The sequence below is a fragment of the Pleurodeles waltl genome, chromosome 1_2 (genome assembly GCF_031143425.1).
Source record: "Pleurodeles waltl isolate 20211129_DDA chromosome 1_2, aPleWal1.hap1.20221129, whole genome shotgun sequence".
NCBI classification, from domain to species: Eukaryota; Metazoa; Chordata; class Amphibia; order Caudata; family Salamandridae; genus Pleurodeles; species Pleurodeles waltl.
In genome coordinates, this window is record NC_090437.1 from 875,742,867 (window position 1) to 876,896,299 (window position 1,153,433).

The following is a 1,153,433-nucleotide window of genomic DNA, read 5'->3' on the forward strand; positions in this document are numbered from 1 at the left end:
CTCAATCTGGGACAAGTTCTCTTAGTTCAATAGGTGCCAAACTCTGAACGAATTTTTTTTGTCAAAAAACATTGCCCCACAGTCACCTCTCTTTTAGAAAAGGACTGAAGATTTTTTAATTTTGGTGATAATCTTCATCCTACTTTATGTGTGTACATTGCAATTTATAGGATTAAATCAATTCAAATCTAGCCCTGCTAGACACATCTCCTGCATTCAGCATGGTTGACCACGACACCCTGAGCAAGTGCTACATAAGAAGTATGCGCATGTTTCAAAGCCTACTTCAACTATCACATCCAAATGTTTAAAAAACGATCATCTCTAAACTGATGGCAACACAATTTAGAGTACCATAACATTCCATGACAGCCCCCATTCTATTCAGCTTATGCATTGATCTATGAGGAGAATTATAGAACTCCCAAAACATCACTTACTACTACTTTGGAGGCAAGATATACATTTACCAAAACAATAACCTGAACCTGGGTGAATTGTCTTAATCTGTGCCCCCACTCACCTTTTTACTCACCTTTTCAAACTCAACTAGCGTGAAACACAATAGTGTGAACTTACTGACGGTGCATGCATTCAGGAGCAGGGGAGGGTGGAGTGTTGGTACAGCTTGAAGGGCGAAGTTGTGCCTTAGCTGAACTCGGTACAAGAGATGACCGAGTTTAGTCAAGGAAACTACATGTCCCATGAAGCGGCAGGACTCTCATGAGAATCAAAAGCACTTATAGCCATTTTAAAATCAAAGAGTATGCATTCTTTGTGGGGTGGAGCATCCTTGCTAAGCAATCAAGTACATAGTTGCTAAAGCCAAGACCTTCTTAGACAGAGATTTGAGAAACATTGCAAATGGTAACTACATTTGGATTGGATGAAAGACTGAACAGGAAACAGAGAAGTATTCTAAGAAAATACTCTTGCTTAAGGATATAGCTTTTATTTTGAAGCATTATTACAGAAGCCGTCCCTTGAGGATTATGTAATAACAAATGTTACATCTTGTTATTTCTACACAAGGACCTGAAAGGATTCTCATCTCCTCAGGCTTTGATAACATATAATTTGATACTCATATGATAATAAACTATTGGCATAGGTTGGGGAAAAGGTTGTTTGTTGTTGGGTGAAATATATAATACTAATGTTCACTTAATATATTACAGTTTATAAACCTCTCACTTTGAACATAATTTGAATCACAGAAGGTAATAGGCAATCGTGCTCTCCCACCCGCAAGTACAGGCCCAGAATTCCACACCTGGTAATGGCTGACTGCAAGCGTTTTCACAACTTCTTTGATCACATGGGTGTTCTAGAATTTTCACAAACTCAACTCAATTACAGCATCTCCTATAGTGAACACTGGCACTACATAGATTTCAAACATTGCACTACCCAACCTACAATACGTCCACATGCCAATAGGTAATTCACAACATTTGAAGAATTATTGCTCACAGAGAAGGATGACAAGAGTCTGCTGTCTGATATCTACAACTTCCTCAGTACACCTACAGACTTCAACTAATCACTGGCTCAGAAATGATGGAAGGTTGAGTTGAAATGCTCCTTCACTCCCAAGAAATTCAAGAAATTGGTCCGACATCATTCAAAGAGCTCACATCTCTCCCTTCAGAGCCACAGGAAAAGAGCCTATGCTTAAAATTCTGCATTACTGGTACTGTGGCCCAGACAGACTGGCAAAATGCAAACCCAGTACCACAGACACCTGCTGGGGTAACTGCAGCAAAATGGGTACACTCACCCACTTGCTTTGGCATTGTCTCAAAATGAAATGGTACTGGGAAGAGGTGTTAAAAGTTGTTGACAAACTCTTTACAACAGACATCCCCAATTTCCTAGCCGCATGTCACTGGGACTCCCAAATCCGATGACCTACCCATTGCATGCCGATAGAGGAAAGGCAAATACAATGGATCTCTGCACAGCCAAGCAGGCCATCATCTCCAAATGGGACACAGACATATAGCCAGTCCATTCTGACTGGCACAGCAAACTGTTGGACATTGGAGAAACTCACTGTCTCCCTAGATTACAAATTAACATCCCCCCTCGTGTCCCCCGGCCCCATGTTAAAAACTCACCCCAGCTCTTTATCCTCACTAGCTGCTGGATGTAGGTGAAAATATGTGTTATCAGAAAATGACAATAAAAAGATTTGAACAACAACACCTATTAGCCCTAAATACTCTTGACAATTATTTCATAGAGTTTGAGCTCTAGAAAGACAGTTTTTCTAAAACATAGAGAGTTAGAGACAGAGGGATGTTGCAAGCACACACCATATACAACATTAGAAATTAGTTTCTATGGAAAGGCCAATAAAAAAAGCTCTGAGCAGCGTCAGGACTGGTCGCAGGGCAGGCTGGGAGCCTGTACCTGCCTGTAGCCAGCAGAGGAGCGGCTTTGAGGTAGGTGTCTTTTTTTTTTTTTTACATTTTATTAACCCCCTCTCCCTCTGCGTGCCGCCCCACCCCTTTTAACACCCGCGAACCATGACTGAATGCCACATAGGAAAAGTGCATAGATTGTGCACTACATTTCAACAGATCTTGAGGCTTCCTCGTGCCCTCCTCCAATAGCATTCATCTCACCATCTAACCATTTACTCCACTTACAGCAGGAAAATATTTTTACAATCATTTTCATATTTCAAATGCATTTCACTATATTTTAAAAACATGTTGTTATATATTTTTCAAATGCATATGCAAACAATATAGTACTTTTATGAAGCACACATATGTGACATAGCATCATCATTTACATCCCTGCAAATTCTGAGACAAAGTTCAGCAAATGATAGTAAAGATAGATGCTATATAGAGTAGCAACCCAAAGCCAAAATCAGTTGCATGTCCTCTGTGGCCCCCCATGCTTCCAGACTCTGAGGTTCCCACATGAGGCATGTTCAAGTTGGAAATGTTGTGTCCAAGGCCCTCAAACGTTTTCTAGATTATTTAGGCAGCCTTTGCCAATGTAGAATGCCTTCTGTGCCTTCATATGGCAATCCATGTTTACACCCCATGATTCAATCTTCAGTACCATTTGGGTGCCTCATTTCTATACAACATTTTACATAACTGCATTAGTAACTAGTATTTGGTCAATTGTGAGATCTTCTTTAACCCATATTACATGCAATATTGCTTTGCTGGAAGCTCAACAGGATTTCCCAGTACTACAGACCAAAATTCAAAGACCATGCACCAGATTATCTATGGGATAAAATACTCCCAGCTGTACATTATAAGGGTATTGCAAATCACCAATGAATTCCGTGACAATACAGAGGAAAGAGGCTAAAAAGCCAAGTTTCCCATACAAGGTTATGGAACTCCATTTTGTTAACATAGTAACCACTACTGTGACACACCTATTTGCATGCATAACATTGAATAGTTTGGGCCTTGAAAAGTGCAAGAACTATTCATGTTTATTCTAAAAACCCAACACACATCCATCGGTTTATCTACACTGAAGTGGAAGTAGAGTGATTTATATATATGTCACTCAAAGGCACTGCACAGTTGCCTGGTCTGCTGACAAGTGTGGTTCACCTATCACACTCAACTGTGGCACAACATGCCTCTGCTAACAACAGATTTTAAGTGGATGGGACATAGAAAAATAGTGTCATGGATAGTATGTAAGAACTGATGGGTATTTCTGCACCTGCACAATGTATCTGGCTAATAGAACCACACCTTCAAATGGGGCTAGGTTGGGTTACAGAGAATCAGCAACCATAGATGTGTTTAACTTGTAACTGCATATTGCCTAAAAGATAATGATTGACATTTTAGTGATTTATAAATATTACAGTATAACATCATTTATTTGTTTTTAAGTCCAAAAGAATGACTGTGAAGTTTTTCATGTGCTCTACCCTGTATTTTGCAATTTTAGTGTGGAGTATGTCCATACTAACCTCCCTACAACGTCTAGGATTTTGAACATTACTAATACTGACAGCCAAGTGTTTCAGATATTTTACTTTATATAGTGTTGCTAAGGCATAGTACTATAGACCCAGGGACTGAAGATCGAAGCAACATTTGGTTCAACATCTAACACACTAAGTCAGCCCTCCCCTTGTAGCCCCCCCAAATCCCTTCACTTCACTATGTATGAATCCTTAACACACTATTTTCACTATATGACTTACAATGTAAATATTGTCCCTCAATTGCATCAGTAGTTCAAGAGAAATTATTCATGAGCTGTCTAACATTATAAACATCTTGTGAAAAATTGGGTTATCGGTTGAGGGGGATGTTAACCCTACTCATGCAACAACCACAATCCCTGTCGGGGTGAACCACAAAAAGTTACTAAATTAACCTTTACTTAGCTCTCTGGTAGCTTGTCACAAAGAAGTCAGTCTTAACTTAGAGGAAATGTGTAAAATTATAATTTATTTATGCAGCACTTAAAAAGCACTTAAACAGTGAAAAAAGAAAACATTTACAAGATAACAAGCCTTCAGTGGAAACAGCACTCCTCACTGTGAGAAAGATATTGATGAACACCCTGGACCACAAGGTGTGTGCACAGAGCCATGGGCCTCTCACTCTCCCTTAGGACACAAGACAGACGACATCTAGCAGGCTTCAATCCCAAGTGCCTACATATGTGCCCCCATAGCCCCCTGTGCACACCAGCGCCAAAAACTGTAGCCACCCCTGTCCTGGTGTATGTGACAATCACACCTTGTCCGAGGAAGGGTCGGAAATATGGCTTAGGAGGCTTAATTCGGTGGTGAATATTAGCGTTTATTTCAGCAAACCAATATAAACAAAAGAGAAAGACTGTCTATTTGTATACAGTGGTAATGTAAGAAAGTTGGATTTAATGGTAAAATCAGTGTCCTAAGGGTGAACTGGCCTTTCCCATTCTGTTGGATACCAGAGATCAAAAGGGTAATGCTCTTCTTGTTTGTCCTTTCTTCATTCAAGTCCAAGGATTAATGCCCGCCAACAACCTTGGGAGAAGAGATACAACACAGTAAGTATAAGACTGTTTTTTTGGGTAATGTACGCCACCACCAATACACCCGAAGCAGTGTTATGTGTGGAGGAAAAAGAGCTACACCAATTTGTGCCCTCCTTTCTATGCAGGTCTCCGGTTTGATGGCTATAAATGATGCCCGGCAAGACTACACTGGATTGGGCACCCCCCCAACCATTTCCCAAATATCTTGCTGCCATTGGTACTGACGAAGGGGTGGGGTGTATACTATCCTCAATAGCCCCTCAGTGGTGCAGCAGGATAAGGGAACTTAATTTGTGAAAGACAGAAAATTAAGAAGGAGAAAAGAAATCCAAAAATGAAAAAAAAAAACTTCGAAACAAATGCCTACAATATCATAGGGTATTTATTGGCCCCTCCCCCACTCGCTGCAATTGCGACAACTCTCAGTGAGTTGTGGTGGATGCTGGTGTGTTGAAAGGTGGGGCTGGACACCACCAGTCCTCTCTCCACATCTCTTCCTCTTCAGGAAGATTCTCTTCTCCGGCCTCAGCATGTTTGTTTGTCTCTGCTGGGCTGTCTGGTATGTCTCTCCTTGGCAGATCTTCCATCTCTTCCTGTCCAGGGACCACTGTCCCCTTCCCTCTCAATTCCTCCTCTGTCGCGTTCCTCCTCGGCTCAGCGTTCTATGCCCTGGAAGTCCCTCCTCTCTCCCCGTCTTCCCAATCATTCCTCCAATAAGGGCCACTTTCCCTGGAAGGACTTCCGAGTTATCGTCCCTGCAAACAGAAGTCCTTTGTTAATGTTGGTGGACCTTTCCCCTCGAGTTTCCACATCATCAGGATTTTCTCCTTCCTTTGTCTGCAGTGCGAGGCATACCTCGGGGCTCCATGGCAGGTAAGATGGACTCCTCGTCACACACCTATAACATCTGATGTGCAGCCAGGGTACACTACTACTGTGGCCACTCAATCCAGTTCACAGGGCAGGTTTAAAATGGCTATATCAAGACCTACAATGGGGAGGAAGGATCAGGGTGCAGCCACCAACTTCAACAGCATGATTGGAGACCTGATGGGTACAGCTAAGTGGCAGGAGAATCATCTGGGCAGGTTATTGACCTTCTAAAGGCATAGAATAATCTTGTAAGGACCCAGAATGATATCCACAGGCCCAGAATGATATCTCTGTGCATCACCTGAGTCTCCTAACTCTACATTCTGGGGTGATACAGGATTGATTCAGAACACTGACTGTAGCAGTGCCTGATTCAGCTGCCACTTTCCATAGTCAAGCACTATCTGTTACCTACTTGGTCCCAGAAACGTCTATGGTTGACAGCTCTATGGAAAGCAGAACACTGTTGGCCAAGCTTTCACCATCCACCCTTTTGAAAATCAGGTTACTTCACAAACCATTAGGAGGGGTCATATATTTTGCCCACTTGAGGACAACACCAAAGAACCTACCATCAAAAGATGCAAAATGTGATGTTCTAATGTGATTGTTTGGACTTTTCTCCTTATCCACTTGATGTACATGCATTTCCTAACAGTTCATGTACTGTTGACTGGAAAATGACTCTCTGCAACTTACTTTAATTTTACATCCAACATACAAGTGAATTTACTTTCTGAGAATCTTAATTGGTGTCAATTTAAGTTAAATATTATTTTACAATTAAGATTAATTTGTTATCAAACCATACATACTTCACATCCACATTACAATATTTGCTTCTTATGTATTCTACATACACAAGACCCATTTTGTACTAAAACAATAATACAATATATTTACATAAAATTAAATATGTACTACACCATCAAATATGGCTCAGCAAATTAGAATTGTAATATAAAAATGTTAAACATCTAGAAGCCAAGCAAGGTAGAAGGACATATCAACAATGTAACAAATGTTTGTCTACATACAGACCATACAGAATAGACAAAACACTTTTGAAGTACAGACTGAAATAGAAGTCGTTATCTGATGCATAATGGCAAATGAGATATAACTGTTCAAAAGCAAGGTATAAAATGATTCAACCTTTTGTGAAGATGTAAATTCAGTGTTAAATACTGTTACAAAGTGTCCCACTAAATAAAGTACAAACAAAAATGGTAACTTCAGCCACACATTAGGGTGCCATGATGTCTTATAAAGTCATTATGCTCAAATGATACAGTCATAAACTATATTAAATTTCCACAGTTCCGCTACAGCAGATAACATCAAGTCTGAGTTTCAGATTGTGGCATACGCAACATGTGTCTAGTATCTTTTTTGGAACTCGTGCAGCTTGGCATCACTCAAGAACTGAGAGGATATGTACCACTAGTTTATTCACAAACATTCCATCAATGGTCAGGAAACCTATGCTGCAGAGCTCTCAATAACAGTATCTGTGCAACACTCCAAACTATCCACCAATGACTTGCTAATGTCCCCGTGGATCACACAACATAGGAATGATTAATCAGAAATAAAAAAAAATCTGAGTGATGCCATTGGTGTTTTGAGCTCTGTATTGGAAAAAGCCAGTAGCATGAAAATGTAGCACTGCTATAACCTTCGTAATAGGTGAGATAGTAGTCTGAATTCTGATGTTCGGCAAAAGTTTAGATTGTAATTGTGCCAAAGCCTATGTGGTTTTGCAGTTCAGTCTATAATTTTGAATGATCTGGATTTCTCATTACGTTGACATACTCTTCTCCATCTTGCCAGGGGTGGTTTATGGGCATATCAGTGCAATGTGTAACTGTTATAGGTAAACACACATTTGATCAACACATTTAAATAATACATTTATCAACATTTGTAATTACATACACATATACAAGGGCAACAATGTGAATAATTTAGATGACGTTTGTTACATACTCCAAAAACAATTACATCCCATACGTAAATATAGTATCTTAATATATTATCTAAAATCTCAACCAAAATATACATACAAAAAATGACTAGTTTGTATTTTTAAATGTTTCTACAAATAAGTCTAGATTTAAATGTATGCATTACCAAATATTCAATTTCAGCTTTTATTTTATATTTCCTTTATTGCTTGTGAAATCTGTCAAAGCTGACCTGCATTTAATGACAGATGATGTAAATCTGGTATTTGTAATTGGATATTCTTGTTGTTATTGGCGGAAGCAACATCACAGATGATAAATACTTCCATCAATATTGTACTACCATCTTTCATATTCCCTAGGATAACCTATGCTGACATTGTTGGTTTTTGATGGCCGCCCAAACAAATCCATCATGGATGGCAGATTAGTAAGTGAAGTCTGCACATACCTTTTCTGGCAGACACTGTTCTGCATTGGTTAGAATGGCCCCTGATTGACAGAATCAATTGCCCACCAAGTAAGCATCTGTTGACGGAAAATCCATCACATTGGTGTATATGTTTTTTAAGCTCCTGTGGTAAATTGATTCATAACAACCTTCTGTAGCATGCTTCCTTCACTCTTGCTGCTCAATATTTTCTGCTGGGACCCACGATGGCTGACGTAGCAGAGAATTGGGTGAGCTATGTAAGAATGTCACTTAAAATTATATATAATTTGTTATTAATAATATTGTGAGTGACCAAACACTCTGACCCTAATATATTAAATGTTGCATCCACTATTTTGGGACTGTTATAACCAATGATTTCCCAATTTGCGATTTACACACAAGCTACTGCAACACACATGAATTGCTGTAACTTGGGTGTCTGCATTTTATCTTTTGTCACTTTCATTCACTTTTGGGTTCATTGTTATATTGAAAACACAGCGCACTTGACAACTGTCCAGCTTTCAAAAATCAAAAGCAATGCCTGGCCAAAGGCTTTCATATAGTTTTTCAAGTAGTACAGATCTACTGGGACATTATTTGGGCCTGGTTTTTAATTTTCTAAAGTAGTTCATCAGTATGTGTGACATAACCCAGTCCCCAACAATTACTGGTTGGAAAACAACCACAAAACAAAAACAGTACTTAACAAGCCAAGTCCCATGCTACCAATTGCACTTGTGATTAGGTGGGTGTCCTATGCATTGTGGTGGAGTAACTTGTCCAAACACTACAGTATCAGCCCCAGAATATGGTTTTTAATGTCATCACACCACTTTGAGTGATGCTCATCTTAAAATTCAAATACACATCTGATTACAACTTAAATCAGAACAATGGGACTGATTTAGAGTTTGTCAGACATTTTACTTCATCACAATGTGACAGATATCCCTTGAGCCCTATTACAAGTGACATAGCATATAATGCACTTGTATTGAAATGGCGGTTTATCTGTTATATTTGTGATGTAATAAAAAGCCTCCCAAACTCAAAATCAGGCTTATTCAAATTCTGATGATGTGTACATAATGATGGTCTGCAAACGGTGTTGTTTATCACTACATGTTTATTAATAGCATTTTTTGTTTTGTCATCTCTCTCAGTGTAGGTGAGGCTCTATCAAAGAAACAAATCTGGTGGGTCATTGCGCAAAGAGTGCACCAACAGGGCCATCCTAAGCAGTTAAAGTTAGGAGGACATTAAGCGGTGGCCTCATGATTTTAAACCAACTAGAAAGGTCCTCCCAGCAAAAAAAGAAGATGTGGCAGTCGGTGACCCCAGTCATTCAGCACATTCTGCAGTGTCCTACCCCAAATTAGATTGGGAGCTGAAGGGCATGGAGCAGTGACAAGTGGGATGGTTTAGTCACTTAAAAAATGCATGTTGCTTAAACCATTCTTTGCAATTTTGGGGTTGGAATACTACATCACAAATTTGACTGATATAATCTTGTCCCTAATACAAGTACCTTAGTATATAATAGACTTTTTTATTCAGAGAATGGTATATTCGTTATGTTAGTCACTGAGTAACTCAAAAAAGCCTGCAAATCAAGCCCTATTTGTCTCCATAACAGTTTCAACATCTATACTAACAATGCTTTATTAAAGCTGTGCCTGTAGTTTTGCATCCTAACATTGGTGGACATAAATATGTGTACTAATATATTTATGCATAAGATACATTACAAACATAATTTAAAAAATAAAATATTACGTGATAATTTTTTTGAGGATGTGAGTCCCCATTGCAAACATGAAAGATATCAGTTGTCTTACAAGTAACATAGGCAGTACTGTCATTATAGCATTGCATACAGGAAATCTGTCACATTACTTATGGCGTATCCCCTCCAACAACCTTGAAGCCAGGCCGTTCATCAAGTGGTTCATTAGACTCACACTCATGTGGTACACATAAAAAGTGTTGGTCTTGTTCTAATCTCTGTTAAGCATGATGTGTTGGCACTACTGTGCTAATAAAACTACTCTGTGACATCCATTGGCCATTGCCTGAGGATAAAGTTTGTAGTGAACATTAGGGTCCTGGGCAGGTGTGTGAACATGCTATTGTCAAAGAGGTGGGCTAGGCTTCACACACACACACACACAGTTTTTATTTGTGGTTAGAGACATATAGTCCAGACACGGTGATAGCAGATAATTAAAAATGTAACTACTCAGCATGTGCTGGAAGACTACATCATGCACAGAACATTGCTGTCAACAACATTAAAAAAAATAAAGATGTGTGCCTGATTTTGAGTTTGGCAAATGCTGTACGTCTTCACAAATATGGCAGAACACACATACACTATATCTCAAGTTCTTTAATGTATAGGTAAATTGTCATCTGTTGGCCAAAATGTATGTTACATTTGTGGCAGAGTACCTCCTCCATAAAACTCTGGTGATGTGATACAGTGTTCTAAACTGATAAACAATTGTACATACTTAGTAAATGTTAACTTAGGGCCTCATTACAAGTTTGGTGGTCTGACTGCTGGACCGCCATGGTGGCAGTTGCCAAAAGACTGCCATGTTGCGGTCACACAAACCTCCGTATTACAAGTTACACAGCCAGGACTGCCAAAACCCAGCCAAAAAAATACCACCACCAGGACTCAGGAGGGCAGGAAATAGGTGGTCCAACCACCCCCACTGCCAGCCCATCAACCTACCACTAAACCTATTATGAGTCACAAATCACAATGGCAGTTCTTCAAAGATGGTTCTCCAATGGCGGTCCCAACCATGGCAGTACATGGTCATTCCCATACACCACAACTGCACATTGGATGGATTTGAAAACAACACAGCTGACACACATGCACACAACCGACACCTACAAACCACACTATAAAACACACCCCTTCATAAACCACAATCCTTTGCAACTACCACGCCACACACAGATAGAAGAAAGAAACAATACCCAAAACAAAGAATAGGCACTCCTCCAAATTTCTCAACCACACATCCCACACCCGGACAATACACCCACCACACATAAAGTAACTTCTACACCCCATGCAATAGCTATTAGCCCCTCACCACCCAGCACCTATACCCCATCTCTTAACATTTGTCTTGTATCCCACCACCATGTCACCACAAAAACATCCCTGTTTCACAGATACTGAGTTAAGAGGCATGGTGAATGAAATATTAGAGCAGAGCCAAAACTATTTGGAGCACAAATCCAGCAGACCACTATTGCTAGGAAAATGGAAATGTGGCAAAGAATAGTTGACAGGGTCAATTCTGTAGATAGCTACCCGTGCACAAGGGATGACATCAGGAAGAGGTGGATTGACCTGAGGGGAAAGGTACGTTCCATGGCCACCAAGCACCAGATGGTGATACACAAGACTGGCGGTACTCAAATGAATGGTTCACATCAGTATACACTGTGGGTATAGGGCTGGCAATAACAACAATGGACAGCTGCCAATATAAAATCACTTACACCCTGCTACAACTGTGTCCTCTGCTACTCTGTTCCTTCTACCTCCCATCACCCATAGAACTGTAATCACTTGGGGGCAGATAACCGTATAGTCTGTGGGCATAGGACAACTAATGACAGGAATGCTTAGGACGACTGCTACTGGGATACTACTCATACCCTGCTCCTACTGTGTCCACTGATACTCTGACCCTTCTAATTCCCATCACCCATAGAACTGTACTCACCTGAGGGAATCTCATATTTATGCAGTGTGTTGTACTTGGTGTAACCTGTCTCAAATAGCCAGGTAGAATGGTCAATCTAAATCTGATGCCCACATGACAATGTGCAGCTGTCTGTTAACTTAACATGTTGTTTACCTAACTGGGAGGTAGCATGAAACCAATGATGCTCCACTGCTGCCAAGATATGGGTCTATGGACGGACATACAAGTGCCAAGGTACCCAGACATCCTGTAGCAAGGTGACCTGAAATAAAATCCTCAGAAACCTCAAAGGGCAGTACCGTGATATTGAAAGTTGAGGTCCCTGTCACATAAGGTCATGAAGCAAGGCCAACCTGTACATGGCTCAAAGCATAACTAACTGTTAGGAAAGGATAGCACATGCCAAAATACAACCATTAACAGTCAGTTTTGCATCTTAAACAAGTATAACTGCCACTGGGACCATTCAAACCACTCCTGAGACTACCACTTCCCACCTGGATGAAGACCTCAATAAGGACACCACTCCTGGCTGTGTGGACGTTGAGGGCGAATCAGGCCCATCTGGAGAACCTGCTCAGACAACAACTCTCAGCCTCACTCTGCCCTCATTGACTCCTCCCAGCCCTGTTGCATCATCGTCACAGGCTACGGGGCACCCCCAAACCTGTGTCCCAAGAACAGTTACCACCATCTTGTGCCCCCCAATCCAGGTACTGGAGTCACAACTCCAAATCCCTGACAATGATGCGACCCAGCACCAGTGGCAGTGGCCAAACTGTGCCAAGGGCCAAGGCACGTGGGGGCAGAGGGTGTGGGATGGATGGTATGGGTCAGCACCATGAGGCTGCTAGGGACAGTTCTGGCCAGGACACAATCTTCAAAGTTTTGAGAGTTTACCAACAATCCCAAGGTGTGATGGGCCAGGTACTTGCCATTCTCAGGGAGATCAAACAGATACAGAGGGACAACCGTCAGGAGGTCATGCAACAGTGGTCAGCACTCAATGGCCACATGGCCTCCCTCTCAGGGTTGCTGAGAAACATGAGCAACACCCTGAGCAGGGATAAACAACAACACCACACCCCTCCCATTGTCCAAGTAACACCAACTCCTACTATCTCTGTATTAACCAGTGAAAGGTAGGCCCTGCCAGGGAAAGCTCTGCCTCAGACACCCCTCTCTCTGTAGCCGGACAACACCCACCCTCCCAGAAGCGTTGACGTCCACCAAGACACTCAAGAGGTGCAGATGCCAAGACACCAACCACTGACAGGAAGTAACCTCTGATTGATGGAACCCCTTTGTCTGCCACAGATGTACCCTGCTGGCTTTTTTTAGACCACTTTCAATTTTTCATGATTGTGGGAACTGGACTTGGGATTACAAATGTTGTGGCTGTTACTCTGATGTGTGTGTTTGTTTGCTTTTGTCGCCATAAGTGGGCCAGGTATGCCCAGACGTGGGTCCCAGGCTCACTGTGCCACTGGAGTCAAGCTAGTCTGGCTGAGGAAGGGTGATACCCTGAAACCGGTCCCAGGATGCTTGTTTCCGGTCCAGAGAGGGCTTGGCCGGGCAGTTCGGGCTGGACTGTTCCCATGGGGCACAGGGTCAAGACTGATTTGCATATGGCTGGGTCCAAACTGGGATGGCATAGTGAGCAAAAGAATTGATGGATTAAACCCACATTTGTGACTGGGGGTGATTGTTTGATTGGTTCCGCATTCTGTCCATCATTTGTGTTTGTTTGCTTTTGTTGCCATAAGTGGGCCGGGTATGCCCAGATGTGGATCCCGGGCTCACTGTGCCACTGAATTCAAGCTAGCCTGGCTGATGAAGGGTGATACCCTGAAACTGGTCCCAGGATGCTTGTTTCCGGTCCAGGGAGGACTTGGCCTGGCAGTTCGGGCTGGACTGTGCCCATGGGGAACAGGGTCAAGACTGATTTGCATATGGCTGGGTCCAAACTGGGGTGGGATAGTGAGCAAAAGAATTGATGGATTAAACCCAGATCTGTTACTGGGGGTGAATGTTTGATTGGTTCCGCATTGTGTCCATCATTTGTTTTTGTTTGCTTTTCTTGCCATAAGTGCGCCGGGTATGCCCAGACGTGGGGCCCGTGCTCACTGTGCCACTGGATTCAAGCTAACCAGGCTGATGAAGGGTGATAGCCTGAAACCAGTCCCAGGATGCTTGTTTCCGGTCCAGGGAGGACTTGGCCTGGCAGTTCGGGCTGGACTGTTCCCATGGGGAACAAGGTGAAGACTGATATACATATGGCTGGGTCCAAACTGGGGTGGCATAGTGAGCAAAATAATTGATGGATTAAACCCAAATCTCTGACTTGGGGTGAATGTTTGATTGGTTCCGCATTTCATCCATCATTTGTGTTTGTTGGCTTTTGTCACCATAAGTGCGCCGGGTATGCCCAGACGTGGGTCCCGGGCTCACTGTGCCATTGGATTCAAGCTAGCCTGGCTGACAAAGGGTGATAGCCTGAAACCGGTCACAGGATGCTTGTTTCCGGTCCAGGGAGGACTTGGCCTGACAGGTCGGGCTGGACTGTTCCCATGAGGAACAGGGTCAAAACTGATTTGCATATGGCTGGGTCCAAAATGGGGTGGCATAGTGAGCAAAATAATTGATGGATTAAACCCAGCTCTGTGACTGGGGGTGAATGTTTGATTGGTTCCACATTCCGTCCATCATTTGTGTTTGTTTGCTACTCTGATGATCACATCCACCATGACTGATCCCTTCACTGTTTGACTGTTATTTTTTTCAACAACAATCAGCCCACTATCCTGTGCACAAGAACATAAACAGTACTAAATCTCCATCTAGGTATTGTGAACATTTATCTCCAATGTGAGTGGATGTTTGTGGAATGTGTTACATGCTCCTGATTCAAACATAAGAAGGTGATGTCAGGAGGGACATGTCACAGGTAATGCCATGCTGAGGATCCCTAACAACACAAATACCCAAGTCGAACTTTTCCAATAACCATTTTCCTTACAATGTGCAGCAAACAAGTTGCAAAGTTGTCAGGCCTGTCATAGTAAATACTGTAAGCAAAAATATATTTATTTTTGCTCAGGTATTTGTAAGTACCATCCCACTGGTCACTGAACTCATAGACATGTCAGGGTGTGCCTGCATGAAAAGGCCAGCAGAATGGTTGAAATTGTCATCAGCTTCACCTAGCTAGGCATACCTACCCATGCCTAGCAAAACTACATACCCCATTATACAGAAAGAGAACAGTACTGTATTCCCTAGTTAGAGGTCGTTCCACTTATAATGACCAGACATCTATCGGCACGTGATACACCTATGTCAGTGTTGTGCCACAGGCACTGTGGCCTTCATTGAGGGAACACACTTCCAGCTACATACCAGTCACACAGGATAATTGTAAACAATGTGAAGGTAGAGTGAATGGTTTGCACTGGATTACATGTGACAGGGACACAAAATCACAAAAAGGACACTATTGTACCCTCTTACCATGGCAAACAAGTTCATTGTGCAGCACAGGTCTCTGCCCTCCCACTGGCCTGGCAGCCTGGGCATGAGACTCATAAACCCGAAATTAGTTTTAACACAGTACCTGCATCAATCCATGTCCACTTCACATGTCAGACCAGCTCCATCCATCTTCCAATGACACAACTCAGATATGTTCACATGAGAATGGCATAGTGAAGAGACCTGGAAGGATAAAAGTATAGCAAAAGAATGTTAGCCGGGTTAAGTCTTACATGATCTACAAGTTTCCATTACAATTTGTTAGTTAACTCAGACTGTGCTTTGCAGTGCCCCAAACTAAGGTGTTTCTCACGAAAGTCACAACTACAAGTCAGTAAAACCTAGAAAACTTCTGCTGCACACTGCATAGCATCAAAAACATGTCAAATGATCACACAGAGATCCTTCACATGCAACCATGAACCCCATAGTACCCCTAGGAATCAGTGAAATCACAGAGCATTACATACTTATACTGATTAATGAGATCAGCCCGCATGCCTCCACCTTCATCCACATCACTGTCATACTCATTTGGCATTTCTGTAATCTCACCTGATGGCAATGCTAGCTCCCCCTCATCAGGGATGTATGGCATATGTTGCCTCAGGTCAAGGTGGTGGAGCATGCAACAGGCCACAATGATTTAAAACACTTTAGCAGGTCAAGGTAGAGGAGGGCTCTACCAGGCTTATCGATGCAGCGAAATCTTGCGTTCAGGAGCCTAAAAGCCTACACCACGACACGCCATGTCCTTCCATGAGCCTCGTTGAAGCCGACTTCCGCTGGCGTGGTTGGGTTCCTCACTGGTGTCAACAAGCAGGGATGGTTTAGGTATGCAGAGTCCCCTGTCAGGGAATGCAACATGGGTATAAACATAAGTTCTGTGCATCATCACATGTGGCAGCAGACATGGCATACTAACACACATGACATATGTGACTCACCAACCAGCCAGGCCCTCTTTGGATACAGTCATGTCATTAGGTGGGGAATAACACTGTTCTGCATGATGAAGGCATCATGGACTGACTTGGGGTCATACATACATGGGAGATGTAGTAGTCCGTCAAACAGACTACCTGGACATTTATGGAATGCAGTTTTTCCTGTTCTGAGAGACCTGTTCATTGCCATGTGGAGGAACCGCAGCAGTTAGTGCCACTGTATTTTGGAAATAATTTGTAGCTAGGAAATGCAGAACAGACATGACTTGCACAATGGGTGATATGCTATTTGGATGACTGATGGCAGGCATTAGATCTGGCTCCAACTGATGACAGAGATCCTTGATTGTCTGCCTATCCAGGCGGTAAGTTTGTACCACTTGACGATTCTCCATCATCTGCAAATCTGCAAGTGAACGGTACACAGGAGAGGTTGTCTGACTCTTCTTTTTCCAGGAAAACTATGTGAGAGGAAATAAGAAGGTATTTCCATCAATCATTGTGTCATTTGTACGTGGCAATACACGTGTCACATAAAAACATTGACATTCCAATTGAAACAGTGAAAACTTGTTACACATAACATATCAATGGAATCAGTGGCACCATACTGACATTTCTTCACATTGTCCCCTGTAGGGACAGCTCTATCGTGCACCAGAGGAGCAGGTAAGAGCACCACGTGCAGATCTGTTTCAAGGCTCACCTCCAAAATTAGTCCTGCCCTGGCGTATGGGTTAAAAGTTAGATTGTGTCATTTAATCCCTGTAGGTACTATCACTGTGCATTCATTGTCGAATTGCTCTGCATGTAACTACATGAGGTGACAGGTTTGGAGTCCAGAGACAACATGTAAAGTATTCAATGAATGTTCTCTAATCACCATGGAAATGATACATATGTGTAGCTAAGGTGTGTGATGGGCACCCTTGTGGTGAGTGTGTGCAGTGATTTCCCTCTATCCAATGACTACTATGTGCCTCAGATGGACAGGATTTTCTGGACAGGTTCTCATTGACTCTTTGCCATTAGTAGAATATGACACTGATTGTTTTTGTGTGGGACTTGTGAACATGATTTTCTTTCTTGTCTTCTGCATCCTTGCAGGTCAACGCCCATCAGAAGAAGGGCATTTGGCGTGCATCGCCAAGAAGGTGCGGACCTTGGGGGTCCACAGCCGGCGTATCGCCCACTGTCAGAGGAGGTGGGAGGACCTGAGACGCTGGGCACGGAAGATCGCAGAGGCCCAGCTGGGGCTGTCCTCCCAATGAGGAATGGCTGCCCATCGGACCATGACCGTCCTAATGGCCCGCTTATTGGCCATGGCCTACCCTGAGTTGGATGGGCGTTTGAAGGCAGCACAGCAGCCACAAGGGGGTGAGTGCAGTCCTAACTCATGTTTGACCACTTACCAAATGAATGAGTGAGGGACTGAATACTACATCTGAGTATGTGAGAAGTGTCATGTGTCAGAGTTGTTCTGTGCCCACATTGGTGTACTCGGGTCATGTATTGCCAACATGTGTGCACATCCATTTCAGCTATGGACCTGGTACATACCATGAATTCCCCTCAGTCCTATACTACAGCATGGCTAACATTTGAATTTGTATTGTCTTAGTATGATCAGCTGTTACTCCCCAGGTGGGTGTAACTTCACACTAACAGGTATATCATCCCTAATGTTACAGTAGGAAGGTGGGTAGGTTCTAGCACACTGTCCACTATTATGTATCATAGGATATGTCTATGTGAATGTGTGTTGCAGAAATAGGCAAGGCAACTCGATTGAATCGGGCTCACTGATGTGCCACAGCTTTATGTGATGCATTTGCGTCCATCATTCATGTTACGTGATTTGCAGAGATGAAGTCCTGTCAGCTGTTGCAGGGTTATTTCCCTTGGTAAGTGAGTTATGTACACAGCCATGTGTAATGTTACTCCACAATAGCCCTAATGCTTATTGAATGCCTGTGTGCTTGAGCTACTTTTCCACTTTGACACAGTATTGTGTATAAGATGTCCTCATGCATGAGACTTCTGACAACGGTGTCCTTCTGACACAATTAGTAGGAATGGTACATAGGCAATGAATGGACCAAACAGTCATGTGTCAACATCATGTGTATACTGCCTTCAATGATCATACCTCACTGACTGCATTTTGTAATATGTCCCTTCTATAGCTATGAATGATCTAACACATGAGGCCAGGGTATTTTGGCCATGTTATGTTTGAATTATGACATAATTGGGGCTGATGTGCTGGTTCTGACACACATGTGTATAGTTTGGGATGTGTCCACTGAGTGTGGCTTTCCATCATGGATTGTGTTCCAACCATATTCATCTTACTGATGTAGCAAGTCTGGATTAACCCCACTGAAGGGTTCCATGCTTACCATGTCTGATGTATGTGTACTGATGTTGTTTTTCATTCTGCTGACATTAGGTGTATTCCATGTAGTGATAGCAGGCTCTGTCTCCCTCCTCCTGCACAATGATGTTGGCAATGTGATACATAGACCAAGGATAGTTTTATCTTATTGCATTGGGCAGGAGTAACATGTTGATATGTCATTTGATGCTAAGTGATTTTGATTATCCAATGTCACGTGACCCAAAGAGCGAGATGATTCAAGCTTCTTTAAATACTGCTTTCAGTAGCGGGAGCAGCATCAGTTTTCATGTCTTATTAAACTCCCCAAAAATATGTGTTTTCTAGGACACCTAGAAGTGGACATATCAGCAATTGCTGTTGCTACCTCATCTTCTGAGATTTCCATTTCTATTAGGATCATTCCCCTTTGGGTATAGCATAAGGAGATGTATAGACACGACAAAGTCTTCCTAGTTTTCTATTGAAGAACTTTCTGACCATAGAGGTATTTGTTATGGAATGGGAGAGCCTCTTAAATTTCAAGGGGGTGTATAAGCATACCACCCTCTGGTCACCTATTTGAGGTACAGACATCTGAACTTCTCTTTGGCATGGTAGAGCAGCTAATAACCCACCAGCTTTCTTTGCATTCTCATAGTGTCTCCCATTTCAATTTAAGAAAAGCCTGCTCTCTGCAAAGAACAAGTTGAGATAATTTTAGCAATTTTCAATTTATGTTTGCAGGTGGGTGAGGGATTAGAGTAGCACAAAGTAATTATACCCCTCAAAGTTTTCTCTATGTTGTCTGTTTCTTGTGAGATGGTTTCTTCAATGTGACTCAGCAATGCATCATAAACCTCCACCGTATGTGGTGTTGCCTGCTGGCCAGAGCACTTACTTTGAGGAGACAGAGCCCTGGTGTTCCTCCGTGTATGTCAGGATATGTGACATAAAGTGTGGTTTTGTATTATGGACTTTATATATATATAAAACACCAAACAACTTGTCGCTGTATCCCAGCCTCTTGAACACGGCTAGCTCGTGGCAGGGTAGAGAACCCTTTAAAACATCCAACACTCATTCGTCACCTCCATGCGGGAATGAAACGCAACGTAGATGATGGACCGCGGCTCATATCCACACAACATTGTTTATTTCACTTTACAGCAGCAATATCAACCCAATACATTTCGGAGCCCTCGCTCCTTGATCAAGGGTTTGGGTGGTCCTATTTCATTCCACTCAAGTAACTTTTAGAAAAAAAACTTAATGTGCTAATAAACATCGATGACAGACTAGCAAACATTAACATACTTTTCAAAAACATGTCTGCCATTTGATAACATCTAGTGTACTTTTATAACCTTGTCCCCACTCTTGAAACCGTATGCAGCACCCCTTATATTTTATCGTATCAATCTTAAAAATATTTTCAGGAGCAAAGCTGAAAGACTATTACTTGTGAATAACTCTATTGCAGTCATTACTTTTTACATCGCTTCCATATAGAATACTATGCTCCTAAAACATAAAAAACAGACAATCAATCCCTCTCTTTCTTCTGTGAAATAAGTCAGCCATTTTGTACTTTCCCAAATACATTTCAATGTTTCTACAGTTTTCTTTGTAATCTAACCTAAATAACATTAGAAATACACATTTTTTAGAAATGCAAATGTTTCACAATATCAGTCAATGTTCACTTTAGTTAATGAAAAGTTCTAATTTCCATAATCAATCAAAAAACAAAAATCAAATATCCCTCTGATTCACCAGTTAAATGACACAATTACTCAAAACATTCCGCTCAAGTGGGCGCTTAAAAATACTTATATCAAAACTGTTGCGTACTCATGTTTTCTCTTTTCTACGGCCAACAAAGGGACTAGATATAGTAGCTCTCTTGCATTCAATTACTTCTTTTCCTCAGCTATATCGTCTCATATAAATATACCGTGAAACACAATGAAACGCATGAAATCAAATCTTTGAAAAATCACACATATATTATCCGCTAAAACCCACTCTACACATCTAAAAGAGAAAAAGAGAGGGAAAGGGATAAAGAAAAAATATGTAAGAAAACTTATATATACATAAAATACTATTTGCAATTTGTTACTTATCCCAAGTGCACTGACAATTCCTCATCCAAATTCAATCCTCCTCGATGTCAAGTTCTATATTTAATAATGAGTTTAGTCCCTAATCTCCCTAATTCCTGCACTCTATTTCCTCCTCTCAACCGATTACGAATTCTCACTAAAACACAGAACCTTAATAGGTTGGTGTTTTTATGATGGTATAGTCCAAAGTGTCTAGCAATTGAATATTGTTTATCAACATTCACTATTGCCCTCATGTGCTCAATTACTTGTTTTTTGGCTTTATGAATTTTACTACCAATATAATACTTTTCACATGGACATCCTAATGCATAGACACTATGGCCCTCATTACAACCCTGGTGTTCGGTGATAAAGTGGAGGTAATACCGCCAACAGGCTGGCGGTAAATACCGCTAAATTATGACCATGGCGGAAAGAGCTCAGACAGACAGACACTTTACCACATTGACTGCCAGAGTGGAATCAACAGCCACTGTGGTGGTAGGCACCTACAGCCAGGCGGAAGCCAATGTACTGCCCACTGTATTATGACAGCCCAATCCGCCACCTTTTCTGTGGCGGTACCAACGACATCAAAAGCCTGGCGGAAACACTGCACAGAAGGGAAACAACTCACCATTGGAGACTCAGGACAGAACCACGCCGCCATGGAGCCTGAACTGCAGATCTTCCCAATGCTTTTCTACGTCCTGTTCCACCACGAACACCAACAACGGCGAAGACGACCACGGTGAGTACAGCCACCTTGCACACAGGGGAGGGGGGAGGAAAAAGAGAGTGACACACACACACATTCAACACACACACACCCACCCCCAATAGTATACACACAATCAGTTGCAGCAAGAAAACATATTTAGCCCGTACCCCTCAGGAATAATGCAAGGACAACACGAATAGATGAAAGTGAGTGTAATATTATAAATACATCAAAAATATGTACATCCAATTGAAAAGTATACACATATGTACAAATCAAGGGACACTGCTTAGTCCTCAATGTGCGTGGGCCACAGGGCCACATGACAAAGTCCAAGGCCCTACCTGTCTCCTGCAACAACATGGAGAGAACACTACAGGGCCATCAGTTCGAAAATAGGCAGTCTCCTCAGTGGGACGGGGGGGCACCTCAGCTGAAAGATGGTACAACACCACTGGTCCTGGAGGGGGCAACATGCCCTGTGCCCTTTGTCCTGGGGAGTGCAAGGACGCAGTCTCTCAAGTGGGTGATTTGCCCACTGCTTGGTCCTGGGGAGTGCAAGGCCGCAGTCTCTCAAGTGGGTGATTTGCCCACTGCTTGGTCCTGGGGAGTGCAAGGCCACAGTCTCTCAAGTGGGTGATTTGCCCACTGCTTGGTCCTGGGGAGTGCAAGGCCACAGTCTCTCAAGTGGATGACTTGCCCACTGCTCCTGGAGGGGGCATTGTGCCCTGTGATCTTCATCCTGGGGAGTATGCGGTGAGTGGGTGCCATACCCACTGGTTCTAGAGGGGGCATAGTGCCCTGTGATCTTCATCCTGGGGAGGATGGGGTGAGTGGGTGCCATATTCACTGGTTCTGGAGGGGACATCGAGCCCCATGATGCAGATCTTGGGGAGTGCTAGGTCACAGTCTCTCAGGTGGGTGTCATATCCACAGGATTTGCAGAGGGCAGGCCACACAGCAGCCCATGGACACAGGACTACAGACTGTCTGCCAGCGGTGACGGCTGCTCAGTGGTGGTGCTGCTGATGCTGCTGCTGGTAGTGGCGTTGGTGGGGGGAAGCTCCAGCCCATCCCCTGCAGCCTCAGATGGCTGCCCACTGCTGGTGGTGGTGCTGCTGCTGCTGTTGGTGGTGGGGGGAAGCTAAAGCCCATCCCCTGCAGCCTTGGACAGCTGCACAACCATGGTTGGTGGTGGGGGCTCCGACTGAGTCCCTGCACCAGGCCCCTTGTCCTTCCTGCCTGCTGGTGCAGGCCCCTTGCCCTTCCTGGCATCAGCTGGGGATGGCCCTGTGCCCTTCCTGGCAGCAGCTGGGGATTGCTCCTTGTCCTTCCTGGCAGCAGCTGGCACCACTTGGGGCAGGAATCCTTTCCGTGTGGCTGCCTGGTGCTCGGGATCATTTCCCACCATGAATTGCTGTGGACACTACTGGACGTATGGACTGGGTGGCTGAGGTGCTTGCCTGAGTTTTACCCACCCTGGACAGACGTGAAGGACGGGGGAGGGGAAGGGAAGAGGTCAATGGGGGAGAGGAAAAGCTTCTTAGGGACATTGGGACTGGAAGAGGGAGAAGGTTTGGGAGTGGAGGACGAGGGAGTGGTTGTAGGAGGTGTCAGTCTGCTGTGTTTGGGTGCAGGTGCATGGGATGGATGCTGTTGTGAGGTGGAGGGCTGTTGTGTGTCTGAATGCTTGCGTTTGTGTACTTTGGGAGGGGAGCACGGACACAGTGGGAGAGGACACAGGGGACGTGTGCATGGCTGTTGGGGTGGTGCCTGCCAGTGAGGTGTGTGTTCTGATAGGTGTGCTGGTGATGCGGTAGTGGATGAGGATGTAGTGCATGCAGGTGTGAGTGTAGACGGAACTGGGAGGGAGGAGGAGGAGAAAGGGGAAGCAGTAGAAATTGTGGATGTTGGAATGTCTGCATCTGGATGGTGCTTGTGTGAGTGCCTGTTGGATGAAGTGTGGTGCTTGTGTTTGCCTGTGCCACTCTTGTTTGTTGTTCTGCGTGCATGTTTGTCTGCCTGTGTGCTTGGGATAGGTTGGGGTTGAGGGGAATGGGATTGGGTAGAGGAAGTTGGAGGGGGGAGGATGGAAACAGAGACAATGCCTGCCATCCGAGAGGAGGCCACAGCCCTGACTGATCTCTGTTGGGCCACCAAGCCAGTGTGAATGCCCTCCAGAAATGCATTGGTCTGTTACATTTGGCCTGCCAGCCCCTGGATGGCATTCACAATGGTTGACTGCCCAACAGAGATGGATCTCAGGAGGTCAATAACCTCCTCACTCAGGGCAGCAGGGCTAACTGGGGAAGGGCCTGAGGTGCCTGGGGAGAAGGAGATGTCCACCCTCCTGGGTGAGCGGGCACAGGCAACTCAACGAAGGGCTGCTGGGAGGGTGGTGCTGGTACGGGGGTGGGGGCTGTACCTGTAGCTGGGGTGGGCACAGAGGTGTCCGCCACCACCAGGGAGCTTCCATCGGAGGAGGTATCCGTGTCCGAACTGTCCCCTCCAGTCTCCGCCAGGTGCTCCCCTCACCCTCCATTCCACTGGTTCCCTCAGCGTTGGTGGACTCTGCCTCTTGGGTCATGTGGGGTGCAGCTCCCTCCGTCGCTGGTGCCTCTGCTCCTCCTCCAGATGATGCTAATGCACATAAAGACAGGATGACAAAACAAAAAGGGGGGGAGAGACAAAGGATAACCTTGGTCAATGGCTGCACCTACACCACCGTTGGCGTACACAGCACACTCACACACAGGGAACTGCCCTACGCACTTTGCAATGCACTACCAGTAACAATGCTAGTCACCAGGGCATGCGGAGTGACACATACCGCCAACTGCAGCATACCTGGGACCCACACAGCCCTGCCCAGTAGTGGATGCCTACCAGCTAGGTTGGAGGAATATCACTTGAAGTATTTTCTAACATACTTCCTCTGGAGGAGACAATTGGTCTCCCTGGTGGATTTGCTAGATCTTAATGCAATTTTGGTAAGAGATACAGCACAGGTAATTATGGGAAGTCGCATTTCAGAAAAAGATACTCATCCCTATCAATCAGACATTCATCTTTCCAATTTTTTAATCTCTCTGAATACCCGTTAGTTGCTGTCAAGAAAGTTTGTTTGATTCCGCTTTACTGAAGCTTGGGTTTTATAATTGTGGGGGCAAATAAGAGCAAGGATTATAAAGAATAACTGAAATATTTTTCACACATGGCTATTGAAATATAACATTTTACACATGCATCTGAGGACATTAAATGACTGAAATAAGGAACGCCACTTGGCAGAATATTAAGAAAATATGGTTACATTTCAGATGCATTGTGGGACTTGTATACTATACTAAGACACATTTTGAAGTGAGAACATTGATATGATAATCTGGCTAACCTGTGAACAAGGCTGTAGATGAACAGACGAAATGCGTCAGGAAATGAAATGCTGCCACTTGAATGATAGAAATAAAAGCTGAGGTTGTCGGTGAATCAGGCTTCAGTCTTTTCTTTGGATGGTTAGATATGCACAGGATGTTCTGGCCCCCGTGATTTGAGGCCGCCCTGCAGGGTTGGGGGCTCCCAGAATATAGAAACTGGTGTTATCGATGTAATTCACAGAGCATGACTTGCTTGCCCTCACGCTATGAAATGGATTGAGCCAGTTATTTAAACACGTGGAGGTGAGCAAGGGAGACGACAAGGGAACTTGCCCCATGCCGACGATTCCGCTTTAATGAAGCTTGGGATTTATAATTGTGGGGGCAAATAAGAGCAAGGATTATAAAGAATAACTGAAATATTTTTCATACGTGGTTATTGAAATATAAAGAGTTACACATGCATCTGAGGACATTAAATGACTGAAGTAAGGACCGCCACTTGGCAGAATAATGAGAAAATATGGTTTCATTTCAGATGCATTGTGGGTCTTGTATACTATACAAAGTCACATGTTGAAGTGAGAATATTGATATGATAATCTGGCTCACCTGTGAACAAGGCTGCAGATGAACAGTTGAGATGCGTCAGGAAATAAATATTACTTCAAAAATGTAAGCAAACATATTAAAAAACAATCACATTAAAACTTTTAAAATTAAAGCACAAAACGTAACATTTAAAACATTCAAAACACAATTTTCACATGAAAAGATTATGCTTTTAGGAGTCAAATTGACTGTTTCTACTCCAATTTAAGCAACATTAAAAAAAAGGGTTGGACTTAGGCGGAGTTAGAATTCCTATTCCCACTCCAATGGAAGCAACAGTGAGGCAACAGTAGGGAATGTGTTGGATATTGAAGGGCTCAACTTTACTATTCCCATCCCATCCTAAGCAACAGTAGGGTCCTTGTTGAAGACTTGCTGTTCCTCCCTAAATTCAGAAAAATACATATACTTAAAATTATTAACATAAAGTATATTTTAACAAACATTTAAGAATTAGATTGATTTATTATTCCTACTCCAACTGAGCAATATTAGGTGATGTGTTGGACTTTGGAGGGGACAGATTGACTATTCCTACTCCAATGTAAACAACAGTAGGCAAGGTGTTGGACTTTCGATGAGTCAAAGGTACTATTCTCACACCAACCTGAATAACAGTAGAGAAAGTGTTGAACTTTGAGGGGTCCGATTTATTATTCCCTCTTCAACATAATCAACAGTAGGAAAAGTGTTGGACTTTGGATGGTCAGATTTGCTATTACCCCTCTAATGAAAGTGACATTAGGGAAATTGTTGAAAATTTACTGTTAGCCCTAAATTAAGAAAAATACATATACTTAAAATACTAACATAAATACTTCTTAACCAATATTTAAGAAATCTACATTTTTAACATTACACTATTTATTAAAAAATTGCAAATTAACATTAATGCATTACGATTAAGAATAAAAAAATTGAAAATAGTGACCAATTGAAAACATCCCACACAACAGATAGAAATCACACTCGAAAAAATGACAATACACATTAATTTAATAAATAATACAAACAAAAAAAACAAATTACAATCAATTTATGTACATAAAAATATAACTAAAAATTAACAACATTAATATTCTAATTAACCAATTAACAATCACAACAATTACTATTTATTTTTATTGTTTTATCCATTAAAAAATGTACGTTTAAAATGCAATATTTTAAAAACTTTCCCACCTACTTCCTGCCAAACCCACCAATCCAGCAATAAATAAATTCAAATAAAATAAAAAAAAATCTTTGAATATATCACTAAATAAAATAATAAATTATACTTAAAACAATTACACTCTGATTTTAACACCATTTGAATAATGGATTCAGTGGACTGAATTTATAGGGGGTGATTTTCTTCAAGGGCAACTGCCTGAAACTTCAGCACCAATTACATCTTATTTGTTTGGGCCAGCAAACAAAATCTGCCTAGCTTTGTAGGAGTAAAAGAGCAAACTGAAATACAACTGATGACTGTTGTGGGGGAGAACTGGGTTTGTCAAAACTGAGAACTTATATTTAAGCTGGGGGCAATTAGTTTATTGTGAAGAGGGCTGTCCAAATTACCCCAGGTGGCACATGAGCAACCTATAGAGTTTATTTTATCACATCCCACCCAATTCCACCACACCCTGCGGGAATTCCCTGCATCCAAGCTTTTCAGAAGGTATTATGTTGAATTACTGTCTCAGGTGCACACCATTTCAGGGATGGTTAGTAATTATTGCCAATGGATGTTAGTTTATGCTGATTTTGGTACGTTCATACACAACCTCACCAAGAAACACACTCCTTGTTTTTTGCCTTGGCCCAAGAAAGAAGACACTTTTGTCTTCTTTAAGATGTATCTGTCCTCAGCCACTGAACTGGGTTTATCTGATTATTCAAAACCTTTCACATTGTACTGCCATGAAAGAGAGAGTTGGTCCACAGGATAGTGACTCAAGAACATATTGACAAAAGAAACGTATTGTTTGCCATTCTTCTAGTCGCTGCCTTGTTGCTACTGCATTATCTAGATCTTTTTGTGGCTGGATTTGTCCCATATATGGTGCAGTAACTGCTGCTGCCCATTTGGTTGAAGTGTTCAAAAATATAGTGTTTGGTTTGCCATTTAGAGTTGCATTTCCTCATTCTGTTGTTGCTCACTAACAATGAGAAATACTTGACAATGTTGTGTATGTCAAAGTATGACATTTTACTTGTTTGCTTTTCAAATGTGCTGTGTATACATACTACTTCCTTGTTCCCCCACCTCCCAATATGATAAATCCCAGGAATGTTCAATACTATTCGCATCACCAAGTGCTGAGTCAACCTCAGACAAACTACTATATATTCTGGTGGGTCCTGCCTCTGGTGAAATGATGGAAAGCTAGTGATAGATTATGATGTATGCACACAAACTAAAGTAATCCAGAGTAGGTGTCTTCCCCAGGTGTAGTCTGCCCAGGTGGCGGAGTTTGTTGCCCTTATTATAGCTTCTGTGCTAGCTATAAACAAGAACGTCTCACCTTCACAGTTTGAAAGTATGCCTTTGGAATTACCCATGACTTTGGAAAATCAGGATTACAGAGAGGTTTTCTCACATCTGCAGGCACACCAAACTGCTACATACCGAAAGGGTCAGCTTGCTTCTTTGTCATTTCCTAAATAGGACGCTGTAAAGGTATGTGGTACTTGCTCATCGATCTTTACAGGATGGAGTGTCTTGAGGAAACACTTTTGCTGATTCAGCAGATAAAAAAAACAGCCTTGTCATATGTTTCTAGTGTCACTAGGTATGCATCAGGCCCTTCACAAACAGGATTTGTTATGTACTTGGGACACGAATCCCAAACTTAATCGCTCTAACTTACTAACAATGTCAGACGCTGAACAGGGAATGTCACATGGGGAAGAGGGTAGAGAGGCACAGAAGTAGATAGATGTTGTCTTGCCAGTTAAGGATAGAGTATCTTCACAAAGGATACAAGCCAATATGCCTGCTGCAGCGCCACGTAATCTTAGCTATTACCTTAAACTGAATAGTGGATTCTGCGCAAGAGTTCAAGGGGTTGAAGTGACAAGGGATTGAGGGGATGTCATCAATGGACAATGTGATTATCAATGGTAAACAATATATTTCGAATTCTGAGCCTCAAACAATAACCACACCAGTTTATTAAGCAGAATTATGAATTTATTTCCCTAGATTAACAATGCTAATGTCACGAAAATAACTCTCAAACATAAGTGATAAGCATATGGAATCAATAATGACTGATTAGAACGTCTTATATATCGGAGTTTAATCAAAACCATCAAGCAAATAATCTCCAGAATCATAACACTGATTAATAACAATAGAATCGACAATAATGGTAATGTATATATTAGTACATGCAATCAAAGAGTGTCAATAAAAATCTCGAGCATTTGAAAATTATTACCCTCACTAACAACAAATCAGTATTAATGTGTTGGACTTCATGTAAAATAATTTAGAAACACAAATTTAGGAAAACATACTAACTCGGGTTATTATAAAAAAACATTATTATTAATATGCAGCATTTAAACTATATGTTGCAGCTGGTACCTGCAAAGCAAAAGAGACACATATAACAATGCAATTTCATACATTATCCATAGAATACAACATGCAATCTACTTCAGCAAAGGGACACCATCAGGTAAGTCTTCGGAAGATCCATCCTATTGACAGTTAAACCCAAACTGCTAGTATAACTCGAACCATCAGGAACTCGAACTAAGGATCTTTCTCTAGAGTCTCTCACTCTTCTCTTCTCTTCTCTTAAAGTCTAACAGAATCTCTTAGAGTCTATCTATCAAATCTATCATGGAGTCTGTCATGGAGTCTGACTGTAGAAAATCCTACTCAGGTTGTTATACTAATCTTCAAAAGGTTTATGACTGATCAGTACATGGGGTCTTTACGAGTCAACCAATAGTAGCTCTTATTGATAACCTAAATTGTTATGACATCAACAATATTCAGATTACATTCATAACAGTAACTTTTCCTCTTCCGTCTCGTCTGTGACTCCATTGTTCCATCTCGTCTAAACTTCTCTTCTCAGGAAGAAACTTACCATAATGTAACATCTACTTCCATCCTCGAGGATGAAACCACGTATTAGTGACAAATTCAAACAATAGAATATTCAACTTATGCAAGAACTTTAGCAAACTTGACATTGTAAGACATAATGCAGCAACCAACTAGAGGTAGCTGTGTACACATCTATTAAACCATTTAACACACTTTTATGTAAGCATTGAACCACGGAAAATAACCACAACTTCAGTTAGAATTTTGCTCAGCCAAATAACAGAAATGATTTATGGCAACCATTTTCAAAAGTCACCCGTTTTTGCATGTTAATTCGTTATATGGCTAATACATTAAAATTATCAATAAAATATTTTAGAAAATTCACACTCTCACAAACCGAAGGATGCAGCTGTACGACACTAAAAATACAATTTGAAAAGTCACTATGAAAATTATGAATAATTGGAGAGAAAACAACAAACAGGTAAGTAAAAGCAATGAAATGTGCATTGGTTGTAGGCTTGCTGCCTGCTCCATAATGCTGAACAATATTGAGCATTAGAGATTACCAGGTAAAAAACCTATAACCGAGAGTCACAGAACTGCATGGGATAGTAGGAGGCATAAACTAGGAAACACAGGGCAAAACCCTAAACAGCCCCACAAAGACAGAGCCCCAGAAAAAAACAAAAAAGGTGCAGGCAGGAGCACTGGTGTTGTAACTTGAACACCAAATTGAACAACAGCTAACGTGGCTAGGCATTTGAAAATCTGCTAACACTGCATAAAAAGACCCAAAATCGGCACATAATTATACAATGTTACTTTAATGCCTAAGCCACCAAGCACGGAACTTCCTTCATCACAACCAAGGAAAGCCTTAATGGCTATGCAAAAGTACTTGCTCACCTTGATTGTTTCACAGCCGTACCTTCCCTTTCAATGTATCTCCTGTTCCTCGGAAGCTTTTGGTTTATTGGGAAATCAATGGTGGATTTTGTTAAATAACTGAGGGGCTTGAATAAAATAAATGAGGATTTCTTTGCTCTTACTGACAAGTACTGCAACTGCCCTCTGGTAAACCTTGAATCAAAAATAGCTCATAGTTCATACTTAGGTGGCCCTTCTACCATAGCACTTAGTAAAAGAGGTTCTCTAGTCTCCTTCCCAGGATCAATACTTGAAATGTACTATAGGATAAAAAGTGCAAGTTCCTGAGAGATCTAACTTTACAGCTCCTCTCCCAAGTCTAGTAGAAAAGGAACCTATGATCTTTGGAGCGAATTTTGGATGGGAACCTGAAAATCAAAGATTTCTAGAGGAAAGCCACACATGGTCCCCAGGTAATGGCGCTTATGCAATTTTTGTATGAAAGTTTGGCTTGAGCAAGTGATAGTGTCATTTTGCTGTGGCTTTTTTGTAAGTTGAGAATAAAATCAATAACTGGGGGTACTTCAGAGGCTTGAAAAACTGAGGGCCTACTTCAGTGTTGACTTTATTAACACAAAAATAGGGATAATCCTATGAGCATTTTGTGCAAATTAGTGTATGCTAATTGAGCAGTGGGAATCTACTCAGCTCAGTCTTGCAGATAGTTCAGCAGAAAACACCTTAGATATTTCTTAGTTACTTGATTAATGTGTTTGGTTTGTCTATCTGTTTGAGGAAGGTAGCAAGTATATTTGTGGTTAATAGTTCTCAAACAGGTCAAAAGAGTATTTCCGAATGAAGAGATAAACTGAGCACTTTGGTCAGTGACAATCATGAGAAGCAATCCATGCGCTTGTACTATCTTTCTCAAGAAAACTTGAGCCAGTTCCGGTGCTGATTTCACTTTTTTCAAAGGAATGAAATGACCAAGTTTAGAAAAGAAGTAAACATGAAAGTGTGTCATTATGCTCCTATAGAGGCAGTTCCAAAATATGCTTGTTTAGGCACTCAGTGCAGTTCAAAAGACCCACAGGGGGCCACCGATCTACTTTTGCTTGTGCTTATGCTTATGCTTCACAATTCTTGAAAAATTGCAAAACATTTAGCTATGTTTGTGGGCAGCAAAACATTTCTGGATAACAATTCTGTGGTCTTACAAATTCATGGATGCCCCATTGCTGCCATCTGATAGCCCACTGAATCATGTGTTGCTGTAAATCAGCATCTGGTGAATAAAAGCTGTTCTCGAGATATTACAAATGATTCCTTTGACTTCTCTTTTGCAGGTCGTCTTGGATCCAACCGACTGAACTTAGGATTTGTAGATGTTGAACTTACTATAAAACAAAATCTGCCTCATTTATTTTGACAACTGAGCGGCAACAATAGTAGGACAACTGCAGGGAACGAAAGGAGGGAAAAAGTAGGAACCGAATTTTGAATAGAACGATGACAAAACCCTAAATGGCCCTATGAAGATGGAACACTATTGAAAAGCAAAACAAGGTACAGGTTGTGGGAACAGATGTTGGAACTCAAACAGTAAGTCATACAATATGCTAAAGTTCCTAGCAGTGGAGTAGCTAGAGAAATAAAATAACCCTTTCTTTGAACTATATGGATGATGTTGAGTATGTGCACGAATCATGCAAGGAAGGTCTTCAGAAATTGTTCTGTTCCCTCAAGGAAAGTTCCCTAGTTTTCTTTCTGCCTTTCCCTTTTTCTTTTGTTCCTTCCAACCTTCTTTGTCCCCTGCTTTCTCTTTTCCTTCTCTCTTTCTTTCTTTCCTTGCTTGCATTCTTTCCTCCCTTCTTTTGTGCTCTCCCTCCATTTGCTGCTCTTGCATTTTGTTTCTCACTGTAGTCATGTTTTGATTCTGTCAGAGTTGTTTATTAGCTTTTTCTTCTGACTTGTGACCTGGAAGTCACCGTTCAAAGTTATGAAGAGCAATGAAGAGTAATGTAATCTGGCCAGTGAAAGAAGAAGAACAATGGAACTCTAAAAAGCAAAATATTGAAACAATATGTTCAGACCAGCTTGAAATGGCCTGACAACTATCCTTGGACCTAATGTCAATCAGAGCCATTTTCAACCAAGAAACTAAGAAATATTAATGCGAAAACACAATTATTTCTTTCACACATCCAGTGTCCCCATTTTACTAAACATATACCTGCCTGCTCTTTTGAACTAATGTATGCAACTGATTCGATTCTCTGGTCAAAGAAGCTCTGTCATTAAGCCTGACAGACTTGCCATGACCTACAGCCCAAGGGCTGAGTACACATTATATTTCACCATGGCAAGTGTGAAAGAAATCTGTGTTCATGCCGAATCAGAAGTCCGAAAATATTAATTACCAAAAAGAAAAATAATCTGTGACTCACAAAGTTGAGCCCCCACCCAAGCTGGTATAGAGGGTGCTTCATTACAACCTGCTTCACTACAACCATGTTCCCTAGGCATTCAAGAACCTGCTGGCACTGCCTATAAAGACCAAGAACTCACACTTAACACCCCAGCTGCCAAGCACTGAACTTTCAAGGCTAAAAGGCAGTGCTGCCTTACTTCTCCAGCTTGAAATAGTAATAGGTTTCTGACAGTATGCCACTGTCACTACTCTTATGCTCAGCTTGTATGACCCTTCTGTTCTACTGGAGCAAGCACTCGGGGAGACAAAGGGGGTTGGGCGAAGCTCAGTTGTCTTTTACATTTGAACAAACTGTGAAGTCAAGGTATGGTAATATAGTGAACCCCCAACTGTTGTTGACTATTCATGTGACTGCACATGTAAACAAAGGTGGTAATACTCTGGCTTGCTCCTTATTCCTCTTGTCGCACACCAGTACTGTCAGTCAGGTGCTACCTGTCAGGCACACAATGAAGGTAAAAGAGTCAATGAGCTACTCCTCTGGCTCCCTGGAGCCCTTTGTTCATGTTCAAGTTGATTTAATTTATATGCCCTGGTACTGTCATCACCAATATGTACTGGTCAATGTTTGCATTGAGGCTTTTCCTTGTGCAAAGGCATAATCTGCCACTATCAATAAGATAATGTTCTGGGACCTTATCCCAAGAGTTGGAGTTCACCTCAAAATTACAAATGAGAAGGGAAGACAATTTTGTTTAATAGATGTATTATCTGTGGTGTCGAATTTGCGGCATTTTTTGTTTACGCAAATTTGGTGCAAACTTAAATCCATCTTTATATTTTGACACTAGACACGTCTAGCGTCAAAATATTGGAGTTAGCACATTTTCTGGATGCATGCATTTTCTGGAAATGACGCTAGGCTGGTCAGAGACATTTTAATTTTGCCTTTCACCAGCCTAGCGTCATTTTTTGAGGCAAAACTCCCTTCCCTCGTACTGCCACCCTCACCCGGCTAACGTCATTTTTTCTGATGCTAGCCCACCCTGAGCGCCAGCTTGCGAGATTCCATAAATATGCGCCCAGCTGGTGCTCAGGAATGATGCAAACTGGCGCTATAAAACTCTGTTTTGCACAAAAAGTATAAATATGGGCCTAAGTTTTCCATAAAGAGTGCACATTTTCAAAATCAGTGCATGAGCAATCATTAAGTCTGCAGGAGCAAATAATGCACAGGAAAGGAGCAGAACAATGGAAAAAGTGTAAATGAGACCACTTGTGTTATCAGTAGTCCAGGATCTATGCAAGCACTCCATACACTTTTTTTTCCAACATGTTTATTGGTTTTCTGTATAGACAGCAAATACAGTTATTACAACTTCCAGCATCACATCATGAAACATAACATTGCAATCCTTGGTATATTCCAATACAACTACTTAATACAGATAAAACACAGAGCTCAAAAACAATGAATCACTGATAACATAATTATAGTGTGATATTCTTACTCATTAAAATTAATTCAATAGAGCGAAGTGTAGGCAGGTCAAGGGCACGAGCAGTGAAAACAGCATCAGAAGCATAATTCACCCACCCCATTGTATACGCTCCTCACATGGAGGTACTCACACGCTGCAGCCAAATCTTTTAAAAAGTACCCGTATAGTCAGTCCCAACATGATTCGCCAGAAAGGCTCAGCAGTTAATCGTGTGGGAGCCTGCACCACATTCAGACATTCTGTAATTACAAATCCCACCTGCCTCCCTCTGATGACGCCAACACCGCAGCACGCAATCTCAAGGCATGGATCACCAAATGTTCCAACACTCTAGCCCCCTTCGTCTGACATCAGCCAAGCACATACCAAAGAAAGCCAGCTGGTTCACCACAAAACTCAAAGAATCCAAACGCACCTGCAGGTGCCTAAAGAAAAAATGGAGGGATAGCCAAACCAGGACAGACCTCGCCTCCTTCGGAGCTGCAACCGCCATGCACCGACGACACATCAAGAAAGCAAGAAAGAACGTTCTCTGGGAACACATCAACTCCTCCAAACACAACACAAAGGAACTTTTCTCAGTCATCAATAAGTTTTCAAAGCCCCCTCCGAAGCCAGCCGCAGTCGCAAGACCTTTGAGACAGACTTGCCACCTTTTTCCAACGCAAGCTCCAAAACACCTATGACAGCTTCCTCCAGGAAAACCAACAGAGCACCAGAACCCACAACCGACCAACCCCCTCAGAACCCACCCAGACCATCCACAGCTCGTCCACGCTCACCACGGAGGAAACAGAAAGCATCATCAACCGCACCCACTCCGGAGCCCCTGCGGACCCTTTCCCGCACCACATCTACGTCTGAGCCAGCACATCCATCGTCCCGATCTCCAGAACACAATAAACCACTCCATCAACACTGGCACCTTTCTCGAGGACTGGAAACATGACAAAGTATTGCCCCTCCTGAAGAAACCCTCAGCCGACCCATCAGAACTAAAGAACTTCTTGCCCATCTTGCTGCTACCCTACCCGGCCAAAGTACTGGAGAAAGCAGTCAACACACAACTATAAAATTTAATTGAGGTCAACAACTCTCTGGACAGCTCCAATTCCAGATTACACAGCAACCACAGCATGGAGACAGCTCTTCTTGCAGCCACCAACGACATCCGATCACTTCTAGACCATGGCCACACTGCAACACTCATACTCCTCGACCTCTTAGCGGCCTTCGACATGGTCTTCCACAGCACACTATGCACCGTACTCCACGACTTAGGAATCTGTGGAACAGCCCTGAAATTGATCCATTCCTTCCTTTCCGGAAGGACTCAGAGGGTCAGGCTCCCTCTCCACACATCTAAACCCATAGGAGTCAGCTGCGGAGTTCCCCAAGGATCCTGCCTCAGTCCAACTGTTTTCAAAATATAAATGTCCCCACTCGCAGCCATAGTCAGAAGCCACTGAATGAACATTGTGTCATACGCTGATGACACACAACTCATCATGTCCCTCACATAAGACCCGGACATGGCCAAAAGGAACTTCCACTCGGGAATGGAAGCTGTTGCCACCTAGATGAGAAAAAGTTGCCTCAAGCTGAACTGTGACAGAGCTCATAATTTTCAGAAATGCCATCTCAGCATGGGACGACTCCTGGTGGCCCACATCTCTCAGCACCCGGCCTTGACCTACTGAGCACGCCCGCAACCTAGGCATCATCCTCGACTCCTCCCTATCTCAACCTAGGCATCATCATCGGCTCCTCCCTATCTATCACCTCCTCCTGCTGGCACACCCTCCACAGACTCTGGAAAATTTTCAAATGAATCCCAGCAGACTGGTGGAGGACAGTCACCCCACCTTAGTCACAAGCAAGCTTGACTACGACAACACTCTCTACACTGCATCATGACGAGAAACATCAAAGAGCTGCAACTCATCCAGAACACCGCTGCCAGACTTGTCCTTTACCTCCCACACCAAGAACATATCTCCCGGCATCTGGGGACCCTCCACTGGCTCCAGATAGAAAAACAAATCACCTTCAAGCTACTCACGCACACATACAAAGCCAAACACAACGTCGGACCAGCCTACATAAACCACCATGTCTCCTTCCACACCCGCGGCCAGACCCCTCCGCTTCGCTCAACTGGCTCTGGCTACTATCCCTCACATTAAAAAAACCACCGCTGGAGGATGATCCTTCACCTACATCTCAGCAAAGAGTTGGAACAACCTGTCCCCATACCTCAGACAAAGCCCATCGCTCACGACCTTCAAGAAGAACCTCAAGATGTGGCTCTTTGGATGAGGCTCCATCCTTCTTCTCCTCCCCCACCCCCAGCGGCATGCTTTATAAAAAACTGATTGACTAAGGGCCTGTTTAAGGCTTGACAGATGGTAGTCTGTCTGTCCGCATGGTCGAGGACATTACATCTGGCACCATGACAGAATACTCCCTGTAAAATTTTGAGATGACCGCTGGCCCAGCTTTTATCTCTGTACATTGAAAGAAACCACCATCTCAGAGGTTTCTTTCAAATGTTTGCTGGGCAGCCACTGAGGGTTTTATGGCTGTTCACCAAACATTTCCTCAGTTTTTGTTTTATCAGGATTAAACTCACAAAGTGGGAGTTTGTTTCTGAAAAACAAAAAAACTAATGCCTCCCCACCCCTAGTTACTGTGTTTTTTTCTGTCCTTCACCGTCAGGCTTTTCCAGATCGAAGTTTGGAGGACTGGGTAGTCTGTTGTGTTTGTGATAGAGTACCCTGTCCGACAAAAACTAAATGAGGCCACACGTCCCATGCTTGGGACAATTCTCTATTTCCTGTTCTGGCACCCACAGCCCTGAGTACTTTTCTCCCAGCCTTTTCCCACTTAGTTGTATCCAGTTGAAAGCATTGCTATTAAGCACTCAGCTTGCAAAACAGCCATGATGATCTGGTCGCATAATACTTTAACATTTTTGGGGCACAACATAATACTAAGGATGAATATTTCTGGAAAAAAAATATTTATCTTACCCATCCTGTGCATTTAGGGTGCGAAGCACTACATAAACACCATCACTTTCCATGTGCTTACCATCCAAAATCCTCTACTAGGGTTAAACGTTATAACAGAACTCTAAAAAGCAAAATATTGAAACAGTACGTTCAGACCAGCTTGAAATGGCCTGACAACTACCCTTAGACCTAATATCAATGCGAGCCATTGCTGAAGCAGATGACTTAATTAGAAATTATTGAGTGTTTATGAATTTTGAATAATGAATTATGTTGAAAATGAATAACATAGAAAAATAATGTGCACGTTTGAAAATGTGACCTCGAAGAATCGCCATCAGTGTTCACGAAATGTACTAAATAATGATTAATACTTATAAAATATTGAAGATGTATTAGATTAACGTAGTAGTATGTCATATTAGAGGTTGTGCAGTTTGTTCTCGCTTATTATTTGTAAGCTTTAACTTAGCGAGTGTCTTGGCCTTCTTTTGCCAGGCCTCATGCAGAAGCTGTATTTCTTAGTGTTTAATAGAAAATGCTGACAGAGTGAACTAACTGTGAAATGCTCATTGTTTTAATAAAATGCTTAGCCAAAGCTTTCATTAGAACCAACTAACAGGAGACAGTGTCGTTAAAATGTATCATACTGTGTGTAATATTTGTGAGATGTACTTTCCTAGGACGCGAAAAATGAAGACACTGACTGGAGAAGAAGATGCAACAAAATTGATACCTGACGAGCCGGATGATGAGAACATCATAAAGCGGACCAATCAAAGTTATGTGAAAGGAGAAATACTAGCATTCATAGATTTGGGACAATAATATTATTAGATAGAGTAATAACGTACGATTAACTGACCAATTGGAAATTAGGGGATAGTTTAGGTGACTTTGATATAGCAACATGACAGAGGGAAAAGATTTCAGATGTTAGGGAGATAGATAACAAGACCAGAGATCAAGAGTGACTTTGTGAGACTTAGAAGAGATTCAAGATTCTGTCATTGGGCTCATACTCTCTGACTGAGAGCTTGATGTGTTGCTGATCGATTGATGACCTGAGGACGAAGACTGATTCTGATTGCTGACCCATACCGTGGATAGGTAGGTATGACAATATGACTGAAATGCATTTTTGTGCCTTTCTTTCTAGGTACCAACTATGCTGTCTTAATTAGTTTTCCTTAGATAGTTGTTTTCTAAATCTAAATACATGTTCTCAATTTGTTTTGCATGAAGCCCAACATGCCGATGCTAATCTGGGTTAGTTGAGATTTTCTACATGACGACTGACAAATTGCAGAGACAAATAGTTGACTAACTATTTTGCTGAACTTTATGGATTGCAAAGCATTATTGAAGCTGACTCTATTAATGGTGTGCACTGATGCTTTAGAATGTATTGTGATTCAAGCTTTGATTAAGTTGTGTTTCTTGTGTCTTCTTGGTTAATAAATAATATTCTTGATGCGTTTTGATTAAATATTGAGACTAGTCTACATAACTTTAGCATTTTTAATATAAGGGAAATAAAATTACTAAACTTTTACTAAAGGTGTGGTTATTCATGGCTGAAAAGTCATGGTGTGTGACAATTACTGACTCCATTGACTATTGATTTGACTAATGATTATTGATTATTGTTTCTATACTGGAGCGATGGTAAGAACATCTTAAACGAGTCAAACGGTTAATCGACCTATATGCGTCCCCTTGTAAGTTTACTTATTTAGGACTGATGCGCTAACACCATCTTCAACCAAGAAACTTAGTTGAAATATTAATGAGAAAACACGATTTCTTTCTTTCACACCTCCAGTGTCTCCATTGTTGCTAAATATACAACTGTCTGCTCTTTTGAACTATTGTGTCAACTATTCTCTGGTCAAAGAAGCTCTGTCAAAAAGCCTGACTGAGACTTGCCATGACCTACAGCCCAAGGATTTGGTACACAAGAAATGTCACCATTTCAAGTGTGAAAGAAATCTGTGCTCATGCCGAATTAGAAGTAGTCTGAAAATATTAATTACCAAAAAGAAAAATAATCTGTGACGGACAAAGTTGGGCAATAAGGGGACATCGCTGTATTTCTGGTGCATAACAGCTAAAATCACACAGGTGCAGAACATAAATGTATATGTTTTCATTCACTTGGTGCCAGTGAAGATTATGTGATAAAACCAAAACAAAAGGAATATACAGCCGCAGAAACTGAAATCACAGGATAGGATACACTCACCCTTTAAACTGATACAAACGCGTCAGTTTTTAAGAACTCGGCAAGCTATTAATGAATTTTTGCCTGTGATCCCAGGTATGAGAGTGAGCTTTACTTGCTAGAGAAGGACTCAGCTTTCACATTAATTATCGTGCAATTTTCAAAGCAAATAAATAAATCAATTGTCGTAAGTGTCTCTGTATAATGAAGCACATCGTCGTCATTAGAACATTGAAGCAAGACATCATTTTTCATCTATATTATTGTCAATTTCCGGTAAAGTATACGGGGAAGAAGGAGAAGACTTTCTAGAAATTTCTAGAAAAGTGGTTAATCGAACATATACAACCGCTTAATGAGTATATAGAGCAATATATGTACAAATAAAACAGCCAGTCGTATTATTATCTTCATTTCAGCCCCCCCCCCCCAAATATGCCCTTGAACCAAGATCATATACTCCAGCCATTAACAACTAAAACCATCATTTATTCGGTAGAACTCGTTAACAATACTACGGATGTGATCAATCTGGTAATGCATACTCAATGAAACATTTGGTATCAATGCAACAATCTTCACCTTTGGCAGCCAGGACTAAATAAACGCCAACCCAGTTTTGCAAAAGAACTGGCTATTTAGCTTCAAATTGATGCGAAAGTACCCCTAATGCTATGGTGGCTGCGTTGGCAACCTCAAACCTAAAATCTTAGCTACAGTGTTAACTTCATGGATTGTCCGTCCTTTTTCATACACAGGGAACAGAATAGAATAAAAAGTAGGCAGTTTCTGATATTTCTCAGTGCAGTCTTTTCCGGTGCAGAGTCTTAACGGACGCATGCCATTTGGCGGACATGATGTAGGAAGGATAACAGGATCCAAACCAGACCTGGGGATATATGCCTCGTTGCCCCAAACACAGAGATTACAAGGTTGTTCCTGACAGCAAATTCATGACTATTGAGGGAAGTTCAAAATGACAGGCATCATGCTGGAAATTAAACTGGGCTTCAAGAAGCACATCGCAGTCACTGGGGCCAACTCAAATGTTGCAGGGGGCATGATCTCATAGTTAGGAGAATGGTAGTCAGTGACCCTTAAAGTAACATGGACAGTAACGTTCTCACATTCCAATGGGAACTACCCATGCAGATACAATCCAAAACAAATGGGCACAAATACAGCAATACAAACGGTTGAGACTCTGCCAATTTTGCTCTAGAAGGTGCAAAAAGGTGTTCTCATTGTACAAGGACTGCCTATATTGATGATGGACAGCAAGCAAGGTACCGTTGATCTCTGGGCATCTGTCACCCATTACCTTTAAACTGAGCCACACGGTGACCCATACAACATTCCTTGCAGCAAAGAAGGCTGGCCAGACTCCTTGAGGAATCAAGTATCTGGGAGACCTTTAGCTATCTGGGCTAGAGGCAGTCTCTCTGGAAATGAAGTTGGACTGCATCCTGGCCACGGCACGGTTGAGGGAAGTTGGCAACAGAAGCTCCTTCCTGAACTGGCGAGGTATGGTTAATCACTGGAGCAGGAGCAAGATACTTAGGAGAGGCTTGGCTCGCAGATGCAGAGGTAACTGCAAGGCTGGAGCCCTTGCAATGGCTACCCAGCCCGGAACTCCACTGCTCTTAACAGCAACATTCAAGATCAGCAAGGGTTGGAAAAGATAATGCCACCAGAGCTTCGTCGGGCATACAGATCTGCTATCACAAGCTGCAGAGGGAATACGTTATTTGCAGTGCTAGAGAGTGTTATTATAATTTATATGTAAACCAAACATGCTGTGGAATTTGTCAGAAACAGCATGAGTCAGCACATCGCAATGTGAAACACACATATCTTAGTCTTCTGACAAGGTATGGCTCTTAGGGCCTGAATTATACTTTTTTGTGCCGCATTTGTGTCATTTTTTGATGCAAAACGCACGCGCAAACTTACAAAATATAATTGCATTTTGTACGTTTGTGCCGCTTTTGCGTAAAAAAATTACGCAAATGCAGCGCTAAAAAAGTATAAATCAGGCCCTTAGTGAGACAAGCTTTGCTTCATCCAAAACTTGTTCTCCATCTCCGAGGTGCATTTTCGTTATTCATACAACTTTGCAAAGCTGGCATAAGGGGCTTAATGAGTCTGAAAAACATAAAAAGTGACTTCAAAACTTGGGCCAAAGCAGCCTTTTTGGAATTTTTCCTGTGCTGTTCCTAATATAGTAATAGGACTGCGTGTTAAGGACAGCAAAATGGCATTCACACTATTAGTAGCTGTAGGCCTAACTCCTGGCTAGCTCACAGTGCCTCAACCAAACCCCAAACCTACTGGGGTGGTTGGTAATTATGGCAACCTGAACATTACACTCTGACTTCCCAGAGAAGCCGTGGAAACAGATCTCACCCCTTCTTAGTATTACTCTTGCATACCAAGGTAAGCCACAGAAAATGGGAAATATATTTTGAACGCATTTATTGAAACAATCACAATCTGGCATATAGAGCGTTAGGTGTGATAAGTAGGCAGATGAAACAAAGCAAGGAAATCAGCATTACAAACATGGTAAAGAGAATAAACATTCCAACCATGGTGTATGTGGTTCTAGATGTTCTAGAGGTTCCTACCTAACCCAATGTCTATGTTCAGAGCATAGCAGGTGCACTCTTCCGACTAGCCCGATATAAGGGATTAGCCCCACCCCCATACCTGGAGACAGTGTCAGGAGTTGGTTTGTGAAGTAGATGGCAATCCTCTCAGGAGGCTGGTAGATCAGCGCCAGTCAAGCTGCATGTCTCACAGCATGCGTCCCAGGATAGTCATGGCTAGAATGCCGTTTGCCCTCTTTGGGTCCATGCACCCTTTATATAATAAACCATACTGTATTGGAAGTACTGTTCCCATGCAATGATGTGTCTAAGTGTTAGAAGCTGTCTCCTAGATGGGCAACACAAACAGCATATTGTGTAAAGCGTTTTCTTAGCCTTGGATAGAAAATACTGATCATATGTCATGCAAAGGCTAACTAAGAAAGCAGCTTGTTCCTTGTTTTCCTAGAATAAAAGCAAGCTGATAAAAATATATAAACATCATTGCCAAAAGCAGCCTTACTAAAATGAATAAAATATGAACCATGAAACAAAGCTAAAACAGGGGTGGCCAACTCAGGTTCTAGAGGTCCTCACAACACCCTTCACTTACCAGTTGGAGAAAACAGATTATAATAACCCATTTGGAAGGCTAGAAACAATAAAATGCCTAAATCCAAAAAGCATTAAAATGTTCACACCAACAAGCACAGCAAACGAGAAAATCAAAAAATTGTCAATATGCTGAAAACAAAGGCCAAATTTAACAATCAGCAGAGGCAGCCATGATGCTATCCAAAACATCAATGGAAAGGGAGTTCAAGGAGGATCCTGCAACCGCAGACGACACAAACGCCAAAGCCTCACTGAGCAATTTGAAATAACATACATGATCCAAAGTCTCAGCTTTCGCAGAGGAAGTAGCATCCTGCGCAATGCACACAGTGATTGAGCCAGATGAAAACATACTTAGAACCGTAGCATCCATAACCACAATGGATGCCTCCTAAAAGGCAACCTTAGTCTCATAGGACAACTCCAGAAATGGTCCCTCAACTGGAACATTACAAGATCCAGGTCTATAAATAGTGCAAATTGCTGTGCAGGACACACATTTAGTGTGCCCTCGATAGAGTAACAAAGACAGTGGAACACAGGCTGCAAGCAGCAGAACCATTCTGGTTGGAAAGACAAACACCAGTTGTCATTTAGTTCCTCCAATACAGATACTCCATAGTGCTGTGTCATGCGTTCACGACAAAGCTGAATATTTGGTAGGTCTACCAACATTCGGCTTTGAGATGGGACAACCATTATGTAGAAAAAACAATAATAGTAAAATACGGCTAATTATATATTTTTTTGATAAACAGATTTCTTTGAATTTTGCAATAAAGATACAAAGAGAGCATGATAACATACTGGAGAAAATAAGGGAATAAAAGGTTAAACTCATTCCCCGTCCCTTTCTTTCCCTTCCCCAACCTCCATAATTCAATTGTCAAGAGCAGAAGCATCATCCAATTTAGTCGATAAACCATAATATTCTCAACATTTACCTCAATTTTTAGATAATTTTGGGGCCAACCACAAGCCCTATAGATCGGCTCCTCCTGTCTGGCACACCAATTCATGTCAGTGTGCCACTGTATCAACTTCGGGCATAAGGTGCGTTATGTCTCTTTTCAACATTAAGGTTGCTAGGCCCACCAGGGCTCTGTTCCTTCAGGAGCCCCCATCATGCCCAACAGTGCCAGTTTGGGACTTGGAACACCCAGAATGGCTGATAAGGTGTCATCAATTCTATTTAGACCAATACTGAGCAATTACCATGCACTGCCACACCATATGAAAGAAATCCACTGCAGGAGAATGACAGTCCATACAATTGGGGTCTGGGAGGATACCTGCCACATAAAGGCACCAGGGAGTCATGTATGCCTTCTGTAAATAGTGTAGTTGTATCTGCCATAGGCAGGCCGAGATCGCTATCTCTCGGGGGCCATGTTTGCTTCCCTCCATTCAACCTCCTCCATTTCCCCGACCCACTCCTCCCACTTCTGACAAAGCTGTTTCAGTGTCTCTGGGGCATTGTTCACCAGGGTGGGATATAGTTGAGAAATACCACCACAGCCCATCGTCCCCATCAACAGCTTCGCTTTGAGAGGGTTAAATTCTGGGAGGTTCTGAAGGTGCTCATTGTAGCAACTAAGATTATTACGTATCTCAAGGTTTTTGTAAAACTGAGTGTGAGAGAGTGAGAATTGGGCCTGGAGGTTGGCAAATGAAAACATAGTGGACCTGTGCCATACATCAACCAGCGTGGTAATCCTCAGTAGGTCCCATTTACCAAAGCTCTTTAAGCATGACAGCTGCTCTAACCAACGACACCTCCAGAAGGGGGTTTGGCCAGTTAGGCGTCCATCCCAACCCATAAAGCAGAGGAGCCCCCTCCATACCAGGAATATCACCTCGGTAACTTCTGGGATTATAATGGGGATTGGTCAGCCATAGAGGAAGTACATCACTCCATCCAGATCCATCCACAAAGTTCCAGTCAATATGCTGGGTCATCTCAGCCACTGTCAACCAATCATTTATTACCAGTAAGTGTGATTCCCTATGATAGAGGTGAATGTCCACAGCAGCGATTCCACCATCATAGACCGAGCAATGGCATATGGCATGTGCGATCCAAGGAGGGCAACCACACCAAGGGAAGAAACACAACAGTGCTACTACTTTGCGGTGCCAGGTGTCAAGAATATGAAGTGGGAAGTTTTGCAGAATAACAGGTAGTATCATCATTTTGATTAAGACAGCCCTGCCCAGGAGGTTAAGAGGATGGTTTTGCCACCCCAAAAGGCTGTTTCTGGTGGTCTTCACAAGGGGTGGCAGGTTAAGTGCATAATAATGTTTGGACAGTGTTGCAATATGGATCCCGAGGTATTTAAAGCTAAGCTGGTGAATGGGGATGCCATCTGGCCAGGCACTCGACTCACTGTCTCCCCACATTAGGGGATTTCTCCTTATTTAGGCAGAGGCTTCCCTGAAAAGGCAGAGAAGCTCAAGGGCACATGGACTGGAGGTACCAGGGTCCACAAGATAAAAGAGAACATCATCTGCATATAACGCAATTCTATCTTCGGGGACTCCTGCCCACCACCAGCCTCTCTTCTGCGCATCGGACCGGATTCATCGTTCCAGAGGCTTGATGGTGAGGGCAAAAAGGAGAGGGGACAGCACTGGCGGGTGCCTCACTCAATTGGAAATGTTTCAGACAGCACCCCTTTGATCATTAACTGTGCCACTGGAAGGGAGTGAAAAAGGAAGACCATTGCCTGGAAGTGAGCACTGAACCCCATTCGGTGAGGCACCATCTTCAGGTATTCATAGTCAACCGTGTCAAATGCTTTTTTCAAAGTCAACCGGTAGGAGGATGACTTCTGCTGGGAGTTCACCCATTTGAGCAAGGGTGTCCTGTAGTCGCCGAATACAGCGGCTTGTACTATGATTTGGAATGAAGCCACATTTGTCTAGGTGGATTAGGGAGCCAACAATCATCTAGAACCTAGTCGCTAGGATTTTGGCATAGATCTTAACATCAGTATTTATTAAAGAAATGGGGCGGTATGCCTCAAATTAAGTTGACAGCCGATCAGTTTTGGGGATAACAACTATGATCGCAAAGTCTAGCTCCCGTGGAAAGGACCCTGTCTGTATTGCTTCAGTGTAGAGCTGGAGGTGTGGGATAAAATGTCACAAAAATTATAGTAGTATTCAAGAGGAAATCCATCTGGGTTTGGAGTTTTCCCATGCTGCAATACCCGGATGGTCATCTGAATTTCCTCAATCATAAGAGGTTCTTCTAGAGATGATTGCTGGGCTCTGGTGAGGACAGGAAGGGGTATATCCACCAGCAGTAGGTATATCCACCAGCAGTGGTTGAGAGCGTTCCACCAGAGGGCGTAATAAGCAGCAAAGGCAGTCACAATGTCCTCTACTGAGGTAGCTAAGGCACCGGACTGGGTTTGCATGGCAGGGATAAGCCATGGCTCAAGGCTTCTGGTTGCTAGTCAATAGAGAACACTACTCTTATCATACATGTGCTTCGTAGTTGCGCACCAACATTGGCAGGCCTCACAGGAGACCAGCCATGTATTAAAAACTGACATGAAGGTGAAGCTTCATCTTGTCTAAATCAAGTTGCAGAGTCAATGTTTTAGTTGTGTGAAGTGCAAGTGAGATTTCAGTTGTAGGTATGCAGGCTTCAAGGTCAGCTATGTCTTGCTACCTCTCTTTCTCCTTATACCCCAGGTTTAAACAATCCATCACTTCTGTAACCCTGCCTCCATTGCTTTCCTCATCTGTATCCATCTGGCCATCACCAACTCCCACAAAGAGTTTACTCTTCGTTCTGGAAGAGCATGCTTTCATGATGACATAAGTTAAAAACAAAGAAAAACAAAACGTAACACCGAGCATAACAATCTCCACACCCCCTACCCCACACTTCTACCCAGGAAGCATTTTTTGTCCTTGGAACAACCTTCAACAACAATTGACCACATAGATTTTGGCATTCAAGAAAGACCTCTCCGTCTTCAAGTAACACCATGAGAGGATATAGATATTATAAAGCACCCTGGGTCAGGTGTTTGTTTTTTAGCTACTTTGGGTAGTAGGTATGACATCAGCCATTCCGTCATGAAGTCTGTAGCAGTTGTGGTGCTGTCTCCTTCTGTCATGGATCAAACTTGGGATGGTGGAGGTGGGGCGCAATCTCAAGATTCAGGCTGGGAGTCGTGGTCAGTCTCTGAGACAACCGATGGATCTTCTCATCTCCCCTTTCTACGTTTGGATTTAGGACTGTAATGAGATCTGGACCGGGCACTGGTTGGTCTTGGAACTGTACGGGCCGGATGCAGAACCTCCTTTTGGAGGGTCGTATTTGTGAGGAGACCATTGTTTTGTGGCCTCTGGAGTGTCAAAGAATTGAGAACGTGAGTTGTGATCAACATGTAGTTTTGCGGGGAAACACAGTACATATGGAATAAACACTGCTCTGAGTTTCGTTCTAACAGCGTCAAAGCATTTCCACTGAGTTAGTGTTGCCTTAGTGTAGTCCGGAAATACCATAATATAAGTGGAGTGATAGAGAAGCTGGCCATGGGTTAGGGCTTCATGGAGGATTATGTCACGGTCTTGAATACTTAGGAGTTTAATGATCAGTGGATGAGGAGGGACACGGAGGGTTGCTGCAACAGTGAGCAATGTGCCCATTCGATCACTAAGCAGGGTGACAGGGAACCATCCAGAATCCAGAAGCAAAGCCATGTCTCTATGAAAGTTGTTGGGTTGGGGGAATCAACCCATTCCGGGAAGCCCACCAGGCGAGGATTGTTCCTCCGGGAATGATTTTCAGCATCCGCCGCCCTGGCATCCAAAGTGTGAACTGTCACCATCAATGAGGTCTCCTTGGAATCGGGAACAGAAGAAGCATCTTCTAGTGTAGAGAGACGGCCCTCGACTTCCGTCACATGGCCCAACACCTTTCTGACATCTTGTCACAGTAAGGCAACCTTGATGTGGACATCTCAGTTATTCGATTGTAGGGCCTCCTGGAATACCTGAATGCCTGAATGACCTGGAAGATGTGATGCATGTCGGAAGGTGTAGAAGGCATTGAGCAGGGGTCACCGTCAGAGTTTCTTTTGGTTGTTTCTGATGCATTGGTAGTAAATTTGTCACTTTTAGGTTGAGCTCTAGTTGCTGAGGGGGCTGCCTCTGCCCATGTTGACAGGGAAGGGGACAGATGAGGTAGGCTCTTTTGAAAGTCCTCACTACCACAGTTGCAAGGAGCCCACTAGAATGAGAGCAGGAAGGAGCAAAGTCACAGGGGGAGGAGAATCTCACCTCAGTTACAGGCCACTCGGGCAGCAGATCCTGAGGAAAACTAGAGGATTCACCAGCAACCGCTTGCTCTGCGTAGGGGGCAGCATGACAGTCAGGGTGAAGCAGTTGGAGGAGTAGCCGTGATTGAGCAATGCAGGCCTTAAGCCCCAAACTCCGCAAGATTCACACCTCCCCCATCTAGCGACTGCAGGTATTTGCACTGTCCCAAAAAGGCCAAAGGGACCAGTAGTTAGTTAAGGTCAGGCTGCCAGACCCAAGGTCAGGATCCAGGGAGACAAAAGACTGAGGTCTATTAAAAACTGACATGCAGCATGGATGGAAATTCTGGTGGGAATACCCTCTAATGTCCTTTGCCCTACACAATGTTTTTACAGTGGACATGTTTATGTTCATGCACAGAAGTCTGATGCGGGTAAGTACCTAAGTGCTGGACTGTTTACACAGTCTTGGGGCCGGCAATACATAATATTATTACGTGTCCATCGCATATTATACTTGTGATTCCAGGCAAAAAGAACATGATGCAAAGTATCTCATCCATAGCACAAACACTGATGCTTTTGCAAATTAACAGATGATAATGAGATTAAACAATGCCACTAAAGAAGCAATAATAACATGAATAAAAGTGAATACAGAGTATGAAAAAGGGTTAAAGGCACAGGCTGCAAACCCAAACAACTAACTAAAACAGACCCACCACACCCTCCCTATTGCAGGAACAAGGGTGCAAAGTCCAAGCCCTAACATTAAAAATGCTCTAATAAAAGCGTAAAATTTACAAAAGCGAGGCTGAAAACATACTTAAGAGACAAATGTCAAAGTTGACAAGCCAAGCAGACCAACAGACAGGCTGAATTAAAAGGCAATTTGGTGTCATGTTGTACTTTTGGAGAAAAAAAAAAAAAAGGTCAAATGTTAACAATAATCATGTTCCTGCAAAAATTCTCTGATGCCATCAAGGGAGATGAACACCAGGAGGGATCCCACTTCAGCAGGTGGCAGGTTGATCAAAGCATTGGCAGAAGTCCAAGGAGCAGAAGTGTGCAGATGCCTCCGGTTCAGATTGAACTGCGTAGGTAGCACTGCCCATTGTGCCAGATGTCGTTGGAACCAGCAAATCCACAAGCAGTGGCTCATAGGATGCCTCACAAATCAACTACAATTTTAAGGGGCATGTCCGTGAATGAACCCTCATCGACAACATTAATAGATCCTTGTCCACAGGAGCTGCATGCTGCACAGCAAGTCACACCATAGATTCACATTCAAAAAGGCACCAGATGCAATAGAAGACTCCGAAGTACTGCATCATGCCTTCACGAACAGCTGGGCTTATGGTAGCTCCACCACTCCGTCTTCTTGAGAGCGAACAGCCACTGCGTGTCAAAAAGAGCAGCAGTAGAATTCCGCCAATGAATGGCAAAGTTATGGAGAATCTGCCAAAGACACTGAAAAAAGGGAGTGTATGGCTGCAGGCATTACTCCAAACACAGTCTGAAGGTGCTAACAAATCCAGAATCAACAGCCTTAAAAAAGTGTGCAATCCCCACAGTATTTGATGCATTGAATATTCTGCTGACCAATTCACAAAAATGCTTTGGGAAGTTGGCATTCAATAGGGATTGTAACTCATCTGATAATCTAGCTATCTGGAGGTTGTACGTCTCTCTGGCTGATATCGGATCCACATGTTTTTGGAATAATACTGCCTTTAGTCTGCTAAATTTGTCAAAGTTTACATTAAAAGTAGCAATATGGGGCCACAAGTCTGCCACTTTTATCTCTTGTGTGGAGGGAATAAAACATGACCGCAAAAAGTAACTGAAATCACATAAGCGAATCCCAACTTCATTCCGCAACAGCTTTGATCAAGCAGAACCACATAACTTCCATTAGAAAGTATTTGAAATGCAGGATGAATCAAAGAGATGGGAGTACCCTTTAGACAGCATGCCGAATCTGAGACCCCTGAATTTCAAAGGCTGTGCAAGGACACCTTTGTACAAATCATAGAATGAATAACAATAGTCTCACATTCGCTTCTGCTAAGAAAAACCTCAATTTTGCCGTTCATACATCTGAAATCGAAAGGCAACTCCCACACCTCACATGTGTAGCTGTCTGCTAGCCGCTCAAACCTGCCTACTGCAAAATGCTTTAAGTATTTAGTGAAACAAAAAGGCAGATTTATTACTCCATGTATTAGCCATACTGGCAAGGTGATTTCTGCTACTTTGAAAGGCAACTTTTCTAATTTCTCAGTGTTAAGCATGATGTAACTCGCTTCTTTCTTAGCCATGATCTATTGTTGTCTGGACAAATTAAAAGCAGCAAATAATTCAGTAATGGTAACATGCAGAATTGACAATCTGCAATGTCCAACTTAACTGCATGATAGAACTCAGCTGGCTTTGTCCATGTTGCAAAATGGACACACCTTTCTAAATATTATCAATTGCAGATGGCACCATATTGTTTAAGGTGTAAATTCTGTTGGAGAGAGCATTAGTGCCATTATTGACCACAGCTAAAGCCTTTTCCATGTTTTCCTTGTCAATCTGCCTTAAAGGAGCAGCACCTTCCATCTGGAATAGCTTCCAGGTCTCTTTATATATGGCATACAGGAAATGTTTTGAGCAGGCTTCCTGGGTCGTAGCAGGAAATCTTGTAAATTGATATCCTCAGACAGGAGACTAAGATGTTCTTTAACAAATTTTAAAGTAGAGAAACACAGCCATTGTTGGCACACTTTACCCACACAGGATGTAGTAACAATACCAGAGTGTTGAGCCGAGACAAAGTGAGGATCTGGTCGGCTTGTTATGAAACCCCAGAGGAATTAACGAAATGTGCCTGGCACTCATTTGTCCACTGGCCACAATAACCACCGGCACTCATTTGTGTCCATTGGCTGCAATAACCACTCGCCTGCACTTGGACGTGAGGATTAAAGGTACAGTTCTGAACCCAAGCAGTTAGTTGTTCTTCTGTGACATTTAAATACGTTTGGCAAATGTGAAATTTAGCAAGTAAGGGGATACTGGGCGCGTCCAAATCCTTATCTTTGCTACCCCGAAACTGGATGTTTGTTGAACAGTGTCATTTACAAATATAATTTGTACAGGAATAAATCATGCTCTAAACAAAGCTTCCCTACCCGGTATTCGCCAATCTTTTGTTCCCCAGACACTTTTCATTTGAATAGTGTTCTTCCAATAGTCATACCCTTCAACAGCAGGATGGGAAACAAAGGAATCTGAGTGGATTAATTTTGTGTCAGTTAGCCATAATTTTCTCACTCTGGAAGGTGGCAGTTAAAAAAAATATAACACAGTATTGCTGGTGTCATGCCCAGTAAAATATGCAAATGTATCTGTATATGTTTTGGGACTCCCCACAGGTCGTGTTGAACAATGTTCCCACTGTGTGTAATTGTAAACTAATCTTGGTGCGCTGGGTGGGTGCAGAAAGGAATGTCCTTAACAGTGATAACAAAACATTTCCCCATAATTAGCTGTGTTTATATACACATCTTCCCTCTCAAATACAGTGTAATATTCCAGCTCAGACAGCATAGAATCAACTTTTTTAACATCCCAGTCATAGGAAACAATACTAGGTATAATTACATCACTCATTGAAACTTTAAATACATATGGAAATTGAATGACTTCGGTAGGGCCGTATATGTCCCACACAATCCAATCTACATTTGAAACTGCTGAAATGTTCACAAGGGACAAGTCTCTTTGGACCCTATGGAAAGGTAGGTAAGGTGTCAGAGCCTCATCCACCGGCTCAGTGGCAGAGCGTTCATGAAGATAATGACCATTTATCAGAAGGAAAAAGACAATGACGAAACCAATCCAAAACAGAAAGACAAGCAATGTCAACAGTGTCCACAGATAGAACCATGGATAAATTAAGCAATTGTTATTAAGCCAAATGTACAGCTTAGGTGTCTTTGATACAGTGTCAGTTGCAGAAGCAGATGAGTCAGAAGAAAAGTCATCTAGATTGATGAAATAACCACCAGCAGTCTATGCAAACACAGAAGCGGTGCAGAGCTGGTGGATGGAACCATTTGTGGTGGTTCACAGTAGATGATGTCATCTGTCTGGGTCAAGTTTGAGTAATAGCATTCCACATCTTGGACTCTTGGACAGTGTTAACAAGAATCAGTAGAAGCTCACTTTCTGTCCTCCCCATGCACGAGGAGGCAACTGCAGCATTGGAGCTGGCAGAAACATTGTTGACTGCTTTTAGAGGTATATCCTGTCGGGTAGTGAGAGGGGAATGGGTACTAATCGGAGAACCTCTTGGTCTACTGCGTAGGTTCAGCCACATCTTGGAATTTGACATTGTCAATGAAAACAAATTTGTTCTCTCTGGAACCGGGCAGCGATGGCATGATGACAGTTCTGGTACCATGTATTTCCAGGACTGGAATTGGTGCTTTGTACGATGGGCCAAATTCCTTTTTCACAGCAATATTTTCATGTACTAGATCTCCCATTTTAAGAATCCAGCCTGTAAATGTTGTTTGCAAATCTCTTATTCCCAAGGTGGCGGCAGAAGCAGATGATTTGTCATCACAAAATTGATGTCGCTCCTGTAAAACAGTGACACATTCATTTATGTCAAACAGTGTGTCTGCCGCCAAGGTGCCTGAACCATCAAGATCAGGGACATACATAGGTCTCCCAAAGAGGAGCTCATAGGGGGTGCAACCTCCCAAGGGTCTTCTGGGCAAGTTATTTAATGCTGTATGGACTTCATACAAGTGATGAAGCCAACTACAGCTTGATCCTATAACTCTTGTTGTTAAGGACTGCTTTAAGTTTCGATTCTTGCTCTCCACCATGCTATTTCCCTCAGGATGATGGGGAGGAATAATGGAGTTGAACACCCATCGTTCCCATAGTGTCCCTGAATGCCCTATAGACAAAAGCAGGGCCCTGGTCCGAGTGGAATCCTGCAACCGCATATATACCGATAAAGACCAGCAAATCTTTAATAACTGTCAGAGTGTCAGTCGACCACTTAGGCCATAGCCACCGGAATCTAGAACAAGAATCAACAGCAACTAAGATGTGTTTGTATTCACCATCAGGTGTTAGGGGACCACAATTCCCCATGTATACACATTGTAGTGGTTTGCTTGAAATTAGGAGGGATGTCTCTGGTGGTGCACCCTTTAATTTGCTGGCAACCGTCACCGCAAACGACATATTGTTTCGTCTGTTTGTAAAGACCTGGCCACCAAAAGCAATTTTGTAATAGTGATATGTAGCCACCACAACCACATGAGCAGAAGAGATACCCTCCTGTGATTCTTTTAGGAGATCTGTTCTCGGATCTTGGTTGGGAATCTCCCACCCCTGGAATGGTTGGAAATGCAATGTTCTGGGCACTAAGATGGTAGGAATATTTAGCAGGATATGCTTTTGGTAAAGGCTTGCCAACAGCCAAAACTTTCACAGCAGCCAGCTTCTCATTATGTAAGCTCGTCTGAGAATGAGTTTTTGCAGCAACAGATGCCATAGCTACTGTAGATTTAGCAGCTTCATCAGGAAAGTGTTTCCTACAACGTGTACTCTTACACGTTGATGGCTCAATGTATGTATTACATGAGGATTTGGTACCCTGTCCCGTAGGTCAGCTACCCTCCCCCACAAGCTTCTGTGTTTGATGGTGTTCCCTTTGGAATCTCTGGAGCCGTCCAGGCTCCAGTGATTTAGGTAATCATTATAGAACTGGACACAATAATCCGAAACACACACATTTAGGCCCTCATCATGAATCTGGCAGTCCTAGGACCTCCAGGCTTGTGGTGGCGGTTGGAGCGCCGCCAGTACGGCAGTCCGACAGCCACATTATGACCGCGGCGAAAGCCCTAGAGTCTGACCACCGGCGCTGCCACTTTCTCACCTGCCAAGGGCCTGGCAGGGCTGGCGATCTTAATCCACCAGGGCAGCACCTGGGGATTACGACTCCCATGTCCACAAGCTTTTGCATGGCAGTTCCACCTCCATGCAAAGGCTGGAGGAGACGGGGTGCCGGGGCCCCTATGGGGTCCCTGCACTGCCTATGCACTTGGCATGGGCAGTGCAGGGGCCCCCATGGGTAGCCCCGTCCTTCTTTTCACTGCCTCTCGATTACGAGCCGACCTCAATGTTGTGGGTAGTTTCATGATAGGGCCAGCAGGTGGAAGACCAAACTGGTGGTCTTCCGACCTAACGAGTTTGGCGGGCAGCGGAGTAGAGTTGTTTGTTCAGGATCCTTATGTTCCAGTGAGAGTGCTGTGCAGTCCACTAGGGTCTGCGTGTAGGTATTCTGAGGGTGTAATGTACCGTCCCTCATCACTCCACTTACAGCTGCGCAAGTGGCTCAGTATTGATGTTTAGTACCTACAGCTGGTTGTGCTAAACCATCAGTGTAAATGACAGTTTGGTATTGGTCAAATGATAATATATTAGTTGGTGCAGTGTACTCCTGTTCATATTGGAGGAATTCCTGTGTCTGAAGTTTTGGGTCAAAGATGTAATCAATATCAATGGCAGTCAGGAAGGTTGCCCATCGAATCTAATGTGGATGTAATGCTTTAGCATTTGGAACGCTGGTTTTGGAGACAGCATCGGCTGGTACTGGGGTAACAACAATAATGTAACTGTTGATAATGAAATTAAGACAAAGCCACTAAAGAAGCAATAATAACAGGAATAAAATGTAATACAGAACATAATAACTGGGTAAAAGGCCACAGGCTGCAAGCCTAAGTTAAGCTATCACTGAGCCTAAATGACTAACTAAAATGGACCGACGACACAGAATGCAGGGTTCCGATTCCTGTGTGGCCCACAGGTGGGCTGGGTCAAGCACTGGGTAGAGGCAAAGACATCTACCTGGCTGCCGCACATGCTCCGATAACTGCAGACGCCTCACTTTCGAGCGAAGAGCCAAAACAAGACCCGAGCGGTGTCACTCCCTCCAGCCGTGCCACAGGCCTTGGGGGAGGAGAAGGGCATTGGCTCTGAGCCAGGAGTCTTGAGTACTGATTTCAGAGGGCCCACAAGTGCTGATGAAGTCAGCTGGCACCAGGCTCTGGGGGACCCCATATCACTGCTGTCCATCCACAGTCACGATGTTAAAACGCGTGGATGGCCGCCAAGTCAGTCCTCAAGGAGGCAGTGCGGCTTCAGGGCCTCAGTGACTCTTACAGGCCTCGAGGGTGTTGAGTGGGGCTCTGTGCCACAAAGTTTGATGTGGGGGATGCACATAGCAGTCATTCAGGGGATGAAAAGAACCAAGAGTGCCAAATTAACCTACCCTAATTTCATTTGCATGGGGAAATAACGCATTATCACAGCAGGTCACTATTTGAGAAACAGAAATCACATATGGGACATCTGCTCTCATCCCACAGCAGCCCTTATCACTTAAAATTAAGTAACTTCAAATTAAAAGCAACTGAAACACTAGGCGAATCAAGGGGATAGGAACTTCAAGTAACAAGCTAAATTAACGTCAGATGCCTTACAAAGGCCATGAGGGCAACTGTTTGCAAATCATTGAGTGACTTACAGATGTTTCACAATCACTACCACTGAGAGACACTTTCTCCCTTAACTTTTTGCCTCTGTTTCCCAGGTTGTTGATGTGTGCTGGACTCTGATTTTGCTGTTTTTGTTACTCTGGGCACTTTACCACTGCTAACCAGTGCTAAAGTGCAAGTGTTCCTTTACAAAATGTGTATGTAATTGGCTTATCCATGACTGGCATATTTGATTTATTAGTAAGTCCCTAGTACAGTGCACTAGAGGTGCCCAGGGCCTGTAAATCAAATACTACAAGTGGGCCTGCAGCACTGGTGGTGCCACCCACATAAGTAGCTCTGTAATCATGTCTCAGACCTGCCACTGCAGTGTCTGTGTGTGCAGTTTTAACTGTAAATTCGGCTTGGCAAGTGTACCCATTTGCCTAAACCTTCCCTTTTCATATATGTAAGACACCTCTGAGGTAGGCCCTAGGTAGCCCGAAGGGCAGAGTGCAGTGTATGGTTAAGGTAGGACATATAGTAATGTGGTTTATATATCCTGACAGTGAAATATGGCTACATTCATTTTTCACTGTTGCAAGGCCTGTCCCTCTCATAGATTAACATGGGGGCTACCTTTTAAATATGATTAAAGTGTAGATTCCATTTGGGAGCTGATAGAGATGTGAGTTTTGGGGTCTCTGAGCTCACAATTTAAAAATACATCTTTTAGTAAAGTTGATTTTAAGATTGTGTGCTTGAAAATGCCACTTTTAGAAAGTGAGCATTTTCTTGCTTATACCATTTCTGTGACTCTGCCTGTTTGTGGATTCCCTGTCTGGGTCAGTTCAACAGTTGGGCTGGTTGCACCTCACACTAGACAGTGACACAAAGGGAGCTGGGGTGTAGTCTGCAGTTCCTGATGAGCCATCTGTGCTAGGAGGGAGGGGAGGAGTGGTCACTCACACCTGAAAGGGCTGTGCCTGCCCTCACACAATGCAGTCTCCAAACCCCTGGTGAGTTTCTGGGGCCTGGCCTGGGCAAGGCAGTTTTCACATTCAAGAGAGACTTTGCTTTGAAGTAGGCCTACTTCAAAGGAGAAATTGGGTATAAGGAGGGCACACAAAACCACAGACTTTAGAACACTTCTGGAAACCAAGAGGAACCTCTGCCTGGAGAAGAGCTGAAGAGCTGAGGAAGAAGAGCTACCCTGCCTGTGATTATGCTTTGTGGAGCTATCCTGCAGTTGCTGCTTCTGCCAGAGTAAGAGGGCAAAGACTGGACTTTGTGTGCCTTCCATCTTGTGAAGATCTCCAAGGGCTTGATTTAGAGCTTGCCTCCTGTTGTTTGAAGTCTCAGGGACAGCAAAGACTTCTCTCTGCCAGCACCTGGAGTCTCTGGAGAGACGCCTACTCTGCCAAGTGGTGCCCATCCAGTTTCCTGGGACTCTGAAAGGAGACGCTGGCAGCCTAGGAGTAAGAAATCCATGCACAGAACGCCCTGCAGGGAAAAGATCGCCGCAACTCCGATCTGCGACTGAAAAAACGATGCGCCGCCGGCTTCGTGGCTGAAAATCGACGCTCGCCTCTAATGCGACCGAAGAATCAAGCTGGAGAAACCATGCGCCGCATCGCTGACGGAGGCTGGTGAGATCGTGACCCGCAATGCGTGGTTTCGCATCATTGTGCGGCTGGATTTCCAACGCAAGTACCGCTGGGTGTGTAAAAACAACGCAAGGCCTGCCCGGACCTGCGAGTGCTGACTGGATCGATGCATCGATCTCCTGTGGAGACAAGAAACGACGTGGCCTGACCCAATGAAAGGAGAAACAACGCAAGGTCTCGCTCGTGAGTGAAATCGACGCATCGCAAGCCCTTTTTGACGCACACTCGCCCGTGCGGGGTTATTTGTGATGCACCCAAGATACATTTTCACGCTTATAGTGTTAGTGTGTGTTTAAAATTACATGAAGACTCTTTTTGCATTTTTTGCGATAACTAGACACGTGTATCTTTTTGCATTTTTTGCAATAACTTGGCTTGTGTATTGTGGATTTTTGTCATTTTGGTCTTGTTTTGTTTAGATAAATATTCTCTATTTTTCTAAACCTGTGTTGTGTCATTTTGTAGTGTTTTTCATTAAGTTGCTGGGTGTGTTGGTACAAATACTTTACATCTAGCACTCTGAAGTTAAGCCTACTGCTCGTGCCAAGCTACCAAGGGGATGAGCAGGGGTTAGCTGAGGGTGATTCTCTTTTACCCTGACTAGAGTGAGGGTCCTTGCTTGGACAGGGGGTAACCTGACTGCCAACCAAAGACCCCATTTCTATAATTGGTGAACAGCGGATGGGATTGGACTTGTGTTTGTACTTGACATACAGTGATTAAGTGTACACTACTGTTTGAGTTCAGACCACTACATGACCAAATACTACTGGTCTTGTGATTTTGCTTTTTCTCTTTGGGACTGTTTTTCTTCTACTTCTATTTTTGCTGATACCTTGATTGACCTTTCTTGAACTTCAATTGTGAACTTGTTTACTGCCTTTGGAAACTTGCACTTTTAACTCTTTATCATGTCTCAATTTGGAGATGCATCAGCTGGAGCTGCTTTTGATTTGGAAAAATTGGAGAGCTATACAGTAGCTCAGTTGAAGCAGTTTTCTAGAGATTTGGCCTGTCCCATTAAGAGCTCTTCCAAGAAGGAGGAGCTGCAAAAGTCGCTGAGGGCCTGGGTGACAGCCAAAGAAGCTGAGGGGCACACAGAGGAGGAGCAGGGTGAGGAGGAGGGGGTGCAAGTCATTCACAATGATGTAGTAGAAGGGCCTGTTATGCCTAGGGAGAGAGTCTCCAGGGCAGGTAGCAGCGTGTCCTCCAAGGGTCTGACACCTGAAGAGTTACAGGACAGACAGGCAGAGAGGGAATACCAATTGGAGCTGAAAAAGTTCAGTCTAAAGATGGAGATGGAGCAGAGAAGGTTTGCCATTGAGGAAAGGAAGCTTCAGCTGGCTCATGAGCTTTGCTTGAAGGAGTTAGACCAGAGGAGCCAGTCTAGAAGAGATGGTGGCAGCAATCCCACAGTGCAGCCTGAGATGAGGGTGCACATTCCTAAAGACCTTGTGAAGGATTACAAGAGGGAGGATGACATATACTTATGGTTCAAGTGGTATGAGTCTGCTCTCCACATGAACCTGGTGCCTGAAGCACATTGGGTGGAAGCTCTGTGGAAGTCCTTTTAGGTAGAGGAGAGGAATACACTGACAGCCATAGGGGATGCTCAGAGTCTCACCTACACTATCATGAAGGATGCCCTACTCACAAGGTATGGCCTCACCCCTGAGCAGTATAAGGACAAGTTTAGGTCCTCTAAGAAGAAAGAATCCCAAACATGGTTAGAATATGTTGATTTGTATTGCAGGTCACTGGATGGTTGGGTGAAGGGCAGTAAGGTAACTACGTATGAGGGGCTTTACAATCTGATTGATTGGGAGCACTTGTACAGTTTATGTTTTCCAGAGCTGAGCCAGCACCTGATTGACAGCAAGCTGGCTAATCCCAGGAAGCTTGCACAGGAAGCGGACGGCTGGGAGAGCACCAGGGTCTAGAAGAGGTATGGGGGAGACCACGCCAAGGGTGGGCAGGGTCCCTCTCAGAAGAAAGGGGGGGTAAGGGTAAACAGGGGGAGTTCTCTAAAGAGCCCCAAACTGATTCCCAGGGTAAGGATTCCCAACCCCCCAGTGAGAAGAAGTCATGGTTCTCCAAAGGTAAGCCAGTGGCAGGTGGTTCCCCACGTAAGTGCCATGCATGTGACTAGGTGTGTCATGTGAGGGGGGACCCCCAAGCCCCAAAAGTTCACCGGCACCCACTGGTGCGCCGTCCCAGGGTTTGGCCAGTGTAGCGCTTGGGAAGGAGTTGGTTCCCGGTGGGTGGGAGCCAGCTGAGATGACCCTTGTCTCACTAGGGGACAGTGAGATGGTCCAGAGAACCCTTGTGCTTGAGAACACTAAGAAATACAGGCAGTGGGTGACCATCAATGGACAGAGGGTGGAGGCTCTGAGAGACACAGGAGCCAGTGTGACTACAGTGAGGAGTCACTTGGTGTCTGAGGAGCAGATAGATCCCCGGGTACTTCACCAAGTAGTTGCAGTGGACAACTCAGAGCACCTGTGCAAAGTTGCGCAGGTTCCCTTTGAATGGGGGGGTCTCAGGTTCCTGAAGGGTAGCTGTGAGTCCAACTATGACTGTTGATTGTTTGCTAGGCAACGACCTGGAGGATTCCCCTTGGAAGGAGGTGGAACACAGGTCTCACTTGGAGATGTTGGGTCTGCCTGGGTGGGTATGCGCATCCACCTGGTCTATGGCAGCCCGTCAGGGTAGTCAAGCCTGAAACAGTGGCCCAGGGGACCACCAAGAAGAAGAAAGGCAGGGGGCATGGGAAACTGGCCCCAGAAGTTCTCACGGTCCGGGAGGAGGCGGAGCCTGAGGGTGACACCCCAGAGCCTACAGGGAAACAGGTAGCTGAACTGTGGGAGGTCCCTGAGCTGTCGCAGTGGCAGCAGGAAGGGGGACCCACCAGGGAAGCATTCTGTGAAGCACAGAAGACTTGCCCTACCCTTGAGTGACTGCGGCAGCAGGCTGCAGCCCAGGCGGCTGGCGAGGAGCCCAGCACTCACCTGATCTATTGGGAGGATGGCCTCCTGTATAGTGAGCCTAAGGTTCCTGAGCCTGGGTGAGCTCCTATGCTGGTGGTACCCCAGTGCTTCTGGGCCTTCCCACTGGGGTTGGCTCATGATGTACCTTTGGCAGGACATCTGGGGCAGGGCAAGACCTATAAGAGGCTTGTCTCCCACTTTTATTGGTCCCAGATGAGCAAGCATTCTGCTGCACACTGTAGGACTTGCCCAACTTGCCAGCCAAGTGGCAAGAGTGGGGGGAAATGTAAGGCTGCCCTTCAACCTTTACCTGTGGTTAGTACTTCCTTTGAAAGGGTAGGTATTGACATTGTGGGGCCTCTGGATCCAAGGACAGCCATGGGCAACAGGTTAATCCTAATCTTGGTGGACCATGCCACCCGGTAACCAGAAAACATTCCTCTGAGGTCAGTCACTTTCCCTGTGATGGGTCGTGCACTGATAGGGGTTTTTACCTGCATGGGGTTCCCCAAAGAAGTGGTATCTGATAGGGGTACCAACTTCATATCCACGTATATGAAGTCTCTGTGGAAAGTGTGTGGGGTAACCTACAGGTTCACCACACCTTACCACCCCCAAAGTAATGGTCTGGTTGAGAGATTCAACAGCACCTTGAAAGGCATGATCATGGGCCTGTCAGAGCCCTTGAGGCGGAAGTGGGATGTCCTCTTGCCATGCCTTCTGTTCGCCTACAGGGAGGTGTCTCAAAAGGGACTTGGGCTTAGTCCCTTTGAGCTGATTTATGGCCACCCTGTGAGGGGACCATTGAGTCTGGTGAAAGAAGATTTGGATAAAGCTCCTAGTAAACCGCCCCCCAGGATGTATTTAGCTACATGCTGGTTTTGAGAAACCAGACTGCCCGCTTCAGGAGTCTCGCTCAGGAGAACCTAGAAGCAGGCCAGGAGGATATGAAACAGTGGTATGACCAGAACTCTGGTCGAGTTTCAACCTGGTCAGAAAGTGTGGGTGATGGCCCAAGTGGAGCCTAGGGTGCTCAAGGATAAGTGGACTGGGCCATTTGAGGTGGTGGAGCGCAAGAGTGAAGTCACCTACATGGTGGACTTGCAGTCTCCAAGGAACTCTTTAAGGGTCCTGCATGTCAACCGTCTCAAACCTAACTTTGAGCGGACTGAACTGTCCATGCTCCTTGTGACAGATGACGGGGTCGAGGAGGAGAGTGAGCCTCTTCCTGACCTCCTGTCTGCAGGAGAAAAAGATGGGTCAGAGGAGGGAGTGATCCTCTCCCCCTCCCTGACTGAGGAGCAGCAAGGTGACTGTTGCCACGTGTTGGGACAGTTTGCCTCACTGTTTTCCCTGATCCCAGGAGTCACACACTTGTGCACACATGATGTGGACACTGGGGACAGTACACCTATTAAACAAAAAGTTTACAGGGTGACTGACAGGGTCAGGGCATGCATTAAGGATGAAGTATCCAAACTCCTTACCCTAGGGGTTATTGAGCACTCCAGCAGTCCTTGGGCCAGCCCAGTTGTATTGGTCCCAAAGGCTGCTGCACCTGGTTCCACTCCAGAACTCAGGTTCTGTGCGGACTACCGGGGACTCAATGCAGTCAGCAAGACTGACGCACACCCCATCCCCGAGCTGATGGGCTCATAAACCGGTTAGGAGCTGCCAAGTACCTCAGTACGTTTGACTTAATATCTGGGTACTGGCAGATTGCCTTAACTGAGGGGGCCTAGGAGAGGTCAGCATTCTCTACCCCAGATGGAAACTTCCAATTTAAAGTCATGCCATTTGGGATGAAGAATGCCCCTGCCACCTTTCAGAGGTTGGTCAACCAGGTGTTGGCTGGGCTGGACGAGTTCAGTACCTGGGTGACATCGCAATGTTTAGTTTCACATGGGAGGAACACCTGCAACAGATCTGGAGAGTGTTAGAAGCCCTACAGAAGGCAGGCCTCACTATTAAGGCAAGCAAGTGCCAAATATGGCAGAGTTCTGTGGTGTACTTAGGACACCAGGTGGGGAGTGGCCAGGTGGCACCCATACAGCCTAAGATTGACACAATTCTGGCTTTGGAGCCTCTCAAGACCCAGACTGAAGTGAGAGCCTTCTTAGGTCTCACAGGATACTACAGGAGGTTTGTTAAGGGATATGGTACCATTGCTACTCCTTTAACTGAGTTGACTTTGAAGAAGCAACCCAGGAAAGTGATCTGGACAGAGGCTTGCTAGAATGCTTTTGATGCCCTAAAGGCTGCCATGTGCACAGCACCTGTGCTGAAGGCACCTGACTACTCCAAGGGGTTTGGTGTGCAAACAGATACCTCAGAGCATGGTATTGGAGCAGTACTCTCACAGCTTAATGAAGAGGGCCTAGATCAACACGTACCCTTCATTAGCAGGAGGATACTACCCAGGGAACGTAGGTAGAGTGCCCTAGAACGTGAAGCGTTTGCTGTGGTCTGGCCACTGAAGAAGCTAAGACCCTACTTGTTTGGGACTCACTTCCGAGTTCAAACCGACCAGAGCCTCCTCAGATGGTTAATGCAGATGAGGGGTGAGAATCCGAAACTGTTGAGGTGGTTCATTTCCCTACAGGGGATGGACTTTACAGTGGAACACCGTCCTGGTACAGAACACGCCAGTGCTGATGGTCTGTCCAGGTTCTTCCGCCTTAGTGATGAGAACTCCCATTAGGTTGGGTAGTTGCTCCCCACTTTCAGCTGGGGGGGACACGTGTAAGACTTTTCATCCTTGGCGTTGTCTCCCTTAACTTTTTGCCTCTGTTTCCCAGGTTGTTGGTGTGTGCTGGATTCTGATTCTGCTGTTTTTGTAACTCCGGGCACTTTACCCCTGCTAACCAATGCTAAAGTGCAAGTGCTCCTTTACAAAATGTGTATGTAATTGGCTTATCCATGATTGGTATATTTGATTTATTAGTAAGTCCCTAGTACAATGTACTAGAGGTGCCCAGAGCCTGTAAATCAAATGCTACTAGTGGGCCTGCAGCACTGGTGGTACCAGCCACATAAGTAGCTCTGTAATCATGTCTCAGACCTGCCACTGCAGTGTCTGTGTGTGCAGTTTTAACTATAAATTCGACTTGGCAAAAAATCTTCCCTTTTCTTACATGTAAGACACCTCTAAGGTAGGCCCTATGTAGCCCCAAGGGCAGGGTGCAGTGTATGGTTAAGGTAGGACATACAGTAATGTGGTTTATATGTCCTGACAGTGACAATTACTAAATTCGTTTGTCACTGTTGCAAGGCCTGTCCCTCTCATAGGTTAACATTGGGGCTAACTTTAAATATGATTAAAGTGTAGATTCCATTTGGGAGCGGATAGACATGTAGAGTTTGGGGTCTCTGAGCTCACAATTTAAAAATACAACTTTTAGTAAAGTTGATTTTAAGATTGTGTGTTTGAAAATGCCACTTTTAGAAAGTGAGCATTTTCTTGCTTATACCATTTCTGTGACTCGGCCTGTTTGTGGATTCACTGTCTGGTCAGTTTGACAGTTGGGCCTGTTGCACCTCATACTAGACAGAGTCACAAAGGGAGCTGGGGTGTAGTCTAAATTTTCTGATGAGCCATCTGTTCTAGGAGTGAGGGAACAGTGGTCACTCACAGCTGAAAGGGCTATGCCGGGCTCATACAATGCAGTCTCCAACCTTCTGGTGAGTGTCTGGGGTCTGGCCTGGGCAAGGCAAGATTTCACATTCAAGAGAGACTTTGCTTGGAAGAAGGCCTACTTCAAAGGAGAAATTAGATATAAGAAGGGCACCCAAAACCACAGACTTTAGAACACTTCTGGAAACCAAGAGGAACCACTGCCTGGAGAAGAGCTGAGGAAGAAGAGCTGCCCTGCCTGTGACTGTGCTTTGTGGAGCTATCCTACAGTTGCTGCTTCTGCCAGAGTAAGAGGGCAAAGACTGGACTTTGTGTGACTTCCATCTTGTAAAGATCTCCAAGGGCTTGATTTAGAGCTTGCCTCCTGTTGTTTGAAGTCTCAGGGACAGCAAAGACTTCTCTCTGCCAGCACCTGGAGTCTCTGGAGAGACTCCTACTCTTCCAAGTGGTGCCCATCCAGTTCCTGGGACCCTGAAAGGAGAAGCTGGCAGCCTAAGAGGAAGAAATCCATGCACAGAAAGCCATGCGGGGAAAAGATCGACTCGACTCCGACCTGCAGCTGAAAAATTTACGCGCTGCCGGTTTCGCGGCTGAAAATTGACGCTCGTCTGCAGCACGACCAAAGAATCGACGCACGGAGCTGGAGAAACGATGCGCAGCATTGCTGACGGAGGCTGCTGAGATCGCAACCTACGCTGTGTGGTTTTCAGATCATCGAGCGGCTGGATTTCCGATGCAAGTACCACTGGGCGTGTAAAAACAATGCAAGGCCTGCTCAGACCCGAGAGTGCTGACCGGATCAACGCATCGCTCTCCTGCAGAGAGAAGATACGACGTGCCCGACCCGACGAAAGGAGAAACAATGCAAGGTCTCACTCATGAGGGAAATCGACGAATCGCAAGCCTTTTTTGACGCACACTCGTCCGTGCGGGGTTATTTTTTATGCACCCAAGGTACATTTTCATGCTACCTGTTTTAGTGTGTGTTTAAAATTACATGAGGACTCTTTTTGCATTTTTAGCAATAACTTGACTTGTGTATTGTGGATTTTTGTCTTTTTGGTCTTGTTTTGTTTAGATAAATATTCTCTATTTTTTAAACCTGTGTTGTGTCATTTTGTAGTGTTTTTAATTAAGTTACTGTGTGTGTTAACAAATACTTTACACCTAGCACTCTTAATTTAAGCCTACAGCTCACGCCAAGCTACCAAGGGGGTAATCAGGGGTTAGCTGAGGTTGATTCTCTTTTACCCTGACTAGAGTGAGGGCCCTTGCTTGGACAGGTGGTAAGCTGTCTGCCAACCAAAGACCCCATTTCTAACAATGTTCCCACTGTGTGTGATTACAACTTGTACAAGGAATACTTGCTCTGTGTAGGTAAATGGCACGCATAATGGTGATAACAATACATTTCTCCATAACTTGCTGAATTCATATACATGTCTTCACTTTCAAATATTATGTAATATTCAAGCTTAGACAGCATTGATGAAACTGTTTTCACATCCTGATCATCAGACACAAACCTGGGTGTTATAATATCGTCCATAGATATTTTAAAAACATAAAATATATCATATGAAACCTTTTCCCAAACAATTCCATCAGGAACAGGGAACAGCAGAAATGTTCATTAGGGACAAGTCTCTTCGCACTTTGTCAGAAGACAAATGAGGCTTCAGTACCTCCTCTGCCAGTTCAATAGTAGAGTGTTCAGGAAGATAATGCCCATTTATGAGCAAGAAGAAAACAATCACACAACCAATCTACAGAAAGAGAGCCAGCAAGCTGAGAATACTCCAACTATAGGACCATGGACAGATCAGATAAGTGCATTTAAGCCAGTGAAAGAACTTACATATTACCATGAAGAGAACCTTCAGTAGGGACTGAATAAAAGTCGTCAATGTTGACAAAGTATCCAGGAACAGTCTATGTGAAGTCAAGAGTCGCTGCGGGTAAAAGAGAACTGGTAGACGCCTGTAGAAGTGGTTCATCATAAACAACTCCATTGTTTTGAGAAGTATTTGAAGACTGCAGACTTATTTCTGATGCATTTCTAGTGCTTGTAGCGGTAATTGAAATAAACAAAAGTTCATTCTCTGCCCTACCCAGCCAAGGGGAAATAACGTCAGCATTGTTTAATGCTTGAAGAGGTATTTCCTGTCTGGTGGTGAGAGGAGATAGGAAACTACCTTGGAATCCTCAAGGCCTTCTGTGTAGGATGGGCCAAATGATGCAATTTGACTTGATCAATTAAGACAAAGCATTTTTTTGAAGCCAGCAAGCGGTGGCAAGATCACGGTTCTGGTTCCTTGAATTCCAAGGACTGGCACCAGTGCATAGTATGATGGGCTGAATTCTTTTCTCACTGTAATCTTTTCTCTGACTAGATCCCAACATTTGAAATCCAACTTGTAGATGCTGGTTTATCCCACATTCCTACAGCAGCAGCATGTGTAGTGGAACCCTCATTTCAGAAGGACAGTGAGACATTACTTGATGTCAAAAGGAGTTTCTGCCATATCTGAAGCAGGACAATCAAGATCTGGGACATACATCGGGTTCCAAACAGGACTTCATATGGGATCTAGCCACCCAGAGATCTTCTAGGCAAATTATTTGCCCATATAGGTGGTGGATCCAACTGCAACCTGAACCTAACACTCTAACTGTTAAGGCTTGCTTTAAGTCTTGGTTCTTTCTCTCCACTATTGGATTTCTCTCAGGATGATAGGGGGAAGAAAAATGCACTGCTACACCTAGGGTTCCCATGGTATCCTGTATGCTTTGGTGTCAAATGCAGGGCCCTGGTTCGAGTGGAATGCAGCTACTGCATATGTCCTGGCAAAGACTTGCAAATCTTTAATATCAGCACAAGCGTCAGCCTATCGTTTTAGCCAAAGCCAAAGGAATCTGGTCCAGGTACACACAATGCATAGGCTTGTTTGAGACTAAGTGGGGTGTCTGCGGTGGGCACTTAACGGTGGAGCTTTTAATTTGCTGGCAAATGTCACAACCAAGGACATACTGTTTTGTCTGTTTATACAGCCCATGCCATCAATAGAATTTTGGTAACAAGGAAATTGTAGCCACCACACCATTATGGACAGGAGCAACACCCTCATGCATTGTTTGAATTAATGAAAGCCTACGGTCTTGGTGAGGGATCACGTGATCACCCACACCTGTAATATTTACATTAGGAATGTTTTGGGCACTTAAATATTTAGAACATTTTTCAGGATATGCTTCTGGCAAAGAAGTGCCGTCAGCCATGGCATTTACGGCAGCTAGTATTTTTTCATCCACATTCGTATGGGAATGAGCAATCACAGCTACAGTTGCAGTAACAACTGCAGATTTGGCTGCTATATCAGGCAGTGAATTCCCTACAATGTGTATTCCAACACGTTGATGGCCCAATGTATGTATTACATGAGTGTGTGGCAGTTTGTCTTTAAGTTCTGGCATCTTTCCTCAAAGCACTTTGGGCCAGATGTATCAAGCTTTTTTGCATTTGCAAACGATGCGAATTGCAAAATTCGGCCGTTTGCCAATGCAAAAATGCCTTTCACAATGTATGAAAGACATTTGCAGTGCAATTTTAAGGAATCGCTAAAATAGCAATTCCGTCAATTTGCAACCCCATTTAGAGAATCGCCAATTGGATTCTCTAAATTGGAAATCGCAAATATAGAATTTCTATATGCGATTTCCAAATCAAATATATCAAGCATTTCCTAATTGGAATTGGGCATTTTGGAAATGCAATTACCACAAATAAAAGTTTGGTGGTAAGCATTTGCGAATTTTAAAAATGCACTATAAATGCATTTTTTAAATTGACATGTAGGGCACACATGCCCCTAAGGCATGTGTGTGCTTCACATGTCCATAAAAATATTTTTGGGGTGCAGCAGAGGGGGCCTTAGGCCCCCAACAATCTGAGATTTGCATTTCCTAATTTGCAAATTCCTAACAGGTATTTGCAATTTGGGAAATGCAAAAACATTTGCAACAGGCCCATAGGTGCGAATGGGGTCAGATTCTCTATTTGCGATTCGGTAATAGCATTTGCGATTTTTAAGAAATAGCTATTACCAAATCGCAAAAATCATACATACCATTTTGCATTTCTTAAATAGCGATTTCCTAAAATTCGCAATTTAAGAAACGCAAATCGTCTTTTTGATACATCTGGCCCTTTTTGCCTAATAGTGTTTCCTTTAGAGTCTGTGAATACATTTAGGGACAGTAATTCTGATTTTCATTGAACGATTGGACACAACAGTATGAATCACACACTATAAGTGTCAGGAATTTGGGATTCATATGGCACAGTGCCAAAATCAATGTTTTTAGCTCAACTAGTTGTGCAGTGCAATCCCCAAAGGACTGCGTATAGGTTTATTGAGTGTGGAACTCTCCATCCCTTATTACTCCATAAACGGCTGCCCAAGCCACGGAGTATCGATGTTTGGTACGTACAGCAGGTTGAGCTGGACCATTAGTGTAAATAATATATTTATACTGATCAAGAGACATAATATTAGTGGGCATAGGGTACTCCAGTTCGTATTGGAGAAACTCTTGAGTTTGCAATTTCAGATCAAATACATACTCTACATCAGTGACAGTCAAGGAAGTGACCCATTGTATTCATAATCGATGTAAAGCTTTTGCATTTGGAATGCTAACGTTTGTGAAAGCCTCTAAGGCTGGAACTGGCGTTATGACAATGACGTGTTTTCCCTGAGTCATTGGTCTTTTTATTAATGATAGCCATCTGAACTGCAGTCAGTAATTTTTCAGTGAATGCAAAACGCATTTCAGCATTCGACTATGAATGTGATTTGTATGCAATCAGCACTGTGTCACCTTCATTGAATGTGAGAGAAGTAAGGTCAATGGTTCCCGGAATTATCTGGATGATGAGATTTGTTTTGTTTTCTCATGTGTGTAGATGTTTTGCTTGAAGCATGTCAGTCTGTAATGATCTGAGTATTGATGTGTGTTATTGATGTCCAATGTTTGTTCTGGATGAATTCAGGGCCTGATTAGATATAAATGGATGGGTTACTTTTTCACAATGGTGATGGATATCCCGTCCACTGAAAGGTAAGTCCCATAGTCCATATTGGGATTTAGATTTCAGCGGATGGGATATCCGTCACCTTTGTGACGGAGTAGCCCATCCTTCGATATCTAAATCAGGCCCTAAGTCATAAAGTGGTTTATGCATTGTGCATAATCTGGGATGTATGTTCTGACAAAATTAAAGAATCCTAACAAGGATTGTAGTTTTTTCATGGTATTTGGTGGTTGTAATTGTGCACACTTCTATAGGAAGCTCATATACCAAAAATAGGACACTGAGAAGAGCAATTTTTATTTTTGTAAAGTTAAATCTATAGCCATATTCAGCTAAGCCCAAAACAATGCAAGCTACCCTGGCTAAATGTATGTGTAAGTCATCATCCGTCAGATATATGTCATCAAAACATAACAATGTCTCAGGATCAATATCAAGGAATATTGATGTTACCTAGGCAGAGAACCACCCTGGACTGTTCCTATACCCTTGGGGGACTCAACAAAATCAGTACTGGGAGCCAAGCATGGAAAAAACGGTTAGATCCCTGCTTGAGGTGCCATATGTCAGCAGAAAAAACATTGGAAATATTCAAGGCTGTTTTGCATTTTTTGCAGACAATGTTGTTCACTAGTGCTGTACTGTGTAAGTTTTGTTTTGCACATGTGTGTGTATGACTATTTAAATGTCTAAAATTATTCTGTATTAATGATTCGGTTTTGCTACTGGGAACAAAGGATTGCTTATAGGAGATATACAGGGTTCATTTACTCCATGAGATTCGAGCTGTGAGAAAATATTGCTCACACAAGCTTTTGCTTCATGTTTAATGGGATATTGTGGTTGCACTTGGGAGCCAGACTTTGTGGGTATACATGATAAGGAGAGTCCCTATCCCAACCCACACAGTTGCATTATAGCGCTGGGGCTTGTGCAAGAGCCCAATCTGCAGTATACGCTTGTTTTACTTGCTCTAGAACGAGGACTGAGCAAGAAGGTAAAGTCACATCTTTTCCTTGTGGGAGGGTTCTAACAAACTCCAGTGACCAATCTTTTTCAACAAAAAGAATGCCATAGCTAAGTGTTAAATATTTACCAGAAAAGTACTTTAATTGTGTGCATTATGTCCCTCTCAATTTCTATGTTTACTTTATAAACATAATCTGGAGGGGTGACTCACCAGTTTGGGGTTTCTACTTCTACACAGTCGTTAGTTGCTCTCACATCTAGAAACTCTTGAAGATTTTGGCAACCTCTTGTGACCTCTGCTGTACTGTCCAGCGAAGTCACTGCCCACACCCTGTTCTGCAGTAACTTTCTCAATATGTATGGCAGATTTTGCCAAAATTCATGCAACCTTCTTCTTTTTGAATTAGGGATTTTGTTAAGTAAGTTTCTTTTCCTTCTTTAGGATGACATCAGATAACTGTTGTAAATCCTTTTTTTGGTTTCAAGTACTCCTCTCCACTGCGTTCTGACGCCTTGCTTGCTTGGACCGTTTGTCTGAAGACTTCTGAAAGGAAAAAGAAGGGAGTGTATCAGTATACCGATATTTGTCAGGTTGTTTCAAATTATCACATTAACATAAATTAAAACACTTCTCAGAGCTCTCCCTCTGTGGAAATTCTCCCAGTGATTTTATTTTATCTTTATTTGATCTTTGTTTGTCCCATAGTCTTTCAGAAGACTTCTATGGTTGCTTGCCTGTGGTTTATTGTTCTGGCCCCCAAATTATTGCGAGCTATACACGTATAAGTCTCAGCAATTATTTTTGGTACCTCACACTCCTAATCTATTAAAGGAATTTGTGTGAGATGTTGGCTTACCACCAATGCTGCTGCTTCCACTTTTATGGTTACTAACATAATTGAGAACACTGTGGCAAAGTTTCCAATTAATTTCATCCCTATGTCCATGCAATTGTTTTAACACTCCAGTAAACCTGCAAGATGTGGTGTACAATAAGTTATGGTATATATTGCAGCAAAAACTGTGTCCTACGTAACACAATCATCAAAAAAGTGTATCATCCCAAGTGGCAAGCACATTGTGAGAACTCCATATTTATCTTGGGGTTCTGTATAGTAAAACCCTGCTTCTAGCTGATTTGTTTTTTGAGCAATCCAAAACTGAATTTCCACCCATTTGGTGGGTACCTTACATGTAATGGTATTAATAATCACCCAGTTCATCTCAGGTGTAGCCAATTGTTGTTGGACAGCAGGAGTAGCCCTTGCTGGGGCAGTGTTTAATGTTTGCATTACAAATTGTGTTAAGCATCTATATAATCTAACTATATTATTGTATAATGGGTGCAGATCAGCTGCAGCTAAGTTTTGTATATTTGGAAATGGTGTGTAAGCAGCTAGAACTGGTCTTGTGGCCCCATCAGTACTGAAGGGACCCAATCTAAAAATTTTAACAACATGTGGTAGGGTGCTTTGAAACCAATTTTGATGTTCCCGACATGTCAAAGGTATTTCTAATTAGTCATATGCTCTGTATTGTTGTGGAATGTTGGCTGCTGTGTATGTATCAAATGTATTTGTGTTGCCATCGACTGCAGTAAAATTGACCCATGAGTAAAGCGTTTCACTTTTGTATTCATTGTGTGCCTCTACCACAAACATAATGTCTCCACCCCTATTAGGTGTCCCATTTAGAAATAAATGTTGTGTGACAGCATGTCTACAATTTACTGGAACAACTGGATTTGCCACTTTAAAACGAAATTCAGAGAAGGAAACACTAAGTGGGGTATCCTTTTAAATGGTCAAGCTTGAACAACCTGCTCACAAGTATAACTGCTATCTATATAGCTGGGGAGGATATTTCCCTAACACTACGGATGTCTCCATATAAAGTGAGTAGGACAACTTAGGCACACAAGAGAAAACTACTTAGGAGAACCATTAAATAAGTACCTGACCTTGATACATTGGTGGTGCCATTTTATGCAGTTCCTACTATATTAATAGGGCTGTGGGCTTAGGATGGCAGAACGGGAGAGTGTGGGAGACTGAGTCCATATACACTATTAGTACCTGTCGGCCTAACTCCTGGCTAGCTTACAGTGCCTCACCTTGAGCCCCAAGCCTACCAGGGTGGGAGATGATTATGGCAACCTGAACATAACACTCGGATTCCCCAAGGAAGCCGTGGAAAAAACTTACCCTTTTAGTATTACTACTTATGCATGCCATGGCTAGACACAGAAAATGTGAGATACGCTTTCAATGAGTTTATTTAAACAATTGCAATCTGGCATATAGAGCTTGAACTTTAGACAAACAAAGCAAGGTAATCAGCAATACGAAAATGGTAAAGAAGATAAACAATCCAACCATAGTGTATGTGGTTTTAGAGGTTCCTACCTAACCCTATGTCTACGCTTAGAGCATTGCGGGTGTACCCTTCTGCCTGGCCTTAACTAAAGGATTAGTCCCAACCCCACATCTGGAAACTGTGTCAGGAGTTGGTGTGTGAGGTAGATGGCAATCCTCTCAGGAGTCTGGTAGATCAGTGCCAGCTAAGCTCCATGTCACAAAGCATGCGTCCCAGGATAGTCATGGCCAGAATACCCTCTGCCCTCTTTGGGTCCATGCACTGTTTATATAATAAACCATACTGTATTGGAAGTACAGTTCCCATGCAATGCTTTGTCTAGGTGTTAGAAGCTGTCTCCTAAGCAGGCAACACAACTAGTATGCTGTGTATAGAGTCCTTTAACCTTGGGCAGAAAGTACTAATTATATGTCATGTAAAGACTAACTAAACAAGCATCTAGTTCCTCATTTTCCTAGAATAAAAGCAAACTGAAATAAATATGTAAAAATCATTGCTAAAAGCAGCCTTACTAAAATGAATACACTATGAACCATAAACCCGTATGAACCATAAAATTAAGCTAAAACAGGGATTACCAGCTCCAAAAGTGTTTCCTAGGTTCTTCACCTTGAGAGGACTGATGTGCAGCACTTTGTACAAGTGCACATTTCATTGGTGGTGCAAGATCGTCAGGAAAACCTTTAACATAGATACTATTTTTGATTGGGATTCTGATGCATGTGAGGACACCTCATTGCATACATAGGCTTCCAAAATCATGTGCTACTCCAAAGCCATATTTTGAGCCAGTGACTATAGTAACAATTTCTCAAGCAAAACGAATACAAGCATGGTAAGAGAAACCAATTCAGGGACATGCGTAGAGTGCACTTGGGGTACACACTAGCATTGACAACTTCATACAGCGTAAATGTGGCATACCTGGACACTAATGAGATCCAATCATTTCTGAGACATGATACATCAACATAATGCACACAAACACAAATGGGTATTGGTGCAACAGAGAGCTGAATAAGGAGAGACAGTCATGTGGCTCATGATCCGGACTCCGGACAGTAAAGAGATGGGGTGTAAGACAGGACATCAAACTAGGATAATGTGCGACGCGGACACCAAAAGACTCTTGTACTGGGTTAGTGAGTTTCAGTGGTTAAAAAAAGAATAGTTGTGGCATGGGGTGGAGTCAAGGACAAAGGTTTCTATAAGATGGGTGGCAGCTTCCGGGGCTCATAAACATGGCAGAAGGTCTGTCACAGCTGCATCAAGATGGGAGGAGTAGTTTGCAATAGATTTCTTTTGATCTTCATGATCTTGCATCAGCACACTTATGCAAACCCACTGCAAGAAATGCAGTTGTTGGTTGAAGGGGGTGACCCATATTCAATCAACAGCCACAATCCCCTTCAGGGTAAACCACATTAGTCATTAAGTTATCCTGTTCTTAGACCTTTGGTAATTTGGCACATCAACAGTAAGACTTAACTTAGAGCCAATGCGTGAAGTATTCATGCACCACAGTAGTAAAGTGTAAACAAAGCAGAAGAAAAATACAACACCAATTTAGAAAAATAGAGTACATTAAAAAAAATGATTTGTACCAGTATGACAAAACTCAAATGAGTAGAACTGGAGTCATGGATTTTCAATTTTAGTGGTAAAAGTTAGCGCCTAAAAGGTCAAAGCACCAACTGCGGACATCTAGTCATGTGAAACCGGGTCAAAGTAGAAACATATGGCCAGCAATGATGGGAAGCAGATCATTTATAAGAAGTGAATTGGGACTGGTCATTCTAGATAAAGATTCTGAGAAGGTAAAGTTCAATGGGGCAAGGCTGCAGGTGGCGTCCAAGTAGGGAGCTATGTCATCTGGGAACCACTGGACGAACCTGCGGTGAAGTTTCCATGTTCGGACATTGTCTTTTTACTGATTACTCACATTCACGCCACCTGGAAACGTTAACCAATAAGATGATATTGTGAGATAGCAAACAAGTTGAAAGAAGTGGATTTATTTCGAAGAGTGTTTGGAATAATTATATATATATACTATTCTCTATTGGAAGGGTAATGAAGGCCTCATTTAACAATATGGCAAAAATTGACTCCTAGTGTATTTTTAAAGCCTTGATGAAGTCAAAGTGAGTACTGTTCGCACGAAGAAGCACGTGTTGGCTGGATATTCTGGAAGCAAAGAACATACTAAATAAAACAAGAGGATCTGCTGTATTATGAGATACGGACAATGGTCATATTTATTTGACATGAGTGCCTTGGATTGTGCATTGCTTTTTCTCATTTGAGTCTTTGTGGAGGACTGGGGTGGGTCCTCCTACCAGGAGCACCGTAGAGACAATTTAGTTTTTTTTAACAAACTTGGGGTGGAATAGTTGTGAGCGCCATTCCTATAAACACACCCTGCTGGATTGTTATAGTCATATTTATGGAACTCCAAAATCTTCAGTGGCATGCGGGCAGGAGGTTGTAGCTGGCGAGAGTTCCAGGAGGCCGAATACCCTTTTGGCGAAGGACCGCTGAACAGGATTTGCTGCTACAGAGAAAAACGTATGCGGAGATGGCACAAATTCAAGCCAATCGACAATGCACTCTAGACGGATGGACATGCAGGTTGATCCTGGTCCTCTCTCGGTTCTCAGAGCAGTTTTTATCCAAAAATGTTTTAACTCCCAAGATTTGAATTTTAGCTATCTGGGCACCAGTAGCACCACCACCAAGGGTCAGGACTGGAGGGACACCATTTGGGGGTTTCAGACTCACTCAGGCTGGGTCCAGGTGGGGGTTCAAGATGACGGAAGCCTGTTATGTCCCTGTGGCTTTGAACAGGAGGCCAGCAGCTAGTTACACTGGTAGTCCTTGGTTCAAGTAATAAAGCAGGGCTTAAGCAGCAAGGTAGGCCTCTGAGGGTTCAAGGCAGGCTCCAGGCAGCAAAGCAGTCCTCTCAGGTGCAGCAAAGTAGTCTTGCTGAGTACACTGCAGGCCACACCAGCAGGCAGCCTTCTGGAAGTCCTTCTACAGGTTTAGAAACTGAACTTAAGAGTGGGTCTGAGGGCCATATTTTTATATCTGGCAACTTCTTTTAAGTAGGAGAAGTTTCTAGAGGTTTGTTGTTGAAGTGCTTGGACTTTTTCGCCTCCCTTGCCCTGGCTCCAGGCCGGCTGCAGAGACAATGCAGTGATGGCAAGCCCTTTGTGTGGAGGCAGAGCACGGCCTATTCAGTACAAGTGAGACTATACCTAGATCCCCCCTGCATCCTGCCTGCAGATGGCCCATTCAGTCACAAGTAATCCTTCTATTGTGTGACTGTCTGGGAGGACGTCACAAAGTCTAACTGAAAACTACACCTGGTGATGTGACCTAGGACTGGCTGCAGGCACTAACTGGCAAAGTAGAGAAAAATTCCAACTTTCTAAAAGTGACACTTTCAAAATTGTAATTTAAAATCCAACTTTGCCATTGAAGAGGATTTATATTTACAATTTCACAGCTACCAAACACGAATTGCTCACCTGTTCCCAATCAAATGTTATCATTTTTTAAATGTAATACAGCAACCCAATGTTATCCATTGGTACAGGTTAGCCTCACGATAGTGCAAAACAAATTTAGCAGTTTTCCACTACAGAACATGTAAAACTTAAAAGTAAGGCCCAACCTTTTACGTACAATGCACCCTGCCCTATGGGCTACCTAGTGACTACCTTAGGGGTGACCTATATCCAATAAAATGGGAATTTATGGCTTGGCAAGGGGATTATATTGCCAGGTCTAATTGGCAGACTAAAACTGCATTCAGGCTGCAAGGGCAGGCATGAGACTTTTTTTAAGGAGGTAATTAAGTGGGTAGCACAGTCAGTGCTGCAGACCAACTAGTAGCATTTAATTTACAGGCGGTGGGCATATGGTATACCACTCTACAAGGAACTTATAAGTAAATTAAATATGCCATTCTGGTGTACACCAATTTTACCATGTGCAAGGGAGAGAGCACAAGCGCTTTAGCACTAATCAGTAGTGGTAAAGTGCACAGAGTCCTATGGCAAACAAAACAAATTCAGCTAAACTAGGAGGGTTGAGGGCAATAACATGTGGGGGTGACCCGGCAGCGAGGACCAAGTCCCACACTCACATTTTTCATGACTGTAAAAAGTGAACAGTTTATTATAATAAGGAAGCCTTAATGCAGGGGCAGACAATATGCCCTGTTTCAAAGATACAGAGGTTTTTTCTGCCTTCTTGGTCGTTTGCAAAGGCTTAGGGGTATCTTTCTTTACAACAATTTTGAGGGGTTTAACAACAGTTGCATATCCCAATAAGCACTGCCTGCAATAACTCACCATTCTCAATAGAGGGTGTACCAGAGAGATGAGGGAGAAGATGACTGATTGGATAACTTATAGATAGCTTCAATGTGGTACACAGATGGGTGCCTCTTCCCTGCTGAGATGTCATGAACCTGATGGCGAACATGCGGAAAACAGGACTGTCATTTTTTTCTCTGGCAGCTTTGTTTACTTTTTAGCTAATGAGAATATACAGTCTTATATTGGTCAAACGAGTCAGATGAAATCAACAAATCAATTTCAGATGTAACCAAAGTATGTCCTGTCGGGAAGAAAAAGAAGCGCAGATCTTTCTTCAATGCTTTAGAGAAGATGGATAGTGGCTCTCTTTATTGTTCTCCTAGCTAACTGATGCTCAAAGAAGGAGAAGGCAAAGAGATACTGACTCTCGTGGTGTATAGGAATAAAGAAGAAGTCTGAACAAAGATCTACCTCTATAAATCATTTGCCAGTGACTGGAAAACAAAACAGTTGATGGATTAGGTACAACAGAAAAACTAGGTTTACAAAAGCATTTATATATCTTAGGTCTTGCAAAAGCATGTACACATTCTTACCAGGCTTTTTGATGAGTAAAACAGGAGTATGAGACACACTTACTGTAGGCACCAGGACTCCATGTTTGAGTAAAGTGCTAATAACAGATCTGGGTCCATATGTTCGAAAGCTTTTTTCCATAGACACAGAATGGGTAAAATCCTTTGGTACATCTGGCCCCTGGTTCCCACTTCCTCTTCATTGCAGAATGGGTGTTGGTGACTGAATTTACCTTAATCTTTACAGGTTTTGCAGACAATACACATCAAACACCATTGGCATGTTTAGACCAAAAAATAGAAAACACTTGACCAAATGTGAATAGTTAGATTTCACAATATTATTTTTTATTCATTAACACCAGTGCAATTAGTTGTTTCACATAAACCTGCTAAAAATGTAATTTTCATCACATTCAGATAAGCATTGTTACTTCTATAATAGACAATACAGTTCAATTTACACAAAAGTTATCTCCTCAGTAAACTTACAGGAGACGTGGGACAAAACAGAAAGAACCCAGAATTGCAGAAACGGAATCAGTAGTATGGTGGGGGACACGAGTACTTGAAATGCCAGCTGCATCCAATGCAAACCTGCAGGATGTAATAAGAAACTTCAGAGGTTTTCAAGACAAACCAGGTAGCACCAGTATTAATACTGCATGACAGCAAATGTCCCACTTGCATACGGTCCATTTTGGGCTAATGGAATAAAGGTATTTGTAGAGCAGTCATCACCTCTTGGGCTGTCCTAAATGTACGCTGTTAACTGTGAGATAGTTAGGTAAACTCAGGTTGTTACAGGTTGGAGTGGTGTGTTAGAAGTTAGATTGGGACAATACCATTTCCAGTGATTCGATTTCCTGCCTCTGAAGCATGAAAAACCACCAGTCAGGGCTTAATCTCCACAACCTGTTCTCTGGATTCATCCTGCTGTTCTCCCCCTTTACTCTCCCCCCACCCTCAATATTTCTATTCTTCCACACAACCTCTCTTTCACAGTTTGTTGAAAGTATTACTTTTACAAATACATCAATCTACATTCATATGATTCATTTTTCCTATCTTGTATGGCCAGACAGGGAAGAGCAACAGATAAAGGCTCAGCTATAACCTTTGGTCTGCCATCCATTACATATGGTGTGAAGTTGTTCCTGTACCTTGTGCAGTAGACCTTTAACAGCATCGACAGCTTTCTGACCACTTTGTAAGACTTAGCAATACCTGAATAGCTTTGAAACACACCTTTCACATGACCAAGATAATCAGCAGGAAATTCACCTTTATTCTGTTAACAATTATACATATACAGACGGTCTTCACAAAACACAGCAGCTGTGTCACCAGGTCCCTGCTGAATCCAATTAAACTTGTCCACTCAACGATCTCTAACCTCACTCAGCATAACAAGATACGATAGTTGATTGTTATCTGCCTAATTAGGGTTGAAGCATTTAAAAATAGTTTGGAGGTAGTTTTAGAGCTTGACACATATTATGGAATTGTTTCTTGAGGTTACCTAGATCGGCATGGGATCAAGCGACATGATTAGTAATTCAGCCTCCTAATCTTTGCCTCAAGTACTTTCGTAGCGGGAGGAAGATGCTGGATGAGTTGAATGGGGCATCCCTAGGATCATTATTACCTATTTCATTGGACGAGTGGTATGTAATTCGTTTTGGGGCTTTGTCTCCATTTCTCTCACTATTTTGCAAATGGCGCACCTCTGACTATCCTGGTTTATACTCGGACTGTGCGCAGCATCGAGCCACTGCCTAGCATTGGTTTGGTATGCTGCCGAGCAGGAGCAAGGTTTGCAGGAGGTGTACGAAGTGCAGCCAGCCTCTCAGCTTATGCTGTCTCACGCTGTCTTATAGCGCGCTGTTGTCATTTCCACTGCTGCCACCTTGGTTTGATGTGTCCGACGTTCTGGGTGCGCTTGCTTGTGTGTTATTTGCCAGTACCCCTCCCACCAGCTGGACTGCCAGTGCTGTTCCGTTTCCAGGTGCATTTTTGGGCCTCTTGCCAGCATGGGGAAACTCAAGACATCTAACAGCTCCTTCTCCTTGCCTTCAACTGGCTCCGACTTTTCAGACATGATTAAGTGAAAAACATAAGGAGAAGGCAAACTAGTAAGGTTACTAGCCCAAACCCCTCAATTGGATAATTTGGTGTTTGAGTCTCTTATGTTATTCATATCTTCCATCTGAAACTCCTCTTTATGTTTGTTTGCTTCCTTATACAGTCTAGGAAGATCTGCCATTGGTTAGCATCTGCCTTACTCTTGTGCTGGTTCAACCATTTTTAAGGTTATTCAAACACTCCAGAACAAAAGTATCAAAGGAGCCTTCCTATAGAAAGAACTTCTTTCCATCCTTGTAAACGAGTCCATCCTGCTGCTTTATATGCCTGTGCTTGCTTTTACCATACTGGCGGTGCATCACATGAATGGGAGCCGGTTTAGGTGGGGCTTGTTCTTTATTTAACTTTTTTGCCCTCACTTCTCGGATTATACCCTCACTTACCGCCAGATAGATACTAAGCTGTCTGCCAGCACTGTGCCACAGCTTAATCACTGGAGGGTTTTGAGAGAAGGGTAAAAAGGTAGAGAGTAGGACTAACATCCCTTTCCTGTCAGTTCTCATGGAGGGAGGCAAGAAAGTATTTTGCATACCTAGCCATTGACCCCCCAGCTCTCGAAATTCTCCAGTCACAGCCTGTCTAGGCCCACAGAAGTCCTCATATGGCTAAATCAGTGTCCCCATTTCACTCACATATTTATTCTATAGGTTCTGACCTTTTGTTCTAGACACTCCATTGTACCTCCCCCTTTCAGCACCTTCAGCGCTGTACCATGAAATTCACTCACACCTCTACCTTTTTCCTGGTTGGTCTGTCCTCATCTGTCCAGATGAAACCTTCCAGGTTCTTTTGAAACCTCTACCAGTCAATAAGCACAATCAGACTTTGAAAATCATAAATTTCCAGGTTTGCTAGCACTGTCTGATCAGTTAAATGTGTTGAACACCAGGTCCCTCTCCATCCAATCCCCCTTTTCAGAGAATTCTCCTACTTTCCATGGTGTCTGGGTTTTTCATGAGAAGCTTGGCCTCATGTCTTTGACCTTGATAAAGTGCAGTCACTTCCCAGCACTAACACACTCATTTGTAAAGAAATCTACCCTTACGCAGAATCATAAGTAGGAAAATGCTTATTGTCAAAAAGAAAAATAATCTGTGAATCACAGAGTCAGGCCAAGCACCCATGTACAGATCACACATGTATATGTTTTCATACAAAGGGTGATCATCTCATGAAAGAAAGGGATTATGGAGGTGCAAAATCTGAAATCATAGGATGATACATACTGGATGTTCAAAGTGATACAAAAACGTTTCAGAGTTGGAGTTGAGCAAGATATTTAATAATTCACCCCCATGGTGCCAGGCAAGAGAGTGAGGATTTGCATTTCAGAGATGAGCATAACTTAGTTAAGCATTGTGCAAAAACATAACTATGTTGCTGGTTTTATTTCTTAATTCCTCAACTGTCATCACTCCAGCTGATTGGTGTGGTTCATTTTGTGTGCTGTTCATCACTTAACAGCTGTGAAGTGTAGAAGATTGCCTTCTGGGATATACCCAGTGCACTGTAAAGAACTACAGCAGCTGTAGAAGGGGCCCACAAAGCAGGGAGCCCTTATCACTGGAGAAAAACTACATGTAAGCATGCTACAGCCCACTTTCCTCTCAGTGCCCTCAACCTGTTGCCCTGGTAGTAGACAGCATTCTAGCTACTTTGTTCTTCAGTGTGTCTGGCCAGCTCCATTCACAGTAGGTTTAACTGGCTGGCCCAATGTGTGGCTCTAAAAAGAGGGTGGCTGTTGGTCTGTTTGAGCGCAAAGAGAAAGTGCTCAGTACCCTCTCCAGATCGGCCTAGCCAGAGAACACTTTCCTGCAAGTCCTTGATCAAAGCAGCAAGGATGTGAACCTGTCATCCTTGTGACTTGGACCCCATTTTCTCCACCAGCAACACAGCCATTGTCAGCCACACCCTTCCAATCACCTGGTCGGACAACTTCATCATTCATTTCAGCATTCTCACTCCTACTCACCCCCGCACATGCAGACAGTAACACCCTCCCACCACCACTTAAGGCTGCAACTAGAAAAACATCACCCAACAAGTATGGATCAACACCCTCAACCTACACCATATCACTCTCTCTAACGATGCCAACAGAAACAGTCAGTTCCTCAACGAATGTCTCACCATCTGTGCCAATCGCCTTGCAGCCCTTAAGGCCAACAAACCCAGGAGAACAACAAAAAAATGCAAACAGGCACACAGACACCCTCGGGAATGCCAAGAGACACTGCAGACAGCTGGAAAGGAAGTGGAGAGGCTTTCAGAAGGCCACAGGCATGAGCAAGTGCAAGAACTCTCTCAGCTACTACTACCACTGTCAACTGAAAGAGGCCAAGAAGAGGGCTCTGTCCCACAGACTCAAAGCTAGCAACAGCAAACCTAAAGAACTCTTTACAATTATGGAAGAATTCACCCACCCCACAGCCACATCAAACTCCATCACCCCATTGCAGGATCTATTCAATCAACTCTCAGACTTCTTCCATCGCAAAATGTCCAACATATACAAGGATTTCAATACTCCACCTCTTCCCATGACCCTTCCTCATCACCGGCCCTCACTGCTGGAGCTCCAGTTCTCTCCAACTGGACCCCGATGACCACCAAAGAACCCAAATCGATCATGGCTTCCACCCACTCAGGTGCCCCCATGGATCCCTGCCCATACTGCAGTCAGTCTAGGCACAGCACTGGTAAGCTTGGTACTACAATCCATCGTCAACACATCCCTCTCACCTCCCACATTTCCAATGCCTGGAAACACGTATATGTCACCCCTCTCCCAAAAAAACCATCCGCAGACTGAAAAGTCTTCAGCAGCTATTGACCAATCTCTCAGCTTCCCTTCATTGGAAAAATTATGGAAAAAGCAAACAACAGCCAGCTTTCCCACAACATGAAACAACACAAACTTCTTGACCACTCACAACCAAGATTTCACAGCAATGAACAACATTCACACTATCATGGATCGAAGACACTCCACAGCCCTAATTCTGCTCGACCTCTCCACCGCCTGCAACATGGTTCTGATCACCAGAATCCACATCACATGAATTCAAGGGCCAGCTCTCCAATGGATGTGCTCCTTCCAAAATGGAAGAACTCAATGGGTCAGGTTGCCGCCTTTCACCTCTGAACAAAAAGAAGTCATTTGCAGAGTCCCACAGGGGTCATACCTCAGCCCATCTGCCACCCCTCCACATTTACCTGGCACCCCTTGCAAAGATCACCCACTCCCACAACCCTAGCACCATCTCGTACATTGATGACACGCAACTCATTCTGTCCCTCTCAGAAGACCCCAACAACACCAGAAACAACTTCAAAAGCTGCATGACAGAAATCACCACATTGATGCGCATCAACTGCCTAAAACCCAACGTCAAGAAAATGTAAGTCCTGATTTACGGATGCAAGAACTCCCCCTTGGATGTCACCTGGAGGCCAATCGAACTGGGACCCACCCCAACACCCACCGACTGGGCACAAAACGTGGGCATCATCCTGGACAGCAAACTCTCCATGAGACCCCAAATCAATGCTGTTACACTCGGCTGCTTCAACATCTTTTGCATGGTCAGAAGGAAGACAATCACCCAGCCTATGATCACAAGCAGGTTAGAGTATGGCATCACCCTCTACTACTGGGTACTCACCCACCTCATAATCAAGCTCCAAACCATCCAAAATGCTGCTGTAAGACCAGTTCTCAACCTTTCAATGCCACACCCCATCATGCCTCACATCCAGAAACTCCACTGGCTCCCCATCCAGAAACTTGGCCAGTGTAGGATACTCACCCTTGCCTACAAAGCGCTACATCAGAATGGACTTGTCTACCTCAGCCACTGATTTAACTTCCCCAGCCATCCTTCGTGTTCTTCTGTTCTTCTGCTCTTCTGTGTTCCTCTGCGCCTGCACTCCATTTCCCTCGTGGTCTTTTCTTCCTGCACTCCATTTCCTTCGTGTTCTTTTCTTCCTGCACTCCATTTCCTTCATGTTCTTTTCTTCCTGCACTCCATTTCCTGCGTGTTCTTCTCCTCTTCTGTGTTCTTCCGTGTTCCTCTCCTCTTCTGTGTTCTTCTCCTCTTCTGTACTCCTCTCGTCTCTTCTTCTGTGCTCTTCTCTTCTCTTCTTCTATTCCTCTCTTCTTTTCTTCTGACTCCTCTCTTCTTTTCTTCAGACTCCTCTCTTCTCGTCTTCTGACTCCTCTCTTCTTTTCATCTGACTCCTCTCTCCTATTCTTCTGACTCCTCTCTTCTTTTCTTCTGACTCCTCTCTTCTTGACTTTGAACTGCTCTCTTCTCTTCTTCTGATTCCTCACGTCTTCTATAATCCATCTCTTCTTACCTATCTTCTTTCCCTTCCCCTCTATCCTCCCCTTCCCCCGCCCTCTGCTTTCCCGCCCCCACTACCCGTTCGGCCCGCCCCCCCTGCTCCCATTCGTCGCCCCCCTCCCGCCTCCCGCCCCCAGCTGACTCCTCCTCCCCCCCTCCCTCTTATGTCGGCACGCCAAAGGCAAGCCCGTCTGCGCCCGTCCGCGCCTGGACCGCGCCCAGCGCCACGACCCCTGGCCCCCAGCACTCCCAAACCCCGCAGCACCGCTATGACCCCACCTCCCTCCATGCACTCAACCCAGGACGCTCTAGAACCTGCTTCCAAGCCAACCCGAAACACACTCATGGACCCTTCGCATGCCTTACCTGCAAGCACACCTTCCACCCCGACTGCACCCCGCCCGCCAGACCACGCGCCAATAACCACCTCAAATGCATCCTCATCAACGCACGCTCCGTCCACAAGAACGCCATTGAACTATGGGACCTCCTGTACTCCTCCGCACCCGACGTCGCCTTCATCACTGAGACCTGGATGAACGCATCCTCGGCCCCCGACATCGCCATAGCCATCCCCGACGGCTACAAGATCGCCAGGAGAGACTGAACCAAAAAAGTCGGAGGAGGAATCGCCATCATATTCAAGGACTCCATCAACGTCACCACTTCCACCGAAGACACCCCCCTCGCTGCCGAACACATGCACTTCCAGATCCACACCGACCCCAGGACCACCCTCAGAGGAACTCTCATCTACAGACCCCCGGGACCACGCGCCCTCTTCAGTGAATCCATTGCGGACTTCATCTCCCCGCCCTAGCCTCGCCGGACTACATCCTCCTAAGAGACCTCAACTTCCACTTGGAGCAGAACAACGACACCAACACCACCACCCTGCTCGACAACCGCGCCAACCTCGGTCTCAAGCAACTGGTGAACACCCCCACCCACATCGCCGGACACACGCTCGACCCCATCTTCTCCGCCAGCAACCACATATCCTTCAGCCACTCCTCCGTAAAACACTGGACCGACTACAGATGTGTCCACTTCACCTTCAGACGCAAGACTCTCCACCTCCGCACACAACCCACCTCACGCAGACATTGGAACAAAATCTCCACGGAGCAGCTACTCTCCACTCTCAGCCCCAACCAACCTACCATCTCCACCGACGCCAACAACGCAGCCCTCAGCCTCACACAATGGATCACCAACTGCGCCGACAACCTCGCACCCCTCAGATGCCTCCCAAGACAGACCATCGCCAGGAAACCTCTATGGTTCACAGACACCCTCAAGGAATCCAAAAAAAACTGCTGTACCCTCGAGAAAGCCTGGCGCACAGACCACACTGCAGAAAACATGTCCGCCCTCAAAAACGCCACCCGCGAACACCATCAGCTGATCCGCACCACCAAGAGAACATCCTTCAAAGACAGACTGGACAAGAACACTCACAACAGCAAAGAACTATTTAACATCGTCAAAGAGCTCTCCAATCCCAACGCCAACTCCAACTCCATCACGCCCTCACAAGATCTCTGCATCTCCCTTGCAACCTTCTTCCATCGAAAAATCACCGACCTTCACGACAGCTTCGGCCCTCAGACCCAGCCTACCACCACGGAACCCACAGCCCCAGCCGTCACCCTCAATGCCTGGACCCACATCAGCGTGGAAGAGACCAAAATTACCATGAACACCATCCACTCCGGTGCCCCCTCAGACCCCTGCCCCCACTTCATCTTCAACAAAGCCGACGACATCATTGCCCCCCACCTCCAGACCATCATCAACAGCTTGTTTGCATCTGCCACCTTCCCCAAGAGCTGGAAACACGCGGAAGTGAACGCTCTCCTGAAGAAACCTATGGAGGACCCCAACGACCTGAAGAACTTCCGCCCCATCTCGCTCCTCCCCTTCCCGGCCAAAGTCATCAAGAAGACTGTCAACAAGCAACTGACCAAATTCCTTGAAGACAACAACCTACTCGACCCCTCCCAGTCCGGATTCCGAGCCATCCACAGCACTGAAACCGGCCTCATCACAGTCACCGATGACCTCAGAACTCTGATGGACAACGGAGAAACAGCCGCCCTCATCCTCCTCCTCTCTGCCGCCTTCGACACCGTCTGCCACCGAACTCTAATATCCTGCCTCCGCTCCACCGGTATCCAAGGACAGGCCCTGGACTGGATCACCTCTTTCCTCTCTAACCGCTCCCAAAGAGTCTACCTCCCGCCGTTCCGCTCGGACCCCACCGAGATCATCTGCGGCGTCCCACAGGGATCCTTGCTCAGCCCGACTCTCTTCAATGTCTACATGAGCCCCCTCGCCGACATCGCACGCAAACACAACATCAACATCATCTCCTACGCCGACGACACCCAGCTGATACTTTCCCTCATCAAGGACCCTACCATCGCCAAAACCAACCTGCAGGACGGAATGAAAGACGTCGCAGAATGGATGAAACTCAGCCGTCTGAAACTGAACTCAGACAAAACGGAAGTCCTCATCCTCGGAAACACCCCGTCCGCCTGGGACAACTCTTGGTGGCCCACGGCCCTGGGCACCACACCTACCCCCTCAGACCATGCACGCAACCTCGGATTCATCCTGGACCCGCTTCTCACCATGACCAAACAAGTCAACGCCGTATCGTCTTCCTGCTTCCTCACTCTCTGCATGCTCTGAAAGATCTTCCGCTGGATCCCCGCCGACACCAGAAAAACTGTGACCCACGCCCTCGTCACAAGCCGCCTGGACTACGGAAACACCCTATACGCAGGAACCACCGCAAAACTTCAGAAACATCTTCAGCGAATACAAAACGCCTCTGCACGCCTCGTCCTCGACGTACCCTGCCACAGCCACATCTCCGCCCACCTGAGACACCTACACTGGCTACCCGTCAACAAAAGGATCACCTTCAGGCTCCTCACCCACGCACACAAAGCCCTCCACAACAATGGCCCCGAATACCTCAACCGCCGCCTCAGTTTCTACACGCCCACCCGTCAACTTCGCTCCGCCAACCTCGCACTCGCCGCCGTCCCTCTCATCCGCCGCACAACGGCAGGTGGGAAATCCTTCTCCTACCTGGCGGCCAAGACTTGGAACTCCCTCCCCGCCAACCTCAGGACCACCCAGGACCACCTCGCATTCCGGAGGCAGCTCAAGACCTGGCTCTTCGAGCAGCAGTAACCCCCTCCCCTAGCGCCTTGAGACCCTCACAGGTGAGTAGCGCGCTCTGTAAATTTTATTGATTGATTGATAGAACCTCCAATTTATCTTGCAATCACTCGCTCACATCCCCACATGCGCAGAAGCAGGTCAGGAGGTCTCTCATTCTCCTATCTAGCAGCAAAGACCTGGAACTCCCTCCCCAGAACATCAGAGCACCCACCTTGCACACAACCTTCTGCAAGAAACTGAAGACTTGGCTCTTCGACTGATGCTCCTGACCTCTGCTCCTACTCAGCACCTAGAGACCCTCACATGTGATTAATTTGTGCTCTACAAATCCTTTAACATTACCTTATGTTGTTATCATGTGGCATTAGACTCAAAAGATGCATGTGCCAATGATTTCAATTTTGTTTGACTAGGAAGATCAGTGCTTCAACCTTCACCTGCTTGGCCATTTTATTCCAGAATATGGGGAAATGAGGGGAAAACCTGAAACTGCTAATCCCTTATCAAAATATTCATTCCTCTGCCATCTAAAATGGTTGTCCAAGTCAGTGGTGAAAATATTGTCAGGTACGGAGAGGATGTGTGATTCAGTGAAATGGGATTTTATTGTTCTTGTACTGAAAAAATATAGGTATGGGTTACAGAATGCTGGCCTGGATCGAATTGCTGTATGAGCTACCAATGGCTAGGGTTGGGGTAAATGGGGTAAAATCTAAACCATTTCCATTATAAAGGGGTACTAGACAGGGATGTTACACATCTTGGATATTGTTCACTGTGTTACCGGTGCCCCTGCATGCTGAATTCATTTACATGAATGGGAAAGGAGGGTCTGGTGGAGTCCATAATGCAGAGTTATAATACAATTATGTCAATGATACAATATTGTAAGTATCAAACCAAAACAATTCTAGTCAGTGACTTCTGAAAATACTTTACATATTTGGCCAGTTTCTGATTGTAAAAGTAACTGAGATAAATACATGTTATGTATCACATAGGAATTACATATTTACCACAAACAGCTTCAAAAATAGATGCAAATGGTACTCCATGTCTTCCCCACTAACTACCAAAAAGGGCCACTAGGGAAAATCTCTTCAAGCCTGAGAAACGTCCTTTCAACTGTTGTCCTGCAAGCTCTTCTACCTTTCATGGGAGGAACCTTCCTTCCATTAATGCTAGCTTCTAACTCAAACACTTTTGTGTTTGAGTGTATGTGCTTCAGGGTATCTGAGTCCCTTTTGCAGATGTCTATGGCCACTAGGCTCAGTGCAACAGGGCCGTCTCAGGTCCCTTGCGACACACTTGCTATCATGGGTTTTGCAGGAACAAGTTATTTTACCTGGCAATATTTTTGTAACACCTATTACAAGCTAACAGTTTGGGCTTGAATAAACCTTACTGTGCTCCCTTCTCCTTGTGTTGTTCTAGACTTGTAACCAAATTTACTTTCTGTTTGTGTCCTCCCTTGGAACCTTGGGAACTGCCCTGGTCTTTACTCTCCTGTTCATAACCAGTCTTAGAGAGTTCTCTCTCTTCAACTTAAAGCCAAGCTGCTCCAGCCCTTTGTGCACCCTGTTAGCTAACCACTTATCAGCTACCACAGCAAGTTTCTCTGGACCTTTACTGTCAAATCTGAGTAGGGTAAAGTGCATCTCCTTGAGTCTCTTTGTCACCATCAAGAAGTTAATGGCATAAAAATCCTTGGCCTTCATCCGTATCAAACACCCATTCCAATAATGCAATATGCAATGAATCAATGTTTCAAACAGATCACCATCTACTTGCTTATTTTTTAAAACCTCTGAGCTGACTTCAGCTCAAACAATCTGATCTAAGAGTCCTTCCTATGTTCCCAATTTATTTGTTCTGCTATAGCTCTTCGCTCAAAATAACTTTCATGGGCAAGGAAATCTTTAAAGTGGACGTCTTAGACATAACATTTAAAGCCTGTGCTCTATAAATAATCTCAAAGGACACAACCATTCAAAAATATCTTGTACCTCCACATACATATCCGCAGACCCTTTTGTAACCTTGATGGAAGTAGAATCACTTTTGGTAGATGTAGCTTATTCAGTTGTCATCCTTAACTTCTGTTTTTCTAAAGCTATCCCGTCTCTCTCCAATTCTCTCTTCCCTTCCATCTCCAACCTTTTTCGTTCCTTGTCTTCATGCTCCCTTTTTCTCTCCTTGTGGGCCCATTCTTCCTGTCTCTACATCTTCCTTTTATCTTATTTCCTTGAGAGCTAATTTTTTGAAATAGGGTGTCTAGTTTCCAGTGTCTTGCACCCTGTCCAAGCAGAGGCCCTCACTCTAGTCAGAGTAAGAGAGTTACACAGCTAAAATAACCCCTGCTCAACCCCTTGGTAGTCTGGTATGAGGACTCTGGATTATCTCAGAGGCAATGTGTAAAGTATTAGTACACACACACACACAGTAACACAGCGAAAACACCACAAACGAACTCCACACCAGTGTAGATAAATAGCCAATATTTAACTGAGTAAAACAAGACCAAACCGGCGTGAAAAGTCCAGATGCGCAGTGTTGATGGGACCGCTGTGAAACAGGCAATATGTCAATTCTCCAGTGGCAGGTGAGGCGCTGCATTGAGTTTTTAGTTGGGCACGTTGGTGCATGGATTTTCTCCTTAAGGTCACTAGCTCACACTTCCAAGGGTGCAGGGACTAGAATTGGCACCACTTGGAAAGTCTGGATTCTCAGCAGAAGAGCCCAGGCACTGGTAGATAAAGTATTTGATGTCGCAGAGACTTCTAAATAGGAGACAAGCTCAGTTCAAACCCTTGGAGAACCTTGGAAAGCAGGATGTAGAAAGCAAAGTCCAGTCCTGTCTCTCCCAGGACGGAAGCAGCAAGCAGCAGGCCAGCATAACAAAGCAACACGCAGAGTGGCAGGTCTTCTTCCTGGCAGAATCTCCTCAGTCCAGAAGTGCTCTAACCATGTGGTGTCAGTGGTCCAGTACTTATACCCATCTCTGTTTTTGATATACTCAAACTTCAAAGAGCAGTCTTTGTAGTGTACAAGACCCTGCCTTTCCCTGCCCTTGCTCCAGACACACTCCAGGGAGTTGGAGACTGCTTTGTGTGAGGGCTGGAACAGCCCAATTCAGGTGCAGGTGTCAGCTCCTCCCACCACTCTGGCTCAGAAAGACCCATCGGGAAATGCAGGGCACATCTCAGCTCCCTTTGTGTGACCATCTAGAGTGAATTCACGAACAGCCCAACTGTCATCCTGACCCTGAAGTATATTCCACGAACAGCCAGAGGCACAGAATGGTTAAGCAAGAAAATGCCCACTTTTTAAAGTGTCATTTTAGACTGACAATTCAAAAACCAACTTCCCCCAAAAGATGTACTTTTAGATTTGAGTTCAGAGACCCTAAACACCAATCTCTATCTGCTCCCAATGGGAAATTATACTTAAAAGATATTTCAGGGCAATCACCATGTTACCATATCCAGAGATAGGCCTTGCAATAGTGAAAAACAAATTTAGCAGTATTTCACTATTGGGACATGTAAAGCACACCAGTACATGCCTACCTTTTTAAATACACTGCACCCTGAATAGCAGGTATGAGCACCAAGCCCACTTGATTGGACGCATTATCCTGCAATATCACTTTAAGAAATTTGATGATTTTTTGGAGTGGGTGACTATTCACCTCAAGGAATTAGCATAACCCTTGTAATGGTGACCCAACAAAATCACTAAATTAACTTGAGCTATGGCACAAAGCAAACATGTTTCAGCTTAGGGCAATGTATAAAGTAGTTAGGCAGTACCAAAAACATCAATAAAGTCAAAAACTAAAACAATAAAAATCCCAAATTGATTTAGAAAAATAGAGTAAAATGTAATAAACAAAATTACACCAAAAGGAGAAAAAAAGAATAAGGGGAACCAGCGATATTAATTTTTAAGGCTTTTAGTAGAAATAGCTTCAAAAAGCACAAAGCATCAATAATAGACAATGGTAGTGATAGAGGCTGAGTGGGATGAAGCATGGATTGGATATATCAACCAGGTTCGTCCAAGTCAAAGATTACATCTTTTGACTTAGGGTCCAATTTATATCTTGGCTGTATAGATACTCTGCTGCAATGTCAAAATAATGATCTGCCCACCAAATTAATATTCAGTTGGACCTTAGATTTAATCAGAACAGAGACTACTCTGTCTCCACTGTGATTAAACCGTCAAGCAGCCCTGCAGAGTAAGAGTTGTCGGAGGCAGACCTCTGTCTAATTTAAATGGGCAGAATTAGATGTCAGGTTTCACTGCCCATCACCGCCAGGAAAACTGTGGTGGTAAGGGTCAGTGGAAACTGCTTAATTCCCTCCCCCCCCTCGCCACGATAGAGGATTTCTATTGTAAGGAGAGCATTTATTTTTATTTTCAAAAGGAAAATCCCACTTCGGGATTTTCTTTTTGAAAAAATAAAAAGAAAACAGTCAATCCTCTGCTGAGTAGTGCCAAGAAAAGGGCTCTTGCAGCTTGTTGTCTTCCTGTAACCACACAGGAGGTCAGCCAACTGACCCTTGGAGTCCACTTCTTTGTGTAAGTACAGGAGAGAGCAGTACCTGTCCTTCAGGGCTCCTATTGGGTCACAGAAAGCAGGTGTGGTCCTTTTCTGGTCTTCTGTAGGTCTAGAAAGTGTTCTGCAGTTAATACCTGGAGGTGGGCATGTCTTAATCAATGGGATAAAAGCTGCAGGGCCAACTTTACCCACTTTTTCAGTTGTTCCTGTTTAATGTACTGCAAGCAGCCCCAAAATGTCAAGTGTCAAGGCATTTTCAAGATGACGAAGGTCTTCGGCCACTCTAAACTTTGGCCCGAAGTCTGGGGTGTGGGGAGTGTACTATGGTGATCAACTAATACTTGAATGAGGGAGGCACTGTTCCCACAACAAACCCAGAGACAGAAATTTGATGGGGCAAATGCAGAGTGTTCCAGTAAATAGACAGTGGATATACAGGAATTGTCTTGGCATCCTTTGAAGTGTGCCCAAGTGTTACATGTAGCTCAACAAACCTGTCAGGTAGGATTTGACTCTGTGCTGTCAAAAGGAGGCCCACATCCCCCTCCCTGCCTATTCTAAATAGTTCAGAGGAGTCATCTTTGTATAATCAGGTAGCCCACAGTTTTCTCCTGCAAGGCATTTCACACCTTTTTACATCTATTCAAGGCTGAGCTTAGACTGAGATCTGGCAGAGGATTATGGTAATAAGTCCTCTAACAGTTCAGGCAGGTAAATGGTAACTTTCTAATAGTTACTGTTCCTTAATATTTATTATATATTAGACTTTATCATTTAATTGGATTTTCAATAACTATTAAAAATAGCTGTTTGATTATATTTCTCGCTAATCCAGTCCTGAGCGTGCGTGAGGAGGAGGAGAGTATGTGTAGTGCAGTGCTGCCAGAGCTGTCAGAGCCCACTGCAGTGGCTACTGTTTTTGTGACTCCCCATCCACTCAGGTGACCCGCGACCCACTCAGCACTCAACCCGGAGGACCGGAGTTCCAAAAGGTTCTGTCGGGTGCCGCTGTGAGGTCAGTGGTCAACAGTGGAGTCGGTGGTGGTGAGTGGAGGTGAGTGGCTGAGCGCCTGACTGGAGACGAAGAAGGGAGTGAGCCTCCCCCCTAAGGAGCCTCCGACTATGGAGCTGGCCCATTGGCTCCATCATACCACTAAGTACCGGGGAAGCATCAGCTGGGTTGAGGTGAGCCTTGGTGGGGGCCTTCTGTGTCTCTTATGTACAGCCAGCCAGCAGCCAAGAACAGGGGAGGAGTGGGGGAGAAGGTTCAGAGCCGCAGTCCCTGCTGGAGGAGAAGTAGAGGTCAGCATAGGCTGGTGCGGTTGGCCCTTGTGGCAGGGCCGCTCTGCACTCTACCCCCACCCCCTTCTTTCAGTACCCCACTGTGTCACCCCTGTTCACCTTAATTTTCCTCAGCGTGCCTTGTTAACGTCTGCTTGGTGGCGGACAGACCCCAGACCCTAGGACCCCTAGGGCTTTTGAAGTTATGCAAGCAGAGCATGCTCATGCCTCCCTTGCCTAAGGTGTTTTGGAGAGGGCAGGGGATAAAGCGGCACACCAAAACTGGAGGGTGATGCTCTCCTGTCCCTTCCAATTGGGCTGCAGACTTGTGCTCTCTGTGTACTCAATCCACCACCCCCCAAGATGCCAAGAAACTTGTAGAAACATTTAGCATGCTTGTGCCCCTAGCCCAATGGACAATGGTGTTACATGGAAGCCACTTGAAGCAAATAACCTAATAGAGCAGTTGGTTTATACCTCCAGCACTGTACAGAAAGTGCTTAAAATGCCCATTAAGTCTCTGAGGGTATATGCCATCTCAAGAGAGGCGGCTCGCCCTAGGCCTACTGACAGATCGCACACTGGATCCATCCATCAAGTGTGCTGAGATCATTGAGACCAGTGAGACCACCAAGACCACTACCCGAAACACAAAAAGCACAGAGGGATGTGCATTACGGAATTCAAGTGATATGGATTTCTCGATTTAATGTATACGGCCAATACTTGTGAGAAAAACTAGTATTTACACTCATATCAGTATAGGTTATTAATTCTTATGATGGACTAGGATATAATAGTATACAATGGAGGCCTAATTAATAAAATAAGTGGTTTGTAGTGGCAGGAATATGCCATTTATAATTACAGATAAACATAATATAATAAGTACATGGCAACCGTGGCTACTAATACATGAAGAACAAGTAAAATGGTCAGAACATACTAATTATCAAATTGATTAAAAACAGGTAACTTATTAATAAGAGAGTTTCAGTCCATACCATAGATATTTAAAATAATTTAGAAATCTCACCTGTGTGTGCATGTACACAGGGTGAACTGTAAAATGGGAATAAGGTATTTCAGATAAATATGACTACATAAGGATTTGAATATAAAACATTTAAGAGTTGCTAATCACGCTATTCACAAAGAAGGGAATGAAAAGATGGTCACATGAAACATACTGATCTTCACAAAATTCACAGGGAGGGGTAACAACGGTTAAAGTGATAACATGACATATTAAGCTTTGTATTATCTTATGTATAATTACAGCCCTGATGAAGTCTTTTGGGGAGTTCCCTGATGAAACACGTGTTAGTGTTGGCTTGGATGCCGAAAGGCTTGACTTGGATGTTGATAAGTTATAATTGGAACTACATTGACAGACTTACCATGAAGGAATGAACATTACATAATAAAAGTGGTCATACTCTACCATATATAATGGACTGGTAATTAATATAAGTTGGATGTGTGCCTGAATGTATAGATTGTATAAATCAGCAACTTGTTGCTGACCACAGGGTTTTTTTGGCGTGTTGACCCTGCTCAGTGCACCATCTGAGGCATTACAGAAACTAATTTGGGGCAGGAAGTGCCAACATACTCCGTTAAAACTTTCCAATTATTAACTTAACAGTCAGACTTGCTTCACCTCTTTAGGAAAACCAATGCAGGGGCTCTGGGACACGATCACTGTACCACCACGAGAGCACAGAAATTAGGTCTACAGCGGGGATGTGGAGATGGAGGATGCACTTGGCTCTGATAACACAAAAGACATTCATCTAGTATGGCGGTGGCTAGAAGGGAAAGCCAAGACTGTATTATAAATATTATAAATGCTTTCCTCTTACCTGCAGTTAAAGCCCTCAACTGGCAGTCGCAGAAATTAGAGATTCACCTGGAACTAACGCACATGCTTACAATCGACAGGAAACATGATACGTAAACCAGGAAGTTGGACAATTGGGTGAACAAATGGAATGAAGGAAGCACTGCAGCCAGAAGCGAAAATTATGCAATAATAGATCAACTAATTCTTCTACCTGATGTACTAGCCACACTCATAAGTTACTGTAAAACCAACCAAGCAATGAGCAGGGAACACTGCTGCCTGAGGGCTGACAAGAAGCTAGGGGAATCAACGGTCACGGAGACAAAAGAAAATGGGAAAACCATTACATCAAAAGACACCACAGAAGATGGACTGGGTACGGCATCAAGTATTTTGCCTCAAAGTATTTTTTTTATAATCTGTGAGAGAACAGGGCTGATTGCAGAGGCCCCCTAACTTTTTGCCCCCATTTTCCACTTTTTGCTGGTGTTTTACTGACTCTGATGGTGCCCTAAGTACTGCTAACCAGTCCCAGGGCCTGTGCTCTGTGTAAACTCAGTATGCAAATTAGGCTAATTATAATTGGCTAAGTCAACCTACCTATAAGTCCCTAGTATATGGTAGGGCATGTAGGTTTAGGGACCCCAGCATAGGTAGTGTACCCATAGGTGCACTGCTGAGGTGCCCAGTGTCATTTTAAAGGCAGGCCTGCCTTGCTGGCTGCTTTTAAATTAAAGTTTCATGCAAATTCGACTTTGGAATTAAAAGTAGTTCCAAAGTCTTAAACTACCTTTTTTTCCATATAAGTCACCCCTAAGGTGTGCCCTATGTGCCCCTAGGGCTGGGTGCCATGTAACTATAAGCAGGGACCTTATAAAAATAGTTGTATAAGCCCTGGTGAGGTAAAACAGACAAATTCATTTTTCCCTCGTTGTAGTGAATGGCCTCCACAGGCTAGAATGGGGAGACTTTATTTTAATTTTAAAAGTCCCCTTAAGTAACAGATACCGGAGGTTTGGTATCAAATTAATTGTTAGAATAAATTCCACAACTTCCAGTTGCTGGATTTATTATAACTTGTTCAGGTAAAGAGTTTTAAACTTTACCTGAAAAGTTGCCAACTTCAGCTCTGCAGTGTTTTTGCTGCTGTGCTCTGATTGGCCAGCCTCTGGCAGCCTGGCTAGGCTGCCTTGATGAGGTGTGAAGTGGCCTGGCTCCACACAAAGAGATGTGCCTGGGGGAGGAGATCTCCCCCTCAGCAGATGTGGAAGCAGGAAGGGGAGGGCTGCCAAACTGGTCTTCGAAGGCAGAGAAGGACATTTGGAGCAACCCAGCAACACCCTCACATCCTGCAAACCCAGACAACTAGGTGCCCCTTGATTAGATTAGGAGAGGGCAGGAGAGGGGTGTGTTTAGGATTTTTTACCCACACCAGTAGGTGGGCTCAGCCAGATGTAACCTCCAAAAATCACTTTCAGCCATGATGGAGTTTTGAGGAATTTTGCTCCCTGGGATTGATTTTTGCCACACTTCCCAGGAAGTGGTCATCACAGGGGGAAGGACCCTGCCCCTGATTGGAGAAGCCCAACCCCCCCCTGTTTTTTTACCCAGGAGCAAGGTTAAAACTGGCAGACCTGCACCCACACCTGAGATCCCTATCAGATTCCAACAAGGAAGAACTACAGGAGAAGAAGGACTGCCCTGCTAGACCCCTGACCTGCACCTGGACACTGCACTCTGGAGGACTGCACTAGCTCCACACTTGGGCTTTACCACTAAAAGGACTTTACCTGTCTTCTACTGCTTCAAGAAGGGACTCCCTGTTTGCTACAGGTACAAAGGAGCTGCCCAGAATCCCCTGCATCAAGTCCTGCAAGCAGAGCCCAGTGGCCATTTGAGGATTCTGACCAGGTGCATTCTGGGAATTGTCGTCCCAACTCCCAAAGAACAACTCAGAGCTTCTGGAACCTTGGATCAAGTTGTGGACACTTCAAGGACACAAAAAGGACCTCTGGAAGAAGATCCAGACGTTTGGAGATGTTTGGAGCAACTCCGTAAATTGAGGAGGTGCATTGTGAGAGTTGTAGTCCCAGACCACAAGAGGCATACCAGAGCCTCTGAACCCTTGGCTGGTGCTGTGGACCACTTTCCTGAATCAAACACGTCTGAAAGTAAGTGTGACAGTGTTACCACGTGGGTGGCCTGAAATCTGGAATTTTTCCTTTCCAGTGCGACCTTTTTTAACCATTTGAGCGCTAGTTGCTTCAATGCGCTAGAAAGCATTAATTCTTTAAAAATTCATATCTCCCGTTCCCCTTATCCGATTTTATTTGTTTTAGTGTCATTTTAAAGATAAAAATATAATCTATTTTTATAAATTGATTTTGGATTTTTAAACAGTTTCCTGTGTTTTATTTAATTACTGTTTTGTGATATTTGAATGCTTTACACTCTGTCTCATAAGTTAAGCCTTGTTGCTCATTGCCAAGCTACCAAGGGTTGAGCTGGATTTAATTTACTGAGCCCTAACTGGACCTAAGTGGAGGTAAGTGGCCTGTTGCTAAGTGTAGGTACTTACCTGCCCTTGCCAATAACCCATTTTTCAACATTTTTGGTGCGCAGTGGTGGGATCCTGTACTTGTGTTCAGTATCACATTACAGTTTTAAGTAAAACAAATTAAAAATCCTTTCTATTGTCCTAGTGCAAATTGTTTTTTTAATTTGGATTAATTTCAATTATTGAATTTTTTTGATTTTTCTAAAAAAAAATATATATATTTTTTTAAAACGGATTTGTCGACACAAAACTAGGGAACCATGGAGCTTGATCTGGCTAGCCTACCCACACTGACAGTAGTCCAGCTTAGGGGGTTGTGTACTGCAAGGGGGTTGCCTGCAACCACTGACCTCAGGAAGCATTAAATCCCTGACAGCATGGGCTGAGGCCCAAGAAGTAGGCTCAGAGGAAGCTCTAGAGGAGGAAGAAGTAGGGGAGGATGTTAGCTCCAACCACTCTGGGGAGGAAGGGCATCTGAGCCTAAGTGAGGATGAGGAAGACCGGTCCTCACTACACACAGTCACTAGGGTCATACTCAAAGCTAGTTGGGGGAAGGGGAAATGTAGTAGTTTGGAGCCCCGTTGCACGTGCAGTCAAATAGAGAGGCTTTTATGCACGTGCAACGGAGATGCTCCCACAAGGCTGATTTTCGGTGTTCGGTTTTCTGCTGCGTGTGTGTGCGCGAGGGAAGCCGAACGTCGGGGAGCGGCAGTTGAGGCAGGGGAGCGATGGCCTGGTCTGCGCTGGGGTGATTAGGATGGATAATACAAATATTAAATAAATCTATTCTCATCGGATCTCGCGTTCTGGATGTTATTTCACAGCTTACTTTATGTGGCGACGAGCTGTGGAGCTAAATCACCCCAAGCGTTCACCTTTTCTTTACGAGGCCCACTCGTGCTGATGGTTCCTTTCAACTTTAATCCCAGAGGAGCCTCTGGACAGCGTTAATCACGGTGAGGCTCATCTCATAACTGCCTGCTGTTCTTCCCATGACCCTCTAGTCAGAGGGTGTGTCTACAGAAAGACTTTGTTCTGAAGGAAACGTGGCAGCCATCTTTAAACAGTAAATCTAACTAAGGATTCAATGACTTTTTACAGGCAAATACTTGCTGTGAGATTTGTAATTTGGTAAAGACATTGAAATTTATATTTTTGCATTTTTCTAAGTGACATTGTTAGTCCATCTAGCTGTCATGCAATCTGTTAACCCACCTCCACCATTTTTGGAAACACCTGGGGAGCCAGCTATACCATGGAAAAAGTGGTATGATGCCTTTGAAACGTATTTGGGTGCTATTTGGGCATCAAGGTTTAGACCTGAAAGGAAAAAATGTTTGTTGCTGCATTCCTTAGGATTCGAGGGAAGATCTGTGTTTAAACATTTTCCTGATATTCAGTTGGAGGACGGCGAAGAGCTTGACGAATTTGAAGAAGCTCTTAAGAAACTGGTTACCAAATTTGATGCTCCACCAAGTTTGGTAATAGCAAGACATACGTTTTTTAGGAGGGAACAGAAAGGTGGAGAAGATGTCAATACTTATATATCTGCTTTAAGGAAACTTTCTTCAGATTGTCGTTTTGAAGCATTTGGGGATCAGTTAATACGTGACCAATTCATATGTCCCTGTTCGGATAGGTCTATCAAGCAAAAGTTATTGTCCTTGGGAGATCCATCTTTATCGGATTCGATTAGAATTGCCAAAAGTAATGAAACTGCAATTAAATCAGCTAAAGAATTGGAACATGCACAGGTGGAACAAATTAATGTGGTTCAGAGATCAGACGACAGACGCAAGATAAACAATCCTTTATGCAGCAAAGGGGAAGTGGCCAAGCATAATAGTTTTTTCAAACAAACTAACATATGTTTCAGGTGTGGTTATCCACCACATCTGAAAGGAGGGAAGAATTGTCCAGCGAAGAATGTTCAATGAAGATTACGTGGCAAAACGGGACACTTTGCAAAAGTGTGTCAAAGTAACAAAAGTGGTAACACTAAGGTCAATGCTGTCGTTGATGATAGTGATGAGAGAATGATTGAATTGATGAGTGAGATGCAGGAAATGATTCTGGCTGTGAGTGACCACGACATAAGAAGTGGTAATCCTGATCACTGCATTGATCCTTACATTTTAGTTCAGGTAGGTGACAAACATTTAAGGTTGTTAGCTGATTCTGGTGCCAAGATCACTATGATTACTCAGGAGTTATTTGAGCAAAATTGGGGTACACGAAAATTGAACCCACCAGCAGGTCACCGGTTTCGTATGAGGGAAGGAGGATTTAGTGGGTTTCTTTGAAGATGTCCTTGTTTTCAAAGGGCGACAGATTTTTGGGAAGGTCTTTGTGGCTGTCATTTTGTGTTGGTTTCATCAAGGGTTGTTTGGCATGGTTTTGCATCCAGGTACGGGTGAACAGGCAACAGTTATAAGGGATTCCCTTGATATAGAAAATTAGCTTAATGAGTTTCCTGGGGGTTTTCGGGTGAACTAGGCAAGATAAGAGGCTTTACACATTCCTATAAAGCATAAATTGAGAGGTGTACCATTTAGTGTCAGAGATGATTTAGAAAAAGAATTGGAGAGTTTACGAATGAAGGGAATCATTGAACCTGTTGATTCTTCTTTATGGTTATCACCTTTGGTTGTAGCAAAGAATAAAATGGAGATCTGAGGGTATGTATCGACTTGAGAGCACTTAACAGAGAGATTTGGGTGGACTCTCATCCACTGCCAAAGATTGGTGAGATGCTCTCTTGCATAACTGGAGCAAAACTGTTTACGAAACTTGAATTAGCCACTGCTTACCACCAGGTAGAATTGACACCGGATTCTCGTCACTTCACTGCTTTTATTTCCCTGTGGGGATTGTATCAATATTGTCGTATGCCGTTTGGACTGGCGTCGGCAGCGTTGGTGTTTCAGAGAATAATGTCTACGCTGCTTAAAGGAATAAATAAAGTGTGTGTTGTTCAGGATGATGTATTAATCCATGCAAGTGATCGTCATGAACATAATGAGATTTTGAGGCAAGTCCTGAAAAGGTTTAATAGTGCTGGTGTTGTATTGAAAAGAGAAAAGTGTCAGATTCTCCAAAAGTCTGTAGAATATTTGGGGCATTTCATGACAGCAGAAGGTGTTTATCCCAGACGAGGTCTTGCAGAAGCGATTGTAGGAGCACCTGCACCTCAGGACAAAGTGGGTGTCGAATCTTTTTTGGGACTTTGTGAGTTCTATTCTAGATTTATTGAAAATTTTGCAAATTTAGTCAGACCCTTCTCGAATCTACTGAAAATAAAAACAGATTTTGTGTGGGATGCTGAGTGTGCAGAAGCTTTTGACACCATTAAACAAAGGTTGGTTAGTGTGAGTGTATTACGATCTTATGATCATAATTTTAAGTGTTGTTTGACTGTTGATGCCAGCAAGTTTGGTGTTGGGGCTGTTTTGACGCAAATCAGTGGGAAACAGGAACATACCATTGGGTTTGTGTCAAGAGTGCTCAGACCAAATGAAATACACTATTCTGTAATAGAAAAAGAATTATTAGCATGTTGGTGGGCTATTGAGAAATTTAAATCTTATCTGTGGGGAAGACATTTTTTGCTCCAAACAGACCATAAACCATTGGTTTCTATTTTAAATGGTACTAATTTCAAAAGTAGCACACTAAGAATCGCAAGATTTGCGGCCAGGTTACTGCAATTTGATTATACCGTTGTGCACATTTCTGGGGGAAAGAATGTGAGAGCAGATTATCTCTCTAGGAATCCCATTACTGGAGAAATTGGTGGGAAAGATCACATTCAGGATGAAAATTGTTTTATTGCGGCTATCGAATTTGAACATACTGGGTAATTTTCTGAAGTGTACTGGTAAGAAGCATCAACAAATGATCCCGTACTCTCTAAAGTCTTGACGTACGTCGAGGAAGGATGGCCTAATGAGAAAAGTTTGAATTTGAGTGCTCAACCTTTTTTCAAGGTGTCAGATGAGCTGTAAATTGAAGATTGTGTGCTATTGAGAAATTATAAGATTGTGCCTCCTGAAGTTATAAGATCTATCATTCTGGAGAAAGCACATGAGGGTAATTTGGGTTCTACACTTACCAAGAAAAGGGTTAGAGAATACTATTGGTGGCCGCAAATGGACAAAGACGTGAAGCATTAGTCAAATATTGTCACATCTGTTCGACCAGTGATAAGACGCTGAAGACATCAACTCCTCCGCTTAAGCCTATTGAATGTCCGTCAGGTCCGTGGGAAAAGATTAGTATCGATTTATTAGGGCCGTTCAATTCGCTTCCACCTAAATTATGATATGCTTATGTTGTAATTGATTACTTTTCCAAGTGGCCTCATGTGAAGTTTGTAGGACATGCTGATTCCACATCAGTTGTGTATTTTCTAAAAGATGTATTTTTGGAGGAAGGGCTTCCCAAGGAACTTGTGTCTGATAATGGGGTGCAATTTGTTTCAAGTGAGGTTGAGCATTTTCTGAATGATTGTGCAATCAAACATTTGAAGAGTTCACTTTACCAACCGCAAACTAATGGTTTGGTTGAACGCTTTAATAGAGTGGTTGATGAATGTGTCCAGTGGGCTTTAGCTAAAGGGTGTGTGGTTGACGCGGTTGTAAAGAGTATGCTCTGGTTCTACAGAACAACGCCCCATTTAAGCAAGGGGGTGTCTCCGTTTGAAGCGCTTAGAGGGAGGAAGCCTGCCACTCTATTCAGACCAGCTTGGTTGTCCAAATTTTTGAAACATTCTATGTGTAAGGAAGACATTGACTTTAAGGTTCATTCGAATATGGGAACAGCCCAAGAAAAACAAAAAACATACTACGACAAGAATAGAAGTGTGAAGGAGTTACGATTCACGGTTGGTGATTGGGTATGGGTCAAAATGCCTAGTTTTGTCAGGAAAGGTGACCCAAAGTTTTCCGAACCTCTAAGGATTGACAAAGTGTGTGGTAATGCTGTTCGTGTTGGTGGACATAATTGGTGGAATGTGGGAAAAGTGGGAAAAGTTTCACCAAAGGATACTTCCTCGCCACCTAGCAATCTGCTAGGACAGAATACAAAAGTGATGAAATCCTTGAGTGTACAAAAATCTGGTGGTGTTAAACCATTGGGCCCTTAAGTGGTGGACACATGCTCTGAACTTTTACCTGTTAGAAAAAGTTGTAGAGTGCACAATTTACCTCTGAGGTACCGTTAAGTGAGAATCTTTGTGTTGCTTAAGTTTTAACATGTTATGGTAAAAGGAAAACATAATATATATTAGTACCAGGTCTTTTTCATTTACCAGTGTTACCAGTACTGTATTGTAAAGCAAGAGGGTTGATGTTGGTTGTTTTTTTTTATTTTATTTTTACATCTCCTGTTTTACTGGTTTGCTATAAAAAAAAAAAAATTAAAGGGAAAACTAAATGTAGTAGTTTGGAGCCCAGTTTCACGGGCAGTTAAATAGTGAAGCTTTTATGCACGCGCAACGGAGCCGCTCACACGAGGCTGATTTTCGGTGTTCAGTTTTCTGCCACGTGTGTGTGCGCGAGGAAAGCCGAACATCGGGGAGCGGCAGTTGAGGCAGGGGTGCGATGGCCTGGTCTGCGCTGCGCTGGGGTGATTAGGATGGATAATGCAATTATGAAATAAATCTATTCTCATCGGATCTCGCGTTCTGGATGTTATTTCACAGCTTACTTTAGGGTCCTTTCAGGAGGAGAGAACCTGTCCTTCAGGGAAAGAGAGCTGGAGGCCAAGCTAGCATTGATAGCTTTGGAGGCAGAGAAGCTGGCCCTAGAAAAGAAAAAGTGGGCAAAGAAAGAGAAAGAGATGGTGGCAGCGACAGAGAAGCTGATGTGTCCATGGGTGGGGGTTTTTACCCCAGATTACCCAAGGTGGTGGATTCCTGCTTATGTAGAGGAGGATGACATAGACAAGTGGTTGTAGGCCTTTGAGAGGGCACTCCAGATCAGGAGAGTTAAGCCTCAATACTGGGGTTCACTTTTATGGGAGTTGGTCCCCAACTCAGGGAGGGATAGGCTTCTGACCTTAAGTGGGGAGGAGGCAGATTCATACCTTAGTATGAAGAGGTGCTTAACCAAGAAGTTTGGTCTGACCCCAGAGCAGTATAGGATGAAGTTCAGGGACACCCAGAAGGTCAATACCCAGTCTTGGGTTGACTTAGTAGACACCTCACTTAAGGCACTAGAGGGCTGGATTCATGGTAACAGAGTAAATATTTATGAGGGGTTATACAATCTGATCATGAGAGAGCACATCTTGACCAATTGTATCCAAGAAAGGTTACGCCAGCATCTAGTGGACTCTAAGCTGACCAACCCTATAGAGCTGGGGGAGGCAGCTGATGAGTGGTTGAGAACCAGGGTGGTTGTCAAGTCCCAGGGGGGGGACTCCAACGAGGGGGGTCAGGCCCCCAAAAACCTAAGAAGGGCGGTGGTAAGCAAACCACAGAGACTCCCTCTGTACTGCAGAACCCTAAGAAGGAGGAGAGTAAATCCCACTCCCACTCTGACAAGCAGAGACAGAGAGACCCAGGGTTGAAAAAGCTCTTGGACAGTAAGGCTTGCTTTGACTGTCAGTAGACAGGTCACTTCAGAGGAGATGCAGCCTGTCCAAAGAAGGTGGTTAGCACTGGGCTGTCCAGTGTAGCCATGGAGGAGGACTCCTGAGATGATGAAGTCCTCCTAGCATTGGGCTGGGAGACAGGACCAGATGGTAAGCTGGTGATCCCTGAGGGTGGGAGTAGGCACTTTCACCCCATTCAGGTGAATGGGATCCCTACCACTGGCCTGAGAGACACCTGTGCCAGTCACACTATAGTGAGTGACCGGTTAGTGACCCCAGACATGTATGTCCCAAGAGAGACCAGGAAAGTCAGGATAGCCACAGGGGAGGTCACCTCCACACCTGTAGCCATAGTGCCCCTACAGAGGGAGGGTATCCTTGGCTGGTTTAGGGTGGTAGTCAGTGCTGACCTCCCCCTAGATTGTATCCTGGGCAATGACCTCTCAGAGGTGAGTCTGGTCCCAGATGGGGCGGTCGCCCAGGGCACCCCCCAACCCAAAGTCCTGGGGAGTCAGTCCCTACAGTTAGGAGACAGGGGTCCCCAAGAAAAGGAAAGAAGAAAAGGAAGGGTGGGCCATTCTTACAGAGAGTTCCAGGGTGCCAAAGGCCTTCTGCTCCAGTAAGGGGGATCCCAGAGATGGCACTGGTGAGGCCTCACCTGACCCCAAGGAAGTCCTGAGTAGTCAGGCAGCTGTTCAGATGCAGGGTGTTGTCCCTGAACTGACAGAAGGGAGAGTGGAAGGAGGGAGTCTGCACAGGAGGTGGTAGCCCCACACTCTAGACAGCAAGAGGGGTGTGGTTCAGGGTATTGACAGCTGTCAGTAGCCTCTGCTGGGTGCTAGCCTTCCTGGCAGCACTGCACTTGGCCTGGGAGGCAGACCCCAGGGCCAAAAGCAAAGTAGGCCCCCTGACCCTGTTGGTCATGGTGGGGTTGCTCAAGTGTTGGGCGACCTCTTTCGGTAAGCTAGGTGTTGCCCTAGCAAAGTTAGGGGTAGGGGAGGTGGGCACCTCACTACCCAAGTTGGCAGAGAGAGAGGAGGACGAGCCCCCTAGAGGGAAGTTTCAGTTTGAGATGGGTCCTTTCACTGTTGGGATGGATTCACTACCCAGAGGGAGTAACCATGGCAGGAGGATGTAAGGCAGAGTAGGCCCTGCAAAGTGACATTCTTTCTCGCCTGACAAGCCAGGAACACTCTCCCAAGGTTGGGCTGAGTCTCCTGGGCATGTGGGCTGGGGGGGGGGGGGTTGTGTAAGAGAACAGGGCTGATTGCAGAGGCCCCCTAACTTTTTTCCCCCATTTTCTACTTTTTGCTGGTGTTTTCCTGACTCTGATGGTGCCCTGGGTACTGCTAACCAGTCCCAGGGCCTGTGCTCTGTGTAAACTCAGTATGCAAATTAGGCTAATTATAATTACCTATCTACATATAAGTCCCTAGTATATGGTAGGGCATGTAGGTTTAGGGACCCCATCATAGTTAGTGCACCCATAGGTGCACTGCTGAGGTGCTAGTGTCATTTTAAAGGCAGGCCTGCCTTGCTGGCTGCTTTTGAATTAAAGTTTCATGCAAATTCGACTTTGGAATTAAAATTAGTTCCAAAGTCTTAAAATACCTTATTTTTCCATATAAGTCACCCCTAAGGTGCGCCCTATGTGCCCCTAGGGCTGGGTGCCATGTAACTATAAGCGGGGACCTTATAAAAATAGTTTTATAAGCCCTCGTGAGGTAAAACAGCCAAATTCATTTTCCCCCTCATTGTAGTGAATGGCCTCCACAGGCTAGAATGGGGAGACTTTATTTTAATTTAAAAAGTCCCCTTAAGTAAAAGATACCAGAAGTTTGGTATCAAATTAATTGTTATAATAAATCCCACAACTTCCAGTTGTTGGATTTGGATTTAATATAACTTGTTCAGGTAAAGAGTTTTAAACTTTACCTGAAAAGTTGCCAACTTCAGCCCTGCAGTGTTTTTGATGCTGTGCTCTGATTGGGCAGCCTCTGGTAGCCTGGCCAGGCTGCCTTGATGAGGTGTGAAGTGGCCTGGCTCCACACAAAGAGATGTGCCTGGGGGGAGGAGATCTCCCCCTCAGCAGATATGGAAGCAGGAAGGGGGAGGCCTGCCAAACTGGTCTTCAAAGGCAGAGAAGGACATTTGGAGCAACCCAGCAACACCCTCACATCCTGCAAACCCATACAATTAGGTGCCCCTTGATTAGATTAGGAGAGGGCAGGAGAGGGGTGTGTTTAGGATTTTTACTCACACCAGTGGGTGGGCTCAGCCAGATGCAACCTCCAAAAATCACTTTCAGCCATGATGTATTTTTGAGGAATGTTGCTCCCTGGGATTGATTTTTGCCACACTTCCCAGGAAGTGGTCATCACAGGGGGAATGACCCTGCCCCTGATTGGAGAACCACGACCCCCCTGTTTTTCACCCAGGAGCAAGGATAAAACTGGCAGACCTGCACCCACACCTCAGATCCCTATCAGATTCCAACAAGGAAGAACTACAGGAGAAGAGGTACTGCCCTGCTGGACCCCTGACCTGCACCTGGACACTGCACTCTGGAGGACTGCTCTAGCTGCACCCTTAGTCTTCACCCCTAAAAGGACTTTACCTGTCTTCTACTGCTTCAAGAAGGGACTCCCTGTTTGCTACAGGTACAAAGGAGCTGCCCAGAGTCTCCTGCATCAAGTCCTGCAAGCAGAGCCCAGCCGACCAGCGTCCAGGGGCCAGTTGAGGATTCTGACCAGGTGCACTCTGGGAATTGTCATCCCAACTCCCAAGGAGCAACTCAGAGCTTCTGGAACCTTGGATCAAGCTATGGACACTTCAAGGACACAAAAAGGACCTCTGGAAGATGATCCAGAAGTTTGGAGACGTTTGGAGCAACTCCATAAATTGAAGAGGTGCATTGTAGGAGTTGTAGTCCCAGACCCCAAAAGGCATACCAGAGCCTCTGAACCCTTGGCTGATGCTGTGGACCACTTTACTCAATCAAACACTTCTGAAAGTAAGTGTGACAGTGTTACTTCGTGGGTGGCCTGAACTCTGGACTTTTTTCATTTCCAGTGCGACCTTTTTTAACCATTTGAGCGCTAGTTGCTTCTATGCGCTAGAAGGCATTAATTCTTTATAAATTCATATCTCCGGTTCCCCTTATCCAATTTTATTCATTTTGGTGTCATTTTAAAGATAAAAATATAATCTATTTTTAGAAATAGATTTTGGATTTTTAAACTGTTTCCTCTGTTTTATTTAATTACTGTTTTGTGATATTTGAATGCTTTACACTCTGGTGGTCATTCTGACCCTGGCGGTCTTTGACCGCCAGGGCGGAGGACCGCGGGAGCACCGCCGACAGGCCGGCGGTGCTCCAATGGGGATTCCGACCGCGGCGGTAAAGCCGCGGTCGGACCGGCACCACTGGCGGGCTCCCGCCAGTGTACCGCCGCCCCATTGAATCCTCCACGGCGGCGCAGCTTGCTGCACCGCCGCGGGGATTCCGACCCCCCCTACCGCCATCCAGATCCCGGCGGTCGGACCGCCGGGATCCGGATGGCGGTAGGGGGGGTCGCGGGGCCCCTGGGGGCCCCTGCAGTGCCCATGCCACTGGCATGGGCATTGCAGGGGCCCCCGTAAGAGGGCCCCTACATGTATTTCACTGTCTGCTGCGCAGACAGTGAAATACGCGACGGGTGCAACTGCACCCGTCGCACAGCTTCCACTCCGCCGGCTCGATTCCGAGCCGGCTTCATCGTGGAAGCCTCTTTCCCGCTGGGCTGGCTGGCGGTCTGAAGGCGACCGCCCGCCAGCCCAGCGGGAAAGTCAGAATGACCGCCGCGGTCTTTCGACCGCAGAACGGTAATCTGACGGCGGGACTTTGGCGGGCGGCCTCCGCCGCCCGCCAAGGTCAGAATGAGGGCCTCTGTCTCCTAAGTTAAGCCTTGTCGCTCGTTGCCAAGCTACCAAGGGTTGAGCTGGGTTTAATTTACTGAGACCTAACTGGACCTAAGTGGAGGTTAGTGGCCTGTTGCTAATTGTAGGTACTTACCTGCCCTTGCCAATAACCCATTTTCCAACAAAATCTCTTTATTGTTATACAACATACAACACATGCAACTGAGCACCAAAACAGTGTTCTCTGTGCAGTGCAAGCAGATTAATCAACAATAAATCGAGAAGACAGTAAAAGAGAAAAAAGAAGGAGGAAAAAAGCCCCAAAGAAATGAGAAGAAAGACATAAGGTAGTGTTGAAGCAGATATGCTAATTAGAAATTATTAATGAATGTTTGTGTTTTGATTAACAAAATGTTTGTAGCAAAATTAATTGTAAAGAAAATAATGTGCACGTTTGAAAATGTGCCCACAGGGAGTGGTAGCCACTTTTATGAATTTATACTAAAATGATCAAAAATTTGTGATATAATAGAAATGTGTAATAATAATGTAGTAGTGTGCCATAATGTGATTTATAACCTATGTTTTCCATTATGCACAGAAAAGAACACAAAAGGGAAGACGGTTAATGGGAATAGGCGCTCACAGTAAATCACCCAGTTCATATATATTCAATCAATCACAGGCACGGTGCTCCTAGCAGGAGGATCTTCCCCACTCCTCCTATGTTTCTCCAAGAAAAAACACAAAATAATCAAAAGATGTCAAGGCACTCATGAATCAAGTAAAGAATCAGTAGTCCATGTGCGTGTGCTGTGATGTCCTCTTCAAAACATACAGGTACAGAGTAGTCCGTGGAAGGTTAGCATGGATTTAATTTATTCTTGAGATGTCATATTCATACACTGGTAAAGCAAAAAACAGCCAACACTTGTTTCGTCTTGAGAGAAAATAATCTCAATGACTTCCTCAGGGCTGTAAGAGATACAATTAGGACAGGAATTACACAAAACACTCTGTGTAACATATTAGGAAATATATACAATCGAATAGCACGTCATCAGTGAAGATCCAGCACCAGTTCCCACATGACTTTGTGAAAAAACGGCAATTAAAAGCCACCTACGTTTCTAAATGAAACAATTTGTGAATAATCACCAGACATGAAGCCACCTATATAAGAACTAAATAAATGTATAATACAAAATTGAAACTTAAAACACCATTTCCTTCAGGACAATGTGTATAATGAAAGTCATGACACCTGCGTGAAAACCAAAAAGCTGAATTGATCAAAAAATGGCCCGCAATCACAACCCCAAAAGAAAAATAATAATAATAATCAAAAGTCCCCCAGACAGTCAGAAGGAAAAAATTCTATAAAGTTAAAAGATCACACCTAAGAATAGAGGTTCATACCTCAATACAATGGCTAGGAAAGAAAGCGAGCGATTTATTTTGAGTTATAGTAGCTCTCCTGAGATTCTGAATATTAGTAAACTGCAAGAACAACAGAGAATAAATATGCATATTAGCCAGATTAAAAGAAAACCTAATCCAAAAAACTAGCGATTCAAATTTACAAAAATGTGAATTGACGCAGCGGACATCTACCCAGTAGACCGCAACGTCTTATTCAGTCTGGGAGAGCACGTAAGGGGTGTGTATATAAACACCTCCGTAACTGAAATCAAATGAACAGAGGTATTAAGAAAAATCTTAAGCAGCCCACATTATCGCGGTCACAAGGAACCTCTATCGTTGCAAAGAGCAAGCCCCCTAACTTACCTTAAGTGTTCCAAAAAGGAAACAAAATAGTGTGTCCAGAGAGTGAAATGGCACTCCCCAGTCGGCATATCAGCGTGCCGGCACTATAGGAGTCCTTCTTTTATGCTATCTAACTGACAGTAAATGAAAAGCAAAGAGGGACTAAACACCCTCCTCACGGGCGCCATCTTGAGTGAGTAAAGCAATACATCGTCGAATCAGTTATACAAGAAAGTCTGAAATTGACGGTAAAGCGACGATTATTGAACACCATTCTGTGAGAATGGTGATATTGACAACTTAAAACTGGAAAATAGTAAGAAAATGAAAAAAGCTATTGAACAATGAGAAGTCCACTCGGACCAGAGTAAAACAAAGGAAGGGGGATCTAAAGAGTAACACCCCATGTGTCAATACCTATTAAGCATTGAGCAATCAAGCCCAATTACTTAAAGCACATGAAGAGGGCCACCATGATAAGTTGTGAGAACCTAATGCCCAATTGACTAATACTCCTAGACATGAAAAAAATCCATTATAAACAATAATGCTTCACGCATGTGTCATGTCCATCAAACTCAGTCGTTAATCTGATCAATTCTCCAAAATTAGAATACTTCTTACAGACGTAATAAGTATACATTCACCAACGACTTGGAATTCGTCCTGATCATATATCTGTAGCAAAACTGAGCTAAATTACATCAGCAAATAGTATAGACTGATATTCACTTATCTCATCACAGTTGCTTTACTTCCCTATGTCCAAAATGAATTGGGGCTAAAAATTGAAAAACTAATTGCATAACTCCCTCACAGTAAACCCCAAAATTACTATGTCAAACTACATGACATGTATGTCAAGTTATTCACCTAAAAAATAATCCATTTCATAATTCGTGTTGAGGCCTTCTTCCACTGCCCTTAGTTTAAGAATCCAGTAACATTCCCGTTTTCTGAGTGCTAGTTCTCTATTCCCACCTCGGGGATCTCTACATATGTGCTCAAAGCCAAAAAACTCAAAGCTCTTGGTCTGACCCTGTTTAGGGCACTGTCTCATATGTGTTACTATGGGATATTGATCATCTTCTTGTCTCAGAGCCCTATAATGTTCACTTATTCTAGTCCTTAATGATCTGATTGTGCTATCCACATAGTATAATCCACATTTACAGACAATCATGTATATAACATAATTGTTGTTGCATGAAATGTTCGAAACAATGCGGGATTGGTCACCTGCCAGACTGTTAAAGGTGGAGATACCAGATCTGGTCCATTTCCACATTCCACAGTGTCCACATTTGTAGAACCCTTTGTTGCCGCTAGTGAGCCAGTCCTCATGTTGATGTACAACAGGGTAGCTAGGGCACAATATGTTTTTGAGGGTCCGTCCCTTACGGTATGTAAAGACCGGAGTATCTGAGATTACTCCATTAAGGGTTGCATCTGCTGTAAGAACATGGCAGTGTTTGATCATGCATTTACATAACAGTGCAGAGGTTTGTGTGTAGTTTACTATACAGCGAATACTGGTATTTGTTGATCTCCCTTTTTTTCTAAGAGTATCTACCATTGCCAGGCGCATGACTCTATTTTGTGCTTTCTCAAGGATACGCGGAGGATAGCCTCGTAGTTTAAATCTGACTTCCATGTCCTCTTTGCATTTTAAGAAGTCAGTCTCCAAGCTACAATTCCTTCTTGCCTGCACCATTTCCCCATATGGAATCGAGTTTATCTGGTGTCTGGGATGTGAACTTGTAGCATGCAATATGGAATTACAAGCTGTACTTTTTCTGAAAAGACGATTCTCAATCCTATTGTTATGTATGAAAAGTTTGACATCCAAAAACACAATATTGGTCGTACTGTGTTCCCAAGTGAATCTAATATTGAGATCATTAGAATTTAGGTAAGCTATAAAGTTATTGAGTTTCTGTATATCGCCAATCCAGATCATGATGCAGTCATCAATATATCTGCCCCAGAAAAGTATATCCGTATTCCATGTACTGCCGGCAGTGCTCCAAATGACCTTCTGTTCAAAATACCCCATGAAGAGGTTCGCATATGCCAGTGAGAATCTCGATCCCATGGCAACCCCCTGTTTCTGGCGGTACCATTCTTTCTTGAATAAAAAGAAATTATTATCCAGGGTCAATTCAACCATGTTAAATAACATTTTGGTATGTCCGTACAGACTGTTGATCTATTATGGAGGAAATGGCTCAAGGCGATCATTCCCAAGTTGTGATTAATGCTTGTATAAAGGGATGTTACATCAAGAGTTACTAAAGTCATTCCTGGTTCCCAGTTAACAAATTCCTTACCGTCACTTAGCACTGTCTCAACCAGCAATAGTGATTGAGAGTCGTCTTTTCAGAAAAAGTACAGCTTGTAATTCCATATTGCATGCTACAAGTTCACATCCCAGACACCAGATAAACTTGATTCCATATGGGGAAATGGTGCGGGCAAGAAGGAAATGTAGCTTGGAGACTGACTTCTTAAAATGCATAGAGGACATGGAAGTCAGATTTAAACTACGAGGCTATCCTCTGACCTACCTTTGGCCAGGAGCTCGCTCCCCTACGATCGCAGCACCACCTTGCTGCCTCCGTGTCCCCGACCCCCGCCCACGCTGCTGCTCGTGTGTTCGAGGCCCTCCTCCACCCGCAGGCACCCGCCTGCGCCTCATTCCCTGGTGTCTCGTGGGCTTCTGGTAAGCGTCGCTAGACCTCTGCTTTGTACTTTTGCGTTCTGTGCTCTGTTTTGATCTGTGCCGTGTTTCATTCTTTTTGCCTGCCTTTTGTTGCCCCGTGTTATTATTGTGTCGCATTCCCCCTGTCTGATCCCACTCTTTTGTGCCGGTGTCTGTCTCTTGTTGCCCCGTGTTATTATTGCACCGCATCCCCCTGTCTGATTCCACTCTTTTGTGCCCGTGTCTGTCTCTTGTTGCCCCGTGTTATTATTGTGCCATATCCTTGTTGCCCGTGTTACTATTGTGCCGTATCCTTCTGCCCGACTTTACTCTTTTGTGCCTGTGCCTGTTTTACCCCGTGTCACTATCGTACAGTGTCCTTCCTGATTTCACCCTTTGTGCTAGTGCCCGTTTTTTGCCACGTCCATCTGTTTTAGATTCCTCTTTTTCACCTGCTTTTGCCCCTTGTGCGGTCCCCCCCGCTCCGGCTCTCTCTGAGCCGCTCACTGCTCCCCTGCAGCCCGCCCCCTCGCGCCCCCATTCGCCTCTCCCTCCCGCCTCCCAGTTGCTCCTCCCTTCTTAATGGTGGTAGCTGCGTGTCCGCGCATCAGGCGCGGCAGAGGCAAGCCCGTCCGTGCCTGGACCGCACCCAGCGCCACACCCCGGTCCTCGGAACCCCCGCACCTCCGGACACTGCTACACGACCAGCGACCTCCTTGCCCTCAACCCTGGCCACAACACTGACTGCTTCCAATCCTCTCCAAGGAACACCTTCGGCCCCTTCTCCTGCCATACTTGCAAATTCACCTGCGAAAAAACAGTGAAACCACCCATAGCTGGATCCAACCACCTCCACTGCATACTCCTCAACACCCGCTCTGCACAAAAGCACGCCATCACACTCTGGGACCTGCTCGACACCACCACCCCAGACGTAGCGTTCCTGACCGAAACTTGGTGGAACGATTCCTCGGCACCCGACATCGCCATAGCCATCCCGGACGGCTCCAAGATCACCCGAAGAGACCGCACTAACGGCATCGGAGGAGGAATAGCCATCGCCCACAAAACCACCCTCAAAATCTCCACCTACACGGACGACACCCTCAAGACCACTCAGCACCTACACTTCCAGATCCACACCGGCCCCAACACCACCCTCAGAGGAATCCTCATCTACAGACCCCCAGGCCCACGAGCACCCTTCAACGACACCATTGCTGAACTTTCCAGCACCCATGCACTACCCTCCACGGACTACGTCCTCCTTGGAGACCTCAAATACCACCTAGAAAACAACAATGACCCCAACTCCACCATACTGATCGCCAACCTCGCCAACCTCGGACTCCGACAACTCGTCATCTCTCCCACCCATGTCGCCGGCCACACGCTCGATCCCATCTTCACCACAAGCACCCACGTAACCTTCAACCACAACACCGAACTTTACTGGGCCGACCACCACTGCATCCATTTCACCTTCAAGAAACACACCAAGCACCACCGCCCCCAACAACTACCTCACCGCTGCTGGAGCAAAGTCACTGCAGAACAACTCATGAATACCCTCGCCCAGAGCCCCCCACTGACCACGCCGACCCAGACACCGCCGCTGTCAACCTCAGACAGTGGATCACCAGCTCGCCAACTCCCTAGCGCCACTCAAGAACCCTCCCAACAACCAAACCTGCAAAAAAGCCATCTGGTTCACCGACGAACTCCAAGCTTCCAAACGCAACTGCCGGAAACTAAAAAAGAAATGGCTCCACGAACGCACCCCAGACAACCACACAGCCCTCAAGGATGCCTCCCGCAGGCACCACCAACTCATCAGAACAACCAAGAGATCCTTCTTCAAAGACCACCTGGATAACAACGCACACGACAGCAAAGAGCTCTTCAACATCGTGAAAGAACTCTCCAACCCAAGCACCAACGTCAACGACATCCCAGCATCACAAGCACTCTGCGACTCCCTGTCCACCTACTTCCTCCAGAAAATCACTGACATCCACAACAGCTTCTCCACCACAACCACACCAAATCCCATCCCCGCTAGCACCACCTGCACCAATCACCTGACCTCCTGGACCAACGTCAATGACACAGAGACACTCAAGATCATGAACTCCATCCACTCAGGATCTCCATCGGACCCATGCCCTCACCACATACACAACAAAGCTGACACAATCATCGCCCCCCAACTAGGGAAGGTCATAAGCATTTCCTTCGAAACAGCAACTTTCCCGGAAAGCTGGAAGAATGCCAAAATCCACGCCCTCCTAAAAAAAGCCAAAGCTGACACTCAAGACCTCAAAACCTTCTGCCCCATCTCCCTGCTCCCATTCCCGGCAAAGGTCATCGAAAAAATTGTCAACACGCAACTGACCTACCACCTCGAAAACAACAACATCCTGGACCCCTCCCAGTCAGGGTTCAGACAGAACCACAGCACCAAGACCGCCCTCCTAGCCGCCACAGATGACATCAGATGCCAACTGGACAACGGAGAAACATCAGCCCTCATCCTCCTGGACCTATCTGCAGCCTTCGACACAGACTGCCACCGCACCCTGATAGCCCGCTCTTCGAAGCAGGAATACAAGACAAAGCCCTCGACTGGATCGCATCCTTCCTCCACGGCCGAACCCAAAGTGTACGCCTCCCCCCCTTCCGATCCAAAGCCACCGACATCATCTGTGGCGTTCCCCAGGGCTCCTCCCTCAGCCCAACACTGTTCAATATCTACATGGCCCCCCTCGCACAAACGGCCCGCCAATACATCAACATCATCTCCTACGCCGATGACACACAGCTCATCCTCTCCCTCACCAAAGACCCGCACAACGCCAAAACCAACCTCCATGAGGGCATGAAGGCCATCGCCGAATGGATGAGAAACAGCCGGCTGAAGCTGAACTCAGACAAGACGGAAGTCCTCATCCTCGGACCCTCCCCCTCAGCCTGGGACAACTCATGGTGGCTGACCACAATGGGAACCCCCCTACTCCCACCAACCATGCACGCAACCTAGGCTTCATTCTCGACTCCTCCCTCTCCATGTCCAAACAGGTCAACGCAGTCTCCTCATCCTGCTACAACACCCTCCGCATGCTCCGCAGGATCTACAAGTGGATCCCGACCGAAACTAGAAGAACAGTAACACAGGCCCTCGTCAGCAGCAAGCTGGACTACGGCAATGCACGTTACACAAACATCCCTGCCAAACACCTATGACTCCTCCAGCGCATCCAAAATGCCTCCACCCAACTGATCCTCAACGTACCCCGCCGCAACCACATCTCCCACCACCTGAGAGACCTCCACTGGCTCCCCGTAGACAAGAGGATCACCTTGAAGCTACTCACCCACACACACAAGGCCCTCCACAACAACAGACCTGCCTACCCCAACAGCAGGCTCAGCTTCTACACCCCCACCCACCAGCTCCGATCCTCTAACCTCGCCTTAGCCGCCGTCCCCCGCATCCAGCGAAAGACCTTCGGCGGCAGATCCTGCTCTTACCTCACCGCCAAGACCTGGAACTCCCTCCCCACCGACCTACGCCAGACCCAAGACCTCCTTGCATTCAGAAGACTCCTCATAACTTGGCTCTTCGACCAGTAGCAGCACCCCCCCACACCCCCTCCCCTAGCACCTACGGTACTTAGTGCGCTTTATAAATTCTCTAATTGATTGATTGATTGATCCTCCGTGTATCCTTGAGAAAGCACAAAATAGAGTCATGCGCCTGGCAAGGGTAGACACTCTTAGACAAAAAGCCAGATTAACAAATACGAGTATTCGCTGTATAGTAAACTACACACAAACCTCTGCACTGTTATGTAAATGCATGATCAAACACTGGCATGTTCTAACAGCAGATGCATCCCTTAAGGGAGTAATCTCAGATACTCTGGTCTTTACATACCGTAAGGGACAGACCCTCAAAAACATATTGTGCCCTAGCTACCCTGTTGTACATCAACATGAGGACTGGCTCACTAGAGGCAACAAAGGGTTCTACAAATGTGGACACTGTGGAATGTGTAAATGGACCAGATCTGGTATCTCCACTTTTAACAGTCAGGCAGGTGACCAATTCCGCATTGTTTCGAACATTTCATGCAACAACAATTATGTTATATACATGATTGTCTGTAAATGAGGATTATACTATGTGGGTAGCACAATCAGATCATTAAGGACTAGAATAAGTGAACACTATAGGGCTCTGAGACAAGAAGATGATCGATATCCCATAGTAACACATATGAGACAGTGCCCCAAACAGGGTCAGACCAAGAGCTTTGAGTTTTTTGGCTTTGAGCACGTAGGTAGAGATCCCCGAGGTGGGAATAGAGAACTAGCACTCAGAAAATGGGAATGTTACTGGATTCTTAAACTAAGGACAGTGGAAGAAGGCCTCAACACGAATTATGAAATGGAGTATTTTTTAGGTGAATAACTTGACATACATGTCATGTAGTTTGCCATAGTAATTTGGGGAGTTATGCAATTAGTATTTAAATTTTTGGCCCCAATTCATTTTGTACATAGGGAAGTAAAGTAACTGTGATGAGATAAGTGAATATCAGTCTATACTATTTGCTGATGTAAGTTAGCTAAATTTTGCTACAGATATATGATCAGGACGAATTCCAAGTCGTTTGTGAATGTATACTTATTATGTCTGTAATAAGTATTCTAATTTTGGAGAATTGATCAGATTAACAACTGAGTTTGATGGACATGACACATGCGTGAAGCATTATTGTTTATAATGGATTTTTTTTATGTCTAGGAGTATTAGTCAATTGGGCATTAGGTTCTCACAACTTATCATGGTGGCCCTCTTCATGTGCTTTAAGTAATTGGGCTCGATTGCTCAATGCTTAATAGGCTTTTCACTTTATAGAAATCTTTCCTTCTGACTGTCTGGGTGACTTTTTATTATTATTATTATTATTTTTCTTTTGGGGTTGTGATTGCGGGCCCTTTTTTGATTACTTCAGCTTTTTGGTTTTCACGTAGGTGTCATGACTTTCATTATACACATTGTCCTGAAGGAAATGGTGTTTTAAGTTTCAATTTTGTATTATACATTTATTTAGTTCTTATATAGGTGGCTTCATGTCTGGTGATTATTCACAAATTGTTTCATTTAGAAACGTAGGTGGCTTTTAATTGCCGTTTTTTCACAAAGTCATGTGGGAACTGGTGCTGGATCTTCACTGATGACATGCTATTCAGTTGTATATATTTCCTAATACGTTACACAGAGTGTTTTGTGTAATTCCGATCATAATTGTATCTCTTGCAGCACTGAGGAAGTCATTGAGATTATTTTCTCTCAAAACGAAACACGTGTTGGCTGTTTTTTGCTTTACCAGTGTATGAATATGACGTCTCAAGAATAAATTGGATCCATGCTAACCTTCCACGGTCTACTCTGTACCTGTATGTTTTGAAGAGGACATCACAGCACACACACATGGACTACTGATCCTTTACTGAATTCATGAGTGCCTTGAAATCTTTTGATATGTTTTGCATTATGTCGTGAAGCTAACTTAGCCAAAGTCGTGGCCTACTTGCCAGGCCTAATGCAGAAGCAGAATTAATAAACGCGCGATGTAGAAGTTACTGGTGCATATAAACTGACCGTGAACTGTGTGCTTAGCTAGAGTTTTCATCAATGTACCGACAGACAGGAGATGATGAAGTCAATTTGATACAATTATGTGTAGAGTAGGCTGAATGTATTTTCCCAGGAGTTGAACAATAGAGGCACTGACTGAAGAGGAACATGCAACATTTTTGATACCTGAAGAGCCGGATGATGAAGACATCGTACAGTGGACCAATCCATGAACTGAGAAAGACAAAATATTAGAACTCATAGATATGTAGAATAAAATGTATTGGGTAACATCACATATGGAGAAGTAATTGACCAATTAGGAATTAAGGGGATGGACTGAAAAACTCTAATAAAAAGTCATGACAAGGGGCTAAAACTTCAGATGTAGCAGATGCGTGGGGAGAATGCTGATGACATCAGGAGATGTGGTTTGAGATTCTGTATTGGGCTCATGCTCTTGAGAGCCTGATGCGTTGTTGATCTATTGATGACCTGAAGACGAAGACTAACTTTGTTGCTGATCCATTATGTGGATAGGTAGCTATGACAATGTGACTGATTAACTTTGTGCCTTTCCTTCTAGGTGCCAACTGCACTGTTTTATAGTTTTTTTTTTCTAGCTGGATGTGTTTCCAAATTCATGTTTTCTAAATTGTTTTCGCATGAAGTCCCACATGCTGATGCTAATCTGGGTTAGGTATGTTTTTTTGGGGTGACATTGGCAGTAACAAATGATTGACGGACTGGTTGCTGAACTCTGCTATTAATGTTGATATAGTCATCTTTGTTGGCTTATGCTGAAGCTTCTGAGCACATGTTTTCTCAAGTTCTTATTAGATTGTGTTATTGGTGGTCGCTAATAAACTAATTCTAAGCTGATTGAATATTTTTGAGTTAACCAAATTAATTAGAATTGTAATTAATAGGGAAATAAAAATTGTAAACGCTTTATTGAGTTGTGGTTATTCATGAATTGTTGATTATAATTGTCTATTGACTAATGATTCTCTTAGTGGTTATTGCTTGATTACATTGATTATTGATGTCACTGGTTACTACGTGACTAGGATACTCCATGAGATCCAAAAGGTTCCTCGGCCTATATGCGTCCCCTTGTAAGTTTACTTATTAAGGACCAGCCGCGTCAGCAGTATTGGTAGCAGCTTGATGTTTAGTTTCCATGGAGAACTAGTTATGTGGTGATTAGTGGTTATGGTTGTAGTTTAAGTTAGGGCTAGTTGTTTGTTTTTCATGAGGTTTGAATTTTTTATTTTTTTTAAATGGCAATTGTAGCAAAGATGAGGTCCCCTTAAGCCCAGAAATGACGTTCCCAGATTCTAGATCCCGCTAGTAAAGTTGGGTATGTTCTCAGCATTCTTGTGATAGTATGAAAGTGGTAGGTTGAGCTTGCAAAAGCCTAAGCAAATTGCAGGTGAATTGTGACATATGAGAGGTAAAAGTTGGGAGTTTGTGTACTCCAGTTGAAGTTTAGTAGGAGTCTGCGTACTCCGCAGTATGAGAGTAGGGAAGTCATCGAACTTCATATGTGTGTGACGCTTTGTGCTCCAAAATTGTCCACATCGTTGTTGGTGATGCACGGACTCTGCGTGGTCTAAGACTACGGAGTATATTGACAAGTGTAGGAGACACTTGGTTATATGTTGTAATCTGTCTGGTTTAGTAGGTTGATCGGGCGTGGTCAACATGTTGATGTGTGAGTTAAGTGAGTAAGAGAAATTTTCGACTGAGATTTGGCGAGTCCTATGTGCACCAGGACAGACCCATTGAACAGTTGAGAGTGAAATTTGTGGGTTGAATTTTGCTTGCGAATGTGGGAGACTGAGAAAGAGGAATAGCTGCACAAGCGAAAGTGTCATCAGTGAAAATCTGTAAGGTCTCTGAAGCGATTGTGTACCTTCCTGTAGTAAACCAGCTGATTTGTTTTGGGATTTTGTTTTTAGTTAGTGCTCACAATAATTTTGCATTAGTGTGTGAATTGGAGTTTAGGAGGACAAGCCACAAGACTTTGGGCCTCATTCTGACTTTGGCGGGCGGCGGAGGCCGCCCGCCAAAGTACCGCCGTCAGAATACCGCTGCGCGGTCAAAAGACCGCCGCGGTAATTCTGAGTTTCCCACTGGGCTGGCAGGCGACCGCCAGAAGGCCGCCCGCCAGCCCAGCGGGAAACCCCCTTCCACGAGGATGCCGGCTCCGAATGGAGCCGGCATGAGTGGAAAGGGTGCGACGGGTGCAGTTGCACCTGTCGAGATTTTCAGTGTCTGCTATGCAGACACTGAAAATCTTGGTGGGGCCCTGTTAGGGGGCCCCTGCAGTGCCCATGCCATTGGCATGGGCACTGCAGGGGCCCCCAGGGGCCCCACGACACCCGTTACCGCCAACCAGGTTCCGGCGGTCAAAACCGCCAGAACCAGGCTGGCGGTAAGGGGGTCGGAATCCCCATGGCGGCGCTGCCTGCAGCGCCGCCATGGAGGATTGCTCAGGCCAGGGGAAAACCAGCGGGAAACCGCCGGTTTCCCTTTTCTGACCGCGGCTTTACCGCCGCGGTCAGAATAGGCCTGGATGCACCGCCAGCCTGTTGGCGGTGCATCCGCGGTCCCCGGCACTGGCGGTCCATGACCGCCAGGGTCGTAATGACCCCCTTTGTCAGCTGCAGTGTGTGAGTGTGACGTCAGAGTGAGCCGCGCTGGGATAGGTTGGTTAGTAAGAAGAGTCGCAAGCGGATTGGCAGCCATCCGTAAGAGGCAATTGGATGAGTGAGCGGGTGAAAGGAATCTTGGGAGTAAAAATAATTTCCTTATTGAATCGAATACACAAAAGATAGTGAAGATGACGTTTTTCAAAGCGTTCAGAAGTGCCATGAAGGGTGATTCTTACATTAAGGCGACAGTGCAGGAGCCTACCCCACCGGAAAATTCTCAGGCATATATTCTGATGGAGGAGCGAGGTGTCGCGCCATGTCTTTGGTTAAAGCAGCGGTGCAAATTCACAGAGAAACAGAGAGCTTCGGCGTTTCCAGAGCATGGAACGTTTAATTTAAGAATTTGGGATCAGTTGCGAATTACATTATATGAGACAAAGCCACTTCCGAGACCAGCATAGTTTGAGGCTTTAGCGGTTTGGGAGCTTGTAGCAAGACAGCAGCAAGAGATGAAATTCCAGAGGAGAGTAAGTAAGGTAGAGAAGTCCTTAGCAGGCAAGATGGGATTGGGAACAGAAGAAGTAGAGAATGACAACGTTACAGAGCGTTAGATTGTTTCCTGCTATTGCAGAAGAAGATGATTAAGAAGAGAACGAGGATACTGACAAAAGTGACAAGAGTTCAGGGAATAAAAAGAAGAAAAAGTCTTATGTAGACAAAGAAGATTCAGATGTTGAGGATCTTATTACACATATATTGAGGGATCGACCTCTGCCATATGTGGCGCATGAAGGGGGTCCAAGTACTAGTACTGTGCCAACTGCTCCAGCTCAAGTGACGGGAACAGTGGGACCAGTTCAGACAGATAATGGACAGGTACAAGGGGTAGTGCAGAGTACTCCTAAAGCAGTGACTACTTCGGTGGTCCAAGCGCAGATGCACCCACCATTTGTACAGAGAATTTATCCAGATGTACCAAATCTTGAGACAACTTCCAGCTTAGTGGTGCCATCAGAGCAAGTGCTCCCAAGGCCAATGCTAGTTCAGACTGAGCCAACTCCAATGTAGTTGTCTCAGACACAGCCACAGGGTTTGCCGAAGTTCACACCAATGACAGAGACACAGTCAGATGTGACGCCAGTGATGAATCAGACTATGGGAGTAGCTCTTCCACAGAATGCGAGTGTCAGAACAGCACCAGATGCAATATCATTGCTGATTACAGTTGGTCCAGCGGTACCATTGTTTGCGCAGAAGAAATCAAATGCAGGAGAACAGGGTGAGATGTCGCAAAGCCTCGTGAGGAGAGGAGTGAGTGATCATGTGTAGGTGAAATTGTTTATGGGTCAGACCTTTGATGGATCCAGACCGTTAATGGATCTTAGTCCACTTGTTGCGCTTCCAGATGCGGTAAATGGCCTGAGTGCAAGTCAGAGCTTGAAGCTTTTGACACCGCAAACTCCAGGTACAGTGGTATAACAGGTGCCATTACCGAATGCAAATAACATCTTGTTACAGGGATTGACAGCACAGCAATTTATTGAGTGAATACTCCTCGAAACATATCCAAGGGTGAAGAGCAGATCAACCGTGTAAGATTGGCTACAGAAATAACTGAGCTAGATGAGGGAAAGATGGGAGTAAACAGGTTGGAATTCTACACCGAAGAAGAGCTGAGGTACTTGTGTCCAAGGATTACAAGGGAAGTGAGCAAGATACATCAGATATTGGCAGATATGGCAGACAAACATGACATAGAGATTGAGAGAACAAATAATTTGAAAAGGAGTTACAGGTTAGATTTTGAGGCAAAAGATTTTGAGCACATGAGGTCAGCAGGGATGAAGGCACATCAAAGGAGTTATTGCACAGTGCTCAGATTTGTGGAGCATTAGAGAAGTGGAAGGCAGATGGGCAAAGAAGAAGGATAAACGGAAATTAGATTCACAAGAAGGGTTTGAATGTGTTCAGAAAGAAAAGGCATCCAGTAAAGATTTTACTGATGAGGGAAATTCCAGGAGGGAAGTTTGTTCATGTTCCATGGCACAGGAGTGATATTTTGTCATTCACAAATGATTACCCAAAACTGAGAGAGAAACCGGTTGAGTGGTACCAGCAGACAGATAGATTTGTGAAACTTTCTAAATGTCTGTGGGAAGACTTGAATACCTTGTTGGAAATAGTGTTTCTAGCTGACTTATGGGTTGAGTGCAAGAGAGCAGTGGATTGGCCGACGAGTGAACCAGAAAGGGATAGAGTTACAGGTGCACCATCATCTGAAGTGATGAAACATTATTATAAAGTGATGAGTTCCTGAAGACGAGAATTTCTCCTAAAAATATTGACTTGCAGAGAATTGACAGGACAGTGCAGGATGCAAGAGAGCCGATACATACCTATTATGAGAGATTGCTGAAAGCATTCAAGGAGTACTGTGGTAAAGAAGCAATTGAGCCGAAAGTCATGTTGCACTTTGTGTTCAGGTTCATTGAAGGATTGAGACCTGAAATAGGGCAGATGATTAAGGGTTTTTTGATTTGCTGGCCAGTGAAGCCGATTGACGAGGTGTTGCAGTATGCAAAATACTGTAGTGATGAGGTTGAGTTGAAGCAGAAAAAGTTGAAAGAAAAAGTAATGGTGATGCAGATCAAGGCAGCTCAGACAGGAGTGCAAGGAGCTTTAGTACAACAGATTCCACAGCAACAGGGAACTGTTATGTTCCAACCTCAGATGAGAGGTAGGGGTTGTGGAGTCAACATGACTTGTGGTCCAGATTTGAGTACTGTTGTGGTTCAGAATGATGTGCAGGGGTTGAAAAAGATGTTACCATGTCATCTGTGTGGAAACGTAGGACACTGGAAGCGGGAGTGTCCGTTGATGGTGCAGGATGGTGTTGTTCAGCAAAGTGGTGATGTCAATACATTTCAAACTGTGAAAGTCCCTAGAATGAGAGGACTTAATTTGAATGTTCAGTACCAAGTGCAGGGTTTCAAACAAATGCAGCAGGTGCAAGTGCCGCGTGCACAAGTGACACAGTAGCAACCAATGCAGCAGCAGGTTCACATGGTTCCTAGACAGCAAATGCAGATACCTCAAGCCCCGATGGAACAACAACAAATGATGCTTATTCAGCAGGTCACAGGTCAGAGACAAGAGAGAAGTAATGAAACAGTGCACCAGTTCCCATTACATAGTGAGAATGAAATAAGCGATGAGTGGATGAGTATTAGTTTGGATGAAGAGCCATACATGCTTGCAGCGCCCTTAGAAGTAGATCAGGGAGGACCTTTTGTGAAGGGAAAGGTAATGGGTCACAGGGTCTCATTTCTAGTGGACACCGGAGCTACACACTCTACAGTGAGAAGTGCAGAAGTTCCGAACTTATCTCTTTCAGGCAGAACAGTTCAAGTTGTGGGAGTAGCAAACAGACAGTTGACAAATCCGATCACAGATCCAGTGCAGGTTGAGATTGGCAACTTCCAGGGATTACATACGTTTGTAGTTTGCGACTCAAGTCCAGTATCTCTACTGGGAAGGGATTTGTTGTGCAAAACTAAATGGTCCATTAGTTGTTCAAAGTCAGGAATAGAGTTCCAGACTAATAGTGATGATGAGGAAGAACAGGCATCTGAGACTGCAAATGAAAATGTTAACGAAGAGAACATGTTGATTGAGGTTTTCACGATGTTTACTGTGAAAGAATTGCATGCGGATTTACAGGAAACAGTACTGAAAAATGTGTGGGACCTGACAGGTAAAGAAGTGGGTTTATTCAAGGGAGTGGAGCAGATTAAGATCACCTTGAAGCTGAATGTAGTGTTTCCGCAGCTTCCACAGTATAACATGGGACAAGATGTTTTCATGAAGGTGGCGCAAATAATTGGAGACTTTCTGAAACACGGGGTTCTGAAAGAAGTGTTGCACAGTCCATGTAATTCACCGATAATGGAATTGAAGAAGCTATGTGGGAAAGTACGCATTGTGCAGGACTTGCGAAAAGTGAATGACATGGTGGTCAAGTGTTGCCCTGTAGTGCCAAACCAAGGAGTGATACTGTTTCAGATTCCATGAGATGCAGAGTGGTTCACAGTGGTTGATTTGTCACAAGCTTTCTTTTCTAAGCCTCTTCATGAGGATAGTCAGTTTCTTTTTAGTTTCAAATTCCTGGACAGAGTCTACAGCTGGTGCAGACTTCCACAAGGGTATACGGAGTCACCGTCTCTGTTCAAACAGATCCTGAAAAAGAATTTAGAGTCATTGGAACTACCATACCATTTGACTCTAGTGCAGTACATTGATGATTTGCTGATTGCATTCAGGACAAGGGGCGAGTGTAAGTACGACTTGATTGCTCTGTTGAATCATATGGGAAAGTTTGGACATAAAGCGTCACCTTTGAAATTGCAGTATTGTAGGAAGTCAGTAAAATACTTGGTACACCAGATTGAGAAAGGGTCAAGGAGAATTTCCAGAGAGAGGATTATCATGATACTGCACAGAAGTCCTCCGACTTCACAGAGAGATGTCAGAATGTTTCTAGGAATGGTAGGTTATTGTCGTCAGTGGATTCCAAATTTTGCTGAGATTGCCAAACCATTGCAGCAACTGACACATAAGGAAGTTACTGACCCCATTACTTTAGATGAAGATCAGATAAAAGCATTCACTGAGTTGAGAGAGTTTGTGTAGAGCTCCAGCGTTGGGAATGCCTGATTACACAAAGCCATTCACATTGTTTTGTCATGAACGTGATGCTTGTTCTTTGTCTGTTTTTGACACAGGTCCATGGAGGTGCTTATTGCCCAGTAGCCTATGTTTCAGCTACCTTGGACCCAGTCGCATCAGCTTTACCAGGTTGTCTGTGTGCTGTTGCTGCAGTTGGTCAGAGCCTTTCACAATGTGAGGAAGTGGCGATGGGCTACCCTTTGACAGTAATGGTTCCTCACTCTGTTGAAATTTTAGTGACAAGGACAAAAACACAATATTTGACTGGTGCAAGACTGACAAGGTATGAGACGAGCATACTAGGTGCTCCAAATGTATCATTGAAAAGACGTACACTGTTGAACCCGGTAACATTACTTCCAAGTGATACTGTTTAAATTGAAAAAGAGGAAGACATTGAGCATGATTGTCTTGAGGTAATTGAACTGTGTACAAAACCAAGGCCTGATATCAGAGATACCCGATTGGAAGAAAATGATCAAATTGTCTTTGTTGATGGCTCATGTCTCAGAGATGTTACAGGGACATTGAGGGCAGGATATGCTGTATGCACGATCACAGGTACATTAGAAGCTTCCTGGCTTCGAGATGTATATTCTGCACAAATGGCAGAATTGGTAGCTCTTACTAGAGCATGCCATGTTTCTGCGAGACTGAGAGTCACAATCTATACTGACAGCCAATATTGATTTGGAATTGTTCCTGATTTTGGTCAATTGTGGTCGCAAAGAGGTTTCCTGACTTCTACTGGTACACAAGTAAGAAATGGCATAGTTGTTGTATGAAATACAGTTACCTGAAGAAATTGCCGTAGTAAAATGGATTGCACATCAAAGGGCACAGGATTACATCTCATTGGGAAATGGATATGCGGATCAAGTCGCAAGATTTTGCACATTGAACTGTATATCGTTCAAGGACAAGTGGGAATTGATCACAGAAGAAAACAACACATGTACAAGTTTTGCATTGAAAGTGATCGATACTCTAGAAGAGTTGAAAACATTGCAAAGTAATGTTGACAAGGAAGAAAAACGTCTTTGGGCTAAATTGAAATGTGTTCAACGACCTGATGAAATCTCAGTTTCTGAGGAGGGTCAGATGGTCCTGCCAAATTGTCCCAAATGGCCCATTATTATCATGGCCAGGTGCACATTGGAAGGGATGCCATGGTTAGATTGTTCAAGATTGACTGGTTTAACCCTAAGTTCAGACAGACAGCAGAGGCAGTATGCCATCGCTGTATAGTTTGTCAGCAACTAAACGTGGGAAAAGGGACAGTGGTGAATTTGAGCCACATTGGAAGAGCAGGAGGTCCATTCAGCAGAATGCAACTGGATTTCATTGAAATGCCTGCGTGTGGAGGTTTGAAGTACGTGTTGGTGATTGTGTGTGTTTTTAGTCACTGGATTGAAGCATACGCTACAAGGAGGAATGAGAGTCTCACCGTAGCAAAGCTGTTGCTTAGGCAGTTGATACCACGTTTCGGGTTTCTGATCTCTTTAGAATCAGATGGGGAACTCACTTCAATAACGAGGTGATTGAACTCTTATGTGCAGCACTAAATATTGAGCAAAAGTTGCATTATAGCTATCGCCCTGAATCATCAGGACTGGTGGAACAAATTAATGATACCCTGAAATCAAGAATTGCGAAGATGTGTGCAGCTACAAATCTGAAATGGCCAGATGCATTTCCTTTGGTGTTGATGTCAATGAGAAACAAACCTGACAGGACGACAGGGCTGTCGCCCCATGAGATCCTCTTGGGCAGAGTAATGAGACTGCCAGCAGTTCCAGCCAATGCACTTGTAAACATTACAGATGATATGGTGTTGGACTACTGCAAGGGTCTGGCTGATGTAGTTCGCTGTTTCTCTCAGCAGGTGCAGGCCACCACCCTGCCACGCATCCACGATCCACTGAACAACCTGAGAGCCGGTGACTGGGTCATTGTCAGAAAGCATGTTCGCAAGACTTGTTTGGAGCCGCATTGGAGGGGCCCTTACCAGGTGGTGTTAACAACTATGACAGAAGTGAAGTGTGCAGGGCTCCCAAACTGGATACACGCGAGCCATACAAAGAGAGTGGTTTGTCCACTAGATCATGAAGAAGTGTTGTTGAGAGCACCAACAAAAGGGAAACAGGTAGCCGTACCTGAGTCAGAAAAAGAGCCAGCAGAGCCTGAAGTTGAACCAGAGCTGGTGGAAGATGGTTCCATTACCCCTGTAAAAGATGAAAGTGAAGAATTACAAGAGGGTCTACAAGAACCAATCTCGACGGATATAGCAGGAGAGCCTAGCTCAGCAGAGGTTCTCCCAGAAGCAGACGGTGCTGAAAAGCAGACAGAGCAAGTGCTAGACCAAGAGGGGGAAAGAGTAGAGACGGATAGAAAGTCAAAGTGATCTGACTCCTCCTGTACCCGTTGCAGGTCCATCAACAGAAAACACAAGAGAGAAAGAAAAGGAGAAGAGTCTGATCCTGAGAAAAAAATTGACAGAAGGAACAAGAAAAAGAGATAATTGGCCTGAATCGCAGATTGTGAAGAAAAAGGAATTGGTCATAAATGAAACAATAGAGGAAGAAGTGGACACTACAAGAAAAGAAGATTTAAGTGAAGGAGAACTAAGTGGTGACCGAAGGTTGAAAAGAAAGAGAATAGCAAGTTGACGCTACACAGGTCCTGAATGGGCGTATACAACTACCAATGAATGGCAACACAAGTTTATGTCTTTTTGTTTTGATAGAGAAGTTCTGAGTCAGTATTTTGATGTAACCTGAAGGTGATCAAAAAGCTGAATTGTTGAGCTAATCTGGAAATCCTAAGAAAAAGACTGTTTTCAAAATAAAACCGAAAGAGAGATTGATAACTTGATTTGACAATTGAAAAAGGGATGTGAAAAGCTGCTAATCAATTTTGACAAAGGAAAAAGGGTTCCTGGATGTGAAATTGAACTGTAAGAAAATATTATTTTCTTCATTTTTGATTTTTACTGCACTTTATCTAGGAGTTACTTCTGCTTTCTGATTCTTTACAGATTATGGCTGAACTAAGTAATCAAGATAGAAATATTTGGCACTGTAGATACATGAGTGTTGGATTGGCAATTATGTTTGGAGTAATATTTATAGTGATGATTATGGGAATGGTATAAAAAGAATTACTATTACTTCTGCTCCTGAAGCTACTACACTAACAGCTTTAGAGAGGTTTAAGTTAGATGAGAAGTACTTGCATGATTATACTAATGCTCAAGGAGAGCTTTCTTCTAATGTTTTCTATCACTTGTTGAGTGAGTATGTTGAAACGATGGATGCGAAGAATTGTCTTGTGTGTACGCAAATTCCTTCATCAGTAGAAGAAGGAGTTACGTACTATAGTCTTCCATTAACTTATGGAATAAGCTGTAGTTTGCTACTAAAAAGATTCTATAACCAAGAGTACATACAGTATTTTTATTCCAACTATGACATGGTGTTTTCGTTTGTTCCTATTATTAGATATCTGAGTAAAGTAGCTAGAGAGTATGATATAGTGATAGTTAGAGGATTCTTTGAGCCAACACTAACATTTGGAACCACATACACGCATAAGAATAACCTAACGTGCTTGCTTACACCTTTGGAGAAGAGCTTCATAGGGCATACTGATGATAGGAGAAAAGCAGTAAAAGAAAAATTTTAAAAAAGGTTTAGAGAAAATGACTTACAAAAATGATTACGCTTACACTGCTATTAAAGCTCCAGGGAAATTAGTTTAGATGCATTACATGTAGGGAAGCTTTGTATACATAGGCCAAAAGCATGCACTGACACTTTATTTGTAGGAACGAGTGAATGTAGGCATGTGTTTTTGTTTCGGAGTAAGTGGACTTTTATGCTTAATGGTCAGGTCCCTGCAATTCCTGGGATCTATTATTTTTGTGGACTTAATGCTTATTATTGTCTTCCAAGAGGATAGTATGAGACATGTTATTTGGGGATAGTTTTCTCTAAGATTTATCAGATAGATGACTTAAAGAAGTTTCCGAAATTGACTGAATTACATCATAAGCGACATGCCATTCACAAAGGGGAACGGGTCCCATGGGGACCCCTTCCCTTTTGTGAATGGGTTACCACCAGTGTGACACTGGTGGTAACTGCAATTGCTTTGCGACTGTGTTTGCGGCCACAGAACAATACAACATTGCGCTGCGACTTGCAATTAGGAAGGGGAGCACCCCTTCCTAATTGTGACTCGCAGTCCCGTTTTGCGAGTCGGTAACCAGGTTACCGACTCACAAAACGGGGATTGGGCATCACACTGTGCTTTTTGCACGTCGCAAACAGCGAAATTCGCTGTTTTGTAGCGTGCAAAAAGCTTTGAACATCTGGCCCTTACTCACTAATCTGACTAACTCAAGTAAAGATTTGAAGGAACTGAAGGAACCAGGTGTTTGGGAGAAAGTTGAAAAAGGATTTGCTTCAGTGGAAAATTGGCTTAGTCAAATTTGGAATGGGGAATTGTTAAAAATCAGACAGGGAATATTAATTGTGATTGCTTGCATATTAGGATTATGGAGTACGTGTAAATTATGTCAAACTGTAAAATTTAAAAGATCTAAAAATAATCAGAGGAGGGAAGAATGAAATAGGGAAAGAATTTATGGGGAAGATTTGAGAAGGAGAAAAAAATACAGCTGAAACAGAATTATGAAATGTTGGTAAATGAAAAATGTGATGACATATTTAGTCATCAGAGGAGGGACTGTTGAAGCAGATATGCTAGTTAGAAATTATTAATGAATGTTTATGTGTTTTGATTAACAAAAAGTTGGTAGAGAAATTAATTGTAGAGAAAATAATGTGCACATTTGAAAATGTGCCCACAGGAGTGGTAGCCACTTATACAAATTTCAGACTAAAATGATCAAAAGTGCATGAAATAATTGAAATGTGTAATAATAATAATGTAGTACTGTGCCATACTGAGATGTATAACCTATGTTTTGCATTATGTCGTAGAAGCTACCTTAACCGAATACGTGGCCTACTTGCTAGGCTTCATGCTGAAGCAGAATTAATAAACGCACGCTGTAGAAGTTACTGGTGCATATGAACTGACCGTGAACTGTGTGCTTAGCTAGAATTTTCTGCAATGTATCGCGGACAGGAGATGATGAAGTCAGTTTGATACAATTATGTGTAGAGTAGGCTGAGTGTACTTTCCCAGGACTTGAATAATAGAGACACTGACTGAAGAGGAACATGCAACATTTTCGATACCTGAAGAGCCGGATGATGAAGACATCGTACAGTGGACCAATCCATAAACTGAGAAAGACTAAATATTAGAACTCATAGATATGTAGAATAAAATGTATTGGGTAACGTCACATATGGAGAGCTAATTGACCAATTAGGAATTAAGGGGATGGACTGAAAAACTCTAACAAAAAGTCATGACAAGGGGCTAAAACTTCAGATGCGGCAGATGCGAGGGGTGAATGCTGATGACGTCCGGAGCCACGGTTCAAGATTATGTCATTGGGCTCATGCTCTTGAGAGCCTGATGCGTTACTGATCTATTGATGACCTGAAGACGAAGATTGACTTTGTTGCTGATCCATTACGTGGATAGGTATCCATGACAATGTGACTGATTAACTTTGTGCCTTTTCTTCTAGGTACCAGCTGTGCTGTTTTTTTTTCTAGCTAGATGTTTTTCCAAATTCACATTTTCTTAATTGTTTTCGCATGAAGTCCCACATGCTGATGCTAAGCTGGGATAGGTAGGTTTCTTTTGGGCGACGTTGAAAGTAACAAATGACTGACGGACTGGTTGCTGAACTCTGCTGTTAATGTTAAAATATTAATCTTTGTTGGCTTATACTGAAGCTTTTGAACACATATTTTCTCAAGTTCTTAATAGATTGTGTTATTGGTGGTCGCTAATAAACTAATTCTGAGCTGATTGAATAAAGTTTGAGTTAACCAAATGAATTAGAATTGTAATTAATAGGGAAATAAAAATTGTTAAACACTTTATCAAGTTGTGGTTATTCATGAATTGTTGATTATAATTGTCTATTGACTAATGATTCTCTTAGTAGTTATTGCTTGATTACATTGATTACTGATGTCACTGGTCACTACGTTACTAGGATACTCCATGTGATCCAAAAGGTTCATCTGCCTATACACGTCCCCTTGTAAGTTTACTTATTAAAGACCAGGCGCGTCAGCAGTAATGACGGCTTGGGGAAATCCCCGGCGAGGATGGCAGAGGAAATATGGGGGATGCACCAATTGCAACATGATAATTGATGAGTTAAATGATTCTATCTCTGACGTAACAATTGACAGTTGGAGGCAGGGAACCACATACGGTGCATCCGTGCTGTCACAGCAGTTGATAGCACTCTATGTGTTATCCTATGTGTTATTGGTCTATACATCAGATGCCATAGCGGGTACATGGTATTTCCCAACCCACAGCAGGTGCACATGATGGTTTAACTGTGGGTAACGATTGTGGTTATCAAGTGTTGTATAACTTGGGTCGCCCCAGAGAGTTGTGTAGAACCCCAATGTATGGAGTGTTTGTGCCGCCCTGCTGCCCCATGTGTATGCCCTATCGGCCCCTCAGCAGTGCTGTGCTACTGGTGTGTGACACCTACATGTCTGGTGGCATTTCTAATGATTTCAGGGGGGGGCAGGTATTGTCCTTGTTCCCGGGTGAAATGATAAGATTATCCCAAGTGTGTAATCCTTTGATCGTCATCCCTTTGTCTTGGAATGAGTGTAGCACTTGTGCCTCCGCCTTTGTCCATTTCAACAGGTCGCCTAGCCAACTGCGTGCATCCGGCGTGCTTGGCGCCTTCCATTGCATTGCTAGAAGGCGTTTAAACAACACGAATGCCAGTTCAATTCACCTGTGTACCTGTTCCTCCCCTTGGGCCCTGAGCAGATGCCTAGTAGACAGGTTTCTGTCATGGGGGACAGTGGATATTCCACCAGTTCAGCAGTTAAAGAGGTTATAGTGTGCCAGGAACATAAGATCGACAGACAGACCCACTTCATGTGGTAGAAGGTGGCATCTGACTCGCCGCATCGCAGATATTCGTGATTAGCCTGGGGGAACATGCTCCTGAGCCGGTGTGTGGATAAATAGGTTTGGTGCAAATAATTAAATTGTGTGTAGTGGCATCTTGGGCTACGTGATACCTCTCGTGTCAGATTAAGTGCAGTGAGACATGACTTTTGTGATAGCGGCATGGGGAGAACCCAGTCCCATCTAGCCTTTGCTCTAGCTTCAGCCACGTCGGGCTCCCAAGTAAAATACCATACAGTTGGGATATGTTGCAATGAGTTCCTAGGCCAGCTAACAAGTCATGGAAGAGAGGGGAAGTTAGGGGTTCGTTGCCCCCATTTCACCACGTTCTGCGTGTGAGCTGTTGTAGTGCACAATAAGCTATGAATCGTCCCGGCCCCACGTCATGTGCTAACGTGAGCTCACTGTAGGACGTTATGTAAATCTCTTTGAATATGTCCTCAATTGTTTGTATGCCAGTTTCAGGCCATGATGTTAGGTTGTGGTGTTCAGACAGTTTCCACACCCTAGGGAGGGCCATCAGTGGAATCCTGGGCGAATAAGGTGGATCCGGGCGCTCGTCTAGTACATAATGGCGCCAGCACTTGCGTGCCACTTCCAACAGAATGTTATGTCGCTGTGGCGGGCTGTTGTGGTCTAAAAGCCATTGCAGCTTGTTAATGTGGCCCAAGTTATCGTATACCAACTTTGTCTCTGCAGTAGGAAGGTTCTGCATCCAGCGCAATGTCCAATATATTTGTGCAGCTGCGTAATACAGCTCATAGTTTGGTGTGCCTAGGCCCCCCTGTGCGAGTGACAAGAATGTATCAGCGAGTGCTACGCGCCTTCGATCGCTGCCCCATATTAAGTCAATCATCAGACTGTTCAGCGTTGTAAAAAAGATGCGAGGGATTGCTAATGTGTTGCGGAGAAATGGTATAACAGTCTTGGGAGTATTATCATTTTTGCGATCGCCACCCTCCCCATTGAAGAGAGTGGGAGTGAGCGCCAAAACGACAGAGAGCCCCGAATCAATCTAACCACACGGCCCAGGTTGCCTTCTCTGAGGTCAACTGCATTATGATATATCTGAATCCCTAGGTATTTGAATGAGGTATAACACCACGGTAGTCTAGGTGTTGTGAGGGTGAAACGTAGACCCTCGGGAACCGGTGTCAATGGGGACAGACACGATTACAACCAGTTCACATACAAGCCAGAAAGGTCCCCAAATAGATCAAGTAGTTGCAGTAGGTCCAGGAGCAATGCGGTGCATTTGTGTAGATATATCAGCGTGTCATCCGCATATAGGGAAACGATCTGGTTCCTGTCGCCATCAGGTAAGCCCCACAGTTGCGCCCTTTGTCTGAGATGTGCCACCAGGGGTTCAATCGCTATTGCGAATAACAGCGGCAATAGTGGGAAACCATGCCTCGTACCCCTCCCGACCGAGAAACTTTCCGATATCATCCCTCTTGTCTTAACCCTAGCAGTAGGGTCAGAATACAAGGTGCTAATCCACCCCAGAAATACCTTCACGAACCCCATTCTCCTCAGTGCTTCTGGGGCATCCAACATGAGACGTAACAGACATCTAATATTTAGGAATGTGTTCCGGCCGGGTATGAATCCTGACTCGTCTTCATGTACCAGAGACGAAATTAGCAGGAGCAGTCGGTTCGCGAGGATCTTACCCAATAGCTTGCAATCCAGATTTAATAGTGAGAGGGGTCGGTAGGACCGTACATCCAGAGGGTCACGGCCTGGCTTGGGGAGGACCACTATCAATGCCTCACACTGGAAATCCGGAATCTGCCCTGTCTTTTGTGCTTCATGCAGCATTTCATGTAGGGTTTGATTATCTGTGCTGAGAATGTGTGGTAATATTCTACCCGAAGACCATCGCTACCCGGTGTTTTGTTACGGGCTAATTGTCGCAATGCCGACTGAATCTCATCTGCATCTATGGGTTTCTCTAATTCCAGCTGCTGTGTTGGGGACAGGCGAGCAAGGGGGAGTGAGTGAATAAAGTCTGCCAATTGTGCCGCTGAGGGGGAGGGTTTCTCTGCATCCAATGTGCTGTAGTATTGCTTAAATGCATCATTTATATCTGCCTGGGTGTTGACCACTGTCCTGCAATCTAGTCTAATGGCCACTATGGGAGTGAGCTGTTGCTCACTGTGTACCAACCATGCCAGTAATCTACTGGAACGATCACCCTCCAAGTGTGTCCTGGCAATGTAATGCCCGTAATCATATTTCCGAAGGCGCAAATCAACCTCGTTGCGTTAGTCACTGGGACCAGCGATGCAGGAAGGTGCCAGAAGTTCCATGAGGCCAACTTTATATGACTCTTAGTTCAATATCCATATCTATGTATGGTACACAGTTTAGGTCACCGCCCCATTAGCTGTTGGACGCAGGGTCTTGGAGAAGTTTGGGCGTAGTCGACAGGAGAAAATCCCCTTGTTTCGAATTGGGAGCATATAGTCCTACTATGGCTAGTGGTTTGCCATCTAATGAACCTTCCAATTGGACGTATCATCCATATACATCGGTCTTGTGACGCTCTACTGTGTATGGAATCTCTGGGGCGACCCACACCAACACCCCCGGCAAATGCTGACGTCGATGTGCCATACGCTAGTCCCCCCCATTTGCTTTGGAGGCTATTGGGTCCGCTGCTGTGAGGTGAGTTTCCTGTAATATTGCTATGTGGATTTTGTGCCTTTTGAGGTATGAGTATATCCTACAACATTTGGTGGTATTGGCTATGCCTCTCACATTCCACGTCAATATGTTGCAAGTGTCAATACCCATGAGATTACGAGGTCATGTAGTAGTGTATGTGCTAGCAGTGCTTTATGTTGGGGTGGGGATAGTGTGGAGGACACTGTTGCAGGCCAATCACCCCCCTCTGTATAGACACCCTCCCCCTCCCCCTGCCGTCCCACAGATACAAAACAAAATGCTAGTGAAGCTTCTTTGAACAAAATAATAACTTACTGGACTGCGCCCAACTTGTAACGCAGAGGCACAACTGGTGCCACAGGTAACAACAATTCTAACATAGTCCCTTTGGTAACCCATAGGGGTGTGAGGAGGCGTGGGAGAGAAGAGTAAGAGTAGCATGGGCCGTGGCCAGATCCGGATAATCTTCACGCTCTTCTTGTCCCAGCAACCCTACCGTTCGTTCCGTCGATGACGTCGGGCCTGCCACAGGGTGGTCGTCCGAGCAGGTTGGTGAGTAATGACAGCAGTGTAGGAGTGCCGGATCTTGTTATGCACGCCCCCTGTTGCAGAGCCAGTCATTGTCACTGCTGCATAGGCCTCTGTACCACATATCAGGGTCTGGGAGGCGGCGCAACATGCGCAGAGCCAGTGCAGTGAAGCAAGTTTAGATATAGGCCCTCATCGGCCACACTCCTGCGGTGGCCATTATGACATCCCCGCTGGGCCGGCCGGCGCTCACCGGCCCAGCAGGGATGTCGGACGCAACATGGGAGCCGGCTCCAAATGGAGCCGGCGGTGTTGCGGCTGTGCGACAGGTGCAGTTGCACCCATCGCGTGTGCAGACAGTGAAAAGCTGTGTGGGGCTGTGCCAGGGAGCCCCGTGACTCCCCTTCCTGCCAGCCTTTCCATGGTGGTTCCTACCGCTATTAAAAGGCTGGCGGGAAGGGGACTCGTAATCCCCTGGGCAGCACTGCAAGGAGCGCTGCCCTGGCGTATTAAAACCGCCAGGACCAACGTGGAGGAAAATCGCTGGTCCTGGCGGTGCGACCGCCGAGTTTGCACCGCCAGCCTGTTGTAATGAGGCCCATAGTCTGCCGTGTGAGGATTAAGTTCTGGGCCGAATAAGGAGGGGGAGGTGGAGGCACTGGAGCTGCCCTACGATGAATTTGAGTCCATGTGCGATGGGTGGCATGCTGTGCAGATGTGAACTGATTTGCATCTTTTAAGGCCTTTGCCTGGCTGTCGGCCGCCTGCGATCTGGAGGGGCGTGTTCCGATTCCTGGTTTCCTCCGACGACGAGGCTGAGGTGTAATCCATTCAACTGTGAACAAAGGCGATGCTTTATTTGTCAATACCATGTCCTTCAACCATTGTTCCAAGAATGCCTCAGCATTTGGAATCTCTGCCCGCTTCGGGATCCCCATGAATCTGACATTGTTACTCTGCGACCGACCCTCTGCATCTTCTGCACTGCGTTACGGAAGAGTAAACTCAGTTTCTATCCGCTGTAGCTGGTCCCGTAGTTCTTTAACTTCAGGCCGAACTGTAATGAGTGTGGTTTCATTGTCAGTGACTCTGTCCTCTAGTGTGTGGAGTAGGTTCACTTCCAGCGCCACTGAGTCTATTTTCCCCTCCAAGGTTGCTTTGGTGCCCATCATGGCTTGTAGAAGCTTGTCGAATTGTGTGGATTGAGCCCGCAGAACCTCATTCATTTGATGAAGGGCAGCGGTATGGGAGGCGACATCTCTCCCTCTGCGGCCGGTGGCAGCCTAATCGTCTTTGGTTTGACCATGATTGTTTGCGGTTCTATCCCACGGCAAGTAATCACACAGACCTCACACAGCCCAGATCCTCAACCGTGCACCATCTTACGTTGTGGTGTGTATACTGCTGTGTTACCGGAGTCAGCCTCTGGGTCATGTGCTGTTGGTAGGCACCAGAATTCTCACAGAGCCTCACTCCCGGGGCTACCACTCCCACTCAGGTAGCCATCTATCGCAGTGCGTAGTGCCCCCTGATAGTAGAGGGAACAGCTCTCACAGAAGGGTCATCACCTCCGCTCCATTGATGTTTTGTGTTGATTCCCAGGAAGAATGGGCGTCCCGCTTGGAGAGCACTGCAGCCGCAGCCAGGCCGCACGTGCTCGCTCTGCCAATCACACTAGCCACCTACAGCTGAGTCCCTTTATGATGCGTTTGGTGCAGTGGGCGTTGCGCTAGTCACTGGGACCCGCGATGCAGGAAGGTGCCAGAAGTTCCATGATGCCAACTTTATATGACTCTTAGTTCAATCAATTTGCAGCCAGGCAAAAGGAACTGCTTGCTGGTCCGGGCGGCTCACCCCAGCCCCCCAGCACTCCTCTCGGCCGAGGGTGCGGTCGCTGCCAGTGTTATCTTGCGATGGGCTGCTATTGTCTCTCAGGCAGAGAACTGGTAGGGTACAGAAAGCACCCCAACGTTAGAGGGTACAGCACGTCAGGAGGGGGCCTCACCGCAATTGTTTTGTCGTCATCCTGGGGTAGGCCTACAGGCCCTGCATGGGCGACACACCTGGAGATTACTGCTATTTCGGGCAGGCAGCCCGCTTTCGCCCCTCAGCGTGCCAGGCAGCAGGGCTTTCTGCCGATATCCTTCCCAGCACCCGCCGCAGGACCCGCAAGCGTGCTGGGCCGGTGCGGTCAAGCACCGGGGCACTGCAACGTCCTCACAGCGGGAGTTCCCTCCATCGGCCACACCTCCGTGTTGCGGCTGACGCCTCGATCCTCCCGGTCACTATATGCCGCCGCGGGTGTGCACGTGGCCAGCAACCTGCACTCTGGCTGCTCACTCCCCAGCTCCACGGGACCTTCCGAGGCATGACGGCAGGTGCTAGGGCAGTCCGGGCCAGTAGAACAGCAAGATTATTTACGGGTCGCGAGCGGAGCTCGTTAGTTAGCGTCTGCTCCAGCCACCATCTTTGCCAGGCCCCATTTTACCTCAAAGTAAAGATCAAATAAGTTCGATGATGCTTCCGGGAAAGGTCATGCACAAGATGTTACAATTGTTGAGGGGACAGAATCCTCTAACTCTGTGGTTGGCTGGCAGGTCTCTGAAAGTAACCGACAGTCTGAGTTATTGAGATGCAAGAAGAAAAAACTAAAGAAATCACTCACAAATACCAAAAGAGAGAATAGATTAAATCTCAACAGGCAAAATAAATGTGCCAGGCGTATTTCTCCGTAAAACAGGGGCTACAAGTTCCAGGTGATAACTCTGTTCAGCTTGAGACTTACTCGATTTTCCATCAAAAACCTTTCCCATATACTGCATCTAGCTCTCTCCCTCAATCAACTGCTGTCGCTAAAGCAGTAGAAGGGAAAGTCAGCTCAGATGGCTCAAAACCCCAGAAGATAGCAATGGGGGAAAGCAGACATGGCATCCAGCTAACATCATCTGCACCACATAACGCCCAGACAACTATGTATGCTCAGTTGGTACGCCCTAAGGCTAAAGGCAGTGAGGGGCAAACTGGGCACCTCTCGCAAATTAGGTAGTTGTCAGTACCAGAGATGACAGGTGTGGAGATGACATCTGTCCTGGCAACAGTTTGGGGGCATATCAGTCAAGTACTCAGAAAAATAGTGCTGCACTGCCAGCCCAGAGAAGGCGTAGCTGTGACGTGCTACTGGTGATGCTACACAAAGAAATAAGCTATACAAATCCTCTGACTACCCAATCGAGCAAAGGGTATTAGGAGCTGGCCCTCACAGAATGAAGAGTCACACAAGAGGTGATTACTGCCAGGTCTGCCATGTCTTCATAGACCGTCCAAAACTCGGGACAACAGGAACATGGAATCTTGCAGGAGGTAACCTACCTCAGCAAGGTTCTGTTGGCAGAGTATGAGCAAAACTAGGGCCTAGAGCATGACTTACATGGAAGACAAGGACCCTCAGCCAACAAGCCTCCAGATCGCACAGACAATTTGGAGGGCCTATGCATGCATGGGCTTTCCCCTGCGCAAGTGCACCATGCAAATTTAAGCCATCAGAATAGCCCTGTAAACATTAATCCCCTGAGGAAAACTGAAAGGCCTGCTTTAATATTTACCCCACTATATGAAACACAGGAGCCTTTGGACATCCTTAATAGGTCCAAAATGCTGTGTCTTTTGCACAACATACCATCGCTTTCCAACCTTACCTCAGGGCATCTGATTTTGGTAAATTTTAATGAGGTTCTGAATTAGCCAGAGAGAATCTATATTGACAGCATGGACTGATCAGAGTATTGTTGAAAGGATTTCTGAAAACTCTGATCAGTTGAAAAACTGGAGCATATCAATAAGCAAACCAGCAAAATAAAAATATCCCTTTGTCTTATCAATGGGAAAACAACTATCGTAAACAGATAAAGAAGCAATGAGCACCTTGAGAGCTACACCCTTGATAAGCCCTTTTATTATAAACAAAAGAATTACTATGCAACTGTCAAGGGATATGTGGTTCAGAATGCACCAAGAACATAGTGATAAAGGTCTACGGAATCGGGCTTGGCTTCCCTTAGCTTTGTCTAACAAGGGAAGACTGCATCTTTAGCCATAAAGGGTCAAATTTTAAATCTAAAAGAAGTATGATCAAGTTAATAAACTGTCTTCCCTCGTTGCAAATTCTACCACCATGGATTTTCTAAACAATGCTGATATTTTGTGCCTTCAGGAAACCTGGTCAACAGAGCCAATTCCTGGTTTTTTAATAACTCAGACTCCCACACAAAAGAAAAACCTGTTTGGCAGCCACATAGGCAGCCTCACAACATATGTAAAATTAGATCTACATATTAAGGTAGAGGTTTGGGATATATCATCTTCGGATGGTCATGTGGTGAGCATATATGGCATGGCATTCAACGATAAAATAACCCTGGTTTCAATTATAAATCTGCACATCAACCCCAGCTGGGAGAAAAAACAAACACATGTTAAATACATCTTATCTCTGATTAAAATATTTCACTATGAGCACCCGAACCATGAGTACGTGGTAGCAGGAGAATTCAATCTTCGATATCTGGGTCCAGGTGACGGGCTCTCATAGGACCCCGTAAGAATGGCCTTACAAATATTCCTTAAGGAGTTTGACCTGAAAAAGACCAACTAAACCAAATCATAGTTGGCATACTTATACCAACCTTCAAAAACATCTCCATGCTAGACTATATCTTTGTAAATACAACCTTGTAGGCTAGATGTCTAAGCCATCAGGTTATCCAAAGATTCAAAAGCAATCACAACCCTTTGGTAATTGAGATCTTTCGCAGGGCAATGAGGCATCAGATATATGCAGCTAGCGGAAAGCCATTACCTACAAATCTAGGCCCATTATTAAAACGGGTTGAATGGGGCACAGTCTGCTCCACTAAGTATGCACAATGGAAATTGGTCCACGGTTTTCCAACTCCTGTAAAGAGGACAGGCCGGGTGGTGGACCAGTGGGGCATCATGGTTATTACACTCCATGACGCTCTTACTAGCATCAGTCAGCCCCAGAAATTAAGGGTTAAAGGATCTGTGTCCAGGGAGCATCAAGGTAGCAAAAAACTATGCAGGCAGGCTGAACTACTACACAGAAAAAAGAAAATAACCCTCAAGGAAGCCATTATGAAGCAGGCAAGGAAAGAACATATGAAAATAAAAACAGGGTACATAGGGGAATGCTGGAAATGCATATATGAGTTATTGTCACCAAGTAAAAGCAGAGAATTTTGAGGTTATCAACACCCTGATTTAGTCATCCACTAGCAAGGGTAATGTGGTTGGGAGAGCCATGAGGAAAAATGATATGTGGATTCCCACAACGCAGATGCTCAAAGCATATCCATGCTGCAACATACATTCAATGACTTTGACAATAGTACCCTAAGTGTTGCTGCAGAAACCGTACGTACCATCCTCAAGAGCATCCCGAGTGTTGGGGCACCTGGACTAAATGGTCTCCCAGGGAGTATTTTCAAGGAATTCTAGGACTTCTGGGCTGCACTGATGACATCTTATTTAATGAATGCCTACATTTGTCTGTGTTACCAGAGGCTTGAAAGGGGTTGATCCTGCATCTGATCCACAAAAAGGGAGACATCACTCGACCAGAAAACTATAGGCTCATAGCGCTACTGGATGTGGACGGTAAGGCATTTGCAAAAGCTCTTTTACAGCAGCTTGAAATCTGGATAATGGAAAATAACATCATATCCATATACCAGACCGGATTCAGATCCAACTCTTCTACTATAGACAATGTACTTATCCTTTCATATGTGAGTGTCAAGGCACAGAAAACTTCGTTCCCTCCACTTTGTGCTTGCTTCATGGATTATAGAGCAGCTTTTAATGGAGTTGTCCGCAATACCCTCTGGAAAAAGCTGGCAGAATGCAGGATACCTAAAAAGCTGCTGGCAGCCATTACTGCCTTCTACATGGATACCTGGGTACGAATCAAGATATCACAAACGCACGCAACAGAGAAAATTCATACTAATATAGGCCTAAAAAAAGGCTGTGTTATTGCCCCCAATCTCTTTAATCTATACACCACTGACCTAGTCGCGGAGCTGCTTAAGGGGAACACATTTCCCCACAAATTGAGCCAGACAACTCTCCCTATACTACAGTATGCTGATGATCTGGTCGTGCTCACTCAGACTCAGATAGGGTTGAAAAGGGCCCTGGAGATACTCCATTGGTATAACTCAACGAACACTTTGCGGGCAAATGCTGCTAAAACCAAGGTCCTGATCTTTGGTCGTCAACCAAAAAAACACCTCATGGAATGGAACCTAGGCCCACTAAAGGTAGAGACAGCAAGTAAATATAATTACGTCGGAGTCTGGATATCAGATACAAGTAAAGCTACACATCAGGCAGCATGGCTGGCAGAGAAAGCCGAGAGAATTACCAATGCCCTGTCCAAACTCTACCAAAGGCTTAAATCTCCCATTACAGAGGCGATCACGGGAGTCGTCAAGGCCAAACTATTACCAAGAATTACCTATGGCTATCTTGCAGACCCTGGAAGGCTCACCACTCTTCTTCAGAGTTGTCATCTAAAAGCCTATAAGAAAATATTTCTGATCCCAATATCCACAAGGCACGCAGTGATTCATTTGGAATTCGACTTGGTGAGGATGGATATAGAATGTAAAAAGAACACAGTCATATTCCACCATCTACTGTTCAGGGCAAACCCACTTAGTCTGTGAGGGATTGTAAAAGCTATTTTCATAGATAACTCAAATAATTGGTCCAAATATTTACAGAGCGCAGAAGAATCCTTCAACCTGGTTCCAACATACCTGCAGGATTCCGTTATAACAGTGACCCTGTTAAAGACTTTAAAAGAGCATGGGGTGAGGGCCTCCAGGGAAGGTGACATTGCTTGTATCAGGATCATTAGATGCATGGATGGCCTTGTAGAGTCACATATGGACACCAGCTGCCAACCATATCTAAAGGTGGCAATTGGTGGCGGGCGTTCAGAAGCATACCTCTGATGCAGCTTTTAACTCTACTGTATGGGAGTATAGATGCCATTGGAAGTCCTCACACAGCACTCAGAAGCAATGCAGATTGTGCAATTATCACACAAAATCAGTAGTCCATCTTGCAGGTTGCTGTCCGGGACTTTCAGTGAAGAGGCTCTCACTCCTAAAACCTCTATTTCTGAAACAGGGGTTAAGAACATGTAAAGAGGCTCTGACATCTGAAGACCCTATGGAACTTACCTGCTTTAGTAAAATTTTTGCTGAAGCTGGGAGGGTTCTTCGGTAGGTGTGGGATCGGCAAAGGTCAGCGATTGGGGGCTCCCACTCCTGAAAGCAGGTCCTCAACTACTAAATGCCCAAAACTCATATAATATTGACTCTGCTTTAAACCTAAAATTGATTAGGACTTGCACATGACACTTTAGACTCCCAACTGTGCTTTAACTTAACCGGTATATAGCTAATACACAAATGTGCTGCAGAAGTAGGTAATGCTTGCTAATGTAGCATATACTATGTACATAGCATATTTTTTGCTTATTTCTTGCATGATTTTATATACCGTTTTTGGGGCTCATTACGAGTTTGGCAGAGGGGATTACTCTGTCACAAACGTGATGGATATCCCGCCCGCCATTTTACAAGTTCCATTATATCCTATGGAACTTGTAATACGGCAGATGGGATATTTGTCACATTTGTGATAGAGTAATTTCCTCCGCCAAACTTGTAATGAGTCCCTTTGGCTTCAATGACTTAGATATTCACGTTGTCTGAGCAGCTTGGCAAATCAGCTGATTAACGTTCCTCATCGGCACAATGGCTGATGAAGTATAATAGCCCATGACAATAACGTATTTTGTTGTTGTTTTATATTTGCCAATAGACGTTCTGTAACAATTATAAGTACTTGAATCACACACGTTATTAACATTCCTTGAGAGCACAGTTTGTGGAAGTATGATAGCTCATGACAGTAGTGTTTTTTTTTATCTTTGTTTTGTATTTGCTAGTAGATGATTTGTAATGATTTAATGCACCTTGATTGTGAACTTTATTTAAACTACCTCGTCTTTTATCTCTGTTTTATACTTGAGAATGATGCTTTTCCAATGATTTTAAGAAATTACACAATAAGGCTATGACATGACATAACCAACAGTCCTGTGTCACAGTACTAGTGTTTTAATCTATACTCTGGTTTTCTACATAGGACAGCTAGGCCTGCGGCAGTAAAAATACTTTTAGGGTGTTGTCAATGTAAGGACTTGGTAATATTAATTTTCCACATGTTCCACTTGTAAATACTATGCACTCTACTTTGTGGACTACAAGACATACATAGGAATTACTTACTAATATCTAAAAGGGACGTTTTTACCTGCCAAAGCAGATGTATTTTGACAGGCCACAGTGCATGTTTTGCACTATTACAATCAGGCTAGAATGGTAGGCATGGAACCATATTTGCACTGTGCCACTATAGTGGATGGCACAATGGGTGCTGCAATTCACTAGTGAAACTAACTTCCAGGCACTTGGGTATACTTTGTACCATATACTTATAGGTCGGATTTATAAGCAGATTAAATATACCAATTGGGAGAATGCTAATTCGATGTTTAAAGAGGAAGCACAGGCCATTTAATATTGGTTATCAGGGGTAAAGTGCACAGGGTATTAAAGACAGCCAAAAAATAGGGTCCAGCAAAAGGTGAAAAAATGTGGGGTTGCCAGGTAGAAAAAGCAGGCTTCCTAGAATCATCTGTTCTCTTGACTAAACTTTGATATATCTGATATCCTGCACTTTGAAGTAAATGGAAAGTTGCATGTAGCTCATGTTAAAGCTCCAAGTTAATAAATACGTGTAGCAAACAAAAGTTTAATTAATCTCCATCATCTTCAAGTCTTTCATGCCGCTTCCGATGAGCTGCAGTTTGATACATAGTTTCCAAACGACCCCACGTCACGTGTCGCACATACATTCAGTAAAGTTTGTTTTTGTTAACGGCGTTTTTCATGCATGAATGCCCAGACTCACAATTACACGAAAAAATGAAAAACCATAAGTCCCAGAATGCAAAGCGTTGCCCGATCAAAGGCACTACTGGCTGAAGGTGGCACTCGTGCATTTAGGACCACTTAGCAGCACTGATTACGTAGCACTTTATAAAATCCATATGACTAAAATACAGAATACATGTCTGTATACTTTAAAGTTTTTCGCAGAGCGGTGGGTGTTTTTTTCTGGTTTCAGGCAAAGTGGAACCAGGAAGCCTCGGTTTCAATCTTCGTTTCCACACTTAGTATGATATTGGGCACATCACTTTGTGACCATGTTTTAATTCTCGCATAGGCCAAAATAGGGCGCGCCCTACTCATTACAGTTTTTTTCGCCGAGTGTTAAAGCAAAACTCTCGCTAACTTAAAGTTTGTAGAAACGGCGGATGCTTAAAGAAAGCATTACTAGTAACAGGAACAAAACATTCTGGTATGTTAGGGGTGTGTGCCTTCTTAGCGAGGCGGCTGCCGTAGTCCCCTGGGCCGCCCCTCCCCCTCGCTCTCCTGGTCTGTGTCTGTCACCGGCAGGAGCACCAGCAGCAGACAGCGCGGGCAGGGTTAAGGCTCAGGAATGCCGCAGAGAGGAATGTGTATGCAGATGAGCCCCATGCTAATCTCATGCTAATGAGCCCCTGGCTGGGCTGCTTGGGAACAAGGCAGGGTTATTGGCTCTCCCCCGTCCCAATGCAGACGGCTTTCTCGGCGCAGGGCTGCCCGAGCCCGGGAGGAGGGACGCAGGCAGACATGGTGGACTGAGCCCGAGTGGATTTTTGGTTGCTTGCCTCAAAACAGGATTTACGTACCTCAAGTGGTACTTTTTCTCCGTGGTATTTTTCTAGGGGGTGCGGGAGAGCTACTTTGTTTTGCCCGCTTCACTTGGCGGCCCCCACCCCGCTTCCTTTCCGTACTTATGGAGGAGTTTGCAGAGCTTGATCATGCCTAGGAAGGGGAATGGACAGCTGCCTTTACCCGATGGCTGGGAGGAAGCGAGGGACTACGACGACAAAGTTTTCTACATTGACCACAACACCAAGCAGACCAGCTGGATTGACCCGAGGGATAGGTAGGAAGGGGCAGAAATACGTTTACCATAGTGTTTACAGGGGATGACGGGCGGGGCAGGGGGGCATTAGGCGAAGGGGCATTGGTGGGGGCGGGAGGAAGGGCGGAATAGTGGGATTCCGGAACGTGAACTGCTGGACACTTAATGCACCAAGGGCACAGGACACATGGAATCCTAACACATACACTGCTCATGACACATGGGGTCCCAGCACGAATACGACCCTAACTCATAAACTTCAGTTGACACACAGTGCCCGGACACGGTCACTATGCACAGGACACACGGAGTCCCAACACATACTACACAGGGTGTCCAGCGCGCGCGCACATTGCACAGGAGAGAAGTTGTTATAACATATGCGCTGCATGGAACACAGGGTGTCCAGCAGAGAGATACACACGCATTTGAAACATGGTACCAAGCACATACACTTCGTGTGGCACATGACGTCCCGGAAAACATACGTTTTCAGCATAGGGTCAGGACATGTGGGACCAAGCAGATGCTCACAAGTCCTCTGCATAGGACAGGTGAGGTCAACGACACATGAGACCAAGCACATGCACTGCACGTGGCCCATGGGGTCCCATTACACTGAGTACATGCGACCCACCGCAGAGAAACACAACACAGGACAGCCATTATACTGGATAGGACATATTGAGTGGAGTCCCACCTACCCCTTCACAGCCAGGGGGTTCCCCCACATACACTGCACGCGACGTGGACCGGGGAGAAACTCGTAGAGTGCACAAGGAGGCCAAGCATAAGCACTGAAGGTACATGGTTTCTCCGGACACACGCTGCACACAGGGGCGTAGCCTGGTCCGGTAGATTATGTGTGTGTGAAGGGGGGCGGAGATGAGAGCTTCAGAGTTTCCAACAATCACGCTGGCTTATATTATTCCATTATACGACAAGCAGGGCGCATGAGAGGAGCCAGAGGGGCAGTGGAAAAAGAGATGAATCCAGAGTTTGTAAAATAACCAACATTTATGAAGACTTTCGAAGCAAAGCGGGAGACTGTGTGTGTGTTTTTGTCTGTGTTTATGCAAAACGTCCTGGTGAAATCCGACGCTGTATCCATTTATGAGGGGACTGTGACACTCCAAACACACGTCCCCCCCTGAAGCTACACCCCCTGACTCCACACCACATGAAGTCCGAGCATGTGCACTTCACAGGACACCCGGGGCGCAGTACATACAGTGAACGTCGAGAGGTAATGAGCACGTGCACAGCGCACTCACTGCACATGGCGGGGCCCAGCACAGATGTTGCACACAACACATCACCTGGGGGTTTTAGCGCGAGCAAGTGACTACAGAAGACACACTATACATGACCCATAGGACCCCGCACATGTTTGGCATATGTCACGTGTGGTTCCAGCAAACGTGGCCCCGGCACACAAGCACTGCAGTAGAGGTATGGTGTGTCAGACAACAGGACAAGTACTGCAATAACTACTTACTGTTCACCCCCTGCCCCCCCCCCCAAAAAAAACAGCTGCACAACAGGTGCCCCGGCACATGCCCTGAACAATATTCATGACTTCAAGTAGGAGACCTGGGTCCTCATGAACTCTACAAAGAACTTATGTGGCTTCAGCACATACTTTACTCAAGAGACACCTGGCACATACAATCCACGGATGCACGAACAACTGCACCACAGTGCACAGGGTGCCCACCACATACACTGCACAAAACACATAAGGTCCCCATCACAAAGTACACATACGACAAAGGGTCTTTAAGCACTACGCAGGAGAGTGTGAATGAAGCACACGCTCGATAAAGGTGACCTCGGGCCCCGAGACAGCACTGTGCGTGAGGAGAGCCAGCACATACGGTGCACGGCGAACACTGGGCCGCAAAACATACAAGACATCTGACTTTTAGCGTACACACTGCACAAGCTAGGGGGTTTCAGCACATGCGCCGCACAGCACTCGTTATCTCCAGCACATAGATTTACAGACAGCAACCACCGCTTACACTGTCAGGGCACGGAGAGCCTGAGCACACAATACTATTACAAATCTATTACACAGAGCATTCACATGACATGGGATCCGCCCACACTGCACCTTAGCACATGAAACCTCTGACCCCAAGACACGAGCCGCCCAGTACACACGGGTCAACAAAACATACAAATCAGGACACGTGGGCCGCCAGCCTGACAGTGCCATGGTGGACGCCAACACAGTCACTGCCCCTAACAGGTTCGACTCCGGAAAGTCAACTGCACCGGGCACGTGGGGCCAGAGTACATATGTTGAACCGGACTCGTATTGCTGCAGCACATTTACCGCACGGCACCGCAAGCACAAACTCTGCACAGATCACACATGGCACATATACTACACGGAATATTCTCTGCACATGAAGTAAGGGATCCCAACACTCATGCTGCACAGAGCATGTGAGTCACAAGGCATATTGTATATCAACAGAGAGCACCCAGGGACAAGACATCTGCGCCTAAACTGCACCTGACAAACGGGGCTTCAGGGCACAGGCAAAGCACAGATAGCCGCAGCACACTCTGCACAAAACACCTGAAGTCCCAGCACATACTGCACGGGACATGCAGGAGTTTTCCTTATCTTGCAATCGCAACATACGGTATACATTGGTCAGAATACAGCGAGCGTCACCACAGACACCGTCAGGGGCACAAAGGTATCGCCACCAGACGCACTGCACATAACTAATGGAGAGGGGCCACGGGGGAGTTTATGCAGTGCAAAGGGCCCGTGGGGTATACGAAATTCCGCCACTACTGTAACATGTGGCAGAATACCGAATACTTTGGGTCTTGCAAGAGGCCGAAGAAGATACAACTTTTCAACGAGGGGGGTGGTACGGTCAGGCAGGGGAATCACGAGTGTTGGACTCGTGCGTGCAGCGGGGTTGTGTCCACGAGGCCTCGGGGTTGTCCCGGTGACAGAGCGGTCGACATCTGCATCTGCCCCACAACCGTGCGTAAAAAGAGAACGCATGACGGAGGGAGTGGGGCAGTGGATACAAAACACGGGGTCTCACTCTACGAGATAAAAGCAGAGGGGATCCTAATGAGGGAGACACGACCCCCCTTCTTTTGTAGAACTGAGTGGGAGGGGTTCAACGGATACAGAGAGGCCGAAATGGGAGGGAAGAAGGTGGGAGGACTATAGCGTAGCCGCGCGCGCTAGACCAGTTTGGGAAAGGGGGAGGGCCGAGTAACGGGCAGACTGTTTGGAGGGAATAAGTGTCTGAAGCCCAGAGATGAGGGATGGGGACTGACCGTTTTATTGACAACACGAAACCTGCGCTGCGTGGGTTATCGGTCTTTATTTACTTCCCATTTTGTGCATGTGTCGTAAATGAGTAACTCGTAAATGGCGCACGTTCGTTCTGAATTGATAAGAAATTCTCTAGGAAGAACGTACTCCTAAAAACGTAACTTTCTGTCAGAGAAGGGCCCCCGCCCTTGTGGTGGGCCTCAAAGTCTCGGTTTCTGTGGTTCTTAGACGGTCAGCATGGCCAGAACGCAGATCACCGCAACTGACAATGGACGGGATCGTTATTGTGTCCCAGGGCGCAACGCAGGCCCCTCCGGTGCAGAGGGCCCCGCACGCCTCAAGAGGCTCCATTCAGGATATCTGTGAGGTATAGGAAGTTGTTGGAATGAGAGGCATCACATTTTTCTCAAGGAAGCGGGTAGCGCCACTGTGGTCCCAGCTCCCGCCCCGAAAGCTAAGCTTTTCAATGTTGGCTCCAAAACGCATCAGGATACTCACATGGTCTAGGGCTCTGGATATCTGGCCCTGACGAGGCAGAAACGCTTGGCCATTGCCCATGTTTGTTTTGTAAGTGAGCATGACCACATCCAACTTTAAATAGTATGAAAGACCTGCATTTTTGTTGTCGCCGTGCAGATGAACACAGACCCTTAAAACATACATTGTTTAATACTCTTTTTCAACGACTGGCGAGGGAGCCGGCGAGTAGGCTTATATATTGCTCGGACATTATTACAAAGGGCACAGTGTGCATCTTTGGGACCATGTGAGGTTCATTAGAACATAGTCCTTTTTCACCACTACTGAAAGGGAAAATAAGGTCACGCTCTCCATACTTAATACTAGGAACAGGAGCATGGCCCAGTCTGGACGTATACATCTAGGGTCAAGGGTTCATGGAAGAGAGCTGAACGAAGGAGGCCTCGTCCGGGTTAAGGCCGCCGGAACCCCGGAAGTTACCGTATTCTTGTGTGGCTTTCACTTAGCTTATATTGACGAGTCAGCGCGCCTTTCGCAACTTTATCCCAGCCAGCTACCATTCATATTTGTAAGAACACGTGGGACGCGTTGCTACTGTTCTGTGCATTGTTTATGCAAGTGTTTCTTACATATGAAACAATGTATTATTCCCGCTACCACACACTGTGTTTTTTTTTGTTGTGCACATAAAAACACTCTACATCGAACTAGCCATTGGTCTACAGCAATGGAAATGCCATTGGTCTCAAGCAAATGAGCCAGCTTTAGATGGTTTATTTTGGGGAGCATTTGTACTTCTTTGAACCCACAATCGTATTGTTTCACATTCTTACTTTTTACAATACATTTCCGGGTGGTTTGTAAGTTAACGCATTTATTTACTGACTGATGGAACTCTGCTTAGCGTTTTCACTCAGCATATTGGACACTTTCCCAGTGTTTTGCAAATAAGTTTCAACTTTTTCTAACAAAATTCTCAAATGTTAATGGGTGTAAATACCACCAGAGCTGAAGTTCATTAGTTCAAACCAGGGCCACCACGATATTGTATGGTTCTATTTTGTTTGAATTTAGGATGGGTATGTTTGCCACCGGACCTAAGTGCATTTAATTTAAGATTTCTTATAGAGACCTGGAAAATTATAAAGTGTTTATAGGTATAGCTTTCTGGTCAATCGCGGTTTTATTTTTTTGAATAGTGCTTTTGGCTCCACGGCGCTCATGTTCTACGGTCGAAACGCCAGCACCCTACAACATTTTCCATTAAGAAATATGTTAGCTTATGAATTCCAGAAAACTGTGTCCTCAACCTCATGCTATCTGTATGCAGTAGGGTAGCTCCAGCACCATTGCGCTTGCTCTATCTTGCACACCTCCACATTCTTTTCAACTATTCTTTATTGATGATTTAGTGCATATGCCAAATGTACAGGCAGAAAAAAAGGCTATAAAGACAATTATATTCTCACACATAAACACGGAGTTAGGGCGTCCGTCAGACCTCACTGACATTGCAGTGTGAAAACACCTGACCACATTTCCTATTTGTTTTTCTTTTGTTTCAGACTTACAATTTTGTGTGTGAAGGTATAGTGAATATTTCTTTGTGCCTAGCAAAAACAAGGAAGATGCACATATAGACCTCGCTGTAAATGACAAATGTGCGGACATACAGTTGTACCAGTTTTAGCACGATGCTTATGTCTCATTGCCCTGACTTTGACTGCCCTGCATGTATGTGAGAATGGTTAATTCCACTGTGCCCTCTCCACCCCTCCCAGGCTCTTCCCTTTCTTGTGTTTCTGATTCGTGCTCTATGAGCAACAGAACCCTGGACTCTCACCGATTAGGCCACAGCACAAGTAAAGGGAGTTTATGTTGGTGGACCAGATCAAAGTATGAGAAGAATCCTGGCTGCATATTTGAGAGGTTCGGAGCTCAGCAGGGCTGATTCAAAAGCCGGGTTGAGGGGCAGAAGCTAGACCACCTTCTTCGCAGACAAAGGTTTGCACAGACTAGCTTTAGTAGTGCGTAGGAGTGAGAAATACCACCCACTGGTTCACACCGAAGTGCAGTAAGAGAGATTTCTTTTCTGGACTGGTTAGTTACAAACATTCCCATTGTTCCCATAACACCTAGAGTACTGCTTTGTATGTAGGACTACACGACTGGACCCGCTTCTAAAATGACTGCTTCTTAGAACAAGCACTGGCAAAGCCAATACGTCTTGCCTGAGAAAACTATTGGCTCTGCCAGTGCCTTTTCTTCATGTTGTACAGCATCAAAGCAGCCAATGGCAGGCCCATCGCGCTTTTTTTTTTACATCAGCTGGAGCGGTGGGGGTAGAAACATGGAGGAGAGCGAGGGGCACAGAAGCATGCACGACATGGTGTGGGGGACACAGAAGAACAAGGGTGAGAAAGGGCAACATGAGTGCGGGTGGGGGGGCACACACATACGATGAGATTGACATGGGGGCTACAGTAGTACACAGTTTGGAGTTGAGGTGGGGGACAAAGCCACAAGGGTAAGGGAGAGCAAGCATAACGTTGAGGGAGTGTGACACGAATGGTGGGCACCTGATAAGGTAGACATCTTCTAAAAGGAATCATTTTGGATCTTCCTCTACTTTCCGTCCCACCACTGTCTGGAGCTACTCCACTAACTCAACCCAAATCCCTGAATGTGTTTGCATGACTAGCTAGTATAGAGCAGAATCACTCTGTGTCTTCTGTCGTAGACACCTTTCAATCTTGGTCAATCTCGTCTTATGTAATATATCCTCTACACCAACGTGGCTGTCGAGTTATCAGTTACATTCCTCAGGACCCCCTGGGCTTGGTACCATTCTTCTTCCCACTACAGTGTCACACCTCCCTTCCTGTTCATCCCCATCCTCATCCTCATGTCTGTCCTTCACGGGCAGCGATGAGAAAGCAGAAAGTTGGCCTTTAATGCTGTAGACAGGAGATCACCTCGAGCTCCGGCATTTACTAGTGTAACACATGTTGGAACTCAAATGGTCTTTGCTGGTTTGGATAAATCCTTTCAGTTAATTTTGGCACTTAATTGTCCTCCCCTGTCACATATTTGATAATGCTGGGATCCTTTTTTTCCCAACCTTTCAAATCCTCTCAATTTGTGTTCGTCTTGGATTACTCGGATGTTCCATCTGAAACGTTATACTGTTACCCTTCCCTTCCACATCACTCTCTAATCCATATCTTAATATCTTCCTGCATGATGATAGAAATTGTTTTATTCGGTGTTCTGTCATGCAGCTTGCATATCCCACCTCTTTGTCCCATACACAGAATCACAAAACTAGTCGCTAGTTTACCTTTAAGCTATTACTAGTAGGTATGATACGCAGTACTGTTGTTAGCATCTGGAATGCTAAGCTCTCATTCGATGTGGATTTACAAAGAGTAGATACACCAATCTGTTTTGTGGAATTTCCACTCGGGCGTCCTAAAGAATGTGCATTCACCTTGCTTTTTTGATATCTAATGTAGCTAGCCAATGTGGACCAAGTGGATTGTTGACTTGTCACCCCTTGTTTCATAGCGTTCAGGATCCTTTCCAAAACTAACGGAATCCGGTGGCTCAATTATGTTTGAAAAATCTACAAGAATACAGAGTGTGTTTGCAAGCAGGCTGCTCACCCAACTGGTTAGTTGTGGTAACCACAGTTGTAAATTATGCTTTGAGTTCACCAACTCAGTGTTGAAGCTATGTGCAGCATTTTTTGGACGCCTAGCATTTAATGGATTCACCTTTCTAAGAAAGCTTTGTGATCTTTCCCTTAGTCAAACTGAGAGGTGTGCTGGTTGGATTACAATATTATTATTGCAATTCTGAGTGCATTACAGTATTATTATACTGATATGTTTAGTAGTTTTACTCTCGAAGTTGTCAATAAGATTTATGTTTTTTTTCCAAATTCTCTATAAGAAACCTTAAATAAACTGCACTTAGGCCACTAGCAAACACACCCACCCTAAATATAAATACATACAACAAATATACATTTTAATTTTAATGGGAAGGTTGGAGCTTTTCTAAATTCAATTGAGACCATGCTATAGTCTGTTTGATGCACTTGCACTGTTCTCACGATTCAATCTGAGGACTCCAACTTAATATTTAGCCTCCAGTTTTAAATTCCTTCACCTTTGTGGAATGTTTTAAAATGTTCAGTTTTACAATGTTCTTCTTTAGTTATACACTCTTTATTAGTTTGATAATATTATTTTATTTTCTCAGTCAGTTGCAGACCCCTGAGTAGGTATTGTTGACCCCCAGTGGTCCCTGACCCACAGGTTGAGAACTATGGAGTTGGGGCCTTCTGTAAAGTTTGGCATACTTCTGTCGCAAACAGGATGAAAGTTGCATGCACCATATTACTGCAGTATCATGGGGAATAGCACTTGTAATATAGTGACCAGGACATGCTCCATGTTTGTGAAAGACTACCCTGTCTATCAAACTCTAAATAAGGCACTTAGGGCCATATGTACGAAAGCTTTTTCCCATAGACACAGAATGGGTAAAATCCTTTCGTACATCTGGCCCTTAGTCCTGAACAGTGTAGAAAAACCTGGCGTGCTGGAGTGGGTGGGAGACAATGCTTAATACATTTGTTATTGTATTTATATTTTTTTCTGGTAAAAAGTTCAGGCAGTTCATATTTTATTAAAAGTTTAAAAAATGTGTGCACTTTAATGTTTTTCAAAAGTATACCAGAGTGATACGGATGTGCACAAAGTCCTAAATGAATATTTTATTACTGTTATTGCCTACAAGTGGGATGCCGTCACACGTTGTACTAACCAACAGCAAAATTTTCATTATTTATATAAAGTGCTTTTAAATACTTTTAAATTCTCTGAGAAATCCACCCTTAGGGGTGTGGAATTCCTATAGTCCTACGCCCAGGACATATTGTTTGAGGTCAAGGGCAACAAGTTTTCATATTTTGTCCTTAGGATAAGTAGTCCCAAACCCTTGCAGCACAAATCTTTTGTCTGCCAGTTTACAGAACCACATTATGGATCAGGGAAGGGCATTGTCTACAGTAAAGGTCACATTTGTGTCCATATGTTTATGCTGTTAAAACTTGTATTTATGGTTTATTAATGGAAAGCCCTTTTTATGTGGGTGAGTGGGTTAAGGAAATTCTGTAAGCTCAGACTGCACTACTTCAAAGCCAGTCGGCCTTTTGGTTTTGTTAATGCATAGCTTGTGTTGACATGGTTTTTTAAAAACTTTAATGTTGTGAGAGCTGCCGGGCCCTCACTATTATAACAAACACTGGCAAAAAGCAAGCATATTTTTGTTCTCAAAAAGCACACATTTTCACAGAAGTTCCTGGCACTGATCAAAGCTACTTTGTGTGCCGATCAGTGCTTAATTTGAGCTGGTGGTTTCCGGTGTGGGGCATTTATTTTTGGGGACCAGCACTTATTTTCCTGCTTGCAGAATTTACTGGAAGCAAAAGAGACATATGGGAAATCCAGAGGAGGAGAAATATGGAATAGCACCACAAAATAAGAAAGCTGTAAGAGTGAGCTGAAGGGGCAGGGAGTGGCTGTAAATGGATTCAAGAGTCCTGAGATAGCTTAGGATTATGCTGCCTCAGTATTCTGTGCTTGCACACTTAAATGCAGCGGTCGTGTGTTTCAGAGGAGAGCTTTGGGCATCCTCCACATTTTTATTTACAAATTAGGCACTGGTGCCAATATGCTCCTTGTGAAACAGCACAATGCTGTCTCTCATAGTGAAGCCATCCAGTACTCACATAGAGACAGAATTTTAATAAAAACAAAAGTTTCTTTGGTTAATGCCATATCTTAGTAGGGGCCAATTTTTTAAAGGAAGTCACAAAAGTGCACCCATGGTATAAATTCTAGTGTTAGTGCAGATTTACTACTCATGAATTGTCAATAATTTACAGAAGTAGGCCAGGAAATTGTATTTCTAGAAAATATATGTGAACTGCATTGTAGCTCGAGCAAATATGTATTTGCAGATTTGCTCATGCAAAAAACTGTTGAGCATGTACAAGTTCCCTTTTCCTCCAATTACATTTTCCCCCAATTGTTAGGAATACATTTCCAAGCTTTCTCAGTATGAGAAAAGATTAGAGAAGAGCTGGCAAACCCCCAAAGCATGCAACTTTGTACGTTTGCACAGACTCAAAAGGGCATTCCAACCCTTGAACTATTGCTTACTGCTTCCTTCAGCCCCAGTAGGTACATCTGTGGTATGGTGGCAAAATAAGGCATTTGCTAGGATTCATGCCCTACTATAGTATGAACACTGGTATAATCAGAGAGGCTATCACCAGAGCCTTTATTTAATGATATTGCTGCCATAATTTGTCACTGCACAGCACTAAAGGGACAAGTGGATTTTGTTACAGGGCTAGTAGATTTATGAAGCAACCTGTCCCATGGACAAGTGGCTATTTTGATAAATTCCACACTCCTACGTCCTATTTGTTGTGAACAAAAATTGAAACAGGGAGTCATCTAACAATATCCTAGCTATCACCATCCCGCGTTGGGTGGGGATGGTGACACCAAAAATATAGCAAACTGCTGAACAGGTAACTACTCTGTAAACAATGTATTGGCATGTTCAGGGAACAGAATTCTTCATTTCTTGTTGCCCAATACGATGGAAGTGTTCCACCCTCCTTTTAACTGCCAGTGTGATGCATGTGATGCACCAAAAGTAATTTGATTTCCTTAGCCACTGAGCCTGCAGATTCAACTGGCTAAAACAGAGGTGTCCAACATAGGCCCAGGAGGAACGGATCCAAGCTAGATTTTCAGCTTAAGCTTTGCAATATAAATTAGTTCCTTTAAATATATGTAAGTGTATTTTACATTGCTAACCTAAAGATTTAATGTTGCTCTGCCCAACCTGGATTTACACTGCACACACCGGAATTAAAGAGTTCACGATTGACAACTCATGTTATGTTATTAGCATTGTGTTGTGACTTGTACATTAGTCCAGGACTAAGTAGCTTTTGTAATGGTAATTGTATTTCTAAAGCCCTTGCACACCCTAGGGTTTCATTGTGCTAATTATGTAGAGAATGCCAGAGATTCCGGAAGCCCAGCTGAGCACCCATTCTGTTCTATCCAGGATAGGGCATTTTTTGGGGTACTTCAGATGACAGCTTGTTTTAACGACTAGGTTTTCAGTGCTGGCCTGAAAGATGCCAGATCAGGTTAGGTGCAAAGGTAAGACAGAAGGGACTTCCATTCCCTCAGAGTAGGCTAGAAAATCCACGCACTCCGTAGCATGTTTTTCTAAATCAGGAGTTTTCCAACAAGTTTGCAGGGGAGGTGCGCAGTATCCTTGAGGGAATATATTTTAAGATTCTTTCAGATGTTAATTGGGGAGCTAATCCGTGCATGGCCTCCAAAACAAGATAACAGTTTTTGAATTGTTTTATTGGTGGTCAGTGGAGTTTTCTCAAGAGGAGGGTAGTATGGATTTTCCTGGGTAGTTGAAATGTGCTGGCTGCAGCATATTCTATCAGCTGTAGTTTTGCTAGATCGCACTTAGGAAACAAGAATTTAATAGAGATGCTGAAATCTAACCGAGAACCAACTACAGCAGCCATTATCGTCTACATTACCTTGACTGAAAATTAACCTTCTAGTCTTTTGACAGTTCAAATTATAAACATACACTTTGACGCAACAGCATTTATATGAAGTCTCAGGGGTAGCAAATTATCAAAGTTTACTCCTAGGATTTTCTCAGACTTCTGGGCTTTATGCAGGGGTCTTGTGGCCTATATTGTTGAGCCCAGTGTTGCTTATTACTACTATTACTGTTTTGTCAGCGTTCAGTTTCAGGTTGTTCTCCCTTACCCGACATCAGATAAAATGCATGGTATCCTGAAAGTGGAACAGCAGTAGTGCATTTTCTTCTAAGCTAAGTAGTATTTGAGACTCAACCACATAGTTGCACATCCTTTAGCCTCTCTTTCTTAGTTCATTTATAAAGGGCCTTGTGTAAATATTAAAACAATGTGGAGAAAATGCACATCGGATCACTGACAGAATATCGAGGACAAAAATATTGTATGGACAAAATACTGTACAAAATAAACAAGGATCAAAATATCAAGAAGGTAACTGCAAATATGTAACTATAGATTTACTATTCTTAGCTCCACATCTACATACCTTGAAGCTATATATATTGTCAACGTACAAATGTGGAGTTAAGTATGGTAAAACTTGTTATATCCATAGAAACTTACCTTCATGATATTCTGGTACTCCATATTCTTGACACAATTTTTGTCCACACAGTATTTTGGCCCATCATTTTGTCCAAACACCTGATGTTCTGTGATCTGTTTTTGTACACTCCTGGAATTGCCATGCATCAATATCTGTTGTGTATGGTTAACTGAGACTTGTTAAGAGTGTGGTTTAGTAATGATTCATGTACGTTTTTTGGAAGAAATGTTTTATTGGTTTCATCACAAACAACAAATCAGCACCAACAGGTACCTAACTTCTCGCTGCAGTCCATCATGCCACCGTAAAGGTTAACATTTCACAGCAGTATCAATGGAGTATCCCTGTAATGATAAGTCCAGGCCCATTATAGCACCATCCCATCCTCACCCCTTCCTAGTCTCCTAACCCTCACCACAAGCATACTAGAATCTGTTCATGCCTCAGGTGTGTCCGCAGTTCCTTCTTCCTCCGACATGGAGGCAGAATGTTCCTTCTAGGGACGCATAAACTGATCCAACAACCCCACACAGACACCAATGTCCTCTTGACCCTCTCATCACGCTGACACCTCCTCAAACAACTTCCTCAGTGGTAGCCCATTTAACCACATCTGCCACCCATCGTTCCTCATTTGGCCCAGCTTGCGCAATCCAGGCTGTCGTAACCCGCCTCTTGGCTAATAACAGCATCAACTGCAGGAACTTGAAAGGCATTATATCCTGGACAATAGCTGCAATCTTTGCATTCTGTAAACATTGGCCTGCCCTACACCAAAGCTCTCCTATGCTGCCTCAAAAGCAATACATTCCTCATTAGGTAACAGAGGTCCCCCAACAATTCACAACCACTGGCCCTCCAGGTAGTCAAGCCCACAACCCCTCCCCCCCAAAAAAACTCGAAGGACAGGGAGATCCCAGAAGACCAAGTCTCAAGCAAACAGTGCCCTACCCAGAACACATTTAACAGTATTTTTCCACAGGGAAGCAGTGTGTCTGACCGAATAAGAGACATGCTCTACATTTCTGCCCCCTGCCAGCAAGAGCTGCGGTAGGGTCAATTGCCTCCAAAAATCTCCCAACAATGATTTCCCACAAGTGCCATCCTCGAACATCCATTGCGCTATGTGCTGTATTTGGGCAGACAAATAATATTGTTCTAGATCAGGTACTGCTAGACCGCCCTCCATCAACGGCAACGTCATGTGGACCCTAGCCACTCTACTTCACCCCCCTGCCCAGAACAGAGCAGTCAGAAGAGAGTTCTGCTCGCGAAAGACAGCCCCAGTCAGCACGTCAAAGGTGTAATGGATGACATTAAGTCACCGGGGCAAAATCACCATCTTCGTGACAGCCACGTACCTCATGCGAGACGGCATAAGGGACATTCAGAAATGCACTGACAAGCACAGTCAATATTTCATGTAGGTTAATGTGGAAGCAAAAATATTAAAATATTTGTAGAGTGTAATGCCAGCTATAGTAGCTAAGAGTGCATCCTCACCTCCTCTGAAAGGGTGTTGTGGATGCATAGGTACAGGAATAAAAAACATCCTTTGTTCACAATTCTATAATAAAAGCCAAGCCAGTTGAATTGGTGGTAGTTTGCCTTTTAGGTTGTGCTTGCATTTTCAACTATAAAGCAGACATATTGGCTTTGAAAAAGTTGGCAGGAATGTAGGAGAAGGATTGCTACTGGGCGTGTTGAATCTTATCAGCAGTGCAGTGACTGAATGGTGTTGGAATGATCTTGTGGTGTCTCTAGGAATTAATTTGTTTCACATTAATGTGAACCAGTTTATCTAGCAATGAAAACAATAAAAAAAACATTTTTTAAACAATGTATGTATGAGATAAAGAACAGACTGGTAAAAAAAAGTGATGCTTAAGTGTATCTTTCACTATAGTAGTCACTCATGTATCGCAGTAGGATTACTCCCCAGGAAGCGTGTTAATACACAAAACAAAAAATAGCTTGCGGTAAAAGGTGCCTGAATGTGTTTGTCATTGTCTGAAAGGATGTGCTGATGAGAACTGACCCAAGCAAGCTAATGGATAGAAGGATGCAGCCTCAAAGGCTGCTGCATGTTTGTTGTAATGACAAGGTCAATTGGAGAGCTGTGATTTCAAGCCAGACCTAAAAATTGTTATTTGGTGTATTACTATCCTTATGTGGCGCTCGGGAATGCTTATCCACACACGTAGCATACTGCACCACGTAGAAGTGTGGTTGGAGTGTGTTGTCTTTGTTTTAAGCCTGTGTGGGAAGCATTTTAGTGCGGTGTGTGAGTGACCAGAGAGTTTCTCTTATCTTGTCTTGGGATGCTGTGCTTACCGGTGTACTGGATGAACCGATGTGAGAGATAGACACACAGTTTGTTATTAGTAGTACGCTGGCATCTGTGGTTTGCTCTACAGGTCCTAACATTCTATTTATCGTTTACATTCGGAGTTCAAGCGTATGTTCGGACTGTGGCAGAGATTGCCCACTCTGAGATCTTGAGGGGGAATGGAGAGGGAAGCTTCAGCTTAAAGAGGAGGGGAGAGACCGAGATCTGCCAAGATGGACAGTGTTGCAGTCGTCCCTTTAAATTATTGTTATTGTAGGTTCTCAACTGTACGTTTCCAGAAATGGTCCAAAGTATTTAGCTATTTGGGACCTCCAGGTGTGCTCTGTGTTAGTGTTATCGCATGCCCAGTAACGGGTAGATCTCATTATAGGTATGGAGTACTGATTGATAACATCCTACTCATGGTGCACTTTTACCATTTGAGTCTTTCCTGTTACTCGATATCATAAAGCAAACACACCATGCATACAAGGTAGGACAACTCGACTCATTTTGGAAACTGTTGGTAGTTTTTTTCTAGGAGGGGTGAATGCTGGTCACCATTGTTTTCGCATCGTGCTTCGAACAAGCCACCTGACTCTGTTATCGGACTGAGCAAGCACAATATCTGCTCCTTCTGTTGGATTTAGCAGGTGTTTTGAAACCCTGCTCTCCCAGCAGTGACGTGGCTATTCGCGTTTCCTTTTCACAGGCGGAGCATGGCACTGGGAGCTCCCTCCTTGATGGCTCATGCAAAGTGTAATTCTTCAATGCCTCGATGTCTATTTCTTTTAGAACTTTAATGTTGGGAACTTGAATGCACACATGCGCATTTCTAGCTTTAATTGTAGAATAATTGGATGGGTCAGGTGATCAAATTGAAGTCCGTATTCATGGGAATGGAAACATTTTAAACTTCATATAATAAGAAGCCTGTTATCTTGAAACACTTATTTAAAGCCATGTTTTCTTAACTCTTTGCTGGGCTGGGTTCGGATGGTTTGTTCTAATTCATTAAGGGAATCGTTCTGTGTAATTGAAGCTCCTCGGCCGATATTTACTCGATACAAGTAAAAAAATGATACGAGTTTAGGGGAAACGAAAGGAATGAGTCTTAAAAATATTGCAGAAGTTCATTTGCAAGGCTTTAACAGCGCAATCAATAGTTATTATGTAAATCCTCAAGCCCTCATTGCGCAGTAACAACCCGTCAAAAGGGCAGCCAGTTTTTGAAGGTGTACCCAAACATATGTGCCATAGGCAACATGTAGCTGTGAGACCCGGGCACCTATATACCAAGTATAGATCCATGGATGTCAATTTACCAAACTGCCAGGGGCAGCGGAAGTGACATCACCGCCATTTCTTCTTTACTTTCACTCACACATATGCTTACACAAACACACATTCACTCGTACACACACTCTCTTTCACACAGCATACTCACTCTCACCCACAAGCACGCACACAACATCCACTTAAGTGTTTTTTACTTACCTCAGCTGCCAAGGAAGGTCATATTCCAGCTAACTGTATTCTATTTGTATTACACTAATAGTGAATAACGCATTATCCACTATTGTGTAGTAAAAATAAAAAGATTGAAAACTAGAAAGTGCAGCCCTAAGCAATGTCCATCTGCCCTTGTGTTCCTGGCACTGATGTTGCCACCTCTGAGGCCAGGGGTCGCAGAGGCAGTGTCAGAGGTCGCACGGGGTAAACTGGGGGTCGCAACTGCGACCCCTGACGACCACTAAAAGACGTCCATGCATAGATCTCAACTCAGTGTCTACGTGCAAAGAGCGAGGCCAGGGAAGATATTCCTGTGCGGGAAATGGAAAAAATGTAATCTAGCAACTAACTATTGGGAGGGTGGCTACCACAGAGGGGGTTGGGGGTGTGCGGGCCAAGAATCGCACTATTATTTGGGGTGGAGTTAGTGACAGAAAGTATAACATGCACTATTTTTTGCGAAGTCTGCAAAAAAGAGATAAGTCAACAAATGAGACAGAAGTGCGTTATTAAAGCTAATCTGGCGTACTGTATTGGTCTGAAGCCGATCATATATTAAGTCACTTTAGAGAGTTTTTCCCACCTTCTTTAGAGATCTGTGTATCCATGGTGTGGTGATGAGGCAGCACAGATGGTTAATGCACTTGCTGCGGATCTTTAGGAGCTCTGTATGTAATCTGCTGGTAACAATTTTGTATTGCTTTATAGTAACAGTAACCATTTAGTATTCCTGCTGCAGAACACCGTGTTTAACCTGCAGGTCACAGGATTGTTTGTTAATAAGACAGCAGAGTGGATAATGTGTTGATTGCAGAGATACCCTATGAATGGTCATATTTAGTGTAAGTGCACAATTAGACCTGCATATTTGCATAAATATAAAGGTTAAAGATGTAAAACACTTTTTTACATTTATTTATTGTCCAGCTTGTAAAATTACACCAACTCATATCTTAATTTCCCATGAAGATCTGCCTAGGGTTCTAGTAAGGCGTGGCAGTGTCCAACTGTGCTGGCTAAGACTTCTGACATTTGCTCACAGCTAAGACTTCTGACATTTGCTCACAGCTAGGATACACTTTGTACAAACTGATTCTGTAAGTTGAACTATTCGGGGCATAGTGCATTGGGTGAAGAAACCCACATTGGGAAAATTATGATCTGTGTTGGCTGCTGATGTAAAGGCTTTGCTTATTAATGGCCTATTAATTAATGGTTTGTGTTAAAAGTGTAAGTAAAACCCTTCAAAGATGGCCATCCTTTGGTGCACATGCATGCAGAGCCATGGGCGTCCATATTGTAATTATTTTTATTATACTTTGCCAATAAACTATGTAAAATGTCTGTCCATACACAGCCGACAATCTTTAAGTGTATTTTATTAAGGTATTATAAAAACCATTACAAGATAGCCTCCCATGTGTTGACACACCTGCTCAGGTAGGCAGTAGAAGCCATTTTCGAATAGTGTTTATTACACTTTAGTAAACAACATTCAAATGTGGACCTCCCCGTGCTTGCGCACTCATAAGCATGCAGAAGTAGCATCCTTTAATTGTTTTAAAGCTCATTTAAAGACAGTCACCACCTGTAGTGCATGTGCAGAATGTAGCACACTGCAAGCAGCAGCAGTGGCCCTGTATTTGGGAACTGCCGGGTTACAGAAAAAGTTACAGAAAGAGGAATCCCGTGAGTTAAAAAAAATAGCGCTTTGACCCACCAGATCTGGCACAGAAGGGATCTATTTTTTCTGTGAGGATGACAAGATTGTGTTTAGACAGAATGCCATCACTTTCACAGCAGGCAATCAGTGGCTAAAGTAGGGTGACTCAGAGTGCCATGCTTACGTCGTGGTGGACGGATGCAAACTTTGAATGGCAGTGCAACTGACCAATGATGAAGAGGACTGACTGATCCTTGGTATGTATATGTATTTATTTTTTAAAGTTAAACAAACGGTCTTGACTAAAGCTAGACCTAAACAGATGCCACTATATCCCCCACACTTCTACAGATTGCAGCTTCAGCACAGCTCAGCCTGCGCTGTATGTGCATGGATGCCTCTATACACTGTATGTCAATTCTATCAGCATGCTATGTTGGGAGAAAGGGCCTCATTATGAGTCTGGTGGTTAGACAAACTGACTGCCAGACTCCCAGTGGGGAGACCGCCGTGGAACTGATGGTCTCCCCATCAGCCCCTTAAAAGGTTTCCATTGGGCTGACCCGCAAAAACCAAGGTTTCCACCGGTCATCCCAGTGGAAACAGTGCAGTGGCATTGGTCTTGGCTCCGCATGGAGCCGAGGCTAATGCTGTTGCAAAGGGGGCCCCCCCAACACCCTCGGAATGCGCACTGTCTGCAAAGTAGACAGTGCGCATTCCGAGGGTGCTGGGAAGGGGGTCCCCCAGCACTGGCTTACCGTCAGCCTTTCTGTGGCAGTCAGAATGGCATGGAAAGGCTGGTGGTAAGTAGAGTTGTAATCAGCCAAGCAGCGCTGAACTCGGCGCCGCCTGGCTGAGTACAACTAGGAGCCCCGTCGGTAATCATGTTTCCGGTGGGGACGGCGGTTTCCTGGCGGTCCAACTGCCAGGGTCAGAATGTGATGGTCGGACCACCACAGTTGCAGTGGTCCGACCGCCACCATGAGTCTGGCGATCCTTGGACCACCAGCCTTGTAATGAGGAACAAAGATACTGCGATTTGCAGAGTCCTTCAAGAACTCTTTGGCATTCCACAGTCAGGTGTAGATTTCTGACCCAGGGTGGGACCAGAGTGAGTTGGATCATAATTGCAGGGCAGGGAGGTATATGAATCAAGGCACACACAAGACAGAGAGTGGACACAGCTGCCCAGAAACTGCCAGAGCAAAATCAAGTATGTCATTAGACTGTGAACAATGCGGACCCAGCAGGTCTCCTCACAAGACTTTTTTTTTGCTCACCTGTGGTTTACTTCTCTCAGAATTGAATAAAACCTTTAACAAAGAGTGCATGGGAAACATAAATGACAATTCATGTCCAGAAGATATAAAGGAACCATCCAAGTTCAGGGTGTATCTGAATCCTGGACACTGTAGGTGGCACCATTCAATTTGCAAATGGGACTTTTAGTTGTGAAAATACCTCCCACCTTGCATTTCTGCCTTTCAGGCAGTCTCTTCTGGGAGAAAGGCTTATTGTCCTAACAGTAGCAGCACTTGACACAGTTCTATATTGAAGCATGCTCTCATCGGAAGGGAGCTGTGTGTCAATAGTAATATTGCTTGACAATTTTAGGTCTCTTGAACATGAAGGCTTTTACCACAAACTCACGGTGGGCCCAGGCCTTGCATATTGCTTAGCATTGATAGCCTTCTTGTCCCTCGCCTTTCTTTTTATTCAATAGCTTTCCTTCCTCTTCTTGTGGTTGTTCCTTACAATGAAGCATAGACTCTTTGCCATCCTTGTATCTTTCCTCTGCTCCTATTCAGGGAATATCTGCTTTCCGTTTTTTCAGCACTTCATGATAGTGCACACTTTCTGACACTTCCTTATGTGCTGCTTCACCCCCAAATACTGCTCCCTCCCTGTACTCCAAGTTGCTCCCTTATTCCTCTTCTGATCCTGTTCATTGCTTTTCACACCTCTCAGTAGCATTTATTATTATTTTTAAAGGCCCCCCATGCTAGCCTCCTATGCCTCTTTTACTGCCTCGCCCATTTACGATAACCCGTTGCGTCTCTCCCACGCTGTCCTTCATTGTTCCTCTTGCGATCCATATAATTTTGAAAATTTGCATTTTCATTTTGTAGCCGGGCTACTCTGAGGTGCTATAGTATTTTTGCACCACTAAAACTACTTAAAAAATACCATTCCAAATAGTACAGCCATCTTGGATCAGTAAATAAGAAAAGAAGGCACCCGCATCATTCCCTAGGTATTGGCATGCAGGATGATATATGCATGTCCATGAATGCCTTTCTTCCTTTTTTGTGCTAATTCTGCACAGCATTGATAAAAACATTGGCAAAGCCAATTGATCAATAAGGAGTGACCTAATAATTTTGCCAATGCTTGTTTCTTGTGAGAGGTTGTTCTCAGGAGAAATAAGCTGAGTCACTGTGTAGCCCCCTATGATTAAAGTAGCCAAGAGAGAGAGGATCCAGATGATCAGCCTTTCCTGGGTCTTCTGAATTGCCTCTGTGTTCCTTCATCCATGAGCATCTATTGGGGCTATCGAAGCAATCAAGGAAGCAGTTCTTGCATTGCCATAGCATTGAGAGTGGAGTGGAGAAGTTATGCTGATGCCCACTTTATTGGCCATGTGACCAGGCTGAACGATCACTCTGAATTTTAGGAGGAGAATTGTAAGTTGGAGTTCACTAGGATACCTAAAACTTTGAATATAATTACTAGAAGATTTAAAAGAAGGATGCAGTTAAGTGAGAGGCACTAACAAAAAAGGTAAACCTTTGCAGAGAGTCAGTCTAATTAGAGACATTGAAAGCAAAACCTAAAATGATGCCACTTGTCTTTGCCTTTTCTTTTGCTGAATGGATAGCCGTGCTCCCCATGAATCTATTTGTGTTCTGATAGTTGCCTGGAGCCCCTTCTGAACTGTTTTGCCTTGTTTCATTCAGGCAGTTTTTAATGTTCCCCATTTAATGTTTGCCATTGGCCCATTTGCCTTTGCTAGCTAAAAGATGTTTGCTGTTAACTTCGAAATAATATACCGTGCTGGTGTGCATTAGCAATGCTGTCAGATGCTTCATATGGATGTGGATCTGGCGTCAAGAAGACTCTGACAAATTGGCCCCTTGTTTAACCCTTTAATATCGACTACCTTCAAAGAATTCTGATGTTTCCCTGTTCCGTGCATGAGTATTTCATTCAGTCTGTTTCTCTTTGCATTGCGGGATTTTTAGTCCTGTTGACCTCATCAGAAAATCCAGTAATCCAGTTTACAATTCCCAGAATTCAAAAACAAACCTACACCAAATGAGCTACTCAAACATGGACCTACACAGGCAAATTCCATGGCATCTTCTGATATCGTATTGATCAGAACAACCAAAACACATTGACAGCACGATAGTGTTGAAAGATGCTGACTTGTTCAGGTAAACTGGCATTCAAAGAAAAGTCTTTTCTGCAACTGCTACAGTTCACCTTAGAGCAGCCACAGTCCCAGCGACTGGAGTAGATTTTCCACTGACCGTATCTAGTTAGGCAGGTTCCCCTAAATAGGCATAGAGTTTGCCAATTACTGAACCATCTACAAATCATTACACAATAAACAAGGCTTGTGCTAAGTCACCATCTTTTTGGCTTTGTTGAGTCCATAGAGATCAGTAGGAGCAAGTGGGGAGGTGTCAAGCTTTGGCCAAAGATGTGGATTTGCCGAGAATCCACGCTATTCCTCAGTCTTTCCAGTGGTATCAAGTGCCTCACAAGTGATAGAAGGGCAAAACAGGGAAGGTGAGTAGAACACACAGTACTGATTGCTCTGGAGAGGTGTCCAGATCCATTTTGGTGTCTTTTAGCAGACTAGAATGCTGATTGACTCTCCCGTTGTTGACCATGATCCCCAGGATGCAAAAGAGCATGGGACTCCTCAACCAGTAGCATTAAGATGGTTAACAAACACCATGTAAACAAGGTTGCAAAGCCTAGTATGCACAATGGATGTGTCTAACCTAACAAGGGGAACTATACAGGGGAAAACAAGAAAGTTACTGGGACACAAGGTTTGTGAATGAGCTAAGCAGGAATGGAGAGCCCTTACAACTACAAATAGTTGCCAGATAAGGAGCCAGGAGTGCAGTTTGGTTAATTATATTCTACCACTGTTTACACAGTTGGGGCTACTGGCTAGGAAGTCTAAAGGAGGCTGTTTTTCATGATCCTTCAGAAATATATCCTTTCCAGACAACCAGGTACTGCAGTTTTCCACATTATATTGTAGAATCCACATTAGCCCTGTTTCATTCCAAGATGTGCCATCAATTAATGTGGCAGGAGAAAGAGCCCCTGTTTCCAAAATACTAGGTTTGGTATGGAAGCATGTACAAAAGGGTATATTTATTATTTTGTTAGAAGTGCCAGTTTGACTGTTCCCATATGTCCAACCATACTATGTCACAGGGCCCTACAAATCTGGGTGTGAACTTTGGATGTGACCCCAGAGTCAAGAGACATTTATTGTAACCACTGGGTGATAGGAAGAACAGGCCCAGTAGTGTAAATCAGCCTAACATTTGTAGTCTGCCTTGCCCTTTACTAAATGCTGTTGTACTGTTTTCTGAATGCTTTTGATGTTATGCAACATGTTTGAGGGTACATTAGAGGCAGATGCTCGCAGAGACTACATAGAAAGATGGATACCATAAGTACAATAAAGGGAGCTGTTTCTATGTGCAATTAAAATAATTATTATCAGCAGGGGACACTGATTATAACCAGTCTGACTGGTGATTCATGAAAAAGCATGTAAGGTACTGTTCTGGACTGACCCACTCTCTTTCGGTCTGTCTGTCAGTCTGGGGATGGTTACTAGTATATTTGAAATGTATCACACCAAAACATTTCATGAGTTCAGTCAAAAAGTGTGCTGTAAATTGAAAGCTCCTCTCAGTAACAATGATATCAGGAAGGCCATGTAGACACAGATAAGATGCAAGAAAATTGGGTCTAGTTCTACAGCTTTAGGGAGTTTCTTTAAAAGAATGAAATGATCCAGGTTGGAAAAGTAGTCTTTGAGCTTTAACAGGGCGGTGAACACTTGTAAATTGGGTAGTTCAATGATAAATTCAATAGATCTATTTGAAAAGAGATTTTGTGTCATTGGTAGAGTTTGAATGTGTATTGTCAGTCTAGCATGGGAAGATTGAGCTTGGACACACACTGCACAGTGTGGTATATATTATTTGATGCTACAACTTAATGCTGGACCAAAAATAACACCTCAGAAAATCCTGTAATTTTATGTGACCTAGATGGTAAAATCATTCATTTCCCAAATGCAGCCTTAAATTGTGCCAAAACCTGATCATCATTTTACAGCCAGTGAGTCTTCTTGATAATCAAAGGAGTCACCCATGTAGTAGCTCTCTCTGTGAGGTTAAAAATAATAGAAATTAACCTTTGCTTTATCATTGGAAAAGTGCTAAGCTCTTGACCAGTATTTTTAATGCTACCGGACCAAAAATTACTGAAAATGCAGTGGGTTTCTTGAATTCCTGAATACTTTTTGGGTGGTGTTCGTGCAAATGATGTGGTTGTGAGAGCAGAAAATGCTGGTATAAATAAACAGTTTTCCACCTTGTTTCTGGACCCTAGGCAGTGGACCTTTTGAGGTTTGTTATGAGATTGAGAGAAGCTGCAAAGCAAAACATTAACAATTCTCAAATTATCAGTAACATTTTATATGGGTCAATGATGAGAAATGGGAAAAGTTTTAGTGTTTGTGTTGTTAGCTGTCTTAGTTTCTCATCCTTATTAACAGAGTCAAATTTATAATGAAGAATAATACATCAAGGTTAAACAGAACAATGCATAAAGGAAGTACCATACAATTTAATTTCCCTAGTTTAATCTAAGGGATGTTCCATAAAAGTAAGATAAGCAATCAATCAGAAGAACCCATAAAGAGTTCATAAGTGCAGAGATGTGAAGGCGTTGAGAAACTCAGTAGAAGTTTAGTGCAAAATAAGTTTCAGGCAGAGTCTCAGAATGAATCTGTCAAATTTAGATCAACTCAGAGTGAGTCTGAGAAGTATCTCAGAGAGTGTCTTCCAGAAGTCACTGAGTGTCAGCATGGGGAGTAAGATGGATGCTGAATGAGCTTCAGCTTCTAAGCTTCTCACACCAATCTAGGAACACAAGTTTTTTTCATCGTACAGTTTTGAAACTTGCACCTTCTTTCATCATCTCCACCACTGGTTTCTCCAATCAGTCTTCAATGTCTTATTGAGAACAGGACAGCTTCCATTGACTAATCTATCTAACAAAGCAGCTACACAGCACTTTATTTGTTTTGTTCTAAGGTTGCCATTAAACTTTATACTGAATGCCGTGTCTCGCCATTTCAAGAAACAAGAGTGAAAAAGTTAATGGTTATTGTAACGCATATTTCCAATTCACATTTCCTTTCCCATACGCTCTTTTCTATCCAGCTTATTCATAAAGAAACAGACTTTGAGAATATTACTAAAAATGTTTTAGTCATTAGATGCACTTATGAATGTGTGAAGGTTAAAAAGAATATATATTAGAGAATGGTTCATTATTAAAAGTTTCTAAGCAAGTTTTAACAGTTATCCATAATACATTATTAACCTAGGTCACTAATGACGAATCAAAGAAAATATGTGCTCAACTAAAGCCTACAGATATTGTTGCCTTGCATTTTTTCAGCTGCTAAGAGAACACAGAAAGGAATAATAAATGCATTTCTTTTTTGATTTCAGGCCTTCATATTATTTCTGCATGTTAAAATCTACACCAATATTTTGTCAATCAAAAAACATTCTGCCAGTCTCCTAGCTGATGGTTTGTAACCAACACAAAATCACATTCACAGATATATTCTGTGTTCGCTCTCATCACCTGCTGAATCTCTCCTTTTCCTTTTCTTTTCAGATTTTCTCTTTCTTTTAGTCTGTTATATTTCTTATTAATACTCACTTAAGTCTAGATCTTTTGTCTTTCAAATAATTTCTCTACTTCTCATCTTTATAAATAGCATTTTTATTGTCTTGTAAAATACTAAAGTAGATAGAAAACAAACAACTACTATTAATACAGCAACTAAAATAGCCTTGATGAGTCCTCCTCCTGGTGCTTTTATCCAGTTGCCTATTGAAGAAATTCTCTTAGTAAAGCTTTGTATTATGCTAGTGGTTTTTATAGGTTCTAAATCAAGCTTGAAATCAGAAATATTGTTTGCATTGTCTATAATCTTCTCACTCTAATCTGGGATGTACGTACAGCAATTTTCAATCTTCAGCATCTTGCAGAGACTGCCTTTTTGGACGGGTAAAATGTCTGAACCATGGCAGTTTTGAAGTACCATTAATCTAATCGCAACTGATTCTGTGGTTTCAACTAATAAAACTTCAGATGTACTAGTCACCAGTTTGTCTACTTCTGTTGAAAGCTTTGTAATCTTTTAATCATTTAAATAACTCATATTGCTGGTATAATAGCTCCAAATATGTCTCCTAATAATTGTGTTTCCTCATTCACACTGCATGAATATCTATGTGCAGGTGTCATTGTTAGCACATCTGAACATTCTACGTGATACATTTTCGGAATTAACAAACCTAAATAGCAAATTCCTTCCCAGTCAGCTGGAAATTTAAAATAAGCATTCTCTCCACAGATAAAATATACGCAAGGTATAACTGGATCATTTCCTGCACAATTTGCCATGTTCCTCCCGAAAACTCAAAAACATGTCCCTAGTGGTGTCTTTTCCCAATAAATTTTTCTTATAAATACACATAATTTCTCTTTGTGTCTCTTATCTAATTTCAATTTTGGAACAGGCATCTTCTTTCTAAACTCATCATCCTCTTGTTTCCATACATTCTTCAAGACATCGTCTTTTTTATATGCATTTCATACTAACTGTGTGTTTCTCTCCTCTAGTATTAAAATGAAAGCTTTTTCTAGTAGATTCATTAAGCATGCTAGATTATTTTCATGAGCCTTAACAGTATTTACAGGAAGGCACAGTCCAAAATAATACCTTAGCTTGTTTCATGTTTTTCATTAGTGGAACGTTTGAAAAAACCATGTAAAAATTGGAAAAGTAGCATTTAAAGAGTCTCTGTCTGTATACTAAATTAAGCAGTATACTGCAAAATAAAGCATATGAAAGAGGGATATGATGATAAGCTATGTGCTCACCAACTAAAGAAGGCATGTGTGTGCTAACATAGCAATCCTTCACGTCGATAGCTTTTGTATACTTTTGCCAATCTAGAATAAACGTGCCAAATAATCTTCCTTCATGTAGCTTTCAAGCCTTCAACTCATCCTCATTGGTATCTGGTCTTGATGTTACGTTTGTGAATGTAGCTACAGATTTCTCCATCTCGGTGTGAAATGTATTTGCAGTAACATAACTCCCAACAGGATTATGAGAGAAAGTGCAATACAAATAATAACCTTACATCTATTTCTGGTTAAGGTACACATGTTTATCTAAAGTCAAATCAGATAAAGCAAAATAAATGTGTGTAACCATGCATTTATGTCTTTATTGCAATTTGCAGATTTCTTTATTATTTACTTCTTTGTTAGTTTCTTGCAGCTTTGTTCTTCTAAAATGTTATCCCTACTCTTCTGTTGCTGCCTGTGGCCCAAGTACTGTTCTTATTTTATTTCAATAATTTTATTGAATCTCAGTTTATTATTTTATTTTAATAATTTTATTAATCTCAGTCCAAACAGCTCATTTAATATGTTAGTTTATACCTGAAGTTTTCTTCAGTAATTTTATGGGGGTTCAGGCAACTTCTTATTCCAGTCAAGCAATTAGGAAATTGGGACACTTAATAGTTGGCTCACATAATATGTACACTCAGGTGTTGAATATCTTTGACAAGGAACTCTAGTTCTTTTGAATCTTCTGAGTATTTGTTGATCTCCTTCTGTGTCACTTATACCACGTGATTCAATTACTTAATCATTTGCCAGCAGTATGGATTCAACTTACAAACTTGATTTTATTTTCTTTTGATTGTAAGTCTTTGGCCATTTAGCAATGTGGGTATCTTTTTTTGTTCTTGACTCATAATTTGTTCCTTCTCCTGGATTTACTTGTAATTATTCAGGTGTTTCAACTGTCACTTCAGCTTGAGTTTCTGTGTCCCCACTTTCTATGTCAAGAGCTCCAATGCCACTTTGTGAGATATCCATATATATTGGATTTCTTCACCTGTCTGAGGATCTTCACCCCTTTCTTTTTGTTGGCTCTGATCACAAGATCTCTTTTTCTCTCTTTGAGTATGTACAACATGTTCAGACTCGCAGAACACTATTTCATCATAAGGATCTCTTGTTCTCAGAGTATTTGAAACATGTACCCAGTTTGGCACTCCAGAACACTTGGCTCCAGACACGACTGTCTAATGTGATTCTTGACCAAGACCCAGTCTCCAGGACTAAGGTAATGGCACTGCTCTTGATGTGGATTTACAGTGACAGCTTCAACCTTTCGATAGACAGAATGCACCACATCAACTAGTCCTTTGTATTAATCTAGTACCATGTCACTTGTTATGTTCTCGAGTGCATTTGCAGGAACAGCATATAATCTCATTGCTCTCCCCATGCAGATCTCCTGTGGAGATAAATCACTCTTTCTATCAGATATACATCGCACACTCATCAACACTAGTGGTAACGCATCAGGCCATTTCAGTGAAGTTGAAGCACAAACGTTTGCCAATCTCTGGATCTAATGGTTGCGTTGATCTGCTCAATGATTCCAGATGCTTCAGGTCTATAACTGCAGTGCAGCTTTTGTTCAATTTGCAGTGCTGCACAAAACATCTTAATGACCTCACTGTTAAAGTGAATTCTTTTATCTGACTCCAAAGAACCAGGAGTACCATACCTTGGAACGAACTCCCTCCGTTTGTCTACAGTGAGACTGTCATTTCTCCTTGCAGGACAGGCATCCACCCATCAACAGAAAATGCAGAGTATAACCAGGACATATCCCAACCTGTTACAGACAGACATTTCAATAAAATCCATCTGGATTCTGTTAAAAAGACCTTGTAGCCTTCTTATGTGGTTCATTTTAACTGGTGTTCATTTCTCATCATTAATTTGCTGACATGTTAACATCTGTGACATAATTCTTCTGGTTGGGCTTTGAATCTAGGATTAAACTAGTTTTGTTTGAAGGACCTAACCACAGCATCCCTTCTAGATGTGTAGGTTCATGGAAATGTGTCACTGGAGATTACAGATTGTCTGGTAACATTGGTCTTCCATCTACTGAAATCCAAATGTCATTGTTGTCTTTCCCACATTCTGATCCAACTCTGTTGTTCTGCTTCAGATACATTTCCCCACATGGCTGTCAAATCCTCCCAAGTGTTAGCTATTGTCATCAGGATATAATATACGGCGTCCTCTTAAGATCCATCTGTGTGTGTTCTAGTAAATGTGCAGGCCACTGTTGCACAATAGCTTGCCACTTTATCTGCATATATTTGTTGCAGTGTTGCTAATGTGTGCTGCACATTTAACAACAGAAATTTCAGGTGGAATCTTTAAATCTTCCAGTAGTCTTCTCACCTTTTCACCATTCCTTATGGGTGAATCATATGAAATCATTAACCCTCTCAGTGACGAGAACTGTCCAAAATTATGGACCATACCAAAGCCATACTAACTGTGTAAATATAGTCACTCTCATTTGGGTCGTCAAGCTGCAAGCTCTAGTAAGAGCAATTAGTTCTTTAACTTGTGCTGATGAAAATCCTTGAGGCCATGAAACATCTATTATTTCTTGTATTGTGCAGACAGCATAAACTGCTGTCAAGGAGCCATCCTTTGTTCTCAGACATGAGGCATCCACAAAAAGAACATAATCAGGAATTATCAGTGGCTCATTCATTATGTCAGGTCTTGACTTGGTTGGGAGAGCAGGGTATTAGGATTCAAAACTTGACATTGTTTCAGTGTTATTTTACGGGAACCAAGAATCTGCTGCTCGTATTTAGTGAGTCTAGAATTCATCCAATCAAGTGAGGGACCACAACAGTTAAAGGATGTCCCATCACTATGCTTTTACAGCTATCTAAGCTTGCATTGACAGCTGCAACTGCTTTAAGACAACCAGGCAGTGTGGCAGCTACAGGATCAAGTGTCACTGAGAAATAGACCACAGGCTTTTTAGCATCACCATGCATCTGTGTAAGCACTGAGAGAGCTGAGCCCTCCCTTTCACTGCAAAACAAGGTACAATCTTTTGAATAATCAGGCATTCCCGGTGCCAGGGCATGACAGATATTCTCTCAGCTCTAGGAAAGCTTTCATGCATGTATTGTCCCATGGATTTGGATCAGGCACATATCTGTGTGTCAGCCTCACTAAAAGCTTTGCCACCAAGGAAACATTGGGTATCCACTGTCTACAGTAGCCAACCATTCCCCAAAACATCTTGTCTTCTCTCTGCGTCTTTGGAGGACTCATTCACAAAATAGCTTCCACTCTCTCTTCTGACACTTTTTTTAAATTCCTTTCTCATATAATCCTGTTCTTATATGTCCCAAATATTGGACTTCTTTTTGACAGTACTACAACTTGCTGGGGGACATTTTGGGCCTCATTACAACCCTGGTGGTCTTAAGACCGCCAGGGCCATGGTGGTGATCGGACCGCCGCCAATGTGCCACTCTGACATCCACAATTACGACTGTGGCGGTTGTTCCATGGTCAGACCGCCAGCACCGCCATTTTTCCACTGGAGGGACTGGCAGTGCTGGCTGTCTTAATACCTGCCCTGGACATTGCGCCCCCCGCCAGCTTTTACATGGCGGTAGCAGCGCCATGTAAAGGCTGGCAGAGACGGGAGCGCCTGCACTGCCCATGCACTTGGCATGGGCAGTGCAGGGCCCCCATGGCCAGCACCATTGTGCTATTCACTGTCTGCTGTGCAGACAGTAAAAAGCACGACAGGTGCTGGTGCACCCTACGCACTGCAACATTGCCACTGGCTCAATTATGAGCTGCCGTCAATGTTGTGGGCTGTTTCCCTCTGGGCCAGTGGATGGAAACTTTTATTTCCACCCGCTGACCCAGCGGGAAACTTGTAATAGGGGCCGCGGGAAGGGGACCACACTGGCTGTATCTTGATAGCGGGACTATCCGCCAAAGCCTTAATTAGGGCCTTGATGTCCCTGGTCAGTCAAATGATTCAGTAAGGCAGTGGTGTCTTGTTTGCAAGATTCTCTTGTCACTGATGCCACTAATTGGTCATCAATGTGCTGGACATGAACTGAGTTACAGGGAATCATCAATGTTTCTAAACTTTTCTTTACAGTTTGATAAATGAGAGAGGCACTCTCAGTATAGCCCTGTTGGACTCAACACCATGCTAATACTTTGTCTCAAAACATGAAAGAGAATATGTACTGACTATCCTCATGTAAAGGAATCGAGAAGAACGCTTGGGAAAGACATACACTGTGAACCCTTCTGCTGTACAGAGAATCTGGTAAAATATGGTGGCTGGATTCAGTACTACAGGACAACATGGGATTACAATATAATGAACCTTTCTCAGGTCCTGCATGATCCTATACTTGCCATTCAGTTTCTGTAATCCCAGAATCCATGAGTTGTATGGACTCCGACTTTTTCTTTTAAAATGCTATTGTGTATCATGTCCTCAATTATTGCTGTTAATTCTGCTATTATTTTTGGAGTTATTTGATGGGGCGGTATTCTTGGAAAGATAGCATTTGGTTTAACATTTATTCAGACTGGTTCTAGACCTTTTATTAGTCCGATATATTTTCCTGTGAAATCCCTCACTTCCTGTCTCATTTAAAGCTGGTGGTAATTCTTCAACAGTCAGCATTGGTTAAATCTCTACTGTTTTTTGTTGAGCCAATTTGATTTGTCCACATCCTCATCATGGGTCTGAAATTCGTCCCCCATTTGAAGTACAATAAATTGTACAATTTAGTTTACACTGTAGGGCCCTTCCCAATAAATTTTAAAGAACTTGAATCACATATAACAAACTGGTGTTTTTCTTTATATTCTTACAGGAACCTCTTTCAAAATTGGGTTTGAAGTGTTTCTGTTTGTAACATCTACAACTTTGATTAGATGAACTTATGAATGTGTGAAGATTAAAACAAATATATTTTACAGCATCGTTCATTGTTAAAAGTTTCTAAGCAAGTTATCCATAATACCATTTTAACCTAGGTCACTAATGACAAATCAAGTAAAATATGTGCTTGATGATGCATTTTCTACTAAAGCCTACAGCTATTGTTACCTTGTGCTTTTTCAGTCGCTAAGCTAGCACAAAAATGAAAAATAAATGCATTTCTTTCTCGTTTTCAGGCCTACATGTTATTTCTATGCTTTTAATACTACACCAGTTTTTCGTTAATTAAAAAACGCTCTAAATACATCTGTGCATGTGATTTTGTGATGGTTCCAAACCATCAGATGGGGCATTGGAAGAGAGTTCTTTAAGTAACAAAATATTTGTGTACTTGATTTGTCATTAGTGACCTAGGTTAACAATATATTATGGATAACTGATAAAGATTGCTTAGAAACTTTTAACAATGCACCATGCAGTAAAATATATTTTTAACCTTCACATGTTCATAAGTTCAGCTAATTAGTAAAAAATGTTAGCAGTATCACAAAATCTGTTTCTTTATGAATAAGCTGGATAGAAAAGAGTGCATGGGAAAGGAAATGTGAATTGCAAATATGCATTACACTAACCATGAACCTTTTTCTCATGTTTCTTGAAATGGTGAGAATCGTTGTGTAGCCATTTTAGTTATAGCTCCATGCACGTTAGTTTAACACACTAGGCCGCTGTGCACTTTAACCTAGATATATTTTATTCGGCTTTGCATTGTTATTTTTACAATAACCAGTTTTGCGGTCTTGTTTAATTTTATCTATCTAATTGTTTTTCCTTAGCCCAGCACCATGTTCTCAAACAAGACATTCTTGATCACTCTGTGCTTCATTCAAGGCTACAGTTGGGTACATTGCCAGTGAACGTGGTAGAAGTTTAGTCTCCAACATTTGTCAAAATATACACATCCTTACGTAGGAACATTTTCTCAGAACATCAGCTGTGTTATTATAAAAACACTTCCTAGTCTTATTACACGTTAAGAGAGATTCCAGCCAGGGAACCACGACTGTATGCTGATTACTGAATGCATCACTACAAATGCTAACGCAGACCACAGGCCCTTGCTCTGGTATGAGGGTTTATGTCTTTTTAGGGGAACCTGAAAGGCAGAATTAGAGCTTAACATGCTGTGTTCAGATTATGACTTACATAGGAAATAGTCCATCAATCTTAGTGACAATATGATAGCGTTATTCTTATGCTTCACTCTCCTCGTCACCATTTTAATACTGTCATGTTGTGTCGTCCTGGTTTTTGCAGCTCACGCTTTGCTATCTCAGATGCAGTTGTTTTATTAAACCAATCATTGAAACATATACTGCTTCTGTTTGTCATTTGTATATGAGACTGAATTGTGAATGAGAGAACCGGATGCGACCTGAGTGACCCCGACTTCCCTGAGAAGCCTAATATGTCATGCACTCGGCTGCCCAATCATCCCCATCCTTTGGTAGAGATGAGGCACTGCTAGTTAGCGGGAGCAAAACCCGGATTTAGAGCGACAGGTGTCACCCACAGTGGGTCAGACTCCATTTCCCACACCGTGGGCTATCTTGCTGCTCAAAATCCAGTAGTCTCATTAGAATAATGAGCGCCTACGCGACATCGTCATCCAGTAAAAGTTGCAGTCTTAGAACAAAATAAATGAATGCTTCATAGCTGCTTTGTTAGATAAATTAGTTAACTGAAGCTGTCCTGTTCTTATGAGTGCATCTGCTTTGTTAGATAGATTAGTCAACGGAAACTGTCCTGTTCTCATGAAACCATCAACATCTGATTGGATGAACCAGTGGTGGAGATGAGGAAAGAAGATACAAGTTCCAATATTGTATGGTTATAAAATGCGTGTTCTTAGATTAATGTGAGAAGCCTAGAAACTTAGGCTGATTCATAATCGATCCTACTCCCCATTCTGACAATGTGTGACTTTTCGCAGACACTCTCTGAGGTACTTATCAGACTGACTTTGAGCTGCCCTCAATTTGACACTTAGATTCTTTCTGAGACTCTTTGCCTGAAACTTACTTTGCTCTAAAGCTCTACTGAGTTTCTCGACACTTTCACATCTCTGAATTTATGAACTCCTAATGGGTTTCTTCTGATTGATTGATTGATTGATTGATTGATTATCTTACTTTTTTGGAGCCATCCTGTAGCTTAGACTAGGGAAATTAAATTGTATGGAATGTGCTTTATGCATTGTTCTGTTTAACCTTGATTTATTGTTCTTCATTATAAATTTGTCTCTGTCAATAAAGATGTGAAACTAAGACAACTGATAATAAAATACTAAACCTTCTTCCTACTTGCAAGGAAATGTATGTTCACCCCCACATTTTTGGAGTTATGCTGCTGGTTTGTCGACTCTGAGTTAACTGAAGCCTTCTAACCAGAATTCAATGCCAGTGTCATAACCCCATTCAAATTGTATGACAAATTGGATACACTCAATTGGCAAGGCCTGACTTACTTATAAGTTCCTAGTATATGATACCCAGGGTCTGTAAGACAGTGTCGCCACTCGGCTGAAGCACTGTTTGTGCCATCCTCCGTATGACGATGTACAAAATAGCTCCCAGCCTGCCACTGCAGACCGAAAGGACAGTGCTTCCACTGCCAGTTCAACTTTGCCATTTAAACCATGGCAAAGCCACCCTGTCCCTTAACATTATATGAAAGTCTTGCCTAAGAAAAGGCCCATCAAATCCCATGCAAGGAGCAGTATTTTGCTAAGCAAGACAATTGTTTTATGATATGTCTTAGCAGTAGCACTTCCAAACTTTTCCCCAAGTCAGGCAGGCAGAACAGGGTCCAAACTCCGTTAGCCCAAAGTGCAGCATGTGCAGTTGCTCCGACATCAAGTGCAAGGTCTGCATCTGCAGGCCTTGAAACCCTGCAAAGAGAACTTTGAGGGACACTGTTGCCCCATTCACCTATGAACTGCGGACTCAACCAGACTTCACCCTCATGGACTGCACAGCATCAGGAGCATCCTTAAACAGGCATCACTCAGCATCAGGACCACTTCATTGTTGTCTACGGCGGTCATCCATTAAAGTTTTAATCTAGCTCTAACAATGCTCTGATGGCCAGGTAACTTTCCAACATGTCAATTTTAGCCCCATTGACCTCAGTCCTGCTGGACTTGGGGCCATATGTACGAACACTTTTCCCCATAGACACAGAATGGGGAAAAACCTTTGCTACATCTGGCCCTTGGTTCCCCAACTGAGGGCAGAGTTGTTGAACTAACTGTTTCAACCTTTTTAAAAGATTCCAAACTTTTTGTTGGCCAGTGCTTGTTTGCTTGTTTGTGGTTAATTAAAAATGTATTTATTACATATAAAATCTGTATCTCCTGAACCCTCAGGTGGATTTTAATGATTAACGTCTCAAAAAATTAATAAAAATAAGCACTAGTTTTTTAAAATTGATGTCCTGCTTCTTTCGTGACTTTCTTATTTCAACGTTTGTTGCTGTTAAATGCTTTTACTAATTGTTTCTTTGCTAAGTCTTACTCCTCAAAGCCACAGCTACCTGGGGTTGAGCTTAAGGTTACGTAAACGTACCTGACTGGACCCAAGAAGTTATTTGCAAGTGTACTGCACGCTAAGTCTACCCAGCATTATCATAAATAGGACTCCAAGTTTTCCATTTTTACAGAAAAATACAGACAGAAATCTATTTCTTTTCTTGTCTGCATTTATTTTTAAATACAGAAAAATACAGTGAACAGGCTTCTTTGGATGATTTTCACTACTATCAATCATGAGTGCCAGATCAGTAGGTGTACAGATTAAGAGGTAGGGAAGTTGAAAAAAGGCAACAGATTCCTAACTAGGTTTAATTAAGTGGGAGTGTACAGTTATTTATAATATTCTATGTGGAGAAAAATACCTATTGCAGTTTATTTATACAGTAAATACAAAATTAAAATGGATAAATACAGAAACAATGAGTGTATGAAGGTAGCCTCTTTCTAGGCTTGTTACCCCCACTTTTGGCCTGTTGGTGAGTATATGTCAGGGTGTTTTTACTGTCTCACTGGGATCCTGCTAGCCAGGCCCCAGTGCTCATAGTGAAAACCCTATGTTGTCAGTTTTGTTTGATATGTGTCACTGGGATCCTGCTAGCCAGGACCCCAGTGCTCATAAGTTTGTGGCCTGTATGTGTTCCCTGTGTGGTGCCTAACTGTATCACTGAGGCTCTGCTAACCAGAACCTCAGTGTTTATGCTCTCTCTGCTTTCTAAATTTGTCACTGCAGGCTAGTGACTAAATTTACCAATTCTCATTGGCACACTGGTACACCCATATAATCCCCTTGTATATGGTACTTGGGTACCCAGGGTATTGGGGTTCCAGGAGATCCCTATGGGCTGCAGCATTTCTTTTGCCACCCATAGGGAGCTCAGACAATTCTTACACAGGCCTGCCACTTCAGCCTGAGTGAAATAACGTCCACGTTATTTCACAGCCATTTTTCACTGCACATAAGTAACTTATAAGTCACCTATATGTCTAATCCTCACTTGGTGAAGGTTGGGTGCCAAGTTACTTAGTGTGTGGGCACCCTGGTACTAGCCAAGGTGCCCCCACATTGTTCAGGGCAAATTCCCGAACTTTGTGAGTGTAGGGACACCATTACACGCATGCACTATACATAGGTCACTGCCTATGTATGGCATCACAATGGTAACTCCGAACATGGCCATGTAACATGTCTAAGATCATGGAATTGTCACCCCAATACCATTCTGGTATTGGGGTGACAATTCCATGATCCCCGCGTCTCTAGCACAGAACCCGGGTACTGCCAAACTGCCTTTCTGGGGTTTCCGCTGCAGCTGCTGCTGCTGCCAACCCCTCAGACAGGATTCTGCCCTCCTGGGATCTGGGCAGCACGGGCCCAGGAAGGCAGAACAAAGGATTTCCTCGGAGAGAGGGTGTTACATCCTGTCCCTTTGGAAATAGGTGTGAAGCGATGGGCAGGAGTAGCCTCCCCCAGCCTCTGGAAATGCTTTGATGGGCACAGATGGTGCCCATCTCTGCATAAGCCAGTCTACACCGGTTCAGGGATCCACCAGCCTGCTCTGGTGCGAAACTGGACAAAGGAAAGGGGAGTGACCACTCCCCTGACCAGTACCTCCCAGGGGAGATGCCCAGAGCTCCTCCAGTGTGTCCCAGATCTCTGCCATCTTGGATTCAGAGGTGTTGGGAGCACACTGGACTGCTCTGTGTGGCCAGTGCCAGCAGGTGACGTCAGAGACCCTCTCTGATAGGCTCTTACCTCTCTTGGTAGCCAAACCTCCTTTCATGGTAGCCAAACCTCCTTTTCTGGCTATTTAGGGTCTCTCCTCTGGGGTAGTCTTCAGATAATGAATGCAAGAGCTCACCAGAGGGCCTCTGCACTTCGCTCTTGGACTTCTGCCAAGGATCGACCACTGACTGCTCTAGGACGCCTGCAAAACTGCAACAAAGTAGCAAGACGACTACCAGCAACATTGTAGTGCCTCATCCTGACGGCTTTCTTGACTGTTTCCTGGTGGTGCATGCTCTGGGGGCTGTCTGCCTTCACCCTGCACTGGAAGCCAAGAAGAAATCTCCAGTGGGTCGATGGAATCTTCCCCCTGCTAACGTAGGCACCAAAAGACTGCATCACCGGTCTTCTGGGTCCCCTCTCATCCTGACGAGCGTGGTCCCTGGAACACAGGAGCTAGATCCAAGTGACCCCCACAGTCCAGTGATCCTTCAGTCCAAGTTTGGTGGAGGTAAGTCCTTGCCTTCCCACGCTAGACTGCAAACCTGTGTACTGCGTGATTTGCAGCTGCTCCGGCTTCTGTGCACTTTTCCAAGGATTCCTTTGTGCACAGCCTATCCTGGGTCCCCAGCACTCCGTCCTTCAGTGCTCAATTCTCTGAGTTGGACTCCAACGTCGGGGTACCCTCCATTTGTGACTCCGGTTACACCAATCTTCTGAGTGCCTGGTCCAGTACTTCTGCGGGTGCTGCCTGCTTCTGCGGGGGCTTTCTGAGTTGCTGAGTGCCCCCTCTGTCTCCTCCTCCAAGGGGTGACATCCTGTTCCTTCCTGGTCCCCAGCAGCACCCAAATACCTCTACTGCGACCCTTGCATCCAGCAAGGCTTGTTAGCAGTATTTCTGCGTGGAAACACTTCTGCAACATCCAGCACGTCGTGGGACATCTTCCATCCAAAGGAGAAGTTCCTAGCCCTTTTCGTTGGTGCAGAATCTTCGGTTTCTTCCACCCAGAGGCAACCTTCTTGCACCTTCATCCGGGGTTTCCTGGGCTCCTGCCCCCTCTGGACACTATTGCGACTCTTGGACATGATCCCCTTGCCTTGCAGGTCCTCTGGTCTAGGAATCCGTCTTCAGTGCTTTGCTGGTGTTTGTGGTTCTTGCAGAATCCCCCTATCACGACTATTGTGTCCTTTTGAGGAAGTACGGGAACTTTACTCCTACTTTTCAGGGTCTTGGGGTGGGGTATCTTGGGCACCCTGACTGTTTTCTTACAGTCCCAGCGACCCTCTACAAGCTCCCATTCTGGGGTCCATTCGTGATACGCATTCCACTTTTGGAGTATATGATTTGTGTTGCCCCTAGACCTATGTTCACCTATTGCATCCTATTGTGATTCTACATTGTTTGCACTACTTTCCTTACTGTTACTTACCTGTTTTGGGTTTGTGTACATATAACTTGTGTATATTACTTACCTTCTAACTGTGGGTACTCACTGAGATACCTTTGGCATATTGTCATAAAAATAAAGTACCTTTATTTTTAGTAACTCTGAGTATTGTGTTTTCTTATGATATTGTGCTATATGATATAAGTGGTATAGTAGGAGCTTTGCCTGTCTCCTAGTTCAGCATAAGCTGCTTTGCCATAGCTACCTTCTATCAGCCTGAGCTGCTAGAAACACCTCTCTTCTACTAATAAGGGATAACTGGACCTGACACAGGGTGTAAGTACCACAAGGTACCCACTATAAGCCAGGCCAGCCTCCTAGAATGAGCAAAAAATAAATATGGATAAATACAGACGTAAATGTTGGAAACAAAAATTACCATAAAACCAGGAGCCCTAATCATATAGAACACCCAAATCCTCATGCACTCTCATCATTTATTCATATAACATGTTACTGATAATTGGAAAATTGTTAATGTGAATGTGTGGCTTCTCCCTGTCTCATTACACACCTCAAAGGTCCATTGACAGGGTCCAGTAACAAAGAAGAAAACTTTAAAGTATTTATAACTGCATCTCTGTTCTCACATGGTCCTGAACCAACTTCTTACTGAGGAGATTACTGTCATTTGTGGCTCGCGGGAGGGAAAAGGGGCTGGTGTCTCATGGCAGGGAGGAGGGACAACTAAAAAAAAAAAAAACATATAATAATAAAAAGAACAAAAAACTTACCTTTGTCTCTATCCACTCTGACCCGCTCTGGTCCGTCACTGCAGGCTCCCAGCATGAGACTCTCTGCCTGCTCTCTCTCATCCAGCAACACAGTGCCAGGCTGGAGAGAGCCTAGTTTTCATGTGTGTTTGGCCGGCCTGAGACAGCCGGCCAAACAAACACGTGCACTGAGGAAAGTGCTGTGCCTTCCCCTTTGTCCCTGTCACACCACATGGCCCCACCCTTTAACAGTAAAACCATAATAAAATGTGTTTATTATGGTTTTACTGCAAGAGTTTTGCAGCTGCTGCTGGCTGAGGAACGCTCCTCTACCATAGCAGAGGAGCCGCCCGTGATTACTGTGATTTGGTCCAGAATTGCTCCCAGTATCTAGATTGGAGCCCATTACTATGGTTGAATCCCAGCGCTTTGGGGAAGAGACAAGATTTAATTAATGAGACTTAATAGGAACGCACTCTCCTTATGCATAAACCATTCCTTGGTCTGCCTGAATCTTAGTAACTGCTTTACCCGTTTTCTGGAGTTGATTCTTAGCGGGATTCGTATAAAATTAATGACCTGACAAACTGTCAAGCTTTGGAAAGATTTGGATTTGCTGAGAATCCTGCTGTCTCTCTTAAGATATTGAGCACTCAAATAGCTAAAAAGAGACAGTAGGGGTTCATAAAAGACAGGGAAGAGAAAACACATCAGTGCTTCCTGTGCTGTTGGCTGGTTGGTAACATCCGGGCTGAACTAGAGTCTGTTAGTCAACTGGTATGCTGACTGACTCGTAGGTAGGAGGTGAAGGGTGTTCTTGATCGAGATGACAAGTCCCTGAAAGGCAATGAACATGCGATTCAAAGTGCATACTTGAACAGTGTGATGTGTTTCACTAGTGGGATAATTATATTGGGGTGGTTCTCATACCCTAAACCAGGCGGTGCGAGAGATTGTGATGAGACCAGTTGTCATCCAGGATGCCAGTGCTGTTCGCCTAGGATTCCTAAGAGAGGAGAACTGTTTGAGGAGCAGGAGGCAGATGCTAGAAAAAAACATATAAACAACAATGGCGAGGTCCAGAAAGACCAATGACAGAGTGTAATCCCAGAAGGGAACTGGGAAGGAAAAACCAGAAAGATGCTGGAACACAAGATCGGGTGGATGAGCGAAATGGGAGAGAACAGCCAATACAGTTACTAATCGTTGCCAGGCAAGAATCTATGGCTGTAGTATGTTTAAATATTCTGTACCACTGTTGACCCAGAAGTGACATCTGAAGCTAGGAAGTTCCAACCTTATGGTAATTAGCAGTTTAGTGGTTCCTGGAGGATGGTGGTATTACCTACTGTAAGCTTCTCAACAGCATCCAGTACATGTAACATTTTCAAGGTCAACAATATTATCTTTCTTTGCAATTAAAATTACTTGATATAATTGTGTGTTCATTATCTTCCATTTGTTTTTGTAATGGCATCTATGCTATCTCTGCGATGAACAAGCTGTCATCCTATTGAAACTTGTTCGGTAAAGCAGGTGGATCAATATATGTCATTTTTTAATCCACTCTTAATTATTTTTCAAAAAGATGGGCTTAGTCGTCATGTACTGTTAATCAACCTTGCTTGGGGTCAGCAGTGCTAATTACATTGGAGCGCTGAGCTGCAGACGATAATTGGATTGCTTTTTTCATTTTTTTTCATATAATTACTTAAAGTCAACTTGTATAAACCATAATCGAGGGTCGGGAGAAAAAAATACGAAATGTCTGTTTTAATGGCTGAAAATGTGTTTACCTGACCAGTAAGACGGTTTTCACTTCGAGTTCCAGCTGTTTACAAAGGTGCAGCGCAGATGTGTTCAACAGTTTAAGACTTTTTACTGGATTAATAAAGTGAACAACCAGAGTAAAATCCACTGGTAATAGTAGAAGAACCTATTTATCATAAATGTTCATCCCTATTTACAGAGTTTGCTCCAGTAATGTACACAACAACACAATTGTACTGGCAAAGGCTAGAAGAAACCAATTAAAAAATGCAAATAAATGATGCTATTTTACCACCAGATGTACCACATTTTAATGTGTGTTTTTTTTTTGTTGCTTCGGTTCTTTAAATTTATGGACAATACAACGTCTCGTTAACCACCTTGGGCTGTTCCCCTAAACATATCAACTTCCAGAAATGAGCGTCATCTCTGTGTGTCTTAAAAGATTTCACGAACCCCCAGGTCCACAGTGGGGTACAAGAACTTGGTCAGAACACCTTCGATATCTGAGAAGTCTAACAAAAATCCTTATATGTACAAGTGGGTTGTTTTACTGAATCCACTTATTCATTGGTTTGGAGCAGTTTAAAAAAACATTATGGGGGTGATTCTTACTTTGGCGGGCGGCGGAGGCCGCCCGCCAAAGTACCCCCACCAGAACACCGCACCGCGGTCGTCAGACCGCTGCGGTGATTCTGGGTTTTCCACTGGGCTGGCGGGCGACCGCCAAAAGGCCGCCCGCCAGCCCAGTGGAAAACAACCTTCCCACGAGGACGCCGGCTCTGAATGGAGCCGGCGAAGTGGGAAGGTGCGATGGGTGCAGTTGCACCCGTCGCAAATTTCACTGTCTGCAATGCAGACAGTGAAATTCAAAGTGGGGCCCTCTTACGGGGGCCCCTGCAGTGCCCATGCCATTGGCATGGGCACTGCAGGGGCCCCCAGGGGCCCCACGACACCCCATACCGCCATCCTGTTCCTGGCGGAACAGGATGGCGGTATGGGGTGTCAGAATCCCCATGGCGGCGCAGCGAGCTGCGCCGCCATGGAGGATTCTTTTGGGCAGCGGAAAACCGGCGGGAGACCGCCGGTTTTCCACTTCTGACCGCGGCCAAACCGCCGCGGTCAGAATGCCCTGCGGGGCACCGCCAGCCTGTTGGCGGTGCTCCCGCCAACCCTGACCGCCGGGGTCAGAATGACCCCCTATATCTGGTCTTGACAAGATGGTGTACTGGTTGGTAATTGCAACTCCAACAAAAACAAAAAGAAGTATTTAAAGGAACGTGCCACTTCCTAAATGTGGTGGCCGTGTGCTTGCAATACATATTTGAAAGTAAAAAAAAACACAACTAACCTTAGCATTCCTTTAATACAATAGAAGAGGCGCCATCAGGCATGCACGCTACAACTGGTATACAAATCCTATTAGTTTTAATGCACTTAGCTAGAAAATATGATTCTCAGTGGTACACAGAAAATCTACTGTAGACTTTAAATTACTGTAAACTTAAGGCACGGTTTAAAGACACAAAGAGGACTAGAAGACATAAAAAGGATAAAGAATGGAAGTCAAAGTGGACATGGTAAGGTAGCCTATCTTGGCCTGACACCTATGTGCACTTCTTTTTAAGCAGATGGAAAAGAGCCAACGACTGAAGTGGGCTTACCCATTTCCCAGTGTTTTATGTTGTAGTGAATAGTAAATCACAGCTGTACAAACCAATGGATACAAAGGGCTAACGTATCTACGTATGTATGTGCTTGTATATAAGCTTGTATTTTTGAGAATCCGTTTTGATTGCACGAGGTTGGCTAGAGCTTTCTGTAGGTTAAACTTAATAAACGGTTCTCCCAAAATAAGAGAAAATGTTTACCACGACAGGAGAGAGAGTCGTTTAGACCTAATTGGCACAAGCAAGTTCAAGAACACCTTGACGCAAAGCACGTTGCTGCTGAGTGCACATTTACATTTTCCGCTGATACCCAGTAATAATGGCGAATAACGCCCAGAAACGGAGTTTGTGGCTGTTTTTCTGTATTATAATCTTCACATGTGGCGTGTTTTGCACTGGCTATTACCTTTAGCGAAAAAACAAACAGTGTCTGGTATGAGCAAGTGCAGTTCTGTTGGAAATAGGTACCACTGGTAGGAGGGAGATAAATATCGTTTGCACCTGTTTTTCCTCTTCCACTAGGGTGCCCAGGAAATATACGGCGATGTTAAAGTCACCACCATGGAAGGGTTGAGAGGAAGTAAATAGCGAGCCTGCTCATGACGTGAAAGCCCTATAAAGTCTCCCCACTCGCCAGAGCTGCGAAACCTGGTCATCTAGTTTTCTGCTGACCTATTTGTTTCTTGCTCCCAAATATCCTACAAATGCTATTCCAAATTCAGGTTTCAGTCCTTTCCTTCCTCCCCCCTCCCTTTTAGGACCAATGATCGCTCTCCATGCAACTACATAGTTTTTATTGTATGCTACCTATGGGCTTTTCTGTTTCAGATTATCCTTGGTTTACGTTGTAACACGCTCGTGGAGTCATGTCCGCAGTTTAGAAATACCTATAAATTAAAACTTAGACCCCCAATTATGTATTTTACAGAGATAATTCGAGGGCACAGATTACATGTACTGCTATGTCAGAGTTTTATTAGCAAAATTCAATGTAGGTGCTTCTTGCTAAAAGACCAAAAGAAATATTATAGTACGTGACGTCCTTGTGTCGAGACAGGTTTTCTGTTACTTCGGAGACACGGAACACAATAGAACACAATAGAAAATTGACATTTTTTAAAGTCTCCAGTATTTTGCTGTTCACAGCACTGTAAGACATTAGTCAGCAAAAGCAGGTACAGTCCATTTGACATCTCCATTGATTTTTTTCGTGTTTGAGTTAAAAAACAGTATAGATTGTACACAGTTAAAGAAAGATTTATTTTTTCGCTTGATTTCATTAAAGGTCCATGACTTGATCATTATTCATTCTTATAACACAATGAGTGTTTGTATGGATCCACAACAGATGAATGTTATTTTCCTGAATTCTCACTTTGAATTTGATGACATCGCTCAGTGCAATTATTTAAACTGGAGGAGGCAAAGCTTAATGTTGTTCTTATGACCTTGGACAGCCATAAAGCAGCTGTTTTATTGTCTACTTATTTTAGCTATTTGATTTATTAATCAAAAACATAGTGTTTTATACCACACATCTGCTGTTTCTACATGCTGTTAATAAGGGGTGTTGTTATAGTTTAATTAGATGGTACTCCTTGTAGCAACCTCATAAGGATTGAAGTCTGGGTAGCTTGTGACATTCAGAGTCATTACCTGCACATCTCCACACTTTTTGATATCAACCATTTCATTTACCTTGCTGAACCACCCTACCTGCTGTCTGTGCAGTCTAGCGCCAGGCAGCAGCTGAAATGCTGCACAAGAGCATATTAATGGAGCAGGAGCGTCTTTGTGAATTGGTCCTTGTAGTACGGCATGTGCACACTAAATCATGGTAGTTTGGTGTATCCCCCCCACTGTTTTAGAGAGTAAGTTGTTGAGTCCAAGAAAAACATGTTACCGAATACAATTGGGGCTTAGCCAATGATTCGTTTGTTGGGCCTCTTTAACTGAATACCAATGTGTTGATGGTGGTTGGTTGCACATCATGCACCTGTAGTCCGCCTACCTGGTTTTCTGCCTGTATGGCCGACGTCACCGTGAATCCGCCTACACTTCTCTGCCGTTGGACGACCTGTAGCCTGCCACCACTTATGCTGACGTTGCCACCAACTGCACTGTTTGCTGTGCTGAGCTAGAGTGGTAAATCAAGTGAAACCTGTGGGCTGATGGCAACCAATTCTAGCATTCAGGGCATACTGCTATGTGGGCTACTGCTTCTCCATCCAGCAAAGCAACCACCAGTTCTAAAAGGCTATGAGGAGTGCAATTCAAGGCCCTGCATTTATTCCTGGACTATGAGTCAGGAAAAAAGGAATGGCTTCACACCGTCTCCCTGCCAATCCTTAAGTGTGCAGTTATCATGTAACATCTTGCTTCCTGCAATAGTGGTCAGCTTGTTGGCTACCACTTAGATAGTACGTTTTTGACGAGACCCTAGAAGTTCTCACCAAAAATCTTGCTCCAGTGTGCTGTGTTTTTCCTTTGGCAACTCACAGAACTATGAAAAAGTAAAATGTCATCTATGCCTGTCGTCACACCATTTCATATACCTCACTTCCCTTGATCTTAGGCTTTCATCTGAAGGATACGGGTCAAAGCCTTGAGATGCATTTTGCTACCGCTAACTTAAAGACTTAAAGAACTTGCCATCGTGTGTACCCTGCACAATGAAACTGGGAAGCTTTACACATATGTCATTCAAGAATGCACCCCTGTGAAGTTCTGAGAGAAACGTTTATAGTACAAAGTAAGTTCTTACCCGATGCTCTACCAGATATTGGCCCTCTTCAACTCCACAGAGTGTCCAGCATGGAAGTGATTGTCAACAAACTAGTCAAGACTGATCCAGTAAACCAAATTACAAAAGCTACCACTCACCCTAAACCTACACAATGCCTGATTCAAAACAGACCTTGCTGACACTACACTGGAGAAGCATTACTGTATACAGGCGACTGCCCTGCTCAAAGGAAAAAAATGTTCAGCCTTTGGCAAACCTGGTCAATTTGCCAAGGTTTGTCTTGAAAATGACCCAAAAATGGATGTCAACACCATTTGACCAGAGTCTCACCTAGCAGATATGCATGATTATGAATAGAATGAAGGAGTTGTGTATTTGGTGTATGCTGTAGAACAAGACAAAAGTCACAGCTGTTCTTAACCAAAGCACGAGTTGCGAATAGGTGGACAGATCATAACTGCTTTGATAGTCATTGGTGTTCCAAAAATGTCATGGCCAAATTACAGTCTGACTGTCTAAGACTTTCACCGGAACTTGGGACCGCAAAAGTTCCGATCTACATTAATATCACTGCAGAGTATCTCTTTAGAGAGATGGTGGAACCATCCAAGTGATGTATGTCATGAAAAAAATGCAGATTAGCTCATTCCTCTGCACGTGTTGGGCCATGTTCAACCCTACAATGTGTCAGTGTTATTCTTTCCATGGGACTACAGGTACGGGAAACTTCCTCAACCACGCGTTGTAAACAACACAGATGTTTCCCAAGCGTAACCATGCTTCCCAAAATAACGCATGGCTGTTTCTGTTCCTTAATGACACACGTGCTGAACTATGCATATGCATGGTTAAGGCACAGAAACAGCCATGCCTTGTTCGGGAGAGGACGCAGTGAGGAAAGTGGGGCTGAGGCAGGGGTGGGAGGTGCATTAAGGGATTTAGGTGTGTGGGGGGCTGGGGCAGGCTATTTTTGTTTTTAAGGGTCGGGTGGGGGTTTGGGTTTTAATTTAGGGAATTAGGGTAGGGGTTGGGCAATTTGTTTTTTTTTAGGGGCGGGAGTGATGCAGTGAGGTAAGTGGGGCTGGGGGCAGGGGTGGGGGTGGATTGAGGGTTTGGGTTGGGGGCTGGGAGCAGGCTATTTTTTTAAGGGGTGAGGGTGGTGGGTTTGGGAATTTTCTTTAAGGAATTAGGGAGGGGGTATTGGGTATTTTTTTAACGAATTAGGGGGAGGGTTAGGCAATTTTTTTTTTTTTTTTTTTAGGGGCAGGAGTGAGGCGGGGAGGTAAGTGGGGCTGGGGTAGGGATCGGGATAGGATTCAGAGATTGGGGTGGGTTGGGGTCTGGAGTGGGCTTTTTTAAAATGGTTTGGGTATTTTACTAAGGGCATAGGGTGGGGAGTTGGTTTATTTATTTTTTTAAGGGCAGGAGTGAGGGTGTTTGGGCATATTTTTTATTTAAAGAGGGGGTATGGTAGTTTAATTTTTTAAAGGGTGGGGGAGCTTGAAGGGAGAGAGGAGGAAGGATCGGGAGAGGACGCGGTGAGGTAAGTGGGATTGGTGTAGGGTTGGTGGGTAGTTTTTTGCGGTGGGGTGGATTTGGGACTTAGGGTGGGTAGATGGTGTTGGGGTACTTTAGTTTTTAGGGGCAGGGGTGAGGGGTTGGGGTATTTTTCTTTTAGGGCACAGGGTGGGTGGGTGGGCGATTTAGGGTAATTTAGTTCTTGGGGCAGGGGTGGGGGGGTCAGTATAGTTTATTAGTTGATTTGTTTAGGGCTTATGGTGGGTTATGGGGCTCAGGCTAGTTTGCTTAGTGGGGAGAAGGCTTTAGGGCTCAGGGCAGGTGGGGTATGTTGTGGTAGTTTAGTTTTTAGAGGTGGAGGTCAGGGTATTTTTTTTTTTTTAGGGCTCATGGTAGGTGGGGGATGGGGTAGTTTACTTTTAGGCGTGTGGGAGTCGGGGTAGTTTACTTTTATGGGGTTGGGGTCGGTATAGTTTCTTTCTAGGTTTAGGGTGGGGGGGTTCAGGGTACTTTATTTTGTGAGGGTGGGTTGGGATAGGTTTTTTTTAAGGGCGGGTTGGGGTAGTTTAGGTTTTAGGGGTCCTGGTAGTTTTGGGCCTCAGGACAGGTAGGGGGTGGTATGCTTGAACCACGCATGCCATTTTGCATGCCGTTTCCACACGCTTGAAAATGCGTTGTAAAGGCATGCGTGGTAAAGGCATGTGTGCAAACAATGCAGTCATTGTTCTGACCGTGTTGTTAAGGCATGTGTGGTTACACCATGCATGGTTCCATCATACAACCATATGCAGCAGCCCCAAAACATCAAACCGGGGCTATTCAAGGACTGTTCACGTACACATTTCACTGTCCACACACAGTTAGTACAAATAAAAATGACTGTGTCCTAGTAAAGGTGGACATTGCAGGGTTAATTCACAAAGGCATTTGTGAGTACCTCAACTAGTACTCGTGCATTGCTACTGCACATACTCATAAATAGCTTTGATAATTTGTCCCACAAGTTTATAATTTATTTTCTGCTCTTGAGTACCTGTCAAAGAAGCCCTCCTCGCATAACTCTGAGAGCTTTCTGTTCTGACTCCAAAAGCTTGAACTGCGTACCAGGCCAATATTCTGCTCTCGGAGGATGCAGGCTCTTGGATAAGGGTACAACTGTCTGAAACTCCATTTCCCTGTACCTCCTCCATCTTCTTCCCTTCCACAATAAACAAAGACATTTATTCTAACAAGACTTCTAAGAAGCTCTCTGATGAAGTTTTGTTAGCTCCATGAGGCTTTGTCTGAAATGTGTGCCTTACAGGTCTTTAACAAATTAACTAACATTATGGTACCAATGACCCCCATTCCTAATTTACCTGTTTGCTGACCTCTTGACTGAAGATGCCATCTCTCTTGAATACTTGCGGAGAGACCTAAAATATACTATGTTTCCCCTTGAAGCTCATCGACTACTCCTAAACAAAAGTAATGATTGAAAACATGGGCAGTGTACAAATGCGCATTGTCAAGGAACATGGAATCGTTTGCAATAAGTGGTAATATTCAGGGATGTGGAATTCCTATTGCCTGACACCTGGGACCTATTGTTTGGGGTCAAGGACAACAAGTTCTCATGTTTATGTTGTCCTTGGGGCAAGTAGACCCAACACACTGCAGCACCATCCCTTTAGCTGCAAGTTTACAGAGAAGGGAACTATCTGCAGTGGAGGTAATATGTGTGTCCATTTGTTAATGTTGTTCAATCTTGTATTTATGGTTCATTAATGAAAAGCCTTCATTATTAAGGTGAGCGCTGTAATTAAATGTTCTAAGGTCACACTGCACTACTGGCAGTGATTCCAGTAAAAAAAAAAAAAAAAAAGTGTACACACGTTTGAAAAGTTAAACAATATGAGGCTAAGTATAATGTTCCCAGAATGCTCTCTGATTAGATGCAAATGTTTGCAGAAGCTTGTAAGCAAGAGTTATGATTCTTTGCTTTCAAAATACAATGTTCAGAAAAAAATGCTAGTAGGACATTTTAGGTGCTATTTCTTTGAAGCATCACCCAGTTAAATGTGTTGATGCATGCTAGTATTTCCCAAAAATATTTTTAATGGAAAAATCAGTGTAACCATTTTCAACAAGATTATGGGAAGCATGAAAATAAACAAGTACTGGGAAAGCCAACCGGTCCAACAGTTTTTGCGAGTCTTTTGGTTTTGTCAATGCATGTCTTGACATGGCTTTTGTAACACTTTATTGTTGTGGGAGCTGCCAGTCCCTCACCAAGCACACATTGCCACCCGTGTGGTCAAAAAGGCCCCTCAACTCCCCTCAAAGGGGCCCCATCAGCACAGCACCTGCCCTGAGTGAGTCTGGAGGAGGGGCTCTATGTTATTTGCAGGGGGGCCCTCTCCCATTTTGTTATGCCACTGATTGCCACAGTAGCTCATGACCCTGAATAAAACTACTTTGTGTGCCAAATGGTCCTTGTGGAAGAGCGAATGCAATCACTCACAGTAAAGCCAGACGATAGATAGAGAAATAGAAGTTTAATAAAAACAAAATGTCTTTGTTAACGCCAGACCAAATTAGGGACCCTATTCTTAAATAAATTCCCAAAAGTGCACCCATGGTATATGTCTTTGAATTAGTGGCTTTCATGAATTCACAAGAATTTACAAAAGTAGACCAGAAATCAGGCCCCTAGAAATTATTTGTGAACTGTATTAAGCACCAGCTAGTATCCATGTGTAGATTTGTCATGTGAAAATCTATTGAGTGTTTACAAGTTCACTTTCCCTCCAACCACTTTTTTCCCAACCCTGAAAGAACTTCTATTTCTGCTATTGTCAGGAGTAAATTTCCAACTGTTCTCATAATGGGAAAAGATTAGAGAAGAGCTGGTTAGTTAGCAAGTTAGTAGGTTTGCAGACGTAAAGGCATTCCAGCCATGGAACTGTTGCTTACTGCTTCCTCCAGCCCCAGTATGTAGATCTGCGGAAAGGTGGCAAAATAAGAAAATTGCTATAGTAGGGATTGAAATTGCAAGCATTCAAGCCCTGCTAAAGCAGTAGCCCTGGCATAATCAGAGAGGCTATCATCGGAGCTCTTACATAAAGAGATTGCTGTCATTATTTGGCGCTGCAAAAAATGGCACCAAAGGGACAAGTAGATTTTTTTTACAGGACAAGTAGATTTAAGAAACAACCTGTCCCACGGACAAGTAGATCTTTTATCCGTGGGACAAAAGTTTTCCAAACACAGGGGCGACGTATAGATGTATAGAATATCACTGTTTTTGCCTACTCTGAATTCTGACAAAACCCTCTATCATATGGTATAGGTAGCTTAACACTAGCTACAGGCATCTCCCTTTGTTTAACAACTTTGGTCAGTGAACAGGGCTTAGTCTGAAATCCTATAAGTCTGTTATTCTTTTGTATTAACTAGGACATTGCTTGGTTATGAAATAAAGCACTTGGGGACGGATGTATCAAAGGGTTTTACCCATTCTGTGTCTATGGGAAAATGTGTTCATACATATGGCTCTTAGTTCTTCAAAGGTGTCTATACAAATGTAATTTGTTGCTTCGGAGATCGATGTGCCGCCACAAGTATTAATTTCCTAGAAAAATGTTGAGTTCTTTCTTTAAGTAAATTTAAGTCCATGAATCTCACGTCTTCGTAGAATTCATCTGGTACTCTCAGGTGTTCATGATCTGGAGTTTATACACCCCTCTCTCACCAAGTTTCCAGATCGCACCTTCGCGTTTTTTGTTCTTTTGCATTTGGGAGGAACATGAACATGTTTAAAACTCTAAAAAGGCTCGTTATCCATTATGCTTCACTAATAATGGGTAAATATGGCCATATGAAATAAAGAAGGATATTGATCCCACATACTAACATATTATGTGTTACCACAAGTTCATGAATCAGTAGTCCCCAAGTTCCTTGATGATCTTCCAGAATTGAACAAAAAGACGTTTTCTCAGTATTGTTGATCACATTTTCATAACTCTGCGGGGTTTGATGTCCCAAACATTTTATTTTTGGTTTTGTTGTTTATATATTATGGAAGCGGTGACAGTACACTGTAGACATGGCTATGTCAAAGTTTCCATTGAAAAGGTTAATTTTGTGTTCTTAACCTTGGTACCATTTGACACTTAAAGCAAGAACAGGCAAGGAAAAAAAGAAGGAATGAAACAAGTGATGTTTCTCATATGAAATCCAATATGTTTTTTTGGTTTCCTGTACAGGAAAAAAACAGCTGAACAGAATTGCACTATGAAACTTTACTCAAGGAAAGGCCTTTACTTGGTTCGGTGCAAATCTGTTCAGTTGTTTTTAAAAATCTAGCTTTAAAAAAATGTTTTCTGGTGGGTTTGAAAATGTTCAAAACTATATCTATACATTCAATCTGCAGATGGTACGTGGACTAAATTTAAAAAAATGATTGACTCTGATTGAATGAGGGAGCTTTTAATCTAGTGATCTGTTTTGGCTCTGCAGACCCAAAGTATTTTCTGTGGCCATGCAGGCAGGTTTATTGCAGGGCCTGGCTGAATCATTGGTTGTGTTGTCACCATATTGATATCAATAACTAACAATACCTAAAATTAATTAAATAGCAACCTATATTCAACCCAGTAACTACATCTTATTCATGGTCATCTCATTAATACTGTTTAGTCATCTGTAATCTTGCCTTTAAGATCATTTATGACATTTGTGAAAACAACATCAACGGTGCAGTCATGCACATTGCTTTTGCTGTTTTTGTTATGATTTGTCTGGTTGTTGAGTGGGTTGTCCATTGCGGACTGCTATCAGAAGAAGTCCCACCTGTGTCGCTAGGAGTGTCTGCAGGCAAACATGGTATTAAGTGTATGAACATGTATTCCTTAAAGCCTTTTAAAAAGTGTCCAAATGTGTTTGCAGTTTACTTATTTGAAAGCACGTTTGCAGACTCAAGTCCACATTTTTAGTCCACAAACTGAGGTACATGAGTCGATTTGGCTGCTGACTTGTTCGATAACTTTGAGCTGAGCTTGTGAGCATCTCAGGCCATCACAGTTCCCAAATTCTCTGCTCAGTTTGTGAATCTTGGGGGGTACACCTAGACCTGGGGGTCAAGTTGTTCTCAAGCTACCAATATTTTATGTGGCCTGTTAACCTTTGGGGGGTGGGAGGAGGAGGAGGGGGCACAAGGCCATGCCTTGTCTCCTGCGCTGGCAGCTGCCACAGAAATATTTCTGTTATGGTCACCCAGTCAGAGCATTTGGCTCCAAGTAATTCGCAATCCCAAAATGGACGATGGAAAAAAATATTAGTTTCTCATTGGGTTGCCTTTATTTTTTTTTATTTGGGTTTTTGAATTATCGTAGGACCCTGGTCCCTGAACGGTGTGCAAGCTCATAATCAAGATATCTCAATAAGTTAACCCTTTGAAATTTCCTCAGCACTTTTTGTAATTCTGATTTCTTAAAAACTGCTGAACCCATTTGCAGCCAACCAGGCAAAGACACATTTCTGAGTAAAGTTCTACTTTAAAGCAAGTGTAGTTTAATCTTGTTTAGTCTTTTAATTCCTTCAATTTTTAGGTCTTTAGGTCGAGCATAACAGTGCACAAGCGCTGCTCTTCTCGACATCATGTATTCTATTCTGTGGGCTTTAAGCACGCCCATCTCACGTCCATCACTTTCATTTGTTCTTAGGCCTGCCTTTCAAAAATCCTTTGATGTCATTTGTAAATGCTTTACGTTTGTCTTGCTTTGAGGCTGTTTTGTTACCCTGGAGACTGGCCCTGTTACATGGATTATTGCACAATTGGGCATGTACCTCAGTGTGGCGCACTATTTTTTCTTTTGCCTCACTGCTTTGCACTCATGGTGGTATGTTGTTCTTCCTCTTTCTTGTTTTCGGGCATCTTGCTGTTTCTTTGCTATGTCTGCAAGGTCTTTTTTATTTATGTACATTTTTGCAGTTTTAAGCAGTGTGAACCCGACACAAAGGTTTTGGGGTGCTTTATTATTTTTTTTGCAGTTTTATATAGAGCGAACTTGATACAGAGGTATTACAGCGCTTTATATGAGCACCGGCTACAGTTCACAAGAATACATTTATTTTGGGTAGCATGGAGAGATTAAGTGATTTGCTCAGAATCAGAGGATGTTGAGGCGGCGCAGAGACTCAGACCGTGCTCCCCAACTCAAACGTTGGCAGCTCTGGCCCTTACACCACATCCTGTCCCCTAGGATTCTTTGGTGCATGTTGGGGCAGTCTGGCAATAACTCTTTTTTTTTTAAATAGCGCTTGGTAATACAGGTTCTGCCATTTGATAGCACTGCAAAGCAGGTGCTATTCTTAACAAAATTGCTATAAATCATTTGCATCAACCTTGCAGAGATGAAGAGGTGAAAAAGCTATGTCAGGATTGTAATTTATGTATGTATGTATGTATGTATGTATGTATTGAGTATTTATAAAGCGCATTCCGGCCCGAGGGCATCGAAGCGCTAACTGGGGTGAGGCTATGTCCGCTAAAGGGGAGACTCCAAATCTTATCGCGGGAAGAGCCAGGTCTTAACCAGTCTCCTGAATGTCAGATAATTATGTTCTTTCCTTAGTTCCAGTGGAAGTGAGTTCCAGACTTTAGCAGCTGCAATAGTAAAAGCTCTGTCGCCCCACTTCGCCTTTTTGGTACGGGGAGTTTGAATTCGATAGGCGGTGGCAGATCGCAACAACCTTTTAGGTCTATACCATTGCAGCTTAGTGGTCAATGCCTTAGGCCCAATCCCATGGACGGCCTTGTGAGTAATGCAGAGGGCCTTGAAAGAGATCCGTTGGATCACCGGAAGCCAGTGTAGGTTTTTGAGGCACTTCTTAGCAGAGGCCGCACGAGGCAGCTTCAATAGAAGCCTAGCAGCGAAATTCTTAAGTTCAGAAAAGGTATACCTATTCCTTCTAGAGCAAGGTGTAAGGTCCCTGGCCCTCAGGCCCGTTCTGGCGCGGACGGGCGCAGACGGGCTTGCCTTTGGCGCGCCCGCTGCACGCGTCCGCTGCGCAGCCGTGTTGCTGCCCTCATTTATCCCCCCTTGATCAGATGAAGGCAGATCAACTAGACCGCTAACCGCGGTCCCTGCCGGGGAAACAGGAAGTGGGCTCTAACAGGCCGAGACTTCCTGGAAAACGGGTCCAAAAAACTAAAAAGGACCCCCGGCGAAAATGTGCTCCCCAACAGCCCTCAAGAGAGCGTCAGCAAGGTAAAGAAAATGCCTATTAAAATATTTAGCTAAAGTGTGAAGTGCACGTTGAAGTAAAAAGTATCTGTCTAGAAAGAGCCTAAAAACCGGCCCCTCGGTATTTTAAAAGTGAGTAGACACAGATTCAATTCTAACAGTAATTACAATCGCAAAATGAAGCAAATGTTAGATAAAATTGATAAAAGCAGCAGTAAAAACACGGACACGCGCTCACCTCATTCTGCGCGGCCGTGTTGCTGCCCTCATTTATCCCCACATGATCAGATGAAGGCAGATCAACTAGACCGCTAATCGCGGTCCCTGCCGGGGAAACAGGAAGTGGGCTCTTACAGGCCCAGACTTCCTGGAAAATGGGTCCAAAAAACTAAAAAGGACCCCCGGCGAAAATGTGCTCCCCAACAGCCCTCAAGAGAGCACCAGCAAGGTAAAGAAAATGCCTATTAAAATATTTAGCTAAAGTGTAAAGTGCACGTTGAAGTAAAAAGTATCTGTCTAGAAAGAGCCTAAAAACCGTCCCCTCGGTATTTTAAAAGTGAGTAGACACAGATTCAATTCTAACAGTAATTACAATTGCAAAATGAAGCAAATGTTAGATAAAATTGATAAAAGCAGCAGTAAAAACACGGATACGCGCTCACCTCATTCTGTGCGGCCGTGTTGCTGCCCTCATTTATCCCCCCTTGATCAGATGAAGGCAGATCAACTAGACCGCTAACCGCGGCCCCTGCCGGGGAAACAGGAAGTGGGCTCTAACAGGCCCAGACTTCGTGGAAAACGGGTCAAAAAAACTAAAAAGGACCCCCGGCGAAAATGTGCTCCCCAACAGCCCTCAAGAGAGCATCAGCAAGGTAAAGAAAATGCCTATTAAAATATTTAGCTAAAGTGTAAAGTGCCATTCTTGTTTTGTCAAGACCTCTGCAGTGGGTGCATTAACCAACTGACTTGAGTAGGGTTTAACACTAGGTGATAGCACGTGCTCTTGATAACTCTGGAGGGTCACCAACCAAGCACATAGGTTAGTTCTAGGCAAGATGATGGAAAAAAGTGTTGTCTTCAAAATGGTGTAAAAAGAGTTGTGACTCCAGACCCAAGCACTTCACGGACTCAAAGCTTGAGAGCAAAAAACATCTAGCCTTTGTATGTAAAGCGGGCCTCTTCAAATAGAGTTGAGTTAGTGTGAACTCAATTTAAATGTATTACAGCACTTTACATGAGCACCGGTTACTTACAGAAGAACACATTCATTTTTGGTAGCAAGGGGAGATTAAGTGATTTGCCCAGAATCACAGGATTTTGAGCCGGTGCCAAGACTCAGAAGCTCTGGCCCTTACACCACATCCTCTCCCCTAGGGTTCTTTGTCTTGTGCTTGTTGGGAAGTCTGGGAATAACTCATATGTTTGTATATAGTGCTTGGCAATACAAGTTCTTCCATTTCATAGTGCTGCAAAGCAGGTGCCATTTTTAGCAAAATCCCTATAATTCATTTGCATTGACCTTGCAGAGAGAAGAGGTGAAAAATCCAAGTCAGGATTGTAATCTGTGACATTCTTGTTTTGTCAAGACCTCTGCAGTGAGTGCATTAACCAACTGACTTGAGTAGACCTTAACACTAGGCGATAGCAGATGCTGCTAACTCTGGAGGGTCACCAACCAAGCACATAGGTTAGTTCTATGCAAGAAGATGGTGAAAGGTGTTGTCTCCAAAACGGTAGAAAAGGAGTCATGGCTCTAGACCCGAGCACATCACTGCCTCAAGCTTGATATATAAAAAAAAAGCTTGATAGCAAAACACATCTAGCCTTTGGATGGAAATTGGGCCTCTTCAAATAGAGTTCAGTTAGTAGAGGCAGCCATTTTCCTAACCATGTAGCGCACAGAAGTTAACACAATGGTGCAACAGTGAGAGGAGCAGCGTGTCATAGGGTACAAAAGTGGAGCAAACTCCATCACTTCCTCCTCTCAGAATTCACAGATGCCATAGCTTTGATTACAGTTGCCTCAAAGCTACTGTGACCTTGAAAATGCCACTTTTGGAAGCGCCGTCTGAAGCAGCGCTCAAATAGAACTGCTTCCTGTTTGAAGAAGCCCTACCCCAAATACCCGCCACAGTCACTATCACAGGTCCAGATGGCTTCTCCATCACCCTCTGGACTTCCTGTATATAATCATCCATGCATCATCTCTCACAGTCCAATAATGTTTAACCTGCTCTCCTCTCTTCCAGCCCCTGTCGGAGCCTCATGGGGCACAACTGGGCTAGGCAAAAAAACACTCCATTGTCCAAACCCAGGCTTCCCGCTCTACTCTGAGTGGTCCAGATGGCAAGGCCAGGACTTCAAATTTTGAGTAGCCACCCCCACTGAGATAATTCTCACTTCAAAACTATAAGCCAGTGCACAAATATATGCACTGAAAAGACACTGTTGAGGACTAGGAGATTAGGGTACACATATCTGTTCTACAGAGTCCAGTCCTGAGCCGAGGGCTGTCATTAGACTACTAACCCAAGGCAGTGCTTTAATTTAATACAGAGTAGCAGCCCTTCTGTATTTCCATTGAAAACACTGACCCCAGGTCATAGATGTTGCACCTCTGGAACCTATCCTGTTGGCTCATCTACCACTGAAGCTCTGTTTCACCAATCTGTACACATTTGAAGCCTCCTGTTGAGTTACGCTGCCTCTTCTGTTATTCTCTTTGTATGCACTGAATATTTTGAAAAGTGAACCTGTATTGCCAATGTAGAGGAATAATTCCTTTGAAAGTTTAACACACAGAAATATGTGGCTGACCCCTTTTCTTTGCTCTTAACTCTTTTGACCACCTCATTTTCCACGTTGAATGCCACAAAGGTGTCTCTTTGTGGCTTGTTTGAAGTTATAAACGTTTAGGTAAATGCACCAGAAAGGGTTGCATCTCTAGGGTATCAGAGCCAGTCTGCGGGAATGAAGCAAAAACACTCCCAAGATGGTGGCCTTGTTGTGTCCTCTCTCCTGCAGTAACAGGCCTGGGAGGGTTGTTGTGGCACTAGGCATACAGTCACTACACTCCAATCCAAAACACATAGGTAAAAGACATTGTTATTCACAATACCAATAGCTCTAACTCTCACAAACGCTAGACCTATTACATTGCAAATGCTTGTTTTCTTTAACAGATACCCTATGGTATAAAAATGCAAAAGCATGTTTATTGCCCCCTTCCACTCCCTCATCTGAAAAGATTTGTACAAAACTTTGCATACTGATACTATGTCCTATGAAAAGTCTGTGTACCCCAAAACTCCTATTATATTTACTATACCAGCTCTAGTATCGACAAACCGATACAAAGTATTCTTTCTTACTGCTTTAAAAAAAAAAAAAACTTGTAAATTAGGTACAGGAACAGGAATTCTCCACCTGTTTCTTACCCCTTCCCCACCCGAATGGATTTGTACAAAAACTTGACATACTGATACTAAGCCCCAGATTATGCAGCAGATGATGGATTATGTGGCAAATGTGTAAAATCCATAGCTACGTGGAAAACCCTGCAGCCTCAAAATCACACACTTCCAGAGGCCCTGATTATAGGTGATTGAGGATTGCATTGGTGTGTGAGTTATGGTTTCCAGGACTGTACAGTTTAGTTGTCTTTTGCACTGAGGCAGGAAAATAATAATGCAACTAAGAATGTAGAATTAGAAGCAAGTCCCTTTTGTTGAAAAGCAAATTCATTCTTTAGAATGGGTTAATTATAGAAGCTGCTCTCTGAGAAAATGGATGACATTGAAAAACTGTTCTAGATGGAACAATATCTGCACACACGGCATTCCAGCAGAGCTCTCTAACAAACACCTTGAGTGGTACGTACATGCCCTTTTTCAGAAGCTACACCAGGAATCTGCTTGAACCAACGTTCACCTTGATCTGATGCATAGGGTGTTCCCTTTATAGCCTCATAAGAAGTATCTGGTGCCGGATGTGATCACCAGGGTTTACTGCTGTAACGATAAAGCATCCTGGTGGCAACCCCCAAATAGAAGCTTGTATTATGTAGAGGGGACACACTCACTTTGTTTCAGGATGTCTTCCCGGCTATGCTGGCTAAGTAGAGAGAATTTTAAGAAGTCACCACTTTTGTGAGGCATTAGAACATTCCATATAAGTGGGTCTAGAGGCTGGGCCTGGGGGCCATCATCTAACCCTTCACCACACCTGGCTGTCTTTTGGGGTTGGCACTTCCTAAAAACGAACAGGGCCCCCAAAGAAAGAAGGAGGCAGCAACACTAACAGCAGGCAGATCGACAAACATCATCAGATGACAACTAGGTTCACAACTCTGGCCCCCCTTTTTTCTATCACCCCACTGGAACTCTATTCAAAAAGACTCCTGCATCATAGCAAAAGATAGCCATTGCATTGATACTGTGAGTTGAATAGACAGCCTGACTACCCACAACTGATTTGCCCGTTAGTGATGCCCTTGATGCTTCACTATTAAACTTGTCACTAAAACTCTGCTGCGATTCACATTGGTGGACTTATTTTCACCCGCTGGAGACTGGCCTCTCCATACTGGAGGCAGCCCCTCAAAGAGACCACTGACCTGCTTGGTACATTCCTGCTTGTTTAGAATTGAGTGTTTCTTGCAGCATTACCTTTTTTTTTCTCGTTGGTCTTACAGTGCAATCCTTGTTCTATTGTAAGTGCTAGAGCGCCTTGTCCTTAGTAAGTAAACTTACAAGGGGATGCGTATAGGTCGATGAACCTTTTGAATCGCATGTAGTATCCTAGTCATGTAGTAACTACTGGATCGATAGCTCACATCAATAAATCAAGAGACCTTCTATGAAAACCAGCTTTAAACCATATTAATCAAGAATAACCACAGATTCAGAAAGGAGTTAACAATTTTTATTCCCTATTGATTACAATTCTAACTCACCAGTTAGTTCAGTCTTTATTCAAATCAATCTTTTTATTAATCCATCATAAAAGGAAGCAATTCTTAGAAAGCTTATACATCAATACAATACCACAAACTAAGAATACCAGCATTAATAGTGAAATTCAGCAATTAAGTTTGTCAGTCATTCGTCACTGTCAACGTCACCCCTAACATCCTACCTAACCAAGATTAGCATTAGCATGGGGGTCTTCATGCGAAAACAATTTAGTGAAAACATAAATTTGGAAAAATCTACCTAAGTGAGAATCTTAAAACACAGGGCAGTTGGTACATAGAAGAAAAAGCATAAAAATAGTCAGTCACATTTTCATAGCTACCTATCCAGGATGAATCAGCAACAAGTCAGTCTTCGTCTTCAGGTCATCTGTTAGTCAGCTACCGATCAGGCTCACAGACCATGAGCCCAATATCATCACCTCGGACAGCGTCTCCTGATGTCATCAACTTTTCTCCTGCAACTCTTGATTTCCTGCCCCTTGTCATGACTTTTTATTAGGGTCTCCCAGTCCATCCCCTAATTGCTAATTGGTCAGTCAGTCGGCAGATATGACTTTAACCTATAGTTTTTGTTTACCAAATCTACTAATTTTCATATGTCCCTGTTCACAAGAAGTGGATTGGTTTTCCATACAATGTTCTCATCTTCTGGCCCTTCAGGTATCGAAATTGTTGCATATTCTTCTTCGGTTAGTGCTTTTATTGTTCAAGTCCTGGGAAAGTACACTTAGCCTGCTCTACACATAATTGTATCAAATTGTCTTCTTCACCTCCTGTCGACTGGTACATTGCAGAAAATTATTAGCTAATGTAACTTGAACTTCGAGCGGGTCAAAGCTATTGCGACTTCGAGTCCTCTGCAAAGCATTCAGTATTTCAGATTCTCGAGCATGTGAGGCCCAGGGAAACTAGGCCCTTAGTCCAGCTAACTTAATACTACAAATTAATACAAAACATAGGTTATACATCTCATTATGACATATTATTAAATTTTTCTCATATATTTTCATTATTTCATACAATTTAAGTCATTGTAGTACACATGGTGATCATACCCTGAGGGTACATTTTCAAAGGTGCACATTAATTTTCTCTATAATTAATTTCTTTACACGATTTTCTCATTAGTAATAACATATACACCATTAATAATTTTCTTAATTAGCATATCTGCTTCAACATTAGTATGCTATGATTCAATAAATGAAGTAATGCCTCCTACAAAGACATGTTGCCTTTACGTTTCCCTGCAGGCCAAAAAAGCTTTGGCAATGCGCGGTGAGGTGTTGTTAGTGCATTGTCTCTGCCTCTACATATAACATTGTTTAGATTCTTGTATCAGCATAAAATGATTCCATGTCGGCAGTGTGACGCTAAATGTCTGGGGGCGAAACTCTCTGATTAAATGAAGGGGGCACTCCTTCAATTGCTAACGAACAAAGAGTTGGATGTTGCGCTTTTACAAGAGCCCATTCTGGTGTCTGAAGATACATCACAACTATGTTCCTACTAGTTTCTTCTCAACTTTCACACTTCATATTATAGCAAGACGAGGGGTGGCCACATACTTCTAAGATGTGGTTTGAGGTTTAAGTTGTTTGCCAATTGTTCAGACAAAGGAGGGGGACATGATGGTATTACTGGAGTGTTGGGTAATATGAATATTACATTGCTCTCTCTGTATGCTTCAAGTGAAGGAAAGTAGGAATTTGTATGCAAACTTCTTTACCAGAGAAGCTCACTTTTAACAGGGCAAATTTCTCATGGGGGTGACTTTAATGCAACTCTTCAACCTGCAAAAGATAGATCCCATTCCCATTTTACTAACATGACTCCCCCATCAATGATACAGCGCATTATGGATCTAAATCTGATTGATATATGGAGACAACCTTATCCCATTGTTCACAGATCCCACCCGCGTGTTGATTTCCTCCTGGTGACGAGAGACCTATTGTCTCAAATCCCTTTCAGAAACATTGGAGTGTAGATCCTCCCTGATCATGCAAAGGACCCAGTCGTCCTGAGTGCTCCCAAATGTTGGCCTTGAATATTCAGTGACGTAGCTTAGAAAGACCCAGTTTTACTGGAAAATACAAGGGAAGCTACTGATTTTTACGGAAGGAGAAGTTGGAAACAGATTTAGAAAACGGACGGCTCACTTAGAACCCCTAGGGAGCTCGCAGGGTCTGGGGGAAGCTAGTACATCTTCTAAAGCGTGATGCAGCAAAGAAACTGTTGTATGCTCAACAATCTTAATATGAGAATGGAGATAAGGAGGACAGGGTTTTGGTGTGTAAGCTCAAACAGATTTGCACCAGAAGTCATGTCACTGAAATCAAAGATGAGCATGGTAGGACTCTCACTGAAACCCCGAGAATATTAAATACCTTTGTATCATTTTATACAGTGCTGTTCCTCAAACAGTCATTAGACCACACAAAGTGGACACCTTACCTAGGCAGCTTTATCTGTGGTAGGGATCCAGTTGACTGTCCATTCTTAGAGGAGGTAATCTCTAGTTAGAATGTCAAGGCCTCTATAAAATGCCTGCAGGGTGAAGGCATCTTCATATCTCCTGGTGAAACCATTGTTGTTGGTTTTCAGTAATTTATACATGCATGGTAGGTAAGAGACACAATTTTGAAATCACACCTTACTGTATTAGTTAAATCGGAAAGGGGCCATGCTTTGTGCTTCTCATACTGGCCCACTGCCCTCCTTAACAGCGTAAAACTATTCAAGTCGGTGTTGGTCACCTGCCTGCACAGAGCATGGCCTTGTTTGATCTTCCCCAGCAGTCGGCTTTCGATAAAAATCATCATGCACTGAACAGTACTCTCCTTGTGGTGGCTCTGATGGAGGCAGCAAAGAGAACAAAGCAGCCAGTGGCCCGTCTCTCGCTTAATGTAGAAAAGGCCTTTGTCAGGATAGAGTGGCTGTATACTGCAAGGATTCTGGATAAAACATCCTTGGGCCAAAAAATGAAAAACTAATCCTTGCAAACTATAAGAAAAAAACATCCACCAAACTCAGGATAAATGAAGATCTGTCGCCAACCATCTCCATCATCACAAAGGGGACGAGACAGTGCTGTCCACTTTCTTTGCCTTATCAATAGAATCCCTTAATCACAGAATTCAAAATCACCTACTCATAAAAGGGCTATCGTTGTATGACAGTGAATTCAAACTGCATTATATACAGATGACGTCTTGCACTTTCCAATTCATCTGAGAGCTTCTGTTTCAGCCTAAAGGGAAGAATCATTCTTTTTGCTAACGTTGCCGGCTTAACAATTAATTATACAAAGTGATTCAGAATGGGGGTGGTGGGCAGTCAGTGGGAGGCTTGTGAAGCCCTGCAGGCTAACTGCTTCACTTGGATGTCAGATCCTGTCTGCTGTTTAGGAGTCAATTTGCTGCAAAATTCTCACATCTCAGTTATATCACAGTAATATCCCTCTGTTCCTCCAAACGCTATATAAAGGCCTATGCCAGTGGTGGCGGTTGGAGATCTCATGGATTAGGAGGCCAACATGCATAAAAATGAACTTCTTCCCTCAGCCTAATATTTCTTTAAGATGTTTTTGTCACACCCACAGTTTGCTCTTAATCAACCACTGCAATACTCTCAGAATGAACTATCGCACCACCTTCTCTCACTAAAATTCCCCTCCTTCTCAAATCCTTTTTCCTCATAGCACCTTACTTTCTGCTTCACATACCATCTAGCTCCCTCCTCTTACACATCTTATCTTCCTCACCCCAAGCCCTCTCTTTCACACCCACTCTCTTTCTCACATGCTGCTTCTCAGATTCACTTTCAATCTGTCACTCCCACTGTGGGACACATGCGCACAGGATGCTTGTGTTTCTATGCACGGTGCCAAAGCTGTGTTCTGCACAGGCAATATGAGGCCATGTTGAAGATGTATGTGGAGCAAGCCCTATGCTTTTAGAAACAGCAATACTTAATGTTCATAGTTTGGATTTTCACGAATTGCCGAGAATTGCTTTCCTATTAGGCCAGCATTTTTTGTAGCTGTCCAGCCAACTAGTAAGTAACTATACTCTAGTCAGACACACACATTCAGGGCCCATGCTGTGTGCTCTATGCAGTCCCATCCTTGTTTTGCATCTGTTCAAAGTGATCAGAACCACCCCTCCTCGGATTATTTGCAGATCCGTAGGAGATTGGAGTATCTGGGTGATCTGATTGGCTGCCTGCAACAGTAATGCTTTGTTACAGCAGTAATTACAAGATGCCAGCAACCAATGACTGCATCCTAAAAAAGTATCTGCAATGCAATGGGTCTTGCGTTTGCTTGAGTTAGAGCTATTAGCGTTGTAAATGCCAACTGGACTTTTCGTGCCACATAAATTGAAAATGAAAAGTATTACAGTTGACATAAACAAGTCAATTCAAAGCACCATGGTCGCCATGAGCGAGAGAGTTATTGGCTCCCTGTCTGAATGTCTAGAAAGGATCGTGGCTGCGATAAAAGTCAAACCAAAACTGGAGGAGTGGCATCACACTTTGTAACAGGAGGAAGCGTGAGATAGTGTGATAGCCAACAAAAATGTTCCCTTGGTGAAATCTCCTGGGAGAAGCTCCGCACCCAAAGGAGGGACATTTCGCAAAATGCACCAATAGAAATAAAGCATTTAAGACAAGCACAACAAAGAATGAATACCAAGAATGGGCGTGGTTAAAAGCCCACAAAGAGATTACAACAGGGAAGAGCGCTTGCATGCTCGACTCTAAAAAGGGTGATTTTGTGTGTCTTGCATGCCTTCATACACTGACCAACTTACCAGCGGTATTCAAGAATTACCACTGTTACTCTTGGCATGACAGTGAGGTATGGGTCATACATGCAGAAACCATCCGTGGATGGAATACAACATTTGAGTACTCATGACTCACAGGCCAAAACTGTTGCCAGGAGACACCATTTATAAATGTGTATTTAATACCATTTAATAATAATCACTACGATATTATCAAGTAGGCTACAGTCGACTGTTTATGTCAGTGTTTCATAAAGTGTTGGAAACCTAAGCCCAACGTTTGTCCATCTCTGAACCCAACGCAAGTCTAACTTGTCCTTAGATGGCAGAAAAAAGGAAGCAAACTGTAAATGAATTAAAGGTGCCATGTTAAACAAGCATTTGCAATGCAACTCGTGTTTGCTTGAGTTAGAGCTATTAGCTTTGTAAATTTCTAACTGGAACTTTCTTGCAACACATACTGAAAATAAAAAGTAAAACAGCCGATTCAAAGCGCCACCATGTGTGCGAAGGAGAGCGACAAAAGGAAAAAGACGTTTGTTCACAGTCAAAGTTATTGGTAATAGTGCAGTTATCTCTTTAGCAGGTTAGATGGCCAAGGCGGTAACAAAACCACCCTAAGGAGGGACAAGCGTAAAGCAGTTACCAATTAGGTTTTTTGAAAGGCAAGCCCATGAAGGAGTGATAGTGATGGGCATGCAGTGGATGTGGTTAAAAGCCCAGATATATACCAACACGCCAGAAAAGCAGCACTTGTGTGCTGCTATGCTCAATTTAAAAAGGTGATAGGTTTACACAGGGTCAGGGATAGCATCATAACATCCCCTGTCACTGGTCGAGTTGTGGTGCAGGTTCCATGAGAGGCAGATCCTGCTAGCAAAATTATCCGTTTGCTTATATTTCATAACAAAAATGTAGAGTGTAATCTGTGAAGAGATTTAATTGTATATAAATGAGAGAGCCTAATTGGTATTTTCTCATGCATAGTATATTAGTTCACATAATGATAGGGTTAGTTATGCTTGTGTTGATGTTGATATAGTGTTCTGAATTACTCAATGGAAGACCGAAAGCAAAAAGAAAACTCCCATCATTCTTTTGTTATTATGTATTACTTTTAATCCTTATTTTTATCCAAAAGTGTGTTTCTTGGAGCATGTTTCTGTGTTATCTACTACAGCATGTAGGTAACATGAAGGTGGTAAATACACACAATCACTGAGTGTGTAAGTCTGTTAAGCAATTTTTTGAAAAGCAAAAGACAAATTAGTACCCCTCTATTGACAGTACAATCACACAAAACAAGGCCTCTTTTTTAACTGGAAACAGACACATTTAATAACTTTGTTCATATCTAAGGTACTCTAAATACAACCTAGGCTGAGACTTGTGTAAGACATCGTGTTGCTTGCTTGTTAACTCCTGAGAAGGTGTAATGTGGATCATAAGTATGGAAGCAAAGAGAATTGTATTATAAAAACTTACACTCCTGCTGTGGAGATAACACCCCTGTCTGTCTTTGGAAGCAAGTAGTCTTCACAGTAGTCTTTCATTCCTGTGGGTTTGCCCTTTTGAAATATCATAACCGTGATGGAAGCACCCACTACCTACTCCCTGCAGGCCTCTCCCCCACCAATTTACTGGTGGAACTTCCAGTGACCAAAGACCCACGAGCACAAGCATCAGCAGAAGGCAGCAGCTGGGAAGAGCTATCCTTTAGAAATAGTGCTTATAATGGGATGGAGCTGTGTATCTGAATCTTTGACTGCTAGAATCCTTCTTGAGATGGACTGGCCTTGATGCTGCTGGTTCTTTATTCTCACGTTATTCCATCAGACAGTCTAGGTGCTATTCCAGCACTACACCAGTAGATACTATTGCTAGGCAACCACTCCAATTTTTAAATTAAGCCTGCTAGACAGGGCAAACTATATGGTTGTAAATTGCCTATTGTGGGCTTACTAACAACGTACAGAGGCTTACAGCATGTCAATTGCTTACCAGTAGTTTTACTTGCCCCAGCTTGCTCATCATGTGTTTGTCCCTTTCCTAGAGTATGGCATCTTTACCATTTCTGTGATTGGTTGGCTTCTATATGTCCACTGTTACCTTTTAGGTTACTTTTTTCTTAAGAATGCCATGAGAATGCATGTCTTTTCCAGTTCTCTCCTTTGGGTGCTTCTCCTCGACCCCCACATGTATTCCATGTTGCTGTCTCCCTTGTGTTGTAAGTTCTCTCTTGTGCTTCTCCACCCACCAGCTCCCCTATTGTGTTTTTCTCTTCCTTATGTGCTGGTTCTCCTCTCTTACACCCACTCCCTGTCGTTTCCCCCACCCACTCCTTAGTTGCCCCATGCCCACCATCTTTTCTTTGTTCAATTATTGTTTTTTGTGTGGATGACAGGGAAAGCAAACAAACTGATGCCACCCACCTTAAAAAAGAGAATTCATGCTATTTATTTTTTACTTACCAATCTATTTTGATCCATAATGATGCATACACGCACCTACAAAATGAGGCACCCGCTGTGCACCCCTTGCTTTCTTTTCTTTTTTAAACATTTTTCATTCATGATGCATAGCAATTCGCTGATGCTGTACATCATCTACAAAAGGCATTGGCAAAGCGAATAGGTCCCAAAGGTGATACCTATAGACTCTGCCAATGCTTGCTTTTGTGATGGTGCTGTAATTATGCAGCAGGAGATTGGGCCTCATTGTTTTAGCAGTGGGCTGAGGCTAAGTCAGCCCGAACTCTTTGGAAACTTTATAGTGATGTGTATTATTATAACAAGAATGAAAGTCATCAACTTTAATTTTTTGAATCCAGTGCCTCCATTTAGTCTAATCATTTTTGTATTTCAAGAACATCTGAAAGGTGCAACCTATTATCAGTCCAAAATAAAATCTACGGCTGCTGGGAAAAGGTTGGAGAGCAACAGATTGTAATGATATCAGGAAAGAGACTGGGAATTGGTGACAATCAGGTTGCACTTTCAACCAGGAAATGCATTTCTGGGTAAAACAGCCTGTGAAACAGAGTTGTTCTTTTTCAAAACAGATTTTATTGAGTTTTATCATAGCAATCCAGAAATCTAATACAAAAAACCTAGTGTAAAAGTAAAGGCGTAAACAATAACATAAAATTGGCACGTGTAACAACTCTCCTCCCACCCTGTTATGCTATACACAGCTCTAGAAAACTCTACAGGGATACTCACATGATTGTTCAATACTGCGCAGTCAAATGGCTCTGTAGTTTCTGACTTCTTCCTCCACATAGGAGTCAAGGGCCCGAACAGGTTGCCGGATGATGCCCCTGTAGTCAGCCCACCCTTGCCAATTTTTTTGTGCTTCTGGGGACAGCCCCTCACCTGCTACACCACAATCTCAAGCCCCATGCAGTGGCCCAGGCCCTGCTTCCATGCCAACAGGGAAGGTGCGTGATCCGATTTCCACCCCTTTGTGAAATCCTGCTTCGCTATAGTTAGGCCCAGGAAAAGCAGTACCCGCTGGTATCTGTTGCCACTCACACCATCAGCAATGTGCAAGAGAATCAATCTAGGGTCAAGGGGATTGGTTCAGGAAAGGACCTCGCCAAGGCAGTGAGCCACTCACCACCAAAAGCGGTCCAGCACAGTGCAGCCTCACACCGTATGTAGGAAGATGCTGTCTTCTGTCCGGCACCGCACAGTGGGAAGTCCACCATTCCCAAACACCATATGCGTTATCTGGTATAGTAGACCCTGTGGAGGTACTTAAGCTGGAAGAGGTGAAGACGGGCTGAAATGGCCACCTCTCACGGTGCTTGCAGATAGGCAGTCCAAATATCATTGTCCAGTGTGTCTGTGTCTGCCTCTCAGGAGCGTCTGAGCACTGAAAGTGTGTATGTGCTATGTAGAACCAATGAACAATCGATCTGGGAGATTTTATGTGCACCTAAATCCCCTAAGAGGAGTTTGCCCTCCAGGGGATTGACCTCAGGGAGTATGTCTAGATGAGTGATAAGTGGGGTAAGGGCATGTCGGAACTGTAGGTGGCGAAGGAACTGATTGTGGTGTAACTGGTGTTCTTGCTGGAGTTCCTGGAAGGGGTTTCAAGACCATACCAATCATTACATTTCCAGGTGTTGAGATGCCAATTGCACCCCACCTACCAAACCCCTCCAGGTCAGCCACCTTCTGCAGGATATCTCAGTGCCATAGCAGTGTCATCTCTGTGAGTTTGACCCACCATCCGATGCAATGCAAGGAACTCCGCCAAATATTGTGCACCACCTGTGTCGTTGGGGGGAGAGAGTTGACTTTAGCCTTCTCATACACGTAATGCAAAAAGGGTGTATTACCTATGGCCCATTTTTCAGCCAGGTAAGCAGGGTCTGTGATGGTCACACCACCATCTATTAATGATCAATAATTGGGATGCGGCATAGTATGATTTCAGATCAGCAGATGCAATACCGCTACCATAGGTGAATTGACAACAAATGGCAAGTGCAATGTGTGAGGTACTCCCATTCCAGACCAACCCTGAGAGCATTAAGTTGATTTGGCTGAACCAGCCTCGGGGATCGGCATATGGATAACGTTGTAGTTGACACAAAAGTCTAGGTAAAGAGACCATCTAGAATATGGCAGAGCATCCTGTCAGTGATAAGCAGAGGAACAACCACGTTTTCACTTCCTCCTTTAGCCAACCGAATGCCAGTTCTATATTTTTGGACACAACCACCCTATTTCAGGTGACAAATATACCCCCGGTTATTTAAAAACATCCTCCAACAACCGAATGTCCGGCGCCCATGTGATAGGTCTGGTGTACCCATTCAGGGTAGTATCACTGATTTTGAGGCACTCATGAAGAGGCCCGACGTTTTATCAAAGATTTGCTTGATCTGAAGTCATGAAGAACAAAATGTCATCCGCATACAATGTGATCCTATCTGAGTAGTCTGGTATCCACTTAAAGCCTCTTATTTGAGCGTCCATCCTGACCCACACCGCCAACAGTTCGACCACCAGTGCAAACAGCAGTGGGGAGAGAGGGCACCCCGGCATGTCCCTCTCTGGATCGAACGGGGGGGGTCTCTGGGACCCATCTGTGATACGCACCAACATCATCAGATTGGTATATAACAGTTGACGTACGAGAGGAATCTAGGACCAAATTTTAATCTCTGGAGAAGGGTGAACATGTATCCCCAGTACACAGAGTTGAACGCCTTGCCCATATCCACCGAGAGTATTGCTGCGGGTCTCCCCAGGTGGCCAGCAAGGGTTTTCGATAACTGCCATATATTATATTGTGTGGTGTGACCCAGCATGAAGCCGGCCAGCCTGGTCTGGTTATTTCAAGTCTTTGATATGAGGAACCAGTCTATTAGCCAGGACTTTAGCTATAAGCTTGCGGATATCAGCTGATAGGATGAGAGGCCTTGAGGGTTGGCCTGGTTTGGGAAGAGCTATTATTTCAGCGTGGCGCCAGAGTTCTATTTTTGAAGTTGATAAAGCACTGCTTTCAAGGGGGCGGGGCCATGGGGAATGACAGACAGGGAGGGGGAGTGGTGTGTATTCCCCTCAGTGAGCATGTGGGTTTTTCTGGCCATCTCAGGACGGCCAAACCCACATGCCACTGAGCTCTCTCCACCCCGAGCTGTGTTACCGGGTTGGAGACAGCAAGCAAAGGCTCCCAGTCTGCCTAGGAGCGAAAATCGAGTGGGCTCAGGCCAATCCGGACTCTGCTCTCACGCTGCCAGCAGCATGAGAGCAGTGTTAGGATTTGCCGCAGGGCAGGCTTGGAGCTTGTGCCTGACGAGCGGTGATGCAGTGATGCTGCGATTTGGCGATGGGTAGGTACTTTTTTTTTCCTGTTTCTGTTTTGTGCCACCCCGCCACTTTGCCCATATATCAGCCGCTACTGCATTTTCCCCTGCTTCCAGCAGCAGCAACGGAAAAGTATTAGGTTGTAAAACTCGGAATTTGACGAAGTGGCCCGCTTCCCTTCTGCATTTGAGTTTTTTTTTGCGTCCTGATAGAGTAGTTAGGCTTTGCACTTGTTATCATTTGGCAGGCGTCACATTTGCATGAAATGCGTGCGCCTTTAAAATGTCTTATTCTTTGCAGGTTTTTTAAAAACAACTGGCGCTTTCAGCATGGAAAAGAAAGGACTCAGCAATTACGTACTAGACATTTCCAATATGTTCTTTAACCGCAAAGAACTAATGTTGTCAGCTTGTTAATGTATATCATTGACGTCTCCCAGTTTTTCTGTCTGAAGTACTGGCGGGGACAGAGCAGGGCTGTCAGTTGCCTTACTGCATTCCCAACTGACCTTCATAATTGGCAGTCGTTTGCTAGAGCAAATCATTTACCTTTCCCTCTGCTAGCTGGTGCTTAACACAAGGAATGTCATTTTTTTCAGAGCTGTTCTGTAAATGCTGCCTGTCTGCTTCACAGCCCAGTGTTTCCCTGCGCCTGCAGTTCGCACTTGCTCTGATGTAGTGTAAAACTTGCACGATAGAGAGAGATCCTCTTCAGCTTTTCTTGCCATAATAATTATATAGCTGGTTTTATGGGCCTTGTAACTGGCTTCTTGCGGTGCTTAACTTGAAACAAGTGCCGCGTGCTTGTCACCCTCCTAATCACATGACCAAGATTTTAGAGTTTATCCCTGGACATTTAACTGCGCAGTTCTGTATCTGTCAGAGGTAGGAGATGCGGCGCTAATCTGCTGGGAGATGCGGTAGCTTCCTTTCAGAACCATCCAGGACATACTTCATGTGTCTGCGTCTCCTGAGAGAGCCTCGGGGCCAACAGGGGAATTATTACAGAAATACATTTTAAAAGCCGCATCTCCATAAACCAGGCAGTCTTTGTGCATCGCTTTTCTTAACTGTTTGCACTTCACATGCTTTAGATCTATTCTTGTACATTTAGCTTCGTCTTTGCATGGCAACAAATTCCTCTTGCAAGCCCAAGGACTCACTTAACACTGTGCCCCAGACCCCGCATGGCCTAGCTGTCAGCCCCTCGTCAACCGGGAACCTCACGGGGCTAGATCAGTTGGAACTGGTGGGACGCTAGTGTATGGAGTACACCACCCAACTCTGCTGATGAGAATGTCTATTCCAAGAGTATCCCTCCTTTCCCTGCAACACATTACATCAGGACCCATTGCATGCAGCTGTTTATGGGGTGTCCTTACACCTTCATAGTTGGGGAACTCAGTGAGGTCACAAGTAGAGAAGATCAACATTTTCAATGAATGTTGATGAGCTATTATTTTTTGGTTAATGAAGAGCTTTCCAATACAATCGAAGTGGGCCCCTGCAATCGATAAAATTACTTTGCATGTATAGTTGGTGGTAGAACTCTAATTTCTCAGGTGTTGGAGTTTGAAAGAAAAAACAATCCCTACTGGGACTGGTCACGTTTAAAAGTGGTCTTTGGTCTCCCCAAATACTTAAGACATTTCTCTGTCTCCCTGGACATGTAGACCTCTAACAATTAGTCTTCTTGGATATGCTATGCTTACTCCGTATGGCGGTACCCAGTATTTTGTGGTTTACTCTTGGCTTGGTTCATTGTTACGTGAAGCTTTACTGCCTCAGGTTTCTTCTTCTGTTATTGCTGATTCTCCTCAATGATTGAAATATGGTAAAGAATCTCACCACATCAAGAAAGGATGCAAGGTTGAATGAGCTAAATGGGATAGTGTCTTGAAATGTGCATCAAAAAGGAGCACAGTGAAGCATAACACTGCAACTTGATCATGAACAGGATCCTGGGAACAAGTGTCTAATCTCGTTAAGAGCTCCTGGATTCCTGGCTGTGAGAACGGGACGTTCCAATATATCCAGTAATCATAGTCTAAATTTTAAATCACCAACAATGTTTTGCAAAGAACAGTCCATGGAATAGAAGTGTATTCTACAGCTGTGGTGCAGCTGTAGATGAGGTCCCACTGAAGGTGAATCCTGGAGACAGGAAAGAAAAAAAGAAGATCTACAATGTTTTTCCCATACAGATCTTGCCACTGAATGAAGATGGAGAGCCTTTGAACCCTTCAAAAAAGCATTCATTCTCCATGGTTAAATGATAAATATTTTTCTCAGCAAAGGTTTAGATGACACATGAGAGTAGGATTTATATTGTCTGAGATCTATTGATGCCAGATATGTCCTTGGCAGACTGAAGAATCAATTAACAGCGATTCTAATGTATTTTAGCTCCTTCAAAAGACACTGATTATCCTACTGGAATCTATAGAATCCGTTCCCAAAAGATATGCTGGCTGCACTTTTTCTTCTGAAAGCGGTAATACAGCCTAATATTGTTATAGAGTTGAAATTAATATTTATCTTGCTCCTTTATCTATAGGCCTTTAATGTACGCAATACTCCAGCTAATGAAAATATGCTGCATACTTCAGTAAGAGGGGCATCACTTGTATTCTCCACTATATAATAACGCAAACAAAGAGAACCGGTTTGGGAAATTCATTCAACTATATACCTTATGTAGACTTAACAAGGTGCTCCGAAGTTGTAATCGTAAATACCAGCATCCACATAGCATTAAATAGTGAACCAGTACAATTTAGGTGGCCCTTCGGCTGCCCAGAAACAAAATGAACAGTGTATTTCAGCTGCTTGACCACTAAAGGTACCAACATTCACATAGGCATTCAAATTTCTCTCTTTCTGCCCTAACCTGCACTATATAGGTGAAATTATTACTTTCACTCTCTGGTTACATTTTAACACGGTATGAATATCAATCATTGAGCTAGCTATCTTTAAAGCATTTTAAATCAGCAATACCTGCTTTCAAAACCATATGCTTACTAATGCTCAGTTGTACTGTTAGGAATTCTAGGAACCTCAGGGTTCCTAGAACCAGAGGCACCTGAAATGTGGGCCAGAACCTTAGCACCTTATTCAATTCATGTATTTCAGTCAGTACTGTTCCAAATAGCTGGAGAGGCTATCTATTAGTTCAAATCCACAAAAAGGGCAACTGTGGAGAATTTCAAGTTAATTGCATGCCTAGATGTGAAGGCGAAATGCTATGCTTGAATTTTAAATGATGAGATAGAGATTTGGGCCATAGAAAAACAAATGATTCCATATTTACAAAAAGGCTTTCAAAGATACTGCAACATTGATGATACACTAATATGCTTAACATTGCTCATTGCTGAGTCCTTGGCGAGTAAAGATGTATGTGTGTGCAGCATTTATTGACTTCACCACTGCCTTTGATAATGTGTCAAGATGAAAACTTTGGGCCATCTTAGATAAATGGGGTCTTCCATCTTCTCTGTGAAATGCAATAATTGCCTTGTATTCAAACATGAGTTAAAATAAAATCTAGGTCCGCTCAGAATGAGTCATGTCAGAAACAATTATCACCAATAAAGGGTTAAAGCAAGGGAGTATTCCCACCCCCTTGTTATTTGATCTATACTTGGATAATTTAAAATACCACCTGACTGAAGCAAGAGCTTTTCTGCCCAATTTAACTGGGCTTAAAATTCAAATACTGCCAACCGTGGATGACGCAGTGCTATTTGATCAGACCCCCATCGGCCTGCAGAGATAGCTCGATGCACTGGTCTATTACTGAGAGCTAAGCAACATCTTCCTTAACCTATCTACGCCCACAGTAATGATCTTCAGGCACAAATTGATCAAAAGTGGCTCCTGGTCCTTGCATAATGAAAAGATATCGAAGGTTCCAGACTGTAAATATCTAGGGATGCGATTGGATGAAAGAGGCTGCATAACATCACATACCATGGCCCTAAAGACCTCTGAACACTGCTTGATAATGGCTTCTCACACATTGTATAAGAACTTGACCTGTCCAGATTTAAGAGCCCTAATGAAAGTGCCCCACAGCAAGCTAATGACCTCATTGGCCATTGGTGTGATGGCTTTTAAAAATAGGCTGGGCACTTGGCTGGATTAAGCCTAATATATTTGCTTCAGAAAACTTTTTCTCTTCTTGATTGCACCACCCAGGACAAATAGCCTAGAAGTTGACCTAACAAAGCAGTATTTGTTACTCAACAGTAGGTTTCTGCCATATTTTTAAAGCTGAAAAGGGCAATGGCTAGATTCTTGAAATGTAATCTCTGGTCAGTGATAATACAGGAGAACCTGACATTGTCACAGTATTAAGGAATCTCTATGAACAAATTAGAGGCTAACGAGTTTTGGTCGGCCAGTCTGAAGCAGAAACAGGCCTTACAACTTCTGCTAAAACAAGCAAACATCATCTCAGTAGATCTCAACAGGAAGGTGCTGAACATGAAAGTTCCTGGAAGTTGGGCAGTTAGTTCACATGAGCCCCAGTCGGTGCCAATGTTATTATCTTAGACCCTTTATAGGGGTCAGAAGAAACAATTGATGCAGTGAAGATTCAGGATAATCCTGTTGAAAGCATATTGGTATTGTAGGCGGAACAGTAGTATGGACAGTATGTACAGACTTTGTCATATTGGGTCTAAATTGTTTATTCATGTGGTTTACATTTGTAAAAAGATATCCCCATAGAAAAGTTTGGCTGTGCCCAAATTTTTGATCCCTCAACATTTGCCCTTGTAATGAGGTGTTCAAATACTGTTTAAAGAATGATCAACCCAGCTATTAACCCAATTTCAGAAATTTTTAGAGGTAGCTATATAAGCTTTTTGAGATGGCCCAGAGGGTCAGAGTCCACCAGGAGCCATTTATTTTTTATTTTTTGTCCTCATAAGAGCCCGCATTTCCTCGCGAGGGTCATCAACCTGTGCCCATCAAAAGTGATCCCATCTGTTTGATCAACAAAAGAGGGCACATATATTTTCATCTCTCACGGTCACGATCTATTCTTCAGGCCATGCTGGTCAAGCACTTGTATCTAGACCAGCCAGACTTGTGGAGCTGACCTCCCGAAACCATAGGGCCAATAATCATTGGACTATATAAAAAAGATGCTACCACTTTGCTGAAAGTTTTCCCATATAGCCCAACAATCGTCTCTGTTACTCAGAGGACCAATGCGCTCCAAACAACAAAAATAATTTATAGATGACAGCCAGTCAGGTACAGAGGGGGGTGAAGACGAAATCCACCTGAAGCATATTTGTCTTCTAGCCAATAATATCAGTAGAAACATTAGGTGCTAATAAGGTTTAGGGAGCTTCAAGTCCCAAGCTAAGCCAGGTGCTACCCCACAAATCACTAATAGGAGAGTTACTTCTACATCAGAACTTATAAGCTGTTTAAGTAGTCTTTCAACAGTATCCCAAAAAACACTAAGATTAGGGCAGCTCCAAAACATATGTATATCGTTCGCATTAACCTCACCACAGCGTGGACACTTTCTCTCTGACTTTCTCAAAACTGATAACTTCTGGGGGACCAATAGACCCTATACAAGGTAAACAAGTGATTCTTCTTCAAAGAGGCCGATCTAGTTGCAGACCAAAGCATAGAGCATGGAGATTCCCAGGTATTTACTACATCTAAGGCTGGTAGAACCACTCCCGATTTCTTCTCGGGCAGAGGGAACACTGTCTCTAAAGCATCTAATAACGCCTGGTACCACACAGAAATTTCTTTAGGGACCAAAGCTAAAGATAATTTCTCCTCCCAAGGGTTATTCGCATCCCCTCATCTTGAAGGGCAGCAGCCCAACTTGCTAAGTGGTAGTATTTAAACTTTGAAACCTTATATTCAGTTAATTCCTCAAACCTAGGCCAAGGCACCAACCTAGAATCTTCCACAATTTGTCCCCACCGCGCCACCCCCTTTAATGGGAGTGCCAATCTGTCTAAGAGATATTCAGGGGTGCTAGGGGAGTCCCAAACCGGAGCCTGAGAACTATAATACTTAATTTCTAATACTTGTCAAACCAATCACCACACTCTGGCGACATCCCTAAGAATCTTCAAACAAATCTTTTAAAAGTATTTGGGATGACCAAACGTATACAAGAAGTACCTACCAGCCTCTAACAATTCTTGAGTCATTGCACCCCAAAAAGCTGTGTACTCAGATCTGTCGCGTAACAAAATCCGCACATTCTTCGAATGAAAAGCCAAGTAATATTTATAAAAGTCTGGAGCTGCGATCCCACCTTTACCTTTGTACATACATAATTTTTGCCAAGCAATCCTAACCCCCCTGGATGACCCCACATACAAGGTTAAATCTTCCTGTATCTTTTTAAACCAACACTTCTTGAATTCCAGTGGAATAGCATTGAACAAAAAGGTGAACTTTGGAAGGATGATCATTTTAAGAATATTAACTCTTCCAATAAAAGACAGGAGAAGACCCGCCCAAGTTTTAAGCAGTCTACGAGTCTCCATACAGGCCTTGTCAAAATTAATCTTAGCTAATTCTTTAAGGCAAGGGATAACTTGAATCCCCAAATACCTAATCTGTTGCTTAACAAAAGGGCTATTATAGGTGGTATACCTACACATAATCTCAGTTTTCTCCGGATTTACAGAATAGCCCGACACCCTACCAAATTCCTCTAAACGTTGTATAATTCTAGGAAATACGTTAGTCAAATCACCGGTATAAATCATGAGAGCATCGGCGTATAAAGTGACCTTCTTTATCCAGCCAAGACATTGGAAGGATGGAATCTGGCTGTCAGCCCTAATTGTTGCAGCTAAGGGCTCAATGTATAAATCAAAGAGAAGGGGAGACAGTGGACAACCTTGACGCGTCCCTCTCTCAATCCTAAATCTCGAGGAAATTCTATCATTAACCAAAATGCTAGCAGTCGGATCTTTATAAATAGCCTGTATTGCCCTTATGAATATTGAGCCCAACTTGAAACCCTCCATGACATATTGTAAAAAACGCCAATTCACACGGTCAAAGGCTTTGGCAGCATCAAAAGTGAGAACCGTTAAAGGGACCCTTCCTGAAGTCACCAGGTCCACTGCACCTAGTAAATCGTGAGTTAGTTCATACAACCCCTAACAAATCCCTTCTGTTCCTCATGAATCAACCTGCTAATTAGATCCTGAAGTCTTTTAGACAAAACATAACTGTAGAGTTTATAATCTGAAATCAACAAAGATATCGGCCTATATGAACTGCATAGTGCCGGATCTTTCCCAGGTTTTAAAAGAAGGCTTATAACAGCCTCATCCCAGGACTTAGGCATGTCAATGCCTTCCTGTAAAAGAAGATTAAACAATTCCACTAAGATTGGCTCGAACTCATCACAAAAGTGCACAATGTAGTTCATTAGGCAGACCATCTGGGCCTGAGGCCTTCCCCTTTTTTAAATTTTGAATTGCTGCCTTCAAGGCCCCTGAATCTATCTTGCTCGCCAATTGTATCTGATCAGTTTCGGTTAACTGGGGGAGATGAACCCCCTCCAAATAGCCCCTGACCAACATTTCAGAGAAGTACAAATCTTCTGTATAAAGGTTGTGAAAAAAAACTACAAAAGTCTCCTCTATCTCGGATGCGGCTGTACATAAGGCTCCAGTGGTCTCTGATTTAATTGATGCAACATAACTCTTAGAATGATCTGATTTAGTTTTCCACGCTAAAAGCTTTCCACAGCCTTCCCTGTAATTATAATGAGCATACCGGCTACTATCTCACCTCCTTCTGTTTTTCCTCTCAAGAAATAACAAAAGCTCCCTTTTAGCAGATTCTAATTGAACATTTAAAGTACCTGACTGACTCTCCTCATCTAAATGAATATTGGAAATTGCCTCCTGCAGGGAGGCCTCCTGGGACTCAAATTGCTTTAACTGTTTTTTTCCTCCCTATACCTAATGGTGGCCAAACCCACAAGCCTTCCTCTAATAAATGCCTTATACGCATCCCACAACATCTGCAATGTAGTAGAACTATAATTAACTTCGAAGAATTCTTTGGTGTCCCGCCTCAGACCGTCCACAATCAACTCGTCCAAAAAGAGGACTTGATTGACTGTCCACCTGGGAATAGGTGGTTGAATATTAAGGGAGACATGCAATTCTACTGCTGAATGATCCAAAAGGTGGGCCGGAGCATGGCTAACAAGTCTAACAGTATCCCTTAAATTATGCTGTATTAGGAAAAAGTCTATCCTGGAACGATGACCGTACTTTTTATTGTTAAATGTGAACCTTGGACCTTCTCTGCTTTTCTGATGCCAAATATCTATCAAACCAAGGTCTACCATTCCTTGTTTTAACCAGGACCGAGTTTTAGGAGAATTCACTGTCAGTCCTGAGGTAGACTTATCTAGCATTGGGTCCAATAAGACATTAAAATCCCCGCCTACTACAATTCGATGTTTGGCAACCAATAAATGACTGTAAAGTTCTTGAAAAGGTGCTGGCCGCAATCGTAAACCAGACGTCGTGCAGCCGCACCTCAACAATCAACCACCTACCCTTAGGGTCCCTTATAACATTTGGCCTTACCGATTTCTTGATAAGGATCCCCACACCCTTCACAGCACGATTGATTCGTGCACGCATTAAAGCCCACCCAGTTCAGATGTTTAAGGCTCTCAATCCACTCTGACTAATAAATTAGGGCAATATGTACGAACACATTTTCCCATAGACACAGAATGGGCAAAACTGCTTGCTACATCTTGCCCTTAGTCTCCTGTAAGATAATCACCAAGTCATCTATCCTTTTTAAGAACTCAAAAATTCTCCTCCTCCTCCCTGCAACCCGTAAACCATTAACGTTCCATGAAAGAAATTTCATCAAAACTCATTTGTGACTAGCCATTGTCTGGGAAAGCAGAATTGTCGAGAAAGAGTCCGAGATCTAGGCAAACTGTCAGACCCTTAACTGGACCACCCACAACATTACTGAGGACATTTATATGCATATTTTTTGATTTTGCTCCCCACCTAGTGTCAAAAGCCCACCTTCCCATATCCCAAATAGCCCCCATACCACCCTCACCCGAGGGAACCCTCCCTGACCTTCTAACAGGGGGGGCTATTACAACCCATATGGGCTCAGTTTGCGGTTGACTCTTCCTAGAAAGAAAAAAATATTCCATCAACGTGAAGTTTTCATCTTCTCAATTAAAGGCCGAACTTCAATAGGATCCCTAATATTGTACATTGTGTTATTCTACAGCTGATTCGCAGAATATGGCTACAAGGACGGGGGCCCTTTTACGTAAACAGGCGCAGCGTGCCAGTTTTCGCACGTCGAACGGAAACATTGGTATGCCGTGCAAAACAGTATCTTGCACAGTTATATGAAAAAAGTGGTGGCCTGTGCTGTTTGTTGCTGTGAGTTTCCACCCGCCCCTACTTGAGACAATGCTAATACCTATCTCTGAGGGTAGGGAGTAGGGCTAAGGAACCATCGGCAAACCCTTCCAGTTCAACCCTGGCCACGCTCACAGTGTGTTGAATCCCCAACCTGTCTTTGGAAGGGGCCAGTGAGTCTCCCGTAGTCCTCCCCCTATTGCAAACCCTGCAGTCCACCCCATCCCAGATCCCAGGGTGTTTAGTGCATGGGTACACAAGCACCCTCCCCCATGGAGAGCCCTAGCAGGTTGTTGAGACCCTTCATCTCTCCACGTATGTATCCACTAGGAGTGCTACATTTCCTTGAGGGGGTAAATTAAAAGAAACCATGGATCTACACCATATTTTGAGGCTATCTTCATAACATAATTTTTCATATAATAAATGTACACAGAAAACAATATTTGTTCGGTGATTTTGATGATAACATGCCATAGAGCGGTCCCACCAGGACTAGCATTGGGCACCCCTGAGTTACACCTTTTAAGCATTAATGCACTGGAGGTCGGCTTAAGTTTGGAATTTCATTGTCTCCACAGGTGAAGGCTAGAGTACCATACACCAGCAGCCCTGATATTGATAAGCACTGATGTGCTGGCAGCAAAAAAAAACTCTGAATCCCTGAGCTAATAGGAGTTATAACATCCAGAGACACAGAAGCGAAAAGGACAGTAAGGACTGCCCCCCAGATTCGGACTGAGCAAGAAACATAAAACTGAAATGGAACAGCTCGAGACAAGGAAACAGAACAGCCACCGACATGGGACATGGGAACCTCGCTGTTGTTTAGAGTGTTTCCAAGTGTGCTCTTCTGTTCCTAAAATGCAAATCTAACAACTTTAGAAAAAATATAATAAAAAAATACATTGCAGGGGTTCATTGGCATGTAAACTTGTATTTGGCTGCCGAGCACCTTGCTTCAAAGGCTGTTAAATCGTCTACTTGTAAAGGCAGGCTTATTATCTGAGAAAAATAAGATTTTCTGTCAGAATTCACATTTGTTTTTAAACATTTTGAAACTTCTCGGGCTGTTCAACCGTGTGCAACATCAGATGTCGTCAAGCATCAGTGGGACTGTTATTGTTTTTGTTTTTCCAGCATACACCGTCTCCGAAATGTAACTAAAGCTGCTCAGAGAAGTCTCGGGGCAGTGGTGGAAGCCTTCCTTGTGTTTGGTGCTGGGGGACTCAGTTAGCAACGAACATCTGTATGGAAATATTTCCTCGCCCTGAAGCTAGATTTACGATCAGTTTCCATCTGAATAGGAGCCCCGGTGCCTTGGAGCGTTGTTGTGTCACGATCTTTAGAGATGGGAAATTTATAGATTCTAGCCAAGTGACCCAGCCTTTTAGCCAACAATGTTTATTCTGAAGATAAATAGATGAAATGCTTTGCTGTGTCCTTAGGTATTCTTTTAGCTCTTCGGTTTAATATGCCTTGACTGATTTTTTTAACGAGTGTGAATTTGTAAACTGTTTTCCCTCTACAAAGGACTATAGACGTCTTCGATAAAAGGATGCTGTAAATCGCGGCTTTAAAAGTGTTGCCATCTGTAAAGGAAGTGAATTCTGAGGCGGGCCGTGAAAAGAAAGGTTGGGAGGGCACTGTGATGTGGGGGTAGTCTCTTTAGCAATATGCAAACCTGAAATGAGGATACAAAGCAATAAAACGATATTTCCTTGTGTCATGTGCAAAGATTATTTTTACTGTGCTAAAAAGGCTTTTGCAAATGTCTTTTTGCCCGAGGTTAATAGTTTGGTATAGTCTGGCAGCAGATGTATCCTCAAAATGAAAAAATACAATTTTGAGCATTCTAGATGCGCTGTTGATGTTCTTTTTATTGCTACAGTAACACAACAGCAGACATGAGTTATTACTCATATTTTACACCTGTGTAAAGTATTGTCGTCTACACGGTGAAGTTTCTGTAAAGCAGAACACGCAACAAGCCCCTCTAATGATCTAAACAATAAGGTGCCAGAGAAGACCCACAAATGTCAATTCTCATTGTCATAGGGAATTGTTAACATCTGAACTCACAACTATTGTCCCACGGAAGAATTAATTGCCCACTCTTATACACTGACCACCAAAACACAGGCCACAAACACACCCACATCGGTTTGTAGCAAAATCACAAGGCCCATTATCCCACTGTAGGCAACCACTAGTAAAAAACACAAACAAAAGGCTGCATAGTAACACCTGGTAGGGCATACAAGGACTGTACACATCACCCTATGCTAAACAAAACACGTTTCCAGGAGGGATGTATGATGGAACATCGCATGCGCCAACCACCCCAAAAATGAAACTACCCTGCTCTAAAAACAAAAGTACCCAACCCCCTCACCCTCGCTCTAAAAATAAAACGAACCCGACCCCCCACTGGCCCTAAAAATAAAACTACCCGACCCCCCACAAACTAAAATTACCCTGCTCCCCACCCTAAAAATAAAACTACCCGATGTCCCCCACCAGCCCCTAAAATCTACCACAAGACCCCATCCACCCTGAGCCCTAAAACCTACCCCGACCCCCTACCTGCCCTAAAATCAACCACTCGCCACCCCCCAAAAATAAAACAACCCCACCCCTAAAAACAAAACTACCCCGACCTCCGCGCCCCTAAAAACAAAATTACCCCACCCTCCACCCCTCCCTAAAAACCATAGTACCCTGATCCTCCACCCTCACCCCTTTAAAAATAAATAACCCAACCACCCCCACCCCTAAAAACGACCCCAACCTTCTCACAGCCCCACTTCCCTGACCACGTCCTACCCAGACCTCCACCCTGCCCCTTAAAACCCGACCCCCACCCTAAATAGAAAGTTAGCCCAACCCTCCACCCCCTAAAAACAAAACTAACCCCCAGCCCCACTTACCTGATCGCGTCCTCTCCCGATGCTGACTCCTTTTTTCTCTGGCTTAACCATGCATGTGCGTTGCTCAGCCCATGCGTGGTTAAGGCAGAGAAAAGAGGAGTCGCTGTTAAAGCAAGCATGGTTTAGCTTGCGTTAACAACGTTGTCGTGATTCCGGCCTCGTGGTTCCGGATGTTTACCAGTCTGGATGTATGACGGAACAAAGCATACGCCAACAACACATGCCTGAACAACGCGATTGGAACAACGACCATGTTGTTTTCACGAATGCCTTTACCACGCATGCCTTTACAACGATTTTTGGTTGTAAAGGCATGCCTAGTAAAGGCATATGTGGAACGGCATGCATGGTTTTCGCATGCCACTCCCCCCAACCTGCCTAAAAATAAATCTACCCTGACCCCCACCCGCCCTGAAAATAAAACTACCCCAACCCCTCCACTCTCCCCTAAAAACTACCCCGATTGCCCCCACCCACCCTGAACCCTAAAACCTACCCCGACCCCCCCACCCGCCCTAAAAATAAAACTTCCTGCCCCTAAAAACAAAATTACCCATCCCCCCACCCCACCCCACCCTAAAAATAAAACTACCCGGACCCCCCACCCACAAAATAAAACCACCCCAACCCCACCACCGCCTCAAAAATAAAACTATCCAGACTCCCCCACTTGTCCCTAAAAACTACCCCTATACATCCCACCCACCCTGAGCACTAAAACCTACCCACACCCCCACTCCCAAAAATCAAACTACTCTGCCCTAAAATCCATAGTATCCCGACACCCCCAACCCCTCCTTAAAAAACAAAAAAAAACACCCCACCCCTAACAACTACCCTCAAGCATCTCCCAGCCCTACTTACCTGACTGTGTCCTACCCTGACCCCCCCACCCTTGCCCCTTAAAACCAGACCTCCACCTGCCCTAAATGCAATATTACGCCAAACCCCCACCCCTGCCCCTAAAACACACCCCACCCACCCTAAATACAAAATTACTCCGACACCATCCCCCACCCACCCTAAATACAAAATTACCCTGACCCCCCAAAAACAAAACTACCCCCTCAACCCCACATATCTAATCACGTCCTCTCCCGATTCTGACTCCCTTTTTCTCTGCCTTAACCACGCTTGTTAACACAAGTGTAGTTCCGCTTGCGTTAACAACGTTGTCGTGGTTCTGGATGTTTACGTTCCAGGAGGAATGTTAAGCTAGGAATGTGCAAAGCAAGACCAAAAACGTTCCTAACCCTGCACACATATTAGGTTGGAAGATGGTCAAGGAGCCTTGTAGTGGGTGCACACTCAGCTGTGACAAAATATTCCACCAGCAGTGCTGTGAGACCAGGCAGACGGTTGTGATGCAGAAAAAATAATCTGCATCACATAATACTATTTCTATCAATAAGGAAGCAGGCTGTAGCTTCCAGATTCTTGAAAGTAAATGCAGTCAATTTATAAAGAGGAAAGTCCACATAAGCTTATTTTTTCATTTTTCTTTTACACTTACGGGAAATTTAGAACTTGTCCAGCATGTCAGTTCTCACTGGGATTCTAAGCTTTATGAGGGACGATTAGAAAATAAAGCTGAATGGTTGGCTGAATGGATACCGTTACCCAGTACGGATATCTAACTTAATAACGGGGGTCTAAAAAGAGGAAACGAAGGTAAATGCTATGTGCTGCTTTTGCAATTTTAGATTTTGTTGTGACTGTACTTTCTTCTAGGCTAAACTCGGTTACATAGAGAGATGTAGAGAACGTGCTTCCGTTTTTAAGCCATTTAGGTTAATTTGCATATCAGTTTGTTCCAGGTTACTCCACCCCTGGGCCTTATGTTGACATTTCTAGCAGATGAGGGGTCGCTTCACTGGGAAAATATATGCTATCTCTCCGAGTCTGATTAAAACACCCTTGAATACAAATAATCTCTGGCCATTTCCTCTGCAGTATCACCCGCTTTAAGTTATTTGAGCATCACATTGCACCTACTTGTTCATCCTTGAGTGTGAGCCATATAGTTGTGTTTCTTCCTCATTCCCCTTAAAGCCCACGAACCGTATGGGGGCATTACTGAAGAAAAGATCAACAAACCAGCGATCTGGCCTCTCTTCGGTCACAGTCTCTTTCAAGAATATTTGGAGGGCCGAGGCTCATACCTCAAGTCTCAGAGAGAGCCATGATAACAATTGCATTTAAATTTACAGAATCTCAAATTAGAATTCATTAGGCTATCCCTACCCCTTCATTTCGTGATGTCACCAAGTTGCTCTGCCACACACAAATGAGGGCCTGAAGCATGCGGCAAGACTTACTCTCAGGATTTCATTAAGTCCTTTGATTTCCTGGGTGAGTCTTGCTGTCATCAAAGCTCACTGGTTACAGTTCTTCACACTCTTCTTCCATTATCCTCTACCTTTATCCACTTACTTGTCTACTTGTCTTATAGTTATGTCACATCTGCCGGGACACATTACATTTTCCTGTGAAAAGTATAGGGATCTCCTAGGCCTTCTCCTCCAGCTCCGGTCTGTGCCCATTTGGATGTGATCAATCTCGGTTTGTGTCTAGAGCTCAGATCTTGTACAGGAGTCTTAGCCAGCTGCTGGGCCGCAACACATAACCTATTTTGTAATAGTGTCTTCCTGTTTTTGGATACGAGAAGCTGTAATCTTGTAGTCCCTATTGCTGTTCATGTGTGGACAGTGAGCAATTTGTACCCATTATTCTTGTTCTGGCTAAAGTTTGGTTTCACATCTTTCTACTGGGAGTGTTGTTTCCTGAAATGGACCACACTGGTGTTTCATCCAGTGTGTTAGGCAGTAACACAAGCCAACTGATAGGATTGATAAGCGCTCTTATATCCATGAGAGTGAACATTCACACTCGAAAAACTGTAACTAATGCACAAAGTATAAACAACCACATGACTAGAGATGCTGTTCTGTTGTGCTTTAGAACTCTTCAAGATTGTACCGTGATTGATCTCTGCTCAAATGACATCTCTCCTTGTTGATTCTTCTCCATGTTGCTGTAGTAGAACCTACCACAGGGGAGGACTTCGCAGGAAAAGAGAGCACTTGGTGAAAGGTTTCCTTGTGTGCCTCGTTGCTTCTTGTTAATATTAAGCAGAAGGGCTATGACCTTAGACCATGATGAATTACTTTGACTGACGTGCATACCACGTGACACAGCTTAAAAATACCACAGAGTACTGGTTCTAGGTACTTTAAAGAAGATAAGAGCTGTCAGGCCGTGAATAAAGGAAGTGCCTGAATGTAAAGGAAAAGGCTTGTCAGGGTTGGCTCAGAGCTAGGCTAGAATAAATACATCTATTGTTTGGTGCTCTGTAGCAACCACCTTACCTCAAACGCTGACTGAGTGAATTGAGGACCCTGCCTCTTACCCAGTGCTGTAAATGTTGCCTTTGCGTGCCGAGGCCTGGACATTCATGCCACATGTGTAACAAGGAAGATGAAACAAAACAAACCAGAATAGTATTCAAACCATGACAGAAATGTACCTGTTGACATGCTTTTATGGATGAGTTGTGAGAGGTGGGAAGAAACATGGAGGACATACGGTATGGGATGTGATTGGGACTTGTCACATGGTGCGATAGCAAGAAAATGCATGCACTCCCATATAGTCCTCAAAAATAAGGAAAAAGGTATTTCTCTGTTGTGAGTTATGGAAGAATACAAGGTATCCGATCAAAGGGATGGTAAAGAAGCTGAGCTCCTGAGGAGGGACAAACACAAAAAGAGGAAGGAAAGTTATTGGATAATAAGCAAGCAAATGAAATTAGCAAGAAAGTAAATACATGGTGAGAAATGGGTTTAACCAAAACCCACTTTAAGTATTGGTATCGTACACAATAAGTTTGTGACAGACAGCTAAAGGCTGTAAGTGAGACCAAAACACGAGACAAACAATGATCACAGTCCACATCTTCACTGGCACATAAACGAATAAAGAACACACGCATGTTTTGCCATAGAAGAAAATGGCTAGCACTAGCAAAATTTGAGAGCGACAATACGTGTTTTGCAAAATGAATGTTTGATGAGTTACTGCCTATAGTTTATCTGATAATGAGTTATTGTGCACAAATGTATACCTCCTGTTGCCCACAGACATGTTTGTACTTAATTCAAGTTTATTCATGTGCCTTTCTCTATCTTCCAGCACCTACTTCAAATGTGGACAACTAGAAAATAACAGGAAGTGCCACAGTTGTGAACACTAAAACCTGCCCACTTAGCGTCTGCTACATGAGAGATACCTTTGTGTGCCAGCAATGTAAGCAGCATGCTCTGGAGATGCTTTGGAGAAATTAAAAGTCAAATGCAAGTGAAGTGTAGTGAGACACGGAGGGGAAGAGAGGTACAATAAGAGACCTAGAAGGAAGGGGGCCTAAAGAGTTTGTCTAATTGTCAATGAAAAGAGCATATTTTCGCAGTTATGTTTCCTGATGCATACATGAACTCACCTGGCATGATGATACACAGCAGATACAGGTCATGTGTGCATAAGTGTGTGCATATCACAGAGAACGCTTCTGACTCCCTTCTACCACATCTAGTGACAAAAGGTGGCATACGATACACACGTTGTCTTTGTGCTCTGCACTGGCAGATTGGAAGGGCACAGTAACCCGTACAAGATGGCACTTTCTGGAACGCATGTGACTACAAAATGTCTTAAGAAGCAAACTAAGATAGTTGCTGACAAATGTATATGGTGGAAATCCTTCACTACAATTTTCAAAATCACTGGGGCTACAAGAAACCCAGTTACTGAACTTTGAAGGGTGCTAGACTTGATTTGCTGAATTCTTCATGGTGATGAATAGTGGGATTAAGCAAAACATCCCAAAACATCAGGTTCCTCTTGAGTACAGAGAGTTATGTGAGGCATTTGTGGAAGCAGTTAATAAGGTTCAAGTTTTGAATAGGCTATCATGTTTTCTCTGATGAAATGAAGATGCATGAGATTCTCTTGTATTAAAAGACCTGTTGCTATTGTCCATTAATGAGCTCCTTCAGCTTGTACCTGAATCAATTGCATAAGGGAGATTTGCGGCTTTGCCACTTCAAGAATTGCTGCATTTGATATATTTCCCTTTCTGTTGGATGTGGATTCACAAGTTTTTTTTACCAGGCCCTGATGTGAACACTCCTGTAGACTTGTGGCATGAAGATAGTCACTCTTTTTAGGTCGAGCACACAACCGATCTGACGTGTTGTAATCTATCTGTGCGGTTAAATTAGAAGGTCAATGCAAGGGTGATGTAACCTAGACTTCCACGGTGATTAAATGACTAAAGAAATTCTCTGTGTACAACTAATGTAACATCAATAGAAATGTATCCACTCTTAGAGATATGTTGACGTTTCAACCCCGTAGTAAGAGTGAATCAAATATCTTTAATTTGTTTGTTAATTTAATTTCTTGCAATAGAAGATACATCGTGTGCATATCCAGGAGTCTGAATTGCCCTGGAAAATGGAATACTCGCTCATGACTCACCCTGGCATGCTGAATGTAACACCATCAGCTTTACCTGATAAATAAATCGATCCTGAGATTTTATCGGCGCTCTCGGGCACCTTGACCGCATACCATCTACTGGATAATTGTAGACCCCCAGATCTTGGGACACTTCCTTTACCTGAAGATACCCCTGACCACCAGATTGTTTTCTTACACTGGAGTTTAGGTGCTACCAACTGGAATCTCTTTGTCCTGATGATGACCCTCTTTTGATTCACCCTTACTACAGGATCGAAACGTCAACATATCTCTAAGAGTGGATGATATAAATATAAAGAAATCTTGGAGACTTCAGGGCTTCCTGGATTAAAGGAGCCACTAGAAGTTCATAATTTTCTTAATACCACCCTCTGTACATACTGTATGTATCACCTTCACTTACCTGCACCTTTTCATCACCTTCACTGTTTTTATTAGGAGCACCTATTTAGACGAATGCAAACTTTATGTTCAGAATAACATGTTCAAACAATATTTACATGCAAATGTCTGGAATAATATGTCCAAAGAAAGATATGACTTAATAAATTTCTATTGATGTTACATTAGTTGTACACAGAGAATTTCTTTAGTCATTTAATCACTGTGGAAGTCTAGATTACTTCCCCCTTGCATTGACCTTTTAATTTAACCGCATTTATTACCCTGGTCATAAGGGTTAGAGGGTACTTGCCTCATAGCTTTATGTAATCTATCTGTGGGCTTTTAACCATGCCCTCCGCATGCCCATCACTGTCACTCGTTCATGGGCTTGCCTTTCAAAAATCCTTTGTTATCATTGATAAATGCTTTACGTTTGTCCTGCCTTGGGGAAGTTTTGTTAACGCCTTGGCCATCAACGCTGTTACATGGATAATTGCACGTTTGCTGATACGTTTGACTACAAACAAACTTCTTTTTCCTTTTGTGTCGCTCCTTCGTGCTCACGCTCATGGCAGCCGTGGTGCTTTGAATTGACTTGCTTATGTCAACTGTTTTACTTTTAATTTTCAATTTATGTGGCAAGAAAAGTTCAGTTTGGAATTTACAACGCTAATAGCTCTAACTCGAGAAAACGCAAGACCTGTGCATTGCAAATGCTTGTTATTGCATTGTAGCTGTCCTGGTGGAGGTGTAATAAGAAAAACATTTGAGATTTGCAAGATGTTACAGAATTGGGAGCTCCATCATGTAATTCTGAGGATTCTGGGCAATCTGATTGCCCCCACTGCACAGTTGCCCATGCCCGCCAGCCAACTGCTGCCATCTGCCAACTGTGGCTGGTAGCACTGCGGGGACTGTTGGGAGACAGTTGGAATGCTACAAAACCCATGGGCCAAGCTACATGAGCTGGGCAGGAGAAAGTAGGGAGGTGCCCTGAGGCCCAGGGGTGAGATTTGCACATGGCATTGCTGGGCTTTGTGAGCTGTGGGGCAGTGGCCTGACTCTTCCACCTTCTGCTCACATCTACACTTGGGCTCAGAGCTGCAAGTGTGAGCCCCTGTGGCCTGGGCTCTGCCCAGCCATCTTCTTCCACTGGGTTTACATTTTGTATACCTGATACGAGCAACCCCATGCTATGATAAAGCCTGTACCAAGCGTGCACACGCCGAAGCTGTATTTACCTCTTCATGATTTTTTGTGGGGTACATACATTTTTTGCTGGATTATTACCTACTCCATCTTAACCCACCATCCAATCAATTGTGGATCCCATGGAGGCCACCATGAAGTGCCCTAGAGTGCAAGCTCACTGAAGTCATATCTATCCAATTTTTGTATGATTATGTTGGCCATGTTGGATGTGAAAATGGCCGCCTCAGTAATCACAAGTATTCATGGCAAAGTATATAATGATCTGTAGGAATATCTCATTTGTGACATGTTTGTTTAATTTAACCTAACTGTTTAAACTGTTATTATACAGCGAAACCTCAAAAATATTATTTTGTAAACTGCATATATGCAGAAATAACTGCTCTTATCTAAACCGCTCAGCTGCCCTTTTGGGTCTTGCTCACCCTATATAAAATTGTGAAAAGAAATACTTGCTGCTGCTAAGGCCCCAAAGTTAATTTCAGTGGTTGGACCGCTCTATCTCCAGAGATTCTCCTTCTCTGGAAGAGTGCGGCATTATAGTACACCTATGTGGGACGTGTTTGGTGTTGTGCATGAGGACCAGCGGAGTGCTTTAATCATATCACATATAGCTGTACAGCGGTGCTTAAACGTGAGTGAGAGATAAAATAGCTTAGGCCTATACATATTATTATATATTTATTAGAAAGATTGCAGGTTTGTAGTTTGGCCTATATGGAAGATGCTTTGATGTTTTGCTTGAGGACTGAGGAACCTCTTCTGATGTTGCGGCAATCTTGTAGGTGCTCTTAAGTGTGGCGTCAGAGAAACATTAGTACTTTACTCTTCCTTTTCGGTGTAAATTTCAATGCTGACCACTCTCACGTGTTTCTTTAGCGGGAAGTTATTGGCGAATTTTGTTACCTCCTAGTTCTGAAGCTGTTACAGTGGGGTTATATTTATGGGTTTTGGGTTTTCACACTAGCCCAATGTCTAGTGGTATATCAAATCTATTCTCTCCGGAGGCCAGAGTGGTCTGCTGTAAGTTCCAGAAGGAGGAAGTGACACCAGGCAAAAAAAAAATGCACTCTACATGACCTTGAGTGTCAAGTTGTAATATTAGTTGAAAATAGTTGCTTTTACTTGGCCAAACTGATCACGCGGAATTATCTTTGTTAGATTGATCTCTGGGCACTTAACGTGTCGCTTTAAATTAAAATAAAGCAATCAAAAGGCTATCAGAGGTATCTGATAATTTACCTTGGCTGATAGTTTAGACTGAGCAAATATTTACTAGGCTGGATTCATCTGCTCAGAACTGCATATTGAAAGTTAGTCGAAAAGATATGCCAGGGCAGTTACTGATTCATAAAAGATTCTAAACATTAGCTTTCATTTTGACAACTTTACGTTGTAACCTCTGCCTTTTTCGGTTTGTCAGATAGGGTTTTGTAGCGCTGTGCAGGGTTTCTGTAGCACCAGTACAGTCTTGGCTCGAACCTACATTACAGGGCGGATTTGCTGATGTGAGATTGTTGGTAGCGATTTAGTCAGTGGAGGATATGTATGAGATTAGTATCTCCTAGTTTATACTTCTTTATCCATAATTAATCTTTATGAATATCTACACGTTTATTTACTAATGTGTAATCGTAACAATGGCAGTTTACTTTAAAGGTGAACAGCCACACAGACCAAGGCAGCGAATTATGATTTTATTCATCTTCATCTTTTTTTACTAGTGTGCAATCAAATTACTCAAACAAGCCTATCTCTTTGGAATAGTGTTTATTTTCTGTTATATGTATGTGAAATAATATGCTGTTATGTGAACACAGACTGCTAGACAGAATTCTATGGCCAACATGTTTCTGTACTCTCCTATAGCCAAAACTGGTCTGGGGCTTTCGTCAGGGCCTAGGATCCCTACTGTATATGGGGTTACCAAACTAAGCTAGATCGTGAGCACATGCATTAAAATGCACACAGGGCCACCTGTTTGAAGTGTCTGAGGAAGGCCCTGTGGTATAGAGGCTGTTTGCCTCAGCTCTGGGAACACAGGGAGGGGAGTTGCCCCATGTAGTCACACTTACTCACAAGCAGTTGAGACAGGGAACCCTCTGGACACAAGAGATGCCACCTTTGGAGTAAGTGTGACATATGCCCCAGACCAGTTTTGGCTATAGGAGAGGGCAGAAACATGTTGGCCATAGAATCTGTAAGACACCTTGAACCATTATGTTCAAGATTGGCAAATATTGTTTTTAATCTTACCAACAAACACCTTAGTTAAAGTATTGTACCATATAGGTGATTTATGAGGTAATTTTAGTATCTATTTTCTCTTCAACTGGATCCCCATTTTATCCAGAAAGATACAATTTCAGCACTCCCTCAGAGTTCGTTTAACAACGGGGTTGAGTCCGCCCAGGTGGTATCATTTTACCTGGGTGGGACTAGGTGGTCAAATGATGAAGCATGACACTATAATGTGTGTGAGGCCACCTAGTCCATAAAGGGAACTCCCCCACTCATCCCTGAACACTTGAACGTCCCATGTCTACGAAGTAGACTGCTTAGTCAGTGACCTACTCACCTTTGGAAAAGGCCAGAGGGGCCTGCTCCTAGTGTCCCCCATACATGTTGTGTTATAGTTTCATGTATAAGGGAGATTGTGTGGGGTTGATATACTCCCAGTACTCTCTTTTTGTGTAGCAGCAACTGATCATATATCTCACATACTCTGCTGGTCCTAGGATTTATTCACATCTCTTTATCCCATTGTTTGTGCTACCTTCTTAAAGGTAACCCTATTTATTATTAACTGTCCACATAACCAGGAAGTAACTTCCGTGTTTACTCTTATGCATTGTATTGTACTGTAGCATTTGCATAGCAATTATTACTCCTATGTGGGGCTCTGAAGTGTTTATCCACATAGTTAGCACACTCTGCTATATGGAACATGTGGTGAAAAGGGCACTGTCTTTGCTTCAGCCTATGCAGAAAGTGTTTCCATATTGGTCATGATGACCATAGAGGTGCGGTTACTGCACCATGGGACACAGCTTTAGGCGGTGTGATGGATGAGGAAGTGTGAGAGACAGACAAGCATTTTAACAGTTTGTAATAGCCTGGCAGTTCTGATTACCTCTGAATAGGTCAGGCAATGTCTGATGGGAATATGTGATGTGACTGTACAGGAATTAGTCTAGTCCCTGAGTCAGTACTAACTAATCACAATGCCTTGGGGTCATCACTGATTAACACTGCCTCAGTTTTCATACTTCTTTAATTCCCTAAGATTGTGTGAAATGTATGTGTGATTGTACACACAGGTACACCCTTCATGATCCATGCTGATATCTTATTTGCCATCATCCTGCACCAATATTTGACAGTCCTCTGATGTTACTGTAGCCACACAAAGGGCTAGTTCTGTTAAATTAGCGGTGCTTAATAGGTTCAATCCTGGCCATTCACCTGAATTACTATTTATCTCGGGGGCTCCCTCTCATTTCCAGGTCTACTACTGAGGAAGCGTGGTTAGTTCAGTCAAAGAGACCGGGAGGTCTCAGCATCCTGGCACCTCTGTCAAGATGGTCTGAGGGGGATACAGGTTTGTTGTAACAAAACAAGCTAGCCCAGATGCTATCTGTACAAAGGCTTCTATCGGGGTTAACATTTTAATTAAGTGGCTCTTGGCTTCTGAGCACTCAGTGCTTCTACTCCTGGTTCCTGTCTCTTCAGCCTCCTACTTCCCACCCATCTGTGATACGAGCACCTGCACAAGAAATAGAGAAGACCCTGGGATATGTAACTCCTGCTTCATAGCAACCCAATATCACAATAAAGGCTGTCTATGTTCAATAACAGTGTTTTTTGTTGTTGTTTTTTTTTGCAATAACTATTTTCAATTTTTAAACATACAGGAAGAAAACGTCATATTTATTAGTGCTTTGCACCACAGACGATAATGAAAGCTTGCAGTGACCCACTAAATAATGACCTTCTGAACATAGCAAACAAAATAGTGGTTATTACATTAGCATTTTCTCATGCACATGATAGAAAATTGAAATAAATCATCCCCATCCCATTTAGTTGAGCGAGATGCGTATGAGTTCTAGTTGCACAGAAGTGTATATGAGCAAACGTAGTGATGTAGTGACTTCGAGACAAAGTGATCAAATAATAGAATAAGATGGCTGGGTGATCTAATCTGGACTATGATTAACTGACCAGAGGTAATGACTCATTTCAGGGACGGGAATCTTCATTCTTGCTTAGTTTCTTAAAGGCTCAGGCCAGTTCGTACCTTTGAAGAGCAATTGCCTCCATAGACACCTGCGCTCTTCTACTAAATAACACAGATACCCCATGCGTGAACCAGCATTACTCCTGCTGCCCCTTGCGTGCACTAGAAATGTTACCCACAATGGGGCTTCACATACCAACTGACCATATCTGTTACTGGGTTTTGGACACTGGCCACTACTGCTATATACATTTGGAGGATGGCCATACCAATTATTAGGGTTGCAGAGACATGATGTACCTATTAGAGGGAGTGTGGGGACTGGACATATCTGTTACGGGGCATGTGGGCGCTGCCCGTACCTTGTACTGGCCATATGAGGACTGACCTCACTTTTTAAATGAAATTTGGAGACATACCACACATATTGATCATGTGGAGACAGTAGCTACTTGTTACAGAGAATGTGGGGGTCTGAAAATACCCTTTAGAGGGCATGTAGGAGTGGGGATAGCTGTTAGCGGTCACTTGAAGACTGAACTAGTTGGCCTTAAAAGCTATACAGTGCTGCTTTGTACCCAGGAGTGCGGGTCTCCTGATTGGGCTGGCCTTCCCAAACTCTATGGTCTAAGATATCTGCTATTGCTGGACTACTGCGAAGAGCCACTCTGTAGTCCCTACAAGGGTGTTTTCTTTATTTCTGTCATTAAGAAGTTATTTGTGTAATTCTGTTGATGCCTGTCCTCAAACATATGGGCCTTTTGTAGCTCAGTTGCTGAATTTGAGCTGTTTCAAGAACCTGCCTTTGTGCAAGTGTGTTTTCCGCACACCTTATTTTCAACTAATGATTTTATTTGCAAATAAACACCAATGTCCTCATTTACTGCAGGTGAGACAAACAAATCACTCAGCTGTTGACTTGAGTTCGATTTGTGCTGGTTTAAGAATTGAAACGACCTTAGCTGCCTTGGGCCTTCTCCACAGCAGATTGGCATGTAAAGAATTCACTGGGGCTTCGGCTTCCACCGGATTCCAGGATGATAGCAGCAGACAGGCCCCGATGGCCCAGAAGGCATTAAGGCATTTGGTCAGTGAAAGTCAATTATTCAGATAGAAGAGGAGGAGGGGATGTTTTAATATACAAAGGGTGAGATCCTATCGCACAGGAATGACTCTTCGCCATGCAACACAGTAATGTGAACTGTGTTCCAGCGGCCATAGGCTAGTAGTATCTAATCCCTGTTAGTTCAGGGTACTTTTAAATGCTACTGTAACGGAGCACAGACACGGCTGACTTGTGTAGCGTCTCCTGCTTTGTTCTGTACACCAGTCTGTAGGCACCATGCACATTAGGTGCACATTCACGGGCAATGAAAGTGTGAATAAAGCTTCTTGTATCGGGTACCCACAGGCTAACAGAAGGTTACAGCAAGAAGCTTTATTCAAGTAACGCAACCAGCCCCATCATTCTTTATGCAGGGTAGCTGCAGCAAAATACTTGTTAGATATGCAGAAAAGATGGTGGTGGGGATGGGAGCGGGAACCTTACTAATAGCCTAAGCAGGCATAGCTTAGTCACTAGAAGATGGGCGTTGATCAGCAAATTCATAGCACAGAAAATGTGACTGTGGTTGGGATTTTAAAATGTGTAGCTAGTGGTACAATACTCATAACACACAACCACCTAGTAATAAGCCACTATGCTATCATGAACGTTAGAGCAAGGTCTCCTTTATCAATTGGGGACAGGCATCGAGATTTGCAAGGCCTGAAAGAAGCGGGAACAAAGATTTAAGTCATGTGGTAAGAATAAGAATGTGAAGTGTTGACCTCTTTAAACACTAAGAAAATGGTAGAACAGTCATCGGGGCCAGATAGTGTCCAAAAGTGGTTCCGTTTAAGTTGACTAAATCTTTGCAGGGGCATCAAAGAATTAACTTACGAGAAACTAATTTGTTACTACATCACATCTAGCTTAAAATGTTCATATCTGAAGCATTAACATTCATTCGAGATATCCCACGTAGGTTCTCAAAATATGTTTTTTTCAAATATATGTTTTATGACTCACATTTAAAGTAGAAACATGTCATCACAGCTACTCGTTGTGACATAAATAGTTAAAAGCAAGATAATGCATTAATATTCCTGTCAAATATTTCATTAAAGTAACATGCATTATGAAAGTCAGTAGGTCTCTTCTTTTAGCTTTGCAGATCTATTGGCTTCACCAATGCTTTTTTACCTTTGCTGTTCAGCATCAACCAAAAACGGTTATTGCTGACGCTAAATTGCAATGATGTAAATGCAAGCACGTGTGTTGTCACGTGTGCGCACATTTGCATCAGGACACTGTAGCAGTCACATCATTAAGAAAGACAATGATCCATATTCACACATGCATGTGCATACAACCGAATGTGTTTTTTTAAATTTTTATTTACCTACACTTCCAAGATGGCAGCGTACAATGGAACTTTTTTTTAAAGGAGTGGCCCAGTAACAATTTGCAGCTGTCAGGCCCACCTAAAAAGATAAGACAAAATACAGTCTATGAGCTAGTGGGTAGTAGAGCAACAGAGTGCTTGGGGCACTGGAGTGTGAAAGGGGAAGCAGAACACTGAGGAGCAGGACAGAGAGTGCAAGGAAACAAATACACGCTCATGGGTTGCTAAAAGTAAAATAACATATCGTTTCCAAAATGTAAATAGTGGAATAATATAAGGCATCCATTTAAAAGGATGGTGAAGAAGCTATGCTAGGGGTAGAAACAAACTCAAAAGGAAGATGGAAACCATTGAATAAGAAGCAAGCAAACAATATTGACAAGAAAGCCAACCAATAGTAAGCAATAGGCTCAACCAAAGCACTACGTGAGTATTAGCATTGTCAATATTAGATGTTTGGACAACAAACAGCTAAAGCTCTCTGTAAATGAGACCTAATAACACATCAAGACTAACGCTAAATAAATAACTCCACTGAAGAGAGAAGCATGGTCTTTCTTTCCTCTCTTAATTAAACAGAATTGCACCCTTGGACTAGGAACCCCTCCTTTACGTGAAAGGCAATATGCATGTTAATCACCCAATCCCGGTCCGCAATCTTAGGGTATTTCAGTCTCTGCTTCACTGCTACTCTTAGAACCCCCTTCCTTCGCCAGCTCTCTGACTGCACCAAACCCTCATGTTTCTTTAGACTGGGAGTATAGTGATGACTCCTCGCCCCCCGCACCCTCCCATGACCAACTTAAGCTGTGCTGAGAACAACACTGAGAGGTACAAATCTAGCTGCACCACTAATAGTTAATGGGCTCAAGTCAGGAAACATCATGGTTCTCTGACTTTGGAATCCTAAATCCATGTTCACAGTGGCCTCCTTATGGGTAGCACTTTCCCTACTCCTGGAACACAGCCGAATGTTTACCTTTGTCTCCATCTACATTCTCCCTATTAGACAGCGTTCTTGCCCTCTTCAGTTTAGGGCCAACTTTGTATTCCCAAAAATCATTCTGAGAACATGTGAGAACCGAATCCCCATTTGTGAATATCCAACTCACTCCCCCTACATTCTCCGACCACTGAAAATTCACTAATCTATCAACCTGCTCTTCCAGCTTGATAGTGGATGTCAGCACGTATTTCTGGAGTTTAGGGGAATTGATCACCCTGTCCCTCAGTTCCCAGGCCACCATTTCTGTCCTCTGGATTTTGTCCTGTACCGATGTCACCTTTTTGTCTGCCTCTGTCATTCTTATTTCTATCTGCTCAATTTTGAATTCATATCCAACATTTTTCTTCTCCATATTTTCCTATTTTGAATGTATCTTTTCTAAAGTTACCATCAAATGCCTTTCACTTCTCAACAGACTTTACACCTCTTGCTTCTCATCTGCAGGTCGCACTGGTGGAGAGGCAGTGCACTGCTGGAAAAAGTGATAAGTGGAAGTGATTCCTTTCGCCAGCTCCAAGGAGGGGGGCACGTGGCCCTGATGATGACTCTTTTAGCATCTTGCTCATGTTGTTTACATTTGGTTACTTGGGAGAGAAAAATGTGAAAATGCCACAAAAGGTACTGGCCATTTAGCAAGAGAGCACAGAACAGCTGCCCTCACGTACAAGCCCTCGTCCTTCAGAGACCTTCAAGTGGCTCCCACATGGGATGGGTTTGGAGAAAAAGACCCTCTACCAGGGAAGGATAAAGGTGTCCTGGACTTCACTCCAGCGTCCAGCCTCATGGTCTTCAGTGTGCCACCTCCAGTGTGGCATTAGTACTCCAAGTAGCTCTACCACTACTACCTAGGTCAGGCTTTTCCCTGGGTCTGCACTCTCACTTTCTGGGGACTCAGGATCAATGTATAACAAAGGTAGAAGCCACTGCTTGACACTTTTCTGCTGGAAGGTTCCTTCCGTCAGTGCTAGGTCCATTCACTTTCTCCGGTTCTGAAGCTGCCATCCATGGCGTCCTGGGAGTTTCCTGTCCTTTTATTCATGAGCAGAGTACCAGAAAACTTCCAGATACTGGTGTAAATCGTAGAGACCTCCTTTTATTTATACTTGTATGATGTCAAGTTTTACGTTAAGAGTAAGAAAAACTCTGAAATACTTTGACTCCTTTTGTCGTGATGGACCCTTTACATCGGGTTTGCCTTATTTGCAACTGCTGGACTATTCTGTTTAAATATATACAGTAATTTTTAAGACAGCCTCTGAAATATATTGATTTCTTATGCTAGAGCGCCCTACTGGGTAGCAGTGCCCTTTATAAATCCACATTCATTCAGTCATTACTTTTAACGTGCTGAAAATGAACAAGGTGACCAAACATCACAGATACCCCCATTTGGCAATTCCTCTCTGCATTATCTTCTTTTCCCTTGGGCTAATGGAGTGGGTAGACCCCAGCTGCAGTCAGCAGCAAAATACATCTGGGGGTGCTCCTTAACAAAGGACTTTTGCTCAACGCGATTCGCGATAGCGTTTTCAGAAACACAGGATACCTTCTCACACAAGTTACAATAACACTCCTATTTCTTTTCTCTCCTCCACAAAGAGCTGCAAGTACGCCCGACCTTGATTCTTATATAAATTCCATTTATTTAGTAAGCATGCAGCTAGACCTATCTTCGGCAAGAATAAAAGAAAACACAGTACTGGTTCTTCGCACATTACAAGGCCGTCTTTAATAAAATCTCTTAATGCATCATCTAAATTTAAAAACACAAGCCTCCACATACCCGCCGCCACAAACCCTGCACGGAAGAGTTCTTACTTCCAATGGTTCCCAACCTAATAAAAACATTCAATGGATAAAAATCATTTAGCCACCAGAGGGGCACTTCATTGAAACTTTCTCGAGTGAATCAAGAGCTCGTTCATATTACTTCGCCATTAAGAAAAGTCTCAAGATTTTTCTCTTTTAAAAAGTGTAGACTTTTTTATTTTTCAGTGGCTTTGTCTTACCGTGCTTAAAGCAATGTCTGTCCCATGGCAGGTAGCTTCTTATGAGTTTGCAAAATATATCCCTAGAGTGATTGCCGTGGCACTGACCGTGACTCGTGTCATGTGGAATAGAACAGGCTACACACTACATTGTACTCACCATGTCACACCAGTGCACTCTTTATTCACACACAACATTATCCACGCCCACAGCACATGAGGATATCCCTGACACCCTTAACTGAGAGACATTCCTTAAGGACTTACCTGTGCCTTCGTCTTCATGCCGATGCTCACAGTCCCAACCTCACCCATCTTTTAGCTGGGAAAGGGTTTGTGACTTTGGTCTGCATTCTGTCTTGCTCATCACACATTTACTTCGTCTTCGCAAGCCTTCTTAATGAGAGAAAACATGCATTGCACCCCTTAGAGACCTCAACATCTTGCAGGAGTTTTGTGACGAGGCACCTGTGCAACACAGTGACAACTGGCTTCTCCATGCTCATCAAAGAGCCCGCCTGACGTTTTGGAGATTTGCAGCCATCCCTCACTTTTCCCAAACAGAGCCTTCCCATTGGAGGACCTGCAGTGATCCCGTTTAGGGCTTGTCGGTAGGACAGAGCCGGAAGTGGAAGGCTTCCCTACATTATGGGCTACTATCGGAAGTAGGCAGGAGGAGGTGCAACAAGAGGGATCCGCAGAGTGATTTTTGTAGATATGGACATACCTCCATGTTAAGGGTCGAAAAGAGTGACAGGGAGGTCATGAGATTTCCATGCCACTGCATCAGCAGCCAGGCCTTGTTTGGTAGACAACTGCCCAATTTATTGCTTCTTTTGTTCTGGATTCTTTGATCTGCTGGAAGAAACCGCATCGGCACACGTCCTTTTCTGGTTGGATGACATGGCGGTATGGAGTTTCCTCAGCGGAGCTGCTGCACCCATAATCCTATTAGTTGTATTTTTTCCATTGAGCGACACTTATGTTATGCTAAATAAAAGGATACTTTTCGCAAGAGGTTAACAAGAAGAAATTCACTCGATGGATGGTTTACTAATGCAGATATTTCGGATGTTTTCCTTAATATTTAAGATGAACAGTTATTAAAATGTTATGCTCTGCCACTGGGATCAAGCACGTGAGGCTCTACTAAATACCAGTGTGTATGGGTAATGCCAGGGTGCAAGGGTTTAGTGTTCCGGGAGTTGTAGGGCATTCCATTAGTTTTAGTGCCAACAAGTGTCTTTGTTTCTTTCACAATTTGCTCCTTTCAACGTGACCTTGTTAGATTGTTGATTTAGTTGTCATTTGCTGAAATGACCTTCAAGTGGCCTTTTCGCTTATATTCTGTCACTTTCAAAGACATAGTAGCATAGGGTGTGGAAAATGTAATGAAGCAAGGAGGTTTCTACACAAAACATACTTGAAAGCTCTTCAGGCATAACTGGAATTTTAAAAATGTATGGCATCTTAACTCTCTTTAGGTATAGCAAGGCGTGATTTTGAAAAATATTTCCCACAGGCAGAGAATGCAAACAGGCCCTTTGAATATAGCACCGACGCTTTACATTCTTGAATTTCAACTCCCCTTTAATTTAGACAGTGGCCTTTGCACATTACATTACAGTATTCTTAATGTCATCAGCAAGTACACACAGTTTGTCAGTGAGCAGTTGGAAAGAAGGTCATGCACACAGGATTGTACAAAAAATGGAAAGTATTCTGAATACATATGGAGGTTCCTCTGACTTATTTCCACAAATCGCCAAACCCTATACACCAGGAGATTAACTGAAAAGCTACAAAAACAAGAATAACGCGTGTCCACATTTTCACTTGCATACTTACAAAATATTTGCATACCAATGCAATTAGATTGCATATTGGGTAATAGAATTGTTAGGAAGGCTGGAAAATTGCATGGAGACAATGCATTACTTTGCGAGGTTACTGTTTTTGTCGATGGCAGTCGGTACTTGGGTCATGTTAAGGAAGGATTCAGACTTGGAGAAGCACTGAACTGATATTCATGTTCATAACTGTGAGGTGCAGTTTGAAGTAGTACATTGGGTTTGTAAGATCAATATAAAGAAGGGAGGTCAAGTAAATCCAGGTGATTGGAAACAAGTGAGATTCTAGGACACATAGACAGGAGAGTAATTGCAGGACTGGAGTCATGTGTTCTCTTGGGAGAAGGAATCTTGTGGCAGCATTTTGAATTAGTTATATTTTGTGTATGATGAAACTAGGTGCACCAGTGTAAAGGCTGTTGGCATAGTCTAGGTTGGAGATTACATGTGTGAGCGTAGTTTATAGTTTTGCTGGTATGCAATGTTTTCATTGTATAAAAGGCAATCTTTGTTACCTTGTTGGCATATGGTATCAAGGATATGTCTGAATCCATGATTCCCCCAGATTTCTGACTTCTCTTGATATCGTAGGAGGGATCCCGATTTCCTTGGGTCACATGGTGGTAGGGTGGTATTTTTGCCATTGTCTGCAGGTCATGATATCTGTTTTGGCATTGTTGAGGTTTAGGTGGTTACTCATCAGACATGCATTTATGGTGGAAGGCAGTCATTGAGCTTTGAATTGTATAATTCTTTTGCACCATCTGGTTTTAGAATGATTTGCATGTCATCTGCATAGTTGTTACAGGTGAGGCTGAATGATTTAATCAGCTCTTGTAAGGGGGTTAGGTAGATGTTGAATAATAGAGGTGATATGATGGACCTATAAGGGACACCACAGTTATGGGCATTAGGAGCTGATGTGAAAGACAACAGGCATACCACATTTTGTCTGCCTCTGAGGTAGGAGGCAATCTATGTTAGAGCATTTTTATATATTGCAAGATGATGAAACCTTTGTAGTAGTGCGTGCTGTGATCAGTGTCACATGGTGCTGATAGGCCAAGAAGCAATAGGGCGACCATTCTTTCTTGTCCACTGTGAGATTTAGGTAATCCCAAATGGATATGATGGGTGACTCTGGACCTCTGTCTAGTCTGAAGCCAGATTGTTAGTTTGACATCAAGTCATTTTCTTCCATACATTTTGAAAGTTGACTCAGAGAAAGTGGACATCTGATTTGGGAGAGCTAGATGAACCAGACTGGCGAGATGAGAAGATGGTGCCACTCACACTGGCCATGCCCTTTAAACTCCAGCTCTTTCAAGTTTCTTATTTTCACCATATATATTATAGCCCAGATAGGGTCTGAAAGATGGGGCACGCAAGCTCATCTAGTTGCAGACAATGTGGGGACCCCTTGGGATCCCACAACTTGTTATTTGGTCTTGCCTGACTATAAATGCTTACTGGGCCTCATTCCACTCACAGATTACATGCACACTGAGCTGGACCCTTAGGTGATACTTCTTGGGATAGTGGGTGGTTGGCTAAATACTACGGACTGTAGGCTGTTTGCTGGTATTGGATATCTGGTAGCTAAACAGGATATTGCTCACCACTGGCAGTCGCCAACTCTGACCCCATTGGCTACTTGGAGGAAAGATATGAACTTCTGTTTTAATGGCAAAAAGGACATATATAAGTGGAGAGACTTTGTCTAGAAGCATGTGAAAGTTTGGGCGGCATGGTCCTCATGGAGTGGGCATACTGCTTTCTCTTTGATATGATCCTATTCAAAGGGACTATGGATAAAATATCTACTGACTGTGTTATGCCTGAATACCGCTACAGTATCCATGTCTGCCCAGGAAAGCTTGTAACCTTATATTGTTGATTTACAAGTATGTTTTACAATCAATAAAAGGAAGTATAAAACAATTGAAAGTTGAGTAAACACAGCTCTGGCAAATACTTTCCCTATAAATAGTCCATTTGATACTGATCTATATTTTGCTATGTCAGCTGGGTTGAGGTTTTGATTTTTAAGGAGTGGTCTAATGTTGGAGATTTTAAATTCAGGTGGGAAAGAGCCTAGATCCAGGAACTTGCTGAGTAAGCTTCCAGCTACCTCCCCTCCACAGATTGTGTGATTGATATCTTAAAAGATTTTTGGAGATGCTAGGTATGAAGATGATTTAGATAGCCTGCTTGTGATTATAGTGTAGAAGGAATCTTTTTCTGAAGGGCATTATATGTATTTAGTGGTGGGAGATTGCTTTTGGCTCTTTCTGTAGTGGCTCACGTGTCGGGGACGTGATGTCTGTGTTCTTCATATGGTAATTTTCTGTATATAATTTTTCAGGTCAGTTAATTGGAGCTGTTTTTACACAAGGCTTGTTAATGTTGTACTTCTATGTTTTGGCGACACTTAGGATTGTGGAATTCTGTTAGAATCATGTGTGGTTCCTTAGAATGGTAGTCAGGTTTTATTATGCATGTAGAATAGTGTTGTGCTTTTGTAGTTTTGATAGCGTAGTATAACTTTGTCATTTTCATCTCTTGATTTTCTCCACTTGTGCTGTGGTATGCTGAATTATATTTTCATACTTCTATGTTGTTCTTAATCTATGTGGTGTTCTTTTTGTTAGTAAACCTAAAGTGTAGCACAAATCGAATTGTAGATGTTGTGTATTTCTAGAGTTTGCATACCTATTGGGTTCCTTTCAACATGGGAGTTGAGTTTTTGGAGATCTGATTTTTTTCTGTTGTCTCTATGAGCATTTGTTGTTGGTGTCTTTGAAGTGCTGCTGTTGATCCTGAAGGTAATTATGTTGTAGTTGTTCCAGCTTACTAGGGAGTTGTCTGTCACTGTAGACTGTGTCAGAGTGGGAAATATAACATCCAGAGTGGATACAGTGGAGTGAAGTATGCCAGTAATAATTTGATGGAGGTTGAAGGCCTCAAATGTGATTATGATACCATTGATTGTAATTAGAATCTTCGTCACAAACCATATGTTGAGATCTCCTAGAAAGTATCAATTGGGAAGTTCAGATGAGTCTTCCTGACTGTATCTAGTAAGTTTGCATTACCGGGTATTGGTCTACATATTGAGAGGCAGGAATAAGCGAGATTTGGTTTGGGGTGGATTTGCAAGAATTCATAGTTGTCTATGGTGAGGTTTGTGAGATCAGGCCTCCTGTAATTTTGCCAGTATGATGTTTGTGATGATGCCAAAGTCAGGCAAGGTGACTTTGTTACATGTGGGTGTGGAACCTTTGCTGAGCTATATTTCTCTTTAGAAATGGGGTCTTTATTTGGCATTTGACTTACAACCTGTCCAAGTAGGGACCCTCAATCTAGTCAGGGTAAGGGAGATACCCAGCTCAGATAACCTCTGCTTACCCCCTTGGTAGCTTGGCATCAGCAGTCAGGTTTATCTCAGAAGCAATGTGTAAAGCATTTGCACGTAACGCACAGTAATACAGCGAAAACACTACAAAAGGACACCACCAGTTTTAGAAAAATAGCCAATATTTCTCTGTGTAAAACAAGACCAAAACAAAAAAAATCCAACATACAGTAATAAAGATATGAATGTTGCAAGAATTAACTTAAAGATACAGTTCCTTGAAGTCTATAGCTCAGTCTGGGGCTATCACGGCATTGTGAACAACAAATCAAACAGTTCAGGCCGACTGCGGAGTCGCAGGCCAGCTACAGTGTTGGGAACACCTGCAAACAGTACCTTGGAAATGTAGGGCATTGTGATCCTCGCGATGAGATCTGGAGTGTGGTGTTGCTGGCATCAGCGGGTGTTGGTTCGAGAGGTCATTGCAGGGGTCGTCGGGCCCTTGAAGTCATACACATTGAAGATCGAACTCTGGGCCGATGACAAAGTCAGGAGCGCTGGCGTTGATGGCGTCAGGACTGGAGTGTGAAGTGGGATGATGCGATGTGCGATGCCCACAGGTCATGGTGCAGGCAGTGGCTCGGTGACACCAGGGCTGTGGTGTGAAGCGGGGCGCTGTCTCCAGGTGTCAGTGCAGGCAGCGGTGTCATCATTGATGACGTGCTGTAGTCGGTAGGTCCAAGGCAACGGTACAACATGGGGCAGGCTCCAATGGCACCCACAGGTCGCGGTGCAGACCGGGGCATCTGTTGACGATGCTGAAGTTGATGGCGCAGGCGTCAGTGGACCAGGGCTGCGGCGCAGGATGGGACAGTGCTTCGTGTACCTCAAGAGCGGTGTCCTCAGGCCATGGTCCAGGCAGCGGTGTCATTGTCAGCATAGAGCGTTATTGTCGGGGATACCAGGGCTGTGGTGTGAGCAAAGCGATGCGGAGTGCGGGCCCACAGGTCACGGTGCAAGCAGCAGCCCGCTGACTGCATCAGGTGGCGGCGTCAGTGAGACCAGGCCATTTCCAATGCTTCTATTATGTAGGTGACATCTGGAGTGGTATCTGAGATTATTTCAAATATGTCGATATGTTTTTATTCCTGGATCTGGGACAAGTAAGCATTTTAGTTTAGTGTTTCTTTCCTCTTGATGTGATGGTGTATTGAGGGTGAGTGGTGGTCTACTATGGGAGGAAGTACAGGACCACAGAAAACATTTGTGTGGTTTGGTACCAGGAGTACTCTGGTTGCAACGTGGGTCAAGGTGGAGGGAACATTTTTGGTTTAGAAAATCTTTGAGATTTGAGAGGGGGGGTGTGGGCTTTTGTGGAAGGTGGTAGCATTGTACCTGCTGTGTTGGCTTGTGGTTTCAATGGAGTATGAAGGGCTCTAGGGTAAAGGTGCAGTCTGGAAGCTTAGTGAGCCTATCTTTGCATTTCCCTTGATTTTTAACTTCCTCCTGGCAAATAACATTGTGTATGGCAGTTGTTTGGGTGGTGGTTTTACCGTTAATGTATCTTTGAGTGTTGTGGAGAAATGGAGGTGTCAAGGTGTGGGAGGCATTGATGACCCATTACAATTCCCAATGGTTATAAACACAGTACACAATTTCAGGCTTTCCCTAGAACTAGAGGCTGGAAGAGGAAAGATTATTGTTCTAAAATGATATCGACATTTTTATGTAGGTGTAAACGATATCCAAACACCAGTGTCACCACCCACCTGCTGAGGTTTATTTACCCAAACAGATTTGAATAGGAAAGTAAGACGGAAGAACGAGAGGGGGCATGTACATAAGCGATGACAATGCGCACATTTCTAAAGAGGGCAGTCTCTGCAAGTGTTAGAGAGTTGGGAGAGTTTTGCACACAGCCATCAAATCTGACCCTAGCACTCATGCTACTGACACTCTGGGCATGCTTAGTGTTCTCCTGTCTTTGTTGCTTTGTCTTCCATGTGGCTATCTTCCATCACTAATATGAATCGTCAAAAGTTGGGAGGTATGTCCCATGCTTGCCAATGAAGTGAAAGTCAATGTTTTCTATTTTAAAAAAGTAACAATTCTGATTATATTGTTCTCGGTAGTCATATTAATAAGCAAGTGATTGATCGCTGTTTTGCCACACAGAATCATGCCAGCAGTACATTTCAGGTGCTCAGAGCAGAAGCTTTTTGGGCCCTCTGGTTTGCACTTATATGATTGCCCAATCTTCTTTCGCTCAAGGTTCTACCTCAATTGTAGAACCTCCATTTTTGGTATTTCCCTTCTGCCCACAGTTGCAAGACAGAGGAATCTAAAAACTATTTCTGTTAAGAATTTGCAACACTGTTATTTCTTGTGTCCACATTTGATGCACCTGAGAAACATCAGACAGTAAAAAGAGACTGGCATTATTTTACAAGAAATGCTACCAATGTGCAATGTGGTGTTTGTAAGTTACATAATGTGAGAGTGACAAGATTTTGTAAGTTCTTTCTGGAAACATGTTGGCACAGCTGTCAGTGTGACAATTTTCCTCATGAAAATTTGAGACTACCAGTATTACTTTGTTATTCTGTGTTGCAGCACAGGTATTTCATGTTGAGAGTGACTCTAATGGAATATATTGAATGTATGGTTATTAACATCTTTACAGAGAAACTAGCTCAATTGACACCTTCGCTGCTAAGCCTTTTCCCACCTTCTGTGCTAAGGCTTTTTTTGGCTATTTGGGGTAGTTTGCGTTTAGGCGCTCATAACGTTTTGTCCACATAAACTATCCATACCAAATTTGTGTCCTTTTTTCCAACATCCTCTAAAGGTACCCAGGTTTTTTGGATTCTCCTGAATTGGGACTGAGCAGGTAGCCAAAATACAGTTAAAATTAGGTTTTTTGGGGGGAAAATGGGAAACAAGTGCTGCATAAGAAAGCATCTGTTTTTTCCCCTGCAAATGGTATCAATGAAGGGTTTGCGGTGCTAAAATCACAGTCTCCCCAACTTTCAGGAACAGGTAGACTTGAACCTGAAAAACACATTTTTTAACACAGTTTTGACATTATACTACATTTTTCCTATTTTGTGTGCTTTCAACCTCCTTCCAGTTAGTGGTAGAAATGGGTGTGAAACCAATGGTGGATCCTGGAAAGCTTTACATTTCTGAAATTAGACAAAATTATGAATTCAGTAAGGATTCATTTATTTAGAACCTTCAAGATTTTCCTATAGAAAGTAACAGTTGAAATAAAAATTATTGAAATTGAGTTGAAAAAGACAGCTAGTCTTGGCTACGTTTTCATTTGTAACTTCTCCTAACTATGGCAGATTTTCAAAAGCAATATACTGTTGCATCCACTGGACCATTCTGGATGTGGGGATATATAGGGCTTGTAGATTCACCAAGATCTCTATGTTCCCATAGCCAGTAACTGAGCTGCACCTTGCAATGGTTTTTCATTATGTACCATTTAAAAAATGACTTGTTTTTTTACAAAGTGCCTAGCTGTGGGTTTTGGGCTCAAGCTCAGCTGGCATGTAGGGGAACATAGCAATCCTGTACATTTTTTTAAACTAGACACCTAGGGGTCCGGGATGGGGTGGCTTGTGGGGCTCTCACCAGGTTTGGTCACCCAGAACCGTTTGCAAACCGCATAAATTGTCTAAACAAACTAAAACATTTTCCTCACATTTCTGTGATGCAGAGTTTTGGAATCTGAGGGGAGCCACAAACATTCTTCCACCCAGCATTACCCCATGTCTCCCCATAAAAATGGCACCTCACTTGTGCAGGTAGGCCTAGTGCCCACAATAGGAAACACCCCAAAAACCAGTGTGGACACATCACATTTTTCCACTGAAAACTGACTCGTTTTTTTTTTGCATGCGCCTAGCTGTGGATTTTGGGCTCTAGCTAAGCTGGCACCTAGGGAAACCTAGAAAACTTGTACATTTTTGAAAACTAGACACCTAGGGAAATCCAAGGCAGTGTGACTTGCATGGATTCCATTAGGTTTTCTTACCCACAATGCCCTGCAAACCTCACACTGTTCCTGAAATCACCAATTTTCCTTAGGTTTTTGTGATGGAAACTTCCAGCATCCTCAGGAATACACAAAATTCCTACCACCCGGCATTGCCCCACTTGTGCCAATAAAAATGCTGCCATACCTGTGTGGCTGGGCCTAGTGCTGTATCAGGAACGGATCAAACGAAGGACAATGTGAGCGTATTTGTGGGCCGCTCCCTTCTCCCTGGTGCCTAGTGGGTGGATCCCTGCTTGAAGATCGCCTTCTTTGGATGATCTCCAAGCATGGATCCACTTAGGATGGGTTCTATTGGAAAGGGGATGTTCTCCCCTTTCCAACTATACCTCTCCCATCTGCTTCAGTGCTCAGAGGACTAAGATAGCCCCCTGAGCCCCGAGGCGGAGAAAGTGAAATGAGATGATTAGCTCATTTCACTTTCATTTTCATTTCAATGACGTCAGTGCACCATGCGCACTGGTCGTCATTTCAGTGTAAGCCAAAAACAGCCTCGGGAGGTGGTGATCTTGTTCCCCACCTCCAGAGGCTGATTTTTGAAGCAAAGAATCCTCTGGCGCCCTCACTAGAGTGATTTCCTGGCTCGTGTGCGAAGACAGCCTGAGGCTGTCCTCTGCCCACGAGCACCATGGCTAAGGTCGGCCCCCGGCAATCCTCTACATTGAAGGGGTTCAAAAAACATACATTATTTTATATGTTTTCAGAATTACCATTAGAATTCAATGTGTATGCTTCACCTCTCATATTTTTGCTGGTGTTGCAGTTTGTCTTTCTTGATACGGAACGTGACTTTGAACAGTCATGTTGGCACTCCTCTATGGCCGGCCATCAAAGAAAGGAATCAATCTTACACAGCTGACAATTATTCACAAGGCTCTAAATAGCATGTGAACTGATCATTCAGGGGCCCAATGATTCACTCCTGCTAGTCCAAGGACTAGGAAATGCACTTGCCCCATTTCAGGACTGCCTTTCCTTAGAACACGGTTCTGCAAAGTCGGTCATGGAGAGCCAGGTCCATGCCAGATTTTTAGCATATCCACATTTAGAAACAAGATGTTTCTGAAATCTAAATTTTTCTAAATGTGGGTATGCTTAAAACCTGGCATGGACCTGGCTCTCCAGGACCGACTTTGCAGAACCCTGCCTTGGAAAGATGGTGGCCATTTTCCTTGCTAGCTCACCATCCTATGAATAAAACTGCTTTACAACTTTTTTTTGTGGATTAGTGTTGGCAGAAACACACTTTCCATGTGATGTGGAAGATACTCCTCTTACCAGCTCTTTTGTGATCTTGTCTAAAGACATCTGTTGTTGAAAGACTTATTGTGTACAGTACAAATACTTAGAGCAGCCTTTATGTCGGCATATTGCTTATCATTGGTAAGCTTTCTTGTTAGACTTATTTGCCTGCTTCCTATTCAGTGGCTTTCCTTCCTCTTCTTCTGTATGCTCATCTTCATAAGCATATCTTCTTAATGTTGTTTTGATTTGAACGGCTTGTATGTTTTAATGGCTGATATTAGGAAAATACTTTTTTTCTTTTTCTTTCAGCGTCCCATGGGAGTGTGTGTGTTTTCTCAGTATATCACCTATTTATGCCTTCCCTGTCAATATTGCCCCTCTCTCTCTGTTGATCCAGTCATCTTTTGCTTCTCCATCCCTTCTCAATCCTGCTCAGCTTTTCTTCGTTTTCCCCTGCTGCTTTCTAGCTTACTTGTTGCCCCTGTACCTCCTTGTGCACTGCTTCTCTCCATCGCTCAGTGGTTTTGACTTAATCCTCCTTTACTCTCATGCCAATTTTATGCTTCCACAACCCCCCCCCAGTCTCTCTTATTTACACACAAGTTTTGGTACTGCTTTTCTGGAGGCTCCAGCACGGCCTGAAAGCTGCAATGTTTCCCTCGTTGCTTGTTTCTCTGTAATGCACTTTTAATATTTTAATATCCCACTTTGGGGGTGGGAGGAATGGTCGAGGAGGGGGTTCTGCCATCTTCTAATGGTAAATTAAGAATTTTGTAAAAATGCAATGACAAATGACATACATGCCTGGTGGCGTATGTGTCATATACAAGATTACACTGAGATATGTCAATTCATTTTTTTTGTCTTTGTTGTTTGACATTGATACTAAACATTTGTTTTCTCTCTGTCAATGCTGTTTATCCAGAACTGGCATTGGCAAGACAAAAAGGGCGGCTAGCTCCTTTTGAAGGCTAGACCTATTGGCTTTGCCAATGCTCATTTTATTTTATTTTTTTAATGAAAAACAACAATTAGCTCAGTGTTCAACATTGCCTGTTGGTTTGAGTGTCACTTACATTGTCACCACTGTATATTTACTATACTTTTAGCCACAATGCCTTCTCTGTATTTTAAGATCAGTTTTTATCAACGAAATACCAGACGGCTATATAGACCAAAAGATTTGGTAAAAAACGAAATCCTTTCAGAGATACTCATGGGAGGACTACTTTGCATTCTAAGAATACTATATTGGCCACCAGTTAATTTCAGATGATGAAGGTTAACTTTGATGGGTTCACAAACCAACTCACCATAAACACAAAGTCACTTTAATGCATTATTGACAGCTTCAGAATCCACATCACCAAGACAACCTAGACATTTTATTGTAGTGAAGTACAATTAAGCAACACTATACCACCCCTAGTTCTTTCTTACCTGAATAGAGGTAAGGACCTGTTGCTGGCCTTTTACATTTTTCCATCCTTAGGTTAGTAAAATAAGTTAATACAATTTCCCTTGTACCTCCTCATTGGAAATCCAATTTTTAATGTAGTCTCTTCATGCATATATGCATATCTGTGCTTCAGTTGAATCCCAGCATGGAAATAATAATTCTGTGCTGATAGTAATTATCTACTATGAAAAACAATACAACACACTGCAAACAATACACACAGCCTTCTTGAGGCAAGCGTACTAGCGGTACCTGGGTCAGTTTGCCATTCCTGCTTCCTCATTAATGGCTGATGGTTTTTCCCCAGTCATGTGTAGTGATATCCAAGATAGGCCCCTCTAATACCTTAAAGGCATAGACTTAATGTGGGGGTTTCTTTGGCAAGATCGCTAGTCACCACGCTGGAGTGTGTTAATTCGGCCCACTTGTCAGTCTTACTCTGGCATTGTGCCAGTTTAGAGTCTCTAAGCACGCCTTGGTCACCTGGTGGTGTCCAGATGATGGGAAGCTGCAGTGACAGCTGCTGCCATCCTTCGTGCTCCTCCATTGTGGTAAGTCTCTCCTGGGGTTCAGGGGCAGTTCTCCAATGCTCCCGTGCCGTGAAGTTGTTGCTGTCACCCTCAGCCTGTGGTGTCTTCTCTGTTGCACATGGAGGCAGGGAGACAGCTCACATTGTCCTTTATGGCCTCTTCCTCCTGATGTGCAGGCTGGAGTGCATGCATCATGACAGCCCTTTCTCTTCACTGTGCCTGGCATACAGGGTTTGCGAGTGGCACAAGCAAGCTGAAAGCTCCCTGTGGGTCTCAGTGCAGTATCTGGCAATGGCTCAGTGCTGTATCAGCAATGGGCCTCTGTCTCTCACAGCACAGCACCAATGAGTGTAACTCTTCACTGCAGTTCCCACCTGGCGAGGGGGGTCATGGAGTTTAACACATGGGCTGGTAGTCCAATTGGTGCATTAATCCCAATGGACCAGATTCTCACACACTACTCCTAGAATCTAAACAAGAGGCTCTCGACTGGATTTCACTTCCTCCAGATGATCTTCACCTCACAGGGCCCACTACTCTTGGGTCAGGTAGAAACTGGTGCTACAGTCTTCAGGGAAGTGTTCTTGATCCTCCTTGGTGATATCCTTCCACCCAGCATGGGAGATTGGCAGACCCATAGTTCCCAGTCCACAACAGACAGAACTCTTGATGAACATTTCAACACTTATGTATCGCTTCAGTTTGACAATTTGGGAGTCTCAAGCTCCCCTTTTTATAATCCATTTCCATGCACACTTATTATTTGGTGTCTGTGTTGTTGACGTTTGCTTACCTTAAAGTGCCCACTCTTCCTCCAGAGAGCAGTCTATCACAGCAAGACAGTCTCAATCTTAACAGCCCCAAAGGCAGGCCAGGGGAGTCACTAGATGGTCACACCTGGATGTCGGCTTCAGTGATATGTGGTTCAAAAGGTTACCAAAGGGCCTGGTCCTACTCTTTATTATTCTCTTATCAGCCTCATGCCCTTTCTCAGATGTACCCATGCCCCTTTGACCATTGACCTTTTCAGTGTCAAACAACTACTATTGAAGTGCACCCAACCTAGATCTTCCTTCCTCCCATGTGTGTCCCATCCAGCTCTGAGAAAAACTGAAATCCACAAATCTGTTTGGGGGAAACCTCTACCACTCTGTGTTCCTTCAGCAAGGCCTGAGTCTCCGGAAAATTGGAACCCAGTGTCTTCTGTGTATTGTGCTCTTCACAAGAGCAAAACTACTCCTGTGCACTGTCTCCGATGTACTGTACCTCTTCCTGAGAACATATACATCCTAGCATGCGCATGCACTATCATACACTATCTATATATATTTGATGAATCCTCCTGCAGTCACATGCATATCCTTTTGTACTACTGCACCCATGTAACTGTTTGCTCTATTCCTCATGCACTGTACCATCTCTCAGGCACACACACATCCTCTTGTACACACGCAGTCACTTGTGTTATTTCTCCTGCACTGTACCATCAGTCAAGCACACGTTGCTGCACACAACTCAGTGTGGGCCAGAGTTATGTACACAGCAGTGAACTTTTTCTGGAATGAGCCAGAAGGCACCTCTGTAGTAACACGTGGAAAAGGAACGTGCTCCCTCTACTGATCATTAAAGACACAATATGCTGCCACCCTCGCACCTGTGCTACTTAACACCAGGTGAAGGCAGTAGCCTTACAGCCCCTGTTGATAATGCTTTGGGCACTCCTCCTGGTCTAAGAAGACTGTAATCCATTAGACAGGCCTAGGTCATATCGCACATGCATAATCCATGTTTCCTCATGACCAAACATCTTTACCAAGGATCCAGATATTATCGCAGCTGGGGCATTCAGGGGAAGGACACACATCTGTCACCATGAAAGGGACTTTTCAGTCCCAACAATCATGCCTTTGCTCAGCCCAGTGGAGAACCCATCTGTGACCTAATTGTGTTTAGGTGTATCCTTCTGCCTCCATGTGACTGCTTGCATTGAAATTATGCAGGACAGCTTTACAATTATAGCCTTCTCTGTCCACTCCTGCTGGCTTCTTCAAATGTGCCTCTCTCTAAACTTCTAATGCTAAATGCATTTGCAAATTAAATCCAGACCACTTGACTTTGCCAATGCATGTTAAAAGTGAATATGTTCTTAAAGCTTGCTCAGGGGTATTCAAAGGAGACAGAATAAAAAAAAATAAAAAAAAATAAGAATCCTTCAAGAATACATGCGTCCAAAGAAAGTTAAAAACTAGGGAAACCATGCAAAGCAGGTGGGATTCCTTATTTACAAATCATGATGTTTCTATTCTGTTCTATGTGCAGTGCCTGTTGCGTCCCAGCGAGGACGTACTGTATGCATACATATACGACGCTTGCAATTTAAATGATGATACTTGAAAGTTAAATCTGTTTTTCCCTTGAGGGTGTAGAGGCACGTTATTCATCTTTTGTATAATCATTGAAATTCCTTTTTGTAATCTGTTTTTTGTTGACACTAAAGGAGATGTGATCCAATTGTTGAAGCGGAACCACGAGTTCTTATCTCAGTTGCTTGACTAGGTTATATGATCTTAGAGAAATCACTTTGGGCCTGATTTAGGGTTTGGCTGAGAATTATTCTGTCACAAACTTGACAGATATCCTGTCCACCGTATTACAATTCCATTATAGCCAATGGAACTTGTAATACAGCAGACAGCGTATCCAATAACCCCTATATCAAACTCTATATCAGGCCCTTATCTTCCTCTCTTCTTCCTTATGTGCCTTGTGCCTTAGAAACAGACTATCTCTACAGTTAAGACAGTAGTAATGCAAATATCAGCAAAGTCAACAGGTCTTGCTGTAATGTGCTAATGCAGGCAAACGTGCACTTGTGTAAATGTTCACAAAGTGTTTTGTGTCACTGTGTAAGCTGCTGCGTGGAAGGGCATGTTTGGGAAATAAAAAACTAGAGTACAAACATTAAAGAAGTGAACTCGGCCTTTCAGTGTCTTGGATTTCATGCGCAGGCAGTGCTGTTTTTTAAGTAAGGGCCAGGAGATGTGCTCCACTGGTCTGTGCTACCTCACCTAATTCAATGAGAAAATTGAACGTTTTTGTAATGCAGCCATTAGTAATCCATTTACAGGTGGATTTTTTTTCGGGGGTCAAAGATCGTGTTATTTCAATTTATGACGGGGAATAATCTCCACACGGTGCACGGCTAATCAGGCATTCTTCGCATTCCGCCTGGCTAATTTAAAAAATGCTCTTTAGCAATGGACCCGCACACCGACATGTTAGAACTTTGTGCCCTGGCTCCATTAGAAAAAAAAAAAAAACTAGAAACTCTATTTGGACAAATTTAATTGTACACGAGGGTTTTCTCCACTGCTCTTTTTTGACAGATAATGCGTTCTGTTGTTCCAATCTAAGTACACCAGAAGTGCCCCAGAATGGAAGTGCAGGCAGCCGAAAAGGAGATCCCCAACAGGCCACAGCTGAAAAGCAAAACATCATGAAAGTTAACAAAAATAGAAGCCCAAATTCAATAACAAGTTAAACGAGTAGGAAAAGAGTTCAACAAAGCAGCAGAATTACAATGAGGGCGAAAATCAAAATCTAAGGACAGGTCAGAAAAATGCAAGCAGCGGCGTTTAACCCTGAAAGACAAGCAGGCAAAGGGGCAAACAGGCATTAACTACCAAGATAGACAAACCCATTCTCTGGCATGGCGCAGTCTTGCTCAAGGGTTTATATAGCATATGTCTAAAACATATTTAGGGGGTCATTACAACCCTGGCGGACGGTGTTAAAGCTGCGGTAATACTGCAAACAGGCCGGCGGACAAAAAAAGGGAATCATGACCGTGGCGGAAAACGCCAACATAGACAGCCACTTTAACACTCCGACTGCCATGGCGGTACAGACAAGCAGCTCGGCGGTCACCGCCAACAGACAGGCGGAAGACAATGTACCGCCCACAGTATCACAACCCGCCAATCCGCCACCTTTTCCGGGGCAGATTCACAGTGGATAAAAACACGGCGGAAACAGCTTTTGCAATGGGAAAACGCTCACCTTCTACACACTCCACGAGGAAGGAGGACACCATGGAGCCGGAATTACAAATCCTACCTGCCCTTGTCTTCCTGCTCATTTATGAACACCAGCAACGGCGGCGGCGAAGACAATGGTGAGTACTGCACCTATGACATAGGAGAGGGGGGAGGCAAAAGTCAGGGGGACACACACGAAACACCCCCACCCTCGCACAGTATAACACACACAGCTATGCATGTCAAAACATCACAGTAACAACCCACAACCCCCCCGGAAGAATGCAAAGACCAAAGGAAATCAGTCGACAAATTGTAATGTATCAAAATACAGTTACCAAATATATACAGATATATATATACACATTCAAAAGTATATACATTACGAGAAGCAGTGCAGGTATGCACATATCAATATCCGTGCACCACTGGTCCAAAAATGCATGGGCGAGGCCCACAAGAGATACCTGTCCACAAACGGAGAGAACACTGTTGGAGCATCAGATAGAAATACAACAGGCACCTCAGGGGGAAGGGGGGGGAGGGCACCTCAGCCGGATTACAGCACCATGCCAGATCCACGACGGGGCTCCATGCCCATTGATGTATCCTGGGGAGTGCAAAGTCACAGTCTCTCAAGTCTCTACAGTGGGTGGGTTGCCCACTGAACAATCCTGGGGAGTGCAAAGCCACAGTCTCTCAAGTCTCTACAGTGGGTGGTTTGCCCACTGTACCATCCTGGGGAGTGCAAAGCCACAGTCTCTCAAGTCTCAACAGTGGGTGGTTTGCCCACTGTACCATCCTGGGAAGTGCAAAGCCACAGTCTCTCAAGTCTCTACAGTGGGTGGTTTGCCCACTGAACAATCCTGGGGAGTGCAAAGCCACAGTCTCTCAAGTGGATAACAGTCTCCACTGGTTCTGGAGGGGGAATGGTGCCCACACTGCATTTAGCTCCCCGTGACGGTTCCTGTACCGTCACAGTCCCAGCGGTACATGGGATTACGATGCTTGATGTGGCGGTGTTTCCTTGTTCAGCGGTGCTTTGCCATGGCGGTCTCTGATCTGTTCAGCGGTTCTCTGCCCTGTTCAGCGGTGCTGTGCCCTGTTCAGTGGTCTTCACCATGGCAGTGATTCCCTTGTTCAGCGGGGCTTTGCCATGGCGGTCTCTGATCTGTTCAGCGGTTCTTTGCCCTGTTCAGCGGTGCTGTGCCCTGTTCAGCGGTCTTCACCATGGCGGTGATTCCCTTGTTCAGCGGGGCTTTGCCATGGCGGGCTCTGATCTGTTCAGCGGTTCTCTGCCCTGTTCAGTGGTGCTGTGCCCTGTTCAGCGGTCTTCACCATGGCGGTGATTCCCTTGTTCAGCGGGGCTTTGCAATGGTGGGCTCTGACCTGTGCATTGGTGTGTGGCATGACGGTCCCTCATTTTCCAGCGGGGCTGTGGCAGCCGGGGCCCTCCTGGGCACTGACTCTGGCGGTGGTCTCCTGACCAGTGATGATACTCGTGCCCTCCTGGGCAATGACTCTGGCGGTGGTCTCCTGACCAGTGATGATACTCGTGCCCTCCTGGGCAGTGACTCTGGCGGTGGTCTCCTGACCAGTGACGATACTTGTGCCCTCCTGGGCAATGACTCTGGCGGTGGTCTCCTGACCAGTGACGACGGTGCTGGCGGTGGCGTCCCGGCCGCCCGGGAGGATGGCGCCCTTCTCCGCCGTGCTGCTCTCACCAGACTGTGCAGACTTCCTCTAGCCCTTCACCACCTTTGGAGGAGTCACAGCTGACTCTGCAATCCCCCTGGGACCCTTGTGAGCAGTTTTGCCACCCGGAGTCTTCACCCTGTCCCGTCGGCCACTTTCCAACTTGAGATGCTTTACAGGGGGTGGACTGGCAGTGCTTTGGCAGTGGAGAAAACCCTCGTGTACTGCCTGCCCTGGTGGCCGGTGCACTCCACACACCTGTAACACGCATCACTGGTACTGGAGTCTTTTTGGCTGAGGTGCTACTACGGGACCTATGAATTGGAGGGGTGGGGATGGGGACAAAGAGGTCAACGTTGCTGAGGGAGAGTTTATGACGAACAATGGGATGGGTCGCTGGAGGGGGTCTGGGAGTGGAGGAAGAGGAGGTGGTTGTAGGAGGTGTCACTTTAGGTGTTTTGGGTGCAGGTGCAGGTACTGGAGGCTGTCGTGAGGTGGATGGATGTTGGGTGTGTGGGTGCCTGCGTTTGTGTACTTTGGGAGGGAGCGTCACAGACACACTGGGAGAGGACACAGGGGACGTGTAAATGGGAGTGGGGGTGGTGAGTGCAGGTGAGCGGGGTGTGGTGCTGGGTGTTCTGGTGCGAGTCCTAGTGTCTGTAGATGTAGTGCATGCAGGTGAGAGTGTAGACGACACTCGGTGGGAGGAGGAAGACGAAGAGGAGGGGGACACAGTGGAGGCAGTGGATGTTGCTGTGTCTGTATGTGTCTGATGCTTGTGTGAGTGCCTGTGGGATGTATGGTGCCTATGTTTGCCTGAGCTACTTTTGTGTGTTGAGGTGTGTGCATGCTTGTCTGTTGGTGTGCCTGGGATAGGCTGGGGTACAGGGGACTGGGTCTGGGTGGAGGAAGTTGGAGGGGGGAGGCTAGACACAGGGACAATGGCTGCCATCAGTGCTGAGGCCAAAGATTGCAGGGTTCGATGAAGGGCAGCCTGACCAGAATGAATGCCCTCCAGGAATGCATTACCGTGTTGCAACTCCCTTTCAACACTCTGGATGGCATTCACCATGGTAGACTGCCCAACAGTGAGTGACCTGAGGAGGTCAATGGCCTCCTCACTGAGGGCAGCAGGGGTGACAGGGGCAGGGCCTGAGGTGCCTGGGGCGAAGGTGATGCCCACCCTCCTGGGTGAGCGGGCACGGGGCGAACGCTGAGGGGCTGCTGGGAGGGCGGTGCTGGTAGGGGAGGTGGCAGCTTTACCTGTAGAAGTGTGGGGCACAGATGGTGCCACCACCACAAGGGAGCTCCCATCGGCGGACGAGTCAGTGTTGCTGGTTGGTGATCCGGTGCCCAACGTGAAGCTCCCCTCGTCCTCCGTCCCACTGGTGCATTCTGAGTCCATGGTGTGGCCCTCCATGGCCATGTGGGATGCAGCTCCCTCGTGCTCCGGTGCCACTGTACCTCCGCCTGATGGTGCTGATGCACAAAAGAACAGGGAGAGCAGAAAAAGGGGGGGGGGAATGACAGAAGAAAGACAGGTTGAGTGCATGGCATACCGGTACCGTTGGCGGACAATACAGACACAGCAGCCCCCTGCACTACGCCGTGCTCCTGGCCTCTACAGATGCAATTCCTGGGATATGGCCTACATGGCTATGGTGGACATCTGCACACATGGATGCCACAGGGGCATGTATACCTGTACTTGGCACTCTACTGCGGTCGGGTGGAGTGGCACATGGCCTGCATTACAGAGGGTCCTAGCCTATGGAATTCGCCCTGGCCTAGGGAAACCCACAGCCCTCCTCCCCCACCCAGACCCCTCAACTGCGCGCAAAGTCCCCAGGATGATTGTGTACTCACCTCCTTGTGTCTGCTGTGATGCCCTCAAGCGCCCATCCAACTCAGGGTAGGCCACCGCTAGGATCCGGATCATCAGGGGGGTCATGGGGCGACGGGCACCCCTCCCACGTTGGGAGGCCATCCCCAGCTGAGCCTCCGCCGTCTTCTTGCTCCAGCGGCGAATGTCCTCCCATCTTTTCCGGCAGTGGGTGCCCCATCACTGGTGGACCCCCAGGGTCCGGACGTCCTTGGCGATGGCACGCCAAATGTCCTCCTTCTGATGGGCGCTGACCTACATGACATGCACAGGGGAAGAAGAGAAGTCATTAGCAAGAGCACCGTCGAAGTGAGTGGCCCCCTTCCCTGCCCTTGCAATGTGGCACATGCATTCACAGTCCTTCATGTTCACTGCACTCTGCCCCCTTCCCTCTTACAACCAGCCCTCTCCACCCAGGCATAGCCCATACAACGTGCTCCCTGTGTACTTACCTGTTGGTCTGGAGGACCGTAGAGTAGCGTGTACTGGGGGAGGACCCCGTCCACGAGCTTCTCCAACTCCTGAGCAGTGAAGGCAGGGGCCCTTTCCCCAGACGCAGCAGCCATTGTCTCTTCCAGACCAAGGTCACAGCAGCACTTCCAGTGTAGGTCCTCTCCTGTCGAAGATCAGGTATCAAGTGATTGAACAGAGAGAAAATGGCGGTCACGTCCGCGGCGGTCACGTCCGCGGCAGTGCGTATCATCACCGCCGGCGCACTTCATCATTGGCTCCTGGTACCCATAGGGTCCAATGTTAACAAATGCACCATTGCGCCGCGGTCTACGACCGCCTACCGCGACGGTGTACAACTCTAGCGCAGTTACCTCACATCCCACTGTCCCAGTTTAGAGGTCAGGCAGCCGCCATTTCAGGGGTCAACATGGCTTAATTTGCAACTGCGTCACACATATCTGGGCCTACACTCGACACACATACAGGAAGAAGTTTTGTCTTTGGTGTCGTGTTCTGTGTATCTGTGGATACATACCTGGGATTTTGTTGACTCTGTGGTCGCTGTTGTCCTTCCTAGGCACCGTCAGCTTGGACATTTGAGAAGATGGCGGAATCCTCCGGTGTACCGACCGCCTGTGGACCTGTTGACAATGGAGGAGCGACATTTACTTATCACCTACAGGTTTGACCGTGCCACTATCTAGGAACTGTGTACCCAGTTGGAGCCAGACCTGATGTCACCAATCCGCCATCCCACAGGAATCCCTCCTCAAGTGCAGGTGCTGTCAGTGCTCCATTTCCTTGCAAGAGGATCGGTTCAGACAACAGTGGCCATGGCATCATGGATGTTCCAGCCTATGTTTTCCAACGTGTTGTCCAGAGTGTTGTCTGCCCTGCTGAAACACGTAAGGAGCTACATCGTTTTCCCTCAGGTGGAGGATTTGCCAACAGTGAAAGGTGACTTCTATGCCCTTGGACATATCCCCAACATCATAGGTGCTATTGATGGCACTCATGTAGCTCTAGTCCCCCCCCACAGGAGTGAACAGGTGTACAGGAACAGGAAGAGTTATCATTCCATGAATGTACAGATGGTATGTTTGGCAGACCAGTACATCTCCCAGGTAAATGCTATGTTCCCTGGATCAGTGCATGACGCCTACATCCTGCGCAATAGCAGCATCCCTTATATGATGGGTCAACTCCAGAGGCACCGGGTGTGGCTATTGGGGGACTCTGGTTACCCCAACCTGTCCTGGCTATTGACCCCAGTGAGGAATCCCAGGACCAGGGCAGAGGAACGCTACAATGAGGCCCATGGGTGGACTAGGAGGGTGATCGAACGCACCTTCGGCCTCCTGAAGGCCAGGTTCAGGTGCCTGCATATGACAGGTGGTTCCCTATTCTACTCACCAAAGAAGGTGTGCCAGATCATCATCGCCTGCTCAATGCTTCACAATCTTGCTTTGCGACGCCAGGTGCCTTTTCTGCAGGAGGATGGTCCAGATGGCGGTGTTGTGGCAGCTGTGGAGCCTGTGGACAGTGATGAGGAGGACGCTGAGGAAGAAGACATAGACAACAGGGAGTCAGTCATACGGCAATATTTCCAGTGACACACAGGTGAGAACAGTTTTCTTTTTACCATTACATTCACTTTCACACTTCTACCTCTATCCTGTCTGTCAGTTCATAGCAGTATTTGGTCACTGAGTTGTACCTTTCCATTACGGTTTCACAGGTGTGGTTAGCAACGTGTGTCATCTGCTTGCATCCTTCAAGGACTTGTGATGTGTGACATAGGTATGTTGGCTATAAAATTGGAAAGCATGTTGACACTGTCATTGATTATACATATTTACCAAATCACAGACTGACTCCAGATTGTTTTGTGGTTCAAGGGTGTTTATTTCAGTGCTCAAAAATGGAGGGGGGTAGTGATATGGTGATGGGGGACGGTGGAGGAATGTCCATGGCAGAGTCCAGTCCATTAGTCACACAGTTGCACTGCCCATACGGGCATAGGAAGTGGAGATGGGGCAGTTCCAATTGGGACAGGGTAACAAAGTGAGACAGTGGTGGGGGTCTTGCCATCATGCTCTGTCCTGTTCCTGGATCTCAGGGACCGCTTGCGGGGTGGTTGTCCGTCTGCAGGGGGTGGGGTGCTGGTGTGGTGGTCCTGTGGCGGGCAGTCCTGTCCGCTAGTGCCGGCGGAGGTGGTGGGCAGTTCATCGTCCATGCTAGTGTCAGGGGCCCCTTGTAGTGCCACGGTGTCCCTCATGGTCTTCTGTATGTCCTTCAGCACCCCTATGATGGTGCCCAGGGTGGAGCTGATGGTTCTGAGCTCCACCCTGAACCCCAAATACAGTTTGTCCTGCAGGTGCTGGGTCTCCTGAAACTTGGCCAGTACCGTGGCCATCGTCTCCTGGGAGTGGTGGTATGCTCCCATGATGGAGGAGAGGGCCTCATGGAGGGTGGGTTCCCTTGGCCTGTCCGCCCCCTGTCGCACAGCAGCCCTCCCAGTTCCTCTGTGTTCCTGTGCCTCCGTCCCCTGGACCGTGTGCCCACTACCACTGCCCCCAGGTCCCTGTTGTTGTTGGGGTGGTGGGTTATCCTGGGTTCCCTGTAGTGGTGGACACACCGCTGATTGACGGGTCCTGGGGACGGAGGTTTGGGCCCGCTGGGTGGGTGCTGTGCTGGTGTTACCAGAGGGTGGAAGGTCAGTGTTGGGCTGTGCCTGTGCAAGGGGAACCGACTGTCCCAAGGCCCACAATGGTCCGGGCTGGTCATCAGGGTCCAGTAGGGCAGAGCTGCTGTCGTCACTGTGGGCCTCTTCTGTGGGTGGAGTGGAGATGTCTGGATCCTCCGGTGTGGTGACGTTCCGTAGTGGTCCTGCAGGGATATAAGAGCATGATTATTGCATGTGTGTGAGTAATGGTGTGCAATGGGTGGGTGTTTGTGTACCCCAGTGCAAGCATTCCTGTGTGTGGGTTTGTGTGATGATGGTTAGGGGGTTGTTATGGGTATGTGCAGTGAGCATGCTTTGGTGAGGGCTGACCATGCTTTGTTTTTGCATGCGGGGCTTGGTGTTGGGATGGGTGGTTTGTGTTATGAGTACATTAGTGAGGAGTTGTAGTGATAGGGGAGGGGGTGAAGGTGGGGGTGTGTGATAGCATGCAGGTAGGGTGGGGGATATAATAGTTGAGATTTAACTACCAGTGTCCATTCCTCCACTGACTTCTCCGAGGCCCTCTGGATGCATGATGGTCAAGACTCCTCCCATGTTGCTAGTTGTGGGGGAGGAGGTGGGGGTCCGCCGCCAGTCCGCTGTACCGCGATGTTGTACCTGGATAACACTGAACGCACCTTCCCCCGTAGGTCGTTCCACCTTTTCCTGATGTCCTCCCGATTTCTTGGATGCTGTCCCACAGCGTTGACCCTGTCCACGATTCTTTGCCATAGCTCCATCTTCCTGGCTATGGATGTGTGCTGCACCTGTGAGCCAAATAGCTGTGGCTCTACCCGTAGGATTTCCTCCACCATGACCCTGAGCTCCTCCTCGGAAAACCTGGGGTGTCTTTGGCGTGACATGAGGTGGTGTGGGTGATGTGTGGGGTGGTGTAAGTGTTGATGTGTGTGTTGATATGTAGTGGGGTGTGGTATATTGTGCGTGTAATGTTGTATGAATGATGGTATTGTGTGCCTTTGTGTGGTGGGGTTCTCAGTTGCTGTGCTCTCTGTCTATCTGGCCTTCGTCTCTAATTTTTTGTTGTAGGGGTTTGTGGGTGATGTGGGTGTGTGTATCAGGTGTGTGTATTTGTAATTGTCCAATGTGGCGGTGTTTTGTAGATGTGTGTGTATTTTGAGCGCAGCGGTGTGTACCGCCAATGGAATACCGCGGTTGAAAGACCGCCGCATGGATTCGTGTGTTGTGATAGCATGGGCGTGTTTCTGTTGGCGTGATGGTGGAGGTTTTGTTTTCGCCAGTTTATCACTGAACTTTGGTGTGGCGGTCTTGTGTGGGTGTCTGAATTTCGGCGGATTCCAAGATGTGGGTCATAATAGCTGTGGTGGAATTTCGAGGTCGCGGCGGTGTATTGGCGGTCTTCTGCATGGCGGTAAGTGCCTTTTACCGCCAATGTTGCAATGAGGGCCTTAGTCTTCAAGAAGAGTATGGCCAGGTATTTGTGGTGGGTGACACCGCTGAGATCAGGCTGAAGAGGCTTTCCTTGGTGAACCCCACTGAAGTCTGCACAATCCATTTGACATACTAGCAGGATGAAAATGGTTCCAAGGGGGCGTGTAATGCCATCTGTTTGTGACTTGAGATATAAGGTATACCTAGATAGTGCTGAGTTTCCACTCTGCTTGAGGATGTCCTATGGGAGTGGGTTATGGTGGGATATGTATTTTCCTCCGGTGACACCAACTTTGTGCATGTCCAAGTTTGTTTCTTTTGCACTCATCATGCCCGATAACTCCTCTGGACTAGACCGACCTAAAAGACACAAAGACCACAACAACATCAGCAGCAACTGTGGTTGCATAGTCGCTTCTGTATGCCAACTTGGAATTCTCCAAGAAGCTGGGTGCAGAGCCTGACTGTATTACTGGTTGTTCTCAACAGAGACCAGGTGGCCTGAATAATGATACCATATTGGGAAAACACGTAGTTTGAGTCTCTGATTCACCCAGCCACAGTTCTGTTCTTTCCATTAGAGCAGAAGAATTCATTACTTATCTTTTAATACACTGAGTGCACAGGCACGTGTTTTCTCTGACGGCTTACATAGTAGAGCTGTATGTGTATGCACGTGTGTGAGGGAGACTGACACTGAAGTGTAATGAATTTGAGGAGAAAGATGTGTGAGGACCCAGACTGGCCTTACTACACACAAATATGAACTGAGAAAAAGGTGTGTGTGTGTGTGTGTGTGTAGGGGTGCAAATCATTACCATGACTTGGGAACATATGTGGAAAATCTGTGCGCAGGAGGGAGAGAGCCTAGCATTGGGACCCAAAGAGGCTGCTTACAGGTGTGCGGGACAGACAGAGACACTGACATGACAGTGTAAAAAGAGGAGCCAAAGAGACATTTCTCTGACTCTTCATGGAGACTTTGTTGAACATGGAGATAAATTTAAACTCCACAAACTAATATGCAATTATAAATGTCAGCATGTTTCATGTAACCGGCCTTCATCAGTCTTTAACATCGCTACAGCATGTCGATCCATTATTGTCCATAGTGTTTTCCCTCTTAATCAGAATTATTGATTTTTCGTTTCTACTTAGTGTTAACATGATTAAGATTTAATTTTCCGATTTTTGGAACGGAAAAGTGAATCACAAGAAATGTTTCCTTTCTGAGCATCATTGTTATAAATAGTTTTTAGATTCACACAATGCTTCAGTCATGTTACATGAATACAAATTTAGTTATCGGTTCAATGCCTTAGCAACACCTCATAAAATAAAATTCATTCTTCATACCTTCATGGATAATGGAAAAAGGATTGCTCGAGTAATCTTGTTGATCAATGCATACCCCTAGTATTTTTTTGCATTATGCAGCCCTTCACAAACCTTGCCAGAACGCATAATATATGTTGACAATATATTTTTTACATAATTTCTCCATTATACAAAGGTGAGGTATAACCTGGGATTTGCTATCGCTTTTATTTTCATATATATGAATTTAGCTGCACTGATTCATCACAATAGGTACTTTATAATACTCCTTATTAAAAAGGGCACAATTCCATGAAAACAGAAATATTTGTGAAAGTCTATGCTAAAAATAACCATAGTTCATATACGTGACTCACAAACATTTATTAACATCCGATTGATCCACAGTTTTAGGGCATCATTAAAAGTGTGGTGGTCTGAGGACTGCCACAGTCATGGTGATGGTCGGACTTGCTGCACTCCATGCGGTCCGACCGCCACATTACAACCCTGATGGGCGGACCCACCTAATGCCGCCGCCACCACCAGGAAAATCCTTCCCGATGGGCTGCCGGTACTCAGAGTTGTACTCAGCCACAGCAGCACTCAACTCAGCGCCGCCGTGCTGATTATATCTCTGCCTTCTGCCAGCCCTTTCATGGCGGGGTCCCCACCATGGAAAGGATGGTGGAAAGACAGTGCCAGGTGGAGGCCCCTGCACTGCCCATGCCGATCTCCTGGGCAGTGCAGGCCGCCCCCCGCCCAGCACCATCAGAATGCGCACTGTCTGCTTCGTAGACAGTGCACATTCCGATGGTGCTGGGGTGCTACTACAGTATTGGCTTTGTCTCCCTTAAGGGAGCCAAGATCAGTATCGTAGCACTGATCTTGCCTGTCATCCTGGTGGGAACATTATCCTGGCGGGACCGCATAATACAATGCTCTTGCCATTCAGTCTGACAGGAACTTTGTAATACGCTTGGGGGGATGCCACCGGCATGAAAGTGGCGCCCTCCATGTGAGTTTGGCGGTTGGCTCGTCCAGCTGCCAAACTCGTAACAAAGTCCTTCGTTTTTTTGATGTAGTAATGTTAAATTAGATATCCACTGTTTGCCAAGACTTTAAACAACTAATAATCAAGGTTAACTCTTAAAAGGTTTTCAAAATGTGCTTTAATTTCATCACTGTAAATTGTGTGTATGTATTCACTCATCTTTCTTGTGCTGGCTTTTGTTTCCTAGGCAGTACTCTCCCTGAAAAAGTGTCCTCCCAGGTTGGTCTCGCCTGAGCACAGGGTCTGAGGGTCTCAAGACAAAATTGAGCTCTCCCTCTCCGATCAATGCCTACTGTAGACAGGAGAAAATAGTGAGGGATAGATGGAGAGGAAGCTACAAAGTACAAGAAGAAAGTGCAGGACATGTACTCTCATAGAGTGCTAAATGACAAATGAAACAAAAGAAAAACAAACTGTTGCTTGATGTCAGCTAGAACCAATAAAAGAGAAGAAAGGCTTTCAGTAAAGAACAACATCGACCCAAAGCCAACTTTGTAAGAGTGTATGCTCTGCTGTCTGTGACAGACAACTAAAGATATCCGTAGAAAGACTGCAACAAAGATTATGCTGTGCCTGTGTTTGTGTATGCATCATGTGAGGGATCCATATCTATGTTTGTGTGTGTGCCTGCATGTACAAGCATGGATGACAGTTTTGCCCACTGGAATTTTGGCCCTTGCATAATAATGGTATTTATTAGAAACTCGTGGGTCAATCCCTGCTAAAGTGCTGGCCATCATATAATTAGAGTGTTTCTTAGCAACTTGTGAGGATCCATGTCATGATATGCTCTCTAGTAATATGTTGGCTTTGGCACAATGGTGGCAATTCCTGGAAACCTGTGAGTATTCATGACTTGATGCTCACTCACGGTAAAATGCTAGCCTTTGCATATTTGTGCTGTTTCCTGGCTACCTGTAGCCATCCATGCTGGTCCTGGCAGAAATGGAAGCATCCATGCCATGATGTTGTCAACTTTAGTTATAATGATGGCCCTCACATAATAGTGTTCCTGACATGTTGTGAACATCCATACATATGAGTATTGACTGTGCCTCATAAGTGCCTGCCTCATCATTACATTCCAAGTAGCATATTCTGTACAGCTGAAGGATGATGCTTATCTCTAGCATAATGCTAGCCCTGAATTAACTTGCTTATTTAAGACATCGTGGCCAGCCATGCACTGGTTGTGCAAATGTATAAATGTGAACAATTGTAAATAAGTTAAAGATCAAGCAGAAGCAGACAAGAGAAGAAAGAATGCAAGGGAGCATAGCATAATGTGCAGTGTCACTGTTGTGATCTGAAAGTTGTGGAGGTGGTGGGGGGGATGTAATATGCTCAAATTCTAGTGAAGTGAGATAGCCTGATTTCCTGGAGGGTTTATGAGGGTTGTCCTTCCAAGAATATTTTGAAAAAAATGGGTTCCAATAGAAATGAAATGTATTTTTATAAAGCACTCGAATGCCCAGGCGCTGCTACTGCGTGAAGGTTTAACAGAGTGAGGTCAGAATTTTTAACAGAATAGACAGATTTTTAATGCTTTTCTAAAGCGGGGAACTCTTGTCAATTCTTTCAGATTTAACAAAAGAGTATTCCACAGTTAAGCAGTGGAAGTTATAAAGCTTCTACCGCCCCAAAAGGACCGGCTAAACCTTGGAACAACCATATTCTTGACTGTGGAGGAGCGTAGCGTCGTGTTAAGAAATGTACCAAGTAAACTTGTGCTTCATTTAATCAGGGCCTGAATAGTGCATTTTAAAGCACAATTTTCATAGTAATTAGCTCATAAGCCGTAGACCTAGAAAGAGCAGTCATTAAATTTTCAAGACCTTCAATGATGTACCAAAGAAATGAAACCTGATGCTCCCATGGGGTTGAACCTACGAAGCATTTTCATCTTTCGCAGGAATCCATGTTCAACGAGGTCAACAGATTTTTAAACCCTGCATTGGATGTGATAGAACCATACAACACAATTTCAATACCAACCAATTAACTTAGACAGTATGACCAATGTGGCCATACAAGGAAAGCTCTAGTCAGGAATAATGTTAAGGGATTTTTTACAAGCTCAGCTCAGTGTCACATAGACAATTTGTAAAACTAAGTTATAAAGATACAGAATCATCTAGGGTTACCCAGGGCGACAAAATACGTTCAAACAAACTAACATTAATAACATTAATAAATCTAAGCATTCTACAAGTACTGTACAAAACATTACCAAGCGAGTCTGAGATACAGAAAACAAGCGCTGGTCAGTTTTGACAAGCATTAATGAAATTCAAATCACCTTAGGTCAATTTAGCTGGGCACAGGGTAACTCCACTATTAGCCAAATCAAGGGATAACCTGTGGGGTGGATCACATGAGGGCAGAAGACAAAATGGACAAAAATGGTAAAGAGAATTTAGAAAATGGTAATCTTGGGCAACAGGGTACTAACTATGAATGGGAAAAGGTAAGTAAAAGAGCAACTGTCAGCTTGTCAGTAGCTCAGTCAAGAGACTTCTGCAACATGTTAGGGACAAATCTCTAAAGCTCAGAAAGGCATCTCAAAGGGGCAAAGGCAGAGAGTAAGACATTTCTCTAAGGGCTCAGCATACAGGAAAAAGGGGCTCAGCTTCTCATCTTCAGAAATCCGGATTTCTGTCTGACTCAAGTCCAACTGGTCATCAGCATATCAAAGTTCAATGACAATCTGATTCGTTCAGAACAACAGTTCTTTTTATGTTGAAGGGGCATTATCCAATAGCAACTGATCACAGAACTCCAACTTGAAACAATTACTTTTCATCCCAAGTCTGACATGAGAACAGCATCTATCCATGTGGTTCCACACAAACAAATGTTTAATTTGCTAATCCACAGTCCAGGATGTTCCACATCTGAGGCCAAATACCTATACCTCTCTATGTGTAAAACAATAGAAATCTATTGCCAAACTAATCTTCTCATGGCAAAGGTCTGCAAGGAAAATGTAATGTTAATGAAATTCTCTGCACAGTCACAAAATACAGGGCCTAGCAGGCTAATGCAAAAGGTAAAACAGCACATTTAATTAATACATTCTAATAAACACATTTTAATATGCAAACTTATAAATTCAACATTAATAATTCTTCATTAATATTAATTTCACAGTAACTTTAAACAAATTGTCTCTGTTAATATTGTTCAGTCAGCATAATATAGAACTGCATTTTAAATCATTAGAAATTCAATATTGTTCCAATACACAGTATTAGTTTATAATCTAAATAATAACATAATATTAATGATATCCTTCAAAGATTTAATTAACCCTTGATACCACCAAGGTTTCTAACATTAGTGTAAACAAATACACATTCAACATGACTTCTCAGTGTATCACTGTACAATCAAACCATTAGAATTTTGATTAACATAATACATAAACTGTCGCATATAGATGATTTCGATGACGTGAGGGACAGCACTAAATTTTCAACATCAACCCCATTTTTTCAAAACATGCAATGGGCACACTTTAAAAAAAAATTAAAAAAAATGTTATTTGGTTTTACAAGACATAAAATAGTTATGACAGGGAACATCATCCTCAGGCGCTGTAACAGAACACAAGTTATTTAAGCAAACAGCATGTGGATAAAGTAAAATAACACTTGGAGTGTATTGAGATTACTATAATGAGGTGTATGGTAGAGGACTCGCCAAAATAGCGAAGTTATATCTGCGCCCTGTCTCTGTAGTATTAACTGGGAGGGAAACAAAAACTTGAAGGAGGAGGGGGCAGAATACCGGCATTGCAGCAGGCAGGGATATCTGAGGGGCTCACATGGACGGTGTGGTAAGTGAGGGTGATGTTGAGGTTGGTCATGCACTATCAGCCACGGATGGGTGGGTCAGCAAGACAGAATCCAGAAGTGAGTGGGAGGGACTGTGAAAATGCATGAATGACCCTCAAGGGGGGTTAGTGGTGCTGCGTATGGTGAGTGTGGGGGGCTGTGAGTGACAAATCTGTGCTGTTATAAAAGGGGGGTTCACTAGAGTGGTCGCAACCAGTGACAGTATTGGGGTAATCAGTTCAATTTACAGTGGGAATTTATCTGTGTTGACACCCTGCAGGAATTCTGCTAAGAGGGTGGCCCACTGAGGGGAGATAGACATTTGCGCAAATGCCAAACCTCTTTCTATCAGAGGGCGTCCTCCTTCACAGTTCCCCACTTGCATATCACAGCGTGCTAGGCAGCTACCGGTGGAGCCACTGGCGAGTGCCATTAAACTGTGATTGCACACCTGGCAAGGAGCAGCGCCAGGGCCGCAAAGTGAGTTTGTGTGTTTCCTGCGCCTGAAAATACCTAGGGCACATGCCTCCAAAGTATGCAGGTCAGATCGCTCTGTGGCCTCCCGTAGGGTGTTGTGAATTGACTGCCAATGCTTTGGGCACACTCATATGTCACAAATTATCTCTGTTGCGCCAAATTGAGTCACGGCTGCCCCACACATGCCATGGGTGCCCACATATGCCAAAATTGCATACTGTGTGCCAGTGTCAGCATTTTGTCATTCATGCTGTCCATATTAGGGGTGGGCATAGTTCATGGAGTTGTACTCTGTGGAATTCTGTGTAGTTACTTAAGAACTCTGTTCCACTGATTGGTCAATGGTCCACTGTTCTCAGGGCACTAATGAATAAGCAGAGGCAACTACAGCAGTGACACATTAGAATCCTGGTTTTGTTAATTTAATTCAGCCCTCTTGACCCTTCCCTAGACCTGTACACTACACTGTGTGCTTTCAAGTGCTGCTCAGTGGCATTCTAGCGTAACAGCCCTGCGACACGGAGAATTAAAAAACATCCATCTCCCAGACCATTCTGGTTAAAAAATCAAATGCCTTGTTTGAAGGTCTCCTGCATCTGCAGAGTGCTTGTCATTCAGAGTGCCACAGCAATAATTTCAAATGAAAAAGTTAAACACATCTTCAAAGCCTGCCCCACTTTGAACTGCAGCAGAGTGCTTCTTAGCCTGAAAAATAATAAAATATATGTGCAAGCGAAACAGAAATGCACAAACAAAAAACCTTAAGGGAGCTGCTGCGAAGAGTTGTTAAGGCATCAGAGTAGATGGTATCTGTTAGCCCGCACAATCCCAGGGAGCTGTGGTCTCCAGAAAACTCTTTGGGAAAGATTAGCAGAGTAATGTCTACCTCCTCTTGGGTGCGGCAGCCCCAATCACGAAAGCTATGTTCTCTCAGGATCTCAACGGAAATGGAACCAGAATGTATGAGCATACTCTGTGCCTTCATGTCCCAAGGGGCAGCCATCTTAAAACCAGGCAAAAAACCTTTGCTGCTTTGTAGGCACTGGTAAACTTCCCTACACTGTGGATTGCAGCATTTTTGCCACTCTCTGCTAGGAGCGAGGAGTGGCAAAACTCTGCGAACTCCGCTGGCGGAGTTTACTGCCCAGGACTAGTGCATATACCAAGGGCAACCCTAATGTGAAAAAGTATCTCTGGTATGTCAGGGCTGCCTCCCTCAGATATAATGTTGTGTCTGCCATATGCAAAAAACAAACCATCTACAATGTGACAGCACCATCATTTTTCAACTGGTGCCCCTACGACCAAAAGCTTAATCCAGTATGCAGTTGTCAGTGTTTTGCCATGGGTGTCGGTTATGCCAAGAATTACCTTCAATATGCCCTTCCCAACATTTTTCCCTTGTCCTGTATGCCAGGTTCTATCTCTTCTATACCCATACTAAGCTTTATTCTTGTATACCAGTACCAATTATATCCCTAACTTGTGACCATTACCTCTCTAAGTCTAGTGGCATTACTTTTTCACATGTGCTGTTATACTAAGAATTACTTCCACTAAACACGCACCAGCGTTTTCCAGTGGCTGTGGCCAATGGCTGTGTCTGTAAGCCAAGAATTACCTTTGGTATGCCAGAGTCAATAGCAAACTCACAAGCACAACTCCACATTCTCACTCATCTCCCTTACATTCCCTTTCTCACACACATTCTAATCCTGACTTATTCTCACTGACTCATATTCTTCTCTCACCTCATCCTTGCATAATTCACTCTCTCACTCAGTTGAATTTGCAGTTGCTTACAATCACTCTTCCTGTCACTCATTCTCACACACTCATTCATTCACATGTGTATAGTCTCATTCACACTTGCTGTCAATTTTAATCTCACTTATGCTTACACTCATGTGAACAAATTCGCTCATTCTCACTCAGTCTTGCTCATTCTCACTCACTCTGACTCAGTCTGACTTAATCCGACTCACAGTTACATGGACTTTCATTCTCACACACACTCCCTCACACTCATTCAAACTTGTTCTCTTACTAACTTGAACTTACGTTCACTCATTGTCACTCTCAATCACTTTTACTCACTCTTAGTCTCACTCACTGTCATTCGTACTCTCTAGTTATCATTGCACGCACCTTTACTCTCTCTCATTTTCACTCACTCTGGGTTGCACCTGCAGTGATTCTCACTCTTACTGTCATTCATTCATACTCACTCTAACTAAACAATACTGTCACTCACTCTCTTCATCAGTCACTTCCTCTCCCACACACATAGGCACACAGACACATTTACACACACACACACACATGGTGTCTCTCTGACAGACACATGCTCTCAAGCATTCCAGTTTCAGTTCCTGGTGCTCCATTTACTCTTAGGACAGCCACACAGGTCCTTCCCATGAAAATGAAACCTTGAACCTGAGCAGTCACAGGTACCAGGTTAAGTCTCTGCATTTGCACACCACCCTCTCCCATTTATCTAGAGGTTGGAAGAAGCTAGGGTGACAGGTTGATTGGTACGTAGCCCCAGACACTGCAGGGCTTAAGCCTACTGCACCCAAGGCTACCTTTAGTTGTGATACTTCAGCACGTCACAGTTGGGTAGGCCCTGAGGTGTGAAAGGACCCTGAGGTCAGAGCTGGAACTTCACTAGTTGGGCAGTGTCTCTGACTGCTCCTGAATCCAAAAGATGGCATTCTGCTACTATACCGCTAGCGAATATCATTTTTTTATTCACTGTTGGTATAATAAAAATGGGCAAGGCAGTAAGGAGGATATATCCTTGAAGCCCCTGAGTGTAAGTCACCAATAGAATACGTATGCTTGTTTTAATGGAGACACGTCCTTGCCAATGCATACGTTTTGTAGAGGGGGTAGGCCAAGGCGAAATCTATTCCATTTACTAACACCATTGCACAATTTGAGCCTGAGGTTTCTTTTGCTGTGCGCAGCACTTAATTGTCAACACCAGTATTTATGATAGTCTGCATTACCACGGCGATGCATGTCTAATTTAGAGATGAGCACAAGAAGAGCTGTTAGTCATTTTTATAGTATATTGAATTAACAAATACCTGCCTCTCAAGCCATTCTTTTAGCTATGGGTACTTAGAATAGTTTGGATTGTCACGCTTGTGGGAGTGTGATGGTTGGTGGTTTTGTTGGCACTGTCATTGGCAGCTCTGGTAGAGGCAATGAGTAGAGTAAGCTGCAGTGGCTTTTGGCAATGGCCTGACACTTATTTTGTCACAAATTAAGCACTGAAAATGCTCTTTAAAATATTTAAACATGGCATTCCACGACAAGTGCTGTATTCGGCTCATTGTCGAGAAGCCTGGTGCCTGTCTCAGAGGCTTGTCACATCACGCTCTCTTGTTGATGATACTTTTCTGAGCTGCACCGTTCTTCAGGTGCTCTATGATAACTTCAAATTACGCTAGCGTGCATTATTTCTCAAAAAGTACATTTTTTGTGAAGGTAGAAATATGTTGTATGAAGTGGAACAAAATGATGTGTTGGCATTCAAGCAAAAATGCAATTTCACTGACAGATAACATTTTAAAGCCGCTCCGACTAAATTAAAGCTTCATTTACATGGGCAACTTACTGCACGACTTAAGTGACAGCCAGGCTGGGAATCTTGAGTTTGAATGGTGTTTGTTAGTAGGAAAATGACAACTTACTTATTTTTCACATCTGTTTTCATATCACCATGTATCAGTCATTCGTTAAGAGTTGAAATATGAACGCTTTTACAAGATATTTGTACAGTATCCATATTTGAAATTATTGTGGCATCCAGTCTAGAGACCAAGACATCTTACTCAGTGCCTATGTGTATCGAAAATAAGTGTTTAAGAGTAGTGAAATATGCAGAACAGCTACGTTTTTAAGATGTTTTTAAAATTATTATTTTTATTAAAAATAAAAAGTTGTTTTCAAGCCTTTCAGAAAGAATGCTAACAGATTGCAAAATCTCAGTGGCCATTTGCACTAAACTGCAGTTAAAGTAGAACTCTTACTTGTAGGGCACTTAATGATTTTTTTTATTGTTTTGAATTTTTACAATTTGTGAACACAAGTTAAAGAAGATGCTATAATGGCATTAGATCGAAAAGGAGGTGAGGAGTTGGACTGAAAGAGTCAGTCTTTGAGGTCTTAAGGAAGGATCAGTGGATAGAAATTTTGCTGATGAAAAATGAGGCATGACCTAAATAAATACCTGTTGGAAGTGGCATTATTAGTAGATGCAGGTAAGCACCTACATCTAGCAATAAAGCCACAGTCACACATATGGTCCAGTCAAGGTCTCAATAAATTAATCTTTACTCAACTCTTGGTAGCTTGGCTGCGAGCAGGCTTAATATAGGAGAAAGGTGTGCAAAGCGTTTAAAAACGCCAATACAGTAAATAAGTAAGACACAGCACAAAATAAAATTAAACACCAATTTATAAAAATAGAAAATATTTTTATGAGTAAGATGACCCCAAAACGACAGGAAATCCAATGTAGGGAACCAAAGATATGAACTTTTAAGTATTAAAAGTAAACAAGCTCTTAGAAGCAAATAGCGGTCAAAGGGTTAAAAAAGGTCATGCTGGACCAGGGCAAAATCAAGCTTCCCACCCTCCTCCCCACCTGTGATCCACCACTTTTACACTTACTTCCAGAAGTGTTTTTTGATGCAGGTAAGTGGTTCACAGCACCAACCAAGGATTCAGAAGCGCTGGTTTACCTCTTGGAGTCTGGGACTACAACTCCCACAATCCAAGTAAAATGAGCTGGAATTGTCATTATTGTTGATGTTGCGGGTACCTCCAGCACCTTTCTACCTGTGGCTGATCAGGGAATCCACTCCTTATCCTTTAAGATAGGCAAAGCCCTTTTGTTGTGAAACCTTGTGAGTGCAGCAAGTGCATTCCTGTTGAGTGCAGTCCAGGGGTCCAGCAGGGCAGACCTTCTTTTGGTTGTTTGGGGGTCCACAACACCAATCCAAGGTTCCAGAATCTTTGAGTTGCTCCGTGGGACGTTGGGACTAAAATTCCCGCAATGCACTTGGCCAAATCCTTAAAAGTCCACTGATCACTGTCCAGCTGGGCTTTTCTGGTAGGAGTTGATGCAGGTAACCCTTGGTAGCTCTTTCATACCTGTCGCTTACAGGAAGTCCATCCCTGAATCCTTTAGAAGCTAAGCAAAGTCCTCTTTTGTGAAGCCCAGAGTGTGTTGCAGATACATTCCTTGTGAGTGCAATCCTCTGGGGTGCAAATCAAGGTTCCAGTCCTTTTTCTCCTTGTAGTTTCAGGTAGGGATCTGAGTGGCTGGGTAGCTCTCCCATATTTATCAAGTGTTCCTGGGAGACAAGCAGGGGGACACCGCTGACAAATGGGGTGCAGTGTGAAACCCAGAAGTATGACAACTTCCTCCAAAGTGTGGCATTTTCTTGTCCCCAAATGCACTATTCCTTCAAAATCCAAAATAGAGAAACTCTCGCCTGGAGGTTAAGATCTGGCTAAGCCATTCCAATTGTGTGGCTAAATTTCCTTAACACTCACCTTCCAGCTCCACTGCCAATTCAATTACTGGAGCTCCTATCTGGCGGTGTATGGGTTGGAGCAGGAATTGGGGATGAGCCTGTTTCCTGTCCTAACTGTCATTCCCTCTTTGAAGACCAGTTTGGCTACCCAGCCCTATTCCTGCCTTTTGCTCTGCAGCTTGCAGATCTCCCCCAACCAGATGTCCTTTCGTCTCAATGCAGGCCACTCCACACCTCATTAAGACAGCTTGGCTCAACCTTGCAGAGGTTGGCCAATCATAAAAGGACGGCTGGAAGGCTGGATTTTGGCTCATCAGAAACTCAAGTTCTATCACTTCTTTTCAGTGCCTGTTATAATAAATCTAACAGTGCAGTGCTTGTTGGAGTTATTTATACTTTGAAGTATATTTTTAGCTCATTTCTATCAATAGTTAAATTTAATAAAATATTCCCATGTTAGCCTATGGAGCCATGGGGCTACAATAGGGAAAATAAAATTTGTAGTTTTTCCCTCACCAAGGCTTATAAAATATATTTTATAATGTCTCTGCTTATAGTTACAAGGCACCCTACACCTGGGGCATCTGAGAAACCTTAGGGGTGACGTCTATGTAAAAATAAGATAGTTTAAGGCTTTGGAAGTACCATTAATTCCAAAGTCAAATTTTAATATAATTTACTTTTAAAAGCAGCCTACCAAGCAGGGCTGCCTTTAAAATGACGGCAGACAGCAGAGCAGTTCACACTTAAGTGCATTAAATCTACTGGGCCTCTAAACCTACATGCCCTTCCCTATACTAGGAGCATACAGGTAGGCTGTCATGCTAATTGTAATTAGACCTAATTACCATATGCCTTTTAATCAGAGCACTGGCCCTGGGTCTGGTTAGCAGATCACAGGACACAATCAGAGTCAGAAAACCAGTATCTAGTAGTCAAGATAGGGGCAAAATGTAAGGGGATACTGTAAAAAAAAGTATTGGTTTCTCTCACCATCCCCCAGCCAACAGCCCGGGAGACTCAACCCAACCATGGTCGCGTTTGCCTGGTTTGACAGGCGAGGAAGAAAGTAAAGAAACCAGGCTGTACAATTGCAGGGCCTATTCTTCCTTTATACTCCTACTATGGTCACTTCCCTTTGGAAGCTGACTTATCTTCACAGTAACAGGACTCATTTTAAACTGAAACTTCATCACAACTATTTTATTTTCTACCTCCCTTTTTAGCTTGGGCAGTGCGGTGCCCACCTCCTCGATCCCTAACATTGCTAGGGCAACACCTGCTTTACCCGCAGAGGTTACCCAATACTTCTCACAATACCATTCATAAAGTCATGTTTACATGAAGCGAGATCCTTGATCACTGTCACTCTCTAATGGGCTTTCAGGGAAGACAGAATATTTTTAGAAAGAACAGGTGAAACAGTCAGGTACTAAACTCAGAGTTAACTTAGGAGACTAGGGTGAACTCAGTGTAATGTTTTTGACGGGTGTTAAATATGTAGGGTGTAGGGGTCAGATGTTTCAGGTCAGCTAGAGTGAGGTCAGTTGCAGGACAGTGTTGATGGCAGGTGGGCATTTCTGTTTAGTTTTAGCTAGTTGTCAGGCATCCAATAATAAACTGCCACTCTGGAGAGAAATGTTGGATCTATTTATGAATTAAGGAAAGGAATCCCAGGCCCTGCTGAATCTTCCAACCTATGTGCAAGGTAGCAATTCATGTTTTCAAAGCATACAATGAAAATATTTATTTTTAACAAGTCCACCTTATAGTGGTCTCTCTCTAGTAAGTCTAATGTTGTTTCCTTTGAGACTGACATGAAAAAATAGTAAATTCAACCAACAATAGTTCTACCTGAAAGAATCCATAGCTTCCTCCTTGCTTGACTTGTGGTCTCTGGATATGTCATTATTGTTATTAAATTCACAAGTCCTTCTTGGGATGGGGATCTACTAGAACTGTTGACTGGGTCTTCCTCATATGTCTGGTATGTAAACCAAAAGTGGGGACTGTAATCAAGGAGGCACATCATAGAGATATGCAGTATATCCGTACAGCTTGAGCGCTCTTTTGGATTCCTTAATTTGGAATTATAATAATTTAGCAGTGACCACTAAAAGTGAACATTGTCTCTCAAAGGTAGAAATTATACTGAGCATTAGTATTGAAGGGTGGCATCTTAGTGGGTAATGTTGCAATGAATGGATTAAAAGCATCAAATATATTGTCTGAAATGTATTTGTATAATTCCCACTTGATGTACATGATCTTGTACATCGTCTCCAACACTTCAAGTAATGGACTGTGTTCTGTTACTTCCTAGCTAGATTTGTGCTTTATAAATATAAATTCATATATAAATGCTACATAAAGGGCACAGCTCGCTGATCCCAGTTGTGTCAAGAAGGTGAACTGATGTTTAAGGACATGGTGTGATATCACCAATTGTTCAAGTTTGGAATCATGAATTTGAAACTTTGGCCCATGTAACAAGTGGGGAGTATGAATGTTGCACCATTCATGAGTGGTCCGGAGATCTATAGGAGTAGTGTTACTGACATCGCAGATACTTTAATTCAAGATAGCAATAACTTCACAGGAAGTAAACACATATGCCCTTTACCTGATAAAAGGCAACTGTGCACTTTTAAGCAGTGTTTATTAAAACCTTGCAACTGCAGGAGGTCAATGCTCAGTGATTATTTGCAGGTACAGTGAACCAGGTACAAATCTTGAAAAGCCACTGACATCTCGTGTTTTAACACTCAAGTGCTCTATGACTGATTAGGACATGGGGTTCTAAGGAGCCCCTTCTGTCTTAATTATGTGTCTAATATCAAGAGCAGTATCAATGTTGTTAGAAATGGGATCTTTGGTTGGCAGTCAGGTTACCCCCTGTCCAAGCAAAGATCCTCACTCCAGTCATTGTAAAGGAGAATCACACTCAGTTAACCCCCCACTCACCCCCTTGGTAGCTTGGCACGAGCAGGCAGCTTTAACTTCAGAAGCAATGTGTAAAGTAATTTTACCAACAGACACAGTGAAACAGTGAAACACTACAAAATGGGCACCACACCAGTTTAGAAGAATAGGTAATATTTATCTAAATCAAACAAGACCAAAATGACAAAAATCTAACATACACAAGTCAAGATATGAATTTTCAAAAGAATAAGAGTCTTAATCCTTAGAAAACAGTGAGAATGTTGTTAATATACAAAGTACTTAATTAGTGTAAAAAATAAAGCTGCACGGGTGAGCGTGCGTTGGAAAAGGGTAGCGATGCGTCAATTCCTTACTCGCAAGTGAGGCCGTGCATCGTTTCCTTCTCCGGTTGGGTCACGATTCGTCAATTTTCTCCCTCGCAAGAGGGCAATATGTCAATTTCTGAACAGGGCACCTGGTTTCCGCGCAGAGTCGGATTGACTTGGATGCCCAGGTACGATGAGTGGAAAATCAAGTCGCATGGTGTCAGAAAACCACGGTTCATGGGGTTTGCAACGTTATCAGACTCTGTAAGCGCTATTGTGCATCGTTTCTCCAGCCCCGATGCGTCAATCTCCTAGCAACAATGCAAGTGGAGCATCAGTTTCAGCCGTGAAGCCGGCGGTGCATTGTTTATCAACCGCATTGAGGAAGGTGTATCGAAAACTTCCCTGCACAGCATTCAGTGCATGGATTTTCAGTTCCTGTCTGCCAACTTCACCTTTCAAGGGCCTAGGGAGTGGAGAGGGTACCACTTGGCAAGGCAGGAGTCTCAGCAGAGTACAGGTGCTGGCAGGGGAAGTCTCTGATGGCCCTGAGACTTCAACAATAGGAGGAAAGCTCAGTTCAAGCCCTTGGAGATTCTTCTCAAGCAGGAATTTACAACAAAGTCCAATCTTTGTCCCTTTTCACAGGCAGAAGTAACAACTGCAGGATAGCCCAACAAAGCACAGTAACAGGCAGGGGCAGCACTTCTCATCAGCTCTTCTCCTTGGCAGAGCTTCCTCTTGAATCCAGAAGTGATCTAATTTTCAGGGGTTTTGGGTCTACTACTTATACCCTTTCTGCCTTTGAAGTAGGCAAACTTCAAAGGAAAGTCTCTCTTGTTTGTAAGATCCTGCCTTGCCTAGGCCAGGCCCCAGGCACACACCAGGGAGTTGGAGACTACATTGTATGAGGGCAGGCACAGCCCTTCCAGGTCTGAGTGACCACTCCCCCCCTCCCTCCCAGCACGGATGGCTCATCAGGATATGAAGGCTACACCCCAGCTCCCTTTGTGTCACTGTTTAGAGGAGAGGTGCAAACAGCCCAGCTGTCAAGCTGACCCATTCACGGAATCTACAAACAGGCAGAGTCACAGAATTGTTTAAGCAAGAAAATGCCTACATTCTAAAAGTGGCATTTCAAACACATAATCTAAAAACAACCTTTACCAAAAGATGTATTTTAAATTGTAAGTTCAGAGACCCTATCCTTCAAATTTCTATCTGCTCCCAAAGGGAATCTACACTTTAATAATATTTAAAGTGAGCTCCCATGTTAACCTACGAGAAAGATAGGCCTTGCACAATGAAAACCAAATTTGGCAGTATTTCACTGTTAGGACATATAAAACACATTCGTATATGCCCTACCTTAAACATGCACTGCACCCTGTCCATGGGGCTACCTAGTGCCTACCTTAGGGGTGCCTTACATGTATGAAAAGGAAAGGTTTAGGCTTGGCAAGTGGGTACACTTGCCCATTCGAATTAGCAGTTTAAAACTACACACACACACACACACTGCAGTGGCAAGTCTGAGCCATGTTTACAGAGCTACTCATGTGGGTAGCACAACCAGTGCTGCAGGCCCACTAGTAGTATTTGATTTACAGGCCCTGGGAACCTCTAGTGCACTGTATTAGGGACTTATTAGTAGATCAAATATTTCAATCATGGAAAGCCAATTACACATACATTTTACATAGGAGCACTTGCACTTTAGCACTGGATAGCAGTGGTAAAGTGCCCTGAGTATCAAAACAGCAAAAACTGAGTCCTGCACACATCAAGAACCTGGGAAACAGAGGCAAAAAGTTAGGGGAGACCACTCCAAGGATGCCAAGTCTAACAAATATCAGGATGTCCTCCCATTCCAGTGATCACACAAAACAATGCATACCAATTCCATTGGAATATCTACAGATTTGGGCTGTAGTGCTGGGAAGTTTCACTAACTGATTGCAGATGCACCCTGCGGCAATTAAGGTGGCCTCTCCCAGGAAACAGTCTTGCACATGAAATTCAGCTGACTTGGGATGGAACGAGTATAGTATACTAGAGAGGCGACAGTGGTAAGTTTGTGCCTTAGCTACTCTTCCCAGGCTAAGCACTTTACAACTCTAGGCAAAACATCCAATTGGGCAGGTAGAAAGTGAGACAGTCGGTTAATTACACAAAGGCAAACCTATTCAGCACATGAACGCCCCTCACTCCTTCAAAAATGTGATGATGGAAAAAAAACATTAGGCTTACAGAGCTGTGCCACGTCCACCTAAAAGCATGGCATTATTATGTGGTAGTAGTACTCAACATTTATTGTGTGGAAGTTGACTGCGCCTCATAGGTGCCTTCCTAATCGTTACATTCAAAGTGTAAAAGAATTAACTACAAGTATCCCTTACTTTCAGATTAGAGACTCAATACATGTGAAACCAAACTAGTCTAAGGCAATGAAAGCTTAATCTAAAGAAATGAATACATTGCTGGTTTTCCAAGCCCTCAGCTCATTCTCAAGCCACCTGCAACCAGCTGCACAGCAGTGACTACCAGCTGGGCTTATAGATTGCTTCAGAGCTACTTCCATTGCCGCCTGCACGGGCTCTCCCTATTGCTTCGTTGCTGAACCTGCACTTTGTGTTGCACTTGGTGTTGCCCATGGCCTGCTGCACCTGTACCTGGATGTCAGGCATTGGTTTTGTTCACAGAAAGTAGACCAACCACAGTTCATCTTCGCCGAACACTTTACCACGTTTTTCAGCCTTTTAGTAATTTGTACTGATTAGATCCCTTTATTTATGCTGCTTTTTCTCGATGAGCCCTCCTTCCTTATTTTTTTGTAGTACTCAGTGATGTTACTGTTGTGTGAGGGAAATATGTGGCTCTACCAGCAAAGGTCTGAGGGTGTGCATTTCACAGTCATCTTGGAATGTATGGTATTGCCAAACCTTAGTTTGTTCATATTGGAGTTAAATAGGAAGAATGCATTTAAAGATGTCAATCATTTCAAGGTTGTTCCTGGGTCAATATCTGTTATACCAAAGCTCAGTTCTTGGTTTTAGAAGCTTGTGAAATTATATCAGTGTACTCTCAAGCAAAGTTAACCTTAATTGTGACAAATGAAATGTATAATAGGCACGAAAATCATACAATGAAAATATTTATTTTTAACAAGTCCATCTTATAGTGGTCTGACACACAAAATCCTCAACGACCCCCTCACACACTTATAAACCTTCGAGTAAACACACATAGTTTCATGAGGCCCACAATAAATTATTAAACTCAGAAATTGATCATCTGTCCGTCAGGTTGCTTTGACAAAGTTAAGCAGATCTGCTCACTGCAGCAGATGGCCGCCGAGACTGACAGATTTCTTTTAGCATTCATCTGTTTTTTTGATTGACAGTACGATAATTCTGTCACACCAAAAATATCAAGAGAGTTGTCATATCTAATTTGTTTAATAATGATCCTTTTACCGATGTTTCCTGTTCCCAGACGTCTTAGGCTTTCATTCGAGCGTGAACATTAGTTGAATCTATTTACAGAATCCTTTTGACATTCCTAGTCCACGGATATCCCCGACCACCTGTGCGTGGTGTTGCCGTGGCCTTGCATCATTTATCCCAAAGCCACCTGAAAAATTAAACAACACCTTAGCTGGTTATAAACCAACGTGTTACTGTTCCTCCCCAAAATGCACAGCTCTTTCTTTCAGCAGAAGTCAGCAAGGCATTTAGGCTCATTTTGTGAGGCGATGTCAGCTGCTGACTGCTGCTGAAACTGAAAAACGACGAAAACCCATCACTTTAAATACCAAAGCAAGACATAGTGGACAAACGAGTTTCTCAGTTCAGTCTTTGAATTTCATTATTGTTGAATATTTTTAGCATTTCTTCAAGAAAACGTGGTGGAGAGTGAAACTAGCCACGAGTAAGCATAAGCCAGGTCCTAGTAGGTGCAATGAGCCCCTAGCTTTTACTGCAAGGTTTACATTATGGTAATGTTTTGTTTCATTGCAATAATAAATAATACTTCACATTTAAGAAACCCATAACACGTTTGTATACACAAATGTCAGCTCAAATTCTTAAACGATATTGGATATGATCTTGGAAGAACTAGCATGAATTAAAGGTGGTTACATGGGTTTTCATAACCGCATTCTGTAGTTTGGAAAGGTCACTCTTGAGTTGAAGGCCGAATAAGAAACACTGTCGACAGATTACCGAACCAGAGATTTGTATCTTTTAGTACTTCTCTAGACAGGTTCTTTAAGTGTGCTCCTTATGTTATAAAATACTTTTGTAGCCCTTATAACCAGAAGCACGGATTTATTAATAAACTTCAATTTAGTGACACGGCTGTAGATTAGTAAGGAAAATATAATTAGTATATTTGCTTCCGGTCTTCTTCTATGATTATAATTAAGGCTCCCAGTTTTCCGTTTTTACAGGCAGAACACAGTATGTCTTCTATCAGTACTCATTTTAAAAATGAAAAAATACAGAACATTGGGCCTCTTTTGACTGACTTTCCATACTGTCGTTCATCAATTCTAGGGCTATAGCTGCATGGATAGATGGCATGGGGAGTAAAAAAAAAAGAGGATGGGATTTCCTTAAATAACGACATATGTCAATATCTATTTGTAGCATAATGCTAATATTTACCTATTTGGTGTATTCCATGCATTATTTGGCTGATTAATTTGCTAAAACACGACAGGCATCAAAGTGCACATTTTTCTGTTAAATAAAATTTTAAATTTAACATTTTACTACTTCATTTATTGACGGAACACAAAACAAATATGGATAATTATTGAATAAATAGGCAAAAAAAAAAATATTGGTAAATACAGACAGAAATGTTAAAAAACTAAACACCATAAAACCGGGCGCCCTAATTATAATGCAGCATTGGTCATGACTGGAAATAGAATGCTGTATTATTCCATGCAGCGTTCAAGTGCTATGGACAGCCAGCTATTAAACGACAGAGGTATGAAAAAGCAGTTCACAGAGTGGTAGTGCCATCACGCGGTCTTTAGTTCTGATTTTTATCAGTCCAGTGCTAAATGTACTAATGTTTTTTAGGCAAGCCATGACTGTGAGCATCATCGTGCAGAACTGTAAAGGAAAGGACAAAGGTCTTCTCTTAATGCTTCTGTATATAGCAGATATTGTAAGTCCAAGTAACCTATTGGCTATTATTTTCTGAATGTGAATATTCATTGATCATATAAATATGGCATTAAGGAAGTATCCATAGTAATTAAGAAAAGATTATTGAGTGTATCGTTATGTCATGGAGATCGGTGGAGTTTCAGTGGACCTCAGTGAAATGTTTGTTATTTTTTTAATTAAACTCGCCAGTTTCACAGATCAAACATACGGATCTGCATTCTTTGCTGAGTTTTCCATAGTATGTGATTTATCTATTTTTTTTAAAAACAGAACCCTATGTATTTCCACCCTAAACCCCTCCTATTCCCTTGTTCTTCACCAACAAATTAATGAATGCCTCTAATCCTTTGTCAGTCAGCTCAACAAATAAATCACTGAAAGCACTGAAGGAAAGATTTTTTCACTTTTGTGGCCCTTCTTCTAAAGACACGCTGACCCTCCTCCTCATGTAGAGACCCTCTAAACTCCCAGCTAGCAGTTTGAAGAGCTCACTCCTTGTTTCATTATCAAAAATAAGGAACTGACTATCTTTGGGATTATAATGTTTATGTTGAGAAAGTTGGTGGTGCCCAGGTCAAAGGGTCTCTTTTCACATCTCTCTAAATGCAGTGTTCTGCAACTCATTTCTGGTGTGACCCACAAATCTGGCCAAAATGTTTTTTTTTATCCTGGTGAAAACGTTTCTGCCATTAATTTTGATCCGATTATCTGGTCTGACCACTGCTTAGTCAGCGTTCAAGAGCCTAGTACATCTCCTGGGCATTCTCTGATGGCTTCACCCATTTAATCTTGTCAGCGGAATAAAGTTATGCTCGACTGTTTTGAAGCTGACCTTGCTTCTTTTTCCTTTAATTGTGATCCATCCACTAGCTATAAAACTTTGCACTCTTGGGTTCAGTCAGCAGTAGTTTGTCAAAATCCTAAATCAGCTCATTGATTCATCTTTTCATGCTTCTAAAACACAGGTTTTCAAAAATGTTCACTCTGAGGGTTCACCCCCCACCCCCAACCCAAGCGAAATGTTTTGAATTCAAGTCCCTGGCAAGTCTTTATTGCAAGGATTGGGAGAGCGGGAGGGTCAGTGCTGAGTGCAGGGGATGGGCTTATGAGATGGAATTCAGGAGTGAGAAGGCCAGAAAATACTTACGGAATATTTTGTTCTTTTTAGCCACATCTTTGATCTCACCACCTCACTTACTGACCCAGTACACTCAAGAGTACAGTTTCCACACCTTTTGTGTGGTTCATCCACTGCACGTAAAGGAAGACATCCTGGAAACCTGCCAGATAAACAAGGTTATTCTTCTGGGTCATCTTCATTTACAAGTATGTGCAGATCATTTGCGCTCCCTGGTAGTACAGCCACTGACCCCCAATGGGTCACGCCCAATAGTTTCAAGACCTATGCTCTAAATTAAAGTCTCAGACACTATGTGATAATCTCTTTCAATTCCTTTTTGACAAGTTCAATCAGATCTGATATCCAGGCCAGCCTTTCTTTCCTTGTTATTCCTGATCTCTCAGACACCAGTGTTCTGGCAACCTGGTCTACGTTTCAGCTACTGGCTACTTCAAAACTTTAAAACCAAATGCAAATCGGGCTCCCCAAGGAATACTTTGCCCAGAGCCATTTTACTTAGTCTTGCCCCATTGTCTTGCAGTGCCTGAAACATGTAGTCAATGTATCTCATATGTCAATCTCTAATGAATTTAGAGGAGGAATGTTGAAACCACATCTGAAGAAATCATACGTTGATACTTGTATTCTTTTCAACGTCAGACCTAAAATAGTGCTAAAATAGTAGATTGCTGAAATGATTGAAGAGCATGTTGCAGATTCACCCTGTACCTTGCTTTAAAATCATGCAATTTGCAATTAAACTCACAGTGGTTTTCAGCCCGGTGTCAGTAGCACTCTGTCATGGTTGTTGGCATTAATGAACTGCACATTGCACCATATTCTAACCGTGATTTATTAGTGGCATTTGACGCAGTCCATCACTGTCTTCTGCTCCATTGTTTACAGTTATAAGGCATCAGTGGCCAGGAGCTTAATTAATTCTCCTTTTGTGCAAACTGAAGGCTAATAGCCATTCTTGATGAGAATGCATCCTCCCCATCATTGTCTAATGTTGAGTCCCCTGTGTTATGTACATCCATTTGCTCTTCCTTTGTGGTCTCTGGACTTGCAGTTTTATACCTATGCAGATGACACTGAATTACTTTATTGTCTCAGTGGAAAATCTTCTCATGTCTCCACTTTGATGGAGCATCAGTGATAGGTAAGAGAATGGATTGGAAAATCTAGTTAAAGATGAAGTTGGACAAATCTGATGTGCTGCCGTTAGATGGTAGTGCGACCTCTGGTCCCCTCCCACCCTACTACTCTCGTCTTTCTACTGATAAGAGATTTATTGGTAGTGTGGAGGCAATTTTGGGATGTCAGGAAAGTTTCAGCAGTAACCACCACATGTACTTTTTACATGTGAAGATTTACCACCATTCCTTCTAGGTGGCTCTACACAGATTAGAGGGGGCACATTTTGCAGCCATGGGCTCACTTCTTGACTACTGCAATGCGTTGTGCCTTGCTTATTACACTGTCTTTGGTGCCTTCAAAATCAGGCAAAATCAGGCAGCAAGACAGGTCACTATTTCAGCCTGCTTCATTAGGGCCACACCACTGCTACAACTGCGGGATTGACTTGTGATGCCAGCTAGATTAAAATTCAAAACCAGGTGTACTCTTCACAGGTGTGTCTTTGGAATGTTTCCACCATTCTATCACCAGACATCTATAGCTACTCAGTCTCCTTTGTCCCTCATCTTCTTTCTTCCTGATGTTAAACCCTCAGGTGAAAGAGCACTCTTCAAGTCCCCAAGTATATAGACATGTTCTTGATTCAACGAGGCAGCACAACCATTTTATTTGATTTTCATGAGTGGTTGAACCAACAAACAACTGACCTGAAATTCACCATGTCATCTCATAATGAAAGACTAAATTTTCTAGATTTATGGATCCAAGCTACTAATGGTCAGATGTTGGTGAACCTATACTCCCAGATAGGAACATCTTTTACACTTTGCCAGTGGTCACCCTAGATCACTTAAGGAAAATCTTACCTATAGGCGATTCCTTGGCCTACGCTGGAACTGTATCTCTAAGTAGGAATATTTCAGTAATGACGAAAACCAAAAAGATCATTAAATAGAATTGGAAAATGTAGTCCAATCTCAATATTTCTAGCCCTCTTTTTCCCTTTCCGAAGTGTCAAAAATATACACCAGCATCTGGTAAGAGCCGCCAAGAAACCAGTAACATAGGTACTCACTAATTTGTTAAACTTGCCTCCTGTCCAAGGACATTATAGATGCGAGCATTGTACTGCATGTTGGTTTACAAGTAGTATTAAACACGTCACATTGGTATAACTCTGGTTCAACAGAAATGTTAGAAATGGAACTCTAAAAATGTTGTGTGCTGTATATTATGGCCATGTGTCAAGTTTTGTATTGGACGAACTGTGAAGAATCGTAGCTTGCAACATAGATCTTGAATTTTATGCAAGACGAAGGGACACAATTAGTGGATCACTATGAGAACATAGGTTGCACTGAGAATGACATAATATGGTCTGTCTGTTTCGTAGCCACCTAAGAATGGTGGAGGCAGCACTAATGAAACATTACTGTTACGCACTGAAGAACATATATTGAGATATTTAACACATTTAAAATAACCTGTTGGGCTCTAGTCATTGATTAGAAGCTAATATGTACTGTAAATACCGAAAACTGTGTCTCCTGTTTGTATGCTTGATTGATGATACTCGGGTGAGAGATCACCCTATTAGAGTTGATGCTCCTTTTTTATTTTCTTCTTCATGTCTTGTTGTTTTGTGTTACTCCCCTCACCTCCTCCCCCCACATCCTCTTGTCCACGGCCGGGATATAGTGCTTCTTTTTTTACCTACCTGATTCATAGCACCTTTTTCCTTTTTAATAACTTTTGCCTATGCAGCTCTACAACATGGCTAAAAGACATTAGCAAAGTCAATAGTTCTCACAAAAGCGAAACCCATTACCTTTGTCAATGCTTGTTTTTCCATGTGTTTCTTGTGTTATGCAACCTGACCTCCTACCGAGCTGCTATGTCTAAGAACATTAGAGCCCCAAACAGTTGCACAAAGAGAGCTGAGGTGTGCCCTGCATATCCCAATGGGTCTTCTTGGGCTAGAGTGGAGGGAGGAGCTGACACTAGTACCTGAATAAGGCTGTGCTTGTCCTTAAAGCAGTCTCCAACCCCTGGAGTGCTCCTCAGGCCATGGCAGGAAAGGCAGGGTCTTGTGCACTACAAAGACTTTCCTTTGAAGTTTGCCTACTTCAAAGGCAGAAATGAGTATAAGTAATGGGCTTCTGAGACTACAACTTCAGAATTCTTCTGGACTGATAACATTCTGCCAGGAAGAAGAGCTAAATGCTGTAGGAGGTCCTGCCTGTTGCTTTGCTGTGCTGGCCTGCTGCTTGCTTCTTCTGTCCTGGGAGTGAAGGGTCTGGACTTTGCTTTCTACATCCTGCTTTACAAGGTTCTCCAAGGGCTTGAACTGAGCTTGCCTCCTGTAGGAAGTCTCAGGGATATCAAAGACTTCATCTGCCAGCACCTGGATTCTCTTGCTGAGGGTCCTGACTGGCCAAGTGGTGCCAGATCCAATTCCTGGACCCTCTGGAGTGAGTTCCAGTGTAACCATGACAAGAAGAAACCAAGTGCCTCGACTCCAGAGCGACTTCGGAACCGGTGTCGCTGTCTGACTCCATGTGCTGCCTGCACCAGGAGCCGTGGTCCCCACTGAGTGCAATGACCACAACCGACGGCGCAGGCCCGACGCTGCTGCAGAGCCTCCAAAGTCCTACCACAGCATGAGTCCAAAGTGCCATGTCCCTGATGACTGGGACACCCGTCTCTGCCGCAGCACCTGTGGCCCAGTGGAATGATCATGACACCCCAAAGTCGATACCGCATGTATTGACCTGCTCGATTCATCCACCCCACTGGATTGTAAGGAACCGATGCCTCCCCACTGAAGCTGCATTACCTCCCCTGCAGTCGTAAGGAACCAACGCCTCACTTCTCCGACTCCGTGAAACATCTTTCTTTCGTCCTTTACCAAAGGTAGTGTGCCTGGGGTCTGTGCCACTCCGTGACCGGCCTACACTCCTTTGCGAGTAGCACCGGACAGTTGGGAAAGACTCCGTCAACGATGTTGTGATAGCCCCAGTTAGAGCTATTGTGTTTAAAAGCACTTAAATGAGATTTAACCTTTAATAAATTTGTATCTTTGCTTGTTTATGTTGGAATTTTGTCTTTTTGGTCTGGTTTTATTCAAATAAATATTGGCTATCTTTCTAAACTGGTGTGGAGTCCTTTTGTAATGTTTTCACTCTGTTATTGTGTGTGTACAAATACTTTACAGATTGCCCCCGAGATAAGCCTGACTGCTCGTGCCAAGCTTCTAAGGGAGTGAACAAGGATTATTTTAGCTGTGTGACTCTCTTACCCTGACTAGAGTGAGAGTTTCTACTTGGTCAGGGTGCAAACCACTGCCAACTAGAGACCCCATTTCTAACAGGGTCTTTGTACTGAAATCTTTGCCGGTTCTTGAGGGTGCAACATGTTGTCGTTGCATATGTTTTCTGGTTTAGAATATTGGCATGGCAATATCACACGTTTATTCTTTAAAACATGCATTGCAGTATGTAGACACTGATTGCTGTGTATTTGCAGAGCCTTTCATTTGCAGTTGACTCCTAACTTTTGTATGTATTATTACCAGTGCTGCAGACGTGCTCTTTTATATTATCGGTGATTTACGTTCTATATAATTGTTGCTACATATAAAACAAATATGTGTATGCACTTTTCCTCCTTGTTAGCGTCTTCCTTCTTTCCCTTGAGGGTGCAACATGCGACCTTTCGCCTAAATATATCTTCAAGTTACCATTTAGAAAAAATGCAGCAACATGGCTTTCATTAACTTGTTTTTGCGCTATTATAGTGGCTGCAAACTACCTGAACACTATGTTAATTAACAGGTGCTTGAGCACGTTCACAGAGACTGAAAGATTGCTAAGGAAACGCAACCACTCACAATTAGAAAGATTAGAGGTGTTTCCACGTATATACAAACACTGTTGAAAAGAATTCTGGCCAATGGAACTGTGAAATGAAGAACTCAGTACTTGCCTAGTACGCAAGTTCACAATCATTACCATCAGGTTATTCTGTTGTTAGAGGGAAGTACCACAATCTGTTCCTCAAAGTAAACAAGCCAATATTTAACTTACAACGAAAGTAACATACTTAGCCAGAGAGGTTACTCTGATACAAATGTAGCTGTTGCTCAGAAAGAGACACTGTGACAGTTTCTGAGCTGATCACTTCTTTCGTATGTAAATGTTGCCTCCCAGTGAAGTCCTAATAACTAACAACATCCACTTGAAATCAGATGAAGCAGATAATTATAGGGATTGTCTCAATTTGACTAATTATGTAAAATCAAAAAGTACAGATAATAGAGGATACTAGAGTATAATCGAAAAAGGTATGCTTTATTATACTAAGTACAGGGAGTGCAGAATTATTAGGCAAATGAGTATTTTGACCACATCATCCTCTTTATGCATGTTGTCTTACTCCAAGCTGTATAGGCTCGAAAGCCTACTACCAATTAAGCATATTAGGTGATGTGCATCTCTGTAATGAGAAGGGGTGTGGTCTAATGACATCAACACCCTATATCAGGTGTGCATAATTATTAGGCAACTTCCTTTCCTTTGGCAAAATGGGTCAAAAGAAGGACTTGACAGGCTCAGAAAAGTCAAAAATAGTGAGATATCTTGCAGAGGGATGCAGCACTCTTAAAATTGCAAAGCTTCTGAAGCGTGATCATCGAACAATCAAGCGTTTCATTCAAAATAGTCAACAGGGTCGCAAGAAGCGTGTGGAAAAACCAAGGCGCAAATTAACTGCCCATGAACTGAGAAAAGTCAAGCGTGCAGCTGCCACGATGCCACTTGCCACCAGTTTGGCCATATTTCAGAGCTGCAACATCACTGGAGTGCCCAAAAGCACAAGGTGTGCAATACTCAGAGACATGGCCAAGGTAAGAAAGGCTGAAAGACGACCACCACTGAACAAGACACACAAGCTGAAACGTCAAGACTGGGCCAAGAAATATCTCAAGACTGATTTTCCTAAGGTTTTATGGACTGATGAAATGAGAGTGAGTCTTGATGGGCCAGATGGATGGGCCCGTGGCTGGATTGGTAAAGGGCAGAGAGCTCCAGTCCGACTCAGACGCCAGCAAGGTGGAGGTGGAGTACTGGTTTGGGCTGGTATCATCAAAGATGAGCTTGTGGGGCCTTTTCGGGTTGAGGATGGAGTCAAGCTCAACTCCCAGTCCTACTGCCAGTTCCTGGAAGACACCTTCTTCAAGCAGTGGTACAGGAAGAAGTCTGCATCCTTCAAGAAAAACATGATTTTCATGCAGGACAATGCTCCATCACACGCGTCCAAGTACTCCACAGCGTGGCTGGCAAGAAAGGGTATAAAAGAAGGAAATCTAATGACATGGCCTCCTTGTTCACCTGATCTGAACCCCATTGAGAACCTGTGGTCCATCATCAAATGTGAGATTTACAAGGAGGGAAAACAGTACACCTCTCTGAACAGTGTCTGGGAGGCTGTGGTTGCTGCTGCACGCAATGTTGATGGTGAACAGATCAAAACACTGACAGAATCCATGGATGGCAGGCTTTTGAGTGTCCTTGCAAAGAAAGGTGGCTATATTGGTCACTGATTTGTTTTTGTTTTGTTTTTGAATGTCAGAAATGTATATTTGTGAATGTTGAGATGTTATATTGGTTTCACTGGTAATAATAAATAATTGAAATGGGTATATATTTTTTTTTGTTAAGTTGCCTAATAATTATGCACAGTAATAGTCACCTGCACACACAGATATCCCCCTAACATAGCTAAAACTAAAAACAAACTAAAAACTACTTCCAAAAATTTCAGCTTTGATATTAATGAGTGTTTTGGGTTCATTGAGAACATGGTTGTTGTTCAATAATAAAATTAATCCTCAAAAATACAACTTGCCTAATAGTTCTGCACTCCCTGTATATGCTTTGAATACATTTTTAAGCTCTTTTACACTATTAAAGGTATGACAAATAGTCACAATACTTTTGGAATGAGACACAATACTGTTTTGCAACATAGGTAGGTAGGATAGGCGTGCTAATATGTTGCAAACACATACATATAAATGTCTTTTGATGGCTTTAGTGCCCAAAAGCCAGACCTATTGGCTTTGTCAAGGCTTTTTTGCCAACGATTTTGCCATAGACAAACAACCATTATTTATTTTGCCAATGTAGAATAGCATCAGCAAAACGTATTAGCAATAATGTGACCACAAATAGACGAATTGCCAACTCGAGGAGTACATTTTAGTTTGGAGATTTCAGGATGCCAGGCATATGTGCAAATTGTCGTGCAATAGAAAGCGACCCAGTAGGTGCACAGCATGATAGACAGTGTACAACGCGTTGGCACTTAGGTTGTACACACCTGTAAAGGAGTTTTCTTTACTCTGGCTTCATCATTCGGTTTGAACTGCAATCTTTTCCCCACGTCCTAAATAAATCAGATTTGGATAGTGTGAAATTGATAGATGCAGTGCAATGATTGATTTAGGTCTGCTGCTGGTCACAAAACAAGGAGGTCCTGGAAAGTTATGAGAAATAAGAATTTTCGTTTTAGAGGTTATCAGGTTCAAGTCGTTCTGGTGCTTTCATTTGTCTAATTGTTGCATGCCGTTACCAGCAAGCATAGGCCATTCCTATAGGTCTGGCTTTAAAAGAATAATGATTGGTAATGTTAAGCATTACTAGTAAACAGCATATGTATTTATGTGGAAGCAAAGAACTGCAAAGTAATATTGGTGTAGATTGAAACGTCAGATGACAGTTAAACTGTAAAGCCAGCCCCTAAAAATCCATTTAAGTTACTGACTCTCCTCCTCCCATCTTTGCTGCTGCCAGAGAAAGGCAAACACCATAAATTATCTAGGTACTTAAGACACTCATAGAGCATTACAATGTCACGTGTGTGCCCCTGAAAGTCCAAGCTTAACCAGCTGGATAATTGAACAAAATAATCACAGCTGGTGGAGGGAAAGCACTTTGTTTGTGGAAGCATGCAACTTCTGCCCAATCAAAACATGCACTCGTGTCTTCAATCAAAACATGTACTTGTGTCTTCTAACATGTGGGCGGAGCCAAAGCTCCGCTCTAGTAGTACTCACATAATTGTCTGGTGACAGCTGCGCTGTCAAGCCAGACCATAAAAATCTTGTAATTGTTAGTAACACACATGAGCAGTATACCTTATACTACTCACATGGACTTGACCTCTGAGTAATCAAAACGAACACAAAGTCTAAAATGCTAAATCTGTGCTCCTTTCAGTGTGTATCTCCACTCTTAGCATCTCTGAGGCAAGGCTGTAGTATGCCATATGTAATGTTCTGTGGATACGAGGCAGACAAACGAAGATACATATTGCTTCTTGTCTAAAAATAACTCTTATTCAGACCAAGGCACTGCGTCTGAATCTCCCTTTTTTTAATCAGTACAGAAAACTAAAACGGGTTATAGAGTTAGATGCCACTGGCATATCTAAAAGAATCAAAGTTCTGACATAGAAACCTGTGAAGGTCTTTTATGACATTTTCAGTACTGATTCAGCACCCCTGCCTCTGTGAAATCCAGCCTGGGGGAAACGTGGAGCTTGTGAAGTATTGGTAAAAGGCTGAATTTCATTTATTATCACACCATGCACAGATTAGACTGGAGAGGTAGAAAATATTTTAGCACTTGACTTCGAAAACAATGCGATGAGGGTAGGTGACTATGTCCTCTTATCACTCAAAGGGTTTGGGTAACTTAAAAGTGAACATATGTGGACAGGAAATCAGAAGGGTGTGAAGGTCATGGGGATAATTTATTTCAACCATAGCCCCTTGATCAAGGCTGGGTGGTAGATGTGGGGTACTCACATATGCATGCAGAATGGGGACGCTAGGGATGGGGCTGTATTCTTCAAGTCCTGTTTTTAGAAAATTCAATTGCCTAGTTTTCAATTTCTGAGAGAATTCTCCTGTACATAAATGTTCATGATCTTGTGGCAGACAAATCCTACCTTACATATGTTTTTTTTCTTAACCACGAAGTATGACGTGGTTTTCTATGATGCTATAGTATTTTAGTCAATTCATTTTGCTTTTCCTATTACACGTTCAGCACATTATAAGTATTTCTTTGCACATGACAGACTGCTGTGGGCAGGAGCGTATTAAACATGTTTCTAACAAAAGTTGTTTCTTACAGCGGTTGTTTGCAACATCAAGCTGAGTTTTCAAATAGATGGTTCTGGTTTGTCTGATGATTTTTTTATACTTCTTCTCATCAAGTGCATGTTAAGTAGAAGCTCGGATATGATTTGTTGGCACCAGTTTCTTTCATGAGCTCACAAGGCTATGTCTTATCAAGTATGGAAGTGAAGAGATCGATGGTGTAGAGTGCTGTAACCTTTTCTTTCACGTGCTTTGCACTCTTCTGTTTATTTGCCTGTAGAATTATATTGATGACTGTTTGTCAAAGCTGAATTGATCCATTAGTTCTCAAAATGTCAAAGTTTAATGAGTAAGGAGGTAACCGTGTAGTGCAGCTGGATTGAGCCTTTGCTTTGCGGCCAGTATGCTATGGAGATGAACAATGTTAGTTTTTGTTCAGGAGTGGTGTGTATGATTCGTCCTGCTGTTGCCATTTTTACATACAACTGTAGGTTTGTTGACATGCTGCTGTTGTTGGGGGAGGATCGTAAACTTTTTCCCTGACATTTTTGGAGAGAACCTGTAAAAGATATTCTCAGATTTGATGACCTGAGTAATAAAGTCAACAGCGAGCTGAACAAGGTCTGGCTGGATGGTTTGGGGCTAAATAATTTTCGGTGAGAAATACTGTGGAGGTTGTTTGATGGCTATGAAAATCAGATGTTTTTTATTTCTACTTTGGATCTGTATAAACTTGAGTGACTAATGGATGAATTGGTAAGAAGTAGAGAGTCAGGGATAATTTGATTCTGCCTGACTGTGGTTATGACGTGAAAGAGACCTAGTTAGTTGCCACATATGTGAGTGATTGAAATGTTTGTGGGAAAGGATTTGAGACAGTAGAAAACATGCATGTGAGAGATGCTGCAAAATGTCTTTTGGGAAACATATTGTAATATTATGCATCATAAATTATTTTAATTATAGTTATATTTTTATATGAAAACACTTTACATTTAAGATAAAAACACAGCGAAAGTAAACAAACAAGGATCAAAGATATATTCGGTCAGTACAAAAGCATTACTATTCTGCAAACCTTAATGTACTACATATACACAGGTTGGTATGAGATTATCTGACATCTCTCTGATATATTCCAAATTACAAATGAAGTCTGTGATATCATTGAGTGTGTGTTCTTACAACATAATTTCGCCAAGAAAATGATACACATTTATTGATAGTGATTATACGTAACTCTTTATCATAACTCCTGTCAGCCTGGAAGGAGATAACTGAGGGCTCATGTGCACATTTAGAACACTATACATTATCTGAGTAAAAGTATGTGCCAGATTCAAAAACTGTTTAGTGGAAATGCTAATCCAAACTCCTTTCCATTTGATCATTAAATTAAACAGTAAGATTTTGGTGAAATAGGCGTCACTTGATGTTATCGTCCAAATTGCAGCAAACGCCAACTTTGCAAGAGCTATGGGTTTGGAAATTATTTATTTCCCTTAACCAACATTTGGGGCCAGATGTACAAAAGTATCTTGTGGTCACAAGAGAGATTCACAAAATCGCTCAGATTGCGACCTCAAAAACCTTTTCCATATTGTATGAAATCCATTTTGCGATTTGGTGAACTTTTTCCGGCTTGTAAAGTGTTTTCTGTGACCCATACTCAATTGCAGTTTGGAAGGGCATGAAATGGGTGTTTTTTCAAATTGCAGTACACTAACCTATGTATCAATGGCTTGTAACTGGAATTCTGGTGACAAACTATTGACCAGTTACCGACTCCTAAAAGGAGACACTATCTGATTTACAAAGCGGAAAGGGTCCCTCTGGATTCCTTTGGAATTATGGTAGCAGCAGTGTTCCTAGAGACTACTGCCGGCTTCCCCAGAAGTTTTCCAAAACAGAAAACGTTTTTTTAAACTGCATAGGAACAAAGGCTACTTCGGAAAAAAAGCTTTCCATTGTAGGATGCATTTATACGGATGGTGGTCTGCTGTCCCTTGAAGGCTAGCATACCTTTGATTATAGCCAATTGCAGAGGGTTGCAATTTGTGACCAGCCTAATAAATATTAATTGGGCACATTTTTGTATGACCTCTTGTGGTTTGTTATTTTGTTAGCTCACCTATTGGTACATAGGTTGGTTCCCAAAATCAGAATACATTCACAAAAAGTCAGCTCACTATTTGCAACTACTATTTGCAAGTGGAGTCTTCAGACATAAGGCCATAGACTCTGTAAACATTTAATTAGGCTCGTCTTTTGTTTTACATTTCAAACAGAGCACATATTTTGTGCTGATGTATTTTGAAATATTGTCTGGGATCGAGTTCAGATGAAGGTTGACTTTGAAGTGCTTTCAGCAGTGGGTACAATCTTGGGGAGCACTGGTTGTGCTCGGTGCTTTATCATTTTTATTCATGCTTCAGCATTAGCAAACATTTTCTTAATCCTTTGCCGAGTGACTACAATACATGGCCCTGAAGAATGCTCACACCCTCTTTAAAGAGTTATCATTAGGCAGAAATATATTGACCACTGATCAATAATTGGGCTCAAGGTCCTCTTCCCTTCTTAGTTTTATTCCTTCCCTTTGAACACACAGAATAAAGTTGCCTTTTTGCCCACCGTGAGGTACTTTTAATTTACTCTTTCAGATCTACTGTCTGTATTACCCACCCATGCCTTAGCTCACTTTGCAAGGCCAATCTTTTAATGAACCCCTCAGTTATAATCCACACCACAAGATGGCATAAATGGCACGAGGAGGAACCATATGCTTAGAAATGCCACCCACGGCTGGGGAGAGAGTTCTCATTCTCAAGATAGAAATATACTGATTGCAACAAAAATGGAGATACTCACAATCCAGAGAGCGAGATTGGCTATCATACTTTCAGACCACGTATGTCTGTGTGTGGCATATGGATGGGATACAGCCAGCCTATAGTTTTAGGTGAAAGGTGAATGCACCCTAGAGGTGAGCTGAGATGTGGTTCAAAAAGTCTCAAGCCAATGTCTGGAAGATGGTGGTTTAAGAAATCTAGTGGTTGGAATGGGTGAACCCAAATTCCACTGATGTATCTTGTATATGTCAAGAAAACTATCATATACACATTGTATTTCTTCCTTTACTTATTTAATGGTGAGGAGCTTTTAGCATGGTACTGTTAATTGTCATAGTCTGGATTGTATTTCCAGTCTTGCTTATGAATTCTAGTTCATAAGTTATATTTCTGGACTTTATGCTTCCTTGCGTTATATTTTAACTGTGATTTTGGATGAGTGCCACTCCTGTTGTCCGACAGGAATTGAACGTTTCCCTCTGTCTTCTCTCTTCCAATATCTCTGTAGCCCTTGGAGGGTTCTAGTGCCTTCCACAGGAAAGACTGACCTGTCTAAAGTAGGGTGTTTCCTCTCAGCCAGTCGCTACTGACAGAGATCTGGTTTTTATGGACTTTGCATTGCCCTTTCTTTCCCTCTTCCATCCTCTTTGGTGTAATCCTACCCTTAACCTTCTTCCGCCTTCTGCTGTTGGTCTTACTCCCCAGTGACCCTGCCCTCAACATTACTCCAAACTCCAACCCTTCTCCCTGGTGTCTCCTCACTGTGGGGGATCATCTCTGCTCCCCGAAAATTGCTCATTCTCCCTCCTCTGGTAAGCAAGTTTGCTCCCCCACTCTGGTATGGGCGTTTCTTTAATGACAAATATTCATAGCTAGTGCATTGTTGTATACTACAATCTGGATGTGTTTGACAGTTGAGCTGCAAAATCCCAAACCTAAAAAAAACTAGACCTAAAACACTGAATATTTGCAGTTTAAAAACATATTATGAATGTTACATCTACATCTAATAACTTTTAATTATATCAAATTACCTGAGCATGCACAATTGGGTAAAAACAAGCCCGGGACATAATTTAATTAGGCCGGTGTAATCAGAGTAGCTTCTGTAAATTTGTGTTACTATTAAGATACGAAGTAAATGAAAATTATATGATTAAACCTGTAAGCATAATGTTATGTAAATTTTGGCAAAAATGGATACCCATGAACACAGAAACAGAGCGCAAGCATCTGCTGCTCTACCTCTTCTTCTGTATGTAGCTCTATTTTGTTAGTGCAGAATGTACCCCCGGGTCCGTTTTGGACGCAATGGTGCATGTTGGTGCTAAGAAAATAATGCTAAATGCACTGTTATGTTCTCTGAGTAATGCTGTGTAATCGCGCGCAATTTTGCTGTAATCGTGCTACACCACATTCATTGAATTACGCCCACCCATAGTAAAAACTATTTGCTGACAACTCTGTTATTTTGATTACCAAGCTGTTGAGGAATAGTTAACTGGATCTCAGTGGAAAATCTAAATTCTTATCCTAGTGCTGAAACAAGCACCTGGAAGTGTTTTAATCTATATTGCTTGTACTAAGAAAGGAAATATATGGCGATTCACTTACATCATAATCCTGACTAGCAATACCAAGGCAAAGCTAAACATTAAATACGCTTTTCACTAGCAATAAAATAATTCGTTTGAAACCAGAGGTGCAGGTGCGCTATATCCATCTATAAGTTGCTAAGTTTCTGGTACTTACATTAATTAGTTTAAAACAAAAACTGCTGATATATTCCATTGAATGTACCTACCCTTATCTTACGCTATAAAAATGTATTAATCTAGTTGCAGGTGCTTTATGGAGAAATCTCTGGATTTTCTACTAGTGTGAATGGTTAAACCTACACCTATCTAATCAACCAAAAGTAATGTTTATACGCACATTAATTATCTTTCATTAATTCAAAATATGTAAGAAACAGATGAGTTTCCATCTACTTTAGTTGTTATATTTCTCTTCTGTGGGACTGTTTTGTGAAGACATAAAGCTGTCCAGAGAGAGACAGGCTCCAGCTCTACACACACTATTTACCCTTATAAAACTGCTGTTTTTTTCAAGAACTATATTGTTCAAACATACACAACACACATCTTTTTTGGGAAGCCTTTTGCTATTATTAATTTTGTAAATCAATCAACACATCGTAAAACTTTGCTAAGATAATAAAACTATCTCAAATATTTTCTGGGTCGACTAAAGCCTTTTAATCAAATGTGGATACTTCATAAGAGGACGTTTCCTCATCTAAGGGGATAATTTAAGTATACGATTTCTAACTTCTGTTTATAGTTTCTCCTGAATTCTTCTGCTGTTTCCTTTTTTAGTGGAAACGGAATAGCTCGGTTGATATAGAAATCATAACATTATCATTTTAGCGTAGTATCTTAGCCCTTAAATTGGCTTTTGTGCTTGAGGGTTTATGTGCATAATTAACTAACCAGTTTTACCTGCACATGGAAACTATTCATGACTTTAGCAAACACTCTTCACTCTCTTCAATTTTAAATGGCCTGTAAAAGATCTGAACATTAGCAGAGATACAAACTTCTAGAGCTAAGCTTATTCAAGCAATGAGCTTCTCATTAAGATCTTTTCTCACCAGTTTTTGCAAGAGAAAAGCGCTGCCATCTTGATAAAATTAATTTTCTGCTTCTAATACTATCATTGCCAGTTTCTCTTATTCGTCTTGCATCCCTCACAAAAGTCGAACTTGAGTGTTGGTGTGATGGTGTCACAACCAGGAACATAATCATGGTGAAATTCTGAAACAATATCAGGAATTACTTTGGAGAGAATTTTGGCCAGGCGTTTGTGTGCAATTTTACATTCTAATTCAATAGAGATAGGCCCATAAGACTTTCCAGATATTTTTAAATCATTTTAAGATGGTTTAAGATAGCCTATGACTATAGTTTTGGATAGTGTTTTGTGACTTTGAAAGATTTGAGCAAACAGCTCCTTATTAGTTCTTCATTTTTTCATTTGTAGCTATGTTTTATGTATCTATGAATGTGTATGTATGAATGTGATATTTTTATTGCACAAACCTAGCTGAAAAGCAGTTGTCTACTATACAGGGTCAATGGCAAAGATATAGTCAAGGAGGGATTGGGGGTACCGATGATTTCTGAGAGTGAAAGTGTCTTTTACTTTGTGATGTAGTGTTCTACTGCAGTGCCTCGGAATCCTAGCTATTGTTTACTCTAAATAGTGGATTCTGCGCTAGAGGACGATGGATCGAAGCGACATAGGTTTGAGGGGATGTCATTATTGAGTGAGGTGATCAACATCAATAAACAATTAGTATCATCTATACTCAATAACCACACCAGATTATTAAGAAGTATTATGAATTGATTTCCCTATATTAACAATGCTAATGTTACGAATATGACTCTCAAACACAAATGATATGACATATAAAGATAATAGTGGTTGGTTATATCATCTCACAAATCTCAATCTGATTAAGACAATTAATTTCCAAAAAAATCACACTTATTAATAGAGTAGAAATCAGTAATAATGGCAATGTATACATTAGTTCAGCATAGAGATGATTTCAAGATAAGTCATGAGCATTTCAGATTTAGTTCCCTCACTAACTACAAATTAGCATCAACATGTTGGGCTTCATGTGAAAAGAATTTAGTGACACAAATTTGAAAAACTCTTATCCTAGATTAGTACAATAAAACATTGTTATTATATTGTGCAGCAGTTATTATCACATATTGCAGCTGGTACATGGAAAACAAAATAAACACACAACATCACTATATTATACTTTACCCAATTATTAGAAACATCAGCAAACAGTCTACTTCAGCCAGTGGAGACCATCAGTTACGGCTAAACCCTCCTCGGATACTGGAACACTTGTTCGTCTGACTCTTGTCATCGATCACTCTCTCCAAACTCCTAAACTCCTTAACTCCAACAACCCACTTTCTTCTTCTCCCTGACTTGTTATACTAAATTCTAAAAAGCTTATGATTGGTCAGTCCTTGGGGTGTTTATTCTCTAGCCAATCAACAACTAAATTGATATCCTAAAATACGACAATTCAACATTAGCTGAAACATTTTCCACAACTCTATCTTTTCCTTTTCTGACTTGTCTGAAGCTCCATTGTCTCATCTCCGTTCAGTCACTGCTTCTCAGGAAGAAACTTACAGTTGCCACTTTACTTCCATCCTCGAGGAAAGACCAGATATTAGTAACATTCTCAAACAATAAGACATTTCCACTTATGCAATTCTCGGTTAAAACATGACCTTGTAAGACATAATGCAGCAACCCACTAGGGGTAACTGTGGACACGTCTACAGAAGTTTCTAAAACACTTTTCTGAATTATGGAAAAAATAACCACAGCATTTAGTTGAGATTTTGCTTCATTAAAAACAGAAAGATCAGCATTACTAACTATTTGTTTAAACACTATTCATTCTTTCATTTAAATGCATCACACATTTTAGTATAAACTCATTAATAAACATATTAGAAAATTTACACTCTCACAGTTCTTTACAAAGATGTGTTGTCAGCACCTTGATAAACTGGAGCAGGGTATGGATATGAGTAGATCATGCCAATAGCTGGATGCATAAATGGAGAAGTCCTTTTGCCTTCCTTTTTAGGGTTGATCTTGGAAGTGCATGCACTAGCGCATGCGCCTCATTTGCGAAACTCTGTTGTGTACAGTAATGGGCTTGGAAGCCTGGCTGTCTCTTTCAATTTGTTGACTTGCATCGGAACTCGTCTTTACCTCATAATTCATCACTGCAGGCCTGGCATAATTTCCATTCTTCTGTGTGGAGTAAGGACCAAGCACTGATTGACTCAGCTTACTCAGTGCCCATACACTGCTCCCAACATGATTGAGGTACTATGTTGTTCTTTTTAACTTCTAGTGCCCTGCAAACAAGGCTTGTGATTGTCAAAAATGTGCCCAGCAGGACAAACAAAATTGTAAAGTTTTAGTTTTTTATAGCTAACTTTCTTTTGCTAAATCGTCTTTTCTCACTTTGCACTCATGATTACTTCTTTTTTTGCTTGTGGGTGCTCTTATTAAAAGATGGCAATTATACTGTTCTAAATATTGTAAGGCGTCATTGTTTCTTTTTTATATGTAATTTCTGAAGTGATGCTTTAAAAAATAATCGTGCAGTTCACCCCAATCCATGAACCACTTCCAGTCCGTCCCACTGCAATCCACCCCAGTCAACCCCACCTCATCCCACACCAATCCATCCCACCACAATCCAATCCTACCAACTCACCCCAATCTAATCTGCCCCACTCCAATTTGCCCCAGTCCAAAACAATCTACACCACTCCAAAACAATCAGCCCCACTCCAATCCAAAACAGTATGCCGGACTCCCATCTTCCACACTCCAATCTGCCCCATTCCAATCCAAAACAATTTTGGTGACTTTTGATACTGTTGTCTGTGAGTAGAGTCACAATGGGCTTCATTGAGGTAATGCAGATGTTGGAGACAAGATGGAATCCTAGGGACTCAACATGGGATACTGATTTAATGAGACAGGGAAGGGCCACTGTGAACGGTTAGTGTTTGCTTAATTGGTAGAAGGCAGTGATTAATTTGAGCCGGCTGTTGCCGTTGGGTCCACCGGCACTCATTTTTGGGGACTGGCACTTATTTTTCTGCATCAGGCATTTCTTCAGAACAAGGGAGAGAAAACAGAGAAAGTGGAAAGATGAATGATAAGAGAGATGGAAAAAACATTACAAGGAGAGAAAGCAGGAACCTGAAAGATTGAGATAAATGGAAAAGCTTATTCTGGTAGTGGATTAAACAGGTATGAGGTGGATTTTGGACTATGCAGCCTTGGTAGTATTTGTACCAACTGCTGGCTTTTGAGTAGAGACATGGGCACAACTTAATCACTGGTCCTTGCCATTTAATACCATTTAAAATGCTGCTCTGTGGATGAGGGTGGATTGACAGTGTCAAAGGTTGCTGTGAGGTCCAGCGGTATCAAGAGGGAGGGATTGTGTTTTTTCTGAACAGAACAGCATCATGTACCATTTGTTAGAGACCTAGGCACTCGTAAATGAATTTATAGCTATAGGGTCAATAATACAGAACTGTCAAATTCATAATTCAATGATCCAATTCACATAAGACATGCAAATGAACAGAAATCCAGTGGAATCCTTTTGAGTGAAGCATCCATCTTTAATAAGACACAGAACAGCCAACACGTGTTTCATCATGGGAGTGAATGCTCCCCGTGACTTTTTCAAGGCCGCAAAAATATCAATGAAATGAACCCAAAATGAGCCCCACTGGATAATTTTGCATTTCTTTTGTCTTTCCACTTACGGTTTGTTCGTGGTTATAGTCCTTTTGACTTTCTTCTTATCTAGTGTCATTATTCCTCGCGGGTTGTGCCTTGGTTCCTCCCGTTCATTTCCAAACTAGATGGGGCTAATTTTGGGTTCATTTTAGTACTAAATTGATGTAATTGATTGTAAATAATGGAATCTCAGATCCGATTGTAAAAGCGTGGATCACATAACAAATGGTTTTTCTTTAGTTGTGTTATGTTGATTTAAGTAAGTCTTGTGTGTCATGTACAGTGTATGTATTGATTGATGTTATATTATATATCTATTTTATGTTTAATATTTTTGCAGCCTTGAAAAAGTCACGGGGAGCATTCACTCCCATGACGAAACACGTGTTGGCTGTTCTGTGTCTTATTAAAGATGGATTCTTCACTCAAAAGGATTCCACTGGATTTCTGTTCATTTGCATGTCTTATGTGAATTGGATCATTGAATTATGAATTTGAAAGTTCTGTATTATTGACCCTATAGCTAAAAATTAATTTATGAGTGCCTAGGTCTCTGATATAAAGTTTGTTGTGTGTGTGCTGACACAGTTTTGGAGGAAGGGGAGAATCCTCCTAGGCCGGGAGCACCGTATCTTTAAGTGGTTTAGTTTTTTAATTTTAAGAGGGGAATGTTGGGAGCTCTTTCTTTCCCTTAATGTTTCTTACCATTTGTTAGGATTGGTTGTAATGCAGGAGATGATTGACATTGAGGTAATCTTAGAGTTTTGGGAAGACTTATTTTTGATGAGCTTTAAAATGAAGGTTTAATGAATGATGGGGTGATAGTTGGTGAGGGATTCAGAATCTAGTGTTTGTCTTCTTCGGAGCAGAGGGATATGCAATTTCTTGAGAGAATGTGAGAGGATGCCTTGATTGAGGGACTCATTGATTCTGGTTCTTGCATTTTTCCAAATAATGAAAAAGGTTAGCCAGTCAGACAATTGGATCATTCTTTAAAGAAGCATTGACATAGCCAATAGGTCTTGCCCTAGAGACCTATTGACGCTGCCAATGTATTGTCGTCATGCTGTACAGCAGCAAGGCAGATCCTGTACAGCATCAAGTTAAGAGGAGGTGACTGGGATGTGCTATTTTGTAGGTGCAAGCATGCTTTAAATACTTCTGTGCACCTACAAAATGACACTGCCCACCGTGTGCATCATTGCATTTATTTAGTGTATGATGCAATTAGTAGTCCGGATTTCATAATGGAAACAGCTGGACTACAGATCCTAGTGAGAAAAGCATGCAATCGCGACCGTTATCTGGAGGTCAGTTCTGATATTTGCCAAGCTTATAAGCTGCACAAACGTAAGATTATTAACTGCTGTGGCAGAGAATCGGTATGTATTTCAAGCATTAGAACATGTGCACATGTGTCTTCCGATTACCTAAGGGCAGGATTCCAAATGAAACATAATAGAACTAATTGTCTACTGAGCTTGGAGCTACTTTTCCAGTACAAATCACACTCAGCCTTTTCCTATAGTTCCGCGAGATGCCTAGCACTTTTCTTCAATAAATAACAGGCATCCAACTTCATGCATCACAACCTTTCTGTGCATAATCGAGAGCATCAGTCTTATATGAGACACTTAGGTTAGCAAAAATACAAAAAGTAGACACCACATAAGCAACACCTCACACAGGAAGTCTTGTAAGAGAAGCATGCCAAAAGTGTTTGGTGAGTCTCAGTAAATGTTATAGTCTATAATGTTCCCAGAGCTATTGTATTCTCAGTTCTCCACCACACAGTATGTCTGACAAACCTCTGCACTCCTAGATTAACTACAAGCATCATCTGCTGTTGAGCACAGTTAGGATGAGCCCTGCATGCTGATTTCTCCTAAGCAGCAACAGAAAATGACATTCTGGGTGAGAAGTGGATTTCATCTGTTATGAAGGGCAGACCCACAGACTGACACAACACAAAGCAAGTAGCAGCAGTTGATAAAAAACACAATGAATCTAACCTTGTGTAACGTAATCTGATATTCATATAAAGTGCTCCAGTGCCTTCTGTTATTTATGAGCTATATAAAAAAGGTTAACAATAGGACTAAGAAAAGACTGCCTGCAAATACATGCACTCTTATTACGTGCTGCAACTATAAGAAAAATGTAGCTAAGAAAACATAAGCAGTGGAAGGGCACTGGGCAAGGAAGCAGGACTTGGGACATGGTCCGGGGGAGGGACAAACACAAGAAGTGAAGTGAAGCCAGCGTGAGCTTACCAAAGAGAAGCAAGAAGGTAAGAATGGTGGTGAAGCCAATCAGCAGTAAGCAAGGGAGGTCTCTAAATCCCTTGTAAGTAAACAAAATGTCTCGTAAGTGATAGCACCTGTGCGGTCGCAGGCAAGACCTAAGATGGAAGGACTGGAATCCTGTTTTACATACAGTGACATTGATAGAACATCATACAGTCAAACTAATCCTGATCGGTATAAAGATACTACTTAAATCCACCGTTTGTATACAATGTGGCAAGTAGTCCTGAATAAATGTTCTTTTCAACCTTTTAATTTTGATCATACAACAGCTATGATCCTATTTAAAAATTGAAATTGGTGGAAGGAAAGGTACTACGTAAACTGGCCACCTGATGGAAAACAATGTAGGACTTCAATAAGGTATAATGAAAAATGATGAGAAGTTGAGAAATCCTAGATACTGAAATTCTTTTTGGTCACATTTGACTATAAAAATAGCTGTGTGTACAAATGAGAAAAGAAAAGCAATCATTGGGGAGTTGAGAGAACCAATAGGAGTATCTGATTCAATTTTTTTAGTGGTGTGCTTTTTCCACCTAATGAAAAATGAAGGGAGCAGATAAAAATCATAATGAGAGAGGTGAAACACATGAGTGACATTATGAGCCAATACCCAGTGACCCGATCAAGAGCTAGAATAGTTTTCTGGTTATACATTTTATATGTCTGGAGTGACAATTCTATGAAAAGGGGTGACTTTTGTAACAACACATATAATTGGAGAAATCTTGATGCTTTGTGAAGAAAGAGATTTGAGAATGAAGGCTCAAATATCAAAAGTAGCACAATCTGTAGAATATATATGGAAGTGTATGTTTCACCCCTTTTATCAGCTCTTTGTGCTACATGCCTTGTTTTTTTTACGTAAGTGAATGTGAAGCACCTGTGTTGCGTGAGAGTGATGAAGTGCATGTTTACAGAGAATTGGAAGTTAAAGTGGCTTGATTTTGAAATCAGCAAATAAAGGGAGAACAGTGGTGTTGAAGATCAGAGAGTCATATGCTGGTCAGGATCCCTTAATTCACATGGACGTGGCCGATATACTAAGTACTAAACAATAATCAAATTGGCAAACGTAAGATAGAATCAGTGTAATCTGTAACTCACTTGTAATTGCTAAATTGTTGTCCATCATCATCAACAAAGTTTATTTCAGATATAAAAATCCATAAAACGTACACAATAAAAACATCATTCAAAAAATATCACATTACATTCAACAAATTTCCATCAAAGTGCAATATTCCTAAAATTATAAAATGGGCTAAAATGATTAAAACTTGGTAACATTTCTATCAAGGTACATTTTAATAACATTATTTATTACTTAAAATACTTTTTAATCACAAGGACCTGCCTCTTCCGTGGGGTGAATTTACTGTTGTTTTTCAGTAAAGAACATCAGAACCCTAAGGTGACTTGCTGTTAATAAAGTACATTAAATCCTCTACAGCCTCTGTGGGGAATGATAGTATTGTCAACTCTTTATTAGAATCACTGTAAATATAACTAGATCATTATCATAAAGAATTCATAGTGTTTGAAAAAGGTGCCTTAAAACCACTATGGACTTTATTTGCAAATTAGAAGACATCAGACGTATACACGCAAATGTCATTCTACCTAATTTAGATATGATAAGTCTGTTTGTTGGCTTGTCTCACTTTGAGGGTATCAGTAACATTAGATGAGCAATTGGTGCCATTGTATTGGGGGAATATGACATTGTTGTCATATATTTGTTTAGGAATATTTTTAGGGACTGTTTTCCTCTTAGAAAATGTGGGTCTTCCTTTGCATGGTCATTCTACAAGTTTGTGACAACTCCATATTACACAGTTTCTTTAGTCAATTTCTGGATAATTTTTAACAGAGTTTTGTGATAACAAACTATCAATGGGGCTCTTGAATCCTTTGTTAGAACCAATATGTAGGCAATTTACTGCTCTTATAATCAAGTACCAAAAAGAGCTTGATGAAATTTGTAGGTTGACTAATATAACATGCACACCAAGTCACTTACATTGACCCACAGAGATTTGGCTATAAGCAGTTTGAACATCACTGTCTAATCTGGTTTATTAAGCACAAAGAGCCATTGGTGTATAGAGTGTTTTAGGAATTTTATCATTATCACAAACATCGTCTTTGTTGAAACACTGTACTGCGTATATGTTTTTTTTTTTTTATCTTTGTAGCATTAAATCGAGGTAACCTGTGAGTCGGTTTCTGTATAATAAGCAGATACGGAGAAAATCGATGGTGGGTGACGTAGGTATGAGAATATTGTTAAGAAATGAAGAAAGGTTGAAAAGGATACAGGTTCATCTACTATGTAAAATAGGACTTAATATTCCAAACACAACTAGGTGTTCTTGAGTCCTCACTCAATAATGGCAAACAGATACATGGCATTTTAGGATTGAATTTTCTAGATTGTGAAGACACTTTGAAAAAGCCATCGTAGATTTTCATGACATCTTCTTTTCTGGCAAAACCTATTCATCTATCTTTTCTATTAGCTTTCAAATCTAACTGAGTATGTCCTGAGATCTAGCTTCAGACCCAAGTAATCTGCATGGCCTTCTATTATTGCTTCTTTACAGTAGACATGATGTGGCCTTTGGCACTGCTCTGAGAAGCATTTCTCTTTCTCCTCATGCTATTGGCTAGTTAATGTATCGCCCTGCTTCCTACGGAGCACTTGATTGAACAGTATTTGGGTCTGTTTTACATCTCTAGTCATTACACATTATGTTCTATATCTCATCTTGCTTTACATTTGTCCCGCCTTGGGGGCGGTTTTCTTACCACCTTACAGACTGACCCAGTTACATGGATAATTGCACAATTGCTGATATACTTCAGCATGGGTGGACAATTTTTTTCTTTTGTCTCTCCACTTCATGCTCCATGGCAGCTATGGCCCTCACAGCACTCACAGTACCAACAGTGCCAACAGCGCAAACTTCATTGATGGTATTGGAGCGCTGGTCATATTGTTCACATTGTAACTTAATCATTTATTTTGGCTCTCCCCTTCACACTCCATAGCTATCCTAAAAACACTTATAACTGATAAACGCTTTACTAAGAAAACAGAAATCCATTACAGGGCTCTGCCAGCACATTTGTGCCCTTAATTCAGCCTGTGATGGTCCTAGGACAATAGGACCACCACCAAACTGTACACCATGACACACTCTTTCTGTTTAGGTCATCTCTGGATCCGCACACTAGCTTAGTGGGGATCCCAAAATTATAACCCCTCTCATCATTCAGTTCCTTTTTAAGCTCTCTTCTGGCTTTAACTTTTGTTTTACAGCTTGGAGTAGTTTGTGTTTTAATTGCCTTAGAATTGTATTAGGCTTGCTAGGCCTGAAAATCTATAAGGCAGTACACCCTCTAGGGGCTAAATATGTAGTTTCACTGCATTACGTTGTGCTATTCTATTTTTGTGTGGTTATGCTTTCTAGGGGCTAATTACATGGTTACATGACCATGTTTCTCACAAATGCTGTTTTCATTGTGGTACCCTCTGGGGGCTGTTCTGAGCATTACAGTCTAATGCCAAACTTATTTTTGATAAAGGTTTTTATTGGGTATATATGATAATTGTATATGTTTTATTAATCTCTCCTTGTTGCAATTATTACCGTGATTCAGGCCAACTTAACAACCTTAATAAACGACGACTATTCAAACATTCTTGATATGTTTGGGTGACATTTCTAATTTATCTGTCTTGTTACTCCTCCGTTGCTGTCTTGTTTTGGGAATTGTGTTAGCCAGCCAGCAACTCTGATGATGGGGTGGTGAAAGTGATATTCTATTGGAATTAGCTTGGTAGATTTAAATTAGGATACTAAGTGGCAACATTTTCATTTTTGGTTGTAGATAGAGGAAGAAGGTAAATGGAAGTGCTTTAGTTATATGCAGGGCCACTAGAATTTTGTGGCAGGAAAAGACCAAATTATGAGGCAGGGTTGACCAATGTGGCAACAAAAGTCCAGTTATGAATTCTCAACGCCAGTAGCTCTAACTCAAGCAAATGCGACACCCCTTGCATTGCAAATGCTTGTTTTGTTTTCTTTTTTTAGGATTTGCCTGAACAGTGCACATGTGCTTCCAGCGAAATCTATTGTTATCAAAAACATAGCTTAAAACTGGCTTAGAGCCCACCTCTACTTACCAATACTTACTATTGGTTGGCTCTGATGTCACGCTCTCTTTCTTGCTTCTTATTTGTCAGGGCCTCTTCCCCCTCCCCTCAGATTCCTCCTGGGGCTTCATGTGTGGACTAAGTACAGCTTCCTGTCAGCTGCAAATGTCCTTCCAGTGGCTGCAGGCTCCTACATGTACCTTTTTTTTTTAAAACGTTTTCCATTCTTCCTTATAGAATGAATGTCTCTGCAGTCCCTCTCCTTCACTCCGCCCTCCTCCCACTGTTGCTGCATGCACCCTCGTGTTGCTTTCCTCCCACCCTCCTACCGTTGTTTGTTGTTTCTTTCTCATCTCTCATCCTCCTACCACTGTCTTGTATTGCTTTATCAACTTCCCGTCCACCTCCTGCTTTCCTTACTTGTTCCCCAAGCCTTCTTCCCACTTTCAGTGCTTGCTTTCTCACATCTCTTCCTCCTCTCACTGTCTGTGCTTGTTTTTCCAACTTCCTGTACTCCTCCCAGTGGACGTGCTTGCTTTACCATCCCCGTCTCCTCCCACTCTCCATGCTAGATTTCCTGCCCACTGGCCTACATCTTCCTGTTGTCTGTGCTTGAAGCTCAGGCTTCCACTGCCCCACAACTAACTTTCATCTTGAAGCAGTGGAAAATCTAACCAGCAAGTCACAGGACATACCATAGCTTCATACCTTCATAGAATCCTAGATTTCCACAGTGTTTGATTCTGAGAGTTTAGGATAGGAAATTTAGAAACACAAGTGGCTCTAACTTAGGTATGTAAAAACGTTTGTTAGTTACATTATATCTACCTTTTTGTTATGAAATTGTATGTGTTGCTATCGGACCAGTCTTAATTTAATTTAAATGGTTCTGTTGAAATATCTTAATTCCCCTCAAGCATAGCATTTCTGGTCTAGGCAATGACTGTATACATAGTATAAAAACATGTCTGAATCTCTGATGCTTTTAATATCTATGTAATGCTTATCTTCGAGGTGTACTATAAAAGTCTTACTACAGATCCTTCCAACAACCTCTATCATCCAGCACAAAAGAGTTACTGATAAGGTACAAAGGAGGACTGTTTTCAAGCAGAATGTAGTTGCTGTTTCTCCAGATCAAAGCGAGATGATCTTCTGTTCACTGCATGCCTCATACGTTACTTAAATGCCTACCACAGCTACTGGTCGGCTCTCAATGTAGGGAAGCAACAATGTCGTTTCTTTTTCCAGGCTTATACTGCTTACATTGAGGTAAACATATGTCAAACCACCAGCTGCTTTGACTTTGTAAAGTTTCCATTTCCATTTTTCAAACAAACGTGAAATAAACATTATGAAAACAGTATTTAACATTTGCCAATGTACTCTTGCCACATTATTGCCTTGCGAACATTTATCATTTCATTTTTTCATTTAATTTTTTTTTTTAAAGAAAAAAAAGTTAAAATCTGAAAAAATGAATAACAAATGACTGTATTAGGCAGAGGAAACACTATAGTATTCGGATAAATCAAGTCAGGCCGGTACTACATCTCCTGATTCGTGCCATCCCCCAATTGTCGAGTAGTCCTAAATGCTTTGCTTGCTTTAATTACATAGACTAAAAACATTGCTAAAGTACAATAAGTCTTTAGATCGTTCAAATCCATCAGGACATTGTAAGAAGTCTTATATGTAAGCAGGCCTTCTCTTAGGAACAGTGGTCTTAAGTATTTTATTCTGCCTTCTAAATAGAACTTGCAGAAGATGGTAACATGTAAATTGGATTGTGTCGCTTCATTGTATCAGGGACATTTTGGCCCTCATTATGACTTTGGATCTCTATTTCATAGACCATCGAAGTCACGCCCGCCATATGACCGCCACTGTATTATGGCTGCTGACTGCTCTTCGCCACTATTTCCCGGCGAGGCCACCAGTAGCCATACTGGCAGTCAGCGGTCTAGTGGAGCTTGCGCCGTCGCCACCACCACCTCACCATAACACCGCCTGTAAACCACCACCAACACCGCATTGTAAATGGTGTGATGGTGTTGTGTTGACAGGGTGCTGGTAGCGGAGCAACCTCCATGGACCCCGTTCCCTCCCAGATGACCACCTTGACCACCAGATAAGGTGATCGTCCAATGGGGGGGGGTTGTTGAGTGTGTGTGCGTGAATGGGTGTGTGTGTGTGAATGAAGGGGGTGTGGCGTGTTGTGTGTGTGCAAGTGTCTGTGTGCTTATGAGAATACCTGTATATGATGGGGTCGGGGACTCGTGGCCATGTGTGCATGTGTGTGTGAATGAGTGAGCGTGCATGTGTGCGTGTATGTATGTAAGTGATGTGTGCATGCGTGGATGTGGGGGTGGGAGGGTCAGAATAGGGATTGGGGGGGCCAGAACAGGGATCGGGCCTGCCGAGGTCCTAACGGCCACCTTAGTGTTTTTGTGAACCCAATTTGTGCCAGTCGGAAATGCTACTAAATGATGGAAAATGGAAAGGCAGAGCCAGGTTAGCAGAAATCCATGGTAAGGGTTGTGGTCCCAGCCTAGGTAGCCTTTGAAGGCACTTCTGGGTAAGGTGGGATAAATAAAGTGCAACTGTCGGTTGTGGCTCTGCCCCAATATTACATTTATGCCCACATTGTTCCTCAGCCAATTGCTTCATTTCTTTTTAGAGAAACAGGCTATTTCCTCTAGAGTCTCCCAGTAATACATATGTTTGTTTCCAATAGTTTGGAGAGCCCTCCTAATCAGGGAGAGACACAAAATACCTTCCGAATGATCTAACCACATGCAGTTCCTAATTAGCTTGTGAGTTAGTTTGGTTTAACAGTTTGACCAGATGGAGTTCCAGAGTTGCACACTTTTCAAGATGTTATCTTCTTGTCATTGCAGGACCTTATTGTCCCCTGAGCCCCTATACCTATACCAGCCCCATATATGACGGACAAAACTGTCTTGGCATTTTAGAGTTTTATCCTTTCTGGAATGTGCTTGGCCCCTAGCTTACTGGTAAATCTAAAAAGAGCCTAATTGACCTTGGGCATGAGCCCAAAATCTCGATTTCAGGAGCCATAAAACCACTTCCAAGGGCCCAAGACCTGAGATGCACCTCCTCTGGCTGGTCAGGAGCTTGTTGAAGACAAGTCCAGTAACTGTGGGGAGCCTTTAATGTCCCAGCGGCTCAGATCAGGAGGCCAGAAGACTAGCCCTTTCAGTCACTCTTGGTCCTGGGTTCAAGATGGAGGGTTGCAGGTCCAGTTCTCCTTCCCAGGCAAGAGGGCAGCAGGTCAGCTTAGCAAAGCAGGAGTTCAGCAGAGTAGCAGCTCAGCAGAGTGGCAGATCGTGTGGCAGCAAAGCAGTCCTTCTTTCCTGGGAGAATATCCACAGGTCCAGAGGTGTACTGAGGTGGTGGTGTTCTAGTATTTATCCTTTGGTGTCCTGGTTCTAGAAGGTGGGAGACGCTTCTAGACAGTGACTTTGAAGTTCAGAGAATCCTCTTCCTTGGCTCCAAGATGGCTGCTGTGATAATACCAGGTCATTAGGCCTATTGAGAGGAGATACGGCACAGCCTATTCTGGTGCAATTGGGGCTGTGCTTAGATCTGGCCCCTCTTCCACCCTCCCCCCCCATCAAACCAGTTAATGGCCTATCAGTGCCCATTAAGCCACAACTAACGATCCATTGTGTGTGGCTGTCTAGAGGAAATGCACAAGCCCAACTATCATCCCACCCTATATGTGTATTGGAGACAGGCTGCAGGCACACAGGGCTATGAGCAGGAAAATGCCAACTTTCAAAAAGTGGCATTTTCAAAATTGTAACAATAAATCAGACTTTACCATTAAAGAGGATTTATAATTGCAATTTCATAGGCACTAAACATGATAGATCTTCCCCTTACCAATCAGGAATTCCAGCTTATTAAATGTAATAGGAAATCGTCAATGTTATAGTATGAGAGGGGCAGGACTCACAGTAGTGAAAAACGAATTTGGGAGGTTTTCATTACCAGGACAAGTAAAACTTAAAAGTACACGTCCTTCCTTTTAATTACATAGCACTCTGCCCTCTGGGCTATGTAGGGCCTACCTTAGGAGTGACTTATATGTAATAAAAGGGGAGTTTAAGGCTTGGCAAGGGGCTTTAAATGTCATGTGAACATGGTAGTGTAACTTCACGTACAACCTCTGCAATGCAGGCCAGAGACATGTTTAAGGGTTATTTGAGTGGGTGGCACAAGCAGTGCTCGGTCCCACTAGTAGCATTTAATTTACAGGCCCTGGGCACATGTAGTGCACTTTACTAGGGACTTATAAGTAAATTAAATATGTCAACTAGGTATATACCAATCAAACCATGTTTAGTAAGAGAGCACCTGCACTTTAGCACTGGTCATTAGTCGCAAAGTGTTCCAAGTCCTAAGGTCAACAAAATCAGAAAAAAGTGGAGGGAAAAAGGCAAAGAGTTTGGGGGTGACCCTGAAGAGAGGGCCATTTCCAAAAGTCGCTGAGATTTCAAGCCTTGCAAGACCTTCCAAACCTTGCAGGACATGAATTCTAACATGCACAATATTGCAGCTGGATACAATATTTAATAACCTATAAGAGGCAGTGTACCATGATAGTAAGCAGGCAGTTATAATAATTGGCAAGAACGGTGTTAGCAGTTAGAAATGGTGCGTCGTAAATCTTTTTAGAAATAAATGTTTTCTCCTTACCCGCTTTCATCACAAGAGTCTACAAAAAAGGAGCCCTCCCTGGAGAAATTGCTGGCATTACCTTATGGGTGCAAATTAACAGCACATTGATCCTTGGATGATGATTCCTGAAACCAAGGGGGATATTTAAGAGCCCTTCGCACCACCTTAGCGCCAACGTAGCATAATTTATTTTACACTAAGACGGCGCTAATGTGGCTTTTTCCCTGCACCATATTTACAAAGTGATGCAATACATGCATTGCGCTACTTTGTAAACTCTTGTGCCACATTATGCCTACGCCAGGCATAATATTTGCAAGGGGGGGCGTTCCGGCGCTAGGAGGCCCGCAAAAATAGCACAGTGAAATTTAACAGATTTCACTGCGCCATTTTTTGCTTCATTGTTAGCGCCTGCTTAGAGCAGGCATGATAATGATGCTCCCATAGAAAGATATGGGCCTCCTTGCACTTTGCTACACTAGTGTCAACATTTATGATGTTAGTGTAGCAATGTGCCACAATAGCATTAAAAAATGTGATGCTATTGTTTTATGTCATGGTGCAACGTATTTTAAATACAGTACAACCATGGTGTTGTTAGGTGCCAGTGGAGGGGCAGAAGAAGTGGCGCATCAGCTCTGATGCATCACTTTTTCTTAAATATGGACCAAGTGCCATATTACCGTGACATGTCATGCTAGCGCACACTGCCATAAAGCTATTGTATGAACTGTTAACAGAATTTGTTATATGTTCAATCACCTATAAAAGCCATAGTTCTTGTTACTCTTTGTTTACCATAGGTTCCTGTGTTGTGCCTCATTTGGGTGGAGGTAGGTGTTTTACTGCGAAACTGAAGTCTTCTTTGCACTGAATTAATTTTTTCCATTGGAATCCCAGCCTCACGAACTTCGGGACCTGAGGCATGACCACTCCTATGGTTGCATTCTTTTTTGGCAGAACTCTTTTCCATAGTTGTGTTATCCTGCCAAATGCTTGTAAAATGCAGGCCTATTTGCTTCTGCATTAACTTCTGCAGATGTGTGAAAAATCAGGGTTTATTTTCCACCTTCATAATCCCCTTTTTGCAGTATAAATTTCCTCTGCTATACTCGCACTTATTACTTGCATAATTAATGAATTTGTGCTAAGAGCAAATTTTCTTATCGTTCTTATGGTCGGTCCAGCCTTCGCTTCTTCCTGTAAAGCAACACTATGACATCTTACCATAGGTTTCATATCTGCCAATCTTGTTTCTGTTCTAGTGCTCAGAACAGAGTTCCTCACCCAATCCTTTCTCAACTGAAGCAAGTAAAACATTTTTCTACTAGATGGTGCCTCTTGGAATTATCAGCAGTGCTTAATTTGTAAATAAAAACATGCGGTACGCAAAGCTCTCCTCTGAAACACGCGGCTGCTGCAATTAAATGTGCGAATACAGAATACAGAGGCAGCGTAATCTTAAAGCCATCTCAGGCCTCTTTAATCCATTTACGGTCACTCCCTGCCCCTTCAGCTCACTCTTGCAACTTTCTGCTTTCTCCCTTTGTGGCCATTTTCCATATCTTTCTTCCTCTGTCTTTCCCATATGTGTCGTTTGCTCGCAGTAAATGCTGGAATCTGCAAAATATTGCCGGTCTCCAAAAATAAGTGCTGGTGCCCCTCACGAGAAACCACTAGCTCAAATTAAGCACTGATTATCAACTGGTTATGGGTAGGCGAATCACGAGCATGCCCCCTCCTCTACCAAAGGGAATGCCTGATCACAAGCTATCACAAAAAAACTCAGGCACCTTCAACAAGAGGGAATATACAGCTCCTCTGGTATGAATTTAAAATAGACATTCTTACTGTACAACAAACTTCAACAAATCCCTAAAAGATTTTGATAATTTACCACAAAAAGTTGTGAATTGCTTAGATCTAGCAGAGACGAACATGGCTGAACAAACACATTCCCATATGAAATGGGTAGAAGTGAATAGCATTTCTAGAAATTCAACAAGTATCCATCTTGGAGAGAGACAATGATGAAGCGAATAGAAGCCATCATAAGAACATTTACCTTTGAGGAATTAATAAGGATATCACTAATGCCTGGAGGCATGTGTCCAGCATCGTTTCCCACACGTTTTACAGGCTCTTGCTGACAGTGACATAAATCACGATACACTTCATCAAGGTAAAAGAAAACATCCCAATGACAGCTTGAGAGCAAGGCGATATTTTGGTGCAACAAAACATCTCTTTTTGAAGATGGTGATCCTAGTCAAGTGTAGAAACATAAATGTGATCACCATGCATCTGGGCAACAAATATATCCAGTGTAGGTGGGGGCTTTCCTTTCTGCCTATTGTTTTCTCTTATACACAGTCAGCTAGGACTGTAAACGAAGTGGAACAAATCGTGTACTTAAAAAAAAAAGACAACCATATTACAATGCAGACTGAATTAACTCACTCCTGCCTACCTTAACCAGAATGGATGAGATCCCAGTCGAATAGAGTATGGGGAGCGACTCGACAATGGAGAAGAAAACATGAAAAGGACCGGATTCAGGCCTCATCTAATTAAGGCTGATGCATTCTCATTACTGTGGTCAACTGCTATTCTTCCTCATTTATCTATGTAACTGTGTTTACTTGTTCTTCATCTGTGCGGCTAGCAAAATGCAAGATGTTTAGGACAGTGCACCTCCATTGGCGATGACTTCACATAAGTATGATTTCTCCCAACATACCAAGCTGGGGCAATTAGGGAAATACGCCATTCCTTCAATAGGTTGACACTAGTTTTTCCATTTTATAGTTCCTGCTTATAATTTCACAGTCAATCGATTACTTGTTTTTTTATGGTTTTACACTACGTAGTGTTTTTATGGTTATTTTGGGCGCCAGGAACTGAAATTATTTGCAGAAACATTGGAACAACATTAGGTGGGACAGGAGGAAAGTCCAGACAAATTTCTGACGAGAATAGCTGCAGACATACCTTTGGGATGGTGATTGACTATAAAGCGTCAACATATATTTGTGATTCTGTAAGACGTTTGAAAGTATTTGCTTTGATCTATTTCATATATATTTTACAACTTTTAACCAACGTCAACGTTCGATATTTTGATCTTGAATGTTCAAAGATTGAATGCACCTATGAAAAGATATGTAGTGCTGAAATGATTACATACTAAGGACCAAGACATTGTTATGTTGCAAGAACACCACTTGCAAAAGGGGCATGTAAACAGCCTATGATTATAATAGTTCTCCATTCAATTTTATCCCCATGCTGCAACGCAGAAAAAAGTGGCGTCAATACGATTATACTATTTCAAAGAGGTATTCCCTTCTCCATAAATGCACAATATAAAGACAAAGATGGTTGAATGTTAGGCCTTCAAGTTGTTGCCAATCAGAGGCACCCTACATTGTTCTCAATATGCAGTAAGAGCAATGAGAAAGAAGTGTTCTACAATGTTGTATTCCTGACTGTATCCAGGTTTAGCTTGGGCGATCTTGCAGTAGGGGGACATTTTAATATCACGCTCAGCCCCCAACCTGGATCATTGAAATCTCAGGCAGCATTCAGCCTATATCTCCTTTGCTGCTTCAAGGCGAATAGGGCTTGAATCTGATTGATGTTTTGGAAAGCCAACACCCTGCTGATCTGCATTACACATTTTATCAAATGTACACACACATCATAAATCAGAATTTACTTCTTCCAGATTAATTACTCATAAATTGTGCCTGTCCTGGATTCCACAATAGACATGAATAACTTGTTTGACCACTACCGGGTCTTTTTACAATTAGATTGTGACCCATATATCTCAGTTCTGAGACCTTCATGGCAAATTCATTAAATGCGGTTTCATGACCAAGCACTAGAGGCTGTAATCTCAGATTTCCCAAACCACTGTTTTCAAGAAAACGCTGAAAAAGTAGTATTCTGAGATATAGTTTGCGATGCCCCAAAATCTGTCATCCTGGGACAGTTGATTTCAGGTACAGCAACATTTGTTCGAGTGGCAAAGCAAAGAAAAGTATCCCTTGAATCTGGGCTCCACGATCTCATGGTCCGTCTTAAAAATGACAGACTAGTTGAAGGTATTTTAGAAAGGCTAGAGGGGAGATGTAACAACGTCTGCTTGCTGGCAGGAGAATTCAGCCCGAATAGTGCTGCATAGATTCTTGTTCTGGCAGGGCCGCGCCTTCTTTCTCGGTCAATGGACTGCATCTAAATGAGTATGGTTTGCTGCCGAGCTCAGCACTCTGTGAAGCCACCTTAGAATTGAGGGTGGCAGTGGATGAGGCCGCCAACTGAGGTGGCGTACTGGAGCGTTCCAGAGCATTTTAAACTGCCCTGGGGAGGAGTGGAGGAAGAAGCAGCCCTACATGAAGCTGCAGCAATATATAAATGGAAATCTTAGTGAAATACCGACAGGTTGCAGGTGGTGCAGGCTGGTGGCAGCTGTGCTGTGATATGTTGGAACTCCATGTACGGTGGACTGTATAGTTGGATGCCTTTACATTTGGAACAATTGGTGATGGTGGCAGCTTGATGGGAGCTAGATGGACTGAGGTTACCCCTTGACTTTTTTCTGGTCTCTAGTTGGCCGGAAATGTTTCTGTACTTTATGGGGCTCTGCTTGTGCCATGCCTGTTAGAGCTAGGGGATTAGCAAATAAAACCACTAGCTATTGCATCCCTGAGACATTCAGTTGAGAGTATGCCTCCAAAGGGGAATAAAGCTAAAATGCTAAAGTGTGGCAAGCATCCAGTGGTGGCTGTTTCGGAATCATATCAAGTTTTATTTTAATTCAGCCATAGGGCTCTAACCCAGCTCAATAATGGCAAGAGCTAGAGTATTTGCTAAATGCCTAAAGAATAATTCTTGATGAACAATTAATGTGGGAGTGCATTGTGGGACACTAAGAAGACGTCATAGGTATTTGTTTTTGGCTGTCTGAAGAGCGGACACGTTCATTTATCCTCATATATCGCTGCCATAAACAACTGCTGAGATGTACTTAGCCTGATAAATTTTAAGAAGTACCTTCAATGGTTTCTTTTCCAATCTCCAGGCAAAATTGGATACCACTGTGGTGGTTATAGCAGACCTATTCTTTTTGGTTTTACCTAAGGGAAGCCATGATTGTGCATCATCAAATTGAACCCCTAAATAGAAGAAAGAATTAACTTTAGCCACCATATCACCCTAGGCCAATCACAATCACAAAATGTCTGCAGCTATGTCGAAAGTGTTCATGAAGGCCTCAGAGAAATCCACTAACTTTTGCAGACACACACCTGTTCTGGCTAAACGTACTACATCGTCTTCGAATAATAATGCAGGAAAAGGCTGTTCATTCACAAGCGGCAAATCCTGATAGTTATATATTAGGTGCTGTTTAGTGTTTTGATATATAAAGTAAACAAGAACGGTGCCACACCAAACACTAAACCTTAAAGGGATCAGAACAGGTACCATCATTGTTGTAACATACTGCTGCTGACATGTTCCTATGCAAATCTCAGTGAAAAACTACAATATTACTATTAACTCCCAAATACGAAAACATGCTCCCGAGTTTATGCCGATTGACTCTGTCAAAAGCTTGCATCAGGTCCATAAACGCCATATACACAGAGCCTGTTTTGGTGATTGTGTACTTATTGCTAAGTAGATGCAAATGTAGGCATTGATCAATAGTACTCAAGCCAGGCCTAAAGCCATACTGCAAGCCTGTGACAATGTGATTCTCATCTGCCCATAGTTAGTTATTTGTGAAGGACCTCCCTCCCATAATTGAAGTGGGCCATAAGAGCAGTGGACCCTCCCTAACTGCTGCATTCAAGTCTGGGGCCCAAATACCCGGTCATTTAGATACAAGACAGCCAGGATCCCTTGTGGCCAGGGGCCTTGTTTTTAGATAGCCCTACTATTCAGCCTTTACTTCCTCTCTCATGAACTCCAAGGTGACATACCTAGGCTGTAAAAGCTATGTGGGATGTCTTCTGAAGAGGAAGGGTTGAAGCAATAAATATTGCTAAAATGACTCGCCCATCTCTCAGCCATAATGTGGGAGCAGAAATCATCTCTGTCAGCAGTTTGAGCAAAGAGAAGGCGATGAGCAATGTCTCAGACTAAGATGCTCCTTGCTAGACACCTGGCATCAATAAATAAGCTGTTCCCATGCCACCTCCCTTAAATGAGTTTTACTCCTTTTGATCTCATTTTTATAATTTGAGCTACAAGTCGTAATCAGATGTTTATCTATGGGGAATGTCTTTAATGCCTTCATTAAACTCCTATCAGCCCTAGAGGTGTCAAATCGCCTTTGAGGGTGTTCGCAGGGAAGTGTTGAACCGGGCAAGTCAAGAGCTGATGCACATATCTAGCCATGTGGTCAAATGCTCTTATAATATCCATTCCATATGCAGCAGCCGCTAGACAAATAGTAAAGTCGGCTTCACAGTTTTAAAACTGCTTAGCCTGAAAGTCCAAAGAAACTATTACAATCCATTTAAGTCTCTTCCCCTGGACAACTGCAACTATATATATATATATATATATATATATATATATATATGTATATATATATATATATATAAATAATCACCGTTTACACATTGGTGATTTGGCATATTTTTAGGGCTCACCTACCACTCAGCTTTTAGCTGTCTTTAGGTGAAAGTCTCTTGTGGACCATACCTAAACTTACAGTGAAGTTGGAGTGCACTCATTGCTTACCATAGGTTGGCTTTATTGTCACTCTTGTTTGCTTGCTCCTTATGCAATGACTTGCATCCCACGTATTATGTTTGTTGTCTCCATGGAGCATAGCCTATTTACTGTCATTTTAATTGACTGACTTATAGCCTTGCACTGCCCACATTTAGATAACTTATTTTTTCTTTTTCATTATACATTCCAATAGAATGCATGCTTCCCAAGCTCAAATACCCCTCCCTGCCCCAACCACCCACTGCTCTGTTGCTCCCCTACCCCTCACCCCTCTCAGTCCTTGAACTGTGTTTTTATTTAATTTAATTTTATTTAGAGAGCCTGGAAGCTGCTATTTGCTGCCGGCCCATTGCACATTCTATCACTTTCGGAGGCCTCAGTAGCTTCAAGCCACTTGTCCCCCACCCGCATCTTCCTTGCTCCCCCACCCTCTCCTCCACCTGTTGTCATCATTTAAATATTTTTTTTCAATGTTCATTTTTTTGGAGAGCACAGCAGGTGCCATTTCCTGTTGGGCCACTCCACTGTCCAAAAAGTGCTTTGTGAAAATAAAATGTCATTTATATTGACCAATCTAAATGGCATCCTCTGTCTCAAATTATGCATGCAGAAGCGTGTGCATTCAGAATTGTCCATCTGGCAATGGCTGTGTTATCATGCCGTTTCGTCTCTTCTTTTCTTTCTGTTGCAAATGTTGCCCAGCATCAGCAAAACATATTTTGCCAGATCTGCACAGCATTGGCAAAAAGCATTGGCCAAGCCAATAGGTCAAGAAAGAGAGGCTTGTTGGCTTTGGCAGTGCTTGTTTCAAATATTATTTGATTGCTCAGAGTGCTCTTTAGTTCAATGGCCATTTCAAATCTGGCATGATTCCACGAGCTTTCCTGAGGACCAAGAAAGTAAATATTTGTTTTTGATGGATTGCCCCCCGTAATAGAAAAAGTGAATAAATTAAGTCATATATAGATCTTGTATGTAACTAATAAAGATGAATATGGTTTACACATGGAGAGAAAAAAAACTTGATGAACAAGTGGAATTTTCTGTTTGTGTGGTCTCTTGAATGAGCCATGGGGAGACAAGGCATGCATGTGATAGATGGGGTGAAAGAGTAGCTGATTGCACCAAAACAAATGTGAACTTCTATATAGAAGGACAATGCACCTTTACCTAGTACTTAAATGGTGAACTTGATGCTGCATATGGGTCCGGAGGATATAGTGTAGACTTAAGTGGATTAAATGACCATGTCCCATGTATCCAAGAATGGCTTTTTAATTTTGGTTGCTCTGTTGTGTCATTCATATTTACATTGTGCTATGCAGAGTAAAGATTGCTGCTAAGTTACTTGCGTATAGATTATCATTCATACCAACCTGCCAGATCTGTGCATGCCATCATGTATTCAGTGTCTGTACATTCATGGGCCTGTAGTATCAAGCCTGCCCAAGAAGTCCACACAGTCAAAACATAGATTGTAAAAATAAAGTATATGTATGGGCTATAAAGTGGAGATTGGTGGGACAATGTTTGAATACTTTCAGTGTTTTAAAAATTGACAGTCAAATGAAAGTTGAGGAATTGTGTTTGATAACTTTTTTTATGCTTTGGGAGGTTAGATGAGGCAACCTATTATGGCAAGAGGGGATGCTCCTGCAATCTGAAAAAATGCTTAAGTAAATATCAAACACAAAATAATTGAAGCATAAATGACACGACAGGGAGATGATGGTACAAGAAATGCATTTTTTTAATTTTATGTCTCTAATACCACATCAACCTACTCCTTGATGTCCAACGCTGCTAAATACTATGAACACTGTATGTGTTACAGGTAATTTTTAATAGAGATGTAACTTGCAATGCTACATTTCTTTATAGGTTAACAAAACCCTTGTCATTTGCGGACTGTGTTGGTGATGAACTGCCGTGGGGATGGGAAGCTGCCTATGATCCTCAGATTGGGGTCTACTACATTGACCATGCCAACCGTAAGTATGGTTTCACATTTACGCTGAAATCACGCAAGAGGTTTGAGATGATCTGAGTGACTTATGATTGGGCCTGTAGAAGTGAGGAAAACATCTTGGGGTCTTAAGAGAAAAGAATATTGAACATGTATTGTGGTCACCATCTGACTTTCTAATTTCTAGTGAAGCAAGATATCTTTCACTTTATCTGTTTTTGACTTTTTTCGAGCAGCTTGGACCAAGTTCAACCAGGATACCATTAAGGTGCACAGCAAGAACCAGAAAGAGCACAGCTATTGGAATGTAACCTTTGGGGGGAATAGAGAGAGGTAAATAAGCACACTTTGGGTTAAATTATTAGTAAGATTACTGGGATTCAAAGTAAACATTTATCCCACACACCAATAGAATTGCCAAATGGGGCAATTTTCATCTACGAGCCCTAAAAGAGAGTCAATACCTTCTTTCACCCGCACATTAAAAAAACTGTGCATGAACTAGTCAGCCTGCTTTTGAAAATGACAGTTTTAGTTATGGTCCCTCATTACTCTCTTGCATCCATCAGGCAAGCCCTACGTTGATATGCCAGACTTCTGTTTCCACCAGAAAAATGTGACCATATCGCTCAACTGTATTGGTGATCAGTTTAAATAATCATTATATTTAACATGTGTTTTTTAATGCCAGCTCTGATTAATATTGAGGAATCTAGACAAGAAATCATTAGCATTGAAATACGTACCATGGTGGATAGTAAGATATTGAAGTGGATGATCTGTCACTGTGGACTAACCACAGGCAATGACAATGGGTGATGAGGAGACAGCTAATTAACCAATTAAAATGTACTTGACATTTTTGTGTTTCTAAATGTAGGCCTTCAAAATGTGCACGAGTTCTCTCTCTGTAAAACAGAAAAATATTGTGAATTAATTTTTATCGGCTGGCCGTGGCTGGTCTCTGTTTCTTTCTTTAGCTAACAACATGAAACATTTCAAGGGTGAAGGTTCGAACCTGTTTGTAGAAGTGAATGTTTTCATTGTATATTATGCAAAGCTTCTTTCAGCAAAAGCATGCAGGAAGAACAAAATGCAAAAACCTGAATTTATTGAAATGCATTTAGATTCATTATTTTGTTTCTGGTGCAAAGATTCATAATGTCTTTGTATTTTAACGATACAAGTGTTCGGACAGTTAGTCTTAATAGCTTTTGTGGTTTGTTTTCAGTATTGTGTGACCGGTGAAAATGTTATGTGGTCTTTACAGAGGTTATTTAATTCCCTGTCTAATGGAGCGACCCCCCCATTGTCATTAGTTTGTCTAATTACAATTATGGTATGACTCTTTAGCCCATATTTTAAGCGTGACGGGGAAGATCCAAGTCTTTCTCTGCCATTGTGCTGATTTGTATATAATGGTGATCAATTACGAGGAATGGCTGAAACTGTTATACTGCCAATTAAAATGATAGATCTCCAAATTGTCATCAAAACAGCCCACCAAACACCAGCCATATTAGCATTAAATAGATGACTGTACTTGCTGCTGATTTTAATTTGGGCACTAGAAATGGGGTGGCAATAGCCCCCTTTCCAGTCTTCCTAAACTTAGGAAGTATTCTGGAATGTTGTGAGCCCCAAAGATTATTGTTGTCCCTTAGAGAGTTGAGGCAGCAGGGGTCAACCATAAACTCAGACCAGAAGCCAGTTGCACAGTGGTACCAATAAGGAGAAGAGAGTGGCAACAGGTCAAGGGGCAGTTTAGGTCTTTCCCTGTTCTAGAGGAAGTGAGCACATAGCGCTGGGGCAGTGCTGAAATACATAGCAGTCATAATACATTAGGGAAAGATACTTCCATTGCTAACTGCCTGATTTTTTGTTGTCAATTATGTAATTGAGAAAAATAAACTACATACCTACCCCTTCAGAAGTTCTTAAATAAACATAAGGTTGGGAGCGATCCCTCACAGTGGCTTTCTGGGCAGACTATGCATTGATTTAAATTGTATTATCATTGGGAGTTTAAACTTACACGACAAAGTTGTTAGATCATCTGAATGATATTGCAGTTTCAGCAGATCACATTGAGTTTAGTGTAGCTGAGAATCGTTTGGTAAAAGTTGGCAGAATCCTATTGACAGTAGCTGTAGATTAGATAAAGGGATATTTGATAACTCATCCCTGCCACAACAATTTAAACGTGTTTATTTTCCTTTATTCCCTCAACCCGTGCTCTATATTAAGCTTTGAAACATATTTCAGCATTCAAGAATTCAGAATGATCCATGAGCCAGTGTGAGCTTTATAACTGCCCCAGGTGCATATAATTTATTAGATAGGTTTGACACGTTTATTTAGGTGCTTTCAATATAAGTGGCCTTTGTGCAACACGAGTCATATGAATACATGCTTATATATTAAAAAAGGAAAATAATAAGTAGCATAAAGTTAAGAGTTAAAGCACTAGAGTCTTAGAGGCGACCTCTAGTCCAATTATGACATTGAGTTTGTGCGATTCTTCATCAATGTTACTTTCACTGTATTTGCTTCTGTAGGTTCACCATTATCCATCTATGGCTCAGCAAACCCTTTCAAAATGTTAAGACCAGCCCCTCAGTCTCATCATTCTCTGTCTGTCTCCTTCTCCCCTGTTACTCTGTGTTTTGCCTGAAGCCCCACTCCCCTTACTGCAGTAAACCCTTGAGATCTGGCGAAAGTGGCATTGGAGCCAGAGGATGTCCTGGCCTTTGAAAAAATGGCCTCCAGTGGCTCTAGTCCATACGGGGAAATACCTGATAGTAGAGGGGCCGGTTTGGCCTGGCTCTGCCAAGAGGTTCATCTCTAGTCCTGCCAGAGTATGGGTCACAGTGAGTTTATGAGGTGCATCAGTGCAGCTACAATTTGTAACGTCTGTGATTTCTCCTTAACCATCTTGCACTTCAGCTCTTCCAAATGCTTTGTCCCTCGCTGCCTGACTCCTTGTCAGAAATTGGCCAGTCTTCTGGTTGTGTCTGATAGATCTCAGAGCAAGTAAAATAATATTTGTACGTTTGATTCCAGATGTTGTTTTGCTACTGCTTGCAAGATTGTCTTTTCTCAAGTGCAGTGGGCAGTTTAGGAAGAAATTGAATTGTTCTTTCTGTCCAGAGGCACAACTGTCTGGTGGGGCCTCCACTTGTGAAAAGTGTGAGCCCTCCTCTTGTGGCCAGGTCAAACTCATCTCTCTGTGGTTTGTCATTCTTATCATTGTAGGGCTGAGTATGTTGAGAAGCGTCAGATATCTCAGTGTTTCCTGTCATGTGGACGTTATCTAGTTCTAAAGCATTCAATTTTCTCTCTGGTTGGGCATAATCCAATGGCTTTTTCACCAACAGGTTTGCACTTTTGAGTGAGGTAGATCTGAGACTTGCCTCTGGCATTGCAGTTTCAAGGTCAAGCACTGGATTTTTCTTTTTCCACCTTAATGTGTATTTGGTTTCAGCGTCATTCTTAAATACTCCTTCTAGGCTTTGCATGACAAGTTTTTTGGTTCTTAATAGTATTTTTTTTTTTTTGCAGTTTTATATAGTCCAAACCTGCCCTGGAGCTATTGGAGCGCCTTACATGAGCACCACGTACATTACACAAGGACATTCATTAACTTTTTTTTAAGCAAGTGGAGATTAAGTGATTTCCCCTAATCATAGGATGTTGAGCCATTGCCTACACTCGAACCTGGTTTCCCAGTTTCAAAATAGTCAACCCTAACCCTTACTCCACATCCTTTTCCCTGTAGTTGATATTACTGTTGGCATATAAATTGATAGCGATGGCTTATTTTGTCTATGTATGATCTCTTTATAGAGTAATAAGAGTGGTTCATTTTCCTTCCTTCCATGTTTCCCTTCATTTCCTTGTCCCTTCTTTATCTCTACTTGTTTTTATATCTCAATCACGTTTTTTAACGAGCTTATTTAATAATGTTGCACTTTACCAGACGTGATATGAATAGCTAAATTATGATAGTTTTATTCATTGGTGAACTTAAACAACGTGTAATATTTTCTTGAATGGCATTGTAGTTGTATTAGTTTCTTTGTTTTGTTATTGCTGTCCACTCTCTGCGAATGGTGACCTACGATAGCTTACTGTGACACAACAGGGCCAAGGGAGACATTGCCCACAGACATCTTAAAACCACGCTGCAACTAGCATATACCGTTGCAGGATTCCTAAAACCGAATCCGACATATTTATTTGTATGCATTGTGTTCGTATATATCAAACTGAACGTTATATGCACGCATATATTTTTTGACCGAGGTATTTAAGTGATAGCAAATAGAGTTGTAACTTTTCTCTGAAAACGGACAAGAGCTCCGAAACAAACTGAAAAACTCCACGTAGGCACTGCTGCGTCTTCCTGTTGACAGAAATATGTTTTCCTGTAGATTCGGTAATGGGTTTCAAGGTGAACTGCAGTGTTTTCTGTCGAGGCTTCTCAGCGGTGCAGCCCATGTGAGATCGGCAGTGTATGCCAGCTCAGCCCTGCATGCTTCGCATAGCTTGTCGCCATAGTAATGTCACGGGATCAGAAATAGCAACGCTGCTTCCCCGCAGCAGTGCTTGTCCTGTTTCTCTTTCTTAGCACGGCCCCTTCATTCTTCAGTTCCCGTACTCCTGTTTGCGCGTTCGCTTCCCTGTCCTCTGTTTTTTTTTTTTTGTAAGATGATTTGGTTGTGTCTGTGATTTAATACGGGTGCGCGTTAACCTGAAAGAGTATTAGTGAAACACTTCCTAGGACCTTGGCGGAAAATATACGTTGAGTAGGCGGGGCGTGCGGTTATTTTTCGGAGCAGCTCCCTTTGTGTGCGTCTCTGGGAGGTGAGCCGCCTGCGGTCAAGGTCAGGGGCGGGTCATTTGTAAATCATGCCAAAAGCTGAAGGCAGAGCTTCAAGCCACCTGGACTGCTGCACTCTGTGAGGCACTGTAGGGTTCATAGAGATTCACCGTCAAGGTGGCAACTGCTCCTAAAACATGTCAGCAAGTGTGTGTCTCTTCACCTCCATGTCTCACGTTGCTCTCTCGTACTCCGTGCAGACACGTCTACTCTCAGCGGGAGAGAAGAGGACAAGTAGCCGCTCACTGACAGAATAAGAGACTGTACGTTATATTGGACGTTTATGTGTATGGCGTTATTTAACAATGACCTAATCCAAAACAGGAACGTCACACGAGTTCACATAAGTTAATTGTCGAAGTAGACTGCACTTTATTGCCCATCACTTTCAAATCTGTATACTCAGATCAACAAGGCACATGCTCTTTATGTGTATGTTTCAGGATTATTGGCACACTGGTGAGATGAATAAGGATCCTTTGGACTTCAAAAATTACTAATTACCATAATGCTGTTATTATCTTATGATCATAAATGAAATGCCTTCAGAACCATGGAACACAGGAAGGCCCTTTTCAGATCTGTAGAAGTGGAGAAAATCACAGCATGACTCTGTCGCCTTTACTCTAAGTTAAGGAATTCATCAAACATGCTCGACCTTCCTCAGCTGAACTGGGGAGATGGTTGCCCCAAACCCCCCAACCCAGCCCCCCCCCCCCCGGCACCGTTTGAGGTAATGGGCCGGTACTGTCCGGTACTGAGTAACGGCACTTTTTTATTTTGAGACTTCACAACTGAAACACGTCTGTGCCACAAGAAAAAGCAGCCCCTATTTGATACTGTGCTCCCAACCACACAAAGGCCATTAAAACTTGTTTGCCAGAAAATGAGGTAACTTCATCAATGGTGCTGTTGTATACCACGCTGGTAACTCCATGTTTCAGGGGTTGAATATTGAACGAACATTCGTGTGCTGATAATTTGATAGTAATTCTGCTCAGAATTTAAAGGAAGCTACTAACATGATGCTCAATGTATAACTCTTACTGTTCTGCGTAACGCACCAGGCAGAGGCTTGGTTCACATGATGGTGGAAATTACCCTCACCAAACTTAAATTAAATTTTACCACATAAATGGGATTGCACCAGCTGCACCTCCAGCAACAGAGCCCTGCGCATACTGCGGGTGCCCTAGATTCCGTGGTGACACTTTCTGTTTGAAGCATTAGGTTGGTCCTTCAAAAATATGGTTCTTGTATGTATATAACTAGGTATATGGTTACAGTCTATAATGAGCTTTTCGCCTCTCTGAAAAACCTCAATATCAGTTAAGGTTTGCCTTCAGTGCACTGTGGTGCAGATGGCAAAAACCTCCCACTACCAAAATTGAGAATAGCATATCAACTGCAGATCAAGCATTCATCATTTACTCGCATGTCCTCGAACCATGCCAACTCGACTTTGAAGAGCAAAGGCTGTTTGAGCAGTAACAGACATGTACAAAAGCACTTTTGCTGTCGGTTAACAGCCCGATTCACAGCATTGGGCCGCTTTTGACTGCAAAAATGTTTTTTGATATGTGCAAAACACAAATTGTGGTTCAGTAGCATGTCACTGAATCGCAATTTGTGTTTAGTGAGTCGGTATTTGGAAGATTATTGTTAAGAGCGCCCCTTCCAAATACTGAATCGCAGTGGAATGCATTAATGTTTTGCGAGCGAATTGTGTTTGCAAAACATTCAATTTTTACCAGCACCTCAAGGGTGATGGTAACCATTTTTGAATGTTTTTGAGAGCAGGAAGTGGTCCCACAGATCACTGCCTACTCTAAAGACATTAAACTTTAAAGTTTAATATTCTTTTTTTAAACAAATCCCCATCCTGTTTTCCTTTAAGGAAAATGGGTTGCTTTAAAAAAAAAAAAAAGATTGCTTTATTAAAAAGCTGTCACAGACATGGTAGTCTGCTGACCTCAGCAAGCCACCATCCCTGTGATGGCAGTGATTCCTAATGGGCAGCAAATTGCAACCTAGCTCAATATTCATGAGGTATGTTAATTGCAACACCATTAGAAATTGCTAAATGAAACTCAATAGGTTTCATACATTAGGATGTATGATTTCCTAATTGCGGTTCAAAAAGAATCACAATTAAGAAATCACAATCCCTAAAATTTATACATATGGCCCTAAGTCTCTGGTCTTCATTGCCATCTGAGTGAAATCAGGTAAGAAGTTTGTGTGAGGGTGATATCATCAGGATAATGGCATACAAGCTACTCGAAGGCATGTTGTCCTCGAGGTGAGGTTAGACGCCCACATTAACACATTCAGATATGGACCATGAGTTTTACATGAGGCTCAGAAATTTGAGAAACGCAATGCGTGTAGTGACTTAACTTTGTTATTTAGATAAAACAGTAACTAAAGAATGAGCAACTAAGATTCAAATATTGTGCCCTGCTAAATCACTACTAAATCATTAAAACTGTCATTAAAACTATCACATTAAAAATATTATTTAACAGTACAGACAAATGTTTCATTTTATAGGTGTGCCATTGTAATACACGTAACCTATGTGGCAGAGAGGATGGGGAAATAATCAACAGCTCTCTGTACCTTTTAAAGCATTCCCACATATCGTGCTATGTACAGCTACCAGCAGAGGCTTTTAGGGTGGAGCCTGTGAGAGCATGCAATAGAGCAAGTTGTTTGTTTATGAGTCAGTGTTTGTGGGAAAAGGGCTTAGAGAATGAATATTGCTTACCATTTGTTGTTATGACGTCACTCTTCTTTCCAGGCTTCCTAACTGGTCAGTGCATGAGAAACATTATTTTCGTTCCTTTCTGTGGAGCAGGGATCAAGCACTGATTGATTAAAGTTAATCAGTACCAGTCCACTACTCCTGACGTGATTGAAGTACTATTTCTCCCCCGTGGTCGCTGATTTTTTCCTAGTTTCTCTCGTCATCTCTTCCTCTGTTTTTCTTGAAGTGATGTGCCCAGTCACAGGATGTTGAGGCAATGCTGAGACTCGACCCTGGATCCCCAGGTCTGAAGTCAGCATCTCTGGCTGTTACGACACTTCCAGTGTGCTTTAACCAACAGACCTGTACATCTAGGCATTCTAGGTGCAAGAATAGAAGATAAAGGCATTATAGCAGGGGAGCCCCCTAGAGTCACAAGCAGCTCACACACTTCCCATTTGTGTATTTTTTTGTGTGTGATTTACTGTGTAGGGACGCATGAGAGTGCTCTTGCATCACAAAGTGTGAACACACTTTCAGTAAATGTGGGCGAGGTGTAACCGACCTCTACCTATAGGTCATTAGAGCCAGTGATCAGTACTTTTCCCCGTTCACGCTTTCATATCTTCGAGTGGCAACTGGAAACAAAAGCGAGTGAGCTTATATGGTCTAGTGAGCCCCAGTTCGAACATCTATAGTACAAGGTAGCATCCACTTGTCCGTGGTGAGTAAATTGGGTGCTATACCTTGGGTATTGACGGTGGTTATTTCAATTGCTCAGACTACAGCCTGTTATTTACAGTGTGCAGAAATGAAAAAGTGCATTAAGAAGCGCTATATAAGACGAGTTATTATGAAGAGAATTCCAGCCCTTCATTGCAAGCCAAGGACGCCGTAGTGTAAACTGTATATCATCTAAGTTGTATATGCATTGGTATGCAAATGGACTTTGACTATTTAAAAAAACATTTTCTTTATTTTCTCGATCGTTTCCAAGCGTTGACCTTCCCATGCTGCATGGTCTGAGATTTGCTGTCACTTGCTCTTTAAGAGGGGAAAAGTACCGCACTTTGCTTTTGTGATTTATTAACTTGCTTGATGCCACTAACACCCTTCGTGCGGCTGCAGTCCTGTTCCTTGGAAGTACATCACACCCCGTCCTTTCGGAAGTTAACCCTGTGCCAACCTTCCCCTTTTAGTCCCCGGCCTGTCGTGTCAAGGGGCAGTACCATGACTCCTCCCGTCTCCCAGACACCTATTTTCAGGCGCTGGACAGGCATGTCTGTGATGCCAAGAGCCAGTGTTGCACATTTCATGTTCAGTCCCTGCACTGACCTGGGCCTCTCATGGGGCAGGTTGTGTCTATACAGAAACGCCGTGCAGTTTCCACCAGTCACTTCGCTCGAGGTAATACAAACATCCAGACAACAGTAAACCAAATGGGTGGTTTGAGGGACTGGGCGCTCAGCAGTTCATGGCAGTCCTTTGACAGTGCACAGAGCTGAAGATATCTGGAGCGAGTTGTACATCCTGTAGAACCATTCAGTGTGGTCTGGTGGTGTTGTTATGTATAGATATGTATTTTATTTAACTTATTTTTTATTTATTTGGGATATCCTTTTTTTTCTATGGTTTCTTGTAATTTTCTGAATTAAAACATGTAATAAAATGTAAAGAATGCATGTACAGCATGTGAAAAATAGGACTTGGTGAGGCACACAGGCACTGAAAGTTTTTTTTTTAATCAAAGGTCCCAATAGCTTCCAGTTTTCCACTTCACTTCATTGCTTTTCACGAAGATTATTATTCATACTTGTTTGCACTGAGGTAGATAACTGGACATTTTTAAACAAGAAGCACTCTAGGCATGGTCTACCACTTCCTATGGTGCACACAGAGACACTTGCTTTTAACATTACAACATCTCTAGCGTAGCTTTGTAGTGTTACCTATGTGAAACATTTGCTCAGTGCAACATCTGCCATTTGCATAGAGTGTTTGTGCTAGCCAGGGTACGAGTCCTAAAAAACAGAAGTGGGGGATCAACCAAGTGTGGAGTCATGCAAATGATATCGTGGTGTATGACATCACGGCGCCTATAAAATAAAGTGACCACTGTGTCATAGTGCTTTCTGTTTATTACCTTTAGCCGTGCTACACAGCGTTAGTGATGCTTCACAGCGTAGCTAAAATAATTGCCAAAACCAATAGGTCCCAAAGGCAAGACTTGGTGGGTTTTCCAATGCTTGTTGCTTTTATCTTCACTGTGGCAGTCTGAGCGTTCCTCTCCACCGCCAGGTACAAGGATTCCAGTTGAATGTGGCGGCTTGCAGCTGGCTTTCCTGCCCTAGTTCCACTCATACTCTCCTACGATTATAAGTGAAGTCCCTTAGTATATATATAGCTTGTCCTCTCCCCCTGGCAGTGGCTGGAGGGAGGAAGTTAAGTTGGCTACTGCCTTCACATATTCCGCAGGAGCTCTGAAGATGTGGTGACGAAAATATAACCCTGAAAAGCACACTTTGCAGAAGTGTCCCATCAACTGCTAATTACACACCATGTCTGGTTTTCTAGCCAACTTTTGTCGTTTATAAGCTGTAGGATAACAATCCAGAATCCACAGATGTAAGCGCTTTATGAAAAGCAGTAACTTACCACCTAAATCAATAAATATGACTTATGATTTCTATACTCCGTGGTAAATTACTGTTAGAGGAGTCCGTCTGTTCCTTATGTTTATTGTGTTGTGTATGCCAATATATGCATTCGGGTTAGTTGTTATTATGCAAAGTACTTCTATAGCTCTACCTTAAAGTGGGTGGTTAGGGCATAGTTAGCTCTACTTTCAAATTTTACCAAAGATGGTACACCAGACAAATCATTGTGCAAAGTAACATACAAGGGTGAAGTGGACATACTGCAACACGGTAAAACAAAAAAGAAAAAACAATTGGCAAAGCCAATGGGTATGGCTTTAATTTCCAGTCATGACTAAAATGTTTTAAAAAGAAACGTTCAAAAATACTTCTGCAATAAAAGAAAACAAAAAATGAGCTACCTGCATATAATGCACATGCATGATAAAGAATTTAGGGTCATATGTAAAAACACTTTTTCCCATAGACATAGAATGGGTAAAAACCTTTGCTACATCTGGCGCTTAATGCCATAAGTCACTGTACTTCTGGGGTAAAGTAGTCCATCATCCGTCTTGTATTAAAATGCAAGCACTCCAGTAGAGGCAGAGTAATATACCAAACAGCCAGTAGCATGTGATCAGAGAGAAATAATCCTTCAAAGCAGTGTGTATATTTTAAAGAAATAGCAATAGGGGCTGCAGTGCTATCAAGCCAAAACAATGACCATTGAAAGTTGTAGTAGGAATTAAAATACCACACCCAACAAGGGCACTACAAACTCTTGGAGGAGTGGGGAACCTACCAGAGACAATGAGATATGATCACAGTGGAAACTAAAGGAATTAAAGTTGAACACTTCGACATGATCATCTTCTATGGAATTATGTGGGGCTTTCGAGCTTGAGGGATAATTCTTGTAATATGATTGGCCTGGGTTGACTTGGCTATGATCTTTATAGATTAGTTTTTTCTTCTCAATAGGTGTCTGTGCCATAAGTCTTAGGATTTGTTGCCTAACCCACCCCCTACCATTGTACAATCATATGTTGTTTCCTGTTTACTTTCCAGTTTTTCCTTGCTAGTCATTTTACTTTATGACTGACAGAGTGAGAGCTAAGATGCCAGTCTTTCTTTAATGGCTCACCCTGATAAAAATTCTGTAGAATGAATATTGTATTTGGTACAAAACACTGTCGTTTTCCTAGGAAGGGTTTGGCTACACTAATTTGCAGACTGGTCTATTTTTGACCGCTTATATTTAATATGATTTGTATTTGTATTATATACTACTGTGTACGTACTAAATTGACTGCATCCTGCATCTAGTTTGAGATCAATTGTTTTCAGTGTTTCCAGAAGATTGTGCAGAATAATTTCATAATCTGAAGACAACATCATTTTCTCCTGTTCTGTGTGGTCATTTTGAACTTCAGGAACCAGATTTTTTTCCTTCAAAAAGTCTCAGCTATGCCATTTTAATGCATTTATCTCCTTGGTCTTTAGGTGTAGCCGGAAAGATTGTGTTTTTGTGGGGCTTATTGGGTCATGTGGCTGTTAGTTGGAGGAAAGACCTGCACCAATCTATGTTTGGATGCTGTAAACAAATGGAAACGGAAATGTGATAATCGGGACATACTTCAGGGACACCATACCATTCAGTGTAAAAGGTCATTTATTTAGGACAGGATTGTAACAATAATGCATAACTTTAACTTTCAACTGGAAACCCCCCCAGCTTTAATAAAGCCCAACTTTTAACATTTCCTCACTCATCCTTTCACTCAAAACCCGCATTTTTCGCTTCCATTCTCCTACACACTCTCCTTTCATGCCCTACTTGCTTCGTGCACCCCCACACTCTTATCCTTCCCCTGCTTGTTTTTTCCCCCTGGAAGGGTGGCCAAGCCCGCATCTGACTCTCCACCCTCCCCCATCTACTGCCATCCAGCACAAACCCACTTGGTGTTTTGCTGCCCTACCAAAGAAAGAGCAAACCACACTACTGCAACCTGACTTCTTTACACCTGCTCTCTGAGCCACATCTTCTCTCCCCACAAGTCCCCCACCAATAACCTCAGATCCGTCAGATAATATGCGTTCCCCAATTGAGACAAGTGCACTCCGTCTGCCCTGAAAAGTGCCTTGTCGTGCTCTGTATGTCCTCATGTTTTAAAACTTTTATCCCATGTGCCCAACAGAAAACCCTCATAGCTCGATTAAGCTTCTTGGGAGCCCGCTCCATGGCTCCATGTTTGACGGCCCCTCTCTACGCTCGTCGAGGTACAAACTCAGTCCACTGTTTGAGGAGCTCCAAGTCTCTCTGCATGTGTTGCAGTAGTGTTTGCCCTGACAGTTTCACAAGGTCGTTTTCCCCCAGATTAATCAACAGAAAATCAGGACATACCCAGTTCGGCAAGTTAGAAGTTATGAAAGGAAGCAGATTTCCCCACATAATGCCGCTTTTGCCCCACCAAAAAACTTCATGTTGATTACTAGGGAGTCCCAAAGCCCGTCCGTAAATCTGCTTTTCCGCATACTTCGCCACCCAGTGGATAAAGGAATGGTCGACCAGTCATGTGACCATCTTGTCCTTCCGTGGGCCGGACACACACCCTGCAAAGAAAAGGAACTGTAATAATGGTCTCAAAATTTGAACCCACACCCCAACAACCCCTTGCTAAACCTGACTAACCAAAAACAGTTTCAAAACAAACAAGCCCCTCTAAGGCCTCACATAGCGCTCGCACCATCTAGACTTCCATCTCCCTATAGCCCTGATCTTTGCCCAGTCCCAACCCAAATGCACCGCAGCAGTAGATGCCCCAATCTGAAATGAATGTGTGCCAGAATCAAGAGTGTGGCAACCCGTCTGCCTTAAAGCCATCCTTAACACTTGCAAAAACTGGAAACTGGTAAGCTTAGCACCAGACCTATGTACAAAAACTCTATTCTCTCTTGAAACACCTCTCACGCCACGGAAACTCAGCCATTCCTAAATCGGACAAGCTGTAACATTACCACCTTTTTCCAGCCACACCCATTTGCCTTTCCCTAACTGATCAGTCTTGGATCACCTGAGCTAAATACCCAAACGTTCCCAATGCAGACAAACCTCCCCGACCTACACACCTACCCCTCTCCCTACCTCCAACAATTCAGACACTCGAAAAGCACCAAAAAACATCCACACCGTGCATAAAGCCAACTCGTAATCATCTGTGCAACACACAGGCAAAACGTGCAACAGTTCCAGTAATATATCAAAAGTGATGGGCTCTCTAGCTGCCCTACCTGAAACTGACCTAACCCTACCCCAGCCTTTCAGCATCTTCCCCAACAAATCATCCTCAGCTGGATCAGAACCAAAAAATAACTTCCCATAAAAAGAAACCCCTGCCAATTTACCACCAATCGTCGCGGGCAACAGCCCTTTTCGAATCATGAAAAGCACAAAACGCAACACGCGTAACTCAAGTTCTTTAGCATTTTGTGACCAAAAATTGCCTGAAAACAACTCGAAGGATTGAAAATCCAACCATGCCAGCTGGTAACTCCGCCGAGTGGATTCCACTAAGGACATCTTCACCAGCCCAGTGATCATCACGCCCCCCACTCCCAAATGTCTGCCAGGCCCGCAGTCTTGTTCTGCTCCGCTCCTGGTGCCAAACTGCGAAAACGTTGCCACTGTGAACGAGACAGGGAATCTGCAATCTCATTGTATACCCCAGATACGTGAGCAGCTTTGAAGATAACATTTAATGACAAGCATCAAAGCATGAACTGGCGCAACAAGCGCAACACCCTGAGATCCCTCGCTCTCTGCCTGTTGACTAACTCAACGACTTGTCATGTTGTCAACCCGAAAAATCAGTGTCCTATTAGCGAGCTCATGCCCCCATACTGCCAATGCCACCAGGAGTGGAAAAAACTCCAGAAAGGCAATGCTCCTACCCTGCTGCAGCCATTGCTTGGGCCATGCTTCCGCGCAACACCTTCTGTCCCAAAAAAGCCCAAATCCTATGGCATCTGAAAAAATCTGTACTTGTCAAACTGTATCTTCTTCGCAGAAAAACATGGATACACCATTAAAGTCTGTCAAAAAGGTTTCCCATACCCTGACATCCTCTCTCAATCCTACCGAGACACGTATCCTGTGGTGTGGCTGTACCGCTCCAGACATGGCTAAACCCAAATGCCTAGAGAACGTCCAACCCCGGTGCCACCCTGTAAGCGAAATTAAGGTAACCCAGCAGCTTCTGTGCTGTGCGCAGATCAATCTTGCGTAGTACCCGCACGGTGCCCCAAAATTCCAGCATTTCATCTAGGCGCTGGCAGTCTGGCAACCAAAGCGTTTGCATCCAATTCTATACCCAAAAAGGTTAACACAGACCGTGGTCCTTCTGTCTTCTTCGGAGCCAAAGGCACTCCCACCTGTTGTGATAACTCCTGAAAAACAGTGAGCGCCCTCCCACAGGCCCCAGAACTAGCTGTACCTACAAAAAGAAAATTGTCCAAATAGTGAGTCACTGTACGATGACCACTCCTTTTGACAAAAATCCATTGTAGAAAGGTACTGAATGCTTCAAAAAGTGCACAAGAAATGGCGCAACCCATTGGGGGGGCCCTGTCAACATAAATTGCCCTATCAAATTGCATACCCAACAAATCAAAATCCTTCCGGTGTATGGGCAGCAGCCTGAAGGCCGATTGGATGTCGCATTTTGCCAACTCCGCACCTTTGCCACATCCCCTGACCAACTTGACGGCATCATCTACAGATGCGTAAACCACTCTAGTATCCTCTGGTGCAAGGAAATCATTAACGGAGGCACCGTCCGGCCATGACAAATGATGAATCAGGCGAAATTCACCTGGCGCCTTTTTTGGCACTACTCCCAAAGGAGATAGCATCAAATCCTTACTTGGACATTCATAAAAAGGACCTGCAATTCCGCCCAAAGACACCTCCTTAGCCACTTTGTCCTGTACCACTTGTGGGATCTCCTTGGCAGACCGCAAATTGTCTGCCCACTGCCTCACACACGGACCATGGAAACTGACCCGAAAACCCTCTCGAAAACCCCACGCTAACTTACAAGCCGAGGCCCTATCAGGGTAGCTATGTAACCAGGGCAGAAGAGCCTCCAGCCTAATTGGCGTAGGAGCCCTTTGGCTCAGGAGCGCCCTGCATGCCTCTTCCCTTGGATGCTTTCCATTGTTCTGCTGGGCTGGAGAGGGAAAAACATTGTGTAACCGGATGTCGGCCCCCGCACTTGGAGCAATCATGCCTAAACTTGCAGGGCTGTCTGGAACAGAAACCTTTATTAAAGTTCCACTAGGCTCATGTCGTGGGTACCGGGGTCTGTTGGCCAACACCCGCCCCTCCTTGGGCGGGACGGGCCTAAAAAGGCTTGTAAACCACAGACAGGCTGCTTGCGTTGTGTGTAGACACCGTGGACTGTGCTGACGCCATCCACTGCATCCACAATTCCAGATCTACATCTCCCCAAGGCTTATTAGGATTAGCACTCACCCTAACCCTGAACTCTTCATCATAACTCAGCCAAGCAAAACCCCTTAAATGCATCTGGGCTTTCCTTATAATATCCATGTATTTCAATAGCGCTATGGCCCTGTCTGGGAACGTCTCGCAGTATATACTTGCAAAAATCAAGAAGGCTGAAATCCAGTTATCCGTTGTGATTGGAACTCTCGGCCTACGTGCTAACTCCCACTCCTCTTCCATGGAGCCCTCTTTGGCCTGTATGTCCCTATGTAGGAGCTTAAAAATGTCCACATATTCATGCTTCCATATCCTGGCCTTTGCTTTATCCGCTACATGCGAACCCAACGGCATGACCAGACCCATGCATGGAAGTCGCTTCCTGTGTCCCCCCCATCTTTGTTCTTGGACTCCGTGACCTCCCCAGCTGCCTGGCTTCCAGCTTCACTCCCAGCTGTGTATTTGCATCCTTAGCCTTCGCACTGTCCCAACCCTGCAGGACCCCTTCAGCAGTTGTATCATGAACCGAAAAATCACCTACCCCTATAGATCTATGTGTATATGTCCCACTGAAACCAGAATCGTCCCCCCAGACTGACCACCATTGCCCCTTACCTCTTCCTTGTGCCCCTACAGGCAGTGCAACTTTCTTTGACCCGCGAACACATGCCAGACCTTGCCGCACCTCCTGTGGCCCGCCACCAGACATGCGATCCTGCAAAATAGAAACAGAAGAAGGGGTTGCGCCGCTTCTGCGCCCTCTCCCCCTCGATTTACTGCTGCTCACCTCTGCCTCACGAATCTCCCCATCCTCCCACTCATCCATATCCTCATCATAATCGAGCCCCACCACATCCTCCTCATCCATCTCACACCTGCTGTCAACACCACCACTCATCAGCAAATTATTGGATGATTCATCTTCCAGACCCTCATGGCGCACACCATCTCTGTGTTGACCCTGATCCTGCGGTGTAGAGAAGGCCACCGAAGACCCCACTAGTGCTTCAGACCAACGTGCAGAGGCCCTGTTGTGCCCCATTGGCATCACCTTCTTTCTGCCAGTCTCATACACTGGCATTGCCTGTCCATGCCCATCGTGGCCATGTGAGCCACTGGAGCTCACCGCACCGATCAAACCTCCAGCTGCACAAGCCTCCGGACCCCTCCCAACCTTGACCTGCGGTACCCAGACCCAACTACCTCGACCTGATTCCAAACCTTCAGCTGCTCTCTTTAGCTGCCTGCCTCGCGCCCCTGCCCCATCCCTGTCCCTACACAGCTGTGCCCACCTCTCTTCTGTCTACACCACAGTATGCCCGCTGTTCTTGAATTCTGGCCTCCAGATCCCATGGCTCACCCAAATCCCACCTGCCCTGCCTGCCCCCCCCCAACTCCGTCCCGACTGACACCCCTCCGTCACCACCCCCGACCTTTCTGACCTTTCCACTCCCTGCCTTGGCCTTGACAGCCCCACCCCTGACTTACCGGCACTCTTACCTGTCTTTTTGATGGGGGGCCTGGAGCTCTTCATTAGTGCTGTACCACCCTTAGGGAAAGAAAGGCCTACTCAACACTGGGCCCAGGCAAAACCAGTTCTCCCTGCTCGCTAGCCATTCCAGGCCCAGCATCAGTTAGATGCTCCTGGCAGTCCCCTGGATCCTCTTCCACCTGCTCCTCAGACCCCACTTCCTCCAATACTTCTCCTTCTCCCTGCCCTGTTTCCCCATCCTCTGTATTATTAAGAGGGGTGGACACGCCTCACACCCGCCCGCTGATTTTTGGGGCTTTTTAGCCCTCTCTGGGGATGTACATGCGGCTACCACAGCCGCTACGTGGCCCGACGCGCTGCGCGTCAGCCCCACCATGCCAACCCAGGCCTGGGCAAGTCACCAGGCCTGAGGAGGTCGGCTCGGCCGGCATTGCCAATAACACAAAGCACGGCCCTTACTGCTTCAGCGTCGTGGCCTGTTGCCATGGTGCTGAAGAAACAAATGTCCTAAGGCTAGAATTCTCTCCGGCAAGGGAGAAAGCCAAATGCTGGTGAAAAAATTGAAATAACTTGCCTGCACTTGATTGTATCCCTCCTGGCCAAATTCCGCCCTCCGTGATGATCGGCACGGAAAGAGGCCGATCCCTCCCCCACACCCCTTTTATACCCCACCCCTAGTCCCACCCCCACCTACCTGCTACCAATCCCGTCCCTTTGCCGTCACTTCCTTCTCCCCCAAACATACCCGCGGAGAGACTAGAGCGAGTCTCTCTCTCCGCAGGCCCCTCCATTATTTTTTCACAATTAAATTGCTCAACATTTAGTCTATGGTTTTCCAAATACCTTGTAAACTCTGATTTGGACAAAAACAGGAATTGAAACCTAAGTAGCCTAAATAGAGTTTCAGATTTTTACATTATTAAGCTCTTATCTGCAATTTGGAGGAAAATGGTCCTTAAGAAGCAAAAGATTTGAAAACTACGGTGATATGTGTAATGCCTCATTCTGACCAGCAGAACTCGGAATGGAAGACTATTCTGTGTTCCTTGCTTTATTTCACTCATTTTCGTAGTGAACTTTGTACCACCCCATATTCTCTACAGTTCTTTTGTTCAAAATCCTGAATGGTGTATCAATTTCAATCTCTACCCCATCTCTGCAGCTGTTTACCTTTCTAAAAGTGAAGAGATGTATATTGTGCAGACTAACTGTGTTTCTAATCAGAGAAAGGATGCAGATACCCACCTTCCCTCCTGTTTTAAATGGGAATCTCCCATTTTGAAAGTATTGGGTTCCTTCAAACAGCAGTGGGACGCTTTATAGAGAGCATTTTATTACAGCTGCATCATCTTGCATGTGAGGCAGTGTATGCAGAACAGAATAGTATGTATGAGAGGTTGTATTCATTTTTGTTACTGGATTACAGGGAATAAGATGAAAATAAGAGGTGGGGCGGCAACATGTAGTGCACTATAATGCTAGGCAGCTACACACACAGATAGGTGTGACATATTTATATTACCCATACAATTTCCTACATTGTGAGAAAAAGTTATTTTCCTGTGGTTCCAATAGTAGCATCTAAGCCGTTGAACCAAATTTACTCAGGTTCACTAAGGCGTAGAATGACTAAGGCATCTGCAGTCTTGAGCTTCCACATCCCAAACACACAATGTCTAGCTGTCTGCAGGAAAACTGGTGTCCATCCTCAGCCTGGAAAAAGGAGACATGGCATTGGGCAGTGATATCTATAGGATGTAAGGGTACCCATGGTACAGTTTCAAATGGCACCTTTAGAAAACATAGGTATATTGAGTAGGACGTTCTAACACTTCTGGGAGTATGGTGGCTAATATACTGTCATTTCAGCCAAAGCCTGAACAGCTGATTATGAAAATATAGAAAGCTAGGGGTTTTCACTTTTCTTTTTAGTGAAAATGTTTTCTAAAACATTTGTAAGGCACATAATTCCTATGAAATGGGAAATAGGGATACAAGCTTCCCTCACACAAAAAAGCATGGGATAGACAGGACCACTGAAACAAGGATTGCCTTTGGCAGTAGGTCCGGTGTATAACTGAAATTGCTTCTTCAGTCACTGATTAGTTTAGGTACTCAATAAATCATCATACATGCACTCATCCCTGCACTCATACATCCATTCAGCCACAGTCTAACTCATTCTTCTGGGAGTGCTGAGATGATAGAGGTGCTTCTGAAAAGGCGTGCCGCCTGATCCCATCATGGTGGTCTGAAGCTGTCTGCAGGAGGACACTGACGACAAGACTCTCCCATGCAAAAATGCTGACGGATGGGGGCAAGTGTTCAGGAAACAGCCGGGCTGAACTGTGCTGTGTTGAGTCGATAATCTGGCTAAGAGGCAGCCGAAGATTGGAGCTGCGTAGCTTTACAGCTACATAGCTGCAGCAGATGTGAGACCTGGCGTTGTCCTCCATCTTGAAATGTGATCTGCACTCCCTCATCCCGTGATGGCAGTTGACGACGAGAGCAAGTTGAGCGGGAGGATGGTGCTTGGGCATTCTGGCAAACGTGCGGGGGGAATTGCAGCGGGTTCCAATCCAGCCGATGGGATATCGGTAACACTCTGGAATGTCAGAGTAACGTGCACAAATGAATATGATCAATGAATGCTGACTGAGTCAAATTTACCTCTGAGCTCTGATCTCATTCCATTTTGTTTGTACACTTTTAGAGTGTATTTAATAAAAAAGAGGGACCTTACACCAGTCCTTTTTTTTTTTACTCCGTGGAGTAAAAAGAGTAAATAAATTGGCTGTAGCAGAACTTAGTTGATCTATGGACTTAGAGAAAAGACAGTTTATGATTATGAAACCATACCCCACAAGGAAAGCCAAAGGATTGCGTGGAATCCTCATTGGCCCTACACACTAGATCAGCCTGGGAGGGAGCCAAACCCTCACTTAGGAAGAATGGGGCTCGGAAGCTGTAGCAAGGACAATAAATCTCAGGGCAAGGAGTTACCTGACTTTGAATCTAACCCTCCCTCCCCCAATATGCTGGTAGCAACGCAGAAAGAACAGGTGCAGGCCACACATATCATGCTCACTGCACACTTCAGAAAGTGTATTTTTTTTTTACTGGCGATGAAGTGTTGAAGGCCTTAACCATATTCATGTGAGATCCATTGTACCTGTCCCCTCCCAAACTGTAGCTTAATGGATTTGCCACAGTAGCCAATCTTTCCCAGACATTGCCTTCGAGATTCACAACGTAAGAGTATGCAGATAAATATTATCCACTCTCCTGAGACCAGTGGCAAAGCAGTATGCTTCAATGAACACAATGTGTTAAGGTCATCTAATAAATTTGCCTTGATTTTACCTATCAGTGCCGTAAGGGCTGCAACTGCTCAATTAGCGGAATATGGTTCTAAAAGTATGATATCTCTGACCACAAACTAGCAAGAAGTTCAGACTTTTCACACAGAAATAAGCGGACAGCAGCCACAGAGCAAGGTCACCGTATCAGAGCTAGAACCAGAGGAAAGATCGTCGGAGTGTGCATTGGAGGACTCCAACCTTCTTTATGTGTTCTGCTCAAACAGCTGTTGGCGGAGAGCTGAGAAATGACAATGGCACATAAAGAGATTGCGGAAAATATAGAGAAAACGTTTGATTTGGTTGTCAACGGTCTAAACACTACATGTGCAAAAGATGAGCAAAGGATTTCTAATTTGGAAGATGTGCAACAATCCTATCAGGCTTGTGGGAGTGGGGGGGAGGGGCGAGGGTGAGGTTCCAGAAAACGTTGGTGAAATGTCGGATTTAACTGCTACTACCTCTTGTCTGAACATATTTTGTTAAGTTCACACTCGGATCTTTCTATTGAGAGTGCCAAAGAGTCCCATCTAATACTTCTGAAGCTGGTGCAATGCAACAAGCTATTGTTTTTATTTTTAAGACTTTGAAGCTTTAGAGGAGGTCCTTAAAAAGCCGTTCATTTAAAATCTGTAAACGTGGGAAAAGATTTTTCTTTTTAACTTTTTCTTGACTTATTGTATGAAAATTCTAGAAGAATATGGGGACTGAAACATTTGGCTGAGGCCTTCAAACCTAAGGGCATAAAGGCACAGCTGCTACAGATCATGAAACTAACCATTCTGTGGGGGGGTCAGTCTCATGTTTTCACCAGTTTGGAAGATGATGAGAATTTATTGTCTCAGGTGGGGAGCACAGTGTTGAGAAATTATAGCTTTAGGTTGCCTTTGATGCACCATATGTACACAGGGTTGGTGGCTCTTATCTTCTGGTGGTCAGGAGCACAGAGTGGGAGAAGAGAAGAAGGAGGGGGTGTGGGTGAAGGGTTTGGTGAAGGGGAGAGCTGGGTGTTTGGTGGGGTCACTTCATGGGGCAAAATGTGCTTGGGAGTGGCATTGGAAAAGTGCTTGAATGTAACAAAAAGAAACAGTGGTTCTACGCAAAAGAGATCAGGTTGACATCTTTTTAAAGTTTTATTCTTAATAGCCCTAAGGAGTTTGGGGATGTTTAGAGAAAAAGAAAACGGAAGGAGAAAGCTGGAATGGTTTTAACAATAGTTTGCCGTTACGTGAATGGGCTGAAGAACTGACTCGAAAGAGATGCTGTACTTTAGAGTTTGTTGCAATCAGATCCTTCCATAATTCTTTTACATAAGACACATTCTACTGAAGGCAAGGAAGCCTACAGGTTGCATTATCCCTGTGTTAAACAGCATTTTTTCTCATCTGCAAGATCTTCACAAAGAGGATTTTCAGTGGTGAGCTTTAAGAAAGCACAGGCTAGTTGCCTGTCACCAGTAATGGATGAAGGGGGTTTGGGGTTATAGCCCCTATCATAGCTCTCGATGTGTGATGCAGTATCGATTCTTTTAATGGTCCGATTCATGACAAAATCAAAGCACTTCAGTCTTTATACTGGGAGCAATGCAATCTCCCAGAGATGCCAATATTGGTAGGAGATTTCAACATGCTTCCTTCACCAAGGTTAGATTCCTCAAATGCAAACCTAATGCAACATAAGAGAAGTACAGCATGGATCTTTAATAATCTGTGTGCTCGGTTAGGGGTACAAGATTTATGGCACTAAACTAATGGTAACACAGCAGATGGGGCAACAGTTTAAGAGATGCTTAAAGCCCACAATCTGGGGGTTTATGATCTCGATGTCTCCTTCTCAAAGAGAGAAAGATGAAGAAAAACAAGATAGCTTACTAAAATCGGTAAATTAGTTGTACTATAAAGCTCTGGCAGAGCAATCAACCCAGACTTTACATATGTGGCAGGAAAAGAAGGAAGTCTTAAAAATTATTATTTTTTTTTTAGAAAGAGTTCCTTAACAGCAGAACCAATAATAGTCTGGTGTAGAAGAAGGTGAGACGATGGGACGTTGCTTGGTCTGGATGTTTAAAGAAAAAAGAAACAGAAATCTGATTACTGGAATTAAAGATCCCTGTATGAAAAAAATAGAAAGAGGTAGCATAGAAATAGGGAACGGTTTTGTGGATTAGTTTGACTCATTGTAGAAAGGGGAAATAAAACTATGGCACCCAGCCTTGGCAGAACAATTTTTGCAACAAGAGCGCATTAGTATAGAATTTTATAAGTGTTTTAATCACCTAGTAGTGGTTCCTCTACCTAAATTGTTTAATTCCATTTTACTCTAGAGATCTATTCCACCCTGTTATGAAAAAAGGAGTTTTATGATATTGTGTAAATAAAGGAAAAGAGCAATTCAATCTGTCTTCATAGAGGCTGATAAAACTCTTTGATACGGACTTTAAGATTTAAACAACATTTTTAACTAATCATAATAATGGCATAATGAATCACCTGGTTCACCGGACCACAATAGTTTTATTAAGGGCATAATTTGAGGGCCACTACTTATTACCTGGCTGAGCTCATCCATCTTGTTGCAGCTGATACCATTCCCACAGCTGTAGTGTTGTTGGATGCGGAAAAGGCATTCAACCTTATTTTCTATTTAAAATTTTGGGAAAATTTAATTTTCCAATAAGCTCATTATGTCCATGGCCATATTACCTCGGCCCAAGATATAATGAATAACCAGTGTGCGGGAACTGTATCTTCTAGCAGAGGAACTCGCCAGGGCTGAACATATTCGCTCATTTTATTTGCTTTATTTTTAGAACCTTTGACCGAATATATTTATTAGCATATGGGAATTCACCCCCTTCCATGGATAGATGCTGCCAAAATCAACATGGTTTATTCCTGCACTCATCCACTTACTCAACCATGATAAATTAGACACACAAACTCAGCAAACGTATAGACGATAAATTAAGAGAATGAAAATAGAAATAAGAAAATATGCATCCACTTCAACTTGGCAAGCATATGCTGCAATTCAAATATAACATTAAACATATGCAATGATGTTGCACATAGTGCATTGTTTATTTAAAGTTCCAACATAACTGCCATAGTTTTGAAACACGATGTTTACCACCTTGGAGATGTTAAAACAATGAAAAGCTATGCACAATACCATTCCAGGATGGCATCACACCAGGTTGCCATCTTTAAATGTAATTGTATCAGGTATCATTGTTGTACATATCCAAGATGACCAACTTACTGCTCGTAAATATGGTGGCCATCTTGGAACAGTAAAACAATGATGCTCTATTGATAGTCCCTTTACAAGATGGCCACTCAGTTAAGAAATAGTGGTCGCGCAGGATGGAGCACTGACTAAATGAGTTGCCTGGCAGCACCATGGTTAAACTCTCTGAAAAGCTGCAGGATGCTCTTTAAATAAAACGAAGGAAAGAAATAAATAAAATAGAAAATTAAAGGACTGACCACCCGCCCCAGACACTGAGGCATACTCATTTTTAGGTAGATGTGCACATGTGATTAATCAAAATGCCAAGAGCAATATCGCCAGTAGCAGAAATAGGTTAAACAATTGTCCCATTTGGTATGCTGTGATGGGTTGAGAAGCAAAATGTGCATGACATTCAGGCAGAAGAGGGCAGACACAAAGATCCTCTATGAATGAATATATATATATATATATATATATATATATATATATATATGTGTAGAGATTTTTAGTTTTTTTATTATAAGGATGTGGCAGACAGCTACAGATGCTAGGCTCTCTCGGGAGTATCTAGCAAAGATTATCACATTGCACATAGTCTCCCCACGGGCTGTTTGAAAGACAATTACCACCATCAAAATCCTTGGTTACTGCAGCGATCTGTGATATTACAAACATTAACACTGTGTGTGAAAATCCAACCCTAAAGTCCTGTTGGCTTTCACATATGCTTTTAACAGTAAATATGTCAAGCCTACTGTTTTGCCATAACTTTTCATAATAAACAGATCAGTGCTGTTACATCTGGAATAACTTTCCCAAATTAACCAATCAGGCCTATAACCTTTACTGTTGGCTTGCCATTATCGTAAAGTAAGGCTTACTTTCTCACAAGAAAGTCACAAGGTGGCCAAACAACAGGAAGCAAAATTACATATATGAATAAAAGTACAGTTAACAAAACCATATTCAACCCGCATAAAAAGTCTAACAGTGAAGATTTTCAATCTTAAGCATTTAACTGAGGGTGTAACTAACACCAATACCCTTGCTAATTCGTTCTGTGAAATTCCAGTTAACAAAATACCAGACAAGAGCCTCCAACACTAAGTAATAACAATCCACTCTTAAATGCCTATTGGCTTTAATAAATACATTTCAAAATAGGCACTTTTCACAATTAAGAGCATCTATGGCATCTGACATACTTTTTTGCAATGAACCAGTCAAGCCTAAAGCCCTCATCACTACGCAATAAAGATATGTACTCACAATCAACCTTTAGTTGAGGACAAAGCCCCCTACTCTTTTTCTGTTTATCACATAAGGCTGATAACAGAACAGCATCTATGACCCAGGTAGTGTACAGTGCAAGCCCCATTAAACACACAGATTAGTAATAGCAGTAGTTCAGTGTTACTCAGAGACAAAGCACTGTATGGCCAGCTACAGAGCAATCTTTTTTCATATGTTCACGAGCACACAAATGTCTCTTTCCCCACACACTGACATACTCTCTTTCGATATCTCTCTCTCTCTCTCTCCCTCGCTTTTTCTCTCTGCAGGATCAGCAGAGAGGCGAGCATCTCCCAGTGAAATTAGAGATGGCAAAGCAAGAGCAACACAAGCATCTCTCATATGGAACAGGTTTTACATATACTGTTCAGACGTTTGTCATGCTGGGGGCACGCTTAAAGCCTGAACTTCAGCAGTGAACATAGCAAAAAAGGTGATCTGTAAGATTGGGCGATACATTAACTGAAGATATTGGTACTGAATAGTTAATAGAACCACTGAAAATATAGATATTATGCAATATTTCATTGGCACTATGGCATTAAAAATGAAAACCAAAAGACAGCACGGTAAAAACAAGAGACAACAAGTATTTGCAATGCAGTGAGTCTCGCATTTGCTCGAGTTAGAGCTATTAGCATGGTAAACTCTTAACCAGACTTTTCTTGCCCCATAAACTGAAAAGTAAAAGTAAAACAGTTTGAAGGTCTAGGTAGATAAAAGAGGTGGGTGCTTGTTTGGCATCAGCAAGTTGATCTGGGTGTAATGCTGGATCCTAGCTATCATGATAAAGTGTTCTGTGTGGAAAAGAACAATATGGAAGAGGTCAGCGATAAGCGAAAACTATCTAGAAGTTTTTAGTGATGAGCTAGGGTTCCTAACAAAATTCAAGCTGAAGACCATCTTAAAAGGAGGTGTAACTCCAATGGTTCTTGAAGTGAGACCTTTACCCCTTGCATTAAAAATGGAGTTCAAGGTGGAACTGATCAAATTAAGCATGGTGGTTGTAACTGAAGTACTTGAGGCTTCAAAATGTTTGTTGCTAGTTGTTCCAGCCTGGATGCATAAGATTAGAATTGGCATCAGTTTAAGAGTTGTCAATGGTTGCTTTTGAGTGGACCGGCACCCATTACCTAATATCAATGAGATATTGGGTGATTAGGAAAATGGAACTGAGTTTCTCTTATTAGTTTTCTCTTCAGCATACAACCACATTTCTCCAGAAGAAGATTCCAAACCAATTATGTCACTCATCACCCCCAAAAGTCCCTGTAGATTTTATCACCCCCCCTTTGGGATAGTATCTGCATTAGCAGTGTTCTAGAGGTTAGCTCAGTAACTGTTTAAGGATGTTAAAACATCACCTATTTTTTGTAAAATATTATTGTTATTGAAAGGATTGGGAAGTGTATGATATGGCCGTAGAAATGAACTCAAAGCATAGCGGGGAACAATTGACCATTACAACTGAGATATATATACATAGATACATATATATATGGTCATGCATACAAAGCGTGCCTCACGGCTGGGGCAATCATAGGGGGCCGACTGTCTTCCGAAATTAATTTCAAACAAACAAATTGTGCTGCACTCCATGGATTGTAGTGTCAGTAATCTTTAATCTAGATCCAAACAATCGCACTGATGCATTTCGGCCATCCTGGTCTTTGTCATGGCTGGTGAGTCCCTTTTCAATTTCACCATTTATACATAAATGCCCATCATGAGACCTTCTGGGATATGCAGTGCAGTGTGTAATTCTCCGAAAAAAAGTTCATGCATAGCAATTTCTATACTTATGATCTGGAGTGTGTAAGCCTAATTCAGCATCTTATGACATGATGGTTCAAACTACCACGAACGATTGCATTTGGAGTCAAATATAATGTGTAATCAAGTCTGCACATAAATATCAGTATATACTTGCTGTGCAGATGTAAAGTTCTATGAAAATGTACTCATACTTATATTTTTCAAAGTTGAACAGCGTCCTATTGTTTTTCAAGAGTTCCTAAGTAGAGAATGGCAAATTATTTTCAATCAATGTTTACTAAATATATATTTGACATGCAAAAATACTCCTGAAAGGGCACAGATCATATGGCGACTTACAAGCATAGTATTTACAACATCTTTAAGAATGGATAAAAAGTCATTTGTCATTGATCAAATCGAAACGGGACTTGGGGCCAGATGTAGCAAAGGGTTTTTCCCATTCTGTGTCATTGGGAAAATGTTTTCGTACATATGGCCCTTGGTTCCTAAACAAAAAATACATTTGAATTCTACTCGTCGTAATGTGATTGCCTCCACGCTCGTGGTTCAGTACCACTTCAACACCATAGTGTCTTAATATCCTCCAATCGTTGTCATGACACTCGATCAGATGTTTTGCGACTGCATATGTCATGTCTTTTTGTTTATTTTGTTTTCTTTTTGTTCCTCAGCTGAAATGTGTTGCAGTATCCTCTTTCTCAGCATGCATGTAGTGCTCCCCACATGTTTCAGACTGCAGGCACATTGAATTGCATATACCACGAACTGGGAACTGTATGTAATCTTAGGTTTAATTTCGATCGGTTGATTATGTCTTGCTAGGACAGTCTTCATGCTAGTCCCAATTCTACATGCTTTACAGCTTTTATATTTGGTAAATCCAAATTGTAAGTCATCCAACTAGGTTTTGGTACGTTCGTCTGAAAACTGGCTTCTAACTAATTTATCCCCCATTTTTCTTGGCTCCGATTTGATGTATCGCCCTGAATAAATGGTGCCAAAGTTATTAGCAAAACAAAAAAATGATTCAGAAGAAAAACATTTTTTGACTTTCCTATACCTTTAGCGTTGTTTGACGAATCTTCACAATTTTTTTTTTTTTTTAAAAGAGTGCTCTGATTCTTGTTGTGCACAGAAAGTTTCAGGATGATCTGTCAAGGGGGAGTTGAGATAAAGGGGGTGTCAAAAATGTGTATTTCCCATGTTAATTCCCATAGGAGTTTTAAACAGGACTACAGCCCAAACCACTGGATGGAATTACACCAATTTTGGCAGAAAGCTAAATTTTGCTCTGCAGATTGTGCTTTTTTATTTGGTGTAAATCCTTTCAGTAGTTTAGGAGAAATGAAAGGAAATCCAAATGTGCATATCTGGGTGGAGCCTAAGCACAGATCTCATGGTGAGATCTGATTGGCTGTGAGCACTTTAACCAGGAAGTGCTGGCAGCCATCTTGGGACCAATATACACAATAGTACCCCTTTGAAATGCATTGTAGTGAATGGCAGGTTTTGAGGGTCACAAAAAGTGGACCATATAAAGGGTGATAACACATTTTAGTTACAATATAAAACATTTGTTGATGGTGTGTTCTAAGGTGATTTTATGCTGCTGGGATTTCATCAGTCATGTTCAAGAGAAAACTATTTTCTCATGATTTTTCCTTAGAGGTGATAGAAGGTGCTCCAGAAGTTAAAATGAGAGCATCTTTTCTGTAAATTCACACTTTCTTTCTCAGCCATAAGAGATTGAAGTCTGACCTTCTTAGTAAAGCATATTCTTCTAACAGGAGCAGGCTGTTAGTTGATTCACTTATGTTCTACTGCAGCCTCCCAGAGTGTTCTAAAGAACAACTAGAGCGCTAACAGTCTTACGTACAACAAAAGTGTGGCACACCTGAAGCCATCTGTTATATATCAACTTAACAACAGAATGCTGATTGGATAATAAAGTGTAATACAGTAGAGTGTGGATGAGCGCTGGAACTTGAGGGAATAGACTGGAGGGCAGTTGGACGAGAGATGAGATGATGACAGACATATGCTGTTTCATTGTACAACGTATAACTTGCCTGAACAAATAAACTCCTTTGAACGAGCACTAGCTATGACTCTGCTTCTACAAAGTGGCGACAAGTGGAAGGGACCTGAGAGCTATGTCCTGCCTTGATTTATTCTAAGATGAAAAAAAGAGAAAGAGGAAAATGTACAGACTGCATGAGTACTACGTTTTTCTCACATTCAGGCAGCGCATGTATACAAGTACCAATAGGACTTTAGTTAGTAGGCATGTAAAGAATTAACACTGCAACACGCAACTTTCAAACTAATTACCAGCACGAGGATGTCCAACGTTTGTGCACACGACTCCATTGTGAGCCACCGGCACGTGGATGACCCGCAAGCCACACTGAATGTGAGCAAAGAATACCTACGTTGCACTGTATGTCTTCATGTAAGGTCATGTCGGGTTCGTTGCGTGACCTTACGCACCACTATTTTGACTCACAGCATGGAGATTAACACATTTTAACCGGCTGCAGCAGGATTAATTTGCAGCGTCTCTAGCTGTTGGGAGTCAACGTATACATCTAAACATTTTAGTATTATTGTCATGGAAATTATGTTTAAAGAAGTAAGTGTATGAACCAGCGTATTTCAGCAAATACTGCAGCATATTTCAGCAATTACAGAGCATTGATATATACAATCCACTGTTAATACATACCATTCTTCCAAAATAGTGCATGCATATTCATGCTTTATACATTTTACTTCAGTTTAGTGGTGAAGTATGGACAGTGGACTAGCCAAATATTGATGAAGATTGGACACTGAACAATTCCACTACTCATCTTTAAAAATGAGTACCCAAAATGTCAGCCTTGGTTCCCCTCATGCATTTTGGCCTTCCAATGCTTCCACAAGGTTAAAATAGGGAGAATGGAAATAATACTTTCTTGACTATATTGAAGCTGAGGTTGAACTCAAACAGATGTCACAGGAACAAAAGAAAATAATTTTATTGAAAACTCTTGGTCCATAAGGGTTAAAAACATATAATCAAATGACTAAAGCTCCAATCATAGGGGATGTCAATGTTTTTATGCTGTGATCCATTATTTAGACATCTATTTTAAACCTAAAGTATGCATGGGTATAACTAGATTCAAAGTTTTCTGCGTAAACAGGAAAATGATGAATCTATTGATGATTATGTTGTTGATTTAAAGAAATTAGCAATGGACTGCAGGTTTCCTGTATTACAGGATGAACTTATACAGGATCAGGTGGTTATGCACACATGTAATCCTGCGATTCAAGAGCAGTTATGGGTTGATGGAGATTCTACTCTCAAAGATGTGTTAGCTATAGTGCACAAAGTGGAGATTTCTAGCAGGTGTGCTGTAGCATAAAAAGAAATCTAAAGAAGAGGATACAATTTGTAAGTTGAGAAACAAAACGTTTAAAAACACCTTCAACAAATTTGATAAGGAAAAAAACTGAGAGAGCAACTTAAGTGTTACCGTTGTGACAGCAAGGAACATTTAGCCTCTAGCAAAAATTGCCCACCTGGCAAACAGAAATGTAGCAACTGCGGTATTATTTGTCACTATTAAAAAGTGTGCATGAAAAAGAAGAAATGTATTAAATGTTTTGTGAAGTTGACAATAATGAACCAAACATTAGCAATGAAGAGGATGTTGAGAAAGTGGCTAGTCTGTGTGGCATTTGATACTGAATGTGCAAATTGAATGTTCAAAGCCCAAACCTGTGTGTAGTATGACAATCGGTGGAGTGCTATTGGCTATTTATGCTGTTCTGGTTCACCCTACACTATCATTAATGAAGAGTTATTGAAAACTAAATTTGTAAATGAGATTGGTGAACGGTTACTTCCCACCAATATTAATCCAGAAGGATACAGCGGTTAACATATAGATATAATAGAATTTAGATGGCTAACTATTAGATTCAAACACAGATTAGCATGTGGGAAATTATACGTAGAAAAATAAGCATTTGCAATGCAACGGGTCTTGCATTTGCTCCAGTTAGAGCTATTGACGTTGAAAATACCTAACTGCACTTTTCTTGCCACATAATTGAAAATGAAAAGTAAAACACAATTTGACATAAGCGAGCTGATTCAAAGTGCCATGGCCGCGATGAGCATGAGTGCGAAGGAGAGGCACATATTAGTCAGTTGTTAAAAAAACAATAACAAATTGAATGGTCACAACAACGTGAGAAGGATTTCTGTGATATTAAACTTACCATTTGCAAACATTTCTTCCTTGAAAGGTTTCAATCCATCTGCTGAAAGCATCATTACCACTGATTCTAGCAGCAAGGTCTTAGGTGCTGCACTAATTCAAAGTGATAAAAAAGGGAAGGAGTATATTATAGCATATGCATCCAGGTCCCTATCCCCTTCGGAGGAAAAATATCCTAGCATTGAACAGGAAATGTTAGCATGTGCACTTTAGAGCCTTTGTGTGGGGGAAACCTTGTATAATACAGTGTGATCATAAATCACTAATAAAAATCTTGACATCTGAAGGCACTATTAAAGCATCTGCCAGTACTGCTAGATTATCAATGCAAATAAAATACTTTGATTACAAAATAACATATGTACCTGTTAAGGAAAATGTTAAAGCAGATTTTCTCTCAAGAATGCCCACAGAAATAAGAGTGTGAGGATGAAGTATGGAATGCGTTCCAGATGGCCCTGGTACATGATTGTGGCACACCTGCTGTGAAAATAGATGAGTGGAATGTTGAATACAGAATGGATAGTACACAACAAAGAGTATTGAAGTATGTAATGTGTCGTTGGCCAAAAAAAAATGAGATGGAAGAAGCCATTAAACCCATATTGAGAAATCTGTTCTGGACTTGCTGAAGACAATGGTATGCTTTTGAGAGGTGAGAGAGTAGTCTCACCACTTTGTTTGCGTATTATGGTCTTTAATCTTGCACACAAAGGACATTTTGTGAGCACCACGACAAAGTCTGCTTTAAAAAGATTAGTTTGGTGGCCTGGCCTTGACCTTCAAGTGGAAAGATTTGTAAAATCATGTGCTGAATGCTTATGATCAAACACATTGTTGTAAACTCTCAGACCTCCAATGTGCATTGGGTCCAAACCTCAGAATCTGTGGGGATCTATGGCTGTAGATATCATGGCTCACCTCAAAATATATTTGAGTTATTATTTACTTATTTTCAAGATGGCCTGTATTTAAAGTTGTGGATCAAGCAGATACCGACTCAGTACTGGATTTTTTAGATCGGTCCTTTATTTTAGAAGGCATTCCTGACACTATATTGAGTGATACGGGTGTAAAAATGTTATCTAAAAAAGCCAAACTATACTTTGATAGAGTAGATATACAACACAAAAGCACTTCTCCATACAATCCTAGTGGGAATAGAATGGTTGAAAGGTTTAACCGTGTAATTAAAGGAGCTATTCAATTGGCTATTGCAAGCAACAAGGATTGGGGTGCGCAACTAGGCAAAACTGTGTGGGCATGCAGAGTTACAATTAATAAAACTACACAGGTATCTCCTTTTGTAATGATGAGAGGGAGGAACCCTAGGACTAAATACAGACCTGGATGGCTTTTCCGTACTGGAGTTGAACAGTGGTCAGTAGAAAATGCAAGAGACAGGATTAATTGAAGTCAGGAAAAGAGCAAAATGTATTATGATTAAAAAAAAAAGGTACTAAATAGGTGAATGTGAGAGTAGGTGACTGGGTAGGAATTAGGAAACCTGGTTGTGTGGTAAAAGGAGAAGGTAAGTTCTATGAACCAGAAGTGATTGAAGTTTTGAAGAATTCTGTCAGGCTAAGAAATGGTAAAGTATGAAATCTCAAAAGCTTTGCCCTTGGGCCTTCAAAGTTGTGGATGAACATGCATGAAAAAATTGAAAGTTAACAATCAGGATCCCACTGAAGATTTTTCCAATCTGAGAAAAAGTGATATTGTGATAATTACACAAGATAAGGTATCTGCCATTAGTGTTTCTACTCCTATGGTTGGGTCTCTGGGTTTATTGCCTGGGAAAGATTGTGGAGCAGTTGGAGGTTTATTTGACTTACTAGACTTAGGGGACAATGTTGAGGAAATCATAAATAATGATCAGAATGCAGAAGGTGCGGAAGGTGAAAAGAATGCAGAAAGTGCACTGTCTGGTGATAATAAGAGGTCAAGGAAACCACCAAAATGGTTAGAAGACTGTTTGGAACAACTCATAGAATAGGTGACATTAAGGGATCAAGGAACAACATGTTATACTTAAACAATTTTTTTGGGAATTATATGCATTTGTTAAAGTTGTAAATTTGTGTTTATCACATGTTAATTATCATTAAGTTTTTTATGTGGAAGGTTCTTTTGTGTTTAAAGGGGAGTTTGTGTTATATGTCACCTTAACAACAGAACTCTGAATAAGTAAGAAAGGGAAATGCAGTAGAATGTGGTAGAGTGCTAGAATTTGAGGGAATAGACTAGAGGGCATTTGGAAGGGAGATGAGATGAGATGATGACAGGCGTGTGCTGCTTCATTTTACAACTTATAACTTGCCTGAATGAATAAACTCCTTTGAACGAGTGCTGGCTACGACTCTGCTTCAACACCATCTTGATTGAATCAAACTGGTAAAACTTAGATCATTTAATTTAGAAAGGAAGAAAATAAGGGAGTTCAGTTTGTTATAGAAAGTATGGTTAGAGCTGTAGAAAGAAAAATTACGACACGTTTTAAGTGAGTTCTCAAATATCTTAAAATATTAAAACATTCTGACATGCAGACTGAAACATGCACTTTTAACACTAGCAGCACACTACCAGTTAACTCCCTGATAATCAGCAGTTTTCTAATGAGAAGCTAGAGTGCTAACTTTCTGAATTTATGTCAAAGGTGTGGCACATATGAGCCCCCGTCTTGATGGAATTGAAGTGAAAAGCTGAAAGCATTTTCAACAGAGGATACTGCAGTGAATGAGAAAGTGAGGGCGCTTCAAAACAAATAGGTCTCCAAGATGCCCACCAGAGAAAGAAACATCCCACGTGTAGCACAGATATCACCCAAGTGTAGCCCAAAGACAGAAGTGTGCAGTTTTATATAGTGCAGAATTGACCCCAAGGTATTATAGTGCTTTACATGATCGTCAGTTACATTACACAAGGACACATTCATTTTGGTTATAGGCGTGGGAAGATTTAGTGATTTGCCCAGAATTACAGGATGCCGAGCTGATGCTGAAACTCAAACCTGGTTCCCAGTCGTAAAGTATGCAGCTCTGGCCAGAATGCCATATCCTCTCCCCTAAGTGTAACATATAATCAAGTGATCAACGGAATAAAAAAAACATAAAGATAGCTAATAATTTAAAAGTACTTTGTTGCTATTTGAGAACTCAGAAAGTATGTCCTTTTTAGTTTTTTTAGAGCACTAACCATAATTTCTATGGGAACAAGATCCTCTTATTTTTATAATAATTTCTTAAGGAACTGTTTAGGTATTACAATTTTGAATACATCAAGATGATGTCAGGCATGCCACACTTTTGTAATAATTATAGAATGTTAGCAGTCTAGTTGTTCATTATTATACTGTGGGGAGTCTGATGTCAGGGACACAGACTCGGATAATTGAGGGCAGGGAGGAGGCTGCAGAGGGGACAAGTTGACCATGCTGGGCTGGCTGGAGGAGTAGTGGCAGCACAACCAACCATGGAGGGCAGGGAAAGGGAGGCAAGGGCAACAAACCAACCATGCAGGACAGGCAAGTGAGGCTGTGGCACAATAACAGACCATTGAGAGCAGCAGGAGGAGGCATAGGCAGTACAACCATACATGCTAACAATACTGATTCCGGGAGGAGACTCTGATGTTTTTGAGCCCAAAATGGCTTTGTTTTATTTGTCTCCTGCCTAAAGTATCCTCTTTTTCAATGTAAGTCAATGGGGGAATTACATTTCACAGTTTTTTCTTTTATCTCCCTCTTACCAGTTCAGAATGTTGGCAAGTAGGGTACATTGGATCACGGAGGGCAGGGCGAAATGGTAGGGGCATGGACTTGGATAACAGGGGGCAGGAGGGAGATGGGCAGGCACGCCAAACTGACCTTACAGAGCAGGTGTCAGGGGCAGTACAATACACCACACAGGGTAAGCGGGTGGCAGTGCAGCACAACGGACCATAGAAAGCAATAGGGAAGTGACAGGGCCATGCACATGGACAACAGAAAGCAGAGGGAAAAGAGGCAAGGGCAGCAAGCTGACCATGCCAGACAGAGAGGAGGGGCACAAAAAAGGACCAGATAAGGAGGGAGGGGATAGAGGCCTGCACACGGAAAACAAAGGACAGGGGTAAGGGAGCAGGACAGGAGCAGCAAGCTGACCATGCAGGGCAGGTGGGGTGGGCACTGGAAGCACAACACACCATGGAGGGCAACAGTGTGACTATAATGGCACACACACAGACAACAGAGGGAAGGTGAGAGGGGGTCAGGGGCAACAAGTTGGCCACATGTGGCATGTGGGAGGGGCTGTGGCAGCACAGAAGACCATTCCTGATAAGCGGGAGGGTTAGTGTCAGCACAACGACCCTGGTGGGGAAGGGGGAGGGGCATACACAAAAGACCATGGAGGACAAAAGGGAGAGGTAGGGGCTGGACATAGAGAAGAGAGGGCAAGGGAAGACCAGACCACAAAAGACCACGCAGGGCGGGCAGGGGAAGCAGTTGTGGCCCAACAGAGCATGGAAGGCAGAAAGGAGTGGCAGCAAATGGACAATGGAGGACAGGAGCAAAGAAATAGGGGCATGGAACTTGGACAGGCAGGGTGGAGATACACCCCCGCAATGCACTGCTTATGACCTCACATATTACATCACTCATGACATGGTCAATGGCATCACTGATGGCATCTCAAATGACATAATTGATGACATCATCCACAGAGGCAGTCACACACCCAGCCATGCCCCTATGCAACCCACACAACCACTCACATACCCATTCACAGACCCATACAAGTACTCACACAACCACACACTCATCCATAGAGCAACTCACACACCTACTTACTCATACAGGCACTCACACAACAACTTACTCACCCATACTTGGACAGGCAGGGTGTAGGTGGCAGGGACAGGTGGCTAGGCAGGCAGGAGGGGCAGTGGCAGCTTAACAGAGAACTCAGAACAGATAGGATGGACAGTGGCAGTTCTATGGGGCTTGGTGGGTAAAAAGCAGGGGCATACACACAGACATCAGAGGGCAGGAGGGTAGGGGCAGCAAGCTAAGCAGGAGGACAATGATGGGGCATAGAATTAGGTAACAGAGGGCAGGAGCATCAGGCTAAATGGAGAGCAGTGGAGGGCAGTGGCAACACATTGGACCATGCAGGGCAGGCGGGAGGAGGCTGGTGCATAGACTAGGACAACAGAGGGTAGGGAGGAGGTGGATGGGGCACCCATGGCTATTGGGCTGGGCTGGATGGGGCTACCCACGGCTACACAGGGCTATAATGAGGGAGCAAGGGCATGGACTTGGACAATGGATGGCAAGGAGGAGAGTCCAGGAGCAGCAAGCTTGGTTGTGGGCAGCAAAATGCCAAGTCAGTCCAACCCCCACACCGTGCACTGCGATAAGAATCTTACTTAACATTAAAAAATCCTAGAAATTCACTGAAAAACACAAAGGCTACAATGATGTTAAAGTTAGGTTCAGATTTTACACACACAAAACCATAGACATTCAGCTATTATAGTTAGTTATTTCAAGTAACTATAAATCGTGCCGTATGGTAACTATAGCTCACACCCTTATGCACAGTTTTTTCATCAATAATTTTACTGCAAACGTTACATTGAAATCATCTATTATGTCATAGAAGATGTCATGAGTGATGCAATATCTGGGGCAATTAGTGCACAAATTATCAATCAATGCAGCTACTCACCCGTGAGGGTCTCGAGGCACTGGGGGGCAGGGGAGGGGCCTCATCTGAGCCACGTCTTGAGGTTCTTCCTGAAGATGGTGAGCGACGGGCTTTGTCTGAGGTGCAGGAGGAGGTTGTTGCAGCTCTTTGGTGCAATGTAGGTGAAGGATCGTCCTCCGGCAGTGGTTTTGTGGATGCGAGGAATGGTGGCCAGGGCCATCTGGGCAGAACAGAGGGATCTGGCGGGGGTGGAAGGAGACGCAGTGGTTCAGACAGGCTGGTCCTGCATTGTGTCTTGCCTTGTACGTGTGGGTGAGTAGCTTGAAGGTGGTTCGCTTCTCAAACTGTAGCAAGTGGAGGATCCTTGGGTGTTGGGAGATGTGTTCTTGGTGTGGGAGGTCTAGAATGAGTCTGGTGGCAGCGTTCTGGATGAGTTGCTGTAGTTGAGCTTCCTTGTGACTAATATGTGGGTGCCTGTCCTGCAACAGTCTGCTGGGATCCAGAAGATCTTCTGAAGTTTGCAGAGTGTGTGCCAGCAGGAGGAGGCGACTGAGTTTACCTGGCGGGTCATGGATAGGGAGTCGTCGAGGATGATTCCTAGGTTGTGGGCATACTCAGTCCATGCAGGGGGGCGCTGAGGGATGTGGGCCACCAGGAGTCGTCCCAAGCTGTGGTGGCGTTTCCGAAGATGATGAGCAAAGCCTTGTCGGAGCTGAGCTTAAGGCAGCTTTCTCTCATCCAGGTGGCGATAGCTTCTATTCCTGAGCGGAAGTTTCTTTGGGCCATGTACGGGTCTTCGGTCAGGGAAATGATGAGTTGTGTGTAATCGGCATTTGACACGATGTTCATACTGTGGCTTCTGACGATGGCAGCGAGAGGGGCCATGTATATGTTGAACAGTGTGGGACTCAGTGAGGATCCTTGGGGGACTCCGCAGTTGACTTGTGTGGGTCTGGAAGTGTAGGGAGGGAGTCTGACCCTCTGCGTCCTCCCAGGGAGGAAGGAGAGGATCCATTCCAGGGCTCTTTCGTGGATTCTTATGTTGTGGAGTCTGGTGTGCAGAGTGCTGTGGGAGACCGTGTCAAAAGCTGCTGAGAGGTTGAGGTGTATGAGCGCTGCAGTGTGGCTGTGGTCTAGGCGTAATCGGATGTTGTCGGTGGCTACCAAGAGGGCTGTCTCCGTGCTGTGGTTGCTGTGGAAGCCGGACCTGGAGTTGTCCAGGGAGTTGTTGGCCTCAATATCTATATGTGGTAAAGCAGGGGTCCGTGGGGGCTCCGGGATGAGCGCTGTTCATGATGCTGACTGTTTCCTCTGTGGTGAGCGTGGACCAGCTGTGGATGGTCTGGGTGGGGGTGGGTCGGTAACAGGTTCCGATGCCAGGATGTTCCGGGAGGAAGGTGTCAAAGATGTCCTGGATCTTGTGGTGGAAAAAGGTGGCAGGTTTGTCGCAGAGGTCCTGTGACTGGTGGATGTTGGTGGCTTCGGAGAGGGGGATCTGTGAACTTGTTGATGACTGAGAAGAGTTCCTTAGAGTTGTGTGCGGAGGTGTTGATGCACTCCCGGAGTGCATCATTCCTTGCGTTCTTGATTTTTCGGCAGTGTGTGGCGGTTGCGGCTCTGAATGAGGTGAGGTCTTTGCTGGTTTGGCTGTTCCTCTATTTTTTTCTCTAAACGTCTACAGGTACGTTTTGATTCTTGGAATTCGGTGGTGAACCAGCTGGCTTTCTTAGGTATGCGTTTGGCCGATGTCAGCTGGAGGTGGGGCTAGAGTGTTGGCACATTTGGTGATCCATGTGTTGAGATTACGCGCTGCTGTGTTGGTGTCATAGGAGGGAGGAGGGAGGGATTTGGCAAGCAATGAGGTGAGTTTCTTGTTGGTGATTTCATTCCAATTCCTGTGGGGGGTCCGGAGAGTGTGGGTGTGGATGCTTGGTGCGGTGATTGTGAAGTGTATGCAGCGGTGGTCAGTCTGGGGTGGAGATGGTCTTGATGGTGTTATGGTTGCTTGAGGTGAAGACGGGGTCCAGTGTGTGTCCTGCGATGTGTGTGAATGTGGAGACCAGCTGTCTGAGGCCGAGGGTGGTGAGGTTGTGGAGTAGAGCTGTGGTGTTTAGATCGGCGCGGTCCTCGAGGTGGAAATTCAGGTCGCCGAGGAGGAGGTAGCCGCCTGAGGCCAGGCCCTGGGGGGTAGCAATGTCTACAACATCGTCTATGAAAGCTGGGCGGGGGCCAGGTGGCCTGTACACCAGGGTTCCATGGATGGGAGAAGTTGTAGTTGGAGTGGACCAGGAAGTGAAGGTGGTGCACTGTTCTTCTGGGATGGCCTTGACACATAGTGAGGACTTGTGTACGATGGTGAGTCCTCCGCCCGGGCGGGAAGGCCGGTCCCTCCTTAGGATGCTGTATCCATTGGGAATGGCAATGGTGATGTCTGGTCCTGAGGTGGGGTTGGACCAAGTCTCAGTAAGGAAGGCGAGGTCCAGTCGGGCAGTGTCGATCAAATCCCAGAGTTTGGTGGAGTGTTTGTGGAGGGAGCGGATGTTCAGGAGCAAGCAGTTGATGGGGTTGTGGAGGTTGTTGGTATCTTTGTGTGCGGAGAGTACCTTCAGCTTGTTGAGGCTGGTGCTGAAGTTGCAGTTCCTGCAGGTGAAAGGTCCGTGGGTGTCCTTGGGGGAGATGATACAGCAGTTGCTGAGATGTCCGGTGTTGAGGCAGAGGAGGGTCTCGGAGTCATAACGGAGGCAGGCCAGAGGGTGGTTTAACGGAGATCCCATCCCTTGGGGCCCAGCCTAATTATTAAATTTTGGGGGGAGGGCAGTCTGCGTGGCCACCCTCTCCAGTGCTGATTCGGCCCCATGGACCCTAGGGCCCAGCCATGTGACTTGGGTGCCCCCCAGGGCACAGAGTCACAATTTTGGGTACCTCGGGGGAAATTAAAGAGCCCCTGCGGTCCAAGCCGGCTCTCCACCTCCTGTGGGACCTTACATTGCTGTCACAGAGAGGAAGCAGCTAGAGCAGCTTCCTTTCTGTGAAAGCATTGTTTCCTCTGTTTCCCTACCTGCATCTTGCTGGCAGGGAAACAGAGGAAACCTTCACTCATAGCGAGGGAGAGCTGTTTGACAGAACTCCCTTAGTGTGAGCAGAGTGTTTGCTGTGATTTGGTGGGAGCTTTCAGCCCCCACCAAGTCACAGCAAACATCTATGTCCCGGGGTGGGCATCCTGGGACATAGGAGGAGCAGGCCCAGGGGTGTGGCAGTCCCAGGTCCATCAGTGGCTCCGTTAGGGGGGCCACATGGCCCACCCCAAACATCAGTAGCCCTGGGGAGGCGGTGGTCCACAGGGCCGGGGTCTGAAACAAAGCCCCTATTTTTTTTTTATTAGCCCTGGGGAGGTGGCAGTCCCCAGGGATGCAGGGGGGAGGCAGGTGCCCCCCATTACATTTGTAAAAGCCACAGGAAGGAGGTAGTCCCTGGGGCTGTGGGGGATTTGTTAAAAGCCCTGGGGAGGTGGTGCTCCCTGGGGCTACGGAGGTTGCTGGGTGGCCCCCCATTACATTTATTTGAAGTCCTGGGGAGGTGGCAGTCCCCGGGGCTACAAGGGGGCTTGGTGGCCCCCTGTTAGATTTATTTAAAGTCCTAAGGAGGTGTTGGTCTCCGGGACTGTGGGGGGCCGAGCAGGCACACCACGTTAAATTTTTAGAAAGCTATGGGGAGGTGGCGGTCCCAAGGGCTCTGGGGGGCCCCCATTACAATTGTTTGAAGCCCCCAGGAGGTGACGGCCCCTGGGGCTGTTTTGGGGCTGGGCAGTCCCGTGGGTAACTAGCTGGGACAATGGGGACCTTGAGGCTCCCCCTGTGAAACCATTGTACACTGGGTGCCCTGGGGGTACCCAGGACAGATGGCCTGGGCCCCGGGCGATGGGGTCCCTTGGTCTGAGATCGGCCCTGGGAGGGGAACCACGTGGTTGAAGAAACAAGCAGGTGTGCTCCCGTTCTGGTCATGATGCTCATTTCACAGAAATTAAACCTCAACAGGAAGCACTTACAAATCTAAATGTAGCAGGTATCCCAGTTGAAGATCAACCTCTGGAAAGGACAAATGTTCCTAACTTGACTGCTTGGCAAAGGCAAAGCAAGTGTGTTCACTCCGTGATTCCATACTGAAAAATGATCTGAAATAATTTGTGGAGGTGTATGCATCTATTGGAGCGCAGTATGTGAAACCATTGCACACTGGGTGCCCCTGGGGCACCCTGGACAGATGGCCTGGGCCCCGGGAGAATAGGGGTCCCTTGGTCCGAGATCGACCCAGGGAGGAGGACCACGTGGTCCATTCCCCCTTTGAATTGTAATGTACCCTGGGGGATGTGTTCCCGGGGCTCAAATCAGCCCATGGAGTGGGCTGTTTGTCCCCACCTCCTCCGTTTAATGAAGGCTGGGCCTTGGGGAATGGGGTCCCTGGGGCCAAAATCAGCCTGGGGAGGCCTCCTGGACACTGCCCATTTACCCAATGAGGTAGCACTTAGTAACTTACCAGTAGAAGGTACTCCATTTGGATAGTCATTTTGTGAAAAACTGTGGACTCTTGTTGGATAAACAAGCAGGTGCACTTCTGTTCTGGCTATGATGCTCATTTCACAGAAATTAAACCTCAACATGAAGCACTTACAAATATAAATGTAGCAGGTGTCCCAGTTGAAGATCAACCTCTGGAAAGGACAAATGATCCTAACTCGAGTGCTTGGAAAAGGTAAAGCAAGTGTGTTCACTCCGTGATTCCATACTGAAAAACGATCTGAAATCCTTTGTGGAGGTGAATGCATCTATTGGAGCACAATCTGTATGTGACTGTGAGGAGTGGATTCTTTCTTGTCCTTTCCTGGTGAGAGCAGAGTCTATGTTTCTCCCTTTAATTTGCTAAGAGTTTGCAAATATGTGAATCATCTAGAAGCGCCGCCTGCTGGGCCCGCCCAGTCCACCTTAGTAGTATTAAAAGGTCTTCATGCCTTTTGCCAGGATGATGGACAGCTTACCAAAAGGCCCTCAGTGCATTTCCCGCTGATTTTGGTGGTCCGTTCTTGATGCCAAGGAATATGAGGACATTCCAATCAAACAAAGAAGCACTTATGTCATATAGCTAAGAGGAAGGACCTTGGATTGGTGGAGATTTATGTCTTTGTGGTTTCGTTGGCCTCTCTACGGGAGGATTCATGTTATCACAGAATTCTGGAGAAAAGCGCACGAGGAACAAGCACATTGCCAAATGCACAAAAGGTCACTGCAGACATTTCCTTGTTGTCCATTACACAGCTGGACATTTACTCAATGAGGTTGCACTTACTAACTAACCAATAGAAAGTACTTCAGTTGGGTAGACATTTTTTTGCAAAACTGTGGACTCTTGTTGGATAAACAGTCACGAGCAGTTCCTTTGTGGCCAAGTCACTCACACAGCTACTAATACACACACACAGACACTCACACACCCGCTCACAGATGCACTCAAACAGTCATGCACCCACTATAATGTTCACCCCCGCAATGCAATGCTTATGACCTCACATATTGCATCACTCATGACATGGTCAATGGCATCACTGATGGCATCTCAAATGACATAATTGATTACATCATTCACAGAGGCACTCCCACACCCAGCCACGCCCCTATGCAACCTCTCATACACCCACTGGCACACCCACACAACCACTCACATACCCATTCACAGACCCATACAAGTACTCACACAACCACTCACTCATCCATAGAGCAACTCACACACCCACTTACTCACTCATACAGGCACTCACACAACCACTCACTAACCCATACAGCTACTTATACAACCAGTCACCCCCGCACACTCACCCTTGCAGCCTCTCAACAGAGCCACTCACTAACCCATGCAAGCACTCACTCACACACCCACACAACCACTTACATACCCATACATACATCCATACAAGCACTCACAAATCTGCTCACTCACCCATACATCCATTAACACAGACACTTACCCTGCAATACAGCCACTCACACAGCTCATACAGCCATTCAGCTCACCCATACAGTTGCTAAACCATACAGTCACTCACACACCCTCTCACCCACCCATACGCCACTCACACAGCCACTCAGTTTCCCATACAACCACTTCACACCCACCCACCAATATAGTCAGTCACACAGCCACTCACTCACCCACCCAGCTACTCACATACATACTTAAAAACCCATACAGGCACTCCCACAAACACTCTCACACTCATACAGGCACTCAGGCACTCACTCACACACAGATACACACTGTCACACAGCCACTCACATAATATATGTTAGAAATAGTATCACTCATTAGTAGTACAGAATTATACTGTTTTAACTTGTGGAGTACCTTGGTATATATGCTTAACATTTAATAACGTTTAGAAAACCCTCACACTCACTGGATGATATCATCAGTGATGTCATTTGAGATGCCATCATTAATGTAATCATTGATGTCACTGACTGTGTCATGTGTGATGTAATATGTGAGGTCATAAGCAGTGCATTGTGGGGGCATAGGTTATAGTTAGCTCAATCAACAATAACTGTTGAATTTCACTGGTTTTGTATGAGTGAAATGTGAACCTAGATATAACATCCCTGTAACCTTTGGCTTTTCTCAGTGAATATATATATATATATATATATATATATATATATATATATATATCATTTATTTACATAGATGTGGAGTTAGGAATATTACATTTATACTTCCTCTATATGCACTTACCTTTGGATGTTTTGGTCTTCGTTATTTGTATATGATATTCTTGTGTCACGATACGCCTATTATCGATGTACAGTAGTACGGCCCTCGTAAGATGAATGCACTTTGTATACAATAAATCACTTTGTCATCAATGTCACTTGTTGAATTGAAGGACTTGTCCTCCTTGTGAGGGACCCTGATGTCAAGGACTTTCAGATTCATGATGCAATATAGTACATTCCTCAAGATAAAGTACGCAACTCAGCCATGCTGATCATACATCTCTTGTTAACATACATTACCTTACAAATATATGCGTCTGTTAGGCAATGGAAATGCCAGCTACTGTTGTAGGTGTGTAAACAATTTTAAAAAAGCCATCAGCCATCAAACACCAAGAAGATTCACCAGTAACTCACTGAAGCTGACACATTCACCTAATATAGGAACAGGCCCATTCACAATGAATACCGCACACCTTCGCAACCTGAATCCCACTAAAGTTACTCCAGCAGTAAGACTCTTTTGTGATGTTATACCATCAGCCTAATGTAAATGAAAGGCCTTATGAATTTTATGGAGATTGAAACTGGCTGGCTCCTCTTGGGTTTGGACTTCTTGACAGATCTCCCTCGGTGACCATGGGGCAGCAATATTCACTGCACTGTTTCCCCTTCCCCAAGACTTAGAAAGTTTTAAAGATGTTTGCTGAAAGGGTTCGTGGCCGAAGACAGCTCTAGAAATGTTAATCTTGGCAGGATATCCTGTTCCTTGTAGTAGCCTCCTTCGCTAGGAAACTTATGTGAGGAGGTTGGGGGAAGCACTTCTGTTTAACACAGTTTCAAGCCATGATGAAAAAGTGAAATTGCACTTAAATAACAGCGGCAAAGAAACAGTAATTTTCCGAAGAACTTCAAGCAGTAGTGTGCTGATAGACTGGATGCGAGGATAACACCACCAACTCCTTAGTTTATTTCCCAATAGTTGTGTTGGTTATTGGTCATTGCTCATGTGGACACTTTGTATTGGGGAACGTTCCTGTCCTGGCATAGAATAAGGTTTTGTGAGACGATGTAACACTGTTATACCTGCCATGAACTTATTTGAGCATCAGCCAATACCTCACGATTTAAACTAAGGTTTTTTTTTGCCATAAATGGGAAAAGCTGGTGGAGTAGACAGACACGTAATGGTTGGTTATGCATGCTCTGGCTGATGAGCAGGCGCTTCTGCATGGCAGGGATGGTGACTGTTAACAGGCCACAAGGATATTGGTTATGCCCCTGGGGGAGTGGGTCAGTTTTTGGGGGGATAATGGTGAGGGGTTGTTATGAATTGAGGATTACAGTAATGCAGGCATTGGAGTGATTGTGTGGAGATTTGAAGAAAGGTTTAGGTGAGTCGTGTCGGGGAGTTGTTTGACAGATGTTGAGGAGTGGTATTTGGGGTGGGGGTTGCATTGTTTAGGATGAAGTTTGTTTAGCCAGATATAATGCTGGTCTGTAAGGCCTGATAATTGCCTACATGGCAGTACAGCTCACCTTTATGAAAAACGTTTTGCAGGTGGAAATATCTCAACACACCGAGCAGCAGTACAACTTTTTATAAAGTCACGCAAAGATAAACCCACCCTGACTCGTGCAAGGCTTACACCCTGTGAGCGGTACAGTCAAATTCGGCTTTCAGTGCTCAAGGCTTTGTGCTGTGGGCGCTCCCTCCCAGCCGGGGCGTGTTTTTTTACTGCTTTATGAGGGACTTATGAGTGTCAGCAGCTCTGCGTCTAAATTGAGATGACAGCTCCTTATCAGTCTTTGCAATTAAACATGAAGCGCGCACTGTCAGAGCACAGGTGCTAAACACATGGAGTGGCACAGTGTCGGGGATTAGTTAACAAAAGCAGAGAGACGGGCTCAGCACCGATGGCTGCTTATGTGTAATGCGCATGCCGTCCTTATACGACCTGTTTTGCCACACACGCCACCCTTCTCGTGTTAGGATTGCACGGATATTGGCTCCCTACAGCGAAGCAAATCGGGCTGGCGGCCTGCGCATCATGTTGATGCAAATTAATAGGGATACCCCAGGTACAGTGTTCTGGTAGCGTGGATGCGGTTTAGTACACCAATTGTGTTCTGTTGTGAGCTCGTGCTAATCTAAACACCGAGGGTCCGATTTACAACGAACGTTCATACCTTTACACCTCACACATACTCCTATGCATGGGTAGACCTACGATAGTGCTGACAGTTCCCAAGTCTTCCCCTTAATGCACATGGGAAGCTGCTGAGTCGCCTAGCAGTCGCGAGTCCTATCTTTTTCTTTCAAAAATGCACAGACGGGACCTAAAACTCCTTTGTGGATGCGGCCTATTGTGATGGCTGTTCTCATGACTCATATGACACCCTTCGTTAGCATTTTGAAGGTGCCTCTCCGAGGGTGGTGAAAACTGGCACCTGTATTAGAATCTTTTAGCCCCCCCCGTAACCCCACCCTCCAATGGATACACCACCTAAGCTTTCTTGTATCATTCGGGTACCCTCCCTCACTGTACCATCTTCATTTCCGTGATCAATGCCATTTGATCTATACATTTTTCTCCCCATCTCATTGTACCCTCATGCATTTGGATGATTTTGCCCTGCATCCGTTTGAACTGGGCCTTTTGTGCCCACCTAACGTACCCCACCTTGTACATCTGTGAATTCTACCATATCCCATGCCCTGCACCACTCTGTCTATGCCCTTGGTATCTTTTGTGCCCACTTATTTGTACCCCGATACATGTGAGACCTTGCAGCATCACACTCGTGTACACTGTGCCTTGTTTGGCACATCTTACGGTACCCCCATACATTGAGTGATTTGCACCCAGCATCCCTTTGAGCTGACTTTTTGTGCCCCGTCTATCTGTTCGGCTGTGTCAAGTAAATGATGGTGCCTTTCCTCTTGCGCCACACCTTACAGCGCTATCACACACCTGAGCAAATAGTGCTCTGTTTTGTTGTGCACTATCTTTTGTACCCCAGCTAAATGTACTCCGTTGTGTTTGCTCCATTGTTGATCGGTATCTCTGCACACTATGCCTTTCGCACCCTACCTAATTGTACCCCGTGCATCTGAGTATATGGCACAGCCCATGAACTGTGCCTTTGGTAGCCTGACGGGTGCCTCTACACCGCCCCCTGTGATGTAATTCCTCTAGCTATGTCATGCACAAGAGAGCTGCTGCCGGGCCCACGTCCTCTAAGGTGTTGCCAGCTGCTACGAACATGGTGACGCAGTCAGACTCGGGGAGGAAGCATCTTGGACTCCAGTTAAAAAGAAGCACAGCGGAGCCTCCTGAAGGTGCACGGAGAGTTAACTGAAGGGGAGTAAAGACCATGAAGCTCCGAACTGTGCAGAGGTGGCATGGGGGCGTGCACAGGGTGACCAGGCGTCCCGGATTTGCAGCGACAGTCGCGGTTTTTCACCAGCTGTCCCAGCAGATTCCGGAAAAAAGGCGAGAGGGCCTTTTTTATGTTTTCCTAAGTATGGAGAGTTAGCATCTGTTATAAGAAAGCAAGTTAATTAACATACATAACACTGGCTTCAAACAATTGTATTTTGTTTATGTTCTTATTGGCTCAGCTGTAATTCTACGCTGATGAGCGCTGTCATTCTGTGCGCTCAGTTGAAGTAAAAATGTAGTCCTTCTTCTATTTTTGTTAAACGCCCCAGTTTTTGGCTTTAAAATTCTGGTCACCCTAGGCATGCATATAATAGCACTAGAGTAAAGAGACCTCACAGAAAGAGCCCCAGGAGCAGCATGGCGCGCGGGGAGCGACCTGAGTGTGTGGCCCCAAGCAGGGATATGGCAGAGGTGGAGGGGAGAAAAGGTCAGAGGGCACTGCCAAAATACTTTAACTGAGAAGCCTGAATAAGAAACGCAAGGCTTTGTATACTATAGAAGTTTGGTGAACTGGAAAGGGCAGCTCTCGAAACATCCACAGAAGTTGCGAACGTGTCAGAGTTGGAGTCATTGAATGAAGGCAGTGCTCAGTTACTAACGTTATGTTTTACAATATTTATTGTGGGGAGTTGTTAGCTACTACAGTGAAACACAGTATTTTTTTTGTTTTAATTGAGATAACGGGGTTGAAGGAAATTTATGTGAGACCCGTCCATGAGTGGAGGACGTCACTCATATGACTAATACATACGTTTTCTTACTAGACCTGCAGGTCTGATAAGTCTTGGTTTTTCCAGACCTGCATTGCTTTCATGCAATCTCTACCTGCTAGCAGTATCCAGATCACCATATGCTCCATCGCATTTCAGATCTTTATGCAAACTGTTCTCCCCAATGGTTTTTCCTCTTCTAAATATTTTATTCATTTTGGTACACATCTCTCTAGACATTGTTGAAAGGCGGTGTGGTATTCGCAAGCTCTTTTCCTGTAAATCACGTTCAGATACACTACACAGAAGGCCAAATGTTGCACCCTTTTGATACAATACCACAAAAGATGAAGGCTGATTAATAAGCTTGCAGATCAGTTTTGTGCTCTTTTGTGCATAGTTTTATTTTGGGAACTGTTGCATCGCTGTATTTACTTCTAGTGCAATCAGGTGTTGAAAAGGTTGGCAATTTACTGGCGAACTAGTCTATGTGTGTTCTTGCATAAAGCTCAGTAGTAGACTGTGGAATTCAGTGCTGGCAAAGGTTGCCAAACTCAGGCTTCTTCGTATACCAAACGGACAGATTAAAGGGGAGCTGCTAAGCTGTTCGTTTGTCCATTCCAAGATGGAGGTCAATTCATAGAATACTTGCAGGTGTTCCTACTCCAACATGAAGTAGATTATTTTCCTGTGTTGCCAGGTCATGTTTGAAAACATAAGTATATATATATATATATATATATATATATATATATATATATATATATATATATAGTGATAGATGTGTAACATCACAATATTTCCTTTATTTTTGGTCATATACCTTGCTACTGTTTTTTCCCTGATTTTGCTTCTAACAGTTGGAACTTCTGCTGTCTTTGGTTGTGAATAATTATGCTTGGCTCTTTCCTATTACCCGATATTGGGTGGAGTTTGGTGCAATGCTAATAACTTTAGTACTAATCTTCAGTCAAGAACTACAAGATTGCCAAAAAGTTGTTTTACTCTTTGTGTTTTCCCCTCCTGTCTGACATTTTTAAGGAAATACTTGACACCTTTCATGTATGCTGTTCAATGCAGAATGGCATGTGGCTACTGGAAATCCAGAAGTGTAGCGATCAAAAATACAGCAGAAGCAGTGGCATGGGGGCCCAAGGAACCCGGAGTATGGATGTAATTTCTTATACATTCAATCGATAGAGGGGCATATTTTCTTTCCTTGAAACTCGGTGCATGGCACACTTACTATGCCACCGTGGAAGGAGTAGCCCTTTCCTTAAGCAGTTAGAAGGCGATTGCACAGGCTTTCTCAGCATCCAGCCCTTGACACGTTGGTTTACTGTGTTCAGTGATAGCCATCTGTTGTAGCACAAATATATGCATGAACACTTGAACCTGTGGTGTGACCTGGAACTTTGAAGCATCTCTCTTCAAGGTCTGTTCCTGGAATTATAAGTTTATGGGTCCGTACTGTTGGGTACTACCCTCAATAGGTCACTGTTGAGCTTTTTCAAGACACTTTTAGCATAATGCAGTCTGGGTGCAGGCAGGTACAACTACTGAAGAGAATTAGGCCCTAATTACAACCTTGGTATTATTTCTGTTTTAAGTGCAAACTCACAAGTCGGGGGGGATGTGCCCATGTGCTAAGACTTGTGCCCTTGTGCCAATTGCCTACCCTGCACTATTTGTCTAGGCATTTGTAGTAGGAAAAACCTGATGAGAAGCTTTTTGGCAAATAGTGTGAAATTCCGATTTTCTCACTCTTGAATTTTCTTGGGTGCTCACATTGTAATATCCTTGAACGTTACAGGGTGTGCAAATTGGAATTTTTCACTACAGGGAGTGCAGAATTATTAGGCAAATGAGTATTTTGACCACATCATCCTCTTTATGCATGTTGTCTTACTCCAAGCTGTATAGGCTCGAAAGCCTACTACCAATTAAGCATATTAGGTGATGTGCATCTCTGTAATGAGAAGGGGTGTGGTCTAATGACATCAACACCCTATATCAGGTGTGCATAATTATTAGGCAACTTCCTTTCCTTTGGCAAAATGGGTCAAAAGAAGGACTTGACAGGCTCAGAAAAGTCAAAAATAGTGAGATATCTTGCAGAGGGATGCAGCACTCTTAAAATTGCAAAGCTTCTGAAGCGTGATCATCGAACAATCAAGCGTTTCATTCAAAATAGTCAACAGGGTCGCAAGAAGCGTGTGGAAAAACCAAGGCGCAAAATAACTGCCCATGAACTGAGAAAAGTCAAGCGTGCAGCTGCCACAATGCCACTTGCCACCAGTTTGGCCATATTTCAGAGCTGCAACATCACTGGAGTGCCCAAAAGCACAAGGTGTGCAATACTCAGAGACATGGCCAAGGTAAGAAAGGCTGAAAGACGACCACCACTGAACAAGACACACAAGCTGAAACGTCAAGACTGGGCCAAGAAATATATCAAGACTGATTTTTATAAGGTTTTATGGACCGATGAAATGAGAGTGAGTCTTGATGGGCCAGATGGATGGGCCCGTGGCTGGATTGGTAAAGGGCAGAGAGCTCCAGTCCGACTCAGATGCCAGCAAGGTGGAGGTGGAGTACTGGTTTGGGCTGGTATCATCAAAGATGAGCTTGTGGGGCCTTTTCGGGTTGAGGATGGAGTCAAGCTCAACTCCCAGTCCTACTGCCAGTTCCTGGAAGACACCTTCTTCAAGCAGTGGTACAGGAAGAAGTCTGCATCCTTCAAGAAAAACATGATTTTTATGCAGGACAATGCTCCATCACACGCGTCCAAGTACTCCACAGCGTGGCTGGCAAGAAAGGGTATAAAAGAAGGAAATCTAATGACATGGCCTCCTTCTTCACCTGATCTGAACCCCATTGAGAACCTGTGGTCCATCATCAAATGTGAGATTTACAAGGAGGGAAAACAGTACACCTCTCTGAACAGTGTCTGGGAGGCTGTGGTTGCTGCTGCACGCAATGTTGATGGTGAACAGATCAAAACACTGACAGAATCCATGGATGGCAGGCTTTTGAGTGTCCTTGCAAAGAAAGGTGGCTATATTGGTCACTGATTTGTTTTTGTTTTGTTTTTGAATGTCAGAAATGTATATTTGTGAATGTTGAGATGTTATATTGGTTTCACTGGTAATAATAAATAATTGAAATGGGTATATATTTTTTTTTGTTAAGTTGCCTAATAATTATGCACAGTAATAGTCACCTGCACACACAGATATCCCCCTAACATAGCTAAAACTAAAAACAAACTAAAAACTACTTCCAAAAATATTCAGCTTTGATATTAATGAGTTTTTTGGGTTCATTGAGAACATGGTTGTTGTTCAATAATAAAATTAATCCTCAAAAATACAACTTGCCTAATAATTCTGCACTCCCTGTATTTATCAACAAGATTCCCCTAATGGGTTTACTTGCTGAGACTTGTAGGGAAATAGCACGGGGTAGACATTTTCCATATGAGCAGTTAGCGCATGGGTAAATACCTGCTGGTGCAGGATTTTGTAATTTAAACGAATTGGCACCAAGGTTGAAACTAGGCCCTGTTAAGACATGAGCTGGTTGGGGCACTGTTCTGTCGCCTGAACCTTTGCAATAACTGAGAGGAAAATGGTCCACTGAGAGGGGGAATCTCTGATTCTTTTCCTATTATAGGTCCCCAGACCGAAGCAAATCATTTTGCGCAGTGCTGAGCTGTGTGTGGAAACATTGCCTGCTGGTAGGGGTCGTCCCCCAAAATTGTGCAGGAAACATGCACGGTGTAGACTGCCTTTATTGGTCTAATTAGCATTTTTTTTGCAGAGACTCGAAAAGAATCACCAAGGTTGTTGGGGACAAATCTTTTTAAAGCACACGAGGGGGGTCGGATTTACATAGTGCTAAACCGAAGTTGTACAATGTTTCAGTGACAAATACACTGACTAGCCAATATCGAAACGCACACATCTGTGCTTTTACTTTGATCCGTTAGCGCAAATGCCACTGCAAACTTGCAGCCCGTCATTGTTGCACTATGCAATGTAGCCCGTTGCTCGAATAGATACATGTACTGATGATAAATTGTTTGATAGAGAATTTGACTTTGAGGCACTTTCCCCGCTTATACCTCTGTGCATTTTGTCTTACGTCAATGTCTCCTCATGATGAGGGCCCATTACCGAAATGAGAGGAAGGAGTTTATTACGCACTTGTCAAAAAATGTGAACAAACAGGAATAGAATGTAATGTAAACAGGGTGGATTACTCCCTCTAGTGGTGGAAGTTGGCTCCAGTTTTCATGGCTGTCAGTGGAGATTTACAGTTATGGCGAGCCCTGCTGCTTTCCTTGAGGAACTGATGGGTTTTTGTGTCCCTTTTTATCCTTCTCACTATTGTTAATATTCAATACCAGATGATTATGGACAGTTCTATTCTGTTAGTACACTTGGTTGTTTTATATTTCTGTTTTTCTTTTTAAATAATTCATTGTAATTGTTATATTGACAATGAGTATTCTTTGTATTTACTTCTATTTCTTTAAAAAAGTTTAATAAAGAATTGAAATACAAAACAGAGGAACTGATAGGTCCACTTCTGGATGTGTTTGTTTGCTGCTAGTGTTTAATATGCAGGTAGGGCATTAAAGTTAACCCATCTCACTTTGACTCAGAGCAAGAGGGAAACATCGCAATAGAAGAATATTTGACAGACACATCAGAGGAAGTCACACAATCATATAAAAGTTAGTAAATAGACAAGTACACGCCAAAATAGGTTTGTTTTTGGTTGGTTTAATACATAGCAACAGTGAGCAATCGTCCATATGTCGCTGGGCCGATTTAAGGATTTAAAAAATGCTAGAAAACATAATTATCAGAATTTGACAGCCGACATCAGGGACACCTTCACGCACATTAAATAAAAGGGTGCATGTTGTTGTATAAAGGGAACCTATTGACAGTGGTGGCTGCTACTTAACGGGGGTGGCGGGGCAAGACAGGGAGAGGGGGGATTTAAAAATTAATTAATAAAAAAAAAAAACACTTACCTTCGAGGGGAGACACATTTGTATCCTCTTCCCGGCTGCACAGGCTCCCAGCCAATCACGACGCTGCTGTCACCAACATGACAGCAGTGTCGTGATTGGTCTGAGCAGCCTGCTTGCCGCTCAGACTGGGAATGGAAGCCTGGACATGTTCTTCACTCGGCTGTGCACGGCACGGCCGGCCAAGCAGACAAGGGCACTTATTGTGGTCCATAGCCTTCCTCCGTCCCCACCTCCCTCCAGCCCAGCCCGCCTCTTACTACAAGGAAAAATAAAATGATAATAACGTAGTGTATATTATTAACATTTTTTTTTTCCTTTTTGGAAAATCCAGCGAGCCGCCACTGCGTATTGGTATTGCTAGGGTTTTTGACTGGTGGCCACACCAAAGCTTTTCACAAGCCTTTTTCCACTATATCCTGAAAGCTAGGACACGCACTAGGAGGGCAGCACTATTACTCCTGAAACTTTCTTAATTTCGAGTTGCTGCCTTAACATCAGTCGCGGCTTTAGGCAGACAGAATAAAAACACAACAGAGAATAAATAAATACTCTGTTACTGAGATATTTGCAAACTGGTGTTGCGGAAATGGAAACGAACTAAGCAAACATTAAAAGCTTAGGACAAAAGGAAACTAGTATTACTGCGGGTTTAAGCAAAGGGCGGCCGCCTGGCTTCCTGTTTCTATTGTCCCTTTTAATCTCTATATGTGTTCATGGATCTGTTTTATATTTTATTCAGAGTTACTAGTGCGGCTGCAAAGTTGAATATCCAAAAGGAGAGCCATTTTGTTCCATTAGGGACGTTTACTAAGTGAAGAGAACAATGTGCGCAATAAGAGCAGTTATGAAAGTAAACACTTAAGAGCACTTAGCGAGTGTGTGTTTTGATAAGGTCACATGACCCCAGCAGAAAGCTACATTGCAACACATGATGTGCAGCTATTACCAAACAATGTACGCTGTAAATCAGGGAACTCTACGCGCAGTAATAATATCACACATGACACTGTTTACATTTAATCTCCTTTAAGTACAAAAACGCAGTGTGGAAATGTTTTCCCTTCCTTTCCACGTGCATCACCTTGAACCTCAGATAATTAATGTTTTTAAAGTCGGGTAGAAAAACGCACAAAGAAGCGGGTTTCTGTGGTCCCACATCACCTGGACCACTGTAGGACATTGTTTTCCTTAATGAGGAATACCAACATTAATGAATATCAATGTTTGATATAATCTTAGATGCTGGTAATTATTCTGAGCTTTATTCCATTCCTTTGTATTTAGCTCAGCTGTGTTTTTAAAGACGGGGACTAACCGTGTGCAAGTCGGTCTTAACTTAACTTGTAGCACAAATGACAGTCCAGCTCGAACTGTCACGCCACTGATTTACTTTGCCACCTTGAACCACTTCATATTTGATGATGGTAGCCATCACTATATAGCACATTTATGGCAAAAGAGCTTCAGTGTCAATTTAGTACCACCCTATATTCTTAACTACAGAGTCCAATGACTTGCCGATCCTTGCATTTGATTTCAACACAACGTGGTCTTTCGCCAAAGGGTTTCCTCGGATTATTTCTGAAAGGAAATTGTATTTTCCCATGCCACATTCAAATCGTTTCAAATTAAAAGTTAATTTGCTAGATACGACAAAACACGTTGGACCCGATTCCCTAATCATATCTCACACCTCTGTACCATTAAGTCCCCCAAGCAAGTTGCTTTCTGATTCACAGGGTCAGAATTCGTGGAATTTTACACGTGCAAATTACGCTCAATGTGACTATAAGTCAGTCATTGGACAACTTTTTCTCCACCACTGAGAGTAGACCTGTGGTGTTAACATGGTTCTTTAAGAGGGAGGGTAGAGGAGTGACCATAAAATGTGGTAAACAGTCCAAAGCCTTAACTGTTTGGGTATTCACAAATATTTCAGTCCTTATTTAAAAAAAGCATAGATGCAGATATATGAATTTCAGGCATTCACAAAGTTTTCCTGAAATTTGCCTGGAAACCTGAAACCTTTTTTTCTTTTTTGTGCTGTGTACTATTCTGATTCTCTAGGATATCCACATACATGTATTGTGGAGATTCAGGGCTGCTGGTGTCTTCACAGTTGGGTGCTGGTTGACTCCCCATATCAGTTTAAGTTAATAAAGGTGTGCTCATCTTCTTCAAGCCTGCAGTGTCATCTCTATCTCCCCCACAATGCTAGCAAGAAATACTGCTGTACAAGAGGCCTCATTGGAAATTTTGAATCAGGATAAAATATTTGCTCCCACTGGGCCGAAAATAGAGAGGATTGTATAACTTGTTTGTAAGTGGGTAGGGATTTTGGTTTCGTCCACTGGTACTGGAGGTCAGTTTGTATATCACTTTTTGAGAGGGGACCTGTTGCCCTAGTGGTTGTGAGGCCAAATATAATGAAGACAAGCAAGAGCATATCATGGAATTTACTACTCACAGGAAGGTCTGTGTGTCCTAATCCCTGATTTTTCAGGAATCTCCGTAGTCTGTTAGCAAGCATGTAACACTCTTAAATCACTGACTCAGTACATAATCACTGTGGCAACACATTGAGTGATCCACATGTTTTCACCACTTTATCATTCTAGCAGCATATCAGGTCCTCTGCTTAGTGATGTACACTGCCCTTGGCCATGGGAGCTGATGAATTCACAGTGGAGGACCCAATCTACATTGAAGACAGGGTGCACAATTGAGATCTCATTGCTGAACTTGGAAAAGAGACAGGATGAAGTTCAGTAGGCTTGTTATACTTTTATGGCTGCTTATGCAATGTGTAAAAGTGTAGAAAGTATTAATGCATAACCTCACAGGAGGGTACCAAATGTAGATGTTGACAAAAAGATAGTACTGTTAATTCATTATTTAGGACTGAGATGCCAAGACATATTTGAGAGCCTTGCAGAGGACAAGGAAGAGTCCAATGAATCTGAGGTGTGCATTCCACTGATTTTTGAGTGTTATATGCCGATCGTGAGCATGGTCTTAAAAAGGCATCAATTTGGGAGTGAGAAGCAGAAGGAGGGAGAAACAGTGCACATGTTATCACTGCACTTACAAAATTAGCTAAAACCTTTGAAACTAGGGCACATTTTGAAAAAAAGTTGTGTGATTATTTTCTGATAAACTGCAGTATTTTACAGGACTGAAAGAATTATGTCCAAAGGCAATCCTAATAACATAGAATGTGTGAAGTGTCGCAAGTGTCAGAAACAAATAAAACATTACATAACATGAAAAAAAGGTTCAAACTTAATTGGGACAAATGAGTGGATGATGAACAAAGTGTGAGTAGAAAGGGGTAAATAGGGCTACCACCTCACTCTAGGTTATTATGGACATTGACTCCAGACCTGAACTATTCCCCTACTTATCGCTTATTTTAGGTGTGCTAGTTATCTCAGCTCAGTGTAGAAATAAAATACTAAAAGAGGCATATTGTGTTATGCTATCACAAAAAGGTCCTGGGCTGGAGACACTATCCATAATAACCTGGGGCTAAGGTGGGCCCCCTAGGAGCAAGAGAAGTGAAAGAATGGAGAAATGTAATCTCAAATATCAATGATACATCCAGTCTCAATTGGGTATGTAATTTGTTTTGCGGTTCCAAATGTAACCGCGATTTTAAGACAGGCTTTTAATAAACTATTTATTGGTAAAGTAGAGTTGAGTGAAGTTAGCATTAGACCATTTGCTTATGAGGGTCTCTCATCAAGGTGTGTGGGTACTTTGAGACTGAGTTAAAGGTTGTTTGCAGGAACATTTTAGGAAGAGTGTTGTAAAAAAGTGCGATCAGTTGTTGGGGTGGTCCCATAAAAGAAGACTAAAGATAAAATAGGATCCTAAAAGGGGGCACAGGCTCTTACCTTATAAAGAGGAAGTGGTGATGGTAAGGCAGAAAAAGGAGGATTTTCTTACTGTAGTGAGATCCCCAATACTTTTGGGGAGTCACCTGGGTAGATTGTCCTAGCCCCAAAGCAAATGTAACCTTTACAATGAAAAGTGAAATGGACAGGGACCCTGGATTTACAGGATCAAAAGGGTGTTTAGAATTTGTCAAACCTGTCTGACAATCTTACTCTTGCAGTTGATAGAAAAAGGGGCTTTGCTCTGAACCCACTAAATCACTGTCCACACAAATGGATGATTGGTATTTATTATGTACTATTCTGCAAAGACTTATAAGCATAATAATAAGACTCTACGCATTACAAAACAGCATAATGGTGAACATAGTAAACACTGCAAACATTGTTATCGTACATCGCTAATAAATGATTAGACAACATACTTGTACTGTGGTCATAGATTATTTTATCCTGTCTGCCCCCATTCTCTGTATGCCTGAGCTGATTTCTTGAATGCTAAGACAGAATGGTGATGAAAACATTTTGTTTTTGTGCATGTGTGTGTGCATGTGTTTGTGTGTGTGTGTTTGTGTGTGTTGAGTGGAGCCCTGTAAATAGTTACATTTGGTAGTAGGATGGAGTCCGACTTAGAGCTGTGTCAATGGTATACGTAAGAGCCTAACATAAAAAAAAAGAAAATGCCATATTGTACCTAAGCAACCCCTGTGTCATTTAACGACTTGAAATATTGGTGAAGAGGTGTCAAACAAAAGACTGTGCTTGGCAATTTGTAATCCTCTGGAGGAGGTACGAATGCGGTCCTGAGAGAGAGAGGAGGCCTGCTGCAAGATGGAGAAAGGCCCCAAGAACCCGCCCCTCCAAACCCTCTTGCGCATGCCATCAGTTTGTGCTCCTGAGCAGGTGGAGCCCATGAGGAGAGTTGGGAGAGGATTGAAAGACTTTTAGTGACTTACTAGAGTTGGACACTATGAAGGAAGTGCTACAAATCTGTACCAGAGAAGCTGGAAGTAGAAGTGCCAGTTGGTCGGCAAAGGACAGGTGCTGACTGGATAATTTATAGAACAGTGAAAGCAGTTACTATGACTTAGTTAGATTAGTGAGAAAGAAAAAGACTGAGCAAGAGCAGCTGGATACGGTTGAGCAGTGTATGAGGACTGACATTCCCGGTGAAGAGGAGAGATCTAGCATAGGGTAGTGCTGGAGGTATAAGATAAGCCAGCGATCTAATAAGAATCAGTCCCAGGTGTGCAATAAGGAGTAGTCCCAGCCACAGTGGTGCTGTTAAAAGGAAAAAAGGAAACTTGATCTGAAGAGTATTACAGAGCAGCCTACTTGTTATGCTTTTGATAGGTGTGTGTGTTTTATTGTTGCTTACTTTTCAAGGGACATGTTGTTGATTGAAAAATTATTAGATTTAGGATGAAAGGGTAAAATGTGAAAAGTGAATTTTTTTTTGTCATTATATACTTTAGAAATTTGGCTCAGCTATTGGTGATTTCATGCGTTAAATTGGTGTAAATACATAGTATAAGTATACTGTTTCCCATTTCCCTTACATGGTTTTTCATGTTCTTGGTGTGTGAGGCATCTTTGGAAAGGTATAGAGTACCTCCTGCAGAGATTGACTAGTGTAAGGTGATTGCATATGTCTGCTGCATTTCATGCAGTACGCTCTGATGTATGTGTTCATTATCTGAGCACATTCATGTGATGTGTGCATGTGTTAAGTTTATGTGACAGGTTGAGAATGAGGTGTGGTGCATGCGGCAACATGGGAGTTCATATAGAGATTGAATACACGTGCTCACTAATGCAATTGTGGTTTGTGTTATTCTGTCTGAGCTTTCGTGAGTTCATGGATGTGTTAGATTTGAAATAGAAATGGACATTGTGTACAAAATATGGCTTACAACTTTTCATAGGGAGATTCTGTACAGCTTCAAGTTTGCTCTGAATGTATGATTCTTATGTAAAAGAGTATATTTTTGTAATAGTGTTGTATATTTTTGTGATGGTGTTGTTAACCCACCAAATGGAAGGGCACACACTTAAAGATTTCCTCAGACCCACCGGAATCTTGCTTATCGCATCTTCTTTGGAGAAAAGGAAAATGGGCATGGGTCTCTCACACCTCTCTATGACAGTGCTCATGTAGATCCAGTGTGTTATGAGTCAGGAAATAGAGACTAGCTGTTACTCCTGCTATTTCCTCATGCTGAAGAATGGAGGCTTTCTTCCTATTTTAAATGTCTGCCCTTTGAATACTTTTTGCAGAAGGATAAATTCAAGATACTTATGCCAGCCCTGGTTCCACCAGTCCTGGATTCAGGAGCTTGGATGCTGGCTTTGCACCAGCAGGATGCCTACTTTTATGTATCTATCTTGCAGTCCTGCAGGCTCTATGTGCAGTTCAAAGTGTGCCATAAGCATTTTCAGTTGGCTGTACCAGTGCCCCTCTGGTATTTATGAAATTGATAGTGGTAGTTGATTCACACCTTCAGCGGTTGGGGGTTCCTACCTCGATGACTGGGTGTAGAAGGCGAGCTCGCCACAGTAAGTCACAGACCACCTCCAGACAATGGTGAACTACCTGACATTGGTTGGGTTCACTATCAATGGTCTAATGTCACATTTGACTCTTTTGCAGAGGTACCTTGAGATTTGGGCCTTTCCTCCACCGTAATCATTCCAGAAAATTTAGGCTATGATCCTGAGCCTCTGTCCTGGGTCTCAGTGAGAGTGCCCCTGAGGCTTCGAGGATTCTTGGCATCTTGCATCCAGGTATGTGTCACGAACGGTATCTATTGCACATCTTCACAGGAGGAGAATGATGCCTTAAACCCAATGCCTCTCTAAAGTTCTCAGTCCCCAACTATATTCTTATCTGAAGACTAATAAAACTCTTAGAGGGGAAAAGGGTTGGGGATGAAAGAAGAGACTGCCTCGTCCTCTACTCTGCACTCATCTATCACTTTGCCTGTTGTTTTTTGAGGACTCAGTGGTTATATTACTCGAGCTGTAAGATAAAGCAAAACATTAATACTCTTTCTTACTAGGTCTTACGTTCTCTATTCCTTTTAACTAGGATTAATCTTTTCTTTGTAAAAGGTAACTTTTAGTGTGACCTACCACAGTGTAGAGAGGCATTAGCTTCTCTTCAGTGTTTGCAATTTATGGTAAAAATTACAATGAAATTATAATTGTGAAGTTTTTGGGTATGAGATTATACAACTTCGGTTTTCATATTCTTTTCCTTTTCTTCAGCACACTGGATTTGATTGAAAACAAGTATTGTAGGAGAAAACTATTCTTCACAGTTTTCACATAACAGAGAATGAATGTTCTTGAAAATACTGCTCTTCCTGTTCTTTACAGTTTTATCATGACTAAAACGAATGTTCTTGAAATACCTTCTCTTCCTGCTCTGTACTGTTTTCTCAGGACTAAATGCATGCTCTAGGAATAACTGTTCTTCACTATTTTTAATATGACAGAAACCAAATGTTCATGAAAATACACTTCTTCCTGCTGTTTCCTATTTTCTCATGACAAAAACGAATGTTCTGGAAAGTAAAGGTTTCTATGGCTCTAAAACAGAACTCTTAAGAATTCATTCTCTCTCTCTCAGAATACTTGCGTGACTGCAACAATTAATTCAGAAAACAAATGCACAACTTCTCCAGAAAGGCTTCTGTCTCTCAAAATCTTCTCAGTGAAGTGTGCCTCTTCAGAGGCTGTATGTGCACTTCACATCACTCAGCTGTCCACAAGAGCTCCTTCAGCCGCAACACTAGAGCGGCAACCTTGACTTTCAGCAGCTGCCATTTTTTACTGCTACAAGGAAGGAGGGTGGGATCATGCATCCTGTGTCAGAAGTCACTTAGGGCCATATGTACGAAAGATTTTTCCCATAGACACAGAATGGGTAAAATCCTTTGGTACATCTGGCCCTTAGTGTCTGATTACAACTTTGGCAGAGGGGGTTAATCCGTTCCAAATGTGATGGATATCCAGCCTGCCGTATTACGAGTCCATTATATCCTATGGAACTTGTAATACAGTGGGCGGGATATCCGTCACATTTGGGACGGATTAACCCCCTCCTCCAAAGTTGTAATCAGGCCCTTAGTCTCTAAAGCTGACTGGAGCACCAGGTCATTTCACTGATCACGAACTACCTAGCAGTATCATTGAATGCCAGGAGGGAAAATCTCAGCTAATGGAACCTTGGAGAAATACGAATAGTGGCCACTCCCCAAGGTGACATAGGGCATCTTCCAGCAATTGTAAGCTCTTTTCATCATGGGTGAGAATGCACAATATCAAAACATTAGCATGTTGGAGTTTCCAAGAAGGCTCTGTCTCTGAGACTCATTACGGATAGTGGCGCACAGAACTCCTGTATTCCTTTATGCTGCCTCTCCTACCCAGAGTTTTGAAAAAGATCAGGAACAGCAGGGCCCAATTCATCCTAGTGGCTCTAGCTTAGGCACGGATAACATGTTATCTGGAACTTTCAGGCATGAGCATCTTTCCTTTGATCATGCTACCACTCTGAGAGGATCTCTTGGCAGCAGCAGGGCAGGGTCCTGCACCCAAGCCTGTACAATCTATAACTCCATGCATGGAGTTTGAGCGGCAGCAGTTAACTGTGTTCAATCTTCATCCTGTGTTTGTGGATCTGATCATTGCTACATGGAACCCCTATAGGAGATTTGTCTATGCTGGACGCTTGAGCAACTTTGTAGCCTGGTGTGGCACTCACAACTCCATTCCATAACAGACCAAGCTATCAGATATCTCCGTCCCAGCAAGGAACTGCAGTGGACACCGTTAATGGTTATTTCTCAGCCATTTTGGCCTTTTTTATGTTTATTGGACTAGCTGTCCTTGTTTAAATTCCCTTTTGTGATGAGGGCAGTTTGTTACAGGACTATTTTATGAAGTGACTGAACAGCCTCATCAACTGCCACAAATGTACCAGACACCCCTGCTCACCTAACTTCCTGTCTGCCACTTCAGCAGACCCAGAGCCTGTGATCTTGCCTTCTCGTACCTGGCTCCTTAAGCCTATACCTAAAAGCCAACCTATAAAGCATCTTAGTATTGTAGATATTTTTACTTTTAGGTCTGGTTTGACAGTGCGGCTGTCTGCACTATCTACTGTTAACAATTCTTTAAAGAATATATTGAATGGTCTCTAGGTCAACCCAGAAGAGTATTACTTTCTCACCTCATGATGTTGGCGGTTTAGTGTATCACTCCACCTCCTATCAAGTGATTGCTTTAATATGTGTGAGGGACTGTTCTACATCTCAAAAGTAGACTTCATAAACATTGAACTCTTTACCTCATAGATGCATTGTTAACAGAAAGCAATTACGTTTTTCGTGTTTTTTATTTTATTTTTTGCAGTGCAGCAGGTTTTCTGTATGTTTTATTTAGGACTCTAAATTCAAGACAGAGCTATTGGCTTTACCAAGGCCTGTTTTGTCTTTTTTTTCTATTTGGCTGTAACTTCACACCTTGACTTCTGGGACAGGTATGTGTGAGGCAAGGCCACTTTCATTAAAAATTTTGGAGCAGGGGTTGCATTTGGCAATCTGCAAAGCTGTGACCTTCACTGACCTAAACTCTTTACCTTTTTTAACTTTATTTTCTTGCTCTTTATCTGAGGACTCTATGAATGATAAATAAGAACTATAAAAGGCGTTAGTGCATTAATGAGCATTTCAGCCATTACTCTTAATTATGAAAATTTAAAGTGTATGCAAAGTTTAATTGCAATTGCCAATGTGGCATTCCCATATTTTAATAGCCCAAAGAGAAGGGGGATTTACAAATAGACTAAAGCTTCAGTCACTGCCCAAGCAGGTTTCGTTCAAGTTACAGCATGTTTTTTAGGTAAAGCGAGCAAGCGCTCTGACCTGTTATAACCTATCTGTGGGCTTTTAACCACACCCACCACACACCCATCACTGTCACTTGTTCTTGGGCTTGCCTTTCAAAAATCGTTTGTTATCATTGGTAAGTGCTTTACATTTGTCCCTTCTTGGGGCAGTTTGGTTACCGCCTTGGACATTGACCCTGTTACATGGATAATTGCATGTTTGCCAATACGTTTGACTGTGAGCAAACTTCTTTCTGCTTTTGTCTCTCTTCTTCACGCTCACGCTCATGGCGGCCACGGCACTTTGAATCGGCTCACTTATGTCAACTGTTTTACCAGTGCCAGAAAAGTCCAGTTAGGAATTTACAATGTTAACAGCTCTAACTCGAGAGAACGAGAGACCCATTGCTTTGCAAACTTGTTTGAGAATGTCACTATTCAAGCAGTGCTCTGTTTACATTTAGTTCCAGTTCTTGGAGAGAGTTTTAGAAGACAGCCAGTAATTGATTTGGTAAGCCAAGGTATTTATCATTTGTTCATGGTGCAGAACTTGTGGAGTGGAATGAGAGAATATATCACTTGCTAATTTGTCAGTGAAAAATAATGTGGGCACACGTTTGTAGAAAATGTACCTTATTTGGCTATTTATTGGTTTGAAAATAGAAACATGCAATAAGAATGTATCTTTCTCTAAGCTAGACTATTGTTTAGCAATGTTTTGTTCCAGCTTGAAATATTAGTGCCTGTATTGTGGTAATGTTTGAGTGACTTTGGTCCGCATTGGTATATACATGAATCAGCTTAAAAGCAATCTGCCTGAATCCTGAAGCAACCATCTACCAGACTTTCTCACATTTCTGGTGAAAAGGGCACATTCAAATTATTATCTCACTCAAACATTTTCTTACAGTCTTAGCCTGAAGCTTTAAACATACTTTACATTCACTACCATCAGGAGTAACCAACACAACTGTGCCAATTCTGGGAAACATCCAATAGCCTTCTCCTGGAAACAGTAAGTAATAACTGGACCACAGAAGAGCAGTATGATTATTTAAGTTATTGAATTATTTTAGAGTTTGGTTGTGCTTTTGGCAGGAAATCTTGAAGAAAGGTTGAAGGCTCATGTGATGAGCATGATTTTGAAATCTTTCCTCAGTCTTTGTTTCCTAAAAGGTTGGATAGGGTTCTTACAGAATGCTTGCTTAGTGACCAAAGAAGGCTTTCCTTATCCTTCTTACACCCCACTTTCCGATGGTAGGTCAGATCTTCATGCTATGGTCTCAGGTGTCAGGAATATTAGGAGAGAGTTAATGGATCTTCTTCACTTGGTCTTTTGGATGGTGCATGAATTTAAAATGATTTTTTTTAGTCTACTCGTGTCAGTGAATGCTTTCATGGTGCATTTTGCACAATGCTCTCTCTTGCGGTTTAAGCGTAGCAGTGCTCCATTGTTGTCTACTCTTGGTACTTTTAAGATCTGGTTTTGTGTTACAAAGGCGCAAGGAAGAAAATACAACATGTGATTTTCTTTTATGAGATATATATGTTTGGTGCAGAAACAAGGTCTTAATGAAAATGTTTAACTGGTAATTAGCACCCTTCACCACCATGTTAATGGAGTGTGGGAGGTAAAGATTTGGTCAGCATCTAAGTGCCCAATTCTCAAGGTCATTTGTGTACCTAAACCGGCATGTGCAAATGGTCACTCTTATGAGTGTACATTCATTTTTGGGTTAAAATGACATGCATTTACATTTAAAAAAACGTGGGCCTTTTAGTCTAGTCTGAGGGGTGGAAGTATGCATTCCAGGGAATGCTCACAAACCCATGTGTTTGTGAGTATGCACACAATTTTTCATTGCCTTCCTAGATGCAATTAAAAATGTCCTCGTGCCAGAAGCGGGAATAAATTCGTGAGGGTGCACGATCAAGTTTTCTCTTTCTGGAAAATATTTTCCCTACGGGCAGTAAAAATAAGACAGTTTCCGAGTGCAAAAGCATTCCTATGAGGTATTCAGGCATCTGTAAATCTGCACTATTTACATACAAAGAGATGCATTTGCATGCTATTAACTTCGTTTTCAAGATGCAACTTTCATAGCTTTCATGGAGCACTCCTGGGGTAATCTGTGAATTCCAAAAAGTCAGAAATGTACTCCAAGCACATCGTGAGAGGCAAGATTCTCCGCCTTTTGATATTTGGTCGTATGGCCTTCCCAAGACCGTATCCATGTACATGGTTAGGAGTTGATTGAACTATTCGCAACTTCCAGTGCATTGTTTTAGTACTGTTGAGCCTTAAGCAGCTGCCTTTCAGCTCTAAAGATATGTGATGCAGGCTCCACAACATATTGAAGTCCTGTGACGTCTCTGTGCCAAAATGGAGATGGATGTGTGCATCATCCACATACATCTGTCACCCATCCTAAAGTTCAGAAAGGGACCCGAGTGGAACAGTCCATGTTTTTGATGCGGGCCCCTAATAAGGTTATTAGCACACAGTTGAATGTGGTCTTAAGGAAGAATTTGATTGGCTCAAATGTAGTTTAACAAATCCACACCCGTTCCTTTTTGTCTAACATTTATTTTTAGGCATACAGTGTACAAACGGGTATAAATAAAAGTTTTCAAGAAGTTGACTTCAAATAGCATAAAGTTCTGTAGAAATTTGAAGCTCTAATTAATTTCTTGTCTCCTAAAAATAACATGACATTCTGGAATTCCAGTTCTTAAAATGAATGCACGCACCATAAAATGTATCTGCTTTCATTTTATTACTGACATTTGCAGATACCAAACCTTTGTAAATGGAGTCTCATCCTTAACTCCGCGAATGATTTTATTTTGTTGATCAACCATAACGGGCTGATGAAGTCAGTATTTCTGCTGCAACAGGAAAACCAGTGAATTGATTTATCCAAGAATTTCATCTGGGGATTGTACCAGATGCATGCTAAGCCTTGATCCCATATGCTCTAGTTTTCTTTTCTCCTTGAAATTCTGGCTGCGGTAATGGTTTCAAGAAGCTAGGTTTTACCAAGAACTAGTACGTGAAGAGAATAACGTTGGGTGATTATTTCATTGTGCTGTAATGAGTCAAATAGGAGATTCAGATTCTCCTGATAGTAGCCAGTGGTCTGCTTCGTGGACGATGTGCCACATTTGATATGGCTTTCAGTCTGGAGAGTTAAACTTTACACACGTTCTTTTTTTATCTCTTGCCCCCATGGAAACACGATATGTTTATTTTTATTGTGTCAATGTTTGTTATGGTTATGGTATGGTATTTATACTTGTAGAGTGTGTGTGTGTGTACTTATAAAGTATGCGTCTCTCCCGGGAGGATGTCCAGGCATTCAAAAAGAAGGGTGCTTTGCTGCTTGACTCTATGCTAATGGTAGATAGCCATGTTTTAGTGTCTTGCAGAACTCAAGGACTGAGTATACTGCTCTGATGTGCAAGGGGAGATCATTCGAAGCTTTGGGAGTGAGGTATGAGAAAACGTAACTGCCAGCTCTGACTTTGAAAATCTGGAGGATGTGTGCAAGCAGGAGGTTAGCCAAGTGGACGTTTTTGGCTAAGGGGTGGAAATTAATGCAGCGGATAAGGTAAGAGGAACTTACATTGTTTAGAGCTTTGTATGTATATGTTGGAAGCTTTAAGAGTGCACATTTGTGCACGAGGAGCCAGTGGAGGTTCTTGAGGTGTGAAGTGATGTACTTGTAGGGTGGGAGCCAAAATGTGAATCTGGCTACTTCTTTTTGTGTGACCTGACGTTTTCTGGTCAGTTGGGCAGTGATGCTGACATTGAGTGTGTTGATGTAGTTCCGTTTGCTGGTGAAATGGGCCTGGTTGGTGGTTCTGTGTGTATTGATTGAAAGTCATTGAGGATTTATTTGGAGGATCTTTAGGGTGTAGAAACAGGAGGAGGCGACCGCGTTAACTTGGATGGCCAAGAGTTGGTTGTCCATCACTGTACTTAGGATCTTGGCTTGACTGGCTGAGCAAGGTTGTGGCCCAAGATCTGATGTCCTCCTAGTAGAGTTCCATAGGGAGGTGTTCTTGCTGAAGAGTACCACTTCTGTTTTATTTGTGTTGAGTTTCAGACATTCTCTATAAAACTAAATCCAAGCAAAACTGGGTTCCTACTACTCTGTACAAAAACCTCTTCTCCACCAGTTCAAAAATGACTTGACTCCTTTCTCCTTCTGGGCATTAAACTCCCCTTAGTAGCTTTGGGAAATTGTTGATTTAATTTATGACTCCAGCCTTAACCTGACTGAACATCTCAATAAGTTACTAAAATCGGCATCACCCCCAACTGCATCACTTAAGAAAAATTAAATCCACTGCACCTCTAACAGACTTAAGGAATACTGTTCATCCCTTGTCCTCTCGGTTTTCAGTGGATGCTTAGACCAACTATAAATGTGGCAACCTGGGTCATCTCTAATAAAAACAAAATCGTGTCATAACATCCCAATCCTTTTGCAACTATACTGGTTCCTTCTAGAAGATTCAATCATTTCCAAAATTGCCTGCATAACCCACAGAGCCCTCTCAGTCAACGTCCCCTTTGAGCTCAAAGACAAACATCACACAGCAGGTGGTGAAAGTTACAAGAGGAAAAGTCAACCTCCTTCTCGAAATCCATAAATTGGAAAAAAGTTTCGAGCTAACCAGACCTTCTCCGACCAGCCCTCTAGCTTTGGATCTTCATCCCAAATGTCCTGAGAAAGAAGCCCAAAATCCTATCCTTCAAGAAAGACCTCAAGATTCATCTCTTCAAACATAATCTTCTGCTTTGTCCTCTGTCTCTTACAATAGACTGGCCCCTTTCGGTACTCGTACTGGGTTCCCCATATTCTCTTCTAACCCCTTCTCAACTGTTACATTTATCTGTATTCTAATTTATTTTCTGTGACTCGCCCTGCTGCACTCGTGCCATTAATTGTGCCACTTATTGTGATCTATAAATGGTTAAATACATAAAATAATTGAACCATATTTAACAGAGCAGGCCTGGGCGTTTAAGGAGATGATAGTTTTTAACATTTCAGCTACATATAGTGAAGTGTTGAATTTAACATTGTTATTGTGTTAACAATGTCACTGTCACTGATTGCCCTGTCTAATGTTTAGCTAATGTCTAGAATAAAGTGTAAAGCAGGTAATTAAGATCCTTGATTTGTACCTCTCTGAATATTGACTTGGCTCATGTAAATCTTGTTTGTAAGAATTAAAGAAGTGCCCCTAAGGTTTTGAAGTTTATTTAATGTAAATAGTTTAAGGAATTTTAAAATAATCAATTTATACAATCATAACCTTTTGAGCATCCTGACTTAGTATGACATCAGAGGTCTCGCCGGCTTTACATAATTTAAATATATTCTATATTCTTTGTACATTGTTGTTTTTCATGTGAAATCCACCTTCTCAGTGCCAGATAGAGATTTTTTTGTAAGATTTATTTATTGGTTCTCAAAGGCACTAGGAAGTAAAATTGGGAATAAACACTCAGAAAAATGTGGCTATTAAAACCTCGGTACAGGAGGGGTACAGTTCCAGACTGTCACTACAATTTGTATGTTTGCATTGAACATCATATGCCAGATAGAGATTTAGAATGGCGTTGTAGCCTTTCTCTCCAGATATGAATTAAAATGGCGCAAATGTCTTTCACCAAAATATAGGTATCCTTCACTGGATAAGGAGTATTTACTTTTGTAGTGAAGAAATATAATGAGTGATTATTTCATTAAAATAGGAAATGATTTATTAACTTTGTTATAATTGAACATTTGGCAGACTAGCAGACTTAGCACGTTTTGTAACGCTTTAAAGAATTCATTATGGAAATCATTCAGGCTATGAGATGTTCCTTTCTGGAGCGTCCATCTAATTATTGCAACTGTTTCACTGTCTTGATGCGGAGAGGATTACACTACACAAGATTATACAGCCAGAGCAATGCCGATCAGAAGGTTTTAAAGAAATTATTATAGAGTCATCCAAACTTTGAGATTGTGGGTTCTGAAGCATTGTAAAGCAGTTTCTCTTTCTCTGTATTTGTGGTTAAGATCACCCTTTCCTTTGTATAGATTAGTAGAGATATGTCTCTAAGAAAGTCACTAAGGAAGTTGACTCCATCCTCAGCTAGAGGTTTGGTCTTTTAAAGGAGAAGAGTATAAATTGTACAGTGGATTAAAATTTAATTTTAGCTGATTGAAGCTTTTCCATTATGATTACTCAAACCAAGAGTTGTTCTTGAACAAGCACATTTTTAAGTCTATATGCCAACAACTTTCCCCTTTTCCCCCCTCGGTCAGATATTTGGTTTACCCAGAAAGAGAACATATTCTGCATTTAGACAAACACAAAGCTCCAGAAAGGGACACTTCCCATAAAACAGATGAAGTATTACTAAAATTGTTTATAAATTGGAATGCTGATTGCTGGACAGTGTTCAAACAATTTATTGAAAAGAAAGACTGCTTGGATTTATAATTGTACTAATTGAATATGAATATCTCTTCAAAGTTGCCATTTTATTCTCATTTTAGATGTTTTGGGACAATTCACAAAGGCATTTAAGAGTATTTGGAAGGAGTACTAATGGAGTACTATGTCCCTTACTCTCAAATCACTTTATAAATCAGCCTAAATGCAGCCATTATAATCCACATCTGGTGCAAGCATGCAGAGTTCCTTTATGCCTAGTACTTGAATAAGTCTTTAGCAGCCCTCTTTGCGTGGCCGGAATAGATGCAGAATTTGCGTTGGGCACAGAGGACTCTTGCACCCGGTGCCGAGTTTCAGGGGTGCAATATGTAACACCAATGTGAAGTACCAGCATAGGATACAGACAGTGCTTAATTTGTAAATAAAAATGTGCCAGTGCCCAAAGCTCCTCTAAAACACGTAGCAGCTGCAATTTATTGTAAGTGCCGGGTACACTGAGGCAGCATAATCCTAAAGCCATCTCGGGCCTCTTTAATCCATTTACAGCCACTCCCTACCCCTTCAGCGCACTGCTGCAGCTTTCTGCTTTCTCCCTCTGTGACGCTTTTCTGTCTTTCTCATCTTCCACCTTTCCTATAGGTGTCTTTTGCTCTCAGTAAATGCCTGACGCAGAAATATAAGTGCTGGCCCCCAAAAATAAGTGCTGGTTCCCCCTTACCGGCAACCAACGGCTCAAATTTAGCAGTGGGTGCAGAGTGAGTGCTGTGCATGAAAGTCTTCTTCTGTAGGGAACACAAGATTTTATCTGCATCGCAGGTATCTTAACTCAGTTCTGTCATCAGTTTACCAGGCTTCACAAAAACTGGCAGTTTGTAACTCTGAGTATTATGGTCACTGGCTTTGTGTAGTGGGCAATATGGGAATCAGGAACATTTATTACAGTTCATTATTGCAAGTGGTATTGTAAATTATTGGGCATTATGTAAACTGGCATGCCGCATTTCTAGGCATTAGGGAAGCTGGTGCAGTGCAGTCATGAATGAAGCAATTATTGGTCATGCACAACACAGTTGTGTTTTGAAACAAACATCGCTCTCTGGAGGGCACAGACTCTGTGTTTGATGTGCATGATGTAAGCATGAGTGGCAGCTGTCTGAGGAATGTTAAATAGCAGCAGAATATTTTAACATGAAAGAAAAGCGACTGCATTTCTGAAAGGTAATCCTTTGTTTTTCGGGTCACAAATGTTACTTTAGGTATGTGCTAATGATCTTGCGAAACCCTAAATATAGCACACTGTGCTTTCTTGCCAAACCAGTTTCTGTTTCTGGCATGATGTCACAGCGCCCTGGCTCATGAATGCTGTTTCTTTGTGCGCGCATACATGAGAGCATTCTTGCATTCATGCTGGAATCTGAACGCATTTAATCACATAGACTGAAGATACCTCATTCACGTGAAGTCATTGCAAAGTTTCTTTAATAATCCAAGTTACTTGATGGAAAACAGAACAATATTTGAAGAATTATTAACTAACAAAACTGATAACGTAGGACTAAAAGTAAAGGTGATTTGTGCAATGATTCCGCATATTCGTGCCCAGTAACACAACCAAAATGTAAACAGCTCATTCATACACCTACAGGCCCGATCAGACCTATCCTGCTGCTTTTCCTCTTAAGTTTACCCTGACCAAATGTATTCCTGAGGTGATTAGTCTCATTGTGGAATACTTGAATACCACCGCGCTCACTATGTGGCCCAGAAAAGTGGCATCGCAATAAAACTGCATGCTTTGGGTTTCACTAATATCGCAGAGTGAAAACTGCCCCTTTACTAGGTCATTTTAAGTTGGACAGATAGAATAGCAAATGCGAATTCGTCTGCCTGCATCAGTTCCAATAGATTTTTCCCCTCTTACGGGCCTATATTCACTTTAACATTTTCAGGTCGAGCATAGCAGCGCGCAAGCGCTGCTTTTCCGACGTGTTGGTATCAAAGTGGGCTTTTTACCAAGTCCACGACACGCCCAGCACTGCCACTCGTTCATGGGCTTGCCTTTCAAAAATAATTTGCTATCATTGGTACATGCTTTACGACCTTGTTACATGGTTAATTGCACATTTGCCTTTAAAAAAAAAAAAATTGTATGTCGCCTTCTCACGCAGGGTGGCCCTGGCGCTTTGAATCAGCTGTCTTATGCCAACTGTTTTTCATTTCATTTTCAATTCAAGTGGCAAGAAAAGTCCAGTTAGGAATTTACAACGCTAATAGCTCTAACTGGAGCAGACGCGAGACCCATTGCATTGCAAATGCTTGTTCTGTTTTAGCTGGTGGAATGTCCGAGTGTAAACTCACAAACCGTGGTAATCCAATGGTGTTTTCGCATGTTTTATCATCATGATGCAGCTGCTAACTCCGTTAGCTGGAGACTGCAGGATTACTGGGGCACTGGTAATAAAGTCCTTGACTGTTTTCTTCTTCCCTTCTGCCACATCACCAGCATGCAATTATTTTAATTCATAGACTTATGCAGTCATAATACGCCTTAATCTTGAACAGAATTTAGCATAAAAGATTCTCCTCCATTTAGCTGTCAAATTCCTCAATACTGTTCATTCTTTTCAATCTTTAGGGACACAACACTTTCAATGCTTATTTCCCTGATGACATTTTGAAAGGAAATTTTATTATGAGAGGTCATTGTATGGAAATAAAATGTTATTTGCATTCTGCTTTCTCTAGTGCTGCTCATTTATGGCAAGTTGATACAGTAGTTAAACGCACCATTCAATGTATTCACTAGCCTATTTACTTGGGAATGATACATTACAATGTGTCTCGACTGCATAAGTACCTCCTCAAGAAGCACTGGCAAGGGCAGTAGGTCTTGCCTACACAAGAGCTATTGGCTTTGTCAATGTTTTGTTTAGCCGTACTGTGCAGCAGCGTCGCTAATGTGTAGCATGACTGAGATTAAAGAAGTAAAAAAAGTGATAGGACGTGGCCAGCTGTGACTTTGTAATATCGCTTTTTTTCGTTACTTGAAACCATGCTGCACAGCATCCGCACTGCTATTCAACATGGCTAAAAGACATTGACAAAGTCAGTAGCTCTTGCATAGGTGAGACCTATTGACTTACCAGTGCCTTTTCTTTTTTTGCAAAAACAAGTTCCCAATAAGCGTGTCCCTGAAGGTTTGAACCAAAAATTGTTCTGGAGTTTACAATGCGCATAAAATTAAGAAAACATTTGTCCATGGATAAGACCCTTACTAGAGGTGTTTCTTTCTGCTGATTGGCTGTAAGCTGCTACTGATGAACTGCACCGGCACCTGCTTGAGTTTGAGGCCTTCCTCCTTCAGCTATCCCGGAGAGGGTGGGCAAATGGAGGAAAAGAAGAAGGCAGAGAGCCAAGCATGGCTAAAAGTTAGTGGCATAGAGGAGAGTGGCATAAAATGTTGTAGAGTAAAATGGTGAAGTGTGGACTAAAGTGTTGTAGACTGGAGTAGCAGTGAATGTTGTGTATTAGAGTGGCCTAGTGTGGAGTTGCATAGAATGCCATACACTGGAGTGGCATAGAGTATTGAAATTACCATTGCATTTTCACAGATATACAGTTTTGCTAATGAAACTATGCAGTGCAAACACGAAAATGTGTGGAAATTGCATCACCTAGAGTAATGAATTGTTTTCATCATATTAAAGTATTGGTTTTCAACACACTGTGGCCCTCATTCTGACCTTGGCGGGCGGCGGAGGCCGCCCGCCAAAGTCCCGCCGTCAGGTTACCGTTCCGCGGTCGAAAGACCGCGGCGGTAATTCTGACTTTCCCGCTGGGCTGGCGGGCGGTCGCCTTCAGACCGCCCGCCGGCCCAGCGGGAAAGAGGCTTCCACGATGAAGCCGGCTCGGAATCGAGCCGGCGGAGTGGAAGCTGTGCGACGGGTGCAGTTGCACCCGTCGCATATTTCACTGTCTGCGCAGCAGACAGTGAAATACATGTAGGGGCCCTCTTACGGGGGCCCCTGCAATGCCCATGCCAGTGGCATGGGCACTGCAGGGGCCCCCAGGGGCCCCACGACCCCCCCTACCGCCATCCGGATCCCAGCGGTCGGACCGCCGGGATCTGGATGGCGGTAGGGGGGGTCGGAATCCCCGCGGCGGTGCAGCAAGCTGCGCCGCCGTGGAGGATTCAATGGGGCGGCGGTACACTGGCGGGAGCCCGCCAGTGGTGCCGGTCCGACCGCGGCTTTACCGCCGCGGTCGGAATCCCCATTGGAGCACCGCCGGCCTGTCGGCGGTGCTCCCGCGGTCCTCCGCCCTGGCGGTCTTTGACCGCCAGGGTCAGAATGAGGGCCTTTGTGTTGCTAATGGGAAGCAACAGGCAGAATGCATTCGAAGGTCAGTTTTCTGAATGTTCCCAAAATGTCTTTAGCAAACCATACAGCTGCGCTGTCTGATAGGCTGTGACCTAAAAAGTACCTGAATCTGAGCACAAGCAGCCGAAGGACAATAATAAAGCAATTCATCAGTACTTTGTCCATGCTCCAGCAATAGGATAAACATGCAAAGAGAAAGTTGACCTGGCACAAACTGACCAATGAGAGGCAAAGAAATGAATGACAATGATGCCAACCAATGGTAAGAATTTGGTGGGCTCTAAGGGTCCTCTTGGATTAAATTAACAAAAGATCTCACAAGCAACAGGGCATGCAGTAACTTAGACGAGACCTAAACAATTACTCATTTGGCAAGACATCGTAATAAGGAGCAAATTTCTCACTTATACTGTATTATTGTGCTTATGCCTTATTTGGCCACATATATAATTTCAGGATTTGTGGAAAACTTGTCTTTCATACATGCAATAATAACTATTGGCACAAATAGTGTGTGCAAGCTCCATCTCCATCTAAGATACAAAATAATGAATAAATAGTTACAACATCGCCCCTGTTCCTTAAGCTTCAGTCAGACCACTGCCAAATAGACCATCTATAAATGGCTGCAGGACCATAGTCAGTGCTGTTTTATTGACCAAGGAAATGGAAAAGAGTTTTACAGGGCAGCAAATCAACATCTGGAGAAATTCAACTCTTTGTGGGTAATAAACAACCAGGTTTCATATCTGGAAAGGGAATAGAAACAGACAATTTAGAAGTGAGAGACCCAATTCTGAAAACTGTTGACAAATGGTGTAGCCTCATTGTTGGGCATGTTATAACTATCCATCATACTCAACGTGGTACACCCCAAGACCTTACAGAAAAGGCTTAAGGAGGTTGTCTTGGTGTAATTGGTGGCAGTTGGTTGCTTGAGATCTTCTCTTCACTGCAGGTTGTTTGAAGTAATAAAAGATGAGGACCTGGCCCATCTAGTAACTTCCATTTGAGGGTACTGGGGGTCATCTTCGTATACATTACAGTACACACACATAAAAGCTTTGTTTCCAAGTTACATTAAATGTCAAACGAAGGATTATGATGCTTACACCTTTTTTTAACAATGCCATTTGTATCCAATATACGGAAATTTAATCTACCAAAACCCATCAACTGTTCATTTCATTTCAAGCATTCTATTCTTGTTTCAAGTCATTGTTCTTTTCACAAAAGCACTTGCTAGTGTTTGGTTGTCATATTCATCTAAGTAAAAAACAAATACTAATGCCCTGTACTACAAGGAAGCCCGGTTTACGTGTTGGGCAGAGTATTGTTTCTGTGTGAGATAGCTCACAGTCCAGTTACAGGCAGTCTAGTCTTCCCACACCCGATTTACTATGTAGGAAAACACCAGGCTTGATTTTATCTCCAGAAAAGCCGGGCAGTAAAAATCAAGTGATCCTTAGGTTAGGGATGTTGGCAAAAGTGGAGCCTGACTCCTGCCTGGTCTCTTCTAAGGCATGAAGGAGCATTAACTCCGCCCTGCCCCTCAACCCCCTCACACACCCTCCTTTCCCCCGACCTGGCTGTAGCCTTCAGTGACACTGCTCCTGATCTGTAATGATCCATATATGGGAGTCCGAAAAAAGACTTGTTAGGGTCGAGCCTGCGTAGCATGCGCTTGCGAGATGCTGTAGTAGTTAGAAAAGGACTTGTCGCCCCGCCCATGTTACGTTAGTGTCTTTCATTGGTTTGTGGGCTTGCCTTTTAAAATCTGCTTGCTTTCATTAGTGGAAGGCATGCATATGTCATGCCTTTTCCGGTGATTAGACCTTCTCAAGCGCATCAACCAAGAACAGAAAACCGAGGCTCGCTGTTTTCAGTCTGGTTTGTGGACTACTTTTTTTCTCTTTTTTCGCAGTGCGATCTCGCTTGTTTAGCAGCGCGATCGCGCTCATTGTTTTCCATTTAATGAGGCAAGAAAAGTCGGGTTGGGAGTTTACAAATGCTAATAGCTCTAAGTCAGAGAAATGCGAGACCTGTTGCATTGCAAATGCTTGTTTGTGCCCATGGAATTGAGAATACATGTGCGGATGTTCATCAGGTAAAAGTAGGTTTGCAGGTTTTTCACTTTCTGGGTAGAACAACTCATAATTGGTGTGCCATAGGAGAATTACCATCCCGATTCATTCTGGCCCTCTGCAGCAGCTGCCTTGCATTCAGTCCCCAATAGGAAGGAACTTTAATTAAAAACTGTTTGAATAATGCAAGATTCATAACGGAATGAGGGTCATTTCTTCCATTGAGCATAATACTGTTCTGAAGTACCACATTACGGGGGTCATTATGACCCTGGCAGCCGGCGGTACACTGGCGGTAACACCGCCAACAGGCTGGCAGTGTTCCGCCAGTGTATTATGACCGTGGCGCATTAGCCACGGCCATACCGCAGGCCCCTCCACTTGACCGCTAGGCTTCCGCCAGGCGGTCATAATCCCCAACTGCCAGCCTGTCCATGGCGGTTGTTAGAAATGGGGTCTTTGGTTGACAGTCAGGTTACCCCTTGTTCAAGCAAGGACCCCCACTCTAGTCAGGGTAAAAGAGAATCACCCTCAGCTAACCCCTGCTTACCACCTTGGTAGCTTGGCAGAGCAGTAGGCTTAACTTCAGAATGCTAGGTGTAAAGTATTTGTACCAATACACACAGTAACTTAATGAAAACATTACAAAATGACACAACACCAGTTTAGAAAAATAGGAAATATTTATCTAAACAAAACAAGACCGAAACGACAAAAATCCGACATACACAAGTCAAGTTATGAATTTTTAAAGATTAAACTAAAAAATAGCACTTAGAAACACAAAATGCTTCGATGAGGTGTTAACACGGCGTCATGACGGAGTCGTTCCCAACAAGCCGACACCAGCAGTGCCGGACACGGAGTCGCGTAGACCCCCAAGTACAGTACCTTTGGTGAAGAGTGAAAACAAGTCGATGCGCGAAGTCGGGGATCGCGGCGTCTGTGCGAAATGTTGAATCCGCGCACTTCGAGCGGTGTCGGTCACGATGTGGTGCAGCGACTTCCATGGAGTCGTGGACTTCAGCGGGGCTGCAGCGGCGTCGGGCCTGCGAAGGTCGTCGCGTTCCAGCGAAGATCACGGAGTTGGTGCACGCGGCGTCACCGGATTCAGCAGCGGCATTGGTCCGAAGTAATCCGAAGTCGATTTCATTGGATTTCCACCAGCTTTCCTTCCAAGGGTCCAGGGACTGGATAGGGCACCACTTGTCAGAGCAGGAGTCTCTCCAGAGACTCCAGGTGCTGGCAGAGAGAAGTCTTTGCTGTCCCTGAGACTTCAAACAACAGGAGGCAAGCTCTAAACCAAGCCCTTGGAGATTTCTTCACAAGATGGAAGGCACACAAAGTCCAGTCTTTGCCCTCTTACTCTGGCAAAAGCAGCAACTGCAGGATAGCTCCACAAAGCACAGTCACAGGCAGGGCAGCACTTCTCCTCAGCTCTTCAGCTCTTCTCCAGGCAGAGGTTCCTCTTGATGTCCAGAAGTGACCTAAAGTCTGTGGTTTTGGGTGCCCTTCTTATACCCAATTTCTCCTTTGAAGTAGGCCTACTTCAAAGTAAAGTCTCCTGTGAATGTGAAATCCTGCCTTGCCCAGGCCAGGCCCCAGACACTCACCATGGGGTCGGAGACTGCATTGTGTGAGGACAAGCACAGCCCTTTCAGGTGTAAGTGACCACTCCTCCCCTTCCTCCTAGCACAGATGGCTCATCAGGAAATGCAGACTACACCCCAGCTCCCTTGTGTCACTATCTAGTGTGCGGTGCAGCCAGCCCAACTGTCAAACTGACCCAGACAGGGCAATCCACAAACAGGCAGAATCAGAGAAATGGTATAAGCAAGAAAATGCTCACTTTCTAAAAGTGGCATTTTCAAACACACAATCTTAAAATCAACTTTACTAAAAGATGTATTTTTAAATTGTGAGCTCAGAGACCCCAAACTCCACATGTCCATCCGCTCCCAAAGGGAATCTACACTTTAATCAGATTTAAAGGTAGCCCCCATGTTAAGCTATAAGAGGGACAGGCCTTGCAACAGTGAAAAACGAATTTAGCAATATTTCACTGTCAGGACATATAAAACACATTACTATATGTCTCACCTTAACCATACACTGCACCCTGCCCTTGGGGCTACCTAGGGCCTACCTTGGGGGTGCCCTATATGTAAGAAAAGGGAAGGTTTAGGCCTGGCAAGTGGGTACACTTGCCAAGTCGAATTTACAGTTAAAACTGCACACACATACACTGCAGTAGCAGGTCTGAGACATGATTACAGAGCTACTTATGTGGGTGGCACAACCAGTGCTGCAGGCCCACTAGTAGCATTTGATTTACACGCCCTGGCCCCTCTAGTGCACCTTACTAGGGACTTACTAGTAAATCAAATATGCCAATCATGGATAAACCAATTAAATACAATTTACACAGAGAGCATATGCACTTTAGCACTGGTTAGCAGTGGTAAAGTGCTCAGAGTTCAAAAGCCAACAGCAACAGGTCAGAAAAATAGGAGGCAGGAGGCAAAAAGATTGGGGATGACCCTGCATAAGCAAAAAAGTCCAACAGCGGTAAACACTGCCATGGAAAGGCTGGCGGTAAGGGGGACTCGGGTGCCCCTGGGGTCCCAAGGCAGAGCCCCATCGTGCATTTCACTGCCTGAATTTCGGGCAGAGAAATGCGCGACTGGTGCTGCCGCACCCGCTGCACATCAACATTGCCGCCGGCTCTATTATGAGCCGGCTGCAACGTTGATGTGACTTTTCCGCTGGGCCACCGGACGGAAACGCTGTTTCCATCCACTGGCCCAGCGGAAATGTCAAAATCGGGAGCCACCAATACCGCCAGCACTGGCAGTATTGAGGAGCCCGCGGCTTCGGCGGTCTTCTTTTAAAGGCAGTGTTAAATATGGCATAGACTCATTGAACACCTTTATCCATTAGACCAAGCCCAGGGTCCAGGTAATATGAACCTACTTTTGGCATGATGTGAAAGGGGTATTTATGCGCATTTCTGTGTGTTACGTGACCGACTTCCCAAAGAACATCTTGTTCCTATTTGAATTACCTTTGGTAAAATACGGAACTGTTAAGTTAAACAACGGGGAGTTCCTTAATAATGATGCCCAGCCAATAAATAGTGCTGAAAAAACATGCAATCCCTTAAAGGAATATTTTGAGGCTGCTAATACAATGCTTGGTACTAAGGTCCTTATTATGAGTGCATAGTAATTAAAATGCAGTAATTTCGCATCTAGGATAATTAAGATGGGTGTTTAGCTAATTCCATGATATGTAGTTACCACACCATTATGATCATGCCCTTATGAAGTGGGATTTACCAAGAATCCAGTGTTTCATACGTATGAAATTCCACACTTTTGGGCCTATTATTTAGGCAGGTCAAAATCTGTGTCCCTTTGAATAGCCGCCAGTAAAGGGAATGAGGCCTACAAGGGACCTCAAACCTCTATCCCTGCATTTGCGTTAAAAAGCAATCCATATGTATTAAAGGGACCTGTGCTGCTTTAAAAAAACTGTTTCTTCTGGGGAGCAGGAAGGGACTCTGTCCTACTGCCTGCTCATCCCAAGGTCACTGACGCACGATTCACAAAGGGGCCTCCACCCTCGCTTTTGCGAATAAGTTACCAACCTAACTTGGGTGTCAGTAACTCATCAATTGTTTGTGGCCATAGTTGCACTCACAAACCATTGATACATTCATTTCCAAATCACAAATCAGAAGGAGAACACACTTTTAACGGCCCTCCTCCTATATACATTTCTTAAAGGATTGCACAGTTCTTTCTGCGAGTCCAGGCCTTTGTATATTAATAAAAAACATTTTGTTATTACAATACCTGTGATTTTGCTAATTGCTAGGGTTTGCAACCACAATTGTATTTCGTACATTAGGCCAAAAATCACTAAGTTTGACCTGGTAAATTTATCACTGAAAAAAACAAGGTTACTGCTTGTGATATAACAGCATATCACAGAAATTTAGATTAAACTGGTCCTCCAAATGGCCTTCCCAGTCACCTGATTCCCACAGATGTTGAGAAAATGATGCTACTTCCACGTGGGTTTTCACTGGTTTCCCTTGAATTAGAGACATCTGATATGTGAGAGTTGCTGGGATCTTTAACTAAATCGAGTTTCAGTTTACAGACCAAAGGTTTCCCTATTCTGAACTCAAATCACTACAAGTACCTTCCATATCAAATGATACCAAAAGATAGCACAAAGCTCACCAGCAAGAGCTCTTTTGAGAATCCAAGTTCCCCCATCCATGCCTACACCACACGATTATGCAAAACATGTTTGGATGTACCGTTCAGTATAATATGGATTGGTTGTTACGTTTCCAAACGTTCTTAAATGTAATTTTCACAGAGTGCATTGGGGGTTTAAACGTCCAAGTCATTTATTACTGTAGACATCTGAATAAAAGAAAGGATGCATATGTGTGCTTTTGTGTGCACAGTCATGTAAGGACTGAGATGCACATTAAATGCAGCCAAATCTTGTTTCAGTGATTGCTTATTATCATTTACACTAGTACTGTGGTGAGTTGAGCTGTTGGTGTGTGAGGGTGCAGAATCACTAGCTTTGTAAATTTGTGAAAGCCCTTCTTATTTTCATTCTTAGCTCATATTTATGCAATACGTATTTTTATCTGAGTGCCTAATAGCGTTTTTAAAATGCCAAATAATTAGATCAGCCCTTTTTTAGCGTTGAGCCTGCGAGTGCATGCGCTGGCACATGCGGCTCGCTTGTGAGACTCCGTTGTATTCAGTAAAGGGCATGGAGCCCACCTGTTGCTTCTTTACAGCCTCGTAATATGTCAAGGCACACCTGGCATCATTTCCGTTCCTCTGTGTGGAGCAGGGATCAAGCACTAATTGATTCAACTTATTTAGTGCCCGTCCGCTGCTCCTGATGTGATTGAGGTACTATTTTGTTCTTTTTAATTTCTAGTGCCCTGCAAACAGAAACCTTGTTTGTCTTATGTTATTGGCATCATGTCCTCCCCAGGAAGAGGGATTCCGCCAGGCTTGGTCTCAAAAATCCAGAGCCAACAGTCACCACATGCTGAACATGCAGTTCATCAATACCCCATTTTACGGCTGGCGGGACTGTGCAGACATTCTTGTATGCATGATGCAGGAAGGGTCATACTTAGCTCCAAGGAAATTATCAAGAGCATTTAAGCATTTGTGTGATGGCTGCTGATAACACAGAAATTAACTAGCACCCTGAATATGTGCCTGATTTGATCACTTTCTTGACAGCTTGTCAGCTCCACCATCCTTTTGAGATATTGTATATTTTCCCATAAGCCACCCCACATCTGCTGCCCCCTGCAATTCTGAAACTGGATAATAGCATGCCCCTAATTTGCATGAACATCAGAAGAGAGGTTTTACCTCTGAAAAGCCATGAAAGAAGTGGCGTAATGCAAAATGATGCCCAACCCCAAAATGTGATGGTGGCGTGAAGTTTCTCATAGCTGATAGACATTTATTAGCTTACCATCGGGCTGAATGAAGGTCCCCTGAAGAGATTTGGGGTGGGGGTGTCTCTGAGTTACGCCCCTGCATGAAAGAACTTCAAATACAGATTGTCTTTTAAATGTATCAGAGCCCAAATAGTGTTTTATTTCTGTAGACAATTATACGTGTTATATGTCTGAAAGTAAAGAAAACAAGCTCTGTAACAGCCAGCTTTGACCGTGTCATAGCGCCTTTTCTTTTTTTTTTACTTTCAGCCATGCTGCACTGAAGCTTGCGTTGCTGTACAATATGGCTAAAAAAACATTGACAAAGCCAATAGATCTCCCATAGGCGAGACCTATTGGCTTTGCCAATGTTTGTTCTGAGATTGAATTCTAATGGGAATGTTCACAATCTCTCTGGTTGCAGCTGAATATGAACATAAACTTGCACAGTTGATCAAGAGCTGTCAGCAAAATTTTAAATAGTACAGGAGGTAATGACTATGTGTCACCAATGCTGGTTTGTTTTTTCTTCTTGTTTTGTGTTATCCTGTATTAAGAGATTAACCCATTTGTTAAGTAATTAGAATTAGCTAGTAATATATTTGAGTGTCCTGTTGCATTTCTTGCATGCATCACAGAAAGCAGTCGAATGTTGCAATACTATGTTGCAACCAGCAATTGCTACTTCTGTTTCCTCTATTTCACACAACTCCCCTAGATTTAATTAGTCGGCGAGATGGGGATTCTCTCAGTGGTCCTTAATCAGTGGATGTCAGCTTCTATCTCTGTCTCATTTCCTTTGTCAGTGACTTGAAATGTAACTATATTCATGGTCATGAGTTCTCTGTTTCAGCTGTTGTCAGATCCCATTTGGGGATGGGGGAATCCACGGAACAATCAATAGATATTGGGCCTTAGCCATGGTTCTTAATTATATTAGCCACTGGTGTCCTGGGACCCATCCCACTGTGGCTCTGAAAGCTGGGCCGGGTACTCCCTTTCTGCAGTTGACTCTCAAGTCAGCGATGGCAAGCAGTCAGGCTTCTCAGGAAGGTTGTGAAGGTGGGAACAAGAGCTCAGCAATCAATAAACAGGCACAATAATGCATTTTCAAGTGTCTGTGTTTTAAATAAAATGAAGTACTTTACTCCAATTTACTTAAAACTGTGCAGCACGTTTAAGGGAATGCAACACAGGGTTAAAATCCTGTAAGTGATTTTGATGTGCTACACCTTTCTGTATCCAGCCCTTGCTAAGGGAGGTCCCCAGCATCTACAATCCCTGTCATCTAATCTGGAAAACAGTGCTTACTAGACATGAGTGCAGTTCATTCAATCACCCTAGTGTGAATATGTGCCTCACAGTTTATTTTGGTTGTTACTTTGGGAGATGCTCATAAAAATCTTAGTTCATTCAGAAGGCCTCATCCTGCATTTCAGTCTCTCATTCACACAGTTCTCAAGCCCCACAGTCACCTACCTCTGGGAGTTACAATCCGAGTGGGCACTGGATGGATGCATAGCTTGGACCTGCTCCTTCTGTGCAGATTCTGGGCTGTCGAGGAAGCAGCCTCACTTAGAACCTGATGTCTTAATGGATTTTGGTGTGGCAGTTCATTCCAGGAGCTCTCATCCTCGAGCAGTAGAATCCTCCTAGGCTGAGTGCCAACAGGACACTAGTATGGCAGATGCATGCTTTGTGATGATCTCAACCTCTTGGATAACCAATCAAGATGCACACATCAACGTGGATAAAGAGATTGTACTATGACATTGGCAATAAAATCACCAGTCTCTCAGTGTGCTGCTGATCTCACTTGTTATGTGATTTCTGTAGAAGGCGTATTGTGGTTCAAAGCCAGAACCATTCAGGAGACTCCTTCTACATGCAGGTTGTTCCTAGCATCACTTCCTATCAGTCTTTTGCTCTCTCTGATTATTCCCCATATTGGCAATGCACAAGCCTTCTCCTACCGGACAGTCTATCCTCCTACAGAGCCAGGCATGCTCCTCCCCTCTCTGAGCATTCAGGTAGGCTAATCAATCACAAATACATTAATTGCAAAGATATCTCTAGACGTAGTGTTAATTTCCCTGATAACCACTGTACCTTGTATCTGTATATCACATATGCCTGGGCAGCTCACCTGGGAGTACTGTTTACCATCAATGTTGTCCAAGCAGCATTATGCCCCTACCAAACTAATCTCCTAAAGTGTCAGAAATGGGAAATGTTTCTTAATTAAAATATTTAAAGAGGCCATGGAAACACTCAAAATCCACCTTTTTCACCTTCGCTGTCTAAATAACTCAACTCAACACTTTGATAAAGTTGCCCAATTCAAGTTAAAAAGAAGTCCAAATCTGTAGGCAGAATAAATCTCTGGTGCACATCCACAATACATTACCTGAAACTGGATGCAAGAAAATTCAAGTGCCCTTGACGGAATTAGTGTTCTCCTGGCTTAAGACAACAGTATGCCAAAACCCTGGCACTTTATAAGCAAGATATCAGATTGGTCAAGCGTACTACAGATTGTAAACCAGTCAAGCTTTCACTGCATCTGGAGAACTTTCAAGGTTATTAAAGACCTTATCACACCTCGGCCACACCAGACCGAGCATACAATTTTGCAGCATCTCCTTGACTCTCTTCTAAAATCATTTTTCAAAAGTATCTTTAACTTCAGAACTGTGACAGCAAAAGAGTCTCTTTCACGCATAGAATCCCACTCCTGGTTCGCAGCGGGACTTTGTATGTGCCTCAAAAATGTCCTTAATCTTTGTACAACTTTAAATTTTGAAAGTTCAGCAGAAAGGCTCTAAACTTTTCAAGTCCACCGGGGACCTTTGACCTGCACAAATCATGGGGCAGCTTGCTTCTTTTTTCTTTTTTAAGTTCATATATTCGTCGCTTGTAAATCTTTCCCTCAGTGTCCAGGTCAATAAAAGACTGCAATAATAAAATCATTCCTTAAAAAAATAAAAAAATAAAAACCTTACATTCTCCTCGATGGATCATAACAACTTATGTGCCATTTCTCTTTTGCCATTCCTTACCAATGTTCTAGAAAAACTAGTATTCAGCCATCTCCAACCTTCCATTGAAGTCAATATCTTGAACTATCAGTGATATTCTATACAGTGAATTACATCATTTTACTTTCTAGGTTAAAGCACCTACGCTGCGGCCATCAATCACTCAGGTGGCTCAATCATTTCTCACTTATCATACCCAATCCATTGTCGTTCCTTCCTACAAATCCACTGCAAAACCAGCATCCCGCGGGGTATCGCAAGGTTTTATCCTGTCCCAACAGCTCTTTAACTGGTATTTAGCACCATTAGTTCATCTGTATTTAGTGGGTGTGTGTTTCTTTATGTATTCTGGCGATACACAGTATGCCTTCAGTAATCTAAATGTTCAACAACTGCCTCCTCATCTGGGAAAAACAAACTAGCAGTTGCTCTCACTACAGTCCATCTTTGAATGGCCACAATTTTTTTAAGTTAAACCCTTCATAAATTGAGATTCACATTCCTTACCTCCTACTCTACCATCTGGTCTGAGATTATGTGCCCATGCCCGAATTCTGCTAAAATACTACGCAACCTGGGAATCTGTGTAGATTCAGAACTTACATTGGAACAGCTTGATCACTAAAGTAGCTTCATCCTCTTTTTCACCACTTAAACTGTTAAAGAAATATTTGCCTTATATTGACAACAACTACCACATTTCCATAGTCCTGGCTTTAGTTCAAACTTGTCCTGCTACCTGGGACTACAAGGCAAAATTTTAAGATGTTTACAAATTGTCCCAAGTACAGCTGCTGGTTTTGTTACTCTCACTTGACAGCACGATTAAATCTTTCTCATTCCTGAACATTTTAATTTGATACTGTTAGAAATGGGGTCTCTAGTTGGCAGTGGTTTGCACCCAGTCCATTTACGGACCCTCACTCTAGCAAGGGTAAGGGAGGCACACAGCTAAGATAACCCCTGCTCACCCCCTTGGTAGCTTGGCATGAGCAGTCAGGCTTATCTCAGAGGCAATGTGTAAAGTATTTGTACAAACACACACACAGACACACACACACACACATACACACACACAGTAACACAGTGAAAACACCACAAAAGTACTTCACACCAGTTTAGAAAATTGCCAATATTGTTCTGGGTAAAATGACAAACATTCAACATACACAAGCAAAGATAAGAATTTTTAAAGATTAAATCTCAGTAAAGTGCATAGAAACACAATCGCTCCAGCTGGAGCTATCACTAAGTTTTGACGGAGTCGTTCCCAACAGTCCGGCACCACTTGCGAGGGAGTGCATGCTGGTGTTTTGCTACACTGATGACCGAGCTGAAACACTCATGCACTGACAAAAATCTCTGGAATGTGCTCCCTAGTCTAGAGAAGACATCTATTATATCACTTTGCAAAGTTCGTAAAGGAGATTAGCATGCTGAAAGCACAAGTTTAAAAATGGTCATTGCAATTAAATGAAAACATGTACAAATGATTCTCTACTGCAATATACATAGCAAATACATGTATCTATCTTACAATGCAAAGCAAATAATGAATTGAAAAATATGCATCACCATGAGGCACGGGCACATCTGCTTCATCTCCCTCCTATCAGCATCAGATTGCTAGGTCCCAGAATCGATCGTGGAGAGAGAAAGAGAGAGAGAGAGAGAGAGACAGAGAGAAAGAGATAGAGATCAATTATCCTCACGGGAAGGATGACATACCTTAGCGTCCTGAGAATGTCTGAGATCTGAATCACTCACACCCCAGTCCATCTGGTCTCGGCCTCTTATATTTCGAACAAACAAGAGAGGAAAATTCTAGAAACTCCCTCTCACTGCAGAAGTTTATATTAAAAAAATGCTGATTACCTTAGGCCAGCTTTGCAAAGAACACTTTGGGACTTGGCCAAAATCCCAAGGTGCCCCTTCAAAACAAAACCATTCCCTGCCGTCCTAGTACATTCTTATCAGCTTAAGCGCTTGGTGCGAAAGAACACGAAAACAAGCAGAATAAAAACATGACAACGTAGAAAACTACTTGCAGCTTTAACGTAGCGGTGGATAATGCTAAAATAAACTCAATAGGCAAAATGAAGTTGGTGGTCACTAATGTGACGGTGTGCTACTAGGCTAAGTGCAATGTGGAGTCAGTGGTCAAAATACAAATATCATTACAGCTGTTCACAGAGTTGCACGGACCCAAGGTACAGTACCTTTGGAAAACAAGGAAACAAAGGCATTGCATGGAGTGGGGGAGGGAGGGAGCTGGTACTGCATTGCTTCCTTACTGCTACTGAGGAGGTGAGGTGTTGGCTCCTTACTGCTAAGCAGGAGAGGTGAAGAATTGATTCCTTACGGTTGCAGGGGAGGTGATGCAGTATCAATGGCAAGTTCCTTACGATCTGGCGGGGTTGATGAATCCAGCAGGTCAAGACACGAGGCATTGATTTCTCGGTCTCACCCACGGAGTCACAGATGCTGCAGCAGAGTCGGGTGTCATGGATGTTGGTAACACAGCACTCGGGCATCACGCTGTGGCGGGACTTCAAAGGCATTTTGGTGACATCGGGCCTGTGGTGTCGGTCACAATTGTTGCACTCAGCAGGGACCAGGCTCTGGTGCAGGCAGCGGCGTGGAGTCGGACAGCGGCACCGGTTCTGAAGTTGCTCTGGAGTCGATGTACTTGGTTTCTTCTTGGTTTCAGCAGAACTGACTCCCAAGGGCCCAGGAACTGGATTTGGCACCACTTGGCAAGTCAGGACTCTAAGCAAGAGAGCCCAGGTGTTGGCAGACAAAGTCTTTGATGTCCCTGAGGCTTTTCAACAGGAGGCAAACACAGTCCAAGCCCTTGGAGAACCTTTGGAAGCAGGATGTAGAAAGCAAAGTCCAGTCCTTTCACTCCCTAAACAGAAGCAGCAGGCCAGAATAACAAAGCCACAGGCAGAGTGGCAATTCATCCTAGAGCATCCAGCTCTTCTTCCTGGCAGAATGTTCTCAGTCCAGAAGGATTTTAACTTTGTGGGGTCAGAGGTCCAGTACTTATACCCATTTCTGTCTTTGAAGTAGACAAACTCAAAGAAAAAGTCTTTGTAGTGCACAAGACGCTGCTTTTCCTGGCCTCAGACACACTCTGGGCGGGGCATTGCGTTGTGTAAGGACAGGCACAGTCCTATTCAGGTGCAAGTGTCAGCTCCTCCCACCACGTTAGCCCAGGAAGACTCATCAGGATATGATGGGCACACCTCAGCTCTCTCTGTTTGACTGTTTAGAGGGAATTCACAAACTGCTTAACTGTCATCCTGACCCAGACGTGTATTCCACAGAAAGGCAGAGGCACAGAATGGTTAAGCAAGAAAATGCCCACTTTCTAAAAGTGGCATTTTCAAACTTACAATTCGAAAACCAACTTCACCAAAAGTTGTATTTTTAAATTGTGAGTTCAGAGACCCGAAACTCCATATCTCTACCTGCTCCCATTGGGATTGCACTTAAAATATATTTCAAGGCAATCCCCATATTACCCTATGGGAGAGCTAGGCCTTGCAATAGTGAAAACTGAATTTAGCAATATTTCACTATCAGGACATATAAAACACACCAGTACATGTCCTACCTTTTAAATATACTGCACCCTGCCCATGTGGCTGCCTTGGGCCTACCTCAAGGGTGACTTTCATGCAGTAAAAAGAAAGGTTTGGGCCTGGCAAGTGGATGCATTTTGTCAGGTCGAAGTGGCAGGTTAAAACTGCACACAGACACTGCAGTGGCAGGTCTGAGACATGTTTACAGGGCTACTCATGTGGGTGGCACAATCAGTGCTGTAGGCCCACTAGTAGCATTTGATTTACAGGCTGTGGGCACACATGGTACACTATACTAGGGACTTGCTAGTAACTCAGATATGCCAATAATGGATAAACCAATCACCAATAATTACCATATAGACAAAGAGCACTTGCACTTTAGTACTGGTCATCAGCAGTGAAGTGCCCAGAGTCCTAACACCAGCAAAAACGAACTTCAGCACAGAATCGGAAAACAGGGGGTCAGAAGCCAAGATTTTGGGGATAACTCTGCACAAAGGACCATTTCCAGCAGATACCAAGAAAAAAATAATTTTCAAAGCACTGGCTATTTTACAACATGGCTCAGCATTGCTTATCTTTTGACCAAGTTCAGCTGCTATTTTCCCACAAGGTCTCCTTGCCCCTGCAGCCTAATCCTAAAAGTCAGAGCAAAATGCTTGGAGATAGGGCATTCTCTGCACAGGCAGCCAGGGAGTAAATCCGACTAAGCTCCTCCTTCAGCATGTCTACTTTCAGAAAACGTAAAACAACTTTTCTTTCTAATCCTTAGAATTTCCTCACTGTCTTGCTCACCTCCTCTGTTTGCATATCTTTTAGCACCAGAAAACTCTGTGTATGTGCCCTTAATAAATACAGCTAAAATACAATACAATAGCTTCTTTACCATCCTTTTAACTGGATAACTTGTACCGTTCCACAGCTGACATCAGAGAAGTATATCTTTCTAGTCATTGGATTGCTTTTTTGGGTGGCCCACCAGCTGCAATCTGTTACTGGGCCACTCCTCTCTCTATAGAGCACTTGAAGCATCTTTTATTTTTTTTAATTTACCACCCCAGGATGGGGTCTGCCATCTTGGACCTGTAAATGAAATGTAAAAAAAAGTGTCTGCTGCAGAGTCATGTCACAAACATACATGCACAGGTGTGGTGACTTTCACATTGTTATACTTGCTATCCACGCTGAGCTAGATAGTGACAAAGGGGGTTATTACAACTTTGGAGGAGGTGTTAATCCGTCCCAAAAGTGACGGTAAAGTGATGGATATACCACCAGCCATATTACGAGTTCCATAGGATATAATGGACTCGTAATACGGCTGGTGGTATATCCGTCACTTTACCGTCACTTTTGGGACGGATTAACACCTACTCCAAAGTTGTAATAACCCCCTTAGTCTTTTGCCATTTGTACAGCAAAATCTTTAAGCATAGGATTGACACAGTGTCATCCTCGCCGAGCTGTAAAATGACAAAAGCCATTTACCACTCCAGGCACAGTATTACAGCTTTGGACTGGTCAAATACTGTCCAAGCTAACCTGGAATGAGTAAAGCAACCCCTGACAATGGCTTTTGTCATTTTACAGCTCAGCAAGGATGACACTGTGTCAGTCCTATGCACCCACTCTGCAACACCCACTAACCCCTGCCCCCATGACTCTTCAACCTCAGAAGAGACAAGATCAGCTGCCAACTCACCACCATCATCAATGGCTCTCTAACCTTGGCCACCTTTCCCGCTGCATGGAAGCGCACTAAGGTAAGACCCCCTCCTCAAGAAACCCTCGGCAAACCCCTATGAATTCAAGGACTACCAACCCATCTCGCTGCTCCAGTTCCCCGCCAAAGTCCTATAGAAGGCCATGAACCTCCAACTCACTGAACACCTGGAGAAAAACAACCTAGACTCCTCCCAATCAGGGTTTAGAATCAACTACAGCACCGAAACAGCCCTGATCTCTACAATAGACGACATCCGCTCCCTCCTGGACAGAGGAGAATCCACTGCCTTGATCCTGCTTGACCTCTCTGCCGCCTTCAACACAGTCTCCTACCACACCCTAGTTGACCACCTGCACCAGATTGGAATAACCAACAATGCGCTCAGATGAATGGCCTCCTTCCTCTCAGGGTGCATGCAGAAAGTCCGCCTCCCCCTTCACATTTCAAACCAAGTACATCATCTGCAGCATTCCCCAGGGCTCATTCTTCAGCCCAACACTCTTCAACATCTACTTGACACCTATCGCAGACATCGTCAGATCGCACAACATGAAAATCATCTCCTACGTTGACTTTACCCAGCTCATCCCATTGCTCTCTGCTGAATCCACCTCAACTAAAACAAACTTCCACAACTGCTTCAAGAATGTCTCAAAATGGAAGAAGGACAACTGCCTAAGAATTAAAATGGATAAGATGCAAGTTCTCATCTTCGGCAAACACACCATCCTCTGGAATGACTCCTGGTAGCCGTCTGAACCCACTCCCACTCTGAAAGACCATGCCTGCAACCTCAGCATCTTCCTAGACAGAGAGCTATCCATGAAACGCCAGGTCAATGCCGTCTCCTCAGCCTGCTTCCACACACTTCTCATGCTCTGTAAAATCTTCAAGGGGCTCCCCAGCAACACAAGGAAGACAGTAATGCATGCTCTCATAACCAGTCGACTGGGGTACAGCAATGCACTGTATGCAGGTACCACTACCAAACTCATGCAAAGGCTCCAATCAATCCAGAATGCAGCCACCAGACTGATGCTCAGCGTGCTCAAGAGAGCCCGCATCACCCAGCACTTGAAATACCTCCACTAGCTCCAGGTCCAGAAAAGATGCCACTTCAAGCTCCTGACCCATGCCTACAAAGCCCTCCATGACCAAAGACCCACCTAGCTGAACCTGCACTTTCGCCGACCGAGCAGGAACCTCCGCTCCGCACATCTAGCCCTCACACAGATCCCTCAAATACGCCACGCCGGAGCACACTCCTCCCATCTAGCTGCCAAAGCTTGGAACACCATCCACCTCCGCACCTCCCCTTCGCTGACCGATTTCACAAATGAGATCCACATCAAGTGTCAGGATACCCTCATGGGTGACAAACCACGCTTAACAAATACCTGATTGATTGATGTATTTGCTAATGCATTCCTATGACGATTCTTATTTTATGTGAACACTTTGTTGCATGGATTTTAATTTAGCATAATTTTTTTTTCGGTTTCACAGGTAAAGTACATTGGCTGTTGTGTAAATCATATGTTAATCATGTTCCATTCTTAGAAGCAGTTCCATGTTTATGCAGTCTCTTTACATTGTTGTTTTGGCTTTTTAGGAACTACACAGATAGAAGATCCACGGAAAGAATGGCGGAAAGAACAAGAACTCATGCTGAAAGACTATCTGATGGTAGCTCAGGATGCACTCAGCACACAGAAGGAGCTGTACCAGGTGAAAGAACAGAGACTAGCTCTGGCCTTGGACGAGTATGTACGCCTCAACGATGCCTACAAAGAGAAATCAAGCTCTCGAACTAGTTGTAAGTATGTATAAACCGATGAAAAGGTCTCCAGTTTATGCGTGGTACATGGAGTATAAAACGAGGAAACCAAGGTTATGGAAAATGGTATTATGCTGCTTGCTCCTTGAAGAGAACACAGTTGTTTGGGAATATTGTGATAATTGTTGAAATTGAAACACTATACTCCTACGTCTGGTCCATCTTCCTCCAGCCTAGTGGGTGTCCTTTCTAGTCGGATTTTAAAAGGAGGCCTTATGGGATCAAGTAGCCATGCCACGGCTCTTCCTCCTATGTAATTAATAGTCCACTGTGGAACAGTTTTCACCCTTTTGGAAAGGGTGAATTATGTTCATCCGCCCAGTGAGTGTGGCACCACACATACTTTATTTTGTTTAGAACCCATAGACGTTTATTCATCAAAATGCTGGGGATGGCAGAAACAGTATCCACTCCTGTGCCTCCCAAATAATGTCAAAAGATGGGTCATTTGTTCCCCTCTCATCCTTTTAACTGGGTTGTATGTAGTCAAGGGGCTCTGGAAAGGGAAAGAAGTGGCATGCAGAAAAAAGTAAAAAGGTCTCATGAAGTCCTTTGGCTGTCCATGCTGCTGCCCCGATGAACACCGAGACCTGAGGTAGTAGGGGCTGTCATAAGGATGCCAAAGGACAGGCCATGAGTAGAAGCTGGTACCTCCGGCAACCACTAATTCAGGTCCATTTTGAAACAAACATGCTTTGTTTCATTAACATTTTTCCACTGGTCTGCGGGCTGATTGACTCTCAGCGGTGCCTTAGACGACTTGCATCAAAAGATACCACGCATGTCCCTACAGTTTTCAGAGATGAACCTGTCTACCATGTGCCTGCTTAGGCTGTCCTCACCGGGTACCACTAGATTGGATTTGAGTTCTCACTTACTTGGGATGCTGAGGTACCTTGTACTAAGTGACTAGCTGGCTTTCGATTGTGGCCTCAATGGAGTGAAAAGTTGCATCCCAGCAAGGTGTTCTCTATAGAGATTCCTGTGTTAATTATGCAAGGACTAAACAAATTACTCTTTTTTTGCTCAGGTACTAACATAAACAGAGTATGACCTTTGATGCAGTGGGATTGTTCCTTCTTCACCTGACACCACCAGCGTGGTCATATGAGAAATTCATACAGCTATGTCTCACTGTTGTAGGACTGGACTTACACAATTGCAGTGTGGCGATCACAGTGCACGAAAGAAGGAGCATTTCCTCTCGTTTTGTGGTTTTGGCAAAATGATGGTTCTGAATTTCAAGCTGTGGCACACAACAAAATTCTAGATTTTCTCATTGACCTGGTATATGGCTGAACCACACATCTTTTCTGAAGAAAAAGTCTGTGGCATGTAAACCTAGTAAATGGGCATTTTTAATGCTAAGGCTACCCCTCTTTTGCATTGGGTACAAATTCTTTGCTGCACCAAACTTTTAAGAAGGTTCCGCAAGTAGTTAAAGAGAAAGAACACATGCCTAAATTCAGGTTTACTGAAGCACCTTATGTACTTTGCTTCTCCATTAATAGCAGCCTCTGCTTGATCCATTTGTGTTGCCATTGTAGTAGATTCTGTATCCCTTTACGTGCCTCCAAAAATGAAAAAATTTCAATTTCAAAACATGGCACCCATTTTGATTATGTCTGACTTATAAACTTCTAGCTTTCTCTTGGATCTTTAGACTCCAAGGCATCAATTTCCACAATGGTAATTTCAGATCTTGGCCCAATGCCTGAAGCCGAGTTTCAGTGCACTGCTTTATCTGTGAACCCCAATATAGATCCAAATGCTGATCGCAGTCTCCAAATGAAGGGGCAGGGAATTATCAGATTCTTTAGTGTAAACATTATAAGCGCTCTCCTGGAAGACATGATGTCATGGAAGAGTGTAAATATTAGCCAAACAGGGACATCTGAGTTTACCTCTGCCCCGTCTCTAATCCCCATGAATGTCTGGGCATTTTAATCAAGCATCATTGTTTGAAATGGGACACAGCCATTAGGCAGAAACGACACAGTAGTTACCTCTGGTTAAATGGAAGCTGTACCTAATTACGGACATCTCTCTATGATGAGGCTACGTGTGTATCTTCCAAGCATCCTGCTTAGCTCTTTGTAATTTCAGCGACCTTGAACAAGCCTAAAAGTGCTCCTTCATTTACAGCTTCCTTCATGGACAAGAATTCAACATTTGTTGAATGTTTTGAAAATAAGAATTACACCAGCACTCCTTTTATTTATTTTGTAAGTCCAGTAGAGGCGAATTCCTTGCAAACAGAAACCATTAGGTGTTGAAGGAGTTGGAGAAATTCATGAAGATGTTCCGGACAGTCAGACTAGAGGAGTCTACAGCAAGTCTAAATTAAATAAAGCAGACCGCTCATTTGTTCTGCTAAACCCTTACTGGTGCTGTATTGAAACAGAATTAAGTTGTGTGTCTTTTTGTGTTTCGAAAAGCTTGGCTAAGCTCACCACACCTCTCCACTGATGCCCTAGGAATAGTGCTGTATCCCTCTATATAGGAGGTTTTTCAGCGTTTCAGGCATAATGATGACCAAACCATTGGCAGTCATAAATACTTAGCCTCCAGCTAACTCTATTCTGTACACTACCTCTTTGAGATCAAACAGAAATAGATGTTGTGTTTCTGGTTTGGAGGGTTTGGTAGCTGCATGAGCATTTAAGGAATCTTGGGCATTCCTTGTTTTCTTTTTGGGAGAGTTTCTCCATGGAGACTGAGAAAATGGCAAGGATGACAGATGATTTTGGATGGCATCTTTTGGGCCAATCATTTTTCATTTCCATGTCTCCTGTTGAGGCTCTTTATCTACTTCTTATGCATATGTACGTCCAAGGCCATCATAGCAACTGTGCCATCCCTATCATTTTGTTGTTTGGCCTTTCCTGTATTTTGTTCTTTTTGAAAGAGTTTGTGGATCGCCAAATCTTTAGGGACCTTTCAAACTACAATGATGGTGTCCATCAAGTGTGCTTTCTAATGCACTACGTGATCGGAAGATCCGCATTAATCTCCCATACTGTAGTCAATTTACACAGACAGTGGCTGGTGGCAGCATATTACAGGTATTGGGGTGCATTATCGCCCCCCAAGGGAGACACGCACTGGCCTCCCCGTGTATATTAAGGCCAGTACCGTAGGGCAGACAGAGGTTCCTTTATGCTTATTTTATATTGTTTGAAAAGTTGCCGGAAATTATGTGCATCATTTTTGCAGTATTGAATATGAACTCCATAATGTTTGTGCACAAAAAATGTTTTGCAGTTACTATTGGTACATCTTTCTTTAGGGTATTAGCCGATTGAGAACATTTATTTGTATATACGATGTCAGCTCCAATATAGTTGACTCATGTTGCGTAGTGAAGACAACAAGGACAACCCTATCCCCTAGTTCGTCTTCCTTGCTTGTTCATTCGGTCCCCATCTGGTGGGATTGTATATGTTTTATAATTAGAGCATGCTCCTGAGGCTGTAGGTACCTATATGTATGTAAACAACGGCCACCCCAATGCATTAAGAAAAGGGGATATGCTGGAACCGCCCAGAAATCTTGGTGAGGCGGGAAGCAGTAATGTGACTTAGTGTTTTTTTCTCGAGGCACAGACTCTGATCAGCGGTGGTGGCTGCTGTCCAATTATCAGGACATGAGAATGTAAGTGTGATCTTCTCTCCGGCCTGCCAGACCTGTATGTCCATTTTTAGGTTTGAGCCTGCGTCGCATGCGTTTCGCTTGCGAGATGCTTTAGGAGTTAGAAAAGGGCTCGGAGCCCCGTCCATGTCACGTCAGTGTCTTTCATTGGTTAGTGGGCTTGCCTGTTAAAATCGGCTTGCTTTCATTATTGGAAGGCTCGCAAACGTCATGCCTTTTCTGATGGTTAGCCCTCCTCGAGCGCAGCGACCAAGTACTAAAAACATGCAGGGCTCGTTGTTTTCCATCAGGTTTGTGGACTACTTTTTATCTTTTGTTTGCAGCGTGATCTCGCTTGGCAGAAGTCAAGCGCTTTGCATAACATCTACTCTGTTACATAGTTAATTGCACTTTTGCCGGTTACATAGATAATTGCACTTTTGCTGATAGGTTTCACTACGAGTGAACTGTAGCAGTGCGATCGCACTGTTTTCTTCTATTCAATGTGGCAAGAAAAATCCGGTTGGGAGTTTACAACTGCTAATAGTGTCCCTCGGTGAGTGATCACCTCAAACCTATGCAAGGCTCCATCAGTGACCTCCTATAGCACCTCATTAGACCTCTCCCGCTTTGCCCTAACTGTCTGCAGCTGCACTCCCATGGGAGCATTTCCAGTGGTGCAGCAGGGGCAGCAGCACAAGGACACCGAGCACTGACCCAAATTAACGCTTCATTTTTAATTTTAAACAAGACCCACCGGGCCTAGTTAGGTTTGATGATTGCTGTAAAGTGGAGGAGAGCTGCTGGGACGGCTACTCTTCTGTGGGTGTGCAGCTGCACCGGCGTCTTGACGGGTTGTTTACTTGCATTTTGACACACTGTGGCTCAGGCCATCCTAGTGCTTATACACAAGGGAGAGGCGTGTGGTGATCTCTTCCCCAGAAGTCTAACCTAGGTGATACGTCCCCATCCTAGTGCCTAAGAACAGCAGAAAGACCCCCCCTGTCATGCCCTCGGAGTCCTCAGTGGAACAGGCCTCAGTGAAAACATATTTTTGTACTGATTTTTTTTCATTTTTTTGGTGCTTTTCAATATGAGGCACAGAGGAGCCATGAAAATCAAGAAACCAATGTGAAATAAAAGAATGTTACATGGGTTAATGCATCTGCTGCAGAGAGCTATGCATAACTGCCAGGAGCAGCTTTGAAGCCTAGTGGAGCCGACTCTGTCATTCATCCTTGCGACGTCCATAAAAGAGTGACATTAAGTTGTGTAATAACAGGCTATGTTATTTCATATTATAGGTTTACATCATTGTCTTTTTCATGCAGATGTCATACCTTCACAACATCTTTCTTGATGTCAGACAGACTGAGAAGGATTTGGCTGGTGTAGTTCACACTACCCTTTTCCCCCAGCTCCTTGGGCAGAAGCAGTTCACTTTTACTCAGTGCTTGAAATGGAAAAAAAGAAGTGCGGGTGCAGATTGTCTCTGAGAAGTGCCGGTACTCTCCGATTGAAAATATTAAGTTTTTCTGGAGAAGTGCAAATACTCTCCCTCTCAAAATAAAAAAGTGCCGGTACGCGGTACCGGACAGTACTGGCGCATTTAAAGCACTGCTTTTACTTGCAGTTCAGTCACTTTGCAATGCAGGGTACTTACATTTCAATTATGTTAGAAGTCAAATACTTGATGAGTCAGCACTGCATGTTTCATGTGTTTGCCATTTATCAGAGAAGAGCAGTGCTTAATTTGTAAATAACAAGGTGCCGGTGCTCAAAGCCCTTCTTTTAAAGACGCAGCTGCTGCAATTAAATGTGCGAAGACGGAATACTGAGACAATGTAATCCCAAAGCCATCTCGGGCCTCTTTAATGCATTTAAAACCACTCCCTACCCCTTCAGCTCACACTTGCAGCTTTCTGCTTTCTCTCATTGTGACTTGTTTTCGATTTTCTCTTCCTCCGTCTATCCCAAACGTGTCTTTTGCACGCTGCAAATGCTTGAGGCAGAAGACTAAGCACCGGCCTTCAAAAATAAGTGCCGGTGCTCAGCACCAGAAACAACAAGCACAAATTAAGCACTGGAGAAGAGTATTTCTTCTGCTTGGGGGCTGAGGGGGCTTAACCGTGCGTATGTTTTAAAACTGCCTCACTACCTCAGCACACCGATTGACTTCCCTCCCGCACATAAGGACCCCTTATTAACACTCCACAGGTGTGTTTTGCACTCTCACAAAAGACCTCCCAGTGCATAATGACACACTGGTTAAACCACTGTGCACTTTATAAAAAAATTGTTGTTCCTCCGTGAGTGATCACCTCAAACTATGCTAACATTGTTGAGACAAGAAACCCCTCCAATCAACGCTCTCGTATAGCCCCTCACAACACCTCTCTGACTCTTTGCAGCTGCATTCCCATAGGAGTACTTTCCAGTTGTGCAACAGGGGCAGCAGCACCAGGACACTAGGCACTGATCCAAATTAACGCTTCAGAGGCCATCACACACTGCTTACCTCACTGCGTACTGCCACATGTTTTGTACTTGGCTCCCTTTTTATGGGCGAGTGCAAAGCGCTCTGTCCCATGCTGTAATATCTCTTTGGGCTTCTAACCACACCCATGTCACGTCAGTCACTTTCATTGGTTCGTGGGCTTGCCTTTTAAAATCCGCTTGCTTTCATTTGTGAAAGGTATGCATACGTCATGCCTTTTCCGGTGTTTATCCCACCTACACAGCACTTGTAAACTACTCAAACCATTCAAGGCTCCATGTTTTCAACATGGTTTCCGGACTACTTTATCTTTTTATTTTCCATGCAGCGCAATCACGCTGGGGTTTACATAGCGCAATCGCACTTTGTTTTTCCATTTTCAATTTCAGTGCGATCGTGCTGTGTTTTTTTTCTTGTAATTTGTGTGGCAAGAAAAGTCCAGTTAGGAGTTTAAAGCGCTAGTAGCTCTAACTCGAGCAAATGCGAGACCAGTTGCATTGTAAATGCTTGTTGCTCTTGGTGCTCCAGCACCTGGAGCTGAGTGCTACTCATTTCCTCCTACTGACTGTCTGGTGACTTGCCCTGTTGCTTACCTTGCCTGCTTGGAAGCCTCTAGGCAGCCCAAAGAGTTCAGAGACACTAATACAGCACTATGAAGACATTTCCACTCCACCTGAGACTGTTGAGGACTGCCTCCAGAAACTACCTTCTACAAGTACAGGTGAACGGAGTAATGGGTCTGTTTGGCAAGCAAACTACCTCTTTGAACCAGTGGGTTCTTAGCTCGAGAGCTAGCTCGATTAAAAGAGATCTTCTTTGTGAAGTGCAAGCTCTGTGAGTTTATACACTTCTGCCAATTGCTGTCGGCTAGATTGTCGTTTGTTTCCCTGCATCATCAAAGGTGTGCTCCCATAAATGAAGAGACCTAGAGCCTCCAGAGCCCCCAGGCTGTGAGATATCCTTAAATCATCATCACTGCTACACTGCCCAAACTCCAAGACACTGCCTCTGTGCAATTGTTTTCTGTGTATACAATCATCAGGTTCATGAATAATAAAAGGCTGCAAACCCGATACAACATTTTTCAGCTTTGACAGCAGGATTGCGATTTTCCCAGTTTGTTTATTGTGGTTGTTTAGTGATCACGGCCAGCACATCTTTGTGAACATTCATTTAAACTTTCCAGTGTTCTAGTGAATGCATTGCTCTTATGTTTCTTTTTGCATTTCAGGAGTTGTCTGGTGCTCAAAAGCATGTAGCGATCACAAATAATATTACATCATTTATAGACAGAGGCCCTTATTTGACCACTGTATTATGTTGTGTTACTATTTTATTGTTTTATAGATCAAACCTTTTAATTGAGTTTCATACACCTAATATCTATAGGGCGACGTTGTCTGCTTTTTACTTTTTGATTCCTATTCGTACTCTAGACATATTTTTGAGATTTGTCGTGCTGTCACTACACACAAGGCTGGACATTCACATGTTTTTTGCATTTGTTATAATTTAGTTGTACTCTACCTCGACTCACCCAACACCATCTCTGCTCCTACCCATAATCAACTTCCCACCCTCATCAACCTTGAGAGTCCAAGAGGTCTGAAAAGCTAACATTTCACAAAGACCGGGTACCTATAGTCCTGCATGTGGTGAACCTCAGCACTCTCATCCTTGATAGTGTTTAGTTACCAATGAGAATGCACAGTTGGGGAAACACCCTGACACTGGGAGAACACCCCTTCCCCACAGCAAGCCCTGTTTCTTTGCTCAACCTGAATTGAGAACTTGGTGGCTTGGTGCCTGAAGACCTAGTTTAGGGGCCATCTTAGCCCTGGTCAGGGTATCTTCGTTACTGTGCAAGTGGCAGTAAAGCTTCCTGCCAGTGTTTTACATTCTGCCGTTGTTTCCTGGCAGTTAGGGTGGATTAGGAGCATTGTTTTTATTATGTTTCTTTTCTGATTTAAATGTTTGGCTCATACACTTTTTGAAATTGTGACCATATGAAACGATGAATTCCATAATAGGATTTCTTGTAAATATTAGACCAGCAGGAAGGATAAATGAATCATTCTTTTACTCCTGACAAGCTGCTTTTCACACTGACTCGGTGGTCAAGGTGTAGTTTTTGCCCGACAGTCGGTCATCATTTTATGAAGCACTGATTGGGCCCGTATCTTTAGCTAGGTGTTTAGTGATATGTTGTGCCGTAATCCTATAATCCAACTACTAAACACTGCATCACATGCTTTCATGCATCCTGAATCTTGGGGTGTTTCAGAGTTAGTATGGTCCCTCCTCTTGAGTGCATGGATTGTCATAGGGAATTGGTGACCTTTCAGAATCATATTCACTCACATGTAATGTGTTAATAGCTTAGACATAATGTTTATATTTAGATATGAAGCACAAAACGGCCAATCCCTTTTGGAGAGCGTATTTTGCTGTATTTGACTTTCCAACCTCATCTCCATCCCTATTTGGTTTTCGGATCCTGTAAATGTTCCAAATGAGCCTGAGTGAAGTGGCACTGGAAGTGAGGTATAAGGGCGTCACCAGTACTTTTCTTTAATGATTGTCAATCAGAAATGATGGTAACAAATGTTGCATATTTTGTCATTGACAAGATAGCATAATTCATTGGAAGCTATTTACAATTGTTGGAAGAAATCACGATGTTGTGGTGCTACTTCAATGACCACAGAAGGTAATAGACAGTTTTTATAGCACAGATAGTTATTTCGTTGAAGGGGAGATCTAACCAGGAGATCAGACATAACAGTATGCTATGAACAATAGTGTAATACACTGATGTAAATGTGAGAATGCCCTACAATCTGCCAACAGTCGAGCTACAAAGCTGGAATTGACTTGAAATAGTTTGATTGTTTATTTTTACATCTCTCCCTCTTGAATATTACATGTTGATCTAAATAGCTGGAATGGTACCAAACCTGCATTATGAAATAACTGTTTTGCAACAAAGGATTGCCCAGGATTTTTCAGAACGGTGTTTTGCCATCAACTCGACTATTGGGATTGCACCATAGAGAGAGACTGTGATGTAGTTTCAAATAAGCCAGAGAGTTTTTGTCAGTCTCTACACAAGGAGGGTGCAGGTTTCGGGAAGCTTTTGAAGTGCAGTCTTTTCTTCATAGAAATAGCCGTAGATCCACAGATTACTTATTTAGTCAAGGAATTTGAAAGATCCAGGCTCGTTTACAGTGCCCAGCTAAACTGTGGTCCCCTTTTAAAACTTTTGTGCTGTCTAAAACATTCACAAGTACACTGATAGGATGACTCACGAGACGCGTGTAAGGAGATCTGAGAGGTATAAGAAAGAGAGCCTTTACGGATAGCACCATTAAAACATTCCTTTGGCTTTCAACCACAGAGTTCAACCAGTGAGACAGCCCAGTGAATAATGTTCATTTTTCAGAGGGCTGTGTAAACGGATAGTATAATCCCAGCCGTTTTGGTCATCATTTTATCCTGTAAAAATTGTGTCATAGTCTGCAGTGGCTCAGTGGCACAAGTTAATTCAACCATGTTTAGTACACAATCTGTGGAAGGATGAGAGTGCTACCATGTTCTTACAGTATATGACATCAACACTTTTGCATTGAAGTGATCTTAATATTTTAATATAATTGTTTTTTAAAGTGTATTTTTTCAGGGGACACTTAGTTATTCTAACTTTGGAGGAGTGTTAATCCGTCCCAAAAGTGACGGTAAAGTGACGGATATACCACCAGCCGTATTACGAGTTCCATAGGATATAATGGACTCGTAATACGGCTGGTGGTAAATCCGTCACTTTTGGGACGGATTAACACCTCCTCCAAAATTAGAATAACCCCCTTAGTTTGAAAAGAGTAGATTACCTGGTTTTATTTATTTAATTAATTGTCCCATAGCACTATTACTATGTGGCTAGGACTATTCTCTATACAGCAATACAGGGATGTAGACCTGATCTAGAGTTAGGCGGTAACGACACATCTTCAGCTTTCTGGAGGAATGTTATAAATCCAGGGGAGAATCCTCTGATGACAATGCCGCTGGCATTGGATTATCTGGCAGAATACATTCCAAAATTGATATTTTCCAGATTTAGCACTTCCTAAATCTATATAACTTTCATTTCGCCCTGTAGTAATCTTTATTTATGCCACAACATAAGGAGAAATTGGCCGCATATGAGTGATTTGGGGCTGCGAGTTGGTGGTATTTTTGAAAGATGTTGATTTTTCTGCTGTGGATAACTTGACTAATTGCTATTTACTGATTGGTGACCTAGTGATTGAGGCTGGTGTTATCTCATGACTACTAACTGTGTGTAGGAATTCCACCCTGTTTTAGGGGACATTAAATCTCAAGTAAAGCATTTGTACTAAGATTTCCCATGTTTTTGTTTCAAGTGTTTTCAGGGTCTTCATCCAGCACAAAGTATGATCCAGACATTCTGAAGGCAGAGATCTCAACAACAAGAGTTCGGGTAAGGACATTAATTCTGCATTGATGGTTGTTAAGGGTCTGTGCAGAGAGTATGGGAAGCACTAACAAGCAGAAAATGAGTTATTTGAAACGTGAGAGGTGAACTAGGTCGAGCTGTTTACTCAATATTCTTAAGGGGTTTGAATGTTCTTAAGTGGGTAGTGAGTGTAATGGTCAGCTGTGTCAAAAAATAGGTCCAGAAGATTGAAGCGAGTTGAAAGGTAGTTACAACAGGCTGTAGTAAGGAGGCCAGTCACGTGTGAGAGTGGTGATCGTGGTGGGGGTTTGAAACAGTCGAGGGGTGGCTGAATAGGCTCTAGGAGGTATAAGGGTGATGAGTTGTTTGTATACTGGGACCCGGTTACAAGAGACATAGCACTGGGGTGACCGCAAGTAACTCTGTACCCCTTAGGTAACTCTGTACCCCATAAACACTGGTACTGTATGGTAACAATTCACCAGTTCTATGCAGTTACAAACTAATCCCTCACAGAATTGGGAAGAACTGTGTGGCCTTGTTTTTATCAAGTGGTGTTTTTCACAATATTCCACTTTCCATGGGGATTAACACTCACATTTACTACCTGCTCTAAGTAGGTAATAAATCTGAGCTGGAGGGTTGCTTTGGAGTGGAGGGTTGTATATTGGGAGGGTGTAAGAGGTAAGGGGAAGGACTTTGCTTGGCAGGAGGAGCATTATTTGCTCTCCTTGTGCCTTGGATGGTGGTCAGGTTGAGGCCAGGCGGTGGGCCGAGTGCACTGCAGCTCAGTCCCAAGGTGATTTTACCAGGTGTTAAATTCGGGTCCATTGCTCCCTCACCCAATAAATCTTGGTCTGGGAACATATGCCAATTCTAATTGAGTGGACGGAAAATCCACCCCCGAATTATGTGGCTCTCAACTTGTAATGAGGGCTCTAGGTGTTATGGTATTTTAGAGATGTCCTGGAGTTTGGAGGGGAGGGCTCAGCCCTAGCAATTGGTTTACTGTAGCAGTTTTGAAACATTGTGAGTAGGTGCCAGAGAGCACTGCGAAGCTGGACAGTTTGGAGAAGTAGGAAAGGGATGGAACCTGGTGAGTCAGAGGCAAGCATTGGATATGGCCTAGATGCTGTAAGCAAGGTGTGCTAAAGGTGGTCATATGAGAGGTTAAGGTTAGCATCAGGACATCCTCCTATCCTTCCGTCCAGTGATGTCAGTAGGTTCCATTGACCCTAATTCAAGGAAGGAAACTGTCCAACACCTCCCAGTTGGTTGGAAGAGACTGATTAGAGATTGATGGCATGAGGGCCAAATAGTCTGAAGGTGCATTGTAGAAGTTACCAACTAGTCTGTGGGAGTAAGCTTGTTTGGACAGGTGTTTGAGGTTAAATGAGCAAGTTAGCAAGGAGGGTGTGCAGTATGCCTGGAGACGGTGAAGGAGATATTGGAGTCAAATGGGCTGGTTATGAGATTGGCACGGGATCACAATGGGAAAAATCCATGCCACTTTGAAACTTTGCCAAAACAGCTTGAGTTTATGGCTTTCTAAGAGTTTCCCACCTACTTGGCAACAACTATCTCAAAGCAAGTCTTAGGTGGAGAACTTGTGATAGTATTTTAACCATTCCTACAACAATAATAGAGTGCTAAGGATTTTCCTTATGAATTAACAAGCAGATAGATTAAACAAACAAACATTGCTCAGAGTGTAAAGATATACACAACAAATGTATTATTTATTTCAAAATAAAGATTCACAAGCACATATTTAGATTTTATTAATGCTGTGTTTTTTAGGACATATAAGCTTTCATGAATCTCCAGAGGGTATAGTGGTCACTCTAAGAATTGTGTAGGGTATTCCATCATGCTACAGAGCCACACTTTGTGGGAACTGGAAATATAATCCTAAAGTAGGGACCCATGAAATGTGTCCCATCATAGGCACTTGTTAGACTTTTGTAATTTACATGGTGGATTAATGCAGAAGTAATGCTAAAAATGGTGCAAGTTGGCTCATCTAAATTGAGCAGTGTGTCACATTTTTACCAGTTATTAATGATTTTTCTTAGTGGAGTTAATATGTGGTTCTGCCATGGGGAAGGCCGATTTTCCTTGCACTCTGGATGTGGGAATACAGAGGAGTGTGGACAGGATTTCTGAGGTTTTTTGTTAGACGTACTGTTAGACCTGTCAGCTCTTGGCCCGGTTTCCCCCATCTTTTTGCTTCTGACCTCTTGGTTTTGATTCTGTGCGGAATTTCGTTTTTACTGGCCTTAGGACTTTGGGCACTTTACCACTGCTGAACAGTGCTAAAGTGCAAGTGCTCTCTGTCTAAATTGTATTGGTGATTGGTTTATCCATGATTGGCATACTTGATTTACCAGTAAGTCCCTAGTATAGTGCACCATGTGTGCCCAGGACCTGTAAGTCAAATGTTAATAGTGTGCCTGCAGCCCTGTAAACGTGTCACAGACCTGCCAATGCAGTGTCTGTGTGCCGTTTTAAACTGCCATTTTGACCTATCAAGTGCACCTACTTGCTAAGCCCAAACTTTCCCTTTTTACTACATGTAAGTCATCCCTAGATTAGGCCTAAAGCAGCCCTGTTGGCAGGGTGCAGTGTATTTAAAAGGTAGGACATGTACTGGTAGTTTTTTTACATGTCCTGATAGTGAAATATTGCTAAATTCGTTTTTCACTATTGCAAGACATGTCTCCCCATAGCGTAACATGGGGATTGCCTTGAAATACCTTTTACGTGTAATTTCCCATTGGGAGCAGATAGAGAAGTGGAGTTTGGGATCTCCGAACTCACAATTTAAAAATACATCTGTTTGATGGCATGTGTGACTGTAGATACACAGGCTTTGCATAATCCTGCCATCTAGTGTTTGGTTCAGAGTGCTGCCACTTGTCTATCTTCGAGATGCATTTCGGGGCACAGGATCGAGTGGCTCCTCCTTCTCGGTGATACTGCTCATGGGCATCTAGTCTTTTGATAGATTGTTTTCTCTCCACCGTCAGATTCAGACATGTTTTAGTTGCTCCATATCTCACTCAATCCAGTTCAAGTTTCTCTTTCCGTCTTTCCTCTACCTCAATGGTATTGCACTTCCACCACATGCCCTTCGGGCAGGCCTCGCCCGGCCTTGGGCCTACCTCCATGTGGCCTAAAGAAACATGATATCCTGATGGAACAAACGCCGTTTCTGGAGCAACATGGTGTTGGCGTAGGGGTGAGACCTGCAAGCCACACCCACCGGAAACCAAGCGCTGTGACTCATACCGCTGCTGCCACGGCCGTTGCCGTTACCGCTGCTCCTTCCACGGCGGGCCGTGTAGAGGGAGCCCGCTTGAGGATCCACGCCGCGGCGGTCGCTGTTGCTGCCGCTTCCCTTTTTACGGCGGGCAGCATACTGAGGGAGCCCGAGGATCAACGCCGCGGAGGCGTAGCTGCACGGCCGCCTCACGCTGTGATTACTACCGCCGCTGCCGCCTCTCTTATTACGGCGGGCAGTGGGGGGGAGCCCGCCCGAGGATCAACGCCGCCGCTGCCTCTCTTGTTACGACGGGCATTGCAGAGGGAGCCCGAGGACCAGCATCGCGGAGGCATAGGTGTACTGCCTCCTCTCCTGCACGGCGAAAAAAGCTGATGTCGGGCGCAAGGTTACAATTCGTCTCTGCAACTCGCAATCCCCCGCACCTCAGTTCGAGGATCAACATCGCGGAGGCATAGTTGTATTACCTCCTCTCCTTTACGGCGATAAAAGTTGATGTCGGGCGCAGGGTGATAACCCGTCGCAGCAGCTCGCAATTCCCCGCACGGAAGACCCCCCCCCGGAGAAAATCTATTACGAGGACCCCCTCCCCCCACGGCAGATAACGCCGAACCAGGCAGCATTGGAGATACGACACTGAAAACCCACGCTGGTAAGGGGGTGGGGATGGGGGGCGTATAACAATCAAAAAGCAAGAAAAGCTCTGGTATAGTATAAGGGCTTGCACTGAACCGGTGAATTAAAGACTTGTGGCTATTTAAGAAAGCAGGACAATAAAACTCACTCTGACTTTTTTTTTTGAGGTGGAGGAGCTAAGGGACCAAGAAACCTGTGGTCCCCTTGATCACGGATAGAACTGCATTCAGCATATGGAAGCCGAGAAATATCTCAAATGCGTAGAAAATGTTACTGACTAGCAGCCTCTGAAGGTGCTAGCTTTATTTGCTCTCCCCTTCTTCCTTTTGTCGCCATAGACAGGGGCTTTTTTTTTTCACCTGTAGGGGGGGGAAGAGGAACTCGGGAGGTGTCAATGCTCCCGGTTGTGTATAGCAATACATCTTGGCATTTACCTACTCTCCTATGGCCACCGAGGAGTGTGATTGAACAAACAATATCGGATGTACTGGCTGTAGCGGCAGGTGTAATAAGACTTATCCGATTGTTACCTCATACAATAAGGATGGCGCCCAAAACTATCAGGAATTATGGAGATAAAAGCGAGGGTGCTAGAACAACACGTATTGGTAGGGATAAAGGAGAGACAGCCGGGCTAAATAAGCGCCTGGCTTCAACAACTGGTAAAGCAGTTGGGAAGAACACGTCAGGACTGTCGAAAGATGCCAAGACGAGTGATAACACCACCCCCCCACTGGAAGTGAATATGAAAAACAAAAGTCAATCTACTATTACAGCTTTTCTTTCAGGTGGGGGGCAGGACAGCTCTTCTACACACGTAACCCCCTCCCCTGAAAGTATTGTGCCAGGAAAAGAAACCACTCCTCTATATATTAGCGATAAAGAGCTATGTACTGAAAATAAAGATCTCCCTTCTAAATCTACACAATATATGGATAACCTGATAGACACTCAAGATATAAACAGGGTAGTAAGAGAGAAGGTGTACGGCCCTCCGGGAAATGGGCAGCTTCAAACTCAACAATTAGATCGAAGCAAGCATTGGGGGGATCAAAGCGAAGAAGAAACCATAAGCATAACAGGACCTGCAGTAAAAAACGACGGTTCTACCAATCCTATAGAGAGCCCCAAAAAACAGGATAACATTTCTTTACTTACGGACTGGGGCAAAGATAACAGTGAGAAGTTCTACTCCTTGACTGAAGAGTCCGACCTCAGCAGTGCCGATCGCAGCCCTAGCGAGTCTGATGAGAGTGAGTCATATGAGGCTGGCAACAAATCTCTAAATTGTGAATTTACAGTACGGCAGATCCGGCAACGGAGATCTGCTAAACCACACTCTGACTCCCAAGAATGTCATGAAAATGTGGCATCAATGAGCGGTAGGACCTTAAGGTGGGATTATTCTGGCATCAGCTTAGCAGATACCCCAACCGCGGTCAACCAGGGTTCCGTGAACGACAGGAATGAAAGGGATACGGGAGCCTCTGCTGGAGATATCGGTAATCTGGTTAATACCCATGTGAATGGCACTGAAGCAGGGATCCTGCAGTCAATATACAACTCTTAAAGAACTACAAACTGAAACCAGGATAGAAAGCCGGCGCGCAAGGATCGCTACAAAGAAGCTCCAGGGGTCGGTTCGTAAAGTGGCTAAGTCATGTATTGAAATCGAAGCTAAGCTAAGCTCTATGGAAGATCGGATAGTAGCAGTCGAGGAGGATATGGATACTCTCAAGGAGCAGAGTGCGGCAAGAGATGGGCAAATGACAGATGTGATGTGGAAGATGGAAGATTTGGAAAATAGACAAAGAAGGAACAATTTACGATTTCTAGGTATACCAGAAGGACTAGAAGGAAACAATATACAGGCATATATGGTTAATCTTTTGCGTGGGGCCTTTCCTGAACTGGGGGACCGGGATTGGGGTAATGAGCTGCAGCGGGTCCATCGGTTCCCGACAATTCGACGGGAGGGGGGTCAACGGGCAAACGCTAAATACCCAAGAGCGATTTTTGTCACGCCACAGTAGAGCGGAGGTGGCGGCTCCGACAGCTTATTAAGCCGTTTTCGGGGAAAGGAGGGGAAGCCTATTTATTGGCTCCTGCCAGGCTTAAAACAATAATGAACGGAAAAGTAAAAGTTTTTACCTCAGAAATCAAGGCTAAAGAATACTTGATGGGGGTTTAACAATAGAGTATAGATTTATAGGGAAACACAGTAGGGTGACGCTTGGTGTACCGGTGGGTGGGTAGGCTGATGCATACAAAACACCAACATACAGGCCACTAGGGGTCTGATTGCTCAACAGGCTGGGGGGCTAGTCTCAGGAGGGGAGGGAGGGGTTCAGGGAGGGGCGAAGGGGAGACTGGTCCTGGATGGGGGGAGGGGGGATGGGCCAGGGCAAGGAGGAGGGGGCGGGGGGGAGGGACAGGGGCAAATCATGGAGAGAAAATGGAATGGAAACAACTAATGGAGGTGAGCGATATGGGTCGAAAAGGTGGAAAAGGAAGGAAAGAAAATTTAAGAGACGATGCAGTTAAATATGTTAAACTGAGGGATCTCAAAGAGAAAAGATTGGAAATTTCAATAAGAACGGGCCATGGCTAGACTTAGAATTGTGTCAATTAATATATGTGGACTGAATGATCCCCGTAAAAGAAGGAGAGTGGCCGAAGAATTAAAAACTTTCAAGGCAGATATTTTTTGCCTACAAGAAACACATGTGGAATATAAAAATTCTGGGATCCTCGGCTCACTTGGTATGAAGGTAGTTGTTTGGTTGAAACAAGAAACTAGAACTAAAGGAGTGGCACTTCTAGATCGGACTAATAAATTAAAATTTACTCGGCGGAAGGCAGATACAGGTGGAAGATGGGTAATAGTAGAATGTAGTTACGGTCATAACAGCTTTGCATTATGTTCCATATATGGGGTAGTCACGGAGGACCCTATAGTTCTTGACACTCTCCCTATCGAGTTAACAGGCTGGGCCCCCCCCCCTATATCATATGTGGTGATTTTAACTTTAATGGATCATGGGAGGGACTACAGGATCTATTAACATCTACGACTAAGAAGTATCAGGGGCGCAAACCTCGGGTATATAAGGCAATGGGCGCTATTCAGCAAGAGTTAGGGCTAGTGGATGCCTGGGTAAAATTGCGTAAGCCCGACCCCGGGTATACTTATTATTCGGCTCCTCATGCGAAATTAGCACGACTTGATTATTTTTTAATCTCTCCTATATTTCTAAAAAAGGCCAGGATTGAGCTATATTCACGGATGGTGTCAGATCATAATCCTATAGTCCTGGATGTGGAGCTGGATGGGTTAGAATCCAGAGTTAGTAGATGGATATTTGAAAGGGGACTTTTAAAGGATCCAGGATATTGTGAGCATATGAGCAAGTGGATAACTGAATTTTTAGGGTTCAATCAGGGGTCAGCCTCAGCAGAGATAGTTTGGGACACTCTCAAAGCAGGTATCCGTGGAGAAACACTAAGTTTTAGTATTAAAAGGCAGAAGGATGCTCGAGGAAGAATAATAGACTCCCAAGCAAAGGTGCGGTTTGCAGAAAGACAACTGGCTATAGCTATAGAAACTGGAGTGGATATAAGGAAAGCGCAGGAAGAAGTTGCCATAGTAAAAGCGGCAGTAAATGAGGTTACAGCCCAAAGAATAGCAGAGAAATATTTAACACAGCGTGCACAAGGGTTTGAGTTTGGTGAAAAAGTTGGGCGGCTGCTAGCAATACGGACAACCCAGAAAATAGCGGCCGGGGTTATTCGGGAGATTACCGACCGGCAAGGACAGATAGTATCAGAAGTGGGTGGAATCAGGAAAGTGTTTCATGGATATTATCAGGAACTTTATGATGAAACATCAGTTTACTCGGATAGAGATATTTCTGAATTTTTCTATCTCATTAAGAGGGAGAAACTAGATAAGAGTGACAGGTTATGCCTGGGAAAACAGATAGATATTTCAGAAATAGAAATGGCAATGAGCAATCTGGCCACAGGGAAAGCCACTGGCCCTGATGCGATCCCTTTAGAATTTTATAAAACTTTTAAACTATTGCTACTTCCGCTCATGTTGGAGCTGTATATTCAGGTACAGAATGGAGGGAAAATCCCCCCATCTTGGGATCTGGCTAATATAGTTGTGTTTCAGAAGAAAGGAAAATCGCTGTTAAACCCAGCCTCATATCGCCCGATCACATTAATAAATAATGACGCTAAAATATACTCAAAGATCTTGGCAGTTCGATTATCGCTGGTGATTGAGGAGCTGGTCTCTCCATGGCAGCATGGGTTTGTTCCAGGAAGAGATACAACTAATCATATCCAGAGAGTTTTAGCACTTTTTGACTCTACGGAAGTAGCAAAAGAACCAATGGCGGCTGCTTTCTTGGATGCAGAGAAGGCATTCGATCGGGTGAACTGGAAGTATTTGTGGTACGTTATGGAGTATTATGGGCTAGGGAAGAAATTTATTATAGCAGTAAGGGCTTTATATAGATCCCCGGCTGTGAGAATACAACTAATGGGAGGACAATCCGAGAGCATCTCAATTAGGAGAGGTACTAGGCAGGGATGCCCATGTTCCCCCCTCCTTTTTGCTGTGTATATAGACCCTCTGCTGAGACAGCTGGAGGGAAACAGTAAGATTCCACCAATCCATAGGCAGGGATGGGATACTAAAGTCTTAGCATATGCAGATGATATAGCTATACTAACCCCCTCTCCTGATTCAGCATTAAGAGAGATTGAAGTAGTGACGAAAACATTTGGAAGGTTTTCTGGATACCTGGTAAATGGAGCCAAAACACAACTGTTGGCGAATCAATACACAAACACTAAAGACACACGGAGGGTGGACCATGCAGTATATTTAGGTATTAATATTGCACCAAAGGTAGATGAAGTTGTCAATTTAAATATAGATCCTATACTCGCAAAAGTTAGAGAAGATATGTACAGATGGAACAACCTGCATTTAACCATTGTAGGACGATGTAATATGGTAAAGATGATTCTCCTACCGAAGCTGTTGTATATATTTCGTGCTATACCACTGAACTTTACTAATTTAAAATTTAAAGAGATCGATAGAGCAATCATGAGATTTATATGGGCATATCGTAAGTGTAGGTGATCAAGTAAATTCATGTCTCTTCCTCTGGAAAGGGGTGGGTTGTCCTTACCAAATATAAAATTATATCAAATGGCAGCAGCATTCCAATGCATGCACCCTCTATGGGGGTCTAATAAAGAAGGAGTTATGAAGGCGGACCTCCCCAATATATATGAGTTGCAGATAGGAGCAGCAGCCAATGGGTGCTTGGCAACGTATCATGAGCCTGGATATTACAAGAGAACTAGATATAAGGTTTTGGGTGCGGCTCATAAATGTTGGCGATTATGGTACAAGAAGAAAGGATTTGGTATATACAATTACTACACCATGATCGAGAAGAACTCATTGCTCCCCGAAATATTTCATGATAAATATATGGCAAAGTGGACCACCTTAGGTATAACCAGGTTAGGCAACTTTTTTGATAACTCAGGGGTCAAGTCGTTTTGAGATCTTCAGGAACAATACGGTTTAGAGAAAAGGGACTTCTTCAAATATTTACAGATAAGGGATTTTTTAGGGAAAGAAACAGGGGGGACCCAGGGATTCAAAAGTAATCAACTAATGAATAATATCTTGGCTAATCCCAGTATAACTATTAGGTAAATTTATCCCTTTTTATTGGAAGAACAATTAGATGATCTAGAAAAGAATAAGGAAAGGTGGAGCAAGAAGTTGGCAGATGTGAGTAATAACTTCATGAGGTCACTGGAATTGGGATGCACTGTTCTATTATCATCTTCCCTGCAAGCGCAACATTACAAGACTATGTTCGATCTGTATCATACACCAGCCCACCTCGCAAAATGGGGATGTGTGTCAGGAATAAACTGTCCAAGATGTGGGATGTTTGGGGCAGACATTATACATATGATGGCTATATGCGGGGAACTAAAGGCCTCAAGGGAAGGTATTCAAGTGGTATTGAAGGAGGTTTTGGGATATGACTTTGCTCTTACACCTGAGATCATGGTCTTTGGAACTGACGGTGAAATAGCTGATTCACATAGAGCATTTATTTTTGTAGCCATGGCAGTGCTCTGAATTTGTATATCAACATCATGGTTGGATTTACGACCACCGTCCTGGCAACAATGGTTGGCTAGGCTGCTGTCTGTATACCACTTGGAGATGGCACTGTATGAACGAAAGGGGAAACAGGCTAGGAGGAAAGGGAAGGCAATATGGGCTCCATTCCAGGCTTGGATACAGGTCCATAACGATCGGGGTCACCCCCTTCCGAACTAATGGGTTCTATCTCTAGATAAGAGTGGAGGGGTGGTCAAGCTTTGTATTATGTACGAGTCAATAGGGTGATGTCTTCCTTTTGTCTTTTACATCCTATGTTTTGTCTTGGAAAAAGTATTTCAAGTATCTATTGTAAAATGACTCAAGAATATAAGTGTTATATGTTTCCTTCCAATAATAAAAAACATTTTTTTTAAAAAAAGGAACAAACGCCGTTTCCATTCTGCCCCCAATGCCTCACCAATTTTCCACACACCGATTAACACCAGGTTTGGAATCTCTACCTTTCTCCGGATCACCAAAACGCCACTTGCAATGCATGCCGATCATTTTGTTCCAAAGAAACCCTTTGGGACCAACAAGTTCACAGGCTGGGAATGGCACACTCATCCCAAGAGCAAACTCTGTATATTTTCGGGGAAGAACATGCACAGGAGGAAGAGGCTTTCTCCATTCAGGACTTGGACTCTGATCTTCACTTCGAGGTCACCGGACCACCACTGCTTTTGGGCCATGGACGGTCATGGAAGATTGCTTCAGCCGCCCTGCCTTCCGGCTCAGCTCCAAAAGCTGCTCATACTTCGGCTGTATCTTCCATCTCGATCTCCTTTACTTCAGGCTGAATGACTACAGGAAAACCTTTGGCACAGACAACTTCGGCACCGACTACTTTGGCACCGAATGGAAGCAGGACATCCAGCTCTTCAGGACCAAAAAAGGTCCATCGCCCCTAAGCTTCGGTACTGAAAAGCCACACCACCGCTTCTTCAGAACAGATGGAGTTTGCACAGTCCTCCAGCACTACATCTCCCATTGAACCCATCCTTGAAACCATGGATGCTAAGCAGCGCCGGCTTCATATAGAAAGCGGCACAGGACACATTTTGGCTTCTCCATCTGCAACTTTGAAAATGAGACTCACTTTTCAGGAGGCCCTAGACACCTCACCCCCTTCTAAGAGACTTGCAAGGACCAAGCTGCTGCCCTTGCAGCCGCACCTCCCCCTACTCCTCCACAACCATCTTCTCCACCCCCACTTCCTATCTCCCCTCTGACTTCCTCTTCTCCTCATTCTCCAGCCTCTCCTACTGCAGGAGACACAGGGTTCACCTCTTTGTACTGGGGGGAACATAGGGGATATACCACAGGACCCACACCCCTGGAACCCTTATGATCTGGATCCTCTTATCTCTACTGATCCTGATCTTTAGCCTGCATGCCCCTCTCCTCCAAAGGATACCATCAGCTATCAGCAGGTCATTGCCAGGGCCTCTGCCCACCACAACGTCCAGCTCCACAGGGATCCTACAGAGCAGGATTTCCTGTTCGACACTCTCATTTCAATGCACAGGAACATCCATTACCTTCCTATGCTGCTAGGGATGCTTTGCCATGCAGGAGACATCTTCAAGCAGCCTGTCCGCTCAAGAATAACTACACATAGGGTGGACAAGAAATAAACCGTCCCCCTCTGATTGACTTTTCATCTGGTCTCAGGTTCCACCGGATTCCATTGTGGCTACCACCGCCAGAAAGAGGGCTAACTGTCAGACTACTGGGGACTCTCCCCACCTGACAAAGGAACTAAGAAAATTGAAGCGGTACGAAAAGGGTAGATGCACAAGTGGGCAATCATTGGCATATCGCCAATTCGCAGCTCTTACATTCATGCTATGACTGGGTTCAATGGGATGAGATGCAGGAACTCCTCCAATATCTCCCAGAGGAGTACCGTAAATGTGCACAGCAAATTGTTTCCGATGGTCAATTCAATCAGGTGTGCATTAAATGTAGCAGACAGAGCCGCACGGGGGGAGAACGCCAGTGTCCTACTCAAAAGGCATGCATGGCTAAGATGCTCTGGCTTCAACCCAAAGGTACAGCAAGCTGTGCTTAATGTGCCTTTTGATAAGGATTGCCTCTTTGTCCCCCAAGTTGACACCACCCTTGAAAAACTAGAGAAAGCATACCAACACTGCAAAGGCTGTGGGAGTCCCACAATCCCTAACACACAGGTTTTTTTTCATCGATCAGTGTACAGGGATGGTGACAGGTCATTCTTAACATCTGACCAATCTGCCTCACAACATAGACAAGTCTCATCCTCCTATTCCAGAGACTGTTTTAGAGGAACATACAGAGGAAACAATTCTAGAGGGAGGGGAAAGACCCCACCACCTGTGGCTCACCTTCCTCAGCTAAACACTAACTAACTACAACTCCTCACCCCTCAGTGGGGGGCCACCTTCAACTTTAACACATTCAGTGGACACATATAACATCGGACCTTTGAGTCCTCTCCATTATCCAGCATAGTTATTGTCTCGAGCTAACCTCAACACCTCCAAATATTCCACCTTGCAGACACACACTCTCAAGAGAACACCTTGCTCCCCTGAGGGAAGAGATCCAATCTTTATTTCTGAAAGGGGCAATAGAGCTAGTTCCTATTGAACACCACGGAATATGAGTATTCTCCCTCTACTTCCTCATTCCAAAAAATGATCGGACTCTCAGACCCATTTTGTATCTCAAACCTTTAAACCAATAGATCCTCTCAGAACATTTTCATATGGCCACCCTCCAGTAGGTTATCCCACTTCTTCAACAAGGAGACTTCATGACAGCCCTAGACCTGAAGGATGCCTACTTCCCCATTCCCATTCACCCTGCACACCACAAATATCTACGATTTATGGTCGAGGGAGAACATTATCAATTCAAGGTTCTGCCTTTCAGGGCCACAACCACTCCCAAAGTGTTCACCAAGTGCCTAGCCGTGGTCGCAGCACATCTCACAAGACAAAATATACATGTGTTCCCTTATCTAGACGACTGGCTCATCAAAGCCAGCACCCTACACCAATGACAATCTCACAGTCAAACAACAGTACACGTTCTCCACAAGTTAGGGTTTATAGTAAATTTTATCAAATCACACCTAGAACCTCTTCATGTTCAGCCATACCTGAGGGCCATTCTCAATGCAGAATTGGGGCTAGCTTACCCCAACCCAGCCCGTATTCACAACTTCCAGTATACAATCTCTTAGTTCCAAGAGAAACACACTTACATAGTCAGGACAGTTATGCACCTCTTAGGTGTGATGGCATCCTGTATTGCCATTGTGCCTCATGCCAGGCTCCACATGCGTCTTCTACCCCAATGTCTCTCTCACCAGTGGTCTCAGACACAGGGTCACCTTCAAGATCTAATGTTGTTAGACTGCCCAACTTATCTCCCTCTGCTATGTTGGAATTCAACCAATCTAATAAACTGGTGGCCTTTTCAAGACCCTGTTCCTCAAATGATTTTGACCTTGGGCGCATCTCTGAGAGGTTGGGGTGCACACATCTAGAACTTAACAGTGCAATGGCAGTGGGACCTCAGTCACAAGTCAATGCACATCAATACGTTGGAACTTCAGGCAGTGTTTCTAGCCCTGAAAGCTTTCCTTCCTCAGCTATTGCATTTGACTGTCTTAGTCCGTACAGACAATGACGACAATGTATTATCTGCAAATACCCAGGGGCACACGATCACTCCACATTTATCTTCTGGCAAAATATCTCTCGGGAACAGACAATGATTGCAGACCTGCACAACAGGATGCATCAACAAGTACACGAAAGGGAACTCCCCCAGATAGTCCTTCAAAAGTACTTCCAAAAGTAGGAAACTCCTCAAATAGACCTGTTTGCCATCGCAGAAAACTCAAAATGCCCAGGCTTTGAATCCAGGTACCCACACCCTCTCTCCAAGGGCAATGCCCTTTGGATCGCCTGGTCAAGGATATTTACTTTTTCACCTTTCCCCTTCATTCCATTTCTGATGCGCAAACTCAGACAAATTTCTCTCACCTTGATTCTTGTAGCTCCCACCTGGGCTCGTCAACCATGGTTCACAACACTGGTGGACCTCTCCCTGGTACCTCACAAGAGGCTCCCCAACAGGTCAGGTCTTCTCCCACAAGACCCCGTTCAGATCATACATCCAGACCCCAAATCACTCAAACTTGCGATATGGCTCTTTAAGTCAAAGAGTTTTCTTTACGAATGTATGGTCATTTTAAAACAAGCTGGTAGACCTACAACTAGGGCCTAATATGCAGCAAAATTTAAGCATTTTGTCTGCTACTGCCAATCCAAACATATTCCCTTAATACCATCTGTACAAGAAATTGTTTGCTATTTTCTTCACTTGCAAAAAGAGAATCTGGCTTACACTTCAATCCAAACAGACCTCACAGCCATTGTGGCATATTTACAAAACAGACAGCATACTTCATTGTACAGAATCCCAGTTATTAAAGCCTTCATGGAAGCCTTCAAAGAGTAATTCCACCCAGGCTGCCCCAATAACACCCTGGAATCTTAATATTGTGCTCACTTGGCTCATGGGCCCTGCTTTTGAACCACTTCACTCATGTCCAGTTCAGTTCCTTTCTTGGAAAGCAGCTTTGTTAGTGGCTATTACATCACTTAGACGTGTTAGTGAACTCCAGGCCTTAACATTAGAAAAACCCTTCTTTCAAGTGCACAAAGACAATCTAGTCCTTCATACAAACCCAAGGCTCCTACTAATGGTTGTCTCACAGTTTCACATTAATCAACCCATTAACCTACCGGTTTTCTTTCCACAACCTGATTTGGAGGCAGAAAGAGAGCTCTGCACCTTAAATGTTAAAAGAGCACTCGTGTATTATATTGACAGGACTAAGGAATTTAGGAAAACTAACAGCTTTTTGTAGCCTTTTCAGTATTGCACAAGGGGAATGCTATTTCAAAGAATAGCTTAACTAAGTGGATTGTAAAATGTATACAGATCTGTTATGCTAAAGCAAAAAGACAATTGCCACTAACTCCTAAAATGCATTCCACTAGGAAAAAAGGTGCCACAATGGCATTTTTAAGAAACAATCCCTTGGCTGATATTTTCAAAGCAGCTACATGGTCTACACCACATACATTCTCAAAGCACTATTGTGTAGATGTACAAGCGCATCAACAAGGTAAAGTAGGATAGAACCCTAAGAACCCTTTTTCAGACTACTGCAACTCCCACAGGCTAGCCACCACATTTCTAGGAAGAACTGCTTTACACTCTATGTAAAGCATGTGTATCTACAGTCACACATGCCACTGAACGGAAAATGTTACTTACACAGTAGACAACTGTTCTTTGCATTTAGTGCTGTAGATTCACATGCACCCTCCTTCCTATCCGGAAGCCTGTTGCCATTCCAGTTACTTTATATTATATAGTTGTATATAGCTATTTAAACTTGCATGGACATCTTCTTTCTATACCTCTCCTATACCCTATCACTCATCCGCCTGCTGGAAAACAATCTAACAAAGGACTTGATGTCCATGCACAGTATTACAGAGAAGGACAAGCCACCTGATCTGATGACTCAAAAATGCTTCTCGAAGAAAAACAAGTTGCAGCACTCCGAACCCAACACGAGATGGCAGGATCATGAAAAGCACGTGAATCTACTGCACTTCATGCCACAAACAGATGTTTACTGGGTAAGTAACAGTTTCCTTTGGTGAAGTTGTTTTTTAATTGTAGGTTTGAAAATGCCACTTTTAGAAAGTGGACATTTTCTTGGTTAACCATGCTGTGTCTAGGCCTGTCTGTGGAATACACCTCTGGGTCAGGATGTCAGAGACCTGGCTGTAAGGCAGCATGGCTATTGTAAGTGATGGAGAGTAAATGAGCAAGGATGTTTCCTTCATATGTAGGTTACGGCTTGGCTGGGGATGGAAGTATAGGACTGTGTCAGTTTCTTTAAAAAACAATTCACTGGTTCATGTATGAAGCAGCTGTGTTTGTGGAAAGAGAGTGTGATGTCTGAGTGGGGCCCACATGAAGTTGGGAGAGTTCTTGTGTAGGATGCTAATTCCACAATCTTATTGAGCTGTTTACAATTAATGTCTACAGGCAGCATGGGGGGCAAGTTGTGTAAAAAGTGCAAATATAATAAGTCCAATTTATGTTTTAGTAATGCCATTTAAATGTGGCGGTGGAGGGGGATAGTGCAAATGTCTTAACACAAGTTGACAGCTGACTAGGCCCTCCATAGGTAGAAAGAGACAGTTTGTTTGGGTAGTGGTTATTAATTGGAGATTACGGTCTGTTGTGCATTGATCCTTGCTAATTATATGAGGTTTTCAGAGATTGTTTAAGTGGCTGTGGTAGGAAATCAATGGTGTCAGTGGAGCAAAGTCAGTGTGAATGTGGCGAGTGGTGTAATGAGAGCTGTCAAATTGGGAGTGGTTTAGGAGAGTGGGGAAGGATACAAGTCTCTGCATAAAGAGAGGCAAAGAAGAGATGCCATGATGCGTTGTTGGTTCGAGTAGAGCACTAACCCTGATTAGAAGGGAGAAGAGTTGTCAAATTCATTTGACTGAATCGGGCGATTGTACAGTTTATAATTATGTGACAGTAAGGCAATCACTCAATGACCAGTGGTACAGTTTTCCACAATGCTTCTCAGTTGCATAGTGATCCACTTCATCAAGATTCAAAATCAATAGGAAATCTTTATGCAGAGGACTACACTGCTGCAGGGTGCAATGTAACCAGGAAGGGCCCTCCTTTGATGTTCTATGGTAGATGACTATAACATTTGTGCAGTACAGTAGTTACTGATCCTAAAGCTGATGCACTATCAAATAAGAAAACAGGGATCACTACAGGAGCCACCTTTTTCCTAATCTGGTCCTTTGTGCACACAAACACACAAGCTGTCTGAGGGGTCGTCTAAAAAAGTGATATCTCGAAGCTCAAAAGGGGGTGCAATCTACTTTTGAGGCGCAGAAGGGTCTGCTCACTGCTAGGAGGAGATGGAAAAGGTGGTGAACGATCAAGATCTTGATAATAACCTAAGATGCTGATGTGGCTCCTCTCAAGGTTCACCCTCTCTGCTATAAAGCTGTTCCATGCAAACTCTTTTACTTTCATCGCACAACATTACATACGTATTGTGTTTCTAAATGGGGTTTTCTTTTAACAAATGACTTTTAAATATGACTATGTTCAGTGGCCTGTAATAGGTTAATTGGTTTGCAGCTGTGGAGACACTAGAGGATGTGTGACATGGTAAACTTCCTGGCAGGCTTCACTTGACAGTGTGATAAACGTCTGGGCTCTTGGAGACAACCAAACTAGTCTGAGAGGACAGTGACCTGAATTAGAGACTCAGTCAAGAGAGTAATAAAAAATATATAAAATACTTTACTCTGTCCCGGACAAGATCAGCACCTGATTTTTGGCAACACAGTGCGATTGTCTTAGAGACAAAATTAATTGCTTTTGAAACTGAGAGAGTGAAGAGCTAAAGTCATCAAGTTGAAAACACTGGGCAAGTTTTGACACAGGTGAAGTTTTTAAAGTGGGATGGCTACAACGTAGTCAAGAAGCAAGTATTTATTGACGAGCCTCGCAGAGTCATGACAGCGGGGTCCAAGATGTACACCAACAACTCTCAATCTTTATTTGGATTTAAAACTACACCAGACAGAATTCCATTACATGTGATTCAGATGTGATAGGACCATGGGGTCAAGAATGCCATGGCAGAACACACAACAGGCACAAGCTCGAGACAAGGGACACAAAGTACAACACAGGGATAAGTTAAGACAACAAGGGAACAAGGTAAGGCCACAAAACCAACAGAGCTACCTTTTATACACAATTAAAATTAATCAACAATTTCAATATGATAGATCAATGATGACATCAAACACTAATAAAATAATTTCACACAAAGTCTTTCAGACACTTTGGTCATATTGTTCTTCTTATGCTGCACTCATCAGTACCATAACCTTGTGTCTTCAAACCAGCCTCATTGATCCTCTACCCTAAGACACATTTAAGCCCCAGTATGTCTGATCCTATTCTAACCACAGTTCTCCAAATTCCCCCTCATTAACTGCTTTGTACACTTTACAACTTTGATAATATGCCACCAATTCTTATCATTTGGTTTACAAGAATACATGGCTTTTTCTAGAACTCTATGTGACACTACAAATTTGGAATTACCTTTAGAGACAAAACAGATTCTTAACGTTGGCCCAATCCTATTTTTGAAGATCTGCTTGAACCACAGTTTTCTTTCACAGCTGTAACACTTTTTACTTCCAGTGGTCTGCTTTTAACATTTTCACGGTGTATTTCATGTATTGTTTTTACCTCTCAATAATTATGCTTACCATGTCAAACAGGATGTGAGATCTGAACAGTGCATAGGTTCCTAAGCAATTAAAAAAAGAGAACTCGATAGTGGGGTGAGGTGTATGTTATGTTATGTTATGTTATAATGGTTTATATAGCGCCTAAACTGCCCAGAGGCCTCATAGCGCTTATACTGCCATGGCAGAGATGTACTGTTTATGTTCATACAGGAGTTTAGATTTTAAATAGCCAAGTCTTCAGATCCTTCCTAAAAGACATCTCTTGTGGATTTGATCTTATCTTGAAAGGGAGGTTGTTCCAGAGCAAGGCACCTTGATATGCTAGTGATCTTCCTCCCCATCTTGCTTTCCTCGCTATTGGTACTATGGCCAGGTTAGCTGAGGAGGATCTGAGTGTCCTGGCTGGAATGTAGAACTGTGCCAATGTTTTAAGCATTTCAGGACCATTATCAAATATGGCTCTATGAAAGTGACAAAGGGTCTTGAACTGAATCCTTTCCTCCACAGGGAGCCAGTGTAGGGATGCGATCCCTGTCCGTATCGAGTGTTGTCTAGGAGTTTTTAACAGCAGACGTGCCGCTGCGTTTTGTACCCTTTGCAGTCTTTGAATCACATATCTCGGTGAGCCTATAAACAAGGCATTGCCATAGTCAATCCGAGAACCTATCAGTGCCTGAATGACCAGTCTTCTGGCAAACAACTGTAGAATAGTTAGAACCTTCCTCAGGGTCCTAAGCAGGGCGAATGCAGTTCCTGCTATTCTATTAGCATGTTGGGCCATTGAGAGAAGAGGGTCCAGTCATACACCCAGACTTTTAATGAGACATTTTGGGGGTGGGAGGGTGGGCAACCCTCTCAATAGGCTAGAATTAACTGAGGGCATTTTATTTCCAAAAAACATAACCTCAGTTTTATCGTCGTTGAGCTTCAGTTTACTGCCAGACATCCAAGTCGCAACTGCTTCCAGACAAGGACCTAGTGCCGTACCCATGTCTGGGTGGGTATTGGAGAAAGAGACGACCAGCTGCGTATCGTCTGCATAAGATACCAGGTTCAGTCCAAATGGCTCAACTATTCCTGCTAGTGGCCGCATGTAGACGTTAAAAAGTAGCGGACTCAGGACCGACCCCTGAGGGACACCACACTTACTGAAATTGCGCCTGGAGGTATATGTTCTATCGAGTACCTGAAAGGACCTCCCATGTATAAATGAAAGGATCCATTCTAGTGCAGCTCCGGCAATTCCACATCCCTGCAATCTGTCTTTGAGGATATTTAAATCAACTGTGTCGAATGCCGCACTCAAGTCCAGGAGGATGATCGCGGTTTCAAGACCTTTATCCATCCTCTTCCTTGCTTCTTCTGTAATGGCAATCAGTGCGGTTTCTGTACCATGTTTAGGCCTAAAACCCATCTGGTTAGGATGAATCAGTTTTTTTTCTTCCAGAAGCGTAGACAGCTGAGAATGTACATGCTTCTCCGCAAGTTTGGCTATTAGAGGCAGCAATGAAATCGGTCTATAGTTGCTCAGTATCTTAGAATCCAGATTAGTTTTTTTTTAAGAGCGGCTTGACAATAGCCTGTTTCCAGTGGTCTGGTACCGTACCAGAAACTAATGAGGTGTTAATAAGTTTCGTAATTATCGGACCTAAAACTGATGTTCCCATGGATAGGATCTGGGGGGGGGGGGAAGGATCTAGCGGCGAGCCCGATTTCGTTGAGCTCAGTAATTTAGTAACTCTGTCCAAACTAATGGGAGTGAAGTTTGTAAGGAACATTTCCTCCCCAGCCTCCTGGTTCATCATCCCCTGATCTTTGATAGGGGAGTTGGGAAAGGCTAGATAGATGTTCTGAATTTTACTTAAAAAGAAGCTTGCCAGATCCTCTACATGTTGCTGTGGGGAGTCCCTAGTTTCTGACTCCTCACTTGGATGAATAAGATCTTTTAAGGCGTTAAATATCTCCTTGGGTGAATTAGCTGCTGCTTCAATTTTTTCAGAATAGTATGTCGCCTGAGTTTTTTTTATTTCTAAGTGATATTCTCGAATCATATTCTTGTAGTCCCTTTTCACAGAGTTCTCTTGAGTGTATCTCCATTTCCTCTCTTGCTTCCTACATTCTCTTTTTTTCTCAAGTAGGCTTGCATTGAACCAGGGAGCCGACTTCTTTCGAGGAATGTTTTTAGTAGAAGAGAGGGGTATGATCTCATCCAGGCTATCCTCTATCCATTTGTTAACAGAGTACGAGAAGTCTGTTATATTGCTTATATTTATATTTCCTGGTCTATTTTTCTCCAATGCGGTAATAAACTCTGTGGCTTTTAGTTTATGCCATTTCCTTCTACGTGGAGGGGCCCCCGTATGACTGCTCTTATAATGAGAGATGGATAGTTCTAAATCTAAAAGGAAGTGATCCGACCATGCTAGCGGGCGTGAGGATAGAAATTTTATACCTGGTACGTTAGAAAATACCAGATCAAGTGTATGTCCCTTAATATGAGTCGGTCCCTGAATAAGCTGTACTAGGTCACATGCATTCATGTCTGCTATCAACCTCTTAGTGGAAGCATTATCTATATTTTCCGCATGTAGATTAAAATCTCCCAACACTAAGAAATTTGATTTGGTATAAATTAGTTGCGAGATATTTTCTGCCAGTGAGATCATAAAATCTCCCATGGGCCCTGGTGGACGATAAATCAGAACACCAGATAGGGTGTAATGAGGGTTGAAGCTGAGAGAGAAAGACATACTCTCGCAGTCTTTAATTGGAGTGGGTGCTGTAGTGATTTTACATGTAGCTCTATAGATGACTGCAATACCCCCCCCTCTATTAGGTCTATCAATTCTGCTAATCTTATAGCCTGTGGGGAGTGCCATCACAACATCTGGAGCAGAACTTTCATCCAGCCAAGTTTCTGTCTGAAATAAGGCCAGAGGTTTAATTTGTTCAACCAAAAGGTGAATATCCAATATATGAGCTCCTAATGAGCGACAATTAACTAAAAAAATAGAAAGTTTATCAGAGTCCTTAGTTATTTGAGAGTCCGTATGTATTTGGAAGGACCATGCACACGAGGGGCATCTATATTTGCCCATATAAGGATCTGTACTTTTAATACACAGCTTATGAGATTTAGGGGGTCATTCTAAGTCTGGCGGGCGGCGGAGGCCGCCCGCCAGACTTCCCCCTCCGAAATACCGCTCCGCGGTCGAAAGACCGCGGAGGGTATTCTAAGTTTTTCCCTGGGCTGGCGGGCGGTCGCCAAAAGACCGCCCGCCAGCCCAGGGAAAAACTCCCTTCCCACGAGGATGCCGGCTCGTAATCGAGCCGGCGGAGTGGGAAGGTGCGACGGGTGCTGTTGCACCCGTCGCGTATTTCACTGTCTGCCAAGCAGACAGTGAAATACTTGTAGGGGCCCCCAGGGGCCCCGCGACCCCCCCTACCGCCACCCGGTTCCCGGCGGGCGGACCGCCGGGAACTGGATGGCGGTAGGGGGGGTCGGAATCCCCTCGGCGGCGCAGCTAGCTGCGCCACCTTGGAGGATTCCAAAGGGCGGCAGTACACTGGCGGGAGACCGCCAGTGTTGCCGGTCCGACCGTGGCTTTACCGCCGCGGTCGGAATGCCCTAGGAGCACCGCCGGCCTGTCGGCGGTGCTCCCGCGGTCCTCCAACCCGGCGGTCATTGACCGCCAGGGTTGGAATGACCACCTTAGTGTTCAGGAGGAGTAATTCTTCTTTGGAGTAGGTAATGGTTACCTTCTCTGAGGGGTCTCGGGCATAGTTTCTTGGCTCTTGGCTCGGTCTGGCGCGGACGGGCGCAGACAGGCTTGCCTTTGGCGCGCCCGCTGCGTGTGTCCGCTGCGTGCCGCGGTCATGGTGTGTATAAATAGCTCTCTAGCAATGCGAAGCTAGAGTGCTGACCCACAAAATGGCGGCGGTTTTTAAAAGAGGGAATCGGAACAACTATCTAAAAATGATTTTATTAAGAGTAAAAACGAGCGGCTAACTCCACAAAGTGCAAAGTGCATTAAATAGATCAAATACAGTACATCAGATTCAATTAATAGCAATTTATAATCAAAACTCATCCAAACAGTATCTTGCCGCTTAGCCAAGCGTAGGTAAAGAACAGAGAAACTCTGCCTACCTTCCGCTGCGCGCCGCGGTCATGGTGTGTATAAATAGCTCTCTAGCAATGCGAAGCTAGAGTGCTGACCCACAAAATGGCGGCGGTTTTTAAAAGAGGGAATCGGAACAACTATCTAAAAATTATTTTGTTAAGAGTAAAAACGAGCGTCTAACTCCGCAAAGTGCATTAAATAGATCAAATACACTACATCAGATTCAATTAATAGCAATTTATCATCAAAACTCATCCAAACAGTATCTTGCCGCTTAGCCAAGCGTAGGTAAAGAACAGAGAAACTCTGCCTACCTACCCTTGTACAATGATAAACCCACATGTTTTCCTGACCAAAGCACTTCGCTTCTCTACCAAGATTCAAAGCTGTTTGTACACACTCAAACACTATTTTGTTGACCTTTGCCTCCTCCGAAGATATTTCTTTTAAGGAGATCGTTAACCTTACCCACTTCCAGTGGCGTAATTCATCACTGGGTACATCTTCGCTAATACCAATGATTTAAGAGAGTAGAAAGGTCACTTCGGAGCTCTGAGCAGCGTGATCGCTATTTTTATATTCAAGGAGAAAACCTGTGGTAAACACCCATATACCATTGTCATATAACATGCGCCTAGGAAGTACGTAGCAGGCTGTTTCTAGTATGCTCCTCTTTTCTCCCCTTTCTGTTTCAGTGACTCTTCATGACAGAGTATTCAGCAACATTCCCAAAAGTTGTCAAACAGGTGCATTAATGACTTTTTACTACATCACCAGCCATTTGAATATGACCAAATAAATTTGGATTTTTCTTCTTGAGTGATCTCATGGATTCAGTTGCCATAGAGAAATCTTTAACCAATCGTGATAAACATCCACATAGGTCCAGAAATGAAACTAATTCTTACCTTTAAGAATTAGTACCTCCTGGTTGTCTTAAGTAAGGGTACTTCTGATCTCATACTTCTGTCAGATAGACAGTGTCCCAAATATTCAACCTTCTTGCATAAGGAATTGCGTTTGTCCATTTGAAGAGAGTAGGCAAAAAAATCAAATGTTCAAACACATTCATTCTTTCTCTGCCCAGAAGATTCAAAAGTAGCATTTTTTTCTTTCAGTATCAAACTTTTGCCACCACCAGTATATATTTTGTAGTTGAAGAATAATTTAAACCACAGCTCCAATTTCATGGTTGGTGCTTCAGAATTCCCTAAAAATAGTGATTTCAGCTCTGCAAGATGATCAACAGCCAGTTGGATAAAGGTTAGAAAATGTAGTATGACACCATAGCATGATGGTACTTAAAACATATATTGCTGCCCATGCCTGAATGTTTCCTTATGTATCTTAATGGAGCAAAATAGGCATAGCTGTCAAAAGATGCTTGGCACTACTGAATTATAAAATCATAATACGTATAACCTCATATCAGCAAAATTGATAGAAGCAATCTTCACCCTGGGAGCTTCCTGCAACATAAATTGAGGACTCTGGGACTGGCAAGGGCAAAGCGGTGCTGGAGCTTTGGATAACTACATGCAATTGCTGCTTTTGTTCTGCAAATAATAACTTCCTAACATTGTCTGCTGCCAAGTAGTAGCAGGTAGTGGGAACACTGGCCATAGTATCATTGGTGGATAAATACAGAGTTCACTACCTGGCAAAACAGTGTAAGGCATGTGACTCGGAAGAGACACTTGTCTCTTGTCAACAATATTGAAGTGACCTGGCTACAACGAAGTGAAAACATTATTTTATTGTTGGGCCCACCATGTTGTTACAGCAGGCCACATGAGGCACACCAACAACACTAAGGGCCTGATTATGACCTTGGCGGAGGGGAGTACTCCATCACAAACGTGACAGATACAAGTTCCATTATATCCTATGGAACTTGTAATATGGTGGATGGGATATCCATCACATTTATGACGGAGTAATCCCCTCTGCCAAGGTTGTAATCAGGCCCTAAATCTATACAGTGATTAAAAAATACAAGACAAGTGTACGCATCATATGGACTCAGGCACGTGACAGGAGAATGGGGCCAAGAATGACAGGCATATGAGGCATGATAGGCTTGAGCCACAAATCATGAGAGAAGAGAACATGAAGAACAACATAGGGAAGGCTAATACAGCAAGAAATCAACATAAGAGCACAGAATACAACAGAGGGCTCTTGCATCAAAGGCAAGGACCATGTACTTAAAGCCTTTGGCTTGTGAAGGCACACATAAGGATTGATAGATCATGCATTGCTCCTCAAACTAACTAAACACTAGAGCAGAAAGGGTTTAACCCTAAGTGGCAAAGAGAGAAAAAAATGTAGAGCTGATTTGCAGTTTGGCGAATGCGTTAATTCGTCACAAATGTGACAGATATTCCATGTGCCTTAATACATTGTATCCAGTCGCACATGTAATTCAGTGGATGGGATATCCATCATGTTTGTGACGGAGTAAACTGTCCTCAGAACTCTAAATCAGGCCCTTAGTTTTATAGGACAGCAGGATCAACAGTTTCTCAGACTAACATGTTTAGAAAAAAAAGCATGCCTAGGCGATACTGCATAGTTTTCAAAGGACAATTTGAATATATTTTATTCACCGATCTGATGTGTAAGGCTTCTTGTGTGTGCAACACATTCATAGAGCTGCTTAAGCCATGCATTTTTTGTCTCTCAGAGAGCCCTTTAACTCTGTGCAAATAGTGTGCCCTTACCTTGTGTCGAACTGCTTACAAAGTTCCCACCAGAACTTAGGTTTCAGCTTTGAGTCAAAACTTCAGTGCCAAAAATCGGTCATAGTCTTGAAGAATTTGCTCAACTTGGAAACAACCCAGGCTCCTAAAAACATCAAGGTATCTTATGAGGAGCCCTAGTCTCCTACAGTATATCAGAAAAACAAAACCTATGTTGAGTAGAACTCAAGGACTCCAGTTCATAAAGCCCATGACAGTGAATACAGTACAGAATCTACCCATATCCCCGAGCATGGTGTGCTGCAAAAGATGATTCTCAGGATCACCAGTGCAATAAAAAGCAAAGAGCAAATAAAATGGGAACATTACTAGATGAACTCTTCTTTACTAGATAATATGTCATATCCACTATACTCACCCCCTTTGGATGAGGTCGGTGAATATAATTCTAGAGGAGACCTACTTCTTCCTGATGTTACTATGCTTAGAGTTGCTGTGGACTAATCCAAGTTATTATTAGTTCTGCTTTATGGATTGGCCATTTTAGCACTCCAAACATAGCTGGGCGTGAGCCCTAAAATGGAAAGAAAGTTATGCTCTGCAAGGTTCCACACACACATGCTCCCATAATGTACTAGACTCGACCATCACCGTCTCAGAAAGGAAGTTTACTGTTAACTCATCAGCTAGTGCAAGGCATTTCATCTTATAAATCAAGTGAAAGACTTGCAATGAGGTAAGATGTAAAGACGTATGTAGTTATTCATTTACACTTTGTCAGTTCAACTACCCTTCTCAGTCTGTGTGCTCACCAGCAGTGGGAGGGACTGAAAAGCTGCTCCACCCACTTATTAGAGAAATATTATAAGAAGGTTGCAGCAGTGGTTCAGAAACGAAAGCTGATGACTAACATTATACTTGCTTTCAAGCCACCTTTTGGTCCACATATAAATAAAGGAGCAAGATAACCTCATGTTTAGTTCTTCGTTGATACTCATGGTTGCATTACTCTAGGGCCAGAATCTGATACATATTTGCCCTTTGGGAGAGAACGTAGGTACAGAGAAGACAGTGGATTTCACATAATTCAGAAAAACATGGACACAGCAAAGGCAATTTGAGTATTACAGCAGCCCACTTCCTTGTGGTCTGCATCCTACAGACCGCCAGGAAGGGAAGAGTATGGAGCCGAAGTTTACCAGCACCATGGACCATGGTCAACATTAGCACCTGCCCTCCTCCCCATGATGGGCCTCGTGTTTCACAGGGGTGCAAAAAAGTCTGTGAAGGTATTTGGTGGGGGGAAATTGATCATACCAGCTGGCCTGCTTCTCCATCCTTACAATCTCCCTGTTGGTCCAGTAGGTGTATCCCTGCCTAGGCAATAGCCCTTCTGCAGTGATCCATAGGGAAATCCACTTGTAAAGAAGAGACTGTCATCATTACAACAGTAGCACTCCCATTGTGATCGTTGCTTCTGGAGCTGAGCTGTGTCCGAGCTTCAAACACTGTAAAAGGAAGAGGTGCAAAAAGGGCCATCTGCCATGTTAGAACTGTAAATGAAAAATGCTTAAGTGGCCACTCTAGTGTCATGATGCTTGTACAAGTATGCGTCACAACACATGCATGTGCCTAGTTGGTCATCTTGAAATGGCTTTTCTTTACCCATTCCAAGATGGACGGCCACGCATCCGCATGTGTGCACATGTTCAATGTGTCATGACACCTGTGCTCACATGTATTGTGTCTCAATGGTAGCCATTTTCGCATGTTAGTGCCAATAAGAAAAATCCAGTAGCTCTGCCTATTAGAACAGTGACCTATTAGATTGCCAAAGCATGTCAGTTTTCTTCTCAATCTCTGCATTCTGTGAGTTTTTGCTATTTTCCCTTCGTAGTTGTTTACAAATTATTACAAAAGGTTCTGCATGATCACATCCAAACATCTTTGGGCTCCAAAAGGAAAGTTCTATATCCGGATCTTGCATCTCTGGGGCCTGTTGTATGTATGTATGTATGTATGTACATATGTATATAGTATTTATATATTGCAAATGTAGCCAAAAGTTAGCGGACCTCTGTATAAGTTAAATGACAAGCATGAAGTCAACAAATGAAGGGAGAGGTAGCTGGGTTATGGATGATTACTCCATTGTCATGTAGTGTTCTTTAAAGAGACAAGCCTTCAACTCTTATATTGGGGCAGTCCTGATGGATACGGGGATATTATTCCTAGTTCTGGGTGCATGGATAGAGAGGCCTGCTGCCTTGTTTTTTTTTTTTTGGCACTTCTTAGTCTGCAGTTTGATGGTGTCCTCGCTGCAGTGCTTAATTTGAACCGGTGGTTATCAGTGCTGGGCACCAGCATTTATTTTGGGTAGAGCACTTATTTTCCGCATCAGATATTTTACTGAGTGGAAGAGTGGGAACATACATTGATCAGAAAGACAAGGAATAGAAAAGCGCTAAAAGCATCCTGGAAGAAGAAAGCAAGAGCATGCAAGATAAAGGGCCAGGGGGTGTCTGTGAGTTATTTATAGAGACACAAGGTGGTTTTAAGACCACCGACCTTGGTATTCAGTGTGCCAAGAGCTTCTGAGCAGAGCTTTGGGCACCCCCACTATTTCTTTTATGAATTAAGCACTTCTTGGCTGCAGGTGTGCTGCCAACCTCCAGAGATGTTGAGCTTGTCTTTATGACATGCTGGTGTGCTGGTCCTGATGGCTTTGTAGATGATACAGCTGATTTGGAAAAGTGTGAGATCCTGCAAGGGGAGCCAGTGGAGGTCCATCAGCCTGCTCTACAGGTCTTCAGAAATCTCACCTGAAAGTCCCTCACTCGCAGTGCTTCATTTGCGCAGGTGATTGCATGTGGGCACCGGCACTCTTTTTGGGGACTAGAACTTACTTTTCATCCTCTGTCCCAAACCATGAGAGTGAAATGCAAAAAGGGCGAAAGAAAGAGAAATATAGAAACGATGACAAAGAGACAAAGCAGGGATGAAAAACGACCTGCAAGATTCAAATAAAGTGGAGGTGTGAAAGAAAGATGCATAGGTTGGAATCAAAAGTTGTCAGTCTAGGGATATGGCAACAATAACATTCGGCAGCAGGCTCCGAAGAAAGACTCTGACTCTTTACTATCTGTGCACTGCTCGCTTTGCTGCTTTCTCTCTCTGGCTTTAATAACTGTGGGTCATATATTTATCAAGGGATGTAATCTGCACGAGATACATCGGGTTCATTCAGAAGTGGGCAGGACCACCGCTTTTGACGTTAGGTGAGGTCACATGAACGTACCAAATGCATTACGATGTATGGCTTCAGCAGATAGTCTGTGACAGTGATTTTGATGCAATTGGTGTACTAAGCTCTATCTTTATCTTGAATAATTATGACCTTGTCTACTTATGAACAATGCTACAGTGAAATCTACTGTGTTGCTGAACCAAACTCTGGTAAAATGTTATTCTATTAAATAGCATAAAATCCTAATAAACACATGGTTTCAGAAAATAGATCTTTGTGGTTTTTTTTTTGATAAAGCAGTTATCTTTTTTCAAGGAGTAGATCAGTACTTCAAAGATAACATTATTATTGCAGCAGAAGCATCTTGTACAGAATATGCTTTTCATAGAACTGTATGGTGCGTGTGGGCTCCATTTGAGACTGTATTAATCAGAAGCATTGTATATGAGCTGTAACGTGACTGCGATAGCACTGGGCAGGATACTCTAAATTTCATTTTGTTTGCACATTTTTTTTATGCATTTCTTTGTGCATTTAATTATACTGTTTGTGCCGGTGTATCTATAATTTGCTTTACTCATGCGAACCAATTGTATGTCGTGGAGGTATAAGGTATTCTGTCTAATTTCCCAAGTGGGTGGCTATTTTTCAGCTTCGTACGCTGCTGGTTTGTTTGCACTGAAGGGCTGTTGGATTTATGTGCACGTTCTGCATTTCCTTATCAAGCACTTCAGATGGGCATGGATATGTGCATTGTTGATGCAACTTTATGTTGTTTGTCACTTGGTTGTTATAAGACAGAGGATGGGGAAGGATTTGTGTGTTTTGCGATGAATATTGACATAGTGTGACTGTCCCATGCATTTTGTTTCTGTACCATGACGACACATAGTGGTGTTCACTTGTAGTGTCTTCCACTAAGTTTCATAGAGATGTCAGTGTTGTTGCGTTGACCATTAGTACATGCTTCAGTTCTCCTGTGTATTTGGTTGGGATGTGCAAATATCTTGGTGCTTGAAGGAGTTCTATGTTTTCCCATACATTTTAGTGTTTTTCTTCATTTTGGAGGATGGTTGTTGTTTTTAGGGATGGTGTCTTCTGTAAACATGGTCTTGTGGCCTAAGTGCTGCGTGGGCAATTTGTCTGGTAAGGGTCTAGGTTTGTATGCCTGATAGGCTGTGGATGGATGAGAGAGTATGTGCATGTGGTGTATGTTTCAAAAGTAAGGAGGTGTGGTACGCTGTGTGTGCTCTCTCCAAGGTGTGTATAAGTTAGTGCATGGACTGAATGAAGTCTTCATGTGAAACACTGCGCCTTATGTGGCCTAGAGAGACTGTGGCTAGAAACTGTGTGAAAACCACACTGGCTCCTAGTGAGACAATGGGCCCGATTCACAAAGGGAAACAGATCAAAAGTCTAAGTTTAGACCTAAAGTCTAACTTTACTGGCCGTAAAGTTAGACTTTTGGTCTAAATTTAGACTTTTGGTCTAAACTTAGACCAAAAGTCTAACTTTACTATCTAACTTTACTACCAGTAAAGTGAGACTTTTAGTGTAGGTTTACCTTTGTGAATCAGGCCCAGTGTCTGTATCCTGCAACCTTCATGTATACATCAGTAGTATTCTTAAGGAGCTATGTATCTTTCCTATGCCATCCAGAGAGATTAAATGCAATGCTTACATTACAATTTGAGGCACAGGAAGATGGTGGTTTGCCAAGAATCACACAATCTTTTGGTCAGGGGCTTAAACTAGGTTTTTGAACAAAGGACTAAGGGTTCTAAGGTTAGTATTGCTGCGATTAACAAAATCACCTTTGCACCACAGCTGTGGCCATTGAGTGTCAATCCCTGGGCTTTGAATTTAATTTCAATGTATACATTTAGACACATTATCAATACATGTGCCCCTATATTGCTTTAAAATGACCTTTTGGATTAGCTAAAATGCCAGATAAATTACTTGGAGTTCTGAAAATAGCAGTGCCAATGTGAAGGGCACTGTTTGCTTTAGAGAATGTTAAATTTAACCTTGAATGATGGTCCTTGCTAATGTTTAATTTCACTTGCACATTTGTCTGTGTTGGGAAAATATTTTAAAAAAGCAGAAATGAAAAAAACTGACCTGGGTACCAGGTAAGTTGCCAGTAAAACATCCCCTGCAGCATCACTTTAAAGAATGGAAGACTCTATCTGGGTAATCGTTATGTGGCAAAGATGTATAATGAATATATAAAATGATAGGATGCTACCTCACTAGCTGTTGTTGGTCCGAGACCAAGAAAGCAGGATATCCTATTGAAAAATATGATTTTGTTTTTTTAACAACATATCCACTGTTTGTTTCCTGAGAATAAAAGATGCTTATGCATTTCTTTACTGACATTACAGTTTCCATTCAATTACAACTCTTTCCAGGTCCCCTCAAGCACTTACGCAGGATCTAGTAGCAAAACAAACAAGTGCGTGGAAGAACGAATTGGCTGTCAAAAAAGAACCATAAGCCAAAACTACGACTGTGTCGCTTAAAGCGCTATCTGTGGTTATTATTTTGGTGATGAACCTTCGAAAGCAGTATTCCGTATGTGTAAAGCAGCCCATGAGGGGCTTAAGGATGGAACTGTTTGCAGAGGGATTGGAATTTAACCCTTAACTTGTTATAAGGGCCTTAACGTGCTTACTGTTCAATGAAAGCAACTCCTTCCACAACATGTTTCAAAAGTGAATATTGATTGGTGACAGGGAGGATAATAATTGATATAAGATGGTGAATACTCTTATAGGTTTGCTATCTAAAATCATTAGGAAACACAGAGGGCTTGATTCACAAAGGTAAACTTACACATTTGTTAAAGTTTATGATTGGTTGCTGTTCACAGAGATATTTATAAGAGGTGTCTATCTATAGGAATGCAGTCTCTGCACATAAAAAGATAAGTCTTTTTTTGTGCAGCGACTCTGCACTCGTAAATATTCTACTAGTAAGTTCCTTTGTGAATAGCAACCAACCATAAACTTTAACAAAAGTGTAAGTTTATCACAGTGAATCAGGCCCTCATTGTTGAATTTGTACTACGTTAATTTTATATATTGCAGACCTTGTGTACTACAGCATAATGAGCCAACTCTTTCAGTCAACAATGGAGCCATTTCTATGGAATTCCTCACATTCTGTAACTTTATTCTGATGTATTTCAGGGGGTTTGGAGTTTGCAATACCCGTAGGATCCTATAAGGACCTTATTGCAAGGTAATTGTTTTAATATTTATTGCACCTGATAAAATACGCCTCCACCAAGTCGCAATTTATCGGGCGCAATAAATACGGCAGAGATGAGTTTTTGGAAAATATCATGCAGATCTTGGGGCTTAATGTACGGAAATCCTCAGGTTTGGTAAATAAGGGGCATTTTTCACACACTAAATATTGGCATGTTTGACCTGCTGATATTAATCACAATAGTCATAACTACGAATGTGTAGTTTACCAAACACTTCCCAGTTAACAAGGGCCTCTCATAATGAGGGCATAAAGAATTACTGCCTCTAGTTCACATTACCCATACTCTGGTGGTATATTCATGCTTACTGCATCAGCTCTTAATGATTCTGTTCATTGTTTCTGAAATGTGCATAAGTTTGGCATTCACTGAAGTGCGAGCAATTTTCCAGTTTGAAGCCACTAAATTGAAATGAAAAGTTATACAAGAATGAATGTGTTTCAGTAATGGAATAATCTAGTATTCACCTAATTCTCCCTCTATAGGTCAAGAAGTTAAAGAGAGAACTCAATCAAATGAAGCAAGAACTTCTTTACAAAGAACAAGGGTTCGAAACTTTGCAAAGGTAAGTTTCAGAAAACTGCGGATAAAAATTCTTAGAACATAAAAAACTGTAATGAATACATTACAGTTAGTTGCCTTTGATATTGCATCGAATGAATGCTTACAGACAGAATAATAGTGGTTTTGGGGAGGGGGAGCAAGGTTGGGATAAGGGAAGGCTGGGGAGAGGTTAGTGCAGGGACATGCAGCCACCAACAAAAGAGTAAGCCCATTAATGTTTGCAGTCTGCACTTCTAAAGTTTCCACATCCAAAAAGACCCCAAAACAGTAATACTTTTATTCCAGCTCAGACGTGGAGCAAGTGCAGCGCCACAGCTGGCCAACTATCTGGTACTACAACTTCACCCTCCCAAAGAAAATAATGGAGGCAGGGACTTAAAATAACACCAATAGAAAATAATGTTAAAATTAATTAATTATTTTGACTTTTTAGAAACATTTGTAAATGTATTTAAATGTTTAAAAACATCATATGCAACTAGAAAATAATTATTTAATTTTAAAAGATTTTAATACCTTTTAAAACTAATATAGCTATATTTTTAAAAATATTTACATTATTTCAATTCATTCTAAATTTGCTTTGTTACTACCTGTTATGCCGACTAGCATGTGGGATAGCAACGAAGAACCTCTTCTTCTGTATGTCTAGACTGGTTTCTGAATGGTTCCCCAGCTGTGGTTCAGGCTCTTCAGTCTGCATTCCAGAATTCGATTCTGCTCTTCCATTCGGCATTCAGAACTTCCTTTATCCTGTCCATAGTTTTCCTGTGGCTTTGACTACTGTTAATAATGCACAGACTCTGGAAGTCCCATGTGCCCAGAAGATTTAGTGGTTCTTGGTGCTGTTTTCATAACAGATGATTTTTATGGGACAAAAGTTTGTTAGCCTTGTGCTAAACCTCTACCCAGAAGGACCAGTGGGTCACACTTTGGGCCTCATTACAAGTTTGGCGGAGAGGATTACTCCCTCCCAAATGTGACGGATATACCGTCCGCCATATTACAAGTTCCATTATGTCGTATGGAACTTGTAAAACCGTGGACGGGATATCCGTCATGTTTCGGGCTGAGTATCCTCTCTGCCAAACTCATAAAGAGGCCCTCTGTCTGGTCTCTACTATTTGGCCTGTCTGGCGTGAGCGGCCCCTCCAGGAGTCCAAGCTCCCACCACCTTAGCTCCCTAGATAGATCACTGAGACTTGCAAGCCAAGCCCCTCCGCCACACTAAGGTGGTCATCCTCCAAGGAGAATTAATTCTTCACATAGCGTTTAATAATTTATGTTAAATAATAAATAAGTATAAACATTTTCGTTTTTTAAAAATAAATATTTACATAAGTAATTTAAAATGTTTAAATTCAATATTTAGTGTACAATTAATAGTGCTTTAGATTCTTACATATTTTATACATTTAAAATACATATATTACATTTATTTACAATAATATTTAACCCAAACATATTTTTTGTATGTTGTTTAACTTTTAATAAACGTTTTAACATGTCCCTGTACTTTATCAAAGGGAGATCTCTGCGTCGATGGTGGTGATCTTCACCTATGTTTGAAAAGTTACAATTAGTAACTTCACACTTGTAAATTAGGCTCCACCCCCTGGTGTGATGGGATGAAGACATATAAGTCTATTATTGCAGTAAATTTACAAGCGTAAAATATGGATAGCAAAAAGTAGTACATTTACAGCAAAGTGTAAGAGAGAGTATGCTTGTGAATAGCCCCCTGAGAGTTCAGTAGGTATTAGTCTGATGAGCTTGGGGCTAGAATAGTTGAACTGTCTTTAGCTGGGCCTTCTGGATTATTTCTGGACCTGAGTAACATCTTCAAAATGTGGTAGCCAATGTGCCTTCTGTTAACTATCTCCCACTTCTCCCTGTTCACCAGGTAGTAAATGTTATATCTTTATGTATTGGTCATTCAAAGAGACAACAGTTTTGTCTATCAAAACTCAGCTTATGCGTCCTCTACCATGACGTGCACTCTTCCAACACAGTTCTGTTTACTGAGTCATGCATTTTGCAGACCGGTCCAGAGAAAGCTCTTTGTCGTTCCTCCTTGTGTCAATCTGAAACAATATACCACTCCGTCTGACTGACTAAGGGCTATTTTCTTTTGAGGTGAAAGGAAAGGACTTCTTTAATCCCCAGGCCTCGAACCTGTTCTGCTGAATTGCAGTGTCTTTTCACTGCCTACGACCTACTCTTTGTTAATGTCTGACCGAATAAGAAGACTTGACTTCACTTTCAAAAAGTGGGTATGAAATAATTACGAAATGTCAAATGAGAAGCAACATTCCAAGAAAGAGCTGCTTACTGCTGAGGTGGTTTTATTGAAAAATTTGGTATTACTAAAACTAGATACATTTATACAAAGTTTATCTCCATTTCTGGTCGTTTTGATTCATCCGGCTATGTGGGTCTTACCTGCTAAATGCGTTGCAAAGGAACTGCAAGGTCCTGGGAGCTGGTGGAGCAAATCTTAAAATGATTCTGGATTGTAAAGGTAACCAATGCAAATTGAACATAATTGGAGCAATGTGTTCACATTTTCAGGCACCAACAACTTACTGGGCTGCGGAATGAAAGCATGCCCTTAAGAGGATCAATAGTACACTTACAAAGGCCAGTCAAATAATTTATCCCTGACACCATGCCAACAACATTCCTTACAATTGCACTCACATTTACTACTGTTCACATTGACAAAAGTTTCCAAATCATTATATTTTTCTGGACTGTAAAGCCTGTGAAGCCTCAACTGTGGCAAGGAGCTTTTATCAAGGTTACAAGCTATTCCATAATCACCATTTATGGGTTAAGAATTTTAATGAATCAGAGGATAAAAAACTCACCAGCTTTGAAGCCTGTTGCCATGATCGTCTTATGTTTGCAAAATGATAGTGTCCTATATATCTCACCAGGCTTGTCTGTCTCCATATGAGTTCACCTCCTTTAATCTCCTTTAATTTAGTGTTATGTAAGGTTTCGAATTCCTTACAAAATAAGTTGTTTTCAGAAGAAGATCCAGAAAATTAAGTGACATTTGGAGCCTAAAGCCCTAATTGCATATTTGACTGTTTTGTTTGCTATATATAATTATATATTTTACTTTTTTGTACGATTTTACCTCACTTCGTTTTGGCACTTTTGAAGGTATCCTCCCAGACATCTAATGTTAGATACGGACTTTCTGAATGTATATTCCAAGTTTAAGTGCAATTTGTTGGGATGATAGTGCCAAGGAACAGAGCTCGACAGAATATGAGTCAGCTTGTTACCTTGGTCTGAATGCATATTTTACTCTCCCTCCAAAAATGTATCCTGCAAGTAGGTAGATGATTTAGCAGTCACCTCACCTTTTGTGTGGGATACATTAGGTTTTACTGCTACATCAATAGAGACATTTTAGGTTTTGTCTGTAGCACACATGCGCTGTTAGAGAAAGCTATTGCAAAAAAAAAGCTTAAAATGGGCTTAAAGTCCACCCATTACTTACCAGTACTTACTACTGGTTGGCTTCCATGCAGCTCTGGTTTCCTTGTTTCTTACTTGTTATGGCTTCTGCTTCCTGCCAGCTTCACAGCTCCTCCTGCATTCTTCCCGGGACTTCTATTTCTGCTGTGAAGCATGGAGTTATCACAGTTTACAGTTTGAGGCCAGTGTCCTTCCACTGGCCATGCACTTATCCAGGTTTAAAAAAATATTTTAACTCTATGGTCTCACCACCCCACATCCTCCTCACGCTGCCTGTTGTTGCTTCTCCCTTCCCACCCGTAGCACACTCATGAGCTCCCTCCTTCCACTGTTTGTTTCAAGCCACACCCTGCCATATTCCAGCTGTCTGTTGTATTCTGCACCCCTGCCCTCTCCTCTCTCTCTGTTATGTTCTCCACTCCGCCCGTTGTCTATTGTTTGTTTTTTCCACCTTTTTTCTGCTGCTTCTTATTGGTCCTCCCCTCCTACTGCCTGTTATTCCCTCCTCCCCCAACACCACTGCTCCTGCTGCTGTTCAACATGTGTAAAAGAACTGACTGAGGCAAAAGATCTCATATAAGCAAAACCTTTTGGCTTTGGCAATACTTGTTTATTCTATGTTGTTGAGCATTTACTCATTCTTCTGGAATCTCAGACAATTCCAGGCCAGTTGAAAATACCATTTTAAAGCCGAATTTACAAATTGCAATCCTGAAACTTGTGAATGTAGGCAAATGCTTACATCACTTAACAGAAAACCGGCTGTTGAGAGGATGACCCTTTGTCAAAAAGAATCACGAAGTAACAATTAACAGTACCCAACATGATATATCAAAATTCAGGCCTGTCCTTAAGCGGGCAGATACCCTGTAGGATTTGAATAAGTGTTTTGCATAATGACTCCTTGATTCATATACTTTTGCATTATTTATTTATGTGTTGTTGGGTCTGGAAATAGTATCTTAATATATATTTTTTTCTTTGTGGGTATCAACCACAGTTGGAGTGAAAAGAACATTCTTATGACTTTGACCCTAAGTCCACATTTCCTTAGCATTTAGCCACATTCTTTAGTTTTTGCACAGTTGGGTTGAGTTTATATAAACACCATCGGTGGTCACTGCAGTGCAATGAGAAATGAAAGTAGCATTGCTGTTCGAGCATAAGTTACTGCGATGATCATGATGGTGACTTGGAAATTTCCTTCACACCCTTAGGCAAGACTCATAGGAAGCAGATTCAACCACAGGATGTCATTTAATGTTTGTTGAGAAGACCACTTACCATCTCTATGTCTCTTCCTAAATATAAAGAGAGGGGTGGTAGAAAATACACCGTTTAGGTTTTGACCTGAGTAGCACAAGACATTAACCAGAAAATACTTACACAGGGTGCATCATTTATCTTACCTGAATGACCAAAAGTCCAAAGGGTGCCAAGCTTGTGCTGCTTTTCAACCTGAGACTTTGAAGACTATGGAAAAGCAAATTTGGATGTACTATGACATGGTCTAGGTAAAGGGCATTTTCCTGAAGGAATTGGGGATATCGTCTGGGAGGACTTAGATGTGTTAGAGGAAACTGAAGAGGCTCTGAGAGATAAAGATGAGTCATGCGTCAACATTTTGGGGTGGTGGATATTAAGTACACCAAATTAGTGCCAAATGATGAAAAAGGTTATTTTAATACTGCATAAGTGTAATTCTACAATGCCTCAGAGGTAAAGCCACTCAGTTCCACTGGGACTGTAGGACTCCGTGGGGAAGAAAATGCCCTTGGTGCTAATAGAAAAACCTGTCCCAACTGAAAGAGCCAAAAGAAAAAGGAGCAAAAAGAAAAAGGAGCCCTCTGGATTGAAAGACAAGCACAGCAGTGCAGATAAGCCTTCTGACTCTGTCTTAAACCCATAGGTGATTTTGATCAGAGGAGGCTCAAATAGAAGGATTCTCCACCACTCAACACATCGAAACAGAAGAAAAAGCTCTTGACACTTAATGAAGAAAGCAGTGCATCAAAGCAGTGGTTGCAGCCACAAAGAGAAAGAGTTTAATGATATACTGAAAATGTACAAGATACCTTAAAACTCAGTTCATAAAAGACCAAATACTGGGTCAGAAAAAAAGGTAAAGGAAATGTACACTTTGAGTCACAAGAAGAACAGGTAGAACAGGAAGATTATTTTTCTTTTTTAAGAGAAGACACTCAGGTGAACACACCGGGAGACACTGACACAGAAGAGGGCATATGGCAGGAAACCCAGGCAGATTCCTCTCAAGACGAGGTTAGCAGATCTCCCTCAAAACCATTCCATTCAGTTGACAAATACATGAATAATGCACTGATTGGGAGAGCAGCAGTTAGAAATGAAACAATATGAAACACAATTTCTGTTACATAGATTAAACTCACCAATTAGAAATAATCTCCACCTTTCTATGTTACTCGGTATTGCACAGCAGGGGGTGAAGCATACAAAGAACCATTATCCTCAAACATAATGACCTTTAGAATAGAAAATAAATATATGCTTTTCCCATGGATCCATTGTTCATTGAAGGCAATGGACCTGCTGATTCTCGCATTGACCACGCAGCTAGAGGGACAGCAAATGTATCATCATCTAAAGACCCCCTCCTGCAAAAGGACAGTAAAAAGCTAGATGCAGTGGAGAGAAAGATGGAGATGTCAGCAACTCTGCAAAATTGAACATACTCCTCCAGTAAATATGGCCACCAACAGTGGTGGGATTGGGTTGCAGAATTAATGCAGCATCTTGGGTTGCAAAATTAATGCAGCATCTCAAGGAGCAATACTAAGAATGTCAAGCTTGTGATATAAAAGGGGAAGGCAGTGTCAAACGCATTCTTAAAATCTACTTTAGACAGCACAGACATAGACCCTAATTATAACATTGGTGGTAAAAACCGCCTACTGCCGTGGCGACAGCCGCCTAAAGACTGTTGCTGCGGCTACCAGCCGTCCGCCATATTATGAGCACAGCCGGATTTCTGCTACAAGAAGGGCGGAAATCTGGCGTAGCCATACTGGTGGATGGCGGTAAGGTGGCACTGCTACCACCAGCCGTATTAGGAGAAATATTACGGTCTAGCAGTTTTCTGCTGGCGGGCGCTGCTGACAGTAACTACGCCCCGTCCGTCTCCTGCCGGCAGACCCCCTGGATCCAGGTAAGTCCGGTCTCCGGCAGGGGAGGAGGGTGGGGGGTGTTGTTTGTGTGTGCGGGTGTGTGCATGTGTGTGTGTGCATGATTGCGGGTGTGTGTTTAGCGCTGATTGCGTGCGTTAATGTATGGAAGTGTGAGTGAGTGTATGTATAGAAATCATAATACGTGTCTGCGTGTATGTTTTGAAGTGTGTGTGGATGTGTGTGTGATTGGATGTATGCATTTGTGTATGTATGTGTGAATGAGTGTGTGTCTGCATGTGTGTTTGAATGGGGAGTGCGGATGTGGGGGGGTGAGAGGTGTTTGGAAAGGTGGGGGTTGGGGGCCTCCTATCACTGACAGGGAAGGAATTCCCTGCCACTGATAGGGCCTACCGCCATATTTTGTGTGGCGTTACGAACGCCACGAGAACCATGGCGGTAGGCAGGGTCATAATCCCTCAGGCAACACAATGGCGGCTCCGGGCTGGAGGTGGTTATCTCCAGCCCGGCGGCTGCTACCGCCATGGCGATCGGAGTGGTACTTTGGCAGGTTGGCTTCAGCATACCCGCAATGTCATAATGTGGTGGTAAGTACTGCCAGCCTGTTGGCGGTACTACCGCCACATTATTGCCACCCGCCGGTGTCATAATGACCCCCATAGTCTGTAGGTAAATATACACTATGGTCAGAAAATGTGCATGGTTGAGAAGGCTTCAAACCAAAGGTACAAGCCAACATTAGTCATAAACCTTTTCGAAGTGGCAATTTATTATGCGTGGCTTATGAGTCACTGAAAAAAATTAAGAAAAGTGGAATGATATGGCCAAAGCAATAGAAGATTTACAGAGACTCACTTTCAAAGGGATTTAACTATAAGCAGAAGGAATCAGAGCAGATCATCTTTCACCAACAGTCTTTTTCAAGATCACAACCTGCAGGACGCCAGCCATCCATCTTTCCATGGCATCTGCTTAGCCTGCACAACACAACTTTGGGTGCAACGGCAGAGAAAGGGCCTAAGCCATAGCTGCACAGACCAAAAAAAGCCCATGCAGACCCCCTCTGATCACAATGCTCCAGTTGGTGAAGAATAAGTGTTTTTCTGCATAAATGGCATGAAATCATTACAGACAAAAGAGTATGCAACTTAATAAAACATGGCTACCAAAAAGAATTGATAACCAGACATCCAAACGTACCACCAGAAAGACAGTCGTAAAAAAAAAAACTAAACACAAGGACATTCTCCTGCTTGAGATGCCAGAACTGCTGTCCAGAAATGCCATAGAAGTACCAACAGAAGAACGCATTATGGGGGGTTTCCTCCACTTTCTTCTCGATTCCAAATCAAGACTCAAACTTCAGATCGTTGCTGAATCTAAAAGTCTTTACAGAACTACAAAATTTAATTTCAATGCTGGAGCATAGATATTATATAAAAACCAGACAACGGAAAGATGCCTATTTCCATGTTTCACTGAACAAGGACCATCACAAATATCTCTACTATGTGATCAAGCGCAACATATCACTTTATTATTTTACCCTCCAGGATAAAGTCAGCACCAAGATAGTTCTCAAAATGCTTAGCAGTGGTGGAGTCACATCTCAGACACACATGTTTCATATATAACCATATCTAATTAATTGGCTCATAAAAAGGAGCTGATTTTAACAGTGCCACAGAGATATAAACAAGAACATCAAAACTATATACATGTTGGGGTTCACTATATCCATATGAAAATATCTTTACCTCATTCTTCTTAGGGGAAGACATTTTGTCAGACCGAATTAGATACTCAGCAATAACCTTTAAAACTCCAAAGAGTATTCTGGTGCTGCAGGAACAAGTTCACCTTCACCATAAGCCTCAGTTGCTGACAGGACACTGATAAGGTTGCTTGGAATGATGGCATCCTGTATTCCATTTATTCTACTGATAGGTCTATGCATGTGCCCAATCGAGTTGATTATGAATCAGTGGTCAGTCATAGAGGGATTTAAACGATCTAATGATTGTTATGCAGCAAGTGCATATGAAATTAAAATGATGGCCAGAGGAACATATGACAAAGGGATGACACTCGGTGGAACCATTTCTCACTGTGACAGTCACCACAGATGCAGCACACAGAGAATAATGGGCTGCACAAATGGGGATCCTAAATATCATGGGAGAGTGGACACATCAGGAGACTGTTAAACCCATCAACCTTCCAGAACTACTAACTGTATTTCTATTCTTGAAAGCTTTTCATTCACAAATAGAGGAAAGAGGATTGTTTGCGTACAGATGGGCAGAACTACAACAATGTTCTATATCAGCAATTGGGAGAAACAAAACCATGTCCACTTTCAAGACTAGCCAAAGAAATATGAATTTGGGCTACCAACAAGAACATGTCTGGTTGTGGTCCACTTGCCAGGAGAGCAAAACAGTCCCACAAGTGGTGATTTGATTATGAGTGTGAACTAAACCAGGAAACAGAGAAGTAGAAAGGATGTTCGAAAAATGGGGCACACTAGTCTTACTTCTAATTGCAACAATGGAAAATGCAAAATGCTGAAACTTTACATCCAAGTACCCACACCCTCATCCTTAAGACAGTGTGCAGTAGATGAACTGATATGGAACATTTGTTTACACTTTCCCACTAATACCATTTATTTCAAGTGTGATTAGCAACTGACAATTATTTGAAGAGCACCTTAGTTGACATGTCAAACATGGTATTCACATCTTAAGAGTTAACACAAAATCAGGTGCCAAAAATCCCAAACGTGATAGACTTATTAACATTACAATAGGAAGAGTTTGCCTCCCAGATCTTTTGAGACTCTACCTAGAAGCACGACTCATGAATAGGTAGAGTTTGGACTCTTAAACCTGCCAGCAGAGGTCTTAGCAGTTATTAAGGAAACAAGGAAACCAACCACTCACAAATGTTGTCTAGAAAAATGGAAATGTTTTATTATGTGGTACAACAGAGAAAATATACAGGAAATCGAAACAAACAACATTGCTATTGTGAATATCTAGTGTACTTAGGAAAGTTGAAGCTAACTTATGCCACACTAAAGGCATATTTACTGCAATTGAAGCAAATGGTAAAGGGGAAGAGATGATACATCTGATCATAATAGCAGTAATCAAACATTCTTAGAAAGGGCCGAATATGTAAACCCTCCTAAAACAATACTACCTCATATTTGAAATCTCAATTTAGTTTTAACAGGAATACACTTGTTGAACCAGTACATTGGGCTATGTTAAGCACCTAATATTGCATAGTAATCATTTCCTTTCACAGAACAAGTGAGATTCAAGCTTTACTGTTCGGGAATTTTGCTTACAAACTATAAAGACATTGTTATAATGAAAACCAATCCTAATTTTATACCCAAAGTTGTCACCGCTGCACGCATATCAATCTATCCTCCTACCTGCATTTTTTAAATAACCAAAAACACAAGCTGGGAAAGCTCTAGACATCCTGGAATTTAGAAGGACAGTTATGTTTTATTCACAACAAACTAAATAAGAAAGTGTCGAAGATAGCACAGGCTACAATTTAAAGGGAAAATCTGTAACGAAAGGAAGATGTATGGTTGAAGTATTTAAATTATGTTATTCCCTAGAAGGGAAAGACTTAGAAGGGAAACCCAAAACACATTCCACAAAAAGCTAGCATTTGCAAAGCCAATAACTCTGCCCTGGCTCAGCCGGCAATAGTTTCTTTTTAATGTTTGTAAATATTTATCATAAAAACATTAAGGTTCTTCACCCATGAAAGCACAGGCAACACACACAGGTGTGTGTATATGAACGTTTTTGTAGTAAAGTTTTACAAAAATATCCAAAGATGGCCATCTGTTTGTTCAGGAACACCTGTGCCTGTGTGTGCATGAAAGTGCATATGTCTTTGAATGTTTCTCTAATAAAGTTTTACAGAAACATTCAAAGATGGCCACCCGTATACATGCGCAAGTGGACACATGGACACAAACAGGTGGCCAGCACTGAATAAATTAAAAGCCCATTCAAAAATAGGCCACCTGTGCAAGCGCATTCAAACCCTGCACAAGCATGGGCTGCCCAGTTTGAATGGGATTTAAACCCATTCAGAAATGTATGGAACTTGCGTTGCCCTTGTGGGATGTAGTGCAGCGAGGGCATGGTAGCAGAGTCTGAGGAGCTGTCAGGCCCACACAAACTTGAAAAGCATTTTTTGAAATTATTATTATTTGGAAAAAAAGCACACAATGGCCCACAAGTTACAAAAGATTAAGAGGTCTTCTTTCTCTGTGGGCAGTGACATTGTGCTTTAGCATAATGTTGTTACTAACAGAGAAAGGAACCAATGGCTGAAGTTTGGCTGCCTAATTTCCCCCTTCTAAATGCTGTGGTGGGTGGAAGAAAATGTGAATTACACTTTTGTAGGCCAACTCGATAGATGGATGAAGAGGGCTATATGAAAGTTCCCATAATTATAATATCTAGAGTAAAAGGTAGAGGTCTTGACTAATGTCAGACCTCAACAGTTTCTTCAGTCACATTCATTGATAAAGGTCTCCTTACAAGACATTTATAGGGTAGCTGAATGGACTTCAGTTCACCAATTTGCTAAACGCTATTGTATAGGTATGCAATCAAGAAAGGAGGCTGAGGTTTTAAAAAAAAAATACTTAACATGTTGCAATTGCCCACACTTCACAGTACTCCTCCACTACAGGGTGAAACTGCTAAACATCAATGCACACATGTAAATCTAGATGAGATTTATTCTGCAAAATAAATGAGGTCCTTACCTGTAACAGTAGTTTTTCAGCTTTAAGATGCTCTAGGTGCACAAGTAACCCTTCCATCTCCAGTGTGAAGGAGGGAAGTTCAGACATTGTTCAAGTGAATGCCTGGGGCTGAAAGCTCTTTAGGGGTATCCAGGCGTGACTGTACCCTCAGAGTGAGAGGGACTAGCATGTTCAAGACTCACTATCCAGGGGAATTGTTTGGTTGTCTGATGAGAAGCAAACACACACCAGTCAACCAGATAATGGCCATCATTAAAGGATGAAGCAGAAAGAGGGCGGCACCAAGGAACAGCCAGTAGTAATAATCAAGAGGGCTGAAGGGGCCTTGGATGGAACCAGATGGTTGAACTCTTTAGTAAAGCTCTGTGGAGGTACTCATCTCTCTCTCCCATCTTGGTATTAGTGGGTATATATGTATTTGACCAAGATATAATCTTCCGGTCCCGAGAAACGGGCTGTGTGCATTAGTTTTTGTTTACAAGACAACTAGTTCTATGTCCCAGTTTGCCAGAGCAATCACCAAGCTTGATGTTGCTAACATTGGGTTTTGACTGTGTAGCTGTCAAACAGACTATTCCTTACAATATACATTGAGATCACTTTGGGTCTACCCCTTCAGCCATTGGAATTTATGAACTAATGTCTTTATGCCATTTGCTTGAGAGTTTGTCAATTACGTCTTGGCTCAGATCAGTGGAGTGTTTCTTTCTCCCGTCGTGCAACTGGCTAATGGCTGTATAAGTCCATCTCCCATATTCTTGCTTTGCAAAGTAACGGAGACTAGTTTACAACTACTGGCCTTTCCCTCTGTTGGGTCCTTGTCACTTGTTTCTCCCCACTCACATTCAACTTCTTGTCTGCTCCTCTTTGCTTGCTTCTACACCTGCCTCTTTTCCTAATGTATTGGTTCTTCATTGCTCTCTCCCACCACTCCCTCTTTCATTTCTTATTTGTGTAGTACTTTAACGTGCTAACACTGTGTCTGCATGTTTCAGCACACTAATCCCAGACCCATGGCTTTGCAAATGCTTGTTTTGTGGTAGAAGAGCACTATCACAGAACAGAACAGCACTGACATGACAAAGGCCCATGGTCAAATGTTGTAGAGCAAGTAACTACCAGAGGTTGACTGTTATTCAAAATATGTGTATATTAACCACTTTCACGCTGACTGCCTCACTAGGGCCATCATTCAGTTGAAGTTCAAACTGGAATTTACATAAATTAAGCTTATTATTAACAAAATAAACTTTAACCCAAAACAACAATTTCAGTGGTTGCCAACAATGCCAAGTGTGTTACTGAGATTTTTTAGCTTTATAAATGATAGGTAGGATACTTTAAAAGAGTCTCACAGACGTAAGGTGCCTCAAGGATGTCACAGATAATCTCTGTTGATAATTAGTTCATGTGGTTGATGCCTGAAATAGTGCAAATAATTTTATGAAAAAAATATATATGTCCAAAAACGCACTGCAAAACGTAATTGAAATTAAATAAAAGTGAAGTCATCTTTACATTAAAACCGCCAGATAAGTGTGATGGGAATGGGCGTACCAGATGTAGGGCTATATTACAAGGACACTCCCTTACATCATTCATCATGCATCTTGCCGTGTCATGGGTTGACAAAGGAATGACCTGGGGAAAGTATTTTTTGCAGGGGGCCTGTGACAAGAAAAACTGACAGAGATGTTTATCATTGGAGGAACAAATTCCTGATGACTACCTTTGTGTGGTCCGACAGGCTGGCTGGATATAGGAATATGGGGTGTTGTTGATTTGCCTTTCACATGCAGAGGATATATTGTAGTGCGTGCGACCATTACAAATGAATATGCAACAGATTACTGTAGTTAAATGGAAGGAGGAGGGCTATCAAGTGGTCGGGTATTTACACTTCAGTGGCAGATTCCTTACTTTTGGGAAGGCTCAGGAGCAGTGCTTAATTTGTAAATAAAAAAGTGCCGATGCCCAAAGCCCTCCTCTTAAACATGCGGCTGCGGCAATTAAATGTGTGAGCACTGAATACTGAGGCAGCTAATCCTGAAGCCATCTTGGGCCTCTTTAATCCATTTACAGCCACTCCCTGCCCCTTCATCTCTCTCTTGCAGCCTTCTGCTGTCTCCTTTTGTGACGCTTTTTCGTCTTTCCCTTCCTCCGTCTTTCTCATATGTGTCTTTTGCTTGCAGTAAATGCCTGAGGCAGAAAAATAAGCGCCGGCCCTCAAAAATAAGTGCCGGTGCTCAGCACTGTAGGAGGCTGGCCTGGCTTGTAGTGGGAACCAGAGGTACTTACACCTTGTGTCAGGTCCAGTTATCCCTTATTAGTGTAGGAGAGGTGTTTCTAGCAGCTTAGGCTGATAGAAGGTAGCTATGGCAAAGCAGCTTAGGCTGAACTAGGAGACATGTAAAGCTCCTACTATACCACTGGTGTCATATGCACAATATAATAAGAAAACACAATACACAGAAGTACTAAAAATAAAGGTACTTTATTTTTATGACAATATGCCAAAAGTATCTCAGTGAGTACCCTGAGTATGAGGATAAGCTATATACAAAAGGAATATGTACACAAACCAAACATAGGTAAGTAATAGCAAGAAAAGTAATGCAAACAGTGTAGAATAACAATAGATTACAATAGGAACACATAGGTATAAGGGCAACACAAACCATATACTCCAAAAGTGGAATGCGAACCACGAATGGACCCCAAACCTTTGTGTGCTTGTAGAGGGTTGCTGGGACTGTTAGAAAAATAGCCCAACCCAAGACCCTGAAAGGTAGGTGTAAAGTGCACCTTCTACCCCCAGAGAGCACAGAAGTCGTGATAGGGGGATTCTGCAGGAAGAACACACACCAGCAATGCAACAACAGTGGATTTCTGGACCTGAGTACCTGTAAGACAAGGGGACCAAGTCCAATAGTCGCGACAGTGTCGAGAGTGGGCAGGAGCCCAGGAAATGCCAGCTGAGGGTGCAAGGAAGCTGCCACTGGATGGAAGAAGCTTGGAGTTCTGCAAGAAAGAAGAGAGCTAGGGACTTCTCCTTTGGAAGACGGATGTCACACGTCGCAATGAGGCTTGCAGAGGTGTTGCCCCGCAGAAAGACCGCAAACAAGCCTTTCTAGCTGCAAGGGTTGCAGTAGAGGTTTTTGGATGCTGCTGTGGCCCAAGAGGAACCAGGATGTTGCCACTTGGAGGAGAAGACAGAGCGGGCGCCCAGCAACTCAGGGAGCCCTCACAGAAGCAGGCAGCACACGCAAAAGTACCTGAACAGGCACTTGGAAGGAAAGTGAACCGGAGTCCACACAAAGTCACAAAAGGGAGTCCCGCGACGCCGGAGGACAACTCAGAAGGTTGTGCACTGCAGGATAGAGTGTCAGGGATGCAGGCTTGGCTGTGCACAAAGAAAATCCTGGAAGAGTGCACAGGAGCCGGAGCAGCTGCAAATCATGCAGTACCCAGTAATGCAGTCTAGCGTGGGGAGGCAAGGACTTACCTCCACCAAACTTGGACTGAAGAGTCACTGGACTGTGTGGGTCACTTGGACAGAGTTGCTGAGTTCCAGGGACCATGCTCGTCAGGCTGAGAGGGGACCCAGAGGACCAGTGATGCAGTCTTTTGGTGCCTGCGTTAGCAGGGGGAAGATTCCGTCGACCCACTGGAGATTTCTTCAGAGCTCCTGGTGCAGGGAGGAGGCAGGCTACCCCCAGAGCATGCACCACCTGAAAACAGTCGAGAAAGCTGGCAGGATGAGGCGATACAAGGTTGCTAGTAGTCGTCTTGCTACTTTGTTGCGGTTTTGCAGGCGTCCTGAGCAGTCAGCGGTCGATCCTTTGGCAGAAGGTGAAGAGGGAGATGCAGAGGAACTCTGGTGAGCTCTTGCAGTCGTTATCTAAAGAATTCCCCAAAGCAGAGACCCTAAATAGCCAGAAAAGGAGGTCTGGCTACCAACAAAGGAGGATTGGCTACCAAGAGAGGTAAGAGCCTATCAGAAGGAGTCTCTGACGTCACCTGCTGGCACTGGCCACTCAGAGCAGTCCAGTGTGCCCCCAGTGAGCCCCTCTAAATCCAAGATGGCAGAGGTCTGGAACACACTGGAGGAGCTCTTGGCACCTCCCCTGGGAGGTGCAGGTCAGGGGACTGGTCACTCCCCTTCCTTTGTCCAGTTTAGCTCCAGAGCAGGGCTGGGGGATCCCTGAACCGGTGTAGACTGGCTTATGCAGAGATGGACACCATCTGTGCCCATCAAAGCATTTCCAGAGGCTGGGGGAGGCTACTTCTTCCCAGCCTATACACCTATTTCCAAAGGGAGAGGGTGTAACACCCTCTCTCAGAGGAAATCCTTTGTTCTGCCTTCCTGGACCAGGGCTGCCTGGACCCCAGGAGGGCAGAAACCTGTCTGAGGGGTTGGCAGCAGCAGCAGCTGCAGTGGAGACGCCGGAAAGGCAGTTTTGCAGTACCCGGGTACTATGCTAGAGACCCGGGAGATCATGGATTTGTCACCCCAATGCCAAAATGGCATTGGGGTGACAATTCCATGATCTTAGGCGTGTCACATGGCCATGTTCGGAGTTACCATTGTGACGCTATACATAGGTAGTGACCTATGTATAGTGCACGCATGTAATGGTGTCCCCGCACTCACAAAGTCCGGGGAATTTGCCCTGAACGATGTGGGGGCACCTTTGCTAGTGCCAGGGTGCCCACACACTAAGTAACTTTGCACCCAACCTTCACCAGGTGAAGGTTAGACATATAGGTGACTTATAAGTTACTTAAGTGCAGTGGTAAATGGCTGGGAAATAACATGGACGTTATTTCATGCAGGCTGCACTGGCAGGCCTGTGTAAGAATTGTCAGAGTTCCCTATGGGTGGCAAAAGAAATGCTGCAGCCCATAGGGATCTCCTGGAACCCCATTACTCTGGGTACCTCAGTACCATATACTAGGGAATTATATGGGTGTACCAGTATGCCAATGTGAATTGGTAAATGTAGTCACTAGCCTGTTAGTGACAAATTTGGAAAGCAGAGAGAGCATAACCACTGAGGTTCTGGTTAGCAGAGCCTCAGTGAGACAGTTAGGCATCACACAGGGAACACATACAGGGCACATACTTATGAGCACTGGGGCCCTGCCTTGCAGGGTCCCAGTGACACATAGACTAAAACAACATATATACAGTGAAATATGGGGGTAACATGCCAGACAAGATGGTACTTTCCTACAAGCACCGGAAACAACAAGCACAAATTAAGCACTGCTCAAGAGGTTTCAGGTATTGGAATGCGTTGATTTCTTCAGTATGCACATTTGCCATATAAGGCCAGCGAAATATGGAAACCATTCTCAGACACCCCAGATGCAACTCAGATCATGAGGACCATGTTGAATCTGGCATAGGGTGAGAGTCTGGTTACCAATATTTGCAGAGCTTTGCAACAAGATAAAAGCATAGAGTGGCAACAGCTAAAGACAAGTCAGATGAACAGAGTCCATTACATAGAAAGAATAGGACAAAGCATGTTGGAGCTATTTGGCCACAGCCGAGGCGGTTAAGGGCATTTTCATCTGATATTACCAGGTCCGCCCTACTATGGCTCTGCAAACAGGGCCAAGTACAACCCGTACAATATTTGTCTGTCAGCCATAGCAATGGCGAGCAGTCACAGGCTTATCAGGACTGTATTTTGGGGGTGCTCCAGTTTTGGACTCAACAATCACACAATAGTGCAATAACTGATTGAATACAGTACTTTTCTTTCAAGAATGAAACCTACTTTAATGCACACTTGAAAAGATTACTACACACAATATATGAAAGGTACAATTATTGTTCTGGGCACTGATGTCAGGCTTTGTATATATTCGACATCTCTACCCCATACCCCGTTCCCACTATCTTGGTGGTTCTACCCTAGAATTATGGCAGTGGCGTGATTATAACTGATGTGCAAATTAATGGCTATTGTGGTGCCAGATTCAGACTGCTTTCTTCTGTTCTCTCATTCAACTACTGTGCTTGTGGTACAGCACTCATTCTTGGCTGCCATCCCAGTTTGTTTCAAACTACCTATTATTTTCTGTGTGAGCTTTGTCCTTGTACTCTCCTCCTCTTTAAGGCCCCAGCCACCTCTGCCGGTTTTGATGTCCTCTATGTTTTGGTCACTGTGCAATGTGCGGACGTCTTAATGTACCATGCTGCCATTTTGTATGTTGCAATGTCTAGTCTCCACTTTGCCCGGGCATTGTGTTTCGGTGACCTCTCATAATGTCTTGGACCTGGTGATCTTTCTTTTATTTTGTTTGCTTCATCTTGGGAGGTAAATGGATGGAGTGGGTGTAAAGCTAATGCCTCATTTTGCAGGCGGATGGGGCCAAGAGCTGGAGTCACGTGTTCGCTGCCATCTTGGTTGGGCCCCATTTTGAAACAACTTTATTAAGAAATACAAAGCCTACATCTTTTCTTCTTGATGTCTCCCCATGTTTATGTTGACTTGCTTTCCTATGAATGTATTCATGAAGTGCCCTAGGGGTGCATCGATCTTCTGCTCTCAGTTCTTGTGCTCCCAGGGCACCTCCATACTACTATAGGGGCAGCAGATGCTTGTGCAGCTCCTCTGTACGCCAAAGGCTCATGCCCACAACTTTTGCCATCATAATCTCAAGTAGAGCTCCCTTACTACCTTTATGCTGTGGTCCCATGCAATCGAAAGAATGTTGTTGGCCTGTGCCAGTGCGATTTCACCCACGCGTGCACAGGCGCAAACAGGCTCTTGAAGGTGCACTACATAGAAAGTGGTGCATAATTAGCAGAGCCATCTCAAGGCTGTCCTTTCGAGGAGAATTTTGAGATCTCAGGGAAACCAGGGGTATCATCCTGCAAGCGGGAGCACCCATGCACTCAACTGTTAGGGCATGCCTGCCCTCCCACCTCCTGCAAACTCATGCCATCTAGTTAAGTAGAAGATGGGGTACAGACATGAAACCTGCACTCTGTCGTTCACTGCTAAACTGCCCCAGGGCAGCAGCAATTTTGCGCTTACACTAGGGACACTACCACGTTTTGTAATATAGCACATAGTCCTGTTCTGCACCGGGTGCACCCAACGAATCAGCACCCAACCCAGACAGGAAATGGCACAGTTTTATTGCAATATAACCCCTGATTTATTCTTATCATTGATGCAAATGGTTACATGATCACTGATATCCTTGATGAGGAAAGTGATACTATGTGATGTCATCGTTGTCAATTTCTGTGAAAAACTTTTAGTCACATTAACCATAGTTTTGCAGTGGTACATTAATGAAGAGGGAGGCAAGACAGAAAACATTCGTGCAAAATCCTATTTTGAACACTAAATTGTTAGAAGCACTTCACCCAGCCCTACCTGAAAGTGCTTCTCTGACTGCACATACTGAATATGTGCTCTGCCATGAAGTGAGTAACTGGAATGCATTTGCAGGGGTTTTAATCACATGAATTGTGCAGCCAGAAATATTAAAAACTCGTTATAAGGGACATTGTTCCTTCACGCTTCCAGTGAGGTATGAATGTTTGTATTTAACCCTTATGTCCTAAAAGCTAAAACTTTGGTAGACATCTGTTACAGATGGCCTAGCAGTAAAAGTTCACTCCAGGTGTGAAAATAGAGACAGCTACTCCTTACAAATAAAATTGGTATTTTGATATGGTGATTTAGTTCTATAATGAGGTTTTACAAAAACAATTCTCCAGAAGACCACACAGATGCAGCCCACTTGCTCAAGGGGGGCACTTTTCATCTAAACAGGGACATGTAGGAAATACAGTACATTGGTGCCAACTTTCTTCCCAGACTTTCCAAAAATAAGAAGGGGGCGTTCATCAACCTCTCAAACAAATGTGGTTTCCCAGAGCGGTAGTACATAGACCCTCATTGGTATCTCTGCTATTTCTAGACAGCCCCTGGTAGATTTTAAAAGGTGAAAGGCAACAGATGACCACAGGATGTGGGTTGAACCTGACATAAACCAATCACTCTGTGTAGGTGCCTGGTTATCTCCAAACAGATCTGCCCCTCCTGCAGCTGTGCTTTCTACTTCCATTCAAAGCAGGCAAGCAGCACTGTACCCACTGGGTCTCAGGGAACCCTGCCGGCCTGGAAGTTCTTGATGACATAGCAGAAGTGGGTAACGAGTTGTATTAGTAACTGCTTTAATGTCATATCAGTGAATTTTCAGATTTAGAAACTGATGTAAACTTTGGAGGCTCTGTATGAGAGTCATACATAGCACGCAGACAATCTCCACTGAAGGTCTGTGTGTTAATTCTCCTCATTCATATTCACAGGAGATGCCTTTAAAACCTGACTGGGTTGTTATTACTAATTGATGGGTCAGCGAGCTCAGCCCTAGTGCAAAGGTGTGCCCTGCATGAACTTGCAATCTGCAAGACAGGCTGGTCTGCACATTAAGCAGTGTAGCTAGTGGAATGCGACCGCCACTTGAACCCGTGGAGCGTGACTGGACTATGCCAACACCTGGGTCTGAATGTGCAATGTTTCATTCTTTCTAATTTACTGATATAGGCGAGGTTGTTTATATTACATATAAATTGTGCTCAGAAAAACGGAGTTATCGCTATTTGGTGACAAAAAAGCTTAAACATATGTGCCCCCGAATGTTTAAAGCACACATCAAACTTTAGTACACAGATTTCCCAACACACAAGCAAAAGTATTATGCTCCCAAGTCTCCTTGCAAGGATTAAAATCTAGGCAAGCAGGACGCGTTTCTTATAATAATTCAACAACGGAGTATTGTTTTAAAGGAGCTTTCTTGCAGGCAGTTTTGGTAGGTATCCAAGGCCTGCTTAAGGAACTGTCAGCTGCATACCACGGGAAAACAAAGGACAGTTGTTGTAGGAATTAGACCTGCCACTTTGAAACCCTTCCACCCCAGTTCATTTTAAACAGGAAGGCCGCCATCTTACATTTCAAAGGGCCCTCCGTCCGTGCCCATCTTAATTACACGAAGAATAACGCGGTTGTCGTTTGAGTGGCACAGCATACCATGAAACTGTTAACATTAAAAGACAGTAGGTTTAAGGACACTGTTCTCGGATAGAAACCTTATCAGCCCACTGCCAGCCAGGTGTTAACTGGGAGTACAGTCAATATTATTCGATCTGTAAGAGTTGTAGAAAAGCACCATTGTGCAGCCCACTCAACCGAGTCCAGAGGAAAAACAAGTGTATGATCACTTTTCATGATATTTCCTACCGGTGTATAACACAGTTTCCTGCTTTTTACCAGTATAAACATGGCAGCAGTCTTCAGAAAGTTTGTGAACAGCTCTCTACAGAGAGGAAACCTGCTGAGTGGTGGGTTGTGCAGGGGTTCGGTGCTACTGTATTGAGACCCTTGGACTTTTATGTGTAATACTTCCTGTATCTATAAGATTCTCAAGCGTAATTCCTGAAAGATTTTAAAAGGATTGCTTCATCAGATCACCGGACTCGAGAATACAAAATGTTCATTTTGTCAGGCTAAACCTGTTTCTTAATATTTCTCGGGTATCTGTCCTGACCCACAACACTTTGATTCCCTCAGAGTTCTGCCACACAATACATAAAACCACATAAATAAATATTGAAAGTAATTCAACTCCTTGAAATGTAGTTTTTCTCAAAGCAGCACAAGCGCTGGTACCTTCTCTGTGCAAGCTCGTATTTGAGGAGCGGGATGGATGGAGCCCTCCCTGGTGCACAGTGTGGCACATAAAGAATGGTTTGTACAGCCAAGCTTCACCAGAAGGAATGCTGTGGACTTCTTTAGAAGAAAAGACCTGAGCCAAAAAAGACAAGCATTTGCAATGCAACGTGTCTCGCGTTAGAGCTATTACCGTTGTAAACTCCTAACCGAACTTTTCTTGCCACATAAACTAATAATGAAAAGTAAAACAGCTTCACATATGCGAGCTGATGATCACCATGAGCATGACGGAGACACATAAAAGGAAACAGAAGTTCGCTCACAGTGAAACTTATTGGCAAAAGTGCAATTATCCATGTTACCGGCAAACGTGCAATTATCCATGTAACAGAATCGATGCCATGCAAAGTGCTCAACTTCTGCCCAGCGAGATCGCGCTGCACAGCAAATGAAAAGATAAAGTAGTACAGAAACCAGCTGAAAACAGGGAGCCTAGGCTGTTTTTAGTAGTTTACCGGTGCACCTGAGGAGGGCTAAATACCAGAAAAGGCACAACGTATGCATGCCTTTCACAAATGGAATCAATCGATTTTAAAAAGGCAAACCCACAAACTAATGTAAGTGAAAGGCATGGTTATAAGCCCACATGGTCCAGAGCGCTTGCACATGCTCATCTGTAAAAAATAAGATGATGCAACAGGCAATAGAATTTTCATCTCTATTGAGATGAACATAGCACCATTAACAAGGTTGTATATTCCCAGTAAATGTGTTACTCGTGGTTTAAAAAATTGGTAAACACCAACAAACAAGACAATTGATCTCTGTTTTTTAAAGTCATGCCAACTTAGTCTGAAATATTAAAATCACTGAATCAAGCACTTTGATACGTTGTCAACCTGTAAATGTAGCTTCAGACATTTCAACTATGGATAAGAAAGCTTAACATTCATAAAGGAATCATTGCCGAGTGCGGGCAGAATTAAGCATGTGCCTGGGCTACTCCACTGATTAAGTTTTGCCTGCCAGACAGTTTTTGGTTGTGTAGTAGGTGAAAGCCTCTTGTGGATCATACCACAAACTTACAGTGGGCTTTGAGCCTGCCCACTGCTTATCATTGGTTGGCTTTATTTTGCTGGAGCATTTCAAGTATGCCCTAAACGAGGTAAACTGATCTTTTCACCTAAGCAGAAGGGGTGGAGAAAAAGTCGATGGCACATTCAATCAACATTTCAATTTACAGTATGACCAATATAGCCACACAAAGAAAACCCAAGTCAGAAATAAAGTTAGAGGGTTTTATTACAGACCTAATCCTCATTACGAGTGTGGCGGCCCAAGGACCGCCACACTCGCGTTGACAGTCGCACTGCCGTACTCCTGCGGTCTGACCACCCAATTATGACTTAGGTGGGCGGACCCGCCTAAAAGACGCCATCCCCACCAGGATCACAGATCCCGACGGGGTGACTGCGGTTGAGCTTGTAATCAGCTGTGGCTGGCTCAACTCAATGCCACCTGGCTGATTACAACCCCACTTTTCTCCAGCCTTTTCATGGTGGGGACCCCGAAATGGAAAGGCTGCTGGAAAGCCAGTGCCAGGGACCCCAATGCCCAGCACTGTCTGAAAGCACATTGTCTACTTTGCAGACAGTGCACATTCTGAGGGTGCTGGACCTCCCCCTCCGTGCTACGATATAGGGCACAGCTCCCTTAAGGAAGCTAAGTCCTACATTGTAGCACAGTTCCTGCTAGACAGATGACAGGAACCCGTATTACAATGTTCCCGCCTGTCATCCCGGTGGGACCGCTAAACTTGTAATGAGGTCACTAGACTCAGGTTAATTTAGACAATCCTTAAAACAGTAATATAAAGGTACAGAATTACAATTGAATGTCCAAGACGTTGGAACATCTGAAGCTTGACTAACCTCCAACAAGCATTCTATCAGTGCAATACATATCATAAGCACCAGAACCTGATGTTCTGAGAATAAACATTGACCATTTCTTCTAAGCATTAGCATAAATTTCAATTTATCTAATTCATTTTTTAAACAATGGGGATCTCTCAATGGCACAAAGTTTCACATTTCTCCTAGTACTGGGTTTCAAGACATGGGGACAAAGAGCCAAAAGGTAATAAAGGACAGAAAGAATTTGGAAAAAACAACATCTGGGGCAGGATAAAGCTAACCAAAGTTGGCAAAAAGTATATAGAAGGCAAAGTGTTGTGTCAGCATGTCAGAAGCTCAGTCAAGAGTCTTCTCATGGGACAAAAGAAAAATCTAAGTCTTCTCATCTCAGCATTAAGGACGGTACAGGGCAAGAGTAAAGAGGTCTGTACCTCTCAAAATCCGTGCAAAGAATCAAGCGCAAAGTACAGATGTGGTCTGCCTATGGTCCAAAAAAAGACTATTGATAATCCAACTGGGGAATTGTAAATTGAAGTCCGAAGTGAAAGATGTTTTGTCCATCTATCACACCACATGAATCAGAAGGTTTAACTGTCCAATCAAAATCGATTAGGCAACATGAATCTGTAACATCAGGAAAGATTCACATTACCAACATGGGAAAGGCATCCACCTTCCTCTCCTGTACGATGTGAAACAATTATATATCGTCCATGTCCACAGTTCCCACATGCACAGAATTCAAGGTTATTTTCTCAAGCTCTCTATGCGTAAAACAATGGGACATCTGATTTCAAGCTAACATTCAATGGGAAAGAAGTCTGAAAGAAATGACACATTAGCAAGAATGACTAAACATATTCTCACATTTCTGCAAAGTCAGAGGCCTAGCAAATCAATATGACTACATTAAAGAAAATGGAATTGACATGGCACATTTATTTACTTTTAAACAAAACACATAAAACAATATAATTATATTGCCTTCATCAATAAAACGTGTAAATGTTCATTTTACAGCAATTGCAATGCAAAATTAACTTGATAATACATTTCAATAGCTTTAATGGAGAACTACATTTTTGACATTAACATGTAACATTTAAAACATTTTCTTCTCATTATCGTTTTAGTGAAAACTATAACGAGATAACATTAGGAGGCACATAGAATCAAAACAAATGATTACACTCAGATTAAAATAGCTCTACGACTTCACATTAGATCACTATCCTACAGTGAATGCACCTTTCCATGGGCTTTCAGTGCTCCACTTAAAAGTTAATTTGTTAGAACTTCAAACAATATATTGCAAATATGGTCACATATAAATGATCAATAGTGACGTCAAAAGTAGTAATCACATTTCAGCTGCATCAATTTCAGTTAATTTGCTTGCTTTGTATTCAGTGATTTGCATTCCTCTTCTGTTGGTTCCTCCTTTGTAGCATCGTTCTCTATCTTTTTGATTGGCTTACTTGTATCCTTCCACTAATCTCATCTAGGGAGCTACTTTGTTTGCTTTTTCCTTCATCACTCAATGAGAGTGGATGTGCTTTTAGGGGCTATACATTGTGTGCAGCTTTGTTCCCACCAAATCCTTATACCATCCTCTGTATTGCTCCCTTCTCTCCCACTTTCTCTCTCCCCCTTGTAGGCTGCTTTTTGTTCTTGCTGTGTTGCACCCTCCTTTTCTTCTGTATAATTATATCATTTCTTTCCCCATCTGTTGCTCCTCTTGCCCATTGCTCCCCCACCTTCTCTTTGTTTCCTACCTCCCAAGTGCTCCATCGTTGCTTCTCCACTCCTTGTGGTACTTAAAGAAAAATATCATTTTTTTAGGACGACCTGGCAACTACCATTGTTGCTAGGCTACACTGCCTTTTAAAAAAGTACTCTAGCATGTATATTTTTTTTACTGATCCAAGTGGTGTCTACCATCTTAGATTGTTAAATAAAAAATGGCATCCACACTAATCAGTCTCATCACACTTATGCATGCCTACTGAGTGACATGGCACAAGTAGCGTCATGACAAGTAATTACTGTGTTCACGTCATACAGGTTTTATCTTTTTCTTTTGCCCATGCTGGACAATGTCACCAAATAGCATCTTCCTTTTTTAACTATGCTGTACACCATTGTCTAAAAGCATTAGTAAAGCCAGTGGTTCCCAACCACAAGACCAATTTGCTTTGGCATTGTCTGTTTTTTATTGCCATAACAGCCGAACTCGCTCTTTCCCTCCTAAGGTTATCCATGCATTCAGTCAACAGGACCATTGAGCGAAGAGTACACCAGTGTCTAAGATGAGTAATGTGTACTGAGTCTCTCAGTTAACGCAAGTTAAAAGTTATTTTGTGCGTATACAGTGCGGGGGTGTTTTGACTCATGTTCGCTTCTCTGGGATCCTCGTATTGTTGAAGGAAGTAGGTCAGGTGAGGAAATCCTGTTTACCTCACATCAAATGGATTTCAAGGCTTCAAGTATAGTTTGAATATGGGCAGGAAACAGCATTTCTGTTGAGTAACGTTTTTTTTCAGTATGTATTTATGTGACTCTCCTGCTTTCTTTGCAGAATTGATAATAAAATGTCGGGAGGCCAGAGTGGGTATGAACTTAGCGAAGCCAAAGCAATTCTCAGTGAGCTGAAGTCCATCCGGAGAGCCATCAGCTCTGGCGAGAAAGAAAAGCGAGATCTAATGCAGGTACGTGCTTTTTTTTGTTTTTGTTTTTTAGCAACAGACGTTGGAAAATGGTAGTCCTACCTTTCATGGCATTCAGGCTCGCAGTTAAAGCTAATTAGTAACAACCGCAATAGTTTAACACCTATGCTCGGAAGAGATCCTAACTCCGGTTTTATTCACGTAAGTAGTGGAGTCAGTCGATACCATACTGCCGAGAGCTTGAACTTGGATTAACATGTTACCGCGACGTACGAGCACGCCGGATCGCATGATTTTTTAAGCTTGCAGCAGATTGTTTTTGCACTATTTTGTCTTCTAAGAGAAGGAATGGAGAATGCCGATTTGCTTTAAACTGAAACCTCTTTTATTTTTTTGAATATCAATTGTAATAAATCTGCCTTTATTGCTGTATCATATCACCACACGCGTTATTATGTAAACAGCTAGAATGCCGCTAAGTTTGAGGCATTGGTTTGACCTACTGAAATGGCTGTGAGACAAAACCCGTTGACTCCAAAAATTGTGGTAAAAGGGCTAAGACTATACCTGGAAAAGCTTGGCGGGTTACTATAAACATTAGTGTGGTAGTGTGTGCAGGGTCGGTAGAGCAGTCTGGCAGGGCCTGTAAGGTCGTCTCACAGGTCAGGGAATGGGCTGTTTTTGGAGCTATTTGTGGGCCTGTTTCTGCAATGGCATACTGTTAATTTCTCTGGTGTTATCCCAAGCATTGCCTGCAGCAGGCACATATGCATGTAGCCTCTCATGCCTTGCAAACCACCTATACATGGTGTCTTTACAAGCTCAAAACTGCCCTGATTTACGAATGTGGGTCACTTTTTTAGACATATGGGGCCAGATGTATCAAATGATTTTGCATTCGCAAACGTTGCGAATCGCAAAATTCCTACCGTCTGCGAATGCAAAATCGCCTTTCATGATTTATGAAAGGAATTCACAGTGAAATTTGAAGGAATCGCAAAAATAGCGATTCCTTAAAATTGTGACTCCGATTACCGATTAAGGAATACCTATTTGCGATTACCTATTCACATGTATCATGCATTTCCTAAATGCAAATTTGCCATTTAGGAAATGCAAATACCACAAACTCAAGTTTGGTGGTAAGCATGTGCAAATTTTATAAATGCATTACAAATGCATTTTTATAAATGACATGTAGCGCACACATGCCCCCTGGGCATGTGTGTGCTTTATATGTCCACAAATATTCTCCAGGCCCATAGGGATAAATGGAGTCCCATTCCCTAATTGCGATTCGGTAATAGCGATTGCAACTTTTAAGAAATCGCTATTACAGAATCGCAATTTTCATACATCCCATTTTGCATTTCTTAAATGGCGATTTCTTAAAAATCGCTGTTTAGGAAATGCAGACTGGGATGATGATACTTCAGGCCCATGGATTCCTTAAAGGGTCCACTCTTAAATTGGTGTCCAGGCCTCTTTTCTGTCCCAGTCCGACCCTGTGGCATAGAGCGCTCCTGTATTACTTGCTGTGCAACACAAACTCCCACTGGAGTGATTATGTGCTATAAGGGTGGAAATGGATACATTCCTGCATTTCTGTTTTATGATGAACAAAAATTACAAAGGTACACCAGGGTTTGCTAGAGCTGTATTCACCCCAAAATATCCAGACCTCGATGAGGAGAGTGACCAGTTGTAATACCGCTCTATTGCTGCACACGAATGAGATCAATTTTTGATATTTTGTCAAATACGCAGATGAATCTCGGTAGCTGGAACATACACTTTCATTGATCTGTACCTACTTGGTGCCATATAAACATGCAGAAGGTGACCCGAGATAGGGGCTTTGATGCCGGATAAGTAATGTAATATTTAGCTGAAGAGCTTGCTCTCAGAAGTATACTCCTAAGTTTGAAAGTAAACCGCCATACAATATTTCCTAATCTATTGATCTACATAGCAGAGGAACGGAAATGAATATCTGATTTATATGGCTGCGTAGCAGACTTACATCCATGTAAACAACGAAAAGAAGCCATAAGTGAACTGATGCACTGCAAACGGCAATGTTGACATTTAACCCAAAAAGGATTAAACAAGTTCTGTTAAAATGTCCACATTTAAAATGAAATCAAAGAAACAGTCAAATTCCGATTTGTTTTCGAGATGTTCTGCTTTCATCCAATCTTTCAATCTACTATTGAAATGCTCGCAAATTCAACGATACTGGTAAGAAATATGTAAAATACTGAGTGCTGTCATCAAGCAAAAAAGTACATTCTTTTATGGAAATAGGTATATGATTTCGCACAACACTAAAACGAGGCACGTGGGGTAATACTAACAACTTGCTCGTGTTCCAAAGGAGGCTGCACACCTACTAATCAGCGCCAATTTATCTAAATCCTTCATAAGTAGTGCTTCTCAATGGGACTGCAGCACTTTAGCAGTACATTAGCAACTTCTCCTAATAGGTGTATAGCTGTGACCCATATTTTAATACCCACTCCTGACCTCAGCCTATGGCTTACGAAAACTCCTGTCCTTACTCTACTGCTTGAGTTAGCTGTATTGAGCTTTGCGCATGTGCCCCTAGTTGAGTTAATAGTCTTTGTGTGAATGATGTTGTAATAGTCTAGGCTAGATGTGTCATCATCAGGAATTTTGGGCTTCCCACCTGATCACGAGTTCGGAGCAGTGGGAAGATTTTCCAGAGCAATAAGCACTGCAGGTTGTTGCTCTTGTCCGCTGTGGTAGCTTGGAGAATGTACCAGACCTTGGATACATAAAAAAACCTGGTAAAATAAAATTCCAGTGACAAGGCAGTTAATTTGGCTCTGCTCCTTTGTGTACTAAGAACATGCTTTTGGCTCTGTTCATACAGAGAAGGTCTCTTCTAGAGAAAGCCAAGGATAGCTGTTCGGCAAAGCTGACCCCAATTCATGTAAAGAAGGAAACGTTCCTCCTTACCATCAGTGATGATTCCTTTCTGCTTATTCTCCTCCACGCCTCTGCATTGTTTGCTGATGTCCTCCACCAGTGCTCTTAAGACATTCAGTTCTTACGTCCAGAAAAGATAGCAACTCAGCCAAATGAACTACTCAAAGTGTGTCCCAATGAGTTCTTGGGCATCCCAAGACTGAACCCTATTATTAAACTTCAGTCTCCAATTGAAAACTTTAGGTATACTGGCTTTCAACAACATCAAAATGTTACACCCCATACACAGAGGTCTCATCTGGTAGATACATTGAGTGCTAAAGGACTGCCTCTTTGTCATTCAGGTCTCTCTGGCAGATGTTTCGTTTGCTAAGGAACTGTCTCTTTATCAGTCAGATCGGGGTATGAATGGCCTACCTGATGCTGAACACCCTGAAGACAGAGTTGGTCTTGGTCGCCAACTTCAGCAGACAAGGCCAAGTATAAGATTGATTCAGACTAATACATTTTGAGAGATTCAGCCCTTAGGTAGCCAATAATGCCAAGACCCTTGGGTTGCTCCTCAAGCCTTCCGTGAGCTGATCTACATTTAGGAGATCAGCTTCAACAGCAGGATCACAACTCCTTGGGTTGTAGACATTTGTCTCATGCATGGTAGGCCTCCCTTGTAGGCGAGTGTGGACTTGAGTTATTTGTGTTTCCTAATTACAGCTCCCTCACGTTTAAATGAATTAAATATGAAACAGAGGTTTGACGATATTCCTTATCCAACAAAAATTGACATCTCTATACAACGTTTCAAGATCAACTAGGTTCAGCATTGGGCACCTCATCTGCAAACATTCCTGGTCGTGCAATCAAGTAGGGATAAGGTGGTGCTAAGTAAAATCAACGGGTGGTCAAGATTAGTGATGTCATGCATTGTAACTAGTTGGCAATGTCATCCCTCAGGTACTAACAACGACAAAGGTACAGGCATGCCTACACTCTGGATATATTGTTTCTACCTGAGTCAGGCCATAGTGCTCAGTTCACAGATTAGACTCTAGGTGCTCAGCTCTCCCTATCTGGGGACTAAGTGAGGAATCATCACAGTGTACTCATTTTCACATTTTCTTCACAGACCTTTAAGAGATACAAATATTTATTTTAATATTAATGAGTGTTTTAGATTATGCACCCTGATGTCATTTGTAATTGTACCTTACAAAATGTTGTTTAAAATGTGTCTGTATTTTTTTCGTACATGTTCTGAAGCTCAATTGCACTCACCACATAACCTCCCACTCCTCCCACATTCTGTCCTTTTGTTCAGAATGGAGACTTTGCAACAATTCTGTCTACATTTGTTCCTGTTCTGTATTTTTACTCTTGATTATAGGGATAGAAGTGGCATGTTGTTTCTTGAGTAACTTAGGTTCTTTTTGTAATGCATTTTGTAGACCTTCACCCAATTGTGACCTGATTGTGGACATGTTTTTACAGAACTACTTTCCATTATCAGTTTAGGAGAAGATATTATTTAGTTAATAAGCAACTGCAGGAAAATATTTGCAGCTAAATCACTCATGTTTCCTTTTGCAGAGTCTTGCTAAACTGAAGGAACGTTTTCACCTAGACCAGGGAATTGGAAATTCTGAGCCTGATTTGAGATCCAATTTGGTGAATTCACACCTGTCGCTGTCCAGGCAAACTTTAGAAGCAGGGTCTCAGACGGACATTTCCGGAGATGTAAGTACCACATTTGATGTGTACTCAAATGTTAAACATCAGACGTCAGAGGATTTGTACCCACACAGAGCAATGTGCGAAGCAAGAGGCTGATGCTTAGTGGCCCAACTGGGAAAGCTTAATTATGAAAGAATACCCTCTATTTGTACATATATGTGGGTGTCTCTCTCACACACACATGCACACATATATAGAAAGTATATGTATGTATATAAAAGTATATAAAATACCTGTTTTTGTTTATATTTTTGTGAGCTAGGTGGTGCTCCTAGAATAGCAAGGAGCAACACGAATCATTTTGTTTTACTATTGTGGGGGATGCAGGGAGTGCAGCAGTCCCTCAGCAACTTAAAAAACACAGTAAGTGTCCTGAGTCATTACATTCATGACACCAGGAGAGCTTCCCATATTTTTAAAGCACTCTTGGCTGGAACTCTAAGCTCCTCAGTTGGAGTGCAGAACCACATTGTGGTTGGTTTTATGGCTGCACTTTGTAGCTAAAACATGTTGAAAAAAGACTTGTTTTATTTAATAAAGCTGTTTTGTGGTGTCAAGATACTTCCTATATGCCTGTCAGAAAAGATGCAGATTAACTGAAGTATTTCAAGATTTTAGAACTCTGGATGAAATAAGTATTTTTTTATGTATTCTTTTAACTTTGCACAGAATGATCAATTGAATTTTATGGAATGTTGTACTGTATTTTGTGTATACATTTCATTATAATTATTGGTCAGCTTCTGACAGAGATAATACATGTTGTTTACATATGACGATATTATGACCCCTTTATAAAGCAAATAGGCCACATGTTATATTTTGGTGTTCTGATCCTTTGACAAAGTCAGTAGCTCTGTCTTGTATTCAGCCATGTGCATCCTTAGGAGTTTTGGCACTAGGCCTTATACCCAATATCCCGGTGCCCATGGCTTGTGTGCCACAGGGACACAGTGTTGGGCAACTCTGGCAGGTAGGTGCAGGACCTGGCCCACGAAAACACCATGCCGCACTTGGCCAAAGACCAGGCGCACTGTGGGGTTGGCATCTTGTGAATGCTTCGTTGGCAGTGGGGGTTTGGGTGCAGGCCAGACCCAGTGACCAACTCCATGCTGTGCATGGTCAAAGGCCTAATGTGGTATGGGGATGAATGCTTGCTAGGAGTTGGTCCCATGGCCTGGCTTGTTTGCCTACATTGTGATAGGTATGTCACGAAACTGAGGAATTGGGGATGTAGATGTACATCTTGATATGAAGGACTACGGTGGAATAATTAATGGTGAGAAGTTCATGCAGCTAAGCACACTTTCCATTCCTGGATCACCCGAGTAGCTGAATGCAACATTGGATGTTTGTGCCTGTCTTCTCATCCACCCAGGTAAAGATCTATCTGTTGTAATGGGAACTCATATAGAGTGAAATTTAGTAGTGAGATTAGGTGCACAGTTGGCAGATTAGGTTTCTTGCTTTCTCTGTGTTTCAGCAGCTTTTGGCAAATCTCCATTTCTTTTACTCACAAAATTATAACACCTTTTTGTCCTGATCAGTTATGTGATACTATGTTGACCAAGTCTTATGCATGTTTCCTGTGTCTCCACCTATGCAGCATTATCACTTCTGGGTCATGCCTACTCAGTGTGGCAGAACAGCACTTACTCCTCATAGTTATTGTTGAGTTTTCATTCCAGGCTGTATACTTATTTTATCTATTGCAAAATATTACCAGAGTAACTGACTCTCACAGTTAGGAACACCTCACTCTCTTCCGGTCCATTTTAGAACTGTGTAATCAGTGAAACTCTATTAGGCTAATCGCGAGGGGCATGATAGTTGTGTGGCAATAACTCTACATCCACAATTACACATACCATGCGGTATCTTCCCATTATTCCTAAGCCGTGTACCAGATAATGACTTGGTAATAGGGAATACGATACAGATGCGGATTTACAATGCATATTTTTACATGTATTTCCCCCCATTACCGGGCCATTTTCTGACAGTGAGTTTGAGATGCTCTCTGGAGCTTTCACCACTCCTGGTATTGAGGGGTAGAGTGCAAGCAAGAAACTCTAAATAAAGCAGAATGGTATTTCCCAGGGAGATACCCTTAGTGACATAAATTAGTTTTATCAAGCATACCTTCACTATATCGCTTTGAAGCACAGCATTGAATTCCAAGTTTAAAGATTATTACCTGTGTGAAGCAAGACCTTCTTGTATATCTGCTTTCACTGGCTGGCAGCGTGGGCCCTCCCATTGCTGCCTATGAGTTTCTGATTCACACATTTGGGAGACCCGCTCACTGCAAGGGCAGCTCCCTTCTGTGTCAGGAGACACTAGCATGATCAGTGACAACACTGTAGTTGGGTCACAGGGTTTTGCTGCTAACGGTGGAAATTTACAGGGCTTAAATAGATCATTATTGTAATACACCTGGCTTAAATGTTTTAGACTTGTGAGAATTAGGATGCCCTGCATATCTGACTGACACGCTCACCACCTCTGACTCAGTCTGAAGAAAAAGAAGTGAAAAAAAAAATGGGGCACCATGCCTTCTCCCCTCATGCACAGTTTTAGGAAAGGGCTGAGGACACACCTCTTCTAACATCTTACATCACAAAAGGTAACAGTCCACCTACACTTTTATTTAGATCCCAGCTTCGTCTCCCACCACTATTACCTCTATCTTTTCCTTTAACTATATGGACCGCTCCACTGCTTTTTGACCAGGTTTGTGCTGTACATATACTGCACACATACTTAATATAGGCCCTCCTGTAACGTCTCTTGTCTGCCTATGTAGTACTCTGCACTCATCATTTCTACATCAGTTACATTTAAAAAGTTTAAGATCCTTCGAGTTCATCTTGAAACTCTGTGTGTTTCTTGTCCATTTCGTTGCATTTAGAATTGGCGTTCGATTTGTGCATCACCCAAGTGGAGAACTGTTTGGCTTCTAGCACTAAATTCGCTCATTAACTTTTTCCTAGCAACAGGAATCCTGACCGCATGCACCACAAACTCATTTAGTTTGATCAAATGGGCAGCTTACTCGGTTAAACATTTTTTTGGATTCATCGCTGCTGCTGTCATTTCATATGTGTTCAAAGCATTTTGTTGATAGGAGCAGAAATCAAGGACAGGTCAAGCTTACAATTAATCTGCCTGAGGAATGGATTTAAAAAATCACCGGATTTTTTTCTTTGCTGCAGCAGCATGCCTATTAGATTGCTAAGGATTCAGAACCCAGTTATAAGAGCTAGTTTCAGTTCGTTTGATATTTTATTGACCTACTCACCTCCAATGCCTTTCTTATGGGCCAAAATTGAACAAAATGATCACGCTTTCACGAATACTTGGGCAAGCGTATGTTATTGTCCAAATGTATTTTCTTTCAATTACTCCTGGTCTTTCCAAGCTGGAGATTGCCAAGGCTGGGAGAAATAGTGGAAATCTTGTTGCCAGCTTTTAAAGGCAGCACCAAGGAGTGTAAAATTGCAGCCGCTTTCTGCCCCGCTCTTTCCACCCACCGTATTGTGGAAATCATACCTATGATCTGATCTCTAGGCTGCGTTTGAGGAGTATGAGTCCTTCTCTCATATGCTTTTTTGTGCCGACTGACAAGCAGTTGCCAGAGTTAGCGAGAACTCCAGCAACAGAATATTTGTTAGAAACGATGAAGGGTTGATAAGTGGCGGCGTGGACAGACACGAGTGGCAAGAGTCTGCACATGCACGAAGATTTGCAGAGGATGTTAGGTCATTTAAAATTTGGAGGCTCTTATAAGGTACTGAAAAGAACAGTCTTTGTAGCTAGAATATTGGTTTGTGGATAGAAGGCATTGAGAGTGTCTACACTCGAGCAGAGAAAATGTAAAGTAGGTCCTTGTTGTGGGTAAGGCTGGACTTTGAATCCAATAGGAGGCACTGCTAAATAGAGGTCTACGAAGGGTTTTGTATGCTTTAGTGAAGAATGGAGTTCAACTATAGATATCTTATATTAGCAATTGTAATAAATTCAAACTTGGACAAAGAAGCCAAGGAGTAGGGAACGCACCAAGCACGGTCCAGAGAGCAGGTACTGAAGCTGGTATTTCTTAATCATGCCTTAATAAACTTAGGTCCACCCTGCAAGTTATCAAAGCATGTATTTATTTTATTACACAGAAAAAGAGCATGGCATTTTCAAACAGAAACACAGAGAAGATAAACCAGCATTGTTCCAGACGGAGAGCGTTACAGTTTATTTATGCATTTGAAATTTACAAGATAGGATGGAAGACACATGGGGACAGAGTTGGGTGCCTTGCGGGTTCTGGCTCAAGGAGGCTGGTCTTCAGAAGGACACTCAATGGTGTTAGACAGGGTACGTCCTTAACAGGCAAGATATTCTAGTGATAAGGGCTAGGTAGATGGAACGAGCGTATCACAGGTGAGGTTAAATGGAGTCCGCTACTTGCAGACCACCATCTGGCTTATAGACGCTCAAGGATAGTGGGATGTTGGTGATAGAAAAAGTAATTCTTGGGAGCATTTTTTGTTACCTTTGTCTGTGGGGGTAAAGCTATACTACGGAAATCTAATTTGCACATGAAATGAGAATACATTGGGGACTTAACGCTGTGAAAGGGGAAGGTATCACCAAGACCTCTAGTCCTGTGCAAACATGCCTTGGTTTTTGGGAGTTGTGGAGGAAGACAGCATATTATGTAGGGAAATGAACTAGTAGAGTTTATCGAGAGGGGGTGTGAGGATGCAGGAATAGAAATAATATATGTTCTAATATTATAATAAGGGAGCATAAATCCATCCATTGCTTCCTGGTAAGTATAAACGTAATGGTGCACCCACAGGTGGAGTGAAGGAAGGAACGGAAGATTTGGGTATCGTTGCTCTATAGGTGGTAGGGAAAGCTGAAAGAGGATTTCATATCAACAAAAGAAGAGGTGTGATGTGTGCGTAGGTGTATATTTAATGATACCGGTAAAGTGCAAACGTAGCTAGGAAGCAAGGGAGCACTTAACAGGTACACAAAATTCCAAGGATACTGTTCGGAGATATTTACGCCAAGTGAGAAAAACCTGTGAAATCTGTGCTAAGTCTGGGAGGACACCCACTGACAGAGGGCGTTTGAGGATTGAGAGAGGAACCTTTGGATTGGCAATAAATTGATGGATAGGCAAGACCAAAGCCATGATGAAGTTAATGAAGTATGAGAGTGTTAAATTACTTGAGGGAAGATCCTGAAAGTTGATTGGTGGGAATCAAGTAGCATGTTGGTCAAAAAGTAGGTAGCAAACCTATTGACCACTGGGAAGCTGGGAATCTTAGAGAAGAAATGTATGAGACAGTCCAGTAGTTGAAATGAGAGGAGGGTAATACATGTTTTTTCAGTAATGGCGGTATTCTGGATAACAAAAAGCGTTGGCGATAAGTGGCTGTTACTAGAGAGACACTGAGTTGCCCAGTAAGAAAATAGAGAACACAGGAGGAAAGTGGAAGAGGCTGTGTGCTCCATGGAGGGATGGCTCACAGGGAGCCCAAGAGATAAAACGTAGCAGTGTAGTGAGTAAAAGACCTGTTATGTATTATAGTCAGCAACGGGCCTAGGTGCAACTCTAAAAATGCAACTTTCAGAGTACTCCACCAGAGCTAGGCTGGTGATGTAGCATGGAAGATGAAACCTGATGTTTCTTTTCCAGCATAGAGCAAAGTATCAACAGGCAGATGAGAGCCAGAACCAATATCAGTGAGTCTTTCAATAGAGCAGAAATGCATGGCATGAGTGTTAAAGGAGATATTTTGAATGCAACACTGCAGAAATACTTAGATTTAATGAGAAACTCGCTGTCCTCTTAAAACAGAACTGTGACCTCTTCAGTTTAGGAAAGCTATTGGGAGAAGAACTATTAATATGTATTTCCCTTGTAGATCAGAGTCATTGAAACACACTTGCAGTCATCTTCTTTTTGGTTTCAAATGTAGATCAGAGTTCTGTAAATCATGAAAGCATGTAGTTAGACACCAGGAAGATGCTGTGGGCATGCATTATGATTACCTACATAGTAATTCTACCTTCTAAGGAGGCCGCCCTGTGGCTTAAATGAACCAATAATCTGGTGTGGTGTGTATATTTAAGGAAAGGCCTCTAGAGACGTTGTGATGATCCTTGACATCTGTAGGCCCTGACAGAGTTTTATTACTCTCCAGTAACAGAGCGAGGCTTGTAGAACAAAGAATATGAGAGGGATTACTGAGAGTGGTCAGCTTATTGTTGGTCTTGAAGCCATGTCTTGAGGCATCAACCAGAAACTAGTTGAAGCCTACGGCTTGCATATTCTCTGTGATTTCTGCTGCATTTTTAATCTTGAGAATGTCACTCGAGAGTTGAAGCCTCCTACTGCTAGAACCCTCTGATCCATAAGTTGTAAGTGAGGCCATTATACACTCACAGCAGTACTATTGGAGACATCAGCACCAGGACATTTTGGGGGTAGTAATGCACTTGATTTCTATTAAAACCAATCAATTGTTAATCCAATAAGGAGTTGTATCCTTGTGTTTGATCGATAGCTGATGTTATGATGGATGATGGCTGTATTTGGATAAACTACACAAAGTGCACTCAAATAAGTGGAATGAAGGACACTTGGATCTTCGTGCACGGTGCATCATCAGCATACAGTAGGCAATCCCTCCATAACTTCTGATCCCCTGTGTTCTCATGATTTTTCTATCTAGCTTGGGCAACTCGTTAAAAAGGCAGACAAGTTATGTGTGGACCTGGTGTCTGGGGGGCCTAAGATTTGGCATTCGTTTTTAGTGTTTGGACCATAGATATACGATATTGTATGTGACCCTAGGGCTTCTGATCAGGTCTACTCTCAAAGACTTGGTGGTGTGAGTCTGAGTCAAGTAAAAATCAGAAATTCAAACATAAGTAAACTAAAGGTTACATTTTATTTCATTATCATTTTGGTTGGTCGTAAGAAGTGTTTAGGGGAGGCTGGTTGCTCATTAGAGTTCCTTTTTGGGTTGCTAAAAAGAAGAGAGCCACTGACTTTCTCATTTGTTGATGTGTTTACCTGTTTGTGCAGGTTTCCCTGTGATTTGCAGCCACATACTTGGTGATAGGATTTGGGGAATGGTGCTTTTCTATTGAGGTTATTGATGTTCACAATGCCTTAGCTTCCCTTAGTTCGACATAGATTGTCCAGTCTTCTTACTAAGGGGGTGCTTCTTGTGATGAAGCTAGTTAGCTGTGGTAAGATAGTTGGGCTCATCTGTGAAGGGTTAGTGGCGTGCTCTTTTTATTGTTGGAGATAATACTTTCTGTCCTCGGTTCCAGTGGACTTGTAGAGTCAGTTGTTTCTTAGATCCCATATTTAAGCCATTGACAGAGACAAATGCTGTATGTGCCACTATTTGAATTGTTTTTTTTTCTACCCAATTGGCTTCTCTTTCTTGTGATGAACTTGAGCGTGGATTCCCTCAATATGGAGCATGGGTCTTGTACATCAAGATGTATGTGTGCAAAGTTTATGCCATAAACGATCAGTGGTCTTATGCGTGGGAAGGCTCGATGTTCAGTTCATGTATCATTTTTGTTTAGGATTACTTCTTGTTTGTGTGAACTGTTTTGTGCTGCAAAGGTGTTTTCCATGGCTTTTTCGGTGAGCTGCTTGTAGAATGTTTGATGATGTCATTGCATTATGCTTTGCACTAAGTGTCTCAGTAGCCTTTGTGAAATCCTGTTGGGTTATACTTGTTGTTCATTATCTAGAAAATGTGTTATTTTTGGGCCATCCTTCTCATTGCATAGGGAAACCTCTTTTGATGGATCTTGTTCACCTTAGTCATTCTCATCTTCTTTACATTTCTTTTTGAACCCACATGTTTAGGTTTCTTTAGCTTGCCTCTGTCCGTAAATATTAATCATCATGTTATTGCATGTTGTGCCTCCACCCCCATGGTGTCACTGACTTACTATAACATTTTTCTCAAATAGTTATTCACAATCATTTGAATATGATTTAATAAGCAGGTGATCCTTTAGGACTTTGGCGTTTATGTAGAGGATTTTACATGTTTTTCAATTCCAGAAAACCTTTTTTCTGCAAACATGTTTCCACATCTGCATTTGTTGGGTAGTCCTCCGACTCTGGTGAGAGTGCGCCACGAGATCCTAGCTATTTTCAATTCTGAATAGTGGATCCTGCGCTAGAGGAAGATGGATCGAAGTGACATAGGTTTGAGGGGATGTCACCAATGGGAAGTGTGAGGACCATCAAATCAACAATATTCAATATTATAAAGCTTCAGTCAATAACTACACCAGTTTAATAATAAGAATTTGTAGATTTATTTCCCTTTATTAACAAAGCTAAGGTCACGAAAATAACTCTCAAACACAAATGATAAGCATATAAGATCAATAGTGGCTGATTACAATGATGTATAGATCTCAATTTGATTACTACAATTAAACAAATTATCTTCAATAGAATCACACTTATTAATAATACAAAAACTGGTAATAATGGTAGAGTATGCATTAGTTCAGCATCATATGATTTCAAAACAGGTAATGAGCATATCAAAATTAATTAACTAACCACAGATTAGCATTACATGTTGGGCTTCATGTGAAAATAATTGAGTAACACAAATTTAGAAAACAACTAACTTGATTATAATTTAAAAAAAACTATTAATGTGCAGCAATATAATCATCATTTGTAGATATTACCTGGGAAGCAAGAGAGACACAATTCACATATAATAAAATACATTACCACAGTAGTAGTAACAGCAAATGATCAGCTTCAGCCTCAGGACACCATCAGCTATGGGCCTAACGACAGCTAATCTCAAATCTCATCTGCTTTTGAAGAACAACGAACCAACTCTCTCCAACGATCTCCTACTCTTTCCCTCCAATGCGTGCTAACTATTAATCATTCTACACAGGCTGTTATACTAAAATCTAATTAACTCCTGTTTGGTCAGTCTATGGGATGGTTTCATTTCAGCCAATCGACAAATAAATTGATGACTTGACAAACCTACGCTAACAATAACATTTTCTTTCGATGTAAGTTTTCTTCTTCCGTCTCGTCTGTAACTCCATTGTCTCATCTGCCTCTCGCAAATGTTGTTCTCAGGAAGAAACTTTCACTGTAACTTCTACTTCCATCCTCGAGGAAAGACCAGATATTAGTAACATTCTCAAACAATAGGATATTTCAACTTATGTAATTTTTGGTTAATACACAACCTTGTAAGACATGGCACCGCAACCCACTAGGGGTAGCTGTGGTTACATATACCCAAGCTTCAAAAACACTTATTATGAAAGCTTTGAATCATGGAAAATAACTTCAGCATCTGAATATAATTTTGCTCAGCCAAGAACTGAAAAACAGACATTTCAGAAACTTCTCGTCTTACACGTTAGTTCATTACGCATTTTTAATATGAAAATCAATAATAACCATATTAGAAAATTCACACTCTCACACTGGGCTACACTTCCTTATTTCTTGATATAAGATTTCCCTGTCGTCTTCTAAACTGTTCGTTTTTTTTTTTTTCATCAGCAGTGTTTCTTAGCCAGTCCTTTCTAGAATCACCTTTCTGTGCACTTGATGTGGGATCTTGGAACCTATCTATTTTACTTCCTTATAGAAGTAGCAGCATCTCACATGGTATTATGATTCCAGCTATGGATTGTGGAACATTCAAGTGTAACAAATACCAGTTGCCTCCAGGTGTTCTGATTAGTGGCATCTTAAGCACCTCCCTCTCCCCCCAGAGTCTAAGAGCAGGTGATGGTGAGCCACCAAGGATCATTCCGGGGGTTTCCCATAGTCATCTGTCCATCTCTGTGTTTGAGATTGTGTGTGCCAGCTGCCCTATGCTGTGTCTTCTGTGTGGAGTTAGACAGCAGACCACTCCCCCCATGTCATTGCAGCTGGGTGTCTATTGTTGGGGTATTCTTATTCCACAGTCAGTTTACTCAGTCACTTTACTGCCTGGACCTACTATGCTCTGAGACAAACCAGTTGGACCCAGGCATATCTTTGTGGACTACCCCATCAGGGGATTAGCACACAGCCTCTCACTGTCTTGTATGGTACAGGCCTATTTTATGTGCAGATGGTCACCTTTGTCCTCTCTGCTCATTGCAAAATCCGTTTTTCCTCACTCTGCATTGCTGTTTTCTTTGTTTATAATGTAATCTATAGCACATTAACTAACTAGTAGGATCAGGAAATATATGTTTAAATCTACTTTTTTTTATCTGGATATTTGCAAGATTGAGTTTTATGTGGGGAGTGGCAGGACCTCATGTTCTGTGCTATGCTCATGACTGCATGGGCACACACACACACACAAACGAAGGTTACAGGTGTGTTTATATTTAGCCTCACATTTTAAACGTACAAAATCATATAAATTCACCTGTTACAGTTAGAGTTATCTCAAGTAACTATAACTCATGCCCTAAGGTAACTATAACACGTGTCCCCGCCATGCATGTTTTTGTCAACATTTTTACTGCAAATACTACTTTGATATCATCAAAGATGTTATCAAAGATGTCATGAGTGCCATAATTTGTGGGGTAATTAGCAGTGCATGGCAAGGGCCTGAGTTATTGTTACCTTAAGCACGAGTTATAGTTACTTGAGATAACTATAACTATAACAGGTGCATTTCTATGGTTTGGTACATTTAAAATGTGAGTTTAACTATAACACCCCTGTAACCTTAAGAGAATTTCTATGTTTTTTAATTCTATTTCCTAAGTATAACATCCCTGTATCCTTTGTTTTTTTCAGTGAATTTCTATGTTTTTTTAAAATGTAAAGTAATTTTCATTTCTATTTTCATTATTATACATTAATCCAACCACCACCAAGAATGGCCTTTGGCTGTGTGCAGCAGAAGTTGGGCCTAGACCCCTATAAAAACCCAACCTTGGGCTGTGCAAGGCCTTCGGCTGTCAGCTCCCACCTAGCAAAACCAAACAGCTACGTCCCGGGGGTGGGCACCCCGGGACAAAGCAGGAGCCGGCCCTGGGTGGTGGTGGTCCCCAGGCCCATGTATGGCTCCTCAAGGGGGGGGCTGCGCGGTCCCCTCCAATGTTGCATTTGCCCCTAGGAGGTGGTGGTCCCCGGGGCTCGGGGGTTCTGAAACAGACCCCCTTCACTCTTTTATTGTAGCCCCAGGGAGGTGGTGGTCCCAGGGACTGCGGGGGGTGGTCCCACCTCATATTTGCTTAAATCTCCGGGGAGGTGGTGGTCCCAGGGGCTGGGGGGGACCTTGTGGCACCCCTCCTTATATTTCTTTGAGCCCCAGGAAAGTGGAGGTCCCCCTCTGGGTCTTGCCCACCCAGGGTCTTTAGTGAAACAAACGCGGGAACCCGCTTTTATATTTTCAGCAGATCCTCAGATATGCCGCGATTCCAGCTGAAAATGTAAAAAAAAATGCTTTTTTGTTCTGGAGAGGACCCTCTGGCACCCCAACACTAGAGCTAAGGGGTCAGGGTGGCTCTACCCTGTTCCCTTTTGTTTTTTTTATCATTTTTTCTACCTTGTTGAAGTGATGGCAACCAATCAGACCTTAGCATGAGATCAGGAGGGTTTGCAAAGCCTTTCTGTCCTTATACATACAAATTTGTTTTTTCTTTAATTACTAAAAAAAATACTTAACGGATTTACACCAAATACATCAAAAGTTGCTTTCTGGACCAAGAGCTACCTTTCTGCTGAATTTGGTGTAATTCAATCCAGTGGTTTTGGGGCTAACGCTGTTCAAAATCCCTATGGAAAAATGAATCGGGAAAAAGCTTTTTGGGACTCTTCTGTTTTCTTGGCCCCCTGCTTGACGGATGACCTCGAAACTTTCCAGAAAGCAGCTCATATGAAGGTCAAATTTTGGGGGGAAATTTCGTGAACATTTGCAAATGGGTACCAAAGATTTAGATTTAGGCATTGTAGGCCAGGGAGGAGGTGCACTGATTAGGGATGACACAAGGGGAATACAGGGATGGCCACCGGCGGGGCTCTGGTGGAGACTGACATGGGGGGCGACATGAGTACTGGGCCCCATAAGCTGGTGAGCCCGGGGAAACCCCTAAGCAAAATCAACAGCTGAGGTACAGGAGTCCTAAGACGCACCTTGACCCACATATGAATCACTGGGAATACGGGGTCCCAAACATGCGCAGACCGCGTGGCCTCTAAGATCCCCTCCACACACTTATTACTTGTAGGTGTAAGTTGAAGGGAAAACACTCTCCAACTATGACTACACCGAGACCTTTTGAAGATGACAACAGTAGACCCCTGAGATGGACTGTGGCTTTTTGAACAAGTTGTTAGTTTGTAGTAAAGTTGGATGCTTACTGGCCACCTCAGATTCTTGGTTAAAATGCTTGCAGGAAAATACAACATGTGAAAAGTAGAGCATTCTTTATTATCACATGGTAACTCCAGCAGCGGATCGTGGCATGCAGAAGGGGAGGCACGCGGGGGATGTGGGTGGGGGGGGATTAAAATAAAATTTTGAATGATTTAAAAAAATCACTTACCTTAACTACACGCGCCGAGCCACTCCGCTCCTCCTTCTCCGTCGCTGCAGGCACAGGCTCCACTCCTGCCCTGCAGCCAATCGTGATGCTGCTCAGAGCATCCGGCCAAACACACATGCACTCTGCTCATTGCAAAATCCGTTATTCCTCACTCTGCATTGCTGTTTTCTTTGTTTATAATGTATTCTATAGCACATTAACTAACTAGTAGGATCAGGAAATATATGTTTAAATCTACTTTTTTTTATCTGGATATTTGCAAGATTGAGTTTTATGTGGGGAGTGGCAGGACCTCATGTTCTGTGCTATGCTCATGACTGCATGGGCACACACACACACAAACGAAGGTTACAGGTGTGTTATATTTAGCCTCACATTTTAAACGTACAAAATCATATAAATTCACCTGTTACAGTTAGAGTTATCTCAAGTAACTATAACTCATGCCCTAAGGTAACTATAACACGTGTCCCCGCCATGCATGTTTTTGTCAACATTTGTACTGCAAATACTACTTTGATATCATCAAAGATGTTATCAAAGATGTCATGAGTGCCATAATTTGTGGGGTAATTAGCAGTGCATGGCAAGGGCCTGAGTTATTGTTACCTTAAGCACGAGTTATAGTTACTTGAGATAACTATAACTATAACAGGTGCATTTCTATGGTTTGGTACATTTAAAATGTGAGTTTAACTATAACACCCCTGTAACCTTAAGAGAATTTCTATGTTTTTTAATTCTATTTCCTAAGTATAACATCCCTGTATCCTTTGTTTTTTTCAGTGAATTTCTATGTTTTTTTTTTAATGTAAAGTAATTTTCATTTCTATTTTCATTATTATACATTAATCCAACCACCACCAAGAATGGCCTTTGGCTGTGTGCAGCAGCGGTTGGGCCTAGACCCCTATAATCACCCAACCTTGGGCTGTGCAAGGCCTTCGGCTGTCAGCTCCCACCTAGCAAAACCAAACAGCTATGTCCCGGGGGTGGGCACCCCGGGACAAAGCAGGAGCCGGCCCTGGGTGGTGGTGGTCCCCAGGCCCATGTATGGCTCCTCAAGGGGGGGGCTGCGCGGTCCCCTCCAATGTTGCATTTGCCCCTAGGAGGTGGTGGTCCCCGGGGCTCGGGGGTTCTGAAACAGACCCCCTTCACTCTTTTATTGTAGCCCCAGGGAGGTGGTGGTCCCAGGGACTGGGGGGGACCTTGTGGCACCCCTCCTTATATTTCTTTGAGCCCCAGGAAAGTGGAGGTTCCCCTCTGGGTCTTGCCCACCCAGGGTCTTTAGTGAAACAAACGCGGGAACCCGCTTTTATATTTTCAGCAGATCCACAGATCTGCCGCGATTCCAGCTGAAAATGTAAAATAAATGCTTTTTTGTTCTGGAGAGGACCCTCTGGCACCCCAACACTAGAGCTAAGGGGTCAGGGTGGCTCTACCCTGTTCCCTTTTGTTTTTTTTATCATTTTTTCTACCTTGTTGAAGTGATGGCAACCAATCAGACCTTAGCATGAGATCAGGAGGGTTTGCAAAGCCTTTCTGTCCTTATACATACAAATTTGTTTTTTCTTTAATTACTAAAAAAAATACTTAACGGATTTACACCAAATACATCAAAAGTTGCTTTATGGACCAAGAGCTACCTTTCTGCTGAATTTGGTGTAATTCAATCCAGTGGTTTTGGGGCTAACGCTGTTCAAAATCCCTATGGAAAAATGAATCGGGAAAAAGCTTTTTGGGACTCTTCTGTTTTCTTGGCCCCCTGCTTGACGGATGACCTCGAAACTTTCCAGAAAGCAGCTCATATGAAGGTCAAATTTTGGGGGGAAATTTCGTGAACATTTGCAAATGGGTACCAAAGATTTAGATTTAGGCATTGTAGGCCAGGGAGGAGGTGCACTGATTAGGGATGACACAAGGGGAATACAGGGATGGCCACCGGCGGGGCTCTGGTGGAGGCTGACATGGGGGGCGACATGAGTACTGGGCCCCATAAGCTGGTGAGCCCGGGGAAACCCCTAAGCAAAATCAACAGATGAGATACGGGAGTCCTAAGACGCACCTTGACCCACATATGAATCACTGGGAATACGGGGTCCCAAACATGTCAGACCGCGTGGCCTCTAAGATCCCCTCCACACACTTATTACTTGTAGGTGTAAGTTGAAGGGAAAACACTCTCCAACTATGACTACACCGAGACCTTTTGAAGATGACAACAGTAGACCCCTGAGATGGACTGTGGCTTTTTTAAACAAGTTGTTAGTTTGTAGTAAAGTTGGATGCTTACTGGCCACCTCAGATTCTTGGTTAAAATGCTTGCAGGAAAATACAACATGTGAAAAGTAGAGCATTCTTTATTATCACATGGTAACTCCAGCAGCGGATCGCGGCATGCAGAAGGGGAGGCACGCGGGGGATGTGGGTGGGGGGGGAACTAAAATAAAATTTTGAATGATTTTAAAAAATCACTTACCTTAACTACACGCGCCGAGCCGCTCCGCTCCTCCTTCTCCGTCGCTGCAGGCACAGGCTCCACTCCTGCCCTGCGGCCAATCGTGATGCTGCTCAGAGCATCCGGCCAAACACACATGCACTCTGAGGGGGAGTGCTGAGCATCCCCCTCACTGCTCGTCACCCAGTGGCCCCGCCCCTTTAAAAAAGTTTTTTTATGGCTTTCTTTTAAAGGTTTTGCAGCTGCCGCTGCTGGTGGAGGGCAACGCTCCTCCGCCCTAATGGAGGAGCAGCCCCTGGGTAACTCACATGTAATGCAAAAACTGTCCTGCCACTTTTTGGACATTTATTGTGATGAAAATGAATCTAATTGCAGCCAGAGGTGGCAATTATATATAGATGCACAATGTGATTTGTTTTGTTTCCTTTATGAAAATGCCAATTAAAATATGTTTTTAAAAAAAGTAGGTATATAATATTGATTGCAGTGCATCCACAATCCTTTAGAATTCCAGAAAACATAGAAAATAAGGGAAGTCAAACATAAGAAACCATCTCTCTTCTTAGACCTGCTGTTTGAAATAAGGCCGAGTTGCTGATCTCCATCGGTAACAGAAGTCCTTCCTATCTTTGGTATTTGGCACAGAAATCATTTTTGTACGGCATCAAAGGAATGCCATGTAGGAAGACTGGGTAATAGAATAGCATCGTGTTCGTCTCCTCCCGTTCAACATTTCAACCCTCACTCTGATTCATAAAGCTCAGCGTGCCAGCAGCTAAGGGCAGCAACCCTTGTCCAGTGGTGCCCTCTTGTGGTTGAAAGGCGAGAAATAGGTCGCTGCTTCAGCCTTCCATCTCTCTCCGGCTCCAGCTGGGCACGGACTGGTGGAGGTCGGTTTTAAAGATTAACAAACACGTTGCTGGTAGTTCTGTATAATGCTGCTGCTCCTGTCTGGAAAGTTTTGTTATGATCAAAACGCTGCTCTGTTTCTTATGTTGCTGGTAACAGAACACTGACTGACTTTTATTAGCTCTGACACTGGCCAAGGCGGTTTGATTTTGTAAAATGTTTTAAATGTTTTATCTCTTTCGCTATATATACACACCTACATCATGCCTCATGGAGCTTTGGGTCAACCATTAGTCAACTTCACTGTCAGTGAGGGCTTTCTGCTTTTTTCAGAAGCGCACAGCTGAACACAAGTTTCTTTCCATTCCCGAGACTATTGTGGCAATGTGTGCTTTTGATGCAAAAAATGGTTTAAGCCCATAGTAGATAAAAAAATAAAAGTTTAAAAAAGACAACACAAAAACCTTGTCAAAGACGACACATGAGTTATTGGCTTTGCCAGTACTCGTTATTAGAATGTTTTCAGGGAACAGCTGAGAAAAGAAGGGTCGTCAATACAGTCAAATTGGAAAGTGTGAATAGCTGCCTTGGGTGCAATTTAGAAGTGGAGTACATAGAAAAGCTACATCCTGTGTGTTTTCGGTTTATTGGGGTGTTTGGTGGTGCATCTGTATAAGGAACAGTCTAGTGCTGCAGCAGTCCATGGTAGTTGTGTTTTGATCAGGAAGGCAATGGACAGCAAAGGGGGAAGAGGTCGTATTGGCCCTACTCATGTTACAAGATAGTTGGCACGTTTTGTGTATTTTGCTTACTTGTCCAATGTAGAAGTCATGTCTCCACAGTGTGCATCATGTGGTATCTGGAACTTAATCACATTTATCTCCCTACTTGTCTCTTTTTTTGCAAGTTCATGTGAGGCTCAACCCGTGCCGTTCGAGAGCAAATAGCAATGGTTTTGTACCACCACCTCCTTGCTCTCGATATCAGGAAGTTATAAAGGAAGCCATTTTATGGACACCAACTGTTTACAAAGTTTTGTAATTTAGGGCAGTGGTTCCTAACCTGTGGTCCATGGACCCCTGGGGGTCCGCGACTGCTTAGAAAATTAAATAATATTAATAGATTAGGTCCCCAGCTTTCAGTAATGACTCAGTGGGGGGTCCTCGGTTTCCAATTATGACTCAGTTGGGGCGAGGGGTCCCCAGATTCCAATAATGATTCAGTGGGGGTCCCTGGGTTCCAGTTATGATAAAGTGGGGGTCCACAGAAGTCAAAAGGTTGGGTACCACTGATCTAGGGGTGTCCTGTTTGTGTTCTAACAGATATAACTATTACCCAATGACATGGTTCTCCTCGTATGACCCTTGAAGGATAAAGAGTTTGAGCTGATCCTGTTAGGATTCGAATCTTGAATATCCACGTTACCTACAGAACTTGGCATCTTGCCCACTAACCCTCTATGCTATCCTAATGCAATTGAGACTGGCGGCCTTCAGGATACACCAAGCTTCTCCAGTGTTCTACTGGTAGCTCTCCAGCTACCTGGAAGTAGTTCTCTCTGCACTATAGCCTACTAGATTAGAAGGTTTTGTTTAGTTCAGTTAATGTATTTATACCAACATTCAAAAGCATTCATTGGAGATGAAAATGTGTGTATTTTCCGAACTCAAAAGCTGATGTTTCGAGAAAAACAGATTTCCAAAATATAGTTAAGGTGACAGTGGAGTAAAAAGTTGTGCATTATTACTAACAACACCTTGATGACCTGGACATTTTAGCGATGGCGGTCATGTATTACCCAGGTAGAGACATTCAAAATAAAAAAAAGCCTTTTTACTTTACTATTGGCAGCCTTGCTTGATGCACTGAGGTGATCACTGCAGGTAATTTTGCATGGGGTGGCCACTAACGTAACCTTGTTTGACATGGTCACTGGTAGAACACTAATGTTAGTAGCTCAGGATGCTTTTCATTAAGCATGTGTAGCTCTGATCACAGAAAAGGTTGGAGGCCACTGGTGATACACCCAGCTCTCTACACTAACCTCTATGCCTACACTTGAACGTCACACATATGTATGCACTAGGCGTGTTAACATCTTGAGCTGTCTTGCTGGCATCAAAACATGTGACCTGCAGGTTAAATTCTTATCCATGCAGCAGGCACATTAACCCACTGAGCTGTTTTACTAAGATTGACACTTGCACTCTATAGTGTACACACTGTTCTCTCTAGCGGGTGCTCATCTATTTGTGCTTTTACTCACTGACATTGGATCTTGTAAACTGCAAATTACCCACAAACTACTGCGGCGAGTGTTCATCTTCTGATCTGCATGAGGAGTTCAGCTCATTCTATGCATCGTATTGTGTAAATACGCGCTTAGTTATACAATGTATGAACTCTTTATTTAGAACATTTAAAGTTAGTTACCTTGGGGTTTTTATTAAGGGATGTTATTATTATGCGTTTTATCAACCTGTGAAGCAGAAACGGGTGACTGGTCAATCTGAATTCTAATTTGTCAAACTACGGGCTATATTGTGCTTTGCTGCGGGTGCATTGATACGCTTAGCTATTTTACAGTGAGCATGACATAGTTAACTCCTGTTGACGTGCATTAAGACATATTAGTGCCAAGTACCTGATTAAAACTACACATCAAATTCAATTTCGAGTGTAAGTACTCACTGGCCCAAAACAAGAGTCCAACATGGACAGTATTTGCTTGTGTGTAAATTGCCTAGCCTGCTCTCTTTATCCAAAAGTTTTTGAGGGCAAAATCAGGGAAAAATCTTACTACCAAATAGCATGTAATTCCTATTTCTGCATCATAGAACGTACTCGCGGTGCGAAATTTCAGAATTTCACACTGGGAATGTCTCATTTCCAGACCTGAGAATTTTACCAAGAAGCGCCATTTTTTTATTCCTAAAACGAAAACGTTGTAGGTAGAGAAACTTGCCCAGTTAATCTCGCTTCCTTCATTAAACTGCTCGCCGAGATCTGATGCAAAGTTCTGATCCAATGTTAAGTTTGTCTCTGGATAAAGTGTGAACTGGCGCGGACCCGTAGGCGGCTGCATAAGGCAGGTAAACGGTAACATTTAATTATTTCACTGTTAAATAAGGTTTCCATCTGAAAGAGTTTGTAGGCGCTCCTATTAAATGTCCTTGTACACACAGGCCTGTAGCCATTTGTTTGGTGGAACAACTTTTTAACTTAGCAGAATGACTTCTTTCATTTACTCTGCCGAAAGGACGCTTTTCTTATTACATGGGGTGTCGAGAATTGGTTGTTAAAGAAACAGCATGTACAGAAAATAATAGGTGATGTACTTGTTCTCTTTTTTTTTTTTTTCAGATTGGAATTAAAAGTAGATCAGATTTAGCGGAAAAGGTCAGACTAAGTCTACAATACGAAGAGGCCAAGAGAAGGTAATGACAAGGGTTATAGATGCCTTGTTAAACGTGCTTTGTGCTAAGCGAGCCACTGTATTAACATATCATGTGCTTGTAGCGCCATCTACTGCGCAATACTGTTAACACTATCCGGAAAATAGTTGACACTTTTTTTTTTTTTTAATTAAAAAAATACGTTGCACCGATCACCTTAATGGACCTTTCGCATTTAGATCCTCTCTCAAGGTCATGCTACAAAAAAAAAATCAAAAAAAAAAAATCACTATGTCATACTTTTAAATAACAATTGAAGCTGCGGTCCGCACCTTAAAATCACAGCTTGCATTTTTTGTGCCACGCTTTATTGTCTTTATCGTGTGCTCAATAAACTCAGACCTATGCCTCCTCGCCACAGCGCTTACTGCCTGAGGCCGAATGCTGCTCTGGAGAAAGGCTATCGTGGTTGCTTGTCCAAAAACAACATTTTCTGTATTTCCCCAGTTCTGTTGGACTGCAGAAACTTCTTATTACTTTTTACTTTTCTCCCCTTTGTCTTGTTTTAAAAAGCCCTTTCATCTACTTGATATCTTGTTGATTGCCTCACACAGTAAAGCTGCATCTCAGTTGGTTTCATTTCGGGAGGAAGCCTGGGACTCAGAGTAATGAAGATGTAAGTTATTTGGACAGACACCTACCCCACCTTCATGCTCACAGTCCTTACTCCGTGAGCTTAATTTAAGCAGATGGGAGATGCCGAAAACGGTAGGCCAGGCAGAAAAGTCCTGCAATATCCGGTTGGGTTTAAAAAGCAAACCAATCAAGGTCGGCAAGTACCACAGTGGAAGATGTCCAAACAGAAGGGGAGACCTTGGCTATAGTCTTCCACCCTTTCCGGGCCGCAGGCAAAGAAAATAGCCCCTTTTACTGCTGCTATGGTAGTAAAACACAGCAACTGTCACGGGTCAGTGGGACCCTCGGGGCTCTAGCTCCCAGAGCCACTGCACCTGCTTCACCAATGGTAGCTGTGCCCCTGCATCCACCACCAAATGTTAGTCCTGGATGAAAGTGTGACAAGTAGCCCATGTGGCGGCATCGCCCATAGCCTTCAGAGCCTTCACCTATGCATCTGCTCAGTTCGAGGCTACCATGCACCAGGCCACACGCAACCCTCCGAGCCCAAGCAACATTCACTCTCTCATAGTCTCTCTCATACTCTCTGATCAGCCTGGAGCTCCAGCAAAGCCATTCTTCCCCGTGTAGCCCTTGTAGCTTGGCCTCTTCTCCAGAGCAGCCTTTCCACAGCACCCGGTTGCCCCACGGCAGAGTGTCAGATGGAATCCATGGACCACTAAGAACCACCAATCACTAGATGAGCAGATGGACCCCCAGTATGGGGCCCAGGACCAGCAAACGTACGGCGCGACTCCTACATTCTGTATGCCATCTTGTGAATTCTGTCTGTGTTTATTTCCTGTATGGTCAACATTGTCTATTTGGGGTTAATTGGAAGTCATTTTTTCTATGTGTGAGAGCTAGCTTCGTTCAGGGGTTGAACTTGAGTCCAAATGGACCTGCTTCACACATCCGCTCCCTCTCAAGAGCTCTCAGAAAAACATCTAGGTGAAGCCTGCAAACCACCCCCCTTGTTTCTTTAATATCTTCAAGCTCCCTCTCATTGTCATACTTGTGCACCCGGACTTCACCTTCCAGTCTTACGGAGGTGAGGTAAAATGCCCCAGCAGTGCCAGGCCCATGTGACAGCCCCTCCTTATTCAACAAACGTGGCAACCTCGAAGACTTCGTGAACAATAGAGGGCAGAAAATCAGCGCATCAAGAACCCACGTCCACCTGTCGGTCCCACAGTGTATTCTGCATAACCTGAAAGAGCTGCCCATCTCTCATGTTAATTAAATACATGGCAAGCTTATACAGTACGTCACGTGACTAGACGTCTGCCAGAGATCGTTTTCTGGAGCCTGAAAATAGCTTCTTTTTTTTTTAACCTCATTTCAGTATTTACTAAATGTGACAATTTGCCAAGTACAGAACTGACCCAGGACATATTCAGCCGGATTACACGTGGCATGATATAGTAATGTACCACGTTAAGCTTTTTTTTATTCCTAACTCAGGGCCAGGTGGGCACAGAACATAAGATCTAATGAAACAAGTGCTTGGAATTTTCAACAGTGAGCACTTTACATTAGAGCTTAATTTGTGCTTGTTTTTTCCGGTGCTGAGCACCGGCACTTATTTTTGAGGGCCGGGGCTTATTCCTCTGCCTCAAGCATTTGCTGCAAGCAAAAGACACATCTGGGAAAGACGGAGGGAGGGAAAAACGAAAAAGCGTCACAAAGGGAGAAAGCTGTGAGAGTGAGCTGAAGGGGCAGGGAGTGGCTTTACATGGATTGAAGAGGTCCGAGATGGCTCCAGGATTACGCTGCCTCTGTATTCTGTGCTCACACATTTAAATGCAGCAGCCGCATGTTTAAGAGCAGGGCTTTGGGCACTGGCACGTTTTTATTTACAAATTAAGCACTGCTTTATATGCTACTTGCCATTGTCTGGAAAGTGTTGCGTGGGTAGCCTAACACAGTAATGGCTTCCCTGCGAGCAGGAGCTCCTCCCGTGTGTACTGATGCTCACTTCTTCTTTCAGCATGGCGAACCTGAAGATCGAGCTGTCGAAGTTAGAAGGAGAGGCATGGCCTGGGGGGCTGGACATTGAGAAGGAGAAACTGATGCTGGTCAGCGAGAAGGAGGAACTTCTGAAGGAGCTTCAGTTTTTGACGCCGCGGAAGCGGACGCAAGAGGAGCTGGAGCGGCTGGAAAGGGAGAGGAGGAGGCTGGAGGAAGATTTGCTTTCTGTGAGAAGCGCACCCAGCAAAGCACTGACTGAGAGGTAGAGTCCCACCTGATATTGCACTGAACAGTATTGAAGTGATCAAATGAGAAAATAAATCTAAGATAGGGATACATGAATGAATGTGTCCCTAGGAGGACATTATGAAATTTCCTTCTTTCTCTCCATTCAACTTTCGGTCATTTTTCCTTCTTTCTTCCCTGTTCATTATTTCTGTTTTCTCCTATCTTTCTTTCCTTCTCTCATCTTTCCTTCTCTCCTTGTATTCACTCATCTCACTATTAATCCATTCCTCAATCTGCCCTTCTTCCCATCCTTCTCTCATCCATCCACACACTTCTGTTCATTCCTTCTTTTATCCAACCATGTTCCCTCCATCAATATGGGTCCTTTCTTCCTTCCATCCATCCTTTTTCGTGACTGCATGTGTTCCGAATTCTCTCCATGATGCCACTCTGCCTGAATAGTTTGCCTTCTGGTGGTAGACTATAAACCATTTTATAAGAGTAAAAATTCCTTCTCTAGCATGGCTACCACTATACCCCCACAACATGCCAACACACTGAAGTTATTTCCTAGCAAAGGCCAAGAGGGCCTGCACAACTGACCGTATCTGCTCAATCAATCAAGAAATTTGTAAAGTACACTACTCACCTGTGAGGGTCTCAAAGCACTGAGGTGGGGATGAGGTGCTGATACTGCTTGAACAACCAAGTCTTGAGAAGTCTCCTGAAGGTAAGGAGGTCCTTGGTCTGACACAAGTGGGTGGGAAGAGTGTTCCACGTCTTGGCGGCGAGGTTTGAGAATGATCTGCCGTCGATTGTAGTTCTGCGGATCTGTGGGAGGGTGTTGAGGTATTCTGGTCCGGTGTTGTGCAGAGCCTTGTAAGCATGGGTGAGGAGTTTGAAGGTGATTCTCTTGTTGACGGGGAGCCAATGCAGGTCTCTCAGGTGGCCTGTGATGTGGCAGGGGATGTCCAGGATCAGGCGTGCAGAGGCGTTCTGGATGCGTTGCAGCCTTTTCTGGAGTTTGGCCATGGTTCCTACATAGAGGGCATTGCTGTAGTCCAGTTTGCTGCTTGCGAGGGTTTGGGTGACTGTTCTTCTGGTTTCAGTGGGGATCCATTTGTAGATCTTTCGGAGCATGCAGAGGGTGTTGAAGCAGGAGGAGGAGATGGCGTTGACTTGCTGGGTCATGGATAGTGAGGAGTCCAGGATGAATCCTAGGTTGCATGCGTGGTCGGTGGGAGTCAGAGTGGTTCCCAGTGTGGCAGGTCACCAGGAGTCATCCCATGGGGAGGGGGTGGACCCGAAGATGAGGACCTCAGTCTTGTCGGAATTCAGTTTAAGGCAGCTGTTCTTCATCCATTCAGCGATAGCCTTCATTCCTTCGTGGAGGTTGGTCTTGGCGATGTCCTTGGTGATGGAGAGTATAAGCTGGGTGTCGTCTGCGTATCAGATGTTGAGGTTGGGAAATCGGGCAATGTTAACTATCGGAGCTATGTAGAAGTTGAAGAGGGTCGGGCTGAGGGACAAACCCTGGGGTACACCGCAGATGATTTTGGTGGCTTCAGAGCAGAATGGAGGGGAGGCGGACTCTCTGAATTCTGCCGGTGAGAAAGTAGGTGATTCAGTCCAGGGCTCTGTCGCAGATTCCTGTATTGCTGAGGCGTGTGCATAGGGTGTGGTGGCAGACGGTGCTCCAAGATGTGGCGCTCTTCTTTGGAGATACCACATTTTCATAGCTCCATCCCCTAGCACAAGGGCTCCCGGATACCTTCAGCCTGTTTGCTCTTACCATATTGCTGAGAGTTTTTTTCAAACTGCTGCTTTAGCTTCAAAGTCCACAAATATAAAACCCTCTCCTGCCATCACTGCAGATGATGGAACCGCTGAAGTTCACCATAAGCTGTTCCCATATCTTAAGAAAAACACATGCCCTGTATAGGCTTGTGTTGAAGGGTATTATTTAAATTAGTGGTTCCCAACCTTTTGACTTCTGTGGACCCCCACTTTATCATTACTGGAATCCAGGGACCCACACTGAATCATTATTTAAATCTGGGGACCTCCCCCCAATGAGTTATTACTGAAAGCTGGGGCCCTAATCTGTTAATATTATTAAATTTTCTAAGTAGTCACCCACCCCTTGAGGAGGCATTGTGGACCCCCATGGGTCCCCAGACCACAGGTTGGAAACCACTGATTTAGATAACAGGGTATACATTTGGAACATAGCACAGGGCTTCACAGGTTGCCACTGGGAAGTTCATATAATAAAACATCAAAATGTCTGTGTATAGTTCATCTGACTTTGACTAAAGACCACTAGTCTCCAAACAGAAGCTCATAAATACCACTGTAGGATGATAGTATGATGGAGCGGGGGTGAGGAAACAAATAAACCAAAAGAGCATAAAAGAGAGGGAGGGCTCAGAGAAAGATGGAATGGATGGATGGACAGGAATGGGTGGATGGATCGACAGATGGATGGATAGACAGATGGATGGGTGTGAGATGAGTGGAGAGAATGATAGATGCAGAGATGAATGGATGATAAGAAGGGCAGGGGATGGATGAAGAGAAGGGAGAATAGCTGATGGATGGAAAGACACACTGATGAGTTGGAAAGAGAGTGGGTGGATGATGAGAAATCTAGATTGATGATTTAATGAAAATGGAGGGTAAGAAGATGAATGGAAGGATGGACAGGATAAATAGATTAATAGAGGACATAATTGGAAGAAAGAATGCACAGAAGGATGTGTGAATGGACGAGAGAAGTATGGAAAGAAGGAAGGAATGATGGGTTTATAGTAAGATGGATAAGTACAAGGACAGAAGGGAGGATGAAAAAAGGAAGGAAAGAAAGATAGAAAAAGACAGAAATAATGAACGAGAAGGAAGGAAAGAAGAAAAACGATTGAAAGTAGAATTGAGAGATGGAAGGAAGTTTCATATTTTCCTCATGGGGAGAAATCTCCTGAACAACTGCTGGGCTCGCTTGTCTTATTCATTTACTCACTTGTGTTTTAGGTATGGTTCATAGTGGGTGGTATTTTAATTTTCTAGCTTCTTCCATTATTCAAAGTTGCTCTTTTGTGGATGTACCAGAAGATAATTCTCTGAGAGTGACAAGGATACACCTCTTTGAGATAAAGCTTACAGAATACTTTTCAGTGGACCATTTTCATGAAAGTGAGCCTTGTAAAGTTTGCATCTTCTGAGGTATCAACTTGCTCTTTTATCCAAATATGTCAAATGAAAGCCCCTCCGAGACAGACCTATAGTGTGAGGATGAAGATGTTGCCACTTTTGAGTGAGTAAAGCTTATTCTGTACATGGTAAAGATCCTAGGAACTGAACTTTCCAGTTAAGCTTTTGCTTAGCACAAGCTGATCAACATTCTGCCCATATCGATGTCCTCGGACAAATATTGACCTTGAGGTTTGTTGGTTAATGTGTTTTTGTTTGTGTTAGGCATAATCATAAGTCCATTTCAACTAACAGAGACAGTGGAAGACTACCCTGGGCCCCACTGGAAAACCATATAATGATCTTTTCCCCATTCTTTGGCTGATGTAACCCTATCACCCGTACATATTGCTGGGCAAACCTACTAGTTTCTAAATTTTTATGTGTTGTGCCAAATACATTTTCTGCCTAGGAGACCATTTGAGTGAGTGCAGCAGATGGCCCTCCCTCAGTACCACAAAAGCCTGCACATGTGAAAGCTTGTGCTTTCATGCAATATGCAGGCTATAAAACAAAACAACCCTTACATTCTACTCTAGCCATGCCCTAGTGTGTGGCAGGGGGCAGCAAATGAGTGAGACAGCTAGAAAACACATATTCTCTCATTGAGTGCTGAATGAAAAAGAAAAACATAATTACCTAAAGCTGAGAAGTAGAAGGATACAACTCAACCAGACAAAAATATCACAGAGGGGCAATGCTTCAGGGGAAGGACAAACACAAAAAGAGGAAGCCAAGCCATTAAATAAGAAGCAAGCAAATGAAAGTGACAACAGATTCAACCGATGGAAATTGGTATCTCTAAGCTAACTGTAAGTTCACAATAGGCATTTTACAACACCACTTCCATGCACTTTCTAGTAGGCGAGACCTAAAAATGATAAACGAATAAACAAAATATGAACACATCAGAGTGGAGCAGTGCTTTAAGTGGGCAAGTAGTGTCAGGTATTAAGGACTGCATTTCACTGCTCAGCAGTGGTTCGGTAATTTTAATAAGAGAGTAGTAGCATTTCTCAGGCGATACTCGGGGTTAGTGTGTACCCACTTTTCTATATTTCAGTTTGAATCACTGGGCTGAAGGTATTTCTTTCAACTATGTGTAGTAATATACTCCCGAATAAGCACACTGAAACCTTCATCCACTAGTCACCAGGGTTTTTTACTACCCAGGAATGGGTAGTGATGTTTATGATTGTGCTCACTAAAACTGGCAATTACCAGTATGCTAGGTCTGAGCTAGTAATAATGTGTAACTACTCAAATTGAAAGTTCATGTACAAAGGAGCAGGACATTACGTATAGAGAACAGGAAGATTGGGCAGACAATCGAGGCTATTGGAGAGACAAAGGTGTGGAGTGAGTAAGAGGAAAGGGAAGGAGGTGAAGCGCACACTGCTATACACACACTCCAAAATAAAGGGACACACACAACACACATCCCCCACCCCTCTCTTCTCCTAATATTCCTTTTTGATAAATTCTCTGTAGGACCCAGTTCTCTGTTCATTACAAAGCAAGTGCCGGGCCAAGCAGAAAGAGAGCAAACCCATGTATTATTCTGGTTTGCCCAGGTAAAGAAGTGTAGCGGAGGGAAGTGGACCTCATTGATCCAGACTTGGCAAGTTACAAGCTGAAACTGAAAAGCAGTCAATGTTTTGAATGAAACTTCCTTTGAAGCCACAAAGAAGTATGTACATGTTCGATGGCATGTGTAGCTGCAGATACACATGCTGTGCATATCCCGCCATCTAGTGTTGGGCTCGGAGTGTTACAAGTTGTTTTTCTTCGAAGAAGTCTTTTCGAGTCACAAGATAGAGGAACTCCTCCCATTTCGGCTCCATTGCGCATGGACGTCGACTCCATCTTAGATTGTTTTCTTTCCGCCATCGGGTTCGGACGTGTTCCTCTTCGCTCCGTGTTTCGGTTCGGAAAGTTAGATATACAGAAAATTAGACGGTATTGTTTGCGTTCGGTATCAGGTTAGTTAACGCAGATCGACACCGAATTTTGAAGAGCTCTGGTGGCCCTTCGGGGTTTCGATTCCCCGGCGGGGCCTGGTCGGCCCGACCACGTGCGTCTACAAGACTAATGGAACGGACCCCATTCCGCTTCTGCCCCGAATGCCACAACAAGTATCCTTACACAGATCAACATTTGGTCTGTAATTTGTGTTTGTCTCCCGAACACAAAGAGGATACCTGTGAGGCCTGTCGAGCGTTTCGGTCGAGGAAAACGCTGAGGGACCGGAGAGCAAGAAGGCTTCAAATGGCATCGGAGCCGTCAGGACACCACGACTTGGAGGAAGAAGAAACCTTCTCCATTGCGGACTCTGACGAGGCCGAAACAGAACAGACGCCGAAAACCGTGAGTAAAACAGCCCCGGCCAAAACTCACGTAAAAATCATAAAAGCCCAGGGGCGTGCCTCTGCTGGCAGGCCATGGCTTAACCCAAAAAATCGGTGACCGTCCATCGGCACCGAAAAAGGGCACACATGTGTCTAAGTCATCCGACTCCGGTCGAGATACCGGCACAGAACATACTCGGCCCGAGACACTGGTTCAGAACAATCTCGACATCGAGATACCGGCACCGAGATGAGTCAGCACCGAGAGATCGGAACACCGAAACTCAAAAAAGTGGCTTCGGAGCCGAAAAAGACTGTTGAAAAGGTTTCGATACCGAAACATCCGGCTTCGGAGCCGAAAACAAGTTCCTACACCAAGGAACAAGGGCTTTCCACACAAATGCAAACCCATAAATTCGGACAAGAGCTAGAAGCAGGGGAGCCAGATTATACACAGAGAAGGCTCCATATCCAAAAGAAGACGGGGAAGATAAGAACTCTCCCTCCTATAAGTATGAAAAGGAAACTTGCTTTCCAAGATAAAGATAAACAACCACAGGCAAAGGTGGCAAAACAAGTAACTCCGCCACCATCACCACAACGCTCACCGCAACCATCACCAAGTGCTAGCCCACCTATGATGCAGTCTCCAACACACACAGCCATGAGCCAAGATGACCCAGATGCATGGGATCTTTATGATGTGCCTGTGTCAGATAATAGTCCCGAATGTTACCCAGCAAGACCATCACCACCTGAAGACAGTACTGCCTACACACAGGTGGTGTCCAGAGCAGCTGCTTTTCACAACGTGACATTGCACGCTGAACCGATTGAAGATGACTTTTTATTTAATACTCTGTCGTCCACACATAGTCAGTACCAGAGTCTTCCGATGTTACCGGGAATGTTGAAACACGCAAAGCAAGTATTTCAAGAACCCGTAAAAGGCAGGGCCATCACTCCCAGGGTGGAAAAAAAGTACAAGCCTCCCCCAACGGACCCTATGTACATCATGCAGCAACTGACACCTGACTCAGTAGTAGTTGGCACAGCACGTAAAAGGGCAAATTCACACACCTCCGGAGATGCACCACCACCCGACAAAGAAAGTCGCAAGTTCGACGCAGCGGGGAAAAGAGTGGCAGCACAAGCAGCCAATCAATGGCGCATTGCCAATTCACAGGCTTTGCTGTCAAGATATGACAGAGCACACTGGGATGAAATGCAGCACTTTATTGAACATCTGCCCAAAGAATTCCAAAAGCGTGCACAACAAGTGGTGGAAGAGGGACAAAGTATCTCGAATAACCAGATACGGTCAGCAATGGACGCAGCAGACACAGCTGCAAGAACTGTAAATACAGCGGTCACAATTCGGAGACACGCATGGCTACGCAGCTCAGGATTCAAGCCCGAAATCCAACAGGCTGTGCTTAATATGCTTTTTAATGGACAGCAGTTGTTTGGGCCGGAAGTGGACACAGCTATCGAGAAGCTGAAAAAGGATACAGATACGGCCTAGGCCTTGGGCGCGCTCTACTCCCCACAGAGCAGAGGCACTTTTAGGAAGACACAATTTAGAGGGGGGTTTCGGGGCCAAACCACAGAACCCTCAACCTCACAAACCAGGCCCACATACCAGAGCCAGTATCAGAGAGGAGGCTTTCGGGGACAATACAGAGGTGGACAGATCCCTAAAACTAGAGGGAAGTTCCAAAGTCCAAAGACCCCTCAAAACAAACAGTGACTTCAGTGTCACAAATCCCCAACACATAACACCAGTGGGGGGGAGACTAACACATTTTTACCAAAATTGGGAGGAAATAACAACAGACTTGTGGGTCCTAGCCATCATCCAACATGGTTATTGCATAGAATTCCGACAATTACCACCAAATGTGTCTCCAAAAACACACAACATGTCCAAACAACACATGGATCTATTACAGCTAGAGGTCCAAGCGTTGATACAAAAAGATGCAATAGAACTAGTACACAATCATCAGAAAGGAACAGGGGTTTACTCCCTGTACTTTCTCATACCCAAAAAGGACAAAACTCTAAGACCCATATTAGATCTCAGAACACTAAGGCCCTCATTCTGACCCTGGCGGTCTTTGACCGCCAGGGCGGAGGACCGCGGGAGCACCGCCGACAAGCCGGCGGTGCTTCAATGGGGATTCCGACCGCGGCGGTAAAGCCGCGGTCGGACCGGCACCACTGGCGGGGTCCCGCCAGTGTACCGCGGCCCCATTGAATCCTCCGCGGCGGCGCAGCTTGCTGCACCGCCGCGGGGATTCTGACCCCCCCTACCGCCATCCAGATCCCGGCGGTCGGACCGCCGAGATCCGGATGGCGGTAGGGGGGGGTCGCGGGGCCCCTGGGGGCCCCTGCAGTGCCCATGCCACTGGCATGGGCATTGCAGGGGCCCCCGTAAGAGGGCCCCTACATGTATTTCACTGTCTGCTGCGCAGACAGTGAAATACGCGACGGGTGCAACTGCACCCGTCGCACAGCTTCCACTCCGCCGGCTCGATTCCGAGCCGGCTTCATCGTGGAAGCGTCTTTCCCGCTGGGCTGGCTGGCGGTCTGAACGAGACCGCCCGCCAGCCCAGCGGGAAAGTCAGAATTACCGCCGCGGTCTTTCGACCGCGGAACGGTAACCTGACGGCGGGACTTTGGCGGGCGGCCTCCGCCGCCCGCCAAGGTCAGAATGAGGGCCTAAATCTTTACATCAAATCAGATCACTTTCACATGGTGACACTTCAAGACGTAATCCCCTTGCTCAAACAAGACTACATGACAACATTAGATCTCAAGGATGCGTACTTCCATATACCCATACATCCTTCACACAGGAAATACTTAAGGTTTGTAATCCAAGTAGTACATTACCAGCTCAAAGTGTTACCATTCGGGATAACAACAGCACCAAGGGTATTTACAAAATGCCTTGCAGTAGTAGCGGCACATATCAGAAGACAGCACATACACGTATTCCCGTATCTAGACGATTGGTTAATCAAAACCAACACACAAGAACAGTGTTTTCAACACACAAAATACGTCATAGAAACCCTTCACAAACTAGGTTTCTCACTAAACTACCAAAAATCACACCTACAGCCGTGTCAAATACAACAATACTTAGGAGCAACAATCAACACAAAAAAAGGGATTGCCACTCCAAGTCCACAAAGGGTACAAGCATTCCAAAACGTAATACAAAGCATGCACCCAAACCAGAAGTATCAGGTAAAATTAGTGATGAAACTACTAGGCATGATGTCCTCATGCATAGCCATTGTCCCAAACGCAAGATTACACATGCGGCCCTTGCAACAGTGCCTAGCAACACAATGGACACAAGCACAGGGTCAACTTCAAGATCTAGTGTTGATAGACCGCCAAACACACACCTTGCTACAATGGTGGAATCATATACATTTAAATCAAGGGCGGCCTTTCCAGGACCCAGTGCCTCAATACGTGATCACAACAGATGCTTCCATGGTAGGGTGGGGAGCACACCTCAACCAACACAGCATCCAGGGACAATGGGACACTCAGCTAGAACTATTAGCAGTGTTTCTAGCGTTGAAAGCATTTCAACCGCTAATAGCCCACAAACACATTCTTGTCCAAACAGACAACATGACAACAATGTATTACTTAAACAAACAGGGAGGCACACACTCATCACAACTGTGTCTCTTAGCATAAAAAATTTGGCATTGGGCGAATCACAATCACATTCACCTAATAGCGCAATACATCCCAGGAATTCAAAACCAGTTGGCAGACAATCTCAGTCGAGATCAACAACAGATACACGAATGGGAGATTCATCCCCAGATACTACAAACCTACTTCGAAAACTGGGGAACACCGCAAATAGACCTATTCGCAACAAAAGAAAATGCAAAATGCCAAAACTTTGCATCCAGGTACCCACAGCCTCACTCCAAGGGCAATGCGTTATGGATGAGTTGGTCAGGGATATTTGCTTACGCTTTTCCCCCTCTCCCACTCATTCTGTATCTAGTAAACAAACTGAGTCAAAGCAAACTCAAACTAATACTAATAGCACCAACTTGGGCACGACAACCTTGGTACACAACACTACTAGACCTCTCAGTAGTGCCTCATATCAAACTACCAAACAGACCAGATCTGTTAACTCAACACAAACAACAGATCAGACACCCGAATCCAGCATCGCTCAATCTAGCAATCTGGCTCCTGAAGTCTTAGAATTCGGAAATCTAAACCTCACACAGGAATGTATGGAGGTCATCAAACAGGCTAGAAAACCTACTACAAGACATTGCTACGCAAATAAATGGAAACGATTTGTTTATTATTGTCATAATAATCAAATTCAACCATTACACGCATCCGCTACACACATTGTAAGCTACTTACTACACTTACAAAAATCTAACTTAGCTTTTTCATCCATTAAAATACATCTCACAGCAATTTCAGCTTATCTGCAAATTACACATTCAAATTCACTATTTAGGATCCCAGTCATAAAAGCTTTTATGGAGGATCTAAAAAGGATCATTCCACCGAGAACACCACCAGTTCCTTCGTGGAACCTCAATATTGTATTAACAAGACTCATGGGTCCACCATTCGAACCCATGCACTCTTGTGAAATGCAATACTTAACTTGGAAAGTAGCCTTCCTAATAGCTATCACATCTCTCAGAAGAGTAAGTGAAATACAAGCCTTTACCATACAGAAACCCTTTATACAAATACACAAACATAAAGTGGTTCTACGTACAAATCCCAAATTTTTGGCAAAAGTTATATCACTGTTCCACTTAAACCAAACTGTGGAACTCCCAGTGTTTTTTCCACAACCAGACTCTGTAATTGAAAGAGCTTTACATACGTTAGACATAAAAATAGCTCTAATGTACTACATTGATAGAACCAAACAGTTTCGCAAAACAAAACAATTGTTTGTAGCTTACTAAAAACCTCATACAGGAAATCCAATATCCAAACAAGGCATTGCCAGATGGATAGTGAAATGTATTCAAACCTGTTATGTTAAAGCAAAGAGAGAACTGCCTATTACACCAAAGGCACACTCCACTAGAAAGAAAGGCGCCACAATGGCCTTTCTAGGAAACATACCAATGACAGAAATCTGTAAGGCAGCCACATGGTCTACGCCTCATACATTCACTAAACATTACTGCATGGATGTGTTAACAACACAACAAGCCACAGTAGGACAAGCAGTACTAAGAACTTTATTTCAGACAACTTCAACTCCTACAGGCTAAACCACCGCTTTTGGGGAGATAACTGCTTACTAGTCTATGCACTGCAGATTCACATGCGCCCTCCCACCTCCCCAGGAGCCTTGGGCCGGTGTAAGTTGATTAAAATTAAACTCGTACATTTTTAAATTTGTAAATATAATACTTTTAGTCACATTATGTACATACATACTTACTCCATTGCATGGGAATTATTACTATATACACAACTCCTACCTCACCCTCTGCGGGGAAAACAATCTAAGATGGAGTCGACGCCCATGCGCAATGGAGCCGAAATGGGAGGAGTCCCTCGATCTCGTGACTCGAAAAGACTTCTTTGAAGAAAAACAACTTGTAACAGTCCGAGCCCAACACTAGATGGCGGGATATGCACAGCATGTGAATCTGCAGCGTCTCATGCCACGAACAGATGTACACCGGGTAAGTGACATTTTCCTTACTGCTTGTCTATGTCTGAAATATAAAGGTGAAACAAATGAAAATCAATTTATAATCACAAATTTGACCCTGCTTTCCAACTCTTCCTGTGTTTTTTATATTTTATTGTTTTCCAATAAAAACATCCCAAGTGTCCCACGAGATTCTACCCTCGGGAGCAGCCCGGATAGCTGGAGCTCTAACAGTCCCTATCACCCACCTCTCCCCCCTCACCATTCTGGCCCAGATCTAAGATCTAGTGTAATTTTCTTGTTGTCGATCATGGTCCTCCCACTGTCCCCATTCAGCAAACATCACGGACAAAGTACTGTTGAAATAACAAAATTACCATTAGCATTGCCTTTTGTGGTTGAGTTTGTTGTGGAGATGAATTATAAACTGAAGCACAGCTTCTTTAATCCGAGTCAACTCTGTGGGCACCCATAGTTCCTCTTGGTGGGGTTACATGGTCCAGTGCAGATCGTGTTTTTGGAAGAGTACATTCAATACTGAGTTTCCATCCATTGACTAAGAGGGGCTTGAACCTAGTATTCTTGAGGAAATCTTGGGTGTATGCCTTAAGGTTGGCAGAGATTGTTGTTTGTTCTTATCAGCTCTTAAATGATATATTACAGACTGTTGTTAGTTTAGGCATCACGGATGAGGGATTAGCTGTGAAAGAATGCAGGAAAAAATGGCTTTGATTTTCTTTTTTAGTGAAGCTGTCCTTTCTCGTAGTCCTTGGTTCCTTTTATTGATACTCACCAGATATAAAAGTAACAGCTGAATGGAGACTCTCAGCTTCTAGTTTGAACTTTCTGTGGTGTCTCACAGACAGTAGCTTATTGCTACTGACTGATTGGATACTTCATGATCACTGATTGATAGATATTTCTCGTAGATCCTGGTTACCTTACAAAGTGTATTTTTTCCTATAGTGCTCAAGTTCCAGATGAATTTCATTCAAACACATCAATGATGAAGCCAGGTATTGCATGCCCATGCCAAGAACAAGAAGAATCTTGGGCTTCATGGGAAGAGAGGTGCCTGGCTGAAAAGAGGAGTTGTGTTTCTATTGCACACACCTCGTCTTGACACTGGTCAGATGATGAATGCTCGTCAAAGCCCTTCAATGGGCCAAATTCAATCTACATCCAGTTGGAAGTCTGATACTGGCAACTAGAAGATCAATCTTTTCATGCCTACTCACTGATGCATTTTATTAAGAAGAAAAATATCTCACCCCATACAAGGAGCTGTAAACCCTTTTCTTTTCATTGGCCTCCCATCATTTATTTAAAGTTGACTCATTAGTGCTTTTGACGCTACCTGTACTCGCAATACAGTTGGTTTACCCTTTTCTTAACCCACTAGCAATCCATTTCATAACCTTCTACTTGGTCCTTTCACCCCTCCTTTTTTTTTTTCTGACTCACTCTTGTGCTCTGCACTGACTCAAGATGCTGTTCAACTGCACAAATGTCTTACTATAACACAAATCACATAACATGCCCTCTGAAGAGGGTTCATCCAGCTTATTGACATGTCTGGTGATGAGATCTGCAGAGGGAGAAAGAAAGGTATGTTTTACAAAACTAGTATATTGTTGAAATCACATGTTTTAAGAAAAGGAGAGGAATTGTAATGCAAGTTCCATGGAGATTTGGCAATGTAGGGGACATTAAAGAGGGATCCACTGTCAATGAAAGTGGCAATGCCGAAGGTTAAAGCAACCACAACCCTAAAATAATCTGACCTCTTTTGAACAGAAAATCAGGCTGCACTTGGTTAACCTAGATACTTGAGCAGGCAGATGATTTTCCCTACTTACTGCCTGACGTAAGAGTTGGGCCTCCTGGCCAACCATCCGTAATGGGGTTCTACCACATTTGTCTTTTAAATAATACCACTGTATATAACATATAAGCCCAGGCTAGGCCATTTTTGGTCTCACCATTCAGACAGCACAAGCTGTCTGGTTGCGAAAGACCTATTCTGGGCTTACCTAGAACTTACAGTGAACTTGCAGGCTACTTATTGCCTACCATTGGTTCATTTTATTGTCATACTTATTTGCTTGCATCTTATTTAATGGCTTTCCTTGTACCCACATGCCCATCTTGTGTTTGCCTCTCCACTTTAGCATCTCTCTTTACCATCATTTTGATTGACTTGTATTCTTTCACTGCTCACCTATAGTAAACAACGTTTTCTTTTTTGGTTAAGCACTCCATGAAAGTGCATGTGTTTTCCAGCTCTCTCCCTTATGTGCATTTCCGACCCATCATACACCTGCATTTCTCTCTCCCTTGTGTGCTGCTCTTATGTGTTTCTCCACTTGTGTCTATGATACTCTCTTCCTTACATGCTACTTTACCCCCACTTTCCTGCCATCCGCACTTTTTGGCTTTTCATTTGGTGGCTTTATTTGCTCTAGGCTCTACAGGTTCAGTTCATCACTCCTGTCGCCTAAACCATGCTAATCGTAGTCTTCCATGAACTGGCTTTGTGTTAACAAGCCTTTACATCTTGTACGTATATCATTACAGTTACTGTGCATTCAAAGACCGAGGTCATATGTCAGACACTGTCATCCTAGGGCGCTTCTTTACTTTTCTTTCTCTGACTTCAAAGGGAGATGATTTATATGACAATCTTGCTGGATACTGCAGGTAAGAAAGAATTTTATTCCAGCACACAACAACATTTAAATGAACTGTGTAAGTATATCTGAACATACCAGAATTGTGAACGCACAAATGAACCACATTTTTTATTTGTGAAGTGTGTTGGAAACAAATACTTAAATATGCTAAAAACGAATCATTAAACTAGGTGCTGCAATTTCCACACACTTTCGTCTGTGCACTGTAAAATTTTATCTCTAACACTGTATGCCTGTGCAAATGTAATGGTCATTTAAATTGAAAATTAGTTGTTTGTAATGGCAGTGGGCTACTACATCATGAATACAGCACCCTATCCACTCTACTCTGCACCACTCCATTTTACACCACTTCACACCACTGCACCACTCCACTCTAAGTCGCTGCACACTGTATGCCACTTCATGATACACCTCTCTACCGTGTACAACTCTAATCTATGCCAATGCACTCTTTGCCCTTCTACTCTACATCACTGAACACTTTGCCTCTGCACTCTACACAATTTCAGGCTAGGGCACACCAATTGACTCTGCACAGCTCCACGCTATGCCACTGTACTCTATGCCAATTTGCAATACTGCACTCTATTCAGTACACTCTATGCCAATGCACTTTACTCTGTAACATTCAACTCTGTGCCCCAGCACTCTACGCCAATACACTGTATGCCACTCTAATCTACTCTTACCACTGCACTCTATGCTGCAGTCTACACCACTTTACTCTATTCCATTACACTCTGTGCCACTCTACGCAACTGCACTATAACCTGCACTACTCCACTCTACTTCACTCTACTCTGAAACAATCTACTGCACTCTACATCATTCTACTCCACTCTGTGCAACACCACTCTATGCAAATGCACTGTGTGCCACTCTACTCTTTACCACTGCACTCTATGCCACTGCACTCTACTCTGCGTCACTGTACTCTATGCCACTGCTCTCAATGTCACGCTTTTCTACTCTACACCACTGCCCTCTGACACTCTACTCTGCAACACTGCACTCTCCACCACATAACTCTACACCCCCTTCTCTGCTCTATGCCACTGCACTCTGATACACTCTACACCACTCTGTGCTACTCTACTCTGCACCACTCTACACCACTGCACTCTGTCACTCAACTCTACTATGCACTCTATGCCACTGCACTCTATGCCACTCAACTCTGTGCCACTGCCTTCTGCATTGCTCAACTCCACACCACTCCATCCCACTGCTTTCTGCACCATTCCATGCCATTGTGTAGTCTACACCACTTCATGCTACACATATCACTCCACCCCATACCACTCTACTCTATGCCAATGCACTCTTTTCCACTCTACTCTACAACACTGAATTCTTGGCCACTGCACTCCACACCACTATAGTCTAGGCCACAGCAATTTAATCTGCACAACTCCACTTTATGTCACTGTCCTCTATGCCGCTCTGCAACACTGCCCTCTATGCCACTGCACTCTATGCCAGTACACTCTACTCCAATGCACATTACTCTGTAACACTTAACTCTATGCCCCTGCACTCTACACCAATTCATTGTACACCACTCTAATCTACTCTGCACTACTTTACTCTACGCCATTATATTCTATGCCACTCTACACAACCGCACTCTACCACTCCACTCAACACCACTTCTCTCTACTCTGAAAAAATCTACACTGTGCCTCTGCACTGTAAGCCACTCTTCCCCACTCTGCTCCACACCACTCTATGTCAGAGCACTCTATGCCATTCTACTCTTAACCACTGCAATCTATTCACAACTGCACTCTGTCACTGCACTCTACTCCGTATCATTGTACTCTATGCCCCTGCTCTTTAGGACACTATGCCCCAGTCTACACCACTGCCCTCTGACACTCTACTTTGCAATACTACACTCTCTGCCACTGAAATCTATGCCACATTACTCTGCACTACTCTGGTCACTATTGTACATCCTTAAAATTTTAAGCTGCTACCAGTAGCGTCCATGTCACCAAACCTGTTTCCTTTACTGATACTGCACAGCATCGGCAATAAATGTTTGTTTTTCTGATGATGTGAAAGGCAATGGCAAGCTTAGCAGGTCTCAAAGGCAGAACGTAATGGCTTTGCCAGTGCTTGTTCTTATTACTCTCTGTATAGTTTGCGATAAATAATTAGGGGCCAGATGTACAAAGATTTTTAGTGGTCAACAACGACTGATTTGCAGGATCAGGTCATTTGTGACAGCTAAAAAGCTTTTTGGTATGTACTAATGCAAAATTGTGATTCAGTAACCTGTTACTGAAGTGTAATTTGGCATTGCTATTCGGCGGCGTCCCTCCCTAATACTGAATTGCAGTGGTATGTGTGAATGTTTTGTGACAAAAATGCAGTTGCCAAACATTCGTAAGTTACCACCAATTTCAAATTGGTGGTGACCTATTCGCAAATGGAAAAGGGTTCCCAAGTGACCCCTTCCCCTTTGTGAATGTCTGTAAAAGCATTTTTTAAGAGCAGGCAGTGCCACGGACCACTGCCTAATCTTAAAAAAATGAAAAGTAAACTTATGGTTTTCCTTTTTTTAAGTGCATTCTGTTTTCCTTTAAGGAAAATGGGGTGCATTTAAAAAGAAAATAATGCTTTATTTAAAAGCAGTCACAGACATGGTTGTCTCCAGCAGGCCACCATTCCTGTGATTTTTGAGTTTTCGAGTGGGTCGCAAAGTGAGACCTACCTCATGAATATTAATAAGGAAGGTCTATCTGTGACCCACTGGGAATCACAACTGAAACTTAAAAGAGTTTTGTACATTTGAAATTGTGATTTCCTAATTGCTATTCACATGGAGTCGCAATTAGGAACTCGCAATTTGTATCGTAAGTGTACGTGGTCTTAGGTAATTTATTTTCTCGTGTGTGTTATTGTATCTCCTTGGTTTGTATTCATTTCTTTGCCTCTTTTGTGTATTATGCATTGTACGTGTATATTGCGTGCCCTCTGTGGCATATTTTACCTTTTGCTACACCTAGAAACTATGCACTTGGCAGTGTTGCTTATCACAAAAACGAAACAAACAAGCAATTTATAAATTCTATAAACGTTGTACAAATAAGGATTATCCGAGGAGGAGGTATTGGCCTTTGAGGTCCTGTTATGCTGTAATTCGTGATAGGAAATTGTTAGGGGCTCAACGGCAGCTTGCAAACATATTTATGTTTTTTAAACAAAGTATTGTAATTGTATGACAGACTTAACGACGGTACTGTAGAGGGTAAGAGTAGGTAATGAATGGCACTCTGAGTAGCAGTGTCATCCGGTTAATTACATCAATCGCTTTTCCACAGCTGTGTCACAGCACTGTAATAACTGATGTTACTATTACCGAACACTTAATTAGTCATATTGATAGCAAAATTGAAAGGTTATGTGGGCTGCCCATGCTTCAAACCTATGAGCTTGAGGCTAGACACAGATTTCGCCAGTGGCTATTATAGTGGCCTAGCTCTGATACCGAAAGAAGTTATGAGCTGGAGGGAAAGTAAGTTTATGTTTATGTCTATGTGGCTTTCATTTCAGCACTTTGTTTTGGTCTGCAGCCGACATTGGGGCATCAAATCTATCTCTGCCTTGCTTTTTCCACTGACGTTCTTGACTGTCATCTTTATTTTTCCTTTCTTTTGTTTATCTTATTCACATTCATTTCTTGTTTCTTTGATTCCTAGTATTTCTCACTTTGGCTTCGTTTCTTCTTCTTTCATCTGTTTTTGATGTCTATTCTTGTAAGCGCTGTCTTTCTGTCACACAGTACCGTCTTCTCTCTGGTTTTGTCTTCCTGCCTGACTACATTGTTTCATCCCTCAAACCTCCAGGGTGTACATAAAAAACATTGTCCTGTATTGCACACATGAATAACATTTTCCCATAGGCATTGCTGGGACTTATTACTTATTCTCTCTAAGAAATTACGTTTTAAGTCGTTAAGAATTGATATTTTCCCCCACAGGTTAAAAATGCAAGAAAAAAGGAAAGAGTTGGTACAGAAACTTGAAGATGCTACAAAACTAGCTACCTATCTGCAATCGCAGCTAAAAAGGTAGGTCAGCAAAATGCATTCCGCAACAGATGACCTGAAGGACAGGCATATATCGAGCCTGGTTCTTATCTGGCAGATCTGAAGGTGTGTGTTTCTGGTGTGTACTGGAGCTTAAAGCATTTTCTTAGTTTCCTTCGATATTTGTGTCAAACCCATGCAGGTGAAATAGCTTCTGCGGTTCCAATCCAGTGCACACATGTCTGCAATTTTAATAAGTGCACCCGATGTGATTTTTTTTGAGTGCATATTCAACAATTAGGTGCAGCAAACATCGCTGTGCTTCAGATGCAAGCATGTCAGATAGTGGTTCGGTGGTCTTGTCATGTTGTTTTGAATTTGAAATAGTTTGAGCGTCTGATGTATGCTAACTGGTTGTCAGCACTAGTTAACCCATTACAGGACAGAACAAAAGCAAACATAAAATATAACAAGCATTTGCAATGGACTAGGGTCTTGCATTTGTCGGAGTTACAGCTATTCACAGTTGTAAACTCCCAACCGGATTTTTCTTGCATTAAAAGAAAAAAACAGCGCGATCGTGCTGCTACAGTTCACACGTAATAATACCTATCGGCAAAAGTGCAATTATGAACGTAACCGGCAAAAGTGCAATTAACTGTGTAACAAGGTTGATAGTATGCGAAGCGCTCGACTTCTGCCCAACGAGATCGCGCTGCGAAAATAGAGAAAAAGTAGTCCACAAACCTAATGGGAAACAGCGAACCTCGCATGTTTTCTGTACTTGCCCGCTGCGCTCGAGGAGGGCTAACTACCGGAAAAGGCATGACGTATGCGTGCCTTCCACTAATCAAAGGAAGCGGATTCTAACAGGCACACCAGCGTGCCAATGAAAGACACTGATGTGACGTCGAGGGGGCTCTGAGCCCTTTTCTAATACCTAAAGCGTCTCGCTAGCAATACGCATGCGTGAGCGCATGCGATGCAGGCTCGACCCTAAAAAGCAGTAGAGCCCACAACAGGCAGTCAGAATGCTGAAGGCACCAGTCCTGCTGTGTGTACTGTATGCAAGCCATGAGTTCGCAACATTGTTTTTTTGGTGTGACCTTTCCTTGTCAGACATTTCAAGTTTCCAGATTTCTCTTACAGCAACTTCAGTACTGTTATCTTTGCTTTCTGCTACTTGACACCCTTAACATCTACTGGAATAAACAGAACTACATATGCCAGAAGGCAGAGAAAAAATCTCGATCTAATGAGCTACTCATATCTGGAATCCGGAAATCTGAGAGACTTGTATTTAAATAGAGCTAGAGTTAAAAAACATAGAACACTTTGTCACAGAAGCTCTATTAGATGCAGAACGTGTAGTCGCCCGCAAATGACCATAAGTTGAAGAGCTGATCCCCAATGTGAACCATCCTTTGCTCCCTAACAGAGCTTCTAATTTTTTTCACAAGTTACTTGTGCAATTTTTACATTGCATCTGTTGCACTACCAACTTGAGGAGTCTGGCACCTTGCACCCTCTCGCAAGAGGCATCAACTTATTGTACCCCACATTCTCTTGACTTGCCTAAATACCCATCACAGTTTTATGTCTAGAAAGCTTCTTAGTATGCTGTAATTATTGCAGAACAGGTTCCTCGCCCTCTGTAGATGGTCAGATCAAGAAATTACGAAGATGCCAGCCTGCAACCACTGCAACAGCTGCCGCTGCACAAAGCAGTTTGATCAGGGCCTTGCCTTTGGCACATAACCTGTATCCAGAAACATATCTGTCCAGATACTAGTGTAACAGAATGGCCAGAGTTGTTCCAACCAGGTTCTTACAACCTGTCACAAGAAAGGCATTAGTAGTTCCTCAGTCTGTTAACAAGGATCATGGTATGAAGGGTTTTCGATACGTAGGTGCATGTTTAGGAATTCCTTATCCCATCAAGTATCTGCACAGAGCTCTTGGAAGAGTGATCACATTTATCCTTCAATTGACGACCTCTAATGCCTATATTTCCTGCACTTGTTGGTATATTAATTTCTTTGGCTCAGAAGTACCTATTGAAGCACCCTAGATATGAACTGTTGCTTCTTAAAAAAGGCTTTACGCTGGCCATACCTTGGAAAAACGTAATGTTTGTAGCATGTGTGGCTGTATATGCACATGCTTTGCTTCGTCGTGCCCTCTAGTGTTGGGTTCTTGTACTACAAGTTTTTTTTTCTTCAAAAAAGCTTGTCAAGGGCGTCCCCTCCTAATACCGAATCACAGAGGTATGTATGATTGTTTTGTGACAGTGAATGCGATCGCAAAACAATCGCAGTTACCACCAATTTCATATTGGTGGTACCCCATTCGCAAAGAGGATGGGGTCCCAAAGGACTCCTTTCCCTTTGCGAATGCAGGTGAAAACGTTTTTTAAGAGCAGGCAGTGGTTCCACGGACCACTGCCTACTCTTAAAAAAATTAAAAGAAAACTTTTCATTTTTCATTTTTAAACGCATCACGTTTTCCTTTAAGGTAAACGGGCTGCATTTAAAAAAAAAATTGCTTTATTGAAAAGCAATCACAGACATGGTGGTCTGCTGAGCCCAGCAGGCCACTATCCTTGTGATTGTAGCCATTTGCAATGGCTCGCAAATTGTGACATACCTCATGAATATTAATTAGGTAGGTCCATTTGCGAGCATTTGCAAATCGCAGTATGAAACTCCTGGAGTTTCATATATTACAATAGCGATTTGCTAAAAATCTCAATTAGGTAATCGCTATTGTGAAGAATGATACATCTGGCCCTAGATATTATCTGTGAACAAGACCCCCTTGATGCAGAGGCAGAAAAGGCAGGACACCCGGAGGTTCCAGCCAATGCCCAGCACAAAGACTTCCAGGGCCTCTGACAGGTAGGCGATCAAGGGAACACCTCTGAGGTTGACCACAGTGGTACTGAAAATGAAGCCTACTCCTGGGGCAGCGGTGGGTACTACCTCCCCAGGGAGCCCCCAGCTAGCTTGAGTTTGTCTTCCAGTTAACAGCTAGTCACCATACATTTGGGATGCACATTACAGAATGCGGGGAAGACATCCTTGTGGAAAACCTTTGAAGGTCTAGTCCAGTTTCTACGAATGCCTAATGGGATGCTTAAAACAGCCCCTGAGGATTTTAAGGACCCAGTTAAGGCACAGGTAGTTACTCCAAGGGTGGAGAGTAAATTGAAGCCATTTTCTAGTGACCCACTGTACTTTAGAGGGCAAGTCTTCCTGACCCTTTAGTAATTCACATAACACGGAAGAGGGCATCTGTCCAGGCAATGGGGAATGCACCCCCAGACAAGGAAAGCAAGTGTCTTGATGCTGTGGGAAGAGTCATATTAGGTGCAACTACCCAGTGGCAAACAGCCAACTTTATAGGTTTACTGTTTGGCTCCACAGATATTAATGGGATACAATGGAGGACCTCATACAACACCTTCAATAGGCCTATAAAAGGAGAGGTAGGAAATTGGTACAAGAGGGGGAAACGATCTCCAACACAAACATCTGATGCACTTTTGATGCAGTTGATACTGTATCCTGTAGTGTCAATAACAGTGTTCTCCTCTACTGGCATGCATGGCTTCCCATTTCAGGTATTAAGTCAGAGGTACAGCAATATCTTCTCAATGTTGTCTCATCCAATTGGAAACATCTCTTTGGGACCAAAGTTAATGACATGTTAAAGAAGATTAAGAAATGCACAGAGTGTTAGTCTAGGGTACTCTACAGTACTCTGGTTCAAAGGGATCCTTTTGTAAGCACCAGATGAGAAAGAGCAACAAGACAAAACCACTAACCTAGGCAGAGCCACGCCAATGGCAGCAGGAGGCCTTCAATGACTCTTATGCAAATAGAGGTTATGTACAGGGTGACTATAGGGGGAACAGGGATAAGGGCAGAGAAACAGGTAGCTCTGGCAAGGGAACCCCCCCTGCTGTTCACTGAGTCCTCACCCACACCCCTCCATGGTCATCCAGTAGATCAGCGAGAGGGTAACAGATTTCCACCACCACTGAATGGAAATCACCTCAGATCAGTGAGTCCTAGCTGTAGTCTACTATGGCTACTGCCTCAAATTCCAAACTACCCTACTCAACATACCACCTAGACATCACAGCCCCTATCAAGACCATCACACCCCTTTTGCAAGAGGAGGGGTCAGCATTGCTAGAGAAGGGCCCCATACAGCCAGTGCCCCTACGTCAGGGAGAAGAGAGAGTCTACTCGCTACACATCTGATTCAAAAGAAGGATGATTTGCTCTGTCCATTACTACATCTCAGGCCACTCAATCAGTACATCTTTCAAATTACTATATGATCACTCTGCCGCAGGAGGTTTTCATGACTGCATTAGATCTGAAATATGTGTACTTCTACATCTACCCAGCCCATCACAAATACCTTCAGTTCATGGCAAGTGGACAGCATTACTAATTCACATTGCTGTGCCTTGGGATCACTACAGCGTTTGGTAGGGGTGGCTGCTCATCTCCGCAGAGCATCCATCCACGTATTTGTTTATCTAGAGTTAATGGTTGATCAAAGCAGCAGACTGCGTTGTCTAGCACAAACTGAGACAGCACACATCACTAAACCTACTATACAGCCTAAGCTTCAGAGGTAATGCCGAATAATCTCATCCTCAACCCTAGCAGAATCAACCCTTCCTAGGATCAGTTCTCAATGTTGTAATGAGAAGAATATATCTCAATCATCACAGGTTGATGGCATTTCATCAGCTGCTGCCTCTTTTTCTGGTAAGGTTACTGCTAGATATCATGGCATAATGTATAGCAATTGTTTCACATGCCAGGCTGCACATATGCCCCCCCTGCTGCAGTGTTCCTCCAGTCAGTAATCACAAGCAGATGGCCTAGGGCAAATCGTAGTAATGATAGAGGCCAGCACTTAGCACACTCTGCAATTGTGAAACCTCAATAATCTGTCGATGGGCAGGCCTTTTGTGGACAGTTTTCCACAGGTGACCATTACAACCTATGCATTACCTGGTGGTGGGGGGGCACATTTGGATACTATAATCATGTAGGGCACTTGAACCCCCTTATCTGCGGAGGCATTTAGGTTACCGTGAATTCATGGCCATTTTCCTGCACTCAAAGTATTTTAATCTATGGTACAGCACAGGTAGTACTTGTGTGACCAGACAACACAACAGCATTGTACTACATGCAGAAGTAGGGGGATCAGACTTTTGAGCTGCACATTTTCTTTCCACATACAGATACACTTGTAGAAAGACATACTGTAGATGTTAAGAGGGCACTTATGTATTACATTGATTGAACTAAACCTTTTAGATAGACTAGTCAACTTTTGTAGCCTTTGCTAAGTCTTGTTAAGGGCAACTTGTCTCAAAGGTAGGCATTGTAAGGTGGATTATTAAATGCATTCTGACAGCATATGAAAGGCAGGACGTGTACCCCCTTGACCACCTAGGGCTCATTCTACATTTAAAAAGGGAGCCACAATGGCATTCCTGGGTAACATTCCTCTTGCAGATATTTGCAAAACTGCTACTTGGTCAACACCACACTTATACACAAAGCTTTACTGTGTGGACATCTTAGCTTGTCAACAAACTATAGTTGACCAGGCTTTACTAAGAACTTTATTTTAATTATCTGCATCATCTGCCCCTTAGACATTGTCAGAAGGAAATTACCTTACAATTGATGCAAAGCCTATATATCTACAACCACACATGCTAAAAACTCAAAATGTTACTTACCTTGTAAGCATCTGCTTGTAACCTGTAGTTCTGTAGATTCACATGCACCCACCCTCCTCTCCTGAACTGGGCAGTGATAACACATGTTTAGTACAACAAATATATGTCTTGCTCAATACCAATGGGAGGGTACATCTCTACTACACTCAGCACTCCACTAATAATCTAAGGGAGGGGTTGGTGGCCATGCGCATTAGAACTCTAGATAGGAGTCAAGCAACATTGTGTGACTCGAAACTTCTTTTAAAAAAAATAACTATTATGCCCCCGCCCAACACTAGATGGCAGGATTATCAGAGCATGTAAATCAGCAACACCACAGGCTACAAACAGACGTTTACAGGGTGAGGAAAATTACCATTTTAAGTTCTCTTGCAGCACGTGACCCACCTTTCGATGGTGCCCTAAGGTTGCTACATGATGGACATGCTTACCCTGGTCCCTGCATCAGGCTAATCGTATTTTACCTATCAAGATTCCCGTGTTCAGTGGCATCTGATAGGCATATATTTTTAAACCACTCAGGTGACGTTAGGTTAGGGGCCTTCCTCCTCCCTGTTACCGTTTAGGACTGCCATTTTTACTCCCCTCCTGGTGCCATTATAGAGACGCCATTTTGGCAGGCACTCTAGTTGTTCTACCTTGCCTAATTAAGTCCCTCATTGAAAAGCTGATGAGTCGGGTGTGATAAAGTAGCCTCTTTCTAGCCTTGTTACCCCCACTTTTGGCCTGTTTCTGAGTGTATGTCAGGGTGTTTTCACTGTCTCACTGGGATCCTGCTAGCCAGGGCCCAGCGCTCATAGTGAAAACCCTATGTTTCCAGTATGTTTGTTATGTGTCACTGGGACCCTGCTAGCCAGGACCCCAGTGCTCATAAGTTTGTGGCCTATATGTATGTGGTCCCTGTGTGATGCCTAACTGTCTCACTGAGGCTCTGCTAACCAGAACCTCAATGGTTATCCTCTCTCTGTACAAATTGTCACTAACAGGCTAGTGACCAATTTCACCAATTCATATTGGCATACTGGAACACCCTTATAATTCCCTAGTATATGGTACTGAGGTACCCAGGGTATTGGGGTTCCAGGAGATCCCTATGGGCTGCAGCATTTCTTTTGCCACCCATAGGGAGCTCTGACAATTCTTACACAGGCCTGCCACTGCAGCCTGAGTGAAATAACGTCCACGTTATTTCACAGCCATTTACCACTGCACTTAAGTAACTTATAAGTCACCTATATGTCTAACCTTCACCTGGTAAAGGCTGGGTGCTAAGTTACTTAGTGTGTGGGCACCCTGGCACTAGCCAAGGTGCCCCCACATTGTTCAGGGCAAATTCCCCGGACTTTGTGAGTGCGGGGACACCATTACACGTGTGCACTATACATATGTCACTACATATGTATAGCGTCACAATGGTAACTCCGAACATGGCCATGTAACATGTCTAAGATCATGGAATTGTCACCCCAATGCCAGAATGGCATTGGGGTGACAATTCCATGATCCCCCGAGTCTCTAGCACAGACCCGGGTACTGCCAAACTACCTTTCCCGGGGTTTCACTGCAGCTGCTGCTGCTGCCAACCCCTCAGACAGGTTTCTGCCCTCCTGGGGCCCAGGAAGGCAGAACAAAGGACTTCCTCAGAGAGAGGGTGTTACACCCTCTCCCTTTGGAAAAAGGTGTCAGGGCTGGGGAGGAGTAGCCTCCCCCAGCCTCTGGAAATGCTTTGATGGGCACAGATGGTGCCCATCTCTGCATATGCCAGTCTACACCAGTTCAGGGATCCCCCAGCCCTGCTCTGGCGCGAAACTGTACAAAGGAAAGGGGAGTGACCACTCCCCTGACCTGCACCTCCCCTGGGAGGTGCCCAGAGCTCCTCCAGTGTGCTCCAGACCTCTGCCATCTTGGAAACAGAGGTGCTGCTGGCACACTGGACTGCTCTGAGTGGCCAGGGCCAGCAGGTGACGTCAGAGACTCCTTCTGATAGGTTCGTACCTGTGTTGCTAGCCTATCCTCCTTCCTAAGTAGCCAAACCTCCTTTTCTGGCTATTTAGGGTCTCTGCTTTGGGGAATTCTTTAGATAACGAATGCAAGAGCTCATCAGAGTTCCTCTGCATCTCTCTCTTCACCTTCTGCCAAGGAATCGACCGCTGACTGCTCTGGACGCCTGCAAAACCGCAACAAAGTAGCAAAGACGACTACTGCAACCTTGTATCGCTGATCCAGCCGCCTTCTCGACTGCTTTCCTGGTGGTAAAGAAGGAAACCCACGGCACATCCCAGACAGTTTTAATGTTCCAATTTATTCCTTGTAATGTCCTTAGATGAAACAATGGCATCTGGCCCAAAATGACATCTTGGGGCCAGAATCAGTTGATGACAACAGAATTCATTCTCAAGTGGATAACAGCCCAAATGGACAACAGCCGACACGTATTTCGTCTGGGTAGACTTTATCAAGGCTATAGTGATATTCGCTCAATGTTCCAAAATGCCAGAGACTTGTTGCTGTCTTGTGAATTAATATAGCAATTAAGGAAGAGAATGAATGAGGACCATGGTAAGCCTCAATGTCTTCACGCTTATTTTACTCGTTATGTTGACGGCGTCGCTGTGAGGGTAGTCTGCCTCCTCTCTGCACTAGAAGCTCCGAAGAAATCTCCCGTGGGTCGACGGAATCGCCCCCCTGCAACCGCAGGCACCAAAAGACTGCATCACCGGACCTCTGGGTCCCCTCTCAGCACAACCAGCGTGGTCCCTGGAACTCAGCAACTCTGTCCAAGTGACTCCGACAGTCCAGTGACTCTTCTGTCCAAGATTGGTGGAGGTAAGTCCTTGCCTTCCCACGCTAGACTGCATTGCTGGGTACTGCATGATTTGCAGCTGCTCCGGCTCCTGTGCACTCTTCCAGGATTTCCTTTGTGCACAGCCAAGCCTGGGTCCCCGACACTCTAACCTGCAGTGCACGACCTCCTGAGTTGTCCTCCGCCGTCGTGGGACCTTCTTTTGTGACTTCGGGTGAGCTCTGATTTACTCTTCTTCGTAGTGCCTGTTCCGGCACTTCTGCGGGTGCTGCTTGCTTCTGAGAGGGCTCCTCGTCTTGCTGGGCGCCCCCTCTGTCCCCTCACGCAATTGGCGACATCCTGGTCCCTCCTGGGCCACAGCAGCATCCAAAAACCCTAACCGCGACCCTTGCAGCTAGCAAGGCTTGTTTGCGGTATTTCTGCACGGAAACACCTCTGTAAGCTTCTTCACGACATGGGACATCCATCCTCCAAAGGGGAAGTTCCTAGTCCTCTTCGTTCTTGCAGAATCCACAGCTTCTACCATCCGGTGGCAGCTTCTTTGCACCCTCAGCTGGCATTTCTTTGGCATCTGCCCACTCACGACTTGAGTGTGACTCTTGGACTTGGTCCCCTTGTTCCACAGGTACTCTCGTCTGGAAATCCATTGTTGTTGCATTGCTGGTGTTGGTCTTCCTTGCAGAATTTCCCTATCACGACTTCTGTGCTCTCTGGGGAACTAAGGTGCACTTTGCACCCACTTTTCAGGGTCTTGGGGGGGGCTATTTTTCTAACCCTCACTGTTTTCTTACAGTCCCAGCGACCCTCTACAAGCTCACATAGGTTTGGGGTCCATACGTTATTCGCATTCCACTTTTGGAGTATATGGTTTGTGTTGCCCCTATACCTATGTGCTCTCATTGCAATCTATTGTGACTGTACATTGCTTGCATTGCTTTCTATTGCTATTACTGCATATTTTTGGTATTGTGTACATATATCTTGTGTATATTTGCTATCCTCATACTGAGGGTACTCACTGAGATACTTTTGGCATATTGTCATAAAAATAAAGTACCTTTATTTTTAGTATATCTGTGTATTGTATTTTCTTATGATATTGTGCATATGACACCAGTGGTATAGTAGGAGCTTTACACGTCTCCTAGGTCAGCCTAAGCTGCTCTGCTAAGCTACCCTTTTCTATCAGCCTAAGCTGCTAGACACCTCTTCTACACTAATTAGGGATAACTGGACCTGGTGCAGAGTGTAAGTACCCCTTGGTACCACTACAAACCAGGCCAGCCTCCTACATCGGGCGCATAGCGGATGCACCGCTGGCACGCCGAAGGTGCGACTAAGGCAAGCCCGTCCACGCCCGAACGGGCCCAGGGGCCAGAAATTCTGCCCGAATTAACTTAGTTAAATTGACTTATTCCTCAAAGGAATTGTTAGACATTAGTAGTCAGTTCAATCATCTTAGTAAAGCTTGTCAGCACTCTGTTCACCCTGATTTTTCTACTATAAAATGTGACTCCTGTCAATGGCTCCCTCAGCTGAAATTTTCTCCTGCTCTCATGAAAGTTTCAGAGCGTACGGGTAATTTTCTTCTAGTCAGCTGCTGTTCTTTTCTTGCGCACAAATTGGATACTTACTCATTATTGAGTGAACGTGCCCCGGAAGCTCTTTTTTTAACTGAAACTTGGCTCTCTGAGGAATCCTTACCAGATGTGGTCTTGGCACTTCCCCAAGATTATCTAATACATTGCTCGGATAGGTCTCTTTCTAAAGGCGGAGGAGTTGCAATCATTTATAAAAATTATATCAATTGCATCTCCCAGCCCATTGCTTTACCTGATAGTGAGAGTGTATTCTTTTCTTTAACAATCAGCAGCACTTTTACATTCTCTGGAATTCTAATATACTATCCCCCTGGCTCACATGGGAGGTTTCTACAGGCTCTTCCAGAACTGGTTGCAGATTTTGCCTGAAAACACTCTAACTTCACTATCCTGAGTGACTTCAACATTCATATGGATGAAATGCACAGTACAGCCGGCAAAACTATTTTGATGGATATGGCAGTGTTAGACCTTAGACAGTTGATCACTGCCCCTACTTATGCTAAAGGTCACATTATTGACCTAATCTTTAGCAACCTTTGAAAGTTAGTTGCACAACCCCACACCCTCTTGTGAGATAATTTCTTAATTACCTTCAATTTACACTCACATACTCTACGTCAACATACCACCCTTCTAGGGTCTAAACTTAACTGTAGGGATTGGTTAGACACCCTAAAATAGACCCACTCTTTTCCAATAAAATCCTGCTCTGCAGGAAGATTTAACAAATGGATTTCTAGCTCCCTAGATATCATTTTACTGACTAAGACAACGGTCAAAAACGATGGCCACAAAAAGCCACATTAGTTTTCCCCTCAACTGCGTCTTTTAAAAAAGGAGTGTAAAAAACTTGAAAGGAAATGGAGGAAAACCTACAATGATGTTTCCAAATTGGAATACAGAAAATATATCATATTATATCATATGGAAATCAAATCTGCGCAGACAGCTTACTATGATTCTAGAATTAAATAATCTTCTAATTCTCCTAAGGAGATGATTTCCTCCATATTTTAGGAAATGACCCAGGAACCTGTCGCCCCCGGTCTGATAGAAGATTCGAAAGAACACAGCAATAATTTGGCGCGTTTCTTTCAAAAACAAATTTCTGACATCCAGTCAACCTTTTCTAATGATTCATCTAAAGAGCCTAAAAAGTTATCTCAGACTAAATACCAACACTCCAGATCCTCTCTCTCAGCCATCCAGCCGATGACAGGAGATCTACTTGGAAACTACTTGTTGAGAATACAATCAGGATCTCCTTTGGATCCTGCCCCTCCAGCTGTTTTATTTCAAGGTTTGGATGTTATATCACCGATTTAACTAATATTTTCAACAATTCTTTTATAATTGGGAGTCTACCTCAAATTTGGAAACACGCTATTATTAAACCTCTACTGAAATAACCTAAGCTGGATGCATCTCTATTAAGCAATTATAGACCTATTGCTCTTCTTCCTATAGCATCGAAAATAGCTGAAAAGCATGTTAATAAACACATTTCTGGCTTCCTAGAAGAACATAAGTTTCTACACCCCACTCAGATGGGTTTCAGACCTCACCATAGCACGTAAACTGCACTGTTGGCAGTGTCAGAAGAAACTGGACAACGGCTAGATACTGGTGGCTCTGCAGCAATTATTCCATTGGATTTAAGTACAACATTTGACACAGTTGATCATAAAAATCCTCTTCAAAGAATTACCCAAGTGGGACTCAAAGGCACTATTTTTAACTGGCTTTCTTCCTTTTTAGAAGGTAGATCCTTCCAGGTTTTAGACAGGTCTTTCTTCTCTGATATCCATTCCTTTAGCTGTGGTGTTCCGCCGGGCTCTTCTCTAAGCCCTACTCTTTTTAACCTTTATAAGTCCCCCTTGGCTAAAATTGTGGAACCCTACGGACTCTCTCTGATGTCTTATGCTGATGATACTCAGCTGGTTTATTCTTTTAGCACCAATGTAAACTCTGATCAAGAAGCGCTATCTTCCTTCCTTACTGACCTGACATCACTAATTGGATGTCAGACAGTAAGCTAAAGCTAAATGATGAAAAAACCGAAGTAATGTTGGTTGGCAACTTTCCCCTACTTAAATCTTCCATCTCAATCTCAATTCCAGAAGAATTGAAAAGACTCCCCCACCCCAAAGGATACTATAAAAAGCCTAGGACTAAGGCTGGCCTATCGATGGAACAGCATGCAAAAAAATGAGCGGCCTCTTGCTTCAATCTCATAAGAATGCTCAGAAAATGTTTCAAATCTCTCCCTTTTCTTGCCAAAAGACTTATTATTCAGGCTCTTATATTATCCCGCCTAGACTATGGGAATGTTCTGTTCCTGAGCTCTCCCATCGGAGTAGTAAGGAGATTGCAGATAGTGCAGAATGTAGCAGCCTGGCTACTCATGGCCATTCCCAGAACTGCATCGGCCAAACCAGCCCTAGCTTCCCTTCACTGGCTTCCCATCCAGCAAAGGATTAATTTCAAAGCTTTATGTATGGTACACCGTGCTCTTCATGACAGGGGAACTTTGCTTATCAAGCGTATGATTACACCCTACACTCCCCAGAGATCCCTTAGATCTTCATCTGCTGCTTTAATTAACACCTGTCATGTTAAAAAAACAAGATAGGGAGGCAGGTCCTTTAAATTCAAAGCAGATAAGCTATGGAACTCCCTCCCACTATCCCTTCGGACAGACAATAACATACTCTCTTTTCGAGGTAAACTGAAGACTCTACTTTTCCAGCACTAACTTATTTCCACTGTTATGTCTTTGTCCTCTTTCAGCGCTGGGAGTCCTTCGGGTAGCCATGTGCTTTTTAAATCTATTAAACTAAACTAAACTAAACTAAACTAGTGCTATGCCTAGAGCAATATAAAAACACTGAAACACACTAGATGGGACAACCTGACCTCCAGCAACTGTGCACTCAGTTAGTCATTTATAGTGTTTTAAGAAGGTTACTGTGGACTGAATAGGGAGTCTGCACATTAAAGTCCTTGATGGAATTGAAGGAACAGCTGTATTTTAACTTCTCCTGGGAGGAACATACCACTATAGTACACTTTGGGAAAACTGCTGAAGTTGAACTTAGGGAAACTGGGAACATTTGAACTGTATGAGGGAGGATTATCTCATATATTCACGTATTCAAATATGTCCAGCCACATACTTTGTTATTTGTTTATTCTTTGTGAACCACTCAATCAGATCAGTGATTTTATTACTTTGCAACATTTCACAGTCAGTCTCACAAGTAACATAATCAGTAATCAAAAGTCTCCTACTAGCAACTTATGATGGCTAGGTAAATACTAGAAAATAAGAAATAGATGGATTTTGTGTAATACAGTGCAAGTATATAGACCGTCTCTGCCTTTGAGAATTATTGTATAGCTCCCTGCTTCTGATGATAAGGTCAACAGGGAGAGTTTCCTAAAAGAATAGCCATTGTGAGACTTGGGCAATCCTGATAAAGTTGATGTATCTTCTGGGAAAGGGAAACCTCCTTTAAGGAAGAATGGTTCAGGCATATGCCCCAGGGCAATCCTCTGTTGGGTAATCTCGCTCACAATTGACCATTGGCACCTACTTTGTAATTTTTTTTACACGTAAGTGTACATCAGTGCTGCTGGTAACAGTGGCCGCTTTTGCTATAGGTGTTGTTTCATTATATATTTCAAGGATGTTTACACCCCCCAAAAGTGGGAAATCAATATGCTGCACAATCAACAGAAAGGAAACAGGAGTCTACATTTTCTTCCTAGGTGGAATACAAATACAACCACATTCCTGGTGTAATATTTACTTGGGAGGACTATCCAGAGGGACTTAGACACAATGAGGGAGTCCGCTTGCACTCTTGGCATAAAATGTTAAATGCACATGAGCAAAAGAAAGCTAACCTAAAAAAACAAGTTACCTAAAGTTGAAGGTGGGGGTCTCTTACTATTCATCATGCATACATTGGAATTTTGTGATGTTTGCCAACAAGATAGAACCAAGTACGTAATTTGAGCACAGATGGACAAATAGCGCATGTGCAGTTAGAGCATGGGGAACACCTTCAGATAAACAATACGGAATCCAACTTTGGAAACAAATAAGAATTCAAACCCTTATCAAATTCAGCCCCATAGTTGAAATCATGGCCATAGAGTTTGGGCATTAAAAGCCGTGGCATTGGCAGCCAGATATTCAGGCTTTGATACTATCAATTTGGGTAACGATCCTCTCCATAACCTTCATATCCCATTCTTTCATGTACTGATTCTGTGGTGCTGGGCCTCTTTCTCTTGCAGTGCATCATATATATGGTGGTGCCTGTCATGTCTAATTGAGATATGAAGGATTAATCTGCTCTCCCAATGTTTCTTATTTAACTGCAGAGCAAGGAGTCTATGGAACAAGATAGCCCAACATTTCATTGAAAGCCACAAGAACCTCCTTCTAAAAGCCTCGAATCATAGGACGTGCCCCCTACATAGAGTAAATGGGTGTTAATTGTTTTAACTGTGTTTAAAGCTGTGATTTCTTGAGCTGACGACTGTAGAAAGTGATTTGCAGAGAAGGAGTTGATAGTGTGCAACCACTTTGACATCCCTCTTGATTGTAGTAAATTGCTGTCTGTGTATGACTTGAGGTGTGTCTGGTGAATAGTTTCTTTAAGAGAGAAGACACATTCTCGGCCTAGTAGATGCATCACTTTATAAAAGAGTTCATAGCTTCTTTGATTCCTAGTTGTTAAGACTGCATGCTGTACCAATATCAGGAAGAATGACTTACTGTTTGTGTTTTGTGCTCTCCACAGCCTCTCTGCCAGCACCTTGTCTGTGTCTTCGGGAAGCAGCCTGGGCTCGCTAGCATCTAGTCGAGGGTCGCTGGACACATCTAGCAGGGGATCACTAAACTCTCTCAGCTCCACGGATCTCTATTTTAACCAAGGGGATCAAGCAACAGACCTGGACTACCAGTATAAATTGGACTTCATACTACAAGAAAAGAGTGGTTACTTCCCTTCTGGACCCATCACCACTATCCATGAGAATGAAGTGGTCAATTCCCATGGCCGCCTGGGCTACGGCAACCCACTGGCATGTTCAGCTGTGGTCCAGGCATCTAAAAACACAGAGCCTCCCAAGTCTTTGGCATCATTGTCTTCGAGATCCTCCCTCTCCTCACTTTCACCTCCAAGCTCGCCCCTGGTCCTGGAAGGAGCTTTCCCAGTCTCGGGGCAGGATACTCCGCTGCACCACCTCAGCACAGACTTCGAGGACTGCGATTTGCCTGCAGATTTTACAGGGCTCATTGGTGGTGAGAATCAGGCTTCAGAGGGCGCGGATGTAAGAGGTTTGCCAACTCCTGCAGAGGGTTGCAGTCTTCTTGAAGCCAACACACAGCCGCTTCAACCTGCACTTGAGGGACCCACGGGTAAGAGAAATAAAAACACAAAAGGTGAAATGTATGTTCCATACGCCCAAGGGTCCACATTACAGCAGGGTATCAGCACCTGCACTGATATATAAACAACAAACATGCATTCGTAGGGATTTACACCAATCACACGGTTAGTTGAAAGGTAGAGTTTGCAGCAGAGCACCAATATTTCATGTGAAATATAGTGCAATTTAGGCTTTTGTCCGTTTGCACATTGGGGATGCTAATTTAATGAGCGGGAATTGACGCTGATCATTTTTGTGCAGCTGGCAGTTTTCACTGCTTTTTATTTCAAGGAATGCTGTCTTGGAATTTAGAACTTCTCGCCTAAAATTCAATGACACTTGACACAAATGATCACACCCCATCATCAGCAGCCCTGCATCAGGAAGTAATTAATAACACATATCCCAAGACTAAAAAATACAAGCTGGCGTCGTCGTTGTGTGGTGTTGGGAACAAAGCATAAATATGTGAATTGTAATACTTTTGTAGATCATTAGCAATTGTAGTTAGGTGTTTTTTCAAACACTCATAAAAAACTAGTTTGGGGATATTTTGTGAGTTTAAAACTTTGACCATTTAGACGTCTTTGCTTCTCTGTTCTCTCGTGATTTGGAACCGCACCTAGTTTTACCTCGTGAATTGGGAAGGTTTTATTAAGAATACATAGTTAAGCTGCGTGCTCAGTGCTTTGTAAGAGCGCTCTTGAGAAGCAGTATAGGAAGCATCTAAATGTTCCATGAACGTATTCACCTCAAAAAGTTTCAAAGGTGAGAATTATGTTTTTTTTTCAGGCAAACACATTTGAAAGCAAAGAATGACAATATACAATGTAGCAAATCCTAATTATTTTTTTTAAATTTTCCAATCCCTTCCCGTTTTCATTTCATTTTTTTATTTTTTTTTGCTGTACCTTTTATCATTCCTTTGTAGTTCACAAAAAGAAAAACGTGTACGTTTTCGTAAAACAGATGGTGTGCAGAAATATCGAGAAACAATTCAAAGCTTTGTGCGGTTTCACCAAATATTTCTTTATCTGCAGTTTGGCTCCTGCATTGTTCTGACGAACACCATATTCGAATTATTACGCTGCGTAAATAGCTAGAGATACAGCTTTTAGGAGCTACTGCTGTCAACCTCTCTCGCTCTCTCACAAAACACATTTTATGGCACCTTCTTCCCAGCGGAACATCAAAACACATTACTCAATCTCCTCTCAAGTTTAGACAAAAGCAACCAAACAAGGTAGGGAAGTGGTCGAATGGGGTGGTACAATTGGTACATCAGCGAGCACCAGCCACCAAAGCGACGCATGTAGTGTCTGAAAATGTATTTTTTTAAATATTTCCTTTGCGTTGCTTTTGTGTGCAAGTAAGGGGTCCTTTACCTCAAAATGCCATAGAAGCTAAAAACTCAACTTTGTCCTGAGTAACCAACTCTTTGGGAATTCAGTCACGCTGGTGGCAGCCTGTCCACTCCTATTCCTGACCTAGAATACCCCCATCCCTTGCTTAACATACCTATATTAAAACATCTCTGAGCCCCTCCCTAGACTGCAGCAGCCCCTTTCTGCTTACTTGTATTTGTTCTATATTCACGTCAACACATACCAATGCCTATTCTTCTCATACATGACTGTGTAATGTATCTAGTTTTTGTCTCTTGTTAATTATTCAAAGTTCTTGAAGAGTTTCTGGATGAAAGTGTTCATGGTTGAAAGTACCACGCCTTTCTTTCCTGTAGTGACATAGCACTCCAGTCAGGTGCATTTGGTGTATTTATGCAGTGGGGATATTTTTACAGGTGTGGTTATTTGAGTAAGTGTCCCTCTTGAACTATACTACAAAATGAGACCTGGTTAAGTAGGAGCCAGATGTCCTGCTTTTGAGACTGGGATGAGCTGGTACTGCTTGTAGGGGGCCAACATTTTCCCTTCCATATAGATAAACAGCATAGATTAGTCCTCTGTTGCTACAACTTGCATGCTCCATGAGGCATCAGTTAACATTGAAACTGCACATTAAATAGGTAATCCGCCCTTTTCATAAGGAATGAAAATGACTTGCCAAAAACAAGTGACTTCACAGACTTTTAGTGTTTGCTTCCAGCTAAAAGCAGGAGCAGGTAGTACGTAATTGTAACAGAGGGCTGATCCGTTAAAAACTTATCATGCAGTGTGCAAGGGGCCTGTAGTGGAGGGTTCCTATTACCTCTGTCAGTGCTTTAATGTATCTGAAAAGGGTGGCTCTCCTTGAATGGGTTGCGAGCTAAGAAGCATATCGAAAACTGCTTATAAGAGGTGCGGCCATTAACTGGGTATGTCCTAATATATGAGGTCTAGAATCACTTCTGGCCATCCTGGTCCTCGTCCCTTTCATCTTGGGCCTCCTGGTGTCCTGGCCCTCTTTGTGGACTGCTTCCTTCTGGCATTCCCGTTCACCATAGTCCTGAACCTCTTGGTCGTCCTAGAATTGGTCCTCTTGGTTGTGATGGTACTGGTCATCCTGGTTGCCCTTCCTCTTCTCCTTCTCATCCTCCTCTTGGTCCTCGTTGTCCTCAGGCAGCTTGTCCTCCTGGCCCTCCACCTCCTAATGGTCCTTGCGGTTTTCCTGCTACACTCCTTTTCTGTCCATTTCCTCTTGGCTTTCCTTTTCATCCTCCTCGTCTTCATTCACCCCCTAGTCCTCTGATTACTCTTCCTCTTTGTCTTCTGCATCGTTTTGGTCCTACTGGGTCTATATGTCCTGGTCCTCATGGCCAGACTCCTCTTGGTGGTCCTGGTATTTGTCTTTCTGGGAATCATGGTCCTCCTGGTATGCATATTCTTTTTCCCCTTTAATACTGGTCCTGGCAGTCCTCATCCTACTTATGGCTCTCTTCTTCCTTGTCCCAAATCTATTCCTTCTGGTTGTGGTGTTTTTGGCTGTGGTCCCCTCCTGATTGTCGTTGGCCTCCTGCTGGTCTCCCGGGTTATGGTCCTCATCCTCCTGGTTTAGCTGGCTTTATCCTCCTGGCCTTGGCCTGTGTCCTCCAGGTACACTGATCCTGGCCCTTGTTGTCTTAGTCTCACTCTTCCTGGAGGACCTGTGCTACTGGCTTTCTTCCTCCTCCTGGCTCTCCTCTTTGTCTTCTTGGTCCTCTTCCTCATTCTTGTATTACTCCTTTTGGTCGTCATCTTCATCCTCCTGGCCTTCCCTCCCCTGCTCCTCCTGGTCTTGATCCTACGGGTGTATCCAGTTCTGGACCTACTGATCCAATATTGGACCTTCTGTTGCTCCTGGAGTACCAAGTCCTCCTGGTGGTGCTGACACTCTCTCTTCCTATTCATTCTCCTCATCCTTCTCTTACAGCTAGACCTTTATTCGTCCTAAATTTCATAGTCCTACATGAAGTCATAGACACCCTTCTCCCAGTCAGGTCAGCTTTCTGGTCTTCCTTCTTCCCCTAATACTAGTCCTGGTTCTCCTGATGGTCCTGGTATTTCTAGTGGCTATGGTACTCATCCTCCTGGTTGCCCTTTCCAGGAGGTATTGTTCTATTTGTGTCACATCTCAATAGTATTATCATCACACATTAGTTATGTTCCTCATAGATGCAATAATTATGGAAGCGAATATTGTTTGTTGTGTTTTAGTGAAAAATCTAAACATAAGTTAGACTATGTGGCTTTGCAAGTGCTTGTTGGGTTTTTAGATGCTGTCTCATGGAATTAAAATGGTGATGGCAGGTCTAGCTGTTGCAGATCTCTTTGAACCACAGACTGTTGATTAGGTGTCATCGCCAGACTTTTGATAATAATACGGATATTGTCTCTGTCATGATGCTCAAGTCCCAGATTACAGCACATAAAAGTATATTACAGGAAGTAAGAGCCTAAAAACTCATCTAAGGGTGTTTATTTACAATTGTGCCCATTTCAGAACTTATAACTGTTGAGTGCCACTTAGATTGTAGCATTCCTTCTGTTTTCCCCACTGTGTCATCATTTCAAGCTCATCTAATTGTTCAAAGAATATTAGACCTGTTTCATAAATCATTTTGAAAATTAGATTTCCGAAAATTCAATTTACCACGTAATCTTTTACGTTAAACTGTTTTTGGTGTAGCCAACCCAGATAACCAGTAATCAAAGTCCTAATTTGCTAAAACCATTGCCAAACTGCAAAACAAATTATGTTTTGCTTTTCTACAACTTCACACTTGTGGGATTATTTGGGCAAATTATTCTCCTTTGTATGTTTGTACAGGTAGTTACCACCGAGACCCATATTTCATTCAGTGCCCTGCGCACGCAACTGGCCTGTGCACCCTTTTTTGTAACCTAAGACACTGTAGTATCACACAAGGGGCCACAGACGCTTGTGCGGCCCCTTCTATAATGCGGATAGTGCTGGCGTATATAAGGTACATGCTCTATCTTAAGGCGGTTTAACCTCAGCATGAGGACGTGACCACAGGATGATGAGGGAACCCTTTTGCAAGAGGCACACTAATTGTGCCCCACAATAAGGTAAGACACAGTCCCGCAGACACAGGGTGGCTATAAACTCAGATCTGGATGCTGGAAATGGACAGCTGGCTGTAGTATGCATCCAGCTGTTCTTAAATAACCTCTCAACACCATTTCACTACCGGGTGGTCTGGGTAGAGGGGTCACCCTCTTGGTTGCACCTTGGCGCTTGGTTTGGAGTTGAGTATTCCTAGTTAGTTTTCCACCTCGCGAGCGATCTATAAGAATATGCTCCCTCTAAGGTGAAATGTTTCCTCTCTCTTCGCTGTGGACTTCATCAGGTTTCTTCCTGCAGCACTTACACTTCTCTGTAGGCGCTGGAGCTTCCTTCTCTCATCTTGAAATACCTCTTTGCTTACCAAGCTCAGTTTTAGAGCTAGTTTTTCACCCAGTTGCCAGAAGATGGTAGGTATATGTAAACATACTTTATGCTTCCTTCATGCTTACACTCAGTTCCTCGTTTGCTGCAGCACCACAGATGCTCACCTATGACACCAAACCTAATACTAGTAGGGTACACTGCAAACACGACTTGCCATGCATAACGAAATGAGTAGCCCCAGTGCTTAATTTGTAAATAAAAATGTGTTGGTGCCCAAAGCTCTCCTCTGAAACATGCGACTGCTGCAATTAAATGTGCGAGCACAAAATACTGAGGCAGCGTAATCCTGAAGCCATATCAGACCTCTTTAATCCATTTACAGCCACTCCCTGCCCCTTCAGCTCACTCCTGCAGCTTTCTGCTTTCTCCATTTGTGATGCTTTTTCGTTTTTCTCTTCCTCCGTCTTTTCCATAGGTGTCTTTTACTCACAATAAATGCTTGAGGCAGAAAAATAAGGGCGGTCCTCAAAAATAAGTGCTGCTGCCCCTCACCGGAAACACTGGCTCAAGTTGAGCACTGGGTAGCTCCTATAAAGCTCTTTGTGCTTCGTGAGGGGCATGAAGGCACTATTACCAATGCTACAATACAGTATAATGCATAACCAGCGTACAAGTACACAATATACAACATATGTACTATAAAGCTTGCAGCATGCATGCATAAAGCACCAATGCACGTCTATTGCCCTTAACCAATGCATACAATAACTAGCACGTTAAATCACAGTGCTCAGCAAATGCGTAACATTTTTCACACAAACAGCCTTTGTAATAGTGACGGAGTATGTGGTTGGTGTATGCACGCCTCGTTCAATAGCCATTCAAGAATGATTACGTGTGGCCCTCAATACTAGAAATGAAAAGTGCGTGGCCTCGATGAACACAGTAAAATGTGCCCTGTATGGTTACCTTGAGTTATATAAATGCATACATCTGAATATCAATCATATATATATGTGTAACACACCTATTATTAAGTATGGCATTTATGCAGTCCATCCCTGTCATGCGACGAGTGCCTGTTCTGAATACCATATCACGCCTATACTACCGTATTTACATAAACCATACTGTGCATGGGTGCCGCCCATTTGAATGGAACAGACCGCACTTACGTAGCCTATAGGCTCTGTAAACCTCCACTACCAAAACGTGAAAGAAACCCCCTTCACCTACGCCACATTTGCCTTACGCACAGCTTGTACTACATGCCACGTACCTAGAACCGCCAGCTAACACTCCCCGCTCCACCCACACGGACACCCTCACATGCACAGCAGTTCATTGCTCTTTCGATAAAAGCCTCAGGCCTGGATAACTCACAGACATCGTTCACCATGCCCACCACTGTTGAAACCCATGAGTGCATGGATCAGATACATATCTAAACAAAGCATAACAAAATGCCAAGACTGATTCATAGACTATTGTTTTGTGTTCTTAAATTAAACATATTTTAACAGTCTTCTCCCCATTTAACAATGTGAAACTTTTATTTTTAGCAACATTTTATTTATTGCAGGTATCCAATTTCAGATGTAGCGCTGCACGTATACAAATCGAGTATAATGTATTTGGACAGGAACCTTAATACATATTGTCGATCCCCTACCGCTCCCCACACACACACACATTTAATTTCCGCGCGTTTTTGCTTTTAGTCCTCAACAACTTTACTGATGGTTTAATAGACATATTACACCAAGGCGGGCAGGAAAAATTGCATCATAAATATCCCATGTTCGGTCAATAATCTGCCATTATAATTATGTTTCTCATTTCTTGTATGCTGTGCATTTGGTAGGTAGGAGTGCGTTTATCTTTTTATGTGTTTGCGCACTGCCATCTAGTGGCTGACTTTGCTAATTAATCTCGAAGCTCCTTTGCCTCAAATCATGTTTTAGGGCCCATCAGCAGTGAATAGCGGTATCCGAATGGCTCTGTACTTTTTCTTGGAAATGTAAACATTCATATGTACCATTTCTCTTATTGGATTTCAGTCATGTTTGTGTGACTTTTTTAATTCTCTATTTTTTCTATTATTCTAATTTAGTTCTCTATTTTTAGATATTAGCTGTGGGATTTTAATTGCATTGTCATCTGACTTTTTAATTGCTTTGGTACTGCTAAACACTTTAATTTTTTTTCTTTAAGTTAAGCCTTTCTGCTTTGAGCCACAGCTAATGGGGTTAAACCCAGGTTTATTTATTAAATTTGTGTTTTGGACCTAAGAAGATTCCGGCTTATTATTTTGGAAGGACTTACATCCTTCCCAAATAAATATCCATTTTCTTAATAACTATCTGTAGGAAAAATTAACTAAGAGGGGAGATTGTTGAATGTAAAGTTCCCAATTCCCCCACACATTTTGTCCTGTCTAAAACTTATGTCAGTTAAGCCCTTCCATGGTTAGACCCGTTGTCCGGATTTCAGTAGTGCTAAAGGAGAACATATCAACATTCCTTGAAGGTCCTGAAGCTATATGTGGAATAATTACCTTCATACATCAAGTATTCAAAAAAGGTCATGAAGAAGTCCTAAGGCTTATGAATTATAAAGGAACTAACATCAGAAAAAGGATTTATAACTCAACGTGGATTAGAAACTTCAAATAGTCTGATCTAGACAAGTCATCAGTTTAGAAGGGGTAATTTATGTGCCTGGCCGTACCTCTTCTTTTAGAATCATGGGCATAGCTTAACACCCAAAGAAGAAGACTAATCTTGACATACTTTGCACAGTACTGAATTCAAGAGCCCTACCACTGCCTGTTTCGGCTTTCCTTTTCCACTGATCCTGGGACACCCCCCTGGGTGCCTGCGAACATGGTCTTATCAGTGCAACCCAAGCCGTGTTTATTTATTTGTATTTATTTATTCATTGTTTCAGTTAATTACAACCATAACAATTTTACCAATTTGCATCATAAAATCATTCTGAAAAAAATAAAAGAATAAGAATTTTAATACTGAAAATGTAAATTGGTGAGTCAGAAAAAGAGGGAAGGAGAGCAATTTTACGTTTCTTTATGTCCCTGAAATAAAGAAAAAAGAAATGCCTCGCTTAAAAATGGGAGATAGAAGAAATACAGGCCAGTAGCACCTCCGTTTATTACTGTCCTGGAGCTTAAGGTAGGTCATGGGTGCATATTTTCTTCCAGGGTGCGTGACTGCCCGACCCAGTAGAGCTAAGATCCTGAACATCGCTTTTTTGCAAGGCGCATTTCAAGAATTTGACAAATTTACAGTTTAGCTGGGGGTCGTGCGGATTGAAGCAGGCTATTATGGCTCCCCTGCAGGTCCTGATAGCTCTGTCGGTGAACATCATCTTGAGTAGTCTCTTCTGAAGGTCTAACAATTCCTGACATATGCATATTATATGTATTTGATCTTCCTTTTGGCATGCAAAGTGCCTACACTGGTGCAAAATGATGTCCTTCCATGACGGAGCATTGGCCAGGGTTGGCAGATTGCCTAATCATATTGTCATGAGATTATGTTTCATGTGCGGTGCAAACGTGAAAAGATAAGCAGCCGATTCAAGTTTGACCTGGCACTAAATTTGGCTTTATCTTCTATGAATAAAAGCAGTTTAGTGGCCTTAGTAGTGTTCTAGTGCCTGCCAGAGAGCCTTGTTCAATTTGTCAGCTAAGTGACTGATTTTGTACCAAATTTTAACCACCTCTGCTCTTGTGGCCAAGTCTTGCCGTACAAGTGTGAATTCAAGGCGGACCTGCGCTGCCGAGGCGGTATTTGGTAATTTGAAGACTCATGTGAATACTATGAGTTGTGTTTTGTCTGTCAGGCGCTTGTCCTGATCTTACACTGCCACTCTTGCCTAGGTTAGTGAGGGAAGAAGTTTAGAGGAGATGACTGTTAACAGAGGACAAAGTGATGGGCTGTGTAAACGTTTGGCCAAGAGAGAGAAAGCATAAGTTAGTGCTGTAGCTCTTTGCGCGATGTATCTCTTCTGTTGACGAAAGGAGCCCTGGGCATCTAAAATTACTCTGAGATATTTATAATACGGCACCACCTCTATGGAAACATTGCTTAAGGCAATCCTTGATCTAAAAGTGTTCTTGCAGCCTACACACATTGTTTTTGATTTTGACATATTTATTTCTAGCTGATCGGATTGAACATAATCTGCAAGAATGTTTAGGGATCTTTGTAGCCTGACCTTGGTGCAGCTGAGCAGTACCAGATCATCTGCGTATAGTAGGTGTGTCAGTGAGAGCTCTTCCCAAGCGAGGAGGGTGAACATTGCTGGCGTCCAGCGCTGAGGTCAGGTCTGCCATAAATAAGTTGAACTGATGTGGGGCAAGTACCCAGCCTTGTTTTAGGCAGAGGGTTGTGGGGATTTTCCTGGACAGCCTCGTGCCATCACCGATCTTTATACGTACCCACGGATCTGAGTAAAAGGCGATTATAGCATTAAGGAGGGGGACCGGGAGGCCCCATTTCTTCAGCTTGCTCCAGAGCAGGTGTCTATTCACGCGGTCGAAGGCAGCTTTAAAACGATAAATCCAAGAAGAAGTTTCCTGTGCTGGTGTCTGCCCTGCTCTATCTCAAATGAGGTTATTAAAATATTAGTCCTGGTACCCACTCCTTTCTTGAAGCCTGTTTGGTTAGTTGGAACGATGTTGTGTTTTTCAGACCATGTTGTTATTTCAACAGGGAGTAGGGAGGCGTAGTTTTTTGCCTCAACATCGATAAGAGCGATTAACCTATAATCACCCGGGTTGTCTCTGTTACCTTCCTTAAAGATTGATGTGATTATAGAGCCTAGCCAGCTCTCAGGGACTCCTCCTCCTAGGCTTACTTCCTGGTATCAGGAGGTAAGCACTTCTGACCAGAAGACAGCTTCTTCCCTAAAGATAGCTGGTGGAAGGCCATTAGGCCCGGGGGCTCCTTCCTGATGGGCCTTTAGGAGTGCTCTGTGTGTCTTGTCAGTCAACAAGGTGAATTCGATTGTATCCCCGTTGTCCAGCAAGGAGGTGTTTCCCGTCACTGGTGTCCATGGTGGGAATTGCGAGGTGTTTCCACAGGGGTGAAACTTTGCTGTGAAAATTGTCTTGAGATGACTCACCCAGGTCTTTTCAAGAATATTGGAGTTGTTAATTGGGGTCCCTCGGGTGTTTAGGTTGTTGATGATGCCCGAGAATTCCTTGGGATTTTTCCCTTTTGCAGCGTTTATTAGTTTTAGCCAAAAGGAGTTCTTATCTTCGGACTTGTCTTTGCGTATATGTCTTTTATACTCTTTCTTTGAGTTCTTCAGTTTTTCCCAGAGGAGCTGGTTGCCTGGTCGAGCCTTCAGGCATCTCGCCAGCTTCCTTTGAGCTTTTTTAAGGAGTCAGGCTTGTTTTGAGAGACAGGCCTGGGTGATTTGGCGAATTGGGTGTGATTGGTTGCTAGAAGAATGCTGGTCCAGCATTTACACTCTGAAGTCTTCCCAGGCATCCATTATATGTTTGTGGTTTTTAAGGCTCTCGAGCATCAGCAGTTTTGCAGATAAAGATATGGCTCCAAATGTGGCAGATGACCAGCGTAGTGTCTTCAGGCTCTTTAGATCTGTAGAGCCTATTTGTGACGGGGCAGGTTCATGCACAGGCAAGGAGGACCTTAAGGTCAGTGGGCCTGATTACAACTTTGGAGGAGGTGTTAATCCGTCCTAAAAGTGACGGTAAAGTGACGGATATACCACCAGCCGTATTATGAGTTCCATAGGATATAATGGACTCGTAATACGGCTGCTGGTATATCCGTCACTTTACCGTCACTTTTAGGACGGATTAACACCTCCTCCAAAGTTGTAATTAGGCCCAGTATTTGGTAGGAGTGGTCACTGGAAGTGGTATATTTTATTTGAAATTGTTGTACCAAAGGGATCAGAGGCAATGTGACTAGGGTGTAATCTAAAATAGACTGTGAATTAGGGCTGTGGAAAGTTTAGCTTGGCGGGGAGTCACCAACGAATCTCCTGTTTAGTACCCATAATTTGAGGTATGCCTGTGACGTCACCAGCTGTGTTCCCTGTTGATCACGACAAGTAAAGGTCGATGAGGCCTGTGTCGGGCAATTCCAGTAGGAGTTGTTGGTGCTTAGTATTTTGTCTTCCTCTTGTGCCTTAATTAAATTTGAGTTGAAGTCTCCTGTCAGAATGATGTCCCATTCTGGGTTGGTCTGACGGCAGAACGTGATGATTGCTGTTAGCCTTTTTATTGTGCCTCATTTGCGAGAAGAGCAGGGGTGTACATAGGTGTTGACCAGCAGCACCAGTGGCCTATTGGTGGAGTTGCAGGTGCAAAGTATGAGCATCTGACAGTCTTTGTCTTCTTGTGCCAGCTCTTCTATGTCCATTTTTAGGGTTAATGAGAAGTAAACTGCTAGACCCCCACTTGGCCTTCGATGCTGCTTGTGCCTAACTGTGTTTATTTGAAAGGACGTGAAATCAACAGTGGAAAAACCTGTTGTGAGCAGGTTTCCTGGAGTGCAATTATATCCATGTTGTGCCAGGCTTTAGGTGGGGAGCCTGTTTCCAACAATGATTGAAGACCTGCTATGTTACAGGATAGAAGCCTTAGATGTTTTTGGTCTGGGCATACCCGTGGTGGCAGTGTTTCTCATGCACGGTGGGGTGCATTAAGGGCTACCAGCAGCCACTACCATCTGGTTTCGGCAAAGTGTGGATTTGAGTCGGTGATTTCTTTGGTTGCAAAGCCATGTGGCCACTCGCCAATACGCTGGGTGCAGCATCCAAAAACTTACTGTTTCACTGCACAGTTTGTGCACAGACTCCTCTAACCCCGGACAGCCTCTAGTGATTCTCGAGCACAGCTGTGGCTTTTACTTGGGCAACACACCTGTTTCTAGACATGGTCAAATTCATTTTGTAACACATTGTTTTTGGTTCAACAGTGTATATCATTTACATTCTTTCAGATGATCATTTGATGAGTTCTTGCCTCAACATATGCAATCCTCATGATGAATTTTCTAGAAAAAACATGTACTTGGAGATCAAAGTTATAACAATAAAAAAAGAGATGCAAATCTTGGTTATGTTAATGATGTATTCATTCATTGGGACGTGGTAAAGATAAATTAATTGAATACATTAAGTTGTTGAATATCTACCCATGGAACCTGCTTTTCTAACACCATTGCAAGCATTTGAATATTTTTTTAATTCACATGTGCATATTGTTAATCTTAGTGTTTGTATCTGACGTTTTAGGAAAGATACTGCAGCGGATTCTGTTTTTTTTTGCCCAGAGTTGACATGTAAGCCATAGCATTTAGGACATCTGATCATATGAGTTAATCATTGCAAAAATAATATGTACATCAAAAAAAAGCATACAATATGGTTGCTGATGAAAATTAATCTAGATTAACGGTGAGAGATTAAACAACTGATACCTTGTGAGGTGCCCTCAATAGAAATGTTAGTTAAGACCAAAAATAAACAACAAAGTGCTTAGCGGAACCTTTATTACCTAAGACTGGTTAATAAATACTCAAGGCAGAGAAACAAATTCAAAGAGATTTTATTTTAACGATCTTGTTTGAGTAAAATAAACTATTTTGAAAGAAGAGAAATTAATAATAATACTGGTGAGTTTTAATGTGATGCTATTTTTAAAGGAGATCCTGAGATCTTCCATAGACAAATTGACTAGTAGACTTCTAGAAAGACCATTAGTGAGCACAGTGGAGACTAGCTTCTCCTGTTGCTGTCAAGTATGTTACCAGGCAATTGATAAGTTAAAGGAAATAGTGGCTTAAACGATGAAATATTTACTATCAAGTCACTCTTAAATTGCAGGACATCATGTGTTATCAGTGTCTTGTGATTCCCGTGTGGATTTCTATACTTGGGAAGTACCATTCATCTTCTGAGATAGAGAGTAGATGAGCATCAGATGTACGGAGGACAGATATTCTGACACTCAATTTTAAGAAACATCATACTAATGATTATAGGGCACTTCAATTTGTTGGTACTAGTAAATCACATAAACATACTTGTGATACTGCAACTAGAGTCTAAAGTACACTTGACTTTTAAACCACATGGACTTAAACAAGATGAAGAACTGTATAACTTTTTGGGTGAATGACTTGAACTTTATCAATAAACAAAACTAGTCTGATGAACAAGCACTGCATTGTCCCCTGAATGAGTACTCAAATTTATATTATTATAAATTTGTGTCCAGTTAGGTGAGCCAGTTTAAGGTCCATCTGCATATGTGTTGTAGCTATTGGCCAGTATTGTGTACTTTGGTTTAAGTCTTTGTATTTAATTATTGAATTATTGCTAACACTTTATTGGTTCCTTGTTCTAACATGAATTATGTGGATGTGAAGAATATCATTATATCATTATCCCTTTCAATGAGCTTATCCTGTATTTATTTAAACAATTCTGTATTGTATGACTGTATTTGCTTCTTTGCTATTGGTAGCATTTTTATCATATTTTCAGTTAAGTATGGTAATTAATGATAATATTCTCTACATGTTTTAAGCATGTGAGTTAACTTCCTGAGCAAGGTTCAATGTTATTAATGTTAAAGACTAACTAAGGCTGCAAATGGTGAGAATAGGTAAAGCATGTAACCATGACAAAATTCGGATGTGGGTGAATCATTGGTGCTCAAGACTAGACCCTGAGTCTCATCTTTTTAAGAAGAAAAATAGATACATTTTTTGTACTTTATGCATATTTGCCTGGCGGAGCCTTCATTTCTTATGTACAAAGGTAGACACAATGCTAAGAATTTCCATTCAGTAATGGACTGTGATTTTGTCAGCATTCTGATTGTTCATGTTTAGTACCAGTCTTCACTTTGGGAATGGTGTTAATATCATCACCCTATTGCACTCAATGAGCCAAAAGCATTATTCTTGATACTTCTCAACTGTGTTAAGCATGGCCCTCAGCCACTAAATTCCCAGCTTGTCTCTCTGGCCCTAATTATGGATTTGTAATAAAATGCTCCCTTTCTACACTTGTCGGACTTCGGAGCAAGTAGCAATTGCATAAAACACAAGAATTTGTAGAGACACATAGGGGGTCATTCTGACCCTGGCGGCCGATGACCGCCAGGGTCACCGACCACGGGAGCACCGCCAACAGGCTGGCGGTGCTCCCTCGAGCATTCTGACCGCGGCGGTTCAGCCGCGGTCAGAAACGGAAAGTCGGCGGTCTCCCGCCGACTTTCCGCTGCTCGGGAGAATCCTCCATGGCGGCGGAGCGCTCTCCGCCGCCATGGGGATTCTGACACCCCCTACCGCCATCCTGTTCCTGGCGGGTCTCCCGCCAGGAACAGGATGGCGTTAGGGGGTGCCGCGGGGCCCTTGGGGGCCCCTGCAGTGCCCATGCCAATGGCATGGGCACTGTAGGGGCCCCCGTAAGAGGGCCCCGCAAAGTATTTCAGTGTCTGCAAAGCAGACACTGAAATACGCGACGGGTGCCACTGCACCCGTCGCACCCCTGCAACTCCGCCGGCTCCATTCGGAGCCGGCATCCTCGTTGCAGGGGCATTTCCGCTGGGCCGGCGGGCGCTCTTTTGGAGAGCGCCCGCCGGCCCAGCGGAAATGTAAGAATGGCCGCCGCGGTCTTTTGACCGCGGTGCGGTCATTTGTCGGCGGGACTGTGGCCACAGTCAGAATCACCCCCATAATCTCTGGTAGAAGCTTCCAGTCAACTCGAAGGCTTTGACGAATTATAGCAGTTCATTAGCCCTATTTGTATTGAACCCTCGCCTAGACAAATAACTAGAGCAGAACCTTCTGAACATCCATACAAATTTAGCACGTATGCTTTTGTAGTTGATTCAGATGTTTGGCTGTCCATGTGTTTAGCTTCGAGATCCTGAGATGCTTCCACCATTAATGTTGATAAAGCAAATCATATCCAGCATAACATCCCAGTTCCTCTTACTGAGTGCACTCTTTTAAATCTCAATATGATTTTTTATGAATTTGTCTTACCATTGTCATAGTCCACTTGCGTTCTTCTCGAGAGTAGCACTTCGAGCAGGCTGTCTGTCCTAACTGCTTAGAAACCTCCCTTCTTCTTCATTCCTCCATCCAACCATTGAAAGATGCTCTGACATGCTGACGTTTAGCTTCATCCGACTCCCAGTCTGTTGAACCTTTAGAATCTTCCATGGGAATTATCAACATTTGTAATACATATAAAAATGGTGAGTTATGAGAAATTTAGGCCCATATTTATACTTTTTTAGCGCTGCAGTTGCATAATTTTTTTACGCAAAAGCGGCGCAAATGCAGCACTAAAAATGTATAAATATGGTCCTTAGTTTGTCCCTGTCTTCTTTGCCACATCCTACAGTTAAGGCCTGAGCCTTTACTAGTCATTCTACCTCTCCCCCTGTGCAAAAGGTGTATTAATTACCTTGTAGATACAGCCAAACCCACGCACTTATCCAATAGATTTCTTAACGCCATAGAATGACTAGCAGTGTGTCTGCTTTGGATACGCTGCAGCTTGACCCAGGAGGATAGCAGTGGATGGTGGCAGGCATTTAAGACTTGGTACATTCTAAAGCAACAATACACTTAATGTCGAAGTTTTCCAGATTCACAGTCAACATTCAAGGCAGAGAAACCATTGACATTGCCGCAACAAAAGAATGGAGGCCACCTTGTGTCAAAGATCCTTATAATCTATACATTGCAGATCATAACTACCATTATGAAGGAGAGAAAAGTATCTTACAGTTATGGATACCACTAAACTTGCTGCACAGCCACTGTGAAAAGAAACATAAGGAGAATAGAAGAAATTGGTTGCAAATCCTAATCAGTAACAAACAGATCCTACTTCAAAGACATCTAGTGAGGTTAGTTTAGAGTGGTCAAACTCACCAGCAATGCCTACTACTGTCGAAAAATACTAGGGACAGCAGAACCATTAAAGCCCAGGAATTAATGGAATTTGGAGAAACCCAAATTCTGCACAAACCCATATCGGGATTGATGTCTGTTGTCCTCGAATTCTATATTTGTGTTAGCAATTCTCAGTTTCTCTCTGTGTGTGCTTTCAAATCTAACCTTCCCCTTCTGAATGTTTGTGGAGTTTAGCGCTATGTATCTGTCTTTCTGTTTTCCAAGTGTCTGTTTCTGTGCATTACTTTCAGTGCCTGCGAGTGGGTATTGTGATCCCTGAATCTGTGTTTGTGCAATGTGCTGCTAAGCCTGTGTGTGTGTCTTGTGCTTCTAGCATTATTGATTTGTGTTTCTAATATTATGTGTGTGTTTCCTTTTCTCTGTGGCCATGTCTTGTCTTCTCATTGTCTGCACCTCTCCGTACAAGACTCTTTCTCCTCGGGTTTAAATGTCTGATAGTTCGATTACATCCGTATCTCAGTGTCCTTTTGATCCAGTGTCTTCCCATATCCTGTGTCTACCCGTGCCTCTTCCCCACGCCCTGTGTTTACATTTTCTGCTTTCTCCATGTTCTCATGTGTCACAACCCTGCTCCTCCATAGATGTATTCTTGATTCCAGCGGCCCTGTTCCCTGCATTTGCATCTGTCCATGTGTTTCTCATTTCCCATGACTGTCTCTATTCCTTTGCCTCTCGAGTTGTCTTCTTATCTGTCTCTTCCCAAATATGAAGGCAGTTCACATGCACCCTTTGTATGTTGGGTAACCGGTCCTGAGATCTTTTTAACTGGCAGGACTAAAAAAATATGGACATTCAATGACAGAAGTGATCCATGAAACTTACGAGTGGCTGACCTGAAAAACTGACTAATTTCGCAGTTTACATCAATTTGATGCTTATTCTCTTCAGCTACGTTGAACCGGTTGCTAATTTGTCTCTCCACTGTTTCTGCGGGGTAGATGATAGAATCATTTATATTCCCCAGCTTCCTCCACTGGTGAGGGCCCTGCTGACAGAAACCACGTTAGAAGAAGCCTGAAGTCCTGTGAGTCTGTATTTGTCAAAGTAATTCGCCTGCTGTCTGTGGTTATTCCTTGGGGTGTTCAATCCAGAATGTAATCACCTTCACCCCTTGAAGACAGACCTTCTGAAGCACTTCACCATCAAGGGATGGAAGAAAGCATTTTTCGAAGCACATGCTGAAAGCAGAAACTCCACAATCACATCTCTAGTCTGCACGATTAAGACATAAATAGCCTTAAAAAAGGCGCAGAAGGGGCCATGGAGCATGCCAACGCACTTGCTCACTTGCAGATGAAAGGGACATCACATGCTTGCAACTCTGCCATCTGCTTAGGAAAGGATTCATTGTGCGCACCACATGACACCCGCGCATGAAGATGGGTTCAGGAGGAAATGTTAGGAGGTGCTCAACGACAAAGATCCTGACAGATGCAAACAATAGACAGGTAGCCTCTGTTCCCTTTCACAGTAAGTGAGATTGTTCATTAGGGATTTACTGTAAAAAAAATATGTCAAAAAGACTTTTCCACTTAAAAGAAACTCATAGAATCGGTTAAAAGGAAAAGGAAGTTTGCCCCACAATGCCCCCCCACAGAACAAATCAAACCTTTGCCATTAGCCTTTCTGCAAAAAGAAGAGTGTATTTTCTATCACCTGGAAATTTTGAGGAGCGCGTCCATTTGATGTTGGAGTCCCCAATGTGCAGCTCTCACAGAGGAAGCCTGTGCGCTTCATGATGGGACAAAGTAGTGTACTTCAATCACGCTCAATGTTTCTTATAAAGCTTGTCAATAAATAACAGACTTCTCACTTTCCCAAAACCTGTAATCCCTCGGTGTCCTCACAGTCAGGTGGGAACATAGATTGTTAATTGTGTTCCCATGCACCGGGTTAGCTGTTTGGGTTTTTTAGGAGTGCTCTCCATAACATGCCATTTCTGAAACTGACTCGTCAGCAAATGCCAGTGTCGCAAAGACCTTGCATTCAAGAACCATCGCGCCAGCGTTCCACTTGCCATGCTTTGCACTGTCACTGCTCGCTTGAGAGCATCACCTTCATAAGTTTGTTGACGCTGCGTGAGAGAAAGACTTACTGTGTTCCACAAGTGTTTTTGCACTTTTAAGGGGGCCAATTTAATTTTCCACGTCATTGATATCTTCTTTATGAGACATTGCTGATAATCTCGTAGAACCATCCTCTTCCCTGTACTCCTGTAGTACCATTGTAGCAGTAAGTGATGCCTTGTCTTTGTGAGACAATTTTATTGTTTTTTTGCACTTCTAGGGCCTCAGTTCTTTTGATTTCCAAACAGACTGTATGTGGGCTCAGTGACAGGATCAAAGGTTGAATTCATCTCCGGTTCTGGTAATTACACTGGGCCGCATTCCAGTCCATTGTTTTTTGCTCACTGTATCGGCAGGCAGAGACTAAGCACATCCGAATCACCCATTAAGTGTGTGGTATTCTCACAGAGCAGGTGTATGAGATCACTAGTACTTTTAACAGAGCTTCTTTTAGAGCAGTAACTTGAGAATGCCACAGAGGGTTTTTGTGGGAAGAGTATTAGTTATGTTATTGACAGTGCAACCTCTGGTTGTGATAGAACGGAAAAGTTGAGGGTCTGTGACCAGTTGAGGTTCTATAGACAGTGGGTCAAAATGTTACCTTTGAGGATGAATGCTAGGTTCATTTCTTGGGGTTGGCTAGTAAGAGTGTTTGGAAAAGTTCATAGAATAGCCATCCCCACCGGACAAACACACACAACTCTTCTTTTAGGAGCTCTTGATAGCTTTTGCCAAATTCAGGGTGGCTCAATAACCAGGGACCCTAGTCTTGGTTTGACCTCATGCCTCTTCCTTCACCCCTACACATCCTGCCTCCTCATCTCAGTTATTCATGTCCTTTTCACCTCTCCTTTCTCTCCTTGTCACTGCTTATCTACCATTATGTTCGTCCTTCTTTCCTCCTGTTCCACCATTCGATCGGGTCAAATCTCATTTTGAAAAATAAGTCTTAGTCTCCAGACATTAGTGCTGGTACTAACCATTGGCAACCAAATGCACAAATTAAGCACTGATGTTAGTGATGTAATAAAAGGACAAGGAAGTGTTTTGTGAGGAAGAATTAAGTGAGCTGCAGACATCGGTGTAATTGAGTCAGAAGGCAGAGCATTGTTTCAAGAAATGGAAATGTGCCTACAGTTTGAGTTGTAACATGCATTCCACAGACGTTCCTGTTGTTTTGTAGCATTGTAACCTGGGTTTCTAATTTCATGCTTCAGTTGCAAAACTCAGAAAGATGAAAAGTTACTTCTGCCCTATTGAGAATGAAACATGCATGGGCCAGGGCCAGCAACCACATGTATGCGGCTGTATTATTATTGCCATGATTGCTCCACTCCGAAAAGCCAGAAAAAGAGCAAACTAAAAATCAGCTGAGAGCACATTACTTACTGAGTTGTCTTAACTATTGAATTGCAGGCCTTTGTCTGTGTCACTGTAATTTCACTCATTTTGTAAGAAAGTGTCTTAGTTTCTTTTGTTTTTTTAAAGAAACGAGTACACAATCAAAGGTCTGATATCGCAGGCAATTCATAAATAGTTTCTGTGGGAGCCTGGTTTGAGGAAATTGATAAATAGAAAGTCGGGCCTGCGCGTAGCTGATGGCGCTTTGGAGAACTGCAAATTACTTTTTAAGCATTGATTGGCTTTTCTGACGAGTCCTGTAGAAACTATACTTCACTTGAATGGGTGTGACGCTACCGATGGCAGTGATAAAAACAAAACTCCCTCCATAGTTCCCACCACTCCACCTTGCTCTACCAAGTATCACACATTGAGCTTTAGAGTAACGCATTTCCATACTTGACCCGCATTTCCGCACGTAACTGTTATGTTACGCATTTCACAGCTCCTCACAGTAGCTCACCACCATTTCATTTCCCACAACAGGAAGGCTGAGCTTTGACTCTGTTGTGTTCAAACCTAAGTTTGCTGCAGTGCATAGGCAAAGCAAGGGTCGCTGGGGTCGAGGAGTCAAAAACAGACAGTGAACATCCATACCCAGAATGTTTGCCTCTTTTTAGGGTCGAGCCTGCGCCGCATGTGCTTGCGCATGCGTTTCACTTGCGAGGCTCTTTAGGAGTTAGAAAAGGGCTCGGAGCCCCATCCACGTCACGTCAGTGCCTTTCTTTGGTTCGTGGGCTTGCCTGTTAAAACCTGCTTGCTTTCATTAGTGGAAGGCACGCATATGTCATGCCTTTTCCATTGATTAGCCCTCCTTGAGCGCAGCGATCAAGTACTGAAAACATGCAAGGCTCGCTGTTTCCCGTCAGGTTTGTGGACTACGTTTTATCTTTTGTTCGCAGCGCGATCTCGCTTGGCAGAAGTCGAGAGCTTTGCATAACATCGACCCTGTTACATAGTTAATTGCACTTTTGCCGGTTACGTAGATAATTGCACTTTTGCCAATAGGTTTCATTACCACTGAACTGTAGCAGCGCGATCGCGCTGTTTTTTTTTCCATTCAATGTGGCAAGAAAATTCGGTTGGGAGTTTACAACTGCTAATAGCTGTAACTCGGAGAAATGCGAGACCCTAGTGCATTTCAAATGCTTGCTTAACTCTTGACATCCGGACCCGAACAAGAGTATTCTTTGCTGACTTTCCAATTTCGGGTGTGTCTCACTCATGCAAACACAGAGCGTTGTAGTTCTGGCAAACTCTCATGACGGCAGTTTAGTTCCATATCTGTTACCCCACTGCAGCGAGGCACGGAGAACAGCTGGGGTGGTTCTATGTCAGGACCAGAGGCTCAGATTATGCTTCTCTTTCTATGCTTTATTTTTAACAGCAGCCAATCAAAAGTAAAGAACAGAAAAAACTACAAATCCCAATAGTCCCATCAACACGTGATGACCATAGAGGAGGACTCCTATAAAAAGCTGCCTCACACAATTCAACTCCTCTTTCTTTGCTGCTTCGCAGCCAGTTAAGTGCATTTTATCCATTACTTCACTGTGAATGATATTTTGCTTATCGCGCAACAAGTGTTTCTTAATTGATTCTTGTTTCTATTTCGGGAGTGGATTTTTCCATCCCGGGGGCGGCCGCTCGGATCGCACCCTGTCATCTGGTGGAGTGGGAGCAGAGGAGCGAAGGCGCGTGGCTTTGCCGCACAGTCCTCTTTCTATTTTCAGGCTGTGATCTATTTTTAGCATGCTTGCGTGTTTGCCGAGCATTTTCATTTACACGAAGAGACACATGTGATCGTCTCTCTTGCCTGTGGTGTAGCTCCCCGTTTTACACCCCAATTGGAGATTCTTGGGGTTGAAAAAGATTCATATTCAGGCTGGGCCTGGTTTTTTCTTGTCTGTAGGGCAGCTCCCTCCACATATTAATTACACTGCATATATCTGACGCTATATATATTTTTTCTTATAGCGTTCATATATATTTAACCTCCCTGTATTGAGGGTTGTTTTTTCTGCCCTACTATTCCTGTTTTTTGGACTTATTGCTCCTTTGGAGCCATATCTGCTGTTTTACAGCATGGCTGGTTATGAAGACCAGGCTGGTGATGAGTATTACATGTATGATTCTGCTGGGTCCTTCGAGAAAGATTTGATTTATGCATTAAATGCTGAAGTGTGTCATACAGTTAATCAGGCCTTGGCGCATGCAATCAGACCAATTATGCATCGGCTTATTGGTTTTACGGAGCAGCAGGGATGGGTAGCCCCTTCGGGCATCCAGACAATAATAGAGCCCTCCCTGTCTGGTGGTTCCCAATCCCTCCAACAGAGTCATAACTCTCATGCTGCAGACTTTGAAAGCCTTATCAGGACTATGACTAAGGAGCACAACTATAATGCATCATCTCAGAAGGCTAAATTCAGAGAAGATCTGGCTTCTTCCTCTTCAGACCATTCATCTGAGCAAGGGGATGACCCTCGCCTTAAGCGCAAAAAGAAATCTCATCACCATGAGGAACATCTGCCTATTCCTAAGGTCCTGACGTTTGAGCCGGAGGACATTGTCCATCCACAGTCTTCCTTATGTATACCCCCTCCTGAAGTGGCAGATTATGTGGAATCCCACAGCAGACACGGATTTGATAAAGAAGTTTGTTCCAGGTTGCGGTCTGAATGCCCCAGACCGGATTTCTCCTCTAAAGTGAAGAAGATTCCGGAATTGTACCCTACCTTGGTCACCTTTTTGAAGAAGTCCTCTAAAGATCCAAAGAAGGGCATAGATCGCGTCTAGCGAGGCTGTCAGGACAAACTTTTAGATGTCTCTGACTCTTTGACGAAGATTTTGGAATTGTCTTTTCAGGCCAAGGAGTCAGGTGATGCCATTAACCCTGATGTTTTGGTGGGTTGGGCCCAAAGAGCCCTTTGTTTCCTGGGGTATGCAAATTGTGGTATTTCTTTGGAGTGTCACAGCTCCATTTTGATTAAGCTGGACCCCAAGTTAGCAGATCTTGCTTCTTCTGAGTCAGGTCTCATGGCTCAAGGCCTACTGTTTGGATCTTCGTTCCTCAAAGAACTTTTGAAATTTGTTGCAACTTATGCACATTTGGACAAGGCCCAAGGCTCTATTAAGAGGGTCCTTCATCCACTTTTTCAAGGGGCCGGACACTACAGAGGGCGTGCCTTCGGCTGCTTTAACCATCAAGGCCCTCAACGTGGATACTACAACCAAGGAACAGGTGGCTTCCAAGAGTATGACACCTCCTCCTCAACTTTCTACCCCTCCTGCCCGAGAGCGGGACACTCCAGATTCCGCAGAGGGAGATCAAAGGGAAACCAATCCTTCTCCCAGGAAGCAGGATCTACAGGTGAGCCTGATTGTAAGTTCAGAGGTAATTCGGGGGGCAGGACAAGGGATTTTCTGCAAGAGTGGTGCAAAATTACTTGCGATGCTTGGGTCGTCGAGACCATTCAAGGTTTCAAGCTCGAGTTTTACGAGTCCCCTGTCCAGTTTTTTCCTCCCCATCCAATGTATTTTTCCCTTCAAGAGCACAGTTTCATTTCCGCAGAAGTTTCTGCACTTTTGGCAAAAAGCGCTATTGTCAAGACCTCAAAGCACCCTTCCGGTTTCCTCAGTCCTGTGTTTCTTGTAGACAAGAAAGGAGGGGGACCGCGTCTTGTTTTGAACCTAAATGAGTTCAACGGATTCTTAATTTAGCGACACTTCAAGATGGAGGGTATCCACTTGTTGAGGGACATCCTCCAGGAAGGAGACAGGATGGTTCGTTGAGACATAAACCATTCCTATTTTTTCTTCCCACCGAAGATTTCTTCAATTTCAGTGGGAAGACCTCAGTTACAAATACAAGATTCTGCCGTTTGGCCTCTCGTCAGCCCCTTGGTGCTTCACGAAGGTAATGCGACCAGTGGTAGAGTCCCTTCGTTCTCGAGGGGTAAGTCTAATAATTTATCTACACAACATTCTCATTATGGCTCAAGACTGTTGTCTTCTCCTTTCTCATCTAGAGTGGACAATTTCCCTGCTTCAGAACCTGGGATTTATAATCAATATCCAGAAGTCGGTTCTAATTCCGGCTCAGCAGATGGATTTTCTGGGATTCTGGATCGACTCCATCCGGTCTCAATTAGTTTTTCCCCCTCAAAAGATTCATTTAATCAAGAGGGAATTAAGGATGCTATTGTCCAGACAGACTATATCATTGAGGGCGATTGCCAGCATGGTGGGCCTGCTCTCTTCTTCGGTCCAAGAGATATTTCTGGGCCCTCTCCATTACAGAGCCCTACAGAGGTTAAAGATTTCCCATCTGCAGATGGATCTCAAGTATGCGGATCAGGTTCCCCTTTCGGAGGAGGCTCGTTCAGAGATGAATTGGTGGTTAGACCACATGGAGGCGTGGAATGGCAGAGCTATTTTCAGCTCTTCCCCAGAGATCGTGATAGAGTCCGATGCCAGTCTGTGTGTGGGGTTGGGGAACTCGTTGCAACTCAGTCTCCACAGGGGGTCGTTGGTCCAAGTTGGAACTGAATCTACATGTCAGTTGTCTGGAGCTTCTAGCGGGCTCCTTTGCAATCAAGAGCCTGTCTCCGCTCAAGACGAACTGTTCTATACTTCTTCATATAGACAATATCTCGGCGTTGAGATATGTCAACAAATTGGGGGGACCAGTTCTCGCATTCTAGCAGAGATTGCCAAGGATTTTGGGCATTTCTGCCTGCAACACAGGATCTCAGTGATTGCGGAATATCTGCCAGGGAGCAGCAACTTGATCGCGTATTGGCATTCTTGGCACCTTCGAGATTTCAGCGACTGGAGGCTTCACCCCAAGGTCTTTTGGGCACTATATGCTCGGTGGGGTCCCTTTTTGATAGATCTATTTGCTTCCCGGCTCAACCGTCAAATCAAGCGTTTTGTCAGTTGGAGGCTGGATCTGGAAGCATCAGTGACGGATGCATTCCTTCAGGATTGGTCTCTGGATTGGGGTATGCTTTTCCCCCCTTTTTGATGATTCTCAGGGTGTTGGCTCAGATCCGGCGTCTACTCTTTGGAGGTCCCAGACCTGGTTTCCGTTGGCCATGGAGTTGAGTTGCGAACATCCGCTTCTTCTCCCGTTGAAGAGGATTCTCCTTCAAGATCCATTGAACCTTCCTCATCCGCTTGTTCTTTCGGGTCAGTTGGCCCTTGTGGCATGGCATCTCTCAGGGAAAGATGGAATATCCCAGGCCTTTCGCAGGAGTCTTCCACTTTCATTGCGGGATCCTGGTCCTCCAGTATGCACAGGAGGTATGCTTCTGCTTGGAACCGATGGAGTGCTTGGTGCAGTGCACGGAATGCAGATCCTTCTTCAGCGGATTGCAGTTTGGTCTTAAATTTCTTATCCTCTCTAGTTTCATCAGGTTTGGCGTATAGATCGATTAATAACTATCGGTCGGCTATATCGGCGGGTCACTTGCCAATTGAGGGTAAGCCAGTAGGCATGCTTCCCATTGTTTGCAAGCTGTTAAGGGGTATCAGGTTAGCCAATCCTCCTCGCCCTCATTATTCTACCTTGTGGGATGTAAATGTTGTTCTTCGTTTTTTAGAATCTTGGCCAGCTAATAGGTTCCTTTCTAGGAAACAGCTTTCTGTCAAGCTTACTATGTTATTATGTTTAATCTCCTGTAAAAGGGTGTCTGATGTTAGGGCCCTGGATTTAGCAGGGAGGGTCTTTTCTCCCGAGGGAGTTACTTTTTCTATTTCACGATGTACCAAGTGTAATTTGAAATCAGTTTCTTATCCCAGTTTTGTGGACAAACCCCAAGCTGTGTGTTGTGCAATGTCTCAGAGCTTATGAGGTAAGTACAGAAGAATTTCATTCTGATATGGGGGTGTCAACTGCTAATTTCCCTAGTTAAACCTTATCACCCTGTTTCCTCAGCCACTCTGGCCTGATGGATTTGTTGGCTTTTGAATGAAGCAGGCATTGATATTTCTAGATTTGGTGCTCATTCCACTAGAGGTGCTATGGCTTCAAAATCTTTTGCTTTCGGTTCTCGTCTGGAGGATATTTTAAGAGCCGCAGATTGGTCTTCCCCATCTACATTTGAATCTTTTTATTGGAAGCCTATTGTTGATATTGCATCGGTAGTGGTGGATCAGCTTTAAACAAGCATAATCTGAGCCTTCGGTCCTGACATAGAATAAAAAAGATTCTAGCATTCGCGTTAAGAATTTTTCAATTCTATTAAGGTCACGGAGTCGAGGATTATCCCACCGCACTGTTGCTATGTATTTTCATTGCAAAAACAACAGATGATGGACGGAATGCAGAACAAATCAAACATTCACTCCCAGTCACAGATCTGGGTTTAATCCATCAGTTTTTCTGCTTGCCATGCCATTCCAGGTTAGTCCCAGCCACATGTCGCCCCAAGTGGGAAGGGTATGCCCAGACGTGGGTCCCGTGCTTGCTATGCCACCAGATTCATGCTAGCCTGGCTGATGAAGGGTGATACCCTGACACCGGTCCCAGGATGCTTGTTTCTGGTCCAGGGAAGACCTGGCCTGGCAGTTTTGGCTGGACTGTTCCCATGGGGAACAGAGTCAAGACTGATTTGCATATCGCTGGGTCTGAGCTGGAATGGCATGGCAAGCAAAAAAACTGATGGATTAAACCCATTGACTGGGGTGAATGTTTGATTGTTCTGCATTCCGTCCATCTTCTGTTGTTTTTGCATATGTATTTTCATTGGTCATGTTATATCTGTTTAACATCTTCATTGACATGTTATTGCGTTTCAGTGCTTTACCCTCCCTATTAATATGTATAGAATTATTTCTATTGTGATTCAGTTTTATGGCCTGATTTTTTCCTCTTCAGGATGTTCTGATGTTTCCTGTTCTTGGACTTATTTAATCTGTTGCAGATTTGTTTAAGCAAAGAAAGAGGAGTTGAATCGTGTGAGGCAGCGTTTTATAGGAGTCCTCCTCTAGGGTCATCACGTATTGATGGGACTATTGGGATTTGTAGTTTTTTCTGTTCTTTACTTTTAATTGGCTGCTTTTAGAAATAAAGCATAGAAAGAGAAGCATAATCCTCACCTCTGTGTCCTTAATAGAATTGAAAAATTCTTAACGCAAATGCTAGATTTTTTTTTATTGTCTCTGGGATTAAGAAAGGCAAGTCAGTCACCAAGTTAGGGGCCTCTGGAGGCAGCAGGTCTATTTATATGGTTTTCTCGTCTCCATTGCTTGATTTTACTAGTCGTTGAAATGTCGCTCATAATTGCAATGACATTTTGAGAATGTCTCACATAGCAAACTGAAGCCTTGGCAGCTATATATTCTGCGTGGCGAGCCTCCATGCCATGCCCCAAGGACCAGTTGGAGGAGGCGCACCAGAGGCTTTAGCTACTCGTGATGGACAATTCTCATTTGGCATTTGACATTTGGCCGTCCCACAGTGAGTGCAGGTCTGGGGATTGGCTGTCGCAGCCTCTCAAGTCCAGAGGAGCGTCATGAGCTGGCCCCAATCCTGGCAAACATACAGGAGGAAAACATCTGACCACTGGCACTGGGCATCGGGCACCGACCGAAAGCCCGATTTACCAATCCGATCCTGTGAGTTCCAAACGTCAAAACATTTATTTCTCCTGATGCCATTCCGATAAGCAGCCAACGCGTCCTTTTCACTGACCCGGATACACTAGGATGTCGAATTTTGCGTGAAATCGTCGCCAGGCCAATAATCGCCATGCCCAGTGATCTCATCATTATGCTAATTAGTGGTTTTATACTTTCGAAAAACCTACTTCTTTTTAATGCCAGAACGTTGACAACATGTCCTTGATTCCTTCTTTATTCAGGGTTCACCTACGCGATGGGGAAGACTATCCAGAGAGATCAAGGGACACAAACAGAAAAATTCAAATGGCTGAACTACACTGCGCAGTGATAGAGAACAAAATACAAGATATATTTAACAGGAGTTCAACTTATTTTCAGTGACTGTAAAATTCATATGGTATGGAAATTACCCTATGGTCCAGAATCGCGCGGCGTGATTTCTGAAAACACACAACTGAATTGTATGACGAGGTGGAAACTGAGGGTAGTTGTTGATACAGGAATTTTTAACTCAGGTTTGTAGGAGTTCGTTTGATTATAAGCCACGCGCGCTATCTACTGGTTAGTTTTGGGAACTACAGCATTTCTGTAATTACCATTCGAAACTAACAGTTTAATTTATCGGGATTGTCGATGGCATGTGAATGCTAATGAAAAGTGGTGTAGAACATAACAAGGTTATCTCATTTTACTCTGATTTCCTATGGAGGGCGTGAAATATTATGGACTCAATTAATGCATTGACTTTTATCGCGCGACGCATTTAAGAGCAAAACCTTCCCACATGGTATAAACGTAATCAGTGCCTCACAACAAAAAATAAATATGACTGTACTGAATCATTATACATTTTTAGAAGTCCACATTTTGCAAATAAATACCCTAGAAACCAATAACACGCATACTTTTTACTGTTCGTCCTACCTTAAAGCAATGGACATCACAAGTGAAGGCATATGTTCTTTACAAAATAAGTAAGAAAAACATCACAGAGAGCTATATCAAAACATTTTTTTTTTTTAGAACTATCCAAAAGCTAAGGCCTTGGTTACAAGACCTGCCAACTCACACGATCCCACAGTGTGCCACACGATTTTGGCTGCCTTCACAAGGTCACCCTGTGAGAAGTAAAAAAATCACTTGGTGGCAGATAAGGTGAGTTGGAAACCACTGCAGAGAATGGATTTCCAGCCTGTTTTTTGTGCGTGCTGTAGAGACCCACCCGGGCTCTCCTATACTTTGTTGCGCTCTGAGTGCAAGAGGGCGGGCGAGAGCCCGATGTGTTAAATAAACTGGAGGCTGTTGACCCAGCAGTTCCCCTGTACACCCTGCAAGTGAGTGGCCATTATTATTAACAGGGATGGGCAAGGGAGCATTTCTACATTGGCGATGAGGCTGGGATTCCAACGAAGAGACTCGCGTGCAAGCTTGTTGGCGAACGCCCCGCTTCCAGAAAAGTGCACGCACCGTGCATCCTGGGACACGGTGTGCAGGAAGCTGAAGCAGCTTACCCAAAGGCCGCAGGTCCTCGCTGCTGTCGAGCAGGGAAAGCGGGCTCGCTGGCCTGGGTGAGGCGCGACGGGGCAGCGGTGCTGGCACGGCACCAGTGATGTCTCTCCTGCAGGGCGGCCTGCGACGCGGCTCCGCTTTGAAAGCCAGTCGTCCATAAGGACCAAGGAGGGCGTCCACGGCAGGGCCTGCCGGGACTAGGGCCGGAGCGAGGCAAATCAGGCCTGCTCTTTACATAGCAGCAGTCATGCGGCACACAAAAAAAAGAAATATATATATATATATATACATGCATGAGCTACATACAGAGGCTGGGACCAAATTAAGTAAGGAGAGACACACCGGAAGAAAAAAAAGAGGGGATTACAAAGTGAATATGCACTGCTTTACTGCCAGGAAAAAAAAAAAAAGAAAAAAAGTCAAGGGCACAGACTAGACTGCCCAGGACAGAATGGGCATCTGAACAAACTGGCTTTGAAAATAAAAAAACATACATGTCCAGATAAAACACAAAAGGCAGTCACTCTTCAGGACTAAACTACAACACACCACATCAAGGTGAGCTTGAGTGACAAAAAAAAAAAAGAATGATGAGTGAACCACAGCAGATCTGCGGGCAGCCACCCGTACCTGCCCCTCCAAGTGTCCACTCCTCGGTAGCCGCATTACCCCAATTCAGCCAGATAATTGACCCTGCTACAGCATCACCATGATGGCGTCTCTGGCTGGGCCGCTTAGAAAATTACTTCTGCGCCACCAGGGAAACAGATGGGGCAGTTCGCAGATCGTTGATGTTACACATGAGAGGCGACGAACTTCATAAACTCTTAGAGTCATTCCCCAACACGGGAGACGCAGCAGATTACGATGCTGTGGTGGCGGCGCTAAACAGGTACTTTGACCCCCAACGAAACCCTGATTATGAGCGTTTTAAACTGCGTCAGGCCCAGCAGATGAACGTAGAGTCCGTAGACATGTTCTGTGCCAGACTAAGGAAACTTGCCAGCACATGCATGGGCCTGAACCAACACGAGGAAATCCGGGCACAAATTATCCAAGGGTGCCGGTCCAACATGTTCCAGAAACTGATCCTGTGGCAACCTGGCATCTCCCTGGATGAAATACTGATCCTGGAACCCTCCCATGAACTCTCAGACGTCCGCGCTGACGCCATGGCTGCTGTGAGGGGACAATCCATATCAGTGACAACAGCTCCACCCCCGTCGCCAGTGAAAGAGGAACAAGTTGACGCCAAGCTCCTGACCTTCATCAGAGCACCTCAAGACAAGGCGAGGGGGCATGTGGCAGCTGCAGCTATGAGCACAAGATACCAGGAGGATGCCCGGCGAGAGGGAAGTCATGCACCAAGTGTGGAAAGAGTAACCATTTCACCAAGGTGTGCCGGATGGGGAGAGGGAAACAGTGGAAGCCCAAAGGGAAGGCGGACACATTAAGGAACATAAGCGCTGAAGACAATACACCTGGTGGGCACACGGACACAACAATGCCGACACATGAGTAGGATGACGAAGAGGACATTTTTGTCATCTCATACACAGGATGGAGACAGCACAAGAGGCGACCACCCGCCATGAGCACAGTGATGATAAACAACACTCCTGCAACAGTGCTCATCGACACAGGGGCTTTAGTCAATGTAATGGACAATGCAATGTATCAATGACTGCGGGAGACCTGGAACTAGTTTTCTTCACACGCCAGGTGTATGAATCATACACCGAATGTCTCCTCGTCGAATTCCTGCAGTTCTTCGCAGGACTGGGGAAGCTCAGGGGCAAGCGTGTTAAGCTGCACATCGACCCGGATGTGACACCAGTGTCATTGAGACACCGGAGGGTGCCCTTTCATCTGAGGCCAGCAGTTGAGAAAGAACTACAGTTGCTGGAAGACCAAGGGCTGACTGAAAAAACTGATGGGCCCACCCCCTGGGACACGCCGTTAGTGATCGCGCCCAAGCCCAAACAACCAGGAGCCATCTGCATCCGCGGGGACATGCGTCCACCCAATCGTGCCATCCGAAGAGAGCGTCACATTACACCCACGATGGACGACATAATTGCAGACCTGAACGGAGCCCAGTGCTTCTCGAAGCTAAACCTGAACTCCGGTTATCATCAGCCAGAGCTGGACCCTGACAGTAGGAATATCACCACATTCTCGACCCATGTGGGGTTAAGGAGATACCAGAGGCTGAGCTTTTGGGTGTCGTCTGCAGCAGAGGTATTTCAAAATGCTATCAGAGAAACACTCTCAGGCCTGATGGGAGTAACTAACCTGAGTGATGACATCCTGATCTCTCCGAGACGCATGAGGAGCACCACCGAAGTCTGAGGGCCATGCTGCAGAGACTCGCTGACGGGGGTCTTACACTGCACAAAAGAAAGTGTGTGTTTTACCAAACGTCCATTGACTTCTTCGGGTACACCTTCTCAAGGCAGGGGCTTCGAGTAGACCCACGAAAAGTAGACGCCATTCGCTGGGCCCTTATCCCTCGGAGTGAAACAGAAGTTAGGAGCTTCCGGCGGATGGCAACGCACTGTGGCTGGTTCATCCCCCAGCTAGCAACGATGGCCGAACCACTTAGGCAGCTCACAAAGACAAATTACAAGTGGGAATGGAGCCCAGAGGCAGTCAAGTCATTCCATGATGTGAAGGAGTCACTGCTTAACAAGGTAGAAAGAGAGGCATTGGCGATCCGGTGGGCGTGCAAACATTTCCACCTGTACCTCTATGGCTACGAATTCCAAGTAGTTACAGATCACAAACCTCTAGTCTCACTATTTGCTGGAACCATGCATCTGGCTCCCCCAAGGATTGAATGTTGGGCTTTCCTGCTTCAAACTTACTAATTCAAAGTCATCTACAGGCCAGGTGTGAATAACTCGGCGGACTGTCTGTCCAGGCACCCCTCAACAAATTCACTTGATGCTTCCTATGGGAGGTTGGCCTGGCTTATAGTGGGTAACAAGGGGTACTTACACCTTGCACCAGGTCCAGGTATCCCTTATTAGTGTAGAGGGGTGTCTAGCAGTTTAGGCTTATAGAAAATGGTAGCTTAGCAGAGCAGCTTAGGCTGAACTGGGAGACGAGTGAAGCTCCTACAGTACCACTAGTGTCATATGCACAGTATCATAAGAAAACACAATACACAGATATACTAAAAATAAAGGTACTTTATTTTTATGACAATATGCCAAAGTATCTCAGTGAGTACCCTCAATATGAGGATAGCAAATATACACAAGATATATGTACACAATACCAAAATATGCAGTAATAGCAATAGAAAACAGTGCAAACAATGTATAGTCACAATAGAATGCAATGGGATCACATAGGGATAGTGGCAACACAAACCATATACTCTAGAAGTGGAATGCGAACCACGAATGGACCCCAAACCTATGTGAGCTCGTAGAGGGTCGCTGGGACTGTAAGAAAACAGTGAGGGTTAGAAAAATAGCCCACCCCAAGACCCTGAAAAGTGGGTGCAAAGTGCACCTAAGTTCCCCAGAGAGCACAGAAGTCGTGATAGGGGAATTCTGCAAGAAAGACCAACACCAGCAATGCAACAACAATGGATTTCCAGACGAGAGTACCTGTGGAACAAGGGGACCAAGTCCAAAAGTCACGATCAAGTCGGGAGTGGGCAGATGCCCAGGAAATGCCAACTGTGAGTGCAAAGAAGCTGCCACCGGATGGTAGAAGCTGTGGATTCTGCAAGAACGAAGAGAGCTAGAAACTTCCCCTTTGGAGGATGGATGTCCTACGTCGTGAAGAAGCTTGCAGAGGTGTTTTCGTACAGAAAGACCGCAAACAAGCCTTGCTAGCTGCAAGGTTCACGGTTAGGGTTTTTGGATGCTGCTGTGGCCCAGGAGGGACCAGGATGTCGCCAATTGCGTGAGGAGACAGAGGGGGTGCCCAGCAAGACAAGAAGCCCACTCAGAAGCAAGCAACACCCGCAGAAGGGCTGGAACAGGCACTACAAAGTGGAGTGTACCGGAGCTCACCCGAAGTCACAAAGTAAGGTCCCACGACGCCGGAGGACAACTCAGGAGGTCGTGCACTGCAGGTTAGCGTGCCGGGGACCAAGGCTTGGCTGTGCACAAAGGAAATCCTGGAAGAGTGCACAGGAGCCGGAGCAGCTACAAAACACGCGGTTCCCAGCAATGCAGTCTAGCGTGGGGAGGCAAGGACTTACCTCCACCAAACTTGGACTGAAGAGTCACTGGACTGTGGGAGTCACTTGGACAGAGTTGCTGAGTTCAAGGGACCTCGCTCGTCGTGCTGAGAGGAGACCCAGAGGACCAGTGAAGCAGTTCTTTGGTGCCTGCGGTTGCTGGGGGAAGATTCCGTCGACCCACGGGAGATTTCTTCGGAGCTTCTAGTGCAGAAAGGGGCAGACTACCCCCACAGCATGCACCACCAGGAAAACAGTTGAGAAGGCGGCAGGATCAGCGTTACAAGGTCGCAGTAGTTGTCTTTGCTACTTTGTTGCAGTTTTGCAGGCTTCCAGCGCGGTCAGCAGTCGATTCCTTGGCAGAAGGTGAAGAGAGAGATGCAGAGGAACTCTGATGAGCTCTTGCATTCGTTATCTAAAGAATTCCCCAAAGCAGAGACCCTAAATAGCCAGAAAAAGAGGTTTGGCTACTTAGGAGAGAGGATAGGCTAGAAACACCTGGAGGAGCCTATCAGAAGGAGTCTCTGACGTCACCTGCTGGCCCTGGCCATTCAGAGCAGTTCAGTGTGCCAGCAGCACCTCTGTTTCCAAGATGGCAGAGGTCTGGAGCACACTGGAGAGGCTCTGGGCACCTCCCAGGGGAGGTGCAGGTCAGGGGAGTGGTCACTCCCCTTTCCTTTGTCCAGTTTCGCGCCAGAGCAGGGCTGGGGGATCCCTGAACCGGTGTAGACTGGCTTATGCAGAAATGGGCACCATCTGTGCCCATGAAAGCATTTCCAGAGGCTGGGGGAGGCTACTCCTCCCCAGCCCTATCACCTTTTTCCAAAGGGAGAGGGTGTAACACCCTCTCTCTGAGGAAGTCCTTTGTTCTGCCTTCCTGGGCCAAGCCTGGCTGGACCCTAGGAGGGCAGAAACCTGTCTGAGGGGTTGGCAGCAGCTGCAGTGAAACCCCTGAAAAGGCAGTTTGGCAGTACCCGGGTCTGTGCTAGAGACCTGGGGAATCATGGGATTGTCTCCCCAATACCAGGATGGCATTGGGGGGGGCAATTCCATGATCTTAGATATGTTACATGGCCATGTTCGGAGTTACCATTGTGAAGCTACACATAGGTAGTGACCTATGTGTAGTGCACGTGTGTAATGGTGTCCCCGCACTCACAAAGTCTGGGGAATTTGCCCTGGACAATGTGGGAGCCCCTTGGCTAGTGCCAGGGTGCCCACACACTAAGTAACTTAGCACCCAACCTTTACCAGGTAAAGGTTAGACATATAGGTGACTTATAAGTTACTTAAGTGCAGTGGTAAATGGCTGTGAAATAACGTGGACGTTATTTCACTCAGGCTGCAGTGGCAGGCCTGCGTAAAAATTGTCAGAGCTCCCTATGGGTGGCAAAAGAAATGCTGCAGCCCATAGGGATCTCCTGGAACCCCAATACCCTGGGTACCTCAGTACCATATGCTAGGGAATTATAAGGGTGTAGCAGTATGCCAATGTAAATTGGTCACTAGCCTGTTAGTGACAATTTGTACAGAGAGAGCATAACCACTGAGGTTCTGGTTAGCAGAGCCTCAGTGAGACAGTTAGGCATCACACAGGAACACATACATATAGGCCACAAACTTATGAGCACTGGGGTCCTGGCTAGCAGGGTCCCAGCGACACATAACAAACATACTGAAAACATAGGGTTTTCACTATGAGCACTGGGCCCTGGCTAGCAGGATCCCAGTGAGACAGTGAAAACACCCTGACATACACTCACAAACAGGCCAAAAGTGAGGGTAACAAGGCTAGAAAGAGGCTACTTTCTCACACTTCCCAAGAAGGGGAGGAAAAGAACACAGAAAATTTCATAAACATGGCCATCCAGTCGGCCTGCCCTGTGGCCTTAAAGGTGACGGACATTGCTGAAGGTGCTGAAAGGGACCCCTCCTTAATCGCGTCAAAGAAGCGCTCAAGAAATGGAAACACTTCCTGGAAACACTTCCTGGATGAGGTGAGAACGTATGACCCAGAAGAGAGGGCTACCATGCAAGGGATGTGGAAGGTGAAGGATGAGTTGTCGGTAGGGGTGACGGTCTCATCCTGCGAGGGCAGAGAATAGTGCTGCCGCACTGCCTGTGGAACTGAGTGGTGGAACTCGCCCATCAGGGTCACTAGGGAGCCACCAAGACAAAAGCGCGGCTCAGAGCCAAGGTGTGGTTCCCAGGCATGGACGCAAAGGTGGACACTCTTCTGGGACGCTGCCACTCATGCATCATCATCTCCATTGAACAGCCAGCCTGCCCATTACTCACTGAACCTCCCAGTCGGAAGCCATGGTCGAAACTAAGCATGGATTTTGGAAGCTTTCCCGACGGAAGGTTGACAGCAGTTATAATCGATTCGTACATGAAGTTTCCTGTGGTGGAAGTGGTGGCCTCTACTTCCTTTGAGAACGTGAGACCTGTACTGGACAAAATCTTTGCGGTATTTGGGCTCCCAGGTGAAGTCTGAACAGTCAATGGTCCTCCTTTTCAGGGGTAGGAGTTCAAAGGTTACCTTGAAAGGTTTGCAATCCATCACCATAAGATCATGCTGTACTGGCCGCAGGCCAATGGTGATGTAGAAAGATTTATGAGGACCCTTAACCGTGCTTTAAGGATTGGTGTGGGGCAACGCGAGGATGTAAAACACTGTTTGCACCAGATCGTAAGAGCATATCAACAAACACCCCACAGCATGAAAGGCTGTGCCCCGGCTGCATTGATGTTCAAGGTGGCTCCGCGGGATTGCACCCCAGCTGGCTCTCAATGGGAGTCTCCTGAGTTAGATGTTGAAGCCACCCAACAGCACTGGGTGTGTACAAATCGAAAGGCGAATGATAGAAGGAAAACCAGTCATTGTGATCTTCAAGTGGGTTGCCGGGTGTTGGAAATGGCCCTTTTTGCAGGGTCATCCCCAGTCTTTTTGCGTCCTGCCTCCTATTTTCTCTGACCTGTTGCTGTTGGCTTTTGAACTCTGAGCACTTTACCACTGCTAACCAGTGCTAAAGTGCATATGCTCTCTGTGTAAAATTGCATGTGATTGGTTTATCCATGATTGGCATATTTGATTTACTAGTAATTCCCTAGTAAAGTGCACTAGAGATGCCAGGGCCTGTAAATCAAATGCTGCTAGTGGGCCTGCAGCACTGGTTGTGCCACCCACATAAGTAGCTCTGTAATCATGTCTCAGATCTGCCACTGCAGTGTCTGTGTGTGCAGTTTTAACTGTAAATTCGACTTGGCAAGTGTACCCACTTGCCAGGCCTAAACCTTCCCTTTTCCTACATGTCAGAAACCCCTAAGGTAGGCCCTAGGTAGCCCCAAGGGCAGGGTGCAGTGTATGGTTAAGGTAGGACATATAGTAATGTGTTTTATATGTCCTGACAGTGAAATATTGCTAAATTCGTTTTTCACTGTTGCAAGGCCTGTCCCTCTCATAGATTAACATGGGTGCTACCTTTAAATCTGATTAAAGCATACATTCCCTATGGGAGTGGATGGACATGTGGAGTTTAGGGTCTCTTAGCTCACAATTTAAAAATACATCTTTTAATAAAGTTGATTTTGAGATTGTGTGTCTGAAAATGCCACTTTTAGAAAGTGAGCATTTAATTGCTTATACCATTTCTGTGACTCTGTCTGTTTGTGGATTCCCTGTCTGGGACAGTTTGACAGTTGGGCTGGTTGCACCTCACACCAGACAGTGACAGAAAGGGAGCTGGGGTGTAGTCTGCATTTCCTGATGAGCCATCTGTGCTTACACCTGAAAGGGGTGTGCCTGTCCTCACACAATGCAGTCTTCAACCCCCTGGTGAGTGTCTGGGGCCTGGCCTGGGCAAGGCAGGATTTCACATCCAAAAGAGACTTTACTTTGAAGTAGGCCTACTTCAAAGGAGAAATTGGGTATAAGAAGGGCACCCAAAACCACAGACTTTAGAAACACTTCTGTAACCAAGAGGAACTTCTGCCTGGAGAATAGCTGAATAGCTGAGGAAGAAGAGCTAACTGCCTGTGACTGTGCTTTGTGGAGTTACCCTGCAGTTGCTGCTTCTGCCAGAGTAAGAGGGCAAAGACTGGACTTTGTGTGCCTTCCATCTTGAGAAGAAATCGCCAAGGGCTTGATCTAGAACTTGCCTCCTGTTGTTTGAACTCTCAGGGACAGCAAAGACTTCTCTCTGCCAGCACCTGGAGTCTCTGGAGAGACTCCTACTCTGCCCTGTGGTGCCTATCCAGTTCTTGGGACTCTGAAAGGAGAAGCTGACAGCCTAAAGATAAGGAAATCCACGCACAGAGCGCTGTGCGGGGAAAAGATTGACGCAACTCCAATCTGTGGCTGAAAAAACAACGCGCCGCCGGCTCCGCAGCTGAGAAAACGACGCTTGCAGGAAACGCGCCCGAAGAATCGACGCTCAGAGCAGGAGAAACGACGCGCAGCTTCGCTGACAGAGGCTGGGAGATCACAACCTGCGCTGCGGGGATTTTGGATCATCGTGCAGCTGGATTTCCAACTCACGTACCGCTGTTCGGAGTTATTTTTGATGCACACCCGCCCGTGCGGGGTTATTTTTGATGCACACCAGGTGCATTTTCACGCTAGCAGTGCTAGTGTGTGTTTAAAAGTACTTAAAGACTCTTTTTGCATTTTTATTGATGACTTGACTTGTGTATTGAGGATTTTTGTTGTTTTGGTCTTGTTTTGTTTAGATAAACATTTCCTATTTTTCTAAACTGGTGTTGTCATTTTGTAGTGTTTTCATTAAGTTACTGTGTGTGTTGGTACAAATACTTTACACTTAGCACTCTGAAGTTAAGCCTACTGCTCTGCCAAGCTACCAAGGGGGTAAGCAGGGGCTAGCTGAGGGTGATTCTCTTTTACCCTGACTAGAGTGAGGGTCCTTGCTTGAACAGGGGGTAACCTGACTGTCAATCAAAGACCCCATTTCTAACACTGGGTATTCGTGAAAAACAGGTGTCCTGGAGGAAAGTTCCAAACACCATTCGAACCAGAGGTGTGGGTGGTGGTAATGGTCCAAGAGTCCATGGTGACTGCCTGTCGGGGAGAGAGGCGAGTGATGAGAAACGTGTCACATTTCGAGCTAGCTGGTGTGTCGGATGTGGCTGAAGAAGAGGAAGAGGGTGGTGCCCTACGAGAAGGAGAATATAGAACAGAAGAGAAGAAAGACACTCGAGAGGTGTCGCCCCCTGTAAGGGCGGGTCGATCAGGTGAAGCTGATGAGGAGGTGTTGGTTGGTCGGAGTGAGCGGTATCACCTCAGGCCCAACCCTGCACCCAGCCAGAGACTTCGAGATTTTGCCTGCTAAGACTGCGACTTGGATCGGGAGAACTCTGCACCCTGAGAATGGGTGGAGGCACCCAAACTTTGATGACACTTTGTCAGAGCAGACATTTGTGTGAAGCGGTCGCTTCAGAGGAGGCCCCTTTTATTTGTGCATGTTTTACTGTTATTTTTTCCTTTTGCCTCCTACTTGTGTTTTGTTTTCTTCTTTTAATTAAAGCCTTGGAGGGATGTAGAGAGCCACCCGGGCTCTCCTATACTTTTTTCCCTCTGAGGGCAAGAGGGCGGGCACTAGCCCGATGTGTTAAATAAATGAGGGGCTGTGACCCGGCAGTTCCCCTGTACACCCTGCAAGTGAGTGGCCATTATTATTAACCGAGACGGGCGAGGGAGCATTTCTACAGGTGCATGCAGGCAATGTCTGTTAAGGGGTGTGAAAACACCCCAGGACATCTCCAGCAGCCTCAGCAACATGTGTTCTCGTTTTTTGTGGTGGAAGGAGGAGATCGATGTGGGCAGAGGACGGGGCAGAAGGCCCCCCCCTCGGGAAGTTCTTGGCATTAAGCCTTGGCCCCCTCCAAAGCCATGCCCCCTCTTCACATGGACGATTTTCCTCTCAAGTTGTCAGTTCTGCGGTTAATTCCATTCCGTGTGCAAACCCCTGTTTAGGCACGGAATAGAATTTCGGATGCATTAAATGACCCAACGTTTGTTGAATTTTGACTACTCAAGCCTGCCTGAAACCTGCCTGCAATTTAACAGGGGAATTGTATACAGTATTTACCATAACATGCATATTTTGGTACGTTAAATATCAAAATCCACGTTATTCCCCAATAACTCATACATGCTCATAGTAGGTGCTGTTCATCACACATGATAAATAATGAACCCCAGGGTATCGTTACTCATTAGGTGCAATAAATAGCACCTTTATATCTAATCAGGCCCTTATAAGGGCATGTTGTTTGATCATCTTATTTGGAAGCCCATTTGAGAGTATTGGACTTGCACATTAAAAATCATATGTAGTTAGCTTAAGTTTGTCAAAAGTCCCTCATCAAATCAGTTTAGGCGGGGGAGGGACTTAACACGTGACCTTGATACATAAATAGGGAGCAGGGCCATAGCTATCAATGGGGTACATGCATTTGCTCCGTGGTCCAGAGCTATGAGGTGCCCACTCAGTGGTCGATATGTCTGAAGGACAGGGCCCAGAGTATAAAGGGGGGACGGTCACTGAGTGTGCGGGCTCAGAGACGTCGCCAAAAAGTTTTATTATTCTGTACTTTTTTCTTGATCTTTAACCTGCAGATTACTGCATATAAAATGTAATGATTAGTTTTACAAATATAAGATAATATCTGTGTGATATCGTTGCACACAGTGTAAATTAGGCTGTCACCAAATGCTCAAAAAGATTTTGTTTAAATGTTTCCAGTGCTTTAAATAGTTATATTTTTAGTAATAAGCTGATTGTGCATAGTGCAAAACATTTTTCATAGCTTTCACTTAAACGGACAAGTTCCAAATTGTATCAATTAAAAGCCTTACTGGCTCCCATACACATTTCTTCCAGGTAGGAGGCAACCTGGAGAGAAGACTTATTTATTCTTTGACTGCCCCTCTTCGATCTCACTCCATGGTAGACAAGTCCCTTTTTCTCCCCTTTCAACTTCCAGCAACTCAGTCATTCAGGAACGGTTGTTTTTGAAAAATAAAAAGTATGGGGACTGTTTTGATCAAATTCATAAAGCAGGGGAACATAGATTCCCTGTTATCCTGCCCTCTTCGGTTTCTGGGCCCACTACATCCGAGTTATGGATTTTTTTGTCAATGAAACAAAGGGACGAGCTCTCCCTTTACTTGATTGCATTAGAACACAGGATGCATTTCAAGGTATTACCTTAAAAGGAACTTAATAATAGGGCTGAAGTTCTTACCCCAAACCTTTCATGAACTGGTAATCAGTGAAGTGATCTGTGTGAAATTGTGATAAATGCACAGCCCTCATCCACTCTCGCTGCATCATTTTGGGACTGTTGGAGACATTTGACAGCAACTTTTTCCTCCACCTCCTGAACCCCTACCCTCCCACTGCAACAAGATGGAGAATTGTCTTGGGTTGTGGGAGTTGGCAATTAACATTCTTTATGGTCAAAGGGGTGTGCCTGTTTATGACAGATCACAGTATCGTCCAAACTCCTCAGTTTTTTAGCTTCTCTTTCATTACTTCCTGTTTATTCAAGGGGCAGAGGTGGGATCCGAGATAGTATAACAGGATGATATTCCTGACGGGACCCAAATAACACAAACTTCTTTTTCAACTTTTCATTCATCTCTAAGGTTAAGGAGGGGTTCTACAGGGTGGCAATGGGTGTTTGGGCAATGGGTGTTTAGTTTGGCTGTCATTGGTCATAAAGGTGGCCCATTATTTTGGCTGAAACACCAACATTTCCTTCAGTGCCTGATCGTGTACTTCAGAACATGTGCTGTCTCTTCAGCAGGGAACCATGAGTACTATTCAAAAGACTGCAAAACATATGGTATTCCCATAAAGGGAATTTTAATTAAAAAAGGGGGCAGTTTGTTGAAGGTCAACAAATAAAATAAAAGAGGAACAGTTGGTCTCCCCTGAGGAGATGTAATGACCCATGACATAGTGGCAATCTGTATAGTTACTTACATTTGACCCACTGGAACTTTGGAAGTGTAGGAAGGAAGAAAGCAAACACGAGAAACAAAAAAGTTAGAATACAACTGGATGAAAGAAAATGTTCTAAAACCAGCCTCTTTTAATCATTTCTTTTGGGTCAGTTGGTCCAAGATGAATACTAATCGAAAACAATTAGTTTTCAAGAGTTTCCTGAATTAGAGATAGATTGTATTCATCTCAGGGCAGACGGTAGGCAATAGTCTTAAACCCTGGACTACCAAGTATCTTTTGTCATGATTTAGTCTTGGACAGCTGATCACAAGTCCCTTGTTGGGGCAGAGTAGCAAGCTAGTTTTCGTAAGTAACAAGGATACTTGTCCCAGTAGGTTAAGTGCATAGTGGAAAGTATTGAAAAATATATTCTCGATCTCAAGAGAAGCACTTTTAATGCTGGCCTGGTATGGCACTGTCTCCAATAGCATAGATACACGCCTTACACAACAAAACGAGTGCTAAGTGTGAACGTCAATCCTAGTCCTATCCGAATATGTCACTAACTGAAACTACTGAGTGGTGGTGGGGACTAAACAGTCTCAAAGGCAATTGAATATAGTGCACAACCCTTGATTGAATTGTAGACTGTATTAAATCGGACAATTAACTGGGAACATTTACTGTATTGTGGACTTAGAAGCATTGCGAGGCACATTCAGTTTACCTTCTCTGGGAGAGAGCCATACACAGAGTGTCATGGGTAGAGCATGACATGGATGTCTAAGAACCAAAATGAGACATTCACAAGGGAAAATACGCTCACAGTTTAGCAGCAGTAAATTTGCACATGTGGAGCTTTCACACTTTGATGTAAAGGTCTACTTTGAAGCAGAGTGCAGAATCTGTTACACCAGTGAACCTTTTGACTTTTGTGGACCCTCACTTAATCACTATTGGGATCTGGAGACCACCATTGAGTCATTACTGAAAGTCGATGTCGTAGTTGGACTCTTGCTTCTAGGCGAGACTGCTGGGTTAGAGATGACAGCACTTTTGTTTGTAGGCAACTGAGTCACTCCTGCAAGTCACAACTGTCCCCATCCCTCCTGGCTCACAAGCAGTACTTTACCAGAACTCAGAAAGCAGAGGTGATTTCTGGCTGCCTTACACTTGGACTCTAGGTTCGACCTCTCAGGGAAGTCATGGTGGAACGTAAGTTACCCTTTTCTCTCATTAGCAGCAAGTCTCATACACACATAAAGGAGATGCAGGAGTGTTTTCAATATATTTTTTGAAAACACTGCAATCTACGATAAAATGCATGTGCTGCAATGATTAGAATAGTGAATAATAATAAAAGCAGAATTGTGAAGATGGGAGTTGTGATATAAAACAATAAACATTAGATATACAATTCCTAACCAAGAAGGCCTGATTATCTACCCAAGTGAGAGCCAGGTATGATAAACCTAATCTGCCAGTACCATGTCCATGAGAAGCGCCCCCAAACCCTTTTCACCTTGGGAATGAGGTCTTTCGGTCAGACTCTTGTGACACAAAGGCTGAGTTCTGCAGCAAGGTGATGTGCAGCATAGATGGCAACTGGAAGGAAGGAATTACCTTGTCTGTATGAGGTGTATTTAAACTGATCATGTAGGATCCCTGATGCAGGTATATTTTGAAACAACTGATAATGTGGCAGACTTGTGTCAGCAATTGCATAAGCAATCCCTAACAAATGCGCATGATGTTCCTGTCACACGTAAGTTAGAAAGGGACATTATGACAGTACCTATGTGTATCACTGATAGTGACACCGATAATGACGCATTCTCAGAATGGCGCTGATAATGAAAATCAAAACATTTCTTATAAAATGTAAACAATGTCAGCAAGCTAAAAGAAATAATAAAAGAAATGGAATAAAACAGAGCATACTACGTGGGTAAAAGGTCACTAGGTGACAGAGGCAACTTACAAGCCAAAGACTAAGCTAACTCCTGTGTCCCAGTGGGAAACTAAAATGGATTCACCACACTGGGGTCCCGTGCTCAGCATTTTCAATGATTTGAACTGCAAAACAATACACAAAAATACAGAAACAAGCATTCTTAAAACAAATGCACAGATCATGAAATGTTTTAATTCACAAATACAAAAAAAAATTGATTTGATTGGGAAGGTTGTAGCTTTCATGCATATTAGATCTTGTTTGTGTGCTTGCACTTGCATGGCTCCCATGAATCTGAGGATAGTAACTTATTTTTTTGGCCTCCAATTTACATTTAATTTATTTATTTATATACACTTCATTAATCTGTAAATATTATTTAGTGTCACCATCATCATCATCATCATCAAAGAATGTATATTTTGGATGAAACATCCATAAAACACATCAGCTATAAACAGTGTATCAATGCATAAAACATTTGGTTAAAACCCCATAAAAAACAGAATTGGCCAAAATGTATAGGTCATCCCTTCAATCCTCAAATAGGGGTTTAAGATCAACAATTAACAATTCATCATTTTTACAATTTTATTTTGCACTACAATGTAACACAATTTATCACTCTCCTTCCATGTTATTTTGTTCAACTGAGTAAAAGGTTTGTCTTTATTGCCCACACAGAAGTACAAAAATGCTACACCAAAATAAATACTCCCTACAGTGCTGGTTCTTCAATTTCTTAGAGCTTCTTTACACAATTTAAATTTGTATTTATTATGATACGGAACTCCCCAGGAGGTCCACATAAAATACACATAATTTAAGAAAACCATAAGTAAAAAATGAAGATTTCCTAGATGGATAACTAAATTAACACAAAGATTAGAAGACCTTAACATAGGTAAAAATTCTGTTACAAAACATTTCATTTGGTGGAATGAAGAGAGCATGCAATACCTCTGAAGCAGTGCATAAAGGAAGAGTGAGACAAATAGGGCGCAACCACTTACGACGATGTTACAATAAAGCTGGACACATTAATACAACATATTTCAAATCCTGGGCAAAGATTACAAACAGCAGAGGAAACAAATCATCTAGTCTGTAATATATTAGGAGGAAGCAGCCCCTGTTGTAGTAGGAGCCAGAATCTTCTCACCCCATAAGGCAGGTTCCATCTAAGGTAGGGCTGCGTTACCCTCTGCCTTATGGTATCGGATATAATTTGAAAACTCTACCTGTGTACACAAGCCTGTCTGTCCAGGTGGAAACTCGCTGCCCAAGTTGCTTTCTTAAATGTAGATTTGACAAAAGCTGGAGGGTACGTAAAAATTGTAGAGGAATCTAATTGCAAGAGGTCTACAGCATACATAAAATTCTTGCAGATAGTATATTTTGTCCCGTGGCTGGCAGAGATTTTTCTGTTTTTAACAGTGACCGTAGGGAGTCATCGCCACTCATCATCAAGCTAACCATTTAGCGAATTACCACAGCCAATCCTTGGATGAAGGTGCTGTGCAAGCCCAGCTCAAGCCTTAATGTCGCTGCCGAGAAGGCGGAGTTTACGGATGTGAGATTCCTCAAAACACATCTCTCGAGTTTATCAAGAAAGACCCATTTGGAGACTGGAATGTGTTCTATATCATAGAGCAGGGACTGGGGTATTTTTTCCTGATAGACCTCTAGTAGATGTTTGAAGTGCCTTCTACCCATTGCCCTATAAAGGGCGTTCAAGCCCTTGGCCTGGGATTGAGCCTTGCGTTGGGTATGTTCAATAAGCTCTCTATCTTTGGTTCCCACAGATGATTTTGTCCAAAAAGGTGTATGAGTTTACTGTTTCGAGTTGTTGGGCTCCCAAGATCCAATGATAACTGCTATATTTGAACCTTTTTTCCCATGAAAACATAAGATTTTGCTTTTGGAGCAGTTTACCTTTAAAAAGTGGGCTTCCGTGCATTGACCGAGGGCTTGGAGATGGTTATTAAGCCCCTTTGGGATGCAATCAAATATAATTATGTCATCCGCACAAAGCAGACAACATAACAGTCTACCTCCCAATTTAGGGGCGAAATACTTGCACTGAGTTAAATGAGTAGGAAAGGCAGAGAGGTACAAAGAGAATAACAATGGGGCCAACATACACCCCTGTTTTGGGCCATTTGTAGTCAGAATCACATGAGACAGGCCTCATTCTCCCCCGTGCAATACCCTGCACCAGGTGGAGGAGTGAAGGGCGACCACTAAGAGTTTTTCCCACAGCAAGGCATGATCTACTTTATCAAATGCTGTGGAGAAGTCTACGAAGGCTGCATAGATCACTTCCACTCTCAGAGAGACATATTTCTCATTAATTACTTGCAGGACTGAGATGTTATCAATTGCACCATGATTTCTCCTAAAACCTGATTGTTCCAGGGGGATCATTTTATTCCTTTCTGCCCAATCATTAATCTGGGAGAGAATACATTTGGCAAAAATATTCCCGACCGCATCCAAGAGTGCAATCTGGCGGTAATTACCAGGGCACTTTCGATACCCTTTCTTGTACAGAGGACCGATAATACTACCCTTCCAGGATAGAGGGACATTCCTGGTTTTGTAGCAGCATTGAAACACTGGGAATAAAATCTTACACCAGGAGAGGCTATCGTGTTTAATTACCTGTATGGGGTTTTCATCTGGGCCCATTGCAACAGAGCTATGCATTCCTCTTATAACAACCTCAATTTCTTTTGTGGTGGGATATGAATATAAGGAATCCACCCTAACTTGGGGGAGTTCCACAGCAGTCCCATTAGAAGCATCAAGGCTAGATAAAAAGGTCGACCAACTAAATTCGCTAATGGACGTTAAAAGGGGTCTGGTTCTCGTGCCACACCCCTCTGCAGTCAATGACCAGAAGAGCCCGGTGTGGCCGGTGGAAACTGTTTCTCTTACCGCAACCCAGAATCTTTCCGTAACGTCCTTTTTTAGGTGAGTCCTTTTTAGAATGCCTAGCCGGGATTGCCTTACTGACATATGTTCCCTATACTGTTTACGAATAAGAGCATTGATTTCTCTATTCAATAAGAGTAGAGGGTGAGGTTTTACTATGTTTGCTCTGGATCTTCTGGTGGGAGGTCAAAATAAACCGTTGCATAAATGCCTTTAATCTCTCCATAACTTTTCCTGCCCAATTGCCGAGGTCATTCAGAGTGGTTTCTAGGATACCTTTGAGCCATTCGAGACTACTAGGGGACCAGTGTGTTCTACCCGTTTTGACATTAAACCAAGAATACTGCCCTTCCAAAATCCAGGGATCGACAGAGAGCACCTTCAAGTCTAGAGAAACGACCAAAATGTTATGATCGCTAAGGGCAGTCTGTAATGCTATTGTGTCCTTTACCAAGGAGAATGCCTGATAGCTCGTAACCACGTAATCCAAAATTGCAGCATCGCCGGTCGACGTATGCGTAAGGTGGGCTGCGGAGTCAGATGGAAGTCTACTGTTTGCAACAATGCTATCATTTGCCTTCAAGTACTCAAGGAAGAGTTTCCCATGCTTATCGGACCTTATTTTATGGGGGAAAATACAGGAAGGTATCCCAAATGCTTCCTCCTTTTTCTCATCCCGAAAAGATGAGAGCCCTAAATTAGAAATTTTACAGTTTAGATCTCCAACCCTAATGACTTAAATTCCTGGCTCCCTATCTCATAGCTCTTTGATGAAGTGAAATACCTTAGCTAAAGATTATCGAAATCGACACCAGGGGGGACATAAGAGTTTATCAATGCGAGGGGGTTTTCCTTATCGCCTTCGCCAATGCTGCGTAAGGTTATGGCTAAAAACAGATCACTGGGGTCTCTATGGCATTCATACCTCCAGTGAAGCCTATTAGACAACAAACATGTGACCCCACCCTTGGCGTAACTCCTTTTTGATGGAGTAGCATTGCAGCAGAGCGAATAGTATTTATCATTCAATAGCTCCCCAGTGGACCAAGTTTCTTGGAGGCAAATTATATCATTATTTAGGGAGTCCAGGAAATCAATTTTTCCCCCTTTACAGTTAATACCTGCCGCATTCCAGGATACGAGGGTAAGCTCGTTGCTACTTCGGTGGGGCTGTTAAACAGGAAATAGTGGTAAAACTACTTAACACTGCCGGTAACCAGTTCCAAGAGTGGAAATTAATGCATAGATCATGAGGTGAACGTGCTGGGGAAACCCTAAATAACACTTCCCAGCCATTTCCCCCAAGCAGATTTTTAAATCCTGATAGTCAAGGGAGTAGGAGTCGGAATTGACTAGGTGAATAGATGTGGGAATATGTTTCCACATACCATCATGAGGATGCTGAGAGGCCCACTCGGTTAACCTGGTTCCCATCTCACTCAAGACAGGTACCACATCAATACCTTTACAATGTAGACATTCTATATTATTTAGGATTTTGTTAACAGTTAGTTTTAAGAAAAAGAACACTCTGGACTTGGGACCAACATTCAAATCCTCCAGAGAGACCAAGTGTACGTTGCTACTTTCAATTAGTCTAAGCGGTTCAACCTCTGTAAAACATTTTAACAGTTGAAATCTTTTTAAAAGAAGATCAGTATCAAAAAAGAGCATAAAATCTAAAATCAAAGTGTCCTCAGGGTGTCGTCTCTGTTCCCTTTTAGGAGGCTGTGACTGAACCGATGCGGGCTTGAGCCCTGAAGGAACTCCAAAAGATTGTGCAAGGGGGCTTAAAGAAGGCCTCGTAGATTGTGATATAGTCAGATCAGGGATCAAAGTAGAATTGTCCATATCAGGCCTGCTAGTTGAACGTTGAGGCACAGTCGTTGCTCAAGAGACGGTAGATGAGGAATGGTTGTGGAGCCGGAGCCTCCGGGGTTAATGTTCTTGTGGGACGGAGTGTTCTTCGGAGAATCGCACCCTTCTCCGACCTTTTTTAGAAAAACTTTGGATTGGATTTTTAGTCCTTTTAGCTTTTTTCCTTTTGCGTGTTGGTGTTTGCACTGAAAAACAAGGGGCCCTGATCATACTGTTTGCCTTTGGTCGAGCTTTGAAGATTGGAAACATATCCTGCCCAGAGCTTTGGAGATCAGGATCCGGGCCTTTCCCTGATGAAAAATCACTCAATGGAGTTGACTGGGCTCTCAATGGGAGCAAGATTCTTAGGTGGTCATTTCTTTTACGGAATCAAAAATACAGTCGGATCCCCCAACCAGTTTTACTGGAAGGTTCAAAATGGAAGATAAACGACACTCTAGGTTTAAAAACGAAGAAGAGAGCAAAACATTTTGGTCAGGGGGATTACTTAGGGAATTAACATTTAGGCTTAGGTCGGGCATCACTGAAAGATGTGAAAATAATGAAGAGTGGTTAGAGGGTGTACTGCTGAAGAGCTGCAAACCCGTAGATGGAGGCAGGGAAGGAGACAGGGGATTTTGCTCCCTGGCAGGGCCCGTATCTTTTGAGAAGTTGCTGGCATGCAGGTAGAATCCATTTCCTGCAAAGGGTCGCATAGACGTTGCAGGAAAAAAACAGATGAATAGTCATTTCAATCTCTGTTTTACAGGCTGGGCATATGTCAGTGAAGCAGTATTTCTTGCTCCATCTAATGTAAAGCTCTTTATGGGCAATATTACATACCTAAACTTGACACATAATTGCCTCGTCATACGGCATAAAATGTTATCGAAGAGGGGCTCCAGAAATAACATACAATTATAGTCCAGAAAGCTATCTGTTATGTTTCCAGGTCTGCAATTTCTCATCTCTGATTCCCACATATATTGTTTACATTCTTCTTCAATAACAGACTTAGTCACCCACTGGGAACCAATGGGTAGATCTCATGGCCACCAGACCTAAATTGTAAAGAATATCCTTAACATATTCTAGCCAAGCTATGCTTTGGTACTGGATAGGCTGAAGTAGTCAACCAATAAGGCCTAGGTCCTCAGTCGGCCACAGCCTACACCAGTACAATAAAATATCTCAGCCTAATAACATATATAATAGGGTACATACTGAAGTTCCTTAATAACGGAATATGATAAGTACTCTGTAGATTTATAAGTGATCATAAAATCCTGTTTTCAGCCACTGTTATCCTGTTATCTTTAATGTGGCCCCATAACTCTGAACCATACAAGACCATTTCCATTATCCTAGCATTGTATATTTGTATAATTGGTTGCAGGTGAGACCATTCTTGTAGCTGTACTCTTAACATTTTTCAGAATAGCTGAAGATTCAGTCTTAATATACTTTTACTGATCTATTGCTCCCAAAACAATTTGCATCTTAATTTAATCCCAAGATAATCAAAAACTATAACGTGCTCAATCATATCACTGTATGCACAAATGTGAGCCTTCTTAGTTTTATAAGGATTGAAGGACATGAACTTAGTTTTAGATGCATTCAACTCCAGCCCACAATCGGTACATAACATCAGAAGTTGGTCAACCAATGCCTGTAGCCTGGTGGCAGTTTTTGAGATAAAGAGTGTATCATCAGCAAATAATAGTGCTGGAATCCTTTTGATTCCCAATTTTGGTGAATCGTTGGCAGGCAAATCAAGATAATCTATTACACCATGTATATATAGAGTCAGTGCATGCACACATTCCTGTTGGACTCCCCTACCAATCTCATATCGATTAGTCATTTCACCTCAGTGCCCCATGTTACCTTGGCATAGCTGGTCTCATGGAGTCTTATTAGTATTGATAAAATGTTCTCAGGAAGACATATAGTGCCCAGGACTTTCCAAAGTTTTTTACCGGGGACCAAATTGAAAGCAGACCGAAGGTCGACAAATGCCACATATAGATGGCCCTTATCAAGCAATACAGTTTTTCAGTGTATTGTACATAATAAGAATCTTTAGTCAATGGTGTTAACTTTAGGATGAAACCCAGCTTGGAGGTCAGTTAATATTCTATTATCATTGACCCAATCTACAATTTTCCCCAGTATTTGGTGGCACAATACTTTTTGAAGGCTGTCAATAAGGCTAATGGCCTGGAATTATGAGGATCCTCACAACTACCCTTTTTGTTACAATCTGTGTCACACCAAGACTTGGGCAAGTCAGCTCCTTTCACTATAGAGTTAGTAAGCCCATTAAGATATGGGGCCCAGACATGAGGTTCTGAAACAAAAAGATCTCTTATGATTTATTTGAGCAGCGGCACCTTTCCACAGATGATCCCAATAATAGCATTGTGGAATTCATCAAGTATGATCTCTATGGGGTTTATTGTATTCTTGAGCCCCATAATGTTAGTAACGTTAGCCTCACTGAGTCCATCGCCAGGGACTGAATAAAGGGCTCCAAAATGGATCAACCAAAATCTGCCAACTCCCATGGGCTGCTAAATGACAAAATAATTTATTGTCCCCTGCTTTGGCCAAATTGCACAAAAGCTCATTTTCCCAATCAACACTAACTTCAGATAGAGTTTGCTTATAGTTTATACTGGCCATTTTTTCCCCTCAAGCTCCTTGGACTTTAAGACTTTAAGCGGTGACAAGGGCTCTCTTTGCTTCGTTTCATTTTTTGTTGAACCAGGACTGTTTCTTTCCCTCTTTGGATGTAGATTTGCATTAACTAGAAAGTATGCCTTTTAGATAATCAAAAGTATCTTCATGAGACTTCAAGAGTCCTAAAGTGCCCTCAGTTGTATATACCCCTGCTGCCATTTGCTCCAAAGTATCTGCCACTTTATTGTACATTTGGGACAATAGGAGAGGTTGAGCTTGTAATTAGGAACATTTTAAGGCCTGCTTTGTTACTCAAACTCAATTCTTCAGACCACTCAAGCGAATGATCAACTCAGCTGGGTTACAAGTACCCATGATTGTCAACTTGGGGAGCATTATAGTCACTGTCGGCCCTTTCAAAGACAATCATAACCTTCATATATGTCAAACGTTGGATATCTAACAGAATACAATCTATCCGACTCGCCTGTTTTAACCACTTAAAGGTTGCTTGCCAATTTAATCTGATGGAGAACAGCCATTGCACATTTGTAACCCTAAGTTTACAGTCATACCCAATAACTGGGCAGCAAGGGCTATCCATCTTTTACAGGTAGGAGGTTCAATTGTGGAATTCCCCAATTGGAATCTTCTTTCTCAGTGATGTGAGAATCTGAGGAATCAAAGGGTTCCAAAGTAGCATTAAAATCACTTGCGACAATAATTGATCATATATTATGCATGTTTTCTATATATGACTCTAACAGGATTATAGTTTCTGAGCTCCTGTTCCCACTATTATTCCTAATTTAAATGTTATAAATACATAATTTACTGCCCTCGGACGAGTTTATTTCTAAGCCCAAAATATCCTGAGAGTTTATTGGCAGTCTTTTAGTTGCACAATTCAATGACGTTTTTACCCAGATCACGTATCCACCAGAAGGATTACCTCTACCCTGGACAACAGCTTAGATATAAACGTTAGTGAATCCTGATGTATGTACTGGGCCCACAGTCCAAGTTTCTTGCAATAAACATAAATCAAAAGGGTTAATAGACCCCCCCAGCTGTGGTCATACAATTTAGATTTCAAGCCAGCAGTATTCCATGAGAGTACATCCCACCCCACCCGTGATTTAGTTAATGTTCAAAGCAGTTGCGGACCCTTTGAGTAGGCTTCGTGCACCCTCGGAGTCCCTGGACCGCAGGTTAGTGACTATTGTGTTACACTATGTGGGCTACCTGTGTGTTTTACCTCAGCCTCTGATAATTTAATAGTCCTATGGGTACTCATAACTATCCCATTACGTTCAAGTTATGTTATTATTTTATTCAGTTGCAGAGAGCACCACCAATTTGATGATCTCATTGCGGATTATACTCTAGTAGGGTGATTGTAACTATTGAATTTAGATGTTTTGTAAGCAGAAAGTAACACCACTTCCTAGGTCAGTCCTTACAATGCCCAATCTTGTATCTCCAACCAATACCTAGCTGCAATAGGTATTGCTGCCATACAGTGTAGCAAAGCACATTGACCAAGGTGTGGAGAGCACACAGTCCACAAGTAAATCATGTCATGTACTCTGGTACTGAGATAAAAGCTTCTTTTATACTGTATTTTACGAAAACCAGCCACCATGTTTTATTTCTGCCATATTTGGAACTTCTTCAGGGTTGTATTTATAATAGGACCAAGTATTTCCACTGGTGTGTTGTGTAGTTCATCCTGTCAGCTGAACCCTATTGTATGCATTATTTGTAAGCAAACCAGCAACTTAAGGCCAGGTACTACTCCATATCAGATTTATCAGCAGACATATCGAGGGTAAACTCATTCATAAGGCTCCCATTGTTGCACGAGTTATTGCTGACCCTTATTTGTTTGAAATCAACTCTGTACACCTGTGTTTCCTGTTTCATCTTGATTTTCATTATTTCTGTCCTCTGCAAATTTTTGATCTCCTTGTAGGTTCTTGCTGCCCCTACGGAACCGTCTTACTTCACCTAAAAATAAGACGATCCCTGGGCTACTGGTAATGTCCATTTTCTTCACCCTCACTGTCTTCCACAGATAAGGTGAAACTACTACTCTCCATAGAAGTATCTTTGTGAGGGGCTTTCTTGCTACTTTGATACATGTGTGTAATCATATTTTTAAACAAAAGTGAAAATGCGAGTCTCTCTATAATATGTATCATATTTGTTTTTTTAACATTCTTTGTTCTCTGGTTATAACTGAAAATTCTGTGTAACCTTCTTAGGAATTTCATAATTTGTGTTTGTGGCTTCCTATGAATTCATATCCTTAATATTATTTTCTAACTTATCAGCTTCCAGTTTGAGTTTAATAGCTTTTCTCTCTCATGATTATTTAGGATACATGACATTGTATAAGATGTGTTGTGCATATTCTCTACCCGTTCATTGAGAAGATCATAATCTACGTTGTCAAACGTGGGACAGATTAATATGCGTAAGGTTCGAGGGGCTATCTTGTTTTCAATATATATTTTTCAAAGTAATACTATACCACTGTCCCTGTTGGCTCAAGTCATAAACGTATTTCTAAGAGCCAGTGGTGCAGCAAAACTTGAGGGCCCCCCCCTGCAAAGTACATGGAGGGGCCCTCCACCAAATCTTTTCAGGAGCTCTCAGGCCCGAGTTCTGTGCTGAGGGGACTCCCAGGAGCTCGAGGGCCCCCTCCTCCCCAGTGGCTGTGTGGGCCTTTCTTACACCACTGCTAAGACCCTCTGTGGGATACCTAATGGTGCTTGGACCAGACGTAGTTGTATATTGTCCTGTCTTCAGCAGAAGTGGACATATTTGTATTGTAGTGGGTTGGTGTTTAATTTACAGGTAACACAAATGGGGTGCATTCATACCACTACAATCAACAATATTGAATTTAGCAGCTGTGGCAACAGAAAGAAACAGCCACCCCATAGCGTTAGTCTTTGCAATGTACAATGGTGCATCTCCTATCACTACGCAGCTTCATCATGTACTGCAGCCTTTGTAATTCTGTATGTCATTGTTTATGTAAATGTTTCAGGTTCTCTCACACCAGATTCACACATTCCTAAATGCTGCAGAGAAGTGGAACATGCTGTGGACACATACAAACCACTGCAAAGTAGTGTAAGGTGAAAGTATAGAGTGAATTGCTTATGTGATTTGCCCTGTAGAATCAAGAATGCTGATGGCCCTTCGAGGTTTAGGGGCGTAAGACATAGGAGTTTCACCCAAGTCAGAATCAAATTAGTTAGGCAGTTTACTATTTTTATAGTGTTATAGTCACTGAATAATTGTAAAATTGCTTCAAGGAGTGTTAGAGTAGTTGATTTTGTTTCAGTGTAAGTTTCATTTCTTTTTTAAATGCCTAAAGATTTGGAAGAAGAGGGTGGGGAGAAGAATTTTAAAGATGTAGTTAAGGACATCTTTAAGAAGCTTTTATGAATCATGAAATCAGCTTCACATGGAGATCCCCAGGGAATTAAAGCTTCCAGTGAGAGACCTCATGGGTTTGGACAATGGGAGGTTTCAGGTAAATATAATCCTCAGAGACCTAGTGATAAGAGGAAATAGTCCTATAAGGTACTATGAGAAGTGGCATCTACCATAAATATTTTATATCATTATTTTCCAGAATCTATGACATGAGAGGCCAGAGAAAGGGAGCTAGCTCCTACAGGTGTACAAAGGATTATATACTTTAGATGTTTCTCTGCACCACAGCCCTCTTCATCTCTTCCACTCACCCAGACAAAGCACCTTCATCCACGGGGAGGGCATAGGCTTTTCATTGCTATGTTTTGAATTAGGTTAAATGCTTTTTGTACATGGTGTGAGCATCCTTTAATACAATGGTTGCAACTAAACAATAAGGTAAAGCAGTCACATGCTTAGCTCAGTTGAAATTAGCACACTCCTGGATTGTAGAATTACTATCATGTGAATAGTGATGATCCAGTCAGATCAGGCATTCAGTACTGAATTAATGCACTCCTCCATCACTGGCTCATGGCTAATCACCTATCCATAAAAGGAATGTACCTGTAAGCCATACTCCAGCTGTTACAAAGAGATGCTCTGCAAGTTCACACCCCATTGAACAGGCATTCAACTGCACCTGTGCTGCTTTAGAACTAGCACAGAAGAATATTCAAAGCACACATGGGTCATGTCTGACCATTTTGATCCTCACTTCCCTTTTATACTGCAAACCCAATGCATAGCATGAGGGCCACTGCATGTAAATCGTTTCTATCCTTTTTGTAAGACAATGAATGAGTTTTGCAGCTTGTACTGACTGATGGCTTTTTGGGCCGATGATTTTACTTTCAGCTCTGGCATGCAGTGAAAGAGAACTAATTTATCTAGCTGGCTTCTTGTCAATACTGCCTAATTAGGATCCTGTTTATTTATTGTATTTAACAGTCTTATATAGCCCTCATGCACCATAAATTATTGCTACTGACAACTTTGAATGTCAGAATAACGAGATATGAAGATAACTGATCCAGTGGCAAATATAGTAGAGAAAACTATGGCCTACTGGAAGCAACATCCATTAGATTGTCGGGACACCAGTAGAAGTATGGTTCAGTGTTTAGAGGGTCTCAAATCCCTCAAACAATGTATTTCCAGGTATAAGTTTTACCTTTGGAGTCCTCTTTGACCGCTGAGTGGTTGAATACATTTGCTGGGTCAAGGGGTCCATTGAAGTGGATGGCTTTCTAAGCAAGTCAATAGACCATGAGTTTGATACTTGTCTCAGTGGGAAGCCAGAGATTTTCCTTGAGAACAGGTGAGATATATTCACATTTTCTGGTGGATGAGAGAATCCTGGCCAGACAGTAAAAGGTAGTTGCCAGTGAGGATTGTGGCAGCACAGCTTGAATTGCATTGCCAGAGTCTAGATAAGAGGGGGAGTAGCATGTTTTTGGCTGTCCACAGTTGTGCAGTAGGTGTGTGATCAGGGTGCAGATGCAAATTGGTTAATTTGGTGAATCTGTTAAATCAGTGCTGGTTGTAACATCTTTGTGTTTTGAAAAGTAATTCAGTTTTGTAGGGAATAGGCAGCACAAATTGTTGCTTGATATCCAATGTTTAAATTTGGCAATGCTGTATGTGAGGGTGAGGATGTCGTAGTTTAAAGATGTGTTGATGTAAAAGTGAGTGCCATGTGATAACGCGTCCAGCCCTTATAAATTACCTGTACCTGGACACGTTGGAGGTCGGTGAATCTTTTAACCGAGTCGGGCTCTCCTCATCCTCAATAGTCGAGTCACTCAGATCAATAATCAATAACTGTTGTAATCGGTAGTCAGTACTCAATTAATAGATCAATGCAACACATCAGAAATCAATAACAGTTGGTATTTCGGCGCACCATGACCTTTCAGTCATGAATAACCACACCAGTTTATTAAAAGTTAGTGAATTTATTTCCCTATATTAACAAAGCTAGCACGATATATATATGTCTCAAAACCAATTGATATATGTATATGAATATTACTAGCTGTCCATAACGGCGGAAGAAACGCAATCTACGTAAGATCTGAATAATGATACACTCTGTTATAGCAATGCAAATCACCAATGTGACTAACTGTATTTGACTAATTGCATACATTCGGTCAGCATAACAAGATTTCAATTCTTCATGATACATTGAATGAAAAACCTCGACTAACCTCTAATTAGCATTGGCATGTGGGACTTCATGCAAAACGAATTTAGTCAACACAAATTTATAAAACTTCTAGCTAGGACCCTATCAAAATAGCAGTTGGTACCTAAAAGGAAAAACACAATGCATAATACATTTATCCTTTCATATTTAACAAATACAATCAGCATTCAAGAAAAGTCTTCGTCCTTCAGGTACCGGTTGATCAGCATGGGACAAATTTCAAAGGGGCAAAGTTAAGGGCAAGTTTCCCTGCAGCGGCAAGGAGAATGGGGCAAAGTTACTGCATGGGCAAGACGGGGCAAATCAAAGTTAAAGTCTCTAGGGTGAGAATTCTTAAAGTCTCTTTCTCTCAGATAGAGAAAAGGGCATCAGGGTGTCGTCCAAAATGGAGTCTGGCATCAGGCTTCAAACTGGCATAGAGGAAAAAATGGCTGACTTCTCTTTGTCCGGTGGGTTTAAGTAAGAAACATTCCGAATTCTGCAGGGTCCACCATTGGAGGGTTCATAGGTTGGCTTCAAATTGTCCAATCAAAATTGTCTTTTACTAGCGCCCATTTATGCATACACTGTCCTTGGTGCCTTGGAACACAAATTGTATCATGGTTTGCCAATTATTTTACTATCTGTACCTTCATTGTCCGCACCTGCAGAGACTGACCTTGTATCAAAGGGGATGTAACCGGCCTAGCACGAAATTTTGGAGATAAGTGTACCAGCCAGTTTCTACTGGAAAAATACAACTTCAAGCAAGAATATATTTCATTAATTCAAGGAAAAAAAGAATCATGCAGTTAGAATTTGAAACCAAGCAACTAGGCCAAAGCCTGTACTAAATTTAAGCTAAGCAAAATAGTTTTCAAACAAGAAATCATGGCATACATTTGCGATTATGACGGATTACTACAATTTTAATACTTCATGATTAATAAAGCTCGTTTATAATGATGGCGAACTACCCCGAGGGCACAATTTCCCTCGTACATTATTTCTTTTACTTAAAATCACACTTCATTATATATGTCGGTTACACGGTGTACATGAATATATGTCGAACCTTCTTTTCTGCGTCATCACATGCATATTGGAGAATAGCCTTGCTTGTCCCCTCAAAGACAAACTCAGAAGCACAGTATACTGATTGACTAAAATGGAGTCAAGATAGAGTTTGGGGACACCACATGACATCATTGGAGATGTGTTCACCTGTATTGACCAATTCCAACTGTTGTAGCAAAGGAGGTAAAGCAACTCAAGGCATGACCACGAAGCCACGTGCTGTTCTCCAGGATTAACAGAAGCAGTCATTAATCAATTATATCGGTGGCAGCTGAGAGATCTAGAAGAACAAGTCATCTTATATGTGATGGGCATAGTCTATTTTTTTTTTTTTTTTTTTGAGTTGTGGAATTCCACCAGGAGCTGTTCATTGTTCGTGTACCAGGCCAGTTGGAAAACATGAAAATTGTTCTTGGTAATGCTAGCAAAAAGAATATTCCTGGAGTTGTTGGGGGTGTGGTGTTTTGTGGCTTTAGGAAGTTCATCATAGTATGTAGTAAAACAAATTGCCCCAGGTGTTGTTTGGTTGCAGGTGGGAGCCTTGTTCTTGGTTTCCTTTTGCCATGACTTTTCCCCATAGAGATAAATGTTATGCTTATATGTAAATCTGTGTCCATTATAGCTAGATATGTATGTAATGCACATGTTATCAATAGCTACACACTCACATCACAATTTACAAAAACCTGTCTTTAAATATTGCTAGGCACACTATGGGCCCTGAGTTCCCATCTGCACAAAATACAATGTGGCATATGGGTGACATGGCCTATGTGAATCAGGACTGTATTTTCCCAGAAAATTAGAGCTTCCTAGTAGTCCAAAAATAGATGGTTTAAACCTTATTGTAAATGCTTGCTGCAGAGGGAGATTGATTCAAAATAGCCTTTTTTATTGATGCCGTAATCATGCTGAATGAAAACATTTGCTCCTACCAAGGCATAGTGTTACTGCCTTGGTTTTCATCAGAAATTTATAAACTTATTGTAGTGTTATAAGAAAATAGTACACTTGGTTTAGAAGTTCCAGATCTTTTTATTGATGTATTTTTTGGACCCTCTTGATTTCTGTGCTTATGTTGTACATTTTAAGTCCTAATTCCTCTGCAAAACATTTAAGGAGAAAGACATTGAAAACCTTTGTAACTGTAGCTTTATTTGAGGCACTGGGCAAACTTGGTCACCACCATGATGACTTTGGTAAAAGAAAAAAGCTCCTCACCATGAGTATACACTCTCATCCAGGGGTCAAGAAAATACCATAGGTCATTTTGTCAGGACAGACTTTAATCTGAGAATTGAACACTTGCCATTTTGTGCTGCAAATTAGATACCAAAAGTGACATACTCTGAAGCATAGTCTGAAGGATGTCTGTAATGTACAGTCTTATTCTTTGTTTTGTTTTGCAAATCTGATAAAATAATTCAAAGAAAAACATTTGTCATTACGGTACTGTTGGCTAATTTATCTAGGTAGGCCTTTTATTGTTCAGTTCAATCTCAGTAGATGGCTTTCGGAGTACGTGATTGAGCTTTCAGGGGCAAGCATAGTTTGGTCTTAAGCCATAGAAATGTTCCAGGTCAACCAGTGTCTTATGCAAGTTTCTTAAAAATGTCAGTAAGCATTTGGTGCTTATTTAACCCAGATGAAGTAAAATATATTTTAGGAGGCTGAAGGCAGTAGGACTTATGGTGGAACCTCATGCGAAATGGTGAAAGTTGATTGGCCTTTTCTGGGAATCATAGGCACTCTAATTTAAATTGTTTATTAGCACAAACGAACTTGTTGATGATTTCCTTTATTGTTCCTAAGCTAAGATTTATGTATTTTCCAAGAAATGTATGGATCCTTCAGTCACCCAGAAGCATTAACGTTTTAGTAAATAGCTTATTTTGTAACAATATACAAGCATACATTCTCACTTCTACTTCATAAATATTTGTTTTAGGAAATTTTTCTATGGAATTCATCAAAAGAAGGGACATTTTTTTCCGTAGGCAACAGTTGTGTACTCCTTGTCACTACTCAAATCGATTGAACTGTGTGATGTTTTATGGCCTACTTATGTACCTCATGAAGCCTAGCTGTAATCTTGTGTATTTATGGACATGGCATTCCATATACCAAAATAATTATTCCTAACCTGTTGAGTATGTCTGAATTCATCAGTGTCTATGACATCACAGGGGTGCACACAATTAGAACCTCTGCTGTCTGCCAACAGAAGTTCATATTTGACACATAGTTTAAGTTTCACTATACACAGCTTCCAATGCTTGTTTCGCAGGGTCCTGCGGTGGTAAACAACCACATCCTCTTTTCACACAAAAGGGAACTCTAATGAGCTCAGCCCGAGTGTCAGAGTAAATATTCTGGTAATACTGCACAGACAAATATTTACCAATACAGTAGGGATTGTTTTTCCTAGTGGTAATATCATTGTGTCATTATGAGTTGTCAGGTCAAAAAGGGATAATACCATAATATCCTGCTTGCCACCCCTCACAAATTTATTGCCAAAATGTGTACAAGATTAACTGGCAAGTCTGTCCAGTAATTTCACTCAAGTTTTAATCCCAAAATGGCAGATTGCAGCCAAATGGAGCTGACCAGCCCAATGAGAATGACTCTGTAGCTTCTATGCATAAAGAAGATTTTGACTTTTCAAACTAATGTGGTTTTGACAATTTGTGAAATATATTCTCTTACATTATTGATTATCAAATGATTGTTACCCTGATGCAGTCCACTTTTAAACAATAACTGATTTACTCATACTTTACTGTTTGTTATCATAGAACTTGAGAGAAGAGATGTGGGTCACCTATTGGAGGGGAAACCAACTGGTGTATCTGCAGCTGTGTCAGATGAATCTGTCGCTGGTGACAGTGGCGTTTATGAGCCGTCTGTGAAGCCGTAAGTATTGATGGTAACATCCTTTTTCTGATATGTACTTGTGTAACCTTTATGGCCCCATTTAACTTCACTGCACCAATAACCAATGCAAATTGTCAAAATGGGAAAATGTATCTAAATTACACTTCTTTATAGTGCTTTAAACATAAATCCGCAAAATGGCATAATTGGACCCATCGATCACTGCAGTGTTAGGGCTTTGTTGGTGTTCACCTGTACTGTTGCACTCCAGATCTTAACAGCTCTGTACTTGGAAAGCTATTCTTTTTTTCACAGGGTATTACACTAGACCAATCCATGTCACAAGTCGAACATCAGTTCACACTCTGTCTCCTTAGACCAAATTTGTATTATTTTTGAAGGATGGGGCAGTATGGTTGGAGGTCTTTTTTTTGTTAAAGGGGCAAGGGAACTTGACTGCAAATAAAAGCTGTGTGGAAGGTGCCATTGTATTAAATAGAAGAAGGCATAGTACAAAATGTAGGCAATATAAAGTAAACATCAGGGGTGTATCTTCAGGGTATGTTTGAGCTGTTGCGCATTTTCAATAAATGCATTATCTTGCTGGTAGTCCTCTGAATATAGAGGGACCAAGTATCTCACATTCATACCCGAGCCTAGTAATGGCCCTTCTTAAGTTGTCATTAGGTTCATTCTGTGTCTAACACCTAACCTAAAATTAAAATAATCTAGAGGTTGCACTCATTATATATACTGGCAGAACAGGTCTGTTAACCTGTCACACCATCTACTGGCTTTGGATTCTGTGACCTGTAGGTTATACACAGATCACTATAGCAGAGACCTGACTTCTTGTGCTATCTGAGTGAGACTGGAACTGCATGTGACAAAGGTCTTGATTTACTGGTGGGGGGAATCACTGCCTATGCCTAGTTTATCCCACTGCTACTAATACAAGTGCCATTTACCCTAAATTACTGGCTGAACTACACTGTGGAAAGGGGGAAAGTAGAGTGCTGGCAGATGTCAACATGAAGGTGCAGTCACCACAGTGCTGTGGCCCAGGTTCGGCAAGGTGGCTGTTTACAGATGCAGAAATTGTGTTAGAAATGGGGTTTCTGGTTGGCTAGGATATGCACCTAAGCCAGGCAGAACCCACCAACCAAGTCAGGAGAAGTAAGTTACACATCCAAAAAATAACCTGTGCTGACCCCCTGATAGCTTGGCACAGAGCAGTCAGACTTATCCCCAAAAGCAATGTGTAAGGCATTTGTGCAACATACTTTACACCAGTAATGCAATGGGTAGACCACAAAAGAGACTTCACACAGGGTTATATATAAAAAGTATAATATATTGTATATAACATAGACCAAACAACATAATCATGAATACTGTGCATATTATGCAGTCACTGGAATGGTATTCGTTATCCTGACAATGCAGGAATCCAAAATGTCATACAGAACATCAGAGAATAAGATGCAACGGCCTGAGGAATAAAAACAGGAATCATCACCTGAGTGCACGAACACAAATCAGATTATGAAAAAATTACATGTGAATTACTATTGATCACTCTAAAGACACCACTCCCTGCATGTATGATTGACATGAGTACTACTGTGTAACAAGTAACCTTAGACACTGGGCAGAGATTGTAGTGATGAGGACTCGGAAAACAAAGAGGTACAGGGATGCCTGTGCTCTTCGTACATGTAAAACAGTAATCAGGCAGAAACTGTAAGTCATAGGTACACCTGAAAGTGGGGTCAGGCCTCTACCTGTTGAAGTGTAAATGTGAGCCCCTCCACCCTTCCAGCCCAGGAAGGCCCATCAGTATGCAGAAGCAATTGAGTGTCCTGTGTTTAAGGCTGTCTGGATGGAATACAAAATGGTAGCTGTCAACCAGCATAGACCAGGCATGGATTGGAGACAGGCTGCAAAGCACATAGAGTTATAATCACAGAGAAATGCCCATTTTCTATAAGTTGCATTTCTAAAGTAGTTATGTAAAATCCAACTACACCAGTAAGCAGTATTTCTCACCATGATTCCAAATATACCAAACATGGCACCAGTACTCCTTTCAGATCAGAAATTAGCACCTAAAGGTATATATGAGGGAATTCCCAATACTAACCTATGAGAGACGTAGCCCTCACAGTAGTGAAAAATTGAATAGGCTGCTTGACACTACTAGGACATGCAAGACATAAAGGTACATGACCTACTTCTAACTACACAGCACCCTTCCCACAGGGCTACCTAGAACCTACCTTAGGGGTAGGGGGAGTTTAGGCCTTGCAAAGTAGTTTTAAATGCCAGACCAAGGTGGCAGTAAACATTGCATGCAGGCCCTGCAGTGGCAGGCCTGCAACAGCTTTGAAGGGCTACTTCTGTGGGTAATTCAACCAGTGCTGCACGCTGACTAGTAGCATTTAATCTACAGGCCCTGGGTATCTGATATGCCACTTTACAAGGTACTTACAGGTGAATTAAGTATGCCAAAAAGGTGAAAGACGATCAAACCTTGTTTTAGTGGAGAGAGCACATTCACTTTAGCACTCATTATCAGTGGTAAAGTATCCAGAGTCCTAAAGCTGACAAAAAGAAGGTCAGAAAAAAGAAGAAGGAAGGCAGAAAGTCTGGGGATAAACTTGCAGAAAGGGCCATTTACAACACTTGGGTTCCCCCAGACCCTTGGTAGTCCAGATCATTCTCAAACATGCTTCTGTGCAACCATGGCAGTGGGTGAGGAAATTCATGGGGTTTACCATAGGTTTCAAGGTACCACAGAAATCCTTAGGATTACTTTATCTCGGTTGAACAACCATCTCACAAAAAAGGGTAATAGGGATTCCACCACCTATACCTTTATCTCCCATCCACCATCTTTTGTTGGAAAAGGAGGTGTCTTCCCCCTCAGTCGACCACAGAAAGAATAATAGGTCTCTTATGTAAGGAAATCCTAGGGACCTTGCCCATGCATATTTGTTAGGAGACTTGCAGTGCAATGATGGAAGCACCAAGACCCACCTAAAATTGAGCAGTCCACTTTGTAAACTGAAGATTTGTTCTTTCGCCCTGTAATGAGCAAATGTGTGTTTCCCATATTTACACTGAGTGTGTGAACATAGATGGGCACAAATTTGTGCAGCAGTTGGTGATTTGACCCTCATGCTCTTGTTGTCAAGCACTGATCGTGCAGTTAATGAGAAAGGCTCAGAATTATGATTATGTACTGAGGTAAAATTTATATTAAAATTTTTCACTTCTGGCATACTTAATAACTATGCTACTTCGTCCTTTGCAGACCAAGTGAGCTTGAAGACACTGCAGATGGTGAAGATGATGCAGCAACTGTAGAAACAGCCAAAGTCCAAATTGGACTGAGGTGAGCGAGAGAACTCTGTTTATCTACTTTTAAAAAACTGTGAATGAATTACATCTCATCCTCCTTTATCTTATTTCTGCTTTTTTTCCATTCATTACAGATATGATGTGGTAAATTCAAGCTTTGTAATAATTATAACCCAGGTTCGACATCATGCCTTTTTTGTGCCTCAGAGTTCTAAAGTGTAAGTAAATTGAAAATTGATAATTGATGCAAAATTACTATTTAGTTACTACAGTTAGTAACGTTCTTTATGTCTAATCTTTTCTGACCATTTAGTCATTGTGCAGCAGAGTCACCCTTGAGTGTAGAACAATATTAAACAATAAATAAAAATGCACCTATAATGGTTTGTGAAACATGTGCAGTTATCTCTTTCCACTGGTTGAATGGGGGGGGAAATGTTGCACACTTCACTGGAGATATGTCTACCAAGGATCCATGAATGTAGGTTAACTGTGTTGAACTGATGTTTCTACAAACTCTTCATGCACAGATGTTGCCCCATCATCTCATTATTGAACTTGGGCATGAGCAAGAGATATGCAAGTCTTCAGTCCTGTTAATGACATATTTGCATTTCATAGTTGGCTGATCTGAATTAAAGAACCCTCAACTTGCTGTATTTAGTTTCAATAAAATGGCTTCAGGATGTCATATGCATTCTGCCGTGCGTTCATATACTTGGCTTTAATTCTTGCCTCATCATCCCAAAACAGTTTTTGCTTGTTCACCTCGTTTGTACTATCCCTGCTGGCCGTTCAGTTTACAGTGTGGTACTGAACTGCACTGAATTTTTAGAAAATATTATGACGAGCAATGTTGACAAAGGTTCTTTTAGTCAAATAGTTATCTAAGGTTGAGGCTTACCGGACTTCATCACTCTTGTGAATCTGTGCAGCGTTCCCCTGCACAAGGTGCCATCCTCCAAGGCAATTAATTCTTCATTTTTACGATTAAATCCTTTGCATAGTGCTGGGTGTTAAAATAACAGGGTGTGGGGGATCTCACTTTCTTGTAACCTATTCGAGGCTAAGTCGATCTAAGTCTTAGGTACAAACTAGTGCATCTGGGACTAGTTCATTCACTGAAAAGCTTCCTTTACTCTGCCTTCTAAGTGCTTCACCCACCAGGCTATGCTGTTTATGTGTATGAAAGCTGCATCATCAGACGTTTCAGACTAACAAAACAAGTAACATAACTAGTTCCAAGAAATTATGCCCACCCCAGATATCTAGGTGTGAAGTATTCCGAATGTATTTAACCAATGAACATGTGCACATATTATTAAAATAAATCGTTGTCTAGCATAAGATATGTAATGACTATACTTGTATTGTCAAACCATAGAAAAATGTCTTCACTGTGTATGTTAAATCTTCGAGAATATGTATTTGCACTGCTGGGAAATGTCTTGTTTTACAACTAGGGTTAATATTATTGTTTCCCTCCAATGAAGTGGTAACCTACTCAGAATAAACGTATGGTTTAATAACACAGATAGTGTCATGGAGGAATAATATATACCTTAGAATAAGATTAATCCAGTAGTGTGACTAAATATAAAGAGAATATCCTGTCAAAGTAGGGTTCACCCTCAGTGCCACATTTATGTAAGGGGTTGGATTACCTGAATTGGGCTGTAATTCGGGAGCCTAAGTTTTCTCCCCTAAAAGGTATGAGAGAGACCTCAGATAAGTATTTTTTGATAGGAGAATTTCTCCTGGGATTTATGAAGGCTCTTATAAACTAGAATAAAAACAGTCTCTCCTTGTTTTCTGCTGAACCATTATCAGAACGAATTACTTATTGCTAACTGTCATTCATAGTTCATAGGTTTTAATCCATACACAATCAACAGTCTGTGATGTCATCAAAGTCACTCAGGAGCTTTTACTAGCCAAGAAATACATACCTGAGCAAAAGCTCACATACAGCATGCACATAGGCAGTCCCTATGTCAAAATTACACACCAAAATATAGTCATCTGGAATCTGTGTTGAAAACATACTCAGTCTAAAGTCGAACTATCACACTGGTCAATGTAAAACAGCTCCCAAACTTAAGGACCATGAAGATACATATTTAGTGCAGTAACTAGGGGTTGCTCCTTCCTTCTGCCTCGATCTAAGGGTGAAGCCTCTTTGAAATGCCAGGCAATGGTATTTTCTATTCATCTGATAAAGACATAGGACCGGATTACAACTTTGGCGGTCGGACGAGTCGACTGCCAGAGCCGCTGGGAGGAGGCTGCAGTCATGCCGGCGGCCTCCTCGAGTCGTATTACAGTGTTTCCACCGGGCTGAATGTAATTTGGCGGTTGGACCACCAGGAGTGCAGTGTTTGTTAGTCCTCGGACTGTTAAACTCGTAATTAGGCCTATAATATTTATAACAATCACAGACTCTTGCAATCTAGAAAAACATTTGTTATTTACTGCCATGATCTCTAGATCTTGGAAACATCACCTTGGCCTGCTACAACCACAGAGAGATCCAGCCTTGATTGTTTTGGGCTAATTTTCTCCAATTGTTCAATACCTTGTAGGTTTTCTTTTTAGGCCTCCTATTTGTGTACTCTTGGCTCTATTGCCAGGCTCACCATAGTCTTGTTGCCCTGACTTGAGCTTCTCTGAAACCAATCTACTGGGACTCACTGCAGTCAAGTATCCCATATTGAGTATCTGCATGTGGGGAAGGTTAAACATTCTAGGAGTAACCTCAACTGTTTCAAGGCAAGAGACTGCACATTTGTGCATAATTTGCTGACTGATTGATGTCCAGAAACGTGATTTTACTTCTCAGAGATAATTATTATTTTCTTTCTTGTCTTCCAATTGGTTAAACAGCATACTGGCAAACAATGTACCATTTCTAACTAGAAATACTCTGCCAGTGGTGTTTTGCATTTTAAAGTGTCTGGAACGCCTGCATCTTCATAGCACTTTAACTTTCCTCAGGATACTTTTCTGCACTAAGGTTTTAGATAGTGTTAAGACAAGAAAGGTTGACAGAAGTTCTTTTAATCACATTGCAAATATACAAAAGGACGGAAATATGTTGGTGGGAAAGCCCTTTGATTCCTGCATTATACATTTTAGATAATGACCAATGCTACTCACATATGATGAGAGGCGAATTTGGACAACATTCCTTTCCTACTTCCGGAGAAAGAGTGTTTTAATTTTCTTAAACAATATCCATATAGTGCTTTACCTCCATAAAAACCTAAATGTGTGGGGTCTCCTCTTGTGTGAAAAGAGGCCATGGATCTGTGGCCCCATGAATCATTGTAACCAAGATATCTTTTTATAAGGAAAATTAATTCAAAGTATACACTAATATAAATCAGAGGTGCTTTTTATTTGAAGCTGTGGAAGACATTAACAAATATGCCTGAGAAGTCCTGTGCTATTTCACTTTAATCTATGCCGGTCGATTAACCAGTCCTCAGGAGGATGGGATTGCGTTAGCCTTACTCAATTCAAGGATAGCTTTGCACCTCACTCCTAAATGACTACATGGTCATTATCTCTTAGAAGAGGTTTTGGACATAATAACGGCTGGCCTGTTAACTGAACAATGATAAGTACTATGTAGAAAAGTCGGGAAGTACTATGCAGGATAGTGGTTTAAGGTTTTTAGAAGGTGTGACATTGATGATCTTGATCATTGCAGTTGGTCAGCTGCTGATGTTATTGAGTTGGCTGTATCTTAAAAAAAGACAAATTGCTTTGTCATAGTCTGGTTGGGTTTCATTTTGTCAAATTGTCCATTAATACATATTTCTGCCCCCTGAACATCCTAAACTGTTTATGTTTCACCTGAGACAGTGTATGCACTGTTGCTTGCAAAGTCGCTTATATATAAAAAAAACTTTAAAAAGGCTTAGAGCCTAGTCATTCCTTACCATTGATTTTCTTTGGCATCACTCTTATTTCCTTGCTTCTCATAGGTCAGGATTTCCTGGTTTCACTTTCTCTTCCTGTGTTTGTCAGTTCTGCAGAGCACAGACCAAGTACAACTTCCTATCTGTGGCCAGTATCCTTTCACTGGCCACATGCTTCTGGAGGTACTTGTGTTCTTTATTTACCTTGCATCTCCCCATAGGAGTGCGTGTGTTTGCAGGCCATCTACCACCCTCCCCTCCCCATGCCACGTCATTGGTTTCCCATTCCCTCTTCCTACGTATTATCATGCTGCTCCTTCCAGCTGTCCCTCCAGGTGATTGCTCATTCCTGTAATCCAGGTTCGCCCATCCCCACCCTCCATGCCACAGAAAGCACTATGATGCAGCCTGACTGGCTGCGTCATAGCGCTTTGCACCCTTCCTCCCCATCCTAAGTTGCTTTCCCCTCCCATCCACCACAAACAAATTAAAAAAGCCATATAACTCTTGCATACATCAGAGCTTTTTGGCTTTGCCAGTGCTTTATTTCATGGCTTCACTCACACAGTGTGACTGCTTGAGGTATATTTTATATACTTGTTAAGCAATGAAAAGATGTTGGCCATCTTCTGTCTGGCCCCAGTGTTGTCCCAGCCCCAATTGCATTATATTCATTGGCCAACATATTAACTAGTTGCCAAATAAAGAGCTGACGTGACATGCTAGTTAAATGATGGTGAAAGGATGACCACATGGGCATGTCTAATTGGAACAAGATGCAGACGACTAAAAGTTATTTAAACAAGCATTTGTAATGCAGTTCGTCTTGCATTTGATTGAGTTAGAGCTATTTTATAAAAGAACAAGGGTCCCTTAGATAAAAGAACTAAATACCATGCAGAATCACAACGAAGTCTTTGGAAAACATGCAATAAACCAGTATATTTATCCCAAACGAAAGTAAGAAAACAGTGTAGTGGGAAAACAAAAACGTCCTGGAAACTATAAATCATAATTGCTCAGGCATACCCCATGTGACAGAAAGCACAGTTAAAGTCACAATTTTACAATACTCTTGCTCATGTGAAAACATATATTATTGCACAGAGTCCAAGAACTATGGTGGTCATTATGAACATGGCGGGAAAGACCGCCGACCACCGTGGCTGCGGTGAACAGAATCCCGCCGGCGGTGGCAAATGGAAACCTGCCATATAATGAACAAAAAACCCAACCCCGCCAAACATTCCCACACCACCACTCCCCACCAGCACCCTGTCGGCGGGAATCCCGGCCCACCCCACCCCACCCCACCACCGCCAAGCACACCCACATCATGATGCACAAATCACCTCAGCGGACAGTGGAGGCCGGACGACCATTGGCGGCTGCGACCGCCACGGGCGGCAAGTGGGCCCAACTGCAACCAGTGCACACTTTGGATAGGCTTAGCACCCACACCCCTGACGCACATCCAGAACACCATAAAACACCCCCAGACACACCCCACAATCCTGTGCAAGGAAACCAGGACCAGAAGACGGAGAGCACCAGAGCCAAACAAACAGAGAACACCACCAGACAGGACACGCATAGCGACCCACACAGGAGCACCCAAACACCTTCCCGATGCCATCCACCCCCATCACCATGTCCCCCCCAAAAAATCCGCGCTTCACCAAAAGGGAGCTAAGGACCATGGTGGACGAGATCCTAAAAGTGGAGCCACAAATATTCTGTTCCGAGGTGCAGCACACACCCATCGCCACGGAAAATGGAGCTGTGGTAGACCATTGTCAACAGGGTGAATGCAGTGGGACACCATCCATGCACCAGGGACAACATCCGCAAGATATGGATTGACCTGGGGTGGAAGGTCTTTGCCATGGCATCTAGGCACCACATAGCAGTGCAGGAGACTGGGGGAGGACCGCCACCAACACCATCCGACTACACCGACTGGGAGGAGAAGGTACTCGCCATCCTGCACCCAGAGGGACTCACTGGAGGAATGGACTCGGGTAAGTCATCTAAATGTAGCCCATATACACCATACCTGTAATGCATTCACCACCCCATCCCACCCACACCCACCTAGACCCACACCCCTCCCAGCATTACCCACCACATCCACCACTCTGCATCACCCACAACTCACTACCATGCCCACATCACTCCCGCTGTGCACAGCCACCCACCCCTGCACGTACCCACAATGGAATAATAACCCCCACTACTGCCACTAAATGCAATGTCCACCTCACAAAGGCACCCCTGAAGGCCACTGAAAGGCACACCAGCACTAAATTGCACAGTTCAGCCCACCTCAAACCCTCCTGCATATGTAACAACCATTTCTATGTACCCCAACAGGCACCACCACCCATGCAACCCTAATGGAGGGGACAAGGAGTGCCACAGCATTCCAGGGAGACAGAGGCACATCAAAGGACACTTGTGAAGGATCCCTGGACACTGATGAGCAGGCAGGCCCCTCACACAGCCCTGGATGCTCACCATACAGCAGCCCCACCCAGGAAAACACTGTCACCCCTAACACCCAGTCAAGACCAGCAGGCCAGGGGAGGCGTGCCCACACCAGTGGACCCAGGGCACAAACAGGTGGAACACTGCAACAGAGGCCACGGTCTCCCACCCCCAACATGCAGGAAGACGAGGGCCCCAGTACTAGTGGCACGTCAAGACCTGCACAGGCACAGGGGGCCAGGGCAAGGTCAAGTGCCCCAGTGGGTCAGGGGGTAGGGCACCGGATAGATGCAGCAGCCCAGGACGTCATTGCAGAGGTATTGGGGGCATACCAACATGCCCAAGACAGGTTGGCACAGATTGTAACCACCCTGGAGCAAAGTCAGAGGATGCAGCTGGAACACCACCAACAGGCCATGGAGCAGTGGAAAGAACACAATGCCACAATGGCCACCATTGCTGGAGCACTGCTGCAGTTGGTCAACAAACCCTCAGACACCCACACCGGACAAGAGGCCCCCACAAAAGCCCTGGACAACCAACAACAGTTGTCCCAAGCAGCTGAAACAGCACAGGAAATACCCTCCCAGGAATCACAAAGGCCAACCATGTCACCCCAAGTAGCTCCAAAGCAGGCACCCAAACATAGTCTCAGGCCAAGATATGGCACTGGAAACCCAGGTAAAAACAAGCCCCCTTCCAACAATTGACACTGCTACTACTGCCAAGCAGCCATCCTACCCACTCACCAACTGCACTTAGCTGAGGGCTAAATAATGTACTAAACTACAAATAGGACCCACCTATGATATCAAACAAGCCTGCCACCAAGTTGGTTTTGAGGACACCCAACCATAACGACTTCCATCACTGTACATAGCACATTTCACTGTATTCCACCAATAAACAACATATCTCACCTGTAACACTGTCCCCTGTCTTCAATATTGAACACAGTGGAGTAATGGTGCAATAGGCAGGGATAAACTTTATTGCCAAATTGTGCATTCTGGTGGTACAGTGTGTTTCAAAATAGTCAAGAAGGGAATGCTTATATTGTCTGTCTGTACCATGCTGAAGAGGTCCATGACTCGCATATCATGACCAATTCCCCCTAGTTGACATGGCACACTTACAGTATCAGTCACTAACCACATATATAGGCTGAAGTCACAGACAGTTATTGGAAGTAGAGTTGTATCAGTTGGTTTCTGGAATGGACATCTTCCCCTTCCTCATCCTCACCATCACTCTCCTCACCTCTCTGAGGTAACAGATTAGGACCTATTGCACCCTCCACCTCCAAAAGGGGGATTGAATGTCTCCCTGCCACGTTGTTCAGCATGCAGCACGCCACAACTATCCTACACACCTTATCAGGCCCATAGGCCAGGGAACCCCCAGAGATATGTAGGCACCGGAATCTAACCTTCAGGAGACCTATAGTACGCTCTATCACCCTCCTAGTATGTCCCTGGGCCTCATTGTATTTCCTCTCTGCATCCGACCTGGGATTCCTCACTGGTGTCAGGAGCCAACGCAGGTTTGGATAGCCAGAATCACCTAGAGAAATGGTCAATACAGAGTCGTCATTGGAATGTCCTTAGTCTGACAGGCTGTTTTTCTGCAATGTGTCAGTTAGTGACAAGCACACTTACCTATGATCCACCCTCTGTCCTCTTGGAGTTGTTCCATCTTTTGTGGCACACTACTGTTCCTCAAAACAAATGAATCATGGACTGAACCCGGAAACATGACATTCACATAGGATATGTACTGGTCGGCTATACATACCAATTGGATGTTCATGGAGTAAAAGTTCTTCCTGTTTCTGTACACCTGTTCACTCACTCTTGGGGGGATGATGGGTATGTGGGTTCCATCAATGGCACCAATAACATGGGGAATGTTTGCAAAGGCAAAGAAGTCTGACTTGATGGCAGGGAGCTCAGCACTTTGGGGGAATCGCACATAGGATTGCAGATGTTGTACAAATGCATTTTGAAATCTTGTAAGTACCTGGCTGAACATTGGCTGTGAGAAACCAGCACCCATGCCCACTGTCACTTGAAATGAGCCTGTGGCCAGGAAATGGAGTGCAGAGAGCACCTGCACCTCAGTTGGAATGGCATGCGGATTATGATTTCCGGGAGTCAGTGCAGGATCCAGTAATGCACATAGGTCCTGAATAGTTGCACGTGTGAGTCTGTAAGTGATAATGATCTGACGCTTCACCATGGTCCCCATATCCACAGGTGGTCTGTACACAGATGGTGCCCTTCCTCGCCACAAGCGTCGGTACCTGTGAGGGTTAAGAACAAGGAGACACATACACTGGCAAATTTGCTAAACACATTCACTGCATTCTTCATAGTAGTATCTGTACAATAACTGCAACCTGACAGATGTACATTGACATCATTAAGAGTGAACGGAGTAAATTATGTGTGCATATATACTCTATGAATAGAGACATAGGTGCTTCATATGGCTAGTAGGCCCAGCATTGTGAGTAAATTGAATTTCAAGATGCGTAGGTGATGGCAAAATGTCTGCCCAATGTAGTTCTGCCCCTTCGTTGTGGAAGTGACCTAAGACCGCTAGCGGTTGACGTCACAGCGTATGGCGGTTTTGACCGCTGTTCGCACCCTCATTGGCTAACATGGATGCCAATGGGGAATCCTGGCGTATTATGATCGCCGCCGGTGGTGACGGTGCATTCCGTCGCGGAATGTACCCGTGTTCGTCATTGTGTGATCACTTGACTCCCTGATCCTGTGCAGACAAGTACTCCACTTAGTGTACTGCTGTGGCCTGCCTCTGGCTATGGATGCTCCACGTGGTGCAGGGGAAAGGGCCCCGGCCTTCACCCAGGAAGAACTGGAGAAACTGGTGGAAGGGGTCCTGCCACTGTACAGCAGACTCTGTAGCCGGCCAGAGGTACAGGTCAGTCCGGGTTTGGGGGGCACTGTGTGTGTAATGGATGGAGTGGATTGCTCTGATGTGCGCTACTGTGAGCCAGGATGGGGCTTGGTGCATGGAATGCTGCGCGCCACTGTCCTGCATGTCCGGCAGTACTGTCTGTCCTATGTCTAACAATCAGCCATCTATTGCCATCGTGCAGGTGCCTGACCCCTGTGTTTCGTCTCTGTGTCTCCCTACTAGGTCAGCGCCCACCAGAAGAAGGCACATTGGCATGCCATCGCCAAGGAGGTACGGACCCTGGGGGTCTACAACCGGCAGAGCACCCACTGTCGTAAGAGGTGGGAGGACCTGTGGCGCTGGGCACGGAAGATCAGTGAGGCTCAGCTGGGGAAGTCCTCCCAACGTGGTAGGGGTGCCCGTCGGGCACTGACCCCCCTCAGAGCAGCCTCAAGATTGGCTGGGTGCGCCCAGGCAGACTGGCAGCCTGTGCATGCTCTAGTTGCTGGGCTGGAGAGAGCATACTGCGCATGTGTGTTTGGCCGGCCCAAGACGGCTGGCCAAACACACATGCATTCTGAGGCAGAGTGCGGTGCACTCCACCTCACTGCTCATCACCCCCCAAGGCCCGCCCTTTTACAAGAAAATGATAATAAGTGCAGTTTATTATTGTTTTCCTGTGAAGGTTTTGCAGCTGCTGGCGGGTGAGCGATGCTCCTCCGCCCTAATGTAGGAGCCGCCCCTGCTTATTATGCTTGTGTCAGTTATATGCATTAATAAAAACAAAGGCAAAAGTGCAAAGTTAGTAATGGACTGTGATGTGTGGTTCTTATGAAAAGATGTTCTGATAAATGTTCATACTGAGTGACAAATTTCAGTTACTAACTCATGCACCCATACTTTAGTTTGCTGCAAACTGTGCTCCACTTATAACTGTATATTATTAAGCCACAGTGCCATCTAGTGTGCTAAAAACACATTTCTGAGGCACAGACTTTTCCATCATGCCCATTGCATTGTTAATATCCCGCTTCAATTCTCATTCGGATATTTCAGACGTCTTCTAAACATATGGCGACGAAGCAGCTAAAAGGATTAATGGACCTGTTACTTACATATGTGATTAGCAGAGAAAACTCATGTTCAATCTCCAAGATTAGAAATCAACATTAGTAACATGAGTGTGACCAAATTAGATAGTAGAGAGAGTTGCTAAGCTTTACATGCGCTTACAACCAGCAGAGATCGCAGATGCATTTTTAAAACATGGAAAAATTATACAGCTCCAGTGGCTGAATTCCATCTACATCGGGCGTGATGCAAGGACAATGACACACCGTAAAAAAGTGGAGTGTGAGACCAATGGCGTACGTGGCTGTTAACTAATTTTTCAGTTGAGATAACATTGCAAGCACGGGAAAGGCTGAAGCGAGGATGGTTAAAAACAGACACAATAACAAATCATTAACAGTGCGCTTATAGTAGTTACCGCAATCAAATCTTCAAAACCATGTAAAAGCTATACAAAACAAACAACGATATGGGAGGGTTGGTGGAGAGGGGAAGACACGAACAGGAAACTCAGGGATGGGCGTGAGGTGCTGTGGGACGGCAGTGCGAGTTGATTCAAACGCCATGGCCACCAGGAGCATGAGCACAAAGGAGAGACACAGAGGAAAAAAAGTAGTTTGCTCACAATAAAACATATCAGCACTCGTGCAGTAATCCATGTAACATAGTCAGTCTGCAAGGTGGTAACAAAACCACCCCAAGGCGGACAAACGTAAAGCATTTACTAATGTCTTCAAAGGATATTTGCAAGGCAAGCTCAAGAATGAGTGAAAGTGCTGGGAGCATGAGGTGGGCGTGGTTAAGAACCCACAACACTTACAACAGGTCAAAGGGCATGCGCGCTCAACCTAAAAACCACTATGGTGCGGCTAGCACTGTCTGCATCTTAGCTTTTTTGATTATTACTTTTAACCATGCTGTACAGCGGTACTGCACAGCATCTGCACTGTTCTACGGAATGGCTACAAACATTGACAAAGCTGTTGTAGGCGAGACCTATTGACTTTGCCAAAACCTGTTTTACTGTAGTGTCTTGTTAAGCCTCACTTTCGGGCCAAATGCAAGTAATATCTCATTCTTGACTTTGAAAATGGACTTTTACTCTGCTTCATCTTCCATTAGTGTGGTTTTCCAACAATTGCTTTGTGTATTTGTTTTGTAGTGTGATTGTGTGTGGTTAGTAGAAATGTGTTTCTTAAAATAGTTTAATTATGGTTTGTGTCAATTAGTGTGAGAGTAAAATTAGTTTAATTCACATAAGGGTTATTGTATTTTTTTGTCCATTGATGTGTATGCCCATTTTTTCATTGAGCTGTGTGATAGGTAGCCCATTGCTCGGCCTGTCCTGTTTGTTGTGTGAATAGGTGCTGGTAGCTGGGTACATACCTATCGTTAGACTTGGCATCCTTGGTGTGGTCTTCCCTAACCTTTTGCCTCTGCTTCCCAGGTTGTTAATGTGTGCTGCACTCTGTTTGTGATGTTTTTTGATACTCTGGGCACCTTACCACTGCTGCAATGTATGTGAAAGTGGCCTATCAATGATTGGCATATTTGATTTGCTAGTAAGTCCATAGTAAAGTGCACTAGAGGGGCTCAGGGCCTGTAAACCAAATGCTACTAGTGGGCCTGCAGCCCTGGTTGTACCACCCACATGAGTAGCCCTGTAAACGTGACTCAGACCTGCCACTGAAGTGTCTGTGTGTGATGTTTTAATCCGCCAATTGGACTTGGCAAGTGTATCCACTTGCCAGGCTTAAACTGTCCTTTTCAATTCATGTAAGACACCCCTAAGGTCGGCCCTAGGTAGCCCCATGGGCAGAGCGGTGTATGTTAAAGGTTGGACATGTACTGATGTGTGTTGCATGTCCTAACAGTGAAATACTGCTAAATTTAGTCTTCACTGTTGCAAGGCCTATCTCTCTCAGAGGTTAACATGGGGGCTGCCTTTAAATATTATTAAAGTGCAGATTCCCTTTGAGAGCAGATGGAAATGTGGATGTTGGGGTCTCTGAACTCACAATTTAAAAATACATCTTTTAGTGAAGTTGTTTTTTAGATTGTTAGTTTGAAAATGCCACTTTTAGAAAGTAGGCATTTTTTTGCTTAAACCATTTGACAGTTGACTGTTTGTGAATCTTCTCTATACAGTTAGACAAAGGGCGCTGGTGTGTAGCCTGCATATCCTGATGAGCCATCTGTGCTAGATTGGTGAGAGGAGTGGTCACTTCCACCTGAAAGGGTTGTGCCTGCCCTCTCACAATGCAATCTTCAACCCCCTGGTGTGTGTCTGGGGCCTGGCTTGGGCAAGGCAGGATCTTGTGAACAAAAGAGACTTTCCTTTGAAGTAGGCCTACTTCAAAGGCAGAAAGGGTGTAAGTATTGGACCCAAAAGCCCTGAAGATTAGATCACTACTAGAACAAAGAGGAACCTGTGCCAAGGAGAAGAGCTGAAGGCCAGCACCTGGACTCTCTGCTGAGACTCTTGCCCTGCCAAGTGGTACCCTATCCAGTCCCTGGGACCATGAAAGGTGAAGTTGGTAGACAAGAGCTGAAAATCCATGCGGACAGTGCTGTGTGGGTAAATTTTCGACACTCCATCTGCAACGCGGCTGATAAACGATGCTCCGCCGGCTTTGTGGTTAAAATCACCACTCCACCTGCATCACAGCTGGGAGATAAATGCATCACAGCTGGAGAAGCGATGCGCAACACCCGCTTACGGCTGCTGATATTGATGCAAACCCCATGCAGCGTGGTTTTCTAACACCGTGCCACAGGATTTTCCACGCATCGCCCCTGCGCATCAAAGTCAACCCAACTCTTTGCAGATCCAAGGTACCCCGTCCAGAAATCAACATGTTGCTCTTTTGTGAGGGAAAAAAATGACACATCATCGACCCGACTGGAGAAGAAATGACACACGGCCTCTCTTGTGAGGAAGGAATAGACGTATTGCTGCCTTTTCCAATGCACGCTCGCCCGTGCGGCTTTATTTTTGACACTAACCAGGTACTTTGTGCAAAATCATCGTTTCCGTTGTTTTCTATGGCGTAAGACTCTTATTCTTTTGAAACTTCATATTTTAAGTTGTGTATGTTGGATTTTACTGTGTGTGTTGGTGCAAATACTTTACACATTGCTTCTGAGATAAGCCTGACTGCATGTGCCAAACTACCAAGGGTGTAAGCAGGGGTTATCTACATGTGTTTCTCCAGTACCCTCACTAGAGTGAGGGTCCTTGCTTTGACAGGGGGTAACCTGACTGCCAGCCAAAGACCCCGTTTCTAACACCTATCATTCAGTATTGTGCACATGAAGAGGAAACATGAAACCACATGAATTGTTCTAACATTTGTTAATGTGGTGAGCACTTTGCCTCGTATACACCCTTGGTTATGTGTTAAGGGCATTAAGGTGCCAGTTCTGTCAAGAATGTTCTGTTGCAGAAAGGCAAACTTTGAATTTGTAATGTTGTTAGTGGGTATTGGTGGGTGGAGAGCACTGTTGGAGTATTCAGAGGTAGCCAGCTGTGACCTATCTGAGGTTTGTTTGGCTGTGTGTTTCGGGTTTTGTCTTGTGTGTACTGATTGAGTGATTGTGTGTTGTGTCTTGCATTGGATAGACTTTGTATATTTGCAATAGCCATTACTTTGTCTAACCCGTGCCTTTTTGCATGTGCATGGGGTGGGCTTGTGCGTAGGATATTATGTGAGGTAAAGCTTATTGATAGGTGGGTGTCCTTTAGAAGGTAAGCAAAAAAAGGTGATCTTTACATAACAGTGCATATATCAGAATCACCAGTGGAAAAGCAAACAGTAAACGCATTTTTTTGTAGAGATAGCAGTGTAGTGTATTGTTAACTGTATGTATATTGTTTTGGTCTTGAAGCTCGGCTAGGTGTTGGACTGTCTTGTGTGACAAAGAGTAATAATCCTTTAACCTAAACCTAGACTGTTAGTTACAGGTGTTTTTTCTAACTCAATTGACAGACTTCATACATAACTACAGAGATAAGGACGATTGTGTTGGAAGAACAGGACAAGTGTGATTTTTATTGCTTGACGTGGTTATTCTAAGACTATGTGTCTGGCATGCATAAACAAATATCTTACTTTGAAATGTGCTTGGTATTTTGGTGTGTTACCACATAGCTCACAAGACGCCCTTATGACGGGACAGACTATCACTCAGTGAAGGGCAGAGATGTGGTTGTATTAAGAAACTCTAAAGAACAGCTGTAGTGCCTGATTCTCACTGCTCCACTGCAATGCTCTTTGAGTGAGTCCTGGTTCCGCAGATCTCCATGTGGCACAGATTAGTTTTCGTTTTTTGTCAGAGGGATTTTCCTACATATTGTTTTTGCCTTGATGGGGATCTTTGTTTTAGTTGAAGATTCTACAGAGACGAGTACTAATCTGACGAATACGTTAAATAGCTGCAGTACAGGTTATGCCGACCTAGGTGAGGTATTACCACACACAGGAGAGGTATTTACTAGGTGTGGTAAATACCTTCTACATAATATTCAGAATCGGTTGTTTGCGCACACAACTCTACAAGTTTTGCTCTTTTTCCCAATACATTTCAGAAAGTTTGATTAGCTGTAATCTATATGGAAAAAAACTGTGAGCGGTGATAATTATCTCACAACTCTGGGTTCTGCACATTAATTGATGTCGTTGTGGACCTCGCTTTCATGGGTCAGCAGGGACATTTCTGCCTGTACTGTGGCATTGTGGGATGCTACCAAAAGTGATGACACCACACCAGCTACATATATGACACGTAGTCTGTTCGCTCAGCTCCTCGTGTACTTTGTAGTGTCCTGCTGGACACATTCTAGTGTTTGGCCGGCCTATCTGCTGAGGGCTGGCCTCCCACATACACCCCACACCCACCCAACACAGGCGTCACCGGTCAGGTGACCCTGGCAATAAAAAGGGCTCGGCGCACGTGCCCAGGGCCAGTTTCACCCACTAAGAAACCGAGTCCGTGTCGTCTCCTTTTAGTAACATTGGGCCTAGGGCCCCAACACTACATTGACGATGAGCGGGATCTGCAACCCCACGTGGTCGCAGACATGAGATGAACAGCAATCGGTGGAGAAAGGAGAAGTGAGGCCATCGCAGCCCCAGCCCCACCGGTGTCAATGAGGGGGTGAGTGCTGCCGATCGGAGCATCCGCAGCACTGCCAGAACGGCTGGAGGCGCAGAAAACAATTAAAGCGCTGTGAGGCGCGCAGTGCTGTGTTCCCGGTGCCCCTGAGGAAAATGCCCTGAGCCTGCCCCCCCCCAGAGTCGGATAGAGCGCGGCCCGCAGTGCTGCAGGGTCCGCGCAGCACATGGGCAGAAGGCGCTGTTGCGCGCCGTGAAGAAATGAAAGTGCTAAAAAGAATGGCTGGGGCCGTCGCCCCTTTACTCTTAAATAATGGTGCTCCCGCGCACTGAAGAAAACAAAGAGAAATGCCCAGGGCCGCACCCCCCCTCGAATAAAATGGCAAGTTATGGCCGGGGCCGGTTGCCCTCAAGAAAAAAATGCGGTCCGCAGCATGTGCCAGGCTGCGGCAGCGAGTGAAGGACATGGTGCGATCGTGCACCGAACAAGATTTGCCCAGGGCCGCCCCACTCCAAAAATGCCGGCAAAACGGATCGCAGCACAAAGGACTGCTGCTGCGGCCACAACGTGGGATCCGTGATGGTGCTGGTGTACACCACAAAATAAATAAAAATGCCCAGAGCCGCCTCCATCAACCCTCGTCGGGACCGAGCAAAGTGGTGCAAACACGCACCGAAAGTAAGTTGGAATGACATGGTGCAGGCACGCACCAAATACATGAACATTGCCAAGGGCCACCCCCACTTCCCAAAAACATGTGCATTGAAGCTGTAAGGTGCTGACACGCACCTACAGAGAAAAGACAGTGCCCAGAGCCCCCCACCCCCTTCTCACTGCAACGTGTGCCCTCTGCATGCCTCCTCAAAAGAGGCTATGCAGTGGAAAAAAAAAAATAAGAAGAAAAAAAAAAGAAGACAGAAAAGTGGAGAGAAAAAAAAGACACTTACCTGCTGCTTCGGCAGCCCCCTCCAAAGCCCCCTCCAGCCTGGATCCTCTCCGGTGTCTGTCTCCAACAAATGAGGCACAAGAAGAAGAAAGAGTGTCTTTTCAGGCATGAAATAAGTGCACTACTGACATCCAGTGGCCAAAGTTGGCACTGCACCCTATTTCTGTTTTAAAGGAAAACAAGCTTGGATGACGGCAAGTCCATAGCAGCACTTTCAGAAAGTGACTGCTCCAGACCAAGAGTGCGCCCCTGGACAGAAATGGCGCAGAAGACGGAAACGGCGAGGAAGAAGGACGTGACGCGGACGACACTGCACAGGGAAGGAGAAGACTGCAGCTGCTCCAACCAAGCTGCACCCATGAGAAATGGACGTAAGTGCCACGTAAGGCACGAAGAGTGCGTACATTGGACTGCGCAGCCCCTGGCAGCCATCCACCGCCACGCCGAGAGAACGCCACATGTCTCAGCAGTGATGGACATCACCGCAGGACAAGAAAGGGACATGCCAGGCAATAACAAAGGACGACCAGGAAAAGAGAGACTATGTCAAGTGCGCAGAGAGCTGTGCCAGAGAATGCGATGACGAAGGCAACGCCCGCAAAGATGGAGAGAGCACCCGAGAGCGTGATGTAACGCACGGGACAAGAGGCCGTGCCAGCCGGCCTTTCTTCAACACAAGATTGCCACCGTTGGTCCATCACCCAGAAGGTCATCAGAAGTGACCAACCCTGCAAAGCACACCAAGACTTCAAGCAGGACCCAGTGCTGAGAAGGCACTGCCTTAAGGCGCAAGCACTGCGCCCTCCAGTGAAGAGGAAGCGGAAAAGAAAGTGACCTGCCGTCACTGCCCTGCAACGTGCCTGAGACTAAACAAGGAGTGTCCTCCCCCACACTGCCTCAAGACGTAGTCAGCAGCAACTCGCAGCAGGCAAGAGGAGAGTCGCACACCCTGAGTGGTACAATGCCACCGCTGCAACACGTGGAAGAGCCCCTAGTCCTTCAGCAGGACAGGACCTTCGAAAGGTCCACACGAAAGGAAGACAAGTGGCCAGACGCCACAACAAAGGAGAAGAAAGTGTGGCGTAGCACCACGCTATGAAGAAGGAAGAAAGGAGACTGTGTGATATCACCTGTCACACTGCAACAAAGAACGGAGACTGTGTGACATCACCTGTCACACTGCAACACCTGATGACCACAGAAGAACAAGAATGGAAGATCAACAGGGTGGAGAGATGGAGGACTCCTTCCACAAAGGAAGAGTGCACCCACAGACAAGACAGCCACCCGGGTGCGGTGACGTCACTGGAGACAGTTCGGCGGGAGTGCCAAATGTAAGACGCCATGTGCGAACCGCGTACTTAACCCACACGTCAAAGGTGACCATCCTAGCCACCTGTCCTCGGCTGCTTGAAGCAGATGGCACCACTGCTAGCATCTGCACATGAGCAAGAGAAAGACTGCACTCGCTATGACAAAGTTACTCCAATTACCTTCACTCCAGCAACATCACTTGTCGTCCAGGTTTCCAAATGGCAAAACATCATCATTGCAGTGTGCATCACGGTATCCATCAAAGGAGCAGTTAAACAACCAGACTGGAGCCCTACACCTCTGCTTTAATGCTCTGAAGAACCAGACAACCAATGACCAACTGTTCGCCCGGTCTGTATCCTGCTCTCGGTGACAAGAGAAAGTCGTGACCTAGACCCCTGTAATTGCACGAGCGACTAGGCAGTGGATCCTAGGAGGTCTTGCAGCTGCCCTATGTGGCACACAGGCAGCCCCAGCGCAGACCACAAGCAGTCCTGTAACAACCCAGACAAGGGGCCTCTCAAGCTTGATAGAGGACTGGAAATTGCCCCACCGATGAAGTCAAAGAGACAAACAGGGCTGTGCAATGGAGACTCCAACATGTCACAGCACACCAAGACTGTCTTCAGTGAATTAACATGACACCAACTAGACACCCTCCTTGCAACGTGATAGACAATTGCCCTGAGACCGTCCGAAAGCCCGCATGCACCTGATTCATGTCAGCAAGCACCCTGACCACGGAACATCCACCCTAGTGGTTGCACGAATGATTTGACCATGGCTCCTGTTGGGGAGCCTACAGCTGCCGGCAGATGGCCCACATGCAGCCCAGCACAGTCCATGCCAATCCCGTGGCAAACCCATCGAAAAGGCCTTGAGGAAGTTCCATAGTGAAGAATCCACAAACGAGAGGTGGTCTGGAAGCAGCTCTGCCATCAGAGTGTCAGAATGTACAAAGGTTTCAGAGGAGGACCTCACGCCATCACAGATGTCATCTGTCTTTGAGGGATTGGCCTTTGTGAAGCCAGGATGTCTCGGCAAGCAGATTCACAGTGGACTCCACCAACGCTCGTGATGCACCCAATTCGAATGATACACCCAATTCGAATGATACGCCCTATTCGAACAAATTGAACTGTAAACACCACCAGCCTCGCCACGAGTGCCCACAGGACTGAACCACAGCGCATCAGTGGGCACTTAACCAGCCATCTGACTGTCAGAGTCCGGACTTCTTCCACACAGTGTTCGTGCCCGGCTGTGACTGGTTAAATCATGAACTTGTGCAGAAGGATCCATGTGCTCACAGCTGCACCTGCCCACTGCAATCCTGCAGCCTCCCTTCTCAAGGCCGAGAGACTGATGGTGGTGTTTTTGTTACTGTGTTTTTCTCTTGCAGCTTGGACTTTGTTTTTGTCCCTCAAAGTTTTGGAGGAATGTAGTGTCCTGCTGGAAACGTTCTAGTGTTTGGCCAGCCTCTCTGCTGAGGGCTGGCCTCCCACATACACCCCACACCCACCCAACACAGGCGTCACCGGTCAGATGACCCTGGCAATAAAAAGGGCCGGGCGCACACGCCCAGGGCGAGTTTCACCCACTAAGAAACCGAGTCTGTGTCGTCTCCTTTTAGTGGCATGGGGGCCTAGGGTCCCAACACTACCTACTTTATACCACAGGGAGAAAAGAATATTCAATTAATAGTCACAGGATGACAAGGAAAGGCGCACTTGTATGAAGACTGCAAAAAAACTGAAAATGCACCTCAATTTGTTAAGAATAATTAATGCTGTATATTTAGTACAATAGACGTGTGTGCTCACACTTGTATGCACATTATTTTCTGTTTTACTTATAGCTAATTTGAATACACTCATTTGTTTGTTGCAATGTGTTGGGTACCTTGAGACTCTTACTTCGTATTTCCATAATTTCACATTTTTTCCTCTTAGTCAGTTTTTGGAGTGTATCTTCCTTCAATCCATTGAATGGTTTTATTAATTGTTTAGAAATGAAAATCAACCGTAGGGAAAGTTGTCTAGCATTCTGCCAATCACAAATGTCCAGCTCGATCTTTTTCACATTTTAGCCTTAACCACAATCACACAACAATCATACTGTTCAACACACATCATGTTTGAGATTCTACATCTGTAGTAGAAAGGATGTTAAAAAATAAACTGAGTCTGCATTCTAGCCAATGCTCAAAATAATAAAATAATACCACTACACATGAAAACACCTTTTAAAAGTAATTATTGTTGGACCACCCAGCAACCAGCAGTAGTGGGAGGTTCACATTACAGTATGTATTGGAATGCGTATTCAGTGAAACATCTGCAATTGCACACAGCAGTACCTAATGCACAACTGTTAATTTGCTATTGAGTTCTGCAGCAGAACCTGGAAATGCCAAATCCACCTTAAAAAAAGGCATAACTTCTGAGGAGAGCAAGTACATGAATCAAGGCCTTAAAGCGAGAAATACCATCTTTTAGGCAAATAATACTTTTTGAGTTGTGCTTCATGCAACAAATCTTATTTTTTAAGTCGTACAAATAAAATAATGGTTACCTGTGATATATACTTGTATATATAAATATGCGCATAGTGTTGTTTAGTATTTGTTACAGTTTGGAATTTCCATAATATAGTTGGTATGTCCCTGCTTCCCCCCACTCCTCCTTCCATCTGCTTGGTGTCTCCAGAATGTAGAACCCGGTGGCTGGAGATTCTTGAGGAGAGCGGTTGTGAGCTGTGGAAGCAGGTCTGGTTGGTGGATGGAGTTTCTACTTCTAGGATTTAACTTGAAATAAACGTGTTGAAGACTACAATTATCGGCTTTGCATTCTCCTTCTCCGTCATGGATTAACAGGAGATACTACATTACCCAATTTAATTTCACTCAGGTTAAAAACTGTATAAGGGTGGAAGACTAATTTAGTCCTACTAGAATTTGCAAACATGACATAAAGGTGTGAGGGCAAGTGTTTAACTCTGTACCATGTCTGCTAAGTATAAGTAGTGGTAAAGACTTCCATCAAACACTGGGAAATGTGGAGGCTCTGCCTTGATCTTAGTTGCTGGTAAGACTTTTTAAAGGGAAGAATAGAAATGCCCCCTGTAGATTAAAATGACTGTCATAGCTAGAACTTGTCTGTATGAGTTGTGGCATATCACACCTGACTGCATGCTTGATTTGTTTCTTTTTTCAGGTATTTTAGAGTTGTCGTGCTTCCATCATCAAATGATACCAGCTGTCTCTTCCGCACCAAAGTTCACCCTTCTACTGAAACCATTTTGTTCAATGAATTGTTCCGGGTATCTCTTTCATTGGCGGCCTTGCAGCAAAAAACTCTAAGAGTGGACATCTGCTCTGTCGATAAAAGTCACCGGGAGGAGTGTCTGGTATGTGTCGCTGTTTGATAATATGAGAACTATATGAGTTATAATAAAAATCTCAAAAACATACATTTTTCTTCACCAATTGACCACCCTCAAAAGAAGAGCAAAAATAGCGTGTAGCTTATCCTTTGTTTACTGCTACTGATCATTGCTTTGTGCATCATAACATCCTACAAAAAAGTAGTGCACAGATAAACCATGTCAATTTTCACATGCTACAGACAGGAGAGGCATGCTTATTATGGTTATACACATTCAATACAACGATTGTGGCTACTATAGGGCTGCAAAGGTCTCATCCAACTTACATCACCATTTCTCCAAAGTGTGGGCTCTAGTCAATCCCACACTAGATTCTGTGGTCATGTCATAGGGTGTCGGTCATGAAGACTCATGTGGGAATTTCCCCTCTCCCTCCTATCCAGTGAATTGGCGGAAAGAGGACGAATTGCAAACAGGTGCAAACTACATTATTACATGTTACTTACATTGTACAAATATTGGATCCCACCCCAACAACAGATCTGACTCTCCAGTTTGCCTGGATAACTGCCTTACTGTTGTGTGCTCTGCTTCTTCCCATCTCTGCATTTTATGTAGCCAGTTCTCCCTAACTGGAGCTGTTTGTGCCTACCAGGACATGTCTACACATCTTTTAGCACAACCAGTTCAAATAAGCAAATCTATATGTATTATTCGACTTCCCAGAGCAAGGTATAAGCCACAGTAGACAGGCAGTTGGTGTCACAGTTGTTAGCACGCCCGGTCCTTAGTAAGTAAACTTACAAGGGGACGCGTATAGGTCGATGAACCTTTTGATTTGCATGGAGTATCCTAGCCATGCAGTAATCGATGACCATCAATAACCAGTACACAAACCAATAAGCAAACAGTAGTCAACATTTCATGAATAACAACAACTCAATTAAATGTTTTATCAATTTTATTTCCCTATTAGTTACAATACTAAGTCATAAGGTTAATTCAAACCTTCTTCAATCCACTCAATATTAATTCATTAGTGACCATCAATAACATAATCGAATCAGAATTTGAGAAAACACACGTTCTAATGCCTCAACATAAGCCAATAAAGAAAAATATGTTAACATGTGTAGCAGAGTTCATCAAATCAGTCAATCATTTGTCACTGTATATGTCAACGTCTCAGAATAAGAACCCTACCTAACACAGATTAGCATTAGCATGTGGGACTTCATGCGAAAACAAAACAGTTTAGAACTATGAATTTGGAAAAACATCTAGCTAGGAGAAAAACTATAAAACAGCGCAGTTGGTACCTAGAAAGAAAAGGCACAAAAAGTAAATCAGTCACATTGTCATAGCTACCAATCCACGGTATGGATCAGCAACAAAGTCAGTCTTCATCTTCAGGTCATCAATCGATCATCAAGGCATCAGGCTCTCAAGAGCATGAGCCCAATGACAGAATCTCGCATCAATTTCAGCGATAGATCTCTCCCCGATCATCTGCCTCTAACATCTCCCCATCAGTTCTCCATCGGTTCTGAAGTTTTTCCCCTTTGTCACAACATTATATTAAAGTCACCCAGCCTATCCTCCAAATCCTAATTGGTCAATTAGTCACCATATATGACACTACCCAATACATTCATTTCTTCAAATCTATGAATTCTAATATTACGCCATTCTCAGGGTGTCGATTGGTTCACTTTACGATGTCCTCATCATCCGGCTCATCAGGTATCGAAAATGTTGCATCTTCTTCTCCAGTCAGTGTCTCTATTGTTCAAGTACTGAGAAAGTACATCACGTCTGCTTTACCCAGTCCTCAATACAATTTTGATTCCCTCATCTACTGTACATCGGTTGATTGCAGAAAATTCTAGCTGAGCAGATTTTATTAGCACGAGTAGTTCAGGGTCAGTTCAACACATTAGCTTCTCTACATTGCATGATTATTCAGCTTCTGCATGAGGCCTGGCAAAACTAGGCCACACCTTTGGCTAAGTTACCTCTACAATATAATGCAAAACTTACGTTATATAATTCAATATGACATACTACTAGATTATTATTACTCATTTTCAACATTTCACATACTTTTTTGTCATTTTAGTATAATTCGTGAATTTTGGTGGCCACTTCTCCGTGGGCACATTTTCAAATGCGCACATTATTTTTCTACATTATTTTTATCTACAATTTATTATTATTTTTCAAAATGCATAAACACTCATTAATAATTTTTGTTAACATATCTGCTTCAGCAATGTCTACCCGTTTATTCATTCACTTGGATATTGTGTCAGTCACATTTCTCCAGTATGGCAGCAGGATCGGGTAGTCCCAGATCATATGCAAAATCCTGCATCATCTTTCCAACAACTGGGGCACTCATCCTTGAACTCCTGGACCGTGTAAAGGCAGGGCTCACTCAGGGCTGGCTTTAGGACAGGTGGCGCCCTGTGCAACAGTTTATTTTGGCGCCCCCATCCCATGGCCACCTCCTCAGTTTCACTCAATACCACCCGGCAAATGTGCCCCTCATCTCTCCTTCGCTCCCCTTTCACATACATTCATGTGTTTTAAAGTACTTGTGAAGGCTGGCATTACTATTCCACTCGCCTAGTCACATAAAATATAGGGACATATTTAAGAGCCCCTAGCACCATCCTAATGCTACATTAGCGTAATTTTTTATGTTAATGTGGCTTTAGAAGGCCAAAAACAGCGTGCCATATTTACAAAGTGGTGCAATGCATGCATTGTGCCACTTTGTATCCCTTTGCGTTACATTATGCCTGCCCCAGGCATAATGTATGCAAAGGTGGCATTCCCCCAGTAGAGGGGCCAAAAAAATGGCACAAAGAAACCTGACAGATTTCTTTGAGTCATTTTTTTCCAGCACTTTTAATGCCTGCTCAGAGCATGCGTTCAAAGGAGGCTTCTGTTGGTTACAGTGGGCCTCTGGGTGCTTTGCAGGTCAAAAATTCTTACTCCAGTCCCCTAACTAACACCATGGTGTGCCGTATATTAAATACAGTGCACACATGATGGCGTTAGGGGGGGGCACTAAGGGGTGCAAGAACAGTGGCGCATCACTGTGTGCAGTGCCACTGTTTTCAAATATGCCCCTTAGAGGCATATTTAAAAGACCCTAGTGCATGCTAACGCCACATTAGTGTCACTGTTTAAGCTAATGTGGCATTAGAAGGGCAAAAATGCTGCACCATATTTACAAAGTGGTGCAAAGCATGCATTGTGCCACTTTGTAACCCTTTGCACTACATTATGCCTGTGCCAGGCTTTATGTATGCAAAGGGGGCAACCCCCATTAGGGGGGGGGCAAAAAAATAGCGCAAAGAAATCTTTCAGATTTCTTTGCGTCAGCAGGCATTAAAAGGAGGTTTCCATTGATTACAATGGGCCTCTGGGTGCTTTGAAAGATTAGCGTCAACATTTTTATGGTAATCCTGCAAAGCGCTGGACTAGCATAAAACATTCTGACACTAGTCCCCTAACTACCGCCATGGTGCGCCGTATTTTAAATATGACGCACACATGGTGGCATTAGGGGGGCACTAAGGGGTGCAAAAAAAGTGTTGCAGCCCTTGTGCAACACCACATTTTTAAAATATGCCCCATAGGGCCATATTTAAGAGCCCCTAGTGCCATTCTAACCTTACATTAATGTCATTTATTTTTAGGCCAATGTGGCATTAGAAGGCCAAAAACGCTGTACCATATTTACAAAGTGATGCAATGCCTGCACTGCACCACGTTATAACCCTTTCCACTACATTATGCCTGCACTAGGCAAAATGTATGCAAAAGGGGCATCCCCCCAATAGGGAGGCCAAAAGAAATCTGTCAGATTCCTTTGCGTCATGTTTTTTCCTGCACTTTTACTGCCTGCTCAGAGCAGGCATTAAAAGGAAGCTTCCATTGGTTACAATGGGCCTCTGGGTGCTTGGCAAGATTAGCGTCAAACATTTTTATGCTAATCCTGCAAAACGTCAGACTAGTGTAAACAATTCGAACGCTAGTCTCCTAACTACCTCCATGGTGCGTCGTATTCTAAATATGACACACACATGGTGGTGTTAGGAGGGCACTAAAGGGTGTAAGAAAATTGGCGCTGCAGCAACACTTTTCCTAAATATGTTTTTTTTGCAGCAGGCATATCAACCCTCTATGCTACTTTATGTTGAGTCAAAGCTGCCACTAGGCAAAACTCCCACCTCTCTCCCTAGCAGGAACATTAATCACAAGAGGTAGCTTGACATTTTAATTGTTTTCTGAAGTCTGGACGCACATGGAACTTTTCAGCAGGTGCTTTTAAATCACAAGTTTCGGAAGTTATTGCTAAACATAGCGCCCCCCTGAGGTCAGCGCCGGGTGCGGCCGCACCGCTCTCACCGCCCAGAAGCCAGCCTGGGCTCACTGTCCCTGTTTGATCATTGGTTTGCCTTTAAACAGGTGCGCTGGGCGCAAACAGTTAAAGTGTGCCCTATTACAAATAATGCACTGCCCTCAAGGCAGCTGCAAACTCACAGTGCCCTAAGAACTGCACATTATTTTAAGATGGAGCAGCTGTTTGAAACAGCCAGTCCATCTTTCTTTGGGCTGGTGTGAATCAGCTTGCATTTAAAGAGGGAACAGACATCCCCCTGCAGGTGGGTACAGAGAGTGACTGCACCTGCCTGCAGGGATACGTCTGGGCTGTCCATGGGACCCTCTTTAGTTCCTCAAGGGGGATGCCGTCAGGGGCACCGTGAGTGTGTGCCACCTCTTTGTGGCACACAGTGAATGTGCCTTCTCTTGGCTTCTTTTGCCATATGGCACAGGGGCAGAGTGATTCCCTCATTTTCGTGAGGCAAGCCCCCGGGCAAAAAAGGGAATAAACACTCAAGATGGTGAAGCGGTTACATATGCGCGGCATATGACATACATCCCCTAGTATACTTAATGTAATCTCTAGGAGTGAAGTATGCCTAATGAAGGTTTATTGAATTAGTTTAATCTGTGCATTGCATGAGACTGTCACAATGTACTGATTGATTTTAGCCTGTTTGACTTCTGACATCTCCTTACCTGTGTCTACTGCCTGTTTGGTTGTAAACTCCTGTAGTTTGCATTTTCACAGAGCTTTATGTGAGTATCGGCCTTAATGTTACATAAATGTCCTGCATGTATTGTTGCATGTTTTTTCAAGCTCATTTAGAACTTGTCCCCACTTGTCTACCACCTCCTTCTCTGTAACTCCATATGCCAATAATGGAACTGGGTGTAGCCCATATTTGTCACAACTTTTCTCTGACTCTGTAGTCATGTAAGTTGCTCACCTGCAGAATTTTCACTTCCGTCTACTGTTGTCTACTTCTACGATTCAACAAACTAATAACCTTCTGTTCCCCTCTAACCTGCCTTGAGTTCGGCACTGACTCTGATGCTGTCTTCCATTCTATCTCCAAAACCTGTCCTTCTTTCATCGATCCTGGTCCTAAGAAATCTGAATAAAGGGGAGATTTTGTGAACACCAAATTATATTTTTATGAAAATGTGCATGTCATGCAATATAGCATAGAGCTTCCCAAATTGTTTAGTGGCATAGCTGAACTATTATTGTAGCACTAATTTATATTCAGAGCTGGGGAACTCAAAAGAGACCAAAAAACTGTCTTGCCATGTTTGGTTTGAGAAGTCATTTATTCATTAATCAAAGTATCCTGTAAAGCACAAGAGAAATACTTTGCTTGTGGCATGTGTAGCTGTAGATACACAAGCTTTGCATACTCCAGCCATCTAATGTTTGGCTCAACATGTGCAAGTTATTTTTCTTTAAAGAAGTCTTTTCAAGTCAAGAGGTATAGTAACTATACATATTGCTGGTTATGCACATGGCATCAGCTCCATTATTAGATTGTTTTTTCTTTGCCGTTGGGTTCAAACATGTCCCTTCAAGCTCCGGTTTGGTGCCATGTGGTGTTCTCATAGGACCCACTCGGATCTTGTCCTCATCAGAAAATATTACAATTGAGCCTCATCAATCGTCTCTCCAATCATGTCACTCCTTCAACTTAAGGCCACCATTTGGACTTTTTTGATGCCCCTTTCAGGGCCTGGACCCCTTCAGCCACCATCACTTTCTCAATGCATGAGATTGTCCCAGTGATGGAGAGAACTATTTTTCCCTTTTGCCCCAAGTGTTACTTCAAATAATTATGGACGGGCCTCTACCAAGTCTGTACCGCTGTTTGTCACCCCCTGACCAGCAAAAGGAGTCCTATGCAGCATGCCACCCATTCCACAACAAAAAAAACCTGCAAAACTGCTGAGCTTGTATTACCTCAATATCAATGGTGCACCGTCAACAAGTTGACATCCCCAACCTCCCTGGCTCTGACATAGAGGAGGTGTCATTAGCCGAGAGTTCAAGTTCTGAGGCTGAGGAGGATGAGCCCCCATCAGCGCAATATCTGACAAAAAAGGTCACAGTGAGTACTGTGCTCCCACAGACTGCTCCTCAAAATCACTCTCATTATGGGAATGTTATGCCTTCTAACTCTCGGCTGCTTATGAATCCTTCAGCCCTCCAATGCTGCAAGGCCAGGGTTGGTACCAATCAGAGGGTTTGGACCAGATGTCTGCCCAGACTACAGCATCACAGTCCTCCTCCCAACCTTGCCCATCCATCTCTGCCAATGCATCAGTTTCAGCCTTGAAAACATCCATGAACCCGCTATGGAGCTTATGGCGTAGGATCCGAAACACAGCTCGGAACTGCAAGGGAACCAAAGACAGTTGGCTCTGAAAAGATCAGCGTCCATCCTTTTCTCCTCTACCACTTCCAAGGATTTAATTCAGCTGATCCTCTAGCACTTCCCCAAGAAGCTCGATCCCTGGCACCAGTGTAGCCACATACAGCCTTGTACCAGTCAGATTCCAACCAAGCCTCCAGACGAACCTAAGGACCCTATTTCTCACAAGAAGAAATTGACTTTCGAAGAGACCTTAAATCCACCTTCCGAGCTAACCCACAAGAAGCATCAGCACCATGGTAAGGACACCTCTCCACCACCTCCATTGCCTCTTCCAATATCTCCCACTCCTCATTCCCCTCCTCTACCACACCCTACTAGGTCCACCTCTCATCTACTGCCTGTGTACCATATGCCACGCTGACCTAAGGGTTCTCTTCCTTCTGGGGGGCGTGGGGGAGCCCAAGAACTTTCTACAATCCATACGACCCACAATATGACCTGAATCCCTATGATGATCCCAGAGATGACTACAACATAGAGCCCCCAGCTGACACTGACCCGGACCTCCATCCAGCTAAGCCTTCACCCCCAGATGACACCACCTCATACCATGAGGTTCTCCACCGTGCAGTCCTCTTCTACAAGGTGGAGATGCACATGCAACCTGAGGAAGAGGACTTTCTTATGGAGCCCCTCTCCTCCACGTACAGGTTATTGCAATATTTACTATGCTTAAGGGCCTGCGTAGGCTTGCACATGATATATTCAAGGAACCAGTGAAGGCGTAAGTTATTGCCAAGGGTGGATAAAAAATATAAGACATTACCCTCTGACCCACCTTATATTAGAGGCTAGCTACCACCCAACTCATCTGTAGCACATTGAACACAAAAGCATGCCAATTCCCGGGGCATAGAAGATGCCCCCATCCCGACCAAGAGGGCAAAAAGACAGATGCAGCAGGCAAACATGTCACAGTCAAGTCCACCCCACATTAGCATATCACCAATTCAGTGGGCCTGCTCTCTCGATACGACTTTGCTCACTGAGATGAGATGGGAGATCTCATCAAGCACCGAAAAGATCAGCATAATAACCTGTGGCAGGAGTTGGTGGCAGAAGGGAAAAGTATTCCCAACACCAACATAAGAGGCACTATGGACGCAGCAGTAAACATCACTGGTTGAAGCGTAGGCACCAGTGTCTTTCTTCACAACCATGCGTGGCTGCATGTGTATGGTTTCAAACCAGAGGTACAAAAACACTTCCTCAACTTACATTTTGATGGGAAGCTTCTCTTCTGAACACAAGTTGATGCGATGATGCAGAAAATTAAAAAGGAACAGAGACAGCCAAGGCTATGGGTGCCCTACAGTCTCCATCTGCTTGTGGCTCCTTTTGCTGCATGCAATGTATTGAGGAGACCAAATCCACAACCCCAAAACATCCGCAACCTTCCCCAGACAGCAGCAGCAAAAAACACCCTCTTTGGGTTACCACAGGGGAGGATACAAGGACAGCAACGGCCGGGGTAGGAATAAAGATGCTGCCCCCAAAGAGGCCGCACCTGCCAACTAGTGACTCCATTACCCTTTGCCAATCAATTAATACCTGTCAGAGGAAGATTGCAAGTGGTTCGGCTCCTCTGGGCCGAGATCACCTCAGATCAGTGAGGTCTAGACATAATAGCTGGGAAGTACTGCCTTTAATGTACACAAATGCCACCAAGCATCCCCTTGCAGACAAAGGCTCTCCTTGGAACATCAGTGTCTGCTCGACGAGATGATGCACACACTACTGTGCATAGCAGCTGTAGAAACTGTATCACCCCAACACTGCAGTAACAGGGTATACACATTATCCTTCCTGACTCCCAAAAACGATATGCCCCTGAGGCCCATCCTTGACCTCAGGTGCCTCAACAAGTACCTTCTGTCAGAGCACTTCCACATAGTGATGCTCCAGGATGTCATTCCTGTACTACAGAAAGGGGACTTCATGACTGCCCTTGACCTGAAAAATACGTACTTTCACACACCCATCCACCATGTGCATTGAAGGTTTCTCCTGTTTGTGGTAAGTGGTCAGTATTATCAGTTCAAAGTGTTACCCTTTGGAATAACCACAGCTTGCTGGGTATTTATAAAGTGTCTTGCAGTGGTAGCTGCTCACCTAAGAAGGAGTGTGTCCAAGTCTTTGCTTACCTGATTGATTAACTAATGAATGAATGAATGAACCAACATTTATAAAGCGCAATATCCATAATTACAGGTATCTTGGTGCTGCAGCAACTCAACCAAGTTCCCTCTGCCCCCAATGAACTGCCTCTCAACACTTACACACCTACCACAAACCTTCAATATCTAGTCCTTTTTTGGGAACAAACAGGTTTTTAGGTTTTTCCTAAAACTAATCAGATTTCTGTTGGCTCTAAGCTCAGCACATAAATCATTCCATATCTGGGCTGCTTTGAACTTGAACAACCTCCCTTGCAACCTAATTTTCCTGAATATATGCATCTAGAACAAGTTTGCTGTAGTAGAACGTAAGTTCCTAGTAGGCTTGTAGTAACAAAACATCTTTTGCAGCAATACTGGTCCGGTGCCATTTACCGCTTTATGAAATATATATAGAGCCTTGAAAGTGATTTGCTCATTCACTGGCAGCCAGTGTAACGCTCTCAAGGCTGCTAATGAAGATTGTTTTTTGTTTTATTCAAGGCCAGTTTTGCTGCAAATTTTTGTACCACCAGTCTACGTGCTGGCAGAGCCAGTAATGGAACAGTTTCCTCAGATTTCTTAGCAAACCAAAACAGGTGGCTGCTGTTTTGTTGATGTGCATTTCTAGGGAGAGTTTTTAATCTATGTAGAAACTCAGATTCTGTACTATCTGCAATGACTGCAGGTTCTATGTATTCTCCCATGGCCAGAAATTCCTGGGGAGTAATCTGGGCTGGTTAGAAGGGGAGCAACATAAAACTCAGTTTTTCCTTCACTGAATTTAAAGTAGTTATTTTTTAGCCAGCTAGCCATTTCTTGAATACAGAGCTGAAAATTCTTTATCGAATTAGGGATACAATAAGCTGTGTGTCATCAGCATAATTCACAAAAGAGATCCTAAAGGATCTATACATACTTAATAAAGGGTGTATGTGAATGTTGAGTAGAATGGGGCTCAGGGCTGAGCTCTGAGGTACCCCATATTCTGTTTTCCTGAACTTTGATTGGAAAGGGGGAATGGAGATCGGTTGATGTCTATTCATCAGGAATGATTCAAATCATAGTAAACAGGTTACCTCCACTCCTATTTCTTTGAGTCTCTGTAGCAATATATGGTGGTTGACGGTGTCAAAGGCCGCTTATAGATCTAATAATATCAGTACTGCCATTTAACCTCCATCAACCACCATCCTCAACTCATCCAGGGTCAGAATTAGGGCAGACTCCTTCCATGTGCTGGACGGAAACCATTTTGTTCAGCCTCCAGGATATTATGCTTCTCCAAAAATATGCACGTTCTACTCATGCATTTCCCACTATTTTAGTTGGATAAGGAAGAAGAGATATTGAGCGGTAGTTGCTCATGTGATTTCAATCCACTGAAGGTTTATTTTCAATAATGGGGTCACCAGAGCTTTTTTCCAAGCCTCAGGTACCTTACTGGTCCTCAAGGATCGATTACATATTTTAATCAGACTAGGGAGTAATTCCTCTTCTCTGTCTTTCCAGGCATACGTAGGCTGAGGGTCGACCTCGGAGCCCGAGGAGATACCCCCCACTAATAATTTAAATTCCTCCTTTTTAATAGGTTTGATACTTTCTAACGCAATGTCACGAAATTCCATCTCCAGCCCTTTCTCAGGGCCATATGCAGCTCTTGAGGAGGGAAAGTGTACCCTAGCCCAGCAAATGCTGCTATCTCTTTTTCAGACAGATTGGCTGGTAAGAAATGTCATGTCTCATTCTTATGATGACCTCTTATATTGCCCTAGTCCACTTGCCAGGTTACATATATGTCCGTTGTAGGAGTGCGTAGCAGCCAAATGGTCACAGGTGGAGGGTCAAAAGGAGGATCTAGTGTTTATGTGGGGCTGCACTCATTGTTCTCTGCAGTGGTGGAATGTCATCAACCTGTTGGAGGGACGCCCCTTCCAGGACTCCATTCCACATGTGACCATCACCATGGACATTTCCCTCACTGGTTGGGGTGCACACCTGCGGAAACTGACCGTACAAGATGTGTGGACTTCCAGTCAATAGGATCTTCACATGATACTACCTGGAGCTGTTAGCAAACCAACTACCCTCAAAGCGTTCCTTCCTCTCATGCAACAAAGACTAATTCTAGTCAGGACAGACAACAAAACTGCTATGTTTTACTTACAGAAGCACAGCGGCACACACTCCCCACAGTTGTCTGCGCTAGCTCATAGCGTTTGATGGTGGACAGTACATCACAGAACCAACGACTTTGCAGACCTGCTCTGCAGGATCCATTAACAACTCTACGCACAAGTCCTTCTTTTGTACTTCCACCAATGGTGGTTCCCCCACATAGACCCGTTTGCCACTGCAGAAAACACAAAATGCCCAAGCTTCGCCTCCCACAGTCCATGGGCAATGCAGTATAGATGATGTGGTCAGGAATATTTTCCTGTGCTTTTCCGCCTCTCACACTTCTTCCATTTATAGTTCGGAAGCTTTGGCAAACTTCTTAAACTCTCATTTTAGTAGCTTCGACTTGGGCCAGACAGCACTGGTTTACCACTCTTCTCGACCTATGCAGCTGAATCTTGCAGTTTGGCTCCTGAAGACTTAGAATTTGGCTTCTTCAATCTGCCTGCAGAATGCATGGCCATTGTAGAAGAAAGCATGCAAGCCTATAATGAGAGCTTGTTATGCAAGTAAGTGGAAACGGTTTATAGGCAACTGTTTCCCTAAGCACATTGATGCTCTCAAAGCAGCAGTCCATTACATGTTACCTTCTTCAATTGCAAAGTCAGGCATCGCTTATACTTCTGTCAGACTTCATTTGGCTGCTTTTGCTGCTTACCTGAAAAACAAAGAACAAACTTCAGTCTTCAATGTGCCTGTTATCAAAGCCTACATGGAAGGGCCCAAAAAGATTATTCCACCCCAGATGCTACATGCTCCTTTATTGTCCTTAACATTGTTCACAATTGTAGGAAAGTACCATCTTGCCTGGCATGTTACCCCAATTTTTACATGTATGTCAGTTTGTTTTTGCCTGTCTCACTGGGATCCTGCTAGCCAGGATCCCAGTGCTCATAGTTTGTGGCCTGACTGTGTATACCTGTGTAGTGACTAACTGTGTCACTGAGGCTCTGCTAATCAGAACCCAGGTGCTTATGCTCTCTCTGCCTTTAAATTTGTCACTATAGGCTAGTGACTACTTTTACCAATTTCATTTGGCATACTGGACGCCCTTATAATTCCCTAGTATATGGTACCTAGGTACCAGGAGATCCCTATGAGCTGCAGCATTTCTTTTGCCACCCATAGGGAGCTCAGACAAACCTTTACACAGGACTGCCACTGCAGCCTGAGTGAAATAACGCACATGTTATTTCACAGCCATTTTCACTGCACTTAAGTAACTTATACGTCACCTATGTGTCTAACCTTCACTTGCTGATGGTGCCCCCACATAGTTCAGGGCCATTTCCTCAGACTTTGTGAGTGCAGGGACACCATTACACACATGCACTACATATAGGTCAAAACCTATATGTAGCTTCACCATGGTAACTCTGAACATGGCCATGTAACATGTCTAAGATCATGGAATTGTCCTCCCATGCCAAATCTGGTATTGGGGAGCCAATTCCATGCATCCCTGGGGCTCAACTACTGCCAAACCAGCTCTCTGGGGTTTTCTCTGCAGCTACTGCTGCTGCAGCCCCACAGACAGGGTTCTGCCCTCCTGAGGTCTGGGCAGCCCAGTCCCAGGAAGGAAGAACAAAGAATTTCCTCTGAGAGAGGGTGTTACACCCTCTCCCTTTGGAAATAGGTGTTAAAGGCTGGGGAGGGGTAGCCTCTCCCAGCCTCTGAAAATGCTTTGAAGGGCACAGATGGTGTCCTCCTTGCATAAGTCAGTCTACACCGGTTTAGGGAACCCCCAGTCCCTGCTCTGGCGCAAAACTGGACGAAGGAAAGGGGAGTGACCACTCCCCTGTTGATCACCACCCTAGAGGTGGTGTCCAGAGCTTCTCCAGTGTGTCTCAGACCTCTGCCATCTTGTTTCCAGAGGTGTGAGGGCACTCTGGCGGCCTCTGAGTGGCCAGTGCTAGCAGGTGACGTCAGAGACCCCTCCTGATAGGTGCTTACCTGACTAGTTAGCCAATCCTCCTCTGAGGGCTATTTAGGGTCTCTCCAGTGGGCTTTTCCTCAGATAACGACTTGCAAGAATTCACCAGAGTTCCTCTGCATCTCTCTCTTCGACTTCTGCAAAGGATCGACCGTTGACTGCTCCAGGACGCCTGCAAAACTGCAACAAAGTAGCAAGAAGACACCAGCGACATTGTAGCGCCTAATCCTGACGGCTTTCTCAATTGTTTCCTGGTTGTGCATGCTCTGGGGGCTGCCTGCCTTCACCCTGCACTGGAAGCCACGAAGAAATCTCCCATGGGTCGACGGAATCTTCCTCCTGCTCCAGCAGGCACCAAACCTCAGCGTCACTGGTACTGTAGGACCCCTCTTATCCTGACGAGCGTGGCCCCTGGAACACAGGTGGTAGACCCAAGTGACCCAGACTGTCCAGTGGTCCACCTGTCCAAATTAGGAGGAGGTAAGTCCTTGCCTCCCCTCTCCAGACAGTAATCCTGTGCACCGCGTGATCTGCAGCTACAAGGGCTTCTGTGCACATTTCCAAGAAATTCTGCATGCACATCTGGGCCTAGGTCCACTCTGTCCTGCGATGCTCAGCTCCCTGAATTGATCTCCGGTGTCGTGGGACTTCCTTTTTGCAGTGTTGAGATGACCGCCGTGTTCAGACTTCTTGAACCCATGTTCAAGGACTTCTGCGGGTGCTACCTTCTTGTGCTCTCTACATTGCTGAGGGCCCCCTCTGTCTCCTCTCCCAAGTGGCGACATCCTGGTCCTTTCTGGGCCCGGGCAGCACCCTTTTTCTCGAACCATGACTCTTGCAGCTAACAAGGCTTGTTTGCAGTATTTTGCCAAGGAAACAACTCTGCATCCTCCAGCATGCTGTGGGACATCTTTTGCACAAAGAAGACGTTCCTATCTCCTTTTGTTGTTGCATAATCTTCAGTTTCTTCCAACCGGAGGCAGCCATTTTGCACCTTCATCCGGGGTTTAGTGGGCTCCTGCCCCCCCCCGAACACTTTCGCGACTCTTGGACTTGGTCCCCTTCCTTTGCAGGTCCTCAGGTCCAGGAATCCGTCTTCAGTGCTTTGCAGTCTGTTGCGGTCTTTGTGAAATCCTTTATCACGACTTTAGTGTGTTTCTGGGGAAATAGTAGTACATTACTCCTAATTTCCAGGGTCTTGGGGTGGGGTATCTTGGACACCCTTAGTTTTTTCTTACACTCCCAGTGACCCCCTACACACTACACTAGCCTAGGGGTCCATTCGTGCTTCGCATTCCACTTTCTTAGTATATGGTTTGTGTTGCCCCTACGCCTATTGCGTCCTATTGTATTCTACAGTGTTTGCACTACTTTCTGACTGTTTTACTTACCTGATTGGGTTTTCTGTGTATATTTTGTGTGTTTTACTTACCTCCTAAGGGAGTATATCCTCTGAGATATCTTTGGCACATTGTCACTAAAATAAAGTACCTTTATTATTAGTAACTCTGAGTATTGTCTTTCTTATGATATAGTACCTATATGATATTAGTGGTATTGCATGAGCTTTGCATGTCTCCTAGTTCAGCCTTGGCTGCTCTGCTATAACTAGCTCTATCAGCCTAAGCTGATAGAATACTACTACTCTACTACTCTACTAATAAGGGATAACTGTACCTGGCCCAAGGTGCAAGTACCATTGGTACCCACCATAAGCCAGGCCAACCTCCAACAACACTGGACTAATGCCCCCTCCTTTTAAACCGCTTCACTTTTGTTCCTTCTAGTTTCTTTCCTGGAAAGGGTCCTTTCTAGTAGACATCACTTCCCTCAGTTGTGTTAGTGAGATACACGCTCTTACCCTAGAAGAACCTTTTTTCCAAGTACATCATGCTAATGTAGTCCTTAAGACAAACCCTAAATTCCTGCGGAAGGTGGTTTCCACCTTTCACCTCAATCAAACCATAGAACTCCCAGTGTTCTTCCTAAATCTAGAATCAGTTGCAGAATGTGCTCTTCACACATTAGATGTCAAAAAAGGGCTAATGTATTACATTGCCAGAACAAAGCCCTTCTACAAGACAGCAACTTTTTGTCTCTTTCTCTAAACCACACAAAAGGTATAGCATGCTGGCTGGTCAGACACCTAAAGACCTGCTATGCTGAAGCCAAGCCACCACTGCCTGTCCCTCCCAGATCTCACTGTACCCACAAAAAAAGGAACACTTATGCTCTTCGACATCTGCAAGGCCGCTACATTATCTACTCCCCACACATTTATCAAACATTAGTGTGTGTATATTTTAGCTTGCCCACAAGCTAATCTTGGTCGGTCTGTCCTGTTTCAATCTTCTGTAACATCTTCAGGCTAGCCACCACTTTGGGGAGGACTGCTTTATAGTCTATGCACAGCATCTACAGCTACACATGCCATGAATGGAAAATGTTACTTACTCTGTAAGCATCTGTTTGTGGCATGTACAGTCAGTCACAACATTTATTTTGGGCTCAAATATGACCGTAAAAGTATACAAAATTAACATCACATTGAGACACTTAAAATAGTAAATATAAAAATAAAATACAAATAAAACAAACCATATAAAAACCTAAAACAAAGTACAATTCCATAAAAACAGGTGAATCACAAAATAAACATTAATTCCCACAAATGCAATAACCTAACATTGTACAAAAGTACAAATGAAAAGCATTTGTAAGTCCCTTGGCTATAAAAGGGGATTCATATAGAGAGTTAAAACCTTCATACGGCATTCTAATCACCCAGCTAAAACATTTATTATTTTGGTCTACTAACCGCAAATGTTAAAAAAGAACAGATATTAATGTAGTTAGTCCAGGAATCCAATTTCAAGTATACAAGTGCTGCTCCTGAAGTTCTAATCCGCTTCGTAAAATTGGAATTAAAAACTGTTTTGTCAAATCATTAAATTTACAAAAGAAGGTAAATACTAAGAGGCTTTTTGGGGATGATTTGTCACATGGACATAACAGGACTTTTGTGGGGTCGAATTGGCCAAGAGGTAAGCCAAGATGCCGCCTCACAAATTCTAGCATTGCCTCTAACAAACCATTTATTGAATTCAAGATCCTCCCTCTCTGCTCTTACCCTGGCCTTAAAAGCAGTTTTAACCCATGCAGTATCAGCCTTCCGTATGGTGGAGGGGTTGTTACACAAGGACAGCCTACCCAGCTTTTCTAATTCAGTTTGGATATGAGCAAACCAAGGGACTGTGGCATGTAGTGCTATAGATTCACATGCACCCACCCTTCTCTCCAGGTGCATTTAGATGTTGCAGATTTTCTTTCTTTTGACTTTCATCCTTAATCTTTCCTTTGCATGGTCATCTTTCTTTATCTCTATGCTCCAGATACATCCTCACCTTTTGGGTGGAAGCAACAATCTCACAATGGAGCCGAAGCCCATGTGTATTACCAGCAGTGGGTGGAGTCACTATACCTCATGACTCGAAAAGACTTCTTTGAAGAAAAACAACTTGCACACGTCCAAGCCCAAAACTAGATGTCAGGAGTACGCACACCATGTGAAACTGCAACACTACATGCTTACAGGGCAGTTAAGATCTTGCTTTCAGAATCTCTAGGTAGGGTTGAAGATTTTATTATACAAAGCTTTCCACCATGTGGATAGCAGATGACACACATATTGATGGTTGGGTCTTTGGGGTAGAGAGACCCCTCCCTTAGATGCCCAGAGCCTGAGGTGGAAATTCTCAAAGTACCATGACCAGAGAACACCCAAGTAGGAAACATTTTGGATTCTGTGTTTTAAGGTAACAAGACAGGGGCACTGTACAAAGATTCAGTATAATAGAAACATTAAAAAAACACAGATATGGTGACTGTTTGTGCATTTGTTTTTTCTGCATTAAGTTGGAGATTTAAGGGAGGATATTTAAGTAGCATGAGAGTGGTGAGATATTTAGAATTAGGCTCTAGGCAGCTAATGTTAGGGTCTAGGGCAATGTCTGTGCCCATCCTGGGTTACCAATAGCAGTATTCTATGTAAACTGTACCCAGAATGATGATAGGAAATTCCAGTTGAAGTTCTTGTTTAGCCATTAGGTATTAATATTGATTTTGATCCATAAAGCATTGTGAATGTGCATTAGCATTAATGAAGGTGTTTTAATAGTGGTAAGGCATGCAATCAACATACCATTTGAGAACATGAGATTCCACTCAGATCATGCACTCGCTTTCAGACAGCACAAGAATTATAGTCTGGATCCAACGGGAGTGGTGTATGCTTCTACTCTCTGAATCTATGGCCATCCATGTACAGAATAATGTGATGTTAAGAGGCAGGCCCAGGGATAGGGGATTGGGATAAAGGAGAAAACAGGGACACTGGGTATTGCCTTTCTGACCTGAAACTCTGCTGGTCATGTCCTTCTCCCAGAGGACCATTAATAATTAAAGGTAAGAAAAAGGCATTAGTATCTTAGTAATCCTGCTGTAGTGTCAAGTTTCTAGTATTGCAGAGGATATACCTTCAGAACATCTCTGTGTTTCCAACAATTTACAGATTGATGAAATTCCTAAGCTTTTTAGAGATGAAACTCTATTATTATTATTAGCAGTATTAGTGGTATTATATGTAATATACATATTAACAGTGTTTCAATCTATTATGCTTTTCTCACATCAGACAACAATCATTTATATTATAAGAACATGCTCTGTGATGCAATTTGTTTGCAAGGTGCCAGGAAGATTAACTGCACTACAATGCTACACATTAGGATTAAAACTTTTGGCAGACAGCATTTAATAGCTTTCTCTACCTGTAGTGATATCACAGTTATGACAAAAAACAAATGTTACTGAAGTTTTGAGAGGCTGAGGATCCTTTCTGTCCCTTATGTGGAATATTGAACATTTTAAATCCTTGAAATCAAATGGTTTCTTAGGACTTTTCTCTGTATCCCTTTCGGTCTCTGGTCAGGCCCAAAAGTGATTGCAGACAGTCTTCAAGGTTTCTCTTAACTCTAACTACAAAGCATGTAAATCAACTTTGAATCTTGATTGCCCAGTAAGGGTGCTCTGGACCATGAGGAACTTGTAATCTGTGACTTCAAAATGGCCACCACAATTTACCAACCTTGTGAGGGTTCTGTCCCTTTATGGGATATGCAATTCCCTTCACAGAACCCAGGCATCTCAGTAGCATGTTCAGCAAAAGCAGCAAGCCTTCCTCTATGTGGTGCCAATACCTTGTGCATACTGCCAGTCTTTCCTTCTTCTCCACTCTGTGCCTCTGAGGCAGTTGAGTCTGAGAGATAGCTGCAAGTCTCAGTTCATGACACTCACTTGGGAAGTAGAAGGCAAGCTTAGAGTTTGGTTAACAGTCTTGAAGTAAAACAAGGTTGCAACCATGTACACTCACCAGCAGGGAAATGAAAACATAATCACCAAGCTAACATGACCTGCAGGCGAAACACTGCAGATCAAGGTTGAATTTACAATGAGTAATAAATAGGTACTCCTATTTTGCTGATTGAGTTGAGGGAAAGGGTGGAAAATGTGAATCGTAATAAATAAGATAAACAAAGGGTTCTGAAAGAACTTTTCAAGCCGGCATCGAACCCAGCTAGTGTGTTGCTTTAGTGTTCTGATTTATTTTTATTAAGAAAATAACGTGCATCTTCCTTCATATTATATAGCAGTGAACTAGAGCTGTGTTGTGTTCCTTATCAGAACGTTTAGTAACAGTATAGATGGCACCCATGTGTGATTATTTTAATTTTAACTTGCCTTCTGTTTGACATTTCTTCTAGGCTGGAACCCAAATCAGCATGGCAGACACATCATTTTGTAATGATGTATATACCACGTGGTATAACTTGCTGCCATGCAAACAAAATCCTGTGCAAAAAAACAAAGAAGAATCTGAGGATTCCATACTGTCCCTTAGCAAGCGGCTTTCAGAATGTCTAGACCTGGTAAGACAGAATGCTCACTCCTTCTTTGCTTAATTCAATTACAAACAATCCTGCATGCAATTATTGATGTGAGGACTCCTGTGCACACCGCTAACAATCACTGAAAGATTAATGCAATTTTATGACATAAAAGAATCGGAAAACATCTAAAGCAACCATAATTAAAGGCCTACGATTTCAAGAATGGGTTGCAAACACGTCATTTGGCTTTAGTTCCAAAGACAGCCAGCTTAAAGTGCTTCTAGGTCAAAGCAACAATGGTGCCGGTCTCTTGATGACGGGATTGATTGTTCACCTTCTTCCATGGCTTGGTCTGTGTTTTGAGTGCAGTTAAATGATGGACAGTATCTCATTATGTATATCTTGAATGTTGGCCAGGTATTGATCTTCCTTGCAGTCTAAAAAAGTCAGTATTAACCGTCAAGGATGTAGCTCCTGAATATAGATAGTGACGTTGATGCTACTGTTTCCTTATTTCAATTTTTTAAGGTGATAAGCAGTTGTTAAAGTTAGGAAAATTTATTATTAAAATGTACTTTCTTTGTTATGTGGCTTGCAGTATGATATGCAAGTAATGAGATGAGACCATCTATAGCAATGTGCAGTACATGGTCGGCTATACTCCAGTGCTCCTCTTTGGTTATTTTTTTTAAGAAGCTTTACACTTCATATTCAAGCTCAGCTTGTATTGCTTTGTGCAATAGTGGTTTGTAACCTTTTGACCTCTGTGAACCCCCAATGAATCACTACTGGAAGTGGGCTGAATCGCTGCCTTGCCCGCTTCTATGATTTGGACCTGAAAACAATACACAGAAATACAGAAACAAGTATGCAGAAACAAATTATGAAATAGTTTATTTATTTAATATATGCAAGAAAAACAAGTATATAAAAATATACATTTTTGTTTTAATCAAAGGTTTGAGCATTTCAACATTCAAGTTTTTTTCAAAACAATGAAGCAATATGCTGTAATCCAACACATGCTCTCTTTTTGTGCTCACATACTATTTGAGTATCACATACTATACATCTTCAGTTGAGGGCACCAATCATCCATTCTAGATTCCGTTTGCTGCCCTTGCGCTTCCAAGAATTAAGCTAAGGATTCTGAAGTTATTTACATTCAGTTGTGCATTTTTGCAACTGAGCCCTTCTGTAAGACGTGAGAGAGGAAGCTCACTGTCTATGGGTAAAGTTAATGAAGCAGGTCATTAAAATATTATTTGCTTGTAAAAAGATGCAAAAAAGAAATGGATTTATCGAAAAAGGAGTCATCATGGATAGACCTCAGATAGTGAAATACATTGTATCTCGTATAATATAAATGTCAACACCATTCAACCAACACTTGTTGAAAAGAGCTATCCAGTGTGGAGAAAAAATGGTTCTCTTTACTATGTCCTACATCACTTACAATAGATGTTCCAGAATTTTCCTTTGTTTGATTAAGTCTGTTAGGGTTTTAAGATCTATTGTGACCTCATTCATGAAATCACCCTTTAATTATCTTCTTGAGTAATACTATAAGTGAAACAATTCTAGTGCCTGCTTTAGTTAATTAGGTGCATTTTATTGTTGCCTCCTTAATTAGCAGTGGTCAAAGTGAATTAAAAAACGTATGGGGACGGTGATGCTATGCACAAAGGGGATGGTCAAAATGGCCAAAAAACTAAATATTCTGTAACTTCTTTTCAGTCTTCACTTTCAGGTAACTACATATAATATAAGACACAGCTTAAATGAAAAATACATGCTAATTAAGTTGATCAGTGGGTAAATACATTACTGAGCATTATGAAACCTTTGTTCGTTAATGCACTGCACATATCTGTGTTTGTAGCCAGAGAGCCACATAGTTGAATCCTGGTTGGTGCAGTGGAAAATAGTGACTTGAGTATGCTTAGTGCTACGAGGAACCAGTTTATGACAGAAAACACTGTGAATATATGTCATTGTCTTCAAACTACATTATAAGATAGGCTGCTACAAAATGCGGAAAAAGGTTTAGGATAAAAAAAGTCCTTCCAAAATATAGGTTTTAGTAATACCCAGAGTGTACATAGTGCATTTATATATCTGTCCTTTAAAAGCACACACTTCACAGCTCAGCTGGGAACTCCCTTAAAATACCACTCAAAATGAATAACTCTAGCTTCAAGTGATTCCATCTCTTAAATCCAGTGCAGGCTTCCAAGCCCCTATTACATTGGCAAATTGACCAGTTGTGCACAATTGCATTTCTTTCAGGGAGGCAGTCTGGCTTGTTTAGCTGTCTGCCCCTCACTCGGTTTTACTGCGTAGGAGTCTACATTCCTTACACTGCAGACGAAAACGTTCAACTCCTGGAAATAAACGCCCTTGGATAGTTGTCTTTTCACAAAACAAGTAGGGGAACTGATTTTCTTAAAGGAAAAAAGTATGGGCTTGTCGTGCCCCTCAGATTCTACCCACTTCAACCACTGTTTAGTAGGCAATATGCGAAGATCCGAAAAAAGTTAAAAGTGATAATCGATACTGGTAAAACTGATGATAATGTACAACGCACTCCAATTTGCTAGCTGTTAGATTTTATGGAGATGAATTGAACAGCGCCAAAGCTATCAGTGAATGAAGCTTTAATTACCCTCTCATTTATCTTTGCTTCCCCTAATGGATCTGCTCAAAACTAGAGATAACCAAGAGAAAACTAAACTTGGTAAATGTCTGTCAAGTATTGTGAGCATTCATCAAATAGTGCCAGATTTATTAACAGATTATTACTTAATGCACCCCCCCACTTGAAATTTCCACAACATCCCCCTTCCCAAATTTGTATTTGTCCATGGAGTCAACTTTTTTTTTCCTTTTCAGGTCGAGCATAAGAGTTGGACCTGGTGTATACCTTTAGTATACTTCCTATGGCTTAAAGCGATTTCATTGGGTGCAGTGTCCTTTAAAAATTCTTGCTCGCTGGTGGTCACATCTGCCTTTTTCTCTCTCCTTTTTCTGTCTTAGAGGAGTGACCATCTACTGTATTATTCCACTTTGGTTTCGTTTTCTGTTGCTGTGACAGACTATTTTTGTTATTTCTTTGGTACTCCCCTTTCACTGTTGGTATTTTAGGTTGGTAGCTGCCTGCGTTTTATTGCAGCATTCCGTTCCTTCCATCTCCTCCCATGTCGCTGACATTTCTTTTGGCTTTATTCCAGTGTTGTCCTTGTTTACCTCTGGCTCCTAAAATAAGCTTATTTTACAAAGGAAACACCTGGTTGTTTAGCTCACTGCTCACGAAAGCCACAATACACCCTTTCTGGTAGAATGTGGCTAAACCTAGAAGCAATGATGTGAAACTTACTTAGCCTTGCATCACATCTCAAGTCTCTCTCAAGGGCCCCTCCCAGCCAGCACTCATGACATCGCACATAGGGCATTGCTTATCTCCTTTATTGGGGCCATAAATCTCAGGCTGCTATGCTCATTGAAATGTGAGGCAAGAATGCTTGCAAGACTTTTCAGTCACTTAAAATAAAAATAAATATATTTTTCCAGCCTTATTTTCCAATTTCTGTTCAGACGTACACCACATGAGGTAGTGCAGTTATCTCGTCTCTCCTCAAGGGCTTGTGATTTCTGATGTCAGTAGTCGCCAGTGACCACCAAAACGTGGCAGGAAAAGATGAAATTATGAGACAGGGTTGACCAATTTATGTGGCAAGAAAAGTCCAGTTCTGAATTTACAATGCCTATAGCGCTAACTAAATAAAATGTGAGACATATTGCAATGCAAATGCTGGTTATTTTTTATTTATTGATTTCAGTAACTTAATATCAAACTGCAAACTAATTAAAAATAATACTATATAATTGTCAGAATAAGACTTTGATCAAGTTCATTAACTGCAATGCAAATCTAACCTGTGAATACACTAAAAGAAAAAGAACAAAGGAGGAGGAGGAAACTGTATCCATCCAAAGTTTGTTACATAAACAGTATTGCCAAATCTAAACCTCTGTGAAACATCACATCAGGAAGTATGCCATCCATTTGAGCATTTAGACTATGATCCATCAGATACTGACTGAGAGGTTCACAGATTTTGCTGGGTTGTGTTATAGTAGTATATTGTCAGCGTAGATGTTGGGTTTATCATAGCAATACATTGTCAGCTAACCACACTTACCTCATGCCAGCACCACTTTCCTTTTTGCCAGCAAACAGGCCATTGCTGTAAATCTCCCCAATGCCTGTGGAATTCCCTTGACATAGCCCAATAGTGCAGTGATTGTTGAAGGGGCGAGTCGGACATCATTCATTATAGAAAATGTCTGAAACACTGAAATGCAAAACCTCACAATGGGAGGACATAGCCTCATTGGTTGTATATAGTCTGTTTTGGCATCAAGAACAATTTGGGTCTACATCCAGACCAATCATTTCCAGGCTGGTGTGCAACGTGACATGTAAAAAAAGTGTAATGGATGAGTCAGTGTTTATTGTTAAGGAATATTTTCTGTGTATGTAAACTATAGTAGTTCCAAATTGTATTGCGTATTTCTTTGCCTCAGTCTGTCACCCACTTCTTTCTAGTGCTCACAGTGGCTATTTATATGTTCTCCAATAATTTATTTTGTAGTTTGGACATGGGACCCTGGTGACTAGTGCAGGTATTAAGCTGTGTCAGTGCTGTGAATAACGGTGTTTATGAAGGAAAGGATAGAGTAGCGAAGCCTAAATTATAAATTATAAGATAGTTCCCCCTCTCTTTGAACTGTTTCAACTACAGAAATGTGCCATCTATATAGAGATTGCCTAATTTAATCATATTCAATTTAGTTAGTTGATTTTGTGCTTTTGCTCCAAGTTAACTGCCATCAAGTTAATTAAGTGCTGCTCCAGGGAATACACATTGCTTTGACCCACCACAGCATCCAGTTATTCCTCTTGAAAAGATAATTCTGTGTATTCCAGCTCATATGAGATGGCTTGCCTGCCCACATTAATTATATAAATAAATATTGAGTAAATATGTTGGAAAAATATATTTGGTAATATGACTGGTATGTTGGGTAAAGATACAATAATCACCTTTACAAAACCATTTTTTTAATTGCAAGCATGCCATTAAGAGGTAGCATGGGGAGAGGATGATGTGGTGACTGCTGTGCCTTTTCCTCCATTTTGATTATTACATGCTCATAAGTCTTCTGCGCCACCCTATCTGTATCCCAGTGTAGTTTATGCATAAGTAGCATACAAGTCCTTAACACCGTTGTAAGGGAAGGTTGAGATGTGATTGACTGGTTGATGAAGTAATCAGAATACATTGAGATTTATTTCAATTACTTTGCAACCCAGAGTAACAGCCACATTTTATAAACACTATTACTAAGAGGTATACGTTATTTCAAGGGTCTCTCACATACAATGTTGCATTGTCTCCATACGCTGATGTTAAAAAAATTAGTTTAAACAATCCAAAGCTCACTATATGCATTGTGTTCTCTTCTGATACAGGCTAGTTCCTTCACAATTCCAAATAAGAGGGGAATGCATAATTCATGTTTCGTACCTCTCGTGCTCTGGAAAGGAGATGATTTTTCACTTTTTATTCTAAGGCGGGCTGTCGTGTCAGTGTGTTATAGAGCAAACCACTCCACTAGCCTCTACCACATGCCCATCTCCTTAAACACTGAAAGCATATAAGATTATGGAGTGAGACCTAAACACTTTTTTGTGCACCTAGTAATAGGGCTGTGGCAGATATACCAGGGTCTATTTGATGTATCAGGGAGAAGAGTGTATACAAAGTATCCAATATTCATTCTCTCTGTGTAAATCTTTATTGTTCATGGAGCACTAGACCTTGCATATAGGGTCGCAAGAATGCTGTCAAATATTTTGGTGTGAACATTAACAAAAGTGCCCTATGCATAGCACATTCAGTCGAGCATTTAGCTAGTTTCAATAAAAGCGAAATAGTGGCCTCTCTTAATGTCGATGAAAGAGCTCCGACTTCATGGGTTTCTTCAGATGCTGATAACAAGTATGGGTTTGAATTCTCAGCACATTCTTCATGGAAATCAAAAGTTAATGCATCCACCACCAGGGCCTTTCCACTGGGCAGGTTTTTTTAAAGCATCCCGATCTTTTCTGCAATAATTGGCTGATTCAGAAGTTCCCTTTCATGAACCTCAAACCATGCTAGGGTAGCCCCAGAACGATCATCTTCTATAGCAATTTTCTGCACACTGGTCTTCATTTGGTATGTCGATATAGAATTGGGTAAACATCCAGAATCTCAGATTTGATTGTACAAGAAGGCCCATCTCCATAAACCAACTCCAGAATCTCTCTGTGGAGGACTACTTGGAGTGTAATAGCCTAGCCAAAGTACGACAGGGACATTTACTCTTCCCATACTGTTTTGCTGTTATGTACTTGCCTAAGTACTTCACAACCCCTCCACCTGCATTCCTGAATTCTACTAATGTTTTATGCAACTGCACTCACACTTTAAGAATATTATACTTAGGGTACTGTTCCCTCTGCACTTTAAGTTCCTTCCTTAGTGTTATCAGTTATAAATGCATCAATTCTATAATGCCTGATTGTTTGAAGATGCAAAGTCCCCTTGTGCATACCTTGAAAGCTTCCCACAAAGAGAAGCTACTGGAGACTGAGCCCTCATTTATCTTTAAAAAATCATAATTTTTTTGTCTAAGTTCTTATTTAAACACAGGATCTAATAGAGCATCAGACTGAAACACTTACGGTTGTCTACTATTCACAGGCAAGTTCAAAACTGATACTAATATCACGGGGAATGGCCAGAGAGGGTTTTTGGGAATAGCTCCACTGCCAGGGCTCACTACATACATATTTTGTTACTAACAGACAGGAAGGAAGGAGGAAGAATCCCTTGTCTTCAAATGCTTGAGTCAACAAATGTCAAGAAGCATATGATTTGTGAGAATGAGAACTGCTGAAGAGAGAGGCCTATTTGGCATGGTAAAGATCTGGGCATTATTAATGGAGCCCTGAAGAATGATGTGCCTGCCCGTTGGGTCCATGGGGGTTCCCTGTAGCTAAAAGTGTGTTATTCACTTAATTAGAATCACAGCCTCTCCAGAATGTGTTATAAGAACTGCAATATCGGGAAGGGTGCCCAGTTTCTTGCAAATGCCTATTCTGGTATGCCTGTAAGATGAGTTTCTTGTAGGTGAGCTATGACGGTGTGTGCCCATCAGGATATTCAAGGGCATATCTATCTTTCCTGGAGTATTTAACACCCCTGATATTCCAGGTGATTAATTTATTCATGCCTTTGTCTTGATTAAGTGTTCAAACTATTTCACAGTAATATGTTGGCGCTATAGCAAACTCCTTCCTCCATATGTGGATCTACAGCCCCCACATCAGAACCCAGTATCAATCTGGATTGGACGCAACAGCAACCCATGTACCTGTTGACCATATTTCATGCAAGCCATCACCAGGCCAAAGGGAATAATTCCCAATCTACCCACTCCATCCCTCCTTGAATATCTCTACTATAAGTGAATAGTACTCTTCAATTACAGTGCACCCACATCATGATATTTCACTAGCAAAACAGGGGCAAGTACTGTCTCATACCTAATGAAAACCCCAAAACAACTAGGTGTGACCTTCTTCCGATTTGCCCAAAGACCAGGGCTGGTGACACCTAAAGCAGCTAGTGAGTTACGTTTCACATAGCCAGTGTTGTTGGAGAAGATATAAAGGAGCAACACAATTCTGGCTGGCAATATAGTATAGGTTTTTATCAAACATGGCCGGGAGGTCAGATCAGCTCTGTTACTGAAACTGAACTCAAACTGCAGAGGCAGTGTCTTATATAGTCTCAAAACCACAATGATGTCTTAATCATCGACATGAATATTAAATGAAGTGCTTGCTCTAGCACATTGTTACCTCTAATATTTCAGTAAGAAGCAACAGTTTCTGCAAAAACATCTAACCACACAACACAAAAATGTGACTGAAGTGCACCTGCTATTGATACATTTTTGTACTCTGAAGCACAGTGTTCTTCACAGTCTCAAACATTAAAGCATATCCATACTTTCCTTCCTACGGGTCTGCTGAACTGCAATGTGTAACCACAGGCTTATCTTGTTTACTCGTATTGCTATGATCTACATTCTTTCTCAGAGGCATGTACTACAATGCAGACCTGTGGTGCATTCTCTTGCCTTCCATTTCTGCTGTGTTACTAATTATAATTATCTAGTACAACTCGAGTCTGCCTTCCCTTCAGAGACCCACTTTATTCTTGCTCTCTATTCTGACATCATGAACAGCTTGGGCTTGTGTTTGTCCTTGACCACATATAATTCTGCACTTTTTCCTGCTGACCCATGCATTAGCAAAAGTGGCCTTCTCTTTTTTGCATTCACTTTAATATTCCCCTCTTTAGTTGATCTTTGAACTATTTCCTCACCTTCTCTTTTGCATGCGTCCATCAGTGTGCATATGTTCTCCTCAATGTCCTGCATTTTATTGACTAATCTAGTGGTAAACATACATCCCAACTTCTGGGTAACCCTGTTGCAGCATCCTATTACTAACTGGAAGATAGAATACATTAGGACTACCATCACAAGGTTGGGTAACAAGGCCTTAAACAGTCCTGACATCCAGGATGGTATCAAAGTAAACCCTCCTGAGAACCACTCGTCTGTGGCACCCCCGTCGTCCACTATCTTCTTTTGCATGGTATGCAGTGTTTTTATCACCTCTGTTAATGGTCCATTATCCGCATTGTTAGCTGGGATGTACGTACAGCAGGCAGTCCCAGTTTTGGCACACAGTGGGGTTAATCACCTTCATGAATTGCCAGCGAGTTATTTGCAACCAACGTGCAGTCGCTTTTGCTTGGACAAATGGAAAGAACAACTCGGCATCATTGAACAACCTGTGCTCCTGAGGGATATTTTTCCAGGATGTACTGCTAAAATAATATGCAACTGTCTTCTTGCAATGATGGTGCAGCAAGATAGTTGGACGGCTCAAGGGATGGTCTTGTAAATACGAAATGTCTACTTATGGAATCACCAAGGAGGGGGTATGCACGGTGACCAAAGAACAGAGACCTCTCAACCTGAAGGAAGTCGCATATACAGCCACTGTCTGCAATGCCAGTAGTAGTCCATTAAACTGGAGGTGCCCCATTGCATGTCAGCCTTATACTTTGTGGTGATGCAATTGGTGTTGGTCTCCACCGGGACCATTCCATTCCCCCTGAAACATAAAGAAATAATAATACGTTTTCTACCTACTCGAAGTGTTGTATGTATTTCTACCCAAGTTAGTCTAGATATGTTCTCATCCCATACTGTCTGACACTTTTGTCGTGTGATGTTAACACTCTGGTTTACCTTCCATAAGGAAGGGGCCCTGCATCCAAATGTAGCGCCATTGTGCCAGTGACCATGAATGTATACTGATCCGTTTACTCTGAATATGGGCTCTCTTGACAATCGTGGGGCTGAGGTGTGGCAGAGTCGTTTTTACAGACAAGTGCAGGTCGGGATACCCCTAAAAATCCCTGTTGCAATATTCTAGCTTTCCACATTTCATCCTTATACCTCATAATATCTGTCTTAGCCATTGTTTCTAGCTACACTGCTAGTTCTTTGCAGTGTGTCAGGATGTTCATTATGTCTACTAACGTTTTCTCATATTACATGGTATTTACTAGGAATGTACCGTGCTTTACCTGCCGGGGCTGCATCTGCGCACGCATTGTACAAAGGAAAAGGCGTGATAGACATAGGCTAATAGTCAGGGTTACTTCTTTGGACGAGTGCAACCTGTCTGAGTCACTAGCGCATGGAATCAAGTAACAAACAAAACATGATTCTTTAGAAGTCTGCATGCCTTTCTCTGTCATGTGCTGGTACCACATGTTATCTAATATACTAGCATGGACATTATGGGATATATTTCGGTGCTGGTAGAATTCTCTGCAAGCGCGTGATATACTGATATGGTGTCGTACATGGGCTAAAATACCATTTCATTGCAGCTGCCAACATAAGAAGAAATAAAAAGAAAACCGAAACAGAAATAGATAACTGTCCACCTGGAGAGTTGATAAAATACTCAGATCACGCTTTGAAGGGAGAAGTTGTTACTCTTGTTTCTCTCTCTCCTCCTCTAATGCTCCCTCCGATGATGGCGATGCTTGGCCCAAAGCAGGGTCCAGTTGAATGTGCAACAAATGTGTCCATGTTTTTTTGCCATCCACTTTCACTGCAGTGGCAGTACTCATTGTCACTGAAAAGGGACCTTCAAATTTCTTGTCCCTCCATTTTCTCACGAAATTGTGGTGGGCTAGGCTGTAGTGGTGCACTCCTTTCGCAATACCTGTTTAGAGAAGAACTTGGCAGACTTCAATAACTGAGATAAATAACAACTCATCTCATCTTCCAAAACCTCAGTTGTCTTATGGGCATCTGTCTTTTGCTGTGCTATCGTTAAGGTTGTAGGTATGGGATACCCTGTCACTAACTGGTGTAGGGTCAAATGGTGGCCACTTCCTGGCTGATTTCTGAGGGCCTAATAAGCTAGATGTTGGCAATACAGCCACTTATTTTGTAACATGGCGCACAGTTTGCTTATTTTATTTAATAGGAGGCAATTGAGGTGCTCCACTATACCATTACTTTGTGGGTGATGAACAGATGAAAGATTTTGTTTTATTATTCGGGGAGGCGCAAATGTGCTGGAACATTATATTAACAAAGTGTGTGCCGTTATTTGAGCGGATCGCTTCTACAATTCCACACCTGGGCATTACTTCTCCTATTACAAAATTGGCTACTACTTTAGCATCATTGTACACACATGGTTCTGCCTCTATTCATCTTGAAAAGTGACAGACAACTACTAAAAGATACCTGTAATTGTTGCATCTCTCAATCATGTCAAAACAGTCTAAATGTAAATTTTTAAATGGACCTGTTGGGCATGATATTGTTGAGTTGTTCACTTTCAATTTAGGCTTAGGATTATACCGTCGGCATACTGCACATTCTGCAATATACATAGTGATCATTTCAGATAGTTGTAGAATAAACCAATCTGTCTGTAGTGTTTCAAGAATATATTCCTTTGCAATTTGTGCTGGGAGATGTTGCTCTAGCACTTTACATCCGGGCTTGTGGCATTACTGGCTTGCTTGTGCTGTCGTGCCTCGAAATGAAGTCTGTTGGTGACTCTGTGCAGACTCGCTGTTCCCACTGCTTCCTTTCATGAGGTAGTGCTCGTTCTTGCAATTTGCGCAAATGTAATTGTTCTGTCGCTGTATATATGGGTGATATTCCAATATCATCCTGTTGCCTGCTTGTCATCATTGCTAATGTGTGTTCACCATATTCATTTTAATATAGAGATGCTTTAGCTGCTTCTTTTTCTGCCCAATCTGCCAGATCGTTACCCCTGGAGATAAGTTCTTGCTGATTGGTGTGCGCTGCACATTTTATCACTACTGCTTTGGATGGCAGAGTTAGAACTTGTATCTATTGTGCCAATAAATCTCTGAACTTCATTGGGGACCTATCAGATTTAAGAAATACCCTCCTTTCCTATCTGTTAATGCTAGAATATACAGTGGTAATGATATAGGCTAAATCTGAGTAAATGGTGACCTGTAGTCCCTCAGCTCGCTGGAATGCTTGAATAGTGGATACTAATTCTGCAGCCTGTGCTGAAAAATGAGAAGGTAGTGGCATCTGACTAATTATTTGTAAAGTATCATACGGTCCCCACTATTTAGGTCTTAGAAACTGCTGCTCCAAAATGTCTAATCCTATGTTCCTGATCTATGAAAGAGGACCCTTCAACAGAGAGCAACTGGCTCCCTGGTATGGGGTCTTCTCGACCTTATTTTCTTGTCTGGTATGTAATTAGCACAGTCATGTACTTGTTCATCATCAGTAACTGGGTGTGCAAAGAATGCAATAGGATTAACTGGGTGACAGCGAATCACTTGCAGTGATGGTACAGAAAGTATTACTTCATATCCAGTTGCTCTCTGAGTGTTAAAAGTGATCCCACAGCTATGGTGGTGCTTTTCTGAAATGCAAATGCTGCTCTAGCCAGCCCTTGCTCACATGGGTAGTGACATTTCATGGTGGAATATAGCAGCCCACTGTAGTAGGATATTGGTTTGTAGCCCATAGATGTTAGTACTGCTGTCATTGTCATTTCATTACAATGACAGAAGTGGTAAAATTATTTACTGTAGTCAGGTGTATCTAACACTGGAATGCTTGTGATTGCTTTCTTAATTCCCAAAATTCTGTCTATCTTTCATCAGTGTAATTTATTTTGCTCTCATTGGTATGACACTCTTAGTATAGGTTTTTATCAATGCGGCCGCAAGGTCATATCAGCTTTGTAACTGAAACTGAACTGAAACTGCAATATAACAGGCAATGCCTTATATAGTCTCAAAACCACAATGATGTCTTAATCATTGGCATACATATTAAATGAAGCACTTGCTTTGGCACATTGTTATCTGTAATAATTTCAACAAGAAGCAATAGTTTCTGCAAAAATATCTAACCATATAGTACAAAAATGTAACTGAAGTGCACCTGCTAATGATACATTTTTGTACTCTGAAGCATGGTGTTCTTCACGTTCTCAAACTTTAAAGCATATCTATCCTTTCCTTCCTATGAATTTACTGCTCTGCAATGTGTAACCACAGGCTTATCTTGTTCCCTCATTTTTCTGTTCTTCCTCAAAGATGTGTGGTGCATTCTCTGACCATCCATTTCTGCTGTGTTACTAATCATATTTATCTACTGCAACTTGTGTCTGCCTTTCCTTCAGGCCCCCACTCTATTCTTGCTCTCTATTCTGATATCGTAAACAGCTTGGGCATGTGCTTGTCCTTGACCACATAGAACTCTGCACTTTCTGCTGTACGTGCATTAGCAAGAGTGGGCCTTCTCTCTTTACTACATTCACTATAACACCACCATTGTATTTTCCCCATTGAGGAGGAGTAAAGTTATTACAACCTATTAACTCCCCAATCAGCTAATACTGCAATATTATAACATATTCATGAAGTAACCCCAACACAAATCATTTCACATATGCTCAAACAGCTAGTCTTAGCAGGACAATGATATCTGCCATTGTCATCAAGTGCACTTGAGACAGCAAACTTCCCAGTTACCGATCTCTGGTAGAAGGTGTTGAGATCTCAGTCTTAAGATACTTTATGGCGTCTGATAGGTCAGTATCAAAAACAGCTTGCTGGTGTGCTTAATTTTCAACTCAGCCTGGTAAGGTATTGTGTGTTCTAAAAACATGCATTGGAGCAATTTCATCACAGGCAGAGAGTAATGGGTCACATTTTACCAAAAAACGGGATCCTGAAAAGGTACTTGCTACCACCACAACCACCAGTTTTGCCACCTGCACCGCAGCCAGCACCGCCACCTGCACCAGGGCCAACACCGCCACCACCGCAAGCAGCACCACTGCCAGCAGCAGCAGCCCCAGTGGGCAGCCATCCGAGGCTGCAGGTGAAGGCCTGGAGGCTACCACCACCACTGCCAGCACCGCCACCTGCAGCGCAACTGTGATTCACTGAGCAGCCGTCACCGCTGGAGAGGGCTGCAGTGCGTCCTATTCCCTCCAATAGCTGTTGTTGTGACACCCAGGTGAGAGACTGTGACCTTGCGCTCCAAAACATCTCCATCACAGGGCGCAATGCCTCCTCCAGAACCAGTGGAAGAAGGCATCCACTCAGCCCCTCCTTGCCAGGATGAAGCACATGGGGCACAAGGCCTCCTCCAGAACCAGTGGAAGAAGCCATCCACTCAGCCCTCCTTGCCAGGATGAAGCACACTGGGCACAAGGCCCCCTTCAGAACCAGTGAAAGAAGCCATCCACTCAGCCCTCCTTGCCAGGATGAAGCACACTGGGCACAAGGCCCCCTTCAGAACCAGTGGAAGAAACCATCTACTTGAGAGACTGTGGCCTTGCACTACCCAGGACCAAGCAGTGGGCAAACCACCCACTTGAGAGACTGTGGCTTTGCACTCCCCAGGACCAAGCAGTGGGCAAACCACCCACTTGAGAGACTGTGGCTTTGCACTCCCCAGGACCACGCAGGGGGCAAACCACAGACTTGAGAGACTTTGGTCTTGCACTCCCCAGGACCAAACAGTGGGCATGAATCCCCCTCCAGGAGCAGTGGCATTGTACCATCTTCTGGCTGAGGTGCCCCCTCCCCCATTTCCCGTCCCCCTGAGGTGCCCGTGTGTTTTCAACCTGATGCCCCTGCAGTGTTCTCTCCATATTGAGGCAGGAGTCAAGTGAGGCCTTGGCCTATGTGTTTTGGCACAGTGGGCCACTGAACAATTTTTGAGTGGGCATTGTCCTGCCTTTTGTATATATTGTACATACTGTTTTTTCTTTATGAACATATTTCTAAGTATTACAAATATTACACTAATTTGACTCCATTCCTTTTGTCCTTGTGTTATTCCTGAGGGTTACGGGGTGTATATGTAATGTTGTTGCATGTGTTTGTGTGTATAGTGTTGTGAGTGAGGGTGGGGGTAAAGGTGTTGTGTGTGTGTGTGTCACTCTCTTTTTCCTCCCCCCTCGCTTGTGTGCTAGGTGCAGTACTCACCATGGTCGTCATCGCTGGCGTTCATGTTCATGGTGTATGAGAAGATACACCAGCATAGGGAACACCTGCAGCTCGGGCTCCATGGCGTCATGGTTCTTCCTTTAGTGTCGAGAGGTGAGTCGTTTCCCTTCAGAGTACTGTTTCTGCCGTGCTTTTGATGGCGTTGGTACCCCCCAGAAAAACTGGCAGATGGGCGGGTTGTAATGGAGTGGGCGGTACATTGTCTTCCGCCTGGCTGTTGGCGGTTACCGCCGTGGTGCTTGTTGCTACCACCATGGCGGTCGGAGTGTTAAAGTGGCTGTATGTGTTGACGGTTTCTGCCATGGTCATGATTCCATTTCTTTTACCGCCGGCCTGTTGGCGGTGTTACCGGTGCTTTAGCACCGACCGCCAGGGTTGTAATGAGGGCCTATATTTCCACATATAACCCATAACACAGAATAAGTGGGATCTGAACAACTCTATGCTATTCCACTTCACGCTACTCTGCTCCACACTACGATATTATACTCTACGCCTCTCTATTCAACTCCACTCCACTCCACTCCACTATACACCATTGTACGTCTGTCCACTCTGCGCTAATCAATTCTACAACACTTCATTCTGACACTCCACTCCATGATACTCGACTCTACATTATTCCACTCTGTCACTCCACTCTACACTATATCACTCTATGCCACTCCACTCTGTGCTTTTCATACTACACCACTCAACTCTATACCACTGCACAGTACGATATTGCACTTTACGTCACTCTGCTGTACGCCACTCCACTCTACACCGCTCAACTCAGTACCACTCTTCTCTGCTGTTTGACTCTATGCCACTCCCCTCTATGACACTCCACTCCACTCTGTTCCACTCCCAGTCCACACTATGCTTCACCACTCTAAGAAATTCCACTCTGCGACACTGCACTCTGTGATGTGCCACTTTACTGATTCCACTCTATGCTATCCCATGCTACGGCACTCCACTCTGTGCTACTTCACTGTACGCTATTCCACTCTGTGCCACTCCACTCTATGGCACTCCACTCAATGCTATTGCATTCTAAACAACTCCACTCTACTTCACTCCAATGTATGCTATTCCACTCTATGTCTCTGCACTCTAAGCTATTACACTCTATTCTGTTCCACACTACTCTATTCCACTCTGCTCCACTCCACTCTGTGCCACTCAACTCTACACCACTCCACTCTGTACCTCTCTGCTCTACACCACTCCACTCACTGCTATACCACTCTACGCCACTCAGCTCTACCCCACTCCACTCTATATCACTTCAATCTGTGCCACTCCACTATATGCTATTCCTCTCTCTGACACTTTATTCTATACCACTTCACGCCACTCCACTCTATTCCACTGTACACAACTCAACTTTACACCACTCACTTTCTATGACTCTTTAGTCTCTAACACTCCACTCTACACTGGTCCATTGTATGCCACTCCACTCTTTCACTGCACTCTATGGCACTCCACTCTACACTATTACACTCTACACAACTCTGCTCTATGCCACTCCACTCTATGCTATTCCACTCCACTGCACTCCACTTTACACCACTCCATTCTATGCTATTACACTCTATGCCACTCTATTCCACTGTACTGTGTGCTATTCTACTTTACACCACTCTATTCTTGTCCACTCTATGTCACTCCACTCCATGCTGTTCCATTCTACGCCACTCCAATTTTACGTCAGTCTACTCTATGCCCCTACATTCTATATAACACCACCCTCTTCCACTTTACGCCCCTCAACTCTATGCCATTCCACTCTATGCTGTTCCACACTGCCACTTTACTCTATGAAACTCCACTCTATGCCACGCCACTCTATGCCACCCCACTTTACGCTGCCCCACTCTACACCACTACACTCAATGCCAGTCCACTCAGTGCAACTCCACTGTATGACATGCTACGTTTTACCACATTACGCCACTCAGCTTTCCCCACTCTACTCTACCCCACTACACTTTATGCCACTTCACGCTTCACTATTTCACTCTTCCACTCCACTGTATGCCGCTCTATGCCACTCTACACCACGCCAGTCTGCCACTCCACCCTACACCACTCCACTCTATTCTACTCTACACCATTTCACTCTACACAACTCAACTCATTGCCACTCCAAACAATGCTATTCCACTCTACACCACTCCATTCTACGCCACACCACTCTATGCCACACTACTCTATTCCACTCCACTGTACCCCATTCCATTCTGCACCAATCCACTTTATACCACCTCACTTTATGCCACTTCACTCTACACCATTCAACGTGGTGCCACTTCACTCTACACTATTCCACTTCATGCCACTACAATCTTTGCCACTCCACTCTACACTATTCATCTTTATGCTATTCCACTCTATGCCACTCCAACTTACTCCACTTCTCTTCACTCTATGCCAGTCTACACCACTGAACATTGCCATTCCACTTTGTCATTCAGCTCTATGCTATTCTGCTCCACACCACTCTGCTTTATGCCACTCCACTCTGCTAGTCCACTCTACGTCACTCCACTTTTCTCTATGCCACTCTACACTATTCCACTCTTCACCACTCTAGGCCACTCTACTGTACACCACTCTACTTTCCACCACTCCACCCTGTGTCACACCACTCAACCCCATTCTGCTGTACACCACTCCACTCTGTGCCACTTCACTCTACACTGTTTGACTCTGTCACACCACTTTACACTACTCCACTGTATGTTATTTCACTCTACACCTCTGTACCCTATTCCTCTTCATCCCACACCGCTCTTCACCACTCAACTTTATGCCACTCCCTACTATGCCACTGCACAGCACTACACTTTATGCTACATTCTCTACACCACTGCACTCTATGCTTTTCCCCTCTATGCCACTCTATACCACACCAGTCTAGGCCACTCCATTACACGCCATTCCACTCTACACTATTGCGCTCAATGCCACTCCACTCAGCACCACTTCAGTGTATGCCACTCCTCTCTACGCTACTCTGTTGTACACCATTGCACTCTCCACGTTCTTCCACTTTACACCAATTTGCTCTATGGCACTAATTTCTACACATCTCAACTCTATGCCATTCCACTTTGTCACTCCACTCTACACCACCCCCCTCTACTCCACTTCCCTCTACACCTCTCACTCTACAAAACTTCAGTCTGCGCCACTCCGCTCTACAACACTCCACTCAATGCGACTCCACTCTATTCTACTGTACACAACTCAACTTTACTCTGCTGTACACCACTCCACTCTTTGCTGTTCCCCTCCATGGCACTCCACTCTATGCCAATCCACTCTTAGCCACTTATCTTTTCACCACTCCACTCGCTATCCCACTGTACACAGATCCACCCTAGGCCACCCCACTCTAAGCAACTCTACCTTGGGCCACTCCAACCTGCACCACTTCACTTCATGCACCTTCACTCTATACCACTTCACTCTATGCTATTCCACTCTATGCCTCTCCACTCTACTTGACTCTATACCACATCACTCTATGCTATTCCGCTGTATGTCACTCTATTCTACCCCACTCTACACAGTAACACTCAACTCTATGCCACTCCACTCTACACCACTCCACTGTACGCCACTCCATTCTACACCACTCCAGTGTATGTCCCTCCACTGTACTCCACTATACCCCACTTCATTCTACATCACTGCTCTCTAAACTCTTCCATCGCCAATCTGTTATAGGGCTCTCTCTTCCACAGAACTCAACTTAATGCCACTCTACTCTATGCCACTTTACTATGTGCTACTCCACTGTAACCCAATCCACTCTACATCACTCAACTCTCCAACACCTTACTCTATGCCACTCCACTCTACACTTTTCCACTCTATCACCCAAACCTACGCCACTGGTCTCTGCAGCAATAAACTCTACACCACTCTACTGTATGCCATCCTACGCTATTCCACTCCACTCCACTCTACACCACTCCACCGCACTGTACCCTATTCCCCTTTACACCTTTCCACTCAACACCACTTTATTCAACGCCACTCCACTATATGCTGTTCCACTCTCCGCCACTCAGAGCCACGCCACTGAATGTCACTCCACTCACTGTCACTCCACTCAGTGTCACTATACTCTACACCTCTCCACTGTACACCAGTCCCCTCTATGCCACTCCACTCTACGCCACTCCACCCTACACTATACCACTCCATGTCACTCTGCTCTACCCCAGTCCGCTGTACGCTACCCCATTCTATGCTATTCCAGTGTACACCACTTCACTGTAAGCTATTCCACTCTGTGCCACTTGACTCTACACTATTCCATTCTATGCCACTCCACTTTATGCCACTCTGCTCTACGCTATTCTACTCTACTCAGTCCACTCTATGCCACAGCACTGTATGCTATTCCATTTTATGCCACTCCGCTCCACACCACTCCTTCTACTCCTATTAACTCGTTGCTACTCAGCTCCACTCAACTTTAGGCCACTCCACCTTATGCCACTTTACTGTATGTATTCCACACTACACCACTCCACTTGACCCCATTCTGCACCACTCCACTCTACACTATTCAACTTTACACCATATTACTCTACACTATTCAACTCTATGCCACTCCATTGTATGCCACTCTAGTCTACACTATTCCACTCTACTGCACTCCACTCTATGCTTCTCCAGTCTAAATTCTTCCATTCTATGTCACTCCACTCTACACCACTTCCCTGTACACTCTTCCACTTTACACCATTCTGCTCTATGTTAGTCTTATCTTTGCCAGTCCACTCTACAACACTCTACTCTACACTATGCTGCTCCAATCTACACCACTCCACTGGATGCTGTTCCTCTCTATGCTACTTCACTCTCTGCTATTCCACTCTATGTCCCTCTAATGTATACTACTTTATTCTATACCACTCCACTCTATTCTATACCAAACTAAGCCACTCAGCTCTACGCCACTGCACTGTACACCATTCTCTCTGTGCCACTCCACTGTATGCCACTCCATTCTACACCACTCCAGTGTATGTCACTCCACTGTACTTCACTCTATCCCACTTCATTGTACATCACTGCTCTCTAAACTCTTCCATCGCCAATCTGTTATAGGGCTCTCTCTTCTACAGAACTCAACTTAATGTCACTCTACTCCATGCCACTTTGCTATGTGCTACTCCACTGTAACCCAATCCACTTTACATCACTCAACTCTCCAACACCTTACACTATGCCACTCCACTCTACACTTTTCCACTCTATCACTCGAACCTACGCCACTGGTCTCTGCAGCAATAAACTCTACACCACTCTACTGTATGTCATTCTACTCTATTCCACTCCACTCCACCGCACTGTACCCTATTCCCCTTTACACCATTCCACTCAACACCACTTCATTCATCGCCACTCCATTCAGCACCACTCCAATATAAACCACTCTTCTCTACTCTAGTCCACTCTATGATATACCACACTACACCACTCTGCTGTCTCCCACTCCAATCTATCCCACTTCAGTCTACACTACTCCACTCTATGCCACTCCGCTCTATGCTATTCCACTTGACTCTACTCTGCCCTATGTGACTCCACTCTATGGTATTTTACTCTACGTCACTGTGCTTGTGCTATTCCACTCTATGCCCCTCTGCCCTACACCACTCCACTCCACTCTGTGCCACTCCGCCCTATGCCACTCCACTCTGCTGCACTCCCTGCCACTCCACATCACTGTACTATATGCTGTTTCACTCTACTCCACTAAGAACCACGCCACTGAATGTCACTCCACTCACTGTCACTCCACTCAGTGTCACTATACTCTACACCACTCTACTGTACACCAGTCCCCTCTATGCCACTCCACTCTACGCCACTCCACCCTACACTATACCTCTCCATGTCACTCTGCTCTACCCCAGTCCACTGTACCTTACCCCATTCTATGCTATTCCAGTGTATGCCCCTCCACTGTAAGCTATTCCACTCTGTGCCACTTGACTCTACACTATTCCATTCTATGCCACTCCACTTCTATGCCACTCTGCTCTACGCTATTCTACTGTACTCTACTCAGTCCACTCTATGCCACAGCACTGTATGCTATTCCATTTTATGCCGCTCTGCTCCACACCACTCCTTTTACTCCTATTAACTCGTTGCTACTCAGCTCCACTCAACTTTAGGCCACTCCACTTTATGCCACTTTACTGTATGTATTCCAGACTACACCACTCCACTTGACCCCATTCTGTGCCACTCCACTCTACACTATTCCACTTTACACCATTCTACTCTACACTATTCAACTCTATGCCACTCCATGGTATGCCACTCTAGTCTACACTATTCCACTCTACTGCACTCCACTCTATGCTTCTCCAGTCTAAATTCTTCCATTCTATGTCACTCCACTCTACACCACTTCCCTGTACACTGTTCCACTTTACACCATTCTGCTCTATGTTAGTCTTATCTTTGCCAGTCCACTCTACAACACTCTACTCTACACCCCTCCACTGTATTCCTCTCCACAGTATGCCAGTCTACTCTATGCCACTCTACTCTTCTACTCTACACTATGCCGCTCCACTCTACACCACTCCACTAGATGCTGTTCCTCTCTATGCTACTTCACTCTCTGCTATTCCACTCGATGTCCCTCTAATGTATACCACTTCATTCTACACCACTCTAAGCCACTCAGCTCTACGCCACTGCACTGTACACTACTCCACTCTGTGCCATTCCACTGTATGCTATTCCACTCTATGCCACTTCACTCCATGCTATTCCATTATACACCACTCCACTGCCCGCTATTCCACTCTATGAAACTCCACTTCACACCACTCCATGCCACTTCACTCTGCAGCACTCTACTCTACGCCACTTTGCTCCATGACACTACACTCTATGCTGCATGGCTGGACCCCGCTTCACTTTATGCTATTCCACTCTACTGCACTGTATGCTATTCCTCTCTATTCCACTTCACTCTCTGTTGTTCCACTCTACTTCACTCCACTCAACACCACTCCCCTCTATGCCACTCCACGATATGCCACCCCACTCTGTCACTCCACTCTGCATCACTCCACTCTATGCTATACCACTCAATTCCACTGGGCTTTGTTCCAGTCCACTGCACCCTACTCCACTCTAATCTATTCCAGGCTATGCCACTCCACTCTATGCCATTCCACTCTATGCAATTCCACTCTATGCCACTTCATTCTACTCTATTCCACACTATGCCACTCGACTTTATACCACAACACCCTACTCTGTTCTACTCTACTCATTCCACTCTACACCACTGTGCTGTATGCCATTCTGTTTTGCAGCACTCTGCTCTTCGTTACTTCATCTACACCACTTAACACAATGCCACTCCACCCCTCTCTACTCCATTGTTCTTTACACTACTTTGACATTTCACTTTATACCACTCTACTCTAAACTACTCTATGGTATGCTAGTTCACTCTATACCACTCCACTCTGTGCTATGCTATTCCACTCTGCGCCATGCTATTCCACTCTGAGCCACTCCACTCTATTCCACTCTGTGCCACTCTGCTCTAAACCACATCCCTATACCCTATTCCATTTTACTCTGCATCACTGTATGACAGTCCAATCTATGCCATTCTGTTCTACACCACTCTATACCATTCTATGCTCTGCCACTCCACTGTATGCTATTCCACTCAATGCCAATCCACTCTATGCTATACTACTCTGCGCCACTGCACTGTGCGCCATTCCACTCTGTGCCACTCCACTGTCTGCTATTCATGTCTATGCCACTCCCCTCTATGCCACTTCACTGTGCCACTTCACTCTACACCACTCCACTCTGTGCCACTCTACTCTACAACACCTGGCTCTACCCCACTCCACTCTACGCTAATCCACTCTACTCCAATCCACTGTATGATATTCCACTCTACCCCACTAAACTCTATACATTCGACTCTACTCCCCTCCATTCTATGTCATTCCACTCTACCCTGTTCTACTCTTTGACACTCCACTTTACACCTCTGCACTGTATGCTATTCCATTTTGTCACTCCGCTCTATGCCATGCCTTCTACACCACTCAACTCAATGCCACACCAATTTACTCCATGCCACACCACTTTATGCCACTCCACCATACATCACTCTGCTATACTCCACTCAATTCAATACTATTCCACTCCACTCTATGCCAATCCACTCTATGCCATTCCACTCTATGCTTTACCACTCTATGCCACCTGGCTCTACACCATCGCACTGTAGGCCATTCCACTCTGTGCCACTCCACTGTACTCTATTCAACTCTATACCACTTCACTCTACGCTATTCCCCTGTATGCTACTCCACTCTAAGCCACTCCATAATATGCTACTCCACTCTATGCTATTCTACACTGTTAGAAATGGGGACTCTGGTTGGCAGTCAGTTTGCTCTCTGTCCAAGCAGGGACTCTCATTGTAGTCAGGGTAAGGGAGATACATAACTTTGATAACCCTGTTCACCCCCTTGGTAGATTGGCACAAGCATTCAGGCTTATCTCAGAGGCAATGTGTAAAATATTTGTACCACCCACACAGTATCACAATAAAAACACCACAAAGGCACTCAACGCCAGTTTAGAAAAATAGCCAATATTTATCTGAGTAAAACAAGACAAAAATGACAGATCGAACATACACGAGCAAAGTTATGGATTTTCAAAGACTAAACTTCAATATAGTGCTTAGAAACACAAATGTTTCAATTTGGTGTTATCATGGCATTGTGCTGGAGTAATTCCCAAAAATCCAACACCAGTGGCGCTGGTCATGGAGTCGAGCAGACCCCCAGGTACAGTACCTTTTGAAAATCAGGAAACAAGCTGGTGCACGGAGTCGGGGAAACGAGGCATCACTGGTTCTGGTGCTGTAGAGCAGTGGAGCAGAGGTGTCGGTGCGTAGCTTCAGGTCCTTGCTGCGGAGCAGGGGAGATGAGGCAGCATCGGTGTGAAGCGTCTGGTATTTACACTCTGGCGGTGTCAATGTCCAGCGGGTCAAGATGTGGTTGGGCGATCACATAGGGGCGTGGTCACGCCACTGGGCTGCAGGCACCACGGCGGAGTCGGGTGTCACGGACATCGGTGACACGGGACTCCGGACTCACAAAGTCACGGGACATTAGCAGGGCTGCGGCGGCATCAGGCCTGCATTGTGAGTTGCGGTCGTTGAACTCCAATGGGAACCACTGCTTCAGTTGCAGGTGGTGTCACGGGGTAAGTCAGCGGCGTAATCCGGGGATTGCCCGGCATCGGTGCACTTGTATTTTCTTGGTTTTCAACCAGCTTTCAACCCCAAGGGCCCAGAAAATGGAATAGACACCACCTGGTGGGTTAGGGTCCTCAGAAAATGAACCCAGAGGCTGATAGGTGAAGTCTTTGCTGTCCCTGAGACTTCTTAACAGGAGGCAAGCTTAGTCCAAGCCCTTAGAGAAACTTCACAAGCAGGATACACAGAAAGTCTAGTCTTTGTCCTCTCTAAGGCAGAAGCAGCAACTGCAGACCAACCCAGCAAAGCACACACAGCAAAAGGGCAGAACTCATCCTCCAGCTTTTCTCCTTGACAGAGGTTCCTCTTGATCCAGACGTGTTCTAAAAGTGTGGGGGGGGGGGCGCTGTTGGCTCCACTACTTATACATATTTCTTCCTTTGAAGTAGGCAAGTCTCTGTTATTGACAAAATCCTGCCCTGTCCAGGCCTGGCCCCCAGACACACACCCGGTGGTTGCAGACTGCATTGTGTGAGGCAGCCTTTTCAGGTGAAGGTGTGAGGTCCTCCCTCCCCACTCTAGCCCAGGAGACTCATTAGGATATGCAGGACACTCCCCAGCTCCCTTTGTGTCACTGTCTAGAGGGAATTCATAAACAGCCCAACTGTCCGTCTGACCCAGACATGGATTCCACAGGCAGGCAGAGGCACAGAATGGTTAAGCAAGAAAATGCTTACTTTCTAAAAGTGGCAAATTTCAAACTGACAATCTAAAAACCAACTTTACCAAAAGATGTATTTTTAAATTGTGAGTTCAGAGACCCACATTCCATATCTCTCCTCCCAATGAGAAAATGCACTTAAAAGATATTTCAAGGTAAACCCTCATGTTAACCTATGGAGAGATAGGCCTTGCAATAGTGAAAACCGAAATTTGGCAGTATTTCACTATCAGAACATGTAATACATGCCAGTACATGTCCTACCTTTTAAGTACACTTCACCCTGCCCATGGGGCTACCTAGGGTCTATCTTAGTGGTGCCTTACATGTACAAAAAGGAGAGGTTCGGGCCTGGCAAGTGGGTACACTTTTCAGGTCGAATTGGCAGTTTAAAACTGCACACACAGACATTGCAGTGGCAAGTCTGAGCTATGTTTGCAGGGCTACTCATGTGGTTTGCACAATCAGAGCTGCAGGCCCACTAGTATCATTTGGTTTACAGGCCCTGGACACCTCTAGTGTACTTTACTAGGGACTTACCAGTAAACCAAATATGGCAATTGTGGTAAAGCCAATCACCAATACAATTAACACAGAGAACACTTGCACTTTAGCACTGGTCAGCTGTGGTAAAGTACCCAGAGTGCCAAAACCACAATAACGAAGTCCAGCACACAGTCACAAGTGCAGGAAGTAGAGTCAAAAAGACAGGGTAAACCACAGCAAGGATGCCAGGTCTAAAACACCTTATGCCACTCCACTCTACTTAACTTCCTTCTACACCACTTCACTCGACTCCACTTCACTCTATACCACGCCAATTACACTCTACACCACTTGGCTCTACCCCACTCCACTCTACCCTATCCCAGTCTATATGCCACTCCACTCTACACCACTCCATTCTATGCTATCTCACACTATTCCATTTCACTCTACGCTATTCTACTTTATTCACTCCACTCCACTGCACTGTACTCTATTCCATTTTACGCCATTCCGCTCTGTGACACTCCAACTACACCACTTAAATCACTGCCACTCAACTCTTCTATATGTCACTCCACTTTACGCACCTCCATTTTACGCCACTCTACTGAACGCTATGCCACTCTACACCACTCCAACCCATTCTGTGCCACTCCACTCTATGCGGTTCCACTCTACTCTACAGCACTCCAATCTACGTTATTCCACTCTATGCTACTCTGCTCTTCATCACTTCCCTATATGTGAATCCATTTTACACCACTCCACTGTATGCCAATTTAATCTACACCACTGTACACTACACTATTCCACTCTATGCCACTCCACTATATGCTATTCCAGTCTACGGCACTCCACTCTCTGCTATTTCACTCTATGCCTCTCTACTGTACACCACTTCATTCTACACCACTCCACTTTGCGCCACTCCACTCTACTCTACACCACTCTATGCCATTCAGCTCTACACCACTGCACTGTACGCATTTCCACTCTGCGCCACTCCACTGTATGCTATTCCACTCTATACCACTTTATTCTATGCTATTCCACTGTATGTCACTCCACTCTAAGTCATTCCATTATATGCTATTCCACTCTTTTCCACTCCACTGTTAACTACTCCACCCTATGCCGCTCCACTCTGCCATTTGGCTCTACCCCACTCAGCTCTATGCTATTCCACTGTACTTCACTCCACTGTATGCTATTCCCCTCCATGCCACTGAACTGGATACTCTTCCACTTTACATCACTCTGCTCTGCGCCACTCCACTCCCTGCTATTCCTCTCTATATCACTCCACTGTGTACTATTTCACTCTACATCACTCCACTCTACGCCACTCCTCTCTACACTATTACACTCTATGGCGCTCCATTCCACGCCACTCTGCGCTACTCAACTCTACACTATTCCACTCTGTGCTATTCCACTCTACGCCGCTCAACTCTGCTCCACTGTACTCCACTGTACTCTACCACACTCCATTCTATGCTATGCCCCTCTACTTCACTCTGCTCTACACCACTGGCCTTTTTGCCACTCCAATCTACTTCACTCTGCTCTATGTCACACTGCTCCTCGCCACTCTACTCCACACTCTGTACCACTCCTCTTTATGCAATTTCACTCTATGCCACTCCACACCACTGTACTGTATGTTCTTTTACTTTACTTTACTTCACTCTGCTCTATGCCACTCCACTGTGTGCTATTGCACCCTATGCCACTCCGCTCCACTCTACTGTACACCACTCCCCTCTATACCATTGCATTATATGCTGTTACACTTTATGCCACTCTGCTCTATGCCACTCCACTCTATGCCATACAGACTCAGCGGCACTCCTTTGTATGTCCGCTCCACGCCACTGCACTCTGTTATACCACATTATGCCACTCTATGGTAACCCACTCCACTCTACCCCACTTCAGTCTCCACTACTCTAGTTTTCTCCAGTCCACTCCACTGTATGGAATTTCCTTTGTATGCCACTCTACGCCACACCACTCTATGCTATTCCACCCTGCCACTTCACTCTGCTCTATACCACTTTACACCACTCGTAGTTAGGAAAACTTTATTCTTGTTATACAAACCAATCTTAAACTACGCAAACATTAGAAATTGGACATTTTGTAGTTATAACTTTTCAGTTTTTCAATTATATATACATGTTCGATGGCATGGGTAGTTCTTCCGACATCTAGTGTTGGGCTCGGCTCAGCTCAGAGTATTACAAGTTGTTTTTCTTCGAAAATGTTTTTAGAGTCACATGATCGAGTGACTCCTCCTCTCGGTTACAGTGCGCATGGGCATCAACTCCATTGTTAGATTGTTTTATTTCCGCTGTTGGGTTCGGACGTGTTTCTTCTCACTCTGAGATTTCGAATCAGAAAACCTTAGAAAACCTATTTAATCGTTGGTATTGTTTCGATCGGGTTTTCCACCTAGCATTGAACCGATAGTACTGTCGGAATCTAGATTGCGCCCGATTCGGGCCTGTTCAGGCCTACCACATGGAAGCCTGATGGATCAGACTCCATTTCGATTCTGCCCTCTGTGTCACGCGAAGTTCCCATATACAGACCAACATCTGGTTTGTAATTTGTGCCTTTCCCTGGACCACTGAGAAGAAGATTGCAAAGCCTGTCGATCGTTTCGATCCAAGAAGACCTTGAGAGATCACAGAGCCCGGAGATTAGAAATGGCGTTGAAAAGTACAGAACATCTCGACGTCATGGAAGAAGAAAAGGCGCAGACAGCAGTCTTCATCCGAGATACCGACTCCGAGCAGGAATCGGAAGAAAATAGGCCTATGATGGCTGGCCAGCACGTGAGTACGTCTGCACCTACACCCATATATAAAAATCTACAGAAGGTCTTGGGTACACCACTGCTGGAAGGCCATAGTTTGGCCCGTAAAAAGACTGCCGTCGACCGACCTTCGGGTTCGGCGCTGAAAAAAGCCACTCCTCCGTCTACTTCGGAGTCGAGCAAGTCCAGTAAGCATCCTCACTCCTCGGAGTCGAAGATTCAACGTCCTGCTTCAGAGCCGAAACAGCCAACTTCATTTTCGGGACCGAAAAAGATTCAAACTTAGGAACTGAAAAAATCCTCATACACAGATGAACAAGGACTTTCGAGCAAACTTAAACAAATCTTGAAGCCGATGCAAGAATCTTACAGACCTTCTGATGAGGACACTGAGATTCAGCCAATATTGGAGGTTATGCATGAAAGACAATCTAGAATTAATATACATAAAGAGACTGGCAGAATTCTGAGTGCACCTCCTTTGAAGGCTAAAAGAAAGCTGGCTTTTCAAGAGAAATTAGACTCTGCTCAACCACCAACAAAAGTTCAAAAACAAAAGGAAAAACCAACACCTCTCCCTACTTCTCCTCCTCATTTTCCACAGCTTTCTTTTTCACCTCCACACAATAGTCCACCACCATTGCCTTCTCCAACACACTCACAATATTCCAATGGAGATACAGTGGACCCTTGGGATCTGTATGACTTTGATCCTATTCCAGACAATGATCCTGACCTATACCCCTCCAAGCCTTCTCCACCAGAGGACAGTACTGCCTGCACTCAGGTAGTCTCTAGGGCAGCTGCTTACCATGGGGTGCTTATGCACACTGAGCCCCTAGAGGAGGGCTTTTAGTTCAACACTCTGTCTTCCACTCACTCTAGATACCAGTGTCTCCCCATGTTGCCTGGAATGGTCAAACATGCCAACCACATTTTTAATGAGCCTGTCACAGCTAGAGTAATTACTCCTAAAATTGACAAAAAATACAAACCTGCTCCTACAGACCCAGATTACATCACACATCAAGTTCCTCCAGACTCAGTAGTGGTGAGTGCGGCTAGGAAAAGAGCTAACAGCCAATCATCAGGCGATGCTCCTCCACCTGATAAGGCGAGTAGAAAGTTTGATGCTGCTGGCAAGAGAATAGCCGCGCAAGAGGCTAACCAATGGCAAATTGCAAATTCGCAAGCACTTCTTGCCAGATATGATAGAGCCCACTGGGATGAGATGCAAGAATTCATACAGCACCTCCCAAAAGAGCATCAAAAGAGAGCACAACATGTTGTAGAAGAGGGACAGGCCATAAGTAACAACCATATAAGTTCTGCCCTCGATGATGCTGATACAGCCACAAGGAGTGTAAATTCTGCCATTATGATAAGAAGGCATGCATGGTTATGCTCTTCTGGTTTTAAAACAGAAATTCAACAGGCAGTATTTAACAAGCCTGTTGATAAAAAAACACTTATTTGGACCTGAAGTGGATACCACCATAGAAAAACTGAGAAAGGACTCCGATACTGCAAAGGCAATGGGAGCACTATACACCACACCATGTAGAGGCTCCTTTCGCAGGCCACAGTTTAGAGGAGGATTTAAACCACAATCCTCTAAAGCTTCTACCTCCCAGACAAAACAGGGACAACAGACACAATATCAAAAAGGGGGTTTAGAGGGTCCTATAGAAGACAATATTTCAGAAGCAGAGGCAAGCTCCAAGCCTCAAAACAAGCCACTACACCATCCACACAGTGACTTCTTTCCCACCCCTCTGCCACACACATCTCCTGTGGGGGGAAGACTACAGCAATTTCACTCTCATTGGCAAAATATCACCACAGACAATTGGGTGTTATCAATTATCCGCAATGGCTATTGCCTAGAATTAATCTCCACCCCTCCAAACATTCCACCACGTTACCACAAATTGTCCCTAGAACACAACATTCTGTTACAACAGGAGGTACAATCCCTACTACTAAAACAAGCAATAGAATTGGTCCCACAATCTCAACCTGGAACAGTAGTATACTCACTATAATTCCTATTTCCCAAAAAAAGATGGCACTCTAAGGCCTATCCTAGACTTCACGCCACTCAATCTATACATCCGGTCAGAACATTTTCACATGGTAATTCTGCAGGATGTCATTCCACTACTACAGAAACAAGATTACATGACTGCTTTAGACCTCAAAGATGCGTAAATGTCTAGCAGTAGTAGCAGCCTACGTAAGAAGACAACACATTCACATCTTTCCATATCTAGACGATTGGCTAATAAAATCAAGCAATTTTATACAATGCCAACAACACAATCAGTATGTAATACAAACCTTGCATACACTAGGGTTCCCTCTAAATTATCAGAAATCACACCTTCAACCAGCACAGGTACAACCTTACCTAGATTCTATTCTACATACTCAAAAAGCCCTAGCATATCCAAATACAAAGGCTACAGGCTTTCTAAAATCTCATCCCACCCATACAGCCAAATCAACAATACACTGTAAGATTTATCATGAAAATTCTAGGAATGAAGGCATATTGCATAGCCATAGTTCCACATGCAAGACTACAAATGAGACCCTTACAACAATGCCTCTCACAACAATGGTCCCAAGCACACGGTCAACTTCAAGATCTAGTGTTAATGGACCGCCAAACACACATGTCCCTTCAATGGTGGAATCTAAGCAATCTGATGAAGAGGCGGTCACTCTAAGACCCTGTGCCTCAGACCATAATAACAAAAGAAGCATCAATGATAGGTTGGGGAGCTCATCTCAACAATCATACCATTCAATGGGAATAGGATCCCAAACAGAAACAACTTCACATAAACCACCTAGAATTATTGGCTGTATTTCTTGCCCTAAAAGCGTTTCAACCCCTTCTCAAACAGAAGACTGTTCTCATAAAAACAGACAACATGACCACCGTGTATTACCTCAAAAAACAGGGCGGGACACATTCATCTCAACTGTCCCTGCTAGCCCAAACAATATGGAAATGGGCAATTCACAATCACATTCATCTATTAGCAGCATACATTCCAGGAATAGACAATCAGCTAGTGGATCTCCTAAGCATGAATCACCGACAAACTCATGAATGGGAGATCCACTCCCAAGTACTTCAAAAGTACTTTCAAAAGTGGGGAACACCAGAAATAGAGCTATTGCAACAAACGAAAATGCTAAATGCCAAACCTTTGCATCCAGACACCCACAGCCACTATCCAAGGGCAATGCTCTATGGATCAATTGGTCAGGGATATTTGCTTATGCTTTTCCCCCTCTCCCACTCCTTCCCTTTCTGGTCAGCAACCTACGTCAGACATCTTTGACCATGATACTCATAGCCCCAACATGGACACGTCAACATTGGTACACCACACTCCTAGATCTGTCTGTAGTACCTCATTCAAAACTCCCAAACAGACCAGACTTGTTAACACAAAACAAAGGTCAAATCAGGCACCCAAACCCCAATGCTCTCAATTTAGCGATTTGGCTCCTGAAGTCATAGAATTTGGTTACCTAAAACTTCCATCAGAATGCATGGAAGTGATTAAGCAGGCATGTAAACCTACTACTAGACAATGTTATGCTAACAAATGGAAAAGATTTGTCTACTACTGTCAATCTAAAAACACTGAACCACAGCATCTATACAAGATATTGTATGCTACTTACTTCATTTGCAAAAATCAAATTTAGCTTTCTCATCCATCAAAATCCACCTTACTGCAATATCTGCGTATTTACAAAATATTTAACACACTTCTCTATTCCGAGTTCCTGTGATTAAAGCCTTCATGGAAGGATTAAAACGTATTATTCCACCTAGAACACCACCTGTTCCTTCCTGGAATTTAAATATCGTACTTACCAGTCTCATGGGCCCACCTTTTAAACCCATGCATTCTTGTCAAATTCAATTTTTAACATGGAAAGTTGCCTTCCCTGTAGCCATTACTTGTTTACGACGAGTTAGTGAAATACAGGCGTTCACTCTTGAGGAACCTTTCTTCCAAGTACACAAACATAAATTTGAACTTAGGACAAATCCAAACTTTCTACCAAAAGTAGTATCTCCTTTTCACATCAACCAAACAGTGGAATTGCCAGTCTTCTTTCCACAGCCAGTCTCTGTGGCAGAAAGAGCTCTTCATACTCAAGATCTCAAAGGAGCTCTTATGTACTACATAGACAGAACTAAAGATTTTAGGAAAACAAAACAACTTTCCGTTGCCTTTCAACAACCACATAAAGGTAATCTTATATCTAAACAAGGCTTAGCAAGATGGATTGTTAAATGCATACAAACATGCTACATCAAAGCAAAGAGACAACTTTTAATCACTCCTAGAGCACATTCTACAAGAAAGAAAGGTGCATCAATGGCATTTTTAGGATACATACTATTGGCTGATATATGTGAAGCGGCCACATGGCCATCACCTCATACATTTACAAAACACTATTGTGTTGTTTTCTCACAGCAACAGTCTACTGCAGGCCAAGTATCTTAAGAACACTATTTCAAACAACTCCAACTCCTACAGGCTAGCCACCGCAATTTTTTGGGAGGACTAACTGCTTTGTAGTCTATGCAAAGTATGTGTAACTGCAGCTACACATGCCGTCCAACGGAAAATGTCACTTACCCAGTGTACATCTGTTCGTGGCATGTAGTGCTGCAGATTGACATGCACCCTCCCTTCTCCCCGGAAGCCTGTAATCATTCAAGTTTAACATTTGTACATATGTAGATACATTTACATTTGCATGGACATCTCTTTATATTCTTATACTCTATCACTCCTTCCTTCACCCTTTGCGTGAAAACAATCTAACAATGGAGTTGATGCCCATGCGCACTGTAACCAAGAGGAGGAGTCACATGATCCTGTGACTCCAAAAAGACTTCTTTGAAGAAAAACAACTTGTAACACTCTGAGCCCAACACTAGATGTTGGAAGAGCTATGCATAGCATGTGAATCTGCAGCACTACATGCCACGAACAGCTGTACACTGGGTAAGCGACATTTTCCATATATATAACTATACATTTACATATATATATATATACACACACACATATATATATATATATTCACTGGAAAAAAAACAATGTCCGAAATGTGTACTAAGTATAACTTATTTGTAACCTTTGTTTTTTTTCAGTGAATTTTTAAAGCTTTTTTAATTATATTCTCTAACTATAACGTCCATGTAACCTATGGTTTTTTCAGTGAATTTGTAAGATTTTTTTAATCTACTTCCTAACTATAACGACCCTGTAATTTTTTTTTTTTTTCAAATAATTTCTATGTTTTTTTAAATTTTATTCCAAAACTACCACATCCCTGTAAATGTTATTGTTTTTTAAAGAGTATTTATTTATAATTGCTAAAGTGAAGTTTCTATGTTACTTTGTGTTACTGTAGAGACTGCTGTGAGTAGTGTTATTATTTCTGGAACAGTCAATATCACAATCTTTGGCAAACCATGTTGCCAAAGATTGGTATCATGCACTCCTGTATTTGCCATACAAAGCTGCTTTCAGTGATAGGTTGTAGGTCTTTAACTGTGAAATACAGAGGGTGAGTTCACCCCTGTAATTTGATTGACAACAGCATGGGCTAACAGTAACTCCAGTTACACTACCACTTGAACTATAACTAATACAGCATCAACTTAACTGACAGAGTGTAAATTTGAGGTGAAATTACACTATTATGTGATAAGTTCCTGTCACTTTGTTGTGCATGACACATAAAGTGAGCTCATCCTTATTTGAGTAGCAGTAATAGTAATATATATATATATTTTTAAATTATATTTTGGTGTCACGCTTCCAGCACGAACCTTCATGCACAGTACGCGTCTTCAGAGCGATTTTAAAGTGTGTAGAATGCACATATACAAAATGGATTTATTTTTAGTTTGACATAGTAGGTTTAATGATGTGGTTAATTAACTACCTTAACAAAAGTTGAATAAGGTTTTAATTGTGTTTCTAGTATTTTATCGAGGGCCGCAACAGGGTCATGCACTGTTCTTGCACGTAGTTCCGGATTAGAGCAGGGTATGTGACTCCGGTGATTTTTAAAAATACAAAATTAACATATATAGGCTTTATTAATCATTACATAACTATGAACAAGAAATACACTTTAATCTACATTTGAACAACTTTTGAGAGTTTGCAATAATGTTACCTGGAAAAGAAAAGCAATTATATTGGCTAAGGTTCTTTCCATCTGATACAGTGAGAGGTCTCATCCATTGCAATTTACCTTTGGGAGTGTCTGTGTGTTTTCACACTTCTGTGCACAATCACATACTTAGTCCTTGTGCTTTCTTTGGATTTTTGAGATGGCAGCTCCAGCAGACCAGTGGGCAGTGGAAGATGTCACCATAGTGGAGGAAGAAGAGGCACAGCCAAAGAAAAGAAAGGAGAGCATTGTCTCGCAATTTTTCTCCATTCCTGAAGGAGAAAAAAAAGTAAATGCCACAAAGGTGACATGCTCTCTTTATAAAAAGGTGTTGTCCAGAGCGACTGAATGGAAATATTCCTGTGAAGCGTCGACCGTGTTCAAACATCTAAACACAATGCACTCAACTCAACCCGCATGAACACAAATGCAGAGGCTGGAGACGGAAGATGATTCTACTGCATCTGCTGACCAGCCTGAGACATCATCTGGTGCACGCCACATAACTGGAGTTCCTCCAAACCTAGAATTTGCTAAAGTTGGCATTTTTTGTCGCTAATTGTGACACAGTTTTGAGCTTTGGTGAACAAGCTGTTCCAAATGTGGTGCAAACGATCAATGCGCAGAAACGTTAAAATTACAGTTTTTTTTCTTCTGCTTTTGCAGAGTACCCAAATTGTTTTGCTTGCCATTGCAAGTAATGTTCGTTTTTTTCAAAAATAACCACTAAAACACAAAAATCATCAACATAGTTAAAAAAGCACAAAAAACACACAGAACTCTAAAGAAAACTGTTCTTTTAGAACCACATTTTATATTATAAAACTAAATATTTCATTACTGATTTGAAAGGTGGCAGATTGTGTGTATAGAACTTGTGTAGTTCAGTGATGCTATGTATGCACTAGTGAAAGAATGAGTGACTTCCTGCATAGGGTGATGTATGTGTGTTGACTGTGAGCATGAATCAGTAGATGCCTGAGTGAATGGGTGTATCAATACCAGTATGAAAGAGTGACTGGAAGCATGATTAGGTGTTTGGGTAACTGAGTGGGTATATGAGTGAGTGCACAGGTGACTGTGTTTATGAGTGTATGTATGGGTGAATGACGGGGTGTGTCAGTGATGTATGGGTGAGTGGATAGATGTGTCCTTGGCTGTATGGATGATTGATGGGCTACATGACTTCCTCTGTTGGTGACTAACAGTGTGTGAGTCACTCTATGGGTGAGTGAATGGGTGTGTGAGTTGCTATATGGGTGAGTGATTGGGTGTGTGAATGCCTGTATGGGTGAGTGAATGGCTCCATCAGTGGTTGTAGGGGTGAGTAAATGGGTACAATAATAGTTGTATTGGTAAGTGACTGGTTGTGTGCACATGTAAGACTGGCTGTATGGCTAAGTGAACGGGTGCACACTTGCATGTATGCATCACTGATAAGTTGCATTAGTGGTTGTTTTGGTAAGTGATTGGGTAGATAAGTAATGTATGGAAGAGTCGTAGGGTGTATCAGTGATATATCTGTTACTGACTGGGTGTTTCAGTGCTTAAGTAAGTGTGTGATTGGGTACACAAGAAGGATCATGGGTAAGAGAGAGGATGTACGACTATCTATGACTTCCTATATATGTGAGAGAATAGATACATAAGTGGATTCTTAGGTGTGTGCGTTGCTGTATCACTCAGTCTATGATTCACTCAGTGGGAGAATGAATGAAGGATTGTGCGACGTAATGACTGCATGAGTGTTTGTAAAGTTTAGTTATTGAGTATATGAGTGTGTATACCGATGAATGACTGGGTGTATCAGTGACTTCATGTGTGAGTGATAGTATGTCTCAGTGTTTGTATCCATAAATGATTAGCTACGTAAGTGATTGTTTAAGTTGGTGAATATGTGTAACAGTATTGGGATGGATGAGAGAGAAAGTTTAGTTGGTTTTGGATGGTTAAGTAACTGGGTGCACGAGCACATTTCTTTTCTGACACATGACTACATAACTAGTATGCAGCTAAATGGATATGCTACTAATATCAGTTAATCAGTGTATGAGTACTGTATGTGTGACTGAATGGTACCATATCTGTATGAGTGAGTAAGTAAATGAGTGAATTAATTTATAACTGATGTATATACAGTTATATAAGTACTTACATGACAATTTGAGAAACTGTGTGTCACACACTGTATAACTTAGAAACCAGAAAATGCACTGTGTTACTAATAAAGATCACTCACTAAGATTAAACAATTGTCAATATATGCAACAAAAAATTGTTTTCAGCCTGTGCACTATCTTCTGTATTTGATGTTATTTCTCTCCAGATACTGTTAAAAAAAGAATATAAATATGTTACTTTGATGCTTATAAAACAGTTAAACAAATGAGTATACGATTATTATGCTATAGCAGTATATATTTACTAAACATTTCAGTTTCCCTCTTTTCTGTTCTCAGTTTCTTTAAACTACTACATATAAACAGAGTATTGTATAATCATCATTGAACAGTGGGGAAAAAACAATCATTTAAATTGTAGAAAAAAAACAGTACCTACATAGTACAGAATTACATGTAAGTAATACTGTAAATTGCACTCACTGCAATTTTCATTATATTTGATGCACTTACCACAGTAATGAAAAGATGGTATGTAACAAAAAAACTATTGTGTAGTATTGTAGCTGATACAAAACTACTAAGAAAAATAATCCAGTAATGATTTTTGCACATCCTTTTGTAACCATCATGCCTCATGGACTGAATGATGTCTTAAACAATGGTAATCCACACTGTGAAAAGATAAATATTTTTTTCTTCCTGGAATCATGTGAAGATGTTTTAACCATACTTTATTTTTTCTATATGACTCCTGATAGGCTGAATGATGTCTTAAACAATAATGATCCATGTAAAGACAGACCGTATAGTCATTTTAATCCAAATCTCCTTTGAAGCTATTTGAACAACACTTGTGAGCCAAGTACACAGAAGCCCATATGGTCATTTTCTTCCTGACATTCTATCAAAACTGTCCATCCATGTTTATGTTTTGGATATCGTTTTGTTGACATCACCCCTGATAGGCCAAATGATGTCATAAACATTGAAAATCCCTGTAGAGAAAATGCTGTACATTTCTTTTATTGAATAAATCCTTCCACCTCATTCATGGCAACTTACTGTTTTGATAGCTCTTTTATATCATGATCCCCGATAGGCTGTGTAATATATTGAGCAGTGTATATGTCCATACAAAAGACTGCATCTCATATTTGTTTAAAAGAAGCATGCTCAGAACTTTGGCTAAAGGAATAGTAGGTAAGAATTTAGACGTTTGAAAAGCAGTTTTTGTTTAAATTTCAGAGTGCTGTTGTTACACTCTGTCCATCCAGTTTGACTCAATAGATATAGATATACAATGTCCTGATTTAATATGTATGCCTTTATGGAAAATGATTGCCAAAGTACAGTATGTTCTACTAGAAATTGATATTTGCCCAGCTTTAAAGTTTGAAATCTCAGTATACAATTTTGTTCCATCTGCTCTGAATCGTTGCTATAATGTATTTTCCACCCCTCTGTATGAGCAATGTAGAGAATACATTTGAATTACAGGTTAGACATGTCATATTTAGTTCACTCTTTTTTATTAACTTATCAAAAGTCACAGTTTTAGATTCAGGCAGAGTTAAGTACAGAAATCGCTCAGATTAAACTTCAATTGTAGATGTGAACGAGCAATCTTCACATTCATGGTTCCATGTATAACTTAGTCCAAATATCTCATTAATATTTACTTCTTCATCTTCTACAACTCCAAGGATCACCATAAGAAATTCTTGTGCATCTTGCTGAGGGTTGAAAGTAAATACTAAAGATCTACTACATTTGTATACTAGTTGTCAAATACCTGAAGCCAAATGTATTACAGCTCTATCACAAGATAAGCGTTGAAGGCAATTAGATAGTACTGTGCACAATGTGTTCCTTGGTTTGTCTTGAATTGCATTTACAACATGTGGTAAATGGAAGAGAACGTTGAGAACAACATTAACATAGCAGTTTCCACCTGTAGTGTTGTCCAGCTAATAGCCTACACTATCTCCATCCTTTTCCAGTTTTCGTTTCTGGACAGTTTGTTCTTTAACTTTGTTTTTGCTTTTTTCTATAGATTCCTTTGACTGTTTGGTTAGTTTCCCCTTAGACAATATTACCTGCTTTTCATAAACAGTATACTGTGCTATTAGTATCTGCACTAACCATCTTTTCATCAAAATCAATCTGAAATCAGATAATGTTTGTACTCATGACAATGCTACATAGGACATTCCTTCTTTGAAAACTATACTACCAATATTAATAAATGCAGCATCAACACTTAAGCGTTGAGACTTGTGAATCAATACAGCATATAGAAGACAAACTGGAAACTGTTTTCGTCGGACATACAAATCTTTAACAAGCAAAAACTGTACAACACACCTTTACCCACTATTTCCCTCAAACTTCACATGTGTTTTCTAACATATGGCAGAGACAAAAATGGAAGTGGTCAAATCACTTCTGTCCACTTATTGACAAATCTAGGAAACAGGTTAATAAAAGTATTTCGGCATTCCTCAGAGACAATAACATGGGCTGCATCTCCAATATTAACCTCCAGTTTCACATGGATGGCATATATAGGCGAGATGGTGTGCATTTTACAGATAAAGGCAACAGAGTGTTTCCCAGTAACTTGACAATTGACTCTTGTGTGTACTAAACATATACACACAACAAACAGAAAGGCTCTTTTCAGAGCCACCCTATATCACAAACACTCTTTAATGAAAAATAAAAAACATTTTTTTTTTCAATTCGGAGTTATGACTCTGTCGCAGATTTGCAAAATAAAAGTACATATTCAATGATAACACCACCATATTTTTCATATCGTTTGCTTTCACATCTCTTCATGTCACAATACATTTCTTAAAACCTAAGTGGAAGTGTAATGGAGTCTCAGTGGAAGTCTAATAGAGTTTGCTACCCAGAGTAGGTCTGTGAGTGGGTGAATGATTGTCTGAATAGATCTGCAAGTGGGTGCATGACAGTTAGAGTGGGTGTGTCAGATGGTGAATAAGTGTGTGAGTGGGTCTGTGAGTGAGTGCATGACTGTCAGAGTGGGTCTGTGAGCGAATACATGGGTGTCTCTGTGTGTGTCAGTGTATATATTTTGTTATGTTTTTGTGCCCGAGTTCGTGACTCCATTGCGACATTACACGGGGGTTGCACAGGGGGACACAAAAGAGTCGCAACTACTGCAATCATGAAAATAAGAAATTTAAACCATTTGAAACTCAAAAGTGGTCCCTCAGACACTCATAGGTGAACCTCATGGAGTCAGAGTACTTCTACCTTGACCCCTTCTATGAATTTCAGCCCCTGTTTATATATCCCGGGGCCATGCACTGGTAGATAAGATGGCAGCCGCAACTTTGTCCTCAGGTTGTGGCCAGCCAATCACAATACTACCTTCTGTCACGCAGAGCTGCAGTTTGTCCCTATACATACAAATTTGGATTTATTTTAATTTCTCTAAAACTACTGAATGGATTGACACCAAATAACAAAAATGCCTCTTTCTGGACCAAGCGCTACCTCTCTACCAAATTTGACGGTGTTCAAAATCACTATGGAAAAATTATTGGGGAGAATGCATTTTGGGACCCCCTTTTTCTCGGCCCCCGCTTGACGGATCACGCTGAAACTTTACACCCAGCAGCTGAAGTGAGGTCCATTGTTTTTTTGCAAAGTTTTGTGAAGATTCATCAAACGGTGGCAAAAGTATTAGCAACACAAAAAATACTCTTCTATAGAAAGTTAGAAACTAGGTCCTAATATAACTACCTAGTTGCGACTGCCTCTAGGTAGTTTAAAAAAAAAATATATATATATATACACACACACACATGTGTTTTTATATATATATATATATATATATATATATATATATATATATATATATATATATATATATATATACTGAAAAACTAAATATATATATATATATATATGTATATATATATATATATATATATACTAAAAAAAACAAAGGATACAGGGACGTTATAATTAGGTTCTGAATTTACTCATACAAAACCATAGAAATTCAGCAGTTCTAGTTAGAGTTCTTTCAAGTAACTAAAACTTGCGCCCTAAGGTAAAAGTAACTCACGCACTCGCCATGCACCGTTGTATCATCAGTAAGTTTATTCCAAATGTTGCTTTGAGAATATGAAAGATGGCATAGAATATGTCATCAGTGATATAATATGTGAAGTAATTGTGGCAAAGGTTAGGATTTGGACAGCGGGACCTGCTTTTTAAAGTTCCCTCTGTCAAAACCCGAAGTGTTTGCTGTGGCTTGGCTGCAGCACTGCACCCAAGCCACAGCAAAATGTTATGTCCCAGGGGGACCCCGGGACATAGTTGGAGCCGGGCATATCCTGGGGGCGGTTGTGGTCCCCAGGGCCTTGGGGTCACATAGGGAGCCCCCTTCATTTTTTTACACTTTGCCCCGGCAGTGGTGGTACCAGGGTTGGCCCCCACATGTATTTAATTAGAAGCCACGGGAGGTGGTGATCCCTGAGGTGTGGGGGGGCCATGGGCCCCCGTCTCTACCTTTACCGATGCCCTGAGGGGTGGTGGTCCTCGGGGCATGGGGGCACCCAACATATTATAGATAAGGCAGCCCTGGGGAGGTGGCGATCCCCAGGGCAGCGGGGGGCCACTGCCCTTCCATTATGATACAATAGAAGCCCAGGGGGGTGGTGGTCCTCGGGACGCAGGGGACCTCTGGGCCCCTCATACATAAAAACTGAAGGGCTGGGAAGTGGCGGTCCCCAGGGCAGTGTGGGGGGTGCGGGCCTCCCCTCATAAAAAATAAATAAATGAAGGCTTCAGGGCAGAGGTGGTCCGTGAAGCTGTGGGGGGCCCACCCACAGCTCCACGGACCACCTCCTCCCCGGAGCCTTCATTTTTTTTTTTAGGAGGGGAGGCCTGCACCCCCTACAGGCCACCCAGAGGCCTATAAAATAAACAAACACAGGAGCCCGCACTTGTTTTTTTTTTTTTTTTAAAGTGCTGCAAATCTTGCGGCAAAAAAATAACATAATTTATTTTAATGTTTAACCCCCACCCCTACCGGTGCTAAGGGGGTCAGAATGTCCCTACCCTGGCCCTTTCCATTTTATTTTTACTTTGTTTCTGGGACTCGGTCAAGCTGATTCCCTAGATAGTTGCCAACACTGGTTTGAAGTGTTGTCAGCCAGTCAGAGATGTCCATCAGATGTATATATATATATATATATATATATATATTTATATATATATATATATATATATATATATATATATACATCTAATGGACATCTCTGACTGGCTGACAACACTTAAAAAGTTTCAAAGTTTCACATAACTATAACATCACATTAACCTTTGTTTTCTTCATTGAAAAAAAAACTATATATATATATATAGTTTTTTTTTCAATGAAGAAAACAAAGGTTAATGTGATGTTATAGTTATGTGAAACTTTGAAACTTTTTAGTGACAGGGTAATGTTTTGAATATGATATATATAATATATATACGCCTATTTATAAACTCTGGCCCCCAAGAAACTATAACTCGTGCCCCCGCCATGCTCCATTTTGTCATCAATGATGTAATTTCAAGTGTTACAGTAATGTTATCAGTGATGTTATAGAACATGTCATGGGTAATTTAATATGTTGGGTAGTTAGCTGTGCAGGGTGATGCCAAAAGTTAAAATTACCTTAAGGCACAAGCTATAGTTAATAGAAATAACAGTAACTGGTAAATTTCAGTGTTTTTTTAGTTTAAAACATTACACTGTCACTGATATGTTCACCTAACTATAACATCACTTTATTCTTTATTTTTTCAGTGAATTGCTAGCGTTTTTCATAACATAAAGTATTAATTTATTAATATACTTAAAGCCCACCACCGTCTGCACACAGACCACATGCATTGGGTGTTTGGCCGCTGGGCCTGAGACCAACCTTTCTGTCAGGCAACCCCATGTTGTGCATAGCCTTTGGCCAGGCCCTACATCCAACCAACATGAGCAGCCAACTCCTGCCGAGCATGGCTTTTGGACTGTGCCCAAGCCCTTCTACCAATGCCCCAGTGACTGCCAACCCCCCGCTGGAGGAGGGGATTTGCTCATCCCATCCTTGGGGCTTTTTGTTTTTAAAAAAGGGGAATGAGTATGCTGGCCCCGCCCCAATGCCTCTAGTGGTCCTGGGTTCCCATCCACTAGAGCCTTTTTTTTTATAAAGAGGAGGGAATGCATTGATCTCCTCCCCAAGCCCAAATGGGCCCTGGAGATCCCAATCCCCTGGCCATACGTTAACACGTGGCACCCTCCGTGAGCCCAAATAGACCCCCAGCCATATTTTAGTTATAGGGGAGGGGGATGCGTGGCCCCATTTCTGAGCCTTAAGAGGCCCTATGGGGCCCAATCTCCTGGGAACACATACATTACTTTTAGGGGAGGGTGGTGCAAGGCCCTCTTCCTCAAGCCGAAACGGGCCCATAGGATCCCACCCCCTGTGACCAAACATAACAGAAGCGAAGAGTGGAGCCCCTGGGTGTCTGTGACCCCAGCCTGCTCTCATGCTGAAGCTGGCATTGCTACCACTCTGCAGGAGCAGATATTTCTCCTTACTACCCCTGGGTGTGAGCAATCACAGTTTTCCTGGCTGCAAGAGCATGAGCAGAGAAACAGAGGGGCATTTTCAATGTTTGTGCCGGGTGGGAGCACCTTTTGTTTTTTCTGTCACCTATCCTGCAGGCAGGGAGCAGTACTGTGTCCCTGGGGTCCAGGAGTCGGTCCCAGAAGATGTGTCTGCCAGGGCGTTGTAAGGCATGGTGAGGGAGGCTGCATGCCCCCTCCCCTGATTTTATTGTTGTGCCACAGAGGATGTCTCCCTGGGGCCCTATTATGCCGGGGGGAGGGGCTATGTGGCCCCTCCCCTAAACCTGCACACATTGGCCCCAGGGACGAGGTTGTTTGGAACCCATTTGAGCAGCCCACTGCTCATTCTGTCTGTTTTTGGCCCCAGAGGATGAGGTCCCTTGGGTACATCTGTAGTTTGGGGAAGGGGGGCAGCATACTTAATTAGAAAACGGCAACTGATTGTATTGATTTAAAAAAAAATATTTGCTATCCTGCACGAGTCCTGCGGGATCTCAATTAAAAAATAATAATAATAACCTTTTCATTGTGACCCCAGAGGGACTGTGTGGGGGAACTTTGTGGGGGGTGAGGGGAGAGGCAGGATATCCCCCTTGCATTTTTCTTCAAATACAACGGGGACTGTGTCCCCAAATCCTGAAATGGCTGATAGCTATTTTTTTTTCATGTTGTTGGCAGCCAATCGGAGCTCTCCTTCCAATGGGAGCAAATTGGTCCATGGAAAAAACATCAAAGCTCCCTGGGCCAATCCGAACTCTCTATTGTTTAAAATTGGATTTGAGTGACTCTCACAAGGGTCTCTTGAACCCAGCCTTCCAGATATGAAAATATTTTTGGAGCCTAAGATCTCAAAACCTACTGAACAAATTAACACCAAACCACAAAAACTCATGCTTTGTGGCCCCCTTTTTTCTCAGCATCTGCTTAATGGATCAGCCTGAAACTTTCCAGGAATGAGCTGAAATGGATGAACTTTTTTTTAGAAAGTTTCATGAAGATTTGTAAATCGTCAAGCGTTACAGGGTAAAGCTGCAAAAATATTAATGGTGTTTAATCCTAGGGTGGCGTTGATCTTAGAAATAGAAGAAATACTTCCATTTGTTTTAACCAATATTGTATTCAACTTTATTAGTATTCAGACGATTTTTCATACATTTCATTGAAATCTTTGTAACATCATAAAAAGCCCACTAGAAACAATAAAAATCCCTTTGTGATATTGTGATGGTATGAATCAATATGATTACCCTGATCAAAATTCGTCTCATTATCAAATGTCTTTAAACTGATCTCTCACCAGTGAGCAAAGTCTGAATGTTTTTTATAACGCCATAACAAGGAACATTTCACGTTCTCTAATGTTCTAATAATTTAATGATTATTTGCTTTTCGTTGTTTCTCATATTAAAATCTACCATATCATCATTTACCAAAGTATGCTACAAGAAATGGCAACCTATGTGACATTCTGTGAAAGTATTGCTTTGACCAACTAGAGCTGGCAATTTTTTTTTTTCAAATTTGCATAAGCGGCAAATTATATGGTATGTCTAATACATCCAAAAGTATGTTGTACATGCAACAAAATTTAATAATCCCACTGGCTGTCAACAGTGTCAATTGTTTTAACAACAATCTATTCATGAATGTTAAATACAACCTTAATGTTCAAATTCCAATCACTGCCCATTGTTAGCTGCACCTTAACGAGACCAGCTTCAACAAATGTTCCCTTCTACAAATAGAACAGGTGTTTTTATCAAAACTTTTTTCCTATAATTCTACATTGTTAGCTACATAAAAAAAACGCTTTCTTTTTTTAAGCCAACTACCCTGAAGGAACATATATGCCAAAGATGCACAACAGCTTGCTTATACAATCGACTGATATTGACATCCTGGCGTTCTGGTGACAGTTACAAACCACTGTGCATTCATGGGTTATTATGTCACCAGAATCCCTCAATTGCAATTGCAATATTGGAGCGTACTACATGGTTAGCCTAAATATATATACACACTGTAAACATGTACATATATGCATAGGTCTGGCTTTAAATCGCCCATGCATGCAAACAGCATTTCTGTATGCATGTCTTTGAATGCCTGTGTTTTCAATCGTTATCACATTAAAGCCAGACCTTTTGGCTTTGCCAATGCTCGCTGCCTCTTGTACTTAATCTGCACTGAATTGATCTGCAATTTGTATGTGTTGTGAAAAACCTTGATAGTTGAAGTTACCTTTACAGCAGCTTGACACCCTTTGGAGTTAAATAGCTTAAAAAAACATTAAACACATTAAATAAATAATGAACAGTGAGATAAGGCAAATGTGATTCAGGAAGAGATGTGAATCGATTATTTTTTTACTCTTGACAAGTCATGATTTGCTTTTTATTTTACATTAATAGGATACTGTTTCAGCATTGCTAGAGCGAACATCTGCAGAGCTTGAAGCAGTAGAACAAGAACTGGCTCAAGAAAAAGAGGAGGAAGAAGACCATAAACAGCAGCAAGAGTGGTAAAGTGTTTTCCATTATTCGACCCGATTATTTTCTGTACAATATCAACAATCCTACGTCCTTACAGATTCATATAAACTCAAATGATCTTTGGGGAAGCGGAATTTATATTAACATATAGAGAGAGAGAGGGATTTGTATTATTGCCAACACTGACGTTACGAAACGCAAGTGTATGGGTGGTTTAAAATTATGATACCCATATCTAAATACATCGAAGTATCTCTCACGTAACCACATGTTTCTTTAAGCAATCATTTAAGTTTGCTCTTAATACTGCACTTTTACATTAAGAAACATAAACTTGATCAGAATCACAAAGCATAACAAAGGAAGGGACATTCTGAGGTTCAGATCACGTATTTTATCAGTAGCTTTATTTCATCTTGGATTGATCCAGAGATACGAATTCAGAACAATATCTAAATTTATAGATGACTAACTCACAACAATTCTGAGTGACATCTTATAGACCACAACAGTTGCCAGTGTTATCACTTGCCATGTGGGAGAAGACACTCCTTTCGTCACAGTGACCCACTTATTATTTTGTATTATGTGTGGCACCTCCATTTCATATTCCCTTGCCTTCATCAAGTGTGCAAGGGGCAGATGAGTCAAGGAGGAGCCATGCACAACATGGACATCTTGCATCCCCACTCAATCTTTACGTTTCTGGCACCCCACTGCCACATGACCATCTACCCTCTTTCACCCAAATTTTAAAATCCATGCCCACTCCAAGAATTACTCTCTCCACATCACAAGTATAAAACAAATCATTATCTCGTATTCTGGGAATTACTCTGCCACCCTTTGCCCATACCTTTCCCTCCCACCACCCTCTGCATATACCTTCCCCTCCATCATTCCAAACAAAAAAGCAGGTATCCTGCCACAGCAGCCTCTATTTAATCCCTTACCCCTCACCCAAATGCTAAAACGCAACACCAGACCTCCTGCCATCCACTTCCACCACCCTATGTGACTTCACACTATCTCTCTGTATAAGCTATGGTCTTTGATTTCCATGGAGCAAAGAACCAGGTTCTTGAGAGCCTTGACAGCTATGCTTTACAACCCTTGTCAGAATGGGTCTGCAGAGACTCACAGTAACAGAGAATGTGGCAAGTGGAAGAAGCAGAGCTCAGCCGGCTTTTTTCTCCCTCCTTCAGGTCTGTGGAAACCCGAGAGGTGCAGAAGAAGGTGTTAGACACTGATGGCCACCCCTTGGTTCTGGTCTCAGGAGGCCGGGATAGGCATGGGAAAACCCGGGGAGGTCTTTAGTATTGCTATGTCTTAGTAGTGAATAACCACATTTAGCATTAGGTGATAACAGTGATCGGTCTCTGTGAGAGCAATACATAACAGTACGTTTTCTTTCTGCCATATATCTCAGCCATTATCTCAGGGAACAAAGGGTTCCTTCCAGTTGCCCCTAAATTTAACACATTTTTGTCATACAAGCCCTTTCTATATAATATTATTTCTAGCATCATCTACCTGTTTCTACCTTTCAGCCATTTGTTTTATGAATCAGGTCACAGCCATTCATTTCACCGCTCCTCTACTTGGCTGTCATCAACATTGGGGAAAGTATATTTTCCTTTATGAAGGGGTTTCTATATATCCCCACAGCTTTAGGACTGTCTGCTTTGACTGTCTTCCCACCAAAGGTGAGGTCACTTTACATATGCTACATCTGCTCATATCTCTAAAGTATGTAAAAAGATTTCTTGTCCTGTCACATATCAGGATTGCGGAGAGTTACTCTAATTCACTTACCACTGCCCTAGTGTAATACACATGGTGCATGTTTTTCCTTCTGAGCAGTTTCAGCTTCAGCTGCTAAATCACCATCTCCCTTAAGCATATGTTGGACTCTTAGCACTCCTTCTCCAGTTTTCTTAGATCCACTTGCCATTTGTTTTCTCGCAATGTGCCCAGTATGAAGACTATGGGTGCCAAATGTATCCTGAATATTGGCTGATTCTATTTCAATGTAGCTCTAAAATTGATGTTTCTCCAAGCAAAATTCTTCCTTGAATATGACAGAAACTTCATATGTTAGCGTATCATCTAGTTTTAGATGCCTAAAAGGTCCCGCTCTTAGAACTTCATTAGTTTCTTGATTTAATGCATTACCTAGCACACCATAAAGGGATGTCTCTAGAGTTGAATCATCAGTTTTACATCTGCTACTTTTTCCCTTGAGGACACTACAGATTTTGTATCAAAGGGCATTTCTGCTGTGCACTTTTCAGTGCTTCATAGGTATTTTTTAGTGTCCACCTACATGAGCTCTTTAAAACATATAACAGTTATGTGTGTGCCACATGGATTGAATTGTTAATTGCTAGCTCAATATTACTTTTGAATGCCCAGACTCAGCCCCTCATCATACATGAGGTGTCTAAAGGGGATCACTTTTGTACGCTATACATTTTTGGGGGAATTTCAAAATGCATGCTTTGTAGAATGTAAAGAAATCATTTTAAATAGAGTGACGATCCCCTTAAGCTTGATTGGTCGACTATAGGGCCTTGCGGTTTTCTACTCCTAGTTATGACTGGCTCTAAATAAGTCACTGGGATTTTGTTTCTTCTTTGATCAGTGAAATTGAGCAAGATGATGCCCAGTCATCTGGGTATTTCTGTGGTGTGATTATTTTGTGATATAGGTATCTCTGAGGTTGAATGGAAATATTTTCCTTACCTGACATTCTACATTTAGGGGGTCATTACGACCCTGGCGGCCGGCGGTATGTTGGCGGTAACACCGCCAACAGGCTGGCGGTGTTCCGCCAGCAATTATGACCGTGGCGGAATTGCCACGGTCATACCGCCGGCCCCTCCACTTTCCTGCCAGGATTCCACCTGGCGGTCATAATCCCCAGGGCAGCGGTGCCAGCACCGCTGCCCTGGGAATTATGAGTCCCCGACCGCCGGCCTGTCCATGGCGGTACACACCGCCATGGAAAGGCCGGCGGTAAGGGGGCTTGGGGTGCTCCTGGGGGCCCCTGCACTGCCCATGCACTTGGCATGGGCAGTGCAGGGGCCCCCAGGCATAGCCCCGTTGCGCATTTCACTGCCCGAATTTCGGGCAGTGAAATGTGCGACGGGTGCTACTGCACCCGCTGCACATCAGCATTGCCGCCGGCTCTATTACGAGCCGGCTGCAATGTTGATGTGACATTTCCGCTGGGCCAGCGGACGGTAACACTGTTACCGTCCGCTGGCCCAGCGGAAATGTCTTAATAGGTAGACAGAAATACCGCCGGCAATGGCGGTATTCTGTCTCCCGCGGCCTCAGCGGTCTTTTGAAAAGACCGCAGAGGTCTTAATGACCCCCTTAATTCTTTCCATGATCCATTGGGAACCAGTGGCTTGACACTTTTCATTGAACCAATAGCAGTTTCATTCTCCTTCATTAGCAGTGTTTCTCTCCCAATAATGGTCTTTCTCATTCTATGTGGTAGGTCCTCATTCACAACACTATTTCATACTATTTGTTTTATCTTGTGGAGATTTTGAGGTCTAAATAGTAATTTATAGTGACCATTGTAATGCACGCAGCATATTGTACCTAACATAATTCTTGGTCCCCTATGACATATAAATACTTACTTTCTAGTCCAGTTTACTCCACTAGTTTAACAAATTATCTCCGTCCCTCCTGTTCATAGAGCACTTCCTGTGAAGCAGTGTTCACTCTTTTATTGTATCAGTAGTCATTTATTGCAATTCTTCCATCTTCATCACTAGCACTCATGAGATTTCCTCCTCCAACTTTGCTATGTCTGATTCCTCAGGGTTTTTAATGACTACATTGTCTGTACTTGTAGTTCCTTTCACAAATTTGGCCTTTATTTAATGAAATACCATTACTTCATGTATCACTTGTGGGAGATAGGCAATCCTCAGAGCTGCTAAAAAACAACATCTCCTTTATTTTACCCTACAAATTACCACATCATTCCGCAATTAGTTAACTGAAAAGTCCAGTGCATGAAATGTCATTATTTGTAGGTTGCCCATCCCTGTCCATCCCTGGATAGCCATAGTCGAGCACCACCTGATTTGAGCCTATGCCCTTTTTCTATGCCTGCCTTGCTGAGTTCAATATAATATTATAGTGACAAAGGTGGGCCCCTTCCCTCAACCGATACAAATCATCCCAAAATAGAAGAGGGATTAAAGGAAAAGGGTTCCAATAATGTTTATCTTCTCTCGCCTTAAACAAAAAAAACAGTAGAATAAGATAAATTGATGCTGAAGGCCTACTTTACAAGTTTACTCTTAGTATTGTTTTAGGCAGAAACATAGGACAAAACCTTCAATGATTTTTTTGATTCCTCTTTTTATCATCTGCGGTTCCATAATGCTTTTTCAGAAGCCAAGACTATTATTTAAATACACATTACAGCTCTTTAGTAACTGTGTGCAGTTCATTAATCCCGCATCACAAGCACTTTTTAAAAACAACTGAGATACCCAAACACATAACAAACAATACCTCTCTGCAAAGCGCGTATAGTAGTAGTAGTAGTACTGATCACTTTTATTATATTAATATTACGGATTACAATAAAACCGCATCTCATGATCTTTATATAAAACATAGAAAGGTTAAAATATATTATGAACATGATCCTAATGCTTTATAAGCTTGCTCTAAACATCTTGTTAGTTTTATGATAGAAGTGTTATCTTTAATAAGGAAACAGTATCTGACAGCCTCAGTAGTCAATCTTGTGTTTGCCTCATTAAAAGTCGATCACAGCTAAAATCTTCTCCAATATAATTTTAAACATATACATAGTACATGCATAAGAGTTTCCATTTTGTATCCACAAAGTCGACAAGCAGACTTTCATTGCATGAGACTGTTCTAGAACCCCTCAAATTCAAAAATAGGAATGGAAAGAAGTCTAACTCTTAGGTATTTCAGTTTAATTGTGCCCAGCAAAGTCGAGCTGATGTAACCCTGATGAGGTATGTAATAAGATACTGAAACTAGTTCCTTATGCTTCTATTTCTGGAGCATAGTAAAATCGTTCTCCCCCTAACTACTAAATAAAGATTTTTTTAAGATATATTTACGATACACTCAATTCAATTTGGCCAGAGTTTCCAAATCTGGTAAAGTCCTTTGTTTCTAAAACCTTGCTTATGGTTGATGATGTATTTAGTTAGCTCCATATCCTTGTGTGAGGTTTATTCAACTTTTGAATATATTAAGGATTTCATAGTTGCAAGATCTGCATCATCACAATCACATAAATAGTTCAAAGTAGCCCTAATAAGGAGTTACATTATGGATTTTAAATTCAGCTCCAACCTGATGACACAATGGTGGCTGTGTGGAGATGTAAACGTTTGTGTACACTCTGCAGAAAAACGTTGTCCAAGTTGAGTATGAGCTTATTGGATAAGATGAGCGAAGCATGAAGTAGGAATGAGCTTCGGTCTTAGAACTTTAGCATTAATTAAATGCCCTTCCACCAAATAGTTGAAAATCTCCTTCTTGATTTGTGTAGAAGACTGGCTCAGTATATGGTATACACCTATAGGTGAGGCACCCTGTACTGAGTCCAGGCAAACCTTAGTGATAGTGTAGGTGGCTCTAGATAACTAGAGGTCTCATAATGTTAGCTGTGGAGAACAGGAGGGTGGAAAGTGGTTGCAAATACCACACAGGTCAGTCAGTGATGTGCACACAGGAAAAGAACCACACCAGTGTTAAAAAGATGTAATATTTATTGTAACACATACTCTAGAATACATTTTGATGTATGTCCTAACCGGAGATATGGTCATACAACTATATACTTAAATGAAGGCATAAAATTACATGGGCCCCTATGGGGGAGGGTGCAAACCATATACTAAAAAAATGAAATGCAAAAATCACTCCCAGCCCACTCTACCACACAAGAACCCTTAGGACCGGGGAAGTACTAAAACCCTAAAGGTAAGTAGGTAGGATTCCCCAGGCCCCCGTGTGCAGAATAGAAATCTTGGGTCAGTGTCCATAGGCTAACATGAGGAAGTCGTGGTTGAAGTGTTCCTGTTAAAGGACCCTAAGGAAACCAGTTGGGACAAGGGAGGTTGGATAATGCCCCCACCCATGGATACCCAGAGCAGTGGAGTACCTACACCAGCGAGCACACGTGCATGGAGCTGAAATCGTGTTGGAACCTCTCGCTGAAGTCAATGGGGATCTCCCTTCTCTAGCTGCTGTTGTGACCCATGGACCAATAAGTGGAACCCAGGCATGAATTCCAGAGCAAGAGGACTGAAGGAGAGGGGGGACAGAGTCCAGACCACCCATAGGTGCCCAGGCGGTGCAGGAGGGCAATGCCTACCCTTCTCAATGATGCTTCCTGCAGGACAGTGGACTAAGAAGTGCAGCTGTGGAGTCAAGGCGATACAGGAGGATCCCAGGAGTCATCTATTAACTGTCCCACACCGTTCAACAGATTGCACAGGGGTCAGGCGTCAGTGGTCAGCGGGACCACCAACAATCCTTGGCAAATGCAGTGAAGCATTGCACATATTTTGCTGGGTTTGTTGGGGCTAGCAAGTTCCAGGTGACCCAACCTTGGCAGGTATGTCAGGGCTGGCGTTCAGCAAGCAGGAGAGCCAGGAGGAATGATTGGAGCCCCCCAGTAGGTTCCTCTGGCGGCAGACACAGGAATCACAGGGAGGTCTCAGCAGCACAACAAAGAGGATGCCCTCATCGCCAGCATTGTAGAGAGGATGGTGTTCTTGGAGCTGGAGAGTGCTGGAGGCTGAGGCTTCTTGGAGCTAGGAAGTCTTCAGGCTGAAGAGCTAACAAGCGTTTGCAACAACAAACAGATGTTGTGCACAGGGTTCCAGCCAAGCAGCTCCAGTGAGGGACCATAAACTTCCCAGTTGTAAGGAAGATAGGTCAGACCTCTAGAGAACCACAGAACCACCACCTGTATTGCAGAGCCTTGGAGAGTCCGTGGGACACAAGATGCAGGTGAGTGACTCCTTCACTCCAAGGGAGATTCCTTCTTGTTGTCCTAAGTGCAGGCAGAGTATCCGGGACTCTGGAACATGCACAGCCACGGGGTTGCAGAAGTCTTTGCAGAGGAGACTTGCAGATGGTTCCTGAAGTCTTGCAGATGAATCTAGGGTCCCACCCTCTGTGGAGCCCTTAAGTAACCCGGGAAGGAGTTGGACACTTACTGCAGTGACCCGCCTATCAGAGGGGGTCAGGGAGGTCACCCAGCTCAACTAACTAGTCAGATGCTCCCAGGGACCTCTGCTCATCTTATTTCCAAGATGGCAGAATCAAATGACCACCTGGCAGAGCTCTGTGCACCTCCCTAAGGGAACAGTTGGACAGGGGGGTGGTCACTCCCCTTTCCTTACTGTGGAATCAGGAGTTCCTGCACTGGTGCAACCCAGTTTATGTAAGGATGGCACCAAATGAACCCCCAAAAGCAGTCTGGTTGTGCTTAGAGGCACCCCCACCCCAGCCCAGAAACACCTTTTTCTAAAGAGGAGGTGGTCACACCCCTGTCCTACAGGAAATCCTTTGTCCTGCCTTTCCCTGCCTGAGTTAGGCTCAGCAGCAGGAGGGCAGAACAGTGTCTGGGGTAGGCAGCAGCACGGGCTGGCATGTGGACCCTGCAAGGCTGTACAGGCAGACCTGAGGGATCCCCTATGGAATCCCCCACAGAATATAGTATCATGTAACCAGCACTGTAAATGGTGTAGTTGCATGATTCCAACATGTTTGATACCAAACATGCCTATGTTCGGGGAAGCCATTATGTAGTTGTAGTTGGACCACTCATGTTTCCCAGTGTCCTCTGCATACATTAAGATGGTTTCCCTGTACTTCCAAAGCTCAGGGAGTGGAGTCTGGGAATTGGAGGGACACCTCTGCTCATGCAGGGGTGCCCTCACACTTAGAACCATGCACCCTGCCCTTGGTCTGAAGGACCCTACCTTAGGGGTGTCTTACAGGGTCAGAGTCAAGTGACCATGATATAAGGCAAGCCTTATCTCTGGAATGAAAAGTGCATGCACCATTTCACACAGACTGCAAAGGCAGGTCTGTATAAACAGTTTTCATGGACCCTCATGGGTGGCACAATACATGCTGCAACCCATGGGGGGGTTGTGGTGTCCCAATGCCCTGGGCATCTGAATACCACATACTAGGAACTTACATGGGTGCACCAGTATACCAATTGTGGGGCGTAAATGTTACCTTACAAATTAATTTAGGGGAGAGAGCATTGACACTGTGTCCTGGTTAGCAGAATCCCAGTGTACTACAGTCTAAACATACTAACAGCAGGCAAAAAAGTTGGGGGAACGGTGCTAGAAAGGTGCTACTTTCCCTCAATTTGGTCATAATACTGGATTTGAGCTTTCTAGTTGATTGATGATTAGTCCATGATCACCTGGTATCAATCATAATCCCAAGTACTCATACTGATAGACTGTTTCAATTGTGGCATCCATTAAAACCCAGGAAGTAGTAATTTGCTTATTTCCAAATACCATGATCTTAGTTTGTGATAATTTGGCAGTTAGTCAGTTCTCCAAATTGTCCTCATTTAAGCGGTGTAATAGATATTGTCGACCCGTTGTGGTTGGGACTGAATCACCAAATCAGCCTAAGCCAGATGTGTCACCGCTTGGGATCCCAACTTTGGTTATACTCTATATTCTGGTTTATGAAACTTTGGCATGTCAGCAATGTATAAAGAAAATGATAAAAGGGCCAAGATACAGCCTTGCCACATACAGGTATAAAGGGCTGTGTAGTGTTGTGTAGCTCCTGCAGGACTCCGTGGAACTGTGAGGTAAGTGTTAGAACGTGGTGAAGTGAATGCAGGTTTAAATGTTGTTTGCGGTTACACGCAGATGAATAAAGTTGTCCAGTATACAGCTCCATGTATGGTGTAGTTATTGGCAGGTATCCTAGCTGGGAAAGATGCTATAACTAGCTACAAGATAGGAGATAAGTAGCCCAAAGATTGACAGTGCTCTGCCAGAGAGTTTGCTATGGTGCAGGCAAACTGCTCGTGAGTACCACATGTGCCTCAGTCGAAGTGCAGAGTCGACATTTGGTGTATGTGGAGTCAAAGCACAGCTCCAGCGGATGTGAATCTTTTGAAGAGAAAGAAAGGTTCACTGTGAATTCTACACATTGTTGGCCAAGAACCTGCTGGTAAAGCTTTAAAGAGAGGTACTGTACTGGTACTCAATCTAAAGCTATACGTCATACGGAGTCATAATGCTACAGGCGGATACAACCGTGTTTTGAAGGAGCAGCAAACAAATAACAAGAAGGTTATCAAATACCTCAAGAATGTTGCTGGTGATGGCGTAAAAGAAGTCATCAAGAAAATAGTGCAAGCTGATTATGTTTTAGCAGTGGTGTGGGCTTGCGAACATTTCCACGCATTCTTATACAGAAAGCCTTTTACGCTTGTAATAGATCATCAAGCATTGTTGACTATGTTTGGCTGTGCAAAATAACAAGAAGGTTATCAAATACCTCAAGAATGTTGCTGGTGATGGCGTAAAAGAAGTCATCAAGAAAATGCTGCAAGCTGATTACGTTTTAGCAGTGGTGTGGGCTTGTGAACATTTCCACACATTCTTATACAGAAAGCCTTTTACGCTTGCAATAGATCATCAAGCATTGTTGACTATGTTTGGCTGTACAAAAGCCAAGATGTCTACTCGCATTGAACATTGGGGCCTACTATTACAAGAGCCCAACTACACAATTGTGCGTCATCCAGGAAAAAATCAAATCCCTGCTAGGTACTTCCCAGAGTGCCCATACAATGTCAAGATACCCCTTCCAAGACAGCTGAAGCCTACATAAACTTAATTGTAAAATCAAACACCAGCTGCCATATCGTTGGAGCAAATTATCACTGCTATGAGTCAAGATAGTGACATGTTAAAACAGAAAGACATTATTACACATCAGTTCTTGGAACCACCACACTCAACCTCTTGCCTGTCACACAGGAACCCAGAAGTTCAAGAATATCACAGATGAACTATCTGTGACTCAAAAGGGCATTATCCTGTGAGGTCTGAGAATTGTTATTTCGGAGAATCTGCAACAACAGATAATTGAAGTGGCCCATGAAGGACATTGTGGAACAGTTGCTACAAAGTGAGCTTTCTGAGAATGAGGTTGACATTCGGAGTTTGGCAGTCATTACCGAAGACCGCCGTGCAAGCGGCCGCCAATAGACCGCCAGTGATGACGGTGTGTAGACCGCTGTATAATGAGTCACCCACACAACACTGTCAAAAATACACCCAAAAAGAAAAAACCTGTCAGCCAAAACGCTGAGAACATCCCGCCCACCAAATAATGATTCATAAATCAGCACCACGGTCCCAACAAGGCAGCAATCCATTGTTGGTCCAAACCGCTGCGGGAAAAAAAGCCACCACCACCAGAACACTGCACCACATTGGATAATACCATTACTCAACACCTGAGACACATACACACACCTGTCCATAGCACTACAAAACAAAACCCCACACATATCCAGAACCCTTTACTACCAGAAACTCTGACAGAGTGAGGCAAGAGCACACAAATATCACAGGCACCACCACCCTAAACATGCATTACACTACACACCACTGCGCACAAACACCACAAACCACACGCACATACCACTACCCAAACTCACACCAACAAACAGCAAACCGAGCATCCCTGCACAACATACACTCCCACCCACAACACAACCACCATGGCACCACAAAAAACCCAAGATTCACAGAAAAGGAGCTGAGGGTAATGGTGGAAGAAATTGTCAGAGTGGAGCTGCGACTGTTTGGAGCAAAGATCCAGCAGACATCCATAGCCTGGAAGAACGACTTATGGCAGAGGATAGTCATCAGGGTGAATGCAGTGGGGAACCATCCACGCACAAGGGAGTACATTAGGAAGAGTTGGAACAACCTACCGGGGAATGTGAGAGGAGGCCTCTTTTCGCATGGTTAGCCCCCACTTTTCGCCTGATGTTGATGTGTTCTAGAAGGTGGTACTGCCCAGGGCCCCTTCTAACCAGGTTCCCTGGGCCAGAGCTCTTTCCCAAAATCTGTTGTGATGCTTGGCACAATTGGATGCACTCTTAAATACCCCTATAGGTCCCTAGTATATGGGTACCCCAGTACGCAGGGCAGGGGATATTAAGAGTAGATCCCTGGGGGCAGCAGCACTGATTGTGCCACCTCCAAGGGCCCTGCACCCAGCACTGCCATTGCAGACTTAGTGTACTGGGGCAGACCTAAAAAGACCTCTGTGTGCCCTGTCCACCCTACACTGCATATAATATGGGTAAGTCACCTCTCTGGCAGGTGCACCATATTATGTGTGAAGGCATCGCTGCATGAGCAATATGCCCCCACTGTGTCCTTGACAAACCCAAGACATAGTGAGTGAACAGAGCAGCCATTTTACATACATGTGCTGGGCACTGCTCAAACACGAGTTTCCCAGCTTCATGATGGCTACTCTGCACCCTGGGTTGTTTGGTATCAACAACTCAGAATAATAAATCCAAACTGGTACCAGTGTTGGATTTAACTCTAAATGTAACCCAGGGGTCACCTTAGAGGTGCCCCCTGCAAAAGCGAACTGGTATATTTGCTGATTGGTTCCATTCAGCCTGCCACTCCAGACGGCCAATATACAAACCTGAGGGAGAGCCATGGCTCTCTGGTTTGTAAGACAATGCTCTTCCTGGGTGGAGGAGCTAACTCCCCCTCCCTCAGGAATGTGCAACACCTTGGCGGTGAGCAGCAGAGGGCTTTCCCCCTTGCAAACCCCCACTTTGGGCAGGAGCTAAGGCGGGAAACCAGACAAAGGGTAGGAGGAGTGGCCTCACTGAGCATGCACCACCCCCAAGGACTTGCATGAGAAGTAGACCCTCTATCTCATTTTCTTACTAGTTGGAATGGAGGAAAGTAGCCAACCAAGTTTAGGGAAGTGACTCTTCCCACAGGAAGTGGTCACTATAGTGGGTGTAGCCACCCAAGGGTAAGTGTCCCAGTGGACACTACCAGGTTCCCCTAAAACACCCACTAAATTAATTATTTAGTGGGCTCCCCTAGACCAGGAATTTAGATTGATGAGGAAGAAATAAGACAGCACCAAAGAAACCCACCAGGATGAGAACCGAGGACCTGCTGCCCCAGAAGAGGCTCCAAGAACCCTGCCTGCTGCTCCCGAGTCCAAACAATCGCCGCTGTGGAGGAGCTGACAACTGGACCCACCTCAAAAGCCCCAGAGGACCTCCAGGTTTCGCAAACAACCAAAATCTCTCTCCTGAGTGGAGGTACCACTCAAGAAAAGCAAGAAAACTGCAAAGGACAAACAAACCAGTGAGGGTCATTTCACTCAATCACCGATATCTCTGCGACCGGAAGTCACAGCTGGACCTGACAACACACCAACAACATCCCCGAAAATACCCCACATCTGTGACAAGTTTGGTGGCACTGTGCCTCCTAGTGTCCGAGATACAGCAATACCCCGGGTACTGGTCAGCTGATGTCGGACCAGCAGAAAACAAGCTCTCCAGAGGTGAAAAAGGATCAGGAGGAAGGCCGAGTCGAGGGACTTAATGAACACCCTGGACCTCCAACCAGAGCGTCCCCATTGTCCTGTAAGCCGCCTTCAAAGAGACTCAACTCCAGCTCCGTTGGACTACTTTGTGCACAGCATCTAAGACCTCCAAAACACCCTGCACCTTGTCACCTGGGCCTTGCATCACGGGATCCTGTGCCCTGGGTCCCCAACCCCCTCAACAGCCCAAGGGGGGGGCACAAGGCACCAACTTTAAATCTGCAAACCAGCTCCTTTTCTAAGTGGCCCCTCCAGGTGGCTCTGTGCCAAGAACCTCTCCAATGCTGCTCCCGCCAAAACTGAGAGTTGCTTAGACTCTCCAGCTGGCAGTGTGCCTACCGACTGATGGGACCATCCTGCAAGAGAAGAGACTGGTAACTCAACCGTGCAATTTTTTTGATGCATTTTTAAATAGTGACTGCCAATTTGATTCCAGTGGTTTGTTATTACGCACAGAAATACTAACTTTGCTAAAACTTTAAAAAGTCATAACAAGAAAAGTACTTAACGTATTCTAAAGATTTTGGTCTTAAAAATTATATAAAAGTCTGAAGTATTTTTTATAAATTCTAGTCTCGAGATATTCATTGAGTGTGTGTGGTACATGATTGGATTTGTGAATACAGCAAATACTTATCACATCTCCTGGATTAGCCTAACTGCCCGACCAGCTACCTTAAAAATTGGAGCATTAGGTGGTCTAATTTGTACCTCTGGAAACCAACGTGTGGTTGCCTGAACCCTCTGCATAGTGTGCTTGGTTTTGCACACTGCATAGAGGTCCAGTCTCCAACAGGGAAGGTACGGGCCATGGCTTCCAGGCACCAAATCGCCTTCATGAAGACTGGTGGTGGGCCCCCACCACCTCACCCAGAATTGTCACCGTGGGAGGAGAAGGTCCTGGCCATTCTACATCTAGAAGGGATGACGGGAACACCTAGTGGACTGGACACTAATAAGTCAACTGTACTCCCCGGACAACATGTCCCCGTGCACAGCATGTACCCCCACCTACCCCTCACACCATCCTAACGTGCACAAGCCCTCCATTGACCCAATATCCACCCTTGCATGCCACAGAACCCTACTGACACCATTCTCTCACATGGCCACCTAGTGCATGGATAACTCACACTGCAGCAAGTACCACAATGCACCACTCCCTACCCTTGCATGACTGCTACATCCACATCACATCTATGCAACTGCACGTTAAACCATGTCACTCCCCATCACCTATAAGTATAAGGAATGTACATCAGTACATAGCCATGACAGTAGCAAGACAAACATTAACTATTCTCCAAAATAGGCCCATTGCAACATTCCACTGATGGTAACACAAGCAGTGGACTGGTAACTGGCAATGCCATTACTGCCTTGCAAATCTAGTCAATGATGGCATACAACCATGTGTGGCACTGCTACAATACCATCATCTGAACAGTACCTCTCACTACACAGGTCTCCCAAGTACTGCCACACAGCAGAGGAATCCAGTGACAGAAAGCCCATGCCTGGAAGCAGGTCGAATAGGGGAGGACTCCCCTGGAAGTCTGGACATGGACGACGAACATGGCCTATCAGGCATGAGTGGTCAGTCCACCACCACCAGCCTCACCCTGCCTACAACTGAAACCACCTCCCCTGTGGCAGTCAATGCACAGCAGAGCCCACCTTCCCATACCAGTGTCCCAGGGTCACATCAAACACCAGTGTGCCCCACAGGACAGGGGCAGGAGTCAATGGTGCAAACCAAAGACAATGACGGTCCTGTGAGAGGGGCCACACAGCACCAGGGGCACAGACACGGGGGCAAGGGCCAGTAGGAGGTCAATCGTGGGCCAAGGGACGAGGCAGGTTCAGGACACGACTGGCCAGGAGGCTATCTCCAGAGTCCTGGGAGCCTACCAGCAAATCCAGGGCAAGATGGGCCAGACACTCACCACCTGGCAGAACACCCAAAGGCTGCAGGGGGAATAGCACCAGCAGGCCATGCAGCAGTGGCAGGCACTCCATTCCACCATGGTCTCCATATTAGGGGAGTTCAAGGAATTGAACAATATCCTGAGAACATCCTCCACCCAACAGCAGGCCCCATCTAGCGGTTAGGCAACACCACTACCATCAACATCAGCATCTGCTACTGGAATGGAGGCCCAGCAGGAGGACCCACAGGCCACCAGCACCCCTATCCCTGCAGCTGTGGGAGCCCCCGTAAAAGAGGTCTCCCATCTAGATATCCTGTACGACCTGAGGCCAAGACCAATCCCCCCACCCGGAAGTGATCCTTCTTCTGAACTTTCATCCTTGTGTGCCACTGTTGCACTCTGTTGGCTGTCCAAAACCAAGTTCACATCATACTGGGAAAATGGATATAGGACCTGTGAGACAAACAGCTATACCAACCACTCTGATCAGCACCCAGACCGTTACCCCACTCCTCTGGATGGTGATGTCATACACTTAATAAACACAAATTAACACAAGTCATGGTGCAAGTCTCTTCATTGTATGTAGTGGCAATCCTGTTTCCAAGCAGCAACTATATTTACCTGTTGGCACAACAACAATGTTGAAGTGACAGATGTAGTGGGACACCCCAGCAGGTGTGTAAGTACATCCAAATTGTAATAAAATCCAGTGTCAACCATGGTAACAGACAGTACAGTAATCAGCTTGCAGACAGAGATGTGACCTGATGAGGGAAAATGAAATGGAATCAGGCACAATGTTGTAAGGCATGTGAACCAAGGCATACATCCACAGCATTTGAACACATACACAGGATGACTGGCCCAGAGGCTATGATACCACATATGTAAGGGCATAGGTAACATCCTCAATTGTTCACCTCTTTGAGTAGTCAGGAACAGGTACTTACCACACAGCAGCTGACAATGCAGGATGACATGCCTACGCAGCAGGGCAAGACTGACAAGTCCCCCTAACATTTCCCCAAACAGGCAGACTGAGGACCCTAAATCTTTGGTACAACCGCAATGGCACCAGCATTCCACACGTCCTTAGCAGCAGTGCATTTCCACTACCCCTCATGGTAAGTCACCTACCTTTCAGGGTCAGAAAGCAAAACGAATGCTGTAGTCCCCACACACACATTGATGCATGCAAATACTGGCTACAGACTGGCTTCAACAATTCATCTTCCATGTGCAGATGACATACAATTCACACATACGTGTACATCATTGAAAGTAGGGACGAATCATGTCAGTCCTGTTGTCATGTGCCTCATCCTCGTCTTCCTCCCCCTCAGCATCAGAGTCACCGGCCCCAAACACTGCTCCAGCATCAATGTCCCCCTCCAACAGTGGGATTTTCCTTCTGAGGGCCAGATTATGGAGCATGCAGCATGCAACGATGATCTTGCAGACTTTCTGTTAGAAATGGGGTCTTTGGTAGGCAGGTTACCCCCTGTCCAAGCAAAGACCTTCACTCTAATCAGGGTAAAAGAGAATCACCCTCAGCTAACCCCTGCTTACCCCCTTGGTAGCTTGGTACGAGCAGTAGGCTTAACTTCAGAGTGCTAGGTGTAACGTATTTGTACCAACACACACAGTAACTTAATGAAAACACTATAAAATGACACAACACAGGTTTAGAAAAATAGAAAATATTTATCTAAACAAAACAAGACAAAAATGACAAAAAATCCACAATACACAAGTCAAGTTATCAATTAAAAAGCAAAAAGAGTCTTTATGTAGTTTTAAACACATACTAACACTTTTAGCGTGAAAATGTACCTTGTGTGCGTCACAAATAACCCTGCACGGGCGAGTGTGCATCAAAAAGGGCTTGTGATGTGCCGATTTCACTCACGAGCTGGACCTTGCGTCGTTTCTCCTTTCGTCGGGTCGGGCCGCATTGTTTCTTCTCTCCGCAGGAGAGTGATGCGTCGATCCGGTCAGCACTCTCAGGTCCGGGCAGGCCTTGCGTTGTTTTTACACACTCAGCGATACTTGCATCAGAAATCCAGCCACACGATGATCCAAAAACCACGCATCACGGGTTGTGATCTCACTAGCCTCCATCAGCGATGCTGCACGTCGTTTCTCGAGCTCCGTGCGTTGATTCTTTGGTTGCGTTGCAGACGAGCATCGATTTTCAGCCGCAAAGCCAGCGGCGCGCTGATTTTTCAGCTGCAGATCGGAGTTGCGTTGATCTTTTCCCTGCACGGCATTCTGTGCGTGGATTTCTTCCTCTTAAGCTGCCAGCTTCTCCTTTCAGGGTCCCAGGAACTGGATGGGCACCACAGGGCAGAGTAGGAGTCTCTCCAGAGACTCCAGGTGCTGGAAGAGAGAAGTCTTTGAGAAATGCAGACTACACCCCAGCTCCCTTTGTGTCACTGCCTAGTGTGAGGTGCAACCAGCCCAACTGTCAAACTGACCCAGACAGTGAATCCACAAACAGGCAGAGTCATAGAAATGGTATAAGCAAGAAAATGCTCACTTTCTAAAAGTGGCATTTTCAAACACACAATCTTAAAATCAACTTTACTAAAAGATGTATTTTTAAATTGTGAGCTCAGAGACCCCAAACTCCACATGTCCATCCGCTCACAAAGAGAATCTACACTTTAATCAGATTTAAAGGTAGCCCCCATGTTAACCTATGAGAAGGACAGGCCTTGCAACAGTGAAAAACGAACTTAGCAATATTTCACTGTCAGGACATATAAAACACATTACTATATGTCCTACCTTAACCATACACTGCACCCTGCCCCAGGGGCTACCTAGGGCCTATCTTAGGGGTGTCTGACATGTAAGAAAATTGAAGGTTTAGGCCTGGCAAGTGAGTACATTTGCCAAGTCGAATTTACAGTTAAAACTGCACACACAGACACTGCAGTGGCAGCTCTGAGACATGCTTACAGAGCTACTTATGTGGGTGGCACAACCAGTGCTGCAGGCCCACTAGTAGCATTTGATTTACAGGCCCTGGGCACCTCTAGTGCACTGTACTAGGGACTTACTAATAAATAAAATATGCCAATCATGGATAAGCCAATTACATACACATTTTGTAAAGGAGCTCTTGCACTTTAGCACTGGTTAGCAGTGGTAAAGTGCCCAGAGTAACAAAAACTGCAAAATCAAAGTCTAGCACACATCAACAACCTGGGAAACAGAGGCAAAAAAGTTAAGGGAGACCACGCCAAGGATGAAAAGTCTAACACTTTCCCTGGTTGGTACTGTAGGGCACCACCGGACACATGTAGGCAACGAAATCTAGCTTTCAAGAGACCGGAAGTCTGCTCAATCACTCGCATCGTCCGGCCATGTGCCTCATTATACGTGTCCTCCCCTCCTGCAGTTGGATGTTTTACAGGTGTCAGGAGCCAGGGCAGGTTGGGGTATCCGGAGTCACCTGTGTGGAAAAGGGAACATGGCGATAGGTAACAATGCTAGGCAGAGTGCTGACTGAGTTTGGAAGGGTACAAACGTCTGACATGGAGAGGAGTACACATACCTATGAGACAGCCCTTTCTCCCTGTAGCTGTGACATCATTGCAGGGACTCTGCTGTTCCTCAGAATGTAGGAATTGTGTACTGATCCTAGGAATTTAGCGTTTACATTTGTTATATATTCGTCTGCAAGACACACCACTTGTACATTTTGCAAATATGTACTCTTCAGGTTTCTGTAGACCTGTTCATTGGTACTCGGAGGTACCAAGGAGATGTGAGTCCCATCAATGGCCCCAATTACATGTGGGACATTTGATATGTTGTAGAAGGCTGCTTTTACAGTGAGCAGTTCAGGACATTGTGGGAACCTAATGTACCTGTGCACATACTTGAGTAAGGCATCCAGCAGCACATCCTGCAACACCTCACTGAACTGGGGCTGTGAAAACCCTGCAGCCAGTCCCACTGTAACCAGAAAAGAGCCACTCACCAGAAAATGCAGGACTGACAACACCTTGACTGTTGGAGGAATGGCATGGGGATTTCTCAAACCCGGCAGGTGGTCTGGCTTCAACTGGGTGGCCAGCTCCCTGATATACAAATGTTTCAGTCGATAGGTCAGGATGATGTGCCGCTCTTCCACGGTATCAAGATCTACGAGTGGCCGGTAAACTGATGCATTCCTCATCCCTCGATTGTGGCGAAATATCTGTGCGGGGACACAAACAACAATCTGGGGACCTCTCACAATGTAGGGCACCAAGTATGACATACGACAGTCACTTTCAGAGTCACCAGATCCTCGGGGTCTGTGCACGTTCCAAACACTTCCACCACAAGACAGCTCCAATACTCTGATTAGAATTGTTACAGAGTCTAAGAGAGTCCAAGTGGGGAAATGGGGATTAGGAAGGGAACAGCTGGGAAGGAGACCTGTAGGAAGCAAAAAGGTTAAAACACACAATATAAAAATTACATCATATGAATCAATACTAGGCTATGACTCTAAGCATTGTCATTCTGAAAAAACATGGACAAATCAAAGCATAGACTTAAAATGACTAGGCTTCAAGATGACTGGATACCTGTGAGGGAATCAAGAAAGGTTAAATGCAACTTTCAAATTCAAATACTATCCTTTGCATGAGGATCAGGAAACAATCTGAATGATTTCTAAAACCATCATATGAATCGTGTTTGAGAAAACATATTAGGAACACTCAACATTACATCTAGAACTCTGGCTTTCTTTGTTCTCTCAAATTGCCGGAACATGAATTGCGCACATTGCAGATTTTCACATAGGTAGTAAAATACCATAGAATGATTGTGCACCATGAATAACACAAATTAGACTTGAGAAATAAATCACGCGACTTGTCAACTCGAAAACCTCCAAGTAATGCCTTAGAATGGTAGCGCATAATGAACACAGTGTTTTCAAACACAGAAAATGAATCGCGCGTCTTGCCGATTCAAGTACCACCATGTAACTGCCAAGGAATGGTAGCGCACAATTAATAACATGAATTAAGCACGAGAAAAGAATCGCGCGTCTTGGCGATTCAAATGCCACCATGTAACTGCCAAGGAATGGTAGCGCACAATGAATATCAAGGGTTAAAGCACAAGAAAACGAATTGCGCGTCTTGCCGATTCGAATGCCACCACGTAACTGCCAAGGAATGGTAGCGCACAATGAATAACATGAATTAAGCGCGAGAAAAGAATTGCGCGTCTTGCCGATTCGAATGCCACCATGTAACTGCCATGGAATGGTAGCGCACAATGAATATCAAGGGTTAAAGCACAAGAAAACGAATTGCTCGTCTTGCCGATTGAAATGCCGCCATGTAACTGCCAAGGAATGGTAGCGCACAATGAATTAAGTACGAGAAAAGAATCATGCGTCTTTCCGATTCGAATGCCACCATGTAACTGCCAAGGAATCGTAGCGTACAATGAATATCAAGGGTTAAAACACAAGAAAACGAATTGCGCGTCTTGCCAATTTGAATGCCAGTATGTAACTGCCAAGGAATGGTTTCGCACAATGAATAACATGAATTAAGCACGGAGAAAGAATCGTGCGTATTGCCGATTCGAGTATCCGCATGCAAATGCCACAAAACGACCAAGCGCACATTCACAGGCACAAGAGTAGAAGAGTTTATCATGCAAAGATTAGGCCCAAGAACTCGAGAGTCTTCGATAACGGGGTCGGGGGCCCAGCCCGACCTCTGTCTTACTGCCCTGATCTAGGATCACCGATTGAAGTGAAAAGGGCAAGGCCTGGAGGATCAAAGTAGGCCACCGGAACAGGAGCTCAGGAAGTTGCTGCCTGCTCTGCACCGGGACCTCTGAATAGTGAGCACGTGTAGCTGGGCTGGCTCCCTTATATAGATTCTTGGCCCAGCCCACAAACCACACCCAGGCATGCTGCAGGGAAAGCTTCTAAAAGGTCCTGGAAGGGGACCACACCCTGACACAGTCTGAAAACCTGCAGCAGTACATAGCATGTGAACAGTATTTAAATACATGCTGAACATAAGTCTTTAAGATTAAACTCTGCAATGCAAAAGGTTAAACAACATCATATCAGCACAATGCATAAATTATGTTAGCTTGAAATTGTTGGGTTTTTGCATTCTAGTCGCCCGTAGAGCGCGCACTGCTCTGATGTTTTCAGTCACAAAGTTTTAGGTGGTCATTACAACCCTGGCGGACGGTGCTAAAGCGGCGGTAAGACCGGCAACAGGCCGCGGTAAAAAATTTGCAATTACGACCATGGCGGAAACCGCCAACGAAGACAGCCACTTTAACACTCCGACCGCCACGGCGGTACAAACAAACAGCGCAGCGGTCACCGCCAACAGACAGGCGGGAGACAATGTACCGCCCACACTATTAAAACCCACCAATCCGCCACCTTTTCCGGGGCGGATTCACTGCGGATAAAAACACGGCGGAAACAGGAATTTCGAAGGGAAAACGCTCACCTCTACACACCCCACAAGGAACGAGGACACCATGGACCCGGAACTTCAAATTCTACCTGCGATAGTCTTCCTGCTCCTCTACCAGGAGCACGAACACCGGCGGCGGTGACCACGGTGAGTACTGCACCTACAACACTGGGGAGGGGGGAGGTAAAAAACAGGGACACACATACGCAACACCCCCACCCCCACCCTCACCCACTACAACACACACCCTAATGCATATTAATACATCACAGTTACACCCCCAACCCCCCCGGAAGAATGCAAAGACAATAGAAAATGAGTGTAACCATTGTAATATATTAAAATCAAGTAGGCAAAAATATATATATACACCAATTACAAAATATAAACCAAGCATAGTAATCCAGGTAGTGCTCCAATTAAGTCTGTGGAACACTGTGGGCGAGGCCCACACAAGATCCCCGACTGCTCCTCCGCCTGATGATGCTAATGCACACAAGAACAGGGAGACCACAAAAAGGGGGGGACGACAGAAGAAAGACATGTTGAGTGCATGCATTACCGCTACCGTTGGCGGACACGACAGACACAGCAGCCCCCTACACTACCCGCACTCTTGGGCTCCACTGTTCAATTCCTGGGAAATAGCCAACAAGGCTATGGACGACATCTGCCTACATAGATGACACAGGGGCATGACTAGGTGTAGTTGTCACTCTACAGAGGTGGTGTGCCACATGGCCTGCCTTACGGAGAGACCTTGCCTACGGAACTCGCCCTGGCCTAGGGAAACCCACAGCCCACCTCCCCCACCCAGACCCCTCCACTGCACGCAAAGTCAGCAGAATGCAAGTGTACTCACCCCCTTGTGGCTGCTGTGATGCCCTCAAGAGCCCATCCAACTCCAGGTACGCCACCGCCAGGATCCTGAACATCAGGGGGGTCATGGTGCGATGGGCACCCCTCCCACGTTGGGAGGCCATCCCCGGCTGAGCCTACGCCGTCTTCTTGCTCCAGCGGTGAATGTCCTCCCATCTTTTCCGGCAGTGGGTGCTCCGTCTGTGGTAGACCCCCAAGGTCCGGACTTCCTTGGCGATGGCACGCCAAATATGTTTTTTCTGGTGGGCGCTGACCTACATGATTTGTACAGGGGGAAGAGAAAGTTATTACCAACTGCACCGTCAAAGTGATTGGCCCCCATCCCTACCATTGCCATGTGGCACATGCACTCACCGTCGTTTCATGCACGCCGCACTCTCCCCCCTTCCTTCTTACATCCACCCCTCTCCACACAGGCATAGCCCATACATCATGCTCCCAATGTACTTACCTGTACGTCTGGAGGGCCGTAGAGTAGCGTGTACTGGGGGAGGACCCCATCCACGAGTTTCTCCAACTCCTCCGTTGTGAAGGCAGGGGCCCTTTCCCCAGACACTCGAGCCATTGTCTCTTCCAGACCGAGGTCACAGCAGCACTTGCATTGTAGGTCCTCTCCTGTCGAAGATCAGGTATCGAGTGATTGAACAGATAGAAAATGGCGGTCACGTCCGCAGCGGTGCGTACCGTCACCACCGGCGTACATCGTCATTGGCTCCTGGGACCCATAGGGTCCAATGTTAACCAATGCAGCATTGCGCCGCGGTCTTCGACCGCCTACCGCAACGGTGTACAACGCCAGGGCACTTACCTCACATCCCATTGTCCCACTTTAGAGGTCAGGGGCCCACATGGCTTCATTTTCAACTGCGTCACACATACCTAGGCTTAGACTCAACACACATACAGGCCACTTTTTGAGTATGAATGGTGTTCTGTGTAAGCTGTGGGTACGTACCTCTGAGTTGTTTGACTTTGTGCTCGCTGTTGTCCTTCATAGGCACCGTCCGCTGGGACATGTGAGGAGATGGCGGCATCCTCCGGTGTACCGACTGTTGGTGGACCTGTCGACAATGGAGGAAAGACATGTGATAATCACATACAGGCTTGACCGTGCCACAATCCAGGAACTGTGTACCCAGTTGGAGCCAGACATGATGTCAGCTATCCGCCATCCCACAGAAATCCCCCCTCAAGTGCAGGTGCTGTCAGTGCTCCATTTCCTTGCAAGTGGGTCATTTCAAACAACAGTGGCCATAGCATCAGGGATGTCCAACGTGTTGTCCAGAGTGTTGTCTGCCCTGCTGAAACACATGCAGAGCTACATCGTTTTCCCTCAGGTGGAGGATTTGCCTACAGTGAAAGGTGATTTCTATGCCCTGGGACATATCCCCAACATCATAGGTGCCATTGATGGGACCCATGTGGCTTGGTACCCCCCCCCACAGGAGTGAACAGGTGCACAGAAACCGGAAGAGTTATAATTCGATGAATGTACAGATGGTATATTTGGCAGACCAGTACATCTCCCATGTGAATGCCATGTTCCCTGGCTCAGTGCATGACGCTTACATCCTGCGGAATAGCAGCATCCCTTATGTGATGGGTCAACTCCAGAGGCACCGTGTGTGGCTATTAGGTGAGCACGTAGAAGCTAGTCAGTGGGAATGGTTGTCTGGGTCTGGGGATATCCCTCCATGTTAGTGTGTGTCTAACAGTTGTCCCTCGCCATTTGCTGGTGACTCTGGTTACCCCAACCTGTCATGGCTACTGACACCAGTGAGGAATCCCAGGACAAGGGCAGAGGAACGCTACAATGAGGCCAATGGGCGAACTAGGAGGGTGATTGAGCGGACCTTCGGCCTCCTGAAGGCCAGGTTCAGGTGCCTCCATATGACAGGTGGTTTCCTATTCTACTCACCAAAGAAGGTGTGCCAGATCATCATGGCCTGCTGTATGCTTCACAACTTGGCTTTGCGACGACATGTGCCCTTTCTGCAGGAGGATGGTCCAGATGGCAGTGTTGTTGCAGCTGTGGAGCCTGTGGACAGTGAAGACGAGGAAGCAGAGGAAGAAGACATGGACAACAGGGACTCAGTGATCCAGCAATATTTCCAGTGACACACAGGTAAGAATACAAACCTGCCTACTACATGTACTTAAACACTACTACCTCTCTACTGTCTGTTGTTTTCACCCAGTGTATGGTCACTGAGTTGTCACTTTCCCTTACGATTTCACAGATGTGGGTCCCACTGTGTGACATCTGCTTTGATTCCTCATGGACTAGAGCTGTGTGACATAGGTATGTAGCCATTAGCAAAGAAAAACTTTCTGCCACAGTTATTGCTAATACAGTATTCTGAAATCACAGACAGACTCCAGATTTTTTTGTGCTTTAAGGGTGTTTATTTCAGTGCTCAATATTGGAGGGGGTTGTAAAATGGTGAGGGGTGATGGCGGAGGAATGTCCATGGCAGAGTCCAGTCTATTAGTCTCACAGGTGCATTGTCCAAATGGGCATAGGAAGTGGAGCTAGGGCAGTTTGAGGATGGACAGGGTGACAAAGTGGGACTGTAGGATGACTATCAGGGTGGTCTCATTTCTTGGCGGGGGTCTTGGCATTGTTCTCTGTCTTTGTCCTGGATCTCAGGGACCGCTTGCGAGGTGGTTCTGCATCTGCAGGGGGTAGGTTGCTGGTGTGGTGGTCCTATGGCGGTGCCTCCTGTCCATTACCGCCAATGTCATAATGAGGGCCTTAGTCATGCAAGTTGGCTGTCATGTTGTGTGAAGACACATTACTCCACACTCCATTTCTAACCAGACAATGGCACATAATCCCTGTGACAATGGACGTATACAGGACATGTACACGTACACCTTGTGTTCCACTATGCGGATCATATATGCTGAGCACTGCTGTGACAAGTGTGGTGATCCCACCAGACACTCACTACATGTGTCATTATCCACAGTGTGTGACCTAATGTATCTAGTTGTGATGACATGCAAGTAATTATGCAGTGCGAACCCAAGATAGTCATGCTACAGACTAATATGGCATCCGCCTGTCCAGCATGCATTGGACAAGTGAAAGTGACCTTGTTCTGCCAGCGGAAGTCGTCATGGCTTAAGGCGGTCTGAACCGCCGTGCAACTCCTCATTGGTTAACTGGGACCAATGACGATCACCGCTGGCGGTGATGGTCATGACCGCTGTGGTCAAAACTGCCATTTTGTATGGGCCAGATCACTTGACTTCTGGCATTCGGGCAAGACAGATCTCCACTTCGTGTGCGGCTGTGTCCTGTGTCTCGGAGCAACGATGGCACGCACTGCAAGGGATAGAGCCCCAGCCTTCACTACAGAGGAACTGGAGAAACTGGTGGAAGCGGTCCTACCCCTGTGTGAGCAGTTGTACAGTGCTCCAGGGCAACGGGTCAGTGCAACATAATTTGTCCCACATGTCAGGTGGTGTTTGACGATATATGTGTGTGCACATTGACATGTCATGACTGATCAGGTGTTTTGCATGCACATGATATGTGTGGGATATTGGCAGTGTACATGGTCCGTGTTTGTTGTGTATCGCCAAAGGTTACAGCTGTATTTATATTAATTATATCATGTCCCCCATTTTCGGAATGTTTCCCATGCAAGTCAGGGCCCACCAGAAAAAAGGGTTATGGAGAGCCATTGCCAAGAAAGTGTGGACCCTGGGGATCCATAGCCGGCGGAGCACCCACTGCAGGAACCGGTGGGAGGTCCTGAGATGCTGGGCCCGGAAGACCACAGAGGCCCAGCTGGGGACGGCTTCCCAACGTGGGAGAGGTGCCCGTCGGACCCTGATGCCCCTAATGGCCCGCATGCTGGCAGTGACCTACCCAGAGTTGGATGGGCGCTTGAAGGCAGCACAGCAGCCACAGGGGGTAAGTGTTGACTGTTGGGTGACTTCTGCATGGTTGTGTACTGTGACCCTTACTGAACTTGGGACTTAAGTGGTCAGATGAGATTTAAGGAATGTACAGTCCTGGTTGTCACACCAATCATGTTGTAGTGTGTCACTTTAGCTATGTTGAGCCATGCAGGAAAAGAAGTGGTGGTACTGTGACACTCGTTCACCTGTATGTATGTGTTGCTCAAGTATGCTATTGTGTCACTAACTGCATTCTCCATCTCTGCGTGTACTGTAGTAGTGCATGGTGGTCATAGTGGCACTGTATCTGGGTAATGACAGGCATGTTACGTGAACATTGCAATTGCTTCATTTGCCATACCAATGGACCTCTGTACCACATATACTCCACACATTCCTGTCAGTTAGTTAGTGTGCCCAGTCCCTCTGTGCTCAGATTTGTATCATCCTGTAATGGATGACATATGGTTGGGTATGTTCCTGGGCTGGATTGTTGGATAAGTCATTTAGGCAGTTGATAGGCATGTAGTGGTCTTCATTCAGGAGTTTAGGCTGCATGACTGAGGTGATCTCTAATGAGTTTGGGTATCGCTTGCATGACTCAATTGCAAATGATTGCAAAATGGTCTCTTGTTTTCCCAGCAGGGGCTGTAATATACATTGTTTGTATGTGAAGTGGATGTGTGGGTTATCACCATTTCCTCCCTTTCTGTTTTTCCCACCCTCCTTCTCTCTCTCCACCTCTGTTCATGTGTGCATTAGCATCATCTGGAGGAGGCTGGCACCAGTGAAGACAAGGGGACCAGTGGGATGGAGAGCGAGGGGAACACCACGGGGGAGACTGGAGCAACCAACACATCTGATACAGATTCCTCCTCCAATGACTGCTCCCTGGCGGACCCATCTGGGACCACCCCAGCACCATCCTTGTCCACCACCCCCGTTACCAGCACTGCCCTCCCCGTAGCAACCCACCCAGTTGCCATGCCCGCTCACCCAGGAGGGTTGGTGTCTCCTTCGCTGCAGGCACCTCTTTACCTGCCCCAGTCAGCCCTGCTGCCCTCAATGAGAAGGCTATTGACCTCCTGAGGTCCATCTCTGTGGGGCAGACAGCCATCGTGAATGCCATCCAGGGACTGGCATCCCATATGCAACAGTCCAATGCATTCCTGGAAGGCATTCACAGTGCCTTGTCTGGACTAGAGAGATAGTTTCAGGCTCTGGCCTCTTCAATGATGGCAGCCAGTGTCCCTTCATCTTCCACCCCCCCCCCAGCTACCTGCTCCCAATGCACAACCTCTCTCCCTACACCCATCCTAAGCACACCTACAGACAGCATATACCCACTACAACAGACAAGGTGTGCATAGACAGTCATAGGCATCACAAATGTTCACACAGCATGCACATACACAACACACATCTACAAACAACTCCTCCCTTACAGTCACATCTCCGCTCACACTAGCCAGCACTGCATCATCACACACTGGTCCTGCTATCATTCCTGTCATACCCTCAATCACCACAACAGCAGACTCAGAGACAAACACACCCTACACACACACACAGCACATCCGCACTCACCACGACTACCGTCTCTGCCACCTGCAGCACATCCACCTCACTTGTAAACACCACTGCAACATTAACTCACACATCTTCCATTCCCTTTCTCTACCCCTTTCCCAATGAATTCACACACACCCACTCAGCCACCCAACATTCACTCCACCCCGTGTTCTCCGTAAACACCATGTCCTCCTGCACCTCTCAGGCCCTTCCACCTCCCATTCCTCGGGTGCCCCCTCTGGTGTTTCCCCTGCTCCTCCAACCAGCAAGAAATCCACCCCTCCCAGTGCCAAAGTCACCCCTCCCAAGCCCAAAATTATACATTCCCCTTCCACATCCAAACCTCCCTCACCACCCCCACACCCCTGAGGTGCCTGCCTGCCTGTCCCATTGATGCCCCTTTGACGTGGAGGCCTATTTGTTGTCAGGAGTCAAGTTGGGCCATGATATATGGACTTTATGCGCTAATGCAGATTGGACTTGCCGTTTGGCAGATTTTGTATATAGTTATTATATTTTTTGATGGTTCAAATTACATCTGCCCACATTGCTCTGGTTGGCAAGATGAGATTTTTGTCCTGGTTTTCTTTTACTTGGTGGTGTGACATCTGTGTGCAGTGGTGTGTGTGGTCTGTGTATGGGTTGTGTCTGTGTTGTTGCATGCCCTGGGTAGATGGGTTGTGCAATGGGCATGTTGCAATGTGTCTGACTGCTTCAATGTGGGATGTATGGGGTATTGTGTGCATCCATGTGTATGGTGCTGCATATGTGGATTTCCTTGATTGTTGGTTGTACGCAATGTGTCACCTGTGTCATTGTTTGGATGTGTGTTCACTGCTATTGATTGTGTGTCATTGCTACATACAGTTCATGGTTTGTGTATATGTGTGGTCTCACACAAAGTGCCTGTCTATGCCTGCGTTGGGGTGTTTGTGGTCTGGTTGTCGGTGTGTGGTTGTGGGGTGTGTTGGTGGTGTTTGTGTTCGTTGTGCTATATGTTTAGCACATATTTGCTTGGCTTTGCGTGTGTATTAGGTTCTTGGCATTGACATATATTGTGTATGCCTGTGTTTGACCTTCGCTGTCTGTGCGAGGAATGTGTGTGATTTGTGGGAGTGCATCACTGCCATTTCCTCCCCTCTATGCTAGGCATACTTACGGTTGTTGTCTTCGTCTTTGTCAGTAGCCCTGAAGGTGTATGGCGAGATAAAACACTGAGAAGACTAGCAGTTTGTTTGCCTTGGCGGCCGCAGACATGTCTCTGTGCCTGGAGGTGGGTGTCTCCTTTTGTACTTTCTGTTTCCACCAGGTTTTTTGTAGCGGCCAGCCCACCCCAGATATCCTGGCAGCGTGGTGACTCAGAATATGGTGGGCAGGACATTGTCGTAATCTGCCAGTCTCTAGGCACCACCAGGTTCCTTACTTCTTCTGGATTGACCAAGGTAGGTGTGACCCTTTTCCAGTAGCCATGGTGCTGCTGATAATAGAACACCAAGCAGGCCGTAACCTCCAGAAGGAGTCCCAAAGGTTAAAACCCAAACTTGGGAAAAACCTCAGATCAAGGAACTCCTGAAAAAGATAAAAAGAAAAGAAAAAGTAAGGCACAAAAAGTCTGGAACAAAAATTGCAGACAGGGAAGAACAGGTGAAGTCCAAAATCACAGGATACAGGAGCGAGGAGCACAACTGGAACGGAAGTGTTTGCAACGCAAGGAACAGAAGACCAACTGTGCTTATATACTGACGAACAGGAAGTGACATGCAGGAAGTAAAGAAGACACCATCTTGGATTGGGAAAAGCCACATTAAAGTAAATGGAAAAATAGCTGTAGTATAAAAAGTAGGGAGCAAGGCATGCAGGGAAGGAAACACAGACTCCTGGGAAAGAGAAAATATGGCCAAGAAGAACCAAAAAAAAAAAGAGAGAAAATAAAAAAAGGAGCAAAACAGCAAAAAACAAGTAAGAAAAACTAAGGGGTGGTATAAGGTGGGCACAGTGTGAAACAGAGCCCATAGGAAAGCATCAGGTCGTGCTGCAGGCCAAAAAAGAGGTCGCGACCCGAAAAGCAGAAACAGCTGTCCGAGATGTGGACCGCCGATCTGATTGTGGCCCGCAAGTGGGACGCCGCCGGTCTTTGGCGTCACAGACATTGGCTTCCGCCAGCATGAAGTTGACTTCCACTGCCAGATTCTGCTCATCAGCGGTCACGGTGCTGGCGGTGAGTTGTCTGTGTTAGGTTGGATTACTCATTCTATGTCAGTCTGCACCGCCACCCTGGTGGCGGTCAAAACACTGCCGCTGGTGTGGCAGTCAGGTTACTGCCAAAATCGGAATGAGGGCCTGAGTTTGGGAAACATCCTTTACGACGAAGTTTTAATGACGAAGTTGTGGTTAACGAAAGTGCAACAACGCTTTTTTAACCACAACTCCGTTATTTTGTGCCTTAACTACATATGTTCTGAACAACGAACATACGTGGTTAAGGTACAAAGAAGGGAGTCGGCTAACGAGGACGACGCAGGTGATGAGGGGACGACTAAGGTAAGTGGGGGGTTTTAGGTTTTGGGGAGGGGGTGGGGGGTCAGGGGGTTTTAGGTTTTGGGGTGGGGTTGGGGGGTGGGGTGTTTTAGGTTTTGGGGAGGGGGCGGGGGGTCAGGGGATTTTAGGTTTTGGGGTGGGGTTGGGGGGGTGAGGTGTTTTAGGTTTTGGGGAGGGATGGGGGTCAGGGGGTTTTAGGTTTTGGGGTGGGGTTGGGGGGGTGGGGCGTTTTTGGTTTTGGGTTGGGGTTGGGGTGAGGGATGTAGGATCAATGGTGCCTATTACTCATGCTTTTATCAGGAATGCCTTTACAACGAAATATCGTTGTTAAGGCATTCGTGGTAAAGGCATTAGTAGTAACAACGAGGTCGGTGTTCTGACCTCGTTGTTAAGGCACTAGTTGTTTCGGAAGTCGGTGTTCCGTCGTATAACCCCTGAGTATCCTCCTCTTGATGAAAGAGTTGAAGGAGAGTTGAAGGCCTGTTATCTATGCAACTACCTGTCATTGAAAACCACTCATCACCCCTCAAGCATGTCAGAGTTGCCAAAGCATACATTGGAAAGAATTGCTGTTTTCTTTTTCGGTCCTCTTGGCAATGGACATCACCTGATGGTAGTTGGTGATGAATACTCCTGTTTTCCATTGGTACAAGATCTCTCATCTATCACTCAAGAGATTAGGCAACATCTTTGCGACATGGGTCATTCCTTTGATCTTAAACTCTGACAATGGCCCACCTTTCAAAAGTCGACAATTCAGAGAATTTCTCAGTCATCTCAATGGGAAGCATAAAAAATTCACACCTCTTTTGCCACAGGCAAATGGCCTTGTCAAACGTTTCATGAGTACATTAAAGAAGATGTTCAGCATGCTGTATTGGAAAAGCTCGACCTTAAAACTGTTTTGCATTCTACCTTCCGAACTTTCCATTCAACTGCAAATTTGATGTTCCGGAGAGCAATGATGACCAAGTTACCTCAATGGACAAACAGAAGATCAAGTACTGAGGAAAAAACCTGTACCAAAGACTTGGATCATAAAAAGAAAATGAAATCCTATGCAGACAAACGACATGCAAAAGACATTATTTCACGAAGAGGAGATAGAGTGTTTGTCCGTCAGCTGAGTAAACATAAGTCTTATGCTCCACTTGATGCTGAGCCATTCCATGTCAGAACAAGCAAAGGACACATGGTGACTGCCCAATGTCCTGGGAAATCCTTTACACAAGATTCCTTGCATTTCAAACATGTGGCTCACCACTCGTCAGATACTAATGTCAATGTAGAGACTGGTTCAGAGAGGACAATTGAAAAACCTGAGCCTGCTGTTGCTCCTGATTTGCCAACGCAGATCATGGACATACCTATTGCCAGTTTCCAGTTTCCTAAGACACAGTCGGGATGTGTAATCAGAGCACCACAAAAGGCTAATCAAAGAGCTATGATTGTATATAAATTTGTTTAAAAAAAAAAGTTTAATTTTTAATTTAACAGAGGGGAAGATGTAGTGTAGTGTGAGTTATGAATAACAGAACCCTCTTTGCTCCTGAAGGACTCCGTAGAACTGTGACGCAAGTGTAATAATGTGGTAAAGTGAATGCAGGTTTAAAATTTTGAGTTTGCAGTTACACACAGGTGAGTAAAGATATGCAATAGACAGCTTAGTGTGTGATGTAGTTATTGGTGGGTACCCCAGCTGGGAAAGATGCAAGTCTGCTTTGGTTTTTAGCACTTATTTAGCAAAAAGAGACAGTGCCACAATGTTACCAGAGGTGGAGCAGTTTTGGCTCAATCCTGTTTAGGTTTATAGTATTAGGCACCAATTTGATGCTGACTGTGGCAAGATATTTGGTAGAAATTTCACTAAACGTTTCCCCTCTGAATCCAGGAGGGCGATTAGACAATAGATTTTTTGGTCTTGTTTGGGACTCCTTTTATTTATGGGTTGAACAAGTGCACCTTTCCATGATGGAGGGTCCTTCCCGGTAGAGATGATCTTCTTAAATAATTGGGCTAACAATGAGCTCCCAAATGGGATATTGAGTTTTACAACGTCAATTGGAATGCCATTTGGTCCTGCAGCTTTTGAAGAGCGGGAGCTTTTGTTTAGTTTCAAAATTTCATTCTTAGTGATTTTTGGAAATGAAATGAAGGCCAGTCTACATCCAAGTGGAGATTTGATAGTTGATTTAAACAGCATCTTTAAATGAGAGCTCATTTTATCATTTGTGATTTACATATCGTTAGGCTGCACATGTTACCTAAACCCTCACCATCCAAGGCCCAAAATGCCTTTTCATTATGCTTTGAAATCACATACATTAATTTGGTCCAAGCGGCTTCTTGATTATCATTTTTTATTTTGTCTATTCTGACTTTGAGCGCGATCTTCAAGTTACTAATTTTTGCATTGCGCTCCTTAGAGCGAGGTTGTTTTAGTTCACTGTTCAGTAATCCTGCATCACAAGCTCTTCTTTAAAACAACTTAGATGCCCAAACACATGACAAACACTTCTGTACAAAGTGTATGGTATATTGCAAGTATAAGCACTTTATGATCACACAATGGGAAATAGCTTGGCTTGCAGACTCATCAAGCAGCCATCAGACTGAAACATCAAACATTAGGGTGGTTATTACAACTTTGGAGGAGGTGTTAATCCGTCCCAAGTGTGACGGATATACAACCAGCCGTATTAAGAGTTCCATAGGATATAAGGGACTCGTAATACGGCTGGTGGTATATCCGTCACTTTACCGTCACTTTTGGGACGGATTAACACCTCCTCCAAAGTTTTAATAACCCCCTTGGTCAGAAAGACACATTTCTTTCTAGCTATGTCCACATGTGTACTTCTCTTTTGCTGTGACAGGCATGTGGTAGTGCCATGCTTTTCAGAAGCTACAAAAACAGCTCCCCTTGCGTAGGGTTGTGAAAACCTTAAGATTTCATATGTTCATATATGGAATGCGTATCCCTTTACTATATAGTAACTTCTTACATGACTTTATAATGTACCTGCAAAGTAACTGAATGTAACTACCCTTAACATGGCACTTAAATTGTTGCAATTCTTATTCTGCTATTTGTCTATAACCATCAATCTGTCCTGCCTGTGAGTGGGATTAGGAAATATCAGAATGCCCCAAGGCCTACTTTTCAAATTGTTCTTCCTAGTTAATTTCTTTGGCCAAATATTAGAAGTTTATTATGATTTCTGTGGTTTCTCATTTTAATTACTATTACATCCAAAAGAGGACATTGCTAAGGTGTCCTTTCTCCTTCATGACTATTTCAGTTGAATTTTCAAACATTGCCTTTAAAAAAAAACACCTGTCTAATTCAGTATTAGAAACAAACACTGTGCAGCACTAAGGCAATACTATGAAATCCTTTAACAAGTTGGGTGCCCTGGACATAACAGTTACGTGCTGAGCAGCACTGCTGGGGTGCCCAGGACGTAACTGTTACGTCCAAGTAGGGGCGCTCGGGAAGTGCTAGCGCTCCCCTGGGGGCCTCGCCCCACCTCCCCTGGGCAGGGAAGGAAGGGGAATCGCTTCCCTTTCCACCCCGCCACCCCCTATGATCCCCCCATGGCTTCTAATGACGTGACCTCATCAGAGGCCTACCCCTCCATGCTGGAAGCTGATCATAGGAGAAATGCAAGAGCATTTCTCCTCCGATCACGTGGAAGGCCGAGAGAGTTATCAAAGGAAAGGAAATGCCTTTAACATCTTATCCCATGGCAAGCAAGAGGACATTTGATTATTTTGGGTTTTGGTTTTACATTTGGGCCATGAGAGCTTGGCTAACACTCAAAATAGTCCCACTTGGAATGGTGAGGGCTGCACTTTTTGGACTTTGGGACGCTGCCATGTAGAAAAATCCACAAGACCTAGACACATCTGAAAACTAAACATCTGGGTGATTCCAGGGTGGTGTGCTTCACATGCACCGGGCACCATTTGTTTTACCCACAATGCCCTGCAAACCTCCAAATTTGCTGGAAATCACACATTTTTTCCACATTTTTGTGATGGAATCTGCAGGAATCCACAAAATTCCTACCACCCAGCATTGTCTCATCTATAGCAATAAAACTTCTGAGGCACTTGTCAGCCTATACATGTTTTTTTCAGACTGCCCTTTTGGACCCGCTTTGGTTCCCCCTCAATTTCAACATGTTTTTGGCTCTTCCCCGTCACAGGCGTTTGGCCCACCTACACAAGTGAGGTATCATTTTTACCGCAAGACTGGGGGAACGCTGGGTGGCAGCTCTGTTTTCTTTGGTAAAATGTGATGTGTCCATGTTGTGTTTTTAGGTATTTCCTGTCACGAGCACTAGGCCTACCCACACAAGTGAGGTACAATTTTTATCTGAAGACTTGGGGGAATGCTGGGTGGAAGGAAATTTGGGGTTTCTCTCAGATTCCAGAATTTTCTGTCACCGAAATGTGAGGAAAATGTGTTTTTTTGGCCAAATGATGAGGTTTGCAAAGGATTCTGGGTAACAGAACGTGGTAAGAGCCCCACAAGTCACCCCATCTTGGATTCCCCTAGGTGTCTAGTTTTCAAAAATGCACAGGTTTGGTAGGTTTTCCTAGGTGCCGGCTGAGCTAGAGGCCAAAATCCACAGCTAGGCACTTTCCAAAAAACACGTACATTTTCCTTCAAAAATAGTGATGTGTCCATGTTGCATTTCCTGTCGTGGGCATTAGGCCTAACCACGCAAGTGAGGTACCATTTTTCCCGGGAGACTTGGGGGAACACAGAATAGCAGAACAAGTGTTATTGCCCCTTGTGTTTCTCTACATTTTTTCCTTCCAAATGCAAGACAGTGTGTAAAAAAGACGTCTAATTGAGAAATGCCCTGTAATTCACATGCTAGAATGGGGATCCCTGAATTCAGAGATGTGCAAATAACCACTGCTTCTCAACACCTTATTTTGTGAAATATTAAGGTTTTCTTGATACCTATTGTTCACTCTTTATATTTCACCAAATGAATTGATGTATACCCGGTATAGAATGAGAACCCATTGCAAGGTGCAGCTCATTTATTGACTCTGGGTACCTAGGGTTCTTAATGAACCTACAAGCCCTATATATCTCCACAACCAAAACAGTCCAGCAGACGGAACGGTATGTTGCTTTAAAAAATCTGACATCGCAGGAAAAAGTTACAGAGTAAACCGTGGAGAAAAATTGCTGTTTTCTTCACCTAAATTTCAATATTTTTTTATTTCAGCTGTTATTTTCTGTAGGAAAACCTTGTAGTATCTACACAAATGACCCCTTGGTGAATTCAGAAATGTTTAGCTTTGCGGGATCCAGCATTGGTTTCACACCCATTTCTGTCACTAACTGGAAGGAGGCTAAAAGCACAAAAAAAAAAAAAATGGGGTATGTCCCAGTAAAATGCCAAAATTATGTTGAAAACTGTGGTTTTCTGATTCAAGTCTGCCTGTTCCTGAAAGCTGGGAAGCTGGTGATTTTAGCACCGCAAACCCTTTGTTGATGCCATTTTCAGGGGGAAAAACACACGCCTTCTTCTGCAGCCCTTCTTCCCCATTTTTTTTAAATGTTCTCTGTATTTTGACTAATTTCTTGGTCTCCTTCAGGGAAACCCACAAACTCTGGGTACCTCTGGAATCCCTAGGATGTTGGAAAAAAAGACGCAAATTTGGCGTGGGTAGCTTATGTGGACAAAAGATTATGAGGGCCTAAGCGTGAACTGCCCCAAAAAGCCAAAAAAAGGCCTGGCACCTGAGGAGAAAAAGGCCTGGCAGTGAAGGGGTTAAAAGACTTACACTTCAAAGAACATCAAGGATGAACCCGGAGTCTGCAGAATTGAGGTAGGAATTTGCTGCACCCTGAACCAGCATTAAACAAGCTTTTTACAGGCAGACTAGTAAGATGTTGCCCTTCCTGATTGCCTCATGGATTGCAGGAGTGCTCTTTGCATTATGTCTGTCACCGGGTGGAATCTGCTGTCCCACCTGCCATGCTTCCAGTAGAATTCCTGGCTAAGGCAGATCTCTGACTGCTGGTGGCAGGGCCACTACAATGTGCGTACCTATATGTATAAGTGGACCGCAAACCCACAGTTGGTATGTACTTCCTGTGCAGCAGAACAGGATGGCGGCTGTCGGAAACCATCTGTGTTACTCCCCACAATGGCACAGTCTTCAGGGCTGTCCTCTCCTCCCTTATTGCTCTTGCCCAGTCCTTGGGCTTATCTCCCAACCCACGCAGGTAATTAAAGCAGAGGACTGTGAGGAACCATGCGTTAGTGCACAGTCCTAACAGACAGATAACAATAAGTCCATGTTACTTCATGTCAAGCAGCACACAGTTTTTAGTAAATAAAAGGAAATGTCTGCTAAGTAGTCCATAATACCACATGATAATTGGGTTTTAATATCTATAAACTTATTTTGTTATAATAGTCAACATTATGACATGCTGCATTGTGAAGGATAATGGCCCTCACCTATGTAGATTTAAGAATCATTTTGAGAAACTAACATAAAACTCAAACAGTACTATTCCATCGCTGCTCAGTTCAGTGAAACTTAATTTGAGAAGGAGGGGGGTAACGGCTCGTGTTTGCTAAGCTATTTTTCTCTGAATAAATGGAAAAATAATTCTACTGCAATGTCGTATGCTTGGCAGAGAAAATCACATGTCAGGACGTAATGCATGGGTAAAACATTTTTAACATGATGTACTCGTGTTGGGGCGTGGCCAACATGGCGACCGGAGCAGCAGCATAAACTGCAGCTCCGATCCCTGGCCCTTACAAATATCCTGCTAGCGGCGCCTGTACCCCCTTTTAAGGGTGACATGCGTCGCCCACTCAGCCGCCCGGGACCCGCACTGGCAGCCACGGCTGCATACTGGATGACGCGGCCGCTCTGTAGGCTGTGAGCGGTCCGCTGTGCTGCCGGGTCCGCGGCTGCGACCTGCACGCTCACCGCCTGGACCCGCAGGCCGCCTCCTGGGGCTCGGCACTGGGTGGCGGAACCGCGCCCGGACCGGAGACCGCGACGCAGGAGCTCCGGCCCCGAGGACAGCGCCGGAGGCGGGCGCTCTCCTTCTTCCTGCATTTCAGGGCGGCGGCGCCGTTGCGAGGCTGGCCCGCCGCTGTGCCGCGCCCCGCCCGCCGATGCCTGCTGAAGCAGGCTTATATTTTCACTGACCCCCGTGGGAGTTCGCCGTCGCTGGTGTCCGCGTCCCGGCTCCCCCGCTCACTGGGAGGGGGCGCGCCCGACGCCCTTTTGTGCCCCGAGGCTCGGGGAGGCTGAAGTCTGCCCAGATGAGGCCTCTCAGAGCAGAGGCCTCGAAGAAGACGTGCGGCGGACGTGCAGCCCGGTAGCTGGGCCTCAATTGCTACCAATAAGATTACAGGCCTGGGGCCTCACCTGGAACTTGTCTGAGCTTCACCACAGGAATAGAGAAGTAAAAGGTGTGAAGGAGGAGGACAGGTGAAGAGAAAGGAAGAGAGAGGTGAGCCTTTCGGCGACATTTATCGAGTCGCGGCGCGCGAATGAGTTGACCACCTCCCCCCAGACCAACTTACACGGAGCAGCTGGAGGCGCTAACAAGGCACATGAGGTACCGCCCTTGACCCTCCAGGCCCTACATACAACTCCCCATCAGCGCAACCACCCCCAAGCCTCGCAAGCAACCGCCAATATATTAGGCCATTACCCATCATCCTTCATTGGCTTGCTAACGCTTTGTCTGACTTCAGTGCCCATGCTGAACTGAGCCAAGGTGTGCCTCCTGACTCGGCCGTATACAACACTTCCCACATCTCTGCTGCTCCTTCGCCCCCGCGTGGTTACTGGGCTTCTCCGCTTTATGTGGACATAGGAGTCTAACACGCTAGGCCCCTCTGCTGTTTGGAATCGGAAGGCGTGGCAGGCATACGGCGCAGCGCTAAAGGATTATGCTAACCACCAGGAACTAGTCTGATTGCTTCACTATCACGAACCTGTACACTTGGCCCGGAAGCGGGTGCAGCGTCTCCCAAACTTCGCGCAACACTCAACCGACTCTATCTTATCGCTTCTGGCCTTCAATAGTCACCCAAAGCTCTCTGGAACCGGGACTTCACAACGCCACAGCTTACCTCTTTGTCTGCCCTGCCCGCTTCGTCTCCAATCGGTCCTACTCCGTTAGTGACCACCTGGAACCGTACTCGTCAAATGGTCAAACCAAAAACCCCACGTGCACCTCCGGGTAAAATGGACTCCGGCACCCTCCCCTCCTCTGAGGCCCATGTCACCATGCAACTGGCTTTGCAGAAGATGGAATTTACCTTACAATCACACACGTCACAGTTTGAAAAGATATTGCAAGCCATCCTAGACACCAAGTCCACCCTAGAAGCCAAAATAGGCTCGGTGACAGAAGACCTCAACATACTCCGCACTGACCAACACGCACTGGCTGACAGGGTGTCCGAACTAGAAAAAGACTCTGCATCCCTTCCCCGGACTGTGAAAGATCTCCAATCGCAATTGTCTCATTTAACAACCGAGGTGGACTTCTTAAAACGTAGAGCTGAAGATGCAGAGGGAAGGTCCCGTCGCAACAACATTCGCTTGGTGAGGTTCCCTGAGTGTGTCGAAGGCCCAAGCACAGAATTATTCGTAGAACAATGGCTCACGGAAACAATTCTTAAAGACAATATCCCGAAGTTTTTCTCCGTTGAGCGTGCCCACAGGGTCCCTGGTAGACCGCCTCCACCTGGTGCGCAGCCTCACCCGTTGATAGCAAGACTTCTTAATTACCGCGATAGAGACCTCATCCCACAGTTATTCCGCAAATCAGGCCTGTTACGCTTTGAAAACGCAGAGATCACAGCTTACCCAGACTTTAAAGCAGAAGTTCAGAGGAAGCGGAGTTCTTATTATCGTGTTAAAGAATGCCTTCGCAAACACAACATCAATGATGCGTTGCTGGGTACAAGATGACACATGGGTACTTTTCTTCACTACACCAGAAGACGCCTGGACCTGGCTGCAAGCCAAGGGCCTTGCCGACCCGATAGACACAAGCACTTCGGGTGAAAATTGGTCCTCTCCCAAGACAAGGCGAAGGAAACGCAAAAAACAAGGCAGTAAACCCTCACCTGAACAGTCACAAACGGAACGCTCCCTTCTCCTGCAAGCCACATCTAGATTTGTTAACACGTCGCCAACAGCCCTGTCCACTGAAACTGACGGGGAACCAGATCACGACGTAAACTCCGACTCAGCGGAATCTGCATGGGGACCTACCCTCACGCCGTGCACAGCAGCCAATATTTGCTAAGTCAATTAAGCACCACCTATTTCCGCTCCTTATATACAATAACATGGCCTGCCTCCCCCAGCTGTTCAGAAATGGCCTGGCGGCACCGCTGATCCCTCGTGGCAGCGCGCTGCCCGCTTGTGGTCCTGGGCGGCGGATCCAGCACTGTGAGTAACTCGGGTAGGGTAATTCCATGACTTTGAACTAACGTCCTTCGGCACCCCCCTGCTCCATATGGACTGTTCTCCCAAGCCGGCAATCGCTGGAATTTCTTTCGATTCTTCATTATTTCAGTTGATGTTAGATATTGTTTTTGGGTGCATTTTTTGTTGTTGTTGGTTTTGTGACACGCTAATTAATCGTAAACACACTGACAAATGTGCATGTCACATTTACCTTATCAATAGGTTTACATTTAACAACACTAAGAACATTAACTGGCTAGACTTGGAGGGTAATCGACACATTACTCCCACAATGGGGGCGGGGGACACACATCTCTCCGGTTTTGTTAAATCCATAATTGCCTCATGACCTCCCAAACTCAACAAGGTATCTTGAAATATAAGATACTCACATGGAATATCAAAGGTATGGCAACACCGCGTAAGCGGCAAAGGATTCATACATTTATTAAGAGACATCAGGTACACATAGCCCTACTACAAGAGACGCACCTCTCTAAATCCACGTTGGAAAGCACACGCTCAAAATGGAAAGGGCAAATGCACTGCACCACTTCCTCGTCTTTTGCTCCAGGGGTGGCGATTTGGATTGCTCCTGGGGTCCCACTCATCACATCTCGTACACAATGCGACCCAAACGGTAGATACGTGATACTAGAAGGCATCCTTGACGGGTCCCCCTTAGCGATGGTAGCGCTATACTCCCCAATTCAAATCAACACGACTTCCTGAGTACGCTCACCACTGGTAATCTTAGTGACCCCACATTAGAGTGCATATGGGGGGGCGACTTTAACAGCGTCCTAGATACTCAAATAGACCGCTCATTTCCCCCACTCGTTACGGCTCCATCCAATCGTGCCTCACAAGCACTAGCAAACTGGGCCTCCAATAATGGTTTGAGAGACATCTGGAGGGTCGGTCACCCCACCCACCGTGAATATTCTTATTAATCCTCTGTGCACAAGTTGCATACCAGAATAGACATGATTTTCGTATCCGCAGCCGTAATCCAGAAAGTGTGCACGTCCGAGTTCCTGGCACGCACCATATCAGATCATAACCCGCTCTGCGCAATAATGGCCTGGGGCCGCATGCACACTCGCATACCAACATGGCGATTACAGACAGAAGCTCTCTTAGACCCACCCTTCCACGCAGAAATGTCCAAACGACTGGCAGATTATTTCTCACTGAATAAAAATACAACCTCAACTCGCGCTATAGAGTGGGATGCCCACAAAGCGGTAATGCGCGGACACTGCCTTGCGGCCACAGTGGGGGTAAGAAGGACACTCACCAAAGAACTACAAGCTCTGATAGTTAAACTCCGCAAAGCAGAGGTTGAGGTCTCCAGTAACGAGTCCACACTAGCAGCACTGAATTCGCTTAGAGCTGCCCATAGAGAAGTAGACACCAGACTATGTAAGCATGATTACAGACACTACATGACACGACAACACGCTGAGGGGGATAGATCAGGTAGACTGTTAGCGTGGCTGACTCGCCAACCCTCGCAACCATCGCCCATTGGTGCGATACGTTTGAACTCCGACGACATTATCAACACACAAGTAGGACTCAACGAAGCCTTCTCCACATACTATCGTGCCCTATATACGCCTCCTTCCCCCCATCGGAGCAGCAAATAGCTGACATACTATAACTCGTTTCCCAAAACCAACACATCATTGACAATGCAGTCACATTAGACGGTCCCATTACTATAGAATAACTGCGCTCAGCTCTGGCACAAATGGCACGCAGCAAAACCACTGGCTCAGATGGCCTACCAGTAGAGTATTTTAACTCCCATGCTACTCACCTCCTACAACCACTCATAGAGGTATTCAACGAAGCGCGCAATAAATTACAATTGCCAGACTCCATGCGCGAAGCTCTGATAGTCGTCCTTCCAAAGACGGGCCGTGACCCTCTCGACGTTAAATCATACAGGCCGCTCTCTCTCTACTAAACACAGACTGCAAACTACTGGGGAAAATATTGGCAAATAGGCTACTCCCCTACCTATCAAGCTTAACACACTCTGATCAGTCTGGCCTCATTCCAGGGAGAAGCACCTTTTTAAATATTAGAAGACTGATCCACATAATGCACAGCAATACAGAATCAGAAGCGGTGGCCCTCTCCCTAGACATTGAAAAAGTGTTTGATACGTTGAGCTGGGACTATCTTCTACGCACACTCAAGGCGTTTGGATTCGGCCCCGGTTTCATTAGATGGATCAAAACGCTCTACTCCAAACCCACAGCTCGAGTCAAAAATGGTCGTGCTATCTCCGAAGCATTCCCCATAAGCAGAGGTACCAGACAAGGTTGTCCATTATCCCCTTTATTATTCGCTATAGCCATGGAACCATTAGCAATTAAGCTACGTAGCTACGCACACATATGGGGCATCACTGAATCTAATACATATCATATTATATCCTTATACGCAGATGATGCCCTGATATACCTTCGTAATCACTCCACCTCCATGGCAGGGGTGTTGCTAATACTTGACTCCTTCGCTCTCGCCTCTGGTCTACGTGTCAACTGGTCCAAGTCAAGTATTTTCCCCCTCACCCCCATACCAATCGACCTTCACATGGTATTACCGCAATATCAACTGCCACGGTCACACACTACCTTTAAATACCTCGGGATACAAATTTACCACTCCACTGCCGATCTGAAAGAGGGCAACATTGACAGGGCACTCAGTTCCACCCGCAGCTCATTGTCGTTCTGGAGTTCACTTCCCCTATCTCCCATGGGTCGGGTAGCAATAGCCAAAATGCTCATCCTTCCCAGGTTCTTATATTATTTTACCGCCCTTCCACTATGTCTACCACGCTCGTTCTTTCGTAAACTGCACTCATTATTAACTGACCTGCTCTGGGGCAAAGATAGACGCAGAGTAGCGTTATCTATAAGACAATATCCGCAAGAAGCGGGAGGACTGGGCATGCCTAACTTCGAAATATACTATGCAGCTGCCCAGCTGTTGTGGCTATCCACATGGCTCAGGGAAACTCCTCCTCCCGAATGCATAATGCTGCAGGCATATACAGCCCGCAAACGATACTGTCCTCACTCTTATCCGGCCCTAACCGCCTATCGTCAAAACCCATTTTGTTGGAAGCAGTTAGATTCTGCTGGCATAGATACGTTCAAAGTAAGACTCCCTCACCTCCTTATTCCCCTCTGTTACCGCTGTTTCAATTGCCGGGCACCCAAACACTCTCATTACACCACGATACACGCGACATAAGTACACTGAATGTGGGCGATTACTACTTTAGCTCCACAATGCGCACCTTCGCGGAACTAGTGGCCGCTGGGGTTATGCACACTGGAGCCTTTTTGACATATAGCGCCACTAAATGGCTACTCAATAACATATGGGGTTCTGGCAACAACGAACCACCTGAGTCCCAATTACTCACCACTATCCTTACCATAGGAAGCACAAAAGGCATCATAACTAAACTATATAAAGAGCTGCTAGCTGAAGTCTGCTCTGCCCTTCCGCTTGCTAAGGCACGCTGGGACTCCGTCCTCCCTTCACCATTACCACAAAAAACTTGGGTTGCGGCTCTCACAATGATCAAGTCAATATCCCGCAATCCCAGATTGCGTTACACCCAATTCAATTATATTCACCACTCATATTTATCCCCGGCCCGCATCCAAAGAATATACCCGAATACAAACCCAGTATGTCCCAGATGCGCTACTCCAGCAGCAGACTTTTACCACATGGTCTGGAGCTGCCACTCAATAAACTCGGCCTGGCACCGCATTACGGACGTCACAGCATACATTTCGTCCCACACTCTGTTACCCACCCCAGACTCTTGCTTACTTGGCATACGACACCGAGCCAAAAGCGATAAACATCTACACAGATTTATCGATTTAGCATTTGTTGTCTTCAAGCGCCTAATAGCTACGCACTGGAAGGCCCCACACGTTCCCTCCTATTCTGCTTGGCTCCGCGACTTACATAGTCGCTCACAAGCCGAAGCTCAGACACTACGCTTGTTACAACATAAAGGCCTACTACAAGATGGTGCCGAAGTCTGGGATACTTTTGTGGTAGCAATAGAAGCTAGGGATGACATATGCCCCCCCTAAACTAGCAACCGTATATGTATTATTTCTTTGCTCAATAGCTATACCACGCTACTCCCAGTTGCCCCCCCATCACTCACTCTCTGTACTAACTTCCTCACTTCCTTTTTCAATGCAACAACGTAATCTCTCAGTGTGCTTCTCCTACGGCTATGCTCTTATGCAACCTACGCCTAGCCTTGCTCACTATTCGATTGGCTTCGCGCCCCTTTCTGCCCCACAATTCATACCTCAACTATGGCCTCACGGCTCCCATACACAGTAGTTGTATCTTTCTCTTTCCCCCTCCACCCTCCAATTGGTGTAGCCAGCACCATGTGTGATATCAGCATTAATTACTCGGTATTCAGTTGTGACTTTAACCACTTGTTGCACAGTTTCAAGCTGTATTTCAGCACTTCATTGCGCAATCGCGCTGTACAAGCTTATAAATGTGTGTAAACAGATTGCAAAATTATTAATAGCAAAATGTACTGTTGTGTGTGCATAATGATTAATAAACAGATTAAAAAAAATAAAAATAAAAAAAAACATGATGTACTCCTGTTGAAGGTATTGTTCACTTTTCATGGCACTTATTTTCATGCTTTTATTGAATGGGTGCAATTAAAGTGCTAGCATAGTCAGTTTACAAGAATAGGTGTCGTTTCGCAACACTTGACACCTTCAGTTTTGCTCATAGCAGTGTTACTCTCTTGCATCCAATATTCACGATACTCTTGTTACCTCGAGTGGCATTTATATCCTTATCCGGTATTGTTTCATTGTTATACAGCAGAACAACATTTTCACACTTATATTAGTAATTACAACGCATTGCTGCCAGTTACACAGAGGAAGCTGTCAGTTCAGATGCATTTGGAATTGATGGGTGCAGAATTGGTCCTATAAAAAGCAGGGTTGTAAGTTCATTCGTTTGCCTGTAGCTGTAAAGTTTTGTGCGATGCTTAATATTAATCGATGACCAAAGGAGCTCTCTAAAGGACAATCCTTGTGCCTATTTTTTTACATCTTCCTCTGTCTCTTGGTAAACAGACCTATTATATCCCATAAAGATTTAGAGTGCGCTTTTTGCCTTCACCTTGCTCTTGATTTTTTTACTATGATGCATTTCATTTCCATGCTCCCAATTCTATTGCTTTCTTTCCTATTTTTGTGTTTATCCCACCAAAGAAGCATTTCAGTCTCACTCCTTTTTCTACGGATGTTATATCATTTCCCTGCTCTTTTCAGTACTTTACTTTGCAGGGCATTAGGGACTATTTTTCTCCCTCTGTCTCTTCCTGCTCCCCCTTCTTTTCGTTCTCTTCTTCATTATAGCCTTATAACCTGCCGTAGCGGGCTCTACCGGCTATTGAAGGCCCGCTCCCGCGTTAAATGCCCGAGCCGAAGGCGGGTTCTAAGGCTATTAGAACATTCTGCCACTCAGGGCAGAATGTTCTATTAAAAAAAAAAAAAATGTTCACGGAGCCCGAGGGGATTAAAATCCCCTCGGGCTCCGTGAGGCTTTGTTCACAGCTGTTGCTGTGAACAAAGCGAACATTGGAATGTTGGCGCTGCGGGCTTTTACCGGCCAGTAAAAGCCCGCAGCACTCCATTGTTTTCAATGGAGCTACCAACATTCCAATGTTCTGATAATGATTAGCCCACTCACTCCATGCCTGCTCGTCCCATACAGCCCGCTGATTCTCTAACCACCAGGTTTTCTAATAGCAAGATAATAAAAGACAAGATAGCTACAGCGCATATGTGCACATGCATGGAGGCCAAATTGCCATGATTTTGTTTTTCAAAATCATTCGAACTTGGTGGACACGCCAGTGCCATCTGGATAACAAAAACAAGCATGGGCAAAGCCAATAGGTGTCCTGGGCTAACCATTGTGTCTAAACTTCTGGTATGCTATATGAAAGCTACTTTAGAATGCTGTGTTTCCTGAAGGATGTTAACATGTTAAGTCTTCGTCATTAATTAACATTAATTAACTTTCATTCAATAACTTTACTCACTGTACTCCATGACTGCAAATTGAGGCCCAACATTCAAATGCACTTTTCTGAGTAATAACTCTCACACTGGGCTGGCAATAGGAGAAACAGCTTCTACGCCAAACTCTTACTGGTAGAGGGAAGGAGGTATCATGTTTTCTGGTTGCAAACTAAATGTCAAAGATGTTGACTGAGGATTTGTACATGATACATGCATATTGTTTGGAGTACAGAGGCTTAATTCGTTAGACTCAAGGAAGAAATCGTCAGCAACATTTCCTAAGCATGGTGCAGAGACTGGTACATCGACACAGGAATCCTGCCAAGAACAGCGAATTATCAGTTTATAAAAATACAAATATTTTGCTGTCAAATATAGTCTGTTTACTCAGCAATTTTCCCAGGTGTCATGGATTATTATGCAGTTGCGGCTGGCGACTTCGAAAAGTGGCGGTATTATGATTGCCTGGAGTGCCCTGGCTGGGCGCTCCAAGGTAGCCTGGGAGTCTGGGCCGGCTCCCTCCACCTCGGCAACACAGTGCCGAGTTGGAGAGAGGCTTTGTACGCATGTGTGTTTGGCCAGCCTGAGACGGCCTGCCAAACATACATGTGCAGTGAGGGGAGTGCTCTGTGCTCATGATTGTCACCCCCATGGCCCCACCCCCTTTAAAAATAAAAAGATAATAAACTTGGTTTATTATTGTTTTATTTTCAAAGGTTTTGCAGCTCCTGCTGCTGGCGGAGTGGCGACGCTCCTCCACCCTAACGGAAGAGCTGCCCCTGTTATTATGCCAGGGCCAGCCTTATTCCAGAGGTGGGCATCATACTGCCATGGCTGTCCACAAATGCCAAGCATGTGCCATGGTATGCATCTTTTCATTGGTGGGCGTTATCAAACCATTACTCCACCGAGTATGACAATACCAATACCGCCAATAAGCAATTTTTCCCAAGTGGCCATCATCATTCCATGGAAGCTGTTTTCCAAGAATTTCCACAATTTGCCAGGTCTGGAGTCTTGCACATTCACTAACAAGTGCACTTGTACACAAACACACACAATGGTATGTACTTGCTTCGAGGCATACACATGCACACACAACATTGACAACGTATTGTAACTTGTCTACAAAAAGGCAGAGAGCAGGTTGAATGCATCTTACCAAGCCTGCCGATAGAAGGACTGCTCAAGACAGATATTATCAGGCAAGGCAATGACCAAGCACAGTTGAATGAACAGACTGTAAAAAAGGAGTTTAACTGAACAGTAGTACAGAAGGAGGGTAGAAGATGCAGGCGAAGGCCAAGGCCAGTAGGAAGATAAGCAACAAGAACATTTTTGAATCGGACAGTGTCACTCTTAAAATAACTAAATGAACATTAAAAGATAAAGTAAATAATAATAAAAGAATAGCCAGAATTAGAAGGCACAGCATCTAGATCATGAGGGAGATGAAAATATTGACATTCTTTGCAAAAGGGAGGGGTCAAGACATTTAGGGGGAATACACTTTCCAAGGCACCCAGGAAAGTATTCTTTTAGAATGTAGTCAGGTGGCGTTGGGAGACATCTTTCCTTATAAGCTCCCACTTCAGACAGAAAATCTGGCGAAAGGGACAGCAGTACGTTCTGAGAGCACGGGAGAGCAGAAAAGGGACCCATACTGTGAGTGAGTCACTTTATTCCCATCCACCAAAGTAGCCAGCAGTCACTGAGAGGATGAGTATCTTCAAGAGAAGAGTAGGTATCTCTGGAAGGATTACATGACCACAGCTTGCAAAGCTTCACAAGAACACCCTCTGAGACAACTGTATCAGAGAATGCAAGAAATCATATACACTATTCTAAGAGCAGTCCAAGAAACGTGTATGCAAGCTTTTGTTAATCCATGTTTAAGGCGGTAAAGTTATGAAGTACACAACACAGAAACAGGATTATACGCTATAAATTTCTAAATAAACATGAAAGCATACAAAGGAGATCTGTCTAAGAAACAAAGATGCATACTGAAAGCACATTAACCCCTTCGCTGCCAGGCCTTTTCCCCTCAGGTGCCAGGCTTTTTTTTGGCTATTTGTGGCAGTTCGCGCTTAGGCCCTTATAACTTTTTGTCCACAAAAGTTCCCCACGTCAAATTTGCGTCCTTTTTTTCCAACATCCTAGGGATTCTAGAGTTACCCAGAGTTTGTGGGTTGCCCTTAAGGAGACCATAAAATTAGTCAAAATACAGCGACAATTTCTTTTTTTTTTATAAAAAGGGGAAAAAAGGGATGCAGAAGAAGGCTTGTGTTTTTCCCCCTGAAAATGGCATCAGCAAACAGTTTGTGGTGCTAAAATCACCATCTTCCCAGCTTTCAGGAACAGGCAGACTTGAATCAGAAAGTCACATTTTTCAACACAATTTTGGCATTTTACTGGGACATACCCCATTTTTACTATTTTTTGTGCTTTCAACCTCCTTCCAGTTAGTGACAGAAATGGGTGTGAAACCAATGGTGGATCCCGGACAGCTAAACATTTCTGAAAAGTAGAAAAAATTCTGCATTCAGCAAGGAGTAATTTGTGTGGATCCTACAAGGGTTTCCTACAGAAAATAACAGCTGAAATGAAAGAATATTGAAATTGAGGTGAAAAAACTGCCATTTTTTTCCACGTTTTACTGCGATATCAGATTTTTTAAAGCAATATACCGTTACGTCTGCTGGACTCTTTTGGTTGCCGGGATATATAGGGCTTTTAGGTTCATCAAGAATCCTAGGTACCCAGAGCCAATAAATGAGCTGCATCTTGCAATGGGTTTTCATTCTATACCGGGTATACAGCAATTTATTTGCTGAAATATAAAGAGTGAAAAATAGGTATCAAAAAACCTTTGTATTTCCAAAATGGGCACAAGATAAGGTGTTGAGAAGCAGTGGTTATTTGCACATCTGAATTCCGGGGTGCCCATACTAACGTGAATTACAGGGCATTTCTCAAATAGACTTCTTAAATTTGGATGGAATTTTTTTTGAGAAAGACAGGGGGCAATAACACTTGTTTTGCTATTCTGTGTACCCCAAGTCTCCCGATAAAAATGGTACCTCACTTGCGTGGGTAGGCCTAATGCTCGCGACAGGAAACGCAACATGGACACATACCATTTTCCCAAAGAAAACAGAGCTGTTTTTTGCAAAGTGCCTAGCTGTGGATTTTGGCCTCTAGCTCAGCCGGCACCTAGGGAAACCTAGCAAACCTGCACATTTTTCAAGCCTAGACACCAAGGGGAATCCAAGATGGGGTGACTTGTGGGGCTCGCACCAGGTTCTGTTACCCAGAATCCTTTGCAAACCTCAAAATTTGGCCCAAAAACTATTTTCCTCACATTTTGGTGACAGAATGCTCTGGAATCTGAGAGGAGCCACAAGTTTCCTTCAACCCAGTGTTCCCCCAAGTTACCCGATAAAAATGGTACCTCACTTGTGTGGGTAGGCCTAGTGCTCGCGAAAGGAAATGCCCCAAAACTCTATCTGGATACATCAAAATTATCAAATACAAAACTACCTGTTTTTGCGGGGGGCACCTGCGTTTTTGGTCCTGTGCTCAGCAGCCATCTAGGGAAACCTCCCAAATCCAGACATTTCTGAAAACTAGACACCAGAGGGAGTCCAGGGAGGTGTAACGTGTGTGGATCCCCCAGTGTTTTCTTACCCAGAATCCTCAGCAAACCTCAAATTTAGCTAAAAAAAAAGAAAAATTCCCACATTTCTGTGTGGCATCACCGCACCAGCACAAATTTCCTACTGCCCAACGTTCCCCTCAGTCTCCCGGTAAAAACAATACCTCACTTGTGTAGGTGGGCCAAGTGCCTGTGACAGGGAAGAGCCAAAAACATGTAAAAATTGAAGGGGAACTAAAGCGGGTCCAAAAGGGCAGTTTGAAAAAAAATAATTTTTAGGCTGACAAGTGCAGCAGAATCTTTATCGGTATAGATGAGATGAGATGAGATGGGAGGTAGGAATTTTGTGGATTCCTGCAGATTCCGGAAGGTTCCTTAACAAAAATGTAGGAAAAATGTGTGATTTCCAGAAAATTTGGAGGTTTGCAGGGCATTGTGGGAAATAAAATGGTGCGGGAAGCATGTGAAGCACACCACCCTGGAATCAACCAGATGTTTAGTTTTCAGATGTGTCTAGGTCTTGTGGATTCCTCTACATGGCAACGTCCCAAAGTCCAAAAAGTGCAGCCCTCACCATTCCAAGTGGGACGATTTTGAGAGTTACCAAGCTCTCATGGCCCAAATGTAAAACCAAAACCCCAAATAATCAAATGTCCTCTTGATTGCCATGTGATAAGATGTTTTAGTGTGCGGGGGAGAGTTGAAAGACTGTTACCCCCTTCAGTTGGGGTGGGGGCATAACCAGGCTCATACTGGTTGGTAGCCACCACCCCACAATTTGTTTTATTTTTATTCCCTGACATCTAATAGACTTTCTGCCCACCCAGGGTGTGGATCGGGGGTAATTGCCCAATCTGCCCACTGGTGGGCAGAACAACTTTGGCCCCATTTATTTTGAAAAACAAATCTTCCCTGGTCTCTGGTGGACTTTCTGCCCCCCTTGGGGCAGATGGGCCTTCCAAAAATAGGCTGATCTGCCCCGAGTGGGGCAGATATGGCCAACAGAAATGTGCTCTCATGGGGAGCTACCCTTGCCCAAGGGGCTGCCCCCCCCAAACAAAACACACACATACACACACACCAATCCATGGTGTCTAGTGGTTTCTGCCCCCCTTGGAGGCAGATTGGCCTAACAAAAATAGGCTGATCTGGGGCAGAAATGGCCTAAATACAATTTGCCCCCCAGGGGAGTGACCCTTGCCTAAGGGGTTGCTCCCCATACATAAAAACATAAAGTAAATAAAAATATATATATATCTCTAGTGTCTAGAGGTTTCTGCCCCCCGCCCCGGGGGCAGATCAGCCTAATTACATTAGGCCAATCTGCCTCCGGGGGGAGGGGGCAGAAAAGGCCTAAAAATATTTCCCCCACCCGACCCTTGCCTAAGGGGTTCACTCCTCACATATAAAAAAAATATATATATCCCTGGTGTCTAGGGGTTTTCCAGATTGGCCTAATTATATTAGGCCGATCTGCCCCCAGAGGGGGCAGAAATGGCCTAAAAGTAATTTGCCCCCCCCGGGGAGCGACCCTTGCCTAAGGGGTTACTCCCCACATATAAAGAAAAAAAAACAAAACATTTTTTTATCCCTGGTGTCTAGGGGTTTTCTGCCTCCCCAGGGGCAGATCAGCCTAATTATATTAGCCCCCTGGGGAGCGACCCTTGCTCAAGGGGCTGCTCCCCTTATGTGTAAGTATGATAACAAAAAAAATCCCTGGTGTCTAATCGTTTCTGACAGAAATGGGCTAAAAATAATTTGATACCCCGGGGAGTCACCTTTGCCTAAGGGGCTGCTCCTCACACATAAAAAAAATAAAAAAATAAAAATATGTCCCTGGTGTCTAGAGGTTTTTTGCCCCCAAGGGGGGGGGGGGGCAGAAATGGCCTAAAATGATTTGCCCCCATGGGGAGGGGCCCTTGCCCAAGGGGCCGCTCCCCTTATTGAAATCTACAAAAAAAAAATCAGTGTTGTGTACTGGGCATTTCTGCTGCCCGATCGCATCGCCATCGGGCAGCAGAAATGCTTTGAGAGACATGAAAGGAAAGGAAAGGTCTTTCCTTTCCTTTCATGTCTCTCCCACCCCACCTCCCGGTCAGAAGAGAAATGCTTTTGCATTTCTCTTCCGGGATCGCGCTGGAAGCATGCTTTCATCGTGACCCGAGTTGACCTCTGATGAGGTCCGTGAAGCAAATCAGCAAATCGCGTGCTGACGTCATCAGATGTCATTGGGGGGCGTGGGAGGGATCAGGGGTGAAAGGGGAAGCAGTTCCCCTTCCAGCCCTGCCCGGGGGGTTATGAGGGAGGCCCTCAGGTGGAGTTCCGGCTCTTCCCCCCGAGGGCCGGTGCAGGACGTAACAGTAACGTCCTGGGCACACATGCGGTGCTGCCCAGGATGTAACCGTTACGTCTCAGGCACCCTAGGGGTTAAGTATATGGATTGATTTCAGTGATATATTGGTGAAAATAAGTATTATTAATGAATCCTTATCAAATTATTATTTGAATATAGAGAATTCTAATTGTAGTATAAATATTAGAATGAGATAACAATTGGGTCCGAAGGCCAACTGCATATTAGCATTTCTTATAAACGGAAGGTCAGCCAACAAGAGATCAATGATACAGGAGCATTCTGAGAGGAGGGTGATAAAGGTCTGAGATATGATAAAAAAAAAGAACAATGGAGAATCAGACAGAACTCTATTACAATAAAGGTATTGTGGAAACTGTCCCTCATCTCGGAGTCTGAACTTTTGACACCAGAACATGGTTAGGATCCATCGAGGAATACAGTCACCAGTATTTCTGAAATGTAAGTGAAGGGCTGGATATTTCTACTGCAAACCACACCCAGCCACGAAATGTTTGCAAAATTATTCTTGATATGGATGTCTGTATGAAATGATGACATGACGATGATAGAAGGCATAGGACAGGAATTAATTCAATAATAACTGTCGCCAAGACTTTGTTGGTAACAGTTGTCAGGGTCGGCTCTATGATGGTACGACTGGTGCCACAGCACCGGGTGCTGACTTCGGATGGGGGTGCCATGTTTGCAAGTATATAATGATTTTAAAAGCACCTGCTGCAGGGTTCCTAGCCTCCAGCAAGTTTCAGGTAACATTAATAATAATGTCAAGATAACTCTGGTGATTAATCTTCTGACTGGAGAGAGATCGGAGTTTTGTGGGGCACTACTGGAGGGTGGTAGTGAGGCAATCCATGGCAGAGCTGGTCATTTGGGGGCGCTCACAAACATTTATCGCACAGGGTGCCACCAGTGCTAAGGCCGGCCCTGATAGTTGCGGACAGAGCTATGAATTTGGGTTACCAATCACAAAATTGTAAATGCGCCTAAGCTCATAATAACAATGGTGCTGACACACAAAGAACCCAACATCAGAAACACTATCAAAGGTCGAACGTAAACCACTGTAGATAAAAGGTGCTCTCAAAATCACTAGAAATAAACATACAATTAAAGTTAGCAGGACTAAAGCCATTGATAGATGTGTGCAGTCGACTCCAGCAGGCAAGTTCACATCCTGTAATGAGTGAACAGCATTAAATGGGAACCCTCAATCATGATTGTAAGGAATTAGATTATTGGTTGAGGCAGTGGAAGCCCCACTCAGGCAGCATCTACAATCCTTGTCAGGGTGAACCACATAACTCACTAAATTAACCTGTTTAACCCTCTGGTAGCTTGGCACAAAGCAGTCAGGCTTAACTTAAAGGCAATGGGTAAAGTATTCATGCAGTACACAAACAGCAATAAAGTGAAACCACAACACAAGAAAAATCCCAAACCACTTTAGAAAGCTAGAATACATTTTAATATTTAATATAATACTTGAATAATATGATACCAGAATGACAAAAGTCAAATTAATAGAACCGGAGATCTGCAGTTTCAAAGTTTTAGGTAGATATAGCACCTAAAAGCACAAAGCACATTCCCGGTCATCTGGTCATGCTAGACCAGGGGAAAATCACAAGTCAGACAGATCATGATGGAGCATGGGCTGAGTGCAGGGACCTGGATAGTCCTGCTGAAAGTGAACTTCTCAAAGTCTGGCATAAAGAGTTCCATTCACAGTGGCTGTAAGAAGCAGGTAGAGCTTTACGTATAGCCGTTGCTGTAACGCGAAGACAAGGCAGGGCAGCGCAGGCTGTCATTGATCTGGCATTAAGAACCAGTTGGGCATCGTGGACAGTTATCGCTGGAGGTTCGGGTTCACGTTTGTGGTCACCGTGGGTTGTTGTTTCTTTAGCACGAAGTACAGAGCTCTCATTTCTGGTTGTCACTGGCGGTCTTAGTAGCTCAAAGAGTGAGGCCCACTGGAGCTTCATGTTGGCGGCAGAGTTCCAGCACGAATGGGCCCGTTTGCGGTTATGAAGTGTTAAAAACTTCTAGATTTCACCTTTCTTCACAGGAGGATCTCAGCTGATACCAGCCAAGGGTCCAGGATGTTAGGAAGCATCTGTTAGAGATCAGGAATTCACTCCAACATAGGACAGCAGGACTCAGGCAGGTCCAGGCCAGTCGACTACAGAAGATCAGCTGGGCAGTTGCAGGAGACCTCTGGAGGTTGATGTGTCCCTGTAGCTTGGACAGGAAGTCAGCCAACTGCTGCCCCTTGGAGTCACTCAGGTCAGAATGGGATGGTGGGAACAGGTCCAATCTTCCTCTTCAAAGGACAAGCCAGTACTCAGGCAACATGGTAGTCCTCTGGAGGCAAGGCACTCCTTCTTCTGTAATGTCCACAGTGTTCAGGAGTGTACGGATGAGTGGCTCTAGAGGTCCAACATATATACCTGGTGCCAGCCTTTGAAGTGGAGACATTTGCTATGCTTTCCATAAATCTGATCCTAAAAAGTTCTTTCCTTCCCCTGTCAGGGCTCAAAGAAGTCTGGGGTGACAAAATATTAGTGTTAGGTTCCTTAGTGTGTGCTGGAAGCAAGCCCTTTAAAGTGTAGGAGGGGCAAGGCACAGCTTGCACTGAAAATGTCACTCAAAGCGAAGAATACACAAACCCCAACAGCAACGCAAACCCCAACAGATGCTCCAGTCACCGTCACGGCCACTGGCAGAAGGCTGAAATGGTTAGGAGAAGAAAACACCAATTCTTTCAAAGTAGCAATTTCAGAATTGTGACTGAAAACACAACTATACCATTAAAGAGGTGTCTAAATATGATATCCTTATCTGCGCCCAATCTCAAGCTAGCACTTTTTTAAATGTAATAGGGTAAGCCGGTATTATCCAATGGGAGAGATGGGCCTTGTAGTGAAAAACAAATTTAGGAGGTTTTCACTACCAGGACATGTAAAACTTAAAACCATGTGTCCTACATTTTCAATACAATGCACACTGCTCTGCGAGCCTTTATGGCCTACCTTACGCGATGACATATGTATCTAACAGTTTATTTTGCCTGGTCGAAATGGCAGTTTAAACTGCACCACAGGCTACAATGGCAGGCCTGAGAGATGTTTTACAGGGCTACTTTACTGGGTGACACAATGAGTTCTGCAGCCCCACTAGTAGCATGTAATTTACAGTCCCTGGGCATATACTACCATGTAGATGTAGGTCAAATATATCATGTTTTAGATAGTGTTCACAAGCACTTTTGCACTAATTAGCATGGAAAGATGCACAGAGTCCAAATGCCAACAAAAACGGTTTCAGTAACAGAAGGCAAAACATCTGGGGGTGACTCTGCTAAAAAGGTCAGGTCCAACAATAATTTCAGAAATGCTGAATAAAGTAATCACAACTCAGAATTCCACTGTCACACTATCCAGGAAGAAACCACGATCTTTGGATTGACATTAATATACCTTTAAAGTGATCATAAGCGCCAATCAAATCTATCTTCCTGTACCCCCTACTGCAGCCCTCTACAATAGATCCTGTGTAGGTAATGGATATAAGTATGCCAAAGTGTTAAAATAAGCCAACCATCTATATCACACAAAATAATGCACATTGTCACAGAAAATGGTGGACACCATTCATCATCGACCCTTATCATTGCCCAGAAGTCTCAAATATATTCAAGGGAAATGTTGATTATTGTTTCTGCTCCTAACTATTCAACCAATACCAGTTGATTTATATGGGCACATGCCGGTCCGAGAAGATACTGATCCCGATTTTAGTCCCCTCAGTTTCTATTCTGTCCCACATCATCTTTAACCTCTACATGAAGCCACTTGGGACTGTACTCACAGGTATCAACATCAGAATTCACACAAATATATTTGAAAGTCTCTGCTGCTCTATACATTGATGCCTCAAAGACTGGCTGCACTTCATCCAAACCTGGATGTCCATCACCTATCTGAGGCTTAATTCCACCGAAACAGAATTCCTGCTATGTGTCATGAACAACAACAAGCAGCAACTATTCCAATCCTGGCTCAGCAACATAAACCTGGAAATATTTGAACCCCAATGTTAACCCAATGCCAGGTAACTTTAATTCAACCTGGACACCTATCTGACTCAGGGACTCACCAACAAAACTAGATGGCCTGGGATCTGCTCTGCCTGATTAAGAAAATAAAACCAATCCTCCTAGAAAGCAACTTCAGAACTGCAGTTCAAGCCCTTGTACTCTTGCATCGAGATAGAGGCAATGCCCTCCTATGTGGCCTCTCAGACTCCACATTTCCACATAGTAATGCAACAGCATCCTTATTAAGGGCCTGATGGAATATGACTGCATTATAAAGCATCAACAGGGTCACCATCTCCGTTGCTACTTGGCAAACCAGCAGAAAATATTTAAAAAGTAATCAACAGTCTTTCTACATTTATTCACCCCACATGCATTAGGAGTACCCTAACTTTGCTCCAACCTAAGAAAGAACCCAAAACCCGCCTCTTTAAAGAACTCTACATCACAATACATTAGGAGTCCATAAACAAGTAACCTCTTCTATCAGAGGTTGACAGTGTCTTTGCTTTTTACCCTGTAGAGCACTCTGCTGCCTTTCAGCTAGATGTGATGATATATAAAAACCACATACATACCACAAACATACATTCCACGTAGAATCAGTAAGCGCTAACAGCTTCAAAGCAAGAATATATGCATAGCAATAAGGCTCCACAAGAACCCACTTCATAGACTTTTCAATCACTATATGCCTAAGCTATCTATATATCCATGCTGAGTCTGTTGTCTAGAGAAATCCTTACCACACTTGGGGCCAGATGTAGCAAAGGTTTTTACCCATTCTGTGTCTATGGGAAAAAGTGTTCGTACATATGGCCCTTAGTGCTTGAAATCATGGGCATGGTAAAAGCGTACTTCTTCAAGGGGAAAATTCCCAACCAAATAAAACATATACTCATTACCCCACCCATAATGAAACCAGTGCCAACCCTGATATCCATGCTAACTACAACCTGTTCCCATACTATCTACTGAAGGACATGAGGTAGCCTTTATCCCGATTGACCGATCAGAGGCCTCTGACATAACAGATATCACCATTGTACTTTGGAAACTGAGAGACAGGGTGATGAAACACCTGCTGTGGAATGGATATAATCGTTCCAGTAAACTGGAACCAACTAGCACTACCAGGGATGGACAACAACAGTAAAGTGGAAGTCACACAGTAAATTAATTTGAGGGTTTATCATGGATATCTCAGAATAAAGAAATACTCAGTCTTCTGGTGAAGCATAGTTTGGCACATAAACAAAGCCCCTAATGAGAGATTAGAATCTGAGTTTTGGTGGGGGCGTGTGGGGTACACAGGTATCCTCTCCGGAGTTATAGGTCAAAAACCTTTTGTCCTTTGCTTATCGTCAATGGCGAGACATGCAAAAATATACAATTAGCAGATTCTATAACTGCTGTTCTCTTTAGTCCACAACCATTACCTGATACGGTGTTTCAAACCAACCCCTCCCAGATTGGTAAGTGCCCCTCAGGAGCTCCCAGCCATTGGCATATGCACTTTACCCTCGTTATTTACACACAGTAGACCTGGTTGATGCAAAATGGCCGCAGGTTATTCACTTATCAAGTATCATTAAACAAATCCACGGTCACCACAAACTTTATGCTTAGCTGATATTGTTCACACTAGGTTTTGCTTTTAGTTCTTTGCCCCGACAACAACCTCTGAGAGTGCCTTGAGCGGTAGCCTCCCTTTCTTGTGGGCATCTAGCACCTATACGGCCCCTAGGCTCCACTTTGCTGCCGAGATTTGTGTGGGTGGCCATTGTGCCTGGCTCAGGCTGCAAGTGCCATTTCCACCCTGTGCTGAAACCTTTTACTGACTATTTGCCTGTTCCCCAGTGCCCCTGCTGTCCCAAGGACACAAAGTTGAGTGGCTCCTCTCTTTAGGCCATTGCCCTCGTCCTAGCTGTGCTTTTGTGCTGTCGCCACCCATTCCCTTTAGCAAACTGCGGCTGCACTGGTAGGATTTAAGGTGTGGGTAGGTGGGCCTCCTTTCTGTGGGCACGGCACATTGACTTCTGTGCTGCCGCTTGCCCCTTCAACCCGTTCCTGGACAATGGCCCTCCTTCCAATTGGGCTATTCGAATGCAATCATGTAATGGCACCCACTTTTTGCAGGGTTGCAGTCTCTGCTCCTGGTTGCCTGCCCTCGGAAGATGTTTCACATGGGCCTCTGTCTGGTCTGGCAGCTCCTCCCCAGCCCACGGCTCTTCCCAGTAAATGATGCTTCATTGCTGTACTATTCCACACCCTCACTTTTTAGCGTGAGAGTGGATATTTTCTTCCTAGCACAGAAACAAAAAATTGATGCTAAAGCAAAACATGGTAATGGGGTAAATTAGAGACGCATATGATAATGGAGCAGACTGCGGAGTCTCTGCACTTGTAAACTGTGTAAGTTTCCCTTTGTGAATCAGGCCCACTATTTGTGGGTGCCAGTAGATAAGGTGATCAATCATGTACCTGGCGGTCACACCGACACCTTTAAATAGGTAGCATCTTTGATTCTTCGAAGTACATAATTCATTCAGCATTTAATGTGTCGGGTTCTGTGGCAGGGTAGAAGAAAAAACCTCTCCACTGCAGAAGAGGATTTTATGGCTGTGAACACCTGTTTTTTTCCTTTTATCTTCAAACCAAGTTAAGTAACCTGCCTTTAACTGGACACTATGATTGTGTGACATTTGCCCTTAGGTTCAGGAGCAGCATGCTACCCAGTGGAAAGCGCTTCAACACCTCATCAGGTGTAGTAAGGTCTATATAAGTGCAAATACAATGCAATACAATACAGTTTGGAGAAATTCAAGGAATCATGGTAGACTGGTTGCTTCATAGGTCTTTCAGCAACACACAGAGCCACTCTTTAACAACCCGCAGTGTATACCTGTCTCTCCCTACCACCCAACAAAGTCAAGGAGTTGGCAGCCTCTGTACAAGAGGCCAGTGAGGGGGAGAGACAGTCAACGATAAGGAATGCCTCTCAAAGGTCGGCCATTCAAACCTCAGTTGCTCTAGGCTTGAGACCTTAATACCCTTTCAACGATAAAAAATCTTTGGGGCTAGACCAATTGAGTTCTTCTAAATATAGCCTAGCAAAGGCTGACCATGGGATCAGCAGATTTTGAAAAAGGGATGTAGCCTAATTTTTCAGAAATTTGCATCAGTCTCTTAGCTGCCACTAATGAAGTCCTGACAATTTCAAGAAACAATTCGACAGAAGTAAAACAAATGCCGCAAAATCAGTTTATTGAAGAAATGCTATGAGTAAAATGGAACAACGGCTTTCCTCAAGATGTTTTCTATATTACTCAAATTTGTCAGGAGCCACCCACATCGGCTCCGCACAGAACTAGAAAAATTGGGCAAATGTCTTGCCAGAACAGGAAATAAACAATATTCCGGCTGCGATGATTTCCTGAACTGTACTACGCAGCTGCAGTCCAGGGAGGTGTGGGTAGCTTTGAGGGACACTAATGATTTTAACACGTGGCCCTGTTTTAACACCATTCTGATGGGCTACTGGCAACAAAATCAGAAAGGCCCATACTGCCCGTTCTTCCCAGTGGCGTAATGCAAACTGGTGGGGCCCTCCTGCAGAATATGTCTTCTTTTTCTCACCGATAATAATTGGTCTTAGGCTGAATGCAGCCCCATAGAATGATTGGAGGCCCCATGGAGGGTGCCTCCCCTGTGCCATAGGAGCTACTGGAGCCTGGGTTATGCCCCCAATGCTAGGGTCAATCATTCCGGCTCTAACCACCAGGGTCAGACTGGGACAAAAAAGCAGCTGGCCCCTATTAGCGAACCAGATAGCTGAAAAAGTGACCCACATTTGCAAATCAGACCAGTGTTAAACTTATAAAGACATGCTGTGTGGGCATTTAGCAAGATATGGGATACTGCGTGCATTTGTGTTACAGGTAATGCTTCTTGTAATATCAGTGAAATCGGCAGTAAAAAATGGCCAGCCTGGCAATAAAACAGGTCCACAAACGCCTAAAACAACGCCCACCCACTTATCTGTTACACCAGCTCACGAGGCACTGCCTGATTGTCCTGTAGACCAGTCTGATCATGCTTACCAGGGCAGTAAGATGGCACATGCCCAGCTGAGCAATAGTGCAGCAAAATGTCTGTGGTGTTCAACGCCTCTGTATTGCAGACCGACATTCCTAGAGGTACTTTACAAATTGGTGCACCTGCCAGGTATGACATTAGTGTTTCCCTTTCAGATTTCTGTACAACTTTACTTAACTATTATCCATATATTCGTGACCTCTCTTGGATTCTGGGTAAACATAATCTGCACACTGTTGCTGACATCAGTGCTGGTCTCAGGCCCTTCTACCCCTGATTGTGTAGGTCAAGCCAGAGGTGCCAAAATGGAGGAGGAGGGTAGCGCTTGGCTTGATGACAGAGTTCTCAAGAGCACAAACTGTCTATGAGTCAGATAGCACTTTATGGATCACGAGACGCACTCCTGGGGCCAGCTGCAGTTGTGGGTGAATGGATCTTGTGCAGTGTCCTTGCGGTGGTACACAGTGAATTTACAGGAGTAAATCTTGTGGGATTTTCATTTTATGGTGGTCTACCCATAGTCACACCATCTGTTTTATAGGCGGAGCACAGGTAATATACATGCAAGCTTTCTACAGTTCTCATATTCATACCTGAGCAATAAATATACCCATCCCTAGACCCAAGGTCCATAAAATTACTTAGAATCCTGGGTACAATAAGTATATCTGTCAGATAATAAAACATACTGAAGGTTTACATAATCCATAGTCCTGTACCAATTCACTGTGTCCCCTGGGACTGAGTTGCATGCTCTCTGGCAATGTTTGTGCACAGGAGGTAACTTGGCTGTGCATTTTTAGTATCTCATGCATTTCAAATGGTGTTTTAGTTTCCTTATGTACTACTTTGTAACCTTTTGTTGCATGGACCTAATATGTTTCTTTGAAGATATGTTATAATAAGAAAAGCTCTATGACAGCATGTGTTATTTGTATGTATAATGTTCTGTTACGTGCTAATCCTTCGAATGGGCTACATCCACTTAAAATGTAGCTACTTTCCAGTCATTTGTAATATCTTTTATGCCTTCTACCACCCTGCAGGCATCTAAAGGTCTTAAAATGACGAACAACCTGGCATTGTGCCATGAAAATGATCACTAGTGCGCTGAGGATTTGCGGTATATAAAAATAAGATACAAACAAAATACTTAGGTGACTTCAAAGGCACACTCTCTGTTTCATCTGGCTACATTAGAGTCAGCAGCAATAAAGAGAAGGTAAGAAATCATTAGAGTATCAGTTGTGGTACATTGCTGCCAGCAGAGTTATTGATGGGTGTCCAATAGCAGCAGGGTCAATTTCTAACTAGAAAGAACAGCATGAATAGGGCTTTTGAAAGTTCAAACAACATGTTTTGAGTCTTTCGAGAATTCAATACAAACTCCGTATAGCATTCCTGGAACATCTTTGCTTAGAACAGAACAGAGAACAAAGTTAGAGGAACCAGTATGCGTAGCAGGTATGACAGAGGTCGAGAGGAGGTTGGTACATCTCCATGTTTGGATGGATTACCAATTGTATTTTAGACGGTGTTTCAATCAAAGAGAAGTCAAACAGAGAAGTTTTATTAAAGCTTGAAGGTAGCTGGAAATCTGAAGAAGAATGTGACGGCATATATATATCTATATATATATATATATATATATATATATATATATATTTTAGCGATGTACAACACTGTTAGAGATTCCTTGTGGGTTGCAAATGGACCTGCTTCATTAATATTCATGAGGCAGTTCACAATTTGCGACCCCTGTGAATGGTCAAAACCACAGGGATGGTGGCCTGCTGCGGTCAGCAGACCACCATGCCTGTGATTGTTTTTTAAATAAAGCAGTCTTTTTTTTTAAACGCAGTCCGTTTTCTTCAAAGGAAAATGGGATGCATTTCAAAAACAAAAATTAAAAGTTTTCTTTTAATTTTTTCCCTTAGGGACCCCTTCCCAGATGCAAATGGGTTAACAGCTCCTTCAAGGAGGTGGTAAAATGTGAATGTTTTGTGACCGCATTCGGTCGCAAGACATTCACACATATCAGTGCGATTCAGTATTAGGAAGGGATGCCCTAAACACACCCCTTCCTAATACCAAATCGCGAAAACAAAACGTGATTCAGTAACAAGTTGGCAAGTAGCATTTTACCTTTGGTACATTTTAATTTAAAAAGCATTATTACAGATGCCATTTGCAACCAGAAAAATGCTTTGTACATCTGGCCCTTAGTCTTTTACCCTGTTTTTTAATGGTTAAAAGTGCCAGATAAAATGTTAAAAATATGTCCAAGGTGCTAACGTATCTCTGGGTTTTGCCTTAATTTGTGAACATTTTGGTAATGGTCTGAACTTCAAGCAGGGATAATGCATTGAGTGTGAGACCTGAACTTACCCAGAATCTCACAAAGCGCAAAAACTCACTTCACAAGAGTGAACTGAAATCCCCAAGGCACACAGATAACAGCATAGAAAACTGGCCCCAAATTCAGAAATGTCAAATTTATTGGGATACTGGGTCTTGGTAGTGGGTCAGAGATGGACACTGCACAGTTCTTGGGAAGAACATCTGCATCTCAAGGGTTTGCAAGTTAATGTCCCAATAAGTGGGATAATTGGTGCTGTGCTTCGCCATAGCTCCCAAAAGTATATTTTGAGAAGGATCAAATGTATTGAGGCACATAACTCTCAGACACATAGTTGTACCTAAAATTTTGTGATGGCCTGGGCATCCATGGGATCTGAGTCACAGACTGGATACACTAGTTGCCAACAGTAACAGGTTTCTATGGCTAGGACACTGTTACAGCAATAAACTTAAATATCTCCTAAACTATATGTCCTAGAGAGATGCTTCAAACTGTGGTTCTAGAATCATAAGTATCAACCACAGCCACTGGATATACTGCAGTTAGGTTAAAGATAAACACTCTCTTGTTCCTCCTAGGCTGGAAATGGAGAAACTCAGGTTCCCCCAAAGTTAAACAAGCCAATGTGCAATCTAAGCTCACCATTGGGAACAAACGTCTAATGGCCTCACACATGCTCAACTCTCTGATGGTCCAGTTGGTCATTGATGTTTCTTATATGAAGCTAAAGGGGTAATATTATATTAAGGTTGAAAAACAAGAGGCAACAGTGACTTTAGTTAGCAGCACATATCTCCAGTTCTCTCAAATAAATTTGTGCTCAAACACTATGACACATCCGTTGCCACCATGTGTAAGCTGGAATCGGAAACCCAAACCAGTTAATCATGAAACAAAAAAATAGTGTAACACACCATAACTCAATTATTTTGCATTAAACTCTTGGAATAGTATTTGTTATAGTCACATGAATAATTTCATTAGGTACACAAAATAAATAAGGGGATGAGTGAAAGAAAATAAATCAACATATAGACATGTGGGTGTATATCGTTTTGGTTCTCATTATCTTTACTGATTCCATTTACAAAAGTGCTTATAAGTATTCACATTCGTAATTTATATAATCTCCTACATTTAATTAATTTTAAACAATTTGGAAAACACATAATGTGAGAAAGTAGCCTCTTTCTCGCATGGTTACCCCCACTTTTGGCCTGTTTGTGAGTGTGTGTCAGTGTGTTTTTACTGTGTACTGGGATCCTGCTAGCCAGGACCCCAGTGCTCATAGATAAAAAACTATGGGGGTCATTACGACCTTGGCGTGTGGCTGATGATCTGACCGCCATGCGGCCGCCAATGTGGCCGCACCCCCGCCGCGGCCATTTGGAGATCCCCGCTAGGCCGGCGGGCGGAAACCTGGTTTCCGCCCGCCGGCCCAGCGGGGATCACGGCCGCAACATAGGAGCCGGCTCCAAATGGAGCCGGCGGTGTTGCGGCCGTGCGACGGGTGCAGTTGCACCCGTCGTGCTTTTCACTGTCTGCATAGCAGACAGTGAAAAGCTGCATGGGGCCCTGTCAGGGGGCCCCACGTCTCCCCGTTCCGCCAGCCTTTTCATGGCGGTGCAAACCGCCAGAAAAAGGCTGGCGGTCGGGGACTCATAATCCCCTGGGCAGCGCTGCAAGCAGCGCTGCCCAGGTGGATTATCACCGCTGGGGCAAAAGTGGTGGAATACCGCCGGCCCCGGCGGTGCGACTGTGGCGCTTCCGCCGCGGTCGTATTACGCCTGGAAGCACCGCCAGTCTGTTGGCGGTGCTTCCGTCGTTTTAGCCCTGGCGGTCCCGTACCGCCAGGGTCAAAATGGCCCCCTATATGTCAGTATGTTTTGCCTGTCTCACTGGGATCCTGCTAACCAGGACCCCAGTGCTCATAGTTTGTGGCCTAATGTGTATGCCTGTGTAGTGCCTAACTGTGTCACTGAGGCTCTGCTATTCAGAACCTCAGTGCTTATGCTCTCTCTGATTTTAAATTTGTCACTGTAGGCCAGTGACTTCATTTACAAATTTCAATTGGCACACTGGACCACCCTTAAAAGTCCCTAGTAAATGGTACATAGGTACCCAGTGCATTGGGGTTCCAGGAGATCCATATGGGCTGCAGCATTTCTTTTGCCACCCATAGGGAGATCAGACAAACCCTTAGACAAGACTGCCATTGCAGCCTGCGTGAAATAGTGCACACACTATTTCACTGCCATTTTCACTGCATTTAAGTAGCTTATAAGTCACCTATATGTCTAACCTTCACTTGCAGAGATACTAAGTGTGAGGGCACCCTTGCACTAGCAAAAGTGCCACCACATAGTTCAGGGCCATTTTCCCGGACCTTGTGAGTGCGGGGACACCATTACACATGTGCACTACATATAGGTCAATACCTATTTGTAGCTTCACAATGGTAACTCCGAATATGGCCATGTAACATGTCTAAGATCATGGAATTGTCCCCCATTCTAAATCTGGTATTGGGGAGCCAATTCCATGCATCCTGGGGCTCCACCAGGGACCCCCAGTACTGCCAAACCAGCTCTCCGAGGCTGGCACTGCAGCTACAGCTGCTGCCACTTCACAGACAGGGTTCTGCCCTCCTGGGGTCTGGGCAGCCTAGTCCCAGGAGGGCAGAGCAAATCATTTCCTCTGAGAGCAGGGTGTTACACCCTCTCCCTTTGGAAATAGGTGTTACAGGCTGGGAGGAGGAGCCTCCCCCAGCCTCTGGGAATGCTTTGAAGGGCACAGATGGTGCCCTCCTTGCATAAACCAGTCTACACCAGTTCAGGGACCCCTTCTCCCCTGCTCTGGCGGGAAACTGGACAAAGGAAAGGAGAGTGACCACTCCCCTGTCCATCACCACCCCAGGTGGTGCCCAGAGCTCCTCCAGTGTGTCCCAGACTTCCGCCATCTTGCTTTGCACTCTGGAGGGCTCTCAGTCGCCTGTGCCAGCAGGTGACGTCAGAGACCCCTCCTGATAGGTCCATACCTGATAAGGTAGCCAATCCCCCTCTCAGGGCTATTTAGAGTCTGTCCTGTGGGTTCTCTTCAGATTTCGCTTGCAAGTTTCCTTCAGGAATCCTCCGCAACAATTTCAGACTCTTCTGACCTCGAATCAACCGCAGCCTGCTCCAAGAAACGCTGTAACTGCAACAAAGTGTCTACAAGAGACCCTTTTCTTCAGCAGCCTCAGCTCCAAGTCAGCAACTGCAACAGTTTCCATGGTGTGCACGCTCAGGGGACTCCCTGTCTTCATCCTGCACCAGAAGAACTGAAGAAATCTCCCGTGGAGTGACGGAGCCACTCCCCGGCTCCAAGCAGGCACCTTCCAAGACGATGACCAGTACCCTGGGACACCTCTCCAAGTGACGAGCATGCTCCTAAGGACACAGAGGATGAACATCATTGACATAGACTGTCCTGAGGTCCTGCTGACACAATTTGGAGGAGGTAAGAACTTGCTTTCCCCGAGAACGATGGTACCCCTGTGTACTGTGTCTTCTTCGTCTCCTGAGGCTTTTGTGCACTCTTTGCAAAATTCCTTCATGCACAGCCTGGCCCAGGTGCCCAGCACTCCATCCTGCGATGCTCAACTCACTGAGTTGTTCAACGGCGTGGGACCTTCTTTTGTAGTGCTGCATCAACCGTGTTTTGCACCTCCTTTGAACCCAGATCCTGCGACTCCTGAGGGTGCTGACTGGCATCCTGAGGGCTCTCTAGAGTGCTGAGAGCCCCTCTTCCTCCTCACACAGACATGAGGCACCCAGGTCCCTCCTGGGTCCATCCAGCACCATTTTGATGAAAAATGCACTTTTGTCGAAGCCAAGGCTTGTTGGTGCCTTCCAACATGAAAGCTCATCTGCAACGATCTTCACACTGTGGGACATCTTTTGCATCACACAGGAAACTGCTGGCATCTTCCTAGGGTGCATTTCTGCAGTCTGCAACTAATCAGGGACTCTTCTTTTGCACCCTTCTTCTGGGTTGGCAGGGGCTCCTGTCCTTCATGGAACTTCTTTTGACTTCTGGACTTGGTCCCCTTCTTTTGCAGGTCTCCAGGTCCAATACTCCAGCAGCAGTTGTTCTTTGCAGACTTGGTTGGCTGCTGCAAAATCCCCAAAATGAGGTGTAGTGTGTCCTAAGGAAACTTGCAGTACTTTACTCCTGCTCTTCTGGGCTCTGGGGTGAGGTAATTTATTTACCTTTACTGTATTCTTACTCTCCCAGCAATTCTACATACACTACACTTGTCTAGGGGGGAATTTGTGATTCACATTCCACTTTTTTAGTATATGGTTTGTGTTGCCCCTAGGCCTATTTTCTCCCATTGCCTTCTTTGGGATTTCCTACTGTTTGCATTGTTCTGTGACTATTTACTTGTCTAATTTTGGTGTCTAGTGTATATATTGTGTATAATACTTACCTCCAGAAGAAGTATTGTCTCTAAGATATTTTTGGTACAGTGTCACTGTTAGACCTGACAGCCTTAGGGTGGTCACCCCTAACTTTTTTGCCTGCCTCCCTCCACTTTTTGGACACTGTTGTTGCTGGCTTTTAGACTCTGCGCACTTTACCACTGCTAACCAGTGCTAAAGTGCATATGCTTTCTCCCTTTAAACATGGTAACCTTGGATCAAACCTGATTGGACTACTTAATTTACTTATAAGTCCCTCGTAATGTGCACTATAGGTGCCTAGGGCCTGTAGATTAAATGCTACTAGTGGGCCTGCAGCACTGTTTGTGCCACCCACTTAAGTAGCCCCTTTACCTTGTCTCAGGCCTGCCATTGCAAGGCCTGTGTGTGCAGTTTCACTGTCACCTCGACTTGGCATTTAAAAGTACTTGCCAAGCCTAAACCTCCCCTTTCTCCACATATAAGTCACCTCTAATGTGTGCCCTAGGTAACCCCTAGAGCAGGGTGCTGTGTGGGTGAAAGGCAAGACATGTACCTGTGTAGTTTACATGTCCTGATAGTGTAAAACTCCTAAATTCGTTTTTACACTACTGTGAGGTCTGTTCCCTTCATAGGCTAACATTGGGGCTGCCCTCATACAGTATTGAAGTGGTAGCTGCTGATCTGAAGGGAGTAGGAAGGTCATATTTAGTATGGCCAGAATGGTAATACCAAATCCTGCTGACTGGTGAAGTTGGATTTAATATTACTATTCTAGAAATGCCACTTTTAGAAAGTGAGCATTTCTTTTCACTTAAATCTTTCTGTGCCTTACAATCCACGTCTGGCTGGGCTTGGTTGACAGCTCCTTGTGCATTCACTCAGACACACCCCAAACACAGGGTACTCAGCCTCACTTGCATACATCTGCATTTTGAATGGGTCTTCCTGGGCTGGGAGGGTGTAAGGCCTGCTCTCACACAAAGGACTGCCACACCCCCTACTGGGACCCTGGCAGACAGGATTGAACTGAAAGGGGACCTGGTGCACTTCTTAGCCACTCTTTGAAGTCTCCCCCACTTCAAAGGCACATTTGGGTATAAAACAGGGCCTCTGCCCTACCTCATCAGACACTTGCTGCAGAAGAAACCTGAACCAGAACCTGCATCCTGCCAAGAAGAGCTGCCTGGCTGCCTAAAGGACTCACCTGACTGCTTTCTACAAAGGACTGCTGCCTTGCTGTTGCCCTGCTGCCTTGCTGAACTCTTGTCTGGCTATAAAAGTGCTCTCCAAGGGCTTGGATAGAGCTTGCCTCCTGTTCCCTGAAGTCTCAGGACCAAAAAGACTTCTCTTTTTCATTTGGACTCTTCGTGCGCCGAAAATTTCAACGAACAGCTTGCTCCGCGGCGAGAAAAACGCGCACACCGACGCTGATCGACGCGACGCCTTCGGGGCAACCGGCACCTCGACGCACGGCCTCGCAAGGACAGCGCCGCCCGACTTCCAGAGGGGAAATCGACGCGACGCCTGCCGTGAGAGCAAACCTTCGACGCACAGCCCCGCGGAACGACGCGCAGCCGGAAAACAAGCAGGAGAATCGACGCACAGACCCCGGGACATCTGGTAATCCCGCGACCCACAGAAAGAGACTGTCCGCGTGCCGGAAAACGATGCACGACTTCCCCGCGTGAAAAATAACGACGCAAGTCCGTGTGTGCAGAGGAGAAATCGACGCACACACCCTTTTTCCTCGTATCTCTTCTTCTGCGGCCCTTTGCGGAGATTTTCCACTTTAAACCAGGTACTTTGTGCTCGAAAGAGACTTTGTTTGCTTTTTAAAGACTTAAGACACTTTGGGGGTCATTCTGACTTTGGCGGGCGGCGGAGGCCGCCCGCCAAAGTCCCGCCGTCAGAATACCGCTGCGCGTTCAAAAGACCGCCGCAGTAATTCTGAGTTTCCCGCTGGGCTGGCGGGCGACCGCCAGAAGGCCGCCCGCCAGCCCAGCGGGAAACCCCCTTCCATGAGGATGCCGGCTCCAAATGGAGCCGGCGGAGTGGAAGGGGTGCGACGGGTGCAGTTGCACCCGTCGCGATTTTCAGTGTCTGCTTGGCAGACACTGAAAATCTTGGTGGGGCCCCCAGGGGCCCCACGACACCCGTTACCGCCAGCCAGGTTCTGGCGGTCAAAACCGCCAGAACCAGGCTGGCGGTAAGGGGGTCGGAATCCCCATGGTGGCGCTGCTTGGCGCCATGGAGGATTCCCTTGGGCAGCGGGAAACCGGCGGGACACCGCCGGTTTCCCGTTTCTGACCGCGGCTGTACCGCCGCGGTCAGAATGCCCATGGGAGCACCGCCAGCCTGTTGGCGGTGCTCCCGTGGTCGTTGGCCCTGATATCTCTACAATTTCACATTGCATCTTTATTCGTTTTGACCTACAACTATCCTGATAAATATTATATATTTTTCTAAACACTGTGTGGTGTATTTTTGTGGTGCTATATTGTGTTATTGTATGATTTATTGCACAAATACTTTACACATTGCCTTCTAAGTTAAGCCTGACTGCTCGTGCCAAGCTACCAGAGGCACAGGATAATTTTGGATTGTGTGTGACTTACCCTGACTAGAGTGAGGGTTCTTGCTTGGACAGAGGGTAACCTGACTGCCAACCAAAAACCCCATTTCTAACAGTCACCCAAATAAATACCTTTATTTTTGGTAACACTGAGTATTGTCTTTACTTGTGTATAAGTACTGTGGAACTATAAGTGGTATTGCATGAGCTTTGCATATCTCCTAGTTCAGCCGAAGCTGCTCTGCTATAGCTACCTCTATCAGCCTAAGCTGCTAGAACATGACTACAATCACTAACAAGGGATAACTGGACCTGATGTAAGGTGTAAGTACCCAAGGTACCCACTACAAACCAGGCCAGCCTCTTACAAATAACTATTCACATAGATTTTCCTTCAACATTAGTTGAACATCTCAGATGTTCAATCTTTGTAAGTTCTCAGCCAATGAATGTAGACTTCAGCCTACAGGTGTTTCGTCTCATTCGGGGACCTTCTCAAGGCTGATTGGATGTCAACATGGAATATAGTATTATAAAGTCTGTTCCATATATCTACTAATTCCAAAAATTGTAACTAAAAATTTAGATACTAAAACCACCTAGTGTAAAAATAATTTTAAAAACCATTATCCAATGACACCATGTGTCCCAAAAACACAATTTACCAAACACCTATAAAAAAGGCATATATTAAAAAGTACTCCAACACCCAGCAAACTTAGATATAGGGTTAGGAAAGAAGCCCCTAGTGATCCCATATTCCATACAACATGCTTTATTATTTTACAGGAATGAAAAGTTAAAATTGTAGTAAGACCATAGTGCCCTATGCAATAAAAATTCTTCAGTTAGATGTACCTTATTCCCATTCCTAAGTACCTCTTAATTTCAAAGAACGCAACACCACAAAGGGAATTGGAAAATTAATTTTAAAAACCTCATATGTTTGACTATATATACTACAAAGTGAATGCCCGTAAACTACAAATAAACTAACCTTATATTTTCCTCACAATTTCAAACAGTTTAATGCAAAATAATTGAGTTATGGTGTGCTCCACTATTTTTTTGTTTTTTGTTAATGATGCACCAGTCAGCGCTGTGGAGCACCTTTAAAAAATATGTGCTTAGCGCAGACTAGGGCACTGTGCCTATTACTATCAATGGACTGTTCCCAGGGCAGCGGCGAACTTGTGCCTTCCCTTGGGACAGCACATTACTGAAAGACAGAGTGGGTGTTTGAAGTAGCTGGTCCTTCTTTCTCTGTGCACTTGCACTTCAAAGAGGTACTTTTCATTTCTTCATTCTTCATTTCCCCCCTCCTTTCTTGTCTCCTTTCTTATCTTCTCTACCCCTTTTTTCTTTTTCTCCTTTCTTTCTCAACTTCTTGTTGTCTCTTGCTATTTGTCTCTCTGCTTCTTTTTTTGTTTCCTCTTTCCTTGATCTCTTTTCTGTCTCTTTGTTACCTTTCATGTTCATATTTGTTTTCCTCTTTCACACCTTCTCTCCTTTCTTTTTCCTTATTTCCTACATTCTTTCTTTCATTTCCCTCTTTCTCTCCTTTCCTTTTATTGCTTCCATATCACCTTTCTTCCTTCTCTTCATTGGTCCTTCTTTCCCTTCCCCCTTCTCTCTTTTCTCCTTCCTTTACTTTTCTTTTTTCCTCTTTTTCCTGCCTTATTTTTCTGTCCTTTACCTTCTCTTCATCAATTCCCCTTTCCTTCTTCCTTTCACTCACTTTCCTCTTTTCCTTTCTTTCTTTCCTCATCTCCTTCCTTTTTTTTCAATTTTTGTCTTCTTTCCTTAAGAACACTTAACTTACTACTAGGCTGTAGATCTGGATGTGGATTTCATTGATCGTAAATAGTTCTCACTGTTGAAAAGGTTTAGTCACCTCTGAATTAGCATATCTAAGGCAGTTCCACAAAGGGAGGGCGGGTGTGCAGGGACGGACATGTTCAAATGTATGCACATTGCAGGAGAAGCAGAGCAGTCAGGCTTTCAAAGTAGTTCTCTCCTGTTTAAGGAAACTTACCATTTCAACACAAAAGGAAAGGCTACAGATTCCCATTGAAATTATTTTTTGTCTTTAAGCAATTCAGATATCCCTTTACACAGCTTGGAGCATAGTATCTCAGGCAGTGAAACTAGTTTTGTTGACTTCTTTGTTAATAGACATCTCTCTGTGATTAAAGTATATTGCGAACAGAAATGAAACAAATGCAAACTGTTGCCGGGTCTCTAAAATACAGCCCTGGGATGCTTGAAGTACAGGGAATCCCTAATGAACTTTACCCTGTACTGGTAACCACATGTGCTTTCAAAGGCAGCACTACACATAAACACAGTCACACAATAAATACTGATGGGGATCTGAGACATCCAAGTCATAGGGCATTATTCTCTTCAAGCGGGTCAATGGACACCTCTCTGTGTGCTAATGGAGAAAACATTCTGTGCCCACAACGGCTGAATCTCCTGCCATGAAACATATGCCTCACTGTCACTGTTAAGGGAACAGTAATCACCTTGCAAGCGCACAAATGCACCCACACAGTCAAATACATGTGTGCACACCCTCATATACATGCGTGCACACACTCTACAAAGAGGAGGAAAGTCCGATTCCATTTATGAGTTAGTGATTTAGATCAGTGGATTTTCTGACTTTGTGGGATGAACAAGGACAGGGCTTGTGGAGAGGTCAATAGTCTTGAACAGTGCCTTCTCTTTATTGTGGGCTTTGAGGATTGGTTTTCGGTAACAAACTGGGCTGTGGTGATGCTAAGTTTTGTGCCTCTGCAGGCTGCCTTCAGCTTTGGGAGATTCTGAGGTGACTGTGATTTGCCCCATTTATGTTTAAGTTTGCAAGTGTATCTTTTGTTGGTGTTAGCTCTTGAATGTTCCAGCATGCACTGGAGTTTAGTTTTGCTGTGGGGTCCAGAGAAGGCAAAAGTGTCCTTTATGAGCTGAAAGTTTGTATCTGTATGGAAGTTTGTAAGTGCACCTTTTGTTTTTGTTGAGCTTTTCAGTGCACCAAAGTGTTGGGTTTTAGTTTTGTGTTGGGAAGGGAAGGGAACTCATTGTTTGTATCTGAATTCTGTGCATATGCTGGTGCCAAATTTGAGGCACGGATAAATGTTTTTTGAAGTGGGCCAAGGAGAAAGTGTATTCATTAGTTGCAATTTGGATAATTTTAGGTGCACCAAGGGTGAGTGCTTATGAGATGTTATGGAGAATGGGATAGTATGTGAATCCTGCCAGTCTAGGAGAAGTTGATTTCAACAGGTCAGGGAGAGAAGTGCTGAGATAGTGATAACGCGTCCAGCCCTTATAAATTACCTGTACCTGGACACGTTGGAGGTCGGTGAACCTTTTAGCCGAGTTGGGCTCTCCTCATCCTAGAATAGTCGGATCACTTAAATCAATAATCAATAACTATTGTAATCGGTACCCAATACTCTATTTCTAGATCAGAATAACACATTAGGAATCAATATCAGTTGGTATTTCGACGCAACATGACCTTTCAGTCATGAATAACCACACCAGTTTATTAAAAGTTAATCAGTTTATTTCCCTATATTAACAAAGCTAAAACAATATATATGAGTCTCAAAATCAAATGATATATGTATACGAACATTACTAGTTGTCCATAGCGGCGGAAGAAACGCAATCTATGCAAAATCTGAATTATAATACACTCGGTTACGCCAATGCAAATCACTAATATGAGTAATTGAATTTGACTAATTGCATACATCGGTCAGCATAACAAGATTTCAATTCAACATGGTGCGTCAAGTGAATACCTCGACTAACCTTTAATTAGCATTGGCATGTGGGGCTTCATGCAAAATGAATTTAGTCTACACAAATTTGGAAAACTTCTAGCTGGGGCCCTGTCAAAATAGCAGTGGTACCTAAGAAGGAAAACACAATGCATAATACAATTATCCTTTCATAATTACCAAATACAATCAGCATTCAAGAAAGTCTTCGTCCTTCAGGTACCGTTCGATCAGCATTGGGCAGATTTCAAAGGGGCAGAGTTAGGGGCAAGTTTCCTTGCAGCAGCAAGGAGAATGGGGCAAAGTTACTGCATGGGCAAGACAGGGCAAATTAAAGTAAAAAATCTCTAGGGTGAGAATTCTTAGAGTCTTTCTCTGGAATAGAGAAAAGAGGATCAAGATGTCGTCCAAGATGACGTCTGGCATTTTGCTTCAAAGATGGCATCAAGGAAAATGGCTGACTTCTCTTTGTCCGGTGGGTTTAAGTAAGAAACATTCCAAATTCTGCAGGGTCTTCCATTGGAGGGTTCATAGGGTGGCTTCAATTTGACCAGTGAATAGTGTCTTTCTCCTAGTACTCATTTATGCATACATTGTCCTTGGAGCCTTGGAACACAAGTTGCAACAAGGTTTGCCAAATATTTCGGTATCAGTACTTTTATTGTCCGCACCTGCAGGAGCTGACCTTGCATCAAAAGGGATGCAACCATCCTAGCACGAAACCTTGAGATAAGTGTATTAGTCATTTCTACTGGAAAAATACAACCTTTTAAATGAAATAATACGTTTGGTTAGTGCAAGTGAAAACCACGCAGTTGAATTTGAGACCAGGCGACTAGGCCAAAGCCTCTACTAAATTTAAGCTAAGCATAAAACAGTTTCAATCAAGAAAATCATAAAACACATTTGCAATTATGACGGATTACTACAATTTTCAATTCTTCATGATTAATCAAGCTTGTTTATAATAATGGCGAACTACCCCGAGGGCACAATTTCCTTCGTTCATTATTTTCTTTACTAAAATTATACTACATTATACAATTTTGGTTATATGATATATGAATATATGTTGGTCCTTCTTTTTCTGCGTCATCAATCCCTCCTCTGATGACTAATTATGTAATCATATCAAACCTTCCCACAAATTTTATTCCATAAAATTCTGTTTTAGTAATTTGGCTCTTCAGTCAATTCCCTCTTTCTTTTGGTTCCCTTTGATTTTTCTCTGTATATTTCTACCATTTTATTTTGTTCTTTCTCTTTCCTTTTCCTTCTGTTTCTTGTTTTCAATATTTTAATAGCTTTCCATATTCCCCAAATACCTAATAAACAAATTAATACTATTAATATTCCTTTTACTATTTTCAGTAATAATCCATTCCAAATGTTGCTGAGCCAAATCCTTTTCCAACCTTTTCCCATACTCCTGGTTCTTTCAATTCTTTAAAATCTGCACTTTCGTTAGATACATTTGTAAGCAATTTTCTAATTTGCCCACTGTTGTCCGGAATATAAGTACAACAGTGACGTGTACCAAGCATTTTGCAAACGCCGCCATCCTTTGCTAAAAGAATGTCTAAGGCAAGCCGATATTGAAGAGTCATAGCTCTTTCTGCAGCAAGTTCAGCATCCATCAGGATTATAGCTCCTGAGAATTTTGTCAGCATGTTATCCACAATAGTAGACAACTTTCGTATTTTAATTGAATTCAATATGACTCCCACAGAAGGAATCATTGCTCCAAATATATCTCCTACCACACCAGAAGCTGTCTCCCTTTTCTGAACATGATGTGAGTCAGACAGCTTTGGAAATTTCTTTAAGTCGTCCAGTTGATAAACCTTTGGGAAAACTATTCCCAAATAACATCTCCCATACCATCCTTTAGGAAGACAAAAATAGGCGTTAAGTCCACAAATATAATATACCCCTGGAATAACTGGGTCTTGTCCATTCAGCATGAACGTCCATTTGGGTTGAAACAAAAACGTATGTTTACATTAACTCGTTCCCACAAAGACTGTGTCATAATATGATGTATGTCTATGTACACAGAACCTCCCTATGTGTAATGCATCTAAAGCTATTTTCCCTTCTGTCTTTATCGCAGCAAAGGCATAATTATCTACAGATGTCCTCTTGTGTAATTCCCTTTCTAACTTGCCCTTCCCCTCCTTCCTCCTATCATCAGTGTGATCTAAAAAGCTTATCTCCAATGGTGAAAGCAAGCATGTAAGGTTTTCTCCGTGCGCGTGAGCTGTGTGGAAAGGTGACAATGGCTCAAAGAAACCCCTCATCAATTTTATATAATAATCTCTTGCTACTTTACTCAGGTACTCGATTATGGGGATATATGCAAATATAACATCCTGATTGGAATAAAAGTAGTGAATATACTCCTGGCCATAAAATCTGGTCATTATTAAACTGCATGTATTTCCATATGTAAGAGGCATGCTATGATATGTCAGCCCTTCCACTACTGAAGTAGGTATTTGTGTGCACACATAACAATCTTTTGCATCCATGGTCTCCACATACTCACTCAACAAGCGATAGAAAACGTTGGACGAAAGTTCCTTTTTATCATGCAAATGTCTTTCGTCTTGTTCGAGTTTCTTCAAAGTGGTTAGTTCAGTAATAGGTTTAGAAGTCGAAGCATCATTTGTCTCTCTCTCATTCTTTCCATGCATTCCAAGAACTATCGCTACAATGATTAGTACACATGCAGTTACTAGACCTATACACACGTATTTACAACACTTCATCTTATGTCCCTGTGTAGTGTAGCCTGTCATGATCTATATAGAATCAGAAAGTTGAAGACACCTTATCAAATCAGATTTGCAGGTATATATATAAAGCTGAACGAGTTCAATGTTCACACAGTTCTTTTTAGCAGCTTAGTCTCTTATCGGTTTAGCAGCTTTGTCTCAAAATTGGTTTCAAAGTCAATCAAGTTAGCAATGTCTTAGCCGGTTAAAAAGTCAATCAGGTTGTTAATGTCTTGTTCGGTAATGTTCATGGAATTTCACTTTTCAAGTGCCAAAGTGAAGTTCTGCTTCTTCGTTCTCAAGACTGAGAGATAGGAATTTGTCTGACCAATCGTTAGTGGCTATGTATGCCCACTCCGGACCAGAATATCTTCTGCTCGGTATTCTTTTCCTTTTCAATTTTGCATCTCCTTTTGATTCTCTCTCGCTGGTACTTTCTTCCTTGGCCGGGTCTTTCTCTCCACTTAGTGTTGTTATTGCGACAGACACTTCTTTTCTTTTCTCCTTCAACTTTGGCCCTTCACCTTCATTTGATAATTCTTTAGTCCTTAGTTTCACTGGCGATATGCTTTGTCTCCGTTTTGCACTGTTTTCACCTGACGGACCTGCAACCGGTTCTGGAAGAGGTAGAACAGTTTCACTCTGTCCTGTCTTGTCTTCTCCCCCTAGGAGGTCAATCAGGTTTTCTTTTTCTTTTCCTGTATCATCTGCTTCTGGGAAAACCCTCCTCTAATCAGGCTCTCCTGCTTCTTCACCTGTCGCAGGCTCTTCGTCACCTTCAGGATCTTTGTCACTTTCTGATGTTTCTCCTCCGACCTCCTCAAATGGGTCAGTTGTTTCTTCCTCAGAAAATATCTCCCCTTCCTCTATTTCTGCTTGTTCGCCCCCTGGTTCTCTTTGACCTGTCTCGGTTCCTGGTACTCCCTTGTCAGTCGCTGGTGATTTCAGCGCTTCAACTTCCTCTTCTGTGGGGCACATCACCCTTTTCGTGTGACTGGCGTGAATCCAGTTGGGAACTCCTGCACACTTGACAGCGGTGGTAGTTGTCAGAATCACTTGGAAAGGTCCTTTCCAACGGGGTTCCAAACACGACTTCCTCACGTGCTTCTTTATCACGACCCAGTCACCTGCTTTCAGGGCGTGTCCTGGACCTTGGATTGGTGGCAAGGTGGTTGCCTCCACCTGGTGAGAAAAAGAGCGCACCACATCAGCTAGACCTTTGCAGTAGTCCAACACCATATCATCTGTAATATTCAAAAGAGCATTTGCAGGAACTGCTGGAAGTCCCATGGCTCTGTGCATGAGGATCTTGTGTGGGGACAGTCCAGTTTTCCTATCAGGGGTGTTTCTCATTGACATTAACACCAAGGGCAATGCGTCAGGCCATTTTAAGTTCGTTGATGCACATATTTTTGCCATCCTTGACTTCAATGTGCCATTCATTTGCTCCACTAGTCCTGATGCTTCAGGGCAGTAGCTACAATGCAATTTTTGCTCAATGTTCAGTGCTGCACACGGTAATTGTATTACTTTGTTATTGAAGTGACTTCCCCTATCTGATTTTAAGGAGATCGGGAATCCGAAACGTGGTATTAGTTCTCTCAAGAGTAGTTTTGCAACTGTAAGGCTGTCATTTCTACGTGTGGGGTATGCTTCAATCCAGTGACTAAAAATGCACACAATCACCAACACATACTTCAAGCCTCCATGCACAGGCATTTCAATAAAATCCATTTGCATCCTGCTGAATGGACCTCCCGCTCTTCCAATATGGCTCAAATTTACTACTGTTCCCTTCCCTGCGTTCATTTGTTGGCAAATGACGCAACAATGGCAAACTGCCTCAGCAACTTGACGAAATTTGGGATTAAACCAATCAATTTTGAATAGCCTAACCATAGCATCCCTTCCAAGATGGGCTTGTCCATGATACAGCTTGGCCAACTGCATCAAAAGACTGTTTGGTAGAACCAATCTCCCTTCACTTGAAACCCACAAATCATCTGGTTTCTTTACGCATTGTAATTTGCTCCACGAGAGTTTCTCATCTTCACTAACATCGTTCTGTAGGGACTTCAATTCATCGATTGAATCTACAACCTTTAGAGGAAAAGCTTCTCTTGGTTCAAGTTCTGGCTCCTTTATCAAGTTCCATTCATCTCTGAGCAATATACAGTTCAATGCACAAAACCTTGCGACTTGATCTGCATACCCATTTCCCAAAGAAACATAGGGCCTCATTCTAAGTCTGGCGGGCGGCGGAGGCCGCCCGCCAGACTTCCTCCCTCCAGAATACCGCACTGCGGTCGGAAGACCGCTGCGGCTATTCTGTGTTTTACACTGGGCTGGCGGGCGACCGCCAAAAGGCCGCCCGCCAGCCCAGTGTAAAACTCCCTTCCCACGAGGACGCCGGCACAGAATTGAGCCGGCGGAGTGGGAAGGTGCGACGGGTGCAGTTGCACCCGTCGCGAATTTCACTGTCTGCAATGCAGACAGTGAAATTCCTTGTGGGGCCCTCTTACGGGGGCCCCTGCAGTGCCCATGCCATTGGCATGGGCACTGCAGGGGCCCCCAGGGGCCCCACGACAACCCATACCGCCATCCTGTTCCTGGCGGGAGAACCGCCAGGAACAGGATGGCGGTATGGGCTGTCAGAATCCCCATGGCGGCGCAGCGAGCTGCGCCGCCATGGAGGATTCTAATGGGCAGCGGAAAACCGGCGGGAGACCGCCGGTTTTCCACTTCTGACCGCGGCAACACCGCTGCGGTCAGAATGCCCTGCGGGGCACCACCAGCCTGTTGGCGGTGCTCCCGCCGACCCTGGCCCCGGCGGTTCCTTACCGCCGGGGTTAGAATCAGGCCCATAGTCTTGTGATTTTGAGTGTGCACTGCATTTTACCACTGCTACTTCTCCTGGTAACTGGATGGCATGTAACAATTCTCTTATTCTTTCACCATTTTTCACTGGTGATCCTGAAGAGGTCATGAAGCCTCTTTGTGACCACAACTGTCCAAAGTCATGCACTATTCCAAATCCGTACTGACTGTCAGTGTAAATGGTGACTTTCATTAATGCGGACAGTTGACAAGCCCTAGTAAGTGCTACCAGTTCTGCTACTTGTGCAGAGTAAACTCCTTGAAGCCAAGATGCTTCCAGAACACCTGTTATTGTACATACAGCATATCCTGCTTTCAATATTCCTAATGCATCTCTTAAACATGAACCATCAACAAAAATAACTTGATTGTTTTCTTCCAATCGGGTGTCTTTGATATCAGGTCTTGGTTTTGTACAAAATTCAGTCACCTGAAGACAGTCGTGCTCGATGCCTTCAGCGTTCTCAATTTCGACATTTTCACTGGGAAACAATGTTGCTAGATTCAACGTAGTGCACCTTTTCAGCTGCACATTAGGTGAACCCAAAATCATTGTCTCGTACCTTGTAAGGCTAGCACCGGTCATGTGCTGTGTTCGGGAACGTGTCAAAAGTATCTCAACTGAGTGAGGGACCATGACTGTTAAAGGATGTCCCATCACTATTCCTTCACTCTGATTTAGGCTGATACCATCTGCTGCTACGGCACGCAAGCACCCTGGCAGTGCTGCTGCGACCGGATCCAAAGTAGCTGAAAAATATGCTACTGGTCTGTTTACGCCACCATGGGCTTGAGTCAAGACAGACAAGGAACATGCATCACGTTCATGACAAAACAATGTAAAAGGCTTTGTGTAATCAGGCATACCTAAAGCTGGAGCCCTGCACATGCATTCCTTTAATTCAATAAAAGCATCCGTCTCATCTCTTTTCAGCACTATTTCATCCAGCGCATCTTTCTGGGTCAGTTTCAACAAAGGTTTGGCTAGAGTTGAGAAATTGGGAATCCATTGGTGACAGTAGCTCACCATTCCCAAAAACTTTCTCACCTCTCTTCTCGTCTTCGGTGGACTCATTTGAAGTACACTTGTTATTCTCTCTTTCATAATTCTTCTCAACCCTTTCTCTATTTGGTGACCCAAGTATTTCACTTCATTCTGGCAGAACTGTAATTTTGAAGGGGACACTTTGGCCCTCATTCTGACCTTGGCGGTCTTTTCGCGAGACCGCCGAGTTACCGCCGCGGTGAAGACCGCCGACCGCGGCGGTATGCCGCTGTGCGCATTCCGACCGCTGGGAGCGTTCCGCCGGGAAACCGCCAGCAGCCACACTGGCGGTCGGCGGAAAAGTGGAGACTGGTCAACCTCCAGCGCCACGCCAGCAGAACACCGCCCACAGAATTACGACCCACATATCTGTGTGGCGGTCTTCTGTTGGAGGTGTTCTGTTGGCGGTCACCTCCCCATGGCTCCCGTCGCCTCCCGGAGGACCAACGCACAAGGTAAGTGAGGGGAGGGGGAGGTGGGGTGTTGTGTGATGTGGGCGTGCATGGGGGTGTGCGTGTGAGTGTGTAGAGGGGGTGTGTGAGTGCGTGTATGCGGGCGGGGGGTGCTGCTGTGTCTATGGGTAATGTGTGCTGTTCGGCAGGTGCGCATGTCTGCATGTATGTGTGCGGGTATGTGTCCCCGTTGTGTATGTGTGTGTAGGGGGTGTGTATATGTGCATGTTGGGGGTGTGTGCATGTCGGGGTGCATGTATGTGCATGTCGGGGTGGGGGTGGGGAGGGGGTTCGTACCACCTCTGGGGGGTGGCAGGGGGGTGGAGGGTGTGGGGGGAGGACTCGGGTGGGTAGTGGGGGGTGGGGGAGACCCCTATCAGTGCCAGGGAAGGAATTCCCTGGCCCCGATAGTGCTTACCGCCATGGTTCGCATGGCGGTTCCCGACTGCCAGAAACCGGTGCGGTAGGCAGGGTCATGATACCGTTGGCGGTCTTGGGACGACCGCCGGGCCGGAGTGCGCAAACTCCAGCCCGGCGGTCATGACCGCCGTGGCGGTCGGAGTGGGGAAGTGGCGGTCGATCGCGGCGGTGACCGCCGCGGTCAGAATGCCATTTTTCCGACCGCCGGTCTGTTCGCGGTCCGACCGCCGCCTCTCCGCCGACCGCCAAGGTCAGAATGAGGGCCTTTGTGTCCGTTCCTTCCCAAATGGTTCAATAGGGCAATGGTATTGGCTGTACAGTCACTTTCTGTCTTGGATGCGATCAGCAAATTGTCAATGTACTGTACCGAGGTTGATTCAAATGGTAATTCCAATGATTACAAATCTTTCTTTAGAATCTGATTGAAAATTGATGGTGACTCCGAACACCCTTGAGGAATTCGACACCAACTGTAGACTCTGTCTAGGAATTTGAAACAAAAGAGAAATTGGCTGTCCTCATGAAGAGGCACAGAAAAGAATGCTTGTGACAAGTCGATGACTGAGAACCACTCAGCATCACAGGGAACTTGAAACATTATCACAGCTGGATTTGGTACCACGGGACAACATTTGACTATTATGTCATTTATTTTCCTCAAATCCTGAACAATCCGGACCTTTCCACTCGGTTTTATTAGTCCCATGATTGGTGAATTACATGGATTACTTAATACTTCTTTTAGCACTCCCTGTTTTACAAACTCATCAATGAGTTGGGCGACTTTCATGAGGATGTCTTGTGCCATATGGTATTGTGGGGTCTGGGGAAAATTTACATTGGGTTTTACAGTCACTTTCACTGGTTCTACTCCTTTGACCAATCCTTTGACCAATCCTACTTCTTTCCCAGTCATATCCCACACTTCCTTTCCGACTGTTTCCTGTAATCCAGCAGGAATATCTGCTTCAGTGAGCATTGGATAAAGAGTAATCAGGGGATACTCTTCATCAACAGTTTCCACTTCGTCTCCTCTTAAACTGTCCTCTTCTTCCTCATCACTGTTTGTCTGAATTTTAATTCCATCATTTGAACACATAATCGAGCATCCCAATTTACACAATAAATCTCTCCCTAATAGTGATATCGGGCTTGAGTCACACACCACAAATTTATGTGACCCTTGACAGTTACCAATTCTGACTTGCACTGGATCTGTGATTGGGTTTGTCAGGTACCTATTTGCTACTCCCACTACTTGAACTGTTCTACCTGAAAGTGGCAAATTTGGTACTTCGATGCTTCTAACTGTAGAGCGTGTAGCTCTTGTGTCAACCAAGAACGAAACACGGTGACCCATAACTCTTCCTTCCACATACGGACCCTTTTGATCAACTTCCAAGGATGCTGCAAGCATACAATTTCCCTCCTCATCTGAGCTTTCACTCTCCCATACATCGTTTATTCCATTCTCACTGTGTAACGGGAATTGGTGAACTGTGTCACTTTGGTTCATCCCTTGACCCGCGACCTGTTGAGGAAGCATTACTTGTTGCTGATTCATTGGTGCTAAGGGTATTTGCATTTGCTGATTAGGTACCATAGGAAACTGCTGTTGCATTGTCTGCAACTGTGCCATTTGTGCACTGGGTATTTGCACCTGCTGGGATTGTATGGGTTGTAAACCCTGCATCTGATTTACATTATTTTGAAAATTTGGATTTGAACCTCTCAATTTCGGTCCTCTCATATTCTGAAATGCGTTGACATTATTGTTTTGTTGACCTACACCTTCCTGCACCAACATTGGGCACTCCCGTTTCCAATGCCCGACGATTCCGCACGTGTGACATGGCATCACCTTCTTCATTGCCTGTATACCATTCGGAATCATAACAGTATTTAAATCAGGACCATTATTCACAAAACCTCCTCGGCCTCTGCCTCTCATTTGTGGCTGAAACATAGCATTTCCCTGCTGTTGCGGCTGCGGCAACTGTTGTTGGAACCCTTGCAAACCTTGCAAACCTGTCTGAGCTGCTCTAAGCTGCATCACCATCACCTTTTCTTTCAACCTTTTCTGCTTTGTCTCAATCTCATCACTGCAGTATTTGGCATAATTTAACACCTCATCAATCGACTTTGACTGCCAACAAATCAAATGCATTTTAATCATCTGACTGATCTCGGGTCTCAACCCTTCCACAAATCTGAACATAAAATGGAGCATGTCCTTTGCCTCGATCGTTTCCGTGCCACTGTAATTTTTAAACGCTTTCAACAATCTCTCATAGTACGCATGTATTGACTCGTTCTGTCAATCCTCTGCCAATCCACATTTTTCGACGCAACCTTTGTTTTCAAGTGCTCAATCACCTTATGGTATAAACTCATTACTGTAGGTGATGGTGCACCTGTGTCCCTATCTCTTTCTGGTTCACTTGTCGGCCAACCTACAGCCCTCTTACAATCTTCCCACAAATCTGCCGGAACCACAATTTCGAATAAGGTGTTCAGGTCTTCCCAAAGACATTTTGCGAGTTTCACAAATCTATCTGTTTGTTGATACCACTCGATCAGTTTCTCTCTTAATTTAGGGAAATCATCCGTAAAGGATTGAATATCGCACCTGTGCCACGGTACATGTACAAGTTTTCCCCCTGCTATTTCTCTCATTGGCAAAATGGTTATCAGGTCGTCATTCTGTTGTGCTTTTTCATTCTGATCTGGGGTACTTTCTTAAGGTGTGTTTTCATCCCTGCAGATCTCATGTGTTCAAAGTCTTTTGTCTCAAAGTCTAGCCTGTAACTTCTGCTCAAGTGTTTAGTCTTACCTATATCGATCTCGTTTCTGTCTGCAATTTCTTGTAACTTCTTATGTATGCTGCTCACTTCTCTTGTAATCCTAGGACACATGTATCTCAGCTCTTCTTCTGTGTATGATTCTAACCTGTTCTGACCCATCGTTCCCTCTACTAGTTCATCTGCTTCCATGCCCAATCTTATTTTATTCAGGTATTCTTATCCCTTCCCGCTGGATGTACTCTGTGGGGAGTTCAGGCTGTTGAACCATTGTGTTAGCTGTTGTGCGTTCAGTCCCATCAGTGTAGCACTTACATCAACTGCCACTGATGGTTGCTGCAACGTTTCAGTTTTTGAAGTCAACAGTATTATTATTGGTGGATTTGACCTTACCACAGTTGACGGAGCACAAATTGGAATTGGGCTAAATTCCGACAAAGACCCAGATCCATTTGGCAGTGTTCCTACCGGAGTCGTTTCTGGAGTGTTTTCTATGCATCTCCTCCCTGTCTCACTTTGTGTCATAACCCCTTGATCGCATACGTTTGGGTTTGCCTGTATATACAATGGTATTGGTGGACCTACAGTGATAGGCAGAGATATTGCATCTGGATTCTGTCTGTCCCCCGAATTCTGTGGCATGTTAATCCCCACGTTATGGTTCATCATTGCTGGCCTTCCTAACTGACTCTCTGTTACTCGGGTGTACCTCGGCACTTCTGTACCTGCTTTTCGGGCATCAAAATTTGTGTTGATTCGGCATGAATCAATGTCGGTCTTTGATAATTCTGTCCTCCCTGCGCCATTAAATCAGAAGTCATTCCCAGATTATGCTCATCACAGCCGCGCCTTTGAACCTGCGGCTGATAATTATCGACAGGATTCAATTTAGGCACGTCAGGATATATTCTCTGAATTTGTGGTATTTGTGGTGCAAAGGGCATATTGGAACTGCTCTGCCTCTGTGATATTCTCAAATTCGGTGTCACATTACCTTGTATTGGTTCTGGAGGGGCAGTACTAATGCTTGAGCCTTTTTCGCTTTCCACATATGGTGGCGGGCGATCATTTAGCAATTGTATAATGAACTCCTCATCGTCTGACTCATCTGATCTGTTCGAATTTCTGTTGTTTTCTCTATCTCTGGACTGACTCCTATTTGTTTTATAGGTAGCTTTCCTTCCTTCCGTCTCTGCTTCATCAGTAATTGCTGGAAACAATTTAATTCCCTGCAGTACGTCTGATCTCCAAACCTTTTGTGTGCTATCCCATCTAGCATCTGCTAGTGTCTTTTCTACTTTTCTTATTCTTGTCTCAAATTTCTTTTGTTGTTGGTTTCTAGCTATTAGATCCCAAATTGCTAATGCCTCAAACTGTGCTGGTCTTGGAGGTACTTTCATGTCATATAGCGCGAATCTTAAATTTTCAAAAACCCTTAGATTAAATGACCCATGGATAGGGAACGCTACACTTCCATGCTTTTCTGTTAATTTGCACCATTGCTTTAACCAAAGACATGGTGCGACACCCTTTTCTTCAATCACGATGTAAGCTGGTGTACCCTCATGCGGTGTTTCTTCTCCTACATTTGCTTTAATATATACATCTCCCCTCATGGCACTCTTAAATGCTTTGAAGAATTTCATCTTTCCGTCTTTTATTTTTCTAAAATATGCAATCAATAAGTGACTTTAATTCCCGGAATACTCTTCGCTTGCCTTTCCCCACCACTTGCGCTTCACGGGCTGCGTCCAATCCGTGCGCGACCCTCCTTACCAACCAACCTATCCCAGCGCGGCTCCTAGTGACGTCACACTCACACACTGCGGCTGACAAAGTCCTGTGGCTTGTCCTCCTTCATTCAGCTTCACTCAAAACTAATTTCCGCAATATACCAAAAAGAAGAAAACAAATCTGTCGGTTTACTACAGGAAGGGTAATACGATCGCTTCAGAAACCTTAGGGATTTTTCACTAGCCTCTGCTGTTCCATCTTTCTCGGTTTCCCATTTTCGCAAGCAAAATTTGACCCGCAAACTTTACTCTCAACTGATCAATGAATTATTCTAGTGCACCTTAGAATTCGTCAAATACAAAAGTCGAAAATTTTCTTTCATTCCTCAATATTCATACTGACTCGTTGACCACGCCCGATCAACCTATTAAACCGAACAGATTACAACATCAATCAAGTGTCTCATACACTTTTCAACATACTCCGGAGTCTCTTGACCTCGCAGGGCCCGTTTCAACATCAACAACCACGTGGACAATTTTCCTGCACAAAGCGCTACACACATGTGAAGTTCGACGACTTCCGTACTCTCACACTTTGGAGTAACACTCCTCTAAAATCTTTTAATTGGAGTTCGTAGCTCCCCTAAAATCCTCATAAACTTCTCAATTAATCTGCGGCAATAAGCTGTGCAAGTGCAAAACCCTAACTTCTCTCATACCGTCACTAGAAACGCCGGAAACATTCTCACACCTCCATTTCCTCCATTCGCAAGCTCCGAGATTCCGGGAAAGTAATTGGGGATTTAGGGCATCATCATCTCTCCAACTTGTTTTATCAGAGAAAATTCTAACTTAACTCTGTCTATTGTTCGGATGGGGTCCCAAAGGGCCAAACCATCAATCTCTGCTACCATCTACTGATAACGCATCCAGCCCTTATAAATTACCTGTACCTGGACACGTTGGAGGTCGGTGAAACTTTTAGCCGAGTTGGGCTCTCCTCATCCTAGAATAGTCGGATCACTTAAATCAATAATCAATAACTATTGTAATCGGTACCCAATACTCTATTTCTAGATCAGAATAACACATTAGGAATCAATAACAGTTGGTATTTCGACGCAACATGACCTTTCAGTCATGAATAACCACACCAGTTTATTAAAAGTTAATGAGTTTATTTCCCTATATTAACAAAGCTAAAACAATATATATGAGTCTCAAAATCAAATGATATATGTATACGAACATTACTAGCTGTCCATAGCGGCGGAAGAAACGCAATCTACGCAAAATCTGAATTATAATACACTCGGTTACGGCAATGCAAATCACTAATATGAGTAATTGAATTTGACTAATTGCATACATCGGTCAGCATAACAAGATTTCAATTCAACATGGTGCGTAAAGTGAATACCTCGACTAACCTCTAATTAGCATTGGCATGTGGGGCTTCATGCAAAATGAATTTAGTCAACACAAATTTGGAAAACTTCTAGCTTGGGCCCTGTCAAAATAGCAGTTGGTACCTAAGAAGGAAAACACAATGCATAATACAATTATCCTTTCATAATTACCAAATACAATCAGCATTCAAGAAAGTCTTCGTCCTTCAGGTACCGGTTCGATCAGCATGGGGCAGATTTCAAAGGGGCAGAGTTAAGGGCAAGTTTCCTTGCAGCAGCAAGGAGAATGGGGCAAAGTTACTGCATGGGCAAGACGGGGCAAATTAAAGTTAAAGTCTCTAGGATGAGAATTCTTAAAGTCTCTTTCTCTGGAATAGAGAAAAGAGGATCAAGATGTCGTCCAAGATGACGTCTGGCATTTGGCTTCAAAGATGGCATCAAGGAAAATGGCTGACTTCTCTTTGTCCGGTGGGTTTTAGTAAGAAACATTCCAAATTCTGCAGGGTCTTCCATTGGAGGGTACATAGGGTGGCTTCAATTTGACCAATGAATAGTGTCTTTCTCCTAGTACTCATTTATGCATACATTGTCCTTGGAGCCTTGGAACACAAGTTGCAACAAGGTTTGCCAAATATTTCGGTATCAGTACTTTTATTGTCCGCACCTGCAGGAGCTGACCTTGCATCAAAAGGGATGCAACCATCCTAGCACGAAACCTTGAGATAAGTGTATTAGTCATTTCTACTGGAAAAATACAACCTTTTAAATGAAATAATACGTTTGGTTAGTGCAAGTGAAAACCACGCAGTTGAATTTGAGACCAGGCGACTAGGCCAAAGCCTCTACTAAATTTAAGCTAAGCATAAAACAGTTTCAATCAAGAAAATCATAAAACACATTTGCAATTATGACGGATTACTACAATTTTCAATTCTTCATGATTAATCAAGCTTGTTTATAATATTGGCGAACTACCCCGAGGGCACAATTTCCCTCGTTCATTATTTTCTTTACTAAAATCACACTACATTATACGATTTTGGTTATATGATATATGAATATATGTTGGTCCTTCTTTTTCTGCGTCATCAATACAAATTCCTGAGTTTAACCTTTGATACAGGTAAATGCTGTGACATGTGGTGTGAGTTTAAGAGTGCCAGGTTCCTCTTATGGACTTCACATGCCGGTAAAAAGACTTTGTTAGCTTTCTGATATCTAAAACGATCTGCAAGTTACGAGTCTAAATCCTGGCAAGGCCAACTTAGGGCTTGGTAGATGGACCACTCCACTAAAACACGGTAGATATACTTTCTGCCTATTACAGGTGCCTTAGGTTATAATGCACTTGTAATATGACAGGCTCGACATCAACCCTATTTGTGGCAGAGTATCTCATCCGCAAAACTAAGTAAGGCCCCAACTCTAAATCCTTTGTAGAAAGATACATTGAGTAACACACCCTGTTGTTTACAATATTCTGCGAAGTGTATATAATAAGGTCATTCATATTCATTGAGGAGTCACTTCTACGATCAAACTATATTGGCTGCTAGATGCCAGAGAGCATGCAGATTTGCAGCACCTGGAGTAGGCTGCACTGTGCACTTCAGTCAGGCTGATGCTGCATAGATGGGCACTGCCGTAAAATAAATTAGTAAGTGTGGGTCTACGAGCCAGCAGCCCAATCTGTCTGGCAAGGAAATGGCTGTGTGCGCCCTTTCAGGATGTCTGCTCTCCCATATGAACAAGAAAAGAGGTTGGGCAAAGCAGTAAACAGTGACAGAGGACAAAGGGGACAGACCTGTCCACAGAGAGCAGAAAAGGAGAAAAGCACGATTACAGCATCAGAATTCTGCAGTTGACAGGTCAAACAAATACCATAAGACTTTCACAACTCAAAACAATAAAATATAGCAGTCTTCCTGCAAACAAGACAAATGCAGTGTAAACAAGTAAAGATGCAACTTTAAAACCCAAGCTCCGCCTTTCTGAGGCAAACATTCAAGTGCATTTGACATTTATTTGCAGGGTCGACATGCTGGCTAATGCAGGTTCTGAAGATGTAATAGAAGAGAATGATCAAAAAAAGAAAATGGCGGATGAGGAAGAATGTTTAGATGAGCAGATATTTTTTATTGATTCATCTGAAACAGAGAAGGAAGAAGATGATACCAACAATGCTGATGACAGTACCAGCCAAGCAGCAGGTATTTTACCATTACTGGTGAGTACTTGAACCATATTTCTATATAATAATTGTGATTTATTATAAATTGTATTGCTTAATTGCAATGTTGCATGCTCTGTTCATCTGTATGATTTAAATAAAAACCTAGATTTCTTATATTGATGTTAAAAGAAAAGGATAGTGTAGAGTATACCCTGACTAGTACTGTAAACCCCCTTACACTACACCTATTCTTTTTTACATTATATCTGTACTCCTCTAAATGGAATGTGGGTTCTTATGGAAGAATGTTGTATGTATGGTGATCTGGGAGAGAGCTGGAGCAGGCATGCTGACAGTTGGTCTGCCACCGACCTCAGAAGTGGTTTGCTAACAATAAATCCTGTCTCTGAAGCTGTATGGTATGGTGATGGTACTACAATTTGGCAAAGCGTATACTATGACAACATCCTTAGACCTTGTGTTGTTGGTCATGAGGAAGATAAAGGCTTTTCAAGTTATTACATAGCAGAAGGCCTGGAATGGCATAAAAAGCTCTACTATGGGCAGTCCCTCAAACAAGGATTACAGAAGCTGGTGGGAGAACTGGTTGGGCTCTTTATGAACTTTTCTTCAATCAAGTTCTGCCATATTCTAATGGTTAAACTGCATGCTCCCAACTCACCCACAAGCCCTTCAGGAGCACCTCTCTGACTGCCTTGCACAAAGACTTATGCACCAGGAGTTAGGACTCCAACTGGGACTCCAACTGGGCTGCGCCCATACACAACCTGCAGGGTAATACTGCACAGGAGGTATTTCTGGTAAAAATCAGTCCCAAAAGATTAGTTCAAGGACACAGTGGAACACCAAACCCTCTTGCGTCAATGAACAACACACTCAAAAGGGCACTAATAACAGGAGAGGAACTTTTAAATGTTTTTTTAAATCCTAAAGGAAGCAAGGAATATACTATTCATTGTTAGAGATGAGGTGAAGGCAGAATTTAAGAAGTTACTGGAGGCGAGGAATATTGAACCGACGGAGTCATCTGACAAGATGTCATTGTTTGTCACAGAAATACATGCATATAGTAAAGTAAGACTGAGTTGGTCCCCAGAGGTTTGAAAAATTACATTCTTTAACGAGTCCCCCCTTCCCAGGATTGATGAGATGTTATCATTGACCCGGGGCGTACATTTTTTTCCACCCTTCACTTGTTTTCCACTCTTCAACAAATTAAATTACATCCTGAAAGCAAACTTTTAGCAGTGTTTACTAAACCTTTTGAATGCTTTAAATTCGGCCATGTGGACTGTCTTCAGCAGCTGCTGTTTTGCAAAGGTAAATGTCTAAATTGTTTGTTAAATGCCAGCTGTTGCCTGTTTTCAAAACAACATATTGATGATAGGTAGAAACATAAAGGAACATAATGAGCGTTAATACAAAGTTCTAGAGGTATTTTAGAAATGTTACTTTACTGCCGAAATCAGCAAGTGCGAACTTGTCGAGCATAAGGCAATGTGTTGGGTCATGAGGCTACTTGTAGGAGAATCATATGGAAAGTGAAATTAGTAGAAGCCTTTCGGAATGCACAGGCACCATGATTCTTTCTTGGCATGTCTGAGTCTTACATAAGTTTCTGGTTAATTTCCACAAAAAAGTCCACCCGAATGCCCCCTTATTCTTGTCCTGATTTTCCTCTCCAGCATTTTGTTTTTCCTTTCTTTATGGTAGCTAGATGTAGCGATGCAACATTGGAATTACACATGTTCAATACAGACGTAGCACTCGTGTTTGTTCCTTAAGGAAGTAGCTACTTTCAGCTAATCTTCTCTTTACCAGTCACTGTGACTGCGTGTGCTTCTATTTCCACCTCCATCTATTTCTACCTTACCATTCATTCAGCTTCCCCTCTCCTTCTAACTTGTTAGCACCATTCCAAATGTCATCCTGCTGATCTTCATTACTCCAAGTTATTTGCTCCCTAAGTCATGACATTTGGGATTAAAGTTTGCTTTATAGCTAACTGTAAACTGTGACATATTTTCTCTGTTTTGTGGTTGTGTAGTGGGGTGAGGTGGGAGTGTCAATCTGCCTTTGTATTTTCTCTATGGTGCCTGTCATCTTTGAGCCACTGGAAAGTATTCCAGAAGACTGACTTGGACAACGACCTCAATCTACTGCTGTGCTCTGCCAGGGGAGATGAGTTTCTTGACTGCCAATTGCCTATAGCCTTGACACTAAGAGCAAGGTGCAGCTAAATTAAGACCTATATGGAGCGTATCTCTATAGAGCTTTGAAGCATGCTCCATAGGAAGAGGCGTGATTCCTTAATTTGAAATTGGTACAAAATCGGAGTTAGGCTGGTTATGTGGAAGCTTTAGCCTTGATGTGAGCTATGGCTGAGCTCTATCACAGTCAAACAGTTTTCTGTGATGAATCATATTACCAGGTACATGCTGCAATGCTAAGACCAGAGAAAGGTGTATGTGACACATCAACAGCAACACCAAACTAACATCAGAGTTTACAAAATAAGTGTGCAAGCATTCATAAACTAATGTAGCTAAAACATTTAATTGACTGAAATGACTCATAAAGAAGTCGCAGCTGAGTTTACCGAACTGGATATATTAAAAACGAACTGGGAAGCTTTTAGAATCAAAAGACAGTCTTTGAAAGTGCAAATATAAGTACACCAATGCTGTGTTTATGCATCTCAAACACATTCCCCAATTAGTAGAATTTAATTAATTGTTGTCCCTAAAACCAATCAATGCCATTCACTGCAAAATATTTAAAACAAAACAGATTTTTAGGGAAACGGTTTCCATGAAAATAATAGGTGCATTCAATTGCAAGAGCAAATTTATTTAAAGTAGTAGATGGGAAGAAATGCCCAGATCTTCAGAACATGTGGCAACAATTTTATAATGTCTCTTGGTGTTTCAAAAAGCTGTTATACTTGCAGGAAATATTCTGTTAACACCAGGTTTACGGATAGAAGTAGGGCCTTCCCACTTCAAGTCAGGACAATCATTGTAAGCCCACTTCCAACTGATGTTTGCTGGCTTTCATTAGTAATGCTGTCTCTGGGTGTATCTTTTCCATGCTATTCATTCCACAATATTTGATCCATGACTGGCAGACGACTTCTAAAGGGAGTTTTCCAGTGTCAAAGGTTCAAAGGAAAGCATATCTAAACAGAATACAGAGTGGTGAGATTTGTACTATTTGTCTTTAATTTAATAGGTCTTCTAGGCAATGTCCCTCTGGGTTGACAAGGCTCTTTTTTACAATTTTTCCAAGAACCATTTTTAAGAAGGGTAATCTAATTGACCCTATTATCTTGTTCATTTTTTTTACGCAATGTGTCAACCACAATGTAAAGGTTGCTTTTATTAAATCTTGTTGAAGAATGGCCTAAGCTAAGCATTTAACTGCAGTGCACCCAGTTGAGTTTCAACCTGAGCATTCCATGTTACACTATAGTTTCACTCCTAATTATTAATTGAGGAAGCGAACATTGAATGGTTCTTCCTGGATCTGTTTTGTGGGTTTACCAGGCAAAGCAGTTAATACCTATCTATAAACGAAATTTGTATTTAATTCATAATACATTAGAAAAGATAAGCTTTTGGTAAAGAAAAAATGTATGAATCAGTCAAGATTAGACAATGAGATCTTGAAGAGGGTAACATCATATAAATACTTCGGTGTTTCATTTTCTGATGTCATTTAAAAGTCATGATTGGTCAAGGATTGACAAGCATGAAGAGACTCTGGGGGTCATTCTGACCTTGGCGGTCCATGACCGCCATGGCGGAGGGCGGCGGAAGCACCGCCAACAGGCTGGCGGTGCTTCCTGGGCGATTCTGACCGCAGCAGTAAAGCCGCGGTCAGAAAAGGGGAGCCGGCGGTTTCCCGCCGGTTTCCCGCCGGTTTCCCACTGGCCCAGGGAATCCGCCATGGCGGCGCTGCTTGCAGCACCGCCATGGGGATTCCGACCGCCTTCCCGCCAGCCTGTTTCTGGCGGTGTCCACCGCCAGAACCAGGATGGCGGGAACGGGTGCCGTGGGGCCCCTGGGGGCCCCTGCACTGCCCATGCCACTGGCATGGGCAGTGCAGGGGCCCCCTAACAGGGCCCCACAAAGATTTTCACTGTCTGCTTAGCAGACAGTGAAAATCGCGACGGGTGCCACTGCACCAGTCGCACCCGTTCAACTCCGCCAGCTCCATTCTGAGCCGGCTTCATTGTTGAAGGGGCTGTCCCGCTGGGCCGGCCGGCGGTCTTCTGGCGGTCGCCCTCCGGCCCAGTGGGAAAGCCGGAATGGCCGCCGCGGTCTTTCGGCGGGAGCGCTTGGCGGGCGGCGACCGCCGCGGTCAGAATGACCGGCCTCTGTTCTTCTAATTGGAAATGTGGGGTTTCTCTTTAAACCCAATGCTGAAAAGTCTTTTGGATAACGCTTGCTGCATTGATTATATATACAGAGGCATAATGAAAATTCTTACAGATATCCATGAGCTTTAAACTGAATTGATGGTCACTGAAAGGTGGGGACCCTCTTTCTCTGCAGGCACATGCGTAATGCCCTTCTACCTAGGAAGTGGAAGGATTAATCATGGGGAATTCTCTCAATTTGAATTCTCTTGAAGGCTGGCATTCACAAATACACTTTCCTCCCAGCATCAATTGAAATGGCAACCTAATGTCTAAAGGTAGGGTTCATTTTGAATAGTTTGGAAAGTGAATGTTCAAGTCTTACATTCTTACTCTTTTACTCAACAAACATCAAAATAAGTAACTGTTGAATGTTTAAATATCTTTGCTTCAGTAGAACACAATTAACAAAAAGGTCAAAAGGTTACTAATATTTTTGCTAAATTTGGTCTACAATTTGTGGGCTATCTGTACATTGTTTACAAAGAACTTAACAAAAATCTGTGGAGCTTTTGTTTATGTCAAATGCAACTGTTATGTAAAGTAAATTATCATTAGAGCATTTATAGAAGTAATGACTGTTTGAAACAGCTGATTACTCATAGTGTGTACCTAGCCCTAGTTTACCTTGAAACCCTTTGTTTTTTTTATCTGAGGCGGTAGGTCAAAATGCAGAAACTAAAACATAACTCTTATTTACAAGTGTTTATGGAAAGGTTCCAGTGACCATGCACATATATTGTCGTTGTGTCCTGGCACACTTAAGGAGTAGAAGAGATATTTAGAGCCAGTATTGATTTGGCATGGCACGCAGTGTGTGGCTGTGGCTTTTAATTACCTATTTTCCCTGTCCTCGGATAACATTTGTCTCAGTTGCTTTATATCTAAATTAATTATTGGAAAAAAAAACATTGTTTTTACATTATGGTCTTAAAATTATATTTTATATTTCCTGAGGTTTGAGCTGCATGTTACATTTTAAAGCAAGATTATTTTTTAATTGTTTGTAATCTGATTATGTTTAATGTATTTACTGGTCTAAGCAAACAATTGATGGAAGTGGTAATAGGAGTCACATTGGTAAGACCCTCTAAGGACACATAGAGATTCATCTAAGTGGCAGTCTTCTTTCTGATGTTGCCTTAGCCCAAGCAGCACTCAGATTTGAGAGTGGTAAATTTTGTATTTTATCAGACTAATTCAATAGTGATTGGCAGGATTCCCTTAGTAAATCACAGCACCCTTCCCACACATTCTCTTCCTTAACTGTTCAGAGGAATTACCTGTTACTGTCTCTCACAGTTAAATTATTTATACATTAATCCTATATCACATTGTTCCCAAGCTTTGCGATAAGGCAGAACAAAGCTTTGTTCATGTGTCTTTCTGTCTCTCAAATGGCTCCAACCAAAGACAACTTCTTCTGACACTTCCATAACCAAAGCAAAACCTAATACTTCTAGATACCCTATACTTTCTCTCCTAACCCTGCCATCTCTCCTACAGTCTTCTGTCCATCTGTGAGAGCTTTTTTAACTTCAAAGGTTTTCCTTTTTGACTTTAGCTGTGAAACCATGGCGATGATGCTCTTTGTGGGAGCTGCCTTTCGAAGAAAGTCCAACTTCTTTTCACAAGAGTTTATTGCAACAGAAGGGACTAACAGGGCACATACCTTTATTTTAGGAGAGCTTTGAAGAGTGCCAAACTCAATCAATAAAATATCTGCTTGAGAACTCTTTGAATAGGTAGCTTGTTTGAAGTGGTCTGAATCTGGCTTTAAAAGGAATTGTACTTTATGGTTGGCAAACTGAATACACAGACATGTTTCCAGTCTTCAAGATTAAACTTCTCAGGATTTGTTTAATGCTTTGGTCGACTCTGAAGAGTCAGCATTTGCACTTTAGTGTCTGACCAACCAATATTGTATTTCATATTGAGATTCAAATGTATAGTCTCTTGAGAGATGAGAATGTGAAGTCAAATTATTCCACAGGTGCACAGTGATCTCTTTATTAGGAAACATAATAATAGGCATCATCCCACCTTGTCTGCAGATATTTGTACCTCTGTAGAATCATAGAGAAAATGCATGGTGACACCCGAGCACTTAGAGAGTGTTTCTCCTACAGTTGAGTCAAGCATCTCCAAGCAGCCCCTCAGTGGGACCCATTTTTCTTTGGGCCTCCTCTGCACAGGTTTACAACACTGCCAAACAGTAAGCTGATTCTATTCCATTAGCAGCATTGTATATCTAGCCATGTCTTGGTGGTTGGCTGTAGCAGTTTTATGTTTCACGAAAAGTAACAATAGCGCTGCCAGTCCACGAACCAGGATATTCACCACATATCCTAATGCACCATTATGTGGGTCAGGTGTAGTTGGTGCCCAATAATGTCCTCCAGCAGGTTCCCCACCTCATGCCAGTATATGAAAATGTCTGGGCACCACCAGGCCAGGTGGAAAGGCCCTTATTGGTTAGCAACACATCAGCAGCAATCTGCACCTATTGACACACCTGATTTAGATATAACCTCTGGGGTGTGGTGCACGTAATTAAGAAACTTAAAATGAAGATGATTAAGTGCTTATGTCTGCTGTTCAGTGATATCAGCTTCACTTAGGGACAGCAGTACTCCCAACTTTTATCTACTATAGCATACTCAAGATCCGCTTCCCAGAGCAGAAGAGAGGGCAGTTAAGAGACAATATGGCGGCTGCTGTATGAGCTGTAGTAGCAGGGATCCCCCTCCTTTCGCTCCCGATGGCTCGAGCGGCCTTTTAGCTACTTACCTTTTTTTCCCCCCCTGGAATGCTTGGACGAGGCTCTGGAGTTGTGGTACTGCTGGCCATGGTGGCCCTACGCGGAACGAAGGGCTGTGGTGTGCTGGCAGCGGTAACCGCCGGTGACAGGGTAAGCCCGTGGAGGAGCGAGCGGACTTGTGGGCACGGTCGCCTGGGAGGCAGGCATCAGCAGTCATGCCCCCACAGCAGTATGGCCCCGAAAAACCCTTGCTGCACTCAGGGGAAGCCTGGTGCAGGTGTTGGAGCAATCGGCTCTACAACTTTGTCTCAGCAGGACCAGCAGGACCAGCTACAGGTGCGACCAGAAACAGAAGATATTCACGGGACCATGGTGCAGTGGGATCACAATGTTAACCCCTCCCAGGTCAGTGATACTTTAACAGCCGCATTAAAAGACTCTGCAGCAATTGATACGAGCACCACAGCTGCTAGAACTAACTTGGGGGCATCAGTATCGGCCAGATGGGGCTGGGCCTTTGATGGGGCACTAAATTATAGTGAATGCATACCACTGCCTTAGCACATCATGGATACGAGGTATAATGGTGAGGATATGTCCACAAAGCAGCATGATGATACAAGCCCAAGGCTAAGTGGGGATAACCACGCTGCCGCCACAGACACCAGACTACCCAGGGGATTTGTACCAGGGCAGTGCGATGCTGCGGAAAACTCCTTCTCTCTTTCAGATCAACCTGGGAGGGGGACTTAAGTTCACTCACAGAGCTGGATTTCAGCAGCAGCTCCGCCGCCTCTAATGTGGGGTCAAAAGAAATAGCAGCCAAAAAAGGCTCCAAAAAATTATTTGGGGGAAAGAGAAATAAGTACTACTAGAAAGAAAAAGAAAAATCTCACAAAGGGGGAAAAGGCAAGGGCAAGGGCAATGTCCTGCGATTACTCTGCAACTCAGCAACTGCATGACAATCTAATTGCCCCCCCCAATGAACCCAAAGATCATGACACTAGCTTGATGAAGCTCCCTGAGCCTCCCCGTTTGCACCTCATTTATCAAACAATGATGCCACTTCATAAACAGATAGAGAACGACAGCAAGAAAGCTAGGATCGCTAGTAAGCAGCTACAAGTATTGGTAAGAAAGATTGTGAAATCCTGCTCTGAGATTGGTGAGCGCAGTGCTGCAATGGAGACTCACACCTGCATGCTAGAGACCGACAAGGGCACTGTGATATAACAATCTGCAAGGCACGAGTCACAGCTAATGGACCTCCAATGGAAAATAGAAGACTTCAAAAACCGTCAATGACGCAATAACTTGTGAATTTTTGGGATTAAAGAAGGAGTGGAAGGCCAAAACATGAGGGGTTATATCATCAAATTATTTACAGATGCCTTCCCAGATCTAGAAAGCTGGGACTGGGAGCGGGAGATACAGAGGGCTCATCGGTATCCACTATATTTGAAAATACAAAAGGAAGGTTCCACAGACCAACTATGACATCCCATGGCCATAATTGTTTATTTTGTTAATTATTTGCTGTGGCAGGCCATTTTTGAGAAAACCCATCCTGATTGTAAGATTCAGTGCGAGGGTGCTTCTTTTTTTTCTCACCCTGACTACTGCCATGCTATTGTTGAATGATGGTAGCGGCTGAGACAAATGACAAATCCCTTTCAGGAGAAAGGGGCAGAAGTCTATTTACTTAATATGGCCCACTTAAAAACCACTCGGGTATTCTCTTCTGAAATTAAGGCCAAAGAGTATCTGAAAAATCTGTTTTAAATTTACAGTATTGATGGTACAAGGCTAATTGTGGGCTACTGTTATACCATTATTTGATTTAGCATGATTTTGCCCCTGGACATTATGTTTTTTTTTAAGGGAGATAGGGGAGGAAAAAGAAGGGTCAGATAGTTATAAAAAAGGGAAGAGGAAAGGGACAGAGAGGAAAAGGAAAAGAAAAGGGAAGGGGAAAAAGAAAAGGGAAAGGGAAGGAAGGGGAAAGGAAGGAAAGGGGGAGAAAAAGAAGGAGAAAGGCGAGGGGAAGAAAAAGAAAAAAAGAAAAGGAACATTTTTGGGGAAAGGAAAATAAATGAAAGGGCCTATGTGGCATTTGGACCCTAAGATTTAGTGATGCTATCGGCTGCCGAGGGGGCAACCTATCCATCTTACAGACCTTAAGTCTGGTAGTCTCATTTGGTAGGTTTGGGTGGGGTGGGCAGCCTGGGGTGGAGTCGTAGGGGTGGGTATGGGGCAGGGGATGTCAGGGTGGGGTGGAAGGGGCTGACGGAGGCAGGTTTGGGAGGGCATACAAAAGGCACAAAAGGTCAATGGACTGAACGGTTTGAAGTTGTTCTACCCAAAGTTGGAGCCGCAGGAACGCAGACACACGTAATCAAAGGTTTAAATGAGACATGGTTGTAACCTACGCATTGCCACGTTAAACATTGGTGGATTAAATGACAGTAGAAAACGGCATTTTGTAGCTGAAGGTGTAAAAACATTGAAGGCAGGTATTATTTGCATGCAGGAGAAGCATATTATTTGCCCCCAAAAATACCTGCTGGAATTCCCTGATTATCAATTACTGGCGTTCACTATTCAAGGCTCAATGACAAAGGGAGTGGCAGTGTTGGCATGCAGTAAAATGGTAGAAGTGGTTAAGAGAGCATCGGACAAGCTGGGCAGATCGGTGATCTTAGAATGTTCAATAGGCAGGTCTAGCTTCTCCCTCTGCTCAATATACGGGACTTACAATGATGACCCAGAAGTAATTGATTTCGTTAATAATGAACAAACTGCATGGGCTTTACGGCTTATTGTTAGTGGGGATCTGAATATTCACATTGACAGTAATCTGCCTATTTTGCAGCAGGGGCAATATAAAGGGAGGAAACCGAAAGTATATCAGTCTTTGCATTCACTGGTTGGGAGCCATGGGCTGTTCAATGAGTGGCAGCAATGTAAGGCTCCGACCCTGGGTTTAGTTTTTTTTCCTATCCCCATAAGAAATCTGTTAGGCTAGATTATTTTTTATTATCATCTTCATTATCCGAGGGGTTACTGATTGAAAAGTACCTAAGAATAATGTCTGATCACAACCCGCTGGTAATATAACTGTCTGCACAACACTCAAATACATGGTCATTTGACCGGGGTTTGCTATTGGACCAAGCATATATTGCACATATGAAAAAATGAATACCAGATTTTCTGGAAATTAATTGCAATTCTGCCCCAAGTGGGGTGGTTTGGAACACTTTAAAAGTAGGAACTCGAGGGGAGACCTTAAGTTACTGTATAAGAAAGGGCAAGCTGTGTGCAGAATTTATAAATACTGCCCCGGCTGAGCTAGTGGCATTGGAAGCTCAGATAGTAGAGGTGACCAAAAACAATTTACCCATGTAAGGGATTTTAAATCAAATTACAGCAGTAAGGGCTAGAATTAGGGAGCTTTATTTAGAGCGTGACATTGCCAAGACTCAGACACAGCGACAGGAATGCAATGAGGACAGCAAAAAGGTTGGCAGGCTTTTGGCCTTTAAAACCAGGCAAAAAATATTGCATGGTGTTATTAATGCAATCAAGGATAAAGATGGACAGATAGTAATGGGAAACTCAGCAGTTTTAAGGGTGTTTAGAGAATTGTTCTATGCATTATATCAACAGGAGGCCCAGGATGTCCATACGCAAGAATGTAATCTTGATCTATATCTTGGTCAAACCCTATTGCAGGATGATGATAGGGGCCAGCTTGCTACGCCTATAACATCCGATGAGATAGCAGCCGCTATGAATTCGCTGGCTAATGGAAAGACGGCAGGCTCAAATATGATTCAGTTGGAATTTTTTTAAGGTATTTTTTCAGGAATTGAACAATGAACTTCTCATATTTTTTTAAGGTGGTTCAAGACGGAGCACCTGCTCCGGTATCGTGGCTCTCAGCAAATATTTCAATTTTCTTTAAAAAAGAGAAAGATCTGGTTTTAACCCAGTTCGTATCGCCCTATTTCTCTGATCAACGGGGACGCTAAACTATATTCAAGGGTGCTTGCCACCAGTCTGTCCCAAGTGATTGACAAACTGATCTCCCCCTGGCAGCATAGTTTTATCCTGGGCAGAGGCACCACCGACCATGTGAGGTGGGTTATAGCAATGTTAGAATATGCTCAAGCTGTTAGGGCACCGATGTCACTAATTCTGTTAGATGCGGAAAAGACTTTTGACCGTGTGAACTGGGCTTATCTGTGGATGCTCCTTTCTAAACACAACATTGATCCTGCTTTTATTAGGGCCATTCAGGGGCTATATCAGAACCCAAACACAAGGGTGGTATTGTCCGAGGTAAGATCCGAAATGTTTTGTATTACAAGGGACACAAGGCAGGGGAGTCCCTGCTCACCACTGCTTTTCGCGCTTTACATTGACCCTCTTATAAGAAAGGTGCTAGATAATAAATTAATCGCTCCAATGGAAATGATCGAGGAGGATGTTAAAGCACTAGCATATGCCAATGATATTGCCATAGTATCACCAGACCCAGAGACATCGTTAATAGAAATAGAGAAAGAAACAGCCAAACTTGGTGAGGTATCCAGCTACTTTTTAAATAGGGCCAAATGCCAGATATTGGTTAAGGATTGGGCAGCTTTGGAGGATGAGCGCAAAGTAGTTCAAGTAACCTATTTAGCTGTCAGGCTAACTACCGAGCTTCATAACATTGTTGATAATAATCTTGCCCCTATGCTTGCCAAGACTAAAAAGGAACTACAAGGGATAAATAATTTGTATCCCTCAATAGTAGGATGATGCAATATTATCAAAATGCTTTTTCTACCTCAGTCTTATATTTCTTCAGGACTATTCCACTGGAGTTCGACAAGGGCTGGTTTACCCGTATGGAGGTATTAGCAAACAGCTTTATATGGTCGTTCTCCAGACGTCAGCGAGGTTTTAAATATTTAACACTCCCCAGAGCACGAGGTGGGTGGGCCGGCCTAACTTTCACCTAGTTTACGGGGCTGCGGTTCTGAAATATGTTCAGCCCCTAATCATACATGACGACCTTAGTCAATAATCAGGGCGGCCTTGTCCAACTATATATAGCATCATCTGGGGCAACTCAGCTAATGCAGCTTTCTTGAGGATTGTGGAGCCAAGCTACTTCAAAAAAGTCAAATTTAAAATAATACGAGTGGCATTTAAAGTATGGTTTAAAATTAAGCGGAGAATGGGAATTGGACGACTCAGCTAGTACACTCCTGTGTTCAACACCCCTATTCTTCCTGGGATATTTCGAGATAGATGGTGTGATAAATGGACACGGGGCAAAAAATAGGGGACTTGTATAATCATAGGCAAATTAAATCCTTCAGTGAGGTAAAGGATCAATTTGCTCTGGAGAGCAGAGACTTTTGAGAGTTTCTGCAACTTAGAAATGTTCTGACATCTTCACCCAGTGAAAGTTTATTGGGGGAGAAGTTTGCTTTTATGGAGGCTCTTTAGAATGTAGCAGACAACGGTATACGGAAACTTTACTCGCTTTTATTAACTGGCAGCCAAGATGATCTGGGGCACCATATAGAAAGATGGGGGCGGTGGATAGGGGCCTTTAGCTTCTTTGGAATTGACTCAACGGATATTTCTTGTGGCTGGACCACAGCCCAACATTATAAAACTTTATTCAATCTCTATTATAACCCTGCCTGAATCTCCAAATGGGGGAAGTCTAAAGGGATTTGCTGTCCCTGGTGCAACAGTGTGGGTGCGGACTTAGTTCATATGTATTTTAGCTGCAATAAGCTTCAAACCATTTTTTCTGACATTATAGAGTTTTTGATGAAGATAGATCTACAGGTAGACGGTCTAACATCTCAACTTGTTCTACTGGGGCTTGATGAAGAGGTGTGCCCAGGTCAATCTCAAGGTTTTCTGTTTCTGGCTATGGCGGTTGTGTGGTGTTGTATCGCTTCAGATTGGCTTAATCCCAAACCATGTTTAACCAATGGCTTGCACATATTCTTTCTATGTATTACCTGGAGATGAGCCTTTATGATGAGCCTTTATGCATTAAAAGGACATGAACGCAGGAAGTGCGGTACAAAACTGTGGGTCCCACTGACGCAACTGCTAAGTCAAATTTAATAGCTCCTTTATGAACGGTGTATTTGTGGGGTTTGAAATTTGAGAATAATTTGTTCAGTCTATATCTATTTGTTATTTGCTTATCGGATTGCTGTACCTTATTGTGGGAAATTAATTTAAAAATAAATAAATAAATAATAATAAATAAAATCTGCATCCCATAAATGGCTAGCTGGTAGATCAGCAGCCTCACTTGTATCAGAACACAGCTTTTGTTTGGAGTCCCATCTAGGGGTGGATCGCAAGTTAATTAGGTGTATTAGAGTGATGAACTCTGGAGAGGCAAGAGGACATGTTGGAAATGATTCCCTTGCCACCTGTTTACTTCTAAAGTATGTAATTATATCTAGAGAGGTAGCTCTCACTCTAATCTTATAATGGTTTAGTGTCAAGAATTGACCCCCAGAAACAAAAATCCAAATTGAATGATCTTTCGCTTGAGAAGCGAGAACAATGCCCCTAGCTTCAAGTGTAGGTGGTAGTAAAGGATTACAAGTCAAAGGCATCGCAGGAGAATATAAAATCTTTAAGCCAATGCTATTGGCTAGCCCCCACTGTACCCACTGTGTGGTGTGCACTGTAGAACATGGTTTAGGTTGCCTGACTCACAGCACAGTCTGTAAAGTGTCACATTCAGCCTGTTCATGTTCAATCACGAATTGTGGGTTTGAGTAGTACAATTACCCCAGATGGACCCCAAGTGTGCCAGAACATCCACATAGTAATGATAAAAATCTGGACACCAAAACTTTCCAGTTGCCAGTGCTCTTGTCAGGACATCCCATCTGACTGTGGGTTGTTTCCTGTCCCATATTAACCGAGTCAACAGCATTTGGAGGTTAATGAAAAATGAACAACTTAGTGATACAACTTAGTGATACAGGTGCGTTGATAAGCAGACAAAGACACTTTGGCATGTCCACCATTTTTATGATTGTGTTAGCGTTATTGATACCTCAACTTCCAATTGTAACCTTCCCATGACTAAACCATAGTTAGTGTGGATTGGGGCTTTCTTGTGTTATACAATTATCCTAAGGTATTTGACCATGACCATATTGGGGCACCACTCTACATCTGGTCTGCCAGCACCTGGTATGAGGGTGTGAGGGGGAGCAACTCCCAATAGTGTGTCTGCCTAATCTCGTACATTCTAAGAATGTGTTAAGAAAAGGCCTCTAGAGACTTGAATGCCTTCGCCACAACTAGAAACATGGCCACAGCCTCAACTTCAGGATTAATTTGCTGCATCTTTGCAAAAAGGGTGCAAAGATTGTGGGATGTTGGGCTACCTGGGATATATTCTGACCAGTCAGGGTCGAACTAACTTGCCCATATATTGGGGCTAGTCTAGCAGCAACAAAGTTTGCAAGTATTTCATTATCCGTACTAAGCAGTGAAGGGGGCCAGTATGTCTTGCAATTTTTCCCATCTTTACTGGGCTTGGGGAGTACAGTAATCGCTTCTCTTAAGGGCTGGATAGCTGGCCTAGCACTAGAGACACACTGTATATGTTTAAGGGATGAGGAGTAAGGACCTCTTTTTAAGTTTTATAAAAATGTGTCAGTGATTCACAAGACTTCCTGCCTGGAAACTGTCTCTTGCATTTATTACTTCTTTAACATCTACTGGGCTAACAGGTGGCTCCCTTAGTTCGTCCCTAAGCAAGTACAACCTCATACAAATAGGCCTGAACCTCATCAGGACACAAAGGCCCTCATTACAACCCTGGCAGTCGGTGTTAAAGCGGTCTTCCCCATGCTGGTGTATCTGCTCATACACCAGGAGCACCAATGCCGGTGACGACGACCACAGTGAGTACTGCACCTAGCACACAAGGGAGGGGGGGAGGAAAAGAGAGACACACATACGCAACACCCCCACCCTCACCCCCAACACCATACACAAAAACACATGCAACAACATTACATATACACCCCCTAACCCTCTGGAACAATGTAAGGATAAAAGGAATGGAGTCAAATGAGTGTAATATTAGAAATACTTAGAAATACATTCATAAATCAAAAACCGTATTTACAATATATACAATGCATACAAAAGGCGGGACAATACCCACTCAAAATGTCCGTGGCCCACTGAGCCAAAACACATAGGCCAGCCCACACTTGACTCCTGCTTTAATACGGAGAGAACACTGCAGGGGCATCTGGTCAAAAACACACAGGCACCTCAGGGGGACGGGGAAGAGGGGGGGGCATCTCAGCCGGAAGATGGTACAACGCCACTGCTCCTGGAGGGGGCTCCATGCCCACTGCTTGGTCCTAGGGAGTGCAAGGCCACAGTGTCTCAAGTGGGTGGTTTGCCCACTGCTTGGTCCTGGGGAGTGCAAAGCCACAGTCTCTCAAGTGGGTGGTTTGCCCACTGCATGGTCCTGAGGAGTGCAAAGCCACAATCTCTCAAGTGGGTGGTTTACCCACTGCTTGGTCCTGGGGAGTACAAAGGCACAATCTCTCAAGTAGGTGGTTTGCCCACTGCTTGGTCCTGGGGAGAGCAAGGCCAGTCTCTCTAGAGGATGCCTTCTTCCACTGGTTCTGGTGGGGGCTTTGTGCGCAGTGTGCTTCATCCTGGCAAGGATAGGGTGAGCGGATGCCTTCTTCCACTGGTTCTAGAGGGGGCTTTGTGCCCTGTGATGCAGCACATGGGGAGTGCAAGGTCACAGTCACTCACCTGGGTGTCAGACCCACACAATTTACTGTGGGCAGGATGCATGACACTCTATGGAGGCAGGACTACAGTCCATCCACTGGCGGGGATGGCTGTACACTGGTGGCAGTGCCGGTGCTGGTGTCGGTGCTGGCAGTGGTAGGGGGAGGCTCTGGCCCTTCCCCTGCAGCCTCGGACGGCTGCCCACTGGGGCTGCTGCTACTGGCAGTGGTGCTGCTTGCGGCGGTGCAGGTGGTGGTGCTTGAAGCATTGCTTGCGGCGTCGCATGTGGCTGTGGGGGTCACAGACACAGTGGGAGAGGACACAGGGGACGTGTGCATGGATGTGGGGGTGGTGACTCCCAGTGAGGGGCGTGTAGTGATAGGCGTGCTGGTGACGGGGGTAGTGGATAAGAATGTAGTGCATGCAGGTGTGAGTGGAGATGCTACTGGGAGGGAGGTGGACGAGGAGGAGGGGGGACACAGTGGAGGCAGTGGATGTTGGTGTGTCTGCATGGGGATGGTGCTTATGTGAGTGCCTGTGAGATGAAGTGTGGTGCTTATGTTTGCCTGAGCCACTTCTGTGTGTTGATTTGGGTGAATTCTGGTCTGAAGGTGTGCTTGGGATAGGTTGGGGTTGAGGGGATTTGGACTGGGTAGAGGAAATTGGAGTGGGGAGGCTGGAGACAGGGACAACGGCTGCCATCAGTGAGCAGGGCCAGTGCCTGAAATGCTCTCTGTTGGGCCACCACGCCAGAGTGAATGCCCTCCAGGTAGGCATTTGTTTGTTGCAAATGCCTTTCGACACCCTGGATAGCATTCAGTATGGTTGACTGCCCAACAGTGAGGGATCTCAGGAGGTCAATAGTCTCCTCACTGAGGGCAGCAGGGCTGACTGGGGCAGGGCCTGAGGTGCCTGGAGCGAATGAGATGCCCACCCTTCTGGGTGAGCAGGCAAGGGAAACACGATGAGGGGCTGCTGGGAGGGCAGTGCTGGTACGGGGGTGGCGGGTGTACCTGTTTTTGGGGTAGACACAGAGGTGCCCGCCACCGCCAGGGAGCTTCCATCAGAGGAGGAGTCACCGTCTGTAGTGTCCCCTCCTGTCTCTGTTGTGGTTCTCCCCTCGCCCTCCGTCCCACTGGTGCCCACACCGTCGGTGGATTCGGCCTCCAGGCCCATGTGGGATGCAGCTCCCTCCGTCGCCAGTGCCTCTGCTCCTCCGCCAGATGATGCTAATGCACACAAGGACAGGGTGACAAAACAAGAAGAGGGGGGAGAGACAGAGGATACACTTGGTCAATACCAGCAACAACACTACCATTGGTGTACACAACACAGAGGGATCAGCCCTATGCACTAGGCCATGCACTACCAGTTACAAAGCTAGTCACCAGCCCATGGGGTACATTGCCCAACACCATTAGCTGCACACCTGAAACCTGCCCAGTAGTAGATGCCCACTAACACTATTGGTGTTGGAGTGCTTCAGATCCTGCCCAACAAGGGACGTACCCTGCCAGTTCACCCTGGCCTCACCCCACATCCCCCACCCAGGTACAACCTTAACACATGCAAAGTCATGATTCAGAATCTGTACTCATCCCCGTGTGACTGCTGTGATGCCTTCAAGAACCCATCCAACTCTGGATAGGCCACTGCCAGGATGCGGAACATCAGGGGGTTCAGGGTATGATGGGCACCCCTTCCTCGTTGGGAGGCCAGCCCCAGCTGGGTCTCCGCCGCCTTCCTTGCCCAGCAGCGCAGGTCTCCCATCGTTTGTGGCAGTCAGTGCTCTGCCTGTTAAAGACCCCCAGGGTCCGCACCTCCTTTGCGATGGCACGCCAAATACTCTTTTTCTGATGGGCACTGACCTGCAGAAAAATATGCACAGAAAAAAGGGATTAGTCATACCGTCCGGACTGTTACACTCATGGCCCACAGTATCCCTCACATCCCCTTACGCACAGACATTGACCACCAGACATGCTGCACTCTGTCCAGGACCCCTCAGCCCTCCCTACACGAGGCTTACAGGCACAGCAATCCATTTTATTCTTGGCCCACGCATCATGCTCACAGTGTACTCACCTGTTTGTCTGGAGGACCATAGAGTAAAGTGTACTGGGGTAGGATCCCATCCACCAGTCTCTCCAACTCCTCCGAAATGAAGCCGGGAGCCCTTTCCCCAGACACTCGAGCCGTTGTCGCTTCCAGACACAGGTCACAGCAGCACTTGCAGTATAGGTCCTCTCCTGTTGAAGGTCAGGTAGCAAGTGAGTGAACAGATAAAAAATGGCGGTCACATCCACGGCGGTGCGTACCGTCACCACCGGTGTACATCGCCATTGGCTCCTGGAACCCATATGGCCCAATGATAACCAATGTGAAGTTGCGCAGCGATCGTTGACCGCTGACCGCAACGGCACGCAACACCAGCAGAATTACCTCATTTCCACTTGTCTCTCCTCACATGTCAGGCAGCCCCTCTTTCAGGGGGGCACAGGCCATGGCACCTAACTGCGTCACAGCAGACATTGGCACATCAGCTGTTTCTGTAAAGGGAAAAATGCATTTTTAATTTGACATATGTGTGAATATGACCCTCTGCTCACCATTTTCCACCCTAGAGTTCAACCAGTAAGGATGAATAGGAGATGGAAACATACCCCCGTTTACAGACCCCTGGTGGACCTGGCGACAATGGAGGACAGACACATTGGGGGTGATTCTCACCCTGGCGGGCGGCGGAGGCCGCCCGCCAGAGTTCCGCCCTCCAAAATACCGCTCCGCGGTCGGAAGACCGCTGAGGGTATTTTGGCTTTTGCACTGGGCTGGCGGGCGACCGCCAAAAGGCCGCCCGCCAGCCCAGTGCAAAAGACCCTTCTCACGAGGACGCCGGCTCAGAATTGAGCCGGCGGAGTGGGAAGGTGCGACGGGTGCAGTGGCACCCGTCGCGTATTTCAGTGTCTGCAAAGCAGACACTGAAATACTTTGTGGGGCCCTCTTACGGGGGCCCCTGCAGTGCCCATGCCATTGGCATGGGCACTGCAGGGGCCCCCAGGGGCCCCACGACAACCCATACCGCCATCCTGTTCCTGGCGGGGGAACCGCCAGGAACAGGATGGCGGTATGGGCTGTCAGAATCCCCATGCGCCGCCATGGAGGATTCTAATGGGCAGCGGAAAACCGGCGGGAGACTGCCGGTTTTCCGCATCTGACCGCGGCCAAACCGCCGCGGTCAGAATGCCCTGCGGGGCACCCCCAGCCTGTTGGCGGTGCTCCCGCCAACCCTGGCCCCGGCGGTCCATGACCGCCGGGGTCAGAATGACCCCCATTATCCTTATCTACAGACTTGATAACACCACAATCCAAGAACTGTGTGCCAAATTGGAGCCAGACCTGATTTCAGCTATCCGCCAGCCCACAGGTATCCCCCCCTCTAGTGCAGGTCCTGTCAGTGCTCCATTTCCTGGCAAGTGGTCCCTTCCAAGCAACCGTGGCCATGGCATCAGGGATGTCTCAGCCGATGTTCTCCAACGTTTGACCAGAGTGTTGTCTGCCCTGCTGAAACACATGCACAGCTGCATCGTATTCCCCCAGGTGGAGGATTTGGCCACAGTGAAGGCTGACTTTTATGCCCTGGGACATATCCCCAACATCATTGGTGCCATTGATGGTACACATAGCATTTGTCCCGTCCCCCCGGAGAAATGAACTAGTGTTCAGGAATAGAAAAAGCTTTCACTCTCTGAATGTGCAGATGGTGTGTTTGGCGGACCAGTACATCTCCCATGTGAATGTCAAGTATCCTGGCTCTGTGCATGATGTCTTTATCTTGAGGAATAGCAGCATTCCATATGTGATGTCTCCACTCCAGAGGCACTGGGTGTTGCTAATAGGTGAGTCCATGGTCCCCACCCAGTTGATGTAGGTATATGGGTGTGGGGTTGTCTCTAAGGGTGAGTGTGGGTCTAACAGGTATCCCTCGATATTTGCAGGTGACTCTGGTTACCCCAACCTCTCATGGCTACTGACCCCAGTGAGAAATGCCAGGACAAGGACAGAGGAATGTTACAATGAGGCACATGGGCGAACAAGGAGGAGAATTGAGAAAACCTTTGGCCTCCTGAAGGCCAGATTCCGGTGCCTCCATCTGACAGGTAGATCCCTGTACTACTCACCCAAGAATGTATGTCAGATCATCGTTGCATGCTGCATGTTGCACAACCTGGCCTTGAGACGCCAGGTGCCTTTTCTGCAGGAGGATGAGCCTGGAGATGGTCTTCTGGCAGCGGTGGAGCCTGTGGACAGTGAGGAAGAGGAAGCAGAGGAAGAAGATGTGGACAACAGACGTTCACTCATTCAACAGTACTTCCAGTGACACCACACAGGTAAGACACTTTAGCTTCACTTTCCATTGCAGTTTTGTGTTAGACATTGAACATGGCAGCCTCATCTCCCTATGTCTATGGCCACTTACTGTACCCTTTGGCATCTCTATTTTCAGATCTCTGTGCCCCACTCTGGCTCCTGGTGTATTTACTGCTGCCCTCTACAGGTCATACCTACGTATATATAACTGTATATTTTAATTGCAATGTTTACAGCTTGTTAAACTAATACATATTTCAAACATTTGACTCCATACTTGTATTTGTTTCAAGGGTTTTTATTTATGTGCAAGTAAGTGGAGGGGGTATTGCAATGGGCTGGGTTGCTGATGGAGGAAAGTCCAGGGTAGAGTCCATACTATTTGTATCACAGGTGCATTGGCCAAGGGGGTATAGGAAGGGGAGCAATGGCAGTACAAGGTGGACAGGGTGACAGAGTGGGACACAAGGGTGATATTCAGGAGAGACGTATTTCCTGGCGGGGATCTTGGCAATGTTCTCTTGCTTCTGCCTGGATCGCAGGGACCGTTTGCGGGGTGGTTCTCCTTCTGCAGAGGGTGGGATGCTGGTGACCTGTTGGTCCTGTGGCGGGACCTCCTGTCCACTTGCGCCGGTGGATGTGTAGGGGCCCGTTGTTGTGCCACTGGCTCCCTCATGGTGTTGGCCATGTCTGCCAGCACCCCTGCAATGATGACCAGGGTGGTGTGGATGTCTTTCAGGTCCTCCCTGATCCCCAGCTATTGTCCCTCCTGCAGCAGCTGGGTCTTCTGCAACTTGTACAGTATCTGGCCCTGGTTTCCTGGGAATGGTGGTATTCTCCCAGGATCCCTGCAAGTGCCTTATAGAGAGTGGATTCCCTGGGCCTGTCCTCCCCCTGTCGCACAGCAGTCCTGTTGTCCTGTGCCTCTGTCCCCTGAAACGTGTGCCCACTGCCACTGACCACAGGTCTCTGATTGTCTTGGGTTTGTGGGGTTGCCTGGGGTCCCTGTAGTGGTGGACATACTGCTGATTGACGTGTCCTGGGGACAGAGGGATGGGCCCTCTGGGTGGGTGCTGTGCTGGTGTTTCCTGAGGGGGGAGGCTCTGTGGTGGGTTGGGACTGTGGCAGGGTAACCAACTGTCCAGAGGTCCCTGATGGGCCAGGTTGTCATCGTGATCCAGGCATGAAGAGCTGCTGTCATGACTGTGGGTCTCTTCTGTGGGGGGACTGGATATTGGTGGCACCTCCTTTCCGGTGACGTTGAGTGGGGGTCCTGTGGGGATGTAAATGCAGTGTTATTGTATCTGCGTGTGCCATCTTGCGCATGGATATGTTTCCCTCTATGTTTGTTATTAGCAAGGCACTTTTGGGTTGTGTGAGATGTTATTGATCTGGCTAAGTGATTGTCACTAGTGTGCATGCTGTGGTGATGGGTGTCCATGCAGGTCTGTGATGGGTGTCCATGCATTGGTGTTGCATGCAGGGCTTGGTATTGGGATGCATGGGTTGTGACAGTAGGGTATATGTGAGGTGGTGGATTGATGGGGGTGAGGGTAGGGGTAGGCGTTTGTGATGACATGCAGGTAGGGTGGGGGATATAGTAGTAAAGATTTGACTTACCAGAGTCCAGTCCTCCTGCTACACCTGCGAGGCCCTCAGGATCGCCAAGACTTGCTCCTCACATGTTGTTAGTTGTGGGGGAGGAGGTGGGGGTCCACCTGCAGTCCTCTGTACGGCTACCTGGTGTCTTGCTACCATGGAAGACACCTTCCCCCGTAGGTCGTTCCACCTCTTCCTGATGTCATCCCTTGTTCTGGGGTGCAGTCCCACGGCGTTGACCCCGTCCACGACTCTCCGCCATAGCTCCATCTTCCTTGCAATGGATGTCTGCTGCACCTGTGATCCGAATAGCTGTGGCTCTACCCGGATGATTTCCTCCACCATGACCATTAGCTCCTTCTCTGAGAACCTGGGGTGTCTTTGTGGTGCCATGGGTGTTGTGTGAGTGGTATGGGTGAGGGTGTGTGGGGTGATGTTTTGGGGTGTGTGCTGTGAGGTGTGCGGATGGTGTATGGTGTATGGGTGATGGTGTTATGTGGCTCTGATTCAGTGGGTGCTCCTGGCTTGTCTCTCTCTGTTAGCAATATTTGTTTTCATTGTAAGTGGCTGTGGGTATTGTGGGTGTGTGTCTTATATTGGATTGGGTGTGTGGGTGTGGTGGGTGTATGTGTGTCAGGTGTGTATAGTTTGAATTGTCCAATGTCGTGCCGTTTTGTTAGTGTGTGTGTATTTTGAGCACAGCGGTGTGTACCGCCAATGGTTTACCGTGGTTGAATGTCCGCCGTGGTGATTCGTGGGTCGTGATGCTGTGTGCATATTTCTGCTGGCGTAACGGTGTGGGATTTGGTACCGCCAGTTTATCACTGACCTTTGGGCTGGCAGACTTGTGTGGGTGTCTGTATAGTGGCAGATTTCTCTCTGTGGGTCATAATACCCATAACGGTATACCGCCATGGTCACGGTATGTTGGTGGCCGTCAGCACGGTCGGCGGCGTGTACCGCCTAGGTTGTAATGAGGGCCAAAGTAGGCAAGCATAATTAGAAGCAAATTCTTTGTTGTAGCCCTCGCCTCCTCCCTAGTGTGAAGAACCATCAAAGCAGGTGTACGCCTACCCATGTTCGTAAGGATATGTGCTAAAGTTTAGCAAGGTTTTTTCCCTTGCTGTAACGGTAAGCCAGTGCATATGTGCTGAAGTACTTCACCTCTCTATTCACCCTTTCCCTATACTACAGCAGGAGTTTGTTAATACTACCTAGTAGTTTACAGTGGAAGCTTTCAATGTGCATCATTTCCTGCATTGGCAGATTAGCCTCTCACCTCTGGAGATGTTTTTGTGTATCTTTTAAGGCTGTACAGTGCTAAAGGTCTCCCACACAGATGCCTACTGTGTTTCAGATGCCAAGGTATGTGGCCTTACAGCCAGAGCTGCCATCCTTGGAATCTAGGTTTGAGATCACCTAATCTTCCCTTGCCTACTAAAAACAAATGTGTCTTTGTGTAATGTAATTGGTGCTCATATAAAGTGCTCCAATACCTGCAGGTCTAGTTTGTGCTACATAAAATTGCACACAAAAAAGAAAATAATTTTATTTTCTCACAGAATACTCTATAGAGAGAAATCTTCAGACAACCCTGTATGGTGAGTCAATTAAATCTAAAGCTCCACCACCACTGAAGAGTGGCCTGAAAGCATTCATGTGAGATACTCAGGTCTGACTACCCAGTAGGTAGTATCAGTACCAAGGAACCAGTAATCCAGTCTCCAAAAGCTATTGTGTATTGATGAGTAAAGCAAGAAAACATTTTTTTGCCCCCCCCTGTTAATCCTCCAGATGTCCGGCTGGTGATATTCTTCCAATATTCGAGATAGCCATCTTCTTCGTGTACCCAGCAGATGGCAGACTTATCTGCCAAGCATATGGTCAATAACCATATTAAAGTTGGCTCCCCAGACCAGTTTGGGGGTCCTCATTAGTCTGCAGAAGGACGTCTAATATCTTAAGGTATAGAGGTGATTTTACATTAGGGCATATATGTTAACTATAGAGCATCTTTACCCATAAGGTACCCCTGACATAATTGGACATCTGCCCTCCTGGGTTTGGCCTGCATGTCCACCAGAGGTAAATGAACTGGCTTCGTAAGGAAGATATTTACGCCTCTAGCAGCCCCTACTTCTATGCACCTTTTCGGGGGTATCCTGGTCTAGGTCCATCTGCTATATCAAAACTGTATCTTTTTGAAGTCTGTCCAGGTAGATTAAAACAAGCCTGACCTTCTTGGGTCTATTCAGCACTTAAATGTTCAAGGTTTTGCAGTTGAGACAGTCCAGAGCAGTGCTTGGTATGTGTATAGTTAAAAAGCATATCCAGTCAGACAGCAACAAATAACATTTATGCCATCAGTCATACTTAATTGCAGTGCTTAATTTGTGCTGGTGGTTTCTGGTGGGGGGCACCTGCACTTATTTTTGAAGGCCAACACTTATTTTTTAATATTAATATCAGCATTTACTGCAAGCAAAAGACACATATGGGAAAGGCGGCGGAAGAGAAAAACAAAAAAGTGTCACAAAGAGTGAAAGCAGAAAGATGCAGGCGTGAGTGGAAGGGGCAGGGAGTGGCTGTAAATGGACTAAATATGCCTTTAGGATTATACTGCTTCAGTATTCTGTGCTCGCACGTTTATTTACAAATTAACCACTGCTTGATTGATATGCAGCTACCTAATCAATACTCTGATCCCCTTTCTATTCTGCAACTCACTCACACCAATAACTTCCCAAATCATCTTTAAACACTGTGTGTGGGTTGCACTAAGAGGCGTACATCACCTTCTGCTACCCGCATATGCCCATACAAATATTATTCAGTAAAGAGACATTTGAAAGCATGTCCTCCCCACCCTATTCGTCATGTCTGAGGAAACAACCATCCCCGCGAGCACTAAGCACTATATCAGTCACATGAGATCTTACGTATTAACAGATAAAAGCATACATAAATATCCACTGGTCAAAGCCTCCTACTCACACAATGGTACATGAGAGCCACCTAAACCGGTAGAAGAGTGTGCAGAGTTCCGTTTGTCAACATTTTTTTACCTATTTTACTAACTTTAGGCACTTTATCCAGCTTGTTAAAGAAAAGTGTGGACCACTTTACCACCATGCGAAGCTTGGCAGGATACAGCATTGAATAACTGAGGTTCGCATTGCATGGCAACTTCTTTGCCTCCACAAAGGATCTCCTGTCCTCCTGAATAATAGCTTTACAGTCAGAAAAGGAGAAGTTCCTTGCCCCTTGAGATTTGATTGCTTTCCTCTTTGGCCATTCTCAGCATGAGGTCTCGAGCTGTGAAATTAAGGAGGTGGGCTATATTTGCAGAGGCACCTGGTGGTGATTTCGGAGCCAGTGTCCATTGAGTTCTTCATTTTGTTCACTTTACTCAGTTCTTAGGAAAACTTTTATATTGCCAATTTTGCGTAAACGACATACTCTTTCTCATAAGGAAGGATTGATTGGTATTCAAAGTCTTTCATCTAAACAAATGTGCAGCTCTATTTTAAGTTTTATCAAATCAGCCATTACCATCAGAAATCGATATGAACTAGTTGATGTGACTACCTTTTAATGCAATTTTAAATGCTGTTTTTAATGTTGTATATGATTTTATAAGTATTAACCATTATCTATTGACTAAGAAGGGCTAAGGTATACGTTTAGTTTTGTAATATTAGCAGATTGAAGAAATTGGCCTTCTGAATTAAGTAACAAGTATTGTATTTTTATGGTGATATATATGTATGCACGTGCACTTTTATGGCAATATGCCGAATAAAGATTTCTGACTGACTGACTGACTGAGTTCTCTCCATTATGAAGCACTGTGATAATGTATCCCTATTGAAGATATCCAAAAGAAGTATTTCCACAAAAAGTTCCAACTTTACAAAATCAGTGGATTAATCAGTACATAACATGTGTATATTAATGCTCTGTGAATGCGCCTCTAGTTCTTTGTACGTAGCACTGAACGCTGCACAAGTATGTTTTTCGAGGTCTTTGTGCCATCCTCAAAGTCAGAAATGCACTATTCAGCCTAATGAAGTCTTGTAGTCTGCCTTTTGAGGTGCTGCTTCATTTGATCTTAGCGCAGAGCTTCTGCGTCCATTTGAACCTTAATATTTTGCTTCATTTGTAACAGAGTATGCACCATGCCTTCCACATCTGTGGTTGAGTGTTCAGGGAGCAACATTCCATCCCACATACTCTCAGACTCTGCTGCTTGTAAGGATTTTCAGCCTTCGAAAGTGAGTTTTGACTGCCAGGTATCAGCTTACCATGACATCTGTGCCTGAGTTGTTGGGAGGATACAGAGACCAACTTTCCACCCAAAGACACACAATAGTGACTTGCAAGGGCTATCAAGGAAGTCTGAGTAATAGTCTCCTCTCAGACACTATGACATATGTGGTTAACAGCTTCTTATGTAGGCCTGTGAGTGCAGCAACTAGAGTAGTTCAGTAATATGTCTCCTTGAGAGCTAAGGGATAGAAGCAAGAAGTAGTGTACGTGAAAGTGTCAGACAAAGAAGGCACCAGATATGACATGATATATTCAATCCAATGTACTTGCATATTATCTTCAATCTGTATTATCCAAAGAGCCATTTTGATCACAGGTGCCCCCACCAGCCAGGCAGGTTCAGCCCAGATGAACCACTCCCCTAATGTCTCCTCAGCGAGGAGCCCACAGTAACAAGTACCCCAGCTGTAGAGGATAAAGCCCGTGTCCCAGCAAGTTCTAGGTCAGTATTCATGTCAGCATTAGCCTGCACCTTGAAGCCACCAAGCTTGCACCTAGCCCCAGCAGCATCACCAAGGGGCTAGAGCAATGACGCCAAAAGTAAACACCAGCAGGGCACATCAGAGAGACCCACCAATAAAACCCCAGAGCCTGGCCAGACTCAAGAACTCCATGGCTCACTGTACCTGGTGACCCACCTTCGGAACAGCCAAACTCAGAGATTTCAACCCAAATCACTGCAAAGGCATTTTCCTCTTCCAGGTGGGGTATTTTGCCACTAGGATACTCGTGGTGAGGAGCTTGGGCTGGATAGGGTAAGTGTGGGCAGGAGCTCAAGGCTGAGGTGGCCATCTTTGATGGAGGACGGCGACAAAAATGTTTACCGCACATGACATGTTTGCATCAAATCTTTACCATAAATGGCACGTAAACTATGTTTAGTGGGGTATTGGCATAATTACAGGAATTACTCATAACAGACAGATTGTTTGCTTCTTTAATAATGCAAGTCCTCTATATTCAATTTTCTAATACCAGTTTCACTGTTAAACACTCATTTTATCTCTGCTTTGGCAACAAGGCTATATGCAAGATGTGTTGTTTCCAGCATATAAACAGTGGGCTTTGGGTCAGCTCTATTTAACCATTGAGTTGATTAGGTGAATCAGCGCAGCCATTGCTTTGACACATTGTCATTCACTTCTTGGGTCACCCTAGAATAGTATGCATCTCTCATTTCGTGCTTTTGGCTGTTTGGTGTGTCATTCCACCTTCTATGAAGTGGCTCCATTGCAATGCATGAGGGGCTATTTCATATTAGAAAGGTAGAATCAATCTCCACACCTTTGTTGCATTTATTTTGTTTACAGAACTGTTCATTTTACCATATCAAGGCCTCTATATTGGCTTTTTGTTTTTCTCATAAGGTTAGTCTGACTCCAAAAGGGTTGTCTCTTGGTCAAGCAAGATAAACAACAAAAACGGCAATGTCTTGAAACTTCAGGACGGCCATTTTGGGGTATGTCCTTCCCATTCAATTTGCAAAATTTGATTCTCCAGTATCTAATGTTCACAGACAACCTCCCCCAGTTTGAGGCAAGTGCCTTCCTGATTCCTCTGGGTTTATATGATTTGCACTGTGTAATTTTAACAAGTGACTGGCTTGCAAAGGTCTGACACCTAACAAAAACAAATTTCTAAGCCTCTTTCATGTCAACAACCAGTATGACATGGCTTTGTGAATGCTGATAATCATTAACTCATTCATATCTCTCGTCAAAGGTGGTCCGTGCCCATTGGTGGGCTCCTCCCCCTGATGTTCGCAGTAGTCAGGTGCCAGCACCTCCTTCTCCTCCCCTCAGTCAGAAGTGAGTTCTGTGGTCACCTTGACATCTTCACATTTTTCCCCCAGCACAAACCAGGCAACCGTGCAATGCTCTTTATTCATTCTGCACTGCCAATTGAAAAGGAGTCTTCACTAACTTCAGAGTCTGGCATTTGCTATGAGCCTCTAAAGGGCTCCCAGTTTGGAAAGACCATAGAATCATGCAGCAAAACGATGCTGCAACCTCAGAAAACATGGCCACACAAACATGCAAAACCGGTCTTGAAAATCCATTGCCTTCATATGGAATACAGGATCACATTTAAAACCAGTTGTATCACTCAAAAACTGGCCCCCATTCTACTCTGCCTGGGAGCCTTCTTTTAAGGGATATGTTTCTGATCCAACATCTTATGTTCATGTGATAAAAATGTGAAGGGAGGTCTCTGAGTGTCATGAGCTTCAAACTCTTGAATGCATTAAACTCCAAACTTAAAGCAGAGCTGTACTACCTTCATTTTCAAAAAGGGCCTGATTTAGAGTTTGGCAGAGGGGTTACTCTGTCACAAATGTGAAAGATTTCCTGTCCGCCATATTACAGATTCTATAGGCTATATTGGAATTGTAAAACAGCGGACAGGATATCTGTCACGTTTGTGATGGAGTAACCCCATCCACCAAACTCTAAATATCGCCATGACTCTTGAATGGAGCTGTAATTGAGTAATAGTGACTATGGGTACCTTACCTCGCACACAGGTGTTCTCAATGCGTTTCTTGAATTTTTTACTCATTCTGATAGCGCTCTTTAGTTGCTGCAGTGTACCTTCGGAGCACTTTACACAAATCTGAAATAAATAAATTAACACAAAACCTGGGAAAGACTAAGGGCCTGATTTAGTTCTTGATGGTGTTACTGCCAAGCAGTTGTGGCGGTGGCCTCAAAAAGACAGTCAAGTCGACTGTGCTCTGTCCACTGCATTTAGATGTAATGTGGCTGAGCCAAAGACTGACATGACAAAGTCAACTCTGTTGTGCAAGCTACATCCCTCTGCTGACTCGGCAGATTCTAATGCTGACAAGTCGGCCTCCATCACTGTCTTGATGGCAGAGCCCATTTAGATCACTAAGTCATGCAGGTGGTGTATCAGCGGCAGGCCCATGATGGCGGAGTCGGTTGCTGGACCCGTTCAGTATAGCATGATGGCTGTGGCTATTGGTTGGATGCTAGTAGCCCACGCTTGCTATATATTGGACAATTGTGAACACCTGCAAAACACACTATAAAACACACTCCATTTCAGACCATGATCCTTTGCCATCACACTGCAGAAGACCAGCCAGCCAAATTTACAACATAGTGCACAGGTTTTTTCTGTGTTCCTCTTCCTCTATGTTATTTGTTAATTTTACTTTCTCACTGTTTCCTTAATTTTTTGGGCACTAGATTTGTTTAGAAAAACTTCACAATGGCAGGGAGGAGAAATCTCGATTTGATCGAGGGAGGGCTGTCTTTCATGGTGGATGAAATCATTAGAGTAGAGCCACAGTTGTTTGGAGCACAAGTACAAAATGCATCCATATCTCAGAAAAGGCAAATGTGGGCCAGAATAGTTGACAGAGTGAATGCTGTATCTAAAAATCTGCGCACACAGGTGTAGAGTAGGAAAAGGTGAAATGACATATAGGGGAGAATGTCTTTCCTGGCCTCCAAGGATCACCTGGAGGCCCAGAGGACTGGTGGTGGTTCTCCAAGCCCCCATTTCAACTCTTTCCCTGGGAAGAGAAGGTCTTAAAGATTCTACATCCTGAAGGCTTGACTGGAATCCCTGATGGAGTGGAAACTGGTAAGTTCTACTTTCTAATATCTCAACAATCACAAATGAAGTCCTGATCCTAAGTTAGACATTTAGACTGGTTCAACGCCCTGAGCAACACAGATATATCTAAACTTGAATCCACAAAATATCTTGTTTCAAACCAACTATTAGCATCATGGTTGTATCTCTCTTTTTAACAATGTGCAATATGTTTGGTCAGATTGTGTGCTGTTCCCCGTGGATCATCCCTTGCATTTGCTCAGTCCCTTGATTTCTATCAATGTATGTTGTTCTCCCAAAAACAGGTCCAAAACACCATCCATTTGCACATAAGGGTATAGGGGGTCATTACAACCCTGAAGGACGGTGTTAAAGGTGCGGTAATACCGCAAAAAGGGCGGCGGACAAAAAAAGGGAATCATGACCGTGGTGGAAACCGCCAACATAGACAGCCACTTTAACACTCCGACCGCCACGGCGGTACAGACAAGCAGCGCGGCGGTCACCGCCAACAGACAGGCGGAAGACAATGTAGCGCCCACAGTATCACAACCCGCCAATACGCCACCTTTTCCGGGGCGGATTCACCGTGGATAAAAGCACGGCGGAAACAGCTTTTGCAATGGGAAAACGCTCACCTTAACACACTCCACGAGGAAGGAGGACACCATGGAGCCAGAATTACAAATCCTACCTGCCCTTGTCTTCCTGCTCATTCATGAACACCAGCAACGGCGGCGGCGAAGACAACGGTGAGTACTGCACCTACGACATAGGGGAGGGAGGAGGCAAAAGTCAGGGAGACACACATGCAAAACCCCCACCCCCACCCTCGCACATTATAACACACACAGCTATGCATTTAAAAACATCACAGTAACAACCGACAACCCCCCCGGAAGAATGCAAAGACCAAAGGAAATCAGTCGAAAAATTGTAATGTATCAAAATACAGTTACCAAATATATACAGATATATATATACACATTCAAAAGTATATACATTACGAGAAGCAGTGCAGATATGCACATATCAATGTCCGTGCACCACTGGTCCAAAAATGCATGGGCGAGGCCCACAATAGATACCTGTCCACAAACGGAGAGAACACTGCTGGGGCATCAGATAGAAATACAACAGGCACCTCAGGGGGAAGGGAAGGGGGGGGCACCTCTGTCGGATTACAGCACCACGCCAGATCCACGACGGGGCTCCATGCCCATTGATGTATCCTGGGGAGTGCAAAGCCACAGTCTCTCAAGTCTCTCCAGTGGGTGGTTTGCCCACTGAACAATCCTGGGGAGCGCAAAGCCATAGTCTCTCAAGTCTATACAGTGGGTGGTTTGCCCACTGAACAATCCTGCGGAGTGCAAAGCCACAGTCTCTCAAGTCTCTCCAGTGGTTGGTTTGCCCACTGAACAATCCTGGGGAGTTCAAAGCCACAGTCTCTCAAGTCTCTCCAGTGGGTTGTTTGCCCACTGAACAATCCTGGGGAGTGCAAAGCCACTCCCCAGGATAGTGGCTGAGTATAGTCTCTCAAGTCTATACAGTGGTTGGTTTGCCCACTGAACAATCCTGGGGAGTGTAAAGCCACAGTCTCTCAAGTCTCTACAGTGGGTGGTTTGCCCACTGAACAATCCTGGGGAGTGCAAAGCCACAGTCTCTCAAGTGGATAACAGTCTCCAACGGTTCTGGAGGGGGAATGGTGCCGACACTGCATTTAGCTCCCCGTGACGGTTCCTGTACCGTCACAGTCCCAGCTGTACATGGGATAACAATGCTTGATGTGGCGGTGTTTCCTTGTTCAGCGGTGCTTTGCCATTGCGGTCTCTGATCTGTTCAGCGGTTCTCTGCCCTGTTCAGCGGTCTTCACCATGGCGGTGATTACCTTGTTCAGTGGTGCTTTGCCATGGCGGTCTCTGACCTGTGCACTGGTGTGTGGCATGACGGTCCCTCATTTTCCAGCGGGGCTGTGGCAGCCGGGGCCCTCCTGGGCACTGACCCTGGCGGTGGTCTCCTTACCAGTGACGATACTCGTGCCCTCCTGGGCAATGACTCTGGCGGTGGTCTCCTGACCAGTGACGATACTCGTGCCCTCCTGGGCAATGACTCTGGCGGTGGTCTCCTGACCAGTGACAACGGTGCTGGCGGTGGCGTCCCGGCCGCCGGGGAGGATGGCACCCTTCTCCGCCGTGCTGCTCTCACCAGACTTCCTCTGGCCCTTCACCACCTTTGGAGGAGTCACAGCTGACTCTGCAATCCCCCTGAGACCCTTGTGAGCAGTTTTGCCGCCCGGAGTCTTCACCCTGTCCCGTCGGCCACTTTCCAACTTGAGATGCTTTACAGGGGGTGGACTGGCAGTGCTTTGGCTCCGTGTCACACTGCCTGCCCTGGTGGCCGGTGCACTCCACACACCGGTAACACGCACCACTGGTACTGGAGTCTTTTTGGCTGAGGTGCTACTACGGGGCTTATGAATTGGAGGGGTGGGGATGGGGGCAAAGAGGTCAACGTTGCTGAGGGAGAGTTTATGACGAACACTGGGATGGGTAGCTGGAGGGGGTCTGGGAGTGGAGGAAGAGGAGGTGGTTGTAGGATGTGTCACTTTAGGTGTTTTGGGTGCAGGTGCAGGTACTGGAGGCTGTCGTGAGGTGGATGGATGTTGGGTGTGTGGGTGCCCGTGTTTGTGTACTTTGGGAGGGGGCTTCACAGATACACTGGGAGAGGACACAGGGGGCGTGTAAATGGGAGTGGGGGTGGTGAGTGCAGGTGAGCGGGGTGTGGTGCTGGGTGTTCTGGTGCGAGTCCTAGTGCCTGTAGATGTAGAGCATGCAGGTGAGAGTGTAGACGACACTGGGAGGGAGGAGGGAGACGATGAGGAGGGGGACACCGTGGAGGCAGTGGATGTTGCTGTGTCTGTATGTGTCTGATGCTTGTGTGAGTGCCTGTGGGATGTGTGGTGCCTATGTTTGCCTGAGCTACTTTTGTGTGTTGAGGTGTGTGCATGCTTGTCTGTTGGTGTGCTTGGGATAGGCTGGGGTACAGAGGATTGGGTCTGGGTGGAGGAAGTTGGAGGGGGGAGGCTAGACACAGGGACAATGGCTGCCATCAGTGCTGAGGCCAAAGATTGCAGGGTTCGATGAAGGGCAGCCTGACCAGAATGAATGCCCTCCAGGAATGCATTACCGTGTTGCAACTCCCTTTCTACACCCTGGATGGCATTCACAATGGTAGACTGCCCAACAGTGAGTGACCTGAGGAGGTCAATGGCCTCCTCACTGAGGGCAGCAGGGGTGACAGGGCAGGGGCTCAGGTGCCTGGGGCGAAGGTGATGCCCACCCTCCTTAGTGAGTGGGCACGGGGCGAACGCTGAGGGGCTGCTGGGAGGGCGGTGCTGGTAGGGGAGGTGGCGGCTGTACCTGTAGAAGTGTGGGGCACAGATGGTGCCGCCACCACAAGGGAGCTCCCATCGGCAGACGAGTCCGTGTCGCTGGTTGGTGATCCGGTGCCCGACGTGAAGCTCCCCTCGCCATCCGTCCCACTGGTGCATTCTGAGTCCGTCGTGTGGCCCTCCATGGCCATGTGGGATTCAGCTCCCTCGTGCTCCGGTGCCACTGTACCTCCGCCTGATGATGCTGATGCACAAAAGAACATGGAGAGCAGAAAAAGTGGGGGGGGGACGACAGAAGAAAGACAGGTTGAGTGCATGGCATACCGCTACCGTTGGCGGACAATACAGACACAGCAGCCCCCTGCACTAAGCCGTGCTCCTGGCCTCTACAGATGCAATTCCTGGGATATGGCCTACATCGCTATGGTGGACATCTGCACACATGGATGCCACAGGGGCATGTATACCTGTACTTGGCACTCTACTGCGGTGGGGTGGAGTGCCACATGGCCTGCATTACGGAGGGGCCTAGTCTATGGAAGTCGCCCTGGCCTAGGGAAACCCACAGCCCTCCTCCCACACCTAGACCCCTCAACTGCACGCAAAGTCCCCAGAATGATTGTGTACTCACCCCCTTGTGTCTGCTGTGATGCCCTCAAGCGCCCATCCAACTCACGGTAGGCCACCGCCAGGATCCGGAACATCAGTGGGGTCATGGGGTGACGGGCACCCCTCCCACGTTGGGAGGCCATCCCCAACTGAGCCTCCGCCGTCTTCTTGCTCCAGCGGCGAATGTCCTCCCATCTTTTACGGCAGTGGGTGCCCCGTTTCTGGTGGACCCCCAGGGTCCGGATGTCCTTGGCGATGGCACGCCAAATGTCCTTCTTCTGGTGGGCGCTGACCTACATGACATGCACAGGGGAAGAATAGAAGTCATTAGCAAGAGCACCGTCTAAGTGAGTGGCCCCCATCCCTGCCCTTGCCATGTGGCACATGCATTCACAGTCCTTCATGTTCACTGCACTCTGCCCCCTTCCCTCTTACAACCAGCCCTCTCCACCCAGGCATAGCCCATACAACGTGCTCGCTGTGTACTTACCTGTTGGTCTGGAGGACCGTAGAGTAGCGTGTACTGGGGGAGGACCCCGTCCACGAGCTTCTCCAACTCCTGAGCAGTGAAGGCAGGGGCCCTTTCCCCAGACGCAGCAGCCATTGTCTCTTCCAGACCGAGGTCACAGCAGCACTTGCAGTGTAGGTCCTCTCCTGTCGAAGATCAGGTATCAAGTGATTGAACAGATAGAAAATGGCGGTGACGTCCGCGGCGGTGACGTCCGCGGCGGTGCGTCTCATCACCGCCGGCGCACTTCATCATTGGCTCCTGGGACCCATAGGGTCCAATGTTAACCAATGCAGCTTTGCGCTGCGGTCTTCAACCGCCTACCGCGACGGTGTACAACGCCAGCGCAGTTACCTCACATCCCACTGTCCCAGTTTAGAGGTCAGGCAGCCGCCATTTCAGGGGCCCACATGGCTTAATTTGCAACTGTGTCACACATACCTGGGCCTACACTCGACACACATACAGGAAGATTTTTGTCTTTGGTGTCGTGTTCTGTGTATCTGTGGGTACATACCTGGGATTTTGGTGACTCTGTGGTCGCTGTTGTCCTTCCTAGGCACCGTCAGCTTGGACATTTGAGAAGATGGCGGAATCCTCCAGTGTACCGACCGCTGGTGGACCTGTTGACAATGGAGGAGCGACATTTACTCATCACCTACAGGTTTGACCATGCCACAATCCAGGAACTGTGTACCCAGTTGGAGCCAGACCTGATGTCACCAATCCGCCATCCCACAGGAATCCCCCCTTAAGTGCAGGTGCTGTCAGTGCTCCATTTCCTTGCAAGGGGATTGTTTCAGACAACAGTGGCCATGGCATCAGGGATGTCCCAGCCTATGTTTTCCAACGTGTTGTCCAGAGTGTTGTCTGCCCTTCTGAAACACGTAAGAGCTACATCGTTTTCCCTCAGGTGGAGGATTTGCCAACAGTGAAAGGTGACTTCTATGCCCTTGGACATATCCCCAACATCATAGGTGCTATTGATGGAACCCATGTAGCTCTGGTCCCCCCCCACTGGAGTGAACAGGTGTACAGGAACTGGAAGAGTTATCATTCCATTAATGTACAGATGGTATGTTTGGCAGACCAGTACATCTCGCAGGTAAATGCTATGTTCCCTGGCTCAGTGCATGACGCCTACATCCTGCGCAATAGCAGCATCCCTTATATGATGGGTCAACTCCAGAGGCACCGGGTGTGGCTATTGGGGGACTCTGGTTACCCCAACCTGTCCTGGCTATTGACCCCAGTGAGGAATCCCAGGACCAGGGCAGAGGAACGCTACAATGAGGCCCATGGGCGGACTAGGAGGGTGATCGAACGCACCTTCGGCCTCCTGAAGGCCAGGTTCAGGTGCCTGCCTATGACAGGTGGTTCCCTATTCTACTCACCAAGGAAGGTGTGCCAGATCATCATCGCCTGCTTGATGCTTCACAATCTTGCTTTGCGACGCCAGGTGCCTTTTCTGCAGGAGGATGGTCCAAATGGCGGTGTTGTGGCAGCTGTGGAGCCTGTGGACAGTGATGAGGAGGATGCTGAGGAAGAAGACATAGACAACAGGGAGTCAGTCATACGGCAATATTTCCAGTGACACACAGGTGAGAACAGTTTTCTTTTTACCATTACATTGACTTTCACACTTCTACCTCTAACCTGTCTGTCATTTCATAGCAGTATTTGGTCACTAAGTTGTACCTTTCCATTACGGTTTCACAGGTGTGGTTAGCAACGTGTGTCATCTGCTTGCATCCTTCAAGGACTTGTGATGTGTGACATAGGTATGTTGGCTATAAAAATGGAAAGCATGTTGACACTGTCATTGATTATACATATTTACCAAATCACAGACTGACTCCATATTTTTTTGTGGTTCAAGGGTGTTTATTTCAGTGCAAAAAAATGGAGGGGGTAGTGATATGGTGATGGGGGACGGTGGAGGAATGTCCATGGCAGAGTCCAGTCCATTAGTCACACAGGTGCACTGACCATATGGGCATAGGAAGTGGAGATGGGGCAGTTCCAATCGGGACAGGGTATCAAAGTGAGACAGGGGGAGGACAATCAGGGTGGTCTCATTTCCTGGCGGGGGTCTTGTCATCTTGCTCTTTCGTGTTCCTGGATCTCAGGGACCGCTTGCGGGGTGGTTGTCTGTCTGCAGGGGGTGGGGTGCTGGTGAGGTGGTCCTGTGGTGTGGCGCCCTGTCCACTAGCGCCGGTGGAGGTGGTGGGCAGTTCATCGTCCATGCTAGTGTCAGGGCCCCTTGGAGTGCCACGGTGTCCCTCATGGTCTTTTGTATGTCCTTCAGCACCCCTACGATGGTGCCCAGGGCGGAGCTGATGGTTCTGAGTTCCTCCCTGAACCCCAAATACAGTTCGTCCTGCAGGCGCTGGGTCTCCTGAAACTTGGCCAGTACCGTCGCCATCGTCACCTGGGAGTGGTGGTATGCTCCCATGATGGAGGAGAGGGCCTCGTGGAGGGTGGGTTCCCTTGGCCTGTCCGCCCCCTGTCGCACAGCAGCCCTCCCAGTTCCCCTGTGTTCCTGTGCCTCCGTCCCCTGGACCGTGTGCCCACGACCACTGCCCCCAGGTCCCTGTTGTTGTTGGGGTGGTAGGTTATCCTGGGTTCCCTGTAGTGGTGGACACACCGCTGATTGACGTGTCTTGGGAACGGAGGTATGGGCCCGCTGGGTAAGTGCTGTGCTGGTGTTACCAGAGGGTGGAAGGTCAGTGTTGGGCTGTGCCTGTGCAAGGGGAACCGACTGTCCCGAGGCCCCCGATGGTCCGGGCTGGTCATCAGGATCCAGTAGGGCAAAGCTGCTGTCGTCACTGTGGGCCTCTTCTGTGGGTGGAGTGGAGTTGTCTGGACCCTCCGGTGTGGTGACGTTCCGTAGTGGTCCAGCAGGGATATAAGAGCATGATTAGTGCATGTGTGTGAGTAATGGTGTACAATGGGTGGGTGTTTGTGTACCCCAGTGCAAGCATTCCTGTGTGTGTGGGTTTGTGTGATGATGGTTAGGGGGTTGTTCTGAGTATGTGCAGTGAGCATGCTTTGGTGAGGGCTGACCATGCTTTGTTTTTCATGCGGGGCTTGATGTTGGGATGGGTGGTTTGTGTTATGAGTACATTAGTGAGGAGTTGGAGTGATAGGGGAGGGGGTGAGGGTGGGGGTGTGTGATGGCATGCAGGTAGGGTGGGGGGGTATAATAGTTGAGATTTAACTTACCAGTGTCCATTCCTCCACCGACTCCTCCGAGGCCCTCTGGATGCATGATGGTCAAGACTTGCTCCTCCCATGTTGTTAGTTGTCGGGGAGGAAGTGGGGGTCCGCCGCCAGTCCGCTGTGCCGCGATGTTGTGCCTGGATACCACTGAACGCACCTTCCCCCGTAGGTCGTTCCACCTCTTCCTGATGCCCTCACGATTTCTTGGATGCTGTCCCACTGCGTTGACCCTGTCCACGATTCTTTGCCATAGCTCCATCTTCCTGGCTATGGATGTGTGCTGCACCTGTGAGCCAAATAGCTGTGGCTCTACCCGTAGGATTTCCTCCACCATGACCCTGAGCTCCTCCTCGGAAAACCTGGGGTGTCTTTGGCGTGACATGAGGTGGTGTGGGTGATGTGTGGGGTGGTGTAAGTGTTGATGTGTGTGGTGATGTGTAGTGGTGTGTGGTGTATTGTGCGTTTAATGTTGTGTGGGTGATGGTGTGGTGTGCCTCTGTGTGGTGGGGTTGTCTATTGCTGTGCTCTCTCTGTCACCTTTGTCTCTAATTTTTGGTCGTAGGGGTTTGTGGGTGATGTGGGTGTGTGTTTTATGTTGTGTTGGGTGTGTGGGAGTGGTATGATCAGGTGTGTATATTTGGAATTATCCAATGTGGCGGTGTTTTGGAGATGTGTGTGTATTTTGAGCACGGCGGTGTGTACCGCCAATGGAATACCACAGTTGAAAGACCGCTGCGTGGATTTGTGGGTCGTGATAGCATGGGCGTGTTTCTGTTGGCGTGACATTGGAGGTTTTGTTTTCGCCAGTTTATCACTGACCTTTGGTGTGGCGGTCTTGTGTGGGTGTCTGAATTTCGGCGGATTCCGAGATGTGGGTCATAATAGCTGTGGCGGAATTCCGCGGCCGCGGCGGTGTTTTGGCGGTCTTCTGCACGGCGGTAAGCGCCTTTACCGCCAATGTTGTAATGAGGCCCATAGTGTTTGTATGTGTTTTATTTCACCTAGTCACATCATACCCATATATGTGTACATTTTGTAAATGTGTTTTCATCTCTACTAATTTCCCCATTTTTTGATCTGCAGAACAGTAGTGCAATGTAATGTTGCTCCGCCTTCCTTTACTTTATTATGTGCACACATCTCAAAAACTTGCGCATTTGACAGTCACCATGTCATGCTGCGGATTAACATGTCACTTGTTGACATGATGACATTGAAGTGATGACATAATTCACTGTCTTTTGAATCCAAGATTTCCTACAATGTGATGTGGCATGATGATTAGAATTAGTAGGCACACACAATTTACTTTGCACTGTCCGTATGATGACGAATGACAGTTAAGTTGAACCACAGTTTTCATAATGTTTTGCAGTCTGCTAGGCCTTAGAATGGTCAAGTACTCTAATCTATTCATCACTGTGTTGGGTTGAATATCTGCTACATGCAATGTACAATTCAGAAATAACACTTTTGCATTTCAAGACATCTCTACAACATCATCACTGAAGTTGGCTTCTGTGTAAATCACCCTGCATGTGTAAAAGGAGAGATGGAGAGGTGTGGACAATGGTTAGAGCGGGAGACCCTGATGCAGAGATCTGGCCCGAGACCAGGGTTCAGTTCCCGCCTCAGCAGGTCTTGTGCTCAATTCCCTTGGACCAGATAATTCTCGCCTCGGTGCCTAATCTAATTAATGGGTCCCACTCTGTAACTCTGGGCAATAGCTTGCTTAATCTCCACACCGGCCCTGACAGCACTTGGATGCCTGGCTTCACCCTGGGGGTGCCCAGAAGTGGATGGCTCACAGGGAAAAGCCAGGAGGGGTTCCACAGCGGTATGCGTACAGCGCCTTGAGACCCTAACTGGTGAGTAGTGTGCTATACAAGTGCGAAGTTTACAGTTTTACAGTTTTAAAACAATTAAATTCAAACATTTGTAGAACAAGAAACATATGAGGCACAAACTAGATATTAATTACATATTCTCTGCATTCTTCTCGGGTTCAAACCCCCAGGCCAGTGAACCACCATCTGTCACCCAAGACAGCTCCACTTCAGACCTGGAGCTGGTCTTCAGTGAGGACTCCACTCCCTGCAAATTTGGATGATCGGGAGCCAGCTGGTCCATCTGGTCTGTCTGGCCGGACAGCTCCAGTGAGTCACACTAGTCCCACACCTACATCTCTCACCCCAGCTGGGGTGCATTATTACACCTACCACCACGTGAGCAGAGCTTTTCCCGTTCCATCTGCCCTGTGTATGTTTTCCTTCTGCATCTGGTCTAAGTACACCACTGCCAGCCACAGAGAGGGAGGCTGTGCCAAATGAGGAGCCTGTACCTCCCACCCCAATCCCTGCACCTGTGCCCGTCCCTCCTCCTCAGAGAGGACAGTCATTTGAACCTTCTAGAGAGGATGACAAGACCTCCACCACCACCTCCAACACACATGTTCCCTTTGTACTTTCCAACAGCAACATGAACATATTTTCACTTTGTACATTCCAAAAGCAACATTTCACTGCAAATGTTGCAACTTTGAAATGTCGAAATGAATATGACAAGGTGAAGGACCCTGAAACAGAATGACACCACCACCTCCAAGAGATGTAGATCCTAATTTCCTCCAGTGTGTGTCTACCATTGACTCTGTGGACTATTTCAGGGACACACATACCTTTTCTGAGAACAGTTGTATTTCGTACATTGGACTCCATACTGTTTTTGGCTCTACTACCATACTTTCATCCATCATGATAGATGTTGTTTTGCTAATTTTCACATTATTTGACTCATCTTTTGGGTCACACAAATAAATGATATGGATGCAAACTGCAAGACTCTTGTTGGCTTTATTGTGGCATTTCATTTGTCATATCTGTCTTCCAACATCATGTTGTCAAATCCTTTGAAAATGTATCTGTAAAGTAAAATTAAAAATGTCAATGAGGTAATGTGCTACCCATTTCTTTCAAACAAAACAAAACAAATTCACAATGTATTGGTAACATACATGTGTAGGTAACAATTCCTTGAACAAATCAGAGCTGAGTTTCACAAACCATGCATAACCCAATAGATTGTGTCATTTAGAGATGGACACACAATGACCTTAACACCAGGGAAGACTATCATTGATACATGACCTCAGCTGGAGTCATACATCCTGCCCTCACAATAGGAATCCTACATCAATAATATCCATAGTCTATGTCATGGCAGTGTAACAATTTGAGGTCACATGACTGTTACATGACACTGTGGCACTATGTAGTGCAATGTCCCAACTACCTTACAGTGGTGTGCTAAAAAAAGGTCTATCAGCTGAGGATGCACATCAACAGCTACCTCTACTGAACACAATTTGGAGATTTAGCCAATGTGAAGGAAGACCGGTATGCTTTGGCTTGACAGACACATGTGGTTTGAGCAGGTTAAGTGGCACCTATTGCCCTGATAGCAGAAAAACTCAGAAAACAGGTCTAATCCAGTCACGGAAACATCCATTCAATCACAGTGCAAGTTGTCTCTGTACAAGATCTATCCATCCCAAGTGGGTGTCTATCACCTCATGTTCAGTTTGTAATTTCAGTTAGCATCATATTACTGCAAATGTCGCAACTTTAAAATGTCCAAAGGAAGATGACATGGTGAAGGACCATGAAACAGAATAACAAAGGATAATAAATGATTCCACATAACAAATTTGACTCAAATAACAAGTTAGACGGACATATACTTAGCTCACGCAAAGTTAATCTGTGGCCATAAACACAATAGTCAATGTAGGGAAACTCTGATCCACCAATATCTTTGCCTTGGACTTTCCTGAACTGACTATCCCTACCAAATTACCATTGCAGACTGATATGTTCCCTACATCACACGTTTTACTGACATTAGAGATTACAATATATAAAAGTACATTATTGGAATGTTCCTTTGCAGGGCGATGTTGTGGAGCATGCAGCAGGCAACCGTGATTTGGCACACGTTAATGAGTGAGCAGTGGAAGGCTACACCGGTCTTGTCCAGTCATCTAAACCTGGCCTTGAGGAGCCCAAAAGCCCACTCCATTGGTCTTATATTCTTCCATGAACCACATTAAAGTGGACTTCCCCTGGCGTTGTTTGATTCCATAGCGGGGCCAACAACCATGGTCTGTGAATATGCTGAATGTCCTACATGGAAACAACACATCAACAAATTAATATAATAGTAAGCCATTGTCCCTTCCCAAACTAGGATCCTGGCAAAAGATCATCAAGTCTCATTATACTTTCCAACAAGCCAGGCCCTCTCACGTCCAAGAGAGACATTTGCAGAGGTATAGTGGTGTTCCGTAGTACAAAGTCCTGTGTTGACCCAGGAAAGCAGACACACATACTTGAGATGTACAAATTTTGTAAGCAGAGGACTTGCACATTGATGGAATGGAAGTTCTTCCAATTGCGATAGACCTGTTGACTTGCATGTGGTGGCACCAAGACAATATGCTTGCTATCTATTGCTCCAGCCACATGTGGTGGTCCACCCAAAGCATAAAGAGCTCCCTTCTCAGTGACCAAATCCTGTTGTCATGGGAACTGTATGTAGCTGTTGCTGTGTCTCAGCAGTGAAGAAAGTACTTCTTGCAACACACCACAGAAAGTTGGTTGGAACATGCCCCCAGATAGTGCCACAGTGTATTGAAAAGAGCCAGTGGCCACAAAATGAAGTGCTGTCATGATTGTCAATATTGATTTTATTGCTGTTGTATTCATATTGTGAGGCAGGAGATCAGGCTCCAGCTGGTGACCCAAATCCAGGATAGTTTTCCTATTTAGCTGAAACTTTTTAATCATATCCCTCTCCTCCATGGTGGCAAGTTCTGGAAATGGCCTAAAGACCTGAGGCCGTCATCTCCTACCCATGCCTGGGTTCAAGTGTCTCCATGTATGGAAAAACAAATATCAGCTTAACAGGTCACACCATAACTTGATAATCAACACACATCAGATATCTTTGTAAAATTGTGAATCTCATTGTGATACATATGTACAATGTACCCTAATATTTTCTATAGTAAAAAAAAGCTTTTTCCCCTGTTTATTTTTTGTATAATATATGCAAATAATGCATTTGAAATGTATTCTTTGCACATATTTTGTTTCTGAAATACCATCAACTGAGTTATTACTTCCCTCTCAGCACTATTGATGTCAAACACAGTCACGGTTCACTTTAAATGTCATATCTTACCCTAAACAGTGTCGTTCATATCTAACATTTGTAAATATACAAGCCTCCATTCTGAGTGCTGGTGACACACTAACATTAAAAAATGTACAGCTTTACACCCTAAAATGGCGAATGCCTGACCTTGCTGTCAGGACATTGGCTACCCGATGGCTGTCAGTGGAAGTTGACTGTGTAGTAGGTGGTATCCTCCACAATGGTCCCTGCCACAGGCTAATGTGTGTGATGGCTATGCATTAAAGTCCATGGCTGTGTCTATCTCTGGCGCTGATCGCATCCGCTGTGTACTTGTATGCAGCATATTGGAAAAAAAACTCACTTGCCTCCTAACACTCCAGCCAACAAGACCCCCTCATTTTTTGCTCCTGTTTCCAACCTATGAGAGGCAGGGTGCCAGGCAAAGCAGGAGCATACTGCCCTTAGTCACTATGTGATGCAAACCATGAGTTCTGACTCCCAGGAGTTTAGGCATGAAGCCAAAGTAGCTGTGTGTGGGGTTATGTGCAAAGATTGTACAGGTTGTTTAGCCTAAAGTAGCTCACAATGATTGTGAGTAATCAGTAGTGGGTCTCACAACAGGAAATGCTTCATAGCCCTGGCCTAGATGATGTTTTGGGCGTAAATTGGTAACATGAGGAGATAGAAAGTGTTGAGGGTGCTGAAACGATTACTGCAAATCAGTATTTCCTAGAAACTTCTAAATATTTTAGAAAAAGATGAAGTTACTTTTTGCTTGTGAGTATGCTACAAAATTGTGTCTTCAGCACTACAGACAAAAATAATCACTCTTTTCTATCACCCATACAGGTCAATGCCCATTGGGAAATATGGAAGGCCATCGTCAAGACAGTGTGGACCCTGGGATGTCTATAAGCGGCGCAGCCTCCATTATCGGAAGAGGTGGGAGGACCTGCAATGTTCAATACACAAGTCTGCAGAAGGCCAGCTTGAGCCTTCCTCCCAACGATTCAAGCGGGTGCGCCACGCACTGACCCCCTCCACCCTAACAATCCTTGGGGTGGCTTACCCGGAGCTTGATGGGCAATTGAGGGCCCAACAGCAGCATTAAGGGGGTAAGTTATAATCTGTAGATATTTTTGTTGTTTAACCTTTTTAATTTCCAGCAATTTTGTATGGCATCAACATGCCAGTTGTCACACATCCAACACATTTTAGGATTTCTGGAGGTGTAAGTTAATCAGACAGTGTCTGATGCTGTGTCTACTATTTTGTTTTGTGCTGAAGGTTGCCACTAGATTCCTCATCACAAGCCAAGTACTGTTTTGAGCAGACACATGGCTGCATGCGAACAAAGGGGTACCTACATTTTTGTCTATGTCATAAGAGTCAGTTGGACTAAACATGCCCCATTTAGTGATTAGGTCAGGTGGAATGCTCAATCATAAATTTTAGTAGGTCATGTAGGCCCTGTTACTGCTCTTCCTTCCTGTTTCCGGTCCAGGGAGGACCTGGCTTGGCAGCTCGGGCTGGACTGTTCCCATGAGAAACAGGGTCAAGACTGATTTGCATATGGCTGGGTCCAAACTGGGGTGGCATGGTGAGCAAAAGAACGATGGATTAAACCCAGATCTGTAACTGGGGGTTAGTGTTTGCATTGTTCAGCACTCCGTCCATCATCCTTTTGTGTTGCTAAAGTTGCCCTAAGTGGGAAGGGTATGCCCAGCTGTGGGTCCCTTGCTCACTGTGCCACTGAATTCAAGCTAGCCTGGCTGATGAAGGGTGAAACCCTGAAAACGGTCCCAGGATGCTTGTTTCCGGTCCAGTGAGGACCTGGCTTGGCAGTTCGGGCTGGACTGTTCCCATGAGGAACAGGGTCAAGACTGATTTGCATATGGCTGGGTCCAAACTGGGGTGGCATGGTGAGCAAAAGAACGATGGATTAAACCCAGATCTGTGACTGGGGGTGAGTGTTTGCATTGTTCAGCACTCCGTCCATCATCCTTTTGTGTTGCTAAAGTTGCCCTACTTGGGTCCCTTGCTCACTGTGCCACTGTATTCAAGCTAGCCTGGCTGATGAAGGGTGAAACCCTGAAACCGGTCCCAGGATGCTTGTTTCTGGTCCAGGGAGGACCTGGCTTGGCAGTTCAGGCTGGACTGTTCCCATGAGGAACAGGGTCAAGACTGTTTTGTATATGGTTGGGTCCAAACTGGGGTGGCATGGTGAGCAAAAGAACGATGGATTAAACCCAGATCTGTAACTGGGGGTGAGTGTTTGCATTGTTCAGCACTCCGTCCATCATCCTTTTGTGTTGCTAAAGTTGCCCTAAGTGGGAAGGGTATGCCCAGACTTGGGTCCCTTGCTCACTGTGCCACTGGATTCAAGCTAGCCTGGCTGATGAAGGGTCAAACCCTGAAACCGGTCCCAGGATGCTTGTTTCCGGTCCAGGGAGGACCTGGCTTGGCAGTTCGAGCTGGACTGTTCCCATGAGGAACAGGGTCAAGACTGATTTGCATATGGCTGGGTCCAAACTGGGGTGGAATGGTGAGCAAAAGAACGATGGATTAAACCCAGATCTGTGACTGGGGGTGAGTGTTTGCATTTTTACGCACTCCGTCCATCATCCTTTTGTGTTGCTAAAGGCCCTGTTACTGGTGACATGGCAAATTGCATACTTTTGATGTAGTTGATGTACCAGACTTAACATTGGTAAGTTGGTGCTATAACACAACGATAATGAGCATCTGCTCCAAAACGACTGGAAATATGTGTACAGTGGCATTGTTCCTTATCTAGAACATGCTTGGAACCTGTTTATACAGCAAATTCCTATTCAGTTTATGTGAAGTAGTCCTTCACAAATGTGCATGTAAGCCGATGTCTGTGATACAGTGTGAAATTCTATGCCAAACTATATTGATTGAAAAAGTCTGGGATGTGTCCACATTTGTGAGAGAGGTACACGCCCCTTGAACAACATTTTGCTGTCCTTAGTTTGTCCAGATGAGAAATCAATGATGGTGAGAAATGTGATACTTAAAGGGACATTTGCAGATGGAAGGTTACATCACATAAATGTTGTAGTAGCCCAACATTAAGAAGTCAATTTCAAGCCCAACACATCACTCTTTTGGAAATGTGAATATATTTTAGCTTTGTACTGCAGATATGTCTCAAGGCCTGTGTGTTTACTCGTGCTGTTGAAGCCCTTTGTCCTGGAGGGGACTACAAATGTATAAGAGACAAAGGCATACCTGATATTAGAGCTAGCATGGGGAATTTCAAGACTTTGGTCAAATGTTGTGTGATCAAAGCTCATGTCCAATTGTATTTGCAGAGATATCCTCTAACTATTGTGTTATCTGTCTTTCAGCATCGTCTAAGCAAGGCGAAGGTGACAGTGGCCATGTCAGCGGGGAGGAAATTGGCCTCTGTGGCTCCTGTGTGGACACTATGGACACTGAGGGAGCCAGTTGCATGGAGAGAGAGGGGACTGGCACTGAGGCCATCTACATCTTCTTAGGAAGCCTCCAATGAAGACCAGTCCCTAGTGGTGGCATACCCTGGAGCGCCTGTTACACCTATGTTGTTGTCTGCCACCCTTGTTTTTGTCTCCACCCTCCCTCTTGCCCCACCAGTTGGTCGTAGCTGCAGCCTAAAAGGGGTGGTGACTCCTCTGTCCCCCCCACCCTGGTGTCCTAGGATGCACTCAGTCAGGAGGCTGTTGATCTTTTAAGGATGGTCACTGTAGGCCAGACCACATTACTGAATGTCATTCAGGGGCTGGCCAGCCAGAATACCCAGATGCTGGCTTACCTGGATGGCATTCACGGTGCCCTGTCTGGCCTACAGTGGTCATTCCAGGGTCTGGCCTCATCCTTGAGTGCAGAGTCCGACCCACCCCAACCTTGTGCTTAGACTCCCACCCCTTCCCAATCCAAAATCCTTCCTCCCAGCCCTATTCCAAGTACACTCAAAAATGTGCACGCACCCACTACAACAACCACAAGCAGCACATTCTCACACCAACAGCAAGAAACACAGACACACATATGCAGACATCACACACCCCACCACCCCAACCACCACAAGCACACCCACAGGCACCACACCCACCATAGCTCAAAAACCCACACCCACCATAAGAACACCTACAGATACCACACCCACCATATCACAGACATCCACACACACTACCAGACACCATTCCACCACTATACCAACACCCACACACACATATTAAACACAAACTCCAACATTCACCAACCCAACAAACAGCCAGTAGGAAACACAAGTCAAACATACATCACATACACCAGACCCCCAGGCACCCACACTTTCAACAGACACATGCACAACAGGCACAGACACTCCCTCCACCTCCTAACCCAAATTCCCTACCAACCACTCTACCCATTTGCCAAAGGAGGACCTCCTTTTTTCCCTGAACCCTTCCACATCTCAAACCACCCCTTCCAATCCCAACCCACTCCTTATAAATCCCAACCCAACTCTTACAAATCCCAACCTACATCCCCCAAACCCACCCCTCCCAAACCTAAGTACCCCTCCCATAATTCAGGTGCCTGCTCTCTGCGTCATAGATGTCCCTTCCAGGGGAGGTATATTTTGGCAGTGACATTAGGAGGCAAGTTGTGGGCATGCACCCACATTGTGGACTACTGGCCTAGTGTCTTTTTTATGTACAGGTTTTTTTTCATTTACTTCTGAGAGAGTTATCTCATATCTATAAAACATTTTTGACAATACCTTTGTCCTAGCCTTATTTAATGAATTGTTTGGTGATATTGTTATTTCTGCAAATGTATGTGTCATGCACTTACTCTCATTTGTGACAGTGACCAGCACATAGCAGCGGGAATGCACATATAGGGGGTCATTCTGACCCTGGCGGTCACCGACCACGGGAGCACCGCCAACAGGCTGGCGGTGCTCCCGAGGGCATTCTGACCGCGGCGGTTCAGCCGCGGTCAGAAAGGGTAAACCGGCGGTCTCCCGCCGGTTTACCACTGCCCTACAGAATCCTCCATGGCTGCGGAGCGTGCTCCGCAGCCATGGGGATTCTGACACCCCCTACCGCCATCCTGTTCCTGGCGGGTCTCCCGCCAGGAACAGGATGGCGGTAGGGGGTGCCGCGGGGCCCCTGGGGGCCCCTGCAGTGCCCATGCCCATGGCATGGGCACTGCAGGGGCCCCCGTAAGAGGGCCTGCAAAGTATTTCAGTGTCTGCAAAGCAGACACTGAAATACGCAACGGGTGCAACTGCACCCGTTGCACCCCTGCAACTACGCCGGCTCAATTCTGAGCCAGCGTCCTCGTTGCAGGGGCATTTCCTCTGGGCCGGCGGGCGCTCTTTTGGAGAGCGCCCGCCGGCCCAGAGGAAATGTCTGAATGGCCGCCGCGGTCTTCTGACCCCGGTGCGGTCATTTGGCGGCGGTACCTTGGCGGACGGCCTCCGCCGTCCGCCATGGTCATAATCAGGGCCATAGTGATTGGCCTTGTGGTAAAAGAGGCTGGTGTTCAGCCGCTTTAGCCTATGGCGCGATAGACACAGTAGAGATTCTTGGCGGTGTTGGCAGACCGGTGGCGGTCTCTTGATTATGCTCCTGCTGATGTCTAGAGTGGGCAGACCATAATGGCAGCAGACAAGTTTTCAGACAGAAAAGCAACTGCAGGACCATTATCACCACAATCTAAATCAGGACCAAAAATCTGTGATCACAAAAGCAGAGTGTGCAAACCCACGGTGCTAAAATGCTATCTTCAGATCACAACCTCAAACCCTAGCATGGTCAACTGAGTCTTTCATCCTGCCAAGGTCAGTAAATTGAGTACCATCAAACTGGGAAGTAGTAACAACAGCTATTTGCGGAAATGAGATATGACATACTATATAAAAGAGTTATTGTTACTACTACATATGTCTTGGTAATAAAACTACTCCATGACATAGCGCCACCTTTGACGAGAGCCACACCCTGAAGGCCTGCCAGCAGTACTTCGTCGTCTCTGTGCCAGCAACGCTCAACCAAAGTGAAGAAGTATTTCTGGTGACAAAGAAGTTCAGAATCCGTGTCAGGCCCAGGCAACATGCTGCTGGCTCGGTTGCAAGAGCTGGCTTAATTTGAAACGCTTTTGGACCTGGGACTTTTCAGCACCTTTTAACTTGGCTCCCGTGGCACTGGAAGATGTACTTTTTGGATTTTGAGAAGTTATATTTTCGCTGCAGATGTGAAGTTACTGTGTTGGGAGTACAGAGGGTAGCCCTTTGGTGTTACTAATTACGAATGACAGGAAGGAGAATGAAAAAATATAAATCAGACCTTGTGTATGAAGCGAGCTTCAGCCAGATCAATTAAACGTGTTAAATGTGAAAAGCACTCAATTACAGTCCATTTTGAGAGACCTTTCAATAAAAGGTGTTGTCTAAATTCTGTCACTTACCTATGTTGACATTTCCAAGTTATTATTATTTTTACCTGTGCAAACATCTTACTTTCTCGTGTAAACCAAGCCTCTGTTTGGTTAATTGAAGATTGTGTTGCATTGATGCGGGTAAATGTAAACACTTTGCTAGTGTGTGAGATATTTCCACGGAATGGTAACCAGGCACCATGCTGTCTGGTTGGGCACTAAAATAGCCTATGATTTTAGCTTTCCTGTGATCAGCAGGCAATAGAATAGAATCTGGATAGAGAGCCCTTAATCCTTTTATGTCATCTTGACAGTATTTGTAGCACAGAGTAAGGGTCAGAAAAAGATGAGCTTTAAAACGTTGCTAGTGAACTTCGCCTCAAAGATCAGTGTAAATGCCAGACTGTAGAAATCCGGAATGCTGGAACTCAAAAAAAAAAAAAAAAATGTGCCTAAGCATGGCCTACAAAAACCTGCCCTTACTCAGTGAGTTGCATACATTATGTCAAATATGGAGGCGTGCAAAGGTGCGAAGTTCTCCGTAAGTTGAGCTTCAATAAGACAATTAGGACTTTCAGGAGCATTTTATACTCAAGTAAAATATGATATATCTTGTCGTCATGAATGTTAGATCACTCGCTGTATGTTGAATCACACACCAAGACAAAAAAGCCAAGCATCTTTGCCATTGCATACAGAATTCTTTCGAGTAACCAGCACAGCACTTTAGTACTCCAGAGAAAAATCTTAGCAACTAAAGAAAGGTAATCACATAAAATGCTTCATACCAGCTAACACTTGCGAGAAAGAACTACGCTTGAGCTTAAGCAAGGGACAACCTGGAAATTCTGCAAGCTACTTGAAGGAGAAAAATTGCGAACCAGTATAAAACTCTGCACCACCCCAGTTAAAATCACTGAATTGTCAATGTTCAAATGCAAGTTTTGTTGTAAGTTATGTAATATGTCATAGTAAGCAAAACTTCTTGGCTCTATGGAAATAGAACATTTTATGTACAGTGTTAGCTAAATGATAAGCTAAAACTTGGTGCTCCAAATGCCACGTTTTCAGAGCTGTCTGGGATTTTAACAGATTCACCCCTTGAAAAGAAGCAAATTACGATTTGATTCTCGTTTTGATTTGGAGGGAATACCACGTCCCACAGGAGGTTTGGGTGCTACATGTTTCTTAGGAGAGCGAAAGGATGAGCTGCGTATTGTTGGCATAAGAAATTACATTGATTCCATGGGTTAGGATGATGGGAGCCATGTAGGTATTGAACGAACAGTGTGGGGCTGAGAGATAATCTTTGGGGCACTCCGCAGATGACGTGGATGGTGGTCGAGATGTAGAAGGCCAGACTGATTGAGTGCATACAGTGAGACTGGAGGAGTGCCAGCTGAAAGCTGGTCCTCCTATGCTGGTTTTATGTAGGCATTAAATGAGGAAGAGGTGGGAGACTATGGCCCTATTACGACTTTGGCAGTCTTTTTGTAAGATCGCTGAAGCCGTGGGTGCCGAAAGAATGCCAGTGCTGGCGGTCTCAAGACTGCCCTATTACGACTGATTTCAGAATTCCACCTGAAATCGGGTGGAATTCCGAACCCAGTCATGCTGGCAGTCAGGGGTGAAGAGCTGGTTCCACCGTCGGCACCGCCACGCCAGAAGGATGCTGCACGCCGTATTACAACATGTAATTGAGCAGATGAAAGGGGTGAGTGTGTGCATGTAAGTGGACGGGGAGGGGAGTGCGTGTTTGTGTGAGTGAACGGGATTGCGGGTATTTGTGTGTCAGTGAACAGGGAGAGCAGGTAAGTGTATGCGGTGCAGGGGTAGGGGGTGTGAATGTATGTATGCGCTGGAGGGGGTGTGAATGTATGTATGCGCTGGGGTGTGTGAATTTGTGTATGTGCTGGAGGGAGAGTGAATGTATGCGTGAGTGCAGTTTTTGTGTATTTATGTTAGTGTGAAAAGGGGTGTGAGATGTGGGTGAGTGGGGGTGTGTTTGTGTGTGGGAGGATGTGGGTGCATGTGTGCGGGTATGTGGACATGTGCGCGGGAGTATCCCGGTGACCGGAATGCAGATTTCTGTCACCGGGATACAAGACCGCCAGCTTTTTCTGGCGTTGCGACCACCAGAAAAATGCTGGCTGTCTTCCGCTTTGTAATACTGCTGTCGGTATTACAGCGTCTGCTGGGCTGGGGCTGCTCACCTCCAGCCCAGCGGACCACGGAAAAGAGACGGGACGGGCGGAGTATCAGTGGTTTGGCTTAGGCCAAACTGCCAAATTCGTAATTTGGCAGTCTTCACTGCCGTCCGTCTGAGGTGAGACCACCACCGCGGGTCTGGCGGTCTTAAGACCGCCAGACTCATAATGATGGTCTATGTCAAAAGTGGCGGATAGGTCAATGTACAATGGGGGCTGTGGTGTCTCCTATGTCAATGATCAGTCAGATGTCATCTGAGAGCAGTCTTTGTACGCTGGATGGGCCTGAAACAGTATTTGGTAGGATCGAAGAGGTGGTTGTTGTTTAGGTGGTCAGCTAGTCTATTGATGATTTTCCTCATGCGTTTGACAGGGTAGAGCAGTAAGGAGACTGGTCTGTAGTTCCGTATTGTTGCCTGCTTCTAGGTGTCAGGAATGTGGCTGTGTTGATGAAGTTCTTGAGTATTTTGGTAAAAACTGCACTGATGGGACCCAATCCTTTGAAGATGATGTAGTGTGGGCAAGGGTCTGATAGTGCTTGTGAGTGGATGGAGCCCATGAACACTGCAGTTTCTGCCATGGTAATAGTGGGCCACGTGGTCATGGTTGGGTTCTGGGGGCCCGTCTCAATGTGCAGGAGGACTGTGAGGATGGACGGATCCGACTGGGGATCAAAGTTGATGTTGCCGAACTTTTTTGATGATGTAGTGCAGAGTCCTTTGAAGAAGGTGCGGTTGTGGAACGGGTGCTACGTGAAGTGAATTTCTTCACAATGCAAAGATTTCTGTGGTGGTGTTTGTGCTGTTTTCGATGCATTTGGTCAATGGTGATCGCTTGGTGAATGTGATTTGGTGATGGTAGAACCCGCGGGCTGATTTGTAGGTGCTTTTATTAGTTTTGTTGTGGGTCTCTCTTCATCTGCATTCGTGCTGCTGGCATTGGCCTTTGGTGAGTCTTAGATTTTCTCGCTACCAACTTGCTTTCGGCCATGTCCTAACAGTGGTGCTAATCTTGAACGTAGCCTGTGTTTCGGTGTAGGATGTGAACCAGCCGTTAAAATTGGTGATGGACTGCGTGAAGTCATTGTGGTGTCATGGTTGGCAGGCATGGAGCTCTGATGTCCATGTTTCTTCCAGGAAAGATCCCATTTCAGTTTCATCAGGTGGTCTTGGAAGAGGGTCCAGGGTGTGTCTGTTGGAGCTCTCTGCACCTACCTGTCATCAGCCTTCTTTAAGCAATATTGAGGGACAGACAAAATGGCAGGCCTGGCCTGGAAATGTCCTCACCATGAACAAAAGAAACTCCAGACCCACCCTTTACCACTGCCTTCAACCAAATAGCAGTGGTGAGGAAGAACTAATCAGTAAACTCTTGTAAAAAAAAGTCTTCATGGAATTTCTAATGGTAACCTTGTCTCGATCCTGCTCACTTTGCTGCCTGGTTCTCCATCTTCCAGCCACAGGAATGCATTCAATATACTTCCACTGTCTGGGGTAGTTTTCCTCATCCGCTATCTTAACTTAGCAATCTAGGGACATTGAAGTTGGATCCTACAGGCTTTGGTAATCAGATTTAAACACATAGAATCCCATTAGTATAAGTATCATGTGCTCACTGTACACAAACACGCATTTAACCTACACACTTCATGTCAATGTAAAGTTATTGGTTTTACTTAACAGCAGAACTTTACATGAGGTGTGTCAGTAGACCACGGTCTCGCCCTCACAGAGGAAAAGGTCTGCTTAGACTGTGAATCACAGAGTATGGTAGGCTCCCAACACCAGCTTATATTATACACTCAGGACAGGAAGGGACAGTAGTCCACTGTATCGATGCGGGCTAGCGTGGTGTGCCCCTCGATGTCCAGAGATTCTGGACCTCGCATAGTCATGGCCAGTCCGTGGCCTCTGCACACACGTTAGAATTACTGTGATGGCAGGGTCACAATAAAAGTCAGGATACCAGGTTCACATGCAGTCAGGCACTCAGGGCAGGGATACACAACCAACCATCATGCAAGGGAAATTCCCTTCTCCAAAGGAACTCTGGTCAACCTGGAAACTTGCATTGTCTGCTCTATTGGTAACTTAAAACATGAAATGATGTAATTAGCACTCATCCATCACTTCCAAGAGATGTTGACCAGAAGCAGTGAAGCAATAGAAATCAACTACTACCTCTTCCCATATTGTTTGTGGCGGAGAGGACATCAGACGTGGCAATGGGCACTGCCTTTACATATACTCCAGCCAGTCTTGAAAACTGAAAAGACATCATGTGTCTGCCATTGCATCAGTGGCATAGGTATCAAAATCAACTGGAGGTCCTTGGTGGGAGTGCGAAGCATTGTAGCACACTCTGCACAAAAGTGGCTTGTGTGAGCCATATGTGTAGATTGCAACTGTAAGTGGACAACCTGATGCCACCATACAGCTTTGCAGATTCAGCGCCATTCATGCCATTAATTGCAGCTCCAGTGCCAATGACAAAAGGCTTTTTCACCAAATAGTTGAATGGTTAGCATACGATACGCATTGTCATCATTAGCTATAATATTGTTGCAGAAGGAGCGTTCTCAGTGTTCTACAGGCTGTTCCTGTTGGAGAGGAACAGATTCACTTTTCAATTAATTTTCAGTGATAATCTCTTGCTCAGAATGATGTGACTTGCAACTACAGTGTAGATGAGTACTTTAGAGAGGTGCTGAAAAAACAGACACTGGAAAGTCTTTCTAGTGACATACTTTCTTCAAGTCACCCTTCTTCCTGCATGCATGCATTCACTGGTGATCACTGACCAGTCACCATGTGAGGAAACTGGTACCTGAATGATCACTCTCTGTATTTTCGTCATTGAAAGAGCTTTAAATGCAGAAACAACAAGGTGATGGATGTAATGCTTGAATTAATCGCAGCCACTTGTAATCACTCAGGCCACATCCCAATCCATTGTTATTCACCCACCATGTCACCTCAGTTTCCATCCACCACCTTGTTGTTTTTGCACTGAAAGACCTTTGGTTTATTTGTCTATCAGACTTCTTTGGACAGGGATTCATAGCACCTGCAACATCTCATAGCTTCAGCTTTGATTGTGAACTCAGGTGCCACCAGGAGGATGTCTCCCAACTGACAAGGCTTCTGAGGGAACTTCTTCTAGAATTTAGATAATTCACAGCCTGCAATGATGCAACTACAATGCTAATTTTGCACTATATTTTCAAAATCTTGAGCCAGATGTACTTTTTACTGCTTGCAAAATACTGGTCGCAATTTGCACTAGAATTTTTGTGACCACTGAATAATTTTCTGAACCGACCTGTGTACAAATAGATCAATTTGAAAAATTCAGTTTCTGAGTGAGTCACAATATGATCTATCTCATTAATATTTATGAGGTAGGTCGAAAATTGTGATTTATTCCGATTGCAGGTCTTCACAGGAATGGTGGATGCAAGGGTCAGGAGCCCACTCTGTCTGTAATTGTGTTTCAATAAAGTAAACTTTTATTTTAATGCAGCCTGATTATCTTAAAGGAAACAAGACTGCATTTAAAAAGAAAAGTTTGTGTTTTTTAACAAAACGTTTGTTTGGGAAACAAGCTTTTTATTTGTAATATTCGCAACGGGGAGGGCACGATTTCAGTCCTAAACCATTAACACATATTCATGGGCGCCCTTCCTAAGTTTCATTGTCGGAAAGTTCAAATGTATCACTTTGTATGTTGTGCTTGCCGTTTTGAACTCCCAGTGCATCATGCTCACCTGGGACCCTGGCTTCGGGACTCACAGGATCTGAAATGCTTCAGAGGTGTGTGTGAAACAGCTGAAGTTTGCGACAGGGACCATCTTTGGTCCACCTGTACTCCCGGAGCCACTGGAACCTGACATGCTGGTCCAATGCAAGCTATACGCATGGTAGTAGACGTTACCGCCTTGTTGGCAGTGCACGGTCTTGTTGACACTGAGACAGTCATGTGCTTGCATGGCAACTTTATTACAGCTCGAGGGATCTGTTCTTTCTTCTTCATGCACGCACTGGTGAAAGTGCCTGCGGATTTCTCTGTCACTGTACCTTCTCCTCCGACCCACGCTTAGCTAAAGCAGGCACACCAGAAGTCCTGTGTTGCCAGGAGCACACAAAAATGATGTGTGTCCTGCCCCAGACTGTCTGAAAAGGTCTGAGCAATAAATAGCCCGGGGGGAGGTGAGTAGGTGGGGAGTGGAGCTCAGTGTTTAGAGATCCAGACAAATCTGGGTTGTACCCGTTAGTAAAGTGCTTAATAACTTAATCTCCGGAAATCTATTCTAGATTAACAATTTATGAATAGAGAAGGATGCTGCCAACAAATATCTAGTTATGAAAACTTCCTATTCAACAGAATAAATAAACACGATTATGAATAACGTTAGAAAAAACGCAACGATTATGATTTTTCTTCCAGGTTAAGCATGAAAGGATTTCTTGTTTTGCCTGGATATTGATGCAGGTGTTATGTTTCTGAATAGGCACAAACGAGGCAACTGCTTAGTACTTGCTGGCTTAGTGACATTGTCCTTCCTGATATTCACAGTATGAAGCTAGAGCCTTATGTGTTTCTTTCTTGTTTCGTCAAGCAGTAATTTTGAAGCCCCTTCAAGATTCCTCAGAGAAGTGTTGTCAAAGTTTAGTGACATTACCGTGATTGTCTGCTGCCAATTTGAGTTTACCGTTCCGTTTGCGCCATTACCTTATATGTTACCTCCGATATGACGTAGGGTCCCGGTTTACGGCATGGCTTAGCATATTGTACGGTGATGCATGGGGGACATTTTGAATCTCTTTCTGAATATCCCGTTTAAATGCGTGAGCCCAACTTGGTCCCCAACACCGTTTGCATTTATTCAACATTTCATTTGCATTGTTCTCTGTATATCAAATCTCAAATCGACAGAGCAAAGATCAGACCTAACAAGCTCTTTGAGACCGTCAAGGGAGCCACTGTAGGGGGCTACTGTTCTGAAACTGTCAGACCTTGACTTAAAATGTGAGGAGTTTGCCTACATCTTGGATATCAAGATTTAAAATATCGGAGAGTCCCTCACACGACTACTCCTTCTTTATTGTTTAGAAAATCAAATTACTGGTAGTCTACTTTCATAGAGGTATCACATACTGAGCTCCTCAGCACCATTGCCAAACTCAATTCCTCTAGCCACTTTTCAAATCCCATAACAGTTAAATTACCCAAAGAAATGCATGCCAACCTTGCCCCATACTTGTCTACCCTGAATAACCAATCTTTTTTTACAATGAGTGTTTTCATATTGCCTAAAACCTGCCCAATTATGTCCCCTCCTGAAGAAAAACCTACAGCAGTCAAGGGCAATTTCTATACTGTCCAGTCTGTGACCGGCCTAACTTTAGTGACAAAATCATGTAAAGTTATGATTTGTGTCAATTTAAGTGGTTAATCAATTAAATTAATCTTCTGGGTGTTTTCCAATCTGACTTCGGACCCAGCTGCAAAGAGACATCATCTTGCTAATCACTGATGATGGTATTTGCATTCTAAACAGTGGTGATTCATGCCTTATCCTACTTGACCTTTTAGTCGTATTTGTCTCTGTTAACCGTGACATCACCATTCATTAGGTGATGTATGCATAGGTTTGGATGGCATAGTTCTAGATTAGTTCAAACCATATTTAGCCTTGCATTCTTAACTGGTCAAGATTGATAACTCTATGATAACCGGGATGCGGCAACACAAGGGGTTTCTCAAGGGTGTATCCTAGTGATGACCCTCTTTAATCTATTTCAAACGCTGGGGTGACATCATAAATCAATCGAGCATATCTTGTAATCAATATACATACAACACTCAGCTGTATTTGAACGTCTTCTTGCGGGATAATATTCTCCTGTTGGCTTCAACTCTCTGAAACATGATGTCCTATGTGATGACTCATCACCTCAAAATCAATCCCAACAAAACAGAGTTGCCATAGACTAGTCTCTAATGATAACTGGAAGTGTTAAATCGTTTGGTTTTAGTCTTGAAAAAATGGTTCATCTAAATCAATGCCATGATTAGAAATATAAACAATCATCTCAGTCTTATCACGGGTATCAAAACATTTGTCCCAGAATAAGACATGACGCAAGTCTTCCAAGTGCTGTTTCTATCCAGACTTCATTATGTGGCAACACAGTACTATCAGGTATTCCTAAAGTCCACCTTTCCCTTCTGAGACTCTCTCTGGATGCAGTGGCCAGTCTAAATTTCGAGGCTGGATGATAAGACCAGATATCTCCAGTCCTCTGATCTTAACATAATGTGTATTTGTTAAGCACACATTCACCCCAGCTGAGGTATTTTGGCAGTGACTGAGCTAGCACAAATTTATTGTAACCCAACCGGACTCCCTCTATGGACCACAGAAGCATGTAAGGCTGAGTGAACCCAACGGGATTAGAACCTGTGACCATATACTCGAACACAGAGTCCTGTAGTGGATGGATTATTCCACTGCCCCACTACACCCAGCTCTTTGGATAGGATTCCTTCATATTAAAGGAAGAGCTACCTATAAAATTGCATGAACTGTTCATAAACACCTTTGTGTTGATCACTCACACTACCTTGTCAGGAAACCGAAGATCTCTGTCGAGACTCATCAGCTTCAGAGCTGTGACTCATTGAAAATACAGGCTTACAGCAAAAAACATACATCAATCCAATCTTTCTCTTGCTGTGCACTCAGCGTTTAGAACTCCCTTTCTCTGGCTGTTCATACCACCACTTCTGTACTTGCTTTCAAAAAGGAATTAAAACGGTTTCTTGCTAACCTTTATTTTTCGTTTTCTTCATTCTACATGCCTGCTTCTTTTCCTTCATTTCTTCTCTACCTCATCACCTTCTTTCCATATTACCACGTGGAGTACTACTCACATTGAATGAATTACTGTCATTGCATGTGCTGTGGAAATTACCTACTCACATTAACTGATTGAATATAACTCTCTTTTCCTCATGCCAACATGATCATTTTTGTAATGAACCTATGGCGAACCATCATGCCCGTAAATATTTCTTCCTGGTGGCTGGGTCCAGTGGCTCAATTGACTAATTCTGGCGCTCCAAGGATGTATGTTTGACCCATGGTCACCAGTTCAAACCCCAACAAGTTATTTCAGCCTTTTGTACCTACTGAGGTCAATAAAATAAGTACTATTAAGCTGGGTAATAGTAAACATCTGTTATTCAGTGGCAAGATGGTCCAAAGGGTGAAGGTGCACGTTAAAAATACCCATTGTTTCAGTTTGTGTTGTGTCTGTTCCATGTCACCGAGGCACAAAGATATGTGACCTTTGATTTGACACTTTTAAGGTTATTTTACGCTTCACTTGATGTTTCAGTTTGAGAATGCCTTGTATGTTTCATTTATACACCAATGTTCTGCTTGTTTAGTCTTTGCCGTATGGACTGTTTATGTCCTATGTTTCAGTTAATATCACAGATGGGGAAAGATATTAATGACCAATATTGATAATTACGCTTCTATATATTTTTCACATTGCAAATGCTTTCTCTGTTTTATTATCTATTATATTGTGTACAGTTTTAACTTTTGACGTATATACAGCCTATGGATAATGTACTCTCACAGTGTGCTATGGAAAGTGCTCTGATGCTCTTGTGCCATGCACAAAGTATAAGAAGATTCTCAAATAAAAATACAAATGAACGGATTCTTCTTGCTGTAGATTCCCTATCTTTAAAAACTCAAAACATCAGGTCAGTTTTAAAAACTTTAAAATTACCCGCAAGGAGTATCAAGCAGTGCTAGAAAACCCCAGAAGCCCATTGCAGTACCATTATTATTGCTGTAATTAATAGTGGAACCTCACAATACCTAATGTTCACTAGAAGTCATTTTTAGGTCGAGTGTACCAGAAAGAGCAACCTGTCTGGCTGAAAAAGATATAGGGGGTCATTACGACCCCTGTGGTTGGTGTTAATATGGCGGTAAGTACCGCCAACAGGCTGGCGCTACCTACCGCCATATTGTGACATTGGCGGGTTGGCTGAAGCCAACCCGCCAATGTACCACTCCGACCACTACAGCGGTAACAGCCGCCGGCCTGGAGATATCCATCTCCAGCCCGGCGGCCATCATTGTTCCGCCTGCGGGATTATGACCCCGCCTACTGCCATGGTTTCTGTGACGTTCGTAACGCCACGAAAACCATGGCAGTAGGCCATATCAGTGACTGGGAATTCCTTCCCTGTCACTGATAGGGGTCCCCCCCTTCCACTCCAGTTACCCCCCTACATTCACGCCCCCCTTAACACACAGACACATGCATACACACACCCATCCTAACATGCATCCACGCATGCATGCATACATTCACACACACATCTCCACACACTTTCACACATACATGCACACACGCAGTTACATTACACAACAGACACGCACCTACACCTCCATACATGCACACACGCATTCATCACGCAACACACACCCGCATCCACGCACACACACACATTTGCACACCCTCCCACACACACACAACACCCCCCACTCCCGTCCCCTGTCGAAGACCCAACTTACCTGTAGTCAGGGGGTCCTCCGGCAGGAGATGGGATGGGGCGCTGCTGGTGGAAATCTGGCTGTGGCCATGGTGGTGGATGGTGGTAAGGTGGCGCTGCTGCCATCAGCAGCGCCCGCCAGCAGAACACCGCCAGGCCGTACTATGGGTCATAATATGGCTGGTGACGGTCTACTGGCGTGGCACTGCTGGTGGCAGCAGCGCCACCTTACCGCCATCTGCCACCATGGCCACAGCCTGATTTCCGCCCTTCTTGTGGCGAAATCAGCTGTGGTCAAAATATGGCAGACGGCTGGTAGCCGCAGCAAGGGTCTTTTGGTGGCCGTCGCTGCAGCGGTAGGCAGGTTTTTACCGCCAGTGTTGAAATGAGGACCGTAATGTGTAATTACCAAGAACATACATGGGTAGGAGCCTGCCTACTGCTTACCATTGTTTGGCTTTCCTGTCACTCTCATTTGGATCATTTTTATTTGATGCCTTTTTTGTCAATCTTGTGTTTATCCCTCTCATGGAACATAGCCTATTTACCATCTCTTTCATTGGCTGCCTTTTATGCTTCCTCGGCTTTCTTGTAGGAAACTACTGTTTTATTTTTGTTTGAGCAGCCAATGAGAGTGCATGTGTTTTCAGCTGTCTCTCTTTCACTCTCTCTGTCCATGTGATTCATTCCCCTCATGCACTCATGTTGCTCTCGCTCCCCTCTATGCTTGTGCTCCCACTCCACATTGCTCTGTTTTGCCCATGTTCTCTCTTTCTTCTGACTTCTTCTCACTTCACATTTATGAACTAACAAACAATGGGGCTGCCTAAGATGATCGGAAATGGAGCAATCTGAGAAATAGCCAGGATGCTGCATTTTGAGTCTTCTGCAGCTGATTAAGGAGAGTTTTAGGAAGATATAAGTACAGACTATTGGCATAGTCTAATCCTGACGTGATTAATGCATGTACCATTCTTTTGCATGCCTGTAGTGGAAGTATGTCCAAGATTCCTTTAATGATCTTAAAACTGAAAAACATAGTGCGTGTATATATGGTATAGCAAGAACTTGAGGACGAAAGGAGAGCCAATTGTCAAATGCAGTCCAAGGTTTCTTGCAGTTACTGCTGGGGCAGGGAGGGTTTGACAATCCTTCAGGCCACCAATCATTGATAGAAATTATATTACTAGTTCCAAAGACAAGGGCCTCAGTCTTATCCGAGGTGCCTTTTAGTGGACTATGATGCACCCATTCAGTTATTCAAATATACTTCAGTGGTGTTTGGAGTAGTGTGTGAAAAAGATATCTTGACACAGCACCTGACCCCTGATAAAATATTAAATAAAATATTCTTTTTAGTTGTTAGAGTAAGATTTTTGCATACATCCTGTTAACAACATTATTGATTTTGGAATATCATTAAAAAAAATAGTTGAATCTTTCATTGCATTGTATTTCTTGAAATAGAGAATTGAGGTGAGGGGCATTTTAGTAAGTTAAGTCCTTTTACCAATTTCTCAGTAGACCAGTTGATATGAGCGCTTTGCATTTTCTTTTATAAATTTGATGACTGTTCATTTCTGCTTTGGGTGATGGGCTTTTCCAAGGAGTCTTGGTACAACTTTGAGAGGAAATTGTGTAAGAGGTATTTGACACTTACTGAGGATGGATCTAATTGTTTTTGCTTACTTTTAAATATGTTAGTTTTCTAATCTTCAGAAGTAATTAGTAAGAAGGAATCTGCTTTTTATTATGCTAACACTTGAATATTACTCAGTTTAGTTCTGACGTAATTAGCAAAGAGTTGCTTAGATTGTTAAACACTTCCGTAGCCAGTTGAGCACGTAGTGTAATCACCTAAACAATATTGAAAAACAAGTGCCTGCACAATCTACTGGCAGATCAAAACCTTCAGTGCTATCACATAAGAAGCGTGCTGGCAATGAGCAAGTAAGCACCAACAGAAATCCCAACACTTTTCAGGATGTAGCAGTAAAGAGTGTGCATGCACCACATTCTACCTTTCCACATGTAACATTCATTTGCATAGCTTCTCTTAATGTTGAGCATCAACCGACCATGTTCAGGTATCGCCAGAGATGCCCAAGAAGAATAGACTTTTTAAAATCTGGCTTGAAATCACAGCTGTCTCAATACCTTATGTGATCAACAGAAAATGAACTTTCAGAAGCACCACTGAGAGAGGAGTTTTGTCTCTGCCCACATGTTGATTACCGTCAGTACAGCATTTGATTGAGCATCTTCTGGAAAATAGTGCGTGTACTGCAATTTTTGTCTTGGAGAAGAGCTTTTGATCCATACAGCAGGGTTGAGATGCTTATAATGACATGTCAATGATCAAGGTTGCAGGCCTGATCTGATTGAAATAGGCTAAGTCAAACACACTTGACCTTTTATTTTTATTGTGAAAAGCAAATGTTATTACACTATGTTAAGGTCTGAAAAGTGGTATTTTGTTACATGAACTCTCACAGTTTACTGTAGCATGGAAGGGTTTTGGTGTTGCTTATCTCCTCCAACAAACGCTTGCGTATCAATCAATCAGTTTTTGTAAAGCGCAGCTGCTCACCTGTGAGGGTCTCAGGGCACTGAAGGGGAGGGGCGGGACCTCATCTGAAGAGCCACATCTTGAGGTTCTTCCTGAAGATGGTGAGCGACTGGCTTTGTCTGAGATTCAGGGGGAGGTTGTTCCAGCTCATTGCTGCAATGTAGGTGAAGGATCATCCTCCGGCAATGGTTTTGCAGATGTAAGAGATGGTGGCCAGGGCAATCTGGGTGGAGTGGAGGGATCTGGCAGGGGTGTGGAAGGAGATGCAGGGGTTGAGGTAGGCTGGTCCTTCATTGTGTATGGCCTTGTACGTGTGGGTGAGTAGTTTGAAGGTGATTCGCTTCTCAACCAGCCAGTGGAGGGTCCTCAGGTGTTGGGAAATGTGTTCTCAGCATGGGAGGTCCAGATACATGAGAAAGATGGTATCAGGCATAACTGCGTAGAAGATTTGCCCTGTGATAATCTTTGTCAGGCCCTCTTAGGACGGATTGTGTTCTGTTTTACCAAATGTAATTTTGAATATATTTGTAATTTTATGACTTTATACTTGATGGTTGCCTTTTGGACTTGTGCTGCATACCGTAGGTCTGATTTGGTTATGGTTGTAGGCAATGATATAGGCCTGATTGTTTCACTGGGATAAGTTATGCCTTATACCATATTTCTCATGTGCCTGGGATGAATAATTGTGAAAATGGCAGGAGGCCTGGTTTATTTATTTTGACAGCCATTTATTAAAGGCATAGGTATTTATATGTGTATTGTTATTACCCTAATTTAACTGCTGCAGGCTGATATGTTTTAAAATTAATCTCATAGTTTACCATAGCAGGCAAGCATTTTGGTCAGCCCCGTTGACAAACTCTGGGGATAGCAAAGTTTACCTTTACAATTCTTGTTAACGCATCCTTTGCAAACATTGTTTTGCCAACTGCACCTTTATGCATTTTTTTAATTTTTTTTTATTCTGTCTGATAATTACCCTGTGGGGTAGTTTATGCTTAATACAGTAGGTCTGAGTTAGGTCTGGTGACTAGCCAATCATAAAGGGCATAGACTTGATTGGTTAAATGGGAATAGCTATATCAAATGCCTTACGTCTGATTTATTTACTAAGAAACATGAGAACAAAGGCAAAAAGTCAGACTTCTTTATTGTGAAATGCATTTGCTAAATCTAATAGGCCTTTATAGGTGAGCTGTTAATCCTCTATGTTTAAGGCTGTAGAGAGGTAGCTATTACATGTATTCTCACAGATGACGTTTACAGGGGTTTTAGTGTTGGTTATCTCCTCTGACAAAAACTTCTGGTTGAAATTTTGCAATGTGATAATCATTGTTAGACAGTTTTGAGAGGGGAGGTATATGATTTGCAATTGTAATTTTATACTTATTTGTAATGTGATAGTTGCCATTTTATGCACAGTACCATAAATCTCAGTTGGTTATGGTGACAAGTCAATAGGCATCATTGGTTCATTGGGGAAAGCAATGCTTGTTGATATAGGTACAATCTCTGTGTTATGAAAATTTATGATAAAGACAGTAGGCCACAATAATTTATTTTTTGTGAAAAGCATGTGTTAATGTTAATAGGTCTTTATGGTCAATTGGTATTACACTGTGTTAAAACCTGTAGACCGGTATTTTGCTACATGAAATCTCACTGATTACCATATTTGGCCCACACTCTCAAAGGATTATGAGAAACCCTGAGCAAAGAAATTTGCACCATGATAATCCTTGTAGGTAATTTTAAGAAGGATTTTAGTGTTTTACAATGGTAATTGTATATATTTATAATTTTACATTTGTGTGTCTTGTTTTGTGTTAAAACTTATGGACAGTACAATAGCCCTGAATTGGTTATAGTGAAACATCAGTGACTGTGTAATTGGGAAAATATATGTCTGTGTCTAGGCCAAGGGGGCTGATTTAATTATTGTGAAAAGTATATGTTAAAACCAATTGGCCTTTAAAGATGGGTTGTGATTCCAACGTGTTAAAGTGTTAAAGCCTATAGGCAGGTATACTGGAACAGACAAGGCTTCTGGTTTTGGAAAACCTCTCTGACATCCTGGGGCAGACTATTTGCACTTTGATAATCTTTGTTAAGGCCTCTTAGGAGATGTTATGTATTGCTTTGCTAACTGTAATTTTATACATATTTGTAATTGCAATACTGTGCATCTGATGCAGCTTTGTAGGGAAGTTCATGCTCAGTACAGTATCCCTGAGTCTGTTATAGTGACACAGCAGTGGTAAAGACTATAGGGCTGATTGGTTCACTGGGAAAAGGTATGTCAGATGCTATTGATCTCATCTGTTTTTATTGAAAAGTTATAAAAAATGTAAAATATATATGCAAAAGGAAATATGTCTTAAAGGTTCAATTATTATTACACTGTGTTAAAAGCTTTTGCAGGTATTTTAGTTACATGGTCTTAGACGTGACAGCCTAAGGGTGGTCACCCCGAACTTTTAGCCTGCCTCCCTCCACTTTTTGACACTGTTTTTGCTGGTTTTAGGACTCTGCGCACTTTACCACTGCTAACCAGTGCTAACGTGCATATGCTCTCTCCCTTAAAACATGGTGGCATTGGTTCCTACCCAATTGGCTTATTTAATCTACTTCTACGTCCCCAGTAAAGTGCACTGCATGTGCCCAGGGCCTGTACATAAAAATGCTACTAGTGGGCCTCCAGCACTGATTGTGCCACCCACATAAGTAGCCCCTTAACTATGCCTCAGGCCTGCCATTGAAAGGCCTGTGTATGCAGTTTCACTGCCACTTCGACTTGGCATTTAAAAATACTTGCCAAGCTTTAAACTCCCCTTTTTCTACATATAAGTCACCCCTAAGGTAGGCCCTAGGTAATCCATGGGGCAGAGTGCTGTGTAAGTAAAAGGCAGAACATGTACCTGGGTAGTTTATATGTCCTGGTAGTGTAAAACTCCCAAATTTGTTTTACACTGCTGTGAGGCCTGCTCCTTTCATAGGCTAACATTAGGGCTACCCTCATATACTGTTTGAGTGGTAGCTTCTGATCTGAAAGGAGTAACAAGGTCATATTTAGTATGGCCAGAATGGCAATACGAAATCCTGCTGACTGGTAAAGTTGGATTTAATATTACTGTTTAAGAAATGCCACTTTTAGAAAGTGAGCATTTCCCTGCACTTAAATCCTTCTGTGCCTTCCAATCCATGTCTGGCTGGGTTAGTTAACAGCTCACTTGTGCATTTCACTCAGACAACTCCAAACACAGGATGCTCAGTCACACCTGCACATATCTGCATACTCAATGAGTCTTCCTGGGCTGGGAGGGTTGAGGGCCTGACACTTACATGTCAAAGTACTGTGGCCTGTCCTCACACAATGGACTGCCAAACCCCCTACTGGGACCCTGGCAGACAGGATGGAAGTGAATATGGACCTTGTACACTTCTACGCCACTCTTTGAAGTCTCCCCTCCTTCAAAGGCACATTTGGGTATTTAAATAGGGCCTCCGACTCTACCAACTCAGACACTTCTGGACAAGATACCACTGGTGAAGAAACTCTGAACCAAACCCTGCACCCTGCTACGAGGAACTGCATGGCTGCCCAAAGAACTCACCTGACTGCTTTTCTGCAAAGGTCTGCTGCCCTGCTGTTGCCCTGCTGCCTTGTTGCCCTCTGGCTCTGCTGAGAAGTGCTCTCCAAGGGCTTGTATAGAGCTTGCCTCTTGTTCCTTGAAGTCTCAGGGCCAAAAAGACTTCATCCTGCAAAGAACTACTTGTGCAGTGAAAATTTGACGCACAGCCTGCTAGAAACGACGCACAGCCTGCATCGCAGTAAGAAAATCACTGCATGCCGAACCAGAATGAGGCAGCCTGGCTCCCCAAGAGGAGATCAACGCAGCACCAGCGTTGCGACTGGAACTTTGATGCACGGCCCACTGGATCGACGCATAGCCGAGCCAGAACAATGCAGCCCAACTTCCTGCAAGAAGAATCAACGCAGCGCCTGCCGTACAACAGAAAGTTCCCCGCATCGGCCACCGGATAGACGCAGCTCCTGTTGACTTCGTCCTGCATGCCCAGGATTTCTCTGCATTGCCCCAGGGGCGTCCAAATACCTCGCAACCTGAAGAGGATCCAAGTCTTTGTGCCAGAAATCAAGGTAAGGCCCTGATTGCATGGAGAAATATTGACTCGTCGTCTGTGTGCGCCCGGAGAAACCAACTCACACCTCCCCGTTTTCACGCAGTTCCTCCTCTGTGTCCCCTTGCGGATAATTTAGACGCAAACCAGGTACTTTGTGCTTGCAAGGGACACTTATTGCTTTTTAAGAACTTAAGACTCTTCTTAACATTCTCTAAAGTGGTGTTTCTTTTTTTTTATTATTATTTATTAAGGAATATAGGGTGGTACAGAGCATATAGAAATATATCTTCAAAACAGTACTTTACAACAGATAGTTTCACATTAAATATATAGACATATGCAATCTAACAAATATTCGGAATACTAGGTTATGGGGTTATGGGTGAATAATTTGGGGAGGGATTGAAAGAGAAGATAGAGAATGGAAGAAAAGATTAGTCATGGGGAGGGGAAGGAGAGAGGGATATAGTGTGGGCAGAAGGGGAAGAGGGAGGTTGGGAGAGGTAAATGGAGGGGCGTGAGGTCTTGGGGTCAGAATGTCAAGGCTGGTGAGTGAGTGGTCCGATAATTCCCTGTCTGGTGTGGGTTGTCGTGTAGGATTAAGTAGTATGATGTGTGTGCCTAAATAGTTATAATATGAGGTAGAGATTCTAGTGCTTGGGGAAGGATAGCGCTGGGAAGGGAACGGTCAGGGGAATATCCGTGGAGGTTAGAATGTTTTTAGGGGGCAGGTCCTTCTTATGTGAATTAGGTGGTCAGACGCTGCTCGGGTAGGAAGGGAGGGAGGAATTTGTTAATATATGTTTAAGCGGTCCTGGGTCTATGACATTTACCAAGGCGGATAGGCTTGGGGGTGAAGGGAAAGGGAAAGAAAGTAAGGGAGAGGGAGACAGAGGGGGGAGGGGAAAGAAGGTGAGGGGGGCAGGGGGGATCTGGGGTAACGACTGCCGTCCGCCGACCGTCCACCAGCTGCCTCATGGTCTTGTCAGGAAGGGGCTCCAGACTTCCGTGAATAGTGCCGCTTGATCCTGCAAGTTGTAAATTACTCGCTCGTGGGTGGCGGTTTGAAACATGGCTGTCATCCATTCTGTTGGTGTTTGGGCAATACTGGACCTCCAGTGTCGGAGTATGCAGATTTTGGCTGTTGCGATTGCCGTATGGAGTAACCGTTTACGGGGTCGTGATAGGGAGGGGTACGGGTGCATATCGTGTAAAAGAATGAGTGATGGCGGATTCGGGTTTGGTATCTATATAGAATCCGTCAGAGTGTGGTGCACAGCTTCCCATAGGGGTTGTATCGTCGGGCAATGACATAGAATGTGGAGTAGGTCACAATGGAGGTCTGCCCATCGCCAACACTTCGCATGTGGCATCAAGCCTGTCCTAAAGAGTTTTATGGGGGTCCAATAGCATTCTTGGAGGACTTTAAATAGACAGAATTTTAGGCAGGCTTCGCGGACACCACTGTCAAGGGCTTCTATTATGTCTGACCATTCCTCTTCAGTGTAGGTGACCCCGAGTCGATCCTGCCACTTTAAGCGAAGTTGTTCGAGAAGGGGCTGTGAGTAAAGATGGTTTGTTAGCTCTGCGTATAGACCAGCCATAACGCCTCTGTGTCAACCCCACTTCTGTAGGTAAGTGACAATAGGTGAGGCTTTGAGCGTCCACGGGGGTTCCTAGGTCTCTGCGCATGCAATGCTTAAGCTGCATGTATCGCCACTCTTGTTATTGTGTATGCCGAACTCTTCCTGGAGGGAGGTGAAGGTTCGGAAGCGATCGCCTTCTATGATTTGGGATATGTTGTGGATACCAGCGTTGTTCCATTGGGTCCATCTAAGGAGGTTTCCTCCTATTTTTATGCTTTTATTCCCTGCTATAGGGGTCTGGGTGTGCAAGAAAGGGTGTGTGTCAAGTAAGCGGTGAGCTCTGCGCTAGGCTATGTTTGTGGCCATAAGGATGAGGTTAGACAAGTGGGGGTAATCAGTGTATATCCCTCCTATCTCTGCATGCTGACCCCTTAGGAGTTTCTCTGTGGCTACTCATTGTGGGGGATCCGGGGTGTCTGGGAATGTGTAAGCTAGCTGTGATAATTGTAAGGCTAGTGAGTATTGTTCTACTGAGGGTAGGCCAAAGCCTCCATAGGGTCGTCGTGCCAATATTATTGCAGGTTTCAGCCTTGAGCGTGTGGAGCCCCAGACAAAGGTCCTTATTGATGCATCAAGGACGGTATCACTTTACGTAGACATGCTGCTAGGACGCTGGCTAGGAGTTTGACATCTCCGTTCAGGAGGGAGATGGGATGATAACTACCAGGGGGTCCCTCCCTGGCTTAGGTAGAACGACAATCGTAGCCCTGTTGGACAGAGCGCCCAAAGAGCCTTCCTGACATGCTTCCGAAAGTGCCTTGTGCACTGCAGTGATTGCCTCTTCCCCAGCCCATCTATAAAATTCTGCAGGGAATCCGCCCTTTCCCGGCGATTTATGGTAAGGGAGGTTTGCGATTACTTGCGTTATTTCTTCCCTGCTTATATCGCCCTCTAGAAGAGCTCGGCCTGCCTCTGACAGACAAGGTAGGTTGGCTGCGGTAAGGAATGCCTCCGTCTGTACATGGTCGGTCGCTATTTCAGGAGTATAGAGATATTGGTAATATGTGGCAAATCTGTTCACAATATCTTGCGGGCGGGTCAATACCGCTCCTGAAGAGGACGTTATGGCCGGATAGCAGAGGCAGCCTCTCTCTGCCGAAGCTGTGCCGCTAGAAGGCGTCCTGCCTTCTACTTTGTTCATAGTGACGACCGCGTAGTTTTTGCAATGCGTATACCGCCTGTGATGTATGGAGCTCGTTATGTGCCATTCGGGGCTGTTCGAGGGAGCTGCGCAGCGTGGGGGACGGCTGGGCGGTGTATTGTTTGGTGAGATCCTGGATCGTGGTTTCTAAAGTGCGTTGGCGGGCCTCTCTGTCTCTATTGGCTAATGCTGTGTCATGCATCAGGTTCCCTCTCAGGGTCGCCTTTGCCGCTGCCCATAGAACCCGTTTGGAAGCCACAGTACCCATATTTTCGGCCATATATGTGGATATATGGGCCTTAAGTTGTTCTTTCCCTTGGGGGGAGCGGTATCTATGTATAGCAAAGCGCCATGGTTTGCGAATGGGGGAGGCTAAACCTACTTGGATCAGGAGTAGTATCGGGGAATGGTCTGAGAGTCCGCTATCTAGGATACTGGCGTCTTGCATTTGTGGGATTATGGTGTGTGATACAAAGAAATAATCCAGGCGTGATTGGGTACCGTGGACAGATGATAGAAAAGTATATTCCTTACCTTTTGGGTGTGTTATTCTCCAACAGTCAACTAAGCCTGCATCCGTGGTTAGGTCCGTCAGTAATGCCCTGTCGTGATTATTGCCTGCATCAATGGGGCCTGTCCTGTCCAAAATGGCATCTCGGGTGAGGTTCCAGTCTCCCCCGATTATGTAACGGGTGGTTCTGATTTCGGTCAGAAGACGATTTAGTTCCAGGAAAAAGGGACGCTTTGTGCCGGTTGGTGCGTAAACTGAGCCCACACATAGGAAGGTGTTTCCTGGTTTTAATTTAGCTAATATATATCTTCCCTCCGCATCGTTCCCTGTTTTAATGATTGTAATCAGGAGGGACTTGCGCATTAGTATCACTACTCCGCATTTGCGAGGCGTGCCACTCTCGGGCTTCTGGTCTGTTGGGCAACAGCTAAAGGCAACCTTTTATAACCCTGTCCCGTTTAAGTTTACTGGACTCCAGGTTATCAAGGTGTGTTTCTTGGATCAGGGCAATGTGCGCTCTTTTAGATTGGAGATAGGACAATATCTTTTTCCATTTAATATAGCTCATCATGCCGTGTACGTTCCAGGAGAGGATTCGTAGTGGATGTGTCGCATGGGGGGCGTTCTCTGGCATTATAAGCGGTAGGGTGAGGTCTTGGCGGTGATAATGGAGGGGGGGCTACTTGAGCTGTTGGAGTGGAGGTTGTGCTTGTTATAGTGCAATGGCTTGAAGGAGGGAGGGGCAGCTGGTGGGGACCGGGTGTTCCCACTAGAGAAGAAGGGGGGCGGGGACGCAGAAGGGTAGGTGAGAGAAAGAAAAAAGGGAGGGAAGAGACAAGGAGAGAGGGAGCAGTGCAGAGGAGAAAAGAAGGGGTATTAACGTACCATGCTGCCATACTGTCGTGCGTTAGGTTTTGTATTGTGGAGGATAGTTTAATTTAATTTAATTTGGCCCCTGGGTGAGTGATGGGGGTTAACTGGTTCAGGCGTAAGTGTTAACCGTATGGATTTCGTGTTAGGTCAGGTTTAGCTTACGTTGTATTTTTTTGGTTTCTTCTTGCAGCTGCAGGATATTCTGCAGCGCGGTGGAGGAATGTCAGTTTGTTTAATAGGTGTTTGGTAACGCCATTACAAAGCTAGGCCCTGACTCTTCTGTAGCCTGTGAGAATCAGTGAGGTCTAGTCTGGGCACTGATGTGTGTACCCTGTCTTATGCTAGAAGCAGTTTACATTGTATTGTCACATTATAAGACCTTATATTACTTTGTGGGGGACATAGGTACATTAACCGCCTATTATTAATAATAACAACAACAACTAAAAACAGCTATGAAAAAGACACAGATGTAAGATCCGAATATGTACTCATCCATCCATGGGGTTGTCAGCGGGTGTGCTTCAGTGTTCTTGCAATTGTCTCACACATGCACTGTATCAAGTCGCCATCTCAGGGGGATACAGTCGATGGTTTTAAAGGGGAGCGGGATTTGTCTCTTTCCGATAGCTGGGTGTGGACTGCCACGGCGTGTAGAACCTGACCCCTATCATCGTGCGATCTAGCTAGTCTTTCCATGTCCCTGCACCTTTGACAGGTGTCAGCGTCATATAGAGCCGTACTTGCTTTCTCCATTCCTGGGGGGGAGGTTCCGTTACCCTCGTCATCCCCTGAAGTATCTTGCGGGTGGCTTGTGCTGGTAGATTCCATGGGCTGATGTTGGAAAGAATCATGGAAAAGTCGTTGGTCTCTTTAGAATAGTCGGGAGTTATTCGGATGTCATGCAGGCCTATCCGGAAAGGTCTGTGGCTACGCGCCGCTTGGAGTATTTGATGGGTTTGATTGTGGCATAGTAGGCATGCGATAATTGGTCGAGACCTTGAGGATTTGTCGGAGCATTTCGGGCCTACTCTATGCGCCCGTTAGAATTCCAACGGCGGGTCGAAGTCCAGTGAGGTCAGTTTAGGAAGGGTAGAGCCCAAGAAGGCCTGCATATCTGTGCCTTTTTCGTTTTCCGGGATCCCAAGTAGGCGGATGTTGTCTCTTCGACTTCTGTCCTCCATATCCGTTAGTTTACTCCTGAGGTAGAGGAGATCCTGGTCTCTGTCCTGGGATGCGGCTACCTGCGTTTCCAGTGATCCCATGCGTTGTTCCAGTCCTGTCACCCTGGATTGGAAGCCTGCAATGTCTGATCGCATGGATTTGGCCTCTAGCGTCAGTGAGGTTATAGAAGCATCCATTCCCTCTATTCGACGGCTGACAGCGGTGATCTTCTGTAATATCCGTTCCATGGTTGTGGACTGTTCTTTGTCAGACATTGTGATGTGCTTGGTTGGGGGTGGTGATGCGTGAGGGCCTGTCGTTATGGGAGTTGGGAGTTGGGCGTTTATGGTGGGGCGCTTCCGAGAATAGTAGTTGTTGCACTGGCTTGTTAGCGGGTTTATGGTTCGGCTTGCTACCGGGCATCGCCTTGTCAGTCTGCGGAGGCTACCCAGCTGGATCCCAGGCCTTCTTCGGGGTCTGATGGGGGTAGAGGTTTACGAATCAGCCAATTCTCGTCTCTGGTCAGTCCCCTTTTTTGCTATCTGTTTTCCGTCTGTTTTCTTTCCTCCTCTTTCCTTTTCCCCCTTTTATTTGTACCGACCCAGTGGCTGCTGCGGAGTGTGGCAATCTACCGTTGTCGTCAGGCAGGGAGGTTATAGCGATGAGGGCACCGAAGGGATAAAACAGGTGTGGGGCCTGTTGTAGTCCAGAGCGTTGATGAAGCTATGTCCACTACTTGCCGTCGTTGGAGGATGTCACTGTAGGGCACTCCTCCAATTAAGGTGAGTTGCCAGGGGTATTGAGGGGGGGTAGGCAAGTCCTTCTTCACGTTGTTTTGCCAACAATCCGTCGTGGCTGACAGCATGTTTTCCTGGACACCTTTCCTATTGTCGCTGGGGTCCCACTGATACCTGTGGGCTATGGCGGGGGTGTTTGTCCCTGCTCTAGTGTCTGGGTGTCCTGGGAGGGGGGGGAAGATGTAGGTGGTAGTGGAGCCTGCCTCGTTGTTCTTGCTTGATTCTTCTTCCCTTCGTTTTTTTTTTTGTCTTCTCTTCTCTTTTTTCCTTTATTATTTGTTTATTTTATTGTTATTTGTTTTTTGTTTCTCTTTTTTTTTTTCCCCTTCCTCGTCTTCTTCCCACTTGTCCTGTGGAGAGGGGGATGCGGGTGTCTGTCTCTCCCCGGATGCTGGCTGCCCTTTATACCTCCCTCATTCCTCTTTCATTATCCTCTCCTTCCTTCCTTCCATTCTGCCCCCTCCCCTTTCTCCTCCTGTTCTTTGCCTTTGTCTCTTACAGAGGGAGGGGGGAAGCGCGATGGTCCGGTGTAGGGGTGCTGGCAGGGTGGCACGGCGTCTCCCGCTAGTGCTGGGGAGCACGGAGCTGTACCTGGGGAGCTAATTGCTGCTGAATCGGTGAGGCCGCTCCAACTCGGATTCCGAGGGCGCGGCTACGCCCCCCCAGCAGGGCCTCCGTCTCTGATGCGCGCCGCGGGTCCCCCGGTGCTCCAGACGTCCCTTCGCCGGGGCCGGGGATCCGGAACACCGGGAGGGTCTCCGAGGCCCTCCGCGTCAGTCCTCGCTGCCGTCAGCGAGCCGGCCACGGGGTCAGAGCAACGCGTCTCCGCCCCTCGGGTAGGCCTCCTCTACCGAGGCGCGCCGTGGGTCTGCAGGCTCGCAACGGCGAGCCCTTTCAGCTCAAATCAGGAGCTCGACGACGGCAGAAGGGGCCGATGCCGGGTGAGATGGTCGTTCTGGCGGCCTCTGTGCCCCTGCCGCCTCCCCGGGATCACCGCGGCCGGGAGCTCACTGCCTAGGCGGCCATCTTTCTTCGTGGCCCGGCCATGCCCCCTAAAGTGATGTTTCAACGTGTACTTATCAAATCTTGATCGTTTTGACCTGCATTTAACCAGATAACTATTCTATATTTTTCTAAACACTGCGTTGTGTATTTTTGTGGCGTTATACTGTGCTATTACATGATTTATTGCACAAATACTTTACGCATTGCCTTCTAAGTTAAGCCTGATTGCTCAGTGCTAAGGTACCAGAGGGTGGGCACAGGATAATTCGGACTGTGTGTGACTTACCCTGACTAGAGTGAGGGTCCTTGATTGAACAGGGGGTAACCTGACTTCCAACCAAAGACCCCATTTCTAACTCATGGGATCTCACAGATTATTGTAGTTGGTAAGAGTTTTGGTTATCCTGTCTGTCAAAATACTGACTTAAAATGTCTGCACCATTGAGAATCCTTCTTAGGCATTCTCAGGCGAGGTTATATGGTTATATATTGTTTTTCCAGCCATAGTTTTGCACATTTTTTTAGATATTAAGACTGTGTACCTGAGGGATGATTTGTGTGAAAGTATATGCTCATTAAAGTAGGCCTTAGGTAGGGTAAGAGCGTGTGCATTATTGGTTCATTGAGAAAAGTTATTTCACTTGTGCAAGAGCTAAAAAGTTTAATAAGAAAAGTTGCAAGAAAGGAAGTAGACATGGCTTAAATATTATGAAAGGCCTGTAAGGGTGGATTGTTATTATTTTGTGTTAAAGCATGTAGATTTATATTGTGTTGTTACTGTAGTAAGCCAGAGTGTTGGTCACTCCTCTCAAAACCTTTGGGAGTAGAATTGCCCTGTGATCATTTTTGTTAATCAATTTTAGTAGGATGATAGATTCTGTTTCCAACGGTAATTTTGTACATTTTGGTTGTATTGACGAGCCAATAACACAGGTTATAGGCCTAGTCTCTTTATTGTCAAAAGTATTGTCTGCTAAGCTTTTACAATCAAAACTAATTATACACATACCTTATTTCCATCTGGGACAGCATGGAGCAGATGTGTCAGCCCACCTCAGCCACTGTATCTTTTGCTGTGCAAGTGAGCTTCCGTGACAGAGCTGGTGGGCCAGACCTTCAGTTCTCCATTTTCTCCTTTTATAGGCCCCTTTCATTTCGTTCCTTTTCCTGTTTATGTATGCATTTATTTATTGGGAAGCATTCTATAGCTCGACATAGCATGGTGCCAGGCCTCTCACTGGCCTTTCATTTTATCTGCATTCCTGGAAACCGGCCAGCTGTCTTGTAATAGTGCATCATTGATTTAGTATTCTAAGAGGGCCAAGAGGTTGCTTCAATACGTGGCTGTCATGTCGGAACTATTACAAAAGTACACTACTTACAATACCAAGCCCAGAGCTATCAACAAGCACTTTTCCTGCTTATCCACCAATACTGGAATTGCTTTCTCTCCATTTCCATCCTATATGTGAATTTACTCATAACAATGATAGGAGTATATCTCTGACCATGTTTAGGTAAAGAATGTGCCTTGGAATATTTTCAAATACTGTAAAACTCACAAGTGTGTGGGTTTTTCACCAGAGTTTCAAGGCATTGCCACCATGTGTCACATTTACTTCCCTAGGTAATATAACACCATAATTTTACAAACGTATGCCCAAAATTGATTTATGAGTGAAAACCTCTTGTAATTTGCAAAAGTTAATTTGCACTCAAGAATCAAGTCATTTCTACCTAATCCTCATTTCGTTTACAGGGTTTAGAGTACATTAATTTAAATTGAACCAGAATTGTATTAACCATGACATAGCGAAATAAAACCTTACATTATGAGAGGAAGTGCAAGTAGCAAATGTAAAAACAGATAAAAACATGCGCGCTCTCAAAAGACTCATTTAAAACATGCTTGAAAGTGCTGTATGCTATCAGTGCCATCCAGTGCCATTTTTCAAAACGTGCCACCAGTGGCAATAATCCATTTCAACATTGTCCTTAATGGTACACAAAACTGCAAAGTGAAAGTGGCAGTGCTCAAAACATGCAACTAAGCCTACATAAAGGTCCCTGTGATAGCTCTTGGTTCCTTTATACAGTGCACTAAAATTACATTAAAGTAGCAGCAAGGCGATGGCTGGACATACGAAGACAGTGGCGATCTTTTATAGAGTCCAGCGAAGCACATGAGTTGACTGCTACTTTAGCTTGTGGAGCGGTCAAAGGTTATATTTTTCTATACTAGTACTGAGTTCAGTTCCAGTTACATGGCAGACGCGTTGCAAGCTAGCGGTTCAGTTTTTGCTCTATTATTCCATTGACTTCAGCGTACAATGGGGGATCTCCAGTTTTTTTTTTTTTTTTTGTTTCTTTTTACTTTTGTACGACTATTGGCAGCAATATGCTCTTCAGGGTCGTTATGTGCCACTTTTGAGCAAATTCTCCGCAATGATGATGAACTTTACCAGTCAAACTATTACCTGGGTGCTCGGGCCTGGCAGACAGAAAAGGAGGGCAGGATGGCAGGTCCCTATTACATACATCTTGAAGATCTTGCTTAAGAGCTTTCTGCGTGCAGATTGCGAAATGAGGCATATGCACAATCTGTGCAAAAGTGTTTTTTCTGGCTCTTAGCACAGCATATAAAGCATCAACCTTAGTATTGGGGCTCAATGCAGCAGTGCGTCATTTATTGATTTTAGCCCAAACCTCAGAACTAGGAACCTGGATTTGTGAAAGCCGTTTATTGTTTCAAACAGGTAGTTATGTGGGGATGGTGATTTGTATGTATTTATATACATCCACGAATGTTTGCATTTTTTGGAGCGCTCCTTATTCTGTGCCCAAGACAATAATTGTATGTGTTTGTTCACTGCAATGTTAAGTGTTATGGGAAATATTTGTTTCTCAGAGGTGATGTGCATTCAGCGCCTCTAAAGCCTCACTTCTGGCGTGGACTCAGCAATTTGTTTTACTGCCTTCTTGAATCTCATGCCAGATAAGTGACTTTACTTGGTCCGACACGCTTTCTCTTAGAGATAACAAGTACTTCAGAAGGACGCTTTGTTGTATCAGCCCTTGCACTTGTAGTCCAAGTTCTTAACACATTTGTGCTGGTATTCTGCAGGAAGTGGAATCTGAGGCAGAAATCCTTACCCTGGGAGTTGGGATTTATTCAGAAATTAGTTTAACTTCCCCAGGAAGGCTACTGACCCATAGGCCTACATTGGGATTAGCGTTGCTTTAATTGCTACCAAAATTGGTGTAGGTAACTTATCGTGTATTTTTTGAGAAACGGTGATGAGTAGTGTCAGTAGGCAATATTGAAGCCAGACCCCTAGATGTTTATATCTGGAACTCTTTCACCAAATTGTTTCCTGGATGTCATTTCCCTTCTTCTTGCAGCCATTTCCAAAGATTACTATTTTAGCTTTGCCTAAATTGACTGTCATCTGGTTTGTTGCGCTGTAGAGAGCCAACATGTTCAGTAAGTTTTGTAAACCATTAAGGGTTATCATAAGAGCTATATCATCAGCATTTTGGGGTGACATCAACAGTTGTTGACCCAGTTTTGCAGAATGTGAGTGCACCTTCTCCAACATTTTAATTAGATCTGAAATGAAGAGTTTAATCAGAATTGGGGTGAGCACACATCTCTATTTTAGACCTCACCAAGTTATAGTTAGCAGGGTTAGGCCCTTGTTTGTGCCCAGGCTCACCTTTGCCCAGCTTGCAGAGTATAAAAAGCTGTATCGCTCATAAGAGATTTGCTGGGCTGTTCCATGATGCCAGTTTATGCCACAGCAAATTACTATCCGCACGATCAAAAGCTTTTGAGAAATCAATAAAACACGTGTAGAGGAGTTGATTTTCTGAGTGTATTTGTCTATAAGCATGGAGAGAGCACAATATTGTCAGTCATGCTTAACTTGGGTCACTAGCAAAGAACTTTGAGTTGGTGTCTCATAACGCGACCATTCGATAGCTGTCCAGGCTTGCGTTGGGTCCTTTTTTGTTGAACTCACCCATGCCAGGACTCTGGTATGGATTTCCCCGGAGAAAATAATTGTACAGTTAAAAAACAGTTTGTTCCACAGGCCTGGGTTGTGTTTGTAAATTGAGGCTGGTAGGCTTTGGGCCTGGTGCCCTGTTTCCACTGATTTTCTTTATTTCTTCTTCAATTCTTGATTGGGAAATGGAAAGAGTTGGAAAGTCGCACTTGTTGGTTGTGTACAGAGTTGTTTACTCTTCAGATTGCTGCAGGGAGCCAATGTGAGTACGCCAGTTTTGTTGTAAGGAATGGTTGCCAGTAGAAGTGGTGGGGTTGTGCTCTCGGTGGTAATGAGGCCCCACACATTTTATTGTTCTTTGATTTGCAGGCTTGCAGGACTTCAGTCCATTCATGCTCACCCCATGCATGCTTTGCCTTCCAAATTTATTTTTTCTACTCTTTCCTAAGCTCTGTGAAAGCAGGCAAGTGAGAGCCAGATGCTTGTGCGTGTTGTTTTGCCTTCACTGCTTTCAGTGTATTCTTCTGATATCTAAGTCCACCTGTTTTGAGCCAAATCTTGGCAGAGCAGTTGTTGCCATTTATTTGTTGACAGGAAAATTTTATTTCCTCCTGCATGGTTTTCCAGGCAGCGAGAGAGGTGTGGATGGCCTATTTGCTTTGCGGGTCTGTCACTTTCCACTGCTCATATTTTTCCTGAGCAAGTTTTGACCATATTAGTCGGCTTTGAGTTGTTCCTGGGCGCTGAAGACCTAAGTTGTTCCTCTGGGCTGTGTGTTCATTGGTATTTGTAAACTCCACCATTAGAGGCTGATTGTGACTTTCGCAGCGGTCTTCTACTGTGAACTTTGTAAAAATACGTAGAAGGAAACAAACATGTAATCCAGTACCGACACTGCTGCCTTGGTTTTCTGTGTCACCGCCATTGGGTCATCTGTGGCAAACCACCCGTTTAATGCTCTGAGACCCATGGCTTCAATAGTAGACAGTAGTATGGCCAAAACTGTCTAGCTTTGCATATTTTGAGGTGTGCATGGGTATGCCACAGCGTGTATCCACAAAACGTGCTTCAGTGCTGCTCATGTGTTGATTCACCAGGTTTAAATTGAAGTTGTCCATCATTATCCATTCTGATCAAGGGTGACAGCTTTATAGTTTGAGGAGTGTCTGTTCCAGAGTTGTAATTGCTTTTCGGCTTAGAGCCTTCTATGGGTTAAGATAAACATTCAGTGCATTTGTAGAATTGTGAATAGCTCATATGAGGTGTTCACCAAGGTTACAGGTCACCTGAAACATATTATATTGAATGAACATAGGTAGATTTCAAATTTGGGATCTGGGTCAATCTTGCTTGCTCGTGCGATGTTCCATGATATCAAGGTGATCTTACTAGTAAGTTGTAGGGTGGAGCCTCCTGTTGATGCATGGTCACTAGGAGCAATTGTGAAGAACTTCAGTAAGCCAGTCAGAGTTCATATTGTTTGACAGTGTCAGTCCGGTACAGCTATCTCCATGCATTGTTGCTATTGTAACTTTCAAGTTGTATCTGGTTTGATGAGGTTCTTCTAAGGCCCCTTTCACACTTATTAGCACAGATTGTCTGGTTCTCAAGTGACTGTGATCATCCCTGATATGTGCTATTGTCTGTGAGTTCAGAAAGTGAGGACATTTCTCTGGGGCCAGACAGCACAAGATGATTATCCATTCTTCCAGAAGGGCACTGTGAATGAGTATAAGACCCATGTTTTTTGCATCATGAAAGTGTATTTCAGTTGGTTCCCTAGCCTCACTTAGTCCTGCTGCTATGATAGCTACATAGTCCAAGTCTTTACTGTTTACTTGTCCAGGCCTGGGAGAGCAGAACAGATTTTGAGTATGTTAAAACTGTTTAAAATATCCCAAGGGCCTCATGAATTATATGTCGGGCAGAAAACTAGTCTGGCAGCGATGACGACAGGATGCTAGTCTTATTAATGTTTTTTATTTGTTTGTCCATGAGTGTTACTCGAAGCAGAAAAATTAACAATATGAGGCCAACTTGGATTTTGCGTTTGCATGAAGCGCCCCTCGGGGCTTCCTTTTATAAATTGGGTGCCATTCTGGCAACAAGTGAGTGTTTGATTTAGTCGATTGGCAGAGGTGGCCCATTCTATTGGTTAGTTCCTGTGTGCTCAAAATTTGGATGTTTTAGGTTTCAAATTGACACTCTTCATTGGGTGCTGCAGTATTATGCTTGCTTTGCCATGCTTCCCGTTGGGAAATTGTTTTGGTGTCCAGGGCTGATGTTGTGGTCCAAGTTGCTTCTCCCCTTTCTTGCCCTCTTACACTCCACTCAGGTTCTGTGTTTCTGAGTGTGCCGGTGTCTGGGGCGAGTGAAACTGAATGAGCGTTGATTGGCCACTTGTCCTGTCAAGTGGTATGATATGTGCTCATTAGATATCTTAGTGGTTGACTCTTCCCTGTAATATTTTTGGGGCTGCATGGTTTGTAAGTCACTTGCGAGTTCTGATCTAAGTTAGAGGTGCTCTGTATATACATGAGCTTCTGTGAGGCGTTGCCCAAGGGCCCATGTGTTGAAGGGTACGAGGCATGTTCAGACACACTTTTGCCTTTGTGACACATTGCACTCTTTTATCTAGGTACCCTTATTTGCTATGGAGATTGTCCATGACTTTTAGTTTTTTGGGCATGTTTGAAAAGTGGGTAGATTTGCAGGCCTTCCGGCACCTCAGGTTTTCTGGTGCCAAGCATTCTGGGTGAGTGTTTTTTGTAAAGTTTTCTCAGCCTTTTTATTTTTTTTGCAAGCACAGGTTGAAACTGCTTCTCTGAACTTATGTTTTTTGGGAAGATTCATTGTTTGACAGTGTCAGTCCGGTACAGCTATCTCCATGCATTGTTGCTATCGTAACTTTCAAGTTGTATCTGGTTTGATGAGGTTCTTCTAAGGCCCCTTTCGCACTTATTAACACAGATTGTCTGGTTCTCAAGTGACTGTGATCATCCCTGATATGTGCTATTGTCTGTGAGTTCAGAAAGTGAGGACATTTCTCTGGGGCCAGACAGCACAAGATGATTATCCATTCTTCCAGAAGGGCACTGTGAATGAGTATAAGACCCATGTTTTTTGCATCATGAAAGTGTATTTCAGTTGGTTCCCTAGCCTCACTTAGTCCTGCTGCTATGATAGCTACATAGTCCAAGTCTTTACTGTTTACTTGTCCAGGCCTGGGAGAGCAGAACAGATTTTGAGTATGTTAAAACTGTTTAAAATATCCCCAGGGCCTCATGAATTATATGTCGGGCAGAAAACTAGTCTGGCAGCGATGACGACAGGATGCTAGTCTTATTAATGTTTTTTATTTGTTTGTCCATGAGTGTTACTCGAAGCAGAAAAATTAACAATATGAGGCCAACTTGGATTTTGCGTTTGCATGAAGCGCCCCTCGGGGCTTCCTTTTATAAATTGGGTGCCATTCTGGCAACAAGTGAGTGTTTGATTTAGTCGATTGGCAGAGGTGGCCCATTCTATTGGTTAGTTCCTGTGTGCTCAAAATTTGGATGTTTTAGGTTTCAAATTGACACTCTTCATTGGGTGCTGCAGTATTATGCTTGCCTTGCCATGCCATTACCTAGCCTGGTTTCTATTGAGTTAGAGGTTGGATTGTTTTGAAGTGAGTTATCTCTTGACAGCTGGTCCTGAACAAGATTCTTTCCTGCATCTCCAGCTTGGAGCTGTTATAATGACTCCAAATAGTCATCTCTGGGGGGCTGGGTGTTTGCGTTGTGATTTTGGCAGTGACCTCTTTCGATTGTGAAGAATGGCAGACATTTGATGTCAATTCTTGTTTTTCGTGATGTGAGACTGCATGTTTTATTTCCACTATCATGATTTTCATAACGTTTGGCAATTCAGATTCAGCTTTTTCACTAGAGGGTTGCAGCTGCAAGACTCCATTCCCTCTCCTGTATAATTTGGCGCTCTTGCTATCAAGGAGTTCAATCTTTCTAACTTAGAAACAATCGACATTGTATATGATGCTAATGTTTGTAGGACTAATATCTGTATGTCCAGTTTGTCAGTGTTTATGGTGGGTGCGGTTATTATTGCAGTTAGTGTTCTATAGAGCCTACTCCAGTCTGAAACACTGGTAATCTCTTTTCCACTCCAGCTCTGTGTTCCTAGCTCATTCTGCCCATCAGGGGCCGGACTTTGTTGTGTGGGCTTCCGGCCCTCAGGAGTAATTGGGATTTGTGACTGAAATGACTGGTGTGCCTTCACACTGCAGCTTGGCCCATCTTTAACCTTTTTGTAGATTTCTGCACCAACCGTTCCATAATCCAGCCCAAGCGAGTAAAAGTTCAAACGTATCAAGCCCCCTAGTCGAAGGAAAATAGACTGTCACAGGGCCAAGCAAACTCAAATTACAAATAAAACCAACAAAATGCAAGTATATTTTAGTTCTTCTATCAAATAGGACCAACAAACTGCTTGAGTGATGCATCTCAAGGGTTCCACCCTAGATCTATTAGCCACAACAGTGCTAAGCAACAGCGCAATTACATTTAATACGAAATTAGAAAACATCTCACTGTCACCTCGACTTCAAGACCTTACCAAGGACATTAGTAGCTTTGGGCCCTCTACTCTTCTCTCCTATACTCACAAATCCAAAGGTACCCGTTGACCCTTGAGATAACTATGCATTCAGAGAGAAGTGTAAACCTTCCGCGTTAACAGGACAAAGTGCTGTAGACTCACTAGTCCCTGAGCCAACCAACAAAATGGAACACCACTATGCATGGAAGATTCTTTTCTTACAACTTACTCCTTGAATGACACTCGCAACTATCTCCACTAAGGCCCTACATAAAAACAAGTGGGGGTCACATTCACTGCATTAGATTATAGTTAGTAGTTGGCTGCAGGCTCTGATTCCTGTTTTTGTGTTGAAAGAGAGAGATACTCTATTTGTTAATTTTGTTTTTCTGAACATATTGTGTGCTATATTGTCAGCCATTAGTAAGAGAGAGCTGCGAGTTCTCATTTGAAATGTTTACAAACCGGTGCCCCGACGAGGAAAGTATGTGAAGACGATTTAGGCTTTGAATATATGCCTTTTCCTGTTTGTTGTGGGTCACACTGGTTCTTTTTTTAGCAAGGAGTAATTGTGTATGGGCTCTACTAGCTAATTAACGTGGGGGGTGTTGGCCTTCTTGCAGCCTTCATGCAGTGCAATTCAGGGGTGCACTGTTAGCAGTGGGTAGTTATTTTTAACAGTTATTGGCAGTTTGAGTGGAGATTGTGTTTAGTGGTGCCGCTCTAGTGCTCTCTGAGGGTTATTACCATGTTCTGGGTTTATTGAGGTAAATGCAGTTTAATGAATTTTCTGCTATGTTATGCCAGTTTTCTTTTCTAAAAGTCTAAAAGCAGCGATGCAGGGCGGCTTGTTTGGCTTATCAAGCATATGAACATGTTAAGACTTGTCCCTTTTTTAGGTCGAGCCTAGACAGCGCATGCGCTGTCGCTTAGCGACCTGTTGTTGATAGAGTTGTGGGCTTACATACCACCCATCTTTTTCAATTGGCTGCTTCCATTGTCACTCTTTTATTTCTGCTTCCCATTTGATGATGGCATGCATTAGTCATGCCTTTTCCTGTTTTCACTCCTCCCCGAGCGCAGTGACCAAGTACTCAATCAATACGCTGTTCATTTTTACAGCATGTGTTTTGGACCTACTTCGCTTCTACGCCCGAGGCGCTTAGAGCAGGCGGCATGCGAGGCAATGGGGTGCCGTGCACAGTACTGCTTCCAAGCAGCCAGCCCTGCTGCCAACATGGCCAAAGGTGCACTTTCAATCTTTCTCTAAGACGTTTTTTAAATCAGGCTAGAAGGTTTCTTTTCTCCTGGACCCTACGTGCAGGGGATGGGAGCGAGGAGCACTGCAATTAAACAACTTCACGACTTCTGAAGGGGGAGGGTGGAGCGCAGAGCGAGAACAGAAGCTGCCTTTTGGGAATTTGCCTCGCGCTTTTTGTTTTTCAAATGTTTGTTGCTTCAGATGTCTGTTTCCCTGGGATATATTTTTTTTTACATCTGAAGTAACAACATTTGAGTAACCAAAAGCACGAGTGGATTAGTTACATTGCATCCTCTTTGCTCCCCTCCACCACACGTAGGCTCCTGGAGAAAAGAAACCTCCAGCCTGATTTTAAAAAAATAGCCTCATTTCATCAGCATTTTGTGTTGTGTAGGAGGAGCGGAGGCTGGAGGTCATCAAGCTGCATAAACAGTGCCTTTGCGGGGCAGCTGTTAATATTACGAGAAGCGGCTGGCAAGCCGCGGTGCTGCATTTATCTTTTAAGTTGTAAAGACAGAGGCAACGTCTGCAGAGAGATCTGCTTATCTGGTGAGTCGAAGCGCCTGTGTGTAAAGAACGCCTGCCTCCTCCCACTGGCCTTGTGGTCAGATATGGGTTGCCTTGCTCAGAGAAAATTTCAGGTTGCTAGCAAATACATGTCACATTTCCGCAGTGCACATTGTTCGTACAAAGGTTTCACAAATAAACTGTTTGAGTGTACACGAGAACCAGGTCTACGCCTTGTGATTTAATGTTTAGATGCCCTCTTGCACCTTTGCTTTGACTGAGATTTTCTTCCCATCTAGCTTTACGTTAGTACTCTGTCACCTACACACGTTCTAAAGCCCTTTACTTGCTTAATGTTCCTCTTCCTCCTCTGCCATTTTAATCCCAGAGCCTGTTTGACAAGTTTATTCCTTCTATGTAACATGTTTTCATTTAGTTCACCAGGACCCCAAAAGAACTGTGATTTCCCCTATATGAGCTCGTTCAGCCCCGTTACTAGCTCTTAGTCGAGTTCCCTCTGACTTTACCAGCAGCTCCAAATCTTCCTGGTGGTTCCGATTTTCTAACTTTTTATTTTTTTGCCAATCATTCCAATTTTAAACTGCTGCATCAGTTCACACCACTTAAACGCTAACAGCGCCAACTCGATCGGAGGTTTGGAGCACTTTATCAGCAATCCTTATTGTACCAGACCCTCTAAAACAGATGCCTGTCCTACTCTCTTTGATAAGTAACACAGCTCTGAAACTTATCTGCTTTGAATTTTGTGAGCGCCATTTTCCTGCGAGGTTTGTGCATGCGTTGTTTTCTGAACAAAAACATATTTTTGTTTAGCAGAGAGATGAGGGATTTCCGCACTCCACAATGTAAGGGATTGGGTCACGCATGTCCACTTTCATCTTCAACAATTAATTTGCATGTGGAAAGAAATCATTCTATACAGTGTGTGCTGCCGGCCAGCATATTAGTGTTTAATGCACGCAGCCTAGAGTTGTTAGCAAAGGCTGCTTCAGGGAAGCTTAGCTTCCTGAGAGTTGTGCATGGTGAAGATTTACTGCACTTCTTCAAAATGTTAGGAGCCCAGAGTTCACATTTCTGGAATTCCTCAATTCCCAGGGAGAGAGGGAAGGGGTGCTGGGGCTCATTATCCCAGCATGGCAGAGACAAGCATCCCCAGAATTCTGGCTTTTGACACAGTGCGGTTCTGGGTGTGCACTGCAGTCGTGATTGTGACCACATGTTTACTGGAGTCAGGACGTTTGGTTCAGTGTTGACACTGCAAGTACAAATTAAAAACCTTTGCCGCAGGTTTTATCATTATGCACACAGCAGAATCGAGAAAACACAGAAGTCCAAAACGTCTCTGCAAATGTCATAACCCACAAGTGTTAAAAATGAGCCTAGTTGCAAAAAATATTTAGCGCACCTCCTAGAAACTTTTAATTCTCTGCAATACAGTTACACTTGTACCAAATAATAATATTTACAAAAATATAATGACAATGCTTACATTTTTTTCTGGAGATAGAGGAAGAAGGTTAATGGAAGTGCTTTACTTATAAGCAGGGCCACTGGAATTATGTGGCCGAGAGGACCAAATTGTGCGGCAGGATTGACCAATTTAAGTGGCAAGAAAAGTCCAGTTATGCATTTACAAGGCTAATAGCTCTAACTCAAACAAATGCGAGACCTATTGCATTGCAACTGCTTGTTTCTTTTGGGGGAAGGGTCCCACCTACTCTGGATCTGAGATGTCCCTGTTCCACCTCTGCCAGATACTATGCCAGGTCCGCCAAGTGCTCCAGGTGTCGGGCCACAGGTCAGGCTAGTTTCACACCATACAGCATGAGCAGCCCTCGAGAGCACGAGGCCTGAAGGACCTGAAGCTATAGAGGAAGAGTTTGAGCAGGGGCTCACTGGGTGGCCCAGCAAGCAACACCAAGTCCTGGCTGGGCCACTTCTGCAAACTCCTGGGCTATCACCCTGTAGTGGCTGCCACAGCCAATGTGCTCAGCCCTCGGCTTGCTGCACTTCTAGGATGCAGCATGTTCAGGAAGGCAGAGGGGTGACAGAGTCGCTGGTCACGATGGTCTCACTTCACTCTGCCTGTCTTATGCCCTGGGCTGTTCCTGCCACTGAGACACTGGGCCACGGAGCTGGAGTGGCCAGCAGAGTGCATCGTACATTGCTCCCAGCAGTTACACCCCCCAACCTTCTGTGCATATCACACAGTTTAGCGTAGATGATATGTCACTATTGTTGATCTCTCATAGAGGTTATATAACTCAACTCTTAGACCATTGAAATTATTTAGGTTTGGCCCCACATCACAGGGCATGACAGACCTGGAGAGCTATTTCTTTTATTCAGGAGGGGAAGATAATCAAAGTTCACTTTCATCCCCTGAACTCCTCTCATGGTCCAAAATGTACAGAATAGCATGCTACCCATCCACTGAAAGAACTTTGCCACATTATCATGCTTATGAATTGCTATATAATTGAAATTGCAAAATCAGTGTTTAACTACAAGTGGATATTCTAAGTTAGTTATTATGTGTTCATTTTGTTATGCATGCATGAACCAACTTCCTAGGCAGAAACTGCCCGTTGGATCACCCACTAGTATAGGTGTAAGATAGACATCCAGGTATTCTTGATATTTTGTGTGTGTGAAAGCCTAAAGTATTTCAGCCTAAGTCCATGACAGGTTTCATGGCTACGAGCAAGTAGATTCAGACATACTTACGATGGGGTTGGTCAGCGTACACCATTCTTGTATCATAATTCTGTTTTCTACGAGACAGCTAGTTGTAAAGAGTGACAAGCTTTCTGAATGCACTGATATTAAATGTGGACTAAGCGGAAACAGAAGTATGGCAATATGGCCTGGAGAAATACGCCCTTTCCAGAAATATTAAATCCTCCATGAGTATTGAAGAAGCTAGCTTGCATTTATTTGCTTTTATTAGCAATATCATGTTAGGGACCCGGCTGTGGAAATTGGAGGTTTTCATTCCCAATCATGTTTTAGGTACAGGAATGATGGGTCAGGTGTACTAGGCCATTTTGCAGTCACAACCCTGTGATTGAAAAAACTAGAGAGTTTGCAACTATAAAATTGCTTTTTAGCATTTACTGAATTCATTTTGCGATTCAGTAAAGGTTTACTGAGCCACAAATTAGGTTCAGAAATGGATACCAAATCACAATTTGGAAGGGGCATGTTTAGGGCATCTGTTACAAATTGCGGTTTGGTGTCGAAGGTATCAGTGGTTTACAACGGGAGTTCCAATTGCAAACTATTGAAAAGTTACTATGGTAACTCATTCATAAAAGGAAAGACATGTCCTGGGTATCAGTGCAACTTTAGGAATGTTAAAAAAAAGGCTTGCTGTGGAGCAGGGCGCCATCTCTGTGATGGCCTCAAATCAGAGTGAGTTGCAATTTGCACCTTACCTCATTATTTATGAGCTAGATTGGACTGCAACCCCCACCAAATGAGGATTTTGTGAACCAACCTATTAGTACATAGGTCCATTTGCAGAATCAGTTTATGAAATGTCAGTGCACAATTTGCAACAGTTTTTTGTTAACCAATTCTTAGTACATCTGGCCTGACATGGCCTGCATCAGTTCAGGTGGACTGGGGTAGACTGTGGAGAAAGGGGATACATTTATCCCCTGCAGACTTTTCTTAGTTCAGTACTGAGCCAATTCCGATCACTCGTGGGGCAAAGGGGCCAAAGAGGACTGAAGATTTTGGAGCATCCTTCTGTGAAAGAGCAGTGTATTTGGCTCTGTAATTGCCACGCACTGGAGTCAGCCCCATTCGCGAAAATTGTGCTTATCATGTTATCGTGTGCACGCATTAATTTTACTCATACTGCACATTCTAGTACGGCACATTTGAGTACTGTAAATTCAATCATGCTCAAATGCACATTATTCTAGTCTGCATCTCTCCACACTGGAAAAAAAAACTTTGTCAGTCCAGCCCAATAGAGCTTAGTCACAAATTGTACTGTAATGTGTGTGCAGAGTTATCCAAAGACAATGTAAATTATGTAAGTGTAAAACTATTCAAAGACTGAATGTAAATTAAACATTGGAAGTCAAAGCGCTCTTTATTGTTAAATTTGTTTGTTTTTAATCATTGTTCTTACTTTTATATGTACAAGGCAATGGAGGCACTAATCTCCTGACCTTCAATTATTCATGTTTATCTTTTTTCACTTGTACAGGTTGATAAAGAGACAAACACAGATGAATCGGCCAATGTGATCGAGGCAGTTCGACCCAAAGACCGAGGAAGCTTAACATCTAGACAGCGTCCTTTTGTTAGGAACAGTATGATTGTACGTTCACAAACATTTTCACCAGGAGAGAGAAATCAGTACATTTGTCGGGTAAGAGCGCACATTTCTATCCTGGTTTTCTTCTGTCTGTTCATGCTTGATTGCCCGTTGCTTGATTACCTATTGTATAAGATACTCCAGGTTCTGACATGTGGAGAGTAGGCCTGGGTGAAATTTTAATTACGCGGGAGTAATCAGAGTAATATCAATAATTTTGCTTTACTGTTGTGATACATAATTACCAAAAATTATGCAATTTTTCCACTTCACGTTGTTTGGAGCAAGATGCCTGCTCAAGAGCACAGGAACAGAATGAGCGGCTGCTGATGGCTGCTGTTCCTGTTCTGTTGCATGTGGTGCTATTTTCCTAGTGCAAAATGCATTGTCTGGTACATTTTAGAAAATGGCTCTAAACGCAGGGTTACACTCCTGGCTTGATTCCACATAATCTCGCTTAATTTTGCCATAATTCTGTATAAATATGATATAACAAATTACACAAGTTAAGCCTATCCCTAGTGGAGAGTAGTTTGATTGTCCAAAACATCTCTAATTTCTCTTGCCTAATTCACACTCACCAGGTAGATTGGGAACATCTCTAAAAATGTGATTTTAGAATTTGAAAAAATATGCAGTTCCTTCAAAAAGGGATCATAGAAGCTGAACCATATTTCTTGTTGAATCTCCTGATTATTGCTCTGGCCTTTCTCTTGTTTTCAATCTTATTATTTTAGTAATATTATACACATACTTTATTAAATTGTTCTTATTTTTATTGTATCATCTTTAGTAGTCACCCGTGTAACAGTGTTTCTGTGGACTGTTACACCACTGAAATATATACCCTAAGCTCGCAGCAGAATACTTGCATTTCTTTTTCTGTGAACTGCAAATCGATACAAAGTGTCATCACCGATGGCAATAGTGGTATTAGCACATTGCATGTTTCCCCAGATAAAAATTGAATTGCATAGACTCTAATTCCGCAGATTAAATTATCCCTTTGGAAGACTCAGTACCTTTGAACCTTGGCTGTTCTACCAGTCCTCTATAATGCAAGAGCAGTACTCATAACAATTCATTCATTAAGCATCAAAGAAACATGTGACTCTCCTCCATGTGCAAGAGAAGCAATGATTGTAGAACACTAAATGCTGATTTACGTTGCTCAAAAATAGAAAAATAGAAAATCTACAAACGTGTCTTGCATTTAATAATGTTGGCCATACCGTACCTACAGATACAAGTGTTAGGCGTGCCTTCCCCTCCAACAGCTTCCCTTTCCAACGTATTTCCTCCACAGGAGCCTGAGTGAGCCTTTTTAGGTTGATTGTGCAAGCGCTTTTTAAAGTATTGTGGGCTTTTAACCACGCCCACCGCACCCATTACTTTCACTCATCCATGGGCTTGCCTTTCAAAAATCCTTTGCTTTCATTGGTAAACCTCGCTTTACGTTTGTCCCTCCTTTGGAGAGGTTTTATTACCGCCTTGCAGACTGACCTTGTTACATGGATAATTGCACGATTGCCGATATGATTAACTGTGAGCGAACTTCTTTTTACTTTTGTGTCTCTCCTACGCGCTCATGGGGGCCATGGTGCTTTAAATCAGTGTGCTAATGTCAACTAATGTTTTACTTTTCATTTTTATAGTATGTTATGGTCATATGTTATAGCATGGTATGATATATCATGTTATAGTAATTCACGTTATTGTGTGGTATGTTTTGTGATGTTATGTAGTTGTATGCTGTGTTGTATTTTATCGTGTTGTGCCTGGTTGTTAAAGCACTGTTGTGCTTTCTTGTATTAGTTTTTTTGTGTTACAGTGTGTTTTTCTGATATGTTGTGTTGACATGTCACATTATGTTTTCTAAAGACTAATTTGGCTCCCGTCGTGTCTGTAGTAGAGAGCTGTGTCAGCTTCAGAGAGTGCACCTTTTAAATGTGTTCAGAGTGTCTCTGACGTGACGGCTGATGCACCACTGAGTACACGCACCATTAGTGAACGGAAATGACTTCAGTGAGCAGTGCTCAAGCAGCTGTCAGTCAAGGAGGAGATTAGCACAGGTCATGCACCACAATTTGCGAGAAAGACGTGTATTGGCTGGAAAAGAACATCGTGCAATGAAACCAGTGTAAACCCCTCCTTCCCGCCCCTCTGTGTATCTCCCATCGTTTTAAACCTCACTCGTCCCCATCAACCCCGTGTCCTTTGCTCGCTCACTCTCCTGTCCCACCTCTCGCACACACAACCCCTCCATTAAATCTCCCTTCGCTTTGTCGCTCCCAATCTCTCACACACCCTTTCTTTTGCTCTCTTTTACCGTATTACCTATCGCTTTTTTTTACTCTCTTTCCATCCTGCTACCCTAAACTTGAGTTTTTGTGCCTCTTTTATCATTTCTCTTTCTCCCTCGAAGACTTTTTACCCCCACACTTACTCTCTATTTCTTTTTACTTACTATATAAACCAGAAAACATTACTACATAGTGACCATACTTTTTATTTTTAATGTGCACATGCATGCACTCTTTTATATATACATCAATATATATTCATACCCATACTAACTCATACACACACATAAAACAGTCTTTTTGGCTTTGAGTAAACAGCATTGGCATTTCACTTCCTGTCTGTCCTGATGGCAAGAGAGCTGCATGTTACATTGACTGTAGAGCCAGGCCTGCCAGAGGCCATCCATGTTATACTGGCTGCAAACTGTGGCGTCTCAAGCTCCCTGCAGGGCAGGCCTGTGGTCCTCCATGTTACCTTGCGGCAGAGCCTATTGTTTCTGTGGCCCTACGTGTTACACTGGCTGCAGAGCCTGTCCTCTCTGGGACCATCCATGTCCTACTGGCTGCAGAGTCTGTCCTCTCTGGGGCCATCCATGTCCCACTGGCTGCAGAGCATGTCTTATCAAGGGCCATCCATGTACCACTGGCTGCAGAGCCTGTCCTCTTTGGGGCCATCCATGTTTCAGTGGCTACGGAGCCTGTCTTCCCAGAGGACATCCATGTCCCACTGACTGCAAAGCCTGTTTATCACTTACTTACTCTCTACCCCTCTGTAGGTAACAGGCATCCATATTTCACTACTTGCACACCCACGGTTGATTAATGTGCCCTATTTTTCAAGAAGCTGTTCAGCTATTTTGAGGGGAAAACCTGCTTTCTTTAAAAGTATGAATGTCTAAAAGTAGCAAAACATTTTGCTTTGCCTGTTTATGAATATATATATTTATATATATATATATATATATATATATATATATATATATATATATATATATATATATATATATATATATATACTGTATATATATATGTTCAATGGCATGTGTAGCTGCAGATACACATGCTGTGCATTATCCTGCCATCTAGTGTTGGGCTCGGAGTGTTACAAGTTGTTTTTCTTTGAAGAAGTCTTTTCGAATCACGAGACCGAGGGACTCCTCCCTTTTCGGCTCCATTGCGCATGGGCGTCGACTCCATCTTAGATTGTTTTCTTTCCGCCATCGGGTTCGGACGTGTTCCTCTTCGCTCCGTGTTTTGGTTCGGAAAAGATAGTTATCAATCGGAAAATTCGACGGTATTGTTTGCGATCGGTATCGGGTTAGTCATAGCACATCGACACCGAAGAAAAGAAGAGCTCTGGTAGCCCTTCGAAGCTTCCACTCCTCAACGGGGCCTGGTCGGCCCGACCGCGTGCATCTTCAAAGCTCATGTAACGGACCCCATTCCGCTTCTGCCCCAAATGCCACGCGAAGTATCCTTATACAGACCAACATTTGGTCTGTAATCTGTGTTTGTCCCCCGAACACAAAGAGGATACGTGCGAGGCCTGTCGGGCATTTCAGTCCAAGAAGACGCTGCACGACCGGAGAGCTCGAAGGCTTCAAATGGCGTAGACACCGGCCGGACACCCCGACGTCGAAGAAGAGGAGACATTCTCCATCCCAGATTCGGACTCGGACGAGCCCGAGAGTGAGCAGCTGGCGAGGCAACAAAACGTGAGTAAAACAGCCCCGGCAAAAACTCACTTGAAAATCATGAAGGCCCAGGGGACGCCACCGCCGACAGGCCATGGCTTTACCCGAAAGCACGGTGACCAAGCATCAGCACCGAAAAAGGGCTCACAGCAGCCAAAGTCATCCGACTCCGGTCGAGATACCGGCTCAGAATATACTCGGCACCGAGATACCGGCTCCGACCAAACTCGGCACCGAGAAATCGGCAGCCCGAAATCTAAAAAGGTTTCTTCAGAGCCGAAAAAGACTGCTGAGAAGGTTTTGGTGCCGAAACACCCAGCCTCGGAGCCGAAACAAAGCTCCTATACGGAGGAACAGGGCCTTTCCTCACAACTACAAGGCCACAAGTTTGGACAAGAACTAGAGATGGGAGAGCCAGACCATACCCAGAGGAAGCTCCATATACAAAAAGACATGGGGAAAATAAGAACTCTTACCCCAATTAAAATGAAGCAGAAGCTCGCATTCCATGAAACAGAAATGCAGCCAAAAGCAAAGGTGGCTAAAGAAAAAACACCACCACAGTTTTCTCCACAGCCATCACCACCACCCTCACCACATCTGTCCCCAATAGCAACACCCCCAATGATGCAGTCACCAACGCACACAGGGATGAGCCAAGATGACCCAGATGCATGGGATCTGTACGATGCACCAGTCTCTGATAATAGTCCGGACTGCTACCCGGCAAGACCATCACCGCCAGAGGACAGTACTGCTTATATGCAGGTGGTTTCCAGGGCAGCTAATTTCCATAACATAGCATTACATTCGGAACCTATAGAAGATGACTTTTTGTTCAATACTCTGTCATCAACACATAGCCAATACCAAAGTTTGCCAATGTTACCAGGCATGTTAAAACACGCCAAACAGGTGTTTCAAGACCCGGTCAAGAGCAGAGCCAGCACACTGAGGGTGGAGAAGAAATATAAACCTCCCCCTACGGACCCTGTTTACATTACGCAACAACTAACTCCTGATTCAATGGTAGTAGTAGCGGCCCAGAAAAGGGCAAACTAACAAACCTCTGGGGACGCACCACCACCCGACAAAGAAAGTCGGAAATTCGATGCAGCAGGTAAAAGGGTGGCAGCACAGGCAGCCAATCAATGGCGAATTGCCAGTTGGCAAGCTCTACTGGCAAGATACGACAGGGCACATTGGGACGAAATGCAACATTTCATTGAACACCTTCCCAAAGAGTTCCAGAGCGTGCCCAATAGGTTGTAGAGGAGGGACAAAGTATCTCCAACAACCAAATAAGATCAGCTATGGACTCAGCAGACACAGCCGCCAGAACAGTAAACACCGCGGTCACCATTCGGAGACACGCGTGGCTACGCACCTCCGGATTTAAGCCAGAGATCCAGCAGGCTGTGCTGAATATGCCTTTCAACGGACAACAATTGTTTGGGCCGGAGGTGGATACAGCTATAGACAAACTAAAGAAAGACATTGACACGGCCAAAGCCATGGGCGCCCCTCTACTCCCCACAAAGCAGAGGCACTTTTAGGAAGCCACACTTTAGAGGGGGGTTTCGGGCCCAAACCACAGAACCTTCCATCTCTGGCCAGACCCAATATCAAAGAGGAGGTTTTCGGGGACAATATAGGGGTGGACAGTTCCCTAAACCAAGAGGGAAATTCCAAAGCTCAAAAACCCCACAAACTAAACAGTGACTCCAACGTCACAAACCCCCAACACACAACACCTGTGGGGGGGAGACTCACACATTATTACCAAAATTGGCAAGACATAACTACAGACTCGTCGGTCCTAGCCATTCTCCAACATGGTTATTGCATAGAATTCCTACAATTACCACCAAATGTGCCTCCAAGAGCACACAACATGTCCAAACAGCACTTGGATCTGTTACAAGTAGAAGTCCAAGCATTGTTACAAAAAGAAGCAATAGAACTAGTACCCAACCATCAAAAAGGAACAAGTGTCTACTCCCTGTATTTCCTAATTCCAAAGAAAGACAAAACTCTGAGACCCATATTAGACCTCAGAACACTGAATCTTTACATCAAATCAGATCACTTTCACATGGTGACACTTCAAGACGTGATTCCCTTGCTCAAAAAATAAGACTACATGTCAACATTAGATCTCAAGGATGCTTACTTCCACATACCCATACATCCTTCCCACAGGAAATACTTAAGGTTTGTAATCCAAGGCGTGCATTACCAATTCAAAGTGTTACCGTTCGGGATAACAACAGCACCAAGAGCATTCACAAAATGCCTTGTGGTAGTAGCTGCTCATATCAGGAGACAGCACATACACGTATTCCCTTACTTAGACGATTGGTTAATAAAAACCAGTACTCAGCAACAGTGTCTTCTACACACAAAATAGGTCATACAAACCCTTCACAAGCTAGGGTTCTCTATAAACTACCAAAAATCACATCTACAACCGTGTCAAATACAACAATACTTAGGAGCAACAATCAACACACAGAAAGGGATTGCCACTCCAAGTCCACAAAGGGTACAAGCATTTCAAAATGTAATACTAACCATGCACCCAAACCAACACTATCAAGTGAGGTTTGTGATTAAACTTCTAGGCATGATGTCTTCATGCATAGCCATTGTCCCAAACGCAAAACTACACATGCGGCCCTTACAACAGTGCCTAGCAACACAATGGACACAAGCACAGGGTCAACTTCAAGATCTAGTGTTGATAGACCGCCAAACACACTCCTCGCTTCAATGGTGGAATCCTATAAATTTAAACCAAGGGCGGCCATTCCCAGACCCTGTGCCTCAATCCGTGATCACAACAGATGCATCCATGGTAGGGTGGGGAGCACACCTCAACCAACACAGCATACAGGGACAATGGGGCGTTCAACAAAGCCAACTTCATATAAATCATCTAGAACTGCTAGCATTGAAAGCATTTCAACCGTTAATAGCCCACAAACACATTCTTGTCAAAACAGACAACATGACGACAATGTATTACCTAAACAAACAGGGAGGGACACACTCTGTGCTCCCATCACAGCTGTGTCTCTTAGCACAAAAGATTTGGCATTGGGCGATTCACAATCACATTCACCTAATAGCACAGTACATCCCAGGAATTCAAAACCAGTTCGCCGACAATCTCAGTCGAGATCACCAACAAACCCACAAATGGGAAATTCATCCCCAGATACTACAAACTTACTTTCAAAGCTGGGGAACACCACAAATAGACCTATTCGCAACAAAAGAAAATGCAAAATGCGAAAACTTTGCGTGCAGGTATCCACACCCTCACTCCAAGGGCAATGCGTTATTGATGAGTTGGTCAGGGATATTTGCTTACGCTTTTCCCCCTCTCCCACTCCTTCCGTATCTAGTAAACAAATTGAGTCAAAACAAACTCAAACTAATACTAATAGCAACAACTTGGGCTCGCCAACCATGGTACACAACACTACTAGATCTGTCAGTAGTACCTCATATCAAACTACCAAACAGACCAGATCTGTTAACTCAACACAAACAACAGATCAGACACTCGAATCCAGCATCACTCAATCTAGCAATCTGGCTCCTGAAGTCTTAGAATTTGGACATTTAGACCTTACACAAGAATGTATGGAGGTCATTAAACAAGCTAGGAAACCTACTCCAAGAGATTGTTACGCAAATAAATGGAAAAGATTTGTTTATTACTGCCATAATAATCAAATTCAACCACTAAATGCGTCCGCAAAAAACATTGTAAGCTACTTATTACACTTACAAAAATCAAAGCTAGCTTTTTCCTCCATTAAAATACATCTCACAGCAATATCTGCCTATCTGCAGATTACACATTCAATATCACTCTTTAGAATCCCAGTCATCAAAGCATTTATGGAGGGTCTAAAGAGAATCATACCCGAGAACACCACCAGTTCCCTCATGGAACCTCAATATTGTATTAACACGACTCATGGGTCCATCATTTGAACCCATGCACTCTTGTGAGATGCAATACTTAACCTGGAAAGTAGCCTTCCTAATCGCTATCACATCTCTTAGAAGAGTAAGTGAAATACAAGCATTTACTACACAAGAACCCTTTATACAAATACACAAACATAAAGTGGTTCTACGCACAAATCCCAACTTTTTACCAAAAGTTACATCACCGTTCCACCTAAACCAAACAATAGAACTCCCAGTCTTTTTTCCACAACCAGACTCGGTAGCCGAAAGAGCCTTACATACATTAGACATCAAAAGGGCACTAATGTATTACATTGATAGAACAAAACAATTTCGCAAGACAAAACAATTGTTTGTAGCCTTCCAAAACCTCATGCAGGAAATCCAATATCCAAACAGGGCATTGCCAGATGGATAGTGAAATGTATTCAAACTTGCTATGTTAAAGCAAAGAGAGACCTGCCTATTACGCCAAAGGCATACTCCACTAGAAAGAAAGCCACCACAATGGCCTTTCTAGGAAATATACCTATGACAGAAATCTGTAAGGCAGCTACATGGTCTACGCCTCATACATTTACAAAACATTACTGTGTAGATGTGTTAACAACACAACAAGCCACAGTAGGACAGGCAGTATTACGAACATTATTTCAAACAACTTCAACTCCTACAGGCTAAGCCACCGCTTTTGGGGAGATAACTGCTTACTAGTCTATGCACAGCATGTGTATCTGCAGCTACACATGCCATCGAACGGGAAATGTCACTTACCCAGTGTATGTCTGTTCGTGGCATGAGACGCTGCAGATTCACATGCGCCCTCCCGCCTCCCCGATAGTCTGTAGCCATTATAAGTTGATGAAAATTGTATATTATATGGAAATAAAACTTGTACATTTGTAAATTTGTAAATATATATCATTTTAGACACATTATGTACATACATACTTACTCCATTGCATGGGCACCTTTACTATATACACAACTCCTACCTCACCCTCTGCGGGAAAAACAATCTAAGATGGAGTCGACGCCCATGCGCAATGGAGCCGAAAGGGGAGGAGTCCCTCGGTCTTGTGACTCGAAAAGACTTATTAGAAGAAAAACAACTTGTAACACTCCGAGCCCAACACTAGACGGCAGGACAATGCACAGCATGTGAATCTGCAGCATCTCATGCCACGAACAGATGTACACTGGGTAAGTGACATTTTCCATATATTGCAAATAGGCTCTTTCATACAAAAATATATATGTATTTATAATGTTTTTACCTCTATTGCCTTGCAAGAAACGCAAGTAGTTTCAAAATTATGGCTCGCCAAATAAACATCTTTTTTAAATGCCATGTGTTTAATGTCTGCCCTCCCTATCCATTTCATTCTGTGAATGGTTCCAATAATCATCTGTAGCAAACAGTGATCAGCGTCATAGCGGGTTAAACTAAGAGGCTAAAGCCATATACAGCCGCATGGAAGCCGTTTTTATTGATTCCCCATAGTTGGAAAGACTATGCAAGAAGCTTCAGTTAAGAGTTTATCTATATAACCTGGTATTGTTACAAGTACCGACTAACCCACTGTGATGTTTTTTCTAGTGAGATCCACAACATAACATGCTCAGTGTTTCCCATCACTCCAAAATCTGACTCTTGGTGTGCACGTACAATTTAGACATTGGTTATGTTTGCCTACGTTCCATTGGCATCACACTGCCAACGTGGACCAACAATGCCTCCGCATAGAATGACAGTGTAGGGGCACCAGTGATAATACTTTATAGACATACGCTTATGCTGGGCTTGGCATGTAGCTTGGTTGTGGTAAAACGAAACCCTGTGAAACAACTTAATACTAGAGCAAGTTAGCCATTCATATTTTCAGAAATTTTAGCTCGCTCAGTGCTCTTTGGTCAGTTGCCATAATGCACGTGTATTTACTAGTATGTATAAATATATTTCTATACAAAAACTTTGGGGCCGAGGCAAGGATTGCCGCACCTCTTCCTACAATTATATAAGTCATGTATTTTGATAACTATGGTCAATTGAATGTATATAAATATATATATATATATAATTATATATATATATATATATATATATATATATATATATATATATAGTTACGTGCCAGTAACACTTTTATTATTATTATTTTCGGTTGAGATGTCTACTAAATACAACATAAATACATCCCATGTTAAACAACTGTGTCATATAGCAACAATCCACATAGATACACTCCAGACCAAGCCACATGATTCCAATCAGCATAATTCCACTCAATACCACACAGTTCCACACAACACAATTCATCTCCACACATATCCATCCCACACCAAATAATTCAACACCAAACCACATCATTCAACTCAACAACACAATGCACCACATACGTCCAATGCACACCACAGAATTCCACATCATGCCGCAAAATCCAACAGTACACCACATAATTAAACTCCATAGATACCACTCCACAACACAAAATACCATTCAACACTATTACACTCCATGACACACAATCCCACTCCACATAGTTAGACTGCACACCACCGCCATGAAAAGGCTGGCGGGAGGGGGACTCGTAAGCACTGCCCGGGAGGATTAAATCCGCCAGGACCAACGTGGCGGAAAACCGCCAGTCCCGGCGGTGCGACCGCGACGCTTCTGCCGCGATCGTAATATGCGAGCTTGTACCACCAGCCTGTTGGCAGTACAATCTCTAGAACAGCCCTGGCGGTCTTTGACCGCCAGGGTTGTAATGAGGGCCATTGTCTATTTACAATGCCAATAGCTCTAACTCTCGCAAAAGCGAGGCCTTTTAGCTTTGCCAATGCTTCTTCAGCCTGGTTTCAAATGGATGGTAACATGCCATTCCGTGCCTGGACCGAAATTCTGTTCTGCTCTCACCCTTGCATGGACCTTCATTATTCATTCAGAAATATTGTTTGGACTAACGAACCTGAATAATTGCTGCCCCACGTGTTCTTTTGCTGCGTGCAGACTCTGTGCCTCAAGTAATCCACTCAAGAATCAGGAAATCAGTTGCAGAGTATAATGCGTTCATAGAACAGGCTGATAACCAATCAACCTAAAAATAAATATGCTTGAGCAGGCCAACTGAAAACACAAAGAAAGATAGTGGGACGAATGGGGGCGGCGGCGTTAGTTGGCCTCAGATATGAATTACTGGTCTTTGTTTGCCTTCTGATGTCCGTGTCACTGGCATATTAGTTCTTGCTTCACTGAAATATAACATTTAATTTTCTGTCTTGAACTGCTGTCTATAGAATCTCTCGGTTGAAACCTCTTCCAAAGTCCTGCCATAATCATTTGCTAGTACCCCAAATGCACATTCCTCACATTCCCATAAAAGTGTTTCATGCAATCACCTTCAGTCATTTAAAAAAAATGTTCCCTCTGCAGAGCCCCTGTGTCATTTCTGACCTTTCGTCAAGGATAAGGGCCACACAGCGAATTGGCAAGATAACGTATTGCAATAACGTAAAGGAAATAACGTAACATCAGGAGTGAGAAACTGCTGCATCAGCCAAGGCAGCTGACTTAGCCCCACCCTCGCTGACTTAGCCCCAGCCTCACTGACCTCTTTGAGGGTTAGGGTTTCTGGTTCTTATTCTTGGTGCATTGCTGCGGAAGCTTTAGATAACTTATTCTTGTAGTTGTTGTTTTGTACACTTTTACTCTAGAAAGGGGCTGACTGCCTTCCTCTTCCTCACACCAATATCCTACACAACACTGACTTCACCCCAGCCTCCGATAGGAGTGGTGTAGTATGTGTGGGACCAAAGCCGGTCTTTTTCTATGACAGTGCCCTGGACGGGAAGAAAATATGAAAAATTAGCACCCCTCCACCCTGTGCTACTGATAAATAAAATGAGGCAGAAGGGGGTCAATTTTGTGTTCACAGGTTAGCTGCTGACAACATGAAAGTAGTAACTGGCCTCTGAACATAAACAAATCAGTCCATCCCCCCAACTCTCCTGAGTCGCACAGCTCAGATCTATTCGAGATGATTGAATCTTCACAGCCACCTGAGAACACCCTACATTCACTAATCCAGCTCTTTCAGGAGGCAAGCCATCAGATACAATTGTGTCACCATTAGGTGAGACAGTCGTAGATACTGAAGAGGAGACTGGGTGTAAGGAAGATGAAAAAAATACAACCCTTGGACAGAGCCAGAAGGACAGGGAACCAATGACACCTGGTCCAATAAGGAGCAATCAGAATCACCTGAGCCTTCTCTATTCTGATATTCTGGAGGAGGTCTGGCAGGAGAGCAATTGGAGCAAAAGCATATAGTAACCCCTAAGGACACGGAAATGCTAGGGCATCCACTGCCCACGCCTGAGGAGAGGGAATCTCTGAACAAAATAAAGGACATTGAGTATTCTCTCAGGAGGTACAGAGGCCCACCACGACCTCCCACACTCTCTGCAGACCAGATTGAGGAAAGGAAGGGAGAGATGGAATGTCAAGTTACAGAGGATGGCAAATTCCTGCTGAGGCTGTCTGCTCAGAAATTCCTCTCCCCCTAAATGTATACTGCCTTTAGATCAAGAACATACATTTCAATCCAGGAACAAATCAGAGAGGTAATCTGATTCAGGGACATGCTCTTGTTACCCCCCCTGCCTGTTCAAGTATGCCTTTGCTATTTGAATGTCTGTCCAGACTACCACACTGTTTCCTTTTAAGAAGTCCTGAAAGACAACCAAAGCCATCCTGATACCCATCAGTCCTCTCCACTTCGAGGACTGGCGACTTTCCCAAAGAGACCAGGGAGCCTTTCTCTCTTATGGACCCAATACCACCCCCACCAACTCCACATGACTGTCATCCATTGTCAAAAGGGCAGGGTGTAGCAGCTGGAAAAGGAGACCTTTCGACAAGTGATTTGGGTCCAGCCACCATGAGAGATCCTGAGAAACCTGGTCTGTAAGTGGAATCATCAGGCCATAAGTCTGTTAGCTGGGATCCCAGTGTCTGAGAATGTGGGTCACCACTGGCTTCAGATGAAACTTCACCCCTGGAACCACGGCCATTGTGACTGAGAAAATACCTTGAACTCATTACCAGCATCTTGCAGAACTCGGTGAACGTGTCAACAAGTCTTTCACACCTGACTGGTAAAAAGTGCATTCTGCTGATCGGAAGAAAGGCTGCTCCTATTTGAGAGTCCAAATGAACGCTGATAAAAGTATTCTCCTGAGATGCAGTCAGATGTGATTTTTGAATGTTCACCAGAAGACCAAAGTCTGCCAAGGATTGAAGGACCAATCCACATCTTGCTGTGCCTTAAGAAAAAGAGGGAGCAGTCAACAACCAATCATTCAAATAGGGAAACAAAACAACTCCCTTAAAATGCAAAAAGGCAATAATTGGAGCCAATACCTTTGTGAAGATTTGGGGAGATGTTGCAGACCGAATGGCAGGACCTTGAACGGATAATGTTGGTTGTCGACTGCATACCTCAGATATGACTGGCTCTTTACATGTACAGGAACATGAAAGTAAGCATCCTGAAGGTCAAATGTTGGCACTAAAAACAGGATCGAGTAAAAACCCACGCCCCTCTGATCCAATGGAACCGGGACCATGGCCTGCTTCTGTAAGAGGATCTGTATGCCTAAAAGCAGGAATTGAAGTCTGACAGGGTCTTTTTTGAGAAGGTGTAACCTTGAAGCATGTCCTGCCACAGAAGCATCGGCTGCAGAGGTAAAAGCCCAAAGACTGTCAAACATGGCTTCAGACAAAAATTGAGACATCTTTTCCATATTGGCCAGCAGTCTCGTAGGATCTTCATTTGATTGGAGACAGTCAAACAACGCATGAAAATCTGTAAGCAGAGTCTGAGTAGCATATGCTGCATAGGTGTTTGCTCTGATGCCATAGTTTGATGTAGCAAAACATCATTTTAAGGCAGACTCAACTGTCTTATCCGCTGGATCAAGTAGGACTGTGTCTCCAGAAGCCAAAGATGAGGAGGAAGACATAGATGCCAAAATAGTTTTAACGATCGGAGTTTGAGGGAACTGATCCTCACACCCTTCTAATAAATAACATTTACTAAGGAGACATGGAATGGCAGCCTTGTCAAATTCCCTCTACTCTTTCTGGAGCATAGTTTGGATCACCTCATGAAAAGCTAAGATGTCCTTGTGTGCAGTATTATACTGAGCCAAAAACTCATCATCAACAACAACTGGAGAGAACACCCAGCAGGTCTTTAAAATGTGTCAGGACTTCTTTGAGCTGATCAGATTGAATGTATCTGCCCCCAGTTTCATCAGGCTCCTCTGAATCATCCTCCAATCTTATGTGCTTTAATGGAACCTCTTTTTTTCTTAATGGCAGTATTGACTGCCTTCTTGATAGGGACTGCAAATCCCCTCTAGAAATGTGCAAAACTTCCTCAACCTCCTCCTGATCAGAGGGGTGGAGATTATTTTGCTTTGCCGCATGTTTCGTCATTCAGCCCTCTGGAAGAGTACAAACTCGCTAATGCAGACTTTCTCTTCCTGTTATATAGCGTTGACAGGCAACCAGACATTATCTTGCGCTATCTGGGAACCTGATTAAATCATTGCCTACCCCTGCGACCATGCATCAGCACTAGACATGGGCAGGGGCTTTGGAAACTATACAGTCCCGCCTCCAAACGGCACCAACCCAGCGGTCAAGCTCCCTGCCCCAGCTCAACACATGAGCAAGGGAGCATGTTGCAAGGTGAGCAGGAGAGTAAGAAAGAACCACGCGCATTTGTGATGCAGTGATGAGGATATGCTGTTGGCGGCAGCTACTGGACCACGCATAGAGCGACACAGGGAAAAGCACCCTGACTCAAAAGTCTGCAGCGCCACCAGTAAGGTTAAAAATGCATACAAAAGCATTAGTCAGCAAAAACTAAGTGCAAAGTAAAAGCCAACAACTAAGAAGAACCAACCATGCACTTGCCTGTCCACAACAGGAATAAAAATACAGAAGGAGAAGCTGGGGAAGAGTTAATTAATAATAAAAAATAAAAAAAACTTATGTGCTGGCCCTGCATGGGAGAGGGGCATATCCATAGTTGTTGGGACTAGGGCAAGGAGGACCCGATGAGGGGCAGGGGGAAGGAAGAAAAAGGAAGAAGGGCTGATGGGGTGTTGAAAAAGAACCTCACACATTAACAAATGATTAAAAGCAAACCAAATGGAATCACTGAAGCCTAAATGAGAAGGATGCTGCTCTTTGCATGAGCTCTATGCAGACTGCACTGGGCGCCTCTCTGAAGTTTGATGCCCTGGGTCTGTGCCCAGCTCATCCATGCCAAAAGCTGGCCCTGCATGGGACGAGAAGGCCAAAGAACCTTGGCAGACTAGTACCATAAGGGCAATACAGTGCGGGCAACCATATCAATGAATCTGACAGGCCCTGTTATTGCCAACTGTGACACTGGGTCCAGCACTCATCCAATGTAAAAGCAGTGACTAGAGACGTGATCCACTTTGAAAAACTTGACGAGCCCTATCTGTAGTCAAGGAGCCTTGTCATCAGTATTTATAGGGAGCTGCAAACGAGTGGATGTCAGGGAGGTGGACTTAGTAGTATAGGAGGAAAAGCAACCTAAATGAACTGATTACGGATTAGTTGTCATGAGGCATCATTATGGTCTGATACATCCAAGACATTCAGAAACATTCCACACAGGGTTTCGGCAGATGATCTGATGTACATGCCTACACTGCATCTTCCCCTCTATTTAGGCAAGGCACTGGTGTTATCTGGAGTCCAGATTTTTTAAAAGAAGTCCTAAGCCATATAAAGAAGGTACTGGGGTTCCAAGTTACGGACAATCCAGGACTAAGTGCTCTCCCTGGTCGGAAGTCAATGAGCACCTCTGACATGTTTCCCCGGTATAGTAAACCTTGAAGAGTCTCAGCTTAGAACTTTTGTTGACAACGTGTAAGCTATTATTCATGTTAATTGGGTGCATAACTACATTTACATTTGTCTATTTTCAATTTCTTCAGCTGAATCGGAGTGACAGTGACAGCTCCACGTTGGGCAAAAAGTGTCCGTTTGTGAGAAATGCTTCAGAACGGCGCAGCCTAAGGGTGAAAATGGTAAGTACCTGATCCATTTTTATGTTTTACTGTAGGCCGTTTGATCACTAATTGTATGTACATGCTGTGCACCTATTTTCGCAAATGTGTTTTCCCTGTTTTAATCTCTTTAATAGGATGTTTGAAAACACATTAGTGAGAAGTTTAGATACAAAAGTGTTGCATGACAGGATTACATTACTCTTAGTCCTACTCGTCCTCTGCCCAGTCCTCATGGCATGAGGTTATTCCCTATCCAGAAAGAAACAAAATAGGAAACATTCTTAAGCCTCACCCACCTACCAGGCACATAGGCATATAACCACCTACCAATAGGAGGACTTCCTGAAATACCAAGCCCACAAAGGCCTGAACCGGGAGGATGGGAGGGAAACAGGACTGGGTCAAGGATGAGTAGGCCTATAAGTAATGGGGATTACCGGTAAGTAATCAAGGCATTACTTCTAAATCCCTCGTCCTGATGTCACGAGGCATACCAAAATAAACGCAGCAAGAAGACCTTTGTGCAGGCCTGGAAAATAAAAGAAGCACACACCACACAGCCAAAATGAAATGCAGTGATTTTATGAACACACAAAAACAGTCACATCGAAGGGTTCCCAGCAATAGCCTGCAGAACACCACAACCTAAATTCCCAGAGGCCGGATGTACACAGTTGAGATGATAATGTCTGATAAAGGTGGAGTCCAAAGCCCAGGTCCCTGCCCAGCAAATTTCTGCCAAAGAGACCCCTTGAGGAGCAGCCCAGAAGTCCAAGAGATACCTAGTGGACCATGCCTGGGCGGATGCAGGGCAAGGCAACCCCGCACTTTGAAAAGCCAGAGAAATAACCTCCTTAAGCTAGTGGCAGAGCGTCAATTTGGAGGCTACCCTACCCTGACCTGCAACCCCAAAAGTCACAAAAATACTGTTGGAGGACCTCAAACGAGCAGTGCATTCCACATAGACAGAACTGACACATTTAACATCCAAGGTGTGGAGCAGAATGTCCTCCTGAGAAGAAGTAGAAGGACAAAAGGTAGGAAGAATCAGTTCCTGAGTGGAATGCTAGTGGGAAGCAACCTTCGGAAGGGACACAGGATCCAGACAGAGGACCACAGCACCCTCCAGGAATCTAAAAAAAGGAGGGTAAAAGTGTAGAGCAGTCAACTTCCCAAACCGCCATGCAAAAGTAATAGCAACCAGAAAGGCCAACTTACAAGACAGAAACTTCAGATCCACAGAGGACAGAGGGTCAAAATGAGCAGACTGAAGTGCATGAAGAACCACAGAAAGGTCCCAAGGAGGACCGGACAACCTCAGCACAGGTGCAGAAAGGAAAAAACATTGAAACAACTGAGAAACCAAAGTAGAAGCAGTGGAGGACCATGAGGCAAGATCCTTCAATGCCAAGTTAGCAGCCCATTGGCTGTTCAAAGTGGAAAGGGCATAACCTTTACCAAACCCATTCACAAAAAAAGTCATAATTGCAGAAACCGGACAGGAGATAGGACAAAAGTCTTGAAGGGAACATCAAGAGGCAAAATGAGCCAATGCTTAGAGCTGGCGGAGAGAGTAGACCGCCTCTTAGAACTTTGCACCAATGAACCCTGATTAGCCGCAACCCATCCCTCAGCAATGCTCTCCATACAACATCCAGACCTGGGCACGAGGGGACTGAAGATGATGCTCCTCTCACTGCCCAATACAGCATGCCACCAGATTGAGAGATCGACTCTTCGTACTGACCACAGTTGGGTCAGGCAGATGCCTGACCCAACAAAAACTGAACCAGGTCCTGTAACATGAAAATCTGCAGCTGCAGTAGAAACACCCTCCCCAGAACCGTGTTGAATATTGCTCCAACTTCTAATGGTGACCCATCATAGCAAACCTCATAACCGTTGTGATTCCAGAGCAACCAAGACATGAAAGTAGGCAGCCTGGAGATCCAATGTGGCCAGGGCAGCATCCTTCTCAATCAACAGAATAATGTGTTGCAGAGTCTCCATTATTAAAGGATTCCTCACATAAGTGTTCAGGCTCTCCAGATTGAACACAATCCTGAAACCCCCTACCTCTGTCACCAGAAAAATGACAGAATACACTCTGGAGCCCTTCTGGAAAAGGGGAATCGGCACAATGACCCTCTTCTCTATGAGGGACTGGATCCCGAACATCAAGGCCTAAAGTTTCACTGGATCCTGTGGCACAGTGATCACCACAGAACCAGATTGGATTGGACAGAAAAGTAAATTGATCCAGTAGCCCACATCCACAATGTCCAGCATCCACTTGTCCGATGTGGTAGGGCGCCAATTGTCCTGAAGCCATTGTAGCATCCCCCGACCACAGATGGAACCACGGGGCGGGGGTGGCGGTGGCGGTAACATAGTCAGGGCCACTGAAAGTCAGTGCCTGGATCAGGGTGGGATTTTATTTGAAATTTCCCATGTAATCATTTAGCTTGGAATTTGATTCCCAGCAACTGAAGGCTGTCTGCAGGAAGGCTGTCGAAAAGACCTGAAGGAGGACCCCCCCCAAAGGATGGACTTCTGAGGCTTCCGGAATGGCAAAGAATGCTTCTGCTCCTTAAACATCCAATGCAACTTCTCCTCCAACTCATGCCCAAACAGACGCGACTCTGTAAAAGTCAGACGTAGGGCCATAGAGCATTGTGCAATATATGTATTTCAATCCTTCAAACACAGGTTACGACGGGCCGCCACTAAAGCACCACAGGAAAGTGCAGAGGCCCTCACAGAGTCAATAGTAATATTAGATAAACACTTGGCCTGCTGCTCCATTGACTCCAGCATATCTGTGTGCGGTCCCCCTTCCTGCATGGTGGAAAACAGGGTTTTAAAGTCCTCCTATTGGTAGGTGGTCATATGCCTGACCTGGAGGGTGGGTGAGGCTGAAGAGTGTTTCCTGTTTTGTTTCCTGTCTGGATAGGGAATAACCTCATGATGTCAGGATTGGGTCAAGGATGAGGGACATAGAGATAATGATGGGCTATTTTGCTAGTAAGGACTGGGTCGAGAACGAGGGACGTAGAGATAATGATGGGCTATCTTGCTAGACAGATACAAGTCTACAACCATAGTATAAGTTAAAGTCCTTACTGGGTATGGCGGAAACTCTGTAGAGACCATAAATTGGGAAGTTTAAAAAGGTAAAGTACCTAATTATAATGTCATCCCTCATCAGCAGTAAGACACCATGGATGTTGATTCATCAAAATGCCAGGTATAAAGTGACCTCAAAAATCATTTGACATCCCTGACATCACAGGACACCTTATGACCTATGACCCTGACTCGCAGGTAGTGATACTTCAAGAACTTGATTCTGATGACAATGCAATAATTGACATCACTGAACCTTAGTGTATATCTCAAAGAGAAAAACAAACAATAATATTCTTTCCACCGGTATTAATTCATATACACCATATTTTGAATTTGAACTTTCTCATTGGCTTGCTTTAATCCTTATCATTGTTAATAAACTTGATTTATAATTGCTTGTAAATTAAAAAAAACTATCACAGATGCGAAGCACAGGATTAACTAGTCGAACACATTGTTTTTCATAAATTCGTGATAATCAAACATAGAAACACGTTGTAAAAATGGCTGTTTTTTAATTTGTTAATTTTATGAAGCATTTTAACAAGTAGGAAGTGCATTGCTGAATGTTTTTATTTGAACAAAACTGAAAGTGTAATGTCCCAGTGGGAGTAGCTGTGCTCATCAGGGCACTGTTTACCTTAGGCTTTTGGCACTGCTTTTGCCACATCTAAGGGCAGGAGTCACAAAGGGAATGATAGTCTTCATAAGGGTTACATTAAGGGCAGCAGCTGCTACCCCTGGACATCAATTCACTAGACCACTAGAACACCAGGCGTAGGAGAAGTGCCATCACTCGCCCCTTGACGTCCACTTTCACTGAGGGACTCATAGTTACAAATACACATAGATTTACACTTGAACACACACTCCCTCACGTAAACACACTCCCACCTGCAAGCATGCACACAGCATACATTTAAAAGCATTTTTACTTATCTCAGCTGCCATGGAAGAGTTGCGTCAGTGTTTGTGGTACTGAATTTGCTACCCCTGGCAACACCTGAATGATGTCCATGCTGCTACCCCTGGTGACCCTTATGTTACCATTATTACCAGTAGGAGTTGTGCTCCTTTGTCTGGGCTTTCACCTGCTCCCAGCCATTGGACACCAGCCAGCCTTCCTGCAAAACTGGAAACGCCTAAAAATCTTTTAAAGTACATTGAACTACAGAGGCATGTGGCTGGATCTCCACTGTTGCATGCCCTTTCAACTGGTTTTCTACAGTCTGTATCACGTTGAAACAATACAACAAAACCTTTGTTTTGTTTGCTAAGTGGAGCTTTTGATCTGCTTTTAATTCCCTTGCATGTCCTATACTGCACTGGCTGACTCTACAGCCTAAAAACTAATTTTTAGGTAAATTGTTGCATATGAATAACGCTATTTATTTTATTTACGATTTTTAAATAGACCGACTTTTACACCAAGTGAGTAACTGTGCTTTACAGTTAACAAAAACCCAGTGAGACCCAGGTCTCTAGTGAAACATGGAGTTTCTAAGGAACATGCTGTGGGATGAGAAAAAACACTGAAGGCGGGAGAAGTGCAGATGGGGGTACTTTTTGAAGCTGAGATGAGTATCAGGATTACAACATCTACTATGGAAATATTAAAGTGCTAGAGAGGGAGTAGGCAAGATAAGAAGGTTTGCGTAGGAGCCGAATAATTGAGTCTTCAGTTTCTTGATTTTCATTTTTTTTTGGCAAGGACTACTGTTTTGTGAAAATCTTCATTTGTAAGGTACACATAGGATTGGCCACCAATCTGGAAAATATCTCTTTGTTCTTATTTGCCATGAAATCTCCAAGGGTTTACAAACCTGTCACAGTGGCAAGGAGAGAAAGCTGTTGTTCACAAGCAGTGAAAAAGACAATAACAACAATGTCCCCCATGTGCTGCAAGAAATCCCAGAACATGTTGGGGACATTTATTTTAATTGTTTCCTGAAACATAACCATAGTGTGTCATACTTGTCCTTGTAAATGGTCCAACCATGCTGCCAATTGCTCCATTTATGATCACAGCCATATTGAACTTAGCTGTTTGACCACAGTTTGTTTTCAGGCCCTCTGTTATGTCTGCATCTGATCCAAAACACATTGAAGAACCACAGAATTTAGGATCCCCCATGGCCCTTTTAACATCTAGTAGGATTGCTTCTCTGTTAATCTAAAGCCGTCAACCATCCTGCTCCTGCTTTTCTGGTTTGCTTGGCTGGGAAATATTCCTCTTACTTCTCAATTGAAGCAATGCTATGTAGTCCAAACTCTTTGGCAAAAGGAGTGCAGCACTATTCGGTCTCTAAGCTAGAAAACATAAGGCATTCTGAAAGGACTGCAGGCCAATATCTGGAGCAGGTCAAATAAACAAGATCACACAAAGTGCCCTAAATTTTACTCACTGAGGTTGGTAGCATTAACAAGGGTGACCAGTAGCACGTTTACCACATACAGTCCACACAGGAGTCAGTAGGTCAGAGTCATTTCCATCCTCTGGACCTCCTGTCTGTTGAAGATGATCTGCAACATGAATGGCCTTGGGGTATCTCCCTGCCAGTGGCGTGTCCTAGCCTAGTGCCTGATAGTCTACTCCTTAGATAACCAGGTTCCAATACTTTCACCAGGATGGAGCTCTGTATTTTTAGACAATTGTTTTCCAAAAATACATTATTCCTGTTGGCTGGGCAAATGCCATGCAGGACTGACCACTGGCAGGTGTACTGATGACTCCTTGCTCTTGGCTCTCACTGAACAAGACTAACTCTCTGAAAATACACACTCCCAACAATCACTTCCCTTCAGGAACATACCAGTCCCATCATTGCAGGTCCTGTCACATCATTGCCGGTCCTCTCATTCACTAAAGACTCAGTTCTATTCATACCTAATTATTTCATCATTCCTCCCTGTCAGGAGAGAGAATGGTATGCTACTATCTGGGCCCTTTAACAGTAGAATGGGCGGTGGTCTGCAAAGCAGTGCATCTGCTGCTGACTTTCTCTGCACTTTTCACAAACATGGTAGGGAAGACACTTTGTACTTCGTTATGAAGTGAAACTCTTTCTATTGGGACGAAATGGAAGGCAGTGCCCTCAGTAAGCAAGACATTAAGCCATTTGGTGGCTGCTGTGCAGTGCAAGCTCTTTGGTGCTCTCTGACTTTGCCTCCATTAGGTTCTCCATTTGCACATTTTTTGGAGTTCATGCAGGTCGAAGGGATGATGGTGATAGTGGAAGGAAATGGAAAGCCTGAAATTACACCATGTCAGAGGGATTAGTGTAGATCGTTGTGTCCCAAACAAGTTGTTGCACGTTTTTGCAACATGTTGGTGCTGAAAATTGTAGTTAGGGTTTTTGTGTGAGAGAAACCTATTGAAATGCTCTTTACCCATAGTAGGATTAAAGAGAAACAGTACTATAAAGAGGCAGGGATGGGGGAGGTACACTCTGTCATTGTCAAATCAGATGGTGGAAAAGGATAACAGAATAGATTTTGATTAAAGCACATTTGTAAGAAATGTGGTTACTGGTCGAGGGAAGTGAAACCCTTCTCAAGCAGCAAGCACAATTTCCCTCAGGGTGGGCACAAGCAAGCCCTAAAATAAATTATGCTCACCCTCTGTTAGTTTGGCACAAAGCAGTCAGACTTAACTCAGGGGCAATATGTAAAAAATGTGTACAACACTTCAAACAGTAACACAGTGAAAATACACCACAAAAGAGCCCATACAGAGCTATAGCAATAGAGGAATTTGTAGTAAATAAACAAGACCAAATGGACAAAAATTCAATCAGTAGAACTGGAGATATTACATTTTTAAAGATTTCAGTAAAAATAGAGCCAAAAGGCGTGAAGCGCCTACTGTGGATATCTGGTTTCACTGTCAGAAAGTTACAAGTTCAGGCCGAATGTGATGTAGTGCAGGCTGGCTACAGGGACCCCGCTAGGCCCACTGAACAAAGTATCATGCAGCTGAAGCAATGAATTGGTTCCAAGATGCAGCGAGGCTGTGCTGCAAAGTCCTATTTCATTGTTATCAAAGATCCCGTTGACGAGGGCTTGCGATGTGAAGCCCAGATTCAGGGATGTGTCGCGTAGTCGGCTCAATGCATCAGTTCTGAGCTGTGAGGCGGAGATGCAGAGTCCAGCGTCATCATTGAGGATGCCATCGATGAGGGATGCGAGGGCCTGTGCAGGGTATGTGTTGTGCAGTAGCACTTCCGATGCAGCAACAGGCTGCAATGCGGGTCTTTGCAGCAGCTCTGATCCACGCATGAAAGGGGCTGCTTCGGTTCTACTTGGGGTTACACCATGCAGCAGAGGAGATACGTTGGTGCCGCTACATCCACAGAGGCTGGCAGAACACCTTAGACCCACTTCCAAGGGTCCAGGACCGGGGTGGCACCACTTGGCAGGGTAGACTAACAGATGGTAGAGTTCAGGTGCCGGTGCAAGGTTGTTGAAGTCTTCGGTCCATGTGGCTCAAGTCAGGAGGCCAGTCATCTAGCTCTTGCAGTCACTATGGGTTTCTGGGTTCAAGAGATGCAGGTTCAGTCCTCGCCAACTCAGGAGGCAGCAGGTCAGCACAGCAAAACAGCAGAATATCCACAGGTCCGAAAGTGTACTAAAGTAGTGGTGTCTGAGGTCCAGTATTTATACTCAGTTGTGACCCTGAAGTGGGTGAGATGATTCTAAAGGTTTCTTTTTGAAGTCCCCCAGCATCCTGCCTTCCCTGGCTCCAGACTACCTACAGGGGGTTTGCAGCCCTTTCTGTGGAGAAAGCACACAGCCTATTCAGCTGTAAGTGGGTCTATGCCCAGTTCCTCCCTCCCATCCTGCCAGTGATGTCTTATCTAGGCACACCTAAGCTTCCTATTGTGTCTCGTTGTCTTAGAGGACTACACAAAGCCCAACTATCACTCCCAGAATGTGATGAGAGACAGGCTACAAGCACTAAATGGCTAAGTCAGGAAAATGCCAATTTTGTACATTTCAAAATGGTTATTTAAAACTGACTTCACCATAAGTTAGGATTTTAAATAACGATTCCAGACATAAATATGAGCTTGTTACCTATTTGGAAATTATACTTATAAACTGTAATAAGGTAACTCCAATGTTATCCTATAAGAGAGGTAGGCCTTGCATCAGTGAAAAATGCTTTTAAGATTTTTTCATTACCAGGACATGTAAAAGTGCATGTCCCGTCTTTTAAAAGCACTGCACCCTGCGTTCTGGACTGTCTAGGTCCAAACCTAAGGCTGACAAATATTTATTAAAAGGGACAGTTTGGGTCAGGCAAAAGGTTTATTTTTCCAGGTTGACATAGCAATTAAAAACTTCACACACAATCTGCATTGGCTACTTAAGTGGGTGGCACAACCAATGCTGCAGGTCCACTGGTAGCATGTATTTACAGGCACATGAAGTGCCACTTTACTAGAGACTTACAAGTAAATTAAACGTGCGAATTGGGGAGAAGACAATGTTATGTTTTAAGCAGAGAGCACACACAGTTTAGCACCGGTTAGCATTGGTGAAGTACACACAGTCCTAAGACCAGCAAACACAGGACCAACAAAATGGAAGAGGAAGGAAAATAAATTTTGGGGGAAGGCCACCCTAAGGCTTACAGATCTAACAATGTGGTGATGCAGATTAGCGTTTCTGTTGGGTATCTTGTCCAGGCTGTGGATCCTCCAAATCAGTTGACTTTCCCTTTTAAATTTTTAGATCGAAAGCTCCTCATTTGCTGGTTTGTTCTACTTGTTCAATGAAACGTAATTTGAAAGTACTGTTTTTATTGTGAGCAGCAGCATAGTGATCAGCTAGTGGATACTCGAGTGCCCGGTTGCAGTTCCCAACAATGCATTCAACCAAACTCCTAAACTGAGAATTCTGAGGAACAACGTGCACTATAGCAGTGGAGAGCAGGCACACATAAGAAAACATAGAAGACAACAAATTGTTAAACTTCATAATAAAAACATGTATTGCTGCTGCTGTGCGCATTTCGAGTTGTCTGCCTATATTCAGCCTTCAGTTGCTCAGACCACGCAACCCTGAGAGTCAAGTGCAGAATGGGTGGTACTTGTCCTAGTTTCTCAGAGTTCATAGTAAGTCGGCCCAAGAATGTCATGGTTTAAAGGCCTCAACCCCCACGGTTGGGTGCAATAACTCCTGATTGCCCTGTGGCCCTCTGAAAGAAGTTCTGACATTCACTGACTGTGAAAAATACATATTTTGAACAAAAAAAGCTCTTATTCCAGATAGCCAGAATTGGCTATACAAAACACCTAGACCTTTTTCCTGAATGTTTGACAACATCAGTCGCAAAACCACAACCACAACATTGGTTAATAGTCCGTCTTCTTTAAAACTAGGCTTTTCTGGGATTATTCCAAAGAATCAAGTACAAGCCTATGCTTTTTACTTTTATAGAATGCACCAAACGGAATTATCTGTCTAGTTATTTTATGGGAACGTATGTAGTTGGGAAGCCAGCCTCCATGACTTTTCAGAGAGGTCCTAAAACTGAGCTCTTCTGGCTTGTTTACTACTGAACTTCCCTTGCCTGAAACCTGCAATGAAGAATATTAGACTGCGTCTCTCATTAGTAATTAGACTCTAGATTACTTGGTTTCAGACTCTGTTGTAGCTGCTAGCACTCGGAAGAGTCTGAAATGTGACATGCAGTCCTCTGCGGATCCCTAGTATAGGAACTATAAATACATAAGAACTATGCAAGGGCACGTGACTGATCTAGAATAAATGAGCCTTTTCTTTTAAGCCCTCTTAAGGCCATTTTATGTTATCAGCTTTTGATGGAGCATTGCTGGAGTCTGATAGCACCTTTGGATTATCAATGGCCAGTGCCTACCCCTCCAAGTTCTCATTATTTGTTGGCACCGAGTTGCATTTACAAGGACTTGAGTAATGGGTGAGTTAGGCCAAACTATGTATCTGCCTGTGCTTGGTTCTACCCTTGCACAAAGGCTGTATGGATCCACGTCCTTTCCCTTGCCCTACTCACTACATACATAGTTTAGAATATTCTTTACCACTTCCTCCAGCTGAAAAGTGTTATTCAGTGGGCATAAGTCTGATTGTGCTATATTATAATTAGTTCCTATGTCAATTCTCCATTGTAGTATGGAAATAGGTTTTATCCCAGACTGCCTAGAAATGCTTACAAAAGCCCCACCAGGCCAAGAGTGCTCGAATATGTCTGCTTCCTGGCCTCACGTAGAGGAGGCACTTGTCGGCTATTCTAACCAAGCTCCTCTGGCTTCATTTTGCGGTACAACTTAAATTTTACTGCCTTTGTCAGGCGCACCAATGCCTTTGTGGCACGGCACCTAAATAATTAATAAAAACAGCAGTGAACTGCATTCCGAATAGACTTGCTAAACCCTGCTGTTTAGCAAAGCAACCAACATTTCACCACAGTAGCCACTTACCTCGAATTCTGTCTGGAACATTTTCATTTTGCAACCTTTCTAAAAATCAATCTGCTTCACTGTTTTGGTTTTTGCTCTCGGTCCGGTTTCTGGGCACACTGGGTTAGGCACTCAGAGATGGCCTGCAACACTGGTCTACTAGTTCGATCATTCATTCATACGTGAACTGTCTATCTCCATCATGACATTTTAAGGTACTTAAAACCCTGCTTTTTTTTCTATTCTACAAATTTCCCATCCAATAGAAAAATTAAAAAAACAAATAAAATTGAATTTTAGCATTAGTTATGCAAATAGAGGTTCTACTTCTACTGTTCATTTTCGTTCCCCTTGCCACTTTCTTAAAGCTGTGGAAAATGTATCAATCAATCAATCAATCACTGCATTTGTAAAGCGCGCTACATACCTGCGAGTGTCTGAAGGCGCTGGGGGGGGGGGGGGTGCTACTGGTCGAAGAGCCAAGTCTTGAGGAGTCTTCTGAAGGCCAGCAGGTCCTGGGTCTGTCGTAGGATGGTGGGGAGAGTGTTCCAGGTCTTGGTGGCGAGGTAAGAGAAGGATCTGCCGCCGGCAGTGGTTTTTCGGATGCGGGGGACTGTGGCGAGGGCGAGGTTGGCTGAGCGGAGGCTTCGGGTGGGGGTGTGGAAGCTGAGTCGGTTGTTGAGGTAGGTGGGTCCGGTGTTGTGCAGTGCTTTGTGTGCTTGGATCGGGAGCTTGAAGGTGATCCTTTTGTTGATGGGGAGCCAGTGCAGACCTCTCAGGTGGAGTGTGATGTGGCTGCGGCGGGGGACATCGAGTATGAGTCGGGCCGAGGCGTTCTGGATGTGTTGGAGTCGTCTCAGGAGCTTGTTTGTAGTTCCTGAGTAGAGGGCGTTCCTGTAGTCGAGTCTGTTGGTGATGAGGGCCTGGGTAACGTTTTTTCTCGTGTCGAGGGGGATCCATTTGAAGATCCTGCGGAGCATACGCAGGGTGTTGAAGCAGGACGCGGAGACGGCGTTGACTTGCCTGGTCATGGAGAGAGTGGAGTCGAGGATGACCCCCAGGTTGCGTGCGTGGTCTGTGGGTTCCAGGGCTGTGCCTAGTGACATGGGCCACCAAGAGTCGTCCCAGACTGATGGGGTGGGTCCGAGAATGAGGACTTCCATCTTGTCTGAGTTCAGCTTCAGTCTGCTTTCCTTCATCCAATCGGCTACGGCCTTCATTCCTCGTTGGAGGTTAGCTTTGGCGGTGTGGGGATCATCGGTGAGGGATATGATCAGCTGGGTGTCATCGGCGTAGGAGATGTTGAGGTTGTGTTGTCGTGCGACGTGGGCGAGGGGGGCCATGTAGTTATTGAACAGTGTCGGGCTGAGGGAGGATCCCTGTGGGACGCCGCAGATGATCTCGGTGGTTTTGGAGCGGAAGGGTGGGAGGCGGACTCTCTGGGTTCTGCCGGAGAGGAAGGATGTGGTCCAGGCCAGGGCCTTCTCTTGGATACCGGCGTCATGGAGGCGTGCTGATAGGGTGCAGTGGCAGACCGTGTCAAAGGCTGCTGATAGGTCCAGGAGGATGAGGGCGGCTGTTTCTCCTTTGTCCATCAGGGTCCGGATGTCGTCAGTGGCGGCGGTGAGGGCGGTCTCGGTGCTGTGGTTACTGCGAAAACCGGATTGGGAAGGGTCCAGGATGTTGTTAACTTCGAGGTAGCGGGTCAGCTGTTTGTTGACAATCTTCTCGGTCACTTTTGCCGGGAAAGGGAGCAGGGAGATGGGCCGGAAGTTCTTGAGGTCCTTGGGGTCCACCTTGGGCTTCTTCAGAAGGGCGTTGATCTCGGCGTGCTTCCAGCTTTCTGGGAAAGTTGCTGTCTCGAAGGAACAGTTGATTGTTTTCCGGAGGTGGGGCGCGATGGCTGCGCTGGCTTTGTTGAAGACGTGGTGAGGGAAGTGGTCCGATGGGGATCCGGAGTGGATGGAGTTCATGGTTTTGATGGTGTCTTCGTCGCTGACGCTGGACCAGACGGTCAGGCGACTGGTGCGAGTGGTAGTCGCAGGGGTGGTGGACTCAGTGGTGGGTGCGTGGGGGTCGGGGTTGAAGTTGTCGTGGATGTCGGTGATCTTGCGGTGGAAGAAGGTGGTCAGGGAGTCACACAGGTCTTCAGATGGCGGGATGTCGTTGGTGATGGAGCTGGGGGTGGAGAGTTCTTTCAAGATGCTGAAGAGCTCTTTGGTGTTGTGTGCGTTGTTGTCTAGGCGGTCCTTGAAGGCGGTCTTCTTGGCGGTTCTGATGAGTTGGTAGTGTATGCGGGTGGCGCTCATGAGGGCGTCGTTGTTGTTCTCGAGGTGGAAGTTCAGGTCCCCGAGGAGGATGTAGTCCGTGGAAGCGAGGGTGTGGGTGCGGATGAGGTCGGCGATGGTGTCACTGAACTGTGGGCGGGGTCCAGGAGGTCTGTAGATGAGAGTTCCTCTGAGGGTGGTGTTGGGTGTCGGTGGGGATCTTGGAAGTGCATGTGCTCGGCGGTGGTGAGGGTGTCCCCGGTGTTCGTTGAGATTTTGATGGAGTCTTTGTGGATGATGGCGATTCCTCCTCCCACTCCGTTGGTGCGGTCTCTGCGGGAGATCTTGTAGCCCTGTGGGATGGCTATGGCGATGTCTGGTGCTGAGGTGGCGTTCAGCCAGGTCTCCGTCAGGAAGGCGATGTCAGGGCCGGTGGAGTCTAGGAGGTCCCAAAGTTCGATGGCGTGCTTGCGAGCGGTGCGGGTGTTGAGGAGGATGCAGCGGAGGTGATTGGGTTCTCTGGCTGGTGGAGTGGAGGGTTGGATGCTGGTGAATCAGCAGTTCTGGCAGGTGAAAGGGCCCTGGGTGCGTTTCGGGGTGGCCCGGTAGCAGGGGTGGTCACGTCTGGTGCTGAGTGCGTGGAGGGTGCTTGCGTCGTAGTGCAGTCTGGCGTGGCGGGGTTGCGGGTTCCAGGGGTTCTGGTCCTGGGTGCGGTCCAGGCGCGGACGGGCACAGACGGGCTTGCCTTAGGCGCGCCAGTGGCGCGCCCGCTTCGCAGCCTCCATATGAGGGCAGAGGGAGGGAGGAGCAGCTGGGAGGTGGGAGCGGGCGGCCAATGTGAGTGAAGGGGGCGGGGCTCAGCAGCGAGGGAAAAACCCGGGCAAAAGACAACGGGAGAGGGACAACAGAGCACGGGGGTACAGAAAGCAAAACACAGGGGCACAGAATGAAAAAACGAAGTGGCACAGATGCCAAGCGCAGGGGTACAGAAAAAAAGGGAGCGAGTAGTCAGGCGGCAAAAGCGTCAACGGAGGTTCAACCCACAGGGGGCTGCGTGCCAGATGGGGGGAGCGACCTGCCTGGTGACAGGGTCAAAGGTCGCTCTCTACCACCGCTTCACGGCCTCCATATGAGGGCAGAGGGAGGGAGGAGCAGCTGGGAGGTGGGAGCGGGCGGCCAATGTGAGTGAAGGGGGTGGGGCTCAGCAGCGAGGGAAAAACCCGGGCAAAAGACGACGGGAGAGGGACAACAGAGCACGGGGGTACAGAAAGCAAAACACAGGGGCACAGAATGAAAAAACGAAGTGGCACAGATGCCAAGCGCAGGGGTACAGAAAAAAAGGGAGCGAGTAGTCAGGCGGCAAAAGCGTCAACGGAGGTTCAACCCAAAGGGGGCTGCGTGCCAGATGGGGGGAGCGACCTGCCTGGTGACAGGGTCAAAGGTCGCTCTCTACCACCGCTTCACGGCCTCCATATGAGGGCAGAGGGAGGAGCAGCTGGGAGGTGGGAGCGGGCGGCCAATGGGAGTGAAGGTGGCGGGGCAGCAGGGGCTCAGCGGCGAGGGAAAAACCCGGGGAAAAACCCAGGGAAAAACCAGGGGAAAAATGGCAGGAAAAGACGGCGGGAGAGGGACAACAGAGCACAGGGGTACAGAAAGCAAAACACAGGGGCACAGAATGAAAAAACAAAGTGGCACAGAAGCCAAGCGCAGGAGTACAGAAAAAAAGGGAGCGAGTAGTCAGGCGGCAAAAGCGGCAACGGAGGTTCAACCCACAGGGGGCTGCGTGGCAGATGGGGGGAGCGACCTGCCTGGTGACAGGGTCAAAGGCCGCTCTCTACCACCGCTTCGCGGCCTCCATATGAGGGCAGAGGGAGGGAGGAGCAGCTGGGAGGTGGGAGCGGGGCAGCCAATGGGAGTGAAGGGGGTGGGGCAGCAGGGGCTCAGCGGCGAGGGAAAAACCCGGGGAAAACCCGGGGAAAAAACGGCGGGAAAAGACGGCGGGAGAGGGACAACAGAGCACAGGGGTACAGAAAGCAAAACACGGGTACAGAATGAATAAACGAAGTGGCACAGAAGCCAAGCGCAGGAGTACAGAAAAAAAGGGAGCGTGTAGTCAGGTGGCAAAAGCGGCAACGGAGGTTCAACCCACAGGGGGCTGCATGGCAGATGGGGGAAGCGACCTGCCTGGTGACAGGGTCAAATATGTATGGTTGAATCATTATTCCTCATTTTTATAGATTTTTTTTTAGAACTCTTAGCACACTGTCAAAATGTTGTGAATATCTTTTAAGCTAACAACATATGAGGTATGTCTTTCTGGGTTTGTCAATGCTCATTTTTATTGTTTTTTTTTGTATTTTGTTAAGGTTGTTTAAACTCAGTCTAACACAGACACAGCTCATACTGCAAAACAAGTAGATTTATTATTTGGTCCCTAAATTAATATATTGCTTTGTTCCAGCCTCGATGCCAGCCAATCATGAAACGAGCCACCCAAGAGCATCCTGTGCGCACCTCTCTGGACTTGGAGCTGGACCTCCAGGCGTCCAGGACCCGACAGCACCGTTTGAATGACGAGCTGCAGGCCCTTCGAGATCTCCGACAGAAGCTGGAGGAAATGAAGGCTAAGGGAGAATCAGAGCTACCCCAGTTTGTTCTTGAAAACGAGAGATTCCAAAAGCTTTTGAAGCATGCTGAAAAACAGGTAATAGACATCAGAAATAGCATTGCACATCATTTTTACCATCAGATCAATAGGGCCTCATTTGTGATAATGTGTAATTTACGCCATGTGCAAGATATACTCTAGTATGAAGGACTTGTCAATATGTTATTTCTATTATGCTGTATACAGAAGCAAATAGCTTTCAGAAGTCACTGAAATTCAATTTTGCATACTAGATGTGAAAAAAGCCAGAGGTTGCTGACACCCTGCCCCACCAATCGCAGTCTAGCTAGTTTATGGAGTTCATTTTATTCTTGCTAGTGAAACACAGTCCAGTGAGGACAGCATGAACTATCCCACGAGTGAACCACAAGAAACACTTGAAAGTAATTCACCTGTTTCCCAGATTCGCGTGCAGAGCGAAGTTGAACAGTTTTTCTTGGCCAATTTCACTCAGCATGCAAATTTAGAAAAGGGATGGATTTCACATCTCCCACCCATTTGCATGTCCAAGATATAAACACACTTTTATTATTATTCAAACATGTGTATCTTGGTGGCTTTTTACTCACCTCTACATATAAGTCTTTTATATAGGCATATTTATCACTCGAACCATGGAAAATATATATGCACAACCATTTCACAGGCAAAAGTGAGGTGATTATATACATGTATTTCACGCCAATGCTCATAGTTAAACCTTTGCGAACCATGAATAACTTATGCGTCTGACATTACCTCTTCAACCCTTTCTTCATCCCAGTCCTCACTGTTTTGAGATAATGTCACCTTCTCTTGACCATCACCTGACTTAGCAAAAGAAAACTACTCCCCTTTAGACTCCACCTGCTAGTTAGGTGCATAAAGACATGGGGTACCTGTTTCACATCCTGTTTTTTTGTCTGCTTCTGCAGACTTTTCTTAGATGAACTAGCTGTGCTCCCTGTCACCACGTGAGTATGCTAGAAGTAGGACTTACTTCAGGGGCCAGATTCGAAAGAAAACACCATCAGGGAGCATACTCTTCCCACATTCCTCTTACCTTCCATCAACTAGATGAAAGAAAATCAGACTCTCTTTCAGACTTGCCTGTGCTGCATTATAGTCCTACTCTGTAGTGACTGACATTACAGTTCCTGGCTGACTTCCTGCAATGAGCGAGGGCTGGAGGAGGCTTGGCAGACGATGGAGCAAAAAAGGAGCGAGTTGAGAAGCTCTCATAAAAGAATTCAAGAAAAGGCCACACATGAGGTACAAAAGAATAATTTTAGATGGTTTAGATGATTGTGGGCTGGTTTGCTCTGCAATCCAGGTCTTTTTATTTGGGTTTTTATAAAGAGAGAAGGGTTATTTGACTTGCTGTCTCTCTTTTTGTTTTTATAATAATTTTGAGGGATACAAGTCCTTCTACTGTCTGCTGAGCTTAGAGGTGATGGACTGTCTTTGCTTTTGGCACCTTTTTTGACATAATCATAGCGTTAGATGCCTGAGATTCAATAAGATGGTATTTTACATTGTCTCTGACCAGATTAATTTCTTATTTCATAATCAACTTGAAGCATCTCTCATCAACACAACACTTCCCATGAAGAATAGGTTAGGGCTGGTAGTGAACATCACAAATTAATGAAAAGATCTATTCTTTCTGTGGATCTGATTCAGTCAGTAATGCTTCCCTTACTAAAGGTTTGCAGTGATCCACATGAGAGGATGGAGGAGAGCAATCTTTCTCTCAGGTTCCTTTTTAGTTCCTCACCCTCTTCAATTTCTTCTAAGGATGTTTTCCACACCCTTTTCAGTTTCATCATGGTGTTCCTCACAATATGATGATGTACTACTGAACCCCTTAAATACTTGACCGAAAATCTGCAGAGAATTACCAAGTACAAGTTCTAGGTTGTTTCAAAACGTTCCCAAAATTACAAGTCTGTCCTCTTCCTCGTCTGCCAATTAATCATGAGCCACATGATCAGCTGTTGAGAGAATGGAAGGACTTAGAAAAAGCATATCTTCAAAGATTTCTTGCCAAATGTTATCCTTTGGCCAAAGGTGATTTGTATTGTCCTGCTTCACTAAAGGTGGAGCCCATGTTATCTAATTTGACTGGAAGATCTTCGGTCATGGCAGATGCAATATGTATAAGACCCTAATCAGCCCTAAAGAAAAGTAATGCAGGTTTGAATCTGGCTATAAGTACTGATATGCATGTTTGCTCATCCAAGACCCTGGTCAAAGATTTCCAGACCACTGCACTTGTGTTCAGTATGGTGAAGTCTGCACTGTCTTATTGGCCTCGTATGGAACTACAAGGAAAATTCTTGTCAGATGTGCCTTATGATTTCTTCAAAGCTTCTGACTTGGCCCTCTGACACCAATGTAGCTACCCGATGTTAGATTCAATTAAGATATTGAAAGGCAGAAAGTGCTTAGAAGGCAGTTCAAATGTGTTTCTTTACTTTAGGAGTCAGTTGTTTGGAAGTCAGTTTTAAATGATTCTGTGTAAGCTTTTTAAAAATCAGAAGCTTGGAGTGATTTTTAAGTCCTAGCCGGAAGCTATTGAAACATTCCAAATATTGTCCCAGCCATACCAATGCTCCAGCTGGTTGTAGTCATTATAACCACCTTTCCTTTCGAAGTCAAGCAGTTGAATGCCCAGCCTCCACTTCTGGAAAGAACTGATAGTGGCTTTAGACAATGCCAATCAGGTGCCCAATGTTCTGCCGGAGGATGCATTTATACTTCTATCCAGTCACAGCTGATTCTATAAAGCACCCGAAGGGCCTGATTTGGATTTTGGCAGACAGGTTACTCCATCACAATGGTGATGGATATCTTGCCCACTGAAATATAAATCCCATTATTTCCTGTGGGATTTATATTTCGACAGATGGGATATTCGTCACCGTTGGTATGGAGTAACCCATCCGCTGAAATCTAAATCAGGGCCTTAGTGTTGGAGGTAGTTCTTCACAGATTTTGTTTGGACCGTGTGAAAGTTTTTGAGGGGATACCTGAAAAGGTTCAGAAGCAGGCCATTGTCCCTGCTCCTCCAGCAAACTTGAGACTTTAATCCTACTCCCATGGATTTCCATGTTCTGATGACCTGCTGACTAATCGATTTCAAGGTGTTCATAATGAAAGTGCACTTCAAATTGGAGACATTACATTACAATAGGTCATTCCTTTGGTGTTTTTTCCTGGGAATATTTATTGGTGATAGTTCTCCAGGATGTATACCTTAACATACAGATTCTACCAGATCAGAAGAAGTTTTCAAGATTTCCTGTTTTGTAAAGTAATCGGCAATTCCTGGTTTTTCCTTTCAGCATAACCTCAGCTTCCGGAAAGTTTACCAAGAATTTAGCTCCACTGGCATAGGTGTTATGGCTGGACTGTTCCCATTGGAGCAAGACTAAGGCCCTCATTACAACATTGGCTGTAAGTGCCGCTTACCTCTATGCTGACTGCCGCCAACAAACCGCGACCGCAAACCGCTACCCGTATTATGACCCACACATAGAAATCCGCCACTATACACCGTTACCCCAACAGAAATACGCCCACAGCATCATGATCCACGAATCACCGCAGCGGTCATTCAACCACGGTAAACCATTGGTGGTAACACCGCTGGGCTCAAAATACACACACACACATACAAAACTACACCACATTGGACAATTCAAACTACACACACCTGACACACCTACACCCACACCAATATAAAACAAACACACACAACCCACAACCCTTTATGACCCAAAGGTTTTGGTAAGTGAGACAGAGACAAGCCAGGAGCACCCACAGAATCAGAGCCACAAAACACCATCACCCATACACCATCCACGCACCTCACAGCACACACCCCAACACATCACCCCACACACCCTCACACATACCACTCACACTACACCCATGGAACCACAAAGACACCCCAGGTTTTCAGAGGAGGAGCTAAGGGTCATGGTGGAGGAAATCATCCGGGTAGAGCCACAGCTATTTGGATCACAGGTGCAGCAGACATCTATTGCAAGGAAGATGGAGCTATGGCAGAGAGTCGTGGACAGGGTCAACGCCGTGGGACAGCACCCAAGAACAAGGGCTGACATCAGGAAGAGGTGGAACGACCTACAGGGGAAGATGTATTCTGTGGTTGACTGGCGGTGAACCCCCCACCTCCTCCCTCACAAATAACAACATGGTAGGAGCAAGTCTTGGCGATCATACATGCTGAGGGCCTGGCAGGAGTAGCAGGAGGACTGGACTTTGGTAAGTCAAATCTTTACTACTTTATCCCCCACCCTACCTGCATGCCATCACAAACAACAACCCCTACCTGCACCCCATTACCCCACCACCTCACATGTACCCCACCATCACAACCCACCCATCCCAATACCAAGACCTGCGTGCAACAACAATGCATGAACACCAATCACAGACCTGCATGGACACCCATCACCACAGTATGCACACCAGTGACAATCACTTAGCCAAACCAATCACAACTCACACAAGCCAAATCTGCCTTGCTAATAACAACCATAGAGGGAAAAATACCCATGCACAAGATGGCACATGCAGAAACAATAATACTGCATTTACATCCCCACAGGACCCCCACTCAACGTCACCGAAGAGAAGGTGCCAACCACATGCAGACCCCACCCAGAAGAGGCCCATAGTGATGACAGCAGCTCTGCACGCCTGGATCACGATGATCAACTTGGCCCATCAGGGACCTCTGGACAGTCGGTTACCCAGGCACAGTCCCAAACCACCACAGAGCCTCCCCCTTCAGGAAACACCACCACAGCACCCACCCAGCGGGCCCATCCTTCTGTCCCCTGGACACGTCAATCAGCAGTGTGTCCACCACTACAGGGAACCCAGGTAGCCCCACAAACACAGGAAGATCAGGGACCTGGGGTCAGTGTCAGTGGGCACACGGTTCAGGGGGCAGAGGCACAGGACATCAAGTAAGAGGCGAGGACTGCTGTGTGACACAGGGAGGGCAAGCCCAGGGACCCGACTCTCCACGAGGCACTCACCAACATCCTGGGAGCATACCACCATTCCCAGGAGACCATGGGCCAGATATTGGCCAAGTTGCAGGAGACCCAGCAGCTGCAGGAGGGACAGTACCTGGGGATCAGGGAGGACCTGAGGGACATCCACACCACCCTGGTCACCATTGCAGGGTGCTGGCAGACATGGTCAACACCATGAGGGAGGCAGGGGCACACCAACAGGCCCCTGAAACTAGCCACACCGAAGAACAGCCCTCCACCTCCGCCGACGCTAGTGGACAGGAGGCCCCACCACAGGAACAACAGGCCACCAGCACCCTACCCACTACAGAAGGAGAACCACCACGCAAACAGTCCCTACGATCCAGGCAGAAGCCAGAGCACATTGCCACGACCCCCACCAGGAAATAAAACTCTTCTGATTGTCACCCTTGTGTCCCACTCTGTCACCCTGCCCACCTTGAACTGCCAATGCTCCCCTTCCCATGCCCCCTTGGACAATGCACCTGTGATACAAATAGACTGGACTCTACCCTGGACTTTCCTCCATCAGCAACCCAGACCATTGCAATACTCCAGCCACTTATTAGCACATAAATAAACATCCTTTGAACAAAATCAAATATGGAGTCTCGCAATTGTTTGACAAATGTATTAGTTTCACAAACTGTAAACTTTGCATTTAAATGTACTGTAATATTTACATAGGTATGACCTGTAGTGGGCAGCAGTAAACACACCAGGAGCCAGGGTTGGGCACAGAGACCTGCAAATAGAGATGCCAAAGGGTCCAGTAAGTGGCCATAGACCTAGGGAAATCAGGCTGCCATGTTCAATGTCCAACACAAAACTGCAATGGAAGGTGAAGTTACAGTGTCTTACCTCTGTGTCACTGGAAGCACTGTTGAATTAGTGTAGTTCTGTTGTCCACATCTTCCTCCTCTGCCTCCTCTTTGTCACTGTCCACAGGCTCCACCGCTGCCACACAACCATCCCCAAGCTCATCCTCCTGCAGAAAAGGCACCTGGTGTCTCAAGGCTAGGTTGTGCAACATGCAACGATGATCTGGCACACCTTCTTTGGTGAGTGGTACAGGGATCCACCTGTCAGACATAGGCACCGGAATCTGGCCTTCAGGAGGCCAAAGGTTTGCTCAATTATCCTCCTTGTTTGCCCATGTGCCTCACTGTAACGTTCCTCTGCCCTTGTCCTAGCATTCCTCACTGGAGTCAGTAGTCTTGAGAGGTTGGGGTAACCAGAGTCACCTGAAAATATTGAGGGATACCTGTTAGCCACACACTCACCCTTAGGGCCAAACCCACACCCATATATCTACATCAAATGGGTTGGGACCATAGGCTCACCTATTAGCCTCTGGAGTTGAGAAATCACATATGGAATTCTGCTATTCTTCAAGATAAAGGCATCATGCACAGAGCCAGGATACTTAGCATTGACATGGGAGATGTACTGGTCTGCCAAAGACACCATCCGCACATTCAGAGAGTGAAAGCTTTTTCTATTTCTGAACACTTGTTCATTTCTCCGGGGGGGGGGGACAAATGCAATATGTGTACCATCAATGGCACCAATGAAGTTGGGGATATGTCCCAGTGCATAGAAGTCAGCCTTCACTGTGGAGAAATCCTCCACCTGGGGGAATACGATGTAGCTGCACATGTTTTTCAGCAGGGCAAACAACACTCTGGTCAGCACGTTTGAGAACATAGGCTGCGACATCCCTGATGCCATGGCCACTGTTGTTTGGAAGGAACCACTTGCTAGGAAATGGAGCACTGACAGGGTGGCAGATATCTGAGATCAGGTCTGGCTCCAATTGGGCACACAGTTCTTGGATTGTGGCCCTAAAAAAGACTGTAGGTCAGGATAATGTGCCTGTCCTCCATTGTTGCCAGGTCCACCAGGGGTCTGTACACGGGGGATGTCTCCATCTCCTATACATGCTCAGCGGTTGAACTCTAGGGTGAAAAACGGCGAGCAGAAGGTCATATTCACACATATTTCAACATTAAATGCCTTTTTTGCTTTACAGAAACAGTATGTGAACTCGTAAGTCAGTTGATGTGCCAATGTCTGCTGTGACGCAGTTAGATGCAATGGCCTGTGCCCCCCTGAAATGGTGGTTGCCTGACCTGTGAGGTGGACAAATGGAAATTAGGTAATTCCGCTGCCATTGTGCACCGTTGCGGTCGGCTGTAGACGACGGTAGACGATGGCCGCGCAACACTGCATTGGTTATCATTGGGCCCTCTGGGGTCCAGGAGCTAATGGTGATGTACGCCGGCGGTGACGGTACGCACCGCTGCGGACATGACAGCCATTTTCTATCTGTGCACTCACTTGCTACCTGACCTTCAACAGGAGAGGACCTACTCTGCAAGTGCTGCTGTGACCTGTGTCTGGAAGTGACAATGGTTCAATGTCTGGGGAAAGGGCCCCTGCCTTCACTTTGGAGGAGTTGGAAAGACTGGTGGATGGGGTCCTACCCCAGTACCCTTTACTCTATGGTCCTCCAGACAAACAGGTGAGTACACTGTGAGCATGATGCATGGGCCATGAATGTATGGACTATTGTGTGTGTAAGCCTCGTGTAGGGGGGTCTGAGGGGTCCTGGGCAGAGTGCTGCATGTATGGTGGTTAATGTATGTGCGTAAGGGGATGGGTGGGATATGTTGGGCCATGAGTATAACAGAACGGATGGTATGACTAATACCTTTTCCTTCTGTTTTTTTTCTGCAGGTCAGCGCCCACCAGAAAAGGGCATTTGACATGCCATCGCCAAGGAGGTGCGAACCCTGGGGGTCTTTGACAGGCGGAGCACCCACTGCTGCAAACGGTGGGAGGACCTGCGCCGCTGGGCAAGGAAGATGGTGGAGGCCAAGCTGGGTCTGGCCTCCTAACTAGCAAGGGGTGCCCGCCATACTCTCGGTAAGGGGAAAACCAAGGCAGAGACAGAAGGGACAGTACCGACAGCGACACCTCCTCCGACGGCAGCTCCCTGGTGGTGGCAGACACCTCTGTGCCCACCCCAACTACAGGTACAGCCACTACGCCTGTCCGTATCAGCACCGCCCTCCCAGCAGCCCCTCAGCGTGTTTCCCGTGCCCGCTCACCCAGGAAGGTAGGCATCTCCTTCTCCCAGGCACCTCAGGCCCTGCCCCAGCCAGTCCTGCTGCCCTCAGTGAGGAGGCTATTGACTTCCTGAGATCCCTCTCTGTTGGGCAGTCAACCATACTGAATTCCATCCAGGGTCTAGCAGGGCATTTGCAACAACCAAATGCATACCTCGAGGGAATTCACTCTGGCGTGGCGGCCCAACAGAGAGCATTCCAGGCTCTGGCCAACTCACTGATGGCAGCCACTGTCCCTGTCTCCAGCCTCCCCCCTCAAACTTCCTCTACCCAGTCCCAGTCCCTTCAACCCCAGCCTCTTTCAAGCACACCTTCAGACCAGCAATCACCCAAATCAACACACAGAAGTGGCTCAGGCAAACACAAGCACCACACTTCATCTCACAGGCACTCACACAAGCACCATCCACAGGCAAACACACCAACATCCACTGCCTCCACTGTGTCCCCTTCCTCCTGCTCGTCCACTTCCCTCCCAGTAGCGTCTCCACTCACACCTGCATGCACTACATCCTCATCCACTACCTCCATCACCAGCACGCCTATCACTACACGCCCCTCACTGGCAGTCACCAACCCCACATCCATGCACACATCCCCTGTGTCCTCTTCCACTGTGTCTGTGACCCCTCCTCCCAAAGTGCACAAACACAAGCATTCATACACCCAGCAGCCATCCACCTCACAACAGCATCCAGCCCAGGCACCTGCACCCAAACACAGCAGACTGACACCTCCAACAACCACTCCCTCTTCCTCCACACCTAAACCTTCACCCTCTTCCCACCCCAGTGTCCCTAAGAAGCTTTTCCTCGCCACCATTGACCTACTCCCTACCCCTTCCCCTCCTCCCCGTCCTTCACCTCGGGCCAGCGTGGCAGGGAACCCAGCGCAGCACCTCAGCCACCCAGTCTACGGCCACTGTGGTTTCTTCAGCAACTGAAGGTGTGAGAGGCTCCAAGGAGGCACCCGTCAGCCCAGCCATTGTGCCAGCACCACCTGCCAAGGCCAAGAAGGGTCCGCCACCTAGCAAGGGCAAGAAGGGGACACCAGCTAGCAAGGGGAAGGAGGCACCACCAGCCAGCAAGGGCAAGAAAAAGACACTAGCTGGAAGAAGCAAGGAGGCACCACCATCTGTCAAGGGCAGGAAGGGGCACACACACCAGCCATGGCACTTTAGCCATTCGAGGCTGCAGGTGAAGGCCTGGAGGCAACCACCACCACTGCCAGCACCGCCACCTGCTCCGCCATCTGCAACGCTTCCAGCACCACCACCTGCACCGCCATCTGCACCGCTTCCAGCACCGCCACATGCACTGCCGGCAGCAGTAGCAACCCTAGTGGACAGCCATCCGAGACTGCAGTTGAAGGCCTGGAGGCTACCACCACCACTGCCAGCACCGCCACCATCAGTGCAACTGACATTCACTGAGCAGCCGTCACCGCTGGAGAGCAGTGTGTAGTGGTGAGTACATGGGCTGCAGTGCGTCCTGGCCACTGCAACACCTGTCGGTGTGACACACAGGTGAGAGCCTGTGACCTTGCCCCATCCAGGATGAAGCACACTGGGCGCAGGGCCTCCTCCAGAAGCAGTGGAAGAAGCCATCCACTCAGCCCCTCCTTGCCAGGGTGAAGCGCACTGGGACCAAGGCCCCCTCCAGAACCAGTGGAAGAAGCCATCCACTCAGCCCCTCCTTGCCAGGATGAAGCGCACTGGGCACAAGGCCCCCTCCAGAACCAGTGGAAGAAGCATCCACTTGAGAGACTGTGGCTTTGCACTCCCCAAGACCAAGCAGTGGGCAAACCACCCACTTGAGAGGCTGTGGCTTTGCACTCCCCAGGACCAAGCAGTGGGCATGGAGCTCCCTCCAGGCCAGTGGCATTTGTACCATCTTCCAGCTTGGGTGCCCCCATCCCCCGTCCCCCTGAGATGCCTGTGTGTTCTCTCTGTATTGAGGCAGGAGTCAAGTGTGGCCTTGGCCTATGTTTTATGGCCCAGTGGGCCACGGACATTTTGGAGTGGGCATTGTCCCTCCTTTTGTATATATTGTACATATTGTTTATTGTTTAAAGACGTATTTATCTAAAACTGTACTATTACACTCATTTTAATCCATTCCTTTTGTCCTTGCGTTATTCCTGAGGATTACGGGGTGTATATGTGATGTTGTTGCATCTGTTTGTGTGTATGGTGTTGGGGGTGGGGGTGTTGCATGTGTGTCACTCTCTTTTTCCTCCCCCCTCCCTTGCTTGTGTGCTAGCTGCAGCACTCACCGTGGTCGTCTTCGCCGGCGTTCGTGTTCCTGGTGAATGAGAAGGTACACCAGCATTGGGAAAAAGTGCAGCTCGGGCTCCATGGCGTTGTGGTTCTTCCTTGAGTGTCGAGAGGTGAGTCGGTTCCCTTCAGTGTTCTGTTTCCGCTGTGCTTTTGATGGCATTGGTACCGCCCCGGAAAAGCAGGCAGATAGGCATGTTGTAATGCTGTGGCCGGTATATTGCCTTCCGCCTGGCTGTTGATGGTTACCGGCGCAGTGTTTGTTGCTACCGCCGTGGCGGTCAGTGTGTTAAAGTGGCTGTCTGTGTTGGCAGTTTTCTGCTGTGGTCATGACTCCACTTTTTTACCGCCGGCCTGTTGGAGGTGTTACTGCCGCTTTATGACCGACCACCAGGGTTGTAATGAGGGCCTAAGATTGATTTGCAGATCACTGGTATATGTCTAGAGTGGCATAGGAAGTGGAAAAACAAGTAGACTGATATGAGTGGTTGAGATTAATTGAAGCATTTCACCCTTCATAAGTTCATTTTTCTAAGTCACACACCCTAAGTTTAAGGGTATGCCCAGACATGAGTCCTGTGCTTAGAGTGCTGTTGGACTCAAGCTGCACCTCAGTGATGAGGCCCGAGTTGTGAGACCCTTTTGAGGTTGCTTTTTTACCTCACTGTAGGGGCCTGGCCTGGCAACTCAGACTGGACTGTTCCTACTGGAGCAAAATTGAGATTGGTTTGCTTATGGCTGGCCTCTATCTAGAATGTCACAATGGGCAAACATGATGGACTGGAATGTAGCCCAAGTAATTACCAGTGCCTTAAAGTAATTCAAGCATTTCCACCCATTACTTTTTAGGTTACCAACTACCAGACAGCCCAGCTGTCTGGTTTGCTCAAGAAATCTTGGGGACATTCAGAAAGCTGACCTAGGAATCCATTCCGCTTGTTGCTTGCCATTGGCTTTGTGATTTGTTACTCACATTTTCAGGGTTTCTATTTGCTGGGTTTATTTGTATTAGGATGTCCAGCTTCAGTTTGTCCCTCCTCTTGCCCAAGCCATATTTACTGTATTCTTCCATGAACTTGGTTTCAGCAAACAAACCTTTAAATCTTGTTATTATCTTGTCATCTTTGCTGGGCACTCAAAGACACAGGTTGATTGTCAAGCTGTGTCTTCTGTGGGAGCATGGTGTGTGCTATGCTTTTGCTGACTTCAAAGTGAGATCGTTCACAAGAAAGAGAAATGCAGTTATCTCTCCCCATGAAACCTGCTCATGTCCTCCTATGCTACAGTTACAAGACTGTACCATTACCCTTAAATAGCACATCATAAAACATGTCGATGACAGATTTTTTTTATTGTTGCTTCCCAACTGCTGCCAATTCTAAGCTCCGGAAATGATTGTGCAATGCACCATTGCATGTGCCATACAGTATTTTATGTGTCCTCGCACATACAAAACGCTGTATTTTTGTAGGAAGGGGGTGCGTGAGTTCTCTGATGTACATTGTGTTTTATTTGTGTAATTGCTACAGCAAATGCTATTGGTATGCACAATGCTGTGCCGTGTCTCATGCCTGTGACATTGATGAGTTCAGTTGATTATTAGTTGGTATTTGTAGCATGTGCCTATGTACTCACCCTGCACAGTGGTGCACGCATCTCATAGACCTCCAGGTCTGCTCTTGGTTATATTTTTTACTACTACATGACCCAGATTTAATCTGGTAGCAGCATTTCTGCCTGGATCCCTCTCCAATCACATGCACACCTTCTCCACACACACTCCATGTGCGTGCATGTGTGAATGAATGAGTGTGAGTGTGCTTACCACCCACCCCCCTCCCTCCTAAAATTACCGCCCCCCCCACTGCTTCACATAGGACGGTACTGTGCAATACGCCCTCATACTCTCTCCCAGTGCACAGTCTATGTGCTCTGGACCTGGGGTGAGAGTCCATATCAAATGAATGAAAGTCACTGTGGTTTAATTCTCAATACTGCATCCATTTTACTTTAATGGTGTCATGTGCGCTAAGTGGTGTACTATGAAAGACATAAAGGGGGTCATTCCGACCCTGGCGGTCCATGACCGCCAGAGCCGGGGACCGTGGAAGCACCGCCAACAGGCTGGCGGTGCTTCCTGGCCAATTCTGACCGCGGCGGTAAAGGCGCGGTCAGAAAAGGGGAACCGGCGGTTTCCCGCCGGTTTTCCCCTGGCCAAAGGAATCCTCAATGGCGGCGCTGCAAGCAGCGCCGCCATGGGGATTCCGACCCCCTTCCCGCCAGCCTGTTCCTGGCGGTTTATACCGCCAGGAAGAGGCTGGCGGGAACGGGTGTTGTGGGGCCCCTGGGTGCCCCTACGCTGCCCATGCCACTGGCATGGGCAGTGCAGGGGCCCCCTAACAGGGCCCCATAAAGATTTTCAGTGTCTGCTTCGCACCGCAGCAAATCCGCCGTCTCCATTCGGAGCCGGCTTCATCTTTGCTGGGGCTTTCCCGCTGGGCCGGCGGGCGATCTTTTGCAGATCGCCCGCCGGCCCAGCGGGAAAGTTGGAATGTCCCCCGCGGTCATCTGACCGCGGGGCAGTGTTTGGGCGGTTCGGACTGACCCCCAAAATGTCTGCAAAAAATAAAAATAGTAATAACAATAAAAACAATTGATGCAGCACACACCGCAAAATAAATGTCTTAGCAACCTACTCATAAGTTATTATTACCTAATTCATAGGCGATTTATATGTATTCAGCTCTGTCTATGATTTCCAAAATGCCACCTTCTTGGGGTAAAAGTGTGTTCTTTTACTCTTGTTTTTGTAAGCTGCACTATAGGCCCCCACGGCAAGACTTCCCCAGCGGGAAACAAGTACTCAACTCAGCAGTCCTCATAAATCAATGATGTTAATCTGATAAAGCCAATCCTGGGTGACTTCAAACTCCCCAAAACCCTATAATTATAAACAGTTTGTGCCTTCCCAGACTGGAGATGTGTGTCTTAATCCCTGAAGCTGGCTGAAAGGGCAGGGTGGGGGTATAAAATGAAGATCATGATAAAAAGGGTTTTAATTGCATGTTTTCCAGTTCAAATACTGAAAGTAAAAATAAAAAAAGACCGCTATGATGCGGTCAACGCTAGCCACGCCATAGCGCTTTTCCCCCTAACCATTAACCATATTGTGTCCAGCATTCCTAACTAGACAACATTAAGAAAGCCAATAACACTCGTAGACAGGAGCTACTGGCTTTACTGATGCTTGTTTAGCCATTGTGTACAGCATAAAAAAGCAATAGATTGTGCCCAGTATTGACTACATCATATTTCTTTTCTCCTTTTAGCCATGCTGCACAGCCAGCTTTCTGCTGTACCACATGGCGGAAACAGAAATAAAACATTGCCAGAGCCAATAGATCTCGCACAGGCGAGGCCTATTGGCTTTGTCAATACTTGTTATTTGTGTGCACTCTTAATGTTGGCAATCCTTACCAGCACTGCGCTCTGCCAACCACTTCTTTCTCCATGCACTGCTCACCAGTGCCTACATGTCACATTGAAGTATTACCATCTTCTGACATGTCACACCAGTGAAATATCTTTTCACCACTTATCGGTGCCAGTTTCTCATCATACCCACCATTTCCAGTTCCACACCCTCAGCAGATACCATTTTTAACGTATGAGACTGCTGAGCATGGCCAGCTGCTTAAACTTCCCACCTGTGGTACATCCTCCTACCACCTACCAGCGCCATCTCCTTTAACTGAATATAGTTGTCAGCTCTTCCATCAGTGCCTGTTCCTAGCGCTGCTCACCAAAATCATCTACCCAAACACTGCCCCGCACCAGTGTCATTTCTTTTCGCAGATGACCAATGTCTGCTCCCAGAAGTGCTTAACAAACTGCCTAAAAGTGACTGTTACCCACTCTGCCTGCTGAAGCAAGCTAAGCACACTTTCCACTACTCCTAGCTCATCAGATTACACATCTATGTGAGCTCCTCACACAGTGCAAGCACCTGATAATTTCTGCCATATCAGCTCAGTTTTGAGCAGTGCCCATTTTTTACCATATCCACCTATGCTGGTTTCTCACATAAACCAGCAGTACCAGCTCCTCAAACTGCCCTGCATTCCTAGTTCCATACCAACCCACCATTGCCAGTCCATTGCATTGACCTCCAGTAAAACTGTCACATAATACTTGCTGTTAGGTCTGGTGCACGCCATCTAAGGTGTTGGGACATTTGGTTTATTCTTTCACCAGTCTCATTGCTTGCTGTTGATTATGATAAGTATCCTTTGCTGCTTCAAGGGCCACAAAATTCTTGTGTTGCGTAGCCTTGCATAACTTACAAATCATCCATACATCTCTTACAGTAACACCTCACAGAAACTCAGACCCAGTAGCACTTACAGTAACATTTTATCCAATTCTTCCGTCTCTTACTTCCAATACATCTCTGATTAGCACTTGCCCAGTATGTCTCACAGAAAAAAACCTACACTCATAGTAATATCTTCTAAAGCTATCCTAAGCATGATTATCAGCTTTCAATCTGCTGCATTTACTTTTCCTATGCAGATTTCCTTTCTTGTGCTCAACCCTTTTCTTGCAATTTCCTTTTCTCCTTTCCACTTCGGCTCCCTGTCACCTATTGTCCCTCTCATTCGATATATTTCCTCCTCTCTATGTCCCCCTTCAGTCTTCAGTCTTAATTGTCATCCTCCATCCCTTTTCTCTTTCACCTTACCCTTTCTTCATGTCATGCCTCACCTTAATGCTTCTCTTTCTACCTTCATTACTTAATTTATCGTTTAACTTTTCTTTCTGCAGCCCCATTGCACCTGTCATTCTATTACTTTCCCTCTAACCTCACCCGCATTAGTGACTTTTACCTCTCATCATCCATTTCCTTATTCTTCTGCTCTTGAGTTAGCGCACAAGGGATTTTGCGAGGAAAATTACTTCAAGACTATTCTGTTGTATGTGCAAAAAGCCACTTTTTTAGGGAGCAAGCTGGGCAACTTAAATCACCTACAGCTGAGCTGCACATGCTGATGTGCCCTACACAACGGTCTAACACTTATTACTAACCCTTCCTACCACCTCTAAACATTTGACACCTTTTTCCCTTAAGCTATGACGTCATATCAAATCTATGACTTCTGATCTTTGACTGGCCTGCTGCTGTTGGGATACAGGAAGGATTAATTTTGAGAGGGTTGTTTGGGAGATCATATTAGTAAAAACTGAGATTTGGGGGGAGTCAGGAGGGATAGAGGAGGGAAGAGTCTATAAAGAGTTATTTGGTAGATCATAGTAGATAAATGAGTCTTGGGATAAGTTAAGAGAGTGGAGATAGAGGATAGATTGAGAGGTGTAGGATGAGAGAGTAGGGCAATAGAGAGAGTGAAAGATATTTTTCCCTTTTCCACAATAGGAATAAAGCAATAAATATATAGATACATGACTACATAGAAAGAGTACATATATATAAAGAGGATAATGGAAGAGATTGCAGTGTATTAAGAGGTTCAATAAAGATGGGGGCAGTTGGGCTCCAAAAGGAGAAAGGTTTGCTTACCAATAACGGTGGTAGGAATGGAAGAAACAGAAAAGAAACCAGGATGCCCATGAGATGGGGTATTGACCGACGAGATGGACCAGGAAAATGTCAGGCAGATGTGGCCCCACAGTCCCAGGAGAGAAGCACTTGAAAAAGGGGATGCACACGGGGTCACCAAGAGTGGGACATGGAGCGGGGCTAAGAGAAGCCCAGATGAAAGGAGACACATCAGGGGCCAATGAGAGATGAGACTGGAGGCCCGAGAGAGGCCCTGATAAAAGGAGACACACCAGGGGACACTGAAAGAGAAATACTAAGGTCCCAAGAGAGGCCCTGATAAAAGGAGACACATCAGAGACCACAGAGAGATGGACACTGGGCCCAAGAGGCTTTGATAAAAGGAGACACCCCAAGGGCCACTAAGTTGTTTTGTAGCTCAGCCCATTGCCGTTCTTTTGTCATCAGGAGCCAAAACAAATTAACAAGGTCTAGGGTCTCTCAAGAGGCAGCAGCACAACCAACTTCCGGCCTTAGCAATAAAGCCACAGATTAGTCTGTTGTGCAGGTGCCCCAATCCTGCAGCTGCTGCTCACTGATTCCCAGTACTTGCCTCCCCCTCCACACACATGCGCACATTTTAGAGCTGCCAATTCTCATTCCAGGACTGCATATGCTCGCTTGATGGCCATCATTCTCACCAGGCCGGGGTTCTGATCCTGTGCCACAGCATCCCTCTTTCATTGTGCTGGGCTCCTAATTTAGAGTCATGTCAGGCAGATGCGGATCGAGTCCCTGAGGGAGAGCCCTAAAAACACTTACTCCATCTTGGAGTAGTAATGTAGAAGAGGGACCAAGCCTTGCGTGCTGATGACCTTAACCAAGATAACAACCATATTTTTATTAGGGTAACATTCTCAGTCCATTATGGCAACAGCCATACATTTCACCGGTGCAGGCAATCAGTGATTAGTACCACTATAAACAGAGGCCTGTGCACATTTCCACACCTTGACAACAGCGACATTGCTCATTGTGGTTTCCAGGCTACTGCATTCCTCTTGTTCTGTTTATTCTCCACTTCACAAGCTCCCTACCCCTTCACTTCTCAGTGTCCTTTCCCATCTCTTATCTTAAATGATAAAAGTAGGAAGGAAGTTCAACCATCAATCTTATTTTTATATTTACACCTGCAGTTTTTGACTGTAGGTTTTTAAATCTGGGGAGAATTATCAGGGTATGCAATCAGACCTATTCCTGAAAGGTTATGTCTGCCACATGAATGGCAGCATCGAACAATAACCACCTTATGCTTACATCAATTTGCAACACAACACCATGCATGTCAATGGAAAAGCTCTTTTATATACCAAGGTAAAGTAACACTTCTTCTAAGCTCTTACTCTTTTGACGACTTATTTGTTAATATGAATGCAAGTTGATTTAAAGTATCTTCATAAAATGTATTCCTACCATACAGCATTGCCAGCAACAAGTTGTGATGCACTTGTATGCTAACATGTACCTAGTCAAAGTCATCATGAAGATCCTGATGGTAATTACAAGGGCAAAGTCCATCATCGAAATTGCAGCCCCTGTGACAGAGGATGTAGTTAGGTGTTGCACAAATACTTTACACATTGTTAAACCTGCCTGCTCTTTGCCACTCTACCAGAGGGTATGATCAGGTTCATTTAAGTTGTGTATCTGACTTACCCTGACTACGACTGTGGTCCCTACTTTGACAGGGTGAATACCTCTGCCAACTAGAGACCCAATTTCTAACACTTAATATTCTCAGAACACCTCTGGGACTGCACTACCCCACTCTTCAAATATGGCGCAGGCAGGCAGGATTGTTATCGCTACTACACCTCTGCAACCTCACCACTCCTTCAAACATAGTACAAACAGGCTTCTTAGCCATAGCACACCTGTGGGACCACTACACTACCACAGATCTTCAAACACAATAAAGGCTGTCTTCTTATCATTAGCGCACCTCTGCAACCACACCACTCCACCTGTTCAGACATAGAACAGAAAGGCTTCTTATCCATAGCTCACCTGTGAGACCACTCCACTATCACAGATCTTCAAAAACAATACAGGTTTGGGGATAAGCATCCACTTCAGAAGTAGTGTGGCAACACCTCTCACTCGCATCCAGTTTCACTTTGTAGGTCTCCTGAAATACTCCTTCTCCCTTCTTGACAAAGTAATAAACTATGCAGTCCGACTTCATTTTAGTGCCCATGCTACTCACCACCACCCCTTACCGGAACAGGCAAGTTGGTTATATGCGAGCAACAGTGCCAATACCATAGTCTTTGAAAGAACATGGTAATTATGTAGAAAGTGCTATATGTTGTATGGCTAATAACTGTGCCGCCATCAACACTGAATCTTTGTTCTAGGTACCATTATCTCTTGCTATCAATCATTCTATCATCAGGATTTGCAAAGAACAGCTAATCTCCCGATAGGGTACTTGCAGGTCCCGAAAAAGCAGTGAAATGAGGAAAAACAAGGAGAAGGCACCCAAAAAACAAGGGGAAAAAGCAATGAGAAAGTGAAGAAAAAAAGTGAAAAGCAAGGTAAAGGCATTTAAAAAACAGGGGAAAAGTAAGGAGAGAGCAGTGAGAACAAGGGCAAAGCAAGAAGAGGCACACAAAAAATGGGGGGAAAAGCAAGGAGAAAGCATTCAGCACAACTGAACAGCAAGGAGAAGGCACACAAAAATAGGGGAAAAAGCAAGGAGAAAGCAGTGAAAACGAGGGAAAAGCAAGGAGCAGGCACTCAAAAACAAGGGGGAAAAACAAGGAGGAAAGGTGCAAAAGGGATGCAACAGCATGGGGAGAGATGAACCCTATGTAAAGCATAGCTGTTTGAAATGCACCTCTATCTTTGCGACTATTTTCACAAACGATATTACCACAGGTAATACTGGAGACAAATCCAGTGGGGCAAACCTGGTGTAATATGCCCCTGTGAAAAGGCCCAGATTTCAGCAACTGTATGCAGAATGAATAATTCTATGTGTGAAATTACCCCACCAACTGCCTCATGATGTGGCTGTAAATGTGTAAATAATGGCTGAGTTTGTGACATGTTATTTTGGAAATGATTTGGGTCACACCATAATTGCTATTCTCGAATCCGTAAAAGCACGCCTTCTGTACAATTTAAGACATTCTATGACTGTTTTTATTAAGATTGGCAATCAGTCTTGGGGGAAGGGTAGAGGATATGGGGAGTGAAAAATACTTGCATTTACAGGCTTTACAGAGGTTGGCCCCTCTGCAGACCCTATGTTTAATGAATGGCTGCTATTTTTGAGTTGCTTGGCCAAAGGCACAGCATCACTTGCTTTAATAACTGGAAATTGTCAACGCAGGGCCAACAGCATTTTGTTTCCATTTCCTCTGGAAACTGACTTCATATTTCACAGTCCTGGAAACAATGGGTGCGCTCTTAACGTTCTTTCCCGAGTTTACGATAATTGCATTAAAAGCAACAAGCATATAACCGTTTCCTTGTTTGATGCTGGTATGCGCACATCTATTGATAGCCTTTGTATTACATAGTTCATCGGGCTGAATGACCCATCAAATTATACCTTTTGTCCGAAACCGATTGGAATGTGCATTTGACAGGGCGCCTGTTGTTTTGTGCAGTCTTCTGTCCGCTGAAACTAATTAACTCTGGAAGCGCGCTCAGACCCAGGAAATTAAGGCTAGTTTACCTTTGGCTACAGCCCGTCCCAACTTCCTGTCAGCATGTCACCCAAGAAGAGCTCATTGCCTGGCCCATTGTCTGCCCCTGGATGGGGAAGGTAATTCAGCTCTTTATTCCACTTGCTCCAGGATAACAAATATGTCTGCAAAGCAGCCCAAGTCCTCAAACTACCACTGACCCTTCAATGGCACTTAACCTTTGTAGCACGTGGAGTTCAGTCCTGCGAGTGTACTAAGTGAATAATCTCCAAGTCTCAAAACCCAATATTTTCTGACTGTCTAATCTGCTAGCTCCAAGTGACAGATTTATTTCTAATATTTTATATGTAGTATGGTCTCATGTTTTTATTGATGAAAAACCTGGCCTGCATGTAATTTCCCATAAATATCCTGGTAGCTAAGTACTACCAAATTACTGCGGTGACACTACTACAAGTGAATCTATTCAAAATATGAGACCTAGTGCTCTTTGTTGATAACCTTAAGGTGATACGTCAAGTTTTAGGATCCTTTGTTTACTTAGCATGAGCACGTGGCTATTTGATAGAGCATCTGAAGAGAAAGATAAAGTATGTATGCCAGGAAGGTAGTGGCCCGAATTGATGGAACTTATAAATCAGTGTGTATGCAGGGTTCTAGATACTGTACCTTTCTGGCAGAAGCTAGGTTATTCTGCAAATATTTAGACATATCATGTGTGGTTCATCAGCATGAGTGTCTGAAATAAGACCACGATTACAATGACATGAACCCCTGAATCCTCTTGTACTCTTAGCCGTCATATTTCATGAAAGTCAAGAATCAACGGTGCTAGCACAAAATCGACATTGGGGGTTCCTTCATGACAATATGATTTTGAAAAGATGTGCTGACACACTTATGGTGGTACTGAACCGGAGATAAAGGGGGTCATTCTGACCCTGGCGGTCGGTGACCGCCAGGGTCACCGACCACGGGAGCACCGCCAACAGGCTGGCGGTGCTCCGTCGAGCATTCTGACCGCGGCGGTTCAGCCGCGGTCAGAAACGGAAAGTCGGCGGTCTCCCGCCGACTTTCCGCTGCTCGGGAGAATCCTCCATGGCGGCGGAGCGCGCTCTGCCGCCATGGGGATTCTGACACCCCCTACCGCCATCCTGTTCCTGGCGGGTCTCCCGCCAGGAACAGGATGGCGGTAGGGGGTGCCGCGGGGCCCCGGGGGCCCCTGCAGTGCCCATGCCAATGGCATGGGCACTGCAGGGGCCCCCGTAAGAGGGCCCCACAAAGTATTTCAGTGTCTGCAATGCAGACACTGAAATACGCGACGGGTGCCACTGCCCCCCTCGCACCCCTGCAACTCCGCCGGCTCCATTCGGAGCCGGCATCCTCGTTGCAGGGGCATTTCCGCTGGGCCGGCGGGCGCTCTTTTAGAGAGCGCCCGCCGGCCCAGCGGAAATGTAAGAATGGCCGCCGCGGTCTTTTGACCGCGGTGCGGTCATTTGTCGGCGGGACTTTGGCGGGCGGGCGGCCTCCGCCACCCGCCAAAGTCAGAATCAGGCCCAAAGTGTTTTGTGGATATTCCTTTAAAGAGATGTGGGCTGAACACTTCTATCTGTTACACTTTGTAGATCATATGCTTGCCTGATAACCTTGTGGAGATAAAATATCTGAAATGCTTATTGTGTCCAGTCAAGTTAATTTCGAATACTAAGAAATAATACATATGTATGCCAGCAGTTCAAATAAAAGTCTACAGATGACATGCTACATAATGATCCCATCACTAACAATAAGGCTTTCAGACATTTACAGTCACATTTTGACTTCCCCAATTCATGTTCACTCCTAGTTATTACACTTTGAGACCTGCCAAGGATCACCCCGATAGCCTCAGCTATTTGGACCACAGCAGGTTCAAGGTGGCAAACAATGACACATCATTTGGCCTCCTATTCATCGAATTACTTCATCTAAGCACATTTCATAGGTCTTTCTTGAGCCCATGTGCAGTGATTTAGGGCCGTAGCTAGTGTTTGATCTTACAGATTCATCCCACAGTATAGTGACAGATTTCCTATAATGCTGTCAACAATACATTGATGTGGATTTTTCACTTGGTGAGGAATTAGAAAAAAAGGCTGGATATATGGTAGTTAAGGTGCTTCTAAATGCTTTTTCTTAGCACAGTACAAAAGCACTACTATTCCATGCTCTTTCTTAATGGTTGTGGCATCACCTAATATGAACAAGGACGTATCAATAGACCTACAAGACTCAGCACTGTGAGTAACTTGTGCCAACTTCTTTAATGACCAGGTACTGACATTTTATTATCATTAATCCAGTCTCTCCTTGCCAGAAAGGTCTTTTAACCGAAGGCAAAAGAAAATAGATTTATTAAACATTATATTTGACAAAATAAGTCATTTGATAATATGCTGTATTCTGGTCTCTCTTTTTGCCAATGTTGTTTAGTAAAATATGTCTGGTTTTAATCCTGACTTAATTTTTGTGACTGTCTGGTTTTAGTACTAACCTTGACTGGCAACACCTCGACAACTTCTCACGCTCTTTTGTTCTTGAACAGCACTTCACTCCAGCATTGCACCACCTCTGAAACTTAGTAAAAATCCACTGTTACTTTCCTTGTGTTCTGCCCTCATCAAACAAAGCATGAATGCAAACAAGGGGGTGGTCAGTAGTCATCATGCTTGAGAGATGTCAGGTGATAGGCTCCTGTGTTAACTGGAAAGCAACATGCACAGTTGCCACTTCCAGATGCTACCTGGCCACCAAAATTATATCAGTAATGTGTGAAAACTGATATTTTGTGACTTATGGGAGCCAATATATTCAATTAAGATGTGTTCTTGGTAGGAGTGCCAGCTTGGCCTTTCCGTGTGGCCTTCAGCAGCAAAAGATGTCATGCCCACAAGTGCTTACCACAAAAGGTGAGTACAAAGCTGACAGATCTGCTCTTCCATCCATGACCCCAAGCACTACCTGGTGTTTTATCTTGTCCTCAATAAACGAGGTACGTTGCAGTACACATGCAAAATATGTGCAGGACCACATGACCTTACCCATGGAAGGTGTAGGGCACAAGGTACAAAGGACTTAAAATGAGGAGGAAGCCAAATAAGAGCAACCCCTCTTTTCAGACAGGTAAGAGGGTACAAAACACCATACCTTACCAGGACAGCTTGAAATTCAACATGCTATCATTAGTTAACCAGAGCCAAAGACTTACCATAGCAGAGTGAAACTTAACAATAATGTTAGATAGGAGCTAGAGAAACACAGAAATATAGGTGAATTTTTGTGATTCTAGTAGACACAGAATTCTACTGCTCACATTTTAAGATATTTCTCTGGCTTAGGGCATATGTTGTTTTAAAGCAACAGTGCTTAACTTGGGGTCCGTGTCTGTTAAGAGAAGTAAATAATATTAGGAGATTATTAAGGTACATACACAAAAAGCAAGATGTAAAATTGGAAATCTTAAAACATTGTAAATGTGAAGACATTTGAAGTTTGAGGTTAAAGAATTGTTAAGTTGGGGTCCTTACCTTGAATGTTGGCCACAATTTACAAGTGAAGCATGCAGTAGGAACAAAAAAGACAAAATTATATGGGTATATATGTTCAACATATCACTTCATCTTTTCGAAATAAAATCACATTTTTAAGAACTTCACCCTTCCCATCAAAATGAAAGTTTTGATTTGTTTGCATATTTTTCCGTTTGTAAATTAAATCAGTTATTTTATGTATTTGATGTGTACTTGTTTCTATATTTTTGTGTACTACTTTTGGGTTCAATTAGTTGAAATTGCTTAGATTGGGATCCCTGGCTTCCAGTAGCTTCAGTCAGTTGATTCACTTGGGTTGCAGAAGCCAAAAGGTTAAGAAACACAGTTTTATAGGCTTATGACCCCACCAAACTCCGGACCAGCTTCGTTCTTCAGTACATCAAAGACTCTGCTTCCTGCTTCACTATCACCTATATGCTTACCCTTGTTTCCCTCCCTCTCAGCTTTCTCACTCTCACCACATTTTTTATTCTTTCTCTTTCAGACCTGCTACAGCTTATGTAGACACACTGCTGTGCCTCAAGGCACTTGCCCATTGCACATCAGCATATCAAGTCCTCACTAACGAATGGGTTGATTCCACTAATCTGACATTAAATGTTGTGACTCCTCTTTTACCCAAGGGGCATCCAGTATATACAAACTTCGTTCTGTCTCTTGTCTGCCATTCCTGGTAATAGTTTTGAAATGCACATTTACAGGCCAAATCTATAGGCTGTTGAAATTATGAATCTTCATAATCCACGTGAGCAGGACTCCGACCAGCAAAAGCCTCTAAATTTATAATGGTCTGAGTCTTGGGCCACACGTTAAGGAATACATGCAACACCAGTGTTGATGCACTCATGTTTGTATTTTTTGTTTTTACATTTTACAGCTATGTTCAGAAACACTGACTGTTTGCCTTTGAACGTTTTGAATCAGCTTAATTTCAGGAACAGGTTCTCAACTGACATAGTTGTTATTTTTATCTAAATATATTGTGTACATTCCAATTTCTCCTTACTCTGTGACATTAGTTTCCCTTTTATAGGTTGTCCTAATGGTCTTCTCTGTCTCACACTTCTCTTTTGATTCATTAACACCTTCATTGCATCTTTAGACGGTTCATTCACATGCTGGTAACACTCACATTACTCCACCTACTTAAAACAATGATGTGTCCTTGACAGCCAAATATAGGGTAGTTTTGTACTGTCAGTGTGTCAATCTGTACAAAGTGACTTGAATTCAGTGCCCGTAAACCTGCATTTGGTTAAATAGCAACAGGGCAGCCCTAAGGGTTACAGGTATTTATATCTGTTCTCTGGTATCTCTTATATCTCCCATGGCCAATGTTAGATTCTTAATCATGTTTTGCCTTAATCGTACAAGTTATCTTGGTCTATTAATTTTTTTCTTGCAACTTAGAATTGTGAGAACACTATTACTACTATTTCCTCATATAAACAAAAATGCCCTTACCTTGCCCTGTCTTTGTTATATGAGTTGCATTTTTCAGGGTATGCCTCAGTATATATTTGCAAATCCAAAATCAGACAGCCACGACCTACCTGGGGACAAATTGATGAATCCATCTCATTCTCAGTCTACAGAACCCATTCTGCAACTTGGTAGATAATACTGTTTAGAAATGCTAACATCATCTGGAATCTTGCTTTATGCCTGTACACGCTACTCAATTTACGTCTTCCTACAACACCATATCTGTGGTGGTTGGGCTGTTGTAGATTCCCAGTGTTAGAAGAGCTTATTCTGAAAGCTTGTTGAATCCTTTTTATATAATTCAATCTCTGCATCCATTCAGGCAATTAATAAGCATCACTAGTTCTGACAAGAGGTGAAAACCTGTCTGTTCATATAGACCTGACTTGCCAGCCTCTGCTTGGGTTCTAACCAGTGAGCTTTGCTAATGCTTGGTGTTAGAAATGGGGTTTCTAGTGAGCAGTTGGTTTGCACCCTGTCCAAGTAGGGACCCTCACTCTAGTCAGGATAAGGGAGATACCCGCTCAGATAACCCCTGCTCACCTCCTTGGTAGCTTGGCACGAGCAGTCAGGCTCTCAGAAGCAATGTGTAAAGCACATAACACACAGTAATAAATGAAAACACTACAAAAAGACACCACCCAGTTTTAGAAAAATAGCCAATATTTATCTATATAAAACAAGACCAAATACAATAAAAATCCACCATACCGTAATCCATGTATGAATTCTGCAAGATTTACTCTAAAATACAGTTCCCTGAAGTCGATAGCTCTACCTGGGGACATCACGGCGTCGTGATCAACAAAACCAACAGTTCAAGCCAGCCGCGGCATTGCAGGCCAGCTAAGGTGTCGGGAAGACCCCCAAACAGTACCTGTGGGATTGCAGGGCATCGGGCTCCTCGCGAATAACTCCCGAGAGCGGCATCACAGTGTCAGTTCCAGAGTTGGTGCGGGAGTCATCAGGCTCTTGAAGTCACACGCCTTGCGGATCGAACTCCCGGCTGATGAAGTCAGGAGTGCTGGCATGGATGGCATCGGAGCTGCGGTGCGAAGCGGGACGATGCGACATGCAGTGCCCACATTGTTGCTGAAGTGATGTCATCGGTAGGCCCCAGGCAGCAGTGCGGGATGGGGCAGTGCTTCGTTTACCTCTCAAGTGGTGACCACAGGCCACAGTGCAGGCAGGATGCCTGGTGACAACAGTGGAGTCAGTGATGCTGGCGTCGGTGGTCCGGGACTGCGGTGCGAAAAGGGACGGTGCTATGTGTACCTCATGAGCGGTGTCCACAGGCCACGATGCAGCCAGCAGTGTCATCATCAGCAAGAGCAGCGGTGTCAGGGATGCCCAGGCTGCGGTGTGAGCAGGCGATGCCGGAGTGCTGGGCCTACAGCTCGCAGTGCAAGCAGCGGCTCGGTTAAGTCATCTGATGACGGCATCTGTGAGACCAGGGTCAGGGCAATGTGACTCCATGCGGTGTCGGCAGGGCATGGTGCAGGCCAGCAGCATTGTTGGCGGCATCGCAGTGGTTTTTATTCTGTTGCAGCACAAAACACACAGTTCCCAGTGCTGTAGGCAGATGAAACTGAAGTCTTTGATATCCCTGAGAGTGCCAACAGGAGGCAAGCTCTACTCCAAGCCCTGGGAGAACTTTCTCAAGCAGGATACGCAGCAAATTTACCCTTTGCTCTCTTTTAAGGCAGAAGAAGCAACTGTAGGCCAATCCAGCAAAGCAACACAGCAAAGGGACAGTACTCCTCCTCCAGCTCTTCAGCTCTTCTCCTTGGTAGAGGTTCCTCCTGGCAAACTTCAAAGGAAAGTCTCAAGTGTTTGTGAGATCCTTCCTACGCCAGGCCAGGGCCCAGACACACACCAGGGGGTTGGAGACTGGATTGTGTGAGGGCAGGCACACTCCTTTCAGGTGGGAATGACTACTCCTCCCTCCCCTCTAGCTCAGATGGCTCATCAGGATATACAGGCTACACCCGCCCCCTTTGGGTCACTGTCTAGAGAGTGCAAAACAGCCCAAATGTCAAACTGACCCAGACAGACAATCCACAAACAGGCAGAGTCACAGAATGGTTTAAGCAAGAAAATGCCTACTTTCTAAAAGTGGCATTTTCCAACAGACAATTTAAAAACCAACTTCATTAAAAGATGTATTTTTAAATTGTGAGTGAGTACAGAGACCCTAAACTCCACATTTTTGTATCTGCTATCAAAGGGAATCTGCCCTTTAAGGATATTTAAATGTAACCCTCATGTTAAATTATGAGAGAGTTAGGCCTTGCACAGTGAAAACGGAATTTGGCAGTATTTCACTGTTAGGACATATAAAACACACTAGTATATGTCCTACCTTAAACATAACTGCATGCCTGCCCCTGGGGCTATCTAGGGCCTACCTTAGGGGTGCCTTACATGTAGTAAAAGGGAAGGTTTGGGCCTGGCAAGTGGGTACACTTGCCAAGTTGAATTGGCAGTTAAAAACTGCACACACAGAGGCAGGTCTGAGCCATGTTTACAGGGCTACTAATGTGGGTGGCACAACCAGTGCTGCAGGCCCACTAGTAGCATTTGATTTACAGGCCCTGGGCACTTTACTAAGGACTTACTAGTAAATCAAATATGCCAATCATGGATAAACCAATCAACAGTACAATTTACAGAGAAAACATATGCACTTAGAACTGTTTTAGCAGCGGTAAAGTGCCCAGAGTCCTAAAGCCAACAAAAACTGGTCAGAAAAATTAGGAGGAAGGAGGCAAAAAGACTTGGGATGACTCTGCAAAAAGGGTCAGTTGCAACACTTGGGCTCACTTACATATGGCTGTTATGTGCCTTGCCTTTAGGAATACAGGACGTTCAATGCCTAACACAAATTACTACTCAAATGCAGATAGGCATACCAATCAGAACAGGTTGAATCCAAAACTGCCAAGGCCTTACATAACTTCCCAGTAAACCACAAGTCCCTTAAAAACTGATTAAACATTTTACACGAGAGAGCAGGACATTTCAAGGTGAACAAAGTATAGAGGCAAACCACATTCCGGACAAAGGGCAAAGGTCTCCAGTAGTTGATGAAAAACAATGCTCCTTCTCACCTACACAGGTGGACTGACATGACAACCTTTCACATTTTGCACTGGTTTCTAGTGGTATCATCAGTCCAGTTCAGATTGACCAACATCACCCAAAAAGGAGTGCAGGTGCTTGAGTCACAGTTTTTGTGGGTTTGGTTGACTGAGGTCTTGTCCAAATGCTCTTCGGTTCACAGTGCTGTCTGCTTGCAGCACACACAATTTTCTAACCAACATTTGAATGCAGTACACAAAATATGAATCTGCCTCCCATTGGAGAGCAGTGCCCATTTTTGTCCAACTACTTAAGTGCCGCCTTTGTCTTTTTCTTGCGGTTGTTTAGGTCTGTCTAGACACAGCTTTAACTTCAACATTTTGGTACCAGTTCCTTCAAATATACATATACAATATACATATTGAGATCTGACTTGGCTCAGAGAAGCATGTTATTGTTATTGTCTGTTTGTTGTTTCATTCCACCTCCTGTGGGATAAACCGTACTATGATGCAAGAGGGACTATTTTAAGACTAAAAGGTACACCTAACCATCATACTTCTGTCACATTCAATTTTTGTATCACATACATACACTACCATTAACACCACCATTACCGAATACAAATTCCCATATAACCACCAGCTCATCACCAAAATCACTACTTATACCACATCACAATCAATGCCACCACGAATACCACACCTCATCCAATCATACACCATCAAATCCCATGTAATCAGACAGCATTCTTGTGAGTACTTCAGTATAGTCACACACACATATCATTCCTTTGGTAACATCAATATAATCACAAACCATCACACCAAGGACTTTAATGGTATTTATATAATGATAACACAGAATCCTGTGAAACCTCCATATGATACCACACCATCCCTGTATGTTCAATACCATTAATACCACCACCATGAATACCATCAATACCATTACCTACAGAACCAATACAACCTTTAGCATAACCAACAGTGCCACCACCAGCATCAATAATACCATCCAATACCACCACCACAAGTAATACACCAGTTCCTCCACTATCAATACCACACCATGGCCAGTACAACCAGTGTCACACTAGCACTAATACCACACTTCCAATACCACACCACCACCAGTGCCACCACCATAATAGCATGTAACCACCTATGTTACTAATACCAATATCCCTATCAAAACCACTACCACAGTACAAATATCACTAATACCACCACTATCACAAATATCATCAATACCAATACAATAAACACCAACGTTATTGTTAATACCACAACTTCTACCATCAGTGCCATCACCACTACTACCACACCACCGCTACTTTCCCTTCCACCAGTGCAACAATACCAGTGCCACCTTTGTCACCAGTAATAACAGCACCAATGCAACAACACCACCATTAGTACCATCATCATGTATTGTCATTTTATGGTCAGAACTACTGCCAATGCATGTTTTAAGTGTTGTACTTTTATAAATACTGCAGGGCCCACTTTAATTGTAGTAGAGTATAGAAACTATACACTGAAATCAAATCAGGAAATATCAGGGATCCTGATTAGTCACATACCTATAAAAGAGCAGGGAGATAGTAATTAAAATTGGGGGTAAAGAAGTTTAATTGTTGGTAGAGGAAAATAAAGAGTGTGTATAGTTATACAATAGAAATTATTCAAATCAGATGTGCTAGTTGTAGCATCAGTCAATGTTTTTAATACAAGATGGGTGGGATCCCAGACCTCATATTAGGGAGCACTTAAGGACTTACTTACATAGTCCTAAATATTAGTAAGTCATTTTTTATAGTTTGGAATTAAATTAGGAAACATAAAATAATGTTTTATATTATGACTTGAACATACTGGTGAAATTTAAAACAAGGCGTGTTTGGTCATTCTGATGGTCATATAAAACTCACAAAAAGTGGTGGGAGCAACTGCTAATAGTCTAACCACTGGCATAACTGTTGTGTTTTTGATTTAACACCGTATGTGTCCAGGAGTATGCCCAGACATGGGTCCCTTGTTCACTGTGTCCACAGGATCCAAGATGTATCTCATTGATGAGGGCTGACAAGGTCAAAACCAGCCTTAGGTTGCTTTTGTTTCCTTCTTGAGGGAGCCTCACAAGGCAGTTCAGGATGGACTGTTCTTGTGAGGACCAAGGTCAGTACTAATTTACGTATGACAGCCTCTGCCTAGAGTGGCTCAAAGGGCAAACAAATGATGGATTGAAATGGTACCCAAAGCAATTGCCAGTGGTTTAGACCAGTGCTTCCCAAAGATTTTTGAACCACAATCCAGTTTTTAACCGAACAAACCTTCACAACACACCTAGCTTTAATGAACCTAAGGCAGTGTTTTTTTTGTTAACTAAAGCATTGTGTAGTAGCACACTGTAATTTACAGACAGCTAATTTTCCATTGAAATGGTCACTAAATTTGCACAAGCATACAGTTACAGTGGATTGCCAACAAACGATAAGGTGGAAAACGGGTTTCAGTGAATATTCGTCATTTGTTTTGATCGTATTGAAATATTTATTTCCAACACACTTCGAAATTACAAAAAAGTGCTTCATTTTTGACTTCCTAACTGCTAATTGTGTACAGTTCATTTATTTATAGGTTTTTACATTTTGTTGTATTACAAAAAAATGACATCCTACTGCTTTTCCTTTCAAACTCACTGTAAACAAGAAAGATATGTCACATAATTCTCTTTACTTTTCTTTCTCTGACTGCGAAGTGTGAGTAGTTTGTAAACTCAAATCCCCATCTTAAAAAACATAAACAGCCACCTGTCAGAAGGCAGACCCTGGATTTGAAGTGCAGCAAATGTGGCAAAATAAAGACAGGATTTAAAGGCATCTGTATTTATTGCTTGGACTTTCGCGACCAACCAAAATTTGGCTCACAACCCTCCATTTCATAGAGATTGGTTTAGGCTGTTTGCAAGCATTCCTCCATTCAAGTTGTGAGTGGTTGGTCACAATGGTAATTAAGTGCCAAGATGTGGGCAACTGAAAAACCATTGAAAGTCTTACACAATCTCTGACATCATTCCTCACGTTGTTAATTTTTGATGGTGGATGTAAATGAAGGAACATTTGGTAATGAGATATTTCAACCTGAACTGGGGAGTCAAGGGCACATATTTTCACCAAATCAGCTCATCCCTTCCATTAGATCTAGGGTAGGTTGATACTTTTAACAAGTGTAGTGCTACCTCATCCTACAGTTTTCTAAAATTCCAACTACATAAAGTAGAGGTGTTGACTTCAGACCCATAGTCGATTGTAGATGCATGCTTAGGGTGTTTGGCATCATAAACATGCACTGACACATTCAATAGGTCTTGACCAGGACCCCATTTGGCATTGCTTGCGCTTTATTTTTTCCTAAAAGGCAGTCAACTATAGTTCGAGCCACCAAAAACCACTCCGTGACTCAGAAAAATGACTACTGGTTCTGATTTAGAAGGTTGCACAGTTAAAATATTAAACATGAATAACATTAGTTTAATGAGTCATGCTATTATACCTGTTTAGGTGTTACAGTATTTTACTTTGCAGAAAAGATGGACATTTATTGTGTGCTGTTTCCTTGATCATTGCACAATTATTTCTAGTAGAATTCTTGGAATGTTAGACTTGGCGACATTTTGGATTGTGCCGTGTGGTATGTACATATGTGAGCAGGGGTATGTAGGTTTATTGTTACAATGTTGTTTTTGCCAAGGGTAGTATGCAGGCTACTCTTCTACATGGTCTGTTTCCTGCCAGGGTGCATACTTGTGTTTTGCGGACACCATTATTGTCAACAAGTGTTTCTAATGTTCGCACCTGAGTCATACAGAGTGGAGCTGTCATGGACAGGAATTAATAATTTCAAACATTTTGGAATGCCACAACAAGAACAGTGGGTCACAGCCAAGGTGCAGACATTCCTGCGGACTCTTTCTTTTACCTTGAGTAAGCATTGCAAAAAACATCTCTTTAAATAAACATTAGTTACAAACAATAAACAAATTCCCTATGCTTACCTCAGCTGCCCCTCACTTTGGTGCTCACCTGCATTCATGCTCCGGGGCAGTAGGCAGAAACCCTCCTGCTCCACACTGGCATTGGCTGATGCTGACTGCAGTTCATGTTGAGCTGCACTCCTGGATGGAATTTAAAGCCTACGGGTGTAGGCGAAAGTAGATTTGAAATTCCTGCTCTCACTGCACAACTCAAAAAGTCCTCCAGAGTCGACAGCCGCAGCTGACAGGGTTGTGTGTGAAGACGTAGGCTCAGCAGCATCTACAGTGCCAGTGCATGCTCTGCAGGCCTGTCCAGTCAGTTGCTCTCAGCATAGCAGCCCAGCATTCAAGGTGGTTTAAAATATGGACTGATGAATGATAACAATGGTACTAATAGCATTGCTATGTTCTAAGCATGGTAGCCATGATCATTTGTGCAAATGTGGGTACTTTAAAGGTTGAGGTAGCATAAAGCATCCTTCAATAGTGTGGTGAACAGTAAAATATAGCTTACTTCTTCCGAAATATTTGAGCGATAATCGCATCCTACACATTTTCATTTATATGTTCTACCAATCGTAGAAATAACAAAAGTCAAACAACTTTTCATTTTTCTAGGGGAGCCGGGGTAGACCATAGTTGTGGGTAAACATTTCCTTAGGGCACTTCCCCCATCCTGTGTTTACAGTAAATAGCATGAAGCATGCAGATACTCATGAGTTCATACTTATAATGAAGAGCACAGGAATGCATACTAATCTATGAGAGCCTACCTTCATAGAATCCATTGAAAGATGGCTGCCACACAAGTGCACACACAGCAGTGGCTCTCTTTGAGTGGATTTGTTAAAGCATAAGAAAAAAATAACAGTGCCTGTCATGCATGTACGCACATGAACATCTTGGAATAATTTTTAAAAAATGTAAGATGTCCACTCAATGATACAGTAGCATGCAACATTTTTGAGTGAGTGAACTGGAGGAACATATGGACTTGTGGGAGGGGAGAGGGGATGGAATGAAAGATGTTTGACATCAGTAGTGGAAGAACATCTGCTGTCCAGTCAGAACACAGACAGAAATGCAACTTGGTCAGGATAAACACAGGAATATGGAGGAAAGTCTTCGAATCACTGACCAAGAAGAAAAATAGATAAAAAGCCATGTAATCATGAACAAAAAGCTGACACAGAGGCCACTTTATGTATTTGGTTGTTCACAATAAGTCTTCAACAAAAGACATGTAAAGCTGTCTGTTGGCAAGACCCAAAAAACTTAAAACTCAGTGGAGCTCAAGGTGTAGGCTCATCTCTGGCCAAAAACATGAGCAGCCTTTAATTCACCAACATATTTATTTCATGAAAATGACGGTCAGTACATTCGTTTTGATTACACTTGTATGAAATTAGATTTTACACTTTGTTTTTGAATCATTGTGGTAAAGGTCTCTTGTTTATTTTGTTATTATGAGTATTCATTTAATTTATAAACTGTTGTGTAATTGTTAGGCAAGGACAGTTATAAGCTTTTAAGTAATTATACTTTTCTTTCTAGGCTGAACAATCCAAGGAACAACAAAAACAGGGTGTAAATGCTAAGAAATTGATGCAAAAGGCTTCAAAAGATGTTTGCCGCTTACGGGAGCAGAGCCAAAAGGTCCCACTGCAAGTTCAGTCTTTCAGGTCTGTAATTCTATACAGGGATGGGTTAAGAACTTCTTTGTGAATTAATAGTGGGTCTTCTTGACAAGGATGTCATCTGGAGAGTTGGGTAGAGACTAATCTCAACCAGTTATGAATCACAATGACAATGGGATTTCTATAACTCCACCTTTGGAACTGTGCCATTTCTTTAAAACATTTAAGTCAGTGTGACGTGTAATCATGTTGTGGCAGCTGCAGTAAGCATTCCTGCTGGAACACATCTATCCGGAAACAGTTGTATCTCATACTTCTTGAGTGATGTTACTTTGTGTTCAGAAATAAGATAATAAACAGACCTAGGTTATACACCTGGCTTCATCATATGGTTTAACATATGAAACTGGGAAAACCCACTTCATCTGTTGATGACCTGGGGACAGTTGCCGTTGGCTGTCCAAAATGTTTATTGTTTGCCCATCCTGTCAAGCATATAAAACAATAGCACATGTAGCTGCATAGTCTTATGATCAACCTCTAATAGCCTACAAGGCAGACATACATATTGAAAATATTGAGCATGGTATGACACCGCCAGTCTTCGGACATCGGAAGAATGAACAGTTTTGTGGGCCCATTGTAATTGTAGGCTCAGGCCTGCAGGTTAAACTCTCCTCTCTGTTATTACTAAACAATACTGTTTGCTTGTGTCAAGACTGTATACATAAGACAGTACCCAAACCCTAATGCTCACCCCTTTCCCTTATCCTGACCCTTTCACCTTCCCCAACCCTCCTCGTAGCCTAACTACAACACTGGACCCTATCTGTTATTTTAGCCTCACCCCTGAACCTAAACTTAACTGATATCCTTAACGCAACCTTAGCCATAACCACTAAAACCTCACACTAACCCTTACCTTAATCCCATCCCTTACTGGAACCTTAACCCAACCTTAGCCATAACCACTAAACCATTACCATTACCTTTACCTTTACCTTAAACCCATCCCTTACCTTGGCCCTGTCTTAACTTTAAGCAGCAACCTGTTTTATTAAAAATAATTACCAAATATGTTGAAATGCTCTTCAGGAATATATATTGAAAATAGCAATGTTTGATTTTGAAAAAAAACAGTACATCTTTTTATCTGTTTAAATCTATTGTTACCCATTTACATTTTCAGAGATTAATTGCATTGGTTACTCATTTAATTAGTTGCAAGCACTCTGCATGTGGAGGCATTTTAGATGACATCAGAATAGCACAGAAAGGTGAGGTTGTTAGGCCTCAGTGTGAGAAAGTGTGGGGATCACTGAAGGTCACATTCTGTCCTCAAAATTGAACAAAATGTTTTTTTCTTTGCAGAATCCACAAATCCAAAAGAGGTCGTGTGTGTTGTATGAGCATAGGGAATGGCTGCCTCACACCAAAATCTTGCTTCATATGACTGACGGCTCTGTGTCTTTTGGGTCAGGGGCTAGCAGAGTGTGAAACTGAAAGCCATTACGTGATGCACATGGCTGAGGCCCCTTGCACAACTGGCTCTGGGGGGCACTTGAACCTTGCACCCAGAGTTTTTGTTTAAAGGGTGATTATGGTTCTTTACTCAGAAGAGAAATTAACATGTAACAGAAAACATTGTAACTCCTCAAAAGAGCTTCAGTTAAAGGGACTTATAGTTGTGATGCAAAACACATAAAACAATTACATTTTCCAGTAATAGTGAGCAGTCCAACTGTAACTCTGCACAGAGCATTGTTTATGACAGAGCAGTAAAATACCCATTAGCTGTTTTGGTGATCATGGACAGCTGGAGAGATAAAATACAATTTTAGTGATAAACCTGTTGAACTACTGCAGCATCATAGAGAGTTTCAGTTCATAAATGCCAAATGTCTTCACAAACCTACCACCATTTTTAAATTATTTTATTCACTATAAAATGGCAGTTGAACTTTCTGAACCTAGTTGAAAACTCATACTATGTAGCCATTACCTATTACATATGACCATAGACTCCTACTGGGGACCTGAGAAGTTAATGGGTGGACTTGATGGGAGGCCACACAGTGTGTCTTATATTAGCTGTGCATAGTCATAGTCCTTGCAAAGTGGATTTGTAGGCAACAAGGAAAGAAATTGTTGACATGACCAAAGGACAATGCTGAAGATGGTGCGGGCTATACAATGCAAGGGAGTTAGTGAGACTATCTGCCATGTATGGCTGAAATCCAAGCACCATGCCCAGTGCCTGCTGCTACTGCTGAGGACTGTGAACAGTGTGTTTGGAGGCCCAGTAAATGGGTGCTGTGCATGAGCAAAATCCGGATTTGTGCCATAAAATATCTGTGCACGGCTGAAGGCAGGGACCATAGGAGTTGGAGAAATGGGAAAAAAGAACATGCTTTTATTGTGCTGGAAATTACCATACCCTAGACCTAGTGCCCACTGCACATGTCCAAAAACATACCTGGTGGGCTCTAACTAAGGGAAGTGGAAGAAGACACACAACCAGGAAAAAGGCCATCTGTGTACGGCTGAGGCCAGCATGCAGTGGGTCTGGAGAAATAGAAACTGGATGCATGTTACAGCTAACGATTACAACCTTTGCCAGATGCCTGTTTGCAGGTGTGAGCATAGCTAAATTCCTAGTCCAGTAAATTTTGCAAAACAAATAATAGCCACAGGGCCAGGCTCCAAGTTCAATGCCCACTGTACAGAGCTGATTTAAACACTTTGCTCATTACCTGCTGCAAACAGTCGAAGGTTGTGTTTTGCGAGCCTGAGGGCACAAGGACTGGTTACAGAGCATATCCTGATTTCATGGTCTGCAGCATGAGCACCACCTATGTGCAGTTGGGTAGGAGGATACTAAGAATGAAATTTACTGAAAGCCCCTTAGTTAAGTAAAGATTGAGTTGAAGACAGCAGTTTACTTGATTCAGTTTCTCAATTACAAAAACTAAAATCTTTTGAAATGACCCATTTAAGATAATTATGAAACCTTAACTGACATCTCAGCCATGCACTGTCAGGACCTCACACATGGCATCAAAAATTATCTCCTTGGTTACATCACTGGTTACATCATGTATTACATCACCATTGAAGAAGCCATTTCTAATGTAATCACTGATGTCGTAAGTGGTTATGAGCAGTGTAAGGCAGAAGTGGGAGTTAAAGTTACATGGCTCCTTAGTTGACAAAACTTCAGTTTGGTTTTGGGTTTTATGTTATTGACATTGTGTTTAAACACTCATGATTTTTTTGGATTACTGACTGACTTCTTCTATCACAACCTTACCCTTAACTAAAGTATTTACATTTATATATACATAGGCTGTTTCCATTAAAAATAGATTTTTAGTTTTCTTGATAAATTTGGTAATATTTAATGAGTCCTCGCAAAACTTTCCAGGGTTCTGCATGGCACGTTTTGTGCAGATCTGTAAGTGATAGTGGGGTGTGGTGCTCCAAAAATAGACGTTTCACATTTTATCTCCTGTAGGAATCTCCCCCACAGAAAAAAAACATCTTACTAGAATTACACCAAACTTGGAATACCAGTGGAACTTTACTAAGGAAGTGTCAACTCTACATTAGGTTTACTTATGTTGAGTGGTTTTAGAGAAATTGTGTTACAAAATGGGGTTGATGGGCTTGAAATAGTTGAAAAGCTAGAGACACTTGGACCATTATTCCACAGATGGCCAATAACTCAGGTGCAGACCTAATTTAAAAAAAATAATTGAAACTAATTGGATGAGGGAGCCTTTTTCTGCCATCCAGTTTGGGTCCAAGGTCCATAATTTCAAAGCTGAGCTGTTTACCTAAGGCTAACACCACAGGACATGCAGTAAATCCTCTCGTCAAACCAAAAAAAAATGAAGGACCTCTAAGAGAGGTGGGGGAGCATCTCTTGATGATGAAGCCCTACTTAAACCTCACCATGTTAAATTGAAAAAAAGTATGTTTTGTGATTTAGTTCACAAAACTCGAAACAGGGTTTGCAGACCTTCAGCACTGCTCTGTTGTTTGCAAATCCTGCCTCAAGAGCTGCAAGCCATGCAGCAGATACTCTTGGACCCTTGTCCAAGAGTGATATTGGATGAGTGGATCTAGAACTGGGTCCATGAATCCGAGAGGAGGCCCAACAGGAGTTAAAGCATTTCTAAGGGTCTGTGGACCCCTACCTTTTCCCGCCCAAAAAAATAACTGTTTAAAAATATATAACTAAAAAATGTCCCAGCTCACACTTGTCTTCCTGAAGGCATTTCCCAGTGAATGTTGTCTGCTCACAGCAAGTTGGGTGCAGGGCTGTACCTGGCTGAAGGCCAGACCACACTGGGCTCCACAAAAGCCCATGCATAGTGAAAAAGTAAATACTTTTAAAAAAGTTGAATGTAATATAGCATTAAAAACAGAAATTTACCATCAAAAACTACACAAAGTGAAGTGTTTGGACTGGTTATAATACATTAACTTTGTTTTAAAATAAACTCTGAAACACGCTTAAAACACAATTAAAGTGAACAGTTATTTTAATTCCACAATCCATAGCTTGCATAACAGCCAGGCCAACTTTAAGTCACAAACCAAATGCAATGCTTATGGCCAATAAATAAAACCCAGAAATGTAACAACAGATAAACCAATAAGAATACTACTTTCTTAGTAACCTTATTCATAGTGTTAATTGTAATATGGTATGTAATTTCATCTGTAAGATTGCATTTAGTGTGTAATTTATTATTTTTGATTGATTTAAGGTCTACCACTACAATATTGATCTTTTGGATCTTTTAGTAAGCAAAATCAGAAAAAAACTTCAATGTTATGAGAAATAGGAGGTTATTTCTTTTCTAATACGGAATTATCAAGGTAGGAAATATGAATCTGATCAGCTGCAAGAGAGTGCAGTAGCATGTGGTGTGTACAGAGCTCGTGTACGAAGAAGCATTAAACTCCCAGTTGTATGTAATGCTGATTGCTTTTACAAAGATATTAGAATAGTTACAAACTGTTCTCTTTTTGTTATAGGGAGAAGATGGCTTATTTCACCAGAGCAAAGATCAGCATTCCTTCTCTTCCCGCCGATGATGTATGAATATTTTTTCCGTGCAGTATTTTTACAGTTGCTCATCTTTTCTAGAGGACATTGTTGTAGTACGACTACTTGCTTTTAAGAAAATATTTTATGCTCTGGCAAACTATATAAAATGTTTATTTGTAAGATAAGTTGTACTGAATTTCTTGTATGTAAAGACAGAAAAGCACATCTGTTTTTCAGAAAACCAAAGTAGGCTAATTCTGGTACACTGATGCTAATGTACAGATTGTAAGTATTCTATGCTTGCTTTTATCCTGTAAAGATGGATCAAAAGAACAAAAGCAGTTACGACTACCGAGTGTATATCCTGTTGAACAGCACTGTTATGTGAAAATGTTAAGTTCAACAGAAAATAATGTAATCTTTTTACTATTTTCATATTTGCAGACTGTGAAGATGGCATATAGACCATGCAGTATGTGTGTATATATATATATATATATATCTTTACTTCTAGTGACTGGGAGCAACTGTAATTGAGTTGTGAATATGAATGGAAGCTCCTTTCCAAAACTGTACAGTTGCCTCACAATGTGGGTGCTTCAGAGTATGTAGAACCTTAACAATAATCATTGTGTGGTTCTTGTTCATTTGTTTTGGTTTAAGCAGTATAATGTGGAGTACTAATTGTGGACGTTGACAGGTTTTTCTATTGAAAATATGTTCAAGTCTACTGAAGGTTTCATGAAGGTTTTCTTTTTGTGGGGGGGGGGGTGGTGGGAATAATGGTAACCCTAAAGCTAGTGAAATTGAACACACCAAACAACAGCTGCTTTAATAATTGAAGTGAATTTTAGCCTGTATAAACGCAGATTCTAAGTTCTTATTCATTGCAATGTAGGGCCACTGTTACATGTACAGTAGCGTTTAAGTAAAAGATGGTTCACGTTTTTAACCAACCTGATGTTAGGACAGTAGTTTAAGGTAAGAACATTTGATAATAACTTTCCCTACAATTTTCAAACTGTAGTCCAATAGAAAACAGGTCCCTCATTCCCTCAAGCTTGCTCTTTACTAGGTTTTTGGATTTTGAGGGCCTGATACACAAAGGTAAACTTAACACGCAAAATTAAATTCAAAAACTACATGTGGAGTTTTACAAATCTGCATATCCTTTCTTTTTATCTTGGGAGTGTGTTTAAATTTGTGACTCAGACCCATAATGTATAAAGCAAGTGATCTTCTACATTAAATGCAAAATTGTTCATGAAGGGCATGCCCCACTTCTTTTCCAAGACTCCAGAACCATGCTGTATCACTCTGTTTTGTGGTTGATTGAACATTCCCTTTCATAGTGAATTGATATCAAGGCAACAACTAGGCTCTTCTCGAAACATCAGACATACTGTATCTTCTCAGTGGTGCACCACAATGAAAAGAGTATCATCTAGTGTTGTACTTTTACAACTTTTCACTCACTACTTGATTTAAGATGTAGCATGGACTCAAGCGGAGTGTAAATGACATCAGAAACAGCGCAGCCATGATCCTAGCCGAAACAGCTTCTACCAGCTTGTGAAATTGGTTGTTGTCCTTAATGCCACATATCACAGATTCATCACCATTATACATCAAAAAATATTCAGCAGTCTTCAATCCTGAAAAATGCAACAGTGGTAATAATGCAAATTGCTAGCTATCTTGCTCTTTACTGTGGCGAAAGGCACACTGGTTTGATCTGTTTTGATTCAAAGCAATGGACGTCCATTCACCTTACATGACAGTGTTTTTCAGTTCAGAAGTCATCAAAATGAAATAACATCTTGTAATTTTATAAGAACCTACAATCAAAGGTTTTAGTTGCCTTTGTGTGTCTCCTATTTAACAGGCATTTACAGAAATTACCCTCATAGTTGTCATTAATTCACATTTGTGGTAACAGTCATTGTCATGGGCTGATTGTTTATGGAACCATGACTTCCGTCTTGTGCATAATATACACTGTGCATATGGGGGCACTGTTGTGGATGCCCTTTTTTCATCAGTCCTCTCACTTCAATGCCTCTTGCTGATGCTGATGATTCTCTAGATCGGCCAAGCATCAACAGCTGAATTAATTCCTCACACCAAAATACACTATACTTTAGTGGCATTCGTACCAAATATTGGCCTCTTCAACCCCTGGTTGATATGTTTCATTAGTAAAATACATGAATTCAGAAGTACCTTAACAATTTGCAAAGATGATAGAACATATGGAGGTTAGGATCACGTATATTGCTTGTAAAATGCTTTGTGCCTTGGACCTTAAAATCTGTAAAATGTTTGGCCAGACTTCTTCACCAAAAGGGTGAATCATAAGAATAAATACAACAAATAACTTTTTTGTGTAACATTAGGTTTTGATGTCCTGATTTAAAAAAAAAAAAACAGCAAAGTCAGCACATAAACATTTAAAACCTACAGAACCACACACACACACGTATAAAACAGGTTAAACTCTTTGTGCACTCCTTGTGTGGATGCAGGATTGTGTGATTCTGAAAGACAACTAAGATAGTTCCTGTATTCTTGGTGATTTGACATCATGTAACCTCAGCTTTAAGGCATTCAGTGCCTAATACTATCCCAACACAATTTTCAGTCTTAAAATTTTGAAACTTTCTATAGAGGTAAAATATATATTTTTATGGATAGTAATATATGTGCAGCGTTCTGTTGTAAAACAACCTTGGCACTTGCTTTAAAGATAGAAGCAACCATGTTTTAATAGTACATCATGGTGTGGTCCATCATATGTAAGTCTTTTCACTGACGTAGCCACATTTTGACTACAGTAGCCTAATTTGTATGGCGTACTTGCTCATGATGTTGCCCTAAAGAAGAATATTTCAAGAATTCTGCTTAACATAGCATTAGCCTTGTTGAATTCTAATTATATTTACATGGTTATCACACTGAATGCTCTTTTTCAATAGAGAATAGAAATTCATTTTCCGAAACCTGCAAGATGAATCAAAAATTGGGCACTGACTTTATGATATTACTTGTAAAGGTCTCTATTTTTACATATGACATATTTCAACTCCACAAGATTTCTTTCAGTCTGGACCCTGGTAATTGAGAACCAAGTATAGACGATTTGGTGGCTGTATGTTGTGTTTCCAACCATCCCCATCTCCTGATAAAGAGATTTACTTAGGCACTTAGCGTGCTATTCAGGAGAACTTTGGTCCTTTCTAGCTGCATCATAGCCAGCACCGGAACACATTTTATGCTATAGAACATGGTTAGACTATTATAATTTGGATGATAATGTTCTTATTTATTTAGCCTGTAGAATTACATGTTATGTATAAATGTAACCATGTGTCTCCCTACAAAGGAAGCCACATAATATAAACTTTTTCTTTAATATGGAATTGTTCTTGTGAGACCTATTATTTCAAACATCAGATCCAGGTTTTAAAAAGTTTCCCCAATATTATTAAAAGGCCTAATTTAGAGTTTGGTGGATGGGGTTACTCCTTCACAAACGTGACGGATATCCCTTCTGCTGTATTACAATCCCATTATACTCTAGGGGAATTGTAATACAGCGGATAACTCGTCCGCCAAACTCTAAATCAGTCCCAAAACTCAGTAACTTACTGTTAGCACTCCCAATCTGAGCTGGGTTTTTTTTGGCCTACTGAACTTTTAAGCTGCAAAACACCCCTGATTAGTTCATTTAAAAACAACCAATTAAACATCACACATGAATTCTATCTACCCCTGTCAGTGTTTGTCATTAAACCTCCTGAACAACCACCAGCCTCTTAGCAGGCATTGGCATTTTAATGAAGGATGTACTAATCATAAAAGGCATGAGAAAAAATCCTGTTTTGTGCAACTAATTGCTTGGTGCGCACACACACACACACACATATATATATATACTTATATATATATATATATAAATATATTGTGTTCAAGACATTAGCGCTGAACAAATAACGTATTGTTGGCTAACTCAGAGCCACATGAACATGATAGACATCTTTATTGGAAGCCATAACCTCACTCAATACATTCCCTTCAAATCCTCCATTCATTGGCCCTTCATGTTTGGATTGGTAAAATAAGACGTTTACGGTTATGAGGTCAAATGTTACAGAATTCACATCATTTGAAGTTATTTAATATATACAAGTAATGAAGGTTTAATTTCACAGCTTCTCGTTTTGATTTTGTAAAAGTTTGTAGAGCAATGTGTAGAGTTGTATCCTAAGATCTGTTTTCTTTATTTATTTACACTTTATTTATGTTCTATTTCCGTGTACTTCAGTTCTGGACATTTTGTTTCTCATCAAAGAGGCAATCACTAGAGTAAATCAAGTCTCTCGACATATTGGTAGCTGTCACAATCATAGTAAGGGGTTCCCTGAGAAGTAGTATAGGAGAGGTGTCATGATGGGCTTTGCTGGCGCAGCACAGAGCGTCTGTTTTATGCGCTTGCAGTGCATAAAGTCAATTAATTTAATACTATGTTTCTCAAATCAGAGCTTCATTTTCGGATAATGAAGCTCAGAAACAGTGAGCAACGTTTGCCTCTTTCTGGGCTGTGGTAGCTGAAATAATGGAATAGCTCGGAGCCTTATTGTGTTAAATGAGCTGACTTCAGCCAATGCAAGTGCATAAAAACAGGCGCTGTGCTCTACGCTAAGCCAGTGGAGCCCATCATGGCACTGCCCCGGCTCACTTATACAATTAAGAGAACGTTTTTGCATGCCCAGCGATTTCTTTATTCTGCTGTGAAGATGTTTTGTGTTTTCAAATATTTATATTATTACGTTTCAAAAGATATGACACAATTGCATTTTCAACTGAACCAGTGGCAGCCTTAATTACACTTGCTGATCTGTTGTTTTCAAATTAGGCAAAATGACAACAAGCAGCATATGTGATCAGCCAACAACAATTCAAGTAAACTTGCAGATGCCTAACCTAAACTAGGTATAACACTGAAAGTTAAGTGCATTTAGCACAGCATAAAGAAATTTAAAATGTAGATTTCAGTTTTGATAATCCTCATATTATTATTCCAATTATATCTTTATCTCTACATTTGAATCAAAGAATTGCAGCTGCAAAAATACCATTGTTTAGTCAAACGAACCAAATTTAGTAGAGATTTCTAGAGGATTCAAGTGAAATAATGTTGTTTAAATCGTGTTTTGTTATCATTATATTTCTGTACTCGTAACTATCAAATGCTCAGAACTGAACTAAGTATTTAATCAGGCTATATTCCGAATCTGTTTCTGTTTTCGCTGTGTCTTTGTCTGTAACAGTATACAAATACTGCATCACATAGATTGTTAGCCTGCGCACCTTCCATGTGTTCCAATGATTAAACAAACGATTTTTAACAAATATGCTCTTCGCTGATGATTTATTTCAGTAAAAAACATATGGATGTGCAGTAAGTTGAAAGAAGGATTGGGATATGCATAGCACCGATTCTTCAGGGACAAGGAGGTATCTTTAGGATTTATTTTTATAAGCATAAAGTTGCAAACAGCGGTCCCACTGAGAGTAGGACAGCTTTCCTTCTCATCCTACTTCAGCTTCAAAGTGACTTACCTCTCAGTCGCTTACACCTTTCGCACCTTGTGCTGCCCTCTACATTATTTTAAGAATTTTCCACAGCCAAGCAGGCAGGACAGACATATGAGTTTTAAAATATACGTAAGTCATAACCCATTTCCCCATTCATCGGAAAACAACAATCGGAAAACATTGTTGTCTGCAGTGTCAACGTGGTCAGGAAAAGCAGCACACAAAACCCCATCCAATAAACAACATCAGTGGCAACACCACTTAATTCTCACTGGTCATAAGCCCCCATCCAAAAGAATCAACATACATATCTCGTACACTCTAGTGGTCTCTCCCAATCATTCCACATGAAAAAAACACACCACTGCCAGACATACTATGCCTGCTTCCAGTGACCTCCAGATCACACCTATGGACAGAAGTGACACATAATACCCATTCCCAACCAAATAAAGAAATTGGACACCAGAGAATTAAGGTGCTTAAAGGTCTAGATCACTCAATTTAGTGCCTAGTAATAAATTAGGTTGTGAATTAGGTTGTTGTAGAGGAGCATCCCTGGGACCGTGGGTGTGGCTCGCTATCACAGGATAAAGGTAAACAAATGCAGAGTGGAATATTTATACCTACATTCAAATATAGTGTAAATTCATGTACATTCATTTCAAATTAACTTTACAAGATCACAAGTCATATATGTCAACATTTTAATTACTTTAACTTTCTAATTAAACAATTACACACATATTGCTCAGGATCAGAACTGTCTGACTGTGTGTAAGACCTAGTGCATCTTCATAAGACTGAGGGCCTGATTTAGAGTTTGGCAGACAGGTTACTCCGTCACAAATGTGATTGATATCCCATCCCCTGTACTACGATTTCCATACGATATAATGGAATCATAATACGGGGACAGGATATCTATCACATTTGTGACAGAGTAACCCATCCACCAAATCTAAATCAGGCCCTAAGTCCCAGTAGCTATTAATAAAACTTTCACAAGATAATAATTCAAGTTGAAATGATAAAGGTTTATTTAAAATTAAGATCATTACAAAAGGCAAAAAGATAGTTTGTCAAATCATGAGTTAGCTCAAATCTTAATAGTCAAACTCGTACTTTGCAGCTGGACTAACATAGGGTCGCCTCTTAAACAATTAATCAGCCAGAACCAACTATAAAGCCAATAAAGAGACTATCAAAGAGTCCGATCATTTTAATAGGCAAGGGAAAGTCTAAATATAAATCAATATGCAGACAAAGGCAGAGTCTGTGAAGTTAGAAAGGCAGGAAAAGACTAAGGCCCTCATTTCAACCCTGGCGGTCGGTGATAAAGCGGCAGGAATACGGCCAACAGGCTGGCGGTAAATACCACCAAATTTTGACCATAGCGGAAACAGCTCAGACAGGCAGCCACTTTAACACACCAATCGCCAGGGCGGAACCAACAGGCACCACGGCAGTAGCCGCCTACAGCCAGGCGGAAGTCAATGTTCCGCCCACTGTATTATGAAACAGGAAACCGCCACCTTTTCTGGGGCGGTAGCAACAACATCAAAAGCTTGGTGGAAACAGACCTCAGAAGGGAAACGACTCACCTTTGGAGACTCATGGAAGAACCACGCCTCCATGGAACCCGAGCTGTACATATTCCCAATGCTGTTCTACGTCCTGCTCCACCACGAACACCAATGCCGGCGAAGATCACCACAGTGAGTACAGCCGCCTAGCATACAGGCGAGGTAGGGAGGAAAAAGAGACTGACACACACACGCAACATGCAACACCCCCACTTGTCCTGTAGTGGGCAACATGCACATTACTCTGTCCTGGAGTGAGCTAGGCCAAAGTCTGTCAAGTAGGTGACTTACCCACATGCTCTAGAGGGGGCAACATGCCCATTACTCAGTACTGGGTAGTGGAAGGCCACAGTCTCTCAAGTGGGTGACTTGCCCACATGTCCTGGAGGGGGCAACATGCCCATTACTCTGTCCTGGGGAATGCAAGGCCACAGTCTCTCAAGTGTGTGACTTGCCCACCTGTTCTTAATGGAGCATGGTGCCCAGTGATCTTCATCCTGGGGAGGATGGGGTTAGTGGATGGCTTCTCCACTGGTTCTGGAGGGGGCATTGTGCCCAGTGATCTTCATCCTGGGGAGGATGGGGTTAGTGGATGGCTCCTCCACTGGTTCTGGAGGAGGCATCGTGCACTGTGATCTTCATCCTGGGGAGGATGGGATTAATGGATGGCTTCTCCACTGGTTTTGGAGGGGGCATTGTGCCCTGTGATGCAGATCTTGGGGAGCGCAAGGTCACATCTCTCAGCTGGGTGTCAAACCCACAGGATTTGCAGGGGGCAGGCCGCACAACAGCCTGTAGAGGCAGGTCTACAGAATGTCCGCTGGCAATGACGGCTGCTCAGTGATGGCAGTGGTGGTGGAGCTGCTGCTGCTGGTGGTTGTGGGGGGAAGCTCCAGCCCATCCCCTGCAGCCTCGGACAGCTGCCCACTGGTGCTGCTGCTGCTGGTGGTGGTGGCAGAGCTGGTGTTGGTGCTGGTGGTAGTGGTGGGGGGAGGCTCCAGCCCATCCCCTGCAGCCTCGGACGGCTGCCCACTGGTGCTGCTGCTGCTGGCATTGGTGCTGGTGGTGGTGCTGGTGGTAGTGGTGGGGGAGGCTCCAGCCCATCCCCTGTAGCCTCGGATGGCTGCACCACCATGTTTGGTGGTGTGGGCTCTGACTGAGTCCCAGCACCAGGCCCCTTGCCCTTTCTGCCTGCTGGTGCAGGCCCTTTGCCCTTCCTAGGAGCAGCTGGCTCCTTGCTCCTTTTGGCAGAAGCTGGAATGGCTCCTTGCCCTTTTTGGCAGCCGTTGGGGATGGCTCGTTGCTCCTTTTAACAGCCGCTGGGGATGGCTCCTTGCTCCTTTTGGCAGCAGCTGGGGATTGCATCTTGCCCTTCCATGCAGCAGATGGCGGTGGCTCCTTGCCCTTCCTGGCAGCACTTGGGGCAGGCACCCTTTCCGTGTGGCTGCCTGGTGCCCGGGATCCTTTCCCACCATGAGTTGCTGTGGACACTACTAGGCCCGTGGATTGGGTGGCTGAGGTGCTTGCCTGGGTTTTAACCACCCTGGCCTGACGTGAAGTGCGGGGGGAGCAGGGGTAGGGAAGAGGTCAATGGTGGAGAGGAAAAGCTTCTTAGGGACATTGGGGTGGGAAGAGGGAGAAGGTTTGGGAGTGGAGGAAGAGGGAGTGATTTTAGGAGGTGTCTGCTGTGTTCGGTTGCAGATGCATGGACTGGATGCTGTTGTGAGGTGGATGGCTGTTGGGTACCTGAGTTGCTTGCATTTGTGTACTTTGGAAGGAGGGGGCACAGACACAGTGGGAGAGGACACAGGGGACGTGTGTATGGGTGTGGGGGTGGTGACTGCCAGTGAGGTGTGTGCTCTGATAGGTGTGCTGGCGATGGTGGTGGTGGAAGAGGATGTAGTGCATGCAGGTGTGAGTGTAGATGCAACTGAGAGGGAGGTGGATGAGGAGGAGGGGGACACAGTGGAGGCAGTGGATGTTGGTATGTCTGCATCTGGATGGTGTTTGTGTGAGTGCCTGTGGGATGAAGTGTGGTGCCTGTGTTTGCCTGTGCCACTGTTGTGTGTTGTCCTGTGTGCATGCTCGTTTGCCTGTGTGCTTGGGATGGGTTGGGTTCAAGGGGAATGGGATTGGGATTGGGTAGAGGAAGTTGGAGGGGGGAGGGTGCATACAGGGACAATGGCTGCCATCGGAGAGGAGGCCACAGCCTGGATTGATCTCTGTTGGGCTGCCAAGCTAGTATGAATTCCCTCCAGAAATGCATTGGACTGTTGCATTTGGGCTGCCAGCCCCTGGATGGCATTCACAATGGTTGACTGCCTAACAGAAACGGATCTCAGGAGGTCAATAGCCTCCTCACTCAAGGCAGCAGGGCTAACTGGGGCAGGGCCTGAGGTGCATGGGGCGAAGGAGATGCCCACCCTGCTAAGAGGGAGGTGCTGGTTGGGGAGTGGCGGCTGTACCTGTAGATGGGGTGGCCACAGAGGTGTCCACCACCACCAGGGAGCTGCCATCGGAGGAGCTATCCATGTCTGAACTGTCCCCTCCAGTCTCCGCTGTTGTGCTCCCCTCACCCTCCGTCCCACTGGTGCCCGCACTGTCAGTGGACTCTGCCTCCTGGGTCCTGTGGGATGCAGCTCCCTCCGTCGCGGGTACCTCTGGTCCTCCTCCAGATTATGCTAATGCACATAAGGACAGAGTCACAAAACAAAGAGGGGGGAGAGATAAAGGATACACTTGGTCAATGGCTGTACCATCACCACCGTTGGCGTACACAATATACTCACACGCAGGGAACAGCCCTACGCACTAGGCAATGCACTACGAGTAACAATGCTAGTCACCAGGGCATGGGGAGGGACACATAACACCTACTGCAGCATACCTAGGTCCCACACAGCCCTGCCCAGTAGTGGATGCCTACTAGCTAGGTAGGAGGAATTTCACATCAAAACCCTGCCCAACATGGGACCTACTCTGCAATGTCAGGCCTGGCCTAGGGGCACCCACAGGCACACTTCCCCCACCCGGATACTACCCCACCAGGAGTAAGTGGTAATGATGGGCACTGTACTCACCCCCTTGCTGCTGCTGTGATGCCCCCAAGTGCCCATCCAGCTCCGGATAGGCCACCACCAGGATGCGGGCCATCAGGGGAGTCAGGGTTTGATGGGCACCCCTCCCTAGTTGCGGGGCCAACCCCATCTGGGCCTCCGCCGTCTTCCATGCCCAGCGTCTCAGGTCCTCCCACCATTTCCGACAGTGGGTGCTCTACCTGCTGTAGTCCCCCAGGGTCCGCATGTCCTTGGCAATGGCACGCTATATACCCTTCTTTTGATGGGCGCTGACCTGCAGAGGAAATGTACACAGAGAAAGGGATTAGTCAGACCGTCCTGCCTGTTACACTCATGGCCCTCCATATCCCTTCTCATCCCCTTACCCACAGACATGGCCCAGCATACATGCTGCACGCCAACCAGGGGCCATCCACCAACTCCCCCTACATGAGGCCTTCACAAACACCACTCCATGAATTCATGCCCCGTGCATCATGCTCACAGTGTACTCACCTGTTGGTCTGGAGGCCCATACAGCAGTCGGTACTGGGGTAGAACCCCATCCACCAGTCTCTCCAACTCTGCCGAGGTGAAGGCAGGAGCCCTTTCCCCAGTCACACGAGCCATGGTCGGTTCCGGACACAGGTCACAGCAGCACATGCAGTGTAGGTCCTCTCCTTTTGAAGGTCAGGTAGCAAGTGCGTGAACAGTTAGAAAATGGTGGTGACGTCCGCGCCGGTGCATACTGTCACCACCGGCGTACATCACCATTGGCCACTGTACCCCAAAGGGCCAAATGATAACCAATGAGGAGTTGCAAGGCGATTCCCGACCGTCTCCTGCAACGGCGCAAACGTCAGCAGTTCCACCTGTCCCTCCATACAGGACAGGCTGATGCCATTTCAGGGCGGGGGCAGGCCATGGATCCTAACTGTGTCACAGTTCACAATTGTACATTCAGGACATATGCCACCAATAAATTGTATAAATCACATCATGCACTGAAATGTAGTGGTTACAATGTACAGATTATGACCGGCTCCTCACTCTTTTGCCCCATAGATTAGAACCACTGCGGATGAATAGGAGATGAAGACATCCCCCCGTGTTCAGACCCCTGGTGGACTTGGCAACTATGCAGGACAGGCACATCATCCCCACCTACAGACTTGACAGAGCCACAATCACAGAGCTGTGTGCAGATTGGAGCCTGACCTGATATCTGCTATCCGTCACCCCACTGGGATCCCCTACTCTTGTGAAAGTGCTATCAGTGCTCCATTTCCTGGCAACTGGTTCTTTCCAAGTGACAGTGGGCTTGGCAGCAGGATTGTCACAGCCAATGTTCTCAAACGTGCTCACCAAAGTGTTTTCTGCCCTGATTACACACATGTGCAGCTATATTGTTTTCCCCCAGGTGGAGGATTTGGCCACAGTGAAGGCTGACTTCTATGCAATGGGACATATCCCCAACATTTATTGGGCTATTGATGGAACACATATTGCATTTTTCCCCCCGGCAAAATGAAGAGATCTTCAGAAATCAAAAAAGTTTTCACTCGATGAATGTGCAGATGGTGTGTTTGGCAGATCAGTACATCGCAGCATCCCAAATGTGATGGCCCAACTCCAGAGGCACAGGGTGTGGCTAATAGGTGAGCCCTAGTTCCCACCCAGTGGATGCTGGTTTATGGGTATGGTGTGGGCCATGAGGGTTAGTGTGTTGCTAATAGTTGCCCCTCGATATTTACAGGTCACTCTGGTTATCCCAACCTCTCATGGCTACTGACCCCTGTGAAGAATCCCAGGACATGGGCAGAGGAACGATACAGTTGGCCTCCTGAAGGCCAGGTTTCGGTGCCTCCATCTAACAGGTGGATCCCTGTGCTACTCACCCAAGAAGGTCTGCCAGATCATTGTGGCATGCTGTATGTTGCATAACCTTGCCTTGAGATGCCATGTTCCTTTTCTGCAGGAGGAGGAGGCTGAAGATGGCGTCATGGCAGCAGTCAACCCTGTGGACAGTGAAGATGAGGAGGCGGAGGATGAGGATGAGGACAACAGAAGTGCAGTGATTTGTCAATCCTTCCAATGACACACAGGTAAGACAGTGTAACTGCACATTTCATTGACAGTTTAAGGTTTGACATTGTCACTGGCAAGCTGTGAATTCCTACTTATATGCCCACTCACTCTACCCTTTGGCATTTCTTTTTGCAGATGTTGGTGCCCCACTATCGCTCCTGGTGTGTACACTGAAGCCAAATACAGGTCTTTCCTGTGTAAACATTACTGAACAGTTGAATTGCAATGTTTAAACCTTGTTACATGTATACATACTTAAATCATTTGACATACTCCATATTTTTTCAAAATGTGTTTATTGCAGTGCTCTGACGAAAAGGGGAAGTGTAGTGGGCTGGGGGGATGATGGAGGAAAGTCCACATTAGAGTCCAGTCTATTTGTAGCACGGGTGCAATGTCTAAGGGGGCATAGGAAGGGGAGTTCAAGGTGGACAGGGTGACAGAGTGGGACACAAGGGTGACAATCAGGAGAGTCTCATTTCCTGGCGGGGTCTTGGCAATAGTCTCTGGCTTCTGCCTGGATCGCAGGGAACATTTGCGGGGTGATACACCTTCTCCAGGGGGAGGGGAGCTGCTGGCCTGTTGGTCCTGTGGCGGGGCCTCTGGAGGTGGAGGGCTGTTCAGTAGTTTGGCTAGTGGCAGGGGACCGCTGGTGTGACAATACCTCCCTCATGCTGTTGGCCATGTCTGCCAGCACCCCTGCAATGGAAACCAGGGTGGTGTTAATGGACTTCAAATACTGTCCCTCCTGCAGATGCATGGTCTCCTGCAACTTGTCCATGATCTGACTCACGTATCCTGGGAATGTTGGTATTCTCCCAGGATCGCGGTAAGTGTCTCCTGGAGAGTCGGTTTCCTGTGCCTGTCTTACCCCTGGTGCACAGCACTCCTCCCAGTTTCCCTGTTGTCCTGTGCCTCTGTCCCCTGAACCGTGTGCCCACAGCCACTGACCTTAGGTCCCTGATTGATTGGCCTGAGTTTGTGGTGTGCCCTGAGGTCCCTGTAGTGGTGGCCACATTGCTGATTGACTTGTCCTGGGGACATAGGTATGGGTACACTGGGTGGGTGCTGTGCAGGGGTTTCCTGAGGGGGAGGCTCTGTGGTGGTGTGAGACTGTGCCTGGGTAACCGACTGTCCGGAAGTCACTGATGGGCCAGGTTGGTCATGCAGATCCAGGCGAGCAGAGTCGCTGTCATCACTGTGGGCTTCTTCTGTGGGGGGACTGGATGTTGCTGGCACCTCTTCTCCGGTGACATTGGCTGGGATACCTGTGGGGATGTAAATGTAGTGTTATTGTTTCTGCGTGTGACATATTGTGCATGTGTGGATTGCCCTCTATGGTTGTAATTGCCCTGGCAGCTTTGCCTTGTGTGAGTTGTTATTTGGTGGGCTAGTTGATTGTCTCTAGTGTGCACGTTTTAGTGATAGGTGTCCATGCATGTCTGTGAGTGGTGTCCATGCCTTGGTGGTGCATGCTGGGCTTGGCATTGGGATGAGTGGGTTCTGATGGTGGTGTGTGTGTGAGATGGTGGAGTGATGGGAGTGAGGGTGGGGGTATGTGATGGCATGTAGGTAGGGGGGTGATAGTAGCAAAGAGTTGACTTACCAGAGTCCAGTCCCCCTCCTACTCCGGCCAGGCCCTCAGGGTGCATAATTGCCAAGACTTGCTCCTCCCATGTTGTTAGTTCGGGGGTGGAGGTGGGAGTCCACCGCCAATCCTCTGTACAGCGAGTTGGTGTCTTGCTGCAATGGAACGTACCTTTCCCTGTAGGTCGTTCCACCTCTTCCTGATGTCATCCCTTGTTCTTGGGTGCTTTCTCACAGCATTTACCCTGTCCACGATCCTCCACCATAGCTCTATCTTCCTAGCAATGGATATCTGCTGCACCTGTGATCCCAATAGCTGTGGCTCTACCCGTTTGATTTCCTCCACCATGACCCTTAGCTCTTCCTCAGAGAATCTGGACTGTCGTGGTGCCATGGGTGTAGTGTGAGTGGTGTGGGTGTGTACGGTGATGTGTTGGGGTGTGTGATGTAAAGTGCGTGGGTGGTGTGTAGGTGATGGTGGTATGTGGCTCTGGTTGTGTGAGTGCCATTGCTGTCTCTCTCTGTTGTCAATTGTAGTCATAAGGGGTTGTGGGTAATGTGGGTGTGTGTTTTATATTGGTGTGGGAGTGGTGTGTGTATGTGTGTCAGGTGTGTGTAGTTTGAATTGACCAATGTGGTGTTGTTTTGTTTGAGTGTGTGTATTTTGAGCGCAGAAGTATGTACCGCCAATGGTTTACCTCCACTGAATGTCCACAGTGGTGATTCGTGGTTCATAATGTGGTGGGCGTAGTTCTGTTGGCGTAACGTTGTGGGTTTTGATACTTCCAGTTTATCACTGACCTTTGGTGTGGCGGACTTGTGTGTGTGGTTGTATAGTGACAGATTTGTATGTGTGTGTCATAATATGGTAAGCGGATAACCCCTGTTGCGGCGGTATGTAGGCAGCAGTCAGTGTGGCAGTAAGTGGGATTTGCTGCCAATGTCATAATGAGGGCCTAAGTGTAAAGTGAGTGAACAGACAAGCATAGAGTCTGCTCCCTAAAAAAAGCAAAATAATGACACATTTCCCAAAAACAATATCTTTTACAGGGTTTTAGGTATTAAAGCCAGAACGTCAACATGGTGTGAATAACACAGTAGGTCTGGATTAACAAAGATGCTTGTTAATTAACTAACAATGGCTTAAATACACAAGATACGTTAAGTTACGTCTAGTAAACACCTACTTTACTGCATGTTAGTGCATTTATGCATCTTAACTAGCCATAATTAGTTCAGAGCATGAGTGGCTCTCTAGTACGAGCCATAGGGCGTTGAATATTGCAACACACAGGAATATCATGGGCACGGCTTCCCCATGAGAAGACAAATTAATACAGTTATATTGTTATTAACAAACTTCACGTAGAGAACTTCTTTTTCACTTTCCTTCCTAAAATGGAAAAGCACACAGACATGCACGTGGAAAGGTTCATTCATGAAAGTTCACATTTCTCTACTGAATGTCAGTGCAAGATGGCTGCTGCCTTGTCAGGGCAACTGTAGCCTAATTATGTTAAAACAAACACATCTGAATTAAGCATTCATTCCTAAATATTAAACATCCTCCTACATATGAGGTACATTTTTGAGTGCTTTGATAAGAGCTGTATCTTCTTTTTGTTGTTTTGGTTGTCTTCAGTCAATGATGTGGGATGGCTGCCAAAAGATATTTCACCCCCGGTGGAGTACAGGCCTTGGGCTTTCTCAAGGCTGTAAAAAACATAGTTATTGGTCAGTTGTATGAAGGACTGAGAGAAAGTGTAAGCAATAACCTAATGTTTTGTAGGGAAGAAAACTTAGGTTTGGCACAGCAGGCATGGAATTCACACAGTAACTGGGTTCACTAGTACCTGTGTGCTAGGATGTGACTGAAAGAGAGAGAACATATCATGCATTTATTACAGCCATATTTGATCACACACACAAAGTTTTGTGAGGATGTGTGATAGGCCTCTGACGGTATTGTCTGCCCTCATCAGACTGTGCTAGGGAGTCAGAAGGCTTCTCGCAGCCTCTGCTTTGCAGCAACTCACTGTCCCAGTCTCTTCAGGCCCAGAGCTTTTGGATCTGCTGTTTTCAGACCTGATAGTTCCTGCCCTGGCACTTGTAATGAGGCATGGGTTATTTCACCTGGAGTTATCGCTTGGTGAAATAGCTCAACTTATAATGAGACCCCAAGGCCCATATTTATACTTTTTTTGCACCGCTTTTGCGTAAAAAAATGCTGCAAATGCAGCGCAAAAAGAGTATAACTATGGGCTTAGGGGTCTCATTATAAGAAGAGCTATTTCACCAAGCGATATTACCAATTATATTTTGTAAGTTTGCGCCACTTTAGCGTAAACAAATGATGCAAATGCGGCACAAAAAAAGTATAAATATGGGCCCTAGTGTCTTGTGTTAGCCTTAGGACAGAGGCCAAGCACCATTCATTTTACGCACATGCTTAATAAAATCTAGAAGTCTTGCAAATGCATTCACTATTATGGTCATGCAGAAACCGCTCCACCTTGCATTCTACTTCTCACACCTAGGATAAAGTCCACATTTACTGTCCTTGAGGCAAGTGGCTTTGAACAATAATTGCAGCTTGTATGCATGTGAACCATTTGAACCTCATCATATTGTGCATGATTTACCTCCTTTTACTGGACAATTGTAGAACCCTGTGCTCTTCTGATTACATTGAATCTAGCGTGCCTCATATATGTAACTAGTTCAGCTCGGAACAACATTAGACTCTGTTCAGAGCATTTATTTACATAGGAAAACGCTACTGAACGTAGGACGTTACTAAACAGTGTAAAATAATAAGACTCTGACACACAACTTTGTGCCTGGTCCCAAATTCACCATGATGTCCCAGTTCCCTCCTGGCATTGAACAGTTTCCCTGGTTATCAGCTGTCTACATGAGATTTAGGCTCTCTGGCACCCGCTGCCATCATCAAGATGATTCATTTGATGTGAACAAATCAAATAGTACCTGCACTTAAAAACAAATAAAGGTTTACAGTTTTTAAAGGCTACATGAGACGCTGATATAGTGTTCTAGGTTGATGTAAGTAATCCATGTTCTGATGCATATTTTGAATATATAGAATGTCAGAAAGAAACAGTCTTCAGCAAAATGCAGTTGCTTTGTACCTGCGCTGGCGTTGGTTGCTAATAAAGGATTTGTGCCTTAATTCATTTATGAATTCACTACACAAACTTGTCGACAAGGATCTTGTTGAATGTGGACCTTTCCACAGGGTCATCCCGAAACATTTTGCCTTCACTCCTATTTTTTTCTGAATTAATTTTGGTTGGCCTTAGGACTCTGTGCACTTTACCACCGCTAACCAGTGCTGAAGTGTTTGTGCTTTCTGCTTAAAACATGGTAATACAGGTTTATACGCAAATGAAATATTTTATTAACTTATAAGTCAATAGTAAAGTGGCACTTCCTGGGCCCAGGGCTGTAAATTAAATGCTGCTAGTGGGTCTGCAGCAATGTTTGTGCCACCCTCTTAAGTAGTCCTTTAAGCATGTCTCAGCCCTGCCATTGCAGAGCCTGTGTCTGTGCAGTTTTAACTGCCATTTTGACCTGGCAAATTAAACCTTTTCACAGGGCCTTTTTATTACAAATGTCACCCCTAGGTTATGCAATCCAGCTTTATTACCATCCTATTTTACTTATCAGGTATGGCTCAATATGGCAAAATCTACAGCAAGTGTAAAGCATATTTTCTGCTTGAAGTACATGCCAATGAGGAAAAATGCAGGCTTTCTGTGATTTTTCTACCTTCCGAGACATTTAAATACCAGACATGTAGAAAACCAACTAAGTGACAACTCTTATTTAAGGACAGACAACAGCACTCCTCCGTAGATGCCTTAGTCCCTCCTAAATGCTAACAGTAGTGGTCCGTCCAGCAAATATTGGGATATCCTCTGTCCTCTCCAAATACAAATAGTGACCATGCCGTCTGTCTGGCAAAGATGAGATATGAATGAACCTATGTCATGCCTATATGTTAACATTGACAGAGGCGTGGAATCTGGAAAAGTCCTATGAAGAGAGACTCTGCATTCCTGCCTAAATGTTAACAGAGGTGGGCCATCCAGGAAATATGTGTAAGGGGGGGTGTTCCTGCATCACGGCTCAGCTGGTTACACTTGATTACTTGGCACAGCCCTGTGGGCCTGTGTGTCGGGAGTATTCCTGGTGTGCACAGCCCAAGAACTGCACTTAGGTAACCTTGCACAGAAGGGACTATGCAGAGTGGGTGGTGACCTGGAGTAGGCTTATAAGATGGGTGTACACATGTGAGGGATTGATAGTCAGTGTGCTTACTGTCTTTTCATTGTAGGGACACTCCATTAAATGTTAATGAGAAATGCTGGCCTAGGGCGCAATTCCAGTTCCCTTGGGTCCACAGACTACAGAGTCAGACCATTGTACAGTGTAACCTGTATGAAAAGAATAATGCAGTAGGATCCTAAGCATAGTTGTATAACTTATGGGTCATCAAGCAATCTCATCTTTCTCTGACTCAGCTCAAGGTTAGGGCCCAGTATTGATGTCAGGCTGCCCAAACGGGGTTTTGCATCAATCAACCAGCTGTCATCCCTAGCCAGGAACTGGCTGGAGAGGCCCTGGAAGGAATGTAAGGGAGGATGGATTGAGACTTTCAGAGCACATGTCGCAACTAACTTATGGGCGATGCCATTTTGAGCATTCCTAGAAGACGGTGCAGGAAGGAGGGGACAGGAGGAAGGAAGTGATGTGGCACATCTGCATAGGCTAGAGGTGCAGGCCTATTGGTCACTTCTGCCCCCACTTAAAAGGTCTTGAACAGGGGAAGGCTCTCTCTCTTGGTTGTGCGTTACTGTAGGACACTGGAGCTGAAGATGGGCATCATGGACAACTGGAAAGAAGAACCCCCTGACTGCCCACTGGGGCAAAGACTCTGCCTCTGAATGACTTCAGACTCAGTGATGGGCATGCCAAGGCTAGGTAAGCTGGCCCCTATACCCCTGAGGACCATTTGGGGGAAAGACTGGACTGGGGCAAAGAGAGCACGCAGCCCTGAAGAAATGAAGGCTCCCAAATGACAGGCTGGCGCAGGGAGTCACTGAGATTGGCTCCCTACCAATGTGGGAACCTTATGTGCCTAATAAGAGTGCTCCTAGTGGCAAGGACTCACCACCAGGAGTGAAATGACACCAAGATCATCTAAAACAGTCCTTTGGGGCCTGAGATATCATGATGAGAAGGTCAGTGACCTTTGACCATTCAGGAGGCAGCAACAAAGCATGTGTGGCTCTGCTACTGATCCAGACTGTGCTGTCGGGGTGGGCCAGGGCCCAGGGGCTGCCCCCAAGAAGAGGATTGCAGAGGAGTGCCATCACACTCTCCCATTCCAGAAGAAGGGGCCCTGAACCCCATCCCAGGGCTCCAAGGAGAACCCACTCGTGGAGATGGGGGGGGGGTCCCATCAGGCACCCCTCCTTGCTGCCATGGTGAAGGGACCTAGGACCCCATCCTTGGGCCCATGCCGTCGTAGGCAAGCTTGGGGAGGGCTTCTGCGCTCGCAGTGAAAATATGAGCAGGAGCGTGTCCCCAAAGGTAAGCCGAGGAGCACATCAAGCTCCCTGTAAAGTTGGAAAAAGATGGTCCCGGACCCCATCCCTGGGCCCCGCAAGGAACAGAAGTCTGGGGACGCCGTTGCACCCCCCATAAAGATGGCCGTCAGCTCTGTGTTGGGTCAGAGGCTCAAGTAAAGCCGGAGAGCTCAACGGGGTCCCGGACCCCATCCCGGGGCCCCACTCAGAAGCAAAACCAGGGACTCTCTTGCACCCCCATAAAAGTAGCCAGAGGGGCCCCAAACCCCATCCCTGGGCCCCAATGGTGCAGAGGAGGTGGGGGAGTGCAGACGCACTGCCCCGAGGCAGCCCATCCAGCCGCAGCTGCACGTATCTGGCGCAGAAGCAGGCAGACCCCAAATGAAAAGCCTGCTTCTGTGGCAGCACCTGGAGGTGCTGGCCCTGTGGAAATCTGGTGGGAGCGCCAGGGGTGGGCTCCCTGCTCCGCTCCCCAACAGGGAACTATGTGCCTTGTGTGGGGGTGTTCAGGTGGGAGCGGGCACCCTCAGGCAGTGAACTATCCATGGCAGCATTGCGACTTTTCCCAGCACAGAGAGCAGCTCACAGGATATGCATGCTCTGAGGGAGTTCCCCATAATGCCTTGCGAGGCACAATGATTTATTTTTTGCCCCTTTCCCAGCTTGTGGTAGCTCCAGGAAGATGGGGTCACCACTGGCCAAAAGCCCATCAATAGGGGGAGCGGCAGGAGCCGCTCAGCCTCCCCCAACTGAAAGTTTTGTGTCCACACCCTAGGTTGGGTGGGACTGAACAGTGATAACCCCCAAGGGTTCTAATGCATTTTTAACCATGTCCCAGCTTGAAATTCTGTTTCTGACTGATGAAATAGCACCAAGGGTAAACACTCTCTAGGGGTGAATAGGCATAATTGCAAGTGGTTACAGCAATTGTTTAAATGGTAGTATGTTGTGCTAAATGTATTTTGAAAAAGTGTGGTCCGCGTTTGTGTAAAGTCATTTGACAAGACACCCTCTAGGGGTGCAGGATGGTATTTCACAATGTTTATAAAGAGTAATCTGAGAGTAATCATAATAGCACAAATCATTGCAGCACGTTTATACAAGTTCTTGTTCATGCTTATTGAGTATCAAGACTGACAGCCACCACTGATCAAAGTAGATGTACTTTATTGCCAGAAGATAGTGCTCTCACTCCAAGTTACAACCAAATGTTGCATTGGGACACAAGTAAATGTTTTGCCATGTGGGTTGTTGGATTACATTTCCCCTCGGGGAAGACAAGAATGATTACGCAATGTCATCTAAAAGTAATTCCATCAACATGTGTATATTTGTAAATGGTTGCATTGTATTGAGTACTGTATGTGTAATAAATATACTTTTACTTTATCAAAAGCAAAAGTACAGCCTGGACAATCATTTATTGAGTGTAATTCATGTGAGCTTGTGAATGGCGATTACTAGCCCACACCACTTCCCTTGAGTAAACCTTGGACTGCTCTGCAATGCTACCCTATGAGAGTCAAGCGCTGCCATGGGTTGTTTGGTTCCCAGTGGTGGTCGAGTGCGGATCTCTTACTTGTGCAGGCGACACAATTAATGATCCACCTTCCAACAAAAAGTATCCTACGCTAGCCTGAAACATCCTGCTATTAGGAATCAGTTCAGAAAAGCAGAGCAGCCCTGGCTGATAAAGAAAACACAGTGTAATTTCTCTGGTGTGGTTTTGCAGTCAAAACAAGCCCAAATTAGCCCAAAGTGAACAAAAATAAATGTATTTTCTAAATGGCTGTGTTAGCGTGCCTGGTCCTTAGCAAGTACATTTACAAGGGGACGTGTATAGGTTGATGAACCTTTTCGCATAGAGTATCCAAGCTATATAGTAATCGATGAACATCAACAATCAAACATATAGATCAATAACCTTGAGTAAATCATGAATCAGCAGTTAATAACGTCAACATTTCATGAATAACCACAACTCAATTATATTTTTTAGCAATTTTATTTCCCTGTTGGTTACAATACTAATTCGTGAGGTTAATTCAACTTTATTCAAATCAAGTCACATCAGAATTAATTAGTGACCACCAATAACATAATCTAATCAGAACTTGAGAAAACATGCATTCTAATGCTTCAGCATAAACTAACAAAGATGAATATGTCATCATCAGTAGCAGAGTTCAGAAAATCAATCCGTCAATCAATTGTTACTATATATGTCAACGTCTTAGCATAGGACCCTCACCTAACCCAGATATGCATTAGCATGTGGGACTGCATGCGAACAGTTTTGAACATGAATTTGGAAAACATCTAGCTAAAAGGAAAAAACTATTTAAACAGCGCAGTTGGTACCTAGAAAGAAAAGGCACAAAAGTTATTCAGTCACATTGTCATATCTACCTATCCACGGAATGGATCTGCAACAAAGTCAGTCTTCATCTTCAGGTCATCAATCAATCAGCAACGCATCCGGCTCTCAAGAGCATGAGCCCAATGACATAATCTCGAATTTCTTCTTCCCCAATGTTGCATCTATTTTGGATTAATATCTCTCCTCCGACATCTGCCCCTATATCGCTATTCTCCCCTTCTGTCACGTCGTTATACCAAAGTCACCCAGACTACCCCCAATTCCTAATTGGTCAGTTAATCATCAGTTATTACTCTAACCAATAAGCTTTATTTGCCAAATCTAAGAATTCTAGTATTACACGGTTCTCAGGGTGTTGATTGGTTCACTGGTTCACTGTACGATGTCCTCATCATCCGGCTCATCGGGTATCGAAAATGTTGCATCTTCTTCTCCAGTCAGTGTCTGTATTGTTTGAGCCCTGTGAAAGTACATCTCGTCTGCTTTACACAGATTTTGAAACATACTCTAGTTCCATCATCTCCTGTCCGTCGGTTCATCGCAGAAAATTCTACCTAAGCAGTCTACCTAGGACTAACCTACCTCGAAGCTTTATTAACAATGAGCAGTTCAGGATCAGTTGAGTACATTAGCTTCTCTACATTGCATGATTATTCAGCTTCTGCTTGAGGCCAGGCAAAACTAGGCCACAACTTCGGCTAAGTTAGCTCTACATTATAATGGAAAACATATCTTGTATATCTAAATAGGATATATTACTACATCATTATTATGCATTTTCATCATTTCACATATTTTTTAGTCATTTTTAATATAATTCATGAATCTTGGTGACCACTCTCCGTTGGCACATTTTCAAACGTGCACATTAATTTTTCTATGTTATCTATTTCTATCATTTTCTTATCATTCAAAATGCATAGACACTTATTAATAATTCTAATTAACATATCTGCTTCAGCAATCCCTCCTCTGATGACTAAATATGTCATCACACTACCCTTATCATCATTTTTTTTACAGCACAATATCTTCAGGATTTTGTCTCCTTCTCAAATCATCTCTATATATTCTTTCCCTATTTTATTCTTCCCTCCTCTAATTATTTTTAGATCATGTCAACCTAATCTTTTGACATAATTTACATGAACCCCATAATCCTATTATGCAAGCAATTACAATTAATATTCCCTGTATGATGTTTAATACTGCCCCATTCCAAATGTTACTAAGCCAATTTCCCACTGAAGCAAATCCCTTTCCAACCTTTTCCCAAACTTTTGGTTCCTTCAAATCTTTTAAATCCTTACTTGAGTTAGTCAGGTTAGTAAGGGCCAGATGTAGGAAACACTTTGCGAGTCGCAAACGGCAAAATCAGCCGTTTGCGACTCGCAAATGCGTGTTTCCTATGCAGAAATGCATTTTGCGAGTCGTTACCGACTCGCAAAATGCATTTCCGAATCGCAAATAGGAAGGGGTGTTCCCTTCCTATTTGCGAGTCGCAGTGGTATGCAACTCCATTTGCGTACGCGGTCGCAAATGGAGTCGCAGTTACCATCCACTTCAAGTGGATGGTAACCCACTCGCAAATTGGAAGGGGTCCCCATGGGACCCCTTCCAGTTTGAGACTGGACCCCAAAACATTTTTTCAGGGCAGAAACCAAAACAAAAGGTTTCGGATTTATTTGAAATGCAGCTCGTTTTCCCTTAGGGAAAACGGGCTACATTTAAAAAAAAAAACTGCTTTATTTAAAAGCAGGTCGCTAACATGGAGGTCTGCTGACGTCAGCAGGCCTCCATGTTAGCGAGTGCCTATACTCGCAATGGGGCCGCAATTTGCGACCCACCGACTGCAATTGCGAGTTGCAGTCGGTGTCTGAGACACTGTACTGCATAGCAATTTGCGACTTGCAAATTGCGAGTCGCAGGGACTCGCAATTTGCAAGTCGCAAATTGCTTTTTTGCTACATCTGGCCCTAAGTCTCTTATCTCTTTACTATTGTTAGGAATGTATGAGCAGCAATGACTAAAGTTGATCATTTTACAATCTCCGGTGTCCTTCTCTAGAAGGATGTCTAAAGCAAGGCAATTTTGAAGCGCCATAGCTCTATCCGCAGCTAATTCAGTATCTATCAGGAGTATTGCCCCTGTAAAATTAGTCAGCATGTTATCCACTAAGTAGCCAACTTTCGTATCGTGATCGAATTCAGGATGACTCCTACTGAAGGAATCACCGCACCAAAGATATCTCCCACAAGTGCAGAAGAGGTTTCCCTCCTCTGTCGCTTATGATGTAATTCAGTCAATTTCAGAAACTTCTTTAAGTCATCTATCTGATAAATCTTTGGGAAAACTATCCACAAATAACATGTCCCATACCATCCTCTTGGAAGACGGTAATAAGCATTAAGTCCACAAATATAATAGATACCAGGAATCGCAGGATCCTGACCATTCAACATAAACGTCCAATTACTCTGAAACAAAAATACATGCCTACATTTAGTCGTTCCCACAAATGAAGTCAGTGCATGATTTTGGCCTATATATACAAAGCTTCCCTACGTGTAATTAATCTAGTGCTAATTTTCCTTGTGTTTTAATTGCAGTGTAAGCATAGTCATTCTTATGAGTCCTTTTCTCTAAGCCTTTTTCTAATTTTTCTTTTAATGCCTTTGTCCTGTCATCAGTATGCCCTATGAAGCTCTTTTCTAAAGTTGTAAGCAAGCATGTGAGGTTATTTCTGTGTGCGTATGCGGTTCCAAATGTTAGTGTAGGCTCAAAGAATTCTCTAATTAATACTATATCATGATCCTTAGCTACTCTACTCCAATACCTAATAATAGGAACAAATGAAAACACCAAATCATAATTAGAGTAAAAATATTGTATATACTCTTGATTATAGAACCTTGTTAGTAGCAGACTACAGCTTATTCTGTAGGTTAGCGGAAGACTGTGGTACGTAACTCCTTCCTATCCTGATGAAGGAATTTGCATACACACAAGACAATCCTTTGCATCCATCGTCTCAACATATTCACTCAACAAGCAATTGAAAACATTAGAAGAAATCTCTCCTTGAGCATTAGTATAATCATGCAAATAATTCTCTCCTAATTTAAACCTCTCTAAAGCGGTTAGTGTAGTAGTCTCAGGAGCAGAAGCAGAAATTGTCTCCTTTCACATCATGAACAGACATTCCCACAATCACCACTGTAAACAAGATTCCACTCAAAATTGCCAATCCAACACTCATATATCTACAGCGCCTAGCATTTCTAACTTGATTATTCAACTCAGCCATGATCTGTAAAGAATCAGAAAGCAGAAATAACTCTTCTATAAAGTGCAGTAAATTGAAAATTAAAGAAACTTTTTCTCTTGCAGTTCAGTCTTACATTCAGGAACCATTTTCCTTTGTCAAAAATCAATTGGCAGCTTTTTACATCTGGTTTGCAATGTCAAATCAAGTTATCAATGTCTCTCCCGGTTTATTTTTCAACAGTCTTTTGAGGCTTTTCAGATTAGTTCAACAATTCAGCTTCTTGTTCACCTTCAGGTTACATCAAAATACTGACTCGGAACCTCTCTATCAAAACAAAAAGACATAAAATCGTGTTGCCATTCAATATTAGTTGCATATGCCCATTCAGGACCTGCCTAATGCCGACTTGCTATTCTCTTTCTTTTCAACTTTCGATCACCACTTAATTCTCCTTCACTCAATTCTTCTTTTCTCATAGTATCTACTTCTTCCTCATTTATGACCAATTCCTCTCTTTTCCCTATTTGTGTCTCAGGCCAATTATTTCCTTTTTTCAATCCTTCTGTCAGTATTCTTCTCAGGATTGGACTATTCTCCTTCTCTTTCTCTATGGTGTTTTCTCTTGATGGACCTGCAACGGGCTCAGGAGGAGTAGGATTACTTTGACTTTGATCCGTCTCAACCCTTTCCCCCTCTTGGTCTGGCACTTGCTCTATTTTCTTCTCAACACCATCTGCTTCTGGGAGAACCCCTGCTAAACTAGGCTCTCCTGCTGTATCCATTTAGATTGATTCTTCCGCACCCTCCTGTAGTTCTTCTCTTTCGTCTCTTACAGGGTAATAGAACCATCTTCTACAAGCTCTTGTTCAATTTCAGGCTCTCTTGGTTCTTTTTCTGGTTCAGGTGCGACAACCTGTTTTGCTGTTGTTGGTGCTCTCAACAACCCTTCTTCATGCTCCTGGGGACATACCACTTTCTTTGTATGACTCACATGTATCCAGTTTGGAGGTCGTAGTCTTTAGGACCACCTGGTAAGGCCCTCTCCAGCGTGGCTCTAAACACATCTTGTGAACATGTTTTCAGACAACAGCCCAGTCACAGGCTCTCAGATTGTGCCCTGGATCGTGGATGGGTGGCAGGGTAGTGGCCTGCACCTGCTGAGAGAAAGAGCAAACCACATCAGCCAGATCCTTTCAGTAGTCCAACACCATATCATCTGTAATATTTACAAGTGCATTGGCTGGAACTGCTGGTGATCTCATTGCTCTGCCCATGAGGATCTCATGGCGTGACAGCCCAGTCTTCCTGTCAGGTGTATTTCTCATCGACATCAACACTAAAGGCAGTGCATCTGGCCATTTCAGATTCGTAGCACACATCTTTGCAATTCATGATTTCAAGGTACCATCCATCTGTTCCACTAGTCCTGATGCTTTAGGACGATAGCTACAATGCGACTTCTGCTCAATGTTTAGTGCTGCACACCAGAGTTTAATCACCTCGTTGTTGAAGTGAGTTCCCCTATCTGATTATAAAGAGATCGGAAACCCGAAATGTGATATCAACTCCCTAAGTAACAACTTTGCTACTGTGAGACTGTCATTCCTTCTTGTGGGGTATGCATCAATCCAGTGACTAAAAATGCACACAATCACCAACACGTACTTCAAACCTCCACACGCAGGCATCTCAATGAAATCCAATTGCATTCTGCTGAATGGACCTCCTGCTCTTCCAATGTGGCTCAAATTCACCACTGTCAATTTTCCCACATTTAGTTATGGACAGATTATACAGCGATGACATACTGCCTCTGCTGCCTGCCTAAATTTGGGATTGAACCAGTCAATCTTGAACAAACAAACCATGGCATCCCTTCCAATGTGTGCCTGGCCATGATAATATCTGGCCATTTGTGACAATAAACTATTGGGCAGGACCATCTGACCTTCCTCAGAAACCCACATTTTATCAGGTCTTTGAACACATTTTAATTTGGACCACAGTAGTTTTTCTTCCTTGTTAACATTACTCTGCAATGTTTTCAACTCTCCCAAAGTATCGATCACTTTCAATGCAAAACTTGTACATATGTTATTTCCTTCTGACATCAATTCCCACTTGTCTTTGAATGATATACAGTTCAATGCGCAAAACCTTGCGACTTGATTCGCATATCCATTCCCTAGAGAGATGTTGTCCTGTGACTTTAGATGTGCACTGCATTTCACCACGGCGATTTCTTCAGGTAACTGTATTGCATGCAGCAATTCTTTTATTTTGTCACCATTGCTTACTGGTGAACCAGTACAGGCCAGGACACCTCTTTGTGACCACAATTGACCAAAATCATGAACAATTCCAAATCCATATTGGCTATCTGTATAGAAAATGACTCTCAATCTAGCAGATACATGGCACGCTCTAGTAAGATGTACCAATTCTGCTACTTGTGCAGAATATACACCTCAAAGCCAAGAAGCTTCTAAAGTACCTGTAATTGTGTACACGGCATATCCTGCTCACAACATTCCTGTACCATCTCTGAGACAAGGACCATCAACAAAAACAATTTGGTCATTTTCTTCCAATCGTGTATCCCTTATATCTGGTCTTCGTTTTGTGCACAACTCATTTACCTCAAGACAATCATGCTCAATGTCTTCTTCTTTTTCGATTTCAACAGTATCACTTGGAAGTAATGTTGCCAGGTTCAGCACTGTAAATCTTTTCAATGTTACATTTGGAGCACCTAGAATATTCATCTCATACCTTGTCAATCTGGCACCAGTCAAATACTGCGTTTTTGTCCTTGTCAGTAAAATCTCAACAGAGTGAGGCACCATTACCGTCAGAGGGTATCCATCATTACTCCCTCAAATTGAGAAAGGTTTTGACCAACTGCGGCAACTGCACGCAAACAACCTGGTAAGGCTGCTGCGACTGGGTCCAAGGTAGCTGAATAATAGGCTACTGGGTGATAAGCACCTCTGTGGACCTGTGTCAAGACAGACAAAGAACAAGCATCACGATCATGACAAAACAATATGAATGGCTTCGTGTAATCAGGCATTCCCAACGCTGGAGCCCTGCACAAACTCTCTCCCAACTCACTGAACGCTTTCATCTGATCCTGGCCTAATGTAATGGGATCTGTAACCTCCTTATGTGTCAGCTGCTACAACGGTTTAGCAATGTCAGCAAAATTTGGAATCCACTGACGACAATAACCTACCATTCCCAGAAACATTCTGAGATCTCTCTGTGAAGTCAGGGGACTTCTCTGCAATATCATTTTAATCCTTTCTCTTGAAATTCTCCTTGACCCTTTCTCAGTTTAGTGACCCAAATATTTCACTTACTTCTGACAGTACTGCAATTTCAAAGGTGACCTTGTTGTCTGAATTTTCCCAAATGATTCAACAGGGCAATCGAGTCATACTTACACTCGTCCCTCGGTTTGGATGCAATCAGTAAGTCATCAATGTACTGTACCAGAGTCGATTGGTATGGTAGTTCCAATGACTCCAAATTCTTTTTCAAAATCTGATTGAACACAGACGGTGGCTCTTTGTACCCTTGAGGAAGCCTGCACCAGCTGTAGACTCTGTCTAAGAATTTGAAACTAAAGAAAAACTGACTATCCTCATGAAGAGGCACAGAAAAGAAAGCTTGTGACAAATTAACCACTGTGAATCAATCTGCGTCGCATGGAATCTGAAACAATATTACTGCTGGGTTCAGCACTACAGGGCAACACTTGACCACCATGTCATTCACTTTTCGCAAGTCTTGCACAATTCGTACTTTCCCACAAGGCTTCTTCAAGCCCATTATCTATGAACTACATGGACTGCTCAACACTTCCTTCAAGTCCCTAGTTTCAGAAAATCTCCAATTATCTGCACCACTTTCATCAGAACATCCTGTGCCATGTTATACTGTGGAAGCTGCGGGAACACTACATTTGGCTTCAAAGTAATCTTAATCGGCTCCACTCCCTTGATCAAACACACTTCTTTACCTGTCAGGTCCCACACATTCTCCTGTACTGTTCCCTGCAAATCTGCATGCAAATCTTTCACAGTAAACATCGGGAAAGACTCAATCAAGAGGTATTCTTTATTAGTGATTTAATTCTCAATTTCAGGAATTTGTTCATCCTCATCATCACTATTCGTCTGAACATCTATTCCAGCAGTTGAACAACTAATCGAGCATCTGGTCTCGCACAAGTCCCTTCCCAGTAGGGATACTGGACTTGAGTCACAGACTACAAACTTATGCAGTCCCTGAAAGTTGCCAATCTCCACCTGTACTGGATCTGTGATCTGATTTATTAACTGTCTATTTGCTACCCCCACAACCTGAGCTTTTCTGCTTGAAAGATATGTTTGACACTTCTGCACTCCTCACCGTAGAGCATGTAGCTCCTGTGTCCACTAGGAATGAGACCCTATGACTCATCACTTTTCCTTTCACAAAAGGTCCTTGTTGATCTTCTTCTAATGAGGCTTCAAGCATACATAGCTCCTCATCCGAACTATTACACATCCATTCATCGTTTTTTTCATTCTCACTATGTAATGGGAATTAGTCCATTGTCTCACTATTTCTGTCTTGCCTCTGACCTGTGGCCTACTGAGTAAGCATCATCTTTTGCTGTTCCATCGGTGCTTGAGGTATCTGCATTTGCTGTCTAGGTACCATAGGAACCTGCTGCTGGATTGGTTGCAAATGTGTCATTTGTGCACAAGGCTTTTGCACCTGCTGCATGGGTTGAAAATTCTGCACTTAAATCAAGTTATTCCAAAAATTCGGATTAAGTCCTCTCATTCTATGGACTTTCACAGTTTGAAATGTATTGACATCACCACTGCGCTGAACAACACCATCCTGCACCATCACTTCCTCTTCCAGTGTCCCACGTTTCCGCAACAAAGATCACACAGTAACATCTTTTTCATCCCTTGCACATCATTCTAAACCGCTACAGTAGTCAAATCTGCTCCGCAATTCATATTGATTCCGCTACCCCCTACCTCTCACCTGGGGTTGGACCATAACAGTTCCCTGCTGCTGCGGTATCTGTTGCACTAAAGCTCCCTGCACTCCCATTTGAGCTACCTTAATCTGCATCACCATTGCCTTCTCCTTCAACTTCAACGTCTTCTGCTTCAACTCAATCTCGTTACTACAGTATTTCGCATACTGCAATACTTCATCAATCGGCTTCGCTTGCCAACAAATCAAATGAATCTTAATCATCTGACCTACTTCAGGTCTCAATCCTTCCACAAACCTGAACACAAAGTGCAACATATCTTTCGGCTCAATTGCTTCCTTCCCACTGTACTCCTTGAATGCCTTCAACAATCTCTCATAGTAGGTATATATTGACTCCTTTACTTCCTGCGTCTTCAGGAACTCAATCACCTTATAATAATGTTTCATCACTCCAGGTGAGGGTGCACCTTTAACTGTCACTTTCTGGTTCACTCGTCAGCCAATCCACTGCCCTCTTGTACTCAACCCACAAATCAGCTGGAACCACTATTTCCAACAGAGTATTCAGGTCTTCCCACAGACATTTCGAAAGTTTCACAAATCTATCTATCAGCTGGTACCACTTAACCAGTTTCTCTCTCAGTTTTGGATAATCATTTGTGAATGACAAAATATCACTCCTGTGCCAGGGAACATGAACGAGTTGCCCTCCTGGAGTTTCCCTCATCAGTAAAATTTTTACTGGATCCTTTTCTTTCTGAACACTTTCAGACTCTTCTTGTGAATTTCGTTTCCATTTATCCTTCTTCTTGCCCATCTGCCTTCCTATTTCTATAATGCTCCCCAAATCTGAGCACTCTTCAATAATTCTTTGAGATGCACTTTCATCCCCGCTGATCTCATGTGTTCAAGATCTTTTCCCTCAAAATCTAGTCTGTAACTCCGTTTCAAATGCTTTGTCTTCTCAATTTTTATTTTTTATTTTTATTAGAGAATATAGGGTGGTACAGAGTATACATGAACATATCTTCAGAGCATTACATTAATAGATAATTTCACAGTAGGTACATAGGTGTGTGTAAACTAATTTCTGGGTAATAGGTTATGGGATTATGGGTGAATGGGGGGATAGAAAGAGAGGGTGGGAGATGAGAGAGAAAATTAGTCATGGGGGGAGGGGAGAGAGAGATAGGGTGGAAAAAGGAAAAGAGGGAGATTGGAAGGAGTGAGGGGAGGGGTGGAAAGTCTTAGGATCAATATGTCAAGGCTATTGAGTGAATATTTCGATTATTCCCTGTCTGGTGTGGATTGTCGTGTAGAGTTGTGTAATATGGTATGTATGCCTAGGTAGTTTTAATATGAGGTATAGGTTCCGGTGCGTAGGGAAGGGTAATGTAGGGGAGGGGTGATCAGGGGGGTATCTGAGTAAATATAGGTTTCAATGTTTTAGAGTTGAGTCCTTCCTGTCTGCACTAGGTGGTCAGGCACAGGTCGGGTAGGCGGAGAGGGAGAAAGTTATTGAGTGCGTGTTTAAACGGTCTAGGAGGGCACTTTCCAAGGTGGGCAGTCTGGGGAATGGAGGGAAGGGAAAGAAAGAAAGAGAGGGGGGGAGAGGGGGAAAGGGGGGCGGGGGTTCTGGGATAACGACTGCCGTCCACCGACTATCCACCAGCTGCCTTATGGTCCTGTCAGGAAGGGGCTCCACACTTCTGTGAATAGAGCCGCTTGATCCTGTAGGTTGTAGATTACTCGCTCGTGGGTGGCAGTTTGGAACATGGCTGTCATCCATTCTGCAGAGGTTGGGGCGATACTAGACCAACAGTGTCGGAGTATGCAGATTTTGGCAGTGGAAATTGCCATATGGAGCAACCGTTTCTGGGGTCGTGACAGGGAGGGGTACGGGCGCATATCATGTAGAAGAATGAGTGATGGCGGGGTCGGGTTTGGTATCTGTATGGAGTCCACCAGTGTGTGGTTCACAGCTTCCCATAAGGGTTGTATCATTGGGCAATGGCATAGAATGTGAAGTAGGTCACAATGAAGGTCTACACATCGCCAGCACTTCGCATGTGGCATCAGGCCTTCCCTGAAGAGTTTTATGGGAGTCCAATACCATTCATGGAGAACTTTAAATAGACATAATTTCAGTCGGGCCTCACGGACACCCCTATCAAGGGCTTCTATTATGTCCGATCATTCTTCTTTAGTGTAGGCGACCTCAAGTCGGTCCTGCCACTTTAGGTGCAGCCTTTCAACAAGGGGCTGCGAGTAAAGATGGTTTGTTAGCTCTGCGTATAGGCCAGGCAGAACGCCTCTGTGTCGACCCCACTTCTGCAGGTAAGTGACAATGGGCGAGGCTTTGATCGTCCACGGGGGGGGGTTCCTAGGGCTCTGCGCATGCAATGCTTAAGCTGTATGTATCGCCACTCTTGATTGTTGTGAATGCCAAACTCCTCCCGTAGGGAGTCGAAGGTTCGGAATCAGCCGCCATCTTTAATTTGGGATATATTGTGGATACCAGCGTTGTTCCATTGGGGCCATCTAAGGATGTTTCCTCCTATTTTTATGCTTTTGTTTCCTGCTATAGGGGCCTTGGCGTGTAAGAAGGGGTGTATGCCCAATAGGCGGTGAACTCTGCGCCATGCTGTGTTTGTGGCCATGAGGGTAGGGTTGGACAAGTGGGGACGGTAAGTGTATATTCCTCCTAGCTCTGCTTGCTGACCTCGTAGAAGTTTCTCCTGGCTACCCATTGTGGGGAATCCGGGGTTCCTGGGAGTGTGCAGGCTAGTTGTGATAGTTGCAGGGCTAGTGAGTATTGTTCTACTGAGGGGAGTCCTAAGCCTCCATAGGATCGTCGTGCCAGTATTGTTGCAGGCTTCAGCCTTGGGCGTGTAGAGCCCCAGACAAAGGTCCTTATTGAGGCATTGATCATTCGGAGTGAGGAGAGAGGCACTTTTAGAGGGAGCATACCTAGTATGCATGTGAAGCGTGGGAGGATAACCATCCTGACCGCCTGGGTCCTGCCCCACATGGATAGGCCCAGTAGTGACCACTTGGCGAAGTCCTGTTTCATCCGGGATATAAGGGGGTCGAGATTGTCCCTGACCATCTCTTCCAGGCCTCAGTTGATATATACGTTCCAAGATATTTAAGGCAAGTCGGGGTCCATTTAATGGGAGGCCATGAATTGTGGCTCTCGTTGTTACGTGGGATAGGGGTAGCGACTCGCTCTTGTCCCAGTTTACCCAATATCCAGATAAGGGCGCGAAGCACTCTATGATAGAGAGTAGTGATGCCAAGGATCTTTCTAGGTCGGACAGGGTTAGTAGGATGTTGTCCGCGTAAAGATAGAATTTGGAGGAACCCCCTGTTAGAGGGATACCTTTTATCTGTTGTGAGTTCCATATAGTAGCTGCCAGAGGTTCCATTGCTAGCAGGAATAAGAGCGGTGACAGGGGGCAACCCTGTCGGGTACCTCTTCCAATGGGGAATGGGCTCATAGAAAGCCCCCACAATTAACTTGCGCCGTGGGGTAGTCATACACTAATCGAACTTTGGAGATAAACTGTTCTCCGAGGCCAAAGTGTTTCATGGTAGTAAGCAGGTAGGGCCATTCGATACGGTTAAATGCTTTCTCTGCATCGAGGGATAGGGCCAGGGCTTCCTCTGGTAGGTGTAATGATTCAAATAGGGTATGACAGAGAGTGTGTCCTGCCTTCTCACCTTTCTCATAGTGACGACTGCGCAGTCTTTGCAACGCGTATTCCACCTGCGATGTATAGAGCTCATTGTGTGCCATTCGGGCCTGTTCGAGGGAGCTGCGTAGTGCGGAGGACGGCTGGGCGGTATATTGTCTGGTGAGGCTCTGGATCGTGTTTTCTAAGGTACGTTGGCGAGCCTCCCTGTCTCTATTAGCTAGTGCTGCATCACGCATCATATTCCCTCTCAAAGTTGCCTTTGCCGCTGCCCATAGGACCCGTTTGGAAGCCATAGTACCCGTGTTTTCGGCCATGTATGTGGATATATGGGCCTTAAGTTGTTCTTTCCCTTGGCGAGAGCGGTATCTATGCATAGCAAAGCGCTATGGTTTGCGACTGGGAGAAGCTAAAGCTGCTTGGATCCGGAGTAGTATCGAGGAATGGTCTGAGAGTCCGCTATCTAGGATACTGGTGTTTTGTATTTGGGGGATTATGGTGTGTGATACAAAGAAATAGTCCAGGCATGATTTGGGTACTGTGGACAGATGATAAGAAAGTATATTCCTTATCTTTTGGGTGTGTTAGTCTCCAACAGTTGACTAAACCTGCATCCGTGGTTAGGTCCGTCAGTAATGCTCTGTTGTGATTATTACCCGCATCAATGGGGCCTGTCCTGTCCAGTATGGCATCTCGGGCGAGGTTCCAGTCCCCCCCAATAATGTAGCGGTGGTTCTGATTTCGGTCAGAAGACGATTTAGTTGTAGGAAAAAGGGGCGCTTTGTGCCAGTTGGTGCATAAACGGAGCCCACACGTAGAAAAGTATCTCCTAGTTTTAATTTGGCGAATATATATCTTCCTTCCGCATCGTTCCATGTTTTAATGATTGTAACGGGGAAGGATTTGCGAGGCGTGCCACCACCGGTCTCCTGGTCTGTTGGGCAGCAGCTAAAGGCAACCCTTCCTACCGGTCTAAGTTTGCTGGACTCCGGTTTATCAAGGTGTGTCTCTTGGATCAGAGCTATGTCCGCTCTTTTAGATTGGAGATAGGACAGTACCTTTTTTCTATTTAATGTAGCTCGTCATACCGTGTACATTCCAGGAGAGGATTCGTAATGGGTGTGTCGCATGGGAGGCGTTTCCTGACATACTAAGTGGTAGGGTAAGGTCTCAGATATCCCGGGGGCGGTAGCAGCGGGGGGAGCAGCTTCAGCCGTTGAAATGGAGGCTATGCTTGTTATGATGTGATGGCTTGTGGGGGGGAGGGCGGCTGGTGGGATCGGGTGTTCCCACAGAGGAAAGGGAAAGCGGGGATGGAAAAGGTTGGAAGAGAAAAAAGGGGGAGGGGAGAGAAGAGAAGAGGGGGGCAGAGAGGGAGTATAGAGGAGAGGAGAAGGGCTGTTAACGTTGGTATATGGAGTAAAGTAAAATTAAATAACATAAAATACCAAGAAGAAGGGAGGGGAGGGGGGCAGAGGGCAGCCGATTTTGGCTTATGACAGAATATTGCACGTGTTCCAGACGGAAGAGAGAGCCAAGAATGCGTTGTAGGGGAGCTTAAGGGAGGATAGTGGCCATAATAATAATGATGGTCGGGGTTTGTTATCCTGGGTGGGAATGGGGGTGAGGTGATGTGAGAGCAGTGGGGAGGACTTGGTATATAGAGTATCTTTGTTTTACTGGAGGTTTAACATTGTGTTAGTATGATGGTGGTAAGAGGGGGGCTCGTGTTTGTATGTGGGAGGAGGTCTATCTGGTGAGGGATGGTATCTAGCGCAGTGTCTTGCGCGGTTCGCATGCTCCCAATCATGGGATGGTAGACAGTCACCATGCTTGATTAGTGCTGTCATGTAGGGTCCTGCGCTATAGGGGTGATTTGGTAGGGAGGGGGGTAGGGGTTAGTGTTTGTGGGGGGGGGCATTTTAGGGTGGTGGAGGAGGAGGGCAGGGGAGGGGAGAGGAGAGGGGGGATATGGGACAGTGCCGTGCTGGGTCGGGCGAAGGCTTTGAGGTATACTTATGTATAACAGCTTAAATACTTCCAAACTTATATAATATCACTGTAACATATAACACATTATCACTGTAACCTGTTAACTCTTATAACATAATACCATACCATACTATCACATTGTCGTCTGTTAGACTTTGTGTCATAAGACATATCTTAAGGTAAATAGTGGGAGTTAATAGATCCTGGTCTAAGTGCAGACAGTGTGAACTTCTTACTACGCTGCATATAACTTGTATTGTATTATTGCGTCATAATACTGTAGAGTACATTAAGGGACTGCCAGTTTGTTAGCTAGACATGTGATACGATCATGATAGGGCGAAGCCCTGTCCTGTGTGGGAGCTGCGGGTGTCAGCTGGAACTAGTCTGAGTGCGTGTGCTCGGTATTAGCTATTGATAATTTATATTATGATACTGCGGTTTGTAGCAGTACCTTATAGAGGGCATGAGTATGTTAGTCGCCTGTTGAAAAAGGTGTCGACAGTTATGAGGGGAGCGCAAATGTTAAGTCTGGGTAAGTGTTCATCTATCTGTGGAGTCGGTTGCGGTCCTATACAATAGGACAGTGTTGTACCGGAAGGAGGCTTTTAGGTGTAGTTATGTGTGTTATCTTTTATTCTATGCTTCCGGTCTTTTATAATATCTTTGTGATGTGTAACAGGATGTCTCTATGACATGATATCTCTTGTAACAGGATTTCGTACCGTGCTATCGTGTATTAGGTTTTGTATCGCCGAGCATAGTTTAGTTTTGGCCCCTGGGTGAGTGGTGGGGATTAACAGGTTCCGGCATAGATGTTGACAGTATGGACTTCGTGTTAGGTTAGGGATAGCTTGTGTTGCATTATTGCTGCAGAATGTTCTGCAGTGTGGTAAGGGGATGCCAGTTTGTTCATTAGATGTTTGGTAACATCATTACAGAGCTGGGCCCTGACTTATGTGTAGCCTGTGGATGTCGGTAAAGTCTAGTCTGGGTACTGATATGTGTACCCTGCATTATGCTAGAGGCGGTTTACGTTACATTGTTACAATATATAGCCTTATATTACATTGTGGAGGGTATAGGCATATTAGCCCTCTATTATTAACAATGGTATCAACAGCTATAAGGAAGACACAGATGCAAGATCTGAATATGTACTCCTCCGTCCATGGAGTTGTCGGCGGTCGTGCTTCAGTGTTCTCGCAGTTGTCTCACATATGTACTGTATCAGGTCGCCATCTCAGGGGGATACAGATGTCGGTTTTAGAGGTGAACGAGATTTGTCTCTTTCCGATAGCTGGGTGTGAACTGCCACAGCGTGCAGGACCTGACCCCTATCATCGTGCGATCTGGCTAGTCTCTCCAGGTCCCTGCCCCTTGGACAGGTGTCCGCGTCATGTTGGGCCATTCTTTCTTTCTCCAGTCCTGGGGGTAAAGTTCCACTACCCTCATCATCCCCTGAGGTATCTTGTAGACGGCTTGTGCTGATAGAGTCCCTGGGCTGATGTTGAAAAGAGTCAAGAAAAAGTCTCAGTTCTTCGGGGTTGTAAAAATCCTTGGATACCCCGTTTCTGGTGACCCACATTCTTGCGGGGTCAAAAAGGCCATATTTCATCTCCAGTTAGTGAAGTCGGGGTCTTAGAGCTAGAAAGGCCTTTCTGCGTTCGTTGGTGTCTTTAGAATAGTCAGCTGTTATCCGGATGTCATGTTGGCCTATCCGGAAAGGTCCGTGGCTATGCGCCGCTTGAAGTATTTGCCGGGTCTGGTTATGGTGTAGTAGGCATGCGATAATTGGTCGAGGCCTTGAGGACTTGTCGGAGCGTTTCAGGCCTACTCTATGTGCTCGTTGGAATTCCAACGGCAGGTCAAAGTCCAATAAGGTAAATTTGGGAAGGGTGGAGCCCAGAAAGGCCTGTATATCTGTGCTCTCTTCATTTTCCGGGATCCCGAGTAGGCGGATGTTGTCTCTTCGACTTCTGTCCTCCAAATCCGTTAGTTTACTCCTGAGGTCGAGGAGATCCTGGTCTCTGTCCTGGGACGTGGCTTCTTGCGCTTCCAATGATCCCATACGATGTTCCAATCCTGTCACCCTAGATTGGAAGCCTGCAACGTCTGATCGCATGGATTTGGTCTCTAGGGTCAGTGAGGAAATAGAAGCGTCCATTCCCTCTATTCGACGGCTGACGGCGGTGATCTCCTGTAGTATCCGTTCCATGGTTGTGTACTGTTCCTTGTCGGACATCGCGATGGGCTGCATTGGGGGTGATGATGCATGAGGTCCTGTTGTCGTGGAAGTTGGACATTTATGGTGGAGCGCCTCTAAAAATAGTAGCTGCCGCGTGGATTTATGATTGGCTTGCTGCCGGGCATCGTCGTGCCAGCCTGCGAGGACTACCCGGTTGGGTCCAAGGCCTTCTTCGGGATCTGATGGGGCTAGAGGTTTACGAATCAGTTGATCCTCATCTCTGCTCCTTCTCCTTTTTTGTTGTTTGTTTTCCTCTGTTTTCTTTCCTTTTCTTTCCTTTTCTCCCCTTTATTTGTACTGACCTAGTGGACACTGCAGCATACAGCGATCTGCTCTTGTCGTCAGGCAGGAGGGTTATGGCGATGAGGGCACCGGAATGAATAAACAGTTGTGGGGCCCATTGTAGTCCGGGACATTGATAAAACAGTGTCCACTGCTTGCCGTCAATGGTAGATTTTGTTGCAGGACACTCCTCCAGTTAAGTGAGTTGCGGGGGAGTATTGAAGAAGGGGCAGGCAAATCCCTCTTTATGTTATTTTGCCACCGGCCCGTCGTGGCTAGCGGCGTGTATTCCTGGGCGCCTTTCCTGTTGCTGTTGGGGCCCTACTGATGCCTGTGGGTGACGACGGGGGCCCTTGTCCCTGCTCTGGTATCTGGGTGACCTGGGAGGGGGAGGGAGGTAGGTAGTGGTGGAGCCTGCTGTAATGATGTAACATGGCTCCATGCCAGAACACTGGGAATGGAACCAGCTTGTTCTGAGGTTCTGTGATGCAGGGTTCTCTGCATGACAGTTGATATGCTGGCTGTTGGTTGAGGCTGTAATAAATACCTCCTACCACATATCTTCATCTGGTGTGGATTCACGTTATTACACTGGCGACGAGGATGGGATAAAAAGGAACCCAGAGGAAGGGACAGCCTCAACAACAACAAAGAAGGAAGAGCTTGGATTATTTAAGAGAAAAACGGAGATAACTTACAGAGACGTGCTGGGAGAGGATCGAGCGTCTTGCAGCATGTTCTAGCTTAGAAAAGTGTGAAATTGCGGTTGTAGGGGCTTTGTGGAAAGCTGTTTGAGCATTTACTAAGGATCAAAGTGGTCTCTGGATGCTTCACGACGTCAGAAGGTCAGTGAGCAATTGAAAAAGGACTGTAAGCTGTGGGAATTGTTGGCGGCCATCTTGAGTGTGGTGAAAGGAGAAAAACAAGCCAGATTGACTGAAGAAAATAGACTGGATGTTTGGTTGCGGCCATTTTGAGTGAGGAAAACGATCCGAGATTGCTCAAAGAGAAAGCAAGCCCAACTGCCTGAAGAAAACGGACTAAATGTTTCGTGGCAGCCATCTTAGATGAGGAAGAAGGAATTTTTTTTTATTTAAAAAAAAATAAATAATTTACAGCGCAATTGTTGGAGGACATCGAAGAAGAACATCGACGGTCTATTGGAAGTTGAAACTTAGACGGAGACTGGATAAGGATCACTATATTGGTTTGTGGTCACGGGAATATACATTTCTTTGGAAACTTTATTGCACTTGTGGAATACAAGTATTGGGCGTTGTAAAATGAAGTAAACTGAAAAGGTCGTCTCTGCGGTGACAAACACACCTGAAGACCCGTGTTTGATATAGCGGCATCGTGCTGGGACATACGGTGACTGGGAAACCTTTTGGACTTTAAGTACTTTTAGCAACTAGTAGGGTTTGGAATATATTGTGGGGAAGAAGTGTTTTACACCTCTTGTGAGTATGCAGAATGTTACGGCGCCGCCGTTTTTCTTGTCAGATCCAGGAGAACCGGTTATTAAGTGGAAGAAATGGAAAAAGATTTTTGAGAATTATGCCAGGGTGTGTGGTACGAATTTGAGTGGTGAAAGGAAGCAGGCACTTTTGTTACATTGTTTAGGGGGTGAAGGACAGGAGGTGTTGGAAAATCTACCTCCATTGTCGCAAGCTGATCAGAGGGGGTTGAATGAATATGAAATATGAAAGTAAAGGTCAAAGCTCCTGTTGGGTGTCAAAATTGGTCAAAATATACCTCTCCAAAAACTATCATTAAGCTGTTTAAAAATGCTGTCAAGACGGATGATCAAACCAAGATGTTCACCTATGGTTTGTAGAAGTTTACCAAAAAGTCCATGGGATGAATTAGCTATCGATATTGTGGGGCCATTGCATGGAGAACATCAGACTCCTTACCTGTTGGTGTTGCTGGATTTGTATTCACGATGGGTGGAGGTGAGTTTGGTGAGAGAGATCACTTCTCAATCTGTGATCAGTTTTTTAGAATCTGTGTTCAAACGCGAGAGTTTTCCTAACTCTATTCTTTCTGACAATGGTCCGCAGTTCTGTTCTGCTCAGATGGAGGAGTATTTTGTAAAATGTGGAATTGTACATAAAAAAATTGTGTTATATCATCCAGAGGCGAATGGTGCTTTGGAGAGATTTAACAGGACTTTAAAAGAGAGTATACAATTAGCAAAGGTAAACTGTTTAGATTGGAGAAAAGAACTACAGGGTCGTATAACAGCTTACAGGTACACTCCTCATGCATCAACGGGGAAGACTCCTTTTGAACTGCTCAGGGGAAGGTCTCCAAATACTTGTTTGTGTCCTGGCTGGATGGTTGCTGGGAAGGGTTTGAAAAACAATGGTATTGGGGAATGGAGAGACAAAGAAGTGTCTCTGCAAAGCAAAAGGAAGATTTATGTTGATAAAAGGAATAATGCGAAAGTTACAAATTTTGAGGTTGGAGATAAAGTAAAGGTCAAAGCTCCTGTTGGGTATCAAAATTGGTCAAAATATACCTCTCCAAAAACTATCATTAAGCTGTTTAAAAATGCTGTCAAGACGGATGATGGTCGCATCTGGAATCATAGTCGTGTAGCACATTTTGGGGGGTGTGGTGTGGCCGACAGGAGAGATGATACTTCTTATCGTTTTCCCTCTGACATTGATTTAAGGTCTGATCATACTCGTAGGAGTGTCAGAACACGCAGGTTTCCTTTACATTTGCGTGATTTTGTGTAGTTCTTCCTACCCTCTTTTTCTTTCTGTTCAAATGTGTTTTTGTTCTCATGTTACTTCTGTTCTAATGTAAAGAGGAAGAAGTGTAATGATGTAACATGGCTCCATGCCAGAACACTGGGCATGGAACCAGCTTGTTCTGAGGTTCTGTGATGCAGGGTTCTCTGCATGACAGTTGATATGCTGGCTGTTGGTTGAGGCTGTAATAAATACCTCCTACCACATATCTTCATCTGGTGTGGATTCACGTTATTACACCTGCCTCTCTTTCCATGCTGTTTCCTTTTCTTGTTTTTTCTTTTTCTTCTTTCCCCTTCCTCATCTTCTTCCCTCTTGTCCTATGGGGATGGGGATGCGGGGTACCTGTCTCACCCCAGTTGCTGGTTGCCCCTTATTCCTTCTAATGTTTGTTGATATAGATTTTTTTTTATTGTTTTTTATTCATTCTCCCCCCCTTTTCTTTTCCTGTCCTTTCGTTTTTCTCCCTCAGAGGGAGGAGGGGGGGAAGTGCGATGGTCAGGTGGAGGGGTGGTGGCAGGGGGGCACGGCGTCTCTCGCTGGTGCTGGGGCACAGAGATCAGTACCTGTGGAGCTGGATGGTGTGGTATCGGTGAAGCCGATCTGCCTCGGGCTCCGAGGGTGCGACTCTGCCCCCTCGACAGGGCCTCCGTCACCGAGGCGTGCTGTGGGTCCTCTGGTGCCCCGCAGCGAGTCCCTTCTGCGGGGGCCAGGGGTCCGGGGCACTGGGAGGGTCTCCGAGGCCCTCTGTGTTGGTTTTCTTTGCTTTCGGTGAGTCGGCAGCGGGGCTGTTGGAATGCGACTCCGCCACCCGATTAGGCCTCCGCTACCGAGGCACGCTGCAGGACGTCGGGTTCGCAATGGCGGGCCTCTTTATCGCAGATTGGGAGCTCGATGGTATCAGGAGGGCTCTGGCGTCATTTAGGATGTTTGCTTTGGCGGACGCTAAGCCCCCGCCGCCTCCCCGGGATCACCGTGGCACGGAGCTCTTGACTTAGGCAGCCATCTTTCTTCGTGGTCTGGCCATGCCCCCTGTCTTCTCAATTTCAATGTCATGTTTATCTGCCAAATCTGCCAATTTCTGATGAATCTTGCCCACTTCTCTCGTAATTCTTGGACACAAATATCTCAGCTCTTCTTCTGTAAAGGATTCTAACCTATTTACTTCCATCAATCCCTTGACTAGTTCAGTTATTTCTGTAGCCAGCCTTACAGATCAATCTTCTCTTCACCCCTGGATGCATTTCCAGGGGTATTCAGACTGTCTAGGCAGTCATTTAACTGCTGTGCTGTCAATCCCTGCAACAAAATATTGCTTGCATTCGGCAATGGTACCTGTTGTACCACTGCACTTGGAGTTTGCGGCGTCAGAAGCTTCAAACTCTGACTTACAGTCGGCCATTTACCACATCTGGAAGCGCAACAAGTGGACTAAGGTCCATTAATGGCCTAGATCCATCAAAGGTCTGCCCCAGAGATGATATTACCTGCACATGGTTTCTCACCCCTTCCTCACGAGGCTTTGTGACATTTCACCCTGTTCTCCTGAAATCGTCTTCTTCTGTGCAATGGTACCGGTGGACCAACAGTAATTGGCAACGATATTGCTTCTGGTGCTGCTCTGACACCTGCATTTTGCAGAAGGGCTACTCCATGCTCTGATTCATCACTGGTGTCACATCTGACTGTGTCCCTGTCATTGGTGTGAACTTCGGCAAACCTTGTGGCTGTGCCTGAGGCAACAACATTGGAGTCTGCTCAGTCTGAACTAGCATCGGCCTCGGAACCACTTGTTCCGGGGGAACCACTAAGTTTGAGGTTGTCTCAAGAATTGGTATCTCTGGATAAATTCTCTGTACCGGTGGTGGGTGCATTTGTGCTTGGACTACTGAAGTAGTCACCGCATTAGGAGTGCACTGCACTACTCCTTGTACCTGTCCATTATCTGTCTGCACTGGTCCCACTGTCCCCATTACTTGAGCTGGGGCAGTTGGAGCAGAACTAGTACTTGGAGCCCCTTCATGCACCGCAAATGGTGGAGATCGGTCCCTAAGCATCTGAGTAATATGATCCTCGACATCTGAATCTTTTCCTTCTATATAAGACTTTTTCTTCTTTTTACTCCCTGACGAGCTCTTATCACTCTTGCTAGTCTCCTCTTTCCCTTCTGACTCATCTTCCTCTGTGATAGCAGGAAACAACTTAACATCCTGCAATGTCGCTGTTCTCCACCTCTTTTGTCCCCAATCCCATCTTGCTTCTGCTAAAGACTTCTCTACCTTCCTTATTCTCCTCTGAAATTATATTTCTTGCTGCTGTCTCGCTATGAGCTCCCAAACCGTTAATGCCTCAAACTGTTCTGGTCTCGGAAGAGGCTTGTCTCATACAGTGTCATTTGCAACTGATTCAAAATTCTCAAATTAAACATCCCATGCTCTGGAAAAGCTAAAGCTCCCTGTTTTTCTGTCGATTTGCGCCACTTCTTTAACCACAGACATGGCGCACCACCTCACTTCTCCATCACAATATATGCTGGAGAATTTTCCAGTGAGGCAGGCTCTCCCACTGTCGCCTTAATGTATGTATCGCCCTTCATGGCACTCCTAAACGATTTGAAAAATGTAATGTTTTCTATCTTTTGTATATTCGATTCAATAAGGAAATGACTTTTACTCCCAAGATTCCCTTCACCCACTTTCTCAACCAATTGCCTCTTACAGACGGCTGCCAATCTGCTTGCGACTCTTCTTACTAACCAACCTATCCCAGCGTGGCTCACTTTGATGTCACAGTCACATACTGCGGCTGACAAAGTCTTGTGGTAAGTCTCCTCATTTTCAATTCACATGAAACTAATGCAAAATTATGGCGCGCACTAACCAAAAACAAACCTGCTGGTTTACTACAGGAAGGTACACTATTGCTTCAGAGACCTTGCGGATTTTTACTGATGGCCCTTTCACTCATGTAGCTATTCCTCTGTCTCAGTCTCCCACATTCGCAAGCAAAATTCGACCCGCAAATTTTACTCTCAACTGATCAATGGGTCTGTCCTGGTGCACATAGGACTCGCCAAATCTCAGTCAAAAAATGTCTTACTCTCTTAACATACACACTGACTTGTTGACTATGCCCACTCAACCTACTACCCCAGACAGATTACAACATATAAGTGTTTCCTATACTCCCGAGTCGTAGACCACGTAGGGTCCGTACATCACCAACAACCACGTGGACAATTTTTTAGCACAAAGCGCCACACACATATGAAGTTTGACGACTTCCCTACTCTCATACTGCGGAGTATGCACAGTCCTACTAAACCTCAACTGGAGTACTCAGACTCCCTACTTTTTCTCACACATATCAAAATTCACCTGCGGTCTGCATAAGCCTTTGCAAGCGCAACCTACCACTTTCACATTATCACTAAAGTGCCGAGAACATACCCAACTTTACTAGCAGGATCCAGGATCTGGGAAAGTCTTTCTGGGATTAAGGGGACATCATACTAGATACAATGACTATCACGAAAAATAAAATCCAAATCACAATAATAATGAACAACTAACCCTAACTCAAACTACCACCATAACCATTGGTCACCATATAACAAGTTCTCCAAGGAAACTAACCATCAAGCTGCTACCACAAAATGTTAGCGCGCCCGATCCTTAGTAAGTAAACTTACAAGGGGATCTGTATAGGTTGATGAACCTTTTGATTCGCATGGAGTATCCTAGTTATGTAGTAATCGATGACCATCAACAATCAAACACATAGATCAATAACCTTGAGTGAAACATTAATCAGCAGTTAATAACGTCAACATTTCATGATTAACCACAAATCAATTATAAGTTTTAGCAATTTTAATTCCCTATTGGTTACTATACTAATTCATGAGGTTAATTCAATTTTATTCAAATCAAATCAAATCAGAATTAATTCATTAGTGACCACTAATAACATAATCTAATCAGAACTTGAGAAAACATCTATTCTAGTGCTTCAGCATAAGCCAACAAAGATGAATATGTCAACATCAGTAGCAGAGTTCAGCAAATCAGTCCGTCAATCAATTGTCACTGTATATGTCAACGTCTTAGCATAGGACCCTCACCTAACCCGGATTTGCATTAGCATGTGGGAATTCATGCAAAAACAGTTTAGAACATGAATTTGGAAAACATTTAGCTTAAAGGAAAAAAAAACAATTTAAATAGCGCAGTTAGTACCTAGAAAGAAAGGGCACAAAAGTTATTCAGTCACATTGTCATATCTACCTATCCACGGAATGGATCAGCAACATAGTCAGTCTTCGTCTTCTGGTCATCAATCAATCAACAACGCATCTGGCTCTCAAGAGCATGAGCCCAATGACAGAATCTCAAATTTCTTCTCCCCCAATATCGCGTCTATTTCGGAATAATGTCTCTTCTCCGACATCTGCCCCTAACATCTCTATTCTCCCCTTTGGTCACGTCATTATATCAAAGTCACCCAGACTATCCCCCAATTCCTAATTGGTCAGTTAATCATCAGTTATGACTCTCCCCCCATAATCTTTATTTTCCAAATCTATGAATTTTAGTATTACATGGTTCATCAGGTATCGAAAATGTTGCATCTTCTTCTCCAGTCAGTGTCTCTGTTGTTCGAGCCCGGGGGAAAGCACATCTCGTCTGCTTTACACCGATTTTGTTACATACTCTAGTTCCATTATCTCCTGTCTTTCGGTTCATGGCAGAAAATTCTAGCTAAGCAGACTTAATTAACAACGAGCGGTTCAGGATCAGTTCAGCACATTAGCTTCTCTACATTGCATGATTATTCAGCTTTTGCATGAGGCCTGGCAAAAATAGGCCACAACTTTGGCTAAGTTGGCCCTACAATATAATGTCAAACATACATTATATATCTCAATATGACATATTACTACATCATTATTATGCATTTTCATCATTTCACATATTTTTTTGTCATTTTTATTATAATTTGTGAATCTTGGTGACCACTCTCCATGGGCACATTTTCAACTGTGCACATTAATTTTTCTATGTTATGTATTTCTACCATTTATTTTATCATTCAAAATGCATAAACACTCATTAACATTTCTAATAACTAACATATCTGCTTCAGCAGCTGTTTTCAGCATAGTTTCTGTGCCCATTTGGGAAACACATTTCTTGGCTTATGAAAACTTCTGTTAGTTACCTCGATTTTCAGTGGCTGCTGCAGGTATAATCACAATAATTTTTTTCAATGAAACTGTGGGTACTGCTACTTTAAATAGCACAACTAAATTGATGTGAATCAAGGCTTTAAAAAGATGATGTCCGTAAGCAGAGAGTATTCTGGAACCAAACCTTCAGCTTCATGCTGGAACTATATTAAAACCACAATCTACGTTCTTCTTATACACACTTGCATGCCAAACCTCCACAATACAGCTATATGACAAGCCACCATAATGTATCCTTGCATGCCAATTTCACAGTACACATCAGTGGGTCATAAATGGATTCAGAATACATGCTCATCCAATCCTGGACTATCTCTGCAGAGCACATAGACAGCAATGGTCATTATGTCAAATTAGTATGCTTCTATGTGAAAGTGTGTGAATACAACTGCTGAAATATTGCTGCGGCAAGAGATATATGTATGTATATATATAAAGTCCGTTTCATTAAAAAAGAAACAAAAAAGATGCTTGCCTTGAATCCTTATTAATCACCATGAAATAGGCTGCACTCCTGTGATAGTTTGATTTTATGGAATCATTTTCTTGCACAGTTGATTTCTGTTGCTTGGTGACGTATTGCACTGAAAAAAGCAACTCTAAACAGGAGCCTTGAGCCTGCCAATTACTTACCTTTCCTTGGCATCCTTATCACAGTTTTTTGCTGCCTTACAAATTGGCACTGTGTTTGCTACTTTCACTTTTGGAGTGGGCAGACAAAACTAGATGTGGCCAAGTGTGGTACCTTTTAGCCATCAGACTATGACACTTGTCAAGTTGCAGGCATAATAACTGCAAAAAATAATTTTTCTAACATGCTTTTCTAGGAATGGACCAAGGCCAATATGTGTTTTAACGATTCAATGTTTAATCACAATGTGCATGCCTCACTTTCTACACATCACTTTATATGTTTAAACAAATAACATTACTTTGGTTTTACTTACAGGGGTATGTAGTGAGATGGGTCCATTTGTTATGAGCCACGGTGTCAGTCTGTTTGGTTGTGAGGTGGTGTCTATCCATCAGTGGTGTGGCAGTGTTGGCCCATCAGTTGTGAGGTGGTGTCAGTCCATCACTTGTGAGGTGGAAAGTCTGATTCCTGGTCCTTGTTACTTATTGCATAGTAACAAACCAGCTGGAGAGCTTTGCAATGGCCTCCAGTCCAGTTACCAACCTTTGCTAATGACCCAGATCCATACAGAATGAACACAGGACATTCCAGGCAACATTGGAAAAACAGTGCTTATTTGTTCAATGCCCAAAAGACAAAGTCACCTGTTTGCTTCGCAAAGAGAAAGTAAATGTTCTTAAGAGATATAACCTAAGACGGCACTACAAAACTCGACACTCAGGATACACTGAAAACATTGCATTGCACTCAAATCTGCATTATGCAAAAGTGCCATTATTAAATCAATTGCTTCTTTCCCAGCAGAAGCTTTTCCTTTGCTAGATGAAGTAATTTGAGGCTGTTACAGAAGCATTGTTCAAAATATGCTACTTGCTTGCCAAAAATAAAAAAACATTCACGGAGGCAGAGATGGTGAGGAAATGTTTCCTTCCAGCAGTGAAAGTTTATTTGAAACCTATATTAACAAAGCCATCCTTTTTGAAGGAAATCAGTGCATTACCATTACTGAATTCCACATGTGCATGCAGAATAGAGGCAATGGATGTTAAACGTCTGGGAGCAGATGATCAAAGCAGTCAGAGAGTCACTGTTCTTTAGCATTGCCATGTATAAGTCCACAGATATAGGCTATGTGGCCCAGTTATTAATTTGAGTTAGGTATTTGGAGCAATCGCTTTATCCCAAAGAAGAGCTCCTGTGCCTTCTACCACTGCAAGGGCACACAAGAGGAGACGATATACAGTACAGCATCTATAACTACTCTGAAACATATCTCATACCACTGAACACTCATGTCAGCATCACAACAGGTGGGGCTCCTGCAATGGTAGGCTATGACAGAGACTTTGTATCTCTGCTTAAAAAAAGCTCACCGGACAGACTGTGATAGACAAGAAGTTTTGTGTGCAAAATTAATGCATGGAGAACTGAATAACATCCTAAAACTTGCAGTGAAAATTGTTAATTTTATTTGTGCCAAAGCCCTCAATCATAGATTTTTATGCAGTGCTACAGGATTCCAAATCTGAACATACATACCTCTTGATGCACACTGACGTGCAATAACTAAGCAAAAGGAAAGTTCTAGAGTGATTCACCCTTTGCTCCCTGATACTGAACACTTTGTACACAGTAAAGGTCAATCATTCCCAGAACTAAAGGATCTGAATGCTCTATTTTCTTTCAGATCTGTTCACACACTTCAGTGTGCTCTCTGTTTGATGCTGCAAGGCAAACAACTGCTTGTGTGCTCTATGAACATAAGCTTGTTCTACTCAAAGAACAACTGGATGATGCTGACTTCACACTCCTCCCAAAACTGTTGGCTGTGACTCAGTTTTTCAAATGCAAAAGAAATGCTGTCAATGCTAAACCTCGGTGCATGTCTTGAAGAAATGTCCGGGGGGATCAAATGGCGATTTTCTCAAATCAAAGCCCTCATCCCTCTGTTCAGGCTGGTTGAAAACCCCTGAAGGGTGAGTACACAAAATCTTGAGGTTGTTCAATTTATCAACATGAAAAAGATGCAAGCAGACATAGAGCTGATTGATAGGCAGCACAAGTCAGGCCTCGAAGCATCTTATTTGTGGCACGTACCAGAAGATTTCTGGAAAATTGTGCCTTCTGATACATTTCCTATTCTTTTTAACAGTGGCCTAGAAAGTAGTTTTATGTTTGGGTCAATATATGTTTGTGAAAGTTCATTTTCCTCAATGGGACTGTTGAAGAGTAAACTCAAAAATAAGCTTACAGACTTACATCTGGATCAACTCATAAGGCTTGCCATTTCAGACATAGTCCTAGGTTACAGGTCACTAACAGGAAACATGAAGCGTAAAATAAGTTTCTAGTATATCTGTCTTTAACTTACATGTTTTGCGGAGTCAGTTTAACCTGTGATGCATTGGGTATGTGCTGAATATCCAATTAATGAGGATTACCATGCAATGCCTGTTAATATTGCTATTGTCTGATAATAAAAATGTATTATCAAAATGCCCTCCTTGTAGCTTTGTAGTTACATCTTCTTTTGAAATACAGCATTGTCTAGTAATGTTTTGGAAAATGTGGTGTTTTTTTAAACTCTAGTAGCCAAGCCCCTTCTCCCACCCCCACAGAGCCCACCCTCACCTGCAGGTCAGTTGGTGCAGCCCTCAGCTCCAACCCAAACTGTAATTTTGGCTCCTGAGGAAACATTTGTGCTCTATAAAGGTCTCTCATTTGAAAGCCACAAATGTGTACAAATACTGGACCTCAGACACCAACTCCTCAGTACACTTCTAGGCACTTCTGGACCTGTGGATATTCTGCCAGGAAGAAGGACTGCTGTGCTGCTACAAGGACTGCCACTCTGCTTTCACTGCTTTGCTGTTTGAAGTGCTGTACTAATACTTTACACAGTACCTCACTGCTCTGTGCCATGCTACCAGAGGGTTGATCACAGGTTGATTTGGGGATTGCTTGTGCCTTACTCTGACAAGGATTGTGGCTGTTGCTTGACCAAGGCTCCCACTCCAGTCAACCAGTAACCCAATTTCTTACAGATCTATTGCAACTGGAAGGCAAGATGAGGACTGCGTGAGAACAGACCTGCCGACTTTGATGTTTTATGTGGATACTTTTGGTCAGGCACTTAACAGTGTTTGGATGATTCAAGGTTTTTACTTTTATGCCTATGAATGGATACCTCAGTGCCTATGGGGGATTCTGCACTGGCCTGGTTCTTTTAATTTCTTGCGAGTGATCCTTTCAGGTAATTTTCCCCTGTAGAGGTCTCAAACTCATACTCTGCACAATGGTGTCCCTCAGAGCTCTGCGTTGAGCCCAACTCTATTCAACAATTATGTTCAACCTCTGGCCCAGGTGGTGAAAGTCTTGGGTCTTATGCTGGTGTCTTATGCAGATGACACCCAGCTTGTGCTTTCTTTTTCTGACAATTGTAGGTCAGACCTGGCCTTATTCCCTAGAGGTATGTTTTCTGTGGCAGCGTGGATGGATGCCAATGTCTAAACGTGAACAAAACAGATTAGGAACAGATTCCCTTCTTTGGGACAGCCAGCGGTGGCCTCCTTCCCTTGGGTCTCCTCCATTACCCAAGACCACGGTCAAAAACTTTGGTGTATGGGTGAGCAGTAATCTAACATTTGAAGTTCAGACGATAGGAGTGGTAGTCATGTGCTTTGGATTCATGTGGAGTCTTAAACCCAATCTAGGATTTTTTGATTCTGGTGTTCATCAGATTATTGTTCAGGCAGCAATCTTATCTCGACTGGACTATTGTAATATCTTATATTTAGGTGTCAATAAATCAGTAATCAGCAGACTCCAACAAGTTCGGAATGCTGCAGCCAACCTGCTGTTTTCGCTTCCAAAGTATTGCTCAGCTACCAGCCTGTTTCACAAATTGCACTGGAGGAGTGGAATAATGTGTGCTGTTTAAGGCATTGTGCACTGCTTATAAAATCTTATCCTCCCTGGGGGCTCCTACTTTGTTGAGTATTTTGATGCTGTACACGCTTTCCTGACAACTGTGCTGAACCAATCTCAAGTTGGTTGTTGTTCCCTGGGTTAGAAGAGTACGAGTGGGTGGTCATTCATTCTGTGTTAAAGCTCCATGTCTTTTGAATACTCTTCCCTCTGCTATCAGGAACATCCAGAATCACGTCCTTCAGGAAAGCTTTGAAGACCTGGCTATTTGCTTCCAGAAAGCTCTGAGGGGTACTCTTTACCTAACCTCATTTTTGCTGCTGGTTTTTGTTGGTTGTGTTTGGGACTAGCACTCGGAAACATAACATGTTGTAGAGGTTTTGGAACCCCACGGCAAGGTAATTTGGGGATTTTCATTTGCAGTGCACTGAGTCGTTAGCAATTGCTGTCCGTGGTTTGCTCGAGAACGGCCTCCCACCCCAAAGATCTGCACAAGAGCAATCGGCTTCGTTACTGGAAGAGGAGCTGTTTTGTTTTCACACTTTGTGACGGACGAGAGCACGAACCATGCCCCAGGATAGATTGAAGTAAACAACATATGACTTATTCTTCTGTGAGAACAAATGCTTGTCCCATGTGTGGATGATCATCAGTGCTGCACATGCTAGAGAGCCTCATATTCTGGTACTGCATATCTTAAAAAGGCTTGTATTAGTATGAGCACAGTAGTGAATAGCGTGCACTTTTGACAAACTTTTCCACCTGAATCTGAAGGTGGAATGTGTATTTCTCTTACTTCAACTGGGTCACAGTGGTGAACAGTGGACTAAGAACTAGTATTTTGTTTAGTCATAGGGCAGGTCATTGTTTTTTTTAAGCGTGGATTTGGAATTAATCCACTCTGATCAACCCTTCTAGGTTGAATGTACATTTTCTACGTTTTGTTGCATGTTTTGAATACATGTAAGGTAGATGTCAAAGAGAAATGGTCTTCAGCGAAGTGCGGTTGGTTTGTTGCTGCACTGCCGCTAGTTGTAAATAAAGATGTATGCCTTGATTAATGTGTGTATTCCTTACAGCCATCCCCTAGGTCAACCTTCAGTCTTAAGGAAGGACATCACATAAGTAGTGCACTGATGATAAAATTCACAGTGAATAATGGTGTTTGTAATGAAACAGACCTCTCTAAGTTCTGAGGTGGAATATTGAGACACAAATATAATGATTTCACATAGGCAGGTACTCAGTCCTTGTCAAGGCTCATGAGCCTGATTTAAAAAAACAAAAATCAAATGATAGCTGACAAACCCAGTACCACACCAACTCCACCTTAAACACCTACTGTCATCCTTATTCTAGACCCCAGACTGAGTACGCTCTCACTGGCATAAAACAGTCCACCAATATTAAAATACCAGTACAGGTTAGGTAAGATTTAGGTTGCATTGAGACCTGGGTGAACTAACCGGCTCCCATGACATTGCTATTTTTTAAAATCGGGCTTCATAGCACAGCTACGTACAAGTGGTATGGTGTCCAATACTTTCAAATACACAAAGATTGGGCTTTAAATCTGCCCTGGTGACTAACACTCTCTCACATTTTGCTATTAAATGTTTTATGCATCATTTATGTTCCAATGGAATGTGTGCATTGCAATGCATAGGGCACTATGTCAGTCAGCAGATATTCAATAATTTATCTCCTACTTACAATCTATACAGAAAGCAATATTTTTTATTTTTCATACTGTAGTAGGTTTTTCTTAAACATTTTTTGTCCATTTCAGTGCAAGCTTAAACTTAAAATGGCAGACTACATGATTTTTTAGGTCGAGCCTGCCACACTGAACAAGCTGGTTATTTTCAGCTTACTAACAACTTACAGTGGGCTTAAATCCTGCCCACTGCTTATAATTCATTGGGTTTAGAGGCACTATCATTTGCTGCTTTTTGTTCAATGGTTTGGCTTGACAGCTTGTGTTTGTTCCTCCCCGGAGCATACCCTCTTTACACATGTCCTTCCACTGCTCATTTTTAGGGGACTAAATTTTTCTTTTTCCTTACTCATTTCAAGAGAGTGGATATTTTTAAAGCTATCTACTTTTTATGCATCTCTCCCCTCCCTGCACTCTGTATTATTTTCTCTCATCCTTGTGCTTTTCCCCTCCCCACACGCTGTTTTGCTCTCTTTGTGTACTTCTCTCCACTGCACTTTGTGTTGTTCTCTCTCTCCGCTGTGCTTCACTAGGCCGCAAGCTCCGTGTGGCTATCTCCCTTGTGTATTTCTCCACCGCATCCTGTGTTGTTTCTTGTGCCCCCACCCCATTGCTTTTTCCTAACTCGCTCTCTCCACCTACTCCTCCATTGCCCCATTATCTCGGTTGATTTATGCACACTTAAGGATGCATGTGTGCACCTACAGAATGAAGTGACCACCAACAGTAGCCATATGACTGCACCTTTTCTTTATGGATACTAAATAGAACCATCAAAAAGCATTAACGCCAGTATCTTCCAAAGGTGAGACCTATTGGTTTGCCAATGCTTCAATGCTTGTTGTAGTTTAGGAGAGTTTGACCCCAAAATAGAAGTCTATGCTTCAAGATCTCAGGATCAACTCAACCTCGTCATGCACATTACCATGGCTGGGTTTCTGGTTACATTTTCAGCATGCCAGGTAGCAACACTGAGCTCTATTGGACATTTGCTCGGTGCTTTTGCTGACTTGATCTCAGAAGGTAAGATATTTCTTCTGCATTGTGCTCCTTGCTCCCCCTCTCCTTCTAACTTTGGCCTTCAGATTTTGGGCAACTGAGCACACACACAATGTAACAATACACTCCCCTGATGATGCACCAATGTGTTCCATTATTACCACAACTACCAGCATTACCACTACCAATACTACAATGATCACCACCAACAACACTACTACCATTACCTCCACCATTACCTCTACCACTATCACTGAGCCCAATTCACAAAGGTAAACTTAGACTTTAGTTTTAAATTTGGACCAAAGGTCTAAGTTTATGATTTTTGAGCATTCACAAGTAAGTAAGGTAAGTTATGAGTAGCATCTCTGCACTCGGGGTGGAATCTCTGCACTCAGGAATGAATCTCTGCCCCGAGTGCAGAGATTCCACTTTGCACCTGGAGTGCACTCTCTGCACCTGGAGTGAACTCACCAGACCCGGAGTAGAATTTGCTCACTCGGGGTGGATCTCCGCCCAAGTACGGAGATTTTGCTCCAAGTGCGGATGAAAAGAAAGAAGTGTGAAAAATTCAAGACAAAGGGTCAAAGTTCGGGCCCGAAATTCATTCAGGACAAATGTAAAAAATCAGGACAAATATTCAGAACAAAAGGTCTGGTTTACAGACACATCCAAGGAGAGGACATACCCGACTACTTTATAAGTGCATGTATTACTATTTTCTGCATAGTTTTTTTTTCTCACTATGGTCTGTATGTAATTGCCTCTAGAAATGCTACGTTCAGGTGGCACATTATGTCTTAATTCAATAGTAAATTAATGCCCTTCAGCACAGTGTTAAGGGCATCACTCTTACCCAAACGTACACAATCTTTCTTGAAGAGAAAGCAACAGCAACATTTTGATTATCTTTCTTAACATTTTAATAATGGGACTCATGGCATCAGTAAAGATGTTAGTATTACCCCTGTCATTGTATTATTTTGTAGACCTTCACCTGCTCATCCCTAGTTTCTTCTCCAGACACCTCAACACATCCCTTATATCTCAGAATTCAGGGCTGGGGCATCGCAGGGTAGCTTAGACTTTTGTTTTAAATTTGGAACAAAGGTCTAAGTTTATGATTTTTGAGCATTCATATGTAAGTAAGGTAAGTTATGAGTATCATCTCCGCACTCGGAGTGGAATCTCTGCACTCAGGAAGGAATCTATACCCAGAGTGCAGAGATTCCACTCTGCACCTCGAGTGCACTCTCTGCACATGGAGTGTACTCACCAGACCCGGAGGGGAATCTCCTCACTCAGGGCGGATCTCCGCCCAAGTACGGAGATTTTGCTCCAAGTGCGGATGAAAAGAAAGATACTACTAGTAACTTATCTTTGTGAATATTGAAAAGTTGTAAACTTGGACTTTTGGTCTAACCTTAGACCAAAAGCCTAAGTTTACCTTTGTGAATTAGGCCCACTACTGCTATTACACCCATTACCACCACTATTACTGACAGCCAGCTTTAAAACCATCTAAACTACCATCACCACCATTACCTCCGCTGGCACCATTTCCACAACATCACCACCATTTCCACTACCATTACTCGCACCACTATTATTAGCATCACATTGCCACCACTACCACCATTAATACCACAACCACTATCATCACCACCATTACCACAATCACCACCACTATTGCCAGTACCAATACTACCATTATCACCACCACCATAACATTACGACCATTACTACGTGTACCATTGCCATTAACACACCACAATTATTACCATCATCAATACTACCACTACCATCACGATTTCCACTACTGCCAGTATCACCATTACCACCACCATTAGTGACCAGCAACCATGCCACCATCATTACTGCCCCCACCAAATACCACCACTGGCACCATTTCCATCCCCTGTCCACCACTACCAACCCATTACCACTACCTTTACCACAATCACATTGCCACCACTACCACCATAATGAACACAACCACCATGAGCACACCATTGCCACTAAGACAACCATCATTACCACCAAGAACACTACCACCACCAATCCTGCACCACTGCCATTGCCAGCACCAACATTACTACCACCAACACTGCTACTACCACCAAAACCAATTGATGTGTACTTTAGGAGCTAACTCCTGTCCATGAATCATACTTATTGCAGAAGGCACTCTCAGTTGTATGCAGTTCCTACTTCCTTAGGTATGCACTGATCTTCCAGATACATTCAGCAGTAACGTCAGTTACATGCATAGCTTCTTTCACCACATCTGTGGCAACTCTGCACAGAGCTCTTACTGCGTGTAGTGTCAACCGTCTAACACTTCCTAGAAGCTGCTAAACTCCTCGTTTCTGAAAGTGACTGATGTGAGAAGACGCCAGTGCAGTTATTTCAATTTCACTAGTGTCTTTTTTTTACTTCTCGATGTTTTACTTTTCATTTCTAAGATTTCGTCCTTTAAACATGTGCCTTCACCTTCTTTTGTCCTGCACTTCTGCATGCACAGGTTCTTACATTTCAAAGAATAACAAAGAATAGCCTGTCAAAGAGTAACACAGATGCGAGGAAACGGTCTCATACTGCTTCCAAACGTCTCCCTCTCATACAGACTAAGGTCCTCCCCATTTCATGGCTGCATGTGAAACATTCTAATCAGTCTCCACAACCAGAATGGCAGGGCACTAATATATATGCCATTCAGGCAGATCAGGATGACACTTGATGGATGCTGACGCCATATTGTGTTAAAAGAACAGATGTTTGACTAATGTTGAGCAAATCAAACATTCACAGAAGTCACAGATCTGGGTTTAATCCATTGATTTTTGCTTACCATGCCATTCCAATTTGGACCCAGCCCACATGCAAATCAGTATGACCCTGCTCCAGATGTGAACAGTCCAGCCAAAAATGCCAGGCCAGGTCCTCCCTAGACAGAAAGCAAGCATCCTGGGACCACTATTGGGCATCACCCCTCATCAGCTAGGCTAAATTGCAACCAGTGGCATAGCAAGTATGGGACCCACATCTGGGCATATCCTTCCCACTTAGGGCGCCAAATGCAAAAAGAACAGATGCTAGACGGAATGCTGAGCAAATCAAACATCCACTCCCATTCACAGATCTGGGTTTAATCCATTGTTTGGTTTTTATTTATTTGAATGTTTGACTTGTTCCGCATTCCGTCCATCATCTGTTCTTCATGCCAGATTGTGTTAGTCAGCAATCTTTTGATAAGTCGCATGACTTCACCAGAAGTAGCTCACACTATGGTTAGGCACGTATTCTATAATAATGGAAAGGGTGTACAAAGATTTTAAGTGTATTTCTTCGAGCAGTCCTATTCCACATTAATGAGTTGTGGTAGAATATTAGTTTTTGTTCTCTTGCATTGAATGTACAATTTTATAGGGGCTGTATGCATGTAAGTAATTGGAAAATCTTATGTGTACTCTTCCTTGTTTATAAACAGCCAATGTTGCTAATAGCTACGGGCCTAACTTAATGCACAAGTCATCCCATTCCATTCTATTTCTTACTCTGAAAAAAAGAGCAGAATCTTGATTGTAAAACATTGAACTTCTGCAATGAAAGAAAGTTTGAGAATAATCTTGAATCAGCAGATGAAGACTCAGGAGATTTTTTTTAATGTGCTTATTTTATAACAGGCTCCTCCAATGAGTAGATGAAGATACCTGTAAGCCCAGTGACCTAAATTAGAGGTTTTTGCTTGGTTGAATTAATATATGTATACCAGAATTGAAAAGTGTGTACTTGAAAAGAAAATATGTGTACTTTCAGAACTCAAAGATGATGTTTGGAGAAAAACGGTTGAATTTCCCAAATATATTTAAAGATGATATAAAAAATCAAATGGTGTTAGGGAGACTATTGCTAATATTATTAACTTGGTGCTAGAAACATTGTAGCTATGGCATTTATGTAATCTCCATGTATGGCATTCCACATTGGCAAAGCACTTTTTTTACATTCCTGCTGGCATGCGTTCTGATGCATGAAGGTGATCGCTGCTGGTAATCTTGCGAATGGTGGCCACTAATGAAAGTATGTCTGGTGTAGTTACTACTTTAGCTCTGATATTAGTAGCTTGGGTGAATTTTCATTGAACATGAGTAGCTCTTATTACAGTAAACGTTGGAGACACATGTTTTATCACATATTTTTTCGGTTTCAGTGTATGTGAGGTGTTGCAGGCCCAATGCGTTTAATTGCACATAACGGGTGCAAGCTACTGTATTAAAATATTTGAACAGTTTTTTCAAAATAAGGCAACTTTGTCTACAGCAACATTTTCACATTTCTATCCCTAAAATAATTCGGTGTTGCTGTTTATAAGTAGTTTTGAGGGCATGGAATTCTTAAAAGCTGCAGTGTACTTACACTTTGAACATATTTTATTTTTCCCAATATTCTATCAAAAAAGAAGATTACAATTTGCGAAAAATGCTTTTTAAGTTTTGCAGGCATTTCATAACTTTAGGGTGATCACCTGGCGTAGGTGCCAATTCTGGACAGAAGTGTGAAAAATTCAAGACAAAGGGTCAAAGTTCGGGCCCGAAATTCATTCAGGACAAATGTAAAAAATCAGGACAAATATTCAGAACAAAAGGTCTGGTTTACAGACACATCCAAGGAGAGGACATACCTGACTACTTTATAAGTGCATGTATTACTATTTTCTGCATAGAATTTCTTTTCACTATGGTCTGTCTGTAATTGCCTCTAGAAATGCTACGTTCAGGTGGCACATTATGTCCTTATTCAATAGTAAATGAATGCCCTTCAGCACAGTGTTAAGGGCATCACTCTTACCCAAACGTACCCTATCTTTCTCGAAGAGAAAGTAACAGCAACAGCAACATTTTGATTATCTTTCTTAACATTTTAATAATGGGACTCATGGCACCAGTAAAGATGTTAGTATTACCCCTGTCATTGTATTATTTTGTAGACCTTCACCTGCTCATCCCTAGTTTCTTCTCCAGACACCTCAACACATCCCTTATATCTCAGAATTCAGGGCTGGGGCATCGCGGGATAGCTTAGACTTTTGTTTTAAATTTGGAACAAAGGTCTAAGTTCATGATTTTTGAGCATTCACAAGTAAGTAAGGTAAGTTATGAGTATCATCTCCGCACTCGGAGTGGAATCTCTGCACTCAGGAAGGAATCTATACCCGAGTGCAGAGATTCCACTCTGCACCTCGAGTGCACTCTCTGCACATGGAGTGTACTCACCAGACCCGGAGTGGAATCTCCTCACTCAGGGCGGATCTCCGCCCAAGTACGGAGATTTTGCTCCAAGTGCGGATGAAAAGAAAGATACTACTAGTAACTTATCTTTGTGAATATTGAAAAGTTGTAAACTTGGACTTTTGGTCTAAACTTAGACCAAAAGCCTAAGTTTACCTTTGTGAATCAGGCCCACTACTGCTATTACACCTATTACCACCACTATTACTGACAACCAGCATTAAAACCATCTAAACTACCACCACCACCATTACCACCGCTGGCACCATTTCCACAACATCACCACCATTTACACTACCATTACTACCACCACTATTATTACCATCACATTGCCACCACTATCACCATTAATACCACAACCACCATCATCACCACCATTACCACAATCACCACCACTATTGCCAGTACCAATACTACCATTATCACCACCACCATAAACATTATGACCATTACTACTTCTACCATTGTCATTAACACAGCACAATTATTACCATCATCAATACTATCACTACCATCATGATTTCCACTACTGCCAGTATCACTATTACCACCACCATTAGTGACCAGAAACAATGCCACCATCATCACTGCCCCCACCAAATACCACCACTGACACCATTTCCACCCCCTGTCCACCACTACCACCCCATTACCACTACCTTTACCACAATCACATTGCCACCACTACCACCATTATGAACACAACCACCATTAGCACACCATTGCCACTAACACAACCATCATTACTACCAAGAATATTACCACCACCAATCCTGCACCACTGCCATTGCCAGCACCAACATTACTACCACCAACACTGCTATTAGCACCAAAACCAATTGATATGTACTTTAGGAGCTAACTCCTGTCCATGAATCAAACTCATTGCAGAAGGCACTCTCAGTTGCATGCAGTTGCTACTTCCTTTGGCACACACCGATCTTCCAGATACATTCAGCAGCAACGTCAGTTACATGCATAGCTTCTTTCACAACATCTGTGGCAACTCTGCACATAGCTCTTACTGCGTGTAGTGTCAACCCTTTAACACTTCCTAGAAGCTGCTAAACTCCCCGTTTCTGAAAGTGACTGATGTGAGAAGACGCCAGGGCAGTTATTTCAATTTCACTAGTGTCTTTTTTTACTTCTCAAGGTTTTACTTTTCATTTCTAAGGTTTCGTCCTTTAAACAAGTGCCTTCACCTTCTTTTGTCCTGCACTTCTGCATGCACAGGTTCTTACATTTCAAAGAATAAGAACGAATAGCCTGTCAAAGAGTAACACAGCTACGATGAAACTGCCTCATACTGCTTCCAAATGTCTCCCTCTCATACAGACTAAGGTCCTCCCCATTTCATGGCTGCATGTGAAACATTCTAATCAGTCTCCACAACCAGAATGGCAGGGCACTGATATATAAGCTATTCAGGCAGATCAGGATGACACTTGATGGATGCTGACGCCATATTGTGTTAAAAGAACAAATGTTTGACTAATGTTGAACAAATCAAACATTCACAGAAGTCACAGATCTGGGTTTAATCCACTGTTTTTTGCTTACCATGCCATTCCAATTTGGACCCAACCCATATGCAAATCAGTATGACCCTGCTCCAGATGTGAACAGTCCAGCAAAAAATGCCAGGCCAGGTCCTCCCTAGACCGAAAACATGCATCCTGGGACCGCTATTGGGCATCACCCCTCATAAGCTAGGCTAAATTGCAACCAGTGGCATAGCAAGTATGGGACCCACATCTGGGCATATCCTTCCCACTTAGGGCGTCAAATGCAAAAAGAACAGATGCTAGACGGAATGCTGAGCAAATCAAACATTCACCCCCATTCAAAGATCTGGGTTTATTCCATTGTTTGCTTTTTATTTATTTGAATGTTTGACTTGTTCCGCATTCAGTCCATCATCTGTTCTTTATGCCAGATTGTGATAGTCAGCAATCTTTTGATAAGTCGCATGACTTCACCAGAAGTAGCTCATACTATGGTTAGGCATGTATTCTATAAAAATGGAAAGGGTGTACAAAGATTTTAAGTGTATTTCTTTGAGCAGTCCTATTCCACATTAATGAGTTGTGGTAGAGTATTAGTATTTGTTCTCTTGCATTGAATGTACAATTTTATAGGGGCTGTATGCATGTAAGTAATTGGAAAATCTTACGTGTACTCTTCCTTGTTTATAAACAGCCAATGTTGCTAAAAACTACGGGCCTAACTTAATGCACAAGTCATCCCATTCCATTCTATTTCTTACTCTGAAAAAATAGAGCAGAATCTTGATTGTAAAACATTGAACTTCTGCAATGAAAGAAAGTTTGAGAACAATCTTGAATCAGCAGATGAAGACTCAGGAGATTTTTTTTTATTTGCTTATTTTATAACAGGCTCCTCCAGGGAGTAGATTAAGATACATTTAAGACCAGTGACCTAAATTAGAGGTTTTTGCTTGGTTGAATTAATAAATGTATACCAGAATTGAAAAGTGTGTACTTGAAAAGAAAATATGTGTACTTTCAGAACTCACAAGATGATGTTTGGAGAAAAACGGTTGAATTTCCAAAATATATTTAAAGGTGATATAAAAAATCAAATGGTGTTAGGGAGACTATTGCTAATATTATTAACTTGGTGCTAGAAACATTGTAGCTATGGCATTTATGTAATCTCCATGTATGGCATTCCACATTGGCAAAGCACTTTTTTTACATTACTGCTGGCATGCGTTCTGATGCATGAAGGTGATCGCTGCTGGTAATCTTGCGAATGGTGGCCACTAATGAAAGTTTGTCTGGTGTAGTTACTACTATAGCTCTGATATTAGTAGCTTGGGAGAATTGTCATTGTACATGAGTAGCTCTTATTACAGTAAACGTTGGAGACGCCTGTTTTATCACATATTTTTTCGGTTTCAGTGTATATGAGGTGTTGCAGGCCCAATGCGTTTAATTGCACATAACTGGTGCAAGCTACTGTATTAAAATCTTTGAACAGTTTTTTCAAAATAAGGCAACTTTGTCTACAGCAATATTTTCACATTTCTATCCCCAAAAATAGTTTGTGTTGTCGTTTATAAGTAGTTTTGAGGGCATGGAATTCTTAACTTAAAAGCTGCAGTGTACTTACACTTTGAACATGTTTTATTTTTCCCACTATTCTATCAAAAAAGAAGATTACAATTTGTGAAAAAGGCTTTTTAAGTTTTGCAGGCATTTCATAACTTTAGGGTGATCACCTGACCTAGGGACGAATTCTGGACAGAACTGTGAAAAATTCAAGACAAAGGGTCAAAGTTCAGGGCCGAAATTCATTCAGGACAAATGTAAAAAATCAGGACAAATATTCAGAACAAAAGGTCAGGTTTACAGACACAACCAAGGAGGGGCCATACCCGACTATTTTATAAGTGCATGTATTACTATTTTCTGCATAGAAAATATTTTCACCATGGTTTGTATGTAATTGCCTCTAGAAATGCTACATTTAGGTGGCACATTATGTCCTTATTCAATAGTAAATGAATGCCCTTCAGCACAGTGTTAAGGGCATCACTCTTACCCAAATGTACCTAATCTTTCTTGAAGAGAAAGCAACAGCAGCAGCAACATTTTGATTATCTTTCTTAACATTTTAATAATGGGACTCATGGCACCAGTAAAGATCTTGGTATTACCCCTGTCATTGTATTATTTTGTAGAACTTCACCTGCTCATCCCTAGTTTGTTCTCCAGACACCTCAACACATCCCTTATATCTCAAAATTCGGGGCTGGGGCATCGCGGGGTAGCACTTTCTGCTCTAAAGCTACCTGTGACTATGGGTGGATTAGCCCCTCCAGACTATAAACACTATTATTTATCTGCTCAACTCCTATAGGTAGCCTGCTGGCTGCCTGCATCCCTGCAAGTGATGGGGTTTACCCACAGATATTTTTTAAGAAGGACTTAGTGCACTACCCATCGTTCTATATTAACCATTTTACCCAACACCACCCACGGTTATTAAGAATGTCTCTCTCGTGGCTAGTTAGAACCTGTAAACTCACTAACATGAAGAAAGCCTAAGCTCCTGCAATGCCTTTGTAAGGCTTCCCCACTTGCAAAGGATGGCTTCACTAAGGCCATCTCCATCAGTGGCATGCTGCAGGCCTTTCAAAAGTGGGTGATTTGTTTGTTGACTGGGACCTACTAGATTTCCAAACCCTTATGGCGGATTACAATCCTCACTCGGGTCAATTCCTTACTTATGAACACCTTAAATAATAATTAAATACCCTATTTAATGTCTGCCACCTAGCATCATCCTCAGACAAGGTGTACCAGATGCTCTACACCATAGGGACCGGTGGAAAACTAATAAGATGAGTGTACAGAGCTTTTCTGCAACATTGGGACAACCTCCGGGCTTCTCTCCATACAAACTGGGAGACTTCTACACAAGCAGACTGGGCCTAAATATTGGAATATCCCCACAAAGAATCCTTCTTCTCCATTTTAGGTACATTCAACTTAATATTCTGAACTGAGCCTGCCTTACAGCTGCCCAAATTAACAAATTATACCTTGGAGCTGTAACTGCATGTCTTTCCTGATGGAATTAGATGCTGATTTGTTTGATATGCTTTTGCCTTGCCCTACTCCTTTCATGCTAGCAGAGACGTCCCAGGGTGCTTTAGAACATGAAAGTCTATGTACCTATTTAGTGTATTCCTCACCCTAAGTTCGAGAAGCCCCCTACCAAATTTCTCGACTTGGATCTTTCGCTCACAAAACGCAATATTACACTGCAATGGGAATAGAGGGGGTACATTTTCTTTGGGTCAGTTTGTTGCACAGAATAAAAAAAAGAAAAATAAGTATTAACCATTCAAAAATAACTGCAGCCCAGCACTGTTCTTCTGTAACTATACAGTGGAAACTGTTGCTACATACTCTTTAGGCATACAATAAAATCTTTGCAAAAACATATAGGGGGTCATTACAACATTGGCGGTAAAAGGCGCTTACCACCGTGCAGAAGACCACCAATACACTGCTGCGGCGGCGGCCTTCCGCCACAGCTATTATGACACACATCTTGGAATCCGCCGAAATTCAGACACCCACACAACACCGCCACACCAAAGGTCAGTGATAAACTGGCGGAAACAAATCCTCCACCTCCACGCCAACAGAAACACCCCCATGCTATTACGACCCACGAATCCACGCGGCGGTCTTTCAACCACGGTATTCCATTGGCGGTACACACCGCCGTGCTCAAAATACACACACATCTCCAAAACACTGCCACATTGGACAATCAAAATACACACACCTGATACACATACAAACAACACTCCCACACACCAAACACAATATAAAACACACACCCACATCACCCACAACCCCCTACGACCAAAAAGTAGACACGAAGGCGACAGAGAGAGAGCACAGAATAGACAACCCCACTACACAGAGGCACACAACACCATCACCCACACAACATCCACGCACAAAACACCACACACCACTACACTCACCACACTCATCACCACATACACCACCCCACACATCACCCACACCACCCCATGGCACGCCAAAGACACCCCCGCTTCTCCGAGGAGGAGCTCAGGGTCATGGTGGAGGAAATCGTCCGGGTAGAGCCACAGCTATTTGGCTCACAGGTACAGCACACATCAATAGCCATGAAGATGGAGTTATGGCGCAGAATAGTGGACAGGGTGAACGCCGTGGGACAGCACCCAAGAAATAGGGAGGACATCAGGAAGAGGTGGAACGACCTACGGGGGAAGGTGCGTTCAACTATCTCCAGGTACAACATCGCGGTACAGCGGACTGGCGGCGGACCCCCACCTCCTCCCCCACAACTAACAACATGGGAGGAGCAAGTCTTGACCATCTTGCATCCTGAGGGCCTCGCAGGAGTCGGTGGAGGATGGGACACTGGTTAGTCAAATCTTAACTATCATATCCCCCACCCTACCTGCATGCTATCACACACCCCCTCCCTCACCCCCTCCCCTATCACTACAACTCCTCACTAATCTACCCTTGACACAAACCACCCATCCCAACACCAAGCCCTGCATGACACAACTAAGCATGGACACCCCTCACTAAAGCATGCCCACTGCACATATCCAGTACACCCCCCCAACCATCACCACAAAACCCCCACACAGGAATGCATGCACTGGGGTACACAAACACCTACCCATTGCACACCATTACACACACACATGCAATAATCATGCTCTTATGTCCCTGCAGGAACCCGAAGGACCATCACCACACCAGAGGGTCCAGACAACACCACTCCACCCCCAGAAGAGGCCCACAGTGACGAGAGCAGCTCTGCCCTACTGGATCATGATGACCAGCCCGGACCATCATGGGCCTCAGGACAGTCGGTTCCCCTTGCACAGGCACAGCCCAACACCGACCTTCCACCCTCTGGTAACACCAGCACAGCACCCACCCAGCGGGCCGAAACCTCCCTACCCAGGACAGGTCAATCAGCGGTGTGTCCACCACTACAGGGCACGCACCCAGGCTAACCCACCACCCCAACAACAACAGGGACCTGGGGTCAGTGGTAGTGGGCACACGGTCCAGGGGACGAAGGCACAGGAACACAGGGGAACTGGGAGGGCTGCTGTGCGACAGTGGGCGGACAGGCCAAGGGAACCCACTCTCCACAAGGCCCTCTCCTCCATCATGGGAGCATACCACCACCCCCAGGAGACGATGGCGACGGTTCTGGACAAGTTGCAGGAGACCCTGCGCCTGCAGGACGAACTGTATTTTGGGTTCAGGGAGGAACTCAGGACCATCAGCTCCGCCCTGGGCACCATCGTAGGGGTGATGAAGGACATACAGCAGACCTTGAGGGACACCGTGGCACTCCAAGGGGCCCCTGACACTAGCCAGGACGATGAAATGCCCACACCTCCGCCGGCGCTAGTGGACAGGACGCCCCGCCACATGACCAACACACCAGCACCCCTCCCCCTGCAGACGGACAACCACCACGCAAGCGGTCCCTGAGATCCAGGAACAGGACAGAGCAAGATGGCAAGACCCCAGCCAGGAAATTACACCACCCTGATTGTCCTCCCACTGTCCCACTTTGTTACCCTGTCCATACTTTAACTGCCCCAGCTCCTCTTCCTATGCCCAGATGGGCAGTGCACCTGTGAGACTAATAGACTGGACTCTGCCATGGACATTCCTCCACCATCACCCATCCTCATTTTACAACCCCCTCCCATTTCTGAGCACTTCAATAAACACCCTTGAAACACAAAACAATCTGGAGTCAGTCTGGGATTTAGTAAAAATGTATTATCAATGACAGTGTCATAATGGGTGAACCATTCTAAAGCTAACATACCTATGTCACACATCACAAGCCCTTGAAGGATGCAAGCAGTTGACACGTAGGTAACCACACCTATGAAACCGTAATGGAAGGGTACAACTCAGTTACCAAATGTTGACTTAAATCGAAAAACAGGATAGAGGTAGACGTGTGAAAGTTAATGTAATGCTAAAAATGAAAATGTTCTCACCTGTGTGTCAATGGAAATATTGCTGTATGACTGACTCCCTGTTGTCGTTGTCTTCTTCATCAGCTTCATCCTCATCACTGTCCACAGGCTCCACAGGCTCCACAGCTGCTACAACACCATCATCTGGATCATCCTCCTGCAGAAAAGGCACCTGGCGTCGCAATGCCAAATTATGGAGCATGGAGCAGGCGATGATGATGTCGCACACCTTCTTCGGTGAGTAGAATAGGGATCCACCTGTCATATGGAGGCACCTGAACCTGGCCTTCAGGAGGCCGAAGGTGCGTTCGATCACCCTCCTAGTCTGCCCATGGGCCTCATTGTAGCGTTCCTCTGCCCTAGTCCTGGGATTCCTCACTGGGGTCAATAGCCACGAAAGGTTGGGGTAACCAGAGTCCTCCAAAAGCCATACACAGTGCCTCTGGAGTTGACCCATCATATCAGGGATGCTGCTATTCTGCAGGATGTAGGTGTCATGCACTGAGCCAGGGAACATAGCATTTATCTGCGAGATGTACTGGTCTGCCAAACATACCATCTGTACATTCATGGAATGATAACTCTTCCTGTTCCTGTACACCTGTTCACTCTTGTGGGGGTGGGGCAGAGCTACCTGGGTCCCATCAATAGCACCTATGACGTTGGGGATATGTCCAAGGGCATAGAAGTCACCTTTCACTGTAGGCAAATCCTCCACCTCAGGGAAAATGATGTATCTCCTTACGTGTTTCAGCAGGGCAGACAACACTCTGGACAACACAGTGGAAAACATAGGCTGGGACATCCCTGATGCCATGGCCACTGTTGTCTGAAAAGACCCACTTGCAAGTAAATGGAGCACTGACAGCACCTGCACGTCAGAGGGGATTCCAGTCGGATGGCAGATTCGTGACATCAGGTCTGGCTCCAACTGGGTACATAGTTCCTGGATTGTGGCACGGTCAAACCGGTAGGTTACGATGACATGTTGCTCTTCCATTGTCAACAGGTCCACCAGCGGTCGATACACCGAAGGATTCCGCCATCTTCTCATATGTCCCAGCAGACAGTGCCTACGAAGGACAACAGCGAAGAACCAGTCATTAGTCCTCCAGGTATGTACCCACAGTCACACACAAGACTACACCACTCACATAACCCTTCTTGCATGTGTGTTGAGTGTAGGCCTAGCTATGTGTGACGCAGTATGAAATGAAGCCATGTGGGCCCCTGAAATGGCTGCCTGACCTCTAAACTGGGACAATGGGATTGTAGGGTAACTGCGCTGGCGTTACACACCGTCGCGGTAGGCGGTCGTAGACCGCAGCGTAATGCTGCATTGGTTAACATTGGACCCTATGCGTCCCAGGAGCCAATGAACAGGTACGCCGGCGGTGATGATGCGCACCGCAGCGGACGTCACCGCCGCAGACGTCACCGCCATTTTCTATCTGTTCAATCACTACATACCTGACCTTCGACAGGAGAGGACCTACACTGCAAGTGCTGCTGTGACCTCGGTCTGGAAGCGACGATGGCTGCTGCGTCTGGGGAAAGGGCCCCTGCCTTCACTGCACATGAGTTGGAGAAACAGGTAGACGCGGTCCTCCCCCAGTACACACTACTCTACGGTCCTCCAGACCAACAGGTTAGTACACAGGGAGCACGTTGTATGGGCTAGACCTGGGTTGAGAGGGCTGGTTGGAAGAGGGAAGGGGGCAGAGTCCATAGAACTTTAATGCATGGGAATGAATCGGCCACATGGCCAGTGTAGGGAGGGGGCCACTCACAACGACGGTGCAGTTGGTAATGACTGTTCCTCTTTCCTTGTGCATGTCATGTAGGTCAGCGCCCACCAGAAGAGGGACATTTGGCGTGCCATCGCTAAGGAGGTCCAGACCCTTGGGGCCCACCAGAGACGGGGCACCCACTGCCGTAAGAGATGGGAGGACATTCGCCGCTGCAGCAAGAAGACGGCGGAGGCTTAGCTGGGGATGGCCTCCCAACGTGGGAGGGGTGCCCGTCGCACCGTGACCCCCCTGATGTTCCGGATCCTGGCGGTGGCCTACCCGGAGTTGGATGGGCGCTTGATGGCATCACAGCAGACACAAGGGGGTGAGTACAACCTCACTCTGCGGACTTTGCGTGCAGTGGAGGTGTCTGGGTGGGGGAGGTGGGCTGTGGGTGTCCCTAGGCCAGGGCGAGTTAGGTAGGCAAGGCCCCTCTGTAACGTAGCCCCAGTCGAGGTATAGTTGCCCCTGTAGCATCCATGTGCGCCGATGTCCACTGTTGCCATATAGGCCATATCCCAGAAATTGCATGTGCAGAGGGCAGGAGCACGGCGTAATGCAGGGAGTATCTGCGTTTGTCTTGTCCGCCAACGGTAGCGGTATGCCATGCACTAAAACCCTCTTTCTTCTGTCTCACCCCCTTTGTCTGCTCTCTCTGTCCTTTTGTACATCAGCATCAACAGGCAGAGGTACAGTGGCACCGGAGCACAAGGGAGCTGCATCCCACATGGCCATGGAGGGCCACACCACAGACTCTGAATGCACCAGTGGGACGGAGGTCGAGGGGAGCTTCACGTCGGTCACCGGATCACCAAGCGGCGACACAGACTCGTTCGACGATGGGAGCTCCCTTGTGGTGGCGGCACCATCTGTGCCCCCCACCTCTACAGGTACAGCCGCCACCTCCCCTACCAGCACCGCCCTCCCAGCAGCCCCTCAGCGTTCGCCCCGTGCCCGCTCACCCAGGAGGGTGGGCATCACCTTCGCCCCAGGCACCTCAGGCCCTGCCCCAGTCACCCCTGCTGCCCTCAGTGAGGAGGCCATTGACCTCCTCAGGTCACTCACTGTTGGGCAGTCTACCATTGTGAATGCCATCCAGGGTGTAGAACGAGAGTTGCAACAAGGTAATGCATTCCTGGAGGGCATTCATTCTGGTCAGGCTGTCCTTCAGCGAACCCTGCAATCTTTGGCCTCAGCACTGATGGCAGCAATTGTCCCTGTGTCTAGCCTCCCCCCTCCAACTTCCTCCACCCAGACCCAATCTCCTGTACCCCAGCCTATCCCAAGCACACCTACAGACCAGCATGCACACAAGTCAACACACCCAAGTAGCTCAAGCAAAGATAGGCACCACAAGCACTCACGCAAGCCTCACCCACATACAGACACAACAACATCCACTGCCTCCACTGTGTCCCCCTCCTCCTCTTCTCCCTCCTCCCTCCCAGTGTTGTCTACACTCTCACCTGCATGCACTACATCTACAGCCACTAGGACTCGCACCAGTACACCCAGCATCACACCCCGCTCACCTGCACTCACCACCTCCACTGCCATTTACACGTCCCCTGTGTCATCTTCCAGTGTGTCTGTGACTCCCCCTCCCAAAGTACACAAACGCCGGCAATCACTCACCCAACATCCATCCACCTCACGACAGCCTCCAGTACCTGCACCTGCACCTGCACCCAAAACACCTAAAGTGACACCTCCGACAACCACCTCCTCTTCCTCCACTCCCAGAACCCCTCCAGCTACCCATGCCAGTGTTCCTCAGAAACTGTCCCTCTGTAAAGTTGACCTTTTTGCCCCCACCCCACCCCCTCCAATTCATCAGTCCCGTCGTAGCGCCTCAGCCAAAAAGCCTCCAATACCAGTGGTGCCTGTTCAAGGTTTTGGGAGTGCATCGGCCACCAGGGCAGGCAGTAGGACCCGGAGCCAAGGCACTGGCAGCCCACCCCCTGTAAAGGCAATCAAATCTGAGAGTGGACGACGGGACCGTGTTAAGACTCCAGGTGGAAAAACAACTGAGATGGGTTCCAAGGGGATTGTAGAGTCAGCTGTGACTCCACCAAAGGTGGGGAAGGGCCAGAGGAAGTCTGCCCAGCCTGTTGTGAGTGTCATGGCGGAGAAGTGCGCTATCATTTCTGGCGGTCGAGACACAACCGCCAGCACCATCGTTACTGGTCCAGAGACCACCGCCATAGTCACATCCCAGGAGGGCCCCACTATCGTCACTGGTCCAGAGACCACTGCCAGAGTCACAGCCCAGGAGGGCCCCACTATCGTCACTGGTCCAGAGACCACCGCCAGAGTCACAGCCCAGGAGGGCCCCACTATCATCTCTGGTCAGGAGACCACCGCCAGAGTCACAGCCCAGGAGGGCCCAAGTATCGTCACTGGTCAGGAGACCACCGCCACCGCCAGAGTCAGTGCCCAGGAGGGCCCCACTATCGTCATTGGTCCAGAGACCACCGCCAGAGTCACAGCCCAGGAGGGCCCCACTATCGTCACTGGTCATGAGACCACCGCCAGAGTCACAGCCCAGGAGGGCCCAAGTATTGTCACTGGTCAGGAGACCACCGTCAGAGTCACAGCCCAGGAGGGCACAAGTATCGTCACTGGTCAGGAGACCACCTCCACCACCGGAGTCAGTGCCCTGGAGGGCTCCGGCTGCCACAGCCCCGCTGGGCAATGATGAAACGTCATGCCACACACCAATGTCCTTATCAGAACCGCCATGGCAAAGCACTGCTGAACTGTCCTGAACCGCCATGGCAAAGCACCGCTGAACTGTCCTGAACCGCCATGGCAAAGCACCGCTGAACAGGGCAAAGACCGCCATGTCAAAGCACCGCTGAACAGGGCAAAGACCGCCATGTCAAAGCACCGCTGAACAGGGCAAAGACCGCCATGTCGAAGCACTGCTGAACAGGGCAAAGACTGCCATGTCAAAGCACCACTGAACTGTCCTGAACCGCCATGGCAAAGCACCGCTGAACAGGGCAAAGACCGCCATATCAAAGCACCGCTGAACAGGGCACAGACCGCCATGTCAAAGCACCGCTGAATAGGGCACAGACCGCCATGGCAAAGCACCGCTGAACTGTCCTGAACCGCCATGGCAAAGCACCGCTGAACAGGGCAAAGACCGCCATGTCAAAACACCGCTGAACTGTCCTGAACCGCCATGGCAAAGCACCGCTGAACAGGGCAAAGATTGCCATGTCAAAGCACCGCTGAACAGGGCACAGACCGCCATGTCAAAGCACCGCTGAACAGGGCACAGACCGCCATGGCAAAGCACAGCTGAACTGCCATGAACCGCCATGGCAAAGCACCGCTGAACAGGGCAAATAACAACATGTCAAAGCACCGCTGAACAGGGCAAAGACCGCCATGTCAAAGCACCGCTGAACAGGGCAAAGACCGCCATGTCAATGCACTGCTGAACAGGGCAAAGACCGCCATGGCAAAGCACTGCTGAACAGGGCAATGCACCGGGTAGGAATAAAATGGCCCGCCACATCAGGCATCCTTATCCAATGTGCAGCTGGGACAGTGACAGGACACGACCTTTCACGGGGAGACTCATCTAGTCTGGGCACCAGTCCCCCCCAGTACCAGTAGAGACCTGCATCAACTTGAGAGAATGTGGCTTTGCACTCCCCAGTATGGCACAGTGGGCAAACCACCCACTGTATAGACTTGAGAGACTGTGGCTTTGCACTCCCCAGGATGGCACAGTGGGCAAACCACCCACTGTATAGACTTGAGAGACTGTGGCTTTGCACTCCCCAGGATGGCACAGTGGGCAAACCACCCACTGTAGAGACTTGAGAGACTGTGGCTTTGCACTCACCAGGAGGGCATTAATGGGCATGGAGCCCCGTCGTGGATCTGGCTTTGCAGTCATCCAGCTGAGGTGCCCCCCCTTCCCTTCCCCCTAAGGTGCCTGTAGAATTTCTATCTGATGCCCCGGCAGTGTTCTCTCCGATTGTGGTCAGGTATCGTTTGTGGGCCTCGCCCATGTATTTTTGGACTGATGGTGCACGGACATTGTTATGTACATATCTGCACTACTTCTCGTCTTGTATATAATTATGACTGATTTTCAAAAATATATCTGTATACTTTTGTATGACATGTATATTGGCACATTACATTGTTTGACCGATTTTCGCTTTGTGTATTCATTCTTTCGGGGGGATTGTGGGTTGTTACTGTGATTTTTGTGAATGCATTGGTGTGTATGTTGTAATATGCGAGGGTGGGGGTGTTTGGTGTGTGTTCCCCTAACTTTTGCCTCCCCATGTCGTAGGTGCAGTACTCACCGTTGTCTGCGGTGCCTACGCAGCTGTTGGTCGTAGAAGAGCAGAAACACAAGGGCAGGGAGTATTTGGAGTTCCGGCTCCATGGATTCCTCGTTCCTCGTGGGATATGTTAAGTTGAGCGTTTTCCCATAGCAAAAGCTGTTTCCGCCGTGTTTTTATCCACAGTGAATCCGCCCCGGAAAAGGTGGCGGATTGTAATAGTGTGGGCGGTACATTGTCTTCCGCCTGTCTGTTGGCGGTGACCGCCGCGCTGCTTGTCTGTACCGCCGTGACGGGCGAAGTGTTAAAGTGGCTGTCTTTGTTGGCGGTTTCCGCCAGGGTCATTATTCCCTTTTTTTGTCCTCCGGACTGTTTGCGGTATTTCTGCTGCTTTAACACCGTCCGCCAGGGTTGTAATGACCACCATAGTAATGTTTCACTTTAGTACATTACATTACAACATTCCATTGGCATTCATTTGAAGTTTCTAAACATGAACTTCAAAAGAGTCAATAATCCTCCCTCTTGACAACACCAGGAGTGAACAAAGTGAACGGTTAACTGGAGTCCCTTATATCATGGTAAGTATTATTGCTGTTGATGGTGGCATATTATAGGCTAATAAAACATACGAGGGAGTGTAGCATCTTCCCCAGCCGGAGTACCCTCTAATAACTACACCACACACAGAACTATATATTGCACGTCTTTATTTGCCTGCTTGTTACCACATTCATTATTCTAAACCTGAATTCACTTCACCACATTCCAACATTTATGGCCCAGTTCTAAGAAGTCCTTCAGGAGTGAAGAGGGTTCTGTCATATATAACTCACAAAACACTACATCCTCCCTCTGTTAATTAAAAAATTGCAATTTTTTGCACATTCATATACAGTAGCTCTTCAATGAGTCTTCAAGACACTCTGATTACTCATCCTGATTGTGTCTTTGGAAACTGGGAACCGAAAATAGGAGTGTCCATGATCTGCTATGGCAATGCAGGAGCAACAGCTGGGGTCTTTCAATTGTCCTTTCTGAACCAGTCTCAACGTTGACATCCGGTTCTGACAAGTGGTGAGTGGGATGTTTGAAATGCAAGGAATCTTGTGTGATAGATTTCCCAGGACGTTTGGCAGTCACCATGTATCATTTCCTTTTTACAACATGGAATGGCTCAGCATCAAATGGAGCATCAGACCTAAGTTTTCTCGGCTGATGGAAAAGCACTTGATCTCCTCTCATGGAAACAAAGGGGGTGATTCTCACCCTGGCGGGCGGCGGAGGCCGCCCGCCAGAGTTCCCCCCTCCAAAATACCGCTCAGCGCTCGAAAGACCGCTGAGGGTATTTTGGGATTTGCACTGGGCTGGCGGGCGACTGCCAAAAGGCCGCCCGCCAGCCCAGTGCAAATCATCCTTCCCACGTGGACGCCGGCTCAGAATTGAGCCGGCGGAGTGGGAAGGTGCGACGGGTGCAGTGGCACCTGTCGCGTATTTCAGTGTCTACCAGGACATATAAACTACGCAGGTATTTGTCCTGCCTTTTACCTACATAGCACCCTTCCCTATGGGTTACCGAGGGCCTACCTTAGGGGTCACTTATATGTAGAAAAAGGGGAGTTTAAGGCTTGGCAAGTACTTTTAAATGTCAGTTGAAGTTGCAGTGAAACTGCACACACAGGCCTTGCAATGGCATGCCCGAGGCATGGTAAAGGGGCTACTTATGTGGGTGGCACAATCAGTGCGGCAGGCCCACTAGTAGCATTTAATCTACAGGCCCTGTGCAGATGTACTTTACTTTACTGGGGACTTACAAGTAGATTAAATGAGCCAATTGGGTATGAACCAATGTTCCATGTTTTAAGGGAGAGAGCAAATGCTTTTTAGCACTGGTTAGCAGTGGTAAAGTGTGCAGAGTCCTAAAACCAGCAAAAACAGTTTCCAAAAAGTGAAGGGAGGCAGGCAAAGTTAGGGGAGACGACCCTAAGGCTGTCAGGTCTAACACAGACTCTCCGGAATAACAATTCTCAAACCTCTCAGGATAATGCCTTCTTGAATCACAGAAATTCGTCTTTGACGGTCATGAACGTCTGGTATTCTCTGCCACTTGCAAGAGGTTGAGTGCATTTGTTCCAAGACAGATGTGTAATAATGTTTTTCAGTTTTAACATGTCACTATCTTGATTCATGGTAGTGATAATTTGTTCCCACGATATGGAAGCTAGTGTGCTTGATTTCACAATGAAGTTAACCTAGGCTTTAGCTGTTTTGGAAGGAGTACCCTGACACTTTATAGGTACTCTGGAGAAGTACTTGGCAGGGTTTTGCTCTTTCCCTGGATGATGCACAATTGGGTGGTTGTACTCTTGTAATTGTACACCCCAATATTCAATGAATGCAGGCATCTTGGCCATTGAACTGCCAAAGATGGTCAACAATGTTTAATAGTCTGTCAGAAGCTTAAAAGGCTTTCTGTATAAGAACATGTAGAAATGTTCACAAGCCCACACCACTGCTAAACTTTATTTTTTAAGTTGTGAAGAAGCACTTTCAGTTTGGGACAACCTTTTGGTTGCATATGCCACAATATGTCTTCATGCATTTGGGTGTCTGCTGTGCTGTGCAAGGGTGGCTCCTAACCCAATGGGGCTAGCATCAACAACAACCTCTGTATGGAGCTTTGCATCAAGTTATGCCCTTTTGTAGTGGTCTCAATAGCTTGTTTGATTCTCTTAAAGCTTTGTATATTCATGTTCATGTGACCACTGAAATGAAACATTCTTTTTCATCAAGTCTCCCAATGGAGCACTCACAGTGGCAAAGTCTTGTATGTATCTGGAACAATAAACGGCCATGCAAAGGAATGAGCGTAACATGGAAACATCCTGTGGGGGACTTGCAGTTGACAACACTTGCACTACAGCAGGATCAGGTGTCATACCTCCATCAGAAAAGATATATCCAAAGAACTTTAGCTTTGTTTTATTGAATTTACATTTTTCAACATTCAAAGTTAAAATGTATCAACCAGTAAATGACACACTTGCTTGAGAGCTTTATTAAGCTCCTTTTGTGTAGCTCCGAAGACTAATATGTCATCAATATAGTCTAAAGCATTTATGACAGGCTGCATGATCCGTCAAATTAGATCTTGAAACATCTTTGCAGCCGATGACACACCATAACTTAAAACAGAGTTTGGCAGAGGGGTTACTCCGTCGCAACGTTGACCGATATCCCGTCCGCCTAAATAAAATCTCATTATATCCTATGGGATTTATATTACTTAAATCATGTTTAAGTAATGGCTAATGAGTTCCTTTTCAACAGCTTATTGTAAATGGAATGTAATTCTTCTGTGTCTTTGTGCAACAGAACTGTTATCCTCATTATTATGTAAATGGACTTTCATAGTCTTAAGTTTTCTTAACCCAAGAAAGAAAGAAGGGAACTGACTTACTGCTTCGTTATTAGCATTCCTGTTGTAGTTCACTGAGATCAAGTCAGCACTGTGCTGTAACTGAGTAAACAGGAACTTGATGCTGTACCTTGAAGCACATGAATGGGTGCTTGCACTTTCGTCTTCTTGTGTTTCATCATCACTACGAATGAACCTTGAATGACGTTGATGCAGCCCATGTGTGACTCACCACTGTCAATAAAAAAAAGATATTGAACAACTGTTACTGATGCTTTTTCATGTCAAATGTTCTTTGACTGGTATTTTTCTTCACAGGTGACCAGTTGCACATTTTTTTAGGTAAACCCCAACCTTACACAATCTTCTTCTTCACTTTAATTTGATATGCATACTGAAGAACTTTTTGACAATGATTTAAATGATGACTGACTGCATTTGGTGTTGATTTGCCTCAATTGGTGTTGTCGCTTGGCATTGTGAGTGAGCATCGAACGTCGGTTCTGGAACATTCGGCTGGTCACTTTGTCTTCTCGCCATGCACTTTCTTTTTCTGTGGAGACATCACCATGTGTCCTTCAGCTTTGTGCTTCTGCCTATTTTTCATGTTCATGAATGACTCACTTTGGGCACCTCCGGCCTCCATATCAGCAGCTTGTTGATCGGCAAGTTCTTTAACTCTGACAGCCATGAGAACTTGCCCCAGACTAAGAGTTTCTCTCAGCATTCTTTGTCTGAATGCATCTGACAAGCATTCATCAATAACTCAGAGAAATATTGCTTCCTCATGCTTAAATTCATTAAATTTACAGTATTTGATGACCATATCCAGTCTCTCAACAAACGTGTCTACAGTTTCAACAAACCTCTGTCATTCTTGACTGAAAATATATATTTGTAATCCACATTCAGTATTGGCCTAAACTTGAGATTCAAGACTTCTTTAATTTGACAGCAGGTAACTTCATCAGCTTGCAAAAGTTTCTTTATGACTTCTTTTACACCTTCACCAGCAAGAGTCTTGAGGTATTTGATCATCTTCTTGTTATCTGGTTCTTCTACCTTATCAATTAAATCATTGAATATCTCTATCCAAGCAGTCCATCTGTTTGCCAATATTCTGCTTTTTGGCAGTATCGAATGGTGCTGGTGATTCCAGGAAGGTGATAGCATTATAACTGTTTACAGGATTGGTGACACTGAAAATGGAGTTCTCTATGATGCTGTCTGCTGTGCACTAGGCCCACTTCCTCCATGGTCTCTACAAGGCCCCCTGACATGCTAGCCTCTGGGTCATCTTAGACATTCTATAGAACTGTGACTTCCTTCTTGGTCGCTATTGGAGCCCCTCACTTTTTAGGAGACTTCTGGAGTTGGGCTGGGCTGCCACCCGCCAGCTTTGGTGGTGTCCCTGCCTCCGACCCCCTACCCAGAAGCACCCCCACCCCACCCCCACAAATCCAGTAGCAGTGCCTTGACATGGCACCCTTATCGCCTAGGACAAAGAGAGGCATCTCCATATCTCATAAAAATGGCACTTGTGAGCTGTACACAATAAGCCTGACAGCCTCCTTGCTCGGAAAAATTGCTCATTCTACTGCTCATACTACTGCCCCACCCCCTCATTTATACTCTGTATAGACCATAAAAGAGCTCTTGCTGCTTCCACCGTATCAAGTATACAGGCCCGAACCTTAAACAGGATTTTGAATTTCGACTGTTGTACCAGGCCAGCAGGAGCTCCAACGTTTTGGAAATCAGGAATCAGCTCTTTGAATTCATGCCGTCCCCGTGCTGCGAGTGCGGACATGTCTGAAAATAATTTAAAAGTATAGTCCAAGGGGACTTAATAAGCTTTTGCCTTAATTGCCAGAGTCAGAATACGCTCTTTGATACGATAGTCCGCAAAGTTCATCAATATCGTCCGAGGATATCTTGGGCCAGATGTATAAAGCTTTTTTGCATTCACAAACGGTGCGAATTGCAAAATTCAGCCATTTGCCAATGCAAAAATGCCTTTTGCAATGTATGAAAGGCATTCGCAGTGCAATTTTAAGGAATCACTAAAATAACGATTCCTGAAAATTGTGACCCCATTTAGAGAATCGCAAATTGTGATTCTCTTAATTGTAAATCACAAATACAGAATTCCTATTTGCGATTTCCAAAGCACATGTATCAAGCATTTCTGAAATGCGAACTGGGCATTTAGGAAATGCAATTACCACAAAAAAGTTTGGTGGTAACCATGTGCAAATTTAAAAAATGCATTTTGAATGCATTTTTTAAATTGACATGTAGCGCACACATGTCCCTAAGGCATGTGTGTGCTTCACATGTATATAAAATATTTTTGGGGTGCAGCAGAGGGGACCTTAGGCCTCCCGCACCCTGGGATTTGCATTTCCTAATTTGCAAATTCCTAACTGTAATTCGCAATTTGGGAAATGCAAAAACATTCGTAACAGGCCCAGAGGTGTGAATGCGGTCGGATTCTCTATTTGCGATTCGGTAATAGCGTTTTAAATCGCTATTACCGAATTTCAAAAATCATACATACCATTTTGCATTTCTTAAACAGTAATTTCTTAAAATTAGCTATTTAAGAAACGCAAATTGTTTTTTGATACATCTGGCCCCTTGTACCTGGGGTCTGGATTGCTGGAACTCGATGAGCATGTGTAATGTAACATCCATGTTACTATCTGATGATTCTGGGAAGACATGCTGTTTTATGAGGTCTGAAATTAATTTAGTAGCAGTCTGTCCATTCTCTATCTGGCACCCCAGTGAACCTCAGATTAGAGCGGCATGATCGATTTTTGGCGTCATCCATCCATATCTGAAGGTCGACCAGTTCTGATTGACATCTAGCGACAGAGGTTTCCAGGTGAGCCCCCCACCCCATCTTCCAGGTCCGACACCCGCTGCTCTACCTCCTTAATGTGAGTGTTCAATTGCTGCATATTGTTACTTACAAGATTTAGCTGGTCTTTGGTCTTTTGATTTGCCTCTTCTTGTGACAATTTTAAAATTTTGAGCTCACCCAGAATTTGAAGAAGCAGGCTCTCTTTTGGTGTGGCACATTTCCCATCCATATCGTCGTAGTGGGTTTGAGGGGGGGGAGTGCTCTTAGTGTCCCTTGACCGGGGGCATTAGGTGCATAGTGCTCAGGAAGGGAAGGGTAAGGTGGGTGCCCAGCTAAGGGTGTGTGTGGGTATGGAGGGAGGATATGTTAGGGGGGATGAAACGAGATCCTAAAATTGATTCATTGTCTGTGGTATTGTTGCAAGAGACCTATGTCACAGCCAAGGGGCTGCTGGAATTCTCTATGTTTAAAACCTGGACAGATTATTGAGGTTTCTCTACTGCCCAAGCCTCACATAGTATTCTTGGCCAAAAGACTCAGGCCCATATTTACACTTTTTGACGCACAACTGCGCCATCGCAGTTGTGCGTCAAAACTTTTACCGCCGGCTAACGCCATTCCAAAGCGCCATGCGGGTGCCTTATTTATTGAATGACGTTAGCCGGCGCTGCGGACTGGTGTGCGTAAAAAAAAATGACTCACACCAGGCTGCGCCGGCGTAGGGGAAAATGGAGCTTGGGCGTCAAAAAATGGGGCAAGTCAGGTCTGAGGCAAAATTCAGGCCTCAACCCGATTTGCGCCATTTATTTTGACGCCCAACCCCCATTGACATGACTCCTGTCTTAGCAAAGACAGGAGTCATGCCCCCTTGCCCAATGGCCATGCCCAGGGGACTTATGTCCCCTGGGCATGGTCATTGGTCATAGTGGCATGTAGGGGGGCACAAATCAGGCCCCCCTATGCCACAAAAAAAATACGGAAAAAAAAAACTTACCTTAACTTCCCTGGGATGGGTCCCTCCATCCTTGGGTGTCCTCCTGGGGTGGGCAAGGGTGGCAGGTGAATGGAAAAGGCCACTCAAGGTACTGAAGTGCTCAGACCCCTATCTAAAAGCAATCAGAAAATGGGAGAAATATGAAAGGTTAGAATTAACAAGGGAAATGTGGGTGGAAATTAATCAGCTGAATTCTAATGTATTAACAGGAGACAACTGGCACAGAATGCTACATTTTAGTAAATGGCTGCTCTATTGGACCCCGCAGTTTCTAGCTCAACTTCATCGTACTTTTCCGAGCATTGTTTTCAATGTGAAATGCAGTCATTGTAGACTGAACCATGTTATAGGCCGGTGTGGTCTCATTCAAGAATTCCAGAAAAAGGTTGTTAGGTTTCTTGGAACAGCCCTACAGATAAAAATCGTTCCAAGTATCTAGCTGTTAGCATTGGGCTACTATCCTTCATGGAAATGGGTCTCCAAATTCACTAAACGTCTTATATATTGCAATGGTTAAACAACCCAATGCAGAAAGAACATCACAGAAGCCTAGGACCCCACACAATACCACAAACACTGAATAGTCACAGATGACACAAGATAATAACTGCCATGCAAAGCGATAATCAAGGGGCAACCAAATATTTACCCTCATTTTCTCTTTCAGCTGATCAGGATTACGAGATCCAGCCATGGATCATGACCCTATTTGCCAACCCAAGCACAACAGCAGAGCGTGCCTATATTGAGGCACATTGTAGGACACGCACCATAGTTGAGAGGACTTTTGGCATCCTGAAGTCCAGATTCAGGTGTCTGGACATCACCGGAGGCAGCCTCCTATGTTCACCTGAAATGGTCTGCAAGATCATTTTGACCTGTGCCATCCTGCACAACATTTGTGTAAGGAGGAACATTCCCCTCTATGAACCAGACCCACAAATGCCTGAAGAGGAGGAAGAGGAGGATGCTGTCTGTGAAAATGAGGGGGAAACCCTCAATTAACGACCACCAATTAAAACATCGCTGGGCGGACCCGGTGGCCCGAGAGCAGGAACTGCTTGACCACCTGGGGTGATTGGTGGCCCTGTTGTTGAGTACAAATTAGACTAATGTGTACAGTAAAATGCTCTGTAGTGCCAATAGTAGATTTTGTGACATGCTGCATGCAATGTTTGTGGACATGTGTAATGCAAGTTGAACAAACAGTGGCCCAGATTTATGCAATTTTTGCTATGCATTACCGTCATTTGTTGATGCAAAAGCTGTACAAACTTACAAAAGTCAACTTTATCTTGTAAATTAGTGCCGCTTTGACGTCAATAGATGATGGTAATGCGGCACAAACAAAAGTATTATTCAGGGCCTGTGAGTGTACCAGGAATGAGATGTATTTCACATGGTAGTGCAAGGAGCCAATGTAGTCCCCACTATTTTTAAACCATGTTTGAACAGTAGTCATAGCCATACGTACAAAGATCTTTCTAACCTCTGGTAATATCTTAGGCTGATATTTCAACTTTGTTTGTGCAGCATTTAAATTAATTATGGATGCCAAAGTAATGCACACTTGATAATATCTAAATATTTTGTGCTACTTTCCATAGCTGTAGTGTAAACAAATGAAGCAAATGCTGCACATAAAAAAGAACATCTGTCCCTAAGTTAATTGTTTCTGTGTGTTTACGTCTGGACAGATAATCTTTCACATGGCCAAACGTAATTGTGCCCGGATTCTACCAGATTGCAGTAGCACTAAACAGGTTCATCTTGTGGCTTTTTAGAGTAGGCGTAGAAATCCTATCATTGAGTAGCATGGCCCAACAAAATTTTTGAATCGAGTGCTGCGCTATAGGCATGGGCAGGTGAACACAGTGATGTTTTGCCACATGTATGCCAATGGTTAATTTGGAGGTGGCCAGTTTCATGATTTAGTCAGCAAGACATACCCTGAATCACACAGACCAGTGATGAGGAAGTCTTACCCATAGACTTGAGCATCCCTGTTAAGTAATGAACATGTGGGACTGTATGTTTGAATTCCTAGCAGCATCTAGCTTGAGTGAGTGTCATAGGCGTGCATGCAGGTCAAGGCCAGATGGGTGCTTGCATCAATGTGCTTGTTTTTGGAAAGGTATCAGTGAGATCTAATGATGTTGACAATTGTCCGCAATTAGAAAAATAAATGTGGATGTGATTGTCCAATGTTTGAGTCAATCCTATTTGGCAGACCTCCCTACCTGTGTTGGACTGACTAAACTCATGGACAGCTCTCCAAAGCTTCCTGGCTGTCCTTGAAGTTTAAAAGTATGTGTTGCATGTCCACCCCCGAGGCACAAGGTTAGGGTTAGAAAATATGTGCACCTAGGTGTGAGGATCCCAGTGTAGAAGACAGACATGTAATTCAAACATTCATGTGTTCCAGCCTACGATGCCCCTTCATGATTAACAACTGCACACCATCCAGGCAGTTCCATTTACAAATCTCAGGTCTTGTGGGCCTTGATTGTCATCCAGAAGATAGTCATTAGTTGGCCTGACACATGTGGAGTACTTGCAGCATTTTTTATGTGACTAATAGCAGTACAAAGATGGACAGATCATTTAATTAGATACACACCTTGTTGTGCATTGCTGTGCTTTTAGATAGCAGAGGTGTAGGCTGTTTTGGCATGTCATTCCTCAGGGACATTCTATCAACTGTCCTGTGATTTGGGCTGTATGTGCTATTTTTGAGGAAGTGTTAGAATGTCATCTGTAGATGTATCACACAATGATGTCACTAATGTTTGGCTTTCTCTATTTTGACAGCTGCCAACATGAATGCCCAGGTGAATTCCAGAGGCGGGCAGTGCGTTACTGCCACATACTAGGTGTGGAGGCTGGATTCCACAATATGGCACGTCGTTATCGCTATGAGAGACCCACAGGGGCCTGGAGGGCATTTGCCCAAGGGAGGCCAGCATTGCCCACAACAGCCACCAACACCACCACAGCTCAGACCACAGTGGGCCCAAGGATGACAGCCACTCTAGCAGGTCCCTCTACTTAGCAGCACCTCCAGCACCTCCACCTCCAACCACAGCACTGGCACTAGCAATGGCATCAACAAGTGGTACACAGACAACCCCAGCTGCTGTGATAGACAATGTGGAATTTCAGAGACTGAGACGTGACATGCAACAAATGTTGCGCAGGATGGACAGGCTGCAGAAGGAGGTGTCCCGCAATAGCAGGAGACTGCGGGGTATCAAAAAAATCCTGTGGAGGGCCAATTTGTAGTTAATGGATCCTCACCCATGATTCCCTCCCCTCCCTCCTCTTCTTTCTTATCTTTAGTGGGGTTAGGAAGCTTAGTGTTAGGTTAGAGTAGGCTGTTAGTTTAGTTAGCATAAGTGGGTTGGGGGGTGGAGGGGGTTATATTATCACATATTTTTTGGTGATGATGATGTTGGGGTTATGTGTATAAAAAAAATTAAAAGGAAAAAAAATAAAATGATAAAAAAAATACAAAAAAAATATTTGTTTAGGATAAGTTAGTATGTGTTTAGGTTAGTATATGTTGTCCTACATGTGTCCCGTCATATAAAGGGGTTGGGGGTTTGATGTTTAGAGTGTTTAGTTAAATGTGATAAGTAAGTTTAGCTTAGGGTAGTTAGGGCTAGTTGCGGGTAATGTATAGTTAGGATAGGTTAGGTTAGTTAAGGTGTTTCCCCTAGTTTAAGTTTCCTTTATTACTGTAAAATAAAGTTTTAGGTACTCCTTTACAGTATGTGTCATATGCTTGGGGATCAGGGCCTTTGCATGGGTGTACAGTGTCAGTTTAGTATTTGCATTTCTGTTCCATCCTGCATCAGAATCCTATTATTGACATGGCTATTCCCAATTCCAAATGAGCTGTCACATTGGCAGCTACATCAAAGCTACTTCTCTATGCATCTGCAATCCATTGCACCCAGCACTCAAGGTTACTATGGTTCGCAATGTGTTGTGAAGGTTGGATGTGTTTTTAAATCTGTCATCGTTTGTGTCCTGAATTGTAATCTTGGGCACTGTGGGATGTCTTCCTGCAGCCTGATGTTCAAGTGAACCCTGATAAGCTGAGTGATGTTATAATCTTATGTAGTTCTGTATACATAACTCACACCTATCATTTCTTACATTGTACCCCCAGGTTACATATTTATCCATATACTCGTACATATCCGTTCCTGCTGTATGGTGTGTGTGTGTGTGTGATGAAAGTTTATAGTCAGATGTCACATACATAAAGATTGTCTTGAAGGGAATGTTGGCCACATTGAGTTTCAGCTTATACATACTTTGAAGCTGACTTTTTCTGTTCTACCCGGCATTATACTGTTTGTGATGCTTTAACTTCAGAAATAAGCCTAAGGAAGCACAGATGATGATAAAATCAAGACCCCAGTGCATAGTTATCAGCACACATTCTTTTAACACTGTTGTATTGATATTCTATGCCACAGACATGTGACATACATCATTAATCTCCTACACAGTTGATGTGTCACATTACACAGAGAGAAGTGGATGTGAAAGTGCTATTTATTTTTAAAGTGCTGTAGTGCAATATTTACATGGTCCAGGATTGTGAGTCCATTAGTGTGGCGCCTTCTATTGTGATGCAACACAAGTGCAATGGTGAGGGACATGTCATTGGACATGCTGGGGTGAAGTGTCATACAGTGCAGAGGAACATGAATTGCCAATGAGGTAGTGAGAGACAATTACAATGCATAGTGTCAAGGTAAACAGTGTGCTGAAGAACAGTACATGTGACCAACTGTAGCAAGACTACCATATGAACAAGCACAGGACATAGGATATCAGTGCCCATTTGGCATGGACTTGTGCTACCGGGTACTCCTACTGGTGAAGGTGATCTGTTCTACGTCTTCATCTTCTGATGTGTGTGTCGTCTCCTCTGCCCTTGGTGGTGGTGGGTTTGAAGGGGCAACACACACTTCAGTGTTTGAAGACGTGGAGTCAGAATTCCCGGTAGATGCCAACTGTGGGGCTATTAAGGGCATTACTGCAGCAAGGAGGAGCTGCTGGTTCTTGAGTATAACAGCTCCATCACTGTGGTAGGCAGCCAAGTCGGCCCTGAGGGGGTCATGATTGCATTCGTGCATGCAGTGAAAGGTTTGGGATGCCAGGTGTTGTGGCAATTCTCTAACTGCTGTGGTGAATTCCCTTACACATTGTTGTAGTCCTTGCAGGAGGGATGGTAGCACTTGCATGGCTGCTGCCTGTTCTGCAGATGACATCATGCATGTGCGCATCCCCTCAAGGCTGGCTGCCCTATTTTGCATCCCCACCCAGACATTCTTGGCCAGCTCCCGATGTACTCTCAGTACTGTCCTCTCAAACCTGGTACCAGTGTCCTCAGAGTCCTCAGCTGGGTTGGAGCTGGCAGGTCGTACTATTGGAGTGGTGGGTGGGTCCTCTGTGATGGCTGCTGTATCTGTACTCCTCCTTAGGACTGAAGGTGGGGTCTGGAGGGTTCCAAGGACATCTTGGAGGGTCTGCTGGCTAATGTTTGTCAGCTCGTCATCCATGTCATCAGGGAAGTCCAGGACAGCCATATCCCCAGGAGAGCCATCGTCCCCTGCAATGAGATATTGTACAATTTGTGTGTCTGTGTTGTGGCAGTTGTAATGTGACATTACTGATTTCCAATTAGTGAGACATAGTAATCTTGGTTCCTGTTCATTGTTCCTGTCATTAATATTAGCATTCTCCCAGGCCTATGCCCCACCTGCGTGTCACATGTAGTGTGGGCAGTTTGGGGAATTATCTGCGTCACATCCTCTATGTGAAGGGTCTGTCCAAATTGTAAGTTGCCACCTTATTGTCCTACTCAACCCTCCGTCTACTTCAATTAGCATAGTGAGGCCTTGCAATGGCTGTGGGTGTTCTGATGCCACTTGCACCACACTTAACAATATGGAACTGACCCATTCTCAGATATTTCACATACACCTGTATGTTGCTGAGACCAAGCACATACTATGTATAGCATTGGCATGGCACGATACAGGTGTCAGCATTAGTAGTGTGTAGTGTTGATGTCAGGGAATGTGTGCTACATTGGATTGCACTGATGGTCCTGGCAGTGTTCCATTTCCTCTTATGACGGTGCGGGTGTGTTTATCTAGCTAGACAAATATGTCCTCCCCCTCAATGCTGTTGTCTTAGCAGTATGACAGTTGGGATGTTGCAAGGTGGCACTGCAGCTATTGTAACACAGGCACAGGGTAGACCCTGAAATGTGCAGCATGGGTATGACATTGCTGCTGTGTACTTCATAATGTAAGTAACAATACCTGATGTTTATAGCGCCTATAGACATGAGTATTTGACAGAATGTGCACTTTGTTAGGAATTACAGGGGACTGATAATGTTGTCATCCGGAACCCTCTATTTTGGGTGTGTTTGATCCATGGGCATGTAACTGCCATTAGCTACTTGACCTGCACACACAGCACAAGTGGTAGTGGTGACTGTTGTCAATGGTAAATACCACTTGCGGATATGGCCTGAGACTGGAAATTGAGCCCTAGTTCATGTAGCGACAATACCAGCTGTTGTGTGACAGCAGGCCAGTTTTACATTGTAACCTACGCTCCTTGACTGGCTTTGCCTTTCCAAGATCCTTGGCATGGCAGAGTACCCCCATGCAAAGGTTGTAGGTGTAGTGTTGTGCTGTGCCCCTGGTTTTCCCTGCACAGCCCATGCACCCGCCCCATGCCCCTTTGCCCTTTCCACTGCCTGATTTTCAGAGCTGACATGCATTGTGTAGTAGGTATGGCCCCCGCTTGCAGTTAACATTTAGGCATTTTTGTCCCCCATGCAACTTACCCTGCATCATTGTTGTTTCCTGGTAGTCTGCGCTGTCCTGTTCTTGAATCCCTGTGAGGATCTCCTCTGGGATGACGGCTGCCACCATCTCCTCCATCTGGTCCAGGGCCTCCTGTGGTGCTGGACTCACACCTCCAATCTGCAATCTGAGTGCTGCCTTCCTGTTCCTTGCCATCTTTTCCTTGGTCCTGCGCTTGCAGTCGTGCCAGCGTTTCTTGCACTCAGTGACTGTTCTCCGTACTTCTGCCACACTGTTTATCTTGTCCACAATTTGTTGCGAAATTGCCTCTCTCCTCCCAATTAGCAATTTTGAGGTGACAAAAAGTTGATGCTGGTGTTCCGTCACCTCTTTCACCAGTATTTCCTGCTCCTCTGCACTGAAACAAGACTTCCTTTTCTTCTTCTCCCTCTCCTGGGTCTTGTCTGGGTCTTCCTGGCTGGTTCCTGGTCAGTTGGAGTCTTCCTGGGGTCTGGGATCCATTTTGGGGCTTCTTTGCACATTGTGCTGTGTTTGCGCTGCTTTTTGATGCACATGCGGGGAAAAATGGGGTGTATCCGGTTTGCAACCTGATAAAATGAATTTTCACTTCTTGAACATCGTTTTTCTTTATGACGTGGCGCAATGGTTAGAGTAAAAAAAATGACTCTAACCCGTGGTTTGCGCTACGGAGCGTCAAAGTATAAATTTGAACACCGGGTGGCGCAAAGAAATGGCGTTAGCCGGTGTTAAACCTTTTGACGCAAAACTGCGTCAGTACAGTTTTGCGTCAAAAATGTATAAATATGGCCCTTCATCTCTTCAGGAAACTCCTTAGCAGGCAAAAATCGACTCACAGCGTGCCAGAAATGGTGCACAGCGAGTTTTGCAACCGAGAAATCGCCGCACAGCTGAGCTGGAATGATGCAGCCCAACTTCCAGAGTGAAATTATGTTGCAGCACCTGCCTTACAACTGGAAATTTGATGCACAGCCCTACTGGATCAAAGCACAGTCAATGCAGCCAATTCCTACCAGATCAACGCAACGCCTGTGAACTTCCTGCACTCCCAGGATTTCCCTGCCTCATCCCTGGGCCCCTAAAAGATCCGCAGTGAGTAACCAAGACTGCGCACCGAAGACTGACGCATCATCTGTGCCACGTCGGAAAATCCGACGCATATCCTATTTTTCCATGCATCTCCTCCCCTGCGGTCTCCGTATCTGTTATTTTTTACGCACGCCAGGTATTTTCCATAATCAAGAGACAAATGTTGATTTTTAAGGTTTAAGACTATTTTTAACTTGCAAAAGTAATATTTCAACTTGTGCTTATTGAATCTTCATCAATTTTACCTTCATTTGACCAGATAAACATCATATATTTTTCTAAACCTGTGTGGTGTATTTTTGTGGCGTATCCACTGTGCTATTGTATGATTAATTGCACAAATACTCAGGACATCCCTTGGAAGCGAAGTTACATTATGGCAACAGTAGATGTGGTATCCCTTTATACCAGTATTAATCATGATTTAGGGATCAAGGCATGTCAGTATTTTTTCAGGGATAAGCCTTTAAAGATGTATGAACATACAAAAATGTTATCAGAAATGTTGAAATTTTGCTTGGAAAATAACTTTTTTTTTGTACAATGACAATTGGATCAGACAGATCACTGGGATTGCGATGGGGAGCTGTTTTGCTCCAAGTTTTGCATGCCTATTTATGGGCTGGTGGGAAACCCAACATGTGATGACAGAAGAGAATGATAGGTGGATGAAATATCTGATTTTTTGGACAAGCTTTATTGATGACATTTTTATTATATGGGATGGGCAGGAGGACGGTTTACTGGATTTTGTGGAGGGGTTACAAAGGAATTAGCTTAATTTGTAGTTTACGTACAAAATGGACAGACAGATGATGGAGTTTTTGGATGTTCTACTTGTAATAGAGGCTGATAAAGTTCAGACAAGTTTATATAGAAAGAGCACAGCAGGTAATAGCATTTTACATGCCAGGAGTGCCCATTCCGCTAGACTTAAATGGAGAATACCCTTTGGTGAATTGTTAAGAGCAAGAAGGAATTGTAGTACGAATAATAGATTTGAGAAAGAACAAAGTGACATGATTGCTAGGTTTAGACTTAGAGACTACCCGAGTAGGATTATCAAGGCTGCTTGTAGGAAAGTAGCGAACATCAATCGAGAAAGCATCCTGTTTCCAAGAAAGCGAGAAAATGATGAGAATGTGATAAGATGTATTACAGAAAAATAACAATACACTGTTCCAGTAAAGAGTAAGGAAAACACATAGGGAGGTCCTAAATTTTAGGAGCAAATAACCTCACACATCCAAAAGAATGTCATGCTTCATCATCGGTACAGCTCCTCGTCAGACCGGCGCTGCAATGTCTGACGGGCTCCACCCCAAATGGGGGGCTCTTTGCCGGAGATCTTTTACAATGATGGTGCCGTGACCCCAGGATTGAGTGGGGGGAGAAGAAAGAAAACAGGAGATCAAAGTGAAAAATGGTTAAAATTGTCTCTCACAACCTCCAATGGGTAAATAATTTATTGAACCAGTTGGAAGGTAGGGACCAAGATTAAAAGAAGAAGTGTAGTCAAACGAGTGAAATAGAAATAATGATCAATCACTCTATTGGAATCTAAGAGTGGGAGGGAGGTAGGACCCTTTTCATGGGTCAACATGTTTTGCATCCTAGTGGCCCATACGGGTCCATTGATGCTTCATCAGGACCAAGTTGACTATCTATGTCTCCTAATCAAAAAGCGACTAATGTGTCTTCTTAATCAGAATACCAGAATTGCAGGTAGCTGACAAAATTCGAAACAAACATCAGATCACTTACATTAGTCAGGTGCACATGTTTCCTAACTAAAGCCCTGAAAATGAAATAAATCGATTAATTGATTAGCAGGATAAAGCAGAACATTCAAAGAGAGAGTGCTAAAAACGTGAACTCGTGTCACACAGTGTCCGTGTTGACAAGTGTATTACTACTTTCAATGCTGGTTCTAAAGCAGTGATGAATATTTTAAAGCAATATTGGCATTTAATTAAAACGGACAAAGTTATAGGTTCTAAAATGGGCCCTTATCCAAGGATTACGTACAGGAAGAGTAGATCTTTACAGGATATTCTGGTACATAGTTATGTGAACAAAAACAAAAATGAGAAGTTGGGATTTATGAAACAGATAGGCTTTTATAAATGCATGAGATGCAAGGCATGTAAATACAGTAAAAATTGTAAAACGTATATGTTGCCCATGGGGGAGGAGAAAAAGATTAATAAATTCATAAATTGCAATTCGGATTATACAGTGTATATCATAAATGTCCATGCAATCTTTGTTATGTGGGCAGCACAATTTTTCCTGTAAAAGAATGGATATTGGAACTCTGGCGGGCGATCAAGAATAATGATGACAATTATCCGATAGCACGACACTGCAGACAAATTCATGAGGGGAGAGTTGATGACATGTTATTCTTTGGAATTGAAAGGGCCTTGCTGTCTACACGAGGAGGAGACAGGGAACGGACTTTGAGGAAAATGGAATCGGAATACATTATCAGACTTAACAGCAGAGCCCCGTGGGGGTTGAACCAGGAAGAAGAATTGTATGTACATGTGGGTTAACGGGATATTTATGAGGACCAGGCGCTGGATAAATCGATTAGCTGCACCATCATCTCCAATTGATAAATGTATTGTAATGATTTCTGTTATTTTTCCTGGAATTTTGGTAGTAGTTGATTTAGGCATCACAATAAGTAATAAGGTTTGTAAATATTATGAGGATGTAGAAAATTAGGAAATTAATTTAGTATTTGAGACATTAATATGATTAGACGGAGAATGACATATGTATATTTATTTAGTGAAATGATGAAATAGCGGGTTTATTGAGAGATTAATTATGTTTGAAATAATTGAGAAAATGAATTAAGAATGGAGGAGGGAAGATGCTTTAATTTTAATTTTGATTTTTGATGTTTGGAATTTTTGAATTGTAGGATTTCTTCTATGTCTAATGGCAAACAGGACATAATATGGGAGGGGGGTGCAGCTTGTGTTTCTTCATTTGGAATAAGGCGGGCTATGAAGAAGACTGATTTGGTTGAAACGCGTTGACCAGAGCCTTAGTGCGATTTTTTCAGTTTGTATAACTGATACGCAATAAAATGATTATTGTGCAGTAAGTCTGGAGTGCCGGCGTCCTTTTCATGATTGTGGACTGAAAGGAAATCTTTTGATATTTACGGAGCCCACATCCGGAGCTGTGCACCGGCCCCTTTGATGGTAGAAGTCAGCTGCTGCAGGACATTATTTTATTCATATATATATATATATATATATATATATATATATATATATATATATATATATATATATATATAAAGCTTTGGTGGTGTCCCACTTCAGGTATTGGACAGCTCAGTAAGCACAACTCCTATGCTCCTTCTTGGGTCTCCTCGACCACTGTTGAAGTCATAAAGCTCTTCTTCTCGAGGCTCTGGTAAGTGTAACAACAGTTTGCTTTATTATCAATTGTTGTGTCAGATAGCACTTGTAGGAGGCTGGCCTGGCTTGTAGTGGGTACCAAGGGGTAGTTACACTCTGTGCCAGGTCCAGTTATCCCTTATTAGTGTAGAAGAGGTGTTTCTAGCAGCTTAGGCTGATTGAAGGTAGCTATAGCAGAGCAGCTTAGGCTGAACTAGGAGACATGCAAAGCTCCTACTATACCACTGGTATCATATGAACAATATCATAAGAAAACACAATACACAGATATACTAAAAATAAAGGTACTTTATTTTTATGACAATATGCCAAAAGTATCTCAGTGAGTACCCTCCGTATGAGGATGCCAAATATACACAAGATATATGTACACAATACCAAAAATATGCAGTAATAGCAAAAGGAAGTAATGCAAGCAATGTAAAATTATAGTAGATTGCAATAGGAGCACATAGGTATAGGGGCAAAACAAACCATATACTCCAAAAGTGGAATGCTAATCACGAATGGACCCCAAACCTATGTGAACTTGTAGAGGGTCGCTGGGACTGTAAGAAAACAGTGAGGGTTAGAAAAATAGCCCACCCCAAGACCCTGAAAAGTAGGTGTAAAGTGCACCTATCTTTCCCAGAGAGCACAGAAGTCGTGATAGGGGAATTCTGCAAGGAAGACGAACACCAGCAATGCAACCAAAGTGGATTTCTGGAAGAGAGTACCTGTGGAACAAGGGGACTAAGTCCAAGAGTTGCGACAAAGTCGAGAGTGGGCAGATGCCCAGGAAATGCCAGCTGAGGGTGCAAAGAAGCTGCCACCAGATGGTAGAAGCTGTGGATTCTGCAAGAACGAAGAGGGCTAAAAACATCCCCTTTGGAGGATGGATGTCCCACGTCGTGAAGAAGCTTGCAGAGGTGTTCCCACACAGAAAGACCGCAAACAAGCCTTGCTAGCTGCAAGGGTCGCGGTTAGGATTTTTGAATGCTGCTGTGGCCCAGGAGGGACCCGGATGTCGCCACTTGGATGAGGAGACAGAGGGGGCACCCAGCAAGTCAGGAAGCCCTCACAGAAGCAGGCAGCACCCGCAGAAGTACCGGAACAGGCACTTGGAAGAGGAGTGAACCAGAGCACACCCGAAGACACAAAAGGGAGTCCCACGACGCCGGAGGACAACTCAGGAGGTTGTGCACTGCAGGTTAGAGTGTCGGGACCCAGGCTTGGCTGTGCACAAAGGAAATCCTGGAAGAGTGTACAGGAGCCGGAGCAGCTGCAAATCACGCAGTACCCAGCAATGCAGTCTAGCGTGGGGAGGCAAGGACTTACCTCCACCAAACTTGGACTGAAGAGTCACTGGACTGTGGGAGTTACTTGGACAGAGTTGCTGAGTTCCAGGGACCACGCTTGTCGTGCTGAGAGGGGACCCAGAGGACCGGTGATGCAGTCTTTTGTTGCCTGTGGTTGCAGGGGGAAGATTCCGTCGACCCACAGGAGATTTCTTCAGAGCTCCTGGTGCAAGAAGGAGGAAGGCTACCCCCAGAGCATGCACCACCAGGAAACAGGCGAGAAAGCGGCAGGATCAGCGATACAAGGTTGCAGTAGTCGTCTTTGATACTATGTTGCGGTTTTGCAGGCGACCTGAGCAGTCAGCGGTCGATCCTTTGGCAGAAGGTGAAGAGAGAGATGCAGAGGAACTCTGATGAGCTCTTGCATTCGTTATCTAAAGAATTCCCCAAAGCAGAGACCCTAAATAGCCATAAAAGGAGGTTTGGCTACCTAGGAAGGAGGATAGGCTAGCAACACAGGTAAGAGCCTATCAGAAGGAGTCTCTGACATCACCTGCTGGCACTGGCCACTCAGAGGAGTCCAGTGTGCCAGCAGCACCTCTGTTTCCAAGATGGCAGAGGTCTGGAGCACACTGGAAGAGCTCTGGGCACCTCCCCTGGGAGGTGCAGGTCAGGGGAGTGGTCACTCCCCTTTCCTTTGTCCAGTTTCGCGCCAGAGCAGGGCTGGGGGATCCCTGAACCGGTGAAGACTGGCTTATGCAGAGATGGGCACCATCTGTGCCCATCAAAGCATTTCCAGAGGCTGGGGGAGGCTACTCCTCCCCAGCCCTGACACCTTTTTCCAAAGGGAGAGGGTGTAACACCCTCTCTCTGAGGAAGTCCTTTTTTCTGCCTTCCTGGGCCAGGCCTGGCTGGACCCCAGGAGGGTAGAAACCTGTATGAGGGGTTGGCAGCAGCAGCAGCTGCAGTGAAACCCCTGGAAAGGCAGTGTGGCAGTACCCGGGTCTGTGCTAGAGACTCGGGGGATCATGGAATTGTCTCCCCAATGCCAGAATGGCATTGGGGTGACAATTCCATAATCTTAGACATGTTACATGGCCATGTTCAGAGTTACCATTGTGACGCTATACATAGGTAGTGACCTATGTATAGTGCACGCGTGTAATGGTGTCCCCGTACTCACAAAGTCCAGGGAATTTGCCGTGAAAGATGTGGGGGCACCTTGGCTAGTGCCAGGATGCCCACACACTAAGGGGCATATTTATACTCCGTTTGCGCCGAATTTGCGTCGTTTTTTTCGACGCAAATTCGACGCAAAACTAACTCCATATTTATACTTTGGCGTTAGACGCGTCTAGCGCCAAAGTATGAGGAATGAGCGTCATTTTTTGGCGTGAACGCCTTCCTTGCGTTAATGAGATGCAAGGTAGGCGTTCCCGTCTAAAAAAATGACTGCGACGTATTTATACTCCCGGGCAAAAATCACGCCTGGGAGTGGGCGGGGCAAAAAACCCCGCATTTGCGCCTCTTTTTAACGCCTGGGTCAGGGCAGGCGTTAAGGGACCTGTGGGCTCAAAATGAGCCCACAGCTGCCCTTCCATGCCCCCAGGGACCCCCCCTGCCACCCTTGCCCACCCCAGGAGGACACCCAAGGATGGAGGGACCCATCCCAGGGACATTCAGGTAAATTCAGGTAAGTATAATTTTGTATTTTTTAAAAAAAAAATTTGGTATAGGGGGGCCTGATTTGTGCCCCCCTACATGCCACAATGCCCAATGACCATGCCCAGGGGACATAAGTCCCCTGGGCATGGCCATTGGGCAAGGGGGCATGACTCCTGTCTTTACTAAGACAGGAGTCATGTAAATGGCGTCTGGGCGTCGTTAAAAATGGCGCAAATCGGGTGGAGGCGATTTTTTTGCCTCTACCTGACTTGCCCCATTTTAAGACGCCCTAACGCCATTTTCCCCAACGCCGGCGCTGCCTGGTGTACGTGTTTTTTTTCCACGCACACCAGGCAGCGCCGGTCTGCTAGCGCCGGCTAACGCCATTCAATAAATACGGCGCCCGCATGGCGCTTCAGAATGGCGTTAGCCGGCGCTAATCTTTTTGGCGCAAAACTGCGATAGCGCAGTTTTGCGTCAAAAAGTATAAATATGGCCCTAAGTAACTTAGCACCCAACCTTCACCAGGTGAAGGTTAGACATATAGGTGACTTATAAGTTACTTAAGTGCAGTGGTGAATGGCTGTGAAATAACGTGGACGTTATTTCACTCAGGCTGCAGTGGCAGGCCTGTGTAAGAATTGTCAGAGCTCCCTATGGGTGGCAAAAGAAATGCTGCAGCCCATAGGGATCTCCTGGAACCCCAATACCCTGGGTACCTCAGTACCATATACTAGGGAATTATAAGGGTGTTCCAGTATGCCAATGTGAATTGGTAAAATTGGTCACTAGCCTGTTAGTGACAATTTAGAAAGCAGAGAGAGCATAACCACTGAGGTTCTGGTTAGCAGAGCCTCAGTGAGACAGTTAGGGCCAGATGTAGCAAACGTTTAGCGAGTCGCAAACGGCCAAATTTGCCGTTTGCGACTCGCTAAACGCGTATCCCAATGCAGAAATGCATTTTGCGAGTCGTTACCGACTCGCAAAATGCATTTCAGACTCGCAAATAGGAAGGGGTGTTCCCTTCCTATTTGCGAGTCGCATTGGGATGCAATACCATTTGCGACCGCATATGCGGTCGCAAATGGCATCGCAGTTACCATCCACTTCAAGTGGATGGTAACCCAATCGCAAATTGGAAGGGGTCCCCATGGGACCCCTTCCAGTTTGTGACTGGACCCCAAAATATTTTTTCAGGGCAGGGAGTGGTCCAAGGGACTACTCCCTGCCCTGAAAAAAAACCGAAACTAAAGGTTTCGGTTTTTTTTAAGTGCAGCTCGTTTTCGTGTAAGGAAAACGGGCTACACTTCAAAAAAAAAAAACTGCTTTATTTAAAAGCAGGTCGCGAACATGGAGGTCTGCTGACGTCAGCAGGCCTCCATGTTAGCGAGTGCCCATACTCGCAATGGGGCCGCAATTTGTGACCCACCTCATGAATATTCATGAGGTGGGTCATTGCGACCCCATAGCGAGTTGCAGTCGGTGTCTGAGACACCGTACTGCATTGGGAATTGCGACTTGCAATTTGCGAGTCGCTCCGACTCGCAAATTGCAAGTCGCAATTCCCAACTTTCCTACATCTGGCCCTTAGTTATCACACAGGGAACACATACAGGGCACACTTGTGAGCACTGGGGCCCTGGCTGGCAGGGTCCCAGTGACACATACACTAAAACAACATATATACAGTGAAATATGGGGGTAACATGCCAGGCAAGATGGTACTTTCCTACACAACCCTCCCCGCCCCCCCTAAAAGAAGGACAATAAGACTAGCCATGACCTGATGAGTCTTCATTGTCTAAGTGGAAATATCTGGAGAGTTCATCTGCATTGGAGTGGGTACTCCCAGGTCTATGTTCCACTGTATAGTCCATTCCCTGTAGGGATATGGACCACCTCAACAATTTAGGGTTTTCACCTTTCATTTGTTTTAGCCAAAGTAGAGGTTTGTGGTCTGTCTGAACAATGAAGTGAGTGCCAAACAGGTATGGCCTCAACTTCTTCAGTACCCAGACCACAGCAAAGGCCTCCCTCTCTATGGCAGACCAACGCTTTTCTCTAGGGGTCAACCTCCTGCTGATAAAAGCAACAGGTTGATCCTGGCCCTCAGAATTGAGTTGTGATAAGACTGCCCCTACCCCTAATTCAGATGCATCAATTTGAACAATGAATTTCTTGGAGTAACATGGGCTTTTTAGGACAGGTGCAGTGCACATCGCCTGTTTCAGCTCCTCAAAAGCTTTCTGACAGCTAGCTGTCCATAATACCTTTTTAGGCATTTTCTTGGAGGTGAGGTCATTAAGTGGGGCTGCAATGGAGCCATAGTTCTTAATGAACCTTCTGTGATACCCAGTGAGGCCTAAGAAGGCTCTCACCTGGGTCTGAGTTGTGGGGGTGACCCAATCTATGATAGTTTGGATTTTCCCCTGAAGTGGTGCAATCAGTTCTCCACCTACCAGGTGTCCCAGATAAACCACTTTCCCCTGCCCTATCTGGCACTTTGAAGCCGTGATAGTGAGGCCTGCCTTTTTCAGGGCCTCCAAAACTTTCCACAGGTGGACCAGGTGATCATCCCAGGTGGAGCTAAAGACAGCTATATCATCTAGGTATGCTGCACTGAAAGCCTCCAACCCTTGCAGGACTGTATTCACCAACCTCTGAAAAGTGGCAGGTGCATTTTTCAAACCAAAGGGCATTACTGTGAATTGGTAGTGCCCTCCAATAGTTGAAAATACAGTTTTTGCTTTAGCATCCTCTGATAACTTGATCTGCCAATACCCTGCAGTCAAATCAAAGGTGCTTAGATACTTGGCAGATGCCAGTGTATCTATGAGCTCATCTGCCCTGGGTATAGGGTGCGCATCAGTTTTAGTTACTTGGTTACGACCTCTGTAATCTACACAAAACCTCATCTCTCTTTTCCCATCTTTTGAGTGAGGCTTTGGTACAAGCACCACAGGAGAGGCCCATGGGCTTTCAGAATGTTCAACCACTCCCAGTTCAAGCAATTTCTGAACTTCTTGTTTTATGCAGTCCCTGACATGGTCAGGCTGCCTATAGATTTTACTTTTGACAGGCATGCTGTCTCCAGTATCTATAGTGTGCTCACACCAAGAAGTGGTGCCTGGCACAGTAGAAAAGAGTTCAGGAGATTATTTGCAGTTGTCTTTCTGCTCAGCAGTGAGACAGTCTGCTAAAACTACACCTTCCACTAGAGCATCTTGTTCTGTGGAATAGAAGAGATCAGTGAGAGGGTCACTCTCTTCTTCCTGTCCTTCATCTGTTGCCATGAGCAGGGTGAGATCAGCCCTGTCATAGTAGGGTTTCAGGCGATTGACATGGAGCACCCTAAGGGGACTCCTGTCAGTGCCCAAGTCAACCAAGTAGGTGACTTTTCCCTTCTTTTCAACAATGATGTGGGGTCCACTCCATTTGTCTTGGAGTGCTCTTGGGGCCACAGGCTCTAAGACCCACACCTTCTATCCTGGTTGGTACTGAATCAGAACAGCCTTCTGGTCATGCCATTGCTTTTGGAGCTCTTGGCTGGCCTGAAGGTTTTTACTGGCCTTTTTCATGTACTCAGCCATTCTGGATCTTAGGCCGAGTACATAGTCTACTATGTCTTGCTTAGGAGCTTTTAAAGGTTGTTCCTAACCCTCCTTTACAAGTGTTAGAGGACCTCTTACAGGGTGTCCAAATAGGAGTTCAAAGGGGCTGAAGCCCACTCCTTTCTGGGGTACCTACCTGTAAGCAAAAAGGAGACAATGTAACAGGACATCCCATCTCCTCCTGAGTTTTTCAGGGAGTCCCATTATCATTCCTTTGAGAGTTTTATTAAACCTCTCTACCAGTCCATTTGTTTGTGGACGATAGGGTGTGGTGAATTTGTATGTTACACCACATTCCTTCCACATGGCCTTCAAGTATGCAGACATAAAGTTGCTACCCCTGTCTGATACCACCTCTTTTGTGAAACCCACCCTGGAAAAGATTCCCAGGAGGGCTTTTGCCACTGCAGGTGCTGTAGTGGTCCTTAGAGGAACTGCTTCAGGGTATCTTGTGGCATGGTCCACTACCACCAAGATAAACCTATTGCCTGAAGCAGTAGGAGGGTCAAGGGGGCCAACTATGTCAACCCCTACCCTTTCAAAGGGAACCCCAACCACAGGCAGTGGAATAAGGGGAGCCTTTGGGGTGCCACCAGTCTTGCCACTGGCTTGGCAGGTCACACAGGACTTGCAAAAATCTTTTGTGTCCTCTGACATCCTAGGCCAGTGAAACAGGGGGACAAGCCTTTCCCATGTTTTAATCTGACCCAAATGTCCAGCCAAGGGAATGTCGTGTGCCAGAGTTAGGAGGAACTATCTGTATTGCAGGGGAATGACCAATCTCCTGGCTGCTCCAGATTTCTGGTCCCTTGCCTCTGTATACAAGAGGTTGTCCTCCCAGTAAACTCTATGTGAGTCACTGACATCCCCATTTTGCTGTTTGAAAGCTTGCTGTCTTCGACCCTCTAATGTGGGATTGGTTTGCTGTGCCACACTCAGCTCCTCCCTGGCAGGCCCCCCTCCACCCAAAAGCTCAGCAGTATCTGCTTCCAGCTCCTCTGGTGAAGGTTCTGCACAGGGGGGAAATTCTTCTTCATCAGAAGTTGAATTATCTGTAGAGGGAGGGATAGTGGGTAGGGATTTACCCTTACTAACCCTAGATTTAGGGAGCACTTGGTCCATTGTTCCAGGATCCAAGTCACACTGTCCTTTTTGCTTTTTGGCCTGAGCCCTTGTCAAAGCAAAAATATGCCCAGGAATGCCCAGCATTGCTGCATGAGCCTCCAACTCCACTTCTGCCCAAGCTGATGTCTCTAAATCATTCCCTAGTAGACTGTCTACAGGTAAATCTGAGGCAACCACAACTTTCTTTGGACCAGTAACCCCCCCAGTTGAGATTCACAACAGCCATGGGGTGGCTAAGAGTGTTGTTATGAGCGTCTGTCACTTGGTACTGGTGACCAAGTAGGTGTTGTTCAGGGTGTACCAGTTTCCCTGTTACCATGGTAACACTGGCACCTGTGTCCCTGTAGTCCTGAACCTCAACACCATTGATTTGGGGAAGTTGCTTGTACTTATCCATATTAAGGGGACAAGCAACTAAGGTGGCCAAATCAATGGCACCTTCAGAGATTAACACAGCCTCTGTGGTCTCCCTAACAAGACCAACCCCAACTAAATTACCAAAAGTGAGCCCAGCTACTCCCTTGGGTTGGCTATTAGTAGGTTTGCTCACACCACCACTGCTATTACTAGGGGCACTAGAGGTTGCAGTAGGGGTTGTGGTAGTGGGGGGCTTGGTGCTTTTCTTTGGACAACTGCATCAGTTGTCCAATGGCCTTTTACTTTATATAAATAGCACCATGGTTTCTTTACTTGATTAGAAGAGGATTTGGACCCACCACCCCCACCAGAGTGTTTTTGTGGGCCTGATGAAGACTAATTTTTAGATTTGTCCCCACCCTTGTCTGAAGACTTACCATCCTTCTTCTTGCTATCCTTGTCTCCCCCTTTATGAACTTTTCTGTTCACTCTTGTTTTGACCCATTTGTCTGCCTTCTTTCCCAATTCTTGGGGAGAGGTCACATCTGAGTCCACTAGATATTGGTGTAACAAATCAGGCACACTGTTATTCAGAATATGCTCTCTCAGGATCAGGTTATACAGGCTTTCATAGTCAGAAACTTTACTGCCATGTAACCACCCGCCCAAGGTCTTCACTGAATAGTCAACAAAGTCTACCCAGTCTTGTGAGGACTCTTGTCTGGTTTCTCTGAACTTAATCCTGTATTGTTCAGTGGTTCAGCCAAATCCATCCAAGAGTGCATTCTTCAAAACTGTAAAATTATTGGCATCACTTTCCTTAACAGTAAGGAGTCTATCCCTACCCTTTCCACTGAAAGATAGCCATAGGATAGCAGCCCATTGCCTTTGAGGGACCCCCTGTACAACACAGGCCCTCTCAAGTGCAGCAAACCACTTGTTAATGTCATCCCCCTCCTTGTAAGGGGGAACTATCGTATGCCGATTCCTAGAATCATGCTCTTTCACAGGATTACTATCTGGAATACTGCTGCTGCCACAATGGGGTCCTAACCCCAACCTCTGTCTTTCTTTTTCTAAGTCTAGAGATTCCCTGTCTAGAGCCAGCTGTTGCTGTTTAAGCTTCAGCCTGGACTCTTCCACTCTCAATCTATTGAGCTCCCTTTCTAACAGTCTGTCATTAGGGTGGGAGGGTTGGGAATGCTTTGACCCAGAAGAATGATGTGAATGAACAGAGGGAGATCTGCCCCTAACAGTTTGCACCCTAACAACCTGGCCTGCAGGAATAAAGTAATCCCTACTGTGATGTGAGCTCACATTACTACCAGTTATGCTAGGTGGTCTGCTAAGGGGCAGGTTGGGAAGGTCACCTTCTAACACTTTGACTGGGGGCTCCCCTGAGTCAGAGTGCGAACTATCTCCTAACTTCTCAATGGAAGTGCCAGCTAAGGCCTTATCATTCTCAATAAGCATGTTAGACAATAATTCTCTAGAAGGATTCTTTCCCACCCCTAAACCTCTATCAATGCAGAGACTCATTAAACCCTTTCAGTTAAGGTGGTCATAAGCTGAGCTGACCAAGTTAGTAGAAGTTCCTACATCAGACATGATAGAAAAAGGTTTTAGGGACAGATAAAAGAGAGAAAAACTTTCAGGACTTTTCAAAGAACAGGAAAAAAAACTTTTTCAACTCTTTGAAACTTTTAGAAAGTTTGAGAGTACTTTTCAGCACTTAGCAGATAGTGTAAGAGAAGAAAAGCAAAACGTTTTGGTTAGGTGTACATACATTGAACTTGTTTTGTATATTTTTCTCTTATGAAAAGTACAATATGACAAAGTGGTAAGTAGTTACAAGTACTTATCCCACCGCTGCACAACCAATGTAGGAGGCTGGCCTGGCTTGTAGTGGGTACCAAGGGGTACTTACACTCTGTGCCAGGTCCAGTTATCCCTTATTAATGTAGAAGAGGTGTTTCTAGCAGCTAAGGCTGATAGAAGGTAGCTATAGCAGAGCAGCTTAGGCTGAACTAGAAGACATGCAAAGCTCCTACTATACCACTGGTGTCATATGCACAATATCATGAGAAAACACAATACACAGATATACTAAAAATAAAGGTACTTTATGTTTATGACAATATGCCAAAGTATCTCAGTGAGTACCCTCAGTATGAGGATGCCAAATATACACAAGATATATGTACACAATACCAAAAATATGCAGTAATAGCTAAAGGAAGTAATGCAAGCAATGTAAAATTACAGTAGATTGCAATAGGAGCACATAGGCATAGGGGCAACACAAACCATATACTCGAAAAGTTGAATGCGAATCACGAATGGACCCAAAACCTATGTGAGCTTGTAGAGGGTCGCTGGGACTGTAAGAAAACAGTGAGGGTTAGAAAAATAGCCCACCCCAAGACCCTGAAAGTAGGTGTAAAGTGCACCTATATTCCCCAGAGAGCACAGAAGTCGTGATAGGAGAATTCTGCAAGGATGACCAACACCAGCAATGCAACCAAAGTGGATTTCCGGACGAGAGTACCTGTGGATCAAGGGGACCAAGTCCAAGAGTCGCGACAAAGTCGAGAGTGGGCAGATGCCCAGGAAATGCAAAGAAGCTACCACTGGCTGGTAGAAGCTGTGGATTCTGCAAGAACGAAGAGGGCTAGAAACTTCCCCTTTGGAGGATGGATGTCTCACGTCGTGAAGAAGCTTGCAGAGGTGTTCCCACACAGAAATACCGCAAACAAGCCTTGCTAGCTGCAAGGGTCGCGGTTAGGGTTTTTGGATGCTGCTGTGGCCCAGGAGGGACCCGGATGTCGCCGCTTGGATGAGGAGACAGAGGGGGCACTCAGCAAGACAAGAAGCCCTCACAGAAGCAGGCAGCACCCGCAGAAGTACCGGAACAGGCACCTGGAAGAGGAGTGAACTGGAGCTCACCCGAAGACACAAAAGGGAGTCCCACGACGCCGGAGGACAACTCAGGAGGTTGTGCACTGCAGGTTAGAGTGTTGGGGACCCAGGCTTGGCTGTGAACAAAGGAAATCCTGGAAGAGTGCACAGGAGCCGGAGCAGCTGCAAATCACACAGTACCCAGCAATGCAGTCTAGCGTGGAGAGGCAAGAACTTACCTCCACCAAACTTGGACTGAAGAGTCACTGGACTGTGGGAGTCACTTGGACAGAGTTGCTGAGTTCCAGGGACCACGCTTGTCGTGCTGAGAGGGGACCCAGAGGACCGGTGATGCAGTCTTTCGTTGCCTGCGGTTGCAGGGGGAAGATTCCGTCGACCCACAGGAGATTTCTTCAGAGCTCCTGGTGCAAGAAGGAGACAGGCTACCCCAAGAGCATGCACCACCAGGAAACAGGCGAGAAAGCGGCAGGATCAGTGATACAAGGTTGCAGGAGTCGTCTTTGCTACTTTGTTGTGGTTTTGCGGCGTCCTGAGCAGTCAGCGGTCGATCCTTTGGCAGAAGGTGAAGAGAGAGATGCAGAGGAACTCTGATGAGCTCTTGCATTCGTTATCTAAAGAATTCCCCAAAGCAGAGACCCTAAATAGCCAGAAAAGGAGGTTTGGCTACCTAGGAAGGAGGATAGGCTAGCAACACAGGTAAGAGCCTATCAGAAGGAGTCTCTGACGTCACCTGCTGGCACTGGCCACTCAGAGCAGTCCAGTGTGCCAGCAGCACCTCTGTTTCCAAGATGGCAGAGGTCTGGCGCACACTGGAGGAGCTCTGGGCACCTCCCCTGGGAGGTGCAGGTCAGGGGAGTGGTCACTCCCCTTTCCTTTGTCCAGTTTCGCGCCAGAGCAGGGCTGGGGGATCCCTGAACTGGTGTAGACTGGCTTATGCAGAGATGGGCACCATCTTTGCCCATCAAAGCATTTCCAGAGGCTGGGGAAGGCTACTCCTCCCCAGCCCTGACACCTTTTTCCAAAGGGAGAGGGTGTAACACCCTCTCTCCGAGGAAGTCCTTTGTTCTGCCTTCCTGGGCCAGGCCTGGCTGGACCCCAGGAGGGCAGAAACCTGTATGAGGGGTTGGCAGCAGCAGCAGCTACAGTGAAACCCCGGGAAAGGCAGTTTGGCAGTACCCGGGTCTGTGCTAGAGACTCAGGGGATCATGGAATTGTCTCCCCAATGCCAGATTGGCATGTTCGGAGTTACCATTGTGACGCTATACATAGGTAGTGACCTATGTATAGTGCATGGTTGTAATGGTGTCCCTGCACTCACAAAGTCTGGGGAATTTGCCCTAAACGATGTGGGGGCACCTTGGCTAGTGCCAGGGTGCCCACACACTAAGGGGGTGATTCTGATTCTGGCGGGCGGCGGAGGGCGCCCGCCAGAATTCCGCCCCCATTATACCGCTCCGCGGTCAGAAGACCGCGGAGGGTATTATGAGTTTTTCCCTGGGCTGGCGGGCGGTCTCCAAAAGACCGCCCGCCAGCCCAGGGAAAAACTCCGTTCCCACGAGGATGCCGGCTCGTAATCGAGCCGGCGGAGTGGGAAGGTGCGACGGGTGCAGTGGCACCCGTCGCGTATTTCAGTGTCTGCAAGGCAGACACTGAAATACTTTGCGGGGCCCTCTTACGGGGGCCCCTGCCGTGCCCATGCCATTGGCATGGGCACGGCAGGGGCCCCCAGGGGCCCCGCGACCCCCCCTACCGCCATCCTGTTCATGGCGGCTTTCCCGCCATGAACAGGATGGCGGTAGGGGGGGTCAGAATCCTCATGGCGGCGGAGCGCGCTCCGCCGCCATGAAGGATTCCCCCGAGCAGCGGTAAGTCAGCGGGAGCCCGCCGACTTGCCGCTTCTGACCGCGGCTGAACCGCCGCGGTCAGAATGCTCGTGGGAGCACCGCCAGCCTGTTGGCGGTGCTCCCGTGGTCGGTGGCCCTGGCGGCCACCGGCCGCCAGGGTCAGAATGACCCCCTAAGTAACTTAGCACCCAACCTTCACCAGATGAAGGTTAGACATATAGGTGACTTATAAGTTACTTAAGTGCAGTGGTGAATGGCTGTGAAATAACGTGGACGTTATTTCACTCAGGCTGCAGTGGCAGGCCTGTGTAAGAATTGTCAGAGCTCCCTATGGGTGGAAAAAGAAATGCTGCAGCCCATAGGGATCTCCTGTAACCCCAATACCCTGGGTACCTCAGTACCATATACTAGGGAATTATAAGGGTGTTCCAGTATGCCAATGTGAATTGGTAAAATTGGTCTCTAGCCTGTTAGTGACAATTTAGAAAGCAGAGAGAGCATAACCACTGAGGTTCTGGTTAGCAGAGCCTCAGTGAGACAGTTAGTCATCACACAGGGAACACATACAGGGCACACCTATGAGCACTGGGGCCCTGGCTGGCAGGGTCCCAGTGACACATACACTAAAACAACATATAAACAGTGAAATATGGGGGTAACATGCCAGGCAAGATGGTACTTTCCTACAGCACTTTTATGTATCCTACTTGCATTTGAGTATGATAGGTTCCACCCTTTTTGTTCTGTATGTGTTTGTAGCTGCCTTTAGCATCATCACTCTGTATGGTGTATGGCTTTGTGTTGCGTAGTAGTGCTGTACCTCTCTTTATGGCTTGGCCAGCAGATCCTTGGCCAACAATGTCTAGACTTCTCTGTGAAGCTTCCTTTATCCTCAAACTCTCCACACCGGCCAGAACTTCTCTTTGATACACACATACACCAAATGTTGGATCTGCACTTCGACGGAGGCACATGTTGCACGCACAAGCAGTTTGTTTGAACCACAGCAAACTCTCTGGGAGACCACTTTTGATCTTTAGGTTACTTATCCCCTATCTCGTCGCCAGTTGTAGTATCTTTGCCACCTGTGGTACCTGCCAATAACTACACCACTCACAAAGCTAAATTTTGCATATCTTTATTCATCTGCCTGTAACCATGAACTCAACATTCTAAACCTGCATTCACTTGGCCACATTCTAAAACTTACATCAAAGTTCTACAGAGTCCTTCAGAAGTCAAGAGGGTTCTGTCATACATAACTCACACAACACTACATCCAGATTATTGTACGAAATCCACTTTTAACTTAATTATTTAAAAGTGCTCTCAAATATCACTGCCAGGAAAGTTAGACACAGGTAGTAAATTGATTTGACTTAATTCACAGAGCTTAATCATGAGGGGAAACTAGGATTTGAATGCAGGCTTCCTGGTCACACATAATGCAATTGTCACTGTTAGAAATGGGGTCTTTGGTTGGCAGTCAGTTTGCACTCTGTCCAAGCAGGGACCCACCTTGGCAGCTTGGCACTAGCAGTCAGGCTTATCCCAAAGGCAATGTGTAAAGAATCTGTACAACACACACAGTAATTCAGTGAAAACACTATAAAATGAACACTACACCAGTTTAGACAAATAGGGAATATTTATCTAAATCAAACCAGACAAAACAACAAAAATCCAACATACATGGGTTAAGATATGAATTTTCAAAGCTGAAAGAGTGTTACTCCATCGAAAACAATGGAAACGTTGATTTTACGCAAATGATCTGGTTTGCGTAAAAAATAAATCCGCACAGACGAGCGTGCGTTGGAAAAGTCAATGATGTGTCGATTCCTTACTCGCGTGGAAGCAAATTCAAATCATATCAGCTCAGAAACCGAAGACCACCCTGCTCTTGAGTTAAAATAAAGTAATTTATTATGTGCACACGGAGAGTGATCAACCTGAGGGACCAAGCCCGAACAGAAGGAAGTAATACATGATCTTTTGTGCTATCAAACCACAAAAAAAGTTCATACATTTCATTGGTTCTTGACACTGACGTATGATAATTTCTTCAACAAGACAAAAGGTGTTACCATTAATTTTCCATAATGCGCCATATACAGTAAATTAAAGCATAATAAGGAAATTACAGACTATGTCCTACGTGTCTAAGATTGCGTGATATAGTTTTTCTACAGAACTGAGAACAGCACGTACACAGGATGGTACATTTCTAAAGAAATATTGCTTCAGCTAGCATGCAATGATATTTAATGGAGGCTGTTCTAATAACAAGCCTTGCAACATAATGCGTTCCGAGCAACAGCAAAATATCAGTAGCTATAGTTCATGTAAGTCATTAGTTGTTCAACAGAAACAGGCCTAGTTGTCATTGGGTATCACAAGGCCCAACAGATCCAAAATGGGTACCGGGAAAATGCGATTCCACATTCCGCCCTCTGATACTCAATGACAACAGAAACTTTGTGATGAAGAGGGGCCATTTTGGTGGTGTTGCCAAACCTGCCGTTGTCTTGTCTTTCTAGGTGGCAGTGATGTGTGGTAGCCTTGCTGCAGGCATTTTTTATTGGTATTGTCATGAAAGAGGGACAAACTCTTATCAGCGCACATAGAGTTATGAGTGCACGATCCCTATTACCAGCACTTCTATTAGCCATGATCCCCAACTACGGAACCAGGCCTGAGCGTTCCCAGTATTCCTCCCACATCTGTTGAAACTGCCCCTCTTATATTACCACTGTTGTCTGGAATATTTACACAGCAGTCTTGATGGACCATCCAACAAATGTGAAATGTGTGGCAATACAAGCGCTGGTTAACAGCTACCCCACTACCTGGCTGACAACTTAAAATATGCAGAATTTCCACACACAAAAAGTATGCATTATGATGCTGAGAGGCTCACTAATAAGTATTTGGGGCTGCCCCGTATTTTGTCTAAATTGGTAAATTTGTAGCATTCGCTGATGCCCACATCTATGCCGATATTGTATTATATACCGCCATTCAAACATGTTGCTAAGGGACCGTTAGGGAGCTGGTGTAGGAACCTAAATGCTGGGCATAATTCACTATTCAGCTTAATTTTACCTGGGGCTCTGCCTGTGGTGTACCGAATGCACCATGGTGGCTTTTTCTTCTCATTTAGTCTAAGAAATGGGGTGACCACAGCTTCAGATGTCCTGTCTTCTACATACCCCTTTTCCCATTTTTCTTTAAATGTGGCGAGGAGTTCTTGCTCTCCTGCTAGAGGGACCAATTTCCTACATACTGTTTCATTTCTCTGTCTTTTTAATCTACTGTCTCTCTTCCCTTCCATGCCTTTGTGGTCTAACACTCTCCAACCACCTTTTTAATCGTTGTTTTAACAAAGCCATTGTCCACCTCATCTCGTACTCTGGTGCGGCTTTTCATTTTTCCCTTAAGTTCCTTCTCTAAGATATTGTTCACTATGAGGAATGTGAAGTACTGGCCAAATGGGATGTGTGTGATTTGCAGTCCCCTGAACAGTAGTGGGCAGGTGGGTGCATATATAGCAATCAGAGACGTTTGTAGCTTCTGAATACAATCTGACCATTTGTACAAATGCGTTATCTGCATAATTTTCCGCATTCTTGCTCCATGATGTCTGCTCCCCACTTCCTCCAGCAGGCCTGTGTCCTTTCCTTCAGACGTATTCACATATCCCTCTTCACTTTTATTTATATAATTATCCTCATCCAAAAATGATATATATATATTTCCTTTGCAAATACTATGATTATTGTCAATATTATTCCTAGAACTGGGATATATATGGCAGTTGATTCCTCAAGCCACTTAATTTCTACTTTCTTTCTTCCAGGCATGATCCTTCTTATTGATGAGGCAATATCACACTATGCAGCTGTTCTGTGTCGTTACCCAAAGTCTTCAGTGCGATCCTTAAGCTGCTATTTTCTTCTTCTTGTTCTCTCTGTGGCACCTCCCAGTGCGGCATCAGAGGTTAACTAGGACTTGACACCAATCAAGGTACTTTGTAGATGTATGCAGACAGGACCCGCTTGCACCCTTTGTCTTCTGAAGTGTGCAGCCTGAGCAGTCCTATGAAGGGCCACCGTAGGACACAATTGAACCTCCTTGCTCCTGTAGGGGGTGCAGCACGAGCAGTCCTGTTAGTGTTGACATGTCTGGCTGGTCGATCAGAGATTGTACCACTGAGGTGGTGGTGGCGCTTTCAGCAGCACCGCAGGTGGCTGTTGAAGATCTGTTGGTCCCTCGGCCTTCTTGCTGTGTGATCTGTGGGTCCAAGATGTCAGCCCTCACACTTGACAGCTCTAGCTTTTGTCAGTAGAATATCTGGAAGGGTCTCTTCCACCTCAGTTGTAGACAATGCACCTGGTGTGGGCCTTGGCTCACACCCAATCATCAGGCTGCAGTCCGTGATCTGGTGGTGTTTCTTCTTCTGGCGAAGCCTGCAGTACCTGGTGGTGGAGATAAATTAACGTCTCTGTTATTTTTTCGGTAATATTGTAATAACAGATAATCTGTCACTGCCAGTGGGGCGACAAACATGTGGCCTGGTGTGTGCATGGGGAACCCAAACACCAGCTCATGGGGCCTTAGTTTAGTTACCCTGTTGGGAGTGCTTCTCATAGCAAGCAATGCCAGCGGCAGTGCATCAATCCATGATAGTTTTGTCGCTGCACATATTTTCCGTATCTTGTTCTTTAGTACCCCATTTTTTCTCTCAACAGCTCCTGCTGCAGGTGGGTGGTATGTGCAGTGCAACTTCTGGGTGATCCCTAACCCTTTAGAAAAACCATGAATCACATGTGAAATGAATCCTGGGACATTGTCAGAACTTAAAAGAGTCGGTACCCCAAAGAGTGGTATTAGCTCTTTAAGAAGGCATTTAGCACTGTCCGTGCATCACACTTCTTGGTGGGGTACGCTTCTGTCTATTTGCTGAACATGCAAACTATTACTAAGACGCATCTGAATTTGTGTGTGGGGGCATTTCAATGAAGTTCATTTGAAGACTCTCAAAGGGTCCATGTGACTGTGGGAAGTGGCCTGGGGGAGTGGGTATACAGTTGCCTGTGTTGTATTGTGCACAACGAGTGCACTTTTTACACAAATATTCTGCACATTGCCGAAACTTGATATTGAACCAGCAGTGGGAAAACTACTGAATCATCCCATCCCACCCCACATGTGAGGGACCATGAAAAAGGTGGGCCACGGAGGGAATCAACATGATGGCAATCACATCTTACCATTTGGGGCTAACCAAACACACTCTTTATTTTCTCTGCAGCCACCCCACTTCCATTCTTCTAATTCTTGTTCCCAGCCTTCTGTTGAACACTTTTGGGATCAAAGTACGTACTTTCTTTCTCAGCCAGTGTGGCAGATGTGACCTGTACCATTTCATAGTCTTGGTGCTTTCTCCTTGCTTCTGTGTCAAATAATGCATTTCCCGTGGAAATGTAATCCCCAGCAGAGGTATGAGCTGCACATTTCACAATAGCAATCCTTTTTGGCAAATGTAGCACCTGCAACAATTCAGCAATCAATGATGCATGCTGTATGTGTTGGCCAGCCGAGGTGAGGAATCCCCTCAGAGCCCACAACTGGCCAAAATCGCGTGTAACCCCGAAAGCATATTGGCTATCTGTGTAAATGTTTGCCGACCTTCCTTCTACCAACTTGCATGCTCTCGTAAGTGCTAATAATTCTACTGCCTGAGCACTCTTTATTGTCAGTAGCCTTCATCCTTCCAGCAACCTTTGGCTGTTACTACAGCATAAGCAGCCTGTAGTGTCCCACTGTGGTCTCTAATGCACGACCATTCAACAAACAAATCCCACTCTGCATCTCGAAACAGGTGTCTCTAATATCCGGTCTCACCTTTGTGTGTCCATCGACCGCCATAAAACAGTTGTGGAAGGAGTTGCATGTAGTGGGGTTATCATGGTCAGACTCCATTGGCAGAAGGCATGAGGGATTCAGTGTGGTACACCTCTTAATCACTATGGCCCATATTTATACTTTTTGACGTACAACTGCGCCATCGCAGTTGTGCGCCAAAAACTTTACTGCCGGCTAACACCATTCCAAAGCGCCATGCGGGCGCCTTATTTATTGAATGACGTTAGCCGGCGCTGCGGACTGGTGTGCGTCAAAAAAAATGACTCACACCAGGCAGCGCCGGCGTAGCGGAAAATGGAGCTAGGGCGTCATAAAATGGGGCAAGTCAGGTCTGAGGCAAAATTCAGGCCTCATCCCGATTTGCGCCATTTTTTTTGACGCCCAACCCCCATTGAAATGACTCCTGTCTTAGCGAAGACAGGAGTCATGCCCCCTTGCCCAATGGCCATGCCCAGGGGACTTATGTCCCCTGGGCATGGTCATTGGGCATAGTGGCATGTAGGGGGGCACAAATCAGGCCCCCCTATGCCACAAAAAAAATACGAAAAAAACAACTTACCTGAACTTACCTTAACTTCCCTGGGTTGGGTCCCTCCATCCTTGGGTGTCCTCCTGGGGTGGGCAAGGGTGGCAGGGGGTGTCCCTGGGGGCATGGGAGGGCACCTCTGGGCTCCTTCCGAGCACACAGGTCCCTTAACGCCTGCCCTGACCCAGGCGTTAAAAAACGGCGCACATCAGGCTGGGCGCCGTTTTTTAAGGCCTGCCCCCTCCTGTGCGTCAAAATGACGTCACAGTATGAATAAGGTGCACAGGCCTTAAAGTCATTTTTTGGAAGGGAACGCCTACCTTGCATATAATTAACACAAGGCTGGTTCCCCCTTCCAAAAAATGACGCACATGGTGGAACTTTGACGCCCGCGGGGTCGGACGTCAAAGTATAAATATGGGGCAGGGTTTGCGCCGATTGTGCGTCAATTATTTTGACGCACATTCGGCGCAAAGAGAGTATAAATATGCCCCTATGTGTGGTGCCAACAATGTTAGTTTGTATCGTGAGAGACAAGCATTTGTGTGGTGCTGGGTCTTAGTGGTAATCAATAATGTGTCAACTGCATGCGGGACATGCAACACCAGCGGGCATGCCAGTACAATATTCTCTGATTGTTCTGTTGCTAGAGCGGCTGCTGCTACCACCCTCAGGCATGGTGGAAGTCCCACAACTACTGGTTCTAAGGTGGCAAAATAATATGCCACTGGGTGGTAGAAGGAGCCATTTTTCTGTGCCAATACTCCCAAGGAGCAGCCTCCTTTCTCATGACAAAATAGGTGGAATTCATTAGTGTAATCTGGGAGGCCAAGTGCTGGTGCTGCGCACAGTTCCCTCTCTAGCTTTTGGAAAGTTTCCTCACAATCCATGGGCCATGGTACCTTGTCTGGCACGTGCTTGTGTGTGAGGTTCTGGAGTGGGCATGCAACCAGGGAGAAATTCGTGATCCAGTGTCTGCAGTAGCCTGCCACCCTAAGAAAGGCTCTCACTTCCATCTGTGTTTGTGGCCATGGGTATTGTGTTATAGTCTCTATCCTGTCTGATAGCAAGTTCATGTTCCAAGTGTCGCACTTTCGATTGACAGACCTGTAATTTGTTGGGGCAAACCTTACGGCCCTCCTCACTAAGTGACATAAGAAGGCCACTCTATCTTGAACCCATGTCGTCCGTGACAGTGAAGCCAATAACAAGTCATCAATGTATTGTACCAATGTGGACCATCCCGGTAGCCGCAACAATGCCAAATCTGTTTGTAGCGCACTGTAAAATATTGAGGGACTATCACAAAACCTGTGGGCTAACCTTTCCTATGTTAGTCTTTTCCCTTTAAAAGTGAAAGCGAAGAGATAGTGGGATTCCCTATGAAGAGGCACGGAAAAGAAAGGATTGCTGAGGTCCATGACAGAGAAGTAGGTGGCTGTGATTGGGATGTTGGATAGGATGGTGGCTGGATTTGGTACTACTGGGAATGATGATATGACTGCTTTATTGAGTTTTCGCAGATCTTGAACAAATCGGTGCACCGGGGCCCAAATGAGCCTCTTGATGGCCTTCTTCACCGGAAGGATCGGCGTATTACAGGGGCTGCTCTGTATTTCCCTCAATATCCCCTTCTTCAGGAGGTTCATTATTACCAGGCTATGCCCTCCTCCCCCTCTTTAGCTGTTTTGCATTCAGCTACCTGTGGCAGTGATGCCCCAGGGCACAGTGTCTCCTGCACTGGGGGGTAGTCTAATGTCCTCCCCACATCATTTGGTCCCTGTGCCCAGACCTCGCTAGGGACCGAGTCTTGTAACTCTTGTGAGAGGCCCTGCATTTGCACTTTTTCTTGGTGATCGCATCTCATAAATGCCTGTAACATTATCCCATTCTCCTTACTTTCCAGAAATACCCCTTCAGGTGAGCAGCTGATAATACACTGTGACTTGCATAGGGGGTCCCTTCCAAGCAAGTTAACTGGACAATGGGGGTCATTACAACATTGGCTGTAAAAGCCACTTACCGCCGTGCAGAAGACCTCCAACACACAGCCGTGGGTGCGGAATTCCGCCACAGCTATTACGACCCACATCCCGAAATCTGACAAAATTCTGACACTCACACAAGTCCGCCACACCAAAGGTCAGTGATAAACTGGCGAAAACAAAACCTCCACCGTCACGCCAACAGAAATACGCCCATGCTATCACGACCCAAGAATCCACGCGGCGGTCTTTCAACCGTGGTATTCCATTGGCGGTGCACACCGACGCGCTCAAAATACACACACTCTACAAAACACAGCCACATTGGACAATTCAAAATACACTCACCTGATACACATACACACACCACTCCCACAGACCCAATACAATATAAAACACACACCCACATCACCCACAAACCCCTACGACCAAAAATACAGAAAGAAGGCCAGAGAGAGACACCACCATCCACAAACTAGCAGCCACAGGCACTCAACACCATCACCCACACTACCTCCATGCACAAAACACCACACACCACTACATATCACCACACTTATCACCACATACACCATCCCACACATCACCTACACCACCCCATGGCACGGCAAAGACACCCCAGGTTCTCGGAGGAGGAGCTCAGGGTCATGGTGGAGGAAATCGTCTGGGTAGAGCCACAGCTATTTGGATCACAGGTGCAGCACACCTCCATAGCTAGGAAGATGGAGCTATGGCGAAGAATAGTCGACAGGGTCAACGCAGTGGGACAGCACCCAAGAAATCGGGACGACATCAGGAAGAGGTGGAACGACCTACGGGGGAAGGTGTGTTCCGTGGTCTCAAGACACAACATTGCGGTACAGCGGACTGGCAGCGGACTCCCACCTCCTCCCCCACAACTAACAACATGGGAGGAGCAGGTCTTGACTGCATCCTGAGGGCCTCGCAGGAGTCGGTGGAGGAATGGACTCTGGTAAGTCAAATCTTAACTATCATATCCCCCACCCTACCTGCATGCTATCACAGACCCCCACCCTCGCCCCCTCCCCTATCACTCCAACTCCTCACAAATGTACTAATAACACAACCCACCCATCCCAACACCAAGCCCTGCATGACACAACAAAGCATGGACACCCATCACTAAAGCATGCCCACTGCACATACCCATAACACACCCCTCAACCATCATCACACAAGCCCCCACACAGGAATGCTAGCACTGGGGTACACGGTCACCCACCCATTGCACACCATGACACACACAGATGCAATAATCATGCTTTTACACCTCTGCAGGACCACTACCCAACGTCACCAGATAGGAGGGTCCAGACATCTCCTCCCACCCACAGAAGAGGCCCACAGTGATGACAGCAGCTCTGTCCAACTGGATCCAGATGACCAGCCCGGACCATCGTGGGCCTCGGGACAGTTGGTTCCCCACACCCAGTCACAGGCCACCACAGACCTTCCACCCTCTGGTAACACCAGCACAGCACCCACCCAGCGGGCCCATACCTCTGTCCCCAGGACACGTCAATCAGCTGTGCGCCCACCACTACAGGGAACCCAGGATAACCCACCACCCCATCAACAACAGGGACCTGGGGGCAGTGGTAGTGGGCACACGGTCCAGGGGACGGAGGCCCAGGAACACAGGGGAACTGGGAGGGCTGCTATGCGACAGCGAGCAGACAGGCCTAGGGAACCCACTCTCCACGAGGCCCTCTCCTTCATCATGGGAGCATACCACCACTCCCAGGAGACGATGGCAATGGTCCTGGCCAAGTTTCAGGAGACCCAGCGGCTGCAGGAGAAACAGTATTTGGGGTTCAGGGAGGAACTCAGAACCATGAGCTCCGCCCTGGGCACCATCGTAGGGGCGCTGCAGGAGATACTTAACACCAGGAGGGACACTGTGGCACTCCAAGGGGCCCCTGACACTAGCATGGACGTTGAACTGCCCACTACCTCCACCGGCGCTAGTGGACAGGACGCCCCGCCAGAGGACCACCACACCAGCACCCCACCCCCTGCAGACGGAGAATCAACCCGCAAACGGTCCCTAAGATCCAGGAACAAGACAGAGCACGATGCCAAGACCACCGCCAAGAAATGAGACCTCCCTGATTGTCATCCTACTGTCCCACGTTGTAACCCTGTCCATATTGGAACTGCCCCAGCTCCACTTCCTATGCCCATATGGGAAATGCACCTGTGAGACTAATAGACTGGACTCTGCCATGGACATTCCTCCACCATCACCCCTCGCCATTTTACAACCCCTCTCCAATATTGAGCACTTCAATAAACACCCTTGAAGCACAAAACAATCTGGAGTCAGTCTGTGATTTCGAAAATGTGTATTAGCAATGACAGTGACAAAATGCGTTTTCAAATGTAATGTCAACATACCTATGTCACACATCTCAAGTCCATGAGGAATCTAAGCAGATGACACGTGTTGGAAACCACACCTGTGAAACCATAAGGGAAATGTACAACTAAGTTACCATATACTGGTTGAAATCGACAGACAGGATAGAGGTAGCAGTGTGAAAGTACTTGTAGTAGGCAGGAATGTGTTCTCACCTGTGTGTCACTGGAAATATTGCTGGATAACTGAGTCCCTGTTGTCAATGTCTTCTTCCTCTGCTTCCTCCTCATTACTGTCCACAGGCTCCACAGCTGCCACAACACCGTCATCTGGACCATCCTCCTGCAGAAAAGGCACCTGTCGTTGCAAAGCCAAGTTGTGAAGCATACAGCAGGCCACGATGATCTTGCACGCCTTCCTTGGTGAGTAGAATAGGGAACCACCTGTCATATGGAGGCACCTGAATCTGGCCTTCAGGAGGCCAAAGGTGCGTTCGATCACCCTCCTAGTCTGCCCACGGGCCTCATTGTAGCATTCCTCTGCCCTGGTCCTGGGATTCCTCACTGGGGTCAGTAGCCATGACAGGTTGGGGTAACCAGAGTTCCCTAATAGCCACACCCGGTGTCTCTGGAGTTGACCCATCACATAAGGGATGCTGCTATTCCGCAGGATGTAGGCGTCATGCACAGAGCCAGGGAACATAGCATTTACCTTGGAGATGTACTGGTCTGCCAAACATACCATCTGTACATTCATCGAATGATAACTCTTCCGGTTCCTGTACACCTGTTCACTCCTGTGGGGGGGGGGACAAGAGCTACATGTGTCCCATCAATGGCACCTATAACGTTGGGGATATGTCCAAGGGCATAGAAGTCACCCTTAACTGTAGGCAAATCCTCCACCTGAGGGAAAACGTTGTAGCTCCGCATGTGTTTCAGCAGGGCAGACAACACTCTGGACAACACGTTGGAAAACATAGCCTGGGACATCCCTGATGCCATGGCCACTGTTGTTTGAAATGACCCACTTGCAAGGAAATGGAGCACTGATAGCACCTGCACTTGAGGGGGGATTCCTGTGGGATGGCGGATTGCTGACATCAGTTCAGGCTCCAACTGGGTACACAGTTCCTGGATTGTGGCACGGTCAAACCTGAAGGTGATGATCAAATGTCTTTCCTCCATTGTCAACAGGTCCACCAGCGGTGGGTACACCGGAGGATTCCGCCATCTCCTCACATGTCCCAGCGGACGGTGCCTAGGAATGACAACAGCGACCACAGAGTCATACAACTCAGAGGTATGTACCCACAGTCTACACAGAATACCATTCATACACAGAATCTGGCCTGTATTTGTGTTGTGCGACAAGGCCTAGGGCTATGTGATGCAGTTGGTAATTAGGCCATGTGGGCCCTTGAAATGGCGGCTGCCTGACCTCTAAAGTGGGACAATGGGATGTGAGGTAACTGCGCTGGCGTTGTACACCATCGCGGTAGGCGGTCGAAGACCGCGGCGCAATGCTGCATTGGTTAACATTGGACCCTATGGATCCCAGGAGCCAATGACGATGTACGCCGGTGGTGATGGTACGCACTGCCGCGGACGTGACCGCCGCGGACGTGACCGCCATTTTCTATCTGTTCAATCACTCGATACCTGATCTTCGACAGGAGAGGACCTACACTGCAAGTGCTGCTGTGACCTTGGTCTGGAAGAGACAATGGCTCGTGCGTCTGGGGAAAGGGCCCCTGCCTTCACTGCAGAGGAGTTGGAGAAGCTCGTGGACGGGGTCCTCCCCCAGTAAACGCTATTCTACGGTCCTCCAGACCAATAGGTAAGTACACAGGGAGCACGTTGTATGGGCTATGCCTGTGTGGAGAGGAAGGGGGCACAGTTCTGCGTGCATGAAGGACTGTGAATGCATGTGCCACATGGCAAGGGTAGGGATGTGGGCCACTCACTTGGACGGTGCAGTTGGTAATGACTTCTCTTCTTCCCCTGTACATGTCATGTAGGTCAGCGCCCACCAGAAGAAGGATATTTGGCGTGCCATCGCCAAGGACGTCCGGACCTTGGGGGTGCACCACAGACGGAGCACCCACTGCCAGAAAAGATGGGAGGACATTTGCCGCTGGAGCAAGAAGACGGCGGAGGCTCAGCTGGGGATGGCCTCCCAACGTGGGAGGGGTGCCCGTCGAACCATGACCCCCCTGATGTTCCGGATCCTGGCGGTGGCCTACCCTGAGTTGGATGGGCGCTTGAGGGCATCACCGCAGACACAAGGGGGTGTATACAATATCATTCAGCGGACTTTGCGCGCAGTGAAGGTGTCTGGGTTGGGGAGGAGGGCTGTGGGTTTCCCTAGGCCAGGGCGAGTTCCGTAGGCTAGGCCCCACCGTAATGCAGGCCATGTGGCATCCCACCCCACCTCTGTAGAGTGCCAAGTACAGGTATACATGCCTATGTGTGCAGATGTCGACCATAGCCATGTAGGACATATCCCAGGAATTGCATCTGTAGAGCCCAACAGCGCGACGTAGTGCAGGGGGCTGCTGTGTCTGTATTGTCCGCCAACGGTAGCGGTAAGCCATGCACTCATCCTGTCTTTCTTCTGTCCCCCCCCCCTTTTTGTGGTCTCCCTGTTCTTGTGTGCATCAGCGTCATCAGGCGGAGGTACAGTGGCACCGGAGCCCGAGGGAGCTGCATCCCACATGGCCATGGAGGGCCACACCACGGAATCAGAATACACCAGTGGGACGGAGGGTGAGGGGAGCACCACGGCGGTCACAGGATCTGCAACCAGCGACACAGACTCGTCCTCCGATGGGAGCTCCCTTGTGGTGGCGGCAACATCTGTGCCCCCCACTTCTACAGGTACAGCCGCCATCCTCCCTACCAGCACCGCCCTCCCAGCAGCCCCTCAGCCTTCACCCCGTGCCCGCTCACCCAGGAGGGTGGGCATCACCTTTGCCCCAGGCACCTCAGCCCCTGCCCCTGTCACCTCTGCTGCCCTCCAGTGAGGCCAAACGTACACCTCCTACAACCACTACCTCTTCCTCCACTCCCAAACCCCCTCCAGCTACCCGTCCCAGTGTTCCTAAGAAACTTTTCCTGGCCAACCTTGACCTCTTCCCCCCCTCCAACTCATAGGTCCCATACTAGTAGCTCATCAAAAAATCTCTGGGACCAGTGGTGCCTGTTACAGGTATGTGGAGTCCACCGGCCACCAGGCCAGCCAGTGTGGCACGGAGCCTCAGCACAGCCAGTCCCCCCCCTGTGAAGCACCAGAAGTTGGACAGTGCCCGGCGGGAGAGGGGGAAGACTCCAGCCAGCAAAGCCGCTCACAAGGGTCCCGTGGGGAGTGTCAACTCAGCTGTGACTCCTCCCAAGTTGGGCAAGGGGCAGAAGAAATCTCCAAAGTCTGGGAGGAGCAGCACAGCGGAGAAGACTGCCATCATCCCCGCTGCCCAGGAGGCCACCGCATCCCAATCATCACTGGACAGGAGGCCACCGCCAGAGTCACTGCCCAGGAGGCCAGCCCAATCGTCACTGGCCAGGAGGCCACCGCCAGAGTCACTGCCCAGGAGGCAGGAGGCCACCGCCAGAGTCACTGCCCAGGAGGCCACTGCCAGCCCCAGAGTCACTGGCCAGGAGGGCAACGCAAGCCACAGCCCAGCTGACCCATGAAGGACCGCCAGCCCCAGGCCTGCTGGGCAATGAAGGACCGCCTTGGCAAGCACCGCTGAACAGGCCAGGGACCGCTGAACAAGGCAAAGACCGCCATGGTAAGCACCGCTGAACAGGGCAAGCACCGCTGAACAGGTCAGAAACTGCCAACTCAAGCACCACTGAATAAGGCAAAGACCGCCATGGCAAGCACCGCTGAACAGGGCAAAGACCGGCATGGCAAGCACTGCTGTACAGGGCAAGGACCGCCGAACAGGGCAAAGACCGCCAAGGCGAGCACCACTAGCCCATTAGCGGCAGGAGCAGTGACGCAACTGGGACCGTCACTGGGTGAGTGCTGCACTCTGGGCACCAGTCCCCCTCCAGAACCAGTGGAGAACAGCATCCACTCCGTCTGTCCTGCACAGGATGAAGCACTCTGGGCACCAGTCCCCCTCCGAAACCAGTGGAGACATGCATCCACTTCGTCTGTCCTGCACAGGATGAAGCACTCTGGGCACCAGTCCCCCTCCAGAACCAGTGGAGAACAGCATCCACTCCGTCTGTCCTGCACAGGATGAAGCACTCTGGGCACCAGTCCCCCTCCAGAACCAGTGGAGACATGCATCCACTCCGTCTGTCCTGCACAGGATAAAGCACTCTGGGCACCAGTCCCCCTCCAGAACCAGTGGAGACATGCATCCACTTGAAAGACTGTGGCTTTGCACTCCCCAGGATGGTACAGTGGGCAACCCACCCACTGTAGAGACTTGAGAGACTGTGGCTTTGCACTCCCCAGGATGGTACAGTGGGCAAACCACCCACTGTGGAGACTTGAGAGACTGTGGCTTTGCACTCCCCAGGATTGAACAGTGGGCAAACCACCCACTGTAGAGACTTGAGAGACTGTGGCTTTGCACTCCCCAGGATTGAACAGTGGGCAAACCACCCACTGTAGAGTCTTGAGAGACTGTGGCTTTGCACTCCCCAGGATACATCAATGGGCATGGAGCCCCCTTGTGGATCTGGTGTGGTGCACTCATCCGGCTGAGGTGCCCCTCCCTCCCTTCCCCCTGAGGTGCCTGTTGTATTTCTATCTGATGCCCCTGCAGTGTTCTCTCCGTTTTGATCAGGTATCTAGTGTGGGCCTCGCCCATGCATTTTGGGCCCAGTGGTCCACGGACAATGAATGGTGCATTACCTGCACTACTAATTGTGGTGTATATTTTGTTTAATGTGTATATATATATATATGTATATATTTGGTTACTGTATTTTGATATATTACAATGGTTCAACTCATTTCCTTTTGTCTTTGCATTCTTCTGGGAGGGGTTGGGGGTTGTTACTGTAATGTTTGGATATGCATTGGTGTGTGTGTTGTAGTGGGTGTGGGTCAGGGTGGGGGTTGGGATGTTGGTTGTGTGTGTCCCTGTGATTTTCCCTCCCCTCCCCTATGTCGTAGGTGCAGTACTCACCGTGGTCTTCGCCGCCGGCGTTTACGATCTTTGTATAGGAGCAGGAAGACTATTGCTAGCAGAATATGGAGTTCCGGCTCCACGGTGTCGTCGTTCCTCGTGGAGTGTGTAGAGGTGAGCGTTTTCCCTTTGAAGTGGCTGTTTCCCCCATGTTTTTATCCGCGGTGAATCCTCCCCGGAAAAGGTGGCGGATTGGTAGATTGTGATACTGTGGGTGGTACATTGTCCTCCGCCTGTCTGTTGGCGGTGACCGCCGCGCTGTTTGTCTGTACCGCCGTGGCGGTCGGACTGTTAAAGTGGCTGTCTTTGTTGGCGGTTTCCGGCACGGTCATAATTCCAATTTTTTTACCGCCGGCCTGTTGGCGGTTTTACCGCCGCTTTAACACCGACCGCCAGGGTTGTAATGAGGGCCAATATCTACCAAAGATGAATTCATGTTTTACAATGATAGGGCCTACTTTAAATTTCTGTGGCTGTGATAGATATTCATTCACAGGTTGTCATGTCATTCCTACAGCTGTTATTTGTTTTCCAGATAGTGGGGAATCTGGTATGTCGGATGCTCTCAGCATTGACCTTGTTGCTCCTGTGTATACTATGAACGGTACTCTTTTACTCAATACTGTCCCGTCTACATATGGACCGTCTTGTTCTATGTGTCTGGAGGAGGTGGATATGGGAACCCATTATCCTCCCTGTTCCACTGTCCACCACCGGTCCGGGGTGGTGGTGGGGGTTAAGGTGTCTTTGACCTGTCATGGTGTCTGCCATTGGCAGGGGCATCAAATGCATTTTCAGTGTAAGGCAGGGGTGGTATTCCGTGTTGTTGTCTCGGCTGACTCCTACCTCTCTATCCCCTTGCTAAGAGGGGGCATTCTGCTTTCCAGTGCCCATGCTGGTTGCAAAGAAAGCATGCAGTGCCGGAGGGGGTTGAGAGGATGCTCGCTCATTTTGTCCCCTGCCCTAGCTACCGCCGTAGAATTGCACTTGCTCCACCAGAAACTTAATTTTGTCTCTTGTTGTCTTTTCTTCGTCTGCCTTCTGCAGATGTGTTTGATAGCTTGCATAGTACCTGGCTGCTGCTAATACCTTATCTATAGGTTCTTGTTGTTAGCATACAAAAGATGTTTGTAAACGCATCTGAATGGGCTGTTGTAAGCCGTATATAAATGTAGTGACAAACGCTGGCATCGCCTCCCCTCGTGGATTTTTCATCCTACTGCTTTGCTGGTATACCTGAAGGAGACGATCATAGTAACTGTTTAGACTCTCATTTTTCTCTTGCTTTGTATGTATTATTTTTGACCAATCTACCTTGTCTTCTGGCACCTTTCCCTTTACGCATTCCAGTATCTTTTTTTTGCCTTCTCTACTTCTTCTCCTGGTACTCCCCATTTTCCCCTCTGTGGCTCCTCTGTTGGCCAGCCCACCACTTTCTTGCAATCCTACCATAGGTCTCTTGGTACTATTATGTTAAATACTGTATCCCAGTCTTTCCAAAGTAACCCTCCCATTGCCACTATCCTATTCATTTCTGCATACCACTTGTAGGGTTCTTCTCGCAATTTGGGAAAGTCCTTGGAGAAATTAAAATAAATCACTTTGAGTCCAAGGTATATGAACGCAGGATGGTTTGGGATCATCTTCCCCTGTAGATAGCTTTGGTACTTCTCTTAGGGGTAACATTTTTATTGTCTTCTGTAACTTTAGTGCTGCATAGTGCAATTTCTCTGTCAATTTAGCTTCTGTGTCTGTAAAACTTAACTGGGAGGTGCCCCAGCTGTACTATGGTGGCAAGGGGCCTGTACTTTTGGTGTAGCCTGGGCCATTAGCTCTGCCCGTACTAAGGTCATTATTTCTTCCTTGTGCACCTTGGTATTATCCCTTTCCATGTCTGCAAGTGTCAATCTTTGATCATTCATATCTCCTTTCATAGTGCAACACTTTGTGGTCTCTTATTTGAGAAACATTCTCTTCAGCATTACAGGAGAGCTGCATAGTGTGCTCTCCTTAAACTGGGTGTCTGATATGCTATTTCTCCTGTTCCCTGGTGTTACTACAGCCTTTTGTAGAAAGGTCGTCAGGTGGTCGACATTGTATTGTGTATGGTGTGGAAAGGTGCATATGTTCCAGATCACCTTCTTCACTTCCTCAATTCCCATTTTGTAATCCCCAGAGGTATCTTTGAACCTCTGCATCTAATTTGCTTTTAACAAGGATGGCATCTTGCCTCTGTTCCCCGCACTATCTTCTAGTAACTGTTCGCTGACCTTGCTCATTTTTTGTGCAGCATGGGGTGCTGCTTCTTTTATTTCCTGCAGAGACAGAAGGTCTGTTACAGCTTCGAGTTCTGTTTTCTGTGTTTCCTCTTTTACCAGGTGCTGTGCAAAGGCACAGACTACTGCCTTCTCAGATGACAACAGCTGAGGAGCTTGTGTCCCTGTGGAGTAGTCTTTGATTTGTCCCTTTATATCAATGGCAACTGTCTTGTTGCTATTCCGTAGGCTCCCCATCAGTATGTCTTCTATGAGTGGGTCCTCCCGGTCCTCTTCTTTCATACCCTGTGCATCATGTTCCTGTGGTTGTGCACTCACCACAGGAAGAGATGGAAATGTCCCCACTACTTCAAGTGTATGTTCTCTCCAACCATCCATTTTTTCTTTCCCTTTTTTCTCTGAGTAAAATCCTTTTTTCAGTTCCAACAATTCTTTATGTACCTTCTTTTTCACATCGCTAGTAACACGCAAATCGCGCAACACTGTGTCCCACATCTAGAACTCGTCCCATTATAAGCTCCTAATTTTCCTTCATTTGAGAATCAGCATCTGTCGCAAATTTGACAGTTTGTTCATCTCATATGTGCCAGTCTTAGAATACTGCAAATCTGGTCTCCTGGCTGTCAAATTATGCCACTTGTGAAGAAACAGTAATGTCTGAAGCCCTTGTTTAACAAAGACTTGATGCACTGGTGAATCTTTAAGGGGGCTGGGCTTTTGGGTATGTAAATATTCCTTGCTAAGAGGGGTCTCCATTACTTATCTGGGACTGTCCCTTGTGACTCTACACAAATAATCCACCTGTATTTGGCGTGGGAAAACAAAAGGATGTCGGCAGGCTGTCCTTGACGCTCATTCCCAGTAAGACATGAGGGAGCAGAAAATGGGTATCTCAAGCAATCAGACAGTCACCTGCCAGCAGTATTTGCTATTAGTGAAGCAGAAAGCGCATTTCAATTTGACCACATTGCACTTTATTCTTCTTCACCGTAAACATCCACAAGTTGGAAATAGGTAGAGGCCAAAGGTTCTGCATTACCCATGTGCTTGCATGGCCAGAAGATAGGGTGACAGAAAGGTAAGGAAAGGAGTTCAGAATTCCACACCCTTGCAATCCTGTCCAAGTGCAGTTTGCAGCTTTATGGAATTTAAACCTGGCCCAAATCCATGGAGGTAACACATAGGAGAGGCATAGGTGGTGAACTCCTTATACATTTACAATCAGACCAACATAACATAAAAGCGGGGAGTTAGCCCTATACCGTGACAGTGCCTCCTACTCTTTGCATGGGCAATTCCTAACAGTGGAGTACCTTAGACAGGAGCCACAAAAATGTGAGGGAAATAATCACACAATTCGTTATTACAATTGCAAGATGGCAAAATATATATAATGTCATGTCTTCTGTAGTTTCTACTTTGCGGTCTCTACGGGGGTTATAATGATAATTATAAACAAAAATGTTGGTCCTGGTATAATAGCAGCCTCAGTAAGTCAGTTTCTACAATGTACCAATATACCCCAATGTTATTTCATCAATCTCTTCTACCAGGAACCCACTCACATTCACCCTCAGGCATACATTTTCAACTCATCACTATCTTGAAATGCAGGTGACCGTCAACAATATAGCACACCATACTATATCCAATACAATCAGGAGTCACACATATAAACACAAATCTGTATGGAACAAGCAATAATCACAAAACTTCAATGCAATTGATAAAACAAGAATCATCAATAAACTGGGCACCTCCTGCCCGCTGCACTGGAGAGGAGAACTACCACTCAACAATACCTGGGCACCTTCTGCCCATTATACTGGGGTGGAGAACTACCTCCCCTTCTAGCCAGAGTATTCCACCCCAGCCCCTCCTGCTGGGGATTCCAGTGCCTTGCACCCCAACCCCTCTGGTCGGGAACACTGGTGTCACAGCTCCTCCGGCTGTGTCCATAAACAGCTCCTCCAGCTGTCTACAACACGTAGTCCCACCGGCTGGTGTTAACCACAAAGGACGTCCGTACCACATACAAAATGACAAAACAAAGGAACTAAGCACTGAAAAGGAAAGGGGGGGGAGGAAATGCTCTAGTGAGAAAAAAATATAACGTTAACACAGAATCCCAGAATCCGACGAGTGGCGGATGGCCACCAACGGAAAGTCCGGAGCAACCAGTGGACTGGGGGCAGAGCTATCGGCATGCCAGTTACGGCAAATGAAAAATATAGCAAGGAAGAAGAGCAGGCTCAAAGTAACATAAACCATCAATATCAAAAGAACTCCCAGCTCCATTTAGAAGTTAATAAGGTGCTCCACCTAGCTCCACCTCCACCCCCCTTGTTTTAAAAACACACCACACAACCCAAAAAATGGGTGCCAAGAAGGGCAAAATGAGAGGGGACCAAAGAAGTGAACTATACTCATGACAGCCCCGGCTCCCTGTCCAGGAGGAGCCTCTCCAGCGCATGGTGGGGAAGCCACAGGCGCGGGTCCCTTCCCACACAGAGCTGGGAGCCAGGCCGGGGAGAAAGTCAATCGAAACACCGCATTTTCCTTCAAGATGTGAAGCAAATTCAACTCAGATCAGCTCAGAAATGAAGACGAGACTGCTCTTGAGTTAAGATAAAGTAATTTATTACGTGCACATGGAGATCGATCAGCCTGAGAGACCAAGCCTGAACAATCTAAAGAAGGAAGTAATACATGATCTTTTATGCACTCAATCCCCAAAGAAGTTCATACATTTCATTGGTTCTTTTATTTTTAATTTTTTTATTAGAAGATCATGATGGTACAAAAGGTAAAAAGGCGAAAAGTAACCATACATACTTATGACATCGTAATATTTACCATGGTGGTGGTGTTGAATGACAAATATGATCAACAGTTTTTTTATCCTTTGTCAAAGGGCATTGGTAGAGGCTGGGAAAGGAGAGAAAGGGTGAGAGAGGGAGAAAAAAAGGGAAAAGGAAAGAATCGTTATAGAAAGAAGTAGGAAAATGGAACTATAATTGGAAAATCCTGTATGATGTGGGATTACACTTTGCTTTTGGCGAATAGTATCCTGAGGCTAACATGCTGTATGGGTCATTATTGTCCCAGTGTACCGTCTCCCCTCGCACCAACATACAGAATATCCGAAGGTGTGCCTGCGAACCTAACGTCGGTGTATGGGCCGGGATTCAACTGTTGTTTCGACTGTTAGAAGCTGAGGGTCAGGTTAAAATTTAGAGAGGGTATGGGAAGGTGCGAGGGGTGACTCATGCCATCGGGATCTATCCTCTGATCCTGTACCCTAGTGTGTAGGTTAGATGAGCCACTGAGGTACATGAAAGACAGAGCTGAAGTTGCAGGTATTTCCTTTCCTGCCTTGGTTGGAGATTATACTCCTCCCGCAATTGAGCAAATGATTTGGGCATCCCATCTGCAAGAACTTGGTCTAAATTATCAATACCAGCCGTGCTCCATTGTGGCCAGTTGAGAACTGCTCTCCCTACCTGTAGGCTGTCATTAGTCCAAATGGGGGCTTGGGCGTGTAAGAAAGAGCGTATCCCAAGTAAGTGATGAGCTCTGCACCATGCTAAGCGCATTGCCTTTAGGATCGGGTGGGCTGGACTGGTCGATGAAGGGCCACCGCCATATAGACCACCCAGGCTGCCTTGTTGGGAGAGTAGAGTTTTCTCTGTAATAACCGTTGTGGTTGCTCCGTAAATCCGGGTAGCATGTATGCCAATTGTGACAGGTACAGGGCGAGGGCATAATGTTCCACTGAGTGAAGTCCCAGCCCCCCGCAAGAGCGGTGTGCCAGTAGTTTTGCCGACACCAGTCGTGGGCGTGTGGCACCCCACATGAAGGTTCTGATCACTGCATCTATTAGCCTTAAGGTCGAGAGGGGTACCTGAAGAGGGAGCATGCCCAGAACATAGGTAAAACGTGGGAGCGTGACCATTCTCACTGCCTGAACCCTGACCCACATGGAGAGACCCAAATGTGACCATTTCTAGAAATCTAGCTTCATAATAAGGGGGTCCAAATTGTCTGCCACTATACCTTCCAATCCTCGATTGACGAGCACTCCTAGGTATTTAAGGCGATTCAGGGTCCAGCGGAATGGGAAGCTGTGTTTCGCGGCCTCTGTGGTCACCTGCAAAAGGGGCAACGCTTCGCTCTTGGCCCAGTTTACCCGGTATCTGGACAAGAACACAAATCCATCAATTATCTCCAGTAAGGCCGGTAGAGAGCGCTCCAAGTCAGTAAGGGTGAGTAAAACATCATCAGTGTAGAGGTAGATATTTGAGGTCCCAGGGGTATTCCTGTGAGCAGCGAAGATTGATGGAGTGTAGCCGCCAGTGGCTCCATCGCTGTATGAAACAAAAGTGGCGAGAGAGGACAACAATGTCTTGTCCCTTGTCAAATGGGGAGAGGGTCTGATAATAAACCCCCACAGTTGACCTGCGCCATGGGCTGGTCATAGAGAAGACGAACCTTGGAGATAAATTGTTCTCCTAAACCAAATTTTTCCAGAGTCGCAAACGAAGAAGGCCACTCTATGCGATCGAACGCTTTTTCAGCGTCTAGAGATAAGGCTAGTGCTGCATCTGGATTGTTTTTGCAGTCCCACAGAGTGTGACAAAGAGTGCCCAGGAGGTTCCTGGAGGTGCGTCCCCGTACAAACCCCACCTGAGTATGATGAACCAAGGATGGGAGAACTTTGCGCAATCAGGCCGCTAGAATGCTGGCCAGCGTCTTGATATCACCATTCAGGAGGAATATGGGCTGGTAGCTGCTACAGAGGAAAGGGTTCCGTCATGGTTTTGGTATGACCGCTATCATTGCTCTGTTGGATATTGCGCTCAAAGAACCCTCCTGATAGGCCTTACCTAACGCATCGTGGATGGCGTCCATCTCCTTGTCACCTGCCCACTTGTAAAATTCCACAGGAAAACCATCTTCTCCTGGTGACTTATGATATTGGAGGTGGAAGATGGCTTGTGCTATTTCCATCCTGCTTATATCTCTGTCAAAAAGGGCACAACCGCCAGCCGAGAGGCAAGGTAGATTAGTGTTAGTCAGAAGGGTCACTATTTGGGCAGGGCTAGACACCGACTCTAGAGTATAGAGATGTTGGTAGTAGGTCGCAAATTCATTAACAATATCCTGTGGGTGGGTAAGCATCTCTCATTTTAGAGGTAGTGATAGCAGAGATAGCTTGGGCTGCCTTTCTCTGTCGGAGCTGTGCTGCCAGAAGTCGTCCGGCCTTCTCACCTTGCTCGTAATGCCACCCTTGTAGGCGCTGAAGGGCAAATTTGGCCTGGGACGTGAAAAGCTAATTTAGGGCCATTTGGGCATGTTCCAGGTGTCAACGTGTACGGAGAGATGGATGAGACGTGTATTGCCACGTAAAACGGCTTATATCAGCCTCCAGGGCCTTTTGACGGATCTTTCTCTCCCTATTGGTCAATGCTGGCCCTCTTATCATTTGTCCTCGTAGAGTAACCTTAGCCGCTGCCCAGAGAACCCTTTTGGAATCTACAGTGCCGGCATTTGTCATGCATGTAGATGGACATATGGGCCTGTAGTTGTACCTTACCTTGGTGGGAGCGATAGCGGTGAACATCAAAATGCCAGCGTTTTCGGTCCGGGGACACTAGGCCCATGTGGGCAGATATATGGATCGGGGAGTGGTCTGAAAGGCCACAGTCCAATATCTGGGTTTCGTGGTTCTGGGCTACTATACTGTGTGATATGAGGAAATAATCCAGTCGAGATTGGGTACCATGTACAGGTGAAAGGAAAGTGTACTCCCTGTCGGTCGGGTGTGTTAGCCTCCAGTGGTCCACCAAACCATTATCTGTCATCACATCGGTCTGAAGGGCTCTGTTGTTGTTGTTGCTAACTTTGAGGGGCCAGTCCTATCTAACACAACGTCTCTGGCCAGGTTAAAGTCTTCCCCAATCACATAACAGAAAGCCCCTATTTCTGGCAGGAGGCAGGTGAGTTGTAAAAGGCACTATCGCTTGGAACCTGTTGGTGCATATACGGAGCCCACACAGATCAAGGAGCTTCCCAACTTCAACTTAGCAAACATATATCTCCCCCCTGGATCAGTCCATGTTTTTGTGACCGTAATGGGTATCTTCTTACGGATCAAGATCGCAACTCCACATTTCCTTAAAACACCACTCCCCATCTCCTGTTGAGTAGGACTGCAACTAAATAGCGCTTTTCCCACTCAGTCACAATGCAACTTCCCAGATTCCACACTATCGAGATGTGTCTCCTGAAGGAGGGCTACGTCAGCTCATTTGGATTGGAGGTAGGAAGGAACTTCCTTCCGTTTCATGAAGTGTGTCAGGCCGTTGACGATCCAGGATATGATTTGCAGTGGAGTGGCTGCATTGAGGGCAGGGCTAGCCATGATGGGACTGAAAGAGGAGGGCGGAGGACAAGAGGAGGAGGGAGTTTATATGAATAGGGAGGGAGAAATTTTGTGTGATGTAATGTGGGTATGTCTAGGTAGTAGCAATTGGTGGGGGGGATGCCTTGGGGTGAGAGACGGTCGCCTGCGCCGGGTAGAGGGGTGGGGCAGGAGAAATTTGATACGGGGAGGGGTGGAGGGGAGGTGAGAAATGGACACCGAGAGGGAAGGAGTGAGGCAAGAAAGGAGGTGGGGGAGCGAGTGGTGGGGTAGAGGAGGTTGGAGTAGGAGGAGGAAAGAAGAGAGAAGTGAGAGAAGAAAAGAAGAGAAGAGAGAGAGAAAAAGAAGAAGGGATGAGTGTATTTTTTTGTCAGGGGATTAGTGGATCCGAGGATCTATGGATCAGAGGGTCAGAGGATCGGATGATCAAAGGATCAGACGAAGGGGCAGAGGAGCAAAGCCCCACAAGTCCTTAACTTTGGATTGTGGGTCCAAACCTGTGGAGCCAACCCGCTCAGCTAGGTGGGCCCCAACCAGGATGGGGGAGACGGGTATTTCTATCCTGCTGAGGGGTTGGCTGTAGTTAAGGATGATAAGAATATAATATATTATGACACAAAATAGCACAGTGTAATAATAATCCAATCTGACAAAAGGGAACCTAATATAGTGTAATACAATATGACACAACATGACATACCATGACATACGGGGCCGAGTTCAGTAAAGGAAGATGTGACTGCGCGCAGTCCGGGGGGAGCAGTCACGGGCCAAGACGCACGCTCGCACTACAGATTCCGCCAGGAGGTGGGTGGGGGGGGGGAAGACGGGAGGGAAGGGCAAGAAAAGCAGCACTGGTGTCCCTCCAGTCTCGAATGTCGCGAATATCTCCAGTAAACCTTTTCTATAGTGGTGACATCTAGCCACAAGCGTGTCACAGCTGTTGCAGGTGAAGTGGGATGAAGGGGGGACAGGGTGGAGGGATTTGGTCCACTCAGGCCGGAGGCTGCATGTGATGGTGGTATTCTAATGTGGATGTATCCTGTTCTAGTATTGCCCTCTGAAGCCTACTGCTAGTCATTCATCACCATTGCTGAAGCCAGTTAGTTCCCTACATTGCTCAGGTGCGCAGGGATTGTGTACAAATCGCGTTGCCCCCCAGTTGCGTCAAATACATTTACATATTCAACAGGGCAGCGAGCTCAATGTGCTCAACATCCGCAGGGGGGAGAGGGCAAAGGCAGAGGAAGGGAGGCAGGAGGAGGGAGGGAGGGGAGAGGATAGAGAAGACTGGGCTAGAAATAGCAAGAGTAGAACAGTATTAACTCCTGTAGGCATCAAACATCGATATATTAGATGCGGCTAACAGACAAATCCAGAAAGCTCTAAAGGCTTAGTCGGGACCTGGCCATCAGGTTTTTAAAATAGAATTGAGAACATCATAACTGCATAACTGCAAAAAATCAACATCAATTAAATGTGAATAATCCGAGTTCTAGAGTCCGAGATTTTCAGGGTGAACCAAAAGTCATGGCCGCATTCAATATGGCTTCTAACTAGCAATCCGCTATTCTGACTTTTGGTTCACCTTGAAAATCTCGGACTCTAGCACTCGGATTATTCACATTTAAATACAAACATATTCTGATGAATAAGTAATGCCTTGAGAAAGCCCTAGGTGAACACACCACAAAGGGCGAAACACGTGTCGGCTGTCTCTTCTTGCAACTTTTAAGAATATTTTTCAAAATTGGGATCCAATAAATGCGCCTGAACTAAAAATTTGGATTTGATATTTTTTTGTCTGCTTGCTGTCTGTAACTATACAATACCTTCTACAATGAATTAAGTGGGTTCTCAACTTTAGTACTAACAGATTCTATACTTGCTTGGGGACAACTGGTCCTAACCCCCATCTGACTACTCAATCACCAATCCAATTTTATTTTAGGCATTTCAGAGAAAGGGCAATTTGGACCTTTTTTATTTGGACTTAATCAACATCAACATGTGGTCAGATACTCATCCGTCCTTTTAATGGGCAGGGGGTTCTCTGATCTCCAATTGGTGCTCCAGACCCACAAGACGCCTATAGTATGTTTGTCGTGTTACAATCACAGTTTCAAGTGGGAGCCGAGGCAGGTTTTAGGGGGGAGCGAGACTTGTCCCTGTCCGGTGCTGGGTGTGTAGCAGCACCGCATGTAATACTTGCCCCCTGTCATAGTGGATCTTTGTAAGTCTCTCTAACTCTCGTCCTCTGAGATGATGGTCTGCTTCAGGATGGCTTGGCCCTCTGGGGGTGGCTATCAGGGGTGGTGCCCATTGAACATCGGCAGACTGTTCCTGGGGTCGAGCCAGGGTGCCTGTATCCATGGATCCATACTTCACCTTCAGCTGGCGCAGCCGAGGTCTAAGGGCCAAGAACAATTTTCAACGGTCATTGGTCTCCTTTGAGAAATTGGCTTTTATCCGGACCGCATATCCTTCAGCGCGAAATGGCCCGTACACTCGGACCACTAGGAGAAGTTGGTGGGTCTGCATATGTCGTAGGAGAAAGGCAATGATAGGACGGGTCTAGAGGCTTCATCCCGCCATATAGGGCCCAGTCTGGCTGCTCTCTGCAACTCGAAGGGTGGGTCGAAGGTCAGGTTGGTTAGCTTGGGAAGAACTGTCCTATGGAAGGATTGGGTGTCCGTTCTGTAGGAGGCTGGCCTGGCTTATAGTGGGTACCTTGTGGTACTTACACCTTGTGCCAGGTCCAGTTATCCCTTGTTAGTAGATTAGATGTGTTCTAGCAGCTTAGGCTGATAGAGGTAGCTATAGCAGAGCAGCTTAGGCTGAACTAGGAGACATGCAAAGCTCCTACTATACCACTTATATCACTTAGCACTATGTCATAAGAAAACACAGTACTCAGAGTTACTAAAAATAAAGGTACTTTATTTTAGTGACAATATCCCAAAAGTATCTCAGAGGATATACTCCCTTAGGAGTTAAGTAATATAAACAAAATATACACACACACCAAAATCAGGTAAATAAACAGTTAGAAAAGTAGTGCAAATACTGTAGAACACAATAGATTGTATTAGGAGAAAATAGGCCTAGGGGCGACACAAACCATATACTCCAAAAGTGGAATGTGAACCACGAATGGACCCCAGGCCTAGTGTAGTGTGTAGAGGGTCGCTGGGAGTGTAAGAAAACACTAAGGGTGTCCAAGATACCCCACCCCAAGACCCTGAAAAGTAGGACTAAAGTTACCCTGCTATCCCAGAAAGACAGTAAAGTTGAGATAGGGGATTCTGCAAGAACAACAACTGACTGCAAAGCACTGAAAACGGATTCCTGGACCGGAGGACCTGTAAAGGAAGGGGACCAAGTCCAAGAGTCACGCAAGTGTCCACGGGAGGCAGGAGCCCACTAAACCCCGGAGGAAGGTGCAAAAGGGCTGCCTCCGGGTGGAAGAAGCCAAAGATTCTGCAACAACAGAAGGTGCCAGGAACTTCTCCTTTGGTCAGAAGATGTCCCACGGTGTGCTTGAGGATGCAGAATTGTTTCCACGCAGAAAGACTGCAAGCAAGCCTTGCTATCTGCAAGAGTCGCAGTTGAAGGTTTTGGGTGCTGCCAGGAGGTCGCCCCTTGGAGAAGGAGACAGAGGGAGCGCTCAGCATCACGCAGAGCCCATGCCGAAGCAGGCAGCACCTGTAGAAGCACCTGAACAGGTGTTCAGAAGATCTGAGCACGACGGTCGACTCAGCATAACAAAAGGGAGTCCCACGAAGTCGGAGTCCAACTCAGCGAGTTGGGCAATGCAGGACGGAGTGCTGGGGACCTGGGCTAGGCTGTGCACAAAGGAAACATTGCAAAAGTGCACATAAGCCCTAGCAGCTGCAGTTCACGCATTACACAGGATTACTGTCTGGCATGGGTAGGCAAGGACTTACCTCCACCAAATTTGGACAGAAGGGCCACTGGACTGTCGGGGACACTTGGACCCAGCTCCTGTGTTCCAGGGACCACTCTCGTCAGGATGAGATGGGACCCAGAGGACCGGTGATGCAGAAGTTTGGTGCCTGCATTGGCAGGGTGAAGATTCCGTCGACCCACTGGAGATTTCTTCTTGGCTTCCAGTGCAGGGTGAAGGCAGACAGCCCTCAGAGCATGCACCACCAGTAAACAGTTGAGAAAGCCGGCAGGATGAGGCGCTACAATGTTGCTGGTAGTCTTCTTGCTACTTTGTTGCGGTTTTGCAGTCAATCAATCAATCAATCATTGAATTTGTAGAGCGCTCTACGTACCCGTGAGGGTTTCAAGGCGCTGGGGTGGGGGGGGTGAGCTGATGTTACTGATCAAAGAGCCAGGTCTTGAGGAGTCTTCTGAAGGTGAGAAGGTCTTGGGTCTGTTGCAGGTTGGTAGGGAGCGTGTTTCAGGTTTTGGCTGCGAGGTATGAGAAGAATCTGCTGCCAGAGGTTTTTCGTTGGATGCGGGGGACGACGGCGAGGGCGAGGTTTGCGGAGCGGAGCTGACGGGTGGGGTATAGAAGCTGAGTCTGTTGTTCAGGTACGTTGGTCCGGTGTCGTGGAGTGCTTTGTGAGCGTGGGTGAGAAGCTTGAACGAGATCCTCTTGTCCACAGGGAGCCAGTGAAGGTTTCTCAGGTGGTGGGACATGTGGCTGTGGCAGGGTACGTTGAGGATCAGCCGGGCGGAGGCGTTTTGGATGCGTTGGAGGCGTAGTAGGTCTTTTGCTTGGATGCTTGTGTAGAGTGCGTTGACATAGTCTAGCCTGCTGCTGACGAGGGCCTGTGTCACCGTTCTTCTTGTTTCTATCGGGATCCACTTGAAGATCCTACGGAGCATGCGGAGTGTGTTGTAGCAAGAAGAGGAGACTGTGTTGACCTGTTTAGACATGGTGAGGGAGGAGTCAAGGACGAAGCCAAGGTTGCGTGCGTGGTTGGTTGGTGTCAGTGGGGTTCCTAGTGCGGTAGGCCACCAGGAGTCGTCCCAGGCGGAGTGGGTGGGCCCTAGGAGGAGGACCTCCGTCTTGTCCGAATTGATTTTCAGACGGCTGTTTTTCATCCATTCGGCAATGGATTCCATTCCCTCATGGAGGTTGGTTTTGGCAGTGCGCGGGTCTTTGTTGAGCGAGAGGATGAGCTGGGTGTCGTCGGCGTAGGTGAGAATGTTGAGATTGTGTTGTTGGGCTACTTGTGTGAGGGGGGCCATGTAGATGTTGAACAGCGCCGAGCTGAGGGATGATCCTTGGGGGATGCCGCAGATGATGTCGGTGGCTTTGGAGCGGAAGGGGGGGCGGACTCTCTGGGTTCTGCCAGAGAGGAATGAGATGATCCAGTTGAGGGCTTTTCCTTGGATTCCGATTTCGTGGAGGTGGGTTTTCAGGGTGCGGTGGCAGACTGTGTCGAAGGCGGCAGATAGGTCCAGGAGGATGAGGGCTGATGTTTCGCCGTTGTCCATTTGACGTCTGATGTCGTCTGTGGCAGCGAGAAGGGCAGTCTCAGTGCTGTGGTTTCGTCTGAAGCCGATTGGGAGGGAGCCAGGATGTTGTTGTCTTCGAGGTGGCTGGTTAGTTGTGTGTTGACTATTTTTTCAATCACCTTCGCTGGGAAGGGGTGTAGGGAGATCGGTCAGAAGTTCTTGATGTCGTTGGGGTCTGTTTGGGCTTCTTGAGTAGGGTGCGGATTTTGGCGTGCTTCCAACTTTCCGGGAAAGTTGCTCTTTCGAAGGAGATGTTAATGACCTTCCGTAGTTGGGGGGCGATGGTGGAGTCGGCCTTGTTGTATACGTGGTGGGGGCAGGGGTCTGACGGAGATCCTGAGTGGATGAAGTTCATGATCTTGCGTGTCTCCTTGGCAGAAGTCGAAGAGGGAAGTGCAGAGAAACTCTGGTGAGCTCTTGCATTCGTTATCTGATGAGATTCCTACAGGAGAGACCCTAAATAGCCCACAGAGGAGGAGTGGCTACAGAGAAAGGTAGGCACCTATCAGAAGGGGTCTCTGATGTCACCTGCTGTCACTGGCCACTCAGAGGTGTCCATTGTGCCCTCACACCACTGCATCCAAGAAGGCAGATGTCTGGGACACACTGGAGGAGCACTGGGCACCTCCCCTGGGAGGTGCTGGTCAGGGGAATGGTCACCCCCCTTTCCTTTGTCCAGTTTCGCACCAGAGCAGGGCTGGGGGGATCCCTGAACCGGTGTAGACTGGCTTATGCAATGAGGCCACCATCTGTGCCCTTCAAAGCATTTCCAGAGGCCAGGAGAGGCTACTCCTCTCAGGCCTTTCACACCTATTTCCAAAGGGCGAGGGTTTAACACCCTCTCTCAGAGGAAATACTTTGTTCTGCCTTCCTGGGACTGGGCTGCTCAGGTCCCAGGGGGGCAGAAACCTGTCTGAGGGTTGGCAGCAGCGGTAGCTGCAGAGAAAACTCCGGAAAGTTAGCTTGGCAGTCGCCGGGCTCTATGCTGGAGACCCTGGGATTCATGGAATTGTCACCCCCAATGGCATTGGGGGTGACAATTCCATGATCCTAGACATGTTACATGGAAATGTTCGGAGTTACCATGGTGACGCTACATATAGGTATTGACCTATATGTAGTGCATGCATGTAATGGTGTCCCGCACTCACAAAGTCCGGGGAAATTTCCCTGAACGATGTGGGGGCACCTTGGCTAGAGATTGATTAGGGAAACGTACAAAAGGGCAAAATACTATAATAGAGAGAGCATGTTTCAACAACGTACAAAGGAACCTAAACAACATTTCGCTTGTGTCATTCAACATTTGAATATGAATGATAAAATCAGGAAAATAATTAGCAGCAATTGGCAAATCCTGAATAGTGATCAAACTATTATACCTTTAGATAGAACTCTTTTGGCATTTAAGAAAAATCCGAATATCAGCAATAAATTGGTTAAGGCAGCCCTACCAAGAGATAGGGAATTTGGTCAGAAGTCCATCACTGGAGCAGTCCCAATTAGGGTAAATCATCAATGTGGGACTTTCAAAGCATGTCCCAAAGCTATTGTAAGTGACTTATTGGTGTGGAACCAAAAAAAGTACAAACTGTGTGATATGACCAATTGTAGAACCTCAAATTGTATATATCTGATCATTTCTCCCTGCCCGGCGGGTTACGTGGGAGAGACTGGACGTGAAATTAGAGTTCGAATCTCAGAACATCTATCTACTATTCATAACAAGAGGGAGGGAGCTCCCCTAGTACAACACTGGCTGGAAGAAAAAACACGAGTTGGATGATTTTGGAAAAAATCAAGGACGTTCCAGGTAAAGAAAGGGAAAACATAAGGAAAAAGCGGGACGCTTTTTGGATGTTTACCCTGGACACACACAGCAATGGTCTTAACGAGCACATACCTTGGGAAAATGCCTTAATTTGAATACTTCTTGACATTTAGCGCATTTCCCCTCAGAAGTGAGCAACCATTTTTGATGGTTGATGGTATGTGCGGTTTCCCCAAGATCTGGGGTGTTGTGACTTAACAGGAGGTTTTTCGGTCTACTGACCAGAACTCAGAGTACGATACCTGGGCCTTACGATGAAGAGGGATACTTTTGATAGTCCCCAGGCTTTTTTAAATGAACAATTATAGGTGGTTTTATTTTTTTTATATATTCTTGTGTTTATTCGAATGAACATAGACTGGGATGTTACTTCACTTAAAAATATATTTTTAGTCTATTTTCGTTTTATTTTGTCTATTTTGATTTCTGATTTCTGACCATTCTAAGATGGCCGACACCGTTTTCGGTTTTTGTTCCTGTCAGGTGATCTCGAGATCACGTTAGCAGTCCCGCGGTCTTTGACCGAGAATGAAAACGAGATGCCTGACTTTAAAATGGTGATCGCTCCATTTGGCTATCTTTTATCGGGCGCTCGTGATTTGCGTACGTGGGAAGAAATCGGCTATCGTAAGGTGGGCTCTTTTTTCCTTTTTTGTTTTAAAAAAAACAATAGTCTTTATCAAGAGGACAGGGATTTGAGATGCCGGTCAGCAAGAATTGAGTGTTTTCTAAGTTTATATTATGACTCGTTTTCTGTGTATTGGTAAGGCATGTTACTTTGTTTTGGTAAAAATGGGGCTCTGAAGCTTCGGATGAAAACGGTTAGAATTCAAATTGAGCAGATTTTGTAACTGCAATGAATGTGGAAGTTTAGATAGTTTGACAAAGGAATATGGGTGACCAGTTTTTGTGGATGGATATTACTATTATTATATTGTTGATCTCCCCTTCCTTTTTGTACACAGATGGAGGATTTATGGAAGTTATGTGAAAGATTCCCCTAGAAATTTTCTACCTTAAAGACTATCTTGGTAGGTGAATGAGTAAGTTTCTGTGCCCATTGGTAAAAGATTGGTTTTTACACCTTTTTATTTCCCTAAGTTGTTTGTTTTGAAAATAGGGGTAGCTAACTCTTTACATCTGGTTGTGTATTCACACAAGGAGCCATTTGTGATCAGAAGTTGGAATTAGAGAATTGAGCCCTGTTTGCTTTGTGTCTGAGGAAACTCATCAACATCGTCGCCTGGTATTTATTATTATTAATATTTTTTCTGTGAGTGCTGCTATGGGGAAATTCACATACATGGTAAGGCTTTGGTGCATGTATCTATCTTTTTTATTTCACTTTTATTGGATTCAGGTGCTCAATTATTTTACTGTTTTTGTTATTTCATCACTTTTCATTCCTTCTTTATGTTGTTTACTTTTGATTCTTTGGATTCTATTCTGGTTATTGTATTATTCTGGTGCTAATCTCTGGTGGTTAGTAGGATCTCAAGGAATTGAATGTGTTTATCAGGATATATACTTATGGGAAGGACAAGAACTTATAAGACCTGCAATATCATTTATTAAATATTTTAAAGGAACTGCCCTGATGAAGGCGGCCTTATAAATTGGATGGTTACCGCCGAAACACACGTAGGCTTGGTTCCTACAGTTGTCTGGACGGACTATGAACTTATGGTGTTAAAGTACAAATCTTTTTCTTTCGCGAATCAGTAAGACGGAGACATAATCAGGATTTGAATTATAATATGATATTATTGTGAATATTATTAAAGCTCCAGAAAGAGAAAGTGTGTATATTCAGCTTGTATCTTATTGTATTTTTGTAAATTTGAACTTTATTTTTGTCCAGTGTTATTTATTTTATTATCTTCACTGTCTCGTCTTGTGTGGCACCTTGTCTTTGTCTATCAATTTGTATATATGTGTAGATATATCTAGAGAAATAAGTGTTTGTCTTCCCATGTTAACATGTATATATTTATATAACTCAGACAATTGTGTTTTGTTTTTGCTGTACATACATATGTAATAAATATCATTTTTTGTATTTTTGTCATTATTTAGTTGTTCTGTATATTACTTTGGACAACAGTGAAGATTAGTTGTAGCTCATTTGTTTTTTCTAGTATTCAAGGCACCTTGGCTAGTGCCAGGGTGCCCTCACACTTAGGCCCATATTTATACTTTTTGACGCTAAACTGCGCTAACGCAGTTTAGCGTCAAAAAATTTAGCGCCGTCTAACGCCATTCTGAAGCGCCATGCGGGCGCCGTATTTATGGAATGGCGTTAGCCGGCGCAAGCAGACCGGCGCTGCCTGGTGTGCGTGGAAAAAAACCACGTAGACCAGGCAGCGCCGGCGTTGGGCAAAAATGACGTTAGGGCGTCTTAAAATGGGGCAAGTCAGGTTGAGGCAAAAAAATCGCCTCAACCCGATTTGCGCCATTTTTTTACGACGCCCAGACGCCATTTCATGACTCCTGTCTTAGTAAAGACAGGAGTCATGCCCCCTTGCCCAATGGCCATGCCCAGGGGACTTGTGTCCCCTGGGCATGGTCATTGGGCATAGTGGCATGTAGGGGGGCACAAATAAGGCCCCCCTATGCCACCCAAAAAAAATTAAAAAATATAAAAAATTATACTTACCTGAACTTACCTGAATGTCCCTGGGGTGGGTCCCTCCATCCTTGGGTGTCCTCCTGGGGTGGGCAGGGGTGGCAGGGGGGGTCCCTGGGGGCAGGGGAGGGCACCTGTGGGCTCATTTTGAGCCAACAGGCCCCTTAACGCCTACCCTGACCCAGGCGTTAAATAGTGGCGCAAATGCGGGGTTTTTTGACCCGCCAACTCCCGGGCGTGATTTTTGCCCGGGAGTATAAATACGACGCATTTGCGTCGCCGTCATTTTTTTAGACGGGAACGCCTTCCTTGCATCTCATTAACGCAAGGAAGGCGTTCACGCAAAAAAATGACGCTATTTGCCAATACTTTGGCGCTAGACGCGTCTAACGCCAAAGTATAAATATGGCGTTAGTTTTGCGCCGAATTTGCGTCGAAAAAAACGACGCAAATTCGGCGCAAACGGAGTATAAATACAGGCCTTAGTATCTTTGCACCTAACCTTCACTTAAGTGAGGGTTAGACATATAGGTGACTTATAAGTTACTTAAGTGCAGTGTAAAATGGCTGTGAAATAACGTGGACGTTATTTCACTCAGGCTGCAGTGGCAGTCCTGTGTAAGAATTGTCTGAGCTCCCTATGGGTGGCTAAAGAAATGCTGCAGCCCATAGGGATCTCCTGGAACCCCAATACCCTGGGTACCTAGGTACCATTTACTAGGGAATTATAAGGGTGTTCCCGTGTGCCATTCAGAATTGGTAAAATTAGTCACTAGCCTGCAGTGACAATTTTAAAAGCAGAGAAAGCATAAAAACTGAGGTTCTGGTTAGCAGAGCCTCAGTGATACAGTTAGGCACCACACAGGGAACACATATAGGGCACACTTAATGAGCACTGGGGTCCTGGCTAGCAGGATCCCAGTGACACATAGGCAAAAACAAACATACATACAGTAAAAATGGGGGTGACATGCCAGGCAAGATGGTACTTTCCTACACGTTCCCTCAATGCTTTCCAGAAATCAAAAAAAGCGTACATTGTCTCTGCGACTCCTGTCCTCCAAGTCAATCGGCTTGCTGCAGAGGTATAGAAGTTTCTGATCCCTGTCTCGGGTAGCGGTAAGATGATCTTCCACTGTCGTTACGCGTTGCTCCAGTCCTGTCACCCGTGACTGGAAGCCCGCAATATCTAAGCGCATGGATTTTGTCTCTGATGTTAACGATGTTATAGCATTGTCCTTTCCCTCTAATCTGTGACCTACTGCCGATATCTCTTGTAGAATTCGTTCCATGGTTGCTTCTGGTATCAGGTCGACCATGGTGTGTGGTTGAATGGAAGGATGCTTTCCTGTGGCGGAGGGCGGAGGTCGTGAGTGCCCGTGGGCTTCAGAAAAAAGTAACTGTCTTACCGGTTTGCCAGGGTGTTTGCCTGTTGTCTTGCCACCGGGCATCTCAGAGCTCATGGAGCGGATAGAGCTTTCGGGTCTGGGGTCCCGGGAGTCTCTCCACTAGTGCTGTCTTGTAGTACAGGATCGCTGTGGAAGCAATAGGAGGATGAGGATAGGAAGGAGGAGGGGGGCTATCCCTGTGCCCCTCTCAGTTATGAGTCCTACACTGGCTTTGGTCTGAGACTATCCAGAGCGATGGTAGCGCTCAGTGGGAGGTCAGGTTCTTTCCTTGCAGGTTGAGCATTTCCAGTGATATAAAGGAGCTGAGTACCTGGAGTATCCAGTTGCCCAGCAATGCCTCTAGTTTCCAAGATAGGGCGGGTACCCCAAGAGCCAGATGACTCTGGGGATGGTGCAGGTGGGGAAGAGGGTCGTGTAGTGCCAGCCACTGCAGTTCAATAGTTGGGGTTTGCCTCCACAAGTGGTGTCACTCCACGTCACTCCACGTACAGCAGTCCGCGTCCCAGCTGATCTGTGCCCGTGGTGATTGTGGTGGCCCTTGCAGAATCTTCCCTGTGCCCCTCTTTCTGTCAGTAGAAAAAACAGGAGGCCCCTTTGAGGGGCAGCAGCAGGGAGGGCATCCAGTGTGGGAGGTGAGACGGTGGCAAGACCGGTTGTGGCCCCGTGAGGTGATGGAGGGAATATCCAGGACCTGACCACAGATGTGTCACCATACCTTCTTCAAGTATGGGCTTGGGTGTTGTTGCAGGGCCCTCAGGCACCTAGGAGGAGGATGGGCTGAAGAGGATCTTCTACCAATCTCCCCAGCAGTCCTGTAGTGTTGTCCGTGCACAGTCACTGCCTTACATGGGGGGGGTGCACAGTGTCCAAAAGGCACCAAAAGTGAGATGTAATTTGGCACAGTCCCAGAGTGCCACCCTGCTTCATGCGCTGAATGTTTAATGGTAAGCCACTCTGTCCCTCTGCTCCTCAAGTGTTGCGCGTCGCGCCCCCGTCCGTCACTCCGGACACCATGCGACTCTTTTGTGCCGCGATCAGAGGAGTAGGGGTCCCTAGTCTCTGTGGTGTTCCTGCCCTCGATCAGGGCCCGATTAACGGGGTGAGGGAGGAGAGGTGAAGGGGGAAAGGTCACCAAGACCAGTTCTCCACCGATGCCGTTCCCTGCCTCCTCCTCCTCTCAGCTCCGACCCAGCTCAGCAGCCTCTCACCACTGCTACGGCAGTCCGCGGCCCAACATCGGAGGGTAAGCCGTGTCTTCGCATGCAAGCGCGGTTCGCTGTCTCCCCAGCATGACAGGCCTCACTCCGAACCCGGCCCTCTGTTCGCACCATCATGCAACCCCTCTTGATGTCATTAAGAAAAGGGTGGTCAGCTCCTGAGGCGCCTCCACTCCTGATCAGGGCCCGCCGTCCTGCGGAGCTCCTCTATCAGGCGGCCATTTATGTTCGTGGCCAGACCACGCCCCCATTTAATTGGTTCTTGACATTTTTGTATGATCATTTCTTCAACAAGACAAAAGGTGTTATGGTTAATTCTCCATAACGCTCCATATATAGTAAAATAAAGCATAGTAAGTAAATTACAGAATTTGTCCTTCGTGTCTAATATTGCTTGATGCTTTTTTCTACGGAACTGAGAACATCACGTACACAGGACAGTACATTTCTATAGAAATATTGCTTTAACTAGCCTGCAATGATATTTAATGGAGGCTGTTCTAATAGCAAGTCTTGGAACATATTGCGTTCCAAGCAACAGCAAAATATCAGTAGCCATAGTTCAGGAAAGTCATTAGTTGGTCAACAGAAACAGGCCTAGCTGTCATTGGATGTCAAAGGGCCCAAAAGGGCCAAAATGGGTCCCGGCAAAACGCGATTCCATGTTCGCAAGTGAGGCCTTGCATTGTTTCTTCTCCAGTCAGGTAAGCGATGAGTCATTTTCCTCTCCAGCAAAAGAGCAATGAGTTGGTTTCCGGACAGGGTACCTCAGATCCACGCAGGGTCATGATGACTTTGATGCCCAGCAATGATGTGTGAGAAAAACTGTGCTGCCTGGGGTTTGTGTCATTATTAGCAGCCGCAAGCGGGTATTGCTTTGTTTCTCCAGCCGCGATGCAAGTGGGGCATTGATTTTAGCTGCAAAGAAGCTGGTGCGGCATTTTTCAGCCGCGCTGCAGGTGGTGGTTCGAAAGTTTCCCCTCACGGCTTCCTGTGCATGGATTTCTGTTCTTTTTGTACCAGCTCCACCTTTCAAGGGCCCATGGACTGGATGGGGTACCACTTTACTGGGAAGGAGTCTCAGCAGAAAGTCCAGGTGCTGGAAGAGGAAGTCTTTGATGGCCTTGAGACTTCAAAACCAGAGACAAGCTCAATCCAAGCCCTTGAAGATTCTTCTCAAGCAGGAATATACCACAACGCCAAGTCTTTGTCCCCTTTCACAGGCAGAAGTAGCAACTGTTGGATAGCCCAACAAAGCACAGTCACAGGCAGCATTCCTCGTCAGCTCTTCTGCTCTTCTCCTTGGCAGAGGTTCCCCTTGAATCTGAAGTGATCTGAAAATCTGGGGTTTTGGGTCCAATACATATAACCCTTTCTGCCTTTGAAGTAGGCAAACTTCAAAGGAAAGTCTCTGTTGTTCACAAGATACTACCTTGCCCAGGCCCGTCTCCCGACTCACACCATGGGGTTAGAGACTGCAATGTGTGAGGGCAGGTATAGACCATTCAGGTGTAAGTGACCACTCCACCCTCCACTCTAGCCAAGATGGCCCATCAGGATATGCAGGCTACTCCCCAGCTCCCTTTGTGTCACTGTCTAGTGGAGATTCGCAAACAGCCCAACTGTCAGTCTGACCCAGATAGGGAATACACAAGCAGGCAGAATTACAGAATGGTTTAAGCAAGAAAATGTGACATTTTCAAACAGACAACTTAAAAACCAATTTTACCAAAAGATGTATTTTTAAATTGTGAATTCGGAGACCCTAAACTCCAAATCTCTATCTGCTGTCAAAAGGAAACTGTATTTAAGGAATTTGGCAGCATTTCACTCTTAGGACATTAAAACAGGTCAGTACATGTCCCACCTTTAACCTACACTGCACCCTGCCCATTGGGCTACCTAGGGCCTACCTTAGGGGTGCCTTACATGTATAAAAAGAGGAGGTTTGGGTCTGGCAAGTGGGTACACTTGAAGGTCGAATTGGCAGTTTAAAGCTGCACACACAGACACTGCAGGTCTGAGCCATGTTTACAGGGCTACTAGTGTGGGTGACACAACCAGTGCTGCAAGCCCACTAGTAGCATTTAATTTACAGGCCCTGTGTACCCCCAGTGGACGTTTACTAGGGACTTACTAGTAAATCAAATGTGCCAATCATGGAAAAACCAATAACACATACATTGTACACAGGGATCACTTGCACTTAAGCACTGGTCAGTAGTGGTAAAGTGTCCAGAGTACCAAAAACAGTAAAAACAGAGTCCAGCACACAGTCACAACATGGGAAGCAGAGGCAAAAAAGACAGGGGTGACCACGCCAAGGATGGCAGGTCTAACAGTCACTGACTAGATTCATGTATTTTTCTCAATCACCTTTAAAACCAGAAGACAGTGTTTTTGTACAATTGTGTAAGATGAATAGTACACTGTATTAACTGAACACAGAACACAGGCTATTCTGACACAATAGCTTAAAAAAATACAAGCACTGGCAAAGCCAATAGGTTTTGCCTATGCAAGAGCTATTGGCTTTGCCAATGTCTTTTAGTCATGTTATATAGCAGTGTGGAGTCGAGTGGTGTAGTATGGCATACAGTGCTATGGAGTGGCATAGAATTGACTATAGTGGCTGAATGAACAACTGTACTTTGGGACTATTGAGGGAGAAGATATATACATTTTTTTAAAGCTCTGACCTGATCTGACCACTAAGGATATCTGCCCCTTAAAGGAACCACGACAATCAAATTGTATGCCCAGATTCCTGGCTGCTACAGTTGGAGCAGAAGCCATAAGAAACTTTCTAGTCCAAAAGCCCTCCCAGCTGAGGACAGAAGCAGAATAAAATAATAATACTTTAGTTTTATCTGAATTGCATTGCAGGTACTTGATTGTCATCCAATTCATAACTGCTCTCATGCAACCTGATAAGGCTTTCTTCACTAGTAAAGAATCAGTGTCATAGGATAAGAGGAGTTGAGTATTGTCTGCAGAGGACACAGTGGTAATGCTGAAAGGTTCCACTATGGATGCCCAGGGGGGCATGGAAACATCAAACAATGTTGTAACCATTTAAGACCCTTGATGCACACATAGTCTAAAACAAAGGGGTCAACCCAAACAGCCTGTTTGTGTTGACTTAGAAAAGAACTGATTAATTTCCACACCATACCTCCCACCCCTAAGACAGATAAACTCTGCAAAAGGATGGTATGGAAGACAGTATCAAAAGCCAACAAGATATCCATAAAAATCAAGGCGACGTTGTGGCCCTAGTCAAAGATCAATTTAATGGAGTCTGCAACTTCACACAGCAAAGTTTCTGTGCCATGACATGAAGGGAAACCAGAGTGAGAACGATGCAGCAGTTTGCACTACAGAGTAAAGTGGACTAGCGCAGAGTGCAGTTCCATAGGGTAAAGTGGCATAGAGTAGAGTGTTGTAGAGTAGAATGCAGTGGCGCAGAGTGTAGTGGCATAGAGTACATTGTGCAAAGTAGAGTGCATTGGCGTAGGCCACTGCAGATTTGAGCAGAGTGGCATTTAGTGCAGTGGAATAAAGTGATGCAGAGTAGAGTGACATAGATTGCAGTGTCATAGAGTAGTGTGGTGCAAAGTATAGTGAAGTAGTATAGCGTGCAGTGGTGTAGAGTGTAGTGATGCAGAGAAGAGTCCAGTGGCATAGAGTACAGTGGTGTAGAATATATTGAAGTGGACTAGAGTGCAGTGGCAGAGTAGAGTGGTGCAAAGTAGAGTGCAGTGGCATTGAGTGCAGAGGCATAGAATAGGGTGGTGTAGAGGAGATTAGAATGGTGTGGCGTAGACTGCAGTGGTGTGCAGTAGAGTGGCTTAGAGTGCAAGGGTGCAGAGTAGAGTGCATTGATGCAGATTAGATTGTAGCAGGCTGCCACAAAATTCACATATCAATTTAGGTTAAAGATAAAAATTGCTTCCTAAGTATAGAGTTTAGTAATATGCAGAATATACGTGGAGCAAATATTTTTAGAACTGTCCCTTAAAAGCACACACTGTACAGCTCAGCTTGGGACACAATTACAGCACCTCTCAGAAAAAAAGAAAATATCTTTGTCATCAGGAAGCCTCAAGTGACTCCATCAATTAACAGCTATACCAGCACCCAAAGTCCATTTTCATATGCAAATTAATCAATTGCATTCATCTGCATTTCTTTCCGGCAGCAGGCACTCTGACTTGTTTCTTGTTTATCTACCTGCCTTTCTATAGGGAACAAAGCACGGGAGACTCCAGTGTCAGCCAGGTAATTTTATGAAGGAGGTGAGTGGGGAGGGGTAGGTTACACATGCACACATTCAACTCACTTGCATCCATTCATTCACACACACACTCACACACCAATTCGCAACTCACTTCCTAAAAAATATACATACATTCATCCATGCACGCACCAAACCAAAAAATAAAACTTACCTCAAGAGCAGCAGCTCTCACAGGGAAGCCTCATCATGAGGGGGAGGGCCTCAAAGCACCTTTGCCAGGCTGAAGAAGTCACGCTCACAGGAGCTGTGGCTTCTGCAGCCCAGCAAAGTTCAGCTCAGGCAGCCAGGAGTCTACGCATTTATCGTATGTCTATCTCCAGACTGCCTGACCTCAACCAGATGAGTATCTGTCAGGCTGACCTTTGTTCAGCCTGACAGACACTCTTCACATCAGGAAAAAGGTAGGGGGGCATGGCCCCTCAGCCCATTCAGACATCAGCTGCTGACTCCCTTGCTTCACTTCAGCTGTGGAATGTCAATTGTCGGAGTTTACATTTTTCATATAGCTGTAAGCTAAAATTACATACAAATGCTGTCTGTTGAAAGATTAATCATTGACAACAGACATTAGGCTTAATTTATGAATGGGTGGTCATCCTACATAGCATAGAGACGGAAGCTGAGGATGCTAAGAGGACAGAGAAAAGCACGCGCCTAGCGCAGATGCCTTTGTTTGAAATGTGTCCCATAAAGGTCCTAAAAAGTATCATTTGAATAAATAAAACCTTGTAAACATTATGGATTGGATAAAAGTAAAACTGCACTATCACCAACTCTCTTCATGGGGACCATGATAATGGTGACTCGAATTTTTGCATTTTGGTTTGGATGCTCTGCTGAATGGCGCTGGGTACTACATAAAATTCCCCAATGCAGTGATAGAACTAAATATGTCAAAGTTGCTTAATGTTCTATGATATGCCTGATCCATCCCAAGGAAGGAAGAGGGGTGGGTTCTTGTAGGTTGGACCACTGTGGACCAAAACCAAGGAGAACAGACCTTGCATGTATGCTCCTCAAATGAATTAGTAATGACCAAAAAAAATAATTGATCATCCAAATTAATTTATTCATGGCTTAGTTTCTTTTTGACTTTCTGAATTCATTCAGATTTGTGACAAAAAATATTGACCACATAACTTACATATTACAGAGAAATAAAAAATACACAAATGGGCAGAGGATGAGTCACTAAGACTAGGCATCTTGGAATGTTGGCAAATTCCAGTTTCACACTAATTTTTGAGAAAGGTGATGGGACGGTGATTCTTTTCAAAACATTCCTAAATTAACCATACAAAAAGCTAATCACACATTGTCAATGGGAAGTGTCGCAGGTAATTTAAAAGGCAGACCAAACAATGGGCCTGATTACAACTTTGGAGGACGGTGTTAATCCGTCCCAAATGTGACGGATATACCACCTACCGTATTACGAGTCCATTATATCCTATGGAACTCGTAATACAGTGGGCAGGATATCACATTTGGGACGGATTAACACCGTCCTCCAAAGTTGTAATCAGGCCCAAGATATTTTAACTGTTCATGTCAGTCTGTGGGGTCCCATTTGTAGTACCTGTTTCCCCCCCCCAAAAAGGGTTATTTACTTGGTGCGTTTCAAATCCTAATGATTATGAGGTGTAGCTGCCAGTACCATTTCCTACCAGCCTTCCTGCTCTGCTTTCTCTCTGCTGCTTTTACCAATCCCATGCTGGTTTTCTAACCCTTTTCTGACCTGTCAAAGAGCTTGTATCAAGTCAATTGGATTGTGACTGCGATGGAAAGTCAATCACTAGATGATAGAAACTCCTCTCCCTTGGCTCCGCTTCTGCTTTTCAGTCAGCAAAGGCAGGCTTCATTTGCACCTTTGAGTCCACCTTAAAGAGAGCCTCGCTGGTTCCCTGACTTAGAGATTTTAGTAGAAAATAAAATCCACTTAATCAGGTAGCATGTATGGGTGAAAACTAGGCCTAAACAAAAGCTGTATTTAAACATGCACTTTCCTTTCTAAACGTTTCATGACCTGTATTTGCTTGACTTGCTTGATTTTGTAAGGTTGACTCATTCCACTAAGCTTTAATTCAGCAGATATGTTTCTATTGTAACTTTTGCATGGCCTATGTGTGACACAAACTTCTAACATAGAAAGTTATATTATTTTATTCTTTCTAACTGCCTGACCTGCATTAGAATTTCAAAACTTGCCAAAGTAATCTGAAACTCAATTCTTTATGAATAGTCTTTAGTGTGGAGATGTATGGGGAAGGCATTATCTAAGTTCATTCTTATAAAATATGTACATGAGTGTCTTTTCTGTCAGACACCAAGAGTGGGAAATTTGTCAAATATAACAACTTGTGTAGAAATATTATTAAATGTATCTTGCAGTAGTACTGTCTTTGCAAAACATTCCCATCCCAACGGAAGCTGAACTCATCATCTGAAACTCACCATATTTGATTGGCTGTCTAATATCTGAGATTAAACCATGTAATTAATTGTGGATCTTTTGAATGCATGTATACAATTTCCTAGGGCAAAAATAGGGAGGAGCTACGAGATGTGGCTTGCCCACTTGATCTCAGACCCAGACTCACTCTCTCTCGCTGAACTCTTGACACAGAAAGATTTGCTTTCTGCATGGACTGCTGAAATTTGCTACAGTATTCCTTATAAGTACTGATAGCTTCGCAGACCAGACTGCTTCTTTAACCTGTCCTTTATGTTATTCATTGACAAAAATGTTTGACCTTTACTGATTTAGAATTCTAGAATAGGGATAGATTGTGGGACACGCTTCATGTAATGTTCTGTAAACTATAATTGACTAATAAAGAAGTACTTAAAAACATATGATAAAATACAATCTTAAAAATTCAATTAAAACTCTCATTATTGACCCCTGAAAGAATGTTAAATGTATTGTCTATGAAAATTGCAGCTTTCATCTGCAATGCAACCCAAGATCTGCTCCTGGCATTTAGAGGTGTGGAGTAGTTTATAATTTTAGGATTCTCCACTCTCCCAAAAAGTCGGTAGCAGAGGTAAGGTTAGTATGGTTAGGGAAATAAGCTGCAATAATTTAAAAGTGCCCAAATTTAGATTAAAGCCTAAGTGCCCAGAACCCACCTGTGATGACTGATGAAGTGCAGTATCTGAAGCAGTTGCACATTGCAAGTTAAAGAATTGGCGAAATCGACAATTGTGAGTATCAGTAGGGTTAATGTGTCAAAATTGTGCATGTTGTGATTTGTACTGAATATATTTTTGTAATGTTTTGATTCCCAATTGCTATGGGTTATGTTTTATGACTTTGTTAAAGAGATGAAGGGGTTATTGAACTAAGAAGAAGTCTATGATCCCTGGATAGAGATAACAATATATAGAGAAATGTAAGGTATTCTTGTCTGCTAGGAGAAGTGTAAGTGGTGAAACATCCTCAACGTTGCACACAGATAGGAATGCAAAAATCAGTTGATATTATACTAATTGTGATTAGTGCTTGTGAAACCTGATGCACAATGGTGACACAACTCTGATTAGGTGATTTCATGAAGGTCGAGAACTCATCCTTGTGAGTGAGAAATTCTATCCGATTGGGAATCAGAAGGTGTAAAACCTATTCCAATTATTGATTCACACTATCATTTTTCTTTAGAAGGAGTAGACAAAGATTGAATTTTTTTATGTTGGTTAGTTATTAGATTTGTCTTTCATTCATTTAGATAAAAACAATTTTAAAGGAGGGTGAACCAATACAAGGAGGGAGTTGTTGTATCATACTGTGCCACACTGGTATTGTCGGTTGGTGTAACGCTGTGCTGTGATTGGTTGAATTTCGGCAAAGGTTGCAAAGTCATTGGTTGACTGAATTCCTAAGCTGCATTGTGATTTAATAAAAGGGGTTCTATGTTCTTATGTATACAGAAACATTTCAAAACATTTGAAACATTGTAATTCTGATTATTGAATTACATTTTAAGTTATGAAGCTTTTCCAAACTTTGAGGAGTCTAATAAGAGGTGATATCATAGTTCCAGTTAGGAAGAGTGAGGAAGCACCTGCTAAAGATATGCCAGCATATCAAATGATGATTGAAGAAGTGTTACATACATGTGTTTGGCTTCGTCAATGGTGCAAGATCACTGAAAAAGAAGGGTCATGAGTTTTCCTAGATGGGGGACATTTAATTTGGGGAAAATTGGCAGATTACGGGAAGTATTGCATGAAATTCAGCCACCTCCTAGACCTACACAATTTATAGCACTTAGTGCATGGGAGAAGATGGCATGCATCAACGATAGAGAAATATTTTAAAAGTAAACTAAGAGGGCAATGAGAAATTATGCAGGTGCAGTTTGGGATGACGAAGCACAGATATGGAGGAAGAGTATAGTAGAAGGTACTAGATTATATCCCATACTTTCAAAAGATTAGAGCACAAAAAAACAAAAGATTCTGAAAAGCCTATAATGTAAAGGATTAAAGGAGATAAAGAAGTGAACATTGAAACAGAATTTGATTCTGATTTGGGTGATGATATGTGATGAGCTATTGGTGACACATTCACAACATATGTGGGTCCTATGCCCAATAATGAAGCTCAATTAGTAAATAATGTGACCCTAGCTTCATCTCCAACAGACCCAGGTGTTTGCAATTTACTAGCCTGATGCAAGCAGTACAGACTGCAAACATACAACCTGTACTGACTCACCCAATTGTACCACAGCCTGTAATAACTCATCCAATTGATACACACCCTGTTATTGCACAGCCTGTAACTCAGCAAGCAGTCGTAAGTGCTCCAGCACTAATGAATACAGCTCAGACGGTAACACAAATAGATGCTTCAGTTACTATGGTTACAACTCCAGCACAGTTTATTGAAATGATTACATTCAAACAGTGCCTGTACAACTGGGGGTGTACCAGTAAATGGGTTTATCCAGATATCATAGGATTCATAGATTGTGGAATGTACACCACCACAGACCATTCAAGCACTAGGAGAGGGAAGCCAATTTGTTTTGTACAAGACACACTGAATCAGGTGATTGTAATTTAGAAGGGGGTTTATTTCCTTCTTGGTTTGAAGAAGCTGCCAGAAATTGTGTGAAAGTGGAGGATGCAGAGAGGCTGAGCACTAGTTTAAGTTCAGAAACCAGCCCAGCTCCTGAAAAGGAAAGACCTAGAAATGTGCCCAAATTGAAAGTTGAATTAGAAAAAATAGTAGAGGATGTTTGGATATTGATCACATAAGCCAATATCAAGAAAAATAAATTGTTTACTTGTGCAAACAAAATTATGAGAGAAGCTGCAACTATTCAAGACAGATTTACTGAATTGGCAAATAAATATGAGGTTGATATTTTTAGAAGCTTAGCCTTACAGAGACGTTTGGGTGCAATTACATGATGAATACATTAAAAACATGAGTTCTTCAGCAATTCAAATTCGTCTAATCGAATTAATAAAATGTGTACGCAAATGGAGTGAATTTGACGAATTTGAAAACAAATGGTCACAAAAACATTGAAAAGAAAAAGAAACAGGCAAAGGAGACTGGGGAGAAAAGAAAACAAGCATTACGTTCAGAAAAGAAAGAGACAATTACAGCATATCCTTTAAAGGAGATACCAGATGGAAAGTATGCAAATGTCTCTTGAAGTAGGGGAAACCTTGCATCATTTATTAACAATTGTCCAAAATTGAGAGAAGGTCCAATTCAGTGCTACACAGAAGTTGAAAGATTTGTTAAGATCTCAAAGGTGTCATGGGTAGATTTAAATAAGTTATTTGTGTAGGAAAGTACCATCTTGCCTGGCATGTTACCCCCATATTTCACTGTATATATGTTGTTTTAGTTGTATGTGTCACTGGGACCCTGCCAGCCAGGGCCCCAGTTCTCATAAGTGTGCCCTGTATGTGTTACCTGTGTTACGACTAACTGCCTCACTGAGGCTCTGCTATTCAGAACCTCAGTGGTTATGCTCTCTCATTTATTTCCAAATTGTCACTAACAAGCTAGTGACCAATTTCACCAATTTACATTGGCATACTGGAACACCCTTATAATTCCCTAGTATATGGTACTGAGGTACCCAGGGTATTGGGGTTCCAGGAGACCCCTATGGGCTGCAGCATTTCTTATGCCACCCATAGGGAGATCTGACAATTTTTACACAGGCCTGCCAGTGCAGCCTGAGTGAAATAACGTCCACGTTATTTCAAAGCCATTTACCACTGCACTTAAGTAACTTATAAGTCACCTATATGTCTAACCTTTACCTGGTAAAGGTTGGGTGCTAAGTTACTTAGTGTGTGGGTACCCTGGCACTAGCCAAGGTGCTCCCACATTGTTCAGGGCAAATTCCCCAGACTTTGTGAGTGCGGGGACACCATTACACGCATGCACTATACATATGTCACGACATATGTATAGCGTCACAATGGTAACTCCGAACATGGCCATGTAACATGTCTAGGATCATGGAATTGTCATCCCAATGCCATTCTTGCATTGGGGAGACAATTCCATGATACCCCAAGTCTCTAGCTCAGACCCGGGTACTGTCAAACTACCTTTCCCGGGGTTTCACTGCAGCTGCTGCTGCTGCCAACCCCTCAGACAGGTTTCTGCCCTCCTGGGGTCCAGCCAGGCTTGGCCCAGGAAGGCAGAACAAAGGACTCCCTTTGGAAAAAGGTGTCAGGGCTGGGGAGGAGTAGCCTCCCCCAGCCTCTGGAAATGCTTTGATGGGTACAGATGGTGCCCATCTCTGCATAAGCCAGTCTACACTGGTTCAGGGATCCCCCAGCCCTGCTCTGGCGCGAAACTGGACAAAGGAAAGGGGAGTGACCACTCCCCTGACCTTCACCTCCCCTAGGCCCAGAGCTCCTCCAGTGTGCTCCAGACCTCTGCCATCTTGGAAACAGAGGTGCTGCTGGCACACTGGACTGCTCTGAGTGGCCAGTGCCAGCAGGTGACGTCAGAGACTCCTTCTGATAGGCTCCTTCAGGTTTTGCTAGCCTATCCTCTCTCCTAAGTAGCCAAACCTCCTTTTCTGGCTTTTTAGGGTCTCTGCTTTGGGGAATTCCTTAGATAACGAATGCAAGAGCTCATCAGAGTTCCTCTGCATCTCTCTCTTCACCTTCTGCCAAGGAATCGACTGCTGACTGTGCTGGAAGCCTGCAAAACTGCAACAAAGTAGCAAAGACGACTACTGCGACCTTGTAACGCTGATCCTGCCGCCTTCTTGACTGTTTTCCTGGTGGTGCATGCTGTGGGGGTAGTCTGCCTCCTCTCTGCACTAGAAGCTCCGAAGAAATCTCCCGTGGGTTGACGGAATCTTCCCCCTGCAACCGCAGGCACCAAAGAACTGCATCCCCGGTCCTCTGGGTCTCCTCTCAGCACGACGAGCGAGGTCCCTTGAACTCAGCAACTCTGTCCAAGTGACTCCCACAGTCCAGTGACTCTTCATTCCAAGTTTGGTGGAGGTAAGTCCTTGCCTCCCCACGCTAGACTGCATTGCACCGCGTGTTTTGCAGCTACTCCGGCTCCTGTGCACTCTTCCAGGATTTCCTTTGTGCACAGCCAAGTCTGGGTCCCTGGCACTCTAACCTGCAGTGCACAACCTCCTGAGTTGTTCTCCGGCGTCATGGGACTCTCATTTGTGACTTCGGGTGAGCTCCGGTTCACTCCACTTCGTAGTGCCTATTCAGCACTTCTGCGGGTGCTGCTTGCTTCTGAGTGGGCTCTTTGTCTTGCTGAACGCCCCCTCTGTCCCCTCCTGGGCTACAGCAGCATCCAAAAACCCTAACCGCGACCTTTGCAGCTAGCAAGGCTTATTGGCGGTCTTTCTGCACGAAAACACCTCTGCACAACTCTTCACGACGTGGGACATCCTTCCTCCAAAGGGGAATTTTCTAGCCCTTGTCGTTCTTGCAGAATCCACAGCTTCTACCATCCGGTGGCAGCTTCTTTGCACCCACAGCTGGCATTTCCTGGGCATCTGCCCACTCCTGACTTGATTGTGACTTTTGGACTTGGTCCCATTGTTCCACAGGTACTCTCGTCTGAAAATCCATCGTTGTTGCATTGCTGGTGTTGGTCTTTCCTGCAGAATTCCCCTATCACGACTTCTGTGCTCTTTGGGGAACTTAGGTGCACTTTGCACCCACTTTTCAGGGTCTTGAGGCGGGCTATTTTTCTAACCCTCACTGTTTCCTTACAGTCCCAGCGACCCTCTACAAGGTCACATAGGTTTGGGGTCCATTCGTGGTTCGAATTCCACTTCTAGAGTATATGGTTTGTGTTGCCCGTATCCCTATGTGCCCCCATTGCATTCTATTGTGACTATACATTGTTTGCACTGTTTTCTATTGCTATTACTGCATATTTTGGTATTGTGTACATATATCTTGTGTATATTTGCTATCCTCATACTGAGGGTACTCACTGAGATACTTTGGCATATTGTCATAAAAATAAAGTACCTTTATTTTTAGTATATCTGTGTATTGTGTTTTCTTATGATATTGTGCATATGAAACTAGTGGTACTGTAGGAGCTTCACTCGTCTCCTAGTTCAGCCTAAGCTGTTCTGTTAAGCTACCTTTTCTATCAGCCTAAGCTGCTAGACACCCCTATACACTAATAAGGGATACCTGGGCCTGGTGCAAGGTGTAAGTACCTCTTGGTACCCACTACCAGCCAGTCCAGCCTCCTACAATTTGATACAAGTGATTTGTTGGCGGAATGTAAGATTGCTGTTCATTGGCGAGATGCAGATCCAGCAAGAGATCCTGTTACAAATGCACCTTTACCTGAGGTGATTACTAAGTGTAATGAGGCTATTACATTTCAGAAAGCCATAGTTTAGATTTCAATTATTTTAAATTGAGTGTATCTCAATCCAACAGATATGGGATTTTTCATTATACAGTTTGTGTTTGGTTTGAGGCCTGGGATTTTTCAGAGCATACAACAGAATGTGATTTGTTGGCAAACAAAAGGCCTTATTATAGATCTTGGTGGATGGGATACTCTTTCACAAACGTGACGGACATCCCGTCTGCCATATTACAAGTCCCTTTGGATATAATGGAACTTGTAATGAGGCGGACAGGGTATCCATCACGTTTGTCGTGGAGTATCCCATTCACCAAGATTGTAAGGAAAGGTTTATGCTGACTCAGACTAAGTTTGGGGAAGAAGGTTTCCAGAATCAATTGTTTGTTGGAAATGGTTGTGTAGTTCAAGATACGAGTGGAATGCAAGCAGGTGGTTTCAAACAGGAATACATGGTAGGCAGGGAAAGATGATGGTATCTCAAGGAAGCGGGTGAGGTGCTCTGATCGATCCTAGTACGTGTTGATGTTTTGATGCTAAAGAAGATGACACCTTGTCACCTGTGTAACAGGGTGGGGCACTGGAAGTGCTAGTCTAGATTCAATCCAAATAGAACTGTCAATAATCAGATGCAGGAAGTAACTCAAATGCAGGTTCCAAATGCTCCTACTAGACAAATAGAAGTGCTGTTACAAAACCAAACTCAAATGGTACCCATGCCACAAGCACCTATGGTACAACCAAATGTAAACAATAAATGATTACATCAAAACCTGTTGCTTAAAATGAATAGTAATGTGATGCAGTTTAAAAATCAAAGTGCAGTCCAGCAGTTTCCCATGTTTGCTAACATTACGATGTTCACCTCAGTCATGTCATCAGAACAGTGCCTGAGAGGGAGGTAGATTTCATGTTTGGCACAGTTTTAGTTGTAGACCAAAGTGGACCATTTTTAGAAGGTGAGGTAAATGGCTACAAAGTGTCATTTCTGATTGATACAGAAGCTACCCGTTCCATTGTAAGAACAGCAGAGTTACCACACCTAGCCTTCTTAGGAACAGAGATCCAAGTTGTGGGAGTTACAAATAGCCAAATTACTAACCAGATTGCAAAAGAACTACCTGTAAAAATAAAGAAAACATCAGTTTGTTGTGTGTGATTCAAGCCCTGTTAAGCTGCTAGGGAGAGACTCATTATGCAAGTTAAATTGCACCATATATTGTACAACAAAAGGTGTAGACTTTCAGACTCATGATGTGGACGTAGATTTAAAAATTGTTCAGCAAGAGATGGTAGAGATCTACCTCATGTTTCCACACGCTTCTACATCGGCCCCTTCTCCGAGGCATGAGACTTACCATTGTCTCATACTACTTTGACCCCTCTTCTTTGGGATCACTATGAACGCATCACCCTAAATACTTTTTAGGCATAGTTCGCCTACTGGGGTCATTTATTTGGCATTCCCTAAATCATTCTTATCCCCAGAACCTTGAAAAAGTCACAAGTTGTGACAAAACACATGTTGGCTTGTTTGTGCAAAGATGTTCATCTAATTTAATATGATGGCTATGGAATGACCATCATTCAATGGAATTTATGTTGATGTCTTCCAATAAAAGAATCTACTGCAATTGAACTCTGCTGTAGGACTTTTTATGTATGAACTCTTTGGGTGCTACGCTGTCTATGGCAGACTTATTATGTGGTAATTCTTTAAAATACCACTATACGCTCTAGGGTAGTGGAGCTTATTCAACCGTATTGCACCACTATTCTTTGTTAAATATATTATACTCATACTTAAATAACATTTGGGAAGTGCTTTCCGCTTTACCACCACTAACCGTTCTTCTTTGTGTATATCTATCCAATGTTTACCTGCAGACTTAATAGAGAAAGTGAATCCAGAAGTATGGGATTTCACAGGAAAGGATATTAGACTAACCAAAGTAGATGAACCAGTTAGAATAAAAGTAAAAACAGATGCAGTTTTTGCTAGAACACCACTTTATCTCATAACACCTGAAGTGATAAAAGCAATAGCGCTCTTGATAAATGGCATGTTAGAAAAGTGTATTTTGTGGGGAATAATTGGGAGTCCATGCAACTCACTAATTATGGGATTACTAAAGCCGAACAAAATTAAGGATAGTGCAGGATTTAAGAAAGGTGAATGACATTGCAATCCCAAGCTGTCCTGTGGCACCGAATCCAGCCTTCCTACCTTATCAATTTCCATGCACAGCTGAATGGTTTTCTCTGATAGATCTTTGCCAGGCTTTCTTGGCAATTCCATTGCACTAAGTCTGTACTTATTCTCTTTATTTTGTTTGAGAGAAAGTATTAGTATAGTGTCACGTCTCACAAGGGTACACTGGGAGTCACTCAACTTTCAACCAGATCTTGAAAAATAATGACAATTTTCAGAGGTTTACCTTATAGTGAATTGCGATTTTATTAAAAACAAGGAGAACGAACAATGAAGTCATAGTGAAACAGAATCCCAGTAACATATATTAGGCCCATACACTGCCCCTTCCTCTTTCTTAATCAATCCTACTGAATCACTGTCCCTGAAAATAATACAAAATATGACAATAAAAAAAAAAACTTTTCTGACATTAAATCTGCTATAAATGTCAACAGTTTGATAAATACTCAATTTTAATCTGTCAAAATTATTCCCCCCTCAACCCTTACACAGGGTTGGGAGGGAGGAATAATGCTAGCCTCCCTTTCTTTAATAAAATTGTGATTCTCTATACAGTGAACCTCTGAGAATCGTCATTTTTTGGCAAGACAGGAGGCTAGCATTATGCATGTTTAAAGCTCTTCACGGCTAGGCTAGCAACATGCTCTATTTGTTTAAAATATAATTTTCTGAACACCTCATCATTTGACCATTCTGCCACCTTAATTATTTCCTATAGCCTTCCTCCTGCATTATAAACCCTCGATGCCATTGCTCCTCTTATTGAAGATGCTTTAAACACATTGAGACCTACTCCTGCTTCTTTCATCAGTCTTCACCTATCTAACAATTGAAGATGTAGCAATCAGACCATATTGTCTCACATACGAGATCAGTAATTAATCCACTCCTGCACTTCTGTGTTCACACATTCTCACTTCCTACTCCTTTATACATTGCAATACACACAGTTTAGGATGTTCATTAAATCTTGGATAAGAAACAGTCTCAGTCATTGTCTTAGTTCTTTTCCTAATCTCAAAAAGCACACCTTGTGGTTGGTAAAACCTGCTTCACACTTCTAACGCTTTAATATCTGACACTCTTTTAAAATAAATCATACATAATAATGTAGCTACCTTCCAAGATAATTATTTATTACTCAAATATTTATTGTTGGGCCAATTTTCAAATAATCAGAAAACTTGTCCAATATCCCAAAGTGTCTCATCCCTTGACTTTTGAGGTTTTTTAATCCTTATACCCTGCTTTACACTACAAATTAATAAACTCATTCCCACCAAAACACCATTCACAAAAAAATGTCCTGCAACTATTGATGATCTATGGCAATTTATTGTTCTATTACTCATACCCTTTATATAGCATTCTGCTAAAAAATTTGCAATCATAACCTCATCCGCTTCCACTCCTATATCTTTTTCGTGTGCCTGGTCCTGAAGATTCATATTATAATTATGTAGCTTCTCCTAATAAACCTGAGATTCCTTCTGGTCTCCTAAAATCCTCCAAACTATCAGGTTGAGCATTCCTGATTCTACTAATGGATGTTCTTTTCTGTCAACCTCCCTCAAAAGACTTCTGCCAGACTGAATCCTTAAAAGATCATCTATGACTAACTCCATAACTTTTGGAAATTAGGCTTGACTCACCCAAAAAGAAGTTATTAATATTAACTTGCACTCTTGTCTCCTCACCTGACTCAAAACCCTCTGTATCATAGCGAAAGGAGTAAACGCATATCCTTTCGTCTCTCTCCAATTCAGATTGAATACTTCTATTGCTATTACCCCTGGATCTGGTCTCCAAGTCACATACTTCATCAACTGGTTTGTCAATCTTGAGGCAAACAGATCCACTTCTAATGGACCCCAACATCTCTGAAATTGTTGAATCAGCCTCCAATTGCTGTAATCTAACAAATGGCCTGAATTTCAATCCGAAACTAGTTTCCACTTTCCTGGTAGATATTGAGCTCTCAACTCTATTTTGTGTTCTAGACAAAACTTCCAAAATTATTTTGCAATTTACATTAACTTTTTTCGATCTGCTGCACCTAGTTTGTTCATGTAAGTAACCAAGGACATATTGTCCATTTTTAATCAAACTGAATGACCTTGAACCTGTTTTCTGAAACTGAGAACTGCTAACTGTAACTGCCAACCTTGATCACTGGCATCTGTCTCCAATATGAAATCTGTTGTCATTCCAAATATCGCTTGACCATTCCATGCATGTAAGTTTTTGAACCACCATTGAAGTTCCTCCTGAGCTTCCACTGTCATTTTCACTTTGTATCCATACCATAAACCTCTGATCACACCTGACTTATTTAGGCTTTGCCAAGCTCTGTAATTTAAAAGACCTGGAAAAATCACTTGTATTGATGATGATAGTAACCTAGTTACTCTTACCAAATCACTCGAAGATATTTCTTCCTTTTTCAATCAACCTTTCACTTCTCTTTTTATTAAAACTATCTTCCTCTCTGGTAACTCCAACAGTGTCTTTATTATATCTATGACAAACTCCAAAACTTCCATCCTCTGAAATGGTACAAATATTGATTTCTCTCTGTTTTTTATAAACCCAAGTCTTTGCAATAGCTTTTGGGTCATTGTAATAAGATCTCTCAGAATTTGGATATCTTGGTTCATCAAAAGAATATCGTCTAAATAAATTATCATTCTCACTCCTCTCTCTCTCTCTCTCAAATAACCTGCTACTGTTCACAAAACGTTTGTAAAACACAAAGGTGCAGAAGAAAGCCCTCATGGTAAACACTTGAATTGGAATAAATGTCCATTCCATCTGAATTGTAGATAGAGCTGACTTTCCCTTGCTATAGGTATTGAAAAATAAGCATCTTTCAATTCTATTTTCACCATTCAATCCATGTCTATTAGAATATGTCTCAAGAGATTTAGGTGGTCATTACAACATTGGTGGTAAAAGCTGTTACCGCCGTGCAGAAGACCGCCAACACACCGCCGCAGCTGCCGAATTCCGCCACAGCTATTATGACCCACACCTCGGAATCCGCCAAAATTCAGACACCCACACAGGTCCGCCACACCAAAGGTCAGTGATAAACTGGCGAAAACAAAACCTCCACTGTCACGGCAACAGAAATACGCCCACACTATCACGACACACAAATCCACACGGCGGTCTTTCACCCGCGGTATTCCATTGGCGGTACACACTGCTGCGCTCAAAATACACACACTCTTACAAAACACAGCCACATTGGACAATTTGAAATACACACACCTGATACACATACACACACCACTCCCACACACCCAATACAATATAAAACACACACCCACATCACCCACAAACCCCTACGACCACAACTCACGACCGAAGGCCAGAGAGAGACACTACCATCAACAAACTAGCATCCACAGGCACACAACACCATCACCCACACAACTTCCACGCACCTCACACAACACACCAATACATATCACCACACTTATCACCACACACACCACCCCACACATCACCTACACCACCCCATGGCACGGCAAAGACAGCCCAGGTTCTCGGAGGAGGAGCTCAGGGTCATTGTGGAGGAAATCATTCGGGTAGATCCACAGCTATTTGGATCCCAGGTGCAGCACACCTCAATTGCAAGGAAGATGGAGCTATGAGGAACAATAGTCGACAGGGTCAACACAGTGGGACAACACCCAAGAAATCAGGAGGACATCAGGAAAAGGTGGAACGACCTATGGCGGAAAGTGCGTTCCGTGGTCTCAAGACACCACCAGGCGGTCAGCGGACTGGCGGCGGACCCCCACCTCCCCACCCACAACTAACAACATGGGAGGAGCAGGTCTTGGCGATTCTGCATCCTGAGGGCCTCGGAGGAGTCGGTGGAGGAATGGACTCTGGTAAGTCAAATCTTAACTATTACATCCCCCACCCTACCTGCATGCCATCACATACCCCCACCCTCACCCCCAGCACCCCAACTCCTCACATATGTCCCAACATCACAAACCACCCATCCCAACACCAAGCCCTGCATGCAACAACAAAGCATGGACACCCATCACTAAAGCATGACCACTGCACATACCCATACAACCCCCTAAACCATCATCATACAAGGTCCCACACAGGAATGCAAGCACTGGGGTACACGGTCACCCACCCATTGCACACCATGACACACACTGATGCAATAATCATGCCTTTCCACCCCTGCAGGACCACTACCCAACATCACCAGACAGGAGGGTCCAGACATGTCCACTCCATCCACAGAAGAGGCCCACAGTGATGACAGCACCTCTGTCCATCTGGATTTAGATGACCAGCCCGGACCATCGGGGGCTTTGGGACAGTCGGTTCCCCTCACACAGGCACAGGCCACCACAGACCTTCCCCCCTCAGGAAACACCAGCACAGCACCCACCCAGCGGGCCCATACCTCCATCCCCAGGACACGTCAATCAGCTGTGTGTCCACCACTACAGGGAACCCAGGATAACCCACCACCCGAACAACAACAGGGACCTGGGGACAGAGGCAGTGGGCACACGGTCCAGGGGACGGAGGCACAGGAACACAGGGGAACTGGGAGGGCTGCTGTGCGACAGGGGGCGGACAGGCCAAGGGAACCCAATCTCCACAAGGCCCTTTCCTCCATCATGGGAGCCTACCACCACTCCCAGGAGACGATGGCAACGGTACTGGCCAAGTTTCAGGAGACCCAGCGGATGCAGGAGGAACAGTATTTGGTGTTCAGGGAGGAACTCGGAGCCATCAGCTCCACCCTGGGCACAATCGTAGGGGTGCTGAAGGAAGTACTCAACACCAGGAGGGACACTGTGGCACTACAAGGGGCCCCTGACACTAGCATGGACGATGAACTGCCCACCACCTCTGCCGGCGCTAGTGGACAGGAGGCACCGCCACAGGACCACCACACCAGCACCCCACCCCCTGCAGACGGAGGACCACCCCGCAAACGGTCCCTGAGATCCAGGAACAAGACAGTGCACGATGCCAAGACCCCCGCCAAGAAATGAGACCACCCTGATTGTCATCCCAATGTCCCACTTTGTCACCCTGTCCATATTGAAACTGCCCAGCTCCACTTCCTATGCCCATATGGGCAATGCACCTGTGAGACTAATAGACTGGACTCTGCCATGGACACTCCTCCGCCATCACCCCTCACGATTTAACTTCCCCCTCCAATATTTTGTATTTAAATAAACACACCTAAAGCACCAAAAGATCTGGAGTCTGTCTGTGATTTCAAAATAGTGTATTTGCAAATACAGTGAGAAAATGTTCTTGAAATAGTAATGTCAAAATACCTATGTCACACAGCTCTAGTCCATGAGGAATCTTAGCAGATGACACACGTTGGGACCCACACCTGTGAAACCGTAAGGGAAAGTGACAACTCAGTGACCATACACTGGGTGAAAACGACAGACAGGATAGAGGTAGAAGTGTACAAGTAGTAGGCAGGAATGTATTCTCACCTGTGTTTCACTGGAAATATTGCTGGATCACTGAGTCCCTGTTCTGCATGTCTTCTTCCTCTGCTTCATCCTCATCACTGTCCACAGGCTCCACAGCTGCCACAACACCGCCATCTGGACCATCCTCCTGCAGAAAAGGCACCTGTCGTCGCAAAGCCAAGTTGTGAAACATACAGCGGGCCACAATGATCTGGCACACCTTCTTTGGTGAGTAGAATAGGCATCCACCTGTCATATGCAGACACCTGAACCTGGCCTTCAGGAGGCCGAAGGTCCGCTCGATTACCCTCCTGGTTCGCCCATGGGCCTCATTGTAGCGTTCCTCTGCCCTTGTCCTGGGATTCCTCACTGGGGTCAGTAGCCATGACAGGTTGGGGTACCCAGAGTCACCTGCAAATGGCGAGGGACAACTGTTAGACACACACTAACCTGTAGGGATAACCCCAGACAACCATTCCCACTGTCTTGCTTCCAGGGGCTCACCTAATAGCCACACACAGTGCCTCTGGAGTTGACCCATAAGGGATGCTGCTATTCCGCAGGATGTAGGTGTCATGCACTGAGCCAGGGAACATGGCATTCACATGGGAGATGCACTGGTCGGCCAAACATACCATCTGTACATTCATGGAATGATAACTCTTCCGGTTTCTGTACACCTGTTCACTCCTGTGGGGGGGGACCAAAGCCACATGGGTCCCATCAATGGCACCTATGATGTTGGGGATATGTCCAAGGGCATAGAAGTCACCTTTCACTGTAAGCAAATCCTCCACTTGAGGGAAAACGATGTAGCTCAGCATGTGTTTCAGCAGGGCAGACAACACTCTGGACAATATGTTGGAAAACATAGGCTGGGACATCCCTGATGCCATGGCCACAGTTGTTAGAAAAGACCCACTTGCAAGGAAAGGGAGCACTGATAGCACCTGCACTTGAGGGGGGATTCCTGTGGGATGGCGGATTGCTGACATCAGGTCAGGCTCCAACTGGGTACACAGTTTCTGGATTGTGGCACGGTCAAACCTGTAGGTGATTATCAAATTTCTTTCCTCCATTGTCAACAGGTCCACCAGCGGTTGGTACACCAGAGGATTCTGCCATCTCCTCACATGTCCCAGCGGACGGTGCCTAGGAAGGACAACAGCGAGCACAGAGTCAAAAATTCAGAGGTATGTACCCACAGTTTACACAGAACACCAATCAGACACAAAATGTGGCCTGTATGTGTGTTGAGACTAGGCCTAGGTATGTGTGACGCATTTGAAAATTAAGCCATGTGGGCCCCTGGAATGGCGGCTGCCTGACCTCTAAAGTGGGACAATGGGATGTGAGGTAACTGCGCTGGCGTTGTTCACTGTCGCGGTAGGCGATCGAAAACCGCGGCGCAATTCTGCATTGGTTAACATTGGACCCTATGGGTCCAAGGAGCCAATGACGATGTATGCCGGCAGTGATGGTACGCACCGCCGCAGACGTGACCGCCGCGGACGTGACCGCCATTTTCTATCTGTATAATCACTCGATACCTGATCTTTGACAGGAGAGGACCTACACTGCAAGTGCTGCTGTGACCTCGGTCTGGAAGAGACAATGGCTCGTGCGTCTGGGGAAAAGGCCCCTGCCTTCACATTGGAGGAGTTGGAGAAGCTCGTCGATGGGGTCCTCCCCCAGTACACGCTACTCTACGGTCCTCCAGACCAACAGGTAAGTACACAGGGAGCCTGTTGTATGGGCTATGTTTGTTTGGAGAGGGCTGGTTGTAAGAAGGAAGGGGGCAGAGTTCTGCGTGCATGAAAGACGGTGGGTGCATGTGCCACATGGCAAGGGTAGAGATGGAGGCCACTCACTTTGACGGCGCAGTTGGCAATGACTTCTCTTCTTCCCCTGTATATTTCATGTAGGTCAGCACCCACCAGAAGAAGGATATTTGGCGTGCCATCGCCAAGAACGTCCGGACCCTGGGGGTCCACCACAGACGGAGCACCCACTGCCGGAAAAGATGGGAGGACATTCGCTGCTGGAGCAAGAAGACGGCAGAGGCTCAGCTGGGGATGGCCTCCCAACCATGACACCCCTGATGTTCAGGATCCTAGCGGTGGCCTACCCGGAGTTGGATGGGCGCTTGAGGGCATCACAGCAGACACAAGGGGGTGAGTACACTCTCATTCAGCTGACTTTGCATGAAGTGGAGGTGTCTGGGTGGGGGAGGAGAGCTGTGGGTTTCCCTAGGCCAGGGCACGTTCCGTAGGCTAGGCCCCTCCATAAGGCATAGCCCTATGGCCCCCCACCCCACCCCTGTAGAGTGCCAAGTACAGCTATTCATGCACCTGTGTCATCTATGTGTGAAGATGTCGTCCATAGCGTTGTAGGCCATTTCCCATGAATTGCATTGTAGAGCCCAAGAGCGCGACATAGGGCAGGGGGCTTCTGTGTCTGTCTTGTCCGCCAACGGTAGCGGTAATCCATGCACTCAACATGTCTTTCTTCTGTTCCCCCCACCCTTTTTTGTGGTCTTCCTGTTCTTGTGTGCATTAGCATCATCAGGCGGAGGAGCAGTGGCACCGGAGCACGAGGGAGCTGCATCCCACATGGCCATGGAGGGCCACACTATGGACTCAGAATTCACCAGTTGGACAGAGGGCGAGGGGAACACCACGGCAGGGACAGGAGCTGAGACCAGCGACACGGACTCGTCCTCTGATCGGAGCTCCCTTCTGGTGGTGGCAGCATCTGTGCCCCCCACATCTACAGGTACAGCCGCCACCCCCCCCTACCAGCACCCCATCCCAGCAGCCCCTCAGCCTTCGCCCCATGCCCGGTCACCCAGGAGGGTGGGCATCACCTTTGCCCCAAGCACCTCAAGCCCTGCCCCAGTCACTCCTGCTGCCCTCAGTGAGGAGGCCATTGACCTCCTCAGGTCCCTCACTGTTGGGCAGTCTACTATTTTAATGCCATCCAGGGTGTAGAAAGGCAGTTGCAACAAACAAATGCATTCCTGGAGGGCATTCATTCTGGTCAGACGGCCCTTCACCTAGCCTTTCAAACTCTGGCCTCAGCACTGATGGCAGCCATTGTCCTGTGTCTAGCCTCCCCCTCCAACTTCCTCCACCCAGACCCAATCCCCTCTACCTCTGCCTATCCCAAGCGCACCATCAGACCAGCCTGCACACACCTCACCACACAAGGGAAGCTCAGGCAAACATAAGCACCACACATCCCACAGGCACTCACGCAAGCATCACATACATACAGACACACCAACATCCACTGCCTCCACTGTGTCCCCCTCATCGTCATCTCCCTCCTCCCTCCCAGTCGCGTCTACACTCACACCTGCATGCACTACCTCCACAGCCACTACGTCCCTCACCAGCACACCCACCAGCACACCCCGCTCACGTGCAGTCACCACCCCCACTACCATACACACGTCCCCTCTGTCCTCTCCCAGTGTGTCTGTGACGCCCCCTCCGAAGATACACAAACGCAGGCACACACCCACCCAACATCCATCCACCTCACAACAGCCTCCAGCGCATGCACCTGCACCCAAATTCACCAAACGTACACCTCCTACTACCACCACCTCTTCCTCCACTCCCAAACCCCCTCCAGCTACCCGTCCCAGTGTGTCCCAAAAACTTTTCCTGTCCAGCCTTGACCTTTTTCCCACACCTCCCCCACCCCGTCCAACACAAAGGTCCTGAACTAGCACCTCAGCCACAACCTCTCCGGCACCAGTGGTGCCTGTTGTCATAGGTATGTGGAGTGCATCGGCCACCAGGACAGCCAGTGTGGCATGGAGCCACAGCACAGCCAGTCCCCCCCCGCCCCTGTGAAGCACCAGAAGTTGGCCAGTGCCCGGCAGGAGAGGGGGGAGACTCCAGCCACCCAATCCGCTCCCAGGGGTCCCGGTGGGAGTGTGGACTCAGCTGTGACTCCTCCCAAGGTGGGGAAGGGCCACAAGAAACCCGGCAAGTCTGGGAGGAGCAGCACGGCGGAGAAGACCGCCATCATCCCCGCTGCCCAGGAGGGCCCCACCAGCCCCATCCTCGCTGCACAGGAGGCGACCGCCAGCCCCATCCTCGCTGCCCAGGAGGGCCCCGCCAGCCCCATCCTCGCTGCCCAGGAGGGCCCCGCCAGCCCCATCCTCGCTGCCCAGGAGGGCCCCGCCAGCCCCATCCTCGCTGCCCAAGAGGGCCCCGCCAGCCACAGCCCAGCTGCCCAGGAGGGCCCGCCAGCCACAGCCCAGCTGCCCAGGAGGGCCCGCCAGCCACAGCCCAGCTGCCCAGGAGGCCCCGCCAGCCACAGCCCAGCTGCCCAGGAGGGCCCCGCCAGCCACAGCCCAGCTGCCCAATGAAGGACCGCCAGCCCCAGCCCAGCTGGGCAATGAAGGACCGCCAACTCAAGCACCGCTGAACAGGGCAAGCACCGCTGAACAGGGAACCGCCAAATCAAGCACCGCTGGGCCGGGCACCGCCAACTCAAGCTCCTCTGAACAGGGCAAGCACCACTGAACAGGGCACCGCCAACTCAAGCACCACTGAACAGGGCACCGCCAACTCAAGCACCATTGAACAGGGCAAGCACCGCTGAACAGGGCACCGCCAACTCAAGCACCGCTGAACAGGGCACTGCCAACTCAAGCACCGCTGAACAGGTCAAGCACTGCTGAACAGTGCAAGCACCTCTGAACAGGGCACCGCCAACTCAAGCACCGCTGAACAGGGCACCGCCAACTCAAGCACCGCCAGCCCATGAGCGGCAGGGGCACTAACGCAACTAGGACCGTCACTGGGTGAGTGATGCACTCTGGGCACCAGTCCCCCTCTAGAACCAGTGGAGACATGCATCCACTACCTCTGTCCTTAACAGGATGAAGCACTCTGGGCACCATTCCCCTCCAGAACCAGTGGAGACATGCATCCACTACCTCTGTCCTTAACAGGATGAAGCACTCTAGGCACCAGTTCCCCTCCAGAACCAGTGGAGACATGCATCCACTACCTCTGTCCTTAACAGGATGAAGCACTCTGGGCACCAGTCCCCCTCCAGAACCAGTGGAGAGATCCATCCACTACCTCTGTCCTTCACAGGATGAAGCACTCTGGGCACCAGTCCCCCTCCAGAACCAGTGGAGAGATCCATCCACTACCTGTGTCCTTCACAGGATGAAGCACTCTGGGCACCAGTCCCCCTCCAGAACCAGTGGAGACTGTTATCCACTTGAGAGACTGTGGCTTTGCACTCCCTAGGATGCAGCAGTGGGCAAACCACCCACTGTAGAGACTTGAGAGACAGTGGCTTTGCACTCCCCAGGATGCATCAGTGGGCAACCCACCCACTGTATAGACTTGAGAGACTGTGGCTTTGCACTCCCCAGGATACATCAATGGGCATGGAGCCCCCTCGTTGATCTGGCGTTGTGCACTCATCCGACTGAGGTGCCCCCCCTTCCCTTCCCCCTGAGGTGCCTGTTGTATTTCTATCTGATGCCCCTGAAGTGTTCTCTCCATTTTGATCGGGTATCTTGTGTGGGCCTCGCCCATGCATATTGGGCCCAGTGGTCCACGGACTATGAATGGTGCAATACCTGGACTACTATTCTTGGTGTTAATTTTGTTAATAGTGTATATATGTATATTTTTGCGTACTGCATTTTGATATATGACAATGGTTACACTCATTTCCTTTTGTCTTTGCATTCTTCCAGTGGGTGTGGGGGGTGTAACTATAATGTATAGATATGTATTAGTGTGTGTGTTGTAGTGGGTGAGGGTGGGGGTGTTGCATGTGTATGTCCCTGTTTTTTCCCTCCCCCTTCCCCTGTGTCGTAGGTGCAGTACTCACCGTGGTCTTCGCCACCGGCGTTGGTGCTTCTGGTACAGGAGCAGGAAGACTATCGCCGGTAGGATTTGGAGTTCCAGGTCCATGGTGTCCTCCTTCCTAGTGGAGTGTGTAGAGGTGAGCGTTTTCAATCGAAATTCCTGTTTCCGCCGTGTTTTTATCCGCGGTGAATCCGCCCCGGAAAACAAACTACAAAAGTGACATCATAAAGGAACATCCAATAGGACGTCGAACACCAGTACTAATATCTTAACTGCGAGCAACAAGCCCTCTTTTCTTGATACGAAAACTAAAGAGGAGAAGTAACGAACAAAATGACATAAAAAATAGAAACCAATGTTTTCACTGGGAACTGTAGTTTTCTACTTGGCTGCTATTAAAATTAAAGCAAGAAAAGACTGCATAATACTCGCCTCCGTGTCTTTCAGACACCAAGGCTGGGAAAATCTCAATTTGCCTCAATATGACTAAACAAATGTTGTCCCTGTGAGTGAGTCGGTACATTATCCCAACAAGAGCACCTCGCTCTAAAAAATGCTCCAGATGTTTTCCTAACAAGCCCAACTCACTGTAAAAAATGCTTCAAATGTTTTCCTTTTTGTAACCCTCTTATGAACATGTTATGTGTACAGAATGTACTCAATACTGAGTGCGCCTCGCATTCTTTTACTGCGCTTGAGTTCAAACACTCATCTTAGCATAAGCGTCTTAACCGTCCGTATAGCTGTTTACGGTATTTTAATTTAACCATTTCAATGCAACATTTTCAAATTTGACATGGTATTCTTCAATTCCCAAACAATGTTATCTACAATTAGTATTTCATACATTAAAGAACACAATCACAAAACACCGATGTTCGTCGTTTCCAAGATCCGAAAATTGGATCACAGAACTAAACCACATATCCTAATCCATTAAGCAACAAACATATTCTATCCATTAGACTTCTATTCAAAATTGTAGAAGCAGTAAGAGAAAGCAGTGCATGGGCCTAATATATGTTACTGGTTTTCCATTTCATTATGACTTCATTGTTGGCTCTGTTTGAAGCTTTTAAGTTGTGCTGCTCAGAAGGAGAAAATAAAAGGTTATGCATAATGCTAGCCTCCTGTCTTGCCTTAAAATCTGGAAACATTGAGTTTGCCCTGAAGTTCGATCTTGGTGCAATACATAAATGACTTACTTGTTGCATCACGGAAAAAAGAATCTTACAAAAGTTCCACCATCACATTGTTGAATAATTTAGCAGAGGATGAACATAAAGTGTCACGAAACAAACTGCAGTATTGTCAAAATGAAGTTCAGTATTTGGGAAGTGTCATTAAAAAGGGAACGAGAAAAGTGTCAAAAGTGAGAGTGGAAGCTATCCTAAAAATGAGTCCATCTAAAATACAGAGAGAAGCCAGTACATTTTTGGGAATGGCTGGCTACTGTAGGCAGTGGATACCCAACTTTTCCCTGGTGGCAGAACCTTTGCTGAGGTTGACACAAAGATGTACCAGATCTGATTCCATGGCACAACGAATGCATAAAAGCATTCCTAGAGATGAGAGAAAGTCTCTGTCATGCCCCGGCACTGGGAATGCCAGATTGCACAAAAGAGTTTTGCCTGGTTGCCTTCAAGTGGTAGCTGCGGTAAGTGTAAACCTAAAAAAAAAGTCAGAACATTGTGATGGGATATTGTTGGAAAATGGGTTATTGGTAAGGGCAGGTAAGTACCTACACTTAGCAATAGTTCACTAACCTCCACTTAGGTCCAGTTAGGTCTCAGTAATTTAAACCCAGCTCAACCCTTGGTAGCTTGGCAACGAGCGAAAAGGCTTAACTTAGGAGACAAGACGCAAAGCATTCAAATATCACAAAACAGTAATTAAATTAAACACAGGAAACAGTTTAAAAATCCAAAATCATTTTATAAAAATAGATTATACTTTTCTTTACAATGACACCAAAACGAATAAAATCGGATAAAGGGAACCGAAGATGAGAATTTTTAAAGAATTCTTGCTTTCTAGGGCATAGAAGCAACTAGCGCTCAAAGGGTTAAAAAAGGTCACACTGGAAAGGAACAAAGTCCAGAGTTCAGGCCACCTACGAGGTAACACTGTCACACTTACTTTCAGAAGTGTTTGATTCAGGAAAGTGGTCCACAGCATCAGCCAAGGGTTCAGAGGCTCTGGTGTGCCTCTTGGGGTCTGAGACTACAACTCCCACAATGTACCTCTTCAACTTATGGAGTTGCTCCAAACGTCTCCAAACTTCTGGATCTTCTTCCAGAGGTCCTTTTTGTGTCCTTGAAGTGTTCACAATGTGATCCATGGTTCCAGAAGCTCTGAGTTGCTCCTTGGGAGCTGGGACTACAATTCCCAGAATGCACCTGGTCAGAATCCTCAAATGGCCACTGGACACTGGTCAGCTGGGCTCTGCTTGCAGGACTTGATGCAGTGGACTCTGCCAGCTCCTTTGTACCTGTAGCAAACAGGGAGTCCCTTCTTGAAGCAGTAGAAGACAGGTAAAGTTCTTTTAGTGGTGAAGCCCAAATGTGCAGCTGGTGCAGTCCTCCAGAGTGCAGTGTGCAGGTGCAGGTCAGGGGTCCAGCAGGGCAGTCCTTCTTCTTCTGTAGTTCTTCCTTGTTGGAATCTGACAGGGATCTGAGGTGTGGGTGCAGGTCTGCCAGTTTTATCCCTGCTGCTGGGTGAAAAATAGGGGGGTCCTGGTTCTCCAATCAGGTGCAGGGTCCTTCCCCCTGTGATGACCACTTCCTGGAAAGTGTGGCAAAAATCAATCCCAGGGAGCAACATTCCTCAACAATCCATCATGGCTGAAAGTGATTTTTGGAGGTTACATCTGGCTGAGCCCACCCACTGGTGTGGCTAAAAATCCTAAACACACCCGTCTCCTTCCCTCTCCTAATCTAAACAAGGGGGCACCTAATTGTCTGGGTTTGCAAGATGTAACGGTGTTGCTGGGTTGCTCCGAATGTCCTTCCCTGCCTTTGAAGACCAGTTTGTCAGCCCTCCACCTTACCGCTTCACCAGGCCACTTCACAGCTCATCAAGGCAGCCTGGCCAGGCTGCCAGAGGCTGGCCAATCAGAGAACAGCAGCAAAACACTGCAGGATGGCAACTTTTCAGGTAAAGTTTAAAATCTTTACCTGAACAAGTTATATTAAATCCAACAACTGGAAGTTGTGAGATTTTCTATAACAATTAATTTGATACCCAACCTCTGGTATCTGTTACTTAAGGGGACTTTTACAATTAAAATAATGTCTCCCCATTCTAGCCTATGGAGGCCATTCTCTACAATGAGGGAAACACTAATTTGGCTGTTTTACCTCACCAGGGCTTATAAAACTATTTTTATAAGGTCCCTGCTTACAGTTACATGGCACCCAGCCCTAGGGGCACATAGGGCACACCTTAGGGGTGACTTATATAGGAAAATAAGGTAGTTTAAGACTTTGGAACTACTTTTAATTCCAAACTCGAATTTGCATATAACTTTAATTTAAAAGCAGCCAGCAATGCAGGGCTGCCTTTAAAATGACACTGGGCACCTCAGCAGTGCATCTATGGGTGCACTACCTATGCTGAGGTCCCTAAACCTACATGCCCTACCATATACTAGGGACTTATAGGTAGGTTGACTTAGCCAATTATAATTAGCCTAATTTGCATACTGATTTTACACAGAGCACAGGCCCTGGGACTGGTTAGCAGTACCCAGGGCACCATCAGAGTCAGGAAAACACAAGCAAAAAGTGGAAAATGGGGGCAAAAAGTTAGGGGGCCTCTGCAATCAGCCCTGTTCTCTCACAGATATCATTTAATTGTTATAGTCCCTCACACAGTCGAGGTATTGCATACTAGAACTAAAACTCAGTACCTTACTAACTCAAGACTAACCTGTTGTGAGCAGCAGATTCTGATAGTAAACAATGTTGTGCTGAGAAGATGAGGACTTGTGGAACAAAACTGGCATATTTCAAGAACTTCTTGGCATGTGGACACCAGTGGAAGATGATAGAATGCTGATGGTAGCACAAGAGAGGTAGTTCTTGGCATAAAGGAGGACAACTTGGCATACAGAAGGATCACAACCACAACCAAATGCTGGCCCTGACATACTGGGATAATTTGTGATCTTGGTGGTCACCTATGGTATATGGATGGCACACATTCCAAAATTCAGCCACTGGCATATTTCATGTAATCTTCCATATTACAGGGTATCAATGACAAAATACTGGCATTGGCGCAATGGAGGTACTTTTTGACCTATGGGGGGCACCCATATCACATACTGCAGGGATTTGACTATTTAGGGAGTACCCCTTCATTGCCTAAGGCATGATTGCGAATTTATGTGAAAAATGTGATTTAAAATTCACAATTTCGTCCCATCCTTTCAAATGTTTCTCAGTGGATAAACATATAAAAGAGATCTGGCTTCCTCATTTTGCTCACTCACTGCAAGTTAAGCATTGAACTTTCAAAGCTCAAGTCAGCACCATAACATACGTGGTATCTAAAATAGACACTTTTAGCATGGCACTTTGTGCCATACTAATTTTGCAGTTATTATGGAACGCAAGCATGTCAATTGTTGTTAAGGAAGGGTCATGTGACATGGATTCCTGGAAATAATTAGGGTCAAGGGTCCTGGTTCCCGTGCACCCTTTCCACCAGCCTTCCATCTGCCATTTTCCTCCTGATTAAAATTGGTGGTTCATGGGAGGTTAAAATCCCAGGGAGTCGGGAATAATCTATGCAGATTGTGGCCTGTTAAACTAGGTCTCCACAGTTATTCCCTATTCTGAATGGGCATGGAGGGAGGAACACTCAATAGCCCAATTTTACTGTGGTGAAAATGCTGGAATCCCAGTACCAAAATCTGTGTAACTTCTAAAAAGCCTCTAAAGCAGTGGTTTTCAAACTTTTTTAAATACTGCACTCCCCCCGTGGGAAAAAAAATAATAATCTGGTTTATGTCTAGGCTTATTTAAACATTGCAGTTAAGTAGTGTTACCTTTTTAAAAATGCAATAAATTATTTTTTGCTTAAAACATATCACTGTTACCAGCATAATGCTTGTTTTGGCTAAAGCCCCCCCCTCCAGGATCACTTGAGGCCCCCCTCGGGGTAGGGGGCCACCCTCCAGTTTGAAGACCCCTGCTCTAAGGTCCTCATTGCAAGTTTGGCATTCCCTGGTAGCGGTGGTGGTCTGAGGCTGCAACTTTGGTGGTAGTCGGTCCGCCAGATTATGAGTTTGGTGGTCGAACCATAGTCAGTGCAGCATGTAACTGTGGCAGTTCTGACCTCAGTAGCCAATGTTAGAGATGTCTGCATTTGGTCCTCCATGGCCTTTGCGACCTGCAGGACCACCACGCTTTCAATGGCAATCCCACCTCCATGGAAAGCTTGAAGGTCAGGCAAGTAAGGAGCCCAAAACGGGAGGCCCCAGGGGGTACAGCCCCATGGCGGGTGAGGCGGGATTCCATGTGAGCCCCCCAAATAATTTGGGTTTCGGGGGCGCACTATGGGCCAGATGTAGAAAACATTTTGCATGGTGCAAACTGCGAAAATCGCAGTTTGCGCCATGCAAAATGCCTTTTGCGATGCACATTCACAATTTGTACCGACTCACAAATTGTGAATGCGACTCGCAAATAGGAAGGGGTGTTCCCTTCCTATTTGCGACTCGCATCGCTATGCTAAATTGCTTTGTGACCGCGAATGCGGTCGCAAAGCAATTTGCAGTTACCACCAGTGTCACACTGGTGGTAACCCATTCGCATTTGTGAATGTTGTCCAGAATGTTTTTTCAGAGCAGGCAGTGGTCCAATGGACCACTGCCTACACTGAAAAAACGAAACCAAATGATTTCGGTATTTTTTTTATTTTGCAACTTATTTTCCTTTGAGGAAAACGGGCTGCTAAATAATTTTAAAAACGGCTTTATTTAAAAAGCAGTCACAGACATGGAGGTCTGCTGTCTTCAGCAGGCCACCATCCCTGTGAGTGCAGGGAATCGCTATGGGGTCGCAAAATGTGACCCACCTCATTAATATTAATGAGGTGGGTCTTTGCGACCCCATGGCAATTCGCAGAAGGTGTCTGAGACACCATTCTGCATTTTTGCGACTCGGAAATTGCAAGTCGCACCGACTCGCAATTTCAGAATCGCAAATGCATATCTTGCTACATCTAGCCCTATGTCCCAAGCACAACATGGTGCATGGGCACAGTCCACCTGTTGTGCTGACATAATGGGATGCATGGCCGGCCGTACCTCCATTTTACTGCCCCCTGCTTCCCCCCACCAGTCATGCAAGTCCAGTGGGGAACTCATAATCTGGCGGTATTGGGATCGTCAGCCTGGCACCATTCAACAGACCGCCACCATGGTGGTCCAGCGGTCCAGCCGCCAAACTCATAATGCGGCCCTAAATGTCTAATAGTAAAGAAAAAAGAATGAAAGGGGTCTATTTGTTTGAAAGCGTGTGAAGTAATTTATTCTATACTGAATGCACCACATACACAAAGACAAATTGGACAGCTGAATAGCTAGCAGCAAGCAAGGCATAGTGATGGCCATTGATTAATTTCAAAGTATTTTATTGAATTTTTAGAGAACAAAAAAGAAAAGTTACCATGATACAGCAATAATCGACACATGTTGGAAAATGCAGATAAAGTTTCTTATTTCTTTTACAAAGATATATTAACCAGATAAAAGAAAAGTAAGGAAAAACATAGCATAAAGTGAATCAAAACCTGTCTGTGCATTGTAATTGTATTGTATTGTAATCGTATTTATATAGCGCTTACTACCCCTGACGAGGCGTTGAAGCGCTTTTTGATGAGTAGCACGCTACTCTGGAACCCAACAAGAATTAGTGATGGATTAGTATTGTTAAATAATTAGTACAGTTTTAGTATTATTATGAGTTAATTTGAGCCGCGGATATGAGAGTTTGTTAGTTAGATTGACTGGAGTAATGGAGGGGTGGAGGAGGAAAGAAATCCAGAAGTGTTAATTGGGAGTATATCCTTCATTTACTCAACCCAAAGGCTTGGGATGAGTAATAGAGGGGGGAGGGGGGAAGAGTATGTGGAAGGGTTAGAGAGAGCATAGTAGCAGGGTTAGATAAATGCAGGAGAATTTAGTAGGGTTGTATGGGAGGTCATGGTAGTAGAGTGAGGTTTGGTGAGTTAGATGTGGAAGCGGAGGGAAGAGCTTAGGCAGAGTTATTTAGGAGATGAAAGTAGTAGAAGGGATTTGGGATGAGTCAGAGTGTGAATGGAGGATAGTTTGATAGAGACATGACATATGATGATGAGTAGATAAGTGTGATAAGATGAGAGCAGGAATTCATGGATATCTAGTATAACAACCCAGCCAGGAGCCATGCAATGATCCACGAACATGCCAGGCACAGAAACAACATATATACATCCATATATATATATACACACACACACACACACATACACATGAATACACACACATATGCACATACAATACATAATTAGAACCATGGGTAAAAAATACTTAGTCAAACAGGTTTAAAGAGTCTGTGTGTAATTTATTGTTATGACATAGTAGCAATACATATTTTCAAAAGAAACTATAAATAAATAGAAATATACATATAATCTGAAAAAATATTTATCAACATAGGCATATGCAGTTCATAGTTGTTTGAATATGGTGGTTATGAAGGAAAGAGCCAACTCTTGAGTAGTTTTCTGAAGACAAGAAAGTTATCTGTGGCTCTTATAGTTGGGGGTAATGAATTCCATAGTTTGGCTGCTTGGACGGAGAGGGATGTACCACCTATAGTCTTTTTCTTGTATGGTGGTGTTCTAAGGCGGGGTGCCATTCTTGGGCGGAGGGTTCTTTGTTGGATGTGATTGGTAATTGTCTTTCTGATAAAAAGTGGTCCTGTTCCATGTATAGCTTTGTGGGTGATGCAAAGCAGCTTGAAAGTGCATCTTCTGGCAACGGGTAACCAGTGTGGTGCTCTCAAGGCAGGGGAGATGTGGGCTTGCGGCTTTATATGTAATAGTAGCCTGGCACAGAAAAGTGGTGTTTTTAGTGACACAGGCCCTAATGGGATTTTTGTTACTACCACTGACTATTTGGCTTGACACATGCATTGATCTTCCTCCACCGTCTCAATGGCACACTGTCTATACTGGCTGCTGAGATGTGATTTCTGTGGCCAGTATTCTCACCACGATGGGGAAGGCTGATTCTAAACAGGCCAAATTGCCTTTTGAAACCAATAAGACATCCAAGACCCAGATAGGAAGAAACAATGATAGATACTCTCTACTAGACAGCTCGCCAAACTGTGGCATCATAAGGCGAACTGAAGCAGCCACTGCTTGAAATAAATGGCAGATTAGTTGCTTCCAAACCCTCCGAATGGACCATTTAAAGGAATAAGTTGATAAGCAAGCTACACGACTTGACATGGTAAAGTACAGAGTGGCCAACCTAACGGAAGAAGCTACCACTCAGGATCAAAAACACACTCACCTACACAAGCAGATAGAGATTGCTGTGGTGAAAAATGAAGATTTAGAGGTGGGATTGAGGTGAAAAAAACATTCACATTGCAGGTTTGTCAGAGTGTGTGGCACTTACTGGATTTAAACTCAATGTTGAGACGCTGCTGAGGGATCTCTTTGCCAGAGAGACTTTCTCTGACTTTTTGAGGACTCAGGTAGCCCATAGATGTTCTGGCCACAGGCCACCACCCGGGGCGAAACAAAACTACAGCATTCCAGACTAGTTCTCATTTCTACTGTAACACACTTCAAAACACAAACTGGGGAAAACTCCTTCATTCAGAAAGGAAAACTTTGGAACTCAATTCCTACTCAACTTATCCTATCTATAAAATCACATGATGCAGAGGAGGGACTGTACATGTTGGTAAGTAGGTAATCAAATATGCATCTACTCTCACTCTTTGCAGCACTTCATGCTTGTGTGCAGCAATATTTGCTGCACCTTGTCTGACGCATTATCTTTAACCCTCATACACCTCACCCAACATTTCCCCTATAGAACAACAATTACAGAGTGCCACAGTCCTACTTACTTCATTGCTTATTCAATCCATATTCTACACACCTTTCATCTCAGAAGAGTCGCCCTGCATTCTTGACTCCTGAATCCAGACATCAACCAAACCTTCTTGGGTAATTTGCGTAGACATTAAATGGTGGACCTCATAATGAGCTGCTTGATTTTAAAAACATAAGAATAAAAATTGAATCAAGAGAAAGCAGCAATATAGCAAATAGGTATGGCAGTCCTGTAACTGAAAGTAGAAACAAGCTAGTTTTGAGTAAGCAATCACCTGACTTTGGAAAAGGGAAAATGTCTAGGAAATAATGTTTTCCCATCGTGGGCTGGGGAGCTCATGTCCATGATGGCCATTTTAAGAGTGGGGCTCTTTCACAGATAATGAAAAATAGGCCATGACAGAGGGAGTCCCTTTTAAAAAGCGGAAAATGTTCTTATAAGACAAGCGTTTTGTCTACAGTTATAGCTCTTTTGAAAGATGCATTCACTTGTAGCACTTGCTAAGCTATTTCAGTGAGTTATGCCATGTTGAAGTATAATGTTCACCAGTGGGACATTCTGAACTCTGCATTTAATGACTGATCGATTATTTAAAATTCTGCTCCTGATTTCCTTGTGTAAGATTCCAACATATTGTTTACCACAAAAACATCCATTGCAGTAGGCTTGATCCTGATGAAGCATGCACAGAAGTTTTCTTTGCCAGGACAGGTTCAGAAACCGCAAGAACGGTGGTGAAACACCGTCACTTTTCACACCACTAGGGGTCGACTGAATCTTGAGGAGTTTAGTAATCAGAATAATTAATTCACAAATCAATAACATAAGCCATAATAACACTAGCCACTATCAACAATTTAAAACTAAATCAAACTCCAAACAAAAAAAATTGCACAGCTTTATTACAACCCCAAAAGCAATGTCACTTATATGATGCGCAAAACTAAATTATAAACATAAATGAAAACCAAAGGCTGACCAAATCCTCTGAAACGATGTAACCTACGAAATATAAATACTGTTAGACCCTCCAAATGAATAATATAGATTAGCAACAGCACAATATGCTGATTATTATCCAATTTCAAAGCAGATGATGGTGACATCAATAAATCATCAAAATACAATTTTAACATTCAGATTTGAGAGCTGGGCCATCCTTATCTCTAATACGAATTAGGACTTACGTGTGTGGGAGCCGGCTAACACAGGCCGACAAAACAAAAATAAAAATAATTTGGAAAATCATATAACTAGGGCAACTCACTATAAAAATACACTGACGTAGTTATCTAACTAAAAGGAAACATGAAACCACATTGGGAAAGCAGACACTAGTACTTCATCAGGCAGAACAGTCACTTTCTTCCAGCGTCAGTTGTCAGCAGCATCAGGGCAGTGCAGAACACAGGCTGCACATAGGACAAATAAGCTGTTCAGAATTAGTTGGACATATTAGTACTGAACAGCATAACAGAATGGGACCATTAGACTAAGATGAGAAAATTCATCTTGGGACTTAAAGAATCAGAGGGGGAAAGCAGACTTAAACAAGAACAGATGGACTCCGACCGCGTTCTGACCAACTTCGAGACATGGAGAGAACCAACTTCCAATTTCAACCTTTCTCACCAATTAGAAATATGCACCATCCTTTCACTGGTCCTTCTAGTGGTCTCACTTCAGACATCAAATTCAGTGTCCAATGGTTGTCAAGGGAACCAGTAAGTTTGCAACTGCTCCAGATTTTATCAGCCAAAGTGCATTGTCACTTCCAGAGTGTAATGTCTTTGTCAATCGATTGGCAAGGTTATTTCAAAGCTCAGTTCAAATGCGATTTCAAGTTACAGAATGTTCCACTGAATTCTCATGACCAAAACAAAAAGCCATAAACTTGTTCTCCCATTCATTTGTGACAAGGTAGTTCCATTCCATATCTGTGACTTGGCACTCTTTTTCTTTTTGTTCTCCCTATAGTATCATCTTCACTCTGACTTGACTCTTAGACTACCTCTATTATTGATGGGAGTTTATCAGCAAACAGTTCATGTGGAGTTGCAGGTCGTTTGTCTCCTTTCACAGTTCACTTTTTGGGTGCAACTGCAGTCACCACGTTTGCTGTGCTGGCAGGAGTTGGTTGACTTTGACTTTGCTCTCCTGCACTTTTATCTGCCTTCAGACTGCTTGCACCTTCACCACTTTGCACATTTTCTGCTTCAGCCACTGGTTCTGTCATTATAGCTTGATCAAGCCAAACCTTTTCTTCATCAGCATTTGCTCTTGCAGGATCAGATTCTGTGCTTTCAAGAGGACACTGAGCATTCATGTATGGCTTCCATGGATCCAGTTCAGAACACCAGCACACTTCACAGCTGTTGTCATCACGAAGATAATTTGAAACCATCCTTTCCACTTTGGCTCTAAGCAAGTCTTCCTGGTGTGCTTCTTGACTAAAATCCAGTCACTAGCCTTCAGGCTGTGACATTGTTCTTTGGTCATTTGAACTGTTGCTGCTTCAACCTGATGAGACAACGAGCAAACCACATCAGCCAGACCTTTGCAATAATCTAGCACTTAGGGGGTCATTACAACATTGGCGGTAAAAGCCCCTTACCGCCGTGCAGAAGACTGCCAATACACTGCTGTGGCCGTGGAATTCCGCCACAGCTATTATGACCCACATCTCGGAATCCGCCGAAATTCAGACTCCCACACAAGTCCGCCACACCAAAGGTCACTGATAAACTGGCAAAAACAAAACCTCCACCATCACGCCAACAGAAACACGCCCAAGCTATTACGACCCATGAATCCACGCAGCGGTCTTTCAACCGCGGTATTCCATTGGCGGTACACACCGCTGCGCTCAAAATACACACACATCTCCAAAACACCGTCACATTGGACAATTCGAATTACACACACCTGATACACATACAAACACCACTCCCACACACCCATTACAATATAAAACACACACCCACATCACCCACAAACCCCCACGACCAAAAATTATAGACGAAGGCTAGAGAGAGAGCACAGCATAGACAACCCCACCACACAGAGGCACACAACACCATCACCCACACAACATCCACGCACAAAACACCACACACCACTACACACCACCACACTCATCATCACATACACCACCCAACACATCACCTGCACCACCCCATGGCACGGCAAAGACATCCCAGGTTCTCCGAGGAGGAGCTCAGGGTCATGGTGGAGGAAATCTTACGGGGAGAGCCCCAGCTATTTGGATCCCAGGTGCAGCACACCTCTATTGCAATGAAGATGGAGCTATGGCGAAGAATAGTCGACAGGGTCAACGCAGTGGGACAGCACCCAAGAAATCGGGACGACATCAGGAAGAGGTGGAACGACCTACGGGGGAAGGTGCGTTCCGTGGTCTCCAGGCACAGCATCGAGGTTCAGCGGACTGGGGGCGGTCCCCCACCTCCTCCCCCACAACTAACAACATGGGAGGAGCAGGTCTTGACCATTATGCATCCAGAGGACCTCGGAAGAGTCGGTGGAGGAATGGACACTGGTAAGTCAAATCTTAACTATCATATCCCCCACCCTGCCTGCATGCTATCACACACCCCTACCCTCACCCCCTCCTCCATCACTCCAACTCCTCACTAATGTACTAATAACACAAACCACCCATCCCAACACCAAGCCCTGCATGACACAACAAAGCATGGACACCCATCACTAAAGCATGGCCACTGCACATACCCATAACACCTCCTAACCATCATCACACAAGCCCCCACACAGTAATGCTAGCACTGGGGTACACGGTCACCCGCCCATTGCACACCATGACACACACAGATGCAATAATCATGCTTTTACACCCCTACAGGACCACTACCTAACGTCACCAGACAGGATGGTCCAGACATCTCTACCCCACCCACAGAAGAGGCCCACAGTGATGACAGCAGCTCTGGCCAACTGGATCCAGATGACCAGCCCGGACCATCGTGGGCCTCGGGACAGTCGGTTCCCCTCGCTCAGGCACAGCCCAACACTGACCTTCCACCCTCTGGAAACACCAGTACAGCACCCACCCAGCGGGCCCATACCTCCATCCCCAGGACACGTCAATCAGCTGTGTGTCCACCACTACAGGGAACCCAGGATAACCCACCACCCCAACAACAACAGGGACATGGGGGCAGTGGTAGTGGGCACACGGTCCAGGGGACGGAGGCCCAGGAACACAGGGGAACTCGGAGGGCTGCTGTGCGACGGGGGGCGGACAGGCCAAGGGACCCAGTCTCCACGAGGCCCTCTCCTCCATCATGGGAGCATATCACCACTCCCAGGAGACGATGGCTACGGTCCTGGCCAAGTTTCAGGAGACCCAGAGCCTGCAGGAGGAACAGTATTTGGGGTTCAGGGAGGAACTCAGAACCATCAGCTCTGCCCTGGGCACCATTGTAGGGGTGCTGAAGGACACACAGAACACTATGAGGGACACTGTGGCACTCCAAGGGGCCCCTGACACTAGCCTGGACGATGAACTGCCCACCACGTCCGCCAGCGCTAGTGGACAGGACGACCCCCCGCCACAGGACCACCGCACCAGCACCCCATCCCCTGCAGACAGAGAACCACCCCGCAAGCGGTCCCTGAGATCCATGAACAGGACAGAGCACGATGGCAAGACCACCGCCAAGAAATGAGACCACCCTCATTGTCATCCCACTGTCCCACTTTGTAACCCTGTCCATATTGGAACTGCCCCAGCTCCACTTCCTATGCCCATATGGACAATGCACCTGTGAGACTAATAGACTGGACTCTGCCATGGACATTCCTCCACCATCACCCATCACCATTTTACCACCCCCTCCAATAATTATCACTTCAATAAACACCCTTTAAGCACAAAAATCTCTGGAGTCAGTCTGTGATTTTGAAGATCTGTATTAGCTATGACAATGACAAAATCCGTTCGAAAATGTAATGTCAACATACCTATGTCACACATCACAAGTCCATGAAGGATGCAATCAGATGACACACGTTGGTAACCACACCTGTGAAACCGTAATGGAAATGTACAACTCAGTTACCAAATACTGCTTGAAATTGACAGACAGGATAAAGGTAGAAGTGTGAAAGTAAATGTAGTAGTGAAGAAAGTGTTCTCACCTGTGTGTCGCTGGAAATATTGCTGTATGACTGAGTCCCTGTTGACAATGTCTTCTTCCTCTGCTTCTTCCTCATCACTGTCCACAGGCTCCACAGCTGCCACAACACCGTCATCTGGACCATCCTCCTGCAGAAAAGGCACCTGGTGTCGCAAAGCAAGATTGTGAAGCTTAGAGCAGGCGATGATGATCTGGCACACTTTCCTTGGTGAGTAGAATAGGGAACCACCTGTCACATGGAGGCACCTGAACCTGGCCTTCAGGAGGCCGAAGGTGCGTTCGATCACCCTCCTAGTCCGCCCATGGGCCTCATTGTAGCGTTCCTCTGCCCTGGTCCTGGGATTCCTCACTGGGGTCAATAGCCATGACAGGTTGGGGTAACCAGAGTCCCCTAATTGCCACACACGGTGCCTCTGGAGTTGACCCATCACACAAGGGATGCTGCTATTCCGCAGGATGTAGGCGTCATGCACTGAGCCAGGGAATTTACCTGCGAGATGTACTGGTCTGCCAAACATACCATCTGTACATTCATGGAATGATAACTCTTCCGGTTCCTGTACACCTGTTCACTCCTGTGGGGGGGGGGACCAGAGCTACATGGGTCCCATCAATGGCACCTATGATGTTAGGGATATGTCCAAGGGCATAGAAGTCACCTTTAACAGTAGCCAAATCCTCCACCTGAGGGAAAACGATGTAGCTCCTCATGTGTTTCAGCAGGGCAGACAACACTCTGGACAACACATTGGGAAACATAGGCTGGGACATCCCTGATGCCATGGCCACTGTTGTTTGAAATGACCCACTTGCTAGGAAATGGAGCACTGATAGCACCTGCACTTGAGGGGGGAATCCTGTGGGATGGCGGATTGGTGACATAAGGTCTGGCTCCAACTGGGTACACAGTTCCTGGATTGTGGCACGGTCAAACCTGTAGGTGATGATTAAATGTCACTCCTCCATTGTCAACAAGTCCACCAGCGGTCGGTACACCGAAGGATTCCGCCATCTCCTCAGATGTCCCAGCTGACGGTGCCTAGGAAGGACAACAGCGACCACAGAGTCAAGCAACTCAGAGGTATGTACCCACAGCTACACAGAACACGAAACTAAATCCAAAAAGTTGTCTGTATGTGTGTTGACTCCAGGCCTAGGTATGTGTGACGCAGTTGAAAATGAAGCCATGTGGCCCCCTAAAATGGCGGCTGCCTGATCTCTAAACTGGGACAATGGGATGTGAGGTAACTGCGCTGGTGTTGTACACCGCTGCGGTAGGCGGTCGAAGACCGCTGCGCAATGCTGCATTGGTTAACATTGGACCCTATGGGTCCAAGGAGCCAATGACGATGTATGCCGGCAGTGATGGTACGCACCGCCGCAGACGTGACCGCCGCGGACGTGACCGCCATTTTCTATCTGTATAATCACTCCATACCTGATCTTCGACACGAGCGGACCTATATTGCAAGTGTTGCTGTGACCTCGGTCTGGAAGAGACAATGGCACGTGTGCCTGGGGAAAGGGCCCCTGCCTTCACTGCACAGGAGTTGGAGAAGCTCGTGGACGGGGTCCTCCCCCAGTACACGCTACTCTACGGTCCTCCAGACCGACAGGTGAGTATATAGGGTGCAAGTTGTATGGGCTATGGCTGGGTGGAGAGGGCTGGATGTAAGAAGGAAGGGGGCAGAGTTCTGCGAGCATGAAGGACTGTGAATGCATGTGCCAGATGACAAGGGTAGGGATGTGGGCCACTCACTTCGACGGTGCAGTTGCTAATGACTTCTCTTCTTCCCCTGTACATGTCATGTAGGTCAGCGCCCACCAGAAGAAGGATATTTGGCGTGCCATCGCCAAGGACGTCCGGACCCTGACCCTGGGGGTCCACCAGAGAAGGAGCACCCACTGCTGTGAAAGATGGGAGGACATTCGCCGCTGGAGCAAGAAGACGGCGGAGGCTCAGCTGGGGATGGCCTCCCAACGTGGGAGGGGTGCCCATCGCACCATGACCCCCCCTGATGTTCCAGATCCTGGCGTGGCCTACCCTGAGTTGGATGGGCGCTTGAGGGCATCACAGCAGACACCGAGGGGTGAGTACACTCTCATTCTGCTGACTTTGCACGCAGTGGAGGGGTCTGGGTTGGGGAGTCGGGCTGTGGGTTTCCCTAGGCCAGGGCGTCCGTAGGCTAGGCCCCTCCATAATGCAGGCCATATGCCACTCCACCCCACCTCTGTAGAGTGCCAAGTACAGGTATACATGCCCCTGTGTCATCTATGTGTGCAGATGTCCACCATGGCCATGCAGGTCATATCCCAGGAACTGCATCTGTAGAGCCCAACAGCGCGGCGTAGTGCAGGGGGCTGCTGTGTCTGAATTGTCCGCCAACGGTAGCTGTAAGCCATGAATTCAACCTGTCTTTCTTCTGTCGTCCCCCCCCTTTTTGTGCTCTCCCTGTTCTTTTGTGCATCAGCATCATCAGGCGGAGGTACAGTGGCACAGGAGCACAAGGGGGCTGCATCCCACATGGCCATGGAGGGCCACACCACGGACTCAGAATACACCAGTGGGACGGAGGGCGAGAGGAGCTTCACGGCGGTCACCGGATCAGCAACCAGCGACACAGACTCGTCCACCGATGGGAGCTCCCTTGTGGTGGCGGCAACATCTGTGTCCCCCACTTCTACAGGTAAAGCCGCCACCCCCCTACCAGCACCGCCCTCCCAGCAGCCCCTCAGCCTTCGCACCATGCCCGCTCACCCAGGAGGGTGGGCATCACCTTGGCCCCAGGCACCTCAGCCCCTGCCCCTGTCACCTCTGCTGCCCTCAGTGAGGAGGCCATTGACCTCCTCAGGTCACTCACTGTTGGGCAGTCTACCATTGTGAATGCCATCCAGGGTGTAGAAAGGGAGTTGCAACACACTAATGCATTCCTGGAGGTCATTCATTCTGGTCAGGCTGCCCATCATCGAACCCTGCGATCTCTGGCCTCAGCACTGATGGCAGCCATTGTGCCTGTGTCTAGCCTCCCCCCTCCAACTTCCTCCACCCAGACCCAATCCCGTGTACCTCTGCCTATCCCAAGCACACCATCAGACCAGCCTGCACACACCTCAACACACAAGGACAGCTCAGGTAAACAAAGGCACCACACATCCCACAGGCACTCACACAAGCATCACCCACATACAGACACAGCAATATCCACTGCCTCCGCTGTGTCCCCCTCCTCGTCTCCCTCCTCCCTCCCAGTGTCGTCTACACTCTCATCTGCATGAACTACCACTACAGCCACTAGGACTCACACCAGCACACCCACCACCACACCCCGCTCACCTGCACTCACCACCCCCACTACCATTTACATGTCCCCTGTATCCTCTCCCAGTGTGTCTGTAACGCCCCCTCCCAAAGTACACAAATGCGGGCACACACACACCCAACATCCATCCACCTCACGACAGCCTCCAGAACATGCACCTGCACCCAAATCATCAAAAGTTACACATCCTACAATCACCTCCTCTTCCTCCACTGCCAGACCCCCTCCAGCTACCCATACCAGTGTTCGTCAGAAACATTTCCTGAGCAACGTTGACCTCTTTCTCACCACCCCCGCCTACAATTCATAGGTCCCGTACTAGCACCTCAGCCAAAAAATCTCTGGTACCAGTGGTGCCTGTTAGAGGTATGCGGAGTGCACCGGGCACCAGGGCAGCCAGTGTGACACGGAGCAAAAGCACAGCCAGTCCCCCCCCTGTGAAGCACCAGAAGTTGGACAATGCCCGATGGGATAGGGGGAAGACTCCTGCCGGCAAAGCTGCTCACATGGGTCCCGGGGGAAGTGTCGAGTCAGCTGTGACTCCTCCCAAGGTGGGGAAGGGGCAGAAGAAAGCGCCAAAGTCTGGGAAGAGCAGCACGGCGGAGAAGGCCGACATCATCCCCGCTGCCCAGGACGCCACCGCCAGACGGATCATCATTGGTCAGGAGACCACCGCCAGAGTCAGTGCCCAGGAGGGCAGTCCCATCGTCACTGGTCAGGAGACCACCGCTGGAGTCAGTGCCCAGGAGGGCAGTCCAATCGTCACTGGTCAGGAGACCACCGCCGGAGTCAGTGCCCAGGAGGGCAGTCCAATCGTCACTGGTCAGGAGACCACCGCTGGAGTCAATGCCCAGGAGGGCCCCGCAGCTACAGCCCCACTGGGCAATGAGGGACCGCCATGGCAAACACCGCTGCACAGGTCAGAGACAGCAAAGTCAAGCACCGCTGAACAGGGCAAGCACTGCTGAACAGGGCAAAGACCGCCATGGCAAGCACCGCTGAACAGGTCAGAGATAGCAAAGTCAAGCACCGCTGAACAGGGCAAGCACCGTGAAAAGGACAAAGATCTGCGTTGGTAAGTACCGCTGAACAGGTCAGAGACAGCAAAGTCAAGCACCGCTGAACAGGTCCGAAACTGCTAAGTCAAGCACCGCTGATCAGGGCAAGCACCGCTGAACAGGGCAAAGACCGCCATGGCAAGCACCGCTGAACAGGTCAGAAACTGCTAAGTCAAGCACTGCTGAACAGGTCAGGAACTGCTAAGTCAAGCACCGCTGAACAGGGCAAAGACTGCCATGGGAAGCACCGCTGAACAGGTCAGAAACTGCAAAGTCAAGCACCGCTGAACAGGGCAAAGACCGCCATGGCAAGCACCACTGAACAGGGCAAGCACCGCAAAATCAAGCACCGGTAGCCCATGTGCGGCAGGGGCAGTGACGGAACTGGGACTGTCACGGGGAGAGTGATGCACTCTGGGCACCAGTCCCCCTCCAGAACCAGTGGAGAACAGCATCCACTACCTCAGTCCTTAACAGGATAAAGCACTCTGGGCACCAATCCCCCTCCAGAACCAGTGGAGACTGCCATTCACGAGAGACTGTGGCTTTGCACTCCCCAGGATGGTACAGTGAGCAAACAACCCACTGAAAAGCCTTGTGAGACTGTGGCTTTGCACTCCCCAGGATAAAGCAGTGGGCAAACCACCCACTGAAAAGACTTGTGAGACTGTGGCTTTGCACTCCCCAGGATGGTACAGTGGGCAAACAACCCACTGAAAAGCCTTGTGAGACTGTGGCTTTGCACTCCCCAGGATAAAGCAGTGGGCAAACCACCCACTGAAAAGACTTGTGAGACTGTGGCTTTGCACTCCCCAGGATGGTACAGTGGGCAAACAACCCACTGAAAAGCCTTGTGAGACTGTGGCTTTGCACTCCCCAGGATAAAGCAGTGGGCAAACCACCCACTGAAAAGACTTGTGAGACTGTGGCTTTGCACTCCCCAGGATAAAGCAGTGGGCAAACCACCCACTGAAAAGACTTGTGAGATTGTGGCTTTGCACTCCCCAGGATAAAGCAGTGGGGGCAAACCACCCACTGAAAAGACTTGTGAGACTGTAGCTTTGCACTCCCCAGGATGGTACAGTGGGCACACCACCCACTGAAAAGACTTGTGAGACTGTGGCTTTGCACTCCTCAGGAGGGTACAGTGGGCAAACCACCCACTGAAAAGACTTGTGAGACTGTGGCGTTGCTCTCCCCAGGATACATCAATGGGCATGGAGCCCTTCATGGATCTGGCGTGGTGCTGTCATCCAGCTGAGGTGCCCCCCTTCCCTTCCCCCTGAGGTGCCTGTTGTATTTCGATCTGATGCCCCAGCAGTGTTCTCTCCGTTTCTGGTCAGGTATCTGATTTGGGCCTCGCCCATGCATTTTGGGCCCAGTGGTCCACGGACGTTGAATGCTGCATACCTGCACTACAAGTCGTGATGTATAATTTTTTGAATGTGTATATACATCTGTATATATTAGCTTACTGTATTTTGATACATTACAATGGTTGACCTCATTTTCTTTTGTCTTTGCATTCTTCCGGGGGGGTTGGGGTTTGGTACTGTGATGTTTGGAAATGCATTGGTGTGTGTGTTGTAGTGTGCGAGGGTCGGGGTGGGGGTGTTGCGTGTGTGTGTCCCTGACTTTTGCCTCCCCTATGTCGTAGGTGCAGTACTCACCGTTGTCTTCGGCGCTGAAGTTGCTGATGATCGTAGAGGAGCAGGAAGACTATCGCAGGGAGTATTTGGAGTTCCGGCTCCATGGTGCCCTCCTTCCTCGTGGAGTGTGTTAAGGTGAGCGTTTTCCCATTGAAATGGCTGTTTCCGCCGTGTTTTTATCCATGGTGAATCCGCCCCGGAAAAGGTGGCGGATTGGCCTGTTGTAATACTGTGGGTGGTACTTTGTCTCCCGCCTGTCTGTTGGCGGTGACCGCCGCGCTGCTTGTCTGTACCGCTGTGGCTGTCGGAGTGTTAAAGTGGCTGTCTTTGTTGGCGGTTTCCGCCACGGTCATAATTCCCTTTTTTTTCCGCCGGCCTGTTTGCGGTCTTACCGCCGCTTTAACACCGTCCGCCAGGGTTGTAATGACCCCCTAAGTCATCTGTTACGTTCACAAGTGCATTTGAAGGTACTGCTGGTAGCATCATTGCACAACCCATTAGATTCTCATGGGGAGACAGTCCTGCCTTCCTGTCAGGGGTGCTATGCATGCTCATCATGACAAGTGGCAATGCACCAGGCCATTTCAATGCTGTAGAGGCACACACATTTACCAATCGAGCTTTCAATGTTCCATTCATCTGTTCCACCAATCCAGATGCCTCTGATCTGTAACTGCAGTGCAATTTTTTCTCAATGTTCAGTGCTGCACACAACAACTTTATGATCTCATTATTACAATTACTTCTTCAAACTGATTCTAAAGAAGTCGGGAACCCATACCTTGGTATCAGTTCCCTGAGCAGCAGCTTAGCTACAGTGAGACTATCATTTCAATGCGTTGGATAAGCCTCAGTCCAATGGGTGAACACACATACAATAACCAGTACATACCTCAATCCATTATAGTCAGGCACTTCAATGAAATCAAATTTTATTCTGTTAAATGGACTTCACAATCTGCCTATGTGGTCCAGATTAACTACAGTGTGTGTCCGTTCATTCATCTGTTGGCATGTAACACATCTGTGACAGGCTGCTTCTGCAAACATTCTAAATCTGGGGTTGTACCATGTCTGTTTGGATGTGAGAATCATTGCATCCCTGCCGAGATTAACCTGACCATAATAATATCTAGCCATTGAGTTCAACAAGCAATCTGGAAACACAACTTTCCCTTCATTTGAAATCCAGACTTCATCTTTCTCTCTTTGAGCACAACCTGTTTTTATCCAAACTTTGTGTTCTTCCTCTGTTGCTTCTTCCTGTAACCTCTTTATTTCATCCCAAGTATTTACCACTGACATCAAGATATTTTGATTTGCCTCACCGGTGTAACTTTCACTACTCTACTCTTCATAGAAGGTGACGTAATGGATTGCACAATATTTGACAATTTGGTCAGCATAGGCGTTGCCCAACAATACATAATCATTCGACCCTTGGTGAGCCATACCCTTAACAACCACAATCTTCTCAGATAACTGTGTAGCATTCAACAAGTTTAGAATTCTTTCACCATTTTGATTGGGTGATTTTGACAAGGTCATGAAACCTCAGAGGTGCCATAACTGCAGAAGTCATGGACAACACAAAATCGTAATTGGCTATTGGTGAAAATAGTCACTTTTTAGCTGCTCAGAAACACAGCATGGTCTTGTAAGAGCAACCAATTTGGCAACTTAGGCAGAAATGACTCCTTGAAGCCATGAGGCTTCGACCACTCTTGAGAGGGTGTATACTGCATACCCAGCTCTCAGAGTAACATCACTGTCTCTTAAATAGGAGTCATCAACAAAGACAACTTGGTCATTCTCCTCTTACTGTGAATCCTGAATATTAGGTCTGGGTTTGGTGCACAGTTCAGTGACATCAAGGCAGGCATGTTCCATTTCACCAACATCATTTGAATTGTTAACACTGACAGGCAATAATGTGGCAGGCTTTAAAACCGCATTCCTCTTAACGGTTACATTGGCTGATCCAAGGATCAATAATTCATAACGGGTAAGACAGGCATTGGTCAAATATTAGGTCTTAGTTCTAGTTAGTAGAACTTCAACTGAATGTGGGACATAAACAGTTAGAAGGTGTCCCATCAGAATGCCTTTGCATTGACATATGTTCACACTAGCACTGGCCACAGCTTTTAAACAGCCGAGGAAAGCAGCAGCTACAGGATCCAATGTGGCGAAAAAATATGCCACTGGTCTGTGTGTTCCTTCATGCGACTCCCTCAAAACAGAAAGAGCACAACCATCATGTCCATGACAAAACACTGGGAAATCTTTTAAGGCATTCCCAAAGCTGGAGCTCTGCACAAGCTCTCTCACAGTTAGCAAACTTCAAAGGAAAGTCTCAGTTTTTTCCAAGATCCTTCCTTGTCCAGGCCAGGCCACAGACGCACACCAGGGGGTTGGGGACTGCATTGTGTGAGGGCAGGCACAGCTTTTTTCAGGTGTAAGTGACCACTCCTCCCTCCACTCAAGCTCAGAAGGCTCATCAGGATATGCAGGCTACATCCGAGCTCCCTTTGTGTCACTGTCTAGAGAAAAGGTGTAAACAGCCCAACTGTCAAACTGACCCAGACAGGGAATCCAAAAAACAAGCGGAGTCAAAGAATGGTTTAAGAATGAATATTTCTACTTTCTAAAAGTAGCATTTTCAAACTAACAATCTAAAAACCAAGTTCACTAAAATATGTATTTTTAAATTGTGAATTCAGAGACCCCAAACTCCAAATTTCTATCTGCTTGCCAAGGGAATCTGCACTTTAAAGTTATTTAAAGGCAGTCCCCATGTTAAGCTATGAGAGAGATAGGCCTTGCAACAGTCAAGACCGAATTTAGCAGTATTTTACTGTTAGGACATGTAACACATATCAGTACATGTCCCACCTTCAACATACACTGCACCCTGGCAATTGGGCTACCTAGGGCCTACCTTTGGGGTGCTTTACACGTAGTAAAAGGGAAGGTTTAGGCCTGGCAAGTGGGGACACTTGCCAGGTCGAATTGGCAGTTTTAAAACTGCACAAACAGACACTGCAGTGGCAGGTCTGAGACCTGTTTACAGGGCTAATCATATGGGTGGCACAATCAGGGATGAAGGCCCACTAGTAGCATTTGATCTACAGGCCCTGGGTACCTCTAGTGCACTTTACTAGGGACTTACCAGTAAATCAAATATGCCAATCATGGATGAACCAATCAATGGTACAATTTATATAGGGTGCACTTGCATTTAGCACTGATTAGCAGTGGTAAAGTGCATGGAGGCAATATACCAGACCAGAGTCCAATATACCATAAAAACAGGAGGACAGAAGACAAAAAAGACAGGGGAGATACACCAAAAAGCTGCCAGGTCTAACACATGTCCCCTCTAGCTGAGAGTCGGGGGAACTACCCAGCTCCTGGCGGGTCCTCTTCACTAAGGCGGAAGAACCTGGACAGACCATCAGTGTTGGCGTGTTCTGTGCTAGGATCCCCTGTAGGGAAATGGACCACCTCAATAGTTTTGGGTTCACACCCCTCATCTCCATTAACCATCTGAGGGGCCTGTGGTCGGTCTGAACTCGGAAGTGAGACCCAAACAAGTAGGGTCTTAGCTTCTTCAGCACCCAGATCACAGCAAAAGCTTCCCTTTCAATTGCACTCCACCTCTGTTCCCTTGGAAGTAGTCTCCTGCTAAGGAAGACTATAGGCTGGTCTAGGCCCTCCTCGTTTATCTGTGAAAGAACCGCTCCCACACCATGCTCCGAACCATATGTCTGTACACTGACTCCTTGGAGAAGTCAGGGGCCAGCAGCATGGGCAACCGTGCACATGACTTCCTTCAGGGTGTCAAACGCAGTCTGGCACTCCTCAGTCCAGATCACCTGTCTAGGCTGCTTCTTAGAAGTCAGCTCTGTCAAGGAGGAAACAATGGTGCCATACCCCTTGCCAAATCTCCTGTTGTACCCGATGAGGCCTAGGAAGGCTCTCACCTCTGTCTGGGTCTAGGGAGGTGCCCAAGCCTGAATGGCATCAATCTTGGGTTGAAGGGGTGCCACCCAGCGGCTTCCTACCTGGTGTCCCAAGTACAAAACTGGCCCCTGCCCTAACTGGCCCTTACTGGCCTTGATAGTAAGTCCTGCGGCTTGCAGCACCTTCAACACTTCCCAGAGGTGGTGCAAGTGGTTCTCCCAACTGGAGCTGAACACAACAATGTTGTCAAGGTAGGCAGCACTGAAGGTTTTAAGCCCAGCCAGAACCTGATTGACCAACCTCTGGAAGGTGGCAGGGGCGTTCTTCAACCTGAAGGGCATGGCCCGGAACGGAAAGTGCCCATCTGGTGTTGAGAACCCTGACCTCTCCTTGGCCCCATCAGTTAAGGCAATCTGCCAGTACCCAGACGTTAAATCAAATGTGCTGAGGAACTTGGCTGCCCCCAACCGATCAATGAGCTCATCAGCTCTGGGTATGGGGTGGGCATCAGTCTTGGTGACAGCATTGAGCCCCCGGTAGTCCACATAGAACTGAAGTTCTGGTGTGGCACCAGGTGCAGCAGACTAGGGTACCACAATCACTGGGCTGGACCAAGGGCTGCTGGAGCGCTCAATCACCCCTAAAACTAACATCTTGGAGACAGCCTCCTTGATGCTGGCCTTCACTCTGTCAGCCAAGCTGTAAACCTTGTTTTTCACAGGCAGGCAGGCTGTCCCCAGTGTCCACATCATGCATGCGTACATGGGTGACACCTGGAGTGAGTGAAAACAGAGTGGCAAAGTTTCCCAGTAACTTGTGACACTCACTCTGCTGCTCTAGAGTCAGAGAAGGGGAAAGAACCATGCCTTCTACTGACCCATCCTGCTCCTTGGCACAAGGGAGGTCAGGGAGAGGTTTACTCTCCTCTTCCAACCCATCATCTGTAGCCAGAAGCATGGTTAACTCAGACCACTCAAAGACCCTCAATGGGTACCTGGGAGTCTGCAAGTCCACTTAGTAAGTGGTGTCATCCTTGCACTCCTTCACCTCAAATGGCCCTGTGCATTTGTCCTGTAGAGCACACAGCTCTACTGGGGCCATGACCCACACTTTCTGGCCAGGCTGAAACTCAATCAAAGTGGTATTCTGGTCATGCCAGCATTTTATGTCCTCCTGGCTGGCCTCTAGGTTCTCTTGAGTGAGCTTCCTGAAGCGTGCAGTTTCTGAAGGCCAGCATGTAACTGAATACATCCTGGGGTAACTTCCTAGGAGCTTGCTCCCAGCCCTCTTTCACCAGACTTAGAGGTCCTCTGACTGGGTGCCTATACAACAGCTCAAAGGGGCTAAAGCCAACCCCCTTCTGTGGTACTTCCCAGTACACAGAGAAAAGGCATGGTAAGAGGACGTCCCACTTATGCCTAATGGAGTCTGGCAGACCCCCAGTTATGCCTTTCAGAGTTCGGTTGAATCTCTCAACCAACCTGTTACTTTGGGGGTGGTAAGGAGTGATACATTTGTAGTTCACATCACATTCTTTCCACATGGCCTTAATGTACATGGACATAAAGTTGGTACCCCTGTCAGATACCACCTCTTTGGGGAAATCCACTCAGGTAAAGATCCCTATCAGTACCCGGGCCACAACTGGTGCATCACTGTCCTCAAAGGGACAGCCTCTGGGTACCGGGTGTCATGGTACACCACGATAAACTTGTTGCCCAGGGCTGTCTTGGGGTCCAGAGCTCCTACTATGTCAATGCCCATCCGCTTGAAAGGGGTGCTCACGATAGGAAAGGGTTGGAGGGGGGCTTTACACTTCCTTCCACTTTTGCCACTTGCTTGGAAAGTCTGGCAGGTCCAACAGAATGTATCTGAAGTTTTTCTCATTTGGAGCCAGTAGAAGTGGGTGACAAAGGTCTTGCCCTGCCCCAAATGACCTGCCAGAGGCACATCATGAGCCAAACCCAGTAGGAAGGCTCTGAAGCGTTAGGGTCCCACCAGCACATGGGCTGCCCCAGGCTCAGCAGCCCGAGGCTTGCTGTACAGCCTACTATCAGTCAAGTGCTGGCACAGTCCTGCAAAACAGACTAGAGAGTGCTCCCACACAATTAAGTTGTACAGCCCGTGAAAATCTGTCACATTACTGCCCTTCACACAGCCATCTACTGCACTACAGAAAGAATCTACATATTATAACCAGGTCTGGGAATCAGTTTTCTTTCTCTTTCTAAACTGATCCCTGTACTTGTCAGGAGTGAGACCATACCTGGTGAGAAGGGCCTCCTTCATGTCAGCATAGGTGAGGTAGTACCCATTACTGTGAGAAAGTAGCGTCTTTCTAGCATGGTTACCCCCATTTGTGACCTGTTTGTCAGAGTGTTTGACTGTTTTCACTGGTATCCTGCTAGCCAGGACCCCAGTGCTTGTGGTTTGTGGCCTACTTGTTAGTCTGTTTCACTATTCTTGTCAGTATGCTTGACTGTGTCACTGGGATCCTGCTAACCAGGACCCCAGTGCATATGCTCTCTCTATTCCCAACTTTGTCCCTACATAACGGTAACCCAGTATTTCACTCCAAATTGGCATACTGGACACCCCTTATGAGTCCCTAGTATATGGTTCCTAGGTACCCAGAGCCTTGGGGTTTCAGGGGATCCCTATGGGTTGCAGCATTGCTTTTACCACCCATAGGGAGCCCATGCAAAGGCTTCTACAGGACTGCCATTGCATCCTGTGTGAAATGGTGCATGCACCATTTCACGGCCATTTAGACTATACAAGGCCACTTATAAGCCACCTACATGTCAGGCCTTCCAACCCTCAAGGCTCAGTGCAAAGTACCTGTGTGTGAGGGCACCCCTTCACTAGCAGAGGTACTCCCATGTTGTCCAGGACCATTTTACCAAACTCCGTGAGTACGGGGACGCCATTTTACACATACAATGGACATAGGTCAATTCCTATGTCCAGCTTCACAATGGTAATTCCGAATATGGACATGTAAGGTGTCTAACAACTGGGAATTATACCCTAATACTGATTCCAATATTGGCTGCACAATCCCATGAACTCTGGTGGCTCCACAGTGGACCCCTGGAACTGCCACACCAGCCTTCTGAGGTTTTCCAGGCAGCCCCATCTCCTTCCACCTCACAGGTAGGTTTCTGCCCTCCTGTTGCTTGAACAGCTCAAATCCAGGAAGGCAGAACAAAGGATTTCCTTTGGGAGAGGGGTGTTACACCATCTCCATTTGGAAATAAGTGTTACAGGCTTGGGAGGGGTAGCCTTCCAGAGCCTCTGAAAATGCTTTGAAGGGCACAGATGGTGCCCTCCTTTCATAATCCAGTCTACCCTGGTTTAGGGAACCCCCAGTCCCTGCTCTGGTGCGAAACTGGACAAAGGAAAGGGGAGTGACCACTCCCCTGTCCATCACCACCCCAGGTGTGGTGCCCAAAGCCCCTCCAGTGTGTCCCAGACCTCTGCCATCTTGTTTCCAGAGTTGTGAGGGCACTCTGGAGGCCTCTGAGTGGCCAGTGCCAGCAGGTGACGTCAGAGACCCCTCCTGATAGGTTCTTACCTGAGGTGGCCAATCCTCCTCTGAGTGCGATTTAGGGTCTTTCCAGTGGCCTTTTTCTCATATAACGACTTGCAAGAATCCAGCAGGGCTCCTCTGCACTTCTCTCTTCGACTTCTGCCAAGGATCGACCGCTGACTGCTCCAGGACGCCTGCAAAACTGCAAAAAAGTAGCCAGAAGATTACCAACATTATTGTAGCGCCTAGTCCTGCAGCTTTCTCGACTGTTTCCTTGTGGTGCATGCTCTGGGGGCTGCCTGCCTTCAACCTGCACTGGAAGCCACGAAGAAATCTCCCGTGGGTCGAGGGAATCTTCCCCCTGCTTCATCAGGCACCAAACTTCAGCTTCACCGGTACTCTGGGACCCCTCTCATCCTGATGAGCGTTGGCCCTGGAACACGTGGTAGACCCAAGTGACCCAGACTGTCCAGTGGTCCAACTGTCCAAATTTGTAGGCGGTAAGCCCTTGCCTCCCCTCTCCAGACAGTAATCCTGTGCACCATGTGAATTGCAGCTACAAGGCCTCCTGTGAACTTCTCCAAGAAATCCTGCATGCACAGTTGAGCCTAGGTCCCCAGCACTCTGTCCTGTGATGCTCAGCTCTCTGAATTGATCTCCGGTGTCGTGGGACCTCCTTTTGCAGTGTTGAGATGACCGCTGTGTTCAGTCTTCTTGAACCCATGTTCAAGGACTTCTGCGGGAGCTACCTGCCTGTGCTTGAGCTCTTCACGTTGCTGGGGGACCCCTCTGTCTCCTCTCCCAAGCGGCTATATCCTGGTCCTTCCTGGGCCCAAGCAGCACCCTTTTCTTTAAACACGACTCTTGCAGCTAGCAAGGCTTGTTTGCAGTATTTTGCAGAGGAAACATTTTTACATCCTCCAGCACGCCGTGGGACATCTTCTGCGCGAAGAACTTCCTTCCTCCTTTCGTTGTTGCAGAATCTTCAGCTTCTTCCAACCAGAGGCAGCCATTTTGCACCTTCATCCGGGGTTTAGTGGGACAGGGAGAGGACAGGCCCAGGGAACCCACTCTCCACGAGGCACTCTCCAACATCATGGGAGCTTACCATCATTCCCAGGAGACGATGGCAACGGTACTGGCCAAGTTTCAGGAGACCCAGCGGCTGCACGAGGAACACTACCTTGGGATCAGGGAGAACTTGAAGTCCATTAACACCACCCTGGCCACCATTGCAGGGGTGCTGGCAGACCTGGGCAACACCAGGAGGGACACAGTGACACAACAAGGGGCCCCTGACACTAGCCTGAATGATGAACAGCCCTCCACCTCCGCCGGTGCTATTGGACAGGAGGCACTGCCACAGGAACAATAGGACACCAGCACCCCACCCCCTGCAGATAGAGAACCACCCCGCAAACGGTCCCTAAGATCCAGGAACAAGACAGAGAACATTGCCAAGACCCCCGCCAGGAAATGAGACCCCCCTGAATGTCACACTTCTGTCCCACTATGTCACCCTGTCCATCCTTAAACTACCATTGCTCCACTTCCTTTGCCCCTTTGGACAATGCACCTGTGAAACAAATAGACTGGACTCTGCCATGGACATTCCTCCACCATCCCCCAGCCCATTTTACAACCCCCTCCACTAATTAGCACAGGAATAAACACACTTCCATCACAAAACAATGTGGAGTCAGTCTGTGCTTTCACAAATGTGTAATTGCAATAACTATGGAATATAGCAATGCCAATTTACTTGTTCACATACCAATGTAACACAGCTGTAGACCAGCAGTAAACATAGCAGAGGGCACAAAGTGGGACTCAAATCTGTGAAATGGAAAGTCAAAGTGACAAGTCAGGGTCCATACACTAAATGAAAATGACACACTTATGCTAGTTCCAACAATAGAATGAGATGTTGGAAGCAGTGGCATCTTCTTACCTGTGTCTCACTGGAAGCATTGCATGATGATGTTGTTTTGTTCTTCTTCTGCCTCCTCTTCTTCACTGTCCACAGGCTCCACAGCTGCCACAAGACCAACATCTGGCCCATCCTCCTGCAGAAAAGGCACCTGGTGTCGCAAAGCCAGGTTGTGCAGCATACAGCAGGCCACGATTATCTGGCACACCTTCTTCGGTGAGTAGTTCGGTGAGTAGTATAGTGAGCCACCTGTCAGATGGAGGCACCGGAATCTGGCCTTCAGGAGGCCGAAGGTGCGTTCAATCACCCTCCTAGTTCGCCTGTGTGCCTCATTGTAGCGTTCCTCTGTCCTTGTCCTGGGATTCCTCACTGGGGTCAGTAGCCATAACAGGTTGGGGTAACCAGAGTCACCTGCAAATGTCGAGGGACACATGTTAGACACACACTAACCCTTAGGGACAGCCCCGTACCCAGAAACCTATGTCAACTGTATTGGGACCTTGGCCTCACCTATTAGCCACACACGGTGCCTCTGGAGTTGGCCCATCACATAAGGGATGCTGCTATTCCTCAAAATGTAAGCGTCATGCTCAGAGCCAGGATACTTGGCATTGACATAGGAGATGTACTGGTCTGCCAAACACACCATCTGCACATTCATAGAATGGTAGCTCTTCCGGTTTCTGTACAACTGTTCATTTCTGTGGGGGGGTACAAAAGCCACATGTGTACCATCAATGGCACCAATGATGTTGGGGATATGTACCAGGGCATAAAAGTCAACTTTCACTGTGGGCAAATACTTCACCTGTGGGAAAATGATGTAGCTGCGCATGTGTTTCAGCAGGACAGACAAGACTCTGGACACCACGTTAGAGAACATTGGCTGGGACATCCCTGATGCCATGGCCACTGTTGTTTGAAAAGACCCACTGGGCAGGAAATGGAGTACAGACAGGACCTGCACTAGAGGGGGGATTCCTGTGGGATGGCGGAAAGCTGACATCAGGTCCGGCTCCAACTGGGCACACAGTTCCTGGATTGTTGCACGATCAAGTCTGTATGTGACCAGGATGTGTATTTCTTCCATTGTCGACAGGTCCACCAGGGGTCTGTACACCAGAGGATGCTGCCATCTCATCACCTGCCGCAGTGGACGTGCCCTATGGAGGAGAACAGCGAGCAGAGAGTCATCCAACACTGAGGTATCACAATGTCTTATTTTCAGAAACGTTATTAATCCGCAATGTGCCGGTATCTGTCTATATTCCCGGCCTAGATAGGTGTGACACAGTTAACATCCATCCCATGTGGCCTCCTGAAATGGCGGCTGCCTGACCTGTAAAGTGGGACAAGGGGATATGAGGTAACTGCGCTGGTGTTCTACACCATCACTGTGGGCAGTCGAAAACCGCAGTGCAATTCTGCATTGGTTAGCATTGGGCCCTATGGGTCCCAGGAGCCAATGACGATGTACGCCTGCGGTGACGGTACGCACAGCCGCGGACGTGACCGCCATTTTCTGTCTGTTCACTCACTTGATACCTGACCTTCAACAGGAGAGGACCTACACTGCAAGTGCTGCTGTGACCTCAGTCTGGAAGCGACAATGGCTCGTGTGTCTGGGGAAAGGGCCCCTGCCTTCACTTTGGAGGAGTTGGAGAAACTAGTGGATGGGGTCCTCCCCCAGTACACACAACTGTACGGTCTTCCAGACAAACAGGTGAGTACACTGTGAGCATGCTGCATGGGCAATGCCTGTTTTGAGTGGTGTGGATGAAAGATACATGGGGGGGCTGAGGCCTGCATGTGCGGATGGGGAGTGTATATGCGTCGGGGTAAGGGTGAGAACTCGGGGGCAATGAGTATGACGGTCCGGACGAGTAAATAATTTCCTTTCCCCTGTACCATTCCTCTAGGTTAGCGCCCACCAGAAGGGTATTTGGCGTGCCATCGCCAAGGACGTCCGGACCCTGGGGGTCTACCACATATTGAGCACCCACTGCCGTAAAAGATGGGAGGACCTGTGCTGCTGGAGCAAGAAGACGGCGGAGGCCTAGCTGGGGATGGCCTCCCAATGTGGGAGGGGTGCCCATCGCACCATGACCCCCCTGATGTTTCAGATTCTGGAGGTGGCCTTCCGGAGTTGGATGGGCGCTTGAGGGCAGCACAGCAGCCACAAGGGGGTGAGTATACTCTCATTCAGCTGGCTCTGCACGCATAACGAGGTGTCTGAGTGGGGTAGGTGGGCAGTGGGTTCCCCTAGGCCAGGGTGAAGTTGGTAGGCAAGGTCCATTGTGAGGCAGGCTATGTGGTACCCCAATCCCACCAGTGGTAAGAGCCATCTACACCTAGTCAGGCTCCTGTGACTTCCAGGTGTCCAGCAATTCGTCTTAGGCCTCGTACCCCATGGTCAGCTGAAATTTCTAGGAACTGTTAGTGCATAGCGTAGGGCAGAGGGCTGCTCCCTGTGTGTTGTGTCCGCCAACGGTAGTGGTGATGCATGCACAGAGCATGTCTTTCTTCTGTCTTTCCCCTACTTTTTGTGGTCTCCCTGTTCTTGTGTGCAATAGCATAATCAGGTGGAGGAGCATTGGCACCGGAGCAGGAGGGAGCTCCAACCCACTTGGCCCTGGAGAGTGAAACAACGGAGTCTGAAGCCACCAGTGGGACGGAGGGCGAAGGGAGCTCCACGGCGGGAACAGGAACAGACATCAGTGGCATCGACTCCTCCTCTGATGGGAGCTCCCTTGTGGTGGTGGGCACCTCTGTGCCCAGCGCATCAACAGGTACAGCCGCCACCCACCCTACCAGCACCATCCTCCCAGCAGCCCCTCAGCGTGTGTCCCGTGCCCGCTCACCCAGGAGGGTGGGCATCTCCTTCGCTCCAGGCACCTCAGCCCTGTCCCAGTCAGCCCTGCTGTCCTCAGTGAGGAGGCTATTGACCTCCTGAGATCCCTCATTGTTGGGCAATCTACCATTGTGAATGCCCTCCAGTGTGTAGAGAGGCATTTGCAACAAACAAATGCATACCTGGAGGGCATTCATTCTGGGCAGGCAGCCCCACAGAGAGCATTTCAAGCTCTGGCCTCAGCACTGATGGCAGCCATTGTCCCTGTGTCCAGCCTCCCCCCTTAAACTTCCTCCACCCAGACCCAATCCCCTGTACCTCAGCCTATCCCAAGCACACCATCAGAACAGCATGCACACTCATCAACACACAAGAGTGGCTCAGGCAAACATAAGCACCACACATCACACAGGCACTCACACAAGCACCATCCGCATGCAGACATAGCAACATCCACTGCCTCCACTGTGTCTCCCTCCTCCACGTCCTCCTCCTCCCTCCCTGTCTCATCTCCAGTCACACCTGCATGCACTTCATCCTCAGCCACTTCCTCCATCACCGGCACGCCCATCACCACCCACCGCTCACGTGCACTCCCACTACCATTCACACATCCCCAGTGTCCTCTCCCAGTGTGTCTTTGAGCCCTCCTCCTAAAGTACACAAACGCAGGCACACACCCACCCAACAGCCATCCACCTCACAACAGCCTCTGGCCCATGCACCTTCACCCAAATTCAGCAGACGTACACCTCCTACAACCACTACCTCTACCTCCACTCCCAAACCCCCTCCATCTTCCCATCCCAGTGTGTCCTCTTCCCTACACCTCCCCCCCATCCTTCCCCTAAGGCCAGGCTTTCCAGGTCCCAGCCCAGCACCTCAGCCACCAAATCCCCAGGCACAGTGGTGCCAGCACCTGTGGGGTCATGGAGTGCGCCACCCATCAGGGTTGCCAGTGTGCCACGTAGCGAGGGCAAGGACACTTCGCCACCTGCCAAGGTGAAAAAGGTGCCCACATCCCGGAGGGAGAAGCCGAAAGTACCAGCCAACAAGGGCTCAGCAAAAACCAAAGGGGATAGTGGCAAGACAACTGTGGCACCATCAAAGCTGGGGAATGGCCAAAAGCTGAAGAGCAGGTCAGGAGAGGGCATGGTGGCATCGACTGAGGGACCAGTGTCACACTTTCTGTCCACGACCATGCCAACCTGTACGGCGGCGAACACCGCTAGCTGCCCCACCACCACAACCGCCACCTGCACCGCCCCCGGCACGTCTACAGCCTCCGCGACAGTCCCCAGCCTCTTCCCCAGTGGGCAGCCGTCCGAGGCTGCAGGAAACGTCCTGCTGTGTCCCTTTGCAGGTGCTGACCCAAGCACCACCGCCAGCACTGCTGCCAGCACCGCCGCAAGCACCGCCGCAACAGACACCGCCGCAATCACCTCCACCGGCCCCGCGGCGTCCTCGGACACAGGCACCTACGCTGACATGGCTACCATCCCCAGTGGTCAGTCATCTGAGGCTGGAGGAGAGTTCCTGGACCCTGGGCAGCTTCCATGAGGCATTTCTTCCATCACTGTTTACACCTGCAGGTGGAAGGCGCAGCCGCAGCAGTGTGGGGTATGTCGCTGCCTCCATGGCATATCATGCTACCTGAACCCCGCAAATCTCATGGCACGCACACCCAGGTGAGGGAATTATACCGGTCACACTGCACTTGGAGCACTCTGGGCACCAGGCCCCCTCCAGGACCAGTGGAGAATGACATCCACTTCCTCAGTCCTTGGCAGGATAAAGCACTCTGGGCACCAGGCCCCCTCCAGAACCAGTAAAATGACATCCACTGCCTCAGTCCTTGGCAGGATGAAGCACTCTGGGCACCAGGCCCCCTCTACATCCAGTGGAGAAAGGCATCCACTTGAGAGACTGTGGCTTTGCACTCCCCAGGATAACGCATTGGGCAAACCACCCACTGGAGAGACTTGAGAGACTGTGGCTTTGCACTCCAGAGGATACATCAATGGGCATGGAGCCCCCTCGTGTAGCAGTGGTTTCATGCGTTCATCAGGCTGAGGTGCCCCCTCCTCACCCTGAGGTGCCTGTATATTTTCGATCTGATGCCCCAGCAGTGCTCTCTCTGTTTCCAGTCAGGTATCATGTGTGGGTCTCGCCCATGCATTTTGGGCCCAGTGGTCCACGGACAATGATTAGTACACTATCTGGACTTGTGTAGTTCGTGTACATATTTGGATATACTGAATTTTGACTTTGGAATAATGGACTTTTCTTGATTACAATGGTTACAATCATTTCCTTTCGTCCTTGCATTCTTCCAGGGGGTGGGTGGGGGTGCATATGTAATGTTGCTGCATGTATTTGTGTGTCTGTTGTGTGTGAGGGTGGGGGTGTTGCGTGTTGCCTGTGTGTGTCACTCTCTTTCTTCCCTCCTCCCCTGTGTTGTAGGTGCAGCACTCACCATGGTCGCTGCTGTTCGTACTCCTGGTCGAAGAGAAGGTAAACCAACATAGGCAATACGTGAAGTTCGGGCTTCATGGCGTCCTGGTTCCTCGTTGGGTGTCGAGAGGTGAGTGTTTTCCCTTCTGTGTACTGTTTCCACCGTGCTTTGGATAGCGTTGGTTCCGCCCCGGAAAAGGTGGCGGATGGGCCTCTTGTAAAAGGGTGGGCGGTACTTTGACTCCTGCCTGTCTGTTGGCGGTGACCGCTGCACTGTTTGTTTCTACCTCCATGGCGGTCGGAGTGTTAAAGTGGCTGCCTATGTTGGCGGTTTCCGCCACGGTCGTAATCCCATTTTTTTTTCCCGCCAGCCTGTTTGCTTTATTACCGCCGCTTTAACACCGACCGCCAGGGTTGTAATGAGGGCCATTGTTACTAAAATAAAGTACCTTTATTTTTAGTAACACGGAGTGTTGTTTTTCTTATGATATAGTACCTATATAATATAAGTGGTATTGCATGAGCTTTGCATGTCTTCTAGTTCAGCCTTGGCTGCTCTGCTATAGCTACATCTATCAGCCTAAGCTGCTAGAACACTACTACTCTACTAATAAGGGATAACTGGACCTGGCACAAGGAGTAAGTACCATTGGTACCCACTATAAGTCAGGCCAGCCTCCTACAATGCCTAAATGCACATTAATACACTCAATGCATTAATAAACCTGTTGCACACCTTATAATTCAAATCAAATATGCAAAGCAAATCATTAAATTGTAAACATTATTTATGATGTGTTAAAATTAATTTAAACATGCATTTACTTTTCTGCACACATGTAACTCACTGAATACAATTAGTTTAATTCAATATAAGTATGATTAATTCAAATTCACTTAATACTTCATTTCTAATATTCACCTAATAAAATGTTTTATATTATTTCATGTCAGTAATCCACTGAAATACAAATGCACATTGTCTTCATGTTGAATGTGGTGTCAAACTATGAATGGCATCCACAATGTCCACCATATTTCAAACATGCGCATTTTACATTTCCAGGTTACCTTTTCTCTGGTAGGCCTTTTAAGAGTAGGTTCATTATGCACCATATACTAACTTCTATGGCACTAATTTATTAGTAAAATTTTATCTCTATCAATTCTTACCCCTGCAATTATTGTGACATTTTAGCAGTGTCAGACGTTTCTATAGTTTTTTCTCGTTAAACAAGCAGCACAATCGCCAATTGAAAACGCTAGACGATGTGTGGGAGTCCTTCTATTTCAGTTACTGAAGGATTCCCATGGGTTTTGGGAAAGCTACAAGGTTTCTTAGTGTTTTGGAATGGCTATATGTATGTTGAATAAATGAGGTGTAGAGAGAGGCAAAGATTTCATCTTAAAATTCCTGGTTCTTTCCTTAGGACTCTAGGTAAGATGGATGGTGGTCAACTGAGTATTTAGACTACTGAAAATACTGCAGTGTTATTTCAGCAATCAATCAATCAATCAGGGATTTGTAAAGCGCAGCTACTCAACCGTGAGGGTCTCAAGGTGCTGGGGAAGGTGGGGGGAGTGCAACAATTAGTTACTTGCACATTTTATAAGACTCAGAGAAAATATTTGTCTTTAAAAATGTCTGTATTTAAATGAAGGCAGTGTGCTTGCATGCTGTAGGAAGGTACCCTCTTTTTGACATGTTACCCCCAATTTCTGCCTGATGTCAGTGTGTTTGACTGTGTCACTGGGATCCTGCTAACCAGGACCCCAGAGCTTATGCTCTCTCTCCTCTAAAGTTTGTCACTGTATACTGGTAACCCACTATCTCACCCCAAATTGGCATATTGCTCACCTCTTATAAGTCCCTAGTCTATGGTACCTAGGTGCGCAAGGCACTGGGGTTCCAGGGGATCCCTATGGGCTGCAGCATTTCTTTTGCCCATGCAAAGGCTTCTACAGGACTGCCATTGCAGCCTGTGTGAAATGGTGCATTCACCCTTTCACTGCCATTTACACTGCACCAGGTCATGTATAGGTCACCTGTATGTCAGGCTTTCCAACCCTGAAGGATAGCAGAGGTGCCCCCACATCATCTAGGACCAATTTTCCGGACTTCGTGAGTGTGGGGATGCCATTTTATGCGTGCAGTATATAGGTCACTACCTATGTACAACTTCACAATGGTAACACCGAATATGGCAATGTTTGGTATCAAGCATGTTGACATCATACCCCAAGGCTTTTTCAAGCATTGGTTGTATAATTCTATGCACTATGGGGGCTCCTTAGAGAACCCCCAGGACTGCCACTACAGCATTCTGAGGTTTTCCAGGCAGCCCCTGCTGCTGCAACCTCACAGACAGGTTTCTGCCCTCCTGTTGCTTGAGCAGCTCAAGCCCAGGAAGGAAGAACAAAGGATTTACTTTGGGAGAGGGATGTTACACCCTCTCCCCTTGGATATCGGTTTGACAGGCATGGGAGGGGTTGCCTCCCAGATCCTCTGGAAATGCTTTGAAGGGCACAGATGGTGCCCTCCTTGCATAATCCAGTCTACACCGGTTCAGGGACCCCTAGTCCTGCTGTGGTGCAAAACTGGACAAAGGAAAGGGGAGTGACCACTCCCATGTCCATCACCACCACAGGGGGGGGTTCTCAGAGCTTCTCCTGAGGGTCCTTGCTTTTTCCCATCTTGGATTCCAAGGTGGTAGGGAACTTTGGGATCATCTGAGTGGCCAGTGCCATCAGGTGACGTCAGAGCCCTCCCCTGATAGGTGCTTACCTGTGTTGCTGACCATTCCCCCTTTCAGGGCTATTTAAGGCTCTCTAGGGTCTCTCCTCTGGGTGTTTCCTCAGATTCAGATTGCAAGACTCCAGCAGGATTCCTCTTCTTCCTTTACTTCACCTTCTTATCAAAGAAATTTCCTCTGTACCCTCCAGGAACTCTACAACTGCAACAAAGAAGCAAAGTTGACTTGTGCAACATTGTATCTTCAGCTCCTGTCAGCAACTGCAACTATTTCCTGGTCATGCATCCTCAGAGGACAGACAGTCTCCAGCCTGCACCAGAAGAATGAAGGAATCTTCCTTGAAGTGAAGGAGTCACTTCCCTGCTTCAGCAGGCACCTCTCTGCAGTGACGACGGGTGGCTTGGGTCATCTCTCCCGATGAAGTCCGTAGATCCAGAATCACGGGTGGTAGACTGAAGTGGTCCCAATGGCTCTGACGTCCAACTGTCCAACTTTGGTGGAGGTAAGAGCTTGCCTTCCCACACAAAACAGTAGCCCCGTGCACCATGTTTTGTGCAGTTGCCAAGGCTTGTTGGCATCTTTACACAAACTTCTTCATGTACCGTGCACTCCGGCCCCCAGCAATCCTTCCTGCATGGCACAACCACCTGTGTGGGCCTTCTTTTGTACCTTCTTTGTTCCTGTGCTGTGGGACTCCTGTGCATACTGCCTGGCCTTCTGAGGGCTCTCTGAGTTGCTGAAAGCCCCACCTTCCTCCTACCCCTGGGTAGAGGCCACCAGGTCCACCCGGTCCCGGGCAGCACGATTTTCAACTAACTGCGAGCTTTGCGTGTGCCAAGGCTTGTTGGCAGAATCCAGGGACGCACACCAGACTGCAATCATCATCCATCCGGGGTGGGATATCATCTGCACCAGCCAGGAACCCGCATCCATCTTCTTGGGTGCAGAACTGGCTTTTCTTCTTCACCAGTGGTTCTTCTTTTGCACCTTCATCCAGGTCAGCAGGGGCTCCTGTTCTCCATGTACTCTTCAGTGCTTCTTGGACTTGGCCCCCTTCTTCCACAGGTCTTCAGGTCCAGGAGTCCATTGTTGGTGTCTTTCAGTCTCTTCTGGCAAAATCTTCCATCACTTGTTCTTGTGTTCTAGGAAAGTTACTGTAATTTACCCCTGCTTTCCTGGACTCTGGGGTAGGTTCTATTACTTACCTTTGGTATTTTCTAATACTCCCAGTGCCCCTCTACACACTACACTTGTCTAGGTGGAAAACTGCCTAACACATTCTATTATTTTTGTATATGATTTGTGTTCTTCCATGCCCATTTCTAACTATTGTGATTGTCACTATTTGCACTGTTTTCAAACAGTTTTTACAGATATTTCTGAATTCTAGTGTATATGCTGTGTATATTACTTACCTCCTAAAGGAAGTATAGTCTCTAAGGTATTATTAGCATTTGTGTCACCAAAATAAAGTACCTTTATTTTTGTAACACTGAGTATTTTCTTTCATGTGTGTGAGTTCTGTGTGACTACAGTGGTATTGCATGAGCTTTGCATGTCTCCTAGTTAGGCCTTGACTGCTCATCCACACTACCCCTAGGGAGGCTGGCTTCTATACACTGACAAAATTTCACTAATAAGAGATAACTGGATCTAATAAGGGGTAAGTAACTTAGGTACCGTCAAAAAACCACACCAGCCTCCTACATCGGTGGTGCAGCGGTGGGATAAGTACTTGCAATTGCTTTATCATGCTGTCACCAGTGCTTTCCACAGGAAAGAGTACTCTGTACCTAGAGCTATACATACATATACTTAGTTTCAGGGTCTGGTCTCTTACCTTCTCTCCAAGAGAGTA

At 44.3% G+C, this 1,153,433-nt stretch overlaps 1 protein-coding gene across 1 annotated transcript; it reads left to right on the forward strand.

Moving 5' to 3' along the window:
• The first annotated feature begins 145,307 nt into the window (after positions 1–145,307).
• Positions 145,308–945,856, forward strand: WWC2 (WW and C2 domain containing 2). The gene is made up of 23 exons (XM_069199258.1): positions 145,308–145,872; positions 328,640–328,749; positions 419,760–419,963; positions 430,536–430,612; positions 462,950–463,029; positions 488,696–488,825; positions 493,320–493,466; positions 512,734–512,807; positions 515,431–515,673; positions 533,619–533,708; positions 548,670–549,289; positions 608,901–609,018; positions 612,296–612,376; positions 612,477–612,560; positions 633,336–633,528; positions 652,424–652,588; positions 698,031–698,140; positions 786,677–786,872; positions 875,333–875,497; positions 891,471–891,563; positions 906,845–907,087; positions 940,527–940,654; positions 945,656–945,856. Exons 1-23 carry the CDS (start codon positions 145,745–145,747, stop codon positions 945,720–945,722), a joined length of 3,546 nt encoding a protein of 1,181 aa, XP_069055359.1. The 5' UTR covers positions 145,308–145,744; the 3' UTR covers positions 945,723–945,856.
• Positions 945,857–1,153,433: the final 207,577 nt, after the last annotated feature.

Coding starts and splice junctions, on each gene's coding strand:
- WWC2 (XM_069199258.1), top strand. CDS start 145,745: ATGCCTAGGAAGGGGAATGGACAGCTGCCTTTACCCGATGGCTGGGAG. Junction 698,141..786,676: donor CATAAACAGCAGCAAGAGTG/GTAAAGTGTTTT, acceptor ATTTATTTGCAG/GGTCGACATGCTGGCTAATG. Junction 786,873..875,332: donor CAGGTATTTTACCATTACTG/GTGAGTACTTGA, acceptor TCACTTGTACAG/GTTGATAAAGAGACAAACAC.